At 37.4% G+C, this 958,946-nt stretch overlaps 4 protein-coding genes and 2 pseudogenes across 20 annotated transcripts; 3 read left to right on the plus strand and 3 right to left on the minus strand.

The window, feature by feature from the left end:
* Nucleotides 1-124,372: 124,372 nt before the first annotated feature.
* On the minus strand, nt 124,373-161,455 carry ATP6AP1 (ATPase H+ transporting accessory protein 1). Of its 2 annotated transcripts, none has more exons than XM_086697585.1 (7): nt 161,318-161,455; nt 140,473-140,516; nt 140,155-140,216; nt 138,381-138,616; nt 132,341-132,391; nt 129,738-129,978; nt 124,373-125,123 (listed from the first exon to the last, which is right to left on the minus strand). In XM_086697585.1, the coding sequence occupies exons 3-7, from the start codon at nt 140,194-140,196 to the stop codon at nt 124,821-124,823; spliced, it is 873 nt and encodes a 290-aa protein (XP_086553711.1). In that variant the 5' UTR covers nt 140,197-140,216; nt 140,473-140,516; nt 161,318-161,455; the 3' UTR covers nt 124,373-124,820. The 2 variants fall into 2 exon arrangements, with proteins under 2 accessions (XP_086553711.1, XP_025780723.2); XM_025924938.2 differs by lacking the exon at nt 161,318-161,455 and adding an exon at nt 147,577-147,722.
* ATG10 (autophagy related 10) lies at nt 161,425-612,723 on the minus strand. Of its 7 annotated transcripts, XM_086697556.1 has the most exons (11): nt 612,541-612,723; nt 611,314-611,378; nt 523,283-523,414; nt 435,020-435,086; nt 430,282-430,387; nt 414,174-414,293; nt 368,217-368,324; nt 270,335-270,473; nt 255,466-255,563; nt 182,325-182,422; nt 180,246-181,668 (listed from the first exon to the last, which is right to left on the minus strand). In XM_086697556.1, exons 6-11 carry the CDS (start codon nt 414,279-414,281, stop codon nt 181,569-181,571), a joined length of 651 nt encoding a protein of 216 aa, XP_086553682.1. In that variant the 5' UTR covers nt 414,282-414,293; nt 430,282-430,387; nt 435,020-435,086; nt 523,283-523,414; nt 611,314-611,378; nt 612,541-612,723; the 3' UTR covers nt 180,246-181,568. The 7 variants fall into 7 exon arrangements, 6 of the variants coding, with proteins under 6 accessions (XP_086553666.1, XP_025779939.2, XP_086553677.1 ...); XR_015248272.1 differs by lacking the exons at nt 430,282-430,387; nt 435,020-435,086; nt 523,283-523,414; nt 611,314-611,378; nt 612,541-612,723 and adding exons at nt 161,425-161,629; nt 169,421-169,462; nt 427,883-428,126 and having other exon boundaries at nt 181,553-181,668; XM_086697540.1 differs by lacking the exons at nt 430,282-430,387; nt 435,020-435,086; nt 523,283-523,414; nt 611,314-611,378; nt 612,541-612,723 and adding exons at nt 161,425-161,629; nt 427,883-428,126 and having other exon boundaries at nt 181,553-181,668.
* RPS23 (ribosomal protein S23) lies at nt 165,301-167,061 on the plus strand. Its single transcript, XM_025924010.2, has 4 exons — nt 165,301-165,395; nt 165,845-166,004; nt 166,624-166,744; nt 166,870-167,061. Exons 1-4 carry the CDS (start codon nt 165,392-165,394, stop codon nt 167,014-167,016), a joined length of 432 nt encoding a protein of 143 aa, XP_025779795.1. The 5' UTR covers nt 165,301-165,391; the 3' UTR covers nt 167,017-167,061.
* On the minus strand, nt 325,052-328,207 carry LOC147584308 (transcription factor BTF3 homolog 4 pseudogene; annotated as a pseudogene).
* A 626-nt stretch (nt 612,724-613,349) lies between the features above and the next one.
* SSBP2 (single stranded DNA binding protein 2) lies at nt 613,350-935,743 on the plus strand. Of its 10 annotated transcripts, none has more exons than XM_025924976.2 (17): nt 613,353-613,510; nt 711,234-711,306; nt 723,867-723,928; nt 738,272-738,356; nt 843,579-843,668; nt 865,323-865,382; nt 877,164-877,230; nt 877,962-878,032; nt 884,954-885,045; nt 891,197-891,245; nt 902,801-902,836; nt 904,654-904,708; nt 907,978-908,048; nt 911,038-911,116; nt 913,630-913,658; nt 928,040-928,138; nt 935,143-935,743. In XM_025924976.2, the coding sequence occupies exons 1-17, from the start codon at nt 613,449-613,451 to the stop codon at nt 935,170-935,172; spliced, it is 1,110 nt and encodes a 369-aa protein (XP_025780761.1). In that variant the 5' UTR covers nt 613,353-613,448; the 3' UTR covers nt 935,173-935,743. The 10 variants fall into 10 exon arrangements, with proteins under 10 accessions (XP_025780765.1, XP_025780761.1, XP_025780762.1 ...); XM_025924977.2 differs by having other exon boundaries at nt 613,354-613,510; nt 884,978-885,045; XM_086697497.1 differs by lacking the exon at nt 613,353-613,510 and adding an exon at nt 729,539-729,626.
* Nucleotides 643,576-646,365, plus strand: LOC147584309 (suppressor of cytokine signaling 2 pseudogene; annotated as a pseudogene).
* Nucleotides 935,744-958,946: the final 23,203 nt, after the last annotated feature.

Below are 958,946 nucleotides of genomic sequence, written 5' to 3' on the forward strand. Positions count from 1 at the left end.
ACCCTATCAGTGATTAGGAAGGGCAGACTAAGGTATACTTAGTCCTCTAGTCCAAGCTGACACATGGAATCAGGTAAAATGCCTGAAAATTCTTTATTCTAAGTAAAGCATGTAAGCATATGAGACAGAACAATGACACAAGTATTAGGAATCTATGAAGAAGAGGAAGGAAGGAAGCAAGGAAAGGAGGGAGGAAAAAAGAAAAATAAAAGAGAAAAGAGGGGCACTTGGGTGGCTCAGTCAGTTGAGCATCTGACTCTATTTCTGCTCAGGTCAGGATCCCAGGGTCATGGGATCAAGTCCCATGTCAGGCTCCATGCTGAGCGTGGAGGCTGCTTGGAATTCTCTCTCTCTGCCCCCACCCGACTCTCTCTCTCTCTCTGGCTCTCTCTAAAATAAAATTTAAAAAAAGAAAAGAAAAAACAACATAGGAGAATTCTTAGCCGAACTATGTAACAAACGTCTCTCCAAGCTAGGGTCCCATAAGCAGCAAAATGTTACCACTAACAGCAAGGTTCAGAGGACAGGGTCCAAGGATAGACAAGCAAATGACTTGAAAAGACTTGGGTGGGAAATTCCAATAAGTGAAAGCAAAAGGTGCTGGGCGGGGGTGGTGGGGGAGGGGGTGGTGGAGAGGAGTATAAACTTCATTATTGTGGGTCTGAAGATCTGTTTGAGTTCAAAGTACAGTCAGAAAAATGGAAGCCACTATGGATGTCAAGCCAAAGAAATTTACTGCAGGAATTAAACTGTGAGTTTATTACATGCTTTGTTTTGTTTATTAAACAATAAATGGAAGGGAGTAGTTTAGATTGGCCTCAATATTTCTAATGTCTACTATGGTGATAAATGTTTTAAGAATGCTATCATGATGCAATTATAGATATATAAATAAATGGCTTAGTTTTAAAATCAGTTTTTGGTATGAGATAATGAGAATTTGAGGCAAATAATTACTGAGCCAATTTTACAGGTGAAAAAAGCTGTAACACACACACACACACACACACACACACACACACACACATACACACACACACAATTATAACAAAAATAGCTTAAAGTCCAATTCTGCATCCCCAGAGGATCTGCTTCAAGACACTTGGAGAGGCATTTCCCCTAGGCCCTTCAGAACAACCTTAGTAGAGAGTCACTATACCTGGAGACAAGGAGAGATTTTACAATGTTTTCATATACTGGTCAGGCTGGAAGTGCCCTCTGGAGATCAAGTTGCTCAGTACTTCCCAGCTGTTTTCTTTGTGGGACTCACTGGAGAACTCTCCTGAATATATTTATGGAAGAAACACTCCATCCCCCAGCCCTCACCCAATACAGACCTATAGCAGCCAGCCACTGTCCTTCTGAGTCTTCAGCAGGTCTCAAACTCATGAGGAAACACGAGCTAATATAATAAAACATACTAATAGCCATGGAATCTGCTCAAATTTAACTCCAGTGCCTCAAGTTTTCTCAACCTATAGATTGGGATAATTGAGAAAAACCCAATACTCTGTATTTCCCTAGTATTTCAGTGTTCTTTTACACATCTGTATCCCTCCCCTCACACATGCACACCTAAAAACTCCAAGCCATGAGCTCTTAGAGGGTCATGTCAGTGTCCCAAACACCATGCACAGTCCCTGGTACATGACCATCTCCCAGTAGGTATTTGTTGAATAAATAAATGAGAGGAAATAAAACATGTCAGGTATGGGAGAACACTTTGAGAAATGTAATTCCTTAAATGGGACTTTACAGTATCTAAAGTAGATGAAGAGATAGATAAATAGATATGTAATGTCTATATATCTATAAAGTAATATGTATATATTGATTCTCAAAACATAAGCTGGGTATATATTATTATTCTCATTTTATCAAATGGAAAATAAAGTTCAAAGGAATTGAGTAATTTGCCTAAGCCCCCACTGAGTAACCTATGCTTCACAAACGTAAGGTGTTTTCATTTTTCACATGTGAACATTTTCCTTTCTGGACATTCTCATTGTTTTCCAAAGCAAAGTGAGGAAATGGGAAGATCCCCTACCTCACATTTTCAAAAATGCACTTTACCCAGTGTTATCTACTACATTAACTCCTTTGCAGCCCAGGTTTTCCTTCTGAAGAACTAGAATTTCTAGAATCTGTCTGGAAGAGAGGGAGGCACAGACTATCACCCTTCCTTGGTAAAATGGTCCATTATACTTCTGGGTGGTTTTGACTCCAGGAAGAAAGGCTCCGTTGCCTCTCACTAACCGCCTAAGTAATTCTTAATACACTAAAGTCAATACGCCCAAAGGAATAGAGTGTTTTAAGAAGTAACAGTTAAAAGTGCCAAAATACATGGTTGGCACTTAAGGACCACTAATCAGTCACAATCAGTGAGTGGAGGATTTTATCTGCCAGCCTAACTCTAACTGTGCTATAGGAAATAATCTTTGTCTTTTACCTACAAAATAGAGCTCTGGAAATACTGGCAGGGCTGCCTTCTGAACTCATTTATTAGGCTGGGGCATTGTAAAAATGGTAAGAGGACAAAAAGGGAGAGTAGGGGGAAGGACAGGATGGGGAGGAATACAAGTCAACAATGTGTGGCTTCATAGGTGAATGGAGTTTATTGCCTATAAGCTTAGAGGTGGGACACTGAAAGGACAATTGCTCTATGATCCTGGAAAGGAAGGCAGAGACCACTGCCAATCATCTGCAGGAGGGAATGAGGTCATTCAAACACAAGATGCAGTGATCTGGAGCAAAGAACAGGGAAAATCCATGACTGAACTGGTGGAAATTCTGAGCAAAAGGAAGCCTTTGTGAAAAGTCCATTGTGACCCGAATGAGAAAAAAGAGAGTTACCCAACATATCTGCCTACAAATAATTCTAGTAGCTATCCTGTATTGAACACTCCTATGTGAAAATCATTTTAATAACAATCCCATCTTACGATGAGTCAGTTTTCTAAGTACTCTGCTTCTATTATCTCATTTATTAGTAACAAGTCTGTGCAGTAGGAACTATTGTCAGCACTTTACAGATGCAAAGGGGAGGCAGGAAAGGAATAGGTGATTTGGCCGAGGTTCCCCAGCTTGCAGGTAATAGGGTCAGGACAGAGTCCCTGTCCCCAACCCTTTACTATCCAGTCTCTCTCTTGCTCTCATTATCTTATTTAACCCTCACAATGACATGGCTAAGAGGGTATCATAACCTTTATTTTACAGATGAGCAAACTGAGGCTGAGAGGCACTCAAGTGGGCTCCTCAGACCACGATTCAGATGAGGCCTATGGTAATCCACAGCCCACAAACTTGCTTTCCTCCACATCACCTGCCGGGGAAGAAGTGTCCTTTCCAGAACTAGCGATCTCATAAAGGAAATGGGATCATTCTTAGGTTTTTATGTCTCGGGCTTTTCAGAGCCAGGTTTGATGTGATCCTTTGGCTGAAAAAAGGTGTCTACGTTCCCAAATCCCTGCTCAAAAATTATACTTTTTCCATGTGGAATGTCTATCAGGATTCCCAGGACTAATCAGGAATCAAAGACAAATTGACAAACTCCCCCCTCTTAAAAGGGCTAAGAAAGGGAAGTTAAGGGCTTCCAAGCAGCTGGGGAGAAAAATCTGTTGAAGAAAAGATTCTGTTTTCCATAAAGGCAAACATGGTTGGATTTATTTCAACAGAACAACATTCCCAGAAGTCCCCTTTTTAATATGTTGCAAAACTACTGTTCCCCAAGCTCACTCTTGGATATTTCCTACCTCATCTTTCCTTATATCTCAACTCAGAAGAATTTAGTTGGAGAATGACAAGAGTAAAATCCAGAAATGAATAAAGGCCCACTTGGGAAAAAATGTCTTTAACAATACAGGCTTATTTGCCTTGGGACTTTACTTTCTCATTCAGGAAGCTCTGACCCCCAATGGTCAGAGCTAGCCCAGACAAAACTATAAATTAGAAAAACTCTTTCTGCCCTTATATTGTACCCTTCCCTTCCCTACCTCCCATTTCCAATACCCACAGCCTCCTTCTATTATCCTCAGATACTAGGTATCCTCATGCTGCTTGCAACTCCTACAGGCTCTTCATAGACTGGAAACCCAGATACCCCTATAAGCGTGCGCATGTGCACACACACACATCAACAAAGCAGCACCAGACAGATGAGTGAGGAATGTACTTTTAATTATATGAGATCATATGATATACACTGCCTAGCTGATGGACTCCTGATCACTGAGTTACCCATTTGCACCCTGCAAAGATCAGCCCTGCAAAGACCACATCTCACAGGAAGCCAATAACTAGCTCAGCCTCTAGCCATCTACAGTGGTGAGTTCAGCTTACCTATCAAAGAAGCCGCAAATCTATAGCCAAAATATATAAGGAATCTGACAGTGACTGTGACCCAGTCCCCCATCATCCCATCCTCCCAGCGACCTTTTCTTCCTCCAAGTTTACTCCCTCCTGTACCCTCCTATCTTCAAGCATGTTCCTTTTGTCCAGGAACATGATCCTCTGGACTTTGGAGATAAATGAGCAGCAAACTCTCCCCGTGGCCTGTGATCATACCCCAAATACTATCAATAGTAGCCGTTGCTCTCCTGTCTCAGAAGAGGGCCCTGCATTATACTCCTCTTCTACTGCCTATCTTTCTTCTCAGAGTGGCCCATGAGATCCTTTGTGTGTGTGAGCCAGCCAATGGACAGTGAGGGAAGTCCTGGAGTGATTAATGTTTCCCGACACTCTGCGTGGACTCATTCACATACAGTAAATCTCCCTGACCGAAGTGCTAAGTTGTCATCTTGGAAAGCTTAGAATATAGCAGACACAGAAAGCCAAGGGTAAGTTCATGAGAAGCCAATGCTTATTTGACATGGAAACTCCTCAAGCATTGTTCCAGAGCACCAAATTCACTGGGTTTAAAACCAAAACTGTTCCAATTAACTGTGTCTTGTACAAAACTACTGACTACAAGGAAGATATTTTTTACCTATTTAATTCAAGGGGCTCTGCCTTCATGGAAGGGGGTGTGTGTGATTATTTTAATGATTTTGGCTTTTATATATATATATATATATATATATATATATATATATATATATATTCGAGAAAATTGCCATTCTTCAATTCCTAATATGTGTTTAATCTATACCAAACCATGGTCTCAAGGAACATCAGTAAATCCTGAGGACTCCCTTGGTGCAAGTCTCTATACTTGCAGGAAGATGGGAAGGTGTTTATTTAATGTAAATAGTCAAGGAAAGAATTCAGACAAGTGTTGATAATTCTGATCCAAAACTAAAACTTCCAGACAATTGAAGGAAGAGTGAGGAACTGCTTAATGTTAAAAAAAATATTCAGATAAAAACGCCAGTTCTATATCTACAAAGCCAAAACTAAAGTGTTAGTTATTCAATTGTTTTGGCTCATGCAGATAATAAATCCAGGCTCCAGGAAACCATACAAGTAGAATGGACCAAAATAAGTAGAAGTGAATGGAAAAGCTGAAAAAATCAGCCTCACCCTACCCACACCCTACCTCCCAAGTACATGCAGTCATCAGTCTATTCTTTCCCCTAGAAAACCTCTCTCCTTTACCCCAACAGTAATATCTTAGTGCGATTACCTAAATAATTATTTCTATAAGTCATTTTTACATTGGTTTTATCTACCCACGCTAAATGAAGAGGAAAAATAATTAAACTTCAAAGCCATCTGTCTAGGGAACTACATGAAGGTGACATTCTGTGCCTGCCTGTATTTGTTATGAAGACCTTGTTTTTGTACTGCAGCCCATCTGGGTAAGGAAACCCCTATCAGACAAGGGTGGGGGGGGGGGTGTCTGCCATCATGGCTGGAGAAAATCTCTATTGGAAAGCATGCAACAGAGAGAATCAAGAATGTCAACATGCCAACTCCATAACCCCCAAGGACTTTTGGTGTGAGCTCCTTTTCTATCTACACTCACTCCTAGATGACCTCATCTAGTTTCATGACTTTTAATAACAAACTATTTCCAAATTTGTGTCTCTAGCAAGGGCCACCCCTAGGGCATTTGGGACCTGGGCAAATGTTTTTTGCCAATCTCTGTCTCTATAAACAATTTGAGTCACCCAAAGTCATGCTGTCAGCACCACTCTGGGGGCCCAGTTACACACAATCTGGAAAAGGAAAGAGGCAATAGAGTGATCCTCTTGGGATGATCCCATCCTTGGTGCACTGACATTTCTAGCTGTTCCAAGCACCAGAGAGGCGCTCAGAAAAGCTGGAGAAAGTCCATGCAAAGTCTAGGGCCACTGAGGCACAGGGCTTGACTAGCCCCAATCTTGTTCCAAATTTCCAGCTTGTCATAAGTCACTCACTTTCCAGCGTACATCCATCCACCAGTTCAACTACTGGCACATTTATATGTTTTCATTATTCAATGATATATATTCATACATATTTGCATATTGTATGTCTGTCTATCTCTATCCTCTCTCCAATCAGTTACCACTACAAAACTCTACAACAAAGCCCTCATGATAGCAAGACCATCATTATCATGATGGGGACAAGGAGAGTGGTGGTGGTGGGGTGGCCACCAAGTACCATTTGATCAATAATCCCTTCCAAAAATAAAAATTTCACAAATCTAGTTTTACCCAAAATCATTGCTTGGAGGAGGGACATTAGCCATGAGCTCTAGGTGGTAGGAGGAAAATTTCCTTTCCTCTGTGCCCTGTATGAGGACACAGCTAATGTTCTCCTGAAACAAATGAGCAAATCAACCTTCTCTTTCAAGATGGTCATACAGAAGTATCAAAAAGAACATAAACCTGAAGAAAAGCTGTTTTCTTTCTCTACCCCCTCCTGCTCTCCCAACTCTATACCATTTACCAGGAAAATTACTGATAGGAAGGACTCACAGATAAAAGTTATACCTAAGACATCTGGGGGCCACATCTATTGGAACCCAGCAGGTTAAAGAGGGTTGCCACAGTGCTAAATGAAGCATCTGGGGTTGCACTTCCCCAGAAATTAGCATGGAGCTCTTCCAGGAATATTTGATGACTTGGAAGCCCCCCAAAAGAGAAAAACAGTTGTCACAAGTTATAATCAATGGAACTACATAGCATATATTCAGTTAATACCTCAACTAGAAAAAAAAGGACCCCTAATATTTTACTCTCTTGAACAAATATTGTGACCCTTCTGCAGTCTTCAATTCTGCATTCACCTCTTCTGTTTGATGGAGAACAAATAGGGTCCTTTTATTTTACTCAATAAATACTATGACATTTTGCAAATCTATGTTATCACTTTCCCCCTTCTTTTTTTTTTATTTGAGATGGGGGACACTAGAAGGGGAGAGGAGCAGAGGGAGAGAGAGAGGGAGAGGGAGGGAGGGAGGCAGAGGGAGACAGAATCTTAAGCAGGCTCCATGTTCAGTGCAGAGCCTAATGCAGGGCTCAATCCCATGACTCTGAAATAATGACCTGAGCCAAAATCAAAGGTGAGATCCTTAACTGACTGAGCCACCCAGGTACCCTCACTTTTCCCTTTTTTTAAAAAATTTTTTTAATGTTTATTTATTTTTGAGAGAGTAAGAGACAGAGTGCAAGTGGGGGAGGGGAAGAGAGAGAGGAAGACACAGAATCTGAAGCAGGTTCCAGGCTCCAAGCTGCCAGCACAGAGCCCGACATGGGGCTTCAACTCACAAACTGTGAGATCATGAAGCCAGGCGCTTAACTGACTGAGCCATCCAGATGCCCCCACTTTCCCCTTTCTAATGGCCTTTAAAATCGCAAATTTGTGACTCTAGGCCTAGCTTACACACCCCTGTTGAATGCCCTAAGTTTGCCATACCTAAATCCCTAAGTTATAAGGTCCCTTCTCATCTGCTGACTACAGAATAATACTGGGGTGGGAGTAAGCATTCTTAGGTTGTCCATGTGTATAAAAACAGTCTGTGACTTGCTATGTGAAAAACAGAGGGGTGATCATTCAACTCAACTTTCTCCTGAGTGCAGATGTTCAGAAAACAACCAAAGCCATGCTAAAAATTGAGTCTAGGGACTTCCTTTTCTGAAAAAAAAAAAAAAAAAAAATCCAATTGTGTTCCCTTACTAATGACAGCTAATATGCACCAAAAATGTTGTTGACTCACCTTGTACTCCTACCACAGACATATCACAAAAAGAGTTTTCCCTGAATATACTCTCAACAGACTTGCATGACCAGTGACCAGACTTGCAGACTTGCATGACCACTGGACACATTTCTGTTGCTTAATGCTGCACATCCTACATTCCTGTTCATTGATTTTCATATTAACTGTAGAGAGCAATTTGGCAACAGGCCCAGGTTATATCTGTCTAACAGAGTTCTCGGCTCCCTTATAAAATTCTGACATTCAATAAATAAGAGTAATATCACTGCTCATGAAACACCAACTAATATTCTAAAAAGTGTCCACCTTTCACACCCTCAAAGTCTTTCTTGTTTAAAGAAAACATATTCAGCAAATTATCACACTATGTGCAGACCGTGACTTCATTTATTTTCAAACCAAAGTAAGATAATTGACCTATCCTTGGAGGAATAGGGGACAATCTTGTTCATACTTGTATTATAGACCTTATCACACTATAATCATCTACTTATGGAAAATGAAAATTATACAGAACTTCTTTCACATAGAATTATATAAAAGAAAATCTGATCTAAAGCATATAAAAATATTTAAAAGTATAAAACATAAAACAAAAGACTGTAAAGCCCTTTTCTTTCTCCAATAGCCCATGAATCTTTCTTCTTTTTCCCTGTGGTTTCTTGCAAGACCTTTGGGTAACCTTTGGCTGATCAGATTTATGAAACAGAGACCAAGGTGGCTGTCTAGCCCCTATTCCCACCCCAAGATCCTGAACCAGAAGATACCTGCATCACCGTTGTTCACATCCCATTAGCCACACCTAGCTGCAGAGGGGAGAAATGGAGTCTCCAGTTCTATGGCCACAGGCCAAGGTAAACTCAGGGGTTCTCATTCCAAAAGAAGAAGATGAAGATTAAAAAAGATGAAAATAAAGAAGAACAAGAAGAGCAAGAATAAGGGGAGAAAGAGTAGGGAGGAGGGGAGGAAGAAAAAATATATGCTGGAGGATATCTAGTGAGTAACTTAAATAGTGAGAAAAACTAAGGGAGCAAATACAGAAGTTTACAAACACTTAATTCCAGAAATATTTTGAACAAAGTTTCCCATCACCTATTACAGGAAAAAGTGACTGTAGAATTCATGGAGAAATGGAGGAAGAAAATAGAATCAGAACTTGACTATGTTGAATATACTCCTATTTTATAGGAACTGATAACTTATCTCTCAAATGTAAAACATGAGCTTTAGACATAACAGTCTCTGAACTTTTTAACCTCTGGGCTATAATTTAGTAGATATGCATCTACCCTGCTTGTGAAACTTTTCTGTTGGCAGAGAGAAGAAGAGCTCAGCATATACAAAGTAGTTTCCTGAGGTTTAACTTAGTAAAAGTAAAGATCGTAACAAGACTACATATGCTGCCAAAACCTAGGGAATTCACTAATTTCCCCAATGGCTTCTGTACTTGCTCAGTTTCTGACCAGCATGATCCTAAAAGAAACAACTTACTACCTAAAAATAAACTTTGAGTTTCACAGAAAAATACATTTTGCAATAACTACCCTAAACTTTGATTTCTAAAGTACATACGCATTTTTTTTCTCTTACTGTTGAATATCACAACCATGTCAGAAAGCATTTCCTTTGTACCCTATGTGCTGTTTACTGACCTGGCTCCAAATTGGGCACAGTCACTATCCTCTAGGAATTAGAGGCAGATCATTACTAGGGACTATACTTGACTTACCTTTAGGAATCACAGAAAAGACTAAGAACAGGAGAAAGGCTGCTATGGCAGAAATCAACTTTAAGATCTACTAGGAGACTCTGATCTCCTGGTTGAAATCCCTGTATTACAAAAGGCCCCGAATAGCCAAAGTAATTTTGAAGAAGAAGACCAAAGCAGGAGGCATCACAATCCCAGACTTTAGCCTCTACTACAAAGCTGTCATCATCAAGACAGCATGGTATTGGCACAAAAACAGACACATAGACCAATGGAATAGAATAGAAACCCCAGAACTAGACCCACAAATGTATGGCCAACTCATCTTTGACAAAGCAGGAAAGAACATCCAATGGAAAAAAGACAGTCTCTTTAACAAATGATGCTGGGAGAACTGGACAGCAACATGAAGAAGGTTGAAACTAGACCACTTTCTCACACCATTCACAAAAATAAACTCAAAATGGATAAAGGACCTGAATGTGAGACAGGAAACCATCAAAACCTTAGAGGAGAAAGCAGGAAAACACCTCTCTGACCTCAGCCGTAGCAATCTCTTACTCGACACATCCCCAAAGGCAAGGGAATTAAAAGCAAAAGTGAATTACTGGGACCTTATGAAGATAAAAAGCTTCTGCACAGCAAAGGAAACAACCAACAAAACTAAAAGGCAACCAACGGAATGGGAAAAGATATTTGCAAATGACATATCAAACAAAGGGCTAGTATCCAAAATCTATAAAGAGCTCACCAAACTCCACACCCGAAAAACAAATAACCCAGTGAAGAAATGGGCAGAAAACATGAAAAGACACTTCTCTAAAGAAGACATCCAGATGGCCAACAGGCACATGAAAAGATGTTCAACGTCGCTCCTTATCAGGGAAATACAAATCAAAACCACACTCAGATATCACCTCACGCCAGTCAGAGTGGCCAAAATGAACAAATCAGGAGACTATAGATGCTGGAGAGGATGTGGAGAAACGGGAACCCTCTTGCACTGTTGGTGGGAATGCAAATTGGTGCAGCCGCTCTGGAAAGCAGTGTGGAGGTTCCTCAGAAAATTAAAAATAGACCTACCCTATGACCCAGCAATAGCACTGCTAGGAATTTATCCAAGGAATACAGGAGTACTGATGCATAGGGGCACTTGTACCCCAGTGTTTATAGCAGCACTCTCAACAATAGCCAAATTATGGAAAGAGCCTAAATGTCCATCAACTGATGAATGGATAAAGAAATTGTGGTTTATATACACAATGGAATACTACGTGGCAATGAGAAAGAATGAAATATGGCCTTTTGTAGCAACGTGGATGGAACTGGAGAGTGTGATGTTAAGTGAAATAAGCCATACAGAGAAAGACAGATACCATATGGTTTCACTCTTATGTGGATCCTAAGAAACTTAACAGAAACCCATGGGGGAAGGGAAGGAAAAAAAAAAGACGTTAGAGTGGGAGAGAGCCAAAACATAAGAGACTGTTAAAAACTGAGAACAAACTGAGGGTTGATGGGGGGTGGGAGGGAGGGGTGGGTGGGTGATGGGTATTGAGGAGGGCACCTTTTGGGATGAGCACTGGGTGTTGTATGGAAACCATTTGACAATAAATTTCATACATTAAAAAAAAAAAAAAAGAAATCCCTGTATTAACTTTTTGAGGTGGAAAAAAATACATAAATAATAAGTTAAAAAAAATAAATGGCCTGGACAAGATGAGAAAGAAAGTCAGCCACTTACTGGAGAATACGACTTATTGAAAACAACAAGAAAGAGAGAGAAAAGCAGAAAGAAAAAGACACGCAGATAGGCATCTTTGTGGGAAGCTTAGATACAAGAAAAGATAGGTAAACCTCCAGAGCATGGGCATAATTTTGCTCTGTTGGCCAATAAAAAGTCTTTTTTTAGAAAAAAAAATTTTTAACGTTTATTTATTTTTAAGAGAGAGAGAGGGAGAGAGAGAAAGAGAGAGACAGGGCTGACACAGTTTTTTGTTTTTTTTTTTAATTTTTTTTTTCAACGTTTATTTATTTGTGGGACAGAGAGAGACAGAGCATGAACGGGGGAGGGGCAGAGAGAGAGGGAGACACAGAATCGGAAACAGGCTCCAGGCTCTGAGCCATCAGCCCAGAGCCCGACGCGGGGCTCGAACTCACGGACCGCGAGATCGTGACCTGGCTGAAGTCGGACGCTTAACCGACTGCGCCACCCAGGCGCCCCCGGGCTGACACAGTTTTAAGAGACAGAGAGGGAGACACAGAATCCAAAGCAGGCTCCAGGCTCTGAGCCGTCAGCACTGAGCCAGGCACAGGGCTCGAACCCACGGACTGTGAGATCATGACCTGAGCCGAAGTTGGATGCTTAAATGGCTGACCCACCCAGGCGTCCCCCAATAAAAAGTGTTGGTAGTAGCTTTACAAAATAATTTATAATTTTGTTTCTAGCAATATCATGAACTAAATACCCACAGAAACTTCCTGCTTTAGAACACACACACACATTCCCCTTTTAAATGTGTATCTGTTTTCACAGACATGTAACAGAAATCTCTAGGGGCCAAAAGTGAAGGAGAAAGTAAAAAATCAGAGTGGTAATCCTTGGAATGATTTGCTGGCCTCAGGAACCCAAAGGGCTTATGTTCTGACAGCTATGCAGGAACAGGAGGGAGACAGAATTAAGACCTTCACATAAAGTTAGAATCTTTAAAGATCTACACCTGCATTGCAAGAGAAAAAAAAAAAAAAAAAACCCTTCTACTAGCTAGGGAAATGACAAGCAAGCTTGTCTATTTGGGCCTAGGATCTGGGTGGTTGAAACAGTCTTCCCTGAAATGCATAACCATAGGCATGCCACACATGGATTTGGGGTTCAAATTTATACTTTCTGTTGGGTTCAGAATCCCCTAAGTCAGAAACAACCTAGACCCAAGGTTAATGATACCCCTGAGGTAACTGGCTAGAAACAGACACAGAACCACTCCTGAGGGACATACTTCCAACACAGAGAAGACAAAAGTCTTTAAGTGAAGCCCCGCTTAAGATTTACTACAATCCAAAATTACGACACACTCAAGAAACTATTCAGAATGAACTAGAGAAGCAGATACAAGAAATATCACTACTAAACATGAAAAACTCCAGATCACAGAACTATTAGAAAGAAACTACAGAATCAGTGTGTTTTTAAATATTTTTTTAATGTTTTTTTATTTTTTTTTTTGAAAGAGAGAGAGAGAGCACATCAGCACGCACAAGCAGGGGATGGTCAGAGAGAGAGAAGGGGACAAAGGATCCAAAGAGGGCTCTGTGCTAACCGCAGAGAGCCCAATGTGGGGTTGAACTCACAAACTGTGAGATCGTGACCTGAGCTGAAATCAGACAATCAACCAACTGAGCCACCCAGGTGACCCCAGAATCAGTATGCCTTTGAAAGGATATATAAAAATAGAGATATAAAAGAAAAATTAAAATGAAGAAAAACATATAAAACAATATCTAAAAGGAATGGGTAGGTTTGAAAAAAAAAATTAAAATGTACAGAATTTAAAAGTAAAGGCATTGAAATTAAAAGCCCAATTGTTGGTTCAAACTGTATCCAGAAAAAGAATTTGTGAACTAAAATAAGATGTGAGGACTTAATCCCAATTGCAGCAGAGAAGGATAGAGAGATAAAAAACATGAAAGAGAGGCTAAGAATCATGAAGGGAAGAGAGAGAAGTTTCAACATAACCAATAATCACATCAGAAGAGAATCAGCGGAAAGACAGCAATTGAAATAACATCTGAAAGTTTTCAGAATTTTTGAGAATTGATAAAAAAAATATAATCCTTGGATATAGCAAGTATAACGAGTTTAAAACACTGATAAATGAAATGTCCCTATGTAGATTTATTATAATGAAACTGTAGAACACCAAAACACATATTTTTTTTAAATTTTTTTAAGTTTATTTATTTTGAGAGAGAGAGCAAGAGGGAGAGGGGCAGAGACAGAGGGAGAGAAAGAATCCCAAGCAGGCTCCAAACGGTCAGCACAGAGCCCTACATGGGGCCTGAACTCATGAACCATGAGATCACGACATGAGCCGAAACCAAGAGTCGGACGCTTAACTGGCGCCCCACAAATGTAGTGATTTTAAGTAACAATCTGAGACTAGAATCACCTGAAGTCTCAACTGGACTACACATCCAAGATGATGTTTTCAATCACATGTATGACAACTTAATTCAAATGGCTGGAACAGGTGAGACTGGGAGAACATCTCTTTCTCTCTACATGGCTAGCTTCAGCTTCCTGTAGCATGGATGTTTTAGGACAGTTAGACTTTTTCACTGGTGGCCTTCTTTCCCAGAACACATAGTCCAAGAAACCGAAATGGCACGTGAGGGGCTTCTTACAACCTTAACCTTGGAAATCATACAGTATCACTTTTTCCACATTGTCTTAGTGAGAAATGAGTCTCAGGCCACCTAGCTTCAAAGGCAGGAAACCACACAGAAGCCTGTATACACTCAGAAGACATGGTATTTTTTGGGTGAGATTAAGGTATTTTTTGGATGTGATTAATATTTAAATCAGTACACTGTGAGTAAAGCAAACTGCCCTCCATAATGTGAATGGGACTTATCCAATCAGTTAAAGGCCTTACAGGAAGAAAGTGACCCCCCCCTCTACAGAACAGGGAATTCTGCCAATAGTCCACCTGCAGATTCCATATGTACATGCATGTATATATTCATTTATATACGTACGTACGTACATACACACACACACACACACACACACACACACACACACACGGCTCTATATCTCTGGAGAACCCTAACTAATACTATAGCAACTAATATGAAAACTATAGTACACTACTAAAAAATAATAACTTACAATAAGGAAGGGCCAGACTGGGGGTAAATTGTTATACAGTGGCGTAACATTCATCAGAAATGTAGATACACTGAACAACTTTTGATTTTATTGCATGAATGCAAGTTAGATTTTTTTCAACCATTAAAAAGAATAGGACTATAATGTGTAACTTCTAAGCTAAGAGAAATAATAAGTTGATCAGCATAAAGGATGACCGGAAGAAAAAACACAGAAAATACAGGAAAAAGCAAAAACAAAAATGACAAAAATAAATACATAAATATATCTGTAATAAGTGGACTAAACTTGCCAATTAAAAAGGATTTCTAGGCTAGATTTAAAAATGAGAAAGAGTGAAATTGTTCCTTATACTCTTTAGAACAGACACATGTAAAACATTAGAAGAAAGAAATGTTGAAATTAAAGGCTAAAGAAAAATGTACTGGGCAAATACAAATCAAAAGAAAACTGATATAGCTACAGTAATATTGAACTAATCGGAGTTTGAGGTAAAAAAAAAAAAAATTACTGTTCACGGTAAAGTGGTTCTTACATTATGACAAAAGAAACATACACCAAACAGATATAACAATTCTAAGCATACATGCACAGTGACATAGTCTCAGACTATAGAAAGCAGTGAGACTCATACAGATGTTATAGCCACACAGCTAATAATAGAGTTTGAAACATTCTAACATTGAGATTCTTGAGGGAAAGTGGTTAGTCTAACCACAAGAAGACTGAATACAAATGTGTAGAACCAAACAGTTTAACATGGGAATCATGTAGATCCATCTGTATCGACCCAAGAACCACACGAAGACAAGCTTCCACTGGCTCTGTGAAAAAGCAAACCTTCCTTTTTATTAGCGTTCTGAGGCAGGAGTAAGAAACTTGGAACACAAAGGTCTCCCATCTCCCCAGTGTCACACTTCCTCCCTGGCAATAAATCAGACACAAATGTGGGTATTACATTCCTTCAGCAGCTCAAGATAGTCCCATGAGGCACCTGATTCATTTATGGGATGTAGTCTCCACTCAGGGGGACTCTGCTTCAGTACTTCTTTCTTTTTTTTTTTTTTGTTTTAACTTTTATCTATCTATCTATCTATTTACTTTAGAAAGAGAAAGAGTGTGCATGATGGGGGAGGGGCGCAGAGAGAGAGAGACAGAGACAAAGAGACAGAGAGAGAATCTTTTTTTTTTCAATATATGAAATTTATTGTCAAATTGGTTTCCATACAACACCCAGTGCTCATCCCAAAAGGTGCCCTCTTCGATGCCCATCACCTACCCTTCCCTCCCTCCCACCCCCCCATCAACCCTCAGTTTGTTCTCAGTTTTTTTTTTTTTTTTTTTTTAATTTTTTTTTTTTTTCAACGTTTATTTATTTTTGCGACAGAGAGAGACAGAGCATGAACGGGGGAGGGGCAGAGAGAGAGAGGGAGACACAGAATCGGAAACAGGCTCCAGGCTCCGAGCCATCAGCCCAGAGCCTGACGCGGGGCTCGAACTCACGGACCGCGAGATCGTGACCTGGCTGAAGTCGGACGCTTAACCGACTGCGCCACCCAGGCGCCCCTGTTCTCAGTTTTTAAGAGTCTCTTATGCTTTGGCTCTCTCCACTCTAACCTCTGAGACAGAGAGAGAATCTTAAGTAGGCTCCACGCTCAGTGCAGAGTTTGACATGGCACTCAATCTCATGACCCTGGGATCATGACCTGAGCCAAAATCAAGAGTCAGATGCTTAACTGACTGAGCCACTCAGGTATCCCTTAAGTTTTTGTTTTAATTCCAGTTAGTTAATATATAGTATGCAATATATGTGGTATGAATTTTGTGGATTCCACAATTCCATACATTACCTGGTGCTCATCGCGAAAAGTGCCCTCCTTAATCCCCATCACCTATTTTACCCATCAGCCCACCCACCTCCCCACTGGTAACCACATTTTGTTCTCTATAGTTAAGAGTCTGTTTCTTAGTTTGTCTTCCTCTCTTTTTTCCCCTTTGCGATGAAAGAAAATCATCGCAGCAACTGAAAGACATTCCATGCTCATGGATTGGAAGAACAATTATTGTTAAAATGTCTTTTCTACCCAATGTACTACTACACATTCAGTGCAATCCCTATCAAAATTTCAACATAATTTTCCAAAGAACCAGAATAAACAATCCTAAACTTTGTATGGAACCACAAAAGACCTCACATAGCCAAAGCAATTTTGAAAATGAAAAGCAAAGTTGGAGGCATCACAATTCCAAACTTCAAGTTATGTTACAAAGCTGTAGTGATCAAAACAGTATGGTATAGGCCCAAAAGTAGACACATAGATCAATGGAACAGAATAGAAAATCCAGAAATAAACCCACAATTACATGGTCAATTACTCTTCGACAAAGTAGGAAAGAATATCCAATGGGCAAAAGACAGTCTCTTCAACAAATGATGTTGGGAAAAACTGGAAAGCTACATGCAAAAGAATGAAACTGTACCACTTCCTTACACCATACACAAAAATAAATTCAAAATGGATTAAAAACCTAAATGTGAGACTTGAAACCATAAAAATCCTGGGAGAGAACAGAGTCAGTAACTTCTCTAACATCAGCCATAGCAAATTGTTTCTAGATAGGTCCCCCCGAGGCAAGGAAAACAAAAGCAAGAATAAACAATTAGGACTACATCAAAAGCAAAAGCTTCTGCACAGTGAAGGAAACAACCAACAAAACTAAAAACCAACCTACAGAATGGGAGAAGATATTTGCAAATGAAATATCCAATAAAGGGTTAGTATCCAAAAGATAGAACTAAACAACGCTTCAGTACTTCTTAAGATAAAATATAATCAAATGATTTGAAAAAGGCCACGATCCATTCCAAACGAAGCTTCTTAGTTCCTTCCTTCAGTTAAGATTATACAGTCTGGCTTTTGAGGTAGAATATCATGGTGGCTAAAAGCCCAAGCCTGGCCATCAAGTGGTCATGGGTTCAAATTCTAACTGCAACAAATGAGCTATATAACTATAACTTTGTACTGAAATTTTCCATGCCTCAGTTTCTACATTTTTCAAAAGTGAAGTAATACTTATAAAATACTTAGGACAGTATTTGTCACAGAACAATCATACAGAGCTATTTTTGCAAAGATTGATTGTAATGATGATGACAATGCTAATGATGATAATTTGACAAGTAGTCTCAGTCTCACTAACATACTCCTTTCCAATTATTCGGAGCCAGATGGAATTCTGTAGTCCTACACAAGCTGGGAATATACTTTCTAACAACACCATCCTCCTTTACATACAACTAGTGTGAGTGTTTTATACCAAATCCACTTGTTCTCCCGTTCTCATGTTTTCTCCGTTCAGCACTTGGCACTGCCTTCTGCCCCTGACTGAAGAGAAGGAAGGTCATATTATGATAGCAGAAGTTGCCACTGTGCCCCTTTGCCAGCTAACAGCTTCTGCCCTACAGAAACCAAGCAGTCCTGAGTACTATGCTGTCCCTTTGCCAATAGCAGTGCCTGAAACTTCTCTGCTTTTATCCCTATATTTAGGTCATTCTATAAGAAGAAAAAAATGATCTTCCATTTATCTCTCTTTTGCAGGAAGATCTAGGAAGAACAAGCTGTCCTTGGGAAATGCTCCTGGTTCTGGTCAGCTTTTCCTGTGTCTATCTCTTGTCAGCAGAGAAAAGTTGGCTCTTTGAGTCACAACTGCATGGACACCAACTCTTATTCTGATTCACAGCCTTCTGTGAAGGAAACACAGTCAATACAAGAAGATAGGGACATGCCATAAAGTCTGCAGATACTTCTCAGTATCTAAATCCCTTGCCACTCCCTTTCTGTGCTCCAAGAATAGCCCTCTAGTAGGGATGGAGGAAATCAGTTTTCCTCTACAGTACCCCAGGGCCTGTGATTACAGCTCCCTGTGACATATGCAGTCTGTTGACAGAGGCAATAAGTCAAGCTTCCCCATGCCTTGAGTACCCTCTAACTTAAATTCCCTCTGAAGAGTCTTTAGTGCAGGGAGGCCAAGGGGAAGAACAAAGACCAAGTCTCCTGCCAAAAGAGAAGATCAAATAAATTTCTTCAACAGAATCATTTCTAAATGTATCAAGAAAGAACATTCATTCCGTAGGAGGAAGAAGAATCTATCTTGGTGTGACTACCTCAAGTTCCTTTGTGGATTTGCAATAAACCTGAAATTTTTTAGCTCCTGCTTCCTGCCTTTCTTCCCATTACTTTTTGTTGTTTGTTTGTTTTCTTCATTTATTATTCAAGGTATTTACTTAGTTGACTAGAAAGCAAATCATACCAGAGACATAACCAACTACAGGCAATTGATCAGCTTCCTGTAAACACTACTCATTCTGGCTGCACAATTCATAGCACAGTCTGTAAGCACAAAAGCCAATTCAGTCTCAATCATTCTGATATTTTTTATCCCAGTCTTCACTATGATATGAGAACAAGAGAACCTACTTTCATTTTTCTCCTATTTGAAATCATATAAATGTATTCTATTCCCATCTATCTTTGGGAAATGTCCATTTCTGCTTCTGCATTTCTGACTTTCTTTTACTTGGGCATGGCCCATGAATCAATTAATATGATGACTGGCTTATGAACAGTTGTCTTGAGGCCCTGCAATGGGAATATCTCCCCTGAAACTGCTGCAGCTTCTCAGATTTTAACATGTAGACAAATAATGGTTTGGTTTTTTAACTGGCTGGAGCTGCGCCCTCTGGGAATTCTATGGGGCTAAACAGATGGAAAGATGGAACAGGCAGTTTTCTTGCAGCACTTTGCCTCTCATATCTGAAAGCAAGGTTATCCATTTGCAGCCCTAACAAGCTAGAACTGCTATTCGGCATACTTCAAATCCCAAAACAGCCAAGACAGGTGAAAGGGAAAATCAGCAAGAGCAGCAATCTTGAGCTTTCTGCCCAGCTCACTGACGATATCAATAGTGAAGCCTCGGGTGATTCTGGGAAGAAGAGGCATGGAACAGAGGAACAAGAAGATCCTGCTCAGTGCTTCACTGCTCATGCAGGCCTCAGTGTCTTCTCAGGGCACACACAGAACTCCCAAGTTAAGTGTTCCACAGGGGTGATGGAAAAACATGGAAGCCCACACGTATGCAACTTTCTGAGGTTTCTCCAGACATTTTGAATCTGATTCTCTATTTTGCGTCCATCCAGATATCAGGCAAGGTCCAAAGGGCTTTGGCCAATTACTCTGGCAGAAGAGCTTCAACTCAAGCAGTTGATGCCAAATATTGCATCGTTTCTAACTGTCAGCTGGGCAACCCTCTCAGAACCCAACTCCAAACCTCTGGTTGTACAAGTTGCTGAAATGGGGCAGTTTTGGAATGTGCTGGCCTACCCAGCTCTGATACAGACAGCCGAAGAGCAGACGGGACTTGCAGGGGTGTCCCACCTGCTTTCTCCTCTGCCCAATGTGGATGAAAAATGCTAGAGGTGAGTCTTGAGAGTCTAATGTCCAATAAATATGAGATTTATCAGGACGATAATAACCACACTTTTTAATTAACAAAAACTAAGCCAGTTAATCAGCTTGAGAATAGCAAGGCACCAGATGAATCACTATTTTAATTAACATTTGTATAGCACCGTATAGTGGAAAACCTCATACAGTATCTCACCTAAACTGTTCAACACTTCTGAGGCTTTAACGATCATTATGCACTCCTGAGGCATCAGATCCCCAGCTAGACTAAAGGCCCAAGATCGAACAGTTAGTACGTGGCAAAGCATAGACTACAACCCCAGTTTTTGAGCTTGTCAGTCATTATTTCTCCACTTGATCTCAGCTCCCTCACCCAGGAAGTTGCTAAATTTACTTCCAATGCTCCTCACACATTTTACGCCCTTTCATTCTCACACAACTCTGTAAGACATGCACTATTATTATGCTTACTTTTTATAGATGGGAAATTTATGCACAGAAGGATTAAGGGATTTTCCTGAAATCCTCCAACTAATTAATGGCCATGATCCAAGTCTCCTGAGGTGCCAATCCAATGTTCTTTGGGCATTCTGACAACAGCCATCAAATTATTACCCCTCCCCCCTGATAGAATGGGCAATAAAATCGAGCCCTGGCTGGAGCCAGTTAATCCAGAGAGACCACGATACCATCTTTGGCATCAACACATTTGACTTGGAGCAATGGTATTAATACAGTGCTGGATGCATTTTTCAATTCCCAATGGTTCTTGTGCTTCAGATTAAGCTTATTGGCCTTTAAGTTCCACTGCTGGAAACTGCCACCCTGCCAGGCCTGGCCCATGGTTCATATTTCACACCACCTTGTCTCCTCTTCTGTAGATTCAAGAGCTCATAGTATTTCAAAGCTATGGTGATCGGAAGAAGGGGCTTTGAGATTCTACTTCTTGAACCTGGGAGCTGGGCAGAGTGACACATTAATTAGGAAGTACAGATTTCCAGGATCTGTTTCATGTATCATACACATCTAAAATAGTGACCATAACTTTAAAGAATGATAAAGGTTCATTATTTCTAACTAGAAAACTCCTTCTCCAGTGACATATTTAGCATTAGCCCCTCCATGATCAGGAAAAGGAAAATCTTCTTGGCATCAGGCAAGATCCAACCCCTAAGGTCCAAACAAAATGGCAACCAGTTGCTCCAAATCCCAGACAACCCCAGCTCTGGGTGGATGGAAGGTGCATATGCAGGCTGAAAAAGGAGCCTGTTCACTGGGGACTGGCTGAGAAGAAATCAGCCATGTAGCATCTCACTTCTTTCTCTAGCCTGAGTTATTTCCTTTTCAACAGAACACCTGTGTCACTTCAAGCCAGATGGCAAGTTCTCCAAGTTAGCATCCTATAGTAGAGTGGTCTAAACACTAGGGACCTTGGCCTTGGGAAGGAAATGCATTTCTTTCTTCACTGGGCTTTTATTATATATTTTTTTCCTGCTGGATGATATCCCAGATATTAACTATAACTAAAGAAATCTGGGTAGGTGACAGGATAATATGAGAAAGATTTGAGGCAGGGGATAGTTGAGAGTAGACAGTGAAAGCTAGCTTCTACTTTATGACCCTCATGGGCCCCAGGAACTTTCAACTTTGGAAACCACACCCAACCTACATAACAACAAATGTTTTAGAATTCAGCCATGTTTCACATTAATGTTTCACATTGTATGTAACTATGAAAGAGGACTTATTCAAGATTTATTCAAGAATGTATTATTCAATTCAAGATTTATTAATTTTAATTTTGAAGGTATTTATTTATATGTTATATTTTATAAACAATAAAATTTTTTCAGGACTTAATTTCCTTGTAAGCCTGTGAAAATCTCCAGGTCCTTGATACCGTGCCCAAGGTGCCCAATGGGTTCACAGCCCTGGCTGGAAGAAGGTGGCATGAGATAGGCCATGAGGCAGAAGTGGGTGATGGGCTGGAGGGGCAGGGAGCAGCTACAGTGGAGACGTGGCTGGTGGCAGCCATGAAGTCTGACAGTAGCCAAATTATGACACCCATGGAGAAAGAGTTCTGGAGTGGGTCTAAGAATCAGTGGAATCCTCAGTGATCATAGCTCCACAGAGCTAGAAGACAGAGACTTCAGTGGAAGGCAAATAAGATATTAACGTGTTTTCTCCTCTGTGCATTCCCTCCCTTTTGAAATCTGTTATTTTTCCTCCTGTCTATGCAGGTAGAGCCAAAAGAAGGGTTAGGCCAGGCCACCTTCCACAAAAGAGAGCCCCTCATCCTTTGGAAGACCTAAGAAATCCAGGAGGAAACTCCAAATCGAGAGATAGATGCAACCTAATAATTGGTTACCAGCCCATGACTAGGAAATGAGATTGCACTGCCTTTTTATTCCCAAATCACTATGCTATAAGTTCCCATGATTCCAGTTCCTGGAACCTAGGCCTAGATCTACTTAACAGTGTCCAAGAATGCTCACTAATTTCTGACCTAGCAAAAGTCCTCAGCTTCCTGCACTGGAGACTCCCGGTCAGCTTGCAAAGTTGCTGCCTTTCCTAATCACCCTCAGAGGCTCCTCTACTGGATTCAGCTGTTCTTTGCCGGTGTCCTTAGCCAGAAGTCCCATTCTGGCCTTGTGGAGGAAACAGTGCTCTCCCTTTTGTTAGTCCTTTTGAAAAATGGATCAGGAATCCTCAGTCCCAGAAATTAGCTTGTAACTTTTAATAATACTTTACTGAAGGTTAGGAGATAACAGAAGAATAACAGAGGATGATTCACAATTCTTGCTCAAACTAGCTTCTCCAGGAGTATGGACCTCAGACGCTCTTACTAAGCCAGTTCCCTATCTGGCTCCTGCCCTGTCTCCACACACATCAGTCTCCATGCCTCAGAGTTAGGGCCCAACCTGTCACTGGCCTTACAAAGAAAACAGCATCCTTTCCCACTCAATCTAAGGCTGTCTCATTTTTATTCCAGAAGTAACGTTTCCTAGAGCGTTTGGCTTTGGGAGTAGACATTCCCTTGGGGTTGTATATCAATCCAAGTGTTTGGTCTGACACCAAAAACTAGGCCAGAAACTCAACAAGAATCTTTAAGTTGGAGAACATATTTTTTAAAGTGTGGCTTAATCAAACTAAGATAAGACCATGTGGGACAATCTAGTGCAGTACATCTCATACCACTTAGTGAATCTCTTGATCTTACCTTCAATAGGAGGTAAGAAAATCAAGTTTCTATGTAACCTTTGTAATAATCAGTTTCCTACTTCCAATTTCTTTTAAGCAAGTGGCTGAATAATGTATATATACAATGTAATACAAACTCACACACACACAATACAAATTATAATTTCAAATATAGGGTAGTCTTAATCCAAATATAGGAGGAAAAATATCTAATTTTACAGAAGTGAAATTCTTCCAAATGATAAACATAGCATATAAGGGCTGAAGTATCTGTTTTCGGTTATATGAAGGCATTTGGGTTTTGCACCAAAAATTAGGAAAAAAGGTATTTGCCTGAATAAAAGGGCTAACTCAAGTTGCTTTGCCCAAACCAAAAGGTCAGGCTGCTTTGAAAATAAATTATAGTCTGTACTTGAAAAGACATACATGTTCGTAAATTTTTAGATGATATTTTTCTATCTTGCGAAGGTAAAAATTTTGACGTCAATTTTTCATTAAAATTTTTACTATAAAAAGAGAAAGACAAATCAAGAAACAGACTCTTACCTATCGAGAACAAACTGATGGTTATCAGAGGGGAGGTGAGTGGGCCAATGGGTAAAATAGGTGATGGAGATTAAGGAGGGCACTTACCTCATGATGAGCACCAGGTAATGTATGGAATTGCTGAATCACTGTACTGTACTCCTGAAACTATATAACACTGTATGCTAACAATACTGGAATTAAAATTAAAAACTTAACAAAAAAAAAAAAAACCCTTCATTATCATATAGTAGAGCACTTAATCCACCTCTATTTTAGGCCTTATGGGGAAATTTTCTATGTGAACTCACTTTCTACACTTCCTCTTCCTGAAAAAGGTAAGGTCCACAGGGCTAAGATAAGTAGTGAACCTAGATGAGATGGGCCAAGGAGAGACCTTAGTCAAGAGAGGCAAAAAGAGGGACACCTGGGTGGCTCAGTAGGTTGAGTGTCTGACTTCAGCTCAGGTCATGATCTCACTGTTCCTGAGTTCCTGAGTTCAGGCCCCACATCGGGCTCTGTGCTGACAGCTCAGAGCCTGGAGCCTGCTTCGGAATCTGTGTCTCCCTCTCTCTCTGCCCCTCCCCCACTCATGCTCTGTCTCTCTCTGCCTCTCAAAAATAAAACTAATAAAAAAATTTTTTTTAAACAGAGGCAAAAAGAATCCTCTCAACCCACATGTGGTCCTGCCTAGAACCCCAGTGTAACAGGTCCTAGAATTTTCTGGGAACAAAGCTCTCTTGGAACAAAACTCACTGTATAGAAATTGCACCTGGAAAGCATTTTGTGTACATGCCTCCTAGGAAAAAGAAACAATGACTGGTGATGGAATGGTGATTTAGAATCTTGGTCAAATATCTTCCTTCAGAGACTCAGTTAACAGGTGGGTAGCATTAAAGCAGGCAATGGTGGTAAGCACACATTCAACAACCAGCTCTTTATTGAGGTGGTCGGGACTGCTTCCCACTTTGTCAGTCTTGTGGCCAATCACAACAACTGAGAAGTCACATCATTCCTTTCAATCCAATAGCATGGATAACACTCCTACCACTGCCACCTTAGTTAAGCTACGCAGTAGTTGGTCAGCTATAGGAAGTTGTTTCCCTATATCAGTTGGCCCAGACAAAGCTGTTAACACCAGTATAGCACTTCTACTAATTAGTGCAGTCTATTTCTGTTATCTTATACATCTGGTTAATGTTCAGGCAGTAAAACCACAGAATCAGAGTCAGAAGGTTTCTCTCATCAAATGTACCTTCAAGGAAATGATTCTTTGTGTATGTACAGTAACATCCTGAAAGGCATGCTACAGATAAGTTGTAAATAAGGTCTTATAAGATGCTTTTCCCTGCAAGAACAGTAAGTAGCTGATGGCTAATGGGAGACACTCTTTAAGCAGTCCCCTTCAGGTCTCACCTTGCTATCAGAATACAAGGTTGATATTGTGAGTGGTAGACTAGCGTGCAAAAAAACCCACTGTGAGGCAGCAAACGACCTAAGTGAATCTTTCTTTCAGTTCTTGAATGTGGAGGCTGTTAGCTTAGGATTAGCTTTCTTTATATGCTTTGGAATTTTGGTTTGTAGACTCACCTTCAGTGAAAGGTAAAAACTCTCTCTTGGAGCTCCTGGGTGGCTTCGGTTAAGCCGAAGTCTAACTTGGGCTCAGGTCATGATCTCGCGGTTCAGGGGTTCGACTCCTGCATTGGGCTCCATGCTAACAGCTCAGAGCCTGGAGCCTGCTTCAGACTCTGTGTGTGTCTCTCTCTACTCCTTCCCCACTCACGCTGTCTCTGTCTCTCAAAAATAAATAAAATGTTTTAAAAAATAAAAACTCTCTCTCTGTCTCTCTCTCTCTCCCCCGTCTCTTCCTCCTCTAGAGCAGTTTTGCATTGGCCTCCACCCAGCTCCTCAGACCTCCTAGTCTACAACTAGGAAACTTGAGGACTTAAGGCTTTGAATGAAGTTCTTGTCCCTCAAAGACATTAGAGATCTCATAGATTTAATCAGAATATTTTGGCTTAATTGCTAATCACAAGATGGTGTCCACATCCTTACATCGCCCACTCACTGCACATGCAGTAATTAGCACAAATCAATACCTGGGAACAGCTTCCATTAGCAGTCTCCATTCACGAGTGGGTGAATGACTTTCACCCTGGTTTCAAGCACTGAGGTGGCTCTGGTCCTGCCTGGGCAAGTTGTAAGAGGCACTTTTATTCTGTTACCACTTTAAATATATTCATGGCTTCCCTGCTACCCAACTTGACGTTCAGCAGACACATGGCTTTAGTCCCTCAGACTATTTTGCAAATCTCATCCACTGGGATGTTAAAGAGATGGCTAATTTTAAGACATGGCTAAATATTTTCAGTTTATCCCTGTTCTATTTTTATTTATCATTTTATGTGTTTGGATATATATATGTGAATGGGGGATGTATTAGTCAGCTAGTGCTGCTATAACAAAGTACCACAGAATGAATGGCTTCAACAACAAAAATTTATTTTCTCACAATATTAGGGGCTAGAAATTCAAGATCAAGGTGTTAGCAGGACACTCTTTCTCTTTTTTAAAAAATTATTTATTTATTTATTTATTTATTTATTTATTTATTTATTTATTTATTAAAAGGTAGAAATGAAAGGGTGAGAAGATGCTGAGAAGGCTATGTGGGGGTTACAATTTTTTTTTTTAATTTTTTTGTAATGTTTGTTTATTGTTGAGAGAGAAAGAGCATGACTGGGGAGGGGCAGAGAGTGAGGGAAACACAGAATCTGAAGCAGGCTCCAGGCTCCAAGCTGTCAGCAGAGCCCAATACGGGGCTCAAACCCACAAACTGTGAGATTCTGACCTGAAACAAAGTCGGATGTTTAACCGACTCAGCCACTCAAGCACCCCTAACAGAGTGTTCTTCTGAGGCTTTTCTCTTTGGCTTGTACATGCTATCTTTTCCCTGTGTCTTCATGTGGTCTTCCCTCTGTACTTGTCTGTGTTCATATTTCTTCTTCTTAAGAGAACACAAATCATATGGAATTAGAGCTTACCCCAGTGACTTTATTTTAACATAATGACCTCTTTGAAGACCCTGTCTCTAAATTCAGTTACATTCTGAGGTACTGGGAGTTAGGAATTCAACACACAACACTAAGTGGGGATGCAATTCAGCCCTTAAGAGGGGGTGAGGGACAGGATTAAATTGTGAGCTCAGAATGCCTTCTCTACAAGCCTTCCTGGCAAAAGGTTTTACACCACCCCCTAACTATGAAGGGCAGAGGCCTCTCAGCAAAGTAGTTCCATCTAGCTCACAACCCAGATGTCCTCCAGGAGTAGCCATGCATGCCCTTGGAGATACATAGTCACCTTAGTGATGTTGACATAGGACCTTGTAAGAAAATGTTGCCAACAGTCTGCTTAGACAGCCTCTGTCACAGCAAGAGTCATCCTTCCTTTGACATGAAGGGCCCACAGAGGACTGACTGATGACAAATACTGCATTCATCTAATACTCAGAACAGGGCACCTGGACTAGGTTATGAATTCTAAGTTCGCTTGTCATTTCAGATTGTTACTGTGACTGTATTTGAAGATAAGATCTTTAAAGAGATACGTAAATTAAACTGAGGCCCATGGGTTGTTGGTGAGCTAATCTGACTAGAGCCTTTAGAGAAGAAAAGGAGATTAGGACACAGATATGCATGCTTTTGGACATTGGGAACACGATGTGAAGATACCAGGAAAAGATGGCCATCTACAAGCCAAAAAGAGAGGCTTCTAAGGAGAACAACCCTTCTGAAAGCTGGATCTTGAACTTCTAGCTTCCAGGACTGTGATAAAATAAATTTCTGTTTAACCCATCCAGGCTGTGGTACCTTGTTGTGGCAGCCCTAGAAAATGAAGACAAACACTAAGGAGGGATCCACTACTTATAACATGCCTACTATTCGCCCCAGAGGGAGACATTGCCTCTTCTCTTCAAGTTGCTTTCTGCAAATATAACCTTGAGAAATAGCCCAGGTAGAAAGCACTCAGGGGCTTGAAGTAGGTTCAGAATGGAGGGGCTCATATAGGACTCCCAACAAGGTGGTGAGCATGCACCTTCCAACATCTCATCTGAAAAATCTCAAAGACTACATTGTTGAGCTGGAAAATTGAATTATATAAATATCCTCATTAGCCTATGGAACCCAACTATAAAATTTAGATCTCTCAATCCTAAAAGACTGCCATAGGTGAGCAGTCGTATGTCTTCAAAAATGTTACATCAAAAGTTGTGGTCCTTGGGGAAATAGGAGTTGAGAAATACTGGTGGCAGTGCCATAGTGAGGTATGTGCATGTGTCTGGCAGACTGTCAGAAAAATAACAAGGCTAGGTTTACAGCCTTCTATCTTGTTTCAATACATAATGATAGCTCTTTGGGAAAAAAGTACTGGAAGTAGGCAGAGTAAATGGTGCAGTGGATTTGTAATATATCTCCTTGGCTAGGCTAAACTACACTCCCCAGAACTGCCTTTCCTGTAAGCAGGACAAGCTTGATGAACATGCAAACAGTGCAAATACACAGAGACATGTGTTCAGAAGGAGAATTGATGCTGGGGTTTAAGGCTTCATGTTGAAATTCTTACTAGTTTTATCTTTGAATTTGTGTTTTATAAGTGAAGTCCACTGGGATAGTGAAACATGTTCTAGAGCCTTGGAGCCTTGGTTCACACGTGTTATCACCTCTTACTGCCTCCCTGCCTCCCTGGGAATACCTTCCCATATAGACTACTGCTACCCCTGGTGGGGTCCAGGGCATGGGACAAGGAGGCTTGGAAGTAGGCATACACTCTCTGAATGCCAAGTCATGGGACAGGGCCCAGGGTGCCTGTGAAGTCTGTATACACCCAGTGAGCATCCCATAAGTTAGGGAATGCAGCATTAAATTGCAAATAATGAACACCATGACATAACCAAAAAAAGACTTTGAAAGAAAGGAAAAATCAGTTTTCTTGCTCTTTTGAACAGGGGGCTGCAAATTTTCAGTTTGTACTGCCCCACAAATGTTATAGCTCACCCTGCCTGTATATTTCATGTACATGATAAAAAGGATGTACCATGAGAGACATATCGTCCCCCACCCCCATGAGAGACATAGCGGCACAAGATTCAGAGCATGGAACAGAAGCAGCAGCCACAATGATTTTCACTTTTGAAAGATAGAAGCAGATGCTTTTGTAGCTCTTGTACATTATCTTCGACCAGCTGGCATCAACGCATTAGCATGTGGCAGCAGGTGGGCTTCCAACTGCTCCACCTCCCCCTAAATTATCGTTCATCATATCCATTTTCTGGACTCCATGATGAGAGACACCACTTTCCCTACATGACATACACATCATAGCTGGAGACATGAAGAACTGACATGAGCCCCAGTATACGCTTAAAGCTTCCTGTTTGTCCTTGCTTTTCTCCACTCTATATCCATCTTCCCTCCTAGACTGCCCACCTTGGAGACTTTGGGCTCCAGCATCCAACACAAAGACTACTGCTTAACCAGCTACTATAACTGTGAAAAGTTAAGTGCCTGTAATGACAATTCTCACATATTATATCTCCTAGTGGTCCTGCTTGTCTAACTGAACTGTGACTAGTAAGTACAGCAAAGTAAAAAAAAAAATTCATGTTTATTTATTTTTGACAGAGAGAGGGGGAGAGAGACAGAGTGCTAGTGGGAGAGGGGCAGAGAGAGAGGGAGACATAGAATCTGAGGCAGGCTCCAGGCTCTGAGCTGTCAGCACAGAGCCCAACATGGGGCTCAAACCCACGAACTGTGAGATCATGCCTGAGCTGAAGTCAGTCACTTAACCAACTGAGCCACCCAGATGCCCCTAGTATGGCAAATTTTTTAAACCTTAGAATAGGTTGGGGAAATAGGACTACATATGTAAAAATGAAAACAGAAAATAACACGATGTCATGAAATTATATCTTACATTTGCACAATCCTTTGCAATTGACCTACATTGTCTTATTTGGTCATAACCATAAGCCCTATGAGGTAGGTTAGGACAGCTATTACAATTTCCATTTTACAGATGGAAGTGAGACATCAGGGATTAAATGTCTTGGCCAGTGTCACATAATTAGGAAGTGGCAGAGTAGCAAATGGTCCTTTTTTTTTTTTAATATTTATTTATTTTGGAGAGAGTGCAAGTGGGAGAGGGGATAGTGAGAGCAGGGCAGAGGATCTGAAGCAGGCTCTGTGCTGACAGGCTGACAACAGCAAGCCTGATGCGGGGTCTGAACTCAGGAACCATAAGATTATGAACTGAGCCGAAGTCAGATACTCAAGTGACTGAGCCACCCAGGTGCCCCGGGAACTGGTCTTCTAATGCCTTTCCCAGTGCATTTCCACTGACCTAGAGGACCTCTTTTAAATATGAAGTAGTAAGATTGACTATGAAGCTCACATCTTTGGTGGAATGAGATCCAATTCAAACAGGAGATAAGGTCTCTAGTTCTCAGTTATGTAATTATATTTTTGCTCCCTGCACATTAGATAAGCAGACTGTGCACCATTCAGTTCACATCTTTACAAACTGTCACTCAACACTCAACAGTCTAGCTTCCAATCTCAGAAAATGGAAAAGACATTCCAAATAACTGCAAGTGTTTCTAAAACTCACTGGTACCTTTTAATGCTCACAGACAGAAGTTTTGTAGATAACAGAGATGTAAGCAGTTCTCATCATTGTAATTCATGTATCTGATACATCACAGTGAGGTTTGGCAATTGTTTTATGGTTGTGAAAAAAAATGAGCTTTATTTCAAACAAATCATCAAAATTCCACAATAGACTACAAAACTAAGTGAGACTTTGTTTTTCTATTTTTACTAACCACCAAAATGAGAACTAAGTCATTCTATTAAAGGCTTTGAGCTACATCCATACAATGAATACACCAGCACTGTGCAAAATCCAGAGAAAATGCAAATTTGTACTATTTGTCAACAACTGCAAAACCCAGCCCTAATAAGGCTTTTGTTATTATAGTCTTCCCCTGTGAGAGAAAGCAACAGTTGAAATTATAAGGGAAAGAACCAAATTGCCTCTAATGAATTCTGTTCCCCTAGAAGGATCTTATAATTACCCATAGATCATGACTCTGTTCTCCATAACCACCAGCAAGCACCTCCTATAGAGAACCAGCCCCAGTGCACCCCACCACCCATGCTACACCTGTCCATATCAAATGTTCCCAAGATGCACGGGCATAGGAGCCACCCGGGCCAGAGCTCTGACACTGCCTAGACTCATCCTCTGAATTACTCCAGTTCATGTTCACCTCCTGGTCTCATGAGAAGGTGAAAAGATGGCTTTATTCTTTGGATATCAAGCAGAGGAAGCACAGGTAGGCTTCAAGTGGCCCTCATTTATTCATTAGTTAACTCTTCATATTTATCAAGAGTTTACTTCATGCTAGACATCGTACTTGGCCTGAGGACACAGTGGCGAGAAAGACAGATGCAAACCCCCTCGAGCAGTTTGCAGTGCAGCATAGGATGCAGACGTTAGTCAACATTCATTCAAATAAATGGACCACTGCCAACTGAGGTAAGCACTGGGAAGTATAGGTTTATACTGCCAGGAGATAGGTTAATACATAAGCCTAACCACATTCAAGGGCTGAGACAGGCCTCCCTTGTGAGAGACATTTGTGTTGATGCTGAAGGAGAAATAGATGAAGGGGTGAAGAAGATGTGCTAAGCATTTCTAGAAGAGGGAACACATGCCTGATGTGGGGTATCAGTGGAAGCCCTGATCTTGGCCAGTTAAAGAATAAGCAATAGATTCTGGACTGAGGAGATTATAGGCCTGGGCAAGAAATAGGGGTGAAGGATAAAATATGAGGCTTGAGGAGGGCAACGTTCATCTATCTTAGTGCTGTAACTCAGGCTAGCCCTGCACGCATAACTAAGTAATGTGTGTGTTGAAAGGAGGGCTGAGGCAGGGAATGGAGAAACTCTGTCCCCATTTCGGCAACAACAAGAGCCCAGAATGATACTTGATGCAGCATAAGTCTAGCCTGCTGTTCCTTTTTTAATACTCCCTTCCAGTTCTCAGGGCTCTTTCTCTTTCCCCACAGCCTGCTGTAGTCTCTAGCATCTTCCTGCTGCTCAGGCCTGCCCTTCCTACCTCAAGTACCTGAGTTCACACACCACATACCTCCTGCTTAGTATCAGGAGGAGAAATGTGATTACCAATAAGCTTAGAGGTATCAGTGGGTAAGAGGTATTTTTCCCTTACAGCTTACTAACTCTAATGGATTTCCTGAAGGAGGACTCATTTTCTGAGTAGAGGAAGCTTCCATGTATGTTTGAAGAACCGGGACCAGCAAGCTTTTATTGCCCTTTGGAAAATGACCTCCTTCAATTTCACATTAATAAACTGGAGACTTCAGGAAACAAGGGGCAAGAAAGAAAAAAAAAAAGGGACCAAGTGTCAGTCCCCAGGAGTGGTCCCTGCCTCTCCCTGCAGTGATGGAGTCCAGATGGAGAGCAGTGGAAAGGCCTGTATCTTTTTGAAGGATCAGAAGCTCTCTCTTGAAAGCAAGCCATTCAGAATGCTAACAAGGAATGAAAAATATACCACCACTTCTGAGAGTAGGTACTCATATCTTGAAAGATTTCCTTTTGCCCTGGTATTGACACTAATATATAAGAAAAAAGTATGCATGTGTGAGTGTGTGTGTGGGGGTGGGGGGGGTTGTGTACATTTTTTGTGAGTTGCTAAATGTTTAGAAAATCAATAATTTTCTCAAAAAATTTTATCAAATAAAACTCATGTGTAAAGATTATTGTAAGTAATGGGGCACCTGGGTGGCTCAGTCGGTTGAACATCCGACTTCGGCTCAGGTCATGATCTCAGAGTCCGTGAGTTTGAGCCCCATGTCAGGTTCTGTGCTGACAGCTCAGAGCCTGGAACCTGCTTCAGATTCTGTGTCTCCCTCTCTCTGCTAAATATCTAAAGGAAGACATTTTTCCTTTCATTCTAAAAGTTCAACAATATATATATTTGATACATTTTATATGACGGCCTATTTTGGAGAAAATCAGGTAGGAGTACCTGGGTGGCTCACTTGGTTAAGCATCTGACCTCAGCTTAGTCCTAATCTCACAGTTCATGGGTTTGAGCCCCATAGTGACCCGTCTGCTGTCAGCACAGAGCCTCCCTTGGATCCTCTGTCCCCCTCTCTTTCTGCCCCTCCCTCCCTCACTCACTCTCAAAAATAAATAAACATTAAAAATCAAAAAATCAGGTAGAATTCAGGAGATATATATTAGTTCAAATTTATGTCATATTTTAAAGCTATCAAATAAACTACAATTATTTTATTCAAAAAATACTAAATAAGATAAAAAAGAGAAGTGACTGTTATAACTGTTCTGAGCCTTTGAGTAATATATGCGCTACCATTTAGCCCAGTCTCTGCCACAACCTAATAAACTTAATATTTACAGTGCTGGAGTGATGATCCATTAAAGGCTTGATTTTGTTGGCTAGGGCTGCCACAACAAAGAACCACAGATGTAATGGTTTAAACAACAGAAATGTATTTCCTCACAGTCCTGGTAGCTAGAAGTTTGAGATCAAGGTGTTAGCAGAGTTGGTCTCATCTTGGGCCTCTCTCTTTGGCTTATATGTGACATCTTCTCCTTGTGTCTTCACATAGTTCTCTCTTTCTCTCTCTGCACCTATCTGTGTTCAAAACTCCTCTTCTAGTAAGAACTCCAGTTATGAGGGCCCACCTTAATGATCTCATTTTAACTTAATTACTTCTCGAAAAACCCTATTTCCAAGGACAGTCACATTCTGAGGTGCAAGTGGTTAGGGTTCAACAAATGAATTCTGAGGTGATATAGCTCAGTCCAGACAAGAAGTAATGATGCATGAATTAAGAAGAAGCCACTCAAATACATACAGGAATAGGGCTAAGAAGCTGTGAGACCAACCTGGGCAGAAACCCACCATTATGTGCCCTGTCCCTGAAGAGACTAAACCCAAAGGATGGAAGAGAAAGCTCAGAATAGCTGTCCAACTTTACTACCTTCTGAATGGGAAAAAAAATACTTGATGGTTACAGGTAGTTTATACTTGAGAGGATAAAACCGGCTGAAACTCCTGTTTCCCTCCCCTAATTGTGGCCTTAAGTTATTTGATCCTCTTGAATTAGCTGAGAATTCAGACAGGAAGGTCCATCCAGCCGTGCTGATGGTGGATATTAACAAGCCCAGTTCTACTTCTCAGGCTTTCAAAGGATATTGTTTGGCTATATAGGTAGGAGCCAATTCTAGTGATATCTCTGGCATTGTTAACACATTTCTCTTCAGAAACAAATACAGCATGGCTTGTCTAACTAAAGTAAAATAGGCATTAATCCTAAAAGTCAGAAATCTGTGGGGTTTTTTATTTGCTTTTTAAATTAACTATCCATTTTAACTTTCAGTGCTCTTTAAAATATTTGCCAACTTACTTTGCATGAAATGTGTTTTACTTTTAAAATTAAAAAGAAAACTTTTAAACAATTACATCATTCTAAAAGTTCCTTTCTGGGGAAAAAAATAGTCTTCAGTTTTTGTTGTTTTAATTTGCTCAGTAATTTTTACTTCCCCTAATTAAATAAGTATGATCCTAAACTGGGTAAAATAAATTTTTGGTGAGTGAATCACATGTTCCAATTATAACTTCAGAGGAGTGTCTATAAGGGGAATAATTTGGGGGCCACAAGCAATGTAAACTTCATTCTGTAAATGTCCCTCCTCTTGTCAATTGCAAACATAGCCATTTTTGAAAGAGGAAGACATTATAACAAATACTATAATTAGCACGAGGCAGATACCAGAACTCCTCTCCTGAAGAAATTTTACTTTTAATGAACTGACTTTGTAGTTTTCCACACAGTGGGGAAAAAAATATCTGCTATACATGCTATACATCTGAGAAAGAAGATCCTTGTGTCTCAACACAGATAGTTCCCAATTGATGATGGTTTGACGTAAAGATTTTTCTGACCTTACCATGATGCAAAAGCAATATCCATTCAGTAGAAACCATACTCCTAATTTTGAATTTTGATCTTTTCCCAGGCTAGCAATATGTGATACGATACTCTTTCATGATGCTGGACAACAGCAACAAGCCACAACTCTGGTCAGCCATTCCATGACGAGGGTAAACAACTCATCTGCTTACAACCATTCCATACCCACACAACCATTCTGTTTTTTACTTTCAGTACAATATTCAATAAATTACATAAGATAGCCAATACTCTATTATAAAATAGGCTTGTGTTAGATGATTTTGCCCAACTGTAGGCTAAGTAAGTGTTCTGAGCACATTTAAAGCAGGCTGGGCTAAACTATGATGTTCAGTAGGTCAGGTGTATTAAATGCATTTTCAATGGTTTATTGGTATGTAACCTCCTTGTAAGTTGAGCAAGATTCACATATGAAGAACTTCTACAATCAATAATAGACAACCCAATTTAAAAAAATTAACAAAGCTTTCAACGGTCAGTTTACAAAAGAAAATATACTAAGGCCAATAAGCCCATACTAATATACCTAACACCAGTAATTATCAAATAAGTACAAATTAAAACCACAGCTATCTACCAATTCACACCCACTGGAATAGCTAAAACCAACAGCTGATGGCAAGGATGCGGAACAACTAGAACTCTCAGATATTCATGATGTGAAATATATACAACAATTTTAAAAAACTATTTGGCAGTTTCTTTTTAAACTAAACATAGCTCATGACTTAGCAATTCCAATCTTAGGTATTTACTTGAGAGACATGAAAAATTTTGTCCACAAAAGACTTGTGCAATAATGTTTAGAGCAGCTCTATTCAATAACTCCAAACTGGAAGCATCCCCAAAGTCCAACAATAAAGGAATGGAATAATAAACTGTGGTGCATTCTGATAATATAATACTACACAGAATAATAAAGAATTAATTACTAATAAACATAACAGCAAAGATACATCTCAAAAACAGTGCACTGTACAAAAAAAAAGCCAGACAAAGAACAGTGCATCCTGTTTGATTCCATTTTTATGACACTCAAGAACCAGCAAAACTAAATAAACTATGGAGAGAGAACTGAGAAAAATGGTGCCTATGGGATGAGGTTTGACAGGAAGGTGGTAAGGGTGGTAAGTATGTAGTGCATAATTCTTGTCAAAATTCATCGAATCAGGCATTTAAGATCTTTGATTTTTATTGTATACAAATTTTATTTCTATTTAAATGTTACAAAGAGCTTTTTAAGGGCCCCTGGGTTGCTCAATAGGTTAGGCATCTGACTGGCCATTTTGGCTCAGGTCAGGATCTCAAGGTTCTTGGACTCAAGCCCAACATCAGGCTCTATGCTGATAGCACAAAGCCTGCTTGGGATTCTGCAAAATCAAACACCATGTTAATAACATGCCTAGATTGGGACTTTGCACATAGTAGGCCATTGATAAGGTACAATTGCCACTGGCCAATCAGCTCCTGAAAGGAAGGAACCATGACTGTGTGACACATATTAGGTATTCAATAAATATTTAATAAATGAGTGAGTAGCCTGAGAAATTTCTATTTTAATTCCTATAAGAAAATGCCAAGAGATAAAACCAAGAAGCAGCAGGACAGATCAAACAGCAGTATTTTTGCCAATATACTGTCTTATCTCAGCATACATCCCAGTACTTTATCTGAAATCCTTGGGATGAGATGTGTTTCAGAATTCAGAAATTTTCTGATTTTGTAAATGTAATGGTGCCTACACCATATGTATGTAACCTATCCTATAGATTGGGCAGCACTCCACATCAAACATATTAATACTTCCACAGGAAAACTTACAAATATTCACATTAAATGGCATAAATGAAGATAAAACTAGTCTCATATCAGTTTAGGTTCAGTGTTTGTTTGTTTTTAATGTTTATTTTCGAGAGACAGAGAGACAGAGAGAGAGAATCAGAGTATGAGTAGGGGAGGGACAGAGAAAGACAGAGACGCAGAATCCAAAGCAGGCTCTAGGCTCTGAGCTGTCAGCTCAGAGCCCATCGCGAGGCTAGAACTCACGAATCATGAGATCATGACCTGAGTCGAAGTCGGATGCTTAACTGACTGAGCCACCCAGGCGCACCAGCTTAGGTTCAGTTCTGACATCAAATAAATTTGTTTAAAAATAAAAAATTTTAAAAAGCTGTTAGGATTGTATAATTGTTGGGAACCCTCTAACAGCTAACATTCAGGTAGCACCAACAAAGTACCATGCACTCTAGCCTAAGCACTTTGTGTTATCAACCCATTTACTCTTCACAACAACGTTACAAAGTAAGTGTTAGTATTATTTCCATTTTAATGGCAAGGAAACTGAGGCACAGATGGGGTAGGTAATTTGCCCAAGGTCATATACTTCCTCCTGGAATCTTTACTCTTCATCACTCTCCTAGAATACCCTCAACCTCTCCCTTTGTCAGTATTTGCAATATGGGCCTTGAGGAAGTATCCATCCTCACTCCACCGTCATACCCCCAAATCAAAAAATACTAAAGAAAATCGGTACTCAGCTTTCCATCTTTTCCATCTTTTCCAACCTCCACTTGGAAAACTGAAGGTTATTTAAAGTAGTGACTTTAAAAGATCTGTTCTCCTTAAAAGACTCAAAAAAGATATTCTCATTTGCCTGAGATAATCAAACTAAAGCAGAAGCAAGAAATCCAGCTTTAAAAAAAAATTATTTCAAGCAGATTACAAATAAAAGGACACATTCACAAAAGGTGAACTTTTTCAGCAATGTAAGCTGTAGAAGAAAAGCCAAAAAGCCTACAAAGCAGAATAACACTCTTTCAGCAGCCACCAGGTCATTAAAAAACACAAATTTATGGGTAGCCCAGCCACCTTATCAAGGGAAAACAATATAAAAACCTCACAGCTCTGAGGGGTAAAAAGTAGAGTCTACTTGCAGAAGAGAGGAAAGTTCCTGCATCAATCATGCAGCCCGCCCAGTGTTAACAACTTCTAAACAGTGAAGGTGAAAGAACATTTGTTTGCCAAAAGGTCACTTTCCCAATTCAAGGGGGGAAGGTTTAGGAGCACATGTTGGAAACTTTGCCTCAGCATGCCTGTTATTTTACCCTGGGGCACAGTTTGCCTACGAAACAAGGTTGGTGGTAGAGAGCAATTAGTCTGGCGGCTAATCAGTGTCATTTGGCTCTAACTTTTCAGTAAACCATCCCAACCTAAAGGAACTATGCTTCAACACTGGTTTTGTTTCTATGGAAAATCTCAACCACTGAGGATGCAGCCCCCGGAGTATACACATCCCCTCAGTCAGTCAATCTTTAGAGTCTTTAAGGAACTTAGACTATAATATGTGCTTGGGAACACTTGTTAAACCCAGTCTCCTCCCTACAAATGGTTTAAAATCTTATTTAGGGGAAATTAAAAAGGTACAGAAAATATACATGGATGCAAGAGTTGGCAAAATATTTTGAGTTATATTTGTTTCATATTCCAACCTCACTGAACTCTCAGAAAATAGCCAAACATACTTAGGTCAAGTAGGTTCAATTTCCAAACAGTGATGTTTGTCAAAAACAATTTCTTTACTCCTCACACTATCTCAACACATAATAAAGAGCAATTCCTACATACAGGGCAGGGCAAAAAGAAATGCAGGTCTTACTCAACAAGTGGTTGTTGAATTAAATTGAAATCCTGCTACACTCAACGTAGAGGGTTTTGTTCATGCATCTTAACTGGGAATGATTCACTAACCACCAGTGGCATGTGCTTTTATGATTTAGAAAAACATTCTCCTCAATACAACCTACATTCATTCCAGTGGGAAAGCTTCTGAGTTCACAGCCATGACTTCTAAGTTAACCTTTCACGTCCACAAAATGCGAAATTGCTACTGCTAAAGGTAACTTGTTTTTCAGTATTGGCCTGGCCTGATTTTTTAGTATTGTTTTCAGAATGCCACCCCAAGATTTTCTGTTGACTAGGGCATGTTTTGAAGTGGAGAGTGGAAAGACAGTGAGAGATGATGAGAAGAAAACCAGTTAAGGGATTAAGGTGACTTGGGCAGAGCAGAAAGAACCCGCCAGCCCCCTGTCCCCAGTCCCACCTCATGCAGGGTGGGGGACAACTTTCACCCTAAGAAGTTCAGCTCCTTAACAGCTCAGGCTGACTGAAGCAAAGAAAGTTCCTTACCTTTTCTGAGGTGACCCAGCCTTTCTTAAAGCGAGCCAGGTATGAATATATTGATGTGAGATATCAGGCCATGAATTTCATGTTCTCACAATGTGGTAGAGTACTTCTTCAGTAATTAATGAATTAATTAAGAAGAAAATTTAGGGGCGCCTGGGTGGCGCAGTCGGTTAAGCGTCCGACTTCAGCCAGGTCACGATCTCGCGGTCCGTGAGTTCGAGCCCCGCGTCGGGCTCTGGGCTGATGGCTCAGAGCCTGGAGCCTGTTTCCGATTCTGTGTCTCCCTCTCTCTCTGCCCCTCCCCCGTTCATGCTCTGTCTCTCTCTGTCCCAAAAAAATGAATAAACGTTAAAAAAAAAAAAAATTTTTAAAAAAAAGAAGAAAATTTTAAGCCAGATATGAGCTGAAGTCAGCCAAACTTTTAAGGGGTGAGTAAAAAGGACCCCAAATCTATCCTATGACCAGCAAAAATAAACAAATAAACAAACAAACAAACAAACAAATTCCTCTCATCCCCCTGCTTACCCTTTATGGAGTCTTTTCCCCTTAGGTTCCTCCTCTTTCCCAAATTAATTACTATCATAACAAATACTTACAAAGAGCCTAGTAGATGCCTCTTGGGCAGTGGGGGATGTTATGTGAACAAAACAGGTGCAGTGTTCCCACTTTACAGTCTGGTGAGGACAACAGGCTTCAAACAGGGACATTCACAGCCCGTGGGGCTCACAGAACAAAAATGAAGTGACAGAGGCTTATATTCAGCCCCTGTAGGAAGAAAGAAAGCTACAGTAGATGATTTTTCCATGGAAAGGAATGATGCCATGCAGCTGAGAGTGCTAAAGTGGTTTCCAACAACGAAGACCAATGGACCACATCAAAGGCAGTTTGCCAAAAGCACTGCTATGGCCATGATAGCAACCAACGAAATTGTCACCAATATGGACAGTACTTCAAATATGAATAACTGTATTTGAGAAGAGCTGCTAAATTATGGCCCTGATTGCAAACCTTTTACAAACAGACCACTTACTCATGATAGATTGATACTGCTTTATACAGTATTCTAGCAAGTATGGTTATCTAGCACTGTTTTCTAACTTTTTTCACCACATGGACATAGTGATAATGACCATATTTATATACTGCTCACTTAGGTCAGCTGACAAAACTGCCAATAAAAGCAATGCCTGAAGGCTCTGACTACCCAGCCCCTCCTATGTGCCCTGAGGAGCAGCTCCAACCTATAATTTACATGCTTCCCACCACACCCTGGTTGCCTGCTTCCTTCTGTTTCCCTCACTGTAACCAGAAAGTCTTGCAAAGGTGGCCATTTTCCCCATTCAACAACAACAACAAGTTGTTCCTTTGTGTTAAATTTGCATATACCCTAGTCCCATTGGCATCTAGATGGTAGAGACCAAGGATGCTGTTAAAATAAACATCTTGCAAGGCATAGGACAGTCCTTGCTTCTTGTTATGACCTCTGGCTTATATCCCTTCCGCTCACTAAAGGAATTTTTGGCAGGTTATTACTATGCCCTTGTTTTATTTTATTTTATTTTTTTAATTTTTTTTTCAACGTTTATTTATTTTTGGGACAGAGAGAGACAGAGCATGAACGGGGGAGGGGCAGAGAGAGAGGAAGACACAGAATCGGAAACAGGCTCCAGGCTCTGAGCCATCAGCCCAGAGCCCGACGCGGGGCTCGAACTCACGGACCGCGAGATCGTGACCTGGCTGAAGTCGGACGCTTAACCGACTGCGCCACCCAGGCGCCCCACTATGCCCTTGTTTTAATTGTAATTAATCCAAATCATGCTCAGTTTAATATGAGATCACCAACCAGTTGAGGAGGAGGCTACTACAGAGAAATTTACCTGGATATTCAGTGTATGAGTTCAGAATGACCAAGCATTAGGTGACTGACCTGGCTTAGGTGACAAAAAGCCTAGTAGCTTCTACAAAACCTGGTGGGGGGGGGGGGGGGAGGGCAGTGTGCAGAAGGAATACGGGAGTAGGAAAGAAAGAAGAGAAGGAAGATGAGGGCAGAGACTAAGTATAGATACAACTAGTAGGAAACAAAACTATTTTTAAACTAGGCCAGGGATGACTGACTTCGTTATGGGAGACTATTCTAACTATTCTAACATTATGCCTGTCTCCCCAGTAATTCACTAGCATTCTATCAATGCTTTCAGAATGCTTCCCTCCCTCCTTCCCATCTTGAGGCCTTGCACATACCATTCCTTTTTCACCTTCACCAGTGGCTCTAACTCAGGTGATTTTGCCCCCCAGGGAACATTTAGCAATGTCTGAAGACAATGATGGTTGTCACAGCTAGAGAAGGTACCATTGGCACTTAGCTGGTAGAAATCTCAGATGGTACTAAATATCCTCTAATGCACAGGACAGCTCCAAACCAAAGAATTACCCGGTTCAAATGTCAGTAGTGCAGAGGCTGAGAAATCCTGCTCTACCTTCATGCTCTCTTCACCTACCACTTGGCAGTTTACTCAGAAAAGACTTCTGATTCCTCTAAGACACAGCACTTATCCCAGCCTGGATGCCTTCTACACAGTACTGCATGTCTCACAAATGTAATAAAAACCCAGTTTGTTCTATCTGTGTTCACTGCAAGGTTGAGAGTTCCATAAGAACCAGACTCATGCCTGTCTTTTTGGTCACCATACATTCAGTGATTGACACATGTCCTAACATTTGTTGGATGAAACAAAAGTGTCTAGGGATGCCACCTGGAGAGCAGTCTTCAGAACAGTTAAAAAGCCACAATGTACCAGTCTCAACACTTACACTCATATCTCATTTTTCATTGACAATGGCCCTTTGTAACATGATTATCCATCTTCTTAACTGAAGTGGCCTACAAATGCCTTTGGCTGCTTTAAAGTCAAATACTTTCTCAAAAAACAAAAAAGTTTCTGCATTACAGGCATTCAAGAGAATGGGATTCAGCCCTGTAGACAATATGCTGAGTAACAGAAAGCACATCTTTACAAGATCAACACTTTGAAAGGGACAACACTAGTGTAGACGTGCAAGCTTGAACATGCTTGTTTAGATGTCAGTTTCATTACTTAATAACCATAACATCATTCTTTGTATCACTCTAGGGGAAATGCACAAAAATAGGATGCCTGACTATTCTGTGAATGAAAAGAACAAGAAACAAAAGTGTTGCAGGATTTTTTACCACAATACCCAAGATTCGTTGTCTCACCACTTCAAAGAATGAAGAGATGGACACTAAATAAGCAGCAGGCAAAAGTTTGTTAAGAGTATAAGATTAGAAAGAATAGTAGGGAATCTCTCTTTACAGAGGGGGGACACTTGAAAGTAAATGCCAGAGGACTACAGACAAGGGGTCTTTGTTTTATAAGGTTCTGATCACCCCCCCTCTTCCCTTCCTCCTTGTTCCTTCTCAGGTTCTACCCTTAATGGCTGGACAACTTTAGGTGCTGGACTGTCCATTCCTGATTGGCTCGTTTCCATTGTATGAGGGGTGGCCTATGGCCAAACTGTTCCTTGTGGGTCATAGGTTTTATGGTCTACTACTTATTTTTAGTTAGGCCTTTTGTCCAATTCCTCGGGGATACCTGAGGGGGAGTAGGTGTCTGTTACATTTTTAAGAGGAACTTTACACCTGGGGGGTGGGGGGGGGGTTGGTGTGGTCAGACACTCCCAGCATCGTTCCAAAATATGTCTTCTCTATTTTATTCTATCCTTTCCTATCAAAAAGGGTATGAAATACAGGCGATATTTTAGAGATTTCTAAAGTCTACTGAAAAATACATCCTTTGGAAATCAGGTAGAGCTGGGTTCAAATACTGGCTCTGTCTCTTACTAAGTGTGTGACCTTAGGCAGTTTTCCTAAATTCTCTGACAGTTTACTAATCTAAAATGCAAATGAAAATCACTGTAAGGATTAGTTGAACAATACTCTTAAAGTACTAGCATAACACTTAACTCTATACTCTGAAGAAGCTGTATATGATAAAGGTCTACTTCCCATAAAAGAATTAAAACACCATTGTAACTCCAAAATGATGTAAACAGAGAAGGCAGGCTGAGAATACTCTGCCATTAATTTGGCAATTATTGTTAAAATGTCAATACTACCCAAAGCAATATACATATTCAATGCAATCCCTATCAAAATAGCACCAGCATTCTTCACTAGAGCTAGAACAAATAATCCTAAAATTTGTATGGAACCAGAAAAGACCCCGAATAGCCAAAGCAATCCTGAAAAAGAAAACCAAAGCAGGAGGCATCACAATCCCAGACTTCAAGCTATACTACAAAGTTGTAACCATCAAGACAGTATGGTACTGGCACCAGAACAGACACTCAGATCCATGGAACAGAATACAGAACCCATAAATGGACCCACAAATGTATGGCCAATTAAGCTTTGACAAAGCAGGAAAGAATATCCAGTGGAATAACGACAGTCTCTTTAGCAAGTGGTGCTGGGAAAACTGGACAGCGACATGCAGAAGAATGAACCTGGATTACTTTCTTACACCATTCACAATAAGAAACTCAAAATGGATGAAAGACCTCAACGTAACATAGGAAACCATCAAAATCCTCGAGGAGAAAGCAGGCAAAACCCTCTTTGATCTTGGTCGCAGATACTTCTTATTCAACATGTCTCCAGAGGCAAGGGAAACAAAAGCAAAAATGAACTACTGGGACCTCATCAAAATAAAAAGCCTCTGCACAGCGAAGGAAACAATCAGCAAAACTAAAAGGCAACCGATAGAATGGGAGAAGATATTTGCAAATGACATGTCAGATAAAGGGTTAGTATCCAAAATCTACAAAGAACTTATCAAACTCCACACCCAAAAAACAAATAATCCAGTGAAGAAATGGGCAAAAGATATGAATAGACACTTCTCCAAAGAAGACATCCAGATGGCCAACCAACACATGAAAAAAGGCTCAACATCACTCATCATCAGGGAAATACAAATCAAAACTACCATGAGATACCACCTTACACCTCTCAGAATGACTAACATTAACAACTCAGGCCACAGCAGATGTTGGCGAGGATGTGGAGAAAGAGGATCTCTTTTGCATTGTTGGTGGCAATGAAAGCTGGTGCAGCCACTCTGGAAAACAGTATGGAGGCTCCTCAAAAAACTAAAAAGAGAACTACCCTACAACCCAGCAATTGCACCACTAGTCATTTATCCACGGGATACAGGTGTGCTGTTTCAAAGGGACGCATGCACATCCATGTTTATAGCAGCACTATCAACCATAGCCAAAGTATGGAAAGAGCCCAAATGTCCATCGACTGATGAATGGATAAAGGAGATGTGATATAGATATATACAATGGAGTATTACTTGACAATCAAAAAGAATGAAATCTTGCCATTTGCAACTACGTAGATGGAACTGGAGGGTATTATACTAAGTGAAATTAGTAAGTCAGAGAAAGACAAAAAACACATGACTTCACTCATAGGAGGACTTTAAGAGACAAAACAGGGGCGCCTGGGTGGCGCAGTCGGTTAGGCGTCCGACTTCAGCCAGGTCACGATCTCGCGGTCCATGAGTTCGAGCCCCGCATCGGGCTCTGGGCTGATGGCTCAGAGCCTGGAGCCTGTTTCCGATTCTGTGTCTCCCTCTCTCTCTGCCCCTCCCCCGTTCATGCTCTGTCTCTCTCTGTCCCAAAAAAAAATAAACGTTGAAAAAAAAAAAATTAAAAAAAAAAAAAAAGAGACAAAACAGATGAACAGAAGGGAAATAAAAATAATATAAAAACAGGGAGAGAGACAAAAGAAAAGAGACTTATAAATATGGAGAACAAACTGAGGGTTACGGGAGGGGTTGTGGAAGGGGGGATGGGCTAAATGGGTAAGGGGCACTAAGGAATCTACTCCTGAAATCATTGTTGCTCTATATGCTAATTTGGATGTAAATTTTAAAAAATTAAAAATAAAATTAAAAAAAAAAACACCAGAAAATCAAAAAAATAAAGAACACATTCCCCACATCACAAAGTTCCACAAGTCCCTTTTATTTACCATTATGTTTTAAAGCAAGTATTGAGGTTGATAGCATTAAGACTGATCAATTTAGCCACTGGTATTAAAACCAAGTAAGCTAAAGGCAAATGCTGTTACCTGGAGTTGTGATCTCTTAAATTAATCTTTCAATAAATGTACCCAAGATGAATGATAAAAAAATCAAGAGGTGATGCTTAACAACAAAATCACAGATTCAAAAAGATAAACTTTCTCCAGAAAAGTAATAGAACAGTTCACTTATATAATACATCTTAATTTTATCCGTATCAGTTTGATCAGTGCCTACACAGTGATATTCTCTTTGGAGACAGAGATTTTTTTGAGGTGGGGGAGTGGTCTAATGACAAACTGTTCCCTGAGTAACTTCTTTGAACCGGTACCAACCAGAGAGACCAAAGAAGAAAATGACCTGAACATTCTCGCAGCATCTACAAGTCACAGAAACTCGTATATAAGTTTCTATATAAGTAGTTCTATATAAGTAGTTATCACAGACTCCAGTTCCACACAAGAAGAGAAACCTTACTCTAAAAAACCAACTCATCATGAGGATGACTATATAAGTTTCAGACAGATGTTTTAAAAAGACAGAGAGAAAGAAAGAAGCCAGATGGGAGTATTAAAGGCAGGAACCAAATTAAGCCCAAGATTACCCAGGAAGATAAAAAGATGACTAGGAGAATAACAGCTAGTGCTGACCAGAGTCGGAGCACAGCCGGCCAGCCCATGCAGACAGACGTGGCTCAGACTTGGCTGGGACCCAAAGCAAGCACAATGCACCCATATCGAGAGCAGTCAGGGAATGAACTGTGTCCTAAGCAACTGAATCATCGCATGTTACAATAACGTCTACATTCTGAGGAAGAATCCTTCAAGAATAAGAAGAAATCTCATACTGTTGGGTAGATGAACCCCATATACGCTTGCCCAGAGGCAAGAGACAAGACAACAATGAATACAGCTTTGACACACACACCCCAGACTGTTTTCAATAAAATTTCAAAGGAAGTAAAATACGTAAAGAAAACACAATTTTAAATTTTCACACCCCCCCCAAAATAACTAGATCAAAGGGTTTCTATTGTATAGTTTTAAAAATGTTAGTCCCACTTAAACATTTTCTGGCCTGAATGAACCTATTCCATAATAATCAATGTCCTAGAGGTCAAGCCTCTGATGTCTCAGGGTATATCAGCTACCAAAAATCCCTCAGCTGTGAATTTGAATGGTGTTTGTTTCCAGGTTGTTTTCTCATGGGACTGAGACTTAAAAATAAGTGCTAATTTACCTAATTGGTTTGCTTGCTGTATGCAACGCATAGAAACACCACAAAATGCCACAGATCTTGCTAAACACTCACAAATCTGACTATGACCAGTATCTAATGTATTCCTCAGCAATGAACTAGGGAGGACCCAGCTAGAAAGGATCCCTCAGGTCCCTGCCAGCTGCTCTCACCATGAATATCCATCTTCACTCCTCCCAGCTTACCCATCATCCTGCAAGACGTCCTTCCTTTGATTCTATTTTTTTTTAATTTTTTAACATTCATTTATTTTTGAGAGATGGAGGGATACAGAGCACGAGTGAGGGAGGAGCAGAGAGAGAGAGAGAGAGACAGACAGACAGACAGACAGAATCCAAAGTAGGCTCCAGACTCAGCTGTCAGCACAGAGCCTGATGCTGGACTCAAACTCCCAGACTGTGAGATCATGACCTGAGCCGAAGTCAGAAGTTTAACCAACTGAGCCACCCAGGCACCCCTCTCCTTCCTCAGATTCTAACTCAAGTTAAACTTGAAAAAGTGGTGAACACCCTTCTGAATGTCAGTGAAAATATTAAAGCCCCAAGGAGGAAGAGAAGAAAGGACAAGAGATGGTAGTGGGAAGCTACCGCCACTGGCTCTGAGTGGATTGCTGTAATTAAGAGCAGCTAGATGGTGTGTTAACAAAAAAAAATGGTCCTAGAAACAATTATAAGATCACCTAACCCAGTGATTCTTGAATCACCTGGAGATCTCATCTCTAGGTGTATTCAGACTCAGGAGGTCTGAGGTGGTCCCGAGAGTCTTCATTTCTAGTAAGCTCTCAGGTGGTGTCTATGTTGCTGGTCCATGGGCTACACTGGAGTATAGCAAGTTCTTAAAGTCCTTGTTTAAAAATTCAGATCTCTAGGCTCCACTCTGAACAATGGAGGCTATGGAAATCAGTACTTTTTGAATACCTCTGATGATACTTGTACTCTAAATTTTGAGAAGTGGTTCACTCTCACCCCCTGCCTGCTCGCTGCCACCGCTGGGAAAATAACACCTGAGTCTACACCAGTTAACTCTGGTGACAGCCGCCTGCCAAAGCCAGAGTAGCAACGGTGGGATGGAGGAGGTATATTCCACATCCAGGAAGTTTGGATGGCGGCTCAGGAATACCATCAGCAAGCTAAGTTAATCTGCTTTACCCCTCTTGACTACCAATCTTTATCCAGCTGCTAGTAAGTGACTTTTACCTGGTGGTGGTAGTGAAGATGGGAGTTTATTTTATTTGGTACCTTAAGGAAGGAAGTAAATTTAGTGGGGGTGGTAAGGTGCCACATACTAATTAGGTTGGAGTTTCTTTATACTTTTCTATAATTTTCTAATTTTCTACGAGAACATCTATTACTTTTATAATCAGGAAAAGAAAAGAGAATTAAAGTCTTTAAACGGGGACCTACAACATTCTTAAGAAACTACCACAGAATTTAATACTTCCCAAATCAGGAAACTACCTGAAAATGTCCTTCCCTTGAAGTTTAGTTTTTATATACATTCTAACTCGATTTTCTGATTCTTGAAATTTACCTCTGGATTTTATTTACTAGAAATTTTTGTGCACTATTTTTTTCTTCACTCCTTGCCTACTAACCAGGCAGATTTCAGTCTTATAAATAAATGTACCAATTTTTTTTTCATAAGAAATTTTTCAGACTTAGCTACCAGGGGATATTCCTGGTATTTTCTCTCTTTTGATTTTTAGGTGTTTAGTTTTACTAAACTATACTTATTTTAACTAAACTGTCCCACATCATCTCTTCCCCAGAGGTAAGCACTTCTGACCAGTCTGATTCCCTCTGTTGTTTACCTCATTTTTTAACTCATCAAAGATAAGCTTATGAAAAATGAGCATTGAGCTCACTTCTTTCATCCGTTCCCTCATCCTCCTTACATGTTGTTGCTGTTGTTATTACCATTTATTAATTACTCTACTGGTCACATTTGAAATGTTAAAGAGTTTTAAATCTGTTTCTTATTCTGCCAACTTCTGACATGGTCTAGTAACTTCTCACTGTAGCAAGTGGTGAAGATATTAGCCCCCTACTATTTACTTCACTTTTCCCTCCTCCTGCTCTCTTCTAAATCCTGTTATCTAAACCTTTAATTTTGTCATTTATATTCCATATGACCATCCTTGTCTTTAATGTTTTGGGTATAGATGCTAAAAATTAAAATCCGTATTTATTTCATTGTAACTATCTAAATATTATTTACTGCAAAGCCAAGAAACATGCTAGCTTGTCTTTAGTTCTCAACAAGTCCTCTGTCACTTATGTTGGGTGACTCCAAAGACAGCATCACTGTCAAATGGACTCCCTTATCATGTGGCCTTGACTGCCCTAAATCCTGTCACATTTCTGTTTGCTTCATATTTGGAACATGACTCTCTTGTACTTTTTTTGCATTTGATTTGGTTTGGAGGACAGAGAGGAGGAGATTTTTAATTGTCTTATTTTCACCTTGTAAATAGAAGATATATATGTCTCTACCATATCGTGAAATTTACTCTCAACCGTATAACAAAATCTGCTTTTCCCAAGAGACACTTCTCCTATAGACCTGATGACTTGGAGGCCTCTCACCCTTCACTCTCCTTTACTAAACGTGTGGCTGAGAACATCTCCTCTTTCTTGGTTCTCTCCCTCATTTTGCTTTCACTGAGAAAAATGCCTTCAAAAAAGATATACCTGGTAGCCAAATTTTCTGAATCCTTACATGTCTAAAATTGTCTTTATTCTACCTTAATACTTGATTCATAGATTGGCTATGAAACTTTGGTGTCATAGCCAATAATTTTTCCTCAGAATTTTGAAAGCATAACTCTATTATATTCAAACACCCCGTGTGACTGAGCAGATGTCTGATACCAGTGTGATTTGCCATTCTTTTTCAGGGAGCTTTTTTTTCTTTTTTAAAACTTCTTAGGATCTTGTCTGAATCCCAAATGTTCCGAAATTTCATAAGAATGTACCTATGTGGATATTTTTAGTCATCTTTGGAAGCACTTGATGAATTCTCTTAATCTGATATTCAGCTTTGGGAATTTTTCTTTGACTCCTCTTAATTTCTTCCTCTGTCTTTCCTCTGCCTTCCATTTCTGGTATTCCTACTAACCTGATTTTGGATCTTTCAGATTCATCATATCTTTTCTTTCGTATTTTGGTGGCTCTGTCTGATTTTATCTGATGTTCTTGGAGTTTTACTTTTCACCAATCATTTGTAATTTGTAAGACTCATTTCTCATTTTGCTTATTCTTTTTTTCATGGAATCCTGCTTGTTTTATGGATGTAATATCTATATTACATCCATAATATAAAATATAATATAATATAATATAATGTAATATCTAATTAGATATATGTAATATACATACATAATATGTAATATCTAATATTAAAGTTTTTAAGTTCTAATTTTTAAGTTTTAATTTTTAAGTTGTTTTCTATTGTCATAAGATCAAGGCCCTCATTGGGCTCTGCGCTGAGCAGGGAGCCTGCGTAGGATTCTCTTTCTCCCTCTCTCTTTGCCCCTCCCTCAAAATAAATAAATAAACATTAAAAAAAAGGTGTACACTTCCATTTATAAAATAAATAAGACACAGGAATGCAAAGTACAGCATAGGGAATGTAGTTAATATTGTAACAATCATGTATGGTGACAGATACTAACTAGATTATGATGATCACTTTGTAATTTACATAAATGTTGAATCACTATGTTGCACACCTGAAACTCATATAATATTGTATGTAAATAGACTTCAATTTTTTTTAAAAAAAGCCTTTTTCTGTTCCCTAAATGACCTTTATTTCCTCCAGGGCCAATACATATTGTTATATGTTTTATATATATTTAACATGTATTTTTATAAATATTTGCTATCTTGATTTTTTTTTTCAAAACCACTCCTTTTCCTCTACTGCCTGTTATCTTGGATGTCCATTCATATTTAAGAATGAAGACCTGGGTATATTATTCTAGATAAGTGACTGAGGTTGCCTCTGCACCATTTCCACATATGGCTCTTCCCCTGAGTGGGAAGAATGATCACAAACTATGTGTTCAAGGGCTGTGAGGTTTTTGAATGTTGAGTAGACAGGAAGGGAACCAGAGTGAGGACAGTGTTAGAAGCCTTAGTTATCTCCAGACAGTTTCAGTTCTGCAGAGCACTACTTGCTAAACTCTCACATCATCAAATATATGAGGAAAAAATTTTATTGGGGTATTTGGACTGCTCTCAGCTGGAGAGCACCAGCCTGTCTAGCTGCTCTGTAACCCCTTAGGCCTCCTAGCTGCTTTACATGTGGAGGTAGGGGAGGTTGGACCTTTGGCATTGCATTGCCCAACGTTCGAACCATCACTTCAGTTTTCTGCAGTCCATTAAGGCCAGCCTGAGCCCAGACTTCTTCCTTTTCATGTCCCACATGGCTACCAGTCAGCTATTTCCTCCATTCCATCTCCTTCTTCCCACTTCTCTGTGTTCTATCTTCCAGAAATTTGTTAAACTCTTATCTTTTTATGACCTCTGCATCCCTTTCTCCTGGTTGTTATGAATTTCTAGCCCAAATGCTTTGCTGTGATCTCAGAGGAATTAGAGATAGGGGGCAGGTAAGTAAACATGTGTGGTTTGCTCTCTTGAAATCTCAGACCCAAATATACTAGACTTCAAGCAACCAGAATAACTCTTCCTATTTTGCTTTCTCCATGTTTTGCTTTGTTTTAAGAAAGATCTTATCCTTTAGTTAACAACGACTTATATCGTGAAATTATCCTTACTTCCTCCTGAACTTTGGTCCCCATATCTGGTCAGTTCTTGAATTGACTATCCTTACACTTGGTGAAAAGTCTAAAACCTATCTCCTATTAAACATTCCCATTGCCCATGCAAGAATTGTAGACTGATAAGAGGCTAATTAAGAACTTAGTAGGAACTATGCAAGGTAAGGATGTGGTAACTAATCTTATTGTAACAATCATTTTGCAATATATACATATATCAAATCATCTTAAACTTACACAATGCTATCTTCAATTATATCTCAATAAAGCTGAGGGGAGAAAAGAACTTACTAGTTCTGACCCTCATAGACCACCCCCTTACACTACCATGACAGCTCCTAAGTGTTCTTCTCTTCTGTAACTTCCTCTTTCTAATTCACCCACCCAACCTTCTCCTGCCCTAGTAATTCCCCAAGGTACAGTTCTTTTTTTCTTTCCCTCATTTAAAAGTTTATTCATTTATTTTTGAAAGAGATAGACAGAGACAGAGACAGACAGAGAGAGAGAATCCCAAGCAGGCTCTGCACAGTCAGCACAGAGCCCAAGGTAGGGCTCGATCCCAGGAACCGTGAGATCATGACCTGAGCAGAAATCAAGAGTCAGATGCTTAAGTAACTGAGCCACCCAGGCATGCCCCCCCCACCCCCAAGTTCAGTTCTTATCATTCACCATATGTATCAACTACCAGGACATGAACCCCTGGAGGTACTTCTGAAAACTTAACTGGGGGGTGAGGTCTTTTTTAAGCTCCACCCTCTCCCCAACCATTCCTGGTGGAGAAATAAGAGGCTATCAGTGAAGTTGCTGCATATGTAAATGGTATGGAAGCATGAAAAAAAAAAAAAAAAAAAAAACACAACAAACCAAGCAACATAGGGAATCCCTGGAAAGAATAAAGAGCAAGCTTCTTAACTTTGCATTAAAGCCCTTCCGTGTCCAGGCCTCATTCCACATTTCTGCCCTTACCTCTCACTCCTCCTCCTTATGCTCTTTGGATTCTAGCCAAGTTAAACTACTTTTTAGGCTTTAATTTGTTCTGCAATTTCCTACTCCTATGCCCTTGGTTTTCCTATTTAAAAAGCATTTCCCCCTCATGGAGGGAAGGTGTTGTCAAAATTTCCTCCATCTTTCAAGGACCAATTGAAATATTGGTCTCTCTCCTGAAATATTCCTTAATCCTCCCAGCTGGAAATAATTTCTCTTCCCCTGTTTTATCTTTATACTCGGTATACACTTCTCTTACTTGTAACTTCGGTCATATTCTGACTTAGTCAATAGCCATTTGTGTACATGTATTTTCTCCTCTATAATAGACTATAAACTGCTTGAGGGCAGAATTCATAATTGTTCATTTCTTACTTTCTTAAAAACACTTAGCACAGCACCTCTTACAAATAGCTGATGCTCAATAAATGTACTTTGTAATAAATCTTCTGATGAGAAATGGCCATTGTTACCCTTGATAAATTTTCACTGCTCAAGTTCATTACTCTAATATTCAAAGTTCTCCACAGTGTATCTCCAACTTAGCTTCCTGCTCTCCTCCTACAGGAATCTTGATTCAAGCCAAAAGATTCTTTTATTTCATTTTGTTTTTTAATGTTTATTTATTTTTGAGAGAGAGACAGAGTATGAGTGGGGGAGGAGCATAAAGAGAGGGAGACACAGAATCCGAAGCAGGCTCCAGCCTCCGAGCTGTCAGCACAGCGCCCAACGCAGGGCTCCAACTCACGAACTGCGAGATCATGACCTGAGTCAAAGTCGGATGCTTACCGACTGAGCCTCCCAGGCACCCCTCAAGCCAAAAGATTCTATTCACAGACTGCCAAGCTGGTAAGCATGCTGTGACCCTCCCCTCTACCACACTGATCTTTATGAATCAGTTCAAGTGTTTACCTATAAACCCAATTGACACCATTCAACCTACAATGCTCTTTCCATCTGCTGATTTTGGCAATGTTCCCATCAACTGTAATTTTTTTCTTGTTACTTAAATTTAATAATTATTAAATACCTCCCCTTTTTATTTGCACATGACAAAGCTTAAGAAATATTTGATTTATTGAAAATTTATCATTCATTCAAAATAATCAGTAATACTAGCATTCTAATATATCCAACAATGTTAATTACATAACTTTAAAGTATGATTTAGTATTTTCAGCTATATTAGCATAAGCTATATTAATGAAGAACAATATACTAATATATATGCTGATTATTTTAATGTATTTAAATAAGTCTTTTAAATAGGTTACATTATATGTCATCATTTTGATACTATGTATGTGTTTTGCATATATGCCATAATTAATTCTAGATCCATGTAAGTTATTATCAGCCTCCAATCACTAGTCTATCAAATAATTAAAGCTTGTTTGTAAAATAAATCATAGAGAAATCTCTTCTCAATATATTTCTATAATTTTTTCTGGAAATAATTTTATAGCTGATTTGAATTCACTCTAACAGAAAGATTTCATACGTAGGAACAAAACTCACAACAAAAACAACATATGTTGCTATATACTTTTCAGTATACTCAAGATTCTTGTCACCTCATCAAAAACAAGCTACTTATTCTTGCTTGTTTATTTTCCAGAATTTTACTTCTATTTTACAAATGTATTTCTACCCTATCTTAATTATCTTTCTTTTATATCATCCTATCATATTGTGTAAGTCAGAAATCCTCTTTAAAATTACTTGAACTATCTTATAATAAAATATAAATATACAAATGGATTATTAATACAAAGACAAAAAAAGTCACACAGTAGGGAGACAGCTTTGTACAAAATAAATGTACTAGAGAACCTACAGTAAGGATGTTACTATTAGACCCCAGAGGAAGCTCTCAATGGCCAGAAAGGAAAATTGTGGGTCATGTAGTTTTCATCACATGATACAAGTTTTTCACAGAAATATTAGTTTTTCACGGAGTGAGTCCTAAGAGAAAGATGGCATCATGTAAGAAAAAAAGTCCCAAAAAGAATTTGGTTTTGAAGGTTAACAACAAGGTCATTTCAAACAAGTCAAGTGTAAATGAATGGCGGGCAGAAGTGCACAGTATGGGAAATCTCTGGACTTTATGAGATTTACGATATCTTACTTTCACTTCTTTTTTACTCTGGAGTGTATATAACTCTTTGACTTATCTCCACAGGGAGAATGTGAGAGACCATTCCCTGAAGACAAGATGCTTGATGTCTCTGAATTTGGGATTCCTATTAGAAAAAACTAAGAGCTAGGGATGTGTGGATGGCTCAGTCGGTTGAGCGTGGGACTCCTGATTTCCACCCAGGCCATGCATGATCTCATGGTCATGAGCTTGAGATGAGCCCCACATCACTCCATGCTCAGCTTGGAGCCTGCTTAGGACTCACTCACTCTCTCTTTCTCTCTCTCTCTCTCTCTCTTCTCCCTCTGTCCCCTCTCCCCAACTTGCATGCTCTCTCTAAAATAAAAAAAAAAAATTATGAGCTAAAATTAAAATGCACTATTTTTTTTTACAAACACATGTTGTCTAATTATGCTACAGAAATAGAGGTTTTCTTAACAGGTAACAGCCCCTTCACAGTCTATATTCACTATTACATCAAGCACCAAGAAACAAGACAGAGAATGCTCAGAGCCCATGTATATGAAGCTGACCACCAACCCAGCAACACTGAGAGGTGAACAGCTACCCATAGCCCCTCTGGTCAGTAGGAGGGCTCTGCTTCCCAACCACAATCCACCCCCTCTCCTTTCCCCCTATGCTTTCCACGCCCAGGCAGGAGAGCTTCAGCCAACTATAAACCCAAAATCTAATCCATAGGTCAGATAGTTTGGCCACATTTTTCCTTTGGGAATAAAAAAATAAATAAAGGAGGCAAAAGAAAAAATGACAGCTGTGTTACTGTCCCAGACAATGTTCTCAGGCAAAGAAACTGACTCACAGCTGAACAACTTCCTGAAAGAAATGTTTCCATAAGATAGCAGTAATGCCACAGAATCAAAAAATGAACAAGCAAAAAGTAATAAGAAAAAGTTGTGCCTTGGGGTTCCATAACTCTATTTTTTCTGCCTACCATCTCTATGAACCTGATGACTCATCATTTTACTGTCAGATCTAGTGTTTTAAGCACTTTGTTGAAGGAGCACATGAAGGGCAGAGCCTTGCCTGAAATGATGATTTCCCAAATAGCTTCACCAGAACATAACCAATATTTTCAATGCAAACAGATGAGCTTGTCCACACTGCCCTGGGATGAGAAGGATGATCTACAGAAGGCTACTATGTTGGGTCCTCAGATCTGGTGCAGGCAGCATCTCGTAAATATGTTTATGCTGAAGTCATAATGCAGGCTGAGAAAAAGCAAGAAAAACAGCCAAAATGATCCCAAAACATGACTGATAAAAGGAGGAGATAATAAGAAAACACCCAATAGGCATGCAAGTACATTAGATGGCATCAGTTAGGTTGAAAGGCTCCAGCTGGAAAATGTCAGAGGTTAAGAGCTCTCGATTTGGTAACACCGGGTGTGTGGGAGCAAAGTGATCTTCTAAGAGAAGGGGGTCGGTACTCAGCTTGGTAGACCACAGGAGCTTTGAAGAAACTCTCAGGGAGACCGAGAAGGAGTTCAGGGAAGGAGGCTGGCTTGGGGGTGACCACACACTCAGAGCCAGGAGGAGGTAATAAGACCTGGCACAGAAGTCTTGTATGAAGCCAAAGTGAGTCAAAGTCTGGAATATCACGTGGATGAGGTAAAGAGAAAGATACCATTGAATGAGAAAAGAATTTGAAAGATAAATGTGGTCAGAGAGGCAGATAACTTTTATAAGAGCATTCCAGAATGAGCAGATGAGAAAAGCAGTTTGAATAAGTAGGGAAATAATCTATTTATTTTCACGGGCAATTGTAGGCTTAAAAGGAAATGTTGGGAGATTTTTAGCCTTAAATAGACAAACAGTATACTAGTTTCTAGTCAACCACCAAATATAACCTGGTATCTGGAATACAATTCGGCATGCAATTCCCAGAATAAATTATGTTGACCTAGCTATATTTTTGCAGCCTTAGGAAACGCTATATGTATTTGTCCCTCCAGAAGTACACCAAATTTTTTTACTAACTTTCAGCCTCCTGCTTCTCCCTTGCTGTCGGTGTTAGATGGGCAGTCCCCAAAATGAATCCCAAAGCTCCAGCATAGGGGCTCATCACTCTGCTCCCCACTGCAAGTGTGCCTTCCCACAGATAGGATTCTTTCCAGTCTGACACTCTTCCTGGGAAGCCAAAGTTGCATGACCAGTTTTCTTGGCACCTAATGGCAACTAAACCATCCCAAAAGACAAATACAAATGGGTAGGACTCACATGTGCAGGATTTACACACTTGATACCGTATCAAACATAGAAAATATCTCCCAGTTTCATAATTTTTGTTGAGTTTCATGCTATCACATACCTCAATTCTATGTGCAGGAAACATATTAATAAAAAAATGTCCTACTTCAAAAACCAACAAATTACTTTGATGCTATTTCAAATTCTATTTTTTCAGTTCTCCCACATTTTTGCCTTGATCCTCGGATAAGAAACCAATATATCAGGGTGAATACCTTGTTGTGTTTATCATTGTTATCTTTATGAGAAGACATTAACCTTTGCCCTTTGAGATAGCAGAATCAGTCATCCTCAGATCAAACAAACTGAACTAAGAAACATCTGAGACACTGAAGATTCATCTCTCTGATGTTGGTTTTCGGTGGCCCTATCCAGCTTTGCAAAACTAACCCCCCCCCATCCCCCAAGGCATTCAGAAATTATTTTATTTGCTCTCATTCACCAGCAAAGGAAAAGTAGCAAACTCCAGAGCCAATGACTGTTCATCCCAGCCTGTGATAACCCTGACCCTAGTAAAGCCAACATCTGTCTTGTGTTTGGGGTGGATGACGGCCAACTGGGGATCAGAAAACAACAATTTCCCTGGTCAGATGTAAACCTTGCCCAGCATGTTGACTTTATAAACCACCCTGTAAGCTCAGTAAATTTAATTGGTAGATAGGGTTGTCTTTCCTTGGCTCACTTCCCACTGATTAATATTACTGCTATGAGTACACGTATGATCAGACATACACTAACAAGACTCTGTCTAGACAGGCAGAGAAGGTTTTTCCTCTTCCCCACCTCCTAGAATTAGGCATTAAAATATGCTACTTGTGAATGGGACAAATGTTTACATAAATCATACTGGCAAAATAAATACTGTTCTCAATTACTTCTAGTGGAGATACTATAGACAGAATCAGTTAGGTATAGGAACTACCATGTCAGAGTGTTCCCTGTGTACCTCAAAGTTGTATGAGCCAACAAGAGGGAAAGCAGCAGTGTGTTAAGAAATCTGAGTATCAAGACTATAAATCAGTGCTTGTGACAGGTTGATTCCGTCTAGCTTTGCTTCAACCAACATTCAACCTCAATTTATGGTTGTGAGGAGGTCTCAAGCATGGCTAATCGTGTTGAAAATGACACTGGCCATTCTTACAATGTGATATGAAAAATTATAAAGAATTACTTTGAAAATTACTTGGAAAATCTCAAGTGAGGTATATCATGCAGGAAAATATGTTATTCCAAATCTAAGATTCTTGTTTCCTTAAGAGAATTTTTTCAAAGCACCACCTCAAATAAACAAAAACAAAACAGACAAACCGTTAAATAACTCCTAACATATAAATAAAACTGCAAACTAACTTTCCCCTAGCCACAAAGCCCACTCACAACCTTACCCCATGCTTGTTTAATATTTTCTTATACAGAGCACATTATGAAACTAAATCTGCTAGAGAAGACCAAACCCATAAGGTTTCCTGTAAGTAACCCCAACATTATCCTTGATTATTATATTATGAATCTATCATCACAACTTATCAAACCAAGTCAATAGCACATTTTTAAAACTCTCCTTGCAAGAACAGAGGATACAGAAGCCTTATAAAATGTAATCCCTACCTTCAAGGAGTTTCTAATCAAATTATCTATTCCAATTTAATTCTTAAAATTACTATTGTAGAAAACTGAAATGTAACAGATCACTTTGCATTGAAAAGGAAGATTTTCATTAGTTGGATGGACAGTAACAAAATACATTCTTATTTTGAAGGGAGGAACTTCTGCCTGGCTCTAACATAAGGTTCTACTGGAGCTGCCAATCATAATATCCATTCCTTCCAGACCCAAACTGGGCCAATGGTAGTCCTGTCCTTGGATGTTGTTTACATGAAACTAAAGGGATCAGCCATGCTCCTGCCCTTACCATACTTGGATTATATTTGCCAGTAAATTCTCTTCTTGGTAAGCTAGTTGGAGTTGGCCTTCTGTCATTTGGAATAAAAACAAATCTTAGTTATGTTATCAATTGTTCTCTATCTCCATAGCACCTAACAACAGAAGTGGTTTTGGACTTCAGCAAGAGTTACACTGATGAATATGACCAATATTTTATGTATAAATTTTGACTCTAAAGAAGCTCAAACACTAAACTTGCTATAAAGTATGAATGTGGAAACCATCCTAATCTTAAATTATCTGGAACAACTGTCTTATATAACCTAACACCCAGACACAGAATGTTACCTGTGTCACCTACAGGAGATGAGTGATTTTCAACCCACTTGTTCTACAAATTTTGGAACTGCTGTAATGATACAAGGGCTACCTATCCCCTTCAGCAATGAAAATTCCTCTTCCTACTTTCTCATCCCAAATGCCTTTCACTTATTGTCATCCTGCTACTTCTACACCTTCACACATAAAACACATTCTAGTGTCAACCACAAATATACATGATAATCATACCACGTTTAGCTTTTTCTTTTTTTTTTAATTTTTTTTTTTTTTACATGTATGTATTTATTTTTGAGAGACAGAGAGAGACAGCATGAGCAGGGGAGGGGCAGAGAGAGAGGGAGACACAGAATTCGAAGCAGGCTCCAGGCTCTGAGCTGTCAGCACAGAGCCCGACACAGGGCTGGAACCCACGAACCGTGAGATCATGACCTGAGCCGAAGTCGGACGCTTAACAGACTGAGCCACCCAGGCACCCCCACGTTTAACTTTTTCAAAGCAACCAAGTCAAACCCCTCTTCCCTCCTGGCCCAGCTGGGCATCCACATAGCTGGACCTCCAACCATTCCTTCATAGGTTCCTCCCAATTCAGAATACCTGGTGTCACAATAAGGACCACATTTTGAGAACCATTAGACACTAAAACTTCTAATATTCCTCGAAACAGTATTATCTCTACAAAATAGGACAGGTTTTTGTATGTGTGTGTTTTTTTCCGTGACGTTTTGGGCATTTATAGGGTCAGATTTTGGAAGTTCTCTCCCTTTCCTATCCTAAAGTTACAGAAAACAAAAAATGGGCATTACATGAACATCAACCAAGAATACTGTTTTTTCAGCTGCTTTTCCTTAACCTTGAGATTCCTGGATTGAAATGGGGAGAGGGAGAATAATTAGATATGATGCTGAGAAATTGATTCCTAATAGTTTGTGAGGTCGAGGGTATTCGTCACTTCACCCACTAGTCAAGTATTTCTTCATGGTTTGCTCCACAAAGAAAAGGGTTCTTGGGAGGGAAATCTGTTTGAAATTATTCAGTTCAAGACTGACACGTGAAATTAGAAAGAAAGAGGTCAAATAACCTTATGGCAAAAGTATCAGTGGATTTCCAGAATAAAGTGTGCTCTAGGATCATGCAGAGGTTTTAAGATGGCCACAGATGCTAAAGAGACAAAAAGAATTTAAAAAAATAGAGGGATATTCCTTACAGTAGAAGATATCCAAGTCCCACCCGCACCATTTTCTCTCTCTCTCTCTCTCTCTCTCTCTTTTTTTTGCCTTGACCTTCAGCTGCTAACACGGCATCAAAATTAGTGCACACACAGAAGAGTTTGGAATCTCCCTTAGTATTTACATAATTTGCCACCCAGGCTATGACCCACCCTCCTGCTATGGAATGATAAATTCATCTGTCTCCACTGAGGACTGAGAAGTTTTATTTCACTGGGGAATAAGCATAATTTCTGCTCTACACGTGATATGATTACCGTGTCTAGTTTATTAGTCTGCCTATCTCTTGAGGCTACTTCATGGTAAAAATGTATTTAATAAAACTTTGGAATGACCAAGATTATGTAGCTTTCTCCAAAAGTCTTATTTCCTTAGTAACTGTTAATATCACTAAAATTCAAGTAGGCACAAGGCCAATAGGAAACAAGAAGTAACCATTCTACAACACAGGGCCCCCTCTAAATGAGGAATGCACTCAATAGCAGCTAGATGCAGAAATGCATTTCCTCCCAGTAGCTCTCCATTCCAACGATAGGTTATTTTGTCCTTCGTTGAAAAGAAAAATTGAAAACATTTGCTGTTTTGATCATTTTGTTTAAAAATAAACAAATTAGAATCCCTTAGTTTTAAGAACCAAAATCTGTAAGGAAGCTAAACCACATTATTTCTAAGGTCTCTTCCAGGTATCAAATTCAAAGTAACATGCAGTCAAATGATAAATCTCTATTCGGTATTGATGGGTGCAATGGGAATTCAGGAAAGGGAAGAAAAGTATGGCAAAGTGTTGCCAAATGTGGTAGATGTTGGGGCTGCCCACATATATTTTGTTTTTCCTTCTGGCAGAAGAGAGGCTTGCATATTCCCTCTTCCTGAAGTTAGGTGTAGCCAGGTGCCAGTTTAAGCAAAATGTCTTAGGCAAATGTGACTTATGTTACTTCTGGGCTACAGCACGTCATTGCCAGTGTTTGCTGTCCTTGTGCCCTCTTCCTCCGACACCATGACCAGCCATATTCCAGAGAGATGAACAGCTGCCAACCTAGATCCTGGAGTGAAGAAGCCAGAGAGCGGGTCCCCTGCATACTGTGGGATGACACACAGTGCCAAAAGAAATAAACCTTTGTTCTTTTCAGCCACTGAGACTTGGGAGCTGTAGAACTCCAGCTCTCCTAACTGAGAAATCAGGGATAGTTTGGTAGGAGAGGTAAGAATTGATTAATTGGTTATGGACTAGAAACAAGAGAGAACAAAGGGGTTGAGGTTTCTAGAAAGGAGATTTAGTCCAGAGATTCTCAACAAATCAAATAAATATGAATATCCAGGGGGTAGGGCTCAGGTATCACAGATTTTATTATTTTAGAATGTTTATTATTTTACTTCTATTTTTTTAATGTTTATTTTTTGAGAGAGAGAGAGAGAGACAGTATGAGTGGGGGAGGGGTGGAGAGGGGAGACACAGAATCTGAAGCAGGTTCCAGGCTCTGACCTGTCAGCACAGAGTCCAACACGGGGCTCAAACTCATGAACGGTGAGATCATGATCTGAGCCGAAGTCGGACGCACAACCAACTGAGCCACCCAGGCACCCCTTTATTATTTTATGTTTAAATTGAAGTACAGTTGATGTATAACATTACATTAGTTTCAGGTGTACACCTTAATGATTCAATATCTATATATATTGGGAAATGATTGCTGCAAGTCTGGTTAACATCTGTCACCATACAAAGTTATAGAGTTTTTTCTTGTAATAAGAACTTTTAAGATTTACTCTCTTAGCAATATTCAAATATGCAATACTATAATATTAACTTTAGTCACCATGCTGTACATGATATCCCCATGACTTATTTATTTTATAAGTGGAAGTTTGTATCTTTTGACTCCCTTTACCCACTTCATCCCTCTCCCCCTCACTTCTGGCAACCACAAATCTGTTCTCTGTTATCTATAAGCATGTTTTGTTATGGCTGTGGGAGTTGTCTCCTGTTTTTCGTATTCCACATATAAGTATGATCATATATTTGTCTTTCTCTGACTTATTTCACTTAGCATAATGCCTTCAAGGTCCATCTGTGCTGTCAAAAATGATAAGTTTTATCCTTTTTATGGATGAATAATATTCCACTATATATATATATATATATATATATATATATATATATATACCACATCTTCTTTATTCATGCATCCATTGATGGACATTTAGGCTTTTTCCATATCTTGGCTGTTGTACATAATGTTGCTATGAACATGTGGGTGCATATATCTTTTCAAGTTAGTGCTTTTGTTCTCTTCACATATATACCCAAAACTGAAATTGCTGGATTATATCATAGTTCTATTTTTAATTTTTTGAGGATCCTCCATACTGTTTTCTATAGTGGCTGCACCAATTTACATTCTCACCAATAGTGCACAAGGGTTCCCTTTTCTCTACATCTTCACCAATACTTGTTATTTATTGTCTTTTTGATAACAACCATTCTAAAAGGTGTGAAATGATATCTCATTGTGGTTTTGAGTTGCATTTCCCCAATGATTAGTAATGATGAGAATGTTTTCAGGTACCTATTGGCTATCTGTATGTCTTTTTTGGAAAAATGTCTACTCAGCTCTTCCATTTTTAATCAGATTTCTTTTGCTACTGAGTTGTATGAATTCCTCATATAGTTTGGATATTAACCCCTTATCATACATATGATTTGCAAATATTTTCTCCCAGGTGATACTAAAGTGCATCCAGAGTTGAAAACTGCTGGTCTAAATGGTAGGGATAAGAATAGAAGAAGAAGGAAAGGACATAAATTTGCAATTTCTATATGCTTAATAAGTCCCAGATTGGGTTTCCCAATAACTTCAACAAAGAAAGAAAATGGACTTGTTAAAATTTTGTACAACCAAAAGAAAAAAAAAAATTGCATGATGTTCAATAGGTCATTTCTCTTTTATCACTTATACATTATATAAATCAAGTGTAAGCTTTTCAAAAACAATCTTTTTTTTTTTTCAAAGAAAAAGGAAGATTTAAAACCCCACCAAAAGCTCCCCTCTAAGTGATTCAAATGTCAGTCTGTCAGGTTCACATATCCATGGCACCAATAACACTATTACTAATAACATTAGCAGCTAACATTTGAGCATGTACTATGAGCAAGGCATTGTACTAATTTGTGATTATAACCTCACTTAATACAAACAATAACCTTGTCAGAGAGTTACTACTATTACCAACATTTTGCAGAAGGGGAAACTGACAAGATGAAGTAATTTACCAAGAATACACAATATCAGAAGAGTAGACTGTAACAGACAGACAAGATCACAAGACTGACAAACAGGTTAATGACACTACTACTAATTCACTTCAAACCCTTCACAGGTCTGCCACCAAATTTTAATGAATATATATGTAATCCATAAAAATCCAGAAATCCTATGTGGTCCAAGCTTAGAGTAACATTATATTCAAAGAAATAAAACCCAAATACCAAAAGTAATTTTAAAAGTAACTCAAATAATTTATTTGCATTTCCATTCATAATATGCAATGATACATTTTATTTTATTTTAAAGGTTATTCATTTATTTTTGAGAGAGATAGAGAGCATGAGCAGGGCAGGGGTAGAGAGAAAGAGGAAGAGAGAGAATCCCAAGCAGGCTCCACACTGCGAGTATACAGCTGTAGGCAGGGCTCAATCCCCCAAACCGTGAGATCATGACCTGAGCCAAAATCAAGAGTTGGACTCTCAACTGACTGAGCCATCCAGGCACAGGGCACCAACAAATTTTACATTTTATTTCTCCTCTTTTCCAATTCTCTAGGGCCTAGAACTACTCCCAGAGTAGGCATCACTAAATTTTTGAAAACTCCCTACTGAAACACAGCCATGAATGCTAGGTTGCATTCTTGATCCACTTTCTCCTTTCTGACTCTCACTCTGTGGGAAGAGTATACTTCCCCATCCCACTCACATTGGGCCTTGGCCCTATGATTTGCTTTGCCTAATGGAATGAGAGCAGATACAATGTATCCTACATGCCACAACCAAGCAGCAGCTTTGAATGTACTTGCATGGAGGGTGACTGTGCAGCTCAGTCCGTTAGGCTTCTCCCTTCAGCTCAGGTCATGCTCTCGGGTTCTTGAGTTTGAGCCCCATGCCAGGCTCTGTGCTGACAGCTGAGAGCCTGGAGCCTGTTTCGGATTCTGTGTCTCCTCTCTCTGTCCCTCCCCTGCTGGCGTTCTGTCTCTCTCTCAAAAATAAACATTAAAAAAAAAAAAAATTTAATGTACTTGTATGGTTTGACTTGGTCTCTTGTGCTTACTTCTGTTTTCCTTCTGCCATGAGAAGAGAAAGCCCCAAGTAGCCTCAAAATGAGAGACACATGGAACAGACAGGAATTTGACCCGAAAGCTAGAACACAGCCACCAGAGCTGACCACAAACCTGTGTGTGAGAAATTAATGTTTGATTTTGTAGAACCCTGAGGTTTGGTATTGTTTGTTATACAACATATTACAGCAAAAGCTAATACATAATGTGGCTTTTCTACTTTCCTTGCTTCTTCTCCATGCCCAGTAAGCAAGCACCCTGTGTTTTGTTTTTTGTTTTGTTTTGTTTTGGTTTGTTTTTTCAGGAGGAAATAGGAGAGAGAAATTGGAATGGGCAATACAAGGTTAGTTTGGGATAAGGAAAAAGTATTACCTAGGTAAAGGCTGGAAAATGGCATCACACAACATCTAAAAGGGCACTCTCTAAGACAGAGATACAACAAACATGGTCATCAGTGAGACCTGCAGTCAACAAAAACTTGGCACAGCCAATATCATCTAATGTCTAGACGGAGTACTATAATCATCTCAAGTAAAAATATAAGCCACCTTAGCTTACTTTCTTTTCAGGAAGAAGGGGCATTGAGGGCCTGGTATGAGGAAATACATGGCAGGAACATAAACAAGAGGTGTCTCTGACTACTGTCCATACCTACCTGATTGTAGTCTGTGTTAGCCTGAGAACCCTGTGTGGCCCATGGTCATGGCCTTAAAATGAAACGTTGATATTATCTCTCATATGAAACTCATATGCAACTAAATACATAATTAAGAAATTGTTGTCTATTAACTAGGCCAATGCATTTGTCACATCAATTGCCTTTGTGCTTCCATTCTGCTGTGTGGCCAAGGACTAGTATAGGTTTTGTCCCATAAGTAGTCTAGTTCTCAACACGTGAGATCCTTTCGTAACTAGTATGGGATGTTGGTGATTATTATTTAACTGAATTACCAATTAGAATGTTCTTAGAAATGACTGGAAGCTGGGAGCATCTCTGCCTCCACACAGACGGAGGATCATAAACCTTGACGAGCAAAGTAGCCACCTAAAGGTCCACAGCATCCTCACTGATCAGGAGTCACGGTGAGTTCTGAGAACAGACTGTCCCTTTGATCAGATCCAATGTTGATAAGCCGGAATTTCTTCCAAAAGGTCAGAATCAATATGGGCCCGGGGTAAAGAACTTTCACTGTTGTTGCTTACACTGACCTGTCTTAGGAAAGTATAAAATCCTTTTGAGGCTTTTCTTTGCTAGTGTTCACCATGTTAATGCCACCACAGAACTCAAAGCAGTAAAAAATTAAACCCTGTGCCATTGTTCAAGCACCATGTCCCCCTGCTGCTGTCTCAAGGAGGCCTGTGTAAATGCTTTTGCTTTATTTTTTCTTAGTCCTTTCCTATTCAAAATACCATGCCTTTCTAACAAATTAATATAGCAAGTCATTTTCACCAATTGAAAATTACCAATATAGGACAACTCTTTGCAAGCAGCTGATGAGGGAATTGTAAGGAATGAGGGATGAATTCTAACATTTATACCCTGTCTGATTGATTAAGATTTATAACTGTAAACCTGCAAGTCGGTGGCTTATGTATGCAAATGTGGGGCCAATTAGTGATTCACCTGCAAGTGCTAATTAAAGGGCCTAGGGTGATGGATTGCCACAAAGCCTGCAGACTGGGCCTGGCTGTCCAGCAACATCTATTCCCACACAAAGGACAGCCCAAGGAGAGAATATCTGAAGATTAGCTCCCTAAAGAGCCATCAGAATTTTATATCTACTAATTTGGAAGGAAAAAAAATAAGTTGTGTGGGAAAATGTAATTATAATGCAGCTAGAAAATAAAAACAGGCAAAGCAAACCAAGCATTGTTGCATCATTAAAGGAGAAAATAACCCTTCTGGGTAATTTTCCCATGGAATTCAGAACAGAAAAAAAAAATTGGAAAAAGGTTTGGAAGAAACCACATGTGATTCTTTCCCCTCCAATTACAACAAATTTCCACAGTTTTCAACTCAGCAAAATGCCTGAACCAAAGCTTGGCAAATAGCAGAGAATAAAGTTGTTAATAAAATAAAAAATTTGAGACCAAGTCTTCTAGACAGCTCTGTTGAATAGGTTCTCATATTACTTAAGTTAGGAGATATTTATTCAATTTCTGACTTCCAGTTTCAGCTGAAATGATCTAATTAAAATTCAGATTCAAATAAACCAACAAATAAAAATGCCCTGCTTCTCAGAGTCCACAGGGTGCCTGGACCTCCAGTTCCCTCTGATATCAAGTGCTAGGCTATCCCTTCCTTTTGTCACCCCTTTGGCTCCATCACAGACACACATTACCAAATCACTGCTGTGGCCACAGTGCTTTATGATCCACTGTCCCTCAAACCCACATCTCTTCATGATTCTCATGCCTCAGCCCAAAGCACAACCACAGGATCAGCTACTTGGACCAAGGACCAGGCCTGTGGCCACACAGACCTCACCTTCAAAGGGGTGCTAAATGCAGGGTCTTATTTGGTCAGAAGCATTTATTCCAGGCAGCCCTAGAGGGTTTGGGATGTACCAGGGTTCCTGCTGAATGGCTTTCTGCATATGGCATCCCAGAGGTATCAAGAGCCTAATGAGGTGTCATATAAAAAATACTCCTTAATGAGGTGACCTCAGAGGAGAAACAGCAGGTGGGCAATGTCAGTGCGCTCCTGGCAGAAAAATCTAGTAGATGCTCATTAGGTTTACCTCATCAGTAAATATCACTACCTTGGAGAAAGAAGAATAACACTTAGCCAAGGTATGTTGAAATTCTCGACTGTTAGCCTCACAGCTACATCACCCGGTCTCCTATTTGCTCAGCCTTATTTACAGTCCCTTATGTCCAACTTGTATACTATCGAGTCTTATTCTCATTAAGTACTTTCTATAGAAAAAGCATATCTTTACAGCAAAAATATATCTTCCCAGATTAAATGTATTTAAATATTTGCTGAGTGCCTACTCTGTGTCAGGTGTTTCTTGCTGCATTATCTCCATGAATCTTTCCAACAACAAGATAGGATTGTGCCTTGCTTTAAGTCATTAAATTTTCAAGTAGGAGAGCAGGCATTCAAGCTCCAAATCCAGTTCTTCCCATTCCACTGCAGTTGCCACCCACTATTTGGAGACCCATTTTCTCCCCTTGCTTTGTCTTCTATTACTTTTCATTTGAATGTGCTTCCGATGCGTTCTGAGATCATCGTTTTGTGGCTTGCTTCATGCCTCTGTTTTTGCTCTTTTTCTCAGTTTTCTACACTTCTTTCTTTATACTCTTGATTCTTTACCCACCCCCTTCCAATCACTTTCCCTTTGACACTAGGAACCCCAAATCCTCACATCAAGTGAAGATACACAGACTTCCCGTACTGTCTATCATCCTCACCTATATTTAAAGAAACTGGGCAGCGGAGAAGTTACGCAACAAATCCAAAGACCTGTTAATAGTCGAAAGTTGGACTCAGTCAAGAAACTAATGTGAATTCTTACCTTGATATTATTTCTATCTCCGAATTTTTCTCACATGCTCCTTAATCATAATCACTCAGCTCAAGTCCACTGTTCATCACTGAAGTTTTCCTGCATATCTCTAACCCCACCTGTGCTGTATTGTCCAACACTTTTCAACACAGATGCTCCAGACTTGAATCCTTGAGGCCAGAACCCTCAGTTTATTGTCTTAGTTATCTCCAGTACTTGGCACTGAGCTGGAGTTCCATATATGATAATTAAACAAATGAATGGATACTGTTTGTTCTAGATGTCTTCACAGGTCCCAGCATACGCTTCCCTATTCCTACCTCCCTTACTGGAATACTTGCCCCCAAACCCACCATTCTCATGGTTTATTTTACCTGACTTTAAATAACAAGCTCAAAACTGTTCTCTTTCACAGAGCATTCAGTTAACACTTCATTTTACCTGGATTTTTCTCATCCCTGGGCCCCTACATGAATGACATCTACATAACCCAATTTAGAATTCAATTACATGCCATTTTGCTTCATTCATGCTAGTTTTGTCATTAGATCTTTTGGAACAAGTGCCAATCGTTATGTTTCGCTAACTAGAGTTCTGTAGCTTTCAAAGTACTTTTCTCACCTGATAATATCCCTTTAATCCTCTCAGCAACCCCAGGAGATGGGTGAGTCTGCACCTACCTAGTTTTGTGTACCTGAGAACCAGTGCTCTTCTTTCATCTGCCCTTTGGTGGTCGGTACTAATACTCATGTCAAGGATGAAGAACTGACATATACATTCAGTAGCAGTTTACATTTTCTCTTTAAGCATATGTTTTTGAAGGGTAGCAGAATATGCCACCCCGAAATATGCATCTTTGGCATAAGGATTATTGTGAGTTACAGACAGAAGCTCTAAAACAGAATAAAATTTACCACTTTATAAGGGAAGTTTACCTTAGAAAGAGGACATGTACCAGAAAGAGAGCTATTACCAGAAATCACTTTTTCACCTGAGAGATTTATCTGCATGGCAAGGCAACATTTGTTTTTGTTTTTTGTTTATTTATACTGAGATATAATTGATTTATAATATGACACTAGTTGCACATGTACCACATAATGATTCAATATTTGTCTATATTGTGAAATGGTCACAGCGATTTATGTAGTTAACACCCATCACCTTACATAGTTACAATTTTTTTTTCTTCTGATAAGAACTTTTAAAATCTATTCAGGGAAACCTTTGTTTACCAAACATTTCTTCTTCTCACCACGATTTTCCTTGCCTTGCCAGGAATTGCCTTCCCCACTCTGAAGCTCAGACTCCTATCCCTTTCCTTGGCTCAAGATGGTATATGAGCCTCAATCTTCTGGCCGTCTTTCAAATATTATATCTTTTGGGGTTCCTTTATGTATGTAATTAACTTTTTTTCCTCCTGCTAATCTATTTTTACAAGGGGCAGAGTAGTCTCAAGCAAGAACAATGAAGAGTAGAGATAAAATTATTTTTCCTCCCCTTCACTTGTGGCATTTGTTGTCCTACCACTTTCCTAATCATTATTTTTCTATCCTTCATTTAATCTGAATCCTCTATTTCCCCTTTATCTTTGTCACAACAAATTAAATCCATAAGGGGTCTAGATTTCCCAAATTTGGCCTTTAGGTCATCAATTCATTACACAGCTGGAATCTTAGGGTAACTAAGATGACTAACATGTATCCACCGTCAAGTAGACTTTTAGCATTCGGTCAATTAGGCTGCCTAAGATTATCCTAGCACCACTTGGAGAAATTAAAGGTACTGGTGCTTGTTCCACCATAAACTAAGAGGAATCAGATTGACTGGAACTCATTCCAACGTGAGTATGTTTTGAAAGAGCCTGGGCGACAGAAGTTCAAAAGGAGCTCTTAAGAAATTCTTGTAAAAGCATTTCTGAAGCTGTTGCCTGGTGGCCTCTATTCAGATCAATAACCAATAACCAAAAATCAAGACCAATAATGGTCTTGAATTTAAGGAGCCCTCTACTTTGACTGAACACACACCAATATCCTCATTCTGTCAGTGGATTTTATTGTTTGGGAAAACAGCTTTACATTTCAAACTTCTTTTCCTCCTTATTCACTAAGCATATGCTCTAACAAAAATTTTTAGTCTAACTGCACTTTTTATAAAATGCACTTCTGTACATATTGTAACATGCAATCACCACGAACACTGCTTGGTTTGAAGACAAATCGGGGTAGCCTAATAGAATAAAACTGATGCAAGAATTTAGGTTTTTAAAAATGAAATCCTGCAACTATCCTGTATGATACCATAATTGTAAATACATGTCATTACACATTTGTCAAAACCCACGGGATATACAATGCCAAAAATGAACCCTAATGTAAATTATAGACTTCGGGTGATAATGATGTATCAGTGTAGGTTCATTGATTGTAACAAATGTACCACTCTGATGCAGGATGTTGACAGTTGGGGAGTCTGTTCATATAGGGGGGTAAGGGCTATATGAGAAATTTTTGTACCTTCCAATCAATATTTCTGTGCATCTAAAACTGCTCTAAAAAGTAAACTCCATTTAAAAATTAAATCAAACTTCTCTTAATATATATACACATAGGAACATGTTCTAGAAAACTTGCGTTTTTTAATAACATGTCAGAAATACTCACGCACAGTGATTGCAGATTGTTTTTACATTGACATCATAACATTTCAATGAAAACAATGAAAATTCTGCTCCAATACAAAAAAAAAAAAAAAAAAAGCCAAGAAATCCACTGAAAGAATTAAGTCTGACTCCCAATAACAGTGGGGAAACCTAAACAAATTCAGCCAGCATATGGTCAATTTTAAATTTAACAAATACATCTTCAAGATTTACTGGCTTGAAGAGATGAGTTGTAGGAATTGATACTTGCGCAGCCTTTTTCAATCTTCAGCTATAACCATCCTTTAGCAAAGAACACTTTCTTTTATTTTCTGCCTTTGATCCACATGGACCCAGGCTTACTACCTGTCAACAACCTCTTCCATGCAACCAGCAAGTGAAAACCCTCTGTTGATAAACAGCTCACAACCCTTGTCTACAGCCTCAGAGCAGCTTCTTTCTCAGGCTCTCCACAGGCATAAAGGACCAGGCTTTATCATGGGCAGTTCCAATAAAGTAGCTGCAACCAATTTATTATAAAATAGCTAGACAATAACCCAGACAGAGTTGTTTCTCTTCTGTTATTATATCTACTCCTCCCTCAGCACTGACTTTCTGAAGTTCCCAATGGTCTAATTTTTCAAGTTATTTGTCTACTTCCAACTAACCCTGGTAGAAGTTTCTAGTGATAAATATATAATGACTGAACTGAGTCTTTCCTGGCTTATTCATTCATCCTGAATTATTAATTTTCCAAACATGGTCTTCCTGGGGCTGCATTACTAATTCTTTCAGCTCCAGGTGGTCAAGACCTCACATCTGTATTATCTTTGGAATTACAACAGTAAGAAGGAACACACAATGGCTAGAAAGTAGAGAGAAGGAAACCTGCCATTCTCAGAAAAAGGTCAGAGGCCATCACTTATCCCAAATACCTAAAGACAGTAAAAGGGAAAAAAAAAAAGGAGAAAGAAAAAAAGTACATAGGCCGTTAATCCATCACTGTAAACACAGTAAAACTATCATAAGAAGGCCTAAGCTTATTTAAGGAAGTTTCTTTGCCCATCAAATAAGAGTCAAGACTGATTTTATTGGAGTAGTGACAAGCCTTTCTCTTAGTCTGGAAGATAATTTAGAATCTGTACCCACAATTATCCTGATTTTTTGTTCCTGTACCTCTGAACAGAAAGAAAAAGCCCAGGGGATAAGAAGTATTTAGGCAGCAAAGAATATTAAGCTCCTTTGATAGGAAACCTGTAACACTTCTCATCTTCTTGTTCCATCACCAGCTCTTCATTTTAGGAGTTGGAGATAAAAAGATCTTGGGATTAATCAGAATACAGATCCCATGTAATGCATTTCATGTGTCTTCAAATGACTCCTACTATTTCCTAACATGTTAGGGAAAGTGGTCACAGCTGCTGTGCCTTTCGTATGTCAGAAACCTTTTCCCCAGTCCCTGGTGAATTTGTTTGTTTGTTTGTTTCCTAGGCCACATTCAACATTTACCCAATTAACTAAGTCTTTAAAACTTCCCCTACCTCTAGGGGGAAGGGAATGGGGGTGCAAATGAAACAAGGTTGGCCATAATTTAATAATTGTTGACTCTGAGTGATGAGTACAAGAGTTTATTATACTATTCTCTCAACTTATATATATGTATATATACATATACATATACATATATATTTGAAATTTTACCTAATAAGTTTTCCATAATAAAAGTTTAACCCTCCATCATCTTAGTGAAGTGCTATATTTTAAATAAGTTCTAAAAAGTATCTCCCAGAAAACATTATAGAATCATAGTTTTTCTAAGCAATACAGCAGAGTCCTTCCTTGTCCCTTACTGCAGGTAGTTCCATTTACATGCTCTTTCCTCACCTCTGCTCTGACCTTCTTTTGCACTTAAAAAACATAACCAGCTGTTTTGACCGTTGGGTTGTGAATTATTAGTTCTCTGCCTCCCAATATTGTGCATTTTAAAAGAGGCTAGGAAAAGCAAACCCTACTTGCCAAGTGACAAGTTAGTTTGGGAGATCATCTGTGGGTAGGTCTTCTATAGCCCCAAAGTAGTAGATGCCATTGGTGCCCTGCCCAGATCTCCTTCACCAGCCAGGGCATCACCTCTTAGCTGCCACGAGTGTTACCCCAGAGGGATGCTGGTCAGTGTTTAACAACTGGCTCTTGGTGTGGGTATAAGAGCCCCCAATTTGTGGCTTTTGTTGATTTTCCAGGTGCAAATGCTCTCATCAAAGCTATCAGGGTGAAGTCACTTAGTGAGGAGTCGGGACACAATACACACAGTCAGCTCTTGTGAACTGTAGGAGCTGTGACTCCAGCACATCACTTGATGCACACAATTCACAACTGTTTTTTCTCTGGAGAACTGCCCCCCTCTTTCCTTCCCACTCCCACTAAAGAGAGTCACCTCCCAGACTTTGTGCAGGAAGAGCCTACAGACGATGACTAACTGATATAGAGGTACAAACTCCCAGCCACCTTACCCCAAGGAGGAGGGTCAACTACATAATGTAATTTATTCACCTTATTTCTTGAGACCACATCATTGCCTTTCCTACCCAGTTCCCCTCACTTATTAGCAACATTTTTGTTTTCCTTAAAGAGCACGCCCTCAGTAAATTGCATGCAGCTGAATGCTTGTCTCCAATTCTGCTTCTAGGGAATTTAACCTAAGACACATTCAAAACATACCTCAAGAGTTAAATTTCCCCAAACTTTCCTTCCAAAGGAGTCTTCCATTAGGGGTCTAGTGCAATGAAGAAATACTGTGAATCCCAGAAAATCTAGAAGTATAACTTAGAGCATCCAACTATAAACCCCACATTTTTGAAATATTATTTCACAATAAAAAAATGCATGCAAAAATTTAAATTATGTACCATAATATCTGTGTTTAACATAAAAAATGTCTTTGTTTCCCCCTAAATTCTTAAGTAGAATCAATGCTCCAAAACAGTGGGCTATACTGGTCCCATGGCTGTTCCATCTCTAGGAGTAGGCATGCCCCAGTCTGGAAATCCTATACAAAGAAGTAGGGGAGGTCTACGCTCTTACCACAGGCGCTCAGCTTCCCACTCTACAATGTGTAGTGTGCTTTGCACACTGTCTCTTCAGCACTACAAGCTCTTAACAGACCTACCCCAAACACAGTATTGGTAAAATCCCCATTTCTCCTTTAGTTTAATAAAAAAAGGAAAGGAGAGATGGAGATAGGTCAAAGGAAGGAATTCAATCACTTACTGGTAAAACTTAATCTGTCTAGTCTTCTGTTTTACAGATGACAAAAACTAAGATTGAGGACATGAAGTTTAGTTTGCTGAAACTCCAGAAATCAGTTAAAGCTGGAGCCAAATTCCACATGTCTCTGGGTTTCCAGGCCAGGGGTCTTTCTGCCTGCCCAGCTTCTGAGAACAACATTGGTATCAGTACAGGAACAGAAAGATCTGAAGACATGGCCACTCAGTTAAATGTCTCTGCTGATTCCCCAAGGTTGGGTAGTGGTTTATTTAGCAAGGCAGTCTTCAGACTCCGAGTGTTTCCAAGTGAGTTAGAAACTGCCTCTTCATCCAAAAGGAGACCTAAATGAGAAGTGTCTGGTTCTTCCCAGCTGTAGTCCCTTGATAATAAATGGTCAGAGTATGCCCTCTAGTGACTTTCTGCTGCCTGTTCAGGCAATTTAGAGACAGGAGGTGGTTGTGGGAGAGGAGGAAGAGAAGCTGGACTCCTGGAAACGGTTTTCTCTCGCAACAAATGTGGTGTGGGTGTTCTGTCAGCAAACTGTGGCGGAAGTCGGGTGAAAACGAAATACAGGGCTACGCCTCTGTTGCATTTGCCTTTTGTTCTGTAACAGTGACTATAATTCTCTTTAATTGCACAATCATTTCAATACTTACTCAACTCCTATTATATTAATACAAGGCATAGAAACAAATTGGTAGCCATAAAAATCTCTAACACAATTTTAATTTAGGCATATCCTTTCCTGGTTTACTGTATAATATGATCGCCATTTCCCAAGCAAATGGGCAAAAGCCCACCGATAGGTCCTCAGAAAGGAAGCCCATCTTCTCAAGGCCACTGCCACTTTTTGGTGACACATATTTGAGAAAAAGAAAACCAACACTTGGGCTCCAGGATATATCCCTTAAAGAAACTGAAAGGAGCACTGAGTAGGAGAAATGGGAAGAAGAGAGACTCAAATGCAATTAAAGGTTTTCTAGGACTAGGGTCCAGATACGTTTGTCCCTGTTAAGCTGCATACAGATCAGAACTATAAAATGCTGGGTTTGGAAAGCAGAGCATCTCTTTCAACAGTCCCTCACACCAGGACTAGTAAGAGCAGTAACTGTCACTTGTTGAGTATTTGCTAGGTACTCAGTAACCTAGAGTGTACAGAACTTTACATGGATTATTTAACAAGTAAACATAGGAGAAAGGAACTACTATTATACAGATGAGAAATCTGAGACATGGAGATATTAAAGAAATTGCCCAAGTTTCACACAGCCACTAGCAAAACCAGAACCACATATCAACCAGTTTGTCAACCCCCAAGCCCATATTTTTAGCCATCCTGACATACGGCCTGTACAACCTTCCTAGGCAGCCATCCTGTCCCTTCTTCTTGAATTTCTCCAATCATGAGCAAATCGTTCTATTCTCTAACAGCTCTCATTGCTTAAAGAAGTCCTGTTGTCCCACGTCTTGCACCGTTTGGTCCTATTCCACTTTTCTACTGGAACTATGCAGAAGGCCAATTCCTGTTCTGCTTGATATTCCTTTAAATACTTGAAACCAGGTGTCAGGTCACTAGCCCCATCTCCCAGCCCTCTTTTCTCCAAACAGCCCCAGATCCTCCAACTCCTTCTAGTTTCCCAGACTTTTCACTATCGGGGTTTGCTCTAGCTTGTCATCATCTCTCCCGACAAAATGAAAACACACTGTCTAGTGCTGAACCACACTCTCAGTGGTCTTACTATAGCAGAGCAGAGTGAGACTATTATTTACTTGCTTTCAAACCACATTTCTAATTAAAGGCGGCCGAAGATCACTTTAATTCACACAGCAGCTATGTCACATTGACAATCAGAGCTCAGAGTCAACAAGAATCTTCACACAAAGTGAGATCTCCCCCAGACTATAAATGCATGCTGTGTGTTTCACTGAAATGAGGATTTTAAACTTCATATTCTTATTTGTTCCCATTTCCAAATTTTCCTCTCTATTGAGATCATCCAAACCTCACATCAAGATGTGGAAAAGGCAGGGTAAAAAAATGGAGCCTGAAGACTCCTTCCTGAGTGCCCTTTCCATATCACCATCAACTAGCCATGAATCCTACCAGCTTAACTATCACTCAGCTCACATATCTTCATCTTTCCCACAAGGACGTCACAGAGACTCTGTCAAATGTCTTCCTGAAATCCAGACACATTTTGTCTGTGGCATTTCCCCTCCCCACCAGTCTCTCCTCTCTATCAAAAAAGGAAATGAGGTTAGTTGGGCATATCTTGTTTTTAAGCAAATCCACATTTAGTGAATCCATATTTATATGTACCAATAGGCTCAAGTGGGATATTTATTTCAGAAAATACGAAGTTCCTCCAAGAAACTGAATTTTAAACAGATTATAAAGAATCAGTATTTTAACTACATTTTTCGTTTCATTTTTAAAAAAGCACTTGATAAAAATGTATTTTCAGGACCATCAATATCATCATGGAACTTGGCACTGGTGAGAGTGAAAACACCACTTAAATACTACATTTCCAAACCACACTCACACTTTGACTACAACTGCCTTAACAGGGTTAGAGCATTTTCTGCATCATACCTCCACCAGAGAGAGAAATCTCACCAAAGCAATTCGCTACTTGAGTTGAAATCTGCATTTAGCACACTTACTACTAAAAGTACATTTAGTACTTTTAGAACTGTCATTCTGGACACAGTGAAAGTTGACCTGGCACTGAAAAATTTCTGTGTCATAGACAAAGATTCCATTGTGTAAGCATGCCATACATACCTTAAACCAAAAAACTGGATGAAGACGGTTTAAAAAGTATATTACTTATTAAAATAATATAGCACTTGGAATATATTAGGCATGTTCTGAGAGCTTGACAAATGTTAACTCATTTAATCCCCATAACACCAACAACCCTTTATGATGGTTACTTTTATTTTCTTCATTTCAACAGAAGGGAAAACAAAGGCACAGAGAGGTTAAGTGACTTGACCAATGACACACAGCTAGGAAGTGGCCAGGAGCACCCACAGGCTGCCAAACTCAAACAAACAAAAAATCACAGACATTTCATTGCCTCTCTGAGCATTGCCAAAAATGTCCTAATCACTTTTATATTTCTCTTTACATCAAGTGGCAAGGTTATACTCATCTTCATTAAATAATAGGATTAAAAGGTAGAGAATAAAAAAATTAAGCAACTCATGGCTAGTTTTAGTTTTAAATTCTTGTATCATTTAGTTTCAATTCATTGACTTTATTTCAACTCGTGATCCCAATGTCTGCTACACTGCCTGGTCCTTGGTAGGTACTAAATAAACCTTTACTGAATTCAATTGATTTCTTTTTGAGACATTTTCAAGCTGCCATATGTAAAGGTAGTAATAACAGCCCAACATCAATCTCAAAATACTTCCCAAGTCCTATTAGCTTGCCCTCTTGCTTACAAAATATTTAGACTTGTATTTCTGTAAGCAGGAGTTAGGATATTTGGCCTCACAAATTAGATTACACATTAAAAAATTAAAAGGGGTGCCAGACATAAACCCCAATAGAATACCTCAATGTGGTTACATTTTACACAAATTTGAAATGGTGTAATACTAAAAAAAATTAATAAAATCTCTTCATGGTCAAAATCTGAAGTAAGGCAAATCCCCCAAATTTAAGTTCTTTTCACGATAACATCATTTCAAAGCCAGCAGGCCAAATGAATTGTAAAACTGAATTGAGGCCATTGCCTAAATATTGCAGGTTTTGAATTAGGTGAAGTTTTCAGGGCCACATCCTTTTCATTAAAGGCCACGGGCCTCTACCCATTACCAAGGGGCAACACAAATGAGGCACTACTTTACAGCTTGATGGTTGCAGTCTTGGAGGCGAAACAGACTCAGAAGCCTCAAGCCACAAAGCTGCCCTCCACTTCTCAAAAATCTATGGGGCTACAGAGAAGAATGCTGGAACCCATAATGTACAAGGAAAATTAAGCTGAAGAGCCTCATTACTGATTTGCACCTATGTGTCCAAATGTCAGTGGTGACAGCCCTGAGATGACAGGTCTCCGGGAACTCAGAGGACCAGTTATCCACCAAAATATCCAACATCCATAAAATCATAAGCTCTCATACTTCACATGGATGAGAAACCATGACTCTTTCAGAAGACACACTGTCTGAGAGCAAGAACTGCCAACAGATAAACCAAGTACTAAATGACCAAGTGCACCAAGCCTGTTGCGCTCCACAGCAACGTCTGGAGATGCCCCCAACCAGCCCCACACCGCCAGGCAAACACACTCAGAGCCAGCTAGGGAATGGGGAGAACAACAGTCTATCATGTCCCCTCCTTCATCATATGCTCACTGGAATTGTTCCTGGTCCCTATTTCATGGAGTCATGAGAAAGCAAGAACAGGAAAAGAAGCCTAAGAAAGGAACTGGGGTAAAGATTAGGGGTGGCAATGACACTAATAGGGCTGGAAGTCTTTTACATGTATGTACAAATCTGAAATAACACATTGCTCCTTTTCTTTGGTTTTATCCTTCCAGTAGCCTTCCTAATTAGGAAAAAACTAAATCCAGTCACTTTTGGTGCCTGTATCAACCTTGTAAGACACACTACATTTTCCCTGTAATGCATAACTGTCAGCCTTCCTCACTCATCTGAAGTGATTTTTCCAATTAACCATGACAGGCATTTCACTCAGGCCCCCTATTCTAACTCAGAGGCCTGGTCCTGAAGAATGAGACTTCAGGCGGCTGCTGACACTTCTTTTGTCATACAAGCTGCTCTAGACAAACAATATTGACTACAAATTTGTCAGGACTTTCTATGACCATCAATCATTCCTGCCCTTTTGCCTTCTTGTGCGCCCCTGAATTTCCTCTCACTCCTACCCTTAAAACAAAACAAAATAAAGCAAAAAAACTAAAATCCCTCAAAGTTTGAGTCAGTACACATCCCGGCATATCTGGAATTTGAAGATTCATTTGCTACAAGTAAATGTACCCCTTACTAGGAAAATCCAAAGTTTAAAATGTTATACTGACTCAGAGATGAACACTCTAAGGTCCACATCAGAATGCTTGGGGTGTTTTTCATTCTCAAACAAGATCTCAGAAAGTACAAGAGAAACAAAGGTTTAATTCACAGATCCCCAAACTGAACATCTTCAATGATCAGAATTATAGATTATAGGAAAATAAGGATCTATGGGAAACCAGAGTGTGCGTCCCCACTCAGTTTTTCTCCAAAAAATTCTGAAACACTGTACTGACCAAAGTTACAATGCATTAACCAAACAAAGTGCCCCTGAGGGACCAAATCACGGCAGTGACCGTCAGTTTGCAACCCCTGGCTTGGTGCACGTACACACACACATACACACACACACATCACACACATCTAGTACTAAAACTCCTCTTTTCTCCCCTATGGACACGTGTAGATATTTTTTTCAGACAAAGTTAGATTAAAGGAGAAAGAACAGAAAAAATAATAGACTCTCAGTTTATATTTTGCTCATGCAGGCACGATTCAGAAACCTCAGTTTCTGCTAAAAACAAAAACAAAACAAAAAACAACAACAAAAAAACCCCCAAGCTCCTACACCTATATTCCTTAATATTAATCAGGATTCCCACAGCAGCAAAAACTTTAAACTCTGCCCCCATCTCTACTCTATGAGCACTGAAGCAATGCCAGCGGCCAGAACCACAGCTCTCCCTACTTAATCCTTAAGCAGCCAGGGGTATAGTTACTCCCTCTTAGCAAAGGCAATGACCACTTCCCAGAGCTCCTCTGCAGGGCTCAGATTAGGACAAGGGCCTCCCCACGGCGGGCTCTTCGGAGGTCTGATTTGTGTCTACTGACAAAATGGCTAATACTAGCACTAGAACTTCCAAAGTTACAACTTCCCTCTTTTGATTCTTGAATGAGAAGGAATTTGGTTGTTTTTTTTGTTTGTTTGTTTGTTTGTAATTAAAGTTTAACACTTTCTTCTTTCTCCAAGGTTTTCTCAGTTCACATGCTGGTTGTCTAGTGGCTCAGGTGACAGGTTAACAGGGATGGAACACAGATACCCTTTTACTTACTGCCCCCCTCCTGCACCTCTGCCACTTGTAGACACAAACCACCTTTTTTTAAAAATTTTTTAATGTTTATTTATTTTTGAGAGAGAGAGAGACAGAGAGTACAAGTGGGGAGGGGCAGAGAGAGAGGGAGACACAGATCCGAAGCAGGCTCCAGGCTCTGAGCTGTCAGCACAGAGCCCGACATGGGGCTTGAACACATGAACCAGGAGATCATGACCTGAGCCAAGGTCAGACACTCAACCAACTGAGCCATCCAGGCACCCCACAAACTGCTTTGATATGGTGAAATATCAGCTGCTTCCTCAGCACGTTTGGGGGTATAAACGCAATGTCTGTTTCACAATAAAAGTTAAAATCAAAATATTTAAAGATAAAGCAGAAATTTCAAAGCACATCTAGTTAACATAGAAGCTAATTTCATATTCCCCCCCCCCTCATTTATGAAAACAACTGGTCTCAAACTGATGTAGATTCAAAGCAGGGGGTAGGTGTGGGGGTAATGGGTCTCAGGATTTGGCCCTTTGGGAGCTGGTGCCTGAACCACAAAGAAAAAGGATCTGGCCTGAAGCCAGTGGTAGAATTGTCATAAAAGACAATACAACCAATTTGTATAATGGGGGAGAAGTTAGGCAACCTACTAAAAACCACAGACCTAATCTACATTTTTAAAATTTATGACCATGCCTAGAAAAGGCATGCTGTGCTGTGTTCTTTTAAGTCTCAGAGGTCAATCTCTGCCCCTTGTCTACTTGAGATATAAGTGATGGTGCCCAAACTGACACAACTATCAGAATAACACAGAAAGAAAAACTTTTTTAAAAAATGAAGATTCCCAGGTCTCACCCTTGGCCTACTAAGTCAGAAATCTGTAGCATGAGAAAATTTTACCAAGTTATCCCTATGAATCCAATGAACAACCAGACTTATGAATCACCAGGCAAACATATGGCACAGAAGTCAATTATCTTACTCCTCTATCCAAGGCAGACATTAATAATCAATACCAGTGCTCCTTCCCACTGAGCCTAGCCAAAGACACAGAATCGTTCTCCATGTGGAGCTCCAGGTAGCTACCACCAGTCAGTGAAAGTTGGCTCACAAACTGAAATCTGTCTGCCATCCCCCAGTGAGAGTCAAGCAGCCCACCCACATTTTGTGCTTTTAGCCCAGCATCTAGAACATCTCATCGGAAAATTCTTTTAGGTTTACAAAATCTTTTGCAAATACCTGATTTCCTTTGAACTTCCCAAAAACCATATGAGGTGACATGGGCATGTACTATTACAGATTTGAGAGGTGAGGAAACTGGATGTCACAAAGCTTTCTCTTACCCAGGATCAGAGCTGATGAAAAATAAAGACCAAAAAAAAAAAAAAAAAATCAATCCTGATCTCTTGCCTCCCAAGCCAGCATTCTTCCTTCTAGATCAAGCTGGGCATGGGGTGTTAAGGGCAATATTACTACCTGAGCCTAGCAAGAAAGAGACAATAGGGTGAATGGTGAAGAAAAGGATACATAAGGCCCAAGAGATTTAATCAATTGGCCAAGGTCACAAAGCTGGAGAGGCAGAACTCTAACCAGGTCTTACTCTAAATTCTGTGCTTTTTCTGCTTACAGTGTAGGGATCTCACACCAGCACACACTAGAGAAGGCCTCTCCTCTTCTCTCCCCTCCCCTCCCCCAAACTCCCTCATTCCTGTTCCTCCTGCCATCCTCTCAGTCTATTTCCCTCTTTTCCACTCTGACATGCTCTCAGCCATAAATACCTCTCCACAGCCTGCCCCTCCTGCCCCCGAAACTCCCTTCCAAATGCAGAAAGGAAACCGCCCAGCTTACTCAGAGCAGCCTCAGCCAACTGACTTAAGATAAGACAAGCACCTTGGCAGTGAGATGCAAATATAAAATTGCAAACAGCTTTTGAAGTTGCAGCTCCATAATCTTCTAAGCCAAAGAAGAGGGCTTTGTGTCCTCTCCCTCTCATCTAAATCAACACACCAAAGGACTGAAAGGAGTCCAGCCAGCCTTCGGATGTGATCTCACAAGCCTGCCTGCCACACACATGCATTTCCAGCCTGTCGCCTGAGCAAAGCTCACATGTGGCTTGTCACCACTTGATACAGGGGACATGTTTCTGTGGAAATCAAAGGGAAGGGATGTGATTTGCTGCTCTTTCATGTGTTCAAAATGCCCTACTGATATGGCTAGGACCTTATCTCTTTAAGAAACTAAGCACTGTCAAGTTTAGGAGAAGGTTGCTGAGGGTTTCAGAACACAGGTGCTGCTCAGAATCCCACCTACCACTTACTAGTGTGTAACCTTGGTCAAATTACTTAATACAATAGTGACCGCCCCCCTTTACCTGCAGGGGATGGTCCGAGACCTCCGGGGGATGCCTGAAGCGGCAGATAGTACTGAACCCTGTATATACTGTGTTTTTTTTCCTATACATATCTATGACAAAGTTTATTTTATAAACTAGGCACAGTAAGAGATTAACAAAAATAAATAATAAAATAGAAAAATTGGGGCACCTGGGTGGCTCAGTCGGTTAAGCATCCAGTTCTTCATTTCGGCTCAGGTCATGATCTCAGGGTTCCTCAGTTGGAGCCCTGTGTCGGGCTTCACTGACAGCACGCAGCCTGCTTGAGATTCTCTCTCCAGGTCTCTCTGCCCCTCCCCCACGTGTGCTCTCTCGTTCTCTCTCAAATAAACTTAAAACAAAATAAAATAGAACAATTGTAACAATTCATGTAATAAGAGTGACGTGAACGAGGTATCTCTCTTTCTCAAAGTATCTTATACTGTCTTTCTCCTTGTGAGGATGTGAGATGATAAAAAGCCTACGCGGTGAGACGAGACGGGGTAAATGACTTAGGCAACATAAGGTAGAGTTAGGATACTATTGACCTTCCAAAGATTCGTCACGAGAATCACCCGCTTCCAGACTACGGTTGATACAAGGCCGGCACCGAAACTGCGGAAAGCGAAACTGCCGATGAGGGGACTGCTGTATCTCTCAACTCTACTTTTCCACCTGTAAAATAGAAATCTACCAATAGTACTTTCATTATAAGGTTGTCGTAAGTATTAAAGTACTTAATCCACGTAAAGAATTTAGTACAGTGGCTGGTACAGAGTAAGGAATAAGTATTAACTATCACTTTTCAATCTTAAAGAAAAGGGGAAGATTCAGGACATGTCACATAACCTTTGGACTTTATTTTTTCAAGTTTGTTTCTTTACTTATTTTGAGAGAGAGAGGAGAGAGAAAATGAGAGAGTGCAAGCAGGGGGAGGGGCAGAGAGAGAGGGAGAAAGAGAATTCAATTCTTAGCAGGCTGCGTACTGTCAAGGCAGAACCCATGGTGGAGCTCGGTCATGACCTGAGCCGAATTCAAGAGTCTGACGCTTAATCAACTGAGCTATCCAGGTGCCCCATGGACTTTAGATGGTATCTCAACAGGTCCCTTTAGTATTTTAGGGTCACAAAAAATAGGTTTAGATGGTCAGCCATAAAACTCATAAAAATGTGTGTGTTAGCATTTTCACTGAAATGATTGTGCTGTGAAAATTAATAAAACTTATTTCAGAATTAAGTCAGCTTAAAATAACAGTGCTGAGATTGTGCATGATTTTTTAGCTTCTTTATACATTTCTATACTTTCCAAGTTTTCTACAAAAAGCATGTATTATTATTTTATAACCAGAAAAATTAAAACAAAAATGCATATATAGTGAAATGAAGCAAAATATGTCTTACAGTATATAAACACAGGTATCTACAGGAAACAGCAATTAAAGAATAAATAAGAATAGGACGATTGCATCAGACTTCCCCTACTGGCCCAATTTCTTCTGGAAATTTTTAGAAACCTCAATCTCCAAATCCAAATGGAAATGGGCCTCAGACATTGCTCAGATAATATCGGCAGTACTTTCAGCCCAGAGAAAGGCAAAACAAAAAATTTGTTGTAATTGGAGGCTACCACTTGAGCTAGTTCCATTTGAGGATCAATAAAGCCTCAGCCACACAACTGTTGCACAAAGATACACAGACCAGCACACAGACAGATGCACATACACACACATACTCCTTCTCACACACAGACCAAACACTGTTTCATTTTCATTGCTTTGTTCATATGGAGTACTAGATGGATATTGGCAGACCATATTTCACTTTTGTGCACTCTGGGAATTTCACCCCCCCCTTCCTCCTGCCACTTTCAATAGTTAGAAATGTCCCCAACTGAGGCACTGTTTCACTGGGTAAAATATTAATTCTCATAAGTGAAAAAGGTGCTAGTGTCCTATAAGCATGCAGAGCAAAGTTTAAAAGCTGATGTAAAATAAAACATTTTGAAATACTCATATAAGAAAGATCAAGGGGAGCCTGGATGGCTCTGTGGATTAAGCATCCAGCTCTTGATTTCGGCTCAGGTCATGATCTCACAGTTGGTTCGTGAGTTCAAGCCCCACATTAGGTTCTGCACTGTCAGTGCTTAGGATTCTCTGTCCCCCTCTCTCTCTGCCCTTCCCCTACTTGGGTTCTCTTTCTCTCAAAAATAAATAAACATTTTTTAAAAAAGAAAGATCAAGATGTGTAGTGAATTTAATCTGCTCTTTGGATCTATTAACAGAGGGAGAAGCTAGGTCATTTGGCCCAGAACAAAAGTCCAGGGAACCTCAAATGTTGGTTGTTGTTTGGTGGTAAACTCAGAACCTCTGGTAAATTTAGAATCTCAGCCAATTCCAAAATTGGAAACTTAACATATTTTTAAAAATGAATAAATGCCAAAACACTGTTAACAAAAATTAGGATATGTTTCATATACTTACATTTAGCAAGTAAATGTTTTTGACCCAAGATTAATTTTAATAACCATATGTACACCTTCTTTTAGAGCTTCAGAAGTCAAATTTTGAGGCCCATCATTAATGTGAGGCTAAAGCCCAATGATCCCCTCTTCCCAACCCTGTGACAAAGCTGAGCAAATCTGAGCAAAGAATAGGGTGAGGGCTGTCCTTTAAACGTTGATCTGCACTCAACTCCATTACTCTGGGTCCTGGATACATCAGAGGTATGGGAAACTGACAGGCAGGATAAGAGACCTTGAATCAAGGGCTGTGCAGACCTTATTGGCCCCTGAGCCCGTCTTTCTAAAACTTGGACTGACGTGACATTCAATATAAGAAAAACCTATCCTGAAAGAACTTTCTCTGCTCTTTGGTTACCAAGCTCCCAGTGGCCTCATTCTCTTCTCCCACCTCCCTCTAGATTTTCTAATTTCCATACACAACAGATTTGTTCTAAGGCCCCAGCATCTAAAGACATCAAAGAGGGGAATTAGTTCCTCCAAGATGATGATGAGTGGTGTTAGAACCAGTGTCTCTCAAGTTGCACTGGGGTAGGAAAAACTAAAATGATCACAGCAGCTTATGTAAATGTATGTCCACAGGATGCAGATATAATTACATACTCAGAGCTTTATTGGACATCAATGTGATGATTACCTGACACAAGGTACCCTGAAGCACAGAAGCAGAAAGACAAAGAAAAGGCCTCTGGAATTTCTAACTTGTGCTAATAATGAAAGCGAGATAGGGAAGATGATGCACGGGCCTCCTGTGAATGGTCTCATGACAAACTCATCCCTTCCTCTGTTCAGCACATAAAAACAATAACTCGGCAACTATTAATCTCAGATTCCCACATTCTCCATAATATGGTCTCAAAATGCCTAGTGCATAGTACATGTGGTAAATGTTAGCTGACCTACAGTTGAAAATGAGTTCAAGCTTAGATTCAGAAATCCTTTTTAATTCTTGGTTGGTGAGTTACCCACTCAGGTCTCCATATGCATTCAGTTCTTTAATAGGCTGGTCTACATGTCATCAGAACATGAGGGTTATATTTATCCACTGCTCACCTCTCCCCTCACCCATGGCGCACGCTCGCACGCGCATGCGCGCGCGCACACACACACACCCACACACCCACACACACACACACACACACACACACACACACACACACACACACACACAAACTTCCCAGTTGTAAGAACGCTGTTTCCTGTTGTTTCACTTTGTGGTTTGGAGGTTTGGAAATATATTTTTTCCAGGAAAAGAATCACAGGAAAGAAAATAGAGAATGATGGATCTATTTAATTTTAAAAGGAACAAAAGTGATTCTCCAAGGAAAAAGGGCGGTCTGGGATTAATAAAAGTCCATGCCCACCGAAAAGTAAAAAGTCAAAAGGACTACTTCATTGTAATCTACGTGTTTTTACAAAAATCAAAAAGAAGACATGAAATTTGCTCTCACATGAAGAGAGCTGAACACAATGCTATTTAGTTCAGAAATAAAACAAGTCCACACCACATCTCAGTAAACGATTTTAGCAGCAGAGACGGCCTACTGAGAAGACTGGTCCCAGAGTGGTGATAAGCATCCACCCCATCTCTCTGCTCAAAGGACAGAGTTTATTCTCTCCCCTTCTGTAGATTCACACTTCCAAATCTCAGACACTCACCTAATTGTCTGTTTTGTAAGCAAGTCTCCAAAAGGATAGGTTACTGAGAGATGGCCACATTCCTTGAAAAATTGCAGAACATAGGCACTTTATAACATTCCCTTCAGTAAGGATTGTCTGTGTTCCAGCAATACTGACCCAGGATTTGCAGGATATCTATTGTGAAAGCCTGGGCAGCCCCACTGGTCACTGGTCCCCCTCAAAATAGATGAGAGGTCACTGCTGCTCAATGAGTTACACCAGCAGGACTTGGCTAGATTGCTTCTCATACGCTCTCCCCTATCACGCTGTGATCACTGCCTTTTAAAACAGCTTGGAGCAATTTAAAAATGTATCAAAGGCATCAAGTTTATCATTAGACTAGTGTTCTCTGATAAAAAAAAATAATAGTAACAACAACAATAACAGATGGTTGCTTTCAAACAAGCTGAGAAAAAGAACTTTACTTTTTTAAAAGTTCTTTTTTCTTGGTCCCAAAGCACTTTGTACTTCTCTATTCATCATGCATTTTCTAACTGCCTTTCCGCATCTGTCTCTCCTACTGGTTGATAGACTTCATAAGAGCCCTGTCCCATGCTTATTCATCTTTATATCCATAGAGCTTTCAGGGTAGGTAGAAAGTAAAAGACTCTCAATAAATGTTTAATAGTTGGAAAAATGTATGAGAAATTAGTGTGCACCAGAGGACATACATCAGGAAACATCCAAAATTTTGAGATAAAAATGAGACAGCATCAAAATAAAATTTCCCACAGCATATAATCCAAAGATGATGACAAAGGACTCCATTATTCCCTAGATTTTGGCACTGATTCATTCCAAATAATTACAGGAGTATTTAAAAGCATGTTAAAATGCATACCTGTCATCACCAACACTATCAAAAATGCCGGTCATGTCCAAAATAGCTACAGTCTGTGTGACCAGGAAGAGTCATACTAAGGACTCTGGAGGTGATATTGTCAATGTCCCTGGAAAGTCTGGAAATCATCCTCTCAAACAGGAGGGCTTAAGGAAACTGAGGGCAATTTGCTCTCTTGACCCCAGGGTTAGTATTTTCCTATGGGCAGGAAGTTGGAAGAGGACCCTGAGTGGGCCAGGCTTCTGCAATGGTGTGAAGTGAATGAAATTTGTCTTCACCTCTTAACTGTCCCCAGCTGACTCTGATCTGTCCTTAATAAGCACCCTGGGAAATTCCAATGAAAGAATAAGTCGTACTAAGTTATAAATAACTTATAATGATTGTATAAATTAGTGCCCCATGGTATTTGCCTTTGTGATAGGAAGCAGTATGGTTACTCCAAGAAATAATAGTGAAATCGTACAATTTCTACCATCAATACAGCAAATATACTTGATCATCAATATATTTGAAGGATGACAGTGCCAGCTTGGAATTCAGTAAGTAGCTACCCACTAAAATAGCTACATACAGTTTTTTAACTTCAGGAATATACAATTCAGGCATTGGATCGCCTGTGGCTAATCCTGTTGGAAAAACTAAACACCTCTACCTCTTCCAGGAACTGATAACCAAAAGGTTATCAGGCTTCAGACACTGATCAGTGATTCTCTAGAGACCCCAAGTGGTCAGAACAGGTACTCATCTTTGTAATGAACGGAAAGACGGCAGGACAAAATTAAGACCTATAACTTGGTTATCTTTATTAGAGAAACATTTGAAACTTTCAATATTGGTAAATTTGAGTCATTTACTTTCATACTTTTGTTTCTTTCTCGTTTTTCTTCTTTTTCTGTGCTATAATCCCATTTGGCCTAAATGCTTTAGAGGGCACTAGTCCTTGTTGGGCCCTCGTCCATTTTCCTCACTTTACCTGGGTTGTCCACACAACAAAAATCACCTTGCCCTTCAAGGGATCCAATCAAGCCTGAATTTCTGCCATGCATTACAAGGCCTCCTACATCTTGTTTCATTCTGATAGTCACCTGGTTTTTTGTTAGCTGATTCTCATACCAGCATACACTTTCAGGTAAGTACAAGAATATGCTACTGCTGCTTGAGATTTCCACCCTTATTCTGAAATGGACTATCCCAGGAGATAAAATTTTAAGGGCTGGATTCAAATTACTCTAATTTGTTTGCTCATTGTGGAGCTCAGGAAATACAGTCATATATATATGGAAGATTCTAAAAGAGTAGAATAAACAATGCCAAAATTCACAGGAATTTTAGGGATGACCCTTCCCAACAAATAAAAAATCATTTCCACAGGGGTGCCTGGGTGGCTGAGTTGGTTAAGCATCTGACTTCAGCTCGGGTCATGATCTCACAGTTCGTGAGTTTGAGCCCCACATCAGGTTCTGTGCTGACAGCTTGGAGCCTGGGGCCTGCTTCAGATTCTGTGTCTCCCTCTCTCTCTCTCTGCCCATCCCCTGCTCATACTCTGTCTCTCAATGTCCCAAAAATAATAATAAAAAAATCATTTCCACATATTTATAGTAAAAGCAATATAAGTATAGTACCTGTTTTAACATGTACTTTATTATTTATACATTTTAGTTGGCAATTGTTTTCCTCTTGAAAATTTTCTTATGCAACTACTAAAATTACTTAGATATATATCACATATTAAGTATATATGCTCACCAAACTGTACTAGGACATTTCTTTGGCATTATATTATAATTCCTCCCGGCTTTGAACTAATCACACCTCAGTCATAGAAAGAGGTGAATCACATCAATAGGAATAGGTGAGGGCTGCAAGCACATCATGTATAAATCTTATCTAAGCTCCCACTTCACCTTGAAGTTCTAGTCCAGGATCACAAACAGGTTTCTTTAATTCATCTTTAAAAATCCCCACTTCAGATGAAGCCCTTTCCATTTAATTCTGAGTGACCTAGATGTGAAACTGAGAGTCAGGCCAGTGATAGAAGCAGCAGGTCCAGAAGGAACTATTTAATTTGGACCCCCATTTGGGCAATCTGCTCTTAATCATAGAAGTATATGACGTCTCAGAAGACCTATCAAATTAATGGCTGGTCCATAAAATAAATACATGCATAGTTACAAATGGCTAGTTAATGGATAGTTGTGTCCTAGATATGTATGGTATCAGAGAGCTTTTTAATCAAAGGCTCAAGGAGAGGGGGTAAAAAAGCATATTGCCTTTTGCTTTGGTTTGCTTCCTCAGATCAGTCCAAATTGGCAAGCTAGTTTTTCAGCCATTGTTATGGACTGTGTTTTATTCCTCCACTTCATGCATTGAAGTCCTGCCCTCCAAGATGATGGTATTTAAAGATGGAGCTCTTAGGAGATAACGAAGCTTAGATGAGGTCATGAGCATGGAATCCTCATAAAGGGATTAGTGCCCATATGAGAAAAGACACCAGACAGTTTGCACTCTCTCCCCTCCATGTAAGGGCACAGCAAGGAGGTGATCATCAGAAAGATGGTTTTCACCAAAAACTGGCCATATTGGTACCCTATCTCAGACTTCCAGAACTGTGATAAAGTTAATTTCTGTTTTTTAAGACAGCCATTCTATGGCATTTTGTCATGGTCCAAGCAGACTAGATAGCCAATTGCATACACGATGCACATACCACCAGTCTAGAAGTTAATCCCACCAAGACCTGATTGACACTGACCAGAGACACTGATCTAGATCCCTCTCCATGTAGGCACTTTCTCACTATTAGGTATTTTATCTTTGCTCTCAAAACCTAAGTAAATCCTTCAAATCCTATTATTTATATTTCTATATAAATAATATATATAAATTATACATATCACAAGATAATTTTAAATTTGCAAGATAAGCCCTGATATCTAATATTCTCATCTTCTGTCCAAAGAACTTATAGCCTGGTGCCCCCCCAGTCCCAATTGCCACACTTGAGGATTTTGAGAAGTCAGGGAAGGCCAGACAAAAATCCTTATTTACTAACAAGAGCTTCTGTGTCAGTCCCCTAATCTTATCTCCCAATCTGCTGAGCTCAGTTTTCTCTTCCTCGCCTAAGAGCTAGGGTAAAGCCAAGGTTAAGCAGTCTGCTATGACTTTAGAAGGAAGAGGGTAGAGAACTATCACATTATTTCATTACAAAACACAACCCCTTGTTAATTACTGACATATTTGAGTGCTTAATATATGAAGGCTATCACATTGGATTTGCAAAAATTTGAAAAAAAAATTTTTCCCCAAATTGTAAGAGTGTGCTTATGTGTAGAAAATGTATAATTATTATTACCTGAAGAACTGGTACCATAATTGCTGTTAGGGAAGAAACAATTTTTCCTTTGGATAGTGTTTTGTGGTAGAAGGTAGACTGAAAGTACAAGGATCATCAGAAACAAAAGCAATAAAAGAGGCAGCTAAAGAGACTATTCTGCTGGTGCTCCGCAGGAGAAAATGAGAGAGATCTGGTGTTTCTCCAAAATGAGAGGGGGAAAGAGATGAAGAACCAAACAAATGACATGGTAGGAGGACAGGAACTGTGTTAAGTCAAGGTAGCCAGTGTAGAATACACCTTGGTGAGCCTTTAAACACAAGAATGGGAAAACGTAAGAAGCGGCTTAAAAACAAGAGTTGAATAGTCAGAACTGCTCTGTATTTCAGCAGTGAATGCTTGAATAATTCCCCACCCATTTATCTAATGCACATCACAGTCTCGCCAGGGGCGCTCCCTAGAGGCTCCTGTGTGCTACCTGCAGGCCTGTTTCCAGGGACCATTGCCCTGGACTCCCCAGAGCTTTTTCAGGCCCAGCAGACCCAGCCTGTGCCAATTGTTCAAGTCTTTAAAATACATAAACACAATTTGATAAATTAGTACATTTGGTAAACTGAGCAAATTGGGTGTTCAACAATTGGCAAATTGGTTTTTGGCAAGTTGGACCAATCGTCCTAGTACTAGGAGAAGGAAATCATCTCAGGCTTCAGTAAGTCAGACCACCAACGCATTCAGTACAGCACTCTGATGTTCACTCCTTCCATTCTCCTACTCTCCTCCAAAGTGTCCGAAACTGAAGAACCAGTCCTCATTCTCTGAGAGACGGTCAATGGTTTAGACTTAGGCCTGGAGAGATCACCTCTGACAAAAGATCATACCTACAGGTCTCCTTTAAGCAAAAAGTTAAGAGGAAATGATTAGCTAGGATTTACCTATAAGAAGAAATATCCATACAAGAGAGTGGCTACTATCAACCTTGGTAAGAAGATCACATTCAGAAGTAGGGCACAGATCAGTGGTTAGAATTCACAAAACTTTGAGATTACAAGCGTGGCCCAGGGCATGATTGCAAAGTGGATATGTATACACGCCAAAGGAGGATAAAAATGGTGTGGTGTGCAGTGAGGGCTAGATGCTCAGCTCCACCTCTCATCTCAAGCGCATCATCTGGGGAATGAAGAAGACATACTACAGAAGAATCAAGCTCATATATGTCTCCTTTTTCCCCCATCATTCTCCCATTGCATCATTTAGGAATTCAGCTGCAGATGCCCTGAAGGAGGCAGGGTTCAAAATCATTTTTGGTGAAGGCATTCTCTGCCCTTCAGAGAGACTATCCCCTACTCTGTTCTCAATGGGAGACCACAATGCTCCTATGGGGGATTCTCTGCCCATGTATCCAGAGCTGAACTCCAAAACAGAGCCCGGATGTGGCCAGCCATTTCCCAGGCTTGGACTGCTCAGAACAGAGCTGGTTCCTGCCAGGAAAAACACAGCAGAAGGCATGTTGGTTGGTGGGGGAAGGAGGTGAGAGAGCATCTGCTCTTCTTTCTTTCCTTATTCAGTTCTTTTATAACCAATTATTTCCTTCATCAAGACAGAAAAAAGCTAAACATATACTGAAGAGAGTCCTTATTGCAATCAGCATGAAAACTCCAGCTGGGAACATTAAAATCACACACACACACACACACACACACACACACACACACACACAATACACAGAACACATGACACCCCTGTTGGCAGCCCCCAGCACTGGTCCAGCCAACACTCTGCATCTTGAGAGCCAAAGACATATCTGCAGAAATGCATGCTGTACAGCAGCCACAGTCGAGTCTGATGCTGGAGAAGAGGGAAGAGGTAAGTGTGTGTCTCCTCCAGCACTCCATCCACAGGTCCCAAAGGCTTTCCCAGCACCAAGCCAAGGAGGGGGGCTGTCAGCCTGTATCCATCCAGGTAGGGGGCAATGGAATGACCAATGGACACAACATCAAACCTGGGATCCTCCTGCTACAGGCCACCTGAGAGGTAGGAATTTATCTTAAGGCTGGCTTCCAAATACAGAGTGGGGCTACATGAATGAGGGCTTGCAACTCTATTCTCAAGTTTAAAAAAAAAAGCGGTGCTATCATAAAGAAACAAAGACTCTCTTGGGCCCTCTTACCAGATTTAGGTAGGGGATAGATTTGCACAACTAAACAAATATGGAATTTAAAACAAAGGCCAAAAGACTGGCTCATGACTAGCTCTCTCCAGCAACCCTTGGAGAGAAACAACCTCATATTAATAATACTCCTTAACCTGCTTGAGGGTATGGCCAGCACACCGGCTGTAGAATCGAGTGCTCAGCACATAGCTATGATAGATACCCCTGGCATCATCTGCAGCTGTATGAGCACTTTTCAGAAACCACCCAATTCAATATCCTAAACAACTAAGGTTGAATCCTCAGGAAGAGGCTAATTCAGCCTGTGGTCATGTTTGATGAGTTGCTCTAATTTGGAAAAGAGGTTGACATTTCTGACACTGAACAGGTTGGAGTGAGCCTGACAGTGGTCAGCAGAAAAAGTCCCATGGCCCTGTGGGGACCTTCCAGAAACAGCTTGCTCTACTATCTCCCAGACTTCAGCTCAATCCACTTCTTGGCTTTGTCAATAACAAGTCAAGAAAACAGAAGTGGTTCATATTTCATTTTCTGGCCCTGGAGCTACAAATGCCCTCAGTCACACATCTTCCTCCTGGATTGGCGAAGAGTAGTGGCCCTGGATGGGCCTGAATCACCCCTCTGTCACCCCTGGCTAGGCCCTGGTATGGTGTGCAGTAAGGCCCTTCCTATGCAGACAGCTCCTGCCTAGAGTGCTCCCACCCTGATGGCACACTCAGTTTCAATCGTTTCAAATCAAGTCATAAAAGCTGAATGCATCCTCTTCCCCAGGAAACAAGAGTGTGAGTTTGAGAGGGAATCTGGCTTTCTAGGGGGGCCTTATCTCTCTGTACTGGGAGAGACTTCTAAGTATGAGAGATCATAAGCAAAACCTTTCTCAGGGATTCCTTCTTTGACCATCATACCCCCAAACCTCCTTGCTCTTCATCTGGGGATCTGCTGAGTTCCTGTCCCCAAGCACTAAGGACACTCCTGGGAGTAATGCTAGAGTGTGTCAGGGAAAGGAGAGTAAGAGCAGGATTCAGTTTTGGAATGCCCTTGGCTCTTCATGAGGCACCCTCTCACAGAACCTCAAAGACCAAAACCATAACAAGGACACACAGCAAGCTTGCAGATAACCTGGCTATCGTTCTCCCCATGGCTGTGCAGGCAGCAGAAAGGGCAGGAGAGTGGGAGGCTTGAGATAGAAAAGAGTTCATCTTGAACCAACTTTTTTCTCTGGCCAAACAATGTCAGGTGGAGGCTAAGACTGAGAAGCTGGTCTCCTTCCACGGGAAGGTAAGTGCCATCCATTAGTGCCAACTCATATTTGTTGATCACCTCTGATGGCCCTCACTGAGGTCAGCCCTGGAAAGAAGACAGGACCACAAGGCATGGTCCTCAAAGGGATGGCATCCACAAGCGACCCAGCACAGGTAAGGCAAGATGGTGTAGGGGTGAGTGCATGGGCTCCAAATCTAGTTGGCTTGGGTTTAAATCCAGATTCCAGCACTTCAGCGAGAATTTAGGGCAGGTTTTTTAGGTTGCCTTTTTCTCATTTGTAAAATAAAAATGGCATTGGGGGGTCAACCTTATGTACACAAGGGCACTAACTTATATAAATGTCAGCTATTCATGAGATAAGAAAAAAATATCAAATATAAAACAACAACAAAAAGATAATATGACAGCCATGGAACAGTCTACAAACCTAGGTGGGTAAGAGGGGACACTTCTCCCATTTTCTTTTTTTCTATTATTTTTAAAATTTTTAAAAATGTTTTTATTTATTTTTGAGACAGAGAGAGACAGAGCATGAGCAGGGGAGGGGCAGAGAGAGAGGAAGACACAGAAACCAAAGCAGGGTCCAGGCTCTGAGCTGTCAGCACAGAACCTGACGCGGGGCTTGAACTCATGGACTGTGAGATCATGACCTGAGCTGAAGTTGGATGCTTAACCAACTGAGCCACCCAGGCACCCCTCTCCCATTTTCTATCAATCAATTTAAGTACAGCTCAAGCTCCCAGTAAATGTAACACAGTTGCTTTTGGACTCCCTACCACTCAGGGCTGAGCCTTACATAGCTTCAGGACACTGGGAGACCTTCTTCATCCACACTTGCCCTGCTCTGGCACTCTGGATTCTGCTCAGATGTTTCATTTCTCAGCCCAAATTATTCCATCAGGCCAGAAGCTCTGCCACCTCCTGGCCTCTCTTGGGGATCAGCAGACTTTGCCATGGTTGGAGACCTTGTGATAAACAACACACCATGCAGCCTCCTCTGAGGTGTTTCTGCTGGTCCTGGGCCTGCCCATCTTTACCAGCCCCCTCCCCATATCCCCTTTTGAGAGTCTCTCTTTTCCCTTTCTGCTTGTCCACAAAGGAGCCTCCACAACTTTCATTTTTGTTACATCAGGATTTCCAGTTAAAAAGAAAAAATGAAGTGCATTTTTCAAAGTCATCCAGTAATATACACACACATTTCCAACAAAAGATTTGCAAGCATCACTTACCCTCTCTATGGGAGAATCATTGTTTTCTAGTCTATTCTATCCTAATGTATCCTATTTAACTTTGTTTAAAGCTCTGATCACAAATGACTAAATAGATTTCATAACCCACTGATGGGTTCCCACCCATGGTATGAACATTGCTGCCATAATTGGGGTAGAGCCAATGAAGAGACATCACAAAAAATTAGCCTGGTTGTATTTGTGTTTGTAATAAATCTCCTCTGGGCTATGTGGAGTTTGACTTTGAGAATGATAAATGGAAGGATGCAGATCAGACAGGTGGTTCTTTTATTTCTCAAGGTGGTCTACAATAAAGGCATGGCACTAAAACAGAAATAATAGGGATAAAGAAGAGGTAATGATCACAAGTTAGGAACCAGAATCAGTAGAATTTAATACTGGATTGGGCATAGACCTGAAAAGACTGGAAAAAGACTGGAATGGCTCCCAAGTTTCTGCCTCAGGACTGGGTCTACCATTAACTGAGGCACACACATCTAGATGGGCAACACCTTGGTTCACCTTAAATTTGAGGTTCTTGAGCCATACCTACATGGAGGGCCCAGAAGGCATTTTCATGCACAAGTCTGAAAAAAGAGAACTATAGACTAATATTTTGGAACCATCAGCATAAGGGTAGCATTTAAAGCTTTAAAAGTGTGTGTGCAATCCCCCAGGGAGACTTCTACGTGTGCCTGGCACATAGAAGATTGTTTCATTCTGTCTTTGTATATGTGATTATATGTACACAGTATTTTACACACAGAATTAATTGCTGTCATATTTCCCCCCCGCTCCCACACATAACACTGTTGACAACAAAATTAGCAACATAACCTCTGACCTCACAATGGAACTCAGAGTGGGCCAGTGTCATCTGGCCCATTAAACCAATGCACATCTCTCCTTTGGTACTTGGCTGTAACCCCAGGAGACTAAGGGCACATCTGTTGGCTTATTGCTACATTCACACATCCAATCCTGTGTTCGGCATAGAAAACGGGTACATAGTAGGCACTCAGGGGGAATTACAGAGGAATGAGGCAGGTCATCCTGCCTCCACATTTAACCATCACATTATACATCTATCTAATCTGAAGTCAGGATTTGTGCATGGCTGACAAAGGGGAGACCTTTTTATAATAGAAAAAAATGCTCAGAGTGTGAATAATAATGCGATTGCTTAGAAATGTGGCCAATTTTTTTTGGCAAGATATGACAGAAATTAGTTTTGTATCTAAAAATCACATAATGACAGAATAAAAGAATCTTCTACTATGAAAATAGAATTACCATTCTCTTAACAAATGTAACAGTCATGCTTGAATGAGTTAGATGAAATTTCCCTGCTGTGACTAAAACACATTGCCTTATACAAATACATGGTTTCACAAAGATGGCATTTTATATCATTTTAAAAACCATCAAAATAACTTTTCAAAAATATTTCATTTTAAGACTTTGAAAATATCTAGGGTGCCTATGTAGCTCAGTTGGTTAAGCATCCAACTCTTGATTTCTGCTCAGGTCATGATTTCATGGTTTGTGAGATCAAACCCTGCATGTGGAATGTGGAGCATGCTTGAGATTCTCTCTCTCCCTCTCTCTCTGCCCCTCTCCTGCTTGCATGTGCTTTCCCTCTCTTACAAAATAAATGAATAAACTTCAAAAATTAAATCAAAATAAAATAAACACATAACAAACAGCACATGCCTGAGATCAGTGTGATATTGTTGGATTTTTTTTAATGTTTATTTTATTTTTGAGAGAGAGAGAGACAGAGTGTGAGCAGGAGAGGAGCAGAGAGAGAGGGAAATATGGAATCCAAAGCAGGTTCCAGGCTCTGAGCTGTCAGCACAGAGCCTGATGTGGGGCTCGAACCCACGAACTGTGAGATTATGATCTGAGCCAAAGTTGGACACTTAACCGACTGAGCCACCACGGTGCCCCAGATATTATTGGATGTTAAGTTAAGGAACTATGAAAAATCTTCCAGCCAGGGTTCAAAACTGTTTTAATTTATCATTTTAGTCTTTTACATATGTATGGAAGGAGCCTAATCCCATCTTTATTGATAGGATCTTAAAAATTATCAGTTCAGGGGCGCCTGGGTGGCGCAGTCGGTTAAGCGTCCGACTTCAGCCAGGTCACGATCTCGCAGTCCGTGAGTTCAAGCCCCGCGTCGGGCTCTGGGCTGATGGCTCAGAGCCTGGAGCCTGTTTCCGATTCTGTGTCTCCCTCTCTCTCTGCCCCTCCCCCGTTCATGCTCTGTCTCTCTCTGTCCCCAAAATAAATAAACGTTGAAAAAAAAAAATTAAAAAAAAAAAAATTATCAGTTTGCAATGCTATGTTATAATGTCTAATTTATTCTAAACCCCTTGCACAAAAACAGGGCAATAGATTTGTATGAGAACTTTAACGTGAACTCCTCAAAGGGTGTTCATTTAATCAGGCATTCTCTGAGAAGCCTACTGTAAGCAGCTTTCAATGTGGCTTTCCAAATCTGCACTAGAAGATATAACCCATGTAAACATGTTAAATAATATTTTCATTGGTGAAATAACAGGTGTTCTAGATAATGGTCAGATGGAAATTGTATGCAGGCACCTTAAACTTTGCATGAACAAAGTATGAAAATTTGTCACATTCCCCCTCAATGTGAGACCCTAAATCTGGTCCAGTGTTCCACCACTTGAGGAAGGACATTTTTGTCTGTTCAAACTAGGTGGCTTTTTTTCCCTTTCAAGAATACTGTTTCATCTGCCTTGAAATGAATATTTATCCAAAGTGTTTGGCATGAGTGCCTAGAAAGACAAAGACTTCCTCAGGCCAATTACATAACTGCTTGCTAATAAATGTTAAATTATGGTAGAATTCTGCCTGAGACTTGCTTTCACTATTCCTAACACCTGGTAACTAGGGTGAGGGAAAGAGCTATCCAGTTCCCAATTACTTATAACTGTTGGAAGCGACCAGTAATCACCAAAAAAGTCTGACATTGTCATTGGCTAACCTGACTTACATGAATTCCCAAAAATGTAGTAGACACACAAGTAGGCCAGAAAAAGACTGTATCCCTCTCCCAAAAACCTGAAGCTGAATAATTTCTGAGGCCTGACTATCCTCAGAAAAAGTGACATAAAATGAAAGGTGTAGATATAATGACTGAACTAGTCTAAATTTCCCATTACAGAGGTGAGAACTTCAACCCACGGATAAAAGACCAGAATCACACAGGAAACAAGTGGGGCCATACACACTGCTTCAGCACAAAGGCAAGCCAATCAGCAAAGAAAGGTCAGCCTCATTCTGTCCCAAGTGTAGGACATTTCCTACATTTCCCATACTCCCTGGGTGACTGGAGGGTAGTTGAAAGACTTCCACTCAAAAACAATAAAAGAGACATTTGTCATCTGTCACCTCATGTTGTCACCTGGCCTAGGGAAATGGCATGTTCTCAGTAGGAACTTCATAGGATTTAATTTATCTCAAGTTTTCCTAGACCTGGCCTAGACCTGGGCCAGTTTCTGAGCAGAGGGAAACAGTTAAAGGTAAATGCCAAAGGGCAACAAGAAGGAGAAAGATACTAAAAGATGTTCCTTTTGGTGGCAGCCTTCCCTGCATCACTACATTACCCTAGGGCCAGCACTAACCCCCAATGAGGAAACCCCCAATGAGTGGCGGGTTAGCTCTTGTCTTGGAAACAACAGAAGCATAATACTTCTCTGAACATTCATGCTCTTTAATAGGTTTATCCCAAATCCTTACAATGAAGAGAGACTTCTTCCTTTCCATTTCCTTGACCAGATGAACTCACAGTCGTCCGGGGTTTGCATCACACAATGTCTCCAATGAAGCAGAGGTAGATGAAAGTAAAACACATCCTGTATCTCCTGCCAACTTAGAAAACAGGCCCAGATTGGGGCCAGATGTATAAATCATGCCAAATCATATTTTACCCTTCCAGAGCTCCACTCCCCTGAGACACTTAGAAACAGGAGCAGGTAGATGCTGACTGCTAAAAAATAAAAATAAAAATAAATTCCCTGAGATGTAAGCAAGTGTTTTAGACTCAAGAAAAAAACCTGAATTTTCTGGTGCTGGGCATTAGATTTGCCCTTGGCAAAGCATTTAGGATGATTTGGAAAAAGTCAAAAGACTTGTGAGACATCAAAAACTGTGAACAATGCTTTAATGATTTAAGTGTAAATGAATCTTCAACACATCTGGATTAAATTTCCCATACAAGGCACATGCTAAAACACTGAGGAAAACTGTTTCTGACAAGCCAAATGGTCCAAATGAGTCCAAACTATGTGAAAGATCATCTGTGAAGACCAATGGTGTACCATCCTACAGGATATGAGCTGCCTACAGGTGGATGCATCTCAGGCCCTTACCCAATAAATGGTGGTGGGAAAAATGGATACCTATATGGAAAAGAATGAAACCTGGACCTTTACCTCACACCATACACAAATACACAAAAATCGAGTCAAATGGATTAGAAATTCAAACATCAGACCTGAAACTAAATACTAAATGCTATATAGAGAAAGCCCTAAAGACTCCACCAAAAAACTACTAGGACTGATAAATGAATTCAGTAAGGCAGCAGGATACAAAATCAATATTCAGAAATCTGTTGTAATTCTATATACTACTAATGAAGCAATGGAAAGAGAAATTAAGAAAACAATCCCATTTACAACTGCACCAAAAATAATAAAATACCTACTAATAAACTTAACCAGAGGTGAAAGACTTTGTACTCTAAACACTATAAAACATTGATGAAAGAAATTAAGGATGACACAAAGAAATGGAAAGATATTCCATGCTCATGGATTGGAAGAACAAATATTATTAAAATGCCTACACTATCCAAAGCAATCTACATATTCAATGCAACAAAATGCCAACAGCATTTTTCACAAAACTAGAATAAAAATTCTAAAATTTGTATGGAACCACAAAAGACTCTGAATAGCCAAAGTAATCTTGAAAAAGAAAAAAACAAAACTGGAGGCATCACAATTCCAGATTAATTCAAGTTATATTACAAGGCTATAGTAATCAAAACAGCACAGAAACTTGCACAAAAATAGCCATATAGATCAATGGAGCAGAATAGAAGGCCCAGAAATAAACCCACAATTATATGGTCAATTAATCTTCAACAAAGGAGACAAGAATATGCAATGGGAAAGAGGCAGGTCTCTTCAATAAACGGTGCTGAGAAAATTGGACAGCTACATGCAAAAAATGAAACTGGATCACTATCTTACACCAAACACAAAAACAAACTCAAAATGAATTAAGGACCTAAATATGAGACCTGAAACCATAAAACTTTTGTAAGAGAGCACAGGCAGTAATTTCTCTGACATCGGCCATAACATCTTTCTAGATATGTCTCCTGAGGAAAGGGAACCAAAAGCAAAAATAAACTACTGGGACTGCATCAAAATAAAAAGCTCTGCACAGCAAAGGAAACAAGCAACAAAACCAAAAGACAACCTACTGAATGGGAGAATAGATTTGCAAATGATATATCCAATAAAGGTTTAGAATCCAAAATATATTAAAAAAAAGTGATATGACTCAAGACCAAAAAGCAAATAACCCAATTTAAAAAATGAGCAAAATACATGAACTGACATTTCTCCAAAACAGACATACACATGGCCAACAGACACACAAAAAGATGCTCAACATCACTCATCATCGGGGAAATGCAAACCAAAACCACAATGCGATACCGTCTCATACCTATCAGGATGACTGAAATAAAAAAAAACAAGAAACAACAAGTGTTGGTGGGGATATGGAGAAATAGGAATTCTTGTGCACTGCTGGTGGGAATGCAAACTGGTACAGCCACTGTGGAAGACAGTATGGAGGTTCCTTAAAAAATTAAAAATAGAACTACCCTATGAACCAGTAATCACACTACTTGGTATTTACCCAAAGAATACAAAAACACTACTTCAAAAGGATATATGCACCCTTATGCTTATCACAACATTGTTTACAATAGCTAAATTATGGAAGCAACCAAGTGTCCATTGATAGATAAATAGATAAAGAAGATGTGATACACACACACACACACACACACACATTCACGCACACTGGGATATTATTCAGCCATAAAAAAGAATGGAATCTTGACATTTGCAACAACATGTATGGATCCAAGAGTATAATGCTGAAAGAAATAAGCCAGTCAGAGAAAAACAAATATCATATGATTTCACTCATATGTGGAATTTAAGAAACAAATGAACAAAGGAAAAAAGAGATAAACCAAATAAATAGATTCTTAACTATAGAGAACAGACTGATGGTTGCCAAAGGGGAGGTGGGAGTAGTGGATAGGGGAAACAGGTGGAGGGGATTACAAATACACTTATCTTGAAGAAAACTGAGCAATATAAGGAACTTTTGAATGACTATATAGTACACCCAAAACAAATATAATGCTGTATGTTAATGACAATGGAATTAAAATTTTAAAAATGGGTTAAAAATTTAAACATAAGACATAAAACCATAAAACTCTTAGAAAAAAGCATAGGGAAAAAGCTGATCAACATCAGTTTTGGTGATGATTTTCTGGATTTCAGATGAAAAGCACAAGCAACAAAAGCAAAAATAAACAATTGGAATTACATCAAACTAAAAAGCTTCTGCATAGCAAAAGAAACAATCAATAAAATGAAAAGGCAACCTATGCAATGGAAGAAAGTATTTACAAACCATATACCCATCAAGAGATTAGTATACAAAATATATAAAGAACTCCTATAACTCAACAGCAAACATAAACAAAAAACAACAATAGCAACAACAAATAGCCAGAGTAAAAAGTGGGCAAAAAACCTAAATAGATATTTTTCCAAATAAGATATACAAATGGCCAAGAGGTATATGATAAAGTGCTCAACATCACTAATCATCAGGTAAATGCAAATCAAAACCATAATGAAATATCTCCTCACACTTAGTAGGATGATTATTATCAAAAAGTCAAAATATAACAAGTTTTGGCAAAGATGTGGTGGTGAAAAGGGAACACTTTTACACTTTAGTAGGAATGTATTTTGGCATAGCCTTCATGGAAAGCAGTAAGGAGGTTCCTCAAAAAATTAAAAATAGAACTACCATATAATCTAGCAATTCCATTTCTGGGTATAAATTCAAAGGAAATAAAATCACTACTTCAAAGAGCTATCTGCACTCCCAGGACACAGGAATTGTTTACAATAGATAAGATATGAAAACAACCTAAGTGTCTGTCAACAGATGAATGAATAAATAAAATTTAACACACACACACACACACACACACACACACACACACACACACAGAGTGGAATATTATTAAACCTTAAAAAAGAAAGAAATGGTGTCATTTGCAACAACATGGTTGAACTGAGGACATTATGCTAAGTGAAATAAACCAGAGAGAGAAAGACAAATACTGCCTAGTACCACTTATAAGTTGAACAGAACTTTTTACAGAAGCAGAGAGAATGGTAATTATTCTAGGCTGGGGGGTGGAGAAATGAGGAAATGTTGGTTAAAGGGTACAAAGGCTCAGGAATAAGTACATGTGGGACCTACTGTACAGCATGATGACTGTAGCTAATGGTAATATAATGTATACTTGAAATTTTCTAAAAGAATAAATCTTAAGTATCTTGCCACACACACTTTGTGGTAATCATTTCACAGTATATAAAATTAACACATTCTACTTTAAATATATACTTTTTATTTGTCAATGATACTGAATAAAGTTGAAAAAAACAGGGGTCCAATAGGGCAAAACATGAAATAAAAAGTAAGGAAAGGAAAGAAAAGGAAATAGACCAAAAACCCCACCAAAAAAACTCCCCAAAAATATGAGCTATGAACCACAAACTTGTGAATCTTCCCTTTGGTTCAGTGGGTCCTACCATGGTCTCCTTGGCAAGGGAACACTCAACATTTTGAAAACTGATCAGTCTAGGTTCAGCCTGGAACGGAAGCTAAGACTGCCTTATTGAAAAAAATACAGAAACAGCCCAAGGGCTGCCATATAAGCTTAAAATCCATAATTTTGTGACATAATTTGTGCACATAAGAGAAAGTATGCCAGAAATATGAGTCTCAAAGACCAAGAGAGAACAAAATTATTCTGAGTAAAAAATAATTAAATTTTGGGGCTTTTTAAAAATGTTTTATTTATTTTTGAGAAAGAGAGAGAGAGAGAGAGCAAGCAATGGAGGGGCAGAGACAGAGAGAGACACAGAATCCAAAGCAGCTCCAGGCTCTGAGCTGTCAGCACAGAGTCCAACATGGGGCTGGAACTCATAGGCCATGGGATCATGACCTCAGCCGAAGTGGGACACTTAACCAAGTGAGCCACCCAGGTGCCTCATTAAATTTTAAGTTTGTAAAAATCCACAATAATTCACAGTAGACTAAGATAGTCAACTTTAAAATAAAGAAACCAAGATCTCTTTTAAAGTAGCATTAAGGCTGACACATTCCGAACCTGGCTGAGTGACTAAATCCATTAATCTAACTCTAAATCTGAGTCAGGGCAGGAAATGTGGTATCATGAGGTCTACAGACTATTGAAGAGCGAGAACAGCTGCAGAACTGCCCGCCTGTTCTCCAGATTGAGGTCCATAACACTCTTCAAATCACATATAAAAGCTGTGAAAACAAGAAAATGCATTAAGAAAAAAAGTCAGCAATCATTATATATTAAATGGGTTTAGTGTATCATCTTTGGATTCAGCCTGACTTCTATTTCTACATCTTCTAGAAAAGGTAACAGTAACTATCACTAATCCCAAACAGCCTGCCCTAAGACTTTCTATGTTAGTTTGTGCACAAAAAGGAAGGAAGAAAGACAGGGAAGGAGGGAGGGAGGGAAGATAGGAGGGAGGGAGGGAGGGCGAGTATCACACCAGATTTGGAGCATTTGAAGAATTACAAATGATTGGACTGGCTATACAGGGCTTTATCATTAGACTGTGTACTTGAAAATCAGAAGATGAAAAACGTAGAGGAAAGCTGAGTAAAGACATAAAAGGCAACTAAGAATGGTTTATTTTAGGATATAATCATTCTTATGGAATGAACTGGAAGGCAGGGGGGGTTAGATGGAAGAAAGGATGAAGAAATCCCAGCTAATTGATTTTGATATTTTAAAAAAATTTTTACAGTTTCACCACTAAATGTCAAAGAAATTTTAAACTGCCCACACTATTCCCAAACTATTTTATTCATGTTTCATCATTTGGTGAATTTAATCAGTTCCATAAAGGAAGCAGAAATGATGGTGAAATGAAAATATAAACTTCAAGAGCTTGGGAATCATCATTGAGGAGCCCTGCTTCTTCCCAGTAAGCCTGATCAGCTGTGGGCTTGGATAGAACGAGAATCTCTTCTGAACTTACATAACCTTAAGTCAGAAGATGAGAAGTGTCTAATAGGAGACAGATCGAAAAGGATGAGTTCTCAGTAATTACTCAGCCAAAGTTTTTACAGAAAGTAGCAAGAAAGGTTTCATATATTTCACACTTTTCCCTAGAATAGGTTTTACGAAATTTTAGTAAAGACACATGGAAAGATTTCTTTCTGGGCATTAACTTAAATCTCATTTTCAATTCTTATTTTTAGACGTCAAGTCCTGCGGTTGGCATTACAGAAGTGTTTCTGGAGGGTGGCCATGTTGCTGATGATTTTTAATGGATGCCAAAGAAGAAAAAACATTCCAACTTGGAAGGAATAATTTAGGCCAGAGAAGAAAGCACAGGCAGTCTAAACACAAACCATCTATGTTAAACAAATGCAGCCATCCTGAAACAATAGTTTGTACTTCAGACAAAAGAAAAAAAAAAAAAAAAAATATATATATATATATATATATATATATATATATATATATATATAGTGATACTCTCATGGGTTACAGAGAATCATATAAGAAATATTATAGAAATGATCCTTTTTGGTACTAGGAAAAATTAGAACATTTGCCTCAAATATTGTGCTGTGGTTAGAGACCCATTCCTAGCCCCAAGGCCCTTTTCTCTTGCCAAACTAAAGTGGATAGACACATGAGCAGGAGGAGGAGGGGGACCAGCCCTTGGACACTTAGGTATGTGGGAAAAAATTGGATTAAATAATGGGAATATCACACAAGGAATTCCAAAGACCTGGGGTCTAGTTCAAAATCTGCTATTTACTAAATACGAAGCATGAATAGGTATCTTATCTGAGCCTCCATTTCTCATTAATAGAAATGGGATGATAATTCTTTATCTTTCAAAGTCCTTGGGAAGATCAAACGCTATATCAGGTGCAAGGTTAAAATAAATTTGGGGACTAATCATAAGTCCTTGTAAACTGAAATTCCTAAGAAGAAAACATGTTTTTCTGGCTTAAAGAAGCAAGATGGAGCTTTAACTTTTCAACAAACTGTAGCAGAACAAGTAGGAGAGGTATCATAGAGTACCAACTAATGTTTAAGAAATGCAAGATAGGGGCATGTGATGGCTCCATCAGTTGAGCGTCTAACTCTTGATTTTGGCTCAGGTCATGATTCCAGAGTTGTGGGATCAAGTCCCTCCACACTAAGCATGGAGCCTGCTTAAGATTCATTCTCTCTCTCTATCTCTCTCCCTTCCTCTGCCCCTCTCCCCCACTCATGTGCGCTCTCTTTCTCTCCCTTTCTCTCTCTCAAATAAAAAAAATAAGTAAAAACAAAAAGAAAAAAAGACAAAAAAGAAATGCAAGATAATAAAAATGAAACTTTAATTTGATTTTTGGACAGTTCATTAAAGTTGCTTTCATGCCCAAGGCAGTGACAGGTAGTCAATTCAGCATTTAGGCATGCCCACAGTCACTTCTGGTCTCATATAGCATCACTCAATGCCATGTCACAGACTCCCAGTCAACCTGAGTCTTTCTCAGACTCCAACCTTCTCAGTGTCACTTGGACAAAGCTCTCAAAAAAAATGTCAGCTTATCTGACTCCAATAGGGTGTTAAGTTCCTCATGTCAGAGCTCTACAAGTAAGACACTATTCTTAGCAGGGCTTACTTGAGAAATATTTAGCAGTGGTTGTTAGCTATTCTAGGAATGACACTGAATTTGGATGGGATCAGGTTGGCGTCTCCACTAGAAGAATGTCTATTCTGGTAAGGAATGGAGCATAGGGATTGTAATTTCAATTAGAATATTTTAAACCATCTTGTGGGTAAACAGAAGTTCTTGCAGCCAATTCCTCAACATAATTCACCCATGGCTCTGAATTTTCTCATGAAAGGTGAGGGGTACTTCTAGTCAGTATTATCACCTTAACCATCATGGTAATTGGTTACATTCATATCTTCCATTGATAAAGACAGAAACTAGATGCAAGGAGAGTCAGTAGACCCCTTCTCAAAACACACCCAAGGTATCTCCCTGAATAGTTCACCATAATTTTTGGCACCCAATACTGGCATCATTGCATGGTCTAAGCTGGTGTTTCAGGTAGAAAAACTCAATCAGGAAACCAGAATGAGGCACTTGAGAAGGCAAAAAACAAACTTAGGCTAGTTGATATCTGAGGGCTGAATAACATGTGAACAAATGTTGCTTACCTGACAAATTTTCATAGAGTGGGCTCTGGACATGAAAAACAGTGTATCACAGTCCATTTCTAGGCTTTCGTGTGTTCACAGTATATATCCAACCTTTTGTATTCCCTCTGTTCAAGAAGGCTTATCTACAAAAGTTCTTCCTAAATGCACTTCCAGGGGCGCCTGGTGGCTCAGTTGGTAGAGCATCTGACTTCAGCTAAGGTTATGATCTTGCCTTTTGGGTTCAAGCCCTGCATCAGGCTCTGTGCTGACAGCTCAGAGCCTGGAGGCTGCTTTAGATTCTGTGTTTCTCTCTCTCTCTGCCCCTCTCCTACTCGTACTTTGTCTCTGTCTCTCAAAAAATAAAACGTTTAAAAAAATTAAACAAATAAGTAAATAAATGTACTTCCAATCACTGGGTCATTTAATCTAGATGAATATAGGAGCTAGTATCTATAAAGCACTTAGAAAAATCCCTGGCACATAGTATTATCTATATAAATGTTTGTTAAATAAAAAATTTAAGCGTTTAGTACATCCATTTTTAAACAAGTCAACAAAATTATAAACTCCTTGGAAATTAAAAAAAAATTCCTTACAGTCCTATCAGAATTTTGGGAACATACCAGACATGTAATAAACTGTCTCCTTTCTAATATTTATCATCTGTCAGGTTATCCAATAGGAATTGAACACTTTTAGAGACCTATTGTTCAGTATCTTGTATGTGAACATGCAGAGAAACCAATTTGTAAAGAAACCACTGCAGTTTCTTTACTCTTGCAGATGCTCATTATGCATCCTGCATGTCACTTGGCAGGCCTCAAACCTGCATCTAATTCATTTCAGAAGCTGTGTAGCAGCACACCGTCATTGGCAGCCTTGATGCAGTCCTTCATGCCATCAGATTTGAGAGGATGAAGGGGTCAGAAGACAAGGTTCTTGACTTACCCCCAAAAGAAGTCACATGGTGTGTGATCTAGGAGGTCAGGAGGCCACTGTTCCTGAGATGTGTACAGGGAAAGCTCTATATGTGGGACCACATGGTGGATTCCTTGATCCCTGATAGTGTTACCTATCATATGAGCTACAATAGCCCTCCTCTTGAAGGAACTTTACTCTGAGTCTTAAATGCTATTACTCTTTCTCCTTCTTCACATACTTACCCTATTTAAGGTACCCTATTCCTCCTGGGTGGTGGGGGTGCCCCTATTTTCATCTTTAATTCTTCCATTTACTTGTTTCTTTGAAACACTTCTCACTTTCCCCATTTGAATTGCTTCCTTCTGAAACTTCTCTCTGTCCATTTGCTCTTCTTGGGAAACAAGGTTCAGGTTAAAAGAGTCATTTTCCCAGTACATACAGTTTGCAATTCATCAGTGTCCACATAAGGAACAGCTTTGTTGTCCAATTAATTCATCAAATCTTATCCTGCCTTCCCTCTTCTTCAGATGAACTACATTTTCCAAAAATTATTTCCCAAGCTTCAGACTTTGTTGTCTCCCTGTGCTCACTGACACTAAAAGGCTTTCCTAATGTGACTCTTTACCCAGTATCAGTTATGTGCTATTGACTTCTTTCACCAAATATTTCCAAAGATGTTCAATAAGCCTGCACCTCAGAACCTCTTTAATGACTGAGACATCTCTCTACAATGGAGTGGACATCTATGTAGTCTCCTACCTCAATTCTCATGGTCTGTTTCCACCCATGGATCAGAAAGTCCATACAACTTAACATATCTGTAACTCACTTAATAGGTGATAGTTCATCAAATCCCAAAAAGAATGCTGCACTAAAATCTAATCAAATAATCTATCATTACTCTCTTTAGTCCTGTAACATATCTTCTGTACCAAGGACGGTTCTCAGCATGTCCAAATAAGTTGCTCACTTAGAAACACAACTATGTGCAAGACTGTTACGCATTCCTTTAGTGGCAAGCCCAAGGAATTCCAGAGATGAGAGAGGGGTTACCACATGAATTCCCTTCAGAAAACTGACTTCCTTTATTTCATTGCCCTCAAGGAATCTCCTTTACTCCTCATTCCATGCAATAAAGAGATCTCAGAGGAAACACATTTTTTAGGCAAGGAAAGAAATGCAAAGACCTCAAAACAAAAAGACCTCAGAAGTGTTTTTCTGGAGTTGATATTTTCCAAGCTGGTGCTGACTTTCCTTCAGTCACTGAAAGACAAGGATATTTGAGCTTTGCTTTTCATTAATCTAAATATGACTAGCACCTTCATAGTACCCCTCACATACATATAGCTACCTTCACCCTTCAACAAAAATAAACCCATTCCTACCACCAGCAGCTACCTACTCTTCCACTAACATTGTCATCATGTTCCCTTTCACAGCCCTCTGCTCTCCGGGTGAAAGGGTGTGGGCAAGAAATAGGAAGACTTTCATCACTCTAACACCAGTATTACAGATTCCACATTATAACTGAATAGCTGTTAGATTCATGGATTAGAAAAATTCTCAAGGTAACTGGAGATTAGATGCTTAATAAATGTTACTTACTATTCCACCAGACTCTAGGCAAGGCCTGTATCTACATTTTCTCATTAATGTGTCTCAGCATCTACCAGAGTATTTGATGTATAATAAGTGCTTAATATCTATTTGTTGAATAAATGAACAAATAAATGAGTAAATGAATGAATATGTAAATGAGAGATCATTTATTACAAATAAGTATTTTAAGGATGACAAATTCTATGTCGCATTAATAAGAGACATTTCATATTTACTTTGTCTTACAGCATTTGCAGTCTTAAATAATGTAAAACTAATTTAAATGACTTGCTCAGTTTCTCATACTTCTTAACACCAACTTTTTAGTGCTCTTAAGCTCAAAAAAATGTTGTATCTGGGAAATCAGCTACAACAACAAATTATTTTTTTATTTATTTATTTATTTTTTTTTTAAATTTTTTTTTTCAACGTTTATTTATTTTTGGGACAGAGACAGAGCATGAACGGGGGAGGGGCAGAGAGAGAGAGGGAGACACAGAATCAGAAACAGGCTCCAGGCTCTGAGCCATCAGCCATCAGCCCAGAGCCTGACGCGGGGCTCGAACTCCCGGACCGCGAGATCGTGACCTGGTTGAAGTCGGACGCTTAACCGACTGCGCCACCCAGGCACCCCAACAACAAATTATTAAATATAATAATAGGGCCATGTGAATCTATATGAGCTTATAAGCACAGATACTGAAATCAAAAATGTGTGTGATGTTAATAAAATATATGAATATTAATAAAATATGAGTATAATTTATGATATGAACTATAATTTAGATACTATTTTCCTACTCAGGCATTTGATAATCCCTGACTGCATAATCAATATCACCTTGACATTAATAAGAGAATGCCAAGCTGATGACAATTTTGATGGTTGATCAATGTTTGCTGATGAAAATTTTGCTAGCTGTTCAATATTGATAATTTCTTTCAAATTAGCTATAAAAGCAAGATGTCCTATGGGAAAAATACAAATTATGGGGAGACTAAAAAAACAGAAATAAGATGTTTTTATATCAGCAAGTGAAACAGTTATATCTATTTCAAAATTGCAGGGTTAGGTTCTATATCCACTAAAGAACAAAGTAGAGAATTTCACCAATTATCCAGGTATTTCAAAGGAGGAACTGTGTTTTGCTTAGTCTACTAAATATCTCATTTTAACTGAGGGCCGGTTTTGTTTCACATGATCTCAGAAATAGCCCCAGTTTTCTCCCAAAAAGCCGGTAGTTAGGTGTCATGGGCAATCTTTATGCCACGGGAAAACTTAGTTTTAGCGTGATTCACTGGTCTCCTATGCGTTGCATTTATTACAAATGGGTTGTATTTTATTATATTACTAATTAGAAATTAAAAAGCACATATAATGAATATGTTGATCTAGAGACAGGAAGGAAATAGCACTGCTTATTTACCCAAATATTACATAAGTATCATTTCCTTGACTCTAAATACAAATGAGTCTGCCTTATTCTAGTCTTTGTTAATTGTCATGTGGACTTTAAGAAATCCACCATCCACACGATGGAGATAAAGTCTGCTTCATCCTGCTCTGAAACAAGTACTACCTGATGGAAAAGCAATGCATCATTAACTTAGTTTTCTCTGAGTAAGGAAGAAACAGATTGTGTGTGTTAATCCATCTATTTAAAAGGGAAATATTCTGAAATTTTTTAAAACAAGGCTTGGATCCCAAAAACAAATAAATGCAAATTTGGGGGAATCATTTATAGGAAAAGACTGGGTGTGTCTACATTTTCTGTACTGATGACAACCACTTAAATGATTTAATTGGCAAAACTTGTTAGTAGGACAAAACTGGAAACAAATTTACTTATTCTGACAAGTTTTCTATTAGAAATATCAGGAAATAACTGATGTCTCTTGGAAAGGACTAAAGACACACACCCTCTTTGGCAATCAATTGTGTCACCTTTTGTTTGATTTTCCCTGGTTTTCCCAAGGCAAACAAAATTTGCTTAAAGACACCTCACCCTAATCTGTCCTGTAATCTCCATGGGAATCAGAGCTCCTTATTTGGTGATGGGTCTGGTTTCCCACAGCAAATGCGAATGACATCCTGAGACCTATTAGGCCTGTTCCTCCAGGGCAATGGGCACTTGAGTATAGGAACCATAGAAACAAAAAAGGTCTTCTATTCCCGAAAGCAAATACAGAAAACCAGAAGAAAGGAGAAACGCTTAGTTCTGTGGTTGTAGAGGTTTGTTGCAATAATATCTGCCTTGTAAAGAGCATATAATGGAGGACACAATCTTTTTGTCTCAATGGCCATCTCACAAGGCCTACACTGTAAAGTCCCAAAGAAACTGTGAGTATGAGAACACAGGGCAGAAGCCTAATTCAGTTTCAGTTTTGACATTCAAACAAAGAAATGGGGCTGTCTGGGAGAACTTTCCTGACTACAAAGGAATCATCTGGGACTAATTATGACATCCAACCTTATTTAAAACCATCATTTCATTTTGATTTTGAATTCCTCTAATGTAGTTAGTTAAGGTTTCCCCTATCCCTACCATAATCATATACATATATTTCATAATCACATATATATTATCTTTATCTATCTATATCTCCAAAGCATTTGTAGACCTGTGTCAAGATTCCTGCTATGAGTGGCAGAGAGTTGCAAAATTCTCCGTGATTTTTTTTTTTTCAACGTTTATTTATTTTTGGGACAGAGAGAGACACAGCATGAACGGGGGAGGGGCAGAGAGAGAGGGAGACACAGAATCGGAAACAGGCTCCAGGCTCCGAGCCATCAGCCCAGAGCCCGACGCAGGGCTCGAACTCACGGACCGCGAGATCGTGACCTGGCTGAAGTCGGACGCTTAACCGACTGCGCCACCCAGGCGCCCCTCTCCGTGATTTTTTAAAACTGTAAGTCATTTTCTAAGTCTTGTTCAACAGATAACAATAATAGTTCCAGGACAAATGAATGGGTTACATCATTGGAGCATCACATCTGGACACCACGAGTGCGATGCACTCTTATCCTGGCAAGCATGTGAGTTCTTTGCATTCAGGAAATACTGCAGATCTAGATTAAGTGAGGCCCTGCCCCCCCCCCCCGCCCCCCTGTCTACTGAAAACCTGTGCGGAAGCCAATAGTCACTCCATAAAGAGCATGTTTATCATCTCCTCTCCCAAAGGGTCAGGGATTGAACCAGGTAAAATAAAAACCTTCTTCTTGCAGGCTACTAGCTAGAAGTAGATGGTTCTGTGGTGGCATTCTTCCCATTCAGCTATATTTCAAATCTTCCATTCTTTAGAGAATAGCTTTAAAAGGCTTCAGAATTATCTGAAAACTGTCTACTTCTTTTTTCAGTTATTAACTGAAAACTGAATTTGGAAAGGAGTTAACATGAATTTTGGTGGATGTTCATCTATTAAATCATAAGGTAGGGCAAGACGCCTTACCAAAGGAGTAGAAAGCTCCCACATATGAGCTGTAGTCAACATGTTGAGAAAATCGAATGACCTTTAGATTTGTGAATAAGTCTTTTGATTGTACCCTTTTTTCTGCTGGCCGTTTCTCCACCCCAGACTCTGGCTGAGCAAGCAGGGGAGAGAAGAACAACTGGACTACTTGTGGATCTCTGGCAGGTTTAGTGAAGAACAAGGTTCAACTTAACTTCTAAAATAACTTTTTCAAATATTATTTGGTACAAACTCAGTCTGTTCCCCATTACCACAGATACCAGGAATTAACTGTAATTTTGCTTCTATGTGATTCCCCGTAGGGACAAAACCACACTTTTAATGCCAACACATGCACATTCTAACATTACAGTAAACGTTTTTCTGACGCATTTGCAGATTCACAAAAAAAAGAAAGATAAACTGAAACATTTGGCTGAGGCTTAGTTACTTCAGAGAGAATCACTAATATTTCAGAAAATGGTGAAATGTAGAAATTACTAAATCTGTTCTTTGAAAACCCTCAGGTTAGAGTTTGAATTACTAGAAAAAGAAAGAAATGCAAATTGTTTATTGTTTTCACATGTACAGTAAATTCAGAAACTCATACTTCTTTACAGAACCATATGGGAGAGAGACTTTCTTTTCATCAGGAGTGGTTTTGCTTGTTGTGCCAAGAGCTAAAAAGATGTTTTTAATAGCCAAAGCTAGTTTGTTATACAATCTGTCTGGACCTTGCTTATAAGAGACATGAAGATCCCTTGGGTAGGAAATAGAGGGTGATGAGGGAGTTGTCAGAGATGACAGAAAAGTTGTGCAAAAAAAAAAAATAATAATCCAAAGGGAAGAATCTTTACCACAGAGTTGATAGAAAAATTGGTTTGCATATTTCATTGAGGAGCCATGGGAGGTTACGGAAACTCCTTTTGTAAATGTGACCATTTACTCTAAGAGGGTGAATGTGGCAATGAGCTCAGTGTTGCAAACATGTCTCCCAAATTCCTAAGGTTGGGATCCCAAGTGAAGGATTCACCCAACAGCTTGAGAAGATCTCAGAGAACATGACTGCTTCTTTGAGCATGACTTTGAAGCACGGGTAGGTCAGAACCCTACCTCAGAGTCTAGGAAAAAAGCACTCTGAGGAATGAAAGTGATGCTAGGGGATCACACAGACATATTTGACTAGACCAGGGTTTTAAAAACAGACATGGTGTTAACTAACTGGACTTTAAATAAAAACTTATAACAAATGAAATGAAATGAAATGAAATAAAAATTGTTTAAAGACACATCAAAAACTAGCACCATATATGAAGAAGTTTTCATGGTCCATCATGAAACAAGAAAATTAAGGAAAGTATAGTACATTCTTCATAAAGCTAAATAAATTCATTGTAAAGGCTAATCCTTTTTTCTAAGATTATATCCTTTGAATAGTTTTCAAGTTAAAATATGATTTCCTATATCACACTGAACCACAGGAAACTGCCAATATTCAACCATTTTTGACCTATAAAAATAGCAATTTCCTATGTTTCAATCCAACATTAAATGATGATGAGTGAATATGGGAGCTTGTAATGACCTTATGTGGCAAAATATAGACCTGGTAACCATATGTCAACACCCAGATTTATTTTTGAAAAATTTCTAGTCCATAAAATCTACGTAACCATAAACTGCCACTAGAGAGTGTGTCAATCAGCAGCCTTTTAGATTTTGACTGTTATAAAACAAAACAAAACAAAAATAGAATAAAAAAAAAGACAGACGCAGGTGCTGAATAGAACATTATAGGCACTAGAAGCTAGTTTTATACGAAGGAGAGGCTATAACTGCTGAATCTTGGGAGCACCAATAAATGCATATGAGGCAGGGTGCTGGGCTAAGAAAAGTGTTCTAATCCCTGCCCCAGCCTGATTAAGAAAGGAAATTGCGGATCATTAGCATTCATATTCCACAAAGGAAGGATACAGAAGTTTATCTTCTACTCAAAGACAAAGGTAAAAATCTATTGGTGACTTGCAGAAAAGGAGTTCCAGAAACTCAGGGTGGTGACTCCTGCCAGCTGTAGACATTAAGTAAAGAAATCCAATCCTCCGGTTCTAACAAAAGATGCTTGCCTGCCCAGTGTCCACAGAAGGGTATTTTTATTGGCCCTGGCAATTACTGTTTAAGCATATGTAACTGGACCACAGAGAACCAACTGGATTCTCTCTGATTGGGAATTTGAATTTATGGAAAGTGAGCTAAAAGGTCATGAAGACTTGAGGCTGAGGCTGCTATTTCAGAATAGGCATGTCAAAGCTATGTGCAAGCAGAGAACTGAAAAGAGAAAAAGTGAAACAAATGGGCAGAAGTGATGCAATATCTTCTACCAAAGAGAAAGAGATGCAAACACTGCAAAGCAGAGGAAGCAGCTTCCTTGATTCCAGACCATATGCCAGTCCCAGGTTTAGTCATTCAAGACAGCCTGGCTAGCTAGCTCTTGGGATCCAGACCCTTGAGATCCATGAGATACCCCTGAAACTAAGGTACTTAAGGCAGGGTGGGAGTTTCTGAGTCTTATAAACAAAAGATTTCTCCTGCATTGTAAGGATTTAGTGGAAGAAGAAACTGAATTATAACCAGAACGGGCTGAGAGTAATAGCAGCCTGACTATATGTTCCTTCTTTTATCTCTCTTCTCCTCCATATCTGCTTCATCCTCTGTTCTTTCTTTCCTTTTATGTGGTAGGTATGATCATTCAGACATGGATTTAACTCCTAATTTGAGAGCACTTCTAGCCTTGAGGACAAATTAGGAAGTTTTGGCTGCATAACAAACCACTCCAAGACATAGTGACTAAAACAACCATTTTCCAGCTCACAATTCCCCAGGTGGGCAATTAGGTAGACTTCATTCAGCTTGGCACTTCTTCAAGTCTGTTAGTCTCACTTAGACATCTATGGTCAGCTGCTGGGTCAGCTGGAGGCTGGTTAGTCTAGCATGGCCTCAGCTCAGATGGCTCACCTCTCTTCCAGGTGGCCTCTCATTCTCTAGTAGGCTCTGCCCCATAATTGTTTACATGGACACTGAACAGGATTCCAGCAGAACAAGTGGGTGCTTAGGCTCAGAATCAGCCCTGCATCACTTCTGCTGCTTTCTATTGGCCTAGGTAAATCATCAGGCCAGGCCAGATTCAAATGATGGGGAAATAAATATATTCCACTTTTTAAGGGAAGAGATATCACAAGGGATAGAGATGAAAAGAGGGGAATAATAGTGGCAATTTGCAAACAATCTACTACAGATAGCCTTCCCGGCCCAGGGTAGGGTCTATTAACAAAAGAGATGGGGAACAGCAGCTTAGTACATCTCTGCTCTAAGACCTAAGGAGAAGATCTATTTTCCATTTCCCTACTGGCTTCCTGCTGTCACATACTGAGTCACAGGACACAGAGGACCAAAATCAGGGCATAGACTCACAAGGCTGACCTGTGTACTGGGAGGTTGTGAGACTGGAGGCTAAAAGCTGGAAAAATAGACACAGCTGGTTTTAATAGTCTAAGAGAAGACTTCACTCAAAGAGCGTGGGGACCTAATGTACATGTTTATTATAGCTAATAATACTATATTATATACTTGAAAGTTGCTAAGTGTTTTTATTCTATTTGTTCTCACCACAAAAAACAAATGGTAATTATGTGACGTGATGGAGGTGTTAGCTAACACTATGGTGATAATCATTCCGTAGTATGAAAGAGTACCAAATCAATACACTGTATACTTTAAACTCACAAAATGCTATATGTCAATTATATTTCAATAAAACTGAAATAAAAAAGAGAGTAAGTACAAAAAAAAGTATCTCTTTTGTGTACTATTTCTCTTAAAATCCCTTGGCTATAAAGATGGAAGTTCATCTTCTTTAAGTACCTCTCCCATTCCTGCATAAACTCACAGTCCTTCTAGAGACATGATCACAAACTCTACTTATCCAGGATATCCAGTCTTGAGACCAGCAACACTGCTTTGAGAGATATAGAGCATGGAGCAGCTGAAAATGTCTCACCGTCATGTCTCCATATCTTCAGAGTCAAACAAACGACACAAGAAAACTTAGTCATTTCAATGGGTGGTGGATCCTAAATCATATCCCTAACACAAGTTTGTACTTGAATGACACAAACCTTTGAGGATTTTGTAATCTGCCAGACCCAACAACAGGAAACATTGGTGGGCATCAGGGATAAGCAATAAAGGTCAGATAATGTCCTGCACATAGATTAGCATCTACCTGATGTAATTTGATAGCTTCAAAATTCCTAAGATTGGCCTGCCACAACACTGACATTTCTCCCATTAGAGTAATTCTTTATAAGGCTAAGACAATATGCAAAAGACAAACACTACAAAAACATAAATATGTTCTAAATATATTTTAAAATGTAAGTCACTGCTTCATTAATTAGCAATCATTTTTCCATTAGAGTTCAAATCCTAAGCAATAAAAAAAAAATTAAAAAGGAAGCTTGATGAAAGAAGTTGATGGGACAAAGGGACCTCAAGTAGCCAGGGGTTTATGTAAGGACACAGGGCACAGAAGAAGGGGTAGAAGGAAAAGACCTGCAATGAGGACCCACTCGCCATCCTTCATTAGTTTTCCTAGAGCCAATCTTACGGAGAATGATGGAGACTGGGGAGGGAAGGAAGCATTCACGGTGAGAGATAGAGAGAGAGAAAGAGAGAGAGAGAGAGAGAGAGGACTCTGCTTAGGCACTTCATTTTCTTTTGGGTCCAGTTTCACATCAGAGTTTCCTACTGACACTGTGACACAGTGCCACAAACTCAGTGGCTATAAGCAATACAAAGTTATTATCTGATGGTTCTGGAGGTCAGAAGTGCTAGAATCAAATGCATTTCTTCTGGAGGCTCTAGGGGAGAATTTGTTCCTTTGCATTTTCCTACTTCTAGAGTCCATCTACATTCTTGGTTTATAGTGCCTTTCTTGTATCACTCTAACTTCTACTTCTGTTGTCACATCCATCTCTTCCCCCTCTCTTTCCTGTCTCCCTTTTCCTCTTAAAAGAACTTTTATGGTTACATTGGGTCCACCTGGGATAATCCCCCATCTTAAATCCCTTAATTACATCTGCAAAGCCCCTTTTGCCATGAAAGCTAACATACTCACAGGTTCTAGGAGTTATAATTTGGACAGCCATGAGGGAGAGGCATTATTCTTCTTACCACAGGGTCTACATCAAACATACACACACCGAGTGTTTAGGGATTATGTACTCTTCCCCTAGAACTAAATATAATTAACAGTAACAAGGAGCAAAAGCGTCAGTTTTGTGATGTTGTGCATAAAGAATCTGCTCAAAGTGTCAGTGGTGGAGAGGCATGTTGTATGGAGCCTGTGACAGGCCCCTATTAGTGAATCACAAAGAGGACCCTTAGAATTTTGCAGCAGAGCCATGCCATCCTATGAAGATAACTACTCTCCTTTTCAGAAACAGCTTTTGGCTTTTTTACTTTCTACTTGACCTTAGTACAGATTGAACATCTGACCATGGGCCACCAAGTTACTAAGTGGCCTGAGGTGCCTATCATGAAATAAATATCATCTGACTCACCAAGCCCACAAAGCTAGACATTCACAACAGCAGCAATCCATCATCAAATGAAAGTTGTATATGGAAGGCAGGCTCAACCAAGCCTTTGAGGCACAAGTCAGCTGCATGAGGAAGTAGCCTGGATGCCCATGCCCCCACTCTTACTAACTGTTGTCTCTCTCTGTCAACTCATACCTATGGTCTAATGGGCATTCCTCTCTGAGAAGCTGCTAAGGAAGAAAAAAACTCAAGCTTGGGTTACAGATGGTTATACTTAATATATGCAGGCAAAACCTGAAAGTGGGAGGCTATAACACTAACAACCCATGCCAAGTTAGCCTTGATGGACAGGGTAAAAGGAAATGCTCCCTCTGGACAAGACTTTTAGCAAGGTACCTGGCTGCTCATTTTGCCTGGAAGGAAAATATAGCTAAGCTAAACTATGTTTCCCAGAATTAATTTCCCTGTATGTTTCTGGTTAAGGTGGGCCACATTAGGAAGACCTATTTGCATGATTTAGAAGGTTGAAGTGAAGCAGCAGCCATATTGTTTTTAACCTCCAAATGGTGGAGTCAAGGTACGTTTGTAGCTCAAGCAAATTATCATTTACCTGCTGGCCCACCTTGGTGGCACACGGCAACACCCAGGCTGGCAGGTCCTCCAGCTTCTCGTGGATCTTTCTTCAACATCTTCAATCCCTGGGCCATTCATTCAGCTCTGGGCCATTTGTTTTGACAAAGGACACTACTTTATCAACGTTGGAGGCAGTGAAAATGGACACAGGTTCCAGTTCATTCCTACAGTTCTAGCTCCTCTTCATGGATTCTAGCTTGTCCCTGCTCTCTACCACTTTATATCCATTTTCCCTTTCCAAGTGTCTGCTATGCAAGTTTTAGCATGCAAGTTGGCGACAACAAGCTCACACAGACTGGTTAGCCAGGGTCCACCATTGTGTATGAGGTCAAATCTCTGTAAAAATACACACACACACACACACACACACTCATTTATATAGGTCTCTTCCATGGCCCTGGAAGGGTTCTTGGCATTACATTCTAATAACTATGCTTTTTTTTTGAAGCTGTAAAAATAAGCTATTTTTCAAATGCAGTCATAGTTTGGATTTTCTGAGAAGCGGATCCTGAGACAAGGATTTAAACACAAGTAGCTTATTCTGGAGGTAATGCCAACATCATTAGGAAATATCACTATGGGAGCAAGGAAGTAAGGCAAGGAAGAGAAGGGAGTTAATCAAGTGAACATTACCAAGCACGATATCACAACGGGCAAAAGAGCTAAGTCCTGCTGTGGCACTCTAGGAAATGGTGTAAAACACACCCTAGAATTATTCTAGTCAAGGGACAAATGAGCTGGGGTGTTTATTCACAATTCCTGAGAGTCAGTCCATAAGGGCTGCCCCTGGGAGAAATTAATTCTTCAGCACTTCCAGCCTGCCATGAACACAGGGAGAGTAGCCTCAGAGGGCAGTAACTAACAATGGAGAGATGGGTCAGGATGCAATACAGGAATATGGGTAGGACACTGAAAGCCAACTGCTACATTTCCAAATTTCTAGTCCAGACCTCTTTATTTTGCCCCAGATTCATATACCAAACTGCCTGCTTGGACCTCTATTGTAGGACCTTGCCTACAAGCATCTCCCATCTCAAACTCTTACCCTCTGCTCTTTCTCCCTGATTGCAGAAATTGGTATTACCATCCACTCAGCACCCCAAATAAGATACCTAACGTCATTTGTGACTTTCCAATTGGTTCCCAAGATTTATTGAACCAACTTCCTAAATACCTCTTCTTGTTCTTTCCTCTCACCCCATTGTCTTAGTTTAGGTTCTATTATTTTTCATCTGAATGACTCCAATTATCTCCTAAATGGTGTATGTGTCTCTATTCTACCCACACTTATATGCCACACAACCCTCTTGCTTCATATCTTCCGAAATCCCCTCAAGGGCCTCTCCATCGCCTCAAGATTGTAAGGCTTTAGTTGAGCACAATGACCTGTTCCCCCTCTTCATTTCCAGCTCCATCTCTCTTTCACTCGTTTAAATACATTCTATGTGCCTGCCCACAGAAATTTAGTCATAGTTCTCCACACATGATAAAGTCCAGTCTTTGCATATATGTTTCCTTCTGCCACATCTGTCCTTCCCACATTACCTTCCCAGTCAACTCCTACTCAGGTCAAACATTGCCATATTGTTCCAGACTTCCCAGAAAAACCAACATCTCTTAGGCTTACTCCTGCAGCACTAACAATTACATGGCAATAATCACATACCTGATGGGTTAATAATAAAGATATCTATGGAAATAGCATAAGTTCTTTACCTGAAGTGATACCAAAAAAAAAAAAGGCACCTAATGGACAAGCATAAAATTATTCATGATAATGCTCAACATTAGATATGAAACCAAAAACCCTTTTTAAGGAGGTCTCTTCAGTTAAGAGCTGTCTAATTGAGTCATTACCAGACTCAACTTTGGGAATCCACCATGATGGGTGAAATAAGGCATTTTTATATGAGGATCAATTTTATTATGATTATACAGATGAATGAGTACTGTATGGGCTGCCCTGCTACAGGTGTCATAGATCACTTTACTATTAACAAACATGATCTAACCTGAGTAACATTCCTGCCCTACAGTCCCTTAAGGTTGCTATGTTGCTATCTGACCTCTGCCACTCCAGGATCCTAGCATCCCCACTGAGACTAAGGAATCACAAAGAGTAAGTATCTCTTACCTTCATCCACAGCCTGCAGAGGACAGCCACTAGAGCACTTTTCAAAAACGCTAGTGCTATGTTCCCAATGTATTTTTCAGTTCACCGCTATGACAACAGAAGTGTCCTCTGGGCCTTCACAGAAAATAGTTTTGGGGATGGAGAGAAGGACATGCATGATAAATCCATTCCCACATCCCAATTCTCTAAATTGCTAAATTTATTTTCTTCCTCTATATTATACTGATGAATTTCTGGTCTATTTCACGTAGTGCATGTCACTGTTGAGTCCAGATTTTAATCAACCAGATGAGTAAAATGTTAGAAATACTCCCAGCTGCTCAAACCAGAATATTCAACCCAAAATTCGGTAAGAGAACCTATTTAAAAAGTTCAGCCCAAACTAAAATTATACACTTCCCTCTCTGAGCTAGCACCTGCAGAATCCATTCCCCTCATGTATTCCTCCAACTCTTTCGTTGAATAAATTAGAAAAACCTTGCGATTTTTATTCTCCCATATTTGACTTTGCGATTGGTTCCCTGGGATATGCTAGAGTGTGACTCCTATTGCCTACAGACACTGAGGAAAACTGACATCCCCTGGCAAGGTAACTATCTTTGGTGAAGTCAGAATAGCTTCATTTCACATGATTGTTTCTGCTAGCAAGAAAAACTTAGTGGAATTTGGAATTCAATATCCTTAAAGATGTTTAAGTTCTCCCAAAGTTAGCATTCTTATTTCAATTTTCTTCTATTTTGTAATCGATGTGCTCATATTCATTAAGAGACCCAGCAAGGTGGCTGTGAATTCCACCCACAAGGCAGTTTACCAATGTGCAGAATCAGACCTGTGTGTCTGATCTGCAATATGTCAGTTCTTTGGTAAGAGGTAAGAGATCCTTGTAGATCAGTCACAGAAACTCTCTGGCTTTTTTTTTTTTTAACTATGCCTTGAGCTGTGAATGTTTTGTTTGTTTGTTTATTAGTAGGCTCCACACACAGCATGGAGCCCAACACAGGGCTTGCACTCACAACCCTAAGATCAAGACCTGAGGAGAGATCAAAAGACAGACACTGAATCAACTGAGCCACCCAAGTGCCCTGAGCCGTGAATTTTAAATCTTAAGCTATTATTTTCTTTCTGTAAGCCCTCCAGTACAGTTAGAAAGAGACAGCTTGGGTGCCTGGGTGACTCAGTAGGTTAAGCATCTGACTTCAACTCAGGTCATGATCTTGCAGTTTGTGAGTTCAAGCCCCGCATGGGACTCTGTGCTGACGGTTCAGAGCCTGGAGCCTGCTTCCGATTCTGTGTCTCCTTTCTCTGCTCTTCCCCTGCTCATGCTCTCTCTCTCTCTCTCTAAAAATTAAATAAACATTAAAAAAATTTAAAAAGAAAAAAAATAAAAGAAAGAGCCACCTTACCTTACAGGGTATCGTCCTGTATGGTATTATTATATCTAGGGTGACTATTTATCCCAGTTTGTCTAGCACCATCCTGCTTATATCTGTTACACTGGAATTGCTAGTGACATTTTCACTTTTAAAAGTGTCTCAGGGGGCGCCTGGGTGGTGCAGTCGGTTAAGCTTCAGACTTCAGCCAGGTCACGATCTCGCGGTCCGTGAGTTCGAGCCCCGCGTCAGGCTCTGGGCTGATGGCTCAGAGCCTGGAGCCTGTTTCCGATTCTGTGTCTCCCTCTCTCTCTGCCCCTCCCCCATTCATGCTCTGTCTCTCTCTGTCCCAAAAATAAATAAACGTTGAAAAAAAAAATTAAAAGTGTCTCAGTTGAACCATAAGTTATGTTTACCCTTCAAGTACCTTTGGCCTACCACAGCAATCATTTCTAACTACCAATGGACACTCAAAGCGACCACAATGAAAATTTCATTACAGAATGACATGATCTTTCCTTTTCCCACTCTCTAATGCTAACAGAGTCCCCAATGGTTTTAGACTAAACAGATAAAATAATCAACCCTAGATTCCTATGTTCTTGAGGGTGTGTTCCCTATGATCAACTTTGGTATAAATAAGTACATGAATCAAAATTCTTAGTTATAGACCACAGAATTGACTGTAAACTCATTATCACAGCTGCCCAAAAGATTCAATTTCTCTGTGCATGACCTCTATCCCACATAGTTCCCATCAGCTTTCTAAGTTTTGCGCAGATCACATATGGAACCCTCTTTAGGGAAATGCAATTTACTCTCTACACATGATATCTCTTTAATATACAAGACATGTTAGAGAAGCTTTGGTGAAAATCCAGAGCAAGGCAATCTTTAGTATCTGCCAAGAACTGGAAAAGACTATAGAGAAATCCATACGGAAAAAGGTGGTTGTAAGAAGAGTAGTGGTAACTGCAGAATTTCTATTAAAGAAGAGTTGAAGGAACACTATTTCATTGGAAGGGAGTTTACGGGATTTGCCTTGAAGCTGTTTGCATAGCAAGCACCCTGTTCTTAGCTCAGTTGTTTATTCCAGGTGGTACCTAGGAGGGTTAATGCAGGTCTGCACCAGACAAACGAGACAAGCCTGGCCACCACAGCCAGAAGGAAAACATAAGAAAGTCCAAGACTATTACCCCTCCTTCACAAATTGAACTGGACTGCCTCTGAACAGCAAAGTAAAATGACAAGACAGCCTTTGAATACAGTGTTCTACCATATTGACAATACTCTTCCCTAAAAATCTCTGTAAAAGAGACTAATTTTTAAAACAAAACTGGGATATAATTTCTAAAAATACAAACTGTGACGGGGCGCCTGGGCGACTCAGTCAGTTGAACATCCGACTTCAGCTCAGGTCATGATCTCACAGCTCGTGGGTTTGAGCCCCGGTGGAACTCTGTGCTGACAGCTGGGAGCCTGGCGCCTGCTTCAGATTCTGTGTCTCCCTCTCTCTCTGTCCCTAACCCACTCGCATTCTGTCTCAAAAATAAATAAACAGTAAAAAAATTAAAAATACAAACTGGTACAAAATACTTAAAATTCAGAACTTCCAGATAACCTTTGTTTTTATTATTTCTGTACTTAGCACATCCAAACTGGCACAGACAAGGAGGACCAAATTTGTTTTCCCTGCTCTAAATGGCATCATTGGTTTTGGGTTTTGTTGCTGTTGCTGTTGTTGTTGTTGTTTGGGTTTTGTCGTGGTTTTTTTTTTTTTTTTTTTTTTTTTTTTTGTCTTAATTTGAAATACCCCTTTGCTTTCAAAGTACATTTGGGGCAACAATCATATTTATTTCTGTGGGGTTCCTGGGATAACTTTTTCATTGCCTCAAGTAGGCCAGTGGACGCTCCAAAATGTATTTTTTGCATGTATTTCCTTTTTTTTTAATCAAGCCATAAGGTAAAAATTTTATATCATAAGTCAAAGAGGACACAACAGAAATCGCTCCTTTCATTGGCCATTGTGGACTTCGTGAGGAAGAGGGGTCTGTGCTGTTACACATAAATTTTGCAGATCTGCTGGCTTCTCAGTTCATAGCACTCGACCCCCTGGCTCCTCAGCAGCTCCTTCTCTTCTGCGGCATCTCGAGGTTTCAAGTGGGGGAAGTGGGCTGGAGAGGTGATGAAATCATAGTGCCGCTCCAGATATCGAAGGTAGATGAGCATGTGCAGAGCGTAGGCTAGCACCAGCAGCAGGATCAGGGACATGGCCAGGCCAATCAGAATTGCTGGTGAGAAGGAAGAGGCACAATCTCGGGCCTTGGCAAACTGCTTCCCCTTGATGGTAAAGCCTTGGATCTGTCAAGGAGAAAAAGCTGAAGTGACATACTCTTTCTCTCCTAAGATCTACTTGTCAGTTGGGCTGAGGCTTCTGGGCTCCTAATTAATCAAATTTAAGGCACTGGAGCCATACTTCACTGAATGCTTTGAGCACATGATCCAACAAATGTGAGTGTGCTTATGGGCACAGTGAAACAATTTTTAATCAAAACTGACCCAGATACTCTGCGATGTATGTTTACCATAATTAAGAGGCTCAAGAAGTTCAAGGCTCTGAAATAAAACCTCTTGTCATCTGATCCTCATAAATACTCTAGTTCATCTAAAAACATAACTTAGTGGTGTCACTAAAATTTAAAGTGCACTCAAAATTTTATAAACATTAGTTATAATTTCACAAAGAATAATACGTCTCAGTTCCTCTGCCTTTGATTCTGTTGACAGGATGTGGACAGGAAGAATCTCTTAAGAGTAGATATTATGATTCCCAATGAGGCAAAATATAGCTAATAGTAAAGGCTAACAGTTACTGAAGATTTTTTATGTATTCGATATTGCCCTAACTCATTTAAAAACCACAAAAGCCTATGAATAAGTTACTGTTTCATGGATGAAGAAACTAAGGCACAGAAAAGTTAAGTAACTTGCCCAGAGTCACTCGGCATTAAGTGAAGTTATTTTTTATTTATTTTATTTATGTATTGATTCTTTTAAGTGCAATGAAGTTATAATTCGAACCCAGGAAGTTTGACTTCAGAGTCACTTCTCAGTTTACAATTCCACAGCTCCTGGTATGTTCTGTCTCTTCTTCCTCCAGACGCTACCTCCCCCTCTTTATCAGTTGTACCAGACAGACTTGGTATTGTTTTTGGAAGCGCTGTATACCAGCCCTTGTTTTACATCCTGCCCAGAGCATGGAAAGAAGAGCTTTCTCACATGTGCAGATGAAGTGGCTCAAATAGTTGGAACTACAAGAGGTTCAAATCGACAACTGGCTCTGTATCTAAATACTGTCGCAATGAAAGAAACTGGGCTACAGACTACTCTAAATGAGACCAATCTTTCATGGAAGGCAGCTCCCACACTTAGCTGGCTTTTGAAAAAGAATCCTACATAGCATCACCTCGGTCACCTAGTTGGTTTTAAAGGGATACATCAAAAAACTGAATTATCCATGAAGGCTTTAAGTGACAATTCATTTTTATGACTTAAGTAGGTGCTCTTGCGTATTTTCATGCTGAAATGACTGTAGCCGTAGACTTTAGAGGCCTTGCTTGCCCAGTTATCTGTGCACTAGACTGAATCTAAAACAGCTCCTGAAGGAGACTTTTGGCCTGGTTTCTGGGATCCCTGGCCCGCCTTTCTATGACAAGGCAAAGTGAGGGGCACCTGGGTGGCTCAGTAGGTTTAGGGTCTGACTTTGGCTCAGGTCATGGTCTCACAGTTTATGGGTTTAAGCCCCACATCAGGCTGTCTGCTGTCAGCATGGAGCCCCCTCTGGATCCTCTGTCTCTCTCTCGCCCCAGGTGCGTGTTCCCTCTCTCTTCTCTCTCTCTCTCTCTCTCTCTCTCTCAAAAATAAATAAATAAATAAATTTTTTAAAAAAAGGAAAGAAAAGAAAGAGGCAAAGGGTCCTCAAAGGGCTAGTGCCTGAAGAGTCAAGCTCTTGACAAAATGACAAAAGATGGCAACACTGAGCCTGCATTCCAAAGAAACAAAAATTAGCCCGTGTTGAATAAATACACTCCTTGTGATGCCGGCTACACTTTAGCAGTCCTTCAGTTTGCCATGCACGTGACATCACTCTGTACTTCTTAGAATAAGTCAGATGGGCAAAGCCATGTCTGTGGAATGCAGCCTTTTGTGTACGTACTTTAACCACTATGGACACCGCCACCTCTCGCCTGCACTGAGCTCGCATTCCGCCATCTGCTTACATTCAGGATGGCCTAGAAAGGCCCACCTCTGACATCCACTGCTGTGTTCACCATAGACTGCTGAAGACACTGGCACATGCGGCCCCAGACCAGGGATGAAAGTGCTCCTCGCAAGCACATTTTCAGTAGTCTTACAGACCTCAAGAACATGTAACTGAGCGATTCTTTCATATACTAGATGCCCCAAAGCTTTAGAGCCAAGTCATTGTGCTGCTTCTAGCCAGGTCAGACAGATGGCCTCGCGGATTTGCGTAATGGCCTCACTGGTGGCTGTAACTAATCTTTTCTTCCTTTTTCTTAAGCCCCATGTCTTTAACCCCTTTTTTGTTTGTAAAATATAAATAACATAAAATCTACCATCTTAACTATTTTTAGGTGTACAGTTCACTGGTATTAAGTCCATTCAGATTATTGTGCAACTATCACCACCACCCATCTCCAGGACACTTTTTCATCTTGCAAAACTCAGCCATTAAACACTAATTCCCCATTCCCCTCTTCCCTCAGGCCCCTGCAAACACCATTTTATTTTTTTGTTTCTAAATAGGACTACCGTAGATACTTTGTTTAAGTGAAATCATACAAATATTTGTCCTTTTGTGTCTGCTTTATTTCACATAGCGTAATGTCAAGGTTCATTCATGCTGTTGCCTGTATCTGAATTTCCTCCCTTTATAAGGCTAATATTCCATCGCACATATACACTAGGCTTTGTTTTTCATTCATCCATTGATGGACATTTGGGTTGTTTCCACCCATCTTTTGGCTTTTGTCAATGATGCTACTGTGAATACACAAATATCTGTTCAAGCTCCTGCTTCCAATTCTTTTAGTAAATACCCAGAAGTAGAATTGCTGAGTTACACGGTAATTCTGTTTATTTTCTGAGGGAATACCATACCATTTTCCAGAGAGGCTACACCATTTTCAATTCTTACTAGCAATGTACAAGTTTCTAATTTCTCCACATCCTTGACAATGTGTGTTATTTTCTGTTTGGGGTTTGCTTGTTTTTGTTTGTTTGTTTGTTTGTTTGTTTTTAAATAATAACCGGGGCGCCTGGGTGGCGCAGTCGGTTAAGCGTCCGACTTCAACCAGGTCACGATCTCACGGTCCGTGAGTTCGAGCCCCGCGTCGGGCTCTGGGCTGATGGCTCAGAGCCTGGAGCCTGTTTCCGATTCTGTGTCTCCCTCTCTCTCTGCCCCTCGCCCGTTCATGCTCTGTCTCTCTCTGTCCCAAAAATAAATAAACGTTGAAAAAAAAATAATAACCATCCTAATAGGTATGAAGTGGTTTGTACATTTTTCAAAGTTAATTTCCGTACAGTGTTTCTGTAAGTCACCTTAAAAGTCACTTCTGAAACAAGGTAGAGGTATAAATCAGGCAATTCCTCTATTCCAATCAGGCAGGATAATGTGTGAATTATTCCATGTATTCATTATTAGTTCCTGCCCTTTGTGCCTGCTTCTTTTTCTAAAGGGCAAGTGAGAGAAATCTATATAACATATACTTTATAAACATTGATAAATACATCTGCATTATGTATGCTATAATGTGCCCTTGAAGTCAAATAGTCCAGAATTCAAACTCTGCCTCTAACGTTTACCAGTTATATCACTTTGAGAAATTATGCAACCATCAGAGCTTCAGGCATCTCGTTTGTAAAACAGGGATAATGACAACAATCTTGTGACATTATGATGAGGTTTGAAAACAAAGTATGTAAAATAACCACAACAGTGCTGGCAGACACAGAGGACTCAAAAGTAGTAGTTACTGTTAATCCAGGCCTGACACAGTCCTGGGTGTTGACACTTATCTTAGGCCATGATTTCTTTACATCCGTAAAAGAAAGGTCAGAAATTAAGAGGGTGAAGTAGCTGACCCAGGTAGGTGACAAGCAATTTGAAACCAAGACTTGCTTTCAAACGTTAAAATGCAAGCTCCTTCCCTATCCCAAACTGCTTCTCAACACCACCCGTCTCCAAGCTGGGAGGAGAGGAAGTAAATCTATTTACTTTTGGAAAAGATTGGAAAGTGTCCACAAAACGGCAAGCAAAACCCTGCCTATTTCAGTGAGTTGGAAGAACAAGGGAAGTTTTTTTTAAACAGGTAAACAGGACAGAGGAAGTTGACAGATGTCTCTAAGCCTTTCCCCATGCCTTTCCCCAAGTACTTTCAAGAGGATCTTCTGGGATAGTTGTGACTCCCTGGCTGACAGTTCCATTCCTATGCTAACTGCCAAAGCTGTCACTCAGGCTACAAATGTACTTCTTATCTGTCCGGATAGAATCACTGTTCCACCCCCAGAAGGAAATAAAATCATTGCCCAGCAGCTCGTCTCCCCAGAAGGGCCTCTCCCTCCAGGAAGTGTCAGTTACGGGACTTCACACCACAGCTTCACTCCACTTTCAACTGCTGGCGTTCCTCATTGGTAGTTATTAGTGACTGCATAAATGTGAATGTAAAGGCAAGTGGGGAGGAGGCATAGGCAGTGGGTAGTGCACAGGGAGAGGAAACATTCTATCCGATTCCATTTCAAAACTTAGAAGATAAAGAAAAAAATACCAACATTATTTTAAAGGTATCCATTCCTCTCTTTTCCCTAAACATGTATATTACAGGTGTTTTCAAACACTGAGGTTTTTTGGCACCAAATATACAGGTGCACTGAGCACCTGTTTTAGTTTATTACCTGGAAATCAACAAAAGTGACCTCCCACAGGCTTGAAGTATCATCCACGTAGCTGGGCAACAAGAGGGCATCATAACGCTGCAGGCTGCTGACATGCTGGCAGTGGTAGGAATAACTCGATGGAGCATATATGCCAGTGGCATTAAAAGTTGCTTGGATCGAATTATTGAAAATAATCTCAACTCTGTGCAAACTAAACCAGCTCTGGATGTACGACTTTTTGTAATTGGTAAGGGTGAATCTGAAAAAGATTACAACAGTATCACTCCAGTATCACTCCTAAAGCGCTTGATTTTTGCTACACAGGAAATCATCTATTAACAGAGCAATTGCACCCTCTTTTGTCAGGTAGTAGAACTGGCTCAGTGAGAGTTTATTTCTAGTTCTGGAGAAGAGTTTCCTGATGGGTAGGAATAAAAGTGAATGGTACAAACTCCTTCAAAAAGAAAAACACAAAGAAACCTGTTTTATTTTCTTTTGTAATCAAAACTTGATTTTACTTTGCAAAAGGGTGAGGAAAACTAAATGGACAGTAACACAGAATTAGTTAAATAAATAAGGGTCAAAACTAATAATAAAAGCTTTTACTGTGTCAAGCACCCTTCTATTATTTAACATGAGATACACAATATTATTACCCTCATGTCATAGGTGATGAATCAAGACACAGTGGAGTTAAGGAAAGAACCTGTGCAAATTTACTCAGAGATTAGGTATGGGAGCAGAGCTTTGAATCCAATTTGAGACCAGAGCCCTTACTCTTAGCCATTTTGGAATGGAATACTCTCTAGCAATAAAAAAGTTATAATATGTCATGATCATTTCTTCATTAAAAAAATGTATGACTACACAGAAAAAATTCTGGAAGGACAGAGATCAAAATATTAATGATTACAAATGGAGGTTAAATTATGAATAATTTTCACGTTCTTTTCATAGATTAACATTTTCTGATTTTTCTGTTTTCTGGACACGTATTGGGCCCCTACAGAAGCAGACCCTGAGACAATGATGTGAATAGAAGTATTTGGGGAGGTGGTCCCAAACTTATTTGGCAATTCAGTCACTCAAAATATGTCAAACAGGAAAAAGAGAAATGACAGAGTAGAAGGCACCCCAAAAGGACACATTGTTAAGCAAGTTTCCACTATGGGCAAGTGGGGTTTGATGCCCATGGGGTACCCTGGGAGACAGGGTAGTTCACATGCCTGTTATATGATCTGAGGGTGAGGGAGCTGGGGTGTTTATACACTTCTTTCAGTCACTGACTGAGAGCTGCTGAGGTAGGGACTAAGAGGCAGTGGACCTCTCTGACTAAAGAAAGCTTCTAGGTAAGGAAGGGCTGACAATTCAAAGTTGAGCTGGTGGACTACAGTACTCTCAAATGGAAATGCCCAAAGCGACACAGCTAGGGTACTGACGGTGTCTGCCACATACCCTTATCATCAGAAAAAATAAGAATCATAAAGCTAATTTCCTTTTGGGGAAAAAAGGTGCTATTTGAATAAAAACTATTCCTCATTCCTATATGAAACAGATATGTGTATTTGGGTTTGTATATATGTTTACTCACCTTGTGGGATTCTATTTTCCTCATAAAGTTTCTCTGAAATATGATGATATGTATTTTTTAAATTATGATCAGTGAAACACTAGTGTTCCATGACACGTAGACAAATATTCTGAGGAAAGAGCTTTCCGAGATAAACACAGGAAACATGAGGTTAATCAAAGTTACCAAGTGCAGGAATCTTCCTTAAGAGCATGTCTTCATAGTAACTTTAATTTTATACATTAAATTTAATAAATTTAAGTTTAATACAAATTTATAGTGTCAATCTCCAAGAGGAGGACATGGAGTGCAGTCTTTCTCAAACACATCTGACCACAGAACCCCTTTCCTAGGAATCTTGTAAATATTTTTACAGAGCAGAAGTGTTCCATGGAACACAGCTTAGGAAAGACTACCCTACCACATCCTGCTGGTGTTTCAAGTAATGTTAAAGACACGGCTGTTTGTATCCATGAAAAGGTTGGTCCTATAGAAATGGAAACATTTCATTATTATAAGAAAAAGTATATAATGCCTTCAAATTGTGCCCCACTCCTGGAGCAGTTCCTAACTGCTTGGCAGATATATTCTTCCATACATAAGCAGAGCAAGATGTAAGCCTGTGTTGTCTGCTGGGAAATTCGGCTAACAGAGACTTTTTTGCTATTATTAAATGACGTGTGATTCACTGTAAGGTATTATATAGAAAATAACTTCAAACCAGAGTCACAGCTTCGGAGCTTTACATATATTTTAGTCTTTGCTCAGAAGAAAAAAACTATTACATTCTCAGGTTCATGTGATTTCTAGGTCTTAACTGAGGAAGGAAAAACTACACAGATGCTTTGGTAGAAACTGAAGAAAGCATTATGATAGGATCCTACCATAAAATCACTGACTTTGTACAGTTAGTTAAATGTGGCATTTCACGTGTCACAGTGCTTGGCACATAGGAGGTCCTTGATACTTACTACATGTTGAATGAGTAAATTATATGGAACTAAACTGGAGTGCTGAATTTATGACCTTTTAAAGTAGTATCCATACTTACCTTATATCAAGACCTTTGGGACTTACAGCATCACCAAACTTCATAGATAAACTAAGAAAACAGAAAGAACATAATCTATCAAAATACAAACAACCTTTACATAACACTCTACTACAAAATTACCTCAAAATGGAACAACTAAAGCTATAAAACTTATAGAATAAACATAGAGCAGTTTTGGAATCTTGGGGTAGCCAATGGTTTCTTGAAAAAAAAATAGAAGTATGAAACATAAAGAAAAATTGATAAACTGTACTTTATTAAATTCAAAATTTTACTCTTCAGATATACTCTTAACAGTGTTAAGAAACAAAAAAAGGCAAGCCACAGAACAAGAGAAAATATTCACAATACATATACACAAAGAACTAGTATCCAGAATATAATAAATAACACTAACAATTCAATAATAAGAAGGCAACCAACCTAACTTAAAAATGGTGAAAAGACAGGCACTTCACAAAGGAAAATACACAAATAGCTAATAAGTACATGAAAAGATGCTCAGCACATCATTAGCTATCAGCAAAATATAAAATAAGACCACAATAAGATAAAAGCACCATGATACAGTAATCGAAATGGCTAATTTTTTTTTTAAGAACCGACTCTTAAGCTTTTAAAATCCATATTTATTCACACTTTTGTAAAAGTTAACAGGAGATTTCTGGGAGCAGAGACAGATTATTACTAACTCATAGCAATAACCATATTGGTTCCCCTTTTTTCTTAAAGAGTTTTTAAAAAATATTTACTTATTTTTGAGAGGGGAGGAGCAGAGAGAGGGAGACACAGAATCAGAAACAGTCTCCAGCCTCTGAGCTATCAGCACAGAGCCTGATGCGGGGCTTGAACTCTAGAGCTGTGAGATCATGACCTGAGCCAAAGTCGGACAATGAGCCACCCAGGTGCCCTGATTCCCCTTTTAACCGAATTCTTCTGCCTTAGAAACATGAGGAGAGCCAGATATCATCCTGTACATACTGGGATTTGTAATACAGATGAGGAACACCAAAATTATGAATCTGGGAGTTTATATAAGAGGGAGACTGTGGTACCCCTTCACCTCCTGAGAGAGGAAGAAAACATTTGCTTCCATAGTGTCAAAAACTGTCCTGGAAACATGAAAAGAGAAGGGTACTAGTTACCTACCTCACAATGTAAGCAGATGAGTTTTATTAGCCTTTGAATGGGAGCAAATAGCTCATCTTAAAGGAGACAAACGGCTGCATGTCTAATACCCATGAATGTAAATAATTATTTCTAAGAGGAAGACAAGAAGCCTCTCTGGGTTTCCAAACCCTGCAATATGTCCATGGTCCTGAGGTTCAGTACTCCTGACAGGTAAACACTTTCTTCTAAGGAGATGAATCTAACTAAATTACTAACTAACTCCAAGGCTTATTTTTTAACCCAAGTCCCAGTAAAATTTGTCCAGAAATTGCTAACCATGCAGAAACAATAAAAATATTTTCTTTACAGTCTTACACTGACCATTCCAAGTGTTGGTGAGGATGTAAAGCAACCAGAACCTCCTCACACAAAGCTGGTGGGAAGGTAAATGGTACAAAAAAAACAATTTGGTGGTTTCTTAAAAAGCCAAACATACATATACCATATGATCTGACCATTCCCCTCCTAGGTATTTATCTAAGAGAAATGAAAATATATGTTCGTATACAGACTTACACATGAACGTTTAACATGACTTTATTTGGAAAGCTATCTAAAAACTGGGGCAAAAACCAAATTTCCATCAAGAGGTGGATGGATAAATCAGTAGTGGTATATCCATACTATGGAGTACTTACTACTCAGCGGTAAAAAGGAACATAACTTTGACACATGCAACAAAGCAGAAGAATATCAAAATAATTATGCTAAGTGAAAGAAGCCAGACTAAAAAAGAGTATACACTATATGAGTATGTTTATATAAAATTCTACAAAATTCGGGGCGCCTGGGTGGCTCAGTCGGTTGAGCGTCCGACTTCGGATCAGGTTACGATCTCGCGGTCCGTGAGTTCGAGCCCCGCGTCGGGCTCTGGGCTGATGGCTCAGAGCCTGGAGCCTGCTTCTGATTCTGTGTCTCCCTCTCTCTCTGCCCCTCCCCCGTTCATGCTCTGTCTCTCTCTGTCTCAAAAATAAATAAAAAACATTAAAAAAAATTAAAAAAAAAATTCTAGAAAATTCAAACTCATCTATAATGATAGAGAGCAGATCAGTGGTTACCTGGAGGCGTGGGAGTGGCAGGAGAGAAAGATCACAAAAGGGCACAAAGAAACTTTTCAGGGTGATGAAAATGTTTGCTGTTTTGATTATAGTAATGGTTTCATGGGTGTACAAACACATCAAAACTGATCAAAGTGTGTACTTTAAACATGTGCAGTTTAGTGTATTTTATTATATTTCAATAAGGTTGAAAAATAAAAATGAGAAAAAGCTAAATAACTGAAATGAGAAAATGTGAAAAATGTAAATACAGAAAGGATGGTGCTGCATCCTTTTATATATTATATATTATAAATATATATTATATAAATATATATAAATATTATAATATATTATGTATTATATATTATCTATATAATAGACATTATAATGTCTAGAAGTTATAACACCTCAACATATGCCATAAAACCAAAAAAGCAAAAGTGGGTAGCCATAAAATGTAAAATTACAAACTTGAAAAAAACCCACAAATATAATCTCATTAATTTGGTCCTACTTATCAAGAAATAGAAATGTCAGTGATTGAGCTAAAGTTTATCTTCATACTATCTATGGGGTAAGGGATATTTATAAAATAAACCTGGTAAATAAAGTCACTAAGAGAATTATCTTTATTTCCTAACATTATAAGCTCAGGCACCTTAAAAGCACTCATTTATAAATACTTTATAAGGTAATTTACTCAGTTAAGCAAGTCTCCAAAAGGCCTTTTTCTAATAATATTCTAATAGTTAACAAATTACTTAAAACTTCTAAGAAATAAATTGTACTCCTTGAATAGTATTTTATGAATTTGATTGGTCACTTACTCTAACAGACATTTCTCTACTTCTTCCAAGGAATCAGAATAGCTTAATTATCTATAAACTGGCTCTGTAGCTGATGAACTAAAATTCAAAGCAAGGCCACACTGAGCTCACCCTAACGGCTTCCCCCTTCTGATGGAGCAGCTCAATGGCCTCTCTATGCTTCTGACCCTGCAAGAGTTCTCTCCAGCAGTCCTGGTTTTGGTGAAAGCTGTTAACATGCTCTGCTGCAGAGTAAAGAACATGCTTGATTTCAACAAAGCAAATTCGACAATCATTCAGTGAGGCTCTTAACTGCCAGCCACAGCACCATTACCTGAGAACACGAAGGAGAAATACAATCCAGTAAGTCACTCAAAAAAAGAGCTGCTTTTTCTCTTCCAAGCGCCCTAACCTCCCACGTTTCAAACGGACTCTGAATTCTTCAGACTATAATTGCCTAAACTCAAAATACACACAGATGCTCAGATTATGCTCTATTTGTAGGGCTTTCACTATTTAAAAAGACTTCCGTAGCAAATCTGTCTGCCAACAATTCGCCTTTCCCTGAACATTTTGTTTCCAGGCACTAAAACAAGGTCATATTTTTTTAATCTGTGCTTTTGACCCTACATGGTTATGTCTTTACTTGGGTTTGTTCTTTCAGTCACTCCCTTTCTGGTTCTTGAGAATAGAAGATTTCCTTGCCAGCACAGCAAATGTCCACTAATGTCCACAATTCACAGGAATGAGGGACGGACTCAATATCTGGTCCCTGCATGCTTCGTGTACTGGGAAGCCTCCCACTCATGCCCTTGGGTGGGCTGTCCTGGATGTGGGCACACTTGCCTGAGCAGTACTCCAGGAGGTGGGGGCTATTCACTCAGAACTTGTCCCAGTAGAATTATTACATTGGTGGCCAAGAAGAAAAGTCAGGTTCCACCCAATTATTCCTTTGTGCATTATGAAAACCAAAGCTTCCCTAGGTCCTTCCACCAGCAAACTAGGCACTATTTTACTCTAGTTTATCATTAGCATGTTAGGAAGATAATACTACCACTTTGAGTAGCCCCTGACAAGTTCTCATGCATACAATTCCCCATTTGATTTTAATGTTTTGTTTTTTTTTTGAGAGAGAGAGAAAGAAAGAGCACTCACATGCAATCAGGGTAGGAGGAGGAGGAGAGGGACAGAGAGAGAGAGAGAGAGAGAAAGAGAGGATCTGAAGCAGGCTCTGCACTGACAGCTCAGAGCTACTAGCGGGGCTCGAACTCACAAACTGTGAGATCGTGACCTGAGCCGAAGCTGGACATTTAGCTGAATGAGTCGGTAACTGAGTCACCCAGGTGCCCTTCCCCATTTGATTTTCATGATGCTATGAGATAGCGCCAAGAGAGAGCAGGTAAAATGCCACTATTAAAAACACTGTAGACCTCAGCTCTACTAGCAAACAAGCTGTATGATCTTATCAAATTTCCTAACCTCTACGAAGTTTGATTTCAGATGGTAATGGTCTGTGACTCATGGACTTTTTCACAATAGTATTGTAAGGAATAACAAATATTGTGCCCGTGAAGTCCTTGCTCTGTGCCTGGTCCATGGCAAATGCTCGAGGCCTGTTACAATTAATAGATGCCATCACCTCCATTCACAGATATGACCCTATGGCAGCTCCTATTTGTAAAGTCACAAAGCTCACTGGCAGAACTGGGCCTAGAAGCCAAGTTTTCATTTTTTCTGTTTCTGGGTTCCCAGTGATCATTAAGATTTCTAAAGCCCAGCAAAAAAACTGTGGTGCTCTGATCTCCTCCACAAATATCCTGTGGTCAGAATAAATGGAATCAAGAAGGGCCAGTCAGCCACAGACAGGCAAGATGATCCCTAGGCAATCAGCCTCTCTCCAGGCAGCTGACCACAAATAAAGAGCCCTGTAGGGAATTAATTAGAGCCCAAGGAACAAGTCCTGAGCTCTCAGCAGTGCTGGAGTCTCTTTGGTAGTCTGTGCTGTAACAGAATAAACAAATCTGGGAGGACTCTGGATGCTTACACTTAGAATCCTCTAATTCTCTAATAAGAGACAATCATTCTGAATGGCAAGATGCTAACTAAAACTTGTAATATAACTTGTAATACTAATACAATCCATTTTCACCCATCATCAATAATTTTTAAATGAAATGTCAAGTTCTGGAGTAAAAATGCCACACACACACACACACACACACACGCACACACACACAAATACACAGTACACATTAGCATTCTGCCCATCTCAACCAGGCCAGAACAAATGCAGACAATCTTCCAAAAGCCTGCATTATACCAGCAAATGTTGAAAGCAAGGAGATTTACAGAAAGCAAGTGGGACATGCCAGACTTACTCCTTCTTGACCAAAACAAATACAAGCAAAAAATTTTTGCTCAGATGACTAAAAGCAGAGAAAGGTACTGGACATTGATTTCCTCCTTAAAAGGGATATTTGTTTAATCTGCTTATCTCAAATCAAAAGCAATTATTATAATCATTTTGAAGAACTGTTCTAAAGAATTCTCTGAAATTTGGCCATTCAAAGATACCCCTGCAAACTGGCAACGTTCCACAACTTCAGAACACTCTCTAGAATCGGGACTCTTCCTTGGCTAGAGTCAGCCTTCATGGTTTCCCCCAGTAGAAGACGTAGGACTCGGCTTGCTGATACACGATTTCCTCCCTGCTGGGACAAAAGTAGTTGGACACCTCACATCTGGAGTTGATACCAAGCCTGGGGTCCTCTTCAGTTTTCAGAATGAGTTTGGAAAACCTCCTCTTTCACAACTCTGATTTTCCTTGAGGTATATAACAAGAAAATAGCTAGGAAAAGTAGTTTTTAAATTAATTTCTGATTTTTCTTTCATTGTAGATGTTAAACATTTCCTCAGAAATGTGTTTCAAGTTAACTACAAACGAACCTACTTCCATCTTCTGAAATGTCAGAAAACTCGAATGCCCAGTTAACAGACTACAATACCCTAATGGCAACTTACGTGGCACTTTCTTCACTGCAATTTGAGTTGCTAGTGTCCACTGCTGCCTTCTGGCCAAAAGCTTCATCTGTAAAATCCAGCCAGGTCTGATTCTTAAATTTTATTGTTATTCTTTTGGCCCAGAAAAGAATGCAAGGAATTCCATCCATAGAGACATTAACTGGGCTATGATGGCTGAATGCATTCCAAGCTTCTTTTTCCAAATGTCCTTGTCTGCTCAGAGTGTACTTGAGAGTCTAGTTAACCAAATAAACAAAATTTAAGAGATGGATTTGTTTCCATGGTACAAAAGGCTTCTCAGAAGTAAAAGGATTAATTCACAACCTATTGAAGCTCTGATCTCTCCAGCTCCAGAGTCCATACTACTGTGGGACAAAGGAGACAAGTAGACCCATCTTAATCATAACAAGCTAAAATGACAGGTATGTCTGAAAAGTATATGAAACTAGTTCCAAAAAGCACCCAAATTGGAAAGGACCAGATTGTTAAAAAAAAAAAAAAGATCCAATTTTGCAAATGATAATATTAGCAATACAGACTTTAAAAAGTCACCAGGCTGGGAGAGAAAGTGGGGATGAATAGGTAGAGCATAGATTTTTAAGGCCATGAAATAATTATTCTGTAAAACACTATTAACAGTAATAGATAACATTATACATTTGTCAAAACTCATAAAATGTACAACACAAAGAGTGAATCCTAGTGTAAACTATGGACTTTATTTAATAATAATCTATCAATATTGGTTCATCAACTTTAACAAACATACCAAACTAACACAAAATGTTAAATAAAGGGGAAACTGGAGTGGGGAGGGATTGAGAAAGCATATAGGAAACTTATATTTTGTTCAGTTTTTTTCTGTAAACCTAAAGCTGCTCAAAAAAAAAGTCTAGTAATTAAAAACAAAAATTCAACATGCCATGAAAATCAGAACCTAAATAACACAGGACTTTAAAATAAAGAAATTAACATGTTAAACAAAAAAACAAACCAACAAACAAGAGGCTTCTAGATACCAAGCATAATTCTCCAGACCATTAGTGCCCAATAGAACATTCTGCAATACTGGATGTGTTTAATATCTGCAGTGTCCAGCGCAGCAGGCCCTAGCTATATGTAGCTCTTATGGCACCAAATGTGGCCAGTGCAACTGAGGACATTAATTTTTAATTTTACTTAACATTATTTCATTTGAGTTTAAATTTAAATAGCCACACGTGGCTACTGGCTACTGCTTAGGACAGTGCAGCTCCAGATCATTTAATATACATAAACTAACAGGGTATTCTAATATCAGTCTTCATTTTATGAAACCCTTGCTGATTTCTAGGAAGCTCAAGACAATGCACTTTGGTACTTGACCCTGGAAGTCACAAAGGCAGGTCTATATCTGAAAGAAGATCTACTTATCTACATCAACTATTTCATACCAATTACTCCAGGATAAGTACAGATAAAAGAGAAATTAAAGAAGCAGCAGCAATCCAAGCTTACTAGCAACCAAAGATAAATCGTTACTATAGTGATCCTGCCTAGAAAGTAACAAAAGTAAAGCTGAATATTGTAATGAGAATATACAAGAGCAAGTAAAACTTTAGTTATTTTCTTTACCATAAGACTATTGTAATGCATTCCCCCACCCAAAGCTTAAGCAAGAATGTTAGTTATTAACAGAATTATTATTTATATTTTCACAGTGGCTCCGACCTGATTGAAACATGTTTAATTTTTTTTTTTTAAGATACAATCTAGTTTCCTAACATATCCATACCTGTGTGATTGGTACTGTTGTACAATTCTGGGTTTGTTTCATATCTCCATTACTCTGCTGATCTGTCAAATAAATGATACGAATACCAAGGCTAAATGTAACTTATTTATTAATATAACCGAATGACAATAAAATGCTAAGCAATGTGAAATATACCAGGCTTGAGCCTCTTCTGATTGATAATTTAGAATATACTAGTTTAAGAGATTTTACATAAGAGACTGCTGTTCCAATCACCAGTGTTCAGGGAAGCCCATGACAGACAATAACCTTCTCCTCAACCCTTCAAGGAATCATAAGGACAAATACAGATCTTACCGTTTACAACCACTTCTTTATTTGAAGATGTCTGAGAGATGAAACTAGAAAAAAACAAAAAGATGCTGAATAGCTAAATTTCGGATTTTATAAGAAGTTTTAAGGAGGATATCTCAGTTTATGATACATCAAAGTAGAAGGCAAAGTACCTGTCAAAACTGTTTACTTTTCCATAGCAAATTTCTGATTTTAAAAAGTAATACATGTTCTTCAAAGAAAACATGAAAAATTCAGATTTTTTAAATTTGTAAACATCAACCCTAATCCTTATCCAGTGAATATTATTACTGAAGGCCTACTATGTGCCAAGCAGTGTGCTAAACACTGAGGTTTAACCAAAAATAACCAAATAATAAACCAAATAGTTAAACAATAAAACATAATAAAATATTTTACCAAGAAATTTTATACTCACTGTACTCAGTATATGAAAGCAAAAATATTCCATCATTTTTATTAAAAAAAAAAAAAAAAAAAGATGCACTGGGAATGCCTGAGTGGGGTTTGGGCGTCAGACTCCTGATTTTGGCTCACATTATGATCTCACCATTCGTGAAATTGGCCTCCATGTCAGGATCCACGCTGAGTGTGGAACCCATTTGAGGTTCTCTCTCCCTCTCCCTCTCTCCCTCTTCCCCACTTGCGCACTCACTAGCTCTCTCAAATGAAATAAGCACTTTAAATAAATAAAAATTTAAAAAAGACCCAATTGCCAAAAAGCTATTTCTGAAAATTATGAGGATGTAAATTTTTTTAAGTTTATTTTATTTATTTTGAGAGACAGAGAGCGTGCGCATGCAAGAGAGGGGCAGAGAGAGAGGGAGAGAAGGAATCCCAAGCAGGCTCCATGCTATCAGCACAGAAGATCCAGATGTGGGCTGGATCCCACTAACCATGAGATCATGACTTGAGTCGAAATCAAGAGTAGAATGCTTAACTGACCGAGCCACCCAGGCACCCCTAGGATATAAATTACAATATATATCCTTCTGTTGTTTGACTGTACACACACACACAAACACAGAGATGCACACACACAACACATATAAGTTACTTTTTATAATACTTAAAAACAGTGCAAATTTTTTCCACTTAAACGTATATCACAAATATTTTCTCATGTAATTATATATTTTTCTTATGTAATTTTTAAGTTTTTATTTTACTTCCCATTAGGTAACATATAGGGTCATATTAGTTTCAGATGTACAATATAGTGATTGAATAATTCTATATCACCCAGTGCTCATCATGATTTTCTGATATAATTTTGAATTCCATGTTAGTATTTATATCATACAAATGTATCAATTTATTTGACCAAATTCCTTTAAGTATTTAGATTGTTTCCAATTAATAAACAGTACTACACTGAACATTATTGTAGATTGTTTGTTCATATCCCCAAGAAGTTCCTTAAGATAAATTCCTAGAAGTGAAATTGCTAACTTAGAAAATCTACACATCTTTCTAACATGGAATATTATAAACACACATAAATATAATCATGGAATATTGAGAGCACACACATACAAACAGAAAAACAGAAGTCCTCTTCCCACCCGCATGTACTTGTACCCAACATCCAGCTTTAATAATTATCAAGTCATAAGCAATCTTTTTTCAATTATGAGTTCACCTACTTCTCCTCTGTGGTATTATTTTGAAGAAAATACCAAAAATTATTTGACTTAAGTATGGATGTCTAAAAGATAAGGACTTTTAAAAATAATAGGCCAGTTATATCTAGAAAATATCAATAATTCTTTAACATTAAATATGTTGATTGCTTAAATCTCTAATTGTGTCATAAATGTTATAAAAAATTTTAGTTTATTGCATATTTAAAATTTTTCATAACTTGAACCTATAGTATAGGAGAGTGCAGATTAAGCTCTATACTTAAGAGACTGCTAAGACCTATATGTATATACGATATTACATAAACTTAATATATTTACAATTAGGGATATATTACATATCATTATCCATATGTAAAACATAATTTTAGCTAAAGAGTTACTAAATCTGTATCACAGTAAAGTGCTTTAAAATGAATTACACGGAACCAATTACAAACTGAATGTACCATTCTCTTGGTAATACAGTCTCTATTAACTAATGAGAATTTCTAAAGAGGACAAATAACTGACCATGATATGTACTCATTGCTATTAATAAATTCATGCATATATACAACTTTTTCTCACTTTATCAAGTTTACTGAGGTATAATTTAAGTACAATAAACTACATTCACTCAGTGTGTACAATCCGGTAAGTTTGAGAATATGCATACCACCATAATAAAGGTACAGAATATTTACATCACACAAAAGTTTCCCTATGCACTTTTGCAGGAAAGAGATGTTCCCTCCATTCTCAGCCACAGGAAAACTAAAGACTTGGTGTCACTTTAGATTAGTTTGCATTTTCTAGAATTATAAATAGAATAATACATATTCTTTAGTGTTTGGCTTTTTTCAATCTTAACACAATGATAGGGATTCATTGATGTTACATATGTCAATATTTCATTCCCTTTTATTACTGAAAAATATTTCATTGTATGGATATACCACATTTTGTTTGTCTGAGCATCCACCAATGGACAGATTTAAATGAAAGTAATAATGTAAATAATAATATATTGGAGGGCTGGAGGGGATAAAGAAAGAAAGGTGAGGGAAGTGTTGGAGACTAAAACTTTGTCAATAGTAATTGGAAGTTGTTAGATAATGTCTAAAATGTATTATTTGAGAAATCCGCTATGCATATTTTAATACTGTGGTAGTATGGTGGAGTGTATGATTGTTCCCAACTCCCTGGAAACAATCCCAGAGATGTATATATCCCTGCCCTTGGCCATATACCTTGCAGCACCTCCCTGTAGGTGGAGAAGATTCCCTGCCCCAGAGTTAAGTCTTGGCTATGCATCTTGGTTGAGACAGTGGCATATGAATGGAAGCAATAGTGTGCCAGTTCTCTAGAAATTTTCAGAGGTATTGCATGTGTCTGCCACCTCTTGCCCTTTCCCTCTGCCATGACAATGGCATGCCCAAATAGGGGTGCTCTTTCAATCTAGGTCTTGGAATGACAAGACATGGGAAACAGCTAGAGCAGGGCTATGACAGCCCACCTGTAGCTATCAACATGTAATATGAGTGAGAAATAAATGTTTGAGATCATGAGATTCTGGAAAGCTGGAGTTGTTTGTTACTAAAGATAAACTGACTAAATTTGTCTAATTTAGTCTTTTTAAAAAGATGCCTTCCTTTAAAAATTTATAAACTTGTATTCTGATTTATAGTAACTCTCATTTGAGTAGGGTTAGCATGAATCAGTCCTCTGAGCCCAATTACACCTAGGACCATTAAGAAATTTAATTTCCTGTAAATTTACTTTAATTTTCCAATCAGTAATCATGTAAACACAATACAGATGTGCTTTAGCTAAAAGATCTCTATCTTACCTAAACTCCAAACTCTGTAGTGAAAGTTACAAAGTAACTGAATATGTGAAAGAAACACTAATACCCAGGCAATACTGCTTAAAGAGCTTCAAGCTTTCCAATAACATCATCATACACAAACAGTCTTTAAAATTTAACTTGAATCTCATTGATCAAAAAATCATATATCATGATACAGGGTTAAGTACTCAATCTTAAAATGTCTTAACGAACAAAAACTGAAAATTCTGAGATATAGTTTACCTAAATGAGATAAAAATGTATTAAGTCATTGTTACCAAGTCACTCGGTTCTCGTCCCAGATGCATCAAAGAACTGGAGACCCAAGACCAGACTGGGGAGATAGAGTTTACTGAGTAGATCCGTATAGTACACTTTCAAGAGTGAAAGCAGACCAGAGCCGGAGCAAGACTGGCAATGGCACCAAGAAGCCCTAGCTGCATCCTTTTAAGCCTGCTTTCTGCACATGTAAGTTTGGCTTTGATTGACACTTTAAAAAGATGTTTATTTTTGAGATAGAGAATGGGAGAGAGCAGGGGGTGGGCAGAAAGTAGGGGGACAGAAGATCCCAAGCAGACCCCATGCTGACAGCAGTGAGCTGACGTGGGCTTCAAACTCACAAACCATGAGATCAGGACCTGAGCTGAAGTCCAAGGCTCAACAAACTGAGCCACTCAGGTACCCCTGATTGACATTTTTGATTGACCGCTGGTGGTTATATCGTATTTTGGCTTCTGCACATGCACCTACCCATGATGCATTCTGTGATAATTGTACTTATTTATGTATTGTATATTTACGAGTGTGTAACGAGTTTTTGTTCTGGCCTTAAAGGTTCTAAGGGGCAAGTTACACCTTTTGTGCTCATGCTCAGCGCTTCAAAGTCCCCTTATGGCTTTTGAGCCAGCACTGTGGCTAGGCCTTTGCTGTTGTGTTTAGCCCTTAGACTTGGCTCTGAATTTGGTGTTAACCCTCAGGGGTGGCTCGGAAGGTGTGGCCAGCATCTGCTCTACCTCTCCTAGCTCATGCCTAACTAACTGCCTAACAATTTGTAAATACAGTATCTGGTTTGCAAAACAGCTTAATATTCCTGAATAAAAGTATATGAATGAAGGAAGGAAGGAATGCATGGATGGATGGATAGATGAATGGATAAGCTACCATACTGATAATATGCTTGGCTTGACACTTTGCTCTACTCATTACGAATTTCCATGTGTTCGCAAATGAAAAACTTTTAGAAGACAACACAGGCTTATTTTCATTTCGATGAATCTATGGTCGTGAATATACAATAACACTGCTATACTTCTTTTTTAAAATGACTGTAATTTAGATATGCCTTTCCCATACCCATAAGACTAAATTAATCAGGATTTATGGGATACCATAATCTCAACTAAAGATAAAATCTGCATGCATTTTCACATCACTACATAATCTCTTAACTAAAATAAGAGCTAAAGAACTACTGGTTAAAGTTACCTATGTGAATAAATTGAGAAATGCTGGTTAAAAAGAAATTTAAAAAATAAAAAAAATAAAAAACCTACACTGTCTCTAAAATATTCAGATCCTTGTCCAGTAAAAGAGATCTCTGCAATACCTTTGAAAAGTAATCAAGAACCCTAAGTTTGTGGTGAGTGGCTGGTGCCATATTTTTGATACAGCAGGTAGTCCATCATGAGGCTGCCAAGAACGCCTTCATGAAAGTGAAGGTGAAGCAGCCCCATCATGGTTCTATTCAGGATGAAGACCACATTCCCACCATGACCTCTAAGGCCCTGAAAGACCTGCTAACTGTGCTCCCCTCATTTGACCTATTCCCCTGACTGTTCTAGCCACACTAGCTTTCTTTTGTCGAGTTCCTTGAATGCTTCATCTTCCTTTCTTCTCTCATAAAAGTTTTAGCCTTGTTATTCCCTCTACCTGAAATGTTCTCTATCCTCCCCTTCCCCCTACCTCCTGGTAGTATCCTCCACATACTGCAGATCACAGCTTAAATGTCACTTCCTTAAGAACACTATTCTTACCATCTCAGAGCAGTTCAGATCCCCCTATTTATATGTGCTCATAGCCTCCCATACTTTTCTTTCACAACATGACTCACATTTGATTAGTGAGAGAACCTCCCCCACTAGACTTAAAGCTCCATGAAGGCAGGGGCTCTATCTGTTTTACCCACCACTGTAGACCCAGAACCTGGCACAGTGCCTAGCTATTTAAAAGCACCAAGTGTTAAAAATATATGTGTTACATATATGAATAAACTAACAGATTGATGAATGAACAAAGTCTGACAGGGAAGGGGAAAATAGGAGATCACACAGGAAGCTGTGTGAAAAGAAAAATATTTCCTTTTTGTTCAAGGAATTGCTTAAACCCAATTTGAGGAAGCGATATGTAAGGGAAGAGTGGTGACTCCTAGTCTCTCTTAAGCTCAGGAAACAAGTACTAAGCTTAAAATACAATCAACCTTCCTAGAGATGTAAGAACCTTGAATTGACCCATAGGACTGAAAGGTATTTTAAATTTCAGATCCATGATTTGAAAGACATTCATAAAACAGCAAGTGTTGTTTCTTTCATAATGAATTAATATGCTATATTTTTAGATTCAAATGATCACTGATTAATGTGATTTCTAGGATCCCTTCTGAAGCTAAGATTATTTAAACCTAATAAATTTGCTTCAGAAACAGAATTGGGACTTTATAGTACTTGCTGTACATTTTACCAGTGTAATATAGAAATCAGTCATTTCTGTATAAACAAGGTAAGGAAACATTACTAAGGTTTAACAATCTAATGAGTACAGGTCACCTATTATTTGAAAATGAACTTAAAGCACTGATTTACAAACAATGGGGAAAACGAACAGAAAATGCCTGTACTTCTAGTTTTTATTAGCTGGTGACAAAGATTCTTTAACACAAGTTCTGGCAGACCACCCTGCGTGGCAGTTCACACTAAATTCCCTGATGTATTTGTTGGGATGGCACATAATAAGCAATTAGGAGATTTGACATAAGTTAACTGCTATTCAGATTCTGAATATTCTCCCTTATATATAAATCTCTATAGTTTCCCTTATATGGTATGGAAAGAGCCAAAGGGACAAAGGAAACAGAAATAGAAATTTTGCTTGTTAATTTTAAACGGTATGTAATCTAAACAATTACCATCTCCTACCAGCTAAAATGATTCAACACCTTTTCTTTGAAGGACAGGTTATATATTTCTGAGGTTTTTAAATTCTTCCTTGTTCTATTCTCTCATAATAATGGCAGGAGAAAACCACGAAATCAACATTTACTTGTATGTGTAAAAGAAACCTGAACACTGATTTGAGTTATTTTCTCATAGATACATACTTTGATACACAATACAAATATTTCTTGTGCATTTTGAATAACTCTTGCCTCTTATAATAAAGATTATATTTTCATCTCTTATTTATAAACTCTGGTTCAATGATTTTATTAGCTACTGAATGATCTAATCTAATATATCCAATTTGAATTATAAACAAATATAGCTATGCAACAATAAAAAGAAATTACAGAACCATCTAGTTCCACACTTGCATCGAAGTTAACAGATGCACTGAATTTAAAAATGTGCAATTACTCACCTTACATTCTTCCTGGCAAGTATCTGGTCAAAAGTTACAGAAAATCCCATACATAAAAAAATGAGTGAAAAACTAAACAAGATTTTTCTTCCCATCAAGAAATTAATCAGTTTCTTCTAACCAAGCACATCTCCTAATTCATAAATGCAAACAGGGCAGAGGCAGTACTTTCCATGCCTTGTGACTGACAACATATTCAACCAATAAAAAAACCACGTTCCCAGGATGTATTATGTGGGGGAGAGGGTGGAGGGAGGGTCCTGATACTGCTTAGAGTATAGAGTGAAATCAGTGGGTCTATTTAAGATGTTTGCTTTTTCATGAAAAATTATTGGGGAGCAGATTTTCAATTAACCTCTTTTCAGAAACTGGCATTGCTTTGATACTCTAACTCTTAATAAGAATCTCATACTGCTTTTCAGGTAGCTATTAAATTGCCCTCAAAAAATCTATATGATATACATTATTACATGTATTTTTCAGGTGTATAAGTGAGTAAAAATCTCTGAAACTTATCTAATTTTACACGTGTCCTAGCTCACAGTGTACTGTTAAATTCATGATTCTCCATGTGCTGAGAGATATGGAAGGTAATGGTAAAGAGCACTGACTGTGGAGTCAGACAGCCCTCAAGTGCATTCCCAGCTCCAGTTTCCTCATCTGCTGAGTGGGAACAAAAGTACTTAACTCAAAGAATTGTTGTGAAGATATACTGAGGTCCTAAATAGACAAATCTATCTTGGGAAAGAACAAAGCTGGATGTATCACACATCCTATTTAAAAATACATTGCAAAGCTACAGTAATTAAAATGATACAGTACTGCCATTAGAAACTGACATAAAAAGAGGGGCGCCTGGGTGGCGCAGTCGGTTAAGCGTCCGACTTCAGCCAGGTCACGATCTCGCGGTCCGTGAGTTCGAGCCCCGCGTCGGGCTCTGGGCTGATGGCTCAGAGCCTGGAGCCTGTTTCCGATTCTGTGTCTCCCTCTCTCTCTGCCCCTCCCCCATTCGTGCTCTGTCTCTCTCTGTCCCAAAAATAAATAAACGTTGAAAAAAAAAATTAAAAAAAAAAAAAAAAGAAACTGACATAAAGACCAACAGAACAGAATACAGCACCTAGAAACAGATTCACACATACAGTTAACTGCTCTTCAGCAAGGGTGCCAAGAACACACAATGGGAAAAGGACAAATGGTGCTGGGAAAACTGGATATCCATGTGCAAAAAATGAAATCAGGGCCTGATTTCACACCAGACAGAAAAATCAACTCAAAACAGATTAAAGACTTAAAACCTAGATCAAACCACAGGGCAAATCTTCATGACACTGGTCTTGGCAATGATTTCATGGATATGATACCAAAGCACAGACAATGAAAGCAAAAATAGACAAGCAGAACTACATCAGAATAAAAATCTTCTGTACAGCAAAGGAAACCATCAACAGAGTGAAAGGCAACTCACAGAATGGGAGAAGATATTTGCAAAACATATATCTGATAAATCATTACTTTCCAAAATATTTGAGGTACTCTTACAACTCAATAGCGGAAACAACACAAATAACCCAACCTAAAAATGGGCTTGAATAGGCAGTTCTCCAAAGATGACATACAGATGGCCAATATCATATAAAAAGGTGCTCAATGTCACTAATCATCAGGGAAATGCAAATCAAAACCACAAAGAGATATGACTTAATGCCTGTCAGGATGTGGAAACAACCAAAGTATCTGCTGATGGCTGAATGGATAAGGAATATGGAGTATATACAAACAACAGAATATTATGCAGCCTTTAAAAAAAGGAAATTCTGTAATATGTGACAACATGGATGAACTTTGAGGACATTATTATAAGTGAAAGAAGCCAGTCACAAATACTACATGATTCCATTTTCATGAGGGTTCTAGAACAGGCAAATTCATAGAAAGCAAAGACTGAATGGTGGTTACCAGGGGCTGGAGGTTGAGGAGGAAGAAATAGGTAGTTGCTAATCAACAGGCATAAAGTTTCAGTTAAGCAAGATTAATAAATTCTAGAGATCTGCTGTACAAGATTATACCTATAGTTAACAATACTGTATTATACACTTTAAAAATTTGTTAAGAGGGTGGATCTCACGTTAAATGTTCTTACTACAATAAAATAAAATTTTAAATAAATAATACAATAGATGAAAGCCTTTCCTTACTTCAATGCCTGGCTAAATAGAGAATATCTAGAGGTGCCTGGCTCAGTCAGTTGAGCATCTAACTCTTGATTTCAGCTCAGGTCATGATCCCAGAGTCATGGGATTGAGCCCCACCTAGGAGCTTGAGATTTCTCTCTCTCTCTCTCTCTCTCTGTCCCTCTTCCCAACTTGCCCGCTCTCTCCCTCTCTCTCTCTCTCTAAAATTAAAAAAAAGAAAAGAATATCTATGGTTATTCTTTCCTTGCCAGCCTCCACTTCCACTCCCTTGCCACCTAAAAAACATGCAAAAACACAAACCAAAGAACAAAATCCCTAAGAGTTGTTTTACATTTTAAAAAATACAATTAAAATGCCACAATAAAGAAAATCTTCCAAAATGAACATGTCAGCATTTTCGGCACTTAAGAACCGTGATCACTTTAATGGCAAAGTACTGGTAGCTGAAAGGCATCATATTTTAAGTGGCACTTCAGGGATGATGGATTATAGGAAAGCTGGGGACTTGACCCTGAGGACATGTACTTTGTACACACACCATCCTCTAACATGGCTCTAGGAAGCCCTATAGAGAAGTGAAGAGGAGATGAACACACAACTAGGGATGGGGGAGGGGGATGGAGAAATAAGGAAGATGCTAAGAAATATTATAAAACAGAAGAGGTCATCACCATCAATGTGTCCTTTCCATGCTCATCTTATTTCTACTTCCCATATTTCCTTTTCTTCTCTGTTCTTTCACTCTGCCCAACTTCTACTCCCTACCTCTCCTTTCACCTTCCTGTCTTTTTCCTGATTTTGTGGAATTTCTGGTAGTAAGATGGGCCTGGACAGGAGGAGTTTAGTCATAGGCAGGCTGGCCAAATAATACATAGGACACCCGGTAACAGGTGAATTTCAAATAAACAATAAATAATTTTAATAAGTATGTTCCATGCAATATTTGGATATGCTGTATTAAAAAATCATTTGTTGTTTATCTGAAATTAAATTTAACTGGACATCTTGCATTTTTATTTGCTAAATCAGGCAATCCTAGTCTTAGGGCTGTGCTACTCAACTCTGAACATGCATACAAATCACATGAGATTTTGTTAAAATGCAAATTCTGATCCAGTCTGGGGTGAGGCATGAGCTTCTTTGTTTCTAACAAGTTTCCACATGATACTGATGCTGCTTGTCTGTGAGGAGCAAGGACCTAGAATAGCACTCTTCAACAGAAATATAATGAGAGCTATGTATATAATTTAAAATTTTCTAGCAGCCACACTGAAAGAAGCACAAACAGGTGAGATTCATTTTAATAATATATTTTCTTTAGCCTAATATATCTATAATACTATTTCAAACATAAAAATTAATAAGATATTTTACCTTCCTTTTCTGCTCTAAGTCTGAAACCTGGTATACAATTTACATTTATACACATCTCAATTCGAACTAACCAAAATTTCCAGTGGTTAGTAACCACATGTGGCTAACGGTGATCGTACTGGCCAGTGCAAATGTAATACATTGCCTCCAGCTGCCACAGCAATAGCTCCTAGTCTCCCATGGCAGCAGCAGTAGGGTCTGATCCCAGTGCTCCTCAGATCCCTGGTCAGGGGAAGGTAAGAGGCCAAGCCCATGAAGACCCCTGTACTGTGATAATAATGGTTCAGTTAACACTCAGAGACCATAGTGTTACCTCCTTGGTGCTTACCATGTAAGTTATATTTCCAGTTATATTTTCAGGTGCACAAATGTATACACAATTTTTATTTTTAAATCAAGTTTCATTTCAATATATTTTATGTCTTGATTCCTAAATTTTTAACACAGCATTCCTTCTGTTGTTGAAATTTTCCTCCATTTGGTGAAGACTATTTAAGGTAGAATAATTAGTAGCTAGTAGGTTTCACACATGTATTTTAAAATAGAAGTCACACTTAAGATGTGATTGTCAGAGAATAGCTCATCTGTAACGTTAGAAAAGCAATGATAAAAATGTTAATGTGATAATTTGCAGGCTGCAAGGCACTAAGATATCACCTGCTTGGCATTGTACCTTCCCGCTGATATGGCTGAAGGGTCCTTGTCCAGAACTGTGAAGGGTCTGACATTTTACCCAACTGATAAGCTAACAAGTCAGCTTGTTAGTTTCATGGATTCTGGCAGAAGACACAAGACTCCAGGGCCAGAGACAAAGAAGTTTATTACTCACCACATAGCAAGGAGCATAAGCATCAGTATATTGTGACAATACCCCTTGCCCATAGAGCAATACATCTAGGCCCACATGGACGTTTGTACACACAATGGGTTTCATTTCATGAGACAAATCCTGAGTTTCCAAGGCTGTAAGTAAACCTGCCCTTTGTAAGAGGAAGACACTATTTCTACCTATCAAGGCTGTTCACTATACATGCATCCTAAAGATAATCCAAAACAAAACGCAGTTTTGGATCCTAAAGATAATCCAAAACAAAACGCATTCTAATATTTGCCTGAAGGAACATCGAGCATTTGCCAGACCACAGTTTCTATTCATCCAAATGCTCTTAAACCAAAAATCACTTTAGTCAAATGTTCAAATCAATTATAGTAGTCTTTGCTAAGTTTGCAAACTGATACAAAATCTAAATCCATCCACCTCCTACAGTCTTGCATGGCCTGGCCCTTGCTGGTCTCTCTTGCTTCATTTTATGCTAACCTTTCTCCCGACCATGTTCCAGGACACTGGCTTAGATTCAGCTTTTTTCAACACCCTCCACATGCCAACATTTTTACACCTCAGTGACTGTACACATTGTTCCTTCTGTGGAGATTACCTCATCCCCTCCTAACTCTCCCTGCATTCTGTTCACCCTCATCATAACATATATCACATTTGTACTGAGATATTTACTTTCTTATTACCTATCTATGGTGTGTTTCTTCACCAGAAGGCCTGCTCCATGGCAGCAGGGACTGCATCTAATTAACTGATACACCTAGAGTCTAAGGTGCTGCTGGTCCAAGATGATGCTCAATAAGATGTATAGAGTAATGAATAAGCCCAGCAAAAATGTCACATAATTAATTCTCACTTTGTGCACATGATTGTGACTCCCAGAGCCTGACTATCTAGGCAACCATAACTAGAAAATCAACTAATTCAAGTATTTAATCAAATTCAGTAGCTTGAAATGCAAATATACAAAACCCAAGTTACATCAGTTCATTAGCAAAATACCAGAGTAGTACTTCTTGCTCTGTATAAGGGAGTGTGACTCTCTAATGGTTAATGCATGTCAACTTGACTGGGATACAACGTGCCCAAATATTTTGCTAAACATTATCTGGCCTTGTCTCTGACAGTGTTTCTAAATGAGATTAATATTTGTATCAGTAGACTGAGTGAACTGCCTTCCCTAATGTGAGTGGGCCTCATCCAATCCACTGAAGGTCTGAGTAAAATAAAAACGTGGAGTAAGGGAGTTTTTACTTTCTCTACTTGTCTTGGAGCAGAGAATTCAGTGTTCTCCTGCCTTCACATTTCCTAGGAATGGAGCTATACCATTGGCTCTCCTGGGTCTCCAGCTTGCTGACAACAGATATTGGGATATCTCAGCCTCCATAATTGCACGAACCAATTCCTATAACAAATCACATATAGGATTACTTTCATATATATATATATATATATATATATATATATATACATATATATACACACACACACACACATATATACACAAACATACACATATATATGAATTTCATATATATACATACACATATATACATTCTAGTCATATACATATATATGTGTATATATATATATGAAATTCATATATGTATGTGTGTGTGTGTTTGTGTGTGTGTGTGTGTGTGTGTATATAATTTTTCTGGAAAATCCAGACTAATGCAGACTCTTCATTAAATTCAGAGTCCAACTGTTGCCATGATTTCTACTAATTTTCATCAAATCAACTTCTGAGTTGATTAGAATCAGATTAGTAAGTGCTTATAAGTAGTCTTATAAGTAATACTTATAAGTTCTTTTGATTTAAAATGTTAATTTGTGGGGCGCCTGGGTGGCACAGTCGGTTAAGCGTCCGACTTCAGCCAGGTCACGATCTCGCGGTCCGTGAGTTCGAGCCCCGCGTCAGGCTCTGGGCTGATGGCTCAGAGCCTGGAGCCTGTTTCTGATTCTGTGTCTCCCTCTCTCTCTGCCCCTCCCCCGTTCATGCTCTGTCTCTCTCTGTCCCCAAAATAAATAAACGTTGAAAAAAAAAAAAAAAAAAGAATCACCCTTTAAAAAAAAAAATAAATAAAATGTTAATTTGTCTTACTTTTGATTCCCCATTGACTTCTTGGAACATAAGTGATATACCAAATTAGTGGCATATATTTCTGTTCTTGGATCTCAAGCTTCACTGAAACAATAGCCCTGCTCTTTCATAAATTTGTCCATTAGACAAATATTGATTGCCATATGCTACCTGCCAGGAATACAAGATGAACAGGACACTGTCCTGATCCCCATGAGACTAGTAGCTCAGTGATGTGCAGAAATGTAAACAAATAATTGCTGGAGTAAACACCTTAGGGATGCTTCACATAGCAAACCAATGACGTCCACTGATATTGGCCACAACTCCACTCCAGGCAATGGCTGATAAGGACTGGAGGAAGGCAGTTATTTAATAGACTAGAGACAAGAGATGAGACATAACTCTTTTGAAAAGCTGAAGCAGCTTTCCAATTCTTGACTCTACTTTCTTATGAGGTCAGTGTGTATCTCTTGGTGCTGAAGTGTGTGAGTTATCCCAGTGTCCTCCCAATAACTTGGCTTTTGGTCTTAACACAGCTTGGAATGGGTTTCCGTTACTTATAGTGCAAAGGAAACTTTATTGGAAGGGTTTGCTAAGTACTAAATTTACTGTGATAATTAGAGGCATGGACTAGGAAGGGAGGTCTAAGTGTTAAGAAGGACCTAACAGACCTGGGTTCTAAGGAGGAGAAGGCCTCCACCACTTGAAAAATGCTCTCACCAGGAAGATGCAGGACCCACCTTGACAGAGATAGGGTTTTAATTCACTAAGTAAAACTCATATTGAAAATATGTGCCATTTTGATGTTGCCATATACTTCAGGCCATCATTTACAATAGGCACAAAATAGATTCTTTGGACAAAAATTAACCAGCACACTTAGTTTCTAAGAGAGTATAGTATACAACCACCTGGTACAAATCCAAAATGTTTTCTGCTAAATTAGTTAATATAAATTTATAAATTTTAACTGAAAACCTATCTGAGTAAATTTTAGATATTCACTGACACATAAGCGCATTATTCCATACTATGAAAAATGATACCCATGGTGGGGTTCTCGTTTAAGATGGTAATATTCTAAGATCTTGAACTTCTTTCCTCCCACAGACATGCTGAGTGTACCACTACATATGAAACATTTTCCTATTAAAAAACTTAAAGCCTGGCTGAGTCATGGTTACACATCAGGCAAATGAAAAGAAAACCAAATCAAAGTGGGTAGGAAAAGCTGGGACACAATTTCACCATAGACCCTACCACAGGTGTGGCAACCCACAGTCAGGAGGGAACTCAAACCCAGAGCTTCCTCCTGAGTGGTAAAGAGTTCAAAGTCCACATCAGACACCTCAACTTTTAAGATATGTACTTGAGAGATGAGCCCCCAAAACATCTAATTTCGAAAACCAACGGGGTTCCTGTTTGAGATCCACAAGACAGCAGCGATCTAAGAAATGTCTCTTAAACGGCCCTCTCACTTGGACTGACTCACTTCAGGGCCCCCGGCTCAGAGGCAGCTGATCACCTCCGAACTTAAAATGAAGGAGGCTCACCTGCTTATATTAAAACCTCGACGTGAGGGGCAGGCATCTGCTTTGATACACACATCTCTCTATGTTTATATATATTTGTTGATGGAAGGTTTTTAACTATGATGGATAAATGGATAAAGAAAATATGGTATATTTATATGGAATATTATATAGCCATAAAAATAGTGAAATCTTTCCATTTGCAGAAACAGGGATAGACCTCAAGGGCATTAAGCTAAGTGAAATAAGTCATAGAAAGACAAATGTATATGGAATCTAAAACACAAAACAACTAAATTCATAGATACAGAGAACAGATTAGTGATTGCAAGGGGCAATGGGTAGTGGAGGATGGGGAAAATGGGTAAATTGTGTTGTTTGGGTTTTTTAGTTTCAATAAATTTAATAAAAAATCCTTTAAAAATGAAAAAGACCATATCTATGAACTGGTTTCAGATTCATTCATTTGGATTATCTTAATAATCAGTAATGGCTGTGGCACCCAGGTGGCTCAGTCAGTTAAGCATCTGACTCTTGATTTCGGCTCAGGTCACGATCTCACGGTTTGTGAGATGGAGCTCCGAGGTGGGCTCCTTACTGTCAGCTTGAGATTCTCTCTCCCTATCTCTCTGCCTCTCCCCTGCTTGTGCTCTCTCTCTCTCTCTCTCTCTCTCTCTCAAAATAAATAAATAGATAATTGTTGTAGACTCTAAGTCTAAAGTTCTTTTTTGTCTAGCAAAAGAGTGGGATGCAGGATTGAAAGCGAGAGATGGCTAATGTCCGGGAAAAGACAAGAGCCCCGAATAAGGGTCCTTTGCCCGTTTTTATTAGGATCAGAAGGCTTACAAACATGGCGATGGACGTGCACAAAGGGACAATGAATCTGTGATCATTAATTTGTGGACATGAGGGAAAGGGAGTCTTGAGGATATTTGTGGTTAGGGGTTTGGGTTAATACCAAACAAACTCCGGGAGCTGGGCAGTCAGGAGGAAGGTTGTTTACAGCGGACATGAGGCAGCAGCTCTGTTTATCTTAGCTAGCCTAGAGGATGAGACAGATAGGGGAGTAACCTCAGGGTTGACAAGGCACCTTTTCTTTTGTTAACCATCTCCACTCTGGGCTGCTTTGCCTGCAGCATAGTGGTCCATAGTCTAATTCACCAATTTACCTAACCTGGCCCTACTGTCCTGTGAAAGCAGCTTTTCTGCTATAGTACTAAATTGGGAGTGCTTCCACCCTGAATATCTAATCTTGTTTATTTCATATACCTATGTATTGGGCACCTTTGCATGGTTTCTATTTCAGGCCTTTGCCTCTCCCTCTTTATTTTGGGGGCTCTGCACCCCTTCTCTATTTTGGGGTGCCTTTGCACCTCCCTATTCCTAGAACCTTTATGCCTCCCTATTATCAGGGTGTCTTTACACCCCCCTATTCTTGGGGTGCCAACCTGATTTTCCCAAACTCGGGTGTGAGCATTTTATAGCTTTGCATTTCTTTATGCCTTGTTAACCCATTGGTGTAAGCCCTGGGGATTCCTAAGCTTATCCCCCACAAATAATACACACATACATATGTACATACATACATACATACATACATACATATGAACAAAGAAGCTCTTAACAATCAGTACGGGGGGCGCCTGGGTGGCGCAGTCGGTTAAGCGTCCGACTTCAGCCAGGTCACGATCTCACACTCCGTGAGTTCGAGCCCCGCGTCGGGCTCTGGGCTGATGGCTCGGAGCCTGGAGCCTGTTTCCGATTCTGTGTCTCCCTCTCTCTGCCCCTCCCCCGTTCATGCTCTGTCTCTCTCTGTCCCAAAAATAAAAAAATAAACGTTGAAAAAAAAAAATTTAAAAAAAAAAAACAATCAGTACGGACTGCTAGAACCAACAAAAAGTAGTATCAGTGGAAAAATTACTCTTGTCCTTTTCTTCCCTCATTTCTTTTCTTCCTCCCTTCCTCTAGCTCCTCACTCCTTTTTCTGTCTTGTTATTTGTTCTTTCAGTTTAAGGGGTGGTGGGGGGGAATCCTGTTTTATCTTATTTAAAGTCCTTTAAGCAATAAAGTCTTAGTGATATAAAATGTACATTTACTTTTATAGTTTTTATATTTATATTATAATAACTTATATATTACACTTAAGTAATCTAGAAATAGTCCTAATGAAATTTCATTTTACTGGGGAATGCGAAGCTGAAGAGTAATCTCTGATGACTCCCCATCACCAAAGATCAACTGGTCTTCAGTGAACTCACAGAGAACACAGATCTGGCCCACCTGACAGACTCTTTAAACCTCTCCAGGGAATGAGATTCTAAAACTTAATATTCTAATGAGTAAAAGAAATTATCTTTCTTTTCCTAGTGAGAGAAATGATCCTTTAATGTTTCTTACAACTCAAAGGTCTCTGCTGAAATAAAAGTCTATTTTCTTTTGTTTTGTTCTCAGCCAAGTTAGAGAATACCTGGGGAATAACTTCCAATATGCAGAGTAAAATAACTCCCTTCCAGGAACTTCACAAAGGACATCAAAGAGCAGTGTTGTCTATTCCCCCTTACCCTCTTACCCAGAGGTTTAATTATAATAACAAGATTTTAAAGACCAGGCCTGATTACTGTTAAGATTATATGATAACACACACATCTTTCTTTAGTTCCACCTTGAAATAGATAGGAGAACAAATATTAACTGCACCAAAAGTAGTTAGAATGAGAGGATAAGAAATCTCATTCATTTTGGATAAGAGAAAAATTGCATTTCATAATTTAATCAGGAAAAATGAAGCACTCAACATTCATCACTAGTAGTTACACAGAGCAAGTAATCATTGGTCTTATTCTTACTGCTTCTTCTTTGTCACTTAAAGCTGTTATTTCAACTTGTCACATTTCCATAGCAACTAATACCTCAATTTTTATAGTTAAAACACTTGGAATCATTTCTAACTATTCTAAATGCTCCAATATATTGTTAAAACCCTTGGCTGCTCTTCCTAAAAAGCCAACTTCTCTCTCATGTGGTACAAAGAATCAGCATCACCCTTGACCTAAATAAACCTCATCAACTGATCTAATTTTTGAAGACCAATCTTTTTTCTTAGTTGGGAGGGTGGAGGGACTCTGAGATAAGTCAAATAATGATATCTTTCTGCCCCACCTGACTGCTACACCAGCTGAGAAATAAAACAAGGGGTAAGACAAATGGAGACCAAAACGCCACCTTCATTACTGTGAAAGGCCAAGATGCCAAAATTTAGTGCAGGAGCAAAATTAACTGAAACTGAACCCCTCCCCACAGAAGCCAGATATGACTGCCTGTCACGTCAGCAGTGGGTTCTCAACAGGGAAGAGAGGGCTGGTGCAGAAGAAATGGGAAAGGTCTATTCCAAGGGGAGGCTGGGTCTCAAAAAGGAAAGAAGGGCTGAACATACCCAGACAATTTTTCCTAATTAACCACAGATGTCATCCTTAGCTGGCATGGAATGAGTAAACTGGCAGAGAAATAAGGAGTTACATTAACTTAACTCCTTCTACTTGCAAGGGAATACTAGAAAAGGGAAATACTTACTCTTTTTCTTGCCCTACTCCTCCAACATTTCAAGAACTACTAAACACCATTCTTTCACAACAAAGTGCCTATCAGTTTGCACATACCTCTGGTAACCTACAGATAGCAGGTTGCAATTTATAAGAATACTGTAATCTTAAGAATTGCACCTCTTATTTTTCCCGATATTTTTCTGGCTAGAAAATTGTTTTTCACCATTGTGTGCCTTATTTACTTAACATGCATTAACATTTTTTCTGAACTACTTAAAAGTCAAAATTTTACTTTATAACTAATCTGAAAACCAACAAACATGCTATAGTTAACTTAAGTCTTAATTTCCTCTTTGTAAAATGGTGTTAATAATAACACTTACCACACAGGTGTTGTTTTGAAGATTAAAACAAATTAGGCATGTGAAGTCCTATGCCTGGCACCTAAATAGTGCTCAATACCTATTAGAGATGGTGGTGGTGGTGATGTCATGATTTCACTCTTCAATCACGGTTTAAGTCCAAATTATATTCAGAATTTTATGAAATCTTCTCATCTCCAATGCTATTTCCTACAATCTCTTATCTGTGCTATTTCATCAGCCCCCTCCTTGGATAAACCGACTCCTCTCTTGCCCCTTCATAGTGCCCTTCCATAGCAAGCACAGTGATTTTTTTAAAAAGTAGATCAGATCTTGTAACTCTCTTACTTGAAGCCCTCCAATGGCTTCTCATTGTACCCAGAATAAAGTCCAAACTCCTTATCAGGGCCTACAAGTTGGACTTGAGCTGGCCCTGTCCAACTCTCTAACCTCATCTTCCTCTATTATCCTGCTGACTGTCTATGCTTCAGCCATGGTAGCCTTCTTTCTTTCCCTCTAATTCCTCAAGCTGATTCTTATTCAGGGGGCCTTTTTAAGAAATTTAGGCCCAAGGTTGAGGAAAATTCTTTCCATTTCCAGGCTTCAAATTAAGTAATAAGCTCTTTCTTTATCAGAAAATGAAAAACTCAAAGCTCCAAAAACAAAAATTAAATCATTTTTTTCTTCTCTTAGCTCTAGTAATCAAAAGCTTTCATTCATAACACACTCTGACCATTGGTTCATGCCTTATTATTTGCTTTTCATAATAATATAATAATTAAACACAATACCTAAAATAAACCATAACCCAACATCCAACTATGACCTTCCCACATCCGCCCTCACCTCTCATCACTATTATCACCCTGAATACAGAACACAGAAGACCTGAACAGCACTATCAACCACTTTGGGCCAATGAACATTTATAAAACATTTTTCCCAACATCAGCAGAAAATACTTTCTTTTCATGGTTATAAGAAAAATTCACCAAGAGTGATTATATTCTGGGCTATAAAGCAAACTACAACAAAAATTTTGTTAAAGTTCTTAGACCATAATGGAATTACACTAGAAATGAGCAACACAGATATTTGGAAAATCTCCACATATCTGGAAATTAAGAAACATAATTCTAAATAATCCATTGTTCAAAATTAGTAAATGTTTTGAATTGAATTAAAACTAGAATGTAACCTATCAAAACTCAAGGCATGCATCAAGCAGTGCTTAGATATTTATACCATTAAATACACAGAAAAGAACAAAAGTCTCAAATCAATAACCTAAGCTTTCACTTTGAAAAAACTGGAAAAAGAAGAGCAAATTTAAATCCAAAGCAAGCAGAAGAAAGTAAACAATACAGACAAGGCCAGAAATCAATGAAATTAAAAACAGAAAATCAGTTAAAGCAAAAGTTGGTTCTTTGAACAGATTAACAAGATTAAAAAACTTTTAGCTGACCAAAAATGGAGCGGGAAGACACAGCTACCAGTGTCAGGAATGGAAGACGAGACATCACTACGCATCTACAGATATTAAAAGAATTATAAAGGAATATTACTAACAACTTTATGGCCATACATTAGACAACTAAGACAAAATGAACACTTTCCTTGAAAGGTACACAACCAAAACTCACTCAAAAAGAAATAAATAACCCGTATAGTATTATACTTCCTAATGAAGACCTCCCAACAACATATATTTTTATAACATTCTTATGTTAATGCGTAATAGAAAGTCTGAACAGCTTTACGTAGTAATTATTAAAACTGAGATGAAATAGACAAACTCTTAGAAAACTGACTTACCAGATATGAATCAAGAAGAAATTGCAGTTCTATGAATGGTTCATTAATTATTAAAGCAATTTAGTCTGTATTTAATATCTTCCCACAAAGGAAACACCACATCCAGATGGCTTTGCAGCATGTTTTACTAAACCTTCAGGTACAGAGCATCCCAACTTTAGATGAACACTTCCTGTAAATATCAATTCAATTTGTAACTTCTTTTTGCTTTCTTTCAGGTGTTTTTGTGGAGCACAGTTTCTTAATATGGTCAAATTAGCCATTCATTTCTTCTTATCCTGTGTAGTTCATGAAGATATTCACCTTTGTTACCTATGAAGAAATTAAAAAATTTGTTGTTGACATGTAGGCCCTCAATCTGTCTGGGGGTGATTTTTGTTTTCAGCCTGACATGGTGATCTAATTTAATGTAAGTAACCAGTTTTTGTGCAACTCCACCAGTCCTTCCTTTATACATTGATCTGACATCTAGCTCTGTTATTTAATAATATTCTATATATAGGAGTCTCTTGCTGGCCTCTCTATTCTGTTCATTGGTCAATTTATCTACTTCTGTACTAAAACTGCACTATCTTATGTAACTTCATAGAAAATTCTCATATCTGGTAGGGCCAGGTCTTCAGAAGTGTTCTGACTATTCCTAGCTCTTAACTCTTCCAGCTTCAATCTCATGGTTCACTATGATCCTTGCCTTGCAAACACTCTGAACTCCTTTGCCCTTCCTCTGTCACATTCACCTGACTAGACCACACTCCCAGTCCTATTACCCAGCTCTCAACCTACTAAGTCACCATATTGAGTGTGAAGAAAACACAAAACCTAATCCCCAGTGTGATGTTATTAGTAGATGGGTTGTTTGGGAGCTGATTAGGTCATAAGGGTGGAGTCTTCATGAATGAGATTAAGGCCCTTATAAAAGGACCCCAATATGTCAATTATATCTCAATAAAACTGGGAAAAATATGCAAATAAATAAAACAGACCTCCCCGCCCCGAGAGCTACATTCGCCCTTCTGCTATTTGAGGTTATGTTAAAAAGGGATGGATCAAGAAATGAGCTCTCACTAGATATCAAATCTGCCAGCATCTTGATCTTGGATTTCCCAATCTCCAAAACTGTAAGAAATAAATTTCTGTCATTTATAAGCCACTCAGTCTATAGTATTTCTTTAGATACCAAATCTGCCAGCACCTTTATCTTGGACTTCCCAATCTCCAGAACTGTAAGAAATAAATTTCTGTTATTCTATAAGTCACTCAGCCTATAGCATTTCATTATAGTAGCCTGAAAAGACTAAGGCACTATCCCTCAGTATAACAGGTATAATAAAAGTGTTTACATTTTAGTGTTATTAGAATTAAGTAAGTTAATAAATATAAGTCACCTAAAACAGTATGTGGCACATAGTATTATTTAATACTAGTAGTGTTATTCTAGATGATGATTTCATACTCTATCCTCTCTCCTCTAATGTCTTTTCCCTACTCTTTCTCTGTACTGATGACCTTAGTGGTTTCATTAAGGAAACAGCAATCAAAAGAGAAGTTCCACATTTTCCCACCAACAAATCTTCCAATTTACTTGTAGTGGTACCCCTATAGTCTGCCTTCTCTATTACTATAGATAAATTGTTATTATTCCTAAGTTCAATTCCTCCACTTGGGGACCCTTCTAGTTTCCCCAAGGACTTGTTCACACAGTTATTCTCTTTTTCTAATGAACTATCCATTTTTCTTCTCTATTGGAACAATCTCCTACAAAAATGTCATACAGTCTGCCATCTTAAACAAACTCATCCTCACTCCAAATCCTCCTTCAGACAGAACCCCTTTTCTCTGCACATTATAGAAATATGCTCTCCAAAAATATGTCAATAACTTCTGTCTACACTATTTTATTTCCCGTATTGTCTTGGCTCCAATCCAGATCAGGCTTACATCTTTGCAACTCCATGGGAACCCCACTTAACAAAATCACTAAAATCCTCCACATTGCCAAATGCATGACAATTCTCAGTCCTCATCTTACTTTCCTTTCACACTTGCTCACTTCTACTTAACTTGGCTTTGATGAGAGTACAGAATCAGCCACTCTTCAGGCTATTTTGCTTCACCTCCCTTTTGTATCCTAAGTTTTAATGTGCCCAAGGCTCAGGTCTCCAACCTTTCTCTGTTCTAACTACAGTCATTCCCTAAGTGATAATACTTATGGCTATGGCTTTCAATACTGTCTATTCACTCACTGATAATTCCCTTGAACTCCCCCACATATATCCAACTACCTACCTCCCATACCTACCTAGAGGTCCAAAAGGCATCTCAAACTGACACATCGATAACTGAACTCTTAATTTCCCCTTCTAAATCTGTTCCTCTCCCAAAATATCCCACTTAATAAAGAACACCACAAATCACCCAGTTGCTCAGGTTGAAAATCATAATTCCTCTCTGACATCCTACAGTCTTCGGCAAATCTCGCCGGCTCAACCTTCAGTGTATCAAATCCAACACTTTTTACCACCTTCACTGACAGTCCAAGGTATCATTACATGTCTCAACTGGACTATTATAACACCCTCCCAGATGGTCTCACAGATTCATCTCTTACAGTTTTTTTTATAAGTGATCCTATATTTTTATAGGATCAAACCTGTAATATCCTATCATTACTCCCCTGCTCAAAACTTTTCAATGGCATTCAGTCACACAAAGAGTAAACAAAGCCTTTACCAGGATCTACAGGCTTCACAATTTCCTGTGCACCTTAGACCTCATCCAGTGCCACACTAGTCCTCACTCACTGAGTTCCCCCTCCTTGATTCTTCAGTTCTGAAAAAGTACCCCCTCTCATTCTCCTCATTGAGAGCCCCTTTTCCTGAATGCTCCACCCCATATACTTTGTCTAACTGGTTCCTTTTCTTTAGGATCTCAGTTCACATGTAATGTCCACAGAGATGGCTTCTTAAACCCATTCCAGAGTAGCCACCCCCATCCCCAAGTCACCACCACCTGACGAACTTTATATCCTCTAGAACACTTATCAGTATTTAAAACTTTCCCACTTAGGAGTGCCTGGGTGGCTCAGTCGTTTAAGCACCTGACTATTTGGGCTCAGGCAATGATCTAAGGATTCCTAATATCACGATGGTGGTGGGGGCTTCCGGCTCACAGCACGGAGCCTGGTTGGGATTCACTCTCTCTCCCTCTGCTCCTCTCCCGCATCTCTCCCTCTCTCTCTCAAAAACTCTCTCAAAAAAATAAACTGCAAAAAAAACTTTCCCATTTATCTTTAAATACACTTATGTATTATTTCTGCCTTCTAGCACCTAGAAAATAATTTTTTTAAGAACAGATAACTCTCCTGTACTAATGCCTGGCACGAAGAAAACAACTTTAAGAATAGTTGTCTAATGAACCAACATCCCAGAGATCTCTCAAATCTATTTCATTCTACAGGAGAACCTTAAGTTTAAAAAGTTAAATGAATCACCTAAAATGGCATCAGTTAAGTGACAGGTTTTGTTTTAAGGCTTGGTCTACTTCCAAATGTCGGTTTTACAATACATGGCTTCACTGCTTTTTTTTTTTTTTTTCCCCAATTTACGATGCTGCTTGAGTAGGGTTTAAAGCTCAGAGATCTAACTTTCCAAACTACAAGCGTTAAGACCTCCACTCTACCACAAACAGCCACAAACCAGGTACCTCCCTTTAGTCCGACTCAACTCCACTAAATCCCGCCCCTTCCTGGGTTTGCCAAGAGCGCCGGCGCCTCCAGGGAGTCTCCATGCAAAGAGTTCTGGGATTGGTAGTCCACTTTCCTTCTGTCTCCAGCCTTGACATAAAACGAAATAAACAGTAATGCAAGTTAGGTGGTTCAAAATTTCCCACAAACTGAATAAAACTCAGATTCTGGAAAGTGGTGCAAACTTGTCATTTTCAAAGGGTGCCAGCTTCGGATCAGGCACCGCGCAGACAGTTGCTTGGGTCCTTGGCTGGGCGGAGCTTGTTCGCAGTGGCTTGTGGCTCCTTCCTGTGCGCCTTCCTTCTTTTCCTCGGGCCCGTGGTGGTGGCAGGATGGGTGAGCTGTCCGGGTTTGGGCTGAGGGGCCTGCAAGCTGAACTCGGGGGCTGGGGGACGGGCGGGAGAATACAGACAGAACGGTGAGGACGCTACCGGAAGGCCCGCTGGGGAAGGCCGGGGAAGCGCTGCTGTGGCACGCACATGGTCGGGTGCGGAAGGAGCCCATGCGGCGCGGAGCCCACGGAGCTCGCCTTACGACCGGCGTTGGGTAGCCGGTGCCGCTCTGGAACTTGACAAGGGGCTCATTCCTTTGGGAAAACGCACCAATCGGAGTACTTGTGTTCACCCTTTGTTGCTCCGAGGGATCCTTTGAGGTTGAGGTTTAGACCATGTGCTACATTGTAATGAAAGAGCCTATTGGCTTGTAGTCCAGGTGAGGCTAGGGTTTTAGAAGATGTAAAATGACTGGAGTGCTTGCGGAAGAACTCATAGGATTTTGAATTTTAGGCAAGTGTCGTGGTCTTCGTACTGCCAGGAAGCTCCGTAGCCACCGACGAGATCAGAAGTGGCATGATAAACAGTATAAGAAAGCCCATTTGGGCACAGCCCTGAAGGCCAACCCTTTTGGAGGCGCTTCCCATGCGAAAGGAATTGTGCTGGAAAAAGTGTAAGTGAAAGTCCACACTTTTTCCTCAAGGTTTCTTTTACTATGGTAACGCGAACCAAATACATCTGAAGTTGTTAATTTTAGATATAAATTCTAAAGTGTTTGGGTAGAATATTTGTCTGGAAGTTGGTAACTTAGGGCTTAGGGGTTAGGTAACTAAGGGTTTTGAATCTCTTAGGGATGGCATTGGAGGGGGGTGGGTAGTAACAAGGGACGAGCTGTCTTAAGAAATTGCCACTCAACCATTTTATTCTTAGCAATCACATCTTTCTAGTTGGGACAATTAAGGTAAAGAGAAGTTTCTTGCCTGAGGTTGCAAATCTGAGGTTGAGCTGCATGAAGGTTGACTTTACAAAATGATAATTTTTAAGGCACTAATCAATGCACTGCCAGTCAGTAGTCTTTGTATCTCTTATTTTTGATTCATATTTTTTACAACTGGTAAGGGCCCAGAGATTTTCCCTGAGGGAAAGCTTGGTTGAAATCAGAGGAGTTAACCAATATAGGATTAGACCGACTAGGTGGAAAGAGCATAATGTCTAATGAATTCTCTGCCTAACAAACTAAAATGTATGCCTTCTCAGAAAGGCACCTCACTGCTGTGCTCTTTATATTTTAGAGGGGTTGAAGCCAAACAGCCAAATTCTGCCATCAGGAAGTGTGTCAGGGTCCAGCTGATCAAGAATGGCAAGAAAATCACCGCCTTTGTACCCAATGATGGTTGTTTGAATTTTATTGAGGTAAGTGTTTTAGTCTGCGGTTGCTTCTGTTGCTGAGATGGTTTTGCCCGGTTTTTTTATATGAAGAACGGGTATTTTTAGTGATTGCCACTCACACCAGAAGTAAACTGTTGATTTTATTCCAGGAAAACGATGAGGTTCTGGTTGCTGGATTTGGTCGCAAAGGTCATGCTGTTGGTGACATTCCTGGAGTTCGCTTTAAGGTCGTCAAAGTAGCCAATGTCTCTCTTTTGGCCTTATACAAAGGCAAGAAGGAAAGACCAAGATCTTAAGTTTTGATGATGAAAACGTGACAATAAATTTTCATATACCAAAAATATGTTTTGTGTCTTATTTTCTTTAGTACAGAGATGCAGTGTATACCTTTCCATTTAAGGAGAATGGGAATACCATTAATTCAGGATTCTCTACAGTAAATGGGATTCATAGTTTTTTCTACTCTCTATGGAATAAATCTACAGTTTTCCTGTATAGAGAGAGGGCTTCAAAAACTAACTGCACTTAAAGCAGGAATCATGTTGGGAAACCCTAGCAGTGTACTTTCTGAGATCCATCTCCCTGGGGACCCAGTATGATAAACGCCCTAAAGTTGCTCCCTGCTCTGGTGTTTGAGTATCTAAAGGTTCACAATCCGTGTTGTAATTCTGTTTATGACAGCAAGAAACGCACTAGATGATTGAGTGGAAGTGTATGCCTGGCAAATTGAGACAGAAGAAAAACTTGTTTGGGGCTCCTGGGTGGCTCAGTTGAGCATCTGACTCTTGATTTCAGCTCAGGTCATGGGATCGAGCCCTACATTGCATCAACCTCCACACTGAGCATGGAGCCTGCTTAAGATTTTCTCTAAAAATAATTGTAAAAATCAAAAGAAAAAAGCAAGAATGTTGAACTATAGAATGATTAACCTCAGTGTTCTTTGTACTGACTGTCAGTAACTGATAGTTTGACCTTGAGGTTTATTTCATGGCACAAAGTAGAAGTGATCAGTTAGAAATGATCTAGAAGGATTGTAGCTTGATAATTGAAGCTGGGTATTGGGTACGTGGGACTTTTTTGTCCATTCTTTCGGATTTTTATTCCGGTATAGTTAACATACAGTGTTCTCTTAATTTCAGGTGTACAGTCTAATGATTCAACACTTCCATACATTACCTGGTGCTCCTCACAAATGGACTCCTTAATCCCTATCACTTCACCTATTCTACCCCCTACTTCCTGTGGTAACCATTAGTTTGTTTTCAGTAGTTAAGAGTTTTTGGAGTTTTTTTCTTGCAGCATGGTGCAGTCTGTTAAGCAGCCAACTTCAGCTCAGGTCATGGATCTCACAGTTTATGGTTTGAGCCCCAGGTCAGACTCTGCTGACAGCTCAGCCTGGAGCCTGATTCAGATTCTGTATCTCCCTCTCTGTCCCTTCCTCGTGCGCTCGCTCTTTCTCTCTCTCAAAAGTTTGTTTCTTGGTAGTGTCCTTAACTCTTGTTTCATAATTTCCATAGGAGAAAAATAATAAAATCTGTCTAAAATGAAGCTTATTAGCTTTCTCAAATTTTATTGGAGGAACTGCTGTTGGCAGCATTAGTAAATGTGAATTAATTTGCTCTTTGAATATAGCCTAGTGTTAGGTTATGTTTAGGATCTTGGAAAATGAGAATTCTTTGGCTTTCAATTTCCCATAAGACCAAAACCATGGTCCTTTCTACAGTATAGCAGATCGGTGTTTTGTCTGGTCCTTTCCTCCTCCAGCAGCAATGAACTCTGCCTTGCTCAAACTTGAATTTCCCAGGCAGTTTCAGGAGACCCCTCACATTCCACCTGCTGCTTCTCCCATCTCAGACCTCATTGATTTCCAAATACATCACACATCACACTTGTGTTTATGCTTGTCACAAATGATTGTGTGATTTGTCTTTCCACAAGAATGGGGAGTGGCTTTTTTTTTTTTTATTGAAACACAAAGTCTGACATTTAAATTGTGTAAATTTAATAAGTACACATATTAATTTGATATATTTATATGTGGTAATAAGACAAGATGGGCTATCCTTTATTTCTATTTCAGGGTTTACTAATGTGTGTAGTTGCATAGGTATCCACTAAGTCATTCTCAAAGGCTGACCAGATGCTTTCCAGTTGACATACTGACCCAAGCAGGGAGATCTCTGGGTCTTGTCTACCCGGCCTGAACCATAAGAAGCCACCAAGGGCCACAAGATCTCATCCCTGTGGTCAGGTGCAGTGTAGGGAGCTGGGAGGTGTTGCCTGGCAGTGCAGGAGGGAGGAGGCTTGGGGAAGGTGAGAAGGCGGGTGGCACTGACACCTACCCACCCCTCTGCAGTGTGTCCTTTTTTCTGCCATGTTGAGACCTCAGCCAAGTCTATAGAGAACACACCTGGGAGTTAAGACATTCTGTGACAGTGGCTCACTCTTGTCTGCTGGGTGCACCAGGGATGCCTGTTCTATAGCTAAATGACTGACAGACACAAATCCACCTCATGTACCTCAAACCCCAAGTGTTTGATCTGCTTCCTTCTTAACAACTCCTTCTGCCTCCTGTGTATTTCTCTCACCCATCCCTCACCACCTTGTGACCCATACTGCCCTTCTTCGATCCAGCATGAAGTGTGTGCCTCGTTTGTGCCGCATGTGTAAGCTGTAGGGTGAGAGAAACGAAGCACTCACCTTGGGTGCAAAACTTAAGCAAAATCCCAGCAGATTTTTTTCCTGTAGAAATAGAAAAGCTAATTCTAAAATTTATATGAAAAGGTAAAGGAACTAGAATAGCTAAAACAATACTGAAAATAAAGAATAAAGGGTGGAGGAATCACAAAACTTAGTTTTAAGATTTAATTTATAGCTGCAGTAATCAAGAGGGTGTGGTATTAGAGAAGAGGTAGACACAGATCACTAAAATAGAATCCATTAAAAGACAGGTAAGACAAACTGATTTTTGACACATACAAAAGCAATTCAATGGAGGAAGGATAGTTTTTACAGTATACAGTATATAATTTGCAAAAAAGAACAGACCTCAACTTAAATTGCACACCTTATACAGAAATTAATTCAAAATGGGTCATAATATATGAGTGTAAAATATGAATGTAAAATATAAAACTAAAACTTGTAGAAGAAAAGCCTTAATGACTTACAGTTAGGTGAAGAGCTCTTAGACAATACATCAAAAGTACATTCCACCAAAAAAAATAATACACTGGCCTTTTTCAAAATTAAAAATTTTATTCTGTGAAAGATCTTGTTAAGAGGGTGGAAATATGGAAACACAGGGGCGCCTTGGTGGCTTAGTTAAATGTCCAACTCTTGATTTTGGCTTAGGTCATGATCTTGCGGTCATGAGTTCGAGCCCTGTGTTGGACTCTTCATTGGGCATGGATCCTACCTTAGATTCTCTCTCCTCCATTGTCTGTCCCTCCCCCACTCCCCCACTCCCTCCCTCTCCAAAAAAAGAGAAGAAAAAAAGGGATGAAAATACATATCAGAGACAAGCCAAAAATATTTGCAAATCATATACCCAACAAGAGACTTGTATCTAAAGTATATAAAGAACTTTCTAATCTCAAAAGTGATGAAACAAGCAGTCCTATTACAAAATGTATGAATTCCCTTTGTTTCATTCTAGGAACATGTCTGGTGGCGGGATTTGGTCATAACAGTCATGCTGTAGATAACACTCCTGCAGTCTGTTTCAAGGTTGTCCCAGTAGCTAACGTTTCTTTATTAGCTTTGCACAGTCAAGAAAAGAGACTGACATCATAAATTACATATTATGATAAAATTTTCACTAACGGCAGCTTGTATAATCTTTATTTTAACCGATAAAATCTGTTTCAATGGATCATTCAAGTTTCAACTCACATTTCTTATGACACTACAGTTGAGGGATTGTCTTAGCAGGTTGTACTAAGCATTCTTACTTTCTAGCACTGTCCATATTATTTGGTTAAGTGATGTTATGTTTGTTAGTATGTAAGAAAGATGAGTGGATTTCTAAAGCTTATTGTCATGATAATATGACCACAGGAGTTCTAGACCAAAGCATTAAAACATTAAAACCGCATGATTTTATGTCTCATTAGGAGAAAGTCATTTTTAGAGTGACACATTTGAAGGGACTCATGACCACAGATAACCAACATTTCCAAATATGCACACACCCAGTGGCCACCTCATTCAGGTTGTCATTCAAGCCTTTAATGTGTGGTGTGTAACTTCAAAAATGAGGGGACCTCTCGCACACAGAACCTTGGAACTTTAGCCACACATGATGAGCACCATCAGAATCCCTTCCTTTTAACACATTTGGCTTCCCAGACAACCTGAAGCTTTGAACAGTAATTCTAGTGCTAAGGAGTGCTGCTCCCTCAGAAGGGAGGAGGAAATGATGGCCCCATATCACTCTTTCAGATCTTCCAGTCAGAAAAGTACTTTCCACATGTCTACCAAGGATCTGCTTGGTTCTTTGTGATAATATTGACATGAATTCTGTTCTCTACTGATGGCGACGAGGTTTTTTTTGTTGTTGTTTTTTGTTTTTTAGAGTCTAGTTTTCTAAAATCTCTTTTGCTGTGGTTAATTACAAACAAAACAAGGGCTCAAGTTACGTGTCTGGATTAAAAGTGTAGGACATACTGAGCATACCCAAATTTTCAAGTAAATTTAGATGCTATGAATATATTATGCTTCCTTACCACTTTTAATCAGTCAGCTAATGTTTAAATCTGTACAATAGTGGGCAAAGTAAACCACATTTTAAGTAATATTGCATTTTAATCACAGCTGAGAAGAGTTGAGAGAAACACTACTTGCTGAAACATGTTTTGTCTATTAACACTTGCTTTGGAAACAGCAATAGGAAATAGGTTGTTTTGTCATATCACTTTTTTTCCCATCAGTTTTGTGAATTTATCCAATCTTAATTATGTCTTTATATTTTTTCTATATAGTTTGATGTTCTGTTTTGTGTGTATTTGTAGGTAGTAAGACCCTTTCCCCTTCTTTAGGTTCTCCGTAAGTTCCATTTTTTTACCCAAAACTCTTAATTCCATATACAATAGTTGATCTTGTTCCTTCTGTATTTTATACATTTTCTTATTTATAATTAAGTAGGTTTTTTTTTTGTTTTTTTTTTTCTGTCACTATACTCCTCTTTTTCTTGATCAGGACATAATATGGAAGCCACTGTGAATGCAATTTATTGACCAAGTTTCTTGATCTAGGATTTGTCTCATAGATTTTAGAGAGTCTAGGAATCTCCTGCAACTGTGTGCAGAATTTTCTGATATATATTAGGGGTGGGTGTGATTTATGTGGGTGTGTATATGCAAACACACACACACACACACACATTTTTCTGAAAATGGGTTCTGCACATTCTTCAGACTTTTAAAGGGGTTCCTTCACAAGAAACTGGCTATTAAATCTGTATAATAATGAATAGATTTTGTCACATATTACAAAATTGTCCATTTTAATCACAGTTGAGAACAGTCACAAGAAGTTGTCTATGGTTTGATATCATTGATGAAATGTCTCCAATGTGGTGAGGATCTGTGGATGGATTCTCCAGTCTGCAGAAATTACAAAATGTACATTTCACCTTCTGCCTTGATGGTACCAGCTGACCTCATGGAACAATGGGCCATTTTAGAGAAAAGTTCTCCAATATCACTGGCAAAGGCATAATCAGAAAAAGGGTGCAAAGCTTCACCTCAGGAGTAAAAGCAGAGGATAAGAACCCAAAGGTGTTATAACATGTAAGACTGCAGTAAAACTTGATAGAATAGATCAAATAAAAAATGTTCAGTATGCACCTGTAAAAACAAATGACATAATATCTGTAATTTTCTTTAAACTATTTGAGCAAATATAAAGTTTAAAAAAGGTTAAATGAAGCAAATATGGCAAAAATCTTGGTAATTACTGATTCTGCTCTAGAAGTATGTGAGGGTTTATTATATATAGATTTTTTGCAGCTTCTGCACAGCAAAGGAAACAATCAACAAAACTAAAAGGCAACCAACGGAATGGGAAAAGATATTTGCAAATGACATATCAAACAAAGGGCTAGTATCCAAAATCTATAAAGAGCTCACCAAACTCCACACCTGAAAAACAAATAATCCAATGAAGAAATGGGCAGAAAACATGAATAGACACTTCTCTAAAGAAGACATCCGGATGGCCAACAGGCACATGAAAAGATGCTCAACGTCGCTCCTCATCAGGGAAATACAAATCAAAAACACACTCAGATATCACCTCACGCCAGTCAGAGTGGCCAAAATGAACAAATCAGGAGACTATAGATGCTGGAGAGGATGTGGAGAAACGGGAACCCTCTTGCACTGTTGGTGGGAATGCAAACTGGTGCAGCCACTCTGGAAAACAGGGTGGAGGTTCCTCAAAAAATTAAAAATAGACCTACCCTATGACCCAGCAGTAGCACTGCTAGGAATTTACCCAAGGGATACAGGAGTACTGACGCATAGGGGCACTTGTACCCCAATGTTTATAGCAGCACTCTCAACAATAGCCAAATTATGGAAAGAGCCTAAATGTCCATCAACTGATGAATGGATAAAGAAATTGTGGTGTATATACACAATGGAATACTACATGGCAATGAGAAAGAATGAAATATAGCCCTTTGTAGCAACATGGATGGAACTGGAGAGTGTTATGCTAAGTGATATAAGCCATACAGAGAAAGACAGATACCATATGTTTTCACTCTTAGGTGGATCCTGAGAAACTTAACAGAAACCCATGGGGGAGGGGAAGGAAAAAAAAAAAGGTTAGAGTGGGAGAGAGCCAAAGCATGAGAGACTCTTAAAAACTGAGAACAAACTGAGGGTTGATGGGGGGTAGGAGGGAGGGGAGGGCGGGTGATGGGTATTGAAGAGGGCATCTTTTGGGATGAGCACTGGGTGTTGTATGGAAACCAATTTGACAATAAATTTCATATATTAAAAAAAAAAAAAAATATATATATATATATATATATATATATATATATATATATATATATATATAATATACATATCCTAATTGTTTAACTCCAGCTTTCTGGTTTTATTAGAACCAGTATATGGACAGTCAGCTCTGATGGAAGCAAAACAGAGATTTGGGGCAATTAAATGGACAATAAAAAAACTGGAAAACTAACTCTAGCAACACTGAGAAATGCATAGCCTACTAGAAGAAGTAAGCTGAGAATCTATGCAAAATTTAGCAAGACATAAAGAAAAAAAGGGTCAGCTCAGTAATAAAAGCAAAGTAAAATAAAATTATTTTCAAAGATTTTAGGGAAAGTAAAGCACAGACTACTGCTGGGAATGTAAATCATATAGCCTTAGTAGTGAAAAATTTAGGGACATGAATCAAAAGTCTTAAGACATTTCATATTCTTTGATCTGTTCATTCCCTTAGTAACAGTATAACCTAAAGCAACTGCTTCTGCACACATTTCTTACTGCATTAGATCTCTGAGGGAGGGGCTTTGTCTACCTTACTGACCACTATATCCCTAGCACAGGTCCTGACCACGCAGGAAGTATGCGCTTAATGAATGTATGTTAAATAAACAGAGAAGAATTAGAAACAACCTAAACGTCCGATAGAATTATTTGGTACATTTTGATACAGAAGATATACTAGTCATTGTAAGTTGGTTTTTCAAAGGATATCAAATGACATGGGATAATGCTGTCAATATAATGTTATATGGGAAAAATAAGAATGTAAAATTATATATGGAATGATCCTAATTAAATATGTCCAAACTAGTATGAGGAAATACAGCAAAATTTTAATTGCAGTTATCCATGGGTGATTTCCACTTAAGCACATTTGAAATGTTCGCCTTCAAATGTTTCTGTGGCTTCCAAGTTATTCATTAGGACAAAAATCTTTTCTAAAAATGAATTTTAGGGGTGCCTGGGTGGTTCAGTCAGTTAAGTGCCCAACTTTGGCTCAGGTCATGATCCTGTGGTCTGTGAGTTCAAGCCCCATGTAGGGCTCTGTGCTGACAGCTCAGAGCCTGGAGCCTGTTTCAGATTCTGTGTCTCCCTTTCTTTCTGCCCCTCCCCCACTTGCATTCTGTCTCTGTCTCTCTCTCTCTCTCAAAAATACATAAACATTAAAAAAATTAAAAATAAATAAATAAAAATGGATTTTAGTTTTATAGGCTAAGGCTAGATAAGTATAGCATTACAAAAAGAGCCAGTCTTCGATTTCTTCCAATCCAAGTTCCCACTCTCCAGTTTGAGGTAACCATTCTTACAAGTTTGGTGTGTGTCCTTCTAGATCATTTTTAATGGTTTTACATACATATACTGTATATGTACTATAAAGAATATGTGGAATTGGTATATAGTTTTTATAAGTTGTGTTAAGTTGCTTGCATATTTATCATCTAGTTTTTGCTTTCTGTTTTAACTCAACAATCTATTTATGAGAACTGCCTATTTTGAGATTGGATGATTCAATTCATTCCCCTTAACTGCTATCCAGCATCACATTCGATTTAGCCATTTCCCTATTAGTAAGTAGGTAAGGGCCTGGGTATTCTCTCTCTTTGAATCTACTGAAGAAAGGAATGGAGGAGACCACGTCCTACTCTGCTGCTGGTGTCAGGGGAAGAAGTCTTCTCAAGGCAAAGAGTGGGATGCAGTTCCCAAAAGAGGAAAGCAGGTCCAGGTCCTCGTGCCTGCAGAAAGACCATGGGAGCCTTCCCCCCTCAGTATTCGGCCACATATACAAATATTCCACAAAGATTTATTGAGTAATTACCATGTGTCAGGCACCATGCTAAACCCCAATCTGGCATGCATGTGTAAATAATAATGCACCAAAGGCTGTGGATACACTGAACTATGAATTCCCATTAACCTATCAGAGTATGCTTAGATTTCTGCCTCAGTTGTAACTGACTTCTGGGTACTGAAAAGCTTCAGGGGCACCTGGGTGGCTCAGTTGGTTAACCAAATGACTCTTGGTTTCAGCTGAGGTCATGATCTTGTGGTTTCCTGAGTCTGAGCCCTGCATCAGGGTCTGTACTGGCAGTGTAGAGCCTGCTTAGGAGTCTCTCTCTCTGCCCCTCCCCGACTTGTGCTGTCTCTGACTCTCTCAAAATAAATAAACTTAAAAAAAAAAAAGCATTGGGGTGCCTGGTGGCTCAGTCAGTTGAGTATCCGACTTTGGCTCAGGTCATGATCTCACAGTTCATCAGTTCCAGCCCCACGTCAGGCTCTGTGCTGACAGCTCAGAGCCTGGAGCCTGCTTCAGATTCTGTGTCTCCCTCTCTCTCTGCCCCAAACCCACTTGCATTCTGTCTCTCTCTCTCTCAAAAATAAATAAACATAAAAATTTTTTTTTTAAAAAAGCATCAAAGTAATGCAAGAAATCATAAGTCAGCCATAGGATTTATTTATTCTCATGTAAAGTATATTTCAGGGTAGGAAAAAAATGTGAGTTTCCAGTTTGTTTTTTATAATTTATAAAATGGGACTTGGTGATCTGTAAAATCACTTTCAGTTTTAACAGCTTAGAATACAGGATACTTGCAATAGGGCTCTTTTACCACTAGGTGCCGCTATTGACAACACAAAAGTTAAAAAGCAAGGGCTTTATACACTGCAGTACTGCTTGAAAGAACACTACAACATTTAAGAATAAAAATGTGAAAGCACTTTTACAGACAAGCCCTATAAAAGGACCTATGTGCATATTTAAATAGCTCAGTTCCATGGGCACAATAGTAGTTAAGTACTGCCTATATCCTTCTGGAAAAACCTTCAGCAACTTACTGGTCAGCAGTATAAGGGGGGAATCAGAGGGTCTTAGAATTGGAAGGGAGCTTATTTGTCCATTAGTTTTCAAATCTCTGTTTCCTGGAGTTAGAAATATATTTCCATGCACGCGCAGAAATACACACCCATATAAACAGATTATATGTATATATAGCTGAAGCCAAAGTTTCACCAAACAGTAATATCCTTACCATGTGCAACCTATTTTTTCCATATATTTGTAAAATAATAGAATATATAAATATTTAAATATATATATTTATTTATATATCTGCCCCCAGTTCTGGCACAGAGCTCCTAAACCCTTGTGATTTCTCAAGTGATGAGAACATGAGGAGCATTTCTTCTAATACTTGGTCTTTGATTCTGGCTCCCGACACTGACTTCCTAAATCCCTTGGAATTTCCTGGGTGATAGGAGTGTCTTTTGATATAAGGAGCTGACTCTTGGTGGGCTCTTGAACAGCTTCAGGATGGGGGCTGGTCACCAGAAAGACCAAGGTCTGATTCGAAGCTTGGGGCTTTCAGACCTGTTCTCCATCCTCTGGGAAGAGGGGAAGGGCTAGAAGTAGAGTTCGTGATCATTCATGCCTTCATGATGACATTTCCATCAAATCCCAAAAGTACGAGTTTGAGAGAGCTTCCAGGTGGACAGAAGCTCCTGCACCTGGGACTCTCCAGGCCTTGCCCTACGTAGCTCTTCATCTGGCTGTTCATCTGTATTCTGTATCATATCCTTTGTTACATAATCAACCGGTACACATAAGTGTTTCCCTAAATGTTATGAGCCATTCTAGCAAATTATTGAACCCAAGGAGGAGGTCATGGCAACCTTGGTTTATAGCTGGTCAGTCAGAAATATAGGTGACAACCTGGGACTTGTGACAACCTGGGGTCTTACATGGGGAGGTCTTGTGGTGCTAATTCCAGGCAGATGGTATCAGAACTGAACTGAATTGCAGGACACCAGTTGCTACTTAAGGATCATTTGATGTGTGAAAAACTTACACATCTAGAGTCAGAAGTGTGGTGAGTGTAGTAGTATGAGAGTAAAGAAGATAACACAGGGAATGTTTCCCAGACATATTCTATTTCATAAAAAATATACATATATACTAGTCATAAATTAATAACTAATTAGTGATCTAATACACTTCATTCCATTTAATACATTAGGAAAGAGAGGCTCAGAGAGGTGCAGTGACTTGCCCCAGGTAACACAGCCAGGAAACAGGCATTCCAGGCACTGGCAGGTTTGGTTTTGTAAGGTCCTGGGTAAAAACTGAAAAATATCCTTGGCATACCCCCAGCCCTTTATGCACTCCTACCTTCTAGAGCCTGTCGGCCAGTACCTGCTTGTGATAAAAACTGACAAAGTAGTTGTGTGACTAGTTATATACAATCATCATTTAAAAAATACAGGATCTTTTTTTTTTTTTTTAAATTTTTTTTTTCAACGTTTATTTATTTTTGGGACAGAGAGAGACAGAGCATGAACGGGCGAGGGGCAGAGAGAGAGGGAGACACAGAACCGGAAACAGGCTCCAGGCTCTGAGCCATCAGCCCAGAGCCCGACGCGGGGCTCGAACTCACGGACCGCGAGATCGTGACCTGGCTGAAGTCGGACGCTTAACCGACTGCGCCACCCAGGCGCCCCTAAAAAATACAGGATCTTTCCAAAATGCAAGAGTGATCATTTCAACTCTTCGACTTGCATTCCCTCAGTGGTTCTTTCTGTTTTTTAGGCCAGATACAAATTCTCAGTGTGGCAATAAATCTCCTCCAGACCTGGCCCCAGTCCTTTGAGCCAGCCTCACTCTTTGCCAGTTCCCCATGCATTTTCAAGGTCCTTCCTCCATTCTTGACCTGGCTAAATCTTAGATTTTTCACAGCTCCACTCACATTCCTCTTCTGCAAACCTTCCCGGGCACTGGCTTTCCACACCTTTGCCACAGCACACATCCTACTGTCCCTGAGTCTTCTTCTTGTCTGTGTTTTTCACTGGACTGTGGCATTCTTATGAGCCAGGGTCATGTCTTTCTGTTTGTCATCCCTGGCCACTAACACTGGGCTAGGTACACAAGAGAAACTCAGTTGGTATCTGCTGGACTGATTATTTGCATATTCTTATTCTCACATTTTAATCCTTAAAAAACCCAACTCACTGGAATATCAGCTGTTTGAATTATGTAAGAGCTGGTTCTGACAATGCAGATCTCCATTTTCTAATATCTTGAGAGTATGAATAAAAACTATACGTATCTCAGGAAAAATGGATGTAAAAACCCAGTTTTAACTTCCTTTACTTTAATACATCTTTATTTTAATACATCTGTGTTAGGAAGATGGTTAGTTTGGGTTTTTTATCCCCCAGTCTGTAGGCTATAGTATCAAATGATCAACACAGCTGCTGGCCCAATCCCCAGACTGAGAGCCTTCCCTGGATCACTTACAAAGGGCAGACAACAACTCTCATGTGCATGCTACCTTATAACATACCAAAGAAAGTGGGTAAGTTATTTTATTATCCATCATTAAGGAGGCGATCAGAGTGAAAGGGAGAAAATTAAATGCTACTATGACTAAGTGCAGTGAGTAATGAAGGGAGAGGTTGACCAGTGGGAGCTATGGTGGTCAGAGATGGCTTTGTAAGAGTGAATTATATAGACTAGGTTGAGAATTGAGTAGAGAGATGGAGAAGGAAGCATTTCCAGGTGGGAGCCAGCAAGAACAACACTCAGATAAGGATGTGGGTGGAGACAACTTGCCTGATGGGGGGGTGGGGCCCATTTGTGTTGGGAAACAAGGTGGGAGGGAGGGAGGGAGAATGTATGCTGACACTGGATAGGAGCTGGGGCTAATTATCCCAGATCACCCTTACTCTTGTGGCATTATGTTGGTTATGAAGCACATTCAGGTTGACTTAGCATTTTGATCTCCTTCCTGCTCTTGGTAGGTGAGTAGGATGGATGTTAATGGGCTTTTTAAAAATAGAAATGGCAAAAGCCTAAAGGAGATTAGGAAATTTAGCCCAAGTCACACAGCTGGCAGCTCACCAACCTCACAGTCTAGAATTCAACACTTCTATTTCACAGACCAAGAATTACAGTCGGTCTCACAAATCACATAGCTGAGGACCAAGGAGGTGAAGTAAGTGTTCCAAGGCTACACAAAAGCAGTTTAGGATACTGTTTGGTAGCTTTAACCAGCACTATTTCTGATTGAAGGGGTTTTGCATTATATTAACTGGAGAAGAAACCCGGAGGAAAAATCCTCATATTGCAGAGAAAGAGCTGTTACTTTGACAAAACAAAATATTTTCTAATGTTTTATAACTGTTGGGATAACAGTCTGTTATGTAGCTGCACTCTTAAAAATGGAAATTTTTATCAATCAAAAATTAAGTTTTTTTAAAGCAAAAACTATTCTGAAAAGAAATAGAGCTGCCTGAGCAGAGATATCTATCTGGGGGGAGTGGTCTCTACAACCTACAAGAGCTTTTCAGAATTATTTTCTGCCACTGATGAATTTTAAGGTCTTCATCAAGCAGACCAAAAAAAATTAACTTGAAAACAACTCTGACACCAACAAAAACATTGTCCCTATGTGATTGATACTATCCCTCAGAATCTGGTAGCAAAGGATAACTAATATTTCCAAACGAGTACATCATCCAGATGACACATTATTATAATTTATTTAGTTTTTTTACCCCAGAAATGACATGGTCTGAGAAATGACTTGCTGAGAAATCTGTGTTTACATTAGGGAGAGTGGATTGGGGGGGGGGGGGCGGGGAGCGGTGGGTGATGAAAATCCCTGCAGAAGTTGAAAAGATGTTAAGTGGTAAATACCAAAATGCCCAGCAAGCATGTAAGCAGGCTCTCATCCCAGCATGAATATGTGCAGCTCAGCATTTTAAAATTTACTTTTAGCTTTTCTAGCAGTTTGAATTAACCCATTCTCTACTTCCACTCCCGGTATGAGAGCTCAGCCTCGAACCTACAGACTATGAGTGCAGGCACAGTCTACTGTGATCGGCCAGTAGATAACCCCCTCACCCCATGGCTTCCTCCAAGTGGGCTGTCTCATGAACAAATGTCTCCTAGATGTTCTTAACAACCAGGAGGCCTGGAGCAAAGTCCAGACAAATGGTAGGAAGTAAGTCAGGCTTGCTGGAGCTCATACAGAACTGGAAAAGGCCTATTGGGAGACCAAAACAATACAAATAAATGCCACACTAAAGGTACGTCCAGATCAGAGGTTCTCCAGAAGCAGGTGGGTCAGAACCACCCCAGTGAGGCTGTTTCAGAAGATAGCCCCAAGCATTCATAGTCATAAAAGATCCACAGGTGATTCTAAAGTACATTCCTCATTGATAGACACCGATCTAGATTGTCTAAAGAGACAATTACATTTTGTCTTAGTTTCAACCCCTGGGCAAGTTAAAATGAAAAACAAAACAAGCAAATCCAAACCAAAAATTCTTCCAGATTAGGTATACAGTATATCAGTTACTACAGACATTTGCTTCCAATAGAAAAAATAATCCATGTCAAAGTCTTGGTGAGTCGAAATATTGCACGGTATTTGTCCTATTAAAACCGGGCTGGCCAAGTATACTTTTGGTGTCCTTCATGCCACAATTTTCTAAGTTCTTTGGCTCAACAGAAGAAAGTTAAGAACAAAAACAAAACAAAAGCCAAGAGAATAAAAGAAAGTTAACTGAGCAATAAAGAATTATTACAATTCTGAAATAAAGCCATCCACTCCTGTGTTTGGGTGAGTGTTATTGTAGCAAAGTCCAATGCTTCCTAAACGATGGGGCCCTGCCTGGCTGAAAACCTAAACAAACAGTCCATGTTCAGCCTATTAAAGATGAAAGAAGACTTAACATTTGATGGGGCCAGTGAAAACCCTAAGTGTAACAGAGATAACAGGGTCTTTGTCTTGGCAAACCATTCAATGCGGGCTTTCCTTTTTACCTTGTTGATGGACATTTCATTCATCCTCAGAAGCTGCTCTGGCATAACTCAGAGGTAGATTTAGCCCAACAACTGGCCCTACAACGCTCAGCCAAGATGTGATGTAGTTGACACTCCTAGGAAACAAGTGAAAAAACAGGAAACTCTCATGCTTCCATTGTAGTTGGGTGAGTGGTAGAAAATCAGTTACCAACAGAAGAGATGAGCTGTCTTCAAAGATATGTGCCCACCATGTGGAATTCTAGCATTTCCAAATATCAGCTCCATTACTTGACAGGAACTTGAAGTCCAAAGGGACTGAGGATCCCCAGTAAGGTAGTTAAAAGGGGAGTCAAGGCACTGGGACTGCTGACTCCCCTTGATGATTCCAATTTTACACTTAAAATTTACAGCATTTGCTACGGTAGCATAGTGCAGTGGTTAAGAGCATGGCTCTGAGGCACAAATGCCTGGGTTCAAATCCCAGTTCTACCATCTAACTAGCAGTGTGAACTTGGCCAAGTCATTTAATTCCTCTGTGCTTTAGCTTCCTCTTCTGTAAACTGGGTAAAATAATGGAAATTAGCTCATGGGGTGTTATAAAAATCCAATGTCTTAATATATCTAAAATACTTAGAACAGTGCCTAGCACACAGTAAAAATCAATAAACATTAGCCATTATTATTATTACAAAAAATATTTCTTTTTTAGCTTGGCTTTTAGAGTCACATAAAAAGATTTACACTTTTAAAATAAGAGTAAAAGCCAATGTATCTTGATGGTGTTTCTTACCTATTGATTTTTTGAGAATTCTTTAACACAGGAGTCATGAATTCATCTGTCTTGCAGGGATGAAGTACAAAAAAAGGCTGCCCAAGTATTGGATGCTCCTGTAGGAATCAGAGTTGGTCCAGGATGCCAGTGTGAGTTACTTTGAAAAAGTTAAAACGCACAATCTGGTTTGTTAAAATAAAAGTTTGCTTTAAATTCCAAGTTACTAAATTAAGATACAGATCAATTTCAGTTTTTGAAATATAATTCATAATCCGCACATGATAAGAAGTTATGAATTGATAAAGTATAGAAGGGTACACAGTTTTGTTTACACAATACCAACTGTAGACAAATTTTATCAGTTTCCTCTCTTTGTCAACTAATGTTACTCTATGGCCTGTAATTATTCTCCGGTTTTTCCTCAAGGCTGTCTGTGAAGCCCAGTAGCCTGACCACGTGAACAACGTATTTCATTCGCCTCATTGTAAGGGAACCAAAATCTTTCACACTTTTTTTTTTTTTTTTTTACATAAACTTTGCCAATGTGTTGATTGTTTCAAGCATCACTGCGGTGCCAACAGGCACATGTTCAGTGGGTAGAATGGTAGGGGAGGGGAGAGGAAGCAGGAGAATGGCTTGCATTATTTAAATTGTTGTACTTCTGTCTGTCTCTTTCTGAGTTTCCTCTGTTTATCTGTTTCTATCCTTCTGTCTCTCCCAAGCTTATTGGGCCGTTTCTGTAAATCAAAACTCACTTGATGCAACGCCACTGCCTTCATAGGAGAATGACTGGATCCAAGATACAGGTCAGACCGCTGCCAGTGTAGCAATGTGGACATAATTTGGCCAACAATGGGGAGCCCTAGGAGATTTCTATGTAGTGAGTGATCCACGCACAAATTGTACCAATGCAAAAACAATTATAACAATAAATTTATTGATCGTTTACATTGTAGATTCACAACTACTCCAAAGACTGCAAACTCAAATACTGCTATGGTCTGAATGTTTGCATCTCCCCATATTCATATGTTGAAATCCTAAAGCCCGGTGTGAAGGTATTACAGGAGGTTGGGCCTTTAGGAAGTGATTAGGTCATGAGGGTAGAGCCCTCAGGAATGAGAATTTGGACCTTATAAAAGAGATCCCGCCCCCTGATTGCTAGTTCACCCCCTTCTGCCATGTGAGGACACAAGAAGTGTGTGACCCGAAAGAGTGTCCTTATGAGAACAGGCTGGTATACTGATCTCAGACTTCAGAATTGTAAAAAATAAATTTCCGTTGTGTGTAAACTACCCAATCTGTGGTATTTTGTTATAGCTGGCCAAGCAACCTGGGACAGATACCTACAAAGATCACACAGGTAGCGTGAAGGAGCGAGGTCAGTTAAATACACAAGCAGGTGACAGGGACTGTGGGGAAATGGAGAGTGTGCCCAGCCAAGGCTAGGCTTGCTACTCTGCTCCAGCCAATTGTGCCATGTGGGAATGTAGGTTCAGTGTGCCAGGTCTTCCCATTTGTCAAAATAACCTAGCAATCCAGATTTTTATGTAAAATCTCCTAAATTTAAATTTTGGCACTTTTTTTTTTTTTTTTTTTTTTTTTAAACATAGAGTGGGCCAAATAAAACAAGCCTGTTGGCTGTATTTGGACTAGGGGCCTAGCTTCTTCTCCTGGCTTCTTCTCCTCTTGTCAGCCAGTCCAAGGAGAAGCTGAACTCAGAGCATCCATGGAAAGAATTACGTGTGGTTGTTGCTGCTAACTCTACCCTCCAACCCCAAAACACTCATGTTGGTGTGCATGTGCACACACCTGCTCACAGGAAACAGAGGCACCATTCCACCATGTATTGGAGGCGCTGGGTATGGAAATTTGGGGATGTATGTGTGTGCTGAGGGCTGGGGTATCCACTGGGTATGGGGCAGTGTATGTCTCCTGAGCGCCACCTCCAGAGTCTGCCTAGTGGCCTGACTCTTACAGCAGAGCCTGGGCTCGCTCCCTCTTTCCTGCTCTCTTCCCACCCCTCCTTCCCATTTGAATCTAAGCAGAGCCTAGGGTCAGAGCCCAAATGTGTTATGCCTATAGCAAGTCTTCCCGTCCAGCTTGATTCTGGCTCTCCTTATATGCCTTAAACTAGTATTTATTAATTCAACACATATCTACTGATCATGTCTTATGTGTCTGCCAGGAACAGTTCTGGATATAGTAATAGAGTTCACTGTATTGCAAAGATAAACAAAGTCCCTGATCCCAGGGAACTTTCATGCCAGTGCAGGAGACAGCCAATAAATTTATAGAACAAATAAATAGACAAAATAATCCAGAAAATAATAAGCGTTATGAATAAAATAAAACAGGGTCCCTTGATTTTGAGAGCATTTAGAACCGAAAAGCTCCTTTTTGTTGTTAAATAAATCCCTTAAATATGTTGCTAATCATGGCCACTCTTCTAGCAGTGTGTCAAAAGCATCCATAATCACTTCCATGGTTAAACTGTATATGGCCAACACCCAATGCTTTCTCAAGTGTGTCAGCTTCTCTTAGTTGTGGCAAACTAACCAAACCATTAATTACTTCTCAGATACGGATGGAAAATTAATTTTTAAAATACTCAAAAATCCTGGCTTCTAAATATATAAGACTACTGAATACAGGCCTTAAGTCATTATGAATATAATAATGATTATACAATATAGAAAAATAAAAAGTTTCCCCGATGTGATTAGAATTCATATCTTCCCTCATCGTTCACTTAGCAAATATTAAGTCTTCTTGTCTGACAATTTTATAATGATTTAACCCTAACTAACGGCAAATCTATAGTTTTAAAATGTGGCTAATCTTAGCGATATGTTAATGCTGCAGAAGTGACAGAATTCAAAGTGAGCCTTATGACCTGAGCTGATACTATTTTTTCAGTAACATTCAATCAGCTAATCTTGCAAGCCAAACAATTTATATTCAAAGTTACGGTAGAGAATTTACAAATAATTTGAGGTGTCTTATCAGTGTAGACAATCAATCTGGATAATATTCTCCAAAAGCCATTTTTCTGCACTGGAGATTTTTTAAGGTTCATGCCATCAGGAAACATTATCTGCATTTTCTACTTTCTCCTGCAGACAGCCAGAATCAGAGATGAAAGCCGTCTTTCATTTTTAGTTTAGGAATTATGAGCTAGAGTTCAAAAAAATCTAAAACCCTACACCTTATTTGTTTAACATACCATTTTCAGAAATGGAAGAACATCAAAACTGTCAGGATCTTTTTAGTGACATTTCTTAGATCAATTCAGAAGGTAAATTTGTGTGAAAGTACTACCATCTGCTGTCAGTACTAATGAACTGATGCAAATCTGCACTGAGAAAAATGTCAGTGTGGAAATACATGCAGCCAGTGAACTGTGTTAGGCTTACAACTCAATAAACACTTCTACTGGAACAAAGTTCTGCTAAATGGTTTTCCGTGAAAATAGAAATGATGGGTCAGATTTCTATCTCTGTAACTCCAGAGGAGTTATATAGGCACATTCTCCTATGAAATTTAATTTAGCAATGGTTAAATGTCTCATAAAATAAGTCTGACATGAATACTGTGAATTGGTTTCAGAACTATTAGATATGACTATCACAAGGAAATGATAATACTGCACCTTCATTCTTACATCTAATAAAGGAGATGAATTTCTTGGTTCATTTCTTAATTTTCTTGGCTCTCCAGGAGGGCACAAATATAATTTCACATATGAAGCTTTCATCCAGTTGCATATTCCAGACTGATCGAATTTGCCTTCCACTCAGGGTATATTCCTTAGAAATGGAGAGGGATATTTCCCTAAGCCTGCTTCCTCAAGCAGGGAAAGGAAAACGGCTATTGAACGTCTGCAGTATGAGACACTGTACTAAGTGCTTTGCACGGGGTCACCTATCTGAGTAATTCTTTGAGGAAAGCTTTATTGTTGCCACTTGGAGAACGGGTTCAAAGGGATTACACTTAAAGTCATCCATGTAGTAGGGAGCGAAGGACCTCTGAAGTGTGGTCTTACATTGCACCTTCCCATCCCACTGACCAGAGGTGTTGTCAGGGACATTTAATCCTCTCTCTAGTCCATCTCTGCAAAAATCTACTTACTTTTATTTCAAAATAATGTGTTTTCATAAAATTGTAAGGGAAATACATACAGAGAGCTCAGAAAATACAGAAAAGAACAAAGAAAAAAAGCAGGATAACCTAAGACTGACCAATTCAGATTTAATCACTATTTGGTGAATTTCAAACCTTTTCATGTACACACATTTATAGTCTTCTATTGCTTTTTATTCAATGAACAGAAAGATATGTACCAAGTACCACTATATGCCAGTCCTGCCATATGTGTTTTTTGTTGGTGTTCTTGAAGTTTCTTTGTCTTTTGTTTTGCAGATTTCTATACTTATTTTTATTTTTTCCCTGTATATATTTTGTTCTGATTTATTTTGTTGTTCTTGATTTTTTAATTTTGCAAGGGTACTTAAAAATATGCATAAAGAATATGTAATCTTGAGTTGTTGGCTAGAGTGCTCCCCATGTGCCACTAGATCTAGCCAGGTAATTGTGCTGTCCATGTTTTCTAGATTCTTATCTGTTTGATCTACGAATTTCTAAAAGAAGTTTAAATCTCTCATTAAAATACTTGATTTGTCCATTTCTGCTTGAAGTCTGTCAATTTTCATTTTCTATGTCCTGAAGCTATGTTATTTGAAGGCACATATCCAGAGAATGAGGCTTTAATACAGTGATCATACTTATCTCTGATTATGTTTTCTTCCCCCAAAAGAACTTTTATCTGCTATAAATATAGCCACACCAACTTTCTACTTACCTAATGCATTTTAAAAATTATTTGCTTTTCAATCTGTGTCCTTATGTTGCATGTATTTCCTATAAAAATAACATAGATTCTTTAAGAAATCCACCTTAATAATCTATCTCTTAAATGGAGTGTTTAGTTCACTTGCAGGCTTTGTGATTACTGATATAATTTAATTTTATTTTTTCTATTTTAGACTTTTTTTACTTATTCTATTTTTAATGTTTCTTTTCCTTTTCATTTTTATTCCTCTGTTGCTTTCCTTTAGATTCAGTATAGGTTCAAATGTTTTTTCTCATTGTTTTTTTTTTTTTTCTCTTTTTATTAATTTGAAAGTACAGGCTGTATTTCTAAACTTCTAATAGTTATCCCACAATCTTTAAGTAAATGTTTTACTTAATAAAATACAATTACTCAATCTATTTGCCTTTTCCCCAAATAATTCAAGTAACTTGGAATGTTTAACTCTGATCACTCCTTTCTGATTCCTGTACTACTGTTGTATTTCAGTTGTATCTTTGGCTTTTTTAATCCCATAAATTTTATATTATTAATTTTTGAACTCAGTGTTTGTTGAAATTTACTCACATTTGACTATTCTTTTTGCTTCCTATTTTTTTCCTAGATCTTCAGATATTCATTCTGGGATCATTTTCACTATCATTGAACTACATCCTTCAGAGCACCTCTTAGTGAAGATCTGTAGGTAGTAAATGTACCACATTGTGAATGCTTTATCTTGTCTCCATTTTTGAAAAAATGAGTGTGGGTATAAAATTTTAGGTTACAATTATATTCTCTCAACACTTTGAATATATAATCCCATTTCCTTGTGGCTTCCATTTTCTTTTTTCTTTTCTGTTTTGAAGTGAATTATCGATTCTAATTGTCACTTCTTTTAAGATATTCTCTTTCCCTTCAGTGTTTTACCATAACGTGTCTATGTGTTGATTCCTTTTCATTTATCCTGCTCAGATTCACTGAACCTTCTGAATCTGAATATCAGAGTCCTTGCAACAGTCCTGGAAAATTCTCACCAACAGCTTTGTGAATATTCACTCTTCATTCTCTCTAGGCCCTCTTTCTGGAACTACTATCAGACATGTGTTTCTCCTCCTCTCTCCCTAGTATCTCTTAACCTGTTATATTTACCATCTTCCTTTTAGTTTTTACAACAATGTGTATAATTTCTTCAGAGTCTTCTAACACATTAATGCTTTCTTTAACTATATTTATCTGCTTTCTAGTTAGGCCTTCTAATTAGATGCTTTCCTTTCTGAAGTTTCTATTTGATTGTTTATTACATTTACCTGATTATTTTTGATAGTCTCTTCTTCCTACATTATACTGTCAGTATTTCCTTCCTTTTAAAGAATCATATTCAACATATTTATTTTATATTTTGCACCAAAATTTTTTAACATATGAATTTGAGCATCTGATACTACAGTTTGTGGTTTTTGCTACCTCTCACTTTTAATGGCTTCTTATGAATTCTGTACTTTTTAAACTGTGACTGGGGTGCCTGGGTGGCTCAGTTGGTTAAGCATCTGACTCTTGATATCGGCTTAAGTCATGATCCCAGGGTCATGGGATCGAGCCCCACATTGGGCTCCATGCTGAGCATACAGCCTGCTTGAGATTCTCTCTCTCTCTCTCTCTCTCTCTCTCTCTCTCTCCCTCTCCATCTGCCCCCTCTCCCCTGCTCAGGCATGTACACTCCCTCTCTCTCTCCAATAAAACATTTTTTTAAATAAAAAAAATAAATTGTGACCTGGTAGTAGAACTATAAATCTAGTATTTCTTTGATGCCTAGGATTAAAAATGCATCCTTCCAGAGAAGTTTACATATGCTTCTCTCTGGTGCCTAGGGATGGAAAGGGAATAAAAGGGATCCTAATTCCACACTCACATGTTTAGGCATTTTATGGGTCTACATCTTTCACTCTTTTTATATGTTCTATACAGAGTAAAGCTGAAAGGGTCAAATGGTTAAGAGAAAAAAAAAACCTAATATATAGAGAATAATGGGGAGGCATGCTATTTTATGTAAGTTGGTGAGGGAAGGCTTCTTTGCAAAGGTAACGTTTCAGCAGAGAGCTGACCAAGTAAAGAGCAAGCCATGTAATTCTTTGGGAAATGAGTATTTTTGGCTTGGGAAGAACAAATGCAAAGACACTAAGACTCTAGTGAGGGAGAGTGCTCGGAGTGTTCCAGAAACAGCATGAAGACCAATGTGGCCAGATGAAATGTAGGGTAATATTGGCAGAAGTAAGACTGGAAAGGTAACCAAAAGGTAAGATCATGTAGGGCCTTGCAAAGCATATAAAAGATTTGGACTTTTATTCTGAGTGTGATGGGGAGACATTGGGGGATTTTGGAAAAAGAAGCGACATATTCTGATTTACAGTTTAAAATATCAGTCTGGATATTGTAGAAGGAGAAGGAGAAGCAGAAGACCAGCTAGGAGGTGTTGTAGTAACTCAGATATGGTGGTAGCCTCTACTAGGTGATGGCAGTGTGGATGGGGGAGAATGGTCAGGTTTGGGGTTTACTTTGAATAGACAGCCAACAAGATTTGCTAAACGATTCAATACGCTGTGTAAGAAATAGGAAAGAACAAGGATGACTCCCAACTTGAAGTGTCTATTCATGTTTTCTTGACTATTTGTCTAGTGAGGTTTTGCAGGGGTTTATTATTAATATGTTTTAGCTCTCTTGTACCTTTTGAGGACACTGATCCTTTTCATTCACTCAACCATCACCGTGAGTCATGCAATGGTTCAAATGTTAGAAATATAGTGGTCCATAAACAGGTAATACCTGCTCCCATAAAAGATGCTGAATTACTAAAAATAATTTAAATTTCCAGATTTCTCATTATCTTTAAATTTTATTCATGATGATTTATATGGGGAATATAACATTAGATAATTTAACATATAATTTTTCTTTCATTTCTTTTATCATTTTTGTGTTTAAAAATCCTATTCAGAATTAGAAAACTAGATATTTACTTATATTTATGTACAGTTTACCATTAAATTACTTGCTGTTCCCCAAACACTATTTTTCTTGCCTCCAAGCCTTTGTACATGAGGTTCTCTCTGTTAGGAATACCCTCCCACCCTTTCCTACCTACTAATGTCCATTTTTCTCCTACAGATCTCAGCTTTCTTTAAAAAAAATTTTTTTTATTTCTTTATTTTGAGAGAGAGAGAGAGCATGAGCAAGGGAGTGGCAGAGAGAGAAGTGAGAGAGAATCCCAAGTAGACTCCATGCTATCAGTGCAGAGCCTGATTGGGGGCTCAAACTGACGAACTGTAGATCTCAGCTTGCTTTTACCCCAATCGTGCATCAGTTGCCCTCCCTCTGTGTCCCCACTGCACCCCATGCTTAAGCCTACTGCTCAATTCCACACCATTCTGCACAGGTAATCGACCATTTACAGGAGCCTTCTGTTACTATACTGTAATTTCTTGAGGACAGAGAAAGTATTCTCATTACTATTTCAATCTCAGCATCCATAGCAGTGCCTTTCACCTAGTAGACACTCAATAGATATTAATGGAATGACTGCATAGACAAATACATGCTACTTTACCAAGATAAATTATTGGCATATGCAACCTATTCTGTAAAGGGGAATGTTTGTGTGGAATGCACCAGTGGCCTCCAATGCCACTGTAGGGATGTTAAAGGAAAAGAAACATTCTTTCTCTTTGTCACAAAACCAGGGGCAGGATCTTCTGTACATTTATAGGAGTCTCCAGATAAGATAAAATCTTCACTATCTGTGTTCCCAAATATTTCTTCCAAAGTACATCTAAGAACAAAGGAGAGGGTCTGAAGGCATAGTCAGGAATAACTCTCCATAGAAACTTATGTAAACTATGCACTATATTCTAAAATCTATCTATTGGCTTCCACACAAAAGATAATATCCTATATTACTACTGAAAAGAACTGATGCACCAAGATGCATATTTTAATTCTCTGAGTTAGCCTATGCCCTGCCACACCACAGTATCCCCCTAAGGTGTGTTATCCAGACACCTTAAGAAACTAAGAAACACTACTAAAATGTATAATAAACTCATCACTTTCTACTTAACTCAATCCCATATTAGTTCATGTGTTTTTCTTTTCTTTTCTTTTTTGCTTTACTAATGCATTCAATAAACATCACTGAATACCTCCTGTGGGTAAAACTTTTGCTAAGTATTCATCCATCTATCCATCTATTCACCATTCATTTATTCAACCAATATTTGAGGAGCATCATTCCATACGCCAAGCACTGTTCTAGGCACTAGAGATATCAGCAGACTCAAGACAGAAGCAAAATCTACTCTCATGGGGTTAATAGTCTAGCTTTAGGTACTACAAAGATATCAAACAGCATCCCATTATCTCAACTCCTGGGGTTTACAGTCCAGCTGCACCCCTAGCACTAAAGTCCTGAGTTGCATCTCTAGGGGAGAGAATTCCAAAGGTCAGTAAGTTTTTCACCACTCACTCCCCTCTACTTAGGATTTCTAAAGAGAATGGAAAAGCAGATCCCTAGGGAGAACAGAAATGTCATTTGGCCTGATGGTGGGGGGTGAATCGTAGGACTTGTGAGCAGAAACCAGAAAAGCTGGCAGAGGGAGATGCGCTCTGTGGGCTGGGTTTTGTTTCATTTCATTTTATTTTATTTATTTATTTTCATCATTTGGAGAAGAGGCATCAGGAGGCTTCCCACCCCAGAGAAGATTGTGTGGGGTTCTCAATGACACTAGCAGAAAATGAGATGTTCCCCACTGTGAGATTGAGGGTATCCTGAGGAAGGCCTGCAAGTGCTGGAGGCCAGAGAGGAGGTCGCCAATAAATGAGAATGAAACCACGCTGCAGAGGCGGCCCAGCTGCGAGAACCCATGGATGGAAAGACTGTTTGTTCCCTGGAGTGATACTCATGGTGAGATCCCGATGCCTCCTCAACTCCTCTTGTCATTCTGCAGATCTAATGCTTGCTGTATTGTGAGGGGTTTCCATGACACTGTGTTGGGTGCCATGCAGTTGGAAACACCAGACTGTGCATGGGGTATGTATTTTCATGAGCTAAGAGGGACCTTGAGTCAAATTGAATAGGACATCTTCTCTTCACTCCTCATCTCTCCCCATGCTCATTAGGGTATCCGCAATTCAAGGGTTACAGAAATCACTCTCATACACAACAGATTATGTACCACTCAAAAGGTACAAATCCAGGAATATGGGAACTCAGACAAAGGAGAGTTCAGTTATGACTGGTGGAGGAGGGGCAGCGAAGATTTCCTGGAGATATGGCACTTCATCTGTTCCAGGCCTTAACAGTGAGCAGGACTTGGAGAAGCCTGTGGCGGTAGGCTCTAAGACAGAAAGAGATCACCCCAGGTTTAGCGGAAAGGAAGTTAAGTAAGGGACACACAGATTTCCATCTTTTAAGAAAAACTGAGAAGTGTGGTTAGTTAGAGAAGAAAAAAATATTTATTTTTGTTTGTTGTGTTGATGACATTGTTAAATAATTGAAGCGATCCCTATAAGATCCAAAGAATGCTCTGGAAGTAATCAACACCTAGACAAGGCAAAGAAGCAAGGTTTGAAGTACAAACAATCCCCTCTTATAGTTTTGAAAAGAGATTAAAAAAAAAGGTGGCGGGGCAGGGGGGAAGAGGTGGGAAATATCCCAGGACAGACTTCTCCCCACTGAGTGTGTGAGGATAAAGATACAAAGACAGTGAGAGAATATTTAAAAATAGATATATGTGGGAAAGAAATGAAAGTCTTGCCCAAGTACCCTGAAAGTCTCCTCAGTTCTTGGAGAGGCAGAGGGAGCCCAGAGAAGCTATGCTTTGTTCAAGTTGCACCTGTTGATATTTGTTGGCCAGTTAATTAGGAATAAAATTCTAATGATGTTTGGAAAGTCAGATTTAAAAAAAATAGGAGGGTTCTTCAAATTCATATGCTGCACAGAAGCCACCAGGCTTCCCAGAATTTTTATTAAAAATTACAAACATCACAGCAATAGTTCTTAGACACCACCTCCTCCGCTAACAAAAAACTTTCCTTTCATGGCTCCAGAGGGAGTCCAGAAACTAATTCTCCCACTCCTGCCTACATCTACAAAGGGCTCCCTCCCTAAGCTGCTGACAGTCCCAACTCCAACTCCTGGATTAGAAAGCAGAGTTTGAATATATTTATAGACTCTATACGGGTTGTTGCTTTAAGCAACACCGTTAATATGCCAGAATTCTGAGCTCCCAAACTTATTCAGTTATCAATTTGTTGTACATTATTTAATCTCTCAGTATTTTGATATGCAAAATAGAAATAGCACTGCTGGTACTTCACAGGGTGAAAGGAGATAACCAACAAGACCATTATGAAGCTTGCTGGGGGAAAAAGAGCTTATGTAAATGTCTATTAATTAAATAGGAACGGCTGCACAACTAGGTCAGGCATGATGATAAGACTGAACAACCCATCCCAGCCACCAGCATCAAAAAGAAGAAATGAACATTTAATCTGGAAAGCACTTGTTGGTTGCATTTTATAAAGAATATTAAATTGTAATATTCTGTATCATAACACAGAGTAGAGTATTTCAGACCATCCTCAAAGAATTCTTTGATAGAACAGAAACTTATTAGAGACAACAGCCAAAAACAAAAACAAAAAAGCAAGCCAATTACTAATGAAGAACTTGTAAAAAGCTAATCAAAGCTCTCATCCAGAGAAAATGAGAAAATCTGAGGCTCAGAATGATTTTGTATATTGATGAGATTTTTATATAGCGTCACAGAAAGAAAAATAAAGCAGATTTGAATGAAGACAAAAAGGACTCTAAGTCTCTGTTTAAAAGCCTTGTTGTGTTCCCTATAAACGTTTTTATTAAAATGTCCTGTTCCGGTAGAAACATCCATTTTTTAAAAATACCTGATCGGTGATGGTGTCAGTAGAGGACACTGTCAGTGTGTCTCTCTCTAGTCAAACCCCTAAGTGTTGGAAGAAAGTTTATTTGGCCTCCACCCATTTTTGTAGAAAATTACTCAGAGGGGTGGCTTATCCAAGGTCATGACACTCAGAAATGATAGAGCTGAGACTCATGTCCAGATTCCAGAATAGAACGTAGTCTCTCCCTGCCATTGCCAACCCTGCTAAGGACTAAATGTAGCACTTCAGCATGAAACAACTTGCAGGCATTACATTTATTCTATTTTTGTCTTAAAGGAAAACAATTGGGAGCTTGTTCTTTCCAAGCATTAATTCTTTTTTTCCCACTTCCACTACATTACATAATGGTGACCATTTTTGGCTTACCGAGTCTATTTCTGAGATACTCACTAAAACAGTGACCATATTTTAGAGCTAGGTATGTTGGGGCATAATAGAAAGGTGAATCAGCAATCACAAAATTCAAGGATTTTCAAGAACAAACTTAAAAACAACCTAATTCATTGATAATCAGATATTAATGTATGGCAACTACCATCCAGGAAGATGTTTTATGAGCAATACAAAAGAAACTAGCAGTCTGTTAGTTTTTAGAATCACTTTTTAGAATGGTGCCAAATAGAATTTTAAAGCAATGAAAAGGCATACAGATGAATCTTTAAGATGATTTCTTAATATCACAATGCTCTCTTCAGATAAATATAATCAATATAAATTCCTAATGAAAGCACCCTAGTTTACAGCTAACATTTATGTATTTCCTTCCTGCTTCTTATACAACTTTGGTAATAAAAAGATTCCCTTTACTCCCAGAAGCAGATTTCCCAGTGATTTGAGTTAAAATTAGTTTTTCTTTTTAGAATATCTCTCAAAAGAGACTACCTGAAGAAAATTCCTAAGGAGGTGATAAACCCATTATAAATCTGTTATTACTTATCTAATAATGAAACATGTTAGGGGAAGATATGACCTACAAAAATTTAGCTACTACTGGGGCACCTGAATGGCTCAGTCAGTTGAGTGTCTGACTTCAGCTTAGGTCATGATCTTGCAGTCTGTGAGTTGGAGACCCATGTGGGGCTTGCTGCCCTCAGCACAAAGCCTGATCCAGATCTTCCATCCCTCCCTCTCTCCACCCCTTCCCTGCTTGCATGCACATTCTCAAAAATAATAAATAAATCTTTTAAAAAATTATTTAAAAAATTTAGCTACTATGAGATATTTTTCCCACTTTTTAGACTACTAATAATTTGAAACTAGGTAACAAAAACAATGCTACTAACAGGCTATAATATTAAGAAATTATACTCCTCTATATAAAACTGTAATCACAGATTTTCTTCAGACAATAATTGCATCCTGGTATTTGCAAACATATATTAGAGAGAGAAATAAACTGGTACATATGGGCAAGAATGGCAGTTTCTTATTTTTAAAGATATTTTATTAAAAATGTAAGCAATGTCAGGATAAAAAAAATGTATATTTTAATCCAATTTCCCAACCAAATCCATTTTTTTACATTTCTCCATAGTAACTTCTGTTGGAATTTTAAGAACTGATTTTTATAGCTTGGATATAGTTCAGTATTTTCTAGACAAGAAAGTACAGGACACAAAAAAGAGAGTCTAAAACTGAAAAAGAAAACTGGTACTGGGAAATTCACAGGCTTTCCACATGGACTTAAGGCAGAGCTCAGAAGTCACTGTTATTTTCCCACATGTCCTCTCACACCAGCAGTCAATGAATCTCATGATTGCTTCAGACTCAGTCATCCTTAAGTTTTTGTTCTTCCTTTTTCTTAAAGGCTGATTGCTTCCCAAATTTATTGATATCTATCCTTCTACCTATCTTTCATAGTTATGTACACCGTGTATATATAATTTTGTGATTCATTTTTTCTTCTTACCTTCTAACATTATTTCATATATACTTTCCTATATTTTGCATACTCCTTTTAACTTTCTTTTTAGGTATATAATATTCCATCTGGTTGATATAATAGACTTTACAATTATTCCACTGTTAAATATTTAGACCGTTTTCCAGTTTTATACTATTATACATTGTGCATGCATGCATGTATATTATGGACTACAGATTATTTCCTTATAATCAAATTTTAGGAATGAGTAAAAACAGTGGGGATATCAATATAGCTGTTGATCTATATTATCACATTTCCCTCCAAAATTATAAAACTAATATAATTGCCACCAATACAAACTACTTGACTAATCCCTCAATGTTTTAAATAGCAATGTCTTAATGTTAGAATTAAATCCTCCTTGGGAATATTTCACAAAAACATCGCACAGACTTTACAAAAACTCTAGGCAACTAGCTTAGGATTTATGCCATTTTGGACTTGGCCATAGGATGCAGCCCTTGGGAATTAGGGACTTGGTGAAGGACAGTAAATATATGGAGAAGGGTTAGGGCTCAGGGTGGGGTTTGGTGACTCTCTCAAATGCTTGTAAACACATTAAGTTCCTGGATGCTGCTTTTCCAGATTGGCTGGGGCAGGGTCAGCAACTTTTCACAAGCGGCATGCCAAAGCTTCGATGTCTCAGAGGAGGCCTGCATTATCTGACCTGAGTCTCCAACAATTGATACCTGGGGTCTCAAATGGCCATTAAAATAGGCCATAACAAATTACATTAAGTAAAGTTTGTGCTCTCCTCGGATTTGGTGGCAGTTGGTATAAATATGACTACAGTATTATCAGATCACTCCTCTAAAAGCTCTGGGCTTTCCTTGGCAAGGGTCTGGAAAATAATGTTAAGTGTAAAAACCCAGCACACAGCCTTGTATATTCATTATGATTACAACCACGGATATGCAGACACAAAACTTGCACACTAAGAAATTGGCATCCAAACTTCCATCTTGAGGCATGGCACGAAATAAGAATGTCAAACTGATGTAAATATAATCGTCAATAAACACACCTGAGGGAATGTGAATTTTCTTCAACACCTTTTTTTTTTTTTACATTGAAAACACTCTATTTTTAGCATGTTCCTCATGAGGCCCATTCTTTTTTTTTTTTTTTGGTCTTAGCTGGTGGTCTTCCAGTAGTAGTAACAGCTGCTTTTCCAGCATGATGTAAAAGTCTCAAAGCATTCATCCAGCAGAAGAGTCTCCCCATTTTGGCCTCAGGACAAGATCCACTCTGAAAGGGCCCATTCTACAACTACAAACAGATCAAAGGACAAATCCAGCTTCCCCTTCAAAGGAAGGGCCCTCTCCCATGCGTCACATACTAATCAACTTGGGAGTGCATGTGTTGTCCATACACTGACCTTCTCTGTGAAGCACTGGAGATATTCAGCCGCGTTAGTCCACATAGAGTCAATTTGACTTTCTGCCAGGAAAGCCTCAGAATTCTAGAATTTTACTTAGTTTTCTAACTTGATAAAGGAGATGGTATTCTTTTTTTTTTTTTTTTTTTTGATGTTTTAGTATTTATTTTTGAGAGAGAGCATGAACAAGGGAGGGGCAGAGACAGAAGGAGACACAGAATCCAGAGCAGGCTTCAGGCTCTGACCTATCAGCACAGAGCCTGTCATGGGGCTCAAAGATATTATTCTTAATACCTATGTTCTTAATACCTAGTGTTCATAAAACAGAAATTAAAAAGGTAATTTTATAACACTACTTTCACTTACATCTTTACTCCTACAAGTCAGTGTCTTATCCCAATGTCTGTGAACATTTTTGCTTATACACACCTACTCTTAAAAAATATATATCTTATAGGGGTGCCTGGGTGGCTCAGTTGGTTAAGTGTCCAACTCTTGATTTGGGCTCAGGTCATGATCTTGCAGTTTGTGAGACTGAGCCAGGCATCAGGCTCCATGCTGATAGCACAGAGCCTGCTTAGGATTCTCTCTTTCCCTCTCTCTCTGCCCCTTCCTTGCTCGTGCTCTCGCTCTCTCTCACTCTCTCTCAATGTAAAATAAATTGACTTCCAAAATTTTTCATTAAAAAGTTGCAAGTGGTATAATTTCCAGTATATTGTAAATATTCACCATTTTAAATATATGCTATTATACATATACACAATTGTAAGGATTATCATGTCACTCTCTTAAATGTAATCAAACATAAATGCCACAGCATTATAATACCCACTATCATTCATTTAAAAAAATATATGAACAATTGGATATTTTACATCTTTCTCCTTGAATTTATCTCCATTCTGCTTCTGTCAAAGAATTTTACCCTAATGTATATTTTATGCTTAAAAGCTTTTTATTGATCCTATTCTTGTAAACAAAAGCATATAGACAGAAAAGAGTTCATTTTCCAAAATTTCCCATGACCATTCTCCTCTAAGTGCTAAATTAACTAAGATGTCTGAGTTTTAATTGTAATTATTAATATTATTTAGTTAATCAAAACTAAACATTTAAAATTTGGCAAAAAATAAAAAGTGAAATATTTTTGGAAATCATGATAGCACCACTTAGTATGAACTACAGGTCATACTTTTTTCATACATGTATGAACCCACTTAATCCTCACAACACTCTACTATTGTTATCTCCATTTTATAGATGCCAAAACTAAGGTTGAGATAGCTTAGATGACTCTTCTAGGTCGCAGAGCCTGGATCCACACACAGACTTTCTGGCTCCATAGTCCAGTCACTTATACACTGTCCTATACTTCTTGGCTCGTAAAAATAGAGATTGAGGGCAGAAGAGGGGGGCTAAAATAAAGGCATGGTCCAGTTGCTCCTTTTAGTGCCCTGGCTGAGCCATATGCCATGGTAAGGGATGCGATGGGTATGAGGCATGCCTTTGTTTTGTACAGTGGCAGAAAGGCAAAAAGGGAAAGTGGGAAAGGAAAATCTTGGCCACAAGTGCCTTTTCAGACAGATGGATTTTATGAGAGGGTGCATATGGAAGTAGAAGATCTGGAAATTAATTCCTTTAGAACTCTCCATAACCCTCCCCCACTACACACACACACACACACACACACACACACACACACACACCCTTTGGGAGGTCTTCGTATACACCCAGGGGTACACACGCTCCAGTTTGAATGCAACTGGTCTACTCAGTCTCTGATACAATAAAAATAAATTAGAGGTGGTGTTTTGTGAAACATTTTTAATGCTTTAGAAACAAAATTTAATTAAAATTTAAATTATTTTAACCCTTGAATTTTATTTTAAAATGGCAGTTAATTTTAATAATTTGGAAGGACACAAATGTTAAAATGTAACAGTATAGTAATAAGCATAACTATAATCTACATGGTAGTTTTATAATGATTAGATGTAATGCATGAAAAGATAGCAGGTCAGTAATAGAGCCATGCATAAAACCCTCCTCTCAAAATCTTTATTTGCATTTCTATTACTGAAATCATTTCCTAATAATGAAGTTGCCATGAGAGAAGCTCCATTACTGAGGAATCACTGTTACAGAAACAACATTATTAAAGCATTGCTAGGTACAGGAACTTTTATTAGAATGATACAAGTTGTATATCACTGTAATAAAGCTTCCATTATAATCCTAATTGCATAAAGCTGTGTTTGAGTGTACCAATGCTAGAGCTATAGGACTTTTAATAAAGTATCAAAATAATGCTGTGGTAATAGGATTGTTTAGCATACTAATACTTCAGGGAAGGCTGAACTGACTAATGGATGATGTTTACGTCACTGATTACACACACTATACCAAGAATTAAAAAGAACTCTCATGTACTTTAGTAACATGCAGCACAGAAATGTATGTGTTGAGGTATACATACCAGCTCTCTTTGATATAACAACTCAGTATGTCTAATTCACCTCCTGGTACAAAAGCAAATTGCTAAAATGGACGTTTGTAACTGTGATACTTAAGAGGTTTAATGTTCAGATCTACAGCGAGCTGCTTATCAAAAAGTTAATAATAAATTATATACACCCACAGACACCCAAACAGGCATATCTTGAGAACTGCCTGTAAAAAGAACTATTGGAGAATTTGAGTTTTTGTTGGTGGAAGACAGAAGGTGGGAGGGGAGAGGGAGGGAGGGAGGGAAGAAGAGAGAGAGATTAAATATTATATGGATAATTCACTCTAAAATGCTACTCTATATCATACATAAATGATACTATGATCCTTCAGAGTTACAACTAGAAGTTACTATCAGACTTAGGTTCATACCAGAGAATTTTAGTTTATTTGTACAAATGTTTGTTTTTGTGTTTGCTGTAATGGAGTCAAGTATTCGGCGGTTCCCTCTAGAAGCATATATAATATTCACCACCAGAGACCACCAGAGAGCCATCCAATCACTCAGTAGGCAGGGAGATTCTCCTTTATATACCTGCTGTGTGGATACCAGCAAGGAAGACACCAGGCCATCTGAAAAGGGCCTCAGTATAGGCTACAGCAGCAGAGGCCTGAAGGTGGCTCTGACAGTCATATTCAGGTAATGGGGCCAAAGCTATTTTGGTTTTGAGATCAATTTTGGCAGACAGATTGATCTGGAGTCTGCTTGGACAGCAAAGTACTTAAACTTTTGAACAGTGTCTCCTTTCCATAGTTCCCCCTTGACCTCTGCCTTACCGATGTCATAAACTGCAAACGGTTGGGTGAGGTTGACTCAAGGGCCCAGAAAGTTAATTTTCCCTACTGACTCAGGTGATGAAGCAAAATGTGAACATTCCCATAGTGTGATGCTTCCCATATCTTTGTATCACCTGAGAGGAAGGTACATGATTTTATTTTTTACTGTATGGTCAGCTGGGATATGTTATTTTTTAGGATTCTAATACTTTCTGATTAAAAATGATCAACCCAAACTAATTTGCACTGAAACAATGAGACACTGTTTCTAAACATTTTTTTTTTTTTTCCAAAAAAAATTAAAATCTCTTGAGGCAGGAGTGTGTGACACAGACATAAAAGGGCTTAATTATCCAACTGGTCAACTAAACACTTGCAAAAACAGAAGTAACCTAAATATTTGAAGGTATTTCAACTTCCATGAATCTAACCAGAAATTTGAAATCAGATAACTGAACCAAAAAAAACAAAAACAAAAACAAAAACAAACAAACAAACAAAACCCCACAAACTTTGAATGTTGGCATTCATGCGAGTTTGCAGCTTTCAATTCACTGATGTCCTTATTTTTAACACATGGGGGGACATCCCAATCTTTCCAATCAGGCCTTGCAAGGAAGAGCTAAACTCTCACTGAGAAAAGAACAGATCCTTACACAAAAGCCTTACATCAGTGTGGTGAAGACTCAAGAGGCTTGACTAAATGAATACTGATTGATTGATTTCTTTGGAAACTGATTCTAACTTCACCACCTCCCATTTCCCAATCTTCTCCACAAACATTTTGTTAGTATACCCCAGAGCATAGCTTTCCTTAAACCAACCCCTCTCCCTGCCATTTCCTCTATCTCCTTGAAGACAATCCAGTCCCACATACCACCTGTCTCCCTCTAGCCTGCCGCAGCCTCCTATCTGGTTTCCTTTGCTCCTGTCTCTCCACTCTCTCACCTTGCACAGACACTTGATTCATCACTCCAATTACCAATTTTACGTCACTCTCTTGCTCAAAATTATTCCTCATTACTCACTGCCTATTAAGCAAAGTTAATCCTTTTGGGGGCATGAATCCCTTTCAATATCCTAAAAGGGCTGTGGACCTTAGAATAATGCATAATGCACACCGCTTTTTGTCTACAATTCAAGGGGTTCTCATACACTGGAAGCCTGGGGGGGGTTGTGATCCTGAGATAAGAAATCCAAAACTATGAAGCTTGAACTATGTGGCCTTCTATTCGGTTTCCCTGCAAGCTGGCATCAAACTATCTTTAAAGCCTTCTATTTTATCAGAGAACCCCTAATCACAGACAAGTAGAGTGAGGTCTGCACTGAGCCCCCACCACATGACAGGAACTCCTCTTAAGCCCCAAAGACATACAGCAAATGAAACAACAAAAGTTCTTCTGTTGCTCATACTCTAGAAACCCAGTTATCCTGATGTGTCTTGTCACACCTTGCTACTACTGCATATCCTCAAAGGCACAGAATTTCTAGTTTTAAAACCTGGCTCTTCGTGTATCTTATACTCCTTTCAATCAGGTTTGTTCTCAACTCTCAGTATACCTTGTGTTTCCTCATCTCTGTGCTGATGCCCATAGAATAATCCTTCATCTTCCTCCCCATCTACCAAATAATCACTGACAATTTCAAGCCCTTCTCTCTCTCTCTCTCTCTCTCTCTCTCTCTTTTTAGGAAGTTTTTCTAGAACCATTTCAGCTCACAATAAATCTCTCTTCTTATAATCTCTATCAGTAATCTTGTACTTTTTCATACACTGCCTATAGCACCTCTTTAGAGCTGTCTTATTATAGAACTTATTATTGATTAATTCTGCTGTGTAATCTGTGAATTATCACCCCATCTTTGGAAAGGGAGACCATGCTGTAGATTTCTATTTCCTGGCCACTGCTGTCTATCACAGTGCTTCTCACACACCACCACGAACTCTCTATTTGTTGGTTATTGCTGATTGATGGCAAGAGAAGACACCGCTGAGATGATAAAACTTCTCTCTAACTTTCAGGGGTGATCCAGAGAAATTTCAGAGAACCTTTATCTGCTTGGGGATGGATAATATAACCAGAGTGATGCACAACTTAGCAAACCAACCCAACCACTGTTATTCATCATTCTGACTGTGAGCCACCTATGTGCAGTCATCAGCATGCAGACAATATGTAATAAGGTTGTTTATATTCTAAATAATAATTTGCTTTTGCCATCTACATATGGCAGAGATTGGATGCATTCTTATCTGACCTAACCTTCATGTTAATACCTTAATCACAATCTTTGAAGGCAACAAAAGGGCATCTTCAAACAAACAAACAAACAAAAAACCAGATAGCAGATGATAATGGTGTACTGAATGCAGTCTTGTTTGGTGCTATTAGTCACTGTAAATGCATTTGCTATCTCTGTCTGCATCTATAACTCTCACCATCATTTCCTCGCAGAGTAAACAAATGTTGCTTATAAACTTCACCGTACAGCCTGTCTTTGTAGGATTTTTAGCCTACCAATGTGCTTAACAGAATCAAATGCCTTGTTAAAACCAAGTATATGGCATACAAATTACAATGCTATTCTTAGGACTGTATCAGAGATGGTGTGACTAAATTTCTTAAGCATGATACTTGTTTTCTTTGAAACCTGAGAGAACAATATGTCTTGATTGTTATCCTGGGATGTACAGTTCTACTCATGCCCATGCAACTGCATGGCTGATGTGCCTCTGAAATCCTGAAGAGTATCTTCTACCTTCCAGAGCCCAGGGCTATCTCCATGTGGGGTGCTATTTACCCCAGTGGCAGATATCCACAAAGCTACAATCACCAAATGCTCCACCAAATGATGATCGTTTGATGGCAAAAAAATATGAGTGTATCTCTCTATAAGTATAATGTTATTTGTGATTTGATCTTATGTCCTATACTAACCACATAGTAGTATTAATTTTGAATTTGCTAAAATTGTTAATGGAGACTATGTTTATCATCAACTTGAGATAGGATAATTAACAACACTAACAACTAATATTTACTGTGTGGTTGCATACTGTGTGCAAGGACCTATTCTTTTATTTTTAATGTTTATTTATGTGTTTTGAGAGAGAGAAAGCACACAAGTGAGTGGGGTAGAGGGAAAAAGGGAGAGGGATAAAGAGAATCCCAAACAGGCTCCACGTTTAGTGCAGAGCCCGATGTGAGGCTCAATCTCACAACCATGGGATCATGTCCTGAGCCTAAATCAAGGGTCGGACACTTAACTGAGTCACCCAGGCACCCACTGGGACCTATTCTAAATATTTTATATTTATTATTTTATTTAATCCATGCAACAACTCCATAAAGTATTGTCACTGTTTTCCAGATGAGGAAACTGAGGCCTACAGAGGATCTGTCCCTTGCTTCACGACTAGTTTGGAAAAGCCAGCATTTGAATACAAGCAGTTTGGCACTAAATCAATGTTCTTAGCTACTATGTTTGTTATACTATGTTAGTGCACTTGACATCTGGCCTCTCATTTCCTTGGTTACATAATTGGTTCCAAATTGGGAAGCAGAGGTAACACTAACTCTACCTGTTTTTGCCATGTCAAAGGAAAAATGGTGTTAGATATTTATCATGATTCCAAACATATTGTGTTCAATGGGCTGGCCTATAGATGGGTGTCTAGTATTAATAATTCTGATTTTTCCTCCAAGAAACCTTTACCTTGACAACAAAACATGTTCCATGCAAGTGTTTTTATTATTGACTTTATGATGACCAATACTTTGTCTGACTAGGTGGTTCCAGCTAAAAGAAGCACAAAATCACCATGAATGTTTCTGTTCCTTCTGTAACACTGGGGAGAGGGTACTAGTCAAACCATCACAGACGTTTTCCCTGATAGCCTCTGCTTCTCTAGCACAGGAAGAGATACACTAATCAATATCACATTTTGATCTACTTCAAGCATGACTTTTCATGCAACTCTGATACAAGCTTCTTTGTTAACACCATTTACTAGAAGAGTAGCTAAACATTTATCTGGTGAATATTCTGATTGGAGGGCAAAATCAGGGTTTCGGGATAGGAAATAATGCTGAATTTGCTGACTACATACTCAAGGACTATTGCCCTTCTGTACTGCCTCTATATTCCTCTAGCATATATTAGTCTGAATCATTTATTTGACAGTATTTACTTGCTGCTATTATTAATTTTACTCACTTGCATCTACATTTTTGCATGCCTATATCTTATATTGTCAGCATCAGGTCCATGAACCTTCTCCACAGTGTGGATTCAGTCCAGTCAAACGGCCCAATCAGTGTTGCCTTGGCTCTGGCTTCTTTGTTGGAAGAGCCTCAAAGTGAACAGACACTAAGACAAGTTGCCGGTGTTGCCCCATTCCTGTGATAACCAGACATCTGGGTGGTTTCTAAATTATTAGTGCACTTGGCATCTGACCTACAATCTGAAGGTAAAAAAATGTACGTACATAATTAAAAAAAAAACTCTATCAGATCATTTCATGTTAACGAACATTTATTAGCCCTCAGTTATACAAAAGTTACACACTGCTTATGCATGCTACAAAATAAAGTAAAATATAGCCACTGCCGTGGAAGCGGTTGCACTTAAGTAGGGAGCGTATATCTTTGAACAGTTTCCAGCTGGTATTGTAAACAGAAATGCAGCGGCATCAGAGGGCTAGGCATGAAAACTCAGAAAGGATCACTAGGCCAGGTGGGAAAGTGCTCCAACTAGAGAGGAACAAAGGCTCGGAGTTGCAAAAACAGCCTGGTGTAGAGCAGGCCACAGAAAGATGGAGAACATGAGAGAAAGAAGTCACGTGTGTGGGGAAAAGCTGGATCATGTATCTCTTCAACCAGCACTCTCAGCCTCAGCCCCTTCACCGATTCTTACAAACTTTCCCTCCTAATATTTCCCTCTAACATTATTTCCCTCCTAATATTATTTCTCCATCCCTATGATTATTAGTCCCCTTGAGTAACCTTCTAATCAAAAACACACGAATGCTAGCATTTCAAAATGAAGCTGGAGAATCACTGCATACATGTTGCAAAAACAAGCCTTCCATGATAGAGCATCTGTTCACTTGTCCTGCCCCATCTCTGACTTTCTCTCCTGTCCTGCACACATTAAGGAATGATTAGAGCCTGTTCCTGGCCATGGCTTTGGGATTCTGCACAGACTGCTTACTTCCTTTTACCCTGCCCGCCTTCCCCATGTGTGTGACTAATGAACTCCTATTCAGCTCCATCTAGGAGGCCTTCGCTCATCCTCACAGACAGGAAAACTGCACTTGTTCCTTCCCTGTCTCTTTACACACTATCATGACGACTCTTAACCTACTGTTTTGCAACTGCTGTTTGCAGAGTCATCTCTCCACCAGAATATAAGTTCTTCGAGGGCAAAGACTATGTGTTAACTATGTCCTAACCTCAGCACTAACCATACCTCCTTGCTCATAATAGGTGCTCATTTAGTATCTGTGAATGAAAGAAAGAGAAAAAATGAATTACTGCTACTCTCTCCTCAGATTCTAATATTAAGCCCAGAAGTAATAAAGCATGTAGATCAAATCATATAATTTAAATCAGCTGTCTAGAAGTAATGTTCCCATGTGAATTAAGCCTTCTCTATGTGGCCAGGTAGACTCCAGCTAATAGCATGTTGGACTGTTTTAAGTGATTAGCTCAACAGTCCACATGGGATAGTGGACTTGATATTAGGCTGGTAGCCTGACCCCCCAGGAACATAAGGCTCAGTGAAGGTGACTGGTGAAAATCTCTTCACTATCTACAATGACACAGTTGATCAGAGAGAACTATTTGGATTATAAAACCATTACACATCAACAACTGTAGAATCTAGTAAACAGTCAGTGCCTATTAAATGTTGACTACTAATACAGTCCTTTCACTAAAAAGTAAGAGAATCAGTGGAACCATGGTTCTACCATGCTAATTAATTCTCTGTGTGAAAAGAAATGCTAATCTCCATTTTAAAACATCAATCATGGAAAATAAACTGAAATGTGACCAGATTTTAAAATGCTACTTGTTCTAAAATCAGATGTAAATTAAAGCTTCCAGGATTCTGTAAGAGGCGATTTTATGGTGCTAAGAAACTCCATTTAAACTCAATCTTCTAGGAAACTTTAAAATACTTTTTCCAGTTTGAAACTGTTCTCTAATATCACCCTTTATATGCTTTCCTTGTCTAAGAAGCTTTGCTCTATAAAAATTTCTCCCAATTTCTAAGTGAAATATTACAGGATTTCCCAGAAGCATTAGCGACGGTTTCTTAGCAACTGTTGATATGTCTCAAAACAACCTGAGACAATCTTCTCTGAGACATATAGTCTCTCCCTCTCTCTGCTAACAGAATTCCACAATATGGCACAAAAGATTCGTGTGGCTAAAAATAACTGCCGACACACATTTTTAAAGTTGACGGAGTTTTAATGATTTAAGTCTTCCATATCACAGCTTTGGATAGGTGTGCCTCAACAACAGTATATCAAAGGGTTCTGAGCAGAGAGATTTTAGAATCTTTTTCTTTTTTAATCACACCATTAACACCCTTGACATTTCAGAAATAATGTTTATCGATTTTGGTGTTAGCACTCCCATAAATTAAGTGATGTAATGGACGGAATTATTGTGGTACTATAAAGAATGTGTCATTCAGATTGTTAACTACATATTAGAAAAAGCACACAGTCTAGATTCATGTAAAAATAGCCCCAGATCTGGGTAGTAAATAGGAGATGAAGGAAACTGACACATTCCAATGACTGATGGGTCTATCTTCACCATTCCCTCCTGGCTGTTGTACCAAAAACAACTGAATTTGTTTAATAAAAGCAAGGTATAATAGCAATGATCATTCTGCACACACATACACACACACACACAGATAAAAATAAGACACATAAATTCAAGGTTATTCACCCCAAAGAAGTCACTATAATGAAAAGTATTAGGAATGGAGAAAAAAAAGCATTTAGAACCAGTAGCAGAAAAGAACCACATGGTACAGAAAACAAAAATGTCCCCTAATAATCTGTGAGACTACAAGCTTTCACAAGGAATTTGTGTCTTTCACTAGAAGAAAGAGTCTAACCAAATTCTGTGATTATGGTTCTGAGGTAGAGGTAGGTAAAGTTGAAAATGGCAAAATCACCATGTAATGGGCATATTGAAAGAATTTCACTGTGAGTATGTGTATGTGAGTGTGTATGATATGACATATATAGGATATGAATTGCATTTACACCTCCTGGGATTATTATGTGGAGTAAACAAAGTAATGCACAGAAAAATAACATAGTGCAGTATATAACAAGTGTTTAACAAATGTTAGCTGTGATCATCATCATCATCATCATTACCACCACCAACACCATCATTTGTCCCATTTTATATAGGAGGACACTGAGTTTCCAAGGAAGTTAAGTAGCTTACTCAAGGTCACACAATTATCAAGGAACTAGGAAGAGACTGATGTCTGCCTAATTGCAAAGCCCGTGATCTTTCCACCTTCACCACAGGTCTAAATATTTTGCTTCTGTGAAATGGGTTGCAAATAAAAACAGACCATAAGTTGCTGCTATGATCTTTATTCTTATAGTTGTAAACTCAGATAAATCTAGTAAAAACTCTTAAAAGCATGAGTTTTATTGGCTAGGCATATTAGAATAATCTATTGCTAGGCTAAGACATTTCCTGGTCATAGGTTAAGTATCTAGAAGTGGCTTGGGCTGAAGTATTGCCAGGCTGTCATTGATCCCCCCATTCTATACATATCCAATTAGCATTCTTGAAGTCATACGAGCTGCTGAGGCGACTAATTTGATTGCGTTATTTCAAAACAATAATAGTACTGTGGATATAACGAATAATTTTATCAAAATCCATTCACTCAGGAGTCCATCAAATAAGTCTGGATATAAGTTAATAATATCTGTCTATGTTCTAGTTTGAATACAGAGAGTGAAAAGTATTTGAAAATAAAAGGGCAGAAGGTTTATTTTTAGCCCAGGATATACTGAAGAGTTAATAGTCCTAAACCAGTGTGGCTCAGGGCCAGAGCAAAATTCACTAATTTGAATCTCTTTTTGTTGCCCTTCCTCTCTGCTCTCAAACAGACAAGCTAATAAGCATTGAGGACATATCTAGGAACTACAGAATATTTCTGTAGTTTCTATTTTCTAAATCATCAAGCTGTTCTTTAGTTTTATGGAGCAGTTTTTCAATTGTTGAGGATCTTTCTGCAGAAAGGCAATTTGATTTCTATCCTTGGCTTTTCGATTTTACATTCCATCATCACTAAACATTGATTAAGCTTGCTGCAATACACTCCCTTGTATTTGGGTCTTCAAATAGTCTGAAAGTCATTATTTATTACAATGTAACAATCTGGAATTATTTTTAAAGTATGCTTACTGCAGGTGCTGTATTTATCAGTGATAACCTTTGTTTTTTTTGTTGTTGTTTTAGGAAAAAATGAACTGCTGTTTCTTAACAAGTATGGCACATTTAACTCAAATGTTTTTAAAAAAGGATATATAAAAATTAAAATTCTTTTACTGGGAATATCATTTAAAAAAAATCTCAAGGTCTGGTAGGCAGCTTTCTAAAATGGCTCAATTGGGGCGCCTGGGTGGCGCAGTTGGTTAAGCGTCCGACTTCAGCCAGGTCACGATCTCGCGGTCCGTGAGTTCGAGCCCCACGTCGGGCTCTGGGCTGATGGCTCAGAGCCTGGAGCCTGTTTCCAGTTCTGTGTCTCCCTCTCTCTCTGCCCCTCCCCCGTTCATGCTCTGTCTCTCTCTGTCCCAAAAATAAATAAACGTTGGAAAAAAAAAAATTTTTAAAAAATAAAAAATAAAAAATAAAATGGCTCAATAATCCTTATCTCCTGGTATTCATTCTCTTGTGCAGTCCCCTCTCCCCACATGTGGGCTGGACCCTATTACTTGCTTCTAATGAGCAGAATATGGCCAAAGTGATGGGATGTCACTTCCACGATTAGGCTGCAAAAGGCTGTGGCTTCTGCAGCACTAGCACTCTCTCTCTTGATAACACTAACTCTTGTCCTCTCACTTCCTTACTCTGATGGAGCAAGCTGCCATGTTGTGAGGTGCTCTGTGGAGACTCATGTGGCAAGGAACCAAGGGAGGCCTCAGTCTAATAGCCAACAACCACGTGAGTGAGCCAGAAAGTGGATCCTTCCCAGTTAAGCCTTGACATGACTGCGGCGCAGTGAGAGACCCAGGGCTAGAGGACCCAGCTAAGCCATGCCTGTTTTCCTTACCCACAGAAAATGGAAGTAATAAATATTTTAAGACACTAATTTTGGGGGTAATTTGGTATACAGCAATAAATAACAAATAAAATCTCTAAAATGCATAATGACATCACTCATACTATTTATACATTTACACTTATACATTTATAAGAGCCCCTCATGTGCCAGGCACTTGGCTAGGTTCTAGGAATGCTGTGGAGAATGAAATACATGTGGTCCTTGTCCTCTGTGCCTGGGAGAAGACTGCCCTGTTAGCCTTTCCCTGACTGTCAGTTTGCATTTGGCTCTCCATAGGTACTCTGATGAGTGTTCACCGCATGCGATGAGAGAGGCCCCCTGCCTCAGAGATGCACTCTCCCTCAAAAGGCTGCCTGGTCTGAACAACCACCCCCTGCACCGAGGGGCTGGCAGTCCTCTTCTCAGGTACAACAAGAGCCCTTAATAGGCACGTAGTGACACTTTCTTACTCAGATTCTTTTACACATGAAAGGTAAGAACAAGCCTTGAATAAATTTTTCTCACACTAAAAAAAAAAAAAAAAAAAACAAAAAAAAAAAACAAACAAAAAAAACTTAACCCATTAGTCTAATCATAATAGTAATTATAAAGAGAACCCAATTATAATTGTTGCAACAACAATGCAACTTCCAATCTTTTGTAAATGAATAGTCTTCATCTGCTTCTACTAAATTATTCCTATCAGGCTTATGGAATTTCATACACTTAGCTCATCGTCATGTCTATTTTGTTGTTGTTGTTCTAGTTTTACCTATCAAAAAAGCCAACTATATTCACATTGCTTTCAGATTTTGTGGCACAGTTTTTTGGTGGTAAATCTGTATTCCTGAAGATAAATTACATTTTTAGAAACATCTGAAGTCATTCATATTTAAGTATGTGTGGATTATGAAGTAGTGTTCAAAGATTACCATGTGGAAGTCCATAGGTATGAGCAGACATCTTACTCTTCTAGCTTTGAGAAGTATAATTAGGACAATGAGTAGGTTAGGAAGTACGTGGAAGTGACAGTGAGGCAGAGCCTCATAATCAAACTGTGAAATCAGCCCCAAATGTTTGGGATCAAACATTTTCAAAAGTTACCTTAAAAGACAATATCTAAGGCCCAAAGTGGAGAGAACGCACTCCAGTGCGAATAATTCATAAGAACATGTCAACATAAAAGAGAGAATTAGCAGAGATCAGAGAAGAGGGGAGTCAGAGAGCAGACTTTGGCCATGTTCATATAGTACTGTCCAGGACATAAAATTCTGGGAGGATTAATCCATGAGCTAGGCACTAGCCCTAATGGGGAGCACAAAAGATCTGGACTCTGCTATCACAAACTCTACATTTTAGAAGGGCAGATGACTAAGTGACTATTCTAACTGTTGGAGAAATGAATAAAGTACTGCGCCAAAGATGGCCAACGGGACTAAAACAAGCTCTGGTCTCTGGCTTAGAGACCTCTCTTCTGGGTTCTTCTTGCCCTGTTTGCCATGCCCACGAATACACCCACAAATATGGAAGCTGACAACTATAAATTACCCTTCCCACTTGCATTTGGGGCTCAGATCTTTGGAGAAACAGTCTCCTCCGAGCCTGCCGGTGTTAAATAAATCTCCAATCCACCAAGATCTCCAACTGCCACTTGGTTTTTCTGCCAGTGTTCCAGCGTGGTTCCGTAACATATTTGGTTCCCTAACCAGGAAATCCAACTGCACTGACCCATTGTTGCCACCAGTTTGGGAAAACAGCAAGGCGGTGATGGAACGAGGGATTGTAAAGGAGAAGGCATGCACTGCCTGAATTTTGGCAGTCTCCCGCTCGGTTGCCTCGGGCCAGCCCCGCTCCATCATTCCCGCCGGACTCCAAGAGACCTCGTAGGTGAGGACCTGGACCTGATGTTGGAACTGGTAAGGCCGGGGCCCCAAAGTTGTCAGGCCCACCCAAAAGGGTGGAAGGGGGACCTGATCACTCCCCAGAGACTTTAATGGTCTCACAGGTAGAAAATTTTGCGGGAGGGAATGTAATAGACTCTGGTATGTGTGTTTGTGTGTGTGTGTGTGTGTGTGTGTGTGTGTGTGTGTGTGTGTGAATGTGCAGCTTGGCCAGGCTTGCTAGTCGAGTTTGAGTTTGTGGCTCCATAGACAGGCACCCTTAAGGTCCCCAAAAGTCTATGGAGTCTGAGTGGGCTCACCTGTGTCATGGTGACAGGCATATGGTCCAGAGCAGCATCAGATTAGACTCCGATTGCAAGTCACAAAGCTGAGGCCACTACCGCCAAACCTCACCTAAAGTTCCCCTCTGGAACGCAACCAGAGGAGTATCTGATTGATCCTCTCATCCTAGGGGATACCCTCCCTTTGTCTGTCTCCACCACATCGAACATGAGAAAGGAATTAATAATGGGATCAAAACAGAGTAAGCCTATGATTTTAGAGGTCATGCTCAAAAATTTTAAAAAGGGATTTTCAGGTGATTATGGGGTGAAAATGATACCCAGGAAGTTAAGGACCTTTTGTGAACCAGATGGCCCATATTCAATGTAGGATGGCCTCCAGAAGGGACATTAGATGCTCAAGTGGCACAGCAGATTTGGCTGATAGTCACTGGGAACCCAGGTCACCCTGATCAATTTCCATACAACAACTCCTGGCTTGAAATTGCCCAAAATCCTTCACCTTGGGTGCGATTCATCCATAGCAAGCAGAGTCAGGCAAAGGTTTTAGCCGCCTTATTCAGAGCCTCACACAGGGAACCAAAGAAGCAACCACTGCTCCCCTAGTGTTTACAGGAGACCCGGAGGAAGATCCTATCTTTCCTTCACCTTATGACTCACCGGGCTCCTTACCCCCTGCCCCTGAGCTTGAAACTCCTCCCCATCTGTCTGTCCTCCAGCCCTGGATGTGCTGCCCATCTCTCCTCCCCTCCTGGACCCGGAGAACCCTCCCTGACAAGGGCCAGCAGCCAGACTGCACCCCAGACTCGGACCTAACGCTTTCCAAATGCCTGTAAGGGAGACAAGAGAACCTGAAAGACAGAATGAGTATGGAACAGTCCAGCCCAGACGTTCCATGATGTATTATCAACCTTTCTCTACAACCAACCTCCTCAATTGGACACACAACATTCCATCATACTCTGAAAAGCCAAAAGCAATGGTCGACTTGATGGAGTCCCTCTTCCAGACCCACCAACCGACTTGGGAAGATTGTCAACAGTTACTCCGTACTCTGTTTAATACAGAAGAAAGAAGAAGAATGAGAGAAGTACGACAGTATCTAGAAGATCACGCACCTCCAGGGATCAATGACCCTGCTGTCTGGGCTCAAGTTGCCATGCCTGAAGAACGCCCAACATAGGATTTCACCACAGAAGAAGGACAAGCCCACATCCGACGATACCAGGAAGCCCTCTCTCAGGGAATCCGAGCTGGGGCCAACAGGCCCATGAACATGACTAAACTATCGTCAGTCACACAGCAGCCTGGGGAGTCTCCCGGAGACTATGAAAGACTATGTGAAGAATACCGTGCATACACCCCGTTTGACCCCGAGGCACCAGAAAGTCAACAAATGGTAAATACCTCCTTTGTGGCACAGGCTGCCCCAGGTATCAGAGGAAAACTCCAGAAACTGGAGGGCTTTGCCAGGATGAATATCACTCAGCTGATAGAGGTCGTCAATAAAGTTTTCATGAACAGAGAAGTTGCAGCCAAAAGAGAAGTAGAGAGAAAACTAAAAAAGAAAGCCACTCTTCTCGCAGCAGCACTAAAAGAAACAGACACTGCAAAGATGGGAAGACCCCAACTACCAAAAGGGGAGAAGCCCAGAGCTCCCTTAGCAAAGGACCAATGTGCATACTGCAAAGAGAAGGGACACTGGAAGAATGAATGTCCCAATCAGAAGGAGCCCTCAAAACCCAGCCGATATTGGGAGGAACCTCGAGGCAAGAAACTTGTTGGTCTAGCCGGGATAGAATCGGACTGAGGGGGACCAGGCTCTTTCTCTCTTGGCCCCCATGAGCCCACGGTCGCAATGAAAGTAGGGGGCCAAACAATAGCTTTCATGGTTGACACTGGGGCTGAACACTCGGTTGTTACTGCTCCAGTGGCCCCTTTCAGCCAAAGGACGGCAACCCTACTCGGGGCTATTGGGACACAGGTGATGCAACAGCCCTTCTGTCAAGCTTGACAATGTGAACTTGGGGGTCACAAGGTCCAGCATGAGTTCCTCTACTTACCTGACTGCCCAATTCCTCTCCTGGGACGAGATCTGCTCTCCAAACTTGGGGCCCAGATAACTTTTGAACCCACTGGACACACTAGCCTCCAATTAAACCCAAGGCAGAAGGAAACCCTGGTCTTGGTGACTACCCTGCCAAGGGAAGAAGAATGGAAACTATTCTGCACCCAGGCCTTACCCTGTAGCCCCTCAGAATTCAGGCTTACATTCCCCTCCTTTTAGGCTGAAGATAACCCACCTGGACTATCTTGGAGTCAGGCCCCCATCATTGTTGACCTGGTCCCTGCAGCCCAGCCTCAGAGACAAAGGGGTATTCCCCCTTCCACTCGAGGCTAGAATGGGTATACAAGAGCACCTGACCAAGCTCAGAGAAGCAGGTATTCTAATTGAGTGCCAATCGGCTTGGAATACCCCGGTCTTGCCAATCAAGAAGCCAGGAGGAGGATACCAACCATACAGGATTTGAAGGGCATTAACAAAGTGACTGTTTCTTTACACCCAGTGATTCTGAACCCGTATACCCTCCTCAGTCAAATTCTAGGGTCAGCCAGATGGTTCACATGCCTTGACCTAAAGGATGCTTTCTTCTGCCTTCGCCTGGTTCCTCAAAGTCAACCATTGTTTGCCTTTGAATGGACTGAGCCCATTACAGGGCACCAGATGCACCTGACCTGGACACGACTTCCCCAAGTCTTCAAGAACTTGCCCACTCTTTTTGGGGAAGCACTAGGTGCAGACCTCGCCAACTTTCCGAGGGAAACCACAGGGTGTGTCTTCCTCCAATACATAGACGACTTCCTCCTTGCCAGCGACACCCAAGAAGACTGTATGAAAGGTACCAAGGCCCTCCTGCAGCTCCTGTCCTACTCAGGGTACCAGGCCTCTTGGAAAAAGGCACAGATTTGTCAGCAGCAGGCGCAATACTTAGGTTTTCCTCACAAAAGGAAAAAGAGAACTAGGACCGGAAAGGAAGAAGGTTATCACTGCACTGCCACAGCCCCAAACAAAACGAGGCTTGCGTGAATTTTTAGGGGCCATAGGGTTCTGTTGTATTTGGATTCTCGGATTCTCAGCCATAGAGAGGCTGCTCTATGACCTGTTGGGAGGGCCAGACCGGGAGCCCCTCACATGGACTAAGGAGGCAAGGGCTGCTTTCACAGAAATAAAGTTGGCTCTGGGACAAGCCCCAGCCCTGGGTTTGCCTAACATAGATAGGCCCTTTAGCCTCTTTGTACATGAAAAGGACAAAATAGCCCTTGGAGTGCTCACTCAGAGCATGGAGCCTTGGCAACAGCCAGTAGCCTACCTGTCAAAAAAACTTGATCCTGTGGCTGCAGGATGACCACCTTGCCTCAGAGCACTGGCAGCCACAGTGCTGCTCATCAAGGAGGCAGACAAACTCACACTGGGACTAACACTTAATGTTAAGGTCCCACACGTGGTCATGTCCTTCATGAGCACCCAAAGATATCGTTTTCTCTCCATTTCTTGGTTGACACAATACCAACGCCTTCTCTACAAAAACCCAAGGGTCACTCTTGAAAACAGTAAGGACACTAAACCTGGCCACCTTCCTTCCCATGGAGGAGGGAGAACCCGACCATGACTGTTCCGAAGTGGTGGATGAAATCTATGCCAGCTGCCCGGACATCCAAGATCAGGCTATAACAAGCCCAGAGATCACCCTGTGCAGCGATGGAAGCAGGTATTTACAAGAGGGCAGCTGAAGAGCAGGATATGCGGTAACCACAACCACCAAAGTTCTGGAAGCCAAGGCATTGCCAGAAGGATGGTCGGCACAACGAGCTGAACTGTACACCTTAACCCGAGCCCTCATCTTTAGCAAAGGTAAACAAGTTAACATCTCTACTGAATCTTGGTATGCCTTCGCTACTGTGCATATACATGGGGCCATCTATAAAGAAAGAGGCCTCCTTGCTGCTGCAGGGAAAACTACCAAAAACAAGGAAGAAATACTAAAGCTTCTTGAGGCCGTATGGCTGCCAGACAAGATAGCTATCCTACACTGTAAGGGACATCAGAAAGGAGACAACCCCATAACTCAAGGAAATCGCCTAGCCAACAAAACTGCCAGAGTGGCCACCTATGGTCACCCAGGTGAAGCCCCTACCTACACTATGACTCTTGTGCCCCAGAGGGAACCCTCCCCACCCCTGTACACAAACAAGGGAAGAAGCTGGGCCTCAACAGAAGGAGGCACACTAAGCAAAGAGGGATGGTGGGTCATGCCAAATGGGCACATCTTTGTCCCGTCGTCTATGGGAAAGCACCCAGTGAAGGAATATCACTCACCAACTCACACACCTAGGGAAAACTGCACTAGAGGCCCTCCTCAAAAAGAACTACTATATCAGCCAGATGCTGGCATTACACTGAGCTGTCAGTGAACAATGTGTAATGTGTGCCAAAAACAATGCTTGGTCTGCCCCGTGGCCCCCGCCCGGCACACAAAGGATGGGGGCCACCCCTTTCGAAGACAGAGGTGGACTTTACCGACATACAACCAAATAAAGCATTCAGGTACCTTCTTGTAATTATCTGCACATATTCAGGATGGGTCGAAGCATTCCCGACCAGAACGGAACGAAGTCGCGAGGTGGCCAAAGCTCTTCACAGGAAATTGTGCCTCAGTTTGGTCAACCCTTAACCATACATAGTGACAATGGACCTGCATTTGTGGCAGACATTATATAAACCCTAACAAAGTCCCTCAACATTACCTGGAAACTGCACACTGCTTATTGACCCCAGAGCTCAGGGAAAGTAGAGCAGATGAATCGTACCCTCAAGGAAACCCTGGCTCAGTTTCACCAAGAGACTAATCTCCCATGGCGAGATTTACTACCACTGGCCCTCTTGCATGCCCGATGCATGCCTGGGGCACTAGGATTCTCCCCTTTTGAGGTATTATATGGGAGACCCTCCCCCTCCCCACCCCCCATGTTTAGGAAAACTCCCAGGAGACCTACACCAGATTGGAGACAAGGGAATAAGAGAACAGCTCCAGACCTTGGGGGCAGTCCTAAACAAACTACAGGGATACACCATAGAGAGGGCTCCAATTTCCTTAGGGACCCCCATTCACCGCTTTCAGCCAGGAGACTCTGTGTGGGTCAAAGACTAGAAGAGGGAACCTCTTAGACCATGGTGGACTGGGCCTCATACTGTTATTCTAAAAACTCCTACAACCCTTAAAGTTTCAGATATTACCCCATGGGTCCATCACTCCAGAGTTAAGAAGACCAACTCAGAAGAACCCGCAACCTGGCAAAGTGATCCAGATCCAGTCAACCCGCTTAAACTAACCCTCAAAAGGGACACTGGCGCCTGAGACCTCCAGCCCTGCTCCAGCCACACCCCGGAAGCTAGCTGGCCTGCGCACGGCAGAAGCTTGAGGAATCAACGCATGCACCAAGCCCAGGGGTTCGGATGCAACTCTGCCAGCCCTTGCCCTTTGCTGGTATCATAGCCCTGATCTTACTTCTTACTGTTGGGCTGATAGAGACTGTACCAACAAGCTGGACATGGGAAAAAAGACACATGCTGGATCTCACATACCTCCTCTGGATGGGAAGATTATTAAGTATTGCTTGTATATTATGATAACCTCTCTCACCTTCACAACTGCCACTTATCCATTTTGCCCCCAGGATTGTTATATGACAATAAGGGGGTCAAGGGCATTCAGCGCCTTCTCCTCCCTCCACAAAGATTGCTACAAGGGAAAAACACCTGCTTTCTGTCAGTTACCTGGTGCCCCAAGGACTAAGTATTAGACCGTAGAGATAACCCAAAATATTAGGAACCCATGTAACAACAAGGGCCTCCAGAAAGGGAAGTGGGCTTGCTATACTTACCTTCCTCAATGGGGAATCTCTGACGGGGGGTGGATGCAAGACAGAGCCCTTCAAAAAGTTACAAAGGATATCCATGATAGGGTAATACAAGCCATAAAGGCGACTACTCCCCTGGCAGCCTAACAGGGTTTGAACCTTTCAGCCCTCAATCAGATGCTTACCAATTCCCCACTCCAGCATTGGGCCAACACTACTCTACAAGTCCTCCATAAAATAGATAATCACACCCAAACCTGCTGGATGTGCTTTCCCCTCAGCCAGAGGCCTTACTTAGCCACTCCCATCCCTTTGACCTGGGAAACTCCTGAAAATCTCAAAACCAAAACTTCTGTCTTAATTGGACCCCTGGCCACTGGGGTCTGTCTCACAAATGCTGACAATCTAATGTGTACAGTCCCTGAAGGTATGAATGGTACCTCTCTATGCGGAAGAAATATAACCTTAAAGAGGAGTACAACCCTATGTTCAACCTCTGGGGTGTTCTACCTGTGTTCTAGTTTGGCCTACCAATGCTTACAGGTCAGCTGGATTCAAATACGTTATTCTGTCTTCTTAACCCCAGAGATATCCGTATACACTGAAGATCAGTTCCTAACAGCCTTTGGCCCCAAGTCCCTGGCTAAATGGGCAATCCTGCTACCTGTTCCGATAGGAGTAGGAATTGCAACAGGAATAGGAACTGGAATAGGGGGCATAGGTTCATCTGTAGGACTATACCATGGACTATCTCAAGAGCTAAATGAAGACACGGAACAGGTGGCAGATTCTCTGATAACCTTACAAAGCCAAATAAACTCTCTGGCAGCAGTGACCCTCCAAAATAGGTGAGCCCTCAACCTCCTCACTTCAGAAAAAGGAGGGAGGGACTTGTATCTTTCTGGGGGAGGAATGTTGCTATTTTGTAAACAGTCACGAATAGTTACAACTAAGGTTAAGGAGCTCAAGAAAAGAATTGCAGGTAGACAACAGGAAAGTATCAATCAATGGAAAGGATGGGATCTCACAGATTGGGCATCCTAGATTCCTGCCCTGGCGGGGCCTCTCCTCTCCATAATTTTACTGGTATCCATTGGCCCCTGTATACTGAATGCCGTAGTATGTTTTATTGAAAACACTGTTGCTTGCCAAAGTACAGCACATATCTTAGCCTTCTGAGGGTACCAACTTGTAAAACTAAAAAGTGATGCCTACTAAAAGTTTTTTTTAAGGGCATCAAAGGGGGGGAATGTTGGAGAAATGAATAAAGGACTGTGCCAAAGTTGGCCAACGGGACTAAAACAAACTCTGGTCTCTAGCTTAGAGACCCCTCTTCCGAGTTCTTCTTGCCCTGTTTGCCTCGCGTAAAAACCCGCCGTGGATATGGAAGCTGACAACTATAAATTACCCTTCCCACTTGCATTTGGGGCTTAGATCTTTGGAGAAATGGTCTCCTCTGAGCCTGCCGGTGTTAAATAAATCTCTGATCCACCAAGATCTCCAAGTGCCGCTTGGTTTTTCCGCCAGCGTTCCAGCCTGGTTCCATAACATAACCAGCGGGAATGTGCATGGTGGAGTTGGCCACACCAGGTGGATGTTGCCTTTAAAATCATCAAACTCTGCTTGCTGTGCTTCTAAGCTCACTAGGTAATACACTCATTAAAAGATGGCTTCCAAGAATCTTCCTCTATGCTGATCAGCTAAGATGAGCTTTCTCATTCATCTGCCACAGTTCTAACTTATTACATTGACATCCTAAGCTTTCCCTATCAGACACTTAAATGATTAGAATTCTCTGAGTTTTTTCCAAAGAACTTAAGGAATGTGGTGGCCAGAGGTAAAAAGGTCACCAAGTAGGACTGGGAGAACCACTTAGAAGCAGCCAAGGTGGGGAGAGATGACAAGCCAAGACCATGGTCAGGAAGAACCAAACCCCTAGCCTGTAAGATGATAACTTGTTTCAAGTCCAAAGGAAAAGGCTGAAATAGAAATTGGAGAGTGAGAAGCAAATTCAATGTCTTTGAGTTAAGATAAGCTACAAATAGAAAAAAGCCAAAGAATAAATAAAGGCAAAAAGTTCAGATCTAAATGTAACAAAATATGTTACTAGTTATTTGTTTGTTTGTTTGTTTGTTTGCCTGAGAAACTGAGAGAATAGTGGAATCATTTACTGAAATGAAAAATGTTTGGTGAGGTGAGGAGTGGACTGGGGAGGAAGAAGGAACATCAATCCTATTTGGGCCGCTTCAAGTTTGAGATGTCATCAAACTATCACATAGACTGTTTAAATAAGTTAGTCTGGAATGAACAGGAATCTCTGGGCTAGACTGAACTTGAACCTCTGTCACATAAAAGTTACTTAAAGACACAGAACTGGATAAAACTCACTTAGGAAGAGAATGCAGACACAGAATGTCTCCTAAGCCCTGGGGGGGCACTCTAGCACTTGTAGGTCTAATACAGGATTAACCCCACCAGAGGGAATGATGGGTCAAAGGGTATATAAATTTAGTAATTTTTCTAGATGTCATCAAATTGACCTCTAGTGCAGTTGTACTTATTTGCTCTCAATAGCACAGTGTAAAAATACCCTTTTTTCATATTTGCAAATGACATATCAGACAAACGGCTAGTATCCAACATCTATAAAGAGCTCACCAAACTCCATGCCCAAAAAACAAATAATCCAGTGAAGAAATGGGCAGAAAACATGAATAGACACTTCTCTAAAGAAGACATCCAGATGGCCAACAGGCACATGAAAAGATGCTCAACATCGCTCCTCATCAGGGAAATACAAATCAAAAACACACTCAGATATCACCTCACGCCAGTCAGAGTGGCCAAAATGAACAAATCGGGAGACTATAGATGCTGGAGAGGATGTGGAGAAACGGGAACCCTCTTGCACTGTTGGTAGGAATGCCAACTGGTGCAGCCACTCTGGAAAACAGTGTGGAGGTTCCTCAGAAAATTAAAAATAGACCTACCCTATGAGCCAGCAGTAGCACTGCTAGGAATTTACCCAAGGGATACGGGAGTACTGATACATAGGGGCACTTGTACCCCGATGTTTACAGCAGCACTCTCAACAATAGCCAAATTATGGAAAGAGCCTAAATGTCCATCAACTGATGAATGGATAAAGAAATTGTGGTTTATATACACAATGGAGTACTACGTGGCAATGAGAAAGAATGAAATATGGCCCTTTGTAGCAACGTGGATGGAACTGGAGAGTGTGATGCTAAGTGAAATAAGCCATACAGAGAAAGACAGATACCATATGTTTTCACTCTTAGGTGGATCCTGAGAAACTTAACAGGAACCCATGGGGGAGGGGAAGGAAAAAAAAAAGAGAGAGAGGTTAGAGTGGGAGAGAGCCAAAGCATAAGAGACTGTTAAAAACTGAGAACAAACTGAGGGTTGATGGGGGATGGGAGGGAGGGGAAGGTAGATGATGGGCATTGAAGAGGGCATCTTTTGGGATGAGCACTGGGTGTTGTATGGAAACTAATTTGACAATAAATTTCATATAATAATAAAAAAAAGCTACCACTATCAACCTAAAAAAAAAAAATACCCTTTTTTCCCCGTATTCTTCTCAAAACCATGTGTTTTCAAACGTGTATATCTTTGCTAATATAGTAGGTTAAAAATGGCATTTCAGTATAGTTTTAATTTTCGTTATTCTTTATATAAGTAGGCTTGAATATCTTTTCAAATATTTAAGATGCTTGTTTATACCTGTCTATGAACTTTCTGTTCATAATCCCCGTGGCAGGACGACAGGATGATGTAAGAAAGGAAGGGCATTGCTGTGGGAGCCACATCCCTGAGAAGGAAGAGGATCCAGGGCACAAGAAGGGGCTGTTGGTTAGAAAGGGGCAGGTCCACTTTCCCCACAGTAACAGTAGTAAAAGTGGAGTGTGTGGGTACAGATGTCAGTAGGCTGGAGCACAGGTGCTGAGAAAATGAGGTGGCTCTCTCCTGTTAAGTTTATTTTCACTACAAGGTAAGGGGGTGGTGTAGGGAAGAGGAGCTTGAGCCATGAGAGAAGAAGTTGTGAAACAGGGGAGTAGGAAGGTGAATTTAGTAGAGGAAGGGCATCATATGATGTGGTCACCTTGCATGCTGTGGTCATCAGTTTGAAGTGGGCTTCAACAACATGGCTGTGTGACTTTTTCTCCAGAGACGTTCAGATTACTTGGAGATGGGCACAACATGAGAGAGATACAGGATATTAAAGGGTTTGGAACAGATGATTAATGACTTGGGTCATAGACTGTACACCAGGTACGGAGAGGTGTAAGAACATTGAGGTAAGGGTGGTGAGTATAAAAAGTAAAGGGGTAAAAGGACTGAAGCACTCAGTGCAGCCAGGGTCTGCTGGAGTGCGAATACAGGAGTACATGAGAGGCAGTACATGAAAGCAATCAGGATAGTGGGCAGTGAGCCAGTCGTGGCCACAAGGTGCTGTAGATTTTACAAAAGGCTGAAGGGGTCATGAGCCTCACGTGGCCATTTGAGATGTTCGGGAAAGAGAAGCCTACAGGGAAAGAGAGAGCCAGATTCCGTTAAAGACAATAGTGGAAAGGCTTGGAATAAATGAAACTTTCTCCCCCATGGAAGAGGAATTCTGACAGCACGGTGGAAAGTATGGCATGGAGAGAGAAGTGGGAAACAGAGTCGGGGCACAGAAGGGACAGAAGCGAATGAGTCTGAGGATCCAGAAGTTAGATGAGTGGAGGCACTTACATCATGGGTGAGAATAATCCAGGATCTGTAAGTTACATATAAGAAATAATAAAATCATAACACATTGATAAGATATGAAGAATATGAGCCAGGTTCCATAAATGTACTCTATGTAATGATCCACAGCAGATAATATTTCAACTGGTTCCCTTTGGACTTAAGATTTTAGAATCCCATTGTGCACTATGGAAAGAAGCCGGTTCAATGTTTTACAACTGGAAGCTATTGTGCTGAAATTAAAACCTGGAAGTTTTCTTTATGATGATATCCTTATCTCTACAGGAGAAATTTTAAATTCTAATTAAACTTATAAATTAACCTAAATGGAAGCCCAGCTCATTTAATAGAATCCTAGAATTTCAAATTATATGGAAACTTAGATGTCATCAAGTTCAACCAACTCATCCTAAAGAAAAAACATTTATATTGACCCTCCCCTCCTCCAAACTTTCCAACTTTCTCAGCCTCTTCTCAGCCTATATCCTTTAACTTTTGTCCTCACTAAAATCTGACAGCCCCTTAAGACTCTGTTTGCCTTGCAGCGCCTCTCAAATAGAAACTCAGTGCCAGGGCCGGGGCAGGAGTGGGGGGCTCTTTCCTAATGCCAGTTCCAAACAGCCCCCACCTAACCTTCTTCAAAAAGTCCCAGTTCAAACAAGTTCCCTGTCCAGCATGGTTCCCACTAGGAACTAGACAAGTTGGAAAAAATTTAACACCTGTTTGAAGGCATTTAAAAATTACAAAAACATGGGATTATAGGACAAAGAATGAGGAGAAGGAAGCCCAGCAAAGTGAAGTTGGCATTGGGAACTGTCTTTTGCCTTTGTGACTCTTGACTCTGAAAGTTCAGAGTCTACCAATGAAGAGGGCTCCTGGTAAAAACATACAGATTTTGGATGGGATTTAGAAGGACTACACTTCAAAAGTAAGGGTTCTGGAAACAGATCAGTCTTTACAGCAACTGAAACCCAGCTTCGATACATCTCAATCTTTAACTGTATCAATGTGATCAGAAATTGCTAGTGCCCCTAAACTAGCTGCCTGCTTGAAGCAGAAATAAGTCCTCTCTGGAGATAAATAACATTTTACAGAGCCTTACATTATCTCTGTAAGTTTTATACATACAACATCTGGATCCTAATAAAAAGAAGCAATTAAATGTATAGATATGTGAAAAGACTTGACCAAAACCCAAGAGAAAAAACAGACAATAGAAACAACCCTATGATCTAGATAAGAATTTTGCAGACAGGGACTTCAAACTTCTATTAATATATTCAGGACAAGCTTGAGCATTTTGGTAGGAAACTGGACTTTTTTTTTAATGAGCTAAATTAAAACGCTAGACCCGAAAATACTATAACTCAAATTTAGATCTCAATGAAAGGCTTTCATAGCATATTTACACAGATGAAACTGGAAGATAGGTCAGGGGAAAAAACAAAAACTAGAATGAAGCATAGAGAAACAAAAATGGAAAGGAAAAGAGCATGAAAGATATATGATGTATGGTAAAGAGGTCTAAATACCTGTAATTGGAGTCACCAAAGAGAGCATAGAGAGCCTGGGGCAGAAGCAAAATATTTAAAGAGAAAATGGCAACAATTTTCAAAAACCAGTGGAAAACAACAAGCCAAATATTCAAAAGGAACCAGAATTTCAAGAAGGATAGATATAAATATGATAGAGAAAAAGAGGATAAAATAGGCAGAGAGGGAAAGGTTAAGACCTGAGGTCCCTGGGTGGGGAAAAACACATATTTTGGAACAATGCTAGGAGTGTCTGACCACAGCGAATTCCCTCAGGCTTAAGGTTCCTCTTAAAATGTAACAGACACACCCACTGCCCCTCAGGTTCCCCTCAGGAATTTGACAATCAAAATCCCTAACCAAAATAAGTAACCCATAAAACTTATGTTATATAAGGGACAGTATGACCATAGTCTGATTCCTCACACAATGGAATCGAGCCAATCAGGAATGGACAACCCAGCACCTAGAGTTATCAAGCCAATAACGGTAAGAACCTGAGAAGAAACAGGGGGAAGGGGAGGGGAGCGCCAACCAAAACCTTATAAAACAAAGTCCCTTGCTTTTGTCATAGACATTTACTTTCAAATGCCCCCTCTATGGAAAGAGAGCTTTCACACAATTCTTACTTTCTAATCTTATACTCTAAATAAACTTTTGCCTGCTGCTTATTTTATTTTGTGTCCACCTCTTCATTCTTTGAAGCGGCAAAACAACAAATCCTGGGTACTGAGGTAAAAAAAAGAAAAAAAAAAGAGAGAAAAGAAAAGAAAAGAAGAGAAGAGAAGAGAAGAGAAAAGAATAGAAAAGAAAAGAAAAGAAAAGAAAAGAAAAGAAAAGAAAAGAAATCCTGCAACATAAAGACTAGAAAACATGCATAAAATGGCTAAAAAGCAAGAAGTTAATCCTGAAGACAGCCAAAGAAAAATGAAGGATTACATTCAAAGAAGCCATAATTAGACTGATAGCTAGATAGTACTATATCTAGAGAAGAAATCCTGTCTTTTGTTAAAAACCTTCCTATGAAGAAAATTCCAGATCCACGTGGCTTCATTAATTCTCCCAGATATTTAAAGAAGAAATAACATGGGGCACCTGGGTGGCTCAGTCAGTTGGGTGTCTGACTTTGGCTCAGGTATTGATCTCACGGTTCATGGGTTCGAGCCGCAAGTTGGGCTCTGTGATGACACCTCAGAACCTGGAGCCTGCTTTGGATTCGGTGCCTCCCTTTCTCTCTCTGTTCCTCCCCCACTTGCACTCTCTCTCTCTGTCTGTCTCTCTCTCAAAGGTAAATAAAGACTAAAAAAAAATTTTTTTTTTAATAAAGAAGAAATAACACAAACATAACATAAGCTCCTTCAGAGAATGGAAAAAAAAAAAGATCCATTCTCAACCCATTTTCTAAAGGTAACATAGCCTAAAACTGACAAGAAAGAAAAGAAAGAAAAATTACAGGCCAATTTCTCTTATAAATATGAATGAAAATGTCCTACAAAAAAATATCAGCAAACAAAATCCAGAAATATAGTGAAAGAGTAGTATGTTTAAACCAAGTTGGATTTTTTTCTCCAAGAATGTAAGGTTAATTTAACATTTGAAAATCAATGTAATTTACCATATTAAGAGAGCAAAAGAGAAAAATCATTGATTATCTCCAAAGATGCAGATAAAGCATTTAATTTAAAAAATCAACATCTCAAAAATACCAAGTAAACTAGGAATAGGAGGAAATTTCCTTAATCAGATAAAGGATATCTACAATAAAACCTAACATAAACCTCATACCTAAAGTATTGAAAGATTTCCCTTAAACTGGGAATGAGATGCCCACATCACCACTTCTATTCAATAGTGTACTAGAAGCCGTAGACAAAGCACGAAGCTAAGAAAATTCAACAAAAGATATGTGTGATCTATAAGTAGAATATTCTAAAATGATAATAAAGGAAAAACTTAACTAATTAGTGGAGGGATATACCATATTCAGATTGGAAGAGTCAATATTGTAAAAATTTCCACTAACTCCAAGTTGATCTCTAGATCCAACTTAATACCCAAATCCCAGAATGATTTAGTGGAAATTGATAAGCTGCTTATAAAATTTAAATGAAAATTATGAGACAAGACTAGCTAAGAAAAAGAAGAATGAAATTGTTCAGTTTTTTCTAATGGATATCAAGACTTATTATAAACCTATAGTAATAAAGACAGTATGGTGATGACACAAGGACAGACAAACTGAATAAACAGAGAATCCTGAAACAGACCTACTCACATGTGGAAATTTAACATGCAACAAAGGTGACAGAACAGTGTATAAAGGGCAATCTTCTTGATAAATGATGCTGTGCTGCCAATTGGCTATTCATATGGGAAAAAAATGAAATTTGAACTATACCTCATACCATAAACAAACACCAGTTCCCAGTGGCTCACAGAAAATAATCTGAAAGGTAAATTAATAAAGCATCTAGGTAATACAGCTGCCCAACAGCACAATGAACAGGCACATGTGACTATTTAAATTTATTAAAGTTAAATAAAATTTAAAATCCAGTTCCTCAGTCATACTAACCACATTTCTAGGGCTCAAGAGCCACATATGTCTAATGACAACTGCATTGGACAGTACAGATATAAGCATCTGCATTTTGGATTACATTTCTATTGAACAACACTGGACACAGACTACCTTCATGACCTTAGGGTACACAATTATCTCAAACAGTCTAAAAAAATCACAAACCATGAAGAGTCATAGGTTAGACTACATTAAAACAAAAACCTCTGATTATCAAAGACACCAGCAAGGAAATCAGAAATCAGACTACCACATAGGATAAGCTATGTGCTACACATACATCCACCAATGAACTCATATCCAAAATACACGAAAAATTCCTACAAGTCAGGAAGAGAAAGACAGGTGCCCAAAAGAAAAATAAAATGGCAAAAGATCTGAACAGACACTTCATAAAAGAACGTATCGTCCTCATTATCAGGGAAATAAAATTTAAACCACAATGAAATACTGAAACAACATCCACCAGAATGGTTAAATTTTAAAAGAATGATAATATCAATATCAGAGATCAGAAGATGGTGCAACCAAAACTCCTTTGCCGCTGACAGGAGTGTTTATTGATACAATGGTTTCGAAAACTGGTATTACCTACTAAAGTTGAACATATTCATACTCTATGACCCAGCAATTCTATTCTTGGTATATAACTCAGAGAAGTATATATGCATCAAAAGACATGATCATAGAATGATCATAGATAAAACTTGGTGGTGGGGGAGTCATATGTCTGCTGACAGTACAAAGACAAAATAAATTGTGGTGCAGTCATATAATGAAACACTGTACTACCTGGCAATAAAAATCAATGAATTCCTGCTATATGCAACAACATGGATGAATCTCATGAACATAATATTGTGCCTAGGTAACCAGAATTAAAAGAATACAATACACGGTATATGATTCCATTTGTATTTCAAAAAACAGGCAAAACTAATATAAGATTTTAGAAATCAGATAATGGTTTTATTTATAGAAAAGGGAAAGAAAACGATTGGGAACAGGTATGAGAAGGGGGTTTCTGAGATTTCAGAAATATATTTCTTGACTGAATCGTGGCTACATTAGTAGAATCACTATGTGACAATTAATATCTGTATATATCAGATTTGTATACTTTTGTTAATGTATGTGGTACTTCAATAAGAAAATGTTAAAAAAAAATCAGCTCCTTTGATGTATATGCCATCAGATTCCAATACCTTCCACCTCCTCTTCATTGTTCTTATTTATTAATCTGGGCTCTAAAATTTTAGGATTTTATTCAGTCTTTCCTTCTGCCTCAAGTCCCACTCTCATCTTAGGTGACTCTAAGTAACACTCTGGCCTCCTTCTTGAATTCCACTTCAGCTAAGTACTCCAACAGCCTCACCGAGGAATTTATCCACATCAAGAGTCACTCCTCCTCTAAAACCATTGCCAGACCAACAAAATCCTATCTTTTCAGATCTCTTAGAAGATCCCCAAGACTTCAGTTCTTTAACTTAATGGGAATCTCTGGTCCACATTTCCCATGAACTCGCCTCCTCTCTTCCTACTTAAACTTAGATTCTATTCTTAGTCATGTCAATCACTTTCTTACCAATAGTCTCAATTTCTTTGCCTACTGTCTCTCCATTTTAACACCTGGCAAAATCCCACTTTGGCCTGATTCTTTTGCCCTTGCACCCAGGTTGCCGAGCACTGCTAGAGAAGATCATATAACTTGGCTTGCCTCAAGTGGACCCTCCATGCCTTCTCCTTGTCCTGACATGTTTCTCTAGTCTACTCTTCCATCCCCCATGGAAGGAAGTCAAATCTTCTCCATTCTTTCTAAAGCTATGAAATCCCTCTCTGTCAGCAGAGGAGTTTGCTTCCAACTTCACAGAAAATATAGAAACCATAAAATATCCTTTTCTTGCCAAACTAAAAATACATCTGAATCCATAACCATATCTTGTTCTTTATAACTTCTGTTAAAAAGGAAGAGCCGTCTCTTATCCCTCCATCGCCCCCAGCTTTTCTGGGACTTTGTTCCTTCAATTCTCTTCTTCCTGTATCTTCTCTCTCCTTTGGCTCTTCCCTATGAGTTTCTAAAATATCCAAGTCCTTTCCATCTTAAAAAGAAATCAATTACAGTGAAAAATAAAATCCTCCTTCGCTTCCATTTCTCTCTCTAAGAATCATCCTATCTTCCTTTCCCAATTAATGACAAGATTATTAATTTTGTGTGTACTCCCTCAACCCCCTTTCAGGCATCACACAACACTCTGTTTACTCACCATAGCTACACAAATGGCCTGGCTGTTGCTGACCCAATGGGCACACTTCAGTGTTTCTTACATGGCTTCTCCGAACAATTTGTATGTTCACAGTGCTGAAACCCACCCCTCCCTAGGCTCCAGGGCCTCAGAGTTTCCTCCTATACTTCTGGATCCCCTTTCTTAGTGCTTTCAATAAACAGTGTTCTTCTCCCCTCTTAAATGATGGAATGCTTCAAAATCCTCTTTTAGGCCATTTTCTCTTTCCTTTTTATATATGCTTGGATGACCTCATCTACTCCCATGGCTTCAGTTACTATTTACTGCTGATAACTTCCAAATCCATGTTTCTATTTCTGGCATGTCTCATGAGGTTCAGAGACATGACACTTGGATGTCTTGCATTCTCTGCTCTCTAAACTTAGGATCTTGAAAACTGAACTCAACCCATCCCTCCTTTGTGAGTGGTGTCATCCATCACCCATGTTCCCCAGCACTGTAAATCTACCTCCTAAAATATAGTTTCTCTCTCTCTCTCGTATCATCCTTTATTTCCACATGCCTCTACCCCAATCTAGGCCATCGTCACATTTTGCTCAGGTTACTTCTTCTTGCTCCTAATTGGCCTCCTTCCTCCAGTCCTGTTCCTTACAATCGTCTCCTTATAAGAGCCAGAGCAGGTAACTGCTTATTTAAACATTTGTCTTCTCATTAAATTGTAAGATTCATAAGAAGAGAGACCATGTCTATCTTGCTAACCTATCAATTACTGTAGTGTGTGGTGCAGTGTGAAAGTCAAGAAATATTTGTGAAAGAGATAAACAAATTGGTATCATGGACTTCAATAATATGGAAATAAGGTAGAAATAGCCCTAAAGACTTAATAGGGATGCCACACCTGTTTTTATTCTCCACTATACCCCAGAGTCTAAGGCAAGTCTGGCCCACATTTGTTGAATCAATGAATAAGAAAAAAAATAAAATATGAGAAATTAACTTGCTTTTCAAAATGATATATAAAGTGCTAAACAAAGGAAACATACAAAGAATAAAGCCGTAGTAGTTCTCATGCAGAAAAAAACTCTCCGGTTTACAACTCCTACCTCTGTTTACAGTTTACAACGTACCTCTGCTACGACTGTTCTACCTAGCCCATTCCCTGCTTTATTTTTCCCATAGCAGACTATGTAGTTTACTTATTTATTTAGCTTATTAGTATCTTGCCCAGTACAATGTAAACTCCATTAGAGCAGTAATTTACATCTGTTCTGTTATGGAACACATACTAGATACTCAATGAATAGTATTAAATTAACTGTATCTGGGAATGTGCTAATTATGTTAAATATCTTATCTTATTTATCTTCATAGTAACACTCTAGTTAGATTCCTTTATCTCCATTTTAGAGATTTAAAGAAGAGTCTCATAGAAGTTATATCATTCCTTAAGATGTACAAGAATACTACAGGAAGAAACAAAAAGGTAAGACAAACAGGCACAAAAACAATGTAGGAAAAAGTGGAAATGTCTCAGTCATCAAAATAAAAGCAAACAGATTAAACTCTCTGGTTTAAAGACAAAAATTATGGACTAGACTTTTAAAGTACAGTAATATTGGAAAACACACATAAGGTACTTAAACACACGAACACTCTAGTTTTGGTGCGAGCCAACATGAAGTAAGCCCACTAAGGCTATGTCTCTCATCAATTAAAACTAAAAAAACAAAATTTAAAAAGCAACTATCCTAGGATTCTGAAAACATAACAAATAGTAGCATATTAGAAAGAGTAGCAAACTTGAAGAAAAACTTCTGTGGGAGTAAGTTTCCTAGTTTCTCTTCTTCTATCTCCTAGCTTTGTCCCAAGGGTTGTCCCACTGTGGAATTGAGTAAGAAGCACAGACAACAAAAAACACTGGGATCAGACCCTGTTTAGTCAGACCACCAGGAAAAGGGGTCTCTGTGAGTTAAAGGTTAAAGAAAATGGGGAAAGATCCTCTGCTTTTTTTTTTTTTTCTCTTTCCTTCTTTTTTTTCTTCATAGTCCTGCCCCAAGGATGGTCCCAGTCATGGACCTGCACTGCGGTGGCAGCCTAAAACTTTGAGGAAAACAAACAATTAAATCCAAAAAACACGTTTCTGGTCAGCGCAACTGGAAAAAGGACACACTGTGATTTGAAGCCTGTGGAGGAATATACGTTCAGTTGTTTGTTTGTCTGTCTGTTTTTCTTCTTGCTTTTCTTCCACTGCTTTGTCTCAAGGGTAGTCCCAGTCACATGAAACTATGTGCACAGCAAGAGGTTAAAACTCCAAGAGAAGCCCTGTCTTTCTAGGAAGAAGACCAGGAAAAGGAGCCTCTGAGATCCAGAGAGCATGCAAGAACTCCTGGATCATAAAGAGTTGGAGAAATGGATCCCCTCCTTCTGTATACAAACAGATACAAGTCCCAGGCTAACCCCTAAGCTGTGAATGTCCAGACAGATCCAAATCAGCCTAGCAAAAACTCTGAGAACTGCAATTTAAAATATTGCCCAAATCTCAGAGTAACCCCTGAGAAGTGCAAGCAAAGGAGAGATGCAAAGCAACAAAGCAAATGCTTAGAAAATTAAACTGACATTGGAAACACCACATACAGAAGATGAGACAGAATGTGCAGTCTGAACCTCATGAGTTGACAGCCTGCTAAGATACACAAACAACAAAATCAACGTTGTCTTCAGAATTTTAACAGGACCCAGAATTTCATGACTTAATAGTCAAATGACCAGGATATAATTTAAAATCATTTGGCAAACTAAGAGCCAGGAAAATTTTACCAATTCTCAAGGGAAAAGACAGATGCCAATTTCAGAATGTCCCAAATATTGGATTATTAGACAAATATATTAAAGCAGTTATTATAAACATGCTATAGGAGGTAAAGTTAAGTACTCTTGAAATTAATGAAAAAATAGAAGTTCTCTACAGATACACATTAAAAAAAAAAAAAAGAACCAAGTAGAAACTCTAAAAAATACAATTAGTTGAAATGAGAAATTCATTGGATGGGCTCTCTGAAAGAATGAATAAGACAAAGGAACACATTAGAAAACCTGAATATAGGGGCCCCTGGATGGCTCAGTCAGTTAACCATCTGACTCTTGATTTCAAATCAGGTCAAATCAGCCCTGAATAAGGCTTTACCTGACAGTGTGGAGCCTGCTTGGGATTCTCTCTCTCCCTTTCTCTCTGCTTCTCCCCTGCTCTCTCTCTCTCAAGAAGTAAACAAAAAACTAAATAAATTTCAATAAAGAAAACCTGAATATAGACCAATAAAGAAATTACCCAATATGAAAAAGGGAAGAAAAAAAGATATAAAAAAATTGAAGATCTATATAAAAAGGTCCAAGACTATTCATGTTCCCAGAAAAATATCAAGGAAAAAAACTGTAGATTAATACCCTTCATGAAAATGAATACAAAAATTAAAGCAAAAATATATTAAAACGATAATATATCATGACCAAGTGCAATTTATCCCTGGATTGCAGACTTGGTCCAATATTTGAAAATTAATCAATGTAATTCACCATATTAATGGAGTAAAGAACAATCCTATGACCATTTCCATAGAAGCATAGAAAGCATTTGACAAAATTAAACATCCATTCATGATTTTTAAAAAATTCTCATCAAGCTAACAAAGGAGGGAATTTCCTTAAGAAGCATCTAGTAAAGGGCATGCACAGCTAACCTTTTATTGAATAGAAAATACAATTAATTACATTTAATAGAAAAATATTGAATGATTTTCTTCTAAGATCAGGGAAAAGGCAAGGGTGTTGTCTGCTGTACTAATTAAGGTTCTCCAGAGAAACAGAACAAACAGGATGTGTGTGTGTGTGTGTGTGTGTGTGTGTGTGTGTGTGTGTGCATTGAGATAGAAAGACAGATAGATAGATAGATAGATAGATAGATAGATAGATAGAGAAAAATTTATTTTAAGGAATTGGCTTACATGATTGTAGCAGGTTTGGCAAGTCCAAAATATGCAGAGCACACTATCAGCTTAGAGACCCATGGAAAAGTTGCATTTAGAATTCAAAAGCAGTCTGTTGGCAGGACTTCATCTTGCTTGGGAAAGTCAGTCTTATCCTATTAAGTCCTTCAACTGATTGAATGTGGCACATGCACATTATGGCCAGTAACCTGCTTTACTCAAAGTCTACTGATTTGTATGTGAAACTCATCTAAAAAGTATCATCACAGAAATATCTAAAATAATGTTTGACAAATACCCTGGTACCATGACCTAGTCAAGTTCACATATAAAATTAGCCACCACAACTCTCATCACGCTTATTCAACGTTATTCTGGAAGTCTTAGCCAGTGTAATATGGCAAGAGAAAGAAGAAAAAAGCATACAGGTTAGAAAGGAAAAAATAAAACCGTCTTTTTTCACAGATGACACTATTGTCAACACAGAAAAGCCTCAAAATTACAACAAAGTTCTTAGAACTAATAAGTGAATTTAGCAAGGTCTCAGGATATATGGCCAATGTATAAAAATCAACTGTATTTCTATTTCTCTATAATCGCTATGAAATTTTTAAAAATACTAATTATAATAGCATCAAAACCTGAAACATTTAGGTAAAAATTTAATAACTATATAGAAGATCTGTATGCTTAAAACTATAAAAAACACTGATGAAAGAAAGCAAACAAGACATACAAAAGTAGAGAGTTACACCTTTTCACATATTGGAAGATTCATTAAGATGCTACTTCTCCCCAAACTGAACTATATAGATCCAAAAGAATGCCAATTAAAATTCCAACTTTTGTGGGTATTGACAAGCTGGTTCTAAAATTTATATGGAAAGGCAGAGAAATGGCTGACACAGTTTTGAAAAAGAACAATGTTGAGAGACTTACACTCTGATTTTAAGACTTAATATAAAGCTACAATAAGCACGACAGTGTGGTATTGGTGAAAGGACAGAAAAATAGATCAATGGAAAAGAAAAGAAAGCCCAAAAATAGATCCACTCATATATGGCCAATTGATTTTTTACAAAAGTACAAGGTAACTCCATCAAAAAAGAATAACCTCTTAACAAATTTTGCTGGATAACTGGACATCCACATGCAAAAAATAAAATAAAATAAAATAAACCTGAACCCATACTCATACCTTACACAAAAATTAACTGAAAATGTATCACAGATAAATGTGTAAAAATTAAAGCTTTAAAATATCTAGGAAGAATCTTTGTGATCTTGGGCTAGGCAGAGTTCTTTGATACAATACTAAAAGTACAGTACAAAAATATTTTTTGATAAACTGGATTTCTTATTATTTAAAAACTTTTGCTCTTTGAGAAACACTATTAAAAGAATAAAAAGAGAAGTCACATACTGAGGAAAAGTGTCTGTACATCACATATCTGGTAAAGGACTTGTATCTAGAATATATAAAGAACTTTCAAAAACCAATAATGAGAATACAAAGCATCCACTTAAAAAAACGGGCAAAGGTTTGAAAAGATATTTCACCAAAGAAAATACAGGAATGGCAAACAAGCACATCAAAAAGATATTCAAGGGGCACCTGGGTGGCTCAGCTGGTTAAGCATCTGACTCTGAATTTTGGCTCAGGTCATGATCTTATGGTTATCGAGCCCCACATCAAGCTCCAGGCTCTGCACTGACAGCATGGAGCCTGCTTGGGATTCTCTCTCTCCTTTTCTCTCTGCTCTTTCCCCACTCATGTTCTCTTTCTCCCTCAAAATAAGCTTTAAATTTTTTTTTAAATTAAAAACAAAACAAAAAGATACTCAATACCATTAGTCATTAAGTACATGCAAAATAAACCACACTGCGATATTATTCTACACTAACTAATATAGCTAAAATCAATTTTAAAACCGACAATGCCAAATGCAAGTGAAGATGTGGAACAAGTGGAACATTCAGATTGCTAGTGAAATGCAAAATCGATCTGATACTTCAGAAAACAGCCTAGTGTTTTGTTTCTTTTTGTAAACACTCACCATATACACTAGTAATCCTACTCCTAAGTTTTATTCAAAAGAAATGAAAACTTATGTCAACAAACAAACCATGTTAATGAATGTTTATAGCAGGGTTATTCTTTTTAGAAAATTTATTATTGGAGTATAGTTGACATACAGTAGTGTTATTCTTAAATGATAAAAAGTAAAACAACCCACGATCCTTCAGCTGGTAAATTAATAAATAAAATTGTTGTGCTTTCATACAATGGAATACTATTCAGCAATAAAAAGTTAAAACGATCAATATATACATCAACATGAACGAATGTCAAAGTTGTGCTAAGTGAAAGAAACCAGACTCAAAACCCTGTACAGTATTCCCCCTCCCTTATCTGTGGGGGATACACTCCAAGACCCCCAGGGGATGCCTGAAACTACAGACAGTGTCAAACTGTATATGTCATATTTTTTCCTGTACATATATATCAATTATAAAGTTTAATTTATAAATTAGGCACAGTAAGAGATTAGCAACAATAATCAGTAATAAAATGGAATAATTATAATAATATTAAAAAGTATGATTGTGATCTCTCTCAAAGCAGAATTTTGTACTGTACTTACTTTTTTTTTTTTTTTTTTTTTTAGTATAGTTGACACACAACATTACATTAGTTTCAGGTGCACAACATAGTCATTTGCCAGGTTTATGCTGTATGCCATGCTAACCACAAGTATGCTATGCTACCATCTATCAACATACAAGCCTATTACAGTGTCATTGACTATATATCCTATGGTGTACCTTTTATTCCCGTGATCTGTTCGTTCTGTAAGTGGAAACCTGTATCTCCCTCTTACCTTCACTCATTTTGCCCATCAGCTCTCTCCTTCTCCCTTCTGGAAACCAGCAATTTGTTCTTTCTATTTACATATCTGTCTGCTTTTTGTTTGTTTATTCAATTTTTTTTTTTTTTAGATTCCACATATGAGTGATATCATAAGGTGCTGGGAAAACTGGACAGCTACATGTAAAAGAATGAAAGTGGACCACTTTCTAACTACCACACACAAAAACAAATTCAAAATGGATTAAAGACCTAAATGTTAGACCTGAAACTAAAAATTCTAGAAGGGAACACAGCCATAGCAACTTCTTTCTAGATAGGTCTCCTCAGGCAAGGGAAACAAAAGCAAAAACTAACTATTGGGACTACATCAAAATAAAAAGCTTTTGCACAGCAAAGGAAACTATTAGCAAAACAAAAAGGTGACCTATTGAATCAAAGATGTTTGCAAATGATGTATCCTATAAGGGGTTAATATCTAAAATATACAAATAACTTATACAACTTAATACCAACAAAATAAAAAATTTAAAAAATTAAGAAAATAATAATATGATTAAAAGTGAGAAGAGGATCTGAATAGATTTTTTTTCCAAAGAAGACATACAGATGGTCAACAGACACATGAAAAGATGCTCAACACACTAATCATCAGGGAAATGCAAATTGAAACTACAATGAGATATCACCTCACACCTGTCAGAATGGCTAAAATCAAAACGACAAGAAATAACAAGTGTTGGCAAAGATGTGGAGAAAAAGGAATCCTCGCACACTGGTGGTAGGAATGCAAATTAGTACAGCCATTATGAAAACATTAGGTAGGTTCCTCAGAAAATTAACAATAGAAATATCACACTTCTGATGATACAATGCTTATGTGATGAGATGAACTGAGGTGAATGACATGGGCACTGTGATGTACTGTCAGGTTACTATGACCTTCTGAGGACCTGTCAGAAGGAAGATCATCTGCTTCCAGACAAAGTTGACCAGAGATAACTGAAACCTCAGAAAGCAAGACTATGGACAAAGAGGGACTACTGTATATTGTATAAATCTATAAATGACATTCTGGGAAAGGCAAAACATAGGCACAGAGAACAAGGGTTGGGAGGGTAAAAGGGTTGACTACACAGAGAGGTGCCTGGAAGTCTGTGGCAGGAGAAGGAACTGTCAAGTATTCCGATTGCAGCAAGAGATACACATCTCCACGCATTTGTCAAAACTCACAAAACTGTACACCAAAAAAAGTCCATTTTACTATACATAAAATTTTAAAATAATTTTCCATTAGAAAAAAATAAACCAGAGAAAGATGAATAATTAAAAAGGTAGAAAAAGAGGGGCGCCTGGGTGACTCAATCGGTAAGCGTCCGACTTCGGCTCGGGTCATGACCTCACAGTTTGTGAATTCGAGTCCCGCGTCTGGCTCTGTGCTGACAGCTCAGAGCCTGGAGCCTGCTTCTGATTCTGTGTCTCATTCTCTCTCTGCCCCTCCCCCACTTGTGCTCTGTCTCACTGTCTCTCAAAAATAAATAAAAATGTAAAAAAAAAAATTTTTTTAAAAAGGTAGGAAAAGATTTATCAGACAAATACTGCCCAAAAGAAAGTTGGTGTAGGGATATTAATGCCAGGCAAAATAATTTTTGGGTGACTTTTGCCTGAAGACATACAGCTTGTAAGGGGCAGATCCAGTCTTCAGTCCAACTCTTTCTTGCTATAAAGCCTATGCTCTTTCAGTTTATCTTAATGTCTCAGATTCTTGAGTTATTAAGATTCAGTTACTAAGACTTAGGAAGTTTATTCATTAAAAAGAAAGTTGGAGATAATCCTTCACAAGCACAAAAATTTCACCATCAAATAAATGCAGTTTTCATATTTTGAGAAGAATCAGTAAATATTTTTCCAGAAAAATATTTATTTAACTAATATTGGTGATACTGTTTTTGTTTGACGTGGAAAATTTTCACTTTGTTTTCTTTTAATGATAATAGAAACTATCTATCTCTCCCACCCAAAATTTCAAAAATTTTACCAAGTTCTTTCTTAAAATTTTTTTTTCTGAAGTTGACTTTTTTTAAAGTTTATTTATATTATATTTATTTTGAGAGAGAGAGAGAGAGAGAGAGAGAGAGAGAGATTGAGAGAGAATGCCAAGCAGTCTCTGTACCATTAGTAGAGAGCCCAATGTAGGCTTAAACACCCAAACTGTGAAATCATGATCTGAGCTGAAATCAAGAGTCAGACGCACAGCTGACTGAGCCACCCAGGCGGCCCTCTGAAATTGACTTCTAAAAAATAAATCAATATTAGCATTTAGAAAAAAATCAATATTAGCATTGAAAAATCCCTGTGGCTGAGATAAATGATCAAACGAACCTGCCTGCTTTTAATTGAAACATATGCAAGAAAAACTAGGGGAAATTAGCTATGTAATATATCCATGTGAGAGCTGAATGGGCATATGTACCTGATAATGTTTGGGGCACATCATGCTCCTTACCAGAAACTAAGGTAAATTGCCATATTAAGTAAACACTTCCACTAACAAAATTAGGATGCTCAGTGTTTGGAACATTCAATATGAAAAGTCATGCAAAACAGCAATTAAATAAAGTTTCAAGCAAGTCCCCAAATCCCAGAAACCTATTCTAGTACTGTTCTCTTCTGGGATTTTTTTTTTCAATTAAAATACAATAGCTGCCCATCCTTAGAATATTGCAAAGTGAGACCAATAACCTCTCAGACCACAGAATCAGGTTGTGGAATCTCTGCTTTTGAAAGCGAATTTAAAGTTGAGGTCAAAACTATGGAAAACATGTAGAAAATGTGCATCCTAATCCTAGCCTTCTATTTTGGTTATTAAATGCAAACCTGGTTTATTTTGATCACCTATAAGTGGTCTAATTATACTTAGAATGTCTCTGAATAAAATCTAGAATTGGGCAGGTGAATTAAATGAAAACCCCAAGGGAAATACACTGTATTATCAGCTGAATCCCCTTAATCAACCTTTCCTAGGCCCATTCTTTCCCTGTCTCCCAATTTCCCTCATGTTTTCACTCTAAAAAGTGAAGTCTTCTCTTTTCCATGGACAGGGCATGTAACATCACACAGTTATTAGGACCTGGACAAAACACTCATAGATCAGGAAACAGACCTTATTTCCTGCTAAACACCACCCCTTTGCAAGAGTTCACAGGGCACTCAGACTCAGCTGAGGTCAATCACCTGAGCCCCTGAATGTGAACTTGGTATGGGTGCAAAAATAATTTTATTTATAGAGACAGACATAAAATAAGGGGACTTTGGGGTGCCTGGGTGGCTCAGCTGGTTGAGTGTCCAACTATTGATTTCAGCTCAGGTCATGATCCCAGGGTCGTGGGATCCAACCCCACATCTGGGTGTGGAGCCTGCTTAAGATTCTCTCTCTCCCTCGCTCCCTCTCTCTCTCCCTCTCCCCTCCCCCCCTCTGCCCCTCTACCGCCTCATTCTCTTTTTCTTTTTAAAAAGATAAAAATAAATCCATAAATAAATAAAATAAAGGGCCCTTAAAATTTCCAAACTATCAAACCATCACCTGGAAAGTCATCAGTGATTTTAGACAAACCTCCCATCTCAGAATGACTGGTTGGTTATGCTATACTTCAGATTTCTTTAGTCTTCATCCAATCCTGGTTGAAAAGAGTTTGGGATGGTTAGGAAGATCCTGACACATTGGTTGTTTGTGGACCAGAAGAAGAGAGAAATTTTCTTAAGTAGCATAGGGAGCCAAGACCAAAGCCAATGATGGCAAGAGAGAGCTAAGGTTTGTACACCAGGAAGATCACTCTCAAATACCAAAGTTGTGGGACAAGAGGGTGTCATCATTACAGTTACACAAGAAAATACTTGAAAACAGGCAGGAATGAGACAAAAGTAAAAGCAGACTTTGCACAAGACAAGAAGAAAGGGCATCCTGGGTGATTTTCCTGAGCTATGTTGGTCTGCAGATTGGCCATCGTATCTAAAGTACACGTGGGCTGAGTTAGCTGAAAGAAAAAAGGAGACACTACTGGCAGCTATAGAAACTGAAGATCCTCCATTTCCAAAGTTAACTGGATACATTTTTTTCCCATTATTCTAAGGGAGCTCCACACATACCCAAGGGGCCAAAAGTCTGTGCCTTGTGAAGTGGCAGGATGGACAATTAACTCAAACACTCTGATCATCTTCCTTCTGAGTCATATCATTAGATGCTAGAAGTCATTTGTTTGATAGAATGAACTCTGTAACATCCAAGGCTATGGAATCTAAGAACGATTTTTATTCAATCACTCCACAAAATGACTTCAGCAGATGCAAAGGTAGGCCTGGCCACACTGATTTCAGTTAAGACGAAAAGGCTTTTATTTTCTGAGCAACCTGCTAGAAACAATATAGGCTTACATATTCCTGACTTGACTCTCTCAAAAGACAGACCTGGCATGTCTCAAAACTAAAATTCCCCTTGTCAAGGAACAGGGCAAGGTTAGTTGCCTAGCTTTAACTTGACAATTGTTTGAATTATATCTATGCAAAATATCCTCTAGCTCAGATGTTTCTGAAAATTTTAAAGCACCAGAACACTTTTTGGAAATAAAACCTTACAATGACCCAAAAAAACCCAGAAGGTGGCATACTTTGACTGAAGTCAGGTGGCAGTTTCCAAAGATCTATCTTGTTTACTTGGCCTCTCCCACATATGGCCTCTCTTCCCCCATGCATTCTCACAAATACTGTAATATACACAGAGAATAGCCCTGAGATAACCCCATTCACACAAGGGAATTTCCAGAAGCCAGTATGAAACACAAATTAGCTGACACAATAATTTCTGGAGATCAGAGTACACAAAATGATCATGATTTGATTAAAGCTTCATCAGTAGGAGAAAGATTTGTTTTGAGATTGTTCTATAAGGTTCACACCTATAGGGACAGCTGTTTTGATCAATGGTCAAATTTGCGTCAAGTTATAGCTTAATTCTTCTAAATCGAAGTCCATGGGGAAACATCACCCACATATTCAAGAGACCAGCACTAATGATCATTTAGCCTTTCCTGGTGGCAACATTGATGTCAAACATGACTGTGAAAAATTTAAATAAAATGTGGAAAGAAGTGCATTTTGTTGATCTTTTCTATGTAGGAGATGGACTTTGAAGGATCAAAAGTGATCATTTTATAGGACTCTTAAATATATTTTCTCCTTTATCAGCTGTTTGAAATTAATTTGATTGTGGGACAACCTGCAAATCAAGTTGGGGGGAGGAAGGCTTTAGGAACCTTTTAAATGGGTTATATAAGCACTTCTGTGATCTAAGGTGTATACTGTTCTGACCGCCCTTTCATGGACTTCCCCACAGGCTGCATATTAACAAATCTAAATTTGAAAAACCTGCCTTACTGCCGTTTGAGGATTTGAGGGACAGGCCACTACGTTCTTGGTTATTAACGACTAATTGAATAAGGCTGGGGATGAGCAAGTGGATAGGGAGAAAGCCTGACAGAAAGGGTCATATTGATTAGAGGAAGCTACTTAGACATGTATTCAATTCACCTCCTTTTACCAGCAAGTGGTTTAAAAAATTGACGACAGTATCTATAGTATTCAATTTTAGATGTATTGTAGGGTATGCTAAGATATATCTATGTCTCAATAGGAAGCTGTAGGCTTAGCCACAGGTCCAATAACAACTACAGATTTTAGAATGAAGCTGCTCACACCATGGCTCAGGGAGAAGCGCTGTGGAGATGAGTTCTCACAGGCCCAGATGGGCTACTTCTGCTCTCACAGCCTTGGGACACTGCTCCCATGATGTGTCAATCCCATCACATAAAATACAGCACACTGAAATAGCTGAAGTTCTCTCCTGAGGAAGGAGAACTCTTTGAATGCTGTTTTGAATGAGAACTACAAAACTCTTTATTTAGTTGACTAAGTAAATACAACTCCTAAGTACTCTAGGCAGCTCCTTTCTCAATAAACTATCAGTTTGTGCCTGTGAATATACTGCTGTAGGAAACTTGACAACAATTATCCTATTGACTATTGCAGTGCTATATTTTACACAAATCAGAAATTATGTCCACTACTTTTCTTTTTCACAGTATTAATGGATTAATGGCAATAAGAACTCACACCCTTAGTATCAACTATATGCCAAACATTATGCTAAACAGATCACATGCATGAATTCACATAATTCTCACAACAACCCAACAAGGTAGTCCTTATAATGGTCCCCATATACAAATAATCTCCCATTCTGAAAATGAGGAAGGGGAAAAGTCTAACAATTTGTTCTTGGTCACAATGTTAATAAGTAGAACTTAAATAAGAATCCAAGTATTTCTGACTTCAGAGCCAAACTTCCAACCTGTTGAAAAAAACTATCCTCAGGTCCAGCTATACATTACTGTAGCAATCAAGGTTCAGTTGCAACAAACATCTGACTAGCTGAAACCCTCATTGGGAGGGTTGAAAAAACAAATTCTAAATGACTTTCCAAGAATAATTTCCAAATCCATACTGGAGAATTGGACACCACGGGACCTACTGCTTCTTTTCAGATCAGGAATCCGTCATTCTAGAATCACACCTCCACTCCCATGATCAGAAACTTGCCTCTACTGTGGCCATTGCCAGGGCCACACCACACCTGTTGCAATTCACACCAGCAAAATGATTGGCCATCCTCTCCCTCTTGACACACCCAAAGTTAGTGACCAATGCTGGAGCCATACAGAAAACCTCTGCAACCTGCAGTGTTTCCAACAAAGCGCAGCCTCCAACACCTCTACCTTCCAAATCCTGCACAAATGCATCTAATATGATGAACCTAAATCAAATTCAGACACCTCTCCAAAAAGGAGATGGAGAATCATGTTTCAGCTTTCCAATGTCTGCAGTACAGGAAGGGGAGAAGAGAAGCAGGATAGGGTGAATGTTGAGTTCTAATCCACAATGGCCATTACAAGTTCCAAGGATTTGGATGTCTTGTTGAGGGGTTGGCGGATTAGGGTTGCAAAATACTATATGTCTAGGAAAAGCCTCCAGAGTTTTCATCAGATTCTCACAGAGGCCCATGACCCAGAAAGGGTTCAGATCTACTTTAACATATCTTCAATATGATAACATCTTGAGAAAAAGATTAGCATTGTGGGAGAAACAAAATAGTCATTAACACATGAGCTCTCTAGGTCATAAGCTCAAATTCTGATTCTGTCATTCAGTAGATGTTTGACCTTTAGCAGGTTATCTTATGACTTTGTGCCTCAGTTTTTCCTTCTCTAAAGTTTGGAGAATAGATTCAGCCTGTTAGGAGAGTTCAGAAGATTAAGTGAAATAATATGTGTATTCAGAAGAATGCCTGGTACTTGAGAAACTCTCCATAAATGTTAGCTATTATTACTAGAATAATCTTTAGGCAAGATAAATTCTAATCGTAAAAGGTTGTATAATAGAGTTCCATTCATGCCCCACACATAAATTTATTTCCACTTTCATATGGCTTTTAGAAGAATTGAATACTTGATTTCCTGTGGCAGGAAACAGAGAGACAAGCACCCGTCCATGTGGTGATGACCTTGTTCTATTTAAAGAATACATTAATCTAGCAGCTAATTATTGCCAGGAGGAACAGTTTAAGCACAACTGTGCCAAAATCAAATTTTTCAGTTTGGAAGATGTTCTTTCGAACCTAAATGGATACTACTTTCAAAGTATTCAAAATGCTAACTTTTAATTGTTTGCAGGGCAGTGTATTGATAGTTACATCACTTGGCAGGCCCCTTCAGATATAGTTTTACTCAATTACATACAATCTTGTTAAATGGGTACAGTGGGTAACTGATAATTCTTGCTGGCAAAAATCTTGCTCTCTAAGATCCTACCTTCCATACTTAAAGGAGCAAGACTTACAAGTTTCCATGAATTCTGTTCAATCATTTGTGCAAATCTAATAGGGCTTACATAAAAATAGAAGCCTCAGCCTTGCTGGCAGGTACTCCTGTGAGCTGCCTCTGGACAGCAGAAACAGTGCTCAGTGTTGGCAAGAATGGAAGTCAGACCCTTTAGTTACGACCTTATGTCAACTTACCTAGTGTCTAAAATGTATGTGCCAGTGAATTGCAAGAAAAATTCACATTTCAGCTATTCATCAGTAACTCAGGGTTCAAGTACAAGACTCCTGTCAGAAGCCTGGTTGACATCAGATTGTACCACTTTAAGAAGAACAATTGTGACCAGTGTCAGTGAGTACTTAGGACAATTAGTTCTCTAATATACTACGGGTAGTAAGAATTAGTACACATGGGAATATTTAACAAAATCTTTAAATGTGAATACTTACTGACTCACCAATTTGACTTCTAAGGATTTATTCCAAAGAAATAATCTGACAACCACACAGATTATAAATACAAGGATGTTCACTTAGGAATTGTTTATAAGACAAACAATTGGAAAATAACTCAGTTCAAAATATAAAATAGGTTAAAATGATTATGGCATTGGCCTTAGAATTCTACATAGTTATTAAAAGGAAAATTTAGGGGTACCTGGGTTGCTCAGTTGGTTATGAGTCTGACTCTTGATATTGGCTCCGGTCATGATCTCACAGTTTGTGAGATTGAGCCCCATTTCGGGCTCTGTGCTGACAGGGCAGAGCCTGCTTGGGGTTCTCTCTTTCTATCTTCCCCTCCCCTGCTCACACATGCATGCTCTATCTCAAAATAAACAAAATCAACTTAAAAAAAGGGAAAACTTAGATGTATTTAAGTATTGACATAAAAAGATGTCTGCGATGTAAATTTCAAACACCAGGTGCATAGTATAATCTCATTTGTATTTGTGTATATTTATATATAATATATACATATATGTGAATATATATATTACATATGTATATATTTAAAATTTTTTTAATGATTATTTATTTTTGAGAGAGAGAGAAACAGAGCGCAAGCAGCAGAGGGGCAGAGAGAGATGGAGACACAGAATCCGAAGCAGACTCCAGGCTCTGAGCCATCAGCACAGAGCCTGACGCAGGGCTCAAAGTCAAGAACTGCGAGATCATGACCTGAGGTGAAGTCAGTCACTTAACCAACTGAGCACCCAGGTGCCCCCATATATATACATTAGAAAGCTATGCACTGAAAGGTTAACAATGGTACCACTGAATGTTTGAGATTATGAGTAATTTTTCATTTCTTCTTGCTATTTTGTATTTTGTTAAACATTATCAGTATGTATCACTTTTGTTAATCAGACAAAAACAGCAATTATTAAAAATGCAAGCCCAGGTGATAGCACTTTTATCTGAGGACAGTCCAAAATACATACCATGATTCACAAATTCAGAATCATACAGAATCTCTAAGATCTTTCTTTGCATCTTGTATCAATGTAGGAATAGGCAAACACAAATGCCTTTAGAAAACAGGTAGGCAAAGTAAATAAGCGTAGACAAGGTATGAAGCAATAGGGAGGGGAAGTGACCATGGTTAACTACAGAGCACATATCCAGTCCAAAGGCATTCAAATTCAAAAAAATTTCAAAGCACTCAAAAAACATCTGCAGGCTGACTCTGAACAGTAAGCTGCTAATAAGGGCCTTTGCCATATATATCCAAATGTGCAATATAGATTACTGTAACTCTCAGAATACCTCAACTTGACTTCATTCTCTCCCCATCTCCTGAAGTTGGTTTATGTGGTATCTATAAAGGAGACTAATTTTTCATATTTGTAAAATTATCTTACTAAAATTTAACACAAGAGAATTTTGTTTCTCCTGATAAACTTGTCTGCATCCTTCCATAACAGAATAAAAGCAACGGATTTAATTGGCTTTCCCTTTTTGTTACTTGTTGTTCTAGAAAACTCAGAAATCACCCTTAGCTTAGATGTTTCTGTCCCAAGCGTCTTTCCCCCTCCATCACTGAGTTCTTATTCACTTGCTTTGATGGTTATAGTATATGCATTATTATATTAGACTATATGTGTATATACCACTTGAAATACTTCTGAAATTCAGATTGGATAGAAGGAAGTAGAAATGAATTAATATACTGAAAAGATAATATTATATAATAATTGTAATGATTTGTACACCTGCTTTATATACTTTGGTATTATCCCTATTTATTGGCCAAATTTTAAACTATAAAATATACACTGCAAATAAAATATGGAGAATATAACAGTTCACATGGAAAAGAATCAGGAAAACAACAGGTGAAAAAAGAATCTGTAAAGGGTAGGAAGTGGAATAAGAAATGTGCAATAATTACATGGTAGAATATGTGTGTGCAGGCACCATGGTGTCAAAAATAAGATGAAACATGGGGTGCCTGAGTGGCTCAGTTGGTTGAGTGTCCAACTTCAGCTCAAGTCATGATCTCACGGTTTGTGAGTTCAAGCCTCACGTCGGGCTCTCTGCTGACAGCTCAGAGCCTAGAGCCTGCTTCGGATTCTGTCTCCTTCTCTCTCTGCCCCTCCTCACTTGTGCTCTGTCTCTCAAATAAATGTAAAAAAAAATTTTTTTTAAAGATGAAACAAATAGCATCTTTCTTAGGAAGCTTATACCCTTACAGGGGACTCAAAACCTACCTGTGAATATGTGTGTCTGCACAGTCCACCTGCCATCCCCCCTCCAGGTCTTGTGCCTGCCTTTCTGCTCCCCCAGGCTTCTCTATCTACCTCTAGCTGCTTCTTCCTGCCTACCCACCATTAACCTCTTTCTCAAAAACTGGAAATGAGAATACAAATGTTCCTCAAACATAAAGTTTTAGAACTAAGATGTTTATTAAAAATTAAAAATTGATGGTAATTATCAAAATGAAATGTGCTAAGATTAGTATTAAAATTAATTATAAATATTTTAAATGGCATTTTGTTTTTACATTTATGAGCTGCTCCTTTTTTAGAAAGAGAAATTTCAAGGATCAGTGAAATGCTGGCAAATTCCTTAAACAAAGTCTTATATAAAGTCAAGGCATGTGCTGAGTCAAAAGTGCAACTGTAATGGTAAAAAGCCAAGCAATATTCTGCTTAATCAGATATACATATGACAAAGTACGTTAACCAGTCTCTTGTTTTCATTGCCTAGTGAAATAAATTTCAATTTAAAGAAATAAAACCCAAATATACCAATATAAGCTGGTTATTTATAAAAAAAAAAAAAGCTTTCCTTGCTTATTTACGTGAACTCTCATTTAAATGGAATAAAACAAAACATCTTAGAAATTAATTTAGTAAGACAAGGGTCTTACATAATAAATCACACCTCCCTCAATTCTACTTAGACTATTCTGAACACTTAATTAGTGGCTAATGGCCAGAAAACTTTAAAAAGTAAAAGTTGGATGAGAAAATAATATCATACCAGTGACTAAATAGCATCTAGGATAAAGTTAAGGCTTTCTAAAAACATTTCAGGGTGTAAAATCAAAGAAAATTGTGAGAGAAATTAATTATTTAGTAAAAGATAAAGAGAACAAGGTTTCATATACTTCTTAATCTAAGGAACAAGCAAAACTTATGAAAATGTGTTTTTTACCCCACAAGAAGAAAAGCACAGTGGAGTGTAAGTGACAATGGATATTTCTGAATTGATTAAAAAAATGAATATGGAAAGTGAAGTACAGCATCAGCATTCAATAAATATTAAAAGTCACAATGCATGTGCAGACTGACAATCTAGAAATAATTACTAATAGAGACAGAGAAAAATAGCACTGTCATCATTATCTTAAGATACCAAAGAAAATGAGATACAGTGATGAAAGCATATTCTACTCTCGTAAGATAGTACAGTGTGGTAGAATCATTGAGTACTGTGAAAACACTGGAAAGTTTCTACAAAAAGTCTGCAAGCTAGACGCATTTACTACGGCACTATAAAACCTACCCACTAAAGTTACTTATGAATGTCCAGAATGAATACCTAGAAACCCAGAATCAACAAATTAGCGGCAAATTACAGAGGAAACAATCACATGGTGTCTGCAGTGCCATTTAAATAAAACTGCACCATGAAAGAGTCTGCAATGGTGCTGGCAGTGATTTTGAAGCAGCAGCAACAATCCATAAAAGGCTTCTTAATTTTCTTGTCATTTAAGAATTAAGCCACTTCCAGTGCACACAGATCCTACCAGGTGCACTAAATTGATGTCATTATGAGCCATCAGGAAATACCCACAGAGACCTGTACCAACGTCGAGAAGTTTTGTTAAACAGCTGTGTGTTATAATTGATTTGTATTATTTAAAATAGGAACAGTTAAAAGTCAGTTATCGGATGTTGTGTAAAAGAGATGCCTAAAGACTCCAGGGAGACTGAGTTCAGAAGAAAGCCAATCACTGGAACTTCACTTGAGCACTTAAGATTATTACTAGAGGAAGCACAATTAAATCATCAGTTTATCAGCCATCATTATAAATCACGAGGCAACACATCAAGCTTCATTATTTAAGACTCCTTAACCAGTGACTTCCTGCATCACCGAGAGTCAAAAGCAATCTCTTCACCAAAAGGTGTCTAAGGAGTTTTGTTTTTTATTGTGTTTTCTTTTTTTTTTTTTACCCTGAGAGATTATCATGGAAATACGATGAAAACTCACTGAAATTAATTACCATATTTTTGCATGTTTTAGACATGATGAAGTCTTCAAAATGAAATTAATGGTATTTGGGATATGTAAAATGTGCATTGCACAGGTTCCTCTTAACTCTATTTCCTGCCAATATTTAATCCAGTTCTCATATACTTATAAGGGATCACACAAGGAAACATAACGAGTTTCTTTCCAACTTTATCTACCCAATCCCATTCATTTATTTGTACTCAGCCTTCCCCAGACATGTGGGATCAAAAAACAAAGTACCTCAAAAGTTTTGGTTTCCAAACTTAAAGTACACAGTTCAGATGTTAGAAAATATGTGCAAGGAGATATGGCACAGGATGAGTTTTGTATGCAACCCTCTTTCTTAGTCTTCCCAACAACTCTTGGTAGATGCTGTCATTATCTTTAATGGAAAAATAAGACACAGAGAGTTTCTGTAATTTGCCCAAATTCATACAGCTAGTAAGAGGTGGTATTCACCCTGTCTGGCTCCAGCACCTTGATAAAGGCTCTGAAAGAAAGCAAGCCTCCTTTGCAGATGGGGGGGTAAGTCTGGGCATGAATTGCACGACATGAATGGGCAACCAGCAACAACTTTTCAAACCAAAAAGCTACTTGGGTTATATCAAAATAACTCAGGGGCCAACTTAAAGAGACTTTCAGTGGCCAAACATGAGGCAAATCAAGCAACCATAAAGATAATTACTATAATGAATTGAAATGCATAAAACATTTACATCCACAAGTCCACAAAGATACATAAGAAAAATTTCTTGGGGCGCCTGGGTGGCGCAGTCGGTTAAGCGTCCGACTTCAGCCAGGTCACGATCTCGCGGTCCGGGAGTTCGAGCCCCGCGTCAGGCTCTGGGCTGATGGCTCAGAGCCTGGAGCCTGTTTCCGATTCTGTGTCTCCCTCTCTCTCTGCCCCTCCCCCATTCATGCTCTGTCTCTGTCGCAAAAATAAATAAATGTTGAAAAAAAAAATTAAAAAAAAAAAAAAAGAAAAATTTCTTGGTCACCTTAGGATGCTAGAGAACCAGCTCATTATCTTAAATGCTAGAACATTTACCCTGCATTTTCTATACGAAACATACCTCAAGTAACTAAGCTGGTGAAGGAAACTGCTGTTATAAAGCAGTCCAGCTCATAAATAATGGATGATAGAATTAGAACATCACTATTTTGCAACCCCTAATGAGTTAATGGATCTAGGCAATAATCATGAATGGCTTCTAACAACACAAAAAAGAAAGATAACCAAACATTATGTGCCTCTTGATAGAAGTATCCAGAATCATCTATGAAGTATTCATGCCCCCAAAAACAAACCTGAATCTGATCAAGCCTCCAGGTCTAACTACAAGTTTAAGGAAAACGCAGGAAGGAACACACCAAACAACATCACAGAGATACAATCAGAAACAAAACAAAACAAAACAAAACAATAACAACAAAACAACAGACTACAAATACTACAGGACCAAAAACCTTGTTTCTCCAACAAAAATTTGTGAGGAAAAAAAGAGAGAGAGGGGAATGAGAATCTTAGTTTCAAAAGTCTTAAGGGTTGTTAAACATTTTAATTTATAAGCCTTATTTGAATCCTGATTCAAAGAAACTATAAAAAAACAATTATGAAAATTTAAGCATCAATTGCTTACTTAATATTAAGAAATTATTAATTTATTTGTGATAATAGAAATGTGGTTATGTTATTTTTAAGAGTTCTTATCTTTTTTTAAACTTTTTATTTTGAGATAACTGTAGAATCACATGTAGTCATAAGAAATGATACAAAAAGATCATTCATGGGGCACCTGGGTGGCTCAGTTGGTTAAGTGTCTGACTTCAGCTGAGGTCATGATCTCACAGTTCATGGGTTCAAGCCCCACGTTGGGCTCTGCAGTGACAGTTCAGAGTCTGGAGCCTGCTTCAGATTCTGTCTTCCTCTCTCTCTGCACCTCCCTAACTTGTTCTCCCTCTCTCTCTCAAAAATAAATAAACATTTAAAAAAAAAAGATCATTCATACCCTTCACCCAGTTCCCCAGTGGTAACATCTTACAAAACTATAGTACAATATCACAACCAAGATACTAACATTGATGCACTCAGTTACAGGATATTTCCATTGATACAAGGCTCCCTCATGTTGCCTTTTATAGCCATACCCTCTTCCTTCCCAGGAACACCTTCTTCTCTAACACCCAACAACCACAGATTCATTCTCTAATCTATAATTTTGTCACTTGAAAAATGTTAGATTAAATGGAATCATATACTATGCAACCTTTTGAGGTTGGCTTTTTGTACTGAGAATAATTCTCTGGACACTCATCCAGGTTGGTCAGCATATCAGTAATTGGTTCCTTTGTATTACCTAGTAGTATTCCCTAGTAAGGGTGTACCACTTTGTTTAATCTCCATGCTCTGAAGGACACCAGAGTTGTTTCCATTTGGGCTATTATGGATATAGCTTCTATAAATACTGGTGCAAAGCCCTTATATTTTACAGATACATACTTAAATTTTTATGGATGAGATATCATATCTAGGATTTGCTTTAAAAAATTCCAGATTGGGTAAGACACTAAAATAAATAAGATTGACCATTAGTTTTTAAATGTATTATACTATTACCTCTACTTTTGTATATGTTTATAATTTTCCATAATATAAAGTTGACAAACAAGAAACTAGTACAAAACAATTACTTATCTGACCACTTACACACACACATACATAAACACACACATCTTGAAGTAAAATTGAAGGTATACTTTCTTATATTATGACTTTTAGTCTGTGCCAAGATCACAGGAGTTCTTTACCTAAAACAGCCCACACCTATGAGTGATCATTATTGTAACATTCATTGTACCAATTTGGGCAGATCCAACCTAGGCATCTGTTAACTTACTTTCAGAAGTTCTTTATTAGGCTACAGGGTTGAGATAATAGGTAATTCGTAATATTGGACAAAAGCAGGTAAGTAATCACCATAATCAAATGTATGAGATTCATTAGTGGCTTGTCGTCAAAAGAGAGCATTCATGTCTGACATGAACAGGTCCTTATCATCAAGACAAATGCTGAGAGAACAGAAGTGTGATTACTAAAGATGAAGAGCAACAAACTATATGAGCACAATCAAGCCTTAAAATGAAGTGAAATGCATTTTATATTATGTGAGGGCTGCTTTTGTCTTTAAGCCACTCTGGAGGACAGGATATTATTATCACGTTCAGTCTGCAAGCTAATGGCTCTTTAGTATAATTCTGCAAAACGCTATTTACCATTCAGTGTCGCCAATCTTCTATCAGCTCATTCTCCCCTAGTGCTGCATCACACCATCCCCATTACCCCACTGAGGACACCCTACTTTTTCTCCAGATGGGCTTTACAAAAATGAAGACCCACTCTCTCAAACATCTCAAGCAAAAAAAAAGCATGCAAATACCAACTCATTAACAAATCTAGGATTAAAAGCCAAGACCTCCAAAGGAGATATTCATGATGACTTTCACATGTCAGGAATGCAAAGGCAACAAAAGAGTTTCCCTGGCAAGGTCTTTAAACACTGGACATGCACCGTGACAAGCAATTCTAAAGCTTAAACAAAGTTTGTTGCCAAAAGTGGGATACCTGTCCACAGATCAATCCCCATAAGACAAGTTCCAAAGGAACAACTAAATATTACAGTTGTGCCGTACTTTGGTGATACCAACCATCCCTCCCAGTAAGTGAGCCCCACGCTTGGGTGTTAATAATCAGCGCTTATTGTGATTTCATCATTACTACTATACTATGACAGGTAGGAAAAAGATGGTCTGTTAATAAGCTGTCTATCTGCCACTTAAGTATCCACAAATGAAAAGATATTAGTCAATTTCTTTAAAAACAATCCATGTACAGATTGGTTCATTTGGCTGGTTTAGCAACTTACGATTCTATCAATAGAAAGAAATCTGTTGGTAACGTGGTATTAGGAAACTAAGAAAATACAGTTGAGTCCAAAGTCTTGTTCATAGGTCACAAGTCAGAACAGAGGCACATAGAATTAAAACCCAAAATGACACAGATCACCAGGAATTGTGCTATGGTCTTGCACTGAGATTAATAACAGGGCTGCTAGTGGCAGAAAAAGGAAAAGGATAAGAATTGGGCTCAGGAACAAAACGCAAAATGGAAATTAAAAGGAACAGACAAAAAAGGCACTAAAGTGAAATACATGTGTGTTTCAGGATCTTTGTTATCTATCTTTTGCCTCTACTTTTTGCCATCTTCCTGGACTCTTGTAACCAAACATTTTCTGGGTCCTGTGGATTCTGACACTACAGTATACATTTGGAGACAGTCTGTGGTCACTAGCAGAACAATGGAAGTTGAAACTTGTAGCACTCAATACTTAAAGGTTAATCTAAAACGCTTTGCATAGGGGCATTTTGTGGCTCAGTCAGTTAAGTGTCTGACTCTTGGTTTTGGCTCAGGTCATGATCTCATGGTTCGTGAGATCAAGCCCCATGTCTGGCTCCAGGTGTGGAGCCTGCTTAGGGGATTCTCTCTCTCTCTCTCTCTCTCTCTCTCCCTCCCTCTCTCTGCCCCTCCCCCACTTGTCCACACACTCTCTCTCCCTCAAAATAACCTTTAAAAAATAAAAAAAATCAGGGCGCCTGGGTGGTTCAGTCGGTTAAGCATTCTGACTTCAGCTCAGGACATGATCTCACAGTTTGTGGGTTCGAGCCTGGCATCAGGCTCTGTGTTGACAGCTCAGAGCCTGGAGCCTGCTTTGGATTCTGTATCCCCCTCTTTCTCTGCCCCTCCCCTGCTCATGCTCTGTCTGTCTCTATCTCTCAACAATAAATAAATGGTAAAAGAAAAACAAATTAAATAAATAAAATGCTTTGCATAATAAAACACTCTTGCCAAAAATCTTTATGATTGGATTTGCTTATATAACTCTTTATCCTTCTTCATAGCAACCACCCATGCCTGGTCTACACTACTGGAATTTCAGAGGGGGTCACTTTTGTGAGCTGAAGTGGTTTCAAGAAAGAAACATGAGAGAACAAAAAGGAAATATAAAGATAGAACAAAGGCAATAGGGAAGTCTTTAAGTCTGGAAAGAATTCTAAGAACAAAGTGCACAGAATAGCTTCTGGAAAATGGAAAGCCTTGTTCAGAAGGAGCTGAGGCTATATAGAGTGGAGTAGGAGTAGAAGATCAGCTCAAAAGCGTAGGATGGAGCCAGGGGATGGCAGCCATAGAGCCCCAGTAAGGCATTTAGACCACATGGCATAGGCTTTTGGAAGCTACTGCAGGTTTACACATAGGCAAGATAAGTGCACCACGGTTAGGAGGATGTGACTAATGGTAGGAGCAGGGAGTGAAGGAGCAGACCTGAGGTTCAAGGGCTTACTAATTGTTCCAGGTGAGGCCACAGGACTAGATCTATGTGTGAGTGCAATGATGGGAAGGGAAAGGAAAGGATTAATTTCAGGGGCTGTGTACTTAAACCTAGTTTTGTCCCTAATTAAAACCTACAAAATGGTCCTTTGGAGTCACTGTCAAAGAACTACTTACAAGATACTAAGGATTCTTATGCTGATTGGGAGGTAAACTGTCGTTATTATGATCAAACACATAAGAGAGCATAAAGATTTTAATGGCTGATAAGGTCATTTTTAAAGGAGGCTTTGATTAAGCTTAACAGAGGCTGGGAAAAAATAAGATTTTTGATATAAGTAAAAATTATTTTTAAGGAGACCATGATTGGTTGCAAGGTGATGAGTATTTTTAAATTTCTAAAATAATTAACTGCTGATTTTAGCAAGGCAGTAATAATGACTTATATGATTGACAGATCTATTTTTCTCTACTTTTACAAATCTACTTTTTATATCTACTTTTGCAGATGCATTTTCTCTACTTTTTTCAGATCACTTATTGCAAACCTATTTTTTTTTTTATTTTTTTTTTCAACGTTTATTTATTTATTTTTGGGACAGAGAGAGACAGAGCATGAATGGGGGAGGGGCAGAGAGAGGGAGACACAGAATCGGAAACAGGCTCCAGGCTCCGAGCCATCAGCCCAGAGCCGACGTGGGGCTCGAACTCACGGACCGTGAGATCGTGACCTGGCTGAAGTCGGACGCTTAACCGACTGCGCCACCCAGGCGCCCCGCAAACCTATTATTAATCAAAAGTTAATTTTTTGGCAAACGTACCTATGAGTAAAACTCTGAAGCACTGTAGATGACACAAGCTAAATCATGTACTTCTTAGTGAATATGCCAACTTAGTTTCTATTCTCATTTCCTTCATACATTTTTATTGACCGCTCGCTATATGATAAGTACCGTATCAGTGCTAGGTGTACCATAAAGAGAAAGAAAACAGGGTCTGCCCACATGGGAGCACACGGTATAATGACAAAGAAAGACGTTAATATGTTTTTTAAAAACTATCCAAATATATAATTTAAAATTGTGATAAGCACTATAACGGAAAATTATAGGATGTTTTGAGAGTTTATAACAGGAAGGCTAAACCAACTCTGGATCTGAGAAGGTGTTTTAAAGGAAACTGTTTCTGAACTGAAATTTGTAAGGATATAGGGAAATGAAATAGGCAAAAAGAGTAGGGGAGAGAATACGAGAAGAAAATACGAGCAGAGGGAAAGAATGACATATAATAAAATAAAAATATTCTCTAACCTGTTGGGTAATAGTGTCCCATGGCTCCTGCAGCAGCCTTGTCTTATAGCACTCGTGGATTCCTTCCCATATGTGCTTCAGAGCTAAAGGTCTTCCATCTGCAAAAGTGCATGGTAAAGACTGTCAGTAATCCATTTGACACAACGGTGCTTGGTGTCTATCTAAAACTACTAGAAGAATATTATATTTTTAAAAAAAATCTTTGCTAGTACACATATTACTTATGTATCAAAAGAGTGCTATAGGAATTACTATTTTCTTCCTGAGGGAAATTTAAACAGTCAAGCTTCTCTCCTTTGTAAGCATCTAGCAGTTAAATTATCTGCTCATTCATTGCCTATAGGAATTCTGAAAAATAAATAAAATCCAAATGTATTTTAGAGATGACTAATAGATACAAGCATAGGAAAAAGACCAGGTAGACAGACTTCCATATTCACAAGGGTGCAGTACGAATACCTCTGAAATCTTAATACTCCCTCTAGTTCTTAAATCAAAGACCATACACATGCTTCATTCACTCTCTCATTGACTAAATATCTGTAATGTTCAAATCACACTGCTGAGTACCATGGGGAATAGAGAAAAGGAAGGCACACAGTTTCTCCTAGTAAGAAGCGTACCATTTGCTAGTGAAACTATGACAAAGTATATCGAGAGTATATTGATACTAAAACACTAGGTAGAAAGAGGTCACTGCCAAGATGAAAACTGCAATTCTCAGACAGTCCAGAGGAGGGAGCCATTAACACCCAGTGTTTGTGACAGGTGGAGAAGGAATAGTTAAGGCTGGAGGGACATGAGAAGGAATCAGTATTAAGAGATTAAGACAATGTCTAGTGAACAAGAGTTCTCTCTTCCTTTCTTTAAACAGCTTTGACAATTCACCTATATTCGTAACAATCCAAATAATTTATTTTATGAAGGCCACTATGGCATAAGGTTAGTAGAGAAATAGGTGTCTAAATTGGCAAAATAAAGTAGTAAGAGAAAATTACCTAAAGACCTTGAAAGCACAAACTGCTGGCAGAAGGTGGTCTTACTACTAGAATTTAATGCTACTGTCCCACTCAGAGCTATCAAGTCCTCAGAACTTATGAGTGTGCTCCCTTCTTTAGGCAAGTGGAAAATAACACTTAAAGAAAGCTCATCAGTACATCAAATCATTAGACCTGAAGAAGTATTTGGTCATCAGGTTACAATAAAACTCAGAGAAATAATCTACTCAAACCACACCCCCAAAAGCAAAAGGTATTTCATTCAGACTTATGGAGTTTAAGTAGAGATGGCGAAGTGTAAGAGAAGATCTCTGGACTTGGGAGTCCAGGCTGAGTTTGAATTCTGCTGTTGAATTCTGTTGTTGAATTCTGAGTTTGAATTCTGCTGTTTGAATTCAGCACTCTCTATGTGACTGCAAGCTATCTGGCTTTCAACCTTACCTGTAAATGAGGATAATTATCCTTTTCAAATTCTGTTCACGTGAACAGGTGTGCATCAGTGAACACACCTGGGACTGGGTCAGGCACATAGTCAGAGCTTAATACATAGTAGGTATCTCCTCCTAGCTCCCACTGAACGGCTCCAGTAACTTTCACACTACAAAGCTAAGGGATTCACTTAAGGGCCATTATTTCTTAGAATTTTCTCATGTTCCTACACCATGCACATTGTGTTTGATGATATAATACATTAATACCATAGGCAGGGCATTTCTCATGTTTGACCTGAAAAGTTGAACTTTTCCTCAACCTTTATTTTCAATAAATAGCAATAGAATATTTTGATACATTTTCAATAAGTATCTTCATCTTGGCATTTATCTGGCGGCAGGAGACCATTATCTTGTGATAAATAGTTTTATTTCATTGACATTTCCATGTCTGTAAAATGAACAAGATTTATTCATCCAATTAACATTTGAATGTCATGTTTAGCTACAAGTTAAAAACAAGCTGCCTTCAGTATCTGTGTTATATTGTTTTCTGAACACATTTACAGAGCGGGGCCAAACTCTGCCCTTAAGATAAGCACTGCACATCTTCAAAATATGTAAGTGCACACGTGTGTGTGTGTGTGCGCACTGATGTTCAAAGAGGGGAATAGGATCTTAAGTACTTCAATGTTAAAAAGTAAACCAAATAATAAAATTATAAACAGATGACATGCTTTTAAAATAATTTTCAGATGTCAAAGTTAGAAGAAATCAAGTCGTAGGAGAATAAAATGTTAGAGCTGGTATAATTACTCAATTTATCAATAAGGCAACCAAGGTCTTGGGAACCATACATCAGCCAAAATTATGCAGCCAGTTCATGACTGCACTGGAGGTGGAATTGCCCTTCCTGCTGGAAGTGCCCTTCCTGCTGTTCCCTCGGCCTGTGAGGGGTGTCTCAGTGCCCTTCCTGCTGTTCCCTCAGCCTCTGAGGGCGGAGACCATGTTTATTCTTTCTCCACTATAGTCCCACAGTGCAGTTCCAAGCCCCATCACTCACACATTGCAAATGCTTTATAAATATTTACTGAATAAATGATAAATGAAAGGACACCCTACTTAATCTTATTTCCTCTAAGACAGAGAAAGGCTTTGCAGACCTAGAGAAGAATGCTGGGTTTAATGTCAATAACGATTTTAATTTTACTCCTTAAAATATTCCACCCAACAACCTAAGGATGGGGTAAGTGGTTCAGATATTACCACTGACAAAAACCCACATATTCTGCTGTAACCATTCATACAAAATGCAATAATCAGCAGCTAGCAGCAATGTGGAAAGACCCAGAACAAATGGTATAAAATATTTTCATCAGATTTGATGCTAGAATTGAGGGTATGTGACATAAATTTTCAGACAACACCAAATTTACAGGGAAAAAAGCTAACATATTACAACAGAGGAATTAAAAAAATGATCTGCTCAACTTAGAATAACAGATAATTACAGAGTTAAAAATAATAAGTTCAAAGCATAAAAGGATGCATGATACTCCTACATGCATGTTTGTAACAGTGCTACCTACCTGCTAGAAAGAGAACAGTGTTTTTTAAGTGAATAGATGTGATTAAATCCTCTAACGCATTTACAGACTGTTTAAAAACACACGTACTAAGACGCCTGGCTGGCTCAGTCATTTGAGCATCCGACTCTTGATTTCAGCTCAGCTCGTGATCGTGAAGGTATGAGCTGTGACTGGGCACATGGTAAAGGCTTAGAGAAAATAACCCACATCATATTTCATTAACTCATTATTGTCTTATGTGTATGTGGGAGGCTTGTGGGATCAAGCTCTGTGTCGGGCTGCACGCTGAGCATGCAGCCTGCTTGAGATTCTCTCTGTGTGTGTCTCTCTCTCTTTCTCCCTCTCTCTCTCCATGACTCATGCCATCTCTCTCTAAAATAAAAAAAATATATTAATAATATGCTCTTTAAAAAAACATGAATTGGGTGCCTGGGTGGCTCAGTCGGTTGAGCATAGGACTTTGGCTCAGGTCATGATCTCATGGCTCCTGAGTTCAAGGCCCATGTCGGGCTCTGTGCTGACAGCTCAGAGCCTGGAGCCTGCTTCAGATTTTGTGTCTCCCTCTCTCTCTGCCACTCCCTTGATCACGCTCTGACTCTCTCTCTCTCAAAATAAATAAATATTAAAAAAAAAAGGATTAATGATGCTTAAATGAGTGCTTATACTAGCTACTCTGACAAGAGTGCCAATCTCTCCAGCTTCTGCTGACCATTTCCACTGCAGATGATTTGGGAAATATAGCTTTGCCTCCCGCATACACATATGACAATAATAACTTAATGAATTATGATGTGGGTTCTTTTCCCTAACCCTTTATCATCAATGTGCCCAGTCACAGCTCTTACCCTCATGATCAAAGACATACAAAAGTTAGTTTTATGATCTTTTATGCAAAAACAAAAATTTTTGACCTAATCATAAAATATATTCAAAATATTATTGTGACTCTAATTATTTCAAAACCAAATGGAAACTTCAGAAATTCCAGTGAAACCATTAAACTGAGATCATCAAATAGATTTAAAAAATCATGTCATAGAAGTAGAGCTTAAATGTTACAGTTCTTTAAAGAACTTTGTGATTTTTTTTTAAATTTTAGAGCATGCACAAGCTGGGGAGAGGGGGAGAGAGAGAGAGAGAATCCCAAGCAAGCTCCATGCTCAGTGCAGAGCCCAACATGGGGCTCGATCCCATGACCCTGAGATCATGACCTGAGCTGAAATCAAGGGTCAGACATTCAAATGACTGAGCCACCCAGGTACCCCTGGACTTTGTGATTTTGAATCTATCTATTTATGAAAACCAAAGACCTGGGGCGCCTGGGTGGCTCAGTCAGTTAAGCGTCGGACTTCAGCTCAGGTCACGATCTCGCGGTCCATGAGTTCGAGCCCCACGTCGGGCTCTGGGCTGATGGCTCAGAGCCTGGAGCCTGCTTCCAGTTCTGTGTCCCCTCTCTCTTTGCTCTGTCTCTGTCTCAAAAATAAATAAACGTTAAAAAAAAATTAAAAAAAAAAAAGAAAGAAAACCAAAGACCTGAAACTTTAACTTAACATAAAATCGTGGGCATAAGTAAATATTTAGTTAAGCTCATGAAACACATTATAATGTGCCTTCATGTTCAGTTGAAGGTATCTTCAATCAGAAACTTTAAATCATGCTAAGAGGGTCTATTTTTTCTGTCTGGCCTCAGTCAGATATGACATAAGCATACTCAATCAACAACTCCCTAGTTTTAGACCTAAGATATTCGATAGCACCAATTTTAACATGCTTAGAAATCTCATTAATCACACTGAGGCTGAGAAGCTCAGTAAAATCCCTTGCATACTTGAAAAATTGAAGTAGAAGCTGAAATAATTTCAGCGGCAACCTACAAAGCAAGCATGGTAAATTAAGGTCATTTATTTAACAAGTGTTTATAGAGTGCCTACTGTGCGCCTCTATCTCCTGGAATGACAATACACATCTGAGCTAAAGGAATATTCTGTCAGCAACCTAGAATGTCAATGACAAAAGAAGAAGAGACATTGGATGAAAAATAGAATAATTAAAAAGTACAATCTTTAGCAACTGCCAGTAGCATTTAACAATTTTCATATAAAATCTCTCAATTGAATAATAACCTACATGTCAAGTAATCTATATATTACTCAAAATGTGCGGCTCTCTAAATTAAATTTCTCAGGGCTATTAGTTTTCATGAATCAAATAACAGCATGAGATATTTCACCGGCACCACCTAACTCTAGCACAAGCACGCAGAAGTCACCTTTATCCTACTGTGCATGGTTTCACTAAAATTTCCTAACTCCTAAAATGAATATTACAGAGAGTATACATTATTTACAGTAAGTTGAATAATAATGTTCTGAACGTGGTCACTAGAAATAAAAAGGAAAGGGTGTATTATTCACAATGAAATCTGTCATTATTCAATATACTGTCTTCAAGAGAGGTTTGAAGGATATAAAATTCATGTCATACTCCACAGTAAGGCAGAGATGATGCTCCACCAAAGGGGAAAATTCATTTTTGCTTCAGTGAGAAAATTATATTGTGATATGAAATGAGTGTTAATTGTTCATGTACATTCATACCAGAAACTATGCTGCCTAATTCTGTAATTTTTATTTCTTCCTATGTACATTTCTATCATTTTGTGTCTTTATTAATCTCAGGAAACCTAAAAAAAATATTCCAAAAATACGGATTATGGAAACTTCTCTTTACTTACATACGACATCAGTTAACCTACATGTTTCCTAAATTTTGGTTACTGCATCATGCAGTAAAAAATGAGCTAAAGAGTTTGAGTCTCAACCCCATAATTTTCTATGTACCTTTGAATAAATCATTTAACCCCTCCGAGCACTCAGTTTTTATGCATGTGCACAAGGATAATACCAGCTCCCATTTTACAATGTTATTGTGAGGATCAAGATACACACCACACCTAGCATTATTTTTTTAATGTTTTTATTTATTTATTTATTTATTTATTTATTTATTTATTTATTTATAGCCCAATGCAGGGCTCAATCTCACTAACCACCATGAGATCATGACCTGAGCGGAAATCAAGAGTCAGAAGTTTAACCAACTAAGCCACCCAGGTGCCCCAACACAGCTAGCATTATTGAAAGGTACTACATGCCAAGCCCCATTTCATGTATCAGCTTACAAACCTCAAAACTCTATGAAGTAGGTATTACTACTATGATTATTATTATCTCAAAAAAACTTTTTTTTTGAATGACAGAAAAAAAAAAGTTAGATAACTGCAGTTCGTTAGTAGCAGAGCTAGGAATCAGAACCAATGCTTTCTGGCTCCAGACCCTGCACTTTTACCGCTACACTCTGTCGCTACCCAGGGGCTCTGTGCAAACCATAAAGCAATGCACACATATTGGTCATGCTGTTGTAGTTGTCACTAGTGGTCTCCACTAACACTGCCTAACCTAGGAGTATCTAGAATTTTGCCTTTCCTGGGTTTCTTACTAGGCTGTCCTGCTCTTTCACTCATCACTGCATGGACAAATCCCAAGTCCAGCCAAGATCTCTCTTAATCACTCCAGCTCAAGATAATCTCTGCTCTCTGAGCCCTGGTAGCAGTTTTTCCCCCCAGCTTTACTGAGATATAATGGACATATAAAATTGTGTAACTTTAAGGTATACAACATGACTTAATATATGTATATATTAGGAAATGTTTACCACAAAAGGTTAGTTATCACCTCCATCACCTCGCATAGTTAACCATTTGTATGTGTGTGGTTAGAACATTTAGAATGTACTCTCTTAGTTAACTTTCAGGTGTACAATAAAATATTGTTAATGATAGACACCATGCTGTATATTAGATCCCCAGAACTACTTATCTTATAAATGAAAATCTGTACCCTTGAGCCAACATTTCCTCATTTCCCCTACTGCCCAGCCCCTGGCAACCACCGATCTACGCTTCGTGGTGGCAATTTTTACCTCTATTATGGCTATTAACATATTGTCCTTGTTAGTGAATTTCAGACCTATCTTGTTTCCCTCACTAGACCATATGCTCCTTGAGGGCATCATCCATCTCTGATTTCCTTTATTCATCTCTGTATTCCACAGACACCTTCATGCCTTGTGCACAAATATTTTTGAATGGTTGGATAGATGAACATTCAACATTATTTCTACAGCAATTAGCACAATTACTACTAAGAATAAAGACTGAACAATCATGATAAAAAAAAAATCACAATTTATATTAAAAAAAAACATGCTTGGGGGCACCTGGCCAGCTCAGTCAGTTCAGCGTCCAACTCATGATTTCCACTCAGGTCATGATCTCACGGTCATGAAATTGAGCCTTGCATGGGGCTCTGCACTGAGTATGGGGCCTGTTTGGGATTCTTTCTCTCTCTGCCCCTCCCCCATGTGCCTCTCTCTTTCTCTCTCAAATAAATAAATAAATAAATAAATTTAAAAAACATGATTATATAAATCTATAGTATTAAGTAGATGCAGATAGAGTGGATATTTTATTTTTCAGTATCCAAACATACTTGCAACTTGGGAGAGAAATTCCAAAATAAGTAGAAGGCAGAGCCCCACTTCTCACCACTAAAGCCAAAGGAAGGCACACATTCCTGTCATTCTAATGCATTCAGATAACTCTAAGTTCTACCTTTCCAAAAAATCCTTTTTTGTTTATCATGGTCAGCTCCAATTATTTGCAACCAAGTATACCTAACAAATATAGCCCAGACAAATGGTTTAAAAGACTTGCTTAATCATTATGTATTTTTAAAATTACCAGTGCAAATTTTTTAAATGTTATATATTTGTCTAGTAATTTGAGTAGAAAACAAATATATCTTTCAATTACATGAGAAAGTGTATGTATGTTGCAATCTATTTTTATGAGAAATATGGCCAACAGGACAAAAAGGAGTAATTTTTTAATGTTTGTTTGTTTATTTATTTATTTATTTTTATGTAGTTTTTTAATGTTTACTTTTGACAGAGAGAGAGAGAGATACACACACAGGGCGAGCAAGGGAGGGGCGGAGAGAGAGGGAGACACAGAATCTGAAGCAGGCTCCAGGCTTCGAGCTGTCAGCTCAGAGCCTGACATGGCGCTCGAACCCACGAACCACAAGATCATGACCTGAGCTGAAGTTGGATGCTCAACCAAAGGAGTCACTGAGGCACCCTAATGTTTATTTATTTTTGAGAGAGAGAGAGAGAGAGAGAGAGAGAGAGAGAGAGAGAGAATCCGAAACAGGCTCCAGGCTCTAAGCTGTCAGCACAGAGCTTGACACAGGGCTCGAACTCATTAACTGTTAAATGGTGCCCTGAGCTGAAGTAGGACACTTATTGAGGTAGGACACTATTGAGCCACTCAGAAGCCTCCAAAAGTACTGATTTTGAGTCACCATAAACAGTCCACATATTGTGTTAAAAACTAGTAATAATGCAAGTGATCCTATAATCTCTCATTTAAATTAAGTTAAATACTTACCTAGTGGAAGTGCATACAAAACCTTCTTGAGGAATTTCTTAATCAGAAAATGTCCCAAGGGAAGCAACGTTGGGTCCACAACATACCCAAGATACCGATTTTGAATTGATACCTACCTATTCATCAGCACTCCAAGGACCAAATCACCAGATGAATATCTACGAGGTTAGGTCTACTAGTTCTGAAACAGAAGGCACTCTACCCAAAGTGTTCTGAGGCTTTGATTCCAACCTCATGGTCCGGCATCCCAGTACTCAGCATTTTGGACTCCTGGCTCTCTTCAAACCTCGGTACCTCCAGCACTTGGACCTACTATGCTGTATAGAAGTACCTTGAGTATCCATCTAACTTGATCCTCTCCCTACAGAAAAGGCAGTCTCCACCTTCTTAGCATAGCACCTAATATATGGATTTAAAGAACTCTGCTTTGATGACTTTAAAGAAGGAGGAAAGCAATAACCTAGCTTCAAATTGAACAGTGGTATTTTTTCACCAGATTTAGAAAATAGGCAAATGAGTTTTTGTGCTGTGCATACAGTATGCACTCATGTATGTTTTTAAAGGCTGTTTCACATAGGACCCATTTGCCAAGAGTAAGCAAAGAAATGTTTCTTCTTTATGGAGCACAACACAAGCATCCACCTGTCTAGGAAAGCTAAAACATAGTCTCTCACAGGTAAGAAAATAAACTTACCTTTTCATGTCTTCTTTTCATCTCTGGATCCACTTAAAATCTGTTGCTTTTTGTGAATGTGGTGTTTTGTACTAACACAAGTTAGAATGAACCTTTTGGCTAATTAGCTCTCCCTGTAGTTTTGTTTCACATTTCTCTCACATTTTTTTCTTTAATACATTCTTAAACCAGGGCTTGATTTTTCAATGGGATTCTATTCCCATCATATGTCCTAAGCCAGCATCTTAACTCCCCATATTGTTTCAAGCATTTACATGGTTCAACAAATAATTCTTGTTAAATATCCTCTATTGTTTGGATTTTTCAATTTGAATATCTTCGTATGAGTTAAATAGTTTTTCATTATTTCTTAATAACTTTCACTGTTTGCTCTTTAAATTTCATTTCAATCCCTAGAATCTCTTTTCAACTTACTAAAATTCATGTTCCATTCCATTATCATGGCTGTGGTTAGACTTACTAACTTATATAAATACATGAACTTCCTTAAAGATTCTCTGCAATCAAATAAGACTCTAAATTACCTGTCAAATCATTTTCTAGTTTCTGCTTATTGTAAATAATTAACTAGAATCATTTTTGCCTCGATCTTTAAATACCTCTCTAATCCAACTTTTCTTTACTGTTCAACAAGCTGCCTTAGCTCTCACTGTGCTGGCAACCCCTTCCAACCCATTATCTCTGTCATAATTTGACCTCAACGTATCTTTAAAAACATTTCTTCCACAGCTCATCCTAAGGAAACCTGTACTTCAAACTGGTCTCTCACTGTTCCCCAAATATGCCATCCTCTCTCCAGCTCTATAGCTTGGCACTCACCCTCCTCATCTTCTCCAATGTTTTTCCCAGCCTCTTCAGAAAAACCAACCTGTTACCTTCCCTTCCAAGCTGTTGGACGGAGCTGTGGATATTTTACTTTTATTCCCCAACGTCCTCCAACTCCATCTTTCTGTTTTCCTGCTATTCTCTTCTATGGAATGCATAGAAGGCTATTCTCTTCTGTGGAATGCATTCCAAAGATGACTTCTTGTTCCAGACCATGAACAAGCCTCTTACTCTTCTTCTTTGATGATTTACACACTGCTCTAAGTCCAAACTTTCCATTATTCTCCCTTTATTCTGGCCTTTATCATGGTTTGGTTCATACTGCCTTTGAGAGTGAATCATTCTTTGGCTATTCCTTTCTCCCTGTTTCTCAATAAGCATCCTTTAGGCGTATAACAAGTAGACAAATCTTCCACATGAAATATCTGGGTTACATTTTTAATTCTATACACTTACTCCCTGGGCCAATAATAGAATGGATCTCCAGAAAGAACAGACATTCAGTTGCTGAATGGAAGAAATGTTTCCTTCCCTATTCAAAAGCAGCCCTACTGACTAATTAAAGAAATATGTCAAAACAGTTCCCAAGAAGAACCCATATGTCAGCCAAAGAATTAAATATTTTGAAAATGAGAAGAACCACTTGGTCTATTTTTCAATAGAGATTGAGAACAAAGGAAAAGAAGAAAGACAGAGCAGGAATAAATCAGAATTCAAGCTGAAATAAATATAGAAATCTCTAGTTGTAATGAAAAGGAAAACTATGTAAGCTTAGGACTCTGGTGAAGCCCTAAGACATTATGTACATGCCTAAGGTTTTCACTACATTTCTAACACTTGCCATAAGCTTTTAACCAAAACCAAGCCCTCCAAAAGGAAAAATGGGACACAAAAAGGTCCTGAAATGATGGGCAATACACAAAGCCTTCTGCATGATATAAATATTTCTCTACTACAACGTGCTTCAAAAATAGTGGTGGCGGGGGGAGGGGAGTGCCTGGGTGGCTCAGTCGGTTAAGCATCTGACATCATGGCTCAGGTCATGATCTCATGGTTTGTGAGTTTGAGCCCCACGTCGGGCTCTGTGCTGACAGCTGGGAGCCTGGAGCATGTTTCAGATTCTGTGTCTCCTTCTCTCTCTGCCCCTCCTCAACGTATGCTCTGTCTCTCTATGTCTCTCAAAAAATAAATAAACATTAAAAAAAATAGTGGTTGGGGGGGCCGCTAGTGAGCACTTGAAAATGTCAGTGTTTTTCTAAGAATGGACTTCATAAACTGCCAAGCACTATTTGAATGTACAGTATTTATTATTACTACACAGAAGGGCAGTTACCTCTCACCCACTGCTGGGTAACAAATGTATTAAGTGTGTTCCACTGCCCCCTCCAAACTTAAAATTGGAAAAGGAGTTAGAAAAAGAAGAATACTGGGAAGGACTTAGTTCTTCTCTTAAACCCATGTTACCCCCTAGGGAACTGGGATCCTAAATGCCCAAGTAGTAGGAATGAGAGGTGTTCACTCAGCAGCAGAATGTGTCATAATTTGGCTGTCTGCCTTCAAGGAACAAATAAAAAATATGTGTTTAAAGAAGCAGGGCAGCTGCCCAGCGAGTTTGGATGCCCACCCCTTGAGTACTCAGGACTCTTTTTTCCTTAGTCAACCACTCATGCAGTCTCTGAGACGCATCAGACTAAAGAGTAACGATATGTAGTTGTTTTGGGTCCTGAAGTTCCTGGAGACAACAGCATCACTCTCTTCCTTATAACCCTCCAGAGCAGTTCAAATAAGACCGCATCACAAGGTTTCCATCTTTGGGTTGTATGCAGAAATGGTTAGAAATTCTTCATCATTGGTTCATTCAATAATACTTACTGATACTGTATCACAGTTGATACTGTGGGTATCAAAATGAGTAAAAGAAATAACAAATGTCATATATGTATTACACACATGCACACACACACACACACACACACACACACACACACACCACTGCTATGAATAAAGCTTATCACTTTGTAGGTTGTAGATACTCACTATCAATTTCCTTCCTCCCTCTTTTTACCTTACAGCTCCACCTTCTAACTTATTATTTTACAGGGGACAAGCAAACAAATAGTTCTGTTACAGTGAAACTTGTGATATTATATATGATATGATGTGAAATGATATGACAATAAGTGACCAGAGCAAGTGCCATGTTAGCTGAGTCCTAGGCAATAGTTGGCATGGTGGTCATTGGCCAGTACAGAGGAATAAGAAGTATTCCCATTCACAATTCAATGTGTCTGCATTTAAAGAAACACAATAAATATTTCTTCTGGAGTCTAAACCATAAAAGAAAAGGTCCTATCAATTTAAATGGGAACTATTACTACTAACTGCTTTACCTAAAAAACAAAACAAAACAAAACAAAACAAAACACAAAAAGAAATATCAGAAGAAAATTCAGATCAGAGCAGAGAAACTAATTTTTACTAACAATCAAATGGAAAAGAAATTCTAAATATCTGTGAAAAACAAGGCTAAGTGAACTATTTCTGAAGCAACAAAAAGACCCCTGAGCAAGAAATTTTATAATCATCCTCTTTCTAGGTCGGAACTCTCTCAGAATGAGACAAAGAAAAATCTGGACCTGGAATATGAGGAATACGTTAGGAATCCATTCACCACACTAACAGACATTTGTTTAACAAACAGATGGAGGGCCAGAGTAATCAGATGTAACAGGAAATGGGAATGGAATAAGGGGAATACATGAAAAATTATGACTCTAGAATAAAGGGCGAAACATTTTTAGAATGTCCATTAGGTTACGTTAGCAGAGAAGAGAAAAGAAATTCCTAGAATATGATAAAGGAAAGAACCATTTTTCATGTTTCTCTACAGGAAAAAACCCAGTATGCTTTAAAAAATTAAATTTGATATTTTAATGTACCTGAATAAACACTAAATAAATTCTGGAATTTAAAAATTCCTAGGGCTCATTCCACACAACACAGAACAGGGAGGAAGGAACAAGGAATCCTGCTGTTTGAAACAAATGACTTGTTTTGGCTTTCTTTCATTAAGCATAAATAAAGGGTGTCTTAAAAGTATATAGGTAGGATCCAAGAGAGTTAGTGGGATTTTTGTTTGTTTGTTTGTTTGTTTGTTTTTGAAGAAAAAGCAAACCATCATAAAGAAAAGATCTTGGGAAGTACACAAATTTCATTAAAATATAATCGCACTTGCAGGAACAATAACTGTGCTGTACTGTAAGGGGAGCTGTTGGCACATAAGAGCAAAGTGCACATATGAGCTCATCCACCGGCCTCGGCAAGACCCACTTCCAGCTAGAAGCAGTCATGTTTCAACACCTCCGATTCCCTAATGCTGACAAGCTAAACAACTTGTTTTGTCTCTGGGAGCTCTTCTCTGGTGATTAACTGCTTATGGTGAATACTAATTATATGAAAGTACAGTACTGAAGAAGTGGTGTCCTATTTCCTCTACCTGCAGCCTTGATATGTCTTTGAATCTAGAAAGGTACTGGGTAGAGACACTGCAAACCAAAAACAAGAAAAATATTTCCCTCCCCCGTGGTAAATGAATGTATCCCCTTCTATTTTTTAGTATAACAGAGTTCACTGACAAGAACCCTCCTTTAATGTTTGGACTCCAAACCAAATAGAATTACAACATAATAAAGTGGATGTTTTCAAGGCCTTTAATAATCATATGGATAAACCTGCAGCAAGAGTTCACAAATTAGTAACTATCAGTGTCCTCAATTCCCCATGTCCCATGTTGAAAATTTACCCCAAATTGTCAGTTCTTAGGAAGTGCACCTCAGATTAAAATCTTCTCACCAGGGAGTCTATGAGAATTTGTTCTTGTGTTTTAAATCCTAAGTGCTTGTTAAACCGCCAACACTGCAAAATTAGAGACCATTAAACAATATAAGGCAGCAAGTGATTAAATCTACCAAATACACATTCAAAGCAGCTTAAGCTACTTTTTAATTAAAAATAAAATATCACTGGCTAAATTCAGATGTCTTAGCTATCCAGAAAAAGTTAGAAGGCTGTTCAAAATGCAAAATGCTGCAGATAGGCCATATAGAAAAGGAGAAATAGGGGAAAGGGTAGGCTGGGGATGCAGAGCCTTGCAATGCAGATCCGGTTTAGGCAGAGGACAAGAAGGGGGAGTCCTCATGGCACTATGGGGGGAGGACTTCATGTGGCTGCTGATTAAATAAGCTTTATCAGCCAAGTCCTCAGAGGAGACAGGGTGTTTCACCTTCTTTGGCAAGGAGAACGAGTTGAGTAACAGCATCTCAGAAAACTTAGGCACTGGAGATGTATAGATGGTCTAAGGAAATGTTAGTGCTATTTTTAAACATAGCTTGAACTAACTGATAAACAGTTCCTGAAATAATTATTAGCAATTGGAAAAGGAGGCGTGGGGGCTTTTGAGTTAATGGAATCGCTTACATTGAAAGAAATTTTTACTGTAAAGTTAGAAGTATATAAACATTGTAGCTTTAAGTTGTTCCTACTTGTTTAAAGAAAAGAAAAAGGGCCAGGGGGGCTTAGTCAACGTTGGGCAAGAGGCCAAGAATCTGAAGATCAGACTTAAGGCTGGGATGATATCATTCACTCTGAAGTCTTGATACTCTTTCTAAAGCATGAGAAAATTTACTGGTAAAACCTTACCTCACCCACACTTTTCTTATTTTTAACTCTATTTTTTTTTCCTCTCAGGAATAATTTTCTAAATCTGCTTTCTGCCTTACATATAAATGTTATGAATTTACATTTAGCTTCCGACATGGTCTTACCTAAAAAGCTTGCCCTAAAGTAAAGCACAGGCACTCGGTAGCTACAGGAGTATAAAACATGATATTCATATTTAATCACTTGGCTTCCCGTTGTGGTCTCAGTCACTTCAGAATCATCCAGGGGTAGTTCTAAAGCCTCCTGAAAAAGAGAGAGAGAGAGAGAGAGAGAGAGAGAGAGAGAGAGAGAGAGAGAGAGAAAATGTGTTTGTCATTTAAAGAAAAAAAAAGTACATTAACACAGAAAGGGAAAAGAGGAGGTTTTCTTCTGGCAAAATAACAGTTAAACAAATATAGGACTATGAGGTAAGGAAAAGGGAGTTTCCAACATTAATGTTTAACATTTGAGTCGTGGGTAAATAGTAAAACCAGAAAACATTAGCATTAAGTAATTCCAGATTGTTTTTGAGAGACAAAGCAGCTCTGGGTAAAGAAACAAGAAGGGGGGAAAAAGGCAAAAAGATCTATTGCAACAGCAACTCTGAAAAATCTTTACTGTACAATTTTAGCAACAAGATGATGGCTATACAAGCTACCTTCTTCCCTACCTGTGAAAGCTAAAAACATCCTAACAATTGAACAAGAGGCTGTGAAATGTCCCTAAAGATTCTATTGTACTTGCCAAAAAATGATTCATTGTGTGCTGAACAATTCCCAGTTCCATTTTGAATAAGAAAGTTATTTTGCAAGAGGTTGAGTTTGTTAGGTACATTTCAAAACCTGAGATGAGTCTGTTTTCTTTATTATTGTGCTATCGGTGGTATATTTCTACAATAAATCTTGATATTTATAACAGAATAGATGGCAAATATTAATGTCAACTTAAATACAGTTTTTGTAAGCATAGATGGCTCTAGCCAGCTCACTTCTCACTAATCATTCCTTACTGGTGGATTTTTTATTATTTGTGAGTGTTTCTGAGGAATTTATCTTAATGTTTGGAAGCAATTAATTGGACATGTTGAGTCAGAATCTGGTTCCATCCACACTCACTTATTTATTTGGACTGAAGAATTTCCTTTGAAATTAAATTAGTAAAAGGAAAGAAGCAGGTTGGTTTGGCTCATTTCTACCTCTCATTAAAACAGTAACAACAATGAACAATTGGAAAGAGTTACAGGAAAGATTTCAAACTTTATCAATAAGAAATAAGGTTTCCTGTGGAGATAAGTAAAGCCACAGACTGCTCTCCAGATCCGTATCTGCTTTACTAATTCCCCACTCATAGTCAATGCATTGGGGGAGATATTACACTGGATAAATCACAACCTAAGATACGTACAAAATACTTTTCACTATACTCCAGTAAACACTATCAATTAAACACAATGAATTAAATAACCAGAGACAAATCACTGAAATATATATTCCAGATACAGAAAGTTAATCCAGTAGCAAGAAAGAGGTTTTTCTGTTTGTTTATTTGAACTGTCATTAGGCAATGTTACCTGTACCTCCTTTTAAAGCAATTCTTCAAACCAAATTCTTTCTTTTTGGTCAAAGATTAGGTTGGTCAGCATTTATTTATAATTTCTTTTCTTTTTTAACATTATAAAGCATCATGTCTTTGTGACAAAAAAAATAATTGCAAACACTGCACAAGTACATAAAAAAAAAGGGAAATCTCCGTCACCTTAGCACTTCTATACCCCAGGTATGTAATAATTTTTAGCAGATTAGTGTATACTTTTAGAATTTTTTCACCTACAAACACATTCACACACATACACCCACTCACCCACCCCTGATTTAATCACAACACATACACATATTCATTGATTAAATCAAGGGCATCCTAGCATGTCCGCCATGTCAGTACTATAGATTTTGCCCTTTCTTTTGATGGCTTCACTGTATTTCAATACATGACTGTGCCATAGTTTGTTCAGTCATTTGTTTTAGTATGTCCATATTGCTAGAAATTTTAGGCTGATTATAATTTTCTGCTACTACAACTAATAATTCAATACATATCTTAGCACATATATCCTTTTATACCTCTTTTTTCTGTGGTACAGATTCCGAAAGGGGGCATTATTTTAAGAAAGGGTATGTACATTTTAAATTTCAATACATACTGCCAATCTATCCCCAGAAAAAAAGGCTGTATCAATTTATATTCCCAGCAAGAATGTAGGAGAATGTCTTTTCCATATCCCATAAGTACTTGAACATTATTTGTTATTAATTTTGCCTATGTGATGAATTTTTATTTTTTTTATTTTGTGAGAGAGAGAGAACGTGTGAAAGCAAGCAGAGAGAATCTTAAGCAGGCTCTCCACACTCAGTGCAGAGCCTGACGTGGGGCTCGATCTCACAAACCATGAGATCATGACCTGAGCCGAAATCAAGAGTCAGACACTCCACTGACTTAGCCACCCAGGGGCCCCTGATGAATTTTTAAACATCATTTTTTGGTTGTAAATTCTAGATTCTTGATTACTAGTGAAAGTGAACATCTATTCATATGGTTATTGGCAATTTGCATTCTTCTTTGATTGCCCTGCTCTTATCCTTTTGCCTATTTTTCTGATATCTGGTTTGCATCTTTCTTATAAAATTATATATACTCTTTGTATATTAGAAATAACATTATTGGATATAGATATATCTCTCTGCATCATAGAAAAAACAAAGGTGTGCAAGGATATGTGCGATATGTAGAAGTACATATATAAATATGTACATATAACATTTTCATTCAGCTTTCTTTTTAACCTTGTTTCTTATATATTTTATCCTGAAGATTTTTTTTTTTACTTTTATATAGTAGAATCTGTACATTTTCTCTTTGCAGCTTCTGAGTTATCTGTCTTCATTAAAAGGCCTCCTACTTAGGCAAACCATAAGAGCCTCTTAAATACAGAGAACAAATTGAGGGTTGATAAGGGTGGGGAGGGAGATGGGTTAAACAGGTGATGGGCATTAAGGAGGGCACTCTTTAGGATGAGCACTGGGTATCATATGTAAGAGATGAATCACTGGGTTCTACTCCTAAAACCAAGGCTACACTGTATGTTAACTAACTTGACAATTAAAAAAGAAAGGCCTCCTACTTCACCCCCACCTCACTCTCAAAAATTACAAAAATGTTAAATTTTATTCTGCATACAAATACATGTTTTTAAATTTCATTTAGATCATTAATCCATCTGAATTGTGTTTTCGTGTATGGTGTGAGGTAAGGATTTTTTCCAGATGATTTCTAATAGTGCATTCTTTCCCCCATTGTTTTTTAATGCTACCTTTACTATAAATTAAATGTGTGTGTGTGTGTGTGTGTGTGTGTTTATTCCCTATTCTTCTGTATTGAACTATTTCTCGTCTTAGACCATCATTGTCCAATTCTTAAACAAATACTGAATTGGGTTACTAATTTCTACATAAAACTTCAGATACAGACTGTCTGAGACTCAGTCCTGCTAGGGAGGATGAAATTCCTAGAAAGAAGTTTCCTTCACCTAAATTCAAATCCAACACTCAGGTATGCACTGGGGCTGATGCCAGATACATGCCAGTAGTAATCAATTGGTCATAAATCCAGTTTCTCTGGAACAGTTAGAAGACCCAAGGAATAAGAGAGAGGGGACAGAACACACTTTCTGAAGAGCCATCAGAATTCTCACTGTAACCACTATTCTCATCAGCAGGATACCTCTGTGGGGATTGAAACTTGAGCACTCTCCTCATTGGGAGTGCTGCTATGTCTCCCAGTGCTGCTCTAGCTGCTCTGGGCAGCTAGCTATGGGCAAAGACATTTTTGCATCCTTAACTCATATTAAATGAATTTCAATCCTTGACCTGTGTCTGCTAGGATCCTTACATCATTCACAGTCAGTTATGATGCCCATGCAAGTGTCATGCAATGTGGAAATCTCAGACTTCTACATCTTTTCTGCTTTCCCTTCCAAAAGTACCAAATGGTTGTAGACTACGGTTCTTGCCTTATTCATCTTTGTATTCCCAGAGACTCTAACACTGAGTTGAGAACCACAGTAAACAGTACTTTCTAATTCAGTAGCAAATCTATTTCTTCCCATCTAAGTATTCTACAACACACTTCATAGATAATTCACCAGCAACACTATCCCCACAACAAAGTCTGAAAAGAAGTAAATGGAGGAGTAAAAATGCAAAAGATCACCAAAAAAATAATAAACAAATGGCAAATAAAGATGTTTAACATCATTAGCCATCAGGGAAATGCAAATTAAAACTACAATGAGATATCACTGTGTATCTATCAGAATGCCTAAAATAACAAATAGTGACACCTTCTAATGATGGTGGAGATGCAGAGAAACTAGATCTTTCATACACTGCTGCTTAGAGCATAAAATCATATGGCAATTTCTTATGAAACTAAACATATAACTACCATATGACCCACCAATGTACTCATGAGCATTTATCTCAGAGCAATAAAAAAACTGTACACGAATGTTCATAGCAGTTTTACTCACAACAGCCCAAAACTTGAAATATTTCAAAGGTCTTTCAATAGGTCATGGTTAAACAAACTCTAATACATCACACTACTCAGCAATTAAAAGAGCAAACTATTTTGTTTTTGCTTTCACTTTTGTTAAGTTTTTAAATTTTAATTCCAGTATAGTTAACATACAGTATTATATCAGTTTCGTGTGTACAAAATAGTGATTCAACAATTCTATACATTACTCACTGCTCTACATAATAAGTGTATTCTTTAATCCCATCACCTATTTCCCCCAGCTCCCTCCTGGTAACCATCAGTTTGTTCTCTACAGTTAAAAGTCTATTTCTTGGTTTGCCTCTCTTTCTCTTTTTTCCCCCCACTTTGCTCATTTGTTTTGTTTCTTAAATTCCATATATGAATGAAACCATATGGTATTTGTCTTTCTCACTTAGCATAGAAGTCTCTAGCTCTATCCATGTTGTTGCAAATGGCAAGATTTCATTCTTATGCAATCCCTATCAAACTACCAACAGCATTCTTCACAGAGCTAGAACAAACAATCCTAAAAATTTTATGCTATTACAAAAGACCCCAGAAAGCCAAGGCAACATTGAAAAAGAAAAGTAAAGATGGAGGCATCACAATTCTGGACTTCAAGTTATATTACAAAGCTGTAGGTTCAAAACAGTATGGCACCAGACAAAAATAGTAACACAGATCAATAGAACAAAAACCCAGAAATGAATACACAACTACATGACCAGTTAATCTTCAACAAAGCAGGAAATAATATCTAATGGAAAAAAGACAGTTTCTTCAACAAATGGTGCTGGGAAACCAGGACAGTCACATGCAAAATAATGAAATTGGACCACTTTCTGACATCACATACAAAAATAAACTCAAAATGGATTAAAGACCTAAATGTGAGACATGAAACTATAAAAATCCTAGAAGAAAATAGAGGTAGTAACCTTTTTGACATCAGCTATAGCAACTTCTTTCTAGGTATGTCTCCTGAGGTAAGGGTAACAAAAGTAAAAATAAACTAATGGAACTACATCAAAATAAAAAGCTTCTGCAAAGTGATGGAAACAATCAGCAAAACCAAAAGGCAACCTACTGAATGGGAGAAGATATTTGCAAATGTTATATCTCGTAAGGGGTTAGTATCCAAAATACATAAAATACTTATAAAATTCAACACCCAAAACAATCTAATTAATAAATGGGCAAAAGATATGAGTAGATGTTTTTTCAAAGAAGACATACAGATGGCAGACACATGAAAAGATGCTCAACATTACTCACCATCATGGAAACACAAATCAAAATTACAATGAGATATCACCTCATACTTGTCAGAATGGCTAAAATCAACAACACAAGAAACAGCAGGTGTTAAGGAGGAGGTGGAGAAAGGAGCATCCTCTTGTACTATTGGTGGGAATGCAGACTGGTGTAGCCATTCTGGAAAACAATATGGAGGTTCCTCAAATAGTTAAAAATAGAACTACCCTACAAGCCAGTAATCACATTACTGGGTATTTACCCAAAGAATACAAAAACACAAATTCAAAGGGATACATGCACCCGGATGTTTATAGCAGCATTATTTACAATAGTCAAATTATGGAAGCAGACCAAGTGTCCATTGACTGATGAATGGATAAAGGAAGACGCAATGTGTGTGTAGTACACAATGGGTAGTGCAAACATTTTAACAATATTTGCTCTTCCAACCCATGAGCTGGAATGTCTTTCCATTTCTTTGTGTCCTCTTCAATTTCTTTCAACAATGTTTTATAATTTTCAGAGTACAGGTCTTTCACCTTTTTGGTAAAATTTATTCCTAGAAACTTTATTTTTGGTGCATTTGTAAATGGAATCATTTTCTTAATTTCTTTCTTCAACTTTGCTATTAATGTATAGAATGCAACAGATTTCTGTACATTGATCTTATATCCTATGACTTTATTGAATTCATTTATCAGTTCTAATAGTTTTTTGGTAGAATCTTTAGGGTTTTCTACATATATATCACATCGTATAGAAATAGTGAAAGTTTTACTTCTTCCTTACCAATTTGGATCCCTTTTATTTCTCTTTGTTATGTAATTGCTGTGGCTAATATTCCCAATACTATGTTGAATAAAAGTGGAGAGAGTAGACATCCTTGCCTTGTTCCTGACCTTAGGGGAAAAGCTCTCAGGTGTTCCCCACTGAGCATGATGTTAGCTATGGGTTTTTCATATAAGGCCTTTATTATATTGAGGTATGTTCTCTCTAGACGTATTTTCTTAAGGGTTTCTATCACGAATGGATGTTGTACTTTGTCAAGTGCTTTTTCTGCATCTATTGAAATAATCATATAGTTTTCATCCTTTCTCTTATTGATGTGATGTATCTTGTTGATTGATGTGCAAATACTGAACCACTCTTGCATCCTGGGGATAAATCCCACCCACTTGATCATGGTGAATGATTTTTCTATATACTGTTGGATCTGCTTTGTTAGTATTTTGTTGAGGATTTTTCCATCTGTGTTCATCAGAGATATTGGCCTGTAGTTCTTTTTTTTTTTTTTTTTTTTTGTGGTGTCTTTATCCAACTTTGGTATCAAGGTAATGCTGGCCTCATAAAATTCCTCTTCTGTTTTTTATAACAGTTTGGAAGAATAGGTATTAAATCTTTTTTAAATGTTTGGTAGGATTCACTTGTGAAGCCATCTGGCTCTGGACTTTTGTTTGTTGGGAGTTTTTTGATTACTGACTCAATTTCATTGCTGGTAATTGGTCTGTTCAAATTTTCTATTTCTTCCTGCTTCTGCTTTGGTAGGCTATATGCATCTTAGAATTTATCCATTTCTTCTAGGCTGTCCAATTTGTTGGCATAAAATTTTTCATAATATTCTTTTACAATTGTTTGTATTTCTGTGGTATTGGTGGTTACTTCTTCAAAAGAGCAAACTATTGATACACACAACTACCTGGGTGACTCTCCCTGGAATCATGCAAGTGATAAAGCCAATCCAGAAAGGTTACAGACTATTTAATTCCATTTATAGGACATTTTTGAAATGATAAAATTTTAGAAATGAACAAAGAACAGATTAGTGTTGGGGGGTGGGCAAAGGGAGGTGAGCTATTGTTACAAAAGGGCAACATGAGGAATCCTTATGGTGATGGAAGGGTTCTATATCTTGACTCTGGTAGTGGATACATGAACCTACATATGCTAAAATGTATAGGACCAAAAATATACACACACAAACACAAAAAAACAAGTAAAACTGGGAATTTCAAATAAGATTAATGGATTGTATCAATGCCAATATCCTGGTTGAGATATTATATAATAGATTCACAAGATATCACAAGATTACCCACAGGAAAGTGGGTATAATGTACACACGGGATCATTCTGATTATTTCTGCATGTGTATCTACAATTAACTAAAATGTTTCTATTAAGAAACGAAAAGATAGAAAAGTGAGTCTTGCTAAAAATAACCCAAAATTTCTAAGACCTCAGGTGCTAACAATACAGATGGCAGAGGGATCAGGTTAATAAAAACAGGCTAATGTCTGGGATTTGCTTTACAGTAACACAGGAAAGGGGACAGTGGACAAAGGTATGAAAAGGGTATCACTGGCCATAAGGTGGTAACCACTGAGGTTGCTTATTGAGTTCATTGGTATTTATTAGTATATCATTCTGTCTACTTCTGTTAATATTTTAAACTCTCCAAAATAAAAAACAAAATAACAAAGGTTTTTGATACCATGTCGCAATATAATGAATCACAGAACTCTAACAGTGAAAGAAACAAGAACCATTTCATATAGCCTAACACTCATCTTGCAGATGGAAACAACAAATCCCAGAAACGTTGGTAGTTTACCCAATGTCACCCCCAGTTAGAGGCACAGTTAGTTATAGCCTATGTGGAAACACTGAAACCACTGCTCTTTGTACTGTAGTACGCCATTTCTTAACTATTAGCATACTTAAATTGGACTGATTTTCTGGGGAACATCAGATTAATATTAACATTTGAGTAAATTTGTTAAAATTTTATTACTTTCTTTTATTATGTTTTTAAAAAGGGATTTGGGTATATTTAATTTAAGAGTTACTAGAAAAAGAAGTCACATGCACTTTTATTTTCTTCAAAATGTTGCTATGTCATTATATTAGAAGATACCTGTGTTTAGAAAATTACATTCATTCAAGGAGCAAAAAGATTAAGTGGTTCACGTTAATTATAGAAACCTTGATTTTATTGAATTCAATTAACAGTAAGTTTACAGTGATCTCTCATTTAGAAAATCTGATATGAATTAAGCTTTACAACTAAATCCCATTAAAGAGGGATCATGGTGAAGACACTTCATAGATATTTTGTTGAAAGCAAACCCAAATAGTATGTTGGGCTTAAGAAATGAGATCCATATCTCTATTTAGCCTACAGGAAAAAGTAATTGAAGGAAGAAAAACTTTTCTTCTATCACTAAAAATATCTATTACTATTACTGAGCAAACCTAAGTAACGAGCTTTATTCATAATGTCCCCTTGAGGAAAAGAGAGTCTATTTGTTTATCTTCTACCAGTCAAGTTTTTTATTCAAACCTAACATTAACAAGCCAGAATCACAGCCAAGAAGCCAAAGAGTGACAAGGGGGCAGTGCTGGTTTAGAGGCAGTCTGTAGCTGTATCCATCAGTGGACACATAAGCCATCTACAATGGAAAAATGGGCTATGTAACAAACTTCATTTAGTTTCCTTCCTTCTTCCTTCCTTCCCTCCTTCCCTCCCTCCCTCCTTCCTTCCTTCCTTCCTTCCTTCCTTCCTTCCTTCCTTCCTTCCTTCCTTCCTACCTTTCTTCCTTTCGGAGAAAGCACACATGCAAGCTAGCAGGGGAGAGGGGCAGAGGGAGAGGGAGAGAGAGCATCTTAAGCAGGTTCCACATGGAGCCGTGAGGCAGGGCTCCATCTCACAACCACAAGATCATGACCTGAGCCAAAATCAATAGTTGGACTCATAACTGACTGAACAACCCAGGCACCCCTCATTTGATTTTCTTGAGCCAACGGCTTTTAATGTCGTCAGAAGTGATAAAAGCTGATGAAAGCTTTTTAACAAACCACTGAAAAGTCAATTCCTTAAAAAAGAAAGAATTTCAACTATTAAAACATTTAAAGTGAATTATAAAAATAATCTAGGTGGAACTCTAAGTAAAAGCAGGCCTTTTTTCCATTTCACTTGTTTTAGATTGGGGTGATCTTTTCACTATCTTCACTCCTAGAATGACTTTTTTCATGATCTCTGTGGCTTTTGAGTGACTCACAACAACCCTTCCAAGTGATGGCATTTTTTCAACAATTGTAAATGTAGTAAGTGGTGTGCAAGAGAGGGTTAAACACAAGGTAGACATCTGTCTTATAGTACTCAGGGTGAACAACAAAGGGTGGTCACCAAGATGATCCCAAGAATAGCATCTCAGTGATGCTCCCCTTGTTTCTAGGTATATTATCACTACTACTCCTGATTTTTTTTTAAAGGGAAAAAAAATACATGACTCTTTGCTCTTCCAGCTTCCACATAGGGGAGAGAATTAGCATCAGCATGGCCAATGTGGGTTCCTACTGAGATAAAGAATCTGTCTCCTGTGTGGGATGAAATCCTCCTCTGCAGCCTGGCAAGCTAAAGGGCAAGGCAGGAGGGAGGGGACCCAGAAACCCACCAAAGCACATCTGGCAGCTTTCTGCATGCTTACAGTTGTCTCCATAGTGCTTCTTAGGCCCTATTTCCTTTAGGACTGTGCAGGAGATAGCAAGGCAGCTTGAGCCTGAAGCTGGACAGCTAGCAAATCGGATGAGTTCAAGGCTGTCTCTTAGACTCCATGCCAGAGAACACAGCTCCCCTGGGGGGAGGGAAGAGTAATAGTGTTTAATAGCACCTATCATATGCCAATGACAATTAGCCCTTACATCAGAACAATATATAAATAACATTGTTTTCTGAGGAAAAAAAAATCAGAAGGGCTTACAAGAACTTCTTTAAAGAAAAGGATGGTTCTTCTCATCTACGTTTTAGGATTGCTGAGCAGCTACAAGCAAGAAGAGTTAGCAGGATAAGGGATTTTAAAATCAGAAATCCCTAATGGCAATCATGACTAAACGGAGAAAGGGAAAGACTTTCACCAGTATTCTGAGCTTTGGATCAGTCTAACATGTTCAGAGTTTCCCCTTTGCATGTTACATAAGAAAAACCAGCATAAGAGGCACCTGGGTGGCTCAGACAGTTGGTTAAGCATCCGACTTCAGCTCAGGTCATATCTCACGGTTTTTGAGTTGGAGCCCTGCATCGGTCTCTGTGCTGAACGCTCAGAGCCTGGAGCCTGCTTCGGATTCTGTGTCTCCCTTTCTCTCTGTCCCTCTCCCGTTCTCTCTCTCTTTTTCTCTCTCTCAAAAGTAAATAAACATGACCAGCATCAGGTTTTCTGCTTCACTCTTCAAGGACCATCAGATCTGGGGCGTAGGGAATGTTATTAAACATTTGTGTTCTCAGGCGCCATCCCCACACTGTACCTTTGAACTCAGCACTTCTGGGATGGTACTTAATAATCTACCTTGTTTACCACATTCCAGGTGATGCTAATGCAAGTGGTCAGCAAACCACCCCAGTGGTTGCCTCACATATACATGAAGTGCCTACTTTGGGATTCTTTACTTTTAGAGTCTATGGGATTACAGTGCCAAGAAAGCCCAATCACCAAGACTCAAAACTGCAATAAACCAGCTTGCCTGCACTGGCTGCTCATCTATGTCTTAGGGAATATCACTAGCTCATTGGTCTCCTTTCAGTGGGATCCTATGCACCTCTGTTAAACTAAGACATCAGTTTATCACCCCCACTCAAGGTACAGAGTCTCTGGCCTTTTCCTTTATCTCCTCCTATCCAAAAAAAAAAAAATCCTTCAGTTTTTCCTTTTTCTTTGAATTAATTCTTGCTAAAAATATCAATGGCCATTAATGGCTTAGTATGGTACTCTTTTATTAATTATTACATTCAGTTGCAGATCTGTGGCTGATAGCCTTAATCACAAGGAATCTTTACTAGTGGAATTTGGGGTGCCAAAAGGAAGTAAGTTTTGCACCATGCATGTAACCACCAATGTGTAAGATGTGCCTTAAAAGCCACTCTATGTTTTAAATCTAGAGTCAGAAAACTCTTCCCTGTGCTACAGGGTAAATCAGTTTCAACTAGATTTACCCTTGCAGAGAATTAAGAAATAAGAATCATCTTTTATATAATATACTCTCAAAACTATGAACCAATGTATTGTCTTCAGAATTCTCCTTCCCATATTAAACAAACCTAGTTCTTTTCTTTTTTTTTTATATCCCTGATTCCAGAGGTCTGCAAAAGCTTTCTTAAAGAGTCACAGACCAAATATTTTAGATTTTGTGGGCCATAGGTCTCTGCCATTGTAGCGTAAAAGCAGCCATTAGCAGCATGTAAACAAAAGGACTGCAGTGAAACTTTATTTACAAAAACAAGGTATGGCCCATAGACCTTAGTTTGCCTACCCCTATGAGTCCCATCTTAAGGCCTTCTTTAACTTCATTTTATTATACTTTTATAAGTAGTAAGCAGAACCTTATTAAAGGAGGTATATCTCCATTTGGTGAACTTCCTCCCCCCCCTTTTCTACCTTCTTTTCCTATCTTAGGATGTTACATTAGATGTCCTGTGGGGATAAATTCTGAGCCTTAAAAGAATGATGATAATTGAATCCAATAGGCTGAAGTTTGGCTGAAGCCATTTTCTAAAGCAGAGATAGCACTACTCTAATTTAAAGAAGTGAGATTTTTAAATGTCTTGATGAATAAACTGCAAATTCCTTCAGCATATGAATGAACTTCTATACTCAATTCCAGAAATGGGTAAATTTCACTGCCAAAGGGTGAAAATGATAAGGTCTTGATAAAGAGTCCCAAAGGCAAGCATTGTAGTAATTTCAGAGGGCTGTGCAGGCTCTCTCACCATGTGCACAAGAAACAGCACATGTAGGAACATGCAAAGATCTAGTCTGCAGGACCTCCCAGTAAGCCAAGAGCTCATTCCACTTCTTCAAGACCGTGTCTGGGTTATGTGGATGTGAATACGGCTCTATTTGTTTGCTTGTTATTTTTTGTTTTTGTTTTTGTTTTTGTTTTTGTTTAACCAGGACAATCCTTAAAAAGTTCTACAGGTACCTGCACCATGTGCCAAGTCCTGTGATTGTGCCAGGACAAGTCGTGGGGTCCCTTGTAAATAATATTATTTCAGTAGCAATGAGAGCACAATGAAAGTTCTCATCTTTCTACTGGGGTGTAAGAATACATTCAAAATCAAAGATAAAAACACCAGACATTATGGAAACATAGTATAGTCAAATGTGGAAAAGGGTACGGAATTTAAAATTAGATCTGGATTCAGCTCCTGGCCCTGCCACTCAAGGGATACACAGGTCTCTTAATCCCTCTGAGCCCCAGGTTCCTTACTTGATAAATGAAGGCACTTTCCTCCCACTTGTCTCTTGTTTGAAGTACATTAAAGAAGACAGAATGTAAAAATCTGACACATAGTAGGTATAGGGATTAACTTATTCATTCATTCATCACCAAATGTTAGAGAGTATCTTCTGTGTTCTAGATCAAAAGTCAGGAAATATTTTCTTAAAGGGCCAGTTGGTAAATATTTTAAGCTTCGTGCACCACATGTCTCTGTCAAAATCACTCAATTTCGCATTGTAGCACGAAAGCAGCCTAGACAATATGTAAATTGAGCGTGGCTTTGTTCCAATAAAACGTTATTTATGGCCACTAAAATTTAAATTTCATATAATTTTAATGTGTCATGAAACACTATTCTTTTTTCTTTTTCAACCATATAAAAATGTAGAAACCAATCTTAGCTTGTGAGCTGTACAAAAATAGGCAGCAGGCCATAGTTTGCCAACCCTTGTTCCCATACTGTCCTAGGATCCGGGAAGAGAGAGGAGAACAACAGATACTGTGCCCTAAAGGGAAGAAACATGTTAAACAATCACACAAATAATAATAAAATTATCGTCATAATAAATACTACTAGAGAAAATGCTCATAGTCCCCAGAGTGCATATAATTTTACCACATCTATAAATTCAGTGTGTAAGATTTTAACCTTTTTTTGTTTCAGCTCTTTGAAGTATAAACCAATTTATGTAGCACAGACTTTTTAAATATCCTAATCACTATTTCCCAAGGTTTACTTTTAGTTCAATGACCATACCATTCACCTAGATAAATTTTTTAACCTTTTTTAAATGTTTATTATTTATCTTTGAGAGAGAGACAGAGTGAGATCAGGGGAGGGACAGAGAGAGATGGAGACACAGAATCTGAAGCAGGCTCCAGGCTCTGAGCTATTAGCACAGCCCGATGTGGGGCTCAAACCCACAAACTGCGAGATCATGACCTGAGCCAAAGTTGGATGCTCAAATGACTGAGCCATCCAGGCACCCCTAGAGAGTAGACTTTTGTCCCCACATTCACCAGACTGCCTTATCACCTAGAATGTGTCACCTCTACCCATCCAATCTTCTTCCTGACAAATTCTTCTTAGAGCCTACTAAAAAATCTCCTTTGCTCAGTCGGTTGAGCATCCAGCTCTTGATGTGGACACAGGTCATGTACTCAGGGTCATGGGATTGAGCCCCGAATCAGGCTCTGCACTGATAATGTGGAGCCTGCTTGGGATTCTCTCTCGCCCCCTCTTTCTCTGCCCTGCTCACACACACACAAATGCTCTCTCTCTTTCTCAAAAAAGAAAAAAAAAAATCTCCTTTCACACTTCATTCTGCACTTCATCCTGCCCTTAGCAATAGTTTTGACAATGTCCTGCACATTTTTTTTCTCAGGTTTACACATATTCACATATATGTGCACACGTGCACAATGTGTGTGAACAGAGCACATACACATTCACTCACTAGTGATTACTAAGCAACTACTATGTGTTAGGCATGGTGCTGCCACTGGAAAGATGTTGGTGAACAAAACAGACAAGGTCTTTGCTCTCAAAAGAGTTTATAACTACAGGAATTATAATTATTTCATTAAAGTCTTGCAAATATTGTAAGAATGTAAGAAACCATCTTGGGGCCTTATCTGGTCTAGGGTCAGGGAAAGGTTTCTCCTGCCATGGCACGCACACATCCTTTGGAATGTGAGTGCTTCATCGAAGGCAGGGCTTATGCCTATATTGTTCACTCAGGTATCCCAGGCATCCTGAACAACACCTGGCAAATAAGAGACTTCCAATAAATATGTTAAGTGAAACAAATGAATGAAATGAGTAAAAATGTTCTGTTGTCATTTCCATCCTATAAATCAGAGGGCTCTACACTTTTTTTGAATGTGACTCCAGCACTCAAAAAATGTAAGCACTCATCTTTAAGATGTGCATATTTACCTTGTGATCAATTATGAACATTTGTTTCTGTATAATATATTACGTATATTATAAAACACATTAAAATTGAAAACCTCAGAAGACAAATATGAAGGAGAACTATTTTTCTAATAATTATTTTACTTAGGAGATGATCTGGGCACTGGCAGAAGCAGCCTTCCCACTCTGTGCTTCACTCTGAGCATCAGAGAACTTTCACTGGCACCCTGCTCTCACCTCCTCTTTGTACTGCTTGACCATTTGGCACTCAGCTTTCTGGGCCAGTGGCTGCGGCCGAATGAAATTGCAGAAATGTTGATTTCAAGGTACCAGTTGCAAAAGTTAGCACCTTATAATGGTCACACACATAAACAGCAGGCAAATGAGCACACTGTTCCTTGCCTTTCATTGGACTCCTGCTCCAGAACCAGTGCTGTTAAAAAGCCAGGAACCAATCCTGACAGTCCTGGACAATCAGACAGCTGGACACCAAATGGCCAGATCTCACCTGCCCAGCAGTCCTGCCTCTCTCTCCAGCACTGGGGGCACTGCCTCAACTCAAAAGTGACTCTGAAGGACCTTTCTCTTCATAAAGAATCCCATTCTAGTCTGCACATAAACAAAGAGCCCTGGGTTCCAAAAGTATAATCAATACAATAAACAAACTGTTCTAGAAAAATATAGTTATTTTATTTATTAATGGTGCAAACACCTTTTTTGCCAGTAATATTTTGATAAAACCAATTTGATTGAATTTGTTGCAGTTGTTTTATTTTGTTTTGTTTTAAATCTTAATTGTGATATGGCATTCTAAAGTTCTGGCTTCAGTTCTTTTTCCATTTTTTTTGGATAGGTGATTTTAATAACTGCAATAGCTGAGGAAGATGTACAAATCCATGTGTAAGAAGTTCAGTAGTCCCCCCTCATCCACAGGGGATATGTTCCAAGACCCCCAGTGGATGCCTGAAACCTAGATAGTACTTAAACCATATGCATACTACAGAGTTTTCTCCTATAAATACATAACTATGGTAAAGTTTGTTTTATAAATTAGGCACAGAGATTAACAACAATAACTAATAATAAGTAGAATAATTATAACAGTCTACTGTAATAAAAGTTATGTTAATGTGGTCTCTCTCTCTTAAAACATCATGTGGTACTGTTATCACCCTTCTTGTGATGACAGGAGATGAAGCGAGGTGAATGACATAGGAACTGTGACATAACATTAGGCTATTATTGACCTTCTGAGGATCTGTCAAGAGGATCATCTGCTTCTGGACTGTGGTTGAAGGAAACCAGACAAAGCAAACACCAGATAAGTGCAGCTTATCCTTAATGACTGGATGTACTTCATCCATGACACTGACATTTCAATCTCCTCTAGCTTTAAAAGGTTTGTCTTCATGTTGTAGATGTTTTTCCGTGAGTTGCTAATCAACACAAATAGCTTCATACTATTGGCAAGCACAGCATACAGATGGGTTGAGGGTCATCTTTAACAACAGTGAATATAAACCCTATCTCAAGTAATCTTAATTTCAAATTTGGACAGCTAATTTGGATCTGATATAAGATCTGATCATATATTTTTTTACATACTGCCGGGGTTTTTTTTGTATGTTTGTTTGTTTGTTCATTACAGTTTCTTTGCAGGAATCTGTAGAGCCCTTAGTCTAACAAGTAAGAGATGTGTTAACTGAAACTGGACAGCATCATCCTGGTAAATCGAGGGCACAGAAAACTGAAATGTATAACAACACCTGAAGGAGTGAAGGCAACCACTATCAGCTCTTTCCTATCGTCTGGCTCCAACTATGCCTTTTAGTGTCTTGAGAAACATACAACATCGAGTCTTCTGACACATAAATTGTATGAAGACTCAGCATGAGGCCATGCTCAAGTATTATAAAGCTTCATTAAAAAAATAAGTAAAAGTAAATATAAATAGCAGTTCAAACGTTATTTCCTACATCTCAATGAACTGTTTTTGCACACTCTCTGGGGTGCATGCCTCCACTTAAAAAACTCTATGCTGGTGACCTAACCCAAAGTTAAAGAAAATATAAAGAAGACAAATTTTATACTTGGCATCCTCTACATCTAGTTTTTCATGGCTTTGTTTTCCTCTTTCAGCACAAAGCTCCCAAATTCAGCCCTTCTGATTGGATCTTCAGAGCAAAAGAACCTACTAAATTTACCAGTAAATGTTTCAAGCAAGACTTGTTAATCCAACCAAGAGGCTTTGCCTTTGAAGAGAAGTTTCCCTCAACAGGGGAATCTTAATGAATCACCATTCACCATGCAGTTTCGGTAACAGAGAACATGACACGGGGTGGGGGGCAATGATGGCTTCCCTGGCACCTTTCAGAACACAGCCTGTGAATGACTGCCTACTGACTGAGAACACCAGCCCTGCCAAGGACCATGCAAAGGGGCATGTGGGCATCACTAGTGATCTGTCTCTCAGGCAATAGAAACTGCTCTGGGAAGGAACTATATCCATTTGACTTCTAATTGCTGGATCCCCATTTCTCCCTGTTATCAAGCCTAGGCATTCAACCACTTTTTCCATTTGCAATGGTAATAATAAATCAACATTCAACAGAAGTTTCCAAAGAAGGAAATAAAAGAAGCTTAAGCTGGTAATACTGAATTAATGTATTTTCCTGGTTACTTACAATGGTAAAGCATTATTTGCATAGTAAGAAAAATGCTAATTTTATTAAAGTGCTATTCGATAAGGCTTTCAGACTAACTTGCAGAACCCTAAAAAATTATACAGGGTGACTTGATTTGTCAATTCTAACCTCTTTGGAATCATTTGCCTGCACAGTTGCCACACTTGGAAGAAAAACCAAATCCAGAACTGACTTGTTTCCTAAATGAATTGGGAAGTTGTCGTTAAAAAGCATCTGCTACTTTACTGCATTCATGTAAAAGCATTCTTGTGCGGCTATAACGGACTATTGAGCAGATGTTTTAGAGCACTCTACTCACAGCAATATGTGTATCATAAAAAAGATAAGGAGCTACAACATAATTAATGATTTCAGTTCCTCTATAAATGCATTTCACTTTTAAAAAAAATGGATTTAAAGTTGTGTCAAGAACCTCAACTTTTTACTCAAGCAATTCACTTGCAAGAAAGTGAACACAAAATCATTTACAACAATAAATAACGAATGGTCAGACTCGGCCTTATACCCAATGTGATGAAATCTGAGGTTGTAAGAAAGGCTTCTCCAGACCAAATCACCCTACGACCTCCCTGGGGATCAGCCAGATAATTAGCCACTGGGTATCAACTTCTTTGTGTTTTAAATGTCTTCAAGTCAGGAGAATATGTTTCTTCAAGCCAGAAGAATATGCAACACTTAAAATCATTATGAGCTAATTTTTTAATCTTAGCCAAAACTTTCAAACCGACAGTTGGCTCACAGCATGGCCTGTAGAAGCAGAAAACTACAGTATCAGGAAGGCCAGGGCTGTGTATAAACTTCAGCCATGGCAGTTATAAATTGGTAACCTGTTCCTCTTACTCCAATAAGATCCTCTAAGTTATGAAATTTAAAAACATGAGAAACAGTGGTTAACAACTACATCAAAGTCTGTAAGAATATTCTTCTTCAATCCAAGCTCCAGGCTCTATTTGGAGTCCATGTCTTAGAGTGGATTATTCCCAGAGTAGACCTTGAGAGGAAGATTTGAGTGCAAGTAATCTATTTGATGAATGATTTGAGGAGCACCAGTAAGGGAGTAAGGAAATGAGGCAAGATGGGAAAGAAAGCAATACAAATGTGGGCACTGGGGCTCATTCGAAATGGAAACATCTGGGCGGCTGTATGGAACACACTGCACACTTGTCCCACCTAAGAGGGTTCAGAAGTTGGGACGTGTATTCACCAATGCCTACCTGTTACTGATTGAGGACTGCTTTAGGGTGCTAACTGCTGGAGATGCAGGGCTACCTCACATTGGAGCCGAACATGCTCCTGCTGCCACAGAATGCCCTCAGGCAGAGTTACAGGTGCATTCAATAGACAGTGAGCACACAGCAACAGTAAGTGGCATGGGGATATGGACAGGGCTGGTGGCCACCACTGTAGATCTGGGCAAAAGCCCAACAAGTGCCCAATCTCTTATCCACAATTCTGAAATTGAAAAAGTTCCAAAAGATTTTAAAATACATTTTTGTCATAAATTTGGCACCCAAACTTATTCGGCGGCAAATTCTTACCTGAGTGATATTCTTATATTGTTTATTCATTGCACTTTGTATGAATATTGTTTCACTAAAGGAATACTAATACCACTGCACATGGTGTGCTGCTCAGACACCAATGAGAATGTAACATAATACAGAACTTACTTTTATCAAATTATATTACTTTTCTAAAATTCCCAAAATCTGAATTCCAAAACACTTTGGAGCTCAAGGATTGTGGGAATATAGCTTTCTGGTTGCCTTCCACCTTACTGTTAGATTTGTCTAGAAGATTAACAAAACAGTACAGACAGAAGCATGTTGCCCTCCTTAAAAGTCATTGAATGAATTCCTAGTCAATTACCACATTAAGAAATCTGAAAAACAGGGGCACCTGGGTGGCTCAGATGGTTGAGCGTCCAACTCTTGGTTTCAGCTTGGGTCGTGATCTCTCAGTTTCATAAGTTCGAGCTCCACGTCAGACTCTGCGGTGATAGCACGGAGCCTTCCTAGGATCCTCTCTTTCTCCCTCTCCACCCCTCCCCAACTCATGCTACCTCTGTCTCTCTCAAAATAAATAAGTAAACTTTAAAAAAGGAAATCTGAAAAATAAAAAAAAGAGAGAAAAGGAAATGAAGGGGAAAAGCATAGGAAGAGGAAGGAGGATAGAGGAAAAGAAATAGAGAAGCATACTATGATAAAAAGCTAAAGGCAGCAATAAAAAGTGAGAGCTAAACTAAGACTGAACATAACAACAACACAAGCAAGTTTCATGCTGTTATTCTCCACTTATGTTATTGCCAAAATATAGTCTCCAAAACTGTGATATAAAAAGATAAAGGAGAAATAGACAACAGAGAATATATACATGGATGAAATACAGAAGAACTGCTTGAGGAATTTGATTATAGACAGCTATCAATATTCAAAAGAAAATCACAACCCACACATCCAGTAGAAATAATTCAACTCTCTGTTCCATAACCACCACTGCATTCACCAGCTGAAACTTTGCCTAACCCAGGTCTGCAAGAATGGTCTCCCTTCACCATGAGAACACAAGCTTCCTCCTTAAGGAATTTTGTCTTAAAGTTCCTCTGTCCTAGAACATCTTCATTGATTAACTCTATCAATCTAACGCTGAAAAAATCTCCTTAACAGTCAAATTTTGCAATTATTATATTTGTATGTGCAAGTCTCTATGACCTGGACTTATTATGGAATGGAAGTTATGGTTCCTAGTAAAGCTTTTCAGCTATATGAGTATTTTTATTCAGCAGGATTCTTGTAACTTTCTCTTTACCACGGTCCACTGTGTTGAATAGTCTTAAACTTCTCATTTCAAATATTAAAGCTTTACATCTTCAAAACCTATCCCAGGAAAATTAAAAACCCAACACAAAGGTAAAGATTTCAAAATATGAATATCAATAAAGATCTCAGTATTTTTAAAAAGGTGATCTAAATGAAAAACTCCATGTAAAACATTTAGTACATTCCTTAGCAAGTAAGAACATAATGTTAGATTATTGTTATCATTATTAGTTGGGTGGTGTAGTAATATGAAGCTTGGCTTTAAAAAGAATAATCTGGAACTAAAACATGGATAGAAACTTACAGAAAACATGGTAAGATATGTTAGAACTAAATTTAAATTCTATTCAAATTCTATTCAAATAGAATGATCCTCAATAGAGGTCATATGAAACAAAAAAAAAAGTTGGGGGGGGGCACCTAGATGGCTGAGTCCGTTAAGTGTCCAACTTCAGCTCAGGTCATGATCTCACAATTCGTAAGTTCAAGCCCCGCATGGGGCTCTCTACTATCAGCACAGAGCCTCTTCAGATCCTCTGTCCTCCTCTCTCTCTCTGTCCATCCCCCTCTTGCATGTGTTCTCTCTCTCAAAAATAAATTAAAATTTAAAAAAATAGTTGGAACCATATTGGGAAAGAGAGAACAAATGAGAAAGATGTTCCAAGAGAGTAGTATTTATTTGTGTAAGCAAATTACAGTTGAATGTAAAGGGCACAAAACAAGCCCATTCATTTAATACCAAGGTTTTGAGCCTGGATAACTGGGAAGATGATGGTGTCATTAACAGTAAAAGAGACATTAGCAGAAAATACTATTTTTGAAATGCCTATTTAAGATATCTAGGTCCCATGGGCCACTGAGTTTGTAGGCAAAAGTCGAAAGAGAGATGGGGACTGCAGAAGTGGCTTTCATAATAGTTATCACTATTTGATCATTAACTACGTTATATGTATATGTTATATGCATACTATATGCATACTATAAGCATAGTTATATGTATAGTTATATGTATACTATATGCATGCCAATGCGCTAAGCAACATTATGAAATAAGGCATTTTTATTTTATCCAAATTAATAAATCCAATTAAAAAATCTTAGCTATATAATATGATCAATTATTAAGAGGTAGAACTAGAATTCTGCCTATGTATACAATTTAAAGCTTGGTTACATTTTGAATTTGAGTCATCAAGTAAAAACAATAGCTGGAACAATTGTAGTAGATGAAATTTCTAATGAAAACAACAACAACAAAAAAAATAAGGTCAAGGAAAGATCTTGAGGAATGCCATCTGTCAGAAAGAGGAAAAGCAGGGAAGCTAGCAATACGAATAACTTTACAAAAAAGAAAAAGATAAAAATTACATGGAGATTATAGAAGGAAAAGCTTCCAGCAGATCATGGCCAATAATCTTGGATGTTACAGAAAAATAAAGGATAGTCTGAATAGGCAATTTGAACTGATGTTACAGTTGTCACCGCAGTCTTTTAAGAGAGTAATTTCAAAAACATACTGGGAAAAAATGCAAAACTGGAAAGAATGGCACGAACCTGTGATGAGGAACTATAAGTATCGATAATACATAACCCTTATAAGAAAATACATAAAAAATAGAAAGATAACATATAGGTAGCTTGAGGGGATATCAATGTCAAAGTAAGAGCTTTAAAAAATATATATGCCTATCTGGGCTTATCTGTAGGCTAAATGGAATAAGTCATTGGAGAAGAATAAAGTTAGGATGCTAAGAGAGCTGCAAACTTAGTGACAGAACCAGAAGATGCGTCAGCAATAAGTAAGGAGTAAGTGCCTGACAGAGTGATCATCCTACAAATAACATGCATACATTCTAGGTGGAAAAACCTATAGGAGACTCTGGAGAGTTAACAAAAGTAGATTTCGGACAGGAGTCAATATCTGGAGCAAGTGACTTGGTTTTTGCAGTGTTTTTCCTGGAGGAAACTTCATTGGCAGTGGTGGTGGCAGAAGAGATGAAGGAGGGCAGTTAGCTAAAGTTCTGCCACCTTTCTGACTGAAGAGAACCACTGCTGGTAGAGAATAAAGAGATGCCCCAGAAAAAAAGGGAGCTAGAGAAGGAGAAACCCCAAATTCTATGTTTAAACTTAGGTTAAGTCTCTGGCTGACTCCAGGATCAGGCATGTGTGAAACAGACTGAAAGCAGCTTACAGTTAAAACTTAAAGAACTGAACAGAGATATAAGCCACTGCCCATTACACACATGACAGTTGGCATTTCAGATCTGACCAAGTTAACTAAATGATGAAAGGAAAACATCAACACTCTTTGGAAGAGTACCAGAAGTCAGTTGAGAGAGAGAATGGAGAAGAAAAATAATATATAAAGAAATAGTGGCAGAAAATGTCTCAAATTTGGTGAGAGAAATAAACTTACTGACTCAAGTTTAGAAAACCACAATCTAACACATGCAAATAAACCCACACACATAGGCACATTATAACTAAACTGATGTAAATCAAAAATAAAGAGAAAATATTAAAGGGAGCTAAAGAAAAACAACACATTACATACAGTGAAATCATGATGACAATACAATACTACATATTTCTCATCAGAAACAATGTAAGCCAAAAGGCAATAAGACAATTTTTTTTTTTAATTTTTTTTTTCAACATTTATTTATTTTTGGGACAGAGAGAGACAGAGCATGAATGGGGGGGGGGCAGAGAGAGAGGGAGACACAGAATTGGAAACAGGCTCCAGGCTCTGAGCCATCAGCCCAGAGCCCGACGCGGGGCTCGAACTCACGGACCGCGAGATCGTGACCTGGCTGAAGTCGGACGCTTAACCGACTGCGCCACCCAGGCGCCCCAAGACAATATTTTTAAAGAAACCTAGTCTGGTGAAAATACCCTTCAAGAATATGGATGAAATAAAGATATTTTCTGATAAAGAAACACTAAGGCAATTTATTATCACCAGACCCACACTACAGAAATGACAAAGAAGTTCTTCAAGATGAAGAGAAATGATACCACAGGGAAATTCAGATTTTGAGGAATGATTGAAAGCACTGGAAAAGGTAAATATTTGGGTACATAATAAACACCGTAATTTTATCTTAAATTTTAAAATACTACACATATTGGAGTGCCTAGCAGGCTCAGTTGGTGGAACATGCAACTCTTGATCTCGAGGTTATGAGCTCACCACATTAGGTGTAGAGATTACTTTTAAAAAAATCTTAAAAAAAAATAATACATGTGACAGTTTTTAAAGCAAAAACTATAACAGTGTCACATGAGGTTTATAAAGTAGATATAATATATATGACAACCATAAAATAAACATTGGTGAGAGGGAGCAGCCAAGATGGTGGAACAGCATGGAAGTTTTTTTTGCATCTCACAGTCGTGAAATACAGCCAAATCAACATTAAACCATCCTGCACACCTAGAAAACTGATTTAAGGATTAACACAACAATCTGCACAACCTGAACCACAGAGCTCAGCAGGTACGAGGCATGGAAAGGTGAAATGGAGGAGAGAGAAGCCAAGTAGGGCAGAGAGCTGTTTTTGCTTACAGATAGAGGACAGAGATGGGGGGACTACGGGAAAAGCACCCCCTCCCAAAAGCAGCTGGAGAGAAAGTGGAAAGTGGAAACAGCTGCAGAGACTGCACTAAAAAGGAAGAAAGGAGAAAGGAGAGGGTTTAAATACCCACTAAGACTCTATAAATACGGGGAGCGCAGAGCCTGAAGTTCTGCACCTCAGTACCCGGAGGTGCTAAGGTGGGAAGGACAAATCCCCAGGAGCGGAGTGGGGTCCAAGAGGTCCTCAGGCCCCACGGGAGGAAGCAGTTCCACTGCTGGAAGGATATTTGGTAGAGGCTGTGCGGCCACCTGGTCCCAGCAGACACCAGAGAATAACCACATTCACTGGTGCTAGAACAAGGAAGTTAAGGGTGAAGCCTGGTGCCAGATGTGTGTTGTGATTTTCCATAATCCATGAAATGCTGCTGCTACAGGATTGTGTGAACTTTTTCTGGGGTGGGCTGGCACCAGACACAGTCTCTGGGCATTGGCAGCAGCACAGTCCCATGAACGTTGTTGGGTGCACTTGCCACCCAGCCATTGCTCAGTGAGACCCTCCCCCAGAGGATCTAAGCAGGTCAAAGCCGCAGTACCTCAGAAGTGAGGGATCTGGAAACACAGTCACATCTGAGATAAAACTCAGGAGGGAGGTGCCCCCTGGCAACATGATGGCTTGGTCACAGACACTGTAAAAGCAGGGAGTGGACAGAAAGCACAAAGAATGGGTGCGCAATTGCTGGTTGGAGAGAGCACAGAGTTCTTATACTAGAAGATGGGTAGATGGGAGACTCCATTTATACTCCTCCTGCGCATATGCATACACACCTACAAGTGCCACAACAATCCACCCCAGTAAGCAAGGCAGCACCATCTAGTGGAGAACAGAGCTGTTACACTAAGCCCCACTCAACTGGGCCAACCTCATTCTTCAGGAACACCACAAATCTTTCCGACTGCCTAGTGTGCGGACTATAAAGTGCTTCATAGTATCACTTCTAGGGGAAAATGATGTAATTTCAATTGTATTTCAGTCTGTTCACAGGTCCATCTATTCAATTTTCTTTTTTTTTTTAATCTTTTTTGTTTCTTTTCTTTTTCTTGAATACAGAAAGAGAAAACATTTTCATTTTCAGTTTTTATTAAAAATATTTTTATTTTTTTCTATTATATATTTGTTTTTTGGTAAAATTTTCAAATTCTATCTTACTTCCATCATTTCATTTTATTCTATTTCATTGTATTCATTTTCTCAAATTTTAAAACGTTTTCCTTTTTTTCTTGTTTTTCTTCCCCCTGCCCCTTTTTTTCTATAATCTGTCAAACTCCTTTCAATAACCAGACCAAAACACACCTAGGATCTAGCATCATTTATTTTATTTCTGTGTGTGTGCATTGTTTTTAATTTTTTAATTTTAATTTTTTTTACCCTAATTCCTTTTCTTCTTTCCAAATGCTGAAACGAAGGAATTCACCCCAAAGGAAAGAGCAGGAAGAAATGACAGCCAGGGGCTTATTCAACACAGATACAAGCAAGATGTCTGAACTAGAATTTAGAATCACGATAATAAGAATACTAGCTGGGATCGAAAATAGATTAGAATCCCTCTCTGCAGAGATAAAAGAAGTAAAAGCTAGTCAGGATGAAATAAAAAATGCTATAGCTGAGCTGCAATCTCAAATAGATGCCACGATGGCAAGGATGTATGAGGCAGAGCAGCGAATCAGCAATATAGATGACAAACTTATGGAGAATAACAAGGCAGAAAAAAAAGAGGGAGACTAAGGCAAAAAAGCACGATTTAAGGATTAGAGAAATCAGTGACTCATTAAAAAGGAACAACATCAGAATCACAGGCGTCCCAGAAGATGAAGAGAGAGAAAAGGAGGTAGAAGGGTTATGTGAGCAAATCATAGAGGAAAACTTTCCTAACCTGGGGAAAGACACAGATATCAAAATCCAGGAAGCACAGAGGACTCCCATAAGATTCCACAAAACCCGACCATCAAAAAGGCATACCATAGTCAAATTCACAAAATACTCAGGCAAGGAAAGAATCATGAAAGCAGCAAGGGAAAAACAGTCCTTATCCTACAAGGGAAGACAGATCAGGTTTGCAGCAGACCTATCCACAGAAACTTGGCAGGCCAGGAAGGAGTGGCAGGATATATTCAATGTGCTAAATCAGAAACATATGCAACCAAGAATTCTTTATCCAGAAAGGCTGTCATTCAAAATTGAAAGGGAGAATAAAGTTTCCCAGACATACAAAAATTAAAGAAGTTTGTGACCACTAAACCAGCCCTCAAGAAATTCTAAGAGGGACTCTCTGAGGGGAGAAAAGGCAAAAAAAAAAAAAAAAAAAAAAAAGACCAAAAGCAACAAAAACTAGTAAGGACCAGAAACTCCAACTCTACAAGAAACATAATGGCAATAAACTCATATCTTTCAGTACTCACTGTAAATGTCCATGGACTAAATGCTGCAATCAAAAGACACAGGGTAACAGAATGGATAAGAAAATAAGATCCATCTATATGCTGTTTACAAGAGACCAACTAGACCTAAAGACACCTTCAGATTGAAAGAAGGGTGGAAAAAAAGAAAGAAAAGAAAAGAAAAAAAGAAAAAGAAAAAAAGAAAGTAAGGGGATGGAAAACCAAGCTAATGGGTGACAAAAAAAAGGCCCGAGTAGCCATAATTATGTCAGATAATCTAGACTTCAAAATAAAGACTGTAACAAGAGATGAAGAAGAACATTAGATCATAATTCAGGGGTCTATCCACCAAGAAGACCTAACAATTGTAAACATTTATGCTCCAAATGTGATAGCACCCAAATATATAAATCAATAAATCACAATCATAAAGAAACTCATTGATAAAATACCATAATAGTAAGGGACTTCCACATCCCACTTACAACAACGGACACATCATCCAAACAGAAAATCAACAAGGAAACAATGTCTTCGAATGACACACTGGACCAGATGGACTTAACAGATATATTCAAAACATTTCATCCCAAAGCAGTGAAATATATATACTTCTCTAGTACACATGGAACGTTCTCCAGAATAGATCACAAACTAGGGCACAAACCAGCTCTCAACAAGTACAAAAAGATCGAGATCATACTGTGCATATTTTCAGACCACAACACTATGAAACTCAAAATCAACCACAAGAAAAAATTTGCAAAGATAACAAATACTTAGAGACTAAAGAACATCCTACTAGAGAATGAATGGGCTAACCAAGAAGTTAAAGAGGAAATTAAAAAGTTCATGGAAGCCAATGAAAATGATAACACCACAGCCCCAAACCTCTGGGATGCAGCAAAGACGGTCCTAAGAGGAAAGTATATAGCAATCCAGGCCTTCCTAAAGAAGGAAGAAAGATCTCAGATACATAACCTAACCTTACACCTTAAAGAGCTGGAAAAAGAACAGCAAATAAAACCAAAAACCAGCAGAAGACAGGAAATAATGAAGATTAGAGCAGAAATCAATGCTATCAAAACCAAAAAAAGAGTAGAACAGATCAATGAAACCAGAAGCTGGTTCTTTGAAAGAATTAAGAAAATTGATAAACTACTAGCCAGTTTGATCAAAAAGAAAAGGGAAAGGAACCAAATAAATAAAATCAGGAATGAAAGAGGAGAGATCATAACCAACACAGCAGAAATAAAAACAATAATAAGAGAATATTATGAGCAATTATATGCCAATAAAATGGGCAATCTGGAAGAAATGGACAAATTCCTAGAAACATATATACTACCAAAACTGAAACAGGAAGAAATAGAAAATTTGAACAGACCCATAACCGGTAAGGAAATCGAATTAGTAATCAAAAATCTCCTAAAAAACAAGAGTCCAGGGCCAGATGGCTTTCCAGGGGAAGTCTACCAAACATTTAAGGAAGAGTTAACACCTATTCTCTTGAAGCTGTTCCAAAAAATTGAAATGGAAGGAAAAATTCCAAACTCTTTCTATGAAGCCAGCATTACCTTGATTACAAAAGCAGACAGAGACACCACTAAAAAGGAGAACCATAGACCAATTTCCCTGATGAACATGGACACAAAAATCCTCAACAAGATATTAGCCAACTGGATCCAACAATACATTAAAAAAATTATTCACCACGACCAAGTGGGATTTATACCTGGATGCAGGGCTAGTTCAATATCCACAAAACAATCAATGTGATTCATCACATCAATAAAAGAAAGGACAAGAACCACATGATCCTCTCAATAGATGTAGAGAAAGCATTTGACAAAATACAGCATCCTTTCTTGATAAAAACCTTTAAGAAAGTAGGGATAGAAGGATCATACCTCAAGATCATAAAAGCCATACAGGAAAGACCCAATGCTAATATCATCCTCAATGAGGAAAAACTGGGAGCTTTCCCCCTAAGGTCAGGAACAAGACAGGGATGTCCACTCTCGCCACTAGTATTCAACATAGTATTGGAAGTCTTAGCCTCAGCAATCAGACAACACACCGAAATAAAAGGCATCCAAATCGTCCAGGAGGAAGTCAAACTTTCACTCTTCACAGATGACATGATACTCTATATGGAAAACCCTAAAGATTCCACCAAAAAAACCCAGCAAGAACTGATCCCTGTATTTAGCAAAGTGGCAGGATATAAAAGCAATGCACAGAAATCGGTTGCATTCCTATATACCAACAATGAAGCAACAGAAAGAGAAATCAGGGAATCAATCCCATTGACAATTGCACCAAAAACCATAAAATACCTAGGAATGACTCTAACCAAAGAGGTGAAAAATCTATACACTGAAAACTACAGAAAGCTTATGAATGAAATTGAAGAAGACACAAAAAAATGGAAAAAATATTCCATGCTCCTGGATGGGAAGAACAAATAGTGTTGAAATGTCAATACTACCCAAAGCAATCTACATATTCAATGCAATACCTACCAAAATAGCACCAGCATTCTTCACAGAGATAGAACACACAATCCTAAAATTTGTATGGAACCAGAAAAGACACCGAATAGCCAAAGCAATCGTGAAAAAGAAAACCAAAGCAGGAGGCATCACAATCCCAGACTTCAAGCTGTATTACAAAGTGGTAATCATCAAGATAATATGGTACTAGCACAAGAACAGACACTCGGTTCAATGGAACAGAATAGGGAACCCAGAAATGGACCCACAAATGTATTGCCAACTGATCTTTGACAAAGCAGGAAAGAATATCCAGTGGAATAAAGACAGTCACTTCAGCAAGTGGTGCTGGGAAAACTGGACAGCGACATGCAGAAAAAATGAACCTGGACCTCTTTCTTACACCATACACAAAAAGAAACTCAAAATGTATGAAAGACCTAAATGTAAGATAGGAAGCCATCAAAATCCTTGAGGAGAAAGCAGACAAAAACCTCTTTGACCTTGGTCACAGCAACTTCTTATTCAACACATCTCCAAAGGCAAGGGAAACAAAAGCAAACATGAACTACTGGGACCTCATCAAAATAAAAAGCTTCTGCACAGCAACAGAAACAATCAGCAAAACTAAAAGGCAACTGAGGGAATGGGAGAAGATATTTGCAAATGACATATCAGATAAAGGGTTAGTACCCAAAATCTATAAAGACCTTATCAAACTCAACACCAAAAAACAAATAATCCACTGAAGAAATGGGCAAAAGACATAAATAGACACTTCTCCAAAGAAGACATCCAGATGGTCAACTGACACATGAAAAAACATTCAACATCTCTCATCATCAGGGAAATACAAATCAAAACCACAATGAGATACCACCTCACGCCCATCAGAACATTAACAACTCAGGCAACAACAGATGTTGGCAAGGATGCAGAGAAAGAGGATCGCTTTTGCACTGTTGGTGGGAATGCAAACTGGTGCAGCCACTCTGCAAACAGTATGGAGGTTCTTCAAAAAGTTAAATATAGAACTCCCGTACAACCCAGCAATTGCAGTACTAGGTATTTATCCAAGGGATACAGGTATGCTGTTTCGAAGGGGCATATGCACCCTAATGTTTATAGCAACACCATCAGCAATAGCCAAACTATGGAAACGTCCAAATGTCCACTGACAGATGAATGGATAAAGAAGATGTGGTATATATATACAATGGGGTAATACCAGCAATCAAAAAAAAAAAAAAATTCTTGCCACTTGCAACTATGTGGATAGAACTAGAGGGCATTATGCTAAGCGAAATTAGTCAGTCAGACAAAGACAAATATCATATGCCTTCACTCATATGAGGACTTTAAGAGACAAAACAGAGGAGCATAAGGGAAGGGAAGCAAAAATAAAATAAAAACAGGTAGGGGAACAAAAACATAAGAGACTTAAATATGGAGAACAGAGGGTTACTGGAGGGGTTGTGGAAGGGGGGATGGGCTAAATGGGTAAGGGGCATTAAGGAATCTACTCCTGAAATCATTGTTGTACTATATGCTAACTAACTTGGATGTAAATTCAAAAATAAATTAAATAAAAATAAAAATAAAAAGTTGGTGAGGGATGTGGTAAATAGATGTTTATATCCGCAGTTTTCTACATTTTATGTGAAGTGGTATAACATTAACTTTAAATAGGTTGCAAAAAGTTAAGGATGTATACTGTAACATAATCTTTCATAAAATAATGCAAAGAGATATCAAAAAAAGTCAATAGATAAAATGGGATTCTAAACATTCATCCAAAAGAAGGCAAGGAAGAAGAAACAGATGATCAACAACGACAACAAAAAAGGAGGGGGTAACAGAAAAAAGTTAGATTTAATCAATCATATTATCATGTTAAATATTAATGCACTAAACACTTCAATTTAAAAGCAGAGATTATCTGAATGGATTTTTTTAAAAAAGGTAGTCTTTGCCAACAAGAGAAAACTAAGTAGGTTGAAAAAGATCATATGAACAATAAACATGAAGTCTGCTGTAGATATATAGTACATATATTAATTCAGATAAAAGATACGCTAAGTTAAAGACAATGACAAAGAGGGATACTTTATATTGATGAATCTATTTTTCAGACAGACATCACTCATAAATGTATATGTACCTAATAACAATTCTTTGACAGGATTAAAAGGAGAAATAGAGAAACAATCATAGTTAGAAACCTTAGCTCTTGTTTCTCAGCAACTGATAGAAAAACTAAACAAAAATTTAGTCAAGATATAAAAGTTTATTTAACTTACATTTATAGAATCATATACCCCCATAAGAGCAAAACATCAATTATTTTTAAGTACACACAGTACATTAACCATAATAGGCCATATGCTTGGCCATGGAAGAAATCTCAATAAATCTAAAAGGACTGAAATCATAGAGTAACTCTGACCACAATGAGATTAAATTAGGAATCACTGACGATGAGATATTTAGGAAAACCCCAAATATTTTCAAATTAAACAACACATTTCTAAATAATCCATGGGTCAAATTAAAACATCAGAAAGGTTATTATAAAATATTTCATACTTAAAGATAAAAATACGACAAAATAATATCTGTGGAATGCAGCTAAATCAGTGCTTAGAGGAAAAACCGTAGCTTTTGTAGCTTAAAAAAGAAGAAAGGTCTAAAATCAGTGACCTAAGTTTCAAAATTTAGAAGAGCAAGTAAATCCCAAGCAAATAAAAGGAAGGAAATAACAAAGATCAGAGCAAAATCAGCAAAATAGCAAACAGAGAAACCGGAGAAAAAATAAGGCAAAAATTAATTCTTTGAAAAGATTGATAAAATTGATATACTTCTAGAGAGACTGATCCAGAAAAACACAATAAAAACAATCAAAACCACAAATTAAAAAGCAGTTATCACTAAAGATCCTAAAGACATTAAAAGGATAAGAAGAAAATGTTATGAACAACTGTATATCAAAAATTTTATAATCAGATAAAATGGATAATATACATGAAAGAGCTGTTACCAAAGTTCACTTAAAAAATAATACTTTACCTAAAGAGCTCTACATCTTTATACAAACTGGCCATCATTTAAAATCTCACAAAGGAGAGGTGCCTGGGTGGGTCAGTCAGTTAAGCATCCGACTTCAGCTCAGGTCATGATCTCGCGGTTTGTGAGTTTGAGCCCCGCCTCAGGCTCTGTGCTGACAGCCGGGAGCCCGGAGCCTTCTTTGGATTCTGTGTCTCCTCTCTCTGCCCCTCCCCTGCTCACGCTCTGTCTCTCTGTCCCTCAATAATAAATAAATATTAAAAAAAATTAAAAATAAAATAAAATCTCACAAAGGAATTCTTTATATTTTCTTAAATATGTATATTGATTGTGTAATTACCCCATAATAAGAATTTTGGATTATAAAAATATATATGAGAATGATCCTTAAGAGAGAAGAGACTAGCCTGAGACAAAGAAGGAAATTCCTGACTCTTAGGCATAAATTTTATATAGTCATTATTATTTTCCTTTTTTTTTTTCTTTAGCCTCAAGTAAGCTACATTTGCTGGAATCTCTGGGCATTTTGCCCATTTTAGCTTTTTTTTTCTCATCTGTTCAATATTTTTCTGCGTATATTGTGACTAATACTTTTAAATGAAAATTTAGCATTAGTTCTTCATTTTTATGCCCCCTTACAAACTAGAATTATGACTGAGATTAAAAGAGGGCATTAAGAAAGAACCATTTTCTGCACAGTCCACATATATTTTATGTAAAGGACACATCAAAGTTGAACACTCAAAAGCAATTTACTTAATTAGCTTAATTAGTAATGATTGTGCTGAAATCAAGTGTATCAGTTCAAGAAACCCTGTACAGCATAATAGGCTTCAATAACAAAAAAATTTTAATTACAGGTTATTAGTTCCTATACCCTACTCTAATTTCAATCCTCATTAGATGGCTTCAACTTTTGTTCTCACCAAAATAAATCCCCAAATTCAAATAGTAACATTCTTATTGATAATACTTTCTACAAACATGCCAAAAAATGTATCTGCTGGATATACTAAAAAGCATCCATGAGTATAAAGGGAATAAAACAAGAATTAGATAGTTTATTTTTAACCCAACCATTTCCTTTCATTTTAACAAGTGATTTGGGTTGGATTAGGTTCTACAAGCTCCACCTCCAACTTCTAAGTATAAAAAGCAGTCTCCATAAATCAAGCAAAGATATCCAAAGGAAACTTGGTGTAATTCACAGCTTTGCAAAAGGCCCACTCTATGCTTCAGGTTTAACTGTGAGCAGACAAATTAGAAAATGTGTGAAGAGGGCATTTGTGTTCTATGTCACTCTCTCAGTGGCTCCTGTTGGCAGGAACACAGTACTGAAGTAATCTACAACCACGTTAGGAATTTCCAAGATCTCTCCCCTGACAAGTTACAATTCCTTTTACCAAGCTGAAGAATTATCTATTAAAGAACTGGGGGCATGACCTCTTCAGGAAAAGTGCTCAGGAAAAGGTATAACCCTTACCCCTAGGTCCATGTTAGGGTTATTGAACTCTATTTTGCTGAATGCAATTTTATCATTTCACTCATTTAACAAATATTTTGAAGACTTGTGAGCATAGTTCATAAGATTTTCAAACAAATTCAGGGTAATAAATATGGATCTTCCTACCAGAAATACTGTAACCTTTTAAACCTAAATGGGCAGATAACACTTACACTCTCAAGCCTGGCTCAGGCCACTTGACCTCCACACAATCTTACTGACTCTTGTCCTAAATCTTGACTGAGTTTCAGTCATTTCTCTCAGCCAAGTACTTAGTTTTTTGTTCAGCCATGGGAGATAAAAATGTTGCCTAGAAAAGAGTATACTATCGGGGCGCCTGGGTGGCGCAGTCGGTTAAGCGTCCGACTTCATCCAGGTCACGATCTCGCGGTCCGTGGGTTCGAGCCCCGCGTCAGGCTCTGGGCTGATGGCTCAGAACCTGAAGCCTGTTTCCGATTCTGTGTCTCCCTCTCTCTCTGCCCCTCCCCTGTTCATGCTCTGTCTCTCTCTGTCCCACAAATAAATAAAAACGTTGGAAAAAAATTTAAAAAAAAAAAAAAAAAAAAAAAAAAAAAAGAGTATACTATCAACAAAGAGTGAAATTTGTTAGAAGAAAGAGGTGGGACTAATAAAAACAAAACAAAGAGAAAATGTGAAAGCAAAGATTCCCTTTCATCTCTTTTATCCACCACCAAAATCAACCTCCATCAAGAGACCCTGGTAAAGGTGATTAGATGAATTCCCCTTAATTGAGTCATTTCCATCATATTCAAGATTTGCCTAAATTGAAAACACAAATACTCTTTTTACACTTTTCCCAAACCTAAGTCCTAGATATGTATTTAGTGATTTTGTGACTATTTTGTGACTTTTTCCTCATGCCTCAGCTTTTTCCACAGGCTCCAAAAGTTCCTGCTGGGCTAATGTTCCCTGGGAAGACTGCGGCATTGAATACATTCCCACAACCTGGCCAAAAAACATCAGTGGATCCAACCTGACTACCAATTATCCAGGTTAGCTTCTACTATATAAAACAACTAATGGAGAATCACTAGGCTCTAGATTTTGTGTAAATTGCAATGAGTCAAACATTTCTGAAACATTAGGTAATTTCTAAGTCTTGTCAACAATCAATCTTTCCACCTAAACTTACTGATCATCTAGTGGGTGCACACTACAATCCTGGTGGAGTCTATTTACAAGGAAATCTGTCATACTACAGGAGTAGCAGCCCCTCCAATCTATGAATTCAGAGCTATCAAACAGCTCTTCATGAGGACACACACACACACACACACACACACACAACACACACACACAACACACACACACAACACACACACACACACACACACACACACACACACACACACACACACACTAAGCAGTAAATTCCTGAAGCCAAATAATTCAAGTGTTTCTGTTTCCAAGGAATTTTTTTTTCTTTTTCTTTTTTGGTCTGTTAGTTCTCTCTGACTACTTGAATGTTAAGGGACTATTCTATTGTAAAATAATTGTTTTTCCAAAGAAAATCATGGGAATAAAATAGTGATCTTTATTGTTTAAAAAAAGTCACAGTAACTCAGAAAGCCTTACAAATCAAAGAATCACAGCAACCCCATTCTACCACACACTGTAGTATATGCACAAACATTATAATAATATTCTTATGCATTAACAATAATTTATAATGGCTAAAAATTCATTTGTCTTTTAATTGCTTTAAAAGTATTATCACAATTGAAAAGTAAAATTTATTCAAGTGAAAGGAGCACTGGTCCATGAAAATTTGAAGAGAAAATTAGTTTAGGACATATATTTCATCTAAAATAGAAAGCTCCTTCCAAATTTTGGTCTTCTCTTCTTGCAGTTTATAGTCAGGTGACAATCTTAAGGCTTTATTAACTGAACAATACCAGTATTGAAGGAATTTTATTTGAATTTCATATGCATAAGGTAGCTCAAAGTCTCCACAATTTAGAGTCAGTAATATGATTATCAATTAAAGAGTTCAGACCTGAATTCTAAGGCAAAACAAAAGATAGAATACTTTAGGAATCCATGGCCTTCCTAGAACTCTTCCAGGGATTCAAATTTCACTAATACTGCATCCCAAGACGTATGCCTCCTTGAAACTCTCCCCTCTCTTCCCTTTAATGACAACCCTACCCCCTGACTTTTCTCCTAAAACTATGGACATCCTTCTCGCTTGCTTTAGTTAACTCTTTTTTTCTCTACTTATATTTTAAATATTTCTTTCCCCCAGATTTCTGTCTCCAGACATTAGTATGCTTCAGTTTACTTACTCTTTCTATTAATCTCAAACATTCCATGACTTCAGGTTTTTTTATATCCAGATATGAATCTCCTACCAAGATCACTCTTTTGAAGTTTAGATAAATGCACATCTCCAACTGGATGTCCCATGGCATCTCAGTTCAGTGTGTCCAAAATACAACCCATTATCTTTTCACTGAAACTGCTCATCCTCATATCTTTCATGTCTTAGTTAAAGGTGTTAAAATTCATCTACAAGCATGTCTGGCATTCAGAAGAATTTAAATTTGAAAATAAAAATTTACTGAATTCATGAAACTGGTCAGCTGGTCAACAACTATTAATTGAGTCTATTACTATAACCAGGCACTATGCCAGGTGCTGGGGAATATAGATATAAGCATGAAAGACAAAGTCCCTGCCCTCATGGAGATTAGTCTAATGGAGAAAACAGCCATTAAATAATTACAAGTATAATTAATTTTTTCCATTAATTATACTTGTAATTAAAAGAAAAAAAAATAACCTGCCCAATCACCCAAAGCAGAAAACTCAAAAATTTCTTCAATAGTTTTCTTTCCTTCAAACTCAATTTCTAATTAGTACCCAGATCTTATTAGTTCCCTCCCTGAAATCCATCTGATTTATACCTTGCTCTCCACCATTACTATCTTGCTCAATTCAAGCTTCATCATCTCTTTCCTTTAACTGGTCTCCCTGACTGCAACCTCTCCTCTTTCTGTTCTAGTAATGACACTGTTATCTTTACACATTATAACTATGATGGTGTCACAATCCTCCTGAAAACCATTTATGGGTCCTATTTAGCATGAAGATTAAAGCCCCAGATCCGTGGTTTTCGTGATTCTCAATGTCCAGCCTTCATCTGCCTTTCCAAACTTATTACATCTTTCTCAATCTCTCATACCCTGGTCTCTAGCCATATCGCACCTACATTCTCTCAGAACTTCTTTTTCAAATACTCGATCTGTGAAAAATAAAATCGGCTGGAAGACACTGGATTCCTGCCTTTAGAATCCTGGCAAAATCATATGAGTAAAATTCCCTTTTCTTGATGCAAGAGGTCAAGGAGGGAGATAGTTACCAAAAGTCATGTACTTTGAGAGTACCAGGCCAGATTAAGAGTAGACAGCTCAGTGGGGCACCTGGGTGGCTCAGTCAGTCGAGCACCGGACTCTTGACATCAGCTCAGGTCATGATCTCATGGTTTCATGATTTTGAGCCCTGCACCGGGCTCTGCGCTGACAGGGTGGAGCCTGCTTGGGATTCTCTCTCTCCCTCACTCTTTACCCCTCCCCCACTCATGCTGACTCAGTCTCTCTCAAAATAAATAAATAGCCTTAAAAAAAAAAGACTCAAAGCTCAAAGTCAGGTCAGTTATCTAAAATGAATATGATGTCAACCAGGATATGAACAATAAAACCAGACTGGACAGACATCAAACATTGTAGAAGAAAAAGTATCTAAGGCAGACAATGGGAAAATGAAACCAAAAGTAGTAAGTTCAAAGCCAAAGGTAGATGACATCAATGGATTTTGTAAAATCTGATTCACACAGTTGCCAATATTAGTATTGGCAATTTATTTTTTTAATGTTTATTTATTTTGAGAAGAGAGCACACACACACGTGAGCAGGGCGGGGGGTGGGGGTAGGCAGAGAGATGGGGAGAGAGAGAATATGCTTTGCAGTCACCAACTGCGAGACTGTGGGGCTCGACCTCACCAAACACAAGATCATGACCTGAGCCGAAATCAAGAGTGGGACACTTAACTGACTGGACCCCCCAGGCACCGCACTATTGGCAATTTGTTCTTCAAGATTCCTCTCCATGAAAACCATCTGTCACCCAACCCCATTCTGTTCCTTAGCTAATCCTTTTCTCCACAAGGCTCCCAGATTCCTTTGTATTTGCTGCCATTATGACAATCAGCACACTCGATCACAATTACTTGCTTACAGGTCTGTTAACTCAGGTAAAATATTAGCAACATGAGGGAAGGGGCTATGTTTTATTCATCCTTTCATCCTCAATGGGAAGACACAGTAAGTTTGTTAAATTAATGAATAAATATAATGAAGTTATTAGTGAACAAATAAATGAGTACAGTAGTCCTAATTTAATGGTACCTAATAAGTACAAATATCTATTAAACTTAGAAATTGACTTTAGAAGCTTGTTGCTCTTGATTATAGAATAGTGTGGATAGAGGAGAGAAAAAATACTTTTTCTTGGCTTTAACTAAAGAATTCAGAAGTGAGACTCAAAAAGAAATGTTCACATAACTCAAGAAAGGTGCAAGTAAATACAGTTAGAAAATTATCACAATGTCAATATGAAGCGCAAGAAAGGTGCAAGTAAATACAGTTAGAAAATTATCACAATGTCAATACGTTGCCGTTCAATAATGCCTTGTTTTGCTTTGCTTTTAAATAGTTATATCCTAGTGAGGCAATGATATAACACACATTCCACTCACTGGTTTATTCCTAAGCATTAATGGCTTAGTTGCTGAAGCCACCCTCCCCCTCAACATTCCTGGCATGAAATATAAAACACAAACACTTGCAATATACATATAAAATGTATACTATGTGGCTATTCATTTACTGATAAGAGAAATCCTTGCTTACCATTAGCCCTGAGACTAGAAGCATAAGTGTAAATACAATTCATAAATTATATTTCATAAAACAAATTTTATTTTATAAATAAATAAAATTATTCTTCTCTACTTTAACCAATAACCAATTTTAACCAAATATCTGCATGACTTGAATAATCATAACTACTATTTACTTATCTCAAAATCTTGCAAACATACACAACTGAAATTTTATAATCTTTATGGCACATAATTCAATGCCAACTACCCTTCAGAAATGCAATATGAATTTGATAATACTTAGAAATAAATGGGTTGGATTAGATGACCTCAACAGTACCTTCTAGATAGATTCCATATTATTTTTTTTTAATTTTTTTAATGTTTATTTATTTTAGAGACAGAGCGAGCACAAACCGGGGAGGGGAAGAGAGAGCCAGAGACAGAATCTGAAGCAGGCTGCAGGCTCTGAGCTGTCAGCACAGAGCCCGACGTGGGGCTCAAAACCACGAACCGTGAGATCATGACCTGAGCCAAAGTCGGACACTTAACCGACTGAGCCACCCAGGCACCCCTGATGGATTCCATACTATTACAATTATTTTATATTAAATAGAGACTATCAGGTAGAGTGGAACAGGCATTTTACAATCAAGAATATCAATCTGGCTATATGCCAAGTTAGCAAACCTGCCTTTAAACTACACAGCCGTGTACCAGCAAGAATTATCAGTCAGCACCCTTACTTTTTGTACATGTTATGCTCTCAGTCTTTTGCCTGATCCCATCTTGTACCCATTCCAAGTCTCTTAGGGAGTCTGACCTTGCTTATTCCTCTCCTGGATCTGCAACTGCTACTGCTCCTCTGATTTCCCTCCCAAACTAGTGTCTGTACTTGGCCTTCAGATCTGGATCCAGTAACATCCCAACCTGATCCAATTTGCCATGAAAGACTCTACCCTCTCCTGATCTATGTGACCAGCTCTATGACTAAATTTGGCCTTACCTACCCAAGAGGGAAATGTGCAAGATAACTTGTCAAGGGTCACAGAGTAGGTGGGATGGAGAACCATGTATCTAAAATATGATGCAGTGTGATGTAAAAGAAAATCAACAGAACTCAGCGCTGAAGGACAGATTTGAATCCTTACTCTGCCTTTAATGGCTGAGGACATGAACCTGGACAAAATGTTGAACTATATGACATACAAAGAGTTCTCCCTATTCAATACAACTTACTATGAAAACTTTTTATCATATACAAAAGTATAAAACCAGTAAAATGTCCTTGAGCCATCTGTAGAACTATGAACACTGGCCAATCTTGTCTCATCTACTCCCCCAACAATACTTTTTTTCCCCTAAAGCAAACTGTAGGTCTCATTGTTTATCTGAAAATTTCATTTTTGTATATTAATAACACAAATCAATTGTTATTATCAAATCTAACAAAGTTAACACTAATTCCATAAAATCACCTAATGCCAAGCTACGTTTAAATTTCCTAAATTGACAACAAAACTAAAAGGCAGCCTATGGAATGGGAGAAGATATTTGTAAATGACATATCAGATAAAGGGTTAGTATCCAAAATCGATAAAGAACTTACCAAACTCAACACCCTCCAAAAAAAAAATAATATAGTGAAGAAATAAGCAGAAGACATGAATAGACATTTTTGCAAAGAAGACATTCAGATGGCTAATAGACACATGAAAAGATGTTCAACATCACTTATCATCAGAGAAATGCAAATCAAAACTACGATGAGATACCAGCTCACACCTGTCAGGATGGCTAAAATTAACAACACGAGAAAAAAGAGGTGTTGGCAAGGATGTGGAGAAAGGGGAATCCTCTTGTACTGTTGGTGAGACTGCAAACTGGTGCAGCCACTCTGGAAAACAGTGTGGAGCTTCCTCAAGAAACTAAAAATAGAACTATCCTACAACCCAGCAATTGCACTACTCGGTATTTACCCAAAGGATAAAAAATATACATTCAAAGGGATACATGCACCCCAATGTTTATAGCAGCATTATCAACAATAGCCAAACTATGGAAAGAGCCAAAGTGTCCACTGACTGATAAATGAATAAAGAAGATGTGTTATGTATATATAATGGAGTATTACTCAGCGATCCAAAAGAATGAAATCTTGCCATTGCAATGATGTGGATGGAGCTAGAGTGTGTTATGCTAAGTGAAATAAGTCAGTCAGAGAAAGATAAATACCACATGATTTCACTAATATGTGGAATTTAAGAAACAAAACAGATAAACATTTGGGAGGGGGGAAGAAAAAAAGAGAAAGGGAAACAAACCATAAAAGACTTTTAAAATATTTTTTAATGTTTATTTATTTTGGGGGGAGAGAGAGAGAGAGAGAGAGAGAGAGAGAGAGAGAGAGAGAGAGAGAGACAAAGCACAAATGTGGGAGGGGCAGAGAGAAATGGAGACAGAATCCGGAGCAGACTTAGGCTTGAACTGTCAGCACAGAGCCTGACGCAGGGCTCGAACCCATGAGCCATGAGATCATGACCTGAGCCAAAGTCGGACGCCAAACCACTGAGCCACCTAGGAATCCCTAGAGACTCTTAAAGACAGAAGACAAACAGCATTGATGGAGGGAGGCGGGTAGGGGATGGGCTAGATAAGTGATGGGTATTAGGAAAGCACTTGTTATGATGAGCAATGGGTGTTGTTTGTAAGTGATGAATCACTGAATTCTACTCCTGAAACCAATATTGCACTGTTTGTTAACTAACTAGAACTTAAATAAAAAATAAAAAAAAAAATTCCTAGATTGAACACCAAAAATTCAAACAATTCAATTAAAAAATGGTCAGAGGGCCTGAACAGACATTTTTCCAAAGATGGCCAACAGACATGAAAAGGTATTCAACATCATTAATCATCAGGGAAATGCAAATCAAAACCACAATGAGACACCACTTTACACCTGTCAGAATGGCTAAAATAAAAAAGACAAGAAATAACAAGTGTTGGTGAGATGTGGAGAAAAAAGAACCCTTGTACACTATTAGTGGGAATGTAAACTGGTATTGCCTCTGTGAAAATAGTATGGAGGTTCCTCAAAAAATTAAAAAATAGAAATACCACATGATATAATAATTACACTGCTGGGTATTTATCCCCCCAAAAATGAAAACACACATTTGAAAAGATAAATGTACTCCCATGTTTATTGCAGCATTATTTATGATAGCCAAGACAAGGAAATAACCCAAGTGTCCATCAATAGACAAATGGATAAGAAAGATGTTAGGCACACGTGCGTGCGCGCACGTGCACGCGCGCGTGTGCGCGCACGCGCACACACACACACACACACACACACACACACACACGCTGGCATATTAGACAGCCATACAAAAGGATGAGATCGTGCTAGGTACAATAACAAGGATGAACCTAAAGGGTATTATGCTAAGTGAAATAAGTCAGCCTGAAGAAGACAAATACTGTATAATTTCATCCATATGTGGAATCTAATAAAACAAATGAACAAACAAACAAAAAGCAGAATTAGATTGATGGTTACCAGAGAGGAAGGGGTTAGTGGGCAAAATGGATGCAGGGGAGAGGGAGATACAGATTTCCACTTTCCAAATGAATAAGTAACAGGAATAAAAGGTACAGCATAGGGTATACATCAATGACACTGTAATAGGCTTATGTGGTGACAGATGGTAGCTACAACTGAGGCAGGCACAGCACAATGTATGAACTTGTCAAATTGCTATGTTGTACACCTAAAACTAATGCAATATTGTGTATCAACCATAGTCAATTTAAAAATGAAATCATGGATTGTCTAAAACTTTTCTTTTACATTTTTCATAGTTTGTTTTTCCTAAATAGGATCCAACTAAGAGCTACACATTCTACAACATTTTCTATTAGACAGTAAGGGAGAAAGCCTCTAATAGGCATTAACTTGACTTGTTAAATCTGTGATTTGTTATGAAATTGAGGACTTCACTCATCAAAAATCTCTAGATCTATGCTGTTCAAAATAATAGCACTAGCTACCCGTGGTTACTTAAATCAACTAAAATCATGTAATATTAAAAATTCAGTTTCTCAGTCATACTAGCCACATTTCAAGTGCTCAATAGCCACATGTAGCTAGTAGCTACCATACTGAATGACCAAGCTACAGAATATTTCCCCCATTAGTAAGTGAATAGTCATATGATATCCATTTTACATCACTGCAGGAAATTCGATTGGGTTATGCTGCACTAGTATCTAAAGAGAAGACATACCTATGCACCAATCATACTTTCACTTCACAGAACTTAGAAAACAAGTCTCAATATAAACCTAATGTGCAGAATTATTGAGGGCTCATTAGAGTCATTTAAGACCAACTAGACCATTTCTGGTCCAGGGTCCTTAGATGTGGCTTCTCAAAAAGACTGACCACCACAAAATAACCTACAATTGGGCTATGCCTCCAAAGTTTACTTGTAACTTCTTTTGAACTTTATTTTGTTCAGGTTCCAGGCTACTGTTAAAATCTCAATTAACTCAAAACATGGTTGGGACACCTGGGTGGTGCAGTCAGTTAAATGTCTGATTCTTGGTTACTAGTCAGGTCGTGATGTTGCAGTTCGTGGGATTGAGCCCCATGTGGGGCTCTGCACTGACAGCACAAAGCCTGCTTGGAATTCTCTCTCTCTCTCTCTCTCTCTCTCTCTCTCTCCTTCTCCTCCTCCTCCTCCTCCTCCCCTACTTGCTTGTGCACTCTCTTTCTCTCAAAATAAAAAAAATCAACTTTAAAAAATGGTTGAGGGGCACCTGGGTGGCTCAGTGGGTTGGGCATCCGCCTTCAGCTGAGGTCATGATCTCACAGTCCGTGGGTTCAAACCCCGCGTCAGGCTCTGTGCTGATAGCTCACAGCCTGGAGCCTGCTTCGGATTCTGTGTGTCCCTCTCTCTCTCTCTCTGTCCTTCCCCCACTCATGCTCTCTCACTCTCTGTCTCTCAAAAATAAATGTTAAATTTTTATTTTTAATGGCTTAAATTTTATACAAAGAACAGGAGGAAAAAAAACTATTATTGATTGCTATTGTGGACTAGCCTGGAAACCTAATAATTGTGTATAATGTAACTTCAGTTTGTAAAAGTGCCCTGCAAGGGGGAGAAAAGACAGTGTCATTGGAAACATGTATCCCTCTCCTTTCTCCCCTTCTTCCACAGTGAAAAAGTAGAAACAAGGAAAGCAGAATGTTGGAAGACGTTTTATTTGGGAAAAGCCCTCCCCAGGCTGAGGTAAAATGGCTTGTCATATACATGGGATATATGTAAGTTAGGCATTATAAATAAAAATCACAATTTCTAACAAAGGTAATCCCTTATAATTTATTTAAACTAAGGAATATAAAGGCTTTGCCTGATTATTCCCTCCTACACCACAGTCTCAAAAGAAAATTTCTTATTATGTAGGGTTAGTATAGGCCTTTCAAATCTTAAAAAAGATAGAAATCTTAGACTAAAAAGATTACTAGATTTGACTATACTTTTTCAATTATCTATGCCAGAGGTGCCTGGATGGCTGAGTCCGTTAAGCGTCTTACTTCAGCCCAGATCAAGATCTCATGGTTTATGAGTTCGAGTCCCATGTCGGGCTCTGTGCTGACAGCTCAGGGCCTGGAGCCTGCTTCGGATTCTGTGTCTTCCTCTCTTTCTCTGCCCCTCCCCACTCACACTCTGTCTCTCTGTCTCTCTCAAAAATAAAATAAACATCAAAATAAATTTTAAATTATCTATGCCAAAAAAACATTGCAAACCAAGTTAAAATACAAAACCCAGGCAAAATATTTGTGATGTACACAACAAAGTGCTAACTAACATCCTTAGCAAATAAAGAATCTCAAACCAGCCACAAGTGAGTACCTTCATAGCAAAATGGATGAAGAACAAGAATAAGCAATTTATAAAGCAAAAAATACAAATAGCTAAAAAAACAGAAAAATTTTCTAACTTCACTGATAAACCAAGAAATACAATGAAAAACAAAGAGATACTTCTTTTTCCTATTGAACACACAAAAAGAAAAACTTGATTTTAATTGGTAATCTCTAGCACTCACTAGAAGAGAGAGAGCTGCTAGAGAGAGCAGAACTACTGGCACCTCTAAGGTACAACTAGTGTCTTTCTCAGCCCCTAAGAGAGTATAATACACTTGGAAGTAAGTCTTCACCCCAGTAAAAATGCAAAATCCATCACATAAATGTAAAGCATCATTCTCAATAGTTATGGTGGAGAATTTTATTAAGGGAAGGGGCATGAAAAACTTAAAAACTTTACTTTTTATGTAATATTACTTTATCTCTATTATATTTCACATTAAGGCACTTGAAAGCCCTTTTAGTCTGCTAGTCGGCATCTTCTCTGCAATGCTTCTTGGCACTGACTCATTAAGTATTCTTCATCTGATTCAAGGCAAAATATGCTTCTGATCAAATATGCACTCACATGCTCTTTGGCAAGCTACAAACCAAATTAGAAAAATCATAAATCTGGTGCTAAATGTTCTGGAGGGATGGTATATGCTATACCTTCCTTATCAGAAAAGCACACATATGGATTGCAATATGTCAACAAACCCCGTCTGTGACTTTTCTCACTCCTAATTTTAAAAATCATAGATCAATAAAATAAACTATATTACTATATTTGGGTTAATAACTAACAAACCTAACTCCTTACTTCTCAAATGGAAATCATTCAAAATTACTTTGAAAGACACTTGAAATGTACTTGAAATGTACATTTCAATAACTAGATCTGCATAAAAGTTAAAAATAAATACATTTGATATCCCAAGGCTGGTACCAATTTTAATATCACTAACCACTTATACATATGGTTCTCCAAAGAAAGTTTGCTGTTAAATAGTCTATAAAATCATTCTATCACTGTGAATATGCCCTTTCATTTAAGAAAACCTTCAGTTTCCCAATTTACATCAATAAAAGAACATAACAAAAATGAACATCACTAACCTTTAACCATATATGCAAATGTGCATTTTCATGCCAGTTTTGTCATGCCAGTTTCATTTCAAATGAAAATCATTTTAAAGGTTTTTCAATAATTAAAGCATTAGTGTCCAATAAACCATGTACATGGTAAACAAAATTCTTTGCAATTCATAAGGAATCAGGCAGGGTCTAAAAATACAATTCTGTAAATGATCATCTGGTAAAATGAACAAAGACTGAATTTTGCAAAATGAGACTTAGGTATATACTTATACTGCAAAAGAATGAATCTTTCAATTAAAGTAATAAAATGCATTAATCAAAATTCTGCAAATAAGACTATCAAAAATTACTTTAAAATATATATATAATAATCTATGATCATTAAAGTGTCTATACAAAAGATGCTAAAACCTCTCAAATATATTTCATAAAATAATGGTTATCATCAATTTTAGAAAACTCATTACAATTATCATTCAGTAAATATTCACTTCAGGACCTATACATGCAAAGTTCTGAGCTATGCACCATGAAGAGCAGAGAGATGGTAAGACATCTTTCTGGGACTTGCCAAGGAGAAAACAATCTAACAGTAAGGGTAAGACATAAATATCCTAGACCCATGGAATTCACAGCTCAAGAGAGATGTTCAAGTTTATTTAACCCAATATATGTAACTACTCATGAAAAATCTTGTGTTCCAAACAGGAAAATTTCTTTCTGATTTGTTAAAAGTTCACTTTATGCCTACATAAAATAATCAGAAGCCTTCTCTTCTCTTGAATCAATTATTCCACTTATAAAATATTCTACATACCCTTTACATGCTTACCTTTTATTATGTTGATTTTATCTTGAACAAAACACACATACACATACAGCAAATATTTATCATCCATTATTTGTTGTGAATATTTTACCTGCTACAATTTTTCCTTTAACCTTATTCATATTTTGCTATTGTTTTTTGTTTTGTTTTGTTTTCTCTTTTTGATGCAGGAAAATCTACAGATCATTTCTTCATGGTTTCTATCTTGAGGCCATTCTTAGAAAAATTACAGTGTCACCAGTGTTTTCATCTACTAGTTATATGGGTTCATTTAAAAACTGTGTAACTATTCAGTCCATCTGGGGCTTTATTCTCAGGCATACTGTGATATAAAGGGTTCAATTTAATTATTTTCCACATGCTTATAACATTAACACTGAATAGAAGATAACAAAAATGTTTTTTAAGGGAAAGAGAAAAGAGAAGAAAAGAAACAATGAGAATCATGTCCAAAAACAAGAACAATTAAGCTAGCATCAGATTTCTCCACAGCAACTTTCAACAACAGAGGACAAGTGACCAGTGTTCGCAGAGTTCTGAAGAAAAGAAATTATGTCCCAAGAGCAGTCTGCCTAACCAAGATGACTACACAGGATAAATACAACAAAAGACATTCTCAACATGAAACAGCCACCACTGAGACCTTCATAAAGAATTCTGCTTAAAGGGGTGGCTCAGTTGGTTGAGCGTCCAAGTCTTGATTTTGGCTCAGGTCATGATCTCACAGTTCATGGGTTTGAGCCCCATGTCGGGATATGCACTGACAGCATGGAGCCTGCTTGAGATTCTCTGTCTCCCTCTCTCTCTGCCCCTGCCCCACTCTCTCTCTTTCAAAAATAAATAAAATATTTAAACAATTTTAATATAATTTATTGTCAAGTTAGCTAACATACAATGTATACAGTGTGCTCTTGGCTTCAGGAATAGATTCCCATGATTCCTCACTTACATACAACACCCAGTGCTCATCCCAAAAAGTGCCCTCCTCAATACCTATCACCCATTTTCCCCTCTCCCAGCCTCCCCATCAACCCTCAGTTTGTTCTCTGTATTTAAGAGTCTCTAAATGGTTTGCCTCCCTCTCTGTTTGAAACTACTTTTCCCCCTTCCTTTCCCACATCATCTTCTGTTAAGTTTCTCAACTTCCGCACATGAGTGAAAACATGATATCTTTCTCTGACTTATTTCTCTTAGCATAATACCCTCCATTTCCATCCAAGTTGTTGCAAATGGCAAGATTTTATTCTTTCTCATTGCCAAGTAGTATTCCATTGTATATATAAACCACATCCTCTTTATCCATTCATGAGTTGGTGGACATTTGGGCTCTTTCCATAATTTGCCTATTGTTCATAGCACTGCTATAAACATCAGGGTACATGTGCTCCTATGAATCAGCACTCACTCCTATATAACCTTGGGTAAATTTCTAGTAATGCTATTGCTGGGTCATAGGGTACTTTTATTTTTAATTTTCTGAGGAACCTCCACACTGTTTTCCAGAGTGTCTGCACCAGTTTGCATTCCCACCAACAGTGCAAGTGGGTGTCCATTTCTCCACATCTTTACCACATCTGTTGTTGCCTGAGTTGTAAATTTTAGCCATTCTGACCTGTGTGGTGTGGTATCTCATTGTAGTTTTGATTTGTATTCCCCTGATGATGAGTCATGAGTATCTTTTCATGTATCTGTTGGCCCTCTGGATGTCTTCTTTGGAAAAGTGTCGATTCATGTCTTCTGCCCATTTCTTCATTAGATTATTTTCTTTTTGGATGTTGAGTTTGGTAAATTCTTTATAGATTTTGGATACTAACCCCTTATCCGATATGTCATTTGCAAATATCTTCTCCCATTCCATCAGTTGCCTTTTAGTTTTGCTGATTGTTTTCTTTGCAGTGCAGAAGCTTTTTATCTTGATGAGGTCTCAATAGTTCATTTTTGCTTTTATTTCCCTTGCCTTCAGAGATGTGTCAAGTAAGAAGTTGCTGTGGCTAAGGTCAAAGAGGTTGTGGCCTGTTTTCTCCTCTAGGGTTTTAATGGTTTCCTGTCTCACATTTAGGTCTTTCATCCATTTTGAGTTTATTTTTGTGTATGGTGTAAGAAAGTGGTCTAGTTTCATTCTTCTGCATGTTGCTGTCCAGTTCTCCCAGCATCATTTGCTAGAGACTGTCTTTATTCCATTGGATACTCTTTCCTGCTTTCTCAAAGATTAGTAGATCATACATTTGTGGGTCTGATTCTGGGTTCTCTATTCTATTCCATTGGTCTATGTGTCTGGTTTTGTGCCAATACCATACTGTCTTGATGATTACAGCTTGGTAGTAGAGGCTAAAGTCTAGACTAAAAAAATTTTTTTATTAAAAAATTTTTTAATAATTCTAATAACAGAAACTAAAATATAAATCAAATGTAAAATTCAAGGGTTAAAACGTCAAGGAAAAAAAATCATAGTGAGTACTGAATTCTAGTTAATTATATTCCAGTTAAATACAGAACTAGAATTAAACAACTATAAACCTTAATTACAAAACAGAATGTAAATGTTATAAAGCTCAAATAAGTAAAAATAATGTGTAACAACCAAAAATAGGGAGAGGACAGGAAGGTAGAGTATATATGCACATCTTTCAAAACAGATCACATATAAAGTCTAAACAGAAATTTGCATCTTAAAATCATGGCTCTAACCTCATGTATCCATAATCTCTTTACAGATATTCCAAAATATATACTACCTCTTACAGTGAAGTACATATTTGGAAGTTCAACAATTGTTTAAGTACTTTTAGTATCCTTTCCTTTTTATAAATTAAAGTGAAAATACATTGAATCCTTTTTATTTACAGTAACAGACATAGTATGATCAACAGATCAATGGGTTACCCTTTTTTTTTTAAGATTTTAGTTTTAAATAATGTCTATACCCAACATGAAACTTGAATTCAACAGATCAATGGAAAGGAAAGAAAGAGGGAAGGACGAGGAAGCAGAGAGGGAGGAAACTGTATTTCTCGCTATCTAATGTATTATGGTGGGTATCTGAGGGGTGATTTTTGAATTTCTTCTTTGTATTTTAATTTTTTATAATGAACTTACATCATTATACAAGGATAACAGTGATTTTTTTCCCTGTTATAAAAAATCAAACTAAAAGTAGACATAAAATAAAGACAAATAATCAAGATTACAAGGGTATTACAATCTTCTGGAAGCTACAAAATTGTGTTTGATACACAAACAACAAACCTGGATATCAAGATTATAGTTCATACATTTGAGCCAAGAACCTCTCAGATTTTTTAACTTCTTATATACAGGGTTGTGAGGTAGAAGTCCACTTTATGGGGTGCCTAGGTGGCTCAGTCAGTTAAGCCTCGGACTCTTGATTTGGGCTCAGGTCATGATCCCAGGGTCATGGGATCAAGCCCTGCATGGGGCTCAGCATTGAACATGGAGCCTGCTTGGGATTCTCTCTCTCTCTCTAGGCCCCTCCCTAGCCTCAAATTAAAAAAAAAGTTTTTTTAATCCTTTGTATTTTAGGACACTACTAAAGCTCTGTGCATATTTAGGAAGCCTGATCACCTGAGTAAACAAACCCAGTGACCTCTGCTCATTCCCATCTTCAACCGTCCTCTGCAACAGTGGACTCTGCAAAGACACCCTCCTTTACATTCTGGACAGTGCCTTGCACACAGCAGCCACACAAACATTGTTAAGTGACGAACGGGGCATTCTCCTGACTGCTCTGATCTTTGTCAGTGTCTCTGCAGACTTCTGCCCACACTTCTTTCTCTCCTTGCCCGCCTACACAGAGGCGTCCCCCAAGGGTGGCTCTCACTTCACTCCTCTTCTCAGTCTAGTTTCCCTGAATTATCGCATCCACTCTCAAACTCTAGGTCTGGCTCCTCTTCTGAGCTCCAAAACTAAAATGGGAAGTTTGTGCTAGACATCTCGACAAAGATGCTGTCCAGCATCCTGAATTTGACACGCTGAGGTTGAATTACCTTTCACCCACCCGCCCCTCCCCCTGTCTATCTCTCATCCCATTGCCAACCACCGTCTCCCCTTAAGTCTCAAATGGGGGCAGTGGCAACATATTCAGCTTCCTGGTCACAGAGAATGAGAACCTGGCGGCTGTTTTCAACCCGTCCTTGTCCTGTGTCCACTCCTTTTATACCTCCATAATGTCTCTCACACACATTCCATCCTTCCTGCCCACACTGACATCATCTAACAAAAGCAGCACCCTATGATGAAAACACTACCAGGTCTGGACTCAAAAGACATAGCGTTTGAGTACAAGCTTTGCCCTGAATTTGCTTTGAGACCTTGTATACACTGACTAACATATTTTTAGTACAAATCTTTAAATCACAGGATAACTCTGAAATATCAAGTTATCTCCAACCTTAGGAACAGTAGTATTGTATATACTATATGTGTGTGAATACACACACACATATATACATAGATGGCTATAGAAACACATGTGCACACACACAAACATGTATGATATCTATACAAACACATGAAAAGCATTATTATTATCTAAGCTGGTATAACATCTCATCTGATCTTGCACAAAAATGTTCAGTTTTAATCTCGGTTCTCCAGGCAACCTTTTACCCTGAATGAAGGATTATTTTATTAAAACATCATTTGCTTCCTTTTAATGGTCTGAAATTTGTTCTCCTTTGCCAAAAGAATAAAACCAAAACTCTTTATATAGATTTCATAGTGCTCCTTTATCTGACCCCACCTTAGCTTTCTGACCTTATCTCCCAGTACACCCTCTCTATCACCCATGTTCTATCAAGACACAACACTATAACTTCCTTTCCCCAAATACACCCTGCGTTTATACTGTTCCCTCCAGTCTAGAATTTCCATTTTAGGAAACCTCTCCTTCAAGGTCCAATTCAGATATCACCTTCTCAATAATATCTCCACAGATCTTCATCAAGATAAGTGGCCCATATTTTTAACCTTGTAAATAGAAAGATCTTTATAATTCTCTCTTCAACTAGGTTATAAATTCCTGAAGGACCGAGACTATGGCATATTCGCCTTTGACTCCGTTGCTTGTCGAGTCTAATACAGTTTATTATGCATTTAATGAACGTGTGTAGAATGGAAATGCACAAATAAGGCTCCTTTAAGTCTTTTAAATTCAAAGAATTAGAAGCATGTAGAAAGTTAAAACTATATTATATAATGAAAATGTATAATCAGTAAATGATTAGGTGTACATATCTTTTTTAATGAAAATGGTGAAAAAAATTTAAAAATACATCATTAAAGCTTCAAGCTAAACAAAAAGATTGTTTGGTGCTCCCTCTGCTGGCTTTGCAGCAAGCTAAGAATATTGAACAATAACACTACAAAGAAGTAAACACAGATTCAGCTCATCTGCTCCCAGTATATACCTCCTACAAATAACCACAGTTGAAATTTTTAATTGAGTTCATTTGGAAATAACCCTATCTGCCAAAAAGTTGGTCTAAGAAAATTGTTTAAAAAGAGACCAAACCGATCTTATGATTTGAGTGGTAATAATTACTGCCAGAATTCCTGTTCATACCTTTGTTTTTTAACTAAACAACCTACTTTATGTATAAGCAATTTTCAAATTTAGCTGAAACTATTGAGAAACAAAGTAATTAATATATAGTTTTTAAGAACCGATGAGGAGCATAAAAGGTTAAATTCTCCCTGTGTTTCTAAACAGAGTTATTCTGAGTACCCTGAAGGCATTTAATTCCAAAACAGGAAGCCACATAGAGGAACACTTGGTTACACTAATGTTATGCAGATCTTTTGGAACATACTTTTCTAAACACTTGCTGAAAGAACCTTTTCTATACTGCACGCTATCACATGAAGTTGGAGAAGGGTCCCACGGATACTGTAGTGCACATACTGCTCAAATTGCCCTTTGTTACTTCTCTGTTTTCCTCCACTTTTCTTACTTTAAATGGTCTTCTGCTTGCTCATAGAAAGAGAGGTAAGAAAATCAGGTTGGGGTCAAGGCATGTTTATTCACATACCACAGTTCAGTTGTTTTGGCATATACGTGGCATAAGAGCTATGATACGGCTTATGGCGGTCAACTGTTTTAAAAAATGATTTAGAACTGGTGTCCCAGAAAGATTAACCTGAAACTAGCAGAGACATCTCTGCTAAAGGCTAGTGTCTTTTCTAATAAATTCGTGTTTCCTGTGCTTAAGGTTACTATAAAATCTCTTTAATCTAAAACATGTTAAATGAGACCTTACCCTTGTCGTTGAACAAAGGATAATAGTAAACCATAGGTGAGGGACACAGCAGTGGATTTATGTAATTGAGTCGCATCGATGCTGGAGCTACCTCTGTTACAAAGCAAGCCACTTAACATGGTAGGCTCCATTTCCCAACCTTTCAAGTAAGGGTTAGACTACTAGTGACCAGAAAGATACTACTTGTGATTCTGTGACTAAACAAATGAACTAGATCCTAGGTCCACTTTAAGTTACAGGTATAAGGCAGAAAAAAAAAAAAAAAAGGTGAGTGCATTTTTCATATGCCATTTGATCTCACACACCATTTCAATGCCATCCATGTTTAAAAATAGCTCTTTTTCTTAGTTTCTATCCTAGTTTATATTCAGTTATGTTTTAAAGAAAGTAAATGATCACTGAGCAATTATCCTTCTGTGTTGGAAATTAAGGTTTCATGCACATTCTTGATTATCCATAAAAGTGAAATGAAGTTAATATTAAAAGCAGCAATATTAAAAGTCTAGTCAGAAGAAGCCCAATAGAAAAAAATAGTCAATATATTTCGATCTGCTTATACTTACTTTCAATGAATTTATGAAAATATTTATTCCATTCATAACATTTAGGCAGTAAGAATTTTGTTGAAATCAGCTATGAGAATGTCAAAATAGTATTTTTAAGCTATTCCACAGAGATTGGAAATTATTTTTCCTTAAGAAATCTCCATGTGAACAAGAACAAGGGTTTTAGCCATGACAGTGTACTACTGACAGCATTCTTGTGCTGGGTTACACAACATTTACCCCCACCCTCACTGGGATTGCAGAGATAAGAGACTGGTTGGTGAGTGGGTACCGTCCTGTTAGTGCCTCAGGACAACAGCAGCCAGGCCTAGAGGAAGAAGCAGAAGGTCAGAGCACAGAGGATATTCCCAGGCTCACTGTGACTCTGACATCCAGTGCATGGCAAGTTCTAAAATGCTGAGCTGCTGTCTTTTGAGCAGGGCTGTCAAATCATTAGATTTGTTTTTGGAAATTCAGCTCATGAATATGTCCTCTAATGTTCAGAGGGCATCCCTGCTAAAATGTACAATTACATATAAGGCTATAACAAAGAAACCCTTACAACCCAAAAGATTTATCAGCAATTCATCATACGGTGATTTATTTCACTTTAAATTATTGAATGCTCTATTCAGAAATGATACAACAAGGTTTCAGAGCTGTAAATTAGCTGGCAGTTAGACAATATCTTAAAAAGCATTCTGAAGTGTAGAAGAAAAATATTCAGAATATGTGATTCATTTTCATTTAACATAATATATATTCAATGTTGAATGAACAGAGGAAACATGATGTGGTTTGTTGTAAACTGGAAACAGTAATATCCAATAAACGTTACGCTTCTTTCATTCCTTATGGTAATCCATTTACCCTATTAGCCAATAGCAGTGCAGTAAACTACTGAACAACTTGTGAACATTTCTGTAGAGAAAATTTCATTCCTGAACGAAATTACTGACATTTTCTGCAGAGAAAATGTCAAGGAAGGCCATTTATCAGGCTCCAGCTGTGTTGATGTCATTATGTGCAAGTGTGTGACATCAAACACTGATATTATAAGGTGTTCATCATAATAATTCAGTCCCTTCTAGACTCCATGGACGCAGTATAAACTGATAACAATCAACTCATGTTATGTCACATTATTTCATAACACCTACATCAATAAATACTACATATTTTGAAATAAAAATACATATAAACAAATATAACTTTATATCCTAAATGTTTTTCCTATGGAAAATAATAACAAAAGATTTTATTAATGATGATTCACTATAATTTCACATAGAACTTCAGTGATAAAACTTAAGTTCTATCTCCCGTTTAAGACCAGCAGGCCTCTAAAAGTATACATCCTTAGACTCTTGCTTAAAAGTGAATTTAACGGGCACCTGGGTGGCTCGGTCGGTTAAGCGTCCGACTTTGGCTCAGGTGATGATCTCACAGTTCGTGGGTTCGAGCCCCACTTCGGGCTCTGTGCTGACAGCTCAGAGCCTGGAGCCTGCTTCAGATTCTTTGCCTCCCTCTCTCTGACCCTCCCCTGCTCGCTGTCTTTCTGTGAAGAATAAATAGACATTTAAAAAAAAAAAGTGAATTTAAGAAAATAAGGGTGTTTAAGAAAAAAAAAATCAGTTGTTGTTTTTTTTTTTTAAGTAGGCTCCAAGCCCAATGTGGGGCTTGAACTCACAACCCTGGGATCAAAGAGTTGGAGGCTCTACCAACTGAGCCACCCAGGCATCCCCAAAACTATTAGTTTTAAATTGTAACTCTATTCTATTGCCTTTAGCTAATCTCAATATGGCAGCCAAAACTAGTAGAGTAACTGGTCAATTTACATCACTATTTAGTTTGACTGCAAAATCAAATGTTAAATCAGTTTCCTGAATATTATACAGCAAAACAGGTTACTTTTATTTGATTTTTTATATTGATATTTTGTAAATGTACAAAGTTAGATCCAAAACCAATAGAAAATATTTTAGTATTATCTAAAAACATGTTGCTGAACAAAATAAGACAGATACAATATGCACTATGTGATATATTTATATAATGTTAAGAAAAAAGAGACAAGGGCACCAGGCTGTCTCAGTCAGTGGAGCATGAGACTCATGACCTCAGAGTTGTAAGTTTAGGTCCCATGTTGGGTGTAAAGACTATGTAAAAATAAAATCCTTAGAAGAACAAACAAACAAACAAAAGAGGCAAAATGAGTCTAGTGTAGAAGTCAGATTAGTGTAACGATTAGACAGCAAGTAGTGACTGAAAGTGTCAAGAGGGGGGTCCTGTGTTCTGTTTCTTTTTCTGGGTATTGGATACATAGGTATCATCACTTTGTGATGAACACTCATTGAGCTTTAAACAAAACAAACTAAAACCTGTAGGCAGAAGCAATTGGGGAGTCATTGAAGTCCACCCCAGGCATACATACATGCACTGTAGTTTAGTATGGATGTCTAAAAGAAAGATGAATCTTTTAGGAGGGAAGCAGGACAAGAGAGACAAGCTGAGGAAGGGACCTATTAACAAGCCACAGATATGTGGTAGAAAAAGAAAAAGAAAGGGGCAGGCACATTTATGTAAGACTCAATCCCAATCCCCTAAACACAGCATGCGATAGATAAACTGAGAGGTTCATGGAATAAGGGCTGGGACTATGGACTCAATGGGGTCCCTGTTATATTAGGACCTCATTTTAGAATGCAAAGGGAATCATACTTGTCGATCTCCATGTACCAGATACTGTGCTAAAAGGTTTATAAAGAAATTATGTTACCATTTACTAGACCAAGGATACAGAAAGAGCTCAGAAGATGTTTACTAAATTTAATTGCCATAATCCTTACATAACAGATATTATTATCCTTGTCTGCAGATAAAGAACTTGAGGCCTGATGAGTTAGTTATTTGTGCAAGCTTTTAGAAAAAACAAGTGGTGGAAAAGCTCCGTCCTTTTTTCTTTGGGAGGAGTTGGGAAGAAACAATGAAAGTGGCAAAAGTAACCGACCCCTCCATTTTAATTTAATCTTTCTCCCTGCAAAACAAGTCATGATCTTTAGAAGGCATGGTGCAAGTCAGTTCAACACAGTGCCTATCATATGAGTTAAGGATTTCATCTGGGGATCAAATTAGGATCCCTCAAATGAAAAGTTTTCAAATTGAGCGTGAGATAAGGCCTAGAAGCCAAGAAACAGTAGGACCAAACAGCTGGGATCCAATAGTTGCTTTCCTGAAGCAGAGCTGAGCTGTACACCATCTAACACATATCATGAAAGGGCATCAGTTAGGCACTGTGGAGGACCGTCTCCCTAAGAGCTCCCCGCAACCCTGTCCTTCTATGCCTTGAACCATATATGAACGCTAGGTTGAAGCAAAATGCTTTCCAAAATTATTCACTATAACTAAAATGAATAGGTACAGATACAGACACAGATATAAATAATCAAAACTATGCCTTGAAAATATGTATAGATAGGCCAAGTGTGGGCAGTGTGTTTATATTCTGGAAAATCCATTTAAGTCTCTAAAAGACCACAATCTAACAATGTCTACCAGAGTACTGTTAACAACATTTGATTTACCTGTTTGGAATCTTGGAAACAAAGTTTCTTTCTTGTTTTCTTTTCTTTTCTTTTCTTTTCGTTTCTTTCCTTTTCTTTTCTTTTCTTTCTTTCTGTTTTTTTTTTTTTTTTTTTTTTTTTTTGCTAGGCAGAGAACTTTACTAACCTTGTTTCAAACTTTATTCTAAGGCTTCTTCTTCAGCTTAATTAGCTGCAAAGAATGAATTGTGTATAAGCAAAAACTGAAAAGAGCTGCAGTGTCCAAGAGACTTGGGCTTAAAAATATTAGAGATCTAGATTTTATCAGATCCATGAACAATATTTTAAAAAGCAGTCATAATATAAAATAGCTCCCAGTAACTCCTTCAAGTTTTATCTTCTTCAGAAGGTGCCTCTATTCATTTGCTTCATTCTTTGAAGCTTCATCCAAGTTTTCCACAAGATCTGGAAAGTCATCATCGCCCTCCTCTCCGGTAGCAAGCGGTACCTTTCCATCCACACACTGTGTGAGCAGAGCTTCAGCCAGTCTTAAACCAGTCAGACCGTCTGCACCAAGTTGGTTCAAGAAACTGGGTAGCATTTCTGTCAGCTGCTTTGTCTCAGCGTGACCTGTAATGGTGAAAGTTTTCGCTGCCAGGGATGCCTGAACTTTAGGGTTCTTAAAGTGGACCCCCTGTTCCTTGGTTTGTGAACATATTCACTTCTTCAATACCAGAGGTATTGTTCACCCCCAACTTCTTTAAGGAGAACTGAATTTTTTTTTTATCATCTGCTGTAGCTGTTCTAGGAGCCACCTTCTTCTTTGCGTGAACAGTTCCCTTCCCACCAATGCGCACTTGTGCTTGCAGTTCAGTGAGTTTCTTCTACTTCAGCTTCTTTCATCTTGTTGGAACAGAAATGGGATCGCGTGCAGGGGATGTTTGCACTCGGGGTGCAGGGGGGATTCTCAGGTGGACCAGCTGAGATTAGATACACACATATGGGGACACAAGAGGATACTAGAGCCAGAGTTTCTTTTTTATATGACATTTTTCTAATCTGGCAAGCAATAGATTTTCTCCTTCTGTTTCTAATGGAGTAGGCATCCAATAACTATTGTGTCTAACTTCTCAATCTTATCTGTGTCAGCGAGAATGAGCACGGGCCTAGACATACTAGTAGAGTGTTTTCAGTCTACCTCCCACAGACTTATGGTGCAGACAGGGTAGTATCGTTTAAAATTACAAAACACGGGGGACGCCTGGGTGGCGCAGTCGGTTAAGCGTCCGACTTCAGCCAGGTCACGATCTCGCGGTCCGTGAGTTCGAGCCCCGCGTCAGGCTCTGGGCTGATGGCTCAGAGCCTGGAGCCTGTTTCCGATTCTGTGTCTCCCTCTCTCTCTGCCCCTCCCCCGTTCATGCTCTGTCTCTCTCTGTCCCAAAAATAAATAAACGTTGAAAAAAAAAAAATTTAAAATTACAAAACACGGGGCGCCTGGGTGGCGCAGTCGGTTGGGCGTCCGACTTCAGCCAGGTCACGATCTCGCGGTCCGGGAGTTTGAGCCCCGCGTCGGGCTCTGGGCTGATGGCTCAGAGCCTGGAGCCTGTTTCCGATTCTGTGTCTCCCTCTCTCTCTGCCCCTCCCCCATTCATGCTCTGTCTCTGTCTGTCCCATAAATAAATAAACGTTGAAAAAAAAATTAAAAAAAAAATAAAATAAATAAAATTACAAAACTCATAACTTTAATATGTTAGATCTCTTAATATACAATTGTGAATACAAATCCAAAACACCTACCACATTAATATCTTAATATTTTCTAAAGAAATTCACACAATTCAAATACCAAAGGAAAATAAAAATCCACCACAAAATGAAAGATACTATACATTTCATGTGTTACAAATCTTATATCTTGTATCTTGTGATACAAATGTATCTGTCCTATAGCTATATTGAATGAAATCTGCTTTAATCAATTGATCAATACTTCCTATAGCAAACAAATCAGTAAGAAAATTCATAAGGCATAAAACTTCAAGCATCAGAAAGATTGCTAAGTGTGTGGGGTCATTATGTGTCCACAGAATACTATTTCACTAGTGCTTTCCGTTAAAAGAAAATGCTGGCTTCTGAAAAACATGAAAACAAGACTTGTGTAGTATTTACTTTAAGGAATATTTGTCATTATTGAGATGTAGTAAGTAAAAATCTAATTTTATCAAAATCTCTCATAAGAAAAGTTAAACTAAAACTCAGTATGGCCTGTGCACACATATATTGAAATAATCCTGGCACATCGTATCAAAAGGAACTGTACCTATCATGTCTCTCCCTAAAACATCCCTGATAGGCAATTTTCTAGTTTGTTTTCGAATGTTCAACAACAGTTACATCGGTATCTCTAAAAAAGCCCATTCAATTTGGGGCACACAAAACTATTAGGAAATTCTTCTCTATATTTAGTAAAATTTGTCCTTTTTAAGCCTCCTACTGCTACCTACTGCTTTTATTCTGCCTCCATGGCAGCCAGGTGTGGCCATAAGACTAAGTTGCCAAAAAAATGTCAGTGCAAATTCTGAGAAGGTTTCTTAAAAGAAAGAAGGTGTGGCTTTCCCCCACACCATACTCATCATCTTCTTGCTGTCTGGAATAGGGATGTGACTACAGGAGTTCCCGTGATTTACCATGAGGTGATCCTGAAGATGGAAATAATCATTCGGTGAAGATATTAGAGTCATAGTCCTCAATGACTTTGTGGAAGAGTTGCTCTAGCCCTGGACTATCCATCCCCAGACTTCACTTACACAAGGGAATAACCCTGTGTGTGTATACTCATAACCCAGAACTTAGTTAGGAACTTAATTCCTACTCACACACTGAGTCTGCAGATATGTTTTCAGTATTTGAAGAACAACATCACATTCTACCTACATTCTCCCTACTTTAAACTTTTAACACTTTCAGCTTCCTCATCATCTAAGTTACCCTCTTCTATAAAGATTCAAGTTTTTCAGACTTATTCTTAAAAGTTTCAGAACAGAACTCAATGCATCCACCAGATGTGAGCTGACCAACAGAAAACAGATGGATTATTAACTTCCTTTGTTGTCTTTATAAGACATAAGATGCATTAGCTTCTTCAGCAGTCCTCAAGACTAAAGATTCATACCGTGGTTACAGGTAGCCAAAAAAAGATCTAGTTTTTACTTTGTTTTGTTTTTCACTGCAAGTACTATTAACCAGACTTTACCTACATTGTATATGTTTAGTAATTTGTTTTTTCTCTTTAATCTAAGTGTAAAATTTCAGATTTCTCCTTATTACATTTCTTCTTACAGTCCATTACTCCATGCAATGCAAATAAACCTTGAACCCCAATTTTGAAATTCCACCTAATTAACTATCCTTCTCAGTTTCCATCTTCTGCTTATTTAGTTAGCAAGGTTTCTATGTCCCCACCAAGTCCTTGGCAAGAACTTGACATAATCAAGGTGAAAGAAAGAGCCCTTCAGTGATCCACTGAAGACTTCTCTGCCAGTGGACAAGCAGCAAATGATCAATACTCTAGGGAGGCTGGTCCAACCAGCTGAGTCCCAAAGGTCCATTCCTTCTTTCAAGAACTCAGACTCAAAGACAGGGCCATAGGAGGCCACAGGTGGCGCTCAGGAAGCCTGGAGCCTGACCACCACCACATAGAAAGAGACTGGCAGCATGGGCTGACTCACTGTGCTGGCAGGTAAGTATGAAGAGGTAGAGGCAGGAAAAGCTGTAGCACTTGTTTATATAACAAATAAAAGGAAGTCTCTTTCTTTAAAAAGAAAAAAAGTTTTCTCCTTAAAAAAGAAAAAAATCTATGAGTATATGGAGTGTAGGGGGGGACTTGACTAGTGATTGATTGACAAAGCAGTGTAAATTCCATAACTACCCCATTTGCATAGATATTGATTGCAGTGGGCTTCAAAAGACTGATTATGCGGCTTCTTAGATTTGAAATGAGTGTCTTATACCTTAGCCCTACAGAAAAACCAAGAAGCAAACATTAAAAAACTTAAATATGCACATGTGAAAATGTATTTATGATTAATGATAATTTATTAAGTGCAATACTGTGCTAAATTAATATATGCAGAGTAAGACTGACTTGTGCTGATGGAATTATCTTGTTTATGATTACCGTTATTGACTTTAAAAGAGATACACCACTATTTTCTGAATAAGAGGTATAGTCCAACATACACAATGTAAAACATTACATATTTACTCTACTGTCACTAATCATTAATTTGATGTAGTCTCAGTCATTGTAAATTAAAGGTTCCTATATCTATAAATGTCATTCCACTTATAGAAAAAGAATGTACATAAATGATATTTAAATATACACTTATTGTTTCTGATTCTGTATGAGAAACATACATAGTGAATTATAATACTTTATCAATTCATAATTACACCACTATCCCTTAAATACATTTCATCTTAACTGAAATTACTCAATATATGTAAGCACTTACTGTTTTTAAAGTAATTATTAAATATTGGTAGCAATTAAAATACTTTTTAAATTTATTACACTACCATGAAATAGAGGACAAACTGCATCCACTCTTTTCTCTGGGAAGTTATACTTTTTTTTCCAATTAAATAACATATTGAGGTTGGCTGACAAATCATTTAGATTTTTCTTGTTTTTATGGTGTTTTTCCAATGAGTAATCTAAGAAAATATAAATCTAGGTAGGTTGCAGATTGAACCACTACTCAGATAGCTTTTTATTTTCCTTTTGGTGAGGGAAAGAAGATCTACAAATTAGTATTGTTTTGTCTAGTTTTTGGTCATGGTTCAGGTCAGTTTTAAGTCCCTACTTAAATCTAAATTAAATTAAATTCAAAATGTAATGCTGCTTTATTGCTCTTATAGATTCATTTTTCTGTTTTACTTCAATGCTGTCAACAAGTCTATGTGTTGTGGGTAGGCTGAACAAAGTTCCATGCAATTTGGTCAGGGTGGCTTATTGGGGACCATTTAAAAGAGAACTATCTATTCAGTTCTTGTTAACTCATATTGTTCTTGCAGCTGACTAGGACTGTTTGAATAAATCTTATTCAATTCTTAAAGGACCTGAAAACTTTTCATTGATCCCACTAGCTAACAGCTTTGTCTTTAGGTAATCAAGTATGGAAGTCTAGAAACAATGATCTCTCTTGATCTGCACAATGTTAAAACTAACATTAGCAAATAATTAAAAAGAAAAGGCGGAGCTCAATAAAAATAAATTAAGTTCACTATTACCATATATTCTATTTCTTTAGATATTAAAATACTAAACCTAAGGAGAGACTAAATGTTTCATTCTTCTGTCTCAAATATAATTAATTAACCTAAACTAAAAGTATTTAATGCCTTTACCTGATGAAGTTCTCGAGTGATGGGGTTCATGGGGTAAAGAGCTGATGGCCAAGAAAGAATTCTTGAAGATGTCTTTGGTGCAAAAAAGTGATTTTATTAAAGCAGGGGGACAGGACCTGTGGGCAGGAAGAGCTGCAGTGGGGTCATGATGGGTAACTCATTATAAACCTCAGGTTGGGAGGGAGTCAGGGATAGAGTTAAGTCTCTAAGGAATTTTGGAAGCAAGGTTTCCAGGACCTTGAGGGGCTAACTGTTGCTAGGGAAACACCATTTTTTACCATTTAATAAAACCTCAGTCATGAAACCCTTTAGATGTATATGGGGGGGGGGGGCATAAGCTTAGAGTATGATTGCTAGCATATATCCTGGGGCAGCTGAGATAAAGGAAGTAGACTTACAGGATCCTCAAGGTTGGGATAATGTTAAGCTAAGGTTCTCTTTTGCCCCTAGCAAACTGTCATCATTGAGGCAGCTGATCTCCTAGAGGGAGGTCACTCTGCTGGGTTTCAAGGACTTATCAGTGGGCTGTAGGCAGTAAGGGAATTTAATTTTTCATTTGTCTTTGTTTCTACATTACCATGGCAAGCACTTAAACCCCTTTCCTTTGTTCTTGGGTAGCCAGGAGTATTTGAGGAATATCACACATATTCCACCTGAGGGGTTGCTGGTGGCAGTGGCTGTGCCAGCCTGTATTTTGCCCCTCAGCCTGCCTCACACTCCCTCATCATACCTGGACTTAGCTTCTGAGAGCCTAGGCTGAAAGACAACTTTCCTGAACATCTTGAATGAGACAATAAAACTACTGCAGAATCTATACTGAATGTCACAGTGGGAAACAAGATTTCTTTAGAGCAACAATTGATTCATTTCCATATGGTAACTTTATGGGTTTTTGTTTTGTTTTGTTAAACCAGTGTTAAAATGTCAATTCTCTTCCTTCTAGTTCTCCAGATCCATACACCAATTTTCTCCTAGGCCCACAATACTGTGAACAGGGTATAATAAACACCATCCCAATTTTACAAGATTGGTTTGTTTGGTTTTGTGAGCAACATGAATGATAGTTAAGGAAAAATAAATCTACTAGAGTAGAAATATGCCTATTATTTTACACCTTATAAGTCTGGCATCTTCAACTATTAAAATGGAGCCACTATCATGGGAAATTATTTGAAATGTATTTTCAAATTAAATGAAGAAAATGATTCAAGTTTCTAGTTTGGGTTTAGGTTTTAAAGATGGCTACCTTGTTGCTGAGGTTAAAATTCTTGCAGAATGAATCTGTTGTAAGTTCTCTTGAGACTTCTTTGGGCAAATATTTTGTTGTAATTGGAGATGGTCCTAGATCTTTCGATAAATCTTTTCACCTAATTTAAGCAACTGTAAAAAAGACTTTATAAATACTTTGATATTTTACTACTGAATCATCACAGCTCTGTGACCTTTGATCTTTATTGATGAATGTTTGGGTTTGGCAAAAGGTGTTTTTAAATTTTGATACTAATATTTGGAGGGATAAAGGTCATTAGCACCCATAACAACAATAAAAATGCTTTGTATTTACATGATATTTCTTCCTCAAGAAAGAAAAGAAAATTCCTTCTTCAAAAAAAAAACAATGTTGACTGGAAATTTTGTTTTACAAATTTATAACAACTTTAAGATATTTTAAATATAACTGGCTATAATTTTGCAGGGGATCTAATTTTGCTATATGCAAAAATAAAATATATTATTGCTTCAAAAACCGTACACAACTACCAAGCAAATGGAGCGAATTTACCTTAATCTTGAGGTAACTCATAATATTTCTTTGTATGTAATTCATAGGTATCTCTTTGTATGTATTTTCTAAGTATAGTTGAAGACATATATATATTTATATATATATATAATAGTATGAATATTAAAGACAGTAGTTAGAAGACAGAAGATATTATTTGATCTGATTATTTTACAACAAAAATTGGGGCAGTGGGGTGTGGCATAGCACAGTTATAAAAGGATATGGAATTACTAATTGGTTATTTCTTTTGCTAAGGAAGTCCATTAGTCTATGTAATGTGTTCATAGAAACCTTCACTTTAGAATGAAATGCTAAATTACCAGGCCAGCTCACAATTCTCACTAGGATGCTAACATCAGCTAACAAACTTTGTCATATTTTAGATAGATGAGTCTCATTATGAGCTCTCAAGACTTCAGTAATAAAGTTGGCCTAGTGAGCCCACAACCTATAGACCCCTCCCCTCGATGCCTCAGAACCTGGCACAGGCACCCACCAAGGAAATACAATAATGGAAAGGAGAGCCAAAGGGCTAGAGGGCAGCAAAACAAATTGCAAAGCAGTGTCGATACCACGAACTGGAAAAGACTGTGAGGTATTAAAACAGCAATATTCCAACAGGGGAAGGGTTCCATTTTGAGCTAATTTTGGATTTAAGTTATTCCACAAAAAACATATCAGAGAGAAAATAGGCTACAAGGTTTAAGCTGTTCTAAAATAAATATGAAGTTAGACTTATAAGAGTTACCTTTTAAGCTCCTCTACTAATAGCAAAAATGGCTGAGATTGACATCTGCAGAAATTGTAAACCCAAATCATATGACAAAATAGACAAATCTTAGAAATAAATGTGCAAGTGCACCTGCTTTTCTCACAGCAGAGCATAAAAATATTCCAAACCCAGACAGACTGTAGAAGTGAAGCTTTAGGAGTCTTTATTGGACTATAGAAATGATATCCATGTGAACACTAATGTGCCAGTGTTTTCATTTGAAAGGTCAGTAATATCTTTGATAATAAACCCTGGTTCCTATTGTAGAATATTAGTGGCAAGCCAACTACATCTAAGGCAAAGGAAAGAAGCTGACAGAATGCTTGTCTCTGCAAAGTTTCAAGAGTTGGTCTGTCATAAGGGTGCACAGAGATAAAGAAATGTAAGAGTTCAAGTTCATTAATGTCTGTTAATTTTCCCGCTAAAGTAATACACCTTATTGTAAGAAACACAAGATTTTTTCTTTAGAAGACAGGTTATATCTAGGAGTAAAGAAGTGGTTTAGAAACTGAGAGAAAGCTGAGAGACTCTCGGGGGGAAAGGCACCAAAACACTGGCCCAACTTCTTCAGCAGTGATATAAACCTTGGCGCTTCCTGTCTAATGCCATCCCTCCCCAGCCAGGAGGAGCCAAGCAGGAGCCACGGTGGGCTGTGACGTGCTGGGGGAAAAAGAAAATACTGGCTGCAAGTAAATATACCACTCCTGGTTAAAATAAAACAAAATAATCTGCAATTCTTTATTTTTTCTTTTTTATTTTTTCTTAACGTTTTTATTTATTTTTGAGACAGAGAGAGACAGAGCATGAACGGGGGAAAGTCAGAGAGAGAGGGAGACACAGAATCTGAAACAGGCTCCAGGCTCTGAGCTGTCAGCACACAGCCTGATGCGGGGCTCAAACTCACGGACCGCGAGATCATGACCTGAGCTGAAGTCGGACGCTCAACCAACTGAGCCAACCCAGGCGCCCCTGCAATTCTTTTAATCAAAGATCACATTATATCGTGCTCGCTTCGGCAGCACATATACTAAAATTGGAAAGATCACATTATAGACAAAAATGGAGTTAAAATGAAATCAAAGGCGGCTCGCATACAGAGATAATTAGTATCTCCTAATTTTATCATAATAATAATAATAAACTCATCCCATTGTCCAAGTAAATTTGATGTCTGGTAAAAACTATTCTTAGTCTCTTATTTTACTTTTAAAAAATAATTTTAAAAATCAAACTACTCTTTGTTGGATGTTTATTACCTGTGACATAAATATTGTTAGGTGATATGTTAAAAATAATGACTTTAAAAATTATTAAAGTCAAAGATTTTTGGGCACCTGGGTGGCTCAGTCAGTTAAGGAGCCAATTCTGGATTCCAGCGCAGGTCACGATCTCATGATCTGTGAGATTGAGCCCCCCATCCCCACCCTGCCAGTCCACCAACAACATCAAGCTCTGCAGTGACAGCCTGAAGCCTGCTTGAGATTCTCTCTCCCTCTCTCTGCTCCTCTCCACCTCTCAAAATAAATAAACTTTTTTTTTTTTTTTAAGTTCACTTATTTATTTTGAGAGAGAGAGACAGAGACAGAGCATGCAAGCAGGGAAGGGGCAAAGACAGAGAGAGGGAGAGAAAGAATCCCAAGCAAGCTCTACACTGTCATCATGGAGCCTGATGCAGAGCTTGATTTCATAAACCATGAGATCATGACCTGAGCTGAAATCAAGAGTTGGATGCTTAACCAATTGAGCCTCTCAGGAGCCTTCATTTTCATTTTATAAAACCTAGTGTCTCAGAACTTTATAAGGCTTCTCTGTGAGGGTTTCCTTTCTGGTTTATTTGTCTGTCTCTGACTGTAGAAGTTATACATGCTCATTATTTTAAAAAATTTTTAAATATGAGAAGAGAAACTAGAAAATAAAAATCAGGGGCACCTGGGCGGCTCATTCACATCTGACTTTGGCACAGGTCATGACCTCACAGTTTGTGGATTCAAGACCCGCATAGGACTCTGTGCTGACAGCTTAAAGTCTGGAGCCTGCAGCCTACTTCAATTTCTGCCCCCCTTGCTCTCTGCTCCTCCCCCAGTCACACTCTGTCTCTCTCTGTCTCTCAAAAATGAATAAACATTAAAAAAAGTTTTAAAAAGAAAAATCACCTGTAATTCTATCTTCCAGAGAACTACTGTATGTGTATGTATATGTGTGTATTTGTATGTATGTATATTTCCCATGGTATCATCTATACATAATACTTTATAACTTGTCTTCCTCACTTAATATGTTGAAGACATCTTTTTGTGTTAATAAATATCTATCTACCTCATTGTTTGCAATAGACTAGTCATAATCTGAATGTATATACATACCTATATTTAACAACTGAGGAAAATAACTGTAAAAAATTATAAAAATAATTACTGTAGGATTTAAAATAAATAATTGCATATATAAAGATTAATCACTTGACTAATAACTAATACTCAAGTTATTTCCAGTTTTTATCAGTAATTCTACAATAAAATTTTTTGCTTATAAATTTATGGGATTATTCATTAGGACAAATTTCGAGAATTAGAATTGCTAAGAAAAGTAACTATTTTAATTTTCATACATATTACCAGTTTGCATTCCAGAAAGGCTGTACCTGTTTTGTCACCAATGCATATCACCATTTGTTTTCTTCCTTGGCAATATGATAGATGAAAGTGGTATTTCTGTGTCATTTCTATTAGTATGTCTTTGATATTATTAGAACAGAAAATCTTTTCATATATTTATTGGTCATTTTAATTTGTTCTTTTGCCAACTGCCCACTAATAAAAGCAAATAAACAAATAAAAATATCATTTTCATTTTTCTATTGGGATTGTTCATCTTTTTCTTATTGATTGACAAGGCCTGCTTATATATTAGAGCTATTAATCCTTAGCAGGGTACGATAATTGCAAATGCTTTTCCCAGTTTGTCATTTGTCTTTCAACTTTGTTTACAGTATGTTCTATAGCATTGTTATTTACTTTTAATGTAGTGAAACACAAATATCACTAGGCAAGAGGAAGTAACAGAGAAGAGATTTATCTTGCCACCTGAAACAACTAAAACACTTAACAAAATATATGAAAGAATGATTTTTCAAGACATTGGACATCAGGCAGCAAAGACATGGGATCCCTGAGATGTGGGAAAACAAGAAAGTAAGTCCTAAGATTGTTCCAGCTTATTGCCTAGAGAGAGTTTTCAGGCTACAGTGCAGGGAGGCATAACTCAGGCCGAGCCAACCAGGCTTCCTGACTGTAGGAGATGGAACTGAGAAGCCAGGGAGGCCATGATTGTTAAGAGCTTTCAGGGCAAACAATCAGAGAGGAGAGAGCAGCACAGAAAAAAGAAATCCCTCACATCTTCAGCTGAGTATGGATTAGCTCATATGTTTGAGGAAAAAACTCAGGTCAAGAAAAGAGCCATCCAAAAGAATTAGAGAAAACTGATACCTGCATAGGGCTGAGAGTAATTTGGGGTCCTCCTAGCCATAATTCATGGGGCACTGGATAAAGTCCTCTGAAGAGATTTATCTCATTAATGAGCAAAATCAACCCCACGCAAAAGGCTGGTCTGGTCCCATCTAACAGAGCTTAACTTTCAGATTTGAAAAGGATCAAAGTGTTTCCAGATAACCTAACTGTATCCCAGAACAAGGTTAAAAAATATTTAGAATAAAACAAAAATAGGGGTGCCTGGGTGGCTCAGTCAGTCAAGTTTCCAACTTTTGGTTTCGGTTCAAGTCATAATCTCACAGTTTTGTGAGTTCGAGCCCCATGTCAGGCTCTGTGCCGGCAGTGCGGAGCCTGTTTGGGATTCTCTCACCCTCTCTCTCTGCCCCTTCTCAGCTTGTGTTGTCTCTGTCTCTATCAAATAAATAAATGCAAAAAAAAAAAAGAAAGAAAACAAAAATACCCAGCACATACTAAGTAAAATCCAAGTCTGCCATCTAATTTAAAAAAAAAAAGCATGTAAAAAAGCAGAAAACTACAAGTCAAAATGAAGCAAAAAAAAAAAAAAAAAAAATCAACTGAAAGTAACCCAGAAATGATATCACTGATAGAATTAGTAAACATAGCAGACCAGTTATTATATGTATTCCACCATTATGTTCAAGAAGCCCAGGGGTCAGATTTTTTTTTTTCTTTGTTAAGGGCAGGATAGTACATAATTTAGGTTTTGCAGGCCATACAGTCTCTGTAACAACTACTCAACTCAGCCACTGTAATGCAAAAAGCAGCCACAAACAATATGTTAATGAATGGACATGGTTGTGCTTCAATAAAACTTTATTTACAAAACAAATCTTGTGGGCCAGATTTAGTGTATGGATATCAATTGTCATCCCCTAAACCAGAGGAAACATTAAACATGTTTAGTAGATTTTCAAAAAAAGACCTTTGGAACATGAAACTCATAGAAGAAAGCATAGGAATAAAGCTCCTTGACATGGGTTTTGGTAATTATTTTTTGGATATGACATCTAAGCACAGGCAACAAAATTAAAAAAAAAAAAAAAAAGAAACAACAGATAGGACTCCATCAAACTAAAAAGCTTCTGCACAACAAAAGAACCAACAACAAAGTGGAAAGACAACCTACAGAATGGGAAAACAGTATTTGAAAACCATATATCCAGTGAGGGGTTAATATCCAAAATACATAAAGAAGTGATACAATTCAACAGCAAAATATTAATAATAGTAATAACAACCCAATTTAAAAATCAGCAAAAGACCTAAAGAGACATTTTTCCAAAGAAGATACACAAAACGTGAGACGATACAAGAGAAGATGCTCAGAATATATTCATTAGGGCAATGCAAATTAAAACCATAATGACATATCACCTCACACCTGTTAGAATAGCCATCATCAAAAATACAAATGATAACAAATGCTGGTATTGATGTAAGGAAAGAGAACTCTTGTGCACTGTTGGTGGGACTGTAAATTGGTACTGTGGAAAAAAACATACAGGATACTCAAAAAATTAAAAATATAACTATCATATGACCCAGCAATTCCAATTCTGGGAATATGTCTACAGGAAACAAAAATATTGAAACAAAAAGTTTCTGCACCCGCATGTTCACAGCAGCATTATTTACAATAGCCAAGACATGGAAACAACTTAAGTGTCCATCAGTGGATCAATGAATAAAAGTTGTAGTATATATAATGGAATATTATTTAGCCATTAAAAATTAAATCCTGGGGTGCCTGGGTGGCTCAGTCAGTTAAGCGTCCAACTTCGGCTCAGCTTATGATCTCACAAAGTGTGGGTTCAAGCCCTGCGTCGGGCTCTGTGCTGACAACTGAGAGCCTGGAGCCTGCTTCGGATTCTGTGTCTCCCTCTCTCTCTGCCCCTGCCCTGCTCACACTCTGTCTCTCTCTCTTAAAAATAAATAAATGTTAAAACAAAATGAGGAAATCCTACCACTTACAACAACACAAACAGACTTTGATGGCATTATGTTAAGTGAAATAAGCCCAAGAAAAATACTATATGATCTCACTTAAATGTGTCATTTTTTAAAACTCATAGAAAAAGATCAGACTTGTGATTACCAGAGGTGGAGGGTGGGAGAAGGAGGAATTAGAGGAAGGTGGCCAAGAGGTAAAACTCTAGTTATAAGGTAACTAAGTACTGTGGGTGTAATGTACAACATGCTTACCAGAACTAACACTGCTAATTGATATACAAGAAAGCTGTTAAGACAGTAAATTCTAAGAGTTCACATCAGAAGAACAATTTCTTTTTCGTTTTTTCTTTCTTTTCTTTTTATTTTATCTATATGAGAAGATGGATGTTAGCTGAACCTATCATGGTAATCATTTCGCAATATATGTAAGCCAAACCATCATGCTATACACTTTAAACTCATACACTGATATATGTCAATTATATCTCGATAAAACTGGGGATGAGGGAAGGGAGCAGGAAGACCCAAACCAAATTTATAGAGATGAAAAACACATCTGAGAAAGATCAGCGCAGAAGAAAAGATCGGTAAACATGAAGACAAAGCAATGAAACTACCCAAAATAAAACAGAAAAAAAAAGACCAAATAAAGAAATGAACAGCGCACCAATGAGCTGGGGCAACTTCAAGTAATCCAATATGTGTGTAAATGAAGTCCCCAAAGGAAAAGAATGGGGTCGGGGGAGATAAGTAAATACTTATAAAGCTATAAACCCACATGTATAAGAAGCCCAATGAATCCCAATCACAAGAAACATGAAGAAAACTATACCAAGGCACATCATAATCAAACTGCTTAAAGTCACTGAAAAAGTTATTTCAATTATGAATAAGGGTAGTACAGATATGGTTGGCAAGTTCAAAGAATAAGGCTACCACATAATCCAAACCTATTTAGACCTTAAATTGTAGAAAGTAAGCAGTAAATGTTCAGAGGGTAAGGGATATATCTAAAATTTTACCCAAATCTACTTGGTTCCTGTTTTCAGGCAGTGTCTAGATAGCAAGAGATATACTGGGGGAGATCATTATAGTAATGGATACCAAAAAATTATGCCTCATTATGGCCATGTTACTTTGTAATCAGATACTGCTACTCAGGAAATGGAATCTATTTACTTACCCCCTTATATCAGGTTGACCTTGCAACTTGTGACCAATACAATGTGGCAGAAGTGTGACTTCTGGAGCTTAGGCCTCCTAGGCCACCTAGGATGGGTTCTGCCCTGTACCTTCTGATTTACTTCCTCAGGACCCAGCCACCATGTAGAGAAGCTTGGGCCAGACAACTGAATAAGACACAACAAAGAGGGAGATATTGCAGCCTCTTAGACCCTTCAGCTCCAGCCAATCCACCAGACAAAAGCAGCCTCATAAATGAGTCCAGGTGAGACCCTGGAGTAACAACCTAACCAATCTACAGATCTTAAGAGAGATACAATCACACCATTGTTTTCAGTCACTAAGTTTCAGCATGGTTTGTTACATACCAATAGAGATCAGTAACATATTTTTTTTTGTTATCAGTGTCATGTTTAGAAAGCCCCTGCCACTTCATATTATAAAAATATAAACCTATAGTTTCCCTTTAGCACTTTTATATTTGAATGTGTGCATTTAGCATATGATGTTTTGGCATATGATATGAAGATGGTACACAATCTTGTTTTTCCAAGTAGTTATCTGGCTATTCTAATAACATTTAATACATAACCATTCTTTTCCTCCATTGGTTTGATAATTACTTTTACCATATACTAAATTTAGAAGATAACTTAATGGGACAACCCAAAATAAAAATGTTCAAACTGATATTCAAATATAAAAGCTATTTAACCAAATTTGTAGCATTTCTATAAAAATTCCATATTTCCATTTTAAGTATGTAGATGCATCTATTATAAATACAATTATTTTTACATTCCAAGAAGAAAATCAGACAAATCCAAACATTTTGTTATGGAAATAGTCTTATTATTCAGAAAGCTTTTTAGTATTGCATTCTCTATAATATGATTTCACTGGTACTAATTAACCCTGGCCTTATAATGTGGTTTCTACAGCTCCCTGACTATGTATTAACCAAATGACCTTAAGTCAGTATTAATACAACTGAAAACACTTATTGAAAAGCCTTCACTGCAATCTATAAATAAGAGATATATAATTCAAGTCAATTTTGTCCACATTACAAAAATATGGGAAAAATAGATCTTGTTAAATTTTAGGTAGAAGTTTGTCAACATGCAGGTATCCTGGGAATTTCTTAGTTCACACTAAGGTATGAAATCTGTAAGAAGACAGTTTATGGAAATTATTGTAATAGCAAGATTAAATCCTATCTCCCTACCAATAAAGCATGCTAATAATATTAAAGGAGAAATCCAATTCCTAACTTCAAGTGAAAAAGTATACATTCAAATGATCACTCCTGAGTTGCATCCTTCTAGTGCTACTCCACTGTCAAATTCTTCCTTGAATGTCATGGAAGGCAGAGAATTGAAGGAAGGGAAAAAAAAAGCTTAAAAAGGCATGGGGCACCTGGGTGGCTCAGTCGGTTCAGTGTCTGACCCTTGGTTTCAGCTCAGTCATAATCTCATGGTTCAAAGAATCGAGCCCCATGCTGGGCTCAGCACTGAGAGCAAGGAGCCTGCTTGGAATTCTCTCTCCCTCTCTCTCTGCCTCTCCACTGCTTGTTCTCTCTCTCTCTGTCTCTCTCTCTCTCTCTCTCTCTCTGTCTCTCTCTCTCTCTCTCTCAAAATGGATAAATAAGCTTTTTTTCTTTAAGCCTTAAAAAGGCAGTCTGCGAAAACAGTATGGAGGTTCCTCAAAAAACTAAAAATAGAACTACCCTATGACCCAGCAATTGCACTACTAGGCATTTATCCAAGGGATACGGGTGTGCTGTTTCAAAGGGACACATGCACCCCCATGTTTATAGCAGCACTATCAGCAATAGCCAAAGTATGGAAAGAGCCCAAATGTCCATCAATGGATGAATGGATATAGAAGATGTGGTATCTATATACAATGGAGTATTACTCGGCAATCAAAAAGAATGAAATCTTGGCATTTGCAACTACGTGGATGGAACTGGAGGGTATTATGCTAAGTGAAATTAGTCAGTCAGAGAAAGACAAAAATCATATGACTCTACTCATTTGAGGACTTTAAGAGACAAAACAGATGAACATAAGGGAAGGGAAACAAAAATAATATAAAAACAGGGAGGGGGACAAAACAGAAGAGACTCATAAATATGGAGAACAAACTGAGGGTTACAGGAGGGGTTGTGGGAGGGGGTATGGGCTAAATGGGTAAGGGGCACTAAGGAGTCTACTCCTGAAATCATTGTTGCACGATATGTTAACTAATTTGGATGTAAATTTAAAAAAATAAAAAATAAAACAAGTTAATTTAAAAAAAAGGCAGTCATAGCAGAAAAGCTGATTTCTAAATGAGGTCCCTAGAAAGAACACCTGCCTATATATTACTCCCTCCCCAAAAAATGTCCTACATTACTAAGATTGCTCCACTTGATCTGGTCATGTTGCCTGAAATCACATCAATTAGAGATCCATTTCAGTCAACAAGTTTTCTCTTACTACAATATAAAAAAATTTTAAGATGTTAAGTGCCTATTAAACATCAGCGTATTTGTGTTAATTTATTTTCATTGGATTTTTCAAATAAGTTCTGGAAACCACCCACATTAAAGGGATGGGATTTTCCCAGTTATATTAAAAAACACCTTCATTCTCCTTTTTATTAACTTTGAAATCTAAAATCATTTTTTAACTAAACTTTTAATCTTAAAATGATTATAAAAACACATCAGATATACATGGATTATAAAAAAATAATACAAAAAGTCTATCCTTTACTCAATTGCCATCAACTGTTATATCTTGCAAAAATAATGCAAAATTAAAACAAGGATATGAACACTGATACAGGGAGGATACAGAGCATTTCCATCATCACAAAGATCCCTTGTGTTGTACTTCCATAGCCACACTTCTCTCCTTGCCTTCTCTCTTGCCTTAACTGGCAATCTGCATTCCAATCTATAATTTTATCATTTTAAGAATGGTATATAAATGGAATCATACATTACATAACCTTGGGGGACTGGTTTTATCTACTCGGCATATTTCTCTGGTGATTCATCTATGTTGTGCATATCAGTACTTTGTTCCTTTTTATTGCTGTATACTGTTCCATAGTATGGCTGTGCCACGGTTGTTGTTGTTGTTTTCTAACTATATACCCATCAAAGGGTTGTTTCCAGTTTTCCATTATTACCAATAAAACTGCTATAAAAATGTGTGTGCAGGTTTTTGGATGAACATATGTTTTCTTTTCTCTAGGATAAATGCCTAGGAGGTAACTGCTGCATTAAATGACAGTTGAATGCTTAGTTTTTTAAGAAACCACGTATCATTTTACATTTCAACCAGCAGTTGTATCAGTGATTCTCTTTCTCTGTATTCTTGCCAGCTTTGACGTTGAAACTGTTTTTCTGTCTATTTAAAATTCTGTCTTAGCCATTTTGATAGGTGTGTACTGATATCTCATCATGGTTTTAATTTGCATCGTTACATCCTCTCCAATGTCCCTTCATGTCTTTTGCCTATTTTCTATTGGACTGTTTAAGTTTTGAGAACTCTTTACATATTCTCAATAAAGGTCCTTTGCTGGATATGTGGTTTGTAAATAATTTCCCAGACTCTGGGACTTTTCTTTTCATCCTCTTTAAAAAAAAAATTTTTTTTTAACATTATTCATTTTTGAGAGACAGAGACAGAGTGCAAGCACAGGAGGGGCACAGAGAGAGAGAGCAAGAGAGAGAGGCAGAATCCGAAGCAAGTGCAGGCTCTGAGCTGTCGCACAGAGCCCAATGCGGGGCTCGAATCCATGAACCATGAGATTATGGCCTGAGCCGAACTCAGATGCTTAACCGACTGAGCCACCCAGGCGCCCCTCTTTTTATTCTCTTAACTGGGTCATCTGCACAGCAAGAGCTTTTAAGTTTGAGAAAGTCCAAGTTACCAATTTTTCTTTTTATGGAGAATGCTTTTGGTCTCAAGTCAAAGAATTTTTTGCCTGGTCCTAGATCCCCCCAAAAATCTCTATTTTCTTCCTAAAAGCTTTACAGTTTTATATTGTAGTTTTAAGTCCATGATTTATTTTGAGTTAATTTCTGTATGAAGTGTAAGATGTAGGTCAGGGTTGGTTTCTTACCTCTGGGAGTCCAATTGCTCCAGCTACACTTGTTGCAATAGCTATCTTTCTTCAACTGAATTGTTTTTGTATTTTTGCCAAAAATCAGGTGAACATATTTATATGGGTCTATTTCTGGAGTCTCTATTCTATTTCACTGAGAACAATGTGTCTATCCCTCCACTAATACCACAAAATCTTTACTATTGTGGCTACATTAAGTCTTAAAATCGGGTAGGCTGATTCTTCCCATTCTAGTTCATTTGATTTTTCAAAAAAAACTATAGGACAATATTGTCTATATCTACAATAAATCTTACTGGAATTTTGATAGGAATTGTGTCAATCTATATGTCTAGTTACGGAGAATTGTTATCATCTCTGTCTCCAATCTTCCAATTTATGAATACTTTCTATCTCTCCATTTTATGTAATTTTCTGTTATTTCTTTTATCAGCATTTTATGGTTCTCAGCATATAAGTCCTATTAACATTTTATTAGATTTATACCTAAGTATTTTCCAATTCTTTAGAGCAATTATAAGGGATATTTTTAAAGTCATTTCCACACGTTCATTGCTAGTATACAGAAATACAATTGACTTCTGTATGTTTTCTTGTATCCAGTGAGCTTGATAAACTAACTTATTAATTCTAGGTTTGCTGCATTTTTAAAAATAAACTTCTTAGGGGGCACCTGGATGGCTCAGTCAATTGAGCATCCAGCTTCGGCTCAGGTCATGATCTCATGGCTCGTGAGTTTGAGCCCCATGTCAGGCTCTGCACTGAAAGCTCAGAGCCTAGAGCCTGCTTTGGATTCTGGGTTTCCCTCTCTCTCTCTTTGTCCCTCCTCACCACCCCATCTCAATTATAAACATTAAAACATTTTTAATAGATTTCTTAGAATTTGCTACATAAAAAATCATGTCATGTCATCTGCAAATTGAGACAGTTTTGTTTCTTCCTTTCCAATCTGTATCTTTTATTTCCTCTTCTTGCCTTATTGCACAGGCTGGACTTCTATCACTATTTGAATAAGAACGGTGAGAATAGATAATCTTGACTTGTTCCCAGACTGAAGACAATAGCATTCAGCCTTTCACCATTAAATAGAATAAAAACTATACATTTTATCAAATAAAGAAAGTTTCCTTCTGTTTCTATTTTTCAGTTCGTATCAAGAACAGGTGCTGAGTTTTGTCAAATGCTTTTTCAGTGTTGATTAATTTGATATCATTTTTCTTCTTTAATCAGTTAACATAGTGGGTTGTATTAATTTATTTTTCAAATATATAAACTAGTCTTGCATCTCTAAGATGAACCACATGTGGCCATGCTGTGTAATTTTTATATTGCTGAATTCTTTGTTAATATTGGTTAAAGATTTTTCCATCTGTATTCAGAAGGGATATAGATCTATAGTTTTATTTTTTGTACTATCTTTGATTTTAGTATCAGTATAATAATATTAACTTCATAAAATGAACTGAGAAGTGTCCCTCTTCTTATATTTTCTAAAAGAGCTTGTATACAACTGGCACTAATTCTTCTTCATATGTTTGGTAGAATTCTCATATTTAAATCCCTTTTTCTTACACGTCAGCTCTTTCCCTTATGACCTAGGTAACCTAGACACATTACTCAACAGTAAAATGAAGACAGTAAAATTTACCCTACACAGTATTTTTCAGTTAAAGGTAAAGAGCTTAGAACAATATCTGCACAGTGACAGGTGTAATTATGATTATGATTATTTCCTGTATCCAATCAGTCACTAAGCCCTTCAATTTTCCCTTTAAATATCATCTCCAGAGTGAAATCTAGGATGAGATAAGAGAGGCGCCTAGAGCACAAAATTTAAGGAGGTACTCATCCTAGGTGAGTATGCCTCTCTTGCCTCACCCTAGTACCAACCCTGCTCTTCTCCATCACTTCTTTCTACTCCTGCAATCAGTCTAATTTGCGCCTTTATTCACCCCTGTGCTTAGACATTTTAACAGCCTTCTAATGGTGAATCTAATTCAATCTCTCCTTGTTCTAATCTAATAAGACATCTCCAAATCTTCTTAAAAATAAAGCTCTCTGTTCAAAAATTGCCAAGAGTGCCTTACTGATTACACAATATAGTTCAAATCCTTTAGGAACCGACATAGGTATACAATACTGTCTTAAGGTTCACTAGCTGCAAGCAATAGAAACTGATTCTGGAGCTAAACTAAACAAAAAGCAATTTATTGAAAGGATAGGTGCTAGTTCCTAGAATTTAAGGAAAAATTTATCTCTGCCTGGGGAAAGACAGGAACCATGTTAGCTCTGGGGATGTAGATAAAAAGATCTAATAGACTCCTCAGGGCATCACATTCAGAATGAGTCTACTCCATCCATTTTCCATCCTTGGGCCTCTATTAGGTTAGTCATATGCTCACCCTAGGCCGGGGGAGGACAGGACACTTTGATTAACTGTCTTAACAAAACAATTCCCAGTTGGGGAACGTAGGGGAAGATACCTAAGGGCTAGGTTTTGACAGTGAGATTCACCACTATATCTCTAGCATATAGAACAGTGTCTGAAATACAGTATGAGCTCAGTAAATATTCGCCAAATGAATCAGTTGGGAGAAAATAAAAGTACCTAATCAGAGAAGTGAAAAATGAGTGGTGAACAGGGGAAAACAACAGATATCAATATAAAAGCTCTCTGCAATCTAGCCATACCTTACATGGATGTCTTCCATTCATTTTGGAATGGATCTCCTAAGTCCCATTAATAACAATTGCTATTATTACATAGCACTTTTCAAGATATTGAGTGATTCTACATACTTGAGTTTACATCATCCTTGGACTTTTCATTTGCCCAAAATTTCACCCAGTCCTCAGTCTTTAGCTTAGTTTCAATTCTGTTATGAAGCCTTTGTAAATAATTTCAAACCATATTTATCTCTCTCTTCCTTGAAAACTTATGTCACTGCTGTGGGTTACTATTTTACTCTTGATGTGTTGCCCTTGCCTCAAAAGCTAATATTTGTTTGAGTTCTGGGTCTTGTAAAGTAGGATCTTATAATTCCCTGTATTTTTCCCCTAATGAATTGGGTAATACTCTGCACCCAGAATATATTCAATATATATTAAAATGAAAACATTAGGCAAATATTTTTGTAAGATTTATTTTTCTCAATGCAATTAAAACCCTTACTAACCTACAGATGAATATATAATTCAGCCATAAAATATTGTTCTTTATAAAATTAGCATGAATTTTAATTTTGGAAGTATGCTGATATAAATTTTATCAAACATATGATGCTTATAATGCACTTATGAATGAATACTACACATTGTAGTAGCTCCTCCTTCCTCTTTCTCCTCCTCCACCTCACAATAAGCCATGTCTTCTGAGTACATACAGGCTCCTGTGTGGTTTCCTGCCTTTGAAACTGGGAGATCTGAGACTCATTTCTGACTAAGACAATGTGAAAAAAGTGATGTTGCATGATATATAAGGTTAAGGTTGTAAGAAGTCCTTGAGGTGCCATGTGGGTCTCTTGGACTCTGTGTCCTAGGAGAGAAGGCCACCAGCTAAAAAGTTAACCTACTCTAAAACATCCATGCTAGAGGAAGCCCAAGATAGCCATGTAGAGAGAAAGAGATGTCTTGTCAGCCTCAACTATTCCAGCCATTTGAATTAAGTTGTCATACATGTGATTGAAAAAGACATCTTGGGTGTGTAGTCCACTTGAGACTTCAAGTGACACTAGTCTCAGATTGTTACTTAAAATCATTACATTTTGCAGGGCACATGGGTGGTTCAAGTAAGTGTCCCCCTCTTGGTTTCGGCTCAGGTCATGATCTCACAGTCCACGATACTGAGTTCCACATAGGGCTTCTCACTGACAGCATGGGGCCTGCTTGGGATTCTCTCACTCCCTCTCTCTCTGCCCTTCCCCTGCTCACACTCATGTGTGTGCGCTCTCTCTTTCAAAATAAAGAAACTTTAAATAAATAAATAAAATAAGTAAATAAAGTCACTATATTTTGCAGGTACTTTTAGGCAGAACATATAATCAAAATACATCCTTAAAACATAATCACTCAGGCACATGCAAAACAGTATTATAATATACATATATTTTGTATTTCAGTTATATCCCTAAAGCTATTACTATTTTGTCTATTGTTGTTTTTCATGGTTTTGTTAATTCTATTGCCACTTTTAGTTTTATTCCATTATTTAATATTATGAATTATAATTGGCTTATTAATAACAGTAACATAGTAACAGAAAATATTTTCTCTTTGTAGAATCCACTCAAATGTTTATTAAAATATGTAGCTTTTAAATAATTTTTGAAAGTAGGAATAATGTCTTGATTTTTCTTTATACTAAGTAGTACAAAGTAGTTATCCAATAAAAGTTGAGAACTGAATTGATGAGTAATGGGAAAGGATCCTTTGGTGAAAAATTCCTTCAAACGCCTTGTAATGAATCCACCACTGACCCTGTTAATTTTTTTTAAAGTCTTTTTATGTGACATCCATAGTCACATCTGTTTAAAATTCTTAAGTTTTTATTCTAATTCAATAGTACCCATTCTAATTCATTATTACTCCAAAATGCATATTGTAATTAACCAACAATCAATTCACAAGTAAAAATAAAATATTTTGACATTTTAAATGCATTTGAGGGCCTAATATGAAATAATTAGAAATAAATACAACAGTCTTTTAACACAGCTTTTGAACAAAGCTAGAAAAACTTTTCTAAAAGCCTTTCTTAAACTTTTTATCAAAGTTTTGCAAATGTCCATTGTTATTTTATAAACTTAATAGAGCAATAGTTTCTTAGAAATTAAGTGAGTACCTATTGCAATTCTCTTTTCTATATGTACCATTAATAAGTTTGAATTTTCTGCTATAACTGTTTATATACCTACTTTACAAAATCAGTCTCTAAGAAAACCTTGATTGTGACTATCTGGAAAAATAACAAATATATCTCTATTTACTAAAACCTCAGTCTTCCATACTTACTGATTTGCTTTCTAGTTCATGAAAGTAAATAGATTTCTAACCATTTCAGTAGTTTAGTTAAGAAAAGAAAGAAAAATCACTAACAGTTGTATAAAAGGCTGAGAACTTATTTATCTCAATGCATTCACAGTGTACTTTTAAAAGAGAAAAATCTAGATGTCCATCAGCCGGAAAATATATTATATAAGGGACTGAGAATAAATTAAACATGTGCAAAGATTCTCAAGAGGGTCTTCAAAATGAAGCTGCCCATGAGACATGATGTTAATCAAGTAATTGAAGGAAAATAAAAAAAAAAACAAAACAGGCTGGCTAAGTACCTATTTACTGAGCTATTTCTGGGTTCAACAAATTGGGAAGATCTAAGAGATAAGTATTTAGGTATTCCTAAATTACACCTCTCATATTTTTACTACCGTCTTTAAAATTTCTCACACAGTCGCTTTACAGAATTCCTGGAGATATGGATTGCTACAGCCAAGGGGCCTGGGGGGCGGGAAAGTCTGTTTCACCCTTTTTTATCTTCATAAGACAGAAGTTTAATGATTAGGACTGGAAGTCCATCAAAAACCCTGACTGATTGGCTTAGTTCGGATAGAACCATACAGCATCATATCAAACTGCAAAACAAAGGAAGAAACACCAGGAATTTGAATCAAACTACAAGGGCAAGGTCAAAAATAAATGGAGATTCATACAGGACCAAGTATAAGGAAAAGCAGAATGGTGGGCCAATCAAGATGCAAAATTCAGTGTCAGGTTAGGAGAAATAGGTCAGGAATAACAAATTCAGATCCCAAAGTGGGAAAGTGAGGCACTGAGGTTTGGAGTCCTGGGCTGAACCAGGCTCCCTGGTAGAGAGGAGAAGGTTCCAAATGATCTCTTCAATACACCAGACTGTACTTGATATGAGTTACACCTCTACCTATCCGTAATGCATATGTTAATTCCTAAACACCTAGCCCCAAGGGTCCCAAAATAGCCTTTACACACTTTCCACAGCCAAATGTTAAAGAATTTTCTCCTGGCGTTCCTACAGCAGTGGTCACAGCAGACAAATGAATGATTACACCTTTGCATGATCCTTACTTATAACTGCTTATGTAGGAGATGACCAAGTAACTCTGAAGAGGTAAAATAATCATTTTATCATCTAAGATTTCTAGTGTTCTCTTCTTTGGATATAAAAACGTATACTAAAAACCTACACTGGACATTAAGGTAAAAACTAAAAGGAGGGAAGCTATCAATCTAAGAAAGTACAGTGGATAGTGGCTAGACAGAAATATATATCCTTTGAATAATATAAATCATAAAACCTCAGTATTAAAGACCCTTCAGCCAACTGAGATGCATGGAAAGATTATGATGGAAGAAAAATTATTGTATTACACTCAAGTTAGAAAGTCAGTATTCTTCCATTCGTAAAACTATGATCCCAATGCACCAAGACCTCACTCCCTAATAATAATTGATCAAAGGAGAGTGATTTCACTGCTTACTTGCACTGATGTCAGTGAAAGATCAGAACCTATAAGAACCTGCCAACAAAATACTCCAGACAAGTGTAAAAATCTATGAAGTGTAAGGAGTATAGCCCCCACACTATAAAGAAAAGAAAATCTTACAGCTTTTTCTAAAGCATCAATCAAATCAGAACGAAGTGCCACAGAGAGGATTTTGCTTTATGAAGTGCTGGCTTCCTTCAAGGTCATTCATGACCGTGATGCAAAGATGTCTGCAATACTGTGCTTTCAGTCTCCGCACCAGAGGAGTGCCTAGGGTCCTTACTTAATGAGTTTACTAGCTGGGCTTCATCTTAATAGAAGCAGTTGAGTTCTAAAAAAAAATTTTTTTAATCTCAGCTCAGTGCAGTCTCTCTAACAGCTACAAAAAAAATAAACAATACTCTTATTATAAAATAATGCAGAGTAAAATAAATGTGACATCCAAAGGGTCACTAAATATTGTCATTACTAACCTCCGTTTCTCTCATTGTGCTCTCTCATTATTCATCACTGTGCTCAAAATCTACAAAATATTTACCTTTTAACATCAAACTTCATAATTGTTGCTCTCCTTTCTCCTGAAGACACTGTTCATTTACTAAACTTCAAATCTTTAAAAGATAATCCAAGTTGCAAAGGATATAAAATGTCTAAACCAATAGATTGTGAAGTAAGATTAGAATTAGGGAGCAGATAAATCTGAAAATGTGTGGACCTAGCATGCAAATTTTGTTAACTATCAGAAGGTACTCGTACTTCCACATTAAAAAGGAAGGAGGAGCGACTGGGTGACTTAGTCCATTAAGCAACCAATTCTTGATTTCACCTTAACTTATTCTTGACCTCACAGTTGTGGTGCTCAAGCCCTGAGTCCCACTCTACACTGACAGTGTAGAGCCTGCCTGGGATTCTCTCTCTCCCTCTCTCTCTCTCTGTTCCTCTCCCACTCACACATGTGCAAATGTGTACTCTGTCTCAAAAAAAATAAACCTAAAAAAAAAAAAAAAAAAAGGAAGGAGACCAGTGAGTACTCTCTATACATTTAATATATTATTCTATCCCTATCTTATTGAAGGTGTCCAATTTAGTCTATTATTCTATTAATGTGTTTTACTTGATAATGCCATCTGGCCTTGTAGTGTTAGAGTCATCACTGATATTTACTAAGTCCTCTTGTTATACTTAAGTAATTCCATGGTAAACTAGCTTCTCTGAGAATATTATTATAATCAGAGGCCTTCAAAAGGATCACCAAATTTTGCTTCTCCACTGAGATCCTCCTATCACACTCAGCATATAAGAACTGAATGGCCAGGAAAACCAGGTAAATTCCAGACAGGTTATCAATGAGGACCCTATCCAGGGTCATAAGAGGAGCCACAAAATTCTAGCTGTATTTTTAAGTCTATGTCTATTAAAAACAATCCAAATAACAGTGCTGAAAAGAATTTTATAATTTAAAAGTGCCATAAAAACTAAAGACAACAAATAATACAGTAATCAGTACAACAAATAATAATATTCAACGCTAACAATGAAGAAAACCTAGAAAATCTAACACAGACCATAAAATGCCAGCAAAACTATTTTCATTTTCCAAATTCTCCTAAGAAATGCATCACTACCTCCTAGGAGTGCTTTATTTCTTTTGGTACCCTTTAACACAATGCCTGGTGCTCAACAGATATTCAAAAAAATATTTGTTGAACAAAGCAGTGAATGAAAAAAAAATGAAATTAAGTAAACTAAACTATAGGCACTAACTCCCTGAGGTTAGTCAAGTACCATTTACTACGTGGAAATAATCTTTCACAAATTACTTAAAGATAACCAGAGAACTTAGCATACATGGATTAGTCGATATTCAAAGACATTTTTGTTTTGAAAAAAAAAGTATTTCACTGGAAAAATTTTAATTTATTAACTTCAAAGTCACTTCTATTACACTAAACAATAAACCATCTAACATAAAGCAATATCTGTAACTAAACATTCTTTATTAAAATATAGATTAACAAATTCTAAATCTACCAAATTTCATATATAATAGAGAATAAAACCTTCCAAATGTAAAGTAAATACAAGCTAAATAACTTCTCTTAATAACCTCAACCATGTTGAAAACATGTAATCCTATTATTTGACATGGTTGTTGGATATCCATTCACAACGTCCTTTAATTTCTCTCACCTGCAATGTTTTCAGGGACTGAAAAAACCCTAGTCCAACCTCTCTATGTTCTCCCATGCAAGTTCTTTATATCTTGCCCTCATGGTATTTCCAACTGTCTGCCTTAAACAAAGAGTCCTTGCTGGCGTTGGCTTGTTGCTAGTCAGTATTTAGCTCTCTCTTTCTGTAGCTAAGAGAGAACAACCATCTGCTTCCCACAGCTTTTCATCCCTATGATAGCTTTCTGCTCTTTCCTCTTCCAACTCAGAAACAGAAAGCAAGAGATAAAACAAAGCGTCTTAAGTCCACAACAAGATGCAGAACACCCAGGAGAGTTCCCTCCCAATCAGGAAAATGCTTCCTTAGCAACCAAGTTACTAAGGCTAATTAACCTCCTTTCTCTATCAATATTCAATTTACATTAAAGCCCTTTTTGGGTAAGCCCTTCAGTTTTACAATGAGCTTTCTGGCTGAGAAAAAGGTGTTTCTGTCTTAAAGGAGCCGGGCCTTTTCTTCTGAATGCCTGTAAGGGTGATTTGAACTTAACACAAGCATTAGGGTATTTCTTAATGTGATGGAAGCGTCTGAAAACAGAAATGTCAGAGAAATTAAGTACAATCAACCAACATATGCCTAACGTGAGACTGAGACATTTCAGAGCAAGTAGAGACTGGACACCGTGGAAAATAAGACATAAAGATGCTTTGTAGCTGCCATTGCTTCATACTTGCCTTGGCTGATTTATATCCCTTTCCATGACCAACAAAGCCCAGGTTACCACTAAATAATCACAATATCAGTACAACTTCAGAGAAAAAAATGCATGGAAGAGAGGAGCACAGACAGTATAGAGACCAAGAAATTTCATTTCAGGTGAGAAAGTTAAAAATTGGAACTAGCGAGGAAACAGCACTTCAAAGTCATGAACTATTTCAGAAGTAGTAAAAACTATAACACATTTAAACAAAAGGAGGTGGTTTTAGAACCATGTACAATTGTACAATGAAAATTCTCCCCTCTCCAAGATTTCATGCAGTGAGATGAAGGTTAAATTTTTTTTACCCTCACAATTACAGTAATATACTGTATTCCGGTTAAGGTAAAGAAAATTTCACAAATATTATACAAGAGGTAATTAGTTGTCTTCTGATATTCATTTTCCAGGTCTTGATGAAGTAAAATCCTTTGTTGACTAATTTTAAAGTTTCTTTAAATTCTACATATGATGTAATATGGAACAACTTGTATACAGCAATTTATAATGGGCTCTGTTATAAATCATCCTTTGGCAGCTTTGGTAGCAGCTCTCCAGTATCAACACACGATACCACTGTATTTCAAAATAATCCTTGCTGCTAACAGTCACAACACAACACAGAAATTCAGCACCAGTTTTGTTTCCCAGTGTTGTCAATTAACCTTGTAGAAGTCTATCCACTTGCACACATTTACTCTGAAACAGTAAAGCTGCCTTAAGTTGCATTAATAAAAATTAACATTTGTTAATCCTTGCACCCATTATCCTATTTGATCCTCATAAACCACCCCTTGAGGCAGGGACTGTTACAGTGCCCTTCGACTGCTGATATGTTTGATGTTGAGAAAGAGCGGAGAAAGGAATATAAACTTTATCAAGCACTGTGTTTTATTTTCACAGCGCTGGCCAGTTGTTTCTTCCATGATATCATTTAATGCACACATCAACCCCACTTATGCTCAGCCCCCAATTCCCCACCTCCTGACTCCCTTAAGTATTTGGGGCCCAGGTTTACAGATGAGGGATTTGAGGCTCAAAAAGGTTCAGTAACATGTTCAAAGTACACAGCTAAAATGAGGGAAGGTTGGGATTTAAAACCAAATTTGCCCAACTCCAAAGCCCTTGCTCTTTCAACCATGCCATGCCACCTGCTACCCAAAGCCCACGGCGGCCCCATTACACTACTCTCAGAATCCTTTCAACTAACATTAGCAATCACCAAAAGTCTAGGCAGTATTTTCCAAATAAGAGTCATAAGCCATTAGCAGGTTCTGAAATCAAGTGGTGGGCCTCGACGAGCATTTTTTTAAAAATTAAATACAGCAGAATAACTAGTAAAACAGGCTATATTTTTTTTAAAAAAAAAGTTGTTTCATAAGCCTTGGTTTCAGGTATGTGCATATGCAATATACTGGGTCCTACTATAAAATGCATTTCTTATTGTGGGTTTATATCAAAAAGTATGAAAGCCACTGGTCTCAAAGGATGCACTCACATAGACACAGGACAGGGAAAGACTTACCAAGGGACTGGAAACTATTCAATGCTCAGTTCTGTTCACTTAAATAACATCAGGAAACACAGGACAGGAAGCCCCTTCTCAGACAAGGAAGAAAAAGGATTACCTAGAATCAGCATAGGAGGAGGATGCTGATTGTATAATTACACACCTCCTTCACAGCAGCTCCAGTCCATCAAGTATATAGTATGGTTTATTTTTTATAGCACTAATTATGCAATTATCCATAACATTAAATCAGTTCCACCTGATTCAGTCTAGCACAGGTTTCCTGAAACATTCATTTGTTTATTATTTTTAAAAAGAGCACTAAACTACCAATCATACATACAAGTATGGAAGCTGTATAAACTTTTTTCAAAAAAGATCTGTCGAATATGATATTTTTGGTCTTTTTGGAAAAATCGAAATTTCATGTTAATATACTTTGGAGCTTCTATAAACAACATATTTCAGACAAGTATATTCTCACTTTTTTTTACCTTTTTATTTCACAAAATACCTATCATAGAGCAATAATGCCACACTGGATATTTTCACAAGACAAGCCTTTCTATAGAATAAAACTTTCTATTGGTAGTTCTTTATAATATTTTTTCTGGTAGACCCCTCATTCAAAATGATTCTCTGAGAAAATGCTACAGGGTAAGTTTAAGCTATGAATCCTATGCTCAAGGATTTGAGCAGTTGAGTAGGGGGATAACACTAGAGACTACAGCTTCCACTAAGTTGCTTCCTATCACCTCTAAGCAAAGATATAAATAACCCCCAGCTACCAACCAATATCGGCAACAGCTGTAGAACATCCAGAAAGACTCACCAGATACCCTCAAACAAACAATAGACTAAAACAGGGAACACAGACAAGGACCAGAGCTAGGAGAAAGCACATTCAAATTATAGAACTCATCTGATTCTCCTACCCACATATTCACACTGCCTTTTGACTCCTCCTAACTCTTTAAACTTGTCTGACACACTCAAATACTATTCATTCGTGAAATGCAAAGAAGATCCAGCACACTCCAGAATGGCTGAGGCAATCACTCATGTCCTCCTTATTCCCCACCTAACCTTACTGCAGTTTCATCTCTGCCTAACTTCAAACCTGTGACACCATCATTCCCTCTAATTTGGGGGGAAATGTTTGTACTACTCTTCTTGGTGTTTGAATCTCAGCTTTCATTAATAGATTCTGACTTGGTCTGTCTCTCTGTTTCTCAGTCCTCCTCATTAACTTGCATGGAGATCCCAGATTCAGGAACCTAACAACGTACCAACAATCTGGTCAAGGCCCTAACTCAGACAGCCTATTGCTCCTCAGAAGAGGAGATTTAGTCAAACCATATTAAAAACTCTAACTACTTCTCAAATCAGTCTAAAGTCTCAACACTCACATGTGCAGCCCCAAATTACTTTCAATGCAGAGCCACTCTTGCTTACCAACATTCCCTTCTACACTCACCACCATGTAGATCTCTGACAGCCATTCCCCAGAACCTGAGACGTAATAAGTGGTTAAGAAAGAAAGAAAGAAAGAAAGAAAGAAAGAAAGAAAGACAAAACAAAACAGTCAAAAACAAAAACAAAAAAATCCCCAAGATACTAGACTTCCTGCCAGGTCAATTCCAACACCTTGTGTCACCAAATGAGTATGATTTGGAAAAACATTTTGGAAGTTAGTGTCACACTTCAAGAATGTCCAGCATGTGCTACAGCCTCTTCCCTAAATATTGAAAGTCAGTGTAGAAACAAAGATTGGTCAATGGGTTCATAAGGCAGCCAAAGGGACAGAGGAACAGATGGAATCCCAGCCCTCAAGTTTCTTGTTGCCAGATTCCACCCATGTGTTTTTAAGTCAGTCTGATTTGTCAAAATGCCAGCTGTCAAACTGAAAAGCTATGGGCACTTCAGCTTTATTCGAGGTAGTTGCCCAAGATCCTCTGATTAGTTCTGTAGTCATGACTCTTGACTTGGCTTCTCATTTTCACCTCCACCCTGCCCTCTGGATTCATCTTTGTTTGTATGAGTTGACCTTCAGCACTCCCCAAGGATTCTGACTTCGGGAAGATATTAGCAACAGAATAATAGTGATAATAAACTGTTAGAAAGAGAGAATAAAAAGAATACTTTGTCACCAGTGTCACAAAGTCAAAAAGGAGAGAGAATTTATGAAGACAGGTCTTAGTCAATAGCGTCAAACGTTGCAGTGTGGTCAAGGGGGAAAAGAACACTAGATGTGGTGATTACAAGGTAACTAGTAACTTAGAAGAAATCAATTTCCATAGCTTGATTTTGATAGAAGTCAATAGAAAAAGACTTGAAGTTGAAATGAGTGACAAGAGTGAAGGTATTACAGATTGCTTATTCAAGAAATCAGGTAGTGAAGGAAAGAGGTGAGACAGGATTATAGAAAAGAGAAGTGGAAACATAAGTGTGGCATAAAAATGTGGGACCATGGAACTTAGGTGTTGTGGGCATTACTGAGACGGCAAGGTCAAGACTAAGTAAGAAAGCAAGAGAAATAAAAAAGGGACTGATATCATGGAGGGTCTTGAGACAAAAACACTGTACAGAGCACATTCAGAGGGAGAAAAGTATAAATATAGTTAAAAATAAGTCTATAAACAGGAGAATTACATAGTTTGAGATCATCATTATATTTATTCTCTTTTGTTTCACATCTAACAAACCCAAAGTGATGCTGAGGGTGAACTACTTATTTCAAAAATAGTTACTGGAAAGAAAGCATTAATAATAGAACTTCAAGATTAGTCAATGGTCATTTTAACTCTCTCATCCAAGAGTCTTACAACTTTCAGATTACAACTTCTCTTCCTTCAAAATATGCTGGGGATGAGCAACAAGAGAAGAGAGACCACATTTAATTACCCAGGCTGCTGTACCCTCTGACCCACCAGCCAAAGAAGGCATTCTTTTAGGCATCCATCTAGACATTCTTTATGTAGCACTGCCAGCTTGATAGCCTTCTTACTCTTTCCAATCCATTCTAAACTATAGCTGAGACAAACCTGTACTCTGCAACTAAGACTCCTTTGACGTCAGCTAGAACTAGATGTAACTTCTCAATGCTTATCACAAATACAAAAGACTAACAATGCGCTAAGAGCAAAGAATACCTCTAAAATAACAAATTTGCAAGCACCATATGGAAAAACATTATTGAAGTTCCCATGTCCCATTTATGCAATCAGAAGCAATATTGTTAAAAGCACTTTGATGCCTTATTCTTAGTTTTTCCTCTTAGCTTTTCACTTTGAAAAACTGTAACAAAGTCCAATACTTCATTTTTTCCACAGTCTACTACCTTAGGCACATAAATCCAGAAATAAACTTCAATAAATATTCCCCAAAACTTTGTAAGTTAATAATGATAAAATATTTATTCGAACAGTGCGGCCTTTTAGTTAAGTTAGCAGTATATTAGATGGGAAATTCTAGAGAGTTCAATCTACAAAAATTAAAATACAGGTTATATTAGTTTCCAGCATTTATATGCCAGACACTGGGCTAGATTGTAAGGACACAGTGGTGATCAGATTAATCTAACCAGATCAGTGCTCAGACTTCAGCAGTAGGGTTTGGAACCACTAACCCAATTTGAAAATGTTTTGCTCTCTCCCTGCAAAAAAAAAAAAAAAAATCTATCTGTGTTTTTAATAAAGCTCTTTAATAGTGGGCACTTCAGGTACTAGTGGGAGAAATATGGGGAGCTATAGAGTCCTACTATGTAAGTAGCCATCTATATGCATAACTGTCCCTAGTTCTGAGCAATGGTTCCACAGTAAAATAATATTCTGTACAACAGTTAATCTTTATCTGACAGTTAAAAAAAATCCCAACAAGTAACTAATTTCACTCAAGCTACCAAGAAAACAACCCTCTAAACATCTAGAAGATTACAGTTCACCATGAGATCACACATTTCCATTGTAACATTCAATTTCTTTAGAGTATATGACAACATTGTTTTTGAGCCCTGCATAGAAAATTATGCTAATGGATATTTCTTTTACTCCAGAAAATAATCTTTTAATTAACTTTTTCAATTTAACTAAGGGAAAAAAAGGATTTTAAATATAATTAATAATTCTGAAAACTCAAATATTTTAGATTCTATTTAATCTTTTGTAAGATCAAATCTCATTGTAATATATTCCAAGCAATGTATCCTATCCCCAACCATACACTGAGTTTCCACTGGCTAAAAAAAAAAAAAAAAAATTCTGGGGTCCCTGAGTGGCTCAGTCAATTGAGCATCCAACATTTTTTTTTTAATTTTTAATGTTTATTTATTTTTGAGAAAGAGAGAGAGAGACAGAGTCTGAATGTGGAAGGGGCAGAGAGAGAGGGAGACACAAAATTCAAAGCAGGCTCCAGGCTCCGAGCCATCAGCAGAGACTGATGCAGCAGGGCTCAAACTCACAAATTGTGAGATCATGACCTGAGCCAAAGTCCAGGTGTCCTGAGTGTCTGACTCTTGATTTCAGCTCAGGTCATGATCTCAAGGTCATGGGATCAAGTCCCGCAAGAGGCTCCAGGCTAGGCATGGAACCTGCTGAAGATTCTCTCTCCCTCTCCCTCTCCCCTTCCCCTGCTTGCACTCATGTGCACTCTCTTTCTCTTGTTTAAAAAATGAAATTAAGTAAACATTTTTAAAAATCAAAGGGGGAGAAAGAAGTGCAAAATAATGGTTTCACTTTCATTTATTTTAGATTTGACTGTAAAATCAAGATATCCTGCTCAGAAATTCTCCATGAGAAAGTACCCAAATAAAGTTTGAAACCCTCAATCAATCCATTAAGTATATTTCTTAAAGTATTTCGTGGAAAGCATCTCAAACTCATTATAAGAAACAGGAGGAACATACAATTAGAACAACTAAAGTAATACATTAAGTGTCCTTCCTCAGAAACAATTGGTTCCTGTTAGACCTTTATAACTGGACATAAACATTCCACATTGAAAGCTTGTCAGATTTTGATACAGAAATACCAGTTCAGGGATGCCTGGGTGGCTCAGTCAGTTAAGTGTCTGACTTTGGCTTAGGTCACGATCTCATGGTTTGTGAGACTGAACCCCACGTGGGGCTTGCTGCTGTCAGCTGAGAGCTTGGGGCCTGCTTCGGATTCTCTCCCTCTCTCTCTCTCTCTCTCTCTCTCTCTCTGCCCAACCCACAACCCCCACCCCTGCTCGCACTCTATCTCTCTCTCTCTTAAAAACAAACATTAAAAAATTAAAAAAATATATATCAGCCCAGTATTCTCTCAAGTACACATCTATGGCTAGAAATAACCTTACTTTTGATTTTTAAAAAGCCTCAATATTAGAGCTATACATAAAGGAAACTTTCCAATATAACTTGCTGCTGAGATAAAATACAATGGCCATGCCAGGTGCCTTTACAAAAGCTTTTCTACTAACTTGATAAATAGAAAAAAAATTAGTTATCTACCTGAATTGACTCATCTTGATTTCTCTCAAAAAATAGATTCTCTCTTTGCCAAGGAAAAAAGAGTACAGGGAATTTCCAGCGTAGAACTAACCTTAGGAAGCCATTTAGGGGAGCGGCTGGGTGGATCAGTTGGATGACCATCTAACTTCAGCACAGGTCATCATCTCATGGTTCATGGGTTCAAGCCCCACATGGGGCTCACTGCTGTCAGTGCAGAGCCTGCTTCAGATCCTCTGTCTCCCTGTCTCTCTCCCCCTCCCTCAGTCTCTCTCTCTTTCTCTCTCTCTCTCTCAAAAATAAATCATTTTTTTAAAAAGACATTAAGGCTATAGGTTCTCAATTAACCTAACACACTCTGAATTTTGCAAAGTAATATTCATTCAGGTACGTAGGGCCTAGAGAAGAAGGAAGATTCAGGAAAGTGAAACATTTCCCTGTACGACTCCGTGGCTTCACAAGAGAACACTAAGTTGCTTTAACACCCCTAAGATTTCATTAGATCAAGCAGTTCTAGTGCCATATCTTTATACGTACTTTCTGGCGAGTATTAAGAATAACTTAACAAACATAATTTTATAATAAACAATATAAAATATAAAATATTTTATAATATATGTTTTATAATATAAAATATTTTATAATATAATATATTTTATAATATAAAATTTATAATTTTATAATAAATACTATATTTAGTGTAATAATCCACAGTTTAATTACAGCTGCAAATCCTAGTCGGACCTGGTTGGTTTTGAGCATATCCTATACTCCCCACTTTCAAATACCACATCACTCTATGGCATATTTACACTCTAAATAAAATAAAAATTTGCTTTGTCTTTTAATTTTATCAAAATACCTCAAGAAAAACACAAGAGTGCAATTGGATCTGCTGTATTAATAGTTATTTTCTTTAACAACCCATTTATCTATCAGTGTTAAATTCATCATATCAATAAATAAAAACTGACTGACTACTACACATGTGTCCATTTGTATCAATGCACATTAAATATAAAAGGCTTTCTGGTATTCTAACATTGCTTTAATAATTACATCTTCAAATACTAAGGGTAATCATGCTTATTACTCATTAGTTACATTTACCAACAGGTCTATACTTTAGTCTAAAAATAGCAGTTGCTTTACAAAGAAACTGTTAATACTGAGAGCCGTTGCTTGTCACTTGTTCCATTATTAAACACACATACACACAACATTATGACATAGGAGTCTATTTTGGACATACAAAATAGAACTCATCCTAGAAGCCACTTAATAAAATCCTTAGGGCAAATGAGTATATTTGAAGACCTGGTTACCTCAGAAGATCATCATTCTCTTGAATATGTTCTTTTGGCAATTGAGATCATCTCCAGTTACTGATTCTCGGCTTTATGCTTCAGGGAATTTATGATAGGTTGTTTTTGTTGAGGGCTTTCTATAATATTCTACCTGCCCTGGACTAAGGAAAGTCCCAGTTAGTGAACTACAAGGCCCTAGGACAAAAATCCTTTCTCCAGTAGCATGCTATTGCTATCTTTATGACTCTATCATTTTCATAGTTTTAAAAAATGTAATCTGAAAGTACAACCTGAGGCTCTAAAGTAATGAAGATAGTAAATGAATAAATAAAATATGCTCCACACCTATCTCTGACACCATTTCAAGAGGAAAAATTCATTTATATCAAAGATTTTAAGTTGAGGCAATAGATTTCTTTTGGTGACTGCTAAGGAAAATACCTTGCTTAAAAATTTCCAAAGTCTTTGTTGTTATTTCACAAACTCAGAAATGTCACAAGCAAATCATATTAACTACTCTCAACAACAAATGTCCTTTTTTTAAAAAAAAGAGAGAGAGAGAGCACAAGGGATGTGCAGAGGAAGGAGAGAAATCTTAAGCAGGCTCCACACTCAGAGTGGAGCCAAAGCAGGGCTCAATCCCACAACCTTGAGATCATGACCTGAGCTGAAATCAAGAGTTGGACGCTCAACCAAATGAGCCACCCAGGCACCCACAACAATAACTGTCTTATCTAATATGACTAACCTATAAGAATTCCTATTCCTCAAAGCTGACTCTAAACAGCACGCCATTATATTTCAGAGAATTGTGTATACCCTCTCATTCTCTTAACTACCATTTTGAATTACATTTTAAAAATTTCAAAAAGGATATAGATTGTGATTTTCTCAAATTACTTCACTTATACATTCCATTATATTTCACTTTGATTTTTAAAATCCTATGATTATATACATACCATTGGAGATAATTTTGTAGTCATAAAAATCATGAATCCAGCTATCTTTCTACAATCAAGAATGCTGGTTCTGGTTAGGACAAGGAAGTGAGTAGATTTCCCACATCATACATGGCCAAAATAAAAACAAAACAAAACAAAACTGAAGCAACTATTAGCAAAGTCATTCCTTTAAAAACTTTTAAATCAGAAATGTACAGATTTGGAACTTTTGGGCTTTAAAATCTAAAGAGAACTTAGCAGTCCCCTAGCTTAGTCTTCTATACAATAAAGGACTTCTTTCTATAATAGAGGCTAGGTTACATGCTGGTGGCCTGAGGACCATGTGCAGCCCATAGGTATAGTCTGTGTGACCTGCACAATTTTGTTCTGTTTTGTTTTCTTTTGTTTTAATTAAGCCAACACACAAAAATCCAGGTCTTTGCCTTGTCTTGAAAATCCACCTGGAGCCGTATGTCTGCTGCCCCTATTGGACGAGTCATGCCATGTCCACTTCTCCACAGTCCTGCCACTTTTGATACACCCACTTCACTCATTCATCATCTGCCTGGTGCTTTAAGCATCTCAACATTTCAGTCAATGACCACTCACTATTCCAGACAGAGGGTTATCCACTCTGTTGCTGAATATCTCCACAAAAGGAGAGGGAGTATACAACTCTGCAAGTTGACTGATTTCACTGTAGGCAACACTAAACATTAGAGAGAATTATCTAGAATATTTTACAAACACAAACTAGTTCTATCCTCAGAAGCAGAGTAAATTTACTCTTTCTTCCACAGAAGAGGCTTCTAGGTATCTGAAGACAACTAACTTGCCTAGGCCTTAATTTGCAGTTTAATGTCTCCAAAGCCCCAGATATTCCTCATAGTAATCTTTGCAAGCTCACCTGTGGCCCCTGAGATGCTTCTCTGCATGGATGAATTCTATTTATGATTTATTTGTTTTAACTCTTACTTGTGTATTCATTTATTATACATTTTAGTTATCAGTGTTCTTCACATGTAATAATGTAATAGTTCCTTGATCTAGATGAGTGGTTCTCAAGCTTTTTGGTCTCAGTATCCCTTTTCATGTTTAAAATTAATTGGAGATCCCAATGAGCTTTAAAGAAAGTTGTATCTATTGGCATTCACTGTATTAGCAACTAACACTAACATTATTAAAAAATATTATATGTATTAGTTCATTTCAAATACATGTTAACATAATGGCATATTTCTATGAAAAATAAACACATTTTCCAAAATAATATCATCTCCCTGCTTTCACCTAAATACAGAACTTATATAAATATTTCGCTGTAGATCCCATTTTGTTGGTTTCAGGTTACTCTTTGGCAGTGGACACTGCTGAGACCCCACCCACCTCCCCTTAAGGCCAGTGTACCCATCCCCACTTAGCTGTTTTGATTGTTGGCTGATAACACAAAGCAGAATACCTAGTAACACCGGAGACACCCTGCTTGGGAAGCTATGTCTACCTCTACTTCATCCAATGAATGACCGACAAGCCAATAATTGTCACAGAGTACAAAAAGACCCATCCCAATGACACAAAGCGGAAGTAAATCTAGGCATAGTTTGTGCTCCAGAGCTTCCCATGGGGTCAGACCCAAGCTAGTTTCTAGCTGAGAGCACATTCTTCCTTAGCTTTTATCCCTTGTCCTATCCTGCTTCTGTCACTCACCCCCTTCTAAAAGTTATCCCTAACAAATCAGTGAATAAGCACCTCCATCTCAAGCTCTGCTTCTGGTGAACCCAACCTAAGATATCTCTCATCTCACCAAGATTACTGCAATATCGATGCTGTCATACATCAGTTCAACTAACCATCTCAGCTGCGCAGCATCTCAATATGCTAGGCATTCTATTACAGAGCAGTGCACTGGCTCTCAAAATGTGATTGCTGGCCCAGCAGCAGTAGCAGCATTCGGGAACTTTTTAGAACTGCAAACTCTCAGGCCCATTCCAGGCCTACTGAATCACAATTGCCATCACAGAGATGTGCCATAATTAACCAATCCATTATTGTTCTGTATTTCCGCAGTTTCCATTTTTTGCTAATATAAATAATGGTGAAATGAATGTACTTGCAGTTAAATCTCTGTGTACATTTCCAATAATTCTATGAATATTTGTCTTCAATTTACTTTGAGGTAGAAGTATTAAATTGAAAAATAAAATGTACTGATAGATGAATAGAGGGACAGACATGTAATAAAGCAAGCACAGCAAATGTCAATGAAAGACTCTAGGTGAGGAGTATATGGATGTTGACTGCTAAACTCTTGCAACCTTTTCATGTTTGAAATTTGTTAGAAAATGTTGAAAAGATTTCTATTTTATGAGGTTAATTCCTAGAATTGGAATAGATTTTTCGTAGTATGTGCCCGTCTTTAAGCTCTGTGAAGTTAAAACATCAACCAGAAAGTGTCAGTTCCCTCACACTGTCAACACTGCTTTTTAGTTCTTTTCAAATCTCTGCCAACTTGTTAGGCATAAACTGGTAATTCATCTTTTAAATCACCATTTCTGTGTGCATTTTTTAAGTTAATATATAATGAATTGAAAAGCTTCCTAATGTGATGTTGGTTATTTGAACTACGAAGCAGTAATCAGGATTTGAGCGCCTACCCAGGGGCACTTAGCTTATTACCAAGCACAATACCCTCAAGAATAACTTGCAAACTGAATTATATTGGCAAGAGTTACTTCTAGGCCAGTGTCATACACAGGCAGTGGGGAAAGAGAGGTGGGAGTCTAATGCCGGATTGCCAAATGGGTCTGACTTAACAGGTCCTAGGAAATGGTTCTTTCTTCCTTCACAAGAAAATCGTAATCTCGCATTTTACCAGAATGCTCAGAATTCCAAGCATTAGTATTTTCTTCCTTTGTGTTGAGGCAATTAGATTCCCATCAATTCTATTTTAGAATTCAAGTACTTTACTTCAGAATGGGCTCTACAAAATTATGGTGTATCCAAAGGATGAAATGCAATGAAGCCATTTAAAGAACTATGGAATTCTACATTTACTGACATGTAAAGAAGTCTATGATATATTACTTGTGCATTGAAAAAAAAAGAAAAGTATGTACATGTCTGTACGACAGAAAATTTGTGGAAAGATATTTATTATAATAGTGGCTACATATAGTTAAAGGACATATGGCAGTTTTTGTACTCTTTACATATTTCTTGTTTACTTTTGCCATAGATATATAAAAATTTCTTTATTAACAATAACAATATAAGAAGGCTATTTGCATTTTGATAAAAATAAAAATGAAAGTATCCCAGAAAACCACTAAGCCATCAGCACCTTATTAAAATTTAATTTAGGAAGATTTTTAAGTCAAGGTTAAAGTGCCCTAAGGAATGAGACCCAGATCCAGCATAGTTTAAAAGGCATAGAGTTTTAAAGGGAAAAGAGTTAAAGGCAGACTAGGCAAAGAAGTCTCCAGCTATGTATTAATCAGCTAAGGGACATGTCTGTGTTGTCCTGGGAGGATTTCACTGGAGAAAAATCAATAGGCAATGGAAGTCGTCTGTGGTCTTCAGATCCAAGAGAAACCAAAAGGGTGAAGGCTCAGAGTCTGTAAGGACTCAGTAGATCTTTACACTACCACAATTCCTGCTTTCGATATTATAGAAGAAAATACTTCCTGACCAATGATATTCAATTTTTGCCTTATAGCAGGCCCAGGATCCAATGCCAGTTAATGTTTTCAAATATATGTTTAAGATTTAAATTGTTTCCTTTATACTTCAAAAAGACTGAAAAGGAGAATAAGACATATTAAACCACTTACCTCAATGGGTAGACATGTCTGTACACAGGCAGATGTTCCCGAATGTGACATCAGAGTCTCGGGTTTAATTTGAAAGTGTGTTTTGCACATGTAGCCTTCAGAAGAGTCCTGTGTTGCATCACCAAAGAATACATAAGAAAATGCCAATTATTTTAAGAATTCATCATTTTAAGCACTATAGTTTTCCATAAGTTTCAAACTGAGCAATAAAAAACTAAATACATTCAAAGAAATGAGATAATATGGATAAAGAAATTCATCCAATAAACCCTGGACATAGTAGCTACTCATTGAATAGAAGTTTTAATCCTCTACCATTCTCACTTATTAATGATGTTTCCCCCTTCTCTTAGATCTCCCTGCTCCTTCCTAAGCAGTCCATAGCACAATATGGACTATATAAGTCTATATAAGTCATAGAGCAAAACTTCTGGTTGGCAGCTGTTAAAAAGCATTTAAACTTAAAGAAATATTTCATCACATATTAATATTGGTTTCATGGCCTATATAAAAAGAGAAATTTAAGGAGAACTTGCAACAGATCTTGAAGTTAGAAGGGACCTTCCATTTTGACTTCTTGTTTAAGACAAGATCTCCATTAAACGTCACAGGGAAATAATTATGCAGCACTTGCCTGAGCACTTCCAGGAACCCACGCTTTACTCCCTTACATGACTACCGCCTCCATTTTCATACATAGTACATTGTTCATTGATAAAGTATTATACTGCACTGAAATGTTTATCTTTAACCTTAACTCAATGGTTTCAATTCTGCTCTCCAGAGTCTAAACTCTTTTCTACAAAGCCATTCATTCTTTAAAACCTTGATGACAATACCACCATTTTCAAATGTTCCATGGGGAAGATGGGACTTCCAAGCCCTTTACCAATTTGTACTGCTAGCCTCTTTCTTATATTTGCTCTTAAATACAGTAATGGATAATGTTTATCTAATTGTGGTCAGTTCCATTTTTTTAAGCAAAATTTGGTTGAATTCAATAAGGTCCTGTATATGGGGCGCCTGGGTGGCTCAGTCGGTTGAGCGTCCGACTTCGGCTCAGGTCATGATCTCGCGGTCTGTGAGTTCAAGCCCCGCCTTGGGCTCTGTGCTGACAGCTCAGAGCCTGGAGCCTGCTTCGCATTCTGTGTCTCCCTCTCTCTCTGCCCCTCCCCTGCCAATGCTCTGTCTCTCTCTGTCTCAAAAATAAATAAACATTTAAAAAAATTAAAAAAAAAAAGGTCCTGTATAAAAATGTTAACACCTCATGTACAAACATACCTACATATCAATGAATATTATTAATTCTCCACCAAACTATCATACTAACATTCACATTTTAACAGAAATAGTTATAAGTAATGAAGATGAGATTACTGATTCTGACGCAGCAGTTAAAATACAGAATAGCATTCCAACTAAAACAATTCATAATTCACTTAAATACTTTTACTAAGATTCAAAAATCCAGTTTTTATCTATAAAATAAGAAAAGAAAAATTTTATAGTACATTTTAATATTGCTTTTTTTTTTTAATTTTGTGTCATGCCAACAATGTAAGAGCATTGGATTTTAGGTACCTGAGCTAGTTTGAATAATGTCCCTTCTAAATTCATGTCCACCTAGAACCTGTAAATGTGACTTTATTTGGGAAACAGGGTCTATGCAAATGTAATAAAGTTAAGAGGAGGTCATACTGGAATAGGGTAGACCTGAATCCAATGCAACTGGCATCCTTACAAGAAGAGGGAAATTTGGTTACAGACACACAGATACACAGTGGAGAAGGCCACAGAAAAACACAGGCAAAAACTGAAGTGGTGCATCTACAAACCAAAGAATGCCAACAGTTGCCACCAATCATCAGAAGCAAGAAGAGGCAAGGAAAGATTTTTCTCTAGAACTTTTAGAGGGAGTGTTGCCCTGCCGACATACTGCTTTTCAACTCCCAACCTCCAGAACCATAAGAGAATGTACTTGTTTTAAACCATTCAGTTCATAGTACTTTCTTATGGTAGCCCTAGGAAACTAATACAGGAACTATATTTTCTGAGAAATCTGGCGGCACCTTTACAATGCCTCCCAGTTGCCTGGGCTAACACTTTACCAGCACTCACAAAAGAATGCTGCTGTTTGGTCCTGATCAGCACCAGTTCTAATTGGCTGGATCCAACTTATTATGATTGGTTGATACCACTGCCACAGGTTGTTAAACATTTTGAATATCATTCTTCCCTGTAAAGTAAGCTATTAGGTATCCAATATAATCACCTTTTATTATTTCATTCAAGTTATACATTTTGTAGAATTAATCATTTTTTTTAATTCTAGTTCTGCATCATCTAAACGCAAAGTACTTCCCCGATGTCCTTCTACCACTGAAATCTCTACATTTAGACAACATAAATGACATTTAATATTGGTTTAAATTGAGAAAGATATATGTAGTGAGTGTAGTTGTTGTTGCTGCTTTTTACATCAGGTATTTATTGCCCCATCTTCTGGAAGAGTAGTCAATTATCTTCTATGGAAGCATTCCCTACTTCCCTGTCAGTGTGGACATGGCCTCCCAACTATGAGAATGATCAAAGAACTCTGATCTGGCCAATAAGGACATCAGTCCTGCTGACCTCAGAAACTCAGACAGGCAGTCTACTCAGGGCCAATGAAAACAGTTCAGGACTTCAGTTAGGGGACAGGGAACGGTATTCTCTTTTTGACTGGATTTCAACCAGGAAGACGGGCAGCCTTGGCAGTGCTGGCAGCCATCAAGTAATTAAATGGAGCCTGAGAATGAAGCCAATGCAGAGGAAAGCAAAGCCATGAGATGCAGAAAGACCAGATCCTGATTACACTATTTACACCACCCATACTTAAAGTTAGTTCTACCCTCAAATTTTGCAATTACCCGGCTTCAAAAAGCCCCTCCTTGGCTTCACCCAACTTGGATTGGGCTTTCTGTCACTTGCAACTAAAATAGTCTTTCTATAAAATGACCTATATTGTGTTTATTATGTTAAAACTAGATGAGTTTTCCTGCTGTTGAGAATGGGCCTCCGATAACCACAGAAAGAGGCTCCTAAATCATGAAATAGTTTGACTTGAATGACTAAACTAGATGGTTTTCTACTGTATTGTATGATCACCCTCATTATACTAGATAATCAATAGTTGATTATATAAAAGATTTACCAAATACAGTAAAACCATAATGATACGTGTTTGTGAGACAGAAAGTACTGGCAGTCTGCAATTTAAAAATAATCTAGCTATAGAGGGAACAAAAAAAAAAACCCTTTAGACATTCAGAGAAGAGTTAGAACTGAACTGTGTGTACTGAATCTGATTCATCAAATGAAGGTAACTATTCTGTTTCATTAGGGCTGATCATACAACCTCTTCTTATGGCAAATTCTAATACAAGGCAAAATACATCTCCTTTGACACCAAGAGGTTAAGTCAAAAATTCCTATACACCTGTGTTATAAAATCTAAATGTATTATCTGATCTCTTAGCCAATGAATTAAGATAGAGAGATGTGTCATTTTTAATATTACTTGTAATTTAAGGGATGTTGTTTCTATTGTGGGTACTTTCTGATACTACTTATTGGTGTCTATAAGGAGATACATGGGATTTTTGACACAGCCTATATATACGGTAAATTTCTTTTCAGTATCAATCTCTTAACAGTCAACATTAGCCTTGAAAAATTAAATATAGAAAAAAAGAGTTTATAGAATATTAGCTTCCTTTCAAACATTTACTTTCATAGAAGTAAATGTTCTCCTATGCTGTTTTAAGGCAGAAAAGTATGTTCTCCTCTTCACTGTTGAAGGTTGCTTTTGTAGAGACAAGCAAACATAAAAGCATGAGGAACTGCCCCCTGAGCTAGTACTACAGTCTGTCTGGCCCAATAAATGATAATTAACTCAAATCTCAACTGACTTTCCTAGTAGACACTCAACTCTAGCTTCCTTGCATTCGTTCTGTAGTTATGATAGCTTACAATTCAATGTCGTTTTCTTTAATTTTTTAACATGTGTTAGTTTTATTTTCCCTAAGCAATCCAAAGTTAAGACTAGGCCCAGCCCCTGGGGAAGAAAGGGTCCTAACTACAGAGTCTGCTTGCACATAAAACACTGGTTCCTTGTCTCCACGGAGTCTGAAAACACTCTGGACCAGAACAGGAGAAGGCAGGAACAAAGGAAACCTTGCAGTTTATCCAACTCAACCCTATCGTGTTAGAGATTAGAGGATGAAGGACTTAAGTACTTTTAAGAGATCTGTCTTACAACTAATTGGGGGAGCCACTGGAACTGGAAAACAGGCCATATGACCCCAGTGCTCTCCATACCACACTAAGCAATTCTGCCAGAGATCAGCATCATGGTAGAAACATGCTTACTGACTGTTGTGGAGTGGTGAAAGCCCAAACTTTGCACACTGAGTAACAAGCTGAAGCACTCAAGGGTGATCTGGGAACCAGGAGCCTCCTTGTCATCTGGGAGCTTGTTAGACACACAGAATCTCAAGCTTTGCTCGGGAACCTCTGAATCAGAATCTGTATGTAACAGGATCCCAGATAATTTGTGTGCACTTTTGGAGGCACTGAGGCAACATGTACTGCAATCCCTGATTCAAAGGGATTGCAGACTGATTACATTAAACAATGGTTCTCAACCTTAGCTGGGGTTCCCAGTCACAACTTTCCTGTAGTCTGTAATGCAGCATCCAGGATTGAGAATTACTTCACTTAATTCATTCAAGTTCCCATTTGGAACTCTAAGAACAGAGTCAACCAAGTAATCTGTAGCTGTCTCAAGGGAAATGGCCACAAACAACTCCCAACCTTTAGGAATAGTATGCTCACTTGGAGCTCTCCATATACTAAACTGGCCTCTGCGAACACTCATCTTGAGCTGTGACAGTGCTGAGACTGCTTTTTAAGTGGTCTTTACTACTACCTCAAACCTTACTTTCTGGCAATTTTCCCAGCCTTAACCTAGGCCTCTGTAACTGCCATTAATCTCATAACTTAAAACTGTCACTGTCCTGTATCTAACTACACTTCAGCCATCAGAACTCCGTGCTGCCCATCTGCCACAAAGCAGGTTGCTTCATCCCATCACTGCAGAAGAGAAACTAATAGAATGTGTCCAGGTGCTGTAAGCCAAACACCAATTAAAAAGAGAACACTTCCTCTGCACAGTCAAAACTCAAGTTATCTCCACAGAATGCCCTTCACTTTATACCAAAATAAGGAATAAAGACTTAAATGAGAAAAAACAATGCCATAAATGTGCTAGATGAAAACACTAGAAAATATATGTAAATAATTTTATATTTGTATGTTTATATATATATGTATATATGTATATATAAAGATATTTTAAAAATAGACAAAAACTTCACAGTCATAATAAAATATTGATAATTTCCACTCCACAGAAAAAAAAACCTAACACCATAAAGTCAAAAGACAAACATCAAAATATGAAAAACAGATTTGCAGCCATATCATAGAAAAGGACTAATTACGTCAATATATAAATAGCTTTAATTTCTACAATGTATTGACAGTTCCAATAAACCAATAAGAAAAAGACCAGCAACTCAATAGGAAAATGAGTAAAGGATATAAACAGCTCACTGCAGAGGAAGTACATAGGGATATTAACCATGTAAAAATAGGTTTAATGTTTCCCATAAGATAAATGCAAATTAAAACTGTGTGATACCATTTTTTTACCTATCAGATTGGCAAAGATAAAAAAAAAAGCATGAAAATATAGCGGGTAGATAAAGATATAAATAAAATGGTAGACACTGTCCTATGTTGCCAGGGCAGGGTAAATTAGTATAATCTCCTCAGGAACAAGTTGGCAATACCTATACACATTAATAATGCACGTGTCTTCCACCCAGAAATGCATCTTACAAATAGAGTTGCACATGTAGGAAACAGAATTCATGGAATGATACATATAAAGTATTGCTTCAACAGCATAAAATTGGATATAACCTAAATGCCTATCAGTGAAGTTAAATAACATTGTGGTATATCCAAATAATGGAATGTTATGTAGCCATAAAAATTGAGTAAGTTCTACAAGCAGTGATATGGAGTAATAACTAAAATAGATCATTAAGGGGAAAAATGTGCAGAACAGTATGCGTGTGTGTATATTATGTCATCATTTGTTTAAATACAAATGCATACGCTTTTGTGTGTACTGAATATACCTGGAAGGACACCCAAGACACTGGTATCAGTGGTGACCTCTGAAAGTGTGGGTGAAGAGGGTGGTAGGGTTAGGAAGGAAACTTACTTTTTTAGTATACAAAGCCTTCTGTGCCTATAAGTAACAAATACTTCATTGATTGTTAAACAAATCCTTCATTGATTGTCCTTTGAACATATGTCTCCAGGCTATCACACTGCTGTAATAAATCCCAATCTTGAACTTCTAGGGAGAAAATGTCTTGGAAGCTGTATAGAAAGCTATAGAGACAAGTTTTCTAGTGTGGTTCTGATTGTGTATTGGAAGGGGATCTAAAGATTTCTTAACAGAACATGTTTGTGTCTGCTTTCTCACAAGTTGCCATGGGCTATGCCACCCAGAGAGCTGTTATGCCTTTTGGAATCCAGCTATCCAAATAATTATAGGGCTTCTGTTGTTGAATTTTAATAAGGTTTTAATGATCTCTAGAAAAACACTGCTATCTAAAAAAAAAAAAAGAAAAAGAAAAAAAAAGGTGGTTACCTAAGGACCTCAGCTCTGCTTTGTAGTAGTCTTGCACATAGGACTCAAACTCAAGTTAACAGCCCAGAAAGGCAAGGTTGCTGGGGAGGAATTAAGGGATGCAGAAGTTTCTAGGTCACTGCCAACACTGATCAAACAGTCCCTTCAGGGTCAGTGGAACCCTGAATAACAGGCCAAACCTGGCCACAAATCTCAGGTGGTTATTCTGTCCTTCTGTAAGAGATCAAATCAATACTACCAGTAGCTGCCTATAGCTGATTAATCTAAGGGGTGAAAAAAGAAAGTAAAAACTGCCTCTGGAAAACAAAGATTATACTGGGTAGATCAGATGTTAAACTAGTACCTGTCCATTTTTTAAAAAGCCAAAGTTGGTGTAGGAAAGTAGTTAAGGATTTAGAGATCCTCCAGAACACAATTCTAAAAATGTTAATGTGTCCCCACCTCGTGCCCACCCCTCACACCCACCCAATCTTACTAACTCTGGTTCCAATTTCTGATATCATTATACCTTCCAAATGCATTTGGAATGCATTTCCAAAAATTTCAAAAGACCAAAAACTCAAGAAACCAAAACCCAAAAGTAAAAATGAGGATATAACATATTTCAGCTTTGAAAAAAAGCTTTGTACATCTCTAATTTTCCCTGGTCTTTTAGTATTTTGGAGTTTATTCAACATAACACAGTAATTTATTAAATAATCTACCCTTACCTCAAAACTTTCTAGGGCAGAGGATTGGAGATGTACCTCAGCTCCAGCTAAGGAAGCTGGGGCTGTCCTTGTGGGGGAAAAAAAAATTCTGGCTGGCTCCCATCCAATATAGGCTGATACCCCCTTGCTTCACCATTTTCACAACACAACCCATAATTATTGCTTTTTTCTGTTTGACCTAACGTGTGAATGCCTACTGAACATATTTGTTCATTCGCTGGAAATCAAACAACAAAACACACGTGACCACAGGCCCTTGACTGGAGACTCTCTGATTCTTCCCAATTAAAAGAGCTTTCTTAAGCAAGGCCAAGGTATGAAAAGAAAAGATAATCTGTAGGAGTTTGACTGAAATATTCTCTCCAAGGCAGCAGCATATCAGTGGGTTATACTGCCTTCTATCACAATACCTAGTTCAGCAGTGAATCTTGCCTACATTAGCACACTCACTATATACTTTTATTAGATTTAAATTCTAATCCATCTATAAACAAGACAAAGAGAAATAATTACATTATTATTAAATATAATAAACAAAATCTAAATATTATAAATCTTGATGATATAAAAATAATAATATAATTTAAAAAACAGAAGTAGAACAGGAAGGAATGTGGGAGATAGTATAAGCACATTTAATTCCTCATCTATCACAACAGGAATCAATTTTTATTGTCCAAAGATGAGAAATCAGGAAGCAGATGTACATTATTTAAGGTTAAAGGGATAACTATGAAAATAACACAGATGTTCAATAACTCACAACAAAAGATGCCATGATATAATATTAGGTGGAAAAAGTAAGTTACAGAACAATGATCCCATTTACATAAATATATTATAAGTGTGCATTCATATATTTATATTTACATAGAAAACAAACTACATATCTGAAACAGAGGAAAGAAAATATTTTCTTCTGTATTTTATATATCTATGTATTATAAAAGTTTTTACAGTGACCATGTACTGTTTTTCCTTGTAAAAATTAAAACAAATAAAGTAAAATAAAGATCCAACCCATGTAAGAAAACACTATTCTAGGAAAACTAAATAAGGAAAGTTTTAAACTTTCCTTCCACTCTGAAATCAAAATTATTCTAAAAACCACAAATGTTTTTACATATACTAATTTTTGTTTTTCTCTCCTTTTTAAACTAACCCTCTAGTTGGTAAACCAAAACAAGGTCAATACTTCTTTCCTAGAATTCTAGCATATCTTTGGCAAACATCTTTTTGGCTACTTAAAATTCCAATTTTAAGGGTCTTCAATTCTTTGTTTCATTCAATGAAGACATACCGAGAGGCCTGTCACTCTGCTCATTTGCCCAAGAAGTTGGTTTTCTAACAACAGCTCTGCTCCCTTTTCCTGGCAGGACTCTCAGACCTGCCAAGTCCCCCCTCTTTTCACCTCCAGCCCATTCCTGACTTCGCAGATGAGCAGGAGAACACACTACCCGCCCCTTCCCCAAATGCAGGTCAAACACAGAAAAGCACACTGGCCCCAAGAAAAAAAAGGCAAAAGAAACCAGCTACTTGTCAGACCAGAAAAGGTTACTGAACCAATTTAGTGACCTTATCTGATGGAAGCATGCATTTCTGTGTTTACACAGACCTACACAGCCTGCTTATTTCACACACGTTTTTAGACAATGATTACAGTTTAAAGGATGCTAAATCCCTTCTCTTTCTTGGAGCCAAAGCACCAAAAAGTAACTTTAAATCACATCAGTTCCATTTTCCTTTTTAACACTTTCAACAGGTATCTGTACAATGTTAAGTTTCACTATAAAGCATTTTGTGGGATTTCAGTCTCTTTTTCTTCTTTTGCTTTCTTAATAATGTTTGCAGGTTTTCCAACTTAGCCATTTGGAGTTTTCAATTTTCAGTTCATAGATACGGGACCTCCATCTGTGCCTCATACTCTTTTTATATTAAACAGTTTGGTTTTGCCTCCTAGAGCATTCTGGCTTATCTGTGCCCAAGGAATGGCCAACAGCTACTATAAGTGATTAGAGGGGATGTGGGAAACCTGGTGCAGAAAAATATTTTTTTTTCCTCTTTGCTTCTACTTCCAATTTAACTTTATAGAGATTTACCATATTTTGTTCACTCTAGTTGAAATCTTCTTAAAGTTTTGTCATTGCTTTTCTAATATCATAGAATAAAAAACAAACATATAAATGACACAGGTTCTGACTTTCCCTGTCTTGATTTCTAGATTTAAATTTACTCCAAATCTGATTTCTTTCATAAATAATTTCTGTTTTATAACATTATCTCTTCTAAGCAAACCATTCAAGAGAATTAAGAGTACTGAAGTTATTTTACACTGAAAAGTAAACTGAAAGAAATGTGATAGTCTGACACTAGAAAATTATCAGGGTAGCAAGTTGTCACTTTGATTTCAAAGCATTATTCTTGCAAAGCAGTACAAACAATTTGTTAACTTTACTAGTTTCTCACAAAATAAAATGTGCCTGACCTTAAGCAGTTTAACTCAGAGAAGGCTCCTGCTGTGAGGGTGGGAGGAAGAGAAAGGGAAAGTGAGAAAGGTCTTTCTTTTGTATAGGTGCCATACAAAGTACTGCAAAATGGGTAGCTTAAAACTAGAGATATGTATTATTCTCTCACCATTCTGAAGCTGGGGGCTTGACGTCCAAAATCAAGGTGTTGGCACAGCCATGCTCTCTCTTTAGGCTCTAGGGGGAGAATCCTCCCTTGACTTTTCCTAGGTTTTGATTGTTGCCAACCTGCAGATGCATCACCCCAGCCTCTGCTTCTGTTTTCATGAGGTCTTCTCCCTGGTGTGTCTGTATCTGTATGTCCAAATTTCCCTGTTCTTATAAGGACACCAGTCATAATGTACTTAGCACTCTAATCCCGTATAGCCTCATCTTAACTTGATTACAACTGCAAAGACCCTATTTCCAAATAAAGTCACATGCACAGGTTCTGGGTGGACATGAATTTGGGGGGACACTATTCAACTCAGTATAGATAGCAAAGCAGAAAGAGGTGAGTGAAAGGCAGTCACACAGCTGCTGCACAGAACACAGAGGCAGCTTGCCCAGAACAGCCAAGGTAGGACAGAGTCAATGGTTAGTACTTCAGAAGCTGTTCCAACCTGAGCACAATAAGCCAGATTCTCACGGCTACTGCTGAAAACCAAAAGGGTTTTGACCAATCATAGGGAAGAAGATACTGACAGCTTTTAGAGAAGGCTGCACAGTACTAGTACAATCACTGCTTTTTATCCATGAGGCCTGAATACTGTGAGATTGAAGACTTTACTAAAATCATTCTACTTGCCAAAAAGAGCATTCAATATCCACTAATTGGATCAATATCAGGAATGTGGCAAACTCACACTGACAGAAAAGAGGGAAGAGGAAGAAAAAGAGGGAAGATGTTATCCTCTCAGTCTTTTTTATTAATGTAACAAAAGTTTCCTGACGTATTTCCCAGAATGAGTCACAATCTCTGCCCTCATAGTCATCTCCATTCCAAGCCTGTGCATGTTTAAAGCTTTTCTACTGAATGCCCTCTCCTTCTGTATCTTCTATCAGAACTCCTGCTTCCCAGAGCATGACATGAGCAAATCTCAGAAGAAGAAGGAAGTCTGTTGCCTCTGTATCAAGGCAAGAGCTATGTGAAAGCTGGGCCAACACAATAGCCCACAATGCTACAAATCTTAGGGAGACATCCTTTAATACCTCTTCTTCATTTCCATGAGTTAATCATGTTCTCCCACTGCTCTGCTGCCAATCTTGGTTTGGAAACAGAACAGTTGAACTGATGATCATATATATCTGATAATATCTTAGGTTAAAATCTATATTTATTAAATGTAAATGTTTCATATAATGGCAATACACACTAGTATCCTTCAAGAAGTTTTGCATTCTTCTGTTTCTTTAGTAGTTCTATAGAATGGAGACTAGATGTACCCTCCCATCTTAAGCAACTAGAAAGCTAAACAAAAAAACATGAAACCAGAATTTTCAGATATTGGGACACAGGCAGTGCAGGACAGTAATCTCTAAGAGATTGGAAATATACAAGGTGAGGTCTACAAGTGTCCCAACTCATTGTCTGGAGAAAGTTCTTATAAAAGAAAAGATAAAATGGCAGACGGTTCCATGGTGTGCTTAAATAATCTAAAGAATCAACAGAAAAAGTAATAAAAATAAATAAGAGAGTTTCAGAGAGTGTCCAGGAAGATCAACATATAAAAACAATAATTTTAGGGGCACCTGGGTGGCTCAGTTGGTTAAGCATCCTGCTTAGGTCATGATCTTGCACTGACAACAAGGAGCCTGCTTGGGATTTTCTCTTTCTCTTTCTCTCTCTGCCCCTCCTCACTTATACTCTCCCTCTCTCACTCTCTGTCTCTCTCCCCCTCCCTCCCTCTCAAAATAACTAAACTTAGAAGAAAATTTTAAAAACCAATAATTTTACAAATATAGTAGTAATCAATTAAAATCATGAAGATACACCATTCCCAATATGAACAAAAACATGTCAAATACCCAGGAATATATGTATCATGTCAGGAAAACTCTACAACTTTACTGTAGACCATGAAAAAAATCCCAACGAGTTTTTTATGAAACTTGTAAAATGATTCTAAAATTTATGTTTAAAAAATGCACAGGGTAGTTGATTTTTTTTAAAAGAACAATGAATGGTATATTTATCAGTTATCAAAATCAACTAAAGGGCACTAGTAATAATTAAAATCTATGTAATTGTGACAAACAAGTAAAATAGATCAAGGATTAGAATATGGAGTGCAGAAGTAGACTCATATGTTGGAATTTAATATATAAGAAAAAAATTGGATCATAGATGGAAGAATGGATGAGTCAATAATAAACATGAAGTCATCTGGTTCACCATTAAATAAAGTAAACCACATTACTATCTCACACAATCTCCAAAATAAATTCCAGATGGATTAAAGCTCTAAATATAAAATAATAATAAAAATAACGGTCTAGAGGAAAATATAAGAGAATATTTTCATAATTTGAAGTTAGGGAGGATTTCCTGAGCAAAACACCAACCCAGAAGCCATAAAGCAAAAGAAGGCAGATTTGTTAAAAATTTAAAACTCCTATATGACAAATGACACTATTAACAAAGTTAAAAGAGAAGTGGCAGTCTAGGAAAAAATATTTGCAATACATATAAGAAATGAAGGATTGATAGTCATAATATATAAGTTACTCCTACAAATCGATATTACAAAGATAAACAACCCTACAGTAAAACAGACAAAGGACATAAACAAAAAATTCCTGGAAGAAATACCAGTGACCAATAAGCATATAAAAATATGCTCAACATCAGTGTAATAAGGAAAATGCAAATTAAATCAATATATCATTTTTTACCTTTTAGAATGAAAAACTTAAAAAGATCAGTAATATCTAATTTTATAGAGTAGGAGATAATGGGGATACTCATATACTTTTTGATAGGAAAATTAATTGCTACAGTATATTTGGAGAGAAATTTTGTCTATGTTTTCATTCATTCAACAAATACTATTAGCACCTACTTCATGCAATATATTGTACTCAGCCTCAGGGTTACAGTAGTGAACAGAAAGTGAACAGGTTCTTTTCCTATGAAGCTTGCATTCTAGAAAACAGGGAGCAGGGTAGAGGAGATAACAAATAACTAAATATGTAAAGTAGGTGGGATTAAGTGCAATAAAAGTAAATTAGAGTAGGGATGCCTGGGTGTCTCAGTTGGACCACTGACCATCTCTTGATTTCGGCTCAGGTCATGATCTGACGGTTGGGATGGAGACCCCCGAGGAGTCCTATGTGGGATCAGGCCCTTGCTTGAGATTCTCTCTCTCTCTCTCCCCTTCTCCCTTCCTTGCTTTCTCTCTCTAAAAATAAGTAGTAAGGGGGTGCCTGGGTGACTCAGGCAGTTAAGTGTCTGACTCTTGATTTCGGCTCAGGTCATGATCTCACAATTTGTGAGTTTGAACCCCACGATGGGCTCTGCTCTGATTCATGGAATCTGCTTGGGATTCTCTCTCTCCCTCTCTCTCTGCCTCTCCCCTGCTCCAGTGCTCTCTCTAAATAAATAAATACACTAAAATTTTTTTTCTGTTAAAAAATAAAAATAATTAAGTAAATAAATAAATTTTAAAAAGGGGTAAGGGGGATTGAGTGATAGGATTAGGAAGATGCTATTTTACATTAGGTAGGCAAGTAGTAGCTCCTCACTGATATGGTGAGCACTGATCTAACAAAATAAGGGAATAAGTCATAAAGCTATCTAAGAGAAGAACACAACAGACAGTAGGAATGGGAAGTGCCAAGGCCCCATGGTGTAAATGGCAGGGATATTAGTATGGCTGGAGCAGAATGAAAGAGTGGGGGAATGACAGAACTTGAGACTAGAGAGTAAAGGGTGTAAGAACTGATTAGACCTTGGAAGTCATGAACAAAGCTTTGGATTTTATTCTAAAACTGAAAGTCATTGGAGGGTTCCGAGCCACAGACTTATATGACCAGACTCACATTCTTACAAGACCACTCTAGCTGCTGTTTAAAGACTAGATTCTAAATGGGCATTAATTAGGAAGCGACTGCAACAAGCCAGGTGAGAAATGATGCAGCCTGGGCTAACGTGGTGCAGTCAAGGTGGTGAGAAGTGGTAGATTATGGATATATTTTGAAGATGGAGTTAGGATTTACTAAAGGACTAAACATGGATGTAAGAGAAAGAGAGGAGTCAAAGGTAACTTCAGGCTCTTCTCCTGAACATTTGGAAGCTAATATTTACTGAGATAGGGAAGTATGTAGAAGAAGAAGGTTGGGGTGGAGAGGGAGAAGCTTTAATAAAAATGAATTAAATGTGCAATACCTTGTACACATTAAAATGGAATGTCAATTAGGTTGCTGGAAATAAAAGCCAGAAGTTCAGGGACATGATAGGCACTAAAAATACAATTTTTAAGAGATATCAGTGAATGTATAGTATTTACAGCCAAGGAGCTGGGTAAGATATCCTAGAGAGGGAGTCTAAATGGAGAAGAAAAGAAGTCCAAAGAATGAGCCCTGGGGCACTCCAGTGTTCAGCTGTTGATAGATGAGAAAGAACCAGCAGAGGAAGCCAAGAAGAAACAGTCTCAAGGTAGAAATTAACTGACAGGTTTATGTCCCAGATGCTAAGCAAAGAGTATTTCAAGAAGAAAGTGATAATTGTGCTAATTTTGCAGTATCCGTCAAAATGCAAAGTGAGCACACTCTCTCATTCAGCAATTCCATTTTGAACTATTAATTCTACAGATATATAAGTATATATAAAAATTGTTCTGCATGGGTATTTATTAAAGTATCATTTGTTATAGCAAATTAAATGCTCATCAATAGGGGACTGTTTAAATTATGGTGTATTGGACCTAATGGTGCAATAGGGGACTGCTTAAATTACCTTGCATTGAACAGGAGAATGAAATGCAATAATTTGAAAAAATGGAAGAAGTAAGTTACTGAGATGGAATGACCTCTGAATATTAAGTTAAAAAACTACCTGAAGAATAATCATATGGAGTAATTGATTCTAGACACAGGGAAAAGAAAACATATATGTGTGTGTTACCTGCAGAATAGGAAGAATAATGTGATGAGAGAAAACATGAGTTCCAAATCACACTTCCTGGGATATAAATTTGGCTTGTCACCTTGGACAAGTATCTTAACTTTTCTTGGCCTTCCTTCCTCTTTCTATAAAATCCCTCAAGGGGAGGTTATCTAAGGATTAAATGAATTAATATACAAAAAGGATCAGTGTCTGATACATGGCATTCAGTCAATAAGTGTTAGATATGAATAATACCTTAATAATGTACATTATTACATATAATAACCACACATATAAATTCATAGAAAGAGATTTTAAAGTTTACTCTCCACACTGGTTTTCTCTGAAGTTTGGGACTGGGAGTTGGCAGAGAAGGTGAGAAGTGGCCAAAAACACTTTATCATATATATGTTATATTACTTGAACTGTTAATAATAGACTAATGCAAATTTTTACAAAAGTAGATATACACTCCTTGTGAAAATTTTTAACTTTTTTTCATTTAAAGAGGAAAAAACTAGTAGGAATTTATGAATCTTAATGGCTATTTTTGGTGATTTTCATTCAATAATTTATGGTTCAGCTGACACTAATAAGATAAATCAAAGAATTAGGATAATGTGAAGCAGGCAACTTAACATTTTCTAGTCATTTCCAAGAAATATACACAAACAAAAGATAAACAACAGTGGCAATAAAAATAGAAAAGACAGAGAAAAAGAGCCTGAATAAAATGAAATAAAGGGAAGAGAATGAAATTGAGCACAAATTCATAGACTCTGAGTCTAACCATTCAGGCAAATCAAAAACCCTATCTATCACATTGGAGAGAGGCAGTCACACAGCATCTCTGACACATTTCCAGTGGCATGTATTATTAGTCAGTTATACTCTATATTAACCAAATGTAGTCTTCTGTTGGTCCTACTTATCCCACCTGAAACAACACAGAATTAAGACTCTCTCTTCACCAAGACTGACTTTTGGCTACATATTCTGGCTCCACTACTTTGGATGGGACCAGTCCTGTCCAATGTGAGCAGAGAGGGCATTCCAAACAGCAGGTTGCTACAGTTGCTCCAAATCTAAGGCAAATACAACAAAGATTCTTTCCATTCATTGATACCAACAGATAGAACTGTTAAGACAATGTGGACATACAACTGCATGACTTCTGATTTTGACTAAGTTCTGCTTAGAGAAAAGACAGGTATTTGCAGGAGGCAAATGTTAGAGTATGCTCTGTGCAGACTCAACCCTTTTATACATAGCTCAAAGTCTTTATTTCATTACCTCTTTCTTTGTCTTCAATACAAACCCTTCACCAGTTCTTCCCCAGACCTTCCCAAGGTGGAGCTCACCACTCCATGTATGTATCTGCCTCTAATTACTATTTACTGCATTTGCATGTGTTTTTTTTTCTCATTATAATGTCATTAGCATGCAAGGGAGCCTGGTTGCCAGGGCAACCAGGAGTGGTGAATGCACTGCACAGCCTTTAATGAAAACTTAACCCTACTTCATTTAATTCCCACTGTGTTTTTTGGCTCACTTCACTTTTGTGGTTGCAAGAATGAAAATATCCTGTAGTTACCCCTGCTTATGTAGAGCTGCCCCAAGGTCTGGGGAACTTCATGTGTTCCCCTGAACATACTAACAACACTTTATATTTATCGTAAGTAACCTTGATAGCCTCCTCTGATAACAATAAATTATCATTCTGATCAACACTGCTCACTCAACACAGTCCTTTGAATTTCTTGAACAGTCTATTTTTCTCAGATTAAATAGGTTTTTCAAATTTGATATGATTTTTGCAGTCCTTATTCACCAAACTGCCAGCCCCTGAAAACATTCTAAATGATTTGGTTGAGATCAAACTCACTACTTCCATAGCATCCTGCCCATCTGGTAACCGTCTCGAAACAAAACAAGAGATTAGTTTGACATGACTTTTTTCAGCCAACCTACAAAGGTATGCTTATCAAAGCTGGGTATAATAATAATAATGATGGTTTCTCAGCTGATCAAATCCACATTTAATTTAAAAACAAAGCAAAACCTCCATTACAACAGGCAAAAATGAGATTATACTCAGTATGAATAATAATCAAATCCTAAAACTGGGTTCAAAAATCCAACTACACACCCATAGGAGCTCTTGCTTATTAACAGTAATGCACACTTTTAAGCCACAAGAGCTAAGATGCCTTCAAGTTCAACAGAAGCCAAAGTGTGACAGGCTGTCATGTACGGATTTCTTGGAACACAGTTTGTTATTGTTATACTTGCAAAGTAAGGTAAGGACAGCAAGGTCAACAGTATTGTAGCACTGTTTTAAGAAAGCATATCTTGTATGAACCAGCAACTAATGACCATAAAAATCTTTTATTTTCTGGTATCACTGTCTTTTACAATATGAGGAAAGACAGTGGAGCCAATCACTGAAGTAAGGCAGCCTGAGGAGTAAGAAGCCAGTAGGAAATGAGCTCTCACTTCTTATGTAGCTGACCTGGAGAAGAGGAATGCTACTGTCCAATGAAACCAGCTGTGATGACAGAAAACTTTCTTGTGCTGTGCAAAATGGTAGGCAGTAGCCACTTAAAGTGTGGCTTGTGCAACTTTAAGGGAACCAAGTTTTTGATCTGAGTTGATTTTACTTATTAAAATTTCAATTTGAATTGCCACACGTAGCTAGTGGCCACCATATTCTAAAGCATAGCTACTTAATAAAATGATGGGGTATTGCAAAGTAAATGTTCTGATGACATCTTAATTTTGGACTATATTCATCAACTTTCCCCCAAACAAGCAAATGAGTCATAACGTTAAGAGGAAGTTCTAGTATAGCATCTGTTGTAGGCCACTTCCTCCACAGGAGAAGGTCCAGGACATGAGAACAGTATGTGTTGAGATCAAGGGGGGAAATTTAGGAGGAGAAAGGTAGTTAGATACACTACAGATTTGAAAGGCAGTGTAGCATAGAGACAGGTACAGAGATTCTACAGCCAGACTGCCTGAGTTCATGTACCAGCTCTACCATGAACAGGAGTGACCTTAGCTTCCTCACCTGTAAAATGAGAATCATAATGGTACTATTACCAGCCAGTGTAAAATTAAACTGAATTAATACATAGAAAACACTAAAAATAGAACCTGACACAAAGTAATTACTAGTATTTTTTTCCAAAAAGCAGGTTTCTCCTTCAAAAGTTGACTTGTTTTGATCAATCCCCATGAGTGAGTTATAGAAGGCTAAGAAACCTATTTCTCTACCCAAGCCTTTATTCTTCCACATAATTCAGAGACCACCAGAACAGCTATTTGGCTTTAGTCCAGATGAGTCTGGTTCATCATCTTCTTGCCACCTACTCATCCCACTACTGCTGGTCCTTATTCCCCACCTCAGTAAGACATAGGTGACAGCAGGCTCTCCCCCACCACACTTGCCCAGTTAGTAAATGTATTTCCTGAAATCTTACCCTCTCCCAGTCTTTGCTTTGTACTCTATTCTCCGAAATCATTTAATGACTGATTTTGAGACCTGTCACAGTTAACATTCTTGCCTCAGCTTTCCAGACTGTTACAGGTTTCAGTCCAGTGCTTCCTAACCCTTTCAAATCATGACACACATAAAAATTCATATTTGAACAGTATAATGGAGTAAACTTGATGGGATTTGGTGGTATCTATAAGGAACTCAGTGAAAAAAATCTTAAATACATTTTCTTTATATTACAAAATTATTAGTCAATCTCCACCCCTACCAGCAGCCCCAAGCTACTTTCCACCTCTACACAGACAAATGATAGAAACTCCTTTCTCATCACTAACTAGAATTTGGATAATTCAAAGCTAAATTGTACTTCAAAATTGTCATCATTCAGTAAATCAAACAACTCTTCCTTTACTTTCATCAACAAGTGTAATGTGAAAATTTCTTAGGATAGCATAAATTGTGAATACAACTGAAATCATACACTTAAATCCATGATGCAGCTTTTCCTTAAGTATGCAAGATGTTGCTCTACTCGTCTTAATGATCGTTCTTTACTATTGAAACCATGCAACAAACTAAACGCCACAAATGAATCATTTTTAACCCCACGTTTCTGAGGCCAAATTTTCGCACTAACTCCATAAATTTTATCAGCACATGTTGAGACATTATCATGAGATTCTGGCAATATTCTATTAGGTTTATTCACTCAGCTAATGAAGCTATTTTTTCAAGCCAATAACTACTTTTTAACAAATCTTCAAACAAGAAGTGTTTATAGAGCAAGTCTGAATTCTCCTTCTAGCTCATAAACTTTTGACAGAACTCTTCTTTGGACATATACCATCCAGAGTATGAAACAGTGGAAAGCTTATTCCAATCCCATTTCTTCACATGCAGCTAAAAACAGATGTGAATAAAGCAGTTTCAGGTATATTGTATTCTCCATTTAGAATACACCAGACTATGTGAAATTCATATGGAGGCAGACTTTTACAACAGAGCTTCTATGAAAAGAAAATATCGTATTATTTGAAGCTCAGTATTTTCCCAACTTTTGGTGTGCAGCCATTACATCTTCCTGTCCCTGCACTCACTCCATCAGTATACAAACCCAAGCATGTTTCCATAATACCTTATTTGTTTCAAAGTATGAATTCACAACCTTCAATATTTCACCCCCAGTAATTTCTTTTGGTATTTCTTTATAGAGAACTGATATTCTTCCCAGCATTTCTCTTCAAGAATTCTAACTGTTCCAGAATTTGGCAGTTTCTTAACAGGTGTTTTTTTTAATAATAATCTGCATTAATAATTTCTTTGTACCATCTGACATATCATCAACATATTTACAAGTGTTACTTGACAGTACCACTGTTTCCATCTCTTTTGCTTTCCTGGCCTCAATTTCTAGACTGACGGGTAAAATGAGGGCTTCTATCCATCCTACGTTGAGGCAGTTGGCTTTAGCTTCGAATGGGGTGATCCTGTAACTGGTTTATTTAGCTTTATCCTAATAAACTGTAAAAGTTTACTGTTCGAACCAATCTCAAAAAGTTTTGGTTTTTTGTATTACTTGTGCAACACTTAAAGATGGTCCAGTCTCTTCCTGCCCGGGATTTTCTGCAGTGAGGTGCCAGTGCAGTTTGCTGTGTACCTTGTCTTTGCAATCATTTTCCTGCCAGTAAGGCATTTAGGCTGAGGGGGGAAAGTTACTAAGCACACATATCCAAGTTTGAGATAATTTTCATTTCATTACCTAACTAGTAACTTCAATTTATTTTTTATGTGAAACTGAAGGCTTTTCCGCTTTAATGAAAAGTTATCCATTAAACTGATATATTTATATCAATAAATATATATTTATAGATATAGATATTGACAGTATCTGTGAAATTTAAATATTTTTCAAATATGAAAAACTAACGTGGCCTATGTAGACTTTTACGACTACATGAAATCTATTTACAGGAATCGGGAAATTTCTGTGTTCATTAAAATTTTTTTAAAACAAATTTAATAAAAGTTCAAACAATTCATCATTGATTTTTGTTTATTCCAAAAATTAAAACTTTGACATATTCACATAACATATATAATATGTAAACTGATGTGGGATTAAAAATATTTTCACAAGGTATTTTATTTTTGAAAGCTTGAAAGCTTTTTAATGAATAAACTTAATTAAATTACATTCAATCATTACTTGATTTTTTAAAAAAAATATTTTTTAATTTCTAAAAACAAATAGTAATTACTAAATTCTATCAAGAATGTGACTTTGGCTAACTATTAACACCAAAAGCAAAAACTAAGTAAGTAAATTAATAAATCAAGAAGTAATAAAATCAATGTTTTATTTAGCAACACTCACTATGAGAAAATGGTAATAAAAGTAATAAAAATAATCATATATAAATTCAAAGTCAGCAAAACTATAAAATAATGCCAATGGTGATAAACTAAACTGAAATTAAAATACAAATATTTTACATAGAGTGAGAGACAAAATTTTTAACGACAAAAGCAATCCAAATATCCATCAACAGATGAATGGATAAATAAAACATCATATCATCATATATACATATATACACACACATACAATGAATTATTATTCAGCCTTAAAAAGGAAAAAAGAATTTGAAATGTACTATAATATGGATGGACCCTGAAGATGTTATGCTAAGTAAAATAAACCAGTTATAAAAGGACAAATACTATGTAATTCCATTTACGTAAGGTACCTAGAGATATCAAAGTCACAGAACAAAGGAAAGGGGTGGTTGTCTAAAGATGGGTGGAAGGGGGAATGAAGAGTTGTTTCATGGGTACAGAGTTTCAGTTTACTAAGATAAAAAGTCCTGGAGAATGATGGTGGTAATGGCTGTATAACAATGTGAAGGTACTTAGTACTATTAAAATGTTTTACTGAATTGAACCACTTAAAGAGGAATTAAGATGGTAAATTTTGTCATGCATTTTTTACCATAATTTTTTAAAAATTAATTTAAGTGGTTAAAATGGTACATTTTATGTTATATATACATACATATTTAGCATAATTTTAAAAACTGAAAAAAATACTGATGACAAGTATATCATAAATATATAATCAGACATACTGGGATGATTCAAGGTCCAATGTCATGGGTATATGCTATATGACAAGGCTACTACAGAGAACTTGCTGGCCACAGGTGCCACACCTGAAGTTTTTTGGTCCAAAATAACTGCTTAATTTAGGGAGTTTACATATGGAGTCATTTAAATAGGACTCAAATATAATTTCAACTACTATAAATTTCTGAATGGTTATAAAAGACATTGTTAATGAATTATGACCATCAGCATCTTAAGCCCGCTTGTAGCTGTTCAAGTATTCAACTTCCAACTGTCTCCCTGATCAGCCTTTAGTCTCTCTCCCAAGCTCAACATATTATTGGAAAATCCAATGGGTAAGTCTCATTTTAGCTCAAATAGGGCTTGGGATCTCTAATTCCTGAATGCTATCTCAGGATATCTCCCTCCCAGCATCATGGGCATGAACTCATACCTCGAGTGGCTACAAAAAAGCTGCCTTACGAGAAGCAGTATCTGGAACAAGGTGAATTATATGACCTTCTACTCTAAACTTCTATTTCTATGACTTATGAACATTTTTATGACTCAAGGTTATATAATACATAAATCTCAGCTTTATATTCTGATTGCTTGTCCAGGTATCAGCAATGGATAAAATGCACACCAAAGAAGCATCCCTTATCATGATTTTCAGTAGCATTAAAATCAACTGGGTAAAACTGAAAAGTAAATGAAACTTGCTATGGATGCTTTCCCGTTTCTACCACCATTTTGTTGTCAAGGCCCATATATTATCCCATGGTGGTTCAAAGTTCCTAACCCTTCAAAAGTACCACAAAGTACATAACTCAGCTTTCTCTGTTCTTCCCTATCCTCCACCTAAAACTTTGCCCTAATTTTTTAAAATCTCAATTTGGCATTAGCCCACCTCCATTTGGACACAAATCCTGGTCAGGCTTTCTGATTTTCTTATGAGAATGTCAACACCAATTCCCACTCAGTGGTCACTAGAGCATATGAACCTGTCCTTAATGGGGAACACAGAATATCTCCACTTCAGGTTCTACATCCAACCCTTAGCTCATTGACCATTCAATGTCATCAGACGGTTTGGTTAGGGTACTGAAATTATAAATGATAGCCTTTGATTTTTATTCAAATTTTAATATGTAATGGTATGTAACGGGGCAAAGGAACATAAATCAACATTTGAAAATCTCATCCTAGACCAAATGCTTTTCAAACCATCTGTGGTAAAAGATCAGGAATTTTATTTCCAATCTGTCATAGACATGCTTTTGTGAAAAACACTAAAACGAATTACTAGGAAAAAAAATGAAATAAAAAAATCCAAAACATATAAAATAGAAGTCCCAATTTAGAAGGAGGAGGAGGAGGAGGAAGAGGAGGAGGAGGGTGGGGGAAGGAGAAGAAAAAGGGGAATTATTTTATTCTTTTAGAGCAGTTTTAAATCCACAGCAAATCTGAAAGAAAGGTACAGAGTTTCTCCCATATGCTCCCTGCCCCCACACATGCATAGCGCCCCCCCACTACCAGTTTCAAATTTTAAAAATTGTATTTCACAGATATAACATTACTCATTCACATTATTTACAAGTTTCTAAGCACTCATTTTCAATTTCTGCACTTACCTGCCTGCACTGGTACCAATCTAGGACCACACTTTGGAGTAGCATGGCCTCTCACATCCCAACCCAAATACCTACCTCTACCCTATCACCAGAGTCAAAAACAACCCTCTCCATAAAAGAACCGGGAAGACACAGAATGGCATATGCTATGGTTAGTGAAAAAGTCACTGGGGTACATACCCATCTGCCATCTATATATTTCCAATTCATGGAAGCTGATCCTTTTTCATAAGCTATGCACCAATCTAATACATGTTCAAGTTTATGAGAGTAACAGTGTACAGGAGTCTCATACATGCCTTTCACTTGGAAACCTCTTATTTTTTTTTAGGGTAATTAAACCCCTATTCTGGTTCTTGAGTATTTACATAATAAAGATCTATTTAAATGCACATGCACTACACCCTCCTGAAGCCAGCAGGAGGTGGACATGAAGATCTGAGACCAAACTTCTCTGTATGTGTGCAAAGCATGTTTCCATTGTGCAATCACTTTACAAATAAGAAATAAGTACTGGGTTTATAAGACTTGGAAGAAAAGGTTTATAGCTTTGACTGTTTTCCATTACTGGAAAATTTACATGCTGAAAAGTAGCAAAAACCAGTGCAAAAGAATAAACAGTGGGTGCACTTCAAGGGCTTGTTTCTTTCAAGGATCAGGAGTAAAACTGGGTTTTATTAGCTGTTTCATTAAGTTTTACTTTGAAGAAAAACAAACAGTGAAGGCATATGTGCAACATCTGATGAAAAAGGATTTTATTCTAAACAGTCTCTGTACAAAACTCATTAATGTAACATTAAATGTGAAGACTTGTCTAGCAATTTTAGGATAATTTTACTCATTTTAGTTTATTTATAATTTCTGACACAGTTTATTTAACATACTCTAATCTGTAAATCACCATGTGTACTAAACTAATATATTAAATCTGTCTTTTCAATGACATTTGCAATAAATATCTACAGCAGCTGTTAAAAGCAATTAGTATATGAAGTTTGTTTCAAATTTAACACCTAAAAGTAAGATAATACAGCTGGATATTGATAACTTGGAAAAGTAATGAAAACAGATCAGTTCTTCTTAATCAAACTCCTAATTATAAATACTTGCCTTATACAACAAGATGCTACAAGTATACTTTTTAAGAAACATCTAAATTTATGTGCTATTATAATCCAGTATCTGGAATCTAAGCATCTAATGTATCAATGTATTAAGTAAAAGTAAATATTTTTTCCTCAGAGTAAATTTGGTGGTAATTTATTCCTCAGAGTAAACATGGTGGATATTCATCATATTCCCACTGGAAGAATTTACTCAATCGCTATTTTTCCTTCTCAAGACTAAATGTTAAGAAGCAACTAAAGTTTGTTAGTAGGAAAAAAATACATATATCCTAGTTCCATTGTGGGGGTTATATAATAGTGTGAACCTCTGGTATGGAGAAGATTAAACTTCAGCTTCAAACTAAGTGAATGAATTAAATATTAAACTACAGGTTAGGAGTTAAGATCATAATCTTTGGAAGCAGACACACCTTGGTTCCAATCGTGACCCTGCCTCTTACATAAAAGACTATGTTAACACTGGCTGGACAAGTCACTTAAATTCTCTAAGCCTACACATCTCATCTGAAGTAGAAACAATAATAGCTAACTCATAGGGATATTGTGAGGATTAAATGAAATCAAGTATATGTAAATAACAGGACAGTGATGATGCTATGAAAAAGGACTTTTCTTTTTAAAAAAATTATTACTCATTTTAATCAAAGTAATATAACACACTGTTTTAAAAGTCAAACAGCACTAAAATGCATCCATAACACAAAAATCAGCAGTGTCTTTCTTAACCCCCCCCCCCCCACACACACACACACACACTGTGGTCAGTCGACCCAGAGGCAACCGCAACTTCCCTTGTTATATCTTCTGGCATCCAAATTCCATACATTTTATGTATACAGCTTTCTGCTGATAAATCAAATTTAGATATTATCTGTTGACTTATTATGTAGACTATATATATTCAAATCCAGGGTAACCCTCAGACTAAAAAACCATAATCATAAAAAAAAGATTTCTGTTAACTTATACATTGGAAAGAACATATAGAAGAAACAGTCTGTATCTTAGGAGCCTATGTAGTCCAAATCAATTGTATCCTGTGATTAAAAGGTCTCTACTCCTCAGAGTACAGATATGAAAAATTTTCCCCCATAACTGCTCATAACTCTCTTGTGTGGAATCTCCTCTCACATCTGGTAAGTGTAGCAGACTGACTGCATTAATGACCCCAATTTTTCAAGGCTCCCTATATTCTAACCCTTTGGTAGTGCCTTCTCACAATGACTCTGAGCTTGGCTCCCCAAGGGAAGTTTAATTAGAGGTCTTAAAGAGAGCTTGAGTGTTTCTATTTTCTGTGTTTGGACCCTTACAACCACCATGAGAACAAGAACAAGCTACTAGCCTGCTAGAACATAGAACCAAGTTGAATCATCCCAACTGAGGCCATCTTAGACAAGCCAGCTCCCAGCCAACCCTCAGCTGAGTGTAGATACATACACAAGCCCTGCAGACATCAACTAAGCCTGTCACAGAATCGCAGAATGGTCTAGCTAATTATAAGCTTCTCAGAGATAATAAATGGTTGTTTTAAACCACTAAGTTTTGTAATGATTTATTATGCATCAAAAACCTAACGGATATATCAAGGATCCTTAAACAACAACTTGGTGCCACACCATAACTTCTTAGGTGCTTTCAGTTATTAGAACTGTATCTTTCAGATAATCAGAACTCAAACTTATTATTATTTTTATGATTTTGAAGACTTCAGACTCAAAATCTATTTGAAGCTCTTTTCTCTCTAGTTCGATTCACACTCTCTGCAGCTTGGAATGTAAAAGTGAAGCAGAGTCTTGCTTAGAGGAACCTGTTGTCCCTCACTACTTCTTCCAGGAGCCCATGGCTTAAGAACTGGAAGTAGGAAGGACTGTCATCCCCTGGCTTAAGTAGATGGAGTCACAGTACCTTCTTTGTTATTTGCTCTTGCTTCTCTAGCTGATACTGACCTTGTATATGACAGGCAAGCAGCTGCTAGCTCCCTCAGAGGGTGACTGTATGGGCTCTTCAGAAGACCCTGCAGAGAAACCACCTCCTGGACACTTACCTAATATGGGCAATGACCTTGTACCCTCTACCACTGCAAAGGTCCTTTTACTTCCTGGCTTGAGGAGGACAATAGGAAAACAAGCCAAACCTAGCTACTCTCTGAAGTGACTATATTAAATAGATTAAATAGTGTCCTCCACCTTTGTAGTATCATGCTCAACTCTATCTAGCACTGTTCTAACAGAAAACGGAAGACTAGCCAGTCCATAGCTAAGCAAATGCTCAATGAGACAATGAAATGACCTTCCTCTTGACTTGAAGGCATCCCGTACTCTTTATAAGCAGTTCCTTGGACAAGGAAACGAGGGAAGGGGATTGTTTCTCATTACAGACTCTGCATTTCTCCTCTGCTAAATCTTATTCTCATACTGGGATGGGGTTCTTCAGGAATGGTCTCTGAGAACAGTCTCTACAGGCAGCATTCTGGTCCCAGGGGCTAGTAGATTATTCATAACAATCCAAATACAGAAAATTAGTTACTCAGGGTATTTTGTCTTCAGCTTAGGGCCTTAGCTGCAATTCTGGAACAAGATAAAAAGGTCCCACTCAACATACTGTTACACGGTTATTTTTAAATCTAAAGTATGCATTAAATTCCACTATACTGCATATCATTATAGAAAAATTCCATTTTTACAGAAATGCCAGTTTTATTAAAAAGACTGCCCTGAAGAGGTTATTTGAATGATACTTATTAACTTTTTATGTAAATTTTATGGTGTTTTCATGGATCCTAATTCACCAATTAAGGGATAAAAGAACATCGGCATTTTTTAAAATTTCTCATAATTTTTCAAATAACTTTTCATCTAATTAAGTTCTTCAGAGAAATTGTGAATTTTTATTTTTTATAGAAAACCAGATATTCAATCATTAATTTAACATTATTTGTTTGTGTACCTACTTTATATTTGGTGATATCCTAGTGGCATTGGGCATATTAGCAAACAAAACAAAGATCTCTGTCCTCATAGACTAAGCCGGGAAAGAGAGACTTTAAACAATAAACATAATAAAAAAGTAAATTACAGAGCATGTTGGAAGGTAAATAGTGTGAGAAAAAGAAAACAGCAGAATAAGGGAAGTCAAGAGTGAGGGTGGCAGGTAGGGGCCCAAGTGTCTCAACATGTTGAAAATGTGGTCAGAAAGGCTTTATTAAGAAGATGAAAAGTGAGCGAACACATGAAGGATGGGAGGGATGGCAAGAGGAGGGTGGTCAGCCATATCTGGAAGAGGAATGGTCTAGACAGAGGGGCCAGCCAATTTAGAGGCCCCAGGCAGGAGTTCCTGTCTAGTGTTTCTCTAGTGTGTCTGAGGAACAGCAAGGAAGTCAGTGTGCCTGGATAGTTGTGAATGAAAGGAAGGGAATTAGGAGGGGAAGCTAGAAGAGTAAGAAGTGAGGAAGGAGCATATCACACAGTTTACAGTGTATTATAAATGTTTTGGCTTTTACTTAGAGTTGAGAAGTGACACAGTATGACTCGCATTTTAAAAGGGTTACACCATAGAAAGGCAACGGTGGAAGCAGGCAGATAGTTAGGAAGGTAACCCTAGCAAGAGTAAATGGTTGTTTATAGCAGAGTGGTAGCAGAGGAGATGATGAGAAATGGTCTGATCCTAGATATTATGAAGGTGGAGGCAACAGAATGACCTAATGGATTGGACACAGGGTATGAGAGAAATAGAGAAATTAATGTAAACTCCAGTAGCTTGAACAACTGGAAAAAATGGGGTTGCCATCAATTGAGAGAAGGTCAGTTTGGGTGGTACTAGGTAAGTTTGGGAGGAAGAAGACTCAGAGTTTAATTCTGGACATGTTGACTTCAGGATCTGAGAGGAGACATTCAAGCAGAAATGTCAAATAAGAAGTTGCCCTTATGGGGCGTCTGGGTGGCTCAGGAGGTTGAGCATCTGACTTTGGCTCAGGTCATGATCTCACAGTCCATGAGTTCGAGCCCCGTGTCGGGGTCTGTGCTGACAGCTCAGAGCCTGGAGCCTCCTTCAGATTCTGGGTCTCCCTGTCTTTCTGCCTCTGCCCCCCATCTCTCTCTCTCTCAAAAATAAATAAACATTTAAAAAGTTAAAAAAAAGAAGTTGGCCTTATGAATCGAGAATTCAAGAGGGAAGTGTGGGCAGGGAATATACATTGGGGAGTAACTAGCATTTGATGCAATTTAAAATGATGACATTCAGGTTCATAGACAGCACAGTCACTAATATTATGAGGCTGTAAAAAAGGAGACTGAAAAAGAGTGAAGAGTAATATAGGAGGTATGCACAAAAGTGAGAACACCAAATGAAGAAAGTATATCAAGAACACAATGATAAATCCTGTTAAAAGCTACTAAAAAATTAAATAATTTACCAATGAGCTTGGAAGTAATGAACTCAGAGTTCACTGACATCATTACATAATAACATTGTATCCAATGGTTCATTCCACTAAAAAGGAGTTTTGCTATTTAATGAAAATTCTTCTCAAACAAATAGGTTTTTAAACACTACTCAATGACCCACTTATTTCAAATAATTCATTTTACAATGAAATGAAATACAATGACATATATATATATATATATACATATACATATATATTATATATATATACATATACATATACATATACATATATATTATATATATATATATATATATAATATATATATATATATATATATAAAAACCTGGCCAAACTCCTTGCAATTTATAGCATTTTAACTCAATTAAACAAATGCATATGGAGTATTTACTATGCTAATCACCAAGGATATAGAAGCGAGGATATAAAAACAAACTCCTGGCAGTCAAGCTTTCAGACTACTATTGGGGAATCAGGCAAGTAAGTATACAGATAATCACCACACAGAATTGTGCATCAATTATACGGAAATACAGAGAAGGGGGAATCTAAGTCAAACTTAGGGGTGACAGGTGCCTATCTGAAGAAGGTGATGCTTAAATTTAATCTCAAAAAAATATGTAGCAACTATGTACAAAAGTCACAAAAAAGGTATCAACTAATAAACATATGAAAATATGTTCAAATAAACTAGCTTTTAGGAAAATGCAAATTAAAGTTACCATGTGGCCTCCGGAGGAAAGACTTCAAATACTCTTCCCCAAAAAAATGACTTTGAAACTGTTCAAAATTGCTAAAAACAACCATTTCAGGAATCTGGCAATTAACCAAACTTAAATAACATATTAAGAGGTACTTATTCATGAAACACTTGTTGAAATTCGTTCACGAACGGTAGAAATCTGTGGCACTCCTGCTTGTGGCTACTGCCATCCCTTCCTAGTAGTGGTCAGGGTGAGCGTTCTCCCTGGACCACAGCTAGGAGAGCTTTAAGGACAGAGAGGCTCAACTGATCCAGAGCCGAAGGTGAAAGAAAATATGCCATTCAGCGGTGTCTCCACTGAAAAAGCCCTCCCACCAGTAAGACTGAGGTAGCCATCCCATTTAGGACAAGCAACCAACCAGCAACATAATGAGAAAGGTAACAGAATGATCCTGGTAATAAGAGACCCACAGAGGGACCTGAACTCTGCAAACAACCTTCTGTCTTCCACCCACATGCCTTAAGGAAACCAAGCTGTCTTTGTGTCCTGAGCTGATGGTGAGGCTGCACACATGCACAGAGGACACAGGAGAAACAAGAAGGCAGGTCAGATTAGGAACCTGCCTGAACTATGAAAGAGTTCCTTAACTCACATATAGATCCTTCAGACAGGTGGAAATCTTACTCCACCCTTTGTGGTCTGGGTGTTTGAGCATAACTCTGATCAATCATAGACCATGAAACTATGCATAATGTAATGTTGAGAGAAAGAAGCAAGACTCAAAAGAGTACATCTTTTTTAGGCATGAGCCATGTATGCTTAGCTAAGGAGCCTGAACTGTACCCTGAAATAATGAAGAATCACTAAATGATTTAACCAGGGAGTGATGAACTGGAATTGCATTTTATAAGATCACTTTGGCAGGGTAGAAGGCAGTTTGGCAGAGAGCAAGATTAGACACAGAGAGCACAAATAACAACTTGAATCAAGACAATGGCAAAGGAAAGGAGAGCAAACGACGCACAGGTAAGCCAGTATGAATGATTTTTAAAGGAGGACTAAACTGGTATAATGATCCATTAGGTCTAGGTATTGAGGAGACAGAGGAAGGATGGTGAACTATCTACTGAAACAAAGCATTCGAATGATGAGGGGCTGAAAGATGATGAGCTCAGTTTTGATTACACGGAGCTCAAGGTTCACAGAACTCTCATATGTGAGACTGCTTATGTAATTAAACTTTGTGTAAAATCTATTGCTTAGAAAAAGATAGCTGCTATATGGAAGTATGGAACTGTAGTGGTCTAACACCCCAGGGTCTTGCTCCAGTTCTAGCTCAAACTTGGGCATATCAATTGCTTTCTTGGTTCTGAAGTCTATCATTTATTCAAGTTGGATACAAAATGAAGAAAATAAGACTGCCCCATATACTTACAAGAATGCCAAAAGCATAAAAAGAATGCTGCAAAACAAGAATACATTTGATTGCTGCTATAACACACAATTTGTTCTGGAAATTTTAACTAATAATATGACCAAAATAAAGCCATAATAAATATTGGAAAAGAGACGGTATTTTCACTATGTCAGATGACCTGAAAGCACCATATAATTATTTTTAAAAGTACTAGAAGTAGGGGGCACCTGGATGGCTCAGTCGGTTGAGTGTCTGAATTCGGCTCAGGTCATAATCTCACAGTCATGAGTTCGAGCCCTGCATCAGGCTCACTGCTAGCAGTGTAGAGCCCACTTCCTCTTCTATATCCCCCTCTCTCCCTGCCCCTCCCATGTGCTCACGCACTCTCTCTCTCTCTCTCTCAAAAATAAACAAACATTTTTTAAAAAATAAAAGTACTAGAAGTAGAAGACAGTTCATTTAGGTAACCAATTCCAGAAGATACCTAGCAATATCAATCTTTAAAGTGAAAACTTACTGTTTTCCTAAAAGGTAAGATAATGTTACAGATATGTAAGTTCACTCCAAATTTATAAACTTAAAAAAACACTCATTAAAATCCCAAATGGGAGGGGCGCCTGGGTGGCGCAGTCGGTTAAGCGTCCGACTTCAGCCAGGTCACGATCTCGCGCTCTGTGAGTTCGAGCCCTGCGTCAGGCTCTGGGCTGATGGCTCAGAGCCTGGAGCCTGTTTCCGATTCTGTGTCTCCCTCTCTCTCTGCCCCTCCCCCGTTCATGCTCTGTCTCTCTCTGTCCCAAAAATAAATAAATGTTGAAAAAAAAAAATTAAAAAAAAAAAAAATCCCAAATGGGAAATATACATATGAGGGAAATTCACCAAAACAATCACAACTGTACTAGGGTAGTATGATTTTTTATTATTTCTTTCTCTATATTTTTACAAACATCCATGATCATAATAATATTGTCTGTAGTTGAAGGCCTTTTCCAAGGCTTTGGAAATAAGCATTTTTCAAATTGAAACATGAAATTAACTCATAATAGGTCAGAGTACAGATATCTAAAAAGACAGAATGTCTCCTCAGCCAGCAAGATTTGACTATAATCCTATGACAACCAAAAGAGACTGGTCAATCATTACAACTTAAAAAAAAAAAAAAAAATGAAATCAGTGAAGGAAACGTCAGCAGTGTCATTACACTGTTCAAGAGAAAGATTCTTACTCTACAAACCTGAAATTACAACTTGTCCTCAATGCTCTTGCAGAGCAACATGTGTGCCACTCTTAGATTATGCCATTAAATATCTCACTTATACAACTACACATGAGAATTTGTACTCATTCTGTGCTCATACAATTGTGATTGGCCCACCCACAAAACAGAAATGAATCGTCATGATGACAGGAGCAGTCTAGTTCACTTGATAATTCTATTTATTATAAATTAATAAATTAGATTCTAATCTATATATGTTTTTGAACCTCAGGGTAAGATTCTGGGCTTTATAAACTGAATACTGTAAAGATAACTCTCCACAAGGATTTTTGAAATACAGCCTGACACCCTGCCCATTGAAACCAAACATCACTGTTAGCTGAGAATGTACTTTAAATTGTTAAGTGTGCATAATTACTATCACAATTTAAATTTTAATTTATAAATTTGTAAAGTATTATAGTTTTCCTTTCTCTGACACTCTTGATAATCTTTAAAAATGATGCTCGAAAATATTTAATTCATAAGTGATACAACCTGTTCTTCTTGAAATGATTGCTTAAGATTTGCATATGCTTAAGTGACAAATCATATCATAACACACAATAAATTATGAATGAAAAATCTAGTGTAACTGACTATGATTCAATGTTTATTACAAAAACACAGCATGCTGCTCCAAGTGCATTTTTCTCCTAATTGTCAAAGATAAACTTAAAAAAAAAATAAAAATCTACTTTAGTCTAATCAAGAGACTACACCAATACAATATATTTAATCTTTATCTAGTGACATTCAGGCCCATAAATAATATTTCATTAATGTATACTGGATGGCTTAGGTAAATATAGAATTACACCAATTTAATAGAAGTAATATGCTCATAACTTCGCTAAAAAACAAGTATTAATACAGGGATATATATATATATTTTTTTTTTAAATAAGCTGGAGAAAAACAAGAAAAGTTAAGCAAAAATTAAGTATTTCAAACCAGCAAATGTATTTTTTACTGACATAAAGCAACATATCTAAGAAACCAGTGAAAAATGTCTTTTAGTAAACATTAAAATTGTCATTTAACTTTAGCAAAGAATCGATCGAAGCATATTCTGTACACAGAGATAAAAAAAGTAGGTATTTAATATTTCACTTTTGAAATAAAAATAATTACTTCCAGCAACTCAATGTATAAATATCACAAAAGTGAATGGGTAAGCAAAGTAACAGTAATTAAGATACTAATTCCATTATTTACTCTCTAATTTGATTATGTTTCTGATAGAAATATCTAGTTGAGCTTATATATTATCGGGAAATTTGAGACATAGTGAAGAACTAGTCTTGTCAAATATACATGGAAAGCATTTTTAATCTCTCTCTTTTTTTTTAAGTTTATTTATTTATTTTCAGAGAGAGAGAGAGCACAAGTTGGGTAGGAGCAGAGAGAGAGAGGAGGGAGAATCCCAAGCAGGTTCTGCACTGTCAACACAGAGCCCAATCCAGGGCTTGAATTTACAAACCATGAGATCATGACCAGAGCTGAAACCAGATTCTTAATCGACTGAGCCACCCAGGTGCCCCTAATCCTCTTTAATAATGATGCACCTCAGAAATAATAGAAGTGAAATCTCTTTAACAGAACGAGGCTCTGCAATTCAAGATTTCATCATCTAATAGAAATTCACTCCCAATTGTCTGTTTAGCTCTCCACTTCATAAAAGTCTAAATCAAAATTTGTAGAAATAATGGATAAACTTGGAAGACATTATGCTAAGTGAGAGAAGCCAGTCACTAAAAGACAAATACTGTATGATTCCAAATTCACAGTAGCCAAATTCACAGAGATATAAAGTAGAAGAGAAAGTATTCCAGAGGCTGAGGGAAGGGGGCAATAGGAAATTAGTATTTAATGGGTACAAAGTTTCAATTTTGCAATATGAAGAGTTCTGGAACTTAGTTGCAAAACAATATGAATGTACTTTACTGAGCTGTAGCCTTCAAAATGGTTAAGATGGTATATATTATATATATGATGTACTTCATAATTTTAAAAATAAATTTCAAAATTGTAGAAATAGGAGCGCCTGGGTGGCTGAGTTGGTTAAGCATCCAACTCTTAATTTTTCTCAGGTCAGGATCAGAACCCCAAACCCCCTCACACCAGGCTCTTCTGTGCCGACAGTGTGGAGCCCGCTTGGGATTCGCTTTCTCCCCCTCTCTCTCTGCCCCTCCCCTGCTTTCTTGCTGTCTCTCTCTCTCTCAAAATAAATAAAATGAACGTTTAAAATATTATAGAAATAATATTTTATGTCTCTAGAATCTTTTCCTGAGTTCGTTCATTAATTTTTAATATATAATGATAAATAAATTTAGAGTGGACTTGAAGTACTGATAATTTGAAGACAGATGGGGAAAAAAGAAAGCCAAGTTAATCGTTTATTTTTTACTTTTTTTTTAAAACCTACTGTCGTATTTGATTCTCATTTAGTGAGCATAGGTTATGTTTCTTTTCTTTTTATGAACTTTATTGTCAAATTGGTTTCCAAACAACACCCAGTGCTCATCCCAACAGGTGCCCTCCTCAATGCCCATCACCCACTTTCCCCTCCCCCCGACCCCTCATCAACCCTCAGTTTGTTCTCAGTATTTAACAGTCTCTTATGGTTTGCCTCCTTCCCTCTCTGTAACTTTTTCCCCCCTTCCCTTCCCCCCCGGTCTGTTGAGTTTCTCAGGATTCACATACGAGTGAAAACATGGTATCTTTCTCTGCCTGACTTATATTACTTACCATAACACTCTCCAGTTCCATCCACGTTGCTACAAATGGCCAGATTTCATTCTTTCTCATTGCCAAATAGTATTCCATTGTATATATAAACCACATCTTCTTTATCCATTCATCAGTCGATGGACATTTAGGCTCTTTGCATAATTTGGCTATTGTCGAAAGTGCTGCTATAAACATTGGGGTACAAGTGCCCCTATGAATCAGCACTCCTGTATCCCTTGGGTAAATTCCTAGCAGTGCTATTGCTGGGTCATAGGGTAGATCTATTTTTAATTTTTTGAGGAACCTCCACCCTGTTTTCCAGAGCGGCTGCACCAGTTTGCATTCCCACCAACAGTGCAACAGGGTTCCCGTTTCTCTACATCCTCGCCAGCATTTATAGTCTCCTGATTTGTTCATTTTAGCCACTCTGACCAGCGTGAGGTGGTATCTCAGTGTGGTTTTGATTTGTATTTCCCTGATGAGGAGTGACATTGAGCATCTTTTCATGTGCCTGTTGGCCATCTGGATGTCTTTTTTATCAAAGTGTCTATTCATGTCTTCTGCCCATTTCTTCACTGGATTATTTGTTTTTCAGGGGTGGAGTTTGGTGAGTTGTTTATAGATTTTGGATACTACCCCTTTATCCAATATGTCATTTGCAAGTATCTTCTCCCATTCCATCGGTTGCCTTTTAGTTTTGTTGATTGTTTCCTTTGCAGTGCAGAAGCTTTTTATCTTCATGAGGTCCCAATAGTTCATTTTTGCTTTTAATTCCCTTGCCTCTGGGGATGTGTCAAGTAAGAAATTACTGTGGCTGAGGTCAGAGAGGTCTTTTCCTGCTTTCTCCTCTAGGGTTTTCATGGTTTCCTGTCCTTTATCCATTTTGAGTTTATTTTGTGAATTATGTAAGAAAGTGGTCTAGTTTCATCCTTCTGCATGTTGCTGTCCAGTTCTCCCAGCACCATTTGTTAAAGAGACTGTCTGTTTTCCATTGGATATTCTTTCCTGCTTTGTCAAAGATTAGCTTGCCATACTTTTGTGGGTCCAATTCTAGAGTCTCTATTCTATTCCACTGGTCTGTGTCTGTTTTTGTGCCAATACCATGCTGTCTTGATGGTTACAGCTTGGTAGAGGCTAAAGTCTGGGATTGTGATGCCTCCTGCTTTGGTTTTCTCCTTCAATATTACTTTAGCTATTTGGGGTCTTTTGGGGTTCCATACAAATTTTAGGACTGCTTGTTCTAGCTTCGAGAAGAATGCTGGTGCAATTTTGATTGGGATTGCATCAAATGTGTAGATTGCTTTGGGTAATATTGACATTTTAACAATATTTATTCTTCTAGTCCGTGAGCACAGAATGTTTTTCCATTTCTTTGTATCTTCTTCAATTTCCTTCATAAGCTTTCTATAGTTTTAAGCATACAGATCTTTTACATCTTTGGTTAGTTTTATTCCTAAGTATTTAATGATTCTTGGTACAACTGTGAATGGGACCAGTTTCTTTATTTGTCTTTTGGTTGCTTCATTATTAGTGCATAAGAATGCAACTGATTTCTGTACATTGATTTTGTATCCTACGACTTTGCTGAATTCATGTATCAGTTCTAGCAGACTTTTGGTGGAGTCTATCGGGTTTTACATGTATAGTATCATGTCATCTGTATAAAGTGAAAGCTTGACTTCATCTTTGCCAATTTTGATGCCTTTGATTTCCTTTTGTTGTCTGATTGCTGATGCTAGCACTTCCAACACTATGTTAAACAACAGCGGTGAGAGTGGACATCCCTGTCGTGTTCCTGATCTCAGGGGGAAAGCTCTCAGTTTTTCCCCATTGAGGATCGTATTAGCTGTGGGCTTTTCATAAATGGAAAGCCAAGTAAATTAAATTGAGATATGTTACATCATTTTATATATGCTAGGGGTGCTTTAAAACAGTCTGTACCTGGCTGTGACTTGTTAATTGTGGGAGCTAGGTGATAGGTACATGCAAATTCATTACACTATTCTCTTTACTTTTGCACCTTGAAATTTTGTTATGGTAAGACATTAAAAATAAAAACCGCTGTGCAAATAAGAAACGTGTAAAATTCAGGAGGGCAACAGGATTGATCATAAAAAGATCATAAAAGCCATTTATGAAAAGCCCACAGCTAACATCCTCAACGGGGAAAAACTGAGAGCTTTTTCCCTGAGATCAGGAACACGACAGGGATGTCCACTCTCACCGCTGTTGTTTAACATAGTGTTGGAAGTGCTAGCATCAGCAATCAGACAACAAAAGGAAATCAAAGGCATCAAAATTGGCAAAGATGAAGTCAAGCTTTCGCTTTTTGCAGATGACATATTATACATGGAAAATCCGATAGACTCCACCAAAAGTCTGCTAGAACTGATCCATGAATTCAGCAAAGTTGCAGGATACAAAATCAATGTACAGAAATCAGTTGCATTCTTATACACTAACAATGAAACAACAGAAAGACAAATAAAGAAACTGATCCCATTCACAATTGCACCAAGAAGCATAAAATATCTAGGAATAAATCTAACCAAAGATGTAAAAGATCTGTATGCTGAAAACTATAGAAAGCTTATGAAGGTAATTGAAGAAGATATAAAGAAATGGAAAGACATTCCCTGCTCATGGATTGGAAGAATAAATATTGTCAAAATGTCAATACTACCCAAAGTTATCTACACATTCAATGCAATCCCAATCAAAATTGCACCAGCATTCTTCTCGAAGCTAGAACAAGCAATCCTAAAATTCATATGGAACCACAAAAGGCCCCCAATAGCCAAAGTAATTTTGAAGAAGACCAAAGCAGGAGGCATCACAATCCCAGACTTTAGCCTCTACTACAAAGCTGTCATCATCAAGACAGCATGGTATTGGCACAAAAACAGACACATAGACCAATGGAATAGAATAGAAACCCCAGAACTAGACCCACAAACGTATGGCCAACTCATCTTTGACAAAGCAGGAAAGAACATCCAATGGAAAAAAGACAGTCTCTTTAACAAATGGTGCTGGGAGAACTGGACAGCAACATGCAGAAGGTTGAAACTAGACCACTTTCTCACACCATTCACAAAAATAAACTCAAAATGGATAAAGGACCTGAATGTGAGACAGAAAACCATCAAAACCTTAGAGGAGAAAGCAGGAAAACACCTCTCTGACCTCAGCCGTAGCAATCTCTTACTCGACACATCCCCAAAGGCAAGGGAATTAAAAGCAAAAGTGAACTACTGGGACCTTATGAAGATAAAAAGCTTCTGCACAGCAAAGGAAACAACCAACAAAACTAAAAGGCAACCAACGGAATGGGAAAAGATATGTGCAAATGACATATCGGACAAAGGGCTAGTATCCAAAATCTATAAAGAGCTCACCAAACTCCACACCCGAAAAACAAATAACCCAGTGAAGAAATGGGCAGAAAACATGAATAGACACTTCTCTAAAGAAGACATCCGGATGGCCAACAGGCACATGAAAAGATGTTCAACGTCGCTCCTTATCAGGGAAATACAAATCAAAACCACACTCAGGTATCACCTCACAGCCAGTCAGAGTGGCCAAAATGAACAAATCGGGAGACTAGAGATGTTGGAGAGGATGTGGAGAAACGGGAACCCTCTTGCACTGTTGGTGGGAATGCAAATTGGTGCAGCCGCTCTGGAAAGCAGAGTGGAGGTTCCTCAGAAAATTAAAAATAGACCTACCCTATGACCCAGCAATAGCACTGCTAGGAATTTATCCAAGGGATACAGGAGTACTGATGCATAGGGGCACTTGTACCCCAATGTTTATAGCAGCACTCTCAACAATAGCCAAATTATGGAAAGAGCCTAAATGTCCATCAACTGATGAATGGATAAAGAAATTGTGGTTTATATACACAATGGAATACTACGTGGCAATGAGAAAAAATGAAATATGGCCTTTTGTAGCAACGTGGATGGAACTGGAGAGTGTGATGCTAAGTGAAATAAGCCATACAGAGAAAGACAGATACCATATGGTTTCACTCTTATGTGGATCCTAAGAAACTTAACAGAAACCCATGGGGGAAGGGAAGGAAAAAAAAAAAAAAAAGAGGTTAGAGTGGGAGAGAGCCAAAACATAAGAGACTGTTAAAAACTGAGAACAAACTGAGGGTTGGTGGGGGGTGGGAGGGAGGGGAGGGTGGGTGATGGGTATTGAGGAGGGCACATTTTGGGATGAGCACTGTGTGTTGTATGGAAACCAATTTGACAATAAATTTCATATATTAAAAAAAAAATCAGTTTAAAATTTTTAAAAATTTTTTAATGTTTATTTATTTATTTTTGAGAGACAGACAGAGCATGAGTGGGGGAGGGGCAGAAAGAGAAGGAGACACAGAATCCAAAGCAGGCTCCAGGCTCTGAGCTGTTAGCACAGAGCCTCATGAGGGGCTCAAACCCACAGAACTGCAAGATCATGACCTGAGCTGAAGTTGGACACTTCACCAAATGAGCCAACCAGGTGTCCCAAAAATCAGTTTAAATTTCTAAGAAGAAAATAAAATTGCAAAATTTTACTCTATCTAAATTAGGAAATAATCCCTTTCAATCAACTATTCCTGAGCTATAAAGAAAGTAATTAAAATATTTCTAGTGTGTTGCTATGTAAATTTCAAAATATAATCAAGCAGGTTTAACGAGAGATGGGAATTAATGTTGGTGGGGAGGCCCTTTAGTTCTTCTTCAACAATAACATATAAAATAGTATTAACCGTATAAAATCCAATCTCAAGATTAGGTAGAATGGTATTTTGTCTGCAGTATCTGAATATCTCTCTTGCTATTTTTGTTATACAAAAGTGAGACAAGAAAGTTGGAAACCCACAGGAAATTATTTTATCAATAACCTGTGAAAGGTCAAATGACAGAACTGAGGTCCTAAACTAATGTATTCCTCTCTAGCAGGTAAAAACAGAAAAACAAAAAATTTAGAAGGTAAGTTGCTTTGAAGTTTTAAACTCTGCACAAATCCCCAAAGGGGGTCTAAATCTAAAATAAGGCTAAGAACAGTAATTACTAACAAAGTTTAGGGTAAAGAGTAAATTATGACAAGATAGAAGAAAAGGAAGCATATATGGAACCTACATAAAAGTAGACAAAATAGTACCAAATTCAAAGCTATATATACATTACCCATACTCAATACATATTAAGATTTTGCCTCATTTGTTTCATCTACCCCTGGTTTGTTTTTTATTTTGCTAAGCTAAACTGGTATCATTTTATACTTTATTCCATAATCAAATATCCCTATCTTTAAAAAGGCCCTTTTACAGTTGATTTGTTTGAGTCAGGATCACAAATTACATTAGGTTATGTGTCTTGAATTTTTGAATTCTAGAGTAGTGCTGCTCCAAGTGTGGTCTGAACTGGTGTCTGTTCACGTACTGATTATTGTTAGTCCAAAAACTATTATCAAAATCCTCACACTCTTTGCATAGGTCAAAACGATAAATTCAGAAAAGAAAAGTAAAGACTTAGAAACTTTCATAGCAAGTTGACACTGTCAAAACATCCAAGTGCATGGTCAGTGGACCTGTGACCCTGAACCAGGCTGGTGGTCGTCACTGTCCCATAGTGACTCACATATGACCTAAGCTACATACTAGTCTTGCACATGGGGACCACTTACTGGTCACTGCCCAGAAAGGATATTTTAATAACAAACTTGCTAGATAGAGATGCAATCCTCTCTTCACTTCTTTATCCAACCATTAAATTTTTAAGGAAATTGGATCAGCTGTCCTTTAGATTTCTGTGTTTCCCTATTTGTTTCCTGTGATATCAATTAACTTGGTTCTCTATCAACTGACTTCTTTAATTGATTTCTATTCAGGCTCAACATTTTGAGCAAGAATATTTCATGGACTGTGCTCTGTGATTCAAGTTATAAAACTTCAGCAAGTATGGGGCGCCTGGGTGGCTCAGTTGGTTGGGCAGCCAACTTCAGCTCAGGTCATGATCTCACAGCTCGAAGCCTCGTGAGTTCGAGTCCTGTGTCACGCTCTGTGCTGACAGCTGAGAGCCTGAAGCGTGCTTCCAATTCTGGTCTCCCCCTCTCTTTGTCCCTCCCCTGCTTGCTCTCTCTCTCTCTCAAAAATAAATAAACATTAAAAAAAAAAAACTTCAGCAAGTATATCATATCTGGATGCACTATTTTTAGTAATGTCATAACTAATCACTAGGTTCACGTGATCAATCCCTCCCTCCTTTCGAAATCCCCCATCAACTTTTCACCTAATAGTTTCATCCAGTGATTACTATCACTTGATTCATTTCATTAGACATTGAAAAGTAATGATTTTCTAATTCTACCATCATTTCTATGTTTATTAGATGGAATTTTGAAAAAATAAAAGTTCCCTTATCACATTAGTCTATTTAGTTACCATGAAATTAGATCATACACAAAAAGTAAGATAAATGTTTATCTCTTTCCTTTTGACTAATAATTTTCTAACAAAAATCTTGATGTCCTAGATTCTCCCAATAATGTTCAATGGAGACTCTTCTACTCTATTCTCTCCTGTGTCTGTTCATTCTATCATTTTCTCTCTCTGTCTCTCTTTCTCTTTTATGAACTCTTGGATTTTGAAGATACTTGTCTTTCAAGCTGTTGCATTCATTGTTATTTGCCATCTTTTGCTCTTCCTTATCCTAGAAGACTCAGAATAATATACCAAGGCCATTACAGTTGGTGCTAAATACACTTAAACAGAACTTTGTGAAAAGTTAACTGCAATTTCATTTATAGCATTATTTCTGTAATAAAAGACACTGAAAATTTCAAACAACTAGCTAAAAATTATAACCATAATTTGGCTTTTCATGTGCCAGAAACAGTGCTAAACTCTTTGAATGTAAATCTCATTTAATCTACACAACTACGATGTTGTATGGTGGGTATTATTTTTATTCCTATCTTACAAAAAAAGAAAATAAAGGGTACGTAGGTGGCTCAGTTGGTTAAGCGTCTGACTTCGGCTCAGGCCATGATCTCAAAGTTTGTGGGTTTGAGCCCTGCATCGGGCTCTGTGCTGACAGCTCAGAGCCTGGAGCCTACCTCAGATTCTGTGTCTCCCTCTCTCTCTGTTCCTCCCCAACTCACACTCTTTGTCTCTCAAAAATGAATAAACATTAAAAAAAAATTTTTTTTAAAGAAAAAAAGTTTGGAGACGTTAACTAACTTGGCCAAAATCCAGCTAGTAAAGGGTAAAGGAAGGATTTATAGCCATGTTTAAGCCTAAAGTTAATGCTCTTAAATTGTATCTTTAATATCTGACAAAACATTCTGTTAAACAATGGCTCTCAACAAGAGTGTACCACCTCCCTGACAGGTTTGTAAATGTTGGGGGTACGGAAACAAGAACAGTCCTGTCCAGATGCCAAGAGCATGCATTCCACTGAAAAATAATGACTTAGAACTATTCTCCCTATTCCACATACCTTTAAAATATAAAAATTGAAACTATTTTGATGACTTTAAGAAACTGTTTTATTTTTAAATTTTTAAATTATTTATATGTTTCATTAATTCACACTGCTCTTCTCATTAACTTTGCAGGGGAAGTAATGTTTTGCCTTATCTGTAAAGTTGAATTTAACCAATTCTCTAAATATTGTCATAATTCTTTTAAATTTAAGAAATAAAATGGATGGTGCCAAATCTATTTATAAACAATCCTGAAGGTATGAGTGACAATATGGGTACTCCTTAAAGGAGACGCTCTATATAGGGATAAACAGGATTCTTCTTAAAAAAAATTTTTTTTAAATATTTATTTATTTTTTGAGAAGAAGAAAGAGAGAGCATGAGCAGGGGAGGGGCAGAGAGAAGGAGAGACAGAATGAAGCAGGCTCCATACTCTCAGCTTTCAGCACAGGGCCCGACACAGGGCTCGAACTCATGAACCGCAAGATCATGACCTGAACTGAACGAAGTAGGACACTTAACCAACTGAGCCACTCAGGCACCCCACCAAGATTCTTCTTGAATATAACTTGCAGGAAAAAAAAATGGTTTTTAGGGGTGGAGGGAGGCATTACGAAGGTATACAAGGATATACAAGGTGATGTATATGTTCACTCTCTTCAATGTATTGAGGGCTCATAGGTCTATATACACATCAAAACATCAAACTGTGTACTTTAAATATGTTCAGCTTGTTGTTTCCCAACTATACTTAAAGACAACTATGTTTTAGCAAAATAAAAATAAACTTCTGGAGCCTATAAAGTAAAACAACAGTGTAAGTATTCTCCTCAACAGTCCCACAAAAAAAATGAGATATAATACATATGTAAGGTTTGAAAGAAATAACCAAGTGACTGATTCATAAGCTACTTCATAAAACTAACACAAAACTGCAGCAATTAAGTGGCAAAAATACTAACATCCCAATATTCAGAAGAAAGGTATGTGCTTTGCCTAGAGCCCCCTTTACTAAGATCAACACCATGCACTGAGGCAGGGCGAGGTAAGAAACCAGTCCTACCACACACACACACCCAATCCCAGAAGTCATCAACTGGCCACACATATCCTACATACTATACATCACCGGCATGTTGGATTTGGTCCTGACTTTGAAAAATCTTTTTTAATTAGTTACCAATATTTGAAAATTTAGAGATTTCTCCCCCCTAGATCTTTTTCACTTTTCTTGGAAGATCTGGTAACCCCTGGGTCCATGTTCCCAACCTGGCAATAAGACAAGCACTCTGATCAGCTACAGGCCATAGGATTCAGTGTCCATATTGTCTTGTACCTAGCAGCTTGACCCTTTTATGTTACCATGCCCAGATTTCAAGGCTTTTGAGTTTGCAGTTCTTGCCCTAAGGCTATAAAGATTTTCTCTAAACAGTGTTTTGTTTTCTTTTGGTACTATCTATGGGCTCACCCCCACATTAAAGAAAACTGCCCTTAATTAGAGGTGCAATTCTCATTCCAAGGATAGGGAACTTTCCTAACTCAGCAGGCAGTGGCAACAAACAAGGAGCCAAACACAGCCATCCCTATCTATCCCTGAAGCAGAGGCGAGACAAGAATAAAAACAAATCCTGGAAACTAGTTTCTGATGCACTAGTTTCAACAAATTCAATGAGGAAATTTCGAACAGGTATTTAAAGATTATTTTACGAATCTCCCTCCTAGAGACCTACCCCAGCACCCCCCAACATGTGCATGCATGCATGCAAACACACACACACACACACACACACACACACACACACACACACACACAGTCCCAGCTCCCTCCCTAACCGATTCAGGTCACTGAAATGGTAACTGGAGTATCTATTATTCTACCTCCAGCTTAAGACAAAAGAAAATTTCTTTTTAAAAAAATCTGGTGAGGGACACCTGGGTGCCTCACTGGGTTAAGCATTGACCTCTTGATTTGGGCTCTGATCATGATCTTGCTGTTGGTGACTTCAGGCCCCATGTTAGGCTCTGAGCTGACAGTGTGGAGCCTGCTTGGGATGCTCTCTCTCCCTCTCTCTTTCTGCCCCTCTCCCGCTCATTCTCTCTCTCTCTCAAAATAAATAAATAAACTTTTTTAAAAAATCTGGTAAAAAGGAAAACTTTCAAAGAAATAACCATCAAATTATTACAGGTCAAAAGAGGTCAGAAAGCTATACTCATTCAATGAATAAACAACAGCACTTTCTAAAATCATTATATATCAGAAACAATGATACTAAAGTTAATGAAGGCGATATGTTATTATTATTACTTATTTTTCAACTCAATTCATAAAATAAGAGAAATATTACAAAGAAGGCAACAAAAATTCCTCATTTGCAGATGACCTCACTCTACCTTAGAAGTCACAAGAGAAATCACTGAGACTAAAAGGAGAACTCAGGTGATGGTAAGGTTACAAAGTTGACATACAAAAGCAACTCTTTTATATGTCAATAATCACAGAAGAAATAAGATTAATAAACTCAAAAAGAATAGCAAACAAAATTATAAAATACTCAGGAAAAAGATTAATAATAGGTGCTAATAATAAGGTCATGTTATCCTGGAGCAGGAGATGCCACAGAGGCTTAAGAACTGTCCAATAGGGCTGGAGTCTCCCCTGACACTCCCCACCCCAACCCCCATGAAAACTTAGCTGGCATACGACCCAAAGGAAATCATGGCTTCTCTCTCCAGTGGCACTCTAGACTGAATCAAGACCTGGATTTCCCTGGCCTAGTTCTGAATCATAGGAATCAGTTCAAAACTATTCACATTTCTCAGAATTCATACAGAAAACAGCCAATAAGCAAAAAAACAGGAATCACCACTTTTTTAGGAATGAGATTAAGGCATCAAGCAAAGGAAACATCCTCTCTGAAAATTATCTCAATGAACTCTTTAAAAGCTTGTGGCAGAGAATCTTAACTAAATGTCTGTGTGGAAATAGATAAGTACATAGACCTTTCACACTGTTATTACCAAACAGAATCAAAAGAAAGAATGTTTTGGAATGTGTTTACGATATTAAGAAATTCCCAATTAATTCAGTTCTCAGTATTTCAGAATTTGTGATTGTTTGACTATGATTTGGTTTCAGGATTATCTTTCCACTCTCTGGACAAAAGTACTTTCCTAAGAAAATTAATAGTGTAAATAAATGGTTTGAAGCACCACAGAAGCATCTGTTTACATTCAGATAGTTAATATGCTAAGCATTCTTATCTATTAAATTAAAGCAGGTCACCTAAGGACTTTTCTAGATAATACTTCATTAGCTTAATTATAATGAGTATATATAGTTGAAGCAATAAAATGGACATCTGTTTTAAAACATCTTCAATTCAAGCCTTTTACTAAATCAAACTAGCTTTCACATATTAGTTTCAATTACTGAGGTTTACATGGTCAAAAAAAAAAAAAAAAAACAAACCTTCATTTATATAGAATATAAAAATTTCTGTTCTTACCTTCAAAGTTCTCCATTCCCAGCCATCACCTATCTGCTGTGAATGTCTAATGAACTCTGCACAACAATGCTGGAATGTTTTTTCTCCAAAGAACTCATCTTCTTCCATACTAAATGATAACTGCAATATAAAAACTAAGTATAAGCATCAGCTGTGGAATGAATGCTAAAAGTAATTCTGCTAAATCACTTATTTCTTCAAACCAAAATTTGGGACACTGAACAGAAAATATTCTCAGAGCCATTCCAAAAAAGTGTCACATTTCCATCTTTCTCAGTCTATCCCCATTTTTTAATCAGGAAGAAAATGTGATCAACATGAAAACTGAAAACCTAGATTTATGGGGCGCCTGGGTGGCTCAGTTGGTTATGCATCCAAAAGCGTCCAACTTCAGCTCAGGTCATGATCTCTCAGGTTCATGAGTTCCAGCCGGGTATCAGGCTTTGTGTTGACACCTCAGAGCCTGGAGCCTGCTTTGGATTCTGTGTCTCCCTCTCTCTCTGCCACTCCCCCACTTGTGCTCTATTTCAAAAATAAACATTAAAAAAAATTTATTTAACCTAAATTTATAACAAATGTGTATCTAGGGTTCAAAAAGTTAATCTGTCCATAAATTTAGTTTCCAGAGCTTAATTTTATCTCACTTCTTCTAAGCTAATGTTTCCAAACAAGCTCTTCAGAGCTTCCTTCTCTACTTCCTACCTTACTTAGCCCTTACGTAGATAGCATGGCAGTGCTTAGTAGAGCTGAGCTGTTCTTCACACTTATTAGAGTTCACCTCTCTAACAAATGATGTTCTAAAGCCTGAAAGTATTAGTTCTTCAAGGTGTAAAGTTAGGATCACCTTAGTAATTACCTACTTTATAGAATCTACAAATGTGACAAATCAAGGAATAGCCACATATTTGTTACATAAGTATGTCCAAAACATAAAGTATTTATAAAAAGAGAATTTTAAAGCTAGAAAGAAACTGATACATTATGTAATTCAAGTCCCTTAATGAGAAAAATTAAACCAAGTGAATTCCCATGGTCTCCTCTTTGGTGAAAAGCACCATCAAGAAAATTAGCACTTGTTGACTGCTTACTTTGTCAAGCACAATGCTAAATACTTTAAATTCCCATTTAACCCTCACACAACCCAAAGACTATTGTTATCCTCATTCCCCAAATGAAAAGGAGAAAGTAACCTGCTCAAGAAATGCAAATGAGAAAGGATTCAAACCCCAGGAGGGCTCCAGGGCCAATGATCCGTCTATACTAGCTGATTCTCAGTGCAGTATTCTTTCTGATTATTCAAATTTAGTATGACCTATACAAGCATTTGTTCACTCATACAACAAATATATACTTAATATCTATAGTAGGTACTGTGTGTGGTGAAGGTTAGATATACAAAATGAAAAATATGTATATATACAGCCCCTGCCTTGTATGAGCTCACACTGTAATAAAGGGAGATAAGCAATAAAAATCGTTACAGTAGAAACTCCCTTAACCAACTTCCATTCAACCAACTTGCCAGGTTAATCAAAATAGTATCCATCCCCTCAGTAAAACACTGACTGGTGTCTACAGCATTCTGATCATGAAGCACCTCCCTTCCCATCAGTTAAGTTTATGTTAACAAACCACATGTGTATATTATAAATACTACTTTAATTAAATACTCCACAAACCAAACCAATAAAATATAAGTAAAAAAAATAATAACTCTTATTTCTATGATTTAATGCCTCAGAAAGACTTTATAACAGTAAGTCTCCATAAGAAAAAGAAACTATCATTGAAGTAGGTATGGACAATGTAACCAAAAAAATCGGTGGGGGAAAAACCAAAAAAAATGGTGGGAGGAAAACCATACAAATCTAGGATTCCATGCTCAGATCGCTACATGAATGGCTTGAATTCTTTCTTTTAAACCAAAATTGGAGGGGCTCCTGGGTGGCTCAGTCGGTTGAGCATCCAACTCTTGATTTCAGCTCAGGTCATGATCCCAGGGTTGCAGGATTGAGCCCTGCACTGGGCTCTGCACTGAGCTTGGAGCCCGCTTAAAATTCTCCCTCTCTCTCTCTCTCCCTCTCCCCTGCTTGTGCTGAAAAGAAAAAAAAAATGGAAATATAGAGGATGCATTCTGGGTTCCAAATTCATGAAGGAAGAATGAATTCCAACCAATTACCCATACTCAAAGAAAACCCCTTAGTCATACATGAGACAACTGGCAAATGAATGTATTTCTGTTCTAAGTATTTTTCTTAAGTATTTTAACTCTAGCTTTAATCAACGTCTTCAATTAATTGCTCAACTCTTAATTCTGACAGTACTGGAAAACAGGACTTCTATTTAAAGTACACACAAATGATGGAGTCCCTTATAAAGAGGGGATAGTGTGGGAGGGTGTGTGGGTGGGCGTGAAGATGAATCTTTAAGGTATATAAGAGTTTTTGTAGAGCAGATTGTCAGTGGGTGAAGCACAAGGGTTAGAACAGTAGTCTAAGCAGGAAAAATGGTATGAACAAAGGCAAGTTAGGGTGTAGAGAACACTAAGACTGATCTCAGAAACATGATTCAGGAAGTATAGAAGGTATAGGGAGATAGAGATAGTCTAGTCATATGCAAATTAAACTTGGCTGCCCTCTACTGGAGCTGAAAGACAGAGTGAAGTCCTCAAAGATACAAGATGGAAGAGTTCTAAACTTCTTGAAGGGAGGTTTGTGTGCCATGCAAGAGTTTGGACTACAAGGTGGTTGTGATTACCTTCAGCAATAATCAGTTCACCACATATGGGAACCAGCAGGGAGCTGCACTGGGCACACATGCAAAGCTAAGGTTTTGCTGGGTGGATTCAGTGTATGGATACATAAAGAAGAAGGAATAGAATATGCTAGTGAGAATAGTTCAGAGTTTAGGTAGGAAACATACCAAAAGAAGACTGAAGGGGCTATGAAAATATGGTAGTATCAAAGAGTATTAAACACAAAAAGGGCTAACAACAACCATAGTGAAAGGAAGGAAAAGGAAGCCTAGGAAGACTATGAGACTTTAGAACTTCAGGAGAGCTTACCAAGTATATAAAGTAACTTAGAGAAGAAGGTCACTGGATCTCAGTAAGTTTAGATAATTATGAGAATTGAAGTGCCTGGGTGGCTCAGTTGGTTATGCATCCGACTCTTGATTTTGGCTCAGGTCATGACTCTGTGAGGTCGGGCTCTATGCTGACAGCACAGAGCCTGCTTGGGATTCTCTCTCTCCTTCTCTCTCTGTCCCTCCCCTGCATGCTCGCTCTCTCTCTCTCTCTCTCTCAAAATAAATAAATAAACATTAAAAAAAAGAAAACTATGAGGCTTATGTTTGCTGTTTTCCACATGGATACTGAAGTTACTTAGAATTATTTGGAGAGCTGGTGGGGTGGAGAGCTCTTTAAATAAGGTGGAAGATCAAATGAAAAATTTGTAAATGACAAGGGACAAATGGTAGGAAATGGAAGAGCACAGAGATGATAAGTGATACATGGTGTATAATCCTGAGTTCATCAAGAATAAGCACTAATAAACATACATGTGATCCTGATGAGTTAGAACACAGCCTTGGATTCCTCCTCAAGATGGTGGTAAAAGTAGCCAGTAGGGACAGTATGTAAGGAAAAAAACAAAAACAAACAAACAAAAAACCTAGCTTGCTATGTCTGGTGGAGCTGAATTTCATAGGATACGAAAGTCCTCAAAAAGAGCTTCCAAGGAGCCTCAAAGGAGCAAGGATATTGACAAGAGGCTAGAGAAGCAGTGACCTAAAATTGGCTCTGGGGTAGGTAGTGGAGGCTACCAGCAGTCTCCATACCCTGAAATTTATAGGGTGGAGGAAGCAGCAGCTTCCACTCAAAGAACTTCAGTTTTTGTTTGTTGTTCTTTGTTTCAAAGCCAAGTTTCCTTTAAAACTAGTTAGTGGAAGCAATGACCTGTGAAGATGTTAACGTCATGTGATATGTAAGTGTGAAAACTGATCCACACTACATCCACTCGGCACCCCCACCCTAGAAATTCACAATACACACTGTGGTGGGGAAACTACTAACTTGGGGTTTCCTGATGCTTTTAACCATAAAATTCTTTTTCTGGGAATATTTAATTTACTTCACAGAATGTAGTAAAGACAATAATGGGTTTAGGATTTATATGTTTGTTTATTGCAGATGTGTGCTCCTGAAATCACAATGGAAAATCTGAGAGGGTAAGAAAACAGTGGGAGAATAGGTTTGGGAAAAGAAAGCAGCAAGTACAGGAATGGAAGTACATAAGAGACAATAAAGTACCAGTACGCAGTACTTCTACTGAGGCAGTCATCAAATGTTTCAGGTATGGATGAGAGATCTCCGGGTTACATACCAAATCCCGGTTAAGGAGCTTCAGTGCATACACAAGTTGAGAAAGTGATACCTAAGAAAGAAGACACTAAAAGGAAGAACGGAAGCCAACTTAGCAAAGGAGGGAGGCAAAGGAACAGAATGCACAAAAATCTGAACGTAAGGGAAGGTCTGGTAATCGAAGAACTCTTGCTTAACTGAAATACAGACGTAGAAGAGAGGTACTGAGAGAACTACTGCTGATGAAGACAGAAGAGCCTGGTACCCTGAGGGCTGAAAAGGGTGTTGAAAGTGGGGGGAATCTGATCATATTTGCATTCTGGCTTCCAGGAGGGACTACAGGCTTTGCCTGACTAAACGAAGACCAGTTGATAGTCTCTAGCAATAATCCAGGAAAGACAAAATGATGCTAAACAGAGCCAAACACTGGAGGTAGGGTAGAAGAGGGAGGGATTCAAAAGACATTTTGCTGGTATACTCATTACAACTGGTGATCTTGATATGTGAGGGATAGATGAGAGAAAAGATTTAAGAGAGATTCCCAGCTCTTCACCCTAGGTAGTGGTGCACTGAGCAAGAGCAGGTTTGGGGACTGAGATGGGCTTAATTTAACCACACTGAGCTTGAGTTTAAAAAGCCTGTGGAATAACCACGTGAAGGGAATCTAGCAGGCATTTGGAGATGGATCTGGAATTCAGAAGGAAAGAGAGATCTGGGCCAGAAATATTGATTGTAAATCAACATTACGTAAATAAGAGAACACATATGATCACTCAGAGAGAGGATACAGAACTAGAATAGGGAGACCAAAAAAGAGCAGTCAGAAAATTAGGTTTTTTTTTTTAACTATATAATGACCCTGGCATATATTGAGATACTAAATCAAACAAAAATTGAATGTAATTCATTTAAAAAAATACTAATATATTTTGGCATATTTTATAAATTCCAAACAAACCCTTATTTAACAACAAAATTGAACTAAAGTAAAAACACTCCATTCCTTAAGCCCTCCCCCCCCGTTACTTGAGGTTTACCTAACTATTCAAAATGTTAGTTGAAACATAAAATTTCACTCAATAGCCATAGTTTATCTAATTAACAGCTCTGTGCCAGTAGCAAGATGACAGCACATCAAAGCACCAATTAATATTTGGTTGAATACTTTTAAAATTATCTAAGGACTGGGCTTTGCTGAAGGATGTTACATATAATAATACGTACACTTATGGCTTGATTACAAAATTAAGAACTATATTATATTAAAATGATATCCATCTCAATTTGAATCATTATATCATAATGAAATATCACTGAATAATTATTGTCTCTTTGCTCAAGTAAGAATATTTCAACTTTCTAAAAATGAAAACATAATACAATCAACGTTTTTATATACACTTTTCAAGCTGTAATACACTGGTCTCTACCAAGTTTATAGACTAGTAGAGGCAGAAATGAGAATATTAGAACTTCCTACTATGAGATGCCTAAAATTATGGCCAAAAATGGAAATAACCACAACTGCAGCTTAATAAGCAAAAATGGCAAGAATTTATTTTGCAAATATAAAACCTTAGACACGTGAACTTCCTCGGTTTCCAGACGTAAGCTTAAAAATAAATTCAGACTTGGGGCGCTTGGGTGGCTCAGACGGTTAAGCATCCGAGTTCGGCTGAGGTCATGATCTCACAGTTTGTGTGTTCAGGCCACACATCAGGCTCTGTGCTGACAGCTCAGAGCCTGGAGCCTGCTTCAGATTCTGTGTCTCCCTCTCTCTCTGTCCCTCCCCCACTCGCACTCTGTCTCTCTCTGTCTCTCAAGAATAAATGTTAAAAAAAAATTAAAAAGATAAATAAATAAATAAATTCAGACTAGAGGTGACAACAGAACACAAGTGAACTCTCTCTCAGTAAAAAGACTAATTCCAATTCTCATCTCATCCTAAACAATGAACCTCTCATTTCTTATTATAAATAAAAGTTAGAAGGGAGTCAGAGCTCTTTCGTGCCATAAAATGTAGGTTGTTAATACATCTATTTTGCTGGAGTCTTACTCCTGCTGGAAAGCTATTTGATTTTTTTTTTAAGCTCAAATAATCAAAACCTTTTTTTTTAACTGCTTCAGCAGAGGCTAAAGATTGGGAAGGTAGAATAATTTTTCTCCCCATCAAGTGAAAGCAGTCTTTCTAAACTAGAGGTTAACCCTAAGACTAGACAGTGTGAAGAAGCTTATTCTGCTGCTATTAAATATCTTTTCAGAAAAACAGCCCCCGTGAATTCTAATACTGCGTATAATCATTGCTCAAATGATCCTTTTTAGTTAGAAACAATTTTTTTCACTACCATTCTCCACTTTTTTCATGTGCTTTTTAATCTAATGTGCGGGGAACTGATTGGTTTTAATTTATTTTATTTTAGTTTTAGTTTATGTCAAAGACATTTCTTTTGATGAACCTATAAATCAATGTACATTAGAATCAAAGTGAGACTAAAACACTTAAAGAAATATAACTAAGTTTCCCCAGAACTCAAGATCATTTACAAAAAATGTGATTATAACAGAATATACCATGAATACCTTTAAACATTAAAGATAATTTTTAACTAATACTAGGAAACCTCCTCTGTATTTGTCCCTCCCTGCAGCAATACCACATTATTATATAGATTTAGATTTAGACTCTTTCCAAAAACAAAACAAACAAACCAAACAAAAAATACATGTAATTACTAGATAGGGGTGTTAAACTGAACCCAATACCATTATAAGAATTTGGTTTGAATTCATTTAGCTAATCACTTACCTAGCAAGGCTCTTGGGCAGTGGTCCTCAAATTTCAGAGAGCAAAGAAGCAGTCAGGGTACAAATTTAAATGTGGAATCTAAGGCCCAGATCAGGGAGATTACCTGATTCTGAAGGCCCCCAAACACACATTTGTAGTTAGCACCAGAGATAGTTTCCAGGAAGAAGTATGTTAGGAAATTGAGACAAAAGACAGATTGTTTTGATATGGCTAGCGAGTGTCCTGGATTCAAGGCATTTGACAGCCTGGCTGGAGCACAGCAGGGATAGCCCTGGTAATCCAATAAATAGCATGGGGAAGCAGCAAAGGGGAGAAAGTTTGGTTCAGTCACTGACCAGTGACAGCCACTGACCAGTGAGCCCAGCACTCCCTTCCTGCCATCCCACTAAAATATGTATCCCAAAAAAAGTTCAAACAGGATACAACATTATACCTGGAATGTAACTGAAGGATGTTAATCGGTATCTGATGCTGGCTGTGGCCTCTAGCAGCAGGAAGTCCAGTTAGGAAGAATATAAAAAAGCATCTCACTCTACCTCATTCTGTATTTCCTCAAAAAAAAAGAGAGCGTGAGGTGCCTCCTCCACTACTGGTTTCCAAGCCCATTAGTGATTCTCTCTCAAGGCAGTTTTCTCTCAACAATATAATGCTCATGACCAGAGCTGGAAGGTAAAGCCAAGTGGAGCACTGCATGCTATGGTGTAAAGTCAGCCCTAGGTAGCTGTGGGGACAGGAGGAGCACTCAGAAGAGTGCGACCTTACCACTATCACTTCCTCTGCAAAAACTCAAAAAACAGTAAACCATTTCAAATCACACAAAATCACTCCCCTTGTTATACACACAGGACAGAAAAATGAAAGAGTAGGAAAGGAAGGCCTCTTCTGAGTACACAAAGATCTGTCATTCATTAATTTGACTGTATCTTTGCACACTCTCCTACCTCACACGTAGAGGAAGAGTGCTGCCTTACCTAGATGTAGGGAGAGTGGTGCAGAGAGCTTGCTCACTCTGACCAGAGTCAGACAGTCCCTACACTAGTCCCTCTTCTGTCAAGGTAAGAAAATCAAAAAAATCAATAACAGTATGGGACCAAGGTGACGCTCTTGCACTGTAAGAAAAAAGAACACTGCCATAAAGAGAAAGAGAGAAGGGCACCTGAGTGGTTCAGTCAGTTAAGCATCTGACTTCAGCTCAGGTCATGATCTCACAATTCGTGGGTTCGAGCCCCACATCAGGATCTGTGCTGACAGCTCAGAGCCTGGAGCCTGCTTCAGTCTGTCTCTCTGTCTCCGCCCCTGCCCCACTCATACTCTGTCTCTCTGTGTCTCAAAAATAAAATAAAAACATTTTAAATAATCAAGATGATTGTTAAAAAAAAAAAGAGGAAGAGAGAAAGCTTGCTTCTGTGTTGGGCTTACACTGGGAATCTGGAGAAAAACTTGGAAATTATCTACTTTACATTCCCAATTGAAAAAGAAAAAGGGAAAAGAAAAATACAGCCTCCAAAAGGAAGAGATGAGGGAGGGGAACAACAGCTGAGAGTGTAAAAGAAAGTGGATAAGAAAAAAACCGGGAGTTCAAATATATAATAATAGTAGAGATTTAAATTCTATATGAGAGGCAATACAGAGAAGTACAGAAGCTGGAAAAAATCTAATTAGTATTTTAACATATACATGTGAGTTGATCTCCTAACACAGAAGGAAAAGGACCAAGATGTAAACAAAGCATATTGATAGATTAGAGGACAAAGACCACAAATCCAACCTACAAATAACTGGCATTTCTGAACTGAAATCATAGGCAAACATACCACTGAAAAATTACTCCTGAGCTAGAAAAAAAAAAATCAAACATATTTACTTTTATAAATTGAGAGGATTCACTGTGTTTCTGAGAAAACTGTTGGGGGGAAATATCTATGCCTAGAGGTAGCAGAGTGGAATATCTTATTTTAAAAAACTAAAAAGGAGGGGCACCTGGGGGCCTCAGTCAGTTGAGCGTCCGACTTCAGCTCAGGTCATGATCTCACAACTTGTGGATTCGAGCCCCGCGTCAGGTTCTGTGCTGACAGCTCAGAGCCTGGAGCCTGCTTTGGATTCTGTGTCTCCCTCTCTCTCTGCCCCTAACCCACTCGCATTCTGTCTCTGTCTCTCAAAAATAAATAAACATTAAAATAAATAAATAAATAAATAAATAAATAAAACAAAGATGCGGACAAAAGAGTTTATCTACACAGGAACAAAAATTAAAGTAGCCTTAGCCATTTCCTCCACAGCAAGGAACACCAAAAGTCGATAGAGCAATGTCTAAACATCTGAAAATTTTTGACTTACAAGTTTGCATCTTAGCACCTATAACACAGTCAGGCACACTGTAAACAAATAAAAGTTGCAATGAAGAAAAGAAAATTAAAAATTTAAATGAATTTATTTTATACATCTCTACCTATTGTACCCTTCTTCTACTTTCAAGTTTATTCACCAATTGGTCTTTTCCCATTCAAACAACAGATTTATATGACATCTAATCTTTCTGATACCAGTGTCATTTTTATAAGAAGATTATCATATCTTTATATAAAACAAGACTTTTCTGTAAGCACACAAGAGAAATTGATCCACCATTGGTGATGATTTGAGCTCTTTGTGCTTTTGAATACTGAGTGGGACTTGTAGAGACTAACTTGTCTGCATGTATGCTAATTAGGCCAGAACCAGGAACTAATGAGTCTGACCAAAGTTATTCCACAAATAAGAAGATACAGAAAAAGTCTGTATCAGAAACTACAGACTCTGCTATTCTGAAAATAGATGATAAAGCCATATATTTTTAAAATATACTACCAAGTGCCATTAAAAAAATAATTGGTGGGACACCTGTGTGGCTCAGTTGGTTGAGCATCTGACTCTTGATTTCTTTCCATTCAGGTCATGATCCCAGTGTCACGGGATGGAGCCCCATGTGGGGCTCCACAGTGAGCATTGAGTCTATTTGGGATTCTCTCTCTCTTAAAAAGAAAAGAATTAGTGTTCAACTTTTTTTAATGAAAGAAACATTCTCTTTTTCTTCACAAAGTCTTCATTAAAAACTAGATGGGGTAGCTGGGTGGCTCAGTCAATTAAATGACCAACTCTTGATTTCGGCTCAGATCATGATCTCACACTTAGTGAGATGGAGCTCTGCATGGGCTACTAGACAGTGTGGAGCTTGCTTGGGATTCTCTCTCTACCTCTCTCTGTCTGCCCCGCCCCCGCTCACGCATGCTCATTCAAACGCTCTTTCTCTCAAAAAAAAAAAAAAAAAAAAAAAAAAAACTAGAGGGGCACTATGTGGCTCAGTTGGTTAAGCATCTATCAATTTTGTCTTGGGTCATGATCTCACGGAAGGTTCATGAGTTTGACCCCATGTGAGGCTCTGTGTTACTGCAGAGCCTGCTTGAGATTCTCTCTTACTCCCTCTCTCTCTGCCTCTCCCCCACTTGCATGGGCTCTCTCTCTCCCAAAATAAACTTAAAACAAAAAACTAGATTAGCATACCTTCTTACTTCCACAAGCTTTCACTCATTCACCTGGCACCTGCAATATCCCAGCACTTTGCTGTGTGTGTCCTCATAGAAAGGAATGTCAAATGTTTCCTGGGAAAATCAAAGACTCTAAAAGAAGGAGTCTAGAAGACTTGAATCCAGTTCTTGAAGAATTGAATTTTGATACATGAATGAGGGCTTACCAAGTAGAGACAAAGTCATGTCAAAGAAATGGAAGAGCTCTTCAACAAAGGGCCTGAAAAGTTTGCTAAGTTTTAAAAATAAAGTGCCAATACATGTGCATAGATTGGGTAAAGCATAGGCTGATATGGTCCAATGGTTCCCAACATTGGGAGGGACCATTCTCAAAGAAGTTGTTTGGAAATGAGTGAGAACATAGTTGTCACAAATAGGAGGGTGTGTAGTTAGCTATTGCAATTTAATGCTCAGGGAACAGATACAAAGAGCATCTACAAGGTATGAGGCAGCTCCATAAAAATGCCAGATGAGCCCCCATTAAGAAACACTAGGAAGTGGGTTAAAAGTAAACAAAGCCTTGAGGTGCCTGGGTGGTTCAGTCAGTTAAGCATCAAACTTCAGCTCAGGTCATGATCTCATAGCTGTTGAGTTTGAGCCCTGCAGTGGGCTCTTCACTGACAGTGCAGAGTCTGCTTGGGATTCTCTCTTTCTCTCTCTCCTGTCGCCTCTTCCCCTCCCCTACCTCTCAAAATACATAAATAAACTTGAAAAAAAAATTTTAACGAAGTCTAGAAAACTAACCATAGTGTTTCTTAGCATATTTTTGAAATCTGAGATCACAACCTGCATTTCTGTCAATAAATATTTACCTCTCAGAAAGCTGTGTTTTTCCTGAGAAGTGGTATGCTTCTTTCTTTCCTTTGACCACCATGAAGATGAGAACTTAGTCTATAGGAAAGTCAGGCAGTAGGGGAGTGGTGGGGAGGGAGGAAGGGAAGGAAAGCAGTTTACAGATAACTCCAAAACTCTATGAAGAAATTCCATTTAAAACAGTGAGCAATAAGAAACCACTGTAGGTTCTTGAGCTAGCATAGAGATTATTTTAAAAGTTTTCTCTGAAGGCTATTACATGACAGTGATATGAGACAACCCTAATCTCAAAGATAAACTTGTATTAGTATGTTCCTGGGTTCTGCAAGCCTATAAGATCAGCTCTTCAAGGACTGAAGTACCAAGCTCTTTAGAGGTACCTCTGGTTTTACAGTTTTCAGCAACCTTTCCCTATTCTGGATGCTTTTAGGTAGGATTTATTCTCCATTCCCCTACTTTCCAATCCTTTTATACCCAGTCTGCTTGGCCCCTGAAGACATTTGTTTTCAACACATAATCACTAAATAATCTCTATGGCACTTTGTTGTTGTTATAGTTCCTGACTGTGTTTATGATTCAAACACTGCCTCTAGAGTCCCAAACATCTCTAGGCTTCAAAGATATTAAGAATCAAATCAAACTCAGACTCGAACAATCTACTTATATAAAGCAGACATATTTTTCCTTAAAGAGTTGCTGATCTTTCTCAGAAATGTATAAGCATTAAGACCTGCTATCAATTTAGAATTTGTCATAAAACGTTATGGCCATCTTGATTGCCTCATCATGTAGCAGTGTCTCATTTAATCCTAAATAAAGGGGGAAAGGAACTGGCAAAGGGAGAAGAATGTAAGGAGAAACAATCCTGTAAGTCTACCTATATCCAAATGAAACCAGGGTAGAACCAGAAACTGTTTCCACTAACTTCCTCAATTAAAATAACAATAACAATGTTTAATTCTTGGAATTGCAATCTCTTAATTTGCATTTCTCAATATTCAACATTTCTTTTTAGATCAAATTTTCATTTTGTAAATGTTTCCTTTCGTCCATATTCAACTCTTCAGAAGCAAGAAGTAAGAATTCTACTTGGGGTCCAATAATGTTGTTGAGGGACTATGTTTTTCAATTCTGAAAGTATAAACTTAAGCTTTTGTCACTAAAGAGTGAGGCCACTGTTGAGGCGCCCGGGTGGCTCAGTTGGTTAAGCCTCCACCTTTGGCTCAGGTCATCTCAAGGTTCACGTTAGGGCCCCATCACAGGCTGGGTGCTGACCCCTCAGAGTCTGGAGCCTGCTTCAGATTCTGTGTCTCCCTCGCTCTTGCTCTCCCTCTCTGCCTCTCCCTCACTCGCACTATCTCTCACAAAAATTATAAAAATCTTGGAAATAGGGCAATAAAATCACAACCTTCAGGAGTACTTTTTCTACCAGTAAAAAATAATTTGCATCTCCATTAGACAAAAAAAAAAAAAGTAACTGCTGAGCCTGGGCCCTAATCAATAACGGTCAAACAACGGTGTAGTCCGCTAGATAATTAATTCATCCTCAGGTGGGCTTCTTAGACAAGGTTTCATTCTGAGCTATCCTTTTGCTTTTGCTAGATGTTTATAATTTTTGCCATCATAAACGTGTATCTATAAACCAGTTAACTACCCCGTTCATGATTTGATATTATAAGCAGATAATTTGGGAAAAGAAAAATTGTTGGCTATAAATATTAACTTATTCCTCCTGATCCTTAATGAATGTGAAACCCCTTCAAGTTAAGTGTAACTTGGACATTGAAATCACTGGTAATTTAAGACCCTTTGTTTCAAGGTCACACGGACAAAGACTTGCTATCCCCGCGCAGGCTTAAACACATGGTAGTAACCACCCACGTTGTCCGTGAGGGCTCTGTAGTGGCCAAAGAGAGCAGGTCACACTGGGTGCGCCCCCTCCTTCCCACTGCGACTCCCCACGCCCAAACAGAAGCTCGTCCCACCACCGCTGGGACGCGGCCTGCATTTCACCAGCAAGCGCCCCGCTTCCCAGTCTTTTGTTCAGGGCTGGGCTGTTAGCCGCCCACCCGCCCCGCCCTTCCACCCCATCCCAGAGTACGATGAGGACCCTACGGTAAGCAGAGCCGGGAAGAGGCGGCCAGCCAAATGCTGTGGGAATACTCACCCAGCTCCGCTCGGCCCCTGACCCCGTCGCCCAGCCCAGGACGGGCGGGGCAACGGGCATGGGGGAGGGGAGCCGGGGTGAGGTGCCCATCGCTCTGCCCGCTGCCGCCCAACCGGCGGCCTCAAGGAAGAGAATAATGGGCTCCCGAGGGCTACGGAGACCGTAACAGACGAGCAGAGCCCACGCGCACAGAGGAACACCAAAAGAAAGGCCCAACCCTCCCTCGGCCACCGCTACCGAGGCGACCGAGTCAGAGCATGCGCACCAGCACCTCCCGCGCACCATGGGACCAAGCTCGCGCCCGTGCCTGACGTCGCCAGCCGCGCGCGCAGGGCCCGGGCCAGGGGGCGTGACCTCCCGGTTGCCCACTGCCACTGGAGCCGAGGCCCCGCCCCTCATCTCACCGGCCGGGGGAACCGAACGGCTGCTTTGCGCTCCGCGTCCACAGAGGCTGCCCACTTGGGGAGGCGCGGCAGGCAAACCCAAACCTGAGAGACGGGTGCCACATGTTCTAAGGGTCGTTCCACCCCTTCTTCCAACAAATAGTCAAATATCTGGAAAATAAAAGGGTAACTAATGGAGAAAGGGTCGAGCAAGAACCTTCACGGAGGTTGGGGAATCAAACCGGCTAACACCCTGACATACATACACACACTGTAAAACTACTGTAAGCGCCACAATTAAGCACAGGCAGGACTACCTCCTTTAAAACGGAAGACCAAAGGAGAAGTTAGCAATTCGAAAATTGACAATAGTACCATCTGTGATACATATCTCAGGGAAAAAAAAAAAATCTAGCAGCAGAATTAAATTGGGGGTTGGGGACGGTGGGATAAAGAAAAGACCACAGAAAGATGTAGGAGTAACAGGGGTGATCGAACTGAAATACTGAAAATGCAACAGAAGACATCTGACGGAAAACTAGCATCTGCTCCTTTTAACACAACAGAATTAAATTCGTGTGAAAAGAAGAGAGTAAATACAGGCAAAGAAGTGAAAGGAAAACCTGCCTTCAAACGTACAGGGAATGGTTATGATCTTGTACCACAGTTATGTAAGATATCACCATTGGAGAAATCTAGGTGATAGGTACATGAGATTCTGTACTATTTTTGCAGTTTCTTGTTACTCTATAATCATTTCAAAATAAAAAGTTCTTAAAAAGGGACAGAACACCCATCAATAGCGATCAGGAAAAGGAGTTGACTAAAAAGGAGCTTGAGGAAATTTTGGGGGGTAATGGAACTGTTCTATACCTTAATTGTGTTGGTGATTACACCTGTTGTTTTGTTTGCCAAAACGCATAAATGGGATAGATTTTACTATATGTAAAATAAAACTCAATGTAAAAAAAGATACTCCCAAAAAAAAAAAAAAGATACTGCTCATAAATGAATTTCCTAACATACTTGAGCAACTGTGGATATAAATGAATAAGATAGCTGCCAATTAAAAGTATTCACTGGCTTTTTTTTTTTTTTTAAGTATAGGGCAGTGAGTTCTGAGTGAGAACTTTAGTGGATGGGTGTCGCCTTCAGCTTTAAGCAGTTATTTGAAAAACATAAAACTTTCACATACAAAAATAAGAATGCATTGCTTGGCACTGTATTCAATAATCTAGACACACTTTCATGCATCAACAATACCATGTTAAAAAATTATGCATTTGAGATTTTTTAGACTACTTTTAAGTGTTTATTTATTTATTTTGAGAGAGAGAGAGTGGGTGCACAAGAGCGGGGAAAGGCAGAGGGAGAAGGAAAAAGAGAATCTTAATCAAGTTCCACGCTCAGATGGGAGCCCCACTTGGTGCTCGATCCCCTGCCCGTGAGATCACAACTTGAGCCAAAATCACAAGATGGACACATAACCAACTGAGCCACCCATGCGCCCCTGCATTTGACATGTTTTTAAGTTTCATAGTTCATCTGCCAAAAACAAAAACACAAAGCAAAGTAAATCAGCTAACTTTGATATACTTCCTTTCATCTTATCACTCTTGGCAAGGAATAGTACTGGCCTGTTTGTGTTTACCCTACAACACTACAGAGTGCTTTAGGGTCATTGCATAGCCAGCCTCTAACAGAGTTCCTCACTAGTAATAAGTATTTGCTGAATAAAACAATGAATTAATCACAAAGAGAAGGAAACTAAAATTCATTGAGAACCCTCCATAAACCAGAAACATAGTTAACTGTATGATAACTACACAAAGATACCCATTTTATAGACATGAAAACTGAGACTAATGATCAAATTCCTTTCACTCCTTATTTCATTGGATTTCTCCACTTCATTTGGACATGTTGATCACATCTAGAAAGTCTTGTTTCCCTTAGCTTCCATAAAACTACAATCCCCTGAATCTCCTCCGGCTCCCTTGACCTTCCTTTACTTACCTTCACAGGCTTCTGGTTGTCCACTACATTTTAAACCCATGTTTCCCACAGGGCCTCATAGAAGTTAAGCCTTCTGGCTTTTTATTTGTTTTGTTTTTTTGAGAGACTGTAAAGTAAAAAAAAAAAAAAAAAATTCAAAATAAGTTTATCGAAGCTTTGCATTTAGCGTTTTCCTTTAACCAATGAATATTTTTATTACCAAAAATTACAATGCAGTATAATTGTGCCTTTCACATTACGGGAATTATCTTGTAATATTAATTCACAATATCCTTAAGGTAGTATGGCCCAAGAATCAGACACAAGTACAAAATTGCATGGGAAATGTCTTATTTTCTCAATCTTATAAGAAAGTACAATCATATCACTTGTACATAGTCTTTCGGCTCATATCCCACAGGCCACACCAAGATACAAGGAAGGTAGAAAATGCAGTCTCTCGCTAGGTAGCCAAGGGCTCAGTCAAAGCTTGACAGAGTGAGATTGTTTTATTATTAGAAGAAAGAAGGGCAGAATGGATACTGGGGAGAATAGCTCTCTCTGCCACCGTGTGTAGTAGGCAGATCTCTTCCACCACCCTCCAGGAGGTCCTCAGGAAAAGATAAATTATATAAAAGAAAGAGTTAGGAGAGGTAATCTGATTGGATGGCAGAGATAAGAAACATAAACCTGTGTGTACATAGCACTTACCCAAAAGAATGAGAGAAAAAAAACTGTAGTTGGCAAAACTATAGAGACAGTAAAAAGATCAGTGTTTGCCAGAGTTTGGGGGAAGAGGGCAAAAAGAGAAGGTATGAATATGTGGAGCATACAGCATTTTTAGGACAACAAAATTATCATTTTGACACTAATGGTGGATATATGACATTATGCTTTTGTCAAAACCTATAAATCTATACAACACAAAGAATTCTAATAAAAACTATGGACTTTAGTTAACAACAGTCTATCAATATTGGTTCATCAGTTATAACATATGTACCACACTAATGCAAGATGTTAATAAAAGAGGAAACTGTGACTGGCATACATAAGAATTCTCTATTATCTGCTCAGTTTTCTGTAAACAATATTTTCTAAGAAATAAAGTCTATTAATTTTTTTTAATGATACTGAAAAAAAACCGCAATAGTCAATATTAAAGAATGGGGTTTCAGAGAATTGATAATAATTACAGCAGGGTGATTCAAACTGCCCATCATGCCACTTCTTATTTGTTACCTTTTGTATACCCACAGCACATACATATTGGGGGGGGGGTCTTTGTTTTATTTTTATTATCAACCTTTTTGAATGTAATTTATGTAAGATAAAATGCTCCCATTTTAACTCTACAGGTTAGTACATTTTGACAAACAGATACATCTACGTAACCATTACTACAATCAAAATATAGAACACTTTCATCATCCCAAAGAATGAACTACTACTCCTTTGCAGTTCATCACTTCCTTAACTCTCAAAGCCTTAGTAACCACTCATTTCCTCTAGATTAGTCACTCTAGTTTCGCCAATTCTAGCAAATGGTATCATACAGTACATACAGTACCTATGTGTCTGGCTTCTCTTACTTGGCATCTATCTGAGATTCATTGATGCATTTATCAGTAATCAGTTCTTTTTTTATTACTAATCAGTATTCCACTGCATGACTATACCACAGTTTGTATACCTAGTCATCTAGGAAGGACATTTAGGTTGTTTTCAGCTTCTAGCTATTATAAATAAAGCTGCTATAAATAATCATGTACAAGTATTTTTGTGGACATATATTTTCATTTCTCTTGGGTAAATACCTGGTAGACATATATTTTGGGCTCAGTATAGAAATACAAATTGTGTTCTTTGACTATAATTCTGTACTGATGACATTCCTTAGCTTAGGGCTTGCCTTATTTCATATTCTAATTTAGAGAAACTTTTGTTGCTGAACTTAAGTTACTGTATGTTTCATTTGATTTTTAGTAGTAGGCATATGTACTCAGAGTACCTAAAGTTGGGGACTGTAGCATGACACTCATGGATTCAATCATTTGTATGGAAATAGCAATGGAAAATTGTCATTTTTTTAATGACAATCTGTAATTATATCTGTGTTTCCTAAGAAAACTTTCTTAGAAAATTTCTGAAGGTTACTGAAAATTAGTTGTAAAAGTCTTGACGATAGCAAAGCATAAAGTTAACACAGAATCACAGCAACAAGGTACTACAGCTAACAATGGATAGCAGTAGGATTGGATAGCTGTGCTCGTATTTTGAGGATCTTATCTTTGAGGGTCTAGTTTGTATTATGAAAGGTATATATAACACATTTCAGGAAATAAGCCAATTTGAACTGTCTGAACAAAGGTTGGAATACTGTAGTGCATTTTGTTATTTGTCTGTCTTTGTTTTATAATATTCTTATTTGGACATTTCTATCTTTCAAAACACTTGAGGACATTTCAGAACTATACATTTGTTTCAAATTTGTCAGAGGAATTCAGAGTTCTAAAAGCATCACTCTGGCGGTGATCTGATATTACTCAGGTTGCTGGTTTTTTCCCACTGAAATTGGTTGACAACGCCCTTTGTTCTTTTATTTGGGGAGGGGGTCAGAAAAAACTCTGCATATCTCTAGCATATCCTTCTGGGTTATCAGATTCTAGCCTTGTTCATTGTCTGTAAGCAATTTTGCTGTTCTTTGTAAATTGTAGGTTATATAGATATATATAGATATATAACTTCTGTCCTGCCTGGTAGTGATTTTAATTGATTCCCCCATGTTACTCATGGAAAAATCAGTTCTATCTCATTTTGCCTGGTTCCCTGATATCATATGAGTAAAATGAATTCTTTAACATATATTCGTTTTTATATCTGCATGAAAGGCATGATTTTATCTTTCTCTAAATGTTATATTTTAATAGAGGCCTAGCAATTTGTACCTACGAACCCCATAGGAATAAATTCTTACTGTACACTTTCAGTCCCAAGTCTCACTGAAATGCTCAGTAACTTTGAAGGGAAAAGCAGTCCAGAGTCCATAACAGGGTAGCTGCCCAAGCAAACCAAAACCTTGACCAAGATAATATGAGGCCCAAGAAGAAATAAATTAGGGGCGCCTGGGTGGCTCAGTCAGTTAAACATCCTGCTCTTGATTTTGGCTCAGATCATGATCTCAAGGTTTGAGATAGGATTGAGTCCTGCCTTGGAGCTCCATGCTGACAGTGCAGAACCTGCTTGGGATTCTCTCTTTCCCTCTCCTTCGGACTCTCCGGTACTCACTCTCTCTCTCTCTCTCTCTCTCTCTCTCTCTCTCTCTCAAAATAAATAAATAAACTTACAAAGAAGAAGAAGAAAGAAATGAGAAAGTAGATAAGTAGCAAACCATGAATGTGCCACACCTTTAGACTACGTGAGGAAAAAAGATTCAAACACAGTATTTGCAGCACCCTGTATCCAGAATGCATTGATTTGTAAAGCAATGGGTAGAGAATAAAGAAGCAACTACAAAATCTCAAATTCTTCAGAATTTTTGGTTCAAATTCCCTCTACCTTCTAGGCCATAGGTTAGATTCCTTTGAACTACACAGCAAGATATTCTCCCTTGCTAGACTTTCCACACATCACCCAGCAAAGAACATACCAGGAGGGTAATGAGACAAGATCAATGTACTTACATAGGGTCTGCCTTTTTGCTCACAAGGACTTGAATGTCCTGGTTCAATAATGACTTGTTTCTTTTAATGTTCTATGGCTATGTTTACAGATCAGGAATTTATTCTGATTGTAGTATTCAATTGCATATTGATATATTGGTGTGTTATAATGATGTTTTGCATTAAGACAAGTTCAGCCTGCAGCCCTGGAAGCCTTTGTGCAGTTTTAATTCACGAAGCTGCCCTAGATTCAGACCAAATCAGAAGTTGCTCCCAAGGCAATAATTCTCTTTAGACTGCCTCTTAAAATAAATAACAGTAATGTGTGTTTCCTCGGCCCCTTCATCTGCATTATCTTATTAGAGAGATGACAGGCACACTGTGGAAAGGGTACCAATGCGGCATCAAGAAGTCATAGAGCAAGCTTTATTTCTGCACTCACTTGGTATGTAGATTTCGAGCAGTCACTTATCCTCTCTGAACCTTAGGATCTATGTATCTACAAAATGGAATTAGCAATAATTCCACCTTTGCAGGGCTGTGAAGAACAAAAAGATATACATTTTCAAACTTATGAGATTGATACATAAGAGTAATAGAATAATACAATAATTAATATAATCATGTTTTCTAACATAGAAAGAAGGCCAGGTACAAAACAATATGTTAAAGTATAACTTCATTTATAGTCCTATAGAAAAATGATAAAAGGTTACAACCAAAAATTAACAATGGCCATCCCTAGGTAAGGGAATTAGGAATGATTTTTCTTCATCATACATTTTTGGTATTTCAGATTTAGAAAAAATAATGTATCATCAATGTATTACTTTTTATAATAAAAATAAAGAATGCTACCTCCAATAAAAAAATTAAAATTGATGTCTGTGATTTTTAGATGGGAGTAAATGATATTAACTTTACTGAATATATATATGACACAAAGAAAAGAATGTTATTGATATAAATTATATCCTGTTGTTCTGTAAAGGAAATAACACTAGAGGCAAAAAGGTCGAATTTAAAGGGACAAAAAGCCAAAAGGTGGTGACCAGCAAAAGACGATAACGGGACATTCCAAATGTATAATTTCTTACCTTCTGCAACCCAGAGTTGGCCACAGAGAATGTCCCTTCATTGTTCAGTCTTCCTCAAATCAAGGAGCTAATGGAATAAATACATAGGCAGAGATAGTAGAAAGATATAAAAAGGCATCCTTATTCTATATGTACTCAAGATATGTCAAGAGGCATATTACAAAACATGAATAATGACAAAAAGAAAGAGGACAAATGTTAAATGTCGAATGAAATAGGCCATAGTTGAGTAGTGTTGCCACATCTTTGATGTAATGTTTGACTGCTTTGTATTATGATGCTTTTAATTATTTATGCTGTTTGGTATGTGTGATAAAGAGGAGGTAAAGCTTACTGCCATAGAGATTTGTCTCTGATATTGGTTCTTAATACACACAGCACACACCCTACTTATAATAGTCAAATGTTCATTATGGTCAATGAGGAAATTTCACTTGGCTGATTGGTCATGATAGCCTCATGAGGATGGTCTGTGGGGTGATGTAACAGCCACTGGGTGAACTACAGCACTTTAAAAGGCCAGTAAAGAATTGCAATGCCTTCCTAGATGCTTATGAATTCCACTAGTTTCAATAAAGCTGTTTAGCTGGAGGTTACTGGCTTGTGTGATACTTGGCTTGGAGATTCCACCAATTGGCAGCTGCCTAGGGCTCTAGCGAGGCTGTATAATGCTAGAAGACATCTGCCTGGAATAAGAACATCAACCCAGAGGATGAAAACACTCTGCATGTGAGCTATAGCCCTGCCACATCACTATATCCTTCTAATAGGTGCCTTTGCTAAGCAGCATATGAGTATGTCATATATCTTCAGCTCTCAGAAATCTAACTAAAACAATCTGGATTGGTGGTATATCCAAAAGGGGATATTTGATAGAGAGGTCGGGCTGAAAATATATATAATGGATTTATCTCCTATATCTACTTAACTTATATTAACTCTGCTATATGTGTTTGGCCAAAAAAAAAAAAAAAAAAACCCAAAAAACAAAAAAAAACCCCACACTTTTCTTATAACATGGACCCTAAATGCAAGCCAACAACTTCATCTGGTGTTCAACTCAAGAAACAACCTTCTGTTCCAATAACAGAGGAAAACTGGCTGTGTACGATTTCTTGACTGATAGTATACACACTCAAAATCATGTATACAGTGTTCTAGAGATTTTTTTAATGTAATTTTAACTCTATTTCTGCCTTTCACACTGATTTTAGGTCCTAACCCCTTTAGAAAAAATCACCTCCAAAGCGGTATTTGGGTGTCACTGATAGTTACAGCTATGGTCACAGAAGACACACTATTTAAGGGAGACTAGATACCATGAAAAGAAAGTTCTGAGGGTGGAATCCTAGAGAACATGAATATTTTAGAAACAGGTAGGAGAGTCCATGAGGATTCTAAGAGAATTAGGAGGAAGACAAGAAAGAATAGATAATAAAACACCAAGAAGAGAGTTTCCAAGGAGTGCTTAACAGTATCAAATAAAAAGCAAAGAAATTAAGGAATATAAATACTGAAAAGTGACTATTGGATTTGGAAATTAAGAAGACACTGATAACTTAGCAAAAGCAGCTTTCATGTTATGGTAGTGGTCTCTTTCTGATGGATTGCAAAGTGGATGGGTCTTTAAAAAAATAAATAAGGGAATCAAGGAAGTAAGGACTCCAGCTTTTCTATGAAGAAAAGAAAAAAGATAGAGTGGCCGGTAGCAGAGAATCAGAGGCAAGGGAGGGTATCTTAGTATTTCACTTTTAAGTGTGTGTGACTTGATCCAGTCTGCATGCCAAGCACAAGAACCAAAAGGAAAGAGGAGACAATTGAGGTACCACAGTGCCTAAGGAAAAAAGAAGTTGAATCCCAAGTACTAATCTGTATTATCTGGAAGGAGGACAAAGGAGACAATGTAATGGTAGGAGTAAAAACATACATCTTTTTTATTTAGGAGAGAAGAAGTGCAGTGGAGTAGGACTTGAGGAAAGTTCATTTCTGATAGCTTCTGCATTCTCTGAAATGGGAAATTAGCAGAGCCATTTCTGAAAGTGAGGAGAGGGGCTTAAAAACACAAGTAAAATTTTGTAATTGTCTTTAAAATAAATAAGAGAAGGTGAGAAAGAATATATATGATTTGAGGGTCTAGCTGAGATTGGATTCTACATTTGTGGAGCTACTACTTTCTACACTTTGTGTGATTGTTTTTTGTTTTTTTGTGTTCCTTCAGTACCATTCATCCTGCTTGTGTGAAGAAGTATAAAAAGTAGCCAAAAGAAGAGTGAATGAATTGCAGGCTTGCAGGGTGCTGAAGAGATCTATTAGGGTAGAATCAATTAAGGCTGCTGGTACAAGAGTAGCAGAAGTGAGGGTCTGATCAGGATGATAAGGAAATGATGATAAGGGGACATCAATAGAGTTGGAATAAGGAAAGAAATCAAGGGACTAAAGATTATCATGGTGTCATTAAGAGAGTAGGCTTGTGGAGACAGAAGATGACCAGCAGAATAGAAGGGCATGTGTGGAGAAAAAGAGATGGATGTGCAAGGTTTCAGGTGTATGTATCAGTGAGTCCCAGGTAAGGACAAGGCCCCTGAGGTCAATCAAAGGTAGACTGCTGAAGTAGAATGGAAGTGAAGCCATAAGCATTGAATAGACCATAGTAGTCAATGGGTCATTCATGAAGGCCTGGAAATTTCTGCAGGAGTTGTGTTGGAGAGAAAGATAGTGAGCCTGGTACCAAAAATCTAAATAAATGTGGACCATTAAGAAAAAGATGGTGATGAGGAGCATAAGAAAGGGTACAGATGGGTGGGTATAGAACCAACTCAAGAAAAATTTTGCTTTATAGGAAAGTAAAATGATCTGGATTTGGCACTTTGGAGCTAGGATAATACTACCATTACTTGCAGGCTATGGGTAAAGGAGCCAGGCTAAAGAAAAGTCTAGGGCTCAAAGAGATACGTGTTTCAAATGGGTGAATGTATTAGTCAGGGTTCTCTAGAGAAGCAGAACCCATAGGATACATATAGATATGCAGAAGGAGAATCATTATGAAGGATTGACTTACAGGATTATGAAGGCTGAGATGTTCAATGATCTACCTCCTGTCAGCGAGAGGCTCAGGAAGTAGTTGAAGTTCAAACCCAAAGCCTGAGAACCAGGAGAACCAATGATGTTGGTACCGTCTGAGTCCAAAGGCCCAAGAACTGAGGGCTGATGACCAAGATAAAGATGAATGCCCCAGCTCAAGCAGAGAGGGCACATTACCCTTCTTTGACTGTTTTGTTCTATTCAGGCCCTCAATTGTATGAAGCCCACCCACATAGATGAGGGTGACCTTTTTTACGCAGTCTATGGATTCAAATGCTAATCTTTTCTGGAAATACCCTTACAGAACCACCCAGAAATAATTTTTATCGGTTATCTGGGCATCTCTTAGATCAGTCAAGATGACATATAAAATTAATCATCCCTGTAGGTCTACATTCATACTGGCTCTCTCTCTGTGGAAAATAGAAACTGTTAAGCCTACTAACATTTATCCATTCTTTTCACAAACTTATAGAGAATCTAGTGTATGCCAGGCACTGTGCTAGGTGCTATAGAAATACAAGAACAAGACAAGCAGTGCCCCTGCCTTAAAGGAGTTTAGAGTTTTTAATTAGTAAGATCTCAGTCAAATAAGCAGAAAAACTTCTCAGCCTGACCATGTTATGAGGCTCTGTAGATCTGGTGGAGGAATGTTAAAAGCTAAATCAACCAAAGGATTCCTGAGAAAAAAGATATGCTCACAATCTGTCAGGCACTGACATCGATAATATTGATAAGCCTGCCCACATCTTTGAAAAAGTTACTGATAGAGCTGTTTACTAAAGAGCAAACACTAGTTTGCTGTATCTTTAGGGGTTATTTACATTACAGCAAGGCATAGAATCAATTGATATGGAAATCAGTTAAGAATGTTTTAATAGCAAAACAACCACAGAACTGTATAATCTTATTCGAAAACATAATACCTAAGAATCACATGAAAGCTAAATTTAAATGTTTTATGCATGCAAGATGGAACATTTCTTAGATGCTTTTAGAAACATCTAAAAGCATGCTGATAGATTGCTATTCTGAGTACCAAATGATAAAAGCTGTGAAAAGAACTACATATGAATTATAGGTAGATAATATGTGGCTTATATGTATATTACATGTAAAATCATTATTCCTTTGACATTGGCAAGCTTTACCCAATAATAATACTTCAATTACTATCAGCAAATTTCAGAAATACTCAACCATTTTAGATCCACTTTGAATAAATTTTCTTATATCACCAAATCTACAAATATAATCAATACATGAATAGTTTTTGATTAAAATAAAACCAATAATGGGGCACGAGGGTGGATCAGTCGGTTAAGCGTCTGACTCTTGATTTCAGCTCAGGTCATGATCTCACAGTTTGTGAGCTTGGCCCTATATCAGGCTCCTCACTGGCAGCATGAAGCCTAGTTGGGTCTTCTCTCTCCCTCTGTCTTTGCCCCTCCCCTGCTTGGCTCGTGCTTTCTCTCTCTCTCTCAAAATAAATAAATAAACTTAAAAAAAAAAACAACAGTAGTGTCTTGAAGATAAAAAGTAAACTAACAATGTCAAGCTATCAGAGACAAAACTTTCCTTTAAATAAATGTAGTAAAAGGATAAGATATAAAATTAAACACAAAAAAAAAAATCATCAGAACATTTAAAAACAGATGACTTGTGCTGTGGAAAAGGGGAGAGAATAAAAAGGAAGAAGAACGAACATAAAGCAACAAAAACTTTTCACAATACACCCGTATTCCTAGAGTACAAAAATGTTCAAGCCTCAAATCCTGAAGCCAACAGCACTCTTTAGCCTTCTCAGCACACCCTCACAACCTGAGGCTTGAGCATAAGCTTTTAGGGCTGAGTAAAGCCTTTGGGAGGCTTGCCATCTCAGGTTTCACTGTAGATAAGGCTCAGTGAACAAATACCAGACTGAAACACAAGCTGACCTTCCCTTAGGAGGAGGGATTTGGCTTAGGATGGGTTTAGGGATTTCAATCCTGTGTTTGCTTTCCCAACCTCCACGTGATTGCGCCAGAGGCCCCCTACCTTTCTGCCACACTACAAATCTTTCATTGGTATCACTTGTCTCATAGAACACATACATTCCAGAAAATGTTCCTTAATATTTAATAAAATAACTGTTCTTCTGCCATATGTTAAATAAAATCAGGATATGGTCAAACAGAAAACATGCTTGGGCAAGGTGTAAAACATGAGAGTCACCTGGTCATTCAACTACTGATGCAGTAAGCACAAAACACTCTGAACAAAGCATAAAAAGAAGCTCTTGATCACAAGCAATAGAAACTGACTGGCTAATTTTAGCAGGAACTTATGGGCAGAATATCAAACAGCTCATAGAATCAACAGGAGGACTGAAGAACCAGGCTGGGGGGAAAAAACAAGCAGGAACTAACAAGGGCAATCAGATAGTAAGAACCACAAGGTCACATGCAACTTTGGTTAGGATACTTCTGCTAACCCCACCATAGGTAGACACTGCTAGATACCAAGCCAGAACCATTGGCCACTGGGAACATACTTTAACCATCCTTACCCACTTAAATGATTCACTTGAGATTCAAATTCCCAAATCTGCTTGGCCAAACCCAGGTTTCATGATCATGCCCTCTCTGCTGGGGTTGGGAAGAAGGGAGATCTCACTAATTGGGCTTTTAGAGAGCGAGTCAGGGCCCTAATGCTCACCAAGACCCACAGAGGGGAATTTCCCTCAAATCGGAAGAGAGTCTAGATGCTCCATGCCCAAAGGAATTGTAAATACTCACTTCAATCCACAACTTTGACCATTCAACATATACTTTTGCCCCCGTACTTCCCCAAAAAGATGCTGTGGGCATCACTGCTACAAATTGTCAGTATGCCATATTTTTCAAGGGAAGTAGGGATGATCTACCAGACAATATCTCATTATTGCCTCCCCTGACCCTCAGAAATTAATTTGTTCTCCATAGAGACAACTACTGAGCCTGTTTTTGAGGTAATATTAAAGTACATTTTCTATAAAAGCATCACTATTGAGGGGGAGGGGATTATAATGAGTTCATGTTCCTAGTAGTAAAACGATCAATTTTAAAAAATGCATTTTGGGGGCACCTGGGTGGCTCAGTTGGTTGAGTGTCCGACGTCGGCTCAGGTCAGGATCTCACAGTCCGTGAGTTCGAGCCCCGCATCGGGCTCTGTGCTGACAGCTCAGAGCCTGGAGCCTGTTTCAGATCCTATGTCTCCCTCTCTCTCTGACCCTCCCCCGTTCATGCTGTCTCTGTCTGTTTCAAAAATAAATAAATGTTAAAAAAATTTTTTTTAATGCATTTTTTGGAGCTCCTGGGTGGCCAAATCGGTTAAGCGTCTGACTTCAGCTCAGGTCATGATCTCAAGGTTTGTGGGTTCCAGCCCCGCGTCAGGCTCTGGGCTGACAGCTCAGAGCCTGGAGCCTGCTTTGGATTCTGTGTCCCCCTCTCTCTCTGCCCTTCTCCCACTCGCACTCTGTCTGTTTCTCTCTCTCAAAAATAAACATTAATTTTTTAAAATAAAAATATAAAAATAAAAAGTGCATTTTTTCAAGGTGTTGATCCATAGTGGAAAGGCAAACCCAAAATCATACAATAAAAAGAGTATCAAAGGATACTGGTACTAGCATTGTGTTAGAATTGCAAAAACAAACAAGAGACCCCTGTCCTCCAAAAGCTTAGAGTAGAGCAGAGTGACAGACATTTGAAAAGACCTTTGGAATGTAATGTGAAAAGTACTATAATAGAAATATATGCAGAATTTGATGGAAGAATGTAGGAATGACCCTAATCTCAAATGTGGGGAACAGGGTGGTAAGGGTGGCAGGGAAGACTCCCTGGAGGATGTGAGGACATGACAACTTGAGCTATCTCCTGAAGAATGAGTAGGAGTTAGCTTCTATCTTGTGAGCGTATTTTATAATCAGGAGCAATAAATCACTCAGACAGCAGTTATGGTGCATTTTTATTGAGAGCACTTCCAATAGTGCCCTTTATTTCACCTATCATAATACTTATCATGCTGTATTGTAACCACCTGTGCTCTTGTCTGTCTCTCTACCAACCTTTAAGTGCTGTGGTGACAGGGACCATGCCAGTCCTGGGCATAGCTGCATTTTGGGCTTCCAGCACAGTGCCTGGCCCAGGGAGATAAATATATGTTTGCCAAAGGAAAGAACAACATCAAAACATTTTACATAGAGAGATAATTCCTGAAGAAACACTCTTGACAATTAGTTAAGATACTATTAAACTTTAGATGCAACTTGAATATAGCTTACTTTTAGTCAGTACTTATGACAGCAAAGTCATAAATCCAGGGTTATATCTTTGATCTGCTGTAAAAGATCCAAAGATTCAACTACTGCTCACTAAATAAAAATGCAAAAGAGATTAAGAGTAATGGTGTTCATCTTTTTTTTAAATTTTTTTTTTCAACGTTTATTTATTTTTGGGACAGAGAGAGACAGAGCATGAACGGGGGAGGAGCAGAGAGAGAGGGAGACACAGAATCGGAAACAGGCTCCAGGCTCTGAGCCATCAGCCCAGAGCCTGATGTGGGGCTCGAAATCACGGACTGCGAGATCGTGACCTGGCTGAAGTCGGACGCTTAACCGACTGCGCCACCCAGGCGCCCCGGTGTTCATCTTTTTTTTAAAAAAAGAAGGGTTAACTTCCAAACTCTTTCCTTTGCCATTAAATCAAATGACAGGGGTTCTTTAAAAAACAAACAAAAAACAACCCAGATCTTTAAAGGGAAGTAATACTACATACTGCAGCATAACAGGAAGTTGAAGTTGAAAGGGAATCTAATATTCCTGTCCTAGCTGGAGAGGCAATAAATTTAAGCTTGAGGGTTAATGCTTTACGACGCATGAAAACTTACTATGGTCACATGGAAAACAACACCCCACTCCGTAAAAAACATTGGTGTTTGCAGTAAATTGAATCCTAAATAGTTGATACCAATGGTTCTCAGTTAGGGTGTATCAGAATTACCCAGATTATTAAAACAGAGATTACTGGGCTCCATCCCCAGAGTTTCTGATTCAGTAAAGACAAAATAAGGCCAAGAATCTGTAAAAATATGATCATACTAAAGATATTAAAAATCCAAATCATATTTTCAGGAATGAGAAATTATAGAAAAGAAGAGGTTGATTTGAAAAATAGTATTTTAAGAAGTGAGAAATACTCACTACGATTTTTAACAATGATGGCTAAAGAGAGAATTAGTAAACCAGAAGAAAGATATGAAACAATTACAGAGGATGCAGCTACTATAGAGACAGAAAGTATGAGAAGTTACGAGTAGGGTGACAAACCATCCTGTTGTGCCCCGGGACTTTCCTAGTTTCAGTACTGAAAATTCCACATCCTCAGAAACCACTCAGTTGTGAGCAAACTGGGTGCCTGGCCACTCTAGTTATTAGATAAAGAAATAAATGAGAAGGACCAAACACAGGAATTCCAAGACGAAAGATATTCCAAGAAATTAAGGGTCACCTGGGTGGCTCAGTTCTGTTAAGCATCCAACTCTTGGTTTCGGTTCAGGTCATGATCTCACCATTCGTGGGTTTGACCCTGTGTCAAGCTCTCTGCTGACAGTGTGGAATCTGACCGGGATTCTCTCTCTCTCCCTCTCTCTCCTCCTCCATCTCCCTTAAAATAAATAAATAAACTAAAAAAAAAAAAAAAAAAAAAAAAAAAAAGAATATTAAGAGTGGGAAAGAGGAAGTACATAAAGAGAAGGTGAATGTGAGTTTTCCATAATTTATGAATATGAGTTTTAGGAATAGAGGAATAAGAATCTAAGATCCAGGGATCACAGACACCAAGAAAGATTGAAAAAAAAAAAAAAGAAAGGGGGCGCCTGGGTGGCTCAGTAGGTTGAGCGGCCGACTTCGGCTCAGTTCATGATCTCTCAGTCCGTGAGTTCAAGCCCCGCGTCGGGCTCTGTGCTGACAGCTCAGAGCCTGGAGCCTGCTTCAGATTCTGTGTCTCCCTCTCTCTCTGACCCTCCCTCGTTCATGCTCTGTCTCTCTCTGTCTCAAAAAAAAATAAACATTAAAAAACTTAAAAAAAAAAAAGAAAGAAAAAGAAATATAACCAGATGAATCATAGTTAAATCTCAGAACATCAAAGACAAAGAGCAACTATTCAGAGTTACCACAGAGAAAAAACAGATTACCTACAATGGGATAAAATGTAGACTGACAGGACAAAATAAGAATATTATATAGAAGTCCATATGATAATAGTTTTAAAAGCCTGAGATGAAATACCTTGCCACCAAGGAGTCTATACCCAGCTAAAAAATAAGACAATACCTGCATTCCCACCCCATGAAAGTCTAGTCTCACACTCAACTATCATAAAGGGAGGGTTAGGAGTGCCTCAATGGATCAATTGGTAAAGCATGTGACTCTTGATCTCAGAGTTGTGAGTTAAAGCCCCACAATGGACAAAGAGTTTACTAAAAAAAAAAAAAAAAAAAAAAAAAAAGAATAAATAAATAAATAAATAAAGGGAGGTCTAGCCCCACAGTGTATCCTTCTACACCCCAGACTAACCTTGGCTCTTCACCAAATAGTAAGAGATTGGGGACCTATATACCTGCTGAAAGCCTTTGCCAAGTACTGTTGGTGTTCACCTTGAGATTCTTTGTACGACATAGAGAAATTCACACTTGATCTTAGCCAAAAGGCCAGGAAGCAACTGTACAAAATAGGGAAATCCAAAGTAACCAAAAGTGAAAAGAAAGCTGAAACCAGAATGATAAGGAAATCACCACTGGCTAATCTGAGAGATCTGTCAAGAAAAGGAACCTAAACCTTCACAGTGAATAGTAATGTAGGAGACAGGAGAGGATACCTCGAACTACGGGGTGGAGAGTCAGGATTGAGGCCTTTACAAACATTAGCCAAGATCTTGGAAAGGCTACAGTGAGAGGATGAGAGAAAAAAAAAATCTCTGTTGGGAAGAAGAACCATTAAAGGAAAACTGTCTTGCACAGTCCTCATCATGCAGTGAGGTGGGGGATTTACCTGGTGAATTCATAAGCACAAACCTGCCCATACTGGGTTTGGTATGCACATTAATTTGTGTGGTCTAGGAAAGTTTGTTCCAAATGCTTCTGGCTCAGTAATGCCCCAAGGCATCCGGCAGAAGCAAAGGCAATTCCACACTAGAAAAAATGTACCTTCAATTTGGGTTTTGCCATATTCAGTTCCACCACAAAAAATATAAATGTGACTGTGTGTGTGTGTGTGTGTGTGTGTGTGTGTTTTATTGATGTAAGTTAATAGCTCTTCTGATGTGTATTATGGAACTTTGTTATTCAAGCAGCTCAATATATCATTAGTGCTAAAATTGAACTCCTTTTAGAATTCAATAGTTGCCAGCCTATTTGTTCAGGTATACATTCCTGAAATCTCTTGCTCCACATTTTATAAAGGCATTATATGATGTTCAATGAACTCCCTCATTTGTGATAATCAATGTTTGACATTCTAAAAGTTTAAGTCGTTTGATCTATAGTTAGACTTTAATAAAATTATACAATTCCCTGGATCTTTAATTATAAACTTACCAAGCCATATATAGCCAATCCTTCTAAAAGGCTTCTTTTATTCAAAATAATAGCCTTCTTTTTAGTGTTTCCTCAACAACTACTAGCCTCTAATAAAAGTTGTCATGACTGTTAGGGTTTTTAAAAAAATTATAATCTGATCCCCCTTTTAATACCTGGCATAGTATGAATTATGTGATAAATTAATTAATGTCTATGTGATTAGAAAAAGAGAAGGGAAGAGGAATTCAGGATATGAATGCAAGTAGAGAGAGGTGGTTGTTTTGAGTATTAAGCATTAGCTTAGCTCCTGAAATTTTTTGGAAATGTAAACCAAATGTCCCAGGCGTCATCTATGTGCCTTTTATAACTGTGGGACCTCAACACCTTGCCAATACCTCCCTCTGCCTGAAGTGGGACCTCAACACCTTGCCAATACCTCCCTCTGCCTGAAGTCCTTCTGATAGCCCCTGGGGTGGTAGTGGCGGGGGTGGTGGTGGTGGTGTTTCCAATATATTCAAGAGCCTGTGCTCTCCTACTTTTACATCCAATCTTCTCTGTACAATCACCATGTCTGCAAACTCCTGTGGGTCCCACAATCTGCACTGGGATGCTTCTTTTGCTCCTTGGGAAAGAAGGTGACCTGCCTAGAGTGCCATCTCCTTCAGCAAAGCCTTCAAGGTATCACAGTAACACCTTCAATCCTCCCTTTATTGGAGCCAAGCTCCTTACATGCCTTTTAGATGTGGAAATGGGGAGAATGAGAATTCCACAGGGATTAGTCCTGGCCTCTGGGCAGGTCTGGATGATCAGATGCTTCAGATGCCATCTTATACCCTCCATCTCATTGTTGCTTTGGCCCCTGGCCCCGAACACACAAAAAACTTCTCTACTCTCCACTCCAATCACTTAATAAATTGGTGTACACACTCCAGTTTAGGCTCAACTGGGACATCTAGCTACAAAACATTTTCTTATTCATTCATAAAACATCTATGGAGTACCTCTTATGTTCAGGGTGCTATGCTAGAAGCTGTGGTAGACACAAAGAGGAAGTAGAGGCAGCTACTTGGGCATGAGACTGACATGTTTCCATCTAAAACAGATGGCCAAGGAGTCCAGTTGTAGTGTCTTCTCTTAAAGAATCTCACCAATCCTAATATCAACCATGCTACATTTTGAAATTTGACATTTAAAAATCTGACTTAGGACAATGGGAGTCAAAGTCAAATAAAGAAAAGCCTACATTGCTCCCAAAGAGTAATGAAAGATGGTGAATTTTATTATTCAGAAAATGAATAAAACTTCAAAGCAATTTGAATCAAATACATACCTGATTATAAAGAGCCATTATCTCCTGGTACCGAAGCTCCCACCAAGTCATTAGATATTTTTGGAAGCTGTACTAATTCTCTGGACAGTGAAGGGCTAGGGTTGAAAAACATGGCTCCTCTAATTAGCATAAGCCTTATCACCTTGTCCTGTAATGGCAGATGGCAGCAGTTCTGCATCACTGTGGAAAAACAAATGATTCCTATCAAAAAAGACATCTAACTAACTAATTGTCAGGAGGAACTTAAGGCATAATGATGACATCTAAGAGATGCTTACTACCACAGGGAGAAAAAACATAACAGAAGTAGTTTCCTGCTATGTGAAAATGTATAGATGTATTTAATATGATAAAAAAAAAATCTACATCCTGGATTTCTCTTCCCTCTGAAACTGGGACTTATAGTCAGATATGAATATTTTAGACCTGTGCTATCTAATACACTAGCCACCAGCCACATGTAGCTTTTGAGCATCGGAAAGGTGGCAAGTCTGATTTGAGATGTGCTGTAAGTGTAAAATATATGCCATATTTCGAAGACCTATTAAAAATAAACAATGTCGGGGGGCGCCTGGGTGGCGCAGTCGGTTGAGCGTCTGACTTCAGCCAGGTCACGATCTCGCGGTCCGTGAGTTCGAGCCCCGCGTCGGGCTCTGGGCTGATGGCTCGGAGCCTGGAGCCTGTTTCCGATTCTGTGTCTCCCTCTGTCTCTGCTCCTCCCCCGTTCATGCTCTGTCTCTGTCTGTCCCATAAATAAATAAAAACGTTGAAAAAAAAATTAAAAAAAAAAAAAATAAAATAAACAATGTCGGGGCGCCTGGGTGGCTCAGTCGGTTGAGCGGCCGACTTCGACTCAGGTCATGATCTCGCGGTCCGTGAGTTCAAGCCCCGCGTCGGGCTCTGTGCTGAACGCTCAGAGCCTGGAGCCTGTTTCAGATTCTGTGTCTCCCTCTCTCTGACCCTCCCCTGTTCATGCTCTGTCTCTCCCTGTCTCAAAAATAAATAAAATGTTAAAAAAAAATAAAAAAAAATAAACAATGTAAAATATGTCATCAATATTTTAAAATATTTATCACATGTTGAAATAAATATTTTAATTTAAGTAAAGTATATTAAAGTAATTTAGGGACAGCTGGTGGGCTCAGTCGGTAGGGGATCCAACTTTGGTTCAGATCATGATCTCAGAGTTTGTGAGTTCAAGCCCCACGTCAGGCTCTGTGTTGACAGCTCAGAGCATGGAGCCTGCTTCGGATTCTGTGTCTCCCTCTCTCTCTGTCCTTCCCTCTCTCACATTGTCTCTCTCTGTCTCTCAAAAAAATGAATAAATGTTAAAAATTTTTTTAATAATTTAACTTGTTTCTTTTTCATTTTTAAGTGTGATCACTAGAAAACTGTAAATTACATTATAGCTTGCATTATAATTCCATTGGATAAAACTGCTTTTGACATAGCTGTATTTACTGTATGGAGATAATAACTTAGAGCTGGCCCTTTGGTGTTTAGATAAAATGTCCACTAATACCACTTCCACGGGGTTATTCTCATAAGCAAATGTCACTGCTCAGTATTCTCTGAGACAGATAAACAGTAACTTGTGCCTTAGATAAGATCAACGTTATCTCACTGAATTCAAAAGAAGGCTCACCATGATGAAGCCTACAAAACAGGACCTTTTCATATCGTGGCTTCAGCTAACATGAGCTAGCATAAAAAGTTAAATTAGATAGGGGCGCCTGGGTGGCGCAGTCGGTTAAGCGTCCGACTTCAGCCAGGTCACGATCTCGCGGTCCTTGAGTTCGAGCCCCGCGTCAGGCTCTGGGCTGATGGCTCGGAGCCTGGAGCCTGTTTCCGATTCTGTGTCTCCCTCTCTCTGTGCCCCTCCCCCATTCATGCTCTGTCTCTCTCTGTCCCAAAAATAAATAAACGTTGAAAAAAAAATTAAAAAAAAAAAAAAGTTAAATTAGATAAAACTAGAGATTATCCCAACAAGACCTTATGGCCACTAAGAACTCATATTATTTGGCCCAATTTGAAAGAAAACTTCTGCGGAAATTAATAGAATTTATTTGTGCTTCCCAAAGCTGGGGGACTGAAAAGTCAATGGCACTGAAAGCACCCTTGTATAGACTGAATTTTGTCCGTCTCCATTCAAATGTTGAAACCCTTACCCATGGCGTGACTGTATTTGAAGATAAGGCCTTTGTGGGGTAATTAAGGTTAAATGAGGTCATAAGGATGGGCCCTAATCAGATACGACTGGTGTCCTCAAAAGAAGGGGATGGGACACTAGACCAGACCTCTCTCTTCCCACCATGATCCTCAAGTGAGCACAGAAGAAAGGCCATGTGAAGATACAGTGAGAAAGTGTCAATCCACAAGCCAGGAAGAGAGTCCTCACCAGAAACTGAATTTGCCAACACCTTGATTATGGACAAGCTTTCAGAACAGGGAGAAAATAAATGTCTGTTGTTTAAACCAGACTGTGAAATACCACCGTCTGTGGTATTTCATTATGGCAGTCAGAGCAGACTAACACAACCCTTAATGGGAATTCTGGAGAAAAAGTTTATAAAACCACTTTAGTGGGCCTTTTACTGCCTTCCTTTGTTGCTGGTGTGACGCCACATAATGTAGATTGGGTCCTGATGCCTTAACAGTGACACATCATTACTGAAGAAGTCAGCAACACGGTCAAAGGTTCAAGAGTGGTAACTTTCCCATCCCTGAGAGGATATTTTGAAAATTTTAAATTCTGCAGAAAGACGGCTGAAATATCTGTATGTTCCATGGGACCTTTCTAAAAATTTTCTTGCTGAGAAAGTACCTCAGAAATTTCAAGAGAAGCATAAAATCCTTGCTGTAGATGTCATGCTAATGAATACCAAAGAGATTTTTATCTTGTTCTTTTATCTTGTATTCAAACTAGCCCTTAATTTAAGACATCTTCACCTAAGTAGTTCTCATTAATAAGAATATGCTCTAAAATCAGGCCATTATCTATACTAAAGTAATGCAATGGAACATTTATTTTAATTCTAGACAGGTGCGTATCAAACTTTTCGGGCGTTAAGAATCATGTGTGAAGTTTGTTAAAAATACAGATTCTGGGTTTCCATTCTCTGGAGATTTTCACCAGGGAGGTTTTGAGGGTGTGGCCAGACATTTAAGTTTACATTTAAAATACACCCCAGGGAATACTGACTTAGGTAGTCCCTAGAGGACACTTTGAGAAACACCATTCTAGGTGTCAAGCAAATTTGAACAACTTACCCTAAATTTAAATGGAAATACACATAATGTTTTCTGCATGCTTGCCATGAGTATAATTATACTTTGAAATGCATATGGGTCCTCATTTTTTCACTCTCAGTTATATCCTCAACAATGGCAATTTTAATGAAAGGATTTTGTGCATTAGTTTCACTTACTGTTTCACACACAAACTATGAGCTAAAAATCATGTCAACACTCCCATCTGAAGGGGCATTTTTAAAAAGGTGTAAAGAATATTTGCATTCCACAGTAAAGTTTTGATCTAAAATGAGCAATGAAAGGAAAAGAAATATATTTATTCATACAAGTATATAATGGTGACAATATCAGTAATACGTATCCATTTAGGCCACAAATACATATGTGCTTTGTGCTAGCACTGGGGGAGAGGCAAAGATGCATCGGAGAGAGACCTGTCCTCAACGGGCTTACAGTCTAGTAGAAGAGCTCAGGCGTGGGCACAGGCACCGACACGGAAGATAAGTACTATCACATAATAAGTACAAATGAAACACTATGGGAATTTAGGGGAAGGCGTATTCAGTATGATTGCAACAAAAGCTGATGTTGAGAAATGGTGAAAGATGAAGCAAGAGAGTGATGGGCAAGAGACAGATCATGAAGAGTCTTGTGTGCTAAACTAAGGGCTGATATTTATCCTAAGAGATATGAGGAGGCATCAGTAGATTTCAAGGAAAGGAATAACGTGTTCACTCCTCCAGTAATTACTGAACACCTGCTACATATCCAGCACTGAGTGAAACTGCCAACCAGAGTCGCCTGTGAAGTTTTAAACCGTCTGTGGGCCCAGACCACATTCAGACCCACCCAGTTAGAACCCCCAGGGCTGGTGAACAATATTGTGCTATTGAAAATCTCTCTCAATGATTCTGATGCATAGCCAAGTTAGGCAACCACCATTAAAGTAGGTATATAAATACATATATGAAAAACTCTTTGCCCTAAGGTGTCTTCACAGGAAGAGCATTTGAGCAAAGGAACTGAGCTAGTGATAAAATCACTTACGTGGCAGATGTTGCTGAAATCAACAGGAGGCAGTGAGAGGGAAGCTGGACAGGTAAGGTAGAGGTCAACTGATTGGGTCACTTACTTCTTGAACAAGGAAAAGACGGTCTGAAAAAGTTATTTTAGGAAATTGTTTTGTCTGTGATGTCCAGAATAGATTAGAAGAAGAAAGTGGAGGCAGAGACCCAAGAACTGCTGATCCCAGTAATCTAAGCATAGGATTATGGCAGATGGCTAAGGTAACAACAGAAGTGATAGAGAAAAGTGGATGAAATGAGTGACAGTGCTTGGAAACTGCCACATGATTTGTAATATGTCACTAGTGAGAAACGAAGAAAACACAAAAAAGTGGGAGAAGGAAATAAGCCTGATCAAAAGAAAGTGGACCAGATAGTGATGAAACTTGCATTGCAGAAAAGATATTTGGGTCTAGAGATGTAAACTGCTAGCTGTTTGTACATACACAACCTTTAATGTAAGGTATCTGAAACTTTACTGAAAGTTGCCACTTCGCAGATGGAAAACTGAAGCATAAAATGACAAATATTCCAAAATGTCAAGTAAAGGTGGCAACTTCTTTTGAGACTCAGACTTGAGGTTTATTATTGTTTTTACTTTAAAAATAAATACTATACCTGCAATCTTGCTACTGTTTTTAAATTATTAATATAAATGATTACTATTTATAGATTAATTTTTTTTCATTAAAAACCTAAAACTACCTCTCTGTTCCTCTATCCCTTGCCTTGTCGAGGTATCTCTCTCATGCCCACGCTTTGGTTGGAAGTCAATTATGATAACAAGGGTGAAAAGGGAGTAAGAAGCATCTTGCCAGGGCCTCCTGCCAGGAACAGATGCACTCGCTCTCTGTTGCTTCCTGTGCACAAAGGATGCTTAAGCTTTAAACTGAAAGCTTGAAAGAAAACAAGGCCACATACATGTGTGCAGGCTGTGCACTGCACAGCTCTGGAGCGCTGTTCACCTCTGAAGATTTGTATATTTAATTTCCAGCAGATGGAAATCAAATGTTTGAGGGAGGGCTGCCTTTATCCAATTCTCACTAAGGCACTATAGGCGAGAAACAATGCTAAAGAAATCCTCTTTTATCAATGTTTCTCAAACCATGATCTTAGGACTAACTGCATTAGAATCCTTCAGGAACTGACTTAAAAATAAAGATTTCTGGATCCCACTTCAGACTACTAAGAAGGGCCTTGGAATCAGCATTTTAAACAAACTCCCATCAGGCAATCCTCACATTTAAACACAGCTTTTCACTTACATTTCAGTGGCCTCATCTTCCTTCAACAAATCATAATGACATAAAGAACTATATATATTTTAAACCATTTTACTATAAAAGAAAAGAGCCAGCACACCAGTTCCTAACTGCTTTTCTGTTTTAGAATCAAAATGTAAGAATGAAAATACAGAAGAAAGGTCACAACTTCAAGTCAGAGATAAAAAGAGGTGCCTCAAAATGATGTAGGAAATGCCATACTAGGTCATATGTCTGATCTGCTCAACCCAAAATGTCAGATTTATCTCTCTCTATGATCCTAAAAGTCAATATCAAGAATATCCCTAATTTGTCCATTATGGATCATTGATCAATGTTTATAAACTCCCATCAAACATATTTATGTTCTAAGTCTATACAACCCATGAAACAATACAGGTATTGTTTATTACTTAATGTGTACATTTTCACCTACTTTTCTGTGTGCTGAGAGGAGCTTTGTCAAGCTCTAAGTAGCACTCTTAGTGGCTATGCCACGGGACACGAGGGACAAAATAGTACTTGCCCTAGCCTTCCCATTGCTTCTTGATTTACAGGCTGCAGTGAGCCCCTTGCAGAAAGAAGAGCCGTAATTTTTTCAGTCTATTCTTGTAATAAAAACCACCATTGCCTTTTGGTCATTTTCATTATCCTTACAAGGATATTCTTTTGTTTTATCTGTACTGTCTTTTTTAAGCTTTGGTGACCTGAAGTATACACAGTTGTCTGTGTATCTATATATACACCAACATTTTCTCATAAGTATAAATCATGCATGTGTTGCTTCTAATATAATTCCTCATCATGACATCACTTTCTGACCTTTTGAGCTACTGTTTGAGATCTAAAAAAGCCATCCCAGATATTGAAATATCAGATATTGAAATTTGATAAAAAATGGAAAATTACCCAGGTAGAAGAGCCAGGATGAACTGAACAACATTAGCCACCTGTTTTCCCATGAGCAACATCACCTTCCATCTTACCTAGACTCACCCTCAGCTGCTTGGCTTCCGCCCAAGACCACAGTTGGGCCAGGAACGTCCAAGGCAGGAAACAGTGCTGCAGGGACATGGTGAAAGGGAAACAACAAAGCATCACCTGGACAGTGATGACACTGCTTCTTCCATATGCCTCATGATTACTTAAAAGATTTCAGATCCTGACCTCCACGAGCATTCATCCTGTGGCATGCAGGTATTGATAAGTCGTGCTTTGGGGGAGAAATGGCCTAAAGAACAGCACAAAAAGCTCAAAGCTGAGCATTTTTGTGCCTTGCTGTTTACAGCGAGGCACAGACTTATGTGCCATTCATGTTGAAGGTCACTGCGTGTTTTGCAGTGATCGTGCAAGCCAGCTAAGACAGCAGCAGTGGCATCCTGAAATCCGTCACTGGGGTACCAGATCTTTCTGTCCCACTTTTGATCACCCACTGTTCTGATCTTGGATATCAGTTCTTCAGACTGGCTTCTCTTTAAATAAACCCTCTGGTTCTTTATTTGGTTTCCCCTTTCAGACCCCCATCTGGGATGACTTAGGAGACCTTCTTACATGAATACCCACCCAGGCCCCCACTGTTTGCCTCAGCTGGTGATACCCAATTCTCAAACATAGCTTCAAGAGGAAAAACATACTACCTTCATCCACTCAGCGGGCTCCATTTCTTCTGGGTTTATTTACTCCTGGATATGACATTTATATGCTATCTATGAACCAGGAAGCTTGCTCTTACCAGACACCAAATCTGCCGGCACCTTGATCTTGGACTTCACAGCCTCCAAAACTATAAGAAATAAATGTTATTTTTAAGCTACCACAGACTAAGATGGATGCTCAAGGCAGAGGATTCAGAAAATTAACCTAATGTTGGGGGAGAGGTAGAATCAGAAGTAAGGAGATTCAACAGTACATAAAAGCACCAAGGCAGTGAATTAAGATAAGGGCAGTGGGAATTGTAGGCACATTTTAAAAAGACCCTAGGGATGAGTCCCATGCTACAAAAGCAGTACCTTTCAGGGTTAGACCTCAACTTTCTTACAGTCTGAGTTTTCAATCAGCCTTGCACACTGTGTTCTCACTTATTCCTGATGTCTTCAGCAACAACTCCTTGCCTCATTGTCTTTGTATACCTCTTTCTCACATTTTGCTCTGATCCTGATCTCTGACTCTCTCCATCAGTTCACATTGGTCCCCATGCCTTACCCAGCTGAGCATCTTCTCCAGAACAGCGAGGCTACTGCTGAACAGCCTCAGCTCAGGCTACTGTGACAAGCATTCTCTCTGGGTCTGTGCTGACTTCAAAACCAGAACTCAGTTGTCTGACAAACTGGTCGGGCATGAGTGATAAGACATTAGTAGGGAGGCTATAATCCTGGAATTTAGGATCTGAGGCGGAGGATTGGTTGAATGGAATTTCTTTATATAAAAGTAGAAAGGGAAGGAAAAGCCCCTTGTCCTGGAGATAAAGTGAGGCAATCAGTTTTCACACACAAATTAGAGGTGATAATGGGACATTCAAATGGAAATGTATGACAAGCAGTCTGACTTACTGGGTAGTCACTAAGGAGAGAAGTCAGGACTAGAGTCATAGCATACACTCAGGCTCTGCATTGCCTACTCCAAGGAGTGGCATTCACAAAGACTAGGATGTACATGGCACCCCCTAGAGTTGTACAAAGCCACGATCTTGGTCATGGCAAGGAATTACCACATGGACGAAATTGATGAAGCCAGGACATAATAACACTAAAGGGAGAGAGCAAACAAAGAGAAAAGCACAACACAAGGATTGCATTTTGGGGAAAATGTAGGAGGCAAAAGACAAAGTATGTAAAAGGATATAGAAAAATGAAGTAGCATCATGAGTTTGGAGGATTCCAAGGAGGAAATAATAATTGCAAATGCCACAGGAAGGTTGCAGAAAAGAAAACATAGAAAAGAATTTAAGAAAAACTATACAGTAGTCCCCATCTGCCAGGATATGTCCAAGATCCTCAGTGAATGCCAGAAATGGCCAATAGTACTGAACTCTATATAGACAATGTTTTTCCTATACATGTATACCTATGACAAAGTTGAACTTACAAATTAGGCACAGTAAGAGATGAACAACATGGGGTGCCTGGATGGCTCAGTGGTTAAGTGTCTGGCTTCCACCCAGGTCATGATCTCATGGTTCGTGAGTTTCAGCCCTCTGCTGTCATCACAGAGCCTGCTTTGGATCCTCTATCCCTGCTCTGTCTGATGCTTCCCTGCTCGCATGCTCTCTCTCTCTCTCTCAAAAATAGTAAATAAACACACAAAAATAACTAGCAATAGAACAATTATAACAAGATACTATAAGGTAAGTGATGTCAATGTGGTCTCTCTCTCACACACAAAATATCTTGTCGTAATGTACTGTAATCACCTCCTTGTGATGAGTGAGATATAAAATGCCTGCCTTATAAGATGACACGAGGTGAATGACAAAGGCACTGTAACATAGAGGTAGGCTGCTATTGACCTTCCAAGTAGTCAGAAGGAGGAGCATCTGCTTCCACACAGGTGTTCGCCATAAGTAACTACCCTGTGGAAGGTGAAACTGCAGGCAGGTGGGGAAGACTGCAATGTGGTGAAGAGGATTGACCTGGAAGTGAGGAATCAGGCTTCCAGTCTTGGCACGTCGTGCCTTAGGTAGGGATCCTCACATCAGTGAGAACTTTTCTTGTCTGTGGGTTGTTATGGATAAAATAATAATATTCTGGGGCTCCTGGGTGGCTCAGTAGGTTAAGCATGGGGCTCTTGATTTTGGCTCCGGTCATGATCTCACTGTTGAGTGAGTTTGAGCCCCACGTTGGGCTCTGTGCTGACAATGCGGAGCCTGCCTGGGATTCTCTGTCTCTGTCTCTCTCTCTGTCTCTCTGTCTCCCTCTCTCTCTCTCTCTCTGTCTCTCTGTCTCGCAAAATAAATAAGTAAACATTAAAAAAAACTACTTAAACTTTTTTTGTTATAAAAATAATAACAGGGGCAGGGCAGAGAGAGGAGAGAATCTCTCAAAATAAATAAATAAACATTTTAAAAACCCAACAATCTTCAATTGAATGTTTCTATGTGCCAGGCACTGCTATAAGCAGTGTCCATATTAACGCATTTATTCCCCACAACACCTTTGTCGTAGGTTTCTGATATTACCCCCATTTTGCAAGTAAAAAACCTGATGCACAGAGAGCATTGAAATAAAGCCTAAAGTGACACAGCCAGAAAATGGCAGTGCCATAATCGGAAAAATAAGATGGCTTGGCCAGGTGGAGGACGATCTTCTATCTAATATATACAAACTAGAAGTTTCCTAGTGACCTTCCAGGATGTGTTCTGAAGAGAGGTGAGAGAGAGAGAGAAAAAAAGCACAATGATAATGAAATAAAGGATATGTGGTGATAAAAAGGAGAAAAAGGATTTCGAGCATTAAAAGCAACAGGGTCAAGTAACAATTGTTTCAAGAACGATGAGACCTGTGTACAGTGTTGCTTGAGGGAAAGGAACTAATGAAGAGGAAGGGATTGAAAATGCTGGAGACTGAAGAAGAATGACAGAGCAGCAGTCTAGAGAAGACAAGTTAGCCTTGAAAAGGGAGAGAACATCCAAGATGGCATAGAGAGACCAGCATTTAGAGGCAGGGAATGGGAAAGATGGGAAATTTCAAATCTGACGTCCTTGCCTTAAGGAAATAAGGATTAAAAGAACAATCAGCTAAAAGTAGACATAGGCTCTGCTGGATTTTTTTTCATATTTTATTATTATAGAAGTAAAATGTACTCACTGTAGAAAATTTATGAAAATTGCAGAAAAAATAGAAAGAAACATCACCTAAGTCCTGGGAAACAAAGATATCACTAGAGTATATTTCCAGACAACTGGGTGCTTTTTTCTCCTCCACATATTAACATTAGCAATTCTAGTTATTATTTAGCTTTCATAAAGCTCACATTTAAAGGTCATTTAATATTCTACCAAGTGGATGTACTATAAAATCCTTAATCATTTCCCCCATGTTAGCTGCTTCCAATATTTTATTATTTTATAAATAAAGCTGCACTGACCATCTTTGCACATAAAATGTATTCTATGTTTAAAATCATTTACAAAACATAGAACCCTAAAAGTATAGCTACTAAATCAATGACATTCATATAAATGCAAACATCTTTAAGGCATCTGACACTTCTTATACCATTTTACATTTTGCCAACATTGGGTAAGAATACTCGATTTTCCTAATCCCTTGCCAGAATTAACCATTTACAAAACAAAAACAAAAACAAAACACTCTGTTAATTTGATAGATGAAAAAGTAGTACTTATTATATGACATTTCTTTACTAATAGTGAAGCTGATTAATTTTTCATATCTGTGGTTTTTTTTCCTACTTTGTGAAGTGTTTATTTTTGTCCTTTTTACATTTATCTTTTAGGTTCATAGTGTTTTAAAATTTTAGGAGTTATTTGTATAATAAAGATATTAATAGGTTTCCATTTTAAACATCTTAACTACTAGATTTTAACTTTAATCATTTGTTTTATAAAATTTATTAATTAAAATACCTTTTCTTATTATTATAAAAAGTTGTATCCTGAGCCTGGTTCATCAATCTCCCTTTAATCAAATGAATTCCCCCATTTACTTCTATTCAGTTCCCGTTTGGCTCAAGTTGGTCAGAGTTGGTGTCTGTGGGTTACAACAAAGAACTCTAATAAACCCAGCAATAATCAATTAAGGACTGCAATAAAAAGAAGCTGATATATGTTAGCAACCAGAACCATAAAATATCCAGGAATAAATTTACGAGCAAGCATGTTAGACCTCCAGGAAGAAAACCATAAATCTTTGCTGAGGACATAGGAAAAAATCTGAATGGAAGAGGAGCAAATTCTTTTCCTGGTGAGAACTGATTGTTATGAAGACATCAATATTCCCCCAAAAGGTTGTGTAAATTCAATGCCATTCCAATGGGATTATTTGGAATATGACAAGTTAGTGTAGATCTTAAAAAACTAGTATGTGAGAGTATCCAGAAACTTTTTGAAAATTACAACCTAATATAAGGCAATGGTTAATACAGCACCTTGTTTGTGCTTAGGGCAGAATAGGCAGGTAGAGTAGAAGACTCTGGAGATAAACCTGGCTAAACATTTCTTTTTTTAATATGATAAAAGTGGAATTTCAGATCAGTGGGGAAAGGGATGGGTTATTCAATAAACTGTATTTTGGAATTGTTGCCTCATGACTTCCAAGACACCACACTCTCGAAGCTTTCCCTGTACATAATTGGCTGGTCCTTTCTGTCTCATTTCCTGGCTTCTCCTTCTCTTTGTACACTAGAACTTGAACACGGACCTCATTATTTTCTTTTTTAGATCTACCTTACCTGAAAATCTGACTCTAAATACCAACTCTGTACCTATGAGTCATAAATTAGTCTCTCTAGCCCTTACCTAACTCCTAAACTGCCTATTTGACATTCCACTTAAGATATCTAAAATTTAATATTTACCCCCTTCCACTACTACCTTCCCCACCACCATTACCAAACATATAAACACAGATTATAGTATAGATTATAGTTCCCCTAATATTTCCTATCTTAATAAAGAAACCACTATCTACCAAGGTCATCAGTGCAAAAGCTTGAACCATCTCTGATTTCTGCTTTTCTTTCAACCTCCAACATTCATTCTACCAACACATCCAATGGTTTCTGCTTGAGAGAGAATAAAAATATTGCTTAAGCACATGAGCCCTGGAACCAAGCTATCTAGGTTCAGATCCTGGCTCTATCATTGACCAATTCTATAACCTTGGGCAACCTACCTACACTTGATCAAGTTATCATCTGTGAAACAAGGATAACACCATTACCTAAGCCATTGGGTAATGGTTGGGATAATAAATTCTTAGGAGATTAGCACAGTAGCTGATGCATTGTATGTGTTCAATAAATGTCCATTATTATTATTGTCTCCAAAATATACCTTAAATCTGTACAATTCTCTCCATATTCATGTGTACCTCCTGAGTTCAAGCCACTATTATCCCTTATCTACCGCCCTACTATAATCTGTTCTCCACATCATAGTCATATAGTCACAGCTTACATATTTTCAAATATACATTGGACCAGATGTTCTATTACTTAATAACTTTCACTGCTTTCTTTGATGTGGCCTGAAAGTCCCTGCATGAACTAGCCCTAATCTAACTCTCTGCCTCATTTGGTGAAATTCTATATCTCACTCACTTCACTCCATCCATAGGGGAGTTTCATTCTGTTGCCTGAATACACTAAGCTTACTCCAGCCTCAGAACCCTTGTCTGTGCTTGCTTGCTCCTCTACCTAGAACACTTTTCTTGGATCTTCCAATGGCTGGATCTTCAACACAAATGTACTATCTTAGAGGAGCCTTCCCTTACCATAGCATCTAACAAAGCTCTATTATTCTCGATTATATCACCCTGCTTTATTTCCTTCATTGCACTTCTAGCTATCTGAAATTACCTTATTTATTTTATTATTTAATTTTTTGTTAACTTTTTCTTTCACATAAGTTAGAACAGGGACCTTGTCTGTTTTTTAAAAGTTACATTTATAATGCTTGGAATGGTGTTTAGCATTTTGCAGATGTTTAATAATTTGATTGAATGAATTTTAATAAGTTGTTGAATTACTAAATGACTTTTAAAAAACGGACCATTGGGTCTTCACCTTATAGCTTGTATAAAGATAAATTCCCAATTGATTAACTCTCTACACATAAAAAAAATAAAATAAAATAATTATTATATTAAAGAAAACTATAGGCAAAGAGTTTTATGTTCTTGGAGTAGGAATGATCTTTCCCAACAAGAAAAAAAAAATACCATGAATCCATAAGGAAGTACTGACCAGTTCAGTTGCATAAAAGCTAGAAAACTTTGCACTGCTAAAGACATAATTGGCAAAGTTAAATAGACAAAAAAGGCTGAGAGAAAGCAAAAGATAAGAGGCCTTAAGATGTAGATGCAAAAATCCTCAAAATACTAACAAACCAAATCTAGCAATATATAAAAAAGATTATATACCATGACCAAATGGAATATACCCTAAGAATACAAGATTGGTTTAACATATGAAAATCATTCAGTATAACATGCAATATTAAGAGGATAAAAAACAATAAACATACATTCAACTAATTAGACATTTGACAAAATTCTATACATATTCATGATTTTAGAAAATACAAAATCTATTAACCATCTTGGAATAGAAGAAAATTTCTGCAACCTGACAAAGGGCCTCTACAAAAAAATCTACAGCAAAATCATTCTTTATGATAAAAGACTGAACACTTTTCCCTATAATGAGGAATAAGACAAAGATGACTGCATTCACTTCTTCTGTTCAGCATAGTATGGGAGGTTCTAGCCAGTGAAATCAGGCAAAAAAATTAATCTATCAATCAAAGTCATCCAGATTGAAAAGAAGTAAAATTAGCTCTGTTATAGCTGAAACATCTGATCTACAGAAAATCCTAAGGAATCCACTAAAAGACCAATAAACAAAAAATGTTCAGCAAAGTTTCAGGATATAAGATCAATATAAAAATCAATTTTATGTCTATACACTGACAATGAACTGCCCCAAATAAAATTGGCCTAGGCAACCACAAATCTACTTACTGTCTCTATGGATTTACCTATTCTGGACATTTCATATAAATGGAATTATACTGTATATGGTGATTTGTGACTGATTTCTTTGACTTGGGATAATGTTTTCAAGTTTTTCCAGTTTTGTAGCATGAATCAGTTCTTCAATTCTTTTTATTCCTGAATAATATTATATTGTATGGATACAGCACATTTTGTTTAATAGTTCATGAGCTGATAGACTTTGGGTTTTTTCCACTTTTTCGCTACTATGAATGATGCTGTTATGAAAATCCCTATACAAGTTTTTGGGTAGACACACATTTTCAACTCTTTTGTGTTTATACCTGGAAGTGGACTTTCTGAGTGATATGGTAACTTTATGCTTAACTTTGTAAAGAACTGCCAAATTGTTTTCCAAAGTGGCTACACCATTTTACATTTCTAGCAGCAGTGTGTGAGGTTTCCAGTGAGGTAACCAAAACTTGCTATTATTTTTTTTATTAAACCCATCTTAGTGGGTGCGACATGGATCTCACTGTGGTTTTAATTGTATTTCCTAATGACTCATGATGTTGATCCCCTTTTCACCTGCTTATTGGCCATTTGAATATCTTCTTTGAAGAAACGCTTATTTAGAAACTTTGTTCACATTTAGGTTGTCTTTTTTGTCGTTGTCAGTTCTCTATTTTATCACCTGTATAATCTGCTAACATTTTCTCCCCTTCTGTGGGTTGTCTTTTCACTTCCTTTTTTTTTTTTTTTTTTTTTTTTTTTTTTGGTCTTCTGATAAAGAACTTTATTTATCTGATGTGATAGTTATTTTTTTTTACCATTTTTTAAAAATTCAAGTATAATTAACATACAGTGTTATATTAGTTTCAGGTGTCACTTTTCACTTTCTTGATATCCTTTGATGCGCCAATTTTTTTAAATTTTGATTAAATCTAACTGATCAATTTTTCTTTGGTAGCTTGTGCTTTTGGTGTCATATCTAAGAAACCATTACCTAATCTAAGGTCACAAAGATTTGTTCCTATGTTTGCTTCTAAGACATTTTGCTCTCACTCTTCTATTTAGATCTATAACCCATTTTAAGTTAATTTTTGCACATGATGTGAATTAGGAGTCATATTTTATTTATTTATTTTGCATGTGGATACCTAGTTGCCTAAACACCTTTTGCTGAAAAGACTTCTTTTCCCAATGAAGTGCCTTGGCACTCTTGTTAAAAATCTCCACTTTAAAAAATATGGTATTTTGTTTTAATAAAAAGTAGTAGGATAACAAATGGGTGTTCTTTGGCCTCTTGGTGACTTGTGACATTCAGTTGAACACTTGTCACAGGTGTCATCAATATCTGTAGATGGTTTTCATCTAGAGAGACTGCCAATCCTACAACTCATCTAACTAAAAAGGGGATTTTAAATGGAACTCTATCTCAGTTTCAACCAGGGGTCCAAGACAATAGGTGCCTGTGCAAATCAGCAAAAAAGCAATCCCACTGGGTAGGTGAATTATAATAAAGTGCTCCTTCTGGTATCCTGTGTTGCTAGAGGAGCAAGAGCTGAAATTCGGCATTCACTCATCCTCTTAACTTAATACCTTTGTGTAGGATACAAACTGCATAATCACTTGCAGTTGTCTTGGATTTTATCTACAGCAACTTTCCAAAGTGAGTTTCAAGACCATCTAAGCAGGACTTACAGAAGAGTTGGTCAAAACTGCTAACTCCACCCTCAAAAAAGAGGTTAGAGAGGCCAACAGACAAGGTATCTTTGGAGACAGTTGTGCTGAGACTCTAACTCCCTTAAAGGTTAGGTGGGGTGGGAGATACCTCCTCACTTCAAATGTGAGAGGGCCCCTTCTGGGACCACCCAGAAAGTATCCCATGTATTCTCAATAGTATGGGAACTGCATGTCTGACACAGACTGGAAAAATATGTACTGGCCCAAGATTCTGTTAGCTACAGAGTAGAGGGGAATCACTATAGTAGTATAAGTGACATCAGATCAGCATTTTGTAGACCAGATTAAGCCATGAATGAACAAGTCAGGCCAGAGCTGTCTAAGGATCTTCCCAGAAGGACCACCTGGAAAGGTGAGGACAAGCATAAAGGGGTAAAGGTTTTTTCTAGATACTCCAGAGCTAATGGATGCATAATAAAAGACCAACTGGAGAAGACATGTTTCTATTGTTAAAAAGTCCCTTCCAAGTAAGAGATCCCCAATGATTTGGGAGAAATCAATCAATCAATCAATCAATCAATAGATGTGCCCATGAGAGAAAAAGTTGGGCTTAAACATTCACCAGTTCTGAAGAGGGCCAACACTAGCTCAGGAGGGTACTAGTCAAATAAACCTTTGCCTGTTTCCTTACCTCTTTTTTTCTCCCTCACTCACATCCCAACCCTGGAGGGGTCAGAAGTCACAGTGTGTGGCAGAAAAGAAAAGGCAGAATAAAGAGAGAAGTCAACTTCTCCCCATTTCCCACTGGTGGCTCAAAGTAGGAAAAGATACTTAACTTTAAGTCAATGTTTTAACTATCACATGGGATTAGAATTAATTATTAACGTAAGGCTTGCTTTAGGTTAAAAGTGTCCAAAAGACATTTTGTTAGCTAAATGTGTATGTATGTATGTATTTATGTGTGTGTGTGTATATATATATATATATATATATATATATATATATATATATAACCCATCCCTTATGGTCCCTCTCCAAAGGCAAGGGGAAAACTACCTTCACAGAGTGGATTTGAATAGGCAGTGTGGGAGGAGGGAGGAGAATTAAAATTGTATTTGTGTGCACTCTAACAGTGCCACTTATTCAATGTATTCATTCCTGAACTTTCAGAATCAATAAACTACAATATGAAAAGTAGCCATGTCTCTTTAAATCAGATAATGTCATTTTAAGAATCTCTGTAGGGGCGCCTGGGTGGCGCAGTCGGTTAAGCGTCCGACTTCAGCCAGGTCACGATCTCGCGCTCCGGGAGTTCGAGCCCCGCGTCAGGCTCTGGGCTGATGGCTCAGAGCCTGGAGCCTGTTTCCGATTCTGTGTCTCCCTCTCTCTCTGCCCCTCCCCCGTTCATGCTCTGTCTCTCTCTGTCCCAAAAATAAAAAATAAAAAAACGTTGGAAAAAAAAAGAATCTCTGTAAAAACAAACAAACAAACAAACAAAACCTTGTTTCCATTCAAACAATACTTTAAGTAGTTCCCTAAAGAAATAACTGTACTGTAATTTGGGCATTGATAGCTGTAACACGATTTAAACACGGCTTTACTTTTTTGTCTTAATACGATTCCACCCACTGCATCCTTCTGTGCGTTGTTTTGATGATCCTGTCACTTAAGGCTCTTTGAGCTAAGTCTTAAGGAGTCAACAATGAATGAAATGAATTCAGCATTGGGATACATTTTTAAGAATTCTCCACATAGTTTGAAACCTTCCTATATAATTCCATCATACTTGATTATAACATGAATGGAAATAAAAAAGCTAATCATGACATAGAAGCAACTTCATGTCAAATAATATCCATGAATGAGCCAATTTAGTAAACTCTGAATTTACTTAGCCTATTTGAACATCCATAAAGAGGACTTAGCAACAACAGTATTTCCATATGCCAGGTGAAACCCTCAGAGGGAATAGGCCTCAGTTTAATAATGAAAGAGAAGGGAAAGGGCTGATAATTATTCTGTCTAAACAGTGTTTTGCGGCCTAACATTGATTGTGTCTTGAAATCTCCTTTGGGAATGGAACAGGCAGCTTTTCCTTTGCTTTCACAAACCTCATGCAAATTATTTAAACATTTTTGCAATTATTTTCCTGAAACTGAGTTTTGGCCCAAAGCCTAGAAACACTGAAAAGTGACATCACACTGTACCCAGAGATGTAGGTTCCAAACAATTCTCTGGGGATCCTCACAACTAACTGTTTTGGAGGCCTATTTCCATATCACCATGTAAACATGGGAGTCTATTGGTACTTCTGCCTTTAGAGAGTCTCCAGATAAGGATACCACAAGTAAGCAAATGTTTAGGCAATTTAATTCTAGTTATCTTGTGATAACTTGACTGTATGTGCAGTTTCTTTTAATGTCCTTTCTAACTCTGTGTGAAAAAAATATTTCTGTTGGCACTTCCTTAAATCCTTGATGTGTCTATGACTCCCCTTTTAAATGTTAACCACAGAAAGAAGCCTGCTCCCCCCTTTTCTCTATCCCAGACCTTATATCTGGTTATTCATAAGGATAATTTTATAATTAATGCAGATGACTGGCCTAAAAATGATGACCCTCTTTTGTACTATTACTTCATGCTGAGGACAAAGAGGATACAGGAAAATTACTCCTTGGCCCAGGAAGTTTATTAAAATGCTAAATGAAGGTCTGGCGGCAGCTCAAAGAACTTTAAATAACCTTGTGGTGGAAAACCTCCAAAACCTCTTTTTACCGTCAGCTTAAACTAGGCTGGCTGTGACAAAGAGTAAGAAAATAAGTAGTTTCAAGAGTGCAAAAACACATCTATTTTTAAAAGGTAGGTTCATCCAATGGTTGTGGGCAAATGTGACACAGTCTTCTGAGGAATGATGACGATAATTTATCGTACTGTGGTTTTACAGGGTTCACAACCAGTCCTGGGAAGATTCCACGTGTCAGTCGTGAATGAAGTCATGCAGAAGGAAGTCTAATTACGTCGTGGTCAATGCAGCGTTCTCTCTTGGTAGTCAGTGCAAAACATGCCACAAACACACTCTAAGCAATGTTCTTGTGGATAAAATTCCATGAAGTGAAAACAAAGCTACATGAAGTAGAATGACAAATGCTACTCCAATGAACTCCACTCTAGTACCTGGGGGCTCTAACTCCACATGTACTTTGTTCTGTGTTGCTGTGCTGGATCCTTCAAACATTCAACAAGTTGCACACCATCTAAAGGATAAGAATCTGCAGGCAAAGTCATTGAGACATGGTATCTGTAAATTATTACTTGGGCATGTAAAAACTGTATTCGAATTTTCAAAAAACCCATGGGGATCAAGACACCTTATATAGGTGTCAGTTGAGTGTCCGACTCTTGATTTCAGATTAGGTCATGATCTCATGGGTTGTGGGCTCCAGCCCTGTGTAAGGTTCTGCGCTGACAGCGTGGAGCCTGCTTGGGATTCTCTCTCCCTCTCCCTTTGTCTCTCCCCCACTCATGCTCCCTCTCTCTAAAAAAAATAAAAATAAAAAAAATAAAAAAGACACTGTATACAAATATACAAATTGAACAGGAAGAGAATCTGACTTTTTAATGTGGTCACAGGGAGAACAAAAGAGGTAAGCTTCCACAGCCTCTGAAGAGCCAACAACGACAGAGAGAAGGCAAGTTTTTCTCAGAGCCTCCATATGGAATACCTGTGTGCTTTCTTTCCAGTCTGACTTCCTGACACACAGATGCACAACCTCAACTAACAGGGCTTGTCTTCCATGGCCTTGTTCTGAGCCCCTGAAGCTGTTCTTACTGGGAATCCCCGGGCTCTGTCTGTGACTTAAGGTAACTGAGCCCAGAATTCGATATCATGCTGCTGGCCAGCTAGCACAGGATGTCTGCTTTAGTTCTGATACCCAGGCTTGTAAGACCTGGTCCTACCCTATTCACCGGTCTTGTAACTGGGCCCTGCTATGTTTCTTGTCCTCCTTTTGGTCACTTATCTATTATGAGTTTTTCTAGAACTAAAACCCATCTTGCTTGCAGCCCCAGGCTGCTCCTGAATCTCAGGCCAAAGGCTAGAATTCTCAATCCAAGACTATCAACAGCTTCCAGATGGATTCTTCCTTCCCAACATGCTCCAAAGCTGGCAGTCTCCTGACTGAACTACTACCAGGTTAGATATAGAGTTCTCTTCCTTTTGGACTGAACTCCCATTCAGCTCCTGCTGCTGGGCCTGTGCCCCCACTGCCTGCCCCAGCCTAGCAAGGCAGAGGCAGCTTCTGAACCTGTCCCTTCCAGTCAGTCCTGCCTCATTCAGGTTAACTAGGTCATTTCAGGCAGTGCCCCAAGATATGAAGTCAGCTCAAGAGGCTGACTTCTCCCTGCAGAGTGCTAACTAAAGGTAGAAAAATAATTCCGGTAGCTCTGTACTAAGATCGATGCTTCTACCTTTGTAACTGCCATGCTTTTCAAGCCTTATTTAGGATAGCTAATATCACATATGCTATTTACTGATCAAATCAAGACTGTTATTATAGAGTCACTGGAAAGTCTTAATTTTGGAAAATACTTCATGTTTTAGGAAAATAGTCATGATTTAATGTTTGAGAGAAAAGCAGGATACAGAGCTATATAAAGCTGTATGAGCTCATTGTGGCAGACATCATGTGTGATTTTGGCTGCTCAGCATCTAAACTCCCATCCCAAGTTTGGGGAATTTCCCACCATGTGATTCTTCTTGTGAAGAAGAAGATGCCTTCAGTGAAGGCCTCTTACCTTTACAGAAGCAAAGGATTAAGAACCTACATGTCATTATTCCCTGATAGCTGGAGTAGGCATATAACCTGAACTTGATCAAGCACCCAGACTGACCCAGACTTGGAATTGGGGGCCAGTGACCCCAGGAGCAAGGATGGCAAAAACTCCATTCCATCAGTGAGACAAAACACTTTCTGGGGCAGGAAGGCCAGCAGGACCCCCATCAGTGTCTCGACCGGCAGTAGCAGAAATACTGGCTTCAGGGAAAGATCTTTATCATGGCAGCATGAGAGCCTCCCCAGAATAATTCTATTGTATTTTCTGGTTATCAACCTCCCTTGGTCACTTCTCCTCCTACTCTTTTCCAGGACTGGTCCTCCAGGCTTTCTTGTGAATTTCTGAGCTACCAAATATCTTTTCAATAAATTCCTTTCTACTTAAAGGAGTGACTACTCTTTCTGTTGCTTGCAGGCCAAGAATCCTGATTAGTATACCAATGTTATTTAAAATACGACAACAACAAAAAGATGTACACCAAATGTTAATAACGGTTATCTTTAGGTGTACGCAATCACAGATAATTTTAATTTTCTTCTTTCATGTACATTTTCTAAAAATTTTAGTAAAATGGTATTACCTTAGTAGTCAGAAAATAAGTAAATTTTAAAATTTGAGATTGCTTTCGATCTCTTATGTCTTTAATTGGTAGAAAGCACTTAACTTGATTACTCAGATGGAATCCATTTTGCTTCTGTCAGGGCACCCAGGGCACCTGGGTGGCTCAGTTGGTTGGGCATTTGACTTTGGCTCAAGTCATGATCTCATGGTTTGTGAGTTCGAGCCCCGTGTCAGGCTCTGTTCTGGCAGCTCGTAGCCTGGAGCCTGCTTCTGATTCTGTGTCTCCCTCTCTCCGTCTCTCTCTCTCTCTCTACCCCTCCCCCACTCACGCTCTGTCTCTGTCTCTCAAAAATGAATAAACTAGGGGCGCCTGGGTGGCTCAGTTGGTTAAGCGTCCGACTTCCGCTCAGGTCGTGATCTCGCGGTCCGTGAGTTTGAGCCCCGTGTCAGGCTCTGTGCTGACCGCTCAGAGCCTGGAGCCTGTTTCAGATTCTGTGTCTCCTTCTCTCTGACCCTCCCCTGTTCATGCTCTGTCTCTCTCTGTCTCAAACATAAATAAACATTAAAAAAAATGAATAAACTATAAAAAATTTTTTTTAAATTAAAAAAGAATAAGGTACATGATGACTTCCACATTGACTGAGGCAAATCATAGGTACTGGGGTAAGAGAAATGCCAATATATTTTATTAAGAAAAATTCCTGAGACCAGTTCTTATTTCTCAATTTTGATCTACACATTGTTTGGCTTATTTGTTTTAGAATTCAACAATCCTCTGGAGGGTGGCCTAAGAAAAATGGACTGTGTTTAGGGAACTTTAATATAATCGGAAGCCAAAAGGAATTTCTTTTTAGCAATGATGTTCACAAAAGTGTGTATAAGCCCAGAAATGCCACTTTTATGATTCTTTGTTGATTTCCGTTAAACAGACACCCCAACAGTTTTATGAATACTAAGAATAACAGTCTAGAATACTAGGGTATTGGACCTATCAGTAATTTATGCAGTGTTTACCAGCAATTGTGTGAGTAGCACAGAGGAAAATATATAATAGTGTCCTTCCTTAGAACAAAATCCCAGCTACCAAGAGAAAACACAGACCACCATTGTTAGGAAGCAATGATAGTCTCATTCCTCCACGTAAGGGCACACAGAAGTTTTCAGTACACCTCACACTACAGACTGCCTGCTTTGGACCATGAGTAAAAGATCAGAATTACATGGGATAAGGGTCTCTTGCCCTTCCATCAACATTACTGAGAAACGAGTCAAGAGAACTCTGTGAATCTGAACAAGTTAGGGTCAGATGTACTGATCATGTCAACTGAAGCAGCAACACACAGTAGAGTGAAAGGGATAAAATTTAGTCCAACAGACTTGGCATTAGATCTCAGGCCAAACATCCATTAGTTGATTGCATGAGTTATTTGACCTCTCTGAGCCTCAGTTTCACCACAGAATGCAGATAGGAGAAATATCTCGTGGTGTTAAAGGAAATAATGTACATTAAACTCCCAGCACAGTTTCTGGCTTATAACTGGTACCAGCAAATATAAGTTCTCTTCTATCTAAGAACTTGCCCTCCTTATTTTTCTGGGAAAATCTTTACCTTTTTACAAATTTACAAAGACTGAGTTCAGATGTAATTTTTGCATTAAGAAAGTTATTTTCTTTAAATCTCCCAAATGTGGTAAAGGCTATGGTTACTTTTTAATTATTCCTTGGAAGGAGATACCTTGCCAAACCATTAAAAGTTATTGTTAAAGGGAAACATTCTCAATTAGCTGAGTAAATTACCTATGCCAATATCACATGTGACAAATGGATCATCATTTAACATGTAGGAATCAGAATGAAAATTCAGGAAAAAGGTATTAGAGCACACAAGGTTAAATAGTGTAACAAAAGAAGAACTGAATTTGCTTGGCAAGCGTGCCAAGCTTCAATAGATAATCAACATGTTCTCCTGCTTATTGAAGAAGATAAATACTCCATATTGAGCAAAATGCCTTCATAAATTGTTTAGGTGTGGCTAATTAGCTTGGACATTAAGATACAGTTTCCCATACTCTTCCAAACAGGATTTTCTTGCCAACATGTAAATGGGACTCCATTCTCTGAGAAGGTGACTCAAGAATAGAAGTGCATAAAACAACGGAAAACCAAACTAGAAAAGAAGCTCTGTACAAAAAAAAAAAAAAAAAAAAAAAAAATCAATAATTTTGCTACTGAGAAATTGCTACCATCCTTACCAAGAAGGAGTGGAAAGGTCAGACTAAGCTAACTTGCATGATAAATGAGTTTATAAAGTAGCCTATATCAAGAGACTAATTTAATTGGCTGCTTTAAGTGTGATAATATACAGTACTTCCTATAGATATTTTCATTTATTAAAATCTTAAAATTAAACTAAGTATAAGGCACCAACTGCTGCTGGGGCATAAGTATTCAATATTATTATTATTATTATTATTATTATTATTATTATTAGCAATACCTACCCAAAATATTTTTTAAATGAGATATTTTTTTTCTTCTTGACATTTTAGACAATTGCAAGTCATGCAGAGACAAAGAAAATATATTTTTGCTCTATCCCCCTGGGATATCACTAAATGCCCACTGTTGTTACTCCCAAAATGCAAATTAGAGACTTAAATTAAGGAGTTTTGACTATATATACTTACAAACACCTACATATGCATTCTCAGGTTTAAAACTCAATTTCCCTCGGGGCACCTGGGTGGCTCAGTTGGTTAAGCATCCGACTTTGGCTCAGGTCATGATCTCGTAGTCCGTGAGTTCGAGCCCCACGTGGGTCTCTGTGCTGACAGCTCAGAGCCTGGAGCCTGCTTTGGATTCTGTGTTTCCCTCTCACTTTGTCCCGTCCCCCACTCGTCCTCTGTCTCACTCTCTCAAAAATAAATAAATGTTAAAAAAAATTATTTTTAAAACTCGGTTTCCCTGATCTCTACTAGTTGTATGTTATCAACGTAATTCATATTCCACTGGTTGTCACCCTCAATGTTGAGAGAATAAGGTATTTGGGAGACGTAATTTTAAACATAATTTTACACAAGTTCCCCACCTTTTTTTTAATAAGAATAACTGGTAGATAGAACAGCTCTGGATTAGGAAAACCATTAAAAACACTATAGAACAATGTAATCTAGGCAATATTTGCCTCCTAGAATGATAACAGAAGGGATAAAAGACAGTGTTAGGTTAAGTCCTCATGAAGTCCTCATGAAGAACTGTGTTGGTGCACTCAGTAAATGATCTGGGCTTAGAACCTGAAAACCTAACTTTTATGTGTAAGGGAAATAGGAATGAGAGGGAAAGATCTAATATAGTATTAGATCATGTTTTCTGGGGATAAGTGATAGAGATGGTAATAGATATTATACAAAAGAACCATCAAAAAGGAAGAAGGTCAGGGGTGCCTGGGTGGCTCAGTCAATTGAGCATCTGACTTTGGCTCAGGTCATGATCTCATCGTTCATGAGTTTGAGCCTTGCATCAGGGTCTCTGCTGTCAAGACAGACCCTGGAGCCTGCTTCAGATCCTCTGTCCCCCTCTGTCTCTGCCCCTCCCCTGCTCACTCACTTTCTCTCAAAAGTAAACATACATTAAAAAAAAAAAAAGAGGAAAAGGTCAACTACAACTAAGGTTAGGAAACTGTTAAATAGGGTGGAGCAGGTTTTTCCTCTCCTGTTTTTTGTTTGTTTCTAATTTCAATAATCTTCTAAGCTTCTAATAAGTAAAGATGCACTGAAATTTTCAAAAGGGTAGCAACAATACTCAATAATGGTAAAGTTCTCCTTGTGCAAGAAAAAGCTAGGTTAACCTATTAAATGTAAATCGTATTACAATATAAAACAGGTAGCCTGCTGAACATTTCCCTGAATTTCCCAAGCTTTCTATAGTGAACATGTATTAAAGTTTTCATTAGGGCAAAATAAAAAACTCTCTCCTTTCCTCACTCTGATATTCAATCCAACAGTAAGTCCTGTCAGCTCTACCTCTAAAGTGTATCCTGACTCCAACTACTGCTTACTAGCTCGCAAGAGCACAACCCTAGTCAAACCCCATCTTCTTTCTCCTCGATTGATGGAGCATCCCCCTGATGTGGTCACTGCCACCACTTTTGTCAACCTTCAGTCCATCTGATTCCTCCACAGAGCAGCCAGCTAGAGGAGTATTCCTGAAGCATAAATCAGACTACTTTTCTCCTGCTTACACCCCTCCAAAGACCTCTCCCTGAACCAGAATAAAATCCAAACTGGGTCCACAAAGCCTTACTGATCTGGCACCAGTCTGTCTTTCTGTTCTCACAGCTCACCCTGCTCCCTTGCTCCTGTACTATAGTCACAAGGGATTCTCCCTGTCTTCATACAAACCAAGTCCATTCCACTCTTGAAGCCTTTGTTCCTGCAGTGCCTTTTTACTAAGAATATGTTTTTGGGGGGCGCCCTGTGTGGCTTAGTCGGTTATGAGCCTAATTCTTGGTTTCAGCTCAGGTCATGATCTCATGGTTTGTGAGTTTGAGCCCCACATCAGGCTCCATACTACTGGTGCAGAGCCTGCTTTGGATTCTCTCTTTGTCTCTCTCTCTCTCTCCCTCTCCCTCTTCCTGCCCCTCCCCAACCTGGGCACTCTCTCTCAAAATAAATAAATAAACGTTTTTAAAGTTTTTTTTTTTTTTTTAACGTTTATTTATTTTTGAGACGGAGAGAGACAGAGCATGAACGGGGGAGGGGCAGAGAGAGAGGGAGACACAGAATCGGAAACTGGCTCCAGGCTCTGAGCCGGCAGCACAGAGCCCGACGCGGGGCTCGAACTCACGGACCGCGAGATCGTGACCTGGCTGAAGTCGGACGCTTAACCGACTGCGCCACCCAGGCGCCCCAAATAAACGTTTTTAAAAGCAATACGTTTCTCTGGGAGGAGACTGGGTGGCTTGTTGGTTAAGCATCCAGCTCTTGATTTGGGCTCAGGTCATGATCTCAGTTCCTGAGTTCAAGCCCCACATCAGGCTCTGCATTGGCAGAGTGAAGCCTGCTTGGGATTCTCTCTCTCCCTCTCTCTCTGCCTCCCCTGCTCGTGATCTCTCTCTCTCTCTGTCTCTCTCTCTCTCTCTCTCTCGCTCTCTCTCACTCTCTCAAAATAAGTAAATAAACATTAAAAAAAAGAAAGAATAGTTTTCTCTGGATCCTCACCTAACTTCTTCATGTTCATCATTCAGATATCAACTTACAAGTCAGCTACTCAGAAAGCTTCCCCCTGACAACTCTACCCATTTAATCCTCTTCATTTGCATCTATTGCAGCCTGAAGTGATCATATTTACCCTAGCGGGTTTATCATCTCTCTTTCTTTACAAGAGTATAATCTTCTTGAGAACAAGGACCCTTACTCAACAATGTGTCCATAATGCTTAGAATGAAGCACAGCACATTGTAGGTCCTCAATACATCTCTGAAAGGGAAGATTCAGAGAAAAGGATATTTACTGTACCTCCTATGATACAGCGCTAAAAATCTGATCCTTTGCATAGAGGATTCTCATTTTATAGAAAGGAAAACTAAGATTAAGAGAGGTTAAGCAACTTGTCTAATGGCCCATTAGAGTTCCTGTGTGTTATACCAATAATAACTGGGGAGAAGATGTAGCTATTTCAAAAGTTTTACTTCCTAGCCCCCCCTCCAAACCTTAGCAGTGTAAACTCTCCAACTTCTAACAACTACTACCACAACAAAGCCTGCAGCTTCACTCTTTATTGCTATTGCAAAATATATTGATATTTCACTTACAAGGCTCTTGACTGTTCTAAACAAGTGAATTTGTCAGATAACTAAAGCTTACCTTTTAAATATCAAAATCTCATTTATTTACATCAGGTTTGGCAAGATGTTTCTAAAGGTACTGTATATTTCTCAGTCTTCTTAGAGAATATTTAGCAAGATTTAATGTTTTCTGAATAACACACAGTAATTTTTAGAAATATCAGTTATTATTCTGAACAAAAAGAATTTTCTAGTCATCAGAACAGAATTGGCTACATAATGTGCAGAGCCCAGTGCAAAATACAAATGCAGAGCCTCTTGTTCAAGACTTAATAAGTATTTGAAAATGATGGCAACAGAACATTATATACAGGGCCCTGTACGACTGCACAGGATGCACACCACGAAGCTGGTCCTGCATCATACCCCAATAGTATCTTATACATAATAGGGATTCATAAGCATCTATTGAATAATGAATAATACCTTTAGGGTCTACTGAGTGGTATAGGGCTCATTGCTCTAAATGAATCCAAATGTGATAAAATAGTAATAACATTAATTGAGGTATGTGTCAAGCATCATGCTAAGTGTTTTACATTTCTTTTTCTATCTGATCCCCAGAAAATCTTGAGATTCATTTAGGATTTTATGGCTGCATGTAACGAACACAACTGGAGCGGCTTAACAAAATTAGTTCTATTTTCATATATTTAGTAAGGATCTAGTATCCAGAATATATAAATATAGAAAGAACTTTAACAATTTATATAAGTCACGGTTCTCCAGAGAAACAAAACCAATAGAATATATATGTGTATATGTATATATACATATATGTGTGTACATATATATATACACACACACATACACAGTGTATGTGTATAATGTATATACATATGTGCTTGTATGTAATATACAAACGTACTTACATATATACACATGTGTCATATATATAATATGTATATATAATACATGTATATACATACTTATATACAAACACACACATACATATAAAGAGATTTATTTTAAGGAACTGGCTCACATGATTATGGGTCTGGCCTACAGGCTAGAAACTCAAGCAGTACTTCTAGCCTTGAGGCAGAATTCTTTCTTCTTCAGGAAACCTCAGCTTTTGCTCTTAAGACCTTCAACTGATGGGATTGAAGTCCACCACTATTATCAAGGGTAGTCTCCTACTTAAAGTCACCTGTAAATGGGGGCTCCTGGGTGGCTCAGTAGGCTAAGCATCTGATTCTTGATTTCAGCTCAGGTTATGATCTCATGGTTCAGTTTGTGGGATTAAGCACCACGTCAGACTCCATGTTCATAATGTGAGGTCTGCTTAGGATTCTCTCTCTCTGCCCCTCACCTATTCATGCACATATTGTGTGTGTGTCTCTCTCTCTCTCTCAAAATAAATACATAAACTTAAAAAAAGTCAACTATAAATGGTAATTATGTCTACAAAATTTCTTTACAGCAATATGTAGACAAGTGTTTGAGTGAACAATTGGGCACCATAGCCTCTCTGCGTTGGCATATATAATTCACGATCCACAACTCAATAACAAAAAGACAACCCAATTTAAAAAATGACAGATGACTTGGCAATAGACATTTCTCCAAAGAATGTTTACCATGTAAAAAAGATGCTTAATATTGTTAGCCATCAGGGAATGCAAATCAAAACTACAATGAGGTACCAAGTCACAACCACTAGGACAGCCATACTTGTTTTGTTGTTGTTGTTGTTTAAGGAAAACAGCAAGTACTGTAGATGATGTGAATAAATTGGAACCCTCATACAATGGTGATGGGAATGTTAAATCAAGCCACCACTTTGGAAAACAGTTTGGCAATTTCTCAACAAGCTAGCTATATATAGAAAAACCATATGATCCAGCAATTTCACTTCTAGGCATATACCTACAAGAAGTGAAAACAGATGTTCAAATAAAAACTTGTACACAAATGTTCAGAGCAGCTCTATTCACAATAGCCAATAGGTGGAAATGACCCAACTGTCCATCAACAGATGATCAGATAAACAAAATGCAATATACTCAGACAATGGAATATTATTTATCTATTTTAAAAAATGATGTACTGATGCATGGTACAACATGGGGAAACCTTGAAAACATTATGCTAAGTGAAACAGACCTGACACAAAAGGTCACATATTGTTTGATTCCATTTATATGAAATATCCACAATAGGCAAATTCATAGAGACAGAAAGTAGATTAGTAGCTGCCTAGAGATGAAGGGAGGGGAGTAAGGAGAGTAACAGCTAATGACTTTGGTATTTATTTTTGGGGTGATGAAAATGCTCTGGAATTACATAGTGCTGATGGGTGCACAACAATGTATATAAACTAAAATTCACTGCATTGTACACTTGAAAGATCAGATTTTATGATATGTGAATTATATTTCAGTAAAGCTGCTATAAAGAAGAGTCAAGGGCCTAAACATTTTGATAAATTTGGGAGTTTAGAAGCCTTTTTATTGCTCAACTTCTGAGTACAACAAATAAGCCAATTGATTGATGTAACCACATAAGGGGGCTCCAGATAAACAAATTCTTTCAGAATAAAAGCAGGAAATTCAGACAGAAGGGGCAAGGGAAGAGGAGAACAGTTCCTCATGCTGGAGTCCTTGTCTCTGCTCCTCTGATTTCTCTAATGACCTTTCCAAGTCCTAAATTCAATTTGAGAAGCACTAGTCAAAGCTCTTTGGTAAAGCCAAGATAATGCGTATCAGTGCCTCATATTTAATCCGAAGGACTGTAACGGGTCATCTGAAAGTATTAGAAAGGGTCTGGAGTGCTTTGACACTCTTGTTAGAAGCCTAGTGATACAGAAAGACACGTTGAAGAAATCTAGTTGCCTAGAGGTGTTAAATGCTTTTGTAGATAAGTATCTTGGTTCTATACTTTAAAAATAAAACAACTTGCAGTCATTCACAAGCTTTATAGAGAAACTTGAATGAACTGAAGCCCAGTGATACTGCTAGAGACTCATAGCAAGTGAGGAAACAGAAAAGCTCTTTTTTCATTCCATAAAAAAGCTCAGAAAAGCTTATAATAAGCAAAATCTTCTACACCAAAACCAAGGTCAAGGAGAGAGACTTGTGTCATCAAGAAGGGAGGAGGGGAAGAAAAAAAAAAAGTTAGAGAGGGAGGGAGCCAAACCATAAGAGACTCTTAAGAACTGAGAATAAACTGGGGGTTGATGGGGGGGTGGGAGGGAGAGGAGGGTGGGTGATGGGTACTGAGGAGGGCACCTGTTGGGATGAGCACTGGGTGTTGTATGGAAACCAATTTGACAATAAATTTCATATTAAAATAAATAAATACATAAATAAATAAATAGGTTGAAACTAAAAAAAAAAAAAAAGAAGAGAGATGTTTAAAGGTCTTCTTCTGGATGCTTACTTCTACTGCCCCAGCAGAAGAGACTTACTTCTGATATAGGGCAATCTTGATTTTTTTGCAAATTAGAATTAAGGCAATTTGAAATTATGTGATATAAAATAAGCAAGCTTTCATGCCCCAAATGGAGAGAATACAAATTCTGAAACTGCTTCTACATTTATCAAGAACCTCAATTTTACTTTTTCTTTCTTTTCTTCTCTTTTTTTTTTTTTTTTTTTTTAAGAATCTCAATTGCAAAGCTAGTATGTATGAGATTTATAAACTGGGTTTAGGCTATCACTATAGTGGTGCTACCTTGAGCTGATAAGTAGAAATACCTGTCCCTTTTTGTCATAATTAGGCTAGAATTAAAGGAGCATTGGATTATACAAGATCTTTAGAAGTTCTTCCTTCCTGAAATGCTACTGCCTGATACCTCAAACAAGAGACTAATCATGGGAATTCTAAACTCTTGGATCTCAACAGAATAATGATGAAAGAGGAAGTTCCACAGAGACCCTTTTATCAAATGCAATAAGGACAGGGAATTGGTTGGCTAATGGAAGACATTGGTTAAAGAAATGAATCATAAAAAAAATTGTAGACACATACATTGAAATTTTTATTTTAAATTAAAGTAACTGCATTCTTTTGCCAAGCTTTTGATATAAAACCCAGGCTTTTTCTTTGAAAGTTAGTCAGTTGATTGGAGTTTGGCCTAATCTTTCTGTCATGAACCATGCCCATTATACATCCTTTACTATTTCCAATGATAATTTCTTTAAAAGGAAGCAAAAACATTTTGTTGGGCAAACTGAGTGCAGAGTCCTTCTAGATTTTTATAATTGCTTTTCTACTTTAACCATTGCTCAGCAACTTATTTTCATTGAATCTTTTCAAAATATTCAACCAAATTCATAGAAAAAACTCCTTTTTGCACTCACATGTTGTATGTTTATGTAACATTTAATTTAGATTATTAATAATAATGACAAGCTTAACTGGCACAAGGCAGGCTGAGGAACAAATAACCTGGGTCTGGGTAGGTACAGAACTCGACAAATGGTAGCTGAAGGGCATGGGGGTTCTAGAGAATGGCCATCTGGCTGTGGCAGCTATCAGTTGGTATGTTTCCCTGCAATATGGGGAACACTCAGTAATATGTCTCAGGGACAAGTGGAGCTGCTCTACACCACCACCTCCGCCCTGCCCCACTACCTCCCTCTTCCTCACTACTTAAAGTTCATCTGCAAGCTCAGGGACCTCCTCAAATGCCTTAGTGATGGCCAGACCCGCCATGCTCAGTGCCTCCTCAAGATCAAGGCCTACGGAGTATATGACAGCATGTGTCCATTTGCTGGTCTTCATCATGGTGTTGTGGTATGACAGTTCATGTACATACCCAGATGTTAATATATTATCTGTGGATGGTTTGGCCACATAGCTCTGTAACAGAAGAAACTGTTTCTGAAATCTGAATGGTCCCGCAAGCCCAGAGCAGGTTTAGCCACCATATAAAGTAATTTGGTTGGAGTCTCAAGATAACATGGTAGAGGGTACAAAATGCAATGAAAGCCTTCTTTTGATGCTCCCCCTGCCTAGCAGACTTCACATCCTGTAGAGCTGACCCTCATCAGCACCCTAATACATCTTCTGTGGTGGAACTAGGGAAAATAGATGCACATTCATTGAATCATGACAAACCTGATATCATCTCTTATCTTCATTGACAACTGTATCATTTAAATTTGGAAGGGTAAAGTCAATTTGCATAGTGTTATGTGACGGAGTGTATGGCCTCAACCACCCTGAAACCCTGGGATAACCAATTCCACAGAATACTAATTTATTTTTCCTTCCTTTCCTAATCTCTTGCTGGTCAGCTATCCTAGATTTTTTTTAGGGGTGGAGGTGGTAGGGTAAAAGATGGGAATACAGTTTTTTAAAGGTTTAATGTGAACACTAAGGGAAATGGGAAATCAAAGGATGTGTTGGGCCAGAAAATTCTTGAGAATCACTAATACTAAAAATAGAATCAAATTTCAAAGTGATGTGTGTATAGTAGAAAAGAGGTTACACATACATAGGAGTTATCCATTTCAGAATTTCAGAGAAGAAATAACAGACTTTGAAAAAATAACATTTGGAAAATGTCTATGAAATAATTAAACCAAAAAAGGAAGGGTTACTAGGCAGATAACCAAGTCAATGGATCCTGAGGGCTCCATCCTCCATGGTGACATAAAGAGAACAGCTTCCAGGTTATAGGTTAGGGTGATGCTTCTTTCAAGGCTTCAGGTCCTCTTTCTATGTTTTCCCTTTGTCAACTTTATCAAACCCTTTTCAAATTACAGCATGATTTCTATATTGTCCCCCAAAAGGTAACACTACATTGGATTTGTACTCATACTCATCTCTTATGTTCCCAGAGAATACTCCCCCCAAATGTTCAGGTACTTGTCCTTCTAAGGGCAACCATTTCTTCCTCTGGATCGTTTTGATACTAACAAGCTACAACCTCCCTAGCCCTAATGTTCCTAAAGGTTTTACCTTTGTCCCTGAGTGAAATCCCTCCAAAAATGTTCCTTCACACAATATTTCCCTTCTAGCCTACCTTGAGCTGGACTAGACTCCTTGGGCCTCATCTGGTGTCTTTTGAGGACTCTCCTAAACCTGCGTTGCCAGCATACCTCTGTGACATGTTTGAACAAAGTAATTTCCATTCTCTATCCCAGTCTTACATACCTACAAATTCCCCACTAATTGCATAATCCGTATAGCAACTGTCCCTTTCTGTGCATGGGATAATTTAGCACAGATTACACTGATGCAATGGTCAACCCTTCCCTCAGTAGCTTCCAGGAGTCTGGAAGCCAGCACAGAGTTCCCTCCTCATACACTGCCTCTACGCCCAGGCCTTTACTAGCTCTATCCTCTAGTTATTTTCTCCAGCTTGTAACCAGGAGCTATTTTCCCCAGCTTACAACCAGGCCTTGAGGCTGCTTTCTACCCTACTGTGGTCTTAAAACATCTTCCCAACAAAGGCTGGTCTCTTTCTACAAGGCAATTCTCTCCTGGCAGCTACTATGGGAGAAACAAAATTTAAAACTTCATACCTCTGATTCTCACTCGTTGCCCAACTTCTGCTTTGCCCACAACTCTTGATGGATGCCTGAAATGAGGTTCTGTTGCTCCCTCTGCTGCAGCAACCCATCTTCTTTTCGGACTTCTGATTTTTGGCAGCTGTCTTTATAGGCCTACCGTGACCTCAACCCAACCTATCACATACTGCTACTTTAACACATTCTGCTACAAGAGTTATCAGCATTAAGAACTATCAAACAGGACAGCAAAGCAATTCTCCAGGGGTGTCATTCTTGGTAACAAAAGAAACTGTTTCATTTATTTTGCAATAATTAGCTTTTCCACTCCACCATCATCCAGGTTATCTCTAATGTTCTCCTTAAGCTATCTTCTGGGGTGGTCTGGTATAGTTCTAGATTTCATCCTGGTTATCTGGTTAGATTCTTTAATTACCTCAGATTCAACTGAATCCTTGACCATTATACATCCTAAGAAACCACAGTGTGATTGTTCTAAAACGTTAGGCTGCACAAGAATTTCCTGGAGAGTGTGTTTAAAAGGCAGGTGTCCAGGCCCCTCTGCAATTCTGCTCAAGTAGATCCAGGAAGCTGCCTCTTCCTCTACTACACCTAAGTGATTGTGAAGCCAGTATAGGAGCAACATATTCTTTCCCAAAGTGGGCCACTCATACTGTGGTGGCCCAAGACATTTTAATAGTTATGTGTTTAATTTACATTTTTAAAAATCCATAGAATAGTAAAAACATGATTTCATAGACACTACCTAGGAGGCTAAGTAAAAACAATGAGTTAATTTAAAGGATTACTAGTAAATAATGAGTAGAACTCATGTGGCAAGAAATGTGGAAGTGGCACATGATGAAGCCAGAGAAACACTGTGTCAAGGATTAGGACTGCTTCTCTGAACCCTCAACATGGTTATTTTTTAAACTTCCAGGATATTTCTTTGATATATAGCACGTACTTTTTTTTTTATTATAACAGCTACATTTTCACTACAGAAAGTTTGAAAACTTCACAAAAATAGGCAGAAGAAAGTAACAATTACTGCCATTGAGAGATTACCACTTACATCTTGAAACTGCCTTCCTGTCTTTCCTCTCTCGGGCTTGCTCATGCGTGCTTTCTCTCTCTCAGTCTTGCTCAGTCTCTCTTTCTCAGTCTTGCTCAATCTCTCTTTCTCAATCTTTTATTCTTCAAGCTTTTAAAATTGGGGACATGCTGCACATACAGATTTGCCACTCTTCTTAATTTTTTTTAACACTTTGCTGTGCCATTAAATAGTCTCCAAAAAGATTATTGTAATGGTTTAATAACATTCCAGCATGGAGTAGTCAAGAGCACGTGGGCCAACCTGCCTGGCTTCAAACTCTGGTTCTACCTTGGGTACACCATTCAACGGTTCTATGCCTTCGTTTTGCCATTAATGATAAGGGAATAATAGCACACCTAACTCACAGAATTGAAGTAAATGAGATAGAATACTTAGAACACAACAATACTTGAACAGTTTAGATATTATTAACCTACGTGTATTACCATATTTAAAGCATTTCTGTATTTTTTTTTTTTTGATGTTTTATATCCTTTAGAATGTTTGTGATTCCTATAGGCCCTAATCCTAGGGTCACAAAACCCATATATACTAATGTAGGTGGAGCAACAGCTTATATGCTCATGAATTTCCATGGCCTGTCTACTTTGGCTCTTTGGTTTTTATACTTCTCCTAACACTGACTTTTTCTGCATATTCAAAATATCTTCCCCTTCTAGGTTTAAGCAAATATGACCATTCTTTTACACCACAGGTAGGTGGCTCTGTTGCCATCATATACAGTTCTTATTACTTTGATCCTGTGACTACAGGATAAACCAACATGGGGGGATTATTGTCTCGAATATAATTTGTTTCTGCATTTTCTCTTTGACTAACAGCAAAGAAAGCTATGTGTTTGAAGAAGAGACTTACTACACACAAACCTAGTCAATCTCTAAAACAGTCATTCTCAGTTATTCTGCTTAAGAGCTGGATGTGTCTCAATCAACCTTGTAAACAGAAAATCAGCCTTAGCCTCTCTGTTATACCTTCTCTCCTTTGTGAATGTTCTGGCTTGTGGTTTGGACTGTACCTTAATGGTTAGCAGGGATTCTAGCAAGCACCCTTCAGGCCCTGTCAAAATTCTGCTCTTCTCCATGTCCTCCCGCCATGACCAAGTTTCATTACAATCTAATTTACTTAAAGATATTGTGGCTGCTTCTGCTTTATTTTGCAAGAGAAAATCCTTAGATACCATTATGTATTACACAAAAAATCTTAGTGTTTTGCTATAGGTAGTGGCTTTGTGAGAGAATGAAAATCACAAAGCAAACTTATTTCTAGATGACAGAGGACAATTGTGAAGTCTGCACTGAATGGTCCTATATTGCATAGATCTGTGTAACAGCAAATTAGGAAGAGCAATACCTAGAGCTCTGGATATACCTCTACTTCCCTCAGCTTTTATCTAAAAAAAATTACAAACCTGCAGAGAGTTTCTAAGAAGAGTACAATGAACACACATATAACATTTATCTAGGTTCCCTGATTATTAATATTTTACCACATTTGCTTTGTCTGTCAGGATATGTGTGTATTTGTTTATATATGTGAGTTAAATAAATATATATGTGTTTATATATATACACACATAAATATATTATTTTTACCATTACTATTTTGCTGACATCGTACCCCTACTAATAAAGATATGCTCTTACATAACCATAAGACTGAAAACATTTAATATTGATAAAATACCATTATGTGTTACACAGGCCAAATTCCCCAAATATCTCTGTAGTGTGTTTTAACCTAAATTAGTTCCCAGCCCTTCTTTCTCTTTTGCAATATTGATAGGCATATTTTGTTGTTGATGATGATGTTTTGTTTTACAGAATGTTTTTCAATTTGGATTGCTTTGATTGCTTTCTTATAATTAGATTCAGGTTAAATTGGGATTTGGGGAGGTGGGACAGAAATACTACACACATGACCTGGTGTACATCAAATAAAAACCTCATGATGTCAGTTTGGTATCTCATTGGTGGTGCTAAGTGTGGTCTCTTGGTTAAGGTGATATTCATGAGATTTCTGTATTGTTAAAAGTGTATTTTCCTTTTTTTAAAATTTTTTTAACATGTATTCAATATTTTTTGAGAGATAGTGTGCAAGCAGGGGAGGGGCAGAGAGAGGGAGATACAGAATCCGAAGCAGGCTCCAGTCTCTGAACTGTCAGCACAGATCCAGACATGGGGCTCGAAGCCACAAACCGTGAGATCATGACCTGAGCCAAAGTCGGCCACTTAACCGACTGAGCCACCCAGGTGCCCCAAAAGTGTATTTACCTTTTGTGGTAAATATGAATGCATGGGATTAAATTATTTGAATATCATATTCCCCAATGTTCTTTCATCCAATGGTTTTAGTATCCGTTGATAATTATTGACTAAATAATTATAATTACTACGGTGGCTGTAAAATGATAATTTCCTATGTATATTATGCGTTATACATATATTAATTGGCATCTTTCCCAAAGAAGAGCTTTCCCTTCTCCTCTTCTTAAATTTATTTCCTAACCTGTATGAATTCATAGATATTTTAAAAATTCAATGTTCACTCAATTTCTGACGTTGTTCATTCTGATGCATGGGTTATTCCAAATTTGGCCAGAGGGAACCCCTTCAAGTTGGTCAATATGTTTTTTATGAAGACTCTGTACTCAAAGTCTGAATTTTGGACAATTATACTCAGGAGCACAAGGGATAGAGGGGACTAAAACTCATCAGCTCTATGGTAAACACTCTACACATATTGTTTCACTAATTCTTACAAAAGCCTATGAAATAAGTACTATCTATAATTCATTGAGATATTTTAAAGTTCTGTAATTAACATAAAAGTCCTGATACATAGATATTACAGCACAGATGGACATTCAGGATAAAACTCAAGGATATAAACAGGTAAACAAATGGAAACTCTCAACAGAGCCAGAACAATGCCTTTATCCACAACTGATGGAAATATTTTTGCTTTTAGGTATGTGTTTGTGTGTGTTTAACCAGTTCTCCAGTGATATTAATTCAGAATCACATAGCATATTCTGGGTAGTTAAAAACACATAATCTAACTCCTTAGCTAACTTTATACAGTACAAGCTCTTAACTACTTACACTTAACTAACTTGCCAGATCCACAGATGCTCTTCCATTCCCTGCAAACTGAATTTTCTGCTACACACAACATGTTGAGCACTTGAGGGCAGTAACTACTCTTCAATACACCAAGGACTTCTTTCCTTTTTTAAGTGTATTTATTTGGAAAGAGAGAACACACATGTGCATCCATTGGAGTAGGGCAAAGAGAAAGGAAGAGAAAGAATCCCAAGCAGACTCCGAGCTGTCAGTGCAGAGCCCAGCATGGGTCTCGATCCCACAACTGTGAGATCCAAAACCAAGAGTCTGACACTTCACTGACTGAACCACCCAGGCACCCCTATACCAAGGATTTCTGTTCCCACTCTGCTGTAGTTTACTACCCCAGAGTTAGTTGTATTTGTTCCCAAGCCTGTTTGGGTTCATTAGACTTGTGATTGTAATATTTTAATTAAATTAAGCATATTTTAATTAAATATTATGAAAATTGACAAACAAGGAGAGCAAAGAAGAGAGTACTTGTTATTCTGAAAATGAAGCTGAGTGCTTGGGACTCAATGATTCCAAGTCACTTTTAAAACAAATTACTAGCACCATGGGCATGAGCAAGAAAAGTTTCGTGTGCCTGAGTGGCTCAGTCGGGTAAGCATCTGACTTTGGCTCAGGTCATGATCTCACAGGTTGTGAGTTCGAGCCCAGCATCGGACTCAACGCTGACAGCTCGGAGCCTGGAGCTCGCTTCAGATTCTGTGTCTCCCTCTGTCTGCCCCTTGCACTCTGTCTCTCGCATTGTCTCAAAAGTAAATAAACATTAAAAAAAAGAGAGAAAAGTTTCAAAGACTACAGTAGGAATCATGAAAGGCCTATCAGGTTCCAGATTTAGGTTGCCTCAGAAATGTCTGCTTTAGCTTAAATAAATTGAAACTAGAAATAGATGCAATATAAATATGATTTATGCAAGAAAGTCTCCAAAATACAGATCTACACGGTGGGGGGGGGGGGATCTGGACTCTACATCAAAATATTGTCAAATGAGGAATCATGCTTTATTATTGCATTTTTTAGGATTCCAGGCTTTAACTGAATTTTTTGATTAATTGACTCATTACTGCTTTTGGTCTTACCAAATAAGAGTTTCTACATTCTACAAGGGTTTCAGTCATTTTTATTTAAGATTTATATGTCCTTAAAAAGTCTCAAGTTAAAGAACCATTTTAGGTTCTGTTAAAAATCAGTATTTGGTCAGCGTGCCTGGCTGACTCAGTCAGAAGAGTATGCAACTCTTGATCTAAGGATTGTGAGTTTAAGCTCCATGTCAGGTATAGCGATTACTTAAGTTGAAAAGAAGAGAAGAGAAGAGAAGAGGAAAGGAAAGGAAAGGAAAGGAAAGGAAAGGAAAGGAAAGGAAAGAAAGAAAGAAAGAAAGAAAGAAAGAAAGAAAGAAAGAAAGAAAGAAAGAAAGAAATCTATTAGGACTACAGGGACCCAAATGACCACTGCAGCCTAGCCTCTGATGCTCAGAATGGATCCCCCAGTAAAGTGGCGTCTAAACAACATTTATGTCTACTGAACATAACCAAGCAGAAAACCTATGGAGTCTTTATATACTATCTAAATATCACATTACATGTTGTATATTTTTTATAGGTTAAAGTTTCTACTGAACATCTGTCTTTCAGGAATGGCTATCACTTCTTTTGAATCTCCCTAAACACCTAAGGCTGTTCCTCCTTTTCCTAAATCAGATCTTCAGAAAAATTAGCTGAGAATATAATGTCCAAAGGGGGTGTCTCTTGATCAGATGGGGGCCTCCAAATGTGGGGCAACTATTGCATGGAACTCAAAGGCATTGGAGGTGAAAGAATTCATCTGATGCAGAACAGAGGAGAGAAGTTTATAGAATACACTGCAAGGGAGTGGCAGGCAGGATAGCAGAGAAGAGGCTGTGTGCCATGAGGTAGTGGGAGAGGGCTGTTTTTAAAGGGGGAACATGAGGAGGTATGGCAGTGTTCCCTTTTTTGGTAACCATGCCTAGCTGTAAGTAGCCCATTGGTTAGTTAGGGCCTATGGATATTTTGAGGTGGGTCACCTGATGGGCCTGTTTATATTCAGCCAGTTGCTGTGGCCCTTTCTATGTTCCATTGTTCAAGCCTATTTGCCTAAAAGCAGCCTCTACAGAGAAGATATTATATAATAGTACAGCATTCAAAGGCAGTACTGGAAATGGCCTATCTACTGGGTGGACCATCATTAAAATTAGCCCTTTCCTATATTGATGTGAGTTCTAGATTTTATTTGACTTCTGGCTTTGATTGCTAATTTATTACCAATCTAGAGCAGGGCAAAACTACTGCTGGTCATGTAGGAGGCCCTTAACAAATATTTATGGAAGATAGTGTTTCTGTCTTTCACATCTGAAAATATTCAGGAGCTCAAATGATGCCTAAATAGCCAGGACACAAAGGCCACACTCAGCAGCTACACTGTCCCTGGGGGGAAGGAGGAACACACCCAAATGACCCTTACTGTGCTCTGCCCTCTAAATAAATCTGTAGTACAGAACCAATCTCTCCCACAAGGGCTGGAGAACCAGCCTCGGCCTTTCAGAAACAGAATGAGATGAATACAAAAGCATGGGCATTAGAGCATAAACAGAGCAGTGTCATGTCACATCATGTCACATTGATTTGGATAGAGCCCCACTGCTGACTGAGTCTAGTCCGGACTCCTCAGGCTGACATCCCACCTTCCCAACTTTAGTCCCTCAACTCCCATGGTGTACATACACCATGTTCCAGCAAAACAGGAAACTCTCTTCTCAAATGAGCCCTGTCTTTACTTGAATTGCTTTCCCCACCCTATTCAAACCAACCCATTTCTGCCTATTGAAATCCCACCCATCCATCAAGATCCCTGGTCACAAGTCACTTTTCCTTGAAGCCTTCCTTGATTTCTCTACTCATGGTTATCTGTCTCCTTTGAACCTTTAGGCCACTGAGCATATTTTGCACCATCTTATGATCATTTTTTTTTTACTTTACCTGCTATGCTCCTTGGGAGAAGACACTAGGTTTTACAAACTTGCATTTCCTGCAGGACCTTGCCCAATAGGAGTCTTGCACATAGAGTTGTTTAACCTCTAAATAAATGTTTGATAGCTGTTAGTTGAATTGTATAAGTTCTTGACTGTATAACCAAGCAGTGTGGTGCTGGAAAAGTTTAGGACATATTTTTAGGAGGTAAAAGGCACACAGATTTGGAATGAAAATAGTCTACTCAAACCATGAAATCCTCTGAGCTGAAAAATAATACTTAGAATTCAGATAGAATATTTGACTTCCAGAGATGTTCCTTTACCTATGCTATAAATAGATTGTGTTTATTCTAAGGCAATTTTTATTTATTGAACACTAGGAAAAATATTACTTCTATTTTCTTGACACTTCTAAGTTCTTGTCTTCAATATTTTTTACAAGTTTGATTATTAATTATCAAAATATCAATAGCCTTAAAAAATGATTTAAGACTGTCTACTTTTTTTTGGCATTGAGTGGTCAAATATACAATCCTAAAGACTGATACTTCAAATAAATACAGGGAACTGCTTCTTATATATGTATAAGTCATCTTTATAATTTATTATTGATATATTCTATAATGACATATCTATTTCCTCCTTGCTTTTCTGCCACAGAGTTGGGTGGCAGGCAGCTGAACAAGCACTAAAAAACTTTCCCTATTAACTTTATTCTGCTGTTCAGGATGGATTGTGACATTGACAGCATTATGGATCACTCAGCATCCTCTCCTCCCCTTTATTTTTTTCTAGTACTTTGTTCTCTTGGGGCTGTGGGGCATTTCAAGGTGGGTTCAGTGCATTAAATATGTGTTTGGTCTTATACAGTACCAGGATGGTATACACTAATGATCTCATTCCAGATTCTGGCTTCATTTTTATCTCTCTGTGTGCAAGGCACTCAGCTAGATCATGATCAGCCAGACACAGTCCCAATTCCACTCATCTTGCTTATTTGCTAAAGGGTTTCCACATGTGCCATCCACACCACTGTATTTCTTAGATTTGGGGGCAAGTTCCCTTAAATGTGGTCACCAAGTACAGATTTGGAGCATCTGAAAATGAAATAAATGGATTAAAACTACAAAAGAGAAAAAGAATTATATTCTCTTGGCTTTAGCATGATGACTAGGCTTCATTGCATAAATGCAAAATTGCCAGTCTCTGAGTGATAGCAGAAAATAGTTTAGTAACCTCTGTCCAAAATTTTGGCCCCACAATGATCTATAAAAGGAGATCATGTTTGGTCAAACTCAATACTTATAGATAAACGACTAGAGGTTCTGAATGATGTATAAGGATGATCAGTCATTTTTTGGCTAAGTGCCCCTTTTCATATAAATATGGGAGTTTAAGTCTTAAACCCCTCACTTTTGTCATCTCAGGGTTTCCAGAGCTTTCATATAAGACAGAAGGCTTTGTATTTGCTGTTCCTTTTGCCTAAAAGTCTCTTCCTGCAAACATGCACATGTCTTGTTCTCTCATCTCCTTCACGTCTGTGCTCAAATGTTCTCTTCCTTCTCAGTGAGAGCTTATGTTATATATTGCAAAGATTATATCTCTCTTCCTTCCTTGTTGTACTTTCTCCATATAGCACTTACCACCACCTGAATGATTATACACAATTTTGTTTATAGGCTGTCTGTCTCCCTCCACCATTGGAAGGGCAAGAATTTTTGACTACTGCAGTGTCGTATCCCCAGTCCCAAGAAAAAGCCTGGCATATAATAAGTACGCAATAAATATTTGCAAAGTAACAGTGAGTAAATTTAGTCTTTTCTCCCTTTCATTATTTTAATATCACCTTGCCAGAACATAAATCCAATCATGTTACTCCCATGCTTATAAACTTTCAATAGTTCCTCCTTACCTACAGAATACAATTCCAATGCCTTTCCTTGGCATAAAGAATTCCAACCCAACTCTCCAATTTTTCCTCTTAGCACTTCACCACTCAAGATTCCCCAAACCTGCCTTGACCCTTATATCTCCAAGCTTTTGTACACACTGTTCTTTTCATCTACAATGCCTTTCCCACTTTCCTATTTGGACAATTCTTAATCATTCATCAGGATCCAGTTGAAATTGGGGATCCTCTAGGAAGCTTTCCTCATCTATTCCAGGCAGAATCAGCTTGTCTCTTACCTGGTTTCCTACATTTATTATAGCACCAATGACATGAGGTTACAATTATTTATACATCTGTGTTCTTCTATTAAAGTGTGATATTAGCTTTTGTCTTTCTTAGTCTTAGTCATTAATAAGATTATATATGTAAAGCTTTGCAGACTAGTTAAAATGCAGTTGGTGTTTAATCTCTCTTCATTTCTTTCTTCCTGACCATGCCTCAAAACTGAGCCTGCTTAACATGACATATAGAGTCTTCAAGAACTGTAAACATTGTATAATAATCTTTGAACCCTAGTGAGTTCTACAGAAACTGACATTTTACAAGATTTTTGAATGGAATAATGGATGGAAGGATGGATGGATGGAAGGATGGATGGAAGGAAGGATGGATAAATTGATGATGGATTGATGGATAAACAAATGGGCCTCCAGAGGCCAAAGTTTCAGGTCCTTTCTATGACCTCATGGTTTTTGTTTTTGTTTTTGTTTTTGTTTTTTGCAATACTATTTTTCTTCATAACCACTTCATTACCATTCTTTTCATATGTGCCCAATTAGGTGATTCCACATATTGTGGGTATATAAATGGTTAATTGCAATCTCAAATAATTCACTTTGGAGACCTAAAATATATGTTAAAAAAAAAGGTTCATCTGAGGCCAGGCTGAAAACCTGGACAAAAAAGTTAAAGGTACTGTGTACAAAACAGCAGCTTGCAATTTTTCAACTTCTAAATGTATTATTCAGTCTTTGGGGAATAAACAATGAGCAAAGAAAGTTAGAGCTGAATGCATTGGAAATTGTTTTATACTTGATTCCAAAAAAGGATTAAAAGGACTTGACATAGAATAGAGCGATTTTATCAAGGCAGAGGACACTGTGGAAGAAAGGTCATAGAATGTAGCTGAATACGGCCATAAATCACGTTAGCAATCAACACACCCAGTGTTCTATGCCCACCAGCAGTGGCCTGTATTTGAAAGAAAAGTGTAAATCCCTCACCCAGCACTAAGTTTTGCAATCCTAAACTGTAAAAAACCGCTTCTTTCTAAACCCATCCAGGGATCAGAATATGACCTGATAAAGAGCTTCATTTTATTTTAGTTATAAAATACATGGGATGGGAAAAGCAATAGCATCAACAGTGCAGGATCATGTGACAACAGCCTTCTGTACCAGTGGTTTCTACATGTAGGACTTATAGCCCTGTGTTTTCTATGTCTCTTTTATTCTGGGAATCTCATCTATCATTACTCGACTCACCAAGCCAATTCCTGCCCAAATCCTACAATAATACCTTGAACATCAAAAGCACTCTCTCTAACCACAGAGTTCTATCTCTTTTCTTCTATCATGCCTTCCCTCCTACTGAACCCATCCTCTTCAGGACCTCTTGAACCTCACTTTGGAAAGACAATAAGAATGACAGTTTTCCTCCAATACTCCCTTCTCCACCCTCAAAATAATAGAAGCCCCAAATTTTATCAGGGCACATAATTGTTCACAATAAAGGCTACCTTTTCTTGCTTTCCTTGCAATTAGATGTAGCCTTGTGACTAAGTGCTGGTCAAGAGAATGGTAACAGAAGTGACAGGGGCAATCTCTAAGTTGTTCCTTAAAAGGAAGAGAGCATGCCATCTTGCTAACTAGAATATGGACATAATGGTGAGTTATTCTGAAGCATGTGAATGAGAGCAAAGCAACAGGATAAAAGGACCTTGGGATTCTGACAACTTTTCAGAGCAAAGATGCCATAAGCTCAGTGTATAATATAAAATAGAAATAACTTTTACTGTGTTTAAGCCATTGGTATTTGGGACCTCTGTCATAGCAGTCAACTTAGAGCCCAACTAGTACAATCCTTCACAAACTGACCTGTCCACCAAACACATTTTTCCACCCTTGTTTTACAAAGTTTTCCATAACCATTGGTAGTTCTCAATGTTGGCTGCATATTGTAATTACCTGGGACATTTTTCAAAAATCTTGATACCCAGGGCTTACTTCTAGATCAATGACATCAGAATTTCTGGGAAAGACTCAAGCATCAGTATTTTTGATGTTATCCAGGTGATTCTAATGTACAACCAAGGTTTAGATACTTTAGATGATCTACTGGTATCTTGAGAAGTTGGAAGCTGGTATCTTTGAAGTTGGAAAAAGTAAAGAAGGTAGTAGAAAGTATATAGAATGAGGATTCATCATGTTTTTTTTTTAATGTTTATCTATTTATTTTAAGAGAGAGAGTGGGTGGGGAGAATCCCAAGCAAGATCTGTGCTGTCAGTGCAGAGTCCTATGTGGGGCTCAATTGCACAAACTGTGAGATCATGACCTGAGCTGAAATCAAGAGTCTGATACTTAACCAACTGACCCACTCAGGCACCCCTCCTCATATCTTTTGCTGAAAAACTTGATAGAGCTACCCATTATCTTGCTGGAAGTTTTGAAAACTCTCAGTTTACCACAATGGGAACTAAGTAGGAAATACATTCCAATTAAAAATAGATCTACTCTATGACCCAGCAATAGCACTGCTAGGAATTTACCCAAGGGATACAGGAGTGCTGATTCATAGGGGCACTTGTGCCCCCGTGTTTATAGCAACACTTTCAACAATAGCCAAATTATGGAAAGAGCCTAAATGTCCATCAACTGACAAATGGATAAAGAAGATGTGGTTTATATATACAATGTAATACTACTTGGCAATGAGAAAGAATGAAATCTGGCCATTTGTAGCAACGTGGATGGAACTGGAGAGTATCATGCTAAGTGAAATAAGTCAGGCAGAGAAAGACAGATACCATATGTTTTCACTCATATGTGGATCCTGAGAAACTTAACAGAAGACCAGGAGGGAGGGGAAGGGAGAAAAAAAAGTTACAGAGAGGGAAGGAGGCAAACCATAAGAGACTCTTAAAAACTGAGAACAAACTGGGGGTTGGCGGGATGGGGGAGAGGGGAAAGTGGGTGATGGGCAATGAGGAAGGCACCTGTTGGGATGAGAACTGGGTGTTGTACGGAAACAAATTTGACAAAAAATTATATGTTAAAAAAAACATTCAGTTCAATAAAAAAAGGAAATACATTCCAAAGCAGTGTTTTGATAACTCTTTTATTTACTAACCTTGATTTTTTTCCATTTTTTTCTTTCATTAGTAATATAGAATTGAACCCCAAATTAACATCTTGCAGAAAAGTGCACAGATAGAAAACAGGGGCCACAGGGGAGCACCAATCACCAAACACCGCACTGTATAAAAAAAGTAAAGTTTAGCCCAAGGAATGACTTAGGTACTTGGTAGAATTTTTCATTCAATGTTTAAAATACACAGACCACTTACTATATTGTGCACCTGAAATTATATAAACACAGCACTGTATGTTAACTATACTGAAATTAAAATTAAAAAACTTAATAAAAATTAAAAATAAAAACTAGATTTACAAAATACACAGACCCAACAGTCAGCAGGCCTGAGAGATTTGTAATCAAAAAGACAGACAGAGAGAGAGAGAGAGAGAGAGAGAGAGAAGAGAAGGGGAATGTGGTGAGGGGAGAGAGACTGAGAAAGATGGGGTGGGAGGGAGAGAAAAGACAGAGATAGTGGCAGAGAGACAGTTATAGCTCTTGAGGGGCCATTAAGGTTCAATTCCCTTTGCCACACACCTCTCCCTCCATTCACTCAGCTCCTGTAAATGACTTTTCTGATTTACAGGGCAGGGAAGGGGTTATTCATTTCCTGTGTATTATTCCGTTACTTACTAATATCTGAAACCAGACTGAAAGATGGTATAAGCTGAATGGGAAGAGAGGTTGGGGGAGAAGTTATAATTGTATGAATTATTCTTTTGGATTTCTTTCTTTCTTTCTTTCTTTCTTTCTTTCTTTCTTTCTTTTGCCAATGGGGCTCATTTAATCTGATATTTGGTATGGCAAAAATACCATTGTAATTTACTTAAACTATGAAGGAGGGAAAGGCAAGATTTTTTATTTTAAGTGCCAAGGAAATAGCCCGTAGGACTTGATCACTTTTTAAAATTTAGTGGAGATCCAAAGTCTGAACTAATACTCATTGTCATCACCTTTCTAGGCTGTCCTTGGCTAATGTTCCTTTTGAAACTAATGTTCCTTCTAAGAGGATATTCAGTGGGAACATGAAATAGTGTGTCTCTGGCTAGATCTAGTGGGGGCTCAAAAGATGTCATTTATAAAAAAGCAATTTGTCACAACTTAGACCTAGTTTTAATGAAACAGAGCAATGACATAAAGTCAGCTATCAATGAGATATAACATGGAAAGAAGGCAATTTCCAATAGCCTTCATTTAAGTTAGAAAGTAGGAGTTGGTTCTTAACTGTTCCTGTTTGTATCATCAAAGCCCAGCTTAGGTTAGGAAACTAATTTTTAAGTGGCTTAAGAGAAAAGGCTGATAACTTGACAAGAGCTGTATACCTTGCAATTAATCACAGAATTTATACTTGGGTGGATAAGAACTTGTTGACTAAAACATTAAAATAATCATTTCAGAGGATCAGTACTTCACAAAAGAGAAAACAACCACTGAGTCATAGATTGGACATTCTTCAGAGGGGATAGAGGCAATTGGCTTTTAATGTGACTTTTTTTTTTTTTTTTTTTTTTTGCTATACTATATAATATTTTATTTGCTGACCTACTGGGTTTTTTGGTTTGTTTGTTTTACCATAACCTTACAATTCAGACTATAGTTTTTAGAATCTCTCTTTTAAAAATCAAGGATAATATTTCTTTTGTATAAAGTCTAGCTCGTGAACTATTTTTTTAATGTTTTAATTATTTTTGAGAGAACACATGTGGGGTAGGGGCAGACAGAGAGGGAAATAGAAGATCCAAAGCGGCTCTGTGCTGACAGCAATGAGCCTGATATGGGGCTTGAACCTATGAACCATGAGATCATGACCCAAGCCAAAGTCAGACAGACTGAGCCACACAAGCGCCTCTCATTAACATTTGTATATATACATTCGAATATCTCAGAGCGATACCATCAGGGAATTTTCCAACAGTCTTCCCATCCTCCTTTATTCTAATTTTTAAAATGCTGATTTTGTTTGGCCACATGAAATGAACCATGATTGGTCTAAGATTCTTATGGTACAGCAAGGACCTCTTTTGCTGGCTATTTATTTTCTCAGCAGTAGGTGGTGACCATGTGATCCAACTCTTGTCAATCAGATGTAAGAGGGAATCTCCAGGGGCCTTCTGGGTAATATTTTGCTTTCTGACAAAAGGGATGGATATTTAAGGAGATTTTCTTGGAATGTTGCTATTCTTCCTGTCTGCGATATGGATGTAAAGGCCTGATGCTTGGCACTGAAACATACATCTAATTACTGACTGCCCACGAGGCAAGAGCATGACAGAAGATGAAGATAATGTCAAAGATACTGAACCAAGCCCTAACACTGCTTTATAGTTACTGTTGTTGTTTTTTGAACTTTAATATTGTTGAGCCACTGAATAAACTCTGGAATTGCCTAAAACTAGGCTCTTATTAAATAAACAATAAAGGGGCGCCTGGGTGGCTCAGTCGGTTAAGCGTCCGACTTGAGCTCAGGTCATGATCTCACGGTCCGTGAGTTCGAGCCCCGCGTTGGGCTCTGTGCTGACAGCTCAGAGCCTGAAGCCTGTTTCGGATTCTGTGTCTCCCTCTCTCTCTCTGACCCTCCCCCGTTCACGATCTGTCTCTCTCTGTCTCAGAAATAAAAATAAACATTAAAAAATAATAATAATAAATAAATAAATAAATAAATAAATAAATAAATAAATAAACAATAAATATCCCTTTGATAAACCCATGTGTATTCGGTCTTCTGATATTTGCAATCAAAAACATCCCAACCAACACAGTTCTTCTTCTTTCAGGTCATCAGGTTTTATTACTTTGTCATATAGTTATGGAGATGATTCTTCATTAGTTTCCCTTTTTGGTTTATTAATCCAAATTTCATATAACCGGTAACCTCAAGAAAAGAAAGAGAATCGTTCTTTCCCTGAAATCAAATAATTATTACTTAAAAATATTAACTAGCTATATGGTTAACCATTAATACACAGAATTGCAATCATTTCCTGTTGAGAATTCTGACAAATTTGACAAGCATTCATCTGAAAGGTTAGTACTATGACTACAATAGTACTGTTTCCATGTTGAATGGACATTGTTGTGTATTTGCCATAAAGAAGCAATTTTTTAAATTTGCTTTTCATTTGAGAGACAGCGCACATGAGCTGGGGAGAGGAGCAGAGGGAGAGAGAGAATCTCAAGCAGACTCCATGCTCCACACAGAGCCCAATGCAGGGCTCAATCCCATGAGCCTGGGATCATGACCTGAGACAAAATCAAGAGTTGGACACTAAAATGATGGAGCCACTCAGGCATTTCAAAAAGTAATTTTTGGTTAGATTTCAAAGTTTACAGACTAGTTCATATTTCACATATTAGCTCAATTGATTTTCACAAAAACCTCACAAGGCAGGCATTATTTTTAGCTTAGTTTTACACCTAAGGACACCAAGACAGAAAAACTAAGAGAACTGTTCCTGCTAACTCAACTAATACCTGGAAGAACTTGGATTTAGAGCAAAGACTATGTTTTCCACAATACCATGCCATGGGGAACAGTCACTTGGACAGTTCTGGGGCTCTCAGCCATCAGCCCAAATATTCCCAGATCTCATGATGTGTTATTAGTATTTATATTGAACTTTATAGAACTTAAGAATAGATATATATCTGCCATTCCCATATAATTGCTAGCCTAATGTAAGTTTTGGTAGAACTTACCAAAGTTGGCTTAAAACAAATTTTGCGAAGTCCCAAGAGGGTACCAGGGTGATACCTTCTTCGGTTCACAATGGGGTTACATCCAATAAACCCATTTTAAGTTGAAAACATCATAAGTGAAAATGCATTTATTATGTCCAACTACTAAACATCATAGCTTAGACTAATGTACCTTAAACATGCTCAGAACACTTACATTAGCCTACAGTTGGGCAAAGTCATGTAACACAAAGCCCATTTTATTATAAAGTGTTGAATAGCTCATGTGATTTATTGAACACTGTACTGAAAGCGAAAACCAGAATGACTGTATGGGTACAGATGGTTGTAAGTGTATTGGTTGTTTACTCTCCTGATTGCATGGCTGATGGGAAGCTGTGGCTCCCTGCCACTGCCCAGCATCGTGAGAGAGCAAGTATTGTGTCACCTATTGCCAGCCCAGGAAAAGATTAAAATTCAAAATTCAAAGTATGGTTTCTACTGATACTGAGTATCCCATCCTAGAGTTGAAAAATTATAAGCTGAACCATTGTAAGTCAGGGACCATCCGTATTTACAGGCATTCCTTCTCCTGACACTTTCATAGTAATTTTTCTTGCTATTATAATCTTAGGTCAAATTACAATTAATATCTAAGCCCATCCAGGGCAAAGACTCTCGACTGGTTGTTTTTGTCTAGCATAGTGCCTGCCACATAATAAGAACTCCATAATATTTATTTTTTAATGTTTATTTATTTTTTTTAATGTTTATTGAGAGAGAGAAATTGCATACACATAGGGGAGGGGCACAGAAACAGGGAAATAGAGGATCTAAAGCAGGCTTCACATTGTCAGGCAGAGCCCAATGCGAGGCTGGAACCCACAAACTGTGAGATCATGACCTGAGCTGAAGTTGGACGTGTAACTGACTGAGCCACACACGCACCCCCTCCATAATATTTATTTAATCAACAATGAATTACTAATCTAATTATGCATAGAGAGTGAAATACTTTCATCTTTTCTTTCTTAAGCATGTTAGTGTATTGTCTCAAAAATTTACTTTGAAAATACAAAGCTCTCAGCAGTTTCAGGAAAGAAACCATTATAAATAGAAGCAAGGTGAAGTTTCTTCACACTTTGTCCTTCTTGAACTGGTGCAAATATCCAAAAACAAGAGGAAAGCAATTAGTTTTTTCCAGTAGTAATGGTAGTTTCTAGAAATAGCTTATCCATCTTCCATTGGGACCTGTCTTCTTTCTAATCACTTTCTTCTCATGCTGGATTAGTTTAGAAACATCATTGCCAGAGTTTAGTCCACGCCTTTGGGTTTTAATATTGCAGCCACATCACCACATGTAGTGAAGTAAAACAGCTGGATTGAGGAAAGTTATACATCTCTTAAAGTGTCAATGGAGCGCATTTATAGCTCCAGAAAATCTCAAATCTCTGTGAAAGTTAAAAAAATTTTAAGGAATGGGGCACCTGAGTTGCTCAGTCTGTTGAGTGTCTGACTTTGGCACAGGTCATGATCTTGTGGTTCACGAATTCGAGCCCCACATCGGACTCTGTGCTGACAGCTCAGAACCTGGAGCCTGCTTCGGATTCTGTGTCACCTCTCTCTGCCCCTTCCCTGCCTGTGCTCAGTCTCTTTCTCTCAAAAATAAATAAAAACATTTAAATTTTCTTTTTTTAAGTTTTAAGGGAAATGAATGGTATTTTTGAAATGCGCTTCTGTTTTCATAGAACTTAATTGCTCTAATAAAGGGAAGTTCATAACTGGAATTCAAAATGTTTGTGAATTATCACTGTGCAAACTGAGTTTGTCCCAATGGGGAGAACAACCACTCCAAGAAATATTCACACTTGGATTTTGTTTTTTGTTTTTTAATTTTTTTTAATGTTTATTTATTTTTGAGACAGAGAGAGACAGAGCATGAACAGGGGAGGGGCAGAGAGAGAGGGAGACACAGAATCTGAAACGGGCTCCAGGCTCTGAGCTGTCAGCACAGAACCCTAAGCGGGGCTCGAACTCACGGACCGTGAGATCATGACCTGAGCTGAAGTCGGACGCTTAACTGACTGAGCCACCCAGGTGCCCCAGGATTTTGTTTTTTTAATAGTCTACTCAAATTTATTTTGGTAATCAAAGTCTTTTTAGAATTAAGGACAGATGAAATGAAATGAATTTTTCAATGAAAATTTTCACACAACAAATAGTCTAAATTAACTTTGAAAATATCAGTTGACTAGAAAGTCAGAAAGCCTATAGGAACTAAAATATATACCATTCCATGACCCCAGGAAAACATGGGTAGCTATAGTCACCATAATATTAGAACGGTGACTCTTACTATATTAATAGCAATATGCAAGGAAACTGAGGAAAATGTGTGCTGTCATTAATTAGCTATTAATCAAGATTTGCATTCCTAGAGAAAGAAATTCTTGAGAAGGAATAAACTGTGAAAATAAATGTTCCTGCTACATAACAGTATGAATCTCACAGGTTTCTAGCCATTTATGTACCAATACATCAGGTTCCCACAAGGTGACTAGGGTGTCAGTTATTAGAAACCTAAACTTGCTTGTTTTTTATTTCATCTCAAGACATCCACCATATTTTATTTCTCTTCATTTTGAAATAGCTATGTAGCATGGTGGCAAAGTCAATGAGAAGGCTGCTGATGGTGAAGACAGCAAAAAAAAAAAAAAAGGATTTGATTCAGTTTATCTATATCTCCATCTTTATCTGGAGCAACATGTATGATGTGTTTCCTTAAAGAACTAATTTAAATAAAAATATATGAAATGAACATAATTTATAACTTCATACTAGTATTGAGTAGTTGCTACAGAGAAAAACAATTCAACCACCATTGGATGGATAAGGCATGGTTATCAATTTTTTAAGTACGTATGTTTTAACACTGGGATCCTTTTCCTTAGTTTAAATTTTTAAGTAGAACTGCAATATTTAAGATGTTCAAAAGTAGTATTGTTCTAATTGAAGAAGATAAGGAACAATCAACTCTCTCCCCCCAGTAGTTTTAACACACCTCCAGAGACCCCTAAAGCTCCCAGATAGACAGTTGGAAAATCACTGGGAAAGTAGCTAGACTTTAAAGCCAGACCCTATATCTGGCTCAATCACCAGACCTATAGGACTTTGAAAAAATTTTTTTGCTCCTTTGGGCCTCAATTCTCTCACAGAATGAATGATCTCTAAGAGTCCTTCCAGAGCCAGTATTTTTTTCTGATTACTAAATATAACTATTCACATTAAAAACTTGCAAAGAAATCTATTGGAAGTAATACAGGAAGAAAGGCACCCATGATTTACATTAGCATTAAAAGCATGTTGTTCTGAAATATGGTGTACTTATTTACTCTTGAAAAATACAACAAAAAGTCATCCAAACCCTTAGGGTCACATTTCTTGATCTACAATCATTATATTCCATCTCCAGCTTAAACCATAGCACATCACTACACATCAGAGAAAATATTTGTTACCTCACATGTCTACAGCCCTTAATGTCTTACAGCCTTTAAGATTACATATGTAATATTTTCAATTTCACATTAGCAAGTTGGCAAGTATCTCATTTTCACTGGGAAAAGTTGCCATTATCATTCTACATGAACAGCATATGATTTGGTCAGTGGTATTTGCTTGATTGGTCACCAAAGTAATTACATATTTTTATTCAAAAATCTACACTCACCTTATAGCTTTCTTCACAAGTTGATTTTTTGTTTCTCTGCACAGCTGTTCTATATTATGCAACTATGTTGTGCAGTATTTCACATATAAATAAATGTTCAAGTACACCTGGTAAAATTAGAAATGCTGTGGGTGTCGAGGAAGTTGTAAGGGCAATGCTGAAGTGATTGCCCAGGCTGGGTAGAAGATAAATATAGTCATAAGGAATTGGTAGGCTAGATAGAGAGGAAGGAAAGTATCAAGGGATTTTACATCCTAATGTTATTCAAGAGCAAGGAGGAGGGTAGAAGGGATGGTCAAAGGAGAGAAAACCAAATGTCTGGTTCTCAAAGGCAGAGAAGAGCTGAGCTATGAGTTCCAGGTATAGATTTACAGGTTCATTGTTGAAAGGGAGAGAAGGAAGAGACATCTGAGGTCAAGAGAAGGTGAATGCTAGAGACTGAATATTTGTATCCCTCCTCTCCCTCCAAATGTATATGTTGAAATCCGAATGCCCAATGTGGTGGTATTAAGAGGTGGGCTTTTGGGGTGATTAGGTCATGATGGTGGAGCTTTATGTATTGAATGCGATTAATGCCCTCATAAAAGAGACCCTTCCTTTCCCCATGTAAGGATACAGTGCCAGCTCAAGCTATGAAACAGAAAGAGAGCTCATATCAGGCCACAACCACCCTGATCTTGGTGTCTGATCTTGGACTTCCCAGCCTCCCAAAGTGTGAGGAATAAATGTCTATTGTTTATAAGCCACCCAGCCTATGGTATTTTGATGTAGCAGCCTCAACAGACTAAGATAGTGAGTCTGGGGGTGTCATAGATCATCAGGAAGGATCTAAAATGGTTGAGGCATAACTTCAGAGTCCATACATGGAAACATTGCCTCAATAGTTACTACCACATCACCCAAAGTGTTCAAGCATGTCCAGATGGCCACCAATAGGATGTGTTTTTCACATCATGTGGGAGGTTGAAAGGATAATTCTCATAGCTCTTTCTTAGCCCTAATATTCCATTATTTCCACCAGCAAAGTAAATTAATTAATTAATTAATTAATTAATAAGTTAACCTGATCTTGCACAAAGATAAGCATTTATGAGTCAAATTATTCAGCATATATGGCAGTTAACTAGAGATATAAATAAACCTTTAAACTGATAGAAGCTGAGAGATCCTAAAGTCCTGTTTCTCCATTACACAGAAGAGAATACTGAGGTCCAGGAAGCACACATGATTTGCTTAAGGTCATTAGACAGGTTTGATGACTCTAGACTCTGGATTAATCTCTTTTTTTCCACTATATCATGTTGCTTTTAAGCCATTTAAATTTTGTGCTGATTTGTGAATTGAAGATAATAGATGCCATTAGCTGGCCAGATCTCTTTGAACAAAGAGAATTGAAGATTTGAGACAACTATGCAGATAATTTTGCTTCCCAAGATGTTATAAAATGTTTTAATGAAAATATCCAGATAATTGAAACCTGACCATTTTATTTTAAAAGTATTTTTAAAAATAAATACCCTATTGTCCACTTCACTTTACTAAATGCTCAATGAATGGAGATATTGGTCTCATCTCTCTGAAGTTCCCATAATAAATGATTCACTTGAGAAGTGCACTAAAAGGGAGGTAGACAGAGACAGAAAGAGAGAGGGAGAGGGAGAGAATTGATCAAATTTAGCATCACCATTAATGGAACAAGTTTTTCATGTTCTGTACTAGGAAAATATCTCATGTAGTATTTTTGCCAAAAATGTTTAACCTGAATCCAACCATAAGGCAACTATCAGATATATACTGTGGGACACTTTACAAAATGATGGGTCTGGATTCTTCAGAAATACCAATGTCATGAAAGTTTTTAAAAAGCAAAGGGACTGTTTTAGAGAAAGGAAGACTAGAGAGACATAACTAAGTACAATGCACGATTCTTGATAAGATCCCAGTGAGAAAAAAAAAAAAAGCTAAATTAGACTTAGGACAATTAGGGAAATTTGAATATAGACTTTATATTAGATACTTTTATTGTATCAATGCTAAATTCCTTGAGTATGACAATGATATTGTGGCTGTGTAGGAGAATGTCTCTATTCTTAGGAGATACATGTGGAAGGATGAAGGATGAAGGGATGATGTCTGCAACTTATTTTCAAACTGCTCAGCTATAAAAAAGTGTGTGTGTCTGTGTATGTGCGTGTGTTCATGCTGGGGAAAGATAGAGGGAAAGACTCTGTGTGTGCGCGTGTGTTCATGTTGGGGAAAGATAGAGAGCATATGTGGCAGAATGTTAATGATTGGTGATCTTAGGTGAAGGGTATGGTGAGTTTTCACTGTACTTGAAAATTTTCAAAATAAAAAAGTTGGGGGGGGGGAATTGAAGGCTCTGTAAGCTGTTTTCCTTTATACAAAATATATAGTAGGAAATGAATAAAATTAGAACCTTTATACCTTGTCCAGTAAATTATTACTTGCCCTGGGCAAGCATCTATTAACAAGGCTATGATGAAGCATTTTATAATACTTGATAACATGCTAAATAAATGACAGATCTAGTTGTGTATATTTCCTTAAGAGAGTCTCTCTCCAGTTATAGGAGTTCAAATTTAGTAACCATGCATTTCAGAAATGATGTAGATAAGAAAATCCAACTTCTAGAATTGCAGATCACCAACATTCCTCAGTCACAACTAATCAGAGGCAATGAATATGGCCTTTTCTTCCCTTTTAAAAAAATCCCACCATACCCAAATAGGTCTACATTTAGCATGTAACAAGTATTTCTCCCCCAAACTGTACAAATAACTATAGAAAGCATCATCTAGTACTCAAACATTTTTGAGTTATTCTTCGACAAGAATTATAATGGTTAGTTAGTGTAGAACAGACAAATCAAGACTCATCCTTTGGAACTGGAACAAAGATGGATGCCAGCTTTCCTTCAAGCATATATCTTTACAGAATCATGTGGATACCTGAACAAAATTGGAATTCTGTTACTAAGGAAGAAGACAGGGAGAACATTTGTTGAACAGGTGGCCATCAGTGTCTACTACAAGGAGCAAATCAATTCGGTAAATATTTTGGAAGACCAACAAAGTGTTGGGAGGTGAAGGTCAGAAGACAAAAATGGTACTCAAGACTTTAGGCTTGCATCTCTGGAAAATCATGGCACTATGAACTAAGATAGAGAATATAGCAGGGAGAGCAGACTTAGGAGTAAGATAATAGGTTCTGTTTTTGTTAAGTTGAATTTGAGATGCCCTTAGAACATCAAGATGTAAATATATAGCAAATATTTGAAATTCATTTCAGTGTCATCAGTATATGGTAAAAATGAAAATCATGAAGCAGTTAGATTACCCAAGAGAGTATGTAGCATGAAAAAAGCAGTGGACAGAAGAATAAGTTATAAGAGAATAGAAAAGGAGTGGCTAGGAAGGTTTTAGGGGGACTAGGAGAGAGCAGTGTCTCATCTCAGAACCTAGGCCAGAGAGATGGCTTTGAGAAGTAAAGTGAGAGACATTGTCAAATGTAAAAGAGAGGTCCAAAGATGTTAATGGACTTGCCAATATGAAACCACTGGTGACCTAAAGTGACTGGAATATGAAAACAGTATGCAGAGAAGGGAATGGAAGTGGAAGTAGAGAAAGTGATGTAAACTAACCCTTTGAAAAGTTTTGGTGAAAAAGGAAAGATAAAGATGGAACATGTTAGAGAAGGGTTGGAAATTAGTGCATTTTAGGCTAAGAGTAAAGAACAGAAGGAAGAGAGCAGTTGGGGATACAGGAGAGGGGCAAAAGGGTAGGGAGTGAGCCTTGAACCAGGGGGTGGCATTCATTTTCTGGGCCAAGAAGAAATGACATAATATTGAGAAATGTACTGATGAAGAAAATATCAAGGAAAGAAGTTCACTGTCCTTCATTTTATCAGTGATTAGGAAGTATCGTAGTCAGGACCTTTTCAACTGCAAGTGATACAAACCAATCTCAAAGAATTTAAGAAAAGAAGGACATACATTAGTTCACATAACTTAAAAGGAGTATATGATCATCACGTGTAGTTAGAACTAGATACTCAAGTAGTAGAATCAAGATCTGTCTTTTTCTTGGCTCCCTTGTCCTCTGTTGATTATATTTCATTTCCAGGCAGGCTATGTCTACTTAGCACTACTTAGCAGCAATAACATCAAGAAAAGAAAATGTCTCTTTTACATTCATGCTTCTGAGGTCTTAGGCAAGGTTTTGATTGGCTTATATTGGGTAAAATGCCTACCATTGAAACAATCACCATGGCTAAGAGGATATGGCCATCCACATAAACCAGACATGAGAATGGTGAATGGGTGGGTGGGGGGGGGGGGAATGGGGAGTGGTAATTAGCAGAGTAAAAGGGGCTTGGACAGTGAGCAAGCAACAAAAGATGTCCACTATCAAGGTCATTTGCCAATGGCAAGGGTATTAGGAGTTGAGTAAAACACTTCTAAAGAATAGAGATTTGGAATAGTCCTAAAAACATAGATGTGGGCTTAACTTTGCCAAGTAATAAGACTGACAGGCAGGAAACATTGAGGATCCACCTGAAGTTGATTAAGTCAGTACAGACAAGATTTTCTCCAATAGTGCTTAGCTCTCAGGGATAAACAAAAACAATAATACTATGTATGTGTGAGGCATTTCTCAGAAAGTGCATGTACTGACTTATTAAATCTTTATAACAACTCTCTGAGAGTAATGTAGGAATCAGGTTGTATGTGAGTACAGGAGGCTGATCATAACACTGAGATTTCACTGATGGATGCAGGGAAAGTAGAAGGCTCTGAGGGAATCAATCCTTTGTGAAAGCTAAGGACAGAAGTGGGGCTGGAAGGAGGCCAGTGGATAAAGAGAGTAAGAAGTTGACAGTCTCTGTGAGGCTGATTGGGATTGGGAGTGAGAGAAAGACAGACTTGGAAGAACAAGAAATTGTGGTCAGAGAGCAGAACATTAGAGTTTGAGATTTTAGGGGGATTTCAGATTCATTTCTGCCTTTCATTTATATCTCTAATCTACAAAAAGAGAGTCATAAAAATCATCTATACCTATGTCTGATGGAGTCCTGGCTTTAAATGAGTAAGCTTGAACAAGAAATTTAACTTTTCTACACAAAAAGTAAAGAGAAAGGAATACAAACATAATACTAAAGAAAGCCACCAAATAAAAAGAGAGAAATAGAAGAAGAAAGGAACAAAGAAGAACTACAAAAACAACTGAAAACAAGAAATAAAGTGGCAATAAATACATATCTATCAATAATTACTTTAAATGTAAAAGGACCAAATGCTCCAATTAAGGCATAGGATGAATGAATAGATAAAAAAAACAAGATCCATCTGTATGCTGCCAACAACAGACTCACTTCAGACCCAACGGTACATGTAAACTGAAAGTGAAGAGATGGGAAAACATACACCATGCAAATAGAAGTGGAAAAAAAGCCAAGGTAGCAATACTTATATCAGACAAAATAGACTTTAAATAAGACTGTTGCAAGAGATAAAAAAGAGCACCACATAATGATAAAGGAACAATCCAAAAAGAGGATATAACAATTGTAAATATCTATGCACATAACACAGGAGCATATAACTGCATAAAGTAATTATTAACAGACATAAAGGGAGAAATTTACAGTAATATAATAAGAGTAGGGGACTTAAACACCCCACTTACATTAATGGATAGATCATCCAGACAGAAAATCAATAAGGAAACAGTGGCTTTGAATGATACAACAGACCAGAAAGATCTAACTGATATATACAGAAATTCCATCCCTAAACAGAGGAATCCACATTCTTTTCAAGTGCAGATGGAATATTCTCCAGTAAAGTTCACATGTAGGCCACAAAAAAGTCTCAAAACATTCAAGAAGACTGAAATCATATCAGGTATCTTTTCTGACAATAGTATGAAACTGAAAATCAACTACAAGAAAAATTCTGCAAAGAACACAAATACATAAAGGGTAAACAATATGCTACTAAAAAATGAGTGAGTAAACCAAGAAATCAAGGAGGAAACCAAAAAAATATATAAGGACAAATGAAAACAAAAACACAATGGTCCAAAATCTTTAGGTTGCAGCAAAAGCAGTTCTAAGAGGCAAGTTTATAGCAATACAGGCCTACCTCAAGAAACAAAACAAATCTCAAATATAACAACCTAACCTTACACCTAAAGGAGCTAGAAAAAGAAGGGGAAAAAATCCCAAAGCTAGTAGAAAGAAGGAAATAATAAAGATTAGAGTCAAAAATAAATGTGAAATAGAGACCAAACACACACACACACACACACACACACACACACACACACACACACACACTCACACTAGAAAAGATCAATGAAACCAGGAGCTGGTTCTTTGAAAAGATCAACAAAATGGATAAACCTTTAGCCAGATTCAAGAAAGAAACAGAGGACTCAAAAAAAAAAAAACAAAAAAACAAAAAAACAAAAAAAAAAAAACAAAGAGAGAGAAGAAAAAGAAAAGAAATTTAAATTTTCTGAAACTCCCATTTTTCAACCATAAACCAAAGGTGATAAAATTCTTACCTCATAAGTTGTGTGAAAGTCAAGTGAACTGATAAATATACCTACATTTTATTGTATCTGATTTGCCATAGATGCTAAATCTACCTGAACATTTACTATCCCTTTTACATTATCATCATTGTCATCAGCTTATACATAGTTAAGAGAAGCTTTAAAGAACTCATAAGAGCAACAGTCAGTGTCTTATTCATCATGTATTCTTAAGACTTAGAACAGTGTCTGGCACACAGGAGGGACTCAATGAATGGATATGGAACCCAAGTTATCTGCTGCCTTCCATTTCAAGGATCACCTACCTCTAATGCCTTTGAAGAAAAATAGTTTATTCTCATATCTGCTTCTGATTCAGTCCACACCAAAACTTGCTCTCTGCCTGATTTTATTGAACAATTATTTGTTGAAACCCACTTTGCATCTGGCACTAGGAATATAATGCTGCAAAACAGCTCTCATAAAGTTTCTGACCGCAGGGGAGGCAGACATTACTGAGATAATCTTACATATAAATGTAAAATTATAACTATGATATGTGCTCTTAAGGGGAGGCTATGGATAGCCTAGGAGATTGACCTAGTCAGGGAGGTTGGGGAAAGTTTCCCAATGTAAATGAAACTCGAGTTGAAGATGAGAAAGAATTTGATGAAAGGGAATGGAAGAGCTCCTTTACACAAAGAAAACAGCGTAATTTCTCTAATAAGGAGGAGATGAAGAATAAGCCCTGTATGATTGGAGCAGAGAGAAACAGAGGATATGTTGTGTTAGATAATGCTGGAAAGGAAAAGTGGTATCTCCATTCATTCTGCCACTGGTGACCACATGGAATTATAGGACACCATCTAAAAATGAAGAAAATGTCTTACTTCACTATACTCTTTCCCTTAATTTTCCATTCACCACTAGCCCAAGACTCCTCTGAAGAGTAGAATTTTTATACAAAGTTTTGAAGTAAAGGAGGGGGTAACATGATATAGCTTAGAATAGAGGACAACTGAAAACTGGATAGACATTATTAGTCTTAAAGTGTTCCAAGGCCATCTTTCACTTCAAAGTCAGCTAGGATGGTAATTCAAGGCCATCTACTCTGGGTTCCTACTCCTAGCAATGCAATTGCCGCCATTGTTTCTGCTGGTGTTTTTTCTCTTCAGCCTCTCCAAAGTCAGGCTCTTAAGCCTGACTTCCACCACTACAGATGAGAAGAGACAGTATGTACATTCGTGAAGGAAGGTTCATTTCTTTGAGTTTATTTCTTCCATCACAGTGAATAACCAAGAACTCTTAGGTTAGCACACTGAAAACCAGTCAGATGACTTTGTACAAGCAAATTCCCTTTAACAAAACAAAAAACAAAACACAAAACAAAACACACCAAAAAAACCCCAACCTGCTCCACTTACAACTTGCCATTCATTTAACAAGCATTTATACAGCACCTAAAATGTGCCACCAAATGTGCCAGTTTCTGACATACACAAAGATGCATAAATCGTGGTCCTTGGCCTGGAAGTGGTCACAAGACAAATCATTTCAATATAATATCTTACGATGGTGCTATAATGGAGGTTTAACTCTGTGTTGTGTAAGCACCCAGGAGAATGATTATCTCTGGGGAAATGGGATGGAGTGACTTCATGCAGACAGCAACATTTGAGATGTGGCCTTGAAAAATGAATTGGGGCATTCCAGGAAGAGAGAGAAGGTATATTCCATCACAAAGAACATGTGGGAAGGCATACTGGATGTGTTGGAAAGTCTGTCTAGGGAGATGAACCAGGCGAGGTAGACAGACTTTATGGCCTTAATAAAGCAATGATGTAACCAAATCAATTTCTTAAAATGGACTTCAAAGCTCTGGAAATGCCATGTGGCATCATAGCTGCTTTAAGAAATTTTCCTTAGATGTTGTATACATTAGTCAAGAAAAATTCAGCCAGTTATCCTGGGTGTTTAGAAAATATTTTTAGATTCTATCCAGATTGGCATTAGAAAAGCCAGCAATAGATTTCTAGCCTCTCTGTGGTTTGTTCACCTCCCATTTACTGTAGTCCCAAATCAGAGCACTGGACAGACTAGGAAATAACTTTCTTGTACAAAATAAGGATGCAGTAGGTATGCAGGTGAAATTAAATGTAATCCTGAAGCTGATTCAGAAAGTCCAGTCAATTACTGGTTATCTCTGTGTGGATTATCCATTGTTAGATTTACTCCATTACTTGGTAATAGTAAAAGCGATAATTTATTGAGTGACTATTAATGTGTCAGGAGCTTTATTTATGTTAATATGTAACACACATACCTTCTTGAGGTAGGTTTTGTCCCCATGATAGACACAAGAAAACTAAAATTTATAAAGATTATATAGCTTGCTCAGAGCAGAATGATTAGGAGGAGGGACTCTAATGCCACAAGTTTGTGTTTTAAACCTGGCCCTGCCACTCATCTTGACCTTGGGAAAGTTGCCTGACCTCTCTATGGCCAAGTTTCCTCATCTGTAAAATGGGGATACTTACCTAAGCACTTAGAAAAGTTAACATCTTCATTTACCTTCATGACTGAGGATAATGGAAGGATGACATTATTCTTGAGCTATATGACTGTAGCTCTCAAAATTCAGCATGTATAAAAATCACTAGTGAAACTTGCTGAAGCTTCAGATTCCCAAACACATTCTCCCCTCCCCACCTAAAGATGCTGGTTCGGGAGGTCTGAAGTGACTAGTGCGTTTCACTGTCATGTCTTACTTAAGTACAGAAAAAAAATATGCTTTTGTATTTTTGTGTTTTTCTTTCTGTTAATTATATAAGCCACTAGCTGAAATCCCCTGTTATTAACCTGAAGCCCATTTGGATTTCTGCAAATCCAAGGCTTCATTCTCTTTCTTGTTCTTTTGGCCCCAACACAATGCCTGGACTCCCCAGCGTCCAGAATTCTTTAATAAAGCTCAGAACTATTTTGCCTTCCTCTAGGAGTATGGAAGTGGCACTAATTTACCAACTTTTAGCCCTTAAGAAATAGCTGTCGTGGTTTAACACATCAAAAATATGAGTCTACTATCGTAACAGGATGGGAATTGATCACAGTCCTCAATGTTTATTTTTCTTATAAACACGGTAAGCACTAAATAGAAGGAATGAAATAAGAGGCTAAGAAAATTTTGCTCTTCACCTTACCCTTTCAAAGAAACTTCTTGAAATAAATCCCGGGGCAAGGAAGTTCTAATATTTTACAGAAATTATAAAGTGTTAGGACTCACTCTCACAGCCAAGACAAAGCTGGCCTGGGAATTGTAAGTTGATGAAGGGTTTCTCTCCAGCGGGGATATGCCAGACCTCGCCTCTGTGCCTTCCTGAGCTGGGTCCTTGTGCACTGCATACTCCCTGGACTCAGTCCCACCTCCACCAGCCCCCCAGGCAGGAGGAAAGCCAGAATCTGCTCTATCCTGGGTTGCCACTGACAACTAGAAACTGTAGGCCTGGGAGACAGCCTCCTGGGCAGCCTGTTTTTGCTCTTTCCCAATCTGTTCAACTCAGTTTCCTGCCGGCAGGAGTGTTCTTTTTGTGCCAGCTTTAAACCACTGAGTGCCCTGGGCATGGGCCCGGCCTCTGGAGCCTCGCCCAGTGCTTGGCCCAGCTCTTGGCCCTCTGCCCAGGAGTTGTCAAGTGTCTGCACCGGTTATCTGTCCCTTCAGTCGCCTGTCCTCCAATCTTCTCCTTGGAACAGTGGGATGAGAAACATCCATTCTTGTCATTTTTCCAAGCCTACCCAAAAGCTACTTCATGCCCTTGTTAAGGGAATGGGCCCAGTGTGGTTGCAAGCACTGGCTAAATGAGAAGGGAGGGTGCTGGATTTTTAAAGGCATTTGGGGATTCCTCTACAGACCCCAGGGATCACAAAACATTTTAAAGGGCCTTTGGGCCCTGGACTGTGGATTCTTCAGGAACCAGAACCTGAACACAGCCTCAGCTTACAGGCCTCTTGTAGAACTTCTCCATCCTTCAGATCCTTGGGCTAAACATAGCCTTTTAGAAGAAGGGAGGGGGAGCGGACCCTGGCTAATTTTAGCCTTAAAGAGCTTGTATGTGAGGTTAAACCTGTCAAGCTATACCCCTAGGATGTTATACAGCCATTCAACAGCTGCCTTCTGGGTGCCCCAGACAGGCCCAGTGGGTGCACACTGGAAGGGGATGGCCTAGAGGGAGAGAAGAGTCAAGTGTGTGGGATGGAGAACAAAACATGGACTTGGAACAAAGACTGACATGAACTGGAGTCAAGGCTGGAGGCTCTTGTGCCTTCAGAGTTTCCACACCAGGTTCCTGAGCACAGAGATTTATGCCATATTTAAATCTCCAAAGTCAAATGGGTTCAGGAAATTGTAGGAAAGTAAACATATTATTTAACCACTAGGTGGGTGGTCATCACATATGTTACATATCTGAAAATTTAAGTCAGAACAGCTTGAACCTTTCCATATCTAATTCCCAATAGTAGTTAAGCTGAGTTAGTCTTGTTTATTAACAAAACCAAGGCTTCTTCTTTCCTCCTACAAAAGGCAGCCCTTTGATATAAATCTATATATAAAAAAAAATAACCCTTGGTTTCCAGAATCGTAAGGAAGAGAGCCAATTTTTTTTTTCTAATTCAAGATTCTTTGTTTCCACGTGTAAACAGAAAAAGATGACTATCTTGATTTTCAGAAAGCAAGTTGAGTTTGCAGAAAAGGCAGTTGGAAAAATCTCATTTGTACCTTTATATACAGAAAATTTGGAAAGAAAAGCACCGGTGGACCAAAAGTCATATTGAGTGCTAAATGTGATTGTCATGATGACCCTGACTATACCCACAATCGAAAGATATTCTAAACTTTAAGCTCACAGTTTAGTTGATCGCTTCTTTTTCACATCTACCCATTATATAACAAGTCATAGAGTAAATGGTCATTTCAAGCACTATTTATCAAATTCCCACATTCACAATAGCTGGACCTAGTTTCTACATTCCACTTTTAAAAAGTCACTAAAAATTCTTTGGCTCACAGGAGTAAAACTAAACATCCTGCCATGGATAATGGTAAGTGAAATTGCAATCTGTAGTCTTAGGTGTAAAGATTAGCTTCACTCCAAAGCATTTCCAGGTAAAATAACTTCAAATGATAAATTTTTCTTTAATATTCCTTATGGACAAAGAAATTCCATAATAACTTTAGAAAAAAATTATACTTCCATGCAGTATTAAAATATTAAAAATATTTTTATCCATAAAACTACAGTTATTATCAGGGTTTTACTAAACCATTAGAATTTTAGAGTCTTTACTGTGTAATTTAACATAACTTTTTGGCTAAACACATAACCTCGTAATATCAACACAGAATTTTTACATCAGTAACAACAACACTCCTAAACATGTAAAAACATGTTACAGGTTATAAAACAGCAAAAGATTTCAACTGTAGTCAAAGTAATCTTAGATTAAAACTGGCATTAAGTTCTTATAAGCACATTCACTTACCATATAACACTAGAGATTGGACTGACTATTAAAAACAACGAAGGAAAAGAGAAGTAGGACACTAGAGTATAGTGTGTGTGTGTGCATTTAAACATGCATATATGTATATTTATACATGTATATGTGTTCATATATATATGTGTGTGTGTATATATTTGTATGTGTATATATATGTATGTGTGTGTACATATATATGTGTGTATATATATATATATATATATACACACATATATATGCATATATATATATATATATATATATTTTTTTTTTTTTTTTTTTTTTTAGTAGAAAATTCCAACCAGCCCTATGGGGAAGCAGGAACATCTCTCTCTCTCAGAACTGCTTTCATTTTGACCCAAATTTGCTGGCTTGCTTGAAATGATTCTACCTTTTGCATTACAAATTCATTTGAAGTAAAACTGTTGAATCTTAGAAATTTAGAGCATCAAAAATTATTTATCTTATTGAATGGATGCCATCATTATTTAATTTTTATATACTATTTCTTTTCTTTTTGTCATTCATTTGTTAAATTTTGTAATTTTAGTCTAATGCCAATCAGTAATCTGCCTGGGCACTTGCCTTAGTAGGCACATGTCCAGATCAAAAAATAGCCTATCTTATGGAAGAAATGTATGCAAACATTTACACATCATACAAAATAAGGTTGAAATGGGTAGGGCCACTGGACTGACACCCATTTGTCACTTTCATTGCAAAATGCTGTGAGCAGCTTTCAATATGCTTGGACAAATTTAGATGAATGGAAGTGCTGACTAATGATGCCATTTTCTATATACCAAATATATATGAAGGCCTGAAAATCCTGAGTCATTCATGTGAACTACTAAAATGACAGAGGAGGGAACTTAGAAAAATGATAACAAAATATCATGAGATGGCAAATTAATAAAAAGAAATAGCATTCAGACATGTAAAAAGATAAAATATGTTTAGTTTTGGGGAAGAGATCTAAGTCTAGTAAACAAGGCCAAGTCTTATTAATTGCAAAAATTGCATTATGTACAAGCTTTTTAGCAACAAAACTATTTTAACCATCAGAAACTAAGGGCTGTTATTTTAGGAAAATGGAGTCAATACATTTGTTTTTCCTAAGGCAGGCAGGGGCAGTATTGTGCTATTCATGAACTTCATTAATATTCATTAATTTTTAAAGCAGTTTGGTTAGCTTTGGCCATTATCTATGCAGATAGTTTGCCTTTAAATAAAAATAATTTCAAGAACATCATTATTTAAAAATGTAATTAGCATGAAATTTGAAACCTATGTTTTCATTGGCAGATATTATATATTGAAGGGTATATATTTTTCAGAAGGATATGTTTTAAATGAATTCCTGGGGTAAATTCTAAAAATCATAGTGACCAAAATAACCTAAATGTAACCAAAAGTAAACTGGAAATACTTTTTAAAATTATTCAAATTAATTCCCTCTTTAAAGAATACCATAGTTGACCCAATTAGCTCTGCAAACCAATTCAAAATCAGTTGTTTGACATTCTTTAGCATTTCACAGTAGAGTATTTTCACCCGTCCAGCACCTTAGATCCCCAAAGATCCCAGTGCACATTTAGTGATATTTACCTTATGAAGTAACTAAATCCAGATGAGCGTAGCGCTCACATCACTGTAAAAAGAAATTGTTTCCTCATGCTTATGGCTCCCATTGGGGAACTAGAATCTGAAAACTCTGAAAATTATCTTTGTGCAACCAGGAAATTATGGACAGAAATGGAAAATAGTTTTATTTGTAAAGAAGTCCAACCATAGAAACCATACACTACCTTGTTCTGCAAAAGTCCTCTAGCCTTTGTAAATCAGGTTTTTTACACTATGACAGATTAACAACCGGGGCAAATAATTCATGCATGTGGAGTTGGAAATGGAATCCTCCACGTGTCCTTGTTGATTCATGTCCACACAGAGGTATAACAATGTTGAGGAGCACTTTGTGGATTACAAAAAATGAATAAATTAAAATTAAAATGCCACCTGAAGAAAAGAAGTCTAAATAATGCAGGGGAAATTTTGAGGCATGGCCAACAGGAAAATTCACTGTAGGGAATAAACTTTCAAGAAAACACATTTCTTTGTGTGGGTTTGTATTACATTTTATTTTATTTTATTTTTAAGAACTGCCTGCTTCATAAGTGTATTTGAATCAGTTTGATTTGTGTTTGTCAAAAGTATCTTCCAGTCCCTGAGAAACACCTGAATTGCATTTTCTTTAGATTTTGTTTTTGGCTTTCTGTTTTTGTTTTGTGTTTAAGGTAAGCTGGTCCCTTGGGAAGGGTACAATTTTTTTTTTTTTTTTCCCTGTTAAGGACATTTTGAAAAAAAAGAAAAACTGCCTTCCTTCTTGTTATCATAGATACATGACTGTAGATATAATTTTTCTAAAAACATGGTTAATAACAGCCAACGAACAAGAAGAGTAAATCAAGTGTTTAGCTTCCTAAATGGATCAAACTTGCCTCCCCACTCCCCCACAATATCCTAGTGGGATAATGGGTAATAATCTCTTCAGAGGCATTCACTTTGACTTATTTTTGAAGAGTAGAAAAGAATTTTCCTGCATCCATAAACGGACAGATTTCCAATTCAAGGGAGCAAGGTTGGGGTTGCCTACTTTGGGTATACTGAACCCTCTCAGCCACCCATTGCAGACTTTAGGTTAGGTCGGGGATACAGCAATTCTCTTTCTGATCTCTCGGCACTGAATGCCCCTTATGTGATCTTTCAAACCAGATACAAAGTTACTATCACTGCCTGAGGTTCCAGCTCCTCCTCGAAAACCTGTGGCCCTCAAGTGGCACTGCTTCGTGAATGCGTAGGGTCACAACTCTGCAAGTCAGGCCTTGTCCTCTCCAGCAGTCTGTGAAGGATTGATCAGTCCAGATAAAAGTATGGAATGGAAAGGGTTAATCAGCATCCCCTTCTTCCCCTCCTCCCCAAAGCTGGGCTGGGGGGGTGGGGGACACACGCGCCAGGAGCACCTCAGCGGGGAGCAACTGGAAACCACGAACACCCAAACTGGGTAGCAGCAACTTGAACTAAACCTGGAGACCTGGCTTAGGGAAAGGAGTTAGTTTAGACCGAATGGTTTAATCAAGATATCAGAAGAGACCTATTAAAGACAGAAAAGGTAGTACACCCCTGCCCTCAAATCTCAAGGATTTCTTTTATGTAGCAGTTGAAGCCTCAAAATACATTTTATGACCCTAATGCCCTTTATTCTGAAAGATCCCAAGAGGTGTCTACAAAAATGTCCTACAGGAGTGTAGAAAGAGCAGTGAGAGTGTAGAAAGCTCCCCTCCCCCGGCGTCTTTACTTGTCCAGAGATTCCAGGTAACCTTTGTTGCCGGGTCTGGGGACGCAATGCAACAACCTTGGCCCCAGTCGGTGTAATCTCCAAAACAACGGCAGTCGAGACACAGCAGGACCAGTTCTCCAGCCCCAGCCCTCCACCCACCTACCCAGCGCTCAGCTCCAACAGTCCCGCAAGCCCCTCCGCAGCCCCTTCCCCACTCCCCACCCTGGGGGCCGCCCCTTATCTCCCCCAGAAATCCGCAAGCGCTCTTAGCACCCACCAGCAAATTTCTAACAGCCCCAGCCTTCCAGGAAGGGGGAAAAAAAAAGACCATGACATCACGGGCAGGTTTATTTGGGTTTGTTTGTTTGCCTGTTGGCTCGATTAAATACTCGTGGAAGGTGAAGGTACCCCACACAGGAGAAGTTTGATGTTGACAAACTTCTGGTGGCAGCGAGACTGTGTCAGCACAACTTCCGGGATAATGAGAGCTGCTTTGCAGGGAGCACGGCAGCGGCGGCGGGAGGCGGCCGCAGGACGGAACAGCAAATGCTATTCAGCCCGAGCAGTTTCAAGCCGCCCGAGCTGGGGAATTACTGTAGTCGAGCTACGGCTCTTACCACCGGCGCTGGATCTGGGCGCGCGTTAGGGGGGGAAGCTGCAGGCACAGGGCGCCGAGAGGGGAGCTTTCAAGTTACTTTGCTCCATCCCTGCACCCGGCAGAGGCTTGCAGGCTGCGTAGTAACTGCAAACATCTTGTTCCCTGCTTCTTTGGGCGGCCTCCCTGGAACCAACCAACTTTTCTCTCCTCAAAAACTCCCTCTTTGTTTCAAATAGGACTCTCCAAAATTTATTCTTGGGAAGACTGACAGCCGGGGTCAAGAAACAGCTGTTGAAGTTAATGTTTCTTCCTCCCACTTCGTCTGATGGTTGTGCCCTGCCAAGACAAAGTGAGAGGCACTGCCTGGTGGCTCTTTAAACAGACATGCATTTAGCCAAAAAAGGGTGGGGGGAAGTTGTTGAGGGGGTATATTTTCCTGCTTAACATACAATCTGATCAGAAATGCGACAGCATGTGCCTTTCAACTTGTGCTGATTACTTGCTGAAAAGATGTTGCAGCTTGTAGTTTTGAACACTTTGAGCAGTGGGGGCAGGGATGGCGGGAGATGGGGCTGACACTTGCCATGTTTTGATAAAGGGGTAAAAATTTTAAACCTTCCTGAAACGCACCTCGCACCCCCTAAGAATAGTAGAATGGCCTGCGGGAGGGAGAAAGAGTTGCATTCCTTTGCAGGGTTTAATTCACATTTCAGAATTCAAGTCATTATGCAGAACAAGGGCTTGCCTAGAGCTAGGCAAATTGTTTTTATTTGGGGACCTAGGCCAAACCTGGCTGGTGCTACTAGCTTGGTGTCTTTCTTTTGGCCTGCCTCCTCTCCCCTTCTCCAACCCAAATGCTGTGCCTTTGCCCAGAGGACTTACTCTGGGGAAAGCTACCTTCTTTCTGCTGCTTGCTTCATGAAGATTGGTTAGCACAGCCCTTTCCCTGCTTGCTCTGCTTTTTAGAATGCCCTGTGGACTGCTGAGGGGCCCCTTGGGGCGTCCTCCTGAGACTTCAGCCCTTGACTGAGCCCTCCCCAGGTATCCAGGCTCTGCAGTGGGAGTGGGTGGATGGGAACTCTGTTCTTCCACATCAGAAAGCTTAACCACTGTTCCAGCTGACCCATCTTCCTTTGGGAATGCTCCGATCACCTGGCCTCTCTCAGACACAATCCTATGAAGACATAAAAGACCCTCCTTCCTCACCATCAGGTTATCCTGTCACCACATCGCAATGCAATGCCATCACAAAGTAATATTGCATCAGGCCCGTGGATATTTTAGGAAGCTCTCAAGCTAAGTCTAACAAGCCTTCCATGCAGGCATCAGGGCCACACTGCCAAAATCAGGGCTGTGGAGCTGTCGGACAGGTGGCAGTGATGCCCTCTCTATTCTAAGCTCCATTACCCACTTGCTCCTCCATCCTCCAAACCAATCAGATCCACTTGGTGGCTTCCTCACCCCTCTCTTTGCTTAAGTCCCAAATGCCGCCACCTTTGTTTTCCCTCATCTCTCTTTACAAAGTATTCAGGTCCACTTTCTGATGCATTTCCTGTTTTTCTGCCTATCATGGTTATTCACTGAGATCTTAATTTGTATCAGTTCTCACTATAGATCAACTGAATTACACATGGAGTGGCACTGGCTGCTACACACACAGCCTCCAACTTGGGGGTCTGCAATCCTTCCTGTGGCTTGTTTGACTTGGGTGAACTTTTCTCATTTTCTCAGACTCTGGATACCCCAGCTGGGTTGGCACAATGGCAGCAGCCAAGAGTCAGTGCAACACCCTCAGCCAGTGCCCCCTTCTCTAGTCCTGCTAATGCAATCCAGCAGCCAATTGACTTAAATTCCTTCTGCTTTATTGTTCTCTGTCCTCAGAGAGGCCAACTCTCAGCATAGAGCAAGGCTGTGAGGCAGACCTCCGCTGATCCTGGAGTTGTAATTCCCCACTGCTGGCTCCTGCAGTTTTATTACGGCCTCCTTTTTTCTGAGATTGACAGACGTAAACCTCCAGTGTAGAGGCCTGCAACAGCACCCTTAAAAGGCTTCTTTGTGTGGAAATGTAACCTTAGGGCAAAGTCTGCCCAACTCCAGGAAAGGCACAGTATCCTGCTACAGGGCAGCACTGTGCTGGGAAAATGCCAGATTTCTCCTTCTGGATGGCTACCGGCAGCCTCTCAGGGACAATTTTTTTTTTTTTTTTTTAAGTTGGGGCTGGGGGGGGTGGGGATTGGAAGTACTGTAAGTGGAGACCTGTAGTGGCTGTCCAGGGAACTCTACATGCAATCAGAGGAGTCAGATGTCTTTCCTTCAGTCAGTGGGTCTCTAAATACAACCACTCCTCAAGGACCCACACACTATCCAGGTCAGGATGTCCTCTGGTGGGGTGGCAGATAGCACCATTTGCTCTACCTTGCCTAAATGGAATGCCTTTGGATTGCTTAGAGAATCTGATCTATTTATGCAGGTGCTGGGTTAGACAAATTACTCCAAAAAGCAAGGGTGAAAAGATACAGAATCTTAATTTATCATGCAGGATTAAAGTCAGATTTAAATCAAGTAGAATTATTAAGGGATTTAGAGCCCCAGTCTTTTTCCAAAGAGGTAAAAGGAGTAAAGAATCCTCTTTGTTGAAGTAAAGTCAGGAATGTAGCATCTTATTTTTGGAGTTTTTTTTTTTTTAATCTACCTTTTAACTGTTCACTTCTATTTTCAGTCAACTTGATTATCAAATGCATATGATTAGGCATTAACTATTCCATATAGACAAGTACTAAAAAGGTGAGATGAAGGTGTGCGCTTGTCATTACAGAGGGTTCCCTGTAGGAACTGGGACAGTGCCTGGATTAAGGGACAGGTAAGATATAGCTAGTTAGAGAAGATGAATTTGGGATCAGGGAGAGGTTGGAAAAATACCAGTATAGTTCATATGGAATCTAGTTGAGATGTTCAGTCCTGTAGCCCCAGGAGCTGGAGTTATTAGGATTGAGAGTTTAACACAATAGTTTTAGTCAATGTTTTTGAAAAATATATTCTCAGAGTCAAAAACATGGATAGTGAAGGAAATGGAAAAAAAGAGATGTCCTTAGATAGTGTCTGAGATTACCGAATGTGGACAGAAATAAAAATACACAATGCAGTTATTTTCCCCTTTCCATTTTCCTCCTAAATTTAGGCAGCATTTTAATTTAGAATTAAAAGCTTAACTGATCTAGCTTCTCCTCTAGTTATCCCATCCACACTCCAGTTCTGGTTTTGGGCAGAACTACAATTGTCCTTTGTAAGGAATTGCATGATCTCCTGTGCTGGGTTTCTAATGTGGGAAAATGTCTACTAGGGAGGCTAAGACCACCAAACTAGTTTCATTATGACCCAAGGTACCCTTAAATCCAGTCTTTCAGTGGTGGGCAACTGGCCCAGCCCAGTCTTCCTCTATAGGGCTCATTAAAATGCTATTTACATTTTACAGTATGGTCCTAAGCCATAAGTTGGGATTTTATCTTGGCAAATAGAAAAAGAATACTCTTGTGATATCTGGGCCTGCAAAGTTTTAACTTCTACTATGGGCCTGCTGGTGATTTGCAAAACAAGGTGGTAGCATATGAAAAAGGGATCTTCCATTTTAGTTCAAAGGAGTTGGCAGGGAAGTGAAGAACAAAAGAAAAACCCATGATCACAAAATTAAACTTATTAGCCAAATAAATTTTAACTTTTGCCTTCCTCTTAAAAGTGAATTTAATGTTTTCCAAAAGTATGCAATCAACAACTCTGAAGAAAGCAAACTTTATACTTTAGTCCTGAACCTACTGCAAAGGCGGTGAGCGCATCTTCATAACTAACCTCCATCTCCTTGCCTTGGAACTCTCATTCATGTGACCAGAATTATTCTAGATCAAAAACAGTATCATTAATCCCACTCACTTTTAGGTGAACCAAACTGTCTGGATTCTTACCTCAACATGCCAAATTAAATTAACATTTTAATGATGTGTTTCTGGCATTGTTCAGGCTTCATAAAGAGTAACTCACTTTATCTAACTCAAGGCAATAAGACTAAACAAGTGATTCAAAGATACGAATCTTTTCCAGGTTTGGAAATTACATTTCCTTGAGTTCTTCTGGGACAACAAAGATTCTTCAGAATCTACAAGTCCAACTATATGATGCTACCACCTTTCCACAACAACCATTAAGAATTACAGTTAAAGGGGCGCCTGGGTGGCGCAGTCGGTTAAGCGACCGACTTCAGCCAGGTCACGATCTCGCGGTCCGGGAGTTCGAGCCCCGCGTCAGGCTCTGGGCTGATGGCTCAGAGCCTGGAGCCTGTTTCCGATTCTGTGTCTCCCTCTCTCTCTGCCCCTCCCCCGTTCATGCTCTGTCTCTCTCTGTCCCAAAAATAAATAAACGTTGAAAAAAAAATTAAAAAAAAAAAAAAAAAAAGAATTACAGTTAAATAAAAACTTAAAAAAAAAAAGAATTACAGCTAGAACCAGTTATGAGAATAATGTTTTGCAACATCCTCATGAAGGCCAAATGAAAATCAGAGGTCATCTCTCAAATGGCATTAGGCCAGAAATCTAAGACCTCTGAAGATGCTTGACATCTTGCCATGTATCATCATAATCAAATCCTGGACAGGGTATTCTCATCTGAGTTTCACCGACTACCAGTAAGGGGCATGTGCAGAATAATAAGTGATTCAACTTCAATCTCCAGTTAGAACCTAACATACCTAATAACATGGCATAAAATATAAGCTCTTCACCTATCAACAGCCTGGTGATATCTGCTTGGAGAGCCATCTTAATTCTGTGGTTTATAAAATTCTAGGATTATTGTGATTGCTATGTGGAACTCTCAGTTAAAAACAATGAGCCCTTTCTCAGCTGCAGAATGGTGAACAAGGTCAATTACAGAGGGTTTTTTAAAAGCAAAATTTAGAGGAAAGCAACTACTTCATGGACCTAAGAGAGCATTTGTTGACAAACACCAATCTCAGACCCTGGCAGTTATGTAGTACATTTAGGTTCTCAAGGAGCTTATCCCCCAAAAGATCACAGTAATATAATATTTTCTTTTTTTTTTCTAACCAACAGGTGAAACCAGAAGGTGTCTTCCCATCTCTATTTACAGAAGTCATGTGCCAGTCTGCAGAGAAATGCCTGTATATGCAGGGAGACTTCAAATTTATAAGTATATCAAGAGGCCTCCAATGTCATGCATCTAATTACCATATAAATATAATCTAAATATAAATATATTTTTAAATATAAAAAATATGATAATGAAAATTAATAAATGCCATCATTTTTTAGCACTGCACTGGCAGTTGACTTTCTTTTCAGGGCCATTTTTACAAAGAAACAAAGTTATTATCTCTTCTCAGGATTTATTGCAGATGTGGCGATTATAGAGAACCGTAAGATCTTGCTTAAGATGTGAATACCAGGTGGATGGCTGAGCCCACTCACTAATCAAGTGATTTGTTCTCAGACAATAATGTTTGGGATTCTGATGCTTGCCTCAGCAAAACTGCAGATTGTTTTTTTTTTCATAGACCTTTGAGGTTGTCCATAAGTCATTGCTATGTTCAATGCCAACTCCTCACATTCTCAGAGATAAAGAGGGCAAAGAAGAAGAGAATGTGTAGCTCATTATACACAAGTTATTTTCCTATTGTTTAGGATGTTGAGTACTTTTTAGAAATTTTTCAAGGCAGTGACTCCCAGACATTTTCCATTAGAAGGGGGTATTTTTGCATTTCACATACTAGTTTGTTTTCACTCTGCAACAAGGGAAGCGACCTATATAATTTGTCTTCTATTTTATAATGATCACAGTAGTGAACTAAAACCTTTTTTTTCTATATCCAATTCTTCTATGATACTATTTTGCAAGGTAATACATATAATAAACTTTTCCTAAAAGATCAAATGATTTTTAAAATTTTTTTAAATTTTATTTATTTACTTACTTACTTATTTTTGAGAGAGAGAGAGAGAGAGAGAGAGAGAGGCAGAGAGACAGTGAGGGAGACAATCCAAAGCAGTCCCCACCCTGTCATCAGAGTGCCTGATGCCGGGGTCCATCTCACAAACCATGAGATCATGACCTGAGTTGAAATCAAGAGTCAGACACTTAACTGACAGAGACACCCAGGCGCCCCACAAAGGATTTTTTTTTTTAAATATACAGTTTTTTTAAGTTTTTAACTCTCACTCTAATAAGGTCATACTTTCCCTGTATTTTGAAGAGCTGTAAAGAACAAGTTGGTACAATAAAGTGGTAAATACTACAGCACACTACATTATCGCTATATGTTATATAGCACATATAAAGCAATTTTATCCTATATATTGAATATGCCATACAAAGTGAGTCTGTAATTGAAGTGTCTCAACAGCATATTTTTCAAAGTGAATTTTGTTGCAACTAAATTGAGAATCCAAAGAACTGCTGATTGTCTACTGCTTAAGCAGAAGAGAGGCAGAAGAGAAAGTATTACTCTGTTTATGTGCTTCAACTCTGCCCTAAATGGATTATTTCCAGGAGTGAAAAGGAAGACCAAGTCTACAGAAATCTTGCCAACTTCTTATCCAGGAAGACTATAGAGATTTCATGGATCTTGTTGTTGTTTACAGGAGGTCTTACCTTTCTCCAAATTCCATTCACACAGCTGGTTTTCTCTTTTCTCCTGGGGTAAACTTCCCAGTAAATATACACATTGATCAGTGCCAAACATCTCTTCCTTCCACAAGTAGCAGGTGACAATTAGACTATAACCTGCAATGAGAAAGGAATGGATTATAAAAATTAAGACAGCAGGCTCTAGAGTCACAAGTGCTAGGTTCAAATCCTGATTCTGTCCTTAGCAGCAGCGTAACCTTGAGTCAGCCTCAGGTTTCTCATTCATAAAGTAGGGCAGAAGAGTAAAAAAATAAATACCCTCCCCCCCTGTTTACCACCTCATTTCAGTATCCCCATCAAAAGCCCCCTGAAGCCTTCACAAGATCTGAATGGAGCTCTAACTGGTCTTTAACAAATCTATGAATTTCTTTTCCCATGGAGAATGAAGAAACTGCATTCTTCTCTGAAGATGAATATCTATGCTCAGTTCTGACACTCACCCAATGCTTGGGCGCCCAGAATTCTAGGCAGCAGCAAAGGCGCTGAAAACTCAACTAATCACTGTCTCCACCTTGGCACAGGCGTACCATCTTGCTGAGACCTTGGGTCCTGGTGATCAGGTGCTGTTGCCTACTTCGTTCAGTCAGGAGCCTCTTACCAAAAAGGTGTTAGATTTTTGAGGACAGGCTTCGGTAGTCTTATAGATCTTTGTATTCCTCTGAGCGGTTAAGTGCAACGCAGTATCATGAAAATAACAGATTCTCAGTAAATGTTTCTGGCTTGACTATTGTGAGAATGAGTTCTGGGGTGTTTATAACAAAACAGGTTTATATTGAAGAATCCCATTATGCCCCTTCAAAATGGGTCTGTAAAAGCTCTTTCTAAGACTATACTCTTTGGACATTAATGTAGTGGCAGCCCATCTTTCTTTTCTTTTTCGTTTTTTCTTTTTTAACCTCTGGACATTTCTAAGCTGTATTAGTTAAAAATATTTTTAATTGGCTTTTATCAGATTTAAAAGTGTAATGAATTACTCATTAAAAATAAGGCCACCAAGATGAGCTTTCCTCCCTGCCCCACACCTCTTGGAAATGACTGCTAATACAGTATACTTTTCTAAGTTGTTTTATTTATTTATATTTTTGATGCATACGCTAACCTTTACTATTACTATTTCATGGAAATATTGTTATGCTATTCGTATCCTTGGAACTTGCTCTTTTCATTTAACCATGCATTGTGAAACATTTTTCCATGTCAACACACAACTCATTCCTTTTTAGTGCTGCATAGTAATTTCTTGTTATCCAGCTATTCATTATCATTATCTGAATCACTAGTTGCTAAGTTGTGTAGGAAAGCAAAAATTGGTCATAACAGAAAATATCCATTAATAAACTGACCACTTACTAAATTAGTCTCTACTTAAATAGTCCTCCTGACTTAATACCAGCATCTATCCCCACCCAGTCAATTTTACTGATGGTAGATATTATAAACATCTAACAATACAATGTAAATAAAATGCATTTCAGTGGCCACGTAAGATTGCTAATCTTGCAAAAGATGCAGAATTTTATGAAGTCATTGAAAGTGATTTTGGAGAACTGTTCCATAAGCAAATGAGTATCTGGCAGTGTTAGACCAGTTAACAATTAAAGATGAGAAAAACAAGGATGATAAGAGGATAAATTCTCCAAAAGGAGAATTATTTGAATATCAAAGGATTAAGAGAAGCTCTCAGGAAAACTGATGAAGACTTCACATCTTTTTTCAAAATGACCTTTGTATGATTCTGCTCTAAAAGTCAGCATGAAGTGAAGAGTGTCAAAATTTGCCATCATACAATTTTGCTGGAAAAATTATCCCCCTAGCCAAATCAATACTTGATTCATTTTTTTGTTTATTCTAAAAATTAGAGCATTGTTGCAATTAGAGTTGTTATCTGTATGTCTTCAAAGATAAATCACATTTAAAGATAAGATAATCTTTACTTTTACTTTTTTAAAACAAGTCTCAATCAAACCTTTTTTTTTTTAATCTTTATTTTACAATGCTAGACCCTATTTATTACTTTTGCAGCTTTCAACAGTCATATTATGGCAAACAGAAGCAACAGACGCTGAAAATAAGGCTTGTAATAAACTAATCAGATTCCCTAGTTCTCTCTCCATGAGGCATTTAGAAGCAGGACTGGCCACTTTGCAAAGAGTAAAGCCTCAGGGTGGTTGTATAATTAAGGGGAGGGAAGAGGCCTTAAGAAAGGAGACAGGCAGTGGACTTCCTCTGGCACTAATCGGGCACATAGATGTTCAGGCCTAATAAAATTTGAAAAAAAGAGAAACGATGTAACCTTATTTGTGTCCAAGCTGTTAAAGCAAATTATACCAGTTAAACGTGGGTATATCAGGAATTATTTTTACCAGTTACCTACTGACTGTTATTTGGGTTGTTTCCAGTTTTTTGCTACTATAAGCCATGTAGCAATGCACAACAGTGTACAAATATATATCTTGGTGCACTTGTACAAGCAACTCTGTAAAAAAAATCCCTAGAAGTGAAACTCCTGAGGTTGGAAAAAGGTATATTAAAAATGTTAACAAGCAGTAAGTAAAACCCTCCTATCATGCCACCTACAGTATCTGAGAATGTCTATTTTCCCACTCCCTTCACAATGAGACTACTACCTTCCCAATCTGATTGTTGTATACATTGTTGTTTTCATTTTCAATAACATAAATTCTTGATACACAAGATAAATATTGTTCACTGCCTGCTTAGAATCTTTAGGAAGAGCCTCATTACAGACTCTGGAAAATCTGCATGATAGATACAGGGGGAGATCATCTCATCCCCTGTAATGGGTAGGGTAAGAATGCAACTTAGCTCAACATGCATTCTTCTGCTTAAAAATCCCTCTTTGAAACAACTATAGTCATTGCTTACACAAGCTTAAGTGTTTATAGTTGGTAGTGGAAGATGGAGATAATTGTTTTTGCAAATTCCTAATTTCAGGACTGTGAGATCTTTTACAGATTTCAAAATATGAGAATTAGTAAGGTCAGTAGATCCTGAAAATGAATGCCTGGTGTCATATAACACTACACTCTTTCCATCAGGATTCTGGTCACAGAAAATGTCAGCATTCTAACTGAAAAATTCTTACATATATTAAGGACCTAAAAAAGAAACAAAAAAAATCCACTAGAGTATGCATTTGCCGCAACCCATCAAACTGTAGATTAAGATGTGTGTATTTCACTGTGTGTAAATTTTACATAAAAAAGAAACCATAGAGTCCTCAAAAAATTATATATAGAATTACCATATGATCTAGCAATTCCACTTCTGGGAATATACCCAAAAGAAGTGAAAGCAGGGACTTGAAAAGACATGTGTACACCCATGTTCATAAGAGCATTATTCACAATAGGTAAAAGGTGGAAGCAACTCAAGTGTCCATCAGTGGATGAAATGGATAAACAACATATACTATGCACATACAAGGGAATACTATTTGGCCTGAAAAAGGAAGGCAATTTTGACATACGCTACAACGTGGATGAACCTTGAAGACATTATGCTAAATGAAACTAGCCAGTCACAAAAGAATAAGTATTGTATGATCTCATTTACATGGGTACCTTGAGTAGTCAGATTCACAGGGACAGAAAGGAGAATGGTGGTTGCCAGGGGCTGAGGTGAGAGGGGAGTGGGGGGTTCTTGTTTAATAGATACAGAGTTTCAGTGAAGGAAAATGGCAAGTTCTGGAGATGGACAGTGGTGATGGTTGTACAACAATGTGAATGTACTTAATGCCACAGAACCGCATATTTACAAATGATTCGAATGTAATTTTTTTATGTTACACATATTGTACCACACTAAAAACATTTTTAAACCCAGAAGCAAATATTGAACTCTAATGATATGCATGCTGAAGTGTTTGGGGGGGTCGGATGCACCGATGTCTGCAACTTCTTTTGAAATGTATCAAAAAATGAATGTGAAGTGATAGGTTGATAGAGGAATAAATGTGTATGTGTTAAAGTAAATATAGCAAATGTAAATCATATAATCTGGATGGTAAATGTACGGGTATTCATTGTGTCATTCTTTCAACTTTTCTGTATGTTTTCTTGGGCACCTGGCTGGCTTGGTCAGTACAGCATGTGACTCTTGATCTCCCCATGTTGGGTGTAGAGATTACTTAAAAGTAAAATCTTTAAAAAAGAAAAGACAAGAAAAGAAAAGTTTCCTTAATAAAATGTTGGAGGGAAATGACCCAAGCTAAAAACATTACTAGCAAATGAGAGACTCTTTTTACCACAAATTCATCTTTTAGCTTTTGTTAATTATGGGGAATAATTGTGCTGTGAAGAGATTTTCAAGCAGAATTAAGGAAATAGGACTGATTTTTTGTTTGTTTTTAATAATGACCAGATAAGAACATTGATTTCACAAGTATCGAATAGGTATTCATTTACAAGTGACTCCATGATATTAAAAATGAACTCAGTATCACCAAAGTTGATAAGTATCTCTCTCTATATATCAAAGGCCAGTGTCATGGTTCAGGCTTTTCTTCCATTGGTAGGATTGGAGCATGTGTAGAGGGGAAGAGTCCCAGCCTACTCAATCCAATGAAAAAACGACACAAATAGACTGGCTATGATGGCATACAACTTTAGAGCACTTGAGAGACTGGAGGTCCTCCTAATAAATATCACCTCATTGCAGAAGTAGACTATAAATAGCAGCTCTTCATGTCCTCATAGAAACATTTCAGAGAGTTTTACATTTTTTCCTTCAGTTCATTAAAAGGTAAACAGAGAGAGATGGCCTTCATTTCTGGGATCTCTACATTGTAGGCGTGCTTAGGCAGTTTTTTATAATTGTCAAAGCACATGATCATCCTATACCAATAACACTCTTATTGCACTGGAATAAACATCCAGAGTTTCAGAGGTGCAAACTGAATGCACCCAGGGGCAAGGAAGTAGCCCTAGTGAGTAACACAGGCAAGTCCAAGTAGGAATTGTGGTCTCTTGGAAAACCCTTATCCTGACAGAAAGAGGAATCCATAACACTGTCCAAGCCAAGTGACACAAGATAGCCAGATATGTCAGTTTTCTAAGAGCAGTCTGAGACCTGTATTTTTATATAAAATCTTCCAAGTTTAAATATGGGCAACAAATTCAAATGTTTTTCAAAAACACTGTATGGGTTAAAGGAAATACCTTTGTTGATATTCTGGGGTCTATAGGATCCCTGTGTGTGACCTCTAAGGTCTGTGTGCAGGATGCAATGGTCCAGCTTTCTTTCATGTTAACGTCCAGTACAATTCAGATTTAGCATTGTTTCAACTCTTTGGGATTACATGCGCATCTCCACTGTCCCCAGTTTCTCCCCTGTAAATATGAAATATGTTCAGGTCTTTATCACTTTAAACAAAAAACAAATATTTGATCACTGCAATGTTTGCAATATTCATGCACTAAGTGTGTTTTAAAAGTCTGTTTTGGGTCGTGGACCTTTTGCAAAGAAAAGGTAAAACAACAAAAACATAGAATTCATGGAGCCCTCAATTTATTTACATTGTAATGATCCCAAAATATATATGTTTGGAACTAGGAACATATTTTTCCATACAATGACAGTTAATGAGTGCCACCTCTGGATCATGCACTGTGTAAAGCCCTGTTTAATTCTCTATCATTATCTTGACTGTACAGATGAGGAAAACAGGCTGGGAACAGGTGCATGACTTGCCAAGCTAGTGACTGTCAGAGATGGAAATCACACACACGTGCGGGTCAAGCTCCAAGGCCTGTTTTGGTTCATTCATCAGTACAGCGCCCGCAATGCAGTGCTGGGCCTGATGTTAAGGCTGTCAGGACAGACTATGAAATACTGTTGTATCCATAGTGTACTTGTAGAACTATATTCCTAATACTCTGCTTCAAAAGAACCCACACTCAGGTACAATTATGCTTCTTTTTTACCCCTCTTGCTTTTACGTGGGAAAATACGTTTAATTACCCAGGTGATACATAGATACATTCTCAGTGTGAAATATCCTAACAACACAGTAGTCTACAGGGCAGGAAGGAAAATTCCCCTAGGCTTCTTCCCCCACTCCTAATCCCACTCCCTCTCCTATTTCTGGTTCTACCACTATCAACAGTATGGCTTGTTCCTTCCAGACTTTTCCTATGCATTTACATACATATATGTACATACATAAATATGCATGGAGCTATGTTTCTATGGTAAATACATTCGAAATTCCACCTTGGGATGTCAGAACACTTTTCTGTTGTGGCCCTGGCAACTTCCCCAGCTCCAAGCCAATGTGGGAGGGTGGGGATGAAGGCAGCTTTATTAGTTATCTGTTGCTACATGACAAACTACCCCACAATTTATCAGTGTAAAACAATGAACATTTATTAGCTCACATGGTTTCTGAGTGTCAGGAATCTGGGAGCAGCTTAGGAGGATGGCTTGAGGTCAGGATCTCTCATGAAGTGGCATTCAAGACATCAGCTGGGACTGGAGTCGTCATTTTGAGGATTCACTGGGGCTGGAAGATTCACTCCCAGTTTGGCTCACTCGGTCATTACTTGCTGGAAGGCCTTAGTTCTTCACTGGCTGTTGGCAGGAAACCACATTTCCTTGCCATGAGATCTTCCCCATAGGGCTGTTGGAGTGTTCTTATGGCATAGCAGCTAGTTTCCCCCAGAGCGGGCAGTCCACGATTCACAAGACAGGACAGGGAGGAAGCTGCAACCTCTTTTAGGACCTAGTCTTGGAAGTCCCAGACCATCTCTTCCACCAAATTCTATTTAATAGGAGCAAGTCACTACGTCCGGCCCACATCCCAAGGGCGGGGGCAGTTAGGCTTCACCTTTTGAAGAGAGGAGTGTCACAGGATTTGTGGACATATTTTAACACCACTACTAGAGCCATTTTGTGTGGGAAGAAAAATGAGCATGGCAGAGTCTAAGATCAGAGCAAAATAGTCTCAGTAACAGGGCGGAGGGGAGAGGTGCAGGGATAATGAGTTAACAGGATAGTGAGAGGTAGAAGAGCTGGGTTGGCAATCCTGGCTGCACATTAGAATCACCTGGGGAAATTTAAAAAGTACTCCTGCCCCCAGGCCCCACTACAGATCAATTAAATCAGTATTTCTGGGATTGAGGCCCAGGTATCAATATTGCTCAACAGCTCTCCAAATGATTCTAATGTGCAGCCTGAGTTGTGAACCATATAAGAGCAGAGGTGCTGGAGTCCAGCCGTGCCTGGGCTCAAGTCCCAACTATGTCAATTAAGTAGCTGTGTGATCTTAGGCAACTTAATTAGCTTTTCTGTGCTTCATCTGTAAAATGGGGGTATTAATAGTACTTCCTTATAGGATTGTTGGGAGAGTCACCTGAGTTAATAGCCCATGTAAACTGCTTTGAACAGTTCTCTGCACAGTAAGTGCTGCGTAAATGTTACTGTTGTGATGATGAGCGGCACTGCTGGACTTTTCCTCCCTCCTGCTGCCCCTTTCCAAGTGCCTAAGCCAGGAGAGGAGTGTGGCTTCCTGTGCTCCACCTCCCTCCCTTTTCCCTTGAGAAGGGTACTCTTCAACACTCTTCTCAGTCTCTGCAAGCCTTGCCAGCCTTAAAGCAGATAAACTGAGAAGCTGAGCTGTTGCCACTGACACAATGGGTATAGCTGCAGAAGGATCTTCTGCATCTTTAGAGGTGGTGAGACAGAATAGCACCTGGGGGTAGTGACAGGAAGGGAAATCCCCCTTCAGCCTCAGAGAGAATTGAGGACAACCTCGTATATATCAAAGGAGCAGAATCTGCACATACGCGTTGCAATTCCTTCAAGAAGCCTTTCCTTATCTATTTCTCCGAACTCCTATACTAAGAACATGGCCCCTAAATTACCTGCTGCCTTGTATATTTATTTATTTACCTTCTATGTTTCCTCTCCTTCAGATAGTAAGTTCTTTTAGAGGCAAGGACTGTATCTTCTGGGAGAAGTATCAGTAAAAGCAAGGAGAGGAAAATGAAGGAATAAGGGATATCTTGTTTGGATTATAGATACCACTTTAATCCTTAAAAATGTATATATGTGTAGTAGAAAATGACTCTGCTTCTTTAACTGCCTCCCCCTCTCCCCCAGATTACTTTATCCCTAAAACACCCCTAACCCTAACCACCATTTTCATGAAAGAAGAGCGTGAGTGTTACTTCTGCTTTTACAGCAGAGGTTAATAAACTGCCACTATTACAGGGTATTCCAGTTGATATTGGTGATGCAGGTACAGAAATAAGTTAATGAGTTAGTTCCTATAAAGAAATGTGTTTCCTGCCACCCCCCAGACTTTTAAATACGGAGAACAAACTGGTGGTTGCCAGAGGGGAGATGGGTGAGGGGATGGGTGAAATAAAGATTAAGAGTACACTTATCTTGATAAGCACTGAGAAATGTATAAAATTGTTGAATCATGATGTTATACACTTGGAACTAATATAACACTATGTGTTAATTATACTTGAATAAAAAAGAAAACCTCAGTAAAAAAAAAAAAAAAAAAACAAAACAAAAAAGAAATGTGTTTCCCAAGCATAAATGCACAACTCTGTAGATTTAGCATTTTTAAGCTTACTAGGATAGACAGGGTGGGGAGGGGGCATGCAACAAATAAAATAATTAAACTATAAAACAATTGCTGACAAAATTTCTACAGTTTTCTCCCTGTTTTCCAACATTAAAATAATAATGATGTGGGGCACCTCGGTGGCTCAGTCACGTAAGAAGCTGACTCTTGATTTCACCTCAGGTTATGATCTCAGGGTTCGTGAGATCAAGCCCTGTGCTGACAGCTCAGAGACTGCTTGGGATTCTCTCTCTCTCTCTCTCTCTCTCTCTCTCTCTCTCTCTCTCGCTTCTTCCCCACTAGAGACGAGACAGAGACAGAGAGAGAGAACCACGCAAACTTCAAAAAAGTCACAATGATCTGAACAGACTCTATCTTTTTTCTTTTTACCCATATTTTCTGCAAGTTTATAATTTGCATCCCAAAAAGTTAAAGATCTTTTTAATAAAATGTATTAAGCAAAAACATATTTGGGGCTCAGCTGGTTAAGCATCCGACTTTGGCTTGGGTCATGATGTCACGGTTTGTGAGTTCAAGCCCTGTGTCAGGCTCTGTGCTGACAGCTCGGAGCCTGGAGCCTGCTTCGGATTCTGTGTCTCCCTCTCTCTCTGCCCCTCCACCGCTCATGCTCTGTCTCTCTCTCTGTCAAGAATAATAAACATTAAAAAGTTTTTTTTAAAGCATATTAAAAGCTCCTGCTGTTTATTAAGTTAGATAACATGGTTTTAACAGTTAAAATTATGACAATAAAGGGCCTAATTTCAATAGCACTTGAGCTTAGTTTTAAAATACAGAAATGAACATCATGGCTAAAAATTCCATGTAGGTGGGGCCTGATCTCATGTACATCAGTGGTGTCAAAACATGAAGCTATCTTGTTAGCAAGTATGTAGATGCCAGAAAGGGGTCATTCTAGATTCTGATTTCTCCTGGCTGAGTTCATTCATTTCTGCCAAAGAAGGGAATCCTGAATTTTAAGCCTTATAAGCTAGAAATAAAATTATCCTTAAACCTAAAAATTATTGTAGAGAAATATGGCCTTGGTGGTTGAGGTTACTATAACTGTTACATACATAAATAGCTTATTTTATTGGTCTGATTAAATGATTCCCATGCGTCCTTCTGAAACTTTCTGCAGTCATTCCTCATTGACTGCCATCTCAGCCAGAAGAAAAGAAAAAGTGAAAAACTCAAGGCTTCTTCATCAAAGAGCTCAGCCAGTAAGCCAATAGAGAGTTCAGTAGGCAACACTGACCTTCCCAGGAAAGCTACCAGCATGAAAACTGAAGAAACATGGCACAGAAACACAGCAGTAAAATTCAAGAGACTAAAATAAACTCAGTGAGCCTGCCTGGTCGCTAAACACTGAATACATTTAAGTGCTATTTTGACAAGAGAGCATGGCGGCTTTTTAAGAATTTCATTTTTAAAACTCTAATACGATTTTGTTCTTCTAACAGCATCATCCTGTGTCTGTGTTTGTTCCCAGTGAGGTCATTATTAACTGAATTGAATTATTGTTCTGTTCAAATGACCTGTGCATTCAACGTGTGCCGAGCTCTAGCAAGAAATGTTTTATGTATTATTGGGAGATGGCCATCTGGGGCACAAGCCGGGCCTCCTAACATGCAGAAATGTGGGGAGACAGTTTATGTTCAGTCTTATCTATGATCAGAATTCCATTTATAAGCTTTTTTCATCCACTTGTCAACACTGTTCACTATAGCAACACTGAAAATGGCCAGAAATGAACAGATTTATCAGAACAATGTGAGGTCAGGCTGTATGTTTCAATTACTGTATATTGGATTTTTATCATACATTTTAAATTTTGTCCATAAAAATAGTAACAATGTAATAAAAAGTAAAAAGGGAAATAGTTTTCTTTGATCAACTTCCAGTCAGTGTAAGTTACAAAGTGAATAAGATAGATTTCATGACTTTTATTAGATAATGGGTCTCACATTATATATGTATATTTTAAATATAACATTGGTTGTCCATGCCAAGAAACATGGATTAATTTTTTCAAGTCTGAAAAATACTACTCTTCCCTCTCCTGCATATTTAATGAAACAGCATGGCAGTATGTAAAATTAAATTTTAAACTTGAAGATTATATTTAAGCCACATCCTCCCAACCTTTTCATATATTTTTCAAGTGAACTTTTGATAATGCTAGAGGCATGCTGGACCAAATGAATGATTTTACATTATCTTACATAAGGTCTCTGCAAGATATGATTTTATACTATCTTGCATAAAGTATATATCTTACATAAATATACCCAGATATTCTGTATTACAAAATGAAAAGATTTTTAGGTATCTTTTTCTGGCTTTTTGTTGTTGTTATTGCACTGATACATCAATTAACAATAGGAATCAATCTCTTTTATAACGAAGTATAAAATCTTAAAAGGAAAAGACTTTTACAAGTCCTTCCTTCTTCCCTTCCTCCCTCCCTCCATACTCCTTTTTGCTTTCCTTCCTTTCCTCCTTCCTCTCTTTCTTTTTTAAAATAAAAATCTTCTGGGGCGCCTGGGTGGCGCAGTCGGTTAAGCGTCCGACTTCAGCCAGGTCACGATCTCGCGCTCCGTGAGTTCGAGCCCCGCGTCGGGCTCTGGGCTGATGGCTCAGAGCCTGGAGCCTGTTTCCGATTCTGTGTCTCCCTCTCTCTCTGCCCCTCCCCCGTTCATGCTCTGTCTCTCTCTGTCCCAAAAAAAATAAATAAACGTTAAAAAAAAAAAATTTAAAATAAAAATCTTCTAAATTGTGTAAAGTAGTATTCACTTGGCACATATAACTGTATAGTTTAAATATATTAGGATTTTAATTTTACTTCTAAGTGGGAGATGTTTGTTAGAAAATGACTAGTATCAGCAAACAGGTAGAGAGATAAGCTTTGTTCACAAATGTATCCCTGGAGTCATATTACACTCATTCACCTTGAAAATATTATAATGAAAATGATAATGATGATGATGATGATATAGCAATGATAACTAACATCCAATGAACACTTTGTGCCTGCAACTAGGCTAAGTGTTTCACAGGCATTGTCTTATTTGTTCTTCATAAAAACCCTTTGAAAGCCAATAATGTCATCTTTAGATGAGGAAACTAAGGTTTCAGAATCTAAGAAACTTGCCCACGGTCAATTCCTAGAACCCCACTCTAGATCGGTGTGACTCCCCCCCGACCCCCACCACAACGCCAGTTTTTTGGAGAGATGGGGGAAAGGGAAGAACATGTGGAGGCTATCCTCATTTTCCACCAGTCAGAGAGTAGAGGTCAAGCCAAGTAGAGGCCAGAGACTTTGCTGTGGCTGTGAGCAGTCTCAGCCTTCTGCACTTAGAAGTGTCCACCCTGGTCTTGCTTTTTCTAGGACCTGAGTGAGGCCTTTGGCTCTGACCCAGATCACTTTAGCAAGTCCTTGACCTGTATCTTCCCCATACCCACCTCTCTGGTGCACTTTCAATGTTCTGTTGCAAATGTGTTTATTTAATATTTGCTTGATGTTGCATGCCATGATTCTTCATTCCTCCTGTTTTGGAACACACATCTCCTACAATGGACAAAATGAAGTGTCTGCCTCCTCCTAAATTCCCCAGCTTTTTTATTATTGTTCAGAGGAAGGTTCTGATGGGACTAGAGGTTGTGCCTCACCCGGAGAGGTTGGCTGGCCACCCACAAGTGGTCAGGAACAAGGGGCCCTGCGCAATACGAATAGCAGTGTCACTAGCCGACCTCCTGGGATTTGGACTGGAAAACTGGCAGAGTACGGCTCAAGAGGAGTAAATGGAGAATGGAACAGACACTCTGAGAAGCAGCAATGACATGCAGAAAAGGCTAGAAGAAAGAGACCTAGAGAGTAGCTGGCCCTAAACCTGTCTCAGCTTTTTGGTGGCATTCCTCTTTCAGTCTCTGCATATGTGTCAGTGGACTTTCTCTTAAGGAGACCTTGGTGAGGCTCTGCTCCTTGTAGCTGCAAGAGCCTGGCAGTCTGTGTGAGCATCCTATCACTAACACCCTTCTGTGCCTCTTCCACCTCTGTCCTTCAGAGTTTAATTAAGAAGGATAATAGTCAGGATTCTCCCCTTTGCAAGTGACAGAAAACCAATTAAAATCACTCTCAGAAAGAAACAGACAATAAACCAGGGTGACAGTAAGGAGATGACAGTTAGAGAGACACTGATGAAGAAATTGTTGCAGAACCCAAATAGCTCTGAGCCCTTAGTGACTGACTAGGTGCAGAGATTTATTGCTGACATGGTTCACTTCTCTTCTTTCTTTTTGACTTTTGTCTTTTTCATTCTCTTGAATATTCTCCATGGTGGGCCATATGGCTAACACATTTGAACATATTTGCAGAGTTCTGCGCAGAAATCGAGTTAGAACTTTCCTGACTAGTAAAATGTACAAATTCCTGAGGAAGAACTCTGATTGGCTAGACTTTGGTCGTGTCCCACAGGAATATTTACTAAGGGAAGAAGGTTATGCACCCACATTTATGGCCCAAGAGCCTAATGCTCTGATTCTAAGCCCACCAGAAATGAGTGACTGGAGTGGAGGAAGAATGGATCTGCAAGGGAGCAGGAATGCTGCTTGTGTGGACAAAACAAACAGGATGTATGAAAAGAAAAGAGGGGTAGCTATACAACTTTACTTTACCATTTACAAAGAAGGAGGAGAGCACACTGCTCTCTTTGTCTAATTTCCCAAGGTCTTCGTGCAGACCTATTCCACACTCCCTGCCCCATCTCAGATCGCTGGCTCATCTTCATTACTTGAAGGCATTCACTCATCTCCACCTTGCAGTCATCCTCACCACTGGGCCCAGCAACTTGAATGAATTTGAGGACCTCAGAAGAGAACAGTGAAGGGTCTCTTTCCTTTAGGCTCTTAGCGTGTGATCCCTGGACTAGCAGTAGTACCTGGGAATTTGTTAGAAATGCAGATTTTCAGACTTCACCCTAGGCATGCCAAATCAGAAACTCTGGGGATGGGGTCCAGGAATCTGTGTTTTAATAAGCCCTTAAGTGATCCTGAAACAGGCTGAAGTTTGAGGATCTCTGCTTTAAGCTATCCTTTCAAAAGCCTCTTGTTCAGACGGTTTATCCAAAGCATTCCTGAGTGAAGACTGTTGGGTCCAAAAATGTTGGCCTATCATCCATCACCACATGTATTTCAGCAGATCTCTGTGTGTCCACTGTGTGGTGCCACTAGGCACTAAGCTACTACTCTTCATCCATTCATTGCCACCTGGGTCATCCACATAGATCCCAAAGAGAATTTGAAGGATACAGGGAGGGCATATAATAACATTCTATAGGGTTCTCTCATATGGCTCATTCATGGAAAGGTACACTTGCAATGAGGATGTGCACTTTCCTGTGTGGATACAAACACATACATCTAATGTATACTTGGGGGCACTACTTTGTGTCAGCTACACAGGCTCATTATGGGCCCTGAGACTTTAAGGGTGGTTTCTCGGAGAAATTTCATCGTCATCTCATGCATCTAATAGGACTTGCTTAAGAAACCTCACAGGCTTAAAGAAGAAAACTGAACACCAACAGTCTTCCTGCCCTATTTTCCTTTTCATATTATTAGAAACCTGAGAGAATGTTTTTTCTGCACTGTGAACATCATTATAGTATCTTGTAAGTGCTATGCATACAATGAGTGTGAAGGAGATAAACTCTGGTGGCCCCCACTGCTCTTGCTTCAAACCAACTCTGCTGGTTTCTGGCCTCTTCATTTGGAAATAGCTATTTGCACATTTTAAAGTTCCTAACATTAAAATGTCCCTACTTACTACTTAACTAGAAAATATTGCTAAGATTTAAAACAGTTTTATATTTAGAACATGACGTTATCAATATGTACAATATAGACCCATGTTTTGAGCAAGTAAAATTATTCAAAAACCCGACGATCGTAAGTATAAAAAACAAATGAATTTTAATTTTTGTCCTTAGGGTGCAAGAATTCTTGTACAAACATCTAATCCACAATTTCACCTTTAAGCCGAAACTGCTTCTGCCAGGAAGGAGTTCTCATCCCAGAGTAAAAGGATTTGCAAGCAAGGATTCATAACCAAAGTGCCATTTCAGCCTTATTGGTGGGATTGCAAAGTGATAATTTAATTTAATTACATGATAATTTAATATCCCCCGTGTTTCCCTGTGAGTACTTTGAGGACAGTGTTTGGAGTGGCAGCTAGGTCTCTGACAGCATAGTTACACGAGTCGAAGGTGAGATTGTACCCACAATTCCTAGCTAGGTTTTTTTTTAATCTCAATTTCTGAAAACATCTAGCTCATGTTAACTAATTTTTTTAACATAAAATAACAACATTATTTTTCAAGGTCATTCATTTTCCTTCTTATAAACAGAGTTAGACTTCCAGAAAATAGTTGAGAATTTATTTGCCTGACGACCACTGACTCAACCTTTCTTCTCTAAAAGAGAAAAAAAAAAAAAAAAAAACCCCAGCACCTCCTCATTCCTTAGTTATATCACCAGTTTCCAAACTGCCTAGAAATCTGTTGTCTTGGCTTCTTCAGTTAATTCAGGGAGTAAAAGACAGATAGGATTTATGCCAGATTTCATTTTGTAGTGAATTATTTAAAATTGTTTAAAAGGATAAATATGCTGGAAATTAAATGTGACAGACTGTTAAAAATCGCCCAAGGCAATTTTTAGAAATCTTCAGATTTCTACTCTACTACCTTGGGTAAGGAAAAATGGTGATGCTGATTACAAAGAGAGGAAAGTCAGAAGAAAAATTTAACTTGTTAAGAAGAGACTGAGTTTAACTCCCACGTGGTGAATTTGTGGTATAATTCAGGGTAGTGGGCTCTATGATGTGCCACCTAAATTCCACCTTCAGGACCTAGGCACTTATTCTCCCAGCTATTAGGATGTTACCTGTTGATGACTCAGAGCTGAGTCCCTCTCTAGAAATGGCCCTCAGCCAAAAAGAACGGTCTTGCCCAATGTTAGGTTTCTTTCTGCAGAGGTGGCCCACATCCCATGACTGGTGGATGACAGGCAGCAAGTCCAGGCTCCCTTGCCTCAATCTGGGGATCTCTCTCAGGGGCAGTCCACATTCAGACTTCAGGGATTGGCCGCAGGCTTGTCGCAACAGAATCACAGTTCAACTTTGCCTTCTGCTCCATCCTGCTTCCCTCACCCACTTACAAGTGTTGTTTTCCAAAGCACATCCTGATAAAGATTCTCGCACACTTACTTTCATTTGTATCTCCTGAGGAATCAAATCTATGATACCCAAGAACTAAACAAAGATGTTAATATAGGAGGAGGGGGCAAGTATAAGCAGTTCCTCCTTCAATTTTAATAAAGTAAAGTTCTTTTAAGTTATAAGCTTTCAATTTGTAGCATCCCTTAGGACTGATTTGATGTATTAATGTGAATAACACCAGTGTAAATCAGTCAAGTGTTTACTAACCACCCATAAGATAAGTAGTTTCTGACTGGCAATCTCCATTAACACTGTAATATAGCAGTGTAATTTGCCTATAATACAATATAATATAATTGGTACTACTCAGATGATTTTTCAGTTTTGATTATAAGCTCATTTTATTTTTTATTTTATTATTATTTTTTTAATATAATTTATTATCAAGTTGGCTAACAGTATATACAGTGTGCTCTTGGTTTTGGGGGTACATTTCCATGATTCATCGCTTACATACAACATCCAGTGCTCATCCCAACAAGTGCCCTCCTCAGTGCCCATCACCCATTTTCCCTTCTCTCTGACCCCCACCCCTATCAACCCTCAGTTTGTTCTCTATATTTAAGAGTCTCTTATGGTTTGCCTCCCACCTACTCTGTTTATTTTTTCCCCTTTCCCTTCCCGCATGGTCTTCTGCTAAGTGTCTCAAGTTCCACATATGAGTGAAAACATATGACATCTGTCTTTCTCTGACTGACTTATTTCACTTAGCAAAATACCCTCCAGTTCCATCCACATTGCTACAAATGGCAGGATTTCATTCTTTCTCATTGCCAAGTAGTATTCCATTGTATATATAAACCACATCTTCTTTATCTATTCATCAGTTAATGGACATTTGGACTCTTTCCATAATTTGGCTATTGTTTGTTGAAAGCAAGTAAGCTCATTAAAAAAAAAAAAACTGCATAGATTATAAGACCTTGTGATTCAAAGAGCATAAATGTAAATTGCTGACCCAGTGTGGACCTCATCTGATAGTTCCCCATAAGCAATCAAAGCTATGCACAATTAGCTCCTCATGAAATCTATTAAAAATATATATATTTTTTGTTTTTTAACAATGTAATGGGACAAAGTCCAAGGTCAAAGTCCTCCATGTAATGATTACATCCAGTGTGATGAAGACATATAGTTCAGTTTTATAGATAATATTGTGAGAACCAAGTTGGATTCATTGAAAGGCAAGTATCTGAATACAGTACCCCTCACCCCCATGCTTCTTCCTCATTAACACTCATTCCAGGGCAACAAGAGCTGCCCTACTGTTCTACTGTTACCTATGCCAGTGAGAACCCAATGCAGGTGGCCCAGCAGGTCTAGGGGAGACCACAACATTGATGCCCACAGCATACAATGTACAGAATGGCTTCTGTGATTCATTTCATTTTTGTAAGCCCAGATGTTCAGGATTTGCTCACTTTCCAGTGATGTCCTGCAGGCGTGGGTTTAGGAATCCAGAAAAATAGCTAATTATCCCAACTTTTTAAAGTGATGAAGACGTACATATTTCCTAGAACTTGTCATTATTTCAACTCTGGGACCTTCAAAATCTGTGGTGTTTCCTGTATAATGCAGCACCTCTCAACCATGACAGATCACATGTACTAAAATGCTGAGAGAAATACACTGCACAGAAGACAAATTTTAGCATTTTCTATCTTTCTGTAATTTGATATTAAAATAGTGATTTAACATTTTAATGTGACATAGTTGACAACACAGGTTTGCTCAATGAAAAGATAATTGCTATAACATTTTAAAATATTTCATTATTGCATTTTTAATAATAAAAACAGTAAAATGCTTTTGCATTTTAGTCTCAGACTAAACTTTAATAATCATTCTTATTCAAATGACAGGATGTGGAACTGTTGAATGTTGTATATATACCCATGAATGATTTAGGGGAACTATGAAATTATATTAAATTTGAAAAATACAGTTTTGTGTAGGGGGGGATAAAAACCCTAATGACTTCACAGGAGAAATATTTATTGGAATATCACGTTACCTTTGTTTGTAGCATAATGGTCTCAGAGGGGCCAAGTGAGATTATTTTGATGGTAAATTTATTACACGGTTTTTAGGGCCTGGGCCTGAGGGATCTTGTTGAAAAGGGTTTTGTGGTCTCAGAAGCTATAAGGAACTTTGGCCTCTGGCACAGTCTCCACAGAGTGAATCTGTGTCCTTGGAGAAACAAAATAGATGCCGCCCAGGGAGGGGAGCAAATGTTTCAGGTTGGTGTCAGCTCACCAAAGAAGGGAGCAAACAGCACATATTTCACTTCTGTCAAAAATGCTGTATTTCCTTCCAGATAGAAACTCCAAAGCATTCTTTGTCTCTTCACATTAAAATATCAGGCTCGAACACAGAGCTACTTGAACTGGAATTCTGGCTCTACCATTTGCTGGCTATTTGATCTTAGAAAGTTACTGGATGCTCTGGAGCCTGTTTCCTCATTTGTAAAATAGAAACGATAATAAGATGTGCCTCCACAGAGTTGTTATGAGGACTGAATGAGGCACTCACTATGTGGCACACAGGTATATACACGGAGCCTTGGCACATGATTAAACTCTCCAACAATGGTAGTCATTATTATTATTGTAAATAAATTCTTTAAAATTTTTTCTAACGTTTATTTTTGAGAGACGGAGAGAGAAAGAGAGAGAGAGGGAGCGAGAGAGAGAGAGAGAGAGAGAGAATGAGCAGGGAAGAGGGGCAGAGAGAGAGGAAGACACAGAATCTGAAGTAGGCTCCAGGCTTTGAGCTGTCAGCACAGAGCATGACACAGGGCTCAAATCCACGAACTGCGAGATCACAACCTGAGCCAAAGTCAGCAGCTTAACCAACTGAGCCACCCAGGCACCCCATAAACTCTTTTTAAAGTCCTGTTTTGTCTGCATGTGTGAGGAACAGAACCATGAAGGCATGACTTGTGAAATAGGGTCTGTATTTTAATGTTCTAAGTTCCAGAATAGAGCCAGCATAAAGGCCAGAGGTGCATGACCTCTCTTGTAGCCACTATACAACCTGGAGGTTTAGAGGAATCAGCCTATACCAGAGAACCTTTCAGACTCATCTCTCACTATTCACATTTCTAGTATGGGTCCCAGGGAGCCCAGAGATTCTAGACTGGTTACAGGACACAATGACCATGTGTCAGAATTTGCCCCACCCCTACCCCCGCACCCCATCCTCCAAAAAAAGTCATTCTCCCAACTGTACTTGCAAGAATTTGCCTAGTTCCTTCCCTCTACTGCTCTTTTCCACACCAAGACCCCCATCCGGAACCGTAGCCTTACCCCAGATCTGTGACCAATCTTGTCCTTACTCAGAGGGAGGTGAAGAATAAGGATAACTTTGATGATTTGACATCAGGACCACCCTGTTGATTTGTGATTGATTTGTTTATTTGTGCCACTTCTAATAATAATAATAACAATAATTAACTTCTTTTAACACTTAGTCTGTGCTAGCCCTGTTCTCAGCACTTCACATATATCAGTTCATTTGCTTCGCACAAAAACCCTATGAGGTAGGCATAAGTAACTTGACCAAGGTCATACAGGTAGTAAGTGACAGAATGGAACTTTGAACCCAGGCAGGCTGGCTGTACAGCCCCACCACTCAATCACTTCCTCCTTAACAAGCTTCCTTTTTATTCCATTACAAAGATCAAGTCTCCAGTTTGTTCTATCTGCCTAAGGGCTGTGGTGATGAGCCACCTGGGGTCTTAGGTCCTCACCACAAACCGCTGGGGACTAAAGCTCTGCCCCTGAGCCCTAAGCCAGTAACTTTGCTCCTTCTACCCAATTTTAGGACTCTCTGCCCTAGATCCCTGCTTGGGATTCTACCTCAAGTCTATCTCCTAACATCTGAGATGCCACCTTTCTGGCAGGGTTCTCTCCATCATCCACTGGGACTTTGGTCTCCAAGCCTCTGCTTATCTACATTGGATGTCTCACATCTGGGGCTGAAGCTCCTCCAGGCATAGATCTGACTAAAGGGCCAAGCTCTGTGCCTGATGTGCCACACTAGGGTAGTTTTTGCAAGGAGTGCTGTGAAAGAAAGTGGCCACATCATTTGCACACCTGCTAATTCTTCTCCCTCCTTCCACAGCTAAGTCTGGAGAGGGCCTTATAAAGAGCCAGCATTTGAGCTTTCTTAAGATATACAGAATGAGGTGAGAATCCCCTAAAAACTTCTCTGTACTAGCACATGTTAAGGTTATTGGTCTGTCCAACAGGTGTGGACAGGTTTCTAACTTTGTAGACAAGAAGAGCAAAGATGACTAAGCCCCTCAAAAGATCAATAAAAAAAAATTCAAGATGACCTGAAGACTGTACCATATTCCTCTGAGTAGGAAAGGGGAATTTAGGATTACCATATGAAAATGATCCACTAGATGCTTTTCAATTTAATACCTAAGATATCAAAATGTCAAGTATCCCACAACGTTTTGCTAGGCCAATTGAAACTAACTGAGCAATAAAATATACCGAAAGCAGTAGGAGAGTTAGGGGACTCCTGAGTCATGAAAGCACATATTTGATGAACAGGTCAAAAAATTCCCCTGTCTAAAAGGCAGAATGTTAAACATTTTGAGAGGTAATAGATTCCCAACCTAGAAGGTGAAAGGGTCACCACCTAAGATAATTAGCCTCCAGAGCAGAATCACACATGTCTCAGGGTCAAGCACATCTCTGACATGAGAGGAAGATCTGGGACATCAGAAGCTGCCTAAAAACTCAAAGGATAGTCTGTAAAACCCTTGGTAAAGGCACGGAAAGTCCTTAAAAAGAAAAAATGCAGGCCTAGTTCATTCAGCAGGGAGGTTGCAGGAAGGTAGAGAAGGTAAAGGTCATGGCAGAGTTGTTAAGATTGGAAATCATAAAAGAAGGTATTTTTAGAAAATTATACTCACCAAAAAATTAAATTCTCTGTAAAGCTAAGAGCACTACAGAGAAAAAAAAAAGTTAAACAACAAGCTAGTTATAAGGGCCTCTCTACCCTGCCCCCTCTCTCTGCCTGGCCTCTGACTTCCCCTTCCTATGTTAGCAGAACTGTCCACTGTATGACTCTAGATTAAACCAGGACCTCCTTACCACTGCAGGAGACGAAAAGCCCCCATAGTCAACTTTTCAACTCCTAGGCAACTAGGATGCTGGCTGTGACAAAAGTTTGGCAACCAGACACTGGCCCAGGACTCTGAATCAGAGACACAGGACAATCCATTTTGGTGGTAGTAGCTGCAAGTCTCCAGGGCCAGTGAGGGCAGAGGTGCTCAGAGTGGCTTTCAGTGCCTAGTGTCAGTGTCAGCAGGGTCCTTACCAGGCAGTTCCTAAGTGTGGTTTGGGCCACAGTTCACCCTGCCTCCCTTGGTGCTGCTCTATTTTCAGAATCCACTTTCCTAGGTTTTCCAGTGATTCTGTGATCTACCAAATATCCTCTCAAAACATTCATTTTCTGCCAGAATAAGCTAGTTACCTTCTGTTGCACACCCTCCAGAACCCCTGACAATACAGTGGGAAACCTACCTGTAGTGTTTGAAGGACAAGAGCAAAATATCCTGAAAATACACATGGTTCTATCAAACCACTAAGGAAAGATGAGTATTCCAATACAAAACAGGGTAAAGAGAATTCACTAAAAAAGGAAATACAAGTGGCCAAAAAACATAGGAAAAGACATTTACCCTCCCATTTCCAAGATGAATATTTTCCAAATACTGTTGAGAAATCATTCTTCCCATATCATATTGACAAAGATTAAGAGTGCCAATACTCAGCATGGTGAGCTTGTGGGTAACAAGTGGTTTGGGGTATATATTGACATAACTGTTCTGTGGGGAGGGGAGACATCTGATATTGTGTATCAAAATTTATTTTATTATTTTTTATAATATTTATTTTTGACAGAGAGAGAGAGAGAGAGAGAGAGTGCACATCGGAGGACAGAGAGAGAGGGAGACAGAAGACCCAATTGAGGGCTTGAACTCACAAATATGAGATCATAACCTAAGCCCAAATGACTGAGCCACCCAGCACCCCCTCACCACCACCCCCGCCCAGGTATCAAAATTTAAAGGGTTCCTTTTGGCCCAGCAATTTTGCTTGTAGGAATCTATTCTGAAAAAAAGGCTATGACCCACGAATCTCAGGTCCTAAATCTCAGGTGTATTAAAATATATAGTTCAGGTGCGCCTGGGTGCCTCAGTCGGTTAAGCCTCTGACTTTGGCTCAGGTCATGATCTTGAGGTTCGTGAGTTTGAGCCCTGCATCAGGCTCTTTGCTGACAACTCAGAGCCTGGAGTCTTTGAATTCTGTCTCCCTCTCTCTCTGCCCCTCCCCTGCTCATGTTCTGTCCCTCTCTCTTTCTTTCTGTCTCTCTCTCAAAAATAAACATTAAAAAAAGTTTTTAATATATAGTTCATAAACTCAAAATAAATTCATAGTTCAAAGTAATTTCAAAATAACTCACACTTGTTGTTTACTTACTGGCGTCAAACACCATGGAAAGGATGGGCTCACAGAATTATATATTAGATCCCTTTTCGTCGTCTTCCCCAATCACTATCCCTGTGCTTTGAAGCTGCACTCCTCAAATACTCTGCCCTAAAGTACTCCTCCTGCCTCTACCCCAAGTAACTCTCCTCTCTTCCTCTGGACCGAGAAGACCAAGAATGTGTCTTCTTCCATGGCAAAGGACCAGGAGATATGGAAGGAAAGAGGTAAAGAATGGTAACATTCACAAATTGATAATCCTTGTTTTAACCCCACCTAACATTAAGTAGAGAAGAGTTTCAAGAACTGTATCTCAACCCCTATCATCCTCCCTCTCACTCCACGCTAGCCACCCTGACTGCTCACTGTTCTTCAGGCCTTTGCACTGCTGTTGCTCTGACCACACTGCAATTCTAGATAAATAAATAGGGCTTGCTTGACCTCCCGTCCCAGTCAGGTCTTTACTCAGATGTCACCGATCTGCCCTGGACACGGACATCCTATTTAAAATAGCAACACGTGTCTCCTCGGTACTTTCTATCCTCCTTCCTGGCTTTATTTTTCTCTGTGGCACTTATAAACTAACATTCACACATTTTACTCATTCATTCATTGCCCATGTCCCTCCTTACCCACTAGAATATAATCTCCCTGAGGGAGATATTTTTGCCTGTTTTGTTCAGTCCTTTATCCCTAGTGCCTAGAAGAGAAGTTGACACACACATACCAGATGCTCGAAAAATATTTGTTAACATTTATACTAAAGAAAAACAGAACACCCTGAGAGTGTTCTGTAAATTGTAGATTAAGTATATTACACTATGTTTACACAATGGGGGTTGCTTAGCACACTGTGGTAGGCAGAATAATGTTGTATTCTGATAATAAGATACCTGATAATAAGATATCTGGCCCTAATTTCTAGACTGTTAAGGTAACCTCATTTGGAGAGGATCTTGAATGTGTGATAACCTTAAGGAATTTGAGAAGGAGAGATTATTCAGGATTACTCAGTGGGGCCTAAATGCTATCACACATAGTGGCTTTACAGGAGAGAGACAGAGGGGGAATAAACATACACACAGAGAAGAAGGTAACATGAAGGCAAAGCAGAGATCTGAAGATTGGAGTGGTGTGGCCACAAGCCAAGGAAAGCCAGCAGCCACCAGAAACTGCTGACACCCTGATTTCCACCCAGTGATACTGATTTTGGCTTTCTGGCCTCCAAAATTGTGAGAGCATATATCGATGCTGCTTTGAGTTAGCCTGTTTGTGGTAACTTGTTAGAGTGACCACAGAAAACCAATACATACTCTTAACTTTTATTTTAATTTAATTTAATTTTTCAAGAGAGAGCATGCAAGAGGGGGAAGGAGCGTGAGAGAGAGAGAGAGAGAGAGAGAGAGAGAGAGAGAGAGAGAGAGAGAATCTTAAGCAGGCTCCATGCTGAGCATGGAGCCCGACATGGGGCTCAATCCTAGGATTCTGGGATCATGACCTGAGCCAAAATCAAGAGCTAGACACTCAGCTGACTGAGCCACCCAGGTGCCTCCCCTCAACGTTTAAATTACTATTTTGGATTGTCCAAGGAATGAAATTCTTTCTACCAGTATAGACAACTCAAGTGTCAAAAATGCCTCAACTCCTTTAATTTTTTAAACTTTTTATTTTGAGATAATTGTAGCTTCATATGCAGCAGTACAAAATAATACAGAGATTTTGTGTATCTCTTACACAGCATATAAGGGAACATCTTATTCTATTTTCACAGTAAGGTCCAGCACTAATGAATATCCTGACTCCGTATTTTGCCTTCTTTAACACTGCTTTGGCTGTTGTTGGTGTGGGTATAGGTAGGCTACAGTTTTTTCTTCTGTGTTTGGCTAGAGTAGAACAGTTATTGTGTAAAAGTTTTGCCTTCCTGGCCGCCCCTTTCCTTGTCCTTTGGCTACAGAGAGTAGGCTTTTTGTGGAGCTCTCTTCATCTGTGCTCATTAGTGTTTGGGGGTTGCTGGCTTCTTCAGTTACAAGCCTAGGATACATGTGCATAAGAAACCCAGGGCACTCACCATATTGTTCCTCATATCCTGAGGTCCCTATCAAGTCTACATTCTCTGTGTCTTTTAGAGTCTTCTTATTTTTATATATAATATCGGTGTTTTCAACTGTATTTAGTTGGAGGAATAGGGAAAACTACATCTACTCCAGCTTCGCAGCAGTGGAAAATTCTCAGTATCTTTTTTTAAAATAGATTTTATTTTAAATCATTTTTTTTTTTTTTAGAGAGAGAGAGAGACAAAGAGAGAGCTAGCAGGGTGAGGCAGACGAAGAGAGAGAGAATCTTAACCAGGTTCTATGCCCAGTGCAGAGCCCAATGCAGGGCTTGATCTCACACTCATGAGATTATGACCTGAGCCAAAAGCAAGAGTCAGACGCTTAACCAGTTGAGCCAGCAAGGCACCCTAAATTCTCAGTATCTCTGAGTGTGAACAAGTTCTATTTTATTTGGGGTTTTCCATGTATAGAAAGAATGAAGGAATAAAACATTTGGAAAGCTCCAAAAAGCAGAGAAAGCTACTTCTTTTTAAGCTTTCCAGTCCTATAGTCATGCTGACCCTCTCTTAATACTTCATGCATAGTTTCCTTGTATAACATTATGTTTGCACATATTTTCAGCTATTTCTTGTAAGCCTGATTTCACTGTTAAGTCTTTGGCAAAGAATACATCTTCTATTTCTTTTTTTCAACCTGGTTAACCACATAGGAGGTGTCTAATAATTGTTGATTGAATACATAATAAGAGTATCTACCACAGAACTAGCAATATGGGAGTCTTAGAGAAGTGTACAGGAAAAAAAAAAAAATCACCATGTACTCAAGGACCTTACAGTCTAGCACAAAATGAATTACCCCTGGCATATCTTTTATGTCAGATCCACCAACTTAATTTCGTATGACAGAAATGAAAAGTTTGGTCACTGTACAGGACATGGAACCCAACCCCTATCATACCATGTGGTATTCTGGACTGTTTATAAGTTGACTGGTGCTTGAAAATGATCAAGTCTGGTAGATCTTATAGTTTCATTTGCTCACCCATTTCTTTTTTAGTTTTTGCTCTGGAAAAGGCTCAGATACTCTGTGAAATCTGGAATAGGCAATCCTTACAAAGTTAGCTCTTTACCACACAGTGAGGTATATGTGTAGGCTAATCCATATGTTAGTTCCATAGAATACTTCTGACTAGCCCTGAGAAAGACCAGGGCAGATGCACCTATATGAAAACTTTGCACTTGTATATTATCTAGAAGACTGAATTCTTTCAAGCAATGACTAACAGCTTCAACAGGCTGTCTGAAGTGGACAGAGATGGTCGTAGGTCTCTGGAACCACCATTACTATTGGAACACAGCAGGGATTACGGCCTTCAAAGTTTCTTTCTTAATACCAATACTCCATGGACAATTTAAACTTAGTTTCTCTGAGTCTTTAAGACTGAAATATCTCATCCACCATAGGCTTTAACATGAATGGATAGAGAAACAAAATTATCTTTGCATCTAGAATACAGATAATGCCAGGGCTGAGGCCATCTTTTTCTAATTTTGACTCCTCCTTGACTTTTTTTATAAATTGTTTAACCTCTTTGCACCTTCTCATTGCGATGTCATAAAGATTACCTCTTTACTTGAATGTGGTAAATGAGACGTTTATATCAGCAGAGATTTTTTTGATGTGAGGTACACTCATAAGAAAAAGTACTGTCCTTGGGTTTCTAAACTATAAAGTTTAATCTTCAGTCCCCAGTGTCTGAACTCTTGGTTGATTAATTCATATAAAATCTTCACACTTTCAACAGTTTTCTCCTTTTCATTCCCAATCCAAACCTCAAGGACAATATACAGAAATTAATTTTTGAGTTAGAATGGGAGAAATTGTGTTAAATTCCTTCAGAGAATTAATGTGAAGTTAAATGTAATATTTGCCGACTCTACAATGCTTTTTCTAGTAGTTGTCCTTGCCATTTTCATTTTAATCCTTTATGTGCTTTTACAGCAACTATTTTAATTTAGATTTTCAAGTATTTTACAGTAATGTTAAGTAGAGAGGGGGAAACGGCCAGTGTACAGGGACAATCCAGTTACCTACATTGGTTGAACATTGTTGAGTGGGTTGCATTGTCACCACTGCAACCTGGAATGTGGAGCTTCTAGGTGACTAATATTAAGAGACACTTTCTGTGATGGATAATTCATAGTCCTACAAAAATAATACGGTTAACTGTACTTTTTAATAGCAAAATCTTTGTTCCTCAGATATTTAAGTACATTTAAAGTTGTGATAATCTGAAAGAGTTTGGAAAATTGGTATTTGGCATCCTCTCTCCTCCCCTGGTTCTAATACTGACACTTTTTGAATGAATTGGGTTGTTGAGTTCTAATGATTCGTTTACCATCCCTATGTACCCGCAGAGTATTACAGGGAAAAAAAGTGAAAGGACGAAAATGAAAGTAATTTATAAATTATGAGGGTAGTTTAACGTTATACTCTCTATAATCTTGGAAATCATTGTCATCATCACCAGTGTCAAGTTGCACCTTCACTATTGCCAACTCATTTTCCTTCCTCTCTTTGCTTCAGTCAGTTCAAAATCCTCTGTGAGTAATCTTTCTCTCCCCTCACTCCAGTCTTATCTCCTCCTTCAAAGCCCTCCTCTGTCTTCCAGATTAAGCAACCTCACATCTTTCCAAAAGATTCATTTTCCCCATTATAAGGCTTTTTCCTTGACCATCGCAACAATCTCAAAAATGCCCACTGTCAGCGATGACTGATGGCAGAAACTAATCTCTCTCCCTGTCTGTTGGCTTTGCCTTTCACACATCCCATTCTTCTCAGTGCAAATGCTATTTGCATTGAGAGTTCCAGAGGAGGACTGGCCTCCCTCATCTAATTTATTATCAGTAGTATCATTGCTACTTATGGGTGAGGCACGGTACACATCAACATGTCATGTTTTTGCTCTAGAAAGATGGTATTGAGGACCAGATTCCCTGGGCTGCCCACTGGGGTTGTTTTCTCAGTTAAAGAGAAATGGTGATGAGGCATCACCCTCGCTCTATCTCCTCTTGCCCATAAGCACACATTTAAGAAACAGGATTGTAGGTTCCCTCTGTCACTGTGGGATAGTTTCCCTTTGGCTTCTTTTCACACCCCTTTCCATACCTCTCAGCTCCTGGAATGCCTATGCTAAATACCCCATTTTTCAGAAAGTGGCTGGCTCCAACTTTTGACCTCTGATAATCTAAACTGTAGGTGCTTAAAAGTTATTTGCAGAGTTGAAGCTTATTTAAATGTATTGCAATTCAGAATTTCCCCCAAGTCTTTTTAGCTATCTTTTCTTGCTGTCCGAATGATAACTACTATTTATTGCATAGTCACTATGTAAGAGGCTCTATGCCAGATGTTTTACATATATGTCTTTACAACAATCCTGTCATTTATTCAATCCCTATTTTATGGTACAGGAAATTTGGTATCTGAGAGGCTAAGAAATTTGCACTAGGAAGGGAAAAAAAGAAAGGCAAAGAATAGATTCATATCCAGGCTGCCTTTTCTACTAAACCACTTAGAGACCCCTCCCCTCCAACCAAATTTGGTGCCCCAAACCACAAAAACCTTTTTCCTCCTCCCTAGTTTTCCTATTCTTTATAGTTTTTATTGTAAGGAAAAAAGTAAGACAACTGCCCATCCAAATTAATTTATGCTAAGGTACTGATGACTCTTACCCTTAGAAGAATTTGTCAGGTAAGTTAATCATTAATTTGTGGAACATGTGAGAAAATTATCTTGGTGTAGTGCCTTTCTGTCCTACTTTACACAGCGCGAGTCACCAAAAGCACCTCCACCCAACATTTGCATATGCTCAAGCACACACACATACACACACACACACACACACCTGGAGAACAAGAGGTTAACAATTTGAAGCTTGTTTTGTGCTGACCCAGGATTTAGCCAATTGAGTTAAGTAGTTCCGCATGTATTGACAAACTAAGACCTGAGCCCTGGCTTATACATGGAATTCAAGGTTCATTTTAATATTAGTCTAACTCAAAAAGCTACTGGCATTTCCAATTAACCAGAGACTATAAGACATTTTATGTTCAATACTACAATTTTAGCCACTAGAGAGAAATTATTTGAAAAGAGAACTGCTGAGCGACCTGGCAGAAGAGGTACCGCATCAATAGATGGTCTTTTTTTCCCATGTCTCTCTCTCCCTTTCTGTGACACTTGCCAGACCCCTCTGAAGCCCTTTGAAATTTTTGAAATCATATATGTTAAGGCTATATAATTAGAATCTGATCATGTCCTATATCTCTTTGAAAACTTTTACTTTAAATTACACAAGGAATACATAAATACAGTCTCTGTTAAAAAAAAAAAGCCTAAAATACAGAAATATAGAGAATTAAAAATAAAATTATTTGTCATCTTCATTCCTATTTCATTGCTTTCCCCCAAATAAATCAGTATGCATAGTTTGGTATATAGCCTGTCTGGACATTTTTCTATCATTTATGTGCAGTTAATTTATACACAGATGTATTTCTTTTTATGTGACTGAATTTATACTAAATATAATCTGAAATTTACTTTGTTTAGTGTATCAGTGTATTCATGCTTATATGTTCTCAGTCAAGTCTTTTAATCTCTTAAGCCTCAGTTTCTTCCTTCTGTCTGCTGTAAAAAGGACAGGCTCACATTGGCAACGGCTCTTGAAAGCTAATTGTGTGCATCTATTCCCAACTCCTTGTTCACATGTCAGGTTGGAAGCCTGAAGTTGACCTTGGCTGAAGTATTTACACCATGGATATCGGCAAATACTACAAATTAGGGTTCCCCTAGGCCAACATGCCAACCTTAACCTCCTGACGTTCATGAGCATGGCTAACGCTAATCCCTCCCTCTCCACTTCTGATGAACACTACATTACTATTCCAATTCAAATTTGGTTCTTCCCCTTCCACTACATCTCTTCCCCTCCCCCACCTGCCCTTATCTCCTCAGATACCTGCTTTTTTCCCTCACCCTTCCCAAATGCCCTGGGGTAGGGGAAGAAGAGAAATGCAAACAGAAACCTGTAATGTAATGCCAACCACACTTGATCGAATATATTTTACAACGTGAATTAAGCAAAATCTTCTATTAATCCAATAGAGGTGTTTATGAGAAAAGCAGGTACCTGGATCATCAAATCACCATTCTTCATAGGAAAGAAGTAATTAGGGTGTACACTGCTTCGCACAGGCAGTAGATTAAAGTGGTGTAGTTATTCTGGGGCTTGATGTCCTGTTCTACAATATAAGTCACATCCATTTGACTCGCCTGGACGAATTCCTCTCTGATTGTTAAGCATTTGCCATTGTGCAACTGCTTACGCTATAAGTTGTTAGGAAGATTCTATTAAATGCTATATACACCATGCCTGACACACAGGAGGTGTTCAACAATATGTTAATTTCTTTACCGTTTAGGTGAGGCACAGCTGGTTACTGACAAAGCAGAGATGAGGGTCTAGGGCCTCTGACTCACAGGTAGAAGTACTTCTATAAAAACAGTAGTTCTCAAAATGTGGTCCAAAGAGTCCTGTGCAAGTCTTCCCTTTTCCAGCTACATATTAGTGTGAGGTTAGGTTTTCTTTATATACTTTAATCAAAACATAGCACAGCAGGTCAAATGCAGAAGCAGATATGATAATCCTACCATCTTCTATTAACTCAAGCATTAAAGCGACTTGCAAAAATGTAAAAGAGTGCCACTCTTCTCACCAATTATTTTTGTTTTGGAAAACAGTTGTTTTTCATAATATGTTATCTATGGCTAACATATTTGTTAGCATTATTATTTTGAAATAAATTCAAAAATATATTTTTAATGTCTCATTTTCATTTCTAATATGATACACATATTTCTGTAAGGTATAGTATCAAGAGATATGGCCCTGCAAACAAGCTTTTTTACATTCTTAATTTTTAAGAGTGTAAATGGGTCCTGAATGCAAACAAATTGAGAACAACCATATGAAACTACCCTCTCCCCCCAAAATAGTACAATGTTTCTGTGTGTCTAATAAGGGGAGGGAATTACAACCATGATCAATCTTTAAACACTTGAATAACTTGAAATGTGTTAGAATATAACATTTTGAATCTGGGAATTCTGGAAGAATGCCAGAATTGGGAAACAGTTGGATTAAGGTTGGTATGTTGGGGAAGGCCACCTCTGGCTGTATAGAAGATATGATGAATTAACCATGGCTGGGCCATAGCATACCCAGATATTTACTCAAACGTTATTCAAGACGATTCTGTGAGGGTGTTTTTGGATGAAAATTACGTTTAGATTGCCAGACTTTGAGTAAAGCAATTGCCCTCCATAATATGGGTAGACCTCATCTGCATCGCACAACCCAACAATCAGTTGAAAGCCTGAACAGAATGAAAGACTGATCTCCCAAGAGCAAGAAGGAATTCTGCCAGCACACAGCCTTCAACTATAACATTGGCTGTTCCCCAGGTCTCCAGCCCAGTGGTCCACCCTACAGATTTTGGACATGCCCGCCTCCATAATCATGTAAACAAATTCCTTAAAATAAATCTCAATCTCAATCTCTCTTCCCTTCCCTTCCCTTCCCTTCTCTTCTCTTCTCTTCTCTTCTCTTCTCTTCTCTTCTCTTCTCTTCTCTTCTCTCTCTCTCTTTTCTCTCTCTCTCCTATCAGTTCTATTTCTCTGGAGAACCTGATAAAAAGAAAACCTCAGGCCGCAAATGGCTTCATTTGGGCCAAGGCCCCAAACTGGGGCTTCATACCTAACCTAATTGCAGTTTCAACCTCCCCTAGAAATGTAGTCTTAACTGGTCAGTCAAGAATTTTCTGATCAGCAGGGTGTAGTCAACCCCCCAAAGGAAATCTGCATGATAAGATTCCCCTCTTTCCTCTAAGGGATGGGACCTGGCCTGGAACAATCCTTCTTGCCCCACCCTCCTTCTATAAAAACCTTCCATTTTATACAACTGCTCAGAGCTCCCTTCTACTTGCTAGATGGGGTGCCGCCAGATTTATAAATCATTTAATAAAGGCAGTGAGATCTTAAAATTTACTCAGTTGAATTTTTCTTTTTTTTAATAACTCTGACCAATACAACAGTAAAGTGGGGGACAGATTGAAGCATAATGACCTAGTGGGTTGAGGCCTGTCAGTTCCTGTTAGACAGGCAAGCTTCGGTGCTGAGAGGATAGAGGCATCTTTATCTCAGTTGCTTCAGGGTCAGGTGTGCCCTGTAGGCAAGCCAGACTAAGGGTCCTTTACCCCTGCCACTCCCCCACCAACTGCTATGCCACATTAAGGGATTAAATTAAGGTTCCTTGAAGTCCCTTGATCCTGTTGGAAATTTCTTAAAGAAAAAAATTACATTAAAAAATATTACACATTAAATATATATAATAAACTAAATTAAATTGTGTATAATATATTTTATATATTGCATAATATATATAATTTTATATATTATATATAATGTATATAATATAATATATATATTATATATATCCCCCACAGGAACACTTCTGTGAGAATGGGTTTAATGTGCGGTGTCACTTATTTTACATGCTATCAGAATCTTGTCAGGGGGGTTGGGGGGTTGGGTTGAGAAAGGAACATAAGGACAACCACATGCTCAAAGAGAGGACTGTTACCAGGTTCTGACAAGGGAGCAGAGCAGGGAGGCAGGGGGCTTAGGAACAGACATTTTTTTTTTTACCCTTTTCAATCATGCTTACAGTTGGTTAGCCCTGCCTGTGCCCATGCAGATTAATTTGGTATGGTATACTTGTGTTTTGTTTTGTTTTTCATCTGAATATGCTGGGGCTAGTTTCCTGGAGGATTCATCAGTTGAGATATCTTAGACTCTTGGTCATGAGCCATAAAACACACTTGACCTGAGTATGATATAAATACCTTCCACCCCATTGATGTATTGATTTGTTTTCATTTTGCTGTCTCTATGTACCATATACATCCATAACCCAGCCTACGTTCCCAGAGACAAAGGGCTAGCTTAGAGCAACTCTTTGAGCAATATTAAGAACCCAAAATGGGAAAGACTTCATATTTATCCAGTACCTAAAATTTGGCAGACAATTTAAATATTAAGCATATTCAGTATGTTTAATAGATATGGAAACTGAGGCTCTGACAGATTACATGTTTAATGTAGAATGTTATTTTATTTTTTTTTTTTTTTTTTTTTTTTGTTTTTTTTTTTTTGTTTTTTTTTTTTTTTTATTTATATATGAAATTTATTGTCAAATTGGTTTCCATACAACACCCAGTGCTCATCCCAAAAGGTGCCCTCCTCAGTACCCATCACCCACCCTCTCCTCCCTCCCACCCCCCATCAACCCTTAGTTTATTCTCAGTTCTCAACAGTCTCTTATGCTTTGGCTCTCTCCCACTCTAACCTCTTTTTTTTTTTTTTTTTGTTCCCCTCCCCCATGGGTTTCTCTTAAGTTTCTCAGGATCCACTTAAGAGTGAAACCATATGGTATCTGTCTTTCTCTGTATGGCTTATTTCACTTAGCATCACACTCTCCAGTTCCATCCACGTTGCTACAAAAGGCCATATTTCATTTTTTCTCATTGCCACGTAGTACTCCATTGTGTATATAAACCACAATTTCTTTATCCATTCCTCAGTTGATGGACATTTAGGCTCTTTCCATAATTTGGCTATTGTTGAGAGTGCTGCTATGAACATTGGGGTACAAGTGCCCCTATGCATCAGTACTCCTGTGTCCCTTGGATAAATTCCTAGCAGTGCTATTGCTGGGTCATAGGGTAGGTCTATTTTTAATTTTCTGAGGAACCTCCACACTGCTTTCCAGAGCGGCTGCACCAATTTGCATTCCCACCAACAGTGCAAGAGGGTTCCCGTTTCTCCACATCCTCTCCAGCATCTATAGTCTCCTGATTTGTTCATTTTGGCCACTCTGACTGGCGTGAGGTGATATCTGAGTGTGGTTTTGATTTGTATTTCCCTGATAAGGAGCGACGCTGAACATCTTTTCATGTGCCTGTTGGCCATCCGGATATCTTCTTTAGAGAAGTGTCTATTCATGTTTTCTGCCCATTTCTTCACTGGGTTATTTGCTTTTCGGGTGTGGAGTTTGGTGAGCTCTTTATAGATTTTGGATACTAGCCCTTTGTCCGATATGTCATTTGCAAATATCTTTTCCCATTCCGTTGGTTGCCTTTTAGTTTTGTTGGTTGTTTCCTTTGCTGTGCAGAAGCTTTTTATCTTCATAAGGTCCCAGGAATTCACTTTTGCTTTTAATTCCCTTGCCTTTGGGGATGTGTCGAGTAAGAGATTGCTACGGCTGAGGTCAGAGAGGTCTTTTCCTGCTTTCTCCTCTAAGGTTTTGATGGTTTCCTGTCTCACATTCAGGTCCTTTATCCATTTTGAGTTTATTTTTGTGAATGGTGTGAGAAAGTGGTCTAGTTTCAACCTTCTGCATGTTGCTGTCCAGTTCTCCCAGCACCATTTGTTAAAAAGACTGTCTTTTTTCCATTGGATGTTCTTTCCTGCTTTGTCAAAGATGAGTTGGCCGTACGTTTGTGGGTCTAGTTCCGGGGTTTCTATTCTATTCCATTGGTCTATGTGTCTGTTTTGGTGCCAATACCATGCTGTCTTGATGATGACAGCTTTGTAGTAGAGGCTAAAGTCTGGGATTGTGATGCCTCCTGCTTTGGTCTTCTTCTTCAAAATTACTTTGGCTATTCGGGGCCTTTTGTGGTTCCATATGAATTTTAGGATTGCTTGTTCTAGTTTCGAGAAGAATGCTGGTGCAATTTTGATTGGGATTGCATTGAATGTGTAGATAGCTTTGGGTAGTATTGACATTTTGACAATATTTATTCTTCCAATCCATGAGCAGGGAATGTCTTTCCATTTCTTTAAATCTTCTTCAATTACCTTCATAAGCTTTCTATAGTTTTCAGCATACAGATCCTTTACATCTTTGGTTAGATTGATTCCTAGGTATTTTATGCTTCTTGGTGCAATTGTGAATGGGATCAGTTTCTTGATTTGTCTTTCTGTTGCTTCATTGTTAGTGTATAAGAATGCAACTGATTTCTGTACATTGATTTTGTATCCTGCAACTTTGCTGAATTCATGTATCAGTTCTAGCAGACTTTTGGTGGAGTCTATCGGATTTTCCATGTATAATATCATGTCATCTGCAAAGAGCGAAAGCTTGACTTCATCTTTGCCAATTTTGACGCCTTTGATTTCCTTTTGTTGTCTGATTGCTGATGCTAGAACTTCCAGCACTATGTTAAACAACAGCGGTGAGAGTGGGCATCCCTGTCGTGTTCCTGATCTCAGGGAAAAAGCTCTCAGTTTTTCCCCGTTGAGGATGATGTTAGCTGTGGGCTTTTCATAAATGGCTTTTATGATCTTTAAGTATGTTCCTTCTATACCGACTTTCTCAAGAGTTTTTATTAAGAAAGGGTGCTGGATTTTGTCAAAGGCCTTTTCTGCATCGATTGACAGGATCATATGGTTCTTCTCTTTTTTTTTGTTAATGTGATGTATCACGTTGATTGATTTGCGAATGTTGAACCAGCCCTGCATCCCAGGAATGAATCCCACTTGATCATGGTGAATAATTCTTTTTATATGCCGTTGAATTCGATTTGCTAGTATCTTATTGAGAATTTTTGCATCCATATTCATCAGGGATATTGGCCTGTAGTTCTCTTTTTTTACTGGGTCTCTGTCTGGTTTAGGAATCAAAGTAATACTGGCTTCATAGAATGAGTCTGGAAGTTTTCCTTCCCTTTCTATTTCTTGGAATAGCTTGAGAAGGATAGGTATTATCTCTGCTTTAAACGTCTGGTAGAACTCCCCTGGGAAGCCATCTGGTCCTGGACTCTTATTTGTTGGGAGATTTTTGATAACGGATTCAATTTCTTCGCTGGTGATGGGTCTGTTCAAGCTTTCTATTTCCTCCTGATTGAGTTTTGGAAGAGTGTGGGTGTTCAGGAATTTGTCCATTTCTTCCAGGTTGTCCAATTTGTTGGCATATAATTTTTCATAGTATTCCCTGATAATTGTTTGTATCTCTGAGGGATTGGTTGTAATAATTCCATTTTCATTCATGATTTTATCTATTTGGGTCATCTCCCTTTTCTTTTTGAGAAGCCTGGCTAGAGGTTTGTCAATTTTGTTTATTTTTTCAAAAAACCAACTCTTGGTTTCATTGATCTGCTCTACAGTTTTTTTAGATTCTATATTGTTTATTTCTGCTCTGATCTTTATTATTTCTCTTCTTCTGCTGGGTTTAGGCTGCCTTTGCTGTTCTGCTTCTATTTCCTTTAGGTGTGCTGTTAGATTTTGTATTTGGGATTTTTCTTGTTTCTTGAGATAGGCCTGGATTGCAATGTATTTTCCTCTCAGGACTGCCTTTGCTGCGTCCCAAAGCGTTTGGATTGTTGTATTTTCATTTTCGTTTGTTTCCATATATTTTTTAATTTCTTCTCTAATTGCCTGGTTGACCCACTCATTCGTTAGTAGGGTGTTCTTTAACCTCCATGCTTTTGGAGGTTTTCCAGACTTTTTTCTGTGGTTGATTTCAAGCTTCATAGCGTTGTGGTCTGAAAGTATGCATGGTATGATTTCAATTCTTGTAAACTTATGAAGGGCTGTTTTGTGACCCAGTATATGATCTATCTTGGAGAATGTTCCATGTGCACTCGAGAAGAAAGTATATTCTGTTGCTTTGGGATGCAGAGTTCTAAATATATCTGTCAAGTCCATCTGATCCAATGTCTCATTCAGGGCCCTTGTTTCTTTATTGATCGTGTGTCTAGATGATCTATCCATTTCTGTAAGTGGGGTGTTAAAGTCCCCTGCAATTACCACATTCTTATCAATAAGGTTGCTTGTGTTTATGAGTAATTGTTTTATATATTTGGGCGCTCCGGTATTCGGCGCATAGACATTTATAATTGTTAGCTCTTCCTGATGGATAGACCCTGTCACTATTATATAATGTCCTTCTTCATCTCTTGTTACAGCCTTTAATTTAAAGTCTAGTTTGTCTGATATAAGTATGGCTACTCCAGCTTTCTTTTGGCTTCCAGTAGCATGATAAATAGTTCTCCATCCCCTCACTCTCAATCTAAAGGTGTCCTCAGGTCTAAAATGAGTCTCTTGTAGACAGCAAATAGATGGGTCTTGTTTTTTTATCCATTCTGATACCCTATGTCTTTTGGTTGGCGCATTTAATCCATTTACATTCAGTGTTATTATAGAAAGATATGGGTTTAGAGTCATTGTGATGTCTGTATGTTTTATGCTTGTAGTGATGTCTCTGGTACTTTGTCTCACAGGGTCCCCCTTAGGATCTCTTGTAGGGCTGGTTTAGTGGTGACAAATTCCTTCAGTTTTTGTTTGTTTGGGAAGACCTTTATCTCTCCTTCTATTCTAAATGACAGACTTGCTGGATAAAGGATTCTCGGCTGCATATTTTTTCTGTCTAGCACACTGAAAATCTCGTGCCAATTCTTTCTGGCCTGCCAAGTTTCAAAAGAGAGATCAGTCACGAGTCTTATAGGTCTCCCTTTATATGTGAGGGCACGTTTACCCCTTGCTGCTTTCAGAATTTTCTCTTTATCCTTGTATTTTGCCAGTTTCACTATGATATGTCGTGCAGAAGATCGATTCAAGTTACGTCTGAAGGGAGTTCTCTGTGCCTCTTGGATTTCAATGCCTTTTTCCTTCCCTAGTTCAGGGAAGTTCTCAGCTATTATTTCTTCAAGTACCCCTTCAGCACCTTTCCCTCTCTCTTCCTCCTCTGGGATGCCAATGATGCGTATATTATTTCTTTTTAGTGTATCACTTAGTTCTCTAATTTTCCCCTCATATTCCTGGATTTTTTTATCCCTCTTTTTCTCAGCTTCCTCTTTTTCCATAACTTTATCTTCTAGTTCACCTATTCTCTCCTCTGCCTCTTCAATCCGAGCCGTGGTGGTTTCCATTTTGTTATGCATTTCGTTTAAAGCGTTTTTCAGCTCCTCGTGACTGTTCCTTAGTCCCTTGATCTCTGTAGCAAGAGATTCTCTGCTGTCAGCTATACTGTTTTCAAGCCCAGCGATTAATTTTATGACTATTATTCTAAATTCACTTTCTGTTATATTATTTAAATCCTTTTTGATCAGCTAGAATGTTATTTTAAAAAGCATTTCCTGGGGTGTGTGGGTGGCTCACTTGGTTGAGCATCCAACTCCTGATTTCTGCTGAGGTACGGTTTCATTGTTTGTGAGATAGAGCCCCGTGCTGGCCTCTGTGCTGACAGCCTGGAGTCTGTTGGGGTTCTCTCTCTCTCCTGTCTCTCTGCCCCTCTGCAGTTCTCTCTCTCTCTCTCTCTCAAAATAAATAAATAAACGTTTAAAATAAATACAAGAATAAAAAGCATTTCCTGCTGTCTCTATTTCTTGGTAAGTTAGGGGTTTACTGTTGCTTGGTCTGTCTTCTGGAAGCTCTAATGCCATCAAGAGATGAGAGATGAGACTGAGGCTGTCCAGCCTAAGGAAGGGAGGAGGAGCACAAGAAAGGGAGAAGCAGGTAAAAGGGGAGGGAAGAGGGGACATAACCCCCCCCCCCAAATAGACACTTTGAAACTGAAAATGCTGAGTAGGGTTTAATGTACTATTTTAACTTTTTCCCTACTTCTGAGTGGCAATGGGAGCTAGAAACTAAGTCATCAGTATTTTTCAAACTTCTTTGATTACTACACTACCCACAATAAGCAATATATTTGACATTGTGACAGTAAACCTATCTGAAACAAGTCTCATGCAACAACACTTAACCCTTACCATATGCAAAACAAAACAAAAAAACTGTTATTTTCTATTCAATTCTTTTTTAAAAAATGATTGTCAAGCCTATAAATTGATTTCATGACCCATTAATGATCACCAATCTTAGAAAAACACAGTTATTGAAAAGTTATTTTTTGACCAACTTAAGCAGTTTGCTCAAGGCCATGTAGTGTAAATGGTAGATCTGGGATATTCTCCATGTTTATTATGCTGAGTGTGAATGAGCCTCAGGGAGAAGTCCCACCTGGCATTCAGAGATACCCGAGACAAAACCAGTTCCTCATCTCACAGACTTTCCCAGTTCGCAGGGGTTATACACTTTATCCTCTCACTACTAGGATCCCATCTGCTTTTAGCTACAAAATGTTTCTTCCTAGACAAATTAGGGAACTACAGAGCTGCAAGCAAAATCTGAAGAACTTTAATCAGGAATTATCAAACAGAATAAAATAAAAGGACATTTTCCCCATTGCAAAGGGTACTTCCCATGTAGTTGTGCCTTTGTTGAGGAGTAAAATATAACATTAACCAAGTTGAAGGAGGATAGGAGGTAAACTCTTCCCTCTGAGCCACCAAATTCCACACCCAGCCAATCCAGTCTCCATTAGGATAAGGATGATGGATGATGGGAAGCCCTGACAAAAAAGGGGCAATCTTCCCTTCTAAGCTCTGTACCTTCTTGGCAGCTTTTCCCCCCTCTTTCTTTATTTCCTTCACATTTTTCAACTTGTAAATTTTACTTTGGGGTAGTCTATAATGTTGAAGGAAAAAATGAAAACCAAAAACCCTCTCTTTCCATGAGGCAGGTGAATGATACTTCTTAGGGGGAAAGCCTGGTTGCCCAGGAATGTGACTTCCCAAGCATCTCCTTTGCCCAAGTTGAAGTCTTTATTCTCAATGTACACATTCCTTTCCCTGTAGAGTATTTCTAGGCTATGGTGATTCCTTTGGGGAAGATCTAGAATAAACCTGATCTGAAATCCTCCTCATACTTTCAGTTCTCATCTGTTCTGCTACCTCTCTTAGATTCCTTTCATTCCTCCTGCTGGAATAGGGCTGGGGCTGTCTTGACAAAGCTGTCAGCTCCTAATATGCCAAGCCCTGAGTCATCTGGCCCTGCATGTTGCTTTCTTGCTCAGGCTTTGAGCTAGTCACTCTGGTCTTCCAGTAGTGTTTGGAACAAAATGAGCCCTTTTCTGCCTCAGAGGCTTTGCGTAAGTTCCACTTCTTGTAAAGCCTATACATTGGTTCTTCACATAGATAGCTCCTTATCCTCCTTTGGGGCTCAGCTTAAATATCACATTCTCAGAGTTTCCTCTATCATCTCCTCTAAAATAGGTCTCCTCACTTCTCTAAAGAAGACATCCAGATGGCCAACAGGCACATGAAAAGATGCTCAACATCACTTCTCATCAGGGAAATACAAATCAAAACCCACACTCAGATATCACCTCACGCCAGTCAGAGTGGCCAAAATGAACAAATCGGGAGACTATAGATGCTGGAGAGGATGTGGAGAAACGGGAACCCTCTTGCACTGTTGGTGGGAATGCAAACTAGTGCAGCCACTCTGGAAAACAGTGTGGAGCTTCCTCAAAAAATTAAAAATAGACCTACCCTATGACCCAGCAGTAGCACTGCTAGGAATTTACCCAAGGGATACAGGAGTACTGATGCATAGGGGCACTTGTACCCCAATGTTTATAGCAACACTCTCAACAATAGCCAAATTGTGGAAAGAACCTAAATGTCCATCAACTGATGAATGGATAGAGAAATTGTGGTTTATATACACAATGGAGTACTACGTGGCAATGAGAAAGAATGAAATATGGCTCTTTGTAGCAACGTGGATGGAACTGGAGAGTGTGATGCTAAGTGAAATAAGCCATACAGAGAAAGACAGATACCATATGGTTTCACTCTTATGTGGATCCTGAGAAACTTAACAGAATCCCATGGGGGAGGGGAAGGAAAAAAAAAAAAAAAAGAGGTTAGAGTGGGAGAGAGCCAAAGCATAAGAGACTCTTAAAAACTGAGAACAAACTGAGGGTTGATGGGGGGTGGGAGGGCAGGGAGGGTGGGTGATGGGTATTGAAGAGGGCATCTTTTGGGATGAGCACTGGGTATTGTATGGAAACCAATCTGACAATAAATTTCATGTATTAAAAAAAAAGTGATTTTAAAAAGAATAAAGAAAAAAAAATAAAATAGGTCTCCTTTGTTCTTCCCTATCCTGGCCCTTGGTTTCATGATACCAATCATAATTTGTTAATAGTTTACTTAATTGTCTTTGTGTCTTCCTCCTCCACTATAAAAAAGTGTCCAAAGACATAACCAATTCTATGAAGTAGACCCCATCCCCTCCTGCCCCACTCCCACACACATACATTAGGAAATCTCATTTGTCTTGCAGTGAAGATAGTGTTGGCAACCTTCAACAAAGTGAGCTCTTTGCCAGGCTCTTCTTTCTCCCCAACTAAAGGCATCCATTCACTCATTCATTCACTCATCCAGTCAACAGATATTTACTGAGCTCCTACTTACTTTACTGCAGACACTGGGACAGTGATGGACAAGGCGGTTCTTGCTCATTTCTCCACGCTACACTAGCCACAATGCTCATTTTCAAGTGCATTTCTCTGCTAAAAATCTTCATCAGCTTCCACACGCCTTCTGGATGAAATCTGATCCAGCAGTTCAGGTCTTCTGTGACCTGACCTCTCTCTCCTCCCCAAACACATCTTTTGGTGTTGTCTCCTGACCTAGGCTCGTGGTAAACTAACTACAGGAGCTCCTCTGGAAGGAAAACAGGTAGCAACAACAAAGATCCCCTGGGCTTGCTTTTTCTACTTCTCTCTTGCAATTTCTCTAGCTACCCATCCCCTCACCCCTCCACGCACACAAGGCCTGGGACAATCACTTACAACAATGGGTTCTAGGCAGCTCATGGAGAATCTCAGCAGGTATATTTCTCTGCTTGTTGGGTCAGACAGCCTTTTGCTACTACCTGCCAGGTTGTGAGATTTTTCTAATTGAGATCTCAGTCCCAGAGCAGCAGGTCAGGGGTTGAGTTGGCCCTATAACTCTAGGGCAGATCTCCATAAAGGAACTCCACTTTGCCAGGTCACTCTGTGGCTGGTGGTGTCAAAAATGGCATGAACTTCACTTGCTCCAAGGATACTAAATGTCTACCAAGTGCTAAAGAAGAGAATGCCAAGAGTTACAAACCTAAGAGCTTTGTTACAAAGAAGCTTTTCCTCTGGAAAAAAGCAGCACCTTTAATTCATGCCTTATTAGAAGGGCCAGAGAAAAGGGGAATTTAAGTTTCTGCAAGTTAACATTTATTTCTTACTTTTCATCCCATGTCTCTTCTGGATTGCCACTATAGACCATTATAGCACTTTCCCCTTTTCATTTTGTGCTACTGGGGACTTGGTTTTATTTATTTTTCTTGTGGGAATATCATGAACAAAGGACTAAGAAGGAAGGAAATTCTTCAGCTTTTCTGGAAACTTGCTATGGCTTGTCTTTTAAATACTTTATGCTTCAGTTTCTTCATCTATAAAATGGAGAATTAGCAAAATTAATGAACCTTTGTCTTTCATAAAATGTCTTATAGGATAGGTGCTGTGCAAGTAATATGCTATGGAATGATAGCATTTTGTTAGTGTTTATAAACATAATTTGAATTTTCCACTAATTGGAATTAATCCTGTTTATAAGGAAAGACCTTTCCAATTAAATCACTGGTGTGAAACTTTGGGTGGCTGAAGCCTTCATTCTGCTTTACTTCTAATAAAATGGGTTCCTACTCTATTTTGGGTAAATTCTTAATTTGGATCTTCCTTTGGTCACTTTCAGTGAAGAAGTCTCACTTTTTATTTAGTCTCTCTAAATACTCTTATCTGTATTTGAAAATTTTCTTTGATATTATGCCTCATTATTGAAAATAATTTTACAGCTGAAGGTTAACAGCAAGTTTATTCAAGGTAATGCTACTGTGTGCTTTAAGATCTTAAAATGAAAACAAATAACCTTTCATTAAGTCACTATTATAGTAAATTATATTTTATTTTCATACTGGACTTATGATGTTCCTTGTTCTTAATTAAAATTATTTTGAATACTATTAGCCAAAATGGTAATGAACTACAAACCTATTCATGCTTTTAATTTTGTCATAAGTAAATATTCACCTGGTTCTAACGCTGACTTGTTTTAATGCTATTTCCCCAATTACAAGCCTTTTAACCCATGTAGAGGCTTTTTTTCTCTTGAAAAGTAGAAGATTTTTCAACACTCCTTAAATCTAAATCTGTTACTTTCCAAATACTGTTAGTCGCTGAAGCCATACATATATTATATAACCTGGAGTATCAATTTGTCCATTTCTAAGTGTCAAAAAAAATTACCTACACAGTGGGTCAGAGTATGTCCTGACCTCCTGTGGCCTATTTACTAACTTTATGGCTTTGGGATACCTTGAATTTAAACCCATTTGGCTTTGGATCCAGGCAATTCATTGCAGATGGGAACGACCACTGATTTCTTTTGACTCGAGAAGATTATTGGGCCAAAAAAAAAAAAAAAAAAAAAAAGGGGGGGTTCTAGATTATCCCTCCCCCATCTTAAAATGAGAAGTTCCAAAGAACTCAGGGAAAGGTACAAGCTCTCCTCTACGAAACTCTTCCTGTTTCCCAGGTACCATGCTAAATTGATTAAAATCCTGGGAGTGTATTTTTATAATGATATTTAAGGTATTTAGTCTACAACCGTCAATTAGTAAGGTCTTAATAAGTAATAGCCACCCTTCTCTGAATCTCTGGGATTGGTACAAACTTGAACTAGGTTCTCTAGGATATCTCTAAATCAAGATGGTAGTTCAAACTCAGTCTAAACAAAATTGATTTCATGCCTCAAATAATCTCCCTGTAAATCTTTATGGCTGGGATGCTATAGATTTAAGCAAAAGTCTGAATGGCCCATAACCAGGTAAGGTTCCTTAGTCCATTGTCTCTTTGCTAGATAACTACGGAAATACATGTGTCTGAAGTTAACTAATATTAACTATTTAGCATGGTAGATGGCTTGAAAATGCTTAACACATATTAGTGTTTTCTTTTGTTCCTTCTTTTGAGAGGATTTGAAGTATAAGAAAGCTAGGGAATATGTAGCAGGAACATGACCAATAGACCCCACATCAGGCAAAAGGTATTTAGCTTCATTTTCCCTCAGAGAGCAGAAGAATCCCAACATACATATCTGCTAGCTGCCACCCAACTGTGCTATACTAGATGTGGGAAGAAGAACAATACTGAGTATAAAACTGCCCCAGTGCAAAGTCTGGGGTACTGAAGATCAGAAATCCTGCAAAACAACAACAAAAAAAGTCGGAAATGTGTGATTCTGAACAGTAATTTTATGCAGTCTGAGAACAAAAGGAATTGAGGAATAAATACTGCTACAATTGCCCCCGCATAAAGCCTTCTGCATAGTCCTTACAGTTACTTTCAAGTCATTTATAAACACTGATGGTGTGAGATAAAATCCACTCAAACCAAATATATTAATCAGTCATATAGAATTTATTAGTTTGGAAGGGAGATCAAGGAAGGTTTTACACTGTACCTTGGACATCATACACTGTCATAAACCCTTTTTCCCTTTTGCCTCTCTGTCTGCATCTGTGTGGCATGACCCATGATGCGTTAGACCCACACCACAGCAGACCTCCTTTTCTTTTCTGACCTACTGTCCCAATGTAATATAATGCTCAGGCTTCCAAACTCCACCCTTCCTTTCCCAATCTCATAATTGCTTTAGAAATAGCCATTTCACCAAATTTCTCCACTTTCTCCAATCTTGCCTAGCCACATGCAGTACTTAGCACAACATAACTCTTCAAAAAAACACTGAGCTATGCATGGTTGTATGATAGGCTGGGTGGGTTTATCTCTCAAGATGTAATCAAGCGAGCCAGCTGATCCTTGCTGAATCCTGTCTCCTCAGGGAGGATAGATCTACATGATCTAAAGACAACTTTGGGTTACTAGTACCTTCAAATTACAGGCTCTTAGGAGCCTAACTTGCTTGGAAGTCAATAGAGAGACTCGGGAAGATGTATACTTTAAAAAATGTATAATAACCATATGCTGATTTCCCTTTTGTTCTCTTTGAACTTCCTAAATCACAAAACTCTTTACACAAAAGTACCACCTAGGAAACAACTTAATAAAGCCCCTATTATGCATTTTCTCCCAAAGTCCCTTTATGAGTGGACCATCAACTGAGATCTTTTCTTTGACCCCTTCTTCAGGAAGCCCTGCATACTCTCCAGCAGGGACCTTGCACCTACCCCATATCAGGCTTGAAAGAGTGTGTATAGCAAAGCAAACCTCTTCGTACAAAGGAACTCTTACCAGCTGGCAAGAAGATAGTGTTTTCTCCGTGTTTCACATCCTATATTATTTGAAAGGTAGTATCATGTTTATCGAATTTAAGCATGTAGATTCAGATTCATCTTTTCAACAGACAATTAGTAAGGGTCTCTTACCTACCAAGCAATGGGCTAGAAGCTGGGGCTATAGCAATGAGCAAGTCACAGTACCTGCCCTCAATGAGATTATTGTCTATTATGGAAGAAGGAAAAGAAAATACATATTTCAACTCAGAGTGGTAAGTGTGATATTGGGGGATATATTGGTTGTTATGAGAACACTTTCAAGGGGCATCTGGGTTGCTCAGTTGGGCTTTACACTGGTTGGTGTGGGGCCTGTTTGGGATTCTCTCCCTCTCCCTCTGCCTCTCTCTCTCTCTCTCTCTCTCAAAATAAATAAATAAACATTAAAAACAAACAAAAAAAAAGAGAACACTTTCAAGAGTCCTACCACCCCATTTTGAGGGAGAAAGTCTAGGAAGGCTTTCCAGAAAAAGTGACATTAGCACCAACCAGCCAAATGAACAGTGTTTAGCGAAGGAAGAGGGTGAAGGCCGCATTCCATTAACCAAACAACAGGCCCAAAACCCAGGAGGAGAGGGAACATAGTCTGCCCCAGGCTGGGATAGTTCACTGTGGCTGCAGCTACAAAGGGCTAGCAGAGGAAGAGTGCAAAAAGATAAGTGTGCAAAAGGAAGTATGGCTGATCATAAATCGCCTGGGATGCCACATCAAAGAGTTTGTGCTTTTCTTTTTCTTTTTTCGTTGCCTGAAGTTAGTGGGAGAGGTTCTGAGCAGACAAGGAAGCATATTTAGATTTCAATCCCTTAGAAAACAATCTCAGTGTATGAAATACAAGCCAAACTAAGCCATGCCAAACCAAACCAAGGTATACGTGTGATAGCTGCTACCTCTGAATTGTGTACAATGTGCCATGAAAAAGCTGTGAGGGGCTAGGTAAATCCTGTGGCTGGGGCGGGGGGAGAGGGGCTCAGGAAGGCCTTCTGGAGCAGGTGGTCTGGTAGTGAGGGGGGATGTCAGCAGTGCAAATGCCCCGCCTCCAAAATGTATTGGTTTTATTCCAAAGCACATCCTTTATTCTTGAGAACTTTGAAGACAGTATTACTCAAGCATCTCCTAAAGTCACAGTCCCATTTATTATTTATCTGAAGCTCCTGATGGCTTTCTTTCTTGTCAGGGGTATGAATCTGAAGGAATTTTAGAACCCAGATGATAACTTCCTTGAATAAATTATTATAAAAATTTCAACTCTGAGGAAAATTATCAACTATAGAAACAACGTTAGGAGCCTTAATCTAATTTTGGTGTTATTTCTTGAATGATCTACAAAATCCCCAAATCCTACAAAAACACTGAAGAATGAAGTTTGCACGATCATTAATTTATCTCTTTAAAAGAGAAAGTAGCTTCTCCCCTCTAATGAGAGAAATATAATAAAAAATTGACTCTATTAAGAGAGATTTGGGCATGTAAAAAAATAGTTTTGAAGAAATGGATGTCAAATTTTAATTTGTCAACAAAGAGCTGTTAAAAGGAATAATAATTTTGAACATTACTTGGTGCCAAGTATGATGTTTGTATTTTGTCACTTAATATTCAGAACAGTCCCATAAGCTACATACCAGTAGTACCAGCATCCCGTTTTACTAACAAGGAACATTGGCTCAGAAAGGATATATAACTTGCCTAAAGTTATGCAGTTACTAACTAGAAGAGCTGGGATTTTGATGAAGTCTGTCTCCAGAGGTTACCTTTTATTGTTTGTTGCAGTGATTCTTGTGGTGGTGATTAAGGGGTTAGGTTCACTGTCTCAAGCTGTCATCTATAAAATGTGTCTATAAGAATCAAATGTCCACTTAGCTATGTTTCGTGCTCAAAACTAGGTGATTTTTTAGTAATATATCATTTGCTAGAACCCTCAACTCCGTCCATTCACTCTTCTGTTCACAGGTCTCACTGTGGACTTGAACCTGTGCCATAGACTCAAAGGTTATATTTGCCTTTATAGCTCAGGAAATGGGTTGGTTTTTAGGCACAGTGCCAAAAGCTCTGAGTGTAATACACACTTGAACTCAGACAAATGACAAGTTTATCCCCTTGTTTGCTGGTTTATCTACTGATTGATTTTGAGAACACACGGCTTCTCTCAAAACCAGCCAGGCTCCCTCAGTGGCAGTCTGGAACAGGTGACTATTCCTGCCCATGCACAGTGTTGGGCCTATGTGTAAAAGACTCAGTGATTCCCTTCTTCTTTTACATATAACTCACATGCCATAAAACTAATTATTTTAAAAAATATAATTCAGTGGTTATTAGTATATCCTCAAGGTTGTGCAACTATTACCACTAGATCTGATGGAAAAACAACATTTTTGCTTACTATCTATTTACCTTTACATAAGTTGCTGGTGCAAAAAAACCCCAAAAATCCAGATTTCTGACTACAGGGATTTGCTCTCAGGTCACTTTAGTTTGTATATTAAAGTTAAGTTCATTGATACAAATTACGGGCATATTCCTTTTTATTTAGATGTCTTCTCCACTTCCAACGATGAAAGGAATGATTTTGAAGTATAGAGTCTACACATTTCTTCTCTTTTCAAACATTGAATTACTTTTCTTCCTGAGTATGTATAACATACACCCAGAAAAACATCCTTCCATAGGATAACACTCTAGTCCCCCATTTCCATTACCTGCTAATATTGTCTTTTCTTATCAAGTAGAGGTAGACACATTAAGACTCATATTGCTTCCTTATTTCAGTGATCCCACTCATATATGGTAAAAAACAAACAAACAAAAAAAGAAAAAAAAGAATTTCTTTTTGCTTCTCTTATTTTTTCAAAATTAAATGACACTATCTTTTTTTAAGATGTGGATTTTTTTAAAGAATTTTTTAAAGTAATCTCTATACTTAAGGTTGGGCTCGAACTTAAAACCCCAAGATCAAGAGTTCTAAGCTCTACGGACTAAGCCAGCCCAGTGCCCCTAAAATGTGGATTTAAAAAAAATTTTTTTTTAATGTTTATTTTTGAGAGAGAGAGAGAGAGAGAGAGCACAAGTTGGGGAGGGGCAGAGAGAGAGGGAGACACAGAATCTGAAGCAGGCTCCAGGCTCTGAGCTGTCAGCACAGAGCCTGAGGCAGGGCTCGAACTCATGAACCGTGAGATCATGACCTGAGCCAAAGTCATATGCTTAACCGACTGAGCTACCCAGGCACCCCTAAAATGTGGATTTTTGAAAGAGTAGACAAATATATGCCATGTTTTACATATAAAAATGATACTATGGACAACTGGTATCCATGTAGAATTGTTTTCCACTTGTAATGAAGGATTTATATCAATGATACGTTTATAGGGAAACATAAATATCCCAGGCCAGAAGAGTATCAGCCAGTTATGCCATTGCAGTCAGCATCATGTTGGCACAAATAACCTTTCTGTTATTGGTTGATATTAAGTTGGTTGCTTTTTTAAAAAGTTTTATTTATTTACTTATTTTGAGAGAGAGAGAGAGAGAGAGAGAGCTCTAGCTCAAGTGGGGGAAGGGCAGAGAGAGGAGAGAGAATCCCAAGTAGGCTCCATACACTCAGCGTGGAGTCCAATGTGTGCTCCAACTTCATGCACCATGAGATCATGACCTGAGCCGAAATCAAGAGTAGGACACTTTACTGACTAAGCCACCTAGGCATACCTAAGCTGGTTGTTTTTTGAAGAAAGCATCAGGGATGAACAAAAGAGGCTAGAAGATTTCACAAGATAGGCTTCAGTTTCACACTTGATTCTTTCAAATGATGATAAAAAATGGTGATGAAGGATAAAGGCCATGTTAATTGCAGTTCAACAATTCTAATGGTGCCATTGCTATATATTAGGACAATTAGATTATATTTCACATCTAATTCTATTGCAAATTATTCACTTGTTCTAGTGTTTATTAAACATCTACGATGTATAAAGCTTTGTGTTGTAGACTATTTTGTTAAGGATCTGACATCCAGTGGAAGAGCCCATACACCTTCACACAACAGTTATAGTTATAAGGTCAAATTCCATTACTACAGAATTGAAGGAACCTCCAAATTATTTATTTCACTAGAATTGTATTGTGTATGCTTGAAATAAGTAAGTTACTGGCTAAGGCTGGGAAATCTTTTTATAATAGTGAGGTTTTCATTATGATGATATTTATTGTAAGGGGATCTGAACTGTAATATAATACAATTACAATCATAAATATAATTATGAGTGTGTAAGTGCTGAGGGAATACAGTAGAAAAGATTAATTAGAGACAGGTGGTTCTAGGACTCCTCAAAGGGCTTCTGATTGATTCAGGGGAGATCCTGGTTCTCTCTAGACTTGTCTTTGCTCCCAAGGGACCCTACTACACTGAGTGCTTATGATGAAGAATGTAAAGATCTTTGCATTTGCACCCAAATCAGAAGGATCTTTGGCTTGAGCTTTTAAGAGTCTCACCTTATTTCTTTAAAATAATATTATTAGAAAGTATTCTATTAACCATTTAAAAACTTATCTTTGAGACCTCTGGTTACAGAAGTTTCCTCCAATGTTGAATAATAATAGCCTTTTGAAATGAAGCTACATGCAGAAGACTGGGTTTAAATCCCCCAAACTCTGTTGAGGAAGGCATGCTTCACGATGGACCCTAAAGTTATGAAACATAAATAGATCCTGACATGGCCCTCACTCGGGCACCATGGTCTCTCTCATGCATATTACTTAGAGTAGAGATATAATCACTCCACATCTTTTTGTCTTCCCATACACCTAACACATTTCACAACCTTGCATTTTGATAAAGAGACTCTCCTAACATTGACCTATGGCTGAACTGCTGAGTATAAAATCTGTTTAATAGTAAGTTATTCATGGGGTGCCTGGGTGGCTCAGTGGGTTAAGTGTCTGACTTCATCTCAGGTCCTGATCTCACAGTTCAAGAGTTCGAGCCCTGCCTCGAGCCCTGCCTCTGGCCCTGTGCTGACAGCTCAGAGCCTGGAACCTGCTTCAGATTCTGTGTCTCCCTCTCTTTCTGCCCCTCCCCTGCTTACCCTCTGACACACATTCTCTGTTTCAAAAGTAACTAAACATTAAAAAAAATTGTTTAAAAAAGTAAGTTATTTGGGTGGCTGTAAATGTTTTGACCATCATTGTCATGAAAGATAATTTAACATCTAACTCAGGGAAACAAAGGTAACACTAGGTTTTGCTGGGTACTCTTAGCATTCAAAGCTTCAGAATGCTTATGCACAATGAGCAGCAATTAGAAGTTCCTGTATGACCTTACTTATACTGCCCTTGGTCTTGGGATTGTTTTAATGTATCGATACAGGTTTAATCACCATCAATAAGAAGTTGAAACAGAACTAGTCAAAGCCCAAGTTAAACCAGAAAGGAGAATTTTGTGGAGTTCTAACTCTAAAGGAAATATAATCAAATGTATTGTGCTGACCATCAACTGTCAGGAGCAGAGTCCCAGCTTCAGCTTGGTGATGATCTCAGGTGAATCACTTAAACCCTCTGCTCCTCAGTCTCCCCACTCATCAACCTTTAACATGTATGCAAAGACCTTGCAGAAGAAGACATTTTAAAAATGACCTGTTTTCAAGCATGTGAGTGGGAAATCATTTTACAGGAACAAAGAAAAGAAACTTTTCTTTCTTTTTTTTTTTTTTTTTTTTAAAGCAACTTCCAGCCCGGGTTGATTTTACATCAGAACTAAATTACAGTCTGTTGCCATACAGGGTTAGAAATCAGTGGTCAAGCAAAAGTGAAGTTCCAAGAATCTGCATTGTTAAAGTGCCAGAAAGCAAAGGTAGCCTGTCATGTTTCTAAACAGCCAGCAAGATGGGAGCAGGCTGAAGCAAGCAGCTAGGAAAACTAGGCAGGATGTAACAGAGCCCCAGGGTTAAAAAGAGGAGGTAAAGATGAAATGCGATGTATGGTTTAACAAAGTGGTTAACTGTCATTATATGATTCAGATATGTTTATTTCTTAAACTTTCACCCCAGACTGAAGTGGGTAAGAGAACTCTTTTTAGCTACAGATGACTATTAACAAAAAACAAGGGAGAAAGAAAGAAAACAATGAATGAAAAGAAGAAAAGGATTGTGATTATTTGCATTATCAAAAGTGATCAACAAGCGATTCTTTAAAGGCTGTCAGCACAACATTTTACCATTATTTTCCAGCTCCAGCGACCAGCATAAACTCTGTATAGAAGGAAGCTCACAGCAGCTACACAGACAACAGAGAAGGAAGCTGCTGGCTGCAGCCGGCACCTTCAGGACGACAGACAGCCAACAGGGCATTTCACCCTGAAGGTGTATGTGTGATTACACAAAACCTTCACTTGGTCATTTTTTAGATGTTTTAATAATGCTGATGCAAAATAAGAGTAAAATTACAGGTGCCAGTTCCCAGTGTAGAATGCTGATAAACAACTTACCATTTTGCAGTGGCTGGTCACATCTGGAGCCTTTTGGGATGCAAAAGTACTGGAAGGATTATTGCAAAACTTAAAGACACTTTTGCTGCCATTACTTTGTTTTTAACCTAAATTAGTGAGGGTTTTGGTGGAGGGGGGGATGGAGAAGGAATGCTTTTTTAGAGAGTCATAATGCTTATATCATGAACTTATTTAGTTAAACACTGATCAAATAGCAAAATGGAAGGGGGGGTTAGGTTTAGGGTAGTTGCTTGAAAACTTTTCTAAATTGACCTTAAATAGACAGAGGCTGGTATAAAACTATGGGCCAGTGGATTATGGTTTATTAATTTGGGTATGCTATCAAATTTCCCAATTTAAATAACCTGCTTAAACTTGATTTGTCATTGTTGATACCTTTCCTTACAATGCTGGATTAGCATGTAATGTACACAGTGTAGGAAAAATAATATAAATAAAAGGGCATTGTTCTTATTCTTTATGGAGTTATGGTTTTCCATAAGCACAAAAGAGCATTAACATAAGAATATATTAGAGTATTTTGACTCATTTTTAATAAAGTTCTTCTTTTAGGATATAAATGTCTATATTTTATTTTACTTCTTTAAGTTTACTTATTTTTATGAGAGACAGAAAGAGAAAAAGAGACAAAAAAAATTCCCAAGCAGGCTCCATGCTGTCAGCGCAGAGCCCAATGTGGGGCTTGAACTCATGAAGTGTGAGATCATGACCTGAGCCGAAATCAAGAGTTGGACACTTACTGGACTGAGCCACCCAGGTGCCCTTCTATATTTTACACCCACTTTAAGATTATTTGAGCCTGACATCAGGACTACACATGAATGGAGAGAGTCTGGAGGGTACCCTTAGAAAAGTATTTCATCATTTTTGCATGTTTTCTATCAGGTTGTTTCAGGAATAATTATTAATGTATATAGCTAATAGTGCATCATCTTTTTGCCCTCTTTTCTTTTTGTGTCCTTCCATTGAAAACATGCAATCTGAATCTTAGGCAGCAAATTGGTCATAGCTTCTGAAGTCTCGCTTCCAGGAGATTATTCGCTATAGCTATCGCATAGGAAATCAGACATTTTAATGATCACACATGTTTTTCTATAGTGTTTCATGGACTGACAGGGCTGGAGATGTCTGAACTGATTCGGTTAGACTCATCACCATCCTGCAGAAATCATTTCCTGTGATATCATGTAGTACATTTCTCATAGGGCTTCCTTGTCAAAGAACATTCCTGTTTTAAGCTAAATAATAACTTATGGAGCTGAATAGATTTTATTACTGAACAATGAAGTAGTGTGCCCAGTATGTGAAGCATTCTAGCTTTCTTCATGCAAATGAGCAGGTATGCTTAACAAGTCAATCTTGAATTTATGTGATGAAAAAAAACCACTTTGTCGGCTGTGCCCTCTTAGTACATGTAGACACAAGCTCACGCCAGCTTGGACATGTATTAGCATCAGATGTATTGCAGTGAGAAAGTAATTTGTTGACCAAATACACACTTCTGAATTCAAGGAGGTCTCTGTGGTTCTCTCTTCAGTTCCAGTCACTCTGCCTAAAATCTGATTTTAAGCCCTATGTATTTCCTTTTTTACACAAATGTAAGAAACTTGCTGGCTAAGTAAAGAAGTCAAAAATAGGTTTGTTTTTTTTTTTCCTTTCTAGTTTCCATACACTGCTTATTAATTTGCAATAGTATTACATGGTTGGTTGTGAAAAAGAAAAAAGACTCACATGGTGAATGAAGGGAAGGAGATGAACATTTGCTGAGGATCTGAAATATGTCAAGCTCTTTCCATAATTTATTTCATTTATTCCTTACAACAAACTGAAAGAAAAATATTATTATTCTCAATGTATAGATGAAGAAACTGAGGCTACGAGACATTAAATAACTTGATCAAACTCATGCAGCTCTAAAGGAGCCAGAACTGCCATCTGGATCTAACTCTAAAGTTTATGTTATTTCCACTATACTGTGCTGCCTTCTTTGGATTCTGAAACTTCATTTAAGGAAGACCAGTAGGAGAGACTTCATTTGGAGGGTAACTTCTCAGAATATGTGAAATGTATTTTCAAACCCAGTGGGTAAGTCCATGCTGCAAGTTAGGCCTGTTATTGAATCTTCTGCGGTCCAGTTTGCCTTTTACAACTGGAAAAGCATAATCTGGAAAGAGTTTCATGTTGGTAGCTACAAAGGACAGTTGGAAACTTTTGGTTTTCATACAATAAAATCTACAGTGTTCTTGGTAATGACCTTTTCAATTGTGGTATTAATGTTTTAGCCAAAGTTCTATTCATTGCCAGGAAGAGAAAGCCACTCCAGGGGAGTTTATTGTGAGGTGGCCATCCTAGAAAATAAAATCAATGCACAGTCCATGGATAGACTAAGAAATAGACCTAGATCCAAGGTACTTTCCTCTGCCTTCTCTGTTACCTCATAATTTCCTTTTTGCTTATCTCTGTACATCTACTCCATTCTCTAGCGTTCTCTGCCTACTTCAGCATGCTTGTGGTTGAAAATGGCCACCATAGATCCCAAATTCTCATGATCACCAGACTGCCATCTGGTATTAATGTGCCATTAAAGGACACATTTAAGTCTCTTTAATTTTAAGAGAAGATCTGATTTGTCATTGCCATTGGGTGTCCTTTGCCAGTTGTCCAACAGTGTCACCAGGGAAGGAAAGGCAAACATGTTTGCTCTTTAGTAAGGGTTACAAGTATGTGCATTTCCTAGAGAAGGGGACTCTGAGTGAAGCTGGCCCTCCAAATACATCTCTACCTGTAAACAAAAAGTGTCACTATGACTTTACAGTTTTTGGAGTGTTTTCACATAGTCCCCTTTGATCTGAAATTATTTATCCTCATTTGATCCTTAGCAAAACTATGGGTTTTGATCTGTTGAAGGTCATTTAGCAAAGTAAATGGGGGTACCCAGGCTAGAGACCAAAGCCTGTGTCTTTCCACCAAATTCGGCTGCCTCTTTGTCCATGAAAATGGACACAATTTTCAGAAGAAAGGTGTGGCGTGGTTTTAAATCTACTGTTTAATTCATAATTAACATTCATAAATGAATTTGCTAATCTGAAACTACAATGGGTTTGAGCTTCCCTTTGTAGTACTACATTTTTTGTTGTACCTAAGATTGGTACTGTACTCTATCAAAAGCTTATAAATGTATTTTCTTATATTGGCATAGATGAACTTGCAGGAATTATGGAGACCATGAAAAGAATAAGGTGAATAGATAGTTTGGGGCTGTAGAGTAATTGTAGTTCAATATTTTACGGGAAATAGAAGATGTCTTTGAAATGTCATGTGACAGTTTTGTGGAGCTGGAACATTTTATGGAGGTGCAGTCTCCATAAAGGTGGGGATGCCTTTAAAGAGCATAGATAAATGAATCCTTAGTCAGATCTACACCCAGACACACTTGCAGTAGTTTTTTTCAATGACTCCTGAAGCTCAAACCAGAAATCCAGGAAAAAAAAAAAAAAATGAAAGAAAATGCTTGGAGTTATCCTCTTGGCCACAGAGATAATGCAATTTCCCTATGCTAAATTCAATTAATTTTTCCAAAATTTAAAGAAGGGATAACATTTTAAAGATGAAAGGAATTTATTCCTGTTCTCAAAAAAAAAAAAAAAATCTAGTGTAACAGACATATTGAAATGCATCAAAATATAAAACATTTCTTTATTTCATTGCTAATAGACATATCTGTTGGCAATGAACCAGGATGGCAAGAAATGGATGGTAATTTTTCATGCGAGAGTATTACAAATAAATGCCTGTAGTGCTTTAAATGTCTAGAAAAGTCTCTAGAAATGGACCTTAAATGGTTACACAGTTAACATTCAAATATCAAAGAATTCAGCAAAATAGAAACTGTTTAAATATTAAACACCAAATTTTCCTTCTTTCAAAGGACTAATAACTTAGCAATAAAAAATTGTCTTTGAATCTTGACATCACAAGGTCTCAGTCAGGCAGTGGATTTTTAAATAAAAATCTGCAAGCAGTTCCTATTTAAGCAAAATTAACAGCTGAGCAAAGAGGAGTGAATTAGGAGCCTGCCCCAAACTCACCTTGACCAGACAACAGTCCACCTCCTTTGCAGCATAAGCTCCTCCTCTGTGGAGCTGCCTGCAAAGCGAAACCGCCCAGGATCGATGCTGTCAGGGAAATGTGTCTGCACAGAGGCAAGGCACTAATCAAGTTCTCCTGCAGCTGCTGACCTAGCCCTCAACACTAAGTGAAGAAACAAGCAGCCATGAAAGAGAAGCAGATGGTGGACAAGGGATCAGAGGAAATGGAAATTATAAAGGAAGAATCTCTGGACTTGAAAATAATGGGGAACCCCAACAGCAAAATCCCTTTGTCCATAGTGATGAGGAAATAATTCCTTAAGATGTTCTCACCCATGTGGAGTGAGAAGCAAAGGGTAAGGTGACTTGCTAAGGGTGTTCCTGGTTATCAGTTCCCAAGTGGCAGCCCTGTCACTAAACCAAAGAGGGAAGGTAGGGCCCAGTCGAAAGCAGTAGAAGGAGTCATAAACTGGGGAGAGTGGAAAGTGAAAGAATGCCAACACAGGTTTTCTGTACTTGTGCTCCTCTGAAAATTATTGACTACACTCGATTCTCAAGAACACTCATAAAGAATCCCAATGTCATAGAATCTTGAACCTGACAGTAAGCTAAGGCTTTCTAGATCAAATGCCTTTCTAGTCAGGGAAAGGGAGATTCAGGAGGATTCAAGAGCTTCCTCAAGGTCACATACAAATTAGGGGCAGTGAGCTAGAAAGAACCAAAATCAATTTCTCCTAAAGCTTAGGACAGTGCTTTTGGAGTTCCAGTAAATCTCCCACACTTCTGAAGCCCTTTCAGCTATGGGCTCATGTTGGAACACTTCATTTCAATAAGTAGACTGAAATGAAACACTCTGGGATAGTTAACAATAAAACTCATTTTTATAAATAATGACGTCTATAGGAAATATGACCCCTATCAATTAAGATATGACCTGCATTTTGGTTTTGCAAATGATGAGGTAATTGTGTCCCTGTTGGGTATCAGGGATCCTTTTCTAGTTCTTGTCACCAACTGGGTTAGGTGTTCTAGCACAGACTGATATTTGCACCTGTAAATTTCTACAGTGAAACAAGGAATCCAGAGAATCCGAGCAGCAGTATAGATAGTACCGTTGCTTCCAAAACCCTCACTTTATTCCCCTAATTTATTTTATTAATGCATACAAAAACTGTAAGAGTTGGAAGATATCAGAAGAGTGGTTTGGCTGAAGTAGCTTGCATATTAAAAACTTTTGCTCTGGAGGTCTTTAGGCAAGTATCATGTTTTTATCCCTAAAAGAACAAATGGATCACTGTAGAGGCAACCACTTTTTTTTTTTTTTAACACATGTCAAAGATTTCATTTAATTTGTTAATTAATAAGGGAACCACAGGGCACCTGGGTGGCTTAGTTGGTTGAGTGTCTGACTTCGGCTCAGGTCATGATCTCACTGCTCGTGAGTTCAAGCCCTGTGATGAGCTCTGTGCTGACGCTCAGAGCCTGGAGCCTGGCTCAGATTCTGCCTCTGTCTCTCTGCCCCTCCCCTGCTCACGCTTTCATTCTCTCTCTCAAATATAAAATAAAAAAACATTTAAAATTTTTTTTAAAAATAAGGCAACCACTAAGATGTTACAATGGATTCAAAGGAAAATTCATAATACCACTTATATGTGGCCACATAAGGTATGGTGAAATGAATTTTAAAATAGAATCAAAAAGAAGAAAACTGTACTAAGGTTCACAAGCAAATAATTGATTTCATTCTACCAGATACAAGTTGAAGTTTTATCATCAAGAATTACATTTTTATCAGTTTTCTACAAGTTATAGAATTATGAAGTAGCTCAAAGACAATGAAAAGTGAGAGATTATAAATCAAATAATGTAGAAGAATATGCTAGACATATATGCCTTTTTTTCAACTGAAAACATTCAGTAATCTTTGGGCCTACCAAAATTCTTTGACAATTTTCCCTTCAACTCACATTTTACAGATTAAGTAACTGACCACAGAGAGGCAATAGCCTAACCTGGATCTCTGAGTGATAGAGCATGAATGAGAACCAAGATCAGGGACACTCGTTTAACCTACAGGGCAGTAGTCCTTACCCGATGGTGAGTATATGTCTCAGTATATCTGGCAATGCCTGAAGACATTTTTGGTAGTCACAATTTGAGAGTATTTCTAGCTTCTAATGGATAGAAGCTAGGGATCCTGCTGAACATCATACAATGCAAAGGACAGCCCCCACAACAAGGAAATCACCTATTTTTGAAAAGTTTCTGCTCTTAAAAGCTGATACTTCCTTTGGATATGTATAGGATATAAACAACTGAGAACCCACATGCCAAAGCCACTCTAAAAAGCAAAAAGCACACTTTTCAGAGAAGAATCTTCCACTAGCATGTAAATCATTAAAGATTTGAAAGGACTAAGAACAACTGGTAAAATGCAGTGAGAACTTGTGATAATTGGCACAGCATTTTGACTAATATCATCACAGTAGTATTTATTCAACTTTCCCACAGGCACTACTTAGGGGATAGGAGGTCATGCCAAGGAAAGTATTCAATTGGCAACATTATTATGAAACTTACCAGCATTTGGCAATAAAGGTAGATGAGTAGTATATATTTCAGCATTAGATACAGAATAAGTTAGATTCTGACATATATGTAACAAATTTTCTTGTAACAACTATTGTGTGCTAGGTGCTAGGGATATATGAAGATAGAAGTTTATGAACTAGTAGAGAAGATGAATATGCACATAACAGATTATAATGCAACATGATCATTCCATGATCCTGACAGAAAGCAAGCTTAAGACTGCAAAGAGGGGGCGCCTGGGTGGCTCAGTCAGTTAAGTGTCTGACTTTAGCTCAAGTCATGATCTCACAGTTTGTGGGTTCGAGCTGTCGTGCTGACAGCTCAGAGCCTGGAGCTTTCTTCAGATTCTTTCTCTCTCTCTCTCTCTCTCTCTCTCTCTCTCTCTGCCCCTCCCCCACTCATGCTCTGTCTCTCAAAAATGGATAAACGTTAAAAAAAAAAAAAAAAGACTGCAAAGAGGAGGGACAGAAGACAACTCAGCTGATCCTGAGGGAATAGACTAGGAAAACCAGAGTAGAGGGAGGGGGAATTCTGGGCAGATGGAATTGCACTTTCAGAAGCATAACGTGACAGAGACTAGTGTGTTCTGAGAGTATAAATTGAAGGATGGTAAGGGCAAGGTGATTCATGCAAGATGACATGACAACAGAGAGACCTCATCAGGAAGAGCTTCCCCTTTGAGTTGTTTCCACTTTTTTTGGCTTTAATGAATAAAGCTGCTATGAATATAGCACAAGTCTTTTGTGAACATATTTAAAAAAAAATTTCTCTTGGATAAACACACTCAGGAGTAGAACTGCTGTATCACAGAGTCGATATATATTTAACTTCATAAGAGATACCATACAATTTTTCAGAGTAGTTGTACCACTCTGTACTCTTACCAGCACTCATGGCAATTCCTGCTACTCCATATCATGGCTGAAACTGAATGTTGTCAATCTTTTAAATCTTAAGATATTTTAGTGGATCCATACGGTATATCAGTGGATTTTACTTGGCATTTGATTAATGATGTTGAGCATATTTTCATGTACTTATTGGCCATTTATAACTCATCTTTGTGACATGTCCAAGTCTTTTGCCTATTCTTTAAGTGTGTTGTCTTTTTATTATTAAGTTGTAGATATGCTTTATGTATTATGCATGTAAGCCTTCAGCCAAATACATGTGTTGTGAAAATTTTCTCTTATTCTGTACACTATTTGTTTTCCTAACAGTGTTTTCTGATGAGCAGAGGGGTTTGTTTTTGACTTTGATAAAATCAAACTTATTGATATTTCCCTTTTACAATTAGTGCTTTCCCTGGCCTATCTTTGCCCACCCATCATTGCAAAGATTTTCCCTTATATGTTTAGGTCTATGATGCATCTTGAATTAGTTTTTTTGTGTATGATGTGAGATAGGGGTACAGGTTTTTTTGTTTTTTGTTTTTTTGTTTTTTTGTGTTTTTTTTTGCATATACAGGTATCCAATTGTCTCAGAATTATTCGCTGAACAAAACCATCCTTTTAACCATACCACTACATTTCTTTGGCACACTTGTTGAAAATCATTTGACCCTAGAATTGTGAGTCTATTTCTGAACTTCTCTATTGTCTTCTGAAGATTTATCTGTTTTACCTTTTGTCATTACTAATCCATTTTGATTATTATAACTTTAAAATAAGTTTTGAAATAAAAATCCAGTAGATTAAGTCTTCCAACTTTGTTGTTTTTCCTGCCCAAAATTGCTTTGCCTATTCTAGGTCCTTTGGTTTTCTATATATATTTTAGAAATAGCATGCCAATTTCTACAAAAAAGCCCCATGTAATTTTGATTGGGGTTGCAGTGAGTCTATAGATCACTTTGGTGGTGAGAACTGACATCTTGACAATATTGAATGTAATCCCTAAACATGTTTATTTCTAGTTAGGTCTTTTTTTTTTTCAAGTTTTTCAGCAGTATTGTATATTTTTTCAGCACAGAAATCTTGTACTTCTTTTATTAAATTATCTCCAAATGTTTACAATGCTTTTGGATGCTGTTATAAATTTTATTTTCCAATCCTATTTGCTTAAAAAATGAAAAAAATCCTCATTGTTCCTCATTATGGAAAAAAATAAAGATATAGAGAAGAAAGTACCAGTTATAATATGACCACCCAAAGATAATTATTATTAGCATCTTTGTGCATATTCAATAGTCTTATTTATATGCATATCTACATACGCATATTTAAAAAACTATAAATAGTAAGTCTGTTCTTTAGAAATAAAAATGAAGTCAAACCAACACCAGTATAACCCAAGAGGCATTAAAAGGCAGCCCTAGACCTACATTGGGTTGTCTTTTAAAAATCTTTATATACATTCATTGTTTGGAAATGAGAACACATTTTTCCCATAGAAACAATGTGTAAATGACAGATTACCAATTCAGGCCAAAAAGAAAAAAAAAAAGCAAACAAACTCCTACTTACTCCATAATGGCTTTTAGCCCTCCTAAAAGGGCTTTATGAATCCCCTAAAACCCTATAAGTAAGGAAAGAGACGCAGGATGGAGCTGGTAGACAAGGGCGAAGAAGTTTTACCAAGAGCAGGAGATCAGAGTCATACAAGGAGTCCTGTATCAACAAAGACTCTGGGGCTCCTGGATATAAGCCTCAGAAGTCACTTGGGCTCTGGCAGCGGGAGAACTGTGTAGTAAGACAAATTTATCTGTATTCATCATCCCCAAAGTAATTGTACTGAGGCTGAAACTCAGGAGGTCCACTCTCATGCTGTCATCTTGTCCAAGAAACCTGACCCAGTGACAAAGGTAATCTCAAAATAATTTAAATATTGCCTCTCTCAAACACCGTGCTATCAATACATAGCCTACAGAACTGTTTTTGTTTAAATCTTTTGCATTCCTATTGGCATCATCCTGTAGGTTTTCCAGAATTCTCTTCTCCCAGTTACGTAAAACTTTTTTCCTAGCCACATCCCAGAAGACTTTTTTCTTCTCCGATCCTCTTTCTCCCAGGTCTGTATTCCCTAAGCCCAAAGAAGCATCCTGGTAATGGCAGAATACTTTCTGAATAGACAGGGTTAAGGAAAATGCTGGAAAGGACTCCACATTACATCCTCTATTGCATCTCTCTGAACAGAAGTTTTCTAAGTCAAGAAGAGCCCATGTCACTGGGAAGATATCTAGAAAGTCCTGGAGGCTGGGAAAAGATAAGACATTCATAAGGATGGGTTTTTATTCTTACATGTAAAGATAACAGACACATAAGAAGGTACTCTAGAAGCAAGTCATTTTCAGAAACTTTTTATCCTATTCCCTTTGAGCCTCTATTGTTTAACCACCCAACACATTGGCTCAGGCTTGTTCTCAAGGAGGGCCTCCGTTTGGAATTCCTGAGGAGTCATGCAGACACAGGTCAGGAGGGAGCTGCTTTGGCAATGCAAAACAGGGAAGCTGGCACAGTGGCCATCCACACTGTGTTGATCTTTGGTCTGATACTTGTTTTTAGTTTCACTTTCTTTTAATTATGGTCTCTCTATATCTGACCTGAACAGCACTATTCTTCTGGTTTGTTAGTTAATTTTAATGATAACAGCATATTACCATTAGAGTGGTTTCTCAGGTCACAGTGTATTGCAGAGAGCAGATTGTTAATTAAATGGTAATGTTTTCTGAATTTTGAAGTAATTCCTAAAGTTAATAGTTATTAGTTACCTTGAAATATAAAAAATTAAATCAGTATATAAAATAAGTACATAATTAGCAAGCTGCCCTCCAAGAAGCAGATCACATCACACTCTGTCCAAAAGGAACAGCTTTGCTGACGAGGCACTGACATAGTTAAGAGAAACCATGAATCACGAGGGGCCAGGAAAATGGTGCTGCCCAGCTCACATTCAGAGGCAGCATAATTTATGAAGCACTGAGGACAGTGGGAGGTAGGCTGTCAGAAATGCTAAGTTCTCTGCGGAATTATTACATTCCCTTTGAAAGATTCGATGTCATTGAAACGAGGTAATCTGGGGAAGCTTGGAGGTTCTATGCAATTGGGAAAAGTGCAAAGATACTTGGAAATGAAGCCAAATTTCTTCAGCCTTTTTCCCACTGGAAATCAGACCCAAGGTCTTATGAAAACAGACTTTCTTTTCAAGCATCAGGAAGAAATAAAAAGATGCCCAATGCACTTGAAAACTTCCAGATTCACCAATACCAGAACAGTCAGAAATTGCAGCGACTCTGTGTTTTCTTTAATCCTCAGCACACTCTTTTTAATTACTTAAGATCAGATATTGTCTATGGGTTCAAGGGAAAGAGAAAAATGTAAAAATTAACAATATATGTTGATGACTTGAACACACTTATTATTAGTTTTACATTTATTATTCCTTTTGATAAGTAATAATTTCTACAATCACTTCAGTACTGAAGTTAAGTGCTTTGCATGGGTTATTTTATTTAATCTTGACATAAAAATAAACACCACCTTCAGTTTAGAAATGGAGAGACTAAGGCTGAGAGAGGCCAAGCAACTTTCCCAAGATCACACAATTTATCAGTGGTGGAGCCTATATTCCAGCCATTTCCTTTAGCTTTTATAAAGGTATCAAGTTTTAATCTAATAAAAAGATTAAAATGACTAAATCTACTTGACATTTTGGAATGGAATACGATTCACCTTGAAGAAGAGCACTCTGGATTTTGGCATAGCAGACTGGCTATTTCTTTTTGTCAAATCATTTTTATACATCCCCGTCTGGTCCATAATGGCTCTGTAGCATGTACTCCCTGAATATAGATGAAATCACTCCAGTGTTAACACCTCAACAGAATGTTCCCTCAACAAGAGAGGAAGTTTATTTAACTTTGGAAAGTGGTATTTGCAAACTACTCCAAAAGCACCTCATACTACTTCAGACCCCTTTTTCTCCCTACCTGTCCATATACCTAGTTTGTCCAATTGGAAGGACTTGGATCATAAAGAGACTTCTTTTAATGGGTTGTATTATTTTCTGACAAGCAGCCATTTATTTCCTTGGGGGTCCATTATACCCACTATCTATGTCCATGGGAGTAGGTAGCCCTGTTTCTGAGGTATTTATATGAAATTTTATAACAGTTTCTATGGTGACAGAAGATGAGAACTTTACCTCAAACCATTTAAAATGATAATTCACCCAAACAAGTGCATACAATTTAGTTTACTACCTGGCCATTGAAAGGTCTAAGGTAACTTTGTTGGCAGTTTGAAGCAACCTTTTATTCCACACTTTTTTGTACCAGGTAGCTACCTGGTCAGAAAATTGATTTCCAGAAACATGAATGGCCACAGACCAATTTTAGCAACAGTTTTAGCGGAACTTTTGCAGTAAACAATGCCATTTCCTAGGTGCAGAGTGATTGGATTTCAAAATGAACCATCAAGCCCACAGGCAAGCTTAGTACAGCAAGCAGGCCTGCTTTCCAGGCTAGAAGTTAAGCTTTTCTCTTCTGAATCAAATATCAGAAATAAGCCTTCCCCATTTATGTATGAAACCAAAATAAATAGAGGTCCCTCACAAGGAAAGCCTTTTGAATGAGTTCAGTTCAACAGATGGTTATGGTTATGGTTCAGTTCAACATGATGGTTCAGTCCCAACATCATGGAAAGACAGCAGGCTGGGTGCCCACCAGAACTGGATTCAAATCCTAGCTTTATTTGTGGAGCCCTGAGAGAATTAGTTATCTGCTTCATGGGTCTTACTTTACCTGGAAATTAAAGACAGTAATGCTTCCATTGGCAGGGTGGTTCAAGGATTAGAGATAATATATATGTAATCTGGGACCGCATGTTCCTATCTTGGGGACCAAAAAGAGGTTAGAAGCAGTTAGAAATAAATCATATCCTTTACTTGGGTTTCTCAGAGCACAACAAAGGCGGTCTCATTTGTAATCGACCACAGTATTTCCTAAATTAACCTCTCCCCCATTATCCTCCCCAAAGTCCTTCCTTCATAGGGCTATCCTTTCTTTCTCTCTCTCTTCCCCCTATCTCATTAGTTCTGTTTCTCTGGCTCCCAGTCTCTCAATTCTTTATCATACATGTCCAGGAATCTGGCAACAAAGTCTGATTCTCCTCAGAGGGCAGATAATAGAAGCTATATAGAACAAAATCAGAATTCTCTTTAGAAGGTAGAAGGGGTGTGGCAAGGGCTGTGAGCACACACTATAAGGAAATTCACTCTTGTCATATACATATAACACTTAATTCAGTGTCTGGAACCCAGTTGGTGCTCAATAAAAACTTCTAAATTAGTAAGCATCTACAATATGTCAAATACTTGTCTCATGACCTTGGGGGTTAGACCCCAATTTTAAGTAAGATAAGATCCCTGCTTCAAGGAGTTCACAGTGAAGAAGTTATTCTTGAATTTAGGTGTCTGTTTTAAGCATCTACGTCACCACTCAAGTAATGAACCTGTGTACCCTGTGAACCCAGTTATTTCCATCTAATATTTTAGGTATAATAAAACATTTATATGTAGAAATGACAAATTAGCATATTAGTTATATTCCAGGGAACTAATTGTAAAGTGATCAGACAACACTTCTTAAAAAACAAATAAACAAAAACCCAAAACAACCCAAGGAAAGCAAATTATTTAATAAATGCATTTATTAGTTTTAAAGTTAGCAACAAATGCTATTTGTGGGTTGCATGATAATTGAAGTTCTATCAATGTAAATAAATTGTGTCATTGCTTTTTATCAATTACTTCATCCACTCTTGGATTAAAATGATAAACGCAGATATCTCAGTCATTAATTCCTTGCTTCTTTCCTCTTTTATAACTGTTACTTTATTCTAGTCCTAAATGGATTGTGGGGTCTGAAATGAGCTACTTATTACCTGTATTTTGTGGCAAATTATTTAACATCTGAAAGTAAACCTCTGTTAAATGGGGTTAAATTTCATAGTTTCTACCTCATGAGATTGTTGTAAAGATTAAATGAAATAATGTATCTTCAGCATCTAACATAAGTCTGGCACACTATGCCAATAATTAACAAATGGTTGTTATTATTATTGTCATTATTATCATTATTATTTATTATTGCTGTCATACTAATTTATTATAGGAGCTGGGCTCTATGAGTTGCAAACAGGAAAAAGCATTATTTTTAAATTTCATTGCCTTCAAACATGTTTGTCTTACCTTCCTTTTCTGCCCCTGGATGATATCTCAAGCAGATACTGTGTACTTTTTTGTTACTTTAGCATATTAGACAACAGTCTCATTTTCAGAATTTAAAAAGCCTAGTCCAATCTAAATCAAAACTTCCATTTCCCATCCAGTTTAAAGCTTCTCCCCTCACTCCAGCTTAGGCCTGGCCAGGGAGTCCCCAGATCACTGGTGGGAGTAAAACAGAGTCTGTTCCTTGGCCCTCCTTACTTTCCCCATCACCTGCTTCTACTGGATAGGGGTGGAGGGGACTAGAGGAGATGGTACCTACTGCTTCTTGTACTTCCTTCCTGGTTCTCTCGTGGTATACTCTCTCAAATGGTCTCAGTCCTAGCAGCTCTCCAATACTGGCCCTTTCTTTCATGGAGTATTTTTGTGTGTTCTTCAGCAACAGTCACCCCTCCACCTCCCTGCTGTCAAGAATGCCAAACGCTGTTCTGTTCTCCAAAAAAAAGGGATATTCTGGCCCAGATTGCAACCCTGGAACCCAGCTCCCTCCCATGCTACATATTTGGCTTGGGGGGAAATTCACTCCCCTTTTCTGGTCAAATTCCAGAAGGTCAGAGTCTCCATTGCTATTCTCTCTGTCCTTACCCACCTTCAGGTAAGGGTCAGTTATCAGCCTCTCTGTTTCCCAAACTCTAGAGAACATGTATTTGAGAAGAGTGAAAAACCAATGCACTTCCAACTTATGCAAATCCCCTTATTTCGCAGACTCTTCTCTTTAATGATTCAGTAACTTCTCTTATATAGGATGAGGCCATGATAGAATGGACAGTCAAAGAATCAGCAAATCACGCATGGATGTGTTTAGCAACTTTCTTTAGAACATGTGAACTCTTATTGCCTATTGTCCTCAGCTGTGGAGCTTTGGCGGAAACCTTGAGACAACAGGAAAAGTCCCATCTAGCATCCTGTTACATTTTTATTATGCCTGAACTTTTACAACAATCTCTTAATTGGTTTTCCTGCTGCCCATCCCCTGCTATATCATTCCATCCCATACCTAACTGCTATATTAATCTTTCTCAAAACACACTGATTCCTGTCATGTTTTTCTTTTCGGTCCATCATTGTAGCTGGCATGGGTTGTCTACACCCCATCAGCCCTTTCCAAAAAAAACAAAAAACAAAAAACAAAAAAAACAAAGCTTAAGGTCTCTAAACTGAATGTAATCCCGGATGTTTAATCCAGATACCACAGGAGTAAAATTTCTGGGAGTCCCAAAATCTCCTGTGACACTGGTTTGCTTTTAACTGTTTATTATGTCAAATAAGCTCCTAGGCCACAAACATAAACTCCACTAATTCATTGAGGTATTTACAGAATTTTGGAGAGAACATCTAACCCAACCTTCCTGTTTTATACTAACAAAATGGTGACTCAGAGAGGTTGTAACTTGCTCAAAGTCACCAGGTCATTTGAGAACCTAGAACGAGCACCCAGGTCTCCTGATTCCTAGAGTCAAGTTGATTGTAGCATCCCAGGTGACAGCTCGCCACTTTGTTTCATTTCTTTGTAAACCACTGGTCCAATGACTCCTTGTACTGCAGAAGGTAGCCCACCAATAATGGAAAGGGAACATTCTTTCTAAAATTGGTATTAAAGCTTTCTCTAACAGCATGAAGGGGAAGATAATAATTACTATTAAAAATAACTAAAATGGACTGCAGACACAGAATCTGTCTCAAAAAAGATGCTGATGGATCTTTTTGGTAATGAAAGGGAAGGCCGAGGACATATCCTGGAGGGGAAAGGCTGAGCCAAACAAGCCAAATTGCTTTAAATAATAAAAGTAACAGGAATTTTCCATTTCCACTGAGGATTCGGAGGGAGGTATTTTGGCAGGCCTGAGACTCAAAGAAGAGAGAATAAGGGGGGAAAGGGTCCCTGGAGATGAGGAGAGTGGGCAGACCAAAGGAGAAAACAGCTAAAAAGAAACTCTCTATGGTCAAAAACATGAGAAGCAAAGAAATTTTATATTCAAATTTAAGTGCTTTTCTATACTGTACTGTGATCACCTGTTGCGATCCACAAATCTTCAGTAAAAGTCTGTTATGTACACAATGAGTATTAGAGCTACTTTGAGAAATAAAGGATGACGCCATTCGCCTATGCCTGGGCAAAGGGGACTGGGGAGAATAAAAACATCATGGAAGGTCCTAACTGTTACATTACTGTGCTAAGCACAATAATAACTCCCCAAACATGTCCATGTCCTAATCCCAGGAACCTGTATGTTACTTACATGGCAAAGGAGAATTAAACTGCTTGCTAACTAGTGTATCTGGGTGGCTCAGTTCATTGAGCATCTGACTCTTGATTTCGGCCCAGGTCATGATCCCAGGGTGGTGGGATTGGGCTCTGGGATGAGCATGGAGCCTGCTTAGGATAGTGTCTCTCTCTCTCTCTCTCTCTCTCTCAGAAAAGAAAAAAGTAGTTGCTAATTAACAGATAGGGAGATCCTCCTGGATTATTCAGATGAGCCAAATATAATTACTAGTATCTTTAAAAGTGTAAGAAAGAGGCAGAGGAGGTAAAGTGATGCAGTGTTAGAAGGACTCCATCTACCATTGTTACTTTTGTGGACAGAGCAAAGGGGCTATGAGCCAAGGAATGTGAATAGCCTCTAGAAGGTGGAGAAGACAAGGAAATGGGCCTTCCCCTCAACCCTCTAGAGAAGAACGTAGCCCTGCTGCCACCTTGATTTTAGCCCATTGAGACTTATGTTGGACCTCTGACCTACAGAACTGTCAGATAGTAAATTTCTATTTTTTTTTAGGCCACTATATTTGTAGTAATGTTTTATAGCAGCAATGCAAAACTCATTATAATTGCCTACTTTGGATTTGATAAGAATCTTAATACATACTTATATTTAACCCAAATGTTTCCAAGTCCTTTAGCGTTCTGGGTTCAATGTTATGATAGTGCAAAACTGGCCCCAACTTTTCCAAAGATTTCCAAAGTGGCAAGTGGTTGTGGTTGTATTTGTGGTTGTCTCAGGCTGCTACTATACAATCAAAGCTCTTGATTATTTCCTGAATTATTTCCACTTGATTTACATTGGCATTCTAGTCCCTATACAGGCTTGCCGCTACTTGCTTTTCCCACTTATTTGCCACCATTTCTCTTCACAAATCCTAAATTCCTGCCAAGTGGGACCATGCTCCTCATGCTACCACAAACAGGCTTCTCTCTACTTTTGCTTAGTGCTGTCTTATCACCCAGAAAGCTCTATCTTCTTCCTGCACTCCAGGCCTGATAATTAATCTTCTTTTTTTTTAATGTTTATTTATTTTGAAAGGGAGAAGGGGGCAGGGGCAGAGAGAGAGGGAGAGAGAAACCCTAAGTAGAGAGAGAATATGCACTAAGAACATGGAGCCCAATGTGGGGCTTGATTTCATGAACCGTAAGATCATGCCCTGAGCCAAACCAGAGTCAGACATTCAACCACCTACTGAGCCACCCGGGCACTCCCTGATAATAATCTTTTTGTCCTTCCCACATTGCCAAATTTCCAGAGCCTTTCAGGTCAGCCCTCTTCAGAACTTCCCCAGCATATGTTCTTAGCTCTCTAGATGACCATCTGTGATAATTTACTTGCAGCTTTGGTCATTTGAATCTCTTAATTCATTGTGCTGACTGGAGGCTCCTTGAGGGCATTGATGTGTATTGCTTATCTACAACCTCCACAGTGTTGAGCACAGGGCTTTCCACACCACAGATGTTCAATACATGTTTGCTGAATGGGGTCATGAGAATATTTTGGTCTAAACAACTTATTTAAAGTAGAACCCATTATAGTTCACACTATTAGCACAAACATACATATCTTTTATATCTTTTTTTCTAAATGCCATGATTCATAGTTCAGAAAGGAACAGCATATAACTTATCGCAGGCACTAATTTCGTGTGCCTGGGATGCCCCAGTTTACATACGTTGTTCTCGCATGGTTATTAACAGTGCCACTTTCACTCCAAAAGTGTCCCAGTATGGATGATACATTGGATGCTCATCTGACTCTTGGAGGACATAGGCTATAAACGGAGTCTCTGGCTTTCTTCCTTTTCTTAACATGGTAACTGGAAAGTAGTTGCTTCTACTAGGTACCCTCTTTGCTCCACCTCTATGGCCTGTCTCTATTCTCTGTTTTTTCCTTCCATGGCAACCATTAATGTTTGGGTCCACCCCTCCTCTCAGCCTCATCCCTGCTTCCTACCCTTGGTTTGGTCTAGGAAAGTGTCTATAGCAGCAGGATTTGAGAAAGAAGAAAGGAAAGTAGGATAAATTTCCAAGTTAGCTGCTCCCTTGTCACTCTCATCATTCATGTGTCCCCAGCCCCATCATCTTGGTTTTATCTCAGTGTTCCCAGGCATCATTCCTATCCTTTATTGTTCTGTTCCTTATCCTTCAGTGTCTGACCCTGCTTTATGTCTCAACATCCATGGCTGATTTTAGCTCCAGACTGATATTATGGGAATGATCCACAGAACCTATCTTATATTCAAGGTAACCCCCAATTTCAGAGCAGCAGAGATGCTCCTAACATCTTAAAGTGTGACAACATATTTTCCTACAGCAGTAATGTCCAAAATGTGTTTTGGGGAACTCTAGTTTTGGGTGTTAATATCTGTTACTCAGTGAAAGGGTTTCAAAGTCAAAGAAGGTTGATGAATTCTCAATGGAACAATTTTAAGCAGTTTTCTTTCCTGCAGAACTTCTTAAAGCCTTTAATATGCAAATGTACATTATGAATCTCTGAGTGGGATATATGATATGCTGTGTTTCCCAAAGTTATTTGGCCTTAGAACTTTTTTTCCTTGAAACTTTCTTAAGGGAATATTGGTCTGTGAAACATACTTTGTCTTAAAGGAACATATTTAACTCTTGTGGGTTAGGCATAGGTTCTTATGAAATGACATAGGGGTCTATGGAAAATAGACATTACTGTTCTAGTGGGACAATGCATTCTAAGTTCTACAACTGCATTTTTGGAATACAGCAGGTTATGAAGTGGACAACAGCATGTAAGAGCCTTTCAGCTATGAACTTTTGTGACTGTCCCAAAAGCAGAGGCGGATGACCAAGTAGAAGGGATCTGGGATCATAGGTTAGAAGACCCGGTATCTAGTTTCAACTTTACCACTATTGGCTGGGTATTCCTGAGCAACATTTAACATTGTGCCCTCAGTTTTTTCACCTATAAAATGGAGTGATTAATGATGGTGTTAAGATAAATAATACCTGTTTAACATCTCACAGGAATTTTAGGAGGATCTAGTGAGACGGTAGCATAAAAGCATTCTGAAAACATTTGACTTTTCCTAGTAAGTATATATTAAAACACCTTATTAGTGCTTAAGTAGCTTGGTTTTGCAATAGGAACAAGTATACAAACCCATAGATAACTTTCAAACCTTTTTCCCCCCAAACACTTCAAATTATTCTCCTCAACCCTGGTAATAACAAGTAATTCATAAATTTGAATTTCATTTTTTTTCTTCTTTCTAGATCTTCTCTCTGGTGAAGGGAAGTGTAGTGGTCAAGACAAAAATAAAATCAAGGAAGGGAAGTAGAAGTCCTCCATTTAATAAACTACATAACCAGTTTAAGATAGATCATTGTTACATTTGGGCTTCAAGTGAGACCTGACTGATTTGGAAACAATGCAAGTGGGGCAGAGTCCATCCTCAGATTTTCAGGCAACTTTGAATCCAAAGTTATTAGTTGTCACTTAACATTCCCACTGACAAAAACAGCATGCCTCAAATGACAAAGCCTAAAATATCACCTGTGATATACCATGAACATATCATTTCACAAAAAAGCGGGAAATATTAGTTACCACACTTGTCCACTATCTCTCTCTAGTGGTGGGGCAAAACATGTCACTGGGTCATGGGCAACAACAACATGGGTCTGTTTCTTGGTCTTCTTAGCTTTAGGACACAGAGTGATCTATTAAATTATCACACTGCATTCTGGGTATTCTTGAGCAATATTCAACCTTCCTGCTTCAGAAACTTAGAGGAGGGGAGCTCTGAGTAACCTTTTAAAATATAATTTATCTGTAAGATTCTGGTATGTCAAGTCTGAGTTAGCAATTAAGTTTAATTCCTTGCTCTATGTGTTTGAAATGGAACCTGTTGCAAAAGTGAATGTGCTATGCTGACAAGTATGTTTTTTAAAGTAATCTCCATTGTTTATTACCCTAATAGTAGAAATCATAGATGATTCTAGGCGGCGAATTATAAAGGCAAACATGCATCCAAGGAAGGGCGCTTCCTACCATAGTCACAAATGCATTTATGTTTAGTGGTTACTTGGGGAAAGGGAATTTCTCTGTAGATAACACAAATTAGCATCCAATTTAGAGGCATTTTCTTTAAATTATCTGGTTGCTTCCTCTTATCAGAAACTGTACTTTGAATACTCCCTTTTATTTTTTTTTCACTTTTATCATTTGATGTGAAGAAAGTAACATTTTATGAGCAAGCATGGCTTACCTGGGACTCCTTCTAAATTGTTTTATTATATATTACTATCTTGTTGTCTTTCTTCTTAAACAAAGGATCTCCAAGAATATTATGCAAATTCATCATTAATATGAATAAATGGGGAACTATTTGCCATTTCATAGGTATAATTTACTCTTGGTTTTATCCACAGTGACTCAGTGTTAAAAAATGCTAACTAGAACCTAAGTACCCTTTACTTCTCTGCTTTAGGTTCTACTTTGGCCACTTCTTTATTTTTTTTTTAATTTTTTGAACATTAATTTTTTTTGTTTTTATTATTTCTGAAAGAGAGAGAAAGGGAGACAGAATGTGAGTGGGGGGAGGAGCAGACAGAGAAGGAGACACAGAATCCAAAGCCAACTCCAGACTCTGAGTTGTCAGCACAGAGCCCGATGCTGGACTCGAACTCATGAATCATGAGATCATGACTTGAGGTGAAGTCAGACGCTTAACCGACTGAGCCACCTATGCTCCCCCTGCTTTTCTTTAATAATTTTTTAAAAATTTTATTTCTTATTTAAAAAAATTTTTTAATGTTTATTTTTGAGAGAGAAAGACAAAGTGTGAGCAGGGAAGGGGCAGAGAGAGAGGAGACATAGAATCTGAAGCAGGCTCTGGGCTCTGTGCTGACAGCTCAACATGGGGCTTGAACTCACCAGCCATGAGATCATGACCTGAGTCAAAGTCTGATGCTCAACCAACTGAGCCACCCAGGCTAAAATTTTTTATTTTTTAAGTTTATTTGTCAATCTGTAGAGAGACAGAGACAGCATGAACAGGGAAGGGGAAGAGGGAGAGAGAAAAAAGAGAGAATCCCAAGCAGGCTCTGCACTGTCAGCACAGAGCCCAATGTGTGGTTTGAATCACAAAACCTGAAACAAAGAGTTGGATGCTTAACCAACTGAGCCACTCAGGTGCCCCCCACCTTTTTTTTTTAAGTTTATTTATTTATTTTGAGAGAGAATGCATGTGTGAGCACGAATGGGAAAGGTGTAGAGAGAGAGGGAAAGAGAGAATCCCAAGCAGCCTCCCCACTGTCTGCACAAAGCCTGATGCGGACTCGAACCCATGAACTGTGAGATCACAACCCGAGCCAAAACTAAGAGTCAGACACTTAACCTATCAAGCCACCCAGGTGCTTCCTACTTTGGCCACTTCTTAGCACATGCCACTAGTTCTAGGCATTAGGTTGAATTTTTCAAGAGTGAATTAAATAGCACACATTCCTTGTTGTGGTTAAGGATGGAGAGCAATTGAAACACAGAAATAAGATTGAGAAGAGTTGAGGGAAGTAGGTTATTTCATATTTCAAAGACAAAGTTCTGTGGAAGGAAGATTCTTGGTGCTCATCGGGAACACAAACCTCTATGTATGGAAGAATGGGGAGCAAAAGGAATTTCAATTATTTCTTCATGAAATCTGACCCAGAGTTGAACAAAGAGAATTTGAAAGCTCTTGCATATGCCATTTGTGGGGGGCTGGGGGGGACATCAATATTTCCCCCATTTCTCTGGTATTGCTTGAACAACAAGAATTATTGAAATTGAACTTGTTCAGGTTTTTTATAAATCAAAATGTCAACAAATACAAGCGCTAGTCTAGTTACAACAAGAGACTGTAGTTTACAGAATAAAACTAACCCTGTTTCTTTATTTTTTTTTTAAGCTCTACAAAGAACACATTGTTTATTCTTGTGTAAAAACGTCATGTAAAGAAGCTCTCTGTCAGGTAGTCTATTTTTATTTAGTTGTTTCATAACTCAATTATCATGTTCCCCTCTGCCTAATAATTAGCATATGCATAGTAACAAGGCTTGAAAACCTGTTCTTTTCCCCACTGTGTGTCAGTTATATTTCCAGGGTGTTTGGAGAACGGGTTGTGCCTGTGTAGGTGAGTCGTCTTTCCCTGCTGCTCTGGCAGCTTGCCCCCGTGCAGTGTTGAGGGTCAGCTTTTGGAGAAAGTCCCAGCCAGAGGCCTGAGCAGGGACTTCCTGCCATCTGGAACAGTCTGGAGCACAACGAAAGATGTCAGCAAGAAGTGCTCAAATGACTCCTCTCCAGCTCCCTGGGGATGAGCAGTATTTCCCTCAGTTCCATGATTGGGGAAATTTAACCATCACTACCAGTAATTTGATGCACACATTTTGAGCTCTGTATTTGGTTGCCTTCCATGTTCTGGTTTTTCTGGCTGCTTATCACCTTTCGGATACTTTTTCTATGTTTGAGGAATTCCCCATAGCATGAGTCCTGCCTTCCCACCGCATAAGGCCCAAATGCGTTTTCCCAGCTTCTTTTATAGCAATGGCGCACAAGTTACGACCTAGGCTCAGGCAATCCACCTTGCATGTAGGAGAAATTGTTTTGGAAGAGAACAATGAGAGGAAGTAGGTGTCTTACAGAATACATTTTCTCGCAAAAGTGGCAGTGGAGGCTTCTGGCTTTGGAGGGAGGACAGCAATGGAGGTTCTGGCATTCAATGTCCAGAACTAACAGTGAACACTGAGACGATGGAGGTAGGGCCACAAGGGTCTTCTATGGCAATTGTGATGGATGCAGTGTCAAGATCTTCTCTGCAATAATTAAAAAGAATTAAAAAAAAATTTTTTTTTAACGTTTATTTATTTTTGAGACAGAGAGAGACAGAGCATGAACAGGGGAGGAGCAGAGAGAGAGGGAGACACAGAATCTGAAACAGGCTCCAGGCTCTGAGCTGTCAGCTGTCAGCACAGAGCCTGACGCGGGGCTCGAACTCACGGACTGTGAGATCATGACCTGAGCCGAAGTCGGACACCTAACCGACCAAGCCACCCAGGCGCCCCAAGAATTTTTAAAGACATCTAATGTCATTGCTGATTAGACACATACATTCTGAAAATCAAAGCAGTTAATTTGATTAGTGGATTTTTTTTAAGCTATGACAACTTTTAGGAATGACAACTTTGAAGTGCATTATTTTCCATAGGCAAGTAATATAGTTTGTGAGGTATAAACTCCAAGACCAAGGTGTTTGTGAGAAACTAGTGAGGGGTGGTTACTCTTCACATGTTTTGGGAGCATATTCATTTAGTTTGCATATTGTCATTTACCCATTTCAGAGCTCCCTTCTCCCTCTTCTTCCACCTTCTTCTCAGATCTATATTATTGCTCTAATCTGGTTTAACCTAGGGTTGGATGGACAGACATTCTCTGGTATATAGGAAGGAATGCAGAACCCCACTAGTTGGGGTAGATAGAGGGGTTACAATGAAAGAGGAAGACAAAGGGGTGCCTGGGTGGCTCAGTCAGTTGAGCATCGACTTCGGCTCAGTTCATGATCTCAGTTCGTGGGTTCGAGCCTTGCATCGGGTTCTCTGCTGACAGCTTGGAGCCTGAAGCTTGCTTCAGATTCTGTGTCTCCCTCTCTCTCTGACCCTCCCAAACTCACGCTCTGTCTCTCTCAAAAATAAACATTTAAAAATTTAGAAAAATAAAAAAAGAAGAGGAACAGAAAAACCCATCCAGATCAATAGAAATATATATATTTTTAAGTAAAGGCTATTTATTATTTATTTTCTAAATAGTTTGCATAATGTAAGAAAAAGTGGTATTTGTTAAGAATAGGTCAATTAGGTTTAAAAATGTAAGTCATTATTGGCCCATGGTAATGGGTCATGACCACAGCTGACATTATGGAAATATAGGCAGACCCAAAGTTTGAAGACATGCTTGGACAATATTAGTAGGCTCCTTCTTTTCAGGGAAAAAAAAAAAACATTATAAAATATTTTCTCAGCCAGAATGACACACTACAACTGTATTACTACCGCAACATGACAAATTTATGGAATCTAAATCAGTAAGTTTTAACCATAGAGATAAATTCTGAGGGATGAGGAATTTATGAACTCAGTGCATACTCCTAAATTATAGGAATTACAATGAAAGATCCTATTTTCTGCCCCTCACTCTGCCATAATGTTGAAAAAGACTGATATTCTAAACTCTGATGAGCCATTTTTTTCTTTAGTCATCCTATTGGCTTTTAAAATTATCTCCCCTTCCATCTTGTACCTTGTGGCATAATTTCAACATGATAGTATTCCTGTTATGAGTACTGTTCAATTATTAGTGACTCAAGCAAAGAGAATTTAAATGCCTTCATAAAGGTCCCTCAGGTAGGCTGTAACTGACTGGATGCAGAAAGGAAACCACAGTTGACTTGCATAGTTCAGGAGAGCTCTACGCCAGTTTCTAATGTGCTGGATTCCATGAAGTGATGTAATTGCTTAGTATATTTTATTAAATCTGTGATTTTCCACTGTACATGTAGAAAGGTAAGATAACAATATCCTCACATCATTTTTTTCTTTTTTTTTCTTTTAATTCCCACTGGTATTTTATTATTAATAAATAATTTTAAACTCAGCTTTCAATTCTTTTCTCATTTTCTCATTTTTCTATAATTCTGAAAATAGCACTTATAAGGGTAGGAGATCTAGAGATATGGTTGAGGTGATGTAGGTATGCAGACTTAGTTCTACCAAGGCCAGGAAGATGGCCTGGTCTGTCTTCAAGCTCTATCCAAACGTTGGTGTGCAGGTGTGGCATCCACAGAGGTCTCCTTTCAAAGAAGGACCTGATATCAAGGGGGAGTGCCAGCATCTTCAGGGGTTGCCTCAGCTGCTAAGAACCACCTCTCCAGAGATCATGTCCTCCCTAAGGCAGCTCTCCTCAGATGAGTGAGACTAGGGCATAAAAGCCAGGCCATTTTGGCAGGGCCACAGGATATCTCTCTAGAGATCTGCAGTATATTGGCTGAGGCTTTGTAAGGCCTGCACTGGGGCTGACTTCTTCCTTTACACAATCCTACTTCTTCCCCTCTCCTTTCATGGAGTTGCTGCCTAGCAAACATGGTGTATTTCATACTCATCTTAGACTCTGTTTTCAGAGAACCTAACCTTCAACAGCAGGCAAGTTCTATAGGATCTGGAAGCTTTTCCAGTCAAGGTCTAAATGATCTAAGCCAGAATTTTGAAATGTTCCTTATCCTGAATCTATCAATGTATCTATGTAACTTTTAAAAAAGATGTTAGTTTATTTTGAGAGATAGAGCACCAGCAGGGGAGGGGCAGAGAGAGAAGGAGAGAGAATCCCAAGCAGGCTAGGCGCCCATCAGCACAGAGCCTGATGTAAGGTTTGATCTCAAGGACTGTGAGATCATGACTTGAGCAAAATCAAGAGTCAGACACTTAACCAACTGAGCTAACCAGGTGCCCTTCTGTGTGTCTTTTTTTAAAAATAATTTTTCTTTTGGGGCGCCTGGGTGGCTCAGTTCGTTGGGCATCCAACTTTGGCTCAGGTCATGATCTCACAGTCCATGAGTTCGAGCCCCACATCAGGCCTGTGCTGACAGCTCAGAGCCTGGATCCTGCTTCAGATTCTGTGCCTCTCTTCTCTCTGCCCCTCCCCTGCTCATGGTTTGTCTCTATCTGTCTCAAAATAAATAAATAAATAAATGAATGAATGAATGAATGAATGAATAAATAAATAAATAAATAAATAAATAAATAAATAATTTTTCTTTGGTTTGGTTGTGGTTCTAATTTTTGGTTTATTTTTGTCTGTTTGGGAGTTTGTTGGGAGGAATTCTAGGAAGCTCTTTATACTTTAGAAACCTGAAGAGAGGGGCACCTGAGTCATGCACATGCTCTCTCTCTCTCTCTCTCTCAAAATAAATAAACTTAAAAAAAAAAAAACCTGAAGAAAAGAAATAAAAATGCTGATTTCCCCAACAACTTCCATTGTTATTGAAAAGATGTATTCTCACTGAAAAATAAACTTGGTTTTATCAAATTAAGTAATTTATAGTTAAAGGACTTGTACATGCAGTATATGGAGTAAACTCTCCTTGTCTATGTGAAAGATATGTGAAGATGGTCAAATAGATAATCTTTGCCTGATCTTATGAAATGTATACACAGTAGTCCCAGTTCTCCTTTTTCTCCATCTCTAGGTCATATGTGATTCTCTCTTTTCCATCCCTTACTGCACCTAGCTTGGGTCCTTCCTGCATCAGTTACCACCTGGATCCTTGTAATAACCCCTCCACTTCCCTGCCTCCATTGACTCTCCCATCTCTCCTTCACACAAAGGTCAGAGTGATTTTTCTAAATTACAAATCTGATCAGGTAATTCCTCTGCCTAAAATCCTCTAGTGGCTTCCCAAGGCTACTCAAGGATTTAAAGCCCAGTCTTTTTCATAGTGCTCATACAAAACTCTTCATGAATCAGTCTTTGCTGACTCGCCAGCTTTATCTCCACAATGGTCTCCAGTCTTCCCACTACAGGCAAATTCCTTGTAGCTTCTGGAATGTGCATGATCTCTCTTCCCTTTCTGCCTTAGTATACGTAGCTCCCATTGTTGAAATGCCCTTCCCTGTGTTATTTTTTAGGTTGTTATTATTATTATTATTATTATTATTATTATTATTATTTTAATTTAGCTAAGCTTTATTCCTTAGTCCAGGCTCCTCTCACCTGTCAAGCAAACTCCAGGTAGAAGTAGTCCTCCATGACCCAGAATACCCAGTGCCACTAACATCCTTCATAACACTTAAAATGCCATATTGAAATATAAGGCTGGTATACTCCTCTCTAGATTATGAGCTCCTCAAAGAAACTTTATATGTGCATCCTCAGCACTTAGCGCAGTGCCTGGCTCATGGTAAGTATTTAGCAAAGCTTTGTGTCTTTCTTTTAAGTTCTTTACGGTGGCTACTGCTTCTAACAGATTCTTCCATCACCCCCACCTATTGCTTAGCAAAATACTATGTTGCTCTATACTACATACGGTAGGTATTCAATGAATGCTTGTTGAGTGGATGACTATACTGCTACTGTTTTAAGTATTACCATTCTACCTTTAACAAATGCTTAAAAGATTCCAATTACCAGGAGTAGCTTAGAAAAACATTTTAAGTGTTGATTGACCAGTAGAAGTCTCTGAAGATTTTATTTCACTCTAGAGCAGTTGCCTAAACCATGAACTACAAGCTAATAGTATTCACAGGAGAGAGACTTTGTCTATTTGCCTAGACCGTCTGTGATATTAGCTATGCAAATAAATATTTTGATTGTTCATTTGGGAGAAGAGGATTACTTGATGACGGTCTTGAAGTATATGCAGGCTTATTATGAGGAGGAGGATGACTTAATTTTTTTCCCATTGCATTGCCGATTCAATGAGGAAAAGTACTTAACATTGTATTAACAGTTAAAGATAAGAGTTTCTTCACTGGGATTAAGGAACACTGTGGAACATCCTTCTTTGTAGATTTGACTAAATGACATCAAAATTCTTGTTTTCACCCTTGAATCCATGAAACTTGGAATGACGTCATCACAGTGACCAACTGCAACCAAGACAGAAGCTGTTGAATTTGGCATCACGTTTTCTAGTTACTAAATTCAGATAAGAGATAGCAGATGCATGCTATCAATATAGGACCATCTTGGGCTCTGCTAAAGAATCACAATTATTATCCTTACAGTTATACTCATTTCAGAGATGAGACCCAGGAACTGTTAAGTTCTAGTAAAAGGCCACTTATTATGTGTGATATAATTATAAGAGCAGAGAATGTCTTTCAAAGGAGTTAAGAATTGGATAGGACTAGGGAAAGTCATGCAAGGCAAGAGGAACTCATAGTACTCATGATATGATTGAAGTAATACAGTGTTGACAGATGTGCCAGGTATATTTGAAAAGTAACAGACCACATAGGGCATGCCCCAACTCTGAGGAAGAAAACATTCGCTAAGCACGTATGATATGCCAAGCTCTTTGCTAGACCCAGTATGTGCATTCTCTCATTCACTCCTCATTATAACCCTAACATACAGTAGTAACATCTCAGTTTGCAACTGATAAAACTGAGACACTGAGAAGTTAAGCGACTTGGCTAAGATCACACAGCTAATAATGGAGCAGGGAATCCAAATCCAGGTTTTTAGACTGCAGCTACTGGAACTAAAATTTAATTCCAGAAACATTAGTAATCATTTCCCGAAGGCAAAGTAGAAACTGGGGTAGGAATTGTAGGGCTTGAAAGCAGGGAAACATCTTCTTCAACAATATATTCATATATTCATATAAGGCTCATATAAGGCTCAACATGTAGGTATTCTATAAGCGTCTGTGAATGAAGAGGCTGTTTTCAAGGAATATATACTCTGGTAGGGAAGACAGACATGCATAAGTAACTACAACATAGTGAAGGCTGTAGGTACTGATGGATCAGATTAGATTAAAATCTGAGGGGAGAGAAAGTTATCCTATAGGCAGTGAGGAGGCATTGAGGTTTCTGAGTAGGAGAGTAACATAATGAAAGCTTATTACTGAAAACTAATCTGCTGACTATGTGCTACTTGTTTCCTTATTGTCAGCAACATTAAGCCACTTGGAACTCTAAGTAAGTTACATCTGTGGAGATACAAAAGAGGAGAAAATACTTCTCTCTCTCATGTCCTGCTCACCAAGATTCTGCTAAATTGATTTAGATGCTGGAACAATAAATTGGAGTAAGAGCAGAAGCCTAAAATCTGAAGGTGTGCTGGTACTCTCTGTCCAATCACTATTGTTTCTAAAAATATAAGGATCCCCTGCATTGGAGCGGTAGGGCAGAGGGCTGGAAAGATTGCATGTTGCAAATATCTAAGTGAGCTAGGATCTGAGGTTACTCATGTATGACTGTTTTATTAGATTCATTCATTTATTTATTTATTCATTCATTCATTCATTCATCCATCCAGTCAGTCCATGAACATTTGTTTAGTGAGCGCTGTTGGGTATCTGGTACTGTTCCAGGTCTTAAGACATAGAGATCTAGTATGAGAAGAAGGATAAGACCACTGCCCACGTGGACTATGCAAGCCAACAGAGTAATTCAAATCATGGACATTTTCAAATATGACATGTGATAAAAAAGAAAATAAAACAGAGCAGCAGGAGGAACAGTGACTGAGGATGGGGGAATAAGCACTTTAAAAAGGAATCTTAGAGAAAACCTTTCTGTGGAAATGACATTCCAGCAGACTTAAGTATGAGAAAAAAAAAAAAAAAAAACAACTATGCAAAGAACAGAAGGAAGAACTTTCCAGGCAGAGGAAACAGCCAGGGCAAAGGCCCTGAGGTTGCAAGTTAGAGGAAGAGACAGCAGAAGTTGTGGCCTTTTGTTATTAGCCACATTCAGAACTCTGAAAAGCATATCTGAAATACTTCCTTTTCAAATATTACACCACTAAAATATTTTAACAATTAATAATTTGATGATTCTCATTATTAGCTTTCTTCTTAATAACCAATTAAATATTTCCATCTGAAAAAATAGATACTAAAAATATTAATTTGCGTATAAAATGACAAACAACAAAAAGGAAATAGAGGTCATAGATAATAAGGATGAAGGATTTCAGAAGATCACCTTGAGGAGTGGGGTGGTGGTGACGGTTGGAAATGAAAGGCTGAAAATCATGTACTATTTATTAATTTAATAAATCTGTCTTGATGTCAATGTAATCGAATGTTGCCACAAAATAATGGTCTCCTGCTGCTACATAAATGTTGAGGCCAAGCTCTGATGTTTATTTTCAAGACAGGAGACATTGATCCTTCACTAATAGAATATTACAAGTTTATTTCTATTATGCTAAGTAACCAAAGTTGATTTCATTGTTTGATTTGATGGATGTTGGTGCTGTCAGAGTTCAGAATGGTCTGGGATTAGGAGGCCAAAAGGATGAATTTTTTTCCCCCTAATTAGGCATCCTTGGATTTCATTCTAACATAAAATCAATAAAGGAAAATTTTAGGGATACTTAGTCTCTGGGATCTTTCTTCTGATGCCCCAGGGATTCTAACTATTTGGCACAAGATTGTTTTCCCCTGGGACTAAAGATACTCTAGAGCCAGACAGTGAGTGAATTGGATGGGGGCCCCACCCAATTGGAAAGGCAACAGGAAAAGTGATGAGAGGAAAAAGACATCTACAACAATAGAAGGAGGAAGTGAAGCCAAAAAAACAAAACAAAACAAAACAAAGAAGCAAAGGAAAGGTAACATGAAATACAATAATCTACCAGGAAACAACCCACACTGGGGGGTAAAAATCCCAAAACAACAACAAAAAACAACCCTCAAAGGAATCGCAATCTACTTATTTAGATGCAGGGAAACAGTTTGTGATCATTTCCAGAGGTAGGGCACATATTTATAGTGATCCAGTGACTGGATGGTGATGTGACCCAGTGATCCAGGTCTCCCTTAACCTAAGCAGAATGTGAATTAAAACAAAGATCTTGGTTTTTGGGTTTTATCCACTACAGATCTCAGAGCCACCTAGATCTGGGAAATGTGATTAACTGAAAGAGAAATGAACAAGGTGAAGATTGGAAAGAAGACATGAATTGAGCAATCTAGTAGGAATACAGAGAATATGTATCTCTTTTAAATATCAAAAGAGAAATAGATTCATACCAAATCACTTCTTCTTTTAATGTCCTTCAATAAGCCAAGGTATTTACTTTACAATAGTCAAATGGGAGGAAATGATGTACTTGATAAAGTCCAAGGCTGAAATAAAGCAGGGTGTGGCTTGGTGTTTCTGATTTTGCCTAATCAGGATGTTTAGGTGTAAGAACAGAATTCACTGCTGCTTACCATGCTGAAGTAAGATCCCATAAACCCTGCTTGAGTGGTCTTGCCTGTATTTAATCCAACCTGAATTCACTAAGAAGCTTGCATTTCTAGAATTGAGTACATGAAAGAGTAAATATTAAGGGGCAAGAGTGGTTGGAAGGATCTCTGTATTGGATTCTGAGAAGGCCTGAACAGATAGGCTGCATGGATGTGAATTACAATCCCATCATTCACTAGTTGTGTGAACCAGCAAAATATGTGAATAATAAAACCTACCTCTAAGGATTGCAAAGATCACTGAGCGAGATACTCTGTGTAAAGCACTTGGCGCCCGGCATATTATAAAGCTTGATAAATATTACTTTTGTTAATACCTAAGAAGTCTGTGATGTGGCTTGCAAGAACTGAAATTCTTGCATAGTTGAAGTTGAACCATGTAACACTGTTAAGCAGTCAAACATTTTTGACTTACAAAAATAGCAGTTTCATATATTTTCAATCTAATATGTTTCCATGAAACTTCCCTAGTTCTCTCACCTTTGTCCTTTTGTCAGGGATTGGGGGGAAAAGAATGGGAAGAGGGAAGACAGAACAGGTAAAAGAAGGAATGGAAAGATGGGAGGTTATGTGGTAAAACCCTTTGGAGCAACCAACACAGGCTAGAAGCTGCAGAGATGTAGTTCTGTTGCCCATCTCTTCCCCCTCTCCTCCGCCTCCTCTCACAGCCCTTTAGTGAAGGTCTTTAGAAGGTTCCTGAGACATGTATGTGACATATGCCTCCTTGTGCCACAAATGACAAATGCTCCTTTAAAATGAAGAAAACAGGGGCGCCTGGGTGGCGCAGTCGGTTAAGCGTCCGACTTCAGCCAGGTCACGATCTCACGGTCCGTGAGTTCGAGCCCCGCGTCGGGCTCTGGGCTGATGGCTCAGAGCCTGGAGCCTGTTTCCGATTCTGTGTCTCCCTCTCTCTCTGCCCCTCGCCCATTCATGCTCTGTCTCTCTCTGTCCCAAAAATAAATAAACGTTGAAAAAAAAAATAAATAAAATAAAATGAAGAAAACAACCAAACTGGACAACAGAGCTGGTACCTCCTAAAAAGACACAAGAGCCAAGGCAAGAACAACGGAAGCAGTGCAAGAAAGTTGGGATATGGGGATAACTCTTCCAGAGGGGTGGGTGAAGGTGTCCAGAACTGGATTCTTCCTTGGCTACCCTTCTCTGCAGACTACCTACTTTCATTAACAGAGTGAGCTGTTTGTCTACTTCCTTCCTAGAAGAACCAGACAGAAAAGCCAGAGTAAACGTATACAGTATTGCTAAAGACTCTAATTTCTGGGCACCTCAGCCTCAAACACTGTGCCAAAGAACAATATTCCATGGGTCAGCGTCCTTGGCCACAATTCTCCTTAACTCAGAGCAACGAACTTAGCAAAGCAACAACTTTAGCCCTAAGTAGTGTTCATAGGACTATAGACAGTGATCAAGGTTATCCTCAAAGAAGTAAAACTCCCATGAGTGTTAGAGGGAAGACAGGGTAGAAGGTAAGCAGAGTAGTAGCAGACCATATCACAAAAATGTATTCTTTCTTAACTTTCTTAACACTGGCCCCCAATACCACAGACAACTTGGATCTTAGAAGCTGAGTGAGGCTAATGGAGATTTGCCATGCAGTAGTCAATAGCTCAGCACCATGTGGCAGGGAATCTGTCTATCCTCTGCTTCAAGAATTTAGGTCCAAGGAAAAACACCTGGAGAGTTTGAAAAGCTGATGATAACAAGATTATAGAATTATGTGTCTGACGAGGAATCTGGTTTATACATGTATAATCTAATGATGATGATGCTAACAGGTAGCAATTGCCACCACAGACTACTTAGAAATCTCCAGATACTGGAATATATAGAAGGAGCCCAACTGGTTTCAAAGACTTTTTGAGCACACCAAAATAAATAAAATGTAAGTACCTTCTGTATCTTTGACAAGTATACATGACCCTGCTTATTATTGGCAATGGCTATATTCAGCGCCTTTTTTTTTTTTAATGTTTATTTTTGAGAGAGAGAAAGAAAGAGCCTGAGTGTGTGCAAGTGGGGGAGGAGCAGAGAGAGGGAGAGAGAGAATCCTAAGCAGGCTCCTCGCTGCCAACACAGCCCAACACAGGGCTCAATCTCACAAACCGTGAGACCTTTACCTGAGCTGAAATCAACAGACACTTAAGTGACCAGGTACCCCAATTCAGTCCTTGTCTTAAACATATTTTTAATACAGCTAAAGAGGTTAAAATATGTATCTTAACCCCTTATAGTCAAACTATTTCAAGATAAATAAAATATAATAGTGGAATAATTTATCACCTTCTTTTTTTGACACACTTCGTTGAGAGGACCCCATAATGTTGGAAAATAATGAAAAACAAATGAGTAGTTATTTTTCCCCCTATGTTTCCATTTCTAACAGGAGGAAATGACACTGCCTGGAATGTTCACAGCCTCCTTCATGAGACTGGGGCCTTTGTCAAATCCAAGAGTGCAAAGACATCATATTGGCATAACCTTAGTAGGTGAAAAACCATTGTGAAGATTTAGGAATGCACTGAAAAAATAGTAATACTTTTGAATAAAGAACACTCTTTGGCACACTTTCTATTACATAACTTTCAACATTTAATGACAAAAAGCCAGCCAGTGAACACTGCAACACTCGGGATTTGTTTTGCAAAATGTGCTAAAGTGTGTGAAATTGCAATACGTGGTAGCCCCACTTTTTTTCATTTTTCATCATCTTCAGCTTATGTGCAGTTTTTTATATCAGGATTATTTTTTTCTAAGTTATTAAACTTGAAATCTTGATGGTGCTAAAAAAGACTAGGCACTCTAGAGATGGAACGGTTTAGAACCAGTAGATCTGTACAGTCTCTCCTAACCCATTGGTAAATGTTTATGTATAGCTAAATTGGGATTTTAAAAATCTAGGGCAATAGGTTAAGAAAACAGTCATTGCCTCAGATTAACTGATGTTAAACCAATAACAGTGTGTCAAATAATGTTAATTTGAGGCCCCATTTCATTTATTATTCTGGTATAAGAGACCACGTTGCATAGTATTACAGTTGTAATGACTCTATTCATTCAATTACTTTGGTACATGGCATGTAAGCAGTTTGTGAATCTAAGCATGCTAGTCTGTTCTGCCTGGGAGTGAAGTTTCATACAGTAGTTTGAGTGACAAACATCTCAGAGCTTGCTCACATTCCTCTGTGGAATAGTCACTTCTGAGAGAAAGAGGTGCGGCTCCGTGGTCTGAGAACAGTACTGTCAGCCAGGAACACAGAGTTCTCATCCTGGAACGAGTTCTGTTCTCTTTATGGATCAGATCATGCTAATAAATCTTTCTAGGACTCAGTTTACCCAGTTAAAAAAGCTGGTTAGGAAAATTTAATTAACAGGTATAATGACTATTCACAAACAGATATCTGTTAAATGATTTGAAATGAAAAGGATATGAATGTAAGATATTTTTCATAAACTAGTTTATGAAACAAATTAATAATAGAAAATTTTCGGCCTTTGAAAAAATTACCCCAGAACAAGAAAATTAATTTTAATACATTTCAATGTTTATTTTAATTTTTCTAAACATTTTCTACTCTAAATGTTTTTTTTTCAAGTTAACATGCTAAGTATACTCTGTGATGCAAATAATTAAATTCACCATTAGTTTCTATTTAAAGTTAAAGAGGTAGCCTCTTTGTTCTATATAGCAAAGGGAAATCTTTTCTAAAGTTCCATGCACTATAAGAATATGGACATTATTAACCTTAATGTTTTATAGAAAAAATGAGGATCAAAGAAATGCATAATCTAGAGCAGGGTGGTATACAAACTGCCTATTTTAAAATGATAAAGACTTCCAAGAATAAGATGTAATTTCCAAAAAGAGAAAATTGTGCATTTGTACACAAACAAAACCAGGGCAGGGGAGAAAGACCTAATGATTGAGTAATTGTGGTGTTCTATATCTGAAAGAATAAAGAAAAAAAAACCCTCAAATACATGTGTTTCATTCTGGTGGCTCAGCTAGTCAGCACTCTCTTTCTCTCTTCCAGCCCCCCCAGATTAATCGGCCTTATGTGTGAGGTTAAAAAAAAAAGCAATTAACTTCTAAAAAATATATTGTGGTTATTTACAGGAAGACTTAATCTCCTGTCTTCTCCTTTCTTAAAAATGAAAACAAACAGACAATGGATCTTCAATTCTGTGTCTGGGATCTCAAATTTGGCTGTGAATATGTGTTTCAAATCTCATTAATTACAATATTGGCCCCACGAGATACAGTTGCTGATGCAAAGAACACTCTTTGTACTCAAAATAATTTGAACAAGGGCAAAGAAGCATTTTATTTACATGTGTAAACATTAACAAGAAAATAAAATAGAGATGGTTCAGATAGCTGCTGAGATGTTTTAATGACAATTGATTTGATTACTACTGAAGCTTTAAGGTTACCACGTATAGGGATAGTCATGTTTTCACTTGGTGTATTTGTTGGATAATAACGTTCTTGTAAAGTTAACTCTGACATTAACTTGGCAAGTTCTGAACTAAGACCTTTTCGTATTTTATTCTTTCTGGATACTAAGACCAACCATATTATTCTGAATTCCACACCCTACTGTGCAGATTTACAATTTATTTATTTCTTAAATATCAGAAAATATGCCATTACTCAAAGGACTTTTCCATGTAATAAATGTGGGTGAAAACCAATCAAATGAATACATTGCAGCAGTAGACAGGAAACAGCTTCTCTTGTTTTCTTTTCTCTTTAGGAAATAGTAAATTAAACCATAGCTATTTGTGGTCTTGTGCTATAAGATCACATGTGGTCATACATTTTCATCCTATTAACAAATCTGTTGGCTCAGTGGGTAGAAAGTAAAGTCCACTGTAAAGATGTCTTAATGCCTTATGTAGGGAGGGTCATCTGCTGTGTATAGCCACAACCTAAAAATCTTGCTTTGAGATCTGATTGTGTTTATTGGCTGTGTTTAAATGGACACTGAAGAGCAGAGTTAAGCAGTCCTAATTACATATAAGAATCACTTGGAACTTACAAAAAAATACAGAGGCCAGGGTCCATCCACAAAGTTTCTGAGTGAGTTAGTTGAGGGCGGGGGCGGGGGATGTCCCAGAAACCTGTATTTAAAACCAAACCAACAAAACCCAACAAAAAATAAATCCTCTTAGGGCAATTCTAATGTGCCATGACTGAGAACCATAGAGAATCCCAACACTAGTGCAAGGATAATAACGAATTTGTTTTTAGATTACAAAGCCCACTCTTGATCTTTAATGGAAACCTTACCTTAGTCCAGGTGTGGGCATGGATTGGCAGCTGCCATAGCTCCCTCCTTGACAGCATTCTCAAAGCAGTCCCTTATAGGGAGTGTTCTATGGGTCATGGAGCTTTGAGATGCTAATTTTCTGGGTTAAAGCCAATGAAAGTTGATAACTGAACAACAAATTATATATGCTAACTCTGAAGGTAGACTCTGCAAAGAGTGGCAGCCTTACACACATGTGAGCACTTTGAGCAAAAGTTCATTAAAAGAGAGACTTACTCACTCAGCATCACTCCTTCCCGTTCTTCTGAGTCCATGAATGTCATGTCTCCACCACCAAATCACTATAGTTCATTGTAAACAGAAAGGGGGATTTTGAATTAGAAATGGCAAATTACTTCTCTTGGAAATTAATCAACGTAAGCCTATGTGATTTCTCACTTTCTTCATTCTTCTATGGGATGGATTTTTGTCCTTTTAATAACAGCACTTTTATTTTTCTTGCATCCTTCAATAGTAACTTAGGTCCTTTATTGTTTTTGCCATCTTTTGCTATCATATTCTATGGTTTCATTTAATCCTATTTCTTTTATTCTTCTTTCCTACCTTTTTACACTTTACCTTTTCCAATTAAAAAAACAAAACAAAAAAACTTCTCTAACACTAGAATAGCGGGTCCTTCTTCATTTTTCCCAGTTTTTGATTTATGTTTGGTTGCCAATCTGTTTTCCGAGTCTCTTTCTTTATTACTAACTGCCCTTCCTTAACCTTCTGTTGATGTTTCATTCCTATCGCTTGCTGATGTTGGTCATAAAGCCCATTTCTTTCCATTCCATTTATCTTTGTATCTCCATAAGCATTTTTAGGGTCCTACTACTAAAAGCTTAAAGCTCTGTGAGAAACAGAAAGGTAGCTTTCCCCATTTAAATCCTATTTCCTCTCCCCTCCCATAGCCGTTCCATGTCTATTCACCCTTTCCTGATGTTTCCCCCAGTCTGACCCCCACCTGCACCCCTCTTCCTCTGTCACTCCCTATTTGATGCCCAAGTCTTCTTTCTAACCCCATTTGCACTCTGATTTTGCATCCAAGGATCTCCACAAGATAAAGGATGGAGTTCTATCGGGAACCAGATTGTGTTACAGAAACTTTCTGCACATTTACTGAAATGGGATTAGGGGCTTTGATCCAGAAATATTCTCAGGCAGCCTTTCAGATGTGGCACAATTTTGTACACCTTGAAGGAGGGTTGGGGCCTACTCTGATGGACAACAGCTGAGCTGTCTTTAAAGGCCTTCTGGGGCCCTTTCCACTTCAAAGGTTAGGATGAGTAGGCATCACCGACCAAGGCTGGAAAACCAGGCCAGGTGGGAATGCCTGGGGCCCTTTTCTGCAGCATTTCTGGCAAGGGAGCTGTTGCACGGCGTGTCACAGAGCTTCGAGGGTCCCGTGCAGGGGCCAGTGAGTCCCCAGGAATCACTGGGCCATTTTGGGACGGGGAGGCTCACCTCTAAAGAGGGGAGGCAGGCCTGAGGCAGGGTGTTCCCCAGGGAAGCAGGGTGCGGCCCCGGGGGCGAGGCGACGCCACCCCAGCGGCGCCCGCCGAGGGCGGGAGAGACAATCTCTACCCAGGAGGGAAAGCGAGACGCTCTGGGTCGCTCAAACAGAAGGTTCAGGGAACTGCGCGGGTGTCCCCTGCCTGCGGCCCTCTGGGAGCAGGGCGTGGTGGGGGGACGGGGGAGGGGGGTCGACACCCCAGGGAGAACGGCTGAGGGCTGTAGAGATCAATCCAGGGTACTGGCGCGGGGTCACAGACAGGAGAGGAGCAGGAGAGAGGGCTGGTGGGGGCTCCCACGAAAGCTGGGGCCGTATGTCTGTCTGTGTACTCGGCGGGCGCCCCAAAGTCTGGGGCCGCCACAGCTCCAGCTCCGCCGGCTCCTACCAGCGATTCCAGGCCGCACTTTCCCCTCCTCCCGGCGCCTTCTCTCCAGTGAGGAGTCGAGCGCGGGCGGCGCGGGGGGAGGGGCGGCGGCAGAGAGAACAGCCAGTTGTTTAAAATCCTTCTAGAGCAGTTTCTAATTCCCCCCTTGCGCCGGGGTTCGAAGGGGGGAGGGGGGAAAGAGAGCGGGAGGAGGGAGGAGAGCGGAGAGGGAAGGAGGGAGGGAACCCGGGAGGGAGGGAAGGAGGGAGGAGACTGCCGCTTAGGCTGTAGCCGCCACCGCGCGCTTCGGAAGGCCTGAGGGAGGAGGAGGCCTGTCAGTCTCGCGCGTTGCCTGGGCGAAGGGGGCGGAGCTTTAGCGTGGGGCGGCCAATAGTGGGGGTGGCTGCGTGGGTCGCCATGGGGACGGGGCTGTTCCCGGGGAGGCTGTGATGGGTTGACAGGTGCGTGACAGTGGGAGCTGCTCTCGGCACAAGCATGTACGGCAAAGGCAAGAGTAACAGCAGCGCCGTCCCGTCCGACAGCCAGGCCCGGGAGAAGTAAGTGTCTCCGCTTCTCACCCACCTCCGCCTTCACACGCGCGCACACACACGCACGCACTCGCACACTCTCTTGGAGACACACAGACCCAGACACTCTCCGCCCGGGGAGAGCCGGGGGTGGGCTGGCAGGGGGAGGGGTACGCGAGGTGGGGGCGTGCGGTGCGGGGAGCGGCTGTTTCCCAGGAGGTGCTCGCGCGGGGCGGGCGGCCTTGGGGGGCTGCCGGCGGGAGGGAACGAGTGTGCTGGGGGGCGGTGGCGGTGCTGGTGCCGAGGACGGAAACTTGTTTGGGTGATTGGGGGAAATAACCTACGGGTTCACCTCCTCACAAAGTAACTTTAGAGCTGGGGTCCGGGGCTGCGGGGACCCAGAGCGCTGCCGAGGGTCGCGGAGGGGGCGGGAGGGGGCAGCTGCGTGGAGGAGGGCTCGCGGTGGGAATGTGGGTGTTTGGAGCGGCGGGCTGGGCTCAGGGCAGGCAGCGCGAGGGGCGCTGCGGCCGGGGCTCCGGCGCCGGGATTTGGGGCCGGGATCGCCGGACGAGTCGAGGGCGGCGGTGCCGGGCGCGCGGCGGGCGGAAGCCGGGCGCGGAGCGACCGAGCGGGGCCCCGCGGGGCGCGGAGACGCGCGCTGGGCGCGGAGGGCGTGTGCGGGCGTGGGCTGGGTGGGCGTCCGGGCTTTTTCCAGCCCGCGGAGGGACTGGGCGTTCGTGGTGCCCCGTGCCTAGCGGGACCGGGGTGGTCGGGCGCCGCTCAAGTTTGGGAGACTAAGAAGGACCGAGTTCTTGGGGGAGGAAAAGTGTGCTGGCGAGAAGCGGGATCTGCTGGAGCAGGCTGGTGTTTCTGCCTGTCGCAGCAGACCCAAGTCCGTGGCGGCGGCTGGAGAACTTTTTTTGGAGACTTGCCGCCTCCCTTCCAAACGTCTGGGGGCCGCGGCTGCCTCGGCACCGGGCGGGGCGGCCCCCGAGGGGCGGTGGTCGTGGGGCGCGTGGAGTGGGAGTTGTGTGAGCTGCAGCGGCCGGCGGGAGGAGGTTTGTCTGGGGGTGCGCTAGGAGCAGTGGTCCGAAAAGGGATTTGCCGGAAGGGGAGAAGCGTTGAGTGGGGAGACACAGGTGTTAACTCCGGTGGGAGCCCAGAGGAGGCCTGCGAGAAGAGAGCCCCTCCCGTCCCGGGATGCCACCGTCACGGCACACTGCGAAGCAGGGCTGTTTGCTGCTATTCTTACGTACTTGTAACGGTGATTTGGTTGTTACTAAAAATGAGAGCGAATAGTGACTGTGACCACTGAGGAAGAACCCCTCTTTTCTGTGCAGCAGATCAGTGACTCCCAGTAACCACCTCCATCCACTCTGAGGTTTGAGGCTTATCCTTGTCATTGAACGCGCTCTGCCTTTCCGAGGGGGTTCAGACTGGGGGAAAAGTCTGAGAGCATCTTTCAAGAGCTACTTTGGTTACCTAGCGCTCGGAAGTAGCTGCCTGAATAAAAACCAAAAACTGAGACGACCGAGTTTCTCTCCTTGCTTTGGGGAGTTAGTAGGCTTCTGAAAGTTTCTTTTGCCCTAGGGATGGGAACGTTTCCTAATCTTCGTGTTGGCAGCAACACACACAATTCCCGTAGGATTTAGGGGTGGCAGGCCTTGATGTAGCAAAACAAACAAAATTAACGGAGCGATGCTGGTTTTGTTTTGTTTTCCAGAGATATTTTCTGAGGAGATAGATTTAGAATTTAGTTGATGTGCCATGAAAAATACAAAAGACAGTATTCTAGCCTTGTTAAGAAATAGCAGTTACTAGAACTTAAGTTTTGAAATAACAGCCCAATTTATGTGCATTAATCATTTGGTTGTAATAGACCTGAAAAGATAAAAACAAGATGTTTTAATGATTACAGAGTATTGGGATCTCATATTACTGAGAGTGAAGGAATTGAACTGTATTGAGACCTTTCGGGGTGGTTGAATTTCAGAGTCAAAGTAATGTTGGATTTTAGTTAGGTTTCCAGGAATAGTTGAATCTAGTCTGTATCCTGATAACTTTGTAAAAAAAAAAAAATATTATCTGAGATAAAAATGAGAATGTGACGTATTTGTGGTCCTTTCTAGCCTAATTCTGTGATTCTGCCATGAAAAATAATTGCCACTTTTGCTGTCCAATCTACCAAACTGAACACCAAGTAACATCTAGTAAGTAAAGTGGTGAGGGTTCTGCTAGATGGTGCTATTTGATTTAAATATGTTTCTTCCATTCATTACAATTGGCAGCAGGAATCCTGGACTAGCTTGCCTTATGAACTATATATAGATGAAGAGGCCACTTTTGGGGAACTGACAATGACTGCTCTGAGTTAATTGTTGTTGCATTAATTTCTGGGTGAACGCTGTTTAAATCTAAGACAAACATTGAGGTAGATTCTATTTCATACAATAAACTTAGTTTCATTTTGATGAGAGCATTGATTTGATCTCTCAGTTTTCCCCTTTATTATTATTCACTTGGGACTTTAATGGCACTGTTCTACAACAGTGTGCTAACTTCTGAAGATAAGAATCTTGAAGTTGTCTTTAAACTGGATATTACCAGATTAAAAATAAAACATAAGGTGGCATATTTAAAAGGTACCTGAGCAAAGAAGAGTTCTCTTTTAGTAAGGAAATTAGAATTGTTCTGATCTTAAAAATCACAGACATAATTTGTTTTTCAGCAATAAATATGTAAGTATTTTAATAAAAACATTCTAAAAAATGAGTTAAAATGAATAATGGGATGTATATGAAAATACTGGTTTCGTAATGTGTCAGGAAATGCATTTTCTAATGAGTTCATGGCCTGATAGCTGACAACTGCTTATTATATCTTTGCTTTCTCTTTCATTAAGAACCCACTATGTGGAATACTTGAAATTAATTTGTAGGTTTTATATAGCAGGTATAGTTTCAGTATATAGTTCTGAACATAAAAATGGCCAGAATCAGGTTAATTGTTTATTTTGTTGTTTGAAAGATGGGACAGATCATGTCTATACAAAGATTTTGATTAGGTTTAATTGTAGATGGAGTGATTGAAAACCCTTGGTGGGAGGTGGGATGTTTGTATAGAAATTTAAATTCTGATCCTGTTAGGTCATTTCCCACTTTAGCAGGCTTTCTTTGTAACACTGATCACAATTGTAATTAAGTAACTATGTAATTGCTTGCCTAATGTCTGGCTTCCTCTAAAATGTAAGTTTTTTGAGGGCAAGGGATGATGCTTCTAATTTCTTCTCTGAGGTATCCTTGACATTAAGAATAATGCTTTCATATGTCTGAAGCACCAAATAAATACTGTTGAATAAATGAAGATGTTAGACTCAAAGGAATTTCTTTCAGTGTGGAAAAAAAAAATTATTTCAGTGACCTCCAAAATACGGACTTTGAAAGTTTGAGTTCCACATTCTCTAGGTTAGTTGTATTTCAAAAATAGCCAGTGGCAAATTATTATTTATTTCTTTTTCTATGTGCCTGTCGCTGTGCTTGGCGCTTTTTGTATGTTTTCTCTAATTCTCCCAACAATTCTGCAACATAGTAGTGTTTTTTGTTTTGTTTTGTTTTTAATTAAATAAGAAGACCCAGGGACACATTGCTAGTTGGATTTCCAACAACGATTTCTCTAACTTTAGAACCTGTGCTTAAAGCTGAAAGATACATTTTTCAGTGTACCAGATTGCCTTCCTGATCTAGGGTAGGATGCTACAGGTTTAGAGAACAGTATTACATAATCATATATAACACACTTTAGAAATTTAATCACATATGAATTCTCAACCTTAGGTGCACCTTGATGCTTATAACTTCCATTTTAACAGACTGTGGGCAAGGCATAGAAATTTTAATAGTAAAAAGTTGGAAACCTAAAATAATGAAAGATGCTTGTTCATTTTTTTTTTTCATCTAGGAATTTTGTTTTACCATTCAAGTTTTGAGATAAGACGTAGCTGTGAACAATTGGTGTATGAAATGTTACTGAGCTTTAAGCCCCACTGTATGCCACATTGCCACTAAAAGAATAACTGGCACCTGTAAATAGATGAGTAGTGATACTACTCTCTTCGTAAACTAATTTTATCTTATAAAATTATATAATAGAACAGAGATGAATCTTCTATAAAGCAAAGTTGAACATAAGATGCACATACCAAACAATGACATCATGTTAAGTAAACTTGTGAGAAACTACAGAAATCAAACTATGCATCTAACCTGAGTCTCTGTCTGAAAAGTAACTTTGGTTTTTCAATTATGAATCTTTTTTTAGTTGAATATACCAAGAAACAAATACCATATGCTCATTTTTAAGTGGTTAAAGTCTAATGAACATTTAAATACTGCTCCATATAGTGAAGTGTTTATAGGAGTTAGTATCTGCCAGCATCATTTTATTCCCCTCTTTTTTTGTTTTTTGTTACTCCCCTAAAAAAATTATAAACTTTTTTTTTTCTTTCTTCCTTTCTGACAGAAATAAAGTTAAGACAAGTGAAGTTATGCAAATCTCTTCAGAAACTTGATTGATGGGCAGTTAACATAGTTCAATCAAGCCTTTTGGGGAATGAAATTTTCTGTATTTTATTGACTCCCCCTTCCCAATCCTCAGGATGTTTCTTCCAGATACCTATGAGAATTTTTCTTTTGATTGATCTCTTTTCCATTATTGTAGGAAAATCTAAAAACCAATTTTTGAAGGAACAAACCTAAAGAAAAAAATATGTAAGATGTTGAGAGTTAAAATTTAGTATTGTTTATCCAGAAATTTATTTTGGCTCTTAGAAATAGTATTAATGTTGTAATGTATGTTTTCACTGCAACGTGAAAAGTTTATTCCCAGTCTTTAGAACCAGTTCGCCATATAAAACCAAATCAGGATGAAAACATCGTTAAATTTTAGTTGCTCTGCAGTAGTGGACCAAATGTGTCTCACATTCTCAATTATTACTAGAAAAGAGAATTATGTTGTTTTAAAATTAAAACACATTCTGTGGGTAGGGGTTGAAATACCTGGGTTGCGGTTTATTAACATTTCAACCCAATAGGTTAGAGTTAAAAGTAAACTTTGGGAAAAAATAATTTTGAATTTAGAATCTTTTTTTTCCATAGAGATCACAACTGTTACATTAATGTTGGGGCTTAGGATTGAGGGTTAATGTACTGGATTTAGAAGATCGTACTTCTCAGAATATATAGCTTAAAAATATGTATTGAAGATAATTATAATTTTATTTTTGAAATATGTAGTGATATTCTCTACTAGGATAATGTGCATTATTGCTTTGACATTGGTATGGGAATGATGAAACATTTGCATGCTGGTGACGTTAGTTTGTAATTGTAATACGTGAACCTCTGTAAACATGCTAAAATATTAATTTTATTAATAACTTATTGTTTCCCTAGGGAAGGACTTAAAATAGCATTGGAGCAATAGAATAAGATATATTTGTTAATACCTGAAGAGAGTTTGGAATAAAAAATAAGTGCTTGGATTTAGATTTTAAAATTTACTTATCCAATTTTGTATATATTTTACATATTTAACATCTATTCATGTAAGGTTTTGTTAACATCTGTGTATAACTTCATATGACTACGACTGTGAAAGTTATTTGACTGTTATACCAAAATCCTATGTGTACTACCAAAATGATCTGAAGAGTGGTCCATCAAAATTTATGTCTTGTTTTCAGTAATGGTAGAGTAATAGTAGAAGCTATTCTTACCTCCCCCAAACTGTTTATCTTATTCACTGTGTGAGGACATTGAAAAACAGGTGGAAAAATGGTCCAGCCAGGGAATAATAGGGTTTTTCCAGGTGACTTTTAATAGCTTTGCAGGCTGTCCAAATTTATGGTTGGTCATAATGGGTAACTGGTAATTTTTGTTAGAGTAAGTTAATAGTTAAAGATTTTTGAAAAGTGGAGCTAATAACGTTATTGGAATATTGACACAACTAAAAATTTATCTGGACTCAGAAACACCTGGACAGTTCCGACGCAATGAAAGAATTAATATTCATTTCTTGTTCATCTTTAAAAGAGAAACTTCAGTTGGTGTCACTTTTAGTAGGCATGAAACTACTCTCACATTTTACTTTAAGAATTTTGATGATTCTATTTCATGTAGGACCTAAACAGCTTTCCAGCAGTAATGAGCCATCATAGCATTTCACATCACAATTCAGCTGGAGTGAGCTTGAACCAATGACCTGGCAATCTCCTGTTTTTGATCTGCATTAATTTTGCTTCATGGAATGTCATATAAATAGTTCGGCACAGAAAAAATTGTAGAGACTGATGTATAATATTTTATCCTTCTTTCCCTATTTTTAAGGATTTTTTTGTAAAAGTATAAGACAGTTTTAATACCTATTATAGTTTTAAAATAAAATTTGTTTATTGAGAGAGACAGAGAGAGGGACTGAGGGGGGGAGAGAGAGAGAGAGAGAGAGAGAGAGAGAGAGGGTGGGAGAGAGAATGAGTGGGGGAGGGACAGAGAGAGAAGGTGAGAGAGAGAATCCCAAGCAAGCTCCGCACTGTTGGCACAGACCCCGATGTGGGGCTCCATCTCATGAATCGTGAGATAATGGCTTGAGCTGAAATCTAGCAGATGCTTAACCTACTGACCCACCTAGACACCCCAATAACTAATATAGTTTAATTATTAATTAGTATAATCTAAACCATATTAAAATACTGATGAAATATTTGTGAAGGTAAGAATAGTAGATGAAAAGTTATATGTGGCTCTGTCCATGTAAGCTCAGAGAGGAGTTGGTGCTCAAAACAGGCTCTTGCCTGAAATTGATATGGTTATTTTTTTTTAGTGATCTGATATTTGGCTTGAATCTTCTTTTATTTACCTACTTCAAGCTTGAGAAAGAACCAAAGCTACTTCACTGATAGAAGAAAGCTAGGTAAATTCATTATTCTATTAAACTTGATTTTATTTAAACAGGATTAAAATAAATGTTTTCTGTAAAATAAAATCCTAAATACTTCATGAAGAGCTTGTGGAATTTTGCCATAGAAAGTTATTTTTTTAATATTAACAATGACAGCAGTGCTATCATTTGCATATTTTGTTTGTTTTGTCCTTTTACTTGCATTGTCTCATTTAATCCCTCCAAGAATCCACTAGATTGTAGGTGCTATTTTCTGTTAATGTTACAGAAGAAACAGAGGCTTAAGAGTTTGTCATGCTTTTGGCGGCAGGTATTAAGACAGGAGATAGAAAATGGTTTAATTGATCAGGGTTTAAAAATAAATCTCACATAACAGGATGTCTGGAAGAGGTAGTTTCAGAGTTGATTCAGTGCCTCAAGAATATCAGGGATCATTTTCTTTATCATTCCTCATCGTTTCCCTCCAATCAACACAACATCCCTGCACCACATTCCCAGTATCACTTCCTGGTGCAGCCAAGTCAAAGGCGGGAAGAAGGGTAAGGTTTTTCCTTGTGTCTAATTAATTAAGGAAGAAAACCTTAAAGTTACTTAGCAGATATCTTCTTAGGCTGTATGGAAGAGAATTGCAACATTTCCTACCCCTACTTTAAACCAATTACTGGCAAAGGTAATGGGATTATTACAATTGGCTTAAATAGGTCATCTTCATCCTCTGAATCGGAAACCTTGTCTCCATTGTGCCTGAACTGCCTAAACAAAACTGTAGATCTTTGGCCAGGAAGATGTATCTTGAGGATATGGAGAAAATACAATGGGTCCCTCCTTTCATGGGTCTTACCTTCAAGGTTGAAGGAAAAACATATAATAATAAACAAGTAAATAAATGTGGTAGGCAACTTCAGATAGTCAAAGGAGCTAAAAAAAAAAAAAAAGTAATAAAGTAGGGTAATATAGACCGTGAGTGGGAGGCGATGGTAGACTTGGTAGTCAGGGGAAGGTTCTTAGAGAAGGAGACATTTAAGTAGGGTCCTGAGTAATATTTAAAGTATCAGTCATGAGAAGTTTAAGGGTTAGAGCATTTCAGATAGGTCTAATAATTGAGGAAATCTTTTAGCATCAGCATAATTAATCAAAGATTTATAAAATATTAGTCAATTTGGAAAAAGAACCGCTGCTTCCTAGAGCCTGGCTTTGTTTTTTACTGAGGAATTGGATGGTGGGTCTAGTTTTTCTGGGCTTTCCTAGCTAATAAGATTGACTGTCTTTCATTTCCTGAACGCAGGGATGTACTTGTTCTAATAAGAACAGTGGAGCATATGGCTTTTATAATAATGTTGATAGAAATAGCAAAGATTTATTAAACACTTAAAACCTATCGTTTTGGGAAAGGATGGTACAACTGGTGTAATTATTTCTCATAAATTTCCCAGGTTGGATTAGACCCTCTTATTTATGCAACCTCTCCTTTTCCTTTTCACATCCATCATAAACTAATGAATTATTTGTATGATGTTTTGTTTAATGTCTCCTCTCCAGGTTAGATTGGAACCTCTCTGAGGCCAAGAGCCACAGTGTCATCTTCTCAGGTGTATTCCTACTGCTTAGCATAGTGCTTGGAATTCTGATTAGGTATTTGTGGAATAAATGGATTCAGGATGTAACCAATTATAAAAATATCATAACAGGATGTCACTATATCTGGTTTATTTTCTTTTCAATATTCTAATATTTGGTACCAGTATTGTGAGGTAATTTCTAAAGAAGAGTTTTCTATAATGTGGGAATTTAGTGGTCATTTTGTGAATTTCGGGACTATAGGAGACTACCTATTGTATTACTCAGAGAAATGTGTGTATTTTTAATATGAATTTTTAATATGAATTTTCAATTAATAAGGAGAATAATCTCCTTTTCTTGTTATTTCAACAAATTTAATAATATAAACAGAATTATACTTTATAGTTTCAAGGTATTTTAATATACATTATTTTATTGAAGTCTCATAATAATTCTGTGAAATAGATGATAATTCTCATTGACTCTTGATATTTATAGGTAGAAATTCTTACTCAGGTAGGGTAATAGAGATGTGGGAGAAGTGAGGCATATTTAGATTTTCTTTTGGTTCCAGGGTCAGTGTTTCTTTTATTATACTATGGCTACCTCTTTTAAAATGAGAAATTAATGTATATTTTAAGAAGGCTTATGTATGGGTTTGATTAAACCTAGAATCATGGATTAGATAATAGTTAAAAGTATATGTCAGTAGTTTGGTTAAATGAAAAATATTGTTATAGTATGAGTTAAACACAATCTTACACAATTATTTAACTCCAAGAATGCTACATTATAAATAAAATCTGATTTTGGTTTGAATCCTTATGCTTTTGTTATGGAAGTTGGTTTGGAATTTGGGGTAGGTTGGATTTCTAATTTATGAACGTTTAGGCTCTTTGATCAAGGAACTCTTCTCTATTCCTTTACCAGTTAGTTTTGATTTGGAGAGCTGGAATAGCAATAGGGAAAGGGAACGTCTGTAATAAGGAAGGGAAAGTCTTGATATGGATTAATGATAGACTATTCCCTTGTTGTTTTCTTTTTTATCGTGATAAAATAGTACAACATAAAATTTACCGTTTTAACAAGTTTTAGGTGTACATTTTAATGGCACGTTCACATTGTTATGCAACCATCACCACCATCCACCTCTAGAACTTTTTCATCGCCCCAAACTGAAACTTTGTACCTATTAAATAACTACCCACTTCCCCTTCCACCAGCCTCTGGCAACCACCATTCTATTTTTTGTCACATGAATTTGACTACTGTAGGTACGTGTATGAGTGGAACCATGCAATATTTGTCTTTTTGTGTCTGGCTTTTTTTTTTTTTTTTGCTTAAATCCTTAGCACCTTCATGAAGTAGGTATAATTTTCATTTTACATATGAACAGAGTCTCAGTGAAGTTATAAACTTTGTCCAAGGCCTTAGTAAGTTGCATCGTCTGGATTCAAATTCAGATTTCTTCCTTCAGTGCCAATTTTAACCATTTTGCCTGAGTGTTTCATTGCTTAATAATGGGAAAAATAATGGGAGTTGTGAGGGTGGGGAGTGGGAGGGAGTTTGGTTAGTTCTCTTCTCATATATCCATCATTTTTAGTTGGGGTGGGATGCAATAGAAAAGAGAGACGTTAAGGAAAGCGTCTTACATCTGCCAAAAAGGTGGGCAGAATTATATAGCTACCAAAAGTACTCCACAGATAGATCCAAATTCTTTTTTTTTTTTTTTTATTTTTAAAAAAATTTTTTTTTTTCAACGTTTATTTATTTTTGAGACAGAGAGAGACAGAGCATGAACGGGGGAGGGGCAGAGAGAGAGGGAGACACAGAATCGGAAACAGGCTCCAGGCTCTGAGCCATCAGCCCAGAGCCCGACGCGGGGCTCGAACTCACGGACCGCGAGATCGCGACCTGGCTGAAGTCGGACGCGTAACCGACTGCGCCACCCAGGCGCCCCTAGATCCAAATTCTTTATGTGGTATCTGAGATTTAACAACTTGAATGTAATGCTTGTCAGAGGAAGATGCCAATTAGGCGCTCAGGTTATAATTTCAGGTAAAGCATTTTCTCCATTCTTCTTGTATGTAGAGGTGAAGTAATCTGGCATAAATTGCTTTCCTTAGTAAATTTTAGAGTCAGAAATAAACAGATGAGGAATATGTAATGTCTCAAAAAAAAACTTTCTTCTCTAATTATGAGTCTTCCAACCAGCATATGACTTGTTGGTTTTTTGTTTGTTTTTTTGGCTAGGGCATCTGGAAAGTTCCATGTGCTCTAGGAGCAACAGTACAACCATACTGAGTCTAGTACTATAGTACTATAGTACATTTCTATAGTACTAAATATTAGAAAAATAGAAACATTTCCTTTGTTCATTTTTTTACAGCATCATGAGCTGCTTGTCATTTATAACTGGATTAAAATTATGTGATGATTATGCTTTATTCAGTGCATTTAAGCAGTAGTAGTTATTATGAAGCTATTAAAAGTATTTCAATTAGCATTTTTAAAATCTTGATTTAAACTGAAAGACTGATATGGTTATTCTTTCATTTAGAAATACTGTAATGGAAAAACTTAAGTGAAGTTTCTTACCATTGAATACATTACATGCACACAATATATGTGTGTGTATGTGTATGTAGTGGGAATAGTTTTTAGGTAGGAGTTCATCTTGGGAAATGACTTAATAATTCATTTTGAATTCAAATTGGTGCTGGGTCAATTATGTAAGTGAGTTGGATTTATAAATTCAGGACCAAAAAGATTTGAGTGTAGGCAAGTCTGTATTAAACATTAAAGGGTGCTGATGCTTTTCCATAGGATGAGTATATCATTAGCCAGAGAACTCATAGCAAGCATTGGCAAAAATGTTGTTAGTTGCCAATTATTTCTGTGTTTGTATTAGCTCGATCCCCAGCAGGATTGCTCCTTCAAAAGGAAAACCGGACAGAGTTTAAAGCAAGTATGTTTAAGATTAAAACCCACCAGGGATGGAGGGACACCCAGGAGTTAGCAACAAGGGAAGCTTTACCCCTCTTAGTTCTTTTAAAAAAAAAAAAAATTTTTTTAACTTTTATTTATTTTTGAGACAGAGAGAGACAGAGCATGAACGGGAGAGGGACAGAGAGAGAGGGAGACACAGAACCGGAAGCAGGCTCCAGGCTTGGAGCCATCAGCTCAGAGCCCGAGGTGGGGCTCAAACCCACGGACCGCGAGGTCGTGACCTGAGCTGAAGTCGGACACTTAACCGACTGAGCCACCCAGGCGCCCCTACCCCTCTTAGTTCTGAAGGGGAAAGGGAGCAATCTACCACAATCTGGTGAGTGCTATGGTCATTGCAGAAAGACCACCCTCCTGGACCTGAGATTTTATGAAGAGGGCCACTGCCACTGTCAAACCCCCTGTAAATAGAGGCTGAAGGCCCAGCAGGGAAGAGATCTTCTCTCTATTCCTGCCATCTGATAAGCTGATGCCTCCTTTCTGTAGAACCCAACTGGAGTCCAGATGGCAAGGGAAATGAGATAATATACTCTTGAGAGATCAGCCTCTTAGGTCACAGCAGGACAGAAAGGGTAGAGAGTAGATCTGTTTGGGGTGCTTGAGTGGCTCAGTCGGTTAAGCGTCTGATTCTTGGTTTCATCCCAGGTCTTGATCTCATGGTTCATAAGATCCAGCCCCTCATTAGGCTCTGCACTGACAGTGTGGAACCTGCTTGGGATTCTTTCTCTCCCTTTCTGCCCCTAACCCCCTCAAGCTCACATGCTCTTGCTCTCCTTCTTTCTCAAAATAAATAAATAAACTTAAAAAAAAATGAAAGAAATGTTAACTGTCTCTCTTTGTCAGCTTACCTTGATCCTCCTGAATCAGATCTGAATAACAATGCAGTCTCTGCCCACCAGGACTTTACTTTCCAGATGGGACTCAACTATTGGTCCCGTTTTTTTGTTGTTTTTTTTTTAAGTTTATGTGCAGCTGAAGCAATCACATGAGGGAACTCATGTTACCTTGCTAGGAAACAAGCACTATGCGTATGTGGAAGGTGCATGGGAATTCTGAAAAGAGGCATGAATCCAGCATAGGGCTATGATATTCTCAGGAGATATTCCTAAGAAGATGTTTATTAAACAAGAAATAAGCATTAGCCACATTTGAGTTCGATGGGGGCACAGAGTAAAGAGTATTCTAGGAAGTGAGAGAAACATGTACAGAAGCAGGAAAGTATTAAGGAGTATGCTATATTCGGTGAAATATAAGAAAGTTTGGTATGACTGGATATGCAGTAGAATAGGTGTAAGATAGGCTGCCAGATACGTTTGGCTAGTTAAACAGGAGCTATTTCAAGAATGACCTTGAATGACAGCTTGACCTGAGAGAGAAGCAATTTTAAGCAGAAAAGTGACATCATCTGAGGTACATTTTAGAAGAATCATTCTGGAAGTAATATGGAAGGTGGGGTAAAGGGTGAGACAGAAATGTTAGAAAGCTATTGTAATAAGTAAGCCGTGGTAATAATACATCATGTTTCTACCCTAGTGGCAGTCCAGCAGATGTCTTAGGATATAGAATACAGAGGACTTGGTGACTTAAATGTGAAAACATTAGAATTTTTAAGATGGCTGTAATTATGGATAGAAGTTTCATTCATAGCCTTGGAGGGACTACAGAAGGAACAACAGATAGGAGGTGTAAGGAAGAAGATGATGAGTTCAGTTTGAGGTGCCATTCATACGTAGAGATGGAGTATGTTCAGAGGAAATCAGATGTGTCGTTCTTGAGCTAGGCTGGGAGTGTAGGGAGGTTTCTAGGCTGGAGGTACAAAATCAAGAAAGGATGGGGAAAGAGAAGTAACACTTCTAAGCATAAGGTACCTGTGTTTCAAGCATTGTGCCAGACACCTTTGTTTATATTTTATTTCATTCTTTAACCAGTGCTGTGAAAGCCAAGTCACACATGTCACACATGTCACACACATCTGAACTCAGGTATAGCTCATTCTTTGTCTCTTAAAAAAAAAAAAAAAACAACTTTAGGGGTGCTTGGGTGGCTTAGTGGGTTAAGCATCCGACTTTGGCTCAGGTCATGATCTCATGGTTCATGAGTTCAAGCCCCCCTTGGGGTAAGCATGAGCCCTGCTTTGGGTGAGCCCCAGTTCTATCTTTCTTCCTCTTCTCTCTCTGTCCCTCATTCACTTGTGCCCCCCCCCCCCCAAAAAAAAACTTTATTGAAGTATGACATTCATGCAAGAAAAGTGCCCATATCATATGTGTACAGGTTGGTGAATTTTCACTAACTGAACACACCAGCATGACCAAATACCCACATCAAGAAAAAACTTCACCAGCACCCCAGAAGCTGCACACATACTGTGCACCTTCAGCCCCTCAACATTTAGCAGCAGAAATTGGTTTTCTTCCTTATACATGGCCTAATTTTCTTCACTAGTATAATTAGTTAAAGCCGTGAGATGGGAATGAAATCATCCTTCATGGGAATGTCCAGGGAGAAAGTGTGAAGAGACCACAGATGGAACTTTAGGGAATATTTAAGGGACAAGTGGAAGAGGAATTTGAGGCAGACTGAAAAGGAATACCAAGGAGATGAGAGGGAAACTCCTAAGGACTGGTGTCACAGAGGTCAAGGAAGGGGACTTTGGTGAATGGAGGCCTGAGTTACTGAGTTATGCCAGCTATATAGTAGAATGAATGAGGAGGTTAAACAAGGGTCCAATTTTTGAATAAGAGATTATCTGTGAATTTAGGGAGAATAGTTTCACTGGAGTGGACCTAAGCTAGCATGCAGTGTTTTAAGGAATTGAATATAAAGAAGGAAGGTGGAGACATCAAATGTGGACAGCCTCACTTGAGAAAGGAAGCAGAGAAAAGACTAAGTACAGAAAGATTGAGATTTTTTTTCTTGGCTAATTTTGTATGTGCGGGTGTTAGTAGGGGGACGCTATTTGATTCTGTCATCTTGTAAGGAAGTTTTCTAGAAACAAAGTTTCATTAGTACTTTAGTTGTGTGGGTGGAGAGGGTTGATTTTGGAGAGGTGGGGGAAGCTACATTGATCAGCTAAGGCAAGCTTCTGAAAGCTAACAAATTCTGTGTTCATCCTGAGGCTATTTGGGATCCACTATAAGGTTTTTTACTTTATTTTTGAGAGAGAGAGAGAGAGAGAGAGAGAGAGAGAGGGAGAGAGAACATGCGTGAGTGTAAATGAGTGGGAGAGGGGCAGAGAGAGGGAAAGGATCTGAAGCAGGCTCTGTGCTGACAGCAATGCAAGGCTGGAGCTCACTAACGGTGAGATCATAACCTGAGATGAAGTCATGACCTGAGCTGAGGTCAGCTGCTTAACAGACAGAGCCACTCAGGTGCCCCTCACTGTAAGGTTTTTAAGCAGGGAAGTAACTTGAACAGAGTTTACTCTCTACCCTTGTGAAAACAGGAAATAAGTCGTCCGAGATGTTAAAAAATGTCAATTCCATTTTACCCAGATGTAATAACGCACAGATGAGTTGATAAATATGTTGTTAGTTTTAACAGGACAAACGTAAGCTCAGAGGAAAGCAATGGACATATTGAAATGATATGAAGTATGGTTTATTATTGATCTTCCATTTTTATGTAACATTTCACAATAAAATTTGTAACACTTTGGCACTGTCAACAGGCAAGTTTACAAAATATGTTGTGAAATATTTGTAAAACACTAATTCCATATTATTACTTATTTAAAAATATATTTCAGTTGATTTTTATTTATTATTTTGTTTTATTTTTTAATTTTTGATAGGGAGACAGAGCGCGAGCGGGGGAGGGGCAGAGAGAGAGAGAGACACACACACACAATCTGAAACAGGCTCCAGGCTCTGAGCTGTCAGCACAGAGCCCCATACGGGGCCTGAACTCACGAACTGTGAGATAATGACCTGAACTGAAGTTAGACGCTCAAGCAACTGAGCCACCCAGGCGCACCTTCAGTTAATTTTTAAAGTATAAGTTAGATTAAGTCCTGTGTAACATATCATTCATAGCATAATTGCCTTTTACATAAATCTCATTACTGTTTTCTTAGAGGTTTGAAATGTAACTGATAGGATTAGGGTTGTTATTTATTTTTTTGTTATATAGTTAAAAGATATATTAAGTTTTGTCAATATGTATTTTATATAATTCACAACATCCAGCATGAGATGAATTAAAGTTTACAACCATTGCTGTTCTAAGCAAAATCCCAAAGTACTTTCCCTTGGTCATTAATATAGCAATGCTTGCATTCAGGTAAAATCAACAATGAAGAGCATATGCAGGTCAATTTGATTTTTCTTGTGGGAACTTGAATAAAGTGGCATTTATTTGAAAGATCTTCCAGTAAGGGCAGTGGTCTTGATATGAATTAGAAAGTAACCAATTATTGATTGGAGAGGCAATGATGGTCCTGGCTTAAAGATTGTATAGCCTACCATCTTTGAATGTTTTCTTTTTTTTTTTTTTTTTTTTTTTTGATTTTTTTAAAACGTTTATTCATTTTTAAGAGACAGAGCATGAGTGGGGGAGGGGCAGAGAGAGAGGGAGACACAGAATCTGAACCAGGCTCCAGGCTCCGAGCTGTCAGCACAGAGCCCAACGCAGGAATCGAACCCACAAACCATGAGACCATGACCTGAGCTGAAGTCAGACACTTAACAGACTGAACCACCCAGGTGACCCAGTTTTGTGAGTTTTAATTTTTCTAAGAGCTGTATTTCAAAAAAGGGAAAGGAAACATAAAATTAATGTTACTACTGTATTTTAAGTCAATATATCTAAAATGTCATTTCAACATTACTATTAATGTTACTGTTTATAATAGTAAAATAGTAATGAGAGATTTGATATTTTACAGACACGAAGTGTTCCAAATCCAGTATATGTTGTACAATCACAGTACATTTCAACTTAGCCTAGCTACACTTCGAGTGCTCGGTAGTCCCATGGGGCCAGTGGCTACCCAGCTAATAAGAGGCGGTGTGGAATTGGGACGCCTTCCTCAGGCCCTAGCAGTGCCACCCCTGCTGCTGCTCAAGCCATGTTTATTCTGACCCAAGGAAATGCCTTCTCTGAAGATACCCTTAACAACTGCCCAGGACATCTACTTGCCCGGGGCGTGGCTGCCTAATGATGCAGCCAGGCATCTGCAGGGACATACCAGCCCCCAGAGGTCCCTTACAACACGTTTTCCTGGTCACTTAGGGTAATCCCGTGGCCTTTCAGATGCTTGCAGCCAAGGAGCCTAACAGCCTACCTTCACGCAGAGGCCCCAGAACACGTTCATTTAAGGCGAGAGCCACAGCCTCCAAGGACTCAGCCCACGTTCTGGCTCCTCTTCTAGATGGCCATGAGGTCACTGCAGGTTCTCCCCACAGCCCCTCAGCATCTCTGGGCATTTTTTTCAGCTCAAATTCCAAGCCCACTGCAGGAGAAGGGCAAGGAAGGAGCCTGAGCCCCCTCTGGCTGATCTGCGGGAAGCGCCAGACTCTGTGCCCTGCTATGTATCTCTTCTGTGCTGCCAATGAGGACTTGAGGCCTCGATGGGCCTGTGCCCTGTCCACCTCACACCTGGAGCCTTTTGTCTCCTCTAAGCCCCACGCTGCCCTCCAAGTCTCCCCCGGTCCCTGGCTGGTGTCCTATGTCCCTTGCTCTGCACACAGGGCAGAGCTTAGCTCTTGGCTTCCTTCCACCTTGTTCTAGTTGGGAAGCTGACTGCATGCCCAGCATCCTTACTTGGTTGTGAGCTCCTTGATGCTAAGAACAGCATTAGTCGCCTTTTATTTTCTCAGCTTTCTCCCCACCCACCTCCCTCCCTGTGCCCAGTTAGTAGGTGCTCAATACATGTTCACCAAGGGAAGGAAGGTCAGGACTGAGAAAGGGAAGGACAGTGGAGAAGAAGCATCTGTAAGACAGTCATTTCAAGTACCAGATAACATCTCATCACATTGAATTCTGGACCAGCCTTGGCTCTAGCAGGACCTGCCCAGCCAAGGGGACCCAGGCAGCTGTTGCTCCTGTCATCGGAACTACGGCTGCCATGGTGCAGGCAGAAGCAGCCCAGGAACCAGGAACGGCCTGAATGTTTTCTTTATAAGTGCTTATTAAATATAGAAAAATCTACTTAAATTCATGAGGCTCTGTATGTAGTAAGTCCATTTACCTTTGCTGGTTGGTTGCTTATATGGTGCATAGTAAGAATTTATACTATGGATATACTTCTTATCTGTTTTGCTTCTCCTCTTGCCAAGGCTAGGAACTTTGAAATATGTAAGTTACTTATGTTGTGTAGTAGTAGCCTGCTGTCATTTAAAATACAGTTGAGGGAGGGAGATGCTTGCATTGAACTAAACAAAAACCAAGGTGAAAAATATCTTATTTTAGGTTTACCAGGCCTTTAAATTATTAAAGATGGCTTTGAGATACTTTGCTATGTTGTCTATTTTATTACATTTTTTTTCTTGCTTACGGTTATTGTGGAAGTAATACATAAATTAAACAATGATCTTTTTACCTATATGTTGAAGAAATTATAAAGGCAAAGTAACAGGTACAGGTACAAAGTAACAGGATTTTGCTTCTCCGTGTTATCTACCAACTCATTTAAGTAGCTTTAGCCCAAATAAAATAGTCTAAATTATCAATTCTAATCAGAAAATATCATTCTTGGGGCCCTGGGTGGCTCAGTCAGTTGAGCATCTGACTTGATTTCAGCTCAGGCCCTATTCTGACAAAATATAGCCACTGTCACATGCTTTGGGAGATCTTTCAGTTTCCTAAGCTATATTGCTACTGGCAAATGCTGCCTAAAATTGTGACATTTGGGCAGATCAGAATGAGTTATATAGAAAGAGGAAAGGAATCAGTAAAAATCTAGGGTTAATAATTACTTAGGTTTCTTAATAAATAAGATCCATTAGCAAAGTTGGAAGACACTATAAAGGACAATTCTTGAACTTGTTTGATTTTAAATAAAATAGTCTAGGTAAATTCTAATAAACTGATATTATGTGAAATATATAGCTTATCAGTGAGAATATTTCAATTTTAAGTCTAATGAATTACTACTTGTGTGGCTGAATTGGGGGTTTCTGACCTTCTCTTCCAGCTGTTGATGTATTGATGGGGATCCCTATAATCATAATTTATTATGAGCAAAGGAGACTCATTTTTCTGATGTCTGAAAGTCATGGGAGCCCTCTCTATTCCCTCTATGTCTACTACTATATGACTAGTTCTCCTCTGGCTGACTTCCAAGTTACATTTTTCATTCAATGGAATACTGAGATTGTTGGGGTGTTTAGATATATATATATATATATATATACACACACACATACATATATACACATATATGTGTGTGTGTGTGTGTGTGTGTGTATATATATATATATTGTGTTCTTGACTGATAGTATTTTATCTTGCTGATTGATAGTATTTTTATCTTGTTGTTTGACATTAAAATGAACTCAGGAAGACCTTTGTCTATTATTGGGAGATTCTAGATGTATTTATTTTGCTTGACAAAGAAGGCTACAATTTTAACAAGTTTATTAGAATATTATAGAAATTTAAATATTTTGATCCAAATTGGAGGGTCTTATAATTTAGAATTACTTTCTAAGACCTCTTTTCTTCCAGTTATGAGAGAATTATTCATTTAACTTTTTTAAAGGCAGAAGTTGAATGCTTTTTGAATGTGCTGTTTCCTAATTGTCTAAAATGACAAGAGATAACTTATAGCAATGTACTAGGCTGCTAAAATAGCTGACTGGAGGGAGTGCCTTTTTTTTTTTTTTTTTAACTACAAAGGGCATAAGATATTCTATTTTAGTGATAGGTGTATCTGCATAAAACTCAATTTTACCTGTAGTCAGGGTTTCTTATATGTGAATCTTTCAAAGTAACCAGGCTGCAGAGCTTTATGCCAAAAGCAGCTTTGTGGTTTGACAGTGTTCAGATTGCTTGTTTTGCTTTTATTTATTTGCATATGTAATTTATTGTACCTGTAAAAAGGGAAGTTCTGATAAAAAGCAACAAAACAGGAAAAACAGCAAGTTGTCATTTCTTCTGGTAGATTGTGATGTAGAGATTAGTTCAAAAAATTAAGTTTGAGAGATTGCATTTAATCTTGGTAGAGTTTTGATAGGAAGTTGAACATGTAAAAGTAAAAGTATTTTATTTAAAAATTAAATTAAAAATTAAGCACATTATTTACAAGATACTAAGAGTAAACTTACAGAGTACATTGGCATCAGTATTTATTGCATGTGTTGAATTCCAGAATATAAATTATAACTTTGTTCCATAAAGGCCAGTAATTTTTAATACATGTTTATATAGTATTTATCCATCCTATGGGTCATGGATTACCACTTTATTTTGAAAAAAGAGAACTATGTTTTCATATTTACAAACTGAGAAAAAAGAATTAAGAAAAAATTGAAGAGCCAAATGGTTTAACATCATGTATCATTGATTTTTGGATGTTCTTGTTTAAAATAATTTTATATTATGGTTCTGATTATGTTTTTCTACTTTTGATGTAGCTTTGTAAGGATTACTATTAAGACTTTCTAATTCACATAAGTGAATGATATCAGAGATAATCTTGATTTGACATAAGATCAAATCAAAGACCATTTTTTTAAGTTTATTTACTTGTGGGGAGGAGGGTAGAAAGCTGGGGGGGCTGAATGTGAGCCAGTGAGGGACAGTGAGAGAGGGAGAGAGAGAGAATCCCAAGCAGGCTTGGTACTATCAGTGCAGAGCCCAAGCCTGACTCAGGTCTCAAACCCAGGAAGCATGAGATCATGACCTTGAAATCAAGAATCCGATGCTCACCCAGCACCCCTCAAAGAGGATCTTTTGGAACCAGTTTTAAATCCTTGAAGATAGAACTTCTTATTTTTCTATTTAAATTAATGTTGTAATATAAGAAAATTCTGTTTTGGGTTTTATCTTATCATCTTCCCAAGTTACATAGAACCAACAGGGAGGAGAGAAGCAAAGTCGTGGATATTATCCCTCCCAAGTAATCTACAAATAACTGGTTCATTGTTTCTAAAGGAAGGGGAAAGGATATGTTCTAACTTGGATGATGGTTTCTTCTATAGATGTGTTGAAACCTGGAAATGGAAAAAAATCACATTAACTGAACGGTGTTTGGATAAGGTAGATGACTTTCTATTTTTTAAAGTTCTTTACTGGAATGGTTACTGGAACACTTGAAATGGATAAGCATTACTGCCTGAAGCTTATTAAGGCAGCCAGGAAATCTTTCACCCTTGCTTGGCATAAGTAAAGATACTTTTCCATAGGATATTGCCAAAGATTCATTTGGCTTTGCAATCACCTGGACTGTTGTGATTACTTCTTTAAGGCAATAATTATACTCTATGAAAATATCAATCATTACTTTTAAAATCTGGTCATCTAAAAAAGATAAAGGGTTAATGTATAATTTCTTAGTAAACTATTAAGATACTTGAATGACCTAAGGAAAATAAGATATTAAAGTAATGACTTCATCATCATCTTGCAGTCCGAATGAGGTAGATGTTACACTGTTTTATCCACAAAGAATCTGAGGATTAAGCAGTTAGAAACTTAAGGTCATACATTTCAGTATTTATAGAATATATGTGAACACTTTTTCCATCAAACATTTGTTTTTTAATGGATATAAAATTTCAGTGTTACTAGATGAAAAAATTCTGGAGATGTTTCACAACCATGTGAATATACTCAATACTACTTACTGTACACTTAAAGATGGTTAAGATGTAAATTTTATGTTATGTATTTTTTTTTACCACATGCAAAAATACTATTTAGAAGCGATTTCATTTTTGTTTATTAAATACATTTTCAGTGAAGAATAACATGATGTAAAATGTTCACTATTTTAGTTTGTCATCCAAAGTGAAACTACTGAAATTTTATTGCTTAAGAGTAACCTGAGTTTCTACTAGTTTTGGCCTGAGCTATAAAAAATCTAGTTTTTTTTTTTCTTTACTATCAGAAGATTGTTTTTCTTTAAAAAATCTAGTCAATGATAGAAAGTTAAAAGATAAGATATAAATGAGAATTATGGTAGCACGGAATAAGTGTATTTCAGTTTGTCACTCTGAATGAGAAGTACACTTTTCAATAGAGATAAAATTCAAATAAGCTTGCACACTTTTAGAATTACATGTTTTTGACTATGTGAAATGTCGTTTTTTTTTAAGTTTATTTATTTTGAGAGAGAATGCACGCATATATGGGAGAGGGGCAGAGAGGGAGAGAGAGAATCTTCAGAAGGCTCCTAGCTGTCAGTGCAGGGTGGGAAGGCTTGATCCCACAAACCCCTGAGATCAAGACCCGAGCCAAAACCAACAGTTGGTTGCTTAACCCACTAAGCCACCCAGAAACCTCTGTAAAATGTCTTTTAAAAATACAATTATTTGGGGGTGCCTGGGTGGCTCAGTCATTTAAGTAACCAACTCTTGATTTAAGCTCAGGTCATGATCTTACTATTGTGAGATCCAGCCTGAGTTGGGCTCTGCACTGAGTGTGGAGCCTGTTTGAGATTTTCTCTCTCCCTCCCCCTCTGCAACTCCCCCATGCACGGGTGTGCTCTCTCTCTCTCTCTCTTTCAAAAATATACAATTATTCTGTGGCTGTTTTTCTTTTTTTCTTTTTTTAATTTTTTTTTAACGTTTATTTATTTTTGAGACAGAGAGAGAGCGAGCATGAACGGGGGAGGGTCAGAGAGAGAGGGAGACACAGAATCCGAAACAGGCTCCAGGCTCTGAGCGGTCAGCACAGAGCCTGACGCGGGTCTCGAACTCACGGACAGCGAGATCATGACCTGAGCCGAAGTCAGCTGCTTAACCGACTGAGCCACCCAGGCGCCCCTCTGTGGCTGTTTTTCAATAGTGAGAGTAAGGCATTTGTTTTCAAATACACTGAAAAGTGTGTACTTGGTAGGAGTTGTATAGTTTGGTGATGCCAAGTTAATTTTGATGCCTTTTCATGTGACAGAACAGAAATACAACATCTCACTCAACTAAAAAAACAACCAACCCATGGAAAAAGCCAGTCTTTTTTTCTTTTTTTTTTTTTTTTGGTGTCTCTCTCATGACTATCAACATTTATTTTATGTACCTATATTTTCTAAAACTATTGCCCTTTTTAAAAAATTAAAAAGAGGGGCGCCTGGGTGGCGCAGTCGGTTAAGCGTCCGGCTTCAGCCAGGTCACGATCTCGCGGTCCATGAGTTCGAGCCCCGCGTCAGGCTCTGGGCTGATGGCTCGGAGCCTGGAGCCTGTTTCCGATTCTGTGTCTCCCTCTCTCTCTGCCCCTCCCCTGTTCATGGTCTGTCTCTCTCTGTCCCAAAAATAAATAAACGTTGAAAAAAAAATAAATAAAAAATTAAAAATTAAAAAGAAAGATTGATAATATTGAGCCAATCATTCATTTAGAATTTGATGTTTTAAATTATAAGATTTGGTGCATTTATCTCTGTAACTGTGCATTTATTAATTTTGGCCATAATTATAGAGGTCCAAGTTAATAATATTCCTCAGTTCGTGGCACAGTATCATCTTTGGTCCATCTCAGGCCTTTCTGCTATTTAATTCACATTCATTCACTCATTCATTTGTTCTTATCTACTTTCATACCCCATTTCTACAACTCCAGCCCCATAGGTCTATCCAACTTGTCATATATATATGTATATATATATATACACACACACATATATATATATATATATATATATACACGTTTATATGCATGTACACACACACACACACACACACAGTCTCTATAACTACTGCATTGGAGATTTGTTATTTTGCATTGTCTAACTGCTTGAGAATTTCTATCTTTGAGGTATTTCTTTTTTCCTTTTTTTTTAAAGAATTATTTATTGTCAGATTGGTTTCCATACAACACCCAGTGGTCATCCCAACAGGTGCCCTCCTGAATGCCCATCACCTACTTTCTCCTCTTAAAAAGAGAGAATCTAACGTATCTGAAGCTAGGATAGTTCAGATGAAATATTTAAGGACAAATACAACCTAACTCAGTGATTTATAGGAAGTAAATAAGTTTAATGTATTGAAAGCATTGAGAAATCTAAGAGAGTATATTATTTACTCTTTTATTAACTCATTGACTTTTTGTAACTCACTAAGTAATTAAAAGATAAGTAACATTTTCCATTAAAAACCAAATTTGGTTATTCTTTGCGATTGGTTATAACATTGCATGGGACCTCATAGGATTCAGTAAATGTATGGTGTCTGTTTAATGCCACACCTACCAATTTCCTTTCTTTTCTTTCTTTCTTTCTTTCTTTCTTTCTTTCTTTCTTTCTTTCTTTCTTTCTTTCTTTCTTTCTTTCCTTTCCTTTCCTTCAGATTTTATTAAGTGATCTCTATACCCAATGTGGGGTTCAAACTCACAACCCCAAGATCAAGAGTTGCATATTCTGCCAACTGAGCCAGCCAGGTACCCGCACATCTACCAGTTTATAAATTGCCTTGACCTTTTGCAAAACTTAATTCATGCTTGGGGGCCTTAATTGTTCAATATGATTTGGACATCAATCAAGCAAAAAGAATTTATTTCATAAGCAATAAAATACGTAGTTTCCAGTTGATTGGTTGGTGACAACCCTCCCCCTTCAACATTATCACTTTTTTTCTTTTTTTCTAATCTTTTATTTATTTTTGAGAGAGAGGGAGAGAGAGAGCAGGTACATGTGAGCAGGGGAGGGGCAGAAAGAGAGGGGAACAGAGGATCTGAAGCAGGCTCTGCATTGACAGCAACAAGCCCAATTCAGGACTTGAACTTATGAACCGTGAGATCATGACCTGAGATGAGATCATGACCTGAGCTGAAATCTGACACTCAACTGACTGAGCCACCTAGATGCCCCCAACACTATCACTTTTGATCCACACTACTATTGTGTGTGGTAAGCATGTCAGATTTATCTCTATTTTAATAAAGGAGAAGTTGAGACTGAAGACTTCAAACGACTTGCACAAAGTTACTTTGCTGTGAAGTCATTGTCAGGACTAGGACAAATCTTCTGATTTCTAGGCCAATGTTCTTAATTCTGTAGCTGTGTTTCCATACTCTTTTCCTGAAAGAACTGAAGGAGGTGACAGTATGAAATCAGGCCATCTTAAAGTGGCTCCATTACTAATGTTTCTATTTAATGTGGCATAAGAAATGGTTTTTTAATGTTTATTTTGAGAGAGAGAATGAGAGGGAGGGAGAGAGAGGGCACATGTGCAAATGGGGGAAGGGCAGAGAAAGGGAAAGAGAGAATCCCAAGCAGGTCCCTGCTGTCAGCACAGAGCCTGACATGGGGCTCAAGCTCATGAACTGTGAGATCATGAACTCCTGAAATGAAGAGTCGGACGTTTAACTGACTGAGCCACCCAGGTGTCCCAAGAAATGTTTTATTAAAAAAGAAAAGTGCTATTCCTTTTGACAAAACTTTGAAAATCATTGCTGTGTATCATTGTTGCTGCTGCTTTTGTTTTGGGATGGAAGCTCTAAGTCTAATTAATCAATGTTAACTCTACAAAATAATAAAAAAAAGTCTGTGATTCCTGATATACTTGGTGCATTTAAATCATCTATCTTGTCATGTCACACTCCTCATTACATTTAGATTAAACTCAAACTTTTTATTGTGGCCTGTAGGACCATGAATGATCTGATTCTTGCCTAAGTCTCTCTCCTATAAGACAGAGTGAAATTAATTAATAATTAGTAGACTCCAAACTCCAAGAATGCGGAGACTATGTTTATCTCATTTACTATGTATTTATTTATTATTTTTAAAGTTTATTTATTTTGAGAGAGATAGAGCATGAGTGGGGAAGGGCCAGAGAGAGAGGGAGACAGAGAATCCCAAGCAGGCTCTTCACACTTGGCACACAGAGCTTGACATAGGACTAGAACTCATGAAACCTTGGGACCATGACCTGAGCAGAAATCAGGAGTCGGATGCTTAACTGACTGAGCCACCTAGATGCCCCTCTGTTTATTTTTACATGTCTTGTTATCCCAGCATAATTAGTATAGTTTTTCTCCTCAGCTTTATGGAGATATAATTGACATATAGTATTATGAAAGTTTAAAGTGTACAACATGCTGATTTTATATACTCATATATTGCAAAATGATTACCTCCATAGTGCTAGCTAATACCTGTATCACTTCATATAATTACCATTTTGTGAGAACATTTAAGATCTTCTCTCTAGTAACTTTCAAGTGTGTAATACAGTATTATTAACTATAATTACTGTGTTGTACGTCAAGTTTCTATAACTTACTCATTTTTTTAAATTTAAATGAAGTTAGTTAACATACAGTATAGTATTGGTATCAGTAGAACCCAGTGATTCATAACTTCCATATAATACCCAGTGCTCATCTCAACAAGTGCACTCCTTAATGCCCATCACCCATTTAGCCCATACCCCCACCCGCCTCCCCCCCAGCAACCCTTAGTTTATTCTCTGTGTTTAATAGTCTTTTATGGTTTGCCTCCCTCTCTTGTTTTTATCTTTTTTTTCCCCTTCCCTTCACTTATGTTCATCTGTTGTGTTTCTTAAATTCCACCGATGAGTGAAATCATGTATTTATCTTTCTCTGACTTCACTTAGCATAATACACTCTACTTCCATCCATGTTGTTGCAAATAGCAAGATTTCATTCTTTTTGATTGCCAAGTAATATTCCATTGCCAAGTAACATTCCATATATGTATATATATATACACACACACACACAATGCAATATATATATACATATACATATACACATATGTATATATATATGTATGTACATATATACATATATATATATACAACGGAATATATATATATATATATATACACACACACACACACCACATCTTCTTTAACCATTGATCTGTTGATGGACATTTGGGCTCTTTCCATAATTTGGCTATTGTTGATAGCACTGCTATAACGTGCCGCTTTAAATCAGCCCTTTGTATCCTTTGGATAAATACCTAGTAGTGCAATTTCTGGATCGTGGAGTAGTTCTATTTTTAATTTTTTGAGGGACCGGCATACTGTTTTCCAAAGTGGATGTACCAGTCGTCATTCCCACCAACAGTGCAAAAGTGTTCTCCATTCTCTGCATCCTTACCAACATCTCTTGTGTCCTGAGTTGTTCATTTTAGCCCTTTTAACAGGTGTAAGGTGGTATCTCATTGTGATTTTGATTTGTATTTCTCTGATGATGAGTGTTGAGCATTTTTTCATGTGTCTCTTAGCCATTTGGATGTCTTCTTTGGAAAAGTGTCTATTCATGTCTTCTGCCCATTTCTTCACTGGATTATTTATTTTTTGGGTGTTGAGTTTGAGAAGTTCTTCATAGATTTTGGATCCCAACCCTTTTTCTAATATGCCATTTGCAAATATCTTCTCCCATTCCATCAGTTGCCTTTTAGTTTTACTGATTGTTTCCTTCACTGTGCAGAAGCTTTTTATTTTGATGAGGTCCCAGTAGTTCATTTTTGCTTTTGTTTCCCTTGCCTCTGGAGATACGTCTAGTAAGAAGTTGCTGTGGCTGAGGTCAAAGAGATTGCTGCCTGTTTTCTCCTGTGGGATTTAGATGATTTCTTGTCTGACATTTAGGTCTTTCATCCATTTTGAATTTATTTCTGTGTATGGTGGTAAGAAAGTGTTCAGTTTCATTCTTCTGCATGTTGCTGTCCAGTTCTCCCAGCATCATTTGCTGAAGAGACCATCTTTTTTCTATTGGATATTCTTTCCTGCTTTGTGGAAGATTGGTTTGCTATATAGGTTCTGGGTCCATTTCTGGGTTCTGTATTCTGTTCCATTGATCTATGTGTCTGTTTTTGTACCAGTACCATGCTGTTTTGATGATTATAGCTTTGTAATACAGCTTGAAGTCCAGAATTGTGATGCCTCCAGCTTGGTTTTCTTTTCAACATTACTTTGGATATTTGAGGTCTTTTGTGGTTCCATACAAGTTTTAGATGGTTTATTCTGGCTCTGTGAAGAATGCTGGTGCTATTTTGATTGGGATTGCATTGAATGTACAGATTACTTTGGGTAGTATAGACATTTTAACAATATTTAATTTTCTAGTTCATGAGCGTGGAATGTTTCTCCATTTTCTTTGTGTTTTCTGTAGTTTCTTAAAATTTTTTTTAATGTTTATTTATTTTTGAGAGAGAGAGAGACAGACAGACAGACAGACAGACAGTGCGAGTGGGGAGGGGCAGAGAGAGAGGGGGAGACACAGAATCTGAAGCAGGCTTCAGGCTCTGAGCTGTCAGCACAGAGCCCAAGATGGGGCTCAAACTCACGAACCATGAGATCATGACTTGAGCCGAAGTCAGATGCTTAACCGATTGAGCCATCCAGGTGCCCCTCTTCAATTTCTTTTATAAGCTTTCTATAGTTTTCAGTTTTCAGATCTTTTACCTCTTTGGTTAGGTTTATTACTAGTTATCTTAGGGTTTTTGGTGCACTTGTAAATGGGATCAGTTCCTTGATTTCTCTTTCTGCTGCTTAATTATTGGTATATAGAAATGCAACCAATTTCTGTATGTTGATTTTATATCCTATGACTTTACTAAATTCATGTATTTTAGCAGATTTTTGGTAGAGTCTTTTGGGACTTACGTGTCATCGAGTATTGTGTCATCTGCAAAGAGTGAAAGTTTGACTTCTTCCTTGCCAAATTATATGTCTTTTATTTCTTTTTGTTGTCTGATTGCTGAGGCTAGGACTTCCAGTACTATTTGGAACAACAGTGTTTAGAGTGGACATCCCTGTCGTGTTCCTGACCTTAGGGCCAAAGCTCTCATTTTTCCCCATTGAGGATGATATTAGCTATGGGTCTTTCATACCTGGACTTTATGATGTTGATATATGTTCTTTCTGTTCCCACTATCTTGAGGGTTTTTATCAAGAAAGGATGCAATGCCGTACTTTGTCAAATGCTTTTTCTGCATCTGTTGAGAGGATTATATGGTTCTTATCCTTTCTTTTATTAATGTGATGTATCACGTTGATTGGTTTTTGGATATTGAACCAACTCTGCAGCCCAGGAATAAATCCCACTTGGTCCTGGTGAGTAATTCTTTTAACATATTATGGGATTCAATTTGCTAGTATCTTGTTGAGAAATTTTGCATCGAGTTTCATCAGTGGTATTGGCCTGTAATTCTCCTTTTTAGTGGGGTCTTTGGTTTTGGAATCAAGGTGATGCTGACTTCATAGAATGAGCTTAGAAGCTTTCCTTCCATTTCTATTTTTGCAACAGTTTGAGAAGAATAGGTATTAACTCTTCTTTAAATCAATGGTAGAAGGCCTCTGGGAAGCCATCTGGTCCAGGACTCTTATCTGTTTGGAGATTTTTGATAACTGATTCAATTTCTTTGCTGGTTATAGGTCTGTTCAAAATTTCTATTTCTTCCTGTTTCAGTTTTGGTAGTGTGTGAGTTTCTAGGAATTTGTCCATTTATTCCTGATTTCCCAGTTTGTTGGCATATAATTTTTCATAGTATTGTTTTATGATTGTATTTCTGTGGTGTTGGTTGTGATATCTCTCTTCTTCATTCATGAGTGTCTATTTGGGTCCTTTCTCTTTTCTTTTTGAGAAGTCTGGCTAGGGGGTTATCAATTTTGTTTATTCTTTTGAAGAACCAGCATTTAGTTTCATTGATCTGTTCTACTGTTTTTGTTGTTGTTTCCATGTCATTTATTTCTGCTCTAATCTTTGTTTTATTCTGTTCTGCTCGTGTTAGCTTTACTTGCTGTTCTTTTTCTAGTTCCTTTAGGTGTAAGGTTAGGTTTTGTATTTGGGACCTTTCTTGCTTCTTGAGATGGGCCTCAATTGCAATGCATTTTCCTCTTAGGACTGCCTTTGCTGCATCCCAAAGGGTTTGGACTGTTGTGTTTTCATTTTCATTTGCTTCCATGTTTTGTTTTGTTTTAATTTCTTCTTTAATTTCTTGGTTAACCCATTCATTCTTTAGTAGGATGTTCTTTAACCTCCATGTATTTGAGGGCTTTCCAAATTTTTTCTTGTGATTGATTTTAAGTTTCATAGCATTGTGATCTGAAAATATGCATGGTAGGATCTGTCTTTTTGTACTTGTTGAAGGCTAATTTGTCACCTAGTATGTGATCTGTTCTGGAGACTGTTCCATGTGCACTTGAAAAGAATGTATATTCTGCTTTAGGATGAAATGTTCTGAATGTATCTTTTAAGTCCACTTGATTCAGTGTGTCTTTCAAAGCCATTGTTTCCTTGTGGAAATTCTGCTTAGATGATCTGTTGTTGTAAGTGGGGTATTAATGTCCCCTACTGTTATGGCATTACTATCAGTGAGTTTCTTTCTTTCTTTCTTTCTTTCTTTCTTTCTTTCTTTCTTTCTTTCTTTCTTTCTTTCTTTCTTTCTCTTTCTTTCTTTCTTTCTTTTCTTTCTTTTCTTTTCTTTTCTTTTTTCTTTTCTTTCTTTTTTCTTTTCTTTCTTTTCTTTCTTTCTTTCTTTCTTTCTTTCTTTCTTTCTGTTTATTTTTGAGAGAGAGAGAGACAGAGACAGAGAGAGACAGAGGGTGAGCAGGGGAGGGCAGGGATAGGGAGATAGAGAATCTCAAGTAGGCTGCAGGCTCTGAGCTGTCTGCACAGAGCCCAACATGGGGCTCAAGCTCACAAACCATGAGATCATGACCTAACCTGAAGTTGGACATTTAACCAACTGAGCTACCCAGCTGCCCCTCAGTGAGTTTCTTTATGTTTGTTTTTAATTCTTTTATATATTTGGGTGTTTCCAATTTGGAGGCATAAATATTTACAATTGTTAGCTCTTTTTGATGGATAGACCCCTTAATTATGATGTATGCCCTTCTTCCTCTCTTATTAGAGTCTGTTTTAAAATCTAGTCCGTATGATATGAGTATGGCTATTTCAGCTTTCTTTTGACATCCATTAGCATGATAGATCATTCTCCCTCCCCTCATTTTCAATCTGCAGGTGTCTTTAGATATAAAATGAGGCTCTTGTAGGCAGCATATAGATGAATTTTGTGGGTTTTGTTTGTTTTTTTTTTCTTTTTAAATTTTATTTTTTTAGTTTACATCCAAATTAGTTAGCATATAGTGCAACAATGATTTCAGGAGTAGATTTCTTAATGCCCCTTACCCATTTAGCCCATACTCCCTCCCATAACCCCTCCAGTAACCCTCTGTTTGTTCTCCATATTTAAGAATCTCTTATGTTTTGTCCCCTTCCCTGTTTTTATGTTATTTTTGCTCCCCTTCCCTTATGATCATCTGTTCTGTGTCTTAAAGTCCTCATATGAGTGAAGTCATATGATATTTGTCTTTTTCTAATTTCACATAGTGTAATACTCTCTAGTTCCATCCATGTAGTTGCAAATGGCAAGATGTCATTCCTTTTGATTGCTGAGTAATACTCCATCGTGTGTGTGTGTGTGTGTGTGTGTGTGTGTGTGTGTGTGTACACACCACATCTTTATCCATGATGAATTTTGTTTTTTAATCCATTCTGATACCCTGTGTCTTTTGATTAGAGCATTTGGTCCATTTACATTCAGAAATATTGTTGAAAGATGAGCCCCTGCTTCAACTGAAAGTGGTCATTGACCTTTCAAGCTTTTGAGAAGTGATGCAATAGAATAGTATTTCAAAGAAAAATGGTTATCGAAATTTGGGATCTGTTTTTCCCTCCCTGTGGCGCTAGCCCTGCGGGGGAAATCGCCAAGAGGAGAGCTCTTGGGACTGCAGGCACGGAGGTTGGCTGTCCAGCACCACCCGAGTGCATAGGTAAGGGCACCCCTTCAGGAGTCAGAGCAGGCAAACTGTGCATGACCGCGCCTGCGGGGGACTTTGCCATCCGTCCACCTTTGATCTGGGGAGGAAAAACCAGAAGCTCCGCATCCCCTCCCCCTCCACCAATTCGGATACCCCCCAGAGACTCGTTTTGGGGTTCTCACTGACTTCCGAGAAGGACGCGTGCCCCTCTCTGGTCCCGGCATGGGCAGCTACTTGTTTTTGCTGCCCTGACCCCTTTCCCATGACCCTACGGTGCCTCGAGTTCTCCGGGAATGGAGTGGAAGGGACGCAGAGCCAGTGTGGGACCTCAGGGTCCGCGGAAGAGCCGTCCCCGGAGGTGGCACGTCTGGCGAAGGCTCTATAGGAACTCAGTCAAACAGGTTGGTACTGGGGAAGTATGACTGTTAATGAAGCCAAGGAGAAATTTAAAAAGGCACCAGAAAGAACTTTCTTGATTAGAGATAGCTCTCATTCAGACCACCTACTAAAAATATCTGTGAAAAGATCAGCTGGACCAACTAATCTGCGAATCGAATACCAAGATGGGAAATTCAGGTTGGACTGTATATCATATGTCTCAAGTCCAAGTTTAAACAGTTTGACACTGTGGTTAATCTGATCGACTACTATGTTCAGATGTGCAAGGATAAGCGGACAGGCCCAGAAGCGCCCTCGAACGACAGTGTTCACTTTTATCTGACCAAACCGCTCTACACATCAGCCCTGCCTCTGCAGCATCTCTGTAGACTCTCTGTTATGGAGATGCACCAGTATCATCTGGGGACTGCCTTTACCAACAAGACTAAAAGATTACTTGGAAGAATATAAATTCCAGGTATAAGTGTTTCTCTTTTTCTAAACCTGCCTCCTATAAAGTATCTCCGAATGCAGCTATGTTAAAAAAATAAATAAAATAAAAAATAAAAGAGCCAAAACTTGAGTCACTACTCTGGATAACTATTCGGAATTCTAAAAACAGCTGAAGTCCATCTAATTTAAATGTGTGAGGAGGTAGCTAGGTATTTAAAGTTCCCCCAAATGTTTTAACCTGAGTGATGCTTCCCTTCCTAAGGCTGACCAAGACCAGCAGATCCTTTTAAGTTGAAAGCAAAATACCGTGAGTGGAGGCTGAAGGAACATTTTATCAGAATGCCTTGCCTTCCCCAGGTTTCTGTTTGTTAGGTGGAAGGCCCAGGCCCTGGTAGTAGAGAGAGAACTCCACGCAGGACCACTGAAGAAATAGAAGCAACAAACTGATGCAGGCTTAGCTTTAATTTCACATGCCTGGTGATCAGAGTCTACTTGAGGACATTTTCTGTTTTTGCATTCTGGATGTACCTAGGTGTTTCGTTAAACAGATACTGCTTGTGAGTATTTATCCTTCTTTTTATGCAGTTAACCAAATCAGCCAAAAAAGTGACCACGAAATCCTGAATTTGACTTTTTACTACATATATGAACTCTCTCATGAGTACCTTAGTAATCCATTTTAAGGGAGCCTTATTTCAGAAATATTTCAAACTGGTGCAAATGGAAAAGACTTTGTTTTTTCCTTTAAGGCTAAAGACAAGAAGGTTGTGCTCTACAGATGCAACTCAATCCCTGTTAATAAAACCATGTAGATACAGGCATTTTATCCTTTGAAGTAGCTGTATCCCAACCTGTTGCCATTGACTTTTGGGAAATGGCTTTAGAAATTTCCAAGTTGTCTTTGAATTGTGTGACCAGGTAGAATACTTCGACTTAATTTTCTTCCAGAGATAGGGGGATACCTGCCTGTTTTTCAAAGTGTTTATTTACTGCTGTTACTATTTGATTAGAATGTATTAAATAAAAATACTTGGCTTAAAAAAAAAAGAAATATTGTTGAAAGATGAATTTACCATTCTTACCTGTAGAGCTGTTGTTTCTGGTAATGTTCTCTAATTCTTTGTAGTTTTTGTTGCTTTGGTCTTCTTTTTATTTTTCTCCACTCACAGAGTCCCCCTTAAAATTTCTTGCAGGGCTGGATTAATGGTCATGGACTCCTTTAGCTTTTGTTTGTCTGGGAAACTCCATCTATTCTGAATGACAGGCTTGTTGAATAAAGAATTCTTGACTGCATATTTTTTCCCATTCAGCACATTGAATATTTTCTACCACTTCCTTCTGGCCTGCCAAGTTTCAGTGGACAGGTCTACTGCTAACCTGATATGTCTATTCTTGTAGGTTAAGGGCCTTTTGTCCCTGGCTGTTTTCTGAATTATTTCTTTGTATTTTACAGGTTTCATTATGATATGTCATGGTGCTGACTTGTTTTTGTTGATTTTGAGGGGAGTTCTCTGTGCCTCTGGGACTTGGATGTCTGTTTCCTTCCCCAGATTAGGGAAGTTGTCAGCTATAATTTGTTCAAATAAACTTTCTGTCCCTTTTTCCCCACTCTTCTTCTGGGACTTCCATGATATGGATATTGTTTTGTTTATGGAATCACTAAGTTCTCTAAGTCTCCCCTTTGTGATCTAATAATTTCGTCCCCCTCTTCTTTTCAGCTTCGTTATTTTCCATAATGTTATCTTCTGTATCACTTTTCTTTCCTCTGCTTCTTCAACCCTTGTTGTGACTGTATCCAGTCAGTATTGCCTCTCAGTTGTAGCATTTTTTTATTTCAGCCTGACTAGTTTTTAGGTCTTTGATCTCTGTAGCAAGGGTTGTCTGATGTCTTCTGTGCTTTTTTCAAGCCCAGCTATTAGTCATATTACTGTTGTTCTAAATTCTTGTTCAAATATTTTGCTTATATCTGTGTTGAGTAGGTCCCTGGCTGTGATTTCTTCTTGACCTTTCTTTTGGATTGAATTCCTCTGTCTGGTCCTTTTGGTTAAGTTTCTGTCTTTTACATGTTTTAAAAGCTTGTTATGTTCCCTGCACCTGAGTGTACTTCTGAGAGTCATACACTGTCTGGGGCCTGGCCCTTCAGGAAGTGTTTCTGGTATATGCTGTGTGCACTCTGCTGTTGTGTTTTCACTGCTCTTTCCCACCAGTCAGTCTACTGCAGAGCTCATCCTTGATTGCAGTGGGGACTGTTTGGACCTTTAACTAGGTGTGCTTTGATTCGTTTTTTTGAAGTAAGCCTGGAAAAAGGGGGGAAAGAACCCAAAAAAAGAGAACAGGAACGGGAACAACAATAAGAAAAACCAAACAGAGAATCAAGAACTTATGGTTTTTCCAAAGAAAAGGGGAAAAAAGAAAGAGAAAGAAAAGAATAAAAAGGCCTGATCCAAAAAGAGAGAGAGAGAAAAAAGGAAATGAAAAAAACAAACAAGAAACTATGAGCCTGATTCCAAAAGAAAAAAGTAAGAAGAAAGAAAAAATAGGAAAAAAAAAAAGAATTAACCCTTGTCCTATTTTCACCAGAACTACAGGTATCATTTTGAAGCACTCGATTTTCAGTACACTTGGTGCATGGGGGGTGCTGGCTGTGCTAGTCCTCTAGAGGAGACACCTGCTGTGTTGGCTCAGAGTAGGTCTTGTCCCAGTAAATAAGCAGTTGCCAGGCACATGGTGGGGGAGGGTGGGGTGATGGGGGAGGTGGGGGATGTGTGGTTTGGTGTATGCAGGTCCCACCTCCATTGGGGGCCATTGTGTTGCTCTCTGAAGTTATACTGTATTTGTCTTGGGGAAAATGGTGCCACCCCAATCTCTCATCCCTGGACAGGTGATCTCACAGCTCTCACTGTTCTAGCAGCCATCACAGAATGGCAAAGACAGCTTGCCCAGTGCCACAGCTCTCCTGCTTTTTTCTTTGGCACGCGGCTGGGATTCAAAACCTGATGTCTTAAAGGATCTGCCCCTGCATAGATCTGCCCCCCTCCACTGTAGTAGAATCTCTCCACGCTGTCTGAAGCCCCCTGAACCTGAAAAACAGTCCCATGCCTGTATAGTTTGCAGAATCAATAGTGTAGCACCGCTAAAGGCGGCAAAGTTAAATTCCTTCTGGGTGTGCCTCTGTCCCCTATTGATGAAAGGCCTTTGGTGCCTGCAGGGTCTTTTATTAGGGAGGCAATATACCCTTTTCTAAAAGTATTCCAGGAAGGGGAAGCCTCTCTCTGATTGTACCCCAGGGACCAGGCACCACAGCTCCCCTCCAGAGAAAGTTGCTCAGTTCTAAAACCTCAGAGTTTGTGCTCCAAATGCTCTTTGCAACACAAAGACCCCTGTGGCACTCAACCTCCTGTTCCCAATTCCATGGTCACTAGAGATTTCCTCTTGTGTGAACTGGATGCCACACTTTCTCAACCTCTGTCTTTCTCTCCCTTTTGTTTCTCCATGAAAAGAGTTCCCTCCTGTCTGTGGCACCACCGTTTTCCTTTCCCCCAACTCACATCCACACACTGTACACCTGCCATGCTGTCTCCCTCCAACAGTGGAGATCCTTTCTCCATTCCACAGATCGATTTCCTGGGTATTCCAAGTGATCTGACCTCAGTATAGCTGTGTTTGAGGGATGAGGAAAGCCCAGTCCCCCACGTCCCCCACTTCTCTGCCATCTTAACCCCTCCTAACATTTTCATCTTACAATTGGAAATTTGTAACTTTCGAGCACCTTCACCCATTTAGTCCAACCTCCACCTTTGGCAACTGCCAATCTGTTATCTGTGCCTATGAGTTTGTTTTTGTTTTTATTTTTGTTTTGATTCTACATGTGAGATCACACAACATTTGTTTTTCTCTGTCCTCCTTCAGTTAGCATGATGTCTACAGTGTCTGTTCATGTTGTTGTAAACTGTGGAATGTCCTTTCTCATGGCTGAATAATATTCCATTGTATATAGATCTTTATCCATTTATCTACTGACAGACACTTAGGTTGTTTCAGTATCTTGGTGATTGTGGTTAGTGCTGCATGAATATGGGAGTGCAGATGATCTTTTAAAGATCCTATTTTGGGGGCACCTCACTGGCTCAGTTGATAGAGCATGTGATTCTTGATTTGGGGATTATAAATTTGAGCTCCATGTTGGGTGTAGAGAATATTTAACAGTAAAATCTTAAAAAAGGGGGGGTGCCTGGGTGGTTCTGTCAATTAAGCGTCTGACTTTGGCTCAGGTCAAGATCTTGCCATTCATGAATTTGAGCCTGCATCAGGCTCACTGCTGTCAGTCAGTACAGAGCCTGCTGAGGATCCTCTGTCTCCCTCAATCTCTGCACCACCCCCCTCCCGTGCTAATGTGTGCTTTCTCCCTCTCTCAAAAATAAACACACATTTTTAAAAAGATTAAAAAAAAAATAAAGATCCTCTTTTTATTTTCTTCAGGTATATGTTCAGAAGTGGGATTGCTGGATCATATGATAGTTCTATTTTTAATTTTTTTAGGGTATACATTTATTAAAAGGGTCAAAATGCAATCTGTTTTTAAATTTTTTTGAAAACTCCATTCTGGTTTTTTTTTGTTTTTTTTTTTTTTGTTTTTTTTTTTTTTTTAGTACCTGCGTGAATTTATATTTCCACCAATAGTACATCCTCACCAACACATTTTATCTCTTGTCTTTTTGATAACTATTTTAACAGGTGTGTGGTGATATCTCATTGTAGTTTTGATTTGTATTTCTTTGAGGATTAGGATTCCTTTTCATATCTCCCTTGATAATTTGTATATCTTGTTGGGAGAAATGTCTGTTTCAGTCCTTACCCCATTTTTAAATTGGTTTACTTGGGGGTTTTTTTGCTATTGAATTTTAGGATTTTCTTACATATTTTAGTAGTTAATCCCTTATCAGGGATATGACTCGCAAATATTTTCTACCATTTTGTAGGTTGCCTTTTCACTCTGTTGATTGTTTCCTTTACTCTGCAGAAGTTTTTTTTAGCTTGATGTAGTCCCACTTGCTTGTTTTTGCTTTTGTTGCCTTTGCTTTTAGTGTCATATCCAAAAAAGTTACTTCCAAGACTGCTGTCAAGGAGCTTACCCACTGTGTTTTCTTTTAGGAGTTTTATGATTTCAGGTCTTAAATTCAAGTCTTTAATGCATTTTGAGTTGATTTTTTTTGTGTGTATGGTGTAAGATAAGGGTCCAGTTTCATTCCTTTACATGTAGCTATCTAGATTTCCCAGCAACATTTATTGAAGAGACTATCCTTTTCCCTTCTATATCTTGGTTTCTTGGTTGTAAATTAATTGACCATATGTACATGACTTTATTTCTAGTGTCTCTAGTCTCTTCCATTGATATATATGTTTTTATTCCCATACCATATTGTTTTAATTACTGTAGTTTTATAATATAATTTGAAATCAGCAAGCATGATGCTTCCTTTCCTAGGATTCCTTGGTTATTCAGGGTCTTTTGTGGTTCCATACAAATTTTAGGATTATTTTTTTCTATTTCTGTGAAAAATATCATTTGATTTTGATAGGGATTGCATAAAATCTTAAATTTTTTTTAAACGTTGATTCATTTTTGATAGAGACAGAGCATGAGCAGGGTAGGGGCAGAGAGAGAGGGAGACACAGAATCCGAAGCAGGCTCCAGGCTCTGAGCTGTCAGCACAGAGCCCAACGTGGGGTTAGAACTCACAAACTGTGAGATCATGACCTCAGCTGAAGTTGGATGCTTAACTACTGAGCCAGCTAGGCACCTCTGGATTGCTTAAAATCTTAGATCACTTTGGGTAGTTTGGACAGTTTAGCAAGATTAATTCATCCAATCCATGGACATGGAATATCTTTGCATTTATTTGTGACCAGTTTTTTGAGTGATGTATGATAGTTTTCATTGTAGAGATCTTTCACCTTCTTGATTAAATTTATTCATATGTATTTTATTCTTTTTGATGGTATTCTATTATTATTACTTTTATTTATTTTTAAGATTTTAAGTAATTTCTACACCCAATGTGGGGCTGGAACTTACAGCCCTGGTATCAAAAGTCACACTCTCTGCTACCTGAGCCAGCCAGTCACCCCTAAGTGGGATTACTTTTAAAAGTTTCTCTAACAGTTCATCGTTAGTGTATAGAAATTATTTTTATACATTGATTTTGTATCCTGTACCTCTACTGAATTGATAAATATTGGATGAATGAATGTTAAATGAATGAGTTTCTAAGTGGTGGTTTATTTACATTCACTGTCCTCTAATAAAAATCTCAAAGTATACATATTTGATGAATTTATTTTGTTTTAGTGCACAATAGCAGTTGGAGTTAATTTGTAGCCATTATTTAAAGAAGGTTGTACCAGATTTTTTTCATGTGATTTCTTTAATAATCCACAACAATTTTGTGAAGTTAGTATATCCCCTGTTTACAGGTGATGAAACAGTGTTGACACTTCCCCAAAGCCACTTAGCTAGTAAGTGGCAGAACTGAGATTTGAACCTACATCTATCTATAACTAAAGTCAACACTACTCAACTTTGCTGCTTCCTAAATTAATGATTAAGTTGTCTGGAATATCTGCTTCTGATGAACACTTTCTTTTCCCAATGATGCTGGATAAATGAGGTGTTACTGTAATAGGTGTTAATTGAATGGCGCAGAGAGTAAGTGCAAAAGATATTAAAGAAGGGAAAGGTGTTTGCCGAAGTCATCAGGGAAGCTTCTTGGAGTAATTGTGGGACTTTAGTCACTCAGTTAGTGTTGTGAAAGTGTTCTCAGTGCCAGAGCTTTTAGGATATATGGGATATAAATACGTATAGAGGAGACTAGAGGTATTCAGTTTGGAGAAAGTTCTTAGGGGCTTGGAGGTGTTGTGGGTATTTTGAAAGAAGTAAGGAGGACTAGTGTGGCTAGAAGAGAGGACTTAGGTTGGAGAAAAGTAGGATATTGAAAAAGTGGGTGAGGATGATTGGGGATAGTATATAATCTATCCAGAATTTAATTTTGGGGGAGATGCCAGTAACAGTGGCATTGTGGCATAAAGTTATATTTTAGGAGGGTCAATCTGTTAGCAGTGTGCAGGTTTTAAATTAGAATAGTGCAGCATTGGATGCACAGTGACTGAAGAGTGGCACTTCTGGTCCTGGGCTTGAATTGCACCTTTCCTACTTGCTATTTTATGAGCTTACAATGTTATTTCACTCATTGTCCTTCCGTTTGTCCTCTGTGAAATGAGAATTGAACCTTTTGCCTTTTGCTTTTGCCTTTTGGGTCCTAGGTATGGGGAAGAATTACTCCCTTCTCTCAGTTCAGATTTGTATTTGTTTAGTGTTTTCTTTTCTTTTTTTTCAATGTTTGTTTATTTTTGAGAGAGAGAGAGAGAGAGAGAGAGCGCGCGCGAGAGCAAGCGAGCTTGGGCACATGCGCTAGCACGAAGGGGGGAGGGGCAGAAGAGAGTCTGAGACAGAATTAAAGCAGGCTCCAGGCTCTGAGCTGTCAGCACAGAGCCCAACGAGGAGCTCAAACTCACAAACCATGAGATCCTGACCAGAGCCAAAGTCGGTTGTCCAACCCACTGAGGTGCCCCTAGTGTTTTCTTTTTAAACCTCAGGTGAAACAAATTCAGTTAATCAGATTTCTCAGATAATGGCACAGTATTAGCTTTGGCAAGTACAGGGCTTTCTTTTGTTTTATTTTATTTAAAGTAGTTTGCTTTTGGGTTGCCTGGCTGGCTTGATTGGTGGAGTGTGCAACTCTTGATCTCAGGGTTGTGAGTTTGAGCCCCGTGTTGGGTATAGAGATTACTTGAAAATAAAACATCTAAAAAATAAAAAATAAATTAAAAAATGTAATACCCCTACCCCCACTCCCCTTAGGAAAAAAAATTCTCATATATCCACAATTTCTATTCTCATTCTTTGTCTCCATAGACATCCATACGAATGTTTTTGGGTATGTCTGTGTCTTTAAAAAAATGTGGTGTTTTGTGCACATAAGTGTTTTTAATTTATATTAGTGATATTCTGGTATAGATCTGTTTCAATTTTCACTTAACCCTCTAAAAATGCCTTTTTGATGGAAAACTTCATACAAGTGTGCTGAAAGTACTATAACTCCCATGTATCCATCATCCATCATTGGCAATTATCAACTCATAGCTAATCTGGCTTAATAAATATTTCAAATTACTCCTCCCTTTGCCTCCCCAACCCCCACAACTTCACCTCTACATACTATATTATTTAAAAGAAAATCAGAGATTTTTTTTCTGTATTTCAGTGTTCAATACTTCAGAAAAATCTGTTTAAGTCTGTATATATTTCATAACTTGTGCCTGCTGTAGCTATTTCAGAGTATATATCTGCCATATATATCTTCCTCTGGTGATGATAACCTAGACTGCCTTTAATTTCCTGATACCACAAACAACTCTATGATTTCCATTTTCATACAAGTCTGCTTTCATACAAGACCTTCTTGGAGAACTCTGATTTTCTAGAGAAAGATCTCTGGATCACAGGGTAGAACATACTTCATTTCGCTAAGTGCTGTCAGCTTGCTTTCCAGAATGGCTGTAGCACTTTACACTTTCACTAACAATACATGAGAGTTCCCCTTTCCCTCTACTTCCACTGATACTTGATATTATCTCACATTGTATTTTTGCTGGTCTGATATTTACAAAGTGGTATGTCATTACTTACTTTTTCATTTCTTTGGGGTTTGGTTTTTTGTTTTGTTTTTTTGTTTTTTGTTTTTGTTTTTGTTTTTTTTTAGAGAGCGAGCAAGAGGCGGGGCAAGGATAGAGGGAAAGTGAGAGAGAGAATCTTAAGAAGGCCCATGCTCAGCAGGAGCCGAGTCGTGTTGATGTGGGGCTCGATCTCACAACTCTGAGATCATGATTTGAGCCAAAATCAAGAGTCGGACCCATAATAAGACTGAGCCACCCAGGTACCCCCAAACTCTTTTTTTCTTATTCACTTTGTTCACCCACTTTATTTGGATTTCTGCTTAAATATTATATCTTTGACCATCTTATTTAAAGGAGTACTCTTCATCATCTTCTATCTTTGTTTTGCTTTATCTTTCTTTATACTGTTTATCATAAAAAACATCGTATATTAATCTTTTTATGTATATTTCTATAGGTATTTCCAGTGCTCAAGTGCCTTCCTTTGAAGGATGGGATCTTATCTATGTTTTATATACCTGTAACTCTTGCCCTTAAAATGTAGATGCTCAATATATATTTGCTGGGTGAATAAATGTGAATTCACTGTTCATATCCTTTACCATTTTCCCTACTCAGCAGGATTTCCTTGAATATTCTAGACACTAAACTTGTTGATTTTAGACACTGTAATATAGTCTGTTAATTTTGTCTGTGGTGTCCTCCTTTGATAAGGAATCCTTAATTTTCTCTTTTGTTTAATTTGAAGTTTATTTATTTATTTTTGAGAGAGAGAAAATGCAAGTGGGGGAAGGGCAGAGAGAGAATCCCAAGCAGGGTCCATTCTATCAGGGCAGAACCCAATGCAGGGCTCAAACCCACGAAGTGTGAGATCGTGACCTGAGCCAAACCTGGACACTTAACTGACTGAGCTACCCAGGCACCCCAGGAATCCTTAACTTTCAAGTGGTTAAATTGTCTTATCACAACACGAAAATCAGTACATTGTGATTTGTGTTGTTGTGGTCTGAAGAAATCCTTTTCTATCCTGATATCACACATTCCCCTATGTTTTCTTCTATTTGCTTTACAGTTATATTTTATGTTATTTGTATTTTATATTTGTTGTATTTTACATTTGAGTCTCTAATCCCTAAGGAGTTTACTTTTGTGTAAAAGTAAACATGTAAAGTGTCGTGTTTGATTTTATTTTTCTTCCTGCAGAATACAAGCACTTTGTACTTTTCCTATTTACTTGTAGTACACCCTTACCATATATGAGTTCTTTCTCACATTTCATTGATCATTTGTCTGTTTCTGTCTAGTATCACAATGTTTTTATGACAGTGGCTCTTTGCACTATGTCCTAAAGTCTAGTGGAGCAATTGACCTAGCAATGTATACAACAATAGCAACCAATACAATCAAATAACTAAACTGAAAAAAATTGCATGAGACTATTATAGAGGAATTTTAAAGCTCTATTAAAGGATATAAAAGAAGACATAACTAGTAGGAGAGAAATACCATGGGATGACTTAATGTAACAAAGATGTCATTTCCCCCAGATTAATCTATAAACTCAAATGCAACTGTAATAAAAATTTCAGTAAGATATTTGAAGACCTCAGCATATTTATTGTAAAATTTACTTGGAATGTTTTATAAGTAAGTGTTGCTTTTTGAGATAAATGTATACTTTCATAGTACTTTGTATACTATGTTTTTTAGTGACTAGCTTTTGCATTCTTACAGATGGGCAGTTGATTGTAGACAGCATAGGAGGGAAGAAAGCAGCAGAGATAAGTGTTTGGATTAGCAGTGATAGAAATTGTGGTAGTGGCAGCAAGTAGCACTCTTAGCAGAGAAACAGAAAAGATAGAGAAAGAAAAGTGAGTTGGAGAAATATATAACCCTTCCTTGGCTCTGGGAAAATGAATGTGGTAAGACCAGAGGACAAACAGCCACCTGTAATGCTCCTCAATATTGTGCCTTATCTATGCCATGCTAATGACTCATATACCGCATCCAGTTCAACAGTCTGTGTGGAATACTTAACTCTCTGGGGTATAGCGTCTGTAGCAGGTTTCTGTGAGATGTAGCTTTATAATAGATGCTCATAAATCATGGTGATCGTGTGTGTGTGTGTGTGTGTGGGGAACGTATTTATATGTATACACATATATATAAATATACATATACACACACACATATATATAATTTTTTTAATATTTTATTTTCTTTTTAAGTAATATCTACAGCCAACGTGAGGCCTAAACTTACAACCCCAAGATCAAGAGTCACATGCTATGCTGAGTGAGCCATCCAGGCGCCCCTCTTGATGTTGTATTTAACATGTCAGGGAAATAGATGTTAGTTTCAATAAAAACTAGTTAAAGTAAAAACAATACCTGTACTTGGGTACAGGTTTCCATTTGGAAAACAAGGGCATCTAAAGCTATTCATTCCTTCAGTTTTCAGAGTCAGACTTTTACTTTGACTTACCTGTATTTTGTATATATACAATTGGATATACTCACAGCCTGAACATAGAATAAAAGCAGTCTATATTTTTATGGAGACCATAAGTTGAAGAAGAATGGAGTTGAAGGAAATGAACCTTTATATTCTACTACCAACAATAATCAACCATATTGATAGCCTTCTATTAACTGGTCATTATGAATCTTTCCTCTTCCAGGAAACTGAGAACCTTCTTAAAGGACAAATTTATGTACACACACACACACACACACACACACAGAGTTACATATAACTCTTACTAACAGTGTGTAACAATTTGGGTAGGAGTAATGTAATCTCAAACAAGGTGCTAACTATTCATTTGTAACTCATATAGAACCTTCTTTCCGTTATTCAGAATAGTTCTTTTTTTTCTAAATGAGTGAGTGTTAAAAGAGATTTGTTTTAGTTTATTTTTAAAAACTTCCTCATTTGGCAAAAGTAATAAAGGGTTTCTGATTTTTAAGTTGATTTTTCACATAGAGGACATAAAATTTGTGTACAAATAACCACAATGTTGGGGTGCCTGGTTGGCTCAGTCGATTAAGCACTGACTTCAGCTCAGGTCATGATCTCATGGTTCATGAGTTCAAGCCCTGTGTCCGGCTGTGTGCTGACAGCTCAGAGCTTGAAGCCTGCTTCAAATTCTGTCTCCCTCTCTCTCTGTCCCTCCTCCACTTGTGTTCTGTCTCTGTCTGTCTCTCAGAAACAAGTGAACATTAAAAAATTTTTTTGATTAAAAAAACCATATAATCACAATGCTATTAGAGAGGGACTAGCAAAGTGTTACGAGATTTCAAAGGTGGAAGAAAACACTTGCTGGATATGCTGGGGAAGGATTCATTTGAGCTGAACATTTAAAAGTAAATAAACTTTTGATACTGTAATTGTGTATGCACTTGAGAAGGTAGGTGAGTGACAGTTTTTGTCCATTCTTCCATTTTGCACTTTTATGCTTTCTTAAAGGGAAGAGACCTACTGTGTATTTCTACCACACAGCACACATCATACCAGGTCCTTCACTTACACTGGTATACTTTACACTTAGAACAGCCATGTGAGGTACATCTTATTAACATATGATAAGTAAACAAAGGTTTAAAGAAATAAAATACCTGCTCAAGGTCATGTAACTAGTGCCTAGAGTTGTTTCTATGTTACAGAAATCTTAGGATATCATTTGCTAGCTATTATCTCTGTGTTTCTGGTTATAATTAAAATGATTACTACTTGAAGAATAATACACAGACTCTGCCTCATTACTGCAGTTACTGTTAAGGCTGTTCCAAGTTTTAGTGTTTTAAAAGGTTCACCACTGGCTGATAAAAGCCCATTGTTTCCACCCTCCACAGCCTCCCTTTTCCTCATTTCTCCACTGCCTCTCTTCAGCAGTGTGTTGCATTGTTGTGAAAGAGTGTTATAGTTACTAAATAGGAGAAAGGTAGGTCTTCTAGTTTGGAAATGAGAATTAAGTGGAAGGATTAGAATTATACTCTTGGCTTTGATGTGAAGAGAATGAAACCATACAGAGAAGAGGAAGAAAATGACCTTCAGCTGGAAAGCATGGAACTCTCACAATGTACCTGTATAGTTAAATTACAGATTTGGCATGCTGTAATATATTTATCTTAGCAATATTTCTGACAAGACCTTCATGTCATGGATATTTGCTAGCTCTAGTAAGATCCTAATGCTTAATTAGAATGTAAGCAAGGATATTTTATATATTTTTTGTTGTTTATTTCCCTTTTCTTTTCTTTTTTTTTTTTTTTTCAACGTTTATTTATTTTTGGGACAGAGAGAGACAGAGCATGAACGGGGGAGGGGCAGAGAGGGAGGGAGACATAGAATCGGAAACAGGCTCCAGGCTCTGAGCCATCAGCCCAGAGCCCGACGTGGGGCTCGAACTCACGGACCACGAGATCGTGACCTGGCTGAAGTCGGACGCTTAACCGACTGCGCCACCCAGGCGCCCCATTCCCTTTTATTTTCTATTGATACCTGGTAAAGTCTTTTTGAAAATTCCAATGAATAATATAGTACTTGGCGTTTAGTATTTGTGCAGTAAATATTTGTTGGATGAATACTTGAACGTGTCAGCTATGCTGATAACTGAAGAAAGGGAGGTATTTTGTGTGTGTGTGTGTTGAGACCATAGTTATGTTAATTAATTAATTAAAAGTTTATTTATTTATTTTGAGAGAGCAAGAGAGAAGGAACGGGAAGGAGCAGAGAGGGAGAGAGAATCCAAAGCAGGGCTTGATCTCACAAACTGTGAGATCATGACCTAAGCTGAAATCAAGAGTCAGAGGCTTAATCGATTGGCCTACCCAGGTGCCCCAGACCATAAATGTAAATAAGGATCAGTATGCCCTGATGGATCCATGTAGGGGTAGAGCAGCAGGGAATATATAAAAACCCTAAAAAAGGAAGTGATATCTGTGGGCATAGAGTCCAATTTTGTTGGAACAACTGTCCAGTTTTCATCAGTGAATCTTGGCAATTTTTCATTTTAAGTTTTACTAAGGTATTTGATTCCTTATGATGATATTGATGAACTGGTTTAGGAAACCAAAATGTCGTATCTGTGATCTTGCACTCTATTAGAGAGTTCCATTGTTTGCTTGTCTGAGTTGTCTGAGTTCTCCAGAACTTAAGAAAGATATTTGGAAATGTTTTTTAGATACTGGGATTCTCAAGGCTGTTAGAAGGATTAAATAGCTGATTTATGATGAAGTGTAGGGATTGGATCATCGTGTTCTGTTGCTGGTTGCTGTGACTAACCATCCCATCAAGTAGGAGTCACATTATTTTCTTACGGTACCCATCCAAACTGGATTAGTTGCTTTTTTTTCCCCACTTAGTTTTATTTCTAAACTAGTATTCTACCTAATATTTTTTTTCATGACGATTATATTACCTAGCAAGCATGTCTGTGATTGTGAAAAAAACATAGCAAAAAGAAAATCCCTGGTAATTAATGTTACTTGTGTATGTGTTGTAAGCAGATCTAGTTTTACTTTTATGTTGAATAATCAGGCAGTGTGTTCAACAGTGAAATCACAGTTCAGTAGCAAAATGCATCTAACCAGTTAAATCAGTATAAAGATTGAAGTTTTCCTATGGTTAAACATCTGTACTGAACAATGGTTAAAGCCAAATTATGAATTCTTACAGTGCATGACTGATGGCTTTTTGAAGTAAGACAAAAATCTTGTTCAGGAGCTTAGCAGCAGAGGAGAGGGGGAGATGTCTTGATATTTATCTAGTCAACTTTCTTGCCTTTTTTTCTAGAAGATGATAAACATTAGTGGTGTCTTTGAAATCCTGAGGTATTATTTTTGTGTTCCTTTTGTTGAAATTTTATGCAAACATCTCAACAGTAGCTAAAGGTCTAGATCAAAAAGCTTAGTATGTATGCTTTTTTAGTACATGGAAACTTTAGTGTTCTGAATGATTCTAACGGCAATAGTATGACTTCTTCACAAGTTGTAGCAAAGACCATGCCATCATTTTGATGGATTGTAATACACATTTCAGATTGTGATGTAAACAATCAGTTTGAAACAAGGGAAGACTATTTGGAGTAACTACTTTGATATATTTTCCATCAGTGCATGCTAGTGGTGACATAAGGGAGAGGTGGGTTGGGGGTGCTTCAAGGAAGAAGTGCATTAGTTCAAGGAAATTCTGGAGCTTAGACCAGGCATTTATTTAAAAAAATGCAATCTAGATGAACTCTGACCTCAGAAGTACATTCTGGGCTGTTAACCATATCTATACGTATATCTATAGATATTTTATTTTCTGTATTTTATGATGCTTTAGCAACTTGGGATCTTGCAGGCTGGTGATGGGTTGCCCCTCCCAGGGCTTGCTGACTGCTAAAGATAGTTGGGATTCCTATAGATAGCACTCCCCTGGGTGTGTGCCTTTCATATGCAAACCGAGGAGTCCTGGGCCACTACACGCCACCTTTGTTGCTTTCTCCCAGGCTGAGCCACCTGCCCTAGCAACACCTCAGGGCAACTAGCAGTCAACTAAGGGGCAGTCCCTACACCCCAGAGCCTGCTGAGATTATTCAAACTAGCTAATCCAGAACTAGTTACCCTATCCTTCCTTGCCTTTCCTGAGAAAATGACATTAAAGGCTGTGCCCATGTTTCCCCCTCATTCCTTTTGTGCAGACCAAACTGGTGCTTTCCCATGTGGCCTTGTATGAAGTGGCTTGTCCTCTCCTCCTGGGAATTATGAATTATGAATAATAATAATAATAAACTCTTCTTTCCAAGTCTCTCTCACTATACCTAATGAAAACAAATCCTGGGTACATTTTAAAACATGGGCCCAGCTCTCTTCTGGGGTCTCCTTAACTACCTCTCAATTCTAGCTTCTAATCAAGATGGGTAGAAATAAATTGGGCTCCTATGGTGGTTCCATTGTTTTTGCCGTAAGCCATGTTCTACACCTTTTTCCTTCACCTCCCCTCGTTGTGGATACTGAGAAGTCTATGAAAGGCATTTCTTTTGAGAAAAAAGTAACAGAGTTTGTTGGATGAAGATAGTAATCTGCCCCCTTCTCCCTTGAGATTGGTTTTAACTCTTGGAGGATGAGGTAGGGAGTTACTGTGGGGGCAAGGAGGAGCAGTGGTGGCTGTAGTCCTGGAGAAAGGATGCTGAGTGACCTGCAACTGCTCACTGCTAAAGATGACACAGAGCAGACTTCCCATATTGCTGCTGCTTATGACCTGGAAACAGCCTATGGATTTCTGTAGCAGGAGGTTACTATCATACTTTGTTTTGAAACCTGTGGTGACCTCATCTGGATCCTAATGTATAAACAAGGATGCTTCAGTAGAAAAACATTTACTCAATAAAGGATGATATTATATAATTGAGTCAAAGATATATTCATGTTTTAAAAAAAGTTGAGGGAAAATGGAGAAAAATCATAGATCTAGTGTTCTTTATATATCAATTGTATTTTAAGTGAAAGATTTAAGTAAGTGGTTTATAGCAATGTCTAGATTAGAAATGGCCTTAGAAGTTTACATGAGAGTTTCTGTGGCCTCAAGTGCTTTTATGTGTTAAGGAAGCTACAGCCCTATTTGCTATGGCATTACTTGTAGCTGCCTATTAAGGAAGACCCTTGTGAAGGTCTTCTATAGAGAGTCCCCTAAGGATTTAGGGAAGATTGAATATTGACAAGTTGACATATTCTTTTTTTCATGTGTGGCACTCCTGGGAATATCTGAAATGTAAAATTTATATTCTTTTTTTTTTTTTTTAATTTTTTTTTTCAACGTTTATTTATTTTTGGGACAGAGAGAGACAGAGCATGAACGGGGGAGGGTCAGAGAGAGAGGGAGACACAGAATCGGAAACAGGTTCCAGGCTCTGAGCCATCAGCCCAGAGCCTGACGCGGGGTTCGAACTCACGGACCGCGAGATCGTGACCTGGCTGAAGTCGGACGCTTAACCGACTGCGCCACCCAGGCACCCCAGTAAAATTTATATTCTTGAGATAGTTGTGTTAACATAAAGAACTACTGTAAACGTCAGCGAGAGCTTGCTGGGTGAAGCTGGTGAAACCCTCAGCCTCCACCAATTTCCTGATCTCAAGTCTCAGTTGCTTCCTTTGCATGTGGGGAATTTTTTCACTTAAGTTTGCCACCAGTATGAGCTCTGCTTCCAGTAGAAGGCTTATTGGTAGTTGCTGGATGACCTCTTTTGTGAGCTAGCTAGTCTCCTTTGCCTGTTTTCAAAGCTAATTAATGTCTCTGGGTTTGTTGTTTTTTCCTTATCACTGTTACCTTTTATATTTCTCAGCTTTGTATGGGTTTTTCTTTGCTAGTCAGCCACTTTGAATCTACTCATTCCAGTTAGTCCTCTGAATTCTATCTCTGTGTGTGGGACATAATTTATATTATAGCCACAATGAAAAGCCTTGATAGTTTCTTCCTCCATCCAACCTTTCTTATGTAAATTCCTAAAAAAAATTTCCTTGTTGATAATATGTCACTATGAGTTTCCCTTGTTGCCTTTCCTTGTCTTTTTCAGAAATATAATTTCATAGTTAATTGCTTAATGTCTGGGAAGGTGGGAAGGTCTGTTATCAAAAAGGAATACTTATAAATAAATGATGAAAAAAAGCCTCTTTCCATCCGGAGGGTGATGCAAAGAATTCTCAGGGCTTATAAGATTAGAACTCAAATTAGAAGAGATACCAACATGCTTCAGCTATCTACTGACAACCTTTTATGTGGAAAGATGACAACCATGTATGTTCCATTAATTGGTTCTGGTAACTTTTCAGCAGGCTTTGTGAATTGTTTGGTTGTGGGTTTTATAACTTATGTTTAGAGAGACCATAGACTGGAAAACTCTTCTGCTTTAGGGAACATATAGAATAAAAGAGGAAAATGAAAACACAAGTAGAATTATGAAGTTTATTTGGGGAAAAATAATTGAAACAGTAAAAATAAGCTGGTAGAAAATCTTGCAATGTACAGTAAGTTGAATTTTGTGGGGAACCTGGATTTTCCTATATTATTTTGTGTAACATGAAGAAGAAATGGTAGTATCATTCAGGTTTAAATGTATATTTGATTGTAGGGGTCTGTAAATTGCCAAGAGGCAAATTGGTACGTTTTGGATTTGTTTTCAGTCTACTTATTAGTAGCCTATTAATGTTTCATAGGTGCTGGTAGAAGACATGAGACTCCTAGGTCAGAGACAAAGGACTCTATTTACTCCTGGCACAGCAAGCAGCATAAGCATTAGCCTATTTGTTTTAGTTCTCCTTGCTTCCATGTCCCATGGGAGTGATACAATATGGTCAGATAAATGTACATATAGTGGATTGCAGCGGAGGAGCAAGACTTTTCTTTACCTCATCCTTTAAGGTTGCTTACTGCACACACAACCCAGAGAAGTGGCCCTGCTAGAGCATGCTCAAGATCTTGAATTTGTCGCATACCCAGGAAGATGGAGAGGAGTGTGAAAGACCCATAGCAGATGGTCTACCTACTGGTGCTATGAAGAGTCAGGAAATATTCTTCTGTTTTTCTTCAATTTTGGAACTTTGAATATAGTATTTAAAGAACAATTAAAGGAGATTTTAAAATGGAAAAGTCTTCTAGTGAGGTTCAAGGTATATATTGCCTTAATTGTATAAAAATTACAAAATTTATACCAAACATGTCACCAATGATGTCATTACATTGACAGTCATGCTGCAAATTATTTTGGGGGCTTACTATTTAATAGATTTTGGCAATACAAAGATAAAACAACATGTAGCACTTCTGTGTAATTAGGATCAAATGGAGAGGCAGGTAAGTTATGTCATTGTGTAATAAATGCTGTGATACCCAGGATACTGTGGAAACACAGAGGAAGGGCACCCAAGTCAGCCTGGGGTGATGTGGTCAGGAAAAAGGTCAACATACCTTTAAGTTGAGTCTTAAAAAGTTAGCAAAATGAGTAAGAGAGGATGGGCATATTGACAGAGGCACTAGAAAAGACAAATGCACAAGCAATGACAGAGTTTATCGTATTCAGCAACCCGCCCATAGTATAGTAGTATTGCAGCAGCAGTAGTTCACATGTAGGGAAAAGATCATTGAAGAATTCTAAGTGTGGGAATGATAGGACCAAATTTGTTTTAGTTTAAAAAAAAAATCATTATGTTGGCCACATCATTATGTGGATTTAGAAGAGTTTTGAACACCAAGATAGAGGTTTGGGAGTCATTGAACCATTCAACAAATGAATCTACTGCCCAAAAGATACTTTGCTTGGTGCAGGGGGGCCAACACTGAACAAGACTTGTTCCTGTCCAGTTTATATTCTCATGGGACGCAGACATTAAACAGAAATATTGCAAATTCTTTTATTAATGTACTCCCTATCTTAGATTTCAGTGTTGCCCGGCTCCAGAAGCAGTGTTTCCATAGTATAAAACGAGCAACTTGAGGGTCTTGTTCAGGGTGAATAGGAGTTTGCCAAGAGGTGGAGAGGGAATTGTTTCAGGCGAAGTGAGCAGCATGTGCCAAGGCCTCCAGGCAAGAGAAATCTCGAGATGTTTGAAGAACAAGAAGACTAGTGTGGCTGGAGCATGGAGAACCAGAGGGAGAGTGGTGTGGAATAAAGCTGGAGAAGTTGGCACAGGCCAGATTATATAGGACCTTATAGGTAGGAAAACATTTTGGAATTTGTTCTAAAACAACAGTAAGCTACTGAAGGGTTTTAAGCAGGGTGCTATGAGATTAGGTTTCTGTTTTTAAAAGATCATTCTGACTGCTGATGTGGAGACTGCTTTGGAAGGGGGCAGAAGTGGAGTCCAGAGATGAGTTAGGAATCTAGGTTGGTGATAATGACGGTTTGAACTAGATGGAAATGACTGATAGAAGCTGGTAGGTTCAAGTTATTTTAAAGGGAGAATTAACAAAACTTGGTGATTATCATTTATCAGGATATAGTGTTGTTATTGGAGTCATCCAGGGTGAAGAGAGAAAATGAAGGATGAAATTGTGTGGGGCACCAACATTTAAGGGGTAGGCCGAGGAGAAGGATTCCACAAAGGAGAAACAGAAGTGGCTAAAGAGAATCTGGGAAGACACCACAAGTCAAGGGATGGGAGTTTGAGAAAGGAAAACCTTATTAACTATATGCTAAGGAGTTAGTAGGAAAATGGTTAAATACGTGATGCCTGAGGATGAGGAGGAATGTGTTTTTAGAAAATATTTAAGGACATCAGAAATGTTAATGATATAATGTTCATTAAAAAAGGAGCATGTAAATTTGCATATTCAGCAAGAATCTGAAGCTTTGTTTTTTAAAAAAATTACATGAGTGTGTGTTTATGCAGTAAAAATATTCAAAGGCAATACAGCAATATATTAATAGTTTTATCTGGATGGCAGAATTCTTTCGTTATTAATTCCTGTGCAGTTTTCAAATTATATGAACATCTATTAATATTGTAATTAGGAAATTATATTTTATTTTGATTAACTTTTTCATTATATATATTCTATTAATATCTTACAGTGTACAGATATATTGTTGAAAGAGTGCCAAATAGTTCTGTGAGGCTTGTGATGAGAAACTACATTGTCTGCTCTCACCCTTATCCCATTTCCTGTTTCTTAGGATCAACTGTGGTTAACTCTTTTACTTGATTCTTTTGCTATTTATTTTCATATCTGCAAATAACAAACTTATATTGCTGCTACTTGATTTTTTTAGATACTGTCTATTGACTTCCCACAGTGGAAGATAAAAATTTTGTTATTCTAATTTTGGTTACAGTAGTATTTATTTAATGTTTACATTATTATAACTCTGTAAATGCTCTTCATAGCTCTGCCTGTAGTGGTATTCTGTGACTGCTTTTTCTTTCTTGTGTGGTTTTATTTTCCCCCGAATACATTTATTTGTGAAAAGGCAGCTTAATTTTCTATGTACTTATCATGAATTTACCCCCAAACTCTCTCTGGTTGTCTAAATATCTTCTTAATTATTTTATTAATCTCATTTTTTTTTAATTTTTTTTTTCAACGTTTATTTATTTTTGGGACAGAGAGAGACAGAGCATGAACGGGGGAGGGGCAGAGAGAGAGAGGGAGACACAGAATTGGAAACAGTCTCCAGGCTCTGAGCCATCAGCCCAGAGCCCGACGCGGGGCTCGAACTCCCAGACCGCGAGATCGTGACCTGGCTGAAGTCGGACGCTTAACCGACTGCGCCACTCAGGCGCCCCTTAATCTCATTTTTTTAAAGATCTAGCTCTCAGACTCTTCTGACCTGTTCTAATCTGCACTGGATATTCTTGTGGTCTTTGGCATAGGTATTGTAGACTTTACTTTTGCCACCATCCCTGTCATCCTAGGGATTCATTTTGCTTCTTTTTTTGTGTTGGATGCCTTATTACCTGATTTCCTCTTTGGTGGGCCCTCATTTCAGTGAAGCACGTTCGCAAGTAGCTTCTTCTGACATAGGAAATCATGTGCAGTTCGCAAGTAGCTTCTTCTGACATAGGAAATCATGTGCAGTTCTGGGCATTTTTTTGAGTTAGTTCTTTTATTTCTTTCCTTTAATTCTCTGTCTCCACTCACTCACTCACTCACTCACTCACTGTTTTTAGAATTCCTATTTTCTTTGGATGTTGTAGGAACTTTGTGGGCTGGTCCTCTAATTATTTTATCTTTTTTCTTCAATTATTTTCCACATTTTGTTTTGTTTTACTTTATTGGAAGATTTTTTTTCGGTTTTATTTTTCAATCTTCTGTAGATTCAAAATAATTCTCCTGTTAATAGACCTCTACTTTTATTTAATGACATTCTGTTTTTGTTTAATGCATTCTTATATTCTTTTATCGCTTTGAAGGTTATTAATGATAGTTTTGGAACATTTTCTTCCCTTTACGTGTCTCTTTCTTCTAAGTTACTCTTTTTGTTTGCTTGATTTGGTCTTTATCTTTCCTATTTCAGGTTCTCTTTAAATGTGTGACGGTTTCTGGCTAATCTGTTCACTTAAGCATTCTAAAAAGAGTTTTTTACAAAGCTGCAAATTAGTTCTTTGTGGATGAGGCTTGTAGATTTATGAAGTAAATTTCAGTCTCATTAATCTAACTTTCTGAATAATCTGACTGGACTGTCTGAATGAAGACTTTCTGATATCCATATTTTTAGGTGTTTTATTTTAGTGCTTAGATTCCCCTGAGAAGAATCTTTGTTACCTGCCTGGAGGGTGTAAGCCTGTCTCAGTGTTTTGCAAACCAAATATGGGAAGAAGCACATAGACTTTCTTTTTATCCCTCTCTTTTTTTAGTGTGCGTTGTCTGCTCTAAACTTGCCTTATGTCATCCAGTAATAGTAAGACCATTTGAAAAATGAGAATAGGGGCACCTGGGGGCTCAGTGGTTAAGCGTCTGACCTCTGCTCAGGTTATGATCTCTTGGTTGGTGAGTTTAAGTCCCATGTTGGGCTCTTTGCTCACAGCCTGGAGCCTGCTTTGGATTCTGTCTTTCTCTCTCTCTCTCTCTCTCTCTCTGACTTTCTCTGTCCCTCCCCTCCTCGCACTCTCTCTCTCTCTCTCCCTCAAAAATAAACATTAAAAAAAATTTAAAAATGAGAATAAATCCCTGGTGTTCTGCAGGGGTGAGGAGGGGTGTTCGTCTTGAGTGAGGGAGAGAGAGGTAGAGTTGGGAATTGGGAATCTAACAGCTTTTCAAACAGATTTTTAATCGGTCCTTCTGTTCATCTTTCTCACTTCTACAAGTACGTGGTACTACCAGTTTAGTCTTTCGGAGATTCCATCATATAAATTGAGTTGCTTTTACTTAATCTTTGCCTGGATAGTATTCAGATTTCTGGGATCTGAGAAGTCATTTACCATGATTTTGTTAGTGTTGTCTCATCTTTGTCCTTGTGGATTTACACCTTAAATATCCTTTTACTGTCATATGGTGGGAGAATGTACCTATAAATATAAGATCAGATCATAACTTTTGGAATTTTGCATGAGGAGCTAGTGGTTAATAATAGCTACAGTAGGCAATCTCCAAAGAAATGTCTGAAGCTTCAGGATAGCTATTTAGTCTATAATAATAACAACAGTGATAATAAAAATAGTTGAAATAGCTTACAGTTGCATTCCAAATGCCGGGCACTAAGTTCTCCATTTATGTCTTAACACATTTAAGCCTCATGCCAACTTAGCAGTTGGTCCTATTATTACCACCCCTTGTATAGATGAGGTAATTAAGGTATAGAAAGATTATAGAACTTTTATATAGACAACACAGCTAAACTAAGAAGCGGAGGAGTAAGAATATGAATCTAGGTAGTGTCATGCTCCAGAACCCACAGTCTTAACCAGTGTGCTGTACTACTTCTATATGCTGCTGGAGTTATCTCTTTTGTTTGAAAATAAGATTTCAATTTTCTCCTATCAGGCAGAATGATCAAGTTTATTTGTCTCCTACAGTTTATATATTTCTTTATATATCACAAATAGTCTACAGACGTAAAACTATTTTCCTTTTGGTGATTTATCTGAAGATAAATTACTTGTTACCTTGGATTTTTCTGGCATGTCTTAAAAGGCTTGACTTTTTCTCCCTTATGCAATGGATATATTTTTGATAATCGTTTTTATTGAACTTTCATTGATAATAACTTTTCCAAGACTACCTTCTGCTTCATTATACTGTTATCTAAGCATATGGTAAATTTCTGGCAAAGTGATAAGCTATAGAAAAATGTTTCCTTTTTAAATTATAAATATTAATTATCTTGAAGGAATTATTCATATTTTGGTGTATTTAGAACAGATATTTTCTTGAGAACTTACAGAGCAGAATCAATTATTTAGCTGAGTTTAGTCCTTTAAAAACATAATCAGGCTGTTTGTTTCCTTTGTTTTAGTAGGAGATATAAGAAAGGTGCTCTTAAAGACAAGCACCTAATTATTTAATTCTTTTCCTGTATCAAGATGTGAACACTTTATAGAGTTAAACTTGCTCTACTTTAGGTTTTCACACCCTCTTAACTATTTCGATTTATGCCTGAAAGAAAGAAGAATCAAGTTAATTAATTTTTATTGTTATTCAATGAATTTTGACATCATTGAATTTTGACAGCATTAGATGTAGTCATATTCAAATATACGTATAAAAATATATATTCTCTTGCCTTCTTCTTTAGGATTTATTTATTGGGGTGTGTTAAAGACATTAAAATTAATTATTTATTTACATAAAACAAATGCTAGAATCAAATTTAATTTTTTTACTTGATTTACAGATTTTTATTCTTGTTCTCATGACTATAATGTTCTCTCCTCCTTGCCCATTTTTGCCTGTTTCCTATATTAAAATATACCTGTCTCATTTCTTCTTAGAAATTTTCACTCATTCCTATTCCCTCTTGTAAGAGTGATGCTTGGGATCCCCTCATTGTTTATGTATTCATACTGTATTTGAGGCAGTGTTTTGTTTTTATGGAAGTGTGCTTTTTAGTTTCCTGTTGATAGGTTTGTATTCTTTAATTAAGAATGAGAGGCTGTTTTCTAATTGAGGTCTTCCAGTTCTTTTTTCCATTCATTAGTCCCTCATATTATAGTTTGGCTTCTAGAAGATGATCAATAAATGTTGATGTAGAAATTTTGGAAAAATTTGACTAAATCTCATAATTGTACAGGTCTTTATCATGTCTCATCATCATTTGTCCGGTTCTAACCAAGAGCAACACTAGCCAATGCTAGTCTTGATTACACAGGTCCTTGTTCGAGATTGACTTAGGACAAAACTGATGAAAGATGAAAAGGCATATCAAATTAGAGTAGAATACGGTAGTAAAGGCATATCAAATAAAAAAGCACTGCCTTGGGGCACCTGAGTGGCCCAATAGGTTAAGCTCCAACTTCTGCTGAGGTCCTGATCTTCCATTTCACAGTTTGCGGGTTTGAGCCCCCTAGTGGGCTATGTGCTCACAGCTCAGAGTCTGGAGCTTGCTTCGGATTCTATGTCACTGTCTCTTTCTCTGTCCTTCCCTACTCACACTCTGTCTATCTCTCTCAAAAATAAATAACCACAAAAAAAAAACCCCAAAAAACAAAACACCCAAAATAAAAGCACTCCCTTTGTGAGACAGCCACATTTTCCCCTCAGGTTATCTAGTAGACAATCCTCATTTACCCACCTCCATTACTTAATTTACCTTTTACATTCCATTATAGTTGGGCCATAATTACCTTTGTATCTTATAATCTTACCAATTCATGGCAGGTAGGATCAAGGGGGTTTTGTCTGTCTTGTTTTTTAAAGTTTTATTTATTTAAGTAATGTGGGGCTCGAACTCAGTGGGGCTCAAACTCACTACCCTCCCCCACAGATCAAGAGATGCATGATCTTCTCTCTTCTATTCTTCTGACTGAGCCAGCTGGGGTGCCTGTTTTGTTTTGTATTGTTTTTAAATCAACAGGGTATTCTCAGTTGGAATTCTTTTAATAGATTTTTTAAATTCTCTTGACTTTTTTTCCCTTCTAATTTAATAGAGTAGGTTTGCTGAATTTGAGGACACTGCAAGAACCAGCTATTAGTTGAGTATTTGAATTAATAGTGTAAAATTAAAGGCATAACCAAAAAGTCTTGGTAAGAATTTATGTCTGCATATTTTCCTGTCTTGATGAATTTTTAATTTTTTAAATTAAAATTCTGAACTGAGTGAAAACTACCCAAACTGACTCCTAACATATACAAAAGAATAAGTCTCTAAGTGTTTTACATCTGGTTATGATGGCTTTCATATATTTCTTTTCATTTGATTATTTTTTGCATTTTTTTTTTTTTTTTTACTTTTGGAAAGAAAGGTTTATAAAGAAACTGTTTAATATGAGAAAATGGCCATGGTTTTAAATTTTCAGGAAAAAATACCTCCATTAAATTCGTGGAGATCACAGGTGATTTTGTATATATATATTTTTTCCTTTCTACATTTATCATTGAATTGCTTAATTTTTGGAGATCAAATTAGGCATAATATGGTAGATTTCTAGGGTTTCTCTTTTCCTTCTTTATTACATTTTCATATGTCTGTATTTTGTATGACATATGAGCTAGATTAAAATTTGATATGAGTTCTGATTAAGATATTATTAAAGAATTGATAGTAACTGCATGCAGTGGTGAAGAAAATGAAGGAGACTATGTGTTTAAAAGGTATTTCCTTAACTACACTATAAAAGAGAAAGCAGGAAAGGGGAACGGGGTGTATGGAAAAGAAAGGTAAAGAGATCAAGAGAAAAAATGGGAAGAGAATTACCCACATAGCAATAGTTGATTATGTAATTGCTTCTGTTTCAATTTACGTATTTTACTTGTTCTTTTCTCATTGAATTTTAAACTTCCAGAAAATAGGGGCCATTACTTCTGTTTCCTTTGCAACTTCTAGATCCTAATAGTGTCAACTCAATTATCCATGGAGAGATTATCTGCTTTGTATTTTAGCCTTTGCAAATATAACTTTCAAGTTCTTACTGACATAAGTAAACAAAGAGGGTGATAAAGACTTTTTGAATCCTTTCACTATTTCATGCTTGGGCTTGTTTACACTCTGGTATAGCTTGGCTCTTAGACCAAACTATTCATTGTCATTCTTTAACTTAGATTCACAGTGGATCAGTTATCTCACATATTTTTCCTTTAAAAAAAAAACAAAAACAAAAAACTATTGACAAGAAGAGTTTTTTTTTTTTTTTTTTTTTTTCTTAGTAGATTTAATTGACTTGAAATTGACTTTTAGCCCTAACCTTTCCTAGCTGTCCTTCACCTGGGGCTAAAGATCAGCCCAATATACTGGTCTTTTGTATTTAGGGTTGCAGAACCATGCCCAGATCACTGATATTCAGTTGACTTCTATAGACTTGAAAAATCTTTTGCCATCTAAGACAGCTTTAATTGGGATACACTATCCATATATGCAAACTAGAGAAGGATTTTAGAAGGATTTTCCGTAAGAGTTGAAACATTAATTTTTTGCTTTTCTCTTAAGAAAATAAATATCCGGTTAGTGAGGTCTAACTATAATCCTCTTCCTCAACACAAGAGAATTACACAAATGAGGCACATTTAAAGAAAAACAGTTTTTATTTAAGCCTGCTTTATTTATTTATTTTTTAAGTTTATTTATTTTGAGAGAGAGACTGTGAGAGCCAGTGAGTGAGGGAGGGGCAGAGGGAGAAAGAGAATCCCAGGCAGGCTCCATGCTCAGTGTGTGATCATGACCTGAGCTGATATCAAGAGTCCGAGCTTAATCAACTGAGCCACCCAGGTGCCTATAAGGCTGCTTTAAAAAAATCTGAGAGATGATGTTCTCTGTCTCTAACAGGAAGCAACGATCAGCAAAGAGCTAAGGAGGAAAATTGAACAACTTCAGTTCATTAAGGTGTTGTTATATATGTTGTCTAAAGCATTGTCAAATTCAGAAAATTAAACATCCTATTCAAATGTAGGCACTAAAATATGTTTCTGTTCTGTTGTACTATGTACTTGTCATAGCTCATATGGATCTTTATGTAATCACTTCCTATTTCCTTTGTTATAGAGGGAACTCCTTGAAATTAGAACCTGTTTCAGTTCTGTATCTTGAAGCTTTAATCCGGTTTCAGGAATATAGTAGATACTAAATAAGTGTTAGATGAACGAATCATTTTGTGAGCTACGAATGTTTCTGGGTGTTGTTTGTTTGTTTTTTGGGGGGGGGGGGTTGCAGGTTTGAAAATTAACAAATAAAGAAATGTTGACCAGGATGCGCTTTAACTTGTACTGTGCATTTGACATAGTTTTTGATTAAACATCTGAAGTCATTATTTTCTCATTTCTGAGGAAAAAAATGTGGGGATCACATACATACTTTGTAATTTTGCTGCTTTTCTCACCTAAAAGCTTAGTGTGTTAAGTAAATTTTAAATGTTGGATGATAACATCCTCTATTTGTTTAATACTTTGTACTTTTCCAAGGACATTCACACACATTATTAAGTCTTATCCTCGCAGCAACCTGAAAGAGGTAGAGATGAGAAAATGGAGGCAGAGATTTTTGCCAAAGCTTACAAATTTAAAACCTAGGTTCTGAGACTTTTGGATTTCTAGTTCAGTGCTATTTTGCAATTACACTATAGATACTTTTTTTAAAGTTTATTTATTTTGAGAGAGAGAGAGAGAGAGAGAGAGCACAAGTGGGGGAAGGGCAGAAAGAGAGGGGGAGAGAGAGAATCCCAAGCAGGCGCCTTGATGTCAGTGCAGAACCCGACGCGGGGCTCAGAGTCACAAACCATGAGATCGTGACCTGAGCCGAAATCAAGAGTCGGATGCTTAACCAACTGAGCCACCCAAGCACCCCACTTTATAGACACTTTTAAAATTATTATTTTTTTTAAATAAAAAAAAGTTTATTTATTTTTGAGAGAGAGTTCTTGCGTGCATGAGCAGGAGAGGGCCAGGGAGAGAGGGGGACAGAGGATCTGAAGGGGGCTCTGCCCTGACAGCACAGAGCCCAGTGTGAGGCTTGAAGTCACGAACCATGAGATCATGACCTGAGTTGAAGTCAGAGGCTTAACTGAATGAGCCACCCAGGCACCCCTAAAATTATTTCTTGTTGCTTATTGTATTAGTTTGCTTGGGCTGCTGTAACAAAGTACCACAAAGTGGGTGGCTATAAGAAACTTTTTGTTTTCATAATTCTGGAGGCTAGAGTTTGAACTCGTAGTGTTGGTAAGGTATGTTCCTTCTGAGGGCTGTGAGGGAAGGATCTGTTCAGGCCTCTCTTTTCGACTTCTACCTGTATTTCTTCACATCATCTTCCTTCTACATGTGCCTGTCTAGATTTCCTCTTTTTGTAAGGACACCAGTCATATTGGATTGGGGGCCCTCATTGTAACAAATTATATCTGCAACAAACTTGTTTTCAAATAAAGTCACATTCTGAGATACTGGGGCTAGGATTTCAACATATCTTTATGGGGGGGGGTACTATTTAACCCAAACATTTACCTTTTAGTAAAAGAACTATGACTGGAGATATGGACTTTGTTTCCAGTAACTGAATAGAAACTCTCATTTGATCCTCACTATTCTGTTACCTCTCAGATTAAATTAATTTAATACCCAGGAAGGCTTTTTTGACAGAATCATTCCTGTTGTGCTTCTTAGAGCCATAGAATTATCTAATGATTGGTTTGTGGAAATACCCATATTGATAATTTTATTTCCCTGGAATTTTCTTATGTTGGAATACACAAAGTTAACTGAGAGCTAAGCACTTCTCTTGGGGCTAATCTCTTAAAGTTAATCTATCTGTCACCTCATGCTACAGCTGTTCTCCTGTGCTTATAAATGGCCACACTTCCCTGGAGAACTTAGGCAGGTGATAGAAGAGTCTCTGAAGGAAAGTTTAGGTTAATCAAACTATCAAGTAGCTAGCCTTTTTTTACCCCTAAGATTATTCCATATACAAATGGTGAGAAGACTTCTTGAACAGTAAGATTCAGGGGGAGTCAAGGAACTCTTTACAGTTATTTAGATAAATTTTTATTAACTAGAACTTGGGTAACTGGCTGTTTAGTTTGAGTACCACCCCCGCCCCCCCACCCCCCCATCATGCTTTAAAAAGGAAGATGTAAGTTACACAAAATAAAGGCTGTTTTGGGTCAGTAGACATTTAACCAAATCACTTATATATTATGTGTAATATAATATGTGTAATCATCATTACTGACATTTTCAGGATGGGCCAAGGATTAATAATGAAGTAAATGTTAATTTTTAGGCAATGCAAGGTTCTTGGTTATACACACAGATTAGCTTTTTGTACTTACCCAAACTGGAGAGTGATCAAATATATTTTAGCACAATTTCTTTCTTTTAACATGGGCTAAAACAAAGAATACTAGGTTAGATTCCTGCACTTGGATTCTTGCCCGATTCAGTTCCCAACTGAATAACCTTGTGCAAGTGTTTTCACCTTTGTAGGCTTTCTCTTTTATTTGCAATGAGAGATTTGCAGATTCAGCTGTGAAACTTGATTATTCTGTGAAATAATTTGAGTGCTTACTCTATTGAAGGTTAGTGCAGCTTTCAAAGAAGTATTATTCCTTGCCTTCAGAAAGATTACAGTATAGACAAATGGAAAGCTGTGATACGTAAAAAGTTAAACAGTAGTATAAAGTAATAATATGAGGTATAATATTAATACATGCTGTGAGTGATGTGGACTGTGAGCTATGCATTCTGAGGTGGGTGAGTATATATCTGTAGGGTAGAGTCATCTGAAAATAATTGCACAGAACTGGGGATTGAACTGATTTCAGGAGGCTGTGTTGACCATGCATACATGAAGGGAAGAAGGTAGGGGATTACGTCAAAGGTGTAGAGGCCCTAACTGTAAATAATACTGACTTGAAACAAGACAGTGTGTCTCTAAATTCCAGCACAGACTCAGCACGGGTATGTTTGGTTCCCAACATGTCCAATTTACAATGTCTTACTACTTTAAGGTTTTACTTACTAGGAGCATTTATGGTCAAAGAATTTAAAGATTTCCCCTATAGTTTTGCAGTATAGAAGTCAGGAATAAGATGAAGGAAATGAAAGAAGAACTTGACTTACAAAAATTCTGAAGTACAGGCAGTGGTTTTACATAATTGGTTTTGCAGAGTTGTTGATTAGTTGAATCTAATTAGGGTACATTTCATGGTCTTAATGTGTTTATAGTTTTTAAATCCTAAAGTATATATTTAAGTCCCATTTAATTTTTAGACTGAAAAGGATCAGTTGTTATTTTTTAATTCAGTTGCTTTTGGAAAATTGTATATAATAAAAATAATTTGAATACATTGGTGAAATTTAGTATTAAAGTGCTTTTGTAGAATAAATGTTTCCTTGGTTTACCACTTATAATTTCTTAAGGGGGGCCAGATATATTTTCTACTAACAGATTCTTTAAGAATTTTAATTTAGTGGCGTTTTTAACTCAAATATTTTATAAGGAGAATAGTAAGAAAGTAATAGGAAATGTGTTAAACATATTTCCAGATTTCTTTATCTCCTCTAGCACTAAATACAGAACTGTTCACAAATATAATCACTCTATATACCTGATTTCTGTTGGCTGGCTGGTGGGATGGGCACATAAATGGGTGAGTGAATAATCAGATTTGTTTTTATCCATATTTATATACATATTATATAGATATGCATATTTATTTTATAAGTTAAAATTATAATGTTTTGAATAGTTTGGATAAGAGTTTTCCAAGGTGTATGCTGTGATAGTGTTCCATTAAAAAGGTCTCTAGCTGGGGGCGCCTGGGTGGCGCAGTCGGTTAAGCGTCCGACTTCAGCCAGGTCACGATCTCGCGGTCTGTGAGTTCGAGCCCCGCGTCGGGCTCTGGGCTGATGGCTCAGAGCCTGGAGCCTGCTTCCGATTCTGTGTCTCCCTTTCTCTCTACCCCTCCCCCATTCATGCTGTCTCTCTCTGTCTTAAAAATAAATAAACGTTGAAAAAAAAATGTTTAAAAAAAATAAATAAAAAAAAAAAAAAAAAAGGTCTCTAGCTGAACAGATTTAGAAATGTGGCATATTATATTTATGTCAAGAAATTTTTAATATAGATGAGCATGTTAAAGGTTTTGAGTGGTCCAACAGTAAAGAAACTCATCCAAATTTAGCCCAAAATTTCTAAAACAAAGATGGAGTATATTTAAAATGCTAAATTGCGTGTGTATATGTGTGTATACTTACAAAATCTGAAGAACGGTGGGTTTTTAATGTAATGAAAGTAGTAAACCTCTATAGATGGTGGTAAGCTGGTGATGGCATTTCATAAGACCTATAGGTAACTAGGAAAGCATATGTAAGATTACAGTTTTCCCAGGAGTCCGTGAAATAGAGATAGTGAAAGCCTAACATACTTTTCACATATTGTAATCATGCCGTCATTAATTGTAAACCACAGTGGAAGGATTCAGAAAGGAAAACTAAGAGCACCAGATTACTATGGAGGAGAATCCCCAGCCCTCTACCTCATTGCTTAGGTAACACAAATACCAGCGCTACTTTGTGACAGTAGTGGTCATGTGACCATTCCACATGGCTCAGATTGCCTGGCTTTTGGCTTGGCTTGGGTGTTCACTTCCTGCCTCAGCTCTCAGTTTTCTGTGTGAATGTTGAAGGAACTAAAGCAACAGGAAAGCTCCATAGCCAGTACTACTGGCATTTATTCATTTTAGGTAGCAAATATTTTCAGCTCTACCACGGTACATTTATTACACAGTAATATATAATAAAATATAATAAAGAAACACAATGTAGAATTTGTCAATGGGTACTGGAAAAATTTGAACCAAATTCTGGATCTGTGGATTAAATAAAAACTTATTTAAAATAAACTGAAAGAGGGGGCGCCTGGGTGGCTTGGTCGGTTAAGCGTCCGACTTCAGCTCAGGTCATGATCTCACGGTCCGTGAGTTCGAGCCCCGCATCGGGCTCTGTGCTGACAGCTCAGAACCTGGAGCCTGCTTCAGATTCTGTGTCTCCCTCTGTCTCTGCCCCTCCCCTACTCATGCTCTGTCTCTCTCTGTCTCAAAAATAAATAAACGTTAAAAAAAAAAAATTAAAAAAAAATAAAATAAAATAAACTGAAAGATAATCTGAAATGAGATGACGTTATTAGGGTCCTTTTTAGGTTGTTTCCTTTAAGAGAAATCCAGTTTTCCATTACTGGGAAAATAAACACAAGGCTCAGACTCAGTATTTGACAATTAAGTGAAAGAGGAATTGAATTGAAACAATTTAATTTAAAAATAATCATCTTGGGGCACCAGGGTAGCTCAGGCAGTTAAGCATCCGACTCTTGATTTTGACTCAGGTCATGATCTCACCATCTGTGGGATCGAGCCCTGTGTCTGGCTCCATGCTGGCAGTGTAGAGCCTGTTTGGGATTCTCTCTCTCCCTTTCTCTCTGCCCCTTCTTGATCTCTCTCTCTCTCTCAAAATAAATAAATAAAAACTTAAAAAATAATAAAAATAAAAATAAATCGTCTTGACTTCTTTTCCTGGAAATACATATGGTGAAATATTCCCTCTGGACCTTAGATAACCTGATGTGCTTTCCTGTCACAGGGAATCACTATATCATTGCCAAGTTTTGTGTGTTCATCTGATGGACACTGAAGACTATGGCTCAGGATGCCTGAGCTTTGGGAATCTCCCTTGGTTACTGGCACTATACATATATTCTATCATTAACGGTGCATATATTTTGTCATGGCTTAATATCATCAAAATAACTTGTATGTTCTCAAAGCTCACTTTGAAATCTAGTTTTTAAACTTCCATTATGTTATTTAATTAATTTTAAAAGTCTATGTAAACAGTGAAGGTTTTTATAATTTAATGGGCATACTGCTTTACCATTTAATCCTTAATCAAATATTGAACCACTTTAATAAAGTAGCCACCGCACGAAGAATACTAAATAAGAAATTTGGGGAATAAAAGGGGGAAGAAAGCCCCCCAAATCTCTTATTAAAATGACCATCTTGGGGTGCCTGGGTGGCTCAATTGGTTAAGCATCCAACTCTTGATTTCAGCTCAGGTCATGATACCAGGGCTGTATCTGGCTCTGTGCTGACAGCACTGAGCCTGCTTGGGATCCTGTCTCCCTCTCTGTCCCTCGCCTGTTTGCTCTCTCTCTCTCTCTCTCTCAAAATAAATAAAAATAAACTTTAAAAATTATTTTTAAAAAAATGATCAGCTAGTCTGTTATAGTAAATAGTAGGGACTGTATATAAATATCTCATTCCCAGTTATTGGAGCCTGAGTACATTAAGGTTTAGCCATAGCACAAGAAATCAACATTCTTTAGTAGTTCAATATGAGATGTAAATAACAGCTTGGAGTGGGTCACAGGTAGCTCTTAGTTGGCTAAAGCCTATGAAGATTGTAGCTCTTTAAGGGGGCGTAATTGAAAGACAAAAAATAATGATCTATCCTCGTATAATAAAATGACAGAAAAATGTAGTGACCCACCTTGAATAGGCATTTGGGTCAGGTGACATAAGGGGTACTTACTACTGGGACTGAACACCTGAGAGCTCATGCTCAAAAGACTGGATGCAAGGGGCGCCTGGGTGGCGCAGTCGGTTGAGCGTCCGACTTCAGCCAGGTCACGATCTCGCGGTCCGTGTGAGTTCGAGCCCCGCGTCAGGCTCTGGGCTGATGGCTCGGAGCCTGGAGCCTGTTTCTGATTCTGTGTCTCCCTCTCTCTCTGCCCCTCCCCCGTTCATGCTCTGTCTCTCTCTGTCCCAAAAATAAATAAACGTTGAAAAAAAAAAAAGTTTTAAAAAGACTGGATGCAAGAATAAAGTAATAATTAAAAAAAAAAGAAGAATAAAGTAATAAGCTCAGTTAAAAAAAATAGCATTCCTGCATTTGTTCAGAACTTAATGGCATTGTGTTTCATATACTTTGTATTTTCAGATTCCTATTTTGGAACTTTCATTGCTTTGCTTCTATTGCTTTGCATGAAAGCCCTGTATATGAGTAACATTGAGTAGCAGGAAGAATCTATCTATAGTTTTTCCTCTTCTAAATATTATAAAATCTTATATTATTTTTATTATTATTATTTTATGAAACCTTTTATTATTAAAAAATTATGTTGATTTCTTTCAATGTATACCTTATTAGTCTTAGATATCTTTAGAATTAAGTAACAAAGATGTCTAATGCTTTAGTACTATTGTATTTTGGAGGGCTTGTTTTGATATGACTAAAATATAAGAGATTATGAGATTAGCCTAGTCAAAAAGTTCTTTTCCAGTTGGGGCATCTCTCGTAGAATCATTTAGCATAGTGCTCGGCACATAGTAGATGCTTAATAAAGAAAATTTTTGTCAAGATGGATCTGGGATAGACAGTGAAATACAAAGAGTTTAGAATTAGATTGGGTTCTTGTAGTGTTCAGTTTTGTTTTGTTTTTAGAGAGAGAGAGAGAGAGAGCACGAGTGAGGGAGAGGGGCAGAAGGAGAATCTTAAGCAAGTTCCATGCCTAGTGCAGAGTCTAACATGAGGCTTGATCCCATGACCCTGTGATGAGGACCTGAACTGAAATCAAGAGTTGGATGCTTAACACACTGAGCCACCCAGGTGCCCTGTGTTCAGTATTTCTCTAGAATACCTCCTTTCTTGATTAATCCAGGAATTATTTTTTTTCTAAACTATCTCTCTGGCTTTGTCTGGTTTCATGTATAAGGTTGTGAGGCTGAGGGTAGGAGACTGAGCAGCGTGGACACCAAGGAGCTGAGGAATTCTGAAATCCTGAACCCAGCTTTGCCTGGGACTATAGTAGAGCTTCATCTATGGAAGAATTTTCCTTTCTTCTCATGCATGAGGTGTTTTGTTTGTGCCCTTATAGTTCCACAGCTGAAGGTGCTACTGGATTGAAGTAGGCAGGCCAATTGAATTTACCCCCAATAATATTCCTAAACTTGAGAAATCTTGAAGGCTTTTACATCTTGGCGGGTTATATTTCTGCCTTAAGGCTTCCTTGAAGGAGAATGAATTATATTTTCATAATGTGGTCACGTTTATCTGTCTATCAGTATATCCAAAGTACTTACCCACAATAATAATCGTTAGTATTTTAACCATAATGTGCCAGGCACTGTGCTTTGCACTTTATGTAGATGATATGCAATTGTCACAGTGACCCCAAGTGATAGTTACTAGATAGTTCAATTTTGTACACAAGATACGATCTCTGAGAAATTTATATTGTTTTTGTTGCAGTTCTTTCCATAAATTTGTCTGTAATTCATTTTTCTAAACTTGTTTTTAAGTCTTCAGTGAGGATCCAGTGGATTGGAAAGTAACAGTAGGGAAAAAAACCTACTTACTACTCTTCTTTTTAAACTCACTCTTATTTTTACTCATTTACGTATTCTCATTTTTTTACTGACCCATTGGATTAATCAGTTTTTGGCTTTGTGTTTTGCACATATCTTGCGTAGAGGTAAGCCAGTGGAACAGAAAGATGCTTGCCGAGGCCTGTTTTTCCCTTGCCGCTTCTTTCATGGAGAGGGAGTTAGGCATAGACAGGGCTGTGGGGGGTTGTTTCAAAGACCAAAGTTATTGAAGGAGTGTAAATCTGTGATGGTAGGATAATCATTTTAGGCAAAACTAGTGGCACCAGGGAGCTGCCTGGGAGTTCTTAGTGGTTTTTTTCAGTGGATTTTTTTTTTTTTTTTTTTTTTTTTACGATGTGGGAGTCGAAGAATGACTATCCAGAGCAGTTTCATTGAACATGAAGTAAGAAGACCAACATTACATCTTACATCATTATACTAACAATTATTTATTTGCACTGTTGCGGTATTTTTCCTGTTTTGATCTTGAATCTTAGTCTCAATTTAATAATGTGTCATGAATAAGGACTCTGTAACTAACGAAGTGTTATGTTAGCTTAGTTAGTTAAACTAAGGGATGCCAATGTCAATCAAAGTACCTAAACCTATTTAAGCAGAATTCTTTTGCCAAATCCTAGAAGCTTAAATTATGTGCCGATGCTCTTTTTGCTATATTATTCATTGAACTTACTCCTGGCAGACTAAAGTTGTAAAGGTTTGTTAGATCCTCCTGTCAACCATTGGCTATTTCACTTTTCTACAAGTTGCACTATGGAGTTTGGCATTTATTAATTTACTGGAACTTGGCAAAAACCTCGCAGTTAAAAATTTTTTTTTAATGTTTATTTATTTTTGAGAGAGAGAGGGAGGAAGAGAAGGAAACAGAGCACGACCAGGGAAGGGGGCAGAGAGAGAGGGAGACACAGAATCTGAAGTAGGCTCCTGGCTGCTGGAGGGGCTGGAACTCATGAAATGTGGATGGAGATTGTGACCTAAGCTGAAGTTGGGTGCTTAACTGACTGAGCCACCCAGGTATCCCATGGTTGGTATTTTATATTTAAAACCTTTTACTTCATGTGTATTTATCTTTGTAGTTCATTCATAATACATTGCTAGTCATAGTCATTATTTTAAATAGACATATCAATTTCCTGGTATCATCTTAAACTTTTGAGGGGAGAATGGTGTCTGGAAAAAGAAATTTAAAGTAAATATCTGTTGGAATATAAAACACAGTGTGAAGAACTTCTTTTTCAGAAGAATATATAGATACTATTAAAAAAATTTTTTTTAACTTTATTCAGTTTTGAGAGACAGAGACAGAGCATGAGCGGGGAAGGGGCAGAGAGAGGGAGACAGAATCCGAAACAGGCTCCAGGCTCTGAGCTGTCAGCACAGAGCCCGACGCAGGGCTCGAACTCACGAACTGTGAGATCCTGACCTGAGCTGAAGTCGGATATTCAACCGACTGAGCCACCCAGGCACCCCGTGTAGATAATATTTTTAGATAAATAATTTTACTTGTGGGGCAAATAATTATGGGTATATTTTTGTAATGTTAATATTTGTTCATTTGATACATTTATTCTAGTCTCTTACTATATCATTTGGATATTTGAGTAATTATTACTGGATATAAGGGATTTATACTTATAACAATATAATATTATAACTCAGTTTTTATCTTGCCTATTTTGAGAACTTTATTTCTTCTTAAAAAGTTTTTAGTGGTCAGAGAACCTGCGTGGCTCAGTCAGTTCAGTATCTGACTCTTGATTTTGGCTTGGGTAATGATCTCCCAGTTTGTGGGTTCAAGCCCTCCATTGGGCTGTGTGCTGACAGTGGGAGCCTGCTTGGGATTCTCTCTACCTCTCTCTCTGCCCCTCCCCTGTTCACATGTGCTCTCACTCTCTCTCAAAATAAATTTAAAAAATAAAAAGTTTTTAATGGTCTCCAGAAAAAATAGATAGCAGCCCTGTGTCCTTAGATCTTGCTTCACTTTCTTCTTCAAAATCTTTTCCTAGGTCCTTTGAGAGACAATAAGATTAAAAATATTTGGGCCAGTAATCATGATTGTTAACTATCATATTTACCTTTTTTGCTTTATTTCTTGAAACTGCTTTTATTTCAAATGATGTTAATCTAATTAAAATAGAAGATCAGGCAAGCAATGTTAATGAAACATTCTATGTAAATAAACACTAGGTTGTAAATTTCAATGAAGCTGTCATAGTCTCTTATAATAAAAACACACCTAAGAATATAACTATGTGAGTGAATAAAGTAACAAGTGGAACCAAAAAACAATCAATCTGAATAATTTAATCTGAAGAAGTTTTCTACTGTAGCTAGTCTTCTTTCTCCCTTGCTCCTAAATTTTATATAGAAAAATGTCATCAACCTTCCACTTTATTTTTCTGAGTGGTTAAAATTGAAAGCATTTATCACATTATTTTGTAGTGCTCCCAGTGAAAGATGACTTAACATCTCAAGTTTCAACTGGACAGATGTAATTTTTGACAGTCTGTCCTGGGAGGATAGGATTTTAACCCATGGATAAGTTACGATTATTCAAAAAGGAGTCCTTACTTATGTGATGTAACCTGAAGGATGAAGAAGGTTCCTTTCTTCTAGATCTCTGAAATATCCTGCATTCTCCCTTACCTAGTTATAGGCACAAGTTCATCATGGATGGGTTCTCTTGGGGATGTTGGGCTTTTCTTCTTCCCCAACCTACCCCCACCTTTTTTCTCCAGATATTTGTTGAGTGCTTAAAGTGTGGCCAATGCTGAGTGCAGTATAAAATCTGAAACAAGGGGTGCCTGGGTGGCTCAGTCGGTTAAGCGGCTGACTTCGGCTCAGGTCATGATTTCGCGGTCTGCGAGTTTGAGCCCCGTGTCGGGCTCTGTGCTGACAGCTCAGAGCCTGGAGCCTGTTTCAGATTCTGTGTCTCTCCCTCTCTGACCCTCCCCCGTTCATGCTCTGTCTCTCTCTGTCTCAAAAATAAATACACGTTAAAAAAAAAAATCTGAAACAAGATATGCGAGGCTCCTGCTCTTCAGCCGCTTACAGTTTTATCTCTCCATAGTTTTTATTTAGTAGTATAGGAAAATATGAATAAATAACTCAACATGCTGCTCCCAGTGTTTTAAGTAGGTTGTCTTTCAAAATGTGGTCTATAAATTGTCTTGTTTGGTACAGAGAAATATCCCTAAAGAGAAAATTATAATTACATTCCCAGTGGTTCCCATAATATGGCTGAATTACAGAACTAACAATATTATGGTTTCCCATTGTCTTGGGGATATGAGTTCCAACTGTAAATCTAAAATTTAGAGAGTCTATTTAGGTATACAAGCAATTCTAATAACCAGAAGAATGCCCCCCCCCCTGCCTTTTTCCTGACTTCCATACCCCTAAATACAACAGGGAGTGTTTCCATTTCTTCTCCAAGCCCCATTGGCAGTGAGAGGATATTTCGTCACTCTGTGGTAGTGGCAATGAGAGAATGAGTGACCTCTGCAGCTGTGACAGGAAGGAGATAGGGACTTATGCAAGTTAGGGAAATGGGTGAAGTAATTGTACCTGGAGACAGATATATGAAAGATCATTCTAGAGGTGGAGAATCTTGGCACCTAGAAAAGGAAGGATGGCAGTTAAGGAAGGTGGAATATTATTGGGATGGGGTCAAATTGGCCTTACAAGAGCAGGGTAGAATAAGTTGGAGACTAGATGGTTGAACAGGGAACTGTAGAGGAATGTTTAACAATAGCTGCACAAAAAGGACCTTGAATTTTGGCAGTTAGCCTAGCCAGGGGCTTGCATTTCTCAGATGTGGTAGATTTGCCAGATCAACCTTTGCAAGTCAGGTTCTGCCTATACACCGTTTCTTTCTTTCTTTCTTTCATTCTTTCTTTCTTTCTTTCTTCTTCTTCTTCTTCTTCTTCTTCTTCTTCTTCTTTTTAGTTTATTTATTTATTTTGTGAGAGGCAGAGACAGCATGAGTGGGGGAGGGGTAGAGGGAGAGGGTGACAGATAATCCGCAGCAGGCACTGTCAGGGCAGAGCCTGATGCTGGGCTCAAACTCTTGAACCATGAGATCATGACCTGAGCCCAAATCGAGAGTCCCATGCTATTGGACTGGCTGGTTGAGCCATCCAGGTGCCCCTACACCATTTCCTTTTATAGACACTTTTTTTTTTTCTATAATATCATTAGGAAATATTTAAATGTCCATAGAACACATGGGTTTGTTTTTAATTTTTTTTTTTTCAACGTTTATTTATTTTTGGGACAGAGAGAGACAGAGCATGAACGGGGGAGGGGCAGAGAGAGAGGGAGACACAGAATCCAAAACAGGCTCCAGGCTCTGAGCCATCAGCCCAGAGCCCGACGCGGGGCTCGAACTCCCGGACCGCGAGATCGTGACCTGGCTGAAGTCGGACGCTTAACCGACTGCGCCACCCAGGCGCCCCATGGGTTTGTTTTTAAAATGTTACTTTCACACACTTGAAATTCTTTATTAAATTTTCCTTTAAATTGCATAATCTTTGGAATCTTTTCAAAGATAAGTATTATATTGTATAGCATAAACTAAAAACAGTGTAAAATAAATTCCATTAAAAGAAGAAAGTACTATTAAATAAGAAAATACACCAAATAAGCCTCTTTTAATCAAAGTAAAGAGAGAAGTTTCTAGCAATAATAATCTGGTTAATTTACATTAATTATCCATTTCTGCATGTTGTCTACCATTCCATTAAAGCCCTCAGGAATAGTAATCCTATTTTTAAAAAAATTCTGGCCTGATAATTCCAATATTCTTGCCATATCAGACTTTGGTTCTGATGCTGTTCAGTTTCTTCAAATTGTGTTTTTTTTGCCTTTGGCATACCCTGTAACTTTCTGTTGAAAGATGGACATGATGTGCTGGGTGTAAGGAACTATATTAAATAGGCATTTGGTAACACAGTGGAAGGATGTATGAAGGGGGCAGGGAGGTGGAGATATTCATTCTGTAGTCCTAGGATTAGGTCTTGGTCTTTTGGTGATCCTGTGCCTCTGGACTCTGAATGTCCTAAGTGGTTCTCAGGATTATCCCCTCTTAGGTGGTGCAGGATGCCTAGAGGAGACTGGACTTCTGTGTTTCCCTTACCCCACTTAGAAGGCTAGAGATGGTTGCTGGATATGTCACTTCGAGTTGGTTATGCTCTGATGAAACTCCAGCAGTTTAGGCTCTAGCAAAATAGTTTCTCCTGAGAGCAGCCTTTAAAGAAAAATAGGGGCACCTGACTGGGCTGAGTCGGGAAAGCATGTGACTCTTGATCTTGGGGTTGTGAGTTCAAGCCCCACATTGAGTATTGAAGAGATTACTTAAAAATAAAATCTGAGAAGAAAAAAAGTAAAGGAAAAATAGAATGCTCTAGAGTATTTCAAGATGATTGCTTTTCCCCTTCTCATGCTTGAAGCATGAGGGGATTTTTTTCTGATACTTACTGTGAGAACCAGGTTGGGCTCATGGAAATAAAACTCACCATCGTATGGACACTCCCTGTGATTGGATTCTCTGGAGTGTTTGTCTCTCAGACTTGCCCATGCTGAGCCTCTAGCAATTTGTCAGTTATAATTCAGGTTTCCTACCCACACATTGGTTCCTGAAGAGATTCCTACTCAGGGGTTTCTGCTGTGATTAGTTGTATTTTTGTATATCTGCCTGTCTATCTCTACAGTTTGGGGGCAGTAGTTTGCTCTGTGACCTCTTCTTTCTTAGAGATCTCAGCACAGTTGTTGATTTTTCTCTTTGTTCAACTTGTTGTTAAGATGGAGCATGTGACTCTTGATCTTGATCTTAGAACACCTCTAAGTTTCTTACTTGCCAGAACAGAAGCCAGATGTTTGATAGGCAACTTTTTATGCTTTTAGGGCACATTAAATTTATGAATAAATTCCTTGCCACTCTTACAGAAAGTGGAAAGTATTGAAATATTGGGGAAAAAGAGTAGACTTGAAAGGAAGTGTATTGTACTGAGACTGAACTAAACTTGAGAGACAGATGGAGGTCATACTTTTTATCCAACATTTTATTTTTTAATTTTTATTTTTATGTTAAAGTTTACTTATTTATCCCCAGAGAGACAGAGACGGTGTGAGTAGGGGAAGAGCAAAGACAGAGGGAGACAGAGAATCCCAAGCAGGCTCTGCATTGTCAGCACAGAGCCCAGCATATGGCTCAGATTCATGAAACTGTGAGATCATGACCTGAGCTGAAACCAAGAGTCAGACGCTCAACTGACTGACCCACTCAGGCTATCCTACATTTTAATTATTGGGTTATCATGAATAAATCTTGAAATCTTCCTGGGCCTTAATTTTCCTCTTTTGAGTTGTTAGGAGGATTAACCAGATGGACTTTTCCCCTTTTTCTTTCTTTCCCTTCTCTTTTTTTCTCTTCCTTTCACATCCCTCCCTCCCTGCCTTCTTTCCTCCCTTTCTTCCTTCTACTAATACCTACCAGGTGTCAGAGATATACTAGGAATGCAAAGATGATTAATATTTTTTTCCAGTCTCAAATTCTAAAAGAGAAACTAGATTCAATATTCTGTGCTAATTATTTATTTACATAATTTCTATAACAAAGATACAGTGGTGTCACAGAGGGAAGGAAAATTAAGAGAGAAGATGGTGGTCAGGAAAGGTTTCACAGTTAGGAAATAATTGAATTAAACTTTTCAAGGAGGAGGAGCCATTTTCCTAGTTTAGTAGGAGGGGAGAATTCCACACAGTAGAATTGTACAAAGGCAAGTAGTTGTGAAGCAATACCACCCATTTGGAAACTCTTCCATTTGGTTTCTATATAGGTGTGCTAAGTGGGTTGACACAGATGAGATTGTAGAAGAGGGTATTAACAAATCTGAACAGGCCACTTTTGCCATATTCAGGTATCTGGCTAGCCCTTATTCCCTGAGAATGCACTCATGACCAGGGAAGCAACTTTAATAGTTCAAAACTTTGTAATGATCTTTTCATTTCACTATGGAGAAGAGTGAGGATGGGTGGAAAAGAAGACCAGTTACAGTAATGTGGGAAAGTGGCTGTGAGGGGATTGCCAAAGGAGACAGATATGAGTCACAGCCTGTAGCATCTAGAATATTTAGTGACTGCATATCAGGCAAGAGTAAGGAACTGAGGAATGACCATCATGTTTTTGGTTTGGACACAATGTATATGTGTCATTGAAGAGGTAGAAGAGAGAGGAATATGGCATTTAAGTTGCCAGGGGGAGAATCAGGTGGGTTTTCCCAGTAAACAGTTGAATAAATCCATCTGGAGCTTTTCCCAAATTGTGAATTGGAGATGTAAGTTGGGTAGTGTAAAGCATTGACTCTTTTCTATTGACTGGCCTAGTCAGTCTGAGGAAAACCTGTAGAATGAGAAGAGGACTATGAAGTAAACTTAGGGAATGTCAGCAGTTGAAGGGTAGGTGGAGGAAGAAAAGCTTATAGGAAAAAAGCAAATCAAGGATTTAAGATATGGAGGAGAATGAGTAGAAAGTGATTTGATGGTTTAGGTCTAAAGGAGGAGTTATCACCAGAATCACATACATTAAAGAAGTACACTAAGATAAAGATTGTGCAGTGACCACTTGTGACCCTGTGGTTTGGGTTGAGTTGTGAGGAAGTCAGTATGGTGGGAAGGCTAGACAGGAGGCCTGACTTGTCAGCACATTTACTCCTTAGGAATTGGTTAGGTTGTACATGATTGAAAACTCTAAATAATAAGATAAAATTTATTTCCTCTCAAAGAAAAGAAGTCTGAAGATTGAGAATTGAAGGCTGCAATGGCAGTTCCATGAAGTTGTCAAGGGATCTATGCCCCTTCTGCCTCTTGACTGGTGTTTTAGTCAGCTCAGGCTGCTATGACAAAGTACCATAGACTGAGTAGCTTATGAAGAACAGAAGTTTATTTCATACAGTTTTGGAGGCTAGAAACCCAAGATCAGAGTGCCAGCATGGTCTGGTTCTGATGAGGACCCTCTTGATGCCTGTAGATTGCCAACTTCTCTGTGTCCTCACACAATGAAAAGAAAGTAGCTAGCTTTCTGGCCTCTTCTGTCAGAACACTAATGCCATTTATGAAGACTCCACCCTCCTGTACTAACTCACCAAGGTCCTACCTCCAGATACTATCACATTGGAATTAGGGTTTCAACACATGTATTTTGGGGGTGGGGTACACAAACATTTAGTGCATTGCATCTGGTATTCCTAAAGTAGTCTCCTTTCCATGATCCAAGATGGAGGCTAAGAACCCTTGTATCCTCCTTACCAGCTGTGAGCAGGATAAAGAAACTAGAAGAATGTACCTCCTTGTATAAGTCTTCCAACTTCAGTCCATATCTCTTTGGCCAATCTTCAGGCAAGTGAACATACCCAGCTTCAAGGGAAATAGGGGAGCAAAAACATCCAACTAAAAATGTGGTTTCTTACTCTGATGAGAGAGCTTGAAGCAACTAATCTCTGCTATAGAAGAGGTTAAAATTATTTGTATGTGTGTGTGTTTGGGGAAGGAGACTAGAAACTTCTGAAAGCTCTGTAAATTTGGTTAATTTGCTGTTTTGGCACTTTCATGGTATTTCTCTTGTACGCTCTGATAATCAGAAGGGAACTGTTTAAAGACAAGGAGAGATTATGCATTTGACAGTGTATCTGCAGACCATTCTGCTCTCAAACACATTTAGTTTTGCAGACATTTAGGGAAACCAATTATGGAAGGCAGACCTTTGCTAAAATATTTTACTTACAATTTATAAATTATATTTTGATATGCCAAGAAAACATTGCAGTGGCATAGTAATCTGATTTAACACCATGAACCTATTATAACACATTTTCTATTTAGCAGGCTTTGTAATTGTCAATATTAGTGTAATTTATCCCCTTCAACTGTTTTGGAATAAAAAATATGGTTTCTCATTATAGGGTGGATTAGGTTAAAAGGATTAAACTAATATAGGATGTAACAATTCTCTAAGCTAACATCTGGGGGAATTTGGAAAGAGTAAATGGGTTTAGAAATTACATATTCTCTTAGAGTTGTCTGGTGATATACCTCTTTCTATTTATTGATTGGAACTCTGCTTGCTCTGATTTTACCCACTGAATGAACGCACATGGAGTCAGTTGAGTAATTTTTGATTGGTAGGGCTAGATTTTTCTCATAGGCATATCTTTTATCTTACATTTTTGGTTTGGAAACGGGAGTATTGGTCCACGCTGATCTGTAGGAACCACACAGTAGTATATTATGGAAAAACAGAATTTATCTTCTTAATGTTTGCACGTAGGAGCCGGGTGGTGGGAGTGGTGGTTGTCCTGGAAGTTACCTTAGGTTCAATTTTGACAGGTGAGCTTGCCACTTTGTCCTTTACTTGGTCACAGAATTATATTTCCTGGATAATAAAATTTCTTTGAGGATGATGTTGATTCGTATTATACAGTATTTTTCCTAGATAATAGTAGTCTAAGCTTTAAGAGTGACACATCTTAATCTCAACTCTTCTAAATAGCTCTGTTGTTCTGGAAGTTGTTCAGTTGCTCTGGGCCATATTTTAGTAACAATAGGATTATATAATCTTGCACTTGGGAAGTAACTTGAAAGGTCATCGAGTCCAAACTTCTGTTCAATGAATAAACCCTCTTCAGTATCCCAATATTCTACCTGTTCCTTTACTTATTGGACACTTACATTTCCTATTCCCAAAATGGTTCTTTCCTAAACCATAACAGTTTTGGATAGCTCTAATGTTTACTTTGTTACATTGAGTTAGAATTTGCCTTCCTCTCACTTGAATTATTGGTTTTAGTTCCACCCTTTGTAGCCATATGAAATTAGACCAATCTCTCTAATAGTTGATAACATATTAAGTTAAGTATTTGGGCCTTTTCTTTTTGCAGGCTAGGCATCACTGACACTTTCAGCCATTGTTTATTATTGTCTTTCTTTTTTTTTTCTTCCTCATCTTTCAAGGAATATTACCTCTCCTCTCTAGTTCTATACTTTATTAAAACCTTTAGTGATAAAATTAGCTCTTTTGGTAGGGCAGTTAAATATGCTATTAATTCATAAACTTACAGTCAACTAAAATCTGTCTTTTTACATGAGCTATTATTAAGTTATATTTGTCAATCCTGTACAAGTTTTTTGATTCAAGCACAGGATTTTACATTTATTTTTGTTGAACTAATCTTAAAAAAATTTTTTTTATAATGTTTATTTTTGAGAGAGAGAGAGAGACAGAGTGCGAGCAGGGGAGGGGCAGAGAGAGAGGGAGACATGGAATCCGAAGCAGGCTCCAGGCTCTGAACTGTCAGTATAGAGCCCACATTGGGGCTTGAACTCAAGAACTATGAGATCATTACCTGAGCTGAAGTTGGATTCTCAACTGACTGAGCCATGCAGGTGCTCTTTGTTAAACTAATCTTAATCAGATTTAGTGCAGTGTTTCATAGTGTCTCTTCTTTAGGGATGTGAATTCAGGAATCTAAATATTTTAGTTATCTCCTAAATTTTATTTTCAAATTTGCTAATTATGCTATGATTGCTTATCTAAAATTAAGGAGTTAGTTTGCTTATTTCTATCTGGACTTAAGGAAGTCAGGATTTCTTAGCTCACTCTCTTTGATTTAGGCACTCATGAATGCTAAATGCTTTCTTAGTGCAATTGATTAGAAATTGACTATCTGGAGATGAATTTAATAGAGCTTCATGTTGTGTTTTATCTTGTTGTTTTTTTTTCCCTCCTGCCTGCTTTTCTTTTTTGGCTTCTTATGTAGAGATACATTTTAAATATTTGTCTTAGATACAAATATAGCTGAAGCATAAAAATAACATTATCTAAATTTGAAAAATATAGATTCTACTTTCTGATATTAAAAAAATAAAAAGTGGGTTTTTGCTCATGTTTTTGAATAGAAAGTAAATTTCTGTATTCTAAAGCTTTTCATGATAACCTACATTTCATTTGGGAGATTCCATAGGTAAACATTCTTCTAGATAAACATTTTTTCAATTACAAATGTCATAACAAGGCTCATTTTAATATAAATTGAAAAAATAATTAAAAGAGAATTATGTAAAAAAATTGTTAATAAAATAAAATTACTATAAATGGCTAATAATAAATGACTTTCATATGTGAAAGCATTTTATAAGCTATAAAACACTATAAATATAAGTTGGTATTGTTACTATATTATATTCCATAATACTGGAGTAAAATCTTTCTATTGTATATTGAAATGTAGAAATCTGTCTCAGTAATAGAGTATCTTACAAAACCATTTTATTACTTTCAGGTACATAGAGAATTTTATTTTGACAGTGTTGAGTATAATACAGATAATTCTTTCATACTATTACCCTTTTCTTTAAAATCTCCTTTTCTTCCTGCTTATCCCATTTCCCTTAATGCCTAGATTAAGTGCTATTTCCTCTGTCAGTTGAAGCCCTTTTGTCAAGAGTCTCTTATAATGGTCTCTTCCTATTCTGGTTTCTTTATGTTTTGTTGCTTGCATACCCATCATATGCTCCTTTATATTACCAATCTTATTTTTAATTATATGTTTCATCCCATTAACAAGTCTGAAAATTACCTGAGAGCAAAATTTGTATCTCTCTCCCTCTCTCTCTTTTTTTTTCTAACACCTAGAACAATAGTAGGAGCTTATTAACTGTTGATGGTGATTAGCATAAGTGTTCATTTGTAAAGTTTCTCAGGATGTTTGAAAATTGTTTTTGTTTCTAACATCAGATATTTAGAATTATTTTTGCTACTAGTTAAACTCTTTCTTGATGTAAAGATGCATTCTCTGACTCTATTGCTACAGATTCTACATTAATAGATCTTAATGATATTTCATTGCTTCTCAGTACTTTACACAAAATAGATGCTTAAGAGTTGCCTAAGAAAGAGATTAATAAACAGTCTGAAAGACCAAATGCTGTAAGTGTCTAAATATTTCAAACCAATGCTAGGAAATAGATTAAGACCTGGGGGTGAGGGGGAAACATAAAGTTCTGATTATCTTATATGGATCTTTAAAAAACATTAACTCAAAAAAATTAAAATAATTACCGTGCATTTATATCCACTGAAAATCATAGGGAAAGAATTATCCTGTGTCTTTCCTGAGTTGGAGTTTTTCCTTTGAATGCCTGCCCACTTCTTTCTGTAGTGTTAAGAGTTGTGGGTCCTTATGTCTGTGGCTGTATTCTTCTGAAGCCTTTCTTTCCTGTTCTGCCTATACCTTAAGGAGTACAGATCAGAGACATTGCTAGAATTTGTTATGAGAAAAACTCTTCCAGAATTATTCTAGGGAAAGTGGAAAATGGATCATAAGCACTAGCCTCACTTAAGGGTGCATATTAATGTGTATGCTTTAAATATGACAATAATGAGTAGGTCCAAGTAAAGACATTACCAAGTGTGTTATAGCTAGATGATCATAGGGTTTGGCTGAGGATAAAGAAGTTGGAATATGGGGAAACATTAAAAAAGAAGGTGCAAAAAGTAGTGGGGAATGTAAAGTGAATGGGAAAAGAAAACAGATATAAAGTAGAATAGGTCTCAATGCCAAAATGGCATGTGCAAATATAACAAAAGAGAATTAGTAGGAAGAATTAAGAAAAATAAGAGTGGTAAAGCCAGAAAAAAATTCTGAATAAGTTATTTTTGGTGCTTAGTAACCAGCAGGAAAACATTAGACATCTTTTAAATATTTTCTAGATATCTTAATTTCTTGGATGTATAATTTACATTACTTAGAAGGAAGATTTTCTTTGTTATAATATATTGAAATAACATTATTAAGCTATTACTGTTAATCTTTACTTGAGGAAGTGTTACATGTAGATAATAAGCTTGGGGAAGGAGCTATGAGCTCATGACTAAGTTTTAAAATAATTTTTTCTTGATTATAGAAAATTTGCAAAATACCGAACAGTACAGGAGGAGTAAGGTACAGGAGAAGGAAGTAAGAAACTGCATTATCCATCACATCCACCTTTTTGTTTTAAAGAGCAATTTTAGGTTCACAGCAAAATTGAATGAAGTACAAAGATTTCCCATATACTCCTTGCACCCACTGGCCAAGTCATTTACCAACCTTAAAGCTATCTTAATATCTCCGAGTTGATAACCAGTATCACTTTTTTTGTTTTTCGTACTTACCTTTACTTAAAGCTACTTTGTTTCTGGCCATATCAATCTGGCTAGACTTGTATACTGTTAAAACCTTGGTTTAGGTGGTTAAAATTACTCACCATTGTGAGGCTTCAGTCTCCTTTTACTCTAACACTAGTTTAGTCCTACCTCTGATGTGTGACCCCTGGTGTGACCCATGGTTCTCTAATGAACGTTCTTGAGCAGTGTTCTTTCCTTGGCCTGGTAAAGTTTCACCTCACGCACGGGCAACAAGATGGTTGGAGCTTTTTCCTGTGTAGTTCCCTCCTGTCTAATACTCTGCCCACAAATTCCAGCTGCCTAAATCCCTCTCAGATTTGATCAGATATTATATCCAGTTTTCTAGTTGTTTAAAGAAAGAGAACAAGTTCAGTTCTACTTACTCCTCCATGGCATAAGTTGAGGTCTGGTGTCTATGTTAATTTTGATGTTAAAACATTGAAATAGAGTACAAGAAGATCTCCATGGTTAATCAGCAAGGACTAAGAAGCTACTAGTATTCTGGGTGAATGTAAAGGAAAATCTACTCTGTAAGGATAACACCAACAGATAGTAAAGACTTAAACTGTATATATCAAGATTCTGTAAGCAAGTGGGAGCCTGGGTATAAAGTATAAGATTTTCCAGCTGGATTGCAGTGAATAAGTACTGTTATCAAGTACAGTCAGTACTGTATTTCTTGTGTTTATAGATTAGATAGAAGATTGGATGGAAAATTTTACTGTGAATTTTCAATGAGTAATTGTATTTCTACAAACTTGATTAATTATTTTTTTATTAATTCTCATTTTTACATCTTAGGCTTTTTAGTTCCCCCAAATTGATTGTAGTCACTTTAATCCTGAACTTGCCTGTCTATATAAGACAAGTGTGTTTTTTTCTAAGTACACCATATCACTTAATTTCAAATCATATTCCCAAATATTACTTGTCTCATCAATGAGACATCAGCAGAGTTAAATATTTTTTGTACCCAGCTATTCATGTAATTGTTTAATCTTTCCGTCCTGTCCCTATTTTAACTGATTCATTTATCCCTGCCCTAGAACATTTAGTATCTTCAGTATCTGTATATATATCATGTATCTATTTCTTTATGACTGATATTGAGAATATTAAAAATAATAGGAATTTTAGTGTGCTAAAACAAAGACTGGGTGTTAGCCAAATGAAGTCTCATTGCATAGACAGTTTTGACACTCTAAATCAGTTTTTTAGCTTCACTGTTAATGATGAAGAACTTTTAAAAGACAATGTTAGAAAGAGATTTCTAATTTTTCACACCTCCTTAGCACTAGGTTGTAAACTCTGTTGAAAATTTGATCAGGCTGATCTAGTGTCACTGCTAAACTACTTACAGTCTCATGAGCAGCCTCTCAGTAGCTGTCAAATGCTCCTTGCTACTTGTTAGGTAGCTGTGATCCAGCTAACTACTGGCATTTTATCACCTAGGAGTCACATTTGGACACTGATACATGTCTTTGGTCAATACTGGAATTATACAGTGGCTCAGGAATAAGAGAGATCTCTTTTGTAGATCCAACGTGACTGGAAAAGACAGAACTTAATTTGCTTTTGGTCTGCTTTCAGTTCTCTATATCTAAGTCTTATGCTTACTGACATTAGGATTTAAGGACAAAAGATGGGGACTAAATTTTGGATGCAGCATTTTGGATACCTATAATTCACTGGTGTTAAATGGCCATTGCTAGACCATTCTTTACAAAATACCCCTCTTGTAGTCCTCTACCATCTTTTTGTTTTTTTTATTTCCTAACCTTGATTTCTTTTCTCTTAAAAGGAAGTAAAGCAGAGAGAAGGAGGTTTTTGTCATTGGGGATTAATTTTATTAAAAAAAAAAACAAAACAAATTTACCACCATAACTAAATGGGCTAACTTATTTCTGTAAAAAAGTCTTTTTTTTTTTTTTTTTTTGCATATAGGGATTAAATCAGTGTGAAGGAATTGTTTTGGCAATGTTATGTTGTCAAACTGTAGTATTTTATTTGTTATTTATTTATTTATTTTTAATGTTTATTTATTTTTGAGAGACAGAGAGAGACAGACTGTGAGTGGGGAGTGACAGAGAGAGAGAGAAAGACACAGAATTTGAAGAGGCTCCAGGCTCTGAAAGCTGCCATTTAATATAAGAAAACATCTATCCATTCCAAACTTCAGTGATGAAAACTGTTCACATTTTCCCATCTTCTTACATTTAGCAAGGAAAAAGAAAAAAAAGATTCAAATAAAGCCTTCATATTAATAGACTCCCATTTGTAATTTTAAAATTCATTCACTTAGGCCCCGAAAAAAAAAAAAAGAAAAAATTCTTATGGTGAATTCACTGTATGTATAAAGGTGGAAGGATGACAAGATTGTATTACAACTTAAAAAAAAAAAAAAAAAAAACACAGCTTATTAGGGTACCAGAGTGGCTCAGTCGGTTAAGCATCCGACTTCGGCTAAGGTCGTGATCTCACAGTCTGTGAGTTTGAGCCCTTTTCAGTTTCAACACTACATCTTTTTGGAATATTAAAAGGATAGTGTGAAAAAGACAGGTTCTCTAATTGGTAATAGACCTAAGTTTGAAAAGTAGATACAGGATATTACGGGCAGACTGATAGACGTGGTCATTTATTGGTAGTTGGACTTTCCACTATATAGACACTTACCTAATAATATTTCTACATACTTCATAACTCTGTCTCCCTCACAGGAAAATTGTGAGGCGTAATAAAATGTTATCCACACATTACAAAAATGTGGTACATATTATAGTATTTATTCCTGAAAAGTTTTGTAAATATTAAATTACTTGTTGGGGTGCCTGGTGGCCCAGTCGATTAAGTGTCTGACTTCGGCTCAGGTCATGATCTTGTGGTTTGTGAGTTTGAGCCCCATGTCAGGCTCTGCTGGCAGCTCAGAGCCTAGAGCCTCCTTCAGATTCTGTGTCTTCCTCTCTGTGCCCTCCCTCCCTTGCTCACGCTCTGTCTCTCTCTCAAAAATAAACAAACATTAAAAAATTTAAAAAACATTATATGTTATTATAACTGGCATATGTAATATAAAGGAAACTTGATGAATCCTGTTCAGCAGATAAACATGTCCTTTCTATAATATCAAGTCATATCCACTTTTAACTGTTCTATAAATTTAGATTTAAAAAACATTAGGCCATTTTTATTAGCTGACTGTTGTGAAATAATGATTTTTTTTAATTTTATTTTTAATTTTTTTAAATTTACATCCAAATTAGTATATAGTGCAACAATGATTTCAGGGGTAGATTCCTTAGTACCCCGTACCCATTTAGCCCATCCCGCCTCCCACAACCCCTCCAATAACCCTCAGTTTGTTCTCCATATTTATGAGTCTCTTCTGTTTTGCCCCCCTCCCTGTTTTTATATTATTTTTGTTTTCCTTCCCTTATGTTCATCTGTTTTGTCTCTTAAAGTCCTCATATGAGTGAAGTCATGATTTTTGTCTTTCTCTGACTCATTTCACTTAGCATAATACCCTCCAGTTCCATCCACGTAGTTGCAAATGGCAAGATTTCATTCTTTTTGATTGCTGAGTAATACTCCATTGTATATGTGTGTGTGTGTGTGTGTGTGTGTGTGTGCATGTTTATGTATATATATGCCACATCTTCTTTATCCATTCATCCATCAGTGGACATTTGGGCTCTTTCCATACTTTGGCTATTGTAGATAGTGCTGCTATAAACATGCGGGTGCATGTGTCCCTTCGAAACAGCACACCTGTACCCCTTGGGTAAATGCCTAGTAGTGCAATTGCTGGGTCATAGGGTAGTTCTATTTTTAGTTTTTTAAGGAACCTTCATACTGTTTTCCAGAGTGGCTGTACCAGCTTGCATTCCCATGATATAATGATTTTTAAAAATTTTTGTAAAGTATATTTATTTATTTTGAGAGGCAGAGAGAGCAAGTTGAGGAGGGGTAGAGAGTGAGGGGTACAAAGAATCCCAAGCAGGCTTCACACCATCAGCACACAGAGCCTGATGCAGGGCTTGAACTCATGAACCATGAGATCATGAACTGAGGCAAAACCAAGAGTCATATGTTTAACTGGTTGAGCCACCCAGGTGCCCCAAATAATGTTTTTTAAAATAAACATGTAGGGAAGATGGCGGCGTAGGAGGACGCTGGGCTCCCCGCGCGTCCTGCTGATCACTTAGATTCCACCTACACCTGCCTAAATAACCCAGAAAACCGCCAGAGGATTAGCAGAACGGAGTCGCCGGAGCCAAGCGCAGACGAGAGGCCCACGGAAGAGGGTAGGAAGGGCGGCGAGGCGGTGCGCACTCCACGGACTGGCGGGAGGGAGCCGGGGCGGAGGGGCGGCTCGCCGGCCAAGCAGAGCCCCCGAGTCTGGCTTGCAAAAAGCGGAGGGGCCTGACGGACTGTGTTCCGACAGCAAGCGCGACTTAGCGTCTGGGAGGTCATAAGTGAACAGCTCTGCTCAGAAAGCGGGAAGGCTGGAGGACAAAGGGAAGGAGAGCTGCTGAGCCCCCGGACGACAGAGCTCAGTTTGGTGGGGAACAAAGGCGCTCGCCAGCACCATCTCCCCCACCCATCCCCCAGCCAAAATCCCAAAGAGAACCAGTTCCTGCCAGGGAACTTGCTCGCTCCGCGCAAACACCCAACTCTGCGCTTCTGCGGAGCCAAACCTCCGGCAGCGGATCTGACTCCCTCCTGCTGCCACAGGGCCCCTCCTGAAGTGGATCACCTAAGGAGAAGCAAGCTAAGCCTGCCCCTCCTGCCCCTGTGCACCTTGCCTACCCACCCCAGCTAAGACGCCAGATCCCCAGCATCACAAGCCTGGCAGTGTGCAAGTAGCCCAGACAGGCCACCCCACCCCACAGTGAATCCCGCCCATAGGAGAGGGGAAGAGAAGGCACGCACCAGTCTGACTGTGGACACAGCGGTGGGCTGGGGGGGCAGACATCAGGTCTGACTGCGGCTCCGCCCACCAGCTCCAGTTATACACCACAGCACAGGGGAAGTGCCCTGCAGGTCCTCACCACGCCAGGGACTATCCAAAATGACCAAGCGGAAGAATTCCCCTCAGAAGAATCTCCAGGAAATAACAACAGCTAATGAGCTGATCAAAAAGGATTTAAATAATATAACAGAAAGTGAATTTATTTTTTTTTTTAATTTTTTTTTTCAACGTTTATTTATTTTTGGGACAGAGAGAGACAGAGCATGAACGGGGGAGGGGCAGAGAGAGAGGGAGACACAGAATCGGAAACAGGCTCCAGGCTCTGAGCCATCAGCCCAGAGCCCGACGCGAGGCTCGAACTCACGGACCGCGAGATCGTGACCTGGCTGAAGTCGGACGCTTAACCGACTGCGCCACCCAGGCGCCCCCAGAAAGTGAATTTAGAATAATAGTCATAAAATTAATCGCTGGGCTTGAAAACAGTATAGCGGACAGCAGAGAATCTCTTGCTACAGAGATCAAGGGACTAAGGAACAGTCACGAGGAGCTGAAAAACGCTTTAAACGAAATGCATAACAAAATGGAAACCACCACGGCTCGGATTGAAGAGGCAGAGGAGAGAATAGGTGAACTAGAAGATAAAGTTATGGAAAAAGAGGAAGCTGAGAAAAAGAGAGATAAAAAAATCCAGGAGTATGAGGGGAAAATTAGAGAACTAAGTGATACACTAAAAAGAAATAATATACGCATAATTGGTATCCCAGAGGAGGAAGAGAGAGGGAAAGGTGCTGAAGGAGTACGTGAAGAAATAATAGCTGAGAACTTCCCTGAACTGGGGAAGGAAAAAGGCATTGAAATCCAAGAGGCACAGAGAACTCCCTTCAGACGTAACTTGAATCGATCTTCTGCACAACATATCATAGTGAAACTGGCAAAATACAAGGATAAAGAGAAAATTCTGAAAGCAGCAAGGGGTAAACGTGCCCTCACATATAAAGGGAGACCTATAAGACTCGTGACTGATCTCTCTTTGGAAACTTGGCAGGCCAGAAAGAATTGGCACGAGATTTTCAGTGTGCTAGACAGAAAAAATATGCAGCCGAGAATCCTTTATCCAGCAAGTCTGTCATTTAGAATAGAAGGAGAGATAAAGGTCTTCCCAAACAAACAAAAACTGAAGGAATTTGTCACCACTAAACCAGCCCTCCAAGAGATCCTAAGGGGGACCCTGTGAGACAAAGTACCAGAGACATCACTACAAGCATAAAACATACAGATATCACAATGACTCTAAACCCATATCTTTCTATAATAACACTGAATGTAAATGGATTAAATGCTCCAACCAAAAGACATAGGGTATCAGAATGGATAAAAAAACAAGACCCATCTATTTGCTGTCTACAAGAGACTCATTTTAGACCTGAGGACACCTGTAGATTGAGAGTGAGGGGATGGAGAACTATTTATCATGCTACTGGAAGCCAAAAGAAAGCTGGAGTAGCCATACTTCTATCAGACAAACTAGACTTTAAATTAAAGGCTGTAACAAGAGATGAAGAAGGACATTATATAATAGTGACAGGGTCTATCCATCAGGAAGAGCTAACAATTATAAATGTCTATGCGCCGAATACCGGAGCGCCCAAATATATAAAACAATTACTCATAAACATAAGCAACCTTATTGAAAAGAATGTGGTAATTGCAGGGGACTTTAACACCCCACTTACAGAAATGGATAGATTATCTAGACACACGGTCAATAAAGAAACAAGGGCTCTGAATGAGACATTGGATCAGATGGACTTGACAGATATATTTAGATCTCTGCATCCCAAAGCAACAGAATATACTTTCTTCTCGAGTGCACATGGAACATTCTCCAAGATAGATCATATACTGGGTCACAAAACAGCCCTTCATAAGTTTACAAGAATTGAAATCATACCATGCATACTTTCAGACCACAATGCTATGAAGCTTGAAATCAACCACAGAAAAAAGTCTGGAAAACCTCCAAAAGCATGGAGGTTAAAGAACACCCTACTAACGAATGAGTGGGTCAACCAGGCAATTAGAGAAGAAATTAAAAAATATATGGAAACAAACGAAAATGAAAATACAACAATCCAAACGCTTTGGGACGCAGCGAAGGCAGTCCTGAGAGGAAAATACATTGCAATCCAGGCCTATCTCAAGAAACAAGAAAAATCCCAAATACAAAATCTAACAGCACACCTAAAGGAAATAGAAGCAGAACAGCGAAGGCAGCCTAAACCCAGCAGAAGAAGAGAAATAATAAAGATCAGAGCAGAAATAAACAATATAGAATCTAAAAAAACTGTAGAGCAGATAAACGAAACCAAGAGGTGGTTTTTTGAAAAAATAAACAAAATTGACAAACCTCTAGCCAGGCTTCTCAAAAAGAAAAGGGAGATGACCCAAATAGATAAAATCATGAATGAAAATGGAATGATTACAACCAATCCCTCAGAGATACAAACAATTATCAGGGAATACTATGAAAAATTATATGCCAACAAATTGGACAACCTGGAAGAAATGGACAAATTCCTGAACACCCACACTCTTCCAAAACTCAATCAGGAGGAAATAGAAAGCTTGAACAGACCCATCACCAGCGAAGAAATTGAATCGGTTATCAAAAATCTCCCAACAAATAAGAGTCCAGGACCAGATGGCTTCCCAAGGGAGTTCTACCAGACGTTTAAAGCAGAGATAATACCTATCCTTCTCAAGCTATTCCAAGAAATAGAAAGGGAAGGAAAACCTCCAGACTCATTCTATGAAGCCAGTATTACTTTGATTCCTAAACCAGACAGAGACCCAGTAAAAAAAGAGAACTACAGGCCAATATCCCTGATGAATATGGATGCAAAAATTCTCAATAAGATACTAGCAAATCGAATTCAACGGCATATAAAAAGAATTATTCACCATGATCAAGTGGGATTCATTCCTGGGATGCAGGGCTGGTTCAACATTCGCAAATCAATCAACGTGATACATCACATTAACAAAAAAAAAGAGAAGAACCATATGATCCTGTCAATCGATGCAGAAAAGGCCTTTGACAAAATCCAGCACCCTTTCTTAATAAAAACCCTTGAGAAAGTCGGGATAGAAGGAACATTCTTAAAGATCATAAAAGCCATTTATGAAAAGCCCACAGCTAACATCATCCTCAACGGGGAAAAACTGAGAGCTTTTTCCCTGAGATCAGGAACACGACAGGGATGCCCACTCTCACCGCTGTTGTTTAACATAGTGCTGGAAGTTCTAGCATCAGCAATCAGACAACAAAAGGAAATCAAAGGCATCAAAATTGGCAAAGATGAAGTCAAGCTTTCGCTTTTTGCAGATGACATGATATTATACGTGGAAAATCCGATAGACTCCACCAAAAGTCTGCTAGAACTGATACATGAATTCAGCAAAGTTGCAGGATACAAAATCAATGTACAGAAATCAGTTGCCTTCTTATACACTAACAATGAAGCAACAGAAAGACAAATAAAGAAACTGATCCCATTCACAATTGCACCAAGAAGCATAAAATACCTAGGAATAAATCTAACCAAAGATGTAAAGGATCTGTATGCTGAAAACTATAGAAAGCTTATGAAGGTAATTGAAGAAGATTTAAAGGAATGGAAAGACATTCCCTGCTCATGGATTGGAAGAATAAATATTGTCAAAATGTCAATACTACCCAGAGCTATCTACACATTCAATGCAATCCCAATCAAAATTGCACCAGCATTCTTCTCGAAACTAGAACAAGCAATCCTAAAATTCATATGGAACCACAAAAGGCCCCGAATAGCCAAAGTAATTTTGAAGAAGACCAAAGCAGGAGGCATCACAATCCCAGACTTTAGCCTCTACTACAAAGCTGTCATCATCAAGACAGCATGGTATTGGCACAAAAACACACACATAGACCAATGGAATAGAATAGAAACCCCAGAACTAGACCCACAAACGTATGGCCAACTCATCTTTGACAAAGCAGGAAAGAACATCCAATGGAAAAAAGACAGTCTCTTTAACAAATGGTGCTGGGAGAACTGGACAGCAACATGAAGAAGGTTGAAACTAGACCACTTTCTCACACCATTCACAAAAATAAACTCAAAATGGATAAAGGACCTGAATGTGAGATAGGAACCATCAAAACCTTAGAGGAGAAAGCAGGAAAACACCTCTCTGACCTCAGCCGTAGCAATCTCTTCCTCGACACATCCCCAAAGGCAAGGGAATTAAAAGCAAAAGTGAATTACTGGGACCTTATGAAGATAAAAAGCTTCTGCACAGCAAAGGAAACAACCAACAAAACTAAAAGGCAACCAACGGAATGGGAAAAGATATTTGCAAATGACATATCGGACAAAGGGCTAGTATCCAAAATCTATAAAGAGCTCACCAAACTCCACACCCGAAAAGCAAATAACCCAGTGAAGAAATGGGCAGAAAACATGAATAGACACTTCTCTAAAGAAGACATCCGGATGGCCAACAGGCACATGAAAAGATGTTCAGCGTCGCTCCTTATCCGGGAAATACAAATCAAAACCACACTCAGGTATCACCTCACGCCAGTCAGAGTGGCCAAAATGAACAAATCAGGAGACTATAGATGCTGGAGAGGATGTGGAGAAACGGGAACCCTCTTGCACTGTTGTGGGAATGCAAATTGGTGCAGCCGCTCTGGAAAGCAGGGTGGAGGTTCCTCAGAAAATTAAAAATAGACCTACCCTATGACCCAGCAATAGCACTGCTAGGAATTTATCCAAGGGACACAGGAGTACTGATGCATAGGGGCACTTGTACCCCAATGTTCATAGCAGCACTCTCAACAATAGCCAAATTGTGGAAAGAACCTAAATGTCCATCAACTGATGAATGGATAAAGAAATTGTGGTTTATATACACAATGGAATACTACGTGGTAATGAGAAAAAATGAAATACGGCCTTTTGTAGCAACGTGGATGGAACTGGAGAGTGTGATGCTAAGTGAAATAAGCCATACAGAGAAAGACAGATACCATATGGTTTCACTCTTATGTGGATCCTGAGAAACTTAACAGGAACCCATGGGGGAGGGGAAGGAAAAAAAAAAAAAAAGAGGTTAGAGTGGGAGAGAGCCAAAGCATAAGAGACTGTTGAGAACTGAGAGCAAACTGAGGGTTGATGGGGGGTGGGAGGGAGGAGAGGGTGGTTGATGGGTATTGAGGAGGGCACCTTTTGGGATGAGCACTGGGTGTTGTATGGAAACCAATTCGACAATAAATTTCATATATAAATAAAAAAAAAAAGAATAAATGAACAACTAATAAAGGAATAAACAAATAAAAATAAAATAAAATAAAATAAAATAAAATAAAATAAAATAAAATAAAATAAAATAAAGATGTATTAGGGGTGCCTGGGTGGTCGGTCGGTTAAGCATCCGACCTCGGCTCAGGTCATGATCTCACGGTCCGTGAGTTCGAGCCCCACGTCGGGGTCTGTGCTGACATCTCAGAGCCTGGAGCCTGTTTCAGATTCTGTGTCTCCCTCTCTCTCTGTCCCTCCCCTGTTCATGCTCTGTCTCTGTCTGTCTCAAAAATAAACATTAAAAAAATTTTTTTAATAAAAATAAAAAAATAAAGATGTATTATACACACACACATAGATAATTGATATATGTACATATACATGTATGTAGAAAGAGAGTTAGGAATTAGCTCTGAACTATAGAAGGCATTCACCTTTTATTTATGCATACCTTGGAAACTTGTTTGCAAATTAACAATCCTGTCTTAGAAATCTTTTTAATATCTTGCCTGTAGGTCCTTATTTTCTACAATTTCCTTGGAGGAAGAGATTTAATATCAAATTAGATTATAGAAAGAATTGAGTGATTTTAGGTCTTTACCCCTTTCTCAGACCGTAAAGTACTTCATTTACAAGGATCGTTGAGAATTCACTATAAGACTCGTGAGTGACAATATCTCTTGTAGATGCTTTATTAGTATATACTTAGTTGTTCTAGTACTGTTAAATGATAGGTGTGTAATAGAGTTCATTCATATGAATGGTAAAAATTTGTTTCTTTGTTAGATTTTATAATTTTCACGAAGTAAATTTGAAGTAATTTTACTTGCTCATGTGGTAGTGACAGTTTCTTAGATTTTTTTTTAATGTTTATTTATTTTTGAGACGGAGAGAGAGAGCATGAATAGGGGAGGGTCAGAGAGAGAGGGAGACACAGGATCGGAAGCAGGCTCCAGGCTCTGAGCTGTCAGCACAGAGCCCGTCGCGGGGTTCGAACTCACAGACCGTGATATCATGACCTGAGCCGAAGTCGGATGCTTAACCGACTGAGCCACCCAGGCACCCCGACATTTTCTTAGATTTTTAAGTTCAGGAGTTAAGCAGAGAGAATTCACTTAAGTGCTTATTGAATAAATTTGTAATTAAATTCTGAATTATATTTTCAAACATGAAATTAACTAATGTAAAATATTTCACTGTAACTTCAGCTAGTTTCTTCTTCATTTCTTCATCATTCATTCCTTCATTCTCTGTTCTATATAATCTTTGGCTAAAAATTATTGTGCATTAAGCTTTTCTACATTTAGGATAATTTCTTTAGCTAGATTCCAGTAATAGAATTACTGGGTCAAAGTTTATAAAATTTTTTTCCAAATTCTTGATGCATATTTATTGCCAAATTGGTTTTGAAAGCATAATACCAGTTTATTGTCCTCAGCATTATTTGAGTGTCCATTTCCTCACATATTATGTGTTTAAGTGAGAATTTAAATCCTATTATTTCTTTAATATATATTTCTTTGATTCACAATGATATTTAACTTCTCCATGTTTTATTTTATTTTATAATTTATTTTAATGTTTATTTTTGAGAGACAGAGAGACAGAGACAGAGTGTGACTGGGGGAGGGGCAGAGAGAGAGGAAGACACAGAATCTGAAGCAGGCTCCAGGCTCTGAGCTATCAGCACAGAGCCTGAGGCGGAATTCAAACTAATGAACTGTGAGATCATGACCTGAGTTGAAGTCAGACTCTGAACGGACTAAGCCCCCCAGGTGCCCTGACAGTCTCCATGTTTTAAAATTAGTCATGATATTTGTTATTGTCCCTGCCCATTTATCTATGTGTTGGGCATTTTTTTCATATTAGTTATTTCTATATTTTCTATATATCAAAAGTACCTAAATGCCCCTGCCCCGGAAAAAAAAAAATCACTACCCAAATTAAGTCAAACAACAAACTGGGGAAAAATGTTTGCAGAAAGTATTAGCAGAGGTTTAATATTTTTATATAGCTAAATATCTTAGATTTTTGTGTAGTGTGAGTGGCATAAAGTTTAAACTTTTGTTGGAGACATAAAACTACCATTATGATTCTTAATTAGAGGACCATGCTATAAGAAATGTTGCCCTCGGGCCTTCTGAAGGACGTATGGGCGTGTTTGTTCCCACTCTAAGTAGGCCATAGGTCTTAATGCTTTCTTTAGGTTTTCTCTCCCCATCTGTACTAATAAGACTTCATTTGTTACTTCTTATTGTTATTAATGTTTCTACCAGTAGCTGTAACTCACGTTTCCTTCTATTCTTTTTCTATACACAGTATGTATACATATACGTATGTATATGTGTATATAAAATATTATTGGATGATTCTTAATTTTTTATGTATTTGGATCACACTATAAACCACTAGGTTAAATAGCCACTCTAAATCATCAAAAATTACAAATTTTTCAAGGACTCCCAAAAAGGAAAATGAAGTTAATTTGAGAGTATACATGGTTTAAATATTTGCATATTCAATATTTACTTTTAAATTTTTACTGTTCAGTAGAAATTGAATCAAAATGTTGTCTTATGTTTGGTAATATCATGCCAGCAGGCAAGGGACCATGCCATGATTTACCTGCATGGATGGGTAAGTGTTACTCTCCAGCCTTGGAATCATCTGTGTTCAAATGTTATCTTTAACTGCAGGGCTTTCCCCCAGAACCTTCCGGAGTTTCTTATTTCTAGTGGCCCTGATGCCTCTACTATGAGAGCTAATTGGAAATACACAGTACCTTTATCTGAAGCTAGAGCAAATGATTCTGCTCTTGCTGTGGCTCCTAGTGGTTCCTCAGGGGTAGGCAGGGGGATAGAAAGAACTGGCAAATGTGGGAGAGATTGTGACATTAAGGTCCATTACATCACTTGGTAATATATTACTGGATGTGAGAGAATTATGTGAAATTTTAACAGTCATGGGAAAATATTCTTCCCATTTTACAAATGAGGAATTGAAGACTCACATTCTATTTCACTCAAGGTGAGCATGGGTACTATAAACAGATAGAGAAGATGAATTAACTTTGGATGTGATCAATTTAAAGAGAAGTATCATGTTAGGAACTTCAAACAGTAATTTAGAGCAGCAGGTTTGGAGTGTAGTAGAGAGGATAGGGCTAAAGAGATAGGTTTGGGAAGTCTTTTGCCCTGAGGCGATAGTTAAAAATATTGGAGATTTGCTGGTGATGTATTATGGAGTGGTCATCGTAGCAGAGCCACTCTTTCTGGAGTATAGATCTTGACTGCCTGGCAGCATTAATTTTGTTCAAGGGAGGTTATAGAACTTGGACATATGAGCTAACATTATGGATAGGTTTTTTTTCTGCCCTATCCCACTGTATCACTCTGTTGTTGGTGATGTGCTTGTACTTCACACATTCCAAAGGTAGGAGGACAAGCATACCACGTAGAAGATGCTTCGGAATTTTTAGTTATGTAGTTTGAGACACCTTTTCTCCATTGATTCTGTGACTCTTCCAATAGTTGTTTCTTTTGCTTGTTTGTTTGTTTTTGAAAGTGAGAGAGGAGAGGGGGAGTGGGAGGGGCAGAGAGAGAGAGAGAGAGAGAGAGAGAGAGAGAATCCCAAGCAGGCTCCATGCTCAGTGCAGAACCACATGAAAGAGGCTTGATCTCAAGACCTCAAGAAATCAAGGGTCAGATGCTTAACCAACTGAGCTACCCAGGCTCTCCAGCCAATACATTTTTTATAATCACTGTCTTAGATACATAGAGAAAGAGTAGAGATTGTTGCTTTTAATTCCACTTGTAAAGAGATATCCATTTTATTACATAATTGAGAAAAACATAGTAGAAATATATTAGCTCCTTTAATATTACAAAGAACAGATTATGAGGAAGTGATTTGCTTAACTTGGAATGAATGGTGTTCATTGCAAGGACGCAGCAACACTTGTGCTGTTCTGGGGTCCATTCCCCTTCCTCCAAGGCCCACCTGCTGTCTCTGCTTCATGCTCTGCCTCTTGCTTCCTACTTTTCCAAGCTTGGTGGAACATCCTTATTGTTCAGCCTTTTCTTGTTTAGTGGGTAACACTGGTTTGGTGCCAGGCCCAAGATTTGACCAACTGTAAGGAATTGCTTTGGGGCCAGGTTTCTTCTCAAGCAGTAGGGTGACACTGTCACTAGCAAGCAATTTTGAGGCTTCATAGTCTCTCCAGGAAAAATTCACAATTCTTTTTTGAGGTGAGATTTGCCACTGTGGTCAGAGAATCATGTGATAGGTTTGGGAGTAGTTAGTGGAAGGACAGGTTGTGTGGGATACGTGTATTTAAAGAACATGTAGTAAGAATCACTAGTAGGTGGGCGCATGGGTGGCTCAGTCGGTTAAGCGTCTGACTCGGCTCAGGTCATGATCTCGCGGTTTGTGGGTTCGAGCCCTGTGTCGGGCTCTGTGCTGACAGTTCAGAGCCTGAAGCCTGTTTCAGATTCTGTGTCTCCCTCTCTCTCTGCTCCTCCCCTACTCACGCTCCATCTATGTCTCTCAATAATAAATACATATTAAAAAAAAAAGAATCACTAGTAGGGATTGTTTGCAACTATAGGAATATTATTATTCCCATATTCATTATGTACTTTGGGGATGAGCCATGTTTCCACAGGAGATAAGGCAATCAAAAGGAAGATATCATGTTCCTCATGTGTGTTAGGGTAGAAAAAGTGTTGAGAAACACGATCTAAGAAGTGTCATTCAACTTGAAGAGGTTAGGAGATGTTTCTAATAACATACTTTTTATCTAAGTGTAATTTTAACAGATGTCTACTCTCTTGTGGTACTTGGTAACCACGGAGTAATTCTCATTTTGAGTGTTTGGCAATTCTGGAATGGGGAAAGAATTGAATGGACAGAGCAATTGAATTTCTACTAGCTTTCTCTTTTCATGACACGCATGATATTTTTCATGAAAATGAAGAAAATATTCATTTTTGCAAATGCTATCAGTCTTTAACAATCAGAAATTCACTTGGCAAGAGAAATGGTGTAGCTCTACAGAATTGTGGTTATTATTACATTGTTTTGTTTACTGTAAACCTGGCTTAATATTGGTAAATATGGTGTAGCAGAAACTGAAGTGTTGTGAGCTATCTGGGCATCAGTCCAAGATATCATTAAAAATACTGCCTCAGACTAATTTGAGTTTATGAATAATATTTTGTTAACAGCTCAACTGAAATTGAGCCACATGGTGTAGCTTAAAATTCTGAATCCACAAGATAATGAGAATAGTACAAGTGTATAGTGCATACTTAATAGTCTATATTTAAATGATAAATTTATATGTAATTTTGTGTTAACCTGTAAACTATAAGCATCCAAATGCTTAATATGATTTGCTGTTTTTAAAGTTTGCTTAATGTTGTGGTTTGCTGATAATTTGAATTCTTACAAACTAATGTACTATGTTGTTGGTTTAATAATCATACCTAAAGACTAAGGACAGGTTGCCTGAACAAATATTAAAATGGACTTTGAGTATCCATATTAGCATAGAGATGTGCAAATAGCTGGAGTTTATGTTAATATTCACCAAGAAGATTGAAGGATATAAAGTTGTTGGAAAGGTCCAATTACTTAATTCATTTATTTTAATAATGAAAGATAATAATTATAACAATAGGTTATGGAGATTATTAATGTTGAGTTAGAAATTATCAATTATATTAGGCATGACAAAGGGAACGAGGTTATGATAAGTGACATGATCAAAGACAAAATCCCCTTTTAGATGTTTCTTGTCAAGAAAAGCTATATTTGCTTTTTTTCTTTGTGTGCTATTTTAATTAGTTTAAGTTCTTTCTGAACAGACATGTATAAACTCCCATTAAATAGCAATGGGAAGAGTTGTTTTTCTGTCACTGTTAGTGTGTAAGATATTTTTGTAATGAAAAGGTATGTGCATTAAAGAGTGAATTTTAAATATACATCTTCTTGGGGCGCCTGGGTGGCTCAGTCGGTTAAGCTGCCGACTTTGGCCCAGGTCATGATCTCGCGGTCCGTGAGTTTGAGCCCCGCGTCGGGCTCTGTGCTGACAGCTCAGAGCCTGGAGCCTGTTTCAGATTCTGTGTCTCCCTCTCTCTGACCCTCCCCCGTTCATGCTTTGTCTCTCTCTGTCTCAAAAATAAATAAACGCTAAAAAAAAAAAAAAAAATTTAAAAATATACATCTTCTCAATACATACTTTATTTATTTTCCAGGTTAGCACTCTACGTATATGAATATCTGCTCCATGTAGGAGCTCAGAAATCGGCCCAAACATTTTTATCAGAGGTATGTTTTCTTTATTTTTTATATTTTATTTTAATATCTTATAGAAGTGGATGCAAATATTCTGTAACAATTATTTGGAAAAACTGTCATTACATACTATACAGAGAATGCTCAGTTATCAGTATGCCTCATACTCTTTGTAGATTATTTGTAAGCATTTTTAGTACTGCATTTTCATGCCAATAAGCTTCTACTCAACTTTTTAGCCATTTATCCCCCTGTAGAAATAGAAACTAATATTAGCCTTGGCAACAGTAATCAAGAAAGCAAATTTGCTTTAAAAAAAAAAAAAAAGACAAATATCACCATATCTCTAGTTTTAGCAGTGTCTTATTTTGGCATTATTCATAATTTTGGAAAATATGAGTTTTGTTTGTTTTTATTTTGTATGGATAATAGTGGATTTATGACTAAATTTAGTTAGAAAACATTTTGATAATCTTATTTCAGGTTTTTGTTTCTTTGTGTATTTTTCTCTTCACATTTTTCAGTTTAAATTTCAGCTTTCTTACAATGGTACTTTTTCTTCTTCAATTTATATAATGATGAGGATGAGGAGGATTTTACTGACTTCTGTTCCATGTCAGGCACATAATATGCCAAGGTACTTTACATATATTATCTTGAATTCTTTTAAGAAATTTGTTAGGCAGATGGTATTATTCCTGTTTACTGATAAGAACAGCAGGGCTCAGAGAATTTATATAACTGGCTCATAGTCATGTAGCTGAGTGAATTGCAGAATTGGAATTCAAACTTAGATCTTCATTTATTCCAAAGCTTCTGGTGTTCCCCCCATATTGGTTCTGTCCAGTTTGCTATTCATTAGCTTTATGTGGCTTTTTCAACACATGAAATACGACTAATCCTGTAAACACTGGATTTTGAAGATTTAGTGTGAACAGAAGAATATAAAATATCAGTCATTTAAAGTTTTTGATCGCACATTGAAATGATAGTATTGTAGATATATTGGGTAGAATAAATTACTAAAATTAATTTTACCATTTTCTTCTTTTTTAATGTGGTCACTAGAGAATTTAAAGGTACATATGCAGCACTTATCTGTGGCCTATGTTTGTATTTTTATGGGACAAGTCCTAGTCAAAATAATATTTCTAGTGATCTCGTTAGTTTGACCTCCACCAGATCAGGGACACGACAGGCTATTCCTTGACCAAAGTGCCTTGCTAGAGTACAACCTTCTTGAGAATCACTTATTCCTAAAACAAATACACAAGTAAACACATATAACCTCCAATCTTGTATCTAATTAATTAGTATATGTGAACTATTAGGGCCTATTTGCAAATAAGGAATTTGAGAGGTATGTCCAGAACATATAAGAAGTCAATTATTTTAACGTAGAATGAATATATAGAGTGTAATAAAATTGGATTTTAAAGTTTATTCAAATCAAAACAGAAGTTTAGTGTATTTATATCTTCTTAAATCATTAATTAGAAGACTTTGTGTATGACCTTTCTTGCCACCTTGACTGCTGGTTTTTTCAGAGGCAGTGACTGAGATTGTAAAAAGGATGCTCCTAATATTTGTATGCTTAATCACTGCCAACTTCCAGTATGTTTAAAAGAAACTAAAGACAGCCATGCAGATTTAAAATTATTATTTTAGGGGCGCCTGAGTGGCTCAGTTGGTTAAGTGTCCAACTTTGGCTCAGGTCATGATCTGAAGGTTTGTGAGTTCGAGCCCTGCCTCATGCTCTCTGCTATCAGCACAGAGCCTGCTTGGGATCCTCTCTCTTCCTCTCTTTTTCTGTCCCTCCCCCACTCACATGTGTGTGCTCTTTCCCTCAAAAATAAACATTAAAAATTATTTATTTATGAAAAAATAATTTTTAATAATTTATTTTTGAGAGAGACAAAGAAAGAGTGAGAGAGGGGCAAAGAGAAAGGGAGACACAGAATCTGAAGCAGGCTCTAGGCTCTGGGCTGTCAACACAGAGCCTGACACCCAGGCAGCCCCCAGAAAAATTTTTTTAAATAAAATTTTTATTTTAATGCAGTTGAAAACATGATGAAACTTTAATGAAGAGATTTACTGATCTCTTTCCTTAGGTCAGGGAACATTTGGAATTGACTCATCTTGCTGAATCCTCAGGGGTTCCCATGACTATATTTTCTTACCAACTTTATAATATGTCAGATGCAGTGATTATTAAACTTCATCAAAAAAGAAAAAATGTTGTTAATTTATTTAAGGAAGTTCAGCTGTTTTGACTCAAATGGATCATGTGGATTGAGCATAACTAGGTTGAGATAACTAGATAATGTACTGATACACCTTGAGCTCAATGGAAAATGGATATATAAATTTTCTAGGGCTATTTGGTAAAAATAAAATTACAATTTCAGAAGACATTCACACTTTTCTGACAAGTATTTACCAAGATTTTATTTTCTCTGGCTTCATTTGGAATACAAAACTGAAGTTTCTCTGAATTATCAGTCTGGTTCAGTTTCACAAGAGGAATCAATTAAGCTGAAAACAAACTATTGTCACCAAGAAGGCACATTATTTCTGGATTTTGGAGATGAGTGTGTGTGATTCCGAGAACCGTTCTTTACTTTCTAGCTTGCCAAACTCTGAGTGGCACTGTGAAAATACATTCTCATTACCTAAATATCCAATATAGTGTTTGCCATATTGTAGGGAATGGCTAGATTAATTGAGGTGTAAGTTTGCCAAAATGTGAAAGAATAAGTTAGATCTATTTGGACTTAATATGGATAGACTTCCAAAACATTTTCAAATAAAAGAAGCAAGCTGAAGTATGCCATTTACATGGAAACCTTTGAACATCAAGGAACATGATGCAATACTGTGTATTTTTGTGTGTACATATTTATGAGTGTGAAGTATATTGAGAGGTCTGAAAGAATATACATGCCAGACTAGTTTCTGAGAGTAGGAATTTTAAAGTGATTAGAGGGGAATTTTATCCTTACTTGCTTATACATATATGCCACATATGCCATACACACACACACACACACACACACACACACACACGCACGCACACACACACACACACATATATAGTTTGTACAGTTATTTACAAGTAAAAATAATAGAAAATACAAAATTATCTCAATTTTAAAATGGAAGCCTGGAGGTTGATTTGTGATAGGCCATTTGAGTGCACCCTAAAGTTCTAAATAATTTCATTTGGTTAAATTTCGGTACTTTTCTATCTCATACTAAGTACTAATTTTGGTACTAATCTCTCTCATACTAAGTTTTCACAATACCTAGCTGCTTGTATTTGCCTATACATACTATAGATTTCTATCTCTGGGCTTTAATCTACCTAATCTTCACCCTCCTCACCTGACTAGCTTAGAAGTAGCTTTTCCTAGGAATGCTTTCTTAGGCTTCACTTCTTTAAGTTGATAGTGCACTCCTACTGAAGACTTCTGATACTGTTTCAGGAAGCTTGGACTTGATCTTCTTGGAAAAGGGAGCTTTTGAAATGTTGTTGTTGTTTTTAATTTTTTTAAGCATGTATTCAGTTTTGAGAGTGTGAGAGACAGAGCGTGAGTGGGAGAGGGGCAGAGAGAGAGGGAGACACAGAATCTGAAGCAGGCTCCAGGCTCCGAGCTGTCAGCACAGAGCCCGACGCGGGGCTCAAGCTCACGGACTGTGAGATTATGACCTGAGCTGAAGTTGGACGCTTAACTGACTGAGCCAGCCAGGTGCCCCAGGCTTTGGAAGGTTTTTAAGTAAAAGAAAAACATAGTTTGGTTTGTACTCTGGTATCTTTGTGAATGGTGGTACCCCTTCCCTCCCCTCCCAACTATGGTTTGTAAAGAAAGGAGAATATAATCTTTTAGAGCTTTGTACCCTAGTTAGCATTGCTTTCTCTCTTATTTTTACTTGGATCATATGGAAAATTTAAGTCGGCTTGTTGTAGAACCAGTTCTTAAGTAATTTGAGAAATAAGGGACCATCTTATCTAAATTCTGGTGAGTCTATCCCCAAGTATTTTTACATAATTCACAAGAGTTACACAAGGAATTTCAAGAAAAACTAGGGAGACCTGTTTATTTGGGTTGGGTATTGTGATAAAAAGGAAATGATTGAAATAGCACCAATTACTCAGATGTTCAATGTTCCTATATTGAAGAAGTTAGAATCATGAGGGTATGGATGACTATGATGTTAATGAGCCCTTTGGCACCAGGATTTGCTGTGCTGGGCCATCTCTTTCCTTAGTATGGGTTTACTTATGCATGAAGTTGTGAGAAAGTCAAATTGGAACTCTCCGTATCATCTGAACAAGTAAACTGTGTATCTCAGCAGCCCAGGCTGTCACGGGATTTGGCCTTTCTGATAATGCCCTTTGCCTGGTCTGTCAGAAACTGAACTGCTCTTGATAGTTTTTATTATCAGCCAGAAGAATAGGGCACTATTAACCCAGCATTTTTTTTTTTTTTTTTTTACTAGTTAAAAGAGGTAGCATTGAACTAATGATAGAAATCAAAACATCTCTCTACCCAGGTTATGTTAACTAGTTCATTGTTAGATCTGATTCATGATAGATTCTAAATCATTACCTGAATGTTGTTTTCTACGACCTTAACGTTTCTACGACCTTAAATATTTTTACCTTCAACAGGACAAAATTGAAAATTCTTTAGAAATGTTTTCAATGTAGAGCTCTTCTTCACCTTTATCTTTTATTATCCTTCAGTATTCAAAAATTACATACAGAATGTTAAGAAATATTTACAATTTGGGGAGGGGAAAGAAAAGAAATCTTTACAATTCTGTATCAATTTTTTGTTACTTTGAGTTCATTGGAAACTATCCTTTCTTGGTTATCTCATTTCATTATGCAAAGACAATTCCAACTCATACCTGAAATTTTGCATGGTATTTATCATGCCTCCGAATAAGGCTTGGTGACCTCACCAAATAAAGTTAAGAATTAGAATGTTGCAGAGATCAAGATTTTCCCCCTTCTTAAGAATTTTACATTGTTTAGATTTCTAGCCCTTATTTGGCATAAATTAGCCTGTAAGTTAGTCAGAAAGAGAAGCTTGAAAACATCCAACAGATTGCTTCTTCAGATTTTATTAGGAATGCTCAGTTATTGAACATAATAGATTCTAAAATACTTTTCTTTCTCTTTACCTTTCACTGAGAAGAGAAAATAGCAACAATTTCCTAAACAGTTTCTTGAACTATAACTTGGAGGCAACATAGTATTGTGGGTGAGAGCAATTTCTTTGTGGCCAGAGTGCTGAGTTTGAATTATGTTCTACATTTTATTTACTTACTCAGTTTTCTTTTCTTTTTCTTTCCTCCTTCCTTCCTTCCTTCTTGAGAGAAAGTGTAAGCAGGGGAGAGGGGCAGAGGGAGGGAGGGAGGGGGGGAAAGAGAGAGAGAGAGAGAGAGAGAGAGAGAGAGAGAGAGAGAGAGAGAGAGAGAATCTTAAGCAGGTTCCACATTCAGCACAATTCCCGTTGCAGGACTGGACCCTACAACCCTGGGATCATGACTTGAGTGGAAATTAAGAGTCAGATGCTCACCTGACTAAGCCCCCCAGTGCCCCTACTGATTCAATTTTCTTAATTATAAGAAGAAGGTAATTGCGATAATACTTTAGAGTTGTGCTGAGGTTTAAATGAATTAGTGCATATATATATATATATATATATATATATATATATATATATATATAATACTTAGAAGGGTCTAGCATGTAGTATACACTCAAACGTGTTACCTTTAAAATTCTTGACCAATTCTTTTTTATCTTGTGTAGTTTCTCTACTACAGTACAAGTGTAAATACATGGCTCTGTACACCTGTGTGCTCCAGGTATCTCCACTTGAATGGCCTGCAATCCTCCTGCCTTGTGTGGTTACCTTTCCTATCAAAATAGCTCCAGCTCTCATCCCTAATTTATAGGTTCCCACAAGTCTTCTCTGACATCTCCAGGCCTTCCTAGGGGGAGAGGGGGCTTGAGGTTCTCTTTGCTATAATTTCTTGCCCCCACCATTACAGCCCCACTGCTTCTCCTTCTGTGACTGCTACCTTTTCTTTGCCTGAAGTTTCCTGTTTCTCTCATAGCCTCAGAGCTCCACTGATTTGTTGCTCTTGTGTATAAAAGATTCTTATTGAAGTTAGGGGAAAACTGAAGGATATTCAGCCTTGTACTGTACAGGCAACAACATCGACTTGAATATCAGACACAACTATTCTTAAGCTTTTTGGTCTCCTTGCCACAGGGAATGTCTTACTCGCTGTTTTCCTGTGGACTCCATTTGCCTTACGTCTTGTTGATTCCTCACAACCTCTCCCGTTTTCTCCTTTTCTGAATCCTCCCAGACTCCTCAGACATCTTCTTCCTGAGAGACTGTCAGCAGCCTCTTAAACTCTTGTTACTTTATCATGTAGTATATTAGGTCTTCGTTCTCTACTTTCAAACCATTCCCAGGGGCCTCTATCTTTCTAGGCCAAAAAATAAAAACAAAAGTTAGAAGGAATCCATCAGGGAGTTTTCCCAATAAAAGGTATCATCTTCGAAAATGGGATGTGTATCTCAGCAGCCCAGTCTCTCAGCTGGGTGTAGCCTTTAAGACGACTTCTACCTTCTAGAATGGAGCACCACTATTCAATAAAACTTTATGTGATTAGGAGATGATCTCTAATCTGTGCTTCTAATAATTTCTCCACTAGTATCATGTAACTATGGAGCACTTGAAAAGTGGCTAGAACAATTGAGGAACATTCAGTTAACATAATTTTAAATTTAAAGAACCACATATGGCTAGGGGATACCATGTTGAATAGCACGGTTTTGGATTATGTGCTTTAAAATATGAACAGATTTTGGGGTGCCTGAGTGGCTCAGTTGGTTGATCGTCCGACTTTGGCTTAGGTCATGATCTCGCTGTCTGTGAATTCGAGCCCCGCATCAGGTTTGCTGCTGTCAGCCTGTCAGTGCAGAGCCTGCTTCGGATCCTCTGTCCTCCTCTTTCTGCCCCTTCCCTGCTTGTGCTTTCCCAAAATTAAATAAATATTAAAAAAATATATATATGGACAGGTTTTTCTTTCTGTCTTATGTCTGTTTGGTTAATTTTTAAAATTAAAATGTCATTTTTTTCCGTTTTTTTTTTACATTTAGTATATTGATGCATCTATACATGGAAGATTTTAGAAAATTAGTGTGAAAACTAGGTTATATCAAAATTAAAAGACTCAGGAATTTTCTCTAGGAACAAACATATACATACATGTACAGGTTCTTTTTATTAAAGTTTATTTATTTTGAGAGAGAGAGAGAGCCTGCATGTGAGTGGGAGAGGGTCAGAGAGACTGGGAGAGAGAGAATCTGAAGCAGACTCCGCACTCTTAAGTGCAGAACCTGATGCGGGGCTTAAAACTCATGAACCGTGAGATCATGACCTGAGCCAAAATCAAGAGTCAGATGCTTAACTGACAGAGCCACCCAGGCACTCCTACAGGTTTTCTTTTTCTTTTTCTTTCTTTTTTTTTTTTTTTACCTTTCTGTTTTATTTATTTATTTTTTTTTGAGAGACACAGACAGCATGAGTGGGGGAGGGGCAGAGAGAGGGAGAGAGAGGATCCCAAGCACTCTATGCCTGTCAGCACAGAGCTTGATGTGGGACTTGAACTCATGAAACCCACAGATCATGACATGGGTTCTGGCCAAAAGTTGAATGCTTAATGCTTAGCTGACTAAACCACACAGGTGTCCCACAAGTAGTTTTTACTTTTAATGAGAAATCCTGTGACTATTATCTCAGACTTTAAAGGCAAGGAATTAGGAAAAGTATATGACATGTTAAAAATGGCTAACACATTCTTTTATAACTGAATTTTTTTCTCAAAGAAGATTTAAAAAGCACTACGGGTTCTTTTCTTAACACAGAAATTAGCTCTATCTGTTTATGGTATTAATAATTTTGAATATTGGTTCTCAAGAAGTATGAAAGGATTTAGGAATACTCTGCGAAGTTTGGAGCTCATAAGCTTCAAAACTACTGCTGTACTATTGGAGATGCTGTCGAAGTAGGTCTGGATCATTCAAAAAGGTCCCACATTGACAAGGCTAGAACCTCTGAAAAGGTGCTGCTGACATCCAGAATTGTCCCCTGCTGCTGCTGCTGCTGCTGCTACAACAGCACCTACTTCACTTCTGGAGCCAGGGGCAGGAAGCTTCTCTTCTTCCCCCTGCTCTTTGGTCTCCAGCTACTGTCCTTCTGCTGGCAGAACTGAACAGGAAACTAGCTGGCAGGGAGCCTGAGAACTGTAATTTTCAGAGTCCCAGCACCTAGTGTAGAATGGAGTATAGAAGGTGAGTGTGGGGCCTAGAGATAATAGGTGAATTACCAATATCCCTTGCCAGAAGCAAATAATGATGAAAAGTTAAGCAAGTGTGTGTGTGTGTGTGTGTGTGTGTGTGTGTGTGTGTGTGCATGTGTTTGTGTGTATCAGTTTTTATTTATACAAGTACTAATTTATTATATATACTGTAACATGCTTTGATTTTTGTTTCGTTTGTTTGACTTCACTTTGTTTGGTTCATGAAACTTCTTAATTTTTTTTTAAGTTTATTTATTTTGAGAAAGAGAGCGAGAGAGAGAGAGAGAGGCAGGGAGGGGCAGAGGGAGAGAGAGAATCCCAAGCATGCTTTGCACTATCAGCACAGAGCCCAATGCAGGGCTTGATCACGCAACCCTGGGGTCATGACCTGAACCGAAATCAAGAGTTGGGCATTTAACTGACTGAGCCACCCAGGCATCCCACTTCTTCATTCTTTTTATGATGCTAGGGTATTTCTTTCTATGAAATGTGCTGTGATATATTTTACCATCACATTTAGGTTGTTTTGCAATTACGAACAATGCTTCACTGAAAATTATTATATTTATGATTTTGCACACACGATCATAGGATACATTCCTAGAAGAAGAATTGCTCTTTCAGATAGTATGGGCACTTGTAAATTATAATTCTCATTTATAAGCCTTATGGCATGTCTTACCCCTACCAATTTACTTTTTGTTCATTCAATATTTAGTGCTACACCTATGTAGAAATGCTGAAAATCCCAGGTCATATAGTAGAGACACAGCATAACCACAGACAGGGCCTTTAAATGTAGAAAATGGCAGTGGGAATGGGCTTCATGATTTATGCATAAGTTACCAGAGAATAGCGCTTTCAGCTGGGCAAATGATGGAAGGAAGGAAGGTGGATGATTCAACAACAAAAAGCCCTAGGACAAAGAATACATATTGGAGCTAGGATAATGGAAGAAGGAAAAATAGAATTAAGAGAGAAAAATTATTTGCATAGATGTCATTCAAACACCAAAAAAGCCTGAAGCCTGTGAAACTCAATACAACAGAAAATGCCTTTTCATAAAAAGCAGAATTGTTTCTAAAATGACTATTGACATTTAGAAGTATTTTCTGGCCATTCCTCAACCATATCCATCATTAATACATGTTTGCTAAAAAAAATTAAATTTCAGAGATGAATATGATATTAAAATAAAAGTCACCCTTTACCCTTTTCCAGAGGTAATAGTTGTAAGTTTGGTATGATTTCTTTAAATGTATACACCAAAATGCACATATACATATGCATACATTTTTTTAAAAGAAAAGGTTTATATTATATATATTATTCTCCAATCTTCCACGTCTCCCACTTGAAAAACCAATATAGCATGGCTCTCTTTCATGTAGGTATGTTGTATTCTTTTTAATGATTGCACACTCTTCTATAGTATGCAAGTATCAAAATATATTTTTATATTCACTATTGGTGAATGTTTTCAGGTTGTTTCATTTTTTTAATGTTTATTTTTTTTGAGAGAGATAGCACACATGTGTATGTGAGTGGGGGAGGGGCAGAGAGAAAGGGAGAAAGAGAATCCCAGCAGATTCAGATCTGTAGATCAGCATCATCTCATGCTTCCTATAAGCAAATAATACCTGGAGTAGTAATTAGTTTGGAGGCAAAAAACAGCATTCACTATGGAAACCTATTCCTATGTAGAACCCTTTCTTCTTTAGAAATACCTAAAGCATTGATTGTTTATTCAGTAGTTATCAAAGGATGGCTTTTGTGTTAATTTCAATACGATGGACCAAAGTTTTACCTGCTTCTGTCACATACTTGAAATTTAAAGTGAGAAAGATGAACTTCACGTAGTAAAGAATTTTATAGGGATGAAAAAAGATGATGTATGTGAAACATTTTGAGCTTCTCTGAGGAACAGTAAGATGTAATAACTGTTTAAAATATAAATGCATTAGTTTAGATTCCTTTCACAAAAGTGCCTATTGAGTGTAAACCACGTAGGTATTTTCCCCAACTACTTTATCTCGTGAAATTGCTGATGGTTGGTTGTGGAAGTCCAGGAAGGAAACTGCTGAGCACCAGATATGGAGCAGTGGGACTCATGTTAGACTGTGAGACTAATCCTGCTGCCAGCCCAGTCTGGCACTGGAACCTAATCATGCCACTTTAATGTAAGTCATCACACCCTCTCATTTTATTTGAGAATAGTGCTGTCTGCTTTTTTTCATAGTCATATCTGTAAGTCAGGATGACCTGAGATGAAATGTAAGGATGCTACTTTAAAAAGCTTGCTGTTCATCTCATTAGGATGATTCCAGGAATTAGGAATATTTATGTGTCTGGGCACATCTGTGAGGGTCATTATTATGCCCTCTCAAGAAGACATCAAAAAGTGAACAAAAAGAGAAAAGATTGAGAGATATATGAGACACAGGTTTTTGACTAAATTATAACTTTTGCAGGACATCAGAGTTTTGTTATCCTAAGACTCATTATGTACTACCATTCCTTTTTTCATGAACTAAGAAGATACAATAAATGATTAATTGGAATTCAGATAAAAAGTTGTATTGATTTAAAAATTATTTGTGTTGGGGTGCCTGGGTGGCTCAGTCAGTTAAGTGTTTGACTCTTGATTTTGGCTCAGGTTATGATCTCACAGTCATGGGATCGAGCCCCATATCAGGCTCCATGCTGGGTGTGGAATGTGCTTAAGATTCTCTCTCCCTCTCTCCCTGCCCCACCCCTGTGTGTATGCGTGTGTGAGAATTCAAGTTCGGATTTGGCTTTTATTTGTATAACATATTCTGGTTCATTGTTCATATATAGATAATTTCTTTGTTTTTTGAGAGCAAATTACTGCAAAGCTTACATTGGTTTACATTTTGTATATTTAAGAATTCTAAAAAAAATGATGATTTCAGTGATTTTAATTATGTTTTTTCATCTTTAAGCAGTTACTTTTTTCTTTTTTTAATTTCAGGCCACTTTCTGAGTTCTATCTTAAAACTTTTTTTTTTTTTTTAAATCCTTTAGAACAAAAATTTCTAAGTTCTTCCATAGTAGGTGATAGAAAGAATTCCTTGTTTTTTTTTTAAATCTATAATTATGTAGTTTTTTACTTCCTCTTTATATTAAGGTCCTATGGGCATATTTTGCTAATTGGGATATTGTTAAATAATTTTTAATTATTTAAACTAGAAAACTAAATCATACTTATACATAAAGATAGAACCATGGGTTTGTGACTCATGACCCCTGAAATCAAGAGCGCCTTCTCTGAATGAATCAGCCAGGCATTCCTACATAAAGATTGTTTAGGAGACCTTTCTGGATCACCTTAGTTAAAATTATAGCTCACTTCTTACTTTTTTCCTTTTTTTTTTTTTTTTTGTCCTTCTCTGCTTTGTTTTCCTCCTTAGCATTTGTTGCCTGCTACTTCTAATATAAATACAATCTCCTTTTTTTTTCTTTTTGCTTTGTTTATGGTCTGTCTTCTCTATAAAGTATAATCTCCCTGAATGCAAAGATTTTTATCTTTTGTTTACTCCTATCAGTGCTTAGAAAAGGCACTGTATAAATCCTACCCAGTTTTCAAATCTCTAAATTTAATTTGTAAACAGTATTTAGTGAGAAATTTTAATTTTTAAGAGATACTGACCTTGTTTTAAATTTTTGGTAGTGAATGCCAAGCCATCTGAAATATAAACATTGGGAAAGTTAATATCATCTTTTTTAAACTGTTATTTTATGGAAGACATATGCCTTCTTACTCTCATCCCCTCAAATCAGGAATTTGTTTAAAATATCAATCCTCAAGGCATCATTGGGAGTCTGCACATATTAAGCCCAGACATTTGCAAATTTCTGGATTAGTGGGGATTAATTAAAATGCAGTTTTGATGTGCCTTAAGATCCTGAGATACCTCAAATTCCAGAAGTCTCTCTTAAAAATTGGGCACAGTGGGAAGCAAATTCAGGAAAATACTGCTGGCATCTTCTCTCATAAACCACCAAATCAACAAATAACTATGTAAAATGAGCTCTTGTAAAACTTGAGTAAAGAATACTATCAAAATGATTAAAATCTCATATATTAACTTAGTATTTTTAATGGGGAAATATTGCTTTGTAATATGTGTGGGAAAAGGTATTATTAAGAAAGTATTTAATATCTCTTTTATTCATTTTAGATAAGATGGGAAAAAAACATCACATTGGGGGAACCACCAGGATTCTTACATTCTTGGTGGTGGTAAGTATCTTTTATTCCATTTTTATTAGATTGATGATGTATTCTTATAGGCCTGCACTATACCTGTTTATTATTTCATGTTTATTTTTAATTTTTTTTCATTTTCTATAATTATTTTCTGAAAGATAGCACTTAAAAAAAAAGTCAAAGTCAAAACCAGAATTAGTGTTCTTTAACTTAAAGACACTATTATTAAGTCAAACTGGAGTTGGGTTTGGTATGGAATCTCCAACTGTAAGTATGATTTGGTATTAGTCAGCTTGGGCTGCCATAATATTAATTTTATTTATTTATTTTTTTTAACGTTTATTTATTTTTGAGACAGGGAGAGACAAAGCATGAACGGGGGAGGGTCAGAGAGAGGGAGACACAGAATCTGAAACAGGCTCCAGGCTCTGAGCTGTCAGCACAGAGCCCGACACGGGGCTCGAACTCACGGACCGTGAGATCATGACCTGAGCCGAAGTCGGCCGCTTAACCGACTGAGCCACCCAGGCGCCCCGTGGGCTGCCATAATAAATTACCATAGACTTCTTGGCTTAAACAACAGAAATTTATTTTCTCACATTTCTAGAGGTTGGACATCCAAGATGAGGCTGTTAGAATGATTTCTTTCTGGCGAGGTCTCTCTTCCTGGCTTTTGGAAGCTGGCCTTTTTACTGTGTCTTCCCATGGCAAAGAGAGAGAGACCTCTCTGGTGTCTCTTCTTATAAGGGCACAAGGTCATCATGAGGGTCCCACCCACATAAGCACATCTAAGCTGGGGATACTGAAGGTGGAAGTGGTGGTGAATTTTTAGGACAGTGAGGAAAAGTTAAAAAAAAAACTGAATTAGTTCAATATAGACTCAGGGATAGAACTGTGTAGGAACACAAAAAAGACTCTCAGACTTCCCTGAAGACCCAGTTGATACCAGAGCTTATCAATTTCATTGTAGTACCAGTATGTCCAGATATGTGATTTTTCTGCAGCAGCATTGGTAGTTCAGGTGTCTGCATGGACAAGTTAGGCTGTTTGTTTGTTTGCACTTCTTCAATTAGAAGTATTTCCTCTTGAGGGGCACCTGGATGACTCAGTTGGTTAAGCTTCCAACTCTTGATTTCGGCTTAGGTCATGATCTCTCAGTTTGTGGGATCGAGCCCCACATGGGGCTCTGTGCTGATGGTGCACTTGGAGCCTGCTTGGGATTCTGTCTCTCCTCTCTGCCCCTCACCTGCTTGTGCTCTCTCTCTCTCTTAAAATAAACAAATAAACTTTAAAAAGAAAAAAAGAAGCATTTCCTGTTCAGTGGTTCAGTTATTTAAAAGAAAAAACAAAAGCTGTCTTCTAGTGTCATGCACATGGTATCCTTGGTACACCTTTTAAACGTCGCTCCTGAAAGCATGCCTTACTAGAAGTTTTGTGGTGAATGGAAACGCACTTGATCAGTTGTGGTTTTCGGTTTCCCTTGTTTGTCTCACATATGTATAGCAGAAACAGGTGCGGTCCTTTGGCTCAGAGTTGTTCCTGTATTTGGAACAACGGTTTGTTGCAGTTAAGTGCTATCATTGTGCTGTTTTCCTGGAGATTAAGACTGAGCTCTTATAATGTATAATATTACAAAAGTCAACTTTTTTATTTTACATAGTATGCATTTATGATAGCTAGATCTAGATTGTAAATATTTAGCTGTTTGCTGAATGTAATTGAGTCCCCTCACCTGTTGACACCTTCTATTTTTTATGTTTCCAATTAGGTCTACAAGCTAGCCTAAGAAACCATTTTAGGAGTCTGTGTCTATTGGATTAGTAGGCTGAGTGAGGATTTTGAAAAATTTCCATTAAAGAATTAATTTTATTTCTTGCACCTGTTTCTCATTTGCTCCATTTCTTATGAATGTAACCTGTTTTCATACAGTTGACAGTTGATATTACCTTTAGCTTTTTTGGTCTTAACTGTCAGAAGATAAAGCTCTTAAATCTGCCATTGCTCTTCCTTTTTCTTGGGCTTTTAGATTCAGGGAAGCTCTTCTTCTGTGGTTTTGGTATTTAACTAATTTTAATTTATGCGTAGTTGGATATATCAAAGAAATGATAAATGGACACATATTTTTTTAGAGTATATTTGTTCGGTTTAAATCTAGCACATGCAAAATATATAGGTACAGTATTTTCAGTTTTTAAAAATGTCCTCCCTTAAACTACTAATGTACCCTTTGAGGTCCCTATTTCATCTTCGTAAATAAGTGGTTCTAAATGATTTTGAGATTATGGGATCCTCTGAGAACTGATGCAAAGCTGTGGATCCTCTCCTTCAGAAAGCTGCCCAGATCCTAAGCTTTCTTGATCTTTGTGTGTAACCAGCCATGACTGTGGGCCTTAAATCCAGCAGATGCTTGATCTTTTTTTGTTGTTGTTAACTGTTTCAGAGGTCTTTTTGATTTTCCTTCCCCTCCCCCCTTTTTTTTTGATAGGACTTATTTTTTTTTTTTTTTAAGAGCAGTTTTTAGTAGTTCACAACATAGTTGACAGGAAGGTACAGATATTTCCCATATACCTTCTACCCCGACATAGGTATAACCTCCCCCATATTAACATCCCCCATCAAAGTGGTACATTTGTTATAGTTGATGAACCTACATTGATACATTTATAACTACCCAAAGTCCACAGTTTACATTATAGTTCTTGGTGTTGTACATTCTGTGTTTAAAAAAAACCTTTTTTTTAACATTTATTTATTACTGAGAGACAGAGACAGAGCATGAGCAGGGAAGGGCAAGAGAGAGGGCAAGACACAGAACCCGAAGCAGGCTTCAGGCTCTGAGCTGTCAGCACAGAACCCAATGCGGGGCTTGAACTCACAAACTGCGAGATCATGACCTGAGCTGAGGTCGGATGCTTAACCGACTGAGCCACCCAGGCACCACTTTTCTGTGGGTTTGAACACAATGTATAATGACATGGTCCATCATTACAGCATCATACAGAGTATTTTCACTGCCCTAAAAATCCTCTGTGCTTTGCCTTTTCATCTCTCCAACTCTGGCCCCCCTGACCACCACTGATCCTTTTACTGTCTCCATAGTTTTGCATTTTCTGGATTCTTTTAGTTGGAGTCATACAGTATGTAGCCTTTTCATATTGGCTTCTTTCACTTAGCAAAATGCATTTAAAGTTTTTCTGTGTCTCTTCATGGCTTGACAGCTCATTTCTTTTTAGTGCTGAATTATATTCCATTGTCTGGTGGTACCATGGTTTGTTTACCTACTGAAGGACATTTTGGTTGCTTCCAAGTTTTTGCAATTATGAATACAGCAGTTATGAACATCCATTTATAGGTTTTTATGTGGACATAAATTTTAAATTTCTTTGGGTAAATACCAAGAACCATGATTGCTAGGTCTTACAGTAAGAATATTTTTAGTTTTGTTTTTTTTTAAAGTTTTTTAATGTTTATTTACTTTTGAGAAAGAGGGAGAGACACAGTACAAGCAGGGGAGGGGCAGAGAGAGGGGGACACAGAATCTGAAGAAGGCTCCAGGCTCTGAGCTGTCAGCACAGAGCCCGACATGTGGCCCAAACTCATGAACCGTGAGATCACGACCTGAGCCAAAGTTGGATGCTCAACTGACTGAGCCACCCAGGAGCCCTATCCTTAACTCTTTAGAGCTGTGCTTTATTATATGTGCTCTAGGTTAGGGATTCAGGGCTGTACTAATATATATATATTTTTTTTTAAACCAGGAAAGCAGTTACTGCTGTTGAATTCGAGATGATTAAGATAATAGGTATTCTTCTAAAACTTACTGCTTGCTAATTTGGTCAAATGCAAGGTCCCTGTTGGATGGACCAGTTGCAATTTTATGACTTCTTCTCACTTCTGTATTTTTATAGAATATTTGAAAATGGAGTTGTCCTGTTGTTTAAGCCTCTTCATCAAATATTTACAAAGTGTAAAACTATGCTGCCCTCAAGGAAATAAGTATAGGAGAGATAAACAATTAATAGTATTATAACTGAGGTATATATTAGTTACAGTAGCAATTCAGGGGGAATGCTTACTTTAGTTGCGAGATTTAGGAGAGGCTTTATAGAAGAAAATCTGAGCTGAGCTGGAAGTTGAGTGAAGGAACAATATTTTGGGCAAGGAATAGTTAGAATGAAGCCTCAAAAGGAATGATTGTGAATCCACGACATGACTGGTAGCTTGGATCAGTTGAATTGCAAGTGCAGTACTATGAAGCAATAGAATAAATGGATGAAGACAAAGGCAGTGGCCAAATGATAAAGTCCTAGAGTACATCAAGGATTTTGGATTAAAACTCAAAGATTTTAAACATGGTATATGACATGATTAGATTTGTCCTTTTAGACATTCACTTGGCAACAACAGAGATGGATTGAAGAGGGTTGAGAACAGAGATGGAGTCTAGTTACAAGGCAAGTTTAATTGTCCAGTTGAAAGGTGATAGGTGATTGATCCCACATGGGAAACAATGAGTAGAATAGTTGGCATGTGAAGGATGAGTTTCCTAGGTTTTAGATTTGGATGGTGGGATGAACAGTGCTATCATTGACTGAAAGAGGAAATATAGAAAGAGCAGCAGGCTTTGGGGAAAAAAATGCCATAATTTATGTTGTACAGGTTAAATTTTGAGATGCCTCTGTGACACTCAGATAGTGATGCCCTAACACAAAGTCAGAGGTCTGGGTGTATAGCTCAGAGACAAGTCCATAATGGTTTGGAAATAATGAGCACAGACCATACTGAAGGTGAAAAGTGCTTACAGATTCAACTGCCCGGTGCAACCAGTGAGACAGCACCTGGGGTTAGAACCCTGAGGAAAGTCAACATTTAAGCCTGGGTGGATGAAGAGCAGCCTCAAAGGAAAATAATTGGAGAGGGAGAAGGGTAATCAGGAGAGAATAATGCATGGGAACCAGGAAAGGCATTTAAGGCAGAGATTAAAGTTTATAACAATTGTAAGTAAGAGGACATAAAGATTTTCCTGAATTGAGAAGTAAGGTGAATTTTGGTGGTCTTGAGGAAAATAGTTTTGGTAAAGTGGTGAAAGAAATTCAGAAAGCTTCTGTAATTTATTTTTCTACCTCGAGGGTTACTGAGAGTAGCCGAAGTGTGTGGTGGCATATGTAGTTTCCAGATTAACAAGAGAACATGACCTAACATTTTAGTTTTTAAATTTATTTTTTTATTTTAAGTTTATTTATTTATTTTGAGAGAGAGACAGGGAGAGCAAGCAGGGGAGGGGCAGAGAGAGAGGGAGAGAGAGAATCCCAAGCAGGCTCTACGATGTCAGTGTGGAGAAAGATGTGGGCATCTAACCCGTGAACCATGAGATCATGACCTGAGCTGATACCAAGAGTCAGTCTCTTAACTGACCGAGTCACCCAGGTGCCCCAATAGCCTTGTCAATGTGTATAATTTATTTATTTACTTTTTAAAATACTGACTTTTTATTTTATTTTAGAGAGAGAGTGTGAATGCTGGCAGGGGGAGGGGGGGGAGAGAGAGAGAGAGAGAGAGAATGAATGAATGAATGAATGAATGAATGAATGAATATCTCCCCTGAGCTGAGCTTGGAGCCTGACTCTGGGCTTCAACCCACAGCCCTGGAATCAATGACCTGAGCCCAAATCAGGAATGGGATGCTCAGCCAGCTCAGCCAACTGAGCCACCCAGGACCTCCTCAATTTGTGTAATTTGAATTTAAGTCTTCTTATTTAATGTTTTAATGGCAGGAAGTATGCTTTATTCTTATTTAATTTTATATATAAAACACCTTTTGAAATAACTTTGTTTCCATTTATTTATATACTGAAATAACTATATATGATATCACAGAGAAAATAAACGAATAGCTAAGATTATCATGAGAACTCAGTTTCTTTCACCTGGGAGTGAGAAGTCAAATCTTAACAGTATGCTAACACTCTAATGATTTTAGAGTCTAATGGATGAATATCAGGTATAGCTAAGAATAACCAAGTACCCATGTAAAAACAGTAGCTTGAATTAGTCAACTGGTCACCTGAATGGTATAATAATTATCATTGGCAGACTAATTCTTATTCATGTTACATGTCTCTCCTGTAATAGGCATGACATAACTTTTTGAATTGAGTTAACATAGGGTGGGGGGATGGGTGAAATAGATGATGGGGATAAAGGAGGGCACTTGTGATGAGCACTGGGTATTGTATGGAAGTGTTGAATCACTATATTGTACACCTGAAATTAGTATTACACTGTATGGTAACTAGCTAGAATTTAAATAAAAACTAAAAAAAGAAAAAAAGTTAAACAGCAATATAAGATAGTGCAGGTGACAACTAAAATAGGAGTATAATCATGGTGAGAAGGGAGTAAAAAGTATTACAAGAGAGAAATAAAACAGAGGTGATTAGGCTAAAAAGAAATAGCAAAATGTTCCTGGGAGCAAAAAAAATGTAAAAAAATAGGAAAATTTGGTGGCGAGAAGATACTATAAATAAATGATGGAATTTTCCACTAAAAACAAAGGATTAGAAAGGAAACTGAGGCAAATTTTACTCTGTTAATAGGAAAACTTCTTTTCTTGCCATACTAGTTTTGAGACTTTTCTAGAATATATATATTTTTAGTACCTTTATTCTTCTTTTTTTTTTTAATTTTTTTTTTTTTTAACATTTATTTATTTTTGAGACAGAGCATGAACGGGGGAGGGGCAGAGAGAGAGGGAGACACAGAATCAGAAGCAGGCTCCAGGCTCTGAGCCATCAGCCCAGAGCCCGACGCGGGGCTCGAACTCACGGACCGCGAGATCGTGACCTGAGCTGAAGTCGGACGCTCAACCGACTGAGCCACCCAGGCGCCCCCCTTTATTCTTCCTTTAAAAGTACTTTTGCATATACCATCTCTTGTATCTGTACAAAAGCCTGTAAAATACATTAACAGATACTGTTTTCTCTCTTTTTACATAAAGAAGCTAATGGAAGGAAACTATTTTCTCAAGGTCAGATTTAGAATTAGAGCTGAAATTTCCTGAATTGTAACCAGTGCTCATCTCAGTAACAGATGATATTTCTTAAACACAGAGCAGATTTTAGTGGCCCACTATTAATAAGACATTAATTACAGTTCCCTTTTGAACATCCTGAGTGGCTAATTCTAGGCAGTACATAATGGGACTCAGAAAAGTTGTCTCTTCTGAGTCTGGTCTATATTGAGGCATCTGTACATCACTGGCAGCTGCATGTAGGGTGAGGGGGTGGTTGCCATAGGATACTCAGGAAATGAGTTGGAGTATGAGAGTCAAAGGTAGGATAACAAAGTGTTTGCTGTCTTATCTAGGACAGGTATCTACTACACTTGTAACAGCTGATGCTGCTTGGCCTGCCAGAGCTGCATAAACTTACCCATAATCAGCATGAGCCATCTTGAAATGAAAACTCTTCATACCATACTCACATTAGAGGTAAAATAATGTAAGAATGAAAAAGTTCAAGCCCAGCTCTGCCACTAACCAACTGTGTGACCCCTAGGCAAATTATTTAACCTTTTTAAGCTTTGGCTCCCTCATTGATAAAACAGGCATAATAATGGGAGGATTAAATGCTGAATGTATGATGCTTAATATATGATGCTTGAATTTAGCACATAAGCTATTTTAACGATACTTTAAATTATTAATTTATAATTAACCCAAGAGTATTGTGAAATGATGGTAGTGGGACAAAATGTAATTCTTGCTTTTTGTAAACTATTAAATAATGCTTTGGAATAAGACATTGCATGTATGTCTTCATGCTCTTCATCTAAGATGATTAGCAGGTACATGTATATTTTACATAAAACCCTCTTTAGTGTTATGAATAGTTTTCTTCAGTATAGATTATGAGGATCTAAGAGTCATTTAAAATACATTTTTGGGTCAAAGAGAAATAACTTCCTTAGCTATTAACAATTTGAAATTAAAGTAACGTGGCATGCTCCTTAGAAAAAAAAAATTTCCCCTGTGTTCTTTTCTTCTTTTAATTTTTATTTTCAGGTAGTCCCGGATGTGGCCAGTGGATTAAGGTTATATAATTATGTTAGCATCCCATCTTCTGGACACTTCTGACATGATTATTCACCCTTGTAGACTTTTCTGACAACCATTTTGCGTTCCTTATTCCTTAGAGATATTGACAGCTAGTGAAGTCATCTCCACTCACATCCTCATAATAGAAGAAAAACAGTTAATGTATTAGTGTTGAAGAATCTTCAACTTGGAAATCTTATGTTTTCCTTTGATTTATGTGGGGGAAATTTTAATAATTACAAATGGTACAAGAACAAAGATTTTAATACTTTGCAGGTTTTGATTCCTGTAGTTGGTTTCTAACCTCTTCATTTGTAAAATACTTATTTTTCACTTGTTTCTGCATAGGAACAAAGAGACTGTGTAAATCTCAACCATTACTCATGATGATGAATCCACCGCATTTCAAGGATAATATTTTCATGTCCAGCTTAATAGATGATCTGTAAAGATTTGAAAAGCTCCTTAGCCGCTAGCATTTATGGTTGTTAAGGGAAGTCTGTGTCTATAGAAGTCCAGAATTTTCTACCCTTGGCCCTCATGGGAAACAAGGAACCAGTTCTGTGGTTCATCAGAAAAGCTTACTAAAGTAATTAATGAAATTCCTCCAGCTAAGAACAAATCAAGTATTGCTATGACTCTTACCTACTTAAAAAGCCTAATTTTTCCTCTAGGACATACGTCCACATTTTCATATGGTAAATGTCATAATATCAGCCAAAAGTCTTTGCCCAGAGTATTGTAAAATTTTAATAATATATGAGAAGTAACTTCCACATTGGGTTGTATTTGGGTGCTTTAGGAAATTGAGTCTCAATTTTCAATTCAACTCATCACTAGTTTTGGATCCACGGTCACATATATGCCATGAATTTTATATCTTCTTTTTTCCTCTGTGAAGTGTATGACATAGCATATTGCATAGACTATGAGTTAATATACACTTGAAATATTAATAGGAGAAAATCATAGTTTAAAATGTTAATTTATGAAGGGTTTATAGAGGTCTTCTCATTTTAAGCTTGTTATTTTCTAAATTAGGTAAGTGATTTGTCTACTGTCCCACAAAACCAAGCATGGAATAATTGCAGAATGTGAACTCACATTTTGATCATCATGCAGCTTTGTTGTTGTTGTTATGATTATAACTAATTCTTCTCAAATATTGCAATGATATTGTAGCAGTCACAATATACTCTATGAATCAGATAAACTAGTGCAAAACATGGGTTGGATTTTGTAGAAAAGGTAAACTTTTGAAATATCTTTCCCATTTGTAATGACTTCTTAGGTAAGAACATATAAATACTTATAAAATAGATGAAATGTGTTTAACATGAATATCATAACACTAAAAATAAATTTGTATTTAATTTTTAAATTCATTTTATACTTAGAATTTTGTAACATATTTTACTTTAATTATGAAACTCCTAATGAATAGGGTTTATAAATTGAAAATTTACCTTATTTTTATGATGAGTATTCTTTATTATTAGTATCTCATAGGTTTCTGGTGGTCTCCTTAGCTGTATGGTCTTTGAAGTGATGGAATAGAGATTGCGAATACACAGAAAGAATTAATATTTGTTTTAATCACTGTAAAATGGTACCTAAAACAGGGCTGGCCAGGATACTTTTTTTTTTCCTCATTTTTTTTCAAATTGTGGCAAAATACACAAAACATAAAATTCATCATCTTAACCATTTTTTAAATTTTTTTTTCCACGTTTTTATTTATTTTTGGGACAGAGAGAGACAGAGCATGAACGGGGGAGGGGCAGAGAGAGAGGGAGACACAGAATCGGAAACAGGCTCCAGGCTCCGAGCCATCAGCCCAGAGCCTGACGCGGGGCTCGAACTCCCGGACCGCGAGATCGTGACCTGGCTGAAGTCGGACGCTTAACCGACTGCGCCACCCAGGCGACCCTTAACCATTTTTAAGTGTACAGTTCAGTGGTATTAAATATATTCATAATGTTGTGTAGTCTTCACCACCATCTGTCTCCATAACTCTTTTATTTTGTGAAATTGAAACTCTATATCCATTAAACAATAACTCTCCATTCATTCCCCACTCTTCCATCCCCTGTCAACAACCATTCTGCTTTCTTTCTTTATGATTTTTGGCTACTGTAAGTACCTCATATAAGTAAAAGCATGTAGTATTTGTCTTTTAGAGACTAGCTTCACTTAGTGCAGTGTCCTTGTGGTTCATCTGTATTGTAGCATATGTTAGAATTTCCTTCCTTTTAAAGGCTGAGTAATTTTCCATTGTATTTATATAGTATGTCTACTTAACCATCAATGGGCACCTGGGTTGCTTCCATATTTTAGCTATTGTGAGTAATGCTGCTATGAACCTATGTGTATAAATATCTCTTTGAGACTCTGCTTTCAATTAAAAAATTTTTTTTTAACATTTTATTTATTTTTGAGAGAGAATGACAGAGCGCAAGTAGGGGAGGGGCAGAGACAGAGAGGAAGACACAGAATCCGAAGTAGGCTCCAGGCTCTGAGCTCCACCGCAAACTGTGAGATCATGACTTGAGCCAAAGTCAGCCACTTAACCAACAGAGCCACTCAGGCGCCCCTGCTTTCAATTTTTTTCTAAGTTTTTATTTTTATTTATTTATTTTGAGAGAGAGAAGGGGAGAGGCAGAAAGAGGGAGAGAGAAAGAGGCACCAGGGTGGCTCAGTCAGTTAAGCCTCTGACTCTAGATTTTGGCTCAGGTCATTATCTCCTGGTTTGTGAGTTTGAGCTCCACATTACACTCCATACTGGCAGTGTGCATCCTGCTTGGTTCTCTCTCTCTCTCTCTCTCTCTCTCTCTCTCTCTCTCTGCCCCTCCCCAGATTGTTCTAAGAAAATAAATAAACTTAAAAAAAAAATGAAGAGGAAGAGCAAGAATCCCAAGCTGGCTCTGTGCTATTAGCGCAGACCGTGACGGGGAGCAGGGCAGGAGGCTCGATCCCACAATCCCATGAGATCAAGACCTGAGCCAAAACCAATATTCCAATGCTTAACCCGCTGAGCCACCCAGCACCCTGTGCTTTCAGTTCTTGTGGGTATAAACCCAGAAGTAGAATTGCTAGATCATATGGTTAAATTTATTCCTGGGTGTGTTACTTTTTTCGATACAATTGTGAATGGAATTGTTTTCTTAATTTTGCCGCCTCATAGTTCATTGTTACTTTATGGAAACACAGCTGATTTTTATGTATTGATTTTATATCCAGCAACTTTACTGAATCCATTTATTTAGTTCTAGCAGATATTTTGTTGATGGTGTCTTTAGTAATTTGAGTCTTCTATGTCTCTCTCCCTTTTTTTAAAGTTTATTTGTTGTGAGAGAGAATGTGTGTGTGTGAGCAGAGCAGGGGCAGAGAGAAAGGGAGAGGGAGACTCTTGAACTTAGAAAGCATGTGATCATAACCTGAGCCGAAATCAAGAGTTGGATGCTTAACCAACTGAGCCACCCAGGCGCCCCTTTCCTCCTGTTACTGATCTCTAACTTCATCCCATTGTGGTCAGAGAAGATACTTTGTATGATATCTAGATTCAAATCTACTGAGACTTAATGTGTGCTTTAACATATGGCCTATTCTGGAAAATGTCCCATGTGCACTTGAGAGGAAGGTATATGCTGTTGTTGCTGGGTGGAGTGTTCTGCATATGTCTGTTAAATCTAGTTACTTTACTGTGTTGTTTAATTTCTGTTTCCTTGTTTATCTTTTGTCTGGTTGTTTTATCCAGTATTGAGAGTGGAGTATTAATATCTGTAATTATTATTGTAGAACTGTGTATTTCTCCCTTTGGTAAATGTCTTCAAAGGATGTATTTCTTTAACTTTATTCAAGGAGATCATGTATGGGTAATGTATTATTGTCAGAAAAATACCATATAAAAAGTTATCTCATTTTAGTAAGTTGTTTTATTATCCCTCATCTTGATCTTGTAAACTTTTAACTTTACATTAAATCCATAAAGGGAAACTGGAAAATAGAAATAGAGCAGTGTTACTGTTCCAAGGTAAATATTTAATTTAATAATATGTGTATAAATAATTATTTATTGATAGTTATTTAATAACTTTTAGGACATAGTCTGATAAGAAATTATTAGTTTTTTTCCAGTCCATTTTGTAAGGCAACATTTTAAAAGTAAAAATGTAATAATTTCGAAGAGGGTTCTTACAGCATTTGCTAGGAAATTAGTGAATAAGAAGAGATATTAAGATGTTTGTCATAATATTGCACATAGTATTTTCTGTTTAAATACAATTTAAAGACGACCATTATAATTTTGTTTTTTAAGAGCTTTGAAGTTCCTTAATAACATGAACATAAGAAATAATAATTACAATATATTATAACTCATAACACACTTGATATAGGCAGAAAACTTTTACCTGTATCTTTGTATACCTATAATTTGTATACTTTTTGTCCCAAAAGAAGACCAAGTGCAACTTTTAATTGCGTTATTGTTTTCCTTATTTTCCTTGCTTATTGTGGAAACTTCAAAGGAAATTAAATGGCAATACTCAATCATTCATATTTTTTGCTGTTGAAGATAATCTTATTTTACTGAACTAGTTGTATTATAAGGCCTACAGAATGTTTTCTCCTAGCTGTGGAGAGAGAGATTCAGGCTGAGTCTCCAAGGGTCAAACCAAAGAGGCCAGGTTTAATTTATCTTTTTTTTTTTTTTTTTTTTTTTATGCCAATACTTAACCATCTATGTTCTTTTTTCTTTTTTTGATTTTTATTTAATTATTTTTTAAAATTTATATCTAAGTTAGCATGTAGCGGCAACAATGATTTCAGGAGTAGATTCCTGAATGCCCCTTACCCATTTAATCCATCCCACAACCCCTCCAGTAACCCTGTTTGTTTTCCATATTTAAGAGTCTCTTGTGTTTTTGTCCCCCTCCCTGTTTTTATATTATTTTTGCTTCCCTTCCCTTATGTTCATCTGTTTTGTATCTTAAAGTCCTCTTATGAGTGAAGTCATATGATATTTGTCTTTCTCTGACTGACTAATTTCACTTAACATAATACCCTCTAGTTCCATCCACATAGTTGCAAATAGCAAGATTTCATTGTTTTTGATTGCTGAGTCATACTCCATTGTATATTTATATACCATATCTTCTTTATCCATTCATCCATCGATGGACATTTGGGCTCTTTCCATACTTTGGCTATTGTTGATAGTCCTAACAATATGTATGCATTTTAAACTTTAATGCAAGCTAATCATAGTGTTGATTATATTATTGATAATATGCTTACTCTGTCAGATGCTGGATTTATGTTATATAATTTAATTTTCTCAACAATCCCATTTTATAGAAACAATTCTCTTAATAGAAAGGAGGAAATTGTGTTTCCGATCTGTTTAAGCAATTTGAGCTAGTAATTAATTTACAGAGCTGGCTTCTGAGAAGTGTCCTGTTCCAAAACCTGTGCTCTTAACCAATTGATTAGTCTATTTTCCATTTCTGTAGAGTAGGAAATGTATAATAAAAAAAGATTTCTGTTGATCAGTATAATTGCCTTTGTTGCCAGTGTTTCTAGATATTTGCTTTCCTGAATTTGAATCCTTTGCTCATGCTCATTGTTAATTTCATTGATGGAAGGATGATCAGAGACACAATTTTGTAAGCAGTATAATTATTTTTCCCAACCGGTTCCACCTTACTTATTCCCATTGTTTTTGAATAGGAGGGGAAAAAAGAGACCATGGATTTTTTGAATTTTCAAAATTACTAACCTATTTTGGTAATTGCAAGGACAAAAAGAATATTTTAGGAAAATGTATTTGTTTGAACAGTGTGATTAAATGGTCAGGATATTGGCCTGGTAATTGGAAAACAAAATTACCTTGAAAAAAATAATGTGTCACTTTATTCCTTAATGATTAAATTAGGATATTATTTACTGTTTTTTTTTTTTTATGGGGAAGCTGTGAAAGGCATTGTAATTATTTCAATCATGTGTTTAAGCTATATAAACAGATAATTTAAAATGACAGTTTAAAAGATGTTTTAATTTTTTTTTAGAAAAAAATCTTAGCATTTCTGAAACATAGCTATTTCTGAAAGATGTTATTGCAGGAAGAACCCTGCTTGATTTAAATCTTTCATAGAAACATTTGTCCTGAAGAAGAAAACACATTTTGTATAAAGAGTAATACATGTCTTCTATTTTTGGAATTTTGATCTCTCATTTGGTGTTATCTGCTTTTCTTAATGTTACCATAATTACTTTTTTAGTGTATTTTGGGATCTCTACTGTGCAGCTCCAGAAAGACGGGAAACATGTGAGCATTCAAGTGAAGCAAAAGCCTTCCATGATTATGTGAGTTAATGTTTAATTGAACTAAGTTATATTGTTAGTTTTCTTTTTAACCACTACTCTTGAAAAATTCATTGGACCATCTATTCTTTTTCTTTGGTTTTAAGAAACTGGGTGTTATTTTCTTCTTAAAAATTAGAGTTATAACTTTAAAGCGAAATACAAATGAGTGTTTGTCTTGTTGAAAAGCTTAAGATACAAGGTTAGTCTTAATTCCAAGTTGTTAAACGTATTTTTTTATCTTTAAGCATGACTGATTTGTGAAATTTCAGATTTATAAAAATGAAGTAGTAATTCTTTATTTTACAAAAGGAGTCATGAGAATACTACAAATGATAAGTTTCTCTTTTGCACATAAGATTTAAAAAATACATAAAGATACTATTTTCTTCTTTTTTATACCTTTCGGTTACATATCAAAACTATCCTTTATACTGAATTAATTTCTATAACTAAAACTTATTGTGAATTAAGGGAAACAGCAAAAGATGCTATGCAAAAATGAAAATGTGATTTTTAAATCTTTTTTTAATTTTTCAATTCTGAGTGGAGGACAGTAGATTGTCCCTGGCTAAGTGATGTATATTGAGAATTTTGTTAGAATAACTGCAAATGTGATTTTAGAGAGTTGATGGTATTAGGAAGTAGAATTGTAGAAAATAGGAGGGGGGAAAAAAACAAAATTTTTTTTTTAGGGAAAAATTGCATTTAAGAATAAGATAGTATTGTGACGGGTCTGGGGAAATACTGTTTGTAGAATTGACCATAAAGGAAGGACATCTTGAGTTTGGGAGGAAGGAAACCCAATGTCCTTAGCTTGGAGGAGGTGGAAATGGGGCTGGAACCTGAGGAGATATCTGATGGTAACTACCTAAAACTTAACCAGAGGGTTATTTGTTATTTGTTTACTTGGTAGAAGGGGGACATCATTCCGTGTGAATAGCCTTAAAAACCAAAACCAGGACTCAAAAGGGAAAAAGACCTTGTTCTTCCAAATGACATACTTCAGTCTCAGACTAAAGCGTTGAAATAGCCAGGAGAATTACAGCCCTAAAAGTGGCACTAGGAACAGTGTGCAGGCTGAAGAGAAGGGAAAGTTTGGGCATCTGGCAGGGACTGTGTAATACTTTAACTGTGTACTAAGCTGATTAAAGTGACTGCTTGTGCTTGCCTCATCTGACATTGATTGTATTCATAAAGCTTGCTCCGTACCAAACAATAGCTCTTGGGTGAGTGAGTGAAACGGATGCTTTTGCATGTAAAGAAAATGTAGAGAAAATCCAGGTAAGGCAGAATCTAGGACACAGTATTTATGGCAGAAAGTAGAGCAGAGATCCAACCATGATGATGATAAGGAATCTGGCTAGAGTGGGATACTTGCATCTCATCTATCTCCTACACCAAAGACATGTCTAGCTTTGACCTGCCATTCATGGGAAACATTTTTGAAATACCCAATAATTTTGACAACTAGATGGCATTCGATAGTGCCAGTATTCTACTCCAAAGGACAATAATATTTGTGAATCTACATTTTAAGGAATTAATTATGTAAATAATTTTTCAAAATTCCATTGTATAAAAAAATGCACCCTACTGTTTACCATAGAGATCTTACAGGGAATACTGAACTAATTTAGCATGTCTTAGAAGCATTAGATAAATCATCATTGTCATAGCCTCCTCCTCTACCTCTTCTTCATCATCATCCTCATCATCATTGTCCTATTAATTTTGCATTCATGAGGCATTTTCAATATTTCAGAGAATATTCACACTTGTTAGCTTTAGAAACCCACTTAAAATTCCAAAGTTTTTGAGCACGAGCATTGGTTAGAAGTACAATTGAAAGTAGAATAGATTTTCAAGGAAGAATAATCCCTTAGCATGTAATTTGGTCCTAAAAAATGTAGTTTAGAAAAAAATTAAGTATTTGGATTTTATAATTCATTATGAATATTAGCACATGCTTTATCAGATGCTTTCTAATTTTATCTTAAATATTAGTTTTAAGAGATTTGATTTATTTTAGGCAGCATTTTTATTATACCTTTAAGCCAGTTTAGTTTCAGTGATAATATGTCTCCAAAATTGTCTTTTAAATGAAGGTTTGTGAAGAGGTTGACTTACATAATTTTATGTTATAATTGGATTTTTAGAAATACATTTTTTTGTAGCATAATTTTATGGTAATTTTCATGAGTAGGATTTCCTGACTTCTTAATAATAGTAGATAGTTTCTGAAAATAATCAACACAATTCATGTTTAATGTGCAGATATAGAAATTTGAAAGACTCAGGGAAGAAAATGGGAAACAGGAACAAACAATAAGATTGTGGCAAAATTCTAGAATTCTGTATTTCTTTATTAGAGTTCATGATGGGACCATTTCTGTAATAGTAATTAATATGTATACCTACTGCCTTTCAAGGTAGCTCTCAAAGGAGCATTCTGAAAATATTTTGTTCAAGAGCTTCATCTTTAGAATAAAAAAGTACTTGCATGCATAAATTCTCATATGTTTAAAAAATAGTCTTGTTACTTTATAGTCTTTGTTTATATGATTGATAATGGATAATGAAAAATAGACTACTTTTTTAAAAGAAATGATAGAGGCGTAATGAGGTGAATAATGAATAATCTTTTTAATTAAAAAATAGCCTAAAATGTTAAAAATTATTACCTTTTGATATTGGGATTATGCAAACTACTTTCTGTATTTTCCAAATACTTACAGTTAATTTTATATTCGGGAAATTTATTTTAAAACAGAGAAACTTTTACCTTTCAGTGACTACCTTACAATGTCTCTTCGAAATTAGAAAATAACTAATTTAGTAAAATATCACATATTTGAGGTGGTTCTGTGTTTTTAAATGCTGTAGGCATTTATGAAAGACTTTTGCTTTTTGTATGTGCACATATACACATACATATGTATGTGTACATATGATCTGTAAACTGAATAGATGTAACTTTTAGGCCATTGTATAACTTTTAATAAACTCTTTTTTTGGTAATTATTATCCCAGAAACATTTTTGGCTTTTATTTAATATTTTTTTTTGGGGGGGGGGTTGTTTTTTGACCTCTTTAGAATATGGATTTTTGTCACTCTATTATTTTATTTGCCAAGTGATCATTGATGCAATGTTCATACCCTTTCCCTCAAAAAATTACCTGTTCATACTTCCTGTGAGAAAAAGTGAAAACAAAATAAAACATTTAAGATGAGTAAAACCTTGATCTTCTTGGATTTATACTTAAAACGTATTAAATATTTAGCATCTATATGCAGTGCTATTTGTAAAATAATGACACATTTGGAAATCAACAGTAAATAGTGTACAGGCATGTACTTTTGGGTGACAAAGAGAAAACACAAGGAAATGATTATTATACAAGTTAGAATATGGGAAATGGGAAGAGGTTATGATTGGGATGGGGCTCATGGAAAAGGCTTTTGAGATATTTGGCAAAATTCTATTTTGCCTGACCATGGTGATGATTAATTTATAATAACCATGTGCTTGCTTTATAATATTTCATAAAAATGCCATACATTTATTTTGTATTTTTTCTATATTTGTAATTTTGAAAAATGTTAAAATAGCAAGATATTAAAATATAGTTAAGGTAATTAACTTTAGAAAGGAATAAACACAGTATTTTCCAATGTATTTACGGGTATTGCTAAGGTTCCTCTTTGAGAACTGATGGCAGGAAAATACAGTGATGATCTCCAAACAAATCTGTTTCTTCTCTGCTATGGTAGATAGTGTGAAGTTATGTCTACCTGTTGATTTTCTAGAGGGGAGTGGAAAATAAGATCAGAAATGCTGGAGGAAAGTTTAATAATTAGGAATTTATCATATGAGAGGGTATAGAGATTTTACTATGGAGCCATTATTTTGCCACATGACTGGGAGATAACTAACTTGGTACTGTAATTTTTATCCTGAGTGAAAACTAGGTTTATCTGAGCTGTAAAATTATTATTAGATGCTACAATATTATCATTAAAAGTAAGCTGTCACCTCACATGATTAAAACTAATACATGCTAACTTGTAATGTTTATTGAACTAGCTTTTCTTTTCTCCCCATTAGTATGTTTCTGTTTTACTCTGAAATCACAGGCAATGCTTTTACGTGGAATTAATTAATATTTACTAGATTTTTTTTGTGCTTCAGATTAACATAGAGTTGTTTTATTTAACAATTCGTTTCTAATTTCATTCATTTCCTAAAAAAGTATCAATATATACTATTAAACTTAATGAGAAATGTATACAGTGATTATAATTTTAGTTCTCTGGTATGAATGAAGATTCCTTAATTGTCCTAAAGCAGTGATAGAGCCAAAATATATCATTGCTTTAGTGTGGTGGTAATGAAATCACATTATTACAATGAGCTCTTGGAGAGCACAGTATTCGATTTGTTTTTCCCTCGGGTCTGTCAAATAATAGATAGTTCGATAAATGTTACAGAATATAGTAGTCTGTAAGTCTGGTAGACTGGAGAGATTTTAAGTTGTTCAAATGTTCAGATAAAGTTGTAGGCTTAAGTTCTGATTGTTGATAACATGATGCTGATTTTTGTATTCTTACCTAAGAGAATGTTTATAACATCTAGAAAGGATTATGTTATAGGTTTGTCATGATAGGACACTTTTAAAAAATGATACACAACATGTAATATTATGTAAATAAAACAATAGGGGAATGTTTTTATTCATACCTTATGAAAATTGTTTTTGCAGATAATCATATATAGGAAAATACTTCTGTAGAAAGTATAACATAGTGAATATAGTCAATAATTTTATAATAACTTTGTATGGTGACAGATAGTAACTACACTTATGGTAACCATTTTGTAATGTATATAAATGTCAAATCACCATTTTGCACACCTGAAACTAATATCTTATATATCAGTTATACTTCAATTAAAAAAAAACATTTTTCTAAAAAGAAAAAAAACTATTGCAGAGTTAAGTACACCCTTTGCTATGATAACATCTTCTGTGTACCTCCCTGATAATCCTGTATATTAGATTTTTATAATGGAATGTTTTCTCTAATGATTGGTGAGCTTTCTCAGGGAGGAGGCTTTGTCTTGTCTTTTTCATCCCCTGTGCCCGGCATGGTGCCTGACATGAGATGTTCAAATAATGTGTGGTGTTTACATAAATGAATGATTAAATAAAATATTATCTAAGAAGTTTTTGTTATTTTTTAGTTCAATGTAACTGGATATGTAGTTTTAGGAAGGTCATTTAATACTACCTTTATTCATTTTGTATTTCAAAACAAATTTAGATAAGACAGTAATCTGTAAAGACATAACAAATGAATCAAAGCAGGTAGCAAAGCCTTTATATCTCAGGAGGCACGGCACTAGGGAATCTAGCTTGAACAAAATAGATACAATCCCTATTCTCATGGGCTACCATCTAGTGAAAGAGATCTTTTCTCAAGAAGTTTGAAATGTCAAGTAGTAAATTACATGGAGAAACATGTTATAGTCTTAGATTATTAGATCAGTCAGAATGTGTATTTAAGACTATGGAGAGAGATGGCAAGTACACATAACATCGGATGGGGGTTGTTTTCAGTGTATAGTAGCTGTAATTAGTTCCTGCTCAAATTAATGTATCACATTAGGCTATGATTCTCCTACACAGTATAGAGTTGTTGTTTTTTTAATGTTTATTCTTTTTTTTTTTTTTTTTTTTTTTTTTTTTTTGAGAAAGAGAGAGTGTCAGAACATGGGTAGAGGAGGGGCAGGGAGAGAGGGAGGCACAGAACCTGAAGCAGGCTCCAGGCTCTGAGCTGTCAGCACAGAGCCTCATGGGGTGCTTGAACTCACGAACCGTGAGATGATGACCTGAGCCACAGTCGGATGCTTAGCCACCTGAGCCACCCAGGCACCCTTAAACGAGAGTTCTCAATAGGATAGGAACAAATAAACTTACATTTAAAATCCATTAAGATAATAAAAACTGTTGTAGGTGTGTATTAATGTTTATCAGTCAGTATATATACATTTGTTCACCTCAACAGGTTCACTTTTCACCTTATATGCTGTCTTGTTTCTACCATTGTTTTCATTTCTGATAGGATCTAGTTTAATTTCTTTTGCAATGTGTAAACTTTATAAACCACCTTATATTCTTTCTAGCATAAGGTAAGTTGTTTATTTTTGTTTTTGTTTTTGTGTAAGCTGTGTCCATTTAAAGAAGCACGTCTACCACTTTACATGTGGTATCTGTGTGTCTGTAATCCCAGCTTGTCACTGTGCCTAGGAATGCTTCTGGGTGGCTTCAAAGTACTGCAGATAACTATATCAGCTATGTTTCTTATTTCTTTTGATCCTGGGGATTTCCTGTAGGGCAATATGTTATGTCAGTCATTTGATAGAAGACAAGAATAATAGGAGTCAAGCAAAAAAAGTATAGGCATTTTGGAAGAATTCTACTTAAAAATATTTTATAACATGGGTGGCTCAGTTGGTTAAGCGTCGGACTCTTGATTTCGGCTCAGGTAGTGATCTCATGGTTCATGAGATTAAGCCCTGAGTCAAGCCTGGCATTGAGCTCAGCGCTGACAATGGGGAACCTGCTTGGGATTCTCTCTCTCCCTCTCTGTCAGCCCCTACACCCCCTCAAAATAAATAAATAAACTTAAAAAAAATTTTAACCGTAATTTCTAGCATTAGATAGTTAGTACAAAATCCTTAAAGAAATAAATGGAGAAACTAATATGGAAAAGAGATAAACATAATAAGTATGACTTTATTGACAGCTTGTTTCATTGTGAAAAATAATTTGTTTTTTCAAAGTATATGGTTTAAAGGAATTTCATCTTTTTTTTTTTTAGATATTTATTTATTTTGAAACAGAGAGCACAAGCAGGGAAGGGGCAGAGAGGGAGGGAGGGAGGGAGGGAGAGAGAGAGAGAGAGAGACAGAGAAAATTCCAAGTACACTCCATGCTGTCAGGACAGAGCCTGATTTGGGGCTTGAATCCACTAAGCACGGGATCATGACCTGAGCTGAAGTCAGACACTTAACTGACTGAGCCACCCAGGTGCCCCTTCTTTACTATTTTTGATGCTGATATTATACTACCTGTGATTATGTTGCCATAGAGTAATAACATAAAAGCAAAACTGATAGAAATAGGATACTCTTTCAAAAATAATATATAATTCTAATGTACTATTAGAGATATGAAATTCATAAATTTAAAAGTCATATGAAATAAGTTATTTTAGAGGTTTTTAAAAGGAAAAACAAAATGTGTCTAAATACTTTAGATTTGTAGTGTAATATTTCTGTAGCCACTTTGTTTTCTGTTTATATGTTACATGACTTGATTTAAAATTGGTATATTTTGGGGGGCATCTGGCCGACTCAGTTGGTAGAGTGTGTGACTCTTGGTCTTGGGGTTGTGAGTTCCAGCCTCATGTTGGGTGTAGCAATTACTTAAAAATTAAATCTTTACACAACAACAAAAAAAGTCCTCCCCAAAATTGCTGTATTTTGTAGACAACTTAATACAACTTTATGAAAGTCTTACCTTGTTTTTATTCCTTTTTCCTTTGATAAGAGGGAAAAAAATTAAAAATACTGGAAAAAATCATGTTTACTTTACCCTAATCTAGTTTTTAATTATTATTGTATTTCTTGGATTTTGTGGGCATTGGTAGTGAGGTTAGGGGTCCACATCTCTTTTGTAAAAAAATAAGTGCCTCACAAATTTAGGTGTTGTATCTTTGAATATATACTAGAAATTAAAAAAAAAAAATAGTTACTTAGCCAAGAATTAATGGGCAGGGCTATAATGATGTGACATGCTATTTTGTATGAATAAGAATGTGTTATCTGTTTTCAGACTTCATGAAATATTTATACATTTGATTCCATTTATTTTGAGTATAAAGGGCTTCCCCCCTCCCCCCCCCCCCACATAAATATGACCTGATACTTTACTCTGTCTCTTGGGTTTAAAACCACAAACAACTATTATAATATAGGGAGTTATTTGCAGCCAGCCACAGTAGATAGATGTTGTCAGTTGTCAAAGTTTAGATGCTAACTTCTGAATCTTTGAACTTTCTAAAAGGAAATTGTCACAATCTCTTCAAAAAGAAGGTACAGATATTTTTTAAGTGGTTTTTATGATTTTTCTTATGAAAGTCAAACTTTAACTTTAAAATGTGTGGTATTTTGGAATGCCTGGGTGGCTCAGTCAGTTGAGCATCTGACTCTTGATTTCATCTCAGATCATGATCCCAGGGTTGTGGGACTGAGCCCTGCATCGGGCTCTGTGCTGTGCATGAAGTATACTTTGGGTTCTGTCTCTCTCCCTCTGCCCCTTTCCCCTGGTCACTTGCTCGCTCTCAATAGATAGATAGATAGATAGATAGATAGATAGATAGATAGATAGATAGATAGATAGGTAGGTAGATAGATAGTGATACATTAAAATATCTAGATTTTTAAAGAAGAAAGGTGTACAACTATTCATCAGTGTAATTCTATGCAGAATTATCACTGAGATGAGTGATTTTGGTAGCTATAACTTAGAATCATTCTGTCATTTCTTTATTAACTCTTTTTTGAGAACCCATTTATATACAAGTTACTTTGAGGCTGTGTAAGAGGCAGAGACATAAATATTTCTCTCTCTAGGGATTCATAATTTGGACAGGTATATGAGCTATATATCATGAGTTAGTTGTTATGAGTATAATATAGATAACACCTGTTATACTGTATGAGTTTAAATAATCTGAATGTGCACTGACTTTTGAATGACAACTAGGATTTGGATGAGAAGAGATGTGTGTGAGAGGGTATATCAGAGAAACAGGTTGACATTGGAAAAATATAAGGTGTACTTAGGGAATAGTAAGCAGAGCTGTTTGACTATGGAGTAGAAAAATCAAACACAGGATTAATGCTTAGCTAACAGATAGTAAAATTTTAAAACTGTGAGAACACTATGAAATTATCCTGCCATTGCTTTTATGTTGAGTTTCCCAGACTCTTGGCCTAGAGGTGAGAAGGAAGAGAACACCCTAGACGAGAGGCTCTTGGCCTCTTCTGTTTTAACTGAAGCAGGTTAGTTCTCCTTTCCCATTTCTTTCAATTTTCTCTTTCTAATTAAATGGAATGGATCTCCATTTAAGTCATTACGCATGCCATAAATGAATCTTTTTTTAATCCCGGTGATTGTTCTCCTTTGTCCTTGACTAGTCATCCAAACCAGTCAAATCTATTGCCTAAACATTCCTTATGCATGTCTTCTCCTCTCTAATCTCACTGCAGATGCTTAAGTTCAAGTCTTTATCATGTCACAACAGCCTTTCACAGCTGTTTCTGCATCTGTCTTCCTTTACCCCCTGCAGGGTTCAAGAACTCTTCCTTATGGGTTCTTGGTAAGACTCTTAAATAAGTATCTCTGTCTCTCTATCTCTGTGTCTCTTTATTTTTTATATATTGCCAGTGTCAGAACCCAAAACAGTCCAACAATTTAAAATAAAAGAGTTTGAAAATGCTTATTTGGTCCAACCTACTTATTTTACTAGATAGGGAATTTGGTACCCAGAGAAGTAAATGATATGCCATTGTTTAAAAGTTGAGCAAGGTTTTGTGAGGAAAACTCAGGTTTTCCAAATATTCACTGATAACTATTTCAACTATACTAGATGAAACTTTTGTTATGCCTGCAATGGAGAATCATTTTTTGAGCATATTCAAAAAATAGTAAATTATATTTTAGGACGATTAATATGAGGGCATTGTGTGAGAGGAACTGAAGAAAGGGAAAGGACTAAAGGTGAAAACTGGGGAGAGTCTTTCCTAACAGTCTTGGTAAGAGCTGAAAAGCCTTCGACTGAGGGTAGCAGCAATTGAAATTGAAAATGAGAGATGAAAATGAAGGATAATAAAGAAGAGTTATAAGAATCAAGGAAGACATAAAAATTTTTTAAATTTGTAGTCAACACTACTGATGGACTTTGTGATGCCATTAGCAGAAATCTGAAATTTGGAAGGAAGAACATAGAGAAAGTGTATTCAGCTATAAGAATGGGTTTAATAATGAGAGAAAAAAGGTGAGTTAAGAATTGAGGCCTGGGCTCACAGTTTGTGAGTTTGAGCGCCACATCGAGCTCTCTTGCTTCGGATCCTCTGTCTCCCTCTCTCTGCCCTTTCCCATCTTGTTCTCTCTCTTTCTCTCAAAAATAAATAAACATTAAAAAAAAGAAAAAGAATTGAGGCCTGGGGATGGAAATTTATTAAAAAAAAAAAAAAAAGCCCACGTTTAGGGGGTGATAGGAAGGAAGGAGCTAACATTAAGACAAGGGGAAAGTACCACTCAGTGAAAGGTAAACACTTATCACACTAAGGGTCGACTCACTTAGATAGCTTGCCTGGTGTGTTCTATATAGCCCAGGAAATTTCTCAGATCTGTTCACTAGTTCAGGTACTTCTAATTTGAACTCTAGGGCAACTAATAAAATTTGTTTGGTATTAATGTACTACGTTGAGTTCCTAAGATATTCAAAAGCTGTTTATGGTTTTTGAAGCAAGACTTAAGACTCAAGCATTGTCAATGCCTGAATGATCTTTATAGGCCACAATTTCATTTTAGAAAGCAGTCATGTATTGTATAGGGGGAGAAGTAGATTCAGATTTAGGAGGAAAACTAAATGGACTTAAATGATCCATGACTTACTTCTTCCAGAAGTTTTTGAAACTTAGATTAATAGGGAAATCTCTATATGTTAGCTCTCTTTCTTCATTACAACTTTGTTTTAGCAATCATGTATTGAATTGCTTATTAAGAGCAATGTAAAAGTTCTCATACCTAAGGGAAGTAAACATATAGGCTGTAAAAATATATCATGTTCAATTTTGTAGTCTAGTGTCTTATACTTAATTGGTACTCAATATTTGATGAAGGAATCTAAATTCTTGAGCCATGCTATTTATAAACGAAGTGCCCTACTTCCATGGGAACATTGTCTGCTCATATATGACCCATTCAATATTCCTTTTTCTTGCTTTTCCTTGGTCATTATCTTATCTTCCGTATCACCTTATCTTAGCCCTCCTATCATCATTATCCTTGGTTTGTCAGCTCTGAGATAGATATGAAAAGAGAAAATAAAGGAAAATATTTCAGAGCTGAATTCATATTATAATTTTTATTATGGACAAAAGCCCAAATACTAAGAGAAATGGAAAATCTTTAGATATCAAAAATGACTTCTGTATTGCTTACAATAGGACACTTTAATGTGTATTAGAAATTATGGGGATGTTTTCCTTGTGCAAATCTCGTCAACAGATAGCCCCATACACTAGACTATCTTCTTTCCTTTTTTCTCTAACCTGGGATATTCTTGTGAAAGGACATTGGGAGCTTGCTATAAATTAAATCTGTAAACCTATCCTATCACAGGTCACCTTCCTATGTACTCTTCTTATCTTTTCCAGACGATAAACATAACCTTTGATCTTTTTTCATAATTTTCCTTTGTCAGTTTTTCCTTCCACAGGGCCTACTCCTTTCTTTATGTCTAGGATTTTAATTTTATTCACTACAGAGACATACATAAAGTAACAATATGAACACTGGGAAGTTTGCAGAGAACTGGGAATCTCAGCAGGATTTTATGTTTGAAATATAAATAGAAGTTACTTAGTTTCATCTCCATGTCCACATTCCCAGTGAGATTATTTATTTACATTTACTTACTTGAGGGGCTGGTGGGGTGGGGGAGTGGAGTGGGTGGGGCATTTTAAGTCTCCTATTTGGGAATCATTCTTACCTAACTCCTGTCTTGATTGGTTGAGAGCTCAAGTTCAGACCAAGGTAGGTTTGAGCTGGCACCTCTGCCTGGTCCTTTAGAACTTGTGGTGTGCTTGGAAACCTCTCACTTTCTAAGTGGTCTCTCCTGGAGGGCGCAATGAATAAGGAGGGCACTTTGCTAGCTGACCGTCCCTCAAGGTTCTTTTCCTGCCCCTTCAGCTGCCTAACACTTAGTTTTCCATCAGCTTGTTCACTTGCTGAGACTTCCAGGCTAATTCTGCTGGTGAGAGAAACTAGGCTTTTGTGTTTTCAATGAATGTTTGGTATTAGTTTCTTCAGTTTCTTGGCAGTGTTACTGAGGGAAACTTTCTGCTTTTTATTACCATCTTCACTTGCTCTTGAACAGCTCCTATATTTTCCTGTGTCAAAGTGGTGCATCCAGTTAGATCATATACTGAGGCCTCTTTCTTATCTGAGAGATGCTTGTTTCTAGAACAAAAATGATTCCTCTTGCTTAGGAACCTTCCTGTTCCGATTGTTTCCCAGACATTCTCTGAATCAAACTCCTGGGCTTCTTTTCCAAATTTGAATTCTATTAGACATTGATAAACTTAAGCAGTTTCTACCCATGGAAAAAGATAGGCTATCCTCTTAAATCCTTTGCATAACAAATCGTACAAGTAAAATTCTGCCTGTTCAATGAGGACTTTCCTAACTATTCCAACATAGGTAAATTGTCCACATTATATATTTAAAATGTGAGATAGGCTGTCTGCGTTCTGATTTTCTTTTGAATCAGATTATTAGCTTAAAATATTTTCCCTTATTCTTTTTAAAAACTTTTAGAGTTAAAGTCATAGCAAGGCTGAATTAAAACAAACAAAAAATTTATCTCAGTAATTTTCTTTGAAGTAAAAAAGAGCCAGTAGGATTTTTTTTCTTCTTTTATGAAATTTAAGAAGTGATAATTATATATAGTTTTCTGTAATTTAAATGTGTATGTCATTCTCATGGGCTTTTAATATCTATCTGGAACAAAAGCAGCTGTTGCTTACCTTACTCATATCAAAAGACTAAAATAGCAATAATGGGAGGTGTTTAGGGAAATAGAGTTGATTTACTTAATTTGGATTTTAAAAAAAATGAGGACTTTTTAAAGACTGCAATTTCGCTAAAGCCCTTTTAATTAGTTAGTTAATTAATTAATTTTTACCCAATAATAGAAATTAATTAGAAATCCAAAGAAGGAATAATAGATCTTGTTATTAAATATTTGTAGAGAAAAAATTGTGCATATTTTTCCCTTGAGTAAAGTATAAGTAGATAGATACTTACTTTACTCTAGTGGTGCTGTCAAGAATAAAAATATAAGAGCTGTCTTTCTGTTTTGGAGAATCAATGAGTTGAGTCAGAGTTAATTCATAAGGTAATTCAATTTAAGGTTTTTATTTTTGTAATTTTTTATTTAAAAAGAGGAAGTTGTGTTTTTTGTTTTTTTTTGTTGTTAAAGAATCTTCTGAGGGAGGATCACCTTTTAAAATAAATAACAAGAAATACAAATTCTACTTAATAAAATATTTTTTAGAAGATTTAATTCTACATAATGAAAATGAGAGAAAGGAAGAGAATAGGAATCAAGGATAAGACCTTGGTATTTAGGAAAGCTCTGAAAGTCAAAGGTTAATTTATATATTAAACTAATGTTCTAATGAGAAAAAAAAATTCAGCCCTTTAATTCAAATATATAGGTAAATAGTGATCAGATTCATTTAAAATACTTAAAATTCTTATCACATGAGATCTTTGTATCTTTTCATTTTAAGTGGAGAAAAAAATGCTCTTTATTTTATTTTATTTTTTTAGTTTATTGTTTTATTTTGACAGAGAGCATGGGCACAAGTTGGGGAGGGGCAGAAAGAGGAGGGAGATTATTCCAGGTAGGCTCCTCACCGGCAGTGTGGAGCCCAGGTGGGGCCCAGGAATTGTGAAATCAGACCTGAGCTGAAACCAAGAGCTGGACATTCAACCGACTGAGACACCCAGGTACCCCAAAAATGCCCTTTAATTAACCTGGTCCAGAATATTAAAAGATAAGTAAAAAGTACATTTTTATCATTTTGAAAGATTGGAGGAGATACTGTTAGATTTCTCAGTTAATATTTTCATTTTCAATGAGAAATAATATATATATATATTATTTACTATATGTATGTATATACATACATATACATATATTCTTGAGAGAGAGAGAGTGAGTGTGTGCACATGCCTAAGCAGGGGAGGGGCAGAGGGAGAGGGAGAATCCCAAGCAGGTTCCACACCCAGCATGGAGCCTGACATGAGGTTCAATCTCAGGACCGTGAGATCATGACCTGAACTGAAAATCAAGAGTTGGATGCTTAACTGACTGAGCCACCCATGCACCCCTACAATGTATTTTATAATATCTTGTATATTCAGTGATGTCATTAAAAAGATCTGATCATCAGTGCGTATCTGTATGAAATATTTAAATTTTAAAGCTGTTGAGATATTTTGTTTTGTATTATGAATTAAAATATTTAGTGTTTAAGGCCTTTGTTACCACTTTACCTAGATTTGAAATTATGGTAGCCTTGTGGCCAAATTTATTTATTTGGCTTATTGAAAATATAAGCAAGACTATGCAAACTAATGTACCATGTTTATATTTGACATTTAGTTTATAGAGTTTAATTTACCATACCTATGCCCTGTGCTCAGGAAAAAAAAAAAAAAAAAATAGAAAAGATTTTGTCTTTGGAGCATCTAACAATTTTCAGAATGAAAAAGACAATCTGTAACTTCCTGCCTGCCAGTCATTTCCAATAATTTTAGAAAACTCCTCTCCCCTTCTAATTTTAAACCTGTTTTTCTCATGGATTTTCCTGATATTACTTGAATAAGATCAGTACAAACGATACCACATTTTATCAAACTTATTTGATGATGTATTAAGAATGTATCTAAAATTTAAGAATTTCTTCTCAGGTTATAAGTCAAGTGATTTATCAAGAAAAATCTTGTTTTTTGTTATATCAACACACTATGCAAAAACAAGTAGAGATATCACAACATTTATACTCATGATCAGTTGAATTGTGAAGGTTTTATATAATAGCATCCTTCCTATTAAGTCAATGAGCACCATCTTTAAACATTAATGTCTTTAAAAAAATACATGTGTTTTTAAACAGCTCTGAAATGGATATGCATCTCATGAACAACTAAGAGAGTTTCATGCCATGATCTAATTATCTGGCAGTATTTTTCTGTCTTCCTAATGATACATAAAATAATTGTGATCATTGTGAGTATTAAGATAATGGCCATCTTATTGATGAATTGTGATTCTGGTAGATACGTAGTGTTTCTGGACAGAGAAAATACTAGTAAATTATATTTTTTCAATAGTCCACTCATCTTTTATACTTTACAGTACATGTTTTGGAGTGCCTGCCTCACTCAGTCAGTAGAGCATGTGACTCTTGATCTCAAGGTTGTGAGTTCAAGCCCCACATTGGGTGTAGAGCTTACTTAAAAAAACAAACAAAAACGGGGCGCCTGGGTGGCGCAGTCGGTTAAGCGTCCGACTTCAGCCAGGTCACGATCTCGCGGTCCGGGAGTTTGAGCCCCGCGTCAGGCTCTGGGCTGATGGCTCAGAGCCTGGAGCCTGTTTCCGATTCTGTGTCTCCCTCTCTCTCTGCCCCTCCCCCGTTCATGCTCTGTCTCTCTCTGTCCCAAAAATAAATAAATGTTGAAAAAAAAAAATTTAAAAAAAATAAAAAAAAAAAAAAAAAAAAAAAAAAAAACACCAGGCAAACAAAAAACCAAACATGATTTTTTCCTCATGTGCAATGTGGTAAATTATTTTGAATGATGGGATATACATATTTTCATTACTAGGTTCAAATTTTGTGTAAATTGTTTAATAACATTAAGCTATTCAGAAGAACACTTAGAGCCTTATTTGTATATGTTCATTGTATATACTTTTTCAAAATGATAGTATAGAGGCCACAGAAATGTTTTCATAAAATTTAACTAATAAAAACAGTTTTATGTTAAATGGTGAACCCAATAACAAATAATTGTCATAATTTCTAGTTTTTAAGTTTTTTGAGAAATGATTGTAGTTTTGTTTTTATTGTACATATTGTTATCATTTCAGGAGAGCTGTTACTGGTTGAAGCCTCAACTTTTTTCCTCTTGAGCCTGATCAATCTTTTCATATCCATTGTGACTTTTTACATTTTTCAAAGATGGTGACAGTATCTCCCATCCCCCATATTCTTCTGCTTGTGACCTTGCCACTCTTCCATCAAGAGGTGGAGTCCAATTTCCTTTCCCTTGAATCTGAGCTGACCTTAGTGACTTGCTTGTAATCAGTAAAATATGAGGGAAGTGATGCTATGTGACTTCTGAGGCTAGGTCAGAAGAAGTCTTGCATCTTTTGCTTTGGTATCTTGGAATGCTTGCTTTTCAGCCGTTGCTTCTCAGGATGCTCCCTCTTAAAGCTGTATCACCATTCTATAAGAAATGCAGTCCCAAGATTAGCAGTGTCTCTACCTTCCAGTCATCTGAGGAAGAGCCATTAGTGAAGAAGCCATTAATGAAGAAGTCCTTAGCTGTTTGAGTTTTCCCAGCTGAGGCACAGATATCCCAGAGTCTGTAGAGATGGCCATTTCTACTGTTCACTGTCCAAAGTTCTGAACTACATAACCCATGAGCATAATAAAAAAGTTGTTATTTTATCTGCTACTAACTTTGGGAAGGTTTGTTATACAGCAATAGATAATGAGAATAGTACTTAGTATCTGGAAGTGGGGTGCTACTGTAACAAAAAGAAAAGGACATAGTATCAGCTGGTGGGTGGACAAGAAATCATGAAACTTGAGATAAATTCATGGAGACTATAAGGGCTTGAAAGAAAGTAATGCCAATATTATTTGAAACTGGAAATAAGAATATCTTTGTTATCTAGTGGCAGAAAGTTTAGGAAAACTGTCCACCTATGGTAACATGGAAAATAGAAAGTGTACTTAGTGAACTGATGCATCTGGCAAAGGAGGGTATGATAAAGAATGTCCAAAGTGTTTTCAACTGTTTCTTTTAGCTATACCTTATGAAATGTGGATGGGGAGAGAGGAGTTAAAAAAGAAATTCTTGTTTTCAAGCAGAATTTGGAGGAAATGTAAAGGGCTCAGGAAAGTTTTTCCAGCCTGCAAAGGTTCTCAAAGGGCCTAAGAATGAAGATCAAATCCAGAGCAAAGTTTGGAAAATGTGGTCTCAAGGTAAAAATGAAACTAAAGTGTAACTATAAAACCTTTTTTAAGATCTCAGAAAAATTTGAGGCGGCCCTCATAGATTCTCTTAGACACAAAAAAAAACCTTTCAGGAATCTTAATGGCACAACTTCCAGTTTTTCTCTGGTAAACAAAAGGGCTTCCAAGAATCTTCAGGACCTTGTCCCACAGCAGCCTCACAGAGGGCCCAAGGTACAGAAGGACTTATTTCAGTGACATCTGTGGGTATAGCATTTGCCTGAATGAGTGGGCTTATAAAATATGTTTTTGAAACATAAGAAACCTATAAAGCTTTTTAAAAGAATTCTATCAGCCTGGGGTGCTTGGGTGACTCAGTTGAGTGTCCAGCTCTTGATTTCTGCTCAGGTCATGATCTCACAGTTTGTGAGTTTGAGCCCCACGTGGGTCTCCATGCTGACAGCACAGAGCCTGCTTGGGATTCATTCTCTGTCTTCTCTCTCTGCCCCTCCCTTGCTCGTGCCCCTCCCACCCCATTTAAGCAAAAAACACTGATATAAATACTTAATTTGTTGCGGTCAAGTTTGTAGAAAGACTCAATAATAGTGTAATGCCTTTTGCTTTTATATTTTAAATATGTATACCCTAAATGTTGATATTTTTTATTTTCTATTGTTTAGCATATTTAGTCAGAGTTTGAAAAGTTCTAAGGAAAGCATTTCTGAAGGAGAGAATTGCCTTTCTGTACTAGTCTAATGTCTATTCTACTATACTATTTTGTTGCTATGGTAAGAAAAATAGGCAAAATAATTTGTAAGGAATTTAGTATTTTTCCTTTTTAAATTTGTGATTACTAGATTATATCTGGTTTCTCCCTTCCTTTTTCCTGTCTCATATACTCAGCTGTTCCTTACAGTCTTTTCCTGTGATTCTGAATTATTTATAACAATGCTTAAATTGTTATAGAACATTGGTGTGGATTTTATTTTCTAACTAAGATACATGTAGGATCTTTAACTTTGTAGTTCCTTAGTATATGTTATGCATTATTTGTGATCCATGATAGAAATATCTAAAAATTATTACATGTGGTTTATCTTAGATTTCCAGCATCTAATCTATATCTTTTATTTTTAAAAAGGCAGACCATCTCAACACTTTTAAAAAAATTTGTTCCTTCTTTAATTAAAAATATATTTATTGACCTTGCCAGACACAATCCTTAGTGATGAAGATATGGAAATAAAACAGAGCCCCAGTGTTTAAAGAGCTTCTGTCTCATAGGGGACATAAGTCAAAAGATGATTGACAATAAAATGTGCTCTGGCAAAAAAAATAAACAGCATATTATGGAAACATTTGGGGGATGGGCTTAAAAACCTAGCCTGCACAGTTGACAGAAGGCTTTCAGGAGGAGCTTTGGAGGAGATTAGAACTGGCTAAGTTTCATGAGTGCAGAAAAATTGAGATCATATTCTCCTCTGTCTCCTCACTGCCTACTACAGTGCCTAGAATGTAGTGCATATTTGATGGTGATTAAAAAGCAGGGATATCTACCTGAATTTTGATAGAGCATTTTGGGATGAGTTGAGAGAATAAGTGAAAGACACAGCCTGTAGAAAAGTTTTTGTCCTTGGAAAAATCCTCTCCTGAACCAGAGGCAGCCCTATTCATTCTCTCTCCCTCTCTCTCTCTCTTTCCCTTTCTCTTTCCTTCCCCACCCTCCATGATATCTACAGGCTTTGACCATTCACTGTCTATTGTTTGTAAGCAAATTGCTATGACGTCTTGGTGACTTGTCCTAGAAGTTAGACAATAAAATTTAATATTTTCAGCATCCCTGTGAAAAGGCCCTTCTGGTCTAAAAATTATGTTCATTTGTTTTTGTTAAAAGTGTTTTTATTGAAGCATAGGGGGGAAATAGAAACTTACTCCTTTCAGTCTTGAATAAAGTAAAAATGATGTAACTGGACTCATCATAAAACCTTTAATGATATAACTGGCGAATAACATCATTAGCCTGGAATTTTTGGCCTGGGCAAAAAGAGGTTAGGCATCTTCCCCTTCTCCTAACGGTGGTCCCATTGGCAAAAGCTCACCTTCAGATGTCAGGTTATCAGGCACTCCCTTTGCCATACATTCCCAAATGGCAACCCCACTGTGGGGTCCTGGATCTTTCAGATGATTTAAGATTTACTCTCCTCAGAAGAGTAAGAGCAGCGGTGTTAATACCAGGTTACTGCTTGGTACTATACATGTTTAGAGAATAAAGACAGTCAGATTTCTTTGCATTTCTCATGAAGGAGAGGTTATAGTTTTTGTGATTAAGGATCTAAGTAGGGTTTGACCAGACTCTTTTTTTTTTTTTTTTTTTTTTTTAAATTCATTTTTGAGAGACAGAGAGAGACAGAGCATGAGTGGGGAAGGGGCAGAGAGAGAGACACACAGAGAATCTGAAGCAGGCTCCAGGCTCTGAGCTGTCAGCACAGAGCCTGACATGGGGCTTGAACTCATGAACTGCGAGATCATGACCTGAGCCGAAGTCAGATGCTCAACCAACTGAGCCACCCAGACGCCCTAAGCACCGGACTTTTGATCTCAGCTTAGGTCATGATCTCACAGTTCCTGAGATAGAGCCCCGCATCAGACTCCATGCTGACCGCATGAAACCTGCTTAGATTCTCTCTCACCCTCTCTGCCTCTCCTGTGACTCGGGTGCACATGCACATGTGCACTTACTTACTTTCTCAAAATAAATAAATATACCTTTTTTTTTTCTTTTTAAATTCTGAAACACACACACAAAAAGTCCACTCAGGTATCAGGGTGGGTTGGAGGAAACAAAACTAGAGGTAGGGATGTACAGACTGTTTTTTCACTTCCTGTGTCTGTGTAACAAAATTATACCAGGAACATAATGGTGTAGAGCTTTTGTTATGCTGCTGGATTCCTTCGTTGAGGAATTTGGATAGAGTGTAGTGGGGATGGCTGGTCTCCACTCTGTGATATTTTATACCTCTGTAATAAAAGATATCACTCCATTATCTTCTGTATGGCAAATTATTATCAGAAGTTTGTTGTAATTCCTTTTTTTTCTAGATGCCATCTATATATATATATATTTATTATGGGATTTGAATATAATACATCTATGTATGATACTTATCCTACTTGATGCTTTCTGAGCAAGTCGAATCTGTGTTTTGTTACATTTTACTAATTATGAAAAGTTGTCAGCTATTCAAATATCTTCAGATATTTTTTTCTGTAATCTTTTTTACCTCTTTTCCTTATGGGTGTGTTACACTTTTATATTGTCACATAGTACTTGAATGATCTGTTCTCTTTTTTATTCATACTTGTGTTTTTTATTTTTTTAATTGTGTTTTTTTTGTTTTGTTTTGTTTTTTTGTTTTGTTTTGTTTTGTTTTAGTTTACTCTGTGTTTCACGGTGAGTGATTTTTATTTACTTATTTTCAGGTTGACTGATGATTTCCTCACTGTGTTGAGCTTACTGATGAGTTTGTCAAAGGCAGCCTTTATCTCTGTTACCGTGTTTTTATTTCCATCTTTTGATTTGATTTGATTTGATTTTCTTTTATAGTTTCCATCTCTACTGAAATTTTCCATTTGTTCTGGCTTTTGGTCAACCTTTTTACACTGGAATATATTAACATATTAATCACAGATACTTTAAATTTCTTGCCTGATAATGCCACTAACTTTCTCATATCAATTTATTTCTTTGTTGGTTGACTATGTGCTTTTTTTTTTTTCCTTCTTTTTTCATATGGCTTGTACTTTTTGACTGAAAGCTAAATATCTTGTCTAGGACAGTGGAGACTGAGATAAATTTCATTCTGCTTAAAAATTGACATGCTCTTTTTTTCCTAGTCCTTTCATGTATGGGGAGAGCAGTTAAGTTAATATAGTCAGGGGTTTTGCTGGGGTCGGGTTTTGTTGTTGCTTTGGTATCAGTGCACTGTGGGCTTCAGATTTCTCTAGCATTATTTTGTGTTCAGAATAGAGGCTGGTTTGCTCAAGGGTTTAACCCAATATCTGGTCTATCTTCACCCCAAAATCTTTAATTTGTTTCTGAGTCTTACACAGGGTCTCTTGTTACTATCTGGAACCTCCCCTAGAAGTAGACTCTTTATTTGTTACTTGATAATTACTGACCTGGCAGTATAGGACATGGGGTGACATGCTTTGTTCTGAGTCAGCCTCAGTGTTACTGGAAGGTTGTTTCCCTGAGTGTCTTGGGTGTCACATTGTGAGCAATCCTGTCTTATCCCAGTGGTGGAGGACCACTAGTAGTAAATTCCAGATGTTTTTTTCTTCCTCTCCCTCCAGGGATGGAGGGCTTTTTTTCTGTTCTTTTCCTTCAGCTTGACTCTTCACCTGTGCCCTGAGGGCTACAGGGGTTTTTGACCTTTCATCCTTAGTTTCAGGTTTTTTGTTTTTTGAGGGGAGAGGGACTAAGTGGGACTTTGTGCTTTTTTCACAGTAGCTGCTTTTCCGGTCCTCCAGGCTTCCTATTTGAGGGAGGTCTCTCCAATCTCTTCTCCCCCCCCCCAACTTTTTTTGCCTTCTGAGGAATGTGAGAAGACTTATTGAGTAGATGAGCATTCATTCCCCTGATGTTTCTGGCTCCCAGGGATTCTCTATTCTCATGCTGGTTCACACTCAGCCTTTAGCAGTTTGTTAGAAATTTTAGCTGAGTCCTTATCAACCTGTATTCCATCTGTCATCTGCTTCAGGTAGCCAAGTGCTCACGTCCTGTTTCTCCTTGGAGGTGTCTGTCTTACTTAGATGAGCTCTCTTAGGGGCTCAAGAAAATTTGTAGATTAACTGCCTTTTTTGTTTGTGTGTGATGAGGTTGGAAACAATACTCTTTCCAGCTTTCTACATCTTATGTGGAAAGCATATGAGTAGGTCCCTCAATACATAATCACTATTTAACTGCATCACTTACAGTACTTACTGGATTACACATACGACCTGAAAGATCCACAGTTAATTACCACTTTGATTTTCCTTCTGATACATTCCTTTTAAATCTCTGGCAAGAGCCTGATAATTCCTCTTTGCAACACTTCCCTCCTCATTCCAAACATATCTCTAAGTCCTCTTCTGAGAGACACAGTTTGAAATACATTGGTGGGGAAAGGAAAATCTCATTTTTAAGAAGTAGAGAAATCCGGGCCCTAATATAAGCTCTTCTTTTATTGATTCATCTGACATCAATCACTTATCCAGATGAACCTCTTTTTTTAACTTTTAGAAAGGGATGTTAAAATGTTCACTACTCTTACAGGATTGTTTTACGACTCAAATGACTATGGTGTGTAAATGATCTCTGAGAAATGTAAAAGTCTATGCAAATTGTGATTTGTATTATTGCCTTTTCCTATATAATTTCTACTCATGAGTGCGTTTATTTTTACCAAGATTAAGTGGACCAGCTATAATCTATCTGACTTCCTGTTTTTGATTTATTTAAAGAACTTTTTATTATTGGTTAAAGGCATGGTAAGAGCTTGAATTGTTTTTTTGTTTTAACTAACTTCTAGTTTGAACCTCTCATGCTCTATTACATAGACTTCCCTGTTTTTCTTTGTGGTCAGAATTTTCTTATCTCAAATTATAACTTTTTACCGTTAAAGATCTTTTTCAACTGTTAGTTGTCCACGTAAAAGTTCATTTGCTACCATTTGATTTTTTTGAAGCTCTGAATTTTTGATATGTGATCTTATTTCTTTTTTGTTTCTAATAAGTTTGTTGTAAAGTTTCTAGGCATCTTGTCATTAGTTGTTTTTTAAAAACTTCTTTGAAAAGACTATCTCATTTATTCATAATTTTTTTTGGAAAACTTGGTGACTCCATGGCTATTTTAGGAGAAGATTGAGCTTGGTTAACAAGTATTTACCAAGTACTCATCTACTTGCACTTCAGATGTCAGTAATCGTCCTTCATAGGGACTTACCAACCAACATGTTCTGCACCACTATGGTGGCAAACACAGAGAATCACTGGACTCGGCATCTCCCTCTACCACTGCTTTCTTCTTCATAGAAAATGTTGTTCCAGGTTTCCTTCGTTTCCTTCCATTACCTTGAACCCTTTTTGCAACTCACTTTTCAGTTTATTCTATTTCAAGCAGTATTTTTCCCCTCATATGTACACACATCTTATTTAAATTTTCTTCTTTTCTAAATATGCTTTAGTTATTATACTAAAATATTTCTCTTTTGCTCATACTTTTACGAAGAACCTCAAACAACCTTAATCACAAACGAGAAGGATCAAAATGCAGTTACTACTTTACTTGTATTAAGAATGAAATATTCATACATTTAATGGAAATGAGACAAAATATAGTAATAGCCTGGGGCAGGGGGCCCCAAGAACCCCCGGAAATACAGTGAGTTACTAGAAAGATTCACAGAACTCAGCATATGGCCACACTTGCTGATATAATTATTATAGCAAAACTTATAAAGAAAAAAAAAGGGCAAGGGAAGGATGGAAGAAAAAGCAAAAGGCTCACAGGAGGAAGTCTGGAGGATTTCAAATTTAAGCTTCCAAGAGCCCTTTCTTAGTAGGGTCACACAAGTTGCACTGAATTACTCCAGCAACTAGTTGTGGTCACAAATGTGAAACATCTACCAGGAAGCTCATTTGAGCTCAGTGTCAAAGGTTTTTATTGGTGGGGGGGGGGGGGGGGGGGGGCTAGTCATGTAGACACCCTCTGCCTAGTATATACCAAAATTCAAACTCCTAGAAGGAAAGCAGATGTTTAGTATAAACCATATTGTTTGTGCAAGCAGTTTAGACATAGTGAGCCACCATTTTGTGAATGGTGTGAACCCTCCTGAAATCAAAATTCCCAGCAACCAGCCAAAGGCTGTCCTTACACCCAGGCCTTTCTAAGGATGTCAACCTAAAGCCTGCAATGTTAACTTTTCTCTCTCTCTCTCTCTTTTTTTTTTTTTTTTTTTTTTTTGTATACTGCAGTTAGACTTTGAAAGTCCGTCCAGAAAGCATCCAAAAGTTGTATTCAGAATCAGTACAGAACTCTGGTATGTTTCCTCATGTTCTGCTAATTGAATAAACACTAGCATTTATTATAAGCTATAAGAATCTTAGGAAATAATTTTCTATTACTTTTCACCTCAAATAGTATTTCTATTATTGTAAATTTAAAAGGCTTTTTTATTGAAAGCCTGGAAATTTTATAACATGTTTTCTTACATAAAAGAAATTCTAATTTTCAAACAACTGATTTGCAAATGAAATTTTATAATAAAACCTAGTTTTAGGATTTTCTTAATTGTAGTTTACACAGAAGGAAAAAATTTGAGTAGATTGTATTCACTGGGGAAGGCTTTAAGAAGGAAATTGAAATTGAACTGAAGCAGGGTGGGGGGAAAGGACAAAGAATATGCCAGAGAAACCCAATAGCATGACTAAGGGAAGATTGAGGATGAGTGGCTTGAAGAGGAGAGGTACTCGTGTATTACTATTCAGAAGCAAACAGAAACTCACAATTATTTTTTGCATCCATGCTCCTGAGGCACAGGATATATGTATTTTATGTTTTTGTTCATTCTAAAACTATAGGATGATCTACTTTTCTTATTTTTTTTAATGAAGCATATTATATATTTCTTTTGTTATGTTTCATAATCTTAAACTATTTAACTCACAGGGTTGTTTTGAAGATGCAGTAAGATGTGTGAAAAAGACATGTGAAAGTATTTATGGCCATCATTTAAAAAAATTTTAACTGTCTCATCCTACTGAGTTAAATTAGGCATATACTTCACATATAATTTTATTATGTATGGAATTTCTGGGCACAGCACTTTGACGTATCTCCCTCAGCTTGCTCTTACTTGTTCTCCTGCTACCTGACTGAATATTCATGCTGTTACAGAACCTAGTCTGGATCACCCAGCGGAAGAACCAAGCAGCATTCAGAGATCTTGGGAGGCGGCAAGTTTATTTCACACCAGCAGGCTCAGAGGAGATCACTCTCCAGAGGTCTGAGCCCTGAGTGTGTAAGCAGAGGGAACAATTTATAGTCCGTTACTTCTGCATTCCTCATTAGTCGTAATTTGGCATGGGCAAGTGGGGTAGGAAGAAGAACCCGGAAGGGGAGTCTGGTCAGAGACAGGAATTTCCCTATCAGTCCTGTTGGCCATCTAATAACAGATTTTTTCCCTATCAATGCCAGAAGGTCTTCTTGCTGCTAAACATTACAGTTCTTTAATTCTATAGTGTAGCATAGGTGTCTAGTATTTATATATGTGTTGGTTTTGGTTTTCATGCTTCTTCATATCATATAGTTCCCTTATTTGGCCTTTGTTTCCTGTGTTTTCCTCTGGCACACTACTCAACTATTTGGAGAGCAACTTTTACAAGATCCAATCTTCGGTACTTTAGTTTCCTTGCAATATTTTTTTTGGTTAAAATAGAATTTAAAAGTGTTGTCAATTCCAGGATAGCAAAGCTATATAACAAAAGTCCTTTCTTTGTGCTAATAAGAGAAGTAAAATATTTCATGAGTGCCTAGTGCCTAGCCTAAAGCTGTCTTACACATTGTTATTATGTATGACTATTTGACTCATTATGAAAAATTGAGTATATTATCTAATTCTTTCAAATGTAAGATATATTGCAAGAATTATTAGAAATTCAGCTAAATAATCATTGCCTGATAATACAATAAAACTTTTGGTAAATATCTAGATAAATCATTAAAAATTTTAGGCCAAATATTTGAATATGTCACTGATCACTCCAAAAAAACCCACGTGGTTGTTAACAATAGCTCAGTAATTGGCTGATTTATTCTCTTCTCTCCAGATTTCTGATGTATGTAGAAATATCCTTAAAGTTCATTAAATAATACCTATTAATGAGCAGCAGAGGGGCAGACAGAGAGGTGGACACAGAATCTGAAGCAGGCTTCAGGCTCTGAGCTGTCAGCACAGAGCCAGGTGCAAGGGTCGAACTCACGGACTGCAAGATCATGACCTGAGCTGAAGTCTGATGCTTAACCGACTGAGCCACCCAGGTGCTGCCTCCCCGCCCCATTTATTCTGTTTAAAAGCCAAGAAGCTGTGACTTGGTAATAGTTTTTATAATTCTGTTCTCCTTAATCTAATAAATTCTAAAACTCATTGGGCAGTGATAGGAAACCATATTTCAGATGGAAAATGTGTGAAGTGTCTACTTTTTAGGATGAAGTAGAAACATACATGAGGATAGCACCTATTCATGTGTTTGATTAACTAGTTTTCAGAATAGTTCCTTTGTTATTTATATTTTGAAATGTTATCTATATGTTAAAACAGGATAGTAATACATCTGATCATGTGTTTACTATCAGATTTCAATAATCATTACAAAATTATCTTTACATTTATGTCACTTGCATATATTCTATAAATGACAAATATGTGTTAGAGAATTATACTGTGTAAAAGAAGTCTAATACAAAACTTGAGTACATATACATTAGGTTTAATATAAATTATTTTCAGAAGAATGCTTGCTTTTTGTGAATTTACAAGAATACTTATTGAACCAAATATTATTAAATGATTAAAATGGAAGAAGTCTCATCTTTTGTACCATAAATTGTTTAAAGTATAATTTCATTAAAATAAAGAGAACTTAATTTTGTTAATTAGCTTATTTTATTTTTAATATTTTTTAAAGTTTGTAAAGAGAAAGAAGTAGCAACTCGTCATAGAGCTAACCCCTAAACTAAGGCAAATACTTTTGTCTTGTGAAGATGGCTTTTCTTAGACAAAACAACCAGAGCTTTAACTTAATACTTAAACAAACTGTGCTTATATTTCAAGGGAAAAGCTATTTACTTTGAGATTCAGTTTAAGAGCTCTTCACAAAACTGGGAAAAAGCAAAGCCTTAGCTGAGATAGAACTTGATTGCTACTGATAAGGACATTTCTGTTTCTGATCTAGTGATCTTTACATCTAAATTTCTGAATAAAAAAAAATTAGTTAGAATTTATAGCTAGAATGAAGTTAAATTAATCAAGGTATTTGTTTTTGAAGCAATTATATAAGCTCATGTTTTAGATTGCTTTTCAGTACATATTCTTGCTTGAAAGGAGCCAATCAAATGGGAAATATTGAGGAGACAAGGCACAGAAAGATTGTGTTATAAGAATAAGATTATTCTTTTTATAGTTTTCTATAAAACATAAAGTACACTTTATTTCCTTGTACTCATATACTTAAAAATCATTGTATTATGCTCAATTTTAGGCAACCAGTAGCTATAAGTAATAGATTTCCCAAGCAGAAACATTTTCCTCTGTGTCTTCTATGGGCCAAGTCATTTTTCTGTCTACTATCTTTTAAAAGGCCAAAATTGAATTTTTCAACTTAGTAGTTACTCTTACTCTCAGTGGATTCTTTCTTCTTGGTTCTGAAGGTTCCTATTAACATGGTACAGACTCCACAAAATTGTAAGGTATAAAGTAACTGATGTTTGGGGCTGAAGGTGACTTTTCAGATCATTTAGTCAAACACACAGTCATATTACATTTAACCCAGGTGTCACTTGAAGCCTTCTACCAATCCTGTGGCCTCTGTAGTATTGCTGCATATATGCCCTCAGGGATTATATGCTCGTAGTTACTTCCAGCTTCAAATTTGGACTCAGGGGACTTTTCATCTTACTTGCACTTTATCTACTAATCATTTTCTCTGTGTTTGTTATAGACCTTGGCAATAAATGGTGTGATTGAATTGTAATCAGTTGGTACTAGGTACTAATACTAGTACATTAGGTACTAGATCATTCATGTACCTATGAGAACCAAAGTAGTGGACTGTGTATTTGACCTGTAAAATTTGTGTTTTTATTTAATTTTCACCTGGATTTCTTGGTGTTCTAGGTAGAAAAGCAGAATATTTTGTATTTGGTTTATATGTTGTCCTTCATTTTTAGATCTGAGATATTAAGTGATAATTAAATTGAAGATTACCTTTAATCATTTACGCCTTAAAAATAGGGTACTGGGATAAAAAATAGACCCAGAAGCTGATAGACCCAGAAGCTGAGCACTGTAAAATTACCATTGGATATTAATATATGGTGTCATCGTATGTCCTTGCCTTCTGTTCACAAAACATTTTTTATCCTCACACATGAAGTCTTTTTTTAAGGAGAATCCCAGTTAAAATATTTTGCATCAAAAATGCCTTGACATGGAACACACTTGTACTTAATATAATATGCTTGCCTGAAAATGTATTTAAGATATCTGGGTTGTTATCGTAGCTGTCATCATCTCTGATAAGGTATCAGTCTTTCTTATCCAGAACCAATTTATCAGGGTTACATAGTATTTCTAATACAAATCAGAAATTTGTGGCTTTTGTATTTTTAATACAAATCAGAAAAACAATAAAGTGTGGGGATATGAAAATCCCAGATTGGTACACTAGACACCGTGATGCTGTTTCCCCAACCAAAAATTAAAATTTGCAGTCTGAAATTAGAACTAATGTAGAAAACTAGTGTGTGTCTTGATTTTGCATTAGATATCTTTAGGTCAAATTGTCAACTTATTTATCCTTCCCTACATGCCTGGCTCAGTAGGTGCTCAGTAAATATTCATGAGCTTGAGTTGAATTTGGAGTTAACATGGCTGATGGTGTTTTACTGCCCACCTGAGCAAAGCCAAGAGTATGACCTAATATACTTTTCCACTGTTTAGGATATATCACACTGAATCTGTTTCTTCTCCTACCAGCACAGCTTCTTTTTCTTCTAATTGCTGTACAGTTAGATTTTTCTGAAAAAAAATTCAACACTAGTAAACCATTTCTTTAGTTCTGCTTTAGTATCTTGATTCATAGAGACTATACTTTGATGGAAATACAGGCATTTCTATTCTGTGAAAAGCCACTTAGCCCAACCTCATACCACTCCTTCCCTAAAATTCAAATTTTTGGGGCGCCTGGGTGGCGCAGTCGGTTAAGCGTCCGACTTCAGCCAGGTCACGATCTCGCGGTCCGTGAGTTCGAGCCCCGCGTCCCGTGAGTTCGAGCCCCGCGTCGGGCTCTGGGCTGATGGCTCAGAGCCTGGAGCCTGTTTCCGATTCTGTGTCTCCCTCTCTCTCTGCCCCTCCCCCATTCATGCTCTGTCTCTCTCTGTCCCAAAAATAAAATAAACGTTGAAAAAAAAATTTAAAAAAAAAATAAAATTCAAATTTTCAAAATGGAAACCAGGAAGCAGTAATTTTCGTTTGTTTTACAGAAAACTTCTTCAAGGCCTTTGAAATAGTAAGCTTTCTTAAATACATTAAATGTTATTTCTAGAACATTAACTCCTTAACTGGGCTGGAGGGTAGATAAACTGCAAACTAAATTGTTGAATTACTATCAAATTAAGATCAGAAATTAAAATAAAGCATCTCTTAAATTAAAAAAGCATACCTACTGGCAAGTTCTTATGAATACGTGGTGCAAAATATATAATTATAATTATATATTTATATATAATTTAAAATATATATAAAAATATATATATATAATTATAATTAATGTGAAAAATTGTTGCTGGCAGTTAAATGACAGGAACTGGCAAAACTATTCACCAGGTAGTATCTAGGGGCTCTTTGACAGCATCCTTTCCTTATTGTGAAAGCCTTTATCCAATTACTTAATATTGTGCATGTGTGTGTTTGTGTGCTCGCACATGCATGTGTGCGTCAGTGCGTGTGCATGCCTGCGCTGAAGGGCCAGGTGCTATTTTTGCTGTTAGTTACTTGAAACTATAGGGTTGAACGCATATATTTTGTAACCAGAATATGTCCACTCCTATCTGTACAGTAGATGAGGACAGAAACAGCTAAGGTTAAAATGAAAAACATAGTGAAGTTACTCATCTTTAGATCATCCATAATGAGGTCTGTACATATTAATGTAATGTGATCTCTTTTCCCTTTGTCAGTCCTCTTCTTGCACCTTAATACTCAGAACTGCTTCCATGCTAATTTTTCTCTTTTGCCCTCATCATTGATTTTGTTATCCTCAATAGGATGACTCTCCAGTCCCTCTCAAGCTTTAATCTTCTCTCTCCTTTTGGTCTCTTGGACATTTACACTTGTATATCAGTCTGCCACTTTCAATTCAGGGTTTTAAAAGCACAATCACCCCACCCCTAGCCAAACCTAAACAAAGAAAATGTGAAAAAACAATAAGAAACTTGTTTGTCCCTTCTAGATTTCACAGTTCTTTTTCTGATGTAATCTTTCTTCTATCCTCCCAGGATTTGAAATGAATGTTTGACTCCTCCCCCTCTCTGCCAACATCCTCCAAATGATTTTTGCCTCTTGCTACCTTCCCTGATACCAGACTAATAGTTCCAAAATTATTGCTTTAATCATGTAATTCCTGTGCTCAAAAATGTTTAATGATTTCTTAGTACTTTCAGGAAGAAATCCACATTTCTTTACCTGGCATCAAGTTTCATGATTATCTGCTTCTATTAGTTCCATTAGTTTCTACTCCCATCTGCTTCAGTCATGTTTGCTAGAATGTTTTCCTGTGTATATACATTAAAGCTATGCTTAAACCCAGTACTTTAAAAAATCCAGCCCTTTCTCAGTCACATGGCTTTGGAAATGTTTCCCTGTTGTTTTCTAACGGTCAAACCTGTTAAACTTAATCCATCTTTTGAGCTATCCTAGATACCATTTTCTTCATAAAGGCTTTCTTGATTCCTTCAAAGGATATACTTCTGTATAGGACTTACCTTTTATTTATGCATATATGGCAATGGCTAAGATCAAAAATAAATTTTAATTATTGGCATAATTTCTTACCACTATATAGTTATAAGTTTCTAGTACCCAGCACAATGCCTAGTGCATTTCATATAAACATTTAATATATATGGAATGATTAATTATTTCGGTGCACTTCGAGTGGAAGACAGTATAGCATAATCACCAAAAGCAGCCAGTGTCTTTGGAGTCAGAGAGATGAATAGATAGTTTGTATCCAGGTTCTACCTTTCTTATGCCATGTGAGCATGTAACATAAGCACTATGTTAATGAAACTTTCTGAGGCTCATTTCCTGACTTTTAAAATAAGTGAATTTTTATTAAAGTATAGCACACACACACACACACCACAATGTAAACATGTATAAATATTTTTAATTCATTCATCCTGTTACTTTGCTCTAATTGCTTTTTTTAAAAAAAGATTATATATTTTGGGATAGAGAGCAAATTTATTTCACTGAAGTTGATTGATTGGCCCATTTTCTATTGAGATACATCTCAATTTTCTACTGAGAGTACGATCGGAGAGGAAGGCAGTATCAGAGAAAGTAGTCATAGCTTTGGAGTCTGTCCATTGCCAAGAGGTGATGGCAAGAAATTCATCCCAGGTCACAGTGTTATTCCTTGACTGCCTCTTTGTATTTACTTCCTCCTCACCAGACTGAGTGGAGCATGCATGGGAAAAGTATAAGTTGGTCTTTTTCTAAGGTATTATGATAATAAGTAATAAGAAATTAATTTTTGCCTGAAACGTTCTAGACTCTATTCCTATAGTGTTCCCAGATATCACTACCTTTAATGACCAGAGTTCTTTTTATTTTTTGTTTTGTTTTTTAACAGCAATTTATCAACAGCTCACATAGGTGATTATTTAAATAGGTTCCATTTTCATTATTCAGTACCTTTTTTGGCATATTAAAATTTCTTCTCAATTTTTAAAAACTGAAGTGATGTCTAAAACCAGTTGCAGTGACAGGAAGGTTATCACCATTTTAATTTTGTGCTACAACAGTTCTGGATGACTCAAGAACGTATTCAAGCTTTCTTGGTAACTAGTTTGACAGAATGGATGGCTGTTCTTGAACGTGTATAAAATGAAGATTTTTTTTTCCAGAAGAAGTTGCATTTTATATGTTTCCACTTAGGTTCCTTGGATATATTTTCAACCATTCAGAAATGAATTGTGAATTCACAAACCATTGAATTTGGGTTTGTATTAAATACTTACGGTTAAAGCATTGTTCTTAACTTTGTTCATAAGTAATAAATTCCAGGTTTTAGGGTGAATGGAGGTATTTATATAAAGTTATTTAGGGGCGCCTAGGTGGCTTAGTCGGTTAAGCGTCCGACTTCAGCTCAGGTCATGATCTCACTGTTCAAGGGTTTGAGCTCCGCGTCGGGCTCTTTGTTGACAGCTCAGAACCTGGAGCCTGCTTCAGATTCTGTGTCCCTTTCCCTGCTCCTCCCCTGGTCACACTCTGTCACTCTCTCTCAAAAATAAATAAACATTAAAAAAATTTTTTTATTTAAATTTATTTATTTAAATTATTTATTCATTTATTTAAATTTGTATGTTTATATTTATATATATTTACATATAAATTATATTTATGTAAGTAAAGGAATATTAGCTTGCAAAAAAGACTACACAGAAAAACGTCATTTTTTAAAATAGAGGTATAATTGACATGTAACATTATATTAGTTTTAGTTATGCAGTGTAATGATTTGTACATAGTTATAATTTTTTTTTCCTTGTGATGAAAACTTTTAAGATCTACACTCTTAGCAACTTTCAAATAAGAAAACATCATTCTTGGGGTGTCTGCTGGTTGGCTCAGGGGCTCAGCTCAGGTCATGATCTCACACACAGTTCATGAGTTTGAGCCCTGCACCCGGCTTTCTGCTGTCAGCTCGGAGCCCACTTTGGATCCTTTGCCCACCTCTCTCTGCTGTTCCCCTCACCTCAAAAAGAAACAAACATTAAAAAAAAATAAAGACAGTATCATTCTTTTTTTGTTGTTTTATTATAACAAAGATATCATTGGCAGGTTGGAAAGAGCTTCTACCTTTGACAGTTGTAAGTAATATATTTAACTTTGAAAGGAGGTATGCTTTCTAATGTTATATTGTGGAAGAGTAATGTTAAAGTGATAGTATATTAAGAAAATACATTTAAGGATAAAATAAAATACTTTTAATATTTTTTTTTCAACGTTTATTTATTTTTGGGACAGAGAGAGACAGAGCATGAACGGGGGAGGGGCAGAGAGAGAGGGAGGCACAGAATCGGAAACAGGCTCCAGGCTCTGAGCCATCAGCCCAGAGCCCGACGTGGGGCTCGAACTCACGGACCGCGAGATCGTGACCTGGCTGAAGTCGGACGCTTAACCGACTGCGCCACCCAGCCGCCCCACTTTTAATATTTCATATAACCATTTAGGCTCTTGAATTTTAGTCTGTGTACTTAAAAAAAAAGTTAACAGAGAAAGGTAATGTGAGTAAATGAATAGGGTATCAAATTAGTATTTTCCTGATCTACAAAATAGTGAGCACTGTCTGAATAGCTACCAAAGAACAGAAATCTAAAAGAACAGTAATGAGACCTATAGTAAGTAGATGCTTACAAAAAAAATGGTCATAGACACAGATTTTTCTCTCTTTTTTTGTTTCTTATTTTTGCTATTAGTGTGTTTTATGATTTACCTTTACTTGTGTAAATTACTTTTGTACATTTGCAATTTACTTTTGTCACTTTTTGTAATCTTTCTCATTCTTAAATACTCTACTTTTCTCTTTATCTAGTTTCTTCTCTTCCTTTTTTGTACAGGTTCCCTTTCATGTTCTTTCTTTTACATTGTTTTCTGCACCTTTTTAAAAAGTTTGTTTATTTGCTTATTTTTACTAATCTCTGCACGCAATGTGGGGATCAAACTCATGATTCTGAGATCAAGAGTCCCACACTGTTCTGAGTCAGCCAGGTGCCCCACTTTTCACACCTTTTAGTACTTTTATCTTTGGCCCCTTCTTTGTTCTTATTAAATTTGCACACATTAAAAAAACAATGTAAATTCAATCATATAGCATCTCTTTATAAGTAAAATTTATTTTCTAAGTAACATACTAGGTCATTGTGGTTTTCATAATGGCACCCTGATCCTTTCCAAGCACTGAAATTCTTCAGGATATTGGAGTGGCAAGGAAGAACAATACCAAGAGTACTTCACAGGGGGGCGGCAGTGTGGGTGGGGCTCTGTGGCTCTGTATTTCAGGCAGCATCTGATTGTTATTTGGAAGTAGTCACTGATGTGGTATCCTTAACCTGTTATCTAGGCTATTCATATGTAATTGCTAAATAAAGGAAAATTTAATTTAAATGAGTAGTTATAAAATTACGACATGCTCTTATTATATTTTTGAAAAGTTTATAAGTGTACTCTTTGCCTGTCTTGCTGGGTTTAAATCCCATTTGAATCATTTACAAGCTGTCTCATTTTGGACATGTTTCTTAATTCCTCTAAAGCTTTTTCTCTATTAAATGGGGCTAATAATAATATGTATCTAATAGAGGTGTTAGGATTAAATATGGTAATTGATATGATGATGACTATGCGTATTATGAGCATGAGGTAATGTATGGTATTGTTGAATCATTATATTATACATCTGAAACTAAAATAACACTGTATGTTAATTATACTTCAGTAAATATTTTTAAAATATGATAATTCATACAACGTTTTTAACACAATCTGGTGTGTAGTAAGCATTTAATAATGTTAGCTGCTGCCTCTGCTATTGGTATTATAACTAATACCCTACTATTTTTATTGAGTTCTTGTATTGCATTTGAAAGTTACTCTCAACATGAGGCATAAAAGTTGGAAAAGGATATAATAATTTCTGTGGGGCTGCTGTTAAACTTTTTTTGGCTCAACAAGTTATGTGGAAATTGTAATTTTTATATGGGAAAATATGAATGAGTTTCACTGCAAGACAAATGACTTTGCCCTCCTAATTATGTTATACTTTTTTCTTTTCTTTTTGCAAGCCACTACATTGGATATTTTAAGTTTATTCTTCTCAATTCTTACTTTAACTCTAAACTAGTCATTGATGGCCACTCGTAGGGTGAGAGCCATGTAAAAATAAATAGCATAGCATTTATGCTATACAATATTATTTTGAGGAAATCATATTGTGTTTTTTATAAATAATCTATAACTTTTAAATAATCCTTAAATGTTGAGAAGTTTTTCACTTAAAGGCATATGAATATATCATCTGATTTGATAAATATTTATCAGTATAAAAGATTTATGGTAAAAAAGGAAGGGAGGGGCTCCTGGGTGGCTCAGTCTGTTAAGCATCTGACTCTTAATTTCAGCTCAGGTCATTATGTCACATTTCATGAGTTCAGGCCCCTCATAGGGCTTGGCACTTGTGGTGTGGAGTCTGCTTGGGATTCTCTCTCTCTCTACCCCTCCACTGCCCTTTCAAAAATAAATAAATAAAACTAAAGAAAAAAAGAGAGAAAGAAGAGAGTCTCCTTAGGCCAGTGAGTCAGTGACAATGTTAAACAATACAAGAAAAGAACTCGGATTAATTTAGCATGACAATATAACACTGGGAAACTGAACACCCTATTGATGAATGTAGCTCCAAATGAAGAATGACGTTTTGCCTTGCTCAGTAGAGGTAGGTGTTTCTCCTGCACAAATGCCAAGAGTCAGAGATAGATGAAAGATAAGAAAACTTCCAGACTGAATTAAAAGTAGAAAAAATTTCATACATTTCACAGTGGACTCATATAAGCGGAAAAGTTTGAGGGGAAGAGTTCTTAAAGTCAGTGTCCATCTAGACTTCTAGACGAGGGTGAAACCCACCGTGCATGGCTCAAAAGGGAGTCATATAAGGCCAGGTTAGGACATTGCCTCTTTGCCTTAAAGTTTTCCTTTTTTCAGTCTAGTGTGTAAGGTTTTGTGATTGGTTGCTAGATCACAGCTTGGAGATTTGGCAAGTAATTCTAAAGAATCGTTTTGGTTCCTCTCAGTTAATCTCGAGAATTTTTTTTAAAACCTTCTTCAGGTGTTCATTAGAAACACACAAATCCAGGTGGACTCAGCTACTTACATTTAATGTAATTTCGTTTAGAACTTTGGTTAGTATCCTGAATTAATTACCCATGGCACATCAAGTTTGTCATCAAAAGCCATACTAAAGGGTAGTAAAGAAGAAGTTCGGGATCCCTTTCCAAAGTATAGCTGTCTAGTCAATAAAATGATTGTATTCAGGAAAGTGTTTGAGAGAGGTTTATAGGTTAAGCTTCCCTGGACTGATTTTTAAGAAAACAAAGGAATCTCACATTAAAAAAACAGAGAAACAAGAAAAACCCACATTAATTAAGTTCCAAGAGGGCAAGCAAACTTATTAATTAAATGTTTAGTCACATCAAACCTGACATGTTAATCTTAAGTCACGTTTCTGATATGCCATGTGTAATTGCAATACATGTATGTTTATGTTTACATATAAGCCTGTATAATCAATGTGCAGAACGTATTTATATGTATTTTTAAAAAATTTTTAATGTTTATTTATTTTTGAGACAGAGAGAGCATGAATGGGGGAGGGTCAGAGAGAGAGGGAGACACAGAATCTGAAGCAGGCTCCAGGCTCTGAGCTGTCAGCACAGAGCCCGACGCGGGGCTCGAACTCACAGACCTTGAGATCATGACCTGACCCGAAGTTGGAAGCTCAGCTGACTGAGCCACCCAGTTGCCCCTGTATTTTTATATTAAATGTATCATAGCTTTATATTTTAAGGGAGCTTAATGGTATTTCTTAAATTTTGTGGCTTTTTAATTTATATCGCATTGTACTTTTATATTTACTTTGAAGTTGACAATGGATAGGAACATGTTTTTTAATTATAGCTTTTTGTGTGAAAACATAATCCACTTTATGATAATTTACTTTCCAGTTCTAAGTTAGGTAGGATTCATGGTCAGTGTCTGAACTTGAGAGATTTATTGCCCCCACCTGCCCCAAGAAGATAGAAGTTCATTTTTCACTCATAAAAATGTCTGGGGTAATTTGAGGGCCCCACAAATGCAGAGAACCAGCCTTCTCCTTTCTTGTTGCTGTGCCAGCGTCAACACAGTCTTTATCTAATGGCCCAGTTTTACTTGTATTCCAGTCAGCTAGAAAGAAGAAAGAAGGGATAGGAATGGGCATACCCTTTTCATTGAAAGGAATGACCTGGAAGTTGTATATACCGCCAATGTTCAGATTTCTTTGGCTAGAACTTAGTCATATGCAATATCTAGCTACAGGAGAAGCTAGCAAATGTAGTCTTTAGCTATATGAATGTGTGTTCAATTGAAAATTTCTATAATTTTATAAGAGGGGAAGGAATTTGGGGAGAAAACTAGAAATGACTATTAGAAGTATATTGAAGCCTAAAACAACTGCTTTTAACTATATGGAGAGGTCTGATAAAATTCCTCATTTCTGTGTATTGGGAAGTAGACATAGAAATGGGAAATGTCTTGCCAAGGTCAGACAGAATTCTGGTTTGTGGTAAAGCCCACCTAAATCCCAGTCAAGAACTTCTTCTAGTTGCTTAAAAGCACTGACTCTGAAGCTTAGGTTCCATTCCTAGTCCCTCTTTATCTGTGTGATCTTGTTAATTAATCTCTGTGTGCTTTATTGTCTACACTGATAAAATAGGGATATCAAAAATATTGATTTTGAGCATTTGATGAGTTAATATTTATAAGATACATAAAATAGTGCCTTACATATCCTAAGTGCTATGTGTGAGTTATATGCTATACTTGTTGATATTTTAGCAAATTAACCTTAAATATTTCACTTGAATATAAAAGTAGTCCAGAAAAAATTCATGAGAATTTTTAAGTTTTTGAGAGTAGTGCAGAATCAAAATTGTTCTTTTAGAATCTCTTTTTTAAATTTTTTACATTTTTTTAACTTTATTTTTAAGAGACAAACAGAGCACAAGTGGGGGAGGGGCAGAGAGAGAATGAGACACAGAATAGGAAGCAGGCTCCAGGCTCTGAGCTGTCTGCACAGAGCCCGGCGCGGGGCTCAAACTCCCAAACTGTGAGATTGTGACCTAAGCCGAAGTCAGATGCTTAACCGACCAAGCCACCCAGGCGTCCCTTCTTAATTTTTTTAAATGTTTATTTATTTTTAAGAGACAGAAACAGAGTGTGCGTGGGGGAGGGTCAGAGAGAGAGGGAGACACAGAATCTGAAGCAGGCTGCAGGCTCTGAGCTTTCAGTGCAGAGCCCGATGTGGGGCTTGAACTCACAAACTGAGAATTCATGACCTGAGCCGAAGTCAGGGACTCAACCAATTGAGCCACCCAGGTGCCCCTCATAATTATCCTTTAATAACAAATGGCTGAGAAAGAGAGAGAAGGAAGACAAGGAAAGAAGGGAGGAAGGGAAGAATGAAGGGAAGGAAGGAAGGAAGGAAGGAAGGAAGGAAGGAAGGAAGGAAGGAAGGAAGGAAGGAAGGAAGGGAGGGAGGGAGGGAGGGAGGAAAGGAAAAGGAAAAGGAAAAGGAAAGGAAAGGAAAGGAAAGGAAAGGAAAAAAGAAAGAAAGGAAAAAAGAAAGAAAGGAAAAAAGAAAGAAAGAAAGAAAGGAAAGAAAGAAGAAAGGGAAACAAAGACCATGCAACTTGGCATTGGGGAGTTTGAATGCTAATATGAACTAAACTCTCCACTAATTAGTGATGTAACCAGAATCTGGGCATACTGTGATCTCTTTGGAGAGTTTTTAAAGAGAAAACTTCTGTTCCCTCTTTTTTTCTTTTTTCTTTTTTTTCTTTTTTCTTTTTTGAAGAAAAATCTCAGTGTCTTCGTTTTATTTCCATATGGAAAACTGAACTGAAGCATCTCTAGCATCTCAGGTCTGATGTTAAGGTATGTGGTATGTGCATTGAATTGACAAGAATGCAAAGAAGTAGAATTCTTGCACAAATTCTCCTTTTACCAGTGCTTTATCTCCTATCAGCTTTTATATTTTGCCTTAAACTCTACTTTCTCTGGTATTACACCAGTTTTTTTTTTTTTTTTTGGTTAGCATCTACTTAATATATCTTTTTTCTTTTTACTTTCAAATTTTCTGTATCCTTATATTTAAGACTTGTTTCTTACTATTGACATTTACAGTTGACCCTTGAGTAACCCTCCCCCGCATAGTTGAAAATCTGCATGTAACTTTTGATCCCCCCAAAATTTGACTACTAATAGTTAGGACTAATAGTCTGCTGTTTACCAGAAGCCTTATAATAACATAAATAGTAAATTAACACAGATTTTGTATATGTATTATTTACTGTATTCTTATAATAAAGCTTAGAGAAAAATATTAAAAATCATATGCAAGAAGAAATACATTTACAGTACTGTACTGTAAAAATCTGCATGTAAGTGGATCCATGCAGTTCAAACTTGTGTTATTCAAGGGTCAACTGTAGTTGGATCATTAAAAGATCTACTTTTATAATTTTTTATTTTAATCAGAGTATTTATTCATATTTAATGTAATATTTGAGTTTAAATCTACCATGTTACTATTTTCTTTTCATTCTGGCCATTTTGTTACTTGTTCTTTTTTTGCTTGTTTTATTTCAGTTTGATTAGTTTTTCTTATGGCATTTCTTCTCCTATTTCCTATCATTAGCTTGTTATATTTAAGTCTTTACCTTTTTCTTTTCATGGTTACCCAAAAGTCTACACTATCTATCTTGGATTTATTAAAGTATGATATTAAGTAGTATTATTACAACTTCCTGGGCTGTGAAAGAATCTTCCACTTTACTACATTTAACAATCCCTTCCCCCAATTCAAATGTTGTTGTGTATTTTAATTTTATACATATTTTAAACTCCAGTAGGCATCACTATTATCACTGTTTTTATAGAAGACATTCTGTGGATATACTGGTGATATATTCTTTTAGTTTTTGTTTGCTTGAGAAATGTCTGTTTTGGGACACCTGACTGGCTCAGTTGATTAAATGTCTGACTTCGGCTCAGGTCATGATTTTGCAGTTCATGATTTTGAGTGCCACCTTGGGCTCTATGCTGACAGTTTGGAGTCTGGAGCTTACTTCAGATTCTGTGTCTCCCTTTCTCTCTGTCCCTCCCTTGCTTGCTTTCAGTCTCTCGTTCTCTCAAAAATACATGAAACATGAAAAAATATCTATTTCACCTTTTCTTATGAAGAGTGTTTTTGCTGGGTATGGATTTCTAGGTTGACAGTTTTCTTTCAGTGTGTTATAGATATCATTGGAGTATATGCTGGCTTTCATTGTTCATCTTTAGATTTCTGCAGTCAGTATACTTGCACCTTGTTTTATTTCTGGCTGCTTTTAAAAGTGTTTTGCTTTTGTTTTCATCGTTTTTTATTGGTTTAATTGTTTTTATCAGTTTTTACTATTAGCTATTGTTTATTATTAGCTGTTGTTTTCTTTGTATTTCCCCTGTTTGAAGTTTGTAGTGCTTTTTAAATCTGGGGCTTAATGTCTTTAATCACTTTTGGAACTTTTTCACCAATTGCATCCCCATATACTGCTTCTACCTCTATTTTTTTAATCCTTTCATTCTGGGGCTCCACATTCCTGTATGCTAGATATTTTACCCTATACCAAATATCACTTTTACTCTTTTCTTTCTTCCATATTTTAGTTTGGATATTTTCTTCTCACCTAGTTTATGGTTCACTAATTTTTTTCAGCTGTTGCAAACTATTAAGCAAAATAGCCCATCCACTATTTTTTTTTAATTTTTTAAAATATTTATTTATTTTTGAGAGAGAGAGAAAGAGAGAGAAGATGAGCGGGGGAGGGGGAGAGAGACAAAAGACACAGAATCCAAAGCAGGCTCCAGGCTCTGTGCTGGCACCACAGAGCTCAACGCAGGGCTCCAACTCATGAGTCGTGAGATCATGACTTGAGCCAAAGTTGGACGCTCAACCAACTGAGCCACCTGGGTGCCCCTCCACTAAATTCTTTAAAAAAAAAAAGTTTACTTATTTATTTTGAGGGTAGGAGGGATAGAGAGAGAGGGAGAGGGAGAGACAGAATTTCAAGCAGGCTCCACACTGTCACTACAGAGCCTGATGCAGAGCTTGAACTCACAAACGGCAAGATCATGACCTGAGCTGAAGTCTGATGCTTACTTGACTGAGCTACCCAGGCACCTCATCCATAAATTCTTAAATTCAGTGATTGTATTTTTAGTCCTGTATTTTTTAGATGTTTTTATTCCTCCTTTTTGCTGATGTCCTCAATATTGTTGCTTAATTTATTGGTCACATTAAGCAAAATAGTTGTTTTTAATGTTTATTTATTCTGAGATACAGTGCAAGCCAGGGAGGGGCAGGGGGGTGGGTGGAAAGAGAGGGAATCCCAAGCAGCCTCTGTGGTGTCAGCACAGAGCCCAGTACTGGGCTTAAAGTCACAAACTTGAGATCATGACCTAAGCTGAAATGCAGTCAGATGCTTAACTGACTGAGCCACCTAGGCACCTGGAGCAAAATAGTTTTTAAGTTCACATCTGAAATCCCCATTTTCTGAATCCATAGTTGATCTGGTTTCTGTTTTGTTTTTCTTGGCTTCCAGATACTTGATATTATTGTCTTCTTATATACCTGGGTATTTTTTTTTATTGTGTCCTATATGCTGTATATGAAAAATAGTATAGAAAACTTGAGAATCTTCAATGATATTTCAAAGAAGATTTATTTTTCCTTCTGGCAGGCAGCAAGTTTAGGGGCACTACCAATTCCAGATCATTGTAAACCAACCAACGGAGTGAAATGATTTCATATGGCTTTATCTCCTGTGAGTGATGATCTGTATCTAGATTTATACTTCTTACTGCAGGGTATAATCCTTTGAGTTCCTAACCCATGCCAAGTTTTATATTCTCCTTGATAGGCTTTGAATGTTAATTTTTATGCCCCAGCACTATAAATTTATTAAAAACTCTGCTCTCCTTTTTGGCCTCTCAACCATGTTTTTGATGTTGACAGAAGCCTTGAGCACAAAATTGCCTTCAAGTGTCTCTCTGAGTTGACTTCCTTTCCTAATCATGATTTGTTTACTACCTCACTAGCCTCTGGTGCCTTAAAAGATTTTTTTTTAATATTCCATCCAACTTTTTAAGGCATGCTTTTGGTAGGATTGGTCTAGAGTACCTAGTTTGTTAATCTGGAAGTGCAGCTCTCCAAAGAGTATATTTTAATAATGATGATGAGTGTGATAATGATAGCTAGTACTTTACTGAGCACTTATGTGCAAGGTATGGTTTTCATGCATTATTTTATTTAACCTTTATAGTACTTAATATAAAGCAACTAATTGTTATTCCCGTTATTACATATGAGGAAACGGATTTAAAGAGCCAGTGTGCACGGTTAATATATGGCAAAATGGTTTTGAACCTAAGGCAGTTTAACTCTAGAAACCACAGTCTGAATCAGTGCTTTATATTACAAAGTACATATGCCACCTAACTAAATCCATGATAATAGTGAGTCCATGATTTATAATTTCAGGCATATTTATAATTGTGTATTATCCCTAATCCCATATGATTAGGGATTCTAGCTTTTTAAATTTTATTACCAAGTTTTTATGTAACCTTTAAGCCATTCAGTGTATATATATCTCCCTTTAGCATTAACACAGAGGTTCTCAAACTGGCTCAGTTTACAGATCCTAGTATCTTGGTTATTTCTTTATGCAGCCCTTTGGCAAAAATAAACAAAACCATAACAGTTCTGTTATATAGTTAGGTCCAAACAACTAAATAAGTGTTTATGATCTAATAATTTAATAGCCATTAAAAAATAGACATAAATTAAAAGAAAAAAGGTATTTTAATTTCTTTTTAAAATAGTCATAATTACTTACAGGATCTGAGCACCTGTTAGGCACTGTACAACTTTTCAAATCTTGGCATCAGATTGGATACCACCACCCTCATATCCTGTTTCACACTGATTTTCATACAGTCTAATGTCAGAAATGGGAACTGGCTTACGCTACTAGTTCACATAATATTTAACATACATTGAGTATTCCTGGGTTTCCCTCAAAAATGTAAGATATTCCATGGTGCAAGTTTGTGGGACGTGGCATTGACACATTTATGTTTAGAAGTTGTAAGTCTGAAAAAGCTCCTTAGCCCCCAGATTTTGGAGTCAGGGAATATGCCTTTATCTTCTAGATGAGAATCCAAGCATTGCAGGTATTAGTAAAGTATTCAGTCTAGTTTTTGGTAAAGGTAATTACATATTAAAACATTTAAGGGGTTCCTGGTTGGCTCAGCCAGTTAGGTGTCTGTCTTCAGCTTGGGTCATGATCTCACAGTTCATGAATTTGAGCCCCATGTTGGGCTCTGTGCTGACAGCTCAGAGCCTGGAGCCTGATTCAGATTCTGTCCCTCCCGCTCTCTCTGCCCGTCCCGTTTGTGCTCTGTATCTCTCTCTTTCAAAAGTAAATAAACATTAAAAAAATATTAAAACATTTATAAGAATGCTTTTGGAAACAATCTTTTGATAATCTTACTAATGGCCTACAATAGAGGTGACTTGGGTGGCTCAGTCGGTTGAGCGTCCAACTTCGGCTCAGGTCATGATCTCGTGGTTCATGGATTCGAGTCCTGCATTGGGCTCTGTGCTGACAGCTCGGAGCCTGGAGCCTGCTTCGGATTCTGTGTCACCCTCTTTCTCTCTGCTCCTCCCCGGCTCACACTCTGTCTCTCTCTCAAAAATAAATAAAGAATAAAAAAAGAATAATAATGGCCTCCAATACATTTGTTTATAATGTTTGGGAATAATAAGCAAAGGAATTTCTTAGGCTACTCAGAGCAGTCTGTTTTACATATGCGAGGTAGATGTCCATGAAGTACAAGACTGTACTTAAAAAAATTTTTTTTAATAATTAAATGATTGGGGCGCCTGGGTGGCGCAGTCGGTTAAGCGTCCGACTTCAGCCAGGTCACGATCTCGCGGTCCGTGAGTTCAAGCCCCGCGTCGGGCTCTGGGCTGATGGCTCGGAGCCTGGAGCCTGGTTCCGATTCTGTGTCTCCCTCCCTCTCTGCCCCTCCCCCGTTCATGCTCTGTCTCTCTCTGTCCCAAAAATAAATAAAAAACGTTGAAAAAATTTTTTTAAAAATAATTAAATGATTGACCTTTGAAGGCACCTTTATTTCTTGGGGAGTGGGAGGAAGAGGCTGTCATTATGGCTATTTGTCTTGTTCCTTATTCTTGGGGACACAGGCTACCAGGTCATAGAGGTGACAGGGATGATAATAGTGTATATGTTGCATTCATGTACTGAAAAGCAACTATGTGACAGTCTATGATGGTGGTATTGTCTTGTTAGGATGTTGTTTTATATTTACTAGAGATGAGGCAAATTAAAAGAGGAAAAGTGTAGAAGTCCAATTTCTACTTATGGCTGTGATCTTGGACAAGTCACTTTACTTCTATAAAATGAAGGTATTTCTACGTACCTCTTATATGAACTCTGAAGTTCCTTTTCAGCTCTAAAATACATTGAGCCTACAGTTCATCTGAAGCTTTTGCTATATTCTTTACTATAATAGGCCATTCCTTTACTGCTAGAATTTATTTGTAAATTTGTAAATCTAATGTAAATAAGCTACCTTCTTAATGACCATTTAAATCTTCCTCCTAGATTCATCCATGGTGCCATAATGTTTACTGACATGCCTTCCTGTGATGTGGTTTTTAATTGGAAAGCACATCTTATAAGAGAATTATAGTCTCCAAATGGGATAATTCCTGTGGTTTAAAAGTTGCCACAAAGGAATTCACTGGCATTAGAAACCAGAACAGATTTACTCCTCAATACTTGTCCTCGAGGCTCTAAAATGTTACTATAAACTCAAAACATGTCTATAGTTACCCAGATTTATTTTCAGGTTAATTGGTGATTCAGTATTTTCCTGAAAACCCATTAATTAATATCCTTTAGAAAGTACATATGTACTGAGCCATCAAAATGATGTGAGAAATTGAATACATTTTTCTTAAAATGTCTCAAGTGATATTATGTACAGAGATTTGTAGTTGATTTTCCCAAATTGATGTTTTTCTATTATTTTTTTTAATTGAAAAAATTTATTTTTTATTATGCAACTCCTCAGTTTTATTGGGGTGGGAGAGTTAGAAAGCACAGAAAAGTGCAAAAGTTTACTTTAAATTAGAAAAATTGTCATGACCATTTAAAAACTAAGTTCACATTTTTTTTCTGAAGGCATTTTTCATTTGTAATGTTATTAAAATTTAAGTCCCTTTTAGTTTGTTAGAGCTCTAATAGGAAAAGACAGCCAGGAAAATAGGAAATATTCTACTTGTAGGACTTCCTTACAGATACTATTATTGAATATTTTAATTTACGGGGCGCCTGAATGGCTCAGTCGGTTAAGTGTCAGACTTTGAGTCAGGTCATAGTCTCACGGTTCACAAGTTCGAGCCTGGCCTTGGGCTCTGTGCTGACAGCTCAGAACCTTAGACCTGCTTCAGATTCTGTTTTCCTCTCTGTTTCTCTGCCCCTCCCCCGCTGATGCTCTGTCTTTCTGTCTCCCTTTCACAAAAATAAAATAAAAACGTTAAAAAATTTTTAAAATATATTTTAGTTCACTTTATTTACCTTTATCTTTAAAAAAGAAACTGAGTCTTTCATCCACCTAATTGAACTTGTATTTGACTTTTTAAAAAATACGTAATTCAACATTACTTACATAAGTAAAACCAAGTTTATATTTAAGTTAAAAAATGAAAGGTACACACATCTAGAGACGTTAAGTAGACAGCAGCTTGTTAGGGAAAATATAACAGAGTTTTCAATCATTGTGAGTTAAATACAGCATAGTAGGTCAGTGTTGTAAGAAGCATTAGTTCCACGCTAATTTGTTTTTGTTTGTTTTGATTTCTTTCTGGAATGGCCTTTTAAGGAAACTAGCCCAGATGCTATTAGACAGCTCCAAAATGTATTGTTGCTCCCTGCACTTCTACCCTAAAGCCTCACTAAAGCCATCCCTCACCAAAAAAAGAAATTAAAGAAAAAAATAAAATCAACAAAGTTTGTTTAAAATCCACAAGCCAATGCCTCAAAGCTTAATTTGTGGCAGAAACCAAGTGAATGCCATTATCTATCTTTGGTATAATTGGACAACTAATAAGAAGACAAAAATGATGTTATATAAAAGCTAAGTAGAAACGGGTATGTTTGCTCTACAAAAGAAACCTAAGTCCTCTAGCTTGTTCCGTGTAGGAACTCTCCGGAGTAGCCACTGCATAGAAATATGTCTTATAATAATGAATGAAAGGAACTGAACTGATTTGCTGTGAAGAAGAGGAGAAAAACATATGATAGCTGTCTTCACAAGTCCTTTAGGATTATCGTGTATAAGAGCAATAACTGCAAAGGACAGAATTTTCAGGGTGATATAATTTGGCTTATAACATGGAACAACTTAATGGTCTGTTTATGGGCATGGATATGTCCAAATATGATAGATTTCTTTAGGGGGAATTGGTAAGGCAATGACCTAAGATTAATTCTGACTTTAAGATTCTACCTGAGACTTTCCTCCAATAGTAGTACATTGAGATGCTTTAATGATGGGCAATGTAATATTTTTGAAAGATTTTTTAATAATATTTTACTTCACATTTTCTGTGGGTTACCCTGCGGGAAAACTAGTGAAGTGGGTACAATTTCCAGGCTCTTCTGCTTTCTCAGCCAGGTGCCCTGTACAGGGAACAATGTACATACCTGTACATCCATACACAGCATCTCTGTTGAGTGGTCAATGTACTTAGGTCATTTCTTTGTAGACTGATTGCTGGTGTAATGTGATCTTGTTAATGTCTCTGATTGTTTGAGTAATTCACAAAAATAATTAAGTATCATTACTCAAAGGTTTGCTTTCTCTGAATGAAAAGTTACAAAATTCGCCTGACTTTAGATAACTGGAAGATTTAATTTTAAAGAACTCTGGCATTAATTCATTTTACTAAGGAACAAAAAAATATTAATTGAGCCACTATGTTTGATTATAATTATAACACCAATTATATTATTAATATTAGAAGTAGTTGCAGGGACTTCCCTCTCCATATATGTGAGTGCAGGTATGTGTACATGAAAAAAATATATATATTTAATATATATAAATAAGCCTATAACTTCATTTAGGTAAAATGAATATACAAAAAACTGAACATATGTAATATATAAAATTTAATTAATTTGGACATATGCATACACCTTTGATCACTGCAGTTAAGGTAATAAACATATACCTCACCTTCAAAAGTTTCCTTGTGTCCCTTTGTTAGTAAGAAGATTTAACATGAGATCTGCCTACTCTCAACAAATTGTTACATGCACAATACTGTATCAGTAACTATAGGGGCTATGTTATATAGCAGATCTCTAGATTTATTCGTCTTGCATGATGGCAACTTTTTTTTTTACATTATGAAATTTATTGTCAAATTGGTTTCCAGACAACACCCAGTGCTCATCCCAACAGGTGCCCTCCTCAATACCCATCACCCACCCACCCCTCCCTCCCACCCCCCATAAACCCTCAGTTTGTTCTCAGTTTTTAGGAGTCTCTTATGTTTTGTCACCGTCCCTCTCTAACCATTTTTTTTTCTTCCCCTCCCCCATGGTCTTCTGTTAACTTTCTCAGGATCCACATAGGAGTGAAAACATATGGAATCTGTCCTTCTCTGTATGACTTATTTTACTTAGCATAACACTCTCCAGTTCCATCCATGTTGCTACAAAAGGCCATATTTCATTCTTTTTCATTGCCACGTAGTATTCCATTGTGTATATAAACCACAATTTCTTTATCCATTCATCAGTTGATGGACATTTAGGTTCTTTCCATAATTTAGCTATTGTTGAGAGTGCTGCTATAAACATTGATGCACAAGTGCCCCTATGCATCAGTACTCCTGTATCCCTTGGGTAAATTCCTAGCAGTGCTACTGCTGGGTCATAGGGTAGGTCTATTTTTAATTTTTTGAGGAACCTCCACACTGTTTTCCAGAGTGGCTGCCCCAGTTTGCATTCCCACCAACAGTGCAAGAGGGTTTCCGTTTCTCCACATCCTCTCCAGCATCTATAGTCTCCTGATTTGTTCATTTTAGCCACTCTGACTGGCGTGAGGTGATATCTGAGTGTGGTTTTGATTTGTATTTCCCTGATGAGGAGCGACGTGGAGCATCTTTTCATGTGTCTGTTGGCCAACATGATGGTAACTTTATAGAACATCTCCCCATTTCCTCCTCCCTCCATCACCTGACAACCATCATTCTGTTTTGTACTTCTATAAGTTTGGCTAGTTTAGATACTTCATTACATTAAGTATCCACTTACAGTGGAGTTGTGCAGTATATGTCATTCTGTGACTGACTTATTTCGTATAATTTCCTCTGGCTCTAGCAATTTTATCACAAATAGTAGGTTTTCCTTTTTTTTTTTTTTTTTTTAAGGCTGATTGATATTTCAGTGTACATATATACCACATTTGTCTTTATCTTTACATCTGTCAGTGGACATGTGGGTTATTTCCATATCTTGGCTGTTTTGAATAATGCTGCAGTGAACCCGGGAGTACCTATTTTTTTCATATCCTGATTTCAATTCTTTTGGATGTGTACCGAGAAGTGGTATTGCTGTGTCGTATGAGTTTTAATATATTTAGAAACCACCATATTGTTTTCCATAGGAGCTGCACCCTTTTACATTCCCACTAACAGTGTAAAATGGTTTCCGTTTCTCCACAACATTGTCAGCAATGTTTTGTTTTGTTTGTTTCGTTTTGTTTTTTGATGATAGCCATCCTGACAGGTGTGAGGTGATATTTTATTAGTTTTGATTTGCATTTCCCTGATTACGAACACCTTTTCATATGTCCATTGGCCACTGACTATGTCTTTGGAGAAATGTTTATTCAAGTTCTTTACACGTTGTTTTATTCAGGGTTTTGGGCTATTGAGTTGTAGAAGTTACCTATTTTGGAATGTAACCCCTTATGATTTATGGCTTGCAAATACTTTATCCTGTTCCATAGGTTGCCTTGCCCCTCTTTTGATTATTTCTTTTGCTGAGAAGAAGCTTTTTTAGTTTGATGTGGTCCCATTTGTCTATTTTTGCTTTTATTGCCTAAAATTTTGATGTCATATCTATGAAATCATTGTCAAGAACAATGTCATGAAGCTTTTCCTTTATGTTTTCTTCTGGGAGTCTTATAGTTTGACTTCTTTTGTATATGTTTTTAATCCATTTTGAGTTGATTTTTGTGTATGGTGGTCAATAGGGACCAACTTCATTCTTGAGCATATAAATACCCAGTTTTCCCAGCATCGTTTGTTGAGGAGACAGGTATTTCCCTGTGGTGTATTCTTGGCACCCTTGTTGAAGATCAGTTGACTGTATATAGATGAGTTTATTTCTGGGTTCTCTGTTGTGTTATATTGCTCTGTATATCTGTCTTTGTGTTAGTACTATACTGTTTTAATTACTCTAGTTTTGTAATATATTTTGATATCATGATATGTGATGCCTTCAGGTTTGCTATTTTTTGGTCAAGATTGCTTTGTCTATTTGGGGTCTTTTGTGGTTCCATATGCATTTTAAGATTATCTTTTCTATTTGTGTAAGAAATCCCATTGAAAATTGATGAGAATAGCATTGAATCTGTAGAACACTGGGCTTTTGTGGACATTTTAGTAACATTAACTCTTTGGGATATCTTCCAATTTATTTGTGTCTTTAATTTCTTTCACCAATATTTGTAGTTTAAATGTACAAGTCTTTCACCTACTTGTTAAGTTTATTTCTATATCTTTTACTCTTTATGAAGTCATCATAAATTAAATTCTTAATTTCCTTTCTGAATAAGTCATTGTTAGTATACAGAAATACAATTTAATTTTGTATGTTGGTTTTGTATCCTGCAACTTTACTGACTTGTTTTATTAGTTCTAGCAGTTTTTTTTGTGGAGTCTTTAAGGTTTGCTATATATGATCATGCCATTTACAAACAGATAATTTTACTTGATCATTCCCAATGTGTTTGACTTTTATTTATTGCCTGATTGCTCTAGCTGGGGCTTCCAGTACTATGATGAATAAAAGTGGTGAGAGGGGGTATCTTTGTCTTGTTCCTGACCTTGAAGAAAAAAACTTCAATTTTTTCACCTTTGGGTATGATGTTAGCTGTGGGCTTGTCATATGTGGCATTTATTATGTTGAGGTCCATTCCTTCTTTACCTAGTTTGTTAAACTTGCTTTTATCATGAAAGAGTACTGAATTTTGTTAATTGCTTTTATGTATCTATGGAGATGATCATGTGATTTTCTTTCCTTCATGACGTTAATTTAGTATATCACACTTACTGATTTGCATATGTGAAACAATCCTTGTACCCCATGGAATAATCCACTTGATCATGGTGTATGATTTTTTTAGTGTGCTGTTAAATTTGGTTTGCTACTATTTTGTTGAGGATTTTTGCACCTATGTTTATCAGGAATATTGGCCTGTGGTTTTCTTTTTTGTGGTGTCTTTGTGTGGCATTGGTATCAGGTTAATCCTGGCTTTGTAAAATGAGTTTTGAAGTGTTCCCTCCTCTTAAATATTTTAGAAAAATATGAGATATTAGCATCAATTCTTTAAATGTTTGGTAGAATTCACCAGTGAAGCCATCTGGTCCTGGGTTTTTCTTTGTTGAGAGAGTTTTAATTACTTAGATTCAAACTCCTTACAGACCTATTAGTCTATTCAGATTTTCTATTTCTTCATGATTCAGTTTTGATAGATTGTATGTTTCCAGGAATTTCTTCTAGATTATCCAATATATTGGCATATAATTGTTCATAGTAGCCTCTTACGATCATTTTATTTCTGTGACATTGGTTATAATGTCTCATCATTCATTTCTAATTTTATTTATATGAATCTTCTCTCTTTTTTTCTTAGTCTAGGTATAAGTTTGTCTATTTTGTTTATCTTTTCAAAAAACCAAGTCTTAATTTTGCTGATTTTTTAAATTGTCTTTCTAATCACTATTTCATTTATTTCTCCTCTAACCATTATTATTTCCTACTTTTGCTGATTTTTGGTTTGGTTTGTTCTTCTTTTTTAATTACTGTAAGGGTTATGTTAAGTTGTTTGAGTTGTTTTTTTTTCTTAATGTAAGTACTTATTGCTATAGAATTCTCTGTTAGGACTGCTTGTCCCACATCCCATAAGTTTTGATATGTTTTATTTTCATTTTTGTCTCAAGATATTTATTTATTTTAGTTGTTTTTTTAACATTTGTAATCTCTTTATTCCTTCATATAAAAGAAAATTAAGCATTGACTAGAATAATAATACTCTAATATTTGACAGAGTTTCTGGCGTATGACTCAAAGGCTTCTGTAACAAATAAGGTGGCATATGGTAGTATACCATTTTTGTAGTGGGAGCATGTCAATCTCCAGAATTAAAGTATTGCAAATAGCAAAAATTTCAAATGCTAGAAAAATTTGGGTAAGGTTGTAATGAGAGAAAATCAGGAAAGGCAATTATGATTGCTTCTGATCTGTATTTTGTTCAAAGGCATATTTTATCAGCCAATGAAGTTTTAAATATTTTATTTTAAAGTAATCTCTACACCCAATATGAGGCTCAAACAGACAACCCCAAGAGCAAGTTTTGCATACTCCACTGACTGAGCCAGCCAGGTGCCCCTCAAGATATTTCTTGATTTCCCTTTGGATTCTTTGGTCGCTTAAGAATGAATTGTTGAATTTTTTATATCTGTAAATTTTCCAGTTTTCCTCCTGTTTTGATTCTAGTTTCGTACCATTGTGGATGGAAATAATACTTGCTATGATTTCATTCTTTTAAATTTCGTTAATACTTGTTTTCTAGCCAGCATATGATCTCTCCTGGAGAATATTCCATGTGCATTTGAGAAGAATGTGTATTCTGATGCTGTTGGATAGATTGTTCTGTATATGTTTATTAGGCCTATTTGATTTATAGTGTTATTCATGTCTGCTGTTTCCATATTGATTCTCTGTCTGCATGATCTATCCATTGATGAAAGTGGAGTATTCAAGTTCCTTTCTATTATTGTCTTGCTGTCTATTTCTCTTTTCACTTTTATTTATATTTGCTTTATATATTTTTGCTCCAGTATTCAGTGCATGTATATTTGCAATTGTTGTATTTTATTGATGAATCGACCCATCTGCATTATACAGTGACCTTATTTGTTCTTTTTTTTTAATTGAAGTATAATTGACACAGACTATCCTGTTAGTTTTAGTTGTACATCATAGTGATTCGATATTTTTATATATCACAAATGATCCCCACAATAAGTCTAGCTACCATCTGTCACCAGTTATTACAATATTATTGACTATATTCCCTATGCTGTACATTACTTCCTCCTTGCTTATTTATTTTGTACCTGAAGTTTCTTTGTCTTAATCTTTTTCATTTATTTTATTTATCCTCCCCAATACCTCTCCTCTCAGGTTAGTTGCCTGTACCCATGATTCTGTTTCTGTTTTGTTTAGTTTGCTTGTTTATTTTGTTTTTAGATTTCATATATAAGTGAATTCATATAGTATTTGCCTTTTTTTTTTTCTAACTTATTTCACTTAACATAATACCCTCTAGGTCCACCCCTATTGTCACAAATGGTAAGATTTCATTTTTTTTTCTTATGGCTGAGTAATATTTCAGTGTGTGTATGTGTGTGTGTGTGTGTGTGTATGTGTATATGTGTGTGTAGCACATCTTCTCTATTTATTCATTTATCAGTGGATACAGATTGCTTCCATATCTTGGCTATTATAAATAATGCTGCAATGGACATAGGGGTATACATATCTTTTTGGATTAGTGTTTTCATTTTCTTCAGATAAATACCCAAAAGTGGAATTGTTGGATTGTATAGCAGTTTGGTTTTTTTTTAATTTTTTAAGGACCTTTCATACTGTTTCCATAGTAGCTGTACCAATTTACATTCCTACCAACAGTGTATGAGAGTTCTCTTTTGTACATTCTTGCCAACACTTGTTATTTCTTGTCTTTTTTATTCTAGCCAATCTGATTGGTGTGAGATGGTAGCTTGCTGTGGTTTTGATTTGCATGTCTCTAATGATTAGTGATGTTGAGCACCTTTTCCTGTGCCCATTGGCCAACTGTATGTCTTCTTTGTAAAAAATGTCTATTCAAGTCCTCTTCCCATTTTTAATTGGCTTGTTTGTTTTTTTTAATATTAAGTTGTATAAGTTCTTTGGATATTTTGGATGCATGATTAGCAAGTATCTTTCATTCAGTAGGTTGCCTTTTCGTTTTGTAGATGGCTTCCTTCTCTGTGCAGAAGTTTTTAGTTTGATGTAATCCCATTTGTTTACTTTAGCTCCATCTTTATTTATTGTGACTTATTTTGCCTGAAAGCTTATTTTGTCTGATATAGGTATGGCCAACTCTGCTCTATTTTGGCTACACTTAGCAAAATATCTCTCACCATCTCTTTGTTTTCAGTCTGTATGTGTGGTTTGTTTTGTTTGTTTGTCTGTCTGTGTTTTTAAAGCCAAAGGAAATCCATTGTAGGTGGCAAATGGTTTGATCCTGCTTGTTTAATCTGTTATTCCACACTCTGTGTTTTTGTTTGGAAAATTTAATCCATTTACACTTAAAGTAATTATTAATAAAAATTTACTATTGCCATTTAGTTAATTGTTTTCTGGCTATTTTGCCATTCTTTTGTTCCTTTGTTCCTCTCTTGCTCTTCCTTTGTGATTTGTTGATTTTTTTGGTATAGTATGCTTTGATTCTTTTCTGTATCTTTTGTGTGTCTGCAAGAGGTTTCTTTGTGAATTTTTCAGTTCAGTTATTCCCTACTTCATTTCCAAAATTTGTTTGGTTCTTTTCTTTGGTTTCTGTTTTTGCTCATATTCTCATTTTTTTCCATGAATCGCTTTTTTTTTCTGATTTTATTGTCTGTGTTTTCTTGTAGCTCACTAAGCTTCTTTAAGATGATCATCTTTTGGTCAGGCAATTCCTAGATCTCCATTTCTTTATAGAGTTTGTTATTGGAGATATATTTTGTTCCTTTGGTAGTATTATATTTCCCTTATTCTTTGTGTTCTTTGTAAGCTTTATCTGGCATCTGCACATTTGAAGAAACAGCCACCTTTTTCAGTCTTTATGGAATGACTTTGGCTGGGAAATTCTGGGAGTTTCTCCAACCTTTATTATGAATGTGTATATTCCACTCTTCTTCCTCCCTCCTGGAGGGAATTCTCAGTATTGTACACTTTCTTTCAATCCCACAGAGTCATTATTGGTACAGAGAGCCACCTGCCCCTTCCTCCTAGAGCAGTACATGGAGATCCTGGGGTGTTAAGTGCAAGTTCCACATCTTTCTCTTCTCCCTTTTCCCTGAAGAAGCCTTAGGATTGTCTACCTCCTCTGAATTTCACAGGTCAGATCTACTCTGGATTTCTACCACCTGCTGAGACCACCTCTGGCTGCTGAAATCTCTGCTGGCTGCTGTGGTCCACACCAGTTGCTGAGGTCTGTGCTACCTGCTGTGATCCATGCCATCCCCTGGGGGCCTCAGAGTCTATTGCAAGCCAACTACCCCTCTTTGTTGTTCTTAGCTGCCCTGAGGCACTGTAACTATGCTGGGTCTTTCAGTAGTACTCTGAATGAGGCTAGATAGGAACGGTACTCTGGGGCATTGCCCGAAGGGCTGGGGATGTTGGATTCACCCCTGACTTTCTCTTTCCCAGTGGAAGAAATTGCATGTTGAAGGGATCTTTTTTGGCATTGTCCTATGCTGACATGGGCTGGGGGAAGACACAGGTAAAGTGAAACTGCTCTTTTTACCCATTTTCAGTACACTTGTTCTTGTTTGTTTGTTTGTTTTGTTTTGTTTTGTTTTTTTTTTTTTTACTCTTCTAGGATGTTGCATCTTCTTAACTGGATTCTGGGATTCTCATAAGGGTATTCCAGTCTGTATATGTTTGTTACTAAATCATTGTTTCTGTGTGGGGAAGAGGACTGGAACTTCCTATTCCTCCATCTTGCTAATGTCACTCTTATATTATTTTTTAATTGTTGTGAATGTCAGAAAACCATAAAGTTAGGTACCCCATCCATTCCTCTGTTGTGAGACGAGTAGTGTATCATTTTAGTGGAAGGACTTATTGTTAATTTATTATGTTTATGGAATGTCTTTCTTTTTTAAAAAATCAAAATTTTAAACATTTTTAAGTCATTATAGTTTTATCTTAAAGTAAGATTTGAAACTAGCTAGAATTGACAGTGACATAATTGATATCATATCTGAAGACTCAGACATGGGTTTTTCTAAACCACTTTACACTGTCATGATTATTACCATAACAAGCCTTAATTTGGTGTCACTTTGAATTTAGGCCATGATGTCAAAGTGTGCTAAAAGAAATTCTCCAGTGGCTAGAACTATTCAGTAACAGCTGTTGTTCTACCTGCGAGAGGATTTTTTAAAACTTGCCAGCAAAAGAGCAGTTTGATATGCCTTCTAAATTATTACTATACTAGTTGTTGCTTATATATGTAGAGGTTGACTTCAATTGTGGAATTTTTTTTTAGGATATTAGTTCTTTAATCCTGTGGAACAAAGTGGATTTGGTATGACGGTATCAGCAGCGGAGGCTCTCAGTATTGGAGACCAATCAGATGTTGAGAGAAAATCATCAGTCTGATTTTGTATTTTATTTTTCTGTGTAACATCATGGAGACATGAAGGATTTCTTCTGGGATATAAACGTGTCTCCTATATAAGTGATTTTTAAGAGTTTAACTAAAAGTAGTTATCTCCCCACTCCCCAGTCTTTGTTAAACTTTTGAAATAGTTATTAGAGGATGATAATCAACAGATGCTAACTTCTGATTAAGAGGCCAGTTTCAGATATTGTGCTCCATAATTGGACTGTTTGCAGAAAAAAATTCCAACTTTTTTATGTGGAAATATATTCCTAGAAGAAACTGAAGAATTTAATAAATTGTTAATACTGTATAGTAAAGTATCATTAAACATCACATATGGAAAGGAATATTGAGAGGCATATGTATACAGAAAACTGAGACAATCAGCTGCATATAGTCTTTAGGGATGATGATCCCAGGAGAGAGTTTTTCTGAAAGTGGTTAAGGTTAGAACAAGCAATGAAACATGTTTAATACACCATTTTAAGAAAAAGCAATTGCATTAAAGAACTCATAAACTGAATAAAGAACTGAAACTAGAAAACTGTTAGGTGCCAAGGCAGCTCTAGGTTCTAGCTAGCCTCTTTCTCTCTCTCATCACCCAGCCATTTCATGCAGACACTCTCATGACAAATATGTTCTCTCCTCACACACGCTCACCCCTTTCTCCTGCATGCCTACCATCATTCACATTACACTTGTCTTTTCCTTTTGCCACTGATTAGCCAGTTTTCTCTTGTTTATATCTGAGAATATTCAGTCTAACTGGCTAAACAAATTACCATCACTTTTTCTACGCAGAGCTCTTCAAGCCTGCCTACTTCACAGATCACTGATTAGCGATTGGCTACCCCTGAGACAGTAACTACTCCTTGATAATAATGGATCAATGGTGCATCACCAATTGAGGGTTGTGGCAATATAAATGAGATGGGAAACTGATGAAACTAATTCATGCAGATTTTCTAAATGAGAAGACTATTCTTTTGAGAAACAGTTACCTTATATTCTTAGATCTGGTACTTTTAGAAAAACTTTGGTTTTCAGGAAGGAGAAGAAGGAGGAAAGGAGGGAATATTCTTGGAACATTTAGAAGCTGGGTGATGATCTAGGTGCTTTTTTGTTACTTCTGTATAATCAGCTAAGGTAATTTAGTGACATTACCTAATTTAAGTGAGTAGCATAAATAAGATTTGAAGTTAGGCCTGTGTATCTGTCTGTCCCCAGAGTCCATGATTTTTTCCCCAGACACACTCTAGTGTCTTATTACTTTGACTATACATTGGTGACATATCTTGCTTTATGTTGTTACTTTAAGTAGATAATGTATTTAATATATGAGATGAGATGGTTTTGAGAATAGGGAGCATACATGTTCTATTCACTCTTTTATAAAACCTGTATATACAGTAGTTTCTCAGTTTTTAAATTTTATTTTAAATGTTATTTTACCTACTGAATGATAGAATATTGCCTTATGGCCTTATGGTAATATAATAATAATAATATGCCTTATGGTAATAAAATCTTAGTGTCCAAGACTAGTTGAAATGTGAGATGAGGTATTTAAACCTACATACATAATACTAGTTGATATTTGAGATCATGCTTTTAACTTATATTTATAATTATTAATCATAATTCATAACCTCCATTCAATGTGTAAAGTTAGTATTGAATATTTTTCATTGCCCCATTATAGAGGGTTTTTTTTCCTACTTTTTATATTAATGCATGATATAGTAAAATTCACCCTTTTTGGTGTACTACTCTGAGTTTTGATAAACACATGAAGTAACGCAATCACTCCTACAATGAGTGATTGTAGTGATCACTCCCCCAGCCCTTTGTACTTAACTACTCCCCCATCTCCAGCCACTGATAACCACGGATTCATTTTCTGTTCCTATAATTTTGCTTTTCTAGAATATTGTATAAATTGGACCATACATTATGTAGCCTTTTGAGTCTAGCTTCACTCACTTAGCATAACGTATTTGAGATTAATCCGTGGTGTTGCATCAGTTAGTAATCTGTTCTTTTTTACTGCCGAGCAGTATTACATTGTATGAGTATGCCACAATTTGTTTATCCATTCCTTACTTTGAGAGGCATTTGAGTTGTTCCAGTTTGGAGCGTTTATGAATATAAACATCCTCAAGAGTTTTCTTTTTTTTTTTAAGTTATTTTATTTTTTTGAGAGAGAGAGAGAATGGGCTAGCGAGGAGGGGAGTGGCAAGAGAGGGACAGAGAGAGTCCCATGCAGTTCCACAATGGCAGCCAGACATGAGGCTTGAACCCACAAATCATGAGATCATGACCTGAACTGAAACCAAGAGTTGGACACTTAACTGACTAAGCCACCCAGGCACCTCCTCAAACAAGTTTTCATGTAAACATAGGATTGTTGTGGTGGAGTTTCGTTTTTGTGTGTTTGTTTCATTTGAATAAATACTTAGGAGTAGGATTTTTGTTTCAAATGGTGCTGTGTTTGACTTTACAAGAGACTAGCAAACTATTTGCCCAAGTGTTTGTATCATTTTACCTTACCAAATGTATGAGAGTTCTAGTTGCTCTGAATCCTCATCAGTATTTGTTATTATCAGGTTTTTTTCTTTGTTTCTTTTAGCCATTCTAATAGATATGTAGTGATTTTTTCATTGCAGTTTTGTTTGCATTTCCCTATTGACTAATAATGGTGAGCATATTTTCATATGCTTATTTGTCATCCCTATATGTATGGCAAGGAGTCTGTTGAGATCTTTTACTCATTTTTAAATTTGGGTTGTTCATTTTCTTAAGTTTTGAGAGTTCTTTATGTAATCAGAATATAAGAATTTTATCAGAAATGTGATTTTCATATATTTTCTCCCTGCTGTGGTTTGTCTCTTCATTTTCTTAATAGTGCCCTCCAAAGAGTAGACTTAAATTTTTTAAGTGGTTTTATTTATTTTATTTTATTTTTATTATTGTTTTAAATCTGAATTTCTTACTTTTGATGAAGTCCAAATTATCAGGTTTTTCTTTTGGCGATATATGTAAGGAATGTTTTTTTCCTGTTTTCTCCTAGCAGTTTTTATAGTTCTGGGTTTTACATTTCATTCTGTGATCCATTTTGAGTTGATTTCATATGTGCCTCCAAGGTTTGGATTAAGGTTCTTATTTTTATTTTTTGTTATATTGATATCTAGTTATTCCAGCACCATTTGTTAAAAAGACTCTCCTTTCTCCACTGAATTGCATTTGCATCTTTGTCAAAATCATCATATATGTGTGGATCCTCTGTCCTTTCTCCATTACCATGTTGTCATTGCTGTGCTTTATAGTTAAGTCTTGAAATCAGGTAGGGTAGACTCCCATCTTTGCTCTCCATTTTCAAAATTGATTTGCCTATTTTAGTTCTTTTCCTTTCTATATAAATTTTACAGTCAGCTTTTGATTTCTGTAAAACAGTCCTGTTGGGATATTGGTTGGAATTGTGTTGAATTTATAGATAGTTTGAAGAGAATTGAAATAGTAACAATATTAAGTCTTCCCATTCGTGAGCACTGTATATCTTTCCATTTGTTTAAGTCTTTTTAAATTTCTTTTGTTACTGATTTATAGTTTTTGGTGTGGAAATGTTGGAGTTTGGTGGGAATAATCAAGAAAGAATTCTTGAGACATCTTTGGTGCAAAAAGGTACTTTTATTAAAGCATGGGGACAGGACCCATGGGCAGAAAGAGGTGCCCTGGGGTTGTGACTGGTGACTGATTATATACTTTGAAGTTGGGAGGGGGTTAGGGATGGTGTAAGTCTCTAAGGAATTTTGGAAGCAAGGTTCCCAGGACCTTGAGGGGGTTAGCTCAGATCATTTATTACTGTCTAATAAACCTTAGTCATGAGACCCTTCAGATGTATATCAGTGGGCCATATGCTTGGAGGATGATTGCTAACATATATCTTGGGGGAGAGAGATAAAGGAAGTTTCCAAAGGAATTTTTATATGTTAAAGGAAACGTACAGGATCCTGGAGGTTGGGATAATGTTAAGCTAAGATTGCCTTCTGCCCTTAGCAAAGTGTCAACATCAAGGCAGCTGAGTTCTCAGAGGAAGATCACTCTGCCTGTCTCAAGTACTTATCAATGGGCTGTAAGTTGTAAGAAAATTTTTTTCTTTTCCCTTTTTTCACCACATCAGTTTCCAGTGCACATATTCTTGTTAAATTTAGGGCAAAATATTTTTATAATTTTAGTAGTATTGTAAATAGTACTAATATCTAATTGTTATTAGCCATATACAGAATAGTGATTTTCTAGCTTGCTACGCAACGAAATTTTAGTTTTAGTAACTTTTTTTTGTAGTTTCTTTTTAAGTTTGTATATAAGCAATGATACCTCTTTAGGATTCCAAAAAAAGTACATTTTGTTTTGTTTTATTCATGATAACCTTAGCTTGTTCTGATATATATACCATATGGTTAGGTAATTTTTGTGGTTTGTTTTGCTTTTTTATGCTTGAAGGTTTTTAGTGTCAATAATTTGGTATCAGAAACCAATTTAATCAATTATCTCATATAAAATATCATATTCTTATATAGTTAGCATATGTGTTTGCATGAAAGGTAACATAGGGAAGTGAATGTTTCTTACAGTCTTCCTATTAATGGTTTTTGAGAGAATGTGTATCTTACTTGCTGTAGGCAACTTAGATAAAATAACAAAAATGGAAAAATACCTTCTTGCTACTTGGTACTTCTTTTTGCACTGTTTAGTCATTATTGTTCTAGAAGTATAAAAAGGTGTAAGCATTTTAATCATGTTAAAGACCACTTTCATATTTTACATGATTTTAAAAAAGAGTTGTGACATTGCTTTAGTGAGTCCTCAAGACCTTAAAAATGAATCTTTAATTTGGGTAGATTATGATGAACGAGAGATGTTTACAGTGTACAGTGGCTATCTAGATGCAATTCTGCTCCATAGTGTTTTATTGATTTCTTTCCTTCTGCATTGCTACAACGCAGGATTTCTTCTCAGTACTACTGTAAGGTCGTTGAAAACAATGTGCAATTCATTCTAACTAGTTTTTCCCTCCCTCAATCCAAAGATTTTTTTATGTTTATTTTTTTTTTTTAATTTTTTTTAAAGTTTATTTATTTTTGAGACAGAGAGAGACAGAGCATGAATGGGGGAGGGTCAGAGAGAGAGGGAGACACAGAATCTGAAGCAGGCTCCGGGCTCTGAGCTGTCAGCACAGAGCCCGACGCGAGGCTCAAACTCACGGACTGCGACCTGAGCCGAAGTCGGCCGCTTAACCGACTGAGCCACCCAGGCGCCCCATATGTTTAGTATTGAGTAGAAGAGTTTTATCTAATAACTTTGCTTGCTTATTCATTCATTCATTCATTCATTCATTCATTCATTCATTCACTTACCTGCCTATTTATTTGTGGGCATATATCCTAAGCCTATTGGTTTGGACTAAAAATTATTAAATAGAAATATTTTTTTTAGGATTGATAAATGGAAAAGCATGAACTGTCTTTTTCAGAAAATTACATTGCTATCTCTTATTCCCCAAAATAAGAGACAAGATACTTTCAAGCCACATTTTAGAGATAATACTCATTGTTTTTTAGGCTTTAAGAGACTATTAGCAAAATTTCTGCTTTTATTTATTTATTTATTTATTTATTTATTTATTTATTTATTCTGTTCTCAATCTTATTTTCCTTCTCTGGTATTGTATGATGGTCCTGTACTAAAACAGAATAGAAACATTCTTGGGGAAGGATTTTTCACAGAATTTATATTATTTGGTGTGATATTTTTCTCTAGCACTTTTGGGTGTTTATCATTCAAGTAAAAGAGAAAACTAATTTCTGAAAACATTAATTGTAGAAAAATATTTCTGGGAATAGGAAAAATTATTTTGATCAAAGAACGCTGGTGTGAAGTCTGAGGAGTGGATACTGGAGGATTTGTTTATGTTTTTGTTTCTAGAGTGTTCTGTAGCAATTGTAGTGGTGCTTAAAAGTTTTAAAATTTCTTAAACACGTTCTTCTCTTTGGAGAACCCAAAGAGAACACGTTACTCTTTGGAATACCCAATAAAAATATAACTTAATTATGGAATATAACTTCATAGTCAAGTCTGCTAAAATGTATCTTCATGAAATCTAAGAATTCTTAGACTTTCCAACGCTACTTCTCTTCAGATGGAGTGTAATGAGACTAAGGAGTAGAAAAATATGTACCATGGTAGCTTTCTGTTCACATCTAGCAAGAGTAATACTTAGGCTTCCTGCTTGACCATAACACCCACTCTGTCTACAAGTGGATTTTGAAGTTCTTCCAAAGAGCTTTTCCTTTTTTTTTTTTTTTTTTTTCGTCAGGAAAAGATTAAACTCTGACTGTGTCCCCCTCCCCCCACCCCCAAACCTTTTGGCAGTGAAGAGTTTATGGTCTCATCTTTTTCCCTATCTAAACAGGGAGCAGAGCAGTGAAATGTAAATGTTTCCTCACTATTAATCTTGGGGCATGATGTTTTATAACCCAAGAAAATTATTGATGCTCTTGCAATGTAAAAACAACCTTGAAAAAAAAAAGGAAATAAAATAAGAATCCAGTAGCAATATGACTCTTGTTTGTAACTAAACAGGAAGTGTTAATTAACCATGGCACTTGATGTTCCATTGTATTCTTTTATTTAGTATACTTTATTAAAGTTTTATTTTTCAGAGGAAACCATCTTTTTTTCAGTTGCTGATTGTGGGAATTTTACGTGTTGAAATCACAAAATAATTGAAAGAAGTTGAACATTAGTATAATCAAGATAATTTTGCTTTCTTTCAAAAGCAAATTAAAAGCTTATTTAAGAATTTCGGGTTATCTGTGGACAAATGAAACTAGACTTTGGATACCTGACACAATACTCTATCAGGATAGATTATTTTTTGTAAGTCAAGTGTTTTTACAATCTTTTATTTGAGGAAACTCAAGATTTTGATAAGTTGCTTTATGTAAAGACATAAAAATATAGATGTACAGACTTAAATATACAAAAGGTTTCATTATTACTACAGTGACATGTATTACAATGAAGGATCCATTTTAGAAATGTGGTTAAGTGAAATTTTGATAGGAAGGCAAGTTGATTATTTAAGGCAGAAATAATTAATAGTTTGCACTTCATTTCCATTGTTTCTTAGAACATTATAAATACATTTTTAAAAAACATCTTCCTAAGCATACTGAATTTCTGGGATGTTGTTCTGATCATTCTAGGCATCATTACACTGTTTCAGAGACTAGAGGTCCAGTTCTGACAAGCTACAGTAAATGTAGATAGTACTACCACTTTGTAGAATAAGTCTTTTTGCTTGACCATTATTTTCGTCTGAAGCCTTGTGTCAAAGGGATAAGACAGGAAGTAAAAGGTATCTTGAAAGAGGTAGAAAGTAAAATACAAGTTGAGGCAGACTTTTACACTCATGTATGCAGGTGGTTATGATTTCCTGAGGAATTAAAGTATATCACTCTGTTTAGAAAGTCATGTGAGTTAGAGAAAGGATAGTTCAATATAAAACCATTGATTTTTTTTTTTTAAGTTTATTTGCTTATTTTGAGAGAGAGAGTGAGCACTAGAGCAGGGGAGGAGCAGTGAAAGAAGAAGAGAGAGAATACCAAGCAGGCTCCATGCTATCAGTGCAGAGCCAATCCAGGGCTTGATATCACAAACTGTGGGATCATGACCTGAGCCAAAACCAAGAGGCGCTTAACTGACTGAACCACCCATGTGCCCCTAAACCATGGATTTCTGGTATAAATTTAGTTTACACATGTAAAATTTTGTATTTTGTCAATATACACATATGAATGTTCTTATATGTTTGACTAACATCTACTATGCCAGGATTATGCCAGGTATTAGGAACACAAAATATGCATTGCTTAAGTATGAGCTTGAAAAGCTACAGTGTAGAGAAAGAGCTACATAATGAAAGGACAATCAGATAAGTAATTTCAATGAAGTATGTAAGGGGTGTTTGTTTAAGAAAAAGTACAAGGTTCTATAAAAGTTCATATCAGAAAGAATGTAAAACCTCATAATTCATAGGCCATGGGGTAACTTACTCAGAAGAGCCTTGCTACAGTAGTAGAGAATAGACTATTTGCTACTTTACTCCCACTTAAAGTATCTTAAAAGTGAGAATGTAGCACTCTGTACTCAGACATATGAAAACTAAAAAATTCATCACTAGCAGACTTATCTAAGAGAAATATTAAAGGAGGTAGTTTAGGAAGAAAGAAAATGAAAGCAAAAGGAAGTATGGATCTACACAAAGAAATGAAGAAAATCAGAAATTGTAACAATGTGAATAAATATATGATATTTTTATTATTCAAATATCATTAAAAGATAAATGACTTTCAAGCAAATGATAACAGTACTGTCTGTGATTTATAATATATACAGATATACAATGTATGACAAAATGTATAGCACAAAGGCTGGGGGAGAAAAATGGAAGTAGACTGTTACAATCTTTTTTTATACCATACATGAAATGGTAAAGTATTCTTGAAGATGGGCTGTGAAAAGTAAAACAAGTAGACTATAAACCCTAGAGCAACCACTAAAGTAAGAAAACAGAGTTAGAGCTAATAACTCATCAAAGTAGAAAAAAAAGGAATCAGTTAAAAACTTTCACTTAATCCAGAAGAGAGCATCAAAGAGGAAAGAAGGTGCGAAGAATAGATGTGACACATCATAAAGTGACAGAATTAAACCTAATCACGTTAAGGGTCACGTTAGATATAAAAAAATCTAAACATCCCACTTTAAAGCAGAGTTTGTCAGATTGGAGGAAAAAGCAAGATCCAACTATATGCTGCCTACAAAATCCCACATTAGATATAAAGAAACAAATAGATTAAAAGTAAAAAGAATGGGGGGCACCTGGGTGGCTCAGTCGGTTAAGCGTCCAGCTCTTTTTCTCGGCTAAGGTCATGATCTGGTTCCTGAGATGGAGCCCCAGACCCACATGGGGCTCTGCGTTGACTGCACAGGTCCTGCTTGGGATCCTCTCTCTTCTTCTCTCTCTGCCCCTCTCCTCGTGCACACATGTGAACGTTTCTCTCTAGATAGATAGATAGATAAACAAACTTAAAAATTTTTTAAAGAGTGGAGAATACTATTCAAAACAAAGTTTCAGTGGCTACATTAATGTCAGAAAAGGGCTTCAGAGCCAAAAAATAACCTGGGATATAGAAATTTATTTCATGATAATTAAAGGGGTGGCCTTTATCCCCTTTTTCCTGCCACCAAAATGAGACGGCATTCCAATAAAGAAAACTAAGGACCAGTGTCTCACATGAATATAGATGCAAAAAACTTTTAACAAAAATTGAACAAACAGAATCCAACAGAAAAAAATAAAAGAAAAAAGAAAAAGATGATGTATAAACTGTGAGCAAGTGGGGTTTATCCAAGGCATTTTAAGATCAGTTTAACATTGATGGACGGTGGGAGGGAGGGGAAAGTGGGTGATGGGCATTGAGGAGGGCACCTGTTGGGATGAGCACTGGGTGTTGTGTGGAAACCAATTTGACAATAAATTAATAATAATTTAAAAAAGATCAGTTTAACACTTGAAAATTAATCAATGCAGTGTGTCATTTCAGTAAACACAGAAAAGACATTTGATAAAATCTAACATTCATTCTTTAGAACTTGTAGCAAACTGGGAATAAAAGGAACTACCTCAGTTTGATAAAATCCTACCACTAACATATTATTTCATGGTAAAATACTGAATATTTCCCCTCTACCATAAACAATAAAGCAAAAGTGTCAACTTTTACTACTTCTATTTATCATACTGGCACTTCTAGCCAGGGCACTCAGACAAGAAAAAGGGAAACGCAAACAGAAAGGAAAAGGTAAAATTGTAGATGACATGATTATGTAGAAAACCTGAAGTGGGGAGAAGGTGGAGATGTGACACGAGACTCGAGGTAAATAAGGGCCAGGCCATGAGGGCTTTTTAAATCCACATTTAGGAGTGCCAGAGTTTTATAAGGACAGTGTGTAACCATTAAGCTTTTGTTCTGCATTAATCAGCTTGTAATTAGAGGGTATATTTTGATAGCATTATAGAGCATGTGTTGAAGAGGACTTTAAGACTCTGGGCAAAGACTTTAGTTAGAAGTTTATAGAAATAATGGAGTGAAAGATAATAGTTGCCTAGTCTAAGGTAGTAACAGTACGGATAGAGAAATGTGAACAGATTTGATAACCACTTAAAAATGTTATTGACAGGACCCTTACTACATGTGGAAGATGGTGTGTGATGAGGAATCTAGGTCACCTCACATGTTTCAGGCTTGGCGAACTTGATGGATAGCAGTACTATTCACGGAGCTAGGTAACACTGGAGAGGGAATAAGGTTAGGGGTAGGATCTGAGAAGGTGAGGTAGGTTTTAGATATGTGTAACATGAGTGCTTTTTGATAGCCTAGTAATGATGTACTAGAGCCACTTTATACAGGTATCTAGAAAAGGAGGGAAATTTTGATAGGAGATAATAGATTAGAAGACACCAGGTGGAAACTCAAGCAACGGGAATGGAAGAGATTGTCTGAGGAGAGGATAATGTGAGTAGGACAGTGGGCTTGGAAGAGAACTGCCTTATAAAGGAAGAGTAATATGAAAGGAAGATTAGGAAAAATGAATCCAAAGGGCGATGAAATAACATAGGTAATGTTTCATTAGAGATCCTTTCAGTAAGGGGAGAGAGGGTAATTGTATCAAATGCTGCTAACTAGCATCTATATAGAGTTTACTATGCACCAAGCACTGTTGTAAACAGTTTTGCACTCATTATTTAAATTTTCACAGTAATCTTTTGATCTAGATATTACTATATCCCAATTTTGCAGATGAGAAAAGTGAGGGTACAGAGAGGTTAAGTGACTTGCCCAAGAAAATGCATAACTAGTAAGTGACACAATCAAGCTTTGAACTCATGCAGTTTGACTCTGTAATTTGCACTCTTGACCAGCAAGGTAAAAGGTGAGCTTAAAGGTAGATTTAACAATAAGATTGCATGATAACATTAGTCAGTTTTAGTGGTTGAATGGGGCAAAACCTGACTGAAGTGAAATGAGGATTAAATAAGAAAAGGGAAGTGTAGACAATTCTTTCATGAAACTTGGGAATGAAAAGGAAGAGTAGAAACAGTAGGGACGGTACTATTTTAAATTTAGGAAGGGCTTTCTTAAGATAGGCAAATCCTACATAAGTTTAAATAGTGATGAGAGAGCAAGTGAGTAAAGACAGAGGGATGGGGCTTGAAGAGACATGAGAGAGAGAAGGATTAAAATGAGAGGTTCTGAACCATGGTGAAAAGGCAATAAGGAATAGACTCTATACAAAAAAAAAAAAAAAAAAATTGGAGCCCTAGGAGGAGAAAAACCTCTTTTGTTGTCGCAGTGGGGAAGGAAGACAGCATGGATATGGATGCATATAAACTTACAGGTGTCCTGCTATTCCAACTCCTTCAATATCAATTTCTCTCTCTTTCATAGATTTGAAACAGGGATGAAAATTCTCTGTGTCAGCAAGTTACTACCCATTTAACTTGGACCTCTGTTGGCTAAAGGGGAGAGGGAAGAGCACCCTTCTACTTTGCTATTGAAATACAGGTTTCTAAGACACAGACTGGGGAAGTCTTTCTGGTACCGTTCCAGCATGGAGGATTTTCTACCACTTTTGAAGAATCACATTTGCATGTTACCACAGGAAATGAACATATCCTTGGGATTGTGTGCTGGGGTAAATCTGTACTAATAGAAAAAGTTGAGTATAAAGATAATCTGTAAAATACTCAGCTAGAGGTGATAGTAATCATGATGTGCAATATTTTTTATACACAATTGTCTAGAATATTGGGTCAGCAAACTACAGCCCACTGCCTGTTTTTGTAACTAAAGTTTTATTTGAAAAAAAATATTTGATTTTTAAATTTACTGGGACATAGCCACGTCGATTCTTGATGTATGTTTGTGGCTCCTTTTACACTTCAGTACTGGAATTAAATAATAGTAGCAGAGACCACATGGCCTGCAAAACCTAAAATATTTACTGTTTTGCTCATTACGGAAAAAGGTTTGCTGACCTCTCATTTAGAATTATTAAGTAGTAAAGACTTGGAAAAATTGTTTTGAGAAAGAGAAAAATTAAAATACTAAAAATGTGAAGGGAATGAGACAAGTAGAAGATATTCAGGATATATTACTCAATGAAAATATCACTTAACAAACCCATAGAAATTATACCTTCATCTCATTTTTATTTTAAAAATTTGTCTTAAAATGTTAACAGTAGTTGTTTCTGAATAGTGAGATTACACTTGATTTTTATTTTCTTGTTGGTTCTTACTGTGTTTCCTGATTTTTTTTCTACAATGCACCTGTGTTCCTGGGTTAATAATAAAACCAACTAGTAGTAGACTGGGATGAAAACAGAATTCAAAGCAAATTAGAACATAAGGAATGGAGAATTTGGCAGGGTCAGGCAAAGATGAGGCATCTTAGAAGAATGAAGAAAATCCTTCTTGCTGGTTACCAGGAAAGTTGGAGAAAGTTTTTGATGATGCCAGTGAGAACATTTTCAGGTCCTTTAGTTCCTTCGATTTAACCAGCATCTAATATGAGCCCTGTCTAGAAACATAGTTTGCCACAAAAAAACAAAAAAGAGAGTTATGGAAGTTATAACTTACCTGTACACTTTGTTTCTCATTTCCAAAGATACAGATTTTTGAAGTTTATGGAGATTTTCTTAACTTTTTGTGACGTGTAGATAGTGCTTTATAATGGACATTTATTTTTTAATCCAAAAAAATTAAATTACATTATTTAGCTATAAAGCCAATACTTTTTTTTTTAATTTTTTTTAACGTTTATTTATTTTTGAAACAGAGAGAGACAGAGCATGAATGGGGGAGGGACGGAGAGAGAGGGAGACACAGAATCGGAAGCAGGCTCCAGGCTCTGAGCCATCAGCCCAGAGCCCGACGCGGGGCTCGAACTCATGGACCGCGAGATCATGACCTGAGCTGAAGTCGGACGCTTAACCGACTGAGCCACCCAGGTGCCCCATAAAGCTAATACTTTAATATATGATAGAAGTTGCAGCTTTGTTTTGTTAGGTCCCAAATGTGCCTTAAAAAAAATGGTGAACAGCCTTTATTTGGGCAAAAATAAGTCAGAAATTGCAGAAAGTAATGTTTTCAATGAAGTAGTGTTATTAACCAGATGAATCTTGAAGTAGTTTTACTGTGGTATTCTATTCCAACATCTGTATTGTGCCACTACCCAGATGGTCGCTATAAAGTTCAATGGATCTTGACAAGCATTAAGTTGATTTCAGTGGCTTTATTATATTAGGAGTCATTGAAACAGAAGAGAAACCAGTTTTTTACCAAATCTCATCTCTCAACTTGACATGTTTTTTTAAATTTAAATTGTCACTGTGAATGATATTTATTATCTCTATAATGACCAAATCAGTTGTTAAAAATCCCAAGATTGAAGCTTAGGGTACAAATTACTTTGCCAATAAATTGCCATGTAGAAAACCCGGAAAACCAAATCAAAAAATAAGCCCAAAACCCTTGTTCTAGTTGTCCTTTAAATATTTATTAAATAGGCTGATGATTCATTGCCTATAAAATGTAATTTGTAAGAATAATTTTTATGTAACCTTGTTTAAAAGAAAAAGAATTAAATTAATAGATAATGAACCTCAGAATAAGAATATATGTGAATATATATAGCATTTTAATGTAAAATGTAAAATTTGAGCCCATGTGTCAATTAAATATGTAAATAATTATAAAAAATTAAATATATTCAGTTTATACTTATAATCAAACACATATGCAGACGTGCATATGTGTGTGTATACATATGTATGTATATGTGTGTATGTGTATAATTATATCCATCCAATACACTGACTAGTATCACAATGAATAATGGAATGATTTTGAATGAAAAATTTCAGTATTCAGTATATTTAAAAGAAATTTCCTCTTAATAGAATTTATAATGTTATGCAATTATCTTAAAGGGAAGTGGTAGAGGTCCCACTGCTTGTTATTTAACAATGCACTGAAAAAAATGCACACAATTGTTGGGAGCAAATGTCATTGGCCATAGATATGCAAGATGTCCTAATAGATCTTATCCATATCAGACATTTATTATTCAAGTTGATTTAATCATAATGTAGACTGGAAACTGTTTTCCTTGCTTATGCAAGTACCCTCTGGTTTTTTGTTTTTGTTTTTTTTTTCTTAATTAATGTGTTTCTTATTTCTTCAGGAAGTTTCCAGTGGCATTTGAGGGAGGAGAAACCTATTAGCTTCTGCCCTGAGTAATGCAGTTTTATTGTTGAGATTGTGGGCTCAGCCAAAAACCAATATTGAATGGATAGAAGGAGTAAGGAAAGGAGGATGGGAGACAGGGAGGGATGAAGGGAGGAAGGAATAGGAAAAAAGGAAAAAACAAAAAAGGAAAATAAAGTTAACTATATAAACACTTAGTTCACTTGTATAAAAATAATAAGAAATTGTGAAACGTTTTGCTAAAACAGCAAGATCCTGTCATTGTCTCATCTCTACTCCCTGCTGCCCTGACGATATAATTTTATTTACACATAAATAAATGAAGCAACAAGTATATTTTTGGTGATGATATTGTTACTGAATTTCTAGGTAACTGAAACATAAAGGAGAGTTGTTCTGGTTATACTTTTTTCTGAATTTTCATATGACTAGTGGAAAATAGCTAGGCATCACATAGAGCTGTCTAAGTTTATTTCAGTAATGATGTTTATTAATGTTACGAGTAGCAAAATATCCTGCCCAAATTTGGGATTTGAAGGACAGTTCATAGGACTGAGTGGAAAAGTGTAGGGAGGAATGTATCAAAATCTGGTTGGGGAAAGAGTTTAGGCAGTTGAAAATACATATTTGATATGACTGTTTTTATATTAAAAGCTATAGAAGATAAAATTTAACAAATAATCTTGATAGGGACAAACAAAAGTCAGAGGGAAAAGGTCCTGCAGGAGATAGATTTTAGAAGGCTGACAAGCCCTACTCTGAGGTATTAAAGGGACATTTTCTAAATCATTTTTAGAGTTTTTATTTCAGTTTGTTTGTCAAAGAGCCAGTGTCTAGTCTCTTTTCATAGCTTTCAAGCTAGTCCCTTTTCTCTTTCAAGCTTTGTTTCACATGAGGTGAAGAAACAGTAAAACCAGTATTTTGGAGGGTTTCTTCCTCCTCTTTCTTCTAAATAAAGAAATAATAAACCTTTTTCTTGAAAGATTATTTTTATTTTAGAATTAATCTCTCAGCCTTTGTGGTTTATGTAAATATACAAGTTGTCATAAAGGGAACAAAACATAAAAAGTCTTTACAAAGACTAAGGTCATGAGTAAAGGAATATGTATTACATTCACATCTCATCAGGGCTCTATGTAAACTTACAGTAAATTTGCAAAGCAAGTAAACTCAATGTTATTTTTTAATCAAATCACTGAGAGTTTAAGTGACTCACCCAAGGCCACATAGAAAATGGGTGACTGGGGCTGGAGTGAGAATTAAGCCTTCTCTTCTGATTCTCAGCAGTAATGCAGTCTCATTATTATCATCATTTCTTGAACCCCTACTGTGCTAGTTTTCCTGGCAGTTTGTATCCTCCATCAGAAGCTGTGACCTATTTTTAAAGTTGCCTTTTCAAGTGAAGGACAATATTGCATGCTGTGTTTTATACATTGTTGTGAAAAATGGATGAAGTCAATTTTATAAATTCCGAATATACTTGGCATTTTTATGCTGTTTATAATTACTAAAAGTCTATCGTCATTTGAGTCATAAGTTAACTAAAAAATTAAACCCCAAACTGTATTGTGTTCTACCCCTCCTCTCAACAAGCACACCTTTACATTATTTTCTCTAAGTCTTGTTTTACTTTGTTTTGACTGTGTAAATCTCTGGTTTCTTCGTATAGTTTCTGATTATTATTATTCTTTTAAAAAAACGTTTAGTTGTTTATTTTGAGAGAGAGGAAGCATGAGAGCCAGAGCAGGGGGCGAAAGGGGTGGTGGTGGTGGTGGAGGGAGAGAAACTTAAGCAGGCTCCATACTCAGCACTCATTGTGGAGTCAAACATGGGGCTCGATCCCATGGAGCCCAACACCGGGCTCAATCCCATGACCCTGGGATCATGACCTGAACCAAAATAAAGAGTCAGACACTTAACTGACAAAGCCACCTAGATGCCCCCTTTGTTTTTTGTTTTGTTTTGCATGGAGCCCAACATGAGGCTTGAACTCATCACTGTGAGATCAAGACCTGGGCTGAAATCGAGTCGAATTTAACCAACTGAGCCAACATGGCACCCCTCTGATTATTATTAAATATGTGGCTTATCCTGCTTCTTAAATATGGATATCCTAAAAATAACTATGTGAAACCAATGGAGTCATAAGGAAGAAGGTGACAGCACTAAACATACTCTATAGACTCTTAGTAGCTTATGTATCTCTCAATACAGAATTAACACAAATATTCACACCTTCAAGGACTTACCCAGCTAATGTTATTAACTTCATGCTACAAAACAAAATAAATCTGTATCCAAGTTTTCCCTAATCCCCAATGAATATAATTGGAAAAGGAATGTGAGAGTATTCATAAATATTTCTAATATGTACTTAGTAAAATGTGAGTTGACCACTTATATCTTTTAATATTTAATTGTTTCTGTAAAGTAGCCTGCTCCAAGTTCTTAGAGATTCTCTGAATTGTGTAACTAGCACAAAAAGCATAATTACTTTAGAAATATTTTATAGGTATCAGCATTTTAAAAGAATAATCTTGCAGGTATTTTTATAAGTACATTATCTTCAAAAGGAGAATGACATGAAAATAAGCAATTCTAATTGTTTCTAAATCTGATAAAATATATAGTTTTTAATTCTAGAAAATTCTATTTGATATTGTTTTCAGTAGTGAAATATAATTATTAGATTATTTCCTTGATTGTTAATCATCACAAAATTTAAGGAAGATTCAAGTTGAGAGCTTCGCTGAAAGAAATTTATTACATTCCTTTATGTAAAAAATACTTTAAACAAATAGGTAAAAGTATATAGTAAGTGTAAGGTTTATAGGTAGGTATAAGTAGAAAATTTCCCTTAGAGGGTCATTTGTTATTCAAGCTTTCCCACTGAGAAAGAGTGATTCTAGACTTCCAGAATTTTATAGGTTAACTCTGTATCAAGCAAGCATTTGTATTTCTAAAAGTTTTTAAATTGTGACTATAATAAAACTGCAACAATGGGATTCTTTAGGTACCCATTCACTTCACTTGAAATACCATTAATTAGGAAGCCTATGCTTATGCATGTGTTAAATATCTTCTGAATACAGAATTGTCAAATTTATTGTTATGAAGCAAGTGTGTATACTTAAGAAAAATAACATCTCATTTTTCTAATTCCTAAAACCAAATGTATTTTGTAATGAAATGGGATAATACAGAAGAAGAAGAATCGTAGAGGCTAGTTAATTAGCTGTTTTAACAATAAAAAGTAGATTCTTCATTAATTACAATAATAATTAAGGTTTTTTCCCCTATCCTTATTATACCTCTCTTATAGTAAAGTATGATGCTTGTGTTTTGGGAGCTCAGAACTAGCTTGATAAATTTTTATCTATGATTCCATATAAACAAGAAGCCAATCCTGAAGTTCTATGTGGCTAAGTCAAGTAGAGATTGGTAGATCATGTTAGATTTATGTAGAGAATCAAATTTTCTTATTCAGCTCCATTAAAAACAATTAAGATTATTGTGAAGTTTTAGACCATTTGGGCAACTTGAAAATGAAGGCTAAATAATGAATCATTGTGATTTTTTCATCCCCCTCCTTTTTTCTTTTATTATTTATTCTGAGAGAGAGACAGAGTGTGTGCATATGGGGGAAGGGGCAGAAGGAGAGGGAGAGAGAGAATCCCAAGCAGGGATTCTCCATTCTCTGCAGAGCCCAACTAGGGTCTCGATCTCACCAACTGGGAGATCATGACCTGAGCAGAAATCAAGTGTTGGGACACTCAACTGACTGAGCCACCCAGGCACCCCTCCTCCCCCTCTTTTTAAAATCTTTAAATTCATTAATAAAATTATTTTGATAAAATTTTGGGATAATTTAATATGTTCTTATAATACTATTTACTGAACACCTATTAAATGTAAGGTGCCGAATAGAGTTTCATTAGATAGAGAATATAAAGCATTATTGTAGTCTTCAAGGAATTTGCTATTTATTTTTTTACAGTCTCTTCATTTTGAGAGAGGGAGTGGGGGAGGGGCAGAGAGAGAGAGGGAATGAGAAAATCCCAAGCAGGCTCCATGCTGTCAGTGTGGATCCCAATGAAGGGCTCGCTCTCATGGACTGTGAAATTAGGACCTGAGCTGACATCAAGCTCAATTATGACCTGAGCTTAACCTACTGAGACACCCATGTGCCCCACGGAATTTGCAATTTAGATAGAAAGTCAAGACCCAAATACATGGAAGTTTAAATACACACACACACACACACACACAAATGAATGTTAGGTAATATCAGAGAGAAAAATAGTATCAAAAGCATAGTTGGGCTTTCCAAATATCAGAAAAAAGATTTGGAGTATAAAATATAGGTTAAGTACTACAAGTACTGCAACATAGGCTAAAATTCATTTACACTGAAGTTTAATCAGCTCACCAGCAAGCAGGAGTACGTATATGAAAGTTTGAACTGTGAATCTGGACATCTGTCTTTAAGATGGGGAATGGGAAAGAGAGTATAACATAAAAAAAGAAGGGTATATGGTATCCCCTGGAGAGAAGATTGGTGTTTAGGAAACGAGGGCACAAAAAGAGAGGGTAGATATACCAAAACCCAACTGACCTTAAGATTATGACTTCTTATGATACTTAAATAATTATATTGCCATATTAGCAGTGAATCAATCAATATTCAGTAAAATTACTGTCATAACTCTTCAACTGAAATAATTTTTTGTATTAACCATTCATTCTCTCAAATGGATACTATCATATCCCATTGTATGTGGAGAATATTGAGGTAGGCACAGTTGTTTCTTCCAAGGTGCCTACAGTTTTAGGTTGATGAAATAAATGCATTTAAGTACACAAAACTAACAGGATGTAGGATACATGTAGGAAGGTAGTGGAAATAAGGCCTGGAAACCCAGTTCACTTTCAGAGAATGGAAGGTTTTATTATAAGGTTAAGAAATGTAGAATTAGTTTAGGTAAATGGGACTCATGGAAGATATTTGAATATATCAATGACATAATTAGAGATATTTGACAGTGTGGCTTGACACTGTAAGAACAAAATGAAGCGTTGATTGATGACACAGATAAAGGCAGCAAGGTAGATCAGATGCTATTTTCTTTCAGTGATATAGTTAAGGTATGATAATGGCTGAATTAGGCCTTAAATATTATAGATTAAAAGTAGAAAGATGATTGTGAAAAATTTGCAAATTTAGATTTTTTTTTAAGCTTTGAAGCCAGGTAGTAGCTTATGAGTTAGAAGCTTACTTTGATAATTAAAAAAAAAAAAAAAACAAAAATGTTTATTAAGCATTTAGGTTGCTCTTCTATAGATAAAAATAAATTCATATGCTAATTAAGTGCATGAAATTTCAGTTTATAAAAGTTTAAACTGCCTAATAGTATATATTTTAATGTTTATTTTAAATTTGTTAAAGTTTATTTATTTGTTGAGAAAGAGAGAGAGAGCAGAGGAGGATCAGAGAGAGGGAGGGAGAGAGAGAATCCCAAGCAGGCTCTTCACTGTCAGCACAGAGCCTGATGCAGGGTTTGAAACCACGAAGTGAGCTGAAAACAAGAGTTGGACACTCAACCAACTAAGCACCCAGGAGCCCCAATGTTTATTTTTGAGTGAGGGAGAGAGAGGGTGAGCAGGGCAGGGGCAGAGAGAGAGAGAGGGAGAGAGAGAGGATAAGAAGCATGCTCTGCACTGACAGCAGAGAGCCAACCTGGGGTTTGAACTCATGAACCATGAGATCATGACCTGAGGCAAAGCCGGATCCTCAACTGACTGAGCCACCCAGGTGCCCCAAATAGTATATATTTTAAAAACATGGGGCGCCTGGGTGGCGCAGTCGGTTAAGCGTCCGACTTCAGCCAGGTGGCGATCTCGCGGTCCGTGAGTTCGAGCCCCGCATCGGGCTCTGGGCTGATGGCTCAGAGCCTGGAGCCTGTTTCTGATTCTGTGTCTCCCTCTCTCTCTGCCCCTCGCCCGTTCATGCTCTGTCTCTCTCTGTCCCAAAAATAAATAAACGTTGAAAAAAAAAATTTAAAAACATTTCATGGACCCCCAGTAGTAAATCTAATGGAGGAAGAAACTGCAAGGACTATTTTTTACTCATTTCCCTTTAATTCATACAAATGTCATGAAGTATCATTTGGGCAAATTATTGTACATTAGATCTATAGTTAGAACATCTCCTTCAGAACTCTAAGCCTCACATAATGTTGTCTGAACATGTATTTTGTGACAGACCCCATGTACCTTTTTTGGTCAAGATTTGCCCTTTACTCTGAAAGCCCAAACTATGAGTGGTGGTTAGTGAGCTGAAATCTCCTGCCAATCGTTATCCCAAGAAATTCCAAGAGAATTTGTAAGTGGTTTTTGAGAAAATGTGTATATTCACACTCCTGAATGTATTGTGACATTTAATATTTTATGTTCATAAAATTGGCATTGTGTTAGCAGGCAAATTGCTTTTGAAAAGTCATTTTTATGAAAATAGTTGATCAATACATCTGCTGATTTTTCTCTTTGCCACGAGCCTACCCAGAAGTTAGCTACAATGGATTAGTAGTATATACTAAAATTAATGGAAAGGAGAAAAGGAAATGACACTTGTTCTAAGAAGATCAGGGCCTTTTTAACAAAGAGTAGCAGTTTTATCTTTAGACCTGTATGAAGAATTCTGTTAAGAATTTTATCCTTTAGACCTCAAAGACCTATTGTTATGAATGTAATTTAAGCATAAAAGGACTAAAGGTCTTGAAAGTAAGGTTTATGACGCTGAAAAAGTATTCATACATCTTAGGGTAGCAACATTCTTTTCCTAGTTAATGCTCTTACATGGAAAAAAAAAACATTTTTGAAATTTACCTAAATATTGACTTCTGTACCTGTATAATAACTTCACCTGTATAACATGGATTAAAGGTTTGATTGGGTTGAGGAATAGATTAATTGGTCTGAAATGGATCATTATGCAGCATAGCTTAGAGATGAAGAACACAAGCTTTGAAATCAGAACTGAATTTAAAATTGTGGTTTTGTCTGAGGGCTGATGGGGGGTGGGAGGGAGGGGAGGGTGGGTGATGGGTATTGAAGAGGGCATCTTTTGAGATGAACACTGGATGTTGTATGGAAACCAATTTAACAATAAATTTCATATATTTAAAAAATAAAAAAAAATAAAATTGTGGTTTTGCTACCAACTACTAACGTGGCCTAGATAAGGTAGACAGTGTATTTGTGCCATAACAAGTGGAAAAGATAAATAATGATATTTATGTCTACTGTAATGATTAAATGAGATCACCTAAAGTACTACGATGTCTATCACCCAGTAGAGGTGCTCGGTAAATGATAGACATTGTTTTGTTTTTAATAAGATCAGCTAGGCTTATACTTTCCCTTTAAAGTTAAAGACGTTAAAGGCAAAAGGAAGGAAAGGGAATTTCATTTGCTAGCTTGCCAAAAATGGAATGGGTATTAGATTCTGAGAACATAGATTTATGATAAATTAAAAAGAAAATATTCTCTCTGCCTTCTTGCAAATCAATTTTTCTCTTCTTGACGCTTGGATAACACCTTTTATGGTGTCATAATTAAAGATTTTGCATTAATACTGTTTTCCCTCCTAATGTGGCATGTATTGCTTTTTGCATTATACAAGGGTTATTTTAACACTTGCATAAGCTGCCCTGTTATGCTCCTCAAAGCACAAAAATGTGTCTTATTATTATATATCCCTGAGTACATTACACCTAATATGTACTCAACAAGTATCATAAATAAATTCCCTGAATCTCAGTTATTTTGTATACTTGTGTGAGACTTAGGGATACTTGGTTATTTTAGCAGCTTAACCACAATAAACAATGTAGTGTTATTTTCAGACTTCATTCACAAATCTAATTAATTATATGACTGTAATTAGTGTTATTGATACTAATTATTTCTATTACAATTCCTTAAAATATTTTTATGTTTTATACTAGTCAAGGTAGGCAAATAGTTGGAAAAATAATCTAAAATCTCAGTGCCTTAATACAAAGTAAGTTTCTTACTTATATCCATCTAGTGCGGGTAGGATTGTCAGAAGAAGGATGCCCAGGGACATCGATATTAACATCATGGCAGCGTAAGACAACCCTTTTTTTTGTCCCTCTACCCCTTCAATAACAAAAATTTGACATCTATCCACAAATAAAAGTGTCTTTGTGGCTGTTGTGGAACCTAGTGCTATATGCCAAGGGTTCTGAGAGGAGCCTCAACTACCAGTTTATTGGGTAATAGGCATATGGACTTAGGCACTGGCTGTAGAACCTTATGTGAACTGATTCTGGCTCTCTCAGCTGTGTTCTTGGAGCACCTGCAGAACAGTGACTTGGGTAGTCACCTTTGGATGAGAGAGCCTTTGTAGAAGTACAATTTTCCAGAGAAGTTACAGCACTCTTTTAGAGAAGAGGGGGGAAAAACCAAGTTTGGACAGAGTGAAGTGGGTAAGAGGAGCAGCTCGGTATTGCTGGCATCATCCCTCCCCTAAGATGGTACAGTTTAGGGCTAAACTAGAGAACCTCTGATTTCTTCTTCAGGGAAAAGGAAGAGTCCATGAGTGAATGCCTGGCTTCCCCAGCTGGGTGTGCGAAACAAACTCAGCATCCAGAGGATTAAAGAGGATTCCTTCCATGACTAGGGGAAGGAAGTAGAAATTTTATTAAAATTTTATTTTGCAATGATTTGTTCACAGCATATTGAATTTAATCAGCTTGTGTGTGTTGTCCTTGTGTCCCTTGATCATGTTAAATTCACTTATTCTAGATACTTTTTTGAAGATTTCTACAAACATGATCGTGTTGTTTGTAAATAAAGACAGCTTTATTTCTTCCTTTCAATCTCTATGACTTTAATTTCTTTTTCTTGCCTTACTGCACTGGCTAGGGCCACCAATAAACTGTCAAGTAGAAATGGTGACAGTGGACATCTTTGCTTTGTTCCTTACCATAAGGGGAAAGCAGTTAGTCTATCATCATTAAATATGACTCTTACCTATAGGTTTTCATATATAGGACTTTACTGGATTCAGGAGGTTCCTTTCTGTTAAGTTTTTTTGTTTTTGTTTTTTCTGAGAGGTTTTTTTTTTTTTTAATCATAAACAGGTCTTGAATTTTGTCAAATGCAAATGCTTTTCTATACCACTGAATTGATCATGTGTTTTTATACCTTTATTCTGTTTAATATTAATTTTTAAATATTAAACCACCTTTGGATTTATGGGAAAAATCTCACTTGGTCATGATATATTATCCTTTTCATATGTCACTGCATAAGAGATATTAGTGTGTACATTTTGGGGAGATATTGATTTGTGTTTTCTGATATTTTCTTTTTGATATTAGAATGATACTGGCATCATAAAATGAGTTACAGAGTTTTATTCAGGCCTAAAATTTTCTTGGTGGGAAGATTTTTATTAACAATTGAATTTATTTATTATGTGTAGAGGTATTTAGATTTTCCATTTCCTTTAAGGCCAGCTCTGGTCATTACTTTTTCTCTCAAAGCATTTGTTCATTTCTTCTATGTTATCAAAGTTATTGGCATACTATTATTCAGGATACTTCCTTTTCATTTCAGTAGGATAGCTTTTGCCATCACCTTATAAAGGTGATTTACATCCTCTCTCTTTTCTTGAGTCTGGTTTATCAATTTTGTTGAATTTTCAAAGAGCCTGTTTTCTGGTTATACTTTTTTTTTCTTTTTCTACATTTTGATTTCTGCGTTTTGTTGTCTCCTTGCTGTACCATTAGTCTGTTCTTCTTTTTTTTAGTTTTTTAACATGGAAAAATTTGATTGTTGATTTTAAATCTTTTCTTACATAAAATTTAGTGCTATACATTTTCCCTATAGCACTGCTTTAGCTACATCCCACAAATTTTGATATATTATTTTTTTATCTTCATTCAGTTTATACTTCCTAATTTCTCATGCAATCACTTCTTTTATTCATAAATTATTTAGAAGATTATTGTTTAATTTCCAAATATATGCATGGAGATTTTTTAAATATATTTTTAATTACTAATTTAATTTTATTTTATTCAGGTAATATATGTTGTATTTTATCTTTTAAATTTATTGAGACATTTTACAGCACAGCACATGGTCTCTTTTGGTGAATGCTTCAAAAATACACTTTGAAAAGAATGTATATTTTGCTGTTATTGTGTAGTGTTTCATAAATTCAACTAGATCTAGTTAATTTATAGACTTATTATAGTCTTTTATATCCCTATTGATTTTCTGTATACTTATTCTTTCAATTAATTGAGAAGTGTTAAAATCTCTACCTGTAATTGTGAACTTGTCTATTTGTCTTTTCAGTTCTGACAATCTTTGTTTCATGTACTTTGAAGCTCATTAGGTGCATATACATTTAGGATTGTTTTGTGTTTTTGATCCACTAACCCTTTAATTATTATAAAGCTGTCCTTCTTTATCTTTGATATTCCTTGTCCTGAAGTCTAATTCATCTGATATTTATATAGGTACTCCAGCTTTCTTATGATAATATTTACAGGTATGTCCTTTTCTATGCCTTTGAATTTAACTCATATATATCTTTGTATATAAAATATGTTTTTTGAAGTAGCATGTTCTGGATCTTGTTTTTTTTTAATTATCTGAAATCTATGCCTTTTTATTGCAGTGTTTAGACTGTTTATATTTAGTGTAATCTGTATTTTGGGGTTGTCTTATATCTTATTTTCTGTTTATCTCATTTAATCTTTGTCCCTCTTCTTTTAATTTGACCTTTTTTTCTGCTTTTTTAGTATTTAATTTTGATATGCCATTTTATCTCCACTATTCCACTATTAGCTGTACTTTTTTCTTTTTTCTTGTCTTTTTTCCTTTCTTTTCTTTTTTCCTTTTTTTTTTTGTTTCATTTCTTCTCTTTTCTTTTGATGCTATAGAGGTTACAGTATCTGCAATATACTCTTCCTTAGGAAAAAAATTCAAAGTTTTATTGCCGATGCGGTCTGTGTGCATCATTGACTAATCAATTACCAGAATTTTAAACTAATGAGGTTGTAGTTTGAAGGTGGCAGTTTTAAAGCAAGAGTTAATGAGCATTACTTTATAAAGTTCCCTATTAATCTTTCACATATGGCTTTGATTGTATTACCACTTCTTTCCTTGCATTAAGGAGCATCCTTTTTTATTTAAGTTTATTTATTTATTTGTTGGGGGGGGGGCACAAGTAGGGGAGGGGCAGAAAGAGAGAGAGAGAGAGAGAATATTCCAAGAAGTTTCTGTATTGTCAGTATGGAGCCCAATGTAGGCTCAGTCCCCCAAACTGTGGGATCATGACCTCAGCCAAACTCAAGGGTCAGATGCTCAACTGACTGAGCCACCCAGGTACCCTAAGGAATATCCTTTTTTATCAAAGAGACTTGGTTTTTCAGTTGTAATTTCTCAATAAAAAACTTGGCTCTGTATACACTTGGCAATACTACTCTTTACTCATTAGTTGATAGTTTTACTTTTCCTAGCAACTGTTTCAAATATCTCATTTCTAAATGCTGTCAATTTCAGTTCCTCTCAGTAACAGTGGATAAGGTCATATCCTTTTTGCCAGAGAAGAATGAGGCCATCTGGAATGAGCTGCATGATAGACTGCTTTCACCTCAACCTATTTCTATGTTCTTTTTCTTTTTCCTTTAAAAAAAATTTTTTTTTAATGTTTATTTATTATTGAGAGACAGAGAGAGAGCACGGGAGGGGCAGAGAGAGAGGGATACACAGAGTCTGAAGCAGGCTCCAAGCTCTGAGCTGTCAGCACAGAGCCTGAGGTGGGGCTCAAACTCACAAACCATGAGATCATGACCTGAGCTAAAGTCACATGTTTAACCGACTGAGCTACCCAAGTGCCCTAATTTCTATTTTCTTTAACAGAAAGTGATGATAATCTCATCTTTACTTGCAATCTCAGAAGTGATGCCTTTTTCCCTTCCTAGATTGTACTCTGAATTTAATTTCTTTGTCTCTTAGAGACCCAACTCTCAAAATGTATCATCATATTGAACTCCTTCCCCAGCTGAAAAAAACCTCTACGTGACTGCCTTGTTATTTTTAACTACTTTTTGATTTCTGCTCTTTCTTAGCCAACACTTCTAAATGAGCAACTGTAGCTACTCCCTCTATTTCTTAGCAACTCACATCCTTCTTCGTACCTTGTAATCTAGCTTCTACACTACTACCTCACTGTAACTATATTTCTTGGTCTGGTGAATGCTTGCTTACTTCAACACTAAGTTGCAGAATAATCATTCAAGAAGCCTTCTCCAAATGACCAAGATGGACTCCTTATGAATATTTTTTTTCTTATTACTCTGTGTGTGTAGTTCCCACTTTATATTATGTTTACTCCTTTAGATCTAAAATCATGTCTTATTTACATTCACATTTGCAGTATATGATATATAAGCTCATAATTAATTTTTTAATTGAATTGAAAGTATCTTTTGCTTTCCTAATGTTTTTTGATCAGTGTGTCATTCAGGATTTTTAACGATCTACTTAAAATTGTCTTCTATCTTGCTTCTAAACCTTTCTGGTTTATTTCCTCAACATTCTTTTTTGAGAGCCTATTTACAAATGTTTGCTTGGCCCTGTAAGTTATCATTATATATGTTTATGTAGCTTTGAGTGAATGTAACTTTAACACCTCTCATGCACCTAGGCACAGGAAATTCAGTGATTAATAAGGGAAACTCCTTCAGCTGAGAATTTTGTTGACTTCAAGGAGAGAAAAACACTCCAATAATCATAATAAGTTACACAGTAACACCTTGGTTTGTGAGCATAATTCATATGGGAAACACCCTTGTAATCCAAAGCACTTGTATTATCAAAGCCAATTTTCCCACAAGAAATAATGGAAACTCAGATGATACATTCCACAACCCAAAAGTATTCATATAAAAATGATTACAATATTGCAATATAATACAAAATAATAAAGAAAATACAAAATATAAAGAAAAACTAACAAATTCACCTACACTAACCTTTGAAAACCTTCATGGCTGGTGTGAGGGAGACAAGAGAGAGGAGGGTTATTGTGTAGGATGACTTTCACTATCACTGGTGGAATCACTGCTATCTATTGGCTCAGTTGAATCTTTTTCTTTTCGTGCAACTTTAACAGGGAACCTATCCAGTGATGTTGCTTTTGCCTCCTTTTGAAGATTTCATGGAAATATGACATTGCACTATTGTTAGACTCATTGCTCACACTGCTATAGCGTAATTTGGGTGGTGCTTTTCTACAAAATTTTGCACTGTTTCCCACATCTTACACATCTCTCTAATCTCATTTGAAGTGAGGGGTTCCTCCGCCTTTTCCTCCTCCTCCTCTGCAGACGAGATACAGATGCAGACTTTATAAAATCTTGCAATTTCGGCCACTCGCGTACCTTGTTCATACTTCTCAGTGATTTCCTTCTTAACTTCCACCATAATCATCTCCTTCTTCTTACTGCCTTTCTTTTCAACCTTTGTCTGCAGTGGGCCATTGTATATGCTTGTATGGATGTTGACTACAGTACAGTATTAATAAGCTCTTGTCATATACTGTATTTAATGTAACTGGCAATAAGGCAGCAGAGGAAAGGGTCTATATCTGCAGGCACCCTGACCTAGAATGAAGCAAAGCATTCCCAAGCTTACTCTTACATGGAAAAGCAAGGGACTGTCCGTAGGTGCTTTGAAGTAACAAAAAATACACTAGTGCCAGTTGTGAACACCTTCCAATGTTCTGAAAAATCACTGATTTCTGCCAAACACTGTGGCCTGAGACCAAGCATCTGAGCATGGAAGACGATACTGGCAATCCTGCAGTGAGAGAGAGAAGAACCATTGGCATTGGCTCAGTTGTGATCATGTGACATCTGGTGTCACGTACTACTCATATTGCAAGACATCACTCGTTTATCAAGTTAAAATTTATTGGAAATGTTTGCTTGTCTTGCGGAACACTCACAGAACAAGTTACTTGAAATCCAAGGCTTTACTGTGCATTAGACTATGATGAGTAGTCTAGGCTTTCTCCTTAAGGTTTTCATGTGAAGCAGTGATGGCCACATTTGTGCTTATTAAATGTTAATTAGTGGGGCACCTGGATGGCTCAGTTAAGCGTCCGACTGTTGATCTCAGCTCAGGCCATGGTCTCGTGTTTATGAAATCAAGGCTTGCATTTGGTTCTGTGCTGACAGTGTGGAGCCTACTTGGGATTCTCTCTCTCCCACTCCCTCTCTGCCCTTCCCCTACCTGTACTCTCTCAATCTTTCTCAAAATAAGTAAACTTTTTAAAAAATAGTTAATTAATGCCTGCCTAAAATGTGGACCTGAATAGAAAGAGACGTGAGAGACATGTTGTTGGGTGTTTTGTTGTTTTGTTTTTTAATTTTTTTTTGACGACAAAGAGCAAGTGTGAGAGGGACAGAGAGAGGGAAATACAGAATCTGAAGCAGGCTTCAGGGTCCAGGCTGTCAGCACAGAGCCTGACACGGGGCTCGAACTCACAAACCTTGAGATCATGACCTGAGCCAAAGTCAGATGCTTAACCGAATGAGTCGCCCAGCCGCCCCTGTTGTAAGTCTTTTGTAAAAGATGGTGAAAGACTTGATTATGACAATGGCAACAGGATGAAAATGGGAAAAATACCAAAGATATTTGTGCAGCTTTGTCATTTCATCCATGTTTGATTTGTGTTTTCCCGCTGGACTCTCAGACACCTCTACTAGTATATCTACTATTATTTCTAGTATGTTACTAGAAATAAGTAATGATAGTAATAATAGCTAATATTTACTGACTCCTTACTTTGTGCCAGATATTATTCTAATTGCTTTATCAAAGTTAACTCAATATTCCTTTGACAACTCTAAAAGGTAAGTAGTAGTATTATATACATTTTCTGAAGAAGGAACCATTGTACAGAGTTTCAGTAACTGAATAATGTCACACGGGATCCATATTCTTTTCTTTTGTTTTTTGGGGTTTTTTTGTTTTGTTTTTTACCCATAGTCCTATATTGTCTGAAACCCGAATTATTTCTCTCTTAAGTTCTTTTCTATGTGCTTTCATTTCTCTGTATCGCTATTTTTGCCATGCCATCCATTTTTCCAGCCTGAAAGCCCGAATTATTTTAAGCGCTGATGTCTCTGCTTCCAGTTTTTCCTTGTGCTTCTTTCTTCTTCTTACTGTGGGAGAAATATCAATATCATCATATTATTAAGTTGCTTCATATCTTGGATACATATAATAACTTCTGTCACTTGTTGAATCAAATATATCTTGGTGTTTAAGAATTCCCAGCAACTGTTGTTATCTTCTACATGCAGTTCTTTTGTACCCTGATCAAGGAGGGAATAGTTTCCTATCTTCTGTAGTTCTTTGTAATTCATTGTTTCCTTTGTACGTTTTCCCATGTTCTTATTCTGATCCAAATTATTTTTATTATTATTGTTCCTTTCCATACTATTAGCTTTTCTTTAAGATTCAGTTCAACCAATACTACCAAAGTGAAGACAACCCCAACGTTAGGTTGGTTTCCTGTTAATGTGATTTCCTGTAGTAGTTATAATAAGCTGTGTTCTGAATTACCTGTGCTTTTGATGGGGTGCTGGTCTCCTGAGTATTATAGAGATGAATGAGACTACTCTGGTGATCAATTTACATGAACTGCATCAGGGAGTTAGTGTCTGGAGAATAGGCGACAGTGCCTCTGCTTAGGCATAAATACCCAAATATCTCACAAACATGTAAGAAATAGGTAATATTTTTACCAAAGCAATGCAATGCATTACAATTTATGATAAATTTTCTCCCAAACTAAATGGTGTTTGTTTCCTTCTGGAACATTTCTCTTTACTATTCCCTTTCATGCAATTTCAGGGCTTAGAACACACAGAATGGTTGGCTTTACCCAATAATTGTGTTTTTACTATTCTATATTATACTTGATTATATGTATTGCCTTACAGTATGTAATAATCATTTCTCTCTTTTTCTGTTCTGCAATAAACTTAAGAATAGATTCTTACATTCTACTTCACTCAACTGTATCTGGAAAGTACCACACCCAAGCTAGAAACATAATAAATATGTTTGTAAATTGAAATGGAGCACAAACAATAAGCTCCCTATATTTATTACTCTTCAGGGATAAATGTAGAATATCTAATTTTCTAACCTTTCTATCACCTAATATACACATTTAAGCTATGCACTTTCTCTAAGTACTACTTTAGCTATACATTATAAATTTTGATATAGAGGGTTTCGGGAGTTGAGATCCAAATAATTGTCTATTGTGATTTTATATATTTAGAAAAAATGTATTTTTACTTTCTGGAAGTATACAGGTTTGAAATAAGTTTTTTTAAATTTAATTAACTTCTAATTAAATTTCTAAATTAATTAATTTCTAATTAAGTTTCATAATTTTATAGCATTATACTCAAAGAATATCATCCATATATATATTCTTGGCTATTTTTTGTGCTCTTGTGGCCTAGTTTGATCTATTTTTTATGAAGATTATAGAAGTGATTTTAAAAAATGTATATTTTCGTGGGGCGCCTGGGTGGCGCAGTCGGTTAAGCGTCCGACTTCAGCCAGGTCACGATCTCGCGGTCCGTGAGTTCGAGCCCCGCGTCGGGCTCTGGGCTGATGGCTCAGAGCCTGGAGCCTGTTTCCGATTCTGTGTCTCCCTCTCTCTCTGCCCCTCGCCTGTTCATGCTCTGTCTCTCTCTGTCCCAAAAATAAAAATAAACGTTGAAAAAAAAAATTAAAAAAAAAAATGTATTTTTTCTATTTATGGATGCTAGGTCTTATAAGTGTCCTTTATTTTTTTAATTTTTATATTTTAATGTTTATTTTTAAGAGAGAGACAGAGAAAGAGTGCAAGCAGGGGAGGGGCAGAGAGAGAGAAGGAGGCACAGAATTCAAAGCAGGCTCCAGGCTCTGAGCTGTCAGCACAGAGCCTGTTGCGGGGCTTGAACCCACAGACCACCAGATCATGACCTGAGCTGAAGTCAGATGCCCACACAACTTGAGCATGTGCCTTTAAATGATATGGCACCATGATAAGTGCCTTTAAATCAAGCTTATTAATTGTCAAATCTAATTTTTAGCCTGTTTAATATACAAGTTTTTGAGAAGTCTATTAATCTCTCATTGTGATTATGGGTTTGTTCATTTCTCTCTGTAATTTTGTCAGTTTTGGTATATATATTTTAAAGTTACACTGTTAAATGCATTAAGGATGCATTATAACTTGCTTGTTGTAAATTGTCCCTTTTATTATTAAGTAAACATTTTTGTATCTCCTAATGCTTTTTGCCTTAAACTTTACTTTGTTAGACAAAACATCTAGTCTTATCTATTTGAATAATCAGTAATAGTGATTTCACAGTGAAAGCAAGGATTATTTTATGGCTCCATTTTCAAAATGGTGTTTAAAATAAAGTTAACTTAATGGCATATGTGATTGGCAACTATATATTAGAATTTGATCTTGAAAATTAATTATGTGGTCATCTTTTAGTAGTCAAATGATTATTCAGATGAAATGATACTAAAAATAAGTTGACATTTCCTATGTAATAGCACCATTGATTCACCTACAGCAAGTGCTAACGTGAAGATTGTATAACTTATTCTATTTTCGTGTCCTTTAAAACTATCTAAACTTATTTAAAAATAGTGAAGCAAGTATCAGCTACCTTGACTTCTGTCAGTTTGTCACCCAGGAACTTGATATGCTTACCTGATCTAAAATAAAACCGAGGGGCTCCTGGGTGGCACAGTCGGTTGAGCAACGGACTTTGGCTCAGGCCATGATCTCACGGTTTGTGAGTTCGAGCCCCTTGTCGGGCTCTGTGCTGACAGCTCAGAGCCTGGAGCCTGCTTCACATTCTGTGTCTCCCTCTCTCTCTGCCCCTCCCTCACTCATGCTCTATCTCAGAAATAAACAAACATTTAAATAAATAAATAAATAAATAAATAAATAAATAAATAAAATTAAACCAATTACTATAGATTTAAGATACTTACTAATTCTATTTTAGCCAGAAACAAAACATGTAATAATAGCAGTGATTCCGTCCAGCCAGTTTTTACTGACCACATGCCAGGCACTGCCACATGCTGTATACACAAAGGAGGAAAAGAGACCTGGCCCTTTAAGGCTAAGTATTTTCAGTCTGAACAGAGACAATCTCAACATAATGTGGTTGGTCCTACGATAGAAGTTATACAAGATTACAGAAACCATAAATTCTTATTCATCTTTTGCTGATGAAGGTATATATTGCTAAAATTACATTCCTAAGGTATGGTCATTGTTTTCTCTGTAATATAAGAAAAATAGAATAGAAGGGACTTAGGTGAAAAGAAATGGATTTAAAACAGAAGTTCAATAAGATTGTTAAATAAGTTAGAGGGTGTGGAATTTCCTTTCTGAAAATAGTAAGGATTGGCTTGTTAGTAAACCTTTTTAATGTCTCATGCATTCTGAAGTGAACATATGCTTCTCTCTTTTTCCCTCCTTCCACACTTGATATAATCTCTGTACCCCCTCGTAGGACTTGGACTCAAAACCCTGAGATCAAGAGTCACATACTCTACTAACTGAGCCAGCCAAGCGCCCCTGAAACATTTTTTATCCATCCACATTTATTTTCTATTGCTGTCCAAGCAACTCAGCCTATCATTGTGCTACTTCAGAAGACATCATTTCTTACCCCCTTTATTTTAGTTTCTCAAGGGAGCTATCATAGTTATCTATTTAAAACAATGTATCTGATGATCATGTGCTTTTTCCTCAAAACTCTCTGATAACTTTATATTGATCCTCTGATAAAGTTAAAATCATGCCACACTTTGAAATCACTGTGACTTAGCCATATTGACCTTTCTTATTGTTTCTTATATTCTGCCACTCTTGCTCACCATAGGACTTTACTTTTGAATTCTTTTAGTTTATAATATTTAAGTTATAATGGCTCACTTTTTCTTTTTTGCCCCTTTGTCACCAACTCTTTCTTCAGCTTCTCTGTGTAAGTGTTACTTCTAGGAAACATTCTGTAGCCCTCCAAAGTACATTTTTCTCTCACTTTGTATTTTTCTCTTAGCATTTGTCACATTGGTAAATGAATATGTGTGTAGTTATGTTTCTTCCTCTAAGATTGTAAGCTCTTGAGAACAAGAATAAGGTTTCCTTGGTGTAGTATCAGATATCTAGTAGGCACAAGTATTTGTTGGTTTAAAAAAATGTACTCATGAATGAAAAATATTAAGTAAAAAAACTGATTTAAAAATATATAAAAACCTGGGTGTCTGGCTTACTCAGTCATTGGAGCATATGACTCTTAGTCTCAGAGTTGTAAATTCGAGCTCCACATTGGATACAGAGATTACATAAAAATGAAATCTTTAAAAAACATAAAATAAATTTAAAAAATGAAAATATATAAAAATCTAAAACATTTCTTTCAATCATGGTGTCATTTTTAAACTTCAGATTTTGACAATTGAATTTCAAGCCATTTTATATTAAAAGGCTCTCCTGTTAAATTTTTTTAAAAGTTTATTTATTTTCAGAGAGGGAGATAGCCCTTAAGAGCGGGGGAGGGAGGGGCAAAGAGAGAGAGAGAAACCCCAGCAAGCTCCGCACTATCAGTAAAGAGCCTGATGTGGGGCTCAAACTCACGAGCTGTGAGATCACCCCCTGAGCAGAAGTCAGACGCTTAACTGACTGAGCCACCCAGGTGCCCTTCTGTTAATTTTTTTTTTTAATTTGAAATCTTTTTATCTTTCTTTATATTCACTGTTACAAAACCCTAAACCAAATGAATTTTGCCTGCTTCCACAAAGCAAATGAACTGTTTAAAGATAAAGACTTCTTATCTTGAGAATACCCAAAAGAAGGTGGTACAATGTCTGCAGCCATATAGCTGCAAACAGGTATTCCAGGTGTTTTGAGGACTGCTGGCATATTCTAGAACCCAATACACCTTTGTACTATAAGATTTGATATAGTTGTTTTTAAAAAATACACTAACTCTTTTTGTTGAAACTATACCATCTTTCTCTGATGACTGAATATGTTACAGATATCAAAATGATGAACATCAGTGATTACTATAGAGCATTATAGTTGAAGGTTAGAAGAAATGATGGGTGAAGCTTGGTCAAATGGGTCTCCACCACTCTCTCATAAGACTGATTTATTTTTTTCTTTTAAAGTAACTTTCTAATATGATCTTCTTTACTTTTGCCTCTCTCTTCCAACAGAGAGTTATCTGCTGAATTTCTCATTTTTTTTAGTCTAATTAACTGTATTTTTATAGGTGTTATCTGTAGATCTGTGTTAGGACATTTTTTAGATGATCTCTCCACCAAAACATTACACAGATGGAAAAGCATCCTTTGCAGGTATTCCTTAATCTGTATGCGCCAATATATAGTAATGTTTTGTTTTGCCTTATGGCTGCAATTAAATAATTTCAAACCCAGTAACAGGATAAAGCATAGTTATATTCTATATTAATAACAAGATTCTGGGGCACCTGGATGGCTCAGTCGGTTAAGCATCCGACTTCGGCTCAAGTCACGATCTTGTGGTTCATGGGTTCGAGCTCCACATCGGGCTCTGTGCTGACAGCTCAGAGCCTGGCACCTGCTTTGGATTCTGTGTCTCCCTCTCTCTGCCTCTCCCCGGCTCATGCTCTGTCTCTCTCTGTCTTCAAAAATAAATAAAATGTTATAAAACAAACAAACAAACAAGCTAGCCCTGTTTGCAGTTTGCAGCCTTTGTAAACAAGTATTTTCATTTATTTTTTTATTTTAATTTTGTACTTTTTTATAATTAGTCTATTATACCACTTTTAAGAAAACAGTAACATCTTTTAAAACCAAACAATAGAATTTCTGCTCAAATCACTATCAAGTTCTTTTTGTTCATAATAACTTTGGGGGGATATGAGATATTTTAAATAACTAAAGACAATTAAAGATTGAAACTTTAAAAATTAATCTTAGTATGGAAATCATTCAAAATTATTGTGATGTCATGAAATAACTTGAAATTTATTTTGTTGATCCTATTAAAATTCTGAAGTATATTTAGTTATTTGTTCTAGGTAAAACTTAAGAAGTTTTAGAAGTTTGTTTTACTAGATGCATATTGTTTCAAGTCTATGCCAACAATACTATTAAAAGAAAAATCTGAGAATTATTGACTTTGCACTTCTCCCTACCAAAGCTGTAAATTTCAAAAGAAATAATGTATTTCAGAGGAGATATGCCTTTTTGCAAAACTTTTTAACTGACTCACAAGTGATATGACTTTTTTTTTTTTAAAAATTAAGTTTACTTATTTATTTTGAGAGACAGAAAGAAGAATCCCAGGCAGTCTTTGCACTTTAAGTACAGAGCTCAACATGGGACTTGAACTCACAAACCATGAGACCATGACTTGAGCTGAAACCAAGAGTTGGACGCTTAACTGCCTGAGCCACCCAGGCACCCAATGTTATGACTTTTTAAAAGATGAGTATATAATGATTACCTTCTTCCTGGAAAAATCAAACATACAACCAAAAATTAAGATGATTCATATTATGGGGCACCTGGGTGGCGCAGTCGGTTAAGCGTCCGACTTCAGCCAGGTCACGATCTCGCGGTCCATGAGTTCGAGCCCCACGTCAGGCTCTGGGCTGATGGCTCGGAGCCTGGAGCCTGTTTCCGATTCTGTGTCTCCCTCTCTCTCTGCCCCTCCCTCGTTCATGCTCTGTCTCTCTCTGTCCGAAAAATAAATAAACTTTAAAAAAAAAAAAAAGATTCATATTATCAATAAAGAGCTATACCTCAATGACTATAATCTGTTCTGTGACAAAGATTTTTTAAAATAACTTAAAAATAGAGGTTCTCTGGTTATGTGATCAGAACAATTATGCCTTGGATTCTAAGACAAGGCCATTTAGCATAACAGAGTTAGCAACTGAGAAAGGTCCTAGTACAGAGCATTGAGAGGAAGTCAAGAAAGGTTAATAGATCTGCCTTGGAGATCTTGGAGGCTAATGCAGGCAATAGATGGATGTATGTGCAAGTGGTTATCATTAGGATGGTATCAATGAATAATGGAAATACTCTTCAGGTGGTAAATGCTAGGCACCAGGGGTTCGTGGCAAGAAGTAATGAGTAGATATCGAGATGGGTGAACTATTGGTATCTAAGGAATCCAGTTGCAAATGGTGAGGACTCAGCTGTGGAAATGGAAGTTCAGTGACAGAACATACCCCCTCAGAATTAATATAAGGAAATAACCCAGTAGAATGTTTTGCTCTAGTCTCTGAGACATTGAGCTGCTAGTTAGTTGGGAACTGAGGCTGGAAGCCCAGCAAATGGAAGGAAGAAATGGACCTTATGCCGCAGGGATTGAGGCTGGATCCTAGTTACTTTTAATCATCGTGCAGGGTCAGAACAGGGACCATTAGCAAACTCGGCATTATGGCGAGCCCTAAACTCTGGTTTCAGTTGTTTTTATATTTTCTCCACCAAAGAGCTAGCTTGGCTAGAGTCTAGATGGCTTTAGTGGGACCTGCAGTTAACATTTAAGGAGCCATTTCTTTGTGGATAAGAGGAAAGGCAGAGTTGGAGCCTGGCACACAATTAGAGTTGAAGAGGAGATACTGCTTTTGCCATTCTTCTCCTTTCTGTGCTTCTCCACTGTGGAAGAGGAAAAACTGATTCACATGCGTCATGCTTCAAAGCCACTAAAAAAATTGTGGAACCAGGACAACTACAGTACCTAACCTAGGGGAGCTGTATGTGTGTGTGTGCGTGTGTGTGTGAAGTTTATTATTGAAGTATAGCTGATATACAGTGTTCTTTTAGTTTCAGGTGTACAGCATAGTGATTTGACAATTCTATGCATTACTAAGTGCTTACCATGATAAATATAGTTACCATCTGTCATCAAAAAAGTTATTACAATATTATTGACTATATTTCCTGTGTGTACTTTTCAACCCTATGACTTATTTACTTTATAACTGGAAGTTTGTACCTCATGATCCCCTTTACCTGTTTTTCCCATGTTCCCACACACCTTCCCTCTGGCAGCCACCTGTTTGGTTCTGTTGTTTATTTTTCATCAGGACAGTTAATGTAATCAAAATGGTAGAATTAGCAAGTGCATATTATGCAACACGTCAGGTATAGTAACCTCTCAGGGTTGTTAGTGTTCCCTAATTTATAGATGCCCCATGAAAAATGTTCTTCAAAATGAAATAGTCATTTTAGGGGACACTTGTATTAGTTTTCCATTGCTGATGTTACAAATTGCCACAAATTTAGCATCTTAAAACAACATAAGTTTATCATCTCACAGTTCTGTAGGTCAGAGGTGGGAGTTGACTGGGCCAGTTTCTCTACTCCAGGTCTCACAAGGCTGAAATCAAGATGTGGGCCTGCTGGGCTCTCCTTAGGAGGCTCTGGGAAGCATCCACTTTCGAGCTTATGTAGGCTGTTTATAGAACTCAGTTTCTTGAGGTTGGTGAAGTCACCGAGGGCCTCCTTTCAGCTTATAGAGGCTACTGCATTTACACGCCCTAGGGATTAGAGCATGGATATCTTCGCGGGGCCATTCTGTCTACTACAGAGAGAATTTTTTTCCAAGGGATAACTCTGATAATTCAAATTCCCTTACTAGGTGCTAATAGGAATAGTTAAAATACCTAGATTCTCAGACAAGTAGAAGCCCAGGGATTTTTATATTGAATCAATAGTATAAAAACAAGACAAAGGCTTACATCTGTATTTTTTTAAAGTTTATTTTTATTTTTGATAGAGGGTGGGGGAGGGGCAGAGAAAGAGGGAAACAGAGACTCTGAAGCAGTCTCTAGGCTCTAAGGTGAAAAAGGAAAAGTAGGGCAGTCTACTAGAATCTATAATGGTTAAAAACTTGTGAAAGAGGTTACAACATTAATATTTTTAACATCTTTTTCTTGTGTTTTTCTTTAAACTGTGTATGGTATTTTGAAATACTGGTGAAGGCTACATTATTAAGTGACTAAAATGTTTGTGGGTGGGGAGGAGGAGTATTAATGAAAAAGTTCAGATAGGTCTGTAGGTTGACCATGTAGTCATAATGCAGGCTTATTGCTTTAATAATAAGTTACCTAACTTCTGACATTCATATGAAGACAATACTTCTTGAGGGCTGAATGTATACAAATGCTAAAAATGCTGTCATAGATATCCCCATTACATTTTATTTAAAAAAAAATTTTTAATGCTTGTTTTTGAAAGGGAGACAGAGTGTGAATGGGAGAGGGGCAGAGAGAGAGGGAGGCACAGAATCCGAAGCGGGCTCCAGGATCTGAGCTGTCAGCACAGAGCCTGACGTGGGGCTCGAACTCACAAACCATGAGATCATGACCTGACCCAAAGTCAGATGCTTAACCACCTGAGACGCCCAGGTGCCCCTTTATTTTATTTTTAAACAAAAATTTTATATACTATTTGTATGTTTTCCTAGTAATTCATAGTTATCATTTTGAGGAGTAGTCACACCAAGTTCAAAATTTTGTGTCACAAAGAATCCGTGAGTCTTAAAACAGCTCCAAGCACAGTGAGCACCTAATATTTGGGTTACATATATAGATGGAAAGATATCACCTTGAACTTAATTGTCTCAAAACAGATCTCTTATGTCAGCTCTTTTTCCTTATAATCTACCCTTTCTAATAAAGCTGAATATAGAATTCAAGGAACAAGATCTCTGACCCATGGTTGCTCTTGTGAAAATTAACAACTAAATTAAAGGCTGCCTCCTGAAAGTTTCCTTTAGGAATAAAATCATTTTTGTGTTTATCAGGATCCTTCTGCATTTCTCTTGCACTTAAAAACATTTTTTAGCACCAGTAGGTAATTCTCTTCTGTTGCCTATCCATGCTTCTTGGCCTTCATATGAAAAAGTTAGCTTTTTGTCGAAATTACCAGGCAGTCAGAGCACTCTTTTTCTTCTGTATGGCAAACACCAACTATAATATTTATATCACCAACTCTTCATCACTTTCTATATTTCTAGGTGTCAGGGTCTCACTGAAGTTTGGTTTTTGTTACTTGATTTTGCTTTTAATGTTATTTCTGAGTCTGTCCCTCTTTTGGAAGCCCAAGAAATTATAATACTATTCTTTGGATAATTAAGGTTTTGCAAAAGCAACAAATAAAATATCTTTATAATTTAAAAACAGTCAGTGATCTTGGTTCTCCAGACTCTACGAGGGTGACTGAGGAAGGTAGACTGGGGTAGACCATATAGTGCTAAGTATGAACTTGTGTAATCAATGTAAACAAATGCCCAGTAATAATGTAAGTGATTTTAAGATTATAGCTAGGATCTAACTTTACAAAACAGAAAAACCTTTTCTTTGTAGTCTCAAATTTAAAATATTTTATATTTTATTTTATTGAAATAAGACTTCATGTTTAAGTTAGAAATATCTACCTGTTATTTAACCTTAAATTTTAGGGATTAGGTTTGTTTTAAGTAAAGTTATTAGCATTTGGTCCTTTTTTTTTTTTTTTTAAGTTTATTTTCTTTTGAGAGAGAGTGTGTGTGGATAGGAGAGGGGCATAGGAGAGAATCCTAAGCAGGCTCTGTCTAAGGGGAGACAGAACGCCATGTGGGCTCAGTCTCACAAACCATGAGATCATGACCTGAGCAGAAATCAATTGGATGCTTAACTGAGCCATCCAGGCACTCAGCATTTGGTCCTATTATATAGCTATTGACAAAACTGGCAGTGTGTATATTTAACATATAAAATTTTTTTATGTTATAGATAGAAATAATATGACATTTCAGAAAGTTTGTAGGAATTTTATTCAAATATCACTTATATAATTCTAACAGTTAAACTTTATGCATCCACCCACAGTATTTCATGGGTTATTTTTTATCATTTGCATAATTATAGTCATGCTATACTCAATTCTGTATTTGGCAGATTTCACATAGCATTATATCATAAACAAATTCCTATGTTTCCCAAATAATTCCACTTGTAACCATTATTTTTAATAATTGAATCATGTTTCATCGCTTAGATGTACTACAATTTATTTAAGCATTGCATTATTGCTGAATTTTTAGGTTACTTTGAATATTTCTTACTATAAATATATGACCATGAATGTATTTTATGCATACTATTTTTCTCATAGTTCAGAATTTAAAATTGAATAGTATCTGAAAGGAAGGATCACTTAGTCAAAATTTATTAATTTTTTATGGCACATGATATATACACATAAAGTGCTTTCTATAAGTGTACCAGTTTCCCATGCCACCAATAACTTGTGAAAATCCTTTCCTGGCAAGATTCCTCAACATATTTCCTTAGTTATTAAAAATACCTTAACTGTTTACTTAGTAACTAATGACATTTGCAAAGAATGACCCTTTGAGGTTTGTCGGATCTTACACCTGTTAACTGAAATGATTTCCCAACTTTCTAGCATTAGAAAAGAATAACCCAGGTAAATGATCACTGAAAAAGTTCACATAATTCTAGGCAAGTAACTTAGAAATAGAGTACCTAGATATGGAATTGAAACATTTGGGAATTATAAAAATCAAGAAAACATCCTCCAAATACCTGGAAGAGAAATATAGATTACATCCCTAGGAACAAAAATCTGGACAGTTTCAGACTTTTGCAACCCTATTCAGACAACAGTGGTATCTGTAGTTTTGATGAGAGTCAGCAAAGACATTTGCATATATAAGGATTTGGAAAATAATATTTATATATCCTCTAGTCACCCTTGAAATGTATAAGAATTAAAACTCATGAGTAGCAAATGTTTTGTTATTTTTAAGAGACTGATTGGGAAAACAATAGATAAAATTGGAGTTCTTTATTTTTAATGCTGAAAGTATGGTTGCAAAACTGAATGTAGAGGTCAAAAATTATTAGTGAAAAAAGAGGTGATGGAAACAAAAAGTTTATACCTAAGACTCCAAGTGTTTATAACAAGAATTAGGAAGTGGAAGAGGGAGATGTAGAATAGGAAGATAAGCTAACTTCATTTTTCACTGAGAAAGGTAAATGATACTGTTCGTCTTAACTTTAATACCTTGAAAGCTTAGGATAAAGAGAATTTGTGGGTTTTTTTTCAATTTTATTTTAAAGGACATCTCATTAGATTCATATTACAGGGCTTTTCTTGCTCATGAGTGAGAAAATATAGCATAAAATTTAAAAATAAATGGATAGGAAATTTAAACACATACAAAAAAAACTTACAACATTAATTTCAGACAAAGTAGACTCAAGGCAATGATTATTAAACGTGAAAAATAAGTGAGAAATGGACAAACAACAATTGTAGGGTATTATATATATTTGAACGGGCAAGGGGACAAAAAATAGAGACAATATAAGGATATTACGCAAATGGATAATAATGTAGACTATGGATATTTTATTAAATATCCATGGGAAATTATGAAAATTGATCATTGGTTAGACCACAAAAAATTGTTCAACAATATCCTCAATATAAAAATTGTATAGTACATCTTACCTAGACATAGTTGGGAAAGCTAGACATTAAAAACAAAAATAAAGCCTCGAATTAAATAAAGCCTATTTATTATAAAAATTGTATAGTACATCTTACCTAGTCATAGTTGGGAAAGCTAGACATTAAAAATAAAAATAAAGCCTTGAATTAAATAAAGCCTATAAATTAAAATATATCTTTGCTTACATCTATAAGATTTGATGTTGGTGTTCTCATTTTTTTTCTAAATCATCTAATCAGTATAATTTTGGTTTCCAGTTATATCCAGTAACTGTTTAGGAAATCAAAATTATACTGATTAGATGATTTAGGGAAAAAATCATAAGCATCAACATCAAACCTTACAGATTTAATCAAAGGTAAATTCAGAGCCAAACTTTATAGTTTTATATTCTTTGCATTAAAAAAAAAAAAGAAAAAATTAGTTACTAATTTAACTGAGAAGTTTGAAAATAATAAAGCCTAAAAAAAAGGCATGAGAATAGAGATAAAGGAGAACAAAAGAAGTTAACAAATTAATAAAACAGAAAAAGAAGTAAGCAGTTTCTGGCAAAAATAATGATGATAATGCTAATTCAGTTTAGGAGAGAGAAAATGAATCCTCATCATCTGTTTTAGAGCCAACAGTTCAGTAAGACAGTCCATGGCAGGTGAAATCCACTCCACAAAGTCATCCAGACACTGAGGTTAGTGGCACTCTGCCATTGTACAGGGCATTGTTTTTGTCAGCGTGACAGCAATTAGATCTCTAATTAAAAATAAGTAGGATGGGGCGCCTGACTGACTCATTTGGTAGAGCATGTGACTATCGATCTGGGGTTGTAAGTTCAAATCCCACATTGGGTGTAAAGATTACTTAAAAATAAAATCTTAAAAAAATAGAAGTAGAATGTGTTCCAAACTACTTAAGACCAAGGTCTGGATGTGGCACATACCTCTCCTGCTCACATTCCATTAGTAAGAACCTTAATTCTTGGTGAGAATAAGGGAAACAGAAGTATGATGTAGTTGGGCTGCTGCGTGATTGGCTACATTTCTAATACCATGGAAAAAGGAGAAAACAGATGTTTGTTGTCTGCTAGCAATCTCTCTCACAGCTGCTACAGAGGACTTTTTGTAAGTATGTGAAAGTAGTGTGTATGTGGATAAAACTAATAATCTCAATGCAATGAAGTGTTCTGAGAAAAATGTAAATGAACAGAATTGAAGCAAATAGAAGTTTTAGAAAATATAAAAAGAATAATGACCATAATTATTTCCAAAATTGCCTTTGTATTCAGGCAGTTTTACTGCTGAATATTTTTTTAACTTTCAAAAAGCAGATAAACACCATACTATAAAACTTCTCCAGAGCATTATAAAAGATAGTTTGCCATCCAATTCATTTTGAGAAAGTAGAATAATCTGGATGTTCAAGTTTGAAAAATATAATACAGCAAGGAACATTCTCAACCTGTCTCATTTAGAATATAGATATAAAGATCCTGAATAAAATATTGGCAAATATAATTCATTAGCCTTATTAAAAGAAGGATCACCCATGATGATCATGCATGGCTTATCTCAGAAATGTGATGATGCTTTAAGAAAACTATCAATGTATGATTACTTATATCATGCTTCCCACAAAAACAAAACAAAAAAAAAATATCAAATGTAAAAAGGCAAAGCATCTTTTTTTTTATTTCTGACTTCTTTAAAAATTGTTTTTAGAATACTAGGCATAGAAAGATTTCTTAGTATAATAAAGAATATGTTTTCAATCAACAGTCAAATATTTGACCGTGCTTTGCATTAAAATTCTGAAGACAAGATACCAATCACAACCATTTTAAATGTTTCTCAAAAAAACCCCCGCATATGGCTTAAAAATAGTACAGATAGCTAAATAGTAAAAGTCAACAACTCCCTGACCAATCTCTTCCTACTCACGCTTCCTTTTTTTTTTTTAAGTATTGTTTTCTTTTTAGGGACTCTTTTTTTTTTTTTTAAGTTTATATATTTTTGAGAGAGAGAGAGAGACCGAACACAAGTTGGGGAGGGACAGAGAAGGGGGGGATACAGAGTCTGAAGCAGTCTCCAGACTCTCAGTGGTCAACGCAGAGCCTGATGTGGGGCTTGAACCCATCAGCTGTGAGATCATGACCTGAGCTGAAGTCGGAAGCTTAACCGACTGAGCCACCCAGGCGTAACTACTCACTGTTTCCTTTAATCATCTTTCCAATTTCTAATAATTTTGTCACTATTTTAGTTCTTATGTCATTACCTTAATAATTTTTCATATACTTAAATATTTTTTCTATTGTACCAAATACAGACTTCATATTTTGATTCCCTGATAGGCAACTGATTCTCTAACATCCTTATTAAATAAAACTATTAGTTATTTAATCTTGATAAATGCTAACTAATTTAGTAATCAATTATATCCTAATTTTATTTTTAAACAAAATTTTATTATATGCCTGTTGTGAAACCTCCATATCAAACTATATATAACTTTTTTTTTTCCTACCAGAGGCCACTAATGATAATAACTAAGATTAAAATAAGAAGTCTTTTGGCTTTAATTTCAGATTTTTATTTAAGAAGATAAAATATGAAATAACAGTGTATCTCTCTATTCTCTAAATTCAGAAATAGGGAATTAAAGAGAGAACAAAAATATTTTTTAAGTGCAGTTATACAACAGCATTTAAGAGAAAGCGGAAAATGGGAAATGGTGCTGGACATATATACAAGGGAAAAATAAACACCACAAAAAGAAGAAGGAAGGGGCACAAATTGACTTATGCCTTCTTAAAGGGTAGAATGATATAAGTATAGGAAGTCCAAGAGAGCAAAGTGGCCACACAGACTTAAACAAAGATAAATATATAACAACATGTAGAGATTTCATGGTAACTCTTTAAAGTTCATTTTTGTATGTCCTTGGGAAAGCAAGTAATTCCCCAAATTTAATACATTGAATACATAAAAAGTAGGTACAATTATATTAGTGATTTGGGAAAATATAAAAGGAAAAGTAAAGTTGTCACTCTCAAAAAAACCTTGAAATTTAAGTCCTGTGACAAAATAAATGATTTAAGACTAGTTAGAAAATATCTGAAAGTATATACTGAAAGCATATAAATTAATCCAGTGAAGAGACAAAACACTTTTAGTGATGATATTTTCACATTTGCCCGAAGTCTTATGTATTTAGTTTAGTAAAAAGAAATATTTTAAAACCATAATATTTTCATGTTTTTCTTTTTATGAGAGAGAGAATATAAAAAGTCAAACCTAAATAATCATGCATATATTATATAATAAAGGATTTTCCATGTTATTCTAATGGGAATTCACACAAACCCAGTGAAACTAATACTTTCTAGTAGTTCTTAATATAGTTAAACTACTTGCACTTTTTCTGTGATTTAGTCACAACTGTCAAGAATAATACATACTTTATCAGTTAGAGCCAACAACTTTCTGTGGATCCTCAAGTCAAGAGATAATTTTTTTTTTTAATTTTTAAATTTATTTTTGAAAGACAGAGTGCAAGTTGGGGAGGGGCAGAGAGAGAGAGAGGGAGACACAGAAATCAAAGCACACTCCAGGCTCTGAGCTATCAGCACAGGGCCAACAAGAGTCTCAAACCCTCGAACTGTGAAATCATAAACTGAGCAGAAGTTGGCGCTTAATTTACTGAGCCACCCAGGTGCCCCAAGAGAGAGAAATTTCTTACAAGTTGGAAGTAAACTTGAAATGTCTCAGAAATTGTATCAATGAAATGAAGAAATTTTGTATTTCTTTCTTCTACATAAATTACTAATTCTCAAAACTTGATTCTCATTTTGCTTACAGTTTCAAAGCATATATTATTTATATTGCTATAAGTGAGCAAGTTAAGCAATTTGAGAAATATACTCTTTCACAATGCTTGAAGTGCCACTTAGTGTGTATACCTCTGTAGTATTTATTATCAGATTAGTATTTGTTAATGATTTACATGGTGTACCAAATGGTACTCTAAGCTTGAGTCCACACAGTACAATAAACAGTGAATTATCCTTTGTCAATAAATCCCAGAAGACTGGATGCATAATTTAGCTCAAAAATGTGGTCCACAGAGTGAAGTTTGGGCTGAAATGCTCTGAACTAGTGCTTTCTATGAGGTAAACAAACTGGGTAATTATTAAGATTCTGTTCACATCACTTTGTATCCTTAAGCCAAGGATAGAAATTACTATCACACCAGAAAATGAAATCATGCTCTATACTATAAATCATCTACCTATAAAACTCTTCTGTTTTCAAGACACTTCTATTATTATGCCCAAAGTATGATTACTTTTTTTTCAAAGTATGATTATTAAGAAAGAAAAAATTCCACAAAATTCTTGTGCCACTGTAAGGGAATAGGTACAAATGAAGAATTTGCACATCTTGAAATGTGGGAAGACATCCTCAACAACAAAGCAAGAGTCATATTTAAATAAGTTGATGGGGCACCTGGGTGGCTCAGTCGGTTAAGCATCCAACTTTGGTTCAGGTCATGATCTTGCGGTTTGTGAGTGCGAGCCCCGTGTTGGGCTCTGTGCTGACAACTCAGAGCCTGGAGTATGCTTGGGAATCAGTGACTCCCTCTCTCTCTGCCCCTCTCCCACCCAAGCTCTGTCTCTCTCTGTCTCTCAAAAAGTAAATAAATGTTTAAGTAAAAATTAAAAAAAAAATAAGTCACCATAACATGATCCATTCGTTTATGTGATTTATTCATTCATTCCTAAATATTCTATTTATTTTTTTAAGTGCTTATTTATTTTTGAGGGTGAGAGAGCACAAGCAGAGGAATGCAGAGAGAGTGATTGAGAAAGAGACAAAGAATTTGAAGGCTCCAGGATCCAGGCTCCATGCTGTCAGTGTAGAGCCTAATAAGGCACTTGAACCCACCAACTGTGAGATCATGACCTGAGCTGAAGTCTGACACTTAACTGAGGAATCATCCAGGTGCCCCCCCAACTATTCTATTTAAATTTATAATCCCTATCCCTTTATTGGGAATTCCCTATTCCTTGCTCTTATTTTTTCTACATAGCACTCACCATTATCTTTCTTCTTTCACTAGAATGTTAACTTCCAAATAGCAAGGATTTTTTTTCCCTATAGCGTTAACTGCTGTGTTGCAGAACTTAAAAGACTTCTTGGCAATTTATATTTTGACTGAATTTATTCTATAATTTTGAAGTCATAAAATGAAAACTCAAAAGGCATTTTAAAGATTTAATTTGCTTAAATCTTCATCTGAATCATGTATTTTGTTTCACTTTTAAATAATAGCTGAAAAAAAAAAACAAAAGGGAGCACATATAATGCAGAACATAGAAGGAAAAAAACCTAGCATATTATATGCCTTTAAACAATATAGTCCCCAAAAAGAAAACAAATAAAGGAACCAACGATGACCCAGTATTTTTACTTGTTGAATTTTAATTTAGATGCAGACAAACTTTTTCTTTTCCTTAGGGGAGGCAAAAGCTTCTTTTATGTACTTTCTAAGCAATTAGAACTGAGGGGAAAATAGCATCTTTGAATTACACTAAGACGTTGCAGTAACCCATTGAATTCTATTTTATTTTTTGTAAACCTGCTCAAAGTTGTAATACACAACTACAGTAGTATTTTTTCTATATAATGTAGTATATTTTTTCTATAAAAATACAGGTGAGAGTAGTTTACAAACTTGTCTCAAAAATATTTCTCTTCTGCAATTAATTAGAACAATAGTGACATCTTATCTCTAGCTCTTAGTACTGAGAGCAATTTGCCCATGACAGTAATTCACTGTCAAAGGATCTAGATCAAATCTTTCTTCCTAGATCAAGCTGTAATCATATATATTTAAACTGTCACTGTAACATTGTATATTAAAATTTTACACCAGTTTAGTTAAATGAAAAAAAAAGATTTGCCTTTCATTTTTTAAAAATATGAATGTTGATACATAAAGCAAACTAGAACACTATCTGTCAAATAGTGGGTATTTAATGTACATTAATGAAATTGCATGCTTTTGCTTAAAATAGAATAACAGATAAATGTTTCATCTTAATATCTAAGATATATTATTTCTCCTTTTATACTTATCTGCTTTATCAGAAGCTTAGAATTTTGGCATTCATAGGTAAGCAACATTTTAGATAACCACATTTAAATCTACATTTTCTCAGGAAACACTCAAATCATTGGCCTTCATTATCAATAACTACTAGTATTATAGAATAAACACGTGTTAGTATTTTTACAAATTTATATACCAGGAAATGTAGGCTATAAATATATTGATATTGCATCTTCTAATGGAATATTAATGCGTGAATGACTACCCTGATGTAGAGGCAAGGACAGTGGACAGATAGACTAGATCCATTATTTGTTTTGAGTTCTTTCGTAGCAGAACTGTTGGATTCATACTGATCTTTCTTCAGCACATTTCTGATCTCTTGACTGTTCTTAGGATTTATAATATGTCTAACCAGGTAGAGGAATGAAAACCCATGATTATAGAATAGTGATATGTATTACTGTTCTGTGTAAGAATTAAATCTAAAACCTATATTTAATTACAAAGAATCTAACTCAAAATTTTTCATTCTCCTATTTCATGAAGCTCTAGTGTGCCATGAAATAATTTGTAAGTGAAGTAGACTGAGTTTTTCAATCGTTTTTTTTTCATAATCTGTTTATATGAGACTAATCTCTCTAAATCGAATTCTTTTCTTTTATTCAGTCTCCTAATTACTTTTTCATCCTCACCACTTTGTTTTTGCTAACAATTCTATTTTGGCTGCCAGTTATAGCATATCAGAAATTGAATAATGTGTTACCACCTATAAGCAGAAAATTAATTGTATTTGTCTGTGACAAAGCAAAGCATAATCTTAAAAAAGAGTTCTTTTTTCCAACTTCTGTAACCACCATTTTCATACTTACTACCGACATATTTCCATATTTGTTATTAATGTTGTCATTTCAGATGCCTGTGCCTTAAATAAAGCATTTACTTAAACTTTTATCTTTTTGTCATATTATTATTTGCCTTTTATATATCATTGAAAGATACCATCTTCTTCAAATCCTGTGATTTCAGAAAGTTTTAAAACACTTGTTTAAACCAAATAACTTAGTCATATATAAACTAACTGTTGTATCTTTATTTACCTCTGGAGTGGGGGAAATTACTAATATTTATTCCTGGGAATGAAAGCTTCCCTTCCTACAATCTGTTATCGTTAGTCTGGTTTTGTGCCTTCCTTGTAATGATATAGGTTTGTTTCTCCTTTATTCTTTGCAGAGTGCTGCCGCAGCTCCCAGCCCAGTGCTAGGAAACATTCCCCCAGGAGATGGCATGCCAGTAGGTCCTGTACCACCAGGGTTCTTTCAGGTACTCAGAGAAACTCTGACGAGGAATGTTAAGGCACAGGAACTCCTGTTTGCTTTTATTGAAAGATATGAACGAGAATGAGGCTATTTTGATTCTTAAGGTAAACGTAATGTGTGCAGCCAACTCTTGATTATTCAGAGACCGGTTATTTAGTGTATAGATTAGCCCTTCCTTCCTGTGTTTTTATTTGTTGTCAAATTTTTATTCATTTATTTATTTTGACATTTCCTTGTTCAAGTAAGAAAGAGAGTGGAAATGCAAACTGGCCCCTTAAGTTAACTGTGGTAAAGATGTGATGGGAAAAGAGGCTGAAGATAAAGTTCTGTAATCATATATAGATTTCAACTACTCCAGCCATCCAGATCTCCACAGACCAAAGATAATCAAGATTTGGCTGTAATTTCAAAATATGGCTAAATCATAACCTTTTCATTTATCAAAATTACAGGCTATATCGAGATATTTTGATAATCATCTTTTTGGCTTTTAAGCTAGAATTGTTATTAATATTATTATGTGACATTTTAAAATCAGATTTTTAAAATACAAATGCTAGTATTTTAGAATTTCAACAAGGCCACTTATTTTAGCAATGATGGTAATGATTTTAGAATTATAATACATCCACTTTTAAATTTTATTTTATTTCCATTTAATTCTAACAGTTTTCTTACACAAAGAAGTATAAACTCTGAAGTTTATTATTTTTTTACTACATAGTTAATTTTATAACATCCTTTGAGAAAATTAACAAGAACTTAGGAGTTAAGAACCAGAATTGGAAGGCATTATGGGAATTAGTGTAATGTGCTATATTGTTAATGAATTACATTAGGTACTTACAAACTAATCTGTCACTTTAGTGTTTTTATATTTTCACAGTCCTTGATAGTCATTTGCTACTTAATCCATACCATCATTACATTTCTTATAATCTAGGAGCATATTATAACTCTTGATTAGTAATTAAACAATCTCCATTTAAGATGATAATACTAGCTAACACTTATTAACCACATACTATATGTTATGCTTTGTTCTAAATGTTTTACATATATAAAGTCTTAATTCTCACCATAACCTTAGGTATGAAGTATGTATTATTACTGCTCCTATTGCACAGATGGAAAAACCAAGGCTTGGTAGATAAGTGGCTTGCACAAAGTCAGAAAGTGACAGGGTCAAGATTCAAATCAAGGCTTTGTGACTTCTGCCACAGAATTTACCTTTTAAAGTTCATAACTGATCATTATTCATAATATTTTTAGCTCATTTAATTTTTTTTCCTCATGCTCTTTCTTTTGCCAAGGAGGAATTAGAGTTAGTGAATAAATCAGAAGGGTTTATTTACATATAAGAGTTAATAGAAGCTCTCTAAATGGCACTTTTAAAAAGAGGGGTGGGTTGGGAAGGAAGCCAAATACTTCTAGGGTAAAACAAACATGTATAAACCCATACATTTTAATTTTCACGTTTTGTTAAATGAACCATTCTTCTCTTACCTGTCTTGTGCCTGATTCTTGGTAAGAGGGGTTGAAACAGAGTTAACTTTGTTTTAATTATTCCAGTGTGATACATACTTAAGAACTACTACATGCCAGGCACTGTGGTAAGCATCTAAAAATGAGTATGGTAATATGTACCTTCCCAAAGTTCATTGTCTAGCCAGAGGCATTATTAAAAATAAATAACTGCAATATAGCAAGGTATGTGCTGTAACAGACTCAAGTGTAAGGTTCTGTGATAACCTAGAAGAAGAGCTGTTAAGTCTGCCTGAATTGAATCTGGGAGTGGTTTAGAAAACATTTTCCAGGGGTAAAAAACAGAGGAATGATATTCCAGAAAGTGGAAACAATATAAGCAAAAGTATAAAGGCCTTCAAAAAAGCATATATTGTGGTTAAGGAGAGAGAGACAAGGCAATTAGAGTATAGAAAAAAATGGCTGTAATAAATGAGTGGAGTGTACTTTTAGAGCAAATTAGGAGGCCACCAAACCCAGTCTTGGGAGGGTCATCGTCAGGAAAGTATTCTCAAATTAGTAAATGAAATCCAAAGTGGCATCTAAGGATGAGTTAGGCGAAGAGACAAGGAGAGAGGGAAGGAATATTCCAGGAAGAGGGAAAAGAGTTTCCAAAGGCCCAGAGGGGAAAATAGAGAAACTAAATATTAAAAAACAACACAATGGAGCTTAATTGGCTAAAGGGAGAGTAGCTGGTGATGAGGCTCCAGAGGAACCTAGAGGAGCTTGTAGGTCATGTAGGAATTTGAACTTGATTTTAAGGACAGTAATAAACTATTGGAGGATTTGAAGCAGGAGAGAGGCATGTTAATATTTGTACTTTTAGAAAAATCACTCCAGTGTGGCCAGGATTTCTGAAGCCAGGTCTGAAGGTAGGAAGACTACTTAGGAGGCTAGTACAGTGATCCAGGTGGGATTTAATGATGGCCTGGACTAAGAGAGTGGCAATGGGTGTGGAGAGAGATGAACAGATTTAAGAGACAAATAAACGCAAAGGGTATGAGTAAAAGAATTCAAAAATAATACCCTGGTTTCCTTCTCTAACCTGGGCAGATGGGGATTTTATTTTCTGACATAGAGCCCACAAAACAAGGAGTAGGTTTGAGGTGGGACAGATGAAGTTCCTGTGGGACCTCCAGATAGAGATATCCTTTAGACCAGTGAACATACAGGTTTGAAGCCTAAGGCAGCGATCCAGGCTAGAGATAGTCATATTAAGGGCACTTGAGTCCACAGAGGTAGATTAATTATCCAGCAAGAAAGTATAGAATGAGAGAGTAAGAGAGTATGCAACTGAAATCCCAGAACACTAACACTTAAAAGGTAAACAAAGGCAACAGAATTCATTAAAAAGAATGGATGCAAAGGTATCACTTGGTTGACTAGTACAGTAGCCCAGGGAAGAGATCTTGTGACCCATCAAAGAGTAGTGGCAATAAGATTGGAAAGGAAGAAGCAATTCATAGTTATGTTTGATAGGCTTTAGCTGATTAACAAAATTAGGGTTAGAGGTAAAAGAGTTAGAAGATTCAAGGATCGTTCTGAGGTTCCTATTTTGGACTTCTGGAAAGTTTCAATGTCTCTATCTGAGTTAGGAAAGACAGAAGGTAGAAAAAGCTAAGTATGTTTGAGTTTGGTATATGTCATTCCCCTTTATCCAGGGAGACCATTCTACCTAATCCCAGATACTCTTTTACCCCATTCAATGGGCTTAATGTCCAGTCTCCCTAGGAATACCTCTCTGAAATAATGAATAACTCAAACCATCAAACATTTAAAAAAGAAATGGAATGTTATCATCTTTTGGTACATATAATGATGGAGTTAGTCTACTCAAATGTTTCCTAAATATCAGCCTTGGTTTCCTACAGTGATTGGTCAGTACTTCAATGTGATCCTGGCCATAATGCCTGTTGTTAATGAAAAGTACTACCTTATGTGAGTAGAAATAACAGCAGACAACCACAATTCAAGCCCAAATACCAGTTTCTAATTCAATTCTGAAGAGACATTCAACTCCAAGAATTATCCAGAGTAAGAGAAGAATAGTTTTGAATCCTCATTCTTAGTGAGGAAATGCAAAACTTATTTGGGCTCACCTGGAATGGGAGTAGGTTAGGAAAGGATTGAGACTATTAAATGTAATAAAAAAATGAAACTAAGGAAAGAAGAGGTTGTCATTAGCACATAAAGCACCTGCATCAGTAGTTTTGAGTTGTTCGCTATGTGATGATATCATAAAATTTAGATTAGTGTTTATTTGTGACAGATATTAACATGGTTCATACTTCAACTTTGATATTTTTATTGAAATGGGAGAGCTTCTGTTATTTTGTTGGAGGTCAGTTAAGTAAAATCTAATTGGAATAATAGGTCATGCAAAAGGAAGTATCAATTTAGTAAAATAAAGCCATTTAAAGTAAGATACATATTTATTTAGAGTTTCTTCTCTAAGGAGTAATTGGTATACAGACCCCTATAAATTTTCAAAGTGACCTGCCATGGAACCGGTGAGTGACTTTAGAGCAGCTTTATTTTTTTTTTAATTATTAAAAATTTTTTTCATGTTTATTTATTTTTAAGAGAGAGGAAGACAGAGCACAAGCAGGGGAGGGGCAGAGAGGAAGACACAGAATCCAAATCAGGCTCCAGGCTCTGAGCTGTCAGCACAGAGCCTGACTCAGGGCTCAAACACACAAACTGTGAGATCATGATCTGAGCCAAAGTCAGATACTTAACCGACTGAGCCACCTAGGCACCCCTGCAGCAACTTTCTTAAATTGGCAAGTCTTGCTACTGGGTTAGAGGGAAGACCATAGAAGCGGCCATTGATCTAACTAGAATTTGGCAGTTTTAGTGGAAGAAAATGTGTTATTGTGGCATGGTATGGGTACACATAGTAGGCACTCAGAATGAGTCTCTACTTTGAGTCTCCTATCCCTGTACTAGAATCTTACTCAAAGTTTTCATTGTATGCTAAGAAATATTAATTACGTATTGACAGCATCAATCTACTATTCATTCATTTTCATAGCATTCTTATGAAAAGACAGGCAAAGTTTGATTCCTGCAATTTATTGAACAGGTAGGATTGTTCCTTGAACCAATTAGATTTCCTTCTTGCTTAAATATAACAATCAAAATGGTTTAGTAAAATGCATAAAACAAAACAAAGTTCTTGTTCTTTTGTGTTTAAAAAATTGGACTCTTTGTCACCTTATGAAGTTCTGTAATTTTATAGATTTGAGTAACAAGAAAGCCTTTCTTGTGAATTTATTACAACTTGTGTACCACATTGAAGACAGGGGCATTTTATATTTCAACCAAGAAAATTTGAGGGGGGCGGGTGGTGAAAATTATTTATTTTTCCCTCCTTTCTGGTCTTTACCACAAGAAAACTTTTAAGTAGGAAACTATATCTTGTATTTTTGTCACTATAACTAAACATATCTTTATCTTTTATATAAAAACATAATCTTTTAATAAGTGCTAATGTAGATATCTTTAAGTATGCAGTTAATGTGGGATATGCTTGTAAATTTTGAACTCTGTAGCCTTTGGTTCATTTTCACCATGTGTGATGTTTTGTTTTGATTTTTATCTTGATAAATTTGCAGTACTGTACTCACTAGATCTTTAGTTTTCTTAACTGAAACAGTTGAAAACGAATAATATATTGATGTTGGGTTATAAATTTAAGACTGTGACATCAATAAGATTATAAATATTTGTTGAAGATAAAGGATACCAAGCAATTTATTTGCAGACTGAGGTGGTCGTCCATATTTTAAAATCTGAATTGATCGCAACTCTGATATGGTAGAAAACATGTTGCAGCAGGTTTGTAAGTCATATTTTGTTTGCCTGCATAATGTTAGCAATGGGAAAGCTGCTTTGCCATCTAGTGGTGGTTTGCAGATGTCTCTCCTGGTTCCGGGTATATTTTCCAAAGGTTCTATTTTTAGCAAGACTGCACTGTAGCAAGCTGACCTAATGCTTTGACATAGTAATAACGCAATAAGAAGAATGAAAAATAGAAAGAAATCTTCCCTTTTCTCCATGGTGTTGCTATTGACCTGAAAAAGCTGAATATAAATGACATTCATAAAGCAATGAAGACAAAAAGCTCAGGGTAATACAATATTCTTGATATTTTAAAAGAAAAAGCTTCAAAATGAATGAAAAACTCAGAAAAAAAGTAATTATTTAATTTAACAATCTCATGGTCTTGAAACTGAAAAGAAAAGAAAAAGAAAAACGAAAAGAAAAACACATTTACAAGCCCTCGTTATGTTTCTTGAGGTGGATATTTAATTTATTTCTGGAGATAAGTGGTGTATTTTGAAGATACCTTTTGCGGCGCCTGGGTGGCTCAGTCAGTTGAGCGCCTGACTTCAGCTCAGGTCATGACCTCACAACTCTTGAGTTCAAGCCCCTTGTCGGGCTCTGTGCTGACAGGTCAAAGACTGGAGCCTGCTTTGGATTTTGTGTCTCCCTCTCTCTCTGCCCCCTCCTGCACTTGTGCTCTCTCTCTCAAAAATAAATAAACATTAAAAAACGTTTTTTTTTTTTTCAAACTAAGTACACTCATCTGCTGTGCTGTTCCTATCCAAACTTCTATACAACTATTCTAACCAGTAGCACCCTTTTTACCCTGTTATTTATACAGAAAGTTAAATAGTCTACATGCTTTCTCAATTACCTTTTATCATTAACCTTCATATTGTCTTTACTCCCAGTGATTTTCCTTTCCTCTTACCGTTCCTGACCATGGCCATTTCAGAGTTAGTTTTAGGTAATAATCTAAACCAGGAGAAACTCCCCTTCCCTCTCCCTACAAGTTATAGATAGCATCTCTAATCTTAGATAATGAGCCAAAAAATTAGTATATCTTTTCTTAGTTTGAATCAGTAGGGTACTGAAAATCTCAGGTAGACTTGATTTACTGAACTGCAACACCTAACATTTCCAGTATATATAGTTTAAAAATCCAAATATTAAAAATAGTATTTTTCGGGGTGCCTGGGTGGCGCAGTCGGTTAAGTGTTCGACTTCAGCCAGGTCACGATCTCGCGGTCCGTGGGTTCGAGCCCCGCGTCGGGCTCTGGGCTGATGGCTCAGAGCCTGGAGCCTGTTTCCGATTCTGTGTCTCCCTCTCTCTCTGCCCCTCCCCCGTTCATGCTCTGTCTCTCTCTGTCCCAAAAATAAATAAACGTTGAAAAAAAAATTAAAAAAATAAAAATAGTATTTTTCATAACTAAATACACTGGGATTTGGAGCGTGGAAGTGGGAAGGTTGCTTATTTACCAAAAGTCAAGACATAAAAATTAAGTTTAATTTTATTTTTAAAACACAATTTTGAATCTTTAAAGAACAGAGATTCTAAACATCAAAACTAAAACAAGTCTTTCTCTAATACAAAGATAAAAGGAGCCTAAAAAAATAAAGGTGTCTAATAGCTGCTGGCTTTGATAATGCTTTCCTGCAGTTGTGGTAATAGACCAGGTAATGGCAACTTGTTCTGGCCTCAACTATTAGAACAAATTAAAACTGCTCAGCTTGAGTAACCAACTAAGCTTTTTTTTTAAAATCACAGTTTCAAACAACTAAGGATCCTATAGCAGTAACTAGATGAACAGAGAGCAAAGAAGAGTGTATCAGGGCTTCAGAGTTAATCCATGGGTTTCTAGTTAGGAATGAAACTGTTTCCTCTTAGAAACCCTACTGTTTGGGTTTATTTACCAAAATGAATATTTAGGAAAAAGTTAACTTGGCTATCCTAGACCAATGTTGGTTTTCCTTGCGCTTTAATGCTCCTTCTGCTGGCTAAAGATGTCAGGATATTTTGTGTGAAGCAATAAAATATCATATTTTAAAGTTACATCTGTGATAGCTTATCTGTTTTTCAGCTAATTTGAGATGACGATTTTTCTTTTGAAAAGATCTCATTATTGAAAATCCTTCCTGGAGTGCTTCAGTTTTTATTATAGCTACTTTGGTGTGTGTTGCGGGGGGGGGGGGGGGGGGAAGGATATATAGCAAATTGCAAATATACAAAGGCAGTTTATAACAATTTTAGTTTTTTATTTAATGTTGGTTACAGAAACAAAATAATCACCATTCTTTGGGGAATTAAAGAGAAGAATAGGTTATTAAATATATTATAAATCCCCTCTATGGGTGGGATAGATTTGTCTTAACTATACATTAGGATGCCTTCAGCCTTTTTAAAAGGTAGCTTCTCACTAGGTGGTGTTCTGAAATAATGTATCGCTATATAAGGAGTTGAAAGATTTTTTCTGTAAAAAGCCAGATAGTAAATATTTTAGCCTTTGGAGGCTTCGAAGTCACAACTACTTAGCTCTGTTGTTGTAGTGTCCTTGTAATGTAAAAGCAGCCATGGACACTGTGTAGCGAAACTGTTCAGGGAAACTTTATCTACAAAAACAAGTGGTGGGCCACATGTAGTGGGTAAGCCAAAATTGCCCACTCCTATTCCATCTGAATATGGTCACCACTAGATAGCTTGTAGGAAACCTAAAAGGTAAAGACTAAGAACAGTGTTCTTCCAAGTGTGTTCTTTGTAGTACTCACAAGAGAGTCCTGGAGCCTCCCCAGCTTCCAGTGTGTCAGAATCCTTGGGGATGGGGAGAAGCGGAGCTGGAAACCTTTTGTGGTTTTGTTGCTGTTTGTTTGTTTTGAACAGATGAGTCTTACAAACTAAAATTTGAGAACTACTGGCAAAGATGGCTGATGACATATAGCAGCAAACATTTACTACAACTCAAGGAAGTTGGTGGCAGGGGTGAAGGATGAGGGACTGAGGCTGCAGGTACACAGCTTAGTGAGAGGTGGGCTCCTAGAGACAGGACTGGGGCCTGTGAGGCTGAGTGCTGTACCAGGGCCAGCTGCAGAGCCCTGACCTTGGGCCACCTGCACCCTTATGAATTAAAAAAAAAAAAAAAGAAAGAAAGAAAAGAAAAGATAAATAGAAATCCCTGTCCGCATAGAACTTAAAGTCTATTAAAGGAAACAGTAACAAAATACTTATTTTTTTTAAATATGATATATTAGATTGTGATAATGAGGGAGAAAAATGAAACCTAAAAGGAAAATAGGCATTATTGCCAAAGTTTTGGATAAGGTGGTCAGATATATAAGGTCGTTATAGGAATTTTGGGCTTTACTCTGAGTGGAGGGTTTTAACAGTCTTATTCTGGCTGCTCTGTTGAGATTAGTCTATAGGAGGGAAGGGGGAAATGGGGAGACTACAGGGAGATTGCTATGTTCTGGACTAAGGTAGTAAGAGTGGTGAGAAGTGGTTGGATTCCAGATATATTTTCAAGCTTGAGCCAACAGATAGTGGTGATCGTTTGGATATGTGTTGTGAGAGAAAAAGACTACAAGGGTGACTACAAGGCTTTTGACCTACTCATATGGAAGAATGGAGTTGACATTTACTGATGTAAATCAAACTTCAAGAGGAGGTATGAGGGAGAATACCTGAAACTTAATTTTGAACTTGTTAAGACTAAGATGGCTATTAGAGATTCAGGAGATGTTGAGTAGGGAACACAATATCAGTCTGCAGTTTTATGGTTCAGGCTTGGGCTAGAGTCATTTAGGAGTTATTAGCATGTGGATAATATTTAGAGCTCTGAGCCTGGAAGAGAACACCAAGATAGTATAGATGGAGACAAGAAGGTCTACAATGGACCTAGTGTACTCTAACGTCAAGAAGCCGGGGAGATGAGGAGGGAGCAGTGAAGAAAAATGAGAAGGTGAAGGCCAAGAGATAAGAAAACCAGGTAATGTGGTATCCTGGAAGCCACATGGAGAAAATGTTTCAAGGGGAGGAATATTCAGCTGTGCCAAATGCTACTGATAGTTTAAATTAGTTGAAGACTGACAATTGACCATTGAATTTTAACAAGGAGGTAATTTGTGGCCTTGATAAGGCCAGTTTCAGTGTAGCGATGAGCATGAAAGCCTGCTAAAAGTAGATTCAGGATAAAGTGGGAAGAGAGAAAGGGGAGACAGCAAGTGTGCCCAACATTGAGTTTTGCTCTAAAGGGAAAGCAAGAGATGATGCTGTAGTTAGAGCGAGAAGTCGGGAGGCCAAAGAAATGCTGCTGGGAGTGAAGTGTTGGCTATTATAAACTGTTCATCCCTGCCGAGGAACAAAGAAAACAGCTCTGCTGGTGCCTGTGAGAAGAGCATATAGGCTATTGCGAGGTATCATCCATTACCCCCAGCAAGCTGGTGTAATCTTGAGTCGAAGATAGAATGCCAGGGAATAGACTAATCGGAGCAGTAGGATGCTTTTCAGAGAAAGTAAAATAGAATTGTTTGCAGGGCTTGCAAATGTGAATGCTACCTGTTATCTGTCATTTTAATATTCTATAATAGATTGTAGATACTTTGGCATCAGTAAATATATTTTCCAGTTGAATTTGTCTTACCAGTTTTGTGTACATATATCTATATAAGGCTTGTACATAAAAATGTATATTTTAAATTGGAGATGGAGAAAAAACTTTGTGTAGTTTGAATTTTCTCATAGTGCTTATTTCTATAGATTTTAGCATTAGTCAAATTAGTAAGCTCTAGTTTCAAAACAGACTTTCTGATGCATTAACAATTTCTGTAAAAACCTGTTGTGTAGAAAGACTATTTCAAATAGTTTAGACATGAATTGAGAATAGAGATTTTATGTTTATAGGTAAGTAACCAAGTGAATATGAGAGTATCATTTCATTTTTATTTTTTTCAACGTTTTTTACTTATTTTTGGGACAGAGAGAGACAGAGCATGAACGGGGGAGGGGCAGAGAGAGGGAGACACAGAATCGGAAACAGGCTCCAGGCTCTGAGCCATCAGCCCAGAGCCCGACGCGGGGCTCAAACTCACGGACCGCGAGATCGTGACCTGGCTGAAGTCGGACGCTTAACCGACTGCGCCACCCAGACGCCCCTCATTTCATTTTTAAAGAAAGCAAATATATATATATATATATATAATTCGCCACTTGTATTAGAAGACCAAGGTTATAGGTCAGTTTGTTTAACAAACACTGTTATTGCTACTTGAGAATTTGAAAAGACTACTGCTTGATCAGTGGAAATGTCCCTACCATATTATCAGAAGAATAAGAACGAACTAGCTAATTTCTTTCCTCTTCCTTTCTTTCTTTCCTTCTTTCTTTCTTTCTTTCTTTCTTTCTTTCACAATGGTACATTAAGGTACATTAAAGTACCTCTCTCCTATACTGTCATGTGAAGCAAATTTACCTGTAAGTATGAATATAAAATAGGGGAAAGGAAGAAGGGAATCCTTTAGCATTCTTCAATGAAAAACTATGAGTGGTTTTGAAAAATGATTGCTTTAGCTTCTTTTTTGATGGAGTCAGTGTGATACTTTATCCTAAATTATAAATCCTAAATTTATATACATATAAATATGTATTTTCATACCCATAGTGTCATTTTTTAAATATACTTATATGGGTTGATCTGTCAGGGACTTTAGTTTGTAGCAAGAGGCAGTACAGAGCCAGATTTAGCTTATGTAGGACTCCAGCTACTTGCCTCACAGACACACACACACACACACACACACACAAGTGTGTCTGTATGTATTTGTGAATATAAACTGATCTAAAACAAATTATTAAAGTTTTTTGTAAAATGTTGTCAAACTTTTATAGACCAGCAGACAGCATGGTCCCCTTTCAGAATCCAGAAGTCCATTGCCACACACCTCTAACATAGGTAATGAAGGGTTGAAAAATAGTCTCATCTTCTTGAAAAGGCCCATAATGTAAGTGAGCAATTTTTATGCTTAGACTAAATCCATATTAAAAGAATCAACCTGCTTATAATTCTGTGCTGAATTGGATTAGCCTTGCCAAAATAGCATCTAGAAAACTGGATCTGGTAATACTTTACAGTTATTTTATATGAGTTATTTTAATTAAGTGTTGATGATGATAGAATATCTAAGATGCATGGGAGATAAGCTACATATTTATGCTTATCAGCAGAATGCGCTAGCACAAGTATGTCATTTTGTGAGCTAAATTAGTTTAATACTGGTTGGAATTAAAATGTGTTAATCAAGAGTATCTTATCCACTGGGGTGTCAGTAATGTCTGATGGAGGTTTTTATGGAAAACAGAAAAGAAACTAAACAAATTAAGATATATGAATTGTAAAGTAACTTTGACGAAATTCATTTGATGTATAATTTATGCTTCATTACTTTTCTACAGAAAATTCATGAAGCATCTCATGGAATTATAAGAATTGAAATATGTGAACACTTTTACTATATGAAAGATGGCTGTAGTGAAATACAGAAGTCACAACCCTAATGGTTATTCAAAATAATAATCTCAGTATTATTTATTATTGATAGCTCATGACTTTAGGAAAGTTAGAATTAAGATAAAAATTTACTTCTGAGTCAGTTAAGTGTCAGACCCTTAATATTGGCTCAGGTCATAATCTCATGGTTCCTGAGACCCATGAGATCATGAGTTCCAGCCCCACGCTGGGCTCCCGTGCAGATGGTGAGGATCCTGCTTGGGATTCTTTCTCTTTCTGCCCCTTCCATGCTGTCTCGCTCCCTCTCTCAAAAATAAATAAACTTAAAAAAAAGATAGAGATTTACTTGTAAGTAAAATATGGAATAGCAAAGTAGAGAAATCTACATAGGAAAGTTGTATACAGTAAAGAGAACTAAATTAATTAAAAAATAGACACAGAATGAGTAAAAAGTAATATTAAGTATTTAAAAGAATGTTTATTCTTTGGATAAAATAGTATAGTGAACATATTTTTTACTACCTTTCCAGAAGTATAAAAAATAATTATAACCTACTTTATTTATCATTTCTAAAAGTTTTGTTTCAGAGAAGTTTTTTCCTTGAAAGATTCTAGAATAATTTTCATGTCATAAAATTGTGTCTTATTCCCTTTGTCTGCTTAAAACAGTGCATTAAAAATAGAAGAAGAAAGATTAAATCTGTCTAAAGCCATATCTTCACAGGACCAAGTGAGCTACATATTTGATCTTTATGTAATTAATATAATATTTTTTCTGTCTATATGTAACTTTGCGTCTTTTGTTATTGCCTAAATAGTGATAGAAGCAAATTACTCCTTGGCAAATAACCATTTTCTTACAGATTTTTGGACTAATGGTTATGTAGTAAAAACAATATGATATTAAGAAGGTAGAATGTTAAATGTTCTTACTCAAATGCTGAGCTTTTCCTTAGTGGGAAAAAAATCTGTATGCTTAACCATGTTGTTTCTGAGACCTGAGGATTATCACTCTTTGAATATATTTCAGTCTAGAAAGAGGAGGTAAGGTTCCCTGTGTAAACACAGCACTGTATGAGACAGCTGAAAAATGAACTGCAAATGAATTGTTAGCAGTTCTCAAGGCTGGTCTGAGCTTCAGGAAAAGTTCAATTAAGTCACCACAGTTTTGTTCTGTTTTCTTTGTTTTGCCAAATCATATGTAAGTTAACCTGATATCCTTTTTTTTTTTTTTAAATTTTTTTTTTTTTCAATGTTTATTTATTTTTGGGACAGAGAGAGACAGAGCATGAACGGGGGAGGGGCAGAGAGAGAGAGGGAGACACAGAATCGGAAACAGGCTCCAGGCTCCGAGCCATCAGCCCAGAGCCCGACGCGGGGCTCGAACTCACGGACCGCGAGATCGTGACCTGGCTGAAGTCGGACGCTCAGCCGACTGCGCCACCCAGGCGCCCCAACCTGATATCCTTTTATACCAAAAACTGGCAACTAAATACTGCTAGTCTATAAAACTAAGAAACATTATTTTTAACCCTGACACCCAGAAACAGTAAAAGAAACCCGAAAGTGATAGGAGGGAGTAAAAGGCCTTATTAGTCATCTAAATTATAAATTCTCTTAGATGTTGATAGGGATATTGTAATTATAATGTAGTATCTTGTTGGGGTCAACACTTTGCTCCTTACCTGTCCTCTGGAAAATATAAATTATCCTACTTAATCAAGCAGAATTCTCCCCTCTAATTTATAACTATGTTCTTACTAGACAAAGCAGATATACTGTGCTACTACTGTGGCTTACTGTTTACATTGTCAATAGATATTGTGTATTTAAAAAAATTTTTTTAATGTTTATTTTTAAGAGAGAGAGAGAGAGAGAGAGTAGGGGAGGGGCAGAGAGAGAGGGAAACACAGAATGCAAAGCAGGCTCCAGGCTCTGAGCTGTCAGCACAGAGACCAACGTGGGGCTTGAACTCATGCACTGCGAGATCATGACCTGAGCCAAAGTTGGATGCTTAACCAACTGAGCCACCTAGGTGCCCCAGTATTATCTATTTTTAACAAGACACATTGGTCAGGGGAGATTTTACACAAGGGAACGAAACTTTATTTTGTGCTGGTTTTTAGTCTTCCATCAAAGTTGTTCATTCTTTTAGTCAATGAACCAGCTATGGAACCAACCAAATATTTACTGAATGCAGCTCTGTGCGTTCTCTCTTAGAATGTGCTAACTGCTTCCTTTCCTTTCTCATGAACCTCACTATAAGTTATCATATTATAATGAACAGTTTGATTATAATGATGATACGCTTCTAATCATTCCACATCCATTTATCACCATTCCCCACTCATCTTCTATTCCCTTTTGGCATGTGACTTAAAAACATTAATAAGTGCAGTCAAGACAACATATATTATCAAAACCCTACTGAAAGTATTTAAGAGAGCTAGAGGTTACTAAATTTATTTTATTTCAATTGTTGCATTGCTTTTAGTTCGGTGAATCAAGAGCACATGCTAATTAGTGCTTTGTATGCAAATAAACTTACTTACCTGAAATACCACTGCCTTTTCAGCTTTTCCTGGTTGAGTGGTAACTAGCAAGGGTAAAGAATTCTGCATTAAGTGAATGGTAGCACCATTGCTGGGGGGCCAAGGAGAAAGTGCCAAGTCAAGCAGTTTATTTATGGTCCCCCGGTTGTATGTGTACCTGCCTTCATTCTGTAAAGGTATTACTGGAACTGTTTTCTCTGTAAGAAAACTAAAATGGCAGGTAAAAAATTAGGTCTTTGGTTTTCTTTACAGAGTAAGGAGGCTGATCTAGTAAACTCTAAAAAGTACAACTTTGTGCTATAAAATGTGTCAAAAAGTTACATTCAAATAAAATTTGATAAGTCAGATTTTATTATAATTGTACAATAGAAAGCTTATAAAACTTCCATTGAGTAATTTTGTGAAGAAGTCACTGTTTGAGTATTCATTTTTTAAATATTTTTAAGTTCATATTTTCTTAAACTTGGTAATTGTTTCTTTGTATTTTAAAAAGATACTATTTCTTTCAAAATTATAAGCAAATCTTACATGAATAATTTTGTCCTAAAAAATTTCAGTTATATTATGTTAGGTAAGTCCTGTAAAATTGTATGTTTTAGAACAATCTTCAAAAGAGCAATCTAACTTCCAGGTAGTATAAGGAAAGAGAAAGAGCTGGTTTCTTCTAATTCTTGTTCTAAATGTTATGTTTGTCCATTCTAAAGAAATCAGTATTATCTTCCCTTTGTCACTGATTTTTTTGTAAATTGTGGTTTGAAAATAAAATATAGTATATAGAAAAATTGTATAAAGAATATACAAGTATGTAGTATATATAGTATATAAATGGTACACAGAGAATGCTTAAGTGGGATTTTAAAGACACTCATTTTTAATGATTTTAAATGTTCTTTATTATCACTTTATTCTCAAAGGCTAATATTTAAAGAGTTTCTAAAGCCATTCTGAAATATTTAAAATAAGATATAAGGTGATTTATGTATTGCCACCTCAATTTTAAGGATTCTTGTGAATACCAGTTTTATTTTATGGATTAATTTCCCTAGCATTAAGATAATGACTTGCTCTGCTATGGTTTTGTGTTCTTTCCTCTGAAGTGGATTTCCTTCACACCAGGGCACACATTATACTACAGTGTACGGAATCCTGTATGATGATGGTGTGAACAAAGTACTGAAGAAATAGAAGGAAAGTCTTGATTTTTAAACAGACCCTTGGGGGATTACTAGAAATTTACTTGACAGAGAAAGAATACATGGTAATCTCAAGAAGGAGAGAATATTCTGGTGTTGAAAAGTCATATTTATGTTTTCTAAAAACTATTAAAATATTAGAAAATATTATGGTGAGGGGTGCCTGGGTGGCTCAGTCGGTTAAACGTCCAACTTCGGCTCAGGTCATGATCTCACAGTTGGTGAGTTCGAGCACCACGTCGGGCTCTGTGCTGACAGCTCAGATTCTGTCTCTCTCTCTTTTTCTGCCCCTCCCCCACTCACACTCTGTCTCTCTCAAAAATAAACATTAAAAAAAAATTTTTAAGAAAATATGATAGTGGCAGATGGTAGTTGCACTTGTGAGCACAATATGATGTATAAACGTGTTGAATCACTGTGTTGTACACCTGAAACTAATGTAACATTGTATGTCAACTATGCTCAAATACGTTTAAAACTGTACTCAAAAAATAAACAAATATTTTTAAGTGTTTGTGTTGAGAGAGAGAGAGAGAAAGAGAGCACATGTGCACAAGCGAGGAGGGGCAGAGAGATAGGGGAGAGAGAAACCTAGGCAGACTCCATTCTGTCAGCACAGAGCTTATTGCTAGGTTCAGTTTTACAAACTGTGAGATCATGACCTGAGCCCAAATCACGAGTTGGACGCTTAACCAACTGAGCCACCCAGACACCCCTTACCGTATATATACTAAAAGAACTTAGGGCTTAAGTGGTTCTTATCTTAGCACCTGTAATTTCAGGACAGGTAAATAAAACAATTCCATTGGGGACACTTGGCACCTTCAGAGAAGCAAAGAATCAGACTGAGCAATCTAACTTCCAGGTAGTACGAGGAAAGAGAAAGAGCTGGTTTCTTCTAATTCTTAGGGAATTGTGATAGAGCACTAGGGTTTATGAAAGATCAAATAAGAGAGGCAGACTACCCTCCACTACCAGAAAGGGCAAAGAATAAAGGAAAATCTCTCTTTTAGGGAAGCAGAAGTTTAAAATTCCATGAATAATTCTTGATATAATGGATAATAGTAATCCTTTAAGATTGAGTGACATTCATTCTGGAATAAATTCTGATTCTCAATGGTATGATCTTTACTTAGGGGAAATGAACTGGACACTTGGTTGGTATTTCTATCGGAGGGTTGTTTTTGTTTTGTTTTGTTTTGTTTTTTTCCTATTCTCTTAGTCACCAAATTTTATTGATTTTTTGGATTTGTGCATGCATGCTTTTATTCCTTTTACTTTGAGTTATTGCATTCTTTCTGGGAAGATGGCTGAAGCATGTAGAAAGGAGAGTTTATGCCTTTATGGAAATGTAGTTTCCATATGTCAAAATACTAACAGTGGTACTCATTTTATCTTGTGTTATAAAGAACCTGACTGCGTGAGTTTTGCCTAATTTGGAAAACTTTTTAAAAGCATAGCCTTGACTTTCATTCACTCATAGCACTGCATGTTCTATCAAGTAAGGATGATGTAATATGACTTCTGAGTGAAGGCACCAGATTGAAATACTATTTTTTGTGGGTTTTCACTGGTACTTGCCATTTGGTGAAGAGAACATTCTATTTCTTTAAATTAGTGGACTAATAGAGAAAACAATTTTTCCAGAAAATTGTTTTTCCCACTAATTATAATAGTAGAACCTTAAAAATTCTAATCCGAGAGCAGTGATCTTCATCTGCTTTGTTCACTCATATGTCCAATGACTTACTCCATTACTGCCTTTGTAGGTATTTAATATATATTTGTTGAATAAAAGAATCACTAGTATACTTTTTAATTGATAAGTTGAATTTTTTTTATTCTTCCAATGGGCCTTTGATCGGAACCAAATGCATCCTTGTCTGTTGGAGTATTTTTTTTTCTTTATGTTTTCCTTTTCTCTGGAAAGCATAGGAATAAGTTTCTCCAGCTCCTTGATGAAGATGGTTTGTGAGTTGTGCCCATCCCACCCCTACACATTTCAAATATTTGTAGCTATTTGCAATGTAGAAATCTGTATACTTAAGGGTAATGCTGGAAATAACAGAATAATGGAGTTTTGTTTTTCTTTTTAATTTTCTATGGGACTTTAGAGATTGTCTAGTCCAACTCTCTCATTTAAGATGGAGAAAATTAAAGGCCGAAGATTTTTTAGCTCAGGGCCCCTCTGCTAATTAGTGTTACTACAAAACTAGAACCCAGTCCCCTGACTCCCAAATGTTTTTTTTCACACACCTTATAAATAGCCTTTTGAAGGTGAAGACTTTTTCCATTTAAAATATTGATTCACCATCATGACATCTTCAAGCAAATATCTTAATGCCCAAACTATTAAAAAAAAAAAACTTTCTCCCCCAAGTAAAAGAGTATTTCATAGCCAAAAATTCTTTTCAAAAACCTGTTCTTCCCAGGCTATTAATGCAGAGAGTACTAACATGTCTGTCAGTAGATATACTCTATAGTATCAGTAGGCAATCTCTTATATCAATAATTTAAACTTGTTTTCATATCTTGAATTGTATTTGCAAGGAAATTGGCTTCTGAATAGTGGAGTACAAATATTATTACAATATTCTCAGTTGCTAATATGCAAACTCTTTGGGGTTCAGTTGCTGTGTCTCTGTCTCAACAAGCAGGCAAGTGAGGACCAGTGTGTTTAACTAGATAACTTAAGGTAAGGATCAATCTGAATATTAAGAGCTTATGTTATAACAGCACTAATTTGATATCAAAAGTACTCTACCCATAGCAGTCTTTGTATTTTAAGTAAAAATATTAAGAGCTTATGTTATAACAGCACTAATTTGATATCAAAAGTACTCTACCCATAGCAGTCTTTGTATTTTAAGTAAAAGTAGTAGATTTTTATGTCATCTAGCTTTTTTGTCATTTTTGCTTTAAGTGGATTGTTATTGATTAGAATTTATAGATGGTTTTCTTTTTTTTTTCCAAAAACACCTGTAAATTTGAACTTGGAGGAGGAGGGCATGCATAAGAACTAAATTAACTAAAGAGAGAATCTTTTTCTCTCCCAGTCTCATTCTGTAGAGTTTTGTATGTTCCTAGGTACCACATGCACTCCCTGTCCTCAGTAGTCTCTTGATGGGTCCTCACAGTCAGATAGGAGTCTATGACAGTCTCATTAAAAGACACTTTTTCATAGTACCATTGATGAGAGAAATTCCTCTTTTCAGATAGTCCATTAAATTAACACTATAACATCATTTTACATTCGGACCAATATGCAAATCTCAAATGCTCTATTGCAAGTAAGGTACATCTCAATTTTTTCCTCAGTATTTGATAGTTAGTAATATTTTTAACATAATTTCTACCTCGTATTCCATTTCAAAGTGAATTTAATAGACAGGAATCATCAGTAACCTATTTTTATTTCTCCATGTCTCAAAAAGTAAATTGATAAACTTTGGATTCATGAGTATGTCATAAAACATCACTTAGTGAAAGAAAGGCAAACATTCCAAAACCAATGACACAATACTTAATTTCCTAGTTTTTAAAATTAGTCCAGAATTTAAAAGGCAGTTCCATAAATGAAACTGGGTGATTAGAAATATAGCAGACGGTGTGTGAGTATTGGGATAAGCTTCTAGTTGGCAGTATAGTTAACTAACTAATTCAATTTAGAGTAGAGTTTAGAAAGGATTAAAGAGAAACAGCTTTGATCAAATATGTGAAAACTAACATTATTGAAATGTTAAAATTGGAATACCCACTTTGTCACCAGAGATGACAATAATACCTGAATAAACCAGTATTTCTGTCCATTTAAAATAGTATCCTGATTAACATAGAAGATTAGGATGTAAGAATATATGATAATTGTATGATTAACATATAAGAACACAGTAATAAAAAAACTGAATTGCTTGTTTAACTCTAAAGTTCCTCTTGTTGGAAATTATTATTTCCAACAATTACAGTTTCTTGTCAAAATTATCTAAAATAAAATCTTCCAAGAGATATTATAGAAGTAGTCTATACAGCATTAACTTGTTAGGATTTTATTTTTCAGATGCTGCTTTTTAAAATAACCCTGCTTTTATTTTATTTTTTTTCAATATGTGAAGTTTATTGTCAAATTGGTTTCCATACAACACCCAGTGCTCATCCCAAAAGGTGCCCTCCTCAGTACCCATCGCCCACCCTTTACTCCCTCCCACCCCCCATCAACCCTCAGTTTGTCCTCAGTTTTTAAGAGTCTCTTATGCTTTGGCTCTCTTCCACTCTAACCTCTTTTTTTTTTCCTTCCCCTCCCCCATGGGTTTCTGTTAAGTTTCTCAGGATCCACATAAGAGTGAAACCATATGGTATTTGTCTTTCTCTGTATGGCTTATTTCACTTAGCATCACACTCTCCAGTTCCATCCACGTTGCTACAAAGGGCCATATTTCATTCTTTCTCATTGCCACGTAGTACTCCATTGTGTATATAAACCACAATTTCTTTATCCATTCATCAGTTGATGGACATTTAGGCTCTTTCCATAATTTGGCTATTGTTGAGAGTGCTGCTATAAACATTGGGGTACAAGTGCCCCTATGCATCAGTACTCCTGTATCCCTTGGGTAAATTCCTAACAGTGCTATTGCTGGGTCATAGGGTAGGTCTTAAAATAACCCTGCTTTTAAAATGTAGCCAAGAACTGCAGGTTCAGTTTCTAAAATGTTTATAGAAAATACATTATAAATGTGGAATTTAATTATGTAAAATACTAAAGATTTGGCTTGCCCAAGCTTTTGTTAAATTGATCCTTAGTTTATATTACTTCATTCTTAATATATTACTTCATGATATGCAACCATTTAGAATGGATAATTTACTTATGTTACATGAAGTAATAATCTTGAATTTAAATAAATTATATAGTGTGATGTAAGTAGACAAAATTATAGAATTTTTCTATAGAAATGAAATTTTGAATAATTTTAGGAATACACTGAAAAATTTGATACACATAAACTTTGAAAAATTTGGTGCCCATATCTGAGTGATCAAAAATATTCATCCACTCATTGTTGGGATGATATTTTTAGGATATTTTTCAGACATTTTTGAACTGGATGGAGTCAACATATCTTAGCAGGATCTGATTCATCTAACAAGATAAACTGCCTTGAGTTTTAATATAAGACCATTTTTTTCTTTCTTTTAAATACACAGCTCATAATCTGCTAAGCTTAAAATATGCAAATAAATTATTTCAACTTTAAAATTTATAATCTATTTTGAATTATAACAAACACTTGAGAAAGGAGAGGCAAAGCTCTTTTTAACCACAAAGGACATATGGAAAAGAAATTTCTTTACCATTTTAAAAAGCCACCAAAAAAAAAAAGGTAAAAAATTTGGCAACGTTAAAATTATTAAAGGAAATTGATAACCAAACTGGATAATTCAGTCCAAACTATATGTTCAGAACCCAATTTACATAATGATATAGTCAATAAGTCTGTTCCTGAAGTCTTTGCTAAGATTCAGTTGCCTAAATCTCCTAATCTTTTTTTGCCAATTAAATGTCATTATCTTAATAAAATTCACATTAAAAATTTTTTTTTGCTTTAGTCATATTTTTTTAATGTTTATTTCTGAGAGAAAGGTAGAGCGTTAGTGGAGGAGAGGCAGAGAGAGAGGGAGACAGAGGCTTGGAATCAGACTTTGCGCTGAAAGCAGAGAGGGCCTCGTAGGGGCTCGAACTCATAAATCATGAGGTCATGACCTGAGCCGAAATCAAGAGTAGGACACCTAACTGACCAAGCCGCCCAGGAGCCCCAGCTTTACTTATCTTTGGTGTTTTTATATTTTCTTTGGAAAATGTTCTAGATATTCTACAAAATGAAAAAATAGGATGGTAATTTTTCTTAAAAGAGTTTATTCTACTGAAAGCAGCCACATAGGGAAATAAGTTGACTTATGTTTTGTATAATTCTCCAATTCTTTAAAACAGTTTATTTTCAGATCTCTATTTTACATTGTGTCATTTATGTTTTGTTTTACTTATTTATTTGTTTTACTTCAATAGCCTTTTATGTCACCTCGGTACCCTGGAGGTCCAAGGCCCCCATTGAGGATACCTAACCAGGTAAGATTCGTGTGCTGCTTAAGTTTCTGAGTTTTGTTGTTGTTGTTATTGTTATTGTTTTTAAGATTCAATAAAGATCTTAAAAATTTTGTGAATATTTCTTACCTATAAAAACATTAAATTCTTCTTTCTCTATCCCATTTAATGCTACTTCTAGTGACATATAATCTATTTCAAAAATTGACAAACTACTGTCCATATGTTGACTGACTGTTTTTGTAAATAAAGTTTTATTGAAAAATAGCCATGCTCTTTCATTCATGTATTGTCTGTGACTTCCTTTACACTGCAGTAACAGATTTTTGAGCGGTCAGATATTTACTATCTGGATCTTTACAGAAGAAAAGTTTGTTGAACCTTGGAGTCTACTCTATACCCTGAACTTAATTGTATATGTGTGTGTGTGTGTGTGTGTGTGTGTGTGTGTGTGTGTGTGTGTGTAATTTTGGTAAATGCTAAATACTTTTATTTAAAGATGGTAATAAAATTTTCTATAGAATGAACATACTTTGGTTTATTTTTGTATAATATGCTCTCAACATCATGGTTGCAATACATCAGTTTTGCCCAAATATAGTGATATCTCGGGTATATAAATACCTGCTTGTGGAAGGGTTAGATCTATTAATAAATAAATTGTTAGCAATAGATCTTCCAACTTTTTTTACCTACTAGAGCTCTGCGATTTCATAAGCTTTTATCCTTACATATTTCTTTTATCAATACCATAAATACTTATTTGCTAAAGAGAATAATGCACAGGTTTTACTTGAAAGGAGTTTATAGTTTAGTTTCAGGATACAGAACGTGTGCATTTACATAACACAAGAAGAAATTAAATGCCTAATTTTATGAAATAGTTATGTCAAGATAATTGTTTTGTTACTTTCTTTAATTCTGTTATTGTATACCTCAGCATTTTCCGCATTCTAAAGTAAACCCTGTTATTCCACAAAATTCTTTTTCATTCTTACTCTCTTTCTGTCTCCACTTCCTTTCTGACCAAAAATACAACAAAGTTGTGCTTACTAACATATTTCATAGCAACAGAGTTCTGCTTCTCCTCTGCTAACTCTTACTGAAATTATGCTGTGTCCTTGAAGTGTCCCAGTTTGCTGTTTTTTTTTCTGCTTTTAGTGCACAGCAAGGAGTGCCAGCACCCACATCCACCCCCAAGGGAGAACTTGAAGCAGGCAGTGGTGCTGGATGATCTCATGGTTATAGTGCTGGGAGGCCTCACATTAGCAGCTGGAGGAGTTTTTTCCTTCAGACTGAATCTGCATTCAGTACATAGGGCCAGGGAAACACGGCATGAAATAGGAAAAGGAAGTGCACAGATGCCAAGTGTTCTAACATATGGAGATTTTATTTTCTCTGTGGGTGAACCTATGTATATTGACAGTCAAATCCCCTTATATAGGTGCCCGAATCTTTTAAATTTCCTTCTAAAAGATGGAAAGTTGTATCTTTCATTGGGGTCTTCATAATGTTTCAGACATCCCATCCATAGCTTTGTATGTTATATAGATCTAAGAGGTTCCTGAAAATGTGAATTAGGGAAACGTGAATTTCTTGTACCAAGTATGTTATCAGAAATTTTGACTTCATATATTCTGTATCAATGAAGAAATTCTTAAGGGATTATTGCTTTCGCATCCATTTGACATTGTTGAAATGCCTGCCATGTCTAACATACAATGCTAGGTTCCATATGTACAGAGACTTATATAATGAAAAACATACTTTGTAAAAGAGGAATAAGTTATGGAATTGTAAACCTAGACTGAATTTGTTTTTACGAACAAGTATAGGTTGCTTTTGGATTTATAAAAATGTTTTAAAAACTTAAAGATAATAAAGAATTATCATACAGGCTCTTTTTCCTCAAGAATCTTAAAGTCTTTACCTAAGTGTTTTTTAAAATAATTGTACTCATATCTGAGTGGCTCTTTTTTGTCTACTCACCACCCCCCACATTTATATAGTTAAACTTTATTAATTCAAACATCTATCTTTCAAATTTATAATTTTATATTTATACTATTTTAAAAAGAATTTTCTGATCAAATTAATTGTGTTAATAGTGTAAACATAATGTTTTACAAAATGTTGAACCTAGTTAGGAGCATGACCTTTCCAAGCAACAGAATGTTTCTTCAATTTCTTTACATAGTCACTAACGTAGAATCAGAAAAACTATATTTGGTGATTAATTGGAATGTTGCATATAAAAACAACACAAATATGTTTTTTATTTCATCTTCATTTAAAATGATCATAAACTAATTAAAATTTGTTTTATTGATAGATTATATCTAAGAAAATAAAAAGTGAAATACTCTTCAATGGTGTTGGCTAGTCATTTTGAATATGTAAAAGATATTCCTTTAATAAACAGATTCTTCAGAATTTATAACTACTAATGATTAGACTGTAGATTTTTTTTAAGATTTTATTTTTAAGCAATCTCTACACCTAACACAGGCCTCAAACCCACAAGCCCAAGATCAAGAGTCACACACCCCACCAAATGAGCCAGCCAGGTGCCTCTAGACTGTAGATTTTCACTTGAATTCTCCTGAGATGGTTTTAATGGTTCTCAAGTAACTTGACAACGGTTTATACTGTATATATATTTATAGTACAGGGTATTTGGAACTTGTTATAATATCACTCTGCCAAAGGAAAAAAAATATATAAGAAGGGGTAATGGTCTCTAAAATGATGGAAGAAAAGTGGGGCACCTGGTGGCTCAGTTGGTTAAGTGTCTAACTCTTGGTTTTGGCTCATGTCATGATCTTGCGGTTCATGAGTTCCAGCCCCTCATTACACTCTGCACTGGCAGTGTGGACCCTGCTTGGTATTCTGTCTCTTTTCCTCTCTAGCTGCCTCTCCCCTGCTCACTCTCTGGCTCTCTCAAACAAATAAACTTTAAGAAAAATTTTTTAAATAATAATAATAAAATGATGGTAGAAAAGTAAAATGATAAGCATATGCAATGTTGTAAAGAATAAATACATATTAAAACATATGAAACATAGAAATTAAGTCCAAAAAGTATATTTGACTATACAGTTTTACATTGGAATTGGTTCAGCCATCAGAAGAGATCATTGGTGTTGAAGCATCTGTAACCTGGAATAGAACAAGTCTTTATCCCTCTCTTAGGTAAAACGTTTACCAAAAAAATTCATAATGTTTATTGAACACTGTGCTGAGGGAACCAAGGCAGCCAGAATACAGAGACTGTTAATGAGTGATACCAAGCATAAACTATTGATTTATTGATCCTATAGAATTTTGAGTTTATACTCTATTTTTGACCATTCCTGAAACTCTGTAAACAGGTATGTGACATAGTTAATGCTGTTGACCATTTTATATTCCAAAGCTGATTTGGTATTCTAAAAACACAGTGCCTCTGACTATTCTATTGAAAGTCTCAAAGGTATTTCTCCATTAGCAGATGAATAGTTAAATTATGGTATATCCAAATGGTGAAATAATATGCAGCTATTAAAAAGCATATTATAGAATTACACTTATTGATATGATAAAATGTTAATGATCTATTACCAACTGTAAAGAAGGCATAAAGGTCATGTAGTATATCACCTTTTCTTTATCACTATACAAACTCAGTTTCCCCCACTCATCATACACATACACACACACACACACACACACACACACACACACACACACACACATTTGTCAAAGATTATCAAGATATGTCCTTTATTTCTGGATAGTAGAATTATGAGTGCTTTCTTTGTTTATTTCTGCATATTTTTATTTAAAAAAAATTTTTAATATTTATTTATTTTTGAGAGAGACAGACAGAGAGTGAGCGGGGAAGGGGCAAAGGGAGACAGACAGAAACTAAAGCAGGTTCCAGGCTCTGAGCTGTCCACACAGAGCCCAACATGGGAGCTGAACTCACAGACTGCAAGATCATGACCTGAGCTGAAGTCAGATGCTTAACTGACTGAGCCACCCAGGTGCCCCTATTTCTTCATTTTTAAAGTTTGCATTGAAAAAGTATTTCATTTGTGATTAGAAGATATTACTAGTTAATTTTGTACATAGATAAAAGTATAGATGTTTTATTCTTTTAGTTATTCAATATATAAGATTATTCTCCATTAACATTGAATATATAGTTCTTACATGATGAAAAGAAAAACATAATATATGCTAAGGATAGGCAAATCTTTAAAAAAAAGACTTTTCTTCATCACTTTTCATAGAGAAACTATCAACAGGCATTTGAACAGAAAAAAATTGTTGGGATGTTTTCTCAGATACTGAAAATAAATTTTACATTTCCTGTATAACAAGGTATCTATATTTTAAAATGCACTTTGTGTTCTATTTTCAGCATAAATGCCATTTAGCATGGCTTTTCCCAATAGTTTTGTCTTGGTAAAATTTTCCATATACAAAATCCTACTTTTGTTTAATGATATCAGTGTAAGAACATAAGAAAGACCTCAGCTGCACAAGGCAAAGTATGTTCTACCTTGAGTAAATAATAGTAGTCTTCTAGCTGCAATTGTAAGGATGACCATAGTAAATCTTTAGCTATAAAAATTAAATGTTGCACCTGTCTAATATAAATACTTAATAAAGTATAGTTTTTTTGGCCAGTTCAAAATATTCCTTTCTGTCATTGAGATCTTATTTCTTTGTTGTTACGATAATTACACTATTAATGTATTTAAATTATTATTTGAAATCCATTGAAACACATTTAAAAACCTGTTTTCCTTATAACTTTGAATTATGAGTGTATCCTGAGATATATACCCTTTCCAATTCCTACCTTTGTAAGACACAGGAAATTAACAAATTCAAAATGTCTGGAACAAAATAAACTTCTTTCTCCTTCCCAAACCAAGAAAACTTTACATAGCAAATGCTGTGCAGTCTTACTCAATTTAAGTTACAGGTATATAGAGCTTTTTGGTATAATAATTACTTCTTTTGCCAAAACATCTTATTATCTTATAACATTTTTATCACAGATACTCCCTTTTTAGACATAAACTAATACAAAAAGTGCATTGCCATGTATTTGATTGGAAACTTCTTTGGACTATATGACATCTCTCAGAAATATTCAGGGGCACCTGGGTGGCTCAGTCATTTAAGCACCTGACTCTTTTTTTTTTTTTTTTTAATGTTTATTTGTTTGGTGAGAGAGAGAGAGAGAGCATGAGCGGGGAGGGGCAGAGAGAGACACAGAATATGAAGCAGGCTCCAGGCTCTGAGCTGTCAGCACAGAGCCTGACATGGGGCTCGAACTCACGAACCATGAGATCATGACATAAGCCAAAGTTGGACACCCAACTGACTGAGCTGCCCAGGCGCCCCTAAGCGCCCGACTCTTGATTTTGGCTCAGGTCACAATCTCAGGATTGGTGAGATCGAGCCTGGCGTCAGGCTCTGCACTGACAGCTTGCAGCCTGCTGGGGTTTCTCTCTCTCTCCCTCTCTGCCCCTCCCCTGTTCTCTCTCTCTCTCAAAAGAAATAAACATTAAAAAAGATTCAGTCATTCAACAGATATTCGTTGAGGTTTAGTATGTGCCAGACACCATTCTACTTGTGGGCAAACATCAACAAACTAATGAGAATCCCTCTTATTGTGGAGTTGGCATCCTAATGCAGTGCTGCCCAATGGAACTTTTTAAAACTTTATTAATTTTAATTTAACTGGCTGCATGTGGCAAAGGGCTGTATATTGGATAGTGTATTTGCAGTGGTTAATACATAGAAAAAAGAGGGCACCTACATATCTCCGACTGATTTTGGCTCAAGTTGTGGGATCAAGCCCCACACTGAGCATGGAGATTCTCTATGTCCCTTGAGATTCTCTCTGTCTCTCTCTCTGCCCCTCTCCCCTGCTTGCATGCACTCTATTTTTTTTCATTTATTTATTTATTTTGAGAGACAGAGTGAGCAGGGGAGGGCCAGGGAGAGACAGAATCCTTAGCAGGCTCTGCACTGCCAGGGTGGAGCCTGAGATGGGGCTCAAAGCCACAAACCATGAGATCATGACCTGAGCCGAAGTCAGATGCTTAACCAACTGAGGCACCCAGGTGCCCCATGAATTGTGCTTTGAAGACAAATATCTTTCTATACTGAATGTAACATTTCTGTATTTTGATATCTTTTCTACTAATAGTGCCTTTTTCCAGGAAAAAGAAAAAAATGACTGTGGTGTTGTTGAAAGGACCTCAGTTGTGTCAATCATCTTAGGTCCAAATGCCACCAATGCCCAGAAACGCATGACTTCGAGCGAGTCATTTAACCTTTATGGGTCTTGATTTTCTTAGCAGTAAAATGAGAATAGACTCAAGTATTTTTAAAATCCTTTTAAACTTTCTTAATTATATGATTTTACTTCATTTCATATAATTGAGGGGGCCTATTAAAAATGTTGTAGTTCAAAATTATTAACTAAATTATATCATAAAAGCCTTGATAAATTCACTGTTTTTAAAATCATCAGTGAGCATCTAATCTCTATGAGTAGACAGTATATGTAATGATATTCAAGGAAATATGTACCAGAATCTTAAGTTCCTTGTGGCATTTACCACTGGAATCATGTAATGAATCCTTTGTAAACTAATTTTTTTATGAAGCAAGAAATTCTTCCATTTAATTGTTTCTATTTAAGTGAAATTTCGTATTATTTCATTTATTTTAAATCCTAGGAGTTAAGGCCTATATTTAGAACTTTTGGAGTATGTTGACCTGATTTGAAGCCTTGGCTCTGCTACTTAACAGTAGAGCTACTTAACAGAGCTACTTAACAACAAATTAACAAATTATTTACGCATGATGGTGCTCCCTTATCTATAAAGGATATCTTCCAAGATCCCCAGTAGATGCGTGAGAACCACGGATAGTACCTAATTGTTTATATACTATGATTTCTTCCTATGCAAACATACCTATGATAAAGTTTAATTTATAAATTAGGTAGAGTTGTATAACAACAATAATAAAATGTAACAAGTATAAAAATGGTAAAAGTTTTATGCATGTGGTACACTCTCTCTCAAAATATCTTATTGTACTGTACTCACTTTTTTTATGATGATGTGAGATGATCACATGCCTACATGATGAGATGATGTGAGGTGAATGACGTGGTCACTGTGGCATAGCTTTTAGGCTGCTCTTCTGTTTCAGGACCAAGGTAGACCATGGTAACTAAAACTACAGAAAGTGAAACCATAGATAAGGGAAGACTCCTGTGTTAAATCTGTTTCTTCTCATCAGGAAGGATTAATAATAATAACTTCATGAGATGTTGTAAGCATTGAGTTAAATAATAAATATAAAGAACCACAAGTGTATATTATTATTGATACTGTTTGTTATTATTAAACATCCTTATCATTAGTGTTATTTTCTCTATCCGAGTGAAGATCTTTTATAGAACAAAGACTGTGTGCCAAAATTTGTGACTAGTTAAACAAATCCTAATAGAATGTAATTAGCATGGTAGAAAATATGAAAATAATATCAACCCCAAAATGTATAAATTTATTTTTCCTGATATTAAAGTTTTAAGAAATGTAACAATTATGGTCTTGTTTATACCCAAAACCATCATCTGGTAATCCCAGGACTGATAAAAATTTTTTAAAAATTAGAAATCTGACTTAACAAAAGACAAACACTGATGACTAAAGAGTTAAATTTAGGAAAAGGACACTCATTTTGAAAGACAACTTGATATTGATCGAGATTATCTGTATTTTTAAGTGATGAATAGAAACTAAAAGACTTGTCAACTATTCTGATATTCTAAGATAAACAACAAAAAGTAAAATTTTGAAGAAAATGGTTTCCAGGGCTAAAACATGATGCCTTTAATGAGATTTAGAAATTCAGAAATCAAAGTCCAGAGTATAACCATTTGGGGACCTAAAAAAAAGCAATTGAAGAGAATGCCAATTAGTCACATATTTTCAGTGTTCCAAATTCATTTTTTACATAACTTTTGACAGTGTTGACTACTTCTGCCTTTTTAAAACTTACCTTGTGCATTCTGGAATTTTGGTCTTAGTCAGCTTTCTAATTTCATACCTATTCAGTTTCAGTTTTCTTTCCTATCTCTCCTTGGTATTTTTTTTTAATTTTTTTAAATGTTTATTTTTGAGAGAGAGAGAGGGAGAGACAGAGAGACAGAGTGTGAATGGGGGAGGGGCAGAGAGAGAGGGAGACACAGAATCTGAAGCAGGTTCCAGGCCCTGAGCTGTCAGCACAGAGCCTAATGCGGGGCTTGAATTTATCAGCCATGAGATCATGACCTGAGTTGAAGTGGGATGCTTAACCAATTGAGCCATCCAGGCCTCCCTCTCCTTAGTAATTTTAAAGAATTATATTGTTGATCTTTTTTCTTCTCTTTGAAATTAGTTTCATTCTTAGGATTTTATCACTGATGATTCCTAAAATTGCCCAATCTAAACTTTATTTATTTTAGTCCTTCAGTAAATACTTCTCTGAACCAGAAGGCACAGATAGGTTCTACACTTCCTCAGAGTTTACAGTCTTTTGGAGATACAGAAAGAAAAATGAGCCGTGATTGTATTTAAGTTCTATGAAAGTAAAATATAAAATCCTATAAAGGCACATAAGTGGCACCTGGATGGCTCAGTCAGTTAAATGTCCAATTCTTGATTTCAGCTCAGGTCATGATCTCATGGTTTGTGGGTTTGAAACTCACATCAGGCTTTGAGCTGCCAGAGCGGAGCCTACTTGGAATTCTCTCTCTCCCTGTCTCTCTCTGTCCCTGTCTCTCACTCTCTCAAAAACAAATAAACATTAAAAACAAATTTACGCATATAACGAGCCCTTACCTCCCCTGTATGCTAAGACATTCAGGGAGGAAGTAAGGAGTGGCCCAGAGGTGACAAAAAAATGAAATGGTTGTTATAGTTGGGAGATCTGTTATACTGAGCAAATAAATACTTTCAGCAAAAAAAAAAAAAAAAAAAAGATATTGAAGACAATGAAAGCCTGGTTTCCCACTGTTAGAGAAAACATTTGAACATAAAAACGAAGAAGATTAAATATAATCCTGAGGTTTTACATTGGAATTGGAGCTGTTGACTTGGTGTTGGAGAATATGAATTTATGGTATGTGTGTACCACATACACACAGATATGGAGTTAGAGATGTATATATGTGTGCATACAAATGTGTGTACATACACACATAGATTTTTGAGTGCAGCATCTACTGGCAGAGCCAAAAGGCAATGTACCAAAGTTACAACGAGCACTCTGAGATCTCAGATCTTGATGTCTACATGTTGTCCTCCACTAGAAGGAATCAGGGCCCTGGGCCCTTTGAAGTAAGGTCTGATTTCAGAGCTAGGCTAGAAAAAATATGAGATGAATTTGAACCATCTTGTGCCAGGAAGAAAATGCTCAAAATATGATGAGGTTGTGTCAAAAGATCACCAGAGCCATCTTGAATATTTGAACACTGGGCAAATCTTGAATATTAAAATAAGTGATGAGAGTAATAGATTACAACCATTGAGTAAAATAGGAAGAAAAAGAAAAGAAAGAAAGACAGAAAGAAAGAGAAAGAAAGAAAAGAAAGAGCTGTTCCTTACAGTATATGCCAATTAAACAGCATAGAAAGAATGATAGATATAGAATATCTCCATTTGGCAACTATCCTAGTACTTAGGAGTTGTCAGTGGATGCTGGTGGGTTGATAAACTATTGATGATGAATGGGATGCTGACAATCTTGGAATAGCTCTAACACTGAAATTAATCAATTACAAAGAGTAAAAGTAATGACCTTATGGTGTACAAACATGGGAGACACTGACAAGATTAGATGAGAAAGGTTAACATCCCAGTAATGGGATGAGTAAGCATGATGTGCCTCTGATGAGTTTCACTGAGAAGAGCACAGCATCATTGCTGCAGTATTCCTTTTAAGAAAATAGGACCAAAGTCTGGAGCATGAAGAGGCATCAGAAGATCATCCCATAGAATTTAAGATCCATTCTCTAGAACTGTTAACACGACAGAGACTAAGGAATAATTCTTGCTTGGGAGAGGGTGAAGAAATATTACAGTTAAATGCAACATGTGGTCCATGAGATCCTGGCCACAGAAAGTAAAAAGGAACATTGCTGAGACAAATGGCAAAATTTGATTGAGATCTGTGGCTTGGATGGTAGTGTTATATCAATGTGGATTTCCTGTCTTGGAAAGTTGTGTTATGGTTATGTACAGGAATGTCCTTGTTTAGAGAACTATACTCAGCAGTACTTAGAGGTGATGAGGCATAATGTCTGTAGCTTGCTCTCACACAGTTCTGAAAAAGAGTGAGGATAACAAGTATATAGAGAGAAAGAGAAAGGGTAATGGGGCAGATGTGGGGAAATGTTAACAGTTGGGCAATTGGTGTCAGAATATATGGGAATCCTGTGTACTGTTTCTGTAAATTTGAAAATTAAAAAATTACATATACGTTATCTTAAAGCAAATGGAGAACTTATACCAGAATGGGGTTAAATGGAAGAATTTTGTTAGGAAGTGATCCCTAAACTGAGATCTGAAATATGTCAGCAAGGGGCACCCTTTATTGAGCTTCTTGAGAAGAGAGATTGTTTCGTTTTAGTTTACTTTTGTTTTGTTTTTAATGGTTGGCATTTAGGTATTATTGATTAAATGCATGAATTGAAAAAAACTGAAGGAAGTTTTCTATGGCTGGAAGTTAGCAAGTGTGGTAGTGGCAAGAAATTAGGCTAGTAAGGTAAGCAGAGAACAGGGCATATAGTAGCATATATATTCGGTACACTTGTAAGAAAATAAAATTGAAAGAATTTCAAAAATGGCTTAAGAAATGGCAGCTCTCTACTGTATCCCAAGTGATAACAATTAAGAAAACAGTTCTGATCAGATATTTATTTTTTTTGATGTTGAATTTCTTTTGAAATTTTTAACTAATTAGACAAGATTTATTCTGCTGTAGGTTAAATTAGTGGACGTTTATAGAAATTCTTGCCAATTATCAGGCTTACGTGTACCTATGAATGAATACACGTATACTTCATAGGATCAGAAAATTTGAATCATGTACGGTTTGGCCCAGCACTAAGTGCTGCTCAGACAGCTGTTAGAAACTTTTGATTCAGTATATATCCAGTAGCACACCTTTCATAAAATAAACGCTGTCTGTTAATCTCTCCACCTTTTTCAGTTCTAGTTTTCTTTTTTCCATTCGGCCAAATTGTTTGAACTTAACTATAGAGTATTATTTTTCTAAATAGTTTCTTAGGGAAAATGTACCCCCCCAAAAATTCATTGGCCCCTTGGTATTTTAGTCCTGCTGCTATTATAATTTCAAATGAGTAAAATAATCTGTAGAATGTAGAGAGATTACATTCAAGAAGCGAAATCAGTTATTTTCGTACCGTTAGTAAATTAATTTTGGGGAAAGGCATAATACTTCTCAGGAAGAAATAGGGCAATTTTTGCCTAGATATTTGTTCCCAAGAAGTACTTACTTTATTTACCACAAAATTGGGCAAGGTAGAATCTTTTTAGAACTAAGAACTTATATAGGGATATAGGGCTATAAAATTTATAAATTAATGTGAAATATAAGAAATCTTGCAAAATACTCAAATGTATTCTGTAATTATAGGAATTTAAAAAGAGAATTGTTAAAGTGTGTATTTTATAATTATTTACAACATTTCTTTTTGTTTTCTTTTACAAAATATGCTAGGCACTTGGTGGTGTCCCAGGAAGTCAGCCATTACTTCCAAGTGGAATGGACCCAACTCGACAACAAGGTGATTACTTTAAAGTAAAAAAGTGAAACTGACATGCAGAATCTCAAAGGAAATCCTTTATTTTTTAAGGACAATCTTATTTGTATATATGTTTTATAATTATCCCAGTTGCATTTTTGCAGGTAACATGGCCAAATGACTTGTATTTTCAGCTTACTCTCACAATTATGCATGATAGTGAGGGTAGTAATAATAAAAGAAATAGTAATTAAATATCCAAAATCCATATTGTAACTAATAACTTCTAAAACCTTTTATATAACTTCTAACAAATGGAAATTTAAATGATTACATCACATAAGATATCTTCTGCCTTTTTCAGATAGGTTAGTCCATCTGAAAGATGAGCAGGAGGAAAGAAAATGCTAAGCAACAGTAGCTTGATTATTTTAACAAATCAATAATTCGGTCCTTCCAACAGAGATGTTTAGGTACCACAGATAGGTATGGCTCTAATACACTGTTCCAAGGTAAAAGGAGCAAATCATATGAGAGATGTATTTCAGTACAGACTAGGAAGAAGAATTTAATCTCAGTGAATGCAGAGTGTAGGCAAGTAGCAGTAAGAGGCAAAAAAGTAGCCATGGAAGCCAAGATGAGATGATGTCAATAACCCAGTCCCTTACTAAGTAAGATTTAATGTCAAGCAGAGAGGAGGCTACTGGCTCCTGGTTTAGCACTCATGCTCATTACTTTGCTAGTATCTTCATACATTTTTTTTTTTTTTAAAGGACATCCAAATATGGGTGGGCCAATGCAGAGAATGACTCCTCCAAGAGGAATGGTGCCCTTAGGACCACAGGTAAATAATCAGCACAAAAAGCTAGATGCTGAGTTTTCTGCCTTCATCTTCTATAAATAAACTATATCATTTGCTGGCTTTTATTATATGCATTAAAGGCTTGATATAACATAATTATTAGGTTCTTGAGGAACAGAATATCTGTGACATGTCCAAAATGATGTGACAACAAACCATATTTTAAGAGTGCTATCACATATGCCTTTAGCACATTTGAAAAAATATGTAGAAATACAATAAAGTAATTATTATAAAAAATAACTATTAATTACCTTTTTGTTAACTATGCTGAGGAAATATAAAAATATTGTAATAATTATTATAAAAGATAAGCATATAAGTTAAATAAAATGCAATTGAGCTAAGCTATTAAATAGAATAAGCAGCATAAAATATATTTCTAGAAGTCTTGTAAAGAATGCCATTGGCAATTTATTATATTCATATTCATAGAATATGAACATAATAGCTATTTAGAAATAAACATTAAAATGGGTGTTAGTGAACAAGCGTAATCCTATCAGTGTATATCAGATGTTAGCCTTCTTCTCTATCAAAATTTCCCAGATGTACACAATATGAGTTTGAATCTGTCCTACCTGTTGGTGACATATATTTTTTTAAAATATGGTGTTATAGAATAGCAGTTATTTTTGGTAAAACATCCTTTTGTCTCTCTTGGGAAAACTGCATGAAGTAGAAATTAATGTTATAATGTTATGTTTCAAGGAAGCTAGCCCTAAATCCAGAATTTTAAATTTCTATCTGATGGGTCAGAGGTTAGTATGTCATAATACTGGCTAAAAGAGTGAATTAATTTATTTTCTTTATTCTTTCCAAGAATAGCTTTATAAGTGACAGTTTTAGGAACTTGTTTTATGTATCTACTTTTTAAAAATTAATATTTTGTTGTGTGCCCAAAGGAGTCAGAAAATCAAGAATCTAACACTGAGATAATATGAGTTAGACCTAGGAGTTTCCAACCAACATTATAATTATATAGGTACACACACACACACACACACACACTCATATATATATATATATATACACATACAATTATATATATATGTATAAGTATATATGTATATATACACACATATACATAAATTATATATATATATACACACAGTTATATATATATACATGTATATATATATAATTATATATATATATAAGTGTATTGAAACACAAAGACCATATAACCAAAATTTTCAAAGATTCTATATTTCATTAAAAAAATAAAACCTAAGGGGCGCCTGGGTGGCGCAGTTGGTTAAGCGTCCGACTTCAGCCAGGCCACGATCTCGCGGTCCGTGAGTTCGAGCCCCGCGTCGGGCTCTGGGCTGATGGCTCGGAGCCTGGAGCCTGTTTCCGATTCTGTGTCTCCCTCTCTCTCTGCCCCTCCCCCGTTCATGCTCTGTCTCTCTCTGTCCCAAAAATAAATAAAAAACGTTGAAAAAAAAATTAAAAAAAAAATAAAATAAAATCCCGTCTTTAAAAAAAATAAATAAATAAATAAATAAATAAAAATAAAACCTAATATGTAAATATTTGACACCCTCAGAGTCAGAAAGAAATTATTTGTTTAGTCTCATTTATTTCCTAGTATTTTCTTAAGATCTTATAAAACTGATTTAGATATTTAAATCATTTTCCCCTATGTCTATTCATGTTAGGGTTGATGATGTATGTGATCAACCATCAGAAGCTATTGATATCAATTAGAATTCATAAGATCTACAGGATATTTCATTGACTCAATATATATTTTAGTTTTTAATGAACTAAGCCAGTTTGACTATACAGAACTTGAAGGATTTTCCCCCCAAAATTTCATAATAGATACATTTTTTTTAATGTCTATTTATTTTTGAGAGAGAGACAGAGATAGAGAACAAGTAGGGGAGGGACAGACGGAAGGAGACACAGAATCCGAAGCAGTTTCCAGGCTCTGCAGTGTCAGCACAGAACCTGACAAGGGGCTCAAACTCATGAAGCATGAGATCATGACCTAAGCTGAAGTCGGACACTAAACCAACTGAGCCACCCAGGCGCCCCTAGATACATTTTAAATATACATAAAAATGTGGTGCCTGTAATTTAGTTACCGTTCTTCATTCAGTTCACTGATTTTTAAACTAGCGGCTCTTTAAACTTTTGTCCTCCCAAACCAATATTTTCAATACTTCTAAAAACTAGAGTCTGATTTAAGGGTCAGTTTTGCAGTGTTTGAAAGATAAAACAATGGTTACTTAAGTTATATGCGCACTTAGATCTCATTTGGAAATGCAGAAATAGAAAGCATACTGGTCTTTATGTTTTATAAATACCTAGCTGTTTATGTGTTTTGTGTTATAAGTAAATTATAATAAAAAAGTAAATGAGTAGATTTCTGGTATGTAATCTCGTATTGATGAGTTTTAATACCCAAGTTTATCATGTAAGTGTGAATTCTTTCTTTGTATTTTCAAAATCAGAGTAGTTTATTTCTGCCATTTGGATTAATATCCTTGCTATGTATATCTTCATAGTTTGAGGTAGATAAAATGTTTTGCTTTGAATTTACTTCAGAAACAAGAACTACCTACATTAACGTCTTTAAATCACAGTATACAGAGTGTCAATGGTTAAAGGAAATTATTTATACATGCCATTACTTGAATGAAAAGGAATCATTAATATGAGCGGCAAATTAGGTAAAATGTGAGGTAACATAATTTGGAATGAAGGATTCTTTTGAGATATTTATCTATAACACCTGACATATGAAACTTAGGCACTATAAACTGTGAGGTTTGTAAAAGTTATCTGTGTTTCTTGAAAGATAATGAGAAAAACAATTCTCATAGCAGGTATTTAACCATACAGATGCTACCCAAGAACAGAATGCATCTGCTTTTTTCTAGTTGAATTATGGAAATAGTCTCTGTAATATTGTTTCTAGTCTTTTACACAAACATAAAATACATCTCTTTTTTTTAATTGTAGATCTCATTTCCATAATATTTTGAGCTTAAGACAAGTATAATGGAGAAGGACAGTAGTTATCTGTTAGAGCAATTGAATTCCTAAAACAAAGAAATATATATAATCTAAGGATTTTTAGATAAGGCTGATTTAGGCAGATCACACCTACATTATAGTAAACATGTGCTTAATGTTTATCACATGAATGAAGAAATAACATCAGCTCTAAATCTTGACATATTTTTCCCACCTCTTTACCTATTTTATTTTTTTATTTTTTTTTATTTTTTTAGTGTTTTATTTTTATTTCTGAGATAGAGGGAGAGACAGAGCATGAACAGGGGAGGAGCAGAGAGACAGGGAGACAGAATCAGAAGCAGGATCCAGGCTCCCAGCTGTCAGCACACAGCCCGATGCGGGGCTTGAACTCGCCGTGAGATCATGACCTGAGCCGAAGTCAGATGCTTAACCGACTGAGTCACCCAGGCGCCCCCCCACCCCGCCCCACCTTTACCTATTTTAAATTTAAGTTCAGGGATAATATATACAGTTATCTATTTAATCAAGAAAAATATCTTAATACCATATCTGAAGACATTTTTCTACTTGCTTTTGTAATAAGATATACTTAGCTTGTCTGTGTTCTTATGCTCACCAGGTTCCATACGACTAACAGAAAAATTTGCCAAGACTATATAGTTAGTTCTAGTTCCTCCAGAAATCTGAAGGATAAATGAGTTGTATACAGGTAGGAACATACCATGATTTCCAAATCAAATACCTGGCTGGAGTGGAGAAATAGTGAGATGGGAATACATAGTAAGTTGTCATGTAAAGAGAGTTAACTTTTTCTTTATTTTCAAATTCAAGATAGGAGGTAGAATTCAGTTCAGTGAAGGGAAGAACTTTCTAGAAAGTAAACTACCCAATCATGGAGAAACTATAAACTTTCCAAGCAGAATCTGAACAGCCATTTTGTCAGGAACATTGCATTGGTAAAGAGATTAAACCAGATGGAATTGTATAGCTGCCATCCGCTTTAAAATTCAGTGATTCTAAATTAGCTCTTACCATTCTGCCTTTGTTGATACCACTTGAAAAGCCAGTTGTTATTCTTTCTTATCTTCCTGTTTTCTTTTGCTTCAGATTATTCACAAAATGAAAATATTTTGTAAATCTATCAAATTATGTATTGGATAATTTCTTACTCATTTCCTGTGATACTTGAGCACTGGATATACCAAGATGAATAAAACAGATTCTACCTTCAAGGTACTTATTGTTTACTAGGAGACACAAATAAATAAAGAAAAACTATCATATAGTAGAAAAAAAATCTAGAAAAGAAATATGCATACTCTGTCAGGGAATCATTACACAAACAAGCATATAATTCTGTTACAGTTGAGGGCTCAAGAGAAGCTGGTGAGAAGAGGGCTCATTTAAGTTGGTCCCTTATTAATGGCAACAAGCAAGAGCAGCTACAGTGTTTGAGCATGTGGTGTCATGCTTTTAATGCACCGAGCACTATGATAGCTGTTTTAGATGATTTTGTTTTGTCTTCCAACAAGCTTTTAGAAGACATGATAAGGAAATTAAGGCTGAGTGGACAATTGGGACAAGTATTGGCCCATGATCACACATATAGAAAGAGGGACAGAGGAAATGGGGCAGTGGCAACAGACATTCAAACCAATATCTTTCTATATCCAGAGCGATAAAGAAAACTAATGTTTCCCTTGATAAAATGAAATAGATCTTCTAAGACCAAAAATGAAGGGATACTTTTCTTTTGAAGCATTTCTATTATACTTTACCATCCAGATTTTATTTCCAATGGCTAACTTTCTTCTCAGACTTCTTGCTAATATTGCTGGTGCCACTGCCATGCTTGGTCCAGAGGTTAAGGGAAATGACTATCATTTTAACTAATGACTCAAGTATGGATAGAAACCTTTCTGTCCCATAGCACATACAATTGGGATGTTTAAGTAAGATATCTTGAAATTAAAAGGTAATAAACAATGAGAAGAACATGTAACTAGGTCATTTATACACTGTGGTTTACTCTCTGGAGTTAACAGTCTCATTGAGTATTTCCTTGTCATCTTAGTACCTACTACACAAAAGGCCATGCTAGGAGTTACCATGAGTGTAAAAGTGTATTGCGTGTTTCTGAACTACAAGAAATCCAGTAGGCTGGAGGGTATAGTTGGGAGTAGGGGAAGAAGGTGAAGATAATAGGAAATGAACACAGGAAATACAAGCTAGGGCTGATCTGCAAATACCATGATAGAGCCATGCTAAGGAATAAACATTTGATAGGCAGTGTGGGTCATCATGGCTCTTAAGTGACATAAATAAGAATGAGTTTTAATTTTTTTTAATGTTTATTTATTTTTGAGAGAAAGAGCGCATGCATGTGAGCAGGTGGGAGGTGGGGGGGGGGGCGGGTTGGGCAGAGAGAGGGAGACACAGAATCTGAAGCAGGCTCCAGACTCTGAGCTGTCAGTACAGAGCCCGACGCGGGGCTTGAACTCACAGACCACGAGATCATGACCTGAGCTGAAGTTGGACGCTTAACTGACTGAACCACCCAGGCACCCTTAGAAGCATAGTTCTGGAGGCAGCATGAAGAATAAATTGGGAGAGGGGAAAGGCTAAGTCAGAGAGACCAATGAAGACAGTACATTAGTCTCAGTAAATGACAAAGATTAGTGATATGAAGGAAAGCACTATTTCAAGAACTATTTCACAGGTGGAATCAATACACTTTGGTAACTGACTGGATTCAGGAATTGAAATAAAAGGAAGAGATATCATTGAGCTCCCAGAGGTTCTTAGCCTCGACTGTTGTACAGCAGGTGATGCCACAGAACTGACTGAAGAAACAGTGGGAAGAATGCAGTTGTGAGGAGAGAACACTGAGTTTACTTTTAGATATGTTGAACATGAAGTGGTATCCAGTTAGAAACAGTCCAAATGAAGATCAATATAGGAGTTTTCAGGAGTTTAGGAGAGATATCATGACAAAATTTAACACATTTGGGATTCCTAAATCATTGTTGAACTAATGGTACCAGATAAAATTACCTATAAGTGTGTATTTATTTAAAGGAATGCTACGGCTAGAACTTGGAGAAAAGCAACTTTTAAAGAGTGCAAAATAAAAGGAGCCAGCAAAGGAAATTGAAAAAGAGTAGTCAGAAAGGTTGTAGATAAAGTGCTGTGAGAAAGCCAAGCATGAAAGCAGTTGATAGTGTCAAAATATATTAATGTAAGAATGTTAAAAAAAATCTTTTGGCCCTAGTGGAAACTAAAGTAAGCTAATATGATATGCATGTTAAAACATTAAAATGTTTTTCTCCTTTGAATATACATAAGAGAAATTGACAGAAGCCTATTGAGTGATATGATTCATGTATACATACTTTAGTTTTCATATATTGTTGTACATGTTTGTATTAGTGCATTTCTCTATAGGATGTATTATTTTGTAAGCAGAAATAGTTTGCGTTCAACTTTCTTGTTGGGTTCACCAGTCTGTTTTTTTTTCCTTCAGATTTTATGGAATTGTTCTGGGTCTGACAATTTCAAACATGTTAACTAAGTCTTTTCTTTAAAAGTAGAGTTTTGGATTTATAAAATGTTTTATTTGTAAACATTCACTGTTATACAGATATTAGGACCTTAATAAAGATATGTTGAATATTATAATTGCAGTTGTACCTTAATCATTTAACATGCCCCAATGATCTTACGTAGTCATGTAGTTTTTAGAAGACACAGAGCAAAGTAATTGTTAAAATAGAAGCAATAGTACAAGAGTGGACCCTTCAGAGAAAGAATTGCACAGGCCTTATCCAATCAGGAGTTATGTAGGGAAATCATTAACCTGCTCTCCTTTCTTTCCCCCCTCCTCTTTGGTTTTGTTTTTTTGTTTTGTGGTAGTCTGACCCTTGGTTATCATTACAGAACTATGGAGGTGCAATGAGACCCCCACTGAATGCTTTAGGTGGCCCTGGAATGCCCGGAATGAACATGTAAGCAAAATGCCATATTATCCTGTTTAGTATTCTATTTTCTGTCTTCTGAAGTCACACTAATTTGTAACACACTTTCAGCTCCTCAATTTCTGTGTAGTATAAAATGGAACTGGTGTAAATGAACTAAACATGAGCACTAGTGTCTGCCTCGTTTTCACAACATACTCCCTTTTTCTTCCTTCCCTTGCAACCTTTAATTTTTTTTCCATTTTCAAATGCCAAATGCCAACTTTTAGCCTGGTTTTCATGGTTCATTTATTTAATTAAAAATGAGTCTTTTATGTATAAACACAGCCTCCAGATAGTCTATACAAAACTGTAAAGAGATGCGGACACGAGGACCAGGACTTCACTCCACAGAAACAGACAATTGATACTAACTTCATTTTAACAGATACTAAATGATTCCTAAAAGATCTTAATTCTTATATATGAGTCTTTACTTTTGCTTTGTTGGGATCACTCTTAACCCAGGAAGCATTCTTTCTGGTATTATCTTCTATATTAAAAAACTTTCCATACTATAGGGTCATTTTTTTTATTTTCTTTTTAAGTTTATTTATTTTTGAGAGAGATACAGAGAGAGAGAGAGCAGGCAAGGGGCAGAGAGAGAGGAGAGAGAATCCCAAGTAGGCTTTGCACCATCAGCGCAGAGCCCAACTCAGAGCTCAATCCCATGAACCATGAGACCATGATGTGAACCAACATCAAGAGTCAGACACTTAACCAACTGAGCTACCCAGGAGCCCTGATAGGGTGAATTTTTGTTTGAAAATTAAGATGTGCAGATAAGGTGTAAACTGACAGTATTTTGGTTTGTTTTTTACTGAAAAGTCCTTTCAAGCCCAAAGAGCATGGTTGTTTCTATTACACCAAATAACGCCATCTATTAAGGAATTTTAACTTATTTTTCAATATCTAACTTGCCCTCAAAGTTCCATATACACCAGGTGTTTGTGACTTTCATTAATTCACTAAAGGGTCAATTCTATGATGTGGCCTAAAGAAAGCTTACCAGAAATAATGAAACCTTTCCATATAGGGTTGTGGGTAGTTTCCTCTAATATATTTTCCCATTAGTCCTTTGGTTACTTACATATCAAATTAGACAGCTCTGCCATCATTTAATGGCATTGAAGATATAATGAGACAAGTTCCTTTGATATAGTTAGGGATTTTTTAAGTTTCTGAAACCATTTTCATGGAAAGCAATTTTGCCTAAAATAGAAAATAGGTTAATAAGTGGCTACCAGCCAGACTCAAAACTAACAGAACAAGGGGAAAAAAGTAGGTCAAATTTTCCTATCACGTCTTTTTACTTTTAAAGTAAAAATGGGTAGACATGAAGTCTGACTTTTCTTAAATCTCTCAAAGGCTTAGCCTTTATTAATGGTTGTTACAAAAAGGAGTGATATTTTATGCTTAAATCAAAAGCTGCAACTCTTACCAATAGGATTTAGATGTATATAAAATTTACCTACCTGAGATTCTGACTTTAAAATGCAATAGCTTTTAGAAAATATAATTTTAAATACTATGTATAGATGTAAGGAGTATACATTTTGAATATTATGATCAGTTAAAAATTAGCATTAAATGGTAAGATTGTACCTAATGTCATTTTGTGTACTACACTTCATTATAATTAGCCATGTGGTCAACTTTAGATCAACCTGTTTTTGTTAATATAAAGAAAAAAGTTATTTTTATGTGACCATTAAGAAACTCAGCTGCTTAAAACTGTCTGGTTCTTTTCTCACATACACTTAAATAAACACATATGGGTGCATTAAATTCCCTAGACTATGGACAGTAAAAATATGGTTGGAATTTTTAATATTATTTTTGCTGACATTTGCATTTGGGTTTCTCACTTAAATACACTCAGATCATTTAAAATATTTTTATTACCCTATATTGTATTATTCGTATAATTTCTGTTTTTTAAAGTGACTGAGCCTTAACAGACTCAGATTTCCATTATTTCTTACTATTGATTTATTTGTGGTCTTATGTAATTTTCAGTTTTCTATAAATTAGTATATTCTTAAAGAACAATGAAAATGTAAATATTTCCTTTTAACAAGGAAGTTCTGAAGTACGTAAGATCCAAACAGACAGAATAATTCATGTGTTGATATTGGCCCCAACAAAGCAAAAGTGAATTTAAAGAGACATAAAAAAATAAAATGTATCATCTCCATTGTACTCAATAGAGTAAACTTTTTTGAAATTCACTTCATAATTTAGTATCTTTAAAACATATACTAAATTCATGTTTTGGCAAATAAGTATTTCTAACTAGCATTTGTGGCTTTCTTCACGTCACTTTTTTACATGTTGGGTAATTTAAAAATTAAAGGTAAAGGCATTAGAATAGTGTTACTTTAAGCTATGTTTTTAACAGTCTTAGATATTTGCATGTTGGAGTCAGGTGAGACCTGCCGGCGAATCATATCTGGATGAGTTTTCTTTAGCTTGTCACTTTTTCTTGTTTGCCATGAAAATATAATGACAGTGAAAAATAATACCCAACTGTGCTCACAAAAGTAATTAAATACTGTATACCAACTGGCAAACTATTTGGAACAAAATTTTGGTAGTTTTATTTTTACAATTATTGGTTGTCTCCATAGAACATAGTTATTCTGACATAATTTTTATATTTCAGTGCTCTGAACTCAAGTTATTTATAGTATCATCTAAAATTAAAGAGTATACTTCTAATGTTTCTCTAACTACTATTGTATTTTTACAAATAAAAGCCTAATATCAATTTCAGTACTTTAAAGTAGAATTTACAAACTACAGCCACAATGTAAATGTTTTCAAGTGCATTATGAATAAGTTTTTTAAAAGAAACTATTTCTAAATTAACCGCATTTTTATAAATTTCCAGAGAGTTTAGGATTCAGCATTATAACATTTCTAATTCAACTTTGTATACATTGATATTTTGTAAAACTAAGAGGACAAATAATTTCAATGGGTCTAGACCTTCTTGTTATCCTATAGAATGATAAATTTTCCATAGTTATTGTCTTGAAATAAAATGACTGTACAGCAAAAAAATTTTTCTCTACAGTAATCATAGTTGCTTTTATTTTATCAAGTCCGTATACACTTACCAAAAAATACATGCTTCTTTTAAAGTACATTTTTCTCTTTGTTTTTTAAATGAGGCTATCCTGATTCTACTTCAGACTATACCTATATAGAAATCTCCATTCAAAATAACTCCTGTATTATAGTGTGTAAATTACTTTCTTGATAATACTGCTGGTCCTCAAAAGGAGTGGGAATTACTGAGCTTATGTGGTTGTTCTAATAGAACTTCTCGCTAATATAACCCCCATTTTATTTAGCACTTTTTGTGAAACTTTGTTTTCAATCACAACGGCAGTGTTGGGAGAAATTTGGCTTATCCACGTGAATTTTTGTTTTTAGTTTTTTTTTTAATGTTTATTTATTTTTGAGAGTGAGAGAGAACATGAGCTGGGTAGGGGCAGAAAGACAGGGGGACAGAAGATCTGAAGCAGACTCTGTGCTGACAGCAGAGACCCCAGTATGAGACTCGAGCTCACAAACTGTGAGATCATGACCTGAACCGAAGTCAGTCACTCAACTAACAGAACCACCCATGGGCCCCCTCCATGTGAATTATTAATACTTAACCTATCATATTAAAATGCAATGGGGGCACCTGGCTGACTCAGTCGGTTAAGTGCCTGACTTTTGATTTCAGCTTAGGTCATGATCTTATGGTTCTTGAGATAGAGCCCCATGCCAGGCTCTGTTCTGGCAGCTTGGAGCCTGGTTGGGATTCTCTCTCTCCCTCTCTATCTGCCTCTCCCCTGCTCATGCTCTCTCAGATGGGCTCTTTGTCTCTCAAAATAAATATATAAACACTTAAAAAAAAATAAAATCCAATGTGATATGAAATACATAGTGTGCTGAGACTAGATTAGTATTTGTCAAATAACTGAAATGTGTAAAAGGTATTGTTATTGATAATGTAATATTTAACATTTAATTTAATGCTGTTATTTAAGTAAAATGTTTAGTTATTTAACATTTAATTTAGCATGTTAATTTAACATTAAATAATTTTTAAATGATAAATAAATATGATATTTAATCTTATACAGTCCTATTTTTAAAATTATGAGATCATTATCAACTTAACATCATTGTATACAAATTTTTGCCATGATTTGTATATAGCATTTTTTTTAGATAGAAAGCATGAAGGTGGGGGAGAGCGAGAAAGGGGGAGAGAGAGAGAGAAAGAGAGAGAGGGAGAGAGAGAGAGAAAGAGAGAGAGAAAGAGAAAGAGAGAGAGAGAGAATCCCAAGAAGGCTCCATTCTCAGCACAGAGCCTGATGTGTGGCTCAATTCCATGACCCTGGGATCATGACCAAGCCGAAATCAAGAGTATGATACTCAACCAACTCAGCCACCCAGGCACCCCTGGATATAGCATATTTTTTGTGCTGTTTTAAGATAAATATTTCCCAATTTCTTTACTATGTTTTATTTAACATCACACAAATTATGTGGATTAACATCAAACAAATAAAATGTTTCACTTGGTAAATACATACCATATGTTTTACCTCACTTTCTGTCCATTAGGACATTGAATCCTGTATGTAAGATCATCTTTCTAAAGTGTTCCTATAATTAAGTGTAAAATCATCATCATCAACCCTATCTTAATGAGGCAACAGGTTCCAGAGACAGTACAAGTACATGTCCCTAACCTTCTCCCTGTGCACAATACTTTGACCAACTCCTCTCTGGCATCTCATTTTCTTCTTTACTCCTCAAGCAGAATAGGAGAAAATTGTATTTGGGTACCCTAATAGAGCCCAGGGAAAGAATTTTCATGTACTTCCCTGCTGTTTACATCCCTGGGGAATTCCAAACAAAATGAAAAACAATTCTAAATAGTCCAGGCTAACATGGGTAATATAGCTAACTTGGACAGCTTCTATCTAACATATGAGAATTTCAGGGTTAAGGTCTCTGCAGTAAGAATCAGGGGACATGTTTTTTTGTTGTCGTTTTTTTTTTTTTTTAATTAAAAATTTCCTCTGTCTTTTTGCTGCAGTTAGAAGGAAAAGGGAATCTTGAGTGACCCTAATTACAGAGGACCTGCTAACAGTAGTCTACTTTTTATCAAGCAGTATTTATTTCGGTATACTTAATACTGAAGCATGAGTACAAGAGACTTTTTCACTTAATTTTGTTTTAAAAGATTCATGTCCTTTTAAGCTATAGAATACAAAACCTTATCCACCACCCTGAAGTGAAGTAATATACTGACGTACATTGGATTAGATTATTTCCTGTTTATCTCAAGATTTACTCTGGCCACTGTCTTGACCTACAATTATGAAAACAAAAAAAGTGATCCCTTTTTTAAAAAGAAAATTGTCTGGGCACCTGGGTGGCTCAGTCAGTTAAGTGTCTGACTGTTGATCTCAGCTCAGGGCTTGATCTCAAGGTCATGAGTTCAAGCCTTGCATTGGGCTCTGCACTAAGTATGAAGCCTACTTTAAATCAATCAATCAATCAATCAATCAATCAATGTAAATTGTCAGTGGCACTGAGAGATAGATTAATACATGTATAAAGTAATCTGATAGTCTATGTGTGTTTTAAAAGAAGTCAAATTTAGTCATCTTTTATGTACATATATATATTTGTAGTTTAGTAAAAGCAATTATTTTATAGATATTGATATTTTAAAAATAATTTCACTTTAATTTTTAATGATATACAGGTGGCAGTTATCTTTGTGTCATAGGATTATACTTTATATTTATTTCATAATTAGTAATTTTTACCCATGTTTTTACTGTTACAGGTGATTATCACTTTTAGTGGTTATTACAGTAACTGAACTTAAAATAAAATTGGACCGACACAAAGTAGTTTGATTTGGGAAGAAAACTATATTGTGAAATGATCAAAATTTTTGATTTAAGAAATAAAAAATTTGTGAAAATACAGAGTAATTTCAGTGCCGACCTAGAACTGCATGGTAACTAAATTGTAAATGTTATATTTTATGATTTGTTATTGCTTATTGTGAAAGATTCAAAACATAAGTTAAAATTTCATTGATCATATTGTCTTATAGGGGTCCAGGTGGTGGTAGACCTTGGCCAAACCCAACAAATGCCAATTCAGTGAGTATATATATATTTTAATTTTCTTTGCACTTTCTAGCATTGAACAACAAAAATCCTGTTGCTTTTGAAAGCCCTGCAATTGGTTATATTAACTTTTTTTAAAAAGTAATCATTCAAAAAATATATTTCACATATATATTTTTAAAATATGTATAATTTTTGAAATGACGAAGTTTTTTACTTCACAGTCTAATGTAAACATGCATTCTATATGGATAAACAGACTTCAAAATTAAAATAGAAAATGTGATTTAGGTATACCACAGTAGCCTATATTTATTATAATATATATTTATCATAAATGATTTGATCTTCTAAAATAATTATGGTAATCACTAAGTTGCCAGATAACCTCAATCTCTATCAGAGTTATTATGATTGTATTTATTATACTAGTTACACCTAGGTTTGCTCTCTCACTATTCCTGGAGGCAAGTGCGCATTTGCCCTGTCCCTATTGGCTGAATTGGTGTTCCTACACATCTATCTGTGTATATGACATGCTGTGAATTTTCCTTACATGTTTTGTCATAGTGGTTTAACTGCACAAATATTTTTCTCTCTTAATAATAACACATGAATATATGCATAATATGAAAATTAAGCTTTCAGTCTTAAAATTAATATGATTTAATTTAATGATCCTGGTAATATTTTCCCTTCTTGACTTTGAACCCTTGAGTTTCTTCAGTATAGAGAGAGTTCTGCAGTGTACCTTTGTGTAGTGTGTGCACTGCACAAAGGTTCCTGACTCAAGGAAGTTGGTAGGGTACTAAAATACAGATTGTGCTCCACTTGTAAAGTCTATGAGTATCTGACCCAGCAAGGATGCCTTTTGCTAATATGCACAGAGGTACGCCCATTGACTAGCAATGACCTTAATGCTAAATAAACATGAAACGGATCCAATGTTTAAGGTTAATTTAAATTTCAAGAAAATGTGAAGTGAGGTATATGTGGTATAGAAAGAATTATCCTAAACTTATAGCTATTCTAAAGCTGAATCACTTTCTCCTCAAGTAAGCAATTATCATATTTTTAGAGAAAAAAATAATTTATATTATCTTCCTGTCTCTTAGTTTTAATAGCTAATTGAAATACAATTTGGAGTGGAGAGAGTGATAATTTTGCTTACATTTGGATCTTCAGTGTACTATTTAATCTTAACCAATCTTTCTTTTTTTTTAATTGAAATTTTTAAAAATATTTGAGAAAGTGAGTGTGAGCAGGGGAGGGGCAGAGAGAGGGGGAGAGAGAGAGAGAGAGAGAGCGCGAGAGAGAAAGAGAGAGAGAATCCCAAGCAGGCTCCATGCTCAACACGGAGCGTGACGCGGGACTCAATCACATGACCGTGAGTGACATCATGACCCAGGCCAAAATCAAGAGTCGGTCTTCCAGTCTACTGAGCCACCCAGGCGCCGTTTAGCAAATCTTTCTAAAATACTTTTTATCCAGATTATGTTATAATGTGAATGTGAATTCTTTCCTCTTCCAAAATTCTTTTAGTTTGCTTATATCCTTTTGGAGAGTTTACATTTCTATTTGCTTCTTGCTACATGCCTTTCAAATTCATTCAAGATTTCACTTTAAAATGGCATCTGGCTAGCAGCTCAACATACAGTTCTTTCAACTCCCTATTAAAGTACCCATAAAGGTACAGGAAAAAACAATTTTTTATAATACTGAAAACTGACTCTTCCTATTGCCAGAATCTGGAAAGACTTTCTATTCAGAATCTGCATTTCTGTCGAAACTGGATTAAAAAGCACAATTAATGGCACACCTTAACTATGTGAGCCTTCCCACCTAGAAGCAAGAAGACTCTTCTCTCCTTCCTCACTGTCAGCTCTATCAGTTATCCCTCTACTGCCCCTTGCAGACAGCCACGTGTAATTCACACCCGCCCCAGCCTTCCTCCAGCATTACCTCCTTTTACACACTCATCTGGAGACTCTGTCCTCCAAAAACTACTTGGGAAGGTGAGCAGGATTTGATACTGAGGATGGTGCATTGTACCAAGCAGGTATATTATCCAAGTAAGAGTATTGGATAGAGGCAGAGATGAGGAGAGATTTCTGCATTCTGCTCATGTTTAGTTTTGATGCACTCCACCTCTTCAGAATTTCATGGAGTGAAGCACTGTGGATAGGAGAACATACTATATTGGGTCAGCAGGTCTGCATTACTTTAGACCCTGAGAAACACTAGGGTAGGAGATATGCATATCAAACTGCCATCCTAAGTCAGTATGAAATGGGCATTTGACTAGCATACATGTGAGAAATAGAGTTGAAAATAATCCCTTGTGTTAATATATATCACGTGTGGATACATCTCCCCCTCACTGAAAGAAATGTGAATAGGGAGGGGCGCTTGGATGGCTCCGTCGGTTAAGTGTCCAATTTCAGCTCAGGTCACAATCTCATGGTTTATGAGTTTGAGCCCTGCGTCAGGCTCTGTGCTAAGAGCTCAGAACCTGGAGCCAGCTTCTGATTCTGTGTCTCACTCTCTCCCTGCCCCTCCCCCACTCATGCTCTGTCTCTCTGTCTCTCTCTTTCTCTCTCTCAAAAATAAGTAAGCATTTTAAAAAAAAAAGTGAATGGGGAAAAAAAGTAGGGAGGGCCCAAAGCTTTCTTTTCAGAAACGGAAAGGGGGTCATCATCCTGAATACAGAAAGGCAAAGTGTTCCTCTGAGAAATGATTTATTATGAGAACAAGAAAAAAAATAATAAAAAAACTGATGACTTTTCTGGGAAAAACATAAGGCTTAAATGAAACAAAGCAAAAACAGTTTAAGAGGGATTTTTTCTCCCTAAATGCTATCGATTATATTCTAGTGACAACTTACCTATACTGTTTTGATTTCCAAGTTCTTTAGACTTCTTGTCCATGTGTGTAATTACAAATACTTTTTGTTTTTTATCAATACAATAAGTCTCTGACTCTTGAGGGTTGCATATTAAAGTGGTTAGTTGTTTTGTTTTTTGCTGTTTTCCAATATGTCTTATATTTGTTTGATCTTATATACTTTTTTTTCATTTTAAATGTTTATATCAAAGTAACCTTAGATTTATAGAAAAGTTACAAGAATAATACAAAGAACTTCCATACAGGCTTCATCCAGATTCCCAAGTTATACCACTTTTGCTCTATGATTTCTTCTCTCTGCATGTACATATTTTTTTCTGAATCATTTGAGCTGTATTTGAGTTGCTGACATGATGACCCTTTATCCCCAAATATGTCAGTGCATGTTTACTAAAAACAAATACATTATCTTTCATAACTACAGTAAAGATCAAAATTAGAAAGTAAACATTAATGTAATGCTGTTCTCTAATCTGCAAACCTCACTCACATTTCCCCAATTGTCCCAATAATGTGTTTCATAACAAAAGAAAATCCCAGTTCACTTGTTACATTTAACTGTCAGGAGTTTTTGTCTTTAATCTAGGACAGTTCCTCAACTTATCTTTTTCTTAACCTTGCAGTTGTGTTTAATGCAAATCAGTTATATTGTAGAATATGCCATAATTTGGTTTCATCTCATGTTTCCTCATGATTATATCCAGGTAATACATATTTGGTAGGAATACCACAGAAGGAATGTTGTGATTTTCTCAGTGCATCATTTCAGGAAGCATGTGATAAAGATTTGTCCCATTGCTTTTACTGTTAACTTTGTTCACTTAGTGAAGGGTGGTGCTTGTCAGGTTTCTCTTCTATAAAATTACTGTTTTTCCTTTTGTAATTATTAATTTGTGGAGATACACTTTGAAACTACAGTAAATAAATATCCTCTTCTTCCTCATACTTTCATCTGCTACTTTCGGCATCCATTGGTGATTCTTGCCCCAAGTGTTTTTTTGCTATGTTGGTTGCCAAATGGCTGTTTTCTGTCTTTCCGTCTTCATTTATTAATTGACTCTACTACAGAGTTTTTCTTTCTTCATTCATTCATTTATTCATTCACTGTATATCAAATATATCTGTGGACTCGTTTTATCCAGTAGGTTTTTGATGCTAAAGTCACTCCAGATTTAGCCAATAGGAACCCCTTCAAGCTGGATCATGTGTCCTTTTGACATGTTTCCGTTATTTGAGCATTTTGAAACTCCTCTTGTATTTTCCCAGTGTTGGCTCTGAAACAGCCATTTCTTTAAGGAGCCATAGTTCCTTTAAATGGAGAGTGGTATGTAGAACCCATCAGAGTGATACAGATTCAAGAGCCTCCCCACAGAAATAACTAAGATACAGATGGATGTTCATACACATTCCCATACACATGTATATCTTTCTGTATCTATCTATGTGTACTAAAACCATTAGTACACACTATTGCTTCAATTTCAGTACAACACAACAGGATATATTGTAGACTTTCTGCTTTTTTACTTCTTTGAAAGTAAGAAATATGCCTACCATTATGTACAGTATATTCATTTATTTGCTTAATCTTTATAAATCCACAGTTTTTTGTTATAAAAGTATTTTAATCAAAAATGTTTTTTGTACCCTTTTACATGACAGTACAAAAAAATTTTTTAAGGAAAATTCATGTTTTTAATTCAGAATAGAAGTATGATTTTTCACTTTTAACTTCCTTTGACCTGAGCATTACAGTGTTAGCCTCAGATTCTTATTTGGAAGTTTATTTACAAATCCACCAATGAATTTTCCTTTTTTATATTTTTCAAGAGCTGTGCACTTGAGTTTAGTTATGTACCACATTCTAATCATTAAGTAGCAAGCACTTTTATTGAAAATATCTTAATTATCTTTGTCTGGAGAGACTTTTAATTATAAGGTACAGAAAAACAACCAAAGTAGGCTCATATTGAGAGCATATCACTGGATTATGTATCTAAAAAGTACAGATATAAATTTATTTTGGGGCACATTTGATTCCAAGGGTCCAGATCATGCCATCAGCACCTGGTCTCTATCACTTGCCTTTGTTTTCCTTGCCGTGACAAGAAGGCTGTGTGGAGCTCCAGACTTATATCCTCAGAGCTCTCAGTTGAGTACAAAAAAGCACAACTCTTTATCAGGTAAATAGAGGTATTGGGAATAACCAGCCAAACTAGATTTGTGTAGCTTGGGTCATATGTTCATTCATGAATTATAACCTGAGGGTACAGTGCTCTTTCAGCTAGGTCAAGGTCACACATATCCACTCCCCGAGCCCCACCCAAACCACATGGAAAAATAAGAGGTATGGTTCACCAAAGAAAATTCAAGGAGTTGTCAGCAAAAGAGGATATAGGCAAAACAAATGTTCAGTATAGCATTGTAGTAATCAACTGTATTATTGTGACAGGAAAAAGAAAGAAGAAACCCCTTGAAGGGAAAAAAATGACAATCTATTATAGTGATTAAACCCAAGGGAAATACAAATATCTTACTCCAGAAGGCTCTGCTCTAAACAAATGTATGCTTTTTTTTTTTTTTTTTTCAAAGCACTAAAGGGGCTCTTGGGTGACACAGTTGGCTGAGTGTCCAACTCTTGATTTCAGCTTAGGTCATGATCCCAGGGTCATGGGATTAAGCCCCACACTGGGCTCTGTGCTGAGCATGGAGCCTTCAGTTTCTCTCTCTCCCTCTGGTCCTCTGCCCTGCTCATTCTCTCTCTCTCTCTCTCTCTCTCTCTCTCTCTCTCTCTCTCTCTGTCTGTCTGAAATAAATTAGGGGCACCTGGGTGGCTCAGTCGGTTAAGTGTCTGACTCTTGATTTCAGCTCAGGTCATGATCTCATGGTTCTTGGGATTGAGACCTACCTCAAGCTCTGTGCTGACTGCATGGAGCCCACTCTGGATTCTCTCTCTCCCTCTCCCTCTGCCCCTCTCCACTTGATGCATGTGCATTCTCTCTCTCTCTCTCTCTCTCTCGTCTCAAAATAAATAAATAAACTTTAAAATAAATTTCTTAAAAAGCACTGAAGAATAATAGAATATTTTCAACTTTACAGTGGCACAGATAATGTCTTAATGTTATCCTCTCTGGTTTCTAGTAAACCAGTCCTTCTAAGGTAGTTTTAAACTTCACAGTTGAAGAAAGTTACTTAACAAAAATGTTGCTAATCATTAAAAACAAACAAACAAACAAAAACTCGGGGACACCTGGGTGGCTCAGTCCATTGAGCATCAAACTCTTGATTTCAGCACAAGTCATGATCCCATAGTTTGTGAGATTGAGCCAGCATCAGGCTCCACATGCAGTGTGAAGCCTGTGTGAGATTCTCTCTCTCCCTGTTCCCCTCCCCTGCTTGTGCTCTCTCTCTCTCTCTCTCTCCAAAATTAAAAACAAACAAACAACTCCAAATCTCTAGCTACTTTGCTCTTCCCCTGCTCCCACACCACTGTCATGGATATTAGGAGTCAGAATATATTTTAGAATATCTGAATTATCAGTCACAGCTCTTGAATTATCAATCTCTTGAATTATCTGTATAAAGGATTCTTCTAATTCTGTGATTCTGATCTTTAGCTCTTTGATCTTATCTTCTACATCTGCATTTCATCTTTCAATTCATGTTAATGGTTATTTTGTATCCAGGGGAAGGAGGTGATTAATTAGATTGGAAGAATTTGGACACTAGAGGTAGAGAAAATTTTGTGGAAAACTAACAGAGGAAATACCAAAAATGTTTGAGGAAAAATTATTAGACTGTTAGCTGATAGGGAGAAAGATTGTTTGGGAAGGCATAGAAGGTGACAAAACTGAAAGGCAAAAAAGGGAGCCCTGGTGTGTACAGGGCTTTGGAATGGAGAAATCTGAAATTTATCACCTATATGGGAGGGAGCTATGTTTTAGGAAGATAGTTTATAAAATGGATGAAAAATAGGGAAATGAAGTTAGGAGATAATAGTAATGGCCTTTATAAAATGTTATCAGACCCTGAGGTAGAGTGGTGATCAAAGGAATAATGAGGATGCATTTCACACATAGAATAAAAAACACCTGATGACCTTGAATTTGGGAATAAAGAGAAAAAGCTGAAGGTGATTTCAAGTCTTTGAATTCAGGTATCAGGGAGAATGGGAAAACACAAACTCAGCTAGAAATACAAGAGAAGGAAGTTTAGACGGTAGATGGTGAGCTTTGTTTTTGGAATATTAAATCTATCACTAAATATAATAGAATCCTAGATCAACTGTTATGTCCAGCACAGAATGGAAATGTATTCAATTGAAGCTTTATCTCTAGTTCTAATCTCTAGTAAATTCTTGATCTGTATTTCTAAAAATCTGTTGATCGGTCTACTTCACTGTGCACTAGTGCTTTAAAATTCAACATGTCAGATATTTCCCCAGACTTGCCCCCCTTCCTGAATTCTCTACACATGAATTAGTGGCACCATCATTCACCCACTCACCAAGTTGGAAACCTAGGTATTACCTTAACTTTTGCCTTCCCTTGTCTACCTCACCTAGTTCGTCACTGTGCTCTGCCAAGTACATTTGTGAAGTCTTTCAAACTTTCTTACTCCTACTTATCTTAATCAGTGCTTCCTAGAACACTCTATCATCTCTTGCCTAGACCTTTTGCAATAGACTCTTAACTTGTATTTGTATTCTGTGATACCTCTAGGGTTATCTTACTAAAATATAAATTGGAATATGTCTCTCTAAAACCTGTGACTTCCTGTTTCCTACAGTATAAATTCAACAGTCTGACCATATATGCTTATCATTTATTTCAGTTTCCTGTAAGTACCACATTATAGCAGCTGGGTAAAATTATATGCCATTTCCCTAATAATCTATGTACTTTTATATTTTGTGTTTACTTCTTTCTTTCTTTCTTTCTTTCTTTCTTTCTTTCTTTCTTTCCTTCCTTCCTTCCTTCCTTCCTTCCTTCCTTCCTTCCTTCCTTCTTTCGATCCTTCTCTTTGTCTTTCTGGTGATAATCTATTCTCTATAAGTCATCTATCCAGCTCAAATATGTCTTCTGTACCCACATAGTTCTTCTACCTATATTGTTATATTTTATGTCACTCACACTAGACTGTCAGATGCTACTAGTAACTTTCAAGAGTGTGTGTTCAGTAAAGTGCTATCAGGAGTAGCAGTCCAAATGATCTTTTTCTTTTAATGAGGGCATCAAAAAATATGAAGTAGAAATAGTGACTATAAGCCAAAATTAAAGACTTTGTCAGGACAAACATGGAAAAAAATTGAACTACATGAAGTAACAATTTTTTAAAGTATTTTTAAATGTTTAAAAACTGTGTTTAACTGTGTTTGAAGGAACCATGAAGGAGAAATTTAAAACTATAAAAGGAGCAAGGTGTTAGGAGGATGAGATGGGGCTAGCTTTGGAAGCAAATAGAAAGATTATCTTTTTTTCTACGTGGACGAATGGATGAAAATTTCAATCTATTTGGAGTGTTGAGTTGAAGATGAAGGTATAGTAAGAATTTGATAGCTTTAACATATGACACAAGGGCAGACTACCAACTCACCATTTTATAATCACCATGACAGCCAGCTCAGAAAGTCACTTGTTAAGTATTCAGGAATTTTTTGAGTTAATTGTTAAATCATTGGTAGCTTACAAATAATCCAGGGAAGAAATTGGCAAAAGACATGAATAGACACTTCTCCAAAGAAGACATCCAGATGGTGAGCAGACACATGAAAAAATGCTCAACATCACTCATTATCAGGGAAATACAAATCAAAACCACAATGAGATAACCATCTCACACCTATCAGAATGGCTATCATTAACAACTCAAGCAACGAGAGATGTTGGCGAGGATGCAGAGAGAGAGGATCTCTTTTGCACTGCTGGTGGGAATGCAAACCAGTGCAGCTACTCTGGAAAACAGTATGGAGGTTCCTCAAAAAATTAAAAATAGAACTACTCTATGACCCAGCAATTGCACTACTAGGTATTTATCCAAGGGATACAGGTATGCTGTTTTGAAGGGGCACATGCATCCCAATGTTTATAGCAATGCTATCGACAATAGCCAAAGTATGGAAAGAGCCCAAATGTCCATCGACGGGTGAATGGATAAGAAGAAGTGGTATATATATTCAATGAAATCTTGCCATTTGCAACTACGTGGATGGAACTTATTCTAAGTTACACTAAGCAAAATTAGAGAAAGACAAATATATGACTTCACTTACATGAGGAATTTAAGATAAAAAACAGATGAACATAAGAGAAGGGAAGCAAATATAATGTAAAAACAGGGAGGGGGATAAAACATAAGAGCCTCTTAAATATAGAGAACAAACAGAGGGTTACTGGAGGGGTTGTGGGAAGGGGGATGGTCTAAATGGGTAAGGGGCATTAAGGAATCTACTCCTGAAATCATTGTTGCACCATGTGCTAACTAACTTGGATATAAATTAAACAATAAATAAATTTTTAAAATTAATAAATAAAAATTAAAAAAAGAATCATTGGTAGCTTGAAATATTTCATGTGGGAATATTCATACCACATAAATTGATAAATGCTACAGATTGGGACCTTTTTCTCCCCTGAATTTATTCGGTTTATTGGCACACCACAGAATGCTTCTGGGCTTCCATGAAGGCTGAGCCAAAATGCTTCCAGTTATTAGTGAAGACTAAGTAGAAATTGGAGAACATGATTATATTTTGGACCTTGTCCCTTATTTTGTGTTTCTCTCTGGTAAATCTCTACTGTGAAATAGAAAAGGTGGCTAGGGGATGATCAAAGAGATGGAAACTAAGTAGGCTTTGAGATAATGAATTTAAAATATTGGAAAGAGAAACAAAATGCTGACAGTGGCATGGGGGAGTGGCAGAGACAATTTAGCAGGAAACTAATAAGGAAATAATGGACTTACAGGAAATAAATACAGAAATAATAGGGAAAACATGGAGGAATTGTAATGGAAGAAGATTCTTGTTGGAATATAGAATAATATATTTGTGAGTGTCATGAGGAATAAGAAAGATTGTCAGGCAAAGGAGTTGTTTAGATCTCTGTGTAAAGAGTTCTGGGATGTTCTCATACTCACAAATGGAGGAGAAGGAAGTATATTGTGAAATGAAGGAAGGCAATAAAGTATAAATTCCAAAGATTTAAAGGGTGGTTAGCTCATATGTTAAAGTTGGTAAAGAATGATGGTAGACAATAGAGAGAGGCAGAAGAACATGAGCATGATGCTAAAGTTATAAGGAGATGAAAATTGGAGCCAACAGATAAGGTAGTGATTTGGAGAGAGTAAATGCATATGTTTAAAATAATAAGAATCAGAAGATGGATGGTGGATCATGCACTAACAGCGGCCCAAGAGAGCAAAGTTGATTTCTAGCACCGAGTTTAGTGTGTACTGGCCATCAGATCTCACTGCTCATAGTGGAAGTAATCCCCATCATTAGTGATACTGGGCAGCCTGGTAAGGACCCTCTGCAGGGATGAATTAGCCATAGGCAGACCAAGCAGGGGCCGCAGAGGCATGTGGTCTGTGCTTAAGGCAAAGCGTGGACACCAAACAACAAGGAGACAATTTTCAAATAACTTAGAGGAAAATCATAACTTTGTTATACTTCCTTCTTACTGTATAGTTTCATATTATTTTTATGTTTAATTATATGGAAGGCGTTGGGCTAGAAGGAGGGTTTAGGGTAAAGGAACTATCATCTTTTCACTACTGTAATGGTCCTAATCTGGCTATGTACCTGCAAGAAGATAGTAGTTTATGGCTTTTTCTAGAACAAGACAAAAATATCTCCTCTGGATGTGCAGATTCTTCATGCAAGTGAGCTAATGAGCTTCTTTGAAAAAAAAAATAAAATATTCGGATTTAGCTTTCTTTATTAATATCAACACTCAAGTGTTTAGTTTTTAAATATCTGTTTTCTACTTCTCATTTTTAAAATTATAATAGCAATGTTGTATTAATACTATGTAATCTCTAGAAAAGAGTTTGGTTAAGAGCTTGATTTGAAGGGAAGGAGAGAATTTGTTATCCATATCTGATCCCCACAAGTTAGTAGTCTTTGGAGACTTACATTAACGAAAATGTTTTGCATTTGTTATATTAGTTTCTAGTAGCTAATTAGAAAGGAAAGGGGGGAAACATGAGGTCTATAGATCAAGTACTGACCTGTACCACATGAATGTAGTAGCCTGAAACCCATCTTAAAAATAATAATAATGCATCCCAGAATGCACATAAATTGGAAGTTGTATCTGTAAAAGCTATTAATTTGAAAAACTCTGGTTTCTGGTTTTTCACTGCACAAATATATATCTTTCTAATTACAGAATAAGTGTCATTAGTATCAAGCAGTGAGTATAACTGCTCTAAAATCAGTATAACTTAAAGCTAGAAATCTAAATTTCTCTTGACCTAAATCCACTCTTTTTTATAAATTCAAGATAATGTTGCATTTATTCATTTTCCAGCACTTAGACAGATATAAACGGCTTTATTCTTTATCATCCTTTGTGATACATTTTAAAACTTGATAAAAGTCAGAATATAGATTCATTGTAGGTAAGTTTCCGTATTGTCACATGAATCAAAATATATATTTCTTTGTCCTATTCGTGTTCCAGATACCATACTCCTCAGCATCTCCTGGGAATTATGTAGTAAGTACATTTGGGATTGTTTGCTCATAAGAATTGATGTTATGTTTTATTTGGGCAATGAAATAGTTGTCCAGATGTTAAGAAGAGCCCCTGTGTATTGGCCAAGAAGTGAACATCTGATATGTATTGAGTTTTTCGTCTGCCAACCTCAGTACATATGTTGATGTTCATTAGTGAGACAGTTATCAATCTGGCCAAAATTGCCCTGAGTACTGTGTTTTACTTTAGCATATGTTTCTGTAAACCAATACAATACACTCTGTCCAATCATGAAGAAAGCCATACCCAGTTACACAATGCCAAGCTTGAATTTGCAGTTCTCCAGGAGAATGAGGTACACCCCCTCCCTCATACCACTCACCACACACAAAGTTTAGGAAGACATTAAACTGTTTCCTGATCACAAAGGGAATCATATCGCAGAATAATGACTAGTCATTTGGGGGCCGGGGGCTTTTTTATACTTTGATATTGAAAGCACTTATTTTTCTTCTTATCATTATTTAGTACATGTTAAAATTTTCCAATAATTCATTTACACCTAAAGTCAAGTTAGTAGGTTTTACATGAGCTCTTGAACTTACAAATGACCTTTTAACCCTCATAACATTATAATCCTTGCTACATCTCAAGGCCACCATGGAAGATAAATTGTTATAATATTTAGGAGTAAACGCCTAACAGAAGAGCAAAGATAAAATGGTAAAAAGGAAAATCTTTCCTAAAGAAATTTTCAGAGGTGGTGGCTAACTGGGGTAGGAAAAAAGGAGTGCTTAAGAAGATCAATGAGCATTTTACTCTCCGTAGAAATAGTGTTTTATGAACATAGTAAAAAGCACATGCTGTTTTGGACCTGTGAACTTAGTGCTCAATGTTCTCTTAAGCTATACAAACTAAGAGGCCTAACATTTTTCACATTCTCTATGAAACAAAAATGAAAGTAAATGTGGGTAAAACCTATTTTTTTCTCAAATCACTGAAGAATAAGCGTAATACATAGTTTTATGAAATTATAGAATTTTATCTGAAAGAAAATTTAAGTTGCTTATTAAATAGCAAATATATATATATATATATATATATATATATATATATAAAATCTGAAATAATTAGTGCGCTATGTCTACACCTTCAGAATGAAATACAAATTTATCCACTTAGTAATTTATACAGATTACTTTAGAGCTAACAAATTCTAAAACCCTTTACCTGAATTGGTTGTCTGAAATAACTGAGTTAACCTTAGAATCACCTAATTTCCATTTCCAGTTGATTAGTAACCCACAGCATTAGTCAATGTTGCCCCTCATTTCTAATTGATATGATAGCAGAAGGTTCCAAGCTCTGGAAGTGTTACAGTTGATACCAATAGAAAAAGAAATAGCATCAATGTATTTTTTAAGCATATGAATATCTTTGAGTTTTTAGTTTCCTATAAAAAATGATGATACAAAATATAAGAAAATTATAGTCACAGATACACATGAGTGATTCTGTTTTATGGATTTGTAAAGGCCCCAATAAATGGTTTCTCCTTAACCTCATTATACCTAATATGATTAAGTCCTGAATAGTACATCAGTGTTACAGGCTCATTGTTTTTGGAAACTTATTAAAACAATCTTAACATATTTAAGCTAAATCATATCTTGCATAATAGTGAAATGATTGTGCATTCAAAGAAAATAAATTATGGAGAAAATTCCTCTGTTATTTTCAAATTGGACTATTATAGATAAGCCTAACTTTTCTTCTGTTTTTCCTTACATTGTTTATGAAATGCCTTATTTTTACTGAAATTTTGTATAATTATTTAGGGTCCTCCAGGAGGTGGAGGGCCACCAGGAACACCCATCATGCCTAGTCCAGCAGGTATTGTAATCACACCAACCACACGGGCATTTGATTATTAGAATAAAACCACAAAATATAGAAATTGTTATGATAGTCAGTAGTATTCATTATCTCATTGATGGTAACAGGAAGTAGACTAGAGGTAGCAAGTAGGAAGAAGTAGTGTTCTTAAAAATAACTGTTGTCCAGTTACTTTAAGTCTGTAGAAAATTCCTGTCGTGTGAGTAATAGATATAATCAGATTGCAAATGGTGTTGATCTACATGAATTGCCCAATAATTTATCTGACACAAAGATTCTTTGAGACTCTGAAAAAGAATCCAAATCTCACAACTTAGAAAAATTCTGCATAACACATGAAATACATGGATGGATCCGTGTAAAGCCAATGGATTAGCTTTAATCAGACCCACCAAATCTATTATCTCACTAAGATATCAATAGATATCAATATGCTTACATGTCCATATGTACTTATTAGCTAATAAATTCACTGTGTACTGGAGGAAGATTTTTTTCTTTTAATATTTTTAAACTAAAATGCCTCAGTATTTCTGTGATCATTGAATATAATGATTTTAAATAGCTTTATCCTTTCTTTTCAAGACTTTAATATAGACTATTAAATGTGTTGCTTCTTGAGGACTATAATGGTGGAAGTTTACATTGGTACACCCCTCCTAGAAACTGCTCTGGCAACATGTATCAAGAGCCATGAAAAAGTTCATATTCACTTTTTTCTATCATCCTGCTATGAGAATAATTAGAGATACAACCTGAGATTTATGTAGAGGGTGCTCATTTTTTTATAGTTAATAGTGAAATAGTAGGCACAAACCTAATACAATTTTAGCAAAAGTAATAAATTAATTTTTAGGAATATAATGTAGCCATTAAAATTATTATCAAAGAATTGTTAATGACATGGAGAATAAATGTTCATGATTCAATTTAATATGATTACAATTTTATTGTAAAATATATTTAATACAAAAATGTAGAAAGACAAAGAAATAGGCTCTAAGGCTTTATCAGTGTTAACCTCTGGGTAATGAAGGAGATGGGAGATTTTTATAATAAAAAAATACTGAATTATGTTGCAATATTAAATTCATATGTTCTTAGCTGGTTTGTTGAAATCTAAGATGTGTGGAAGCTTGAACTTAACTATCATTGATCATATCAATAAATAATAATTTTTAATTTTTGAATCTTCTTAATTTTGAAAAAGCATCAATCTGATAATTAACACAAAATTTTGCTTTGCTTCACTACTGATTTGGAATATAGCATAAATATTTCATGGATCTCTGTCCTCAGAGCATCTTCATTGAAGTGAAACAATTCATTCAAGATAGAATTAGGCGAATTGAACATCTTGCGCACATTTACATTCTTATATGTGAAGTTAATGTTTAATTTATGAAGGTAGCATGTGATTAATAAACACTTCACCACAATATAAATGAAATTTTTTGGAGAAACCACTAAACTTTTCAGGTGATAAGTAATCTGATTACTCTCCATCCTTCCAAGCCAACAAATTGCCACCAGTATGTCTTCCTAGCCTTGTGCATACTCCTGTGGGCTCATCTTTTGTATAGTCATTCCTAATTTGAAGCCAATGCTCTCCCCGCCAAAAACAGGTTCCATAAGGTCTACTTTATTGTAAAGTTTTTCTGTATATAAAAAGAAGTCTAGAAAATACCAACCTTACTTCTCTTGGTGTTTCTATAGATGAAAGTATGTTTTTGATTGGTATTAAAAACAACAAATTTATTTTTCTTTCTATATATTTAAAATATACAGCCTATTTTCCTTCCAAGTTAATTATTAAAATTAGTTAAGTAAAATTAGGCTAATAAAGATGAAAAACCACTTGAAGATCTCCTGTGTTTAGTCATTAGTAATGACTGATTTTCTGAAAGATACATTTTTATGGGATAGAGTGTATTCCATTAGTTAAATCTCAGCAGATATTTATTGTCTGTGGCACATAGTATAAGACATGATCTCTTTCCTTCTCTCAATGAACTCACTATAACAAAGACAAGAACAAGACAAAATGTTAACTAGAATGCAAAGCAGAATTCAATGATGAGGGGGCATGCATGAATTCAGAAGTTTCAGAAAACAAAATCTCATGAAAGAGGTAACATTTGCAGTGGGCCTGGGGTAGTGAGCAGAATTTCAGTAGATGGACACTGGGGAGAAGATACTTGGAGGAATTAAGAACAAAAATATGGAGATATAAACGGTTGATCATACACAGGAAAGAACAAGCAGCCTGAGTTGACAGGAATATAATGTACATAAGGATGTAAAATAAATAATTAAGGCCACAAAAGTAGATCAGGACCTTACTTAGTATAAACAAATAGAGATCCATCTGAAGTGGGCATGTCTGCTTTTTCAGCAGTAGGATATATTAATGTAGATTTGAAACACTTTTTTTTTCAGAATGGAGAGGCCTGATACATTATATTTAAGAAAATTGTATAATTGTGGGAAAATAGAAAAACATATTTCCTAAATGTAAAATATATGGCCTTTTACTATAGATAATACACTATAAAAACATATGTACTCAGAGACTTTATTAGAATTAGCTAATAGACATGAAATGTAAATTTTTTAATATTATAAAGTGGTACTTATTTTATATGGATATACACTACAGTTATTTTTACTATAATGAATCAAGAATAAAATGAATAAAAAAATTTCATCAAAAGCTGTACTGGAAGAAGCTGACTTTTACTTCAAGCAAGAGAATTTTTCATTCTAATTGTATACTCTCTTTATGTTGGAATTAAGCCATGATATCCCACCAGCTATTAATAATTATTAGATAAATAAACTGTTTTAAATTAGTATATAAGAAGCCTAAGGAAACAATGAAAACCGAAAAGCTACTGAATTTGAATTTTTGGAGATTTTTGTTATACACATTGCTTAATGAAGTCAAAAAGTATCCATGTTTTTTAGAAAAGAAAAACTTTACTGTAATATTTGAGATTTTTAAAGTAATGTTCCTTTTGACCAGAATTATTCAAGTGATTACCCCTTATATATTAGGTAAATATTCTCATTTACAACCTCAGAATGGTAATTTCTGAGTTGGAAAATGACTTACAAGTATTTGTTTCTGAACATTAGTAATGACTATTTTAAGTGCTGCAGCTATTAATATGTATGTGTGTGCAGATCATCTCTGATTATTACTTTGTGATGACTTGGGTGTAAATTATAAAGAAAGATATTAATTAGGTAATGTTTTGTTTCAGATTCAACCAACTCTGGAGACAACATGTATACTTTAATGAATGCAGTACCTCCTGGACCTAACAGGCCCAATGTAAATATGAATTTTTTTTTTTTAATTTTGGAATGTATTTCAAGGCTCAAACTCTAAGTGTAATGAATATTCCTAGATACTATTCAAGCTTTCTCTTTTACTATCCAGAAACTTACTAGATATCCAAAAATAATCAAATCCCTTCTATGTTCTGGATTGACAAAAAATATAAAATACAAAAATGTATAACAAAAGATTGCACATCATTATAACTTAAATGTAAAACTGAACCTAATCAATTATAAAATGTTGGTGTGTGGTGTTATCTAAAATCTCAAATAGTTAATAATTAACACTATTTGAAATGACAGTTAATGTGTAATCATTGACATTCGCCTCATTTTTAGCATCACTAAATTTTTCATTGTGATTGTTTATTTCTTTTATCCTGATAAACTTAAAATAAATCAGGAAGTTGGATTTGCTTGTTTTTCTTTAGATTTTTGAAATCTGGAGTTTAAATATGGAAATGCAGCAGTTCTACATAAAGAATTTGGGTGTTCTTAATAATGCATCTGGTTGTTATTTTTCCATGAAAGCTTACAGAAAATTATTTATCTATAAGACCTACATATTAACAAAAATATTTATAACAAGGTATAGTTAATACACAGACATGTATGAATATAAGGCTGCTTAGTTTAAATAAAAATCAGAAGACATAAAGGAATTTCCATAAGTATACCAAAAAACAGGAATGAAATAATTATTATAATTGAGCTTCTTAGCAGTAAAGACTTTAAAGGGAAACTTGAAATCCATCCAGTATAATATGATACTTGAAATATGGCCAGTCCAAATTGAAATGTGATGTATAAAATATACACTAGACTTTGAGGAGTTAATATGAAAAAAATAATGTAAAAGATTTTATTAAAATTTTTATACTGAATATATGCTGAAATAATTTTGATATGTAGGATAAATGAAATATATTATTAAAATTAACTTGACCCGTTTCTTTTTACTATTTAAACATGGCTGCTAGTAAATATAAGTTTACTTATGTAAGTTTGTGTTGTAGCTCGTATATTATTTCCCTTAAGCAGTACTGCCTTCAGTTATCACTATCCTCTTTATATAATCAAATAAATTGGTTTTCAAGAGAAAAGAAACAGTTTCCTATCAGCAATGTCTAAAGGGTGTTTCCACAGTGATCTTAATGAACATTGAATATGATAATGAACAATGTTCATTTTAGAAATTTAGCAACAATATAGAAAAGCTCTTCATAGTGCAGTTTCATATCTTAGAACTTGATATTTAAAATGGAGGGAGTGCGAGAGGAAACCCAGAGCATATGGCACTGAAGACATTTCTGTGGGCAGCTAAGCTGATACCATCCAAGTATGTTCCATTCTGGTTCTCTAACTCAATACAAAGATAAGAGATCCAAGAAAAGTAGAAGCTGATCGTGTCACTTTTTCAAATGCCATTCATCTCAGCCAGAGGTAGTAAAAGCAAATGCCTGCTGAGGGCTAGGACTGCAGTTTTTTGTGCTTCAAGCATACATACCAATAGTCTTTGTGTCTTTTAAAACACTGTGGGGGCCAGATGAAGGGACCGAACCAAGTAAGTTCAGAGGGTGTTGGCCTTACCAGCACTAGTTTTTCAGCCCAGATCTATACTATGCTTTTGACAAAGGCTGAATAAAACAGTAAGTTCAAAGTTAATTTCTTTAAGCTATCATTCTTAAGCTACCTCAAATGATAGCTTAAAAAGTTAATATTTCTTTAATTGATTTATAAATTAAATTTCTAAAATTAATTCTAAGTAAACAACTTAGAATATATAGAATCTATATATAGAATCTATATAGAGAGAATCTATAAAATATTTATAAACCAAATAGAATATATATAAATCAATCTGTATGCTTTAAGGCTACAAAATTTTAGGCAACAGAAATGACATTATCCTGGGAAAATGTATAAGCATGTGGCTGTATGATCCCAGTGATAGAAAGCCATCTTATTTCCAAACAATCATATATATATTATATACAGTTACTAGTTGTCTGTTGAGGGCAATTGTTTTTCTCCCAAAAGCCTATTTGATTAGTAAGCATCACCACCCCATCTATCTACACACGTAAATACACATACACCACATTCAGTATTCTGTACCATACAACATGGAAGAAATGCTTTTGGCATCAGACATTTTAAGAACAAGTGGTTTTCAGTAGGCTATTTTAACTGTAAACATAAGATAATTATAGATAACTTGTCTTCAAACTGGGCTCTAGATTTCCTCAGGAATATTCCAGGGAGATAAGGAAAAGACTGAGTGGGCAGGCCATGGCTTCTCCACCACCTGCTCCACCATCGTATATCAGTTCACATCTGTTTTGTACTGGGCTTCCAACTTAAAATAAAATAATCCCACTACTTTAAAAAATGTTAAATATAACTGCTGTAGAACGTCCAATTGTCATTGAACTGACATAGTTGAGACTGCCAAGAATTAACTATATTGAGCTGTCCCCAAGGAGCTAAATGTATTTAAACTACAAGATGGAATTATTTATTATGTCCATTTGAACAAAGATAGATTGGCTGCTAAGAAAAATCTTAATGTTGGCATAATAATGTTGAATTATTCTTATTAATAAGTCAATACTTTTAGCAGCTTCCTAGGAATCATCTCTGGCTTATATAGCAAGATCTGTCAATAGCAGAGAAGAGAATGTTTATCCTCTAATTTGCACTGGAATGTATGTGCTTTCTAGTTGAGAATATCTGAAGAAAATATGGATATAAATGAGGATTAACCTGAAGATCCAGAATATAAAGCAGATGGTATGAGGAAAGTAGGGCAGTCAGTTTCAGAATCTGTAAGGCTCAAAAAAATCTAGGAAAATAACCTCCATTATTTGGAAATGAAAATAATTTGTGGAAGTGTCTTACAATGTTAAAGATAGATATTGTAACATTAGATAAATACTTGTTTTCAGTGTGATCATAGAAATTCTCTTCATTTTTTAAAGTTTCCAATGGGCCCTGGGTCAGATGGTCCCATGGGTGGATTAGGAGGAATGGAGTCACATCACATGAATGGCTCTTTAGGTAAGGATATGCAATTTGATGTTTAGAAATCAAAACAAAACTTTTATTCTACAGAGTGGATATTACAGTTTGCAAATTGCTTTTGTATACCTTTATTTACTTTGAATTTATTTTAAAATGCTTCAACTTTCACTTCAGACTGAGACTTTACAGAATATTGGTTATGATAACTGGAGATCATTTGAAAATCAGAAATGTGAGGATTGTTCTAACCTAGCTCTTATTCACAGGTATTTACTTTCACCTATCAAAATCTGAGTGTTTTATGATAAAAGGAGATATTGCTGCTCTGAGCACATATTACATATCCCTCACCTGGAGAGCTACAGTATCTTCTGAGCTGGTTTGTCTACGAAGGTCTATAGATGCAGTCTCAGAGGAACTTATGTTCTCTGCAAGAATTTCTTGACTTTGTTTCTGTATTTTAATGTTTGTCTCTTTTAAAAATAAAATTTAATTATATTCTGGATTATCTGGATGATTTTCTTAAAAGAGAGCAGTGCCACATACTCGTGGCAAAGCAGATTTCAAGTACTATGACTAATAGTTGAAAACATACCTCATAAATGATGCCTTCTTACCAAATGAAGCCCAGTGTCTTCACGGAGAACAAAGAGTTTCACAACAGTGAGAAATAGAGATGAGTGGCACAAAACCAATTAGATCACACAGTGCACTGTACATATAGGCAGGCCAAATGCAAATCCAAAACAAAACCCATAAAACAACAACTACACTTATTTTATGTTTATATATGTTTTAAGTAACAGTAACATAAGCTAGAAGTTGACAATGGGGATAGACACTTATGATCTTTTTTTTCTTTTGAAAAAGAACCATCTTTTACTTAAGTTGGAATAACTATGCCCATGAGTAACTTAGGTTGTACACAGATTCCACGACTCCGCCCAAACACCAGCCTCTAATACTTTGAAAAGCTCTGTAACTTCAATAATCAAGAAACTATTTGCAACCTGTTGCTAGACTTTTGAGCTTTTAAGGTCCATACTTGTTTTATATACATACATATGTTGCCTAGATATCAAAGCCTTAATTTGCACTGTTCAATTATGGTAGTGACTAGCCATGTGTGACTATTTAATTTTAAGTCAAAATTAAATAAAATGTAAAGTTTACTTCCTCAGCTGCACTGCCTCCTATCAAATGTACATGGCCATGTGTAGCTAATGGCTACCATAATGAAACATAGAATAGAGAAACATCTCCATCATCACACAAAGCTCTACCTGTCAGCACTGTTCTAGAATTTTATTTTTTAATGTATTGCAACATAACTCAGTTTCCAATCTTTTAATTTGTAAAATTATTTTTAAAAATATGACATTTGGTCATAGAAAATTTTCAGTTATTCACTAGAATAGAATTTGAGGAAGAGTTTCACATATGCTTGGCATGTGGCTTATTACTTTTTATAATAAACATTATTACACATATTTATATCTACATAATTACATATGTGCATTCAATATGTATCAATGTACTATGTATGTTTATAAGCACTAACTTTATTGTGACTATAACTGAATGTTTTACTATTAAAATAGTAGAATATGTTTATGCCAAAAAATTGTTAAAATGGTTAAAAATAAAGCTAACATGTGGCAAAGATCTGATTATTGTTCCTTGTTACCTAATGTATGATTCCACTTCTTAAGTAAGAAATTAGTACTGATTTTTCATTTCTCCCAGGAATCTACTTAAAATTACAGTATTATAAAGACATTCTTACTTTTGATGGGTTGCCATGAATATTGATTGCTGTCAATTTTTTAATGTTATTAAAAATTCTTCACTTTGGTTATTATAGTAAAATATGGCTCATAATATTTTTAAATATTGCAGATGTCCATCTTATATTTTGTCAGATTTAGAAGCATCATTTCAGAAAATATATTTATCTCTCGCTGTCTATATATACGTATACATACATGCATACATTTTAAAAATTTGAATTGAATACGATTTATAAGTGATCTCTCTTACATTTCATTTTCAGGAATTTATGATAATGGTACTTTTCTTAATTCTACCATTACAAAAATAAACAAAAAAGATGGTTCAGAGCGAGAGGTACAGCTCATCCTTGCATTGCCATCGATGATACTTACTCACCAGACAGTATAAGAGAAAACGAATTTTCTTAAGTTTATTTATTTATTTTGAGATAGAGACCCTGAGCAGGGGAGGGGCAGAGAGAGAGAGGGAGAGAGAGAGAATCCTAAGCAAGTTCTGCACTGTCAGCATGGAGCCTGATTCAGGGCTCAAACTCAGAAACCGTAAGATCATGACCTGAGCCAAAACCAAGAGTAGGATGCTTAACCAACTGAGTCACCCAGGCACTCTGAGTAAATAATTTTTTAAGATTAAAAAATTAAGGAGATACGTACTGGAAAATACAAAGAGTGTACTGCATTTATTTATATTAAAGGAATACTTAATTTGTATATGAAATTATTATCTAATAAACATTTTCTTTTCATATTTTGTTTCAGGGTCAGGAGATATGGACAGTATTTCCAAGGTGAGTGTTGTATAATCTCTGGGTTTTTTGTGTTTTGGGTTGTTTATGTTTGTTTTTTGAGAGAGAGAAAACAAGCACACATGAGCAAGGGAGGGGCAGAGAGAAGGAGAGAGAATCTTAAAAAGGCTCCATACCGAGACAACAAATAGAGGGTTACTAGAGGGGTTTTGGGAGGGTGGTTGGGCTAAATGGGTAAGAGGCATTAAGGAATCTACTCCTGAAATCATTTTTGGACTATATGCTAACTAACTTGGATGTAAATTAAAAAATAAAATTAAGTAAAAAAAAAAAAAAAAGGGTGGGGGGGGATGGCGCTCCATACCGAGCACAGAGCCCAGACACAGAGTTTGATCTCACAACCATGAGATCATGACCTGAGTTGAAATCAAGAGTCAACCAGGCAACCCTCTGTGTTGTTTTTTATTTGTATTTCATTCCACATGGAACTCTTATTAAGATTATTAGAATAACCTTATAAATTTTGTTTTTGAACAAAGTGTTTTTTTAATATGAAATTTATTGTCAAATTGGTTTCCATACAACACCCAGTGCTCATCCCAATAGGTGCCCTCCTCAATGCCCATCACCCCACTTTCCCATCCTCCCCAACCCTCAGTTTGTTCTCAGTATTTAACAGTCTCTTATGGTTTGCCTCCTTCTCTGTCTGTAATTTTCCCCCCCCTTCCCTTCCCTCCCCAGTCGTCTCTTGAGTTTTTCAGGATCCACATATGAGTGAAAACATAAGATATCTGCCTTTCTCTGCCTGACTTATTTCTTTTAGCGTAACACTCTCCAGTTCCATCCATGTTGCTACAAATGGCCAGAATTCATTCGTTCTCATTGCCAAGTAGTATTCCATTGTATATACAAACCACATCTTCTTTATCCATTCATCCGTTGATGGACATTTAGGCTCTTTCCATAATTTGGCTATTGTTGAAAGTGCTGCTATAAACATTGGGATACAAGTGCCCCTATGCATCAGCACTCCTGTATCCCTTGGGTAAATTCCTAGCAGTGCTATTGCTGGGTCATAGGGTACATCTATTTTTAATTTTTTGAGGAACCTCCACCCTGTTTTCCAGAGCGGCTGCACCAGTTTGCATTCCCACCAACAGTGCAAGAGTGTTCCCATTTCTCCATATCCTCTCCAGCATTTATAGTATCCTGATTTATTCATTTTAACCACTCTGACCAGCATGAGATGGTATCTCAGTGTGGTTTTGACTTGTATTTCTCTGATGAGGAGTGACATTGAGCATCTTTTCATGTGCCTGTTGGCCATCTGGATGTCTTCTTTAGAAAAGTGTCTATTCATGTCTTCTGTCCATTTCTTCACTGGATTATTTTTTTTTCAGGGGTGGAGTTTGGTGAGTTGTTTATAAATTTTGGATGCTAGCCCTTTGTCTGATAGGTCATTTGCAAATATCTTTTCCCATTCCATTGTTTGCCTTTTAGTTTTGTTGATTGTTTTCTTTGCAGTGCAGAAGCTTTTTATCTTCATGAGGTCCCAGTAGTTCATTTTTGCTTTTAATTCCCTTGCCTTTGGGGATGTGTCAAGTAAGAAATTGCTACAGCTGAGGTCAGAGAGGTTTTTTCTTGCTTTTTCCTCTAGAGTTTTGATTGTTTCCTGCCTCACATTCAGGTCCTTCATCCATTTTGAGTTTATTTTTGTGAATGGTATAAGAAAGTTGTCTGGTTTCATTCTTCTGCATGTTTCTGTCCAGTTCTCCCAGCACCATTTGTTAAAGAGACTGTCTTTTTTCCATTGGATATTCTTTCCTGCTTTGTCAAAGATTAGCTGGCCATAGATTTGTGGGTCCAATTCTGGAGTCTCTATTCTATTCCATTGGTCTATGTGTCTGTTTTTGTGCCAATACCATGCTGTCTTGATGATGACAGCTTTGTAGTAGAGGCTAAAGTCTCGGATTGTGATGCCTCCTGCTTAGGTCTTCTTCTTCAAAATTACTTTGGCTATTTGGGGTCTTTTGGGGTTCCATACAAATTTTAGGATTGCTTGTTCTAGCTTTGAGAAGAATGCTGGTGCAATTTTGATTGGCATTGCATCGAATGTGTAGTTTGCTTTGGGTAGTATTGACATTTTGACAATATTTATTCTTCCAATCCATGAGCACAGAATGTTTTTCCATTTCTTTATATCTTCTTCAATTTCCTTCATAAGCTTTCTATAGTTTTCAGAATACAGATCTTTTACGTCTTTGGTTAGGTTTATTCCTAGGTATTTTATGCTTCTTGATGCAATTGTGAATAGGATCAGTTTCCTTATTTGTCTTTCAGTTGCTTCATTATTAGTGTATAAGAATGCAACTGATTTCTGTACATTGATTTTGTATTCTGTGACTTTGCTGAATTCATGTATCAGTTCCAGCAGACTTTTGGTGGAGTCTATTTGGTTTTCCACGTATAATATCATGTCATCTTCAAAAAGTGAAAGATTGACTTCATCTTTGCCAATTTTGATGCCTTTGATTTCCTTTTGTTGTTGGATTGCTGATGCTAACACTTCCAACACTATGTTAAACAACAGCGGTGAGAGTGGACATCCCTGTCATGTTCCTGATCTCAGGGAAAGCTCTCAGTTTTTCCCCATTGAGGATGACATTAGCTGTGGGCTTTTCATAAATGGCTTTTATGATGTTTAAGTATGTTCCTTCTATCCCGACTTTCTCGAGGGTATTTATTAAGAAAGGACACTGAATTTTGTCAAATGCTTTTTCTGCATCGATTGACAGGATCATATGGTTCTTTTCTTTTATTAATGTGATGTATCAACATTGATTGATTTGCAAATGTTGAACCAGCCCTGCAACCCAGGAATGAATCCCTCTTGATCATGGTGTATAATTCTTTTTATATGCTGTTGAATTCGATTTGCTAGTATCTTGTTGAGAATGTTTGCATCCATATTCATCAGGGATATTAGCCTGTAGTTCTCTTTTTTTGCTGGGTCTCTGTCTGGTTTAGGCATCAAAGTAATACTGGCTTCATAGAATGAGTCTGGAAGTTTTCCTTCCCTTTCTATTTTTTTGGAGCAGCTTGAGAAGGATAGGTATTATCTCTGCTTTAAATGTCTGGTAGAATTCCCTAGGGAAGCCATCTGGTCCTGGACTCTTATTTGTTGGGAGATTTTTGATAACTGATTCAATTTCTTCACTGATTATGGGTCTGTCCAAATTTTGTATTTCTTCCTGTTTGAGTTTTGGAAGTGTCTGGGTGCTTAGCAATTTGTCCATTTCTTCCAGGTTGTCCAGTTTGTTGGCATATAATTTTTCATAGTATTCCCTGATAATTGCTTGTATTTCTGACGGATTGGTTGTAATTCCATTTTCATTCATGATTTTATCTATTTGGCTCATCTCCCTTTTCTTTTTGAGAAGGTTAAAAAAAAACCTGGCTAGAGATTTATCAATTATGTTTATTTTTTTCAAAAAAAACAACTTTTGATTTCATTGATCTGCTCTACAGTTTTTTTAGAATCTGTATTGTTTATTTCTGCTTTGATCTTTATTATTTCTCTTCTTCTGCTGGGTTTGGGGTGTCTTTGATGTTCTGCTTCTATTTCCTTTAGGTGTGCTGTTAGATTTTGTATTCGGGATTTTTCTTGTCTCTTGAGATAGGCCTGGATGTATTTTCCTCTCAGGACTGCCTTCGCTGCATCCCAAAGCGTTTGGATTGTTGTATGTTCATTTTCCTTTGTTTCCATATCTCTTGAGATAGGCCTGCAATGTATTTTCGTCTCAGGACTGCCTTCACTGCATCCCAAAGCGTTTGGATTGTTGTATGTTCATTTTCCTTTGTTTCCATATATTTTTTAATTTCTTCTCTAATTGCCTGGCTGACCCATTCATTCTTTAGTAGGGTGTTCTTTAACCTCCATGCTCTTGGAGGTTTTTCAGACTTTTTCCTGTGGTTGATTTCAAGTTTCATAGCATTGTGATCTGAAAGTGTGCATGGTATGATCTCAATTCTTGTATACTTATGAAGGGCTGTTTTGTGACCCAGTATTTGATCTATCTTGGAGAAGGTTCCATGTGCACTCAAGAAGAAAGTATATTCTGTTGCTTTGGGATGCAAAGTTCTAAATATATCTGTCAAGTCCATCTCCTTGTTTCTTTATTGATCCTGTGTCTAGATGATCTATCCATTGTTGTAAGTGGAGTATTAAAGTCCCCTGCAATTACCACATTCTTATCAATAAGGTTGCTTATGTTTGTGATTGTTTTATATATTTGGGGGCTCTTGTATTCGGTACATAGACATTTACAATTGTTAGCTCTTCCTGATGGATAGACCTTGTAATTATTATATAATGCCCTTCTTCATCTCTTGTTACAATCTTTAATTTAAAGTCTAGTTTGTCTGATATAAGTATGGCTACTCCAGCTTTCTTTTGAGTTCCAGTAGCATGATAGATAGTTCTCCATCCCCTCACTTTGAATCTGAAGGTGTCCTCAGGTCTGAAATGAGTCTCTTGTAGACAGCAAATAGATGGGTCTTGTTTTTTATCCATTCTGATACCCTGTGTCTTTTGGCTGGAGCATTTAGTCCATTTACATTCAGTGTTATTATAGAAAGATATGGGTTTAGAGTCATTGTGATGTCTGTAGGTTTCATGCTTGTAGTGATGTCTCTGGTACTTTGTGGTCCTTGCAACATTTCACTCACAGAATCTCCCTTAGGATCTCTTGTAGGGCTGGTTTAGTGGTAATGAATTCCTTCAGTTTTTGTTTGTTTGGGAAGACTTTATCTCTCCTTCTATTCTGAATGACAGACTTTTTGGTTAAAGGATTCTTGGCTGCATATTTTTCTGTTTATCACATTGAAGATATCCTGGCCTGCCAAGTTTCAGCAGATAGGTCTGACTACCCTTATGTTTCTACCTTTGTATGTTAAGGCCAGTTTATCCCTAGCTGCTTTCAGAATCCTCTTTTTATCCTTGTATTTTGCCAGTTTCACTATGATATGTCATGCAGAAGATCAATTCAAGTTATGTCTGAAGGGAGTTCTCTATGCCTTTTGGATTTCAATGTCTGTTTCCTTCCCCAGATCAAGGAAGTTCTCAGCTATTATTTGTTTAAGTATACCTTCAGCCCCTTTCTCTCTCTCTTCTTCTTCTGGATTTCCTATGATACAGATATTGTTCCATTTGATTGCATCACTTAGTTCTCTAATTCCTCCTTCGTACTCCTGAATTTTATCTCTTTTTCTCAGCTTCCTCTTTTTCCATAATTTTATCTTCTAATGCACCTATTCTCTCCTCTGCCTCTTGAATCCATGCTGTGGTCACCTCCATTTTATTTTGCACCTCATTTATAGCATTTTTAATTCATCATGACTGTTTCTTAGTCCCTTGATCTTTGTAGCAATAGATTCTCTGCTGCCTTCTATGCTTTTTTCAAGCCCAGCAATTAATTTTATGACTATTATTCTAAATTCTTATTCCATTATATTGCTTAAATAGGTTTTGATCAATTCGTTAGTTGTCTCTACTTTCTGGAGTTTCTTTTGAGGAGAATTCTTCTGTTTCATCATTTTGGCTAGTTTTCTGTCCCTTATGCTTGTTGTGTGCTCTGCACCTGTGAGCACTGCTATATTCAAGGAGGGTCATACACTGTCCAGGGCTTGGCCCTTCAGGAGGTGTTTTTTCAGGGGTTGTTACTTGCTCTCTATTGTTGTGACTTTGGTTACTTCATTATCCTACTTGTAGTAATGTTTTGGAACCTCCACCAGGTGTGCTTTGATTTGTTCCTTGGAGTAGCCCTGTAAAGGAAAAAAGATAGACAAACAGGAGACAAAAGTGAGCAAACACACAAACAAATAACACGAACAAACAAATAAACAAAAACAAAAACCTAAAGACTAAAAACAAAAAACACCAAAACACCAACTACAAATAAAGAAGAGGGTGGAGGCAGTGCTGATGGAAGAGCACATACAAAGAGTGAAATGACAGGAGCGGGGTTTGGGGGGGGGACAAAAAATAAACATTGATTAGGCAGAGAGACTAAAAGGCTTAATCCAGAGAGAGAGAAAACTAAAGAAGGAGGCGGGGAAAACGAAATGAAGATAAAGTTACCCAGACAGAGAAACTATATGGCTCGATTATTCCAGAGAGAGAGAAAGGAGTGTAAAACAGGAGGTGTAGAACATGTATCAAGAAAATGGATTAAATATGTCTGTTTAGACAGACCAATAACCAGAGTAACCAGCCTACAGGAGGGAAGAGATAAGGAGAAGAAATGGAGGGGTGGGGGTGGGGGGAGAATATATCTGTATATCCAGAATTGACCTAGAGTTAATCCAGGTAATGCTGCATCGCTTGTAGGTAGTAGCTGTCTGCAGAGTCTGTGCCGCTCCAGTGGATATGCAATTACCCAGTGCAAAGGGTCATGGTTTGGCATATTCTGGACCCACCTCCACTATGGGCCCTGGGAGTGATCCCTGAGGCCCCACCTTGGTGGTGGTGGTGGTGGTGGTGGTGGTGGTGGTGGTGGTGGATGGAAATGGTGGTTCCCCAGTGTCTTCTCCATGGAGACGACCCAGTGGACTCAGTTTGAGTCGTCCTCACTGTGCCACGGGCACAGACGGGGCGGTCCTTCTCTCTCCACCAATCTCCTGACCCTGCACTTGGCTAGGATTCAAAGTTCTGCTCCTTGCACTCTGGTGCTGGGGAGGCGCCTCTCAGTGTGGTGATACGTGGTCCGGCTGGCTTTGTCTGTGCCACAGCACTTCAGGGAGGATGGCCTTCTCCTACTGAAGACTGAGCCGCCGCCCTTGCCTCAAGCCCCAGGGGTGGCAGACGCAGGCAGCCTTTGTCTTTTCCCACAGCACTCCAGGGAGACAGCTGCCTTTTCCTCCTGCGGACTGCGCCCTCAGCCCATCCACTGCACCCGGGGGATGGTGAAGGCAGGCAGGTTCTGTACTATTGCGCAGCCGTCCAGGGAGGGAACCACTTTCTCCAGCTGCAGACTTAGCCCCTGACCTACTACCGCACCCATGGCTGGCTCCCCTCCTCCCCAGGTGCAGGAAGAGGGAGCCAGCCCCAGTCCGAAGAAAGCCCCGCAGTTAGAGATTGGATCCCTCTGTCTCAGTCCCAGGTCTTTCTCCTGTCCAGATATGGTCCTGCACTTCCCTAGCCACTCTTTCTCTTCCCTTTGTCTCTCTGCAGAAGGGGTCCCTCCCCTCCGTGTCCACGTGGGCTTTTTTTTTTTGTCTCCCCCAGTTCACAGTCACCCACCTGTCTTTTTTCCAGCTTTCCCATTTTCTTTCTAGTAGATTCGGTCTCTTTTCCTCCCAGGCTCTGGTGTTCAAAGTCCTTTGGCTTCTACACTTATTTGTTTGAGAGATGCTGGAAGTATGGATTCCCCCTACTTCTCCACCATGTTGGCCCCTGAACAAGTGTTTGAAAATAGAGGTCCAGATGTAATTAAGTGGAAGTTAAAAATGATCAATGCATATAACGGGAAAGGGTAAAATTAGTTTTTTAACATGGTAAGATTCATTTAAAAGACATACTGTATACATGATTAATTGATACCCAAGTAATAACCAATTTAACCACCTTTATTATGTCACTCATTTATAAAACAAGTTGACATAGTGTAGATAATCTTTTGAAAATGTAAGGAAGTCTAGAGCAACTTGAGGAGAGAGGGACTTGGAAAGATGTTGTTATTCGTTATATGTTATAAGGACATTGCATTTATACATCTCATTTGTCTTTCAGACCTTTATTAGGCAATGCTGACATCCTCAATTATTATTCTAGTTCCCCAGAATAGAATAGGAAAGTAATTAGAAGAAAATTATATTAATACAAGTAGGAAAGAGAGCCTTCTAATAGCTTCTGTCTGTGTTTTTCCTCCTCCGATAGTTTAAGTATTTAAAATTAATCCTTTGCTAAGATGCCTTACTTTTTTTTTATGAAGAATACCTAGGGGCGCCTGGGTGGCGCAGTCGGTTAAGCGTCCGACTTCAGCCAGGTCACGATCTCGCGGTCCGTGAGTTCGAGCCCCGCGTCGGGCTCTGGGCTGATGGCTCAGAGCCTGGAGCCTGTTTCCAATTCTGTGTCTCCCTCTCTCTCTGCCCCTCCCCCGTTCATGCTCTGTCTCTCTCTGTCCCAAAAATAAATAAAAAAAAAAAAACAAAAAAAAAAAAGTTGGAAAAAAAAAAAAAAGAATACCTAAATACTTTTTAGGTCATGATAAATTTTTAGGTCATGATAAATTTAAAATAGTTCTCTGTGGGTCAAAATATATTTAAAATGGCTGATAAGAAATAATTATTAACTACCATTAGAATGATTCTCTTAGAAGTCTGCTTTATATCAATAAATACCAAAATTCATTAAAGGGCAACTTCATTTTTAATCCTACTTCTAATTTATATTCATGTATAATAATTGGTGCCAAGAAAAATAAAGTAAGATTGATTGAGCTACAAAACCTTTTAAATGAAGACTTCAAGCTAAAAAGAAAAAAGAGAGAGAGAGAGACAAAGAGAGTGTAACTGGCATGCCAACATTACGTCTACATTGCCTGGCAGCTCGGCCTTGCAAGTAGTATATGCACTTTGCATATCTATGTTTAGGGACCATCAGGAAAGTCTTTTTCTTTTCTTAAAATAGATAAATATTTGTTGTCATAAATATCATTATAAAGAAGCACTAGCTTACTTATGTGATGAATGGATAAAACTGTCAAAAGGCCTGTTTTCAAAATAAGATTCACTGTATAATTCCATTAGAACCATCTCTCTGGGAAACACCTTTACAGGTCACATGACCATGATTGTATCGTCTGTCTTCGATATCTAACAATTGGTATTAGCTGAATTATGCTTTGTGGTCACCACTAAAATTTCTAATTTTGTATTTGAGAAGTGTATTCTAGTGTCTAAAGATGATTTTTTTTTATTACATGAAGGTGGGATCATCCAGAGTGCTTAACATCATCTTTCTGAAATTTCCACTAATGATCAGTATTTTTGTACACCAGACAGATGTAAACAAAATTCTATATGGGAAGGTACACTTGGCTAATACATTGTTAGATCCCTAAGACAGCCAATACTATTTGTTTTTTCAAGTTTTTATTTAAATTCCAGTTAGTTAATATAGTATAATATTAGTTTCAGGAGTACAGTTTAGTGATTCATCACTTACATATAACACCCAGGGCTCATCACAACAAGTGCCTTCCTTAATACCCATCACCCATTTAGCCCATCTCCCTGTCCACCTCCTGAAAAAGTACTTTGTAATTTATAAAGCACTTTGGAAATTTTAAAGATTCATAATGACAAATTAAATACCATCTTCTAATCTGCCCTCATATCAGATCTATTGTGATTCCTTCCATGCTAATTTTTCCATTCCTATTTCCGGAGACAAGTTTTTCCACTATCCTGTGCCTACTGCTGATAACATTCTCTTGCTTGGTGATGTAGTGCTTATTCTTTAAGCATTAATTGACTACCAAGTGTGTACTTGTGTAGCCTTGTGCACTATGTGGAGATATAAGAGACTTCTTCAAATACAAACATAATTTCTGTCCTCTAGTGGTTAGGCAGGAGTTCTTTCACTCAGTAAACATTACTGTACCAAGGCATTATGTCTGCCAGGCTCTGAAAACCCGAAGTTAAACAAGGTATGATCTCTGCCCTCCAGGAGCTCAGTATAACTGAGCAGACCAAAGACAATAAGGAAAAACTTACACAAAGCAAAGTTCAAATACATTTCACTTAACATAAGAGTTTGCCCCAAGTAATAAACATGTCATTTAACAATATTCTAGAAATGAGTAGTTGTGTCTGCCTTCCGATGAGCTCCTCTGCAGCTCATTTCTGCACTGCCCCTGTTCCAGGTTCGTGGGGTTCAGGGCTCTAACTGCATGATGATACCACTGGTGTCTCTTGTATGTCCACTACCCTTTTTTCTTTAATCAGCAGCATCATATATATTATCTCCATCACCCCCAATTATTTCTCTCCCTACCTCTTTCCATTCACAGCCTAATTATTTCAGATTTTTGTTCCATGCTGTCCACATTATCACTAACTTCATTTCCCCACCTTCTTCCTTTTCCAGCAGAAGACCAGTTCTCTCAAGAAACTCTCCTCCCTTTTCTCTTGTTTCCTGGGTTCATTCCTTTTCATCCTATTCTTTTTCTAGCCATTTTTATTTGTGAATCATAAGACAGTTTGGGCCATTACTGCTTAACAGTTTTGTTCAAAATCCCTCTTAGGTTTCCAGCTACATGTTTTTTGTTCTCCAATTAGACCTGTATTTTGTTAAGTGCCAGTATTACATTTTTTAAAAATTTCTTACTCCTTTTTTAATGTTGTTTACTAGTACTACTTATATCCCTTTTCTACCTTTTTATTGTAAAATACTCTATATTATCCTTCTTATATGTAAGCTAATAAAGAGTATTGAACCTCTGAGAATCAGAAAATTTGGTTCTCCTACCTAAAAATTGGGGCAACATGTTATTTCATTTCTCTTAGGCTTAGTTTCCTTAGCTGTAAAATAGAGCTTGTAGTTCATCCCCTGTCTTCTTCATAAAACTGTTGAGAGTAAAGTGTGAACATATGCTAGGGCTCTAAAGCAATATACAGATATTAAATATCTTCCTCCTCACTAGTTATGCTGTCTTTTGTCAGCAAGGCTAGACACACTGTCACCTGCATTTTGATAGCACTGTTTCAGTGGCACAATGAGCTCAGAACTCCAAATGGAGAGTTTTAAAATTATTTCTTGCTCGGTTGAGGATTACTAGTAAAACTCACATGCATCTCTCTCAAAATGCAGAATTCACCTTTAATTTAGAAGTCCAGAAGTCACCCATTTAATCAATAGGACAAAAATATTTTCCCTTGGAGTTCTTTTAGGAGTTGGGGATTGAGACGAGCATATGGTTTATCTTCTTAGAAGGAAATAATGTAAATAAATTCTGCAGTTCACATTAACATACTTAACACTTATATATTTAGTTTGAAAAAAAAAACATATCAGAGAAGGCCAGATCTGATCATATCACACTTAATGAATTATCCAAGAGGTCTTTTTAACCTAAAGGTTTCTGAGTCAAGAACCTCAGTTCCAGTTAAAGATCCCACACCCTTCACAGGGGAGCTATTCAACACCATAGATCTCTGCCATCTTCTCAGTTTGGCTTGGGCTCTAGCTCCCTTTTATCCCCTGGGAGAACCATGACTGACATTTTGTTCTTTTGGGGGGCTGGCAGAGTCAAAACAACACTCCATAAAACTTGTTATTGGCAGGCTCTGAGGAAGTGATTCAAATCCACCTCTAGAGGGCTTCAAATAATATCAATATTATCTTATTCCAGTTATGGGCCGAGTCAAAATTTATGTACATGTGCACTTTTTTTAATAGCTTGAAAAGGCTGGAACAATTTCTGAGGGTGGGTAAAAGAAAGGACAATAACTTACTAATTAAGAGATGACGTGGAAAAATACTTGCAAAATAAAATGAGAGAATAGAGGGTCTAAGAGAATTAAATGTGTTAGCCAGAGGAAATGTGTGTGTGTGTGTGTGGGTGGGTGGCTGGGTGGGTGTGGGTGTGCATCCTCCCTCATATAACATTCATATATGAAGTTATAGCTTAAGAAAAAAACATTCCAGTTTGAAGAAAGGGTAATTGAGAAAGTAATAAAATCCCTTGAAGATGGGATCAGTATAATACTAATTATACTTTTATAAGCTAAATTCTTAGAGTGTAAGTAGGAAATACAGTACATTGTAACTGAAGTAAGAAATGTAAACAGAGTGCCTAATGTAGTTAAAAGTGATCTTTACTTGGATTTTCTTGTACTCCCTTCTCCCTATGTGCTCAAGCTATCAGAGTGCCTTTTTGATCTAAGCCCTTTTTGTGTGTATTATGTTCTTGCTTTGATGAAATCTACTGGAAACACTGCAAACAAACATAGCTATTGTTAAATATAACATACACACAGTTCATGGAGACCCACACTCATGACCTGTTTTGAGCTGGTGTTTGGAACCACTGTCTTGTTTCTTAGACACCAGTAATAAGTGTGTCTTTTAGCCTGTGTCATTATCAGGTTATTCACTGATCGTGGATAGTACAATTTTCATAAGACTCTGCATTAAGAAATTTTTGTTGTTTTCACATTTTGCAGATTACTTTAGGTTAAAAAAATAATAATAACAAACAAAGGTTTGTCCTATCATTTGAAGATTTTCAAATATGCTCACTGAGCTGAATAAGTTTCAGAGATCTGATATTAGCTGTTTTGTATGTTGAATGTGTCCTTTTAATCTTCCTCTCAATGTTCTTATATATCTTCCTCCCACACCCAAAAAGCATATACTGGTGAGCCACCATGCGATGAATAGATTGCATGGAAAACAGAAACAATAAGAGAGGTGTTGTGTAAATATTTAAATAATAATGCAGTGTCATTTTCAAATTTTAAATATTTTGAAATCAGCATTTTGAGTCAAGAATTAGACTTGAAGTTAGCTAACTTTCAAAATTGTAAATCAAGAAGTGATGCAGGGGACAGTATGGAAGAAACAGGGAGCACCCTAACTGCATCAGAGATGTGCTGCTCATTTCAGGGTACCTCGGGTACCACGGGAAACATGTTAGTTACACAGGAATGAAGAAGTTTGCAAGTGCATCTTTAAATACCCTTATATAGAGAATTATTTTTTATTCTGGGATTACCAATTTCTTAATTATATATAAATTAACAGACATCTGCTTTCACCAAATAGATTTTGGCTAAGCCTTACAAAATTTGTATAAATTTAGTTTTCTTTTTGAACCAAATCAGCATTAACATTCCTGTTTTCAAGGAACAGTTGATTATTTAGTTAATAATTTTAATAATTAATGAGCTATGAAATGATAATACACTTATTTAAATTTTACTTAAATTTTTTTTCAGGAAATGAAGTTATCTATGTTCATTTGAAAGTAGTTACTTTTCTGTATACTTGGGGAACTAACATATTCAGAGAAAAATTTATCCAAAAAAAAAAAAAAAAAGAATCCTCTTTATGCTATTAACTGTGGTTCCCCAGCCCTTGGGGTTCATTGGCAAATCGAGCTCCTATGGACTTCAGAGGATCCTTGTTCTCAGATCTTCCCTGTAGGGTGCACAGCAGGACAAGATATAAGCTGTATTTCCACCAGTTCATCTACCTGTCTCTGCTTTACAGTTTAACTATATTCCAAAACAGCATATATTCTTCTGAGAATAACTCATTCATGAAATTTTAATTTTTATGACATAACTTTGTTTTAGTTAAGTCAAAATCTTCAGAGCAATTTTCTTTTAAAAATCTAGAACTTATTCAAAAACAGAATATAAAATAGAAATGGCTTAGAAAAACTCTAAAATCTGTCTTCCATTTGAAATAACAAATAAAAAATTTTAACCTTGAAGTTGGTTTCTACAAGTCAATAAATTAGACCTTGAAAGAGTCCCTCAGTCACAGTTGCAGTGCTGTGTGAACATGCTTTATATGGCAGTGCCATTCTGTATTTCCTGTTGGTATGGAGTAGCAGATGACCTCCCACAGCTAACATTGCACAGTAATAACAAGACTAGCAAATTTAAGTAGAATATGAAGCAATATGCAGCTAACTTATTAGTGTTTGATTAGATTGCTCCTATCAGCCATTTTATCTTAAAAGAGCATTTCAAAGTAAATCTACTCAAACTAATGATAGGAAAAGATTCTAAAGCAGTTTACTTTGGGCCTTCTTTTCCTCTACAAGTGCACATTGGATTCACAAGTCCTCAGGTAGTTCTCTTGTTCCTAACTATACTTGTCAACCATCTTCCTTTTTCCCTACAGTTCATATAAACAAAAATAGTTGAAATAGTGTTACTACGTAAGCCACATGTAGAATTAAGGGGAAATATTCTCAAACAGTGAGCTTTTGAAGTTTGTTTAGTAAAATCACCAAGGCAAGTTACTGTTCCATCGTTCCTGATCAGTGGGTAGGCTCTCTTCATCATGCCCCTGCTGAGAATGTTTTTTAAACTCTATGGTTCTAGGAACTCTATAAGCTGAGGGTGGGAAATTGAATAAACATTGATTCTGAGATGAAAAAGAAAGTTGTGGTGGGTTATTTTGGGGTTTTGTTTGTTTGTTTGTTTTTTAATTTCCATTTGGGAAAGATTAGTACTTGTCAAGGTGTAAAGAATGAACTAGGATGCACAGTAGAAGTCTAAGATTAGAATTATAAGTCTGCTTTGTCCTTAGAGATGCTGCTGTAGATTTCATTTTTGAAACACTACAATGCAAGAGGGAAATTAAAATCTTTAACAATGCCTTGTTTTCTAAATCTTGTTTACAGAATTCACCCAATAATATGAGCCTGAGTAATCAACCGGGCACTCCAAGGGATGATGGCGAAATGGGGGGAAATTTCTTAAATCCTTTTCAGAGTGAGAGTGTAAGTATTCCTTTGCCTACATTATTATGTCCAAAATTGATTTCTGAAGCTTTCCTTTTAGAATTATTCATAAAGCCATTATTATGATTATTTATCTAGAGCTCAGCAGGTTGATATTTCAAAAGTTAGAAAATTAAGTGAAATTTCTTTGGAATAATTAAAAAAATAAACTTGTTCTTTTTTTGCTCCTATTCTGTACACATAGTTACAAAAACAAAAACTATAAAACAAATTTTCTTGTACAGAACATCCACTATAAAGGAACAATGCTGGAAACAAGTTGCATATTGGATAGTTTTTACAAGTTTTCACATTACTAAAATGGCTTGAGTCACTGCAAAACCAGGTCTGTTCTCAGATCTAGACTCTGAATGTCCTCTGCAAGATATCTACTTCATGCACTAGACATCACTCAAGAGAAGGCCAGTATTGGTGGTCATTTAGCCTGTTATTTCCTTGTAACCTGAGCTGGACACCAGAGTCATTTTTTGAATATGATTACTGCGTTAAGCAAAGGCAGTATTCCATATCTCCATAGAAGCAGACAGGAGCAAAAAGAGAAGTAATAAAATTCATTCACTCATTTAACAATTACTGAGCACTTAAAAACAGGCCAAAGCAATATGCTACACACTGGAGAGACCAAAAAGACAATATGGTATCTTTTCTCAAGGAGTTATTACATAAAACAGTGATTTTTTAAACCTAATATTTCACACTAAAAACACCTACAGAATTTTTAAAAAATACATTTTCCCAGAACTCTCCCTAGACCTAGTGAATCAGAATTTCTAGGAGTGGTACTGGGCATTCTTGAAAATGAAAAAGCTTTGTCAGTGATGCTGATGTACATTCTCTGCTAATAACTTCTGAATTGGAATATAGCATAAAGGATTTCAAAATCCAAACTAATTTCATCTTTATAGCATCAGTGCCCACACATACGGATTTCCATCATTAAAATGAGAGGAGAAAACTTCCCTCATTTTGCCCTAACACAACCTTCACTAGAGGTGATACTATTAGAATTTGAAACTGTGGCTAGTAACAAATATGCTTTTGCATGGAGTAGCTGCTTTGAGCCTAAGATTGGGTGTTCTGTGGGTTCTTTTACTTCTTCCTATCAACCTAACACCTCTGCGTGGGATAAGACTTTCCCTGTTTTTAGACTTTAGTTCTGTTAAAACTAGAAATAAAATTATACTAATCTTTATCTGTATAAATCTTATACTGATCTTTATCTGTACATGATTAGTGAGGACAAAGAATGTACACATAAAAATTCATATAAAAAAATCAGAAGACTAGCTTGTCATAATGCTTAGGATTATAGGAACCATTTTTTAGATACTGGTTTTCACTAGTTTGCTTCAAGACTATGGACAAAAATTAAATGGACTACCATTTTAATTAGTTAATGTTGGCTTTATCTAATTAGAAACATTTATTTCCTTTCTTGCTAATTCTTTCAACAATAAAATGGTATAATTCAGTGAGGTATGTGATACTTAGTTTAGTCCAACATTTCTTGAGCCTCTAATATGTAACGTGCTTGGTTAAGGACAAAGTATTCTGAGATAAATATAACACGTCACTAACCTCAAAGAATGCCATTTGATGGGAAGAACATGGTTAAAACTAATTAAACCCTAAGTCAGATTAATAGGTGTTATAATAGATATAAGCCAGTTTGTTTTTTAAGTATAAAGGAAATTATTAATTTGGGATTGGAGAAGAAAACTTTTTTAAAAGGTCCCACATGACTGTTGTTTCGGGGACAGGGACAACAGACCTCTCCCCTCTCCTTTCCTAGATTAGTCCTTGGTGACTGCTGCCTTGTTATACTTTCAGCAGAGAGGTGCCACTTTAGAGCTGGCATCAGAGAGCTCTCCATGGGGATCAAAGAATCAGATATCACAGGACCTGAAAAACTTCTTTGCATGGAATAAATAAGAGCCTCACCCTTTAACCTTAACTGGACTATGCACATGCAAAACAGTCAATCTTTTTCTAAGTATGTGCATAGGAAAGAGAGCATCTGGAGCTGGGCTCCTCCCATCCCTGACTCCTGGCCCAGCCTTACTATTCCAGAAGCCAAGAAGAAGGTAAAATGCCAGACTGCTGTATAGAGTTAGCAGAAAACAAAAGCTCCCTCCCATCCCTTCCTTCCCTCTGTCCTGTCCCACTTGAAAAGCCCCCAAAGGAAAAACAATTGGATGATGATTGAGGAACTGTACCACTACCTGGAGACAGTGCAGCCTTGTAAGCATGTCCACACTAGCTGCTCCACTCTTTTGTCTGCCCGTTGAGGACTCTGCTGTATTATGAATGATGCAATTGTTATCCATGGCTTTCTGCATCACATCACCACACATTTTTGTTTAGACCTTTTTAAAAGTTCAAGAAATGAGGAGCAGAGAGAAAGGAAGACAAAAGACAAATCTGAGGCATTAAAGTAAATTAAAGTAAAAATAGGCTAGGTATCCAATAAGTTAGCTTTCCCGTAATCAAGGAAAAATAGAACCATATAAAGAATTCAAAAAGAAATCATTTTTGAATGAATGAACATGTATGTTCTAGTGTTTTTATAATGTATATAACTCTGAAAAGCACATACTTTGGAGTAGTCTGCCTTTTGAGGATTTGTCAGTCCTATCTTGAAGTCAAACCACATAAGGAGGCCTGGAAAGAGTGAACATCTACTGAGTGCTTTTTATGTAGCAGCCACTATCCTAGTCACTTCACACATGCTACTTCATTTAATTAATATTTATAGAAACAAAATACCCAACCCAGAGTCAGAAACCTTGCAGTGCCAACATGCAACTCATAGAAAAATCTGAATCAAATGTTTCACTACTCAGCCTTTTTTTGGAATCCTAAACAAGACCATTATTTCAAGAAACAAACACGCCCCCTAGTGTTCAAATTCTGTAAAATGTTTGTTTTTGAAAATCTAGAATGCAAAAAGGCTTATTTCAGAAAGTAGTTTTTCATGCTTCTCCTGTAAAGAAAGCAGTTAGTCTTATTTATTGAATTAATTTAGCAGAGTATTTTACTCCATGGCAGTGAACGGTAATCAATTGAATAAAAGTGATATTAAAAATCATGGTCTCTACTAGGAATTATAAACAAGATGATAGGTCGTCTCCTATTACCCTTACTCCCCTTAGTCATTTTCTGTTATAAAGGTATCATATACATCCAAATTTTCTTTTATACAGTCACATAAACACTGAATTTATTTCACTTTAGTTCAGTTCAGAGTCGCTGCACTATTCTTTATCTCTCATTAAGAAAATAAAATATATCTAGATGCTTAAAAATAGAAATGATGTAAGATCTGAAGTGTTCTCGAAGTGTGTAAACAGGAATTTATGCACACTGTGCAAAGACTGAATGGGTGTTTGGTGGGTTCCATGCTTTGTGAACTGTGTATAGTAAGGGGAAAATCACAAATTCGCTAGTTTATACCAAGGCATGCCATTTCAAAATATATTTACATAAAAAAGTAAAACCAATTAGTGTACATTTGAAATTATATCTTTAGGGTTTTGTTTGTTTGTTTGTTTTTGTTAAACCAAACAGTTAATGACTTTGTAAGAGCCATTATATCATCTGATTAAGGAGAACCAGACTCACAGAATTGTTTGGAAGCAGGGCAACCTCATATCACAGCGTTTTGGCACAAACATTACAATACATCATCCCATATTGATGCAGCAGTACAATAGAAACATTGTAGTGTCGTCTCCGGACAGTACACCATGAATATTTTATGTCTCTAGATACGAGACGCCATTTAACACCTACTCTTCCTTTACTTTAGGAAAACCGTAAGCCACTTCTCTTACATGTTGAAGAATAGTAATCAATACCCGAATTCCTTTTTGCTTGCACATTCTGTGAGTCTTCCTAGAAATTTGTAATTTCCCTTATTTTACTTGGATGAAGCAGTTTCAATAAAAGCAGTAGCAGATGAGCAGTTTACAACCTCAGCAGTGCAAACAGCACATTGCCCATATGGACGCTCACACATCTATACATATCTACCAAACCAAATACACTTAGAGCATCACTTTACAGTTACTGGTACTATTCAAAAATTATATTAAATGCTTGGGACTTCTTCTGAGTTGTATTGCGTGAAGCAGATGCTTCTATCTTTTCTGACTGAATCTAGCCCTTATTTTTTTTTAATCCTGATCATTCAGAATGTGTATGAAAAGAGATAGTTTCTAGAGTTAATTATGACTTATCTAGAAATTTTTTTTTCAGAAACTTCTTTTGAAGTGCTTTCTGAAATGCTTCAGTATCTTTTACTGTTTTTAGATGATTGCCACCATATACCCATAAAATCCTTTTTCTTAAAACAGTGATTGATGATCTTGCTATGGTTTTTTTTTTTTTTAATTTTTTTTTCAACGTTTATTTATTTTTGGGATAGAGAGAGACAGAACATGAACGGGGGAGGGGCAGAGAGAGAGGGAGACACAGAATCGGAAACAGGCTCCAGGCTCTGAGCCATCAGCCCAGAGCCTGACGCGGGGCTCGAACTCCCGGACCGCGAGATTGTGACCTGGCTGAAGTCGGACGCTTAACCGACTGCGCCAGCCAGGCGCCCCTTGCTATGGTTTTTAAATTTAATTAAAATAAAATTTTGATTTTAAAATTTTCAGCTCCTAAATTGCTCTAGCTACAGTTTAAGAGTTCAGTAGCCATATGTGGCTAATGACTCTTACATTGAACAACAAACAGAATAGAATGTATCCATCATCACAGAAAGTTCTATTGAACAGCACTGATGGGATCACCACTTTTATTGTAATAGTAGCCATAGAAAGCATAGATTACACTTTCCCATGCCCACTTTGCCATATTCTCTAATTTCTTCTATTTAGTAAAAGCTTGGTATCCATGTATTTTCTTTTTTAATTCTTCCCCCTAAAGGTCATATATGCAAATGTAATTCTGTTTGTGAAAGGCTGTGGATAGTTCACTGAAGCTTGCTGTCATTATTTATAATGGGAGATTTGCACGGTATCTTCTGTTGAAATGAAGGCATATCCCCCTCTGGCACAGGGACAAGGTGGGCTCCATTTCATCAGGTTTTGTCTGGTTGCTTTGGGATTTAGGTATTGCTTTGTTCTGCTGTGCTTTTTTGCTGCCACTATCAAGGGTGAAGACGAAGAGGTTTTTCTGTCAAACTGCATCCCCTTCTCTTTGGAAGTCTCCCCCTTTTTATCACCCTACTCACAATCCAACATTAGAGTCAGTGACATATATAATTTAGCTTTCCTAAAAGGAAATTTGAGGCTATTAAGTGATTATCAAGTAGATTTTCCATGATTTGACCTGCATTTAAAGGATTAACAATCATCCCCCTATGATCCAGTGACCCGTTTTCAAGTCCACTCATCCACCTTTTCTTAGGATCAATGACGGTTTTGGCTTGAGCCTAGATTTACCCCTAATGACTTTCTGTCCAGACTTCTACCAGCTGAGCCATTCCCCAGGGCATCCTGCTTTCCCTGTAAAATCTATCCTTCTCTCAGTACACACCTTACACCTCATTTCTGGTTCCTGCAGTACCTCAGCTCATCTAGAATTTACTTCATTCGGTTTGGCCTGCTCTCTTTTTTAAAAGTTCACACTCCCCTTTCCAAGATCATTACTTTTCCTTTGGAATGCCCTACTGCCTGGAACCAATGTCCTTGACTTCACCTGCCTCTTTCCATGAGGCACAATCCTTATCAACATGTTTAAAGGAATTCTCCTTTGGCCTGGTCCTCAGCAAATATTTTTTTAACAAAACATTTAAAATATCTAAGGGTTTACATTTACATTTTCATCTAGAAACCCTGTTCATCTGGAGATCATTGCCATTTGGGAGTGGATGCCCTCCCCACATCTCAGACAGTCTGGCACTATGCTGTCCAAGATGGAACCCACCAGCTACATGGGAATATTTAAGTTTAAATAAATTAAGTAATATTAAAATTACAGTTCCTCAGCCAAACTAGCCCATTTCAGTGGCCACAGTGGCTACCTGTGGCTAGTGTCTTCTGTGTTGAACAGCACAGAAGAAAGTGTTGAAGAAAGTTCTGTCAGACAGTATTGCTCTGGAGCTTTTCTGTCACACACAGTCCATTCCTCAAGAATACAAGTGTAGATAGGCATAATCATCACAAGAATTGCCATCTGTTCCTCTCTCAATAATTTCTGAAAGCCTCACCTTTTACCAATTGTCAGCCTCATCAAACTGAAAGGTTATGTGTAACAACAGTACCCCCTGCTCCCACCCTCAAAATATTGTGGACTGAAATTGGAACCACAGATTAGAGGAAGACACTTACATCCTTAAATGTAAATCAGACTCTTAAGTATTCTAAATACTTTATGAGAACGTCCTAGGGCCAGCTGGGAGTTGTTTTTTGTTTTGCTTTATTCTGTTTCCCTTACACTATTAATTAAACATTTACTGAACACTTTCTGTATATTCAGTAAATACATGGTTTTAAAGATTTTAGATTTAATACTCCCCAAGTTCCTTTAAGATAAATGCTATTATTAAACCCATTTCACCCATGAAGAAACTGAAGCACAAAGAGGTAATATAGTTACTAAGTTTACATAATTAGTAGGTAGTTAGGCTGTCCCTCATACTTATTTCATTATGGATTGGATTTACCCAGATTGTTACAAATGCCCACAAAACATGAATCTGGCTAGAAGGAGACGACTGAGGGCCTGGGTAGTTATCAGCCATCTGAGTGCAGAGAGAGAGGGAGACTGGTCGCTTTCCAGAGGAAATATTATAAATTTCAGGACTTAGTCAATTCTATATAAATTTACTCTTTTATAGCTTCTTATTTTTATGTTAAAGGCTTGAGCATAAAAGATTTCAAGACGTTAAAATCCATGGTTACTACTGTTTACCAAGAAGAACATTAGTGGTCTGTAAAAGAATTATTGTTAAAATATGGATTCTTTTTTCTTTCTAGTACTCCCCTAGCATGACAATGAGTGTGTGATCCATTACCAAGTCTCCTCATGAAAACCACAGTGAGTCAGCCCTTCACAGAACTACTACGGAAGAAAATTATTCATCACAGTGTACAGTTAAACAAAGGAATCTCAGTCACACCAAACCAACCTTTTTATTTCCTGCTCTCTCCCCTATTTTTTGAAGAAAGCGGGTCCAAACGTGATTCAAACAACTGTACAGAGCGGCATATTAGAATTGCCCTAAACTGAACTGCAAATAATTATCTGTGTATGTATATGTGTGGGTCAGAGAATGTATTGTATATGTGTATGTTATACGGACATATGCACATACATACATTGACCCACAGGACATTGTAAAATATTATTACATGACATCTTAAGTAGAAGTAAGTAGGGACTTTTATTCCATCCTTTTTTTCACGTTTACATTTTAATTATTAAAAGTTGCTCCTGCCCCTCCCTGAACTATTTTGTGCTGTGTATATCACTGCTTTATATAAGTTATTTTTTAAGGTGAACTCAGATGTTATGGTTTTGTAAATGTCTGCAATCATGGATAGGAATAAAATTGCTTATTTGAGAGCTTTCATTAAATTGCGTCTGATGCAAGTTACCCTGTGAATTACAAAGTGTACTGTCTCAAAAAAAAAAAAAAAAAAAGAAGAAGAAGAAGAAGAAGAAGAAGGTGTGTCCTCATCCTCTGTCAGATCAAACAATTTCTCAGTTACCTTTAGTGAAAAGTATTTTGTAGTTTTTATTTAGGAAAACTACTTCAACTGGGGCCCAACATCATATATTTCTGCAAGAATTGCTTTAGATGGAATTCTTGATTTGTCTTTGATGATACAGAAAATCATTAATTAGCCCCACCTGCTTAGACCATAGCAATAAAATGACAGGGGTCGTCATATTTTTAGAAATATATTTTCTGTCTAACATGATGGAGCCCAGAAGTGATAACAAAACCATTTGCTTGAAATTGTCACTTCTCACCAGGAATAGTAGAGCTAAATTTTTAATAACATGCTAATGGAAAATGGTATCTGATTTTTACTCAGACTTCTTGTGAACATTTCCACATAGACACTGCAAAGAATATACATTCAAATGACTGAGACTTTCAGCAGAAGGGGAAAAGAGTTTTTACTGCACCCAAGGGGCTCTGAAGTGCTGCTTTTCTATCTGGGTAACTTGCTTACTAGCCGCAGAACTGACTGGTAACAGTCCCATCTGTGAATACCTCACTAGCAGCAAAGCCCCTGCTCTGTTCCCAGGATATAAGAGTTTTGTTTAGAGGGAAATCATTTGTAGTAACTATATTCATCTGGCCATTGACTTCAGCAGGCTAAATCTGCATTGTGTAACTGTTCAGAAAAGAATGCATAAATGTTAAAAATTAAAGAAAAAAACAAAATACTTCCCTTACGCTAAAGCACATTGTTCTGTGGCGCTTTGCATATCTTTTGGGGGCTTTGTGTTCAGTCTTACATACAGACACCGAAATTATAATAGAAAAATGTGAAGACTTTAATTTTAGACTCCACAAGATAAGTTGGCGATCCTTTCTGTTAAAATTGTGATACAAATAACCATTGGTAAACATCAACTACATATCCAAACTCCAGAGCAAAGAATTTGAAAAAGTATTGTTTAATCGCAGGTAAGAGGAATCCTCCTTCCTTTAGGCTTATGGTCTCCAAAGTGAAAATTTAGCAGTATATTTGCTAGTTCCTTGTCCCAGATGACTTATTTCTCTCAAATCCATAATGATTTATTCCCTCTGAAAATAAGATTTTGCCTGTGCATGACAGGGATGCTGGGCAGAACTGTTGAAGGGGGAAAAAGATGCTGAATTAAATTTATGTCCCAGATTTAAACTCTAATCAAATGAGTCACCATTAATCCAACAGTGTGGGGGAGCCTAGGACTTCACACTGGAGAACAGCTTCAAGTTTTCAAGCTGCAGAGAACTTTCATGAAAAAGTCAAATTAGAAAGTCTTTAACTCAAGCCAAGGTAGTCTGAAGACACTTCGTATAGACATGTGAATTTACCAAGAATAATTTTAACTTTCACTTTTTATAATTGTGTGAACATTTTCAACCCTGTGATTATTAAGCTTAATCTTACAATGCTAGACATTTCAACGTTTTTTGACTATTCATTCCATTGTTACTGATCTTGAATTTCTTTCATTTGCCTTCTAAGAAGGTATTGTTTCTCACTATCACAAAGAATCATGAACCCAATTATACTTCTCCTTATTTCAGGGGTAATATTAGAATATAAATGGCAATATGGATTTCATTACTTCTAGCCCACTTGGTCAAAAAAAAGTAAAATTGGATTTTTCAGCATATAGCAATTTATCATAAGTATTTATTTCTTTTTCTTTCTTGGGGTCCAGATTACAAATAGCTATTGCAATTTTTTTTAATTCCTGAAATAGTTGAAAATTTATTTTTGAAGAGAAAATTGTATTTAAGAAAACCATAAAATAAGAATACTTAATTTTAATATCAAATAACTTTCTCATGCACCAAATGGAGGATAGTAAGTCTGTACAGTAATTTTTGTTTAGGTTTTGAATTATCTAAACTTTATCTTTTTCTCTTGTAATAATACCATTTAACCCTGTTCTCTTATGTTGGTGCATCTCCATCGATGAATGTGTGTTGGTCTTGATATATACTACCTGTTCCTGAGTTATTTTTACATATTTCACCTCACAGGAATAGCATCAGTAATTCTTGCCTACACTGAATACATAAAATACACATATGAAATGTGAAAATAAATAAGTGAAAACATTAATTTTCATTACTCTGCCTTGCATTCTGGCAAACTCACTACGTTAAAAATACATGCCAAGTTTTCTCCAGAGTCTTACAGGAAAATTGCCTGTGGGAACAAAGGCTATGGAGTGCCCTTGATCTGGTAACACCCCACACATTTGATGGGTGAATCCTAGCACTCTGTTACAAGTGTTCTAGTTTGGACTCGATTACTGATGTATAGGAATTGCACAACTGGGAATCTGAGGTTAATATTTCTCTGCTGCCCAAAATATTGACAAATCAGTTCTGCTCCCTGTGCCATGAAAAGTGCCCAAAACACCCTTTTCCTTCTAGGAATATAGAGAAAACTTTGATTTCTGTTCTTATGATTCTCTAGGACAGCTGAACTCTGGTGCATTTCATAGGATCATTCAGTTAACTTTCTTCCTATAGCTTAAAAGGTGATAAATAAAAATAAATGAGTTCACTTTGGGACATGAGGAAGCTCTACATCTGCCCACCCCTTTTCTTTATAGTATTCTGGGAATGTGCAGCAAAGCATTCAAAACTGCTCCCTGGCATAGAGTGTTACACAGTCCTTAATACCGTGAGGTCTTAATTGGCCTCTTCCATGTCTTCCTACATTGCCTCCTTCCCAATCCCTGCATCCTCCAATAGAAATAAGGTACAGACTGCACACTTTTACCTTTTCAGCCCCTACAGTTTTCTTCTTCGTGCATTGTATAGTTTTTCCAGGGGAAATAAGTACAATTTCCTCTTCTTGATTATCACTGTTAATTAGAAGCAGTGCCACAAATCATAGCTACTTGATTTTGGAATGCTTTATAGTATTTTAACACTGGTTTTGCCTTCATTTTTATTTTTTTTGTACTAAAATACTCTTTTCTTGAAAACACTAATTGATGCAAGTATTGTATGAGTGTGTAGTGTGGTAGTGAGAAAATGGGAGTGGGGGGAGAATTGCCACATATATTCCGAAAGGTAAACTAGCCTTTTTTTTTTTTTTAACTCCCTGTCCTAGTGGTGTAAGTTTCTTGTTGACAATGAGGAGCAGGAGTCTGCATTTGCTTAAAACAATGGTGCCCAATCATACACGTGCGTTAGAGGCACCCTGGGTCTGTGAAGTATAACTTGAGAAATACTGGAAAAGTCAAAGAAAAAATGGTGAACCACCATTGGTACCCTTCTGTTTTGCATACTAAACACTTGTGTGGGGGGGGGGGGGAGGTGTGCGTGTGCGCACATGTGTATATTGGACTGGTATGCAGTTTGCTCACAAAACACTCCCACTATGATTTACATTATGTTATACCATAACTGGTAACTATTAAACATAATTCTTTCCTCTGATTGCTTTTTATTTCATTGGTAAAGTAGCTGATAAAAGTGATTTGGGATGAAAAGAGAGTAATACAAGACCTAAGCAGATGGAATCTCCCGTGCCCAGCTTTAACATACCCATGTTAGCTTTTCCACCTCAGACCTTCTTAGGAAGGCACTGCATCTAAAGGTAAGAGCATAAATGATCTTTTATTCCTTGGTTACCTTAATGCCAGGAATCATACAATAATTATAGTTTTTCTATGTAGATATTTGTTTATAAGAAATTGAATGAACATTATTAATTTATTTCACCAAAAGCATCAACTTTATCCTTGAACTCTAAGTCAGATTGAAAGAGATGACCTACAGATGAAAAACACCTTAGACCCTTTAATTACTTCTCTAAACTGTATTCTAAAGAGAAATTCTCAGTTGAATAAGTCTCCTAAGGAGAATTTCTTGTTAAGTTTCCTGTTAATGTAATTGGTCTTCCTGAAAGAAGAAAATAATTTCTGTAAGTTTAATGTGACTGGCCTTGCTAACTACATCCTTAAAAATGAAATGCAGTACTATCCATAGATATTGCAAATTTTGAAGTGGGACTAAGTGTTTTCATGTATAGAATTACAGTTTGTCTCTTCCCCCTTTGTGAATTTACTCTCCTCGGGATAAATTGCACTTGTTTTGATTATCCTAGTCATTGAAATATTATGTTCCTAGAAATATTTAGCACTTCATTTTTTAAATAAAATGTGCAATTAACATGAGAAAAGTATTAACATTCCTAGAAAAAAATGATATCGAGGATTTATTCCTAGTTAATATTAAAACTTTATCCCACATTGTCTTTTGCATCATATGACCTCAGGACATTGCCAAGGAAGTGAAATTTGGATTCCTCATAATGTTCTCAGAACACAATACAATATGTTGTCAGCTAAATTTCCATCATGTCCTGGTAAAATTGCTCAGTAATGTTTAATTAACCATCTACTTATTAGGAAACAATTCAAGTAATCTGTCCAATTTACATAATTTGAAAACAAATCAACTTTACATTTAGCAATACCTTAGAAATTTTCTTAATAAAAACTACTGATTAAAATGTGTATATTGCTTTCCGTCAAATCATATTTCAAGACGTTTTACTTTCCATGCATTGGGACAACTAAAATCTTCACAGAAACTGTATATTAGAATGATATATAAAGGACATGCTGTTGTTGTCAACATGGAAAATGGAAAAGACTTTATTCATAGAATTCTTTATTTATGATAACTATCAGATTATTGAGGTATTTAATTTATCTAATTATGATTTTAAGAACTTAATATGTTTTTTTTTTTTACCACATGTATTAAATTGTTACCTATAATGTCATCCTGGGAAAATAGAATTATTTGTAAGATTTTTACAAATGCATAATTAATGTATAAATACAATTGGAATCTGGGATGATTCTCAGTAATCTACTATCCTTAATTCAACCGTGGTCATCAGCTACCTGACCCATTCTGTAAATTTAGCATACACGCATTTGCATGTGCGTGCATGCACACGTGTCTGTGATTACATTTATTCTCAAATGGACTTCTCACTTAATGTTTTTGTACAAATACTTGAGCTATTCATGTAATGGGAAAAGTTGCCATAAAAATGTACATAAATGGCCCTTGATTTGGTACCTGTTTTCACATTTAATTTTAAAAATACAACTTTTCATTTATAGTTTCTACCCTTTCATTTCTAGACTCTGCTTTATTACCCATAGAAAAAGTAAATTGTTTTGTATGAAGCTAGCCTTAAGTGTTTCTGAATTATAAATCAAAATATAGCTAATGTGGATCTGTGTATATGACTGAAGCAGACATTATGCCTCATGTAAAAACCAGGAGTCTATACTATCAAAGAATTTATATGCCTTAAGAAACGGCTATGTGTAGCAGGTTCTATGTGGTCAGATAACTAAACCAAATACCAAAAATAACTAATATTGTTAGCAAATATCCGTTAATGGATAATAGTTTTATATTTTGTTCCAAATAGCATTACACATGATGTGGAAATCTGAAGCAATTATGCAGATAATTCATGCAAAACTATGCTTCTCCTCAAGTGCATTTATCTTTCTGATGAATTGTACAGATGGTTGTCTCAGTTCACCATTGCCCAAATAAAGATTCTGAAGTAGGTTCTGTATACTCCTCTGTAGATAAATTAAAACTTAGGAGGAGGAAGATCTATAATTGAAATTAAAAATTCATCCTAGATTTAAATTAAATATAGAAATCTGTTTTCAATAAATTGTTTAATACTGGTTACACAGTATTTAAGAGTATTTAAATACCAAGTGTTTTGAGTATTATGGTTTTGATCCAAATGAGGTTTTCTAGTTCAGCGAGGCAGCACATTTGAACATAGTGATTAGAAAGAAAAATGTTATAAATTCTAATGGCCAGACACTTTACTGAGCCAAGGGTTACCTAAAGTAACTTGTCAGGCAATTTTAGCAAGGTGTCTGGATTTCTGGGAGATGGAGGGTAGGTAGCAAGGCAACTGAATAGTACCTGAATTTAAGACAGGTAAAAGTCCTGTAACCAAGAACTTTTCTGCTATTTTTAATTGTGCAAAAATGATTTTTAGTGATAGCTGCATTATGTAGATTCAGGGCAAGATTGGCACAGAGAGATATAAAAGCCAGCAGAATTAGTTCAGTTCCCCCTCAGCAACTCTTGGTGAATGAAACAACAGTGTAAGAGTCCAAAATGAAGGAAAAGAGGTTAGAATGTCTGCATATCCAGCCCCAAATAATATGAGTAATCAAATATTTGTTCTCATAGCTCAATATGTTCTTTATGTATTTTAATAAAACTTTATTTACAAAGGTAGGCATGTGATTCACAATGAAGTGAATTGTCAACTATAGGTTGCTGACTTCTATATAAATAACACTATTATCACAACCAAAGTTAACAAAAATTCCCTAATATTATCTAACCAGTTGAAATTTTTACAGTAGTCCCCAAATGTCTGTGTTGCAGCTGTCAGGTTTTTCCCTATTTTTACTGAGAAATAATTAAAATACATCACTAAGTTTATGGCATATATAGCATGACAGTTTGATTTACATATATTGTGAAATGATTACCACAATAGGTTCAGCTAACATATAGATATAATAAAAAGAAAACAAAGGGAAAAAATGTTTTCCTTGTGATGAGAACACTTAGGATCTACTCTGTTCATAACTTTTCTATTTATTATACAGCAGTGTTAGACACAGTCACCATGTTACACATCGCATCTCCAGTACTTACTGATCTTATAACTGGAAGTTTGTACCTTTTGACCACCTTCCCCCAATTCCCCCTCCCCCCAACTCTCAATATATTCTTAAAAGTAAAGAAACCCTATACGTCAAAAGAGGCATAAAGATTTATTTATTTACTTATTTTAATCTTGTGTCACTGTACTTTAAAACTCGTTTATTTCAATCCTTGCCGGTTCTGACCAGAGCCATGAAGATTTATAAGGAAATTCCAGAAGTTTTACTTCGTACGCAGATTGTCTGATAAGAAACATGGCATCCCTTTTTGGAAAGATCTAGAACCAACAGACATGCTACATATAAATGTTGAGCTGTCTCATTTAGTTTGCAAAGCTTCCCTCGCGGTGCGTATTGGCTCTGCTTCACTACGCGGCCCTTCTCAATGTACGTTGATCTCAGATGAGAGAGGGAACTCTTGACTAGACGTCACATGAAAAAAATTTGCATTTAAATGTGCTTACAATATAATCTCATTTATCACATATAATATATAAATTAGGATAGGTTGCATAAAAGAATTCAACATTGCTTATTTACGTAAATATTGTTTCAGAGAAAGAAATGACTTAAGAATTGTAAGTATCATATGTATTCTCTATATAGTCTTTTGTGGTGCTCACTGTTTTGTCATCAAGTTGGTTATTATTCACTTGTGACTAAAGGGATATTACACATACTTAATGGTCTCAAAATTGGTTCAACAGAACATATTGTTAATCATTGAGAGTGATTTTAATTTTGAAATTAAAACTCAGCATGCTATTATGACAAGCAGTTACTAGTCAAAGATTTTATACATTTACTTCATCTTTATTTGAGAAGTATTTACCTAAGCATACTTTTTGATTCAATGAAAAACCCCCAGAGAGCTAAATTGATACCTGCTGAAAAAAGAGAATCCAGTTAACACTTTAAAAAATATAAGGCATATATGAAAGTGTTAAATGAAAATTGGAGCATTAGCAATTGTAGGAGATCTGTCTCACCATAAAAGTTCTCATACTAATATCCAGATTCAAACCTGAAATGCTCAGTATAACAGTTACTAATAAGAAATTTGTTGGACCAAATAAATAACCAAATCAAAACCAACATAGAAGCCAAATCTAATTTACACCAAAGACAGATTTGTACATCCACTGCCGGTATTTCTAAGGTAATTACTCCACAAAATCAGGCCATAACCAAATTCTCAGTATTGACTCATCAGAGTTTAAAATTCAATCCATTTAGCAAAAATACCATGTGAAATAGAGCCAGCACAATAATCTCGGGCTCTTCTCAAAAATAGTAATCTTGCTGAAAGATTTCTGGGTGCAAAATTGCATGGTCCAGTAAAGCTCACTTTAGAATATAAAGAATGCAAAGCCCAAGTGTCTACAGAACTTGTATGCCATGAGTATCTCTAAAATGAGCTTCTTAAATCATCTCAGAGGGGAAATGGTTCAGGGTGAAGAGAGGTCTGGCAAGCTGTCTGATTGCCTCACTTCCCAGATGATTTAAAACCTTGTTTGGAAAGGTATTTGCTACCATATTTTCAAATGCTAGAAAGATTTGCATAATGTTTCTGTGTAGGAGAGAGTTACTGGACTGTGTATTTGCAAAAATGAATAACTAATAGCGACAGTTTTTCCTTCAAGTAACCAGAAATATTGTGTAGTTTTGCTCTGGCAACAGGCACTTCAGAAAACATGAAATGCAGATTGGAAAGGTATATGTTCTAGAAAACATAAATGTTCATTTGAAATCTGTTTAAAATATCTTTCTGGTTTACTTGGCAGGACTACTTCTCATCAAGTTTACCCTGGGCCTCAAAAAGGAGGTTCTGTTCATCCTACTTATGCATTAGAGTGGCCCTGGAAATGTATGAGTTTATCCAACTGAAGAGGAGTTTTGTAGCAGACAGTGATTAAGTCAGATAGTCTTCCCTGTCGTTTCACGATAGATGTTCTTACTCCTGTGAAAATTAATGAAAGGAAACTTCATTTAAGAAGGGGGAGCGGGGACACCAACAGGGGGAGCTCTCGTGTTTTACTGCTAGTGGTCGATTGTAGACCCTTCCTAGGTCTAGAATACCTTGCATTCCTGACAGAAAGAAGCCTACACTTCACTACCCCAGCTGAAGGCAGGAAGGTTTTCTTCTTGCTTAGCAACAGCCCAGCCAATGAAAGACTGTCACAATGCAGCCAGTGAAAAGCCACTACCCTTCAAACTCCCAGTCTATTCCAATGGATTTTTTGTTTATAAAGGTCCCTCCCAACCACCCTCTTTCCTCTAGAAAAAAGAGCTTTCCTCTCCTCTGTTCTCCAGTCTTGCCTTTGGTTTTGCCATGACTTGTAGGTCCCAAACTGCAATTCTCTCCTACTCCCAAATAAACCATTTTTACTGGTAAAATAACTGATAGCTTTATTTTTATGGTTAACACTCCTAATGAGTAGAAAATTGGCATTTACTAAGACGAATGATTAATCATAAACTGCCACATAAACTTCAGTTCAGAAGTTAAAGGCATAGTGTCAATTCCTAACCTATTATGCATCATTTCTTCCAGCTGTAGATGAAAATGTATACTCTAGGCTTTATATTATAGAACCCGTTGTGGTGATCTTGATTCCACTTGCCAAAAATAAGCTACATGGTTTCAACTGTTTTTAGATATAAATGTCAATAATTAACACACTTCAAATCTATTTCTGGCATAAAAACCTATACACAAAAAATATACAGAATTCAGAAACTAGGAACTTGACCAAAAGAGATTTTTAAAAAAACACCTAAGTAATTTTGGCTTTGGAGAGAGTATATATGTGCAGTGACTTATTAACATATTTCAACTTTCAAACTCTTCAGAGTAAATGCTTCCTTACTTTATAAGTTGAATTTATATTTTACCATTTGTTTAAAAGATGAAAATGAACTTAAATATTCAAAATGTGCTTAGAGTTCAAGACATTCCTTTCATAGCTACTTGGCTACTAATTTTTATTTTCAGTGATTATGTTAAAAGAGTATATAGAGGGGTGCCTGGTGGTTCAGTTGGTTGAGCATTTGACTCTTGGTTTTGGCTCGGTCATGATCCCAGATCTGTGGGATCAAGCCCCACATTGGGCTCTGTGCTGAGCGTGGAGCCTGCTTAAGATTCTCATTCTCCCTCTCTCTCTGTCTCTCTCTCTCTCTCTCTTTCTGTCTCTCCATCACCCCCCCCCCACTGTCTTCTTCCCCTTCTGCCCCTCTCCCCAGCTCATGCTCTCTCTCTCTCTCTCAAAAAGAAAACAAAAAGAGTATATAGAAAAAATTTTCAAACTCAAATATAAGACAAATCAGAGATGTGAAAACCTGTTTTCTGAGAATCTTTGTATGTAGAACTGTTTGAAATGGAAAATATAGTCTGCACAATTCTGGAATGCAAACAAAGAATTATAAGTTTAGTTTCTCATTAGGAGTTCTTTATTCTCCTCAGATATTTAGCCAGTACCCTGAGATGTAAAGGTGACTGTGTGAAGTTTCCTTTGACCTTGATATTGCAGAAGAAATGAGGCTAGAGGAGGACTCTTAACTGCAAAGGACCAGGGCGTTTATTTGCAAGGTTGGCTCCTCCATCCATCTTCCTTTGAAAGAATTCTATTCGCTTACCTGGCCTGAGCACAACACTCCTTTTCCTGTGGCTAAAATTTGGACAGCCTCTGCCTGCATCACAGGACTCATTTCTCAAGCCAAGTCTAAGGCAAAGGGTGTCTTTAGGGTGGGAGTGGGAATAGAAACATCTAAAACAGGACTAAAAAAGAGATCTATTTTCCTTTCACAGTAGTAGAGTGCACAGAAAATACTCTTGCAGGTCAATGAAGAAATATAAGTTATCCAATCATGCATTATCTTGCAACTGAAATCTAACTTGCTCAGGAAGAAATTCACATAAATTTCATGAGTAGAACTGCATTAAATCCTCTCTATGTATCTACTTCTCTCTCTCTAGTTATCACTAGTACCTACAGTTAGTCCTTGTAGTTAAGGTATTATTTAGAATTATTGAAAAGTTAATGCACCTTCATAAGTAACTATTAGTTTAAATGGATTAATGTGGCTCTTGAAAACACCTACTTTATTCCTCAAGAAGTAACTTGGGCACTGGGGGAAAAAAAGTCCAGTCTTTTTTGAAATATTATAAGACAAAAAAAGACTCCAGGAAAACATAGTTAACTAAAAGCCAAGTCGATCAGATCTTAAACTACCATAGTAAGTGGTAATGGCCTCTCACACAATTACTGCATTTTTTTCCTGTGGTGAATGATTACGTTTTGATAAAAGAATTCATTTCTCCATTAAGCAATTTTTCAAGATGTTTTGCTTTGGCATAAACCAAACTCCCCATCTCTACCACAAGACCCACTGTTTACATCCAGGCCAGTTGACAATAATCTTTCTCAATCTCTTACTACCTGTGTCTCTCCCCATTGGTCCCTGGAGTCCTATTATAGAAACAATGTTAGTAAACACTTATCAGGTTGTTCCTTCAGCCAATACAACACAAGTTAGCAGCTACTTAGCCTCGCTTAGCATCACTGCCTCGCTGGCACCAATGCCCCTCTGTTAGTTCTCACAGAAACCTACACAACCTGTTGTAAATCTACCTTTGACTTCTAATTCCTTATTAAGACATTTTTAGGAATTTTTAGTTTATATTGTATAAGCTTGGTTTTATTTCTTGGGGTTTTGTTTTGTTTTTACTTTTATTTGCCCACCTGGATTTGAGCAGTTTTTAGGGAAAGAAACAAGGGAAGTGTTCTGTGATTGGTAGAAAATGAGAGCTCAACAATGAGCTGGTTACATTTTGTTTTTCTTAAACAGGATTCCTGGTTTCTACAATAAATGTTAGGTATGTAGTATTAGGGAGGCATATGATTTTCTGAAGGTCCTGAGTTCTCTCTGCCTTTTAATAGCATAGTACAACATTGAAACAAATGCCTATTAATATTTTATATCTTGTCTGTAATGGAATATTATGAAAGTGTGGTAACACTTATCAATGTTTTGAAACAATAGGAGAGACCAGAGGAGAGAGAGAGCATGCCCACTCATCTGTAATTATTGGTCTTTTACACGAATGAAGTATGACCTGATTGCTTTATAAAAAGCCACACTCGCCTCTTCAATCAACAGCTCCTAATTATGATTTACAGTAAATGTATCTAGGCTTCTAAGACTCACAAAAATCTGTACATATAAATAATCTAAATCTTTTTGAGATGCATGCTCATTTTACCCATGAACATTTTTTCTGTAAATCTATTTCATCAAATCATGCTATTACAGTATTTTCATGCAAACACATTCATTCAGTTACTTCAACACCTGACATAAGGGGAAGGGGCAGCTGTTGGCAGTGAAGCAATCATACCTAGTTACAACTGATTAATTGTTTGGCTTTCAAAAATTAAAATAGTATGTTCTTAAGGAAAATAATTAAATCATATTCCTGAAACCTGATTATTTAATGGTTGTTTACAATAACTAACTCCTATGTCCATGAGATAAGACTTCCTCCTTTACAGATAGGCAAGTAAAATTAACTAGGGAATATGCTGATTAAAATGGGATGAACTTATTGCGTCCCAAATGACTCACATGTACACTCAAAGGCTAAGGTTAAAGGGTGAGGGGTAGGCAAGGTAGAGAGTGCACGCAGACAGCACCTCTGGCTGGTATTGCAGACACAGCTGCTGGGCAGCAAATGAGTATGCACACACTCACTGCCAAAGTTAAGTTTCCTCTCCCTGAACATAAAAGGTATGTGAGAGCACAGAGGTCTCGAGACATAGCACCATTTGTATATTCCCAGTGGGTGACTGACATCAAAAAGCGGTAAAGTTCTTAAAACTTTTAAAGCTTACATGTTTTTTTTTCTTTTTGTTTTGTTTGTTTTAAACCATTTTACTGAGGTATGCTTGACAGGTAAAAAGCTGTACATATCTAATATATACAACTAAGTGAATTTGGAGATAAGTATACACTCCTCCCACCCCTTGATTATTATTATTTGTGTGTGTGTGTGTGTGTGTGTGTGTGTGTGTGTGTGTGTGTGTGGTGGTGGTAACAACAGTTAACAGAAGATATACCGTCTTAGAAATGTTTAAGTCTATAATACAGTATTGTTAGCTATAGGCACTATACTGTGTATCAGATCTCCAGAACTTACCTTGTACAGTTACAACTTTCTACCCTTTGTACATCACCTCCCCATTTTCCCCTTACCCCAACTCCTGGTAATCACCATTCTATCCTCTGTTTCTATCAGTTTCACTATTTTAGTTTCCACCATAAGTAAGATCATGCAGTATTCGTTGTTGTTTATTTCACTTATCATAAAATTCTCCAGATCAATCCGTGTTGTTGCAAATAGCAGTATTTCCTTCTTTGGTTAAGGCTGAATAATTTTCCATTGTATATATAGATAACATTTTTTAAATCTAGCCATTTAGGAAGTTTTCATATCTTGGCTATTGTGCATAATGCTGCAATGAACTTGGGAACAAATGGATGTCTCTGGAATCCTGGTGTCAATTTCTTCAGATAAACAGAAACAGGATAACTGGATCATATGGTAGCTTTATTTTCAATTTTCTGAAAAACCTAAATAATGTTTTCCACAGTGGCTGCACCAATTTACGTTCTCACCAACAGTATACAAAGTGTCCCTTTTCTCCACATCCTTGTTAACACTTTTTAGCTTTTGTTGTTGTTTTTTTAATAAGCTACATCCTAACAGGTGTGAGGTGATATTTCACTGTAGTTTTGATATGCATTTCCCTGATAATGAGTGATGTTGAGCACCTCTTGGCCATTTGTATGTCTTCTTCAAGTCTGCCCATTTTTTTAATCAGGTTATCAGATTATTTTGCTATTGAATTATAGGAGTCCTTTTATATTTTGAATATTAAATCCTTATCAGATACAGTAAAACCTTGGTTTGCAAGCATAATTCATTCCAGAAGCATGTTTATAATCCAAAGCACTTGTATATCAAAGCGATTTTCAAGAACCATTGGCTCAGTTGTGACAATGTGATGTTCAGCCTCATGTACTACTCATATTGCAAGACATCACTCGTTTATCAAGTTAAAATTTGTTAGGAATGTTTGCTCATCTTGTGGAACACTCACAGAACAAGTTACTTGCAATCCAAGGTTTTACTGTATATGGCTTAAAAATATTTTCTCCCATTCTGTAGGTTACTTTGCCATGTTGCTGATTGTTTCCTTTGCTGTGCAGAGGTTTTTTAGTTTGATATAATCCCTCTTAATTATTTTGCTTTTGCTGCCTGTTCTTTTGGTGTCCTAACCAAAAAACACTGCCAAGACCACCGTCAAAGAGCTTTTACTCTGTTTCCTTCTAGGGGTGTTATGATTTCAGGTTTTATGTTCAGGTGAAACAGAACATAAAAATTTGACTTCCCCCAAACAGGAAGATGGAATATGTGTAACCTCTAGGAAAAAAAAAAAAAAAAAAAAAAAAACCTTCAGATACTGACTTTCTATATTACTTTTGCTTATTAAGAATATCTTGATTACCTAAAAATTAAAAAAAAAAGGAAAGATCTCCTATTCTAGCACTGTAGGTAGTGTCACAGAGAGACAAACCACAGTCTCAGCAGAGAGAAAATGTGGGTTATACTCTGAACAGGTTATTTATGTTCCCTCCAAGCCTCAGTTTGTTCAGCTCTAAAATAAGAACACTGGTTTGAAAAATCTCTAAGCACCATCTCAAGGAATTAAAAGTGATAAAATACTTCTTAGTGCTATTACATTTTGATACTATAATAATGCTGTATCTAACATAATTAATGTGAAGATAAGATCTTATAAATAGCTAGAAAATTGTATTGATGTAGAAAAATAATCAGAAAAAAAGTTTTAATCTTTTTTTTATCTGCTAATAAGAGCACGTTTTGGGGTCTGGTTTATTGAAAATTTACCACTTAATTTTAAACTTAAATTTACCACCTTAATTTTTTAAGTTCATTTTCCTGTATATAACAGTCAATTCTCATTGAAAATGCCAAGAAAATAGTCTAATAATACCAGTTTTTTCAGATAACTAGGTTTCTAAATAAAGAATCACTTAAGAAGTGATGAGCCAGAAGTGACATGATTAAATATGTCCTCTGCCCATTGCATTAAACCTAGTCACATATTTAATAAGAATGAAAAAAAAAATGCCTATGTCTGGACAAGGATTGTCCCCTTGACTACATTCTGAACTTTTATTGTGTCTAAGCTCTAAAACGTTAACCTGGTGAAGTTGCTAATAATATTTCAAGAACTGAGGTATTAAAGCATAAAAATACATTTCTGTGATGTCATCTTGTTCTTTTGGAGATTGCCTATTCTTTTTCATTCATGTGAAGAGAACTTTAAATGTCCACTTCAGGGAAGAAAACTCCCTGAAGAATATACTGATGTAGTAATGAGATTTTAATACCTGAAATGTTTAGAATATGAAGAAGACATACTGATGAGAAAAAGATGTCACAGGAGAGTAATTTTAATGAAAAAGTCTTTAAAAAACCCAGTGTCTAAAAGGCATGCAAGTGGTTAACATCAGACTTGACAGAACTTGATTTTGTACATAGGGAAAGAGGAAGAGGGAGGCAGCTACCAGATCATGTAATCGTTGACAGTCATTTTATAAAATCTTTGATCTTTTGTGTATGATTTGTTACGGACATTTTTCCTTACTTCATTGTGCAATTTGTTCTGAATTAGACTACAGTTAATTTGGTGCACTCTATATCTGCACAGATTCGTTAAAGGTAGATACATACGGGGTTTTTTTGTACTTGAATTCACAGTTTTTGTATAGTTTTGGATTTTACTTTGACTATGTTTTGGGAATTACACAAGAATTAATGTACATAATTTAAACTGTTTTAAAGCAAAAATTTTTAATTGGGTTTTATTGATGAAGACTTCTTTAAAAGGCTAAAGTTATATTTTGTATGTTTAACCATCCTCTATTACACATTCACCTGTTTCAGTGATACTTGTGTCTTGCAATTTTGGATATGTTTTAGAATAAAGGTTCATTTTACAGAAAAAAAATTGATAAATTATGCTGAATTTCTGAAGTTATAATAACTTAAAAAACCCAAACTCTTAGGGATGAAATAAGTTTCAAATTAATTATTAAAATAAGAATACAATCATGGCAATATTATAAAGAATAATAAATAAAATAGTACAAAATATCCAGAAAACTATTGTCATAATCTCAAGCACTAAGTTGACTCTGAAGTCAGTTCAATTGCCGGCTCTACCATTTCCCATTATGTAACAAGGTATTAACTTGTGCTTATTTTCGATATATAAAATAGTAATTATTAACAGTACCTACAAAACTCCGTGCAGGGCCTCATGACAATTGCATGGAATCATGCATATAAATCACTTTGTATACTGTCTGGCACACACAACTATAAATATTGCTAAGATTACTAACAAAGTCTACTGATTCTTTATAATGAGAACATTGAAAATTCTTAGGTTGATTTAATTATATGAATTAATATTTATTGTTTATCAAAAAAATAATTATACATGCATATTTCTCTTAAAATCAACTGGTAAATTTCCTTTTAATTTGAAAAAAAAAATAAGATTTTGCTTTATTTCAGCCTATAAGATAAACTGGCTAAGAACTTACAACTTCAAGTATCTTTAATTAAAAATCTCACGACATGTGTATAGGACTAAAGAATCACATTCTAAGTAGGTTTAGCTTTTTAAAAATCTGGGGCGCCTGGGTGGCGCAGTCGGTTGAGCGTCCGACTTCAGCCAGGTCACGATCTCACGGTCCGTGAGTTCGAGCCCCGCGTCAGGCTCTGGGCTGATGGCTCAGAGCCTGGAGCCTGTTTCCGATTCTGTGTCTCCCTCTCTCTCTGCCCCTCCCCCGTTCATGCTCTGTCTCTCTCTGTCCCAAAAATAGATAAACGTTGAAAAAAATTTACCTAGCTAAGTTGTTATAGACAATCAGTTATAGACAGAAGTCTCAAAGACATAATTTGCTATTAAGTTGCTGCTTGAGAAAGAGAAGCAGAAAAGTAAGCTAATATAAAAAAAATCTATTAGAGCTATGTTTTTTGTAGGGTATGTTCTGGATTGGTCTCATCACAACATAATCTACATCTACATTCTATGCATTAATCACGGTGGCACAACATCCATAAGAATAAAAGATTTTATATTTGCGATACTATAGACTATACCAAGAAAGTGGGCCAAAGTACTTAAGTTCAGCAAGTACTGAAGTTTAAAAAGTGGTTTTTCTTAACCCTCTAATATCAAGAAATCCAGTTACCTTATGTGCCCAATGTTTGCATTATTGCTTCCTGTTCTTATTCTGGGTCTCATCCCAAAGGTCACCTCCCCCAGAGAGCTCCTCCCTGACCACACAGCCAAAGTTGTCTGTTCCCACCCCCATTTCATGCTTTATTTTCTTTTTAGCATTCATTTTGATGTTAAATTATCTTACTTATTAGTTAATCTGTGTGTTTGTCTTTGGTCTTTTCTCATTAGCATGTGAGCTCTCTGAAAGCAGGAACTCTGACTGCCTTGCTCATTACTGTGCCTAGAAAAGCTTCTGGCACATAGTAACGGTTCAATAAATGAAAACAGTGGCTGATTATCAATCACTAAACAGTAGGTTTGCATCCTCATCATTGTTCTCTACTGGGGCTTGGGGGTTGGAGGTGGATAAAACCCCACATAGATTCCCACCATTGTTTCCCAGATACCTGTCCCTATGTCATAGAACAATGAAGTGACAATGCCCTTACAGTAAAAGGGGCCTCTGCCTTAATCCTGCACTTAAAAAAAAAAAAAAAAAAAAAAAAGGTGTTAGTGTTTATTTTTGAGAGAGAGAGAGCAGCGGAGGGGCAGAGAGAAAGAGGGAGACACAGGATCTGAAGCAGGCCCTGTGCTGAGAATGGAGAGCCCAGTGTGGGGCTCGAACCCACGCACCGTGAGATCATGACCTGAGCCAAGTAGGACGCTTAACCAACTGAACCACTGCACTTTAAAGGGCCCCACATATCACAAGTTCACTCACCTAAATTAGTATTAAAGTATATGAGATACTCTGCCTCGGGATCTGGCCTTCGGCACTGACATGGCATTATCCTTAAGCCTAAATATCCACTCTGATGGTAATACTCTTCAGGCCCTAGGAAAATGCCTCTCCACCTTGTTTGCCTTATGTTCTCAATCAAAAGGGGGCTGTGTTTGAATTTAATAAAGGTTTGTTTTTTTTCAGTGTCAGCAATAAACACTGCTTTAGAGAGTATGGGAATCTGAGTGAGAGAAATTCTCAGGTAAGTGAAAAGAGAAATTAACTCACTTGCCAAAACTTTACTGTGGGATGGTTATGTATACAATAGACTCTATTGCATACCAAGATATTTCCCAAGAATGCTATCTCTGCCCTCCGTCCTCATGTTCTAATTCCTGACTCAGGAGATCCTTGGGAATTAAGGCAGTACTTATAACAGTGGCACATAGTAGCCGTGTAACTTTCTGCGATATGGAACAGTTATTCATCCAAACATCACCAGCCCATCAACAGAACAGACATGTATATCATTAATTAAATTCAGTTGTGTTTTACATTTTGCCAACTTTCTATTTTGTCATCATGAATGTATATTTTTAAAATGAGATGACAGCACAAATTTTATTTAACAATTCGCTCACTTGATGTATAGTCTTAAATATTTAAACATATGGTATATGGGGCTCCACTTGGACTTTTGCTCTAAGACCCACAATTTTTAGAGACAGGACTACAAATAAAGAGAGGATGCTCTGCCCTGGATCCCTGTTCTGGTTACTATTACTGCCTAACAAATTATCCCCAAACTCAGCAGCTCACAACAACCATTTTATTATGAAAATAATTGTGTGTATCAGCAATATAGGAACTCTTTGGGTAGTTTTTGCTTGGTGTCTCTGATGCATTTGTAAGAAGATATCAACTGAGCAGTGTCATTCTCAAGGCGTGACAAGGTTGGTTATCCAGGAATGCTCACTCAGTTGACTGGCAGTCAACTGCCAGGCTGGCCATCAGCCTGGAGCTAAGCTGGGACTATTGACCAGAGGCCATTACATACCTCTTCAACATGGCAATTGAAAGGAACTTGGATATTACAGGCTGGCTGCCTCCAGAAAGAGTCCCAAGAGAACCAGGCAGAAATGCATGGTCTTTTATGACCAAGCCTAGGAAGTCACATAATATCACGTAGTCACAAAGTATGTACCCTATTGTAGGAAGCTGTCACAGTCCTGACAGATTTAGGGAGAATGGACAAAGACCCCATCTTTCAATGTGAGAAGTATCAAGTCCCCATTCTTCTTAGGTTACTTTCTTAGTCTCCCATAGGGGCAGGAACTGATCTGGATCTGTTTGACACTGCTTTCCATACCCAGTAGCACCCATGTACAGCTGGTGAGGTAAAGCCCAGTGGAAACTGACCATTCGCCTGATTTGAGGACACACGGATGACTGTGTAGGTTCCTGCATCTCTAGCACGATTAACTACATGGTTGAAAAATTGATTTCAAAATTGATGTGAGAAAAAACGATTTCCAATATAATGTTTCCTTTGTTTTATTAGGATACTACACAGGGTGCAATCCAACATCATTATACAAGTATATCACCTATCTGAGACAATTGACCGAAAATGAAAGTATGATATTATAAGCTAGATTGATCACTCACCTGATATGAGCTAACAATGAACAGCCTGATGTCACTCAGAGATTGAAAAATAGAAATGAATATTTTCATAGGAAATAAAAGAACAGCAATTATAAAAGCATTGTGGTGGTGTAGCAGCTAGTAATCTTTTGGTGACACATGACAGATAACCAAAGGCAAATGGTCTTAAAGGACTAAGAGGGGGAGAGAGAGTAGAAGGGAACATAGGAAAGATTTATTTGTTCATGTAACTGGAAAGCTCCAAAGTGATTTCAGGTGAGACTTGATCTAGCAGTTCAACAAAATTATCAAGAACTTGCCTTTTCCTGTAGTCTTCCACATGCTTGAATACCCCTGTATGGCTCATTGGTAATTTTAAAAATTTGTCTTGCTTCCACTCTCCATTCCCATTCAGAGCTCAATCTCCTTTTAGGAAATAATTGTTTAATCTTAGTGAAAAGGCAATTCTAGTTACTTGTCTCATCTCTATTGAAACTGAGAGAAACTGATTTCACCCCTTCCTATACTTTTTTCTTCCTAAGCCCTAGGGTCATGAATAGGCATATGACCTAAATTTGGTCGGGCAAATGTTCTCTCAGGTCTTTAGATCTTGACCAAGGTCTACCAGGAAGGAAACCGGGCAAGATCATACCAGAATCTTGTGGTATAATAAGCAACTCTGCTATGCTTCCCAGTCCTGAAGCACAGCCTTTGTTTCTGCCTCCTGTCAAGCCTGGTTTTCCAAATCTAGTCAATTCTGAGAGCAGCAAAAGCATCTTCCTTGCTTAGGATGCTTAGGCCCTGCTGCTTGATTACCAAAGCAATGAAGACTTCTTGGACATGGCCATCCAGAAGAGAGCTTCCCATCTCTGTGTCTCCATGGCACTGTATATCCTATCCTTTGATAGGCCCTCACCACATTACACTACTGACTTATCCACCTGTGTTCCCTACCAGACTGACAGCTCCCTGAGAACAGGGGCCTTGGCTTATGCTTAGCCCAGTGTGTGGTCAATATGAGGTATATAAAATAATGTATTTAATTAATTAATTAATAATTAAATTCATTAATTAATCTATTTGGAGACAAAAGACATGTCGGTATTAAATGATTCTAAAATTTAAGGCAGTATATTGTTAAGCAGAAAGCATAAGGGCTCTTTACAAAGTGTGGAACTGCCAGAAAGAACATTTTTAGGCTGTTTTGTGAGAAGTCATTGCACACTCTTTGTTTCCCACTAAAAGGAACCAGTCTTCCTTAAAGAAATGCCTAGTTTCAGGGCTGGGGAAGCAAAAAATACAAGATGAGCCTGCAACATCTGTTTGTACTGGGAAATAAGAATAACAAAAGGAGAAAAGAGGTATTTCAACAACAACAACAACAACAACAACAACAACAACAACAACACAGAAGCCAGCTTGGGGGGGTTCCCTCTGACCCAACCGAGGACAATTTGAGCTTCAAAATGAATAATTATAATAAGAGAGTATAGCCCATTGAATAAAATAGGAAACCATGAGTCCACAGAGATATAAATAATGTATAAATTTAAATTTTAATGAAGAATGAGATATTTACATAGTTTCAAAGTACCTCCACACAAAATGCTTATAAATTAAAAAGCCTGGAGATACCACCTCAATCAAATGACCAAAATGAACATCATTGAGGCATCTGGCTGGCTCAGTCAGTTGAGCATCCGACTCTCGATTTCGGCTCAGGTCATGATCTCACAGTTTGTGGGATCGAGCCCCATGTCAGGCTCTGCTCTGACAGCGCGAACCTGCTTAGAATTCTCTCTCTCACCCTCTCGATGTCCCTTTCTCTCTCTCTCTTTCTCAAAATAAATAAATAAACTTTAAAAAAGTTATTTTTAGAAATGAAAATCATCAAAAATGGGACAGACTGAAACTGTGCAGGGGCACCTGGGTGGCTCAGTCGGCTGAGCTTCCGACTTCAGCTCAGGTCATGATCTCATGGTTTGTGAGTTCGAGCCCCGCGTCCGTCTCTGTGCTGACAGCTTGGAGCCTGTAGCTGCTTCGGATTCTGTGCCTCCCTCTCTCTCTGCCCCTCCCCTGCTCACACTCTGTCTTTCTCTCTCAAAAATAAATAATACACATTTAAAAAAAAGAAATTGTGCATTACCTGATAAAATGCACAAAGAATGCAGCATCGTTTTGTGCCATTCCTGCTGAAGATGCATAAACTCTATCTAGTTACAAGGAGACATCAGACAAACCCAAATTGAGGGTCATTCGACAAAAATTCTGGCCTGGAACCTTCAAAAGTGGCAAGGTCATGAAAGTCACAAAAAGATCGAAGACTCCTGGACTGAAGGAAGACGACAGAAATGACAACTGAATGTAACACAAAGCACTGTCTCCCTTGGGACCATTGGTGACACAGAAAGGAGGCCAAGGATCAGTGGTAATAAAGTGTAAATGTTAACTTCCTCACTTTGGCAGTGTATTCTGGTTAAACAGGAGAATGTCTGGTTTATAGGAAATTCAAACTATAGTATTTAGGAGTAATAGATCATCAAGTTGGCAACCTACTCTCTTATGTTTTAGGGAAAACATTTGCATGGGTACGTCAACTTTTCTGTAAGTTTGTGATTATTTAAAAGACATGGAAGCATGGGGCCCCTGAGTGGCTCAGTCGGTTAAGCGTCCGACTTCATCTCATGTCATGATCTCACGGTTTGTGAGTTCGAGCCCCATGTCGGGCTCTGTGCTAACAGCTTGGAGCCTGGAGCCTGATTTGGATTCTGTGTCTCCTTCTCTCTCTGCCCCTCTCCAACTTGTGCTCTGTCTCTCTATGTCTCTCAAAAAATAAATAAATGTAAAAAATAAATAAAAATTAAAAAAATTTTAAAACATGGACACAAATCAAGATTGATCTTTAGTCTAGTAAATGGTCAGTGGAAGGATACAATCTGAAGAGTTGCCCACAGCCAGCTTCCATCCATATTTATCATTCTGTCTCATCTTTATTAGAATGATATGTGTTTATGTAGCACTTTCACATGTGCTGTAAACTCTATAAACTCTATAAACTATAAATTCTATAAAGTCAGAGATTCCATCTGTCTCACATACCATTTCATTTATCCAATGCCTAGAATAGTCTCCGGTTCACGGTAGGCACTCATGAATGTGCACCAGTTGAATGATGAATGAATGAGTGAATGAATGAATGAATGAAGGAAGTAGCTTAGACTAGAAAAAGCATGACCTTTGGAGTAGCTGAGACAACAGCTAGACTAATGGGTTTGAATCTGGGATCTACTACTACCTTATATGGTCTCGGGCAAGTTGCTTCAGTTTCCTCATCTATGAAATGGCAACTATAATAGTTCCCACACTTCACAGGGCTGTGTAGCATGTTATGAGCATTGATGAAATTATCTGGGTTTGAGTTCTTAACTCAGATCAACTGAGTGACATATTCAAGGTCAACACCAGTAAGAGGAGAGTCCACCTCAGACACAAACACATCTCCCTGGACCAAGACTGTGGCTCTTTCTCCTGCATCACTGCTTCCTTTAGTGATTGTAAAGGGCTCTTGTTAAACTGAATACATGCTCGGGAAAAGATTGCG

The sequence above is a fragment of the Puma concolor genome, chromosome A1 (genome assembly GCF_028749965.1).
Source record: "Puma concolor isolate L17-30 chromosome A1, mPumCon1.1.hap2, whole genome shotgun sequence".
Lineage (NCBI taxonomy): Eukaryota > Metazoa > Chordata > Mammalia > Carnivora > Felidae > Puma > Puma concolor.

Coding starts and splice junctions, on each gene's coding strand:
- ATP6AP1 (XM_025924938.2), bottom strand. CDS start 147,671: ATGGGAAGAAAAATCTTGTTTAGTTTTTCACTCATTTTTTTATGTATG. Junction 140,217..140,472: donor TAAAGAAGTGGTTGTAAACG/GTAAGATCTGTA, acceptor TTTATTTGACAG/ATCAGCAGAGTAATGGAGAT. Junction 132,392..138,380: donor TGCAGTGAAGAAAGTGCCAC/GTAAGTTGCCAT, acceptor CTGTTTTCTTAG/TTTATCTATGAAGTTTGGTG.
- ATG10 (XM_086697540.1), bottom strand. CDS start 427,972: ATGGGCACCTCACCCCGGCTCCCCTCCCCCATGCCCGTTGCCCCGCCC. Junction 368,325..414,173: donor GGGAATGGAGAACTTTGAAG/GTAAGAACAGAA, acceptor GATGCAACACAG/GACTCTTCTGAAGGCTACAT. Junction 255,564..270,334: donor CTTTAGGGCAAGCTTTTTAG/GTAAGACCATGT, acceptor GCACTTTTGCAG/ATGGAAGACCTTTAGCTCTG.
- SSBP2 (XM_025924976.2), top strand. CDS start 613,449: ATGTACGGCAAAGGCAAGAGTAACAGCAGCGCCGTCCCGTCCGACAGC. Junction 738,357..843,578: donor CAAAAGCCTTCCATGATTAT/GTGAGTTAATGT, acceptor TATTCTTTGCAG/AGTGCTGCCGCAGCTCCCAG. Junction 865,383..877,163: donor CATTGAGGATACCTAACCAG/GTAAGATTCGTG, acceptor AAAATATGCTAG/GCACTTGGTGGTGTCCCAGG.
- RPS23 (XM_025924010.2), top strand. Junction 166,005..166,623: donor GGAATTGTGCTGGAAAAAGT/GTAAGTGAAAGT, acceptor TTTATATTTTAG/AGGGGTTGAAGCCAAACAGC. Junction 166,745..166,869: donor GTTGTTTGAATTTTATTGAG/GTAAGTGTTTTA, acceptor ATTTTATTCCAG/GAAAACGATGAGGTTCTGGT.